The sequence below is a fragment of the Triturus cristatus genome, chromosome 8, assembly GCF_964204655.1.
Source record: "Triturus cristatus chromosome 8, aTriCri1.1, whole genome shotgun sequence".
In the NCBI taxonomy this organism is placed as follows: domain Eukaryota; kingdom Metazoa; phylum Chordata; class Amphibia; order Caudata; family Salamandridae; genus Triturus; species Triturus cristatus.
The window spans coordinates 592166602-593320034 of NC_140591.1; the positions used below are offsets into that span (position 1 = coordinate 592166602).

A 1153433-nucleotide genomic window follows, 5' to 3' on the forward strand; every position below is an offset into this window, starting at 1 on the left:
GGAAGCTAGACGCCCTACTACTAGGGCGTGCTATGCAGCAAAGTGGAAAAGATTTGTTATTTACTGCCACAATAACACGATCAATCCTTTAAATGTATCCATACAACACATTATATGTTATTTACTCCATTTACAAAGGTGTAACCTAGCATATACCTCCATTCGGTTACACCTTGCTGCCATTGCTGCCTATTTACAGAACAGACAGCACCTCTCACTTTTCAAAGTACTTGCCATCAAAGCCTTTATGGAAGGTCTCAAAAGAGTAATTCCACCCAGAGTGCCACCCTCACCTGTTTGGAACTTGAATGTAGTTCTCACACGGTTAATGGGACCCCCTTTCGAACCATTACATAAGTGCGAGCTGCAATTCCTCACATGGAAGACAGCTTTTCTAGTGGCCATCACTTCCCTAAGACGGGTTAGTGAAATACAGGCACTCACTATACAGGAACCTTTTCTTCAGATGCATCACAACAAGGTTGTACTCCGCACCAATCCCAAATTTCTACCCAAAGTCATTTCTCCTTTCCATCTAAACCAGTCGGTAGAATTACCAGTCTTTTTCTCGCAACCCCAAACAGTTGCGGAAAGAGCCTTACACACACTGGATGTTAAAAGGGCTTTACTTTACTACATCCAGAGAACACAACCTTTCAGGAAAACCAAACAGCTATTTGTTTCCTTCTCCCCACCACACAAAGGCAACCCTATTTTCAAATCAGGGATAGCTAGGTGGATTGTAAAATGCATACAGATTTGCTACCACAAAGCAAAACGGACGCTATTGGTTCCCCCTAAAGCCCACACTACAAGGAAGATAGGGGCTTCTATGGCTTTCCTAGGGAACATACCACTAGATGACATCTGCAAAGCAGCGACATGGTCAACACCACACACCTTCACAAAACATTATTGTGTAGATGTGCAAACCAAGCAACAAGCTAGTGTGGGCCAAGCTGTACTAAAAACACTGTTTCAGACAACTGCAACGGATGCCGGTGGTCGCCGCTAGGGTTGGGTACTGCTATATAATCTATGCACAGTGTATAATCTGCAGCTCATATGCCTCGAACGGAATATGCTACTTACCAGTATGCATCTGTTCTTGGCATGTAGAGCTGCAGATCTATACACGCCCACCCGCCTCCCCGGCTACCTGTATCCGTTCCAGTCTTATCTTATTTAGATACAATACACATGGGTTTCTTTACTGTTACTACTACGCTCTATCTTTCCCTGCTGGCGAAAAACAATCTGAGGATGGAGCCAAAGCCCATGCGCAATACTAACCAGAGGAGGAGTCACCGACCTCGTGACTCCCAAAGACTTTCCAAGAGGAAAAACAAACTGCAAACATCCGGGCCCAACACCAGATGGCGATCTATGCACAGTGTATAGATCTGCAGCTCTACATGCCAAGAACAGATGCATACTGGTAAGTAGCATATTCCTTTAGTTTATGAAATCAATTATATTTGAATAAATTATGTACTACGATGTTATTTCAAAATCTACATCTGATTTCACGTAGTTGTAGCCATATAATGATCTTCTAACCTTCAACAGTGGTAGAAGTTTAAGCCTAGTTGCAATCAATATTTAAACTGGCAAATGTCTCTATTCATAGGTAGGATTCACCGCTCACTATCATAGTTAGAATAGACATAATTAGCGTATGTAAAATGGAAACCTGTTGCACATGTTATTATTTTAGCCAATGTCCTGTTGTTAATAACTTAAAATGCATTAAACAAAATTGTTAAATTAAAAAAGGCATTGTCTAAGGCTTACCACGTTGTCCACATGCAGCTCACAGTGACATACATTCTATTGGTAACTGCAGAGAGGGTCATCTTAGATTATTTTGTAAACCTTTTTATTGGATTTTACCATTACCATACAAGGCATACTTCAGTCGAGAGCTTTAATCATTGCATAACATTCATTGTCCACATTAATATGGCGGATTACTTAGTCTACCGAGAAGTTCCGGTCTTCTCACATAGGGTATGCTTAGTTGTGTCTGTTCGGGAATGTCCGGTAACATTTGGGAGTGTCTAGTTTTCAGGTGTAAGTGTTGTACCCTTGCTGTCCATGTATGATGGTGGAAAGGAACAATCCGTTTTTGTAACCTAACTGCGCAGACAGAACTCAGGGAGACGGGGCAGGAGATAAGGGCATTGCTCTTCGCAGGTCTGATATCATCAAGAGGTAACTCCTCATTAGGGCATATGTAGCGTTCCACTCTGGGCAGTAGGGGGGTGGCCTCGCTCAGGGGGTCCTTGTGGGGTTTGAGACATGCCTGGGCCAGGCGCTGCCTGGGTGGCCTGTGGGGTGTCTGTGGGGGTGTCTGTGGGGGTGTCTGTGGGGGTGTCTTGTGCTTGTGTAAGCTGTGGAGGAGCATCGACCACTCCATGGATATGGGGTTTTGCCGTGTGCTGCACGCTTCCTCCTGTCTGATGGTGTCCTCCTCAGCAGAGCCCCATTTCTTGACCGCCCCCGCCCATGCAGCTATTGGGGGACCGTCTTGCGCTCGCCAATGCATGGTAATGCTTCGCTCTGCAAGGAGTATGGCTAGTATTGCAAATCTGGTCTCCACCTTTCTCTGTTTGTGTCGTTTAAATATTCCTAGGGCACTAGCCTTCCAAGTGGTAAGTCCTGTCAGGTCCGTGACCATCAACAGTGTGGCGTGCAGTCTCGCCCAAAAGGCTTGTAGTGTGGAGCATGTCCATAACATATGGATGAATGTGGTGTCAGGCGCGCGGCAACGAGGACAGTCAAACTGTGTCGTCGGAAAGTAGCGCTTGAGCCGCGCCGGTGTAAAATATGTGTGATGTATGCTGAATTGGATATTTTTGAATCCCTGATTGCGTGACACTTTTTTGTGGTGTTCTAGTGCTGTGAACCATTCTTTATCGTGTAGTGGGGAGAGTCATCTTAGATGGTGGGGTTTTACCACATTAGTTCTTTAATTTGTGCCTGAATAGATGAGCAGCATGCTCATAGTGTGAACTTCTGTCTTCCACATGCGCATGCTCAGGGATCCAATGTGTGGACTACAGTTGCTCCGTTTTGTGTGGGACACATTTGATTCATGGCAAGTCATTCAGAGAGTTATCTTCATAATTTGTCTTTTGCTTGAGTTTATTTCTCGTGTAGAATAAACACTTGTCAGTTTTGTATTTCTGTGTTACACTGAATTTCTCTCTTACTTTTGTGTAGACATTCATTTGGATTTCGGTTGTGCTAAAACCACCTTGCTTGGAGCAGTTGTGTGGTATCTTGGAATGCTAGTATTCTAGCAGGCGGAAGATGTGGTTTCTTTTAGCGCTGTGCTATGTAGCAACATTTCTAACCTCTTTTTCTGCTGTGTGTTCTATGGTATTTTGTGATGGTATGAGTCCTCTTATGGAGGGAGGTGTGTAATATATTGTGTTCATTCATGTTAGCTACTTCTGTGGTCAAATACGCTATGAAGTGACTGGTATGGGTGCACAAGGTGACAATGCAGTGGCTGCAGAAGGCTGAGCATGGAAGGGTTCTGCTCCTGATGGGACATGTATGTCCCTGAGAGTAAGTGAATGAAGACGCCACTTAGTACCTGCAAGAGTTCTGGCTGCTTCATCCAAGTGCCATCATCACTGTGGCAAATGGGTATACTTCCAGGGGTCATGTTTGTCTCTTCAAATTTAGAGATAGGTAGCAATGGAAAATGTCTGTGTAATGATATTGATATCTAGGTCTGCAAGACTCCTTTGATGTATGTCAGAAAACCATTAAAAAGTGTTGTAAAAGACCATCTGTCTCTTAAAGCTCCATCAGTGTACTCCTCGAAGGGTGCTTAATGTTTGAGAAATGTAATCTGTATTAATTTATTTGTTTTTTCTGACGCTTTGAACTCCACTGTTAGTGGGCACACAGTGGATTTGTTCTAATTTGTTGGAAGTTTGAAAATGTACTGTTTTGGGGAATTTGTTGGATTTTCTGCAGTCATCTCTTGCATTGTATGTTGTAGTATACATTGTGTTGGGTGAGACTACCGTTTGTCCTCAGCAGTGTTTTCAGATGCAGTTACTTTTGCCTGTTGATGTTCATGTACTTTAACCATTCCTTTCATCTTTTCCTTCAGGCTCCACATATCGATGACAAAGTAGATTTGCACTTCATTACATTCGTAGAAGACAATGACTATCTTTACGAATTAGGTAAGAACCGTCATGACTTTATTTCTAATAAATGGATAGAGATGGTATGTTCAGAACCTGCCAGCTCAAGTGAAACACAATATTGCTGTAACATCTTGTAAATTGTACTATGTCATTGAAAATATCTTTGAGGATTTTATTTGTTTTGTTAGTGAGTCGTGGCTCTCAAATCTTGAGACCGACTAGCTCTAACTCGTTTGTTCAATACTGAATTCTTTGTAGAATGCTCAGATTTGATTCTTTTTTAGATCTCGCCTAGGCAGCGCTTGCGCTGTCACTTCGAGATATGTTGTATTTAGAATATGTAACAAACTACAAATGGTTCTGTCGGGTAAAGCAATTGCTTTTAAGCTCATGAAGTATTAATCATACAAACGATAATAAATGTCATGAATTTCTTTGTAGACTTCCGAGTGGAACACAAACGACACACGATATTTGACAGAAAAGTACATTTTTTACTTTTTTTCTCTATGAAGCATATAATCATATATGGCTGTCATACTTCAAAAATCATCAAATGACATCATTGACATAAAATTGAGTAGGTAAAATGACAAGGCGACACGAGTGACTGGGTGTAGTTTATATATAAATGATATGTCACAAACCGTTATATACACAATATACAAAAGGCAACTAAAGGGAAAAAATGGGGTCTGTCCAATTTAGTTATAGGCAAAGTGTCACAGGTACAGGCTGGGTAGGCTTATTGATTCTTGGGACTGGAAGATCTAATGGACATGGACCGGTAAGTATGTCAACATTTCGACCCAGACGGGTCCACAATTAGGTAAGCGTCATGACGGGTCTTCTTCAGGACCAGCAGACAACAATGGAGACAGCCAATCCCAAAAACAATTAAACACTCCCAGTGCGAGGAAGGTGTTTAAAGGATTCCAAACATGCAGTAATGTTCAGGGTGCCTCTAGTAGCTAAATTAATTGACTGAGGGCGTACGAATGGTAGTGCATGAACTTACCATTCTCTAGATCATGAAGAGAGATCGTTCTGTGAAAAGTAGGATCAGGCACAACCGTTGCGCAACCAAACTGAAAGAAATTTACAGAAGACTCCGATGTGCCATTTAATTGAGAAGCGCAACACTAAACCACAAGCTTTAATCCAATTTGATGGTCTGGGTCTCCACCTTCTGAATTAGCCCTCTGAGACTTCAACCTCCAAGGTGGTCTCTCTTGAATGGTAAATGGTAAGTCCGTGTACTACCATTCTAACGCTCTCAGTTAATTAATTTAGCTACTAGAGGCACCCTGAACATTACTGCATGTTCGGAATCCTTTAAACACCTTCCTTGCACCGGGATTGTTTAATTGTTTTTTAAATTGGCTGTCAACCTTGTTGGCTGCTCGTCCTAAAGAAGACCCACCATGACGCTTACCTAATTGCGCACCCGTCTGGGTCGAACTTTGTCCAAGCTGCTGTTGCAGGCACAACACGCTCTCCTGCTTCCGCAACCCGCCCTGGGGTTTAACTGCACCGCCGCGCTGCACAGGAGATAACATTTGTTACAATCGCTTCAGTTCGTAGTTACAAGCGATTTAGTTCGCAGCATGTGTTATTTCTGAAACACAGCAGCCATCAAGTTTTAGCATGGCAGCTGCGCTTTTTTCTTCAGCACCACAGCTCTTGCAAGCGTGTTCTTTATTACTAGTTTGTTTTTGTTGCAGCATGGCATGCCGAGCTTAATCTTGGAGTATGGCGGCCGTGTTCTTTCTTTTGTTATGCATGGCGCGGCTCGACCACCTCCATTTTTTTAATAACTTGAAACACGCTATAACTCTCAGCGCAGAGCTTGTTTTATATATTTTATTTGCACTTTCGGCACTGCATCTGCCTGTGGGGTGCCCTCCCTCCTATCGCTCAAAAAAACAGACTGCCTATTTTGAGCTCCTCCCGGACCTACTACCTGCTTAGGGAGACCGTTCCTTCGTCGTTTGGCAACCTGCCGCTGGTGTGAAAGTGCAACATTCCTGGAGGTACTGTGCTGCACTTTATCTTTTACTTGCAGTGTCGGCGATGCATCTACGTTGTTCTGCTTGCATAAATGTTGCACCATGGCATGCCGATATTTATCTCGAAGTATGTGCCTTTCTTTTCTTCTACACGACACGGCTCGCCCACCTCCATTTTTTAAATAAAATTGGAACATACTTTAACTCTCAGCAGGGCGGCCATTTTATAAGCTCTTTGCTTTACCTTTTACTTGCCGCTTCGGTGCGTCATCTCCCTGTAGGGTGCCTTCCCTCCAACCACCAAAACAAAAGCAGACGATTTTACACTATTCCCGGACCCACTGCCTGCTTAGGAAGACCTCGCTTTCATCTTCGGACGGCTCCCCCGTGGGTGGGGAAGTGCAATATTCCTAGAGGTATTGCGCAGCGCTTTATCTTTTGCGCTGCTTCTGTGTTGTTCCTGCTTACATTTCACATGCTTTACTCAATGTTGCATTCCCTATCAGTGTTTGCTTTTTCCAGGATGTTCTAACTTTCCTTTGTTCAGGCGATATATTACTCTCGTCTCCCTCCCTCAAAACCGATTTCCCATTTTTTGGTTCTCAAGTACCACAAGGTCATACGAATGGCAATAGCGCTATGCAAATATAATCACTCCACTACAAATAAAAAAACACAAAAGTATAAAACATTGACATTTTCAACGCCAACAGCTCTAACTTTAACACATTTGAGACTGATTGCATTGCACATGCTTGTTTAATAATATTGTAGATCTGCTTTCTCGACAGTATGTGTGAAGGTAGGAATGGAAGTTAGAGGACTGCAGCAGATGCACTATTAGCTAAGCACCTGGTAAGCTACATGTTTGGGGAGAAGGCGGACATTTTCTCCCCTAGGAAGGAGGGATGTTAAAGAGCTGTAAAGATGATGGATTTCTGGATGACTGAGTGCAGAATTGTCATTTGACTGGCTGATCATATGAGCATATGAGCGTACGCGAACTTCAAAAGTCTTATAGGATTTAATGATGATTCGGGGGTGGTAAGCCACTGTTGGTGCGCAGAACGGCACTCTTGGATGATTTCTATGGGGCAGCTTGCAGGGCTGCTTCCTCATTAATTCTACCTTGGATGACTGACACCTGATATCTGCATCTGAAGGAAAGTACCCTAGTGCCAAAGGGTCCCTAGCCTCACAGAAAGGACAAAACCCGAGGGGCATCCATAGAGGATGGTTAGTCCCTTGAGTTTGTTGAGCCACATGCTTTTTGGCCAAAGCCATATCTAGGCTGGTGCGGTGGGTAACACTTTGGCTATATGTAATAGGGAATTATACATAGCCAGGACCCTCCAAAATTAGATCCATACATATGTTTCACATTTTTGTTTTGAGTGGTGACTTGCTCAACAGAAGCTTTTACTTCACTTCAATTTTGATGCTTGTTTTTCTAAGTCACAAGTGCAGCCGTTGGGTGTGCCTGACGCGAAACAAGTGTACCGTGCAGTGCTTATTTTCGAGGCGGTTGCAGGTGGTGCCCACTGGCATTCATTTTTGAGAGCTGGCACTAAATTTCCTTAACAAACTTTGATCTGCTGCAGGAAAGGGAAAATGCAAAAGAGGGAAAGAAAGAGAGAGAGAAAGAGGGAAAAACATTAACAATGTGAAAAGACAGGGGTGAGAAAGAGCCCGCAAGACTAAGACAAAGAGGAAAGAAATGTCTGGTGTTGGCATGAGATGGAACCAAGACAATGCTGACTTGTACTTCAGTAGCGCCAAACAGACCTCTGAACAAAACTTTGGGCCCCAGCACTTCTTATTTTGCAAATTAAGCTGTTGTTCCCTGCCACCACAGTACGCTCATTACGATGTTACTTTGCTGCCAATTTGCTGCACTCTTGTTGGCAACTCACTAGAACGGTGGACTTAGCTAGTTAATGGCAACCACCTTGAAAAATGATTATGCTCACAAGGGCATAGTTGCAGCAGGTGCATAGCTATGGAAATAAGAGAATATAATTGCTGTAATTGTAATAGAGTTGCATTCCAAGCAGAATATTCTTGATGTAAGGAAAGCCAGTTAAAATTCTCCTGACAATATGTCCTACCTGCCTTTACATTAGAACAAAATAGCACCAGGCACTACATGTTGGAAGTGGGATAGAGGCTATTAAAGTGCCATGTAACCCAAATAGAGCTTTAGTTATGCAGTAGATGGTATATTTAGAAGAGTTTGTGCCAGACACTGAGGAGGATGAGTGAAGCACTGTCACAGTTCGAAGAACCTATTGAGACAATGGGGAAGTTACATCACTAATTGAAGAGCTCTCATCTATTATCGTCACACAGTCAGTCACAGAAGAGGTTGCACTCATGGATCTCCAGACAACAAGAGATCAAAACTGTTTATCTGGTGCCAGAGGGCCCCATTCTAACCTCGCCTGCTGTGAGAAATTGGGTTGTTGGTTGACCTGAGCGTGAGCACCGACTTGGGCTATCTGATAGCTATGGACCGGGTCACTTCAGCTGAATCCAGGTGCTGGTGCAGGTTGTTTGGGAGCCTTTTATGTCCCAGAGTTGTATACCCTGGTGCGCTGGTTCCGATTGGTGGGCGAAGTTTCTAGTCAGAGGCTTTATAATGCATGGAATTTCCTGACTCCCCGTTGGATGCAGTGACAATGTGAGGTCATTAAGCCCTTTGTATGAAGGCACAGAGCACATGCTATTCAGTTATAAGCGGGGCTGTGCATAGCTCCGCCCCAACCCCATCCTGGCAGCGGATGGACCATTAAGGCATACCTAATCCCTCTGTTGTATGACTGTCTTTTTTTTTTTTAACTTATTTTTATTGCCATTTTCATATTTCATACATTGTACACCATTCATATTCTTCAAGTGGTCGTATCCGATCATACATCCTGCAATGGTACTTAACAACTGTACTGATTGATGATTCGTCACCAGGAAGCATAAACAATGCATACAGATATTGTGACGTTCATATCCTGCGATCTCGGGTTCCATATATGGCAAAGGAACTGGGGTTTAACATAGGCATAAACTAGGGAATGGATATGGAAGAATATGTCCAATTACACTAGTGAGGGAATGTAGCGTCGTGATGGTGAGGCACCTCTGATACTTAGGTTTGCCTATCCTAGTCGGTGCGACCGAGAATCGTAATAGTGTGCCTGAAGCTAGGGCTTTGTCTAGAGCTCGCGTGGTTGGGAGTCTACGGAATCAGGTGGGCAGGGCCTGTAACTGTGTACTCTGGATTAGTTGTGTAGATGCGTCGTCTGGTAGGTCCGCCCCCGGGGAGAGTTGCCCAAACTGGTACAATAACATGGCCCATTCCATTGATATAGGATGCTTGCGGGTCCCTTTCACCTCCTCCTCCCGTAGTGTCTCCTCCGCCGCCCATTTGTGCGCAGCTCCCACCCACGCCGCCACCGGAGGACCGGTGGGGGACCGCCAATGCATGGCTATGCTGCGTTTGGCCAAGAGCACCGCTAAGGAGAGGAAGCGAGTCTGCACCTTGTGCTGCTTACTTACGCGAAAGATGCCTATGGCACTGGCCTCCCAAGTGTTCATGCAAGTTAGCCCAGTGAGGGTACCCAAAGCAGTGTGAATGTGGTGCCAGAAGATTTGAATGATGGAGCAGCTCCAAAACATATGCCGGAAGTCTGCATTTTGCTCATGACATCTGGGGCATAGGAACGGAGTGTCAGGGTAGAATCGTTGGAGGCGTGCAGGTGTTAGATAGGCCCTGTGTAGGATGTAATATTGGATGTTTTTAAAACGTGCGTTTCTGGAGACCTTCTATCTCAAAGCTCTCTCCCACTCCCCCTCATGGAGCACCCGCCCGATCTCCGCCTCCCAGGTGGCCCGGAGGGTCTCCAATGGTTTATTAGTCAATTCTCGTATGGCTTTATAAAGCCATGTAGTTAGATGGCGTCCTGCTCCCATGTGTAGGATCGTGTGGAGCACTGGGTGTGTGTGTGGTTCCCCTTTACTTAGGTCCTGATGCGGTCGGTAGCTATCTAGGAGTTGGCGGTGAAGCAGGAATTGTCCTGGGGGGAGCTCGTACTCCTCCACCAAACTAAGGAACGGTCTTAGTTGCCCGTCCTCGAAAAGGGACGCCGCCTCCGTTAAGCCACACCTCGTCCATGTGCGAAGCGCGCTATTTGTGTAGTAGTGTTCCCGATTGGGCCATCCTACCAGAGTGAGTAGAGGGGAGTACAACGGGGTCCCCGGGGACATGCGGTGTATCCGCAACATGCACTTACGCGCGACCAACACCTGTAAAGGGTACGTGGGCTTTGGGTGTGTGCCAGGGAGGAGCAAGCGACGGATCTCCGGAACCGATACCTGTCCTGCGATGGTATGAGTTTCCACATTATACCTGTCTGCTGTCCAATGAGACAGCCATTGCAGTTGTGCTGCCAAGAAGTAGGCTTCGAATGATGGGGCTCCCAAGCCACCCTGCGTGGTGGGCAGTTGTAGTTTTGTCAGGGCTATTCTGTGTCTGGCGGACCCCCAAATGAGCGCACTAAGAAGGGAGTCTAGGTCCCGGAAAAAGGTTCTGGGCGGGATTACGGGCAGGTTGGTAAAGAAATACAGCAATCTCGGAACCATGATTATTTTGGCCAACGCCACTCTCCCAATTGGAGCCAATGGAAGGCTCTTCCAAAATCCGATCGTAGCCCTAATACTCGCCAGTGCCCTGCAATGGTTACCCTCGAACATATCTGTGGAGGAGTGGTAGAGAAGAATACCAAGGTATCGGGGGGCCTCCGTGCTCCAAGGCACTCGCTGAGCTCCTATGTGAACCTCCTGCGGAGGGAGTTCCGGATGCAGCGGATAAATTGTGGATTTATCCCAATTCACCCGTAGTCCAGAGGCCGCAGTAAATTCCTTCAAAGTTTCCCAGAGGGGTGTCAGATCGTCCGTGATGTCCCGCACATAGATCAGCAGGTCATCCGCGTATAAGGAAACACTATGCACCGTGCCTGCTATCGGGATGCCCCAGCTCTCCCCTTCCCGCCGGAGTCGTATGGCCAGAGGCTCCACCGCCAGGGCAAAAAGCAGAGGGGACAGCGGGCAGCCCTGTCGCGTGCCCCTCTGAACCGCAAACTCCGTCGATATGTATCGGCCTAGGCGCACCCGCGAGGTCAGTCCGGTGTACAGTAAGCGCATATAGGCTAGGAGGGTGGGCCCAATGCCTACTCGCTGCAGCACCGAGAACAGAAACTGCCATGTGAGGGAATCGAAGGCCTTCTCAAGATCTAAGATGAGACAGGCCGCTCGAGGGTATATCCCCCGTACCTGATCCTGAATGTGGAAGACTCGACGTATGTTCTGGGACGTACATCTGCCGGGTATAAATCCGCACTGATCCGGGTGAACCAGAGAGCATATAATTTGGACATATCTATCCGCCAATGTCTTCCCGAAGAGTTTGCAATCGGCTGACAATAGCGATATTGGACGGTAGGAGGCCATTCGCTGTGGGTCCCTATGTGGTTTCAGGAACGTCACTATTACGGATTCTCGCATGGATTTCGGCAGTTCTCCCTTCTTCAGCGCCGCCGCAAACACCTCCACTAATCGAGGGACTAGGTGCACCGAAAATGTCGTGTAATATTCTAGGGGGAACCCATCCAGCCCCGGAGCCTTATTTCGGGCCAGGGCACGCAGGGCCCGTGTCACATCCGCCGAGGCTATTACGGCGTCTAAGGCCTCCTTCTCTGTCCTCGTGATTGTTGGGAGAGGTAAAGGATCGAGAAAGCGATCCACTACCTCTTGCGGGGTAGAGGTGGGGTCGCTATATGTCTCGGCATAGTAGTCGCGGAAAGCCCCCAGGATCTCCGCTTGGGAACGCACTAACACCCCCCCAGGGTCCAGTATCTCGGTGATGGGCTTGACTTCCGTGTCTTGCCTGTAGAGTGCCCGTCTTGTCCCTCTCTCTATGCATCCGTGTAGCATATGATCGGAAGTTGTACCTTCGCAGATCCGCGGAGGCCGTTTGATAGGCCGTTTTTGCTTCGGCTATACGCCGCGTCTCTTCTTCGGACGTAGCGTCCCGTTTGGTGAGGGTCGCCAGGCGGTGTTCCGCGGTGGTGAGGGCCTGTTCTAGTACGCGCTTAACACCCGTTATTTGCTTCAAGCACTCTCCCCGGGCCACCACCTTAAACGCATCCCATTCCACTAACCTAGATGATGCTGTTCCTGAATTGCGTGTGAAATAGTCTTGGATGCTACCTTCCTGATCGTGACGAAAGATCTGGTCTGATAGACAGTCCCGCGGTAAGCGCCACGTGGGGACCGGTGGGTGTGGGGGCCGCCAGTGTAACTGGAGAATGTGAGCATCATGATCGGATATGACCCTGCCCAGGTAGTCTGTGTGGGTGATCTTGGGCAAGATAGTCGCCGTGCATAAGAAGCGGTCAAGTCGGACGCGCAAGTTATGTGGGATGGAATGAAAGGAATACAAGCGGACCAGGGGGTGGCGCATCCGCCAGGCATCAGTGAGCGACCAATGTGAAATCCAAGCCCGGAATCTATCAGTTTGCTTATGCGCCGGGGAATGCAGTGGAGGCGGGTGCGACCGGTCAAGGTTCAAGTCAAGTGAGCAATTATAGTCTCCTCCCAGGACCCAGGGTATAGAAGCAAATGGGCCAAGGACCCCTGTGAGATGGTCCCAAAACTTGTCTTCGTCAACATTAGGGGCGTAAATGCTACCAAGAAGTACTACCTGTCCATCTAGCAGACCCTCCAGTAGCGCATATCTACCTTCTTTGTCGACTACTCTCCGAAGCTCCTGGAAGGGAGTTCCCGGTCGCACCCAGCCCAGCGCCCCACGTGCATACGCAGAATAGGTTGTGACACACATGAGACCCCTCCATTTCAATTGCAGTTTCCCAACCTCCTTTGCAATGAGATGCGTCTCTTGTAAAAAGACTAGCGGGGTGCTGTGACGCTTTGCGTAGGAATACACCGCATATCGTTTGCGTGGAGTGTGAAGCCCCCTAACATTCAGGGTGAGGATGGTAACATCAGTGTGTGGTGTATTATGCGTCATGTTCTGTGTCTGCTCGCCACCCTCTGTTGTATGACTGTCTGTGAGGAATTCCCAAAATCTAACTGTAAGTTACACCCAGTCTTATGACCCAGGCCAGCTGCAGGCACAAAAAGGCTACGGGCAGAAAAATGAAAACTTTCTAAAAGTGACATTTATAAAATTGTAATAAAAAAACAGACTTTACCATTAAAAACAGGGGTTTTCACCACAATTCCAAAGACAACAAACATGGAATAGCTTCAACTCCCAATTGGAAATTACAGCTTATTAAATGTAATAAGGATCCCCAATGTTATCGTATGGGGGAGCGGTAGGCCTCACAGTTGTGAAAACAAATTTAGGAGTTGTTTACTACCACGACATGTAAAATTAAAAGTACACTAAGTACACATCCAACCTTTTAATAACACAGCACCCTGTCTTATGGGCTACCTTGGACCTACCTTAGGCGTGACTTATATGTAATAAAAGGAGAGTTTAAGGCCTGGCAAGGCAGTTAAAATGCTAAGTCGACATGCCAAATTAGAACTGCATTCAGGCTGCAGTGGCAGACCTGGGAAATGTTTTGAAGGGCTACTTTGGTGGGTGCCATTATAAGTGCTGCAGGCCCTGGGTATATGGCAAGGGACTTGCAGGTACATTAAATATGCCAATTGGGAATATGCCAATTTGACCATGTTTTAGGGAAGGATCACAAGCACTTTAGCACTGCTTAGCAATGGTAAAGTGCCCTTTCCTAAAGCCAACAAAAACGAACTATGCAAAAAGTGTAGGGACAAAGGCAAAAACTTTGGGAATGACACTGAAGAGAGGGCCAGGTCCATCATCTGCCTCATTGGTACATCCACATTTAGCCACTTATCTCGAGCAAGTTCGAATACCCATTTCTGCACCTAATAGGCACTGAACTTACCCATCACGGAAGCAGAGGTAGAGCTAATTGAGCCAGGAGGTAAGAGAAATAGAATGTTTTTTTTTTTTTTTTTTGAAAAACCTTTATTAGCATTTCAACCAATAACAAGTATGGGCCTACAACCCCCCGGGGCCGGCCGCTAAGCAGTCAAAGCAACAGAGATCCAATGTTGACACAGGCAGAACTTCGGGGAGCAGAATCTCCATGCTAATATATTCTCGGCCAGTGAATGGCGCAAGTAGGACACCAGGATGAAGAAGGCTTTCATTTTATAATAGGGAAAAGACGAAAGGATCAGGTGCCAAACAATTTCCCAGCAGCGAAAAATGGCAGGCAGAAAAACAAACGTAAACAATAAACGGTAATCTATCGAGTCAATGGCGCTAAAACAGGAAGTGCAGGGTGCAGAGAAGTATCATGACCAGTTGCGCCTGCAGTCCCATGCCCTAAAGCCCAGGAAACACCCCGGAAATTGTGGCACACATGAAAAAGCAGTGATTCACAACGAAGGAGTTGTACCACGCTGATCCCAGAAAAGAAAAACAAAGAAGAATCAGAGAAGAAAAAGGAGGCCATGGAAAAAAAGAGGTAAAGACTAAAGAATCCCCTTCCCCAACCCCCCACCCTGCACCTCTGCAGATGAGTACGGCCCCCCCCCCAGCAGTGTGCCTGTCGCCCTGGAACCAGACCCGAAATATAGAAGAACAGAGAAAAGGGAGTAAGAAAAGAACCCCACCAGACGGGGGGGTAGAGAGAGTATTAATAAACTGGAGGAGGGCCTTCAAAACATGCCCCCGGCTTCTCCCTCCCGCACGGTAAGTTTTCCCCAAGGCAAACAGTAAGCAGCACAAAATCGACCATGTCACAGAAAGATGGGGAGCATTATGCACCAATTATACTGATAGCTATGCCATGAGAGCACGCAACCCCTGAGCCCGCCCGTCTACTAGAGGACCACCCCTGAAGGATCAGCCTTATCCTTGACCACTCTTTGCAAATCTGCCCATGCATACCCCTCGACCCAGCGCCATGTCACAAGGTAAAGGAGTGTCCAAAAGAAACCGGGACGCGACGCACACAGGTGGGGTGGAAGTCTCTGAGTACAAACACAGTCCGCATCAGGGAGGGACATCTTTCCCAGTGTTGCCCCAGGATCTGCGCTGCACACAAGGTCCAGGAAGGCGGAATCAGCCAAAGTAGACAACTGTTGCTTGAATTTTCCCTGGGTCGCCGGAGGCCGTGCACGGGATGAGGCCACCACCTCCCACTCAGGTCCAATACCTCCGGAACAGATCAGACCCACAGCCAGCCGATCACACGGAAGCATACTGTCCGGAGTTTCCAGCTGTTCACTGATCTCAGGGGTGGCCGCGACATTGTCCTCCTGTGTGCAGTGTGGGAAGTCCCTGTGTACCTGAGGACAGGCAAGCCGCAACTGTCCCGACGCTGATGCCACACCATCGAGCTTACTCCCCAAGACCCCGATGCCATGAACCAAGGTGGAATGAAGGGCACCGAGAGCCTCGAGGAGGTCGCCGTACCCCAGCACAGCTCTCTGCGATCGCTCCGCCACACTCCCAAAAGTCACACACTCCCAATCCTGCTGTGACCCGGTGGACAGGATGGTAGGCTTCATCATAACAAGATGGCCGCCGGGTAGGCCCGACCCGTATTGGGACCGGGACCCAGGGACAAGCGCCTCAAGGTCCACGCCGCTGGAAACAGGGTTCCGGGGGCAGGCAAAAATTATCCGTTGTGTGGTCACGGGCAACAGTCGTCCCCACCACGGACCAGCGCCCGCGAAAATCCGGGAGCAGCCCGCAAGAATCAGGGCGAGTTACGGGCGGCGTCCGGGCAGCTCACCGTCAAAGGCAGGGGCAATCACCGGAGAATCTCAGAATTGCCACCCCGGGCATGCACTCGGTCCGCTACGCTTAGCGGTAGGAACGACCACGGCGAAATGTAGGCCGAGGTGTGCACCGCTCCGGTGGTCCGACTCCACCCAGTCACCACAGGCCGCTGTTGTTGAACTGCCACCCGGCCAAGGCGTCCACTCGAGGTCCTGGCTCCAGGGCTGCACGGGCCGCAAATTTCAAAGGCACATTTCTCCGGCGGTACCGCCGCCAGAAACTTCGGAGTCACACGGTCGGTTGCCACTCTCATTCACAAATACGAGCGCGTAGCGCAGGCTGAGGATCTCATGCAGGATATCCGTGCGGGATGCGGAGGTTCACGGAGCCGGGAGTCTACGCTGCCGTCCCGGTCGCCATCTTGGCTCCTCCCGAGAAATAGAATGTTATACTGCGTTGAAGTACAGTCACAGTACAGCAAACCATAGTAACAAGAGCGTAATGTGGGCCCCTGCCATGGAGGCCTCCCTTTCAGTATAGGGCCCGTAAATATCTGAATATCAAGGGGCCAGTGTCACATTCTGCTCGGAGGCCCCATCATTTAGTTTGCTGAGGGGTCCCAGAAGCAAGACGTCAAAATAGTATTACTGCCCTCTTCACCCCATGCCACCAACTGCTGGAAAAGAAGATGAACTAATGACATCAAGCCTCAGAGATGAGACTCTGAGGTGAGCAAAATCTGGAGCAGATTTTGACTGTACAGATAATGTATTAGTCATGAATAAAGCACAAAAGACTTGCAGAAGTGAGCGGCTTCACTCAGTATGTTTGCAAATTTTCTCTGAAATGCATAGGTATCATTTATACAGCCACCTACTTTGGAGGAAAGGTGTGGGTATTAGTGGGTGTAAATTCCATAACTTGTCATGTCTTAATTGGGTGGAGAAAGGGTGTGTACTTATTCTATTGTGAGAGATATGTCCGCATTCTTAGTGCTCTGCGTACATCGGTGTATATTCAAAAAGGTAGAGCAAAATCGCACATGTTGACATCAAGAAGTTTGGAATGTGGCCCGAGGCATCAGGGCTGAACCATCAATAACCACCATGTATGTTCGAAGGGAGTGAACAGACTGGAGCACAAGATTAAAATCAAACTCCTGAAAGGCTGAACTGCGACAAAGCCACACCATTTAAGACTGATAAGCTAATACCTGTAGATGTTATCTGCTGCTAGTTCAGGACTCCTGGGGCCTACTGCTTCATTCTGTTCCACTTGTGATGCAAACTGTTGTAATTTATGTTTTTCCCCAACCTTTGAATCAATCCGAGGGCTAAATTATTCTTTCCTCAATTTAATAATGATTGTTTGATTCTGTTTTTAAAAAATTGTAGTTTGATAATCTGCTTTTATGAACCCTCTAGATGTGTGAATACCCAGAAAAGGATTGAGCTATGCTCTAAATATCCTGTTTGATGGCTGAAATCCTCAGAGACTGCCATGGGACTTTAGTATGGAGATGAGTGGATTGTATGTAGGATGGATGTTTGCAGATACATGTGCAGAGGTGATTTGTAATGGTTTTACCACTTTGATGCATGGATTGGTTTTATGTTGCCAGGAGAACTGCAAGATTTTGTAGTTAACAGTGACATCTTCATGGACAAGATGTAGTCTGTAATGCCAGTTGCCATACCTCTAAGTGTAGGAAAAGGAACATTCGTATTGCAGAGGAACTCCGATCTGGTAATAGGAGCTGTGACTATCAGGTAGATCCCATAAGACTGCATGCTCTGATCGAAGCTAGTGAAGTGTTGCGACAGGAACTGTTACTATTGTTGAAGTAATTTCCGTGACCATATACTAGAATGTAATGTTCAGACATTTATTGTTTCTAGGTTTTGTTGTGTCCTTCATTTTGGGACTTAACTGATTGTGGAATAGCCTTTGAATTTAGTATAAGCACAAGAAGAGGTTTTGAATAAAGGGTAGTAGGCATGCCTTCAAAGTCTACAAGAGACCTTATATATGTAGGAAGGTTAGTAGGTAGCTGAGGCTGTATAGTCATAGACCTTAGTCTTTAAACATAAGCACAATAAAACCCATTTACAAACATGACAAACTAATAACTAAAATCGGGTCAAACCCACAGTTAAAACCTGATATCACAATTCATCACACCAGTAAATGATCGGATATTTTGTTAAACTTCATCCACAGACAGTAAAAATTGCCCCAAAGCACAGGTTACATCAAGGAGTCGCATATCCAAAAGTAGATTAACTGCTTGCCCCCTGTCCCTAATATCATATTTTTGGAAAACTGGTTTTAATAAAAATGTTTGTTGAACTAAAAACCATAAACAATCCACAAAAATATGTTTTAGCTCTCTCTACGTATTAAGGCCACATTTGTAGTTTTATCCTTGTGTAACTGTGCGCATCAAACTTTAAAACCTGGTTTACCTCGCATCTAAATATAAACATCGTCATAGCCGTACATTAGGTATTTTCTACAGTAAGGAAATGGCTCCTCCTCTGCCCACAATTTGATCCGGAGGGGGATATTGATATTTACTTCCTTAGATGATATAAATCTCTTCTCTAGATACCTGTTTAGTTGCTCTTCCGAGCTTGTATTTTACTCATGCATGCTCAATCTATCTCATATTCTATTTTTGATTTCAGGTAACACTTGAGGATCCTACCTCTGACAGCTCTTGCCCAAGTTAACTCGCTTCTCACAATTTAATTTTTGCATAGTGAAGAGATTTTGAGGATCTCCTCATTATCTATTCTTGTCCAGAATTTCATTGTCTCTGCATATGCTAAGTGAGTCCATCCTGTCAGACCAGTTTCTATCTAACAGCTTGGACCATAGTAGATGGAGGAAGAGAGAGCAATCTTTTTAAGCACCTAACCTCTTCAAGGTCTCCGTTTTAATTCATACTGATGCAGACCACCTGAGCACCATACTGGAACTGCAGCCATATAATTCCCTGATAGGCTGCCATCACCGGTCCTAGAGAGGCACCACCATACTGGTTATCAAATTTCATAAGCCCCTCTACAGATGAGTGCCTTGGCCTCCAGAGATGCAATATGTTCCTTCCACAACAAATGTTTTGAGAACCATGTCCCTAAATATTTATATTTACTAACTATCTCTATTTTAACATTATTTATAGCCCAACCCAACTTATCCTCTTCTTCCCAATTGGAAGCACTTTTCAGTCTTTTCCATATTGATTATTAATGTTTTCATCCTGTAATAATCCGAAAAGATGTCTAGCTTCCGCTGTAGGCTGATTTCTGTCGGATTTGGAATTAATAGATCGTCTGCATATAAGAGGCAATTTACATGCCTACCGTTCATTTTGGGGTGAAGCTATTCGGATGGTTAAGTGTTTTGGTAAATCAGTCAAAAGTAAAGAAAACGAAAATGGAAGCTATCACACACCCTTATCTCAGTCCAAATCTTATGTCTATTCTCCTTGAAAGAGATCCCTCGAGATCTAGTTCCACCTGGGCCCAATTATCTCTATGTAGTTCTTGGAAAATCAGGAGTAGACCCTCTGGAATTTCATAACTTCTTAAAGCCTCCCATAGCAAGGCCCAATCAGACAAAAGCATAGGAACGCAGTATAATCCAACAGATTGCTCTTTTGATTTCCTGTCTAATGCCCACAAGCTAAAGCAATGGTCAGTTCTCGAGCTCCCCCCTTTAACACCTCCTTGCTCTAGTGGGATTGCTGAATTTGCTTCTGCCCATTCTTTCAACATCCCCAGAAGATTTTTTTTAAAGACTTTCCCCCTCATGTCTAGCAGGTTTATTTGCCCATAGCTTCCAGGTAGGAAATACTTAACTTTTTTATACATAGGTTTAATACCGCTTCCTTCCAATTATCCGGGATAAAGCAAAATGATCCACCAAGCAATATTGGTTTTTATTATCTGAAAGAGACTATTAGTTATAGATTCCTTACCTTAGAATTACCCCGAGTCGTCAAACTGCATCTGGAGAATTGTTTCTTAGCAGTACCCCTGCACGTCGGTGGGTGGTGGAAATCGACTCTGCGTCCGTCGTCGTGGTTGCCGGGATGGCGTTGCGGTGTCTACTTAGACGCCGCCCCTGCACGCTGACATCAGTTCTTTCTTTTTCCGGGCCAGCCAGCACAGATGCAGAGGGAGCGTGCCCCTTAGTCACTTTTTGACTGAATCCTTTTTCTACTTTTGTCAACGTCTTTTTTGAGTCTTTGACTCATGGTAGCACGAGGGATGTCCCATCGTCGGACCGGCTTCAAGCCCTGTTACTCCTGTCACAAGTTGATGTCGGTCACCGAAATCTTTTGGAGACCCGGCAGTACGCTCCGTGCTGCTCGAGGTCCCCGTCAATAGAAAGGTCTCGGGGCCGGTTGCAGAGTCATCACCATTCCTCTTCGAAGTCTTTGCACTCCTCTGGTAAGTTGAAGCACAAAAAGAAGGCGAAGAAGCACTGTCGCTCGTCGCCTTCTCCCAGTCCGTGGGCTGATGCGACGCGGGACCCGGAGCGTCGTCGCTCTCCGGCTCCTGCCTCGGAGCCCGCTGGGACGACTCCGCGCTTCCCTTCCTATCACTAAGCCGGTGTGTCCCCTACCCAGCTTCGCCAATTTTAGGAAGCACTGCACAGCATCTTTGACAGCCTGACTCCGCAGGCACGCCTTTGAGCCAGACGGACTGGGCTGGGGGCCCAAGCCCTTCGATGCCGGCGGCTCCAGCCCCGGCTCCGCAGGGTCCCCAAGGATCCAAGTATTGATCTGGATTGGTACCAGTGGACCTCACAGTACCTTCCCTGGCGCTGATTCCAGTGGAGACGCCCCTGACGCTGGTTGCGCCGCCAACCAGTATCAACCCGAGCCAAACCCCTGACGTGGACACGGTGCCTGACCGACGCCGGTACCGGTACCGGTGCTGGAGGGTACTTTTGTACCGCTGTTCATCCCTGGCGTTCCCTACCGCCCTGAGTGGCAGCCAGAGGAGGATGAAGAGGACTGGGAGGGGTCTATTGACCCTCTAGCAGACCAACTTGAGGAGCCGGACTGGCGAGAGGAGTTGGGTGATGCCAGTGGTCTGGATACCTCCCCAGACCTTGGTATGCGTTCTCCCCCCTACCTTGGCTACAGGGGAGGAAGCCTCCTAAGCTGTGGTGCTGCGTAGGGCGGCTGAGGCCTTGGGCCTCGAGCTTCCTACAGTGGCTGTCAGGACTTACCTCCTGACTGAGGTGCTTCAGCCGGCAGCAGCCTCTTCGGATCCCCTGCTGCCTTTTAATGAGGCCCTCACTGACATCCTTCTGGGCACTTGGTCCAAGCCCAGCACAGGGGCTCCTGTGGGCAGGATGATTGCCCGACGCCACCGCCTAGCCCCGGGCTAACCAGTTTTCCTCTCCCAACACCCTAACCCTGAGAGCTTGGTGGTTCAAGCCTCATCCTCAAAGGGCACATTCCCTACTGCTCCCCCAGATAGGGAATCCAAGAAGATGGACCATCTTGGGAAGAATATGTTTTCTTCCGCCAGCTTAAGACTGCGATCAGTGAACACCGCATGTCTCTTGTGCCATTACACACACACGGTGTGGGATATGGTTGTGCAAGTGCTCTCGCAGTGCCCGGAGAAGGCCCAGGCTGTGCTTACCTGCGCAGTTGCTGAGGATTGAGATGCAGCGAGTTCACCATCCAGTGTGGGCTGGATATCGCATACTCGCTGGGTAGAACGGTTTCCATATCGGTAGCCCTGAGGCGCTACACCTGGCTGAGAACATCAGGTTTCACTGGGGATGTCCAATCTACCCTTTTGGACATGCCCTTTGATGGCTGTCGCCTGTTTGGTGACAAAGCAGATAATGCGCTCGAGCGTTTAAAGGATTCTAGGGCTACCGCCAGATCCTAGAGCCTCTCAAAATCTTCTCTCCCCTTGCAGTCTGCCTTTCGCGACTATGGAAGGGGTGCCCCACCACGTTCCACCCAGAGCCACAGAGCTACGCAAGCTACCCAGCTTCTGTGTGTCGGGGGTGTGGGACCCAGCGTCGTGGGTCGGGGGCCAGCGGGCGGGCCAGTCCACCAAAGCCAACCCCTGCAGCAGCCTCCAAACCGTCCTAGTCCGACGTTCCAGGGCCACCAGTTGCCAGTGGGCGGCAGGATCTGCCATCACCTCCCCCACTGGCACAACATGTCATCGGATTGGTGGGTATTGCAGATAGTCCGATGGGGCGACACCTTCCCCTTCGAGACTACCCGTCCCCCATGCCACCAACACTCCATCGCATGTCGGAGGATCATTTGGCCCTTCTCCGCCAGGAAGTTACGGCTCTCTCGTCCAAGGGAGCTATCGAATGTGTCCCTGTGCCAGAAGTAGGTCGTGGTTGCTACTCCCACTACTTCTTGGTACCCAAGAAGGACAAAGGCCTGCATCCTATCTTAGCCCTCAGGGACGTCAACCGCTTCCTTTGGAAGGAAAAGTTTAAGATGTTAACCTTGGCTCAGGTTTTGTCTGCCCTCGACCCTGGAGACTGGATGGTAGCGTTGGACTTGCAGGACGTGCCCATCGGCGTTACCTACAGTTCACGGTAGGCCACAAGCATTTTCAGTTTACCGGGCTCCCTTTTGGCCTTACAAGCGCCCCTCGGGTGTTCACGAAAGCGATGGCGGTGGTCGCAGCTTATCTGCGCAGATCAGGGGTTCCAGTCTTCCCTAATTTTGCTGACTGGCTGTTGATGGCGGGCTCGCCCCAGGCTGTCGTCTCCCACCTCCAGACTACGACGGACCTCCTGCAGTCGCTGTAGTTCACAGTTAGCATGCTGAAGTTGCACCTGATTCCCTCCCAGAAGCTCCTTTTTATTGTAGCGGTTCTGGACACAGCGCAGTTTCCGGTCGATCCTCCCGAACAGCGAGTACGGGCTATGATACCGAAGTTTCAGCCTCTATCCCGGATTTTGGTGAGAATGACCCTGAGGCTGCTGGGCCTCATGGCCTCCTGCATCGTGCAGGTGTATCATGGCAGATGGCAAATATGGTCTCTGCAGTGGGACCTGAAGTTCCAGTGGGCGCAATACCGGGGAATCTTTCCGATGTCAGTTGCAGTGGTGGCTCACGAACCAAGATTGGGTCAACTGCAGATCTCTCTCCTTTCCCCAACCGGAGTTCACTGTAGTGACGGATGCGTAACTCCTAGGATGGGGCGGCCATATGGGAGAGGCGGAGCTCAGTAGGACTGCGCGACCACTCTACCAGGGAGATGGCAGCTACTACTGCTTTGGTACATGGGGTTCCGCTGGTTGACATCTGCCAGGCAGCCAGGTGGGCATCCCTGCACACATTTACTAAGCATTAATGCCCGGACAGCCAAGTCTGGAGAGACGGCTTTTTCGTCCTGTCTGTTCTCCTGGTCTTCCTGGTGTGAACTTAGTTCGCAGACCCACCTCCGGGGTTGGTATTGCCGGGGTATCTATTCTAAGGTAAGGAATCCATAACTAATAGTCTCTTTCAGATGAATAACTTACTTACCTTTGGTAACAATGTATCTGTAACAGACATATCTTAGTTTTAGATTCCTTACCGCCCCACCCATCCTCCCCGTTCTGCGAACTGACTTCTAAGGATAGGGACTGCCTTGCAGGGCCCTAGTTCTGTGCACCAGTGGTCAGTGTCTTGCATGGCACTGTGCTTCTGGTGTGGTTTGTCTTGTCAGAACTGATGTCAGCGCGCAGGGGCAGCATCTAAGTAGACAGCGCAACGTCATCCCAGCGACCACGATGCCGACGACAGACGCGGAGTCGACCAACGTCACCTACTAACGCGCAGGGGTATTGCTAAGAAAAAAGTTCTCTGGATCCAATCTGAAGCCTGGGGGTAATTCTAAGGTAAGGAATCTATAGCTAATAGTCTAAGGTTAGGAATCTATAACTAATATGTCTCTTACAGATACATCGTTACCGATGGTAAGTAACTTGTCTATTACTGACAGTAGATTGTCAGGCCCAGCTGCACTTGTGAGTTTTAGCGACTCAACTGTCTTCTTAATTATTGGTGCTGAAAACCTCTCCTTTATTTCCTTTTTAAGAGGAGGTTTTACTCAGCCCTGATTAATTGCAGCATCTTTATTGTAAATTTCTTTCAGGTATTCTACCCAAGCTGTATAGGTTTAGAGTGTAAGGGTTACTCGTGCACATGATTGGATGGATGTGTATTTTAGACACTGGCAAGGATCCCTAGAAACTTGTGAGTATATACAGGTATTCATCAGTGAGTCTATCCTTTATCAAAGAATCATGTTGCCTTTGATCAGGCTGCTATTTTTTCTTGTTGGCAGCCTACACCTTGAGATCCTGTGCCACACTTCAGCTTTGATGTGATTCTCTTTTACTATTGTATTCTTGTTGAATGGAAAATATCTTGTATGAGGAATGTTAGTTTTCTGTTCTATGTAGCTTATTGCCCCCTAAAATCCTCCAGTATAAAGATTGTCAAAAGACATGCTGATTTAGTCATCCTTTTTGTTTAGTTTTGTGAGCTTGAGGTGTGGAACCTTTCTCAATATTCTAGGTATCTTTTTTCCCCTTTCTCTTTTGCTTACAGTCCATTTTCTTTTTGAGATAGCCAGTTCCTCATAAAGCCATCTCAAGCACTGTTCCCTCTCACATAGCTCACGTAGGAAAACTGGATACTGATTGGGATATTGATCCTGAGACCTTTGCAACCTGAATGTTTCCAGAAACTTCAAGTTTCTGGCCTTGTGGCTCCATGTGTGCTCCATGCAACTCCTTCTTGTGGATCACTGGGACCAGCTGCTGGACAACCAATTACAACTCATTCCTGTTCATGCATTCCTGGTTGGACTAGTTGGATCAGGCTCCCAGTCTGTAGGTGGAGTGCCCCTCCCACCTGCCTTATTCACAGCTCGGTATCAGTACAGACTATTCAGAGTATGTGTAGGCTCATTATAAAAAAAACATTCTTTGTGGAATAAGTCGGATTCATCCTTGCACATATTTGTTGTGGCACTCAGGGCAATAGTCTTAGCATAGAAAGCATCTTTATTTTTGCTGAGATCCATGATGGCAATGGTTCACACCATATCTCCACTGCCATCTAATATCAATTGCACACTTACTCCTTGCAGCATTGCTGGCTATAGTGGCTCACTTGACATACATATTAGAATGGGACACAATCATTTTTTCTACTGCCACAACTCCTCTGCTAAGGTGGTGTTGCGTAATGTGTGTCTCAAGCACACATGCTTCTTTCTAGACCAAACAGTGGACCAGCTTTAGTCGAACCGGCTTTTTGTCATCTTTAAGGGCAATGATGCGACTGAGCTGCTACAAAGATTACCATTGCTGGGGATGTGACCATTGGCAAGATGGCTGCGATCTAGATGAGCTCCTCAAAACCCTATGAAATGCTGTAAGCAATTTTACAAAAATGGCGCTATATAAGAGCTACTGCACAAGATCATGATAATGAGAGGAGCTGAATTCTGAGAGTTGAATTCTGAGTGCTGGGGCTCAGCAGATCAGTGAAGAAGAAACGTTGATTCCTGTCCTCTCACAGCACATCTCTGCCCACACAGCCTCAGGGAGGTGAACGGCCTGCAGGATTGTACAATGCTGACTGAACTGTGGTAAGACTGTAGTGGTGGAAAATAAGGCTACAATGACTAGGGTGATAAGGAGGAGGAGCAGCAGACTAGAGACACTTCCTATGGAGAATGAGATCGAGCTGAGATTCACTCTCAACAAATTCTGGATCAAGCATGTGGACACTCACGAGTGATGCTGGTGGATCAGAGGAGGACCAGGGGGAGACTGGGTGAACCTCTGATGAGCTTGAACTGGTGAGGAAATGTAAGGATGATTTCCCTCAGCATCCGCTTTCAAGAGCAGAACTGGGGAACAAGGACACCAAACCATAACAATGATTACCTCTCAGACACAGCGTAAGAAACACAACAGTCCACTGCTGGACCCGATTCTGGTATATAGTGTAGATACATGGTTGCCCTTGGGCCTCAAGGGCGGACCGGCCATGAGAATCTTTCCCCCTTCCTTTTTGTTTTCTTCCAACGTCATTGTGCATAAGTAGCGGCATACAGCAAAAATCTATCAATCAATCTTCTGTTTGTTAAGGGCAGCTACTCACCCAATAGTGTCTCAAGTCGCTGGAGTTGGGGGGATGCGCGGATCCTGGATGTTCATGGTGGTCCATCGAAGAGCAAGGTCTTGAGGTCCTTTGTGAACTTGAAGTGTGTTAGCGTCTGTCTAAGGTGGAGTGGGAGGGTTTTTCATGCCTTGGCTGCGTGGAAAGGTGAAGGAGCTATCCCCTGTTCTGGTGTTCTTGATGAGCGGGACTGTAGCAAGGGAGAGCTGGGATGAACAGATGGTTCTTTGGGGTGTGTGAAATGAGAGGCGGTGGTTCAAGTAGGCAGGTCTTGTGTTGTGGAGGGCCTTGTGGGTGAGACGCTTGAAGGTGATTCTCTTCTTGATGGGAAGCCAATGTAGAGTCCGCAGGTGTTGGGAGATGTGGCAGTGATGTGGTAGGTTGAGGACTAGTCTGGCGGAGGCGTTCAGGAGTTTGTGGGCGAGGTGCTTGTTCACTCCGGCATAGAGAGCGTTGCCGTAGTTGAGTTTGCTGCTGATGAAGGCGTAGGTGGTGGTTTTCCTGTGTTCGAGGGGGATCCAATTGAAGGTCTTTCGTAGGAGTCGAGGGTGTGGAAACAGGAGTATGAGACATTGTTGATTTGGCGGTCCATTTTGAGTTCGGAATCCAGGATGATTCAGTGGTTGCTTGCGTGGTCCATGGGAGGGCGGTTTCCCGAGGGCGGGGGCCACCAAGTGTCGTTCCAGGTGTTGGGATGAGGGCCCATGATGAGTACTTTCGTTTTGTCCAAGTTGAGTTTTGGCAGCTGTTTTTCATCCACCTGGTGGCAGCTTCCATTCCTTCTTGAAAGTTGTGTTTAGAAACGTTTGGTTCGTTGGATAGGGAGAAGATGAGTTGGGTGACATCCGCGTAGGATACAATGTTGAGTCCATGGTATCTGACCATGGGTGCGCGGGGCCATGTAGGCATTGAACATGGTGGTGCTGATGGAGGACCCTTGGGGAACTCTGCTGGTGGTCGGTGTGGGGTCCGAGAGGAAGGGTGGGAGTCTGCCCCGCTGCCTTCTGCCGAAGAGGAATGAGCGGATCCAGTCGAGGGCCTTGTTCCGGATCAATGTGTCGTGGAGTCTGCTGTCTAGGGTGCGGTGAGAGACTGTGTCGAAGGCTGCGAGAGGTCCAGGAGGATGAGGGCCACAGTCTCCCCTCTGTCGAGGAGGGAGCGGATGTCTGTTGCGGTAAGGAGGGAGGATTTTGTTCTGTGGTTTTTCCTGAAGCCGGATTGGCGGATGTGGAGGATGTTGTTTTCTTCAATGAAGGCGGCGAGCTGGCTGTTGACTGCTTTTTTGATTACTTTCGCCCGATACGGGAGTAAGGAGATGGGTATAAAGTTTTGGAGGTCCGTAGGGCCAGCCAAGGGTTATGAGCGGTTGATGATTTGTCGAAGCTTGGGAGTGATGAGGTTGGCAGCTCTGTGGTACATGTGGTGAGGGCAGGGATCCGTATGTGCCCCGGAGTGGGTTGAATTTATGGTCTTCAGGGTGTCTTTGATGGTGAGGGCAGTCCAGCTGTAGATTGTCTAGAGTGCGGGGGTGTAGGTTTGGCATGGAAGTTACAGAGCAGCCCTTGCACTACTGCCAGTCCAAATGCAGGAAGTCGGAGTCACTAGGGTGGTTAACAAAGGGGACTGGCTGACACACACACAAAGTCCACGCTGAAACATAAGAATTCATGAATACAGAGATCAACATCGTGCATGTGGAATTTCAGAAAATGAGTGCCAGACTGAATGCACCCGAATAGGAAATGAGGAACAACGATGAAGCATTACACACAACTGTGGTAAAACTGCACACTAAAAACAAGCTCATACAGACCTGCCTAGGGGAGGTAGACTAAAGTCTGAGGAGTAATGTACGAAAGTAGGATCTGCTTCTATGGTTATCTCCACTTTTTGCCTGATGTAATGCCGTTTTCTGACTAATCTGACAGGGATCCTGCTAATCTGGAGCCCAGTCTCTCTGCTTTCGCCCCTAAATTGGTATGGTAAGTACTTAGGTACATCGCAGATTGGACAATGGTGTATCTTTGTCAGTCCCTAGTATATGGTACTAAGGTATCCAGGGCATAGGTACACCAGGGGTCCCCCATGGGCTGAAGTATGTATTATGCCACCCATGGGAGACCATTTATTTTGTAACTACAGGCCTGCCATTGCAGCTTGTGTAAGCTGGTGCTAGCACCACTTACAAAAGATATAGTTTTCCCTATATCTAAGGTCACTGCACTTAAAACCTATAAGTCACCCCTAAAGCAGGCCTTACAATCCTGAAGGCATATAACATATAGAGGGGCACTGTGTCATTACGGGATGACCATCTCAAAACTGGATGTAACGAACCCTATCATGTTTAGTATCATACATGTTGGAATCATACCCTCACACCGTAAACGGTGTGGAATGTATGATTCCATGCACTGTAAAGCTCCTCCGGGAGGCCCTCAGTGCTCCCGGTACCAGTCTTCTCGACCCGGACAGCACAACATGGATGCTGCCGACCAGAGACAAGATTCTGCCCTCCTGCTTCTGAGCCAAGCTAGAGCAGGGGAAGGCAGAACAATAGATATCTTGTCACAGGGAGGTGTGAGCACCTCCCAGACAGGGTTTAGTGTATTGGGGCCATGTGGGAGCACTTGCCAGCGCTATTCAGTCTGCTTGAGGGGCACATTTGGTGCCCTCCTTGCAAAGTCCAGTTCAAACCAGCTCAGGGAGCCGTATGCTCCCGCTCTGGCATGAAACTGGACAAAGGACATGGGAGAATCACCCCAACCCTTTCCTTTGGGTTCTTAATGGCGTACCTGAGGGTGGGTCCCTAGATTTGTCGTCGGACAAGATTAATTTCAAGACACCACTTCTACTTTGACCGTCTGGGCACTCTGGACTTTGCTGAACTTCGCTCTGGGCAACCAGGAAGACTCCTACTGCTCCTGATTTCATCGTCCTGCTCATCTGCTGCAATATCCGTGTCTGTGCTCCATACAGGAACCTTTCAAGGCCTGTGGGCCTCCAAGACACCTGAAGGAATCTCTCTTGAAGTGAAGGAGTCACTTCCCTGCATCTGCATTCACCGCAACTAAGCCGATTGATCTGCTGATCCTGGGCTCCCACGGACTCCGAAAAGGCTTAGCAACACAGGTGGTGGTTCTTCACATCCCTTGAGTTTCAGGCAGTATCCATCGTCTGAGTCGACTTGCCATTGCAAAGGCTTGTTGGCTTCCTTCCATCAAGATCTTCAGGTTCCAAGTAGCCCCCACCTCAAGCATCTCTTGTGACCAAGATCTTCGTCCTCACCGCATTTCTTGCACCGTGGGCCTGCTTCTTTGGTGAGCTGGTCGAGGTCCTCTTGGGACTCCAGTGCCTCCGGCCTGTGGATTCTATTGAGGCTCCCCTTTGATATCTGTGGGCTCCTCTGATTGCTCGGGGCCTGCCCTGACTCCCCTGCTTGTAGTGAGTCACCTGGATCTTGCTGGTCCTGCCACTTCACCTTCTTTGCTTTCCACGTGGTTTGCAGTTGCCAAGGCTTGTTGGTGCTCCCGATGGACACCGACCCCTCAACGTTCGACAACCGAGGTGAGACAGCTCATGAACGGCTCCTGGTCTTCGACAGCCTTGCCAGGTCCTCACAGCTGCTGCTTCAAGGTCACCGCCATCGCTCCTGCAACACCCGACATCGGTGTGCACTCGTCTTCTGTTCCTCCTGGTCACTCCTGAGTGGCCTAGACTCAGTCCTCTCTGCTTGCAGGTACTCTTCACCTCGAATCTACCCTTGAGTTCCACTGGACACTTTCACCTTCTCCAGCAGCGGCATCTTCCTGAAGTGTCCCATTGAGTTTGACGACGGTTTCCGACGCCACTTCACACATTTGCACCCAGCTTCCCTGGTGTAGGTATCCTGGTTCCTAGGGTATCCACGGGTTAGGTGGCTCTCCAACCTGTTGTCTTCCACGGTGTTTCTTCAGGGTCCCCTTGGAAGTGTCCTGCTTCTTTAAAATTGCAACCGCAACTTACCCATTGACTTGCATTGATCCCGTGGTCGTGTTCCCATACTGCACACGACCTCTGTGGGGCTCCTAGATACTCACCTTGGTTGGTTCCTTGGGTCCCCTGCTCTTCTACAACCTCTGGGTATTGTCTTGACTTGAGTCGTGGTGCGCATACTAGACGTTTGGGGATCCCAGAATGGATAGATGGCTCTTGTGTTGACCTGTTGGTAGTTAGCTGTATACTTAAGGTCCTCAAGCCAAAATACTTGCCCAGTTTCTTGTAGGTGGAATGGACATGCAGGGCGTCAACCTCCACCCCTAGTTGAGAACACTGAGCCGGGCCACCACTGAGGGATGTCATTTTCAGACCTTTCAGCTACAGAGATAGGTAAATCATCTTTCAAGACTCCAGGATTCAAGGACAGACCTGACGTAGTATGACAACTCCACAGTCCTGATCTTATGGGGTGTCACTTTGACATTCTAGGGGCCAAAATGCAGCTTTGATGCCCTCTAAAGAGCCCTCAGGGAAAGAGACTTGGAAGTGCAAGATGTGAGCTTGAGATTCATAACCAAAGGGAAATCCTGATATTTCGCTTCTAGCTAACCTCAGAAACAATTGAAACCGAGATAACCTTGGTAACGTGTGGAGAGAAAAGAAGGGGTCTGGCGAAGAGTGTTGTAGGAACTGAAACATATCCTGGCTTGAAGCAACGACCATCGTCTACCTCTGAGGTTTAGTCTGCTCGGGCATTGGAGATGGTTAATGGTTTACTGCCTGCATGGTAAGTCTAGAAGGATGGGAGGAATCAGTAGTTGGAACACAACCAAAGGGGGCATGAATCTTGAAGGTTGGATCAGGCTATAATATATGCACGGGTGCCTTGGAGGAGACCGAGATCCTCCTTGGGGCATCAGCCACCCAGAATGTATTGATCGCAGTATGAAAGAAAATGATTGCTGAATAATATAATCAACCACCAGGCACAATGTTGACATACTATGATGCTGCCCTATGAAAACTGGCTAGACTTTGTCAGGAATTAGAATCAACCTAGGGGCCAATTATACAACTACCACTACCAACTGTGCTCCTTGGGATCTGGGATATAGCCGTCCAGTCCGGTTATCAGAAAGTCTTTGTGCATTAAGGCCTCTTTGTAGCAAAGCGGGGTATTGTGAAAAATGGGGAAGCCCTACTGTACCAACTGTAGGAAAACAAATCAAAGTCTTCACGCCTACTAGTAGTCTGAGCACGTTTATAACTCCTCCAACAATTTATACATAAGAAATACATTTTCAACTCATAAGTACCAATGGAAAGACTTACCAGGTGTCGGCTTTTCTCCTGAAAAGGGAACAAGACGACCTCGAAAAGATACACAACATAATACACTTCTCAGACAGTGGTGGCCGCTACTTAAGTGGGGTGGCAGGGCAGGAAGGAGTAGGGGAGGAATGACCACAATAGGAAACAAAATGCCACGTACCTGCACACCAGCTGCCACCTCTCGGTCCTCTTCATCACGGAAGCAGGATCCAGGAAGCAGGAGCCAGGAAGCACCCAGACTACCTGGCCAATCACGACGCTCCATTACAGCAGCGTTGTGATTAGTCTGAGCGCCGTGGTTCGGAGCTCAGATAAGGACTGGGGGCCTAGGCATGTTCTTCACCCAGACTATGCAATACAGCCCGTGGAGAACATGCAAAATGTGCATGACTGTTTGGCCACCCCCAAAACAGCCGGCCAAACCGTCAGGCACACTTAAGAGAGTGCCACCACTACTCCCCCTGTTCCTGTGACTTCCAGCTCCACCCCGCCACTAACCAGCTGAGACACGATGGAAAAATAAAATGCTAATAACGTTCGTTAATATAATTTTATGTTCGAGGCATATGAGCTGCAGATTATACACTTTTGCATAGATCGCCATCTGGTGTTGGGCCCGGATGTTTGCAGTTTGTTTTTCTTCTTGGACAGTCTTTGGAAGTCACGAGTTCGGTGACTCCTCCTTCGGTCCGTACTGCGCATGGGCTTCGGCTCCATCGTCAGATTGTTTTTTTCCGCCATCGGGCTCGGATGTAATACTTCGTGCTCCGGCTTCGAACCTTTCCAGTTCGACCTTCAACGAAAAATCCTCGTCCATCGAGATTCTTTAGACGGAATAGACTTCTTCATCTCTCTCTTCGGCACTTTCTCGATTCCAGACATCGGCGGCGGCCTTCGGGCCTATCTCGACTCCGGTCTCGGCCGATGGAAAGGACTCCTTTTAAGAAGTGCCCGAAATGTGGGTCTAAATTTCCCCACACCGACCTCCATCAGGTGTGCAACCTCTGCCTCTCTCCCGAACACGAGGCCCAAGACTGCCCCGCCTGCAAGTCTTTTCGATCGAAAAAGACTATTCGGGATCGACGAGCTCGACGCACCATGGCGCACTCATCGACCTCGACTCCACCTGACATCTTCGGAGAAGACACCGGAGCTTCGGGACAGCAGCACACCGAGCAGGAGGAAGATATCGTCAGCGCTTCCGAGGCCGACGACTCCGACGTGGAGGAGATCACACTGGCGCAGAGGGTCGTGAGTACTCTACCCCCTCCCCGTCCCGCGCCCATACCGAAAGAGGCTCCGGTTACCCCTTCGCCTCCGGGCCTAGGGAAAGCCAAGCATACTGCTTCCATCATCCCACCTTTGGGCCCGGTGAGAAAGCATCACAAGTCTCCTGGCGGCTCGGGCTTGAGCCAGCCTCCTAGCGGCGCCGACAAACATCCTACGGTGCCGAAGAAAACAAGTTCCGTTCCGAAGCCATCGGTGTCGAAACCTGGCCTCTCGGTGCCGACCAAACACAAATCCCTCGGCACCGACGCTTCCGTGTCGAAGCCTGCCTCGGCGCCGACTAAAAAATCGGACACCCCGAGAACGCACGGCGCGGATAAACCGATGAAGCCTTCGGTTCCGAAAACGTCGGCACCGATGGACAAATCGGTGCCGGAGGAGCTTTTCGCACCGGATCCTCTTCAAAAGACTTTAACAAAGGATCCAAGGACTGGACATTTAATGTTGTCTGTCAAGAAAAGACTTTTGGACAAACCAACTCCTCCTCCACCACCAAAACGGAAGGACTCTGCCACATCCCCGTTCAGAGTACCCTCCCCACCACCTCCACCTCCTCCTCCTCCACCTACTCCACCTCCTCCACCCCCTCCATCTCCTCCCCCACCTTCTCCACCCTTGTCTCACCGGTCTCCAACCCCGTCTCCAGACCCTGATGATCACGGAGATCCATTCTATGATCCCACAGATGCCCAGCAGGACCCTACTCCTCCGGGAACACCTGACCCATGGGAGGATTATCACAATCCCGATGTCCCAGATGTGCCTCAGGATGATCTCTATCCATCCAGACCGTCTCCACCAGAGGACTCCCTGGGGTTCCACCACCTCTTACAACGGGCAGCACATTACCATGGGGTGGAATTACACAGTGATCCAGTTGAGGAAGACTTCCTACTTGACGCATTTGACATAGCAGATAAATCCACCGCTATATTACCCATGCTTAAAGGGGTGACCAAGCATGCTACAGAGGTTTTCAAAGACCCCGTTAGAGCTAGGGTCTTAAACCCCAGAATAGAAAAAAAGTACAAGGCAGCCCCCACGGATCCTGTCTATATTAAAGGACCTGCGCCCCTAGACTCACTAGTGGTCTCCACAGCTAGGAAGCGCTCCAACTCTCAGTCATCTGGTGAGGCCCCACCACCTGATAAGGAGTCCAAGCTTTTAGATGCGTCAGGCAAACGCACTGCCTCCCAAGCCGCCAATATGTGGCGCATCGCCAACACACAGGCACTGCTGGCAAGGTACGATAGAGCGCACTATGATGAGCTGGAGGCTCTCATGCAGCATCTCCCGGACAAATATAAGAATAAGGCTCATGAGCTAATACAAGAGGGGAAGATTATTACCAATACCTCTATCAAATGCGCACTTGACGCAGCAGACACGGCGTCCAGGGCTATAAACACCAGTGTCCTGCTTCGCCGTCACGCCTGGCTCAGAATTTCAGGCTTTAAACCAGAGGTCCAAGCATCTATTTTAAACCACCCCTTTGACCAACAACACTTATTTGGCCCAAAAGTAGACGAAGCCCTGGAAAAAATGAAGAAGGATACGGATACGGCGAAGTCTATGGGAGCTCTGCAATCACAAACCCCTAGACGCTCCTTTCGCCGTTCCTCCTTTCGAGGCTCTGGCAGAGGTTACTCTTCCGATAACACCTCCACTTCCTACAAGTCCCCTCCTCAAAATACCTTCTCAAAGGGCTACCAAAGAGGTGGATATCGAGGGAACAATAATAAAGGCAGGGGCAAAACCAACACTGCCCGTTCTGCCACACCGCCCACACAATGACTTTCCCCCGCTCCCCCCAGACCATTCCACTCCGGTCGGGGGCAGACTACAGGACTTCCTTCACACCTGGGAAGCCATAACATCAGACAAATGGGTAACCCAAATTATTCGGTCAGGGTACTGTCTCGAACTCACTTCTACCCCCCCCAAATATTCCACCCAGACACCGTGCCATGTCACAAGAACATACCACACTTCTGAAACAAGAGGTACTCTCCCTCCTGCAAAAACACGCGATAGAGCACGTACCCGTCGATCAGCAAAATCTAGGGGTCTACTCTCTGTACTTTCTCATACCAAAGAAAGACGAGACACTACGGCCCATTCTAGACCTCCGGCCCCTAAATGCATACATACATTCAGACCATTTTCATATGGTAACTCTTCAGCAAGTTCTCCCACTCCTCCGTCAGGGCGACTTTCTCACTACACTGGATTTGAAAGACGCATACTTTCATATCCCAATACACCCGGCTCACAGAAAGTACCTCCGATTTGTGGTGGACAACCAACACTATCAGTTCAAGGTTCTCCCCTTCGGGGTCACAACCACACCACGGGTGTTTAACAAATGCCTGGTAGTAGTGGCAGCACACCTCCGAAGACAAAACATTCACGTCTTCCCCTACCTGGACGACTGGCTCATAAAAGCCGCGTCCTACCACCAGTGTGTACAAAACACAAACACTACCATACAACTACTCCACCGGCTAGGCTTTACGGTGAATCACCCAAAGTCCCACTTGATACCCTCTCACACAAAGCAGTACCTCGGTGCCACTATAGACACCTCAAAAGCTATAGCCTATCCCAACTCAGCCAGGATCGCAAGCATGCAAGCCCTGCGCCAAAAGTTCCTTCTTCAACACTCTCTCCCAGCAAGAGTGTTCATGAAACTAATAGGGATGATGGCGTCTTGCATTTTCATAGTGCCTCATGCAAGACTTCACATGCGTCCACTCCAAGAGTGCCTAGCACGCCAGTGGAACCAGGCCCAGGGACAGCTGACGGATCTGGTGTTGGTGGACGGTCGCACCCATCGCTCTCTGCAGTGGTGGAACACCACAAACCTTTCCAAAGGGCGACCGTTCCTGGACCCGGTTCCTCAGGTGATTCTGACAACGGACGCATCGCTCTCCGGCTGGGGAGCGCACCTATTACACCTCACAGTGCAAGGTGTATGGACGCCGCAACAGAGGTTACTCCACATCAATCATCTGGAGTTGTTGGCGATCTTTCTAGCCCTGAAATCGTTTCAGAAACAAATTTCAGCCAAAGCAGTCCTAATTCGCACAGACAATATGACTGCAATGTATTATATTCAAAAACAGGGGGGGACACACTCTCCCCAGCTCTCCCGCTTAGCACAGAGCATATGGAGATGGGCGATGCCACAAAAAATCTTTCTCCTGGCACAACACGTCCCAGGCATACAAAACACCATGGCAGATCTGCTCAGCAGACAAACGCAGCAAATGCACGAATGGGAACTGCATCCACAAGTTCTTCACCCATTCTTCCACAAGTGGGGGCATCCTCAGATAGACCTCTTCGCCACCCACGAAAACAAAAAATGCCCAAGCTTCGCCGCCAGATACCCACACCCATTGTCCAAAGGCAATGCGATATGGATGAACTGGTCAGGCAAATGTGCATACGCCTTTCCACCTCTCCCACTAATTCCATTAGTGGTAAGGAAGCTACAACAGCACTCCCTCACACTCATTCTGGTAGCTCCAACATGGACCAGGCAGCCGTGGTACACCACACTACTACAGCTCTCAGTGGTACCACACCAAAAACTGCACCTGTCCCCATGCCTCCTAACCCAGAACCATGGAGAAATCAGGCACCCGGACCCAGCTCAGCTCAACCTTGCGATCTGGCTCCTGAAATCTTAGAATTTGGATACCTTAACCTTCCCCCTGATTGCATAAACATTATCGGGGAAGCCAGACGTCCTACCACTCGAGCATGCTATGCCGCAAAGTGGAAGAGATTTGTTGTTTACTGCCGTAACAACACGATCGACCCCTTAGATGCATCCATACAGCACATCATATGCTATCTGCTCCATCTTCACAGGTGTAACCTGGCATATTCATCCATACGTCTACACCTAGCAGCAATTGCTGCTTACCTGCAAAACAGACAGCATTTATCACTGTTCAGAGTGCCTGCTATTAAAGCCTTTATGGAAGGCCTTAAAAGAGTAATCCCACCCAGGGCACCACCTTCACCTGTATGGAATCTAAACGTAGTTCTTACAAGGCTCATGGGCCCGCCTTTTGAACCAATGCATAAATGTGAGCTACAGTTCCTGACTTGGAAAACAGCTTTCCTCGTAGCTATCACTTCCCTTAGAAGAGTTAGTGAGATACAAGCGTTCAGTATACAAGAACCCTTTTTACAAATACATCACAGCAAGGTGATACTTCGCACAAATCCCAAATTTTTGCCCAAGGTCATTTCCCCCTTCCATCTTAATCAATCGGTGGAATTACCGGTGTTTGTCTCGCAACCTCAATCTGTTGCGGAACGGGCTCTACATACACTTGATGTTAAAAGGGCTTTACTGTACTACATACAAAGAACGCAACCTTTCAGAAAGACTAAACAGTTGTTTGTCTCCTTCTCTCCACCGCATAAGGGTAACCCCATCTCTAAATCAGGGATAGCTAGGTGGATTGTAAAGTGCATACAAATTTGCTATCAAAAAGCAAAAAGAACATTATCTGTTCCACCTAAAGCCCACTCTACAAGAAAGATAGGGGCTTCTATGGCTTTTCTAGGGAACATACCCTTAGATGACATCTGCAAAGCAGCCACATGGTCAACACCGCACACCTTCACAAAACATTACTGTGTAGACCTGCACTCTAAACAACAAGCTAGTGTGGGCCAGGCTGTACTAAAGACACTATTTCAAACCACTGCAACGGATACCGGTGGTCGCCGCTAAGGCTGGGTACTGCTATATAATCTATGCAAAAGTGTATAATCTGCAGCTCATATGCCTCGAACTGAATATGCTACTTACCAGTATCCATCTGTTCTTGGCATGTAGAGCTGCAGATCTATACACGCCCACCCGGCTACCTGTATCCGTTCCAGTCTATCTTATTTAGATACAACACACATGGGTTTCTTACTGTTATCACTACGCTCCATCTTTTCCCTGCTGGCGATAAACAATCTGACGATGGAGCCGAAGCCCATGCGCAGTACGGACCGAAGGAGGAGTCACCGAACTCGTGACTTCCAAAGACTGTCCAAGAAGAAAAACAAACTGCAAACATCCGGGCCCAACACCAGATGGCGATCTATGCAAAAGTGTATAGATCTGCAGCTCTACATGCCAAGAACCGATGCATACTGGTAAGTAGCATATTCCTTTTCCTTTTTCAACTGCTCAAAGAACAGTGGGTCTTCTGCCTTAGCAGAGGCCCTGCCCTTGGTCTCAGACGCTTTGTTTGTCATTTGTTTATCCATACTTATGAATATCAACACGAAAAGGAGGCTCAATATGTAAGCAGCATGAGTACAGTACCGGCCTCCTAAAACTTGGGTCTCCAAAATGTCTATATTTAAACAACATGGCGTTTTCATTCAATGTATTGCTAATCAGCACAAATCAAAAGGACACAGGACCGAGTTTGCACAACAGTGGGGGAATGAAACCACAACAAGAACAAGGATTGGTATAGGACAAGCAAAACAGTGGTGGTGTCCTAATACATTTGAAAAGGATCTGAGGAGTTGAGCACAACAAATGCCATTGCTGAACCACTAATACATGCCCAGGAATGCTTGGATAGTCCCTTGTTGAAGATAGAGCTGAACACAGCACACATGACTGGAGAAGGCAGTGGTTTATTGTAACTGGTACTCTTTCCACATGGGTTAAAGATTTTGAATGGTGTAAAAATCAACGTTATATCTGCACTATAATACAACTGTTGCGGTTTGTTTTTTGTTGGCCTTTTTTTTCTGTAGATTGAAAAAACAAAATAACACGTTTTACCAAAATGCCCACATGGATCAAATCATGCACCATTAATTAATTACCAGTTTCGACATCAGTAGCATTGGCTAGCCATGTATGTGTCACAAATATAATATGGGGAGCAGGGTCAAGACTGAGTTGCATTTGGCTGGGTGCAAACTGGAATAGCGTGGTGAGCAATAAAACAATGGATTTAGTCCCAGATATCTGTACTGGAGGTGTTTGACATTGTTCAGCATTCCTTCCATCATTTGTTCTTTTTACAAATATTCCAGGCAGCTGGGTAGACTACCACACACGCACAGATGTGAAATTTGGCCAGGTTGATCTCTCCAACATTTTTGCTTAAACCTAAGTGGCCAGATGGTTCTAATCTGGTCCCCTCTCATTCACCATATCTGTGGAATGTACCAACCTCTTGAGAATGTGAAAGAGATAGGACAAATGAAAAGGTTAACGTTAGCTTACTCTTAATCACTAGGGGCCAGATGTACGACGTGCAAAATATCACGAGTCTTTTGTGACTCACAATTTGCGAGGCGCTATTTTGCATGTAAAACAGTGTGTTTAACTAATTCCCAGTGGGGTCGCAGATTGCGAGTCTCATGAAAATTAATTTGTAATCGTAATTTGTGAGCCCATTGGGAATGACAGGCCATCCCAGGGATGGTGGTCTGCTGGTCTCAGCAGACCAACATGGCTGGGATTGCTTTTAAATAAAGCAGCTTTTTTTTAATGCAGCCCGTTTTCCTTAAAGGAAAACAGGATGCATTTAAAAAAATTTTTTAAATGAAACGTTTGTTTCATTTTTTAAGGGCAGGCAGTGGTCTCTGGGACCACTGCCTGCCCTTAAAAAATATTTTTGGAGCCAGTCACAAAGGGGAAGGGGTCTCTTGGGGACTCCTTCCCATTTACGACTTCATTACCACTCTCTTAAAGAGGGCGGTAATTTGCAACTGTTTTTTCGACCGCAATTGCGGTCGCAAAACATTAATACATGGCTCTGCGGTTGCCTTTAGGAAGGGAACGCCCCATCCTAATAGCGAGTCACTATTTTGCGAGTTGCAAATTATTTGCGAGTCGCAAAATATTGTAAGTACATGGCCCAGACTAAAATTGCATGGGCAAACAGGTCACAAACCTGTTTGCGCATGCAATTTTATGTCGTACATCTGGCCCTTGGCTCCTTTCCATTATGAATTTACTCCTGCTGTCACTCCGCCATCGGTCAGTAAACACACATTGACTCCATTTTGTTTTTTAAATTGGAGGTAACTGGCGACAGCGGACATATGCCCATGGATTGAAGCATGCTTTGTATAGCCTACTCATTCTTATGTTGTACCGGCACACAGGACTCAATATTTACAATGTTACTGGCAGTTTTAAGTCCTGCCAATAGCTAGCAGGGCACCCACAAACTCATAATAGTAAAGAATTTACGGATGAAGATTAGCAGCCACCATAAAGATAACTTAGTCCAGTTTGTTCTGATTGTTTTATTTCTAGAATAGAATTTATCTATTTTTTGTATGTGGGCTTTTTCCTAAAATAAAAATATTTTTGACTGATTTATTTGAGGAATGACTCTGGTTTAATTTTAATTGCATTACTGCTGCAAGACAACCATTCTGCTTTCAAGAACTACTGGATAATGACAGCTTCGCAATGATTTAACATTCAATTTTCATAATATATAGTCTAATATATATACAGAATATAACCTAATTTACACTTTAGTGTGTTCATGATTGACTTTGTTATGTAGATATTGTTTACTTACTGTGTCACCCAATGCTGGCATTACTTTTTAATACTGTGGTCAAATAGAAGTCATGCCCTAAATATAACTAACCACCCCAAACACTTTTAAATGGCTATCTTGACTATTTATCAGCCTGTTTCAGAAATTGCCTAGTTAAGTTTAGTTCGTTTTGATTTGTTCCATGGCATCAAGCATACATGCAGAACTGATGAGTGCAATATGCATCATCATTGAGGGAGGGGAAGGGGATTATGTTCCACTCAAGGCTTTTCCTGACATGCCCACCTTAGACTGAGCAATGGTAATAAATAGCGTATTACTCTGCACATAATAACATCTTTGCAATGATCAGAGGAAATGATAATGCTTGTGTCGTTATAGTTTGATCAGAGACTAATTAAAAACTTGTTTTTTTGTTTTCTTAATAACTAAATATTTGATAGAGACATCTAGCTACATATTCCTTAACTTAAAATTTCCCCAGGTGCCAGTCTGGATCTGGAGATTTTTCAGCAGTACCTCCGCGCGATGGGGGTTGGCGTCGCATGGCTCTGTCCGGACGTCGTCCACAGATATAACGTCAGTGGTGCCATATAAGTCCCTCCCAGCGCACTGACGTCAGTTTTCTTCTTTTCCATGCTGCAACGCGGGTCCAGGAGAAGCGGCCATGGAGGCCGTTAGCCTCGCGTAGCCGTGACGCTGGTGCCCGTTCCTCCTGGTCTTTACTGTGGAAGGCCCCACACCAGTTGACCCTCACCTATACACCATTTTCTGGTGAAGGGGCGACTAGGACCCAGATGGAAGCCTATTTTCCGGCTTTGCAGGCCATCTTTGGGTCAACCCCTCTCCCTGGCGCACCTTCGGGCCCCACAGAGGTGGTAATGACTCTGATCAGGTGCTCGCCCGCAGGTTCGCCCTCGGTGCCGATTGAGTACCATGGCTCAGTTTACAGAGCTGCTGCGACGTCGGCACTCAGTCCAGTTGGGGTTCTCATTGAGATGTCAGGCCGCAGCCCAGCTATGACGTCAGGAAACAGTCCAGTGGGGCTTCCTTTAGGGGCATCTTTGGTGGCCGCAGCAGGAGAATTGTCTCCAACTCAACGTCGTCCCACACCGCAATCTTCCATCACGGTGGGTGTCGATTCGACGCTGTCCCGACTCCCCTTGGAGGAGCCACAGTCAGAAATTGTCGATGGTAGTAGGGCGTCGTTCACCGCTGTAGATGTCTTTTACAATTCCTTTACAAATGGAGGAGGAGGCCCCTGTGTATTCACACTCCCCAGTGTTGCTTGAACACTCAACACATCCTGGTAGAGTTTAGCAGTTTCAAGCCCTGGGACAACCTCGGGCAGAGTGTTTGTTGACCTTTAGAGGGCACGTTCGCCTTCAACCGTCCTCTACCTATGACTTGCTGTTGCCCCCTGGAATGGCGATGGAGGCTACTGCAGCGTTCGCTAGGGTCATTAGCAACGCTGACGACATTTTGCAATTCCAGCCTCCTCTTGTGTCTCTGCCCTTAGATCCCTTATTGGATCTGCTCCACCAGGGCAACACTAATGTTGAACTCTTACTGCCTTTTTGTGAGTATTTGTACGACATTCTTCTAGGGACTTGAACAAGACCCTCTTCGATGGACTCTGTAGACTGCTCCATCGCTCACCGTCATCGCCCAGCTCCAGATGATTCTGTCGGTGTGTCCCTACACCCTAGGGCACAAGCGCTGGTTGTTCAGGCAGCCTCAACTTCGATGCGTTTATCCTCTCCGATGCTTCCACCAGCTAGAAAATCCTGTTGGTTGTAGACGTGGTCGAAATGTATTTGTGTCCACTAGCTCGGCCCTCAGGTCTTTAAACACATCCTGCATGTTTGGACAGGCTCCTTTTGCTCTCTGGGAATCAGTTGAGCGTCTCCTTCCCTCTCTTCCAGATGGTCTTCGAGCTGACCTCACTCAGCTACTTCATAATGGTTGTGAGCTGGCCAAATTTTCGATTTGGTCAGCCATGGACACCACAGACTCCAAGTAGAGCTATGGGCAGATAAGTTGCTCTATGACGCCATGCTTGGTTACGTGATGGCAATTTCCCTGACAATGTTCAGGAACATCTTAAGGATTTACCCTTTGACGAGGTCCATCTTTTTGATAGCCACGCTGAATTGGCGGTCCAGCGCCTCATGACTGGTATTCAGTAATTGGCATTTCCTCTAGTCCTTTTGTTGCGGGCTTATTGAGTTGTTAGTGGTTGCAGTGTCCCTGCTTTCCCTTCCTTACCTACTATCAGTCTCGGGGTTCAAGCTGTTATTTCACAGATAAATTGTAGAGCAAGACAGCTGTTTTGCCCTTATTTTCGCCAGTCTAGGAGCTAGTCTCAAGAGATACTCCCTTGCTTTTTATAGGGATGCGACATACCCTATGTGGGGTATTCGTTGGTTATTGTATAGCTGTTCTATGATGCCACAGGAAGTGTTCTTTCTGGGTAGGGTATGTCCTTGCTCAGGATCCAGCTGGTTCCTCCTCGGATTGTTGTCTTCCTGCACTACCCTCTAAGGGGTCCCACTGTAGTTTACTCTACAGACTTTTAGCGATGTGTTTTTCGCTTCTTGGGGCTCCAAATGTTGTTGTGAGTCTTCGCAACTGAGCAGGCCCACGAGGGTAACGTGGCTGTTTGACAGTTACATTTTTCCATTTGTGGAATGCGTTTTGTTTTGTGGTGGATCCGTAGTACTGTTTCTGTCTCTGAGGGTGCAGACTCCTCCAGAGTAGTTTACAAGTGGGTTCCCCCCACGACTGTCTCGTCCCGTCGTGTTCCCGTATACTGCCATTCCAGCTGTTATTTCAAGCATTTAGATGTGTTTGCTGTTTTAGTCGTACAGCCAGTGCCCCTTAAGAGCATGTTTGTTTTCTTCCACTTAACGAACAGTTGCTGTTCAGGTTTCAGTTGTGACACGGCACGTTCACAGACACTGGGTGCGTTAACAGTCACTCGGGGCCTGCTGGTCCAACTTGCGCCGCAGCGCTGGCTGGGTTTCGTTTTTGTGGTATTGGTTAATCCTCACTCTCTGGTGTGAGGAAGTGCTTCTGTTCTCCGTCCTTCCTTCATAACTCATACAATGCCTGGCTTCCCCTGTCGGCAATTGGACCTACACCAGAAGCGTCGGTTGTGCACAATATCTTGTGCCTTGCTTTTCATAGACACTTCCCATGCAGGGGCGTAGGTCCCTCTGCTGTTCGCTTAGGCCAGATGTTATATTTAGCAGTCTCTGTATTCAGAGATGTTGCTTGTCATACATTGTGTGTATGTATGTGTATGTATGTGTGTGTGTGTGTGTGTGTGTATATATATAAATATGTCTTTATATATGTATTATGTGGTGCTATAGTTCACACAGGTGCTGTTGGTACCTATTGTTGCGCTACTACCATACTTGTATTCGGTATACTCTTCGGGTAGCCCTTTTCTTTCTTTAAAAAAAGATTCTGCTTCTCTCTCACTCTCTTTCATATGAAAGTGAGCTTTCTGTTAGATGTCAGGATTCTGCTGGTGTTCTTTGACCAAAATGATCCAGTGAATGGTTTGGTCATTATGTCTATCTGGTGATACATTTCTGTATCTTTCTAGTAATGCAATTGTGCTGTCGCTGCTACGTTTCAAGTGCTCTTGAATGTGTGTGGTGTAGCTCCGACAGTCCACACAGTCTGCATGTGTTTTTACCTATTATACATCTCAATATATTTCTATTTATCTAAATCTTTCTATATGCATGCATAGGTGACATCTGTCTATATATATATATATATATATATATATATATATATATGCTCCTTTTTGGCATCCACTATTGTGGAGGATCATTTGGTGTGCTCTGAAGCTCCCATGCTGTTTTCTTTCCTTTCCCTGGGAAATGCTTTTTACAGATCCCTAGGATCCAGTGCACAGTCTCGCTTCTTGTTCTTCTTCCCAGAAGCTTCTGGATTTCTTTCCATTGTATAATGGCCCTTTTTTGTTGATCTGACTTTCCTTCATCCCTTCCTTAAGGGTGAAGGATTCAGCATGTCCTCTGAAGGACTGTTTGCTTTTGTTTATTGATACTGCTGTGTTCAGAGCTGATGTTCCTAGCGACAGCCACGCTTGCATTTTGCTGTTAACCCACCTGTTTTGGTGAATCATTATTGATCACTAGTTCTCTTGTAGGACTTGGTTCGGTTCAGTCGCAGAGCCTCTCCCATTGGGGTATAGCTATGGTATCTAATTCTAAGTTAAGGAATCTGTGGCTAGAGGTCTCTATCAGATGGACAGGTTACTTACCTTCGGTCACAATGATATCTGGTAGAGACACAGTCTAGCCATAGATTCCTTAACACCCGCCCATCCTCAGAGGAGATTTTCAGGTTGGGTTCTTACCCACTGGTCTTTCTGCCAGTGATCTCGGTCTCCAAGAATGTTGGTCGGCTTAACATCCTTGACCAAATCAGGAAGTCTTATTCTGTGTTACCCATTACTTTCACCAACCACTCTCGTTTTTGGTTGGTGGATTCCAGTCTGCATGCACACTCTTACACCCTGATTATGTTATAGTGTGGGGGTTAGTCATATTCCTATTAGCCCCTTGTAGTTTGTCTTTTTGATTTGGTGCCTCTTTTACTCTTACTGTCAATAGATCATATTTAGTGTGCATTGTCGGACACTCTGTTGTTGCAGGATTGTAGATATGTTCCTTGCATTGTTTTCAGTTATTGTTTACGTCATATGAGGGCATGGTTCTTCCCTTATGCTGGGCTTTTTATGGGGAAAGTACTCTCCTCTCCCCCTTGTTTCTATTTCATTCTTGGGTATTTTACCTGTACTCCATTTCTGATTTTTCACATTGTGTGTTATTTATTTCTTATTCTTACAAACATTTTTTGATCTTTTTTGGCACTCTGTTTCCACATCCAGTTTTACACGTGGCTTTGCGTTCTGGCGTGGAAAAGTTTCACAGTAGAAAACTCACGTAAGCGTGCGGGCAGGGACTTGTATGGCTCCACTGACGTAATATCTGTGGACGGCGTGAGGGCGTGTCCCCGGCGCACACAGGTACTGCTGAAAAATCTCCAGATCCAGACTGGCGCCTGGGGGACATTCTAAATTAAGGAATCTGCGGCTAGACGGTGTTTCTACCAGATATATTGTTACCGAAGGTAAGTAACTTGTCCCACTCAGCACAAAACTTTCTATTAAAGAAAGTGGATTGGATGCCATTATCTTTGTATTGTTTTCATATGTATCTGTTCTTTCATTTTACCAAGTACCCCTACTCCTCCTCTTCGTTCTGGTTCACAATTTCTTTTCTCTTTCTCCCAGCCTCCATGTGCTTTATTGGGCTTTTGTTCCTTCACACTGCTTTCTCTTTACCCCTGAAATGACCTGATCTCTAACCAATCTGTTCCTTCTGTATCTGTTTTCAGAAAACTTTTCAACAAACATCTGTGTAAACTATCAGGCGGAAGCTACCTTAATGTACCTTTAGAGACTCTTACTATCATTCTGCATTGTACACTTTTTTGTTACTTGTGTGCGAGGCGCCTTGGATAAAGACACTGTAATGAAGAACATTCATTACCATTATAATTATCTCTTGGTTATATGAATGCAGGGATTCAAATGCATTTCGTTGACGTTTTATTATTTATTTTTTCGTTCTGTGCATAGATGGACGCAAACAGTTCCCAATTAACCATGGCACAACTAGCAGTGAAAGATTGTTGGAGGTAAGAAAGTGAAACCAATTAAACAAGTGGGATGACTGTTGACATAATAATGCCAGAACCAGCTTTAAGAGAAATGGCTGTACACTGAGAAAATATAGCACGAGTATTGTCTTAGAGGGGCAGGTTTGCATATTGTGCTATAGTGTTCTGCACATTTAAGAATGTGTGTCTGTATACCACAGCGGACATCACTGCGAGTTTGTGCACTGATCCTATTTCATAAATGTGTTGGTCCATGTGCCTGATTGAAGCAAGCAGTGCAGGACAGGCAATTGATTCCACTGGGCATTTCCCCAGTGGGTTGGAGCCTTTGGAGGCCGCTTGTTGGATCCAAGGGGCTTTTCTGTCACTTTACACAGCTCCCCGAGTTCAATCACAGCAGTCACAGGAGGGTTTCAAGAGAGGGATGGCGGGAGATTAGAGCGGGAGAGGGAGATAAAGAGGAAGGGAGCAAGGCTGGTTTGAGCAATTTTGCCAGGGCTGCTTTGATTCCCCGGTCCGGCCCTGGAAGTGAGGGGGGCTGAATGGAAAGGCTAAGCTGTCCCTCAAGCCCGAGTGGTTACCTGTATCTGACCCCAATGTTGTGGCTTTTCACTATGCATGGCTTATTCCGTGTGGATTGTAAATCCTACTTGCACATTAAATGACTGTGTGGTAATAACAAAATACTCTATCTGCTATTGAGGGAACACGTGGAAAATCTGTGCAAACCCCATTGTCTGCTTCCTGCTTTCTCAGAAGGCAGCATGATTATGCCCACCGCCATCCTTCAGGATTAGAGTGGGTGAGGGAAAGAAGACGTTGGGGGGGGGGGGAGAAGGTTAAGAATGGGAGTTATGTTCTGTAAATAGTGAGGGAGTGTGTGAAGGAAGACAAAGGTGTTTCAGAGGCAGAAACGTCACAGACCTAGGGAAGGAATAGAAATTTAACATGGAGATCTGCTTAGGGGCACAGATTAGGAATGTACCTCAAACCAAACCTGCAGCGCATCCTACGGTTCCATTGCTGTGGTCCCTCTCACAGCTTTGCCAGTGTGTCTCAGTGCTGGAATATCAGGAGGTGCTGCAAGGATGGACTAAAATCCCATGTGGCACATGCCAATCCTGCCCTGCTGTAGTACCCATCTAATCCAGTACTAGGAGTCACCCACAGGTCTATAAAAGCATCTCCTTCAGCTGCTGACCTCTCACTGCTGTCATAGTACTGGAGCTTCCATTCTGGTATTTAAATTATTGTACTCAAACATAACTCTGTTCTTGCACCTCAAGATGACCCACTAGCTAGCCCAGTCCTCTTATTTCCACACCAGACTAGAATTACTTGGGTGGACGAGGATAGGCAGTTATTGTCTGCACTCATAACATTCTCCCCGCCCCCCATCCTAACCTGCCATGTGACCCCTCTTTCTATCTAAAACAAATATTTTGGGGGAAGTGAGATGTATTGGGGAGGTTGCCTCAAACATTCCTTGGTGTCCGTCTTAAAACCATGAATGGTCCGGTTTTGTAGAGTTAGCTGGTGTGTCGTAAGGGCATTCTGAAATAATTTATACCATATTCTGTGGATTATTTTGTATGCAAGTCATATGTTTATGTTCACCTGATTGTTTTAAATCACTTCTGGAAATCTTATAGGGCATACTAGCAAAGCTGTGGAGCCAGCTATATCTTCAAGCTGTTATCAGACTCCATTGGGGTTATGAGGTTAAACCACTCTTATTCAACATCCCTTCAAAATATTGCTGCTGCTATGTTTTGCTACAAAGGGACAGGGAGGTGAACTTGATGCACTTGGAGTGATTCAGTTATATGTGAGGCGCCTGTTATTTATGCAGGCCTGTGTTAGGCTTGCAGCATCTAGGAATCCTTTGGGTGAGGAACATAGTAAGCACATGAGTACTCAGTTTATTTAAAGAGTGAGGACTGCCTTGTGGGCGTTGACTTGAGTGAATTGAGGGATATTGGATGAGGTCTGACCTACACTCTGGCCTCCAACTTAACAAGGTCCGAACTGGAGAAACCCCCATAAGGAGGTCAAGAGCAACGACACGGACTGGTGGATGACCAGGTAGTTGGTTCTGGGAAGCTGCTGGGTACTTCAAGCTTGCATGTTATGATGGGGTGCTTTACAGTGAGCCCTCCGATCCTCAATCAAGAGCCTCTTGTTACGAAGCAACACTTACCACAACACAAAAATTAGCACTTTTATAGTGTAGGGAGAATTGGTTTGTCAGGGACCAGTAACCGATTCCTCCAGCTCATCAGATACCTTGGAATTTTGGAGTTTGGGCATAAAACATGCAGGACCACAGTAGAATTAAGACAATCTGAAGAACAAATGTATTTTGGGCAACAATTCGCTCTCCTCAGTAGACACCGTGCACATGGTCTTGCCGCAGGCAAAACAGACATTTAACACACACCACACGATTGGGGTACAGCAAGGTCCCCAGTTATGTAAGATTGCATGGATTCTGTAGAGGAGAGCTTGGAAACTCCTCTTCTTTTCTGGTTACAGGCAGAAAGTTATTTGACCCTGTGACTATAACCAGCCGTCATTAACTGACAGTCTCCCTCATAACCTAGTAGTCACTTTCAGCTGTGGATAGGGAGACATTTCTGGAGTGCCTCGCTACCAGTGGATCTTAGCTCTATAGTTGAATGTTTCATTCAGTGGATGGACTCACAGATTGCCAGATATCCACTAAACAGTCACAGCACTACTCTTCTGAGCCATGCATGAACTTCTGTTCTTACACCCACTAACTTTCCAGTGCCTCACAATCTTGGTTATCCTTACCATAGATATAATACAATACACATTCTCTGCTGATGAATTTACGACTTTCTATTCGACCAACACTTAAATCATCATATCAGCCCCTCATCACACCTTGGACATATCCCTCCCTACATCCTTAGTAACCCTTCTGTAAACCTTCCATGCCACAATGGTCCATCCTTGAGTATGCACCATCTCAAGTCTCTCAAGCGCACAAAAAACACAAATCTCTTCAGGGCTCCATCACCTCTCCTGGTTCCTCATTTGATTCCTACTCACTTGCACCTAACCTCTCTTAAAAACATCCGTAGTGGTGCATCACGTTTCTCCTCCATTTGCTTGGGATATCCCTCTTTCAGTTGGTTAGAGCCCACTGTTTGGAAAGGCTGAAGTGAGAAAGGTGCCATCTTTGGGAAGATTCCAATAGATTTTTGGCAAACCTTGAGGCCTGATGATGCTCCCCCTCCCCCAGGGCCTCAGAAAGATACTTTTAAATATCTGGGTATCAAATTTGAGAACCGGCTGCCTTTTAAGCATCAAGTAAATGTGCTGGTAGGTACTTGTTTTGGAATTATTAAGTCCCTAAAGAAATGTTTGCCTCTTTTATCCTTCTCAGCAAAGAAGACGGTAGTCCAGGCGCTGATAACTTCCAGATTAGACTATAGTAATGCACTATATTTGGGGTTACCGGAGCACCTGACAAACTCCAGGTGATCCAGAATGCGGTGGAAATACTCCTGATAAATGTTTCTATGAGATCACGGATCTCCCCACATTTGCGTGCACTCCATTGGCTGTCCATCAGGGAAAGAGTTAAATTTAAGGTTCTGATAATAGTACATGATGCTCTATATCAGTCTGGCTCCCTCTACCTCAGAGCCAGATTTGGCTTCCATAAACCCACTAGACAGCTGAGATCCGCACAATTGATTGACTGAGATCTCTAGGATTCAGCCATTCAGAGCAGGAGGAAGGTCCCTAGCGTATTTGGGTGTGACAGCCTGGAATCAGCTCCCTTTGGAGCTGTGGATGATGAGTGAGGCGGCATGGTTCAAGAAGAAACTTAAAACCTGGCTTTTTGTGCAAATCTAAATCTCATTGCTCGCGCCAGGACACTCCTTGGAGTAGCTGTTGTGCGTTATAAATTGCTATCATATCATATTGAGGTGCTCAAACTCCAAGTTTGCACCTCTGTGTCCAGTCCCACACCCTACTCCGTATTTTATATCTCATCCCATTCATGATGGAGGCTGGCAGAAAAAAGATCGCTGGGGACTTTGCAGCAAAATGTGTTCTGGATAAAGGAGTCACTTATTACTTATGTCTCAGGTAAGCATCATTCTGTATTTTGTAAGTAAGAAATAGAGAGTGGAGTCAAGTATGATTTCTGATCATGTATTTTCAAGTCCCTCTGTATATGACTTTTGTTTACTTTTATTAACTGCTATCAAATACTAGATAATCAATTAAGCGTATTCCTATAGCTATATAAAGTAGTGTAGCTCAGCGCACCCATACTATGGCGTAGAGCTGTCCTTTTGCAGAACATTTCGATTGTCTCTTCAGCAACTCCCTGCTTCCGCAGCCTCCTCCCTTGGGTCAGTGCCTCAAGACGGACACGTGTCTCACCGATCTTCTTGCATTCATCCAGTTTTAATTTCATACTTCTGCCACTCTTTACTAGCCTAGTGCTGTCATCTTAAATAAGTCAAGCTTTTTGAAGGGGGGATTACATTGTGATGAAGACAAAATACAACTCATTTCACTTGTGGCTAAGACCTGAATGCAGACTTAAGACTCATCTGAAATTAAGAAAATAAAATCCAAGGCACCCCATGTTCTACGTGTTCTCACTGCAGATGCCTTTCAGTGCATTCCATCAAGAAGCTTCTGCTGAATAATTCAGTCACATTTTTCTCTTCTCTGAAGTGCTGGGCTGCCACATGGGAAAAAATAGACTATGTAAGCCCCTCTTCAAGGGAACCCATTTGCTTTCATCCATTATCAGTGGTTCGAGATTTTACTAGAGTTTCCTGTGCAAGAACTTGCTCTGAAAATGACTGTACTTTGTGGTGCAACTGAGCTTGCACTAAGTTACTTTGTGGTACAGCAGAGCTTGCGTTAAGGTGTAGCCCCAGTACCTTACCCTGCACTACACTCTGCGGTAGCTCATCCACAGGCTTATACGAGAGTGTGTCCTGAGGTGAGAAGCAGAGCGCCTTTGATGGTGCTTTAAATTCTACACATGGGACTTACTCGAGGTTCTCTCTGAGCGCTCATTCCCGCTCAAACATTGACACCACAACAATAAGCAGATGCCTTCAGAGTGGGCTAGCTAACAAGCATCCTAGCCCAAGTCATCACCACCAAAAAATCCCAGTAAGGAGGCTAAGTGATCTTAGCCTAATCTCACACCTAATCGAAGTACTGCCTGTTCTCAAGCCTAAGCTTTTTTCAAATTTCATCTGCATCACCACCACCAATTTCCAAGTGCACCACCACCACCGCGAAACTTTGGGTTGGATCTATACAAAAGGAGATTGACACAACTCAGAGCGGGTTGTTTTGTTAAGTCCACAGGCCCCTGAGCAGCCAGTGGCAGACTTTGAGCCCTCATGTAGTACTGGGACTTCTTCACAAAGTTTAGGCAGAGTACTAGGGAGACCATGTTTTCACTCTGAGGAAGAGCCGCTGCAGGCAAGGTCATCAGTCTGCAATCCTCAGCTACGTGATAGGCGCCCTTGATTGTTACATTGTATTATATTAGGGCGTGTGAATTTCCCACTGTAAAAGATCCTTAAATCTGTATGCACCAATCTCAGCCTCTTTCTATTTGAATATGTTCTATACTGAGCATATCTTTTTCATACATTTTATTGCAGGGGCTGTGGGCAGAGGAACGTCGCCCTACCTGCCACCTGCAGCAGCTACAAAACTTGGAAAATGAAGCGATAATAAACTGTTTATCGTTTTATTTTTCTTCTACCTTGTAGACTTGGGGCGGTGCCACGGGATGACGGGCACTGAGGGGGAGTGGTGGACACTATCTTCAGTGCACGTTACGGTTTGGCCGGCTGGCCAAACAGTCATGCACACTGAAGCTCTCTCCAACCTAGTTGCATTGTGGGGTTGGAGAGCGCAAGCGCAGGCCTCCAATCTCCCTGGGAGCACAAATCGAAGGCGCTCAGGCCAACCCTGACGCTGCTCTCATGCTGTGAGAGCAGCGTCCGTATTGGCTGCAGGGCAGGCTGGGAGCCAGAAGTCAGACGATGCGTCAGGATTCAGGTAAGCGTTTTTTGTTAATTTGTTTTTTGTTTTGTCCCCTCCACTTGTCCGCCGACACCAACCGCAACTGTTTTATTGGGGTCCAGGCCTTGGTCTGACAGAATGGCAGTTGGCCTTAGTGTAGGAAACATTGCTGTTATGAAAGGGTACAGGGTTTATGAGGCTAGTCATGGGGCAGACAAACGCCTGTAAAGTGGGAATATGGACCAGCCCCAGCCCACGATAACATTCTCCACGATCGGCTGCACCCTCAGTCAATCCTTTCTTGAATGTTCTCAGTTCCTTTGTACATCCGAGGGGCACCTTCAATAAATTACCCTACCTCTAACCACTAATGCTTTTGTAACCAATTTGTGTAAATGGGGGCTGTTACAGCAGGCATTCCGCTATGCCACTGCAGCATGATCCCTTTCTTTATATGCTGTAGGGACACCCCGAAACAGTCTTGTTCCCTCACTCCCATGGTTTTGGGGGTCTAGAAAAGATCTTTACCTTAAAATGTTGGTTTAGCTGGAGACCGTTCTAAGAAGACATTTTGTATACATCCACAAATCTGAAAGATGAGCTGGAGAATCGAAGAATCTGAAGTTAGGTTGCGAGTTTTAAATGTGTTGGTGTTGACAGGAAGCAATCATTAACTTTGAAGGTGGGAGAGGTGGACATATAGTCTCAAAGGGGAATAAATGTAGAATGACGCATTGTCCACCAACACTGACCACAGCTAATGAGCATTGGGACTGGGAAGCAGTTTGATGTATTATATTGTTGTGCAACTACAAACACTATTTTTTTATGGTTGGAAATGCATCCTTATGTAGGAATATTGAGCTATATAGGAAACCGCACATTTATAAGATTTGAAGTGTGGGGAGTGTACACCGGTACATATAGTAACTGATGTCAGAGTTTACAACACATTTCTAAGGTAGTGAGAAGAGCAGTAACTACCACTTGAACGGTTAGTGGAAAAGGGATGAGCTTTATTAATTGAGGAGGAACTAGCAAATGCCTTTTGGAAGAGCAGAACTAGAAGTTGTGTTGTAAAATAGTTTCAAAAGGCAAATCCAACATGGGGAGCAACACTATGGGGTAATTCAGTTTAACAGAAACAAAAGGAAAGCTTATGGCGGAGATTGAAATAAATATATATAAAAGTATGCGGGGATCATCGCTCCTAGCCGAGTTCTTGTGTGGATCATCGAGTTGGATAGCTAGTTCTGCTTAACCGGACAGAGTTTAAGAGTATTTTGGCTATTAGGGAAGGCATTCTTTTTAAGTTTGTCATAATTTGCTGACGAATCGAACAGTAAGCACCCCAGGCTCTTGCGAAATCCTTGTGCCCTGTTCTGGTATCCTTCGCTCTTCTAACATTTCCTTCAGTCTTCAACTATCTAGAAACCACAGATGTCCAGCCTGCTATAGTTTGAGCTGTACTAGACTACCAGGACATTGCTATTCAGCATGTGGCGAGCACCATGGCCATATCTACAAACCAGCACTCTGCTCAAGACTTCGCAGAAAGTACCATGATGGCAACTTCCAGGGTGGTGAAGTGTGTCTTTGGTCGTCGCCTCAGATTATTTATAGTTGCTCTATTCGAAAAAGGGATATTACCATGGACCTCGAGATAAGAAGAAAAAGTTGGTGCTATCACAGTCGCATCTGGGGCATGTGCAATTTGCATTCAGATCCATCTTATCTATACACTTAGGTGTCAAATAGATGAAACTTTTCCAGCTGAGCTCAGACTTCCTTAGGACTATGCAATTCTGAGCCTTGCTACTAATTACTTTAGTGGCTCTAGTCTTTATCAGTAAGATTTTTGTAGTTGGATTTATTATAGCAGTTCGTTAAATTATTGTTTCTTGTAAATTGTCCGCATGGACTTACTTTAGGGATTGTTATCCTCCAGTAAAAACCCAATTCGGTTTCCTTGATGTCCTTGCTTATCACCAATCGGATCACCACTCACCATTATTACTTGTGTACTCTTGTTAGGGGTGGTATGAAACATCCAGAAATATGAATACACCCCCTGCGTTAAACTGATCTTTCAAATAAAGGTCATGGTGATCATTTTTTCAATAATGTGTCTTAGCTGTTTTTTTGACCCCTCGCAGAAATGTTTGATATATACAGTCGGGGAGAGGCACATAACTGACAAGTAAACAAACTGTAATGGAGTGCATTTAGGGACAGCAAATGAAGTAGAGAGATCACAGCACAAATAAGTCCTTGGCATCCATGTGCAATTTGCCATTGAACCCTGTGGGGACATTGCCTAGGTAGTGAAAGCTAATGATTGTCTGACTGATAGACCAAGGTGAGAAAAATGCACAGGATCTTGGTTTGGCTAGAGCACCAGCTGGCCTGAAAAGGTGAGGGTAAGAAAGGAAATTGGATTATTATTTGGGGTGGGTGACTTCCCACTTCAAGGGAAAATCAAAATCCTTGTCAGGGTGAATCCTCAAAATCGCTAAATAAACCTGAGCTCGATACACCCTGGTAGCTGTGGCACAGAGCAGACAGACTTAACTCGGAGGCAATGTGTAACGTATGTATGCAGTGCCCAAACAGTAATAAAGTCAAAATGTTTCTGAGTTTTTGTTTGCAGCCAGTAGGTATTTGCTAGTACCAGGAATCTGGAGAAAAAGAACCCACAAACAGTGTTAGGACTGTACACTTTCTATATTATGTACTATATGCCGGCCGTATTCTCTGTTTCGCATCTTTAATAATTGTACCAGTCTAACATGTTCTTATGTACTTTCAGTACAAGGTGTGTGTGTGTGCAGTCACAACACACTCTAAAATGTGTGCTTGTTTCCCTTTTCGCAGGATGCAGTAGTGATCTGTAAGAAGTTCATGAACCGGGACCCAGATGAGTTAAGATTTACTGTGGTTGCTCTAGCCAAATCTCCAATTTCATGAATTTTAAGAAGAATACAACCCTTTTAAGCTGTTTGTAATTCAAAAGGTGCCATGAATTATTACTGAAAATGTTGATATTGCCTTTATCCTGTTCATGAACCGAAGAATACTTTAATCAAATAAAGCCGTTAATCCCGCCTTTTATCTTTAGTGCTATTGAATGTGTTCCTTTGTGGCATAATTATAATCTACTCTCTTTTTTAGTCTTTAGTCATTGAAGTAATTAAAAGCAGGGGCCGCCACTTGTATTGCGAAGTAGTGGGAAGCGGGGACGGGGAACACACAAAAACAGAAGTATAGATAAAGAAAATAAAACGTACCTGCTGCGACGGCCGCCTCCTTGCTCCTGATCCTCACGTCCCGTCCAGGAACTGCTGCACACTGTGCAGGCTCCCAGCTCCCAGTCCCTACTATTTCCAGCATGTGAGCAGCACTGGGATTGGTCGGAGCGCCTCGGTTCGACATGGACTGGGAGTCTGTGGTGGTTTCTCCACCCAGCTGTACAACACAGCTCGGGTGGAGAAAGGCTAAGTGCGCATGACCGTTTGGCCAGCCCCAGACCGTCCTAAGCACTTGGCAGTGCCCACCACTCCCCATCCTCCCTGGTGCTGCAGCGTCCGTATGGGAGGACACGCTCCTCCCTCCCTCGGCTTGCAGCCTGCAGGGCTAAAAATAGAATGATAATAAAAATGTTTTATTATCAATTTATTTCTGTCCTTTGCCTCTGCTGCCTTTCAGCAGGGAGTCCTCCGCCATAACGGAGGAGCCGCCCCTAATTAAAAGCAAACCTCTTCTCTGAAGCACAAATATAACACGATCCACTAGCGCTCGTTAAAATCTATTTTCTAAAAGCATGAAAAGACATACACACAGTCATTGTGTTTTTACAAACCTACATCTCTGGTTTACTACGCTTCATATGTCAATGAATAACTATTCTGATTCTTTGCAAACGGCAATTGATCTGTCATGACCAATCTATTCGTATTTTCTGAATGTGTGTCTAGTGGTCGCATATAAAGAGAAAATGTGCCTCCCATGACCCAGGCCACGTATTCTGAATTAGGATTTAACGATACTGCTGAATACAGGAGCACATACATAATCTGTTGATAAAATAAGCTCGTTAGATACAGTAGCTGTGTGCGATATTAACACACACCACATTTTTTTCTTCATTTCTTGTTAATACATCTCAAGACCACTTTCACCTCAGAATGACCACGCTTGTCGGCTTTTAGGCATGCGAGATACTTTGTAAGTCTTGCTCAGCCAAAGACCCTTTATCTTACAATTGGAACAGCTCCACTGTCATAGGTTTCTTTGGGTCGGCCCGCACTGCCCCTGTCAGCTATTGCTTGTTTGAAGTGTCTTTCCCATTTTGATTAGGCCACAATTGTTGCGCGGGTTACATTTTGTGATTGATAAAGAAGCAGTCCATCTCCAGGATCTATATTTTGCTTTCCTCACTGGGCGGCTCTTTATGCACCAAAAAGCTCTTATTTCTGGGAATATAATGCTTCTTAAAGACTACAATGTTCTGTTTCACACAGCTGGAGACTCCATTAGCAGCACGACATCTACAGCAGGGAAGCCACCATCTCCCTATTAACTCCCTACACATTCACTTGAGCAGGAGATGATATGAACGACTGAGAACACTGGCAAGGAACATTTTGGGAGACTAAAGTGTGAATATTGCATGTGCTGTCATATAAAGAAAAGACAGACTAAGTAAAAGATATGCACTGTATTGTCCAGGACAGGCAGATAAGCAGACGCATCGGCCATCTTGGAAATGTTTGGCTTCCTTTAATAGAAAAAAAACCAAGTTTGCTGAGAAAATGTATTAGTCATGATCTTGTAAACCTGAATCTAACAATTCCTGTGATGAATTTATGCTTGATTTTTGTGTGTAGGTGGACTAGTTTGTAGAAGATACCTAACTTGAGCAAATCATTTGCATAAAAAAACCACGAGAAGAAATTTGCTGTCTGGCCTGTAAGCACTTGTCAGTTCTTGTTTTGCTCTGCGGACCTCAGGAGGTTGGGTATTACTGTGCAGTTCTTGGCAATGCCAAAAACCTATAATATATGGAAAAATGGGCTAGATATCTGCATGGGGCTGAAACAACCTATCTTTGTTGCTAGGGGGTGCCCACACAAACACTACAAGATCTGGAAACGGTGGGCGGATTAACGGGGGCTGTTATTAGATCCGCCATCAGCAACGGAGGTTCCTCCCTTGGGAGATCATGTGTGAATCTTCGGACAGTGGGGATATGGTGCGGGGGTCCCCGGAAGGGTACACCCCGTCTGTTATGATTATACTTTGTGGTCAGGACTATGCGGATCTTGTGCGATCAGGGCGGGGGGGGGAGAGGGAGTTAGGGTATTCATTTCATGGTTACATATATATGTTTGGATATCGCCTGAAAAAGTCAACATATCTGTATGGTTTGATTGTGCAGCTGTCTCTGGGGTACAGAGCTGTGCAATACATGTGCAACTTGACAAATAAAAATTTGTTTAAACAAAAAAACCTATAATATAGGCTTTTTTCACAAGCTGTAGAGATGATTCGTCACGGCTTAAATGTGTAGGGTGCTGTGGGTTTCCAAACTTGAAACACAGTTAAATCTTGAATAAGTTGTAATACATGTAATTTGTAGTCCGTCAGGACTATTCCTTTCTTTTTTGATCTTTTTTTTAAAAATTGCTTTATAAGGCTTTGCAATGAGGGGAGAGCACATCTGACAGGCAGGAGGTAGCGGGGAGCGGGAAGTAGAAGGGAACTGGCGGTAGGCCCTGGCCGCCCGCACCTTGGCTCGGCAAGAGGGAAAGCTCTGTTTGCTTAGGGAGAGGTTGGGCTCCTGTATCTTATTTCTCAGGGAGGAGGGGCGCATCGGAAGAGGGGTAGGGGACGGGGGCACACTGACATAGGGTGGGGGAGGGGGGGATAGGGGACTGGGTGGGAAGGTTGTTCCTTCTCCTGGATAATTGGTCTTGATGATAAATATGTGGTACTTCCTGGACGGGTGGAGGCAGGGGGATGTTTGTTGAGTTGTTGATTTGGAAAACAATAAAAAATGTTTCAACAAAAAAAAATAAGGCTTTGCAATGTGAATACAATGATCACAACAACGCACATGAAACATGCCCGCGTATCAATTGTACAAGAAACTGGCAATGTCATGCACAGGTTTACAAAAATCATCTGGAAAGGTCTACTAAAATTAAAAGTGCAAGACTGCGCTCCATCTCACTGATAAATTCTGTAATAAGACAAAATTAACTCAAAGCAAGTTATGACACTGGAACAACAATACAGAAGAAAAGAGGAGGCGGGGAGATAAGGGACTTAGTAAGACAAGGGGGTAGAGAGGAACGAAACGAGATTTTAGAGGGACAGGGGAGATAAGCTAAAGGGAGAAGGGAGGGGTGTAAACGGGTACAAAGAATACAACTTTTAGACATAAAAAGATTCAGTAGTATTGGAAAATATAGTAGTTCCCAAACAATGGTAACTTTGCTAATTACAGGAGCATAGATTTTCAGTGAATGCTCTGTTCTAAATGCACATACTTAGATTGGGGAGCAAACGTAGCACTGCTGTGTTCATTGATATCTGGCAGCTCTAATGTGCTTGTTTCATTGTAACACTTGAACATTAGAGCATAGTTCTAAAGTGTGTTATTTCAGCCTTAATTAATTTGAATCACAAAGACCTGTTGCATTCTTGGATTCATTAGTAGTACTTCCATAAATGTTTTTTGATGGACCTTGTCCTAAAGACAGAAAACAGAACGCTTGTTTGTCCCATGTAAATTTTATCAAAACAAGAGATGCTGCATATAGTATATGTGTACACTTCTGTGAATGGGCAGTGACATGGTATGCATGGATTAAAATCATAGCTCTGCAAAATACTTTACCTGAATGGAGACGAGACAGTAAAAAAAGTTATTCCGAACTCAAGAAGCTCCATAATAATCCGCGTGCCTAAGAGAATTATAGTATAATCAACATGGATGCGTACAAATTAGAGAATTGGTATGGGGCACCAGTGCAGGTGAAAGGAGCTTGACATCAAATGACACAGATGTGTGCCTGTTAGCCAACATGCTATGCATTGGTTTGGACACCTAGGTAAGTAGTTTATTCTACTATTGCTCAATGATCGAGTTCCTTTCTGATTGAAGTGAGCCATGACATTGGAGTAACAAAGATGATGGTTGCCTGTATTTATCTGCACACAATCTACCTAAAGGTTGCCATATATTAAATGAATCGTATTTGGTTTCAATGCACCACCAGAAATGGCAAACTCCCTGGTTGATGATCCCTTTGTCAACACACAAAGGAAAAGTTTCATAAATGAATGCCAGGTTACGTTCTGAACTAAGTTAGTTACGGGTAGATAATCCATCTATTAATTTTTTTAATTTATTTGTTTAAGAAGATTCTTTGCATTTATGAAATGTAGCTTTCTAGATAGGTAAGTGCTGTAGGAGTTGGTGAAACATTCTTGGGACAGTATAGCTTAAGGTTTCAGGTAGAAAGTGATTGAACTGAATAAAGAAATGCTTGATAAGAGTTCAGCAGTCCGTTGATGAGGTATTTGTTACTACTTGGGTCTATGAACAAGTTTTATATTTGGAAGACCTTAATGGAGAATGAAGCCTGCTCCCAGAGAGGAGTCAATGTGTGTTGAAAGTATCTTTAAAATAGAGGACTTAAGTTATTTCTTAAAAAATTAGATAGCTCAGTTGACCTCTTATGGCAGGTTCTAGATCGCTGAAGAGAAGAGGCATGGGATTTTGTGCAGTGAATCTCAGACTCTTTGTAGGTTAGTAGTTTGCCCGTTTTTACACATCCAGATGGCCTGTTTGTTTGCAGGCAGTCCATGTATAATATGCATAATACCTAGACCTTGGTCCTTTTGTTGAAGGTGAAGCCAGTAAGACTTCACACCCTCTAAAGGTGGGCTTGTGCTTGTTAATATTCAAACGCATTTTTGCCACCTTATTTTGAGATTTTGATTTTTGGATTAATATTTAAGATGTTGCCCTACTTACTCATGTTGACACACATTTCTGGTGCCATGTGGGCAGGGCATTATACCGACGAGCACGCATTAAGACAAGCATGGATATAAATAAAAGAAATAAAATAATGAAAACAAAAAGAAAAAAGGTGTGCACCCTACCACCCCTATTGAACATCAGTGCCGAAGGACAGGCTGGCGCTCTCTCCTTCTGCAGTCTCTTCTGCAGGGACAGCCTTTCCCCGCTTCACGGACAGATCCCCAGCTCTTCCAGCAGAAAGTAAAGACTTCAGGTGATGTCCCCTCACCTCTGGGAGACTAGATGTCCGGCAAACACCAGCTATGGCTGAACAGCAGTCCTTTGCATACTGCGGAGTAGTACCAAAAAGATGAAGCAAGCAAAAGAAACTATAAGTATGGAGGAAAATAGTGAAGGAAGGTGAAAATGAAGGCGAGAAGGAAGAAGAAAAAGGAATGAAACTGAATGTCTTGAATGAGAAGAGCTGGGAAACCCCCGTTATGGAAAAACTGAGGGGCTCTCACACCATCTTCATTATTAACAATGGAAGACTACAACTATGAATGATGTAGTGTAAGCAGGACAGTTTTTTACAGGAGTGTGGGCCACATGTTGCTGCACTTTCAGCTTCTCTACTCTCCAAGAACTGGAAGCACAGTGCTTTAAAGCCCTGAAAGACACCTACATATTCTCTAAACCAATCAGTAGGCAGTTAATGGGTGAGCTACTCTTAAGGAGCCTTTGAGCTATGGTTAGTTCAAGATTGGCCTGTTAAAGAGTCCTATCCTTGTGCAAAGTCATATAATTAGACGTTGTGCATCATTTCAGAAAAAAGGCCAGCTTCCTGAGGGGTTAGCCTGCCAGTTCTTACCTCTATTGTTGTTTCGGTTGTGACTTATGATGAGTAATCAAGTTTTGCAATGGTTTAATTTTAATTGCTTTGAAGGCATCTAGTGCTGTATCTTGGAGATGCAGTCTTCAGGTAATAAATGGACGAATCATTATTTATTGATCTGTGTATCATCTGCTTATTTGTAGTATGATATGCCTAGGGAATTTAGAAAATCTCCAAATGATTTTCACAGATTACGTAGTTTGGAGGCAGTGTTGAGCCTGGTGGAACTTCAGTACGGGTTTGATGAGGTGAGTGTAAGTGTTATTTATCTCAACAATCTGAAAGCACTCATTTGGGTAGAATTGAAACCACAGTAGTGCCTGAACAAGCAGAGAGGGTGATAAATATTATTGTAATGATCCCCTGTATCAAATGCTGCCGAAAGGTCAAGCAAGCAGCTAAGGAGGCACGCCTCATTCCTAACCAGTATCTGCCAAGAGGTATCAATAATGTTAAGCATTGCCTTTTCTGTGATATGCCCTGGTCTGCATCTAGATTGGGAACCATTTAGTAGTCCATTTTCATTGGTATAATGGTTTGATTGTTAACATTTTTCTAAGATTTTTGCGACAAAGGCACACAACTGATGACGCTGTAGTTCTCAGTCCGGGTCAGCTATTGCGTTTTCAGAGCATAGTTCTTAAAAAAAAGAATGCCTACCTAATGTAATCCGGACATATCCACTTTGCCAATTCTTACTTTAAATATTGATGCTCTCTCAGGGCATGGTTTGAGCAGAGAACTGACAACACGTACCTCAAATGAGCTCTGGGATCAGGGACCACCTGGGCTGTAGATTCCAGTCAAAATGAAGTGCCAATAGAAATGAATGAAGGAAGAAGCAGAGGGAAATGTGCCTGATTTGCTTTACATGGATGCTGTGATTGAACAGGCTTTTCTCTGCCATTGTAACTGCTCCACTTTCCAGCTAAAAATGTAACCTGAAGTAAAGATGGCAGCGCCCATTGAACACTGACCATCACATGGCTGTCTATAGGAATATTGCTGTGCTGGAGTTGATACTAGAACTTGGGCTGCAATGGTGGTAAAGGAGTACAAGAGCTTGAAAGTCCCTGCTTTGGCTCCTGGTACTGTGGAGGTACTTGGTGGTTTTCAAGGCCTTTCCACACGAAAGCAAGTCTGGAACATTCAAGATATGATCCCAATGTTTCAGGATGTCCCGGGTCATGGTGGGGATGGCTCTGAGTATTCTTGGTCTCCTGACCTCTTACATCCTCCTCAGTCTGAATGCAAGGTAGCATATGTGTACAAAAAGTGATGTATGAAATGCTTGAATTAATCTCAGCCACTGGTAATTACTCTGGCTGCATTCCAATCCATCGTTATTTTGTACACTATGCCACCTCCGTTTGGGCCCAACCTTATGCAAATCAGTCTTGACCCTGCTCCAGTGGGAACAGTCAAGCCCAAACTGGTTCAGGGAGTCCGGTCCTCACTGAACGAGAACACAAGCACCCATAACATACGGCTTGTACTTATTCAAGAAAAACTGTACATTTGTTGAACAACATAAACAGACTGGTGCGAGATTGATTCTGAGCACCCCTCAGGATATGTTGGCATATAGTCCTACTAGCTCACAGTGCTCCACCTGTGCCCCTAACCTTACAGGGTAACAAATGGATGTGCAACCTCAGAACATGACAACCCTGATCCACCAAGGAAATCGTGATAACCTATCTAGAACCTTTTCGCTCAGTCACTTAAGCATACCCAAAGAGATACACAAAAAATACACAACATGCGGTTTCAATTTTTATCAAAGCATTGTGATTCTTGAGTAAAATACTTGTGCTGCAACAATTAATAGAAGGAAATCTAATAATGTGATTAACTTTACGAGAATGGTGGAGAAGATGAACAATTCCACCATTTTGCTGATTACAGAAGACTGAAGACTATATCCTTTCATACAAGTACTGTAATAATAATGTTCTCCTACCTAGCGCATTCTACCCTATCGTGCCTAAGGTGAGTGGATCTGCCAAATCCCGGTCGGTTGGTCTAACACACCATTACCTGTGGGTAAGTGTCAACAAGCTGACCGTTTTGCTGTAGAGTTGGACAGCATCTCTTGCATGAGGTGACAGGAATCAACTGAGCTTTAATTCTGGCATGGACCAACCACTTATTGCCAGCGAGTTTTCCGAGCTATCAGATGACGTAAGTACTACCTTCATTTTACTTCCCTTACTTTTTGGGATATCCTGGCAGCAGTATCCTTTTAAATCTAGATGTGAGGTTTTCAGTATTCTGAATTCAGATTTCCTGCTTAAATATTGACACTATGATAAAATACTTCTATTAGGGTTCGACTAAAAGGCCAATCCCCATCGCTCCAAAAGGGTTAGACATGCCCATTTATAGGGTGAGTTAAGGCTAGGCGTGATAACTATTATAGTAGGTCACATCATGTGTATGCATCCCATGACCCTTTTGGATCTGAATATGATGGTTACAGTGTATTGTATCATAGCTAAAGTCAGAGTTTTGATTTGGCTTGAGTATGGTTTCACTACTGGAGAATGTATGTTGTGAGACAGAGTGTGCACCTGATGGATGTTGAACGCCAATATGAAGTATCACACACCAGTATGAGATGCGTTATTAAAGTGAGTGCTGTACCAATGAGTGTCGTAACTGGATCATCGCTTGAAGCATGTGAAAAGACGCACACTTTGGGGAGGTGTGCCCGTCATGCTTGAATAGCCACATAGTGTGAAACGTTTGTTTTATACCATGTATTCCTGTTCCTACAGGTATAAACTGGATTGGCAAGTATAACACTGCCTGTGTATGCCTTGAATTAATTTGCATGCCACAAAAAAACTTTTGTAAAAATACATCACTAGGGAGTGATAGGAAAACAAACCCACCCTGCTAAAAGCTTAGGACCTAAACAGGCCAATGGAGTAGGGCTGAAACATGTTGGTGAACTAAAGGGTCATAGGACCACTATATCTTACAATCCTGTTCATTCTTTTGTTTTAATCTTTCCACCAGCTAATAAAGGGAAACCATGGGAGTGGATGAGGAATTTTTATCTTAGTGTTACGCCCCCTAGATAACATTATTGAAAGCGCTCTCTGGAATATGGTCGAGCCCACCCTGACTTATACGGGTCAGGGTGAACCAGATGATGAAGCATGACACTTTTAATGGGTGAGGGTTATTTTTTTTTTTTTAATATTATTTTTTCCTTTTTCTCACTTTCTTAGGAGTCTTATTTTACAGGGGTACTTTGTTGTTTGTTGTACAGTTTTCCTAGGGAGGATGTACCCCGTCATCTTCTCATCTAAGAACAGATCTCCCCACCCCCTTAGGTTTGGCAGGTTTCTTGACCTCCCTTACTATAGTTTTTTTTTTTTTAACAACAGTTTTTATTATGTCAATCGTCAAATACAATGCCGAGCTCTGTAACCCATAGACCGACTGCCAAATGTTACACATAACATATTGCGTTGACTTTTAATATATACATATGCAAAAACTGAAATAATAAAGAAACAACCCCCCCGCACTGTCTTCGCATCACACTGATAATAACACCGATTCCCTGCATATGAAGAAACATTATCCGCAGTACCTAAGAGGTCCAGAACCACAACTCCTGCCCCACTTAACCCTCAACTTCAACGTCCCTCGCGGCAGGGGACTCTAGGTCCAAACCCCGATACGTCGCCCACCTCTTCCAGATCTTAAAATGCTTCAATGGGCACCCTCGTGCCTGAAAGATAGGAACCTCCAGACCCATATTGAAATCTAAACCATTTTTCCAAGCCGAGAAAGAGGTGGAGCCCCAGCCTTCCATTTACGGGCAATGTCCCGTTTTGCCAGCGTAAAGCCCAGTAGCATCAGGTGGCGCTTATAAGTATTTCCCCCACCCCCTCCATTGTATGTAACAGCACCAATTTAGGGGAGTACGGGAGCTCCTACCCTAGGACCTCAGCAAGGCATATCAAAAACCCCCCGCCAGAACCTTTCAAGCACCGCACACCTAAGGAACACCGGGGTCTCGATCAAGCCCGCCCTCCACAACCTGATGCGGGTATAATATACACGGTGAAGATAATTAAATTGGATCAACCGGAGGGAACGCAAGCGCATCCGTCCAGTCCTCCTCATCCAGGGAACCACGGTCATCCTCCCACCTCGCCCTAAGTTTATCTAAAGTGGTGGGACAATTTGTCACCAGAGTTTGATATATTTTGGAAATGTTATGGTCTCGTAGGTCACCCATAAACACCTTAGCTTCAACAGACTCCAACTCCGCAATGCTGGGAAGAATGGCGTGTCTAAACTGCAAGTATTTAAAAAATTGTGTTTTCGGCATCTGATATTCATGCTGGAGATCCTGGAAAGATTTTAAGACCGTGCCACGCATAACGTCCCCCAGAGTAGAGATCCCAATATTATCCCAGTCTTGTAAACCCCCCCCCCAAGCCCGCAAGTTGTGGCAGTCTACCATTGGACCAAAGAGGAGTCTCCTGTGTCAGCCTGTCCCACCACCCCATCCTGCGCAGGGCCTGCCTCCACACCTGGAAAACCACCCTCATGGCGGATGGCAGTGTCTTGCGGATAGAAGCCGAATATAAGACTGTGTGTACGGAATAGGATCCCATCTGGCACCGCTCCACTGCATATGCAGGATCAGCGCGATCCCCATCCCACCATTCGTTCAATATTAGGAGTTGCGAGGCCACATAATAGGGCTGGACATCCGAGATAGCCAGCCCACCACAATACGTGGACTGAAAACACATCCGCAGTGCTACCCTGGGTGCCCTTCCTGCCCAAAGAAACTGTCCCAGGATCGAATTAACCTGGCAGAACCAAGAGGGCCTAACAGGGAATGGATGATTCTGTAGCTGGCATAGCAAGTGCAGCAACGAGTCCATTTTAAAGATGGCCGACCGACCTGGAAGAGAAAGGGGCATATGAGACCATGTTCTCAATTAGTTGCACACCCGTGCCCAAACCGATGCGACAATTCGATCCCAGGACTCCCCTGATAAATCAGACAGAAACCCCCCCCAGATATTTCATACCGACCGCTGTGACCTGCACCGCAGAGGCCCAGGTACCCAATTCTACCGGATGTCCCAATGTCCACAGCACGGACTTACTCACGTTCATAAATTGACCGCAGGTCCCTCTGAATATTTCCATAATACGCAGCAGTTTAGGGCCCGTCCTATTGACATCAGTCAAAAAGAAAACCACGTCGTCCGCGTAGAGTCTGGAACGGTCCGATAGTCCCTGTGCCCATTCGAAGCCTGCCACTTGTGTGTCAATCGGCACCCAAGCCGCCATGGGCTCCATCGCAAGGGCAAAAAGAAATGGTGACAGCGGGCACCCCTGACGCCTAAATAGGAACAGTGAAGGAGGCAGCTCCCGCAACCCAGACCGTTACCGTGAGACGTGTATAAAGAAGTTTTAAATAGGCCAAGAAGCGTGGGCCCAGATTCAAATTATCCAAGAGCGCAAAGAGATACGTCCAACTAAGGGATTCAAAAGCCCAATCCATATCCACCAAGAGAAGAGCCGCTGGCATCTCCAACCTCCGAATCATGTCTGTAGCGATGTGCGCCCGCCGATAATTGGAACACAACCACCTCGGCATGTCTCCAGTCCCTTAGAAGGCGTCCACGCTCCTGCGCCGCCTCCACAACCTGAAGGAGATGAGGTCCCAGTTGCGAAAAATACCTCTTAAAGAACTCACAGGGGAATCCGTTAGGCCCTGGGGCCTTCCCAGAATTAAGTTCCCCTAATGCCATGCACAGTTCCTCCACTGTGAATAGGAGATCCAATTTCGCCCGAACCTCTTCGGAGAGATACCTGGGCGTAAGAGCCAAAATAATTCGGCGAACCATGTCCCCTGACAAGGACTACCGTGGGGCATACAAATCGGCATAGTAGTGCGCAAAACTCTCAGCAATAACTGCAGGATCACCCAATGCTCTCCCATCCGGCCCCAAAAGCCCAGGGAGAACCTCGCAGCCCCTTGACACAGGCGATGAAGGAATTTACTGGACTCATCGCCCCATTGATAGATCCTACTACGGGACGCCAGCCATGCCAAACGCGCCTCATTCAGCAATAAGTCTGCGTGCGTTTGTCTCGCCACTAGTAACTGTGGACGCGCCAGGGCACCCCCATCCTCCCTACTTGCGTGTTCCAATTCCAACAAGTGAGCCTCTGAGCGCACCAGGACCAATGCTGCGGACCAATAAGATATGTCCATCCCCCGAATAGTAGATTTCATTGCTTCCCATAGCAGTGCAGTGTTCGCCTCCGAGCCCACATTAAGATCCAGATATTGATCAATGGCCTGTCCCAAATGATCCCTATACTGGTCATCTTGCAGATGACCGGAGAAAAGACGCCAACGAAAAGGTGGCCTCGCAGGGCCGAACTATAGCATGAGTGTGACTGGTGAGTGGTCCGATAGACCCGTGGGAAGGATCTCCGCATCCGTTACTCTCCCAGCCACCGCAGCCGGTACAAAGACATAGTCCAACCGTGAGAACGATTCATGCACCACAGAGAAATATGTATAGCCCTGCTCCTCCGCATGCTGCAGTCTCCAGGAGTCAACCCAGCCCAATCCCGACACCAAGGAGGATAATTTAGTTGTTCGACCACCCGCTGACGTTCCCCATCTATCCCGAACCGCATCCATTACATCATTCTAGTCACCACCAACAGCCGTCACTCCATCCGGGACATCCACCCGCAAAGTCATAATGCGTTCAGCCAATGTCCAGGACAGAGGAGGAGGGGCATAGACACTATCCAGCACCACCAATTCCTCATAAATGGATCCTTGGATAAAAACATACCTCCCGTGGGTGTCTGCCCACGTCTTGGAGTGAACATATGGGACCCTGCGATGAATAAGGAGAGCTACCCCACGGGAGCTCCTCGTGAACCCAGATTGGAAACCTGGGAATACCCATATCGCCGTAAGCACAAGGCCTTGGTCCCCAATAAATATGTCTCCTGCAACATAAGAATATCAGCCTGGTAGCGCTTAGCCTGATGGATAGCCCTCCTCTTCACTTTATCCAATGTCCCCCTGACATTCAACTCACAATCCTAAGGGCACCGGCAGTAGGCCATGGGCTAACAGCAGAGGCGGACAGCTAGAGAAACAGTACACACAATGAGCAGGACCTGCGGCGACATATAAATACACAGTGACACGTAGCAGCAATATGACAGTGCAGTGAAATCAAAACCATCCCCCAAAACGTAACAATTAGAGCAAAAAACATCTGAAATACGATTAGAAGACTTGCAAATAGTGAGCAAAAACAACCCCACAAACCCCCACCCCAATACCTCAAAACCACTGAAGTATCTGTCGTGGTTTAGATGGCATGGTGACCCCAACGAATCCCCAAAAGCGCCCCCATGTTACCCGGGCTGGCCCCCGGACCGCTAAGGCCGATGGGGGATAGTAGCCCGATTATATGCTTCAACAGCTTAAACAAATATGCATGTATGTTTGTCCACTAGGAAAGTCACGAAGAAGTAACGAGGCCGGCTTCCCCGAGCGGGGCACCAAATCCGATCTACTGAAATCATCATGGGACTGCGAGTGGCGTCTGGATCTTCAGTGCCTGTTCCCTTTGACTTTGGGTTTATGTGGCTTGCGAGTGGATTCACTCGCGGACGAGTCGGACTCCAGTCGTGGCGGTGTATGCAGACGCACCCGTACTTTCTCATCTGTCCATTGGAAGACGTCCTCGGGGGAATAAAAAAACAGCGTCCGTGACTGGTAAACCACCCCCAACTTAGCAGGATACAGGAGAGCGTATGGCAGCTTCAAGTCACATATGCGGGCCTTCGCTGCCATAAAGGATTGGCGCTTCTGCTGAACCTGACGAGTATAATCTGGAAATATAAGGATACGAGCATTGTCAAAATGCAGTGGTTCCGTAAGGCGGGCGTGTTTCAGGATAGCATCCCGATCATGATAATTTAGGATTTTCGCTATGACTGGTTGTGGTCGTGCTCCCGGTGGCGGCTTCTGCATGAGGGCCCAATGCGCCCTCTCAATGATAAAGCAATTAGACATAGATTCTGAGGGAAGCCAACCAACTAGCCATTTCGTCAAGAACTGTTCCATGTCCCCCCCTTCACAGCCCTCCAGTAACCCCACAAAGCGCAGATTACTTCTCCGTGCCCTCCCTTCCGCATCCTCAACACGAGATGCCAGGCCCCTAGTGAGGGTCTCCAATGATGCTACTTTCTTTTGCAATGTACTGACAGAGTCCTCCACTCCAGAGACCCTGTTTTCAGCCGCTGCTATGCGCTTCGTAGCGGTGCGCAGGTCTTAGCGGAGGAGTAAGACCTCAGATCCCACCTCCCCTATTTTAGTTTCGAGGGCTGTGCGGGACTGCGTAATTGCTGCCATAAGGGCGGCATTGTCCGGGACCCCTCCCTGCGCACGCTCCTGCTCCGCAGTCGATGCGGCGGGACCGGTAAAGCGGTCCAAGGTGCTTTGCTTAGCCGGGGCCCCCGCGTGCCTATCCCTTGTCATGATAGTGCCCAGACTTCGGCCCCAAATGGCAGCACCATTCCACAGTATACACGACACTGATGATAAAGAGGCCACAACAAGTCCGCCCCTACGCGGGAGGGGCACATCACCACCACACAGAAGCAGGCCTCCTGTCAACGAGATGCACCACCCCGTCTGGGCCACACAGGATGGCACAGGAGCCCCCACGCACTCACACCACTCGCAGCCCGACCTGTCAGCTGGATCTTACAGTGGGAAGGAAGGCACTCGCGGGGGAGAAAGGCCAAGGCCCCACCGGAGAAGGATCTGCCACCCAAGCCCGGATGGACCACAGTGCAGCACCCAAAGCTACTCAAACAACCCCAAATGTGCACATGGCCCGATATGATCGCCGATGTTACACCAATACAGTTGAGGGGGAGGCGAGGAAAGCACATGCCGCTGCACACAGCCGGGAGCCCTCCGTGCAGAAACCGGCCACTACACTCACGGACACCCCCAAAGCACGTCACCACCCCACCCACTCGTAGCCCGATCCGACCACCAATGCGGGGGCATCAAGGACGGGGTTCACATGCACCCCCAAGATAGGCCGGCTAAGGGCTCCACAGAGGCTATGGATCCCTCGAGGCCTGAAAGCGACAGATCTCTGTAAGGATATGAAAGGAGGGGGGAGGGCTCTCCGCCGTTCCACCAAGCCACCGCACCTCCTCCACTACAATTCACCAGCACAGCGTCCTTCGCCACTCCACAACAAGCAGGGACCCACTACCAGAGACCGATAGCAGCACCACAGGGCAAACACAGGATGCCACCCGCACAGAGGCCGGCTGAGTCGCGCAGTCCTCCCTGACGTGCGCCACTACACCGCACCGCCAATCAATATCTCTCCCCTGATCCGACCACCGGGGCAGTGCAACAGGAGTAGGGTCCAAACATACCCCCAGGAGCCACAGCGGAGGGCCCAGGGAAGGCAGAACTCCGTATGGACGTGGAGTGTCACTCCGCAGACTCACTAGGCCGCCTCACCCCCGCCGTAGCAGCACGTCCACGCTGCACAGTCCACCGTCTATAGGGGCCCACAGCCGAGGCTCGATGTCCGCACCAAAGGGCCAGGCAGCGCCCAACTCTAGTCTCTTTTGCACCCGGCCCAGCCGCTCCACGCCGCCGCAGGCCCGTCACAGGCGCCACGGCCACACACCTCGATGGAACGGGCCGGAGCATGCACCGCCGCCCAGTACCCGCAGCACTCAACACCCCCTCACGGCGTTTCCAAAGCGGAAAAGATTGTCGAAGCAGGACAATTAAAGGGTTTAAGGATGGGCTCAGCGGAGCTCGCCTACAGTGCGACCGCCATGATGGCTCGCCAGGCCACTCCCCCTCCCTTACTGTAATTTTGAGAAGTTTGAGTAATGCACAGCTGTAAGGTATTTTTGGGACAGACTTTGTCTAGCACTTTAATACACATTATCCAGGCCATCAACTAATATGACGAAACAACTGGGCCTATCATACACTGATGAGATAGATGGCTTTATCAATTTCATCAGTCCTATTGCTACTGCCAGACACCAACAGTACACAAAGCTTAGCTCAATCACAGAATTGGAACGAATTCAAAGAACTTAAGACACCAAATGAAGACCCTTCTCCATGGGGCAGTAATGACAGAGTACTTGTGACCTAATGCAACCCCCACAGGCCTCCTACTAACAACAACAAAAAACGGAATCTGATGGATCGATTGTTAAGGCGATGATCAAGGTATTGGCTCATCCTGATTATAAATATGGCGAAACAGCTTTCAGATGCTATGCTGATAAAAAATAACACCCAATGAAGATTCCCTTAACGCTCAGATTAAGATCACTGTCTATTAGAAAAAATTGGAGGAAGTCAACAAGGAGATAGCAAAGCTCAAAGACTTCCTCATGCAGCGCAAGATAAATAAATTGCAGAAAGATATAAAGAAGATTTCTCACAGAAAAGTTTATGCTTACATCAGAGACAACTACAAGAAGAAACACATGACTCCAACGTAGAATCCTTAGGAAGGAGCAATTCTGGGTCTTCTTACTCTGACTCGGTGGAATGGTCAAGCGACAATTCTAATCAGAGTTGTAGGGGCAAACACAGACAAAGAAAGAGAGGAGGCTACTATAAACCCACATAACCACCTCATCAAATGGTTTTCTGGCAAAGTCACTTTGGACCCCAACCATACCCTGGCCCACCGCAACCTCAGCATATGCCGTTCTACCAACCAAATCAATGTTTTTTAAAGAGACAAGGAGGCAATAGAATCCAGTGGGAGAATGAGGAGACAGAAGGAATTAATACTCTGAGCTGAACACGGAACCAGCAACCAGGCCTGAGCGGCCTGTAGATATGGTGGTCAAAATCACTACCGAGTGTCTTTTTACACAGACACACTATCTTTACTTAACAAGGGACTTGGTTTTGTCCCCACGACACCCATTGACTTATACAAGGTGCAATAGGAACTAGCTGAGTGCTTCAGAAAAATATGAGTGAAGGTGTTTTTTCAGAACACTCCAATCATGGAAACAGATGACGGATACACCACTTTGAGGAGAAAATCTAAATTCAACCCGCCACCTTCCACAATACCCCCAGAAGTATGGGCCTTTGAAGAAGCAGCGATAAAGGAGGTTGTAGAACTAGATCCCAGAAGAAACACCTTTCAGAATCTTACCAAATAGGAGAGATTGGCCTTTGAATCTCTCAGTAACAAGCATTTGTAATGCAATAGGGCTGGCATTTCCGAGAGTTTAAGCTTTTGGCATTGTAAATGACAATGCCTTTTATTTATGTGTTTTGAAAACCAACACACATATAAAAGGCATCATCATTCATAATGCCAATAGCTCAAACTCTCGGAAATGCAAGACCTCTTTAATGGTGGCCGTGCTCCTTTCTTTAGACATTGCTCACCATATTCAGGTTACAGCGAGCCGCGTCTAAAGAAAAAAAGTGATAATTGTTTGTGAAGTTAACAAACAATTTTTTGTAAAAGTGCCCCATGCTGTGTTTTCCCTTTAATGGCAACCGCGCCCCTTTAGCAAGACTCGCTGTAACCTGAATTCGGTGAGCAGCGTCTAAAGAAAGGGGCACAGCCACCATGAAAGTGAAAGCACCATATGGGACGCTTTTACCCAAATCGATCAGTTCTCGAGCCATTATCAAAATATACAGATTGGTTCTTTCGGCCCCTTGTCATGCAAACCAGGTCCTACATTAAGGACACTAAGCACCTGCTTAACCTACTGAAAGAAGTGGAGTATGACCCCTAGACAGAAAAAATGCTGTGCCTCAACGTTGAGGCCCGCTACACCAGCATCCTGCAAGGTGAGAGCCTGCAGGTAATTACTGTCCTGTTGGGAGGCCAAGAATGGGAATGGGCAGCCCCAATCCAGTGGATTATGAAACTTGCAGAACTAGCTCAAACTGAGAAATTTTTATCTTTTGAAGACCATATCTATTCACACTATGGGACTTCCATGGGAGTTACATTTGCACAGAGTATAGCCTGCCTCTACATGGGTTGATTTGATGAGGAGAATTTATGGACCAACGACCCGTTTGGTGACTGAGTAAGGATCTGGGGATAGTATATAGATGACATCTGTGTCATTTGGCATGGAGATTAAGCCACCACTGAATCATTCATGACTTGTCTTAATGGCAGGAACCCCTACTTGAGCTTAACTATGACGGCAGATTAGAATACTGTGTCCTTTCTTGACATTAACATCACGGCCAAGGGTGGAAGACTCACCAGCTCTTTATATTCGAAGCCTACGGATCGAAAAAGCCTTCTGCATTTCAAGAGCACTCAGCCCCAGGCCCTCAGAAAATGTGCGCGTGGGCCAGTTTCTAAGTATCAGAAAAAATTGTTCAGAACTTAGAGACTTCAAAAAGGAAGCCACAACACTCACCAAAAAGCTACAAGAAAAAGAATATCCAGAAGAGATCATTGTAAGGGGACACAGACATAGGCACGTAACATTCCTAAAGATGCCTTACTTAGGGATTTAGCTGATCCCACCCCACTAAATACTGTACTCCCCATGGGAATCCCTCGAGACCCTCACGATATTCAGCCTATGTCCACTGCTAGCTGGGCCTGGAAAAAGTTACTTACAAAAACAGGGGGCGCTGTATTGTACTGCCCGGTATTACCACTGCCAGCGAACCCCTGGCTTCCCCCAGCGGTAGACACTGGGAGCAAACACGCGTTCACGCCTTTGGGGCTTGCCACCAGTGGAGACCTCTTCCCCGGAGGGCACGCATTCTCTCGCGTTAAGGGCCACCGGTTTTCGTCTGCTTCATTCATGGACCATTTTGTACTAAACCATTTGCAGAGTGCGCTTCGAAGCACAATAATGACCTATCCAATAGAACCGGCAGAGTTCAGCCCACCCACAATGATAATTTCAGACACCAGCGGAGAGCACATCACCTCTAGATTGTTTAAAGCTAGTCTAGCACTGATGCCACAGCATGGCAGCAAGATTAGAGACGCTTGGGCGACTGACACTGACCAACCTCTCACAGATGACATATGGAAAGGCTGCTGCAAACAAGTCAAATTAGCCTCATGCAATCACAGACACAAATTATTGCAATTTAAAGTACTCAGAAGGGCTTATGTCACACCACAACAGATGGTCAGGATAAAGAGCACCTCTTTTACACCCTGTCCTAAATGCAATCAACATGCGGCATCCTTTTTTCACATGCTTTGGTCTTGTACCACAATCAGCGTTTACTGGCAAGAAATACAAGACATAGTGCGACAGATGATGGAGGCACCCATCCTGATATCCCTCTGATAGCTGTAATGGTCTATGTAGATTCACTTCCCAAAAACACGCGTAGTTTTTTAGCAATTGCCATGATGCTGGCGAGGAGAGAGGTAATTCTTCACTGGGACACCAGGCAGAAGCCTACCGTAAAGAGCTGGCTTAAGAGCATGACGTACTGCGACACCACGAGTGAGTTGTACGCCAAACTACAACAGCCTACGTCACGGCCTAAAGATATATGGGAGCCTCTTAGGGCATATCTCAGGTCGCAAGAGACGCCAGACATACCCCCTATCCTGGAAGGACAAAAGGCAGTCAGACTGTACAACCTGTGGGGTGAGGAAATGATACATTACGATGTTAGGGAGTTAACCGTAGTAACATCCCGTGGTGGATTTGGTTGAAAAGGAAGTCGTCACAGGGAAGTAGAAATTCATTCACGGAGTGTAGCTAGAAGATACACATTAGACTAGCCAGACAGGGGAATGTACCTGTTTAACTGTAAACTGCATTGCTAATATTTGCTTGTTGCAACGGAATCTGCATATCAAACATCATATTGTATGAGAATTGTTAATGTAAAATGATAAATAAAAGTTAAATATATTTTTTTTTAAAGATGCCTTACTTGAGACAACACTAAACAGGACAGTGATTTCTTTTTTTTTTTTTTTTTTTGTTAAACTTTTTATTAGAAACCGTTGATACACAATAAAATACAGACAAGGGCCTACAACCACCAGGGCCGGCCGCTATAGAGCCCGAGGGCCCGCAGTGCAACGCCACACATTCAAATGATCCAGAGGCAAAGCTCCCGGCAGTTCGTGAGCACCTGTAACAGGCCGTGGCCATAGGCCAGGAGCATTCGGAATAAACAGTTTCATTTTTTATTAAATTTAAAACACACTCAAGGGGACAGTGATTTCTTGATCTTTGTGAATACCTACAACTCCTCATCCAACACTAGCAAGAAAATCCTCAACCAATCAAGAAAAACGTAAACAAACATTGGGGCATACTTCTCGTCAGTTGACCTTCAATAAACCACACTTCTTGTTTAGAAGGAACAGGTGAATTAGAGACAGATTGGTTCACAGTAACACATGGCAGGGAGTTCCATAACAACACCCGATGGGACTACTTATCCAATGACCATTAGGACCCAGCACTCAGTACTCTTGCCATCTCCCCCGCGTGCCCACCTTCCCGTGTGTATCACGCCAGGAGTGCCAAGTGGTCTCTCTGGTGCGAACTCACCCTGGGACGTTATTGTTCGTTCATGGTGGCACTCAGAGCTGAATCGGATTACTCCACATTAGCAACACCGGTGCCGGCCCCTGGGGTGATTACAAGCACTTCCTGATGGGCCCAGTGTGGATGAAACTAAGTCCAGCTGGCCTGGTCCCGGGTAATATAACACTGACCTTCCGGCATTTGAGAACCACAAGCCAGAGAGAGCAGACCAAGTAGGTTGTATGGAGGGTAGGGACCCTTGGCAACGTAAGTACTACCTTCATATGAATTCCCTTGCTTTTTTGGGATATCCTAGCACCAGTGTCCTTTTAAAAGTAGATGTGAGATTTTAAGTGTTCTGAATTCAGATTTCCTGCTTACATATTGACAATATTGAGGTAGTTATCACCTCTGCAAAATAGCTGACAGAGAGGAGCTCTGCTAAGGAGCTCCAGGCTATGGATCAACATTGGTTAAAAATCCCCAGTTTAGCCCAGGAATCCAACGCTCTGCCTTAGATGTGCTGTATGATCTGCCATATGAGCATAGAGAAATGGCAAGATGTGGCGTGGCTCAGTTACAGGCTAGGTAAAATGCAAGACCTACTGGAGGTGATCTGGACTACCCTCCGCTGCAGACGTTCCGAGAGACCAGTGGACGATCTGGCCTGATACGTCGCAGACTACTGCAAGTGACCTTCCAAGACACATCCTGCCGCCCATACGCCCAGTGACTCCTGCAGCCCATACGCCCTGTGACGATCGAGTTGGTGATGACTCCATGCAGACCAGGTGAGCGGTCACTAGTGCTCACGACCTGAGCATGCTGGCACTTACCACTGGCTACCGGAGTGTCGGCGGTGTTTGTATAAACTGCTGGCTACCGTAACCCCGATTGGTTGCTGCGGCAGTGAACGCTGAGGCACCCAAAGGGGCCCATTGTCTCCTGACCTGTAAACTCTGGCAGTGTCGTTGAACCTGCTGCTAGGCACTCATGCCACGGCGGCTAAGGCTCCCGATGCCACAGTTTGCAAGGCTTGTTTGCTGTGGCGATCATCGATGATAGTGAGGCAGGACCAGTTCGATAGCGGACGCCTATCTTGTTTGAATCCATCCGCTGGCAAAGGAATGTAATGGTGGCAAGGCGCCTGGGCTCCCCTTATGGCAATCTTGCCCAAGCTGCCATGCTGCACTGCTATTGAAGGCCAGAGGGTGAAAGCCCCTTTCTAATGCACAGGAGTACGCCCTCGGCGCCTCACACACTATTTGATGAACTTTAGTATTTTATGGCACTATCCTGATTCAGGGAGGCTAAAAACCCAAGGATAGGATCTAGGTCTTGGAGTCATTTTAAACATAGATGTAAACACCTTCCCCTCATTCCTTAGGCAATTGAAAACAAAAAGGACTCAAACACTATCATAATAAAAATAGGACTACCAGAAGAATGACACAACAAAGATAAGTGCAATAAAAGTAGGACTAAAAATGGACACCCATTTTATTTTGATGGTTCCCTCTATACAGTAATAATAGTGAAACCAACACATGGCTAGCAAAGTGACAGCTAGCTGTTCCTCATTTATAATAAACTCCTTATACCAGGCAAACTTCCAATCACTCACCAAATTACACCCATCCTGGCAATCCGCTTTAATGTACACAACTGTATCCTACCCCACTCTATTGACAAACTGAACAGGATTTTGGAAACTCATAGGAACCCACACACATAAACTACCATCCTGATAACCAATGTCTGATTTGCTCCTAGGAGGCTAACCCAGGCTCTCCAGAACACTGACTCCTAAACCCAGTGATTTGCACATAATACACAATACTCCGCCTTGATCTCGATAAGGAACATCCACGATGAACCTGAACCCCACAACACTGTAGTTGAGAGATACTGCCCCAACTCATGCAACATAAATTATCCAAATCTCTCAAATAATGGTAAAAGAAATTTCAAACACAACCTTCTCAAACAACTTCCGGGAAAACGAATAGCCAATACCTACTACAGCTCAAGCAACAGCTGTAAGAAAACTGACCTCATTTTCTACACAAAACACCCTATAAAATGGATAAACCTCTTCCTTCTAAACCTGCAAGTTTCAAAGAACAAAAAAAAATCCCTATGTAACTAAACTCCCCACTCCCCTCCACCCCCTAAGCATTAGAGGGGAATACTCCATATCTGTCTTCACAACTGAACATTCTAATTCAAGCGGCAGACCATCACTTCTTGCTGTATTAACACAAGATGGTCCTGGCTCCAACCACTCCGCTTCCTTCTATCCCAGACCGCTAACCTAGAACTTATTCGCCTCCGGGACTCTACGCCCTCACTCTCCACCATTTCCACACCATCTGACATTCCTTACTCCAAGAACTAATTGGATCTCCTCTGTACCCACTCGAGATAATGATCATACTGTAACACAGCCTCCTGACACACACATTGGGCTCGATACCAACCACGTTTCTAGATCGTGCACCACTGAGCCCCCCTCGAACACAACCCTGTGTCTAATGTGGAACTCCGCAAACACAAGGAGATGATGGACCAAGCACTGAAAAGGTGCTCTGATATAATAACCCAAGAGTAGCATCCCTTCCGGCCTGCTGCTGTGTAACACTCCCGTTGTGCCGGGTGACTCTGGACTGCACCGCGCTCACCAGGAGATGCGCACACAGTTTCCTGAAACATGCACATAGTTAGGCCTTATTTGACACAGGCTGAAAGGTACAGTTAAAGGTACAGCACAGTGTGGTAAAAAAAAAGGAAAATAAGGTAAGAGAAAACAAGCAGTGAGGGGCAGTACACACCTAGCCCTGATACCCACTCAGAGAGGGTTTCCCCGCCATAGCATGTGGCTGCATGGGAACGGGGAAAGGAATGCAACATCCGTCCATGGCTGATAAGGCTAACGCAGCACCCCCACAAGGGCAACAACAGACAGTCCCAACAGCAACATGCACTACTAGGTGTACTGCAGCCCTTCAGTGAGCTAGTCCACCATGCTACAGCCTCACCCCAGTGGAAGACGGCTGGTGGGAGGCTAGACAACTATTTTGTTGCCACCCGAGAGAATGATGGGGCTTTTAAGCACTCACTACTGCTCTATTATGCAGGAAAATAAATCTATAAGGTATTTCAGCACCTTCCCATCACAGACGCTGCAAACAACTATGACTCAGCAGTGAGAGCCCTCAATGTACACTTCGATCCACAGTTAAATTCGGACTTCGAACGTTTCAAACTCCGCCAGACCCGTCAAAGGGAAGGGCAGTCTATCGATACTTTCTTTGCACGCCTGCGCAAACTTGTCAGCACATGCACAGTAGACGGCTAGCCAAAAGAAAGTGCTCAAATCAAACAGAGATGCCGAAACAAAACACTTAGAGGCCTCATCCTAAGGCAACCAAACAGCCTGGACCACATTGCTTCCAAGATAACGGAAGTCGGTTTCCCTTGACACTTGTGTGTTTCCCTTTCTCGTGGCTATTTGTGTATGAATATTGCTGTGTTTAATGAGAGGAGAAGGGAAGGTCTTCACTACAGCCAGTGTGAGGGTGAAACCGTTTATTCCGATTCTTTCTCCCTCTACACCTCCACTCAACATAATGTGATCCTGGACATGTCGTTCAATCTAACTGAGCTTCAGGAACAGCTAAACTCTTAAAGTGGTTTCTAAGAGGCACATATAAAGTTTTGCAAACATTTACATTGCACCCCCAGTAATTTAACCTGTTAGTAAGAAAATATAGCCTATGCAGGCCACGGGTTAAGGCAACACGCATCTCACACGCCTCCTGCAGTTTGATGACCAGGCCCAAGTTTGTCAGTATAAATGACTTCACCGATCTTAGGATCATTGATCTCACTGCAGGGTGGAGGGGCAAGAGGGAGGGGGTATAAGTCTCTCCCTGGGACCACTAATGTATCTACATACCATAAGACATTTATTATTTTTATTTTTGTGATTTTTATATAGTACGGACATGGCCCAGAGGTATCGGAGCGCTGTGCATGACTAAACAGTCACACCAAGTATCTTTGCAGATACAATCTAGGAAGAACCACATTCTCTTTCTTGGTTTCTAATGGGAGCTTGCCCTAATGCTAAGCCTGATGCACTTGATCTGGCTTTAATCTGGTCTCTTTAAACTTGATGCGCCTGTTTTGAGCAAAACACAGCCTGGCAGGGAAGTGGCCCACAGTTTCTATGCTCTGTTAGAGAGTGGGACTTACACAGGCTGGATCCGCCTGTTCCAGGTTTCACAAGCAGGCCAGTCCAGCCAGGTTAAATGCGACCTCCGAGCAATCCCCCCACACCTTTGCCTTGTGGGGCCTCCGTCCCTCTCCACCTCCTTGCCCAATGTATGTGTTACCCCTAAAACTGGCATATACAGGTTATATAGTATACATCCATAAACAGTGGAGAGTGTTGTAGGATTGTGAGGGGTGCCCCTCTGTGCTACATAATTCTACTTTTTTGTTAGCAGGGTTGCGAACACTATAGTCTGTATCAATTATGCATTACATTTTCTGTGCTTAAGCGTTTGTACAAAGATATCACTTTGTATCATACATTAAGATTAACACATCATTAAGTGGTATAGGGGAATGTTACAAGCGATTTTGTACCAACCTGAAACAATTCAGTTCATGATGCACACAGTGTCACTGCTCGACAGTTTTGCTGGCTCTTGTTGTACTGTCTGGGGCACGTCTGCTGCCAGGCATTGCCATGGCAGGTCCCTCTAGATTAGGCAATGCCGCAACCCGTCATTTTGGGGGGCATTTTGGAGTCAACACCATGAAATATTAGGTGTCAATGTAGGGAAATATCACCCGACTAGATTCTGTGTTTTATTCATGTGGCTTTTTACAGTTTATAATGTATGCACATAGTTTTATTTAAGATGGTGTTATTAGTTACTGCAGAGTATTTCTAACCTTGAGAAATGCCAGAACAGAGTTCTTCTGGGTGATGTCTGCTTGAGGTGCATGAGCTGAACTGTGTGGACACAAGTAGTAATCATGTTAGGGGTGCTGTGGGCCAGACTTGGGATGGATGGAGGTGCTTCGGTTAGCAGTGTAGAGCACATGGCTGGATGGGGCGTCTCAGGTAAGGTGAAAACGCACAGGGAATGATGGATGTGCACAGGGCAGTATAGGGGATCTGGGGGCAGGATAGAGATGCCTAGGGCAGAATGGGCATGCCACGTGCTGTTGCAAAGTGTACAGAGTAAGAAGACGGCAGAAGTGAAGTGCACATCGCATTGTGGAGGAGCAAAGGTCAACTGTGAAGATCTGCGAACAGACCCTCTTCTCCAAAGCCTAAAAAAGAAATGTGACCTTGTCAAATGAAACAGATGCTCATGAAAAACACTTCAGGATTGCACTATATATAACTGCAGAATAATACAGTGGGGTTGTGATGGAACCAACTGCTCCCACTAATGTTCAACTGGATGACAAAGTCAGAGGTTGCAACTTTAGATATTTTTTAGTCAGGGAAACGTTGGACATGGCGGTAATTGCTCTATATGGCTCTAAGCTTTTCTATCCCAAAAACTTTTTTAAAGTAGCTTTTAGTCCCCCAATACTTAATACTGCTTGGCTTCAATACCACTCTTATTTTCTTCCTTTTCATTGGTGAGCGCATAACTATGCATGCCGGCTTTACTTGGTCTTCATGTTTTTGTTTTCTTCCATGGAGCATGGACCAAGTGCTGATTGACTACGTGATTAGAGCTCTATCGTGCTGCTTGTGCTCAGGCGCGCCATGCCCATTGGGTTTAAAGGGCTTCAGCCCCCCTCCCACGCCATGTATGGCAGCCCGGGCTGAGACTACATCCCAGACACACACACAGCCGCACCAGAGTACTTCACAGGTCATTAAAAGACCATTCGTTGTTAATGAGGCTTTGTTGTTTTTCACCCCTTCTTAAAGCACCTGCATCTCCGTTCCGCCTGTTGCTGGAAGAATCAGTCCCAAGCCCCCGAAATTTTCTCTTATGCCCCCCCCCCCCCCCCCACCCCCTAGAAATTTGACTCTAGTTGCGCCTCTGCTTGTGCTTGGATTGTGGCACTTTTGATTTGTGGGTGCCTATTGTTTCTTTCTACATTATTTTTACATACTCCTATGCCACTCTATCTATTTGTTTTGTTTTTGTTGTCTTGGGCCTACCACTCTTCTAGCTTGTTGTGTGCTTTCCAAATTTTTCAAAACTTCACTTTCCAGTAAGCCACTTTTCTCTGGCCAGTCTTGCCCAAGCCGCATAACAAAACAACAACACAGTTTATTAAACTTGGCAGCATTCACTTAGGGTGCATTTGTTTAAAGTTGCCTGCAGCAAAAAAAACTATTTCTAAATAGTCGAATTGCATTTTGAGGTTTAGAAATATTGTTTATTTTCCCTTTTTTATGTCCTACCTTTGTTTGCTTGGTGCACAAAGATGCAAGATTCATAAACATGTTTTTTCTCATTTAGTCTAATTACTTTGTGAATGCAAATAACAATAAAGCATACTTGCAAACTGTGACTACATGCCTGCCTTTCTTAATATTTCACTTCAAAACTACGCGATTGTATTCGTTTAATGAAGCGTACGGTTCTCACACAACAGGCGATTCGTATAGGGTCACTGGAAAGTACACAAGGTAGTCCCTGTCCCCCACAGAAATGTAGGGTCTCCTACGCCCCTGTGCAGGAACTAGGCAGACGCGGCCTGCGCACGACCTAGGTAGTTGCGTGATGCAGAGGCATCTCTCCACACTTCACAGCTGCCAGGAGCATTATTCTTTTGCCTGACAACAGTGTTAATGCCCATTTTGGCTGCTAACCAACCTTGTGTTATATTATGATTATTGCTGCTCTGTAGCAAATGTTATTCACAAAGTTGTTAAAAAATAGCCTCCTGTATTTCTGCTTATTGTGGTATTTTTCCCCATGGCTATTGATATATTTTAGTAGTAATGATCCTGAGCCGAGTGCTGTGTTTATTCTGAAATTATGTTTGTAACAGTTTTAATAGCATGACACCAGCCTAAACAAGTGGAGCCCTACCCAAGAGCTCAAGGATGATGGTTATCTGGAGGCAGCCGACATCATTGGATTAACGCTGTTAGTGTCGTGGCGTGACAGACCTCACGTGCAAGCCCTCAACATGGCGACGGACAGCTTCCGGCCGCTGCCTCTGTTGAATGGAAGGCTTAGCAAGTAATGCGAGATTTCGTTCACCTCTCCAGCGCGTTCGTTGTAGGAAGGCAGGCAGTGAATCTGCCGCTGCCAAGAATGCGGGGACACAGTGTTTGTTCGCATGATTAAGCTCGCCGTGTCAGTGCCTGCCTTGTTTACAAACTTCACGAGCCCGTGTAACCCCCGGGCCCTTCAGTGTGTGCTCGCTGTCTGGCGAAGGATTTTTGACGCTGACGGCTGAACGCATAGGAAGCAGGAAGGTGATTTATTGCCAAGTCAATTGCTGTGTACTTTACATTGTGGAACGGAGCGCCAATGAATAGGACGTTTCTTGTTTTCTTTGGGAAAGTAATTTGATAAAGGTAGTTTGTTTGGAGAGAACAATGTTGCGCCTAAACCCGCGGGTGCAACGTGTAATTTTCCACAAGATGAGTTCTGGGTACAGCGTGTTGGGTATGGTGATGCGTGGGCAGCGCTGCACCGGACCTTTTTTTTGGGGGAGGTTGGGGTTCTGCTAACACTGCCAGCAATGGGGCAGGACAAGCATTTCCAGAAATGGGTCGGAGCTAACCGCATAGTCATTATATGAGGAAACGGTGACTAACTGTGCAGTTTAAACATATTGTACAACCCTGATATTAGACCATATTTTTTGTTATAGATTTGGTACTATTCCTAGGCTTCAACTCAGGAAAAGGCTCACGACCCATTGTTGGCTGAAGGTACAGTTTTAGTTTAAATGAGATGTTGTAAAATATTCATGGGTAAGGCTGTCCTTATGTACCAATATCAAAATATTAGGCTTAGTAGCAGTGCTTAGTTTGAGCCAGCAGTTGCAGGTGGAGCCTCCAGGTACTCGTTTTCACGGTCCCTTACATATTTTTCCTCATCACGCTTTATTAGAGAATAAGAGAGAGAAAAACACAAAAGGGAAACAGGAAGAAAGAGAAAGATTGAAAAATTGCGACAAAGTTAGAAAGCAACGATAAAAAATAACCTGGACGATTGAGATAAAAGTGCAGGGAGTGCCTGGTGGTGGTTGAAAGTGGCTCACAGTAGACTCTCATCCAGGCAGCCTAGTCTTGGTATTCGGCTCCACCGACATTCGACGTTGCCGAGGGGTGAACTATGTGACCGCAAGGTAAGTGGAGGGAGAACGGTGTGAGTTTATGGCGAGTGGTGAGAGTGCACTGTGGTCACTGTGAGTGGAGTGTGAGCGGTGTGCTCATGTGACGGCAGGATAAGAGGGGGATGAATGGTGTGAGATCAGGGTAACCCCATCAGTGCATGGTGAGCGGTGAAAGTGACTGATAAGTGCAGTGTCGTGCGCGCAGGGTGAGTGCTGTGCTCATGTGTGCACAGGGTAGGAGGAGTGTGAATGGCGTGAATGCATGGTGAGCAGTGTGATCAATGTGAGAGCAGGGCGAGCGATGTGAGAACAGTGGCGTAACAAAGGCCCCCGCATCCCCTGCAGTGCGGGGGGCCCCGAGCTCCAGGGGGGCCAACTCAGTGCTGTAAGTGCCTAAGTAAATTGGAAGGGGGGCCCTCCAGGCACTTTGCAGTGAGGGCACTCAAGTTTCATTTCGCCACTGTGTGAGAGCAGGGCGAGCGTGAAAGTGAAGGGTGAGTGGTGAGAATGAGGAGTGAATTGTCTGAATGCAGGATATATTCCTAGACAGTTGGAGTAACTCAGCATGTTATTGACGGCTGGCGCGTAGGGTTTCAGCTAGAAGTTGAACTATTGCTATCATGGCATCAATCAGGGAGGGAGAGTAGAGGAAACAAATAATTTGTTAATCCTGTAACAAACTTTCAGTCACTTGAGTTGGGTTGCCAGCAGGTCGGATTTCTACGAGAACCACTGCTATTTTGATGTCCTAGCCGGTAGAAAAATAGGCAAAGTCACCTAAAGCCGGTATTTTTAGCCCTTGTCTGCACAAACAGCAAATCTAAATATAAAGCATGTTTGGATGTTTTCTAGGGCTGCAGTAATGGTTCATAACTAATAATTAAAGGAAACAAAGACAGAAATGTTATATTAGAAATGAATGCAAGTAATCTTATTTACAGGTCTCTTCAGTCTCATGGGCAGGCCTCTGCAGACTCTGTAAAACAAAAAATGCCGGTATTGTTCTCTTGGAAAGGTGGCAGCCCTCCTGTGATATGCCTTTCCAGGAAATGCGTTCTCCCACTGTGGCAGTAAAAGTAAGATAAAAATGTAAGGAAGAGGCAGCGTGAGGGCCCAGGGGGTACTGGACCCAGTTAAAAAAAAAAAAACAAAGAAAGCCTCGTTAACCAGTTCACAAAGGCATGGAAAAAGTATTTTAAAGACCAGTGAAAAACTCTGATTAGGATTAGATAAGATGCCAGACTGCCCAGCCAAGTCCACAGCAGCTCAGGAACGTTGTGTGTATCCTGGAAGCCGCAGCAGCCCGTACTGAGCTGAGACACACAATGGGTGGTTACCTCAAGCCCTTTCATCCCGATGGACTTTGCGTGCCTGTGCTGGTATATTTTTTTAAGGTGCGCTGCTGCGTCTCAGCTTGAACAGCGGGTAAAAGCTGTTTATTTGTGAGCTGTGCTTATAATTTAAATGTATATGGTTGACTAGGGTGGACAATTGTCCATTACGTCTTCTCAGGACACTTTACGTGCGTGGACACACTTTGCGCACAGTGAAACATCAGAAGATGTTTGTTGAGGAGGGAGGACTGTGAGTTGCAGAGCACATTTTCAGGCATCATTCCATAACCCCCTCCTCTAAATCAGCCAGATACTGAGCTTAACCAGTGTGAGTACTATAATCATACTGTATTCGAGTTCCAAACCTTTTACCACCACCTGGTATAAACCTTGAGTGCTCCCTATTAACTCTTCTGAGGGGCAAGTCTACAAAATGAATAGCTAAGTTATAGAAATGGAAGGAAATGGTTTTAACGTCTAACAAAGCATTGGTAAATATCAGTATCCTCCGTGGATACTGCCCAGTAACCACCTACTGCCACAGGACCCAAAGAAAAGGTCTGTCTTGCAAACTACTTATTTCTTTTTTCCTATAAATTAGAAAATGTTGGGGAAGCTTAGAAGCAGACTTAATGCTGCAGTAAGTGCTATAAATAAACATTGACAGAACCCCTAAGAAGGTGAGCAAGTCACTGGGGTGGGCAGACTGTAGAACTGGATGTTGTCCACTAGGTATGTTTTAGTCATGGAACTAGGATACATGGCATTTGATCTTGCTTCCCACTTCACCTAAATACGCTGAAAATAAACCCAAGGTTCTAAATCTGGGCTGGCCCACAACACACTGACATTTACCTCGGAACGGTAGTCCCTTGACCGTGCCATGAAAATCAATCCATTCCACCACAGTTGTGGGCTAGTTGGAAACTGTTGACCATGTTTTTTTAATCGTTGACCTAATTTTAGGCTCTTTGATCATCACTTTTCTAACTTATTCCTGTGCTCTCTTTGGTAAGATTTGGACTATTTAGAATCCGAGTAAATGCTGCTAGTAAGTGCATGCTCAAAAATAAACTGGACCGAATATTATCTGGGGGAGGACAGTACCCATTGTCACGGTATATTCACCAAAATGCAATATGGTACTACATTTAGGGAGTTTAGAACAAGTAGGAGCGCCTTACAGTATTGGGTCTCCTACATTAACAAACTGTTTGATGTTGAGCAGCAGCATCTTTCTACCATCCATCTCAACAAGAAGTTCTCTTCGAATTTCTCAACATCCATCTGAACCGGAAAGGACATCACTGCATTTCTCAGCATCATCATCCTTCTGTACTAGAGTGACATCACTGCTTTCGCATCAAAAACAACCTTAAAACACAAAGCCAGCAAGCAGACTTGGGGGTCGATTCCGATCTTGTCTTTTTTTTTCCGTACGACTCGTATCCGTAATTTTTCCCGTACGAATCGTACAAGTCCCGTCCCACCCGTGAAGTACGATTCGTACGGGAAAAATACATACGGATCGGCCCGATCCGTACAAATTGGATCGGGAAGAGTTGTATGAGACGGACCCGGACACTTTTCCGTACGAAGCCTAAAAATACAGTCCGACCGTACAAGTACGATCCGGAACGGCTTTCCGATTTAGGATACGTAGGGAAAACGTCCCGTACACAGGGAATGACTTAACCCGCTACAAAGCAAACTTTGTACGACTCGTATCCCGGGAAAAGTAGTTCCCGGGGTACGAGTCGTACAGGCCCCCCCCATGCATATGTACGCACCTTACAACAACATCGCGTATGTACGGTGCGTACCCCAACATCGCGTATGTACGCACCTTACAACATCATCGCGTATGTACGCACCTTACAACATCATCGCGTATGTACGCACCTTACAACATCATCGCGTATGTACGCACCTTACAACAACATCGCGCATGTACGGTGCGTACGCCAACATCGCGTATGTACGATGGGTCCGCCAACATCGCGTATGTACGGTGCGTCCGCCAACATCGCGCATGTACGGTGCGTACGCCAACATCGCGTATGTATGCACCTTACAACAACATCGCATATGTACGGTGCGTACCCCAATATCGCGTATGTACGCACCTCACAACATCGCGTATGTACGCACCGTACAGAGGCAATGTAAAACAGCACAAGGAGGGTCTCTTCGACTCGCACAACACCACAAAACACGTCTACAGTGCACAAAACATGGAAATGACTGACCTGGCCACATCCAAACAGGCAAACAGCGGCCCAAATTCACAACCACCCCTTATAACACACCCACCAAAAATTCAAACTGAGGCCCACCCACAAATGGACCAATAAAAAGGGCCCACACACACAAACCATGAGCCTTTGCAACAGACTCACTGCAGCTAGAGAGCACACACCAATAACTGAACCCATCCACCTTAACATATACACCTTAACACAACCTCCTTCACACATACCCCCTCTTCACATTCAGACCCACAACTTCACATTCAGACCCGCACACCCACAACCATCCACACCCTCACCCCACACCATGCCCACAGACAAGAATCCAAAGTTCACAAGGGAGGAGCTGGAGATCCTTGTCAATGAAGTCATCAGAGTCGAGCCACAGCTGTTTGGAACATTGGTCAGACAGACCAGCATAGCCGAAAAATCACGCCTGTGGCAGAGGATCGTCGATAGGGTGAATGCTGTTGCACCCATCAGAAGGACCAGGACTGAATGCCAAGCCAGGTGGTACGATCTGCGGAGGGCAGTCAGGTGAAAAATGAATGACGACTACGCCCAGAGCAACATCACTGGAGGTGGTGGGCCCCGCAGACCAGTACATTTCCATCCCTGGGAGGAGAAGGTGATGGCCCTGCTTCCGCCGGTGGGAGTACATGGACTTCAAGGAGTTCCAGAGCCTGGTGAGTACACAAACAACTTATGTAACATGGGGGTGTTGGGCATCCACACCCCAACTACACAAAATGCACGCAACTACCCCCAAACACTCACTGGCCACAACCATAGTCAAAAACGACGCTAATGCCACTAACGTGTATGCCCCATTGAGAAAGCAAGGCCATGCTATGTCCCATGCTACACGAAGCACTAACACAAGAATGGATGTCCGGGAGGGTGGGTGTCACAAAACGCACTCCAAAATCAGACACAATTGCCCTCATCCCATATGGCCCAGGTACATACCCATGCACCATGCTCAATGCACAGGGACTGTGAAAGTACTGACAAGATTGCTGACGCTGGGCCCTGGTGTAGGCAGCACAAGGCCCTCCTGTGACCAGTGCAAACACAAACACCAAGACAACAAGGTCAGATATCTAGGACAGGAACTCACACTCACTGTCATGGCAGCATGCTCCATAGGGGCACAGCTACATCACCTGGGAGCCCCAGTGCCAAATCACACTACACCCACCAGCAGGCCCGGTCACACACACCCCTTACACAAGCAGACACCCCCGGGACAGGCAGTGGATTTACCCACTGTCACAATGGACATGTAACACAACAAGACCAATACATAGCCGAAGAAGCATCCAAGCCAAAAATCAACAAGTCAAAGACTCAGGAACACATATCAATCTGTCCCCCGCAATATACCCATCCACAAGTGAACATTGAGGAGAATGCTAGGCACATACAACTACCTGGAGGAACAGTGGCAACTAGAATGTGTATGAAACATGGATGTTGCATGAAACAGCATTAACATGGTCTGTCTCTCACACACAGGGCAACGTGATGAATCTCCCCCCAACAATGGGGGTGAAGAATCACAGTGCCAGGCTCGGGAGGAACCTGAACCCACCGTCAGCGACGCCTCTCAACACTCCGCGGATGACCCTACCGACCTGGACTCTCTGCTGTCCAAGCCCCTGCAGCACCTGGTCCAGGAACATCTGTGCCAACCACCACCCCCATTCCTGCCACATCCCAGGAGACACCGAGGAGCCCTGCCCGCAGTGAACAACTGAGCCAGTCTGACCAGGAGGGACAAGGTTCGCCGGGCAACCAGGAGGAGGCAGACAACACCACCACTGCCATCCCTCAGGGGTCCCGTAGACCAGATGTGCCCACAACGGCAGGCCAAGCTCGTGTGGGCAGGGGTGGTGTGTGTGGAGGCAGCTGAAGAGACCGGTATGTCACACATACACAACATCATGGAGGCATACCGGCGTGACACCAGGGAGATCAGCCAGGTAGTTGGGACCATCACAGATATGAAGAACCAGCAGGCCGAGCAACATGCCAGTCAACAAGAACACCAAGGACGGATGGAGGCAAGACTGGCTGAGTTCCTGGCGGTGCAAAGGGACATAAGCCATTCACTCTTGTCGGATCGCAGACAACATGGGCAACCCTCCCTGTGCCACCAGGAGAAGAATACCACCAGCCACAGGGAGCGAGGAGGAGGAGGATTTGTCCGACGGAGTGTCCCAAGCATCGTCAAGGCCTGCATCTGAGGGTCCCCCGAGGAAGGTGGGCCGTCCACGGAAAAGACCGTGAGAGGCAGCGGCCCATCCACATCTCCTAGGTCACCTGGCCTGGCACCTGGCCTTCATGTGCAACAGCATCACCTCATTGACTGACATTCTCTGCCACATGGACTTGCTGGTCACAGTCTTACCAGTGATGCCAAACACTGTGGTCTGGACTCTGCTGCTTTCAAATGCCAAGGATCCCATCTCCCCTGGGAACTTTGGATTCTATGGTCCCTGTATTGCACCTTTTTCTTGCACAAATCATGCCCCAGACCTATAATAAAAAAAATAATTTAAATTTGATGTTGGTCATTTCGTATGAGTCCACAACATAAGTGTGGGGATATGTCAAAGTATGCCTGAGTGTGGAACTAACTCCAGCCATCCATACACTGGGATCTGAGCCCAGTCGAGGACACACATGGGTCACAATGTATCATCAAATACAGACATGGAGCCCAATACTCACCCGTGATGGCCTCAAGCTGCTGAGGGAGGGCTTGCAATACTGCTTGGACAGACCAATTTGGAAGAGTATCATGAAGGCGTAGAGGTCATGGGTCATGTGGAGGTGCCCGGGGAGGGAGTCCCAGGTCTGTTTGGCGAGGTGGGAGAACTATCTCCTGCATGCAGTTGTTCTGTGGATGTGATGAATGGTGGCCAGGGCAAGGTTGGCTGAACGGAGTTGGGCCAACGGGGTGTTGGATGACAGACGTCCAAGGTCGGTTTTGGGTCTGGGTTTGTGGACTGCCTCCTGAGTGTGGGTGAGGAGTCTGAAGGTGATCCTGCAGCAGACAGTGAGCCATTGTAGCTATCTCAGGTGGACAGTGATGTGGCTGGAAATGTTGAAGATGAGGTGTGCGGATGCACCCTGGATGTGGACAAGTTCTTCTGCAGTTTAGCTGTTGTCCCTCCGTAGAGGGCGTTGCTGTAGTTGACCCGGCTGGTGTCGTGGACCTGGGGGACGGTCTGTCTTGCCTTGGAGTGGATCTATCTGTGGATCATTTGCAGCATGCGGAGGGCGTTGCAGCATGAGGTACAGATGGTGTTGAGTTGCATGGGAATTGTGAGCGATGAGTCCATGATGAACACCAGCTTGTGTGCGTGGCCACTGGGTGCTGGTGCGGTGCCCAGGCCGGTGGGACACAAGGAGTTGACCCAGCCGTAAGGGGACAATCCTCAGATGATGACCTCAGTCCTGTCCAAGTCCAGCCTCAGGTGGCTGATGTTCAGCCATTCGTCAACGGATCTCATGCCTTCTTGAAGGTTGGATCTGGCAATGGCTGGGTCTTTGGTGAGGGTGAGGAGCAGCTGGGTGTCAATGGCATACGAGATGATGAGGACGTGTGCGCATGTGATGGTGGAGAGGGGGGTCATGGAGACATTGAAGATCGTCACGCTGAGAGATGAGCCCTGGGGCATGGGCCAGATGACCCCAGTGTACCACATGCGGAAGGGTGGAGGCCGACTCCCTGGGCCTTGCTGGTGAGCTACTTGGTGATTTAATCCTGGGCCCTCCTCTGGATACCAGTGTTTGAGATGTGTGAGCTGACAGTGTGGTAGCACATGGTGTAGAATGCCTTTGAGAGGTCAAGGGGGGTGGTCTCACCATTGTTGAGCAGGGCAAAGTTGTCGGTGGTGGCAATTATGACGGTTGCAGTGGTGCGATTACTGTGGAAGATGGTCTGGTGCCGGTTGTCTGGAGCTGTTTGCGTGGAGGAAGTTTGTCAGTTGCTCGTTGAGTGTCTTCCTGATGACATTTGCTGGGTAGGGAAGCAGGGTGATGTTCCTGGAGTTCCTGCGGTACTGCCGTTTAAGAAGGGCCTGGGTCTCTGCATGCCTCCAGCTCACATGGAATGTGGCAAACTCAAAGGAGACATTGATGACTAGCTGGACGTGGGCTTCAAGGATGGGGAATGATGTGGTTGAGATGTTGTGTGGGAAGGGGCCTGATGGAGAGCCAGAGTGGATGTTGCACATGAGCCAGGTGGTGTATTTGCTACTGAAGGGAGTCCAGAACCTGAGGGGGGGTTTGTCCCGCGGATAATAGTGCTGTCTGCCTCTGTGTGCCAAGGCTGTCGTGTATGTCCATGAGCTTGCAGTGGTAGAAAGTTGCAAGGGATTTGATCTGCCTTGCAAGGGTGGGGTGTTATTTGGATGGAGAGCTGCTGTCAGTCCACTCACAATGCTGATGAGCTCCTTTATGTCGTATGTTTTGGTGCCTCTGCCCTATCTGAAGGATCTCCACTTGTCCTTGCAGATGATATGGTGATGGCTGTGTGTGGCGTTTTCGAGGGCTGTAAGGTAACTGATGGTTCTTTGTGTTGCAAGGTTTGCACAAGAGTCCAGCTAGATCTGTATGAGTCCAGTAGGTCTGCCTTGTCCCAGGTGGCTTAACTGTTGTTGTGCTTCACAGGAAAGTCCGTCAATGTGGCAAGATTGTTGGATCAGTTGCTGATCCAGTGTGTGAGGTTGCAGGGTGTGGCGGGGTGTTGGTTCGAGTGTCCCACACAGCTTGTCTGTGGTGACTTACATCAAGCATCTTTGGGGGATCGGTAGCGGAGTGTGGGGCAGTGTGTTGCTTGTCGGAGACGTGGATGCAAATGTTGATGGACCAATGATGGATGGTGGTGTGGTTCTCCTCCAGCAAGAAGTTACTGGCCCCCAGCCACATGTAGCCTGTGGGGGTGAGGGCGTGCGTGCAGATGTACGTGTTGATGGCTTTGCGGATTTGTGGATGTAGGCCTGGAGATCTGTAGATGAGTGTTACTCTGAGGGTTGCCAGGGGGTTGGTGCGAAACCGGATTTGTGACTCTGAGGGTGTACTTGTGAATAAATTGCAAGTCATCCGCTGGGATTGTTGGTGCCGTCCCTGCGGGTGATCTTGTATCCGTCAGAGATGGCAATGAAGAAGTTGTGTGCTGAGGATGCTTTTATCCAGGTTACTGTCATGAAGGTGATGTGTGGGGCTGTTGTGTTGAGGAGGTAACAGAGTCCAATGGCATGCTGGTGGACGGAGCGGGTGTGGAGTAGGAGGCACATGACCTGGTTGTTCTGACAGGGTCTGGTAGGCGGAGCAGCGCTGTGTAGGCAGTTGGAGTTGCACACTCAGCATGCAAAGGTGTCGTGTGTGCGCTTAGCGGTTGCCTGATAGCAGGCGGTTGCTTGTCTGGTGGACATTGCTTGGAGGGTGGCTGCAGCATGAGCCTGTTGTGTGACGTGGGTCAGGCAAGGACCAGAGGCTCGTGCACTGTGCACGTTGCAGGCGCAGACGGTCCTGCCTTTGGCACGGCGTTGGCGCAACAGTGGCACAGACAAGCTGCTGGCTGCATTAAGAATGGGTGGGGGGGAGGGAGGAGCATTTTGGAGGCGTGTGGGTTGCAGAATCAGGGCACTCGGAGGGGCGGTGCCGCAGGTGAGGCTGCAGCAGGCGGAAGGGTTGAGAAACTAGGCAAAAGGAGCACACAAGGACGAGGTCAGAAAGGCACAGTGCAACAGGTGTATGTAAAGGAAGGAGTGTCAGGTTACTCATGGGTCACTGAGAAAATGTATGAAGAATCAACAAAAATGACGGCCACAGGATCAGGCAACAAAGTACGGAGCTGCGCACAGGAGACACACCGTCAGCAGGCGTTGACGTCCCGTTGTGGGGAGCAACCTGCACAAATACATACACAACCAGGTACTTCATGCACAATAGAGATTATTAGCCATGAAGAACTGCATGCATGTTGCCGAAGTACACATACACTCATATGCTCAATCTTTGACAATTATGCCATAGATGACACATGCAAACTGGTAAGAGATCTGCAGTGACAGAGATGAGGCACTTTGGATTGTGCTGAACACCTTTATTGCACAAACTCACACAAAGGGAAATGCATCCATACGAACAGACTCACAGGTCAGTTGACAGAACATGTGGGACATACGCTGGACCCCCCTTCACAACACGGATGTTAGAAATCCCAATGAACTGGCACACAAGTTAAGGGGATGAGCCAAACACATCCTGCTGCACACGGAGAGGCTGCAATTCACCATAGAGCCTGTTGTTGTGATGTCCCACACTATGTCCACCCGTAGCATCCGCATCCGCAATGTTTCAGAGGCAAGGTTTACGCACATTGATGCCTTCATCAGACTCCACACTCCACTACAGATGACTGTCAAGAAGGGTGACTATCATGTCATGGGAGTGATGCTACATGTTATATGCTCCATGGTGAGAAGACATGTATGCATGGTACCACAACATGCACAGAAGCAGTCCCCACACATTTCCAACCCGTACCACCACCAAAAAGCCTTGCTGCAATCCCCTTACCCAAACTGACATTTCCACATGTCCGTGCATGGAACGCTGATTCAGCACACGTTGCAATCCTCATGAGGAATAGCAGGAGGACAAAGATGACACGAGCAGACAACAGGCGCAAAAACCTGGGAATGACAGACACACAAGAAGTCACCTAAAACAAATCTCACCGCACACATGGTCAGTTACAAAACATGAACAATGTTGGACGCATGCAAATTTCAAAGAAAGTCTCTCCGCAAAACTGTGTGGCATGACATCACTCGAGTGACACATCAGTACACACACTTTGCATTCAGTCAGCTGGACATACACATTGCAACACATGCCACTCAATGCTACAAGCTTGCACACTCATACCCAGTGACTCACCATTATGAGAAGAAGTTGCGTATGAGCTGACTCCGGATATCATCCTCCTCCTCATCACTTGCCTCGTGACCAAGCCCTAGATCCTCCACGGGTGGATGTTGCCGCTCATCAGGATCAAGGATGAGTGGCACTGGCTTCTCAACAGCCATGTTGTGCAGCATGCAGCACACAATGAAGATTTTGCAGACCTTCTCCGGTGCATATGGGAGGGACCCGCCTGTCTTGTCAAGGCACCGGAATCGGCTCTTCAGGAGGCCAAATGTCCTCTCAATCACTCGCCTGGTCTGCCTGTGTGCATTGTTGTACCGATGATCTGCAGCTTTTCTTGGGTTGCGGAGAGGTGTCATTAGCCATGGCATGTTGGGATATCCAGAGGCCCTACATGGAAACATGATGTAAATAAGTGGGTCAGGAGATGCCGGAAGAGCCAAAGATACCGCAACACACAGAACAAACAGATTATACCCACCAACAAGACATGCTCGTTCGTTGTGCAGCCGCAGCATCATTTGTGGCACCCTGCTATGCCTCATGATGTAGGCATCGTGATCTGATCCTGGAAAACGTGCACAGACATGGGAAATCAGCATGTTAGCAAGACACACCACAAGGGCATTTATTGAGTGGTAATGTTTACGGTTGCGATAGGCTTACTCCTGTGTCTGTGGTGGTACCAAAGCCACATGTGTCCCATCAATGGACCCAATGACATGGGGCTTCCCTCCCAGGGCATAGAAATCACACTTGACATCTGTCAACTCCTCAGGAGTAAGTAATTTGATGAATTCATCAAGGTGCTCCAACATGGCTGCCAAAACATCACGTAGGACACGGCTGAACATTGTCTGTGACATCCCACCAACATCAGCTATGGTCAATTGAAACGTACCTGTGGCAAAAAAATGTAGGACTGCCATCACCTTCATCTTGGGGGTCAGCGCAGTAGGATACCTGTGTCGCGGTTGGAGGTGTGGTGTCAGCTTGTCGGTCAAGTCCTCAATCAACTGTCGAGTGAATCTGTAACGTCGGATGCAGGCACGTTCCCTCATGGCAGCCAAGTCTGGCATTGGTCATGGGACAGGCGGTGCCCTGCAAGACATTGTTAGGAATAATGAACATTGAGAGTCTGCCAACATCAATGTCAATGAACATAGCACATGCTAAACTGCTACTAAACATCAGGTAACTATGGAGTCTGGTGTGTGCAATACATCCAGGACACATATGCCAGCTTGCACTCCTACGAAAAGCCAGATACACCTGTTGATTGTCAAGTCTACATGACATGCCCTGAAATGAGCTGGGGGCAAGTCTGAGTGAACAGCCAGAGATATCACCGGAGTGACACACATCCACATAGCTGCATTGGAAGGATGTCATCTCATCCAGACAGTTGACTGCAAGGCACACGTACAGGTCACATGGAATGTCAAAGGTACATATGAAACACATTGCGATGAAGGGGTACACGTGACAACAAATAAACACAGCCATTGAGATGACGCAGACATGTATGCCTGGGAAAATATGATGTCCGAAGCACACAGACCCTACAGCCGTGGGAATCCACATGTGGCATGGTGTGCGTAGATGTGTGCCATGCCCATCTCCACACAGACCCATGTTGGATGCACCAACAGCAGATGCAGTTGACGTAACACTAATCGCAAGCTCATGGGAACACATGACACACACCTGACATAGTCACATAGGGGCACGCTGATCGTGACATGTCAGTTGATAGTGTCCCTGTCCCTGGCATCAGGAGACAGGTGCAGGTGGTGATGACTGTGCCATCCCACTGCTGCTGTGCATGACACAGTTGGACTACAGATACACGTGTTGATGAATACAGGCCCCAGCTAGGCCCGCAGGACACAAGGGTTCGCTCTCCTGTAATGGAATCTATAAGGAAGTTGGCACGGAAACTGCAAAGTACAAAGACAACGTTTATTAACCCTTAAGGGTGGTCCTACAATCCACACAACACTCTTCAGTATTGCATGGAGTAGCACAAAGAACATTCGTACACAGTCCCCTTTTATACACAACAGAGGGGCTCATAGTGGGTGGATACAACGTAAGGCCGAAGAACATTACCATTTATGGTCATTCTCGATACTGAATCAATACATGGGCGGAGCCAACACACTCCTTGAGCCCGCGAAACACATGGTCAAGCAAGGCTAATTATAACAGATGTGGTCAAGTCTGGGCATGCGCCAGATGGACAAGAGGGAGCTATTTATAACTGTTACTAGGCAGATTACAAGAGCAACTAACACAGAGGTCGGACTCTCCTCGTGACGAACACATGGCAGCATGTCAATACAAAATGGAGTCCGGACTTCGGTCAACATAACGAAGAAAACATGATCGCAAGGGAAAACATTAATGTTTTCAGTAAATGCTTAATCACATTCTGCCTTAATTTACAACAGACGACCCTTTCAGCATTTACTGAAGACATCCGGTTTCCAAGAATAATCATCATATATATCAATTATCATCATTCCCTTAACCTCTTTAGCTAGACCCTTCTGGCGAGCAACATCGGCAATAGCTTTCTTATCTGGAATGCAGAATGAAATGCATACGGAACAGCACAATGGTCCACATTGAATACACATACAGAAAAGGAACAGAACTGCTATAATAATGCAGAGACCAGTTAAGACCTTCCATCCCCAGGCAGTAACCAACGCCCAAAACCATTCAGAAAAGGACCAAGTGCCGTTTTCTGTGTGGATTTCAGCTGCTATTTTATGCAGCTTGTTAATGGCGTTATAAACGGATGGCGTATGATCAGGGATGAACACACAGCAGCTACTTCCAATAATTTTACAGGCTCCTCCTCGATCAGCTAGCATTACATCTAATACCATACGATTCTGCAACGCAACAATCCTAGTTATTTGTAACTCTTCCGTAAGATTCCCAAGAGCAGCGGCAGTCTGATTGGTCACAGCTTCTACCACTCTTGTTAATCTTCGGATCTTCCTACTATTCAAAGCAGCTCCAACAAAGAAAAACAGTCCTAAGTTAAAATCAATATACTGTTGCAAGCTTGTATCTGTTTGATCCACATCATCAATTGATAGAGTACGTTTGTATCTATTTACAGTCACATTATTTAAAAGTTTCAAATCCTTATGATATGACGCGGGTGCTAGGAATACAGGAGGTAATAGGAATGATACATAGCATACCCCAGACCACCCAGCCGGCAAACGGTAATAACCTTTATTTCCACACACAAAGTAGGTATTATGGGATGCTAGGAAGGTACTGTTGTTCAGCCCGTCGATGTTCAGTACAGTTATACAATCACTGACACCAACAGGGATAAAACCCACACTCTGGACACACAGGTCCGCTTGAGCTTGTGCTACTTGGATTACGAATTTGTCCTTCCCCACAGTGTCTCTTGTGTTCGTGAAGATATAGGGAATGGATTCATTGTCCGGTCGGTACTCTTCCCATTCCCAAATTGTCCCATTCGCTTGTGGATACCCATTCTTGTCTTGATGGCATTCTCTATTAAGTCTAAAAAGCAATCGTCCCACTGTCGGTTTCCGAGTGGCAAACAGCAAAGTGTACCATGCTCTACAAGAGCCATTATGAGAGAAAGGAAGTGGTATGAATGGCGTACCTCCTTTCTTCTGATGGGCTGGCATCATCCCACATATCCAACAGTTCGTAGCGTTCGTAGCAACGTGGGTGTGATGCAGCATCTGAATGAAAGTGTTATTCAAATAGGATTGTCGATGCTTCAACTCTTGATATGGCAATGTATAAAAGTAGTGCTCCTCAGGCACTGGAGTTGTCAACACAAGTGTTTTCCGAGCAGGAGTTACCTCTTCCACAAACCATGTAGTTATACCAACGATAGCTACGGTTAGCATGAACCCCAACGCACAAAGAATTTTCTTCTTCTCCATGTCAAAGGAAACAATACCCTGGTATCTTCCTGAAACTAAAAAGTCTGTCAGAACTCTTCCCCTTGGGCAGCGGTTGATTTCTTCACCAGCGGGCCAAGACGGGTGTCACTACACTAATGCAGGGCTGATCCCCCCCCCCCCTTGCCTCATCGGCTCTCCGTTTCACTAACCCAAGGGCCGTTCTGACAGTATGTCCCGGTACTGGAAACCTCACTTCCTTGGTCGCAGATGATATCGCCTTCCTCCAGAAGTCGCGTGGTCCGGAAAGAGCTCCTCAGTGTCGTTTGGCTCCGCAGCACGGCCTGTCTCTGCTGCTAGGATTTCTCGTTGATCGGTCAGCACGGCAGACTCCACCAATCCGGGCGGTACCTTTCGACAGTGTAAGGAATGGATCCAATTCTTCCTGTTCGAGACTCGCACTGCCGTCCTTGTTGCAAGGAGAACCTGCTCAGGTCCGACCCATCTCGGCTCCAAACTGTTCGTTCTGTCGAAGACCTTCACCATCACATGGTCGCCAGGTCGGAGACCATGCCCTTCGCCGGTAGACCGATCAGGGAGCGCCTCTCGGACCTGTTGATGAATAGAAACCAAATTATCCGTTAACTGTGCCAGATAATCGCTCATCATTACGCAAGGTACATCATACACAGCCTTAGGCCTTGGTGGACCCCAAATGTTCATTGGGCGTCCGAATACTATTTCGTATGGCGTAAGGCCGGTTCGAGAGTGTGGCACTGACCTAATTGACAATAACGCCAGTGGCAGGGCGTCTGGCCAAGTCAAAGATGTTGAAGCTTGGATTTTGGCGATCTTAAGCTTCAGTGTACCATTATACTTCTCGACTAGTCCTGCAGACTGGGGGTGGAATACGGCGTGGAACTTCTGGGTGATGCCTAGGCCCTTCAAGACATATTTTATAACATCCGCTACAAAGTGAGGGCCATTATCACTCCACAGAAGTCTACAGACGCCGTATCGAGGAAAAAACTCTTTTAGCAGTAGCTTCGCCGTGGTCATTGCAGTATTGTCTTTCGTAGGGTACGCCTCAACCCATTTGCTGAAAGCGCAAACCACTACTAGAACATACTTCAAATTGTTACAGCGCTCAAGCTGGATGTAATCCATCTGTAGAACCTCAAAGGGTGCAGTGGGTGTCGCAAATCCTCCTGCTGGAGTTCGAGTACCTTTCCCTGGGTTATACTTCAGACAGATCATACAGGTCTGCACCACCCTCTTTGCCGTGCTAGCAATCTCTGGATGCTCCCAGACTTGGGTAAGCAATTTCACAATTGCGGAAGCTCCAACATGTGCTAGCCCATGTGCCATCTGAACCATAGGTTGTACGAAAGCCGTGGGTAACTTCCATCTATCCATCTGTTTATTTCTCCAACAACCCTCGTCATCCAGTTCTCCTTCGCTAGCCCATTGTTCCCGCTCTTTGTCAGAAGCGGTCCTTTGTATTTCTCGCACTTCCTCCTTCGCATCACGCCATCTCTCCACCTGTGACTTTACTACATACATGGCAGTAGCGCCAGGCTGCATCGCGGTCTCCCGTGCTACTCGATCCGCTAACGCATTCCCTTCTCCAACTTTATCAACCACTTTCCTATGGGCGCTACACTTAACGATAGCAATCTTCTTTGGGTATGTCAATGCAGTTAAAAGATTATGAACTAACTCTCCATGCATTATCTGTACTCCATGTGACGTTAAAAACCCTCTCTCCTTCCAGAGTAGGCCGAAGTCATGCGCTACTCCGAAGGCATAGCGGCTATCTGTATAAACATTCACACATAATCCTGTACTGAGTTCACATGCTCGTGTTAATGCTATCAGCTCCGCTGCTTGAGCTGATTTCTGTGGTATGCGTGCTGTCTCCACTATCGTGTGTAATGTGGTAATTGCATACGCTGCTGAAGTCGTACCATCTGGTAGCTTCAGGCATGATCCGTCTACCCACAACTCTCCATCTACATCTGAAAAGGGCGTATCCTGGAGATCAATACGACCCTTTGTTTGTTCCTCAGTCACAAGAATACAATCATGCGCTTTCTGCGCCTCCGGCTGGGTCTCGGGGTATGGCAACAATGTGGCCGGGTTTAATGTCACGCACCTTTTTAACGTAATATGAGGAGCCAAAAGCGTCAACTCATATCCTGTTAAACGGGCACTGGTCAAATGCTGAGTCTTTGTTTGATTAAGCAGGGCATCCACAGCATGGGGAACTAACACCAACAATTTATGGGACAACACAATTCCTTCACTTTGGCGTATTGACACAGCTGTCGCCGCTACCGAGCGAAAACACCCTGGTAATGCTCGGGCGACAGGATCAAGCACAGCCGAAAAGTATGCACAAGGGCGCTGCTTGTCGCCGTGCATCTGTACTAAGACTGACAATGCACATCCATCTTTCTCATGCACATACAACGAAAAGGGTTTTGTATAATCAGGGGTCCCTAACACTGGTGCTGAACAAAGGGCCTGTCGCAGTTGCTGAAAAGCAGCATCACACTCAGCTGACCAAGGGATTGGGATAGGCGTGTCTTTTGTCAGAAGGGCTAACAATGGCTTAGCTATGTGTGAAAACCCCAATATCCACTGTCTACAAAAAGAAACAAGACCCAAAAATGCACGCACATCCTTCTGCGTGGATGGTCTCGGTGTGTCCAAAATTACTTGGATACGATCTGGTGTGATTGCACGCCCCTCCTTAGACAAAAGGTGACCTAAATAAGTCACCTTTGGTCTACAGAATTGCAATTTCTTCCTAGACACTTTATGATTGTGGGATGCTAAAAAGGAAAGGAGGGATAACGTGCTCTTTTCACACAACTCCAGGGTGTCAGCCGCCAACAAGATGTCGTCGACATATTGAATGAGGGCGACCCCCTCGAGTAAAACAAAGGAATCCAACTGTCGTTTCAAAGCCTGACTGTAAATACTAGGGCTTTCTGTATAGCCTTGGGGAATTCTACAAAAACGATAAGATCTATTGTTTAATGTGAACCCAAAAAGAAATCGGCTATCAGGGTGAATGGGAATGGAAAAGAAGGCATTCTTCAAATCAATCACTGAAAACATGGTCGCCGTAGGCGGGACCAAGGTAAGCAACGTCGTGATATCGGAAACCACCGGGTACTGAGGTATCACGATCTTGTTTACCTCCCTCAAATCAATTATAAACCGATAGACCTTTGCATCCGTGTCCTTTTTCAAAATTGGGAGAATCGGACTGTTACAGATATTATAGGGAACTTCTTCCACTACCCCTACTGCGATCAAGTCTTGCACAATCTGTATGAGAGCCTCCTCGCCCTCCTGGGAAATACGATACTGCGGGAGGCGTGGTAGCACCGCCCCCTCCTGGACACTAATGTGGACCGGAGGAATCACCATTTGTCCCACATCTGTGTCCGAAGTTGCCCATAAAGCTCGGGGGAGGGTAGCCAACAATGCATCCTCTGATATCGTACACATCCGCCCAGACCTGGGATAGTTGTCGTTTAAGATCACCCTCACACCCTCAGGGGAGCAGCGGATTGTAGCCCTAAAGTACTTTAACATATCAAGGCCCATAATGTTATCCGGTGTATACGGAGCAAGCAGAAACGGACAGGACGCAGAAAAACAATCAACTTTAAATGCAAGGGGCTGAGAAAGAGGGCTTCGGGAGAGTGTACCGTCAAACCCTACCGATGTAACTATTGAGCCGGATGGGGGAGCCCCCGGAACCAAGTACCTAGACAATGCACTACGTGTCGCTCCTGTATCCACTAGGAACTGATCAGTAGAACCTAAAACCTCAGCCGATACATAAGGACCCGTCTGATCGACCGGCACCTCAACTGATTCGGACCCCCATCCAACGCATTCCTATGCATGCTGAGAATCATGATATCCCGATTGATCGATGTCCGATACATGATACTGGTGCTGGCGATCAAAAACATTTGAGCCATCTCGGTGCCGCCCGGCAGTATCGAAACGGACATTATCGTTAGAATTCCCTCTAAAGTTCGAGAAGCCCCCTCTACCTCTCGGGCCACCCGGAGTGTGCCCCTGACGCGAAGCACGCAACGCTGGGCAATCCCTGGCCCAATGGCCCAACTGCTTGCAGTACGCACACTGGTTCCTATTCAAATCAGAGCGGCCCGAAGGGGGACCATAAGATCCGCCCCTTCCTCTATTATTATTACCCCGTCGGGGCGGGCCATATACTTGTGCTAACATCACCTTGGTTTTGAGATCTTTCGATTTCTTCTCCTCCTGGCCCTTCGCCTCGTGCTCCTGACGCTCATAATACTGAGCGATAGTCAGAAGGGCCGTCGGTGTCGCGGAGGACCAAGAACTTTCACTCGCTTTTAACCGGGCCGCAACTGCCGGTAGCAGATTAGCCACATATTTGTCCGCGAAAAGGTGGCGGCCTGTGTCGTCAGTAAGCGACTGGCCACTAAAGTCATGAAACGTTTCTTCAAAGCGCGTGAAGAAATCTGCAACGGACTCGTCAACTTTCTGTTTACATGCAGCTAACATATTCCAGTCAATCTTTTTAGGGGGGATAATCGTCTTCAACTTAGCCACAATCGCCGCAGGGAGATCTAAAATATTCTGGGGTGGTTTCTGTGCGGGCTTCCGTTCCCTATCCTCATCCTCAAGGTCAGACCACCGGGCCTTGAAGGCAACCGCATCATCTACCTTTCGGACAGAGCGCCACGTATCCGGCGGTAGGATAAGGCCAAAGAACAGGTCTATATCCGCTAAGGTCATAATGCAAGAATTCAAGGCCCCCTCGACTTCTTCATAGAAGGCCGCTGGATTCTTGCGGGGGTCAGGCAGCGCATTCTTTAATGCCATAACATCGGCCCTATGCCATGGAGTGTAAACCCAATTATATACAAAATATCCCCTTGCATCGGCGGAGTTAATATCCGAGCTAGTCCCTGCTCCCTTAGGAGGAACATACAAAGGCGCCGCCTCTCGCATTGGTTTAGCATGCACTATGTCATCCTTATCTGACCGGGAGGCGAATGGGTGGCCCCCTGCTGCAGACGAATCCGACTGCTTCTCTTCCTCCGTTTGTTGACGTGCTCTCTCTCTAAGGGCCAGCACCTCGTCCCGCAAAGCGAACAGCCGCCGAGCCGCCTCAGGAGCCTTAGGGGGAGAAAAAACACCATTACGTAATGCTCCGGCATCCGAAGACACTTCGTCAGGCTCAAGGACACTAGAATATTTTCGGAAAGCAGCAATTACTTCATCCGCGAAATGAGACAGAAAATACACCCTCTCTCTATCTTGCCACGACCCCCAAGTATGGAACAAGTCCTCCTTAGACATCTTGCCCTTAAGTGCACGGAGGGAAAGTTTCCGAAGCTCAGCCATATGCTCGGCCGATAACATGGACCGTGTGTCGACCTTACCCGGAGCCGGGCCAGAATCTTGCGGCCGCGGAGCAGATGCGCCAACATAAGGGGGCGGAGAGCGATCTAGTAAATAAAAATCATCATCAGGATTATTAAGGACAGGATAAAGTGGCTGGCGAACAACATATTGACCCGAAACTTGTAGCCTATGCTCTTTCTCTTGTCTGTCCGTTTGCTCTTTGTCCTCCCGACGCTTCGCTTCCTGCGCTCGCACATGATCATTCTTTCGTTGCTCCTTATCAAACAGCGCTTTCTCACGCTTCTCTCGCTCACGCACTTCCTTCACCCATAATCGCACACACTCAAACATATCCTGACGAGCACGCCGCTTACACATACACTGTTCCACATACTCAATCTTACGTATATCAAACGATCCATACAAAGGCCATCGCAACTCAGGATCCTTCCTCGTATATTTCCTCCATAGCGTGCTGTACATTATGGAAGAAAGACCATGCTTCACATACATATCCCTACTAGGAGTCCCCTCTGGGGGAGCTGGAGCAGATTCCTCGAGGTTCAACCGGTTTCCAAAACAGCAGCACCACTTACGGAGTGCGCTAAAAGCAGGCATGCTAGGAATAATGCAAAATATGCAATATTAGAAAGAAAATGGCACTTAATCGTTGCGCCGTTCAAAGTTTACACAGCTCCTGGAGAAATTTCTCCACATTACCTGCCTATATGTGTTGCAACGCATATATTTTCACAAAGACAAATTCAAAATATGACTAGTCATCATCAATCAAACTCAAATAGCCAACCCAGGCTTCAAAAACTCGGAGCAAGTACCGTACAACGGTTCTTACCAATCAAGAGTCCAGGTTCCAACTGCCAAGCTCCACAATCGCCCAAACGGCTCTCACGGCAGGACCGACAGAAGAGGTCTCAGTCGATGACCGGCGCCACCCAGACGGTCAGCTCGGAAGGGAAGGAAGAAAAACCTCGGGATGCCAGGGCTAAGACGCCGCTGGCAGTGATCACGTCCCCGGCCAAACTCCTCACCTTCGTCGCGACCAGTCCTTCGAGCATCCGAGTCGCCGATGAGCCCCACGTGACGGGCGCCAATTGATGAATACAGGCCCCAGCTAGGCCCGCAGGACACAAGGGTTCGCTCTCCTGTAATGGAATCTATAAGGAAGTTGGCACGGAAACTGCAAAGTACAAAGACAACGTTTATTAACCCTTAAGGGTGGTCCTACAATCCACACAACACTCTTCAGTATTGCATGGAGTAGCACAAAGAACATTCGTACACAGTCCCCTTTTATACACAACAGAGGGGCTCATAGTGGGTGGATACAACGTAAGGCCGAAGAACATTACCATTTATGGTCATTCTCGATACTGAATCAATACATGGGCGGAGCCAACACACTCCTTGAGCCCGCGAAACACATGGTCAAGCAAGGCTAATTATAACAGATGTGGTCAAGTCTGGGCATGCGCCAGATGGACAAGAGGGAGCTATTTATAACTGTTACTAGGCAGATTACAAGAGCAACTAACACAGAGGTCGGACTCTCCTCGTGACGAACACATGGCAGCATGTCAATACAAAATGGAGTCCGGACTTCGGTCAACATAACGAAGAAAACATGATCGCAAGGGAAAACATTAATGTTTTCAGTAAATGCTTAATCACATTCTGCCTTAATTTACAACAGTGTGGCAAGTGGCAAGGTGATGTGTGCCACATAGTGCCCCATCACACATGACATGTGTACACAGGTCATCACACATCAATTGTGCAACTAGATGAGATGACCTGTGCAATATCACTGACTGATACACCTAGGGCCTGCACATGAAAGTATGCAATGACAAGTACTTGATGGATATCCTTGTGCGACTCGTAGCCCTCCATTCCTGGCGTGTGTATGCCTTGTTTCACTATTGTACTGGTGTGCGTAGGGGTACATGTGAAACGCAACGTACCCCCGCATTCATTGCGTGTGTACGGTCCGTATCACTATTCTAATGGTGCCGTAGGGGTACGTGTGAAACGCACCGTACCCACGCATTCATTGCGTGTGTACGGTCTGTATCACTATTGTAATGGTGCCGTACGGGTACGTGTGAAACGCACCGTACCCATGCATTCATTGCGTGTGTACGGTCCGTATCACTATTGTAATGGTGCCGTACGGGTATGTGTGAAACGCACCGTACCCACACATTCATTGCGTGTGTACGGTCCGTATCACTATTGTAATGGTGCCGTAGGGGTACGTGTGAAAAGCACCGTACCCACGCATTCATTGCGTGTGTACGGTCCGTATCACTATTGTAATGGTGCCGTAGGGGTACGTGTGAAACGCACTGTACCCACGCATTCATTGCGCGTGTACGGTCCGTATCACTGTTCTCCTGGTGCCGTAGGGGTACATGTGAAACACACCGTACCCATGCATTCATTGCGTGTGTGTGGTCCGTATCACTATTTTAATGGTGCTGTAGGGGTACGTGTGAAACGCACCGTACCCACGCATTCATTGCGTGTGTACGGTCCGTATCACTGTTTTCCTGGTGCCGTAGGGGTACGTGTGAAACGCACCGTACCCATGCATTCATTGCGTGTGTACGGTCTGTATCACTATTCTAATGGTGCAGTAGGGGTACGTGTGAAATGCACCGTACCCACGCATTCATTGCGTGTGTACGGTCCGTATCACTGTTTCACTGGTGCTGTACGGTAGGTGTGAAACGCACCGTACATGTGTGTGGATTTCAAAATTACATAGGGGACACATAGGGGACAAGTATTAGGCCCAAAATGCATGCTGGTTGTCATGGATACAGAGTTTTCATTTGCAATGTGTCCATCAGGTGTCCTGAAACAGTCAGTTGGCCAAAAAATACAATGTTGCAAAGTGGTTGTTGACTTGACATGATGCTCAAAATTTGAACGATACGAATGCGTTTCATTGGTGTATGTTTAAAGGGATTGGAGTAAACGTATGATGCGAATGAGTCTGACCAATCACTATGTACTCCTCTAAATGACTGCCCCTCAGCAAGACAGATATAAGGCAGCCAGAAACCATGAGAGGGCACTTGCCTGCACAACTTTCCAGTCGACCACACTGCTGCTGTCTCTGCTTCCTCTGGACCATGTTGCGTACTGTGGAGAGGGCCCAGCCATTCACCCTAGAGGAGAATGAGGCGTTGCTGGACTGCCTCCTCTCACAGTACCCCAAGCTGTATGGGACACCAGGGGAGCAGGTGAGTGCTGACTCCAATACCTTTGCCTATGCACCTGTTGTGTGACTGTCACTTCTGGCATTGTGTCCAGGTGTGACAGACATGCAATGTTGTTTAGAGTGGGTCCCAGGGGGGGACATGCTTATGTCTCTCATGCAGAGCATGAGGTAGTTCCTGTGTGCACTCCTCACTTGCATTGTGCTTACTGTGACATTCACTGCATAGTGCATGACACATTCAGCCTGGCAAATCCTTGGTGGCTTTTTTCCCTATTGTCCTGAGGTAATTCAGTGGTCTCCCTGGTGTGACAGGTGACTGTACCCACAGATGTGTATGAGTTGAGTGGACCTGTGGTGAGAGTGTCCAAATGATTTGTACGACCTCATGCACATTGAGGTGTGTGAATGTTCCTTGTCATGTGGGTGAGTGTCTATGTGAAGTGTTGCACCACAGCTGCATGGAGGAGGCAACAGCTCTACCCATCTGATGTGACAAGTAACCCGTGCTGTGTGTCTAACTTGCAGAGCTAGCATGACACCCATGACACCCCACAGGCAAGTGGCACATGTGCAGAGTGAGGGTTGTATCCGCTGTTACTGACAGGCGAGTGATCTGTGCCTGGGTGTGTCTGTCTAGTCTGCTGAGGGTGCGTCAGTGGAGTGGGACATGTGACTGCTTGGCACGTGCTGTCCATCAGCCTGCTGTTGCATGTGCTGCACAGTGTGTGCCATGATCAGTGAGTGTGTCGCACCCCTTATGCCACCTGTTGACTTTCAATGCCATGTAGTGCATTTGGGCTTGCACACAGGCCAATTTCTCATTGAGAAAGATGCAATTCCTGTCAGCATCCTATGCCCTGTTCAACATATCAAAGATGTTCAAATGTGTGTCCCTGGGACATGGAGCAGGTGTAGTGCTGTTATCTCACTTTGTCATCCTGACAGGTAACTGCCTACGAGAAGATGGTGATCTGGCAGGACATCGTCAGGGCCGTGAGATCGGCGGTGGATCGGAGTCTGCGCCTACCACAGGTCCGAAAACGGTGGCAGGACATCCGGTGCTGGACCCGGCGGATCGCCCGGGTCCAGCTAGGTCTCGACCTTCCTCGCCCCCATGGCGGGCGCCGACGCCTGACCTCCCACATGACCCGTGTCCTGGCGGTGGTCTTCCCTGACCTCAATAGGCAGTTACAGGAGAGACTGCAGCAAGGAGGGGGTAGTTACATGGCTGTTTGTTGTGTTATGTGTCACCAGCTTTTGGAAGTGCTCTGTAGCCTGGATACACTCCCAGAGTTTCTATGTGCAGTGCATTTTCTGTTCCCCAATGTCACCTGGTGCTCTTTTTCATCCATTCCCCTCCTTGACATGTGTCTCCTGGTCTGTGTGTAATCACATTTGCACATGGTCATCTAGGGTGCCAGGAAATCAAAGTGCACATTGCTTTCCGCATCATGTGGGAGGGTGGTCTGTGACATGTGTTGGTACCTTGCCTGTGCCATGACCTGTTTACTATGTTGGGGGTCCATATTTGTTGGCACTGATGATGAGTCTCAACATAGGAGTGTGAGGTTTCAACTGAACACCCTTGCACCATGCATGACCAATGTTGTGGCCTCAGACATGATGTGCATGAGTGGGAGATATGCATAGTGCCATGACGGTTGCTCATGGTACAGTCAGCTCATTCCAGGAACACGGAGCAGTGTGCCCACTACAATCCCCTGAGACATCCTGCTCTCCTAATCATGTGTGTCATCCAACACTGCACATTCTCTGTGGGTTCAGCATAGGTCTGCCTCTGTGGCATTGTTCCCTGGCCTAGTTCGTATTTTTCCAATGTGTACTACATGTGTCCACTGGACAGGGATACACAATTTGGCTTGTGCATACTCACACTGGGCAGTGCCTGTGTGGATATTCCCCTAAATCTGTTGATGGTTGTTTGTCACAAATATGTGTTGCCAGCCCCACGAGGTGATGTTGAGTCAATTTAGCAATTGTTGCTGCACAGTTTTTGAAACCCTGATTAAGAGGTGTCACTTCTTGATCTGTATCAATCACATTGACTCCGGTATGGGGGGGGTTGTGTGGGAGAGGCCTACATGGGCACCCCTGATTTCTCCTTGCCAGGTCTGACCTGTGTGTGAGAATTGGCTGTACAAAGAATCACCGTGCAGTGCCCCTGTGATGGTGGCCAGTGCTTAATGTATGATTACTGCTCATACATTTTTGGCACATGTGTGTGGTTCAGATGCAACGCAGTTTGGTCTTTGTGTGCTGACATCTGTGTGGACATTCTGGCTTGCCATGAGGGTGTCTCCACAGTACAGCTATGTTTTTTTACAACACAATTGCAGGCCCATTAGCTTATGCATTGTCCTGGGTTTGGACATGTGTGCCACTCTACATGACAGGCAGTGGGTCATATATGTAGCCAACTGTGTCATCAGGTAACGGATGGCCATGTGACAACTGACATAATTCAAGTTGTTAGTAAAAAAATGTAGTACCTTGTCACTCACAGCACTTGTCGACAGTTCTTCATGTTTTAAATGTGGTAATTTGATGATTTGTGTTAAGAACACTAATGTGCCTGCATGAAAGAGGTCTCCCAAGGAAGTGCACACCAAACGCCATTTCCACTTTAATGGAACACGCTGGCACCTTTTCAAAGAAGCCACTGTTAGAATTAAATGGTGTTGCAGATTCTCCGTATACATGTTCCCACAGTGGTCTTGATTTTGTGAAACTCCTTTGTTGTTGGTGATACAAACTAACGTGTGTCAAGACATCAAGACCTCCGTGGGCCCATGTATATGTACTTTCTGCAACACCATTTATTTCTAACAGTGGCTTCTTTGAAAAAGGTACCAGCTTCTTCAATGACAGTGTAAATATAGTTTTGTGTGCACTTCCTTGGGAGACATCTTTCATGCAGGCACATGGGTGTTCTCTTCACGAAATGGCGAATTGCCACATTCAATACATGTGGATTGTGTAAAGTATTGTGAGTCCCAAGGTAACAACATTTTTTCGTTTTGTGTTCCAAAGTACTTACAGGTCTCTGAGTGTGGTGACACCTTGAGTAGTGAGGTGTGTTAGTTTACCTTGGGTGCACCACTACTGTTTCTTTCAGGGTAAACAAGAGGTGGCATGACTTCATTGTATTGCTTAGCTCACCTGTTCATAGACACTAGCTTCTCAGTGTATTTCTCATTCAAGTTGTGGCCTGGTGTGTTCTTTTTTTCCTTGTGTCCAAGTGGCATAGTGGGTCTACCAACTGGGCAGTACAGGGCTTACATACGTGCGGAGTAATCTAGCTGTTACTCATGATGCATTGCCTTATATGCACTGTGACCTATTGTTTTTGTGCTCATGTGTTAGATGTATACAGGTGACTGATGCATTTCTGTTTCTATTCCTTGCCCACAGCATCATCATCCGCAACTGAAGGAGACACCTGCACGGACCTGGAGGAGGGAGCCAGCGACAGTGCCACCATTGCTGGCGAGTCCGAGGGAGCCAGTGGCACGGAGGGCGAGGGGAGTCAGTCCGAGGACCTGTCTGGAGGCGATACCACCTACGACACCGACGGGTCCGACGCTGACTTCCTGGAGGAGCCGGAGGCTGCTACACCACCTGGCAGCATCCCCACATCTGTCCCCGCCTCCTCCGTTACCATCTCCCCCCTCACAGTTGCTCCCGTCCCTTCTGCCCGTGCAGAGGCACACCATGTCTCCTTCGGCCCAGGCACCGCACCCACTGCCCCTGTCACCCCTGCTGCCCTCAGTGAAGAGTCTGTGGACATACTGCGGCAGTTGCAGGTTGGGCAGGCATCGGTGCTGAATGTCCTCCATGGCCACACTAAACTGCTCACACAGATGGTGTCGTTCATGGAGGCCATGACAGCAACGATGTGTGACCAACGCAAGATTTTGCGGTCCATGGACTCTTCCCTGACGGCAGCAGTTACTCTCCTGCAGCGCTCCGTCCCCCTACCCCCGACCCATCCACACTTCCCTCTCCCATACCTGTCCAACGCACACCTAGACATTCACGATCACGCACCCCACCAGACACAGGCAGCACACCCCCAAGTAAGGCAAAGCGCACACCTCCTGGCACGCACACTCAGGGGGATGTAGGCACACCCACAGGGTCTGGGGACAGACGACATACACGCAGCCACAGTCGCAGTCCGCAGTCCTCACAACCCTGTACCTCCAAAACCACTCCCCTTGGCTCCCCTAACAAACGCTCACCCAAGGAGCTCTTTGTGGGTGGGCTGGACCTTGCCCCCGCTGAGCCACCACCCCACAAGCGGGCGAGGAAGTCCCCCGGCACGGGAGTTGTCACCCACCACATCAACCCCCTCCCCCAGGAGAGCTGCACCCCATCCCTCGCCCACCACACCCTCCCTTGACCCTGGGGTATCCTCAGGTGCAGGGGTTCGAATGGACGTACTGGCAGCGGTGTACAGCGCCGAGCTCACCTCTACCTTTGGCGCTGCCCCACCCCCTGTGGTGGAGACGTCCACCCCTGCACCCACCACACCTACCCTTCCCCCTCCTGTCCCGGCGGTGCCTGGTACTGCCACAGATGATGCCCCACCCTCGTCCGACGAACCTGGAGGTTCATTTGTGCAGGCAAGCTAGGGGTAGACGCGGTCCCCTACGTCCCCCCTTGGACTTTACGTATGGACGGGCCATTGGCCTCTGTAAATAGTCTATTTTTTTATATTCGCTTTTGTGCTGAATAAAGCCTTTATTTTTACTGTCAACACTATTGCATTTCAGGTACTTGATGTTGGTGCTGAGGCTCCTGGAGTTGGTGTTCTGGTAATGTGTTGGGGTTCTGAGAATTTTTTTTGTATGATGGTCATGAGGTGGACCATGGTATCTGTGTGCCATCACAATGTCTCTGCAAAGAATCATTGTTAGTGTGTGTTCATTTTGTTTTTTTGTAAAACATTTTTATTGGCATTTATAAACAGTTATACACGCAGGCACAGGCGATAGCGTCATAATCATAGAGGCTGACATATCAGGGGCACCCATTCACAGCCCTTTCGGTCTCTCAGTCTCGTGGGCCCTCAGGCCACTCACCTCTACCCTGAGTGGGGCTGCAGGTATGTATCCGGGACCAGCCTCTGGGTATGCCTTACTGGAGCGCGCAGTGATCGCCTCGCCGCTTTGGTGCCGTGCAATGTGAGTGAACCCCTGTAAGGGGTGTCGTAGAGGCTATAGGGTTGCAGCCATTAGCTAACCGTTAACTAACTGGGGACAGAGAACTAGGGAAAAGGGGTGCACTATGTCGCCTATCAGGAATACTTGTAGCTGTGCGCTTGAGAGCTGGACCATCGTGTGGGATAAAGTCGGGGTGGTCGCGGAGGAGGGAAGGGGGGCAAGGGAGGCGGGAGCACCGATCATAGCCTATGAGGGACCTGGCGGTGGGACCTGTGTAGTGTGTGTTCATTTTGTTTTGAGACATTGTCCCAAGGAGTGTTCCTTCCTCTGTGGCACCTGACATCTTCCCTGCAAACAGTTGCACTATTGTTGTGCTGACCTGTGTCAACATTTCCTTTGTTGGTGACGGATCCCTTCAACAATGGCCATCCCTGCTCACCGATGTCTCCTGCTGAATCGTCTATGCCATCCTTGCTAGTCACTGTACTTGTGTTTTGAGTATGTCGAAATGCCTTCAGGGACAAATTCACCCTTTTCAGCACTATGCATGTGTGTAATCACAGCCTACCACAGAAATGGTACCTGTTATGCAGGGTATTTGGGCACCTGACTCACAATTGTGGGCATTGTATCTAGGGGACTTCCACCCTATTCCTTCCATGAGAGGTAACACCTTGGTGGCTTGACCAGCACCTGGACATTCCTATCAGTCCTGGGATGTGAGTTCCCTTTGGCTATCTTAGTTTTGTAGGCAGTTACATGAGTATACAGTCTTGTGGCATGATATCAGGACGTGTATTGTGCTGCATCCACCATGGGTGGGTATGCATGTGTTATTTGTCCTCACACCACATGTGGTGTGTCATGCAGTGGGTGAAAGACATCCATCCTCCTGGGAGTGGGACACTGCTGTCAGTGGTGTGTTATAGCACTGTCATGATAGTCATCATAGTCCAAAGTTAGGGATGCGTACATACCACCATGTAGGTGTGGTCATCTGATAATGATGTACACCCCCCATATCTATGTCCACTGCTGGGAGTCCTCTGCACCCACCCCCATGTCTCTGTCCACTGCTGGGAGTCCTCTGCACCCACCCCTCATATTGCAGGCCACTGCTGGTTGTCATCTGCACCCACCTCCATGTCTCTGTCCACTGCTGGGAGTCCTCTGCACCCACCCCTCATATTGCAGGCCACTGCTGGGAGTCTTCTGCACCCACCCCCATGTCTCTGTCCACTGCTGGGAGTCCTCTGCACCTACCCCCATGTCTCTGTCCACTGCTGGGAGTCCTCTGCACCCACCCCCATGTCTCTGTCCACTGCTGGGAGTCCTCTGCACCCACCCCTCATATTGCAGGCCACTGCTGGTATTCATCTGCAGCCATCCCCATATGGCTGGACACTGCAGGTATTCATCTATAGCCACCCCTATATGGCTGACCACTGCTGGGAGTCCTCTGCACCCATCCCCATGTCTCTGTCCACTGCTGGGAGTCCTCTGCACCCACCTCTATGTCTCTGTCCACTGCTGGGAGTCCTCTGCACCCACCCCCATGTCTCTGTCCACTGCTGGGAGTCCTCTGCACCCACCCCTCATATTGCAGGCCACTGCTGGTAGTCATATGCACCCACCCCCATGTCTCTGTCCACTGCTGGGAGTCCTCTGCATCCAGCCCCATGTCTCTGTCCACTGCTGGGAGTCCTCTACAGCCACCCCTACATGTCTGGACACTGCTGGTATTGATCTGCAGCCACCCCCATATGGCTGGCCACTGCTGGGAATCCTCTGCACCCACCCACCCACCCCCTTGGAGCAGTACACTGCTGGCCTGGACCTACACACACACACCAATATGAAGGTAACATGCAGGGCCAGACCGTAACCCCACATTCGTGGCGTGTGTACGCCTCGTATCCCCAATGTACTGGTGCCGTAGGGGCACGGGTGAAACGCACCGTACCCCCGCATTCATTGCGTGTGTACGCATCGGATCACTATTGTACTGGTGTCCGTAGGGGTACGTGTGAAACGCACCGTACCCACGCATTCATTGCGTGTGTATGGTCCGTATCACTATTCTAATGGTGCCGTAAGGGTACGTGTGAAACGCACCGTACCCACGCATTCATTGCGTGTGTACGGTCCGTATCACTGTTCTCCTGGTGCCGTAGGGGTACGTGTGAAACGCACCGTACCCACGCATTCATTGCGCGTGTGCAGTCTGTATCACTATTCTACTGGTGCCATAGGGGTACGTGTGCAACGCACCGTACACGTCCACTTCCGTAGTTGCGGTACGCAGGGGTTGCTGGCCACGCCCCCCCCCCAAGTGACCAGACCCTGGTGGTAATGTATGGGCTCCATATTATAGGTTTGGATTTGGGTATGGGGTATGTTTCCTGCCGCTCACCCCCACCCTGGCCCCTGGGGGGTGTTCTCACCTTCTGCGGCGTGTGCGTCTGGTCCGGTGCACCAGGTCGTAGGCTAGGAGGACCGGGATGACACATACGATGGGGTTCATGGCGTGTACGTCGCGTACCGGGGCTCCGTTGCGTAGCGGTTCGCGTAGGACTCTGCTTTTCCGGCTGTGTTTGGCTTCCGTAAAAAAAGAGCCGTACAGAGTGACGTAGGGACGAATCATACTTGCTGGGCCGGATACCGCTGCTTGAATACGTCCGGTCGTCGCGTACAAGCTGTTCCGGATCAGAATCGTTGTTTTTTTTGACCCGTACGGTCTTTTGTACGAAACGTACGGAAATAGGCTTTCTGTACGATTCGTACTTCCTAGGTTGTACGGAAAGTTTACCGGGTACGAGTCGTACGGAGAAAACGCTCCGTACAACGATTCGTACAGCCTTTTTCCAGGATTGGAATCGGCCCCAAAATATCCCAGCATCCACCTCAACAAGTAGACTTCTCCAGATTTCCCAGCATCCATCTGTACAAAGAATGCAATGACATCACTTCTTTTTCCAGTATCCTTCTGCACAGTGTATCAGCCTCAGCCCTGAACTCGCTATCTCTCCTTCCGCCAACAGATGCAAGAGTATCAACCTCTTCTTCACAGAACAAAATCAGATATAATATCACCAGTAAGCCCAGGCAGGTAACTAACCGCCAGCCTAACTGACGTAGTTTTGCATACTCTGCGTTCCGTTGTGAATGCAGAGTTTAGGCAAAAATACGACTGCGTGGCGGAGCGTAGTTAGCCGTCCTCTCCACCCTCCCAAAGTAATTATAAAGTAATAAAAAAGGCACTTACCTGCCATGGCAGCCTCCTCCTCGCCATGGCCGCTCTCCTTCCTCCTCCTACTCGCCGTCCTTCTTCACTAATAACCTTTACGTTGTAAGTCTTGCGAGTGCCCATGCACACGCGCAAGAGATACAATGTAGGGGTTATCTAAGAAGGAGGACTGCGTGGGCGAGGAAGGAGAGCGGCCATGGCGAGAAGGAAGCAGCCACGGCAGGTAAACGTTATAATTACTTTGTGAGCGTTCGTAGCGGAACGAAGTTCCACGGAGTTGTTTTACGACTCCGTGGAACTTCGCATAGAGGTACTATGTTTGCTCCGCCCACCCATAATCACCAGTTTATCATAGTTAGGGCTCCTGGTTTTATGGTATTTATTTTTGTAACATTACCGTCTGTATTTATCCATATTTATTTTTGGGCCATTTTATCTGTATCCATATTTATTTTGTTTGTATAAATGAAGTTGAAAAACTGTACATTTCCATATTTAACCAATAGGCGCGCACTCATACTTTGATATCTGTCATGTTTTAGCTATTTCAGCTGTCAAATATTACATAACAATACATCCACTGGTAAATACTAGCATTATACCATAAATGTTTGTTGACATATGCCTTTATTTAAATACATTTCATCCTGTTTTTTAATTTCCCATGCTGTCCATATGCTCAGCTGCTGTATTTATCCACTTTTAAAAATAAATGCAGACAGAAAACACATTGTTTTCTGCCTGTATTTATCTCTAAAAATGTGTGAAAACAGGGAGCCTTAATCATATTCCCCATCACTTATACCCAGCTGCCAAACCACTAACTAGTCATCTTTCATCGCTCTCTCCAATGCAGGCCTCTTCACTATGCTGAACTCACTCAATAACACTTCCTACAAAGATGATATGCTTCCCTCCTTATCAGGTCTCTGCAATGAGAAACCCCACATCCCTTCTCCACATAGTAAACCCCTCATTAACCAGACAGATGCTCCCTCTGCTGCAAATGCCTACAGTAGATCCAGCCAACCGTGCCAAATCTGTTAAATAAACCACCTTCAAATTGTTGGGAAAGTCATCAAGATGTCAGTCACCACCCAGTTACAGGAGCACATCAGCAAGAATAACCGACTTCAAGATTATGAATCAGGGTTCTGACCACACTTCATATTGAAACAGCCATGTTCCTAGTAGCTGACAATGTCAACTCCAAAACAATAAAAATGACCCATGCCTTCTGCTCCTACTCAACCTCTCCAACTTTCGCCACCATTGACTATCCAGCACTGATCCCACATCCTGAAAACTCGCATGGACTTCACTTACATAGTTCTACAATGTTTCACATCCTACCTGACCAATCGAAAGCAAATCATTAAGATAGGAACTACCAGATTCCGAAATCTTGCGGTTACCTGGGGAGCCCGCCAGAGATCCCTCCTGTCGCCCATCAATTTCAACCTCTATATAGTGTTTGGACAAAATATAATTTAAAAAATATAGGGAGACAGAAATATCGGAAATGAAATATCGTGATACACAAATATCGTGATGACGAAGTATAGTTGACAAGTATATCATTTTTTTAGGTAAGTAATATCGTTGTAAATATTATAGAACTCACCTAAAATAAATAAATTGATGTTTTTAATATTGTTTTCACTAATATAGTGGTTAAAAATATATTTTTAAAATTATTTTCATGTTTTAGTTGATTAATTTTATGTGTTACTATTGTTTATACAAATGTTATTATTTGTTTTTAAAAGATAGCTTGTAATTTTAAGCGATTTAGAATTTTTTGTTAATTTGTAATAGAGGTTTATAGTGTCCGCGGTTTGTTGGGATTGTAGGGGGATAGGGTGGGAAGTTAATTAGGTAATAATAGTTAATAATTATTCAATACATTTTGTTTAATTATATGATTGATACGTATTATGTAATTTATGTACTACTGATTTATTTTCATTATATGTTGTTTGCAGGCTGTTAGGTTTGTAGGGTTAAAGGGTGGGAAGTTAAGGAATAGCATGCAATTGTTAATTAATTACTAAATTGATTTTTAATTATGTAATTTATGCAGACTGGTTATTTATTTTGTTTATATTTTAGTTGCGGGTTGCTAGGTTTGTAGAGGTGTAGAGTGAGTAGTTAAGTAATAATTAACCAACAGTTTATTATTAGTTGTTAAACAATTATTTAATTGGATTTTAAATATGTAAATTGTGGAATACTTATTTAATTTTATTTTAGTTGCTGGATGCTAGGTTTATTGGTGTTTAGGGTGGAAAGTTAAAAATGAATTACCAAGTAATTATTAATTTTATAATTTGTTTTAGATATGTAATTTATCGAATAGTTTTTCTTTTAGTTATATTTTAGGTGTGGACTGCTAGGTTTGGAGGGTGCAGGGTGGGAAGTTAATAATGGAATAACAATGATTTAGTAATTGATAATTACATTTTTATTGAATAGTAATTATGTAATTACTATTATTGATTCTTAGTTCTTTTAATGCATATATACAGTTTTAATGTTAATGAATACTTTTTTATTAAGAGTTAAATACTTTTTCTACATACATCGGGTTACTCATATATGTAATATGTTGGAAGAGAAATATTTTCCCTACTCTTGCTTAAACTTCAGTAGGAATAGTAAAATTAACCTTTTTTTTTTTTTTAGATAGATTTATATTGCGAGAACTAGACCCGAGACATAGGGTATCAGAGCGCTTTACATGAGCACCAGTTTTGTTAGAGAAGGAAACATTCATTTTTGTTAGGCACGGGGAGATTAAGTGATATTCCCAGAATCACAGGATGTTGAGCGTCGATGCCGAGAATCGAACCCAGTTCCCCAGCTTCGAGGTCGACCACTCTAGCCGTAAGGCTACATCCTCTACCTTTCGCAGTTCAACACTTTCTCTACTGTTGTGCTCTTTGGAGTGGGAATAGTAAATTTTACCCCTCTAAAATCCAACGCTTTAACTAGTGTTGCACAGGCACGAGTGAGAATAGTAAAATTTACCCCTTCAAAGTACAACAATTTCCCTACTGTTGTGTAGACTGGAGTGGGAATAGTAATATCCACCTCTCCGAAGTCCAGCGCTTTCCCTACTGCTTTCCCTACACTGACTGGAATAGGAATAGTAAATCTAACTCCTTCGAAGGCCAACACTTTCCTTATTATTATGGTGACTGGAGTAGTAGTAGTAAATCTAACCCCTTCGAAGTCCAACACTTAACTTACTGTTGCATATCCTACAATGGGAATAGTACATTTAATATTCCTTGACCCCAATAGTTTTCCTAATATTGATCAAATAGATTTTATAGCATTAATTATTTTATTATTTATATTTTCTATAATTTTTATGTTTGTTTTAAAAAAAAAATATTTTAATATGTATAGTATTTTTTGTAAATGTGGTTTGTTGATTTTTCAATTTAAAAAAAAAAACTTTTTATTTAACAGGCTAATGGAATTACAGTTACTACAAGACGAGTGCATACTTCAAATTTTCAAAATGTAGAAACAGGAATACTTTACCTCATGGCCAGTACATTGTTAGCATTTAGATATTGTCAGGTAGGCAGCCGCGCAGGTAGGTCTACATGGTTTGGGCAGTCCATGTGACCCCCCCTATTGTCTTCAATCGCTTGTCTGGCCCACTCCCCTCGACTCGCATACTGTAGACTCCTTCCCCCCGTGTCTGTAATTCTCCCAGGGGGATGTATTTTATTAAATTTTTTCCTGCAGCCCCTACTGTCATATATAATGTTTCCCGCTTTGTGGCACCAGTCAAGGTCAGTTTCCCATTCTGCCACCATTGGGGGAACATGTGACCCCCCACCTTCGCGCTATGTTGCGCTTTGCCACTCCGGCTGCTAAGGCTAGCCAAGTTCTCGTGTGCCTAGACCAATCTTCCTCCCCTTAATCATCAATAAAAGACCTTTGGCATCTATAGGTATCTCTTTTCCTGTGACCTTAGACATTGCCGCCGTCACTTTCTGTCAGAAGCGGCTGATATTCGGGCCTTCCCATAAAATATAGAAAAAGGATCCCTCTGCTTGGCAGCCTCTTATGCAGTGCGGCGATTGTACTTTCCCCCATTTGTATAAAAGTGTGCGGGGGTAATAGGAGCGATTTAGGATCCTAAGTTGTATTAATCGGAATCGCGACCTAATGACTATCTCTCTGGGCCCCTGCAGCACACTCGTCCATTCTTCATCTTATATATTACTTAAATCCTTCAGCCAGGCTGCTCGTAAGGATGTCAGGGGGTCTGGTGTGTTATACATCAGCTTTTTATATATTGTGGAAGTCCCTTTGTCTGGTATAGGGTCAGCAATTAAGATGTCTTCCAGAGGGGAGTTATCTGGGATGGACTCTCCTTGTTGGATGTGCCTATTTAATGCATGTGCAAAACGCGTGTAGTGGAAGACTTGAGTGGCAGACAGTTTAAATTAATTCTTCAGGTCCTCAAAAGGCATCAGTGCTGTTCCCCTCGATATGTCCCCTAGGTGGTCAATTTCAATGACCTTCCATCCCGCAAACCCTGTCAAGGTGGTTACTTCCCTCAGTTGTTCTCCTACCCACAATAGTGTCATTGCTGTCAAACGGCCATGCCATCTCAGGAATTTGTTTACTTCAAACCAGCAGTTTATTACTGTTGCCGCGTGAGCCAGGAGGTCCCGGGGGTACTACGGGCATATTGAAAGGCCTCATGATTGATGTTAGGCATTGCTTCTCTATCCATTTTGTAGGCCAGCTCTTTCCTATCGGTATATACCCATTCGTTTATAACCTGAAGTTGTGAGGCCCAATAGTACAGTATGGCATTGTGAGCTGCAAGCCTGCCGTCGTAGACTCCTCTCCGCAATTTATTCAACGCTATTCTAGGTTTTCCCCTCTGCCATATTAAGATACGGAGTTCTTGAGCTATCTGCCTAAAAAAGGTGGCGGAGACCGGGTAGGGTGTGTTTTACAACACATAGAGGAGATGTGGCAGACTCATCATTTTGTTTAATGCTGCTTGCCCCATCAGTGACAGAGGGAGCATGCGCCAATGTTTCGTATCTGCGTGGAATCTTTCCAATACGGGGTCGAGATTTTCTTGTAGGAAGGACTGGGGGTTTCGGGTTACATATAGGCCCAGGTGTTTAAAGCCACCTTGCACCACCGGGGCTGCGCAGTCTGTCGGTAATCTCGGAGGGGGGGTGGGGGGGGTCCTGCTAAGGGCATTGCAATTTATTTTGTCCAATTTATAGTGAAGCCTGAGTAACCACTAAATAGTTCAAAGAGATGGAGCACTAGAGCTATGCAGAAGTAGGGTTTCGATAGGTATAGGTAAATTATAATGGTGACAAGGGACAGCCCTGTTTCCCTTCCAAGCGAGATCCGGCGCGATAGCACCCCATTAACCCTCACCTGTGCCAGCGGTACTTGATATAAGAGTTTTACCCAGCTGCAGAATTTGGGTCCAAAGCCCATTTTGGTCAACACTGCAAATAAATAGGCTCCTTATATACTGTCGAAAGCCATTGAGGCATCTAGCGCCATCAATGCTGATTGAGGAGATATAGGAGAGGCAGTCATGTGTAGGACCCCATAAAGTCGTCGTAGGTTGTGGCGTGTACTCCTACATGGCATGAAGCCCGATTGGTCTATATGAATAATAGTCTTGAGGGCCTATTTGCCAAGGCTTTTGCTAATGTCTTAGCTTCGAAGTTTTGCAGGGAGATTGGCCTGTACGAGCTACTAGTCTCTGGTTGTTTTCCTGCTTTATGCAATACCACTATAGTGGCCATACGTTGATCTATCGGCAATATGCCGCGATCCCCAGCCTCCTCAAACATGTCCAGCAATGGCCGAGTAATTTTAGAGGCCATGCCTTTGAATAGCTCAACAGGGAGGCCATTAGGACCCACCGCCTTCCTAGATCTTAAGGACCCCAACGCCTCGTCCAGCTCTTTCGTGGTCAGGTCAGCCTCAAGAGTTTCGTTCATTTCTCCATGAGCGTTGGGAGTGAAAAATCAGCTAAGAATTCCACGCAGGCCTGTTCTGATCTCGGACTCGCTGCGGCTTATGATTGGGAATTTGTTGTGTGGATAATGCCTCCCCCATCCCTGATTTTTGTGACCCATGATCTGTTTCTGTTCCATTTGTCTAGCCAAGCTAATAGCTTTGAGGCTTTATCGCCCACATTGTAGATCCTACGTTACGTGGCTAGTGCCTGTGCTGCATTTTCAGCCAAGGTGCGCAGCTCATGCTGTCGCAGGGCTAGTCTGTGCCGAAGAGCTGAGCTTCCACCCTCTATCACCTTCTGTTCCATTGTTATTTCTTGCTCTAAGGCACGGATTTTGGAGGCTTCTTCTAGCTTACCCCGACAAGCGCCTGTGCCTGCCCTCTCAACACTGGCTTAAACGCTTCCCAAAGTATCGATTTTTCAATTTTTAATATTTTATTTATTGTTGACATTAATATATTTTTTCTCATAGTAATACATGTAAAATGTAGACAAATTAATATAATGTAGAATAAATATTTAATTATGTTACGATATATATATATTTCTATAAATACAAACATGTATATGTTTGTGTGTTAGTATAAGTATATATTTATATATAATAAATATTAGTGGAATCTTTTTATTTTACATGATATTAAATTTATATATTAAAATATTTACTATTGTAAACTCTACTTATAAAAAAAAAATTGATATTTTTGTTTCTTTTTGGACAGTATTAGTGTCAATATTTTTTCAATATTTTTGTACTTACCATTATAAGTATAGGGGCATGATATTGTGGTAAACAATATTTTTGACACAATATTTTTGTAACGATATTGTTTACCACAACATTGGGTCAGTGATCCCATCTATATAGATTCCTTGAGAGCCATCCTGGTGGAAAGAAACATCAATATCCACATATATACTCACAACACCCAATTTTATTTCAAAATCTCTACATCCAATGACATACAGAGACTCAAAGCCTGCCTCGATTACATCCAACCCTGGATGTCAACAAATAACCTGATGCCAAACCCCAAGAAGATTGAATTTTTCCTGCTTACCAACAATGCCAAGCAGTCTGATTCATTCATATCTCTCCAACTTAAACCTAATGGCATCACATCCCCAACTGGCAGTACAGGCCCTAGCCCTCGTATTCTCCCTTGACTTTAACCTCTTCCTGGAAGGCTACATTGCCAAGAAGACCATTGGAGCCTGGTTCCAACTCTTTCTCCTTAAAAAAGTTAAACCTTTTCTCCCAGCAAAAGACTTTAGAAAGACAGTTCAAGCTCTAGTCCTCTTCCTTCTGGGTACTCATTAAAAGCCAGGTGGAACAGTATCTCCATTTAAGAAACCACTCCGACTTATCATGACAAGCTCAGTGTTCCTGCACCTGGTTTTGCCATGTATGGGAACCGCAGCCCCGATTTGACTGACCAGTAAATCTGGCCGGTAAAATCCCGAGGCCTTGGTTACAACAGTATCTCAGCCTCTATCCTCGTCCCTAACCGAGCATGTTTTTCAGCAATTGGGGGAGCAGGTAAGGCTGCTGTCTGCTTGGACACCTTTTCCACCCTTCCCTCCCATTTCCTCCAAATTCTGCTTCATCCATCTTCACACAGCACCTGCTCCCCAGCTCACATTTAGCACTTGCTCAGAGCAGGTGATAAATGTGTGTATTAATCCCCCTGGAACAAGGAAAACTGTGCAGAATTCCGCCCCGTTATTCCCCATTCTGGTGGCTTTACTGTGGGAAGTTACTGCAGTATGGTTAATTTCTTGTGTAGAGTTTCCACCCTTCCAGTTCCATGCAACTCGTAATGAGAGCCTTAGACTGAGTCAACTCCTGCTCACTGGTTTTGCTGAGACCACATCACGCCACGGAAAAGTATTCATCAAGCAACAGCACAGCTCATCACAGGGTTGAAGAAATCTAACCACATCACCCTCTCGCTAAAGGATATACAATGATTCTCCCTGCAAGCCTGGATCTTCTTCAAATTCATCTGCATAAACTTACAAGACCCTCTACACCAAGACACCTGTCTATCTCCTAACAAACTAACAGTATCTGGAGGTCAATGTGAGCCGAGCAGCTCTAATGTGGTCAGAGTAGAGACTAAACACTGCTGGAAGGAGAAAACCAGAAAACAAGCCCATGCCCCTGAGGTTAGAAAAACTTCTCCTCTGACCTCAGACACCACCAAACATCTTACACTTCTCACATCTTTCACTAGCTGCCTCTGTCTCGGCTTGCCCCCTCTACAGCGTCCATGTTGCTAGGAAGCTGTAATTTGGAATGACCAAAACAGAGATCTTGTAGGCAAATCATACCTTCCCTGTGCACTAATTTGACAATGTGTGAGCACTGGAAATAGGCTTATGGAAGAAATAAACATCAATGGCAGATTCCCAGAACAGGATGGTTTTCATTCACATATTCAGAGCTGTTTATCTGAAAATGGCCACATCCTCGATTTGCATTTCTAAAGGTGACTGTGCTCCTGAACCTTGGTCTGCAGTACCTATCCATGCTGCAAATACTACCCCTGGGCCACGGGCAGGCACCTCTTTTGCAGTATACCAAGGGCTGAAAGAGTGAGAGTTGGACACACAGACAGGCCACTTGTAGTGTCCTACCTAGCAGCTTCAATCATCCTTTGTTGCTTGTCCTTTGAGAGCACTAACTTATGGGATAATTATGACAATTCTCTACCCCTAAAGAATCACTCTCCAATCACTTTTCTATGGCCCAAGCAGATTCAAATAATGTACCAGATGGAGGACTATGAACTTGAAAGGATGGCTCCCAGGATGAATCTTCTAGACCATACTCCAGTCATTTCACCAGATGCCACAACAAACCTCGAGGCAGCTTTGATTCCAGGATGCTATACATTTCATATTCACGATATCTCCTGACAAAAACAGAAAGCAGGGTTTTCTGAAGCAAAAGGAGTCAAAGTCCTCCTCATTACCACAGAAGTGACAACTTTGTGATGGTGGTACTGACCCAAGCAATAACAGTCTTCTAATTCCTGCAGAACACAGTGACTGTTTAAATACTTTTTTTGCAAAATATATTGTACTCAACTCCCAGCAGTAGGTTATTCTTCATAATCCAAGATTAAGTGTTGTTGTAAATGAGTTTGATGTGAAACTCTTTCCAGATTTTGGGCGAATTCTGCAGGGTCTACCATGACATGTCTACGATTGACAGACTTCTCAGGAATTTATTGGGTCGAAGTTAATGACCGCTCTACATCCTTTATTACAAACAACTAAAGTATCCTCCGTGTGTTTTGTAATCATCCTGTGCCATTCACAATTTGCACCTTATCAGGAAAAAAAAATTCACACCTCAAAGCCATAGCTTTGATGCATACTCTAACCAAAAACGTCTATGGTAAACCAAGTGTACAAAAATACATAGTCTGAAAACAACGGTAGTTGGTTTAGATTATAACTGAGATGTTAATGCAAGCTATAGCAGTTTGCAACTCCATTTATCAAAGCTGGTGATTTTTTTATATTTCTTTCATTTGTTTGGCAAGTTGAACACATTTAGTGCAACCTAAGCTGCTTCCTATTAAGAGTTTCCTAGCTTCATTAGACAATCTTAAGTGTAATGCAATTACATTTTTATCCAGCCTTACATTTTTTCTGTCTCATCTTTCATTAACCAGCCCCAGGTATCCAAAAGTTCACGAATTCAGGATAATTTTCTTAGGGATACTTAAGAAGCTCAAACACAGAAAATTCCCCCTGAGGACACACTTCTGTTCTTCTGTTTGTAAAACTATATTATAATTCAGTTGGAACACTAGATTCAACAACTCTTCGCATGTGGTGTGCCGAGGTTTCCTTTTCATATGCACATCCCAAGGATAGCCCCTCATCTCTTGATAAAATATTTATGACCCCTTCTGCTTCAGAACATGCAAATTCCAAAATGAATGATAGGATATGGGAAGCATTCACTAGCTCCTAGGATATCTTGAGGCATGATTTGGAGTTTGTGGGGTAGGGTATTTTTTCCTCAACTGTGACTGCGTACCCTATCTGCCAAACTGAATGTCTGCCGACTACTTTGTCTGCCACTGGCATACACATTCAACGGCTTGACAGAGTGAGGGCTGTCAGAGGTTTGGCTATTTGACTGCCCCCTGATTTGTAGTAGGTGGTCAGATGTACAGTTTTCAATGTCCCTGTTAGACCTGGCATCATTGGCGTAGGTTTCCCCTGTATTTTTTGCCTTTGCCTCCTTTTATTTTACTGTGTGTTGGACTTTGTTTTTTCTGGTCTAGATGCTTTGGGCACTTTGCAGCTGCTGTTCAGTGCCAAAGTGCAAGTGATCCCTGTAAATTGTTGTTATGGATTGGTGATTCCATGATTGGCATATTTGATATACTAGTCAGTCCCTAGTACAGTGCACTGTGTGAGCCCAGGGCCTGTAAATCAAATGCTGCCAGTGGGCCGGCAGCACTGATTGTGCCACCCTCATAAGCAGCCTGTAAATGTAACTCAGACCTGCCACTGCAGTGTTTGTGCGCTGTTTGGTACTGATATGTCGACCTGCCAAGTACATCCCTTTGCCAGGCCCAAACCTTTCCTTTTATTACATGTAAGTCAGCCCTAAGGTAGGCCCAAGGTACCCCTGTGGGCAGGGCACAATGTATGTGTGTGGCATGTCCTGATAGTGAAATACTGCCAATTTGTTTTTTCTCTATTGAAAGGCTTTGTGTCCCATAGGATAGAATGGGAGTTCATTTATAACATCGTATACATATAACTTCCCATTGGGACAAGATAGGAAGATACAGTTTAGTATGCATGAACTCAGAATATAAAGATGCCTCTTTTAGTGAGGATGATTTTTACATTCTGTGTTTGAAAATACCACTTTTAGAAAGTAGGTACTGTCTTGCTAGTCATCCTGTGTGCCTCTGCTGGTTTATATATTGACTGTCTGGCTTTGGAGTGACAGGGGCTGGCGATGTGCATTCTGTTCAGACAGCCACTTGGGGGGGGGGGGGGGGGGTGAGGTGTGTACTGCCCTTCCAAGGTAAGTCAGGGCTGGGCTGAATAGACATGGGATGCATTCAGAGTAGGTGGAGGAGATTTATTTCACACCTGGATGGGCCTGGTCTGCCTTTGACAATGCTGTCTCCACCTCCTGCCAGGAAGCTGCACCAGAGATGACAGAACTGTTTTTGGCTGGGCAAAGAGCTTCTCTGCCACTAGAGAACAAAGAATGTTGTGCTATAAAGAGTGGGGCCCAGCCCCCTGAACTTCAGATAATTTCTGGAATTCAAGCGGAACCTTTGCCAAGGAGAAGAGCTGGAGAAACTGAAGAAGTGCTGCACCTTTTCTGTGTGCTGTCTGGGGTTGGCCTGCAGTGGCTGTTTCTGCCAAGGAAAGGATACGCACTTTGCTGTGTGCTGTGACCCCTGCTTCAGGGGCTTGAAGTAGAGCTTGACTCCTGTTCTGAAGTCTCAGGGACACAAATACTTCACCACCAGCTCCCCTGAACTTCCTTGCTGGGAGTTCTGACCTGCAGAGAGGTGCATGTTGCTGTTCTGGGCCTCTGGAGGTTGTTCCTGCTGTTGGGAGCTGGAAAACTAATGCAACGACGCGAAGCGCGACGCACCCGCACCTGTTTCCGCGGCATCGCCAAAGAAACAGACGCATTCCCTGCCCGTGGCAGGAGAAATCGCTGTATGCCGCATCGAGTGCACCGTTCTACGAAGTCCGAAATCAGCTCACTGAATCAGACGCAGGCCCTGCTGTGTGGCTGCAAGAACCAAATCATTTCGGGACCGCGGTTAGAGAAACCAACGCAGCGCCGGTTGCTGCTTCGAGAACCGAGGCATCCCCAATCCTCACACATTACACCAGGGCGCCAAGTCTACATCAACGCTGGGTACGCATCACCTCCCCGCACAGTAAGAAACCGATGCATCATCTCCCCTTCAGTAAGGAACTGACACATCACCTCCCCCTTCGTGGCAGTAAGGAACCAACGCATCACCTCACCTGGAGTAAGGGACCGACGCATCACCTTTCCTGCTTGTAAGGAACCGACGCATCACCTTCCCGGCGGCTGTTTTTGTTTATGATTTTGACGCATCCAAGGTACTTTGTGTTGAAAGTGTTGCATAGTTTGCTATGGACAGAAGTGTTTCTACCTTTTAAAAGTCATATTATAATAACTGTATTGTGGATTTTTGTCTTTTTGTTCTTGTTTAGGTTAGATAAAGATTACCTATTTTTCTAAACTGGTGTGATGTCCATTTGTAGTGTTTTCATCGTGTTACTGTATGTGTGCACAAATGCTTTACACACTGCCTCTGAGATAAGCCTGTCGGCTCGTGCCAAGCTATCAAGGGGGTGAGCGGGGGTTATTTCATAAGTGTATCCCTGTGACCCTGAGTAGGAAGAAGGGTTCCTACTTGGACAAAGGTGCAAACCATTGCCAACTAGAGACCCCCATTTCCAACAGTCCCTCACCACAAGGTAAAACCTGGCAGTGAGGGGCAGTGAAAACTGCAAAATGCCCCTAGCACCATGAGTGACAACTTCCATGGTGTGTGGGCCATTAGTGTTTTTTTATTTTGAAAAAAGAAATCCTGCTTTTGGATTTTGTTTTTGAAAATAAAAATAATAGGTTAAAAGCTTGAGGGACAGTACTGTCCTGTTAATGGAGCCATTTTTCAAAATGTTAATACATTGACAGAAACCGCCACAACAGCGGTTCCTCCCAATGTAGGAGATGTCCGCTGGGCTGACGGACAGCTCTAGATTCGGAGGACTTGTATCGTATTATATGGGGTGACCGTCTACTCACCTCAAGGAAGAATAACAACCTTTGTCAGGGTGAACCCTGAAAGCCCCCAACTAAACCCAAGCTCAAACCCCTGGTAGCTATGGCTCAGACCAGACAGGCTTAATTTAGAGGCAATGTGCAAAGCATTTATGCAATACCAAAACAGTAATAAAGTTGAAATGCAAAACAATACAAATCCCAAAATGAATTAGAAAAGAAAGAGTAAAATGTAATAAACACAATGACACCAAAATGACAAAAATACAATAAGGGGACCTGGAAATATGATGTGTTAAAGTTTAAAGTAGGATTAGCATTAAAATGCATGCTGTAGCAATGATAGCCAATGGTTGTGCCCGACTTTAACCTAGGCGCAATTTGATGCTGACCACGATGGAGCCTGAGTTGAATACACCAACCAGGTTCATCCGGGTCAATGATTTTACCTACTGACTTGAGTTCTTTATGTTCAAATCTACCATATGAGTACACTTCTAAAGCCTCTCGGGTGTCATCAAACAGAGTAGGCCTCTTTGTAGTTAATCTAGTTCTTGGGCGCACCCCCACTGGCAACACATGATGAGAACAACTCCTCTCCACTCCCAGGCCTTTGTTCTCTGCTCTCAGAGCAGTTTTCACAACTCTTCAAATGCTAATTACTGCGTGGCAGAAGTGGGAGAACAAAGTAAAGAGTCTCTTGAAGCTTTAGGCAGAGAAACAGTAACTTTCTTTTTCTTTAAGATTTATCAAAAGTCAGACTTCATTGAGGGAGTTTTTGCGCATTTATAAAACTGTGTTTTACTAACATTGAGCAAAATGCTGATCTGCACTTGAACTTACATGAGTTTGATGCTATTGCATTTGAAAATAATTCACTAGGACATGTTAATGTGAATTTTCTAGCTAAGCCTCAGTTAGACTTCAACTGCATCTTGTTCAAAATGGATGTCTCATCCTCCACGTTCACTCTTTATTATTTTTGCAGCCCACAGTCCAGTGAAGTCATGTTTGTTTACTTCCATCGATGATGGTCTTGCTGGTCTCGAAGAAAACTTACCAACATGGAATCAGTAATGTTGCTATCATTCAAGGACTCTTCCACTTGCTCATTGTACTGTATTCATTCACAATAGTTCACTCGTTTTGTAGATAGTTTTTCTCCTGCCATCTCCACATGACATTTGTATAGAGCGAATCGAATTAATATTCATGTAGTGGGATAGTGCTTTGATGGTAAGGCAGTATTACGCTTAATAAAACTGCTCTGATTTGCTGAAATTATTTCTTTGTTTGGCCACACCATGATGAATTTGTAGTTTTAGTTATATTCTATGAAAAGACACCCCTTCAAGCGTGGGGGTGAGCCAAAGGACTTTACAATGCTACTACGGATGTTGTCCAGCTTCTTATTGATTTTGCTGCTCATTTTAGACTTCAAATTCTATGTCAGGACCCGGAGGCGAGGATTAGGCTTTTCTCTCTCTTAATTTTATTGTCCATGTAAAACTCCAGCAGCCATTTTATAAACCATAAAGTCCATAAACAACTACATTTCCCATGAACACTAGGGAAATTAACAACAACAGACTTCATCCAATCACGTTCTAGTCCAATGAATAATCCCTTGTGTTGCCATTCTAGCCTCCTCTTTCTTCCTGCGATGGCTGTAAATCGTCATTCTTGTTTTTCCTGTTTGGTAGAATCTGCTCCTGTAGACAAAGGGATACATGTTACTTGCCATGGTAACAGAAAACTCTGAGCATCATAATTAAAATATCAGCCAACATTATAACATTAATTACAGCATTTCGATTCATTCGTCTATCAACAGTTCTACATCAATCGGTAATCAACACACCTTGTCAGCAATGGGAAAGGGAGATATTTGAAGAAAATTCTAGGGTGGGCTAATCCTCGCCTCCGTGTCCTTAATAGAACTGAAACTTTCCTTTACGATAGCTAGGAAAATTTTCATTCTATGTCCGGACCCGGAGGTGAGGATTAGGCTAGTCCAAAGCTTAACCAGCACCACGCTTGCCAGAGAGGGAACCAGTCTGAAATAAAAGGTCTTAAAGGTGGAGTCATTTGACCAGTCTGCCATGTTGAGGATATCCTCAAGGCGAGCTCCCAGGTAGAAGGCTTTTGATGCCATAGCCCCCCTCACCGAGTGGGCTCCAAAACAGGATATGTCAATCCCTGGCTCTTGCATGACCCATCTGACTCATCTGGCAATCGTAGGGGATGAAACCGCTTTGTCGGGTTTTGTGAGTGCAGTTAGCAATTGTTTCTCCCCGTGTGGGCGGAGTTCCTCAATCATAACTTTCTATGCTTTAATGGTGCGAACTAGTCACAACTTTGGGTTCTGTTGCAAGGATGGATAAGAAACAGTCCTGGAATTGCACTTGGTTCTGCGAGAAATATGAAATAATGTGATAATGTAACCCAGTATTTTCCTATTTAACAACCAGCCTTGCTACAGTGAAAAGAGCTTTTGGAGCCTTTTCACTGTAATGACATGCCTAACATTAAATTTCTACATGTCTTATTTTTCCATACCATGGGCCCTGCCTTATGTGTAATAAGGCCTAGATAGGGGTGATGTATAAATATTTAAAATAAAGTTTTTGACCTGTCAAAAGGGTTTATTGTGACAGGTCAAATTTTGAGGTTTAAAACGGTAGCAGCCAGGCTACAAATGGTAGGCTTGCAGTCATGTTTGCATTATCACTGTAATGGGTGGCAATATTGGTGCTGCGCTCCACTAGTGGCGTTTAACGTATAGGCCCTGGGTGCACTGGGTACCTTATACTAGGAAATTACAGATAAGCTAAATATGTCAGATAGGGTATGCCAATTTCACCATGTTGAAAGAGGGAGCAAAGTTAGGGTATGCCCATTTCACCATGTTGAAAGAGGTTAGCAGGGGTAAAGTGCCACAGCGTGCAAAATTATAGGGTCCATCTGGGGTGACCCTGCAGAATGGGCAAATTTCCTACAGACATCATCAGCTCATTACAGTCCATCTATAAAACTTTCATTATGTACTCAGCAAGGATTTCATCCATTTACACAATACTGGGGCCATTTGCTGCACTACCAAAAGATGCATCACCCGCTAATAAAAAATTTGTGAAATCTATTTGCCACTGTGAATTGGTGAACGCCTATTAACCACTTGGTACAGCGTCAAGTCCCTTAAACAGACAGCGTGTTGATCTTGTGCTTGATAGTCCGTCCTCTGTGGCATGACGCTAAATATAATGTACACGATGATCCCTTAACATAATTGCAGGAGCCTTTCAACCTGCCATGTGTGTTCTCAGCGTGAGTAGTGTAACCTCAGCTTCTGTTACTTTATCCACCAAAGTGCTTGTGAAATTATACAAAAATGCTCTCTTAAGTAGGACTAATGAGCTAGCACCTTTGCAATCTATGGTGATCAAAAACCTTGGTGTTAACAACTTAAATATAGAACGGTCATCTAAGAGGCTAAAATAAGACTATTTTGAAAGGAACACTAGTGTAAAAGAGGGTAGCAGGGGGCGTGGTTAGCGCGCAGCCAAGATGGCCGCTCTTTTGTGAGCTTCTGCGCGCCTCGGTGAAGCCGCCCGGTTTTTCGACGCTCAAAGCTCCCGTAACCCGGCTCCTGCTCCGGAAATCGGAGTCGGAATGTAGCGAGGATACGGAGGAGGTCTGACGGTGCCTTGGAGTGCCTCTACCACCACTTTTTGGCTAATTGCGCAATCTCCTCAGCCGCGACGCTTAAAATGGCGGCGGCGTGAGGAACACGGAAACGTTACCAGCGACACTCCCCTGCTCATCAAATACGGCGGTGAGGGTTGATAAAGTGCATTGCCTGGCAACACATAGAATGCTGTTTTCATTTTTCTTCTGGACACATCGTTTCATATCATATGGAAAACATCTGCTTGCAGGTACTCTCTTTGGGTGACCAATGTACTCTGAATGTACAATGAGTTCGAGTAATTTACCCTGTGCCGATTGACTGCGCTAAACACTGCTTTCTTAGAGGAACTTTCTGTGCTGTGCAGGGTTGTGCTCACCTGCAATAACTTCGCTTAATAACATATGAACATTTTCTTTTTTATATGGCTTTTTGGTTTTCTTATCTTTTTGATGTGCAGTGTGTTCAGTTGGAATACCCTGAGTGAGTACTTTGACTGAATGGCTTCAAACTCACAAAATACTGCTTGGAGGAAGAATTACTAGAATCCCTTGTATGGTGTGTATGCGAAGTGGCGTGACGGGACGCTCGCTTCGCGAGGAGCCCTGTTTGGTTGAACCTGCTCTCAGTGGGAAATCTGGTTTGAGCGGCACAAGGTTGATAGAGCGGATGGATATCGACGTTTCATCACAGTCACTCTGATGCTGAAGGTGTTAGCGATTTCTTCGTTCTGCCTCTACTAGTACTTCACTGCTTCCCTGAGGCGCATTTTAAGTGCTCCTCAATTCAACGTTACTCATTGCTGTGCTGTGTTGGAGCCTTTTCTCTTTTGCGTCACACTTCTTCTTATTATTGTTGCCTCACCATTACCGCTGCTCTGCTTGCTGCTTCTGCTTGCCATTTCCTGTCGTCTCCTATTACGATACCGTCAATATGGATATCGCGCACTCAACTAAATCTCACGCAGGAACCTCCGGAGGTCGTAAAGATTCTAATGCCTCTTCTGTTAAGCGGACCAAAAAAGATCCACCTTCCCCAAATAAATCCCCGCTGCCTCTTACCCTCGAGGACATCATGGAGGAACTGCGTATTATTCGTCCCTTTATCATTGACACTGTTGCTACACTCCAGAGGCTGGACGACAAATGGTCTAGTCTAGACACAAGACTTTCTGATGTAGAGCAGAAGGTTAGTGATGCTCAAGATGTGGTCGCCAGAGTTGACGCGCTCCCTAAGGAAGTCAGTCAGCTTAAAAAGGTTACGGAAGATTTAGAAAATCTCAATAGGCACAATAATCTACGCATTTATGGTATTCCGGAAAATTCTGAAGGGTCAGACATGATTCATTTCTTGAAAACTCAAGTGCTTCAAATTGCTGGTCTCCCGAAATCCTCAGACTTCAACATACAACGGGCCCATCGTTTGGGGCCAAAAAACACATCTTCTGCATCTAAACCTCGAGGAATCATTGCTTATTTCCTTCTATACTCTGATCTCATGACGATTCTCCAAGTCGCTAAACCACACAAGCAAATGTTTTGGTCTGGACATAAAGTCTTTTTCACTCAGGATGTTTCCAAACCTACAGCTTCTCGTCGGAAGGAATTTTTGGACCTTCGTCCTGCATTAAAATCCATTAACGCACGCTATGGTCTAATCCATCCCTGCTTCTTTAAAGTAACCTATAAAGACAGAACATATAGTTTTGAAGACCCTGCGGATCTGAAGAAATTCATCCACACTCACAAAGGAGAACTCATGGAATTGAGCAAATCCTAACTGTATTGTTTCTGTTTGAGCATTATGTCCTGTTCTAATTCTATTTTAAATTATATTATTTTGCGTTTATGTTTCAGCTGTTCATTCCTTCTTTGTCTTACAGGTCTTTCCCTTTTGGTGTTGTTGTCAAGGTCACCATCTGCATCGCTTTGTTGTCTTTAATGTGCGTCTCGTTTCGCTGCTGTTTCCCCCCCCTAGAGGTTTGGTAAGTCCCTTCAGTTGTTCCATTTGGTTGCCTTTCATTATGTATCTCACTCCACATCTTGTCTTCTTCTTTTTTATAGTAGTTCGCTCTTTATAGCCGTCTCCTCTTAGTTCGGTTGTCTTGCTCTTCGTTGCTCCCCCCCACATTAATGTTTTCTGTTTGGTTGTGGCTAAAGCCTCTGGGCTTTTTGCCATCCTTCTTTTTCTATTTTCTGGGGAACTCTGTTTCCCCCTATCTTTTTTTCTATTCTTTCCTCCCCCTCTAACTTTCCTTTCCTTTTTTCCTCCTTTAGTCTTTCCTCCTCCTCCATTTTCTCTTTACTTTATTGGCAACATTTACGATGTTCTTTTTACCCTCTATTTTCTTCTCTTTTATTGCAGCTTTTGGTACTCCTTTGTTCTCTTTCTCCATTCCTGTCACTATTTCTGTGGTGAACACGTGCTTTAGCTCTTTTGCACTTGGTTTTTCTCTGTCATTTATATCGCTCCAACATTCCTTCTCATTTTTTTTCTGTTTTTCCACTCTGTTTTAAATTTTCTATTTCCTTCTGCTTATACCTACCTTATTTCCAGGAATGAGAGGTCTTCGTGTTATTTCTTAGAATGTCAAGGGTATTCGAAATCCTGTTAAACAGCGTGTTTTATCACATTTAGCAATATTGAAATGTCATGTTGCATTGTTACAAGAAACGCATCTTAATTCACAAGATTTGTCCTACATACGTAAGCAATCGGTTGGGGAGGCTTTTTGGTCCCCGGCAGTAAACAACAAGAATGGTGTAATTATTCTATTTCACAAATCATTGTTTGTTCAGTTACAGAATAAGTTTCATGATGACTGCGGTAGATGGTTGTTTTTAGATGTCACCATTAATGATACAACATTTTCCTTTTGTAATGTTTATGGCCCTAATGGTGTAGATTTAACTTTTTGTAATGATTTTTCCATGCTTCTTTCTTCTCTTCCAGAGGCCTTATAGATTCATGGAGACTTTCCCATCCTGACACTTTAGAATTTTCTTTTTTCTCCCCAGTTCATGCATCACACTCACGTATTGATTATATTTTTCTTACTCAACACGCCCTTCAATTTATGACTAATTCAGAAATTGGCTCTATTTTAATCTCCGACCATGCCCCTGTCATAATTGATTTGGATTTTCCTTCACCTACTCATTTACCTAGGCGCTGGCGTGTTAACAACTCGCTGCTCTTAGATTCACATTTTACTGAACAATTTAAGCTCTTTGCAGTAGATTTTTTCACTAATAACCTTCATTCTACTTCTAAGTTTCATTTTATTTGGGATGCTTTTAAGGCCACTGCCAGGGGATTTATTATTGACTTCGTATCCCAAAAAAAGAAAAAAGCCTTATCAGTGTCCGCTAAAATTCTTAAGCAAATTAAAGATTTAGAGCATCTCTATTTGTCCAAAAATACCTCAAACACTTTCCTCTCTTATTAAAGCTAAAATGCAATACAACAAACATTCATGGGACTCAGTATGTAATAACCTTCTTAACTTTCATGCCAAAATGTACGGGGGTCGTACTAAAGCTGGCAAAGCTCTCGCTAACTATCTCAAAATTAAAAAACAAAAATCCAAAATAACAACTATCATTGACTCGCACGGGAACCATCAATACACGGACCATAAAATCCTTGACTGTTTTGTTCAATATTATTCGTCATTTTATACTCCAGAGTCCGTCCCTTCTCAGGATCAAATTGATTCTTTTTTTCAATCTCTCCCCAGGCCCCCGGACATTTCCACTGATCTTTCCTCTCTGGATGTCCCTCTCTCAGAAATCGAAATATTTAACGCCATTACTCTTCTTCCCAAGGATAAATCACCTGGTCCTGATGGATTTACGGTCCGTTTTTATTTGTACTTTAAGGACATCCTATTACCATATTTATTTTCTCTTTATACCCACTTTCTTGCTCAAGGGGACTCCCAAGGCTCTTTTTTTCGCAGGCAATGTTATGTTTGATTCCTAAAAAAGATAAAGATGCTTCCTGTTGTAAGAATTATCGACCGATTTCTTTAATTAATACTGACTGTAAAATTTATGCTAAAATTTTGGCCTCCCGTATTAATAAAATCATTCCTAGCCTTACTAACATTTATCAATCTGGCTTTGTTAAAGGCTGGTCCATTACTGATAATTCGAGAACTTTCCTTAACATCATTCACCTCGCCTCAAAGATGGATAACCCAGTTGACGCTATTACACTGGATGCTGAGAAAGCATTTGACAGAGTCTGCTGGGATTTCATGTTTGGTGCTCTAAGATGGCACGGTTTTAGCCCCACTATTATTCGATACATTCAATTATTATATTCCGCACCTTCCACTTCTATCTGGGTTAACGGCTCTCAATCTCATTATTTCTCTCTGCATAGAGGCACTAGACAGGGCTGTCCTCTATCCCCTCTTCTTTTTATTCTGGCGTTAGAACCCTAGTTAGAAAAAATTTGACGTTCTCCGTCATACACAGGCTTCATATTTAAGAACGTTGACATTAAGTTTACTGCCTATGCAGATGATATTTTACTTTATATTTCTAATCTGACTACCTCTCTACCTTCACTCTTTTCGTTGTTGCATGAATATTCTCTGGTTTCTGGCTATAAACTTAATATTGATAAGTCTGAGGTTTTACATCTTAACAAATTTTGCCTTCCCTACATGTTTCAGGATTCTGGCTTTGAATGGAATTCTGGTAATATCAAATGCCTCGGTATACTCTATGCCAATACCATTAAAGAAACTATTAAGCTTAACCAAAAAGCTATTGTTAAGAAGATTTCTTCCTTTATAGACAATTGGTCTCCCCTGCTCTTATCCTGGTGGGGAAGGCTCGCCACTATCAAAATGATGCTTCTTCCCATTGTAAATGTTTATCTCTCTATGCTTCCTGTTCCCCTTCCACTCTATTTTTTTAAAACAATAAATCGTATCTTTACCTCATTCTTATGGAACAGTCGCAAAGCTAGGATCTCCATTTCTCGTCTTCAACATCCCAAAGATTTAGGCGGTGTTAATTTTCCCAACCATGTTCGTTTCCATTCTGCCTTTACTTTGAAACAAATTTGGCCGTTTTTATCTGATTCTTTTGACCCCACTTCAACAGCTTGGAGCTCCATAGAACTTGTGCAACTTTCACCTTTCTCCTTTAGCACGGCTATCCGCTTATCTCAGCCTCCGCAGCGCTTTCTTACCCCTATTTTTAAGCATTCTAGAGCACTTGCTCTTTCGGTGTTTTGCTCATCTCTTTCACAGTAGGAGTTTCTTTCCTCAACTCCAATTTGGTATCACAAATCCATAAAGATAAATAATCGGGCACTTTTTTGGAAAGAATGGATTGATAAAGGCGTTATCACCTTTAATCATTTACTAGCTAATGACTCCTTACGAGACTTCTCTGATATTCGGTCTTCATTTCACCTCTCTCACAAATACTCTTCTCAATATCCCTTACTTAAAAAATCTTTATTCTCTATTATCTCTCAAGTCGTTTCTTTGTCCACTCTTGACACAACCCCTCCCTTACCTCTACCAGATTTTTCTATTCCTCTCAAGGCTGCGTCGATCTACAAATTAATTTCCTGCCCCTCAGCTGCAAGGACCAAATCCAAACTTGAACTCTCCTGGGAAAAGGACCTAGTTCAAGAATTTCCCCTTCAGGTTTCGAATTCTCTATGGTCTAGGATACATCCTGTGTCCCGCTCCGCCAGCACCACACAGACTTTGTACTATTTTTATAATTGCCTTTTTTTTAACCCCATCAGACTTGCATAATTTCAAACTGTCTGATTCTAAAAAATGTTGGACTTGCTCTCATACGAATAGTGATTTTTTTCATATGTTTTTTCATTGCCCATTAGTTAAATCTCTTTGATCTCGCATTTGGTTAAAGTTAAATGAAATATTAGCTACTAACCACCCTTTTGATATTGTCCATCTCTTTCTGGGTGGTGCCTCACCCATATGGAAGGCTCATCGCAATGCACGTTAATTTATAGATTTATATATAGCTATTTCTTTACAGATAATCACTACAAACTGGAAAAACACTTCAAAGATTTCATATAACGCCTGGTGGAATTTACTGTGTCATCATCATAGGCTTGATCGAGCTTATGCTACCACTGTACCTCTTTTGATCAAAAAAGATTTGTTATGGTTGCCTCTAACTAACTTTCTTTCTCAAAATGCCCCTTGATGATCTTGTTTTTGTATATTATATATATATATTTTTTTTCTTTTCTTTATTGCCTATAGATGCTATTTAGTTTTCTCATGTAATTATTTTCTTGCCTATGTTATTTATAAGATTTTTCACTCTGTATATTGATCATTTCCCCCCTTCCCTTCCTCTCTTTCCTCGTCTTTCCCTGTTTCCCTTTTGCCTCCCCCTGCATACCTAACGCAATATCCTCCAAAAAAAAAAAAAAGAGTTCTTTCCCTTAGTATATTCTCTATTTACGTCGGGCATTCCTTGAACTTTGTAAGAATTCATTTGTGTTTATTATTCATCGTATTGCCTACTGATCTTATTTTGTACTAATGTTTTACTTGGTTTATTATATTCAATAAAGTTTTCTAAACTTAAAAAAAAGGAGGGTAGCAGACCAGCATATGGTTTCCTGCCCAACGACAGCTTTTCCCTCTGATGTGTTTATAATTCAAGATTTCTATCTGTCCAAATCCACATTGTTGCCTGCCCAAGTCCCTCCCCTCTCATGCCAACTTTTACATGAAAGACTGCATCTCCTCTAGAGGTAGATACTATTATTGGCAGCATGAACCTTTCTCAATGCGTAGACTGAGAATCATGTACATTATCTATTTAAATAAAATGCAGCCATCTGTCTCTATCCAGTAAACCTTTTTGCAATATATTACATCAAGAAGTGCAGCAGGCAAGCCTGGATCTGTTCCATAGTTCTATTCCCTGCAGATGAAGATTGTGCTAAACAGAAAGGATGCTGTCCGTTTCTATCCTATTGCATGGCCTCTTTTTTGATTTAGCAGCACAGTTGCCTCCTGGACATCAGAGCACAGGGGATACTGCTATATACATAGGCTAAGTGTCTCTGTTGTTGCTGCTGGAACTTTCCACCACTTTTGGTATCATTGGTAGGAGTTATTGAGATCACCTTTTGTCCACCTCGAATAACCCAATGATTCAGGTACCCTGTGGCAAATAGCTCTTCACTGCAGGTGATTCGTTTGGTGCCCTTCTGTGCTCCCCCTCTCACTGACTCTATTAACATCTATGCACACATACTGCCTGTGACACTGGGGGAGACTGGGGGTTTCAATATTTATATGGATGACACCCAGCCGTTTTCTTGACAAGGACATCATGAAAGAGAAATCTTAGTGATCCCATGTAAAACTGACAGTATCACCGTACAAAGAGGAAGGGTCTATTCACAAACTACATATTGTGGTATGTTTAACATTACTACAACAGTACTACTCGCGTATTACACGTACTACATGCAGTTCACAGAGCTGCATGTAGAATTCTCTGCTTCACCTATCTTTTCTTTGCGGAGATGTCTGCCCGGACTACATACATCTCCACACATGTGCGCCTATGTTTCATTTGTAAATGAGGGAGAGACAGGGAGAGTGGCTGGAAAAATTGTGAGAGTTTAAGCTATTGGTATTGTAAATGACAATGTCTTTTCTTTTGTTTTGATAATTAACACATAAATAAAAGGCATTGTCATTTACAATGCCAATAGCTCAAACTCTTGTAAATGCGAGACCTATTTAATAAAGAAGCGGCTGCCATTGGCCAGGGCTGCTCGGAAAGTGAAAGCGTGCATGGTGCGCTGAATGTTGCAGTAAAGCACGTCATTCCTGCAGTATGAGAAATGTATTAAAGAAAATAGTGCTTACTGACTAAATAAAACATACCGTGTAACAACAGAAGTAAAAAGGCCATTCCTCATGGGAGGTTACAAATGCAGACAAGGCGGTACTAAGGAGTGACTAACAATCCTAAGAAAGAAAGAGAGGCGGGCATTTACAAGGGACAATAACACAAGCCAATCAAAAATATGGGCGGAGAGTGGGCGGAGCTTCAGGTCCATACTCGAATACAGCATGCCTCGCAGGCTCGACCCAAAAACGGAAGGGGTTAAGGGAAGGATAAGGAGGGGTTAAAGGAGGGCTCAGGAGGGGTTTAGTAAGGAAAATGCACTAACTCACAAAAGGTTAAGACCATTGCTATTCACAAAGTGTTCTTCTATAGTTACATTAGCCAAAAAGGAGCCAAAACAGTTGTGAATGTTCTCCAGTTCAGAGCTGGAGTAAGGCCAGCAACACAGATGGCCAACCACTAGTATTGCAACGCCCTCCCATAGGAAATAATGGAGGTAGGAACTTAAAATAGAACCTCATAGGAAACAAAGTTAAAATAAATTCATTTATTCAGACTTCTTTCAGATATATATATAATTTAAGTAAATGTTACAAAATATATGAATACAACATTTTATGTTTAAATATTTTAATACATTTTTATTTAAAAATAAAGGTTTTTATAAATTAATAAGTCAGTTAAGTGAATACTATACCTAACTTTTAATAATATTTACTAGGTAATGATTAAATGTAAACATTTTACTTCAGTTTGTTTAATTTGATCTTTTAATAAAGAATTTTAATTTAGGTGTGTTGGACAGGCCACATGAAGGGCTTGCTCCCTCCCCGCATGACAAGGCCCAAGCCCCGGACTCCCAGGTGTTACCCACAAGGGCAACCCGCACCCCGTCTCCCAACGGAACTCCTGCCCCCGGACATCCATGTATCATGGGGCCGAACCACTACCGGCTCCCCCGGCCGGATCAGCCGCCATCTTGGACACTGCGCCACGAGGCCACGAGGCCACGTGGCCTCAGCTCGACCCTAACCCTGGGCCTGGCCCGGCCCCGACATCCCGGCACCACCATCCACCCAGGAGGTGAACGGACCACTTGGCAGGTCAATGGGAGAAAGAAGTGTCGATGGCTCTCCCCCGCCAGGTGCCGATCGCCCTCCAGCTCCCCCGCTGGCTCCACCCCCTGCTGGGTGTCTGGACTCCCTCATCCCGGACCCCCCGACCTCCAAGTGCGAGGGTCCGGACATCAAAGGGCGCCAGACCTATAACTAGGGCAGCTCCAGAGCAGGAAGGCAGTTGTATCCTGGAGTCGAGAGACACCGAGAAGAACTCAGCCTTGACGGACTACTGGCGCTGCCGTAGCCCTGCCTTGTGAATTATCGTCCTGCCTGCTGGCGCTGCCGCGGCCTTCTGCATCATCCATCCTCGTCGGGACCTGCTGGCGCTGCCGCGGACCGTTGTAACGACCCCCTTCATCGGGACCTGCTGGCGCTGCCGCGGACCGTGTAACGACCACCTTCATCGGGACCTGCTGGCGCTGCCGCGGACCGTGTAACGACCACCTTCACCGGGACCTGCTGGCGCTGCCGCGGCCCGTCCAAGCTAGAACACCGAGCTCGAGGATTGTGAGCTACCCACCATACCATCTCAGCTACCAGATTGGTAATCAGACTGTCCCGCTACCCCCTTTTCCCAAACCAAGAGACTAGAATCGAGGGGACCCCTGAGTCCAGACCTCCTTGTACCATTTCATCGTACCTCAAGAAATCGCCTATAAAGAACGTTAAATCCTATCCTTGTGTGGTGTGTATCTGTGGGGGGGAAGTTACTCATCTGTACGATCGCTGGAGACGGCTCTCCCCGGAGACCTCTCCCCTTGTCCTCGGCCGACCCTCACGGTCCGCCTAACATTGGTGGCCAGCGGCGCGATCCGAATCAACGCGTAATCGTACAGAGAGTAGCTCACCCCACGACAAAACCACGATGTCAACCAAAGAGAACGGATCCACCGAGAAATTCCAGATGGATAAATTGGAAGAGTATAGCCATCGTGGTCTTGACCAGCCGGTGGCCTTCATCAGCAGACGCCTCCTGGCCCGAGAACAGCGCTGGAGCACAATCGAGAGGGAGGCCTTCGCAGTAGTGTGGGCCCTCAAAAAGCTCCGGCCCTATCTCTTCGGTACCCACTTCCGGGTGCAAACCGATCACCGACCCCTGCAGTGGCTAATGCAGATGCGGGGGGAAAACCCAAAACTATTGCGCTGGTCCATCTCCCTGCAGGGGATGGACTTCACTGTGGAACATCGACCGGGCCAAGACCACGCCAACGCAGATGGCCTGTCACGCTTTTTCCGCCTCGACGAGGAGAGTCCCCAAGAGGATGGGTGACTCTCCCCGCCTTCAGCTGGGGGGGACGCATGTTGGACAGGCCACATGAAGGGCTTGCTCCCTCCCCGCATGACAAGGCCCAAGCCCCGGACTCCCAGGTGTTACCCACAAGGGCAACCCGCACCCCGTCTCCCAACGGAACTCCTGCCCCCGGACATCCATGTATCATGGGGCCGAACCACTACCGGCTCCCCCGGCCGGATCAGCCGCCATCTTGGACACTGCGCCACGAGGCCGCGTGGCCTCAGCTCGACCCTAACCCTGGGCCTGGCCCGGCCCGACATCCCGGCACCACCATCCACCCAGGAGGTGAACGGACCACTTGGCAGGTCAATGGGAGAAAGAAGTGTCGATGGCTCTCCCCCGCCAGGTGCCGATCGCCCTCCAGCTCCCCCGGGCGCTGGCTCCACCCCCTGCTGGGTGTCTGGACTCCCTCATCCCGGACCCCCCGACCTCCAAGTGCGAGGGTCCGGACATCAAAGGGCGCCAGACCTATAACTAGGGCAGCTCCAGAGCAGGAAGGCAGTTGTATCCTGGAGTCGAGAGACACCGAGAAGAACTCAGCCTTGACGGACTACTGGCGCTGCCGTAGCCCTGCTTTGTGAATTATCGTCCTGCCTGCTGGCGCTGCCGCGGCCTTCTGCATCATCCATCCTCGTCGGGACCTGCTGGCGCTGCCGCGGACCGTTGTAACGACCCCCTTCATCGGGACCTGCTGGCGCTGCCGCGGACCGTTTCAAGAAATAGACATTACAGAACAATCTCCTCTCCTACATCCGTAGGCGGATGAGGTATAACAATGAGGAAGTGAGGTTAACCAGAGGGAGGAAAGGTTAGGAGGCGAAATTGGCTGGGGAGGGGGAAAGGGAGGAAATACAGTGTGTGTTTAGGTCATGGGTTAAACAAAGCCAGTTGAGTCGCTGTTTCCACTTTTCAGTCAACGTCATGGGTCGTTTGTGTGAGGAGAAGCACCCACAGAAAGGTTGGGCAGGATAGTTTCCTGAATTCTTGAGATAGAAACCATATACAAGGCCCCCAAGTTTTATCGAATTGTGTAAATTTATAGTCCACTATTGCCGTCAGCTTCCCCATGCCAAGGAGTTCCCACAATTTATGCTGCCGATCCAGCCACATCAGCATCGTATTTGTACCTCATTTGGACAGAATGATATGCTTAGCTGCACAGAGGGTAAGGGTAATATCCCTCCCCTTCGCCGACAGTAGAGGGTATGTTAAGGCATTGGGGAGACCTAATAAATGATAGCAGAGGAACTGGGGGAGTTCGGTTTCGTACATCTCATCAATGCCTGCCAAGTCGTCTGTCCAGTACTGCTCTATTTTGGGGTCAATGTCAGAGAATGTGTGCAAATGTGCCTAAATGCCCGCATTGCCTCCAGCATCTCTCATCCCCACCATGTTTCTATTTGGTTGTTCTAGCAGGGGTCTATTACCAATAATGTGCAATTTTAAGAGAGGTCTCCTTAACGGAGGTGTTCTAAGCAGATGTATAGGCTCGATGTAAGATATCAGACCACTCTTTAGGGGTTAAGGGGCATACATGTTGGAAAGGAGGCCTTTAGCTTTATGGCAAGTTAGCAGCCACATCTCATAAGATGTGAATGGTCGTCCAGCATACAGGCGTATGTATGGCTATGTGACCCAGTGCCGAATGTCAACATACTGCCATTGTGCGCTTGAAGGGATGTCTTGGTTATATTGGTCCTGTCCATAGTCCATTAGACCATGTTGGTTGAAGAGGTCCCCCACACTTTTGTAACTGTCATTTTGCTACTGTCAAAACGCGGTCCCCTGGAAAGCTGGAGGGAAGTCGGGGTTCCTAAAGATCAGTTTCTTTGGTGATACGCATGTGGAGAGCTTCTGTGTCCTCCTCACCTTTGACAAAAAAAGATCAAACACACAACATATTTTCTCCCAGGGTATGATGGCTATTGCCTCTTGGATGAAAATTAATTTTCTCCAATTAAACTCCAAAAACTCTGAGATTATGTTGTTTGGTGGTGCTGCTATCAGCTGGTCGCCAAATTGGTGGCCTGAGGAGTTGGGTAAAGATCCTATTCCCCAGGAGGAGCTAAAAAATCTAGGCATTAAACTCGATCAAAAGCTTACCCTTGATACCCACATCAATACTACCGTTGGTACCTGTTATCATATTCTAAGTCTCCTTAGGAGAATTGCTCACTTAGATCTGGTTCTAAAAGACTCCTTTCGATTCCTAGAATTAAGAAGGCACGAACTGGAGGCAAAGCTTTTTCTTATCTCGCTCCGAGTTTTTGGAATAGCCTTCCACAATACCTTCGCGCTGAAATGACCCTTCTCCAGTTTAGAAAGCTGATGAAAACCTATTTTTTTAACTTATTTGCTGGGGTAGTTATCTGTTACAAGCGCAGAGATGCCCCTTGGGGTGATTCAGCGCTATATAAAATCATAAAATAAAAATAAATAAACCTTCCCTACCAAGAGAGGGATCCTCCTTTCTCAGATTGTAGATCTGATCGGGCAGTAGAGAGCAACGCAGTGTAGTTGTGCTCCACCGTACGCTCTAGTGTGGGGAACATTTGCAGGCCTAGGTATGTAACCCCATGGATGACCCAAGGAAATAGAAAGAAGCGTTCTATTTGGAGCTGGTCTGCATGTGCGATGGTAATATTGAGGTCCTGTAATTTCTGGAGGTTTACTTTAAAGACCGAGGCTCTCCCAAAGGTTTCTAGTTCCTGCATCAGCAGGGGGAGGGACGTGAAGGGTTTTGCAACAGCTATCATTACATCGTTGGCGTATAATGCAAGTTTATGCTCCCAACCCCCCTATGGTGATTCCCAGTATGTGAGGATGTCCGTGCACACTTTCTGCAAACGGCTCTATGTGGAAGACAACAAGGAGTGGTGACAAGGCGCATCCCTGTTGAGTGCCATGTGCTACACTGAAGGGTTGCAACATCAGCCCGGTGACTGTGACCGTGGCTATAGGGTTGATGTAACCACACCATATTCAGCACCGGAATACGTCTCCAAGATCCACCTTGGCCAGTTCACCTGGTCAAATGTCTTTTCAGCATCCATGGAGAGTAGGAGTGCTGAGGTGCACAAGTGATGAGTCTTATCTATAAGGTGGAAGTGGTGCTTGGTGCTGTCACCACAGCTGTTCTCAGGAATGAACCCTGCCTTATCAGGGTCCACTAGGCCCTGTATATAAGGGGAGAGGTGGGTCGCCAATATACTGTTGAAGATCTCAGCATCAACATTTAACGATGGGATGATATGAAGAACAGAATGTGGGGTTCTTTCTCGGTTTCAGGAGTACTGTAATTGTAGCCTCTCTCATGGTATCTGTGAGAGAGCTGGGTGCATTGAAGGAGTTATAGAAGCGGGCAAGGAAGGAGGCCATGGGGACTGCAAGCGCCTTATAAAAATCATAGTGTAGCTGTAATGACTAGGTGCTTTACCCAACTGCAGGCGAGTAAAGGCCCTGCGTGCTTCATTGGGATAAGTATTGCTATCTAAAGGTAAGGCATTGTCTTCAGGGATGCGGTCCGTATGGACCCGGGTTAGGTAGGACTCAGCTTCCCCCCGATCAAGCACCTCCGCTGTGTATAAAGTAGAGTAGAAGTGCTCAAATTCTTGCGCAATTTGTTTGTCTTGAAATACCCTTTATCCCTGTGTCCCTTCAATCTGTTATTATCTGCTTGAGTACCTGAGCGTGTAGCCGGTGTGCCAAAAGAAGCCCTTCTTTATTGCCCACTGCATAATATATTTGTTTAGTAGGAAGGAGCGCGTATTCTGCCTTGTCCATGTCTAGGGCCTTAAGCTGTTTGCAGGCTGTCGTTAAATGGTGCCGTACTTTATGGGAGCCAGACTGCTTATGGGCTTCCTCTAATTCCCTCGCCTGGCTCTCTAGGCGAAGTTGCTTGTCTTTTCTGTCCCTATTAAGCCAGGCCGCAATAGCTATAAAGGTGCCTTGTAGCACTGATTTCAGGGTTTCCCAAAGCAAAGCGACGGGTGTATCATTGGTGCTAAGAAGGGTGCGAATTGCCTCATTGATTTCAGAGATAGTGGAGTCTTGTGTTAGTAGTTTATGATTCAAGCGCCAGTTGCGGGTTGTGATTTGGAATCTGGAATGTGTAATGTGATAGAGATGATTGAGTGGTCTGAAAGAGTGACCATGCCAATGTCCACCAGTGTGGTAGCTGCTGGAAGGCGTGGTGAGGTCAGAAAGTAATCTGTTCTGGCATATGTTCGGTGGGCTGCTGAGAAGTAGGTGTAATATTTTACTGCTGAGTGACATAAGCTCCATACGTCTACCAATCCCATGTCTCCCAGCCATTTGAAACCTGCCTGTGTGAATGACATTGTTTGTCCCGTCCTCTGAGCAGATCTGTCCAGAAGTGTATAAGGGACCAGGTTAAAGTCTCCCCCTATCAAAGTGTCTGCATCGGGGGTGGCCATCATCCAGCCCATAGCATCCATGAAGAAAGCCTCCTGGTGGTATTTTGGGGCATAGATGTTAGCAAGTGTTAATGTGTATGTATTCATCGAAATTCGTAGGGAAAGTATTCTGCCTGGAAGCTCCACCTGTGTCTGGGGGACCTGACCCGGGAAGTGCGTTGCCAAGAGGACCGCCACTCCCGCCCGTTTTCCTGGGGCAGATGAAAGTATTGGTGATCAAACTAGCAGGATCATGATCATTTCTAGTCCAATGTAAAGAGGTGGGTTTCCTGGATAAGGCAACTGTCACAGTTGGAGTCTCTAAGCAAGTAGAAAAGTGCCAAATGCTTTACTTGAGCATTAAGGCCTCGGACGCTTATGCTAAGTATTTTAACCATTTGCTAGAATATATAATAAAGTGAGACAAACAAGGGTGGATTGAGCAGCAGTATGTCTCCCTGTCAGGCCTGTTTAGCCATCACCGCCTGAGGCAGGATTATCCTTGTCTGCGTCATTATTCAGGAGGAAACAACTGGAGTGTTCACCTCCTGTGAACATAATAAATAAAGTGGAAAAGCTCTGTGTCGTTGGCGAGTGGTTGTCTCTGCATAAGAGTTGGAAAGTAAGCGGAGCTCCGCCACTTTACAAATAGAATGACAGACAGGGGTAAGGTGGCTGGGCTTTTTGGGTCCATGCCGGGGTGGCCCTTGGTGACTTGGTGATCAAGCCAGATGTCCAGTAGATAAGATGCAGGTGATCCAACGTCTTATTGGTCATTGTCAGGGTTTGACGCACTGTCCTGGAGCTGGGGTAGGAAAGACATTCTCTCTTTGCGGCTCTCTGTTTTGGTTGGTTTACCTAGGTACTCGTTAATTGTGCTGGAGGGGCGTGCAACGTGGTGGATGAGTGAGGCAGGCTCCGTGGCTTCAGGTAATAATTTTCCTCCTCCATGCCCAGCAGTGAGCGCTCCTCCTCCAGAGTGCGGATAGCCTGTGTCTAGTTATTACAGATGAAGATGAGCCGATAGGGGTGACCCAACTTGTACTGGCCTCCTTCTCCCGAAAGATGGCAGTAGCAGGTCGAAGCACCCTGCGATGCAGGAGCGTTATAAATGATAACTCTTCGTATAGCCACAACTTTTTTCCCTCCCAAAGGTAATGGCATTTTGGTCCAGCAATGCAGACATGATGGCTTCTTTCTGACAGTAGTGATGTAAGCAGGTCAGGATGTCCTGAGGCATACCTATGGATTTATCTGGTCAGCCTGCTCTACGGGTGTGATCAAAAACAATGTCCTTATCCGCAAGGTCTGGTGCCACAACAAACGGATGACATAGTCCTCCAGTTTCCCCGAGTCCGCCTGAAGGGGTACTCCTTTAATTCTGATGTTAGAGCGAACCGACCGGTTTTCAAGATCTTCCAACTGGCAAAGCAGTTCCTAATTTTTATCGCGCAGTTCTAGTAATTCACATTGGTGGTCAATGAGTTTCTCGTCTCTTGAGTCAGTACCTTGTTCCAATGTGACTACTCTTTGACCTACTCTCCCAGGTCTCTCTTAATGTCCTTGATGTCTGCTGCCATATCTTGCTTGAGGACAGCATTGTTCTCTCTCAAAGTGCTCCAAAAAAAGACGAGCGACAGGTGCTTCTTCCTCAGGGGGAGGGAGGGGGGTCTACTGCGGTCGCAGTTTCACGGGAGGACGCCGTGGGTGCTGCAACCCGATGTTGTTCAGCTGTTTTGGTTGGGCTTACTGAGCATGTCCTTCACGGTGATGTCTTTTTTGTTGCGGTAAGTGGACATTGTGACAACCGGTCTGCCCTACCAATAAGAATTAGATGATTACTGAAAGTTACAGTTCACCGGCCTCAGCAGCCTGTAATGGGCCGGCATGCTCCCCACAATAAGGGAATCCCTTTGGTCAAAGGATTTGTCTGCAGAGTCCTGCCAGATGAGCGGAGGAGGAGGAAGGGGGGTGGAGGCTCTACCCACACGCAACGAAGATACAAGGTCCCCCGGAGCGACCTCTCCTATGGTCAGATTCCCAGGTTTCTTTCTGTGTGTGTGGGGCTCTAGCACTGCAGTGCTCACCTGAAGTGTCCGCTGGCACCATGAGGTAGAGGCTCCACTGCAGCTGAAACTGTGGGACCCAGGGGCTCTATGTTCGCATTGTTTGTAGGGCTAAGGGTGTGGGTTACACACTCCCAGCGCTGTGGGCCTTCCCGCCCGCACGTTTGGTGTATTTCAGGGGAGGGGGGCAGGTAAGCTGGAAGCAATTCAACGTGGTCCACTGGGGTCGTCAGAGTCAAGGCTCCACTGCATTCGCCATCTTGATTGTATGAGCTCTGCTCCCCAAGGCCCAGAGAGCCTGCCTATAGAGGCTGATGGAGCATTGGGTCGGCAGAGTCGCCGCCCGTTGTGATCAGGGGACTTCGCCCATGATGCTGGTGCTTTGTAGTGCCCTGGGGCACGCCAAACCCACTACCTTCACTAACACGGGCGGTGGTGCTCCATGGAGACGCAGCTACTCAGTGCCATCTTGGACACGCCCCAACAATTTTTATTTCAATTAATATAATTAAATCAATGAAATATTTAGTACTGTGGTATTATTTTTTTATTTTGTTCTAATTTAAAATAAGTATATTAAATTATGTTAGAATAACATTTAACATAAAAATGTTTACTGTGTTTTTTTCAATTTACTAAACTTTTTTACTTTTTCCTCTACTTTACCATTAGGAGATCTCTGTGCTGGTGGTGGAGACCTCCGTCTACATGTGAAAAATTACTAGTAGTAACTTTACACTCGTGAATTAGGCTTCACCCTCTGGTTTCATCGGTTACAGACATATAAATATACAGCTTGTAGTAAATTTACACTAGTCAATTTACATTTGTAAAAGGTGAATAGCCAAAAGACGAAAATATGCTACAAAGTGTAAGAGTAAACCTATACACATAAATTTACTCATGTGTAAGTTTACTTTTGAAACTGCCCCAAAGTGTATTTCAACATCAACAGTTCTGAATGAATCGCAATCACTTAAACAAAATGATTCCCACTCCTGAGCTATAGTAGTGAGTACCTTGAGTATGTTCAGCGACCCCATTAATTCTACTTAGGATGCTACTTTATTTATTTCATCAACCTCTAGATAAAAGCAAGAATTTAGGTCCGTGATTACTCGCACTTGGAAGATCTCATGTGAACCGGTGACCTGCTGGATTAATATCTACAATAAGTTTCATTTATTGCCAAATCCTGAAGCTCAAAGGACTCTCTTACGCTACTGAATTGATACCACTGTACCAGATCATGATACAAAATTCAGGAGTTGCTCAACATACGACCACTGTCTCCTGGAACGTCGGACTGCATCATTGTGTACTCGTCCAAGACTGTGTTACATAGTGTGTGATTCAAATTGTTCCATGCCATAGCACACATATTCCACTTGTGTAGCTTTCTATCTCTTTTTTTAAGGAAACAGTATAACATAAGCCTGTAGTGACCTTATTTTACTTCTTTTTAACCCCCATTATTTCAGGGCCAGTGCAAGGCAGAATGATAACCACATAAACTTGTTTGTTGCACCTATGAATTAATCTACCAGCATCTGACAGACTAATGCATCCTTCTGTAAGGTCTGTCAGAAGGGCTTTTATTTTTAAAGAATCCATCAAAAAGGATGACCATCATTGCAAGCACGAACTGGGGGTCACGGCAGGTTGGCTTCCCTAGAGATGTCAGGTTATCACTATGTAAATGTGTATGTATGTCTGTACATATGTAGAATGGTATGTGGTATTTGTATAGAGCATACCTAGAGCAGTGTACAATGCCAAAGACAAAGATACAGTAAATGAGTACTTGGCAGTGTACCTGAGGTCTGAGAGGGGAAGTGAACTGTTACTTCTATGTGTAGTGTTCACAATTAAGATGGTGTTATACGGGTTGCAACATTTGCCTACCACAAATGGTCGTATCCTTGTAGACCGCTCACACTGGCTTTCTACACGGCATCCGTTGATTACTGAAGAAAGATAAACCTGCCTCTCCATACATCAATCTGATTGCCAGCAGTGCCAGAAGGATATTGAACAGAAGGGTGAAGATGTTTCTCATGTGGGTCAACAAATACATCTAGGGGTGACTACATGACTTCCAAATTAACACAAGTGCTTAAAATGTTCAGGAGACAGAAAGGCCTAATACAATCTGCTACTCTAAAGTCTGAAATATAGCTCAACAGAAACACAGTTACTCTTATGAGTGCTAAAGGAACCTGGGGTCACAGATACCAACAGACACACAGAAATTTACTTTCAGAGGGACTCATAAAGGCCTTATTAAACGGAGGTTGGCAACTGGACAGCTGCCAAAAATTGGCAATGCCCTGTCTGCCCTTCTGCTAGCAGGGTGGCCCTCAAATCTTCCGGTGGACCTCCTGATCTTCAGAGGGCCCCCATTCAGACCAAGACCAATGAATATGTGTGAGCTTTGGGAGATTTAGGGGCCCTTTTCACATTCCGCAGGGGGGCCTCCTCATTTTGTGTTATTCCACTGCCTGGCAGTATGTGCTTTTACAATGGAGCATCCCTCTAAACTCTCAGGAAGACGCTTGCAGAGAATCCAGTGCAGAAATTAATATCATCTGGGGGACCACAATACGACCTTATTTTGTGTGGCCCCTCTGAAGCATCATTGTAGTCCAGCACTGAAGTCCAGAAATATCCTCCATGCCATGGGACATTAGTTATATTATTTGGATGGGTCTGCCTTTAGATATAACATAAGTGACTACATGATGACAGGTAGGGTGACCACGCGTCCCGGACTCCTCCAGACAGTCCCGGTTTTCCGAGGACTGTCCCGGCATCACAACGCTTTTTCTTATTTTAAATACATGTCTCGGTTTTTGGGACAAATGTCAACATATACTTAAAAGCAGAATTAAAAGGGATGCACTGAGTCACTTAATTTATCTTTTTGTTTCAGGCAGCACGGAAGGAGGTCAGCTATGTACTCTCAGCAAAGGGGAGACAGAGTGGGAAGGAGGGCAGGGAGGCACAGGGTGGAGGTCCTGCCATAGCTAATGTTATGTAAACATAGCCTTGTATACATTTATATGACTACGTTTACATCTGCCATCCCACCGGCGCTGGCTTGAAAGAAAAGGCTAAATAATATATATATAAATATATATATATATATATATATATATATATATATATATATATATATATATATCCAACAAGAGAAGTTGCCCCCTCGGAAGAGCCACACGCAGGTAGGTTTTGTATCACCGTTTAATAAGGAAGCTGCAGCGTATTTGACAGGATATCTTGCAAAGAGTTCAAAAAGCCTGACGTGTTTCATGCTGTATTGCACTTTTTCATAGGCATTAATGATTCACAATACAAAGCATTTTGGGCCAAATTTAAAGTCCTGACACCTGCCCTAGTGGGTGTTGACTCACGCAGAGCCTCATGGTATCTGTAGTGCCCTTCGTCTTGCTCAATTTCATCTTTGTTAAAAACCCAAGTGGGTATGCAGAGATTCCCGTTCTCACCATGCTGCACATTAGGACTCCCAAAACGACCTCCTGCCCAATATGCTGATCGTCGTTTGACAGCATGAAACGCGTCAGAGGGCACGTTATGGAATTAAGTTGTGTATGCTATCTGAAAGTAGCACTGGATATGTCTATAATTTCAGGGTGTACACTGGTAGGGAATCTTCTATTGACCCCCCCCCCAGTTGTCCATCTACCTTTGAAGTCATTGAGAAAATTGTGTGGGAACTTGGTAGAGGACTTTTTAACAAATGTCATCATTTATACGTAGATAACTTCTACACCGGTAAACAGTTGCTTAAAGAATTGCTTAAAGTGGGCACTGCTGCATACAGCACAATCCATTCTAACTGTAAAGGTTACCTTAAAGAGCTTGCATGTAAAAAAAAACTTGAGGGGACAGTGCAGTGCCTTGCATAGTGATGAACTTCTAGCTGTGAAATTTTCAGACAGAAGATATGATCACATGCTGACTAACATTCATGATGAAAGTACTTCACCTGTAACTGTTTGGTGTTCGGTTGCTGAAGTGCGCAACCCTGTGTGCATTTTAGAATACAATAAGCACATGGGTGGTGTAGATAGAGTATATCAGAGATTGGAGCCTTACATTGCTTTTCGTAAATCATACATTTAGTATGAGAAGTTGGCTATCCATTTGTTTCATTTGGTAACCTTCAATGCTTTTGTTGTGTTCAAGGATTGTTCTCCAGATTCAAAGATAACTTTTCTTCAGTTTCAGCAGTCTGTGATAAGCAGCCTTGTTGTAGTGGAGCAGGCAAGTGTTCCTCGAGTTGGAGTGGTGGAGGATATGGCTAGAATGAAAGATCGTCACTTTCCTGATGACATTCCTTCTACACCCAACAAAAGTTTTCTCTGTAGGAGTTGTAGAGTCTGTGTCTGAAGCGGAGAGTGTTATGTACTGCCCAAGTGACCTTCTATTCCTGGGCTATGCATCTCCGCATGTTTTAAATCGTACCACACACAACTGAAGTACTGGGAGCAACTGTGAGCATAAAAGTGATCTGACTGGTCTGTGTCATTTTATATTTTTTGTTTAGTTTCACGGTTGGCAGTGGTTTGATGTATTTAGTTATAGCTGTTGTCTTTGCAGTGATAACTGGTTTTTCATCTTCTCCCAATTGGTTTCTGTTTTCTTTTTTGTTAAAAAAAAAAAAGTGACTGTGGTATGTGGACTGGTGCTTGGTTGGCAGTGTGAGTGGACTGACACCTGGCTGGCGGTGTGCATGGACTGCTGCTTGGCTGGTGGTGTGCGTGGACTGCCGCTTGACTGGTGGTGTGTGTGGACTGGCACTTAGCTGGCGGTGTGCATGGACTGGTGCTTGGCTGGCAGTGTGTGTGTGAGCTGGCATTTGGCTGGAGTTGTGTGTATGTGTAGAGATTTGCCTCTAGTCACTACACACACATTGCCAGCTAAACGCCAGTCCACACACTCGGTCAGCTGCCAGGCAGGGTGATTGCTGTGTCAGCCATGTGGGCGCATGAAAGTGATGGGCCCGTGAATGGCGCTGTTTGGTGATGTGAGTGTTGCAATGTGCTGGGCCCGCAGCTGGCTGTGAGAATGGTTTTGTGTGTCGTGCATGAAAAGGTGTGTGAACGGCCTGTAAAGCAGTTGGTGCCTTGTCATGGCTTTACAGCTCACGAGCTGTGAGTCATTGGTTCCGTTTTTTGAACTTCAATTATTAAGTGTATTTCATTTTTGGGAAATCTCTTGAACCTTTCGCTCACCCTCATGCCAAATCCAACAAGTATATGTGTGTACTTGAAGAGTAGATGGTTGTTCAGTAATATTTGTCTTTTCTGTCTTTCTCTGCCAGGGTGTACATTGTCTCTAGGAAAAATCTGCCAACTCTAGATACTTTTGGTAAACTAGACACCAGTGGGACTCCAGGGTGGCTTGTGTGGATCCCTCAAAGTACTGGAATCTGTTGGGCACCCCAAACTTCCTACCAACCAAAGTTCCCACATATCTATATATAAAAATGGTACCTCACCTGTGTGGGTGGGACTAGTACCTACAAAATTGCAGGGTCCAAGATACAATATGGCAACACCACAAAAAGGGTAGCTGCGGTTTTTGGGCCTGGGTTCGGCGGCCACCCAGGAAAACCTACCAAACCCAGGCATTTCTGAAAACTAGACACCCAGGGGAGTTCAGGGCTGTGTGCTTCTCATGGATCCTATAAAGTTTTCTTACCCACAGTTCCCTGCAAACCTCAAAGTTTGGCTAAAAGCGCAAATGTTCCTTGCATTTCTGTGCCGTATTCTTCCAGAATCAGAGGGAATCCACAAAATGACTACTGCCTAGCGTTTCTCCACTTGTCCCAATAAAAATTATGACCCACTTGTGAGACTGGGCCTAATGCCCACAGGAACAGATCAAACTACTATCAATGGGAGGCCTCGCAAAGGGCCACTCATTGACTTTGGTTTGACCTGTTATGTCGCAGGCACTAGGCTTACCAACAAGTGAGGTACCGTTTTTATTGGGAGACTTGGAGAAATGCTAGGTTGAAGCAAGTTTGTGGTTCCCCGCAGATTCCAGAACTTTACACCACCAAAATGTGAGGATAATGTGTTTTTTTAATCAAAGTTTCAGGTTTGCAAGGGATTCAGGGTAACACAGCCTGGTGAGAGTCACGCAAGTCACCCCATCCTGGATTCCCCTAGGTGTCTAGTTTTGAAAAATGTACAGGTTTGCTAGGTCTCCCTAGTTGCCGGCTGAGCTAGGGACCAAAATCCACAGCAAGGCACATTGCAAAAAACAGGGTCAGATTTCAGTAGAAAAAATGTGATGTGTCCATGTTGTGTTTTGGGTCATTTCCTGTTGCAGGCACTAGGCCTACCCACACAAGTGAGATACCATTTTTAGCAGGAGACTTGCGGAAATGCTGGGTAAAAGGAACGTTGTGGCTTCCAGCAGATTCCAGAACTTTCCACCACAGAAATGTGAGAAAAATTAGTTTTTAGTCAAAGTTTGAGGTTCACAAAGGATACTGTGTAACACAACCTGGTGAGAGCCATACAAGTCACCCCACCTGTATTCCCCTAGGTGTATAGTTTAAAATGTTTACAGGTTTTCTAGGTTTCCCTGGGTACCAGCTGAGCTAGGGCCCAAAATCCACAGGTAGGCACATTGGGAAAAATGGGTCAGTTTTCTGTGGAAAAATTTGATATGTCCATGTTGCTTTTCTGGCAGTTTCCTGTTGTGGGCACTAGGCCTCCCCACACAAGTGAGGTACCATTTTTATCGGAAGACTTGGGGGAATGCTGGGAAGAAGGAAGTTTGTGGCTCCCAGCGCATTCCAGAGTTTTCCATCACAGAAATATGAGGAAACTTTGTTTTATAGTCAAAGTTTGAGGTTGCAAGGGATTTTGGGTAACACAACCTGGTCTGAGCCACGCAAGTCACCACATCCTGTATTCCCCTAGGTGTCTAGTTTTTAAGAATATACAGGTTTGCTAGGTTTCCCTAGGTGCTGGCTGAGCTAGGGCCCAAAATCCATTGCCAGGCACCCTGCAAACAAAGGGTCAGTTGCTCATTGGAAAAATATGAGGTGTCCTAGTGGCTTTTTGGGCCGTTTTCTGTCGCCAACATTAGGCCTACCCACATAAGTGAGGTATCATTTTTATTGGGGGACATGTGGGAACACTTGTAATTACCAATTGGATTTTCCTGCATTTATGCCTTCCAAATATAAGACAGTGTGTAAGAAAGAAGACATTTTGGGAAAAGCGTTCTAATTCACATGCTAGTATGGACACCCACAAATTCTGAGATATCCAAATAACCACTGCTTTTAAACTCCATATCTTGTGCCCATTTTCACTTTCTATTTTTTACCATAGGAATAGCACTATACCCGGTACACAATGACAAACCATAGCAAGGTGCAGCTCAGTTATTGGCTCTGGATACCTCGAGTTCTTAGAAAACCTACAAACCGTATATATCCCGCAACCAGAAGGGTCTAGCAGATGTAATGGTATATTGCTTCTTTAAATCAGCCATCATGACGAAAAGTTACAAATAAAAATGTTGTCACAGATGGCCATTTTTCCTACAAATGTTCAATATTTTTTTATTTCAACACTTATAGCTGATTAAGATTACGCCGGTCCCAACACCGCCGTACCCGCAGTGGTGGTCTGACTGCTGCCTCTTTGTCGGTCCACCCCCCCGATTATGAGGTAGGCGGTCAGATTACCTCCATTCCTTGCCGCTTTCCCCACTGCCGCAACCGCCAGGATCGTGGATCCTTATGGGGTGGCAGCGGGGAAAGCGGAGGCACCGCCATGCCTATTCCGAACTGCCTTTCCTCTGACCAAAGGGTCATTAGAAAGGCATGGTAGGGGCCCCAGGGTGAATCCGCCCATAGGGGATATGCATGGGGACACGTGCGTGCAGTGTGTACCATGGACAACATGATGCATGGTACACACTGCACCGACGTGCAAACAGGGCTGCCAAGTCCCCAGGATAGGCTTCAGGCTCTTTCTATGAGCTGAAGCATGCCGCTGCAGTGGCACCACTGACACAACACTGCCAGCCTGGCATTTTTCTCAACACGGCGGTCAGGAAGCTGCCATCTTGGCAGCCTTCTCCAGACTGCTGCAATGGCGGTCCGGCGATCGGACCACCTAACTTGTAAACGGGCCCTAAGTTTCTTTGGGAAACCTTAAAGGAGCTACACAAATGACTGCTTGCTGAATTCAGAATTTTGTGTTGTTTTCACAAATATATTGCTTTCCGGGATCTACCTTGGGTTTCACACCTGTTTCCAACACAACCTGTATGGAGATTGAAAGCACAAAAAATAGGAAAAACATGGGCTATCTTCCAGTAAAATACCAAAACTGTGTTAAAAAAAAATTGGCTTTCTGAATCAAGTCTGCCTGTTCCTGAAAGCTGGGAAGATCGTGATTTTAGCACTTCAAACGTTTGTTGATGCGATTTGCAGGAAAAAAACTGACACTTTCTTCTCCATCACTTAAAAAAAAAAGCCAGATTTCAGCTCATTTCTCAGTCCCTTCTCAGGGAGTCCACAAACCCTGGGTACCTTTACAATCCCCAGGATGTTGAAAAAAAAGGACGCAACTTTGGTGTGGGTATCTTATGTGGACAAAACGTTACGGAGGCCTAAGCTCTAACTACCCCAAGTAGCCAAAGAAAGGCTTAGCACTGTGGGTAAAAGGCCTAGCAGTGAAAGGGTTAAGCCAGAGGCAGCCTTCTTATATATTATTATGTAGCGCTGCCTGGACTTGGGGAACATTGTGTGTATTTTAACTGTTTTATATGTAAGCCACTAGTACTTAATTTGTGCCTATGTTTGCCGATACTCCGCACCAGCAATAATTTCTAATACTCAACCACATAGTGGCACTGCCTTTCTATTTTGGAGCAAAGGAAGGCGGCAGAGTGTTTAACCCCTTCCCCGCTCATGACGGAACCGTTCCGTCATGAGCCACGGTTGCCGTGTGCTCATGACGGAACGGTTCCGTCATGACAATCCTGTTGGCGGCCGCTCCGCCTGCGCGGCGCTGTTTCCCCGCCTGTGCGAGGGGACAACGCAAATGGGCGGAGTCATGACGGAACCGTTCCGTCATGAGCACAGCTCAACTGTGGCTCATGACGGAGCGGCTCCGTCATGAGCACAGGCCCACCGCGCTGCCCCCCTGCCCCCCTGCCCCTCCCAGCGCTGCAGCGGAATGTCCGCAGCAGCGAAGGGGTTAAAACAACCAATATATATTACAATTAAAATAATAAAACCTCGTCCAGGCCCTTCTTAGAGCTATGGGTGACAAGGAATAGACCAAATTGACATGTTTGTTGGAGAGTGGTGGTTAGTAGATAACAGTGGTACTGGCATTTGGCAGCACTGGCAGGGCAGTGGGTGGTCCAGGTTGCAGTCTCCTGTGAACACCACGGACCCTGATGCTTGTGTGTTTTTTAAGACATATTAAGCACTGTAGGCCTCACTAAGAGTGAAGGACATCCTGAGGCAGGTACACTGTAAGTTGTGGCAAAAGGAGTGAACCTCGAAAGCATTCATTCATCTACCCAGTCCATCTCTCTATACAGTTTCTCACCTGATCATCATCCACTCACTCAACGATTCACCCATACATTGTTATTCATTGAACTAGCCATCCACACACACTTCCATTCACTCACCCAGTAAATACATCAACTCCACAAAATCCCCCAGGATGGCTACAATCAGTCATAGCTGATTTGCAAAAACATCTAGAATCCTTCATCACTGCTCAAATAAAGCCACTCTTTAGTAAACTAGATAAAATCACTAATGAGCTTCATAAACAGGCTAAGTTGAAGGAAAGTAACTCCAACCCTACAGGAAATTTAACCTCAATTGTAAATCCCCCATCAAGGCCACTATCCTTGGATAATACTAGCACTAGAAATGAGCTATGCATTACTGCCCAGGTTCATGTTCCATCTATAAGTGCAGACCAGTTACAGGATAGAGGTCGCCCTGAAAACACTGAAGACTGTCAACTCAGAAATAAAGATCAGTCTAGTAGACCGCAGATAAAGTCAGGGCAGGTTGTGTCCCATGAGCAGGTGGATGCATGGCAGAAAGTACCTATTAGCAAGGGAAAAACCTACCCCTCCCCCCCTGGAGTAAATCTACCCCCTGAAGCAAGCCCCTATGTTGTGATTTTCGCTGGGGTTCCTGAACTCAGGGGGGGCCAAAGGGAGGTACACCTAGAGCTAAAAAATAAAATCATATACTGGTTAAATACACACAGACCGCTCCAGGGGAGGGAAAGGGGAGAAATCATCCATGTAAGAAGAGTACCATGGTTGGGCAATAGAGGAAAAGACATTGAAGGGGATTGCATTATTGCAAATTTTAGGAACCCAAAGTTAGTGGAGTATATACTGGGAAATTATAACAAAAATGCAACTAGCACTATTCGAACTTTGCCTCTGGCCTATTTTTATCCTAGAAATGGCCCTGTGCACCCTCTGACTCACAATTTAGGTGGGAAAGGAGGAGGTACAGATGAAGGCTGGATAAGGAATAGTGAATACAGTTATTTCCCACTATTAAACTCGATTGGCCCACAGTGGGAGAATAGATTCAGCCCCCTCCAATCACTGGACGAAAATGATTGACTGATTAAATCAGATGTATGTTTGGTAGGGAAGGAAATAAAGACGCCCACGGAAATAAGTGAATTAACATCAGAGGGAATGCACACATCAAATGACTTAGAAATCGGCCCGCAACGCCAGATTGGGGAGAGGATAGATCCACTATTAGAAGGGAGGGAGGTACACGAATTGGTTACCCATGGCTTAAGGCTCTCCGGGACACAGGGCCCAAGTGTGAAAATAACATCCTGGAATATTGCAGGCCTTGCTGGGAAAATAAGCAATACAGAATGGAGGAATCAATTAAGGGACTCCCATATAATAGCCCTGCAGGAGACATGGGCAGTAGAGCCCGATAATTATTATTTAGAGGGGTATAAATCCTTCTTTGTACCAGCTTGAGAGAGTAGGGCTGGTAGAGCAAAGGGAGGTCTATTAATATACGCTGATGTTAACCTGAAGGGGAGATGGACTGTGTCTGCTTGGACCTCAGATAACTTGCAAGCAGTTACCTTCCAGGGACATGGGCTGAGGGTACAATTATTTAACTTCTATAACCCCGGCCCAGGAAGTGGCACTAATGCCGTGCTGGAAGAATTAGATCTTAGACTACAACAGGAATCTGATCTAAGAAAAGGTGGAGATAATTTATTCGTCCTCCTAATGGGGGACCTAAATTGTCATCTTTGCGCACGTTTGACACCGGTAACTACCCATTGGGATCTATGCCCATTTGAAAAGGGCCCACATTTGGAGCACACAGTCGAGGGTATACTAATATCAAAAATATTAGGGAGACACTCATTAGTACATACCATTGACTTGGTAATCCCAGAACCGGAGGGCACCTTGATACCGACTTTTAAAGGAAGGGGATGCTCGTCTATTATAGACTATATTTTTATATCCACCTTCGCTAAACACCTGATCGGGATGATAAATACCAAATGGAGTGCCTTCAGCGATCATAACCCCTTGGTTATAGAAATACTGTATAAAGACTATACTAAAATGAATAAACAACTGGATATTATTCTACATCCCACCGATCAGGGAAGGCGGTTAAAATGGGCAAAAATCAACGCCCCTGAATTTTATATTGCATTGGTGCAAAAGGGGAGAAAGTGGCTTGAGGAGTGTTTAGACCTCCACATAGAGGGAGCTGACTTAGTTGCCGCTTTTAGGGAGCTAACGGAACGCGTTGGGAAACTATTGGTGGCAAAAGGCTCCAGAAAATTAATGACTCACCCAAGATGGTTTGATGTTAATTGTGCACGAGCACTAAGAAATCTAAAGTCAAGCCTAAAGGTAAAGCCGAGGGATATTGGGGAAGTGGCAAAGCATAGGAAAATTTATAAAACAAAGATCCTAGAAAGAAAAGCCACATTAAAAGCGGAATTATGGGCGGATTTAAGAGAGGCTGGTGAAAACAGAGACTTCACTGAATTCTGGAAGATTATAAATAGGCCCTCTCTGTATGATTGTAACACACCGGTTGTCAGCACAAATATACTCCCACAGCAATGGGTAGCCCATTTTGAGAAGCTCTATAATAATTCCAAGGTCTGTAAACAAGAAGGGGAATGGGTTGGCAACAGGAATGAGGCACGGGACTTCACACTCACTGAGATTACGCAAGCAATTAATGGATTAACTTCAAACAAAGCACCTGGGCCAGATGGCACTCCCCCAGATTTGTATAAAAGTAATGTTGATCTGTGGGCACCTATTTTGATGAGAGTGCTAAACGCAGCCATTAAAACAGGACTCCCGAGGTCATGGTCCACTGCCTTAATAGTTCCTATTTTTAAAAAAGGAAATAAGGACAATCCCCAATTTTATAGACCTATATCACTAATTGATGTTTCGGCAAAAATTTTGGGGCGGGTGGTTTTAAATCGTCTAATGGCCTGGACGGAAGAACAGCACACAATAGTTGACACCCAGTATGGTTTTAGAGCGGGAAGATCGACCAGTGATCAATGTTTAAATTTACACTTACTGGTCGCTAAATATACTTGTAATGGGACCATTTACATGGGATTTATGGACCTTGCAGCGGCCTTCGACAACGTGAACAGAAGTAAGCTTTGGGAAATGATGACTTCGTTGGGGATTGATCAGGGATTGATAAACATTCTGAGAGAGCTGCACTGGAACACTATGGCGAGGGTTCGCTATAGCATGGAGGGGGGACAAACTGATACCTTCCCGTGTTCAAGTGGAGTAAGGCAGGGGTGCATTCTTGCCCCCTTCCTATTCTCACTATATATAAATGACTTAGAGGCAACCCTCGTAGCCAAGGCAGCCGATTGTCCCAGGGTAGGAAAGCGTCAAATACCAGTCCTCTTATATGCGGATGACGCGGTCCTCCTTGCTCGGACACCGCAAAGTCTTCAAATACTGATTAATGGTTTTCTAGACTTTATGGAAAAATTAGATTTGTCTGTAAACCTGACCAAGTCATTTGCGTTGATCGCAGGCAAAAAAACGATTAAAAAACTAGTGTTCAATATTGGGACCCATGTCATGGATATAGTAAATACCTTCCCGTATCTAGGTCTACTGTTTGATCATAAAAATCAATTTGATAAATTGGTGGAGGAACGCTGCTCTAAACTAGCTTCGTCATGTGGTGCAATCCTGAATTTCGCACAAAGATTAGGCTGCTGGTCCCCCGAGCAAGTAATGACCTTATACAACTCAATAAGTATAGCCAAAGCGGTATACGGAGCAGAGGTGTGGGGCTTCAGGGATGTTAAATATCTGCAAATGGAAGAAGATAAATTTCTTCGCAGAATACTGAAGATCCCACACACGATACCAGCTGAAATCGCACACTCTGAACTTGGTATCCCATACATTGCTGATTTGGTCAAAACTAAACCATGTTTTGGCTTGGCTCAGCATCTGGGCAAACCCGGATGCTGAACTAAGCAAGGAAATTCTTAATGATTGCTTACAAAGAGACAAAGGAATGTCAATCCCATGGCTGAAATATGTTAAAGTAACTCTAGAATCTGTAGGCCAGCACACACTATTTAGCACCCCTGCTCTAATTTCAAGAAATAGTAAAACACAAATTAAAAGATTGTTGTTGGATAAAATGGAAGCCCTCAGGGAGACTAAAGCACTCACACTAAAACGCTCAGTGGTAGCGCATTGTCTAGTTAAGGACACAGGGGGCATGGAACCATATCTATTCCTGTTGCATAAACAACAGGATAGATTTTTAATGTGTCGTTTTAGGCTCAATTTGTTGCATAATATTTTATCTTATCCATCGGGTTTTACTGCAACTATTGAGCAGAAGGGTGCCTGCGGCTGCGACAACTTGTCTCCGCAGGACACCCTTCATTTTGTATTATTGTGTCCATTTTACCGTTTACCTAGACAAATGTTTTTAATTGATATTTTAAAACGTGGAAAATTTCGACATGCAAAGGTAGCCTTGTTGTTTCTCCAAAAAGCAAGCGATATGTACACTTTATGTTCAGTGATAAGCTTTTTGAAAGCTGCAGTAAGATTAAGGAACACTAGAGACTAATTCACTATTCGTACCTATATGAATTGTAACAGTTCGGCTGATGGTTATTTTTATATTGATGATATGTATAACTGTATATGTTGTTGTATTTTTAATATGTACTTTTTATGATGATTTTTTAACCATCGAAATAAAGATTTTGAACTGAACTGAACACTCACCCAGTCACTCACCCGAGCACTCACTCACTAATCCATCCATTACTTCATACTGAGAGTCATCTTCTTACCCGGCAGAAATCACCCACACACACACACAAACGCGCCATTCGATGAAGAAGCACTTTTAAATATATAAGAGGTGGACTTATTGGTGTCATCAATGTTTTTTTTGGTTTTTTTTTACTGCGCCTAAAAAGAATTATTGCTTCTTCAGCACTGGACTTCAAAGTTTCAGATAATGGACATGAAGTCTAAAGGGTCACACACAAAATGTCTACCTTGCTCCTTTGGCTTGGTCTGGCACACGTAGCCTTGGTATACAGAGCCACAAAACAATGACACTTGTTATAAGGTCAGGCTAGGCACTGCATATCTCTGCTGAGGTTTTCCATCCAAACGCGGGCTGGAGTGGTTGGTCCATAAAAGGCTGATTGGCCCATACAAGAGTGATTGGCCCATTAAAGAGTGATTGGTCCATACGAGAGTGATTGGCCCATTAAAGGGTGATTGGTCCATCCCTGTTTATGCTCCCTGTTTATGTACAAGCGATATACACAGCCATTCTGTCCCACTACTGGATGTATACTCTGCTATGTCTATCTGAGGGTTGTGTATGATGGTCAATGTCTGAAATATGTAAATGGCAATAAAAATAAGTTTAAAAAAAAAAAAAGGGTGATTGGTCCATACGAGAGTGATTGGCCCCTTAAAGGGTGATTGGTCCATACGAGAGTGATTGGCCCATTAAAGGGTGATTGGTCCATACGAGTGTGGGTGGTATTGTAAAATGTGCAAAGCAAGCCAGTCTCTCATTAACGTGCATGACAATATTTTGGGATTTGGAATAGACGAGGCTCAAGAGGTACTTATGGCTAGGATGGATGTATGGGAATGGAATCCGTGGCACCCCAGTCGGGCTGAAACTACGGTGTTCTAACAATGCAAGTTGATTGCTTATTCCACGGTTGTAACGAATAGACACAAGAGTGAATATTCGAGTAACTAACTTTCCAATCTTGCTTGTCTTTATACAAAATATAACTGACAACAAGATATGATTTAAGAAAATATCGGGTGGGCGTGGCCTGCACAATGTGAAGTTTCCATGGGAGCTATAAACATTTGTGGCACTTTTAACCAGACTATCGGTAAGTCTTTTTGTGCTAAACTAGGGACTGTCCTGACACGTGAAGCTGGTGTTTGGAAGAGTGAATATCAGAAGGAGTTCTTAAGCCTGACAAATTATGTTATGAAAAGCTGACAGGAATGCACCGTGAGAGATATATACCGGCTTAAGTGTGGGAGGCAGCACAGAGCAGGGCTTGTTTCAATAAAGCCTGCAGTGTTCCACGGGGTTTAAAAAATAAAAGGAAGACGACGTGCCTCCGGCTTAGCTGAGGTGTCTCCTCGGTGTGGACAAAAATACCTCACTCCTTTCCTGGGAGGCTACATTTCACGCCCCTTTCAAAAGAGAAATGAAACGTTCCTCCTTGGATCCAGCATTAAGATGTAAGCGGAGGAAAACACTCATCATTGTTTGCTACAAATATACTTATTGTTTGCTATAAATGTATATCTTTTGAGTAAGGTGCGTGTGGTATGGAGGGACAACTTTAAAACAAGCTATTGCACGAATTGAGCACAGCGAATACCTCAATATATTGGTGCGACCGCTCCAAGCGCTGCCTTCAGGTGGGGGCGTCGTTAAAAGCACCTTCTGCCTGCGTTCCTGGGCTCCAGCAACTTGCAGCCAACAATAAAAATGTCAAGATAATTAACCACGTGTTTAATTTCCTTCCTATAGAAAGATTCGAGGTTTGTCTAGTGGAAGATTTGACTCATGGTAAGGTAGCGCAGAGGGTTAATATGCCTGCTGCAAAGAACGTGCGCCATGCAGATCAGGAAGTGCACATGATGTAAATAGGTCAGTGGGTTATTGCTTTTGTCTGAGAGAGCCTTTTGTTACTTGCAGTTTATAAGTTAACATCCCAACATAGAACAGTGAGCTAGTAGCTGCCATCAAAGAGATGCATGCAACGTGCAAGGTATAGGGTAGAGCGTTATGATTTTTCCCCAGTCTTTCATTATCCTAATGGAAAAAGGATTAATTTGGATAGAAATCAATTCTGGTTATTTAAGAGAACCCCCAACTATGGTGTTAGGTTTTAAATTCTGAGCCTGTGCTTCTCCAGACGAAGCACTAGTAAACTATACTGTCTACCAGTATGGATGACAAATGACTCACCTCGCAGTCCTCTGTCCTATGTAACATTTCCTATACACTGATTTGCACATCTAAGATTGATTGTCTCTGTGTAGTGTGTGTGATATAAAGTACTCTGACTCCCCACGCTGGTATGAGTGGCGCTATAAAACATATTAAATGAAGCTGAGAGAGCGAGTGGTTATGGAGACTTGAGGAGCACAGTTAAAGGGTGGTAGTGAGGGAATCTGGGGCAGAAGCGGTCATTTGAGGGCCCCAACAACCATTGTCGTGGTGGGTGCTACCAGTTCTAAAGCCGCCCTGATTGCACTCGACCATCTTATGGTGTTAAAATCCAAATCAAAACAGGAAGTACTGGACAGCTTGCATCTGCACCTTTCACTGAAGTGACTTCATTTTCACAGGCTTTTTCTTCATTTCCTGGGGAAATGACCCCAATGATGATGCTTTTTTCCTAATGAGCCCAATATTAGGAACACAAAACCGACCTTGATTCATTCTTATGTCAAGTAGGTTTTTGTCATTTTGTGACGGAAGCACTGTATTGTAGAGATAAGTAACTTTGGAAATGGATCTTTATAAAGAAACATACAGCAGGCTTGAGTTGTCTACGGTGTATTTTTCTCATTATTCATTCATAGTTTTATTAATGGCTTCCACAGACAGTTTTTTAAAAATATTGCTAAATAATCAGTCGTGATTTTCTTCAGAGTTCCCCAATAAATTGGAATCTTTACAATAATTCTTATCAGCATATCTGCCAATCCTCCTCATGTTGTCCTGTCCCGTTTCGACTATTCCTGTTTTATTTTGTGAGTCATCAGCATTAAGCAGTTGTAGTTGCACTTGTAGTTGCACATTGCCCATTTTGAGTGTAAGCCTCTATGTGCCGGTTGTCTCGTGTTATTGCGTCAAAAAAGTGGAACGGTTGAATGTCACCTCTAGGACAGTGAGCAAGTTGACAGCCATACACCAGACCACACATATTAAGAGTTACTTCTGAAGATCAAGTACTTCTGAATGCAGTTTCCTCATCTTTAGAATAATACTATGAGCCACACTGGATCTGGATTTTCAACAGCAATTGTTCGTGTGTGCCAAAATGTGGGTTGTCAGACTCTTGACTGATCAATCAATCAGTATTTGTTAAGCCTACCCACCCGTGAGGGTCTCAAGGCGCTGAGGGGCTGCAGATCTGACTGGGCGCTGAGGTTCAGTCGAGGAGCCAGGTCTTGAGGTCCTTCCTGAATTGAGTCAGCGACGGGGATAGCCCGAGGTGGAGAGGCAGGGTGTTCCAGGTTTCAATTGCCTTGCACCACCACAAAAGTTGTGGCACTGAGCTGTATATAGACACCACCCCAGCGCGCTGTCAGTTCTTTTCTTTGTGTCCTTCAACCCAGATCCAGAGCTCAGCTCCCAACTTAGTCACTTGTACCGATGCCAAATTTCAACAGTAGACAGTGGGCTGAGGAAAAAGTTTTCCCCCAGTAACCGGTTTTAATCCATGCCATGATTGCATGAAGCAGATGTAGGTCACGGATCCGCATGGCAACTGTTTGTGGTGTCTAAGATCTAAATTGTGTAACAAATACACACTGATGGACCCAAAGACGATCAAGGAACTGCCGTGCTGCAGATCTTTAAATCCATACCAACTCCCTTTGGGGCACTCTCGGGCCCCAGGTAGCCATGGGAGTCACCACACTTCTGCTGGCTGGTCCTCCCCCAGACGTGACTGACGCTGCTAGGCCTCTTCTAAGTTCCATGCTGGCACCAGCCCACAGTTGCAATCCTGAGGCCATGCCAGTCCCGACCCCATCAGCACCATCTCAATCACCGATATTGGCCAGTTTGCCCCTATGTTCCCTAATTGCGGTGTGTCTACTTGGCTTCTGAATGCATGGTTTTTGGGACATGGCCAGCAAGATCTTGCCAGCTGCCCTGGACAAATTCAGGACAGCCTTTGCCCAAACAATTCAGGATGGAAAACACTCTGATGTGTTGAGCGTCAGCCTTGGCACAATAGACTGTGTTGTGATTATGCCTGAATGTGAGCCGCTGGCTTTTCCAGTGACATTTCAGGCATCCTTAATGGACATGCCCTTTGATGGATCCAGACTCTTTTGAGAGAAGACTGATTCATTGTTAAAATGTTTTAAAGACCACTATGTACAGGAGGTTCCCTAGAGTTGTTTTCAACAGACCACCAGTTTACCCAAAATAAAGAATTCAGAGTCTACTCCCTGGGTCTGGCACAGCAACAGCAGCAGCCCTCGCAACCAGTTCACTAGCGAGCCAAAACTTTTCATGGCTCCGCAGGACATGGTGGTGGCTGGGGTCTTAGACAACACCAAGGGCAGCAGTTTTCCACTTCATCCTTACCCACCGCAACAGCTTCTAAACCTCTGAGTTCCACTTACAGGGCCATGCATAGTCAGTACAGGGCAGGATTTGATTTCTCCTACCCGGCTGGGTATCTATCACTTAAGATCAGTGGGTGCTGCGCATTGTCCAAAAAAGATGTCCCATACTATTCATCAAGCCTCCCTTGTATCCAACCCTTTCCTACTCACATTTCAGCGAATCATGCAGGCATCCTTTTTCAGGAATTTAAGTTGCTTTGGGCCAAGGGCACAATCAAGTGGGTACTGGGATGGGAAAGGGTTAAGGGTTGTTGTTCCCACTACTTTATGCTGCCCAACAAAAATGAGGTGCGGGGCTCAGGCTGATTTTGGACATGTGCCCTTTGAATGCCTTCCTATGTAAGGATAAATTCAAAATGTTCACTCTGGCCCAGGTTCTTTTTGCCCTGAACCTGGGGAATTGGATGGTAGCCTTGGATGCATACTTTCATGTGCCTGTCCTGCAGTACCCAGACAGTACCTTTTGTTTGTGGAGGGGTCAGAACATTTCCAATTTATGACTTTACCCTTGGGCCCTCTACCCCTCAGGTGTTTATGAAGGTGAAGGTAGTGGTTGCGACTCACCTTCACAGGCCGGGATACATGTACTCCTTTACCTCAACAATTGTCTGGTCAAGTTGGGGTCACCACAGTCATTCACTGATCATTGATGAATGATGATCGCCTTTCTTTCATGCCTAGAGTTTTTCATCAGGTAACTGAAGTCCCATCTGATGCATACTTAAGGCATTCTCTTCAGAAGAACCATGCTGGGCACAGTGGTGTGCAAAACCATCTCATCCTGCAACAAACCCGGACATTCAGTATATAATCCTGAAGTTTCACGCTTAATCCAGAGTGTCTCTGAGGTCAGTTTCGATTGCCTCATGCATCATCCTGGTAACTTGTTCTTAGTGGCATGTGTAACTTCTATTTTCAGGGGGTGCAACGTCGGGCCAGGCTTTTGGACAACATCTACATCTCAAAGGAGACAGCAAGGACCTTCAGTGGTGGCAAGTGAACACCAACTTGTCATGTGGCAGTACATTCTCCCTACCCTATTCAGAGATCACAGTATTGATGGATGCATACTTATTGAGTTGGGGTGGTCACCTGGGATAGGGTGTGGTTGAAAATCAGGAGTCTAATGTTCCTAATGGAACAAAGGCTCCAAATCAACTTCCTGGAGCTTTGTACCATCCAGCTGGCTCTGAAAACCTTTTTTGCATCTATCAAGGGAAGGTGTGTTCAGGTCCAGACAGACAACTTGACCTCCATTTGGTACTGCAAGAAGCAGGCAGGGTGGTGTGGTGTCTTGGATCTTGAGCCAGCAGGCACTGTGCCTTTGGAGATGGTTGGGCAGTCAATGGTAGGTCACTAAACGCCAAGGGGGACAAGATCAGGACATTTCAGCTGGCGGACCACGATTTGCATCTTCAACCAGTGGGGCATGTCCTAGCTGTTTTTGTTTTGTTTTTGCCACCACCAAGAATGTGCAGTTTTGAGATTACTGTGTGCTGGAGTTTCTGCCAAGAGAGTCCTTTAGGCATGCATTTCACCTGCAGTGGAGCACTGGACTTCTATACATGTTTTCGCTGCTGCACCTTCTGCCTCGAGTTCTGAGGAAGGACAGCATGTACTAGGCCCAAGCCATTTTTATAGGCTCGGTATGGGCCAGGAGAGTATCTTTCTCCAACCTGTGCAGCCTGAGCATTTTTCTTCCAACTCATCTGCCTCTCTTGGAGGGCCTCCTGTCTTATCAACAGGGCAGGGTCTAGCACCCAAATCTACACATTGAAAACGTCCAGACTGAGTGGCAACAAGTGAGCAGTTTTGATTTACTTGTAGATATGATATTTGCGGCAACTAAATCCATCTGTTCGGAATGTTGAGAGAAATTTCTGGGCTGGTTTAGGGAAGTCAGCTTGATCCTCTACAGGCCAAATTATCAGTGTTTCTGATGTTTGTTCTTTGGCCTGGCAAAGTTTGCAGTGACAGAATTAAAGGTTATATGTCAGCATTCTTTTTGTTCAAGTCACCTTTTGTCATGAGGTTCTTAAGAATGTTAATTCACATGTTTTCGTCAAGGCCCTCCAATATGCCTCAGTGGCATTTCAACTTGGTTCTCACGATTTTATTTTATTTATTTTATTTGAAAAGTTTTATATAGCGCTGGCTAGACCCGGAGGTATCACAGCGCTTTACATGAGGACCAGCATTGTTTCAGAGCATAGTTACCAGTTACATAGTTACAAGTTACACAGTTTCAGAGCATAGTTACAAGTTGCTGGAGCATAGTTACATGTGTAAAAACATATACATAAGGGAAAAAGCAGGAAAGGGGAGAGATTCAGGAGAGAGAGGATAGGAGCAGGGGAGGTAGACAAAGAATGAAAGAGGGAAAGAGGTGGTCTGGTGAAGGAAACACAACCGGTAGCCGAGGAAAAACTGTGCCCAACATCCGAAGTGCTGTGATCCCAGTGGAAATGGTGTCATACCCACACCTCCGCTGTGTGTGGCTCCCTTTACGCTGTGGACTCTCTCAGAGGGGTCTCTGAAACTCTAGGGCATAAATACTGGATCCTTCCCCAACAAGGGGAGAGGGAGTGCTTTGGCAAGGGGCGCCATTCCCACACCACCGCTGTGTGTGGCTCCCTTGACGCTGTGGACTCTCTCAGGGGGGTCTCTAAGACTCCAGGGAATAAATGCTCGATCCCTCCCGAACAAGGGGAGAAAGGAGTGCTTTGGTAAAGGGCACACACCATGGTGGTAACTTTAGGGATAATGGTATATTGCGTAGTAAGACAGCTTTAGAATGGAGGAGACAGTTCCAAAGTCTGCAGAATTGTGGGGCACCCTCTCGTTCCTGCCTGCAGCCCTCTTGGCGGGAGTGAATCTGAAGAGGAGTTGTGCATAGAAACCTAATTCTCATCTCACTTTAGTCATCTAAAAAAAACACAGTGACATTTGCAGATTTGTTCTGGGCTTAAGCATCATGAGCTCAAAAATCACTACAACACTATGCACAAACATACAATTTGTAGACTTCGTCCCTTCAGTGGTGCTAGAATAACTTTCAGAGTGGAGAGTGATGACATCCTAGTTTACATCCAACTTTAGAATCCAATCACACTCTTTAGTGTCCCTGCAGCACCATTAGAAGCCCCTAGTTCTGGCTCTAGGCTTATGGTAGTAAGCAGCAATATCATTTTTTAAAACGTTCTATAAGGTCAACAGTTGCACAAAATGTTATTGCTCATAAAATAGAGTTTCCAAGAGCTGAATCTTACATGGAACTCTTCTCTGAACATTTTTTTTATTTTTAACCTATTTTATTGTCAAATTGCACACATGTTGCAGTGCTCTGCACCCCAGAGACAAATGCAGTATCAAACATTACAGCAGCAATAAAGCAATTGACTTTTTAGAGGAACAACTAAAATACATGACTACATATATATCAATAAGAATATCAAGACCCACCTGTACCTCCCCCCCCCTCACTCCCCCCCACCCCAGAGTCGCAAAACATCCACAGAGACCAGTCCATGATCATGTTATGTAGAACAGGAGAATATTAGCATGTGTACACACACTCCCCATACCCCCCTCTGCCCTGCACCAAAACAAGCCCATACGCCCCAGCAATTACACCAATGGAAGATCTTCCACCACAATTGGAGGCTCCAACCACAGACCACGATAGTCTGCCCAACGTTTCCATATTTTGTAGTGCTTACGTGGGCATCCCCTGGTGACAAAGATTGGCTGTTCTAGCCCCATACAAAAGTCTAGCCCATTTCTCCACACCGCCATCGAGGGGGCCCGTGTATCCTTCCATGCCTTGGGTATGTCACGTTTTGCCAATGTGAGGCACAGCTGCATAAGATGTCTTTTATACACATTACCCCCTATTCCCTCCATGACGTGAAGCAGGGCGAACTGTGACGTATGTGGGAGCTCCCACCCCAACACCTCCGACAGGCAGGAAAACCCCCCCCCTCCAAAATCGGTCCAGGGATAGACACTGCCAGACGGTATGCATAAAAGTGCCCTCCTACCGACCACAGCGAAGACATTCCGGGGAGGCAATTAGTCCTGCCTGCCACAGTCGAACCCGAGTGAAGTAGGCCCTCTGTAGGTACTTAAATTGAATGAGGCGGAGATGCATCGCTATGGCTGCTTCCTGAGGGGCCGCCAGGGCCTCCCTCCAATCCTCCTCCTCCAGTGTGCCCACGCCCTCCTCCCAAGCCCCCCCGAAGCCTCTGAAGTGTGGGGGAGCAATGAGTAACCAAAGACTGATAAATCCGGGATATCTTCTTTGTCTCTAAATCCTCCATGAAGACCTTCGCTTCCAACGGGCTAAATTCAGGCAGAGATTCCAGGCCCTCTAGGCTGGGGGACAGTGCATGACGGAATTGAAGGTACCGATAGAACTGGGACCGGGGCATGCAAAATTCCAACTGCAAATCTCGGAAGGACTTGAGTGTTGTGTCCCTCATAACATCCCCCAGGGTCGAGATGCCTATAGCATCCCAGCCCCGGAAGCCCTACAGGGCCGCGAGATCAGGCAGATGCCCATTATGCCATAGGGGGGCTCTGAACATTTTATTGTCATCAGCCTATTAATCTCCTCTTCCAGTTTATCAACTGGCAGCGGTGGGCATTTCCTGTTGGTGCTTGGAGATCTGGCAAGCAGTGGCATACTCTGTGGTTCTGTGTCATCAGCTCAGCCGTTGAACAATCAGAAAGAATTGGAGTGGCTCCGAGCCTGCTTATATTTCTTGAACCATTTAAACTCGTCTTAGGCGTGGGGCTGGTCCCACGCGCTGCGCTAATTATCGTGACTGATTCTTTTCTCCCTTCACCAGGGCTCTCGGTGCAGGCGCTGGAAGCTGGTGCATCATCACCGATAACAAGAGTAGGGGTCCACAAGCAGCCTCTGATCGCGCCACTGCCTGTGCTGCTGTCGCAGTGCTCCGCCACGCTGGGAATGCGCTTGAAGGGCTGATAGGTGCCATCTTGCTTCTCATCTGATTCGCATGGGGAGGCGTCAATGCCCCGGGGAGACCTCCGCGCTCGCTCGTCTCATCTGCAGCTGATTCCTACAAGCCACCACCACATGCAAGACTCCTCTGCTCAGCGCGGTCAGCAGACGGATCGGGAGCGAAGCAAACAAATCTCTCAGTGGGCCTTAGTCGGGGCTAGCAGCACCTTCCGATGCCCGGTCTGTAGGACTATGGGCGGTGAGAGTCATAGAGAGCCACGATTTTGATGTGTACGTCTTTTAAACCCATTCACATTTGCTCTCTATGACTCCTTAGCATTAAGATGGTTTTTCTTAACACAATCACTTCTGCATGCTGTGTCAGTGAGCTGCAGGCTCTGCCAGAACCAACTTGATACACCATTTTCTTTCCTGACAAATGATGCTGAGAACCCGGGCATTTTCTCTGCCACGAGTTATATTGCCCTTTCACTTTGGTCAGTCCTTCACGCTTCCCATCTTTTTCTCTCTGTCACATCCGTTGGAAGAGGATGAAGCTCCACTAGCTTGATCTGCGGAGAGCCCTCAGTTTTTACATTGAGCACACACAGAACACCAGTAGACGACCAGCACTTTGTGACTTTGTTGGTGCTAAGAAGAGGAAGGTGGTGCTGAAGCTGATCCTTACTAGGTTGATAGTCCTGTGCATAAAGGCATGCTATTCCCTGGCTAAGAAGTAACACTCTGAGGGCCTACGAGCTTATTCCCTTCAAGTCATACCTTCCTCATCGGTATTGGCAAAGGCTGTTCCTGTCCTAGACATCTCCCAGACTGCTACTTAAGTATCAATGCATACATTCACCAAGCACTATTGCCTAGAGAGGGTCATTTTACCCTCTCAGTCCAACAGGACTATTTGGTGTATGACCACTGTGCAGACACTCCATCTTTTTGGAGATACTGCTTGGGTATCTATTCTAAAGTTGAGGACTCTGCAGTTAGAAGTATCTGTCAGAAGAAGTTACTAACTTTTGGTAATGCTTTTTCTGGTAGATACTCTCTCTAACCACAGATTTCTTGCTGCCCTCCCACCCGATCTTTCTATGGAATGGACACTTGTACCAGTTAAAAAGGTTCCAAGTTAGTTTGGGCACACTGTTACTGCCAGTTTGTCATGACTGATCCACATCAGAAGGTGCGGAGGAGTGCAAACAGCACACAGGTGTGGCGCCTATATGAGACTCAGAATCATTACTTTTGGTGTGGAATCCATTGACACCACCTACCGGTGTATTGGAAAACTTGCTGTCCAGTCTGACACCTGTGATCAATGTAAAGGTGAAGAATGTGTGTTTAGATAGAGTATCCACCGGAACGAACTGTACCAAAGGTAAGTGTTTAAGAAGGCAGAGGCTCAGGAAATCTAACACATGTTTAATACAAAATAGCCAGCAAGCACCAAAAATGCAATATGTTAAGTGCGGCTCACCACATCAGCAGACCAGAGCTCCACCCCCCAGTAAATTGGAGCATGTAATGCTCAAATCCATACATTTAGCTACATCACTACTAGTCAATCAATCAGGAAGTGTGGCTATTCACTCGATAGGGTATCCAAGTGCTTGCAGGCCCTGGAGGCTTATTCGAACAGCCAGGTCTTGAGGACCATTCGGAATTCCGCAAGTGAGGTGACGGTCCGGAGGTGCATGGGGAGGCTGCTCCAGGTCTTTGCTGCATTGTGGGAGAAGGAGCGTCCTCCACTTCTGTAGATGCGGGGAGTATGGTCAAGTGAAAGGGAGGCAGAGCATAGTCTTCTCGATGGTTGATGGAAGTTCAGGCGGTGGTTAATGTGGGTGGGTCCTTGATTCTGTAGAGCCTTGTGTGCATGGGTCAGCAGCTTGAATTGGCATCTCTTCTGTATGGGGAGCCAGTAGAGTAATATTTCAGTTGCTGCCTGAATAGAGGTAAACTGTTTAAGGCATCAAAATACGTTCGCTCTTGCAGTATACTGTCACTGGTGTTCAGCTGAGAAACAGAGGTGTAGGCAGCAGTGTAGAGGTATAAACACTCACCAAAGAGTATCTGTTTTGGCTTCATTACGAACAATAAGGTGGAGAACACTGTCTTATAAGGGAGCATTCCATAAAGGCAGTATGATTGCCATGAATTGGATAATGACATGTTTTTTACAGCGCTTAGAAACACGATCCATGTGGTAGGTAGCACTATATAAAAGAGAAGTAATTATTATAAATACTGAAGGACAGAGGGGAAAAAGGAAAGGAGGGAAGTAGAAAGGGAGGCAGGCCACTCCTGCTTTTCTCTTATTTCCTTATAGTTAGATAATTAATCAGTCCTAACCAGGCCAGACCTGCTTCGCTCTTCACTTCCATAGCATTTACAGGTCTTCAATTTCCGTCCTTTTTTGTTTTTCTCTCCATCTACGATGTTTGCTAGTCCTTTCTGGTCCTGTCCAGGCCAGTTCTGCTTCTTTCTTCTCCTCTTTCAGATTTACCTTTCCTGTTCAGGCCAGTCTTGCTTTGAGCTTCTCCCCTTCCTAGAGGTGGGCGAGTTAACAAATTAACAGGCAGATCAGAGCCAAACCAAGTGTCTGTCTGGGCTGTAAGAGCCCCGAGTTCTGAAAATAAGGTATCTAAATCATCCAACAAACATCACCTGAAAATATGATTGTCTTTTTAAAAACCCATGGAAACTCCAATGTCTGGAGGTGATTGTTTATTTATGGCTAAGGGAGTCTCCAGGTGCTGTTAAATATTAAATATAAAGAATTCACAGTGTGTGCTATATAATGGCTGCTTAGTCACCATTTCCAGAATTACTGGTAAGCCCGCTATTGGTAACTCCGGGGATGGGAAAAATCTGGACCACTTACTGGGCAACTCATAATAACAGCCTAATTGCTTTTGTGGGGTTGGGAGCTCAAAAATGTTTGAGACTCAAAAAAGGAAGGCCATTTAAATTGTGTACTCTTTTACCATGTGTCAAGCTATGTGTCTAAAAAGATATCCAGTTTTTATAATGCATTTGGGTTCAAATATTTTAAAATTTCGCCATTTTGCACAAAGAAGAAAAAAATGGCTGGGGGGCAACTCTCTTGCGCCTAACCCTACACTAAGCTTAGCCTGGAAGGAATAGGTTGCTGACTGTGAGGGACGATATGGTGGGGGAGGTGGTTCTCCTAGTATACCAACACAGGAACTCGCTTAGGAGGTAAAGAATCGGGTTTTATTGGCTCAACAAACGCCTTTTTGTAATGTTCTGGATGATGTCTGTTTCTCGAGGGGTCGAAGTCCGGATCAAGGGTTCCTCTGTAGAGACCTTCTCTCCATCCGGTTCTGCTGTAGGGACCGTCTCCTCGTCCGTCCGTGACCCAGGGAAGAGATACACAGGGACACAAAGGTAAGTAGGGTTGCAGGGACCAAGGGCGCTTTGAGGGGGAAGGGTTGTGAGGGATCACCGGGACTACCACCAACTGCTGTGACTCGTATAACCCAGACGAGATAAGGAGGTGAACATAGGCACAGAAGGCTGGAGGGGGGGGGATGAGTGTAGTTGACCCACAGAAAAAAGAATCCCCAACACTCAGGCTCCCCGTATTCCCGTGACCTCCCACGTCCTATTCAACCCGTCCCTCCCCGTGCTTGCGACAGGCTCAAGATACGATCACGTACCTTTCCCAGCCACGCTCCTCCAGGAACGTGGCGGGGCGAGTAGCGTATCCGTTGGCCTCCTGGCTCCGTCGGCGCCATCTCTCGGACTCCGCACTCTCCTTCAGTCGTCTCTCGTCCTCCACTGCTCACTCGCTCCTGCTCCGTCTCCTTCGCTCGGCTCTCCTCACTTCCTCCGGCTTTCGCGTCCTCCTCTTCTTCCGGGTTTCGTCTTACAAGGGCTCGGGCTCTCCGATTGGACGGCGGCTTCTGACGTGCAGACTGTCGGCTCCTCCCCAAGGGGTTCTCTGGTGGAGTTAAAGGGCCCGTACGAGTCCTGTGGCCAGGGCGTAAAGGAACAATCAGGAATCCCTTCGGCTTGTGTGTCCGAAGCCGTGCCCCCAGTAGTGCCCCTGTGACACTGACAAAGTGCCATAATCCATAGTTTAGTTTTGCACATGGAGGAGAGAAGTGCTCACACTTACAGTCTCTTGCCGCACATGGAGAAATACAATTTGAGAGAACGCTGGCACAGGTAGGATTTCTAGCCACCTATGAAATATGCATACTCCTCCTGTTATTGATGTTAGCGAAACAAATGCCTGTGGCAAGATGGTGTTCATAGGAGATTGCTTTCAGATGGATGGTCTCTAAAACAGTTTGTCATTCACTTTGGCCCACAAAAATACTTCAGTTGGTTATTTCTCGTTCCTCCCAAAAGCACCCCTATTCAGAGTCAACAAGGTGAGTAATGTCAGCCAATTAATAACTAGTGGGATTGTTATGATATTAAAGACCTTGCCAAGACTCAGGGAAGTGCTGGCCCATTCCGACAGTCAGTGCTCATTGTAGATCACATCAAGGCAAGTTTCACTTTTGTGAGAGGCACTTCAATCAAAGGTACATCACTCCCTCCAGAACATCAGCAGGCAAGGGAGTGCAGATTTAGCACGAAGAAAGACTAATCGTTTGCCAATACTTCTCAAGCAAAAGCAAGTAGGAGTTGTTCTCATATAGAGAGCGGCGGCTTCATTTAAGGACAGGTGCAGTACTGTTTGGCTTTCCGACAATTCCTCTCTCCACAGCAATGAAGTATCCCACCAGGAGCCAGAGGCTGAGTCCAGTGGGACAAAGCACAGGTCAGACCCACAGGGGGGGTCCAGTATCTAGGAGATAGTGGCTCCTCTCAGACGGAGGTGGTAACGATCAGGGGTGATGGGTGCATCATTGCGTAGCTACGGAGTAGCAGATAGATAATGTGGGCCTCGGTGGTCCGGCCGACTAGCAGGAAGCAACAGTGCTTAATTTACAAAGAAATAAGTGCCAGGGCTCTTGTCAGGAAGCCACTGCAGCTTGCATCACACATGTCCCCTGCTATGCTGCCAATGATAGTAACAAAAAGAACTATTGATGGACAGAATGCAGAACAATGTCATACATTCACCCCAGTACAGAGATCTGGGCCTAAATCCATCGTTTTTTTGCTCACTATGCCATTCCAGTTTGGACCCAGCCATATGCAAACCAGTCTTGACCCTGTGCCCAATGGGAACAGTCCAGCCCGAACTGCCAGGCCAGGTCCTTCCTGGACTGGAAACAAGCATTTTGCTTGCCTTTGTGTGAAAGTCATGCAATCCCTCTTTCCCTTTTCTCCCAACAGTGAGCCCCTTTATAACTATAATTCAAACTAATGGGGCCAGAGGTCAGGGTTCAATCTATCAGGGTTTTTAAGGTGCGGCTACTCACCTTGGCGTGGGGGGAGAGGGGTGGCTGCTAGTCCATCAGCGCTTGGGTGTTTAGTCGAAGAGCCAGGTCTTAAGGTCGTTCTTGAATTGGGTCAGCGACGGGGAGTTTCTGAGGTGGGTAGGCAGGGTGTTCCAGGTCTTGGCAGCAGGGTAGGAAAAGTATATTCCTCTGGTTTTAGTCTTGTGGATCCGGAGGACGGTGGCCATAGCCAGCTGGGCGGAGCAGTGGTGTCTGGTTGGGACGTGGAATGAGAGGCGGTGGTTCAGGTATGCTGGTCCTGCATCGTGGAGGGCTTTGCAGGTGTGAGTGAGGAGCTTGAAGGTGACTTTTTTTGTTGACTGGGAGCCAGTGGAGTTCTTCGAGGTGTTCGGCGATGTGACTGCATCAAAGGATGTCGACGACCAATCTGGCTGCGGCGTTTTGCACGTTCTGAAGTATCTTGAGTTTTTGGGTGGTGCCGGCGTAGAGTGCGTTACCATAGTCGAGTCTGCAGCTGATGAGTGCGTGGGTGACTGTTTTTCTGGATTCGGTGGAGATCCATCTGAATGTCTTTCGAAGCAGGTGGAGCGTGTGGAAGCACGATGAGGCGATGGCGTTGATCTAATGGTTCATTGTGAGCGAGGAGTCCCGTATGTTGCCAAGGTTACGTGCGTGGTCTCTGGGGGTGGGAGGGATTCCCAGTGTGGAGGGCCACCAGGAGTCGTTCCATGCTTAGGGTCCTAGGATTAGGATTTTGGTCTTGTCCAGATTCAGTTTGAGGCAGCTTCTCTTCGTCCAGGTGGCGACGGCCTTTATTCTGCTGTGGACGTTTTTTCTGGCGGTTGTTGGTTCTTTGGTGAGGGAGATGATCAGTTGGGTGTCATCGGCATAGGAGACTATGTTGAGTCCGTGGTTCCTGATGATGGTCGAAAGGGGGACATGTAGATGAATTACAATCACTTCAGGAGATTCGTGGGCCGTTTGAAGTGGTCTCGCTAAAATAAACAATGTTTCTAAAAGCCATTGTTGGCCTTCTTTTTTGGCCCTAATCATTCACAACAATGAATGGGTGTATAGTGAGGTCACCATTATGAGCACAGAAAAGAGAACACCTCTGGTCTTGTCCCTTCCACTCCCCCTCTGTTACAAGATAAGAATTTAGTGTTTGCCTAACGGGCATTGGATGATGGTTGCCTTCTCAGGTACTCTCTCTCTCCACTCTTCCTGTGTCCAAATAGGTGGAGGGATTCAGAAATAGCAGGAGGGCTAGCTTAACTCTTGATTGACATACTTATGCATGTCTGCAGGAGCTCATTGTGATAAGTGGCCACAGGACCACCACTATTGCAAGACATCGAAGACAGCTGCCATTGGTTTAGAGCAGCCTCCCTTCCTTTTCAGGTGACCTGCGCTGGTCTTCATGTATTAACCACTAAAACTGTAGAAGTCCAAGCTGGACGTTGGTGTGGGGGTACAAGCTGCACTGTTTGTTGCTCTTTATGAGGTGCTCCTGCAAGTTCCCTTTCCTTCTTCTAAGCCGGGACTGGCTTCAAATTGCTCAATTAGAAACTTTAAATGGAGTTTATTCTTATCACATTTTTCCTGCATGTCAAGGATATATTTGAAATTTCCAGTTTGAGAGTGTGATGTGAGCAGTGGGTATTCCTAGTATGTGTGTAATGTTTGAACATTGGGGGCAACCAACCAATGTAGGAGAGTTTAGGGCACCGGGTGGGATCCTAGCTTAATGCCACCATGGGTTGGGAAGGCCTTCCCATTGACTTCGCCCGAAGCAATAGCTGCTAGCATCATGCTTTCTAGTTAGGAATTCATAGCTTAGTGAGACACTTAGGTGGTCTCAGATGGACTGTGGAAGAATTATGCTCACACCTGCTTGCTTGCACTAGTTGTGGCTTTGCAATTTATTGTGCTACAGTCTCAAAGTACGTGCTGGGCACGTTTGGGTGGATACCACCAGTGAGGCAATATTTGCCACATCCTGAAATGGAGATAAGGAACATTGCCTCACATTAGTGTGTGAGTGAGTGAGCCACAAGAGATTGACAAAATGAGGAGTGACATGCAAGTGCATGTTTGCACAAGTGAGAATGGAAGTAGCCGGGTTTCCTTAGCACTATGGTTGTGTATAATTAAGTTTTGCTCTATTATAAGTTGACACCCAGCCAGCTGTGTATGTTTGATTTCTTCAGAAAAGTTACAATCACATGGTGGATATCCTGGACCCATTGACCTGAATGTAGGCATTAATACTGTTTATAGTACTGATGTCTTTGTGGTAAAGTGTGCACACTGGACCAGAATGTGAGCCCACTCCTATACAGATCAGTGCCAACCCACCAGTGTATAGAAGTGTTCCGTACTAGAAGGATATATTGCACCAATGTGGGGAAAACAGGGCAACAGATGTACAGAAGTACATTCCAGAGACAATATTGGTGTCAGAATTCAAACAAGTTTTGACAAAGCCAATAGGTATGGCCATGGCAGGCATATAATGTGATTTTATTCATTTATTTATTTGTAAGCAGATACAATACAAATCAAAATATTAAAAGTAAACACAACTTTAAAAAGATGTGATCCAAACGCAGGAGGTATATGTTTTCAAAGAAAAAAAAAGTAAAAAGCTATCCATCACGTTGTTTCGCCACCTACGTGGTCATCCAGTCCTGGCACTACATTTTTTAGGTGATTGTGCACACGTGATCATGGAAATTGTTATACCATATAGTTAATAGCTGAAGTGGACTGATTCACATGCCCGTGCTGTACTCTGTCATGGGAGAAAGCAAAATGTGAATGGCGCCTGAACTGACTAATGGACGAGGAGGGCTGGCCTAAAATACCTAATCATAGGAGGTTGATGAAACATTAAAGCTGTCTAAAGGCCAGACCTAAAAGCACTAATATTGTATGGGTAAGGACAGCATTGGATAAAGAGGGGCTCATTTAGAGTTTGTGATAATGTTGGTGGTATTCCCACGATTTGGTACCTGTGTTAAAGCAACTCTCATATTGCCACAAATTTAACACTAAATAAGGAATAACATACAGCAGCTATGTTTCTGAGTGTTTTTCCTCATTTAATTGCGCCAACTGGTGTTAAGAAGAATCTGGCACATGCATCAAAAACGCAATTTGCAATTCCTTATTAGAAATAAATAAGGATTCACTAATAAGGAATCGCAAAAGCCTATGCATGTAGGAATCGCTAAATAAATAGCGATTCCTAGAAATTCCTTAATTGCGACTCGCAAGTAAGGAATGGCTTCCCAATTCATTTCTATGGGCCTACAGAGCCATAGGAATGAAGGGGAATTGCATGTGCAATTTGCGAGTACCCATTAGGTACTCGCAAATTGTGCATGCAATTTCAAGGGCATGTGTGTGTGTAATCTGAAAGTTTGAAAAATGCACTTTAGTGTATTTGTCAAAGTTTTCGCTAAATACCATCAGGTTTAATTTTTCGGTATTTAGTGGACCATAATAGCGAAATCACCATTTTAAATACCATCTTGCATTGCAAGGCATCACAATTTGCGATTCCTTATATGCAATCGCAATTTGCAATTTTTGCATTTGGGATGATGCATCCCAAATGCAAAAATACTGGTCGGAAAGGGGCAGATTCTGAGAATCTGCCCGTTTGCGACCGGTTTTTCCTTTGATGCATGGGCCCCATCGTGATTTATACACTCATTTATGCTGTTGATGTAGCAATGTACAATTTAGAGTATGTATTTTGCTCAGGGTAAGGAAACATACAGTTAGGTGCCTTTGCAATACTCAGAGGATGATTAAGATTTTAGAAAAATAACGTTCATTCAGAAAGGAGGATTCCATAAATCGAAAATAAACTAATACTTGCTGCTTTTGGTGCCTTACCGACGCCATGATAACGAAGGCAATGAAAAATATAGAAACAACATTTTATCTGAACGATTTAACTACTTTTATTAAGCTGGATTGTGACGTTTGGAACTTTAGTTATGAAAAAGCAAGTATTTGACTTCGGCCGAATTCTAAAAGATGCCAGTTCAAAAAAATATAAAAAGTTATAGAAATCTAACTACCCCGTCCTCTCTTCGATGCACCACTCCCGTCAAAAGTCTCTCTCCCTAAGTAAACAGCATGTTTAGAGACATTTTTATTGTCGGGGTGTGACGGGCGAATTAGCCGAGTGACCACGGCATTACCGAACTTGATGAACCGGTGGGAAAACGTGAAGTATGATTTATCGAATAAGAAAGAGGGCGCGAGGCGCGTCCTCGGGAAGACAACCGCAAACCAATGCCTCGTGAGTCAAAATCCACGCCACATGATAACAGAAGTCTGGGACGAGAGAAACAGAGCACTTAACAGTGAGAAACACATCCAAACATTTTAAAAATGCAGGATATCTTTATATAACTGACATTTGAAAGAAAAACGTTTCAATTCGGGAAGCCAGAGAGGAGACCTGTCAAATAAGAGTCCATGACAGACAGACAGTCATTCGAACGCCTCGACTGGAATCCTCTGTGTTTGTTTTTGGAACGAAAATAGACAAACCCAGTCTGGTGAAAGCAACGGAAAGCCATTTCGGGAAGCTGGTGTTTTTATTTGTCGTCGAAGACTGTCTTGTAATTCTAGCTGTGCCAACACTTAGGTTTGAGGACACGAAGGAAGGGCCTTGCAGACGAGAAACAAAGGGATCTATAAACATGATAGCAGCAAAGTATCCACCTCCAGGCTTGGAGAGATTACGCCTCAGAGGGTTAAGGAGTGGTTCACATGGCCCTGACCCGACATTTCAGGTTTTACGACATTTAAAAGAAGCAGTGGCAAAGCCGATAGGCATGGCTTTGTCCCGCCTTCAATGCTGTATGTATATATTTAGCAAACATATTCAGCAATAGGTATTAAAAGTATAAAAGTAATAACAAGTACACGATGCCCCAGCCTAAGGTTTTTTTTTAAATATGTTTGCAAAAACAAATAAGTAAAAAAGAACCCATCACAAAAATAAATAAAATAATCAAGAAATGAAAGCAGAAATAAAGTAGAGACTGGCCTACCAGCTCTGAGACTGTGGATATGTGCACTAGCAAAATACTGTACCTGGTTAACCTGGGCAGATCGATTGTTCCTTGCTGCATACTGTAGTGGGCAGAAGCAAAACAAGATTGCCACTTGAAAAGACCAATGGATGAAGAAGGCGGTCTGAAAGGCCCTTTATGTATGTATAAGGCTGTATTTTTATTATGAATTTTTTGGGAAACTTGAGGATGGCAAAACTGGTGAATGCAGACCTAAAATGCACACAATTTCCTCTTGTTTATGTTGACTATAAATCATTAAATTTCCAAACTGGTTAGGGATTTTGGCTCATTCTCATTTAGAGGAGCAATATTACAAGAAAAAAATGTCAGAAAAACTTCAAATCTACCTTTCTCTCCTCTGGTGACATACAACCTCTGGTGGTATACATACCTTATTTGGAGCTGGAGTAGAAATACTGCAGTAATAAAGTTGAATGTTTGCCAATGGTCCACCAACTGTGCCACAAAACGTGGCTGATCTGCTGCAATGTTGGATGAAACTACCTCTGTGAAAGAAATCCACGTCAAGTGTTGCCAACTTTTCTCGCATGCCGAAATAAGTTCGACGTGGTTAGTAAGTTGCAAGGTTTTCAGTTAAGTTTATAGCTGGCTTCCACTCAATTTTGAGACATATGAGCATAAAAGCAAGACAGGCGCAAAGTGAGCCGAAAGGGTACTAGACAACGAGGAGGACAACAACTCCCGAGTTAGCTGACCTATAACATGGACATCAATAAGATGAAGAAACCTGAGCAGAGTTGATATAAAACATTGAATCACTAATACTGCCAAGTCGTAAAAACCATAGATGTAAAGTTGTAACAGAATGTTGTGATTGACATCCTTGTATCCTGTAATGTGTTGATGATAATTTTGGAAATGCCAATAAACAAATGTTTAAAAAAAAAGTGTTGCCAACTTTTCCAAAAGGCTAAGTATAGAGTCTCTAATATGCTGTGAAGCATCCATCCGCATATTAGGAGGACTAGACATGTGGGTATTGCACCCCCATTTTGGAGATAGATTGCTAGTGCACCCATTTAGTTTTGGAAATTCCACCATCCATCATGGGATGATTTCCCATTGCTGATATAGCAACTTGAGGGAGCATGCCTGCCACCCTAGCAGATGGCTCCTTTTTAAATTGTTTATTGACTTTTAAGAAAAATCAACAAATGCCATTCATGTTACGCCAAATTACCGGTGTCACAGAAAGTGATATATTGCATGTCTTTCAAACTATAACACTAGTAAGCATATGTACGGCGTGACGAAAGAACTTAACAGTGAGTTCACTATATACAAAACAGTATGCATATCTGGTCACATGCTCCTTGATCCAACTCCGGTTTTTAGACAGTTTACATCTGTGATTCAGCACAGTGTTGAAGTTTGAGAGCTACCTATTTGGTTTGCCCGATGTTAAATGTTTATGAGGTCAAGTCACATATGGCCAATCCCAGTTGGCGGCGTACTGGGAGCTTATGCCACCTGCCTCCAGGCCCAGGGAAATTTGGGGGCCGTTTCTAGACTGGACCCGGGCGCATTCTAATGAGTCCGTCATAACCGTGGGTGCTGACGTTGTCGTAGTGCCTGGGGGACCACCCGACTGAGTTATGTAACTGTAGGGCCTTACTGGGGTTCGAGGGAGATAATGATTGCGTGTAAAAGTCAATACAAGGTTAGTTGTGGTCTCCCTGCTGACATTGGGCATCCCGTATATCATTATGTAGTTGATTTGACAAAGAGAATATGTTTCGCATTTCCGCTATGTATATGGCTGTTTCACACCACTGTAATGATATGTCTTTTGCGCTGTATTGTATCACATTTTGGATAATCAAATACAAGTTATATAAAAAAAAAATGTTTATGGGGTCTTATCATCTGACTTGGTGCCACTTTCTGTAGGATGATGAACCAGTCTGCCCATATCATGGGTTTTGGTCCTTTTTCTTTACTAGCCTGGTCATCTCTTCTGCTGACCGGCCCTATTAGAGGATATCTGCTTTCTAAAACAATGAGCTCTTTCAGCGATCGGTCTGTTCATCAAACTGACCGAGCATGCCCTGGGATGTAGGCGTTGTTTCCTGCCTGTCCAAAACTTCAGGGTCTCTCTTATGTACCTCCAAAACACCTCAATGTCTACACATCACCAGGTCATGTGATAGAACCTTGCTACAGGTTCCTTACACCTAGGGCAATTGTCTGGTACTGCAGAGAGAATTCTGTGTATGTGATAGAGCTAGATTTCTCAAGATTGAGCATTGCTCTGTTTTGTGTTTCAGACAGACTGCATTTAAATTGGCACGCAGATTTTGGTGCAAGTGAAAACACATAGCACATGAAATATGAAATGAGGCCTAGTCAAATGCTTTTTAAAAGGGGCACTTTTGGTGCATGGAAAGTGAAAAACATGAAATGCTTTCAATCTGAAATGCTTGTGCTGAATTAACATGTGTTTTTGCAGTGTAGAGAAACTGGTGACTGCAGTTTCCTTTTTAGCTTTGAAGATAAAATGGAATGTGTTCTCTCCTCCCAGCTCCTTTCCCCTATAATCTACACTCCCTGTTCCCGTCTCAAGAGACTCTGGCTTTGTTGCATATTTAGACAATGCATATTCAGTTCATAACACATCTTTTTATAATGTGTATTAATTAATCGACCAACACTACACGTGGGGCAAAAGCATTTTGAATGAAAAGCTATCTAAAACATTAGAGCATGTTGATGTATTAACTGTTTGCGCTTTGAAAATTTGCACTGGTGCATGTTTATGCCATGTTGTACATTGCACATTTATGCATGTTGTGCACAAATAATAGAAAAGCTTCTTTAAATTAATAGCTTTTGCCAGGTAATAACTAATACAGAGTACTAGTATGGGGGAGGTAAACATAATGGGTTTTATTTCATAAATTAATACTCTTTTGTGTTTGTTTTGTTTTTGGCCTACTATAAAATGGCTGCCTGGGAATCCAGCATGGCTGAGAATTGTACTGAATGAGAGACGCATGCGCAGAACCAGCTTGCCTCAAGTGAAGACACATGGGTCAAGGCCAGAGTGAACTGTACATTCTTGTCATCGTGCCAATGTACCAGTGGTTGTGGGAGAATGTAATTCCTGCATGCGATGTGAAAGCAAGGAGGAAATGGACTGATACATTTTTCTGCCTTAATGTTGCATATTTGTATAATTATTGATGGTGAAACATAAGACTGTACTAAGCATTAACGCTTCCTTTGTTAAAACTGGTATGGGTTGGATTTGAAATGAGAACAGGATGGTGAGACCCTAATGTCATCTATGCTAACCAATCACAGTGCGAGTTTCTACTGAAACTGCAACATTATTAGTGTAGTCAGCCAAGAATTAGAGTATAAATAATGACCCCTTAGAGGGCGTGTCAGATTAGAAGAGATAGGAGGAGAGGGAGCAGATGAGACCAGACATCATATGGGTTAGGTACGTGAACGTCGCAGGTGCAGCCTGGGAGGAGATTGCATCCGAGGAGCGACACAGGGAGGTGGGGGTTCTTGCTCATATTTTTTTGGAGCGTCCTTGCACGTCATATTTTTGGCAAGGCAGATCACATTACTCTGTGGTCTTGTGAAGGGTGGGCTGTCTCTCCCTGTGAAGCACAGAGAGGCAGATTGAACAGACCAGGGCAGAGAGTAGCTGATGGACAAGGTTTAGATTTAGATGCTAAAACTCTTAAATTTATTCTTTGATTAATTAACTAGTTTGAAAAAGATGTATTTGTCTTATGTATTTATTTCTCTTTATGGGAGATTTTTGCCAATTATTAATTATTGATTAGCCTTGCAAACTCACTCTTGAATTATATTTTTCCTGAAACTCTTTAAAGAGTTCTGACTGACATAGAATTAAGGGGTTTTCCTCCTTTATGGAGTGATTTGTATGCAACCTATAATATGTTTTGTATTAATTCTATTTTTCCTATTTTCAATTCTGTAACCTGATTGATATTTGACTAATGAATAAAGGGTCAGAGAACCTTAACTTTTAACTAGAAAATAAAACCCTTTAAAATACTCACAACTCTCTTTATTGGCTTAAATATTAATTGCATTTTTGATTTTTCATGTTCATGTAAAGTCTCCTGAAGGTAATACACGGTGGCAAGGGTCCAACACCTTTACAGCGGTAAATTAGAAGTAAATGAGGCTTTGCATTGAGAAATTACCGTGAAATTACAGCTGGATCATATGCTAGCTGGTATGAGGTGTAGGCGATGAAGATCGTTGAATTGAGTGAATTTCAGTCTGACATTTCTGGACAATTTACTGTCATTTCTAAGACTCAATGCCCATTCTGAATGCATCAAGGCCACTCCTAAGACTGGTTCCCATATATCTCTTAGTGTGCCCAATTCATTCTGCTTTTTTAATCTCTCCAGTGTATAACATTAGTTATCATCTGGTGACACTCCTCCCAAGTCAATAGCATCTGCAGTGTGCAGTCTATGCTCGATTCATGCAGAGAAGCCTCCCAGAGCATTTTATTCACCTAGCATATTATGGGGGGATTAAGGAATTGACTGTCAGACACATTGTATTCTTACTGAAGAACCACAAAGGGTAAATATTCTACAAGTAAGGTGGTCACTGTTCCTGGGAAAGTTGAATAATACTTGGGGTAGGCCACTTACCCTCCCTTCACTATTTTTCTGGTCCTGAAGAAGCACGAAGGATCTTTTGGAGACCAATGGGGCGTGAAACACGTTTACCTGCTTCATTTTTTACTCAAAAATCACATACAGCTACTAATGGACATTGCAACCTACAAAGTAGCACTAACCCACCTGTTTTTTAAATCTGACTGGGGAATTCGTCCATTCAAAATATATAATCAATAGCCCCTAGCCAGTTTCTTACTACCCATTTAACCCACACCACTCACTACCCCATTAGCACTCTCTCACACGCATCATACAGCAAGATCTCCGTTAAAGTGACACCCCTTTGGGGATATGTAGGTCATTGCAGTGCCGGCCCGGCGAGGAGCGTCCGCACTATGATGAAGAATGACATTCCTTGGGATATGTGTGGGCAACAAGAAACAGTCTTGTTGATTGTCCAGTACAAACTCATCGATAACCTAGCTCTTTCTTTCTCAAGTCTCTCAGGAACAGTTACCCCCTTACTTGTAGAATATTTACACTTGGAGCATGGGCACTAGACCTTCAACAGCCCCTCGTCCCCCCTTCTTTCTTCTTTTTGTGATATGATCCACAAAGGGTACCATACTAATCAACTTGTACATCTAGACTTTATGTACTATATAATTTGCATGCCATTGTGCCACTCTTGCCCGTTGTCTAATGCAGGCTATGCCCTGTACTGCCCTCCGGTTTCTTGGGCACATAAGATTTGTGTGTCTTAGACTTCTGCGCTTACCTATGCCAGCAGAGCTATTCGACTGTCAGATGGTAGTGCATTTCCATGGCACCGGTTCCCGACAGCCACTGTGTTACCCAGTGAAGCTACTCAACAGTATACAGTAAGATTCAAAGTCCAGGTGCTCAAGGCCATTTGATCAAAGGGCAATTATAATTTAGAGTTAATTTGTGCCTGCCATTTCCCCAAATGAGACTAGCAGATTGCTTTTAGGGTCTGATTAATAGTTTGGCAGATGGGTTCCTCTTTCACAGACGTGACGTATATACCGTCTGCCGTATTACAAGTGCCATACGATATAATCATGGACCTCATTTAGGGGTCACAGCTTCGAACCCTGGCGACCCCTTATGACCCTTGGCACTGCCTTTGAGACCCCTGGCCTCAGAGGTGGCAAAATCAGTGCCAAGAATACAAGGGCAGATTGTCCTTATGGATTATGGATGTGGTTCCACTTTCCTTGTTGTCTGTCAATTAATGAATTTGATATTATGTACTATTACTGTAATAAAGAATAGATTACAATTAGCTAGAATATGATCCTCTCTGGCAGCTGAGGTAATTAAAAAGTGCTTTCAAATGTATGTAGTGCATGCTTGCGGGTGATTGCGTTCAAGTGAAATTGAGTATGTGTATGTGTGATTGTGTGTGTATGTGTTAGCATGCAGTGGCGTAACGATAATTGAGGGAGCCCCCCTGCAAGGTACGTGGACATGTGATATGGCGGATAGGATATCCAGCATGTTTGTGAGGGAGTAATGTGTCCGAAAAACTCCAAATCAGGCCCTTAATTTGGCAGAATGTCTTCCAACACGGTGGCGAAGAAGGAAATCTACCATAGTATTAGACAGAACCAGGTATTCTGGATCTGAGATCCTAAATGGTTTCTTTACTGTCCCATTAAGGAGAAAAGCAATCTGTAACCAAACAAGTGTAGGATGCTCAATACAAAAAAATCCTAGATATTTTCCGGAGTGAGTATTAATTCATTATTGTACATGCCCCTAGAAATGATGGAAGCATTTCTCTCTATCTCGATAACATTTGTGGTGGAAATTTCTGTAAATCAGTTGCAGATGGTTTCTACACACCACAAGTGTGGCAAATGCTGTTTTGATTCATGTGCTACATTACCTAACAAAAAAAGCCACAGTTGAATAGTTACATCAAAAACAACTAAGACTAAATGAAACCAATTGACATCATTAACCACTTATAGCCATTTACAAGATACGACTACTATTCACTGGAACACATTGTGTGTCCGAAAATCCATATGCTGAAAGCTTGATCCAACTAATAGATGTCATTTGTTATGCATTAAATGGGATTTGCACTAGGAATGACATTTTGCCTACAAAATCCTCAACGATCATGTCCAGGCAGCTGCAATTTTTCCTTAGATTGAGGTGGGCACTGCCCTTGACACCACATTAGGAGGCAGTGGTTTTATGTCTACAGTATTGCTAGACAAGCTGCAACTTGTTATTCTGCGGCTAAAAAAATAAATAGGTCGACAAGTATTGGGGAGTAAAGTGAGATCTGTAAGTGTTCAATATGAAATATAAACAAATGTTTGGTGCATGACCCCAAAGATCTTGTTGACCCCACGCCTTAACGATTGGACACAGACGCCCTATCTAGCTTTCACCCAAGACACTTGTGATGATTTTCAACTGGCAAACCTCAATTGATTTGGAGCATCACTGTATCATCAACCTCCAGCGGGGCTTCAGTTCTGAACCAGAGACAGACACCACCCTAATTAACATCAAGGAGGAACTGCTGTCTTCTTTGAGCATAAGTCACCCTGTACACACTACCAAGCTTGGCTCTCTGCAGCATCCATCCCCGTTGACAAAACGTATCTACTCAATCGCCTCACTATTCATGCTCAAATCACAGGAACATCCCAAAATTCCCTCACTTCCCTTCTGAAGAATCAGACACACCAAGCTAAGCTCAAGGATTTCCTTTCAAAACTTGCCTCTATCACCTGCTAAGTTCTAGAGTCCTTTGGCTATCTACACTAGCCTGAGCCTATTTAATGTACACATTAATATTTGTGTTAAGTGATTTTGAGGGCAATCTTTGTAGCCTGCCAGTTGACTGGACCGACCACTATGCTTTACTATTCTGCCTGAACTTTGAGTTATGCTATTCACTAAGCATAGATATTCAGAGTCAAAAGATGACGCCTATCAGGCTGAGTACCAGCGCTATTGTTCATAATCCATTACAAACCTCTGTACAATGCAATGCTTATTTACCACAAACCACGACACAAAAAGCAATTCATCAATAATGTGTCTTGTTCAGCTAACAAACAGAATACACTAAATATAATAGATTCAACTGATATATATCACATGAAAAATCAAACGTTCACAGTATTCACGTACACAGACCTGAAAACGTAAAGGACACATATAGTCAATTGTCCCCACTTATGAAGTTCAAGGTATCCTTATATTCTTTCTTTTTATAATTGTAGGATAGGTGACACAGGACATAAGATATTCATGTTGACGTTTCGACCCTTTGATTACATGTTAATGGTTATACATCTTAATCGGTCTTCCTCCTGACTAAAAAGCTAAAGGGACAGCCTCTAATGAAAGAATCCAGGACCACAGATTTTGCATCCAGTAGAATATCATCAATGTATATTCCATGCCATCATGGTCCCCAGACGGGGTACACTAGGTGTGTAAAATGGAGTAAGTATCACCCAATAATCCTTTTTCCTTAGATAAACAAAACCCTTTCAAATGAATTATTGGTTACTATGTCGAGAAGCTAATCGAAATAAGTAGTTGACAGCTTGCTGCATGGCCTCGACCTGAAAGAAGGTGCATCTCCGGGAGACAAAAGATAAATGACCTCCTTTCTGAGCTCCCGTCAACATGCATGCTGATGATATTCCACATTATATTCATGAATTGCTTTTTGTGTCGTGGTTTGTGGTCAATAAGAATTGCATTGTACAGAGGCTTGTAATGGATTACCAACAGTAGCTCTGTTACTAAGCCTGATAGGGATCATCTTTTGACCGTGAATATCTATGCTTAGTAAATAGCCCGTGCTCAGCCCAATACTCTCCCCATTACTTCTAAGCGTAATCTGGCCAAAATAAATGCTGAGCATCTTGGTGCTGTGACAGAAGGCCTTCCTTGCAGCTTTGAGTGGGGCACTCAGATCAATAACGTTAACTTTAATTCCTTGATTTCAGCCACGCTAGATACAATTTCCCCATGGGAACCTTTACGTCCCACTGAACTGGGCAGTTTTTACTATACAGGATTGCACCACGAGGAGAGGAAAGAGTGATCCATCAATCAGCGACCCAATTATCATGTATCACACGAAGAGATTGAAGAAAGTAATGAATAAAGTCACTACCTTCTAAAGACATCCTGTTTTTTATGCGCAACACTCTCACCCATTTTTGTGGCATGCTTCATCATAATGTATGCTGCCAACACTTGATTCTACATATTGATTCACCATTGTACGTACATGTGTACCCTCAGGTGTTGGCAGCATGCCAAATGATGAAGCATCGAAAGTGGGTGAAGGCATGGCAATTAAAAAATGGTTTGCCTATGGACGGCAGTGACTTTATTACATATTTATGAAGTCTCTACTATACTTATTTTTAGTATACCCCTGACTTGTTGGCAGCTCAACAAGTGTGTAAACTGCATGAAAGAAGGTGACATGACAGCAACCACCCTGAAGCAAAAAATGGAATTAAAGACTGCTCTTAAGAACTACAAGTCTCTGGTTACACAACCACTATTGGACTTCTAGGCATCCCCCCTGCTCACTTTCAGCAATGAGTCCAATGAAATGTTCATCATTGTTAGAAAATTTACTAATACAGCAAGTGCTCTGTAAATCTTCATCCAAGTTGTTCAGAGATAAAATTCTGACTATGTATTGAACATAGTCAGTTCAGTTTCCCAAAGTATCTTCTTCCTATGACTTGATTATATTTATTATATTTAAGCAATTTATAGAGCGCGCAAATACCCTAGGGCGTCTCGGCGCTACGAACTGGTAGAGGACGGAGACCAGAAATGAGATGCCTATTGGTTAAAAAGCCAAGTCTTGATTAGTTTCCTAAAGGGGAGTAGGGTTGGGCATGATTTGATATGTTGGGGAAGGGAGTTCCAGAGTTTAGCGGTGGCGACTGTAAATCTTCTGTCACCCCAGGCTACTTTCCTTGTGCGGGGGATGTGCAGGAGGTTGGCAGTTGAGGACCGGAGGGTTCTATTAGGGATGTACCCACTCAGAGCTTTCTTCAGAAAGTCCGGACCGCTTTTGTGGATGGCCTTGAAGGCAAGGCAGAGGGCTTTGAACTTAATACGGCTGATGATAGGCAGCCAGTGAAGGTTTCGTACTACTGATGAGATTGACTGATACTTAGGGGTACCTGTTATCAGTCTGGCGGCTGCGTTCTGTACCATCTGTAATCTATTGGTGACCTTTTTCTGAGCATTGATTAAGAGGCCATTGTAATAGCCGATTTTCGACATAACTAGTGTGTTGGGCCACCAGATGGATGACCAGATAGGGTGGAGCTTGCCAAATATCAATACCTCGGTTTTGTAGGAGTTTAGTTTTAGGCAGTTTGTGGCTATCCAGGTGCTGATTGTGATCATGCCAGATTGGAATTTTGCGGCAATTGTTTCTCCATCATTGTGGATTGCTAGCACCAATTGTGAATCATCGGCGTAGAAGGTAATACCCATCCCGTGGGTTTTGATGACCTTGGCCAGGTCCGACACATAGATATTAAAGAGTGTCGGACTCAAGGATGAGCCTTGTGGCACACCGCACAGGAGGGTAAAAGGGGCTGATTTGTAGTTGCCAAATTTGACTAGTTGTGTACGATTTGAGAGGAATGAGGTCTGTAGTTTTTTGTTGGCCTTCTGTTTGATGCCAATATTCGAGACATGGTCGATCAGAGTGGAATGATCGACCGTGTCAAAGGCTGCTGACAAATTCAACAGTACAAGCACTGCTGTGCCACCTTGATCTAGGATGGATCTAATTTCATCTGCTGCTTTAATGAGGGCTGTTTCCGTGCCATGGCCTTTCCTAAAACCAAATTGAGTTTCGTCCAGGAGATTGTTATCGTCGATGTATTGGGCCAGTTGTGTGTTCATTAGTTTCTCGAATATTTTGGCAGGGAATGGCAGACTTGTGATGGGCCTGTAATTTTTAGTGTCTAATGGGTCGAGATGATGCTTTTTTAGTAGTGGCTTGATAATGGAGTTTTTCCATGTGGTAGGGTAATGGCCAGTGTTGAACATGGCATTGCAGATGTCGGTCAGATTTGGAGCCAGAGTGTCAGGGATAAGTTTCAAAACAGATGGAGGGCATGGATCAGTGGGGGAGCCAGATTTGATGGTTAATATGAGATCCTTGATCTGGGTTAATGACACTTGGCAAAATGTTGAAAAAGACGGAGTGTTTTCTTTGGTATCAGGAGTGACTAATGATTTTTCAGATTTAGATCAAGTGGAGAAGTTGACATATATGTTGTTCACTTTTTCTTGGAAGGATAGTGCCAAATCGTTGCAAAGTTGTTGGGTGGGGGCGATCGGGGGTTTGTCGCAGATCCTGATAATTTGGTGACCACTTGGAAAAGTTGTTTGGTAGAATTTTGCGCTGATTCAATCTGATTGAGATAGAATTTGCTTTTTTCCTGAATAATGAGGTTTTTATATTTGGACAATGCTTCCTTATAACGCAATTTGTCCAAAGTGTTATAGTTTTTGCTAACACACAAAAAGCCTCCACTGGATCTGTGGAGGAGGGAACTAGAGGCATAGGGGTTCTAGGAGCTGGCAGCCTCCACTATAACTGTTTACCACAAGAAGCCGCTCCTAGTGTGATAACCCAAACGAGTTACAGGAACGTCGTAGGTGTGGGCATCTCACAAAAAGTTGCGGACTGGTCTCACACACCACCTGGTGTCATGCTTCATCATTGACCAGTCCTCGCCCTCTAAAACCTTCGTTTGATAGAGGGCGGGCATACACTTGACGACAAGGATGCACTTTCTAAATGGATGAGTGGGGGCCCGTGGAAATGTGAGTGGGGTTAAAAATCATTATAGTGGTCAAAAAGTGATTTTTAATGTGATTGACAACTATATGATATTAAAAACTATGTGTGACGGTGCGTGGGGTAGTTAGTGTCCCCTAACCGTCTTATGTGTGGTCAACATGTTTCTGCCGGAATGGCCCTGTTGGGTCCGTGGCATTCATCAGGACCAAATTATGAGTGAGGGCTCCGTTCTTACCAGGTGTTGGTAAGACGCTACCACTGTGTGAGTGAAGCATAGGCCACACTTCACTTCCTATGGTGCTTCCAAAGGTGAAGCCTATGAGAAACAAATGTGAGAAACAAGGTTTATTTAAAACTTGTTGAGTAGGACGTACCTGTAAACGAAAAGGGAAAGAAAAGAAATACAATGCATGCATTGAACTCTAAGAGTGAGTAAAGTGTTTGTGACTTTGTGACACTCTATTTGTGTACACTTTTGTGAACAATTTCAGCCTGGGAGCAGTAAATACTGCTACCAAACTTACCCTAATTGGTTGGACAACTTGTCCCAAGGGGGAAGGAGGGACGGGGGTAATCCACCGTTATGTCACTTCTGCTGGGAGAAAACACAGAACCTAGATCTTTATCCAAACTTCAGAAAAAATGTCACACATACAGAGAGAAGGTCTATCATTGAGCGAATCCCAACAGAATTGATGGGAAACATGGGAAGTAAAATGCTTATATAATGAGGGTTAAACAATATTACACTCGCATGCTCCTTAGTCATTCGCACCACCCATACTCTTACTGTAACACGAAGCAGAATGTTCCTGTGTCCTAGGCGTCCGCTCGATCCTCCCGATTACGAGGAATGGAGGGAGCGGGCGCCGTCTTAAATATGCAGTGTGATTGTGTTAATTGAGTTAATTGGACGTAGAACAGAAAGCAGGTGCGGGATTCCCGGTGTCGGGAGAGCGCCGCGACTGTACTTAAAATGGCGGTGGTGGCGTAAAAGAAAGAGGAAGCCTCATTCGTTGAGAGCCAGGGGGGTGTGTGTCAGCCGTCCTATAGTAAATGAAGGATCGAAAGAGGACGCCGGTCATAGGGCGCGCCTATGCCTGTCTGACGAGTTCCGTAAAACAGAACCGATTTCATTGGTTGTGAGGCTTGGCCAGACGAGAGGTGTCATAGGTCTGTGCTCGACTGAATGGGAATACTAAAGGTGCTTGCGCAAATTGGGTCACGCGTCATATGGTGACATGGCGACGCCAAATATGCTAAGGCAAATGATGCGCCCTAATATCTAGATTGAACTTGGGCTAATTACAAGGTAATAATTAATAACATAAAATGTGCGTACAGTAGTGTCCCGATTTTGAAAGTAAGTAGTGGCACATACGGACTAATACAGAGTTGTATGTTGTTAAAAGTGACACAAACGCTGGAGAGTTAAACGTTTCCATCCTTAGACACCCGTCTTACTTGCTGCCTCAACGTGCAATAGCACGGTGTAGAGTGTCTGTTAGTGTAGCGAGAAGTGTTTCTTCAGATGAACACTGCTACATATGGCTATCTCTAGCCGCTTTTAAACATTTCTAGGGTGATATATCATGACAATACAAGGCTACAGTGTCGTAATAAACTTATATGTCTCAAAATGTGCAGTTTGTATTGTATATTAAGGCAAGGTTCTATTTGCAAACCGGGTCAAGAGAGGAATAAGAAAAAGAAAAAGAAAAAGGGACAGGGACAAAGGTGTATTGTTTGGTAGTTCTACTGTCTAAATGGTTTATATCCAAAGTATATCTCCTTTCATCAATTGGTTAACTGCAGCCATGGAATGTCATCGTTGAGACCTTTTTCATGAGAGCGTAGGCGGTACACCCAACGTTGTTCTCTCACATGGAGAGCTTTTGTGAGATCAAATTTCTTTTTCTTCATGATCTCCAGGATGGTCCACCGTAGGTCTGAGTCTGTGTGGTTTTTCTCGGTGAAATGTCGTGTTAGCTTGGTGTTAGTTTTTTTGCACCTGATTGTGCTGCGGTGCTCATTAATTCGAATTCTTACCTTCCTTGTAGTCATCCCTACGTATTGGAGTTGGCAAGGGCATGTTAGTAAATATATCACATTTTCCGTGTTGCAGTTGCTGAAAGATTTGAGTTGCCATGGTTTGTTTGTCCCAATGTCCACTGTCTTAGTGTTCTTTGTAAGATTGCATGATTGGCAACCGCCGCAGGAAAAATGGCCTACTGCGGGTGGTTGATCCCAAAGTCTAAGTTGTTCTGTGTTCTCATTGGTGGTCATCTGGGCATGGACTAATTCATCTCGGAGATTTGTATTCCTTTTGTACGCAAACAGTGGGGGTTCCCAATGTTTTCCAGCGCTGTTAAGTACGTGCCATCTTTTTTGAATGATTTTCTGAACTGAGTTTGAAATTGGGGTGAAAGTGGTGACGCAGACTGGTCTGTTTGTTTTGTCTTTCTCCACGTCTTCCAAAAGTGCATCCCTTGGGTTGTTTTTAGCTCTTTTGTTTGCCTTCTTCACCAGTTTTCTAGGGTAATGACGTTCAATCAGTTTCTTCTCGAGTTGTTCTGCCTGCTCTGTGTAAGTCTCTTTCTCAGAACAGTTTCTCCTGATACGGAGGAACTGCCCAACAGGTAAATTCTGTTTGAGGGCCTTAGGATGATAACTCTCATACAAGAGTAGGCTATTTCTGTCGGTGGGTTTGTTATGAACCTTGGTTGTTATTCCTTCGTTTGTGAGTGTTATATCCAAGTCCAGAAAAATTGCGTGATTTTTATTGATGGTATGGGTAAATTTGAGATGGCTGTCTTGTAGGTTAACCCAGTGGACGAAGGCTGTTGCGTTCTCTTCGGTTCCATTCCATACAATCAAAACGTCATCTATGTAACGTTTCCAAATCTTTATGTGGTTTTGAAATGGGTTCACTGCATTGTTGATGAAATCATCTTCAAATTGCTGGACGTATAGACAGGCCAAGCTGGGAGCGAATGTGCTCCCCATCGAAGTGCCTGTTATTTGGTGATAGATGACCTGTTCGAATTCAAAGAAATTTTCTTATAGTTTTTGCGCCAATGTCTCTCTAGGTTCCTCAACGTTGTTTTTCAAGCCTAAGAATCTCGGAGAACCAGGGGGCCGAAGGAGACGTTTTTCAGTGGTACTAGGAGGTTGAAGGCGCAATTGAGCCATTCAGAGTAGTTTGCTGAGGCAAGTGAAGGGTCTGTAGTGGGATTGTAGTTTGTTGACTCTAGGTGTGTTTTTAACAGAAGCTGGTTCAGATGGCCCCAGGCTTTAAATTGTGTTGGGGGTGCTGGTGTGTTGTGATGATGTCTAGTTGATTTTGCCTGGATAGTGAACATGACTGCACGGTGGTCAGACCATGTGAGAGGTAAGGTTTCTATATGTGATATTTGGGTATTGCTGGTGAAGATGCCATCCAGCGTATGACCAGCTGTTTGGGTAGGGCCGACCACTAATTGGCGTAGGTTAACTGCGTCCAGTTCAGTGATGAGGGCTAAGGTGTCGTTGTCGTCTAGGGTTTCTAGGTGAAAATAAAACTCACCCAGAAATGGGAAATCTGGTTCTCCAGCTAGAGGTTCTAGAAAAGTATTTAAGGTAGACAGGAAATTGGATCGAGGCCCTGGGGGGTGATACAGGAGAGTTCCTTTAAAGGATAGTGAGTAATGGAGCGATTTGAAAAATGTGATAGCTTCACAGGTAGTGGTGGGGATTGTCTCTGTCCTTAGTAAGTATTTATCTCGGTACATAATTGCTAGTCCGCCTCCTTTCTTTGTAGTCCAGTCGAGTCTGAATGTGCGATACCCTTCGGGCGTGGCAGTGCAAAAGTCTGGGCCGGACGATGGGTCTCCCCAGGTTTCAGTGATAAATAGGATGTCTAGTTTTTGGTTTAGTATAAAGTCCGCTATCTCGTATTTGTGTTTGGGGAGCGAGCGGGAGTTTATGAGTGCTAGTTGTATATAATCGTGGTTCTTATGCGAGGCTTGGGACATTCGAGCTGCAGAATTGGGATGAGTGTTCAGCGTAAAGGCGCAATTAGGGCAGCTGAGAGGAGAATTACAAGATAAAGAGCTAGGATGCAAGCGGGGGCACGAATATGTATTGGTGGCGAAATGGATGTTTTTCAGCTGCGTGCTGGAGTAGGCTATCGGCGCATTGGGGGTGGTTAATAAGGGAGAGCCAGGGTTCGTGGCCCTGGGCCCGGTCCAGGCACGGACGGGTGCAGACGGGCTTGCCTTAGGCGCGCCAGAGGCGCGCCCGCTGCGCGATGAGGCGAGCATCCAAATTTATGCAGACTCAATAAACTAGACTGCTGACCTAAGTAAGAGATGTTCTACAGTGCTAAACTTCCGGTTTGCGCCGTTAATTCCCTCCACTCAATCGGAAAAATCCGTGGTGGACTGGGGAAAGGCGCTTGGTGACCGGCTGTGAATACACAGTGTGCTCAGCTAAATGCGTGATTTTTAGAGTTTGGTAAAGACAGTTGGTAAAAACAGTTCTGTTTTAAAAATAAGAGCGAGTGCACAGATATTATTATTGCAATTCAACCAGTAAGCAAAGAGTCGCTAGAAGCCCTTTACCAGGCGCTTCGTTTGCACCACTTGCCGCACAATGACTCGTTCTCTAGCGCGTCCGCTGCGCAATGAGGCGAGCATCCAAATTTATGCAGACTTAATAAACTAGACTGCTGACCTCAGTAAGAGATGTTCTTCAGTGCTAAACTTCCAGTTTGCGCCGTTAATTCCCTCCAATCAATCGGAAAAATCCGTGGTGGACCGGGGAAAGGCGCTTGGTGACCAGCTGTGAATACACAGTGTGCTCAGGTAAATGCGTGAATTTTAGAGTTTGGTAAAAACAGTTGGTAAAAACAGTTCTGTTTTAAAAATAAGAGCGAGTGCACAGATATTATTATTGCAATTCAACCAGTAAGCAAAAAGTCGCTAGAAGCCCTTTACCAGGCGCTTCGTTCGCCACACTTGCCGCACAATGACTCGTCCTCTAGTGTGTCTGCTGCGCGATGAGGCGAGCATCCAAATTTATGCAGACTCAATAAACTAGACTGCTGACCTCAGTAAGAAATGTTCTACAGTGCTAAACTTCCGGTTTGCGCCGTTAATTCCCTCCACTCAATCGGAAAAATCCGTGGTGGACCGGGGAAAGGCACTTGGTGACCGGCTGTGAATACACAGTGTGCTCAGGTAAATGCGTGATTTTTAGAGTTTGGTAAAAACAGTTGTTAAAAACAGTTATGTTTTAAAAATAAGAGCGAGTGCACAGATATTATTATTGCAATTCAACCAGTAAGCAAAAAGTCGCTAGAAGCCCTTTACCAGGCGCTTCGTTCGCCACACTTGCCGCACAATGACTCGTCCTCTAGCGCGTCTGCTGCGCGATGAGGCGAGCATCCAAATTTATGCAGACTCAATAAACTAGACTGCTGACCTCAGTAAGAGATGCTCTACAGTGCTAAACTTCCGGTTTGCGCCGTTAATTCCCTCCACTCAATCGGAAAAATCCGTGGTGGACCGGGGAAAGGCACTTGGTGACCGGCTGTGAATACACAGTGTGCTCAGGTAAATGCGTGATTTTTAGAGTTTGGTAAAAACAGTTGGTAAAAACAGTTATGTTTTAAAAATAAGAGCGAGTGCACAGATATTATTATTGCAATTCAACTAGTAAGCAAAAAGTCGCTAGAAGCCCTTTACCAGGCGCTTTGTTCGCCACGCTTGCCGCACAATGACTCGTCCTCTAGCGCGTCCCTCTAGGTCTTGCTCAGACTCTTACTGAATGTAGGCCCGTCTCCCTAGATGAGGCAGCAAAGATTCTTAACATGATTAAGTCAGGCTCATGGGATGATCCCTGTCTGTGCTATATTTTCCAATTTACAAGGTCCATCATGGCCCAGTCAATCTGCAAGTTTATGATTTAGTTACTTTTGTCTGGATCACTTCCTGCATACTCAATTAGATGGCTGTGTTAACCCTCTTTTGAAGAAGTCTTTCTTAGATCCTTTGGTTTTAAGCAACAGTTGCCCGATCTATCTTCTACCTTGTGCACAAAATTGACAGAGATAGTAGTTCATTTTCAGGTAACGGAGTTTATAACAGCTAAAGTCCTCCTCAACCCCACCCAAGCAGGTTTCCATGTCTATGGATAGTTTTGGTTCAAAGTAGACTTGCCTCCATCTTTATTCTCGACATTCTCGACTTCCCTGCAGGAAGTGGTACCTTCCTGCACATAAACAACCTGAAATGGCGTTTTTCAACTTCTATGTGTGCTGCATTAGCACACATAGAACTTGCAAAACGTAATTTTTTAAAAATTATTGTTTATGTGCAGGAAGGAACACCTTCCTGCACATAAATAATCACAAGAGGTGATTTCCTCGTTCTATGTGTGCTGCAGAATGCAGCACGCATAGAAAGAAAAAAAAAAACTAGGAGAAATGAATACATTTCTCCAAGTTGCGCCTCCCTACGCCTCCCCTGGGAGGCGTAGCATTCAGACGCATTTCCAGGTTTACGTTTTCTCGTAAACCTGGAAATGTGTCGGGCTCCATGGGTGTTGCGTGGGAATACTCACAGCAACACCCATGGAACTCCCCTTTCACACAAACGGCTGCGTATAAAGGGGCCGTATTTACAAGGACAGGAAAAGTCACGCAGGGTGACTTTTCGTGTCCTTGTCAATATGGGGCAGTAAAATGCGCATGGTCGGTGCGTCACAAAAATATGACCCTCCAGCGGTGCAAGGAGCTTGTAAATAAGCCCCACAGTTCATAACCTTGTGCATAGTCCAAAAGGCCTTGCATGAGTGATTGTGTTCCTTCTCTAGTACTTGAAGAATATTTCCTAAAATCCCGGAAAAAGGTTGAAAACGTATTTGTATCCGCAGGTCTTTGGCCACCACTTATCATGACCAAATGGTAGGTAAGCATTTGTCCTGATCACACACTTGCTTCCATAGAGTACAGTCGTAGCTGACTATTCTCCCCACTATACAAAAAAACAATAAATAAAATAAATGAGAGAAATGCAAGCGGTGTGCTGCTAGATCTGGATTCTGTACCCTATGTTCAACTCTTTCCTTCTAGATGGCTTTTAAGATGTAAGGCAAATTAATGAATGCTACTTGGGCATTCAAGTTCAGCTGTTCACGCAGCTGGCTGTCCAGATATTCACCTCTGTTCATTACACATTTTGTGATTGAAGACTGACCTCGTGACAACCCCCGCACCCACCCCTGTTAGACCTGGCACCGTTGGCGTGGGTCTCCCTTCTATTTTTTGCTGTTGCCTCATGTGTTTTTGCTGGTGTTAGATGCATTGGGCACTGTGCCACTGCTATTTAGTGCCACAGTGCAAGTGCTCCCTATGGTAAATTGATGTATGGATTAGTGACTCCATGATTGGCTTGTTTGGTTTATCTGTCAGACCCTAGTACAGTGCACTGAGTGTGCCCAGGGCTTGTAAATCAAATGCTGCTGGTGGGCTTGCAGCACTGGTTGTGCCACCTACAGAAGCAGCCTGTAAAGTGTGTCTCAGGCCTGCCATTGCAGAGCCTGTGTGCAGTCTGGTTCTGCCATGTTGACTAGCCAAGTGCACCCACTTGCCAGTCCCTGAACCTTCCCTTTTCTTCATATCAGACACCCCCATGGTAGGCCCAAGGATAGGGTGCATTGTAAGTATAAGGTAGGACATGCCCTGGTGTGTGTGATTCAGGCCGCCCAGGATATAGCGGCATAGATTAGCAAATTTAGCGGCACAAATATGGAAATTTAGCGGCACAAATATGGAAATTTAGCGGCAATTTTGCGGCGTTTTATTTGGCAGTTTATCCTACAACAAACACAGATCTCTTTGTTTTTTGAGTTATTTAACACCATGAAGCTCTGTATACATAACTGCATAAGCACATAAATATATAAACATGTTTTATTATGAATATAGGAAAGAGCAAAACTATTCATCATTTGAAATGTTCTAAAAAGAGGTTGCATCTCATCTCACCTGCGGCCCAAATTACACTATCCCCTCCACCCACAACCAAACTGCTAATTTTCCCATAAACTAGAGATTCCCATCATTGCTCCCAAACCCCTAAACCCATTCCCAAAACCCTAGAACACCCCAAATTACCATACCAAAAACATGCATTACCGCGACCTCGCACAAGGCCTAAAGTCGCGTCAAAAATGCACTTTGAAACTAGGCCCAAAACACCCCTTCCCCTCCATAGATTTCCTTCAAAACACTTGCAAACAAAATTAGACATTCCCACCTCTGATCCAAGCTAAGTACATCCACTCGGAACCACCTGGAACACCCTGCAATCGAACCCCAAAAACATGTAAACACTCACATTTAACATGGGCTCCTATGGCAGCTCCTTCCTTCCTCGACTTTGACGAAAAACACCCTTCCCATCGATCGATTCCTCCCAATCTTCCTGCACACCCATGCATTCCCCCTCCCTACCACCCACAGCAGCCCCGTTCCTCTCGAGCAAGTGGAACACCCTTAAAACCACTTCTCCACCATCCCAAAAACGCCCATTGGATAACATGGCATTTCGACCCTTTCAAAAAAGAGCGGTTTTTTTGCACTTCCCCTACTTCGATCCTCTTGAAACTCACTGGAACAGTAGTTCCAGCGATTACGAAGAATCTAAGCAAAAATTACACAAATCCATTCAGTGGAAGGGGTACGACTTTTGTGTCAAACACGCGCCCCCGCAAACACGCAAAATCGCCCCAAAATCAGCCAAATCTGGATCGATTTTTGCCAAACCACTGGAAAACCTTCCCAACACCAAACCACACAAATCCAAACCAAATCCAGCCAGCTCACAGCAGCTTACCTGGGCCTCTGGGCCTCCTGAGACGACGATCCACCACCAGCACCAGCCACAACGATACGCCGCTCCAGACCAGGTGAGTTGAGTCGTCAGCACTGCCTGCTGTGAGGACCCCCCCTACCCCCCTTCTATTGGTCTATTGGACCCGTGGCAAGAGCCACTGGCCCAATAGAACAATAGAAGAGGAAGAGGGGCGGGTGGTCTGCTGTCTGCTGCTGGATGGGGGTGGGATGCCGCCAGGATGCCAGGATTTCGCGGGCACTTTTGTAAAAATCGCGGCATTTTTACAAAAGTGCCGATTTCGCGATTTTTTTGCAAATCGCGAAATCGCGAAATCCTGGCGGGTCTGCCTAATAGTGAATTACAGCCATTTTCGTTTTTCACTATTGCTAGGCTAACAGTTCCCCATAGGCCAGAATGGGCAGTTTGATTATAACATCTTATAATCCTAACTGACTCAGGGAACTAGGTAGAAGTTCGAGTTTGATATGCCTGAACTCGAATGATAAGATACATCTTTTAGTGAAGTTGGTTTTAACATTCTGTGTTTGAAAATTCCACTTTTAGAAAGTAGGTATTTTCTTGCCTAACTATCCAGGCCTGCCTCTGCTAGGTTGTGTATTCCTTGTCTGGAGTTTGAGTGATAGGGGCTGGGGGATTCCAGGAGACAGGGTGAGTCAGCACAGGGCTAAATAGAGAGATCTGCATGTAGATGGGTGGGAGGAGTTGCACCTGGGACCTGAAAAGGGCTGTGCCTTCCCTCCACAATGCTGGCTCCACCTCATGTGGTGCGTCTGATGTCCCTGGCCTACACTGTGAAAGGAAAGAAGGAATCTTGTCAACAAAGTGCTCCAGGACTGACCAGAACTGGTTTGGACTAGGCAAAGGCTTCTCTGCCTGCAGAGAACAAAGAGAAAATGAGTATAAAAGGGGGGAAACAGACCCCATAACTTTAGATCACTTTTGGGAAACAAGAAGAACCTTTGCTGAGGAGAGGAACCAGAGAAACTGAGGAAGAGACTATCTCTAAAGCTAAGTGCTGTTTGGGGGATTGGCCTGCAGTGGTTGCCTGACTGCCAAAGAAAGGAGAAAGGAACTTTGTGCTGCTTTCATCAACTTGTAAAGGATCTCCAAGGGCTTGAAGAATGAGCTTGCCTCCTGCTGAAGTCTCAGGGACAACAGACTTCATCAAACAGCTCCCCTGCATTCCCTTGCTGGGAATTGAAGTGTCTGCTGTTGGGCTGGGCCTTCTGAAAGACTGCGTATCGCTGGGAGCAGTAAGCGCGAGTCAAGACGAAAAAGCGTGTCACCGCCATAGCAGTTGTCGTCGCATCACAGAGAAAGCGTGCTGCCGCTGTCGCCATCGCATCATCGAAAGCGCCTCGCATCGCCGGAAAAGAGTGTCGCCGTCACAGCAGATGCCGTCGCATCACCGCTGCAGCAGTTGTCGTCGCTGAGGAAGCATGCCGCCTATGCCGCATCGCTTCACCGAAGTGCCCCGCATCACCGGAGAAGAGTGTTGCCATCGCAGCAGATGCCGTCGCAGGGCCTGTCGTGGCTCAGAAGATTCGCTGAGTCGCCGCACAGCCGTCGGGCGTGCACGCATCGTTGTCGCATCAAGAAGAAGACGCCATTTTGTTTCATTGCACTGGATCTTCATCGCATTACAGCGCTGCTGGTCGCATAGTCACGGAAGCGCAGTAAGAAACCGACGCATCACCTCCCCACGCCGAGAAGAACCGACGCATCACCGTCCCCTACACTGCAGTAGGAAACCGACGCATCACCGTTCTTGCGTGTAAGGAACCGACGCATCACCTTCCCTGCAACACTTTCGTTGTATATCGTTACGCATCCAAAGGTACATTGAACTTAAAGTGTCGCATTTACCATCTTAAGAGAACTAAGCTATTTCTACCATATGGTCCGGTACGGCCTACGCCCCCCTCCTCCCTTCTATTGTGACAGAAACCAATACAATCATTTTTGTTTGGAATAGGGGGTCGTCGACCCCCGATCGTATTTTATTAACAAACAAACATATTTGCACACAAATATATAATTACGCAGAAATGACATAACAAGACAGGATTCGGTACATTTGATTCATTCCTAGCTTTAACCAAGCTCTAATACATAATGTTCCTATCCTAGTCTAAACATATTGCTGATCACATTTCTGCGTATTCCTTTTGGGCCTACGGCAAGGTCAACACGCTGGCCACTCCCCTTTTAATCCAAATTGTCCCGCGCACCCTAACCAGAGTGCGCATGCGCAGGGGGCCCAGCTGACCCGGAAGCACTCCCTTCCCGGCAACCCCCATACGTTCAAGACTTACTCCATATTTGTCCCGCGCCCCCCAACCAGGGTGCGCATGCGCAGGGGGCCCAGCTGACCCGGAAGTAGTTCCTTCCAGGCAACCCCCATACGTTCAAGACTTACTCCATATTTATCCCGCGCCCCCAACCAGGGTGCGCAGGCGCAGGGGGCCCAGCTGACCCGGAAGTAGTTCCTTCCAGGCAACCCCCATACGTTCAAGACTTACTCCATAAAGGGGCCATGCAGACAGCGCAGCTTACTTACGCCCGCGTGCGGGGTGGCCAACCAGCCAATGGAAAGCGTAACCCTCGTTTGTCCCCGCACCGTTGCAACCAACCAGTTGTAACTGCCCCTGGAGTCTGGTGAGAGCCACGTGTCCCTCCCCTCTGGGCGCCCCACTTAATAAGGCGCCCCAAAAGATTAGTCAATTTAGTCTGTCCAACCGATGACCTTACCGCCTGACCTGAAATACCGCCTAAAACACGACAAAAAGGCATTTACATCCAAATTTTTCTTCGCAATTGACACCCTGTGGAAAAAACACACTCACATATTTCGCTTCAACAAACATCTATATCAGGGATGGTGGGTGGGGACAAAAGGTTAAAGGTCCTCCCGAGGGAGGAGGCACACGCGACGGGTGTGCTGCCGAGGGGAGCGGAGGGCAAAGAGACTGCCCTTCGCGCTCCCCCCGGCTTTATAGTACCGCACATCCACCAGCTGAAACTGGTTCCTGGTGAGGGGGATCACCCGCGCCCCGGAAGTGATTGGATAACTCCCGGGGCGCGGTGAAGTCTTCCATGACCCGGAAGCGATCCGATCGCTTCCGGGGCACGGCCCCCCCAGCCAATGCGGGGGCCAACGGAACGGGAAAGATACGGGGGCACGGCCGACCACCATAATGGCGGCAGGACCGATGCTGGCCCCGCCTTCCTCTTTTTAAAGTCCAGTCTTGTGGATTTTTGTCGTTTGTGGTCTTGTGATAAGTCTATATAAAGAATCCTTATGTTTTTTATATAAAACCTGTGTGGTGTCCATCTGTAATGTTGTTGTTGCAGCGCGGAAACCTGGGTAACGGTAACAAAACCCCGTACCTAATATCCTCCCTTCGTCACAGACCAAATATCACATTAACCCATTCACTCCTACAATCATTGGTGGGGCCCATAACACCAACATTCACACTTCACTTCTCACTGGTCTGCACTTACAGGAGAGATGAATGTTCCATGCGCTGACATGAAAGGAATACCTTATAACCTATAGAGAGAAAATTATTTACACATCTATACACTAATCCTTATATCTACACATCCTGAACCTAAACATTCAGATACTCCTTCCACGTGATCAATGGATCATTTAGTTGGATTGGTAGGGTGATTTAGTCCTGCTAAAACACACTCAAGATCCTGATCTATCCTCTCTCAATAAACGACCAAAACACATTTTACTTGTTAATCAGTATTTTGTTTATCTAATTAATGCAAGAATTTAGTTCCATCTAGTAAATTTATTAGTCATTATGCAAATCACAGAACACCATATTTATCTAATCTGGCTATCGGCCGTCCTCTAAATCATCAAATTTAGTCGTCAATCAGTCAGAGTTCGAAAGTTCTTCATGCAGCACGCTACAGTCCCAAAAGATTGGGTCAAAGACCAGAGACGTGCAAGCATCGATCAGTGCCCATAGATTTTAGGAAGTCCTCAGTTCATCAAGAAATTGGGCAGCATTCAGTCTGTCAAAGATTCAGGAATGCAGCATTCACGTAGCGTCACCGTCGTCTTCGTCAGCAGAGGGAAAGTACGAGCAAGCCAGCAAAACCTCTCTATTCTAACGTCATTTTATAATGAAAATAAGGACAAAATGATACATTTTAGAAAATTTGGGCTTATCCCATTGGTTGGTTGGGATCGTCCGGTGAGGTTTCACACAGTTCATGAGGTTATGTCATTATACATGATCCATCCGGATCCTTGTGTCTGTCTATTGTTAAAATGCTTGGCAGGCTTCCCATCGTGACCTTGCTTGGGCACAGCGAGCCTAGGGTCATGTCGAGGCCACTGGTACATGTCGTTGCGCAGGCGCACTTCGCTCAAAACCTCGTGGAATGGTGGCCATCACGTCGTGTCAATTTGGCGGCCATCTTAGTTTTAGGCCCAAAGGACAACTTAGGTGAAACAAACACAAAAAAGTAATTAATACAAAGAAATAATGAATAAAATGTTAAACCCTTACTAATCCCTCTATGTGCATGTAATTATCTAGCGTATGGCGACATTTAAAGCGTTCATATTCACCCATTGATGTCATTTGGTGCAACATTACGAAAACGTCACAAAAGCAACATATATCATGCGATATTCTATTTTCCTAGTATTAGTATGCGTACATATATTAAATACAAATTATTTAGCCATGCAGAAATGCAACTTCCACGTGTATTTCGTACATTAGTAATGTTGATTAAACTTCGTGCAAACACATTAATAGTATTACAATTAATAGATTATTCTAATTAGTATAAACATGCAGAATATGGGGGGTATACAAAATGTTGTACTACCCGCTCCATCATTGTCACTGGATTACTGTATGTGTTCACAAATGCTTTACACACTGCCTCTGAGATAAGCCTGTCTGCTCGTGCCAAGCAACCAAGGGGGTGAGCAGGGGTTATTTTAGGAGTGTACCCCTAAAACATTTTTGGCTCTTTAGGGGTCAAACATTTGCCATGCCTCAGAACATAGGGACCTTGGCATCTGGCCCATCCAACAGTTATGTTACTGCAGGTGTGATGCAGCTTTCCACCATGACAAAATCTGTTTTACTTAACTGTTCAGATGCTGTTGGTTTCCAAACTCTCTGTCTGATTCTATACCGTGCACTCTAACGCAGCAATTTTTCTCTGGTGTGGGGAATCATTTCTTACTCCGCACCAAACTTTTAGGGCTACCACTGGCTCCATTTCACCGACCACTCAGAGAAACCAGCCTATGCTGTGTCACCACAGCAAACTTTTTCCAGTCTTTGGCTTTTCTTTTAATCAATCATTGCTTTTGCCTGTGCTAGTCCCAGGGGCATAACTACAATTGGTGCAGCCGTTGCCCAGAGCACTGAAGGGCCCATTGAACCTTGACAATTGCTGTATTTTACTAATGCAAAAAAAGTCAAACGGGCCGTTTTCCTTACTTGCACCAGTGCCTGCGGCATCCTTGCTACGCTGCTGGTTAGCCCAATTTTTAAAATTAAAATGCGACAAAACTATAACTCCTGTAAAGCACTGATGTGTTAACTGAACGTTCTGGGATGGAAACAAGGAGACATCGACTCACCTGGTAACCTAATGACACAGTTAAGAAGTCCTAATGCGATCTGGCGGTTGTAATGATTTGCTGACGTCAATTGACCCAATTGAACTAATACACCTGAAAACAGCGTCTAAAAATGAGGTTCAAAGGAAGTGTCAACCCTGCCAACAGGAAACTATTTCTTGTAGGGAGAGTTGGGCTTGCTTTGCTGTGCTGTGTGTAGTGTGTGAAACAGATATTCTTTTCCTTCCCTGGGTTGCCAAAGCTCTTTCCATCACTGCAGCTCTAGACGAGGGTTCATTTAATTACCTTCTAATGGATTTGCCAAGACCTCACAAAATACTATGAAAACAAACACGAAGGCTGAAATAAACCTGGTGATGACTTGCTGAAAACTGACTGGGACAAACAAGCATACGCTGTAGCCAGGGGAAGTTCCAGAGAGACAAAACAACAAACAAGGCGACAGCAGGAAAACGAACGTGAAATGTGGATGGACGGCCCGAGAGGAGTCTCGAACACCATTCAGCTGCCTCAGGCCTCGCATTATCTTGAGTGCTGAGATAATGGAAGTGATGATTGATTTCGAAACAATCCAAAAAGAGCCTTGTGCCTCCCCACCCCTGTTAATGTGTTGTTTCTTCTAATCCAAGCAACCATGAAGTAGCGATAATCGCCATCGTAAACCTGATTACAGCCCTCTGCTGCTTCGAAAACGAGTTTGGCAGCAACTCTGTTTGTTGGGATGCGTTTCTCCCCTCTACACTCCTGGGGTCGGATTCCAATTTTGCATCGTTGTATCTAATTTACACGCGCTCGTTTGGCCCGCCGGTGTATATTGTCATATTTGCACTGGTCCTTTGTGCAAATCTATGTTTTGGCCTCCTCAGGCAGTGGAACTGTGGGTGATAAATTGCACAAAGGTGAACTGTGCAATCCAGTAATGTCAGTAACAAATTACACCTGCACTGAAGCCGCTAGCTATTTGTATATATTCTATGGACTGCAAAAAAGAAGCAGAGAACTGGTAGTTCCCAAGCCTCGGTGTAGAACAGCTCCCTCCAACACCAGCGACACTGAATATAGCTTACTTCAAATGTCTGTTTTTCTATCAAAGTCCTTAGGCGTAGGATTTAGCACAGTGCTATCCACGCCAAGATAGAAAGGGACAAACAGGCACAGGCATCAAAAGAAAAAACGGTCGCAAAAGGGTCGGTATTTTTGCATTTGGGATGCATCATCCCAAATGCAAAAATTGCAATTAAAGTAATCTCTAAATTGCGATTACTTAAATTGCGATTGCATTTAAGGAATCCCAAATTGGGATTCCTTAAATGCAATGCATTAAAGTAAAAGAATTAGCGATTTCGCTAATAGGGTGCGCAAATTACCATGAATTTGCTAAACCTTTGTAAAAAGCACTTTTGTGCATTTTTCAACGTTTCATGTTGCGCACACACATTAGGGCATGTGTGTGCGCAACATATGTGCACAGGTCAATTCCAGGTGTGCAACAGGGTGTCCTATTGGTACTTGCAAATTGCGCTTGCAATTTCCTATTCATTCCTATGAATGAATAGGCCCATAGGAATGAATGGGAAGCTATTCCTCATTTGCGACTCGCAATTTGCGAGTCGCAAATAAGGAATGTGTAGGAATTGCTATTATTATTGCGATTCCTACATGCAGAGGATTTTGTGAGTCTTAATTGCGAATCCTTAATATTCGCTATTAAGGGGTCGCAAAATCCTAGCTTGATGCATATGCCAGAAAGTCTTTTGCCATTTCTACAGCAAAGTCTTTAAGCATAGGATTAGCACAGTGCTATTCATGCCGAACTGTAAAATGGTAAAAGCCTTTTACCACTACAGGTACAATATTAAAGCTTTGGATTGGTAAAATACCATCCAAGCCAACCTGAAATTAATAAAAGCAACTCCTGACATGTGTTTCACAATCATTAGAGCTCTTCAGAGAGGTTTAGCTTTGTACAGACACAAGGGAGCACAAGTCAAAACAATACCATTTCAGGCATAGAGTGCTGCATAAATCATGCAAAAAAGAAGTAGAGAACTCTGGGTAGGTCCCAGGTTTAGGTGAAGAGCAGCTCCTGTATAGAGCACCCTACAAGATCAGCGACACTCTGAATTTGCTCACCTCACAGAAACCTCGCACAACGTGGGCATATGTATGTCAGTATCATGACACAACTGTATATGGGCAAAACCATTGTAAGCTGTGGCATAATCAGAAAATTCTGTCTCGACCAGCCTGAGGCAGGGCATGGTTGACAAAGGACACAGCAAGGTCAGCTAGCAATTTGAGACAAGAAGCACTGGGCGAGGCAGAACAACCTGTGGATGAGTTAAGATTCAGGTGTAGCATGGAACGTGGATATCACTTGTGGTTGCTGTGTGCCCTTCAATTGTTTAATTTATGCCATAACGCTGGGAGCAATACAAGGTCTCTCCTGTAGGAAATCACAGCATTCTCTGTTGAAGGTGATGTGTGAATGACTGTCCTGCACGATGGTTAAAGGGCATTGCTTGGAGAAGCGAAGGCCTGTCTGTGTCATCTTTAATGTTCCATTCGGACACTATATGTCATCCTTGGAAACTGTGCCTAGAGAGGATTATATGTAACTGATTTAGAAACATAGCCCTTCTGGTGTGAAACTGTCCGAAAACCTGATTAATTCTCTTATTACCAGCATAAACTAATTGACCTCAGATTAAATTAATTATACGTATAAATGTTTCTAAACTACATTTTATTTAGGGAACATTCCTATCATATTAATTGCTCATGTCTTCCCACTATTTAAACTGGCCCTTGCAAGAGGAAGTATCAATTTCTGTCAGAAACACAAGTTACACAGAGAAGCAAAGAAGAAATGGTCAGACCAGGAAACTGAGATGCCCCTTTCCTGGGTGGGGATCAAGAAAAATTAGGCTGCAGGGTCCAAGCCGTGAGCAACTAGCACAGCAGTTGCTGCTTTCTTGTCAGTGTACTTTAAGAGTGCTGATGGTGACATAATTTTTAACTACCATTGAGCTGCAATGAAAGTGATCTTGTGATGAACGGCGAAAGGCTCTCCCCCAGAAGGTGGAGAGTCGACATTATGGAGTGCGCAGAAGGCCAGCTAGCATAAGATAGTGAGCCAGCTGTCGAAGCCCAAATGTTGGGCTTGGCCCCCCCATCTTTTGTCATCTTGCGCCTTTGCTGTGATAGGTGTGAACTCATGGTAGCTGATGGGGATGGTGGGCATGGCCATAGGGCAGCTCCAGGGGTCACAAGGCCCAGAGAGGTAGGGCACAGTCTCTTTGTTTGCTGCCCTCCTTGCCATGACTAGTGTTGCCAACAGTCGATGTGAAACTGGCAGCATATCGGAAGCCGCTGCCTTCCTGGGGATGTCTCCTTTCTCTTTGCCAAGAGGGGCTGCTATTGGTGAAGACTAGGGCTGTTGGTGCCTCCCATGTCAACTGTGACAGGTTCGCTGGCATTTTTGCTCAACAAGTGACCCACTTCCGTGGCTTGTGGGGCAGGTGCAAGGATTCTCCGGAGCATTGTTTGTGGACAGCTAATTTTAAGCTTGAATTGCTATTTCATTGGCATGACCTGTTTAGCTGCATCCCGCCTGGTAATAGTTAATTTAATTGCATTCAATCTGTTGTTATTTTCAGTGCACTAGTTTGGGATATTTGTTTGCTCTAGCCAATACGTGGTATCCTTCTTTGTTGAAATTAATTGATTAACTACCTTACCAGTTCACATTTTGCCAGGTTATATACTCATTATCGGTGTTTTTCTTGCGGAGGGGTGGATCTGAACTCAGTCATAGTTGGGCGAAAAAACTTTCTCTAAGCACTGTTTACTACCTAGCATCCACACAGGCATTAATAAGGCATAGGGCTTGCCTGTGGCCCCAGCACTCTTGGGGCCATGTCAGGTGGGGGGGTTAATGGACTAGTTTCAGCAGTCCCCGAACCATAAGTTGGGTTTACCCGCATTTGTTGGAGGCAACTACTTACCCCCTATTCCCACCAGTGCCTAGACTAAGGAAGTAAGGAGTCAAAAGGGATCAACTGACGTTATTTGTTGGGAATACTGCCCATTAATTTGATGTCATTTTCATTTTATTGAGGGTAATTAGTGTCTTTGTGGGCTGTTATGCCTTCTAAGTTCAATAAGGGGGCGGTAGGAATTGGAATATGGAAAGAGTGTTGATTAGGATTCCATGTCGGAATTACTGTAGCCTTTGCCCCCAGCAATCCATGCTAGGGAGGGCACTGAGCCACCAGAGCAGGCAGAGGTTCCAGAGTGGCCCAGAAGGGCCGGGTGCCTTCCAGGGCCACTTCCACCCTTCCCTTAGCGAACAAGGATAGGAAGGGGCAAGGTTGAGCTGGGGGAGGGGTGAGCCTCTCCCTGCTCGGCCACTAGAGGATTATAGTGGAGTTGATAATGCTGCATCGATAGATCAGAGGGAACAATGGATGGGCGGTGAAGTAGCCCCAGGGGGGGCTTATGAGGGACCGCAGTTAATAATACTATTGTACAGAGCAGCAATACTTACACAGAAATCGGAGGGGAGGCTGATCTCCTGCTGACTGCTAGTTCTTCCAATGCTGTGCTGCATGTAGGGCCCACGCTGATGCCATAGTCAGATCTGGTAGCCAAATTAGCTAGTGTTCTGCCATGGTTGTCTCAAGTGGGGGGATTGTCTTCAGTTCCCAACAGTAGGAAAATAGCTTGGCTAGGAGGCTAGTAACCCTTTTTGGGAGTGGGGAGCACAGTCAAGGGATACAATCCCAAGCCCTGCATCATGCGGCCTCTGCACCAGGAGTGAAGTCTCGCAAGTGCAGCCTTTCCAGTTGGTGGTACCCAGGGGAAGGTTCCAGCCTCAGGCCGGAGGGGCGGGCCGTGCCAGTCGGAAAATACCTTGGCCAAGAAGGCCACCACATCAGATAAAGTTTACCCCTTGCGCAGTATGAGCTACAATCATTCTCGGGTACCAGAAGGTATCCAACTCCCACTGAAGGGGTACCAGAGGTAACTCGCCCAGTTCACGAGCAGCCAAAGAGCCCAGTTGAAAAACAAGGGAATTTCCATAGTTGAGGTGAAGGCCAGATAGTTCAGTTAGTTCCCCAAATGCAGTTAAGTCTGACAACAGGATGGGGAGAGATCGCTGAGTGGACGATATGTAAAAAAAGAGTATCGTCCGCATATAAGAACACCAGATGAGTGACGCCCACCAGCTTCATGTAAAACGTGCAGCAGGCGCTGCAGATTCATGGAAATACTGCGGCCGGGTATAAATCCGCATTGGTCCTCATGGATTAGGTGAATGATAACTGGGTGCAATCTGAGAGCAAGTACTTTACAAAGTATGTCAGTGTCCGTGTTAATCATAGTGAGTGGCCTATAGGCAGAGGGATCAGATGGATCCGATCCGGGCTTCATCAGCATAGTAATTCAGCCCTCCCTCATAGACAGTGGAAGCAATCCCCTCTCTTTGACCGTTAAGTACACCTCTAGCAGGCGCTGGGAAAGGACTGTCACAAATGTCTGATAAAACTTGAAAGGAAACCCATCACATCCCAGTGCCTTCCCAACCGGTAATTGCCCGAAGGCAATATAAATTTCCTCCAGAGTGAGGGCTGCATCCAAATCACGAACATCAAGGTCACCCAGCCACAGAAGTGGCAAAGAGGCGAGGAAGGTTTCAACAGGTTCTGTCCCCCTCCCTATGGAGATGTTGGCGATATGATTTAAGCGTATACCTCTGTAGCCTATCCCAAACCTTGGAGACCAATCGTTGAAGCTGCAACCCCTCCCACCACCCATCCCCGCCGTCCAAGACTAATTGCTGGACCCGTGCTAGTTCATCTTCCTTCTGGAAGAGTTCGAACTGTAAGGTACTCCGGACCCCACATGATAAGCTGAGGCAATGTCTCCTAAGTACCGCCATCATAGCCACCCACTCGGTTGCCCACGATTGGGTCGTTTACCCGTTTAGCTCAAAGAAGTCTGCCAATGCCCCAGCCAGAATTTTCCTCCCTTCGTGGTCCCACAAGACCTGAGGAGAGAGCCTCCAAGTCCCCGGACTCTGCCAAACCCTCCCCACCCCCATGCAAACTCACAGTAAACAGGAGCATGGTCTGATAAGTAGCAAGAGAGATGTGATACCTCAATAACGTCGGGCCCAGCGAAGATGTCATTAAGGTATGGTCAAGTCTGCTATAAGTACTGTGCGTCGGTGTAGTTCCTAGATGAAGGGTGGAGAGATCTCCAGTCATCACAAAGACCCAGATGTGTAATGGCCTCCCTGAGCGCCGCCGTCATTTTAGGTTTAGTCTGCTGTTGCGGTGGATCCTATCTAGCACCCTGTCTGCCACGAAATTAAAATCTCCTGCCCCCAGTACCCGTGTGTCAAGATCCAGAGAGATAATGCTTCAGGTGCGAGACATTGTCTCTTGGATAGAAGGCCTCGTCGTCTAAATTAGGCCTGTATGCATGAAACAGTGCCTCCTCCTCCCCAGCGAGTCTGCCCTGAATCAATATGTACCAGCCCTCCACCTCTATATATGTCACAGCGAAGGGAACTCTTGAATGGGGTGTCCTTAACACCCCAAGCCAGGCGCACAGCATGATTCATTATTTCGTTAATTCATGTAACGGCGTTTATCCAATCTTGCACAATTAATCATGGGTAATCTTTTCTCTGCTTAACGCCATTTGATCCACACAAAGAATGATGCCATTTGCCAAATTTCTTGTACTTATGATGCGACCATCCGGACTTCTGTCATAAATACGAAAGACGCATAATTCTTCTCAGGCAAGTTCTTTATTGGAAACCCAATGCATTTCGGACTACGTGAGTCCTTCTTCGGGGGTAACTACAATTGAAACATTATACAATTAATTTACACTTCATACAATCTCATGATGCTTTCAAATTCTCAACAGAATTAAATGTTTAGTCGACAACACTGCTGAACTGTGTACTGAACGCTGTTATCCTAAACGATATGCATAGTTACACTTGATAACAAATCCCCTACTATCTTTCACTCCCCAGGACCTGACCCTTGCGAGATATCACCCTTCTAAACTGCGTGCTGTTGCATAAAAAAACCACCCACGTAACCTGAAGTGCTGATAATCATCAACTTCTTTCCTGCCCTCCCGTCACAACTGAGTTCAGCGTATTAATCTCTTTACAAACAAACGTTTTTTAGTGCCTTCAACACATACCTGCCCAAGAGCTTAATCAAGTCCGCATCCTTCTTACGGAAAAAAGTTCAACCGCCCATAACCGAGCTCGGTTTTTAAACCAGGCACGTGAGCCCTCCCTCATAATCACGAGTTAAGATCGGTCACCTGATTGTAACTGCTCCGCTGTGAACCTAATCTCTACTACAACTCCCAGCATGCCTTGAGTTTCTTAAACCCGCTCTCTAATTAAACATGAATATGCATGTACATATTGTGTACAACAGACAAAAACCAATATAATTTAACATCAGTGCGTCGTTCGTTGCTGTAAGCAAATACTCTAGAAATGTTCTGTGATGGAAAATGCCACATCCTTTGAGAAAATACCCCTATTATTCAAAAGAACACGATGTAAATTGCCAAATGTGTGGGTCAAACCATAAATCTGTTCATCATCTTCTCAATGTCAATGGTGGGTGCAAACCGTAATTAGGGCGAAGTTTCATGGTAAATGATTATATAAACGGGATGTTTAAACACGGTGTGCATCCCGTTTATATAATCATTAACCATGAAACTTCACCCTAATTACGGTTTGCACCCACCATTGACATTGAGAAGATGATGAACAGATTTATGGTTTGACCCACACATTTGGCAATTTACATCGTGTTCTTTTGAATAATAGGGGTATTTTCTCAAAGGATGTGGCATTTTCCATCACAGAACATTTCTAGAGTATTTGCTTACAGCAACGAACGACGCACTGATGTTAAATTATATTGGTTTTTGTCTGTTGTACACAATATGTACATGCATATTCATGTTTAATTAGAGAGCGGGTTTAAGAAACTCAAGGCATGCTGGGAGTTGTAGTAGAGATTAGGTTCACAGCGGAGCAGTTACAATCAGGTGACCGATCTTAACTCGTGATTATGAGGGAGGGCTCACGTGCCTGGTTTAAAAACCGAGCTCGGTTATGGGCGGTTGAACTTTTTTCCGTAAGAAGGATGCGGACTTGATTAAGCTCTTGGGCAGGTATGTGTTGAAGGCACTAAAAAACGTTTGTTTGTAAAGAGATTAATACGCTGAACTCAGTTGTGACGGGAGGGCAGGAAAGAAGTTGATGATTATCAGCACTTCAGGTTACGTGGGTGGTTTTTTTATGCAACAGCACGCAGTTTAGAAGGGTGATATCTCGCAAGGGTCAGGTCCTGGGGAGTGAAAGATAGTAGGGGATTTGTTATCAAGTGTAACTATGCATATCGTTTAGGATAACAGCGTTCAGTACACAGTTCAGCAGTGTTGTCGACTAAACATTTAATTCTGTTGAGAATTTGAAAGCATCATGAGATTGTATGAAGTGTAAATTAATTGTATAATGTTTCAATTGTAGTTACCCCCGAAGAAGGACTCACGTAGTCCGAAATGCATTGGGTTTCCAATAAAGAACTTGCCTGAGAAGAATTATGCGTCTTTCGTATTTATGACAGAAGTCCGGATGGTCGCATCATAAGTACAAGAAATTTGGCAAATGGCATCATTCTTTGTGTGGATCAAATGGCGTTAAGCAGAGAAAAGATTACCCATGATTAATTGTGCAAGATTGGATAAACGCAGTTACATGAATTAACGAAATAATGAATCATGCTGTGCGCCTGGCTTGGGGTGTTAAGGACACCCCATTCAAGAGTTGATGTTGTCAGTGTCACCAGGGTGAGGCACTAGGCCAGTTCACGCACGCACTCTTGGAGGACTAACGTTAATACAGCAATCAGGATTAAACACGGTGTGCATCCCGTTTATATAATCATTAACAGCGAAGGGAACCCCTGGAGCTATCCAAATGAATACTCAACAGGAGAAAGTGGGAAAAATAGCACTGTACTCCTGGCCCCTCCACTTTTTTACTAACTTAGCCACTTCTCCATTTGAAAGGTGAGTCTCATGCAAATAAGCACTATCTACTTTGCGTCTCTTAAGCAAGGAGTGCATCTTGTATAGTTTTTTATAGGAAACTAGCCCGCACATTCCAGGTAAGGAGCTTAAACATTCCTGTGGTACACATAGTACGTTAACTCGTGCTGGACAATTCTTGACATTATCCCCTGTGACATAACGGCAATGGCTCTAACGAAAAACCGAACAGAACCCAAATCTAACGAGCCCCCCTCCCCTCCCTCCCCATATATGTAAGTAAAAACCAATAGCACATACAAGTCCACAGTAATAAATGCATCTGGACGCTCACCATTGCAACCTACAAAAAGCAAACCCCAACCCCGAACAACCCCTCCCCCTATTTTAGCACAAGAATCACATCTGATGCCAAAACACAAGCCAATCACACATCAAAATGCGGCAAGCATACACACAACCGCAACCCGCTCATCCCCCTAGGATAATGATCAATCCAGAAAAAGAAGGACAAGGGTGGAGCAGCAACAGGTACAATAAGTAAACTACATCTGTATCCCAAATTTGTCAAAAAGTTCCAACGTGCACCATCCCCCTAAAGCATTCTCCCACAGGGGACAAGTATTCTCACAGCAACAACCCCCCCCCCCTGTAACGATTGTAAAAAAGCAGCTAGATAGTCCCAACACACTCAGACAGAAAAAAGAGAAGAAAGTGGTGTTCCACTCTGACCCGTCAAGGTGGAATCGTATCCTGATCCATGTCGCTGTTTTGGGCTTGCCCCCCCATCCCATCATCTGGCAAGGCCCCACTCAGCAGTGTCTCTGGTATCTGCTGGGTGACTGGCTCAGTAGCCATTGTACTATTGTCATGGACCTCGATACTGCCACTGCCTCCGTTTGGTGACCGAGAACCGTCAAGATGGCAGGGACGCTCACGCCTTCCACGGTTGCCTTGGTTATTTCAGCGTGTGGGAAGGGCAAACCTCCAACATGTACAGCAAGGACCAGATATCCTCTTGCCATTCGAAGAAGTGGGACCACCCTGATGCCATGACACAGAGTTTGGCTACATATAAGAGCGTGTACCATAGGTTCATATTGTGCAATTTCCTCTTGACATCAAGGAATGCTTTGCAAATTTTCCTGCACCTTGTTGGTTTAATCGGGGTATATTGCTATTTCAAACTGTGGTACGGGTGTTTCTCTAGCCATTCTCAGGATTGCGTCTCTGTCCCTATAATTCAAAATTCTAGCAATGAAGGCTCTTGGAGGAGTGCCCAGTGGTGAGACTGGCACTAGGGCCCTATGTGCTCTTTCAATAACGAAGAAATCAGACAAGTGTTTGGGGCACAATACATGTCTCACCCAGTGGTCCTGGGGTCGTATTACGTATTGGCATTGTTTGCTCCCAGCGCACCTTTGAAAAGGTGTGCAGGGTGCAAACAATGCCAATGTGTCCCATTGTGGTGAATGCGCTGTCCTGGGGACAACTGCGAACTTGCGCTGCCCTGGGGGCAGTGCATTCGCGTGAAAACACGGAGCAGGTGCTCCATGTTTTCACAGTGCAGGTGGCACCTGCCTGACTTCCAAAGGGGGTTAGAGATCCCCTTGCAGGTGGGTGCAGTCAGTGACTGAACCCACCTGCAAGGGGATGCTTTACCCCTTGCAGAGTACGGCTCTCAGGGAGCGCACTGACACCTGGTGCACTGTCAGTGCGCTTTCTGAGGGCTTCTTTGACCCTGCGTCCGCATCTGTAATATGGCACGGGTGCAGAGTCAAAGGAATTCCCTCATTTGCATAGGGCACACCCCTATGCAAATGAGGGAACACCCTCTGTTGATTGCGCTGGCACTCTAAGTGCGCCAGCACTATCGGTATTATAGAAGGGGATGCACAAGCATCTGCGCCCCCTTCTATAATACCAAAGTGCCAAGTGCAAAGTGGGCCCAAACGCCAGTTGCGCCACTGGGCCACCTTATGTAATACGGAAGCGCTTGGCAGATTGACCCTCCACTAACTTGTGCACATTATTCCTTCGTGAATGCCTCTGCATCCTTCACTCTGTGTTAAAAGGTGTTGGGGACAGTTTGCAATTGAGCGACCTGCTTTTTAAGTTGATGCCCCTCAGTCTGCAGGGTAGTGATGTTGGCCTCAGCATTCTCTACCTTGTCCACTACTTTGTGGTGCTACGCACTCAGCAGGTTAACCTCTATCGACACCCCCGCAATCTGCCCCTTTAGGGCTGCCCTCGACCCCTTTATTGCCTCCAGGAGTGCAACGCGGGAGGGATCCTTCTGACACTCTGACGAGGGCTCCCGTATAGACAGGTGATCTGAATGAGTGAGTCTATGAGTGGCCTGGTGAGATGTAGTTTATTGGGTGATAGTATTCCCCTGTGGTTGTCTCTGGGGGCTGTCCTTTCCCATCGCGGAATGAGGAAAATGTGACAACCCAGCACGCAACCCCACAACGGCCACTTAGGTGCAAGAAATCCACCGGAACCACGCCACACGGGGCTAGCACCCCAAGATGACATCCACTCCGGTCACACCAAGATGCAGAGTGGGCTGTAAACGTTACAATCCTGCTACCTCAGGACCACCAGCACCCCCCAACAGTAGCCTCACCCCCACAACACTGCCACAGCTGCAGGAATATTCACATACTAGGTCCAGCTCTCCGGCCCACCAAGGGGGAGTCATCAGGCCAAGCATCCCAGCAGGGGGGCCCAGACGGCAGACACAAATCAGTGCTCTTTGCTCTTAAAGTTTAGGCCCAGATTGTGCAAGCAGGAAGCTGCCAGCAATCAAAATACTAGTAGCTTGGTGAAGCACAGTCCGCTGGCAAAAAGATACCAACAAGAAAAGAGATCCACATTATTGAATACAACAACACCTGTAACAGGACCCAATGGGTGAATAATAAGTAAGCGGGCACCATGAGTTAGCAGAGAAAGGCAAGGGATGAGGATCAGAAGGTTCATAAGCTCTCGGCTGCCTCATGGTCTGACCAGGATACCAACAGTGCCAGCTCTCCAGTACCCCCCAGGTGGTCAACAATCCAGAGCACACCGAGCTGGCCCCCCGGCAGACCTGAGGCCCGCCCACCCTCAGGGTACCCCCACTTCTTTCACCCTGAGGGGGAACCTACCGGACTGAAGCATGTGCCATGGAGTCCTCCTTCGGCAATTTTTTTAATATGATATATTTGAGTTTTGTAGGCTGGTACAGGAATGCAGTAAAATATTTTTGTTCCCACCATCAAACCCTCAAAGCTTTGAAATATTAGTCATTTCTAGGTCGAAGCCTACCTGACAGCACAGCTGTCTGTTTTGCTAACGACATCTTGGGGATATTCAGAGAACTTCCCTGGGAATGCATTCCTCCCATTGCCTATGGCTGGCTATGTGGTTTGCAACTCACATTTGCTTTCTTTCTGTTTGCTGGCTCTGTTTGTTTTAGGATGTCCAGCTTGAGTTTGTCTCTTATCTTGCACAACTCCTATTTACTGTATTCATCCACCAGTACTTGATTTCTGTAAACAGGCCTTTAAATCTTCTTCTTATTTGGTCACATTTGCTGTGCATTCAAAGACAGAGGTCAATCGTCTTCCAAGAGAGTGAGGTGATATATGTGACAATCATACTGGCTACATGGGGGTGGGGGGGGGGGGAGGGGGTTGGTGGGGAGGAAGGCTGTACAATGTTATACAACAACATTTAAATATCTGGAAATGCACTGTGCAGATATTTCAAAATTAGAAAACACAAATGAAGCACAATTATTTGTAATTCTGAAGTGTGGTGGAAACAAATATTTTAATACATTCAAAACAAATCAATACACTAGGTGATGACATTTCCACACATTATCGTTTGTGCGCTGTATACTTTTGGAGCAGTGTAATTTTGGCTCCGCCGTTACATGCCACACATACTTAACATAGAAGTGCACTAAGCACACGTTTCCTGTGTCGCCTGTCAACATCAATGCAAAGTGTCACACTTGACATCATTGTTGAAGTGCATTAACTGTGTAAAATGAGGGAATCCTTTACATACGCTGTGTGCCTTAATCGTATTAAATTCGATATTCTTTGGAGACTTGGCTCTCTGCATGGGTAAAGCATCCCCTTGCAGGTGGGTTCAGTCACTGACTGCACCCGCCTGCAAGGGGACCTCTAACCCCCTTTGGAAGTCAGGCGGGTGCCACCTGCACTGTGAAAACATGGAGCACCTGCTCGGTGTTTTCACGCGAATGCACTGTCCCCAGGGCAGCGCTAGTTTGCAGCTGTCCCCAGGACAGTGCATTTACCACAATGGGGCGCATTGGCATTGTTTGCACCCTGCACACCTTTTCAAAGGTGCGCTGGGAGCAAACAATACCAATACGTAACACGACCCCACTCTATGCCACTCTACTCTTCAACACTGGACTCTATGCCACTGCACTCTCCTCCAATGCACTCCACTCTGTTCTACGCCATTCTAATCTACTCTTCACTCTACGCCACTCTAATCTACGCCACTGTTCTCTACTGTGCACCACTCTACTCTACTCTAGAGCAATCAACTCTACGCCATTGCACTCAGTGACACTGCACACAGCGCTATTGCAATACACTTTACAACACTACACTCTATACCAGTGCACTCTACACTACTTTTTCTCAAAACCAATGCACTTTACGCCACTGCACTCTCTGCCAATCTACTCTGCTCCACTACACTCTATGCCACTATAATCTGCTCTACAGCACTTTATGTCACTGCACTCTACCCCACACTTTTCTACTTTGCACCACTGTACTCTATGCCACTGCTCTCTACACCACAACTCTGCACCACTCTATGCCACTGCACTCCACACAACTGCACTCCACACCACTGCAATCCACACCACTGCACTCCACACATTGCACTCCTCGCCACTGCACTCTTCACCACTGCACTCTTCACCACTGCACTCTTCACCAATGCACTCTATGCCACAGCATGCTAAGCCACTCTGTTCTACTCTGCACCACTATACTTTGTGCCACCCTACTCAGCGCCACTCTGCTCGACTCCACTCTACGCTACTGCCCTCTGCAAGACTGTACTCTCTGCCACTGCACTCTACTCTACACCACTGAACTCTACCTCACTCTACTGCACTCTACGCCAATGCACTCCATGCCACTACACTGTGAATCACTCCAGGCCATTCTAATCTGTTCTGCACCACCGCACTTCATACCACTGCACTCCACACCACTCTACTCTACACCTCTGCACTGTAGCCAACACCACTCCACTCTGCCCAGAACCACTCCACTCTACGCCACTTCACGCTACTTTGAAACAATCTATTCCACTGCACTCTATGCCACTGAAATCTATGCCACTGAACTCCACCACTCTACTCTACACCATTGGATTCTATGCCACTCTACTCTATGTCACTGCACTCTACGTCACTCTACTCTACGCCAATGCACTCTACACCACTTTAATCAAACCCAATGCACTCTAGGCAAATCTGCTCTGCACCACTGTACTTTATGCCACTTCACGCTAAGCCACTTAGCTCCAGTGTACAATACACTCTACAATATTCCATTCAATGATGCTCTATTCTGTTAAACTCTACTCCACTCTACTCTACTGTACAACACTACTCCACTCTATGACACTCTATGCAACTACCTAGATGCCACTCCATGCCACTTTACTCCACTCTATTCTATGACACACTACTCCACTCCACTCCGACACTCTATGCCACTCCACACCACTAAACTCTACAACACTCTGCGCCACTCTATGCCATTCCACTCTCCTACACAACTCCACTCTATGCCACTCCACTCTATGACAATCTATTCTGCTCTATGCCACTCTATAACACTCTACTCCACTCTGCGCAACACTCTCTGTGCCACTCCACTCTGCTCTACACCACTCCACGACACTCTATACCACTCCACTTTGACACTCTACTCCACTCTACGCCCTTCCACTATACTCCCTCCACAACACTCCACAACACTCCAAGACACTCCACTTCACTCCTCTCCTCGCCACGCCATTCAACTCTACTCCACACCACTCTACGCAACTCCACGTCACTCCATAACACTTCTCTCTACTCCACTTTATGACACTTCACTCCACACCACTCTTCTTTACCCCACTAACTTTTGGCCATGTTGAACACCAGCCATGCTGGTGTCCAACATGGCTAAAACATATTGGAAAAGCCAATAGCTCTTGCATAGGCGAGACCTATTGGCTTTGCCAATTCTTCTTACATGAATTTAGTAGCAAAAATGTGCCATGGGGGGGAGGAGCCTAGCGCGCAACCAAGATGGCCGCGTAGGTGCGAGGCTCCCGAGGACCTCCGCGACCTCCTGAATAAATCCTGGAAATATCCTGTCCTTGTTAAGGGGACTGTGTCGGGGAACCCGAGCTGAGGCACTACCCGTTTTTTGGGCTCGAATCGGACCCCGAACACCGGTGGGAACATCGACTGAAGGTTGCGGCCTTCTCCTCGCCGGCCCCCCGGATTGGAGTAGTGGCGCGATCCGGGGACAAGGTGAATAACAGCGGCGAGCGGGGCTGGGCGACTCGCGCACCCCGCACTTTCACTTTCGCTTTTGCGCCCTCCTTGCTCTCTGGCGAGGTCGGGCTGCGGAGCGGGGTGCGGTGGTGTGGCCTTGTCCAGGTACCCAGCTGGCCCGCCGGCGGTGGGTCGACCCGCGGCTCTGTGGTCGCCCCCTTGACACCCGTGATCTGGTGTGACGGCCCGTTTGGAGATCTTGGCGCGACGGTGGAAGGGCCAGCATGGCCACCAAACAAGATGGCGACCGGGCGAAGGTGAAGACGACCCGCCGTGGCACGGCGCACCAGGCCAATAGTATGGACCGCTACACGCTCCAAAAGGGTTCTCCGGAGACAACGCGGTCATCCCCGGTGGGACCGACGGAGACACCTGCCCATCCAGTGGATCTAACCCTCCGGGACGTCATGGGCGCCATCGCTGAACTGAAGGCCTCAGTGGACCAGCGTTTTGATACCTTGTCGCAAAAAATTGACTCGGTCCTGGTGGATGTGGGCCTTGTGAGGGCGGACTTGTCAAAGACGAACGACCGAGTCGATTCCCTGACCCACACCACAACGAGCCTCACGACTGACGTGGTGGCCCTCCAGAAGGAGGTGCGCCGGCTTGGCCAGGCGAGCGCCCTGATGGACCGGCGACTGGAGGATTCCGAGGGACGCGCCCGGAGGAATAATATCCGCATTATTGGTGTGCCGGAGGGACGTGAGGCGGAGGCGGCGGATCTCTTCGTGGAAGACTTGATCCTGACCCATCTCCAGCCCCGGGGGCTGAGTAAGTTTTTTGCGGTGGAACGTGCCCACCGGGTCCCTGGGGGCCGCCCTAAGACCGGTGCCCCGCCGCGGCCCCTTATTGCCCGAATCTTTAATTTTCGGGACCGAGATGCCATCCTCCAGACCTCCAGGCAACAGGGACCGGTCAGGTTGGACAACATGGACGTAAACTTCTACCCAGACTTTACCCCGGCAGTCCAGAAGCAGCGGCAGAGCTTTATTGGCATCAAACGTCGTTTAAGGGACCTAAATCTTAAGTACTCAATGCTCTTCCCGGCTAAGCTGCGGGTGGAGGTGGATGGTCGCACGCACTTCTTCGACCGGTCCGAGGCGGCTGGGGACTGGTTGGACACCTTGCCTGGGGATCGGGGCCGGGGGGGTGGGGGGAGCGCAGCTGGCGAGGAGGGCCCGCTGGATCAGAATTGAGGGGTGACTGTATTGCCTTACTCGGGACATTGTTCCTTCACCACATACTGCTTCTGTAGGTTCCCCTCCCATGGAGGTCATGTGGGGTCTGCTGGGGGCTTCCCTCCTCCTCTGGGGGACTAGTTAGTATTTAGCTATGGGGCGACAGGCACACTGCACTTTGGGGGGGCTGTCTGGGCTCATGCAGGGGTGCAGGGAGGGGGGAGTTTTGTTGGGACCGGGGGGTGGGGGGGGTGTGTTGTTTGTTCGTACCGCAAGGCAATCCTGCAACTGTTTTGTTGTCTTTAGACTGCTCGGTGGGGGACGACCGATTGTTTCGACGTATGATGGGGGGTAGGGACTTGACTGTGTTGTCATGGAATGTTAACGGCCTGGGGGATAGGATTAAGCGTGGTGTGGTCCTGCAGTATTTAAAACGTATTTCCCCAGATGTTGTCTTTCTGCAAGAGACGCACCTTATAGGTAACACCTTTCATGCAATGAATCGGAGGGGATACCGTTTGGCGGCCCACTCTGGCTTCACCTCAGGCTCGCGGGGGGTGGGTATTATGGTTAGGAACTCGCTCCCGTTGGAGATTGATGAGGTGCACCACGATGAGAGGGGACGTTACACTGCTCTGGCGGGACGTATGGAGGGTAGAGTGTTCAGTTTTGTGTCGGTGTACGTCCCGCCTGGGCTACAGGCCACTACATTTGCGGACCTGGGGCGCCTCCTTCTGGAACTTCCGAGTGGCCTATTGGTGGTTGGAGGGGACTTTAATGCGGTTGTTTCTGGATCTATGGATCGCCATCCCCCTAGGGACCTCCCCCGGGCACAGGCGTGGCTGCCTGGCCTTTTAGACACACTGGGCCTGGTGGATTGTTGGCGCTTAAAGCATCCCGTATTGCAACAATACACCTTCCACTCGGGGGCCCATGGTAGTCTTTCGCGGCTTGATTACATCCTTGTCCCAGCGGCCCATGCGGGGAGGGTGGGAGAGGTGCGCCATCTGGCACGGGGTATTTCAGACCACTCCCCATTGTTGTTGCATTTCGATGTCTTCCCGAGGGGGGATGGCAGGGTGGCCCCGATTAACGCCTGGTATCTGCGCGACCCCACCATTCGTGCCGACTTGATCACATCCTTGCAGCGCTATTTTGAGGAGAATGTGGGGTCGGTCCCATCTGCCATCTCCCTATGGGAGGCTTTCAAAGTGGTTCTTAGAGGGGAGGCCCTCTCCTTTATTGCCAGTGTTCGGCGGCGTGAGCGGGAGGAGGTGACCCGGGTGGAGGCCGAGATTGCGGAATTAGAGGGTGACCTGGGGAACGGGGTAACAGACGCCAGGTTACATGTTCTGCAGTTAAAGCAGGCGGCCTACCGGGCCCTCGTCACGGAGGCGGCCAGGGGCCTTGGTAGAGAGCAGCAGGGGCGCTTGTATGATGTGGGTGATAAGGCCGGTAAATTGATTGCGTGGTTGGATAAGAGAGAGAGAGCGAGCCGAGTGGTGCCTTTGATTGAGAGTGTGGATGGTGCGTGTGCCACGGAGCCGGAAGCCATTGTCTCCTGTTTCGCGGATTATTTCCGCGGAGTCTACTCCCCTGCTTCTCCCTGTTCGGAGGCGGACTCCCGTGCCCTGCTTCGGGATATTGCACTCCCCTCCCTTACGGCGGAAGACAGAGATTCGCTGGACGTCCCTCCCACCTCGGACGAAATTGCCTCGGCTATTCGCTCGATTTCATCCGGCAAGGCCATGGGCCCGAATGGCATTCCCATTGAGCTATATAAGTTACGCCCGGATGTGCTGGCACCCCACCTGCGAGCGATGTTCCTCGCGGCCCACTCGCAGGGCTCCCTCCCGCCGGACCAGCGTCTGGCCACAATTGTGGTAATCCACAAGGAGGGGAAGCCCCGTGAACGGGTCACATCCTATCGGCCGATTTCGCTTTTGAACGCGGAGCCCAAAATCCTCGCCAAGGTGTTGGCTAACCGGTTGGTTGGCGTGGTGGGCGATTTGGTCCATCAAGACCAATCGGGCTTTATCCCACACCGCAATACGGCTCTTAATCTACGGCGCTTGCACGGCGTGCTCGCGCGTGTCCCATTTGTGCGGGAGCCAGCCATCTTGGCGTCCTTGGACGCCACCATGGCGTTTGATACGCTCGAATGGCCATATCTCTGGGCGATGCTCGCGAAGTTTGGGTTTGGCCCGGGTTTCATCAGCTGGGTCAAATTACTATATTCGGGCCCGATGGCGCAGGTGGTGGTGAACGGGCGTGTGTCGACCCCGTTCGCGCTGGGGCGGGGCACGCGACAGGGTTGTCCCCTGTCGCCTCTTCTGTTCGCCCTGGCCCTGGAGCCCCTGGCGGAGTGGCTGCGGTGGCACCCTTCCATCCGTGGTCTCCGCTGGACCCCCGAGCACGAGGACCGCGTGTCCCTCTACGCGGACGATATTCTTTTGTATCTCGCCTCCCCGCGCAAGTCCCTGATCGTCCTAGTTGATGTTTTGCGCTCCTTCGGTCGCAACTCAGGCCTAGTCATTAACTGGGCGAAATCCTGCGTCTACGTGCTTTCCGGGGAGGCTCCGGTCCTGCCGCGGGACTGCCCGATCCAGATTGCCTCCCAGGGTTTCCGGTACTTGGGTATATATATCACTCTTGACCCGGAGGCCCGCTATGAGCGGAATCTGCTGCCCCCTCTCCAGCGTTTGAAGGAGGATGTGGTGCGCTGGCGGCGTCTCCCGCTCTCGCCGCTCGGTCGAGCGGCCTTGTTTAAAATGATGTCCCTGCCGCGCTTCCTCTACGCCCTCCAGAACACTATGGATATGGTCCCGGCACGCTACTTTCGTGAGGTGGAGGGCCTTCAGCGGCGCCTGTTCTGGGACGGGAGGCCGCGTATTGCTCTGGCTAAACTGACGCTCCCGTGGTACGATGGAGGGGTCGCCCTCCCGGACATTAAACGGTATTACTGGGCCTCCCAGCTAGCTGCAATTAATCATGGCCTTTACGGGCCCGCCCTGAACCCGGCATTCGAGATGGACAAGATGCTCCTGCCCGGTGGCGATTACAATCGAGCGCTGTACTCTGGCGCGCCTGACTCCCGTCTGACGGGACCGACGCGTGTAATGGTGCGGGTTTGGCACGCGGCTAATGCAGCTATGGGGTGGAAGGACCGTTTGACCCGGGCGTCTCCACTGTATGCCTCTGAGAGACTGGGCTCCCTGTGGACATCGAAGGGCTTCGAGAAGTGGGACACGATCGGAATCAGCACAGTGGGGGATCTCTGGACGAGGGGGGGATTCAAAACTTTTGAGACGCTGCAGGCGGAGTTCCAGCTGCAGGGCAGTGAGTACTTTCGGTACCTGCAGGTCCGCCATGCTCTGGGCTCCGTCTTCCCGGATGTTGCATCCATTCCGGAGTCTTCCCCCCTGGAGGACAGAGTGCTGGATGGCCATGTCCCGGACAGCACGATCTCCCTCATATACAAGAAGCTGATTAATGATAGAACGTGCCTGTTAACTAGTCTACGCGAGGCTTGGGTGGCCGACGGGCTGGAGCTGGACGACGAGGATTGGATGTCCGCGGTGGCCTCTCCGAAAGAGGTGGCCATCCCGGCTCGCCTTCGTTTCGTCCAGCTCAAGATTCTTCACCGGGTCTACGTGACGGGGCCGAGGCTTCTACGTATGGGTTTTGCCATGGACGGACTGTGTAAGCGTGGCTGTGGTGCGTTGGCGACTTTTATGCATATACTGTGGGAGTGCCCGAAGGTGGAGCGATTCTGGCGTGGTGTGCATGAGGTCCTGCATGTGGTCACGCGTGTAGCGCTGCTGCCCGAAGCGAGGAGGTGCTTGTTGAATGTATGGGAACCGAATGACTACTCGGTTCCGCAGACGCGGTGGGTGACTCTGGGATACATGATAGCGAAACGTGATATTGCTCAATTGTGGGGATCCCAGAGGCCCCCTGCGGTGTCGGCCTGGAAAGAGCACATGGATTGGTGTATGTTCCGTGAAAGGGTGGTGTATGTGGCGAGGGGCAAGCCTGGGGCGTGGGTGAAAATCTGGGGCCCCTGGAACGCCTACCGTGGGGGCATTTGTGAGCCACCACAGCTGCCGGCTGCCTCGCCTGCTCCGTCTCCCTAGCTGGACCCTCTTGCTCGGCCGCGGGCACGCGGCCCCCCAGTCCTTGATCTCCTCCCATCCCCCTCTTCAGATCTTTCCTGCCAGTCTGGATCCCCCACTATGGAGCAAGTGTTGTCATCTTGAATCTCGGGTTGCCTTGCGGTTGTGGTTTTTTGTTGATGTTGTTAGTCCTTAAAATGAAACCGTACTCTGTGGCAGGACGCCGTGAGGCCTGCACCGTTGATTACTCCTGTGTTTCTACTGTACACCGCTGAGAGACCTTTACTGTCTGTATGTACTATATTTGTGATGCTTTAGCGGCCGGCCGTGCGGTTGTAGGCCCATACCTGTAACCTTTTTATGGATGCAATAAACGGTTTCAAAAAAAAAAAAAAAAAAAAAAAAAAAAAAATGTGCCATGGATTTTTCATAGAATTTGCTGGATGAGTGGGTTAGTTCATGACAACTTTCTTGATTTAGGACTTTTTACATTTGGAGTAGATGACGCAAAGGACAGTATGACATTCTGGTAGATTTTGCCTGCCCTGGTGCTGGGTACTTTTCTTAAGTGGTCACTTTGCTTGTAGCATTTGCTATAGTTGTTCTCATTAGGAAGCATTAAAAAATGCTTGACCTTCTAAAAATGCAAAGTGAGATGTAATAAAGCTGGGGCATAAAAAAAGGGTTCTGCGGGGAATGTGTGCAAACGATTTTCTACCAAGAATTAATTGTGCATTATGCAAGCGTGCACAGAACATAGTCTGAAGCCTGTTATTGCTCAGATATAATGCAACAACAGAGAATATAGGGGACAGTGCACGCTCACTTTAGTTGAGCATATAAGAATACATGTGACCAAACAAAAGGATTCATTAGTTTATCCTATCTGGTAACAGGTGGCGTAAGGCAAATATCACCAGGGCACTGCTCAAGTAAGATCCAGAACTACTCATTGCTCTTTTAAGTACTGCGCAATCGCATATCCCATCTGATAGTTCAAGTTTTTTTGCCAGGTAGACAAGAATGTTGTAATGAGAAGCCTTATGGGTCATGCAGACTATCTAAAAGTGAATTCTAGCTTCAAACAGGACCCATTTGAGATATTTCATATCAGGTGTAATATGGTTGCGCTTACATGATCCAGTGATGAGCCTAGCAGCTGAGTTTAGATTGGCCCTTAATGGAGCCAACCGAGCTTTGGGTAGACCTGCAAGAGTGGTAGTCCTGTAGTCTAGGCATGAAAGGACTAGGGATTGGACTGCTAGCTGAAGGTCACCTGGAGGTAAGAAGGGCTTAATTTTCCTTAGAGTGCTTAAATGGTAATTAGCTACTATGGTAGTTGCACTGATGTGATCTTGCATATTGAAGTATTTGTCCAGTGTAACACCTAAAGATCTAGTAAAATCAACAACATGAGGGGAGCAGTTGAGCAGTGTAAGCTGTTTGAGCCATTAATCTATGAGAGTGGAAAGATTGTGGGGGCGATCATGAGAAATTCCTTCTTGAGCGTATTTAGCATAAGGTGATTGTGGGTTAACCATTTTTGGGTTTTCGGTAGGGCGAAGTTAAGAGTTTTGATATTTTCAGGTGAGGAAATTGGCATATATAATTGTGTCATCCGCGTTCATGTGATATTGTATATTTTAATGTTTAATAATTTCAGTAAGCGCTTCCATGAATAAGTTGAATAACGGAGTAGAGAGTGTGGATCCGTGAGGTACCCCAATTGAGACTGGAGTTATGTCTGATAGGGTGTAATTGATTTTGATACGTTGAGCTCTATTATGAAGGAAGGAGGAAAACCAGCTAAGGACAGGGCCAGATATACTCTTCCTTTTCTCCAAGAGATTTATCATGTTGTCATATTTGACTGTATCAAACACATAGGAGAGATCAAGGAGTATAAGCTGGTATGGTTCGTTCTGATCAAGTAGTCTCAGGGTGTCATCCACGCTGTGTGTCAGAGCCGTTTCAGGGCTATGGTTAGTACCTGTTCTGAAGCCAGATTGGCAATGGTCAAGGAGCTGAAACTGTTCGATGTGGTTGCAGAGTTGTAAGTGTACACATTTCTCTAGAAGTATTGCAAGTGTCATAAGGTTAGTGATGGTACGGAAATTGCTGAGCTCAGACAAGTCTGCATTTGGAGTTTTTGGGATAGGTGTAACCTGACCTATCTTTGGGCAATCAGGCATCATGCCATGGGTTAGAGAAGCACTGAAAATGTTAGACCAAATTGAAAGTATGGAAGAATGCAGCTCTTTGATGTGTTTGGCAGGTAGAGAATCTTTGAAGTGATTAGAAGGTTTAATTGATATTATTGTTTTGAGTATCTCTGTTTCGTCAGGAAGTTTGAAGTTAGATCTTGCGGCATTGATTTTTTTAAAGTGAAATCAGACAGAGGGGAGCATATTTGTTGTGTGGGTGAGTGAGTGGTTGTGTAAGTGGTTGTATGAGTGAGTGAGTGGGTGTGTGAGTGTCTCTGTGCATGAGTGAGTGGTTGTGTGAGTACTTGTATGGATCTGTGAATGGGTATGCGAGTGGTTGTGTGAGTGGGTGTATGAGAGGTTGTATAGGGGTGTGAGTTGGTGTGTGAGTGTTTCTGTGGATGATATCATCATTGATGTCATCAGTGATGTCACTGACCATGTTATGAGTGAGGTAATATGTGAGGTCATAAGTAGTGCATTGTGGGGGTGTAAGTTATAGTTAGCTCAGCTAACTATCACTGCTGAATTTCACTGGGTCTGTACCAGTGAAATGTGAGCCTAACTATGACGTCCCTGTAACCTTTGGTTTTTCAGTCAATTTCTAATGTTTTTAGGTCTCGCCTGGCGAACGCAGCGCGAAGCGATGCTGTCGCCAGCGAGATCTATTGTTGCTGACTTGCCTCGGAAGGGGGACAGGAGATGGGCACGCGCAGGCTCTTGGCGGATTTGAATTGGTGTACGCGCTTACAGCCATGCGGCGTGCACATCTTCTGTCCCCCTTCCGACCACGTCAGCCCTGTTGGAGCGGCCCGCTGCAAGACGGAACCGCTCAGAATGCCAAAAGGACGCTGTGCCTCGATCAGGCACCAACAATAGCCCACACGGACCCCCCCAGCCCTTCTTCACTCACCGGGCTGCTCTTCTGGGGGGGGCTCCTCCTCGCGGCTGCAGCACTTCTCTTGCGGGGCTTCCCTGCACTCCCGGGAGCCCCGCGCTGCCGTGGGCAGCCTCGGCCGCCGCAGTCTTCACCCGGGCCCCCTCCTGGGACCCGGGGCTTCGCTCCACTCCGGTCGCCACCGCGGGGCTCTCCCTTCAGCATGGGAGCCCCGCGTTAGCATGGCACGCCGTTTCTCTTCCTGCCGGAGCAGGCCCCGCCCACGTCCCGGGCAAGGGCGCCTGACTTCCGGCTCTCCAAAAACTATTTCTGGTCCCTTAGTTTGACCTCTTTTATCGACCCCTGCATACCCCCACCCCTCCTCCACCTCACCTTGAACCCCTGCACGGGTTCACAGTCCACCCTCACAGCCTCTCTCCCTGCAGCACCTCTCGCCTCACCGTAACCTGAGCCTCGCAGTGGGGTCTCTTCCTCTCTCACCTCACATGCAGTCACCCCTCTGTCACCACGCACCCTCACAGCCTCCCCCCACCTCACAACTCCAACTCCTCCGTCCCCCACCAGCTGTCTCACCCCTGCCTGTCATACCTCCCAGCCTCGCATCGCCCCCTCAGTCATATCCCTCACCATTCACCACCTGCACGCTTCACCCTCCACTCTCCCCTCTGCCTCGCTTCCTTGCCATTGCATCTCTCACCCCTGCATCACCTCCTCCCCTGCCTCACCCTACCCTCACACCCCTGCCTCACCCCACTCATTTCACCACCCTCGCAGTGTCACTCTGCATTTATTTTTTCTCGCATATTTATATAGCGCAAACTCTACCCGAAGGTATCAGAGCGCTTTACATGAGCACCGTACTTACATTACACATTCACGCATCCTTCGTGCCCATCCTGTCTCTCCCTTCCTTTGTCCCTCCCTGTGTCTCAACCCCCTCACATCCTGCATCCCCCCCCACCCCCACACTCCTAACGCCTGACCCCATTCAGGCTGTAAGCTAGCATTGTTTGCTGCATCTTGTGATTGACCCCTTCGAGCCCGAGCCCTGCCTGTCGGTGCTGCTGGGAGCCATGCCTGCCCTCCTCCTCACTCTGTCTTAAACATCTACCCTTTAGGACTGCCCTTGTACTCGGCACCACTGCCCTCACTTTCCCACGGGGGCAGGAGCACCCCGATGCCCTCGGAGCCCTCAGGAGGGTAAATTGACCAGAGAGGAACTTTTCATTTAAGGAGGGAGGGGAGTTTAAAGGGCTGAGGATGACGTCCCACGGGAAGTTGTGGAAGGAGGGAGGGATGCTGCCGGAGTACAAGTCAAAGGTGAGTGCCCCCCCTCACCCTGGGGTAGGTGTGTGTGTGTGTGTTTGAGGCCTGGGGAAGGGGGGGAGCTGTGGTGTCCATGAGCAGGAAGAGGTACAAACATCCATATGCTGTGAGGTCTACATCAGTCTCTCAGTGCATCTCACCCCTGCTGCCAGAGACTGAGGCCTTATCATACACCTCTCTGTGCATTACAACCCCCCTGCTGCCAGAGACTGAGGTCTACACACCTCTCTCTGTGCATCTCACCCCTGCTGCCAGAGACTGAGGCCTTATCATACACCTCTCTGTGCATTACAACCCCCCTGCTGCCAGAGACTGGGGTCTACACACCTCTCTCGGTGCATCTCACCCCTGCTGCCAGAGACTGAGGCCTTATCATACACCTCTCTGTGCATTACAACCCCCCTGCTGCCAGAGACTGAGGTCTACACACCTCTCTCGGTGCATCTCACCCCTGCTGCCAGAGACTGAGGCCTTATCATACACCTCTCTGTGCATTACAACCCCCCTGCTGCCAGAGACTGAGTTCTACACAGCTGTTAGTGCATCTCCTGCACCCTGCTGCAAGAGAACGGTGGCCTATACAGCTCTGTTAGTGCATCTCAAGCACTATACTGCCAGAGGCTGAGGTCTACACACCTCTCAGTGCATCTCACCCCTGCTGCCAGAGACTGAGGCCTTATCATATACCTCTCTGTGCATTACAACCCCCCTGCTGCCAGAGACTGAGTTCTACACAGCTGTTAGTGCATCTCCTGCACTCTGCTGCAAGAGAACTGTGGCCTATACAGCTCTGTTAGTGCATCTCAAGCACTCTACTGCCAGAGGCTGAGGTCTACACACCTCTCTCGGTGCATCTCACCCCTCCTGCCAGAGACTGAGGCCTTATCATACACCTCTCTGTGCATTACAACCCCCCTGCTGCCAGAGAACTGAGGCCTACACATCTCTCTTAGTGCATTTCAAGTTGCAACACCTATTCCATTGTAATGCGTGTACTAAGGTGTGCATATTAATGCACACCTTGTAGGTTTTATAAACACATAAAGTTAAAGCATTGTAATTACAATGAAAATAGCTCTCAACATCTTGGAAATAAGATAAATATTGCATTTACATACGTTTATGCTATTGCATTAGAAATCCATTATATTTATGTTAAACAAAAAAAAATCACATTAATAAAAGCCATTACCATTTCCAATAGCTCACACTCGTGTAAATACGATGTAGTAGATTTTGCATTTACAAAACTTTTAGCTATTAGCATTTTAAATTACAATGCCTTTTATTGATGTTTTACAAAACAAAAAAAAAAGTCATTTACAAGGCCATTTACTCAAAACAATGACACTGCGAGACCTATCGCATTGTAAATGCTTGTTTATGTTGTTTCCTAACTGTAATGTCACTGTAACCTTAGTTTTTTTAAGAGAATTTCTAAAGTTTCAAAAAAAAATATTTCCTAACTGTAACCACTACCCTTTGACAGAGAATGTGTGAGTGAGTGCATGAGTGTCTCAGTAGGTCTGTGAGTGGGTGGGCAGTGTCTGGGTCTGTCAGTGTGAGTGGGAGTGTCTCAGTAGGTCTGTGAGTGGGTGTGTGAGTCTCTGAGTGGGTGCATGTCTAAGTGGGTCTTTGAGTGGGTGCATGAGTGTCTGAGTGGATCTGTGAATGAGTACATGAGTCTCTGAGTGAGTGCATGAGCCTGAGTGGGTCAGTGAATGGGTGCATGTGTGTCTAAGTGGGTCTGTGAGTGGGTGTGTGAGTGTCTGAGTGGTCCGTGAGTGTGAGCATGCATCTCTGAGTGAGTTTGTGAGTCTTTTCTGCTTGTTTTTCAACCCTTTTATTCCCTTTTTTTGTCCCCCTAAAATGGGGAACGGGTGCCACCATAATTTCAATGTGGAAGGGGGCCCAATTTTGGTCCTGGGGTCCCTTCCACATTGGCCCAGCCTTAACTGAATGGGGGAGGGGGACCACCCAGCGCCCCTCCATGGGCCGATTTCAGTCCCAGTGACCCCATCCCCCAGAGCCGGGCCATGTTTCCCTGTGTGCCCTGAAGTCTACCCAGGGCACCCAGTGTGCTATGGGACCGTATGGGGAGCATCAAGGTCCCCGCGGTCCTAGCCGGCATTGCCATTGCACACAGGGAGCTGCTGGAAATGCAGCTCCCTGTGTGGAAAAAAAATTGTTTCATATCTTTACCTACCCGCATGTATGCAGGCAGGGAAAGAGATTAGACCTCCTCTCCCAATCAATCAATCAATCATGCATTTGTAAAGCGCAATACTCACCCGTGAGGGTCTCAATGTGCTGGGAGGGTGGGGAGTGCTGCTACTGCTTGAACAGCCAGGTCTTGAGAAGTCTCCTGAAGGTCAGCAGGTCCTGGGTCTGCCGCAGGTGGATGGGGAGGGTGTTCCATGTCTTGGCGGCGAGGTGGGAGCAAGATCTGCTGTCGGTGGTCGCTCTTCGGATGCGGGAGACGGTGGCGAGGGCGAGGTCAACGGAGCGAAGCTGGTGGTTCGGGTGTAGAAGGTGAGGTATGCTGGTCCGGTGTTGTGGAGTGCTTTGTGAGCATGGTTGAGGAGCTTGAAGGTGATCCTCTTGTTGACGGGGAGCCAGTGCAGGTCTCTCAGGTGGAGTGTGATGTGGCTGTGGCGGGGGATGTCAAGTATGAGGCATGCAGAGGCGTTCTGTATGTGTTGTAGTCAATTCTACAGTTTGGCCGAGGTTCCCGCATAGAGGGCGTTGCCGTAGTCGAGTCTGTTGCTGGGGGGAACAATATGACAGCGTCCGCCCACCGGAACCGGAGTGTTTGCTTTTGCTTTGTGGGAGCTGTCAGCTCCTGCCAAGCAAAAGCAAACAGCCATATCCTAAGGATGTTCACCCCAGGACATAGCAGGTGAAGGCCCTGGGGGGAGGGTGGCGGACCGTAAGACCATTGATTGCTCCAGTGGCCTCTGTTTTGACAGACTGGCCCTGTGAAGGTGGTAGTCCCCGGGCTGTACATGGCACAGGAAGGGGGCAGCGGAGCCCCCCCTCCCAGCATTTTTTATTGCTCAAGCCGGTGAGGTGGTGGTCCCCATGATCATGGTGGGTCCGTTTAGCCCCCGCAAATGTATTGCCCAAGGGAGGTGGTGAAGCCCAGGAGGGGGGTCCACTTGGCCCCCCTCCAATATTATTAACAAAGCCCCGGGGAGATGGTGGTCCCCGGGGCTTCCATCAGCCCTAGGAGAGTGTCCCTGTGCACCCCCTCCTTTTATTTGTTTAATATCTGCATGCCCTAGGGACCTGGCCCACCCGAGGGCTATAGTGTAAACAAGCGCGGGAGCCTGCACTTGTTTTTTAGTTTTTTGTTTTACATTTTTGCCAGGGTCACGGACCCACCGTGATTTTTAAAATACTTTTTTTGCCGTGGCGGGGTCACTCTGGGGCCCCAGCACCAGAGCTAAGGGGTCAGGGTATTCCTACCCTGCCACATTTTCTTTATTTTTAAATGTTTTTTCAGGGTCTAGGCTCAAGCCGAGTCCCAAGATTGATGCCAACACTTCCTGGTTGAAGTGTTGGCAGCCAATCAAATTTCAGCATGGGGGCTGTCGGATCCTCGGAGGATCTGCGTCCCTAGATATACAAAAAATTGGATTTCTTTTAATAGCTCAAAAACTACTGAACTGATGTGCGCCAAATAACAAAAAGTTTTTTTTTCTGGACCAAGAGGTACCTCTCTGCCAAATTTGGTGTAATTCCGTCTAGCGGTTCGGGCCGTAGGCGTCTCTGAAATCTGTATGAAACTGAACATGGGAAAAACTGTTTTTTTTTTTTACCCGACCCCTATTTCTTGAACCCTGCTTGGCGGATCACCCCGAAACGTTCCGTGCACAACTAGAATTACCGGTGCACTTCTTTTGGGAAATTTTGTGTAGATTTGTCAAATGGCGCCAAAGATATAGCAAGTTAAAATATGCTTTTCCTATGGAAACTAGGTATTAACTATAACTACATACTGGCGACCACCAATAGGTAATATATATGTATATAAATATTTTTTTTTAAAGGTGACCGTGCCAACACGTCTCTCCAGTATGTTTTGCGATGTGGCAATACATTTTTGATCTAATACGAGCTCCAGTGAATGCACTTCATTCCATGTGGCCAGGGTCGGCCCGCAAAATTCAACATTTGTACGTGACTCACCTTCACGGGGAGCAGCGGCTGGTGGAAATGCAGAGAAGAATGTATATACATACAGATACATATATACACACACATCCCATTCCTTGCAAACACCACACATTTTATATACATTACCAGCCAGTTAGTCACAGTTTCCTTCCACAATGTTCTGTCGGCATCTGTTATGTTTTTCCTAATTTCAGTCAGATTTGGAATTTTATACTGTATGTGTCATTATGCACTATATAATTGATGACTGAATTAATAAAGAGCAGAATTGTGCTTGTCTAGAAATGTGCATGATGAACAATTCACTGACTGCACAAGATTAGGTTTTCTTTTCTTAACAGAGACAGACTTGTAAATCTACTCAGAGGCTTGGTCTCAGACATCCACCACGCTGGCATACAAACATACTTACATACATGCAAACAATCACATACATGAATTTAGGAACCCACACATTCCAGTTAGAAACGTACCTCATCAGATGCGCTCCCAACTACAACTCCTGTTTGGCTGGCTGTAAGAATCATGAATTTGTGCCTCCTGCTTTGGTAACAGCCCACGCAAGAAAGAAGAAGTGGCTGCTTTATGTATCGGGCGCCCAGTTCATGTTTGTGCCTAGTGCACCTGTTTAAAGGTGGGCCATGGCACAACCGTTAACAGTGCGCCTGATTACAATGAATGTGCTACCCCAAGGGCAACTGCAAACTTAGGGCTGCCCCAAGAGCAGCGAATTTAGTGAAATGTGGATTGACTTCTTTGATCAGCTGGTCCGTGTTTCACTGTAGAGGCGGCACCCGCATCCACTTTAGTGAGGGCACAGAGATCCCTTGCAGGCGGATGCAGTGAGTAACTGCACACGCCTGCAGAGGGATGTCATTTGTCCCCTCCAGAAAGCTATCCTTAGGGAGCGCACTGAAAGTGCGCCACCTAATTGTGGCTCACTGTCAATGTGCCTCCTGACAGCTTCTTTGCCTTTGCGCCCACGTTCACAATATGGCGCAGGTGCCGAGGCGATGTGATTCCCTTATTTGCATGGGGACGTGGGAAAGCCCTTTTGAGCTATCACTGACAATACATGTGTGCCAGCGCTGTCAGTATTACAGAAGCGGCCACACAAGCATCTGCAGCCAGTTCTGTAATACCAAAATGCCCTAGGGGTGTAAAAAACGGGCACATATGCCAGTTGTGCCTCCAAGGCACTTTGTGTAATAGGTCCCCTGGAAGCTGACATCACACTGCCCACTGCTTTTATCTTTATTTATTCATATGATCGAACTTCTGCCCAATCAGAAGCCAGGATACGGTAGAAGGTCAATCCTCCTTCTCTAACCCGGCTTCCTTTAAGGCATATTTATGAGCGTAACACACACAAGCAGTCCAAAGCTCCATTAGTTGACATGCAGCATGGCCCATGAATGTGAAGCATGTCAGCTATATGTTGTGAATGCGTGAGCTGGGCTCTAAGAACCAATGCCCTCACACATGCACATCACCAATGAGCATGCTGGAGCCTCTTCTGGTGCTGACATGATGTTGCAGCTCTTACCTATAAACAAACGATCTGTAAGATGTTTTGTTTGTATATAAAAGCTTGAACACATCGAGCAGGTATTTGGAGGAGGTGGGTGATCTGTTAGTGGGGCACTGCTCTGGTGCCACCGCTGGGGCATTTGAGATTTAAGCTGTTTCTTTAATTGGTCAGTTGTACCTCAGCCTCAGGGGTTATGGTATGCTTAATATAGGATGGAAGCAGAACATTTTCAAAAAATCCATAGAGAGATTCATCTACTGGTCCTTTTTCCAAGTGCTCCTCGATCCTTAAAAGACTGCAAAGCTCATTCAAAACGTGGCTCAAGATTAAAGGTATGGCGTCATAGAAATAACTTTGGTGCAAAACTGCGCTGCATTAGGTGTAATAGCAGAATGATCAACAACAGGGCCACAGCAAAAACACAATGCACAGTAACAGCTGCAAGTACGCCAAAAGGAGGCAAACTGTGCACCTATAAATGCACTGGGTTCATAAAGCCCAAATGCTAATGCATTGAGCAAAGAAGCAACAAAATAGAGTGACCCATAGAACAATGCAAAGGCTGTCAGAGGGCACTCCTTAGCTGTCCAGCCGCATTCAACATGGCCGAAGAGATCAAGTGGTGCAGGATGGTGCTGAGGAGGAGAGGGCCAAGAATTGTCGGACCACATGTGAGGCTATTGGACACACAATAGCAGCATGTGCTCTCAATGCACATACTGGACGTACCCACAAATATGCTCGTGGGACTACACGAAGACCAGGTGCCAAAAATGGTAACGGGGATGGGCTTACCATCACTGGTCAAGCTGCTAGCAGTTTGGCCATTGGGTTCTAATTTGAGAAGTTTGATGCCAGAGTGCATGCCTTCAATGCCACCTACCAACATATTCTACCACAGTCCTGTGGCAGTTTGCATGATTTACACATGATTCCATAATACTAAGGAACAGTAGTATTGTGTCTGCAATGAAGGAACACTGCCCTAGTGAGAAGTGGTTTCAAGGTAACATCTCACATTAAGGAACAGTATGACTGTGACCTATTGTAGAATTCATGTGGCATATTCTGCACAGCTACCGAAACATCACTTTTTACCACATTATGACACAGCAAAACACCACCAAAGGGAAAGTACGGTGGGTTTTGAGTCAGAATCAATAAAAAAGTCTCTCTGTATTCGACTGTGTGCGGAATATTTCCCCATGCTGGCACAGTACAGAGGGAGAAGCGCTGCAGTACTCTGCAGTCCTCTGCATCATAATATTGTGCTCCAGGAAGTTCAATATAGTACTTCCTAGTTGGCTGCAATGACCACTTGACTAGGAACTGACATACCCTGGCAATGATGTCAAGATAAATGTGCAACTCTGTTCCTCATCACACAGTGTTTATACGAAGATATGGCAACACATGATGCCTTAGGCACATTCTTAGAATAATGCTTTTTAACCAAATACGTATAAAGCGTGTTAACTTACATTTCTGCACAACATAGTTAGCGACTGATCCTTTTACCCTCCAACATCCATCTGAGATACTGTGCCCTGGATTCCTTGTGGTTTGGTTGGATTTGATAATTTTGTTCAGCGTAACTCACGGCATGGTGGTGCCTATGTATGGGTTACAGATTAGGACAGTGTTGACTTGATCATTTGGTTTCAGGAATTCGTCTTGATAATACTGAAATAAAAGCAGGAGGCTTCTATTTTCTCTTGAAAGCATTGATCAGAACGTCCCACAAATAAAGGAAATATATTTATCTCTTACTATGAGGTTCAAAATCCAGACTGTTCCTTCTAAAGACAGAAGGACAGGAGGCATGGTCCAGGACACAGAACAGATGCCACGAAAGAGAACAAGATGCATAAAAGAGGCCTAGATTGGTGTGAATTTAACAAGTCCAAACTACATTAAAAAACATATACAAAACAGTGATGAAAGTGTGGTTCACAGGGGAGTTGTTCTGGATGTCTAAGCCCTGTAACCTGGCCCTTTTCACTAAAAGCTGGCCCAGACAGGGGGAATGGGGGGGTCGGTAGTGCACTGGCATCCGTGACAAGCCACAGGTCGCTGCCGCTGTGAAGTTTGCTGCAACCCAAACCCAATATAAACTGCAGCGATAGCAAGACATGCTAAAAATATATATTCAGTTTGGCTAAAAGGTGTCTCTTACTAAATGTTGCTGCATGGCGCTAAAACCCCTCAAAGAAAGAAGTGATCGTAAGTGCTGGCTTCAGAAACGCAGATCTTAAAATATGTCATGTTTAGGAGCAAACATTAATTCAGTTTGTCGCCTGGTGGCAGCGGCTTGTTTTATGGGCTGGGAGACAAGCAGGCCGCTTTTGGAATTTTTGGAAGCTGTGATCTTTTGGGGATGGAGTTGAAAGCCCTCGCCCTGTTGGCGGGCCGCCGGTTAGCAGCTCTTTGGTTGCGCTCCCAAGTTTTATAGAAACCAGCTTCCTCGGATTCCTGCGGTCTCCATTAAACTTGGACGAAGAGGGGGGGGGGGGGGGTGAAAGGAGCGCTGAAAAAAGCCACGGAAGCTCCGCTAATGCTCTCGCCTGACAGCTTCCCTCAGCATGTCGCCTCAATTCTCAGTCAGCGGGTAGAGGTTAGCATCAACCAGAAAATCTTCACAACGTAAGCATCACTCCCGGGATAGGAGCGCACGAGGCTGCTTCAGTCCCAGAGAAGGAGAGCACGAGGCAGCATCACTCCCACAGAAGGAGAGCACGAGGCAGCTTCACTCCCAGGGAAGGAGTGCAGGTAGCAGCTTCACTCCCAGAGAAGAAGGGCAGGAGGCAGATTCACTCCCAGAGAGGGAGTGCCCGAAGCAGCTTCACTCCCAGATAAGAAGCGCACAGGCAGCTTCCCTCCCAAAGAAGGAGAGCATGAGGCCGCTTCACTCACAGAGAAGGAGTGCACGAGGCAGCTTCCCTCCCAGAGAAGGAGTGCACGAGGCAGCTTCCCTCCCAGAGAAGGAGAGCACGAGGCAGCTTCACTCACAGAGAGAGAGAGCACGAGGCAGCTTCACTCCCAGAGAAGGAGTGCATGAGACAGCTTCACTCACAGAGAAGGAGTGCACGAGGCAGCTTCCCTCCCAGAGAAGGAGAGCACGAGGCAGCTTCACTCACAGAGAAGGAGAGCACGAGGCAGCTTCACTCCCACAGAAGGAGAGCATGAGGAAGCTTCACTCCAAGAGAAGGAGTGCACAAAGCAGCTTCACTCCCAGAGAAGGAGAGCTGGAGGTAACTTCACTCACAGAGAGGAGATCTTGAGGCGGCTTCACTCTCAGAGAAGGAGACCACGAGGCAGCTTCACTCCCAGAGAAGGAGAGCACGAGGCAGCTTTACTCCCAGAGAAGGAGAGCACGAGGCAGCTTCACTCCCAGAGAAGGAGAGCTGGAGGTATCTTCACTCACAGAGAGGAGATCTTGAGGCAGATTCATTCCCAGAGAAGGAAACGACAATGCACTTTCACTCTCAGAGAAGGAGCGCACGAGAAAGCTTCACTCCCAGAGAAGAAGACCACGATGCACCTTCACTCCCAGAGAAGGAGAGCGCGAGGCAGCTTCACTCCCATAGAAGGAAAGCATGAGGCAGTTTTACTCCCAGAGAAGGAGAGGAGAGCACAAAGCAGTTTTACTCCCAGAGAAGGAGAGCACGAGGCAGCTTCACTCCCAGAGAAGGAGAGCATGAAGCAGTTTTACTCCCAGAGAAGGAGAGGAGAGCACGAAGCAGTTTTACTCCCTGAGAAGGAGAGCACGAGGCAGCTTCACTCCCAGAGAAGGAGCGCACAAGGCAGCTTCACTCCCAGAGAGGAGTGCAGGTGGCAGCTTCACTCCTAGAGGAGAGCACGAGGCATCTTCACTCCCAGAGAAGGAGAGCATGTGGCAGCTTCACTCCCAGAGAAGGAGAGCACAAGACATCGTCACTCTGAGAGTAGGAGAGCACAAGGCAGCTTCACTCCCAGAGAAGGAGAGCACAAGGCAGCTTCACTCCCAGAGAAGGAGAGCACGAGGCAGCTTCACTCCCAGAGAAGGAGCGCACAAGGCAGCGTCACTCCCAGAGAAGAAGAGTATGAGGCCCCTACACTCCAGTGAAGGAGAGCTCGAGGCAGATTCACTCCCAGAGAAAGAGTGCACAGGGTAGCTTAACTCCCAGAGAAGAAGAGCACAGGCAGCTTCACTCCCAGAGAAGGAGTGCACGAGGCAGCTTCACTCCCAAAGAAGGAGATCTTGAGGCAGCTTCACTCCCAGAGAAGAAGCGCACAAGGCAGCTTCACTCCCAGAGAAGGAGAGTATGAGGCACCTACACTCCAAGAGAAGGCAGCTTCTCCCAGAGAAGGAGAGCACAAGGCAGCTTCTCACAGAGAAGGAGAGCACGTGGCAGCTTCACTCCCAGAGAAGAGAAAGAAGCAGCTTCACTCCCAGAGAAGGAGTGCAAGAGTCTGCTTCACTCCCAGAGAAGGAGAGTATAAGACACCTACACTCCCAGAGAGAGAGCACGAGGCAGCTTCACTCCCAGAGTAGGAGAGCACGAGGAAGCTTCACTCCCAGAGAAGAAGAGCACGAGGCAGCTTCACTCCCAGAGAAAGAGAGCACGCAGCAGTGTCACTCCCTGAGGAGAAGAGCACAAGGCAGCTTCACTCCCAGAGAAGACAAGCACGAGACAGCTTCACTCCCAGATGAAAACAGTACGAGGCAGCTTCACTCCCAAGAGAAGACTAGCACGAGGCAGCTTCATTCCTAGAGAAGGAGAGCACGAGGCACCGTCACTCCCAGAGAAGGAGAGCATGAGGCAGCTTCACTTTCAGAGAAGGAGAGCATGAGGCAGGTTCACTCCCAGAGAAAGAGATCTTGAGGCAGCTTAATTCCCAGAGAAGGATTGCACGAGGCAGCTTCACTCCCAGAGAAGGAGAGCTAGAGGCAGCATCACTCCCAGAGAAGGAGCGTGAGGCAGCTTCACTCCCAGTGAAAGAGAGCACAATACACCTTCACTCCCAGAGAAGGAGAGCACGAGGAAGTTTTACTCCCAGAGAAGGAGATCTTAAGGCAGCTTCACTCGCAGAGAAGGGAGCCAGAGGCAGTTTCACTCCCAGAGAAGGAGCACAAGGCAGCTTCACTCCCACAGAAGGAGAGCTGGAGGCAACTTCACTTCCAGTCCCAAAGAAGGAGAACACAAGGCAGCTTCACTCCCAGATAAGGAGGACATGAGGCAGCTTCACTCCCAGAGAAGAAGAGCACAAGGCAGCTTCACTCCCAGAGAAGGAGAACATGAGGCAGCTTCACTCCCAGAGAGGAGTGCAGGTGGCAGCTTCACTCCCAGAGAAGGAGAGTATGTGGCAGCTTCACTCCCAGAGAAGGAGTGCACGAGGCAGCTTCACTCCCAGAGAAGGAGAACACGAGGCAGCTTCACTCCCAGAGAAGGAGTGCATGAGGCAGCTTCACTCCCAGAGAAGGAGAGCACGAGGCAGCTTTACTCCCTGAGGAGAAGAGCACGAGGCAGCTTCACTCCCAGAGAAGGCAAGCACGAGGCAGCTTTACTCCCAGAGAAGGAGAGCAAGCAGCAGCGTCACTCCCAGAAGAGAAGAGCAAGAGGCAGCTTCACTCCCAGTGAAGGAGCGCAAGAGTCCGCTTCACTCCCAGAGAAGGAGAGTATGAGACACCTACACTCCCAGAGAGAGAGAGCACGAGGCAGCTTCACTCCCAGAGTAGGAGAGCACGAGGCAGCTTCACTCCCAGAGAAGGAGTGCATGAGACAGCTTCACTCACAGAGAAGAAGAGCACGAGGCAGCTTCACTCCCAGAGAAAGAGAGCACGCAGCAGTGTCACTCCCTGAGGAGAAGAGCACAAGGCAGCTTCACTCCCAGAGAAGACAAGCACGAGACAGCTTCACTCCCAGAAGAAAACAGTACGAGGCAGCTTCACTCCCAAGAGAAGACTAGCACGAGGCAGCTTCATTCCTAGAGAAGGAGAGCACGAGGCACCGTCACTCCCAGAGAAGGAGAGCACGAGGCAGCTTCACTTCCAGAGAAGGAGAGCATGAGGCAGGTTCACTCCCTGGGAAGGAGTGCACAAGGCAGCTTCACTCCCAGATAAGGAGATCTTGAGGCAGCTTCACTCCCAGAGAAGGATTGCATGAGGCAGCTTCACTCCCAGAGAAGGTGAGCTAGAGGCAGCATCACTCCCAGAGAAGGAGCGTGAGGCAGCTTGACTCCCAGTGAAAGAGAGCATGATGCACCTTCACTCCCAGAGAAGGAGAGCACGAGGAAGTTTTACTCCCAGAGAAGGAGATCTTAAGGCAGCATCACTCGCAGAGAATGGAGCCAGAGGCTGTTTCACTCCCAAAGAAGGAGAGCACGAGGCAGCTTCTCTCCCAGAGAAGGAGAGACAAGGCAGCTTCACTCCCAGAGAAGGAGCACGAGGCAGCTTCACTCCCAGAGAAGGAGAACATGAGGCAGCTTCACTCCCACAGAAGGAGAGCTGGAGGCAATTTCCCTTCCAGTCCCAAAGAAGGAGAGCACAAGGCAGCTTCACTCCCAGATAAGGAGAACATGAAGCAGCTTCACTCCCAGAGAAGAAGAGCACAAGGCAGCTTCACTCCCAGAGAAGAGCATGAGGCTATTGTTGTCCACATTTCATATGTTATAAAGTGAGCCCAAATGTTCGAGCACATTCCTTTTTGCTTCCCATCATTTCCTAGATTTCTTGAAACATTAAGGTACAATTTGGCATCTGTTTTGGTTTTTGGGTTAGCCAAGACCTTCTGATTTTACTAAAATTAAATGTACAATATATTTACTTTATAGAAGCTTGCAGCCAGTCCTCTTCACCTCTTGGTCTCTTATTGTGCCATTCATGTTTGTCGTCTGCCTCCTACAGCATACAGCATGGGGCAAGGAGGCTAGTCCACTTCAGTCATTGGCTAAATTCACCATGAGTGATGGCATTCCTCAATATAACAAGGAGCACATCCACCTTCAAAGTAGTTTCCTTAAAACACCCAGCATCCTCCCTAACAATAAAACTTTGCAAAACCCATGGCAAAACAAGCACTCGTAGGGAAAAAATGCTTTCAGCCAACACGATACCTATTGGCTTTGCCAATGCTGATTTTTAGTTGTATTTTTAACAGGTTGTTTGTCGTAAATTTAGAGTACACCATGGAACAAGAGTTATTAGTGGATGCTATTACCACACAATTTCCATTTCTGCCACATAGTTCAGACAAAAAAGATATCTAATTTGGGCCTATACTACTGCATAATTTCAGTGGCTCTGTTAATTGGTGAATATAACCTAGCACTATGAACCTTTTTATAACATGAGGTACAGCTGGTTAACAAATACACATTGAATGCAGCTTATTGTCACCATCTAGGAGCCTATCATAAAAGGGTATTGTTTAACACAAACAATGTAGTTTCACAACCCAGTGAGTAAAACCTGACATGGCGGCGACAACAAAAATGAAAAAATTGAAGGCTTTGTGTCTGGCGGTCTGATCTGTCTAGCAAGCCGCGCTGGCCGTAGAATGCAGCATTCAGCAGTACTATGTTCCAATTGGCAAGAGAAAACACAACAACCCTTTTCAAAGGAACAGAGGAAACATCTGTAAACAAATATGATTGCAATCGTCAGCAGTTACAGGCCGTTTTGTCTAAGGCCCAGGGCGCACATACCTTCCCGTCCAAAATAGGACTGCTCGCCAGTGCCAGTTCTTGACACATGAAACCAATTTCTGCAGAGTTTGAAGAGTTTAGAAATTCCACAATTCAGCTGTCCTGCTGATGTACAAAGCTATAAGCACTTCAATTTAAAAAAACTTAAAAATATGTACCCTTGGTCTTTTGTTGTTAATTAATAATGATGTATCTGTATCATACCGATATATTGCATATTCCATTTGCTCATTCATTTTACCCCCATAACCCCCTGAGTTTGTTTTATGGTAGCCACATTACCCGCGATAACCCCAAGCTTGGGCAGGTCTGAATATTTCTTACCACAGTCATATCTGACCATCTGCATAAAAACATATGTTTATTTATGGAGCATTAAAATGCCTAATGGAACCTCTGACCTCTGTGGAAACACAACTGGATAATGAACCCTGATAAGCACCTGGCTCCTTGGACAGCTTTTGTGCTGGGCCATATGGGTGCGGGAGAGCTAGTCTTGGGGAGCATAGTTGGGACACAGCACACTTAGGGGCATATCAACAACAGCCGGCGATAATTATCGCTAAGCGCACTTAGCGCTAGGATAATTAACGCCGGATATCGCTGAATTTTATCGCAGACATAGCGTGCTATCAGCAACGCTTATCTCCAATGCGATATAAATTCAAGCGATGGCGGCGAAATGTGCGACCATCGCTGGAAATCCAGCGATAATCGCACTGCGATAGGCAAAACCTTGTTGATAGGGCTGGGTGGTCTCAGCCTTCTAATCCACCATCCATAGGCTAATATGGCTTAGTCAGATGAAAAGCAGGCGTAAGGAAACCTGCGATAAGCGCGGTTAGCGCTACCTTTATCGTCGCTGCACAGGTTAGCGTGCAGATTGATAATAGGAGTAATGTCGCTTAGCGAACTTTTACTGGTAATTTCTGTGTGTTACGCCCACTTTGCATCTCATTAGCGATACAAAGCTGGGCGTTGAGGAAACGGGCGCAGAGGCATGAAAACACACGATAGCGTGTCTTTGCTGATAGGGCGATAGAATTATCGCTGCTTTCGTCCGAAAACGGACGCTAAAGCGGCGATAATTTTATCGCCTCCCCTTGATGATATGCCCCTTAATTTTTTTGTTGAATGGTTGTTCGCCTTTGTTATGTATCACGTAGACGATTACGCCATATCAATATGTGATGGTCTGTACATGTTTGGACTTGACCTCTTTTTTTTTTGTTTACATTTTTTTAATTGATTTTTTTAACATGTTCGATACAGTTAAATATCGGCAATGGCTTTAATCTTGAGATACATACTTAGGCATACAAAGGTATTATAGGCTAGTCCAATGTACATTTATAACTGCAGTCTCTCCCAGTTGTGTTAACGAGTCAATGTAGTTCCTACATAGTGCATGGGTGATGATGTGGGGCTGAGGTGTGCTGGGTTTTCCTAGCCTGCTGAGACGAAGTGACGGGGCTTAGTCTATTCTCTGTAACCAAGAGTATTAGGAACTTACTGTGCTAGTGTGTGGCCGTGTTCTCAGTCCCTCTCTGGTGGTGGTTAGGTACCGGAGTTGTATCCAGAACTAAACATCTGGGTGCTAAACTGGGGTATTAATGCTGGATCACTAGGGAAGGATGATGGGGGGAGTGAGCGCAGACGGGGGGAGTCAGTAGGTCCTCCATGGCGTTGTTGGTCTAGTAACCATTGAGCTGTGGTGCAGGGGGGGGGGTTTGGGGAATGGCCTAGTTTACATCACAGGTTCATGGGCTGTATCTGCTGGCGTGGGTGTTTGGACTTGACCTCTTGTGCCATTTTATGGCAGAAAATACAATAAAATCTGAATGGAAAAAAAATGCCTACTAAATTACTATATAGCACTCACAACACTAGAAGAAACAACAAAAATAAAGTGGACAGTGGACCATCAAGACGGCTGTATGATGGTACAACACATGCCTGAACAACGCATGCCTGTACCACGAGGTCTCTACCACGAGCGCGTCTTTAGCCCACATGCCTGTAAACTGCCCCTTTTCCCCCTGCCCTGCCCCCTAAAAATGAATCCCACGTCCCAGAAATGACACCGACCCTTGCCACCCTGTCATGAGCCCTAAACTATCTCTAAACCACCCTGACCCTGCCCTGTAAACTGTCCCTTCTCCCCTTGCCACAAGCCTCAAAAAAATTAATCCCACGCTCCAAAAACTACCCGACCCCAGCCGCCTTGCCCTGAGCCCTAAAAACTATCCCCTACATCCCTAAACAATTCCGACCCTGCAAACTGTCCCTTCTCCCCCTGCCCTGAGCCCTAAAAATTAAGCCCAAACCCCAAAAACTACCCGACCCCAGCCCCCCTGTCCTGAGCCCTAAAAACTATCCCCTACATCCCTAAACTACCCTAAACCTGCTCCCTGCCCTGTAAACTGTCCCTTTTCCCCACGCCCTTAGTCCTAAAAACTGTCCCCCACCCCAAAAACGACCCCAACCCCCTCCTGAGTCCTAAAACCTACCCCTACCCCGAAAAACTACCCCCTCCACCCTCCAAGACCAATTCCCAGCTCCACTTACCTCACCATGTCCTCTCCCGATAGTCCTTCCTCTTCCTGTCTTCCCCTTCCTGTGCCTCCGCTCAGCAACTAGACAGCACATTGCCTTAATCACGCATATGTTGGTAAGGCACATGCATGGTTAAGGCAAGCGTGGGACCGCTTGCGGGGAAATGGCAGGCGTGGCTTGTCCCGCGTTGTTAAGACCATTTCCCAGTGAGAGGATTTACATGCCTATACCCAATACAAACGCAAACAGTTGGAGATTTCAGGACAAATAGACACTTTAGACGCTCATTAATTTGTAAGTGCAGTACAGATGACACTAGATATTAAATTGGAGACATTCCGATCAGGCCTCAATGTAAAAGTTCTCACTTCCATCCAAACTCCATCGCCCCCCCCAAAAAATGCATTCACAGCATAAATAGTCCAATTGGTTGGTAAGTGGTCGCCAAGCCACTGCCCCACTTCCACCCGCGTTGGAGTGTACCACCTACCATATTTAGTTATCCCCAACATGGTGTTTTAATAAACTGAAATAAGACACTGTAAATTCTGCCCACTAAAATGAATGATATCCCATGGTGAACACTCAATCCAAATGAACAAAAAGAAACATAAGAGGGTGATTCAGAGTCACAGACAGAGACAGCTGCCTACTTAATACAACCAGTGCTTAATTTGAGCCGGTGCTTTCCGGTGCTCGGCACCGGCACTTAATTGTCAGCACTGGTGCTTGTGACAGACTGCCACAAGGTGGCACTGTCTGGGCATATTAGAGATGCTCACAACAACAGTTAAGTATTAATTAAATATATTTAAAAAATGACTATTACCTGCCGCCCAAGTCATTCTTATAGCTTTGGGTGCCAGAAATAGTCCAAATTGTCACACATGTTGAAGTGTGATGGTTAATAGTTGAGTTGTTACCATCACTGGAAGTGCTGGCAGGGGCAATCTGTGGTGCAAGCTGCAGTAGACTCCTGACGAGAGCCCCAGCACTTAATTTTTTACAAATTAAGCACTGAATACAACAACTGTTCTTAACAACCAATTTACAGTTACATTCGCCCTGCAGTGGTAATATGGGTCGTGTTCTAGGGATTTTACAAAAAAATGGTTGTTTTCTCAAAATAAAAGTATAAATAAATATTACATTTCATAGACATCTGTTTCATTGTGCAGTTCGTGCCATCTCAGTTTGTCGTGTGGTAACCTTCATCGTACAATTAGCTATAAGGCATGTTATACAGTCAACAAAACCAGTTACATATGCATTTATCAGAACCCCTGCTTGTTGGCAGATCTCTGTGTTTTCTCTCTCCAGCATCTGTTGCAACATCTGTCCCCAATTCTTGGATGTTCTCATCTTGTTCTAGGGTTCTCTGTTTTAGGGTTTATGTGTTAGTGGGATTTTCATTGTGGTAGTGTTGCTGCTAATGTACCATGATTATATATAAGGCCCTCACCATAAACTAAATTTCTCTAGGCACTTATTTAACAGGTTTAATTATAGCTCAATCCAGTGTTTTATTGACTGATGAGTTGAGCAATTCTGAGCTTGCCAACCATGATTTGAACAGCTTATGTGCCATTGCTGGTGCGTATGTGCCACAGAGGGGGCATATGTGTCAAGGATCATACCTCGTAGCAATGGAGAGTGCTTCAAAGGCCAGGGGTGGTGATTACAAGTAAGAAAGTAGGAAAATGTCCATATTGTTTATAATACAAGGCCATCTATAAGGATTATTCTTTTAATTTCCTGAGTCTAGAATCTAAGCTTGAAAAAGATGCGTTTAAGGTGGGATTGGTATGAGGCATGGGAATCGTGGCCATAGGGATTTTTTTTTTAAAATGCAGTTTTATATAGCGCAAACTCGACACGAAGATATTTGGGGTGCTTTATATGAGCACCAGTTACATTACACAAGGACACATTCATTTTCGGAATGCACGGGGACTTTAGGTGATTTGCCCAGAATCACAGGATATTGAGCCAATGCCGAGACTCGAACCTAGGTCCCCAGCCCCAAAGCCAGCAGCTCCAGCTATTACGCCACATCCTTGGTATGAGGCATGTGAAGCGTGGCCACTATCCATGGGAATCAAGAGAAAATGCGTCTCAGCATATTGAGGTCAGTATGGTTAGTTTTTGGCTACCTGTAGTAGGGAGACTTCAACAGGAACTTGTGTCCTTGATATACGAACTTAAACGTAGGTATGGCCTCCACTAGAAGCCAGTGTATGGATTTCTGAATATGCGTTGGGGGACTGAATGTAGTTGGTAGGAAGTCCTGATTTCCCACCTGACTTTTAGTAGTGCAATTTGAAGGTACCCAGTGGCAGTAATACACTCTCCAAAATACCAAAACACAACAATTACAAATCACAGGTGGGATGACCTCATTTCAAACTTAGCCATGTGTTTTTTCAGTGAATTTGCAAGTGTACTGATAGAACTTTTGTTATAGACATTACTATTGTCTTAGAAAAGCAGTAGCTAACCAACATTGTAAAAAATACAAATTCTGAGGAAAAAACGTCATCTTAAGGGACCTTATGTTTGCAATACAAACTCTAAAAACATTTAAATTCTTCACTTATGGTTAGCTATGCATCAGTAAAACCCCAATGCATTGTTCCTTTCCTCACAGATTGAATCTGTGTTGACCCGACTGTGGAAACCATATGTGAAAATAAGCACAGTAAGCAACTACATTTCATCAGAGAGAAATGGCTTAGTTTGATTGAATATATGTCCTCATAGACAATACAATTACCACTGTCAGCAATTAGATGTTGTACAAGAGTATATACGGGAACGATATGATTGCAATGAACAGATGGGCTCCTATAGATTTCATGGAGATTAAAAGCTGCAGTACCACTTTTGACAGCTAGATGTCCTCACACAGATTACACAGAGATACTAGGTGGCTTTAGTTCAACCAAAGAGTAATAGCTGTTTACTGACATGAACCGGAGTTGTAAAGCTGTTGTTTCACTATCTGCAGGTAGAATTCCTCGCAGATAATATACAGAAAATACATTGTTGAATTTCGATGCACAAGTAAAAGAGCTATCTTGCAGCTCTTTGCTTCAGTGCCAAGTTCAATATCTAGATGTCCTCTCCCGGATGACATTAAAAAAAATACATATTGCCACTGTGAGAAAAAAAAGAGAAAATGTGCAATTGTTTGCAGTTTCACAAATGACAATGATGATGTTAACTATCTGGAATCCTCTAAATCCAGATTGCACACAAACCACAGCACCGAGATCGCCCTAATTGCAGCCACCGAGGACATCAGAACCCTCCTCGATGGGGAGAAATGGCATCCTGGTCCTCCTCAGCCTCTCAGCAGCGTTCAACACCATATCCAACCACACCCTTATAAAGAGGCTTCATCACATTGGAATCCAAGGAGACGCCATCCAATGGATCGCCTCTTTCCTCACCGGAATAACCCAGGGTGTTCACCTACCATTGTTCACCTCAGAACCCAAGAACATCATCTGCGGCATCCCTCAAGGCTTGTCCCTCAGTCCTACACTGTTCAACACCTACATGACCTCCTTGGCCAACACTGTCAGAGCCCATGGACTAAACATCGTATTGTACGCCGACAACACTCAACTCATCCTTTTGTTATCAAAAGACCCCTCCACTACGATGGGCAACTTCCTCAGGTGCATGATGAGCGTCAACGTCTGGATGAAAGACAACTGCCTAAAACTCAACACAGATGAAACAGAAGTGCTAATCTTCAGTAACAACACCTTCCTGTGGAACAACACCTGGTGGCCTTCCAAATATGAACCCTCACCCACTCTGACAGACCATGCCCGCAACCTTGGCATCATCCTGGACAGCAAGCTTACCATGAAAAGCCAGATCAATGCAGTCTCCTCCATCTGCTTCCTTACTCTTCGCATGCTCCGTAAGATCTTCAAATGACTCCCTGTCAACACCAGATGTCCCGTCACTCAAGCTGTACTCACCAGCCAGCAACGTATTATACATAGGAATCACTTTGCACCTCCTGAAGAGACTGCAGACCATACATAACTCAGCAACCAGACTCATTCTCACCTCCCAAAGTGAACCCACATCACCCCCCACCTCAAGAAGCTTCACTGGCTCTCCATTCAGAAAATATGTGAATTCAAGATTGTGATCCACACACAACCAATGACCAGCATACATCAACCAATGCCTGAACTTCCACCAACCCTCCAGACACCTGCCCTCCACCTCCCTCTCCCTTGCTCACACCACCTGCATCCGCTGAAGCAACAGTGGAGGACACTCGTTCTCCTGCCTCACTGCGAAGTCCTAGAACGACCTCTCCCTTCACCTTGGTACTTCTTCCTCCTTGCTGGAATTCAGGACAAGACTCAAGACCTGGCTGTTTCAACCAAATCCTCCCTAAGCAGCAGGGTTCTCAGCGCCTGGATACTGTCGGTGATTAACGGCGCTTTATAAGAACTGTTTGATTGATCAATGAGCCTAAATCAGATTTTGTAAACGGCAAAACACAATGTTTAAAATCCATGCACATAAAACATATTTCTTTAATTAAAAACAAATATATATGAAGTATTGATTTTAAAGGCAAATGAGATTGTCACAGACACCTTTTAGTAGACCAATTAAATTGAAATCCTAATGTTAAGCATGTAGAGAGATTAAGGATGAACAAAACAGACAATTAAAATGTCCTTCAATTTTAGGTCACTGGGATTTTTTTTACAGCGTTGAAACTGGCTGTATTAGTCAACCTGGCTGCCATTGTTTGTTTCCCAAGTGTAAAGTTCACGCTCATTAGTGGTGCTTAATAGGGCCATTTTTATATGAATTTGCAAACATACCTACATTATTAAAGATTAAGCCTGTCGGAAAGGCTATGATGTCAACCATAACCTGCTAGCTGGGTGAAGGATGGATGTAAAATACTGCACTAGAGTTATATTTAGAATACTGTAAAGCACATACAGATCTAATTGGCTTATAGGTAAACATAGACTTTATCCTATGTTGATAACCTAGAATGATTACCTTACCTGTGTCACAAAATATCCGTGTGTTTCCTTATCTCTAGAAACAAACCGGAAGATATGTAGTAGTGGCCTATATTGAAATGCTTTGTGAGGCCAATAAGTTCGATCATGTTATGGTACACCAACCCCTCCTCAGACAAGGAGACTGAAGAATGAGAAGGCAGCGGATTTTATGTCAGGTGCGGAAGCAAGTGGAATGTTAATATTTTTATGATTTTTTACATTTCAGCCTCTAGATTACTGCGATGTATTTCCTTGAAAAACAATCTTGCAAACAATGCCATGCAAGAAAGCCACACTGGATTATAGTTTTCTATTTTAACACCCCAGACAAGAAAAGAAAAGAAGGCTCATGATATATGTAGGTCATATATTTATATATTTTCTATGTCCTTACAAGTAGAATGAGTGTGATGGGCCTAGGCATAGCTTGCTTTTGCCACAGGAAGGTCCAAAGGTGGGAAAAGGTGTGCTGTCATATAGGATTGGGCATGTATTGCCTGAGCAGAGTACATCCAAATCATAGTTCCGGACGTGTTATGTCCTCCAACTAGTGCCTTCAATAGTTGTTTTAGCAGTCAAGGAACTGTATCACTTCCGCTCTCCAGTGAGTACAGACATCAAATATATGTTTTGACAAATTAATTTATTGAAGAAGAGACAAGATTGTGCGGATTGCACTCTTAGTCCCTCATTGCAAGTTGGGTAGAATAGGGGGGGCGATTTACCAGACCTGGTAGATGCCATTATTCCAGGACGAGATATTTACCATATATGGTAAGAACCTCCTATTCCGAGTTTTTACTGTGAAAATGTAGCATAACATGCAGAATCAGTTTTAAAACACCAGAATCCAAATACTTCGCCTGTTTTCCAGGCCTTTTCCTCTCACAAACGTTCACCAGCTTTGACCTGCCTGGAATCTGTAAGGGGAAAACTGCAAGGGAGTAATAATTATCACACAACTCCTAATTCTGATCCCTGTGCAAACGCCTGCAAGGAGCGCCTTAAAGGGAAAACCGTGTGGGGATCCTTTTCAGGAGGATCAGGACCAGCCACACCTTTCAGTCCCAGCTAAGGGTTATAGCAAATATACAGATATAAAGAGAGCTCACAGACAGCCATGGTTGCTACACCTGCTTTGGGCTTAGGAAAGTGGCAGGATGACATTTGACTGCCCTGAAATACTCTTCATGTCAAGCTCTGCAGCCCCCCTATACCTCGTTCATTTACCTTATGTGAGATGGGGCAGCTCCATGACCTAAGGGGACTGCAGAACATTATTATAGTGCCTGCTGGCGAGTCTAATCCAAACCTCACCCATTTTCTTCTACCAGGGAAACTGTGACAAGAGTGGGGCTCCAAAGACTTCAATTCCAAAAATCAATCTAGGCCTATCATCTGGCATGCCTAATTGGGGGGGGGGGGGGGGGCTCCCATTTAGCTGGAGTCAAAGAAGTGGGGACTGACCTGGGTCCTGTGACATCTGTTTTCTTGCCTTTGAAGTCCAGCTTATCTCCCCAGCCCCCTTTCTCTCCCTGGCTTCTCCAGGAAGCAAATGTTCTCCCACCAAATGGCTGTATTGTTTCAGTCCCAGACCTCTTCACACCTACGCTGGGAGCAGCTTGGCTCAGGCTGACCAATCAGAAGAGGCTGGTACATGACTGCTTTAGGTAACCTCAGTTCTAAAACTACTTTCCTGTAATAGTTACAATAAATCCATCCATTGGCAAGTTGTTGGATTTAGTGTAACCGTTATTGTGATACGTTGAATGATATTGCTAGCTAGCTCAAATCAAAATGTATTAAATATAATATAGTCTTCCCATGTTAACCTATGGGGCTAGCAGCACTACCATAGGAAAAAAACGACTTTGGCTGTTTCTTCTTACCAGGGCATATAAAACATGTTTTATATTGTCCCTGAATTCTATAACAATGGACTCTACCCTTGGGGCACCTAGGGAAGACCATAGGGGTGACTTGTATGTAATAAAAGGGTAGCCTTGGACTTTGGAAGTACTGTTAATTACATTGTCGAATTTGGACTCAGTTTTATTTTAAAACCAGCCTGCAAGGCAGGCCTGGCTTTAAAATGATACCAGACACAACAGCAGTGCATACCTAAGTGCACTAAGTGCAATTGGGTCTCTAAACGTACATGCCCCATCATATACTAGGGACTTACAGGTAGGTTGTCTTTGCCAATTAGAATTATACCAATTACCATATATGTTGTCATTTATGACAAATTGGTATGCTCTATTCCTTATCCCTGTCTTTCCTAACCCCCCTTACCTGTAATGTATTCTTCCTTTCTCTTAATGGAATTTTTTTTTTTTTTTTTTTTTAAAACCTTTATTTTCAAAAGTCTGGACACAGCTATTCAGCCGACAACCCGGAGGTTCGGCAGCTTCGGTAAAGAGGAACAGAGACGCGTCCACAGTACAGTGAAGGAGGAGTGCAAAGATTCCATTTTTTAAATAAACACATACACAAACAACAACCCCCAGCAAGGCAAGAACACTGAATGCCCATGGTGATAGCCCCCCAGGGGAGGCAGGACCCCAATCATCTACCATTTACAGTACCGTGAAAAGAGGAAGAAGGGGGACAGCAGAGGCCAAAGAAGTCCATTAACCATACTGAGCTGGAAAGAAGGTTAGGAGGAAAGCTGTTCCTCGGGGGGATCCAGATCAGGGGCGAGACAAATTCCCCCCCTGTATTCGTTCCACCGCCCCCAGACGGCGTGCCACTTCCGAGGGCGGCCTCTAGCGCAATATACCGTCTTCTCCCTTAGCATACTCCAGTCCATATTTTCTTTCCACGCGGTCAATGTGGGGGGGCCCACGGATCCCCACAATCGCGCTATATCTCTCTTAGCGACCATGTTACCCAGAGTCACCCATTGGGTCTGCGCCGCATTGTGATCAGTGGGCCCCCAGACATTCAGGAGACAACACCGCGCTTCCGGCTGCATAGCAATGCCCGTCACCTCCCCCATCACTGCATGGACTCTCCGCCAGAATTCCGTGATGACACCACATTCCCAAATGATATGCAGAAAAGTACCCACCATACCACATCCCCTCCTGCATAGGCCGTCCTCCGAGAATCCCATGTGAACCAGCCTTGGCCCGGTCACGTACACTCGATGCAGTATTTTAAGCTGCACCAGCCTCAGACGCGACGGGATCGCAACCTCCTTAGGAGAGGAAACAGCAGACTGCCAATCCTCGTCATCCAACTCGAGGCCGTCCCTAGACCACTGGTCCCTCAGCCCCAGAAGCATATCCGCCCGGACGTTGATCAGTTTCTTATAGATGAGCGAGATCGTGCTCTCGGGCATATGACCATCAAGGACCCGGTCCTCCAAAGGAGAGGACTCAGGCACCTTCTCACCCTCTATGAGGACTGATCGGAGGGCGTGACGCACCTGAATATAGCGGAAAAACTCAGATGGCCCCAGCTCATACTCCTTCTGCAACTCTTCAAAGGACTTCACCCTCCCCTTAATCAGGACATCTCCGACCCTGGAGATGCCGATCAAGTCCCATTTGTCAAAGCCTTTTGTGTGCCAAAGCCTATCCAATCTCTCAGATTCAAACAGCGGGGTAGCGAGGGTGAGCCTATCCTTCCAGCCCAGCGAGTCAGTTGCCATCTTCCACACACGCACCGCCACACCAGTGGGCCCCGTGAGGGACGAGTCCAGGGACCGCGAATACAACGCCCTGTAATAGTTACCACCACGCAGCAACCCCCTGTCCATGGCATACCCAGGGCTGAGGGCCGGGCCATAAAACCCATGATTAATCGCACTCAGCTGGGTGGCCCAATAGTACCGTCGGATGTCTGGAAGCGCAATACCCCCGTCGTACCATGGGAGCGTCAACTTTGCAATAGCTATTCGCGGCCGCCCGTCCCACAGCAACGCTCGTTGGAGGCCTTCGACCTCCCGAAAGTAGTTGGCCGGTACCCAATCCAAAGTATTCTGCAGTGCGTAGAGGAACCGGGGAAGAGACATCATTTTGAACAGGGCCGCACGCCCAACGAGGGAGAGCGGCAGCCTCCGCCAGCCCTCCACATCCCGCCTCAGGCGAGCTAGGGGGGGGAGCAGGTTCCTCTCATATCGCACGGCAGAATCCATGGAGATAAAGATCCCCAGATACACGAAGCCCTGCTGAGCAACCTGGATCGAACAAGTTCGAGGGATCGGTGGAACCTCGCCACTAAGAACATATAAATACGATTTACTCCAGTTGATAACGAGACCCGAGTTCCTACCGAAAGATGTGAGTACGTCACAGACCACTATAAGTGATTTCTTGGGTGAGGCAAGATACAACAGGATGTCATCAGCATAGAGCGATATACGGTCCTCGTGCTCAGGCGACCATCTAAGTCCCCGTATATCCGGGTGCCAGCGTATCCACGCAGCCAGCGGCTCAAGGGCAAGGGCGAACAACAATGGCGACAGGGGACAACCTTGCCGAGTACCCCTCCCAAGCTGAAACGGAGTCGACGCCCGGCCATTTACCACCACACTCGCAAGAGGACCCTCATACAGCAACCTCACCCAGCTCACAAAACCGTGGCCAAAGCCGAACTTGGTCAACATGGCCCACAAGTATGCCCATTCCACCATGTCAAAGGCCATCGTGGCATCGAGAGACGCCACAATAGCTGGTTCACGCAGCGTGCCCGCCCTGGCGATTACACCATGAAGGCGCCGAAGATTTAACGCTGTGTTACGGTGCGGGATGAATCCGGATTGATCCGGATGGACCAAGTCACCGAGTACCCTAATCCACCGGGCCGCCAGGATTTTAGCCAGAATTTTCGGCTCTGCGTTAAGGAGTGAGATAGGCCTATATGAGGCGCACTTATCTCGGGGTTTGCCCTCTTTGTGTATAACCACAATCGTCGCCAGTCGCTGATCCAACGGGAGGGCCCCACTCCCCCGCGCCTCCACGAACATGGCGCGCAGGTGAGGGGCAACCCTATCCGGAAATAGCTTGTACAGGTCGACCAGCAAGCCGTTCGGACCCGAGGCCTTGCCCGAGTTCAACGCGCGGATAGCCCCCGCCACCTCATCGACCGTTATGTCACCATCTAGATCGTCCCTATCTATATCAGAGAGACAGGGCAATGCAATATCACGCAGGAGGTCACGCGAGTCCTCGGGCGGCCTGTCCGACACTGAGGCATAAACCATACGGAAATAGTCCGAGAAACACTGCACAATCCTCTCAGGTTCCACAATCACCTCTCCCCCCTCTCCCGTCAACTCCGGCACTACTCTATTGACCCGTTCTTTTTTGTCCAGCCAAGCCAGGAGTTTCCCAGCCTTGTCACCAACATCATACAGACGGCCCTGCTGTTCCCTACCGAGGGTCTTAGCGGCATTCGTCACCAGGTCCTTATACTCGGATTGCTTCAAGCACAGCTCATGCAGAGAGGCCTCTGTAACCTCCTCCTCCAGCGCTCCCTCCAAAGCCGCGATCTCCTCCTCAACCTGCAAAGCCTCGCCATCTCTCCGCCGCTTGGCAGCCACTACAAGGGAGAGGGCTTCCCCTCGCAGCACGGTCTTAAATGCTTCCCACAGCGACACTGCCGAGTCCACGGATCCCTGATTGTCCTTGAAAAAATTATCTACTGTCTTTACCAGCGCGCTGCGCATCTTGGGGTCTCGGAAATACCAAGGGTTGATAGGGGCCACCCTTCCCCCTCCCTCTCGACCCAGATCCAGCCTGACCCACACCGGCGAATGGTCAGATATACCACGCGCCATGTGCCTGGCCTCAGACACCAATGAGGCATGCGCAGCCAGAGTGAGTAGGTAGTCAATCCTAGAAAGGCTACCATGCGCCCCGGAGTGGAAAATGTATTGGCTCTGTGTGGGGTGCCGGAGCCTCCAGCAGTCTATCAGGCCAAGCGTATCTAGAAAGTCTGGAAGCCACTTCTGAGCCCCCCCCGTGTCTCTGGGCGGGTATCTATCCAGCAGGCCGGAGCCAACAGTGTTAAAATCACCTCCCACTACAAGCATACCCCCCGGGAGATCCAGCAGGGCCCTACCCAGATCTGTGAAAGTGGAGGCCTGCAGGGCCGGCGGGACATAAACCGAAACTAAAACCAAAGTTCTTCCTTCCCACCGCCCCGCCACCGCCACAAACCTCCCCCTATCATCAACAATGGTGGAGTCCACCTCAAATGGTAGCGAGGCTCTGACTAGGATGCCCACACCCCTGGACCCAGAGGAGAATCCCGAATGAGCTATGAATTTATAACCCTTCCTATTCAGGGCATAGCACGTATTACCTATAAGATGCGTCTCCTGCAGCAGGGCGACATCCGGCAATGACCGTTTCAAGAATTGCAAAACAATCCCACGCTTAATGCGATCCCCCAAACCATTCACATTCCAGCTTATAACACTTAAACCCCTACCCCCCATCCCCAAACGTAAAGAGGCCCACCCCACACCCGAAGAGCCCCCATGGAACAGTCCTGGAAATAATCACTATGCCTTGCTGAAACAAACCCCCCAACAACAACCCCAAAATCCCGGAAACCCCCCCCCACCCTGCACCCCTGCTGCAGCTTACAAAGCCCCCCCAACTTGCAGTGTGCCTGTCGCCCTACCAAACCCATAATCTACAAAAAGTACCCTAAGGGAGGAAAGAGCTCCCCTCGTCCTCCCAAAACCTCCGAGTTTACTGCAAGTCATTATTTAAAGTCAGTCAGAGTCAGTCCGGTTCCGAATACATCAACCTTGTTCATCCCGGCCACTGTCCCCGTCTACGGCAGTGTCCTCTTCCGTGCGTCGTCGAGGCAGAGCGTCCAGCCATTCATCCGCCATGGCAGGCGACTCAAAGAAGAATGTTCGGTCTTCAAACACCACACGTAGTCTGGCAGGGGAGAGCATGGCGTATTTCAGATCCCTCTCCCGAAGCCTCCTCTTCACCCCCAGGAAGCCCTGCCGCTGCCTCTGTACCTGCTGGGTGAAGTCAGGATAGAAATTCACCGACGCGTTCTGGAAGGGGACCGGGCCCGTTACCCTCGAGGCCTGCAGGATAGCGTCCCGGTCTCGAAAATGAAAGAGCCGGGCAACGATCGGCCTCGGTGTGGCTTCCACCTTGGGCCGCCCACCAGGCACTCTATGGGCCCGCTCAACTGCGAAGAACTTCCCTAGACCCTTAGGCTGCAGATGATTGAGCACCAAGTCCTCCACGAGCAGGTCCACTGAAATCTCGTCCGAGGACTCCGGGACCCCAATAACGCGCACGTTGTTGCGCCTGGCCCGGCTCTCGAAGTCCTCCAGCCGACGGGCTGCGAGATCATGCTCGGTCCGCAACTTACAGACCTCGGTCTGCAGGTCCGAGACATCATCGGCGAGGCCCGTGGTCTTGATGTCCAGGGATTTGACCCGTTCATTTGTTTTGCCCAAATCCGCGCAGATCAGATTCACATCCACCAAGATGGTATCCACTTTGTGCGCCAGGGCATCAAACTGTCTCCCGATCGAAGTCTGCAGCCCGTCAAGTGCATCCATGACATCCTGCAGTGAGAGCTCCGGGGCCAAGGGCGAAGCAGTCTTCTGTGTATCCGGGGACTGGCTCGGTGCACCCGGTGACCCCTTCTGCTGGGCATAGCGGTCCATGTTATTGGCTTGAGTGTAGGCTCCCCGCCTGGTGGCCTTGGGCTTCGGCCGATCCACCTCTGCTTTGCCCGACATGGTGGGCTCGAGCAAGTCGGGTCAAACAGGACTGCCCTCTCTCAGCGAGAGAGAGCAGGAGTGCTCCGTCTTACGATGGGTCGCCAATGTGGCATGCAGAGCGTCCAAATGATAATAAAGCAGACGCGAGCACTCCCTGGGCTGGGCAGACAAAGGGCGAGAAAGTGAAAGTGAAAGGATAGGGACCTCCGTCCGGCAGTTCACACCTCGCCTGGCCGCTGTTGTTCAATTAGAGGTCGGGCATCCTGCCAACTCGAGCCCCTGGCATCCCTCGGAGATGGGCCTCAATCTTCCGCCATGCATAACTCCGGTTCCCGGTGGGCGATTTGACCTCGGGTGGCATCGATCGCCTCCCTGACAAGTCATCTACACGATGCCATGCATACAAACAGGATTATATACAGGATAGACGACGGAGGGCACGAGGGTCTCGGGAGCTCAAAGCTCACGCGGCCATCTTGGTCAAGCGCTAGGCTCCTCCCTCCTCTTAATGGAATTTTGATGTGAAGCTCACCTTAGAATGTTGAAAAAGAGGCAGTTGGGTAAGGTGAATGAACAAGCAGAAATAGGGGACACCAGACACCATGGTAGTGCACACTCAAGTGCATTAAGTCCACTGGGTTCTCTAAACCTACATATCCTACCATACACTACGGACTTACAGGTAGGTTGTCTTTGCCAGTTAGACTTATACCACTTACCATGTACCTTTAAACGACAGGGCACTGGCCCTGGACCTAGTTACAGAGCCCAGGGCACTTTCAGAGTCAGTAACCACCAGCTTCAGTCAAAAAATGGAGGTGATCAGGGCAAAAAGGATGACTTTCCTACAAAAACATAGTCAGCGATTTTGATTTAGATATCCTCCGTATTATGGAGATGTGGCTCCGTGGTGGCATTTCGGGAATCTTGAAAGGCATCATCCATCCCGATTGCTCTGCAGTATACTCCCATCAGTTGCAGAAACAGGGGCAGGCTTGCCTTTATCTATAAGAATTATCTAAAATGTACTAAAATGATTGCTAAATGTTGTGCTGCTTTAAAACCCATGCAAAAAGTACAGATGATGGATGGAATGCTGAACAAATCAAACATTCACCCACAGTCACAGATCTGGGGTAAATCCATTGTTTTTTTGCTCACCATGCCATTCCAGTTTTGACCCAGCCATATGTTAATCAATCTTGACCCTGCTACCCATGGGAACAGTCCAGCCAGAACTGCCAGGCCAGGTCCTCCTTGGACCAGAAATAAGCATCCTGGGACTGGTTTCGGGGTATCGCCCATCATCAGCGAGGCTAGCTTGAATCCGGGGGCATAGCGAGCACAGACCAACATCTGTGCATACCCTTACCACTGAGAGCGACAAATGCAAAAAGATTAGACGATGGACGGAATGCTGAACAAATCAAACATTCACTCCCACTCACAAATCTTGGTTAAATCCTTCATTTTTTTTGCTCGCCACGCCATTCCAGTTTGGGCTCAGCCATATGCATGTCAGTCTGGATGCTGCCCCCCATTGGCACAGTCCAGCCCGAACTGCCAGACCAGGTATTCCTTGGACCAGGAACAAGCATCCAGGGACAGGTATCGGCGTATCACCCCATATCAACCAGCCTAGCTTGAATCCGGTGACTTAGCAGCACGAGACCTACGTCTGGGCATCCCCTTTCCACTTAGAGCAACAAATACAAAAAGAACAGATGATGGACGGAATGCTGAACAAATCAAACATTTACCTCCAGTCACAGATCTGAGTTAAATCCACTGTTCTTTTCTTCTCGCCAAGCCATTCCATTTTGGTCCCAGCCATATACCAAATAAGTCTTGATGCTGCTCCCCATGGGAACAGTCTGGCCCAAATTGACAGGCCATGTACTCCCTGGACTGGAAGCAAGCGTCCTGGGACCGGTTTTGGGGTATCAGCCGGGCTAGCTTGAATCCGGTGGCATAGTGAGCACGGGACCCACATCTGGGCATACCCTTTCCATTTAGGGCAACAAATGTAAAAAGAACAGATGATGGACGGAATGCTGAACAAATCAAACAATCACCCCTGTTCTAGATCTGGGTTAAATTCATTGTTTTTTTTGCTCGCCACACGATTCCAGTTTGGACCTAACCATGTGCAAATCAGTTAAAAATTTACTCCAAACACTCCAAAGTCAAAACCACGAGTATGTATTTATACGAAGATATCCAGTGTCTTTTATTCAGACATCAGGCTTTTCATTCAAAATTACAATTCTTCAGTAAATATTCCGTGTCAACATTACAGCTTCATGCCAACACGTGTTTCATCCGTTCGATAAAACAGGACTTCTTCAGGGCTGAAACAAACGAAATTGGTAACATAAGGAATGAAAGGAGTCATGGGATCAAAATCAGACCCATCTCCAAAGCATAACACCCTTCATGTGCCATGTGTATTTGAATATAAGAGAAATGGCTGTGATCTGTTAGTCACCGATAAGAACAAGTAAATGAGGCCATACATGTAAATCCAAGATCAAGTAGTTCAAACAAAAGAAAAGGAGAAACAGCAAGTTCGAGTCACCTAAAATGTGTTGAGTCCAAACATGCATCAGTGTGCTCCAAAGTGTTGCCGTCACGAGTCAAAAGGCCATATAAAACATAAAGGAGGCTCACCAAAATCATTCTTACTATCGTCCTAGTCAATCGGAAAATAACAGTATTCCATGTAGCACATCTAGATATCTGAAAAAGACCATATCACATTGTATTTTACAATAATATTCATGTCACTTGAATATTTTTACACTGCAAAGCGATGTCTTACTTACCAACATTTTTGGCCTCAGTACAAATGAATATTAGTGTGAAGTGGCATATTAAGATGCATCAGCAATCTGCAATGCCAAGTACAATCACGTCACCACATATAGCCCCAAACCGATACCGCGAGTGTCACGTGATATAAATAATGAGTTATGACCATCATATCAATAAGTCATAACCATTAAATGTTCCCCAAGTTGTTACGGAAAAATCCTAAACCTTGAGGGGCCAAAATCACAAGTTGAACTATATCGCAAAGTAAAGTCCGCTCCGCAAAGCTAAACTGGGTGAAATAGGATAGTAAAGTGCAAGCATTCAAAACAGACGTACTATACGTTATAAGATCCTTCATATATCAATAATAGATAGTAAAAGAGTACACGACAAAAGGTAAGTGGCATGTAACCGTACCAAACGAAGGTGTGAAAAAAGCGTTTAGAAGTACGTACTAAACACTCTACGATGGCCCTTCATATGTCAATAATAATTGTGAAAAGGGACATAACAAACGTAACTTGCGCAAAGTCAGACTACTCGAGTAAACATCAGCCTTACTGATCGGTAGAGTACCCCCATCCCATGCGGTATTCGTGGCATTCTGCATAGGCGCCATCTTACTTTCCCTTTATATACCCGTGGAACCGGAAACAAAAGTTAGTGCTAAAGCCGTAGCGGCCATCTTCACATGTTCATTGACCTAGTAAATAAATTTAAAAGTACCATAACAAGCAACACGTACAATAACGTGACAATACCTAATCACTACCTGTCCACATCATATTGTGAAAGTGTGTAAGAAGGTAATGCCCTCACAAAATCTATCATCGTTATCTATTCCGCGTTCAAACCGCCATATTTCTAGAAATAAGAATAAGTTCAGAAACCATGGCAGCCATCTTAACATGCATATGCAACGGGTATATATCCGCATGAGTAACATAATATAGATTGTGTACAGCATGATAACAGTGAAATATCACTTCTTATCCGCATAATCTTAAGAAAATTATGGGAGAATCGTACCCAACATTGAGTCAAATATCGTTGACTATTCCGTGTTCATATAATCATTAAAAATCGCGACGGCCATCTTAGCCTATGCAACATCATAGAGTCTAGAGACCTTGAAAAGATACGCATCCATGTACTCATAGAAAAATCATGGCGGCCATCTTAGCCTTTGAATCGTACCCAACCGTAAGTCATTAATAGTTGACTATTCCGTGTTCACGCCATCGTCAAGATTCGCTGCGGCCATCTTGGCCTATGTAATATCATAGAGTCTAAAGTCATTGAATAATTATGCATCCATGTACTCATAAAAAAATATCATCATGGCGGCCACCTTAGCTTATGCACAATTGTAGAGTATATTGTGAAAAAGCTGGAAATTGTCCAAATACTGGCCCAAAAAAGTAAAACACCACTTATAAGAAAATATTACTGGTAAGTACCATTCATTATAAACTGAGATGATTAGTAGGTGTTAAAACACCAGCCACATCTATATTACACATAATTAGTTCCCAAGGAGAGGAAAAAAACTACAATAGATATTGATTTTAGAAGAAGTTAGTACTAGGTTAATGGTGAAGAAATATAAGTAATAACTGTTAAGCATGCCTAAACTCTTAGACATAGTATACACATAAGTCTTCTTCATCTTAATATTCACATTGTCACAAATGAAATGTTAAACATGTTTTGACATGAGTCATACAATACTCACAATTATAGACATAAGATTCATACTGAAATTTCCAATTACACAGACTAGGCAAGACATATGATACAAAATACGTGCTTTGATGGACTCGTAGTCTCACATCACATTGTTGAGTCGCATGTTGATGCATTCATACCTTATATCATTTCCCCCCAAAATAGTGTAACTCACGATCCATGTTAAGACCCTCATCAACTGCCCTGAGGCGCATAATCCAAACAGCCTCTTGGCGCCGCAATCTAAGTTCTTTATTCCCCCCCCCTCCTATCCAGTGGTGGGACCATGTTGAGCCCATGGAATAGGAAGGATCTGTGTTGATCTTGTTTATCACATGTGAGTGTGAATGCCCCTGCACCACTGCTAAGGTCAAGAACCTAGGAGTGATCTTTGATGATCAGCTCAATTTCGTGGCCCAGGTCAATTGTCTGACATCCTGCTTTTTCTTATTGAAGACCTTACGGAAGATTTTCCCTTTCATCCTGCAGGAGCTTCGGAAAACGGTACTAGTAGCTCTTTTTCTTTCAAAATTAGACTACTGCAATGCTCTTTTTTTTAGGCATCAACAAGTCACAGAGATGAAATTACAATCACTGCAAAACGCTGCGGCAAAATTGTTACTAAATATTCCCAAAGGCCATTCCACCTCGACAGGTATAAGTTCACTTAATTGGTTCCCTAGCCAGCAATGAGTGGAATTTAAGGCCCTCTGTCTGGTGCACAAGGCACTTTATAGAGGCGGTTCGGTAGAGATCCAGCAAGTGTTCTCATGGTACACCACCACCAGAACTCTTAGATCTACAAACACTGGCCTTATTCATACTCCTAAAATTCGGAGAGCAAGATGGGGGAGGTCGGAGTCTTTCACACTGTGCAGCCAAGCTATGGAACCAATTGCCTTCTGCTATGAGACTTCAACCTAACCGGCAACTTTTTAGGAAAACGCTGAAATCCTGGCAGTTTTCCCCCAATTAAATTAAATAATCGGTTCTACTGCCCAGCCTCCCTTCGTACAGTCCTAGCGCCAAGACGCGGCGGCATTCAAGCGCTTTAAAAATGACTATCCTATCCTATCCTACTGCAAATGGGTATCTAGGGTCACCTTGTTTTACTGCCCTAAAGTGCTCTTGAATCCTCTTCTGAGCATCCTAATAGTGCTCCCTACATAGATTTTCTGGCATTTACAAATCAAAATACACACTACAAACCGTGTATAACAGTTTATATTAGTTCTTATCATAAACTTTGGGCTCTGATTATAGGAGAACTCCCTTACATGCATGCATAATCTACACATGGAGCAATTTCTACATTTATGTGACCCTTTGTTCCGGGCTGTAAGCTAATCCTGTTTCTTTGTTTGTGTGGGGTAACTGAGGCTAGTAAGTCCTCCCAAGGATCTCCCTTTACGAAAAGTAATACTGGGATTCCTCGTAATATATGTTGCAATATTTCTATGACTCATCAGTAGATACCAGTGTCTCTTAAGTATTCTACTAATGTCCCCTGTGTTACTCCCACACGACATAATAGGTATGATCAAATCCTATTGTTTGTTAGCCTTTTTTTGATTATCAGAGAGTGTCTCCACTCTATTCAGTTTCATAGCTTTGTTAGAGGCTCTACTGAAAAAATGTTCATCATAGCCTCTAATCTTAAATCTGGTCCTGATCTGTTCTATTTTTCTTTGAAATTCCTCATTGCAACTACAGTTTCTCCTAGCCGTAACCATCTTGACAAAAGGTATTGCTGCAATCTGATGGTTAGGGTGGGAGCTGCTTGCATGCAACACTGAGTTGCATGATGATCACGTATATACAGTTCCACATCTAAAAATACAATTTTCTGCTTACTGTAATGCATAGTTAATGACATATTATGTGGATTACTTTCCAAATGCTGTTTGAAATTATTCAGTTCTTTCACTGTCCCTGTCCATATCAACAAAATATCGTCAATATATCTGCCCCAAAAATGTATATGCTGTATCCAGTATGCACCCCTGCCACCCCTGATCCACTCCCTCTCCACCACCCCATGAAGAGGTTTGCATAAGAAGGAGCGAATCTGGAACCCATGGCTGTCCCGCTGGTTTGTTGATACCATTTGCCGTCAAATAGAAATACATTATTCTGAAGAATAATCTCAATCATTTTCATAATCATCACAGTGTGTAATAATAACTCTACGGGTCTTTTGTGCAAAATATGTGTAACTACAGTCTTCCTAATTCTGGAGTAATATTTGTATATAAAGATACGACATCTTGAGTTACTAAAGTCATCTCATCATTCCACAGTATATCGTTCATCATATTCAACACACACTTTGCATCCCTAATATACAATGGCAATAGTGGCACCAACTTAAGGAATGTATCCACAAAGTGGGACAGATGTTCAGTGGGTCCCCCTATACCGGAGACAATTGGTCTCCCCGGTGGAAAGGGAGCAGGTTTATGAATCTTTGGTAGGGTGTACAGGCACGGGAATATAGGTTTATCAATATTTAGGTATGTGTATTCTTCAGCAGTCCTGTATCATGCCAACCTCTAAGATCCCTATTCGTTATTCATGGTATTGGATTCCCTTCCAAAGTTTTGCAGCAAACTGTATTGGCGAGTTGAGAGTATATCTCATTGTTGTAGTCAGATCTATTCATGACTACTATACACCCACCCTTGTCAGCCTCTCTGATAATCAGGGTCTCATAATTTTTCAACAAAATTAATGCATTCCTTTCCTGTTTGGTGAGATTGTCTGTACCTCTGTATCTTCCTCGGTATCTTCCTATGGACTTTCTAGTAGATACAAGTAGATACACAGTCTAAGTCATCACAAACATTTTTTTAAAACACATCACAACAGTTATCTAGAGGGAGATTCGGGGTCCACTTGGATTTGGGTTTCAACCCACTATCCTTAGTATGTCCAATATCAATCCCTAGTTGGTGCAATTATCCTTTCTCATCCATAGGACCACCCTCTTTGGGATCCAATGATAACAGTAAAACAGTGCCCACAGTATCTTGTATAGACATAGTACCATAGGGTGTTACTCTACTCTCAGAGTCAATATTCGTTGGACGTGTGGAAAAACACTTCTTCAATTTCAGTTTTTGGACAAACTTATACATATCAACTTTCAATTGTTCAGTATTAACAACAGTAGAGGGACAGAACCCAAAACCCTTCTTCAACACTTTAATCATGTCATCGCTCAACACTTGATTAGACAAGTTGTAAAGGGGATAATCTCATCTTTCCGCCATAAGTCCCCCACCTTTGAGATGCCTATCAGGTCCCATTGCCTAAAACCATTAGTGTTGCGCAGTTTACCTAATTTTTTGTTGTCCCATAATGGTGTGGGCAGCGTCTCGACCTCTTCCAATCCTAGTTCTCTTTGCGCCGTATGCCATATCTTGATTGTGTGTGCTGTCGGGCCTGTCAGAGTCGTAGTTTTACTCTTGTTATACAGTTCTCCCATAAAACCGTCTGTTCCCAGAAGGTGTGTGACTAGGTGGTAAGCTGGGTCCTCTTGTGAGGCATGGAGCCATTGATTCATGACTGTCAGTTGCGCTGCCCAGTAATATGTTTTGATATAAGGGAGCGCTATGCCTCCATCGTACCAGCTTCTAACCAGTTTATGCATGGCTTTACGGGTTGCCTTACCATCCCATAACAGCTTATTCACTTCACTATTGATTGCAATGAAATATGTCGGGGGAATCTGGAATGGCGTATTTTGTAGGATATATAGGTATCTGGGGAGCGCCATCATTTTAAAGAGGGCCGCCCTGCCCAGCGCAATGTGAGTGGAACAGATCGCCAGTGGATTACATCTCGACGAAAGCGCGCCAGAGGCTTCATAAGGTTTTCTGCAATATATTATATATATATATATAAATACCCAAATACTTAAACCCTTCGCAAGCTATTTGTATGTCACAGTTGCGCGGGAATCGTGGAGGGTCACCCGACAATATGAAAATATGTGATTTCACCCAGTTTATAATGTAGCCTGACACCCGTCCATATGCCGCACAAATATCCATGAGACAGTTAAGCGACCGCGAGGGCGAGGCCAAGTACAAGAGCACATTGTCGCCATAAAGCGAGATGTGATCCTCCCATCCCATTGTCCATTTGAGCCCACGGATTACCAGGTCTTGTCATATCCATGTCGCAAGTGGCTCTAATACTATTGCGAATAATAGCGATGATAGTGGACAGCCCTGCCTAGTCCCTTTACCCAGTGGGAAAGTAGCCGAGATTCATCCATTTTCTACCTCCTGCGTCATTGGTTTTGTATATAACAATTGTACCCACCGTATGACATTGGGTCCAAAGACCAAATGGTGCAGAACAGCGAACAAAAAGGGCCATTCCATCATATCGAATACCATTCGGGCATCGAGAGATAGGATAATTGCATCCTCTTCTATAGTGGATCTGTGCGCTAACACGCCATGAATACTTCGCAAATTCAGTGCCGTATTGCGTTGTGGCATAAATCCTTATTGATCCGGGTGGATCACTTTTTCTAAGTATGGCACCAGTTGTATCGCCAGAGCTTTTGCTAATATGTTTGCTTCAGCATTGATAAGGGAAATCGGCCTGTACGACATGCTGCTGTGTGGTGGTTTGCCCGACTTGTGTATTGCAACTATCGTCGCCACGCGCTGATCTTCAGGAAGTACGCACCGTTCTAGGCTGTCATGGTACATGTTGAGTAGGTGGGGCACAAGTATATCAGTGGTCTTTTTATAGAACTCAACGGGAATTCCGTTTGGTCCCAGGGCTTTACCTGTATGTAAGGCTAGTTTTGCCCGAGTTAGTTCTTCCTGTGTAAGATCTGCTTCCAAGGATTGTGTTGTCTCTTGGTCGAACCATGGCATTTTTATGTCTTTTAGAAAGTTTATATTGTCGTCTACCATAGCTGCGAGTTGGTCAACTATACCCTGGGGGTCTGAGGTCGTGATACCTGGCTATATTTCGAGCTCCGCTATCCATCTACTGGCTCTCTCCTTTTTGTCTAGCCAGACCAAGAGTTTTCCGGCCTTATCCTCTTGTTCGTAGATAGTGTGCTGTGTGGTCGTGAGTCTAGATTTTGTTTCTTCGCATACGAAAGTTTTGTATTCTTGTTGTGCTAGTTTAAGCCTGTGAATGGTATCATCGTTCATATCTGAGGCGTGATTAGCTTCTGCCCTTTATAATTGCTGCTCTAGCGTTTGAACTTGTCGGCGCTGTTGTCGTTTGGGATGTGTCACCAGTGAGATAGCCTGGCCCCGCAGGACCGTTTTGTATGCTTCCCATAGGGTCGTTGGTGCCGGCACTGAATGTTCATTCTCTAGAAAATATATTTTCGTGGTTGTGATTAGTTTCTTCTTGATTTCTTTGACCTTCAGATAATATGGGTATATTGGGAAGATTCTGCGTCTACCTGGAATGACTGAAGCATAGGTAAGTAATACTGGTGAATGGTCTGATATACCCTGGGGAAGTGTGTTATCTAGAGTACTCTCTCCATCCCTGCCGCCAGCGTAAACATGTAGTCTATTCTGGACAAAGTGTTATGCGCACCTGAGTGGAAAGTATATAGGCACTCATGCGGGTGTCTAGCCCTCCACACATCTGTTAATCCAATTACATTGACAAAATCTTTCAACTTGGGATTAGTGCTGCTTGAATCTCGGGGGGTCGCCTATCTCTAGATGCATCAATGATTGCGTTGAAGTCTCCCCCTATAATAAGTTCTCCCTGCGGGAGCGAAAGCGAGAATTTGCCTAGGTCTGGGAGGGTGGATTGGTGTAGCGCAGGTGGGACATAGACCGATAATAGATTAAATTACTTCCCTTCCCATTGGCATGTCACTGCCGCGAATCTCCCCTGGTCGTCTGCCCAGGACTTCTTTAGTATTAAGGGGCATTGTTTCTGTATTAGTAGTCCCACTCCCCTAGAACCCAAAGTAAATTCGGAATGTACTGCCATTTTGTAGCCCCATCTGTCTAGGGCCTTACAAGGGGAGCCTGTCAAATGTGATTCTTGTATCAATACCACTGCCGGTCCCCTCCTCTTGATGTATTGTAGGACCAGTCCCCTCTTTATCTTGTCCCCCAACCCGTTCCCATTCCATGACATCACAGTGAAGTGTACTGATCTTCCGCTATCATCTACCGTTTGTGAGGTGTCTACTGACTTCGGTTCCATTTGTATTCTTGTTTCTGATTAGCTTGCTATGGGACATGTCTGTGTTTATGAGCGTGCATGCTTTAACATTCAGCAATTTTCCCCTTCGTTTCTTGATATGCAGCTGAACCATTGTAAACAAAAAAACCCTGAACTGATCCCTGCCCCCCTCCCTCCTCCCTGCTACCCTGCCCAGCGGATTCCAAACTACCCACCTCCCCAACTGAGCAGAGTGCTTAGTCCCCATAACTTTGTACTTGCGTGTAGAGGGGGAGAGAGTAATTTGCGACCATTCCTTGTCTCTCCCTTAATACTTCGGTATGTCCACGGCTGTTCACACCACCTTCAGAAATGTATTCCCTTAATTCATCAATATCTGTATTGTCTGTACATCTCCTTCACGGTGTGAGGCCTTTGTTGGAGTTTTCCATCGGATTCGGCGCTCACTGCTTTTAATATGAAGACGGTTGTGCCGGGGAAGTCTCTGGTTCCATCACCAGTGTCTGTTTGCATTGTGTTCAATCCGAGTCTCCCTGTACATTGTGGGTCGGTGTGCCATCGGTTGCTCTCTTGGCCGATGATTCTGGTCCCGCTGATCTGTTATCGATTGCCTGTATTTCTGTTCCGTTCTATGGGGCCTCTGTGGTTTGCGCCATCCTTCCAACCATCCGTAGCCTCCTGCGGAGATGTGAAGAACCAAGTCTTTCCCTCTCCCTCCACTCTTAATTTTGTGGGGAAGAGCATTGCGTATTTGAGTTCTCTATTTCGGAGCTCCTTCTTCACTTCCAAGAAATCTCGTCGCTGCTTTGTTACTAGCGCAGTGTAGTCTGGGTACATCGTGACCGTGCTATTGTCTACTTGTATTGGAGGTGCTATACGCGCCGCCTGTAGGATGGTGTCGGGGTCTCGGAATTTGAATATCCGGGCAAGTATTGGCCTGGGTGGGGCTCCCGGCTTGGGTCTTCCCCCCGGTACCCTATGAGCACGTTCCACCGAGAAGAAACTTGATAAGCCTCATGGTTGTAGTTTAGTTTTGACAAGGTCCTCCACAAAGAGGTCCAGTGCTGGACCGCACACACTTTCTGGCACCCCCACTAAGCGGAGGTTATTGCATCGAGAGCGGCATTCCTGGTCGTCAAGCTTCGCCTCCATTTGTTTGTGAGCTCTTTCCAATGCCCGCACTTGTTGTTGCAGCGTGGCTGTATCTGTGGTTAGAGTTGCCGTCGTCGATTCCACCTCCATTAGTCTGTCGCTAATTTTAGAAACGTCCACGCGTAGCAGCGTGATGTCTGTGTAGATTGCGCCAATCGATGTTTGCATTTGAGTCAGTGTGCACATTATGTCCTGTAAGTTTATTTCTTTGGGTTTCTCGGTTTGAGTGCCACTCTGACCTCCCTTTTGAGTCTCCGGGGTCTGTGGTTTGTCCCCACGGTAGACATATTTTTCTAGTTTATTTGTTTGCGTCACACGTTCGCCTCTGCCTCCCATGGTAGCAGGACCTGCTGGTGGGTGCAGCAGCTATGCGGCGGTGAGGTCCGTAATCACTGCTGCCTGACTGTGTGAACAACTGCCACACATGGCCTTTCGGTTTTCCCCGCGCCCCCACCTCTGCTGTTGTCAGTAATCAGCACACACAGTCAGTATCCACTGTAGGGCAAGTAAGCGTGTTTTTTGGTTGTTGATGCAATGTTGGTCTGGGTTCGAGAGTCTGTCTCTAGCCGCTTCGTGTTTCTTCACCGTGCCTATGGCTGTGGCCTGACTGCTGGCGGTGCTGTATGTCCTGTTTCTTCCCGGGATATATGAGGTTTATAGTCTCAGCGTGCCTACATTTGTGTCCTTTTGCCCGTTTGCTCATAGAGGTGTTTTTTTGTTGCCTCCACTAACGGCTGTCAACTTGCTTCCTCCTGGGCTATTATAGGCCTGCACACATCCCTGACTCTGCATGCAATAAGAGGCTCGTGCTTCCAGAAAATGGCGCCTGGCAGCAGTTCTTTATATACTGTGCAGGATCATGATCCAAGTCATGCCTTGGCAGTGAGGGCGCTCGTGGGGCACAACTGAGTTTATCTGCTCACCTTCCAGTTCTGGCCTTCACCAACGCCAGCAACGCCATCTATGCCATTTGATCGGCACTGGCCCTCCGCTACTTTTGTGCCTCCGCTTGTGCTGCCTGTTCTTTTGGTCGGGGCCCCGCACACCGGGGCGCGAGGTCCCGGTCCAGCCTCCAGTCCGCAATCTCCCCGTATGCAGTTCTCAGGAGCTGTTGGCCGACTGATTGATTGCGGGGAGTGTCATGCCGTTAGTCAAGCCCGTGTCGCACCGGAGTGGGGGCCCGACTCGGGCCCGTGCTTTGTCGTCTTTCGGGTCCTTGCCTCCTTGATATCATCTGTGGCGCTGGTCGGCTTCTAGTGTTGGTGCAGGTCCGCTCTCATAGCTGCAGCGCCCCTCGTCTGCTCCCGCCGATCACTGCTTCCTGCCGCTCCGTGGGCCTCGCGATCTTACAAGAGTCTCCAGCTGCTATCACACTTATAGGCCGCCGACTCTTCTCTCGGTGTTGCGCGTCGTCCAGCTTACGTACTGGTCCCGGAGCAGCAGCGATGCAGGCTGCGGTCTTCCGGTGTCTGGTCCCGGTTCAGACGCTCGTTGTGCTAGCGGATTTGTGTCAGGATTGTCGGGGACAGACGCTGGTGATCGCAGAGCTCTCCTAGGCAGCGGCCATCGTTGTCAGCTGCAAGCCACGCCCCCTTGATTAGACAAGTTAATCACATTTACATTCATGTGTCTATCATTGATATCCATACTTGTTACTTCTTTTTGGTCCATGACCTGGTACGCATGCCTGCTCTGTCGTTTGACTGATCCCTTGGATCTCTTGCCTCATCTGGTTTTCCTATTCTTCGTGTGCGCGTATTGCCCTTCCGATTCCCTATTCTGATTTGCCTCATTTCTTCTAAAAAACGATTTTTGCCAGAATCTGAAGTACCCTCAGCGTGTTCTATATTACTCTCATTGTCACTTGACACTACACAGGGGGAATTATTACTAGCTCTGTCTGTACCTCCTTCCGCCCCACCAGTTGTCTCTTTATTGATCAGGTTGTCAAATTTACTAGCAATAGTAAACACTCTCCCTGATAAATAGTCTCTCTTGAGTTTCCTAGTTATGTGAATCTTTATGCCTTCCTGATGTTTGGCAAGTATTTCTTTCAATATTACGTAGTTTTTTTCTGTCGCCTCTGTCAAATTCATGTCCAGAATCTCCTTTTCTACATCAGCAATTTCACTTTCTAGTTTCACTACCTTCCTTTCAGCGTTAATTATCAAAATCTCCATCAAATTCATAGAGTTACTAGTGAGTTCCTTCTCCCATCTTAGCAGGAGATCAGGATCCAAGTCATCATAAGTGGGAAATATTTGTGCCCGTAGGCCTCTAGGTATCCTATTAAGTTTTAAATATTGCTTTAACATTGTTGCGCCCCACCATTTAGATTGTTCAGTGACCTTAAGTCTTTCTAATTTCAAAAATGTATCTTTCAACCCTTCATTCCTTATTGTCCTAGGATGTGTAACTAGACCTGAACTCAAATTGCTGAAATGTTCCTCAGCTACCTTTTCCCTGTTTGTCAAATCAGACATGTTTCACAATACAATATCCAGAATAAACAGTAAACACCTTCCTGAAACAAGAATCCTAGGACCAGTTTTATCAGCTAGGATAGCTTGAATCCAGTGGCACAGCGAGCAAGGGACCCACGTCTGGGCGCAGAGGAGGGGACGCAGCAATTTGCACTGTGTCACCTAACTCATGATTTATGAGGCCACTCAAAGCCACTCATGGTGGCTTTGCGTGGCTTCATAAGTCTTAATGGGAGCCTTGCGTCAAGCATGTACCACTTACATTGTGCAAAAGTGGTGCAGTGCTCTCATAAATAAGCCCCTAAGAGACCCTCCTTATGTTCTACCTGCCGAGGTGTCCGATGGAAATTAACACAATAGCAGACTATCTTATTGGTAAGGTACATTTTTCTTTTTTAAATGCATCCTGTTTTCCTTTAAGGTGTTTCCCCGGTGGGCTGGAAGGGTGGGGGCTGGTTTTGGACTTGATATAGTTGACAAACATCCATGGGATGGAGACAGATGTCGCATATTATGTAAATTTGAATCTATGGGGCAAATTATCAAGACGAGCAATAAAATTATCGCCGCTTTAGCGGCAGAGATCTGCCGCTAAAACGGCGATAATGTGCTTGATAATATGCTCTATGGAATTCCAATTGAAGCTCAGGTTAGATGTCCTTCACATCTAACATGGGCTTCAATTGGAATTCCATAGAGCATATTATCAAGCCCATTATCGCCGTTTTAGTGGCAGTTTCCTGCCGCTAAAGCGGCGATAATTTTATTGCCTGTCTTGATAATATGCCCCTGAATACATTATCAGTGTGTAGATGTGTGAACCAACAAGGCTAAACGTGAGTGAACAATTAGCCATTCGCTTACCTAAATAAGTCATGACAAATATATTTGCAACTATATTATGGTAGTTACCTAGAATCAGTATATATTGTGCTTTCTTCTTTCTGTTTTTTAACATATTCAATGTAGGCAAATATCCATACTATTGATTTATCACATATGTAGGAATTGTCGCCTTATGAGATATTTCTTTGAGTGAATTAGTGAATTATCTGCCTTTATGACTACAAGTCATGGTGGAAATAGGCTGTAGATCAATAATTCAGGTTAAAAGAAATCTTTCCTTTCATTAACAACATTTGGTTTGTCCAGCAAAATTGTATGATTTGACAGGTATAATTTAATAAATGTAATTGCAATTATAGGATTAAATGAGAAATATATTAAGAATACCCATGGAATTCTGCAGGACTTGGTGTTTGATGGGCATGATTTGATAAGAGTTATTGAGATAACAGGATTAATTAAAAAAGATTAGGGGTGTGGCCTGACTCAAGATGGCTGTAGGGCACATTTCATCAGAGCTCTGGACTGCCGAGGCCTCTCCAGCCGGCATCCTTCTCATCGGGCTACAATTTCGCCCCCTGGCAGCAGATCTGTGACCTGGGCATCTTGGTGGCCTCAGGGGCTCTTCTCGTCTGTGGTGCCTTTCTGGGATCGGCAAGCTGTGCCCCTGCCTTGCGCCATTAATGGAGACAGCTCTGTTGCCATCTTCCCTGGGCCTTATGGCCTCGGCGGCCCAGGCCCACGCAGCCTACAGACGACGGATGCCGGCACCTAGGGGTGAGTAGGGTGACCAACAGTCCGAAAGTTTCAGGGACCGTCCGTAAATTGGACCTCATGTCCATTGTCCGTGATGATCCCTTTTACGGACGCCTTTTATCTGTAATTTTGGGCATTGCAAGGAACAGCACTGTTCCCTGAAAGAAGCCTCATCTCCCTGATGGAGCCTCCTCGCACTCCTCCTCGGAGCACAAGAGCAGCCCCACCCCGCCCATTTTCATTCTGTATGCGGCTGATTGCCACATTCAGAATGATGATGGGCCAGTCTGGGCTGTTACAACAAGTGGTGGGCCTCCTCCTGCCTCGGTCTAGGGCAGGGCATTCTGTCAGACAGAAGAAATGTGCAAAAACGCCAATGCTGCTACATGAGAAGCCAGTTCATTCAGAAGTTAAAACGAAGGGGCTAGAGTTCTTTCACAGTCTCATCATTTTAAAACTGATGCATTTCCAATGTTATATTCAACACAGCCATGGTTGCTGCTTTTTTATTTTATGCAGCTAACAACCATTGACAAAGCCAATAGTTCTGGCTTGTTGTAGGTGTAACCTTACTTGTTGTGTTATATATCTGGATACAATGACAGAAGAGGCAAAACGCCAGCCGGGCGGTACACTATACTAAGCACAATTTTTTTGATTAAGTGTTTTAAGCCACGCCCTGAATTACATTGAACACCCCCTTTTGGAGATACCCCCCACTTTTTTCATCCCACTTCAAGCCCTGGAAACAACAACATGTCACAGTCACATCATGGCGTGGCACTGTGCATCATGCATGACTCATGACTTCCACTTTTTCAGATTGCCTATGTGCAGGGGTATAGTGAACCCTAGTTGACCCTACCCCCACCCCATCCCTTGCTTTAGCAACTACAGCAGAGGTGAAATTCTTGATGGGCCTCTTCTGTCTGCAACTGTACAGACAAAGGCTCAGCTCATAATTAATATGAAAAGGTGGACGAGTGAGTAAGTGAAGGGATGGGTGGATGGCAGGATGGATTAGTGGAAGGGTGAATGGATGAATAAAAGGGTGGATGGATGGATGGGTGAGTGGAAGGATGGATGAGAGAAAAGGTAAATAGATGTATGTATGGGTAGATCGATGGGTAAAATGGTGGATGGATGAGTCAAAGGATGGATGGATGAGTGAAAGGGTGGATGATGGGCGAGTGAATGGGTGGATGGATGTATAAAATTATGGATGGATGGATTGATGAATCGATAAGTGAAAGAGTGAATGGATGGACGGATGAGTGAAAGGGTGGATGTAGGGATGGATGAGGGAGTGAAAGGGAGGGTAGATGGACAAAAGGATGGATAGATGAGTGAAGGAGTGAAAGGATGGATGAGTGATAGAGTCAATGGATGGATTCATGAGTGGATGATGGATGGGTGGGTGGGTGGATGGAAGGATGGTTAAGAGAAAGAGTCGATGGAGAGAGAAAGGGAGGATGGATAGATGACTGAAAGGGTGAATGGGTGAAAGGATGAGTGACTGGATGGATGGATGAGTAAGTGAAAGGATGGCTGTATTGGTGAAAGGGTAAATGGCTGGATGGATGAGTGAATGGATGGATGGGTGGAAGAGTGGATGGATGAGTGTACGAATGGATAGGGTGAAAGGGTGGATGGATGGATGGATGGATAATGGATGGACGAGTGAAAGGGTGGATGAAGGGATGGATGAGTGAAATGATGGATGGAAGGATACATGATGGATAGGTTTGCAAATGGTTGAATATGTTTGGATATGGATGGGCTTACTTATATACTATTGCGCGACCTCCTCTGATTTGTCTATAAAACTGAATTTTGACCTCCTGTCCTGAATTTGTGTCCTGAATTTTGACACTTTGTCCTGAATTTTTACACTCACCGTCCTGAATTTGCACCCATGCCAGTTGGTCACCCTAGGGGTGAGCCGTCGCCAGAGAGACAGTAATAGCAGCACCCGAAGTCCCTGGCCCCCTCGTTGCGTGAGCGGATGAGGCCGGTGATCCAACCTTGGACATTGGTAGCGTGGGTCTTGACGGTCCGACACGCCCGGCCTGCAACCTCCCCCAGTGTGTGGCCTACCTGGTAGCTGGCGGTCCCTTCAACTGCTTATGTGCTTGCACCCAGACAGCCTCAGGCGGTGATGCTATGAGAGGGGAGACCAGGTCAAGCGTGGTTGGCAAGGCAGCCTCCACTATGCTAACTACAGATTGCAATGCCGACGGGGGGTCCCCGCTAAAGCCCCGGAACATGGGGAGCTCCGTGATTGAGGACTAGGAGCCTAACCTGATCCCCCTACTCGCCACCCGAGGGGCACAGAGCCTACATTACCACAATACTGTGCTGACCCCTGCAGGGTGCCTGGCTCTATGCGGAGTCCTAGTCGAGGCAAATGACTGCGACCTGAGGAAGATGTGTTGACCAGGGCACCCTGGTCTGACCTGGGGTGGACAGCCCTCTCCCTGGAGTGCACGGATAGCCCTGATGACTTTGTGAGATGGGAAGCGTGCAAGAAGAGCGAACAGCGCTGCACCCTGGCCCCTCATGGTGAGAGAGGGCCATCAGCAAAGCTGCGGTGAGCGAGTACAGTGAGCCGCCAGTGTACTGTGCCCAACGCGCTGCTGCAGCTTCTGCATTTTGGAGCTCCCGCAGTGTCTTTCAGACACCTGTTGCGGTATCTGCCTGCTGTGTCTGCCTGCCGTCTTTATCCTTGTGAGTTGGGAGAAGACCAACCCAGCGGGCATAAGTAGAAGACGTACAGGGTGAGCAGAGTATCGCGTTCCCCTTGCAGCCACCTTACCACTTCACACCCGGTCCGGACGACCACCGCCCAAGAGAGGACTGCATGCCCCCCAGCCGTTCACCTGCTTGCGCGTAGAGAAGCGATGCTCACCTTCAGCAGCCACTGCAAGATCAGCGTGTTGATACAAGTGACATAGCAGCCCTGCCACTTCAGGACTCAACAGTGCCCTTGCTTTGAGTAGCGGTGCAAAGAAACAGTATGGGAGCCCCCTGAGCCTGTGCATGCTGCCTGCAGAAAGTAGGAGACAGGGCCTTCCGAGAGGCTCCTAACGCATACCTCTGTCCAGAACGGCCGACAGGGAAGAGAGTGTGGCCAGAAAACAACCTGTAAGCCACAAGCCTCCACACAACGTACCGGAGCCCAGGCGCGAAACTGGCATCTGTCCACCTCCCTTGCTGCTTAATGAGGCCTAACTGACAGCTGTTGAACCCAGAGCTCTGGAACGGGAATCCTTCCTACCTTTACTGCCTTGCCTGTCTACCCAGTTAGGGTGTGGGGGTGCACCTAATGCTCAGGACCTGTAACATCCCTTGCGGTGAACCTTGGACTGTCTGGGCCTGCTGAATCATCAGAGCCGGAGATTTGGAGCGCTGCTTGCCCCTGGGCCCTATAGTGCCACTTTTTAACTACTGCTTGGGGTCTTGGCCTGCACCCCTGTGTCCTGGATATTCCACTGTCTGGGAGCGCTGCTGTTTAAGCTTCGGGACAGCTGTGCTTGAGGCCCACCCGACTTGCTGCGGACGCCTGTCATGTTCCATAACCACCAGAGCTACATCTGGAGCCGCGGCCAAGGACATATCTATTACCGACTTGTGGCACAAAGTAAATCTGCTGAACATGGATTCCTCCCCCTCCACAGCGAAGGCAGAGGCCCCTCCTTTGACCACCTCTTCAGTTTCCCTCAACCAAGCCGATATCGACAGTTTTCTTAGCGAACTCTGAGCTAAGATCGGCTCCCTTAAAATGGAATTTAAATCTTGCATCCACGAAATCAAACGCGACGTTGATGGTCTTTAGCAAGAGAGTCAACGATACGGAACAAAAATGCTAGAATCCTGCGTGGAAGAGCTGGAGGTCCTCTGGTGCCGGATAGGGGCCTTGGAAGCCCAACAAACTGACCTCCAAATGAAGCACAAAGATATAAAAAATTGCAGCATGGGGAACAATATTGGCATCAAGGGCATCCCGAACGGAATGGAGGGTTCCGACATGATGTCCTTCGTTGCGGATCTACTGCACGCTATCTGAAGTGATCCAGACGCATCCCCTCCCATGTTGGATAGGGAACATAAGGTGGCAGGAACTTCCTGATAATCTCGCCCGAGTGCACTTTTTTGTCGAAAAGGAGGCGATCCTGCAAGCCTCACAAAAAAAGGCAGATCTGGTGTATAAGGGACGTGCAATTCAGCTGTTTTAGGATCTTGCGCCCTACAACCTGTGGCACCGCAGGTACTTCCGCCCCGTCACTGCCAAACTACGGGAACTCGATATACACTACCAATGAGGCTATCCTTTTGCTATCATCTTTGAGTGGGTGGGCAGGGGTAGAGTCCTCCGATCGCTGAAAGAAGCCCAAAGTCTTCTGAACATCCAGCCAGCGTCTGGGAGGGGGTAGCCCTCCCCACACGTCAAGCCGAACCAGTGTCCCCAGCAGTCACTATGGTCCACAGTGCGAAACGCCTCTAAACGAAACAGAGCCCTCCAGTCTAGTGAAACCCAGAAGGACATTATTCAGCACCTGCAAAATCTGGAGGCACCCTCCACACCTCCCCCTCCGACAGCAGACTCAGGGGCTTCTTTATGAGCCCCTGTGTCACTTTTGCGCCGCAGGTACGTCACGTTTTGTAACGAACCAGCGGCGTAAAAAATGCGCCATATTGCGTCATATTTACAAAGTGACGCATCTAGGTAGATGTGTCACTTTGTAAAACCCTGCGCCACATTATACCTGCGCCAGGTATAATGTATGATGGTGTGGGCGTTCCGACGCAAGTAAGCCTCGTAGTAGTGACGCAGTGAAATCTATAAGATTTCATTGCGCCACTTCTAGGACGTAAATGCATCAATATCTTACGCCTGCCTGACAGCAGGCGTAAGACTGATGCAGGCGCCTTTAACATGGGACTTGCCCATGTGTAATGACCCATTGCTGGAGTTGCATCCCTTTTGTGACACACTCCAGCAATGCGTAATTTTTCCACCTATAGATACATCAGAAATACTGACGTATCTGTAACTCCTTGCGACATGATGCGTCATACTGTAAATATGACGCATCCAGCAGGTTGCAAGGAGGGCGCAATGAAAAGTTATGCATCGCTGTTTTCAAGCAGCGATGTGTCACTTTTTGTAAATGAGGCCCTCAGTATGATTTGTCATGCCCTACCCTACTCCTCCACCGGGGGGGGGGGGGTGCGGTGGCCTCCTGTGACACTCTGCATCACACACCCATGGCTGTCTCAATTCTTTGCTGACTTCCAGCCTCCCCTGCTTCCATGGGGGCTGACTATAGGCCACCTATCTCCTGGACGAGAGGCGAGTAACACCCAACACCACAAACGGCCTTTCCTTAGCTGGGCAAGTGGACATGGGCACTGCCAATAAGACCTTGTGATGTATAGCTGGCCCTGAACATTGTGGGCCTACACTTGCTGTCAGCCTGTCTCCCGAATATAGACTTTTGGGGAGTGACTTCCCTAGGTCAGTTGGCGTCCCAGGCGCTGGCCCCCTTCACCACTGGATACATTGTTCTGGCCTAGTTGGCATGATGTTAATCTTCTACCTAAGGTGCACTTTTTTTCTCTAGGTTGCATGTTACCCTGGGTGTACCCACCCTCTCTCACTCTCGCGACTCATCACACTGCAAGTCTTGGCCAGCTGGGACTGGGTTGCTTCTCATCGCCCCCTGTCTCCGGCCCACCTCCTTGCAATACCCGTTCACCTCTGGATAAATTGTTCTGGCCTAGTTGGCATGATGTTAATGTTCCGCTAAGGTGCACTTTTTTTCTCTAGGTTGCATGTTACCCTGGGGGTACCCACCCTCTCTCTCTCTCTCTCGCGACTCACCACACTGCAAGTCTTGGCCAGCTGGGACGTGGTTGCTTCTCACCGCCCCCTGTCTCCTGCCCACCTCCTTGCAATACCCCTTCACCTCTGGATAAATTGTTCTGGTCTAGTTGGCATGATGTTAATCTTTAGCTAAGGTGCACTTTTGTTCTCCAGGTTGCATGTTACCCTGGGGGTACCCACCCTCTCTCACTATCGCAACTCATCACACTGCAAGTCTTGGCCAGCTGGGACTGGGTTGCTTCTCACCACCCCCCTGTGTCCTGCCCACCTCCTTGCAATACCCAAGCAGGTCGGAACCTGGTTCACCCACTATATGCAGCACTAGCCCACTCACCCTCTTCCTTCTACCTCCCTACTTACCTCAGGTTACTTACTAGCATGGGGCACCCCTGACATCCAACCCCCTCAATGACCTCAGTCACCAGTGTTACATTTCTCACACTCAATGTGCGAGGGCTCAACTCTCCAAATAAATGGAAACAAGTGTGGCGATATCTCCTCCAGCAGGATGCTGATGTGATCTTGCAGGAGATGCACCTCCTCTAGCGGGACAACCCGCACATGGCACACCCCAATTACCCCATCCGTTACTGGGCCTCTGCAACTTCCAAAACAGGCGAGTTGCAATATTCTGCAATGCCTTGTTCTGTTCTAAGACCCTGTGGGGAACAGAACGGGTAGGGCCGCTCCTTGAAGCTCACTATACAACGTGGACCGCACCCCCTTACACTTCTGAATGTATAGGTTCCCAACCAGGCACAAGATACATTCCCTAGGACTTTGTTCAAGGCCCCCTTCCAGGGTACCGGAGTTATGTCGGTGGCCCTTAAGCACGAAATAGCAGATTTGGGACTGGTAGACGCCTAGAGATACCTCTACCCTGACACTCATTCTTCTCCCATGTCCACCAATCATATTCATGTATCGACTGCTTCTTCCTCACTCACCCTCTGCTTCCTCACTCACCATTGGCTCCTCCCTCATCTCTGACATTTCAATCTCTGACCATGCACACGTGGAACTGACTTGGATAAGTAGGGGCGACGTGCCCCATCCTCCCTGTGCTGGCTCCTTCTCCTGCAACTTCTGCAGGACCCAATGGACACCAAGGCAATCCGCACTGTGATAACAAACTACTTTGAGACTACCACTCACCCAGACATCTCGGCACATGCACTCTGCGATGAGTTTAAAGTTGCTATTAAGGGTGTGATTACTTCTATTTCCATCGCCCGGGTAAGAGAAGCTAGGTTGGTGGAGACAGGTCTGGTCACAGAGATCAAGAACGTGGAACATCAGGACCCCACCGCCCCGTCCAAGCGCACTAAACGCCGGATGGCCCTCCTGCGAGGTCAACCACGGACGGATCTCACTAATAAGGCAGAGCATGCTCTCCTTGGAATCAAACAAAAATACTATGAGGGGGTAATTACCTGGGGACTCTCTTGGCACACAAGCTCCAGCATCAACAGACTCATGCTCACATCCCGGGGATCCAACCAGCGCCCGGAACATGGGCCACCTCGGACACGGATAAACAACAGGCTTTTCAGGACTTCTACCAGGCTCTCTATACTAGCGAGGAAGCCCCTCTGGATGCCGTCGTCAACTACTTTGCGGGTTGTCAATGAGACCCCCTTGGCAGCTCTCACGCGGAGCTGCTTGAGGACCCTATATCCTTGGAGGAGTTCCAGCGGGCCCTCAAGAGCTTTCTCCTTGGTAAGACCCCAGGGCCTGATGACCAGCCTCTAGCTTTCTACTGCAAATTTCTCCCACAACTGCAAGACCAACTGCTGGCCCTGTTTAACACTTTCACAGCAGCTTCGGGACTCACTCCTACTATTTCCGAGGCTGAGATCTCTTTGATCCTGAAACCGGGAAAAGACCCTTGGCTCTGTGCCTCATATCGTCCTATAGCGCTACTAAACACTGATGCAAAACATTATATTGAAATCTTAGCAAACAAGCTGGAGCTCTATCTCCTTTACAAGTAAACCTGGATCAGGTCTGCTTCATCCACTACAGTCAGGGCACGGACAATATCCGTCGCCTGGCCCACTAAGTGAAGAAATCCCATGGCCATGCTATCCCGGCGTGTCTTCTCTTGCTGGATGTGGAAAAGGCCTTTGACAGGGAAAGTTGGCCCTTCTTAAAGGCCGTACTCCAGAAGACATGCCCTGCAAAGGTTTACAGGATTATGGCCCCTTACACTTCCCTAACTGCAAGAATTTGAGTCAATGAAGGCCTGTTCCAAGCCATTAACCTGCGGTGGGGCACTGGGCAGGGCTTCCCCCTCTTGACCATCCTGTTCAACAGAAGGAGGACATAGTGGGGATAACCGTTCGGGAAGGCGAGCTCACAAGCTTTCCTTATTTGTTGATGATCTTCTACTGACACTCGCCCAGTCAGAGAAATCCCTCCAGGTGCTCGTCCGCTCACTCCTGACTTTAGAGGTAGTTTCAGGCTTTAAGATCAACCTGACCAAGTCGGTAGGTCTGAACTCAACAATCCCCCCAGAAGTCCTCCTGGTGGTCCAATCCCTTAAACCCTTCCAATGGGCCCCTAGATCCATACAATACCTGGACCTCTGACACACCCCAACCCTGGCTACCTGGTCAATGGCCAATTGGCATGAATTTCGTAAATCCGTCTTGGAGGACCTCCGCTGATGGAAACCTCTCCAGGTTTCATGGCTGGGCAGGTTAAATGCAGTCAAGATGCCCTTCTTGCCAAAAATACTTTACCTCTTCCATTGCCTCCCTACATCGATCCCGCAAGATGAGAATTTACGCCTCCAATAGGACATTTGTTCCTTTATTTTTGGGGAGAGCACCCTTGCTTCCAACACTACTGATGCTTCCTTTGGACCAAGGAGGGCTGGGATGCCCCAACCTCCTCGAATATTACTGGGCCGCACACCTCCGCTTCATCACAGAGTGGGTAGTATTTGAGAGCGACAAGCATTGGTTTCATATGGACCGTGCAGTGGCCTGTCGCCCCCTCATGGAACTTGCCTGGCCCCCCAGACACGCGAGGCCTTGAAGCGCCTACACTGCCATCCCCACAAAACGGTCCTAGAAATATCGGACAAAGTTGCAATAAGACGCGACCTTACAACCTTTCCTTCACCTAACACCCCCTTGGCGCTCAACCCTGAATTTGCCCCTGCCCTAGGACCCCATTCCTACAGCCACTGGAGGGAGGGTGACTGCTGCACTCTTCGGGATCTCTTTGAGGGGGATTCCCTCAAGTTGTTTGAACAATGTCGTCAGGAGGTCCATCTCCCTGAGTTCACCAGACTGCAATATTACCAGATCTACCGCTGGGCCCTCTACTTACCTAACTCGCAGGGGGCCTCCTGTCAACTGACTGCTTTCGAGACCTTGGGCAGGTCCTCCAACATTCCACCCCTAGACGTCATAATTCCTACCAAACACAATGGCACACTGATATTGGGCAGAGCTGCCCACAAAACAATGGGAGTGCCTATGGTGTGACAAGCCGTGGATTCTGCAAAACATACCTCAACGCGAGACGGCGTACAAGGTCATGAGGTTTTGGTACCTCGCACCCACCCAACTTCACGCTATTTTTCTTTCAACTTCTCCCTATGTGCTGGTAATGTGCCTCAGCATCCGGAGAATTTCTATACATATGGTGGTCATGCTCTGGCATGACCACCTTCTGGAAGGAAATCCTTAGTCATTTAATTTCATTTCATTAGTCTTTATTGTCGATCATTTTCATCATAAAAAGACAATTACAAAATGAACATTACATACAAGATTAAATATAAGAAAAATGACTAAAAAACGCAGATCAAATAAAAACATTAATTGGACACAACTCTGCAAACTAATGCCTCTTATTTTTAGTGATCCAGGCCCATCTCAAAAATGTGGCCACTGCCACTACAATACATTCACTAGTATCAAATTTTAGGTTTTTTAGTGCCTCCATCCCCTGTCTAGAACCCAGGGTGCGACATATGGGTTTAAGCCATTTGGTCCGGGGGGCGGCATAAGCCGGGCAAACGAAGAATATATGACCCACTGTTTCTGTGCATTCTATGCACCAACGACAGGAATCGGAGGTCGCACCCTTCCAATTTTTTGTAAATGATTTAATAGGTAGGCTGCCAACCCTAAATTGATGATAGAGTTTCCTATCGCTGGGCCTTTTAACAGTGTCCCAATATGCTTCTAAAAGGGGGACACTTTTCTCCACAAGGAACCTGCCTGACGAAGACTCCACTGGGACTAGGGTAAGTTGTTTTTGATAGACCATTGACCAGTAAAGGCTTTTAAAAACTTTTTTGGGGGGGAAGGGGTTGGAAGCTGGATCGGTCCAAAGAGTACCCAGGCCCATAGAATCCAATAGTAAGCTGACTTGCTTGAACCACGGGATATTACCGGCGCCCAAGATGGCACGGACGTCCAAAAATGCCTTTGCATAGGGCCCTAATTCTGGGACCGTCCATAGTCTCCTCCAAAAAGCCAATGGTTTAAACCTGGCAATGTCATCAAAAGAATGGCAGCCAAGGTCTAGCAATAGCGGTTTCACTGGGGTAGAACAGGGGAGACCCGTAAGAAGCCTAAAAAATTTATATTGGGCCTTGACCAATGGGGAAAGGTCGGAGAAACCCCAGAGTTCAGCGCCATAAAGGATTGCCGAGTTAATACTAGCATTATAAATTTTTATGGCGGGACCTATAGATTTCATCTGGGATTGTTTTTGTTCTTTTACCAAGCACCCCGAAAGTTGGGCAAATTTGAGGGATAAAACATCTATTTGTGGCTTCCAATTCAATTTATTTTCAAAGACAACCCCCAAATAAGTCATAACATGGGTACATTCGAGAATGTCATTATTCATGGTCACTTTGCCAGTCACACATTTCCCTTTGTTAAAAACCATATATTTAGTTTTTGAAACATTAACGGACAGATCAAAGTCAGAGCAGAAGTTAGTGAATACGTTCAAGGCCACCTGTAGGCCGGACAAAGTCTGTGATAGAAGTAGGGTGTCGTCGGCAAACATGAGGAGTGGAATTTTTGTACCTCCCAACGAAGGGGCGTCCGTGGGTGTAGATAGAAAGTACTGCACAACACTGTTAATAAATAACAGAAACAGTGTAGGCGCCAGGACGCATCCTTGCCTGACACCCCTATTGACTTTAAACCTATCGGTGACCTGTCCTTGCATCCCCCAGCGTACTTGAGCAAAGTTGTTATCGTGCAACCTAGTGACCATATGCAGGAGGTCAGCAGGGATCCCTAACTCTTCTAAGATTGCCCAAAGTTTAGTCCTATTGACTAAGTCAAAAGCTGACCGAAGGTCAACGAAAGCGGCGTACAAAGTACCGCCGCAAAGGTGAACCGTTTTCCAGACGATCAGTTGGAACTTGAACGCCTGGTCAATAGTACTAGTGCAGGGTCTGAACCCTGCCTGTAGGGGCGAGATGATATTCTCCTGCTCTATCCAAGACTGGATTCTAGCCAGGATCAACCTAGCTATGATTTTTTGAACCGAGTCTATTAAGCTAATCGGGCGATAGTTCCCTGGACAGGAGCGGTCACCCTTCTTAAAGATGGGCAGTATTTCAGCGCCCATCCAGGATTCAGGAATAGCAGCCCCCTTAGCTATAGCGGTTGCCATGAGTGCGATGTAGGGCACCCAATTGTCAAGGTCTGATTTGAAAAGGTCCGCAGGGACACAATCTAAGCCTGGAGCCTTTCCACTCGGAACCCTAGATAAAGCCAACTCAACCTCTTTACAATCAAATTTGAAATTCGAAAGAGGGTGCATTACCTGGGAGATTGGAGAAGCAATCACTTCTTCCAGATTAGAGTCAGAAAACTGGCATTCAAAATGTGACACCCAAGTATCAGGGAGTACATGATTTGAAGGGGTCTGCGAGCACGGAGAATTACCCCATTTCACGATGTGCCAAAACAAAGTCAAATTCCTTTGTTTACTGGCAGCCAAAAGATTATTCCAATGTTCGTTGTCCCAATCTTTTTTGGCCAAAGTTTTGGCCAAACTATAGTGCTTTCTAGCAAGTCGAATATTTGCCTGGTTTTTAGAATTAATAGCAAATTTCAACTTGCTATAAGACTCACGGCAAGCCTTGTCAAGAATATCCTTAGTCATATTTGGGGTACAATAGGCTATCCGATCCCAGATTCATAATCGACAGAGCTTCTCAGTATTCGACCCCAACACCTGCAGGCCATGACACATGCTGAATAGCACTTAATCTCTCACATGCTGAGAGAAGCTAAGTAACTCAGTGCTTTACACTGGAAACAGCCGGCTGGCCCCCGCCCCCACAGCTTAATGGTTCACACACCTATGGCAAGTCCTAACCAAGGAATTACTTTCTCATAGACTAGCACACACAGCAGGGAAGTTCACCTTTATCTGGCAACCTCTTCTACAATACTTCTCCCATTTAGAATGCACATGCTTCACGCCGCCTAGTCTTAAAGCTCTCCAACTCTTTGACTGAACCTTACCTCTTAGTTGACAATCCTCGTCACCTCTCCCTCCCCTCCCCCATTCATGCCACCCTTTAGCCCCCTCATAGTCTTGGGACTTCAATTGATGGTTCTCGCTAACCTAGTATGGTACGCTTCTCATAAGATGCACATATGTTGTTTTTTCTTCCTTCTTTCGCTGTTATGTAGTTAGAATAGGGGTGTTTCTAATAGTAATGCACTAGTACTCCCTTACTCTGCTCATACTCTCTGGTCGCCCTGTCTTTAAATGTGAAGTATGCAACTGCTTACATTAGCTGTGGTGACACTGGTTAACACAATGTACTGGAATACTGCGGCCTTGCTGCGTCCAAGGCACCATGGCATTCGTTGTTGTCTTTGTACCACAAATCTTCAATAAAGAGATATTTTGTAAAAAATAAAAAAAGATTATTCTCTTAAGAATAGCCCACTTGAACATCATGAACTTGGATATGTTATAGTAACTGTATGACATTAGGGGCTTAAAGAAAAGTACTAAACCTAAATAATATGTTTAGCAGCACAATTTCCAATCACTGAACATGTCTTGGACTCTGGAACATCAAAATAATGAATTTGGATATCAATGATTTTGAGTTCCCATTGTTTTGGATGGATGATTTAGAGTGTGCGTGACTGACTGTATAAGTGAGTGATTATATGTGTCTCAGTGAATGTATGGGTGAGTGACTAGGTTTTACGGATGTCTGAATCAGTTGGTGTATAAGTGGCTCTATGGGTTGGTGAGTAGGTACATAAGTGACTGTATGGGTTATTGATTGGTTATCTGTGTACATGTATGGGTGTATCAGTATCTGTGTGGGTGGGTAAGGGGGTGTGTGACTGCCTACATGGATGAGTGTGTGGGTGAGTCAGAGGCTGTATGGGTTCATGAGTGTGTGTGCGAGGGGCCATATGGGTGAGTGAGTGTGTGTATGGTTGTGTTGGTGAGTGAATGTATGTGTCAGTGGTATATGGGTGAGTAACTGCATATGTGAATGGCAGTATAGGTGAATGTTGGAGTATATAAGTGACTATATGTGTGAGTGAGTGATTGTGGCTGTATGGGTGAGTGTGTGCTTGTGTCAGTGACTGTGTGCTAGTATCTGTATGAATAAGTGATGTGGTATGTATTTAACTGTATAGGTGAGTAAGTGGCTCTGTGATTGACAAGGGGTGAATGAATCGGTGTGTGAGTAGCTCTATGGGTGACTGACAGTGTGTGAGTGGCTATATGGGTGTATGAGTGGATCTATCAGGGGTTGTATTTGGGAGTGAGTTGGTGTATGGGTGGCTGTATGGGTGACTGAGTGGATGTGTGTGTAGACCTATGAATCAGTGAGTGGGTGTGTACATACCGGTATGGTTGTCTCAATGGTTTTGAGAATGGTAGTGTGAAAGTTGGAGTGGGTGAATGAAAGGTTATATTGGGGTGTGAATGGGTGTGTGAAAGATTCTGTGGATGATGCCATCAGTGATGTCATTTGAGATGTCATGAGTGATGTCACTGACCATGTCATGAGTGATGTAATATGTGAGGTCATAAGCAGTGCCTTGCAGGGGCGCAAGCTATAGTTAGCTCAAGTAAATATAACTGCTGAGTTTCTCTGGTTTTGTACGAGTGAAACCTGAACCTAACTATCACGTCTCTGTAACCTTTGTTTGTTTCACTGAATTTCTAAGGTTTTTAAATGCTAATGCCTAACTATAACGTCCCTGTAACCTTTTTCAGTGAATTTCAATGTTTCTTTGAAGTACTAGTCACGTTTGCAGAGTAGTAGAGAAAGGGGGCGGGCCACTGACCAGCACTCAGGAAGTCCGCTGTGTACATGACGCATATAGGGAGATGCGTCACGTTGTAAATCCCTGCGCCACATGAAACCTGCGTCAGGTTTCATGTGGGCGTTCCGGTGCAGGGGGGGGGGGCGTTCCGTAGCAGGAACGCCTCGGAAAAGTGCCTGAGTGAAATCTACAAGATTTCACTCAGTCACTTTTCCTACGCCGCTGCGTCAAAACCTTGCGCCTGCTTGAAGCAGGCATAAGGCATGGCGCACCATGTTGAGGATAGGCCAGGTTGGAAGTGTCCCGGAGCTGCATCGCGCCCGCGACACAACTCCAGCACTGCGCCAACCTTATGCCGGAAGATGCAACACGCATCTGTTTATCCTTGTGCCATGATGCGCAGCATTGTAAATGTGGCGCATCTGTGGTGGCGCAAGGGTAAACTTGCATCACACATCTTTCTTGGCGCATCCCTGCTGATTTGCAGGGATGTGCCAGGAAATGTAAATCTGCCCCTAAGTGTCCTCACTGATCCCAAACCCCTTTATGCACCAGCACTTTGAGAAAATTGCTGCATAATATTGTTTATGTCCCTTTTATGACCTAACTTATTGAGACTATGAAATGCTTTATATGTATGGATTTTATCTGATAATTTTACTATGGTGCTCGCTTGTTATAACCATGTACTATTGCTCTAATTTTAATGTTAAACATATTTTCTACCATGTTTTTATTTGTATTTTTATGGTTTGTAGCCCAAACAAAGTTTTGACTGAGTAACAATTAAGCTCAAGAAATGGGAGGGAAGGCACATATTTTTCTTTCTTTCTGTTTCAGCGAGTGAAACCCTATGCATAAGAATAAATCCTGAAAGGATTCACGTAAAAGTTTGGAATGGTACTTTCTCCCTGGTTTTCACAATTTGATGATGAACAAACTAAATATCTTATAAAGTTAAAAATAAAATTATAACCAGGTACCAATAATGGGGTAAAATGTATAAAATCTTAGAAATAGCTGATTACATGTGATGCAGAATTATGGAGATGTTTAAGCATATAATAATCTGAACATCTGCATTGGTTTTAATTTTAGATTCCGTATTATGGGGAACCAATGATGCACAAGGAGATAATCTAACCCTAGAGGACAATTTCATTAATTTGCCTAAAGGGAACCCAGATTGAGGTGAGGCTTTTTGATTCAATTAATTGGAAATCACGTGGGCAGAGGCCTTTATTCGTGATTAAATATTAAAGGTTGGCTTCATGTGTTTTTAAAGAAAGCATAGTCGCTAAAGAAGTGAACAGAGGTGGTTACAGATTTCATTGTTGAGAATCATTGCACAGAGAAGGGATAACACATTTCATCTGAATATGTATAATCAATTAAGTGCAAATTCACCTGGTATTAAAAAAAACTAATTCACAAGAAATTCTGCTGTCAGAAACATTTATTTTTCTCAGTATTGTTTATATGTAATGTACATACCAGCTCTGGTAGGGTACAAGTGTGCTGAGAGTGCAGCGCCGGGCAATATTGCTGTTACCCACGATTATGGAATACTATATATATATATATATATTCACTGAAAAAACCATAGGTTTCACACATGTTATAGTTAGCTGGACATTTTACTGATAAAAAAACAATGAAATTCCCCCGTTATAGTTAGTGCAGGCAACTATAACTCACGCGACCGCAATCCTCTGCTGATGACATATGTGTCTTTATGAAAAAAAAATATTTGTAATATATGTATAGCTAAAATTTAATGGAAGAAGACATGGGCAAATAAGTGTCTAAATACAGTATTAGCATCAGCAGAGGATTGCGGTCGCGTGAGTTATAGTTGCCTGCACTAACTATAACGGGGGAATTTCATTGGTTTTTTATCAGTAAAATGTCCAGCTAACTATAACATGTGTGAAACCTATGGTTTTTTCAGTGAATTTGCAAGTTTTTTTAAATGCTAATTCCTAACTATAACGTGTGTGAAACCTATGGTTTTTTCAGTGAATTTGTACGGTTTTTTAAATGCTAAGTTACTTTACGCCATTCGTGGCGTGCGCGCCCACTTAACGCAGTTCGTTCCGTGCGCGCACCGCGCACCCACTTTACGCAGTTAGTGCCGTGCACGCACGGTGGGCACGCGGTGCGCTACGCGCACCGCGTGCCCACGTTACGCTGGATGGGCCATGTACGCACGATGCGCTTCGCGCACCGTGCGCACATGGAGGACATATTATGCGCTTCGTTGTGAAAGGTAATGTTTGATTTTTTAATTTGTGTAATATGCAATGCACAAAAGTTGCCCTTCGGGCACCATTTGCACACGGGGTGTGGAGAGTGTGGATAATTTTTTTTTTTGTAAGTTTTTTTACCGTACACGTACGGTAAGTGTAATCGGCGATTTTTCAAAAAGAATTAAAATTGAATTTTTGGCCTTGGGGGTTCTTAGGGGACACCTTCATCATGGCTAGGTGGTTGGGAGCAGTCTAAACAGACCCTTTACATGTTTTTTGCCTTTGTTTTTCCTCCTCCCCCTCAGAGTGCGAGATAGAAAATGGCGGCCGCCGCTTCCTGGTTTCGACCGATTCGAATGTTTACTAAGATCTAACAGCCAATCAGAATCGCGCTCGCGCACGGCACCGTACGCGTACGATAAGCTTACCGTAAGCGCACGGTAAGCGCACCGTAAGCTGCCACAGATAAATATATTGATTTAAAGGCTATTTTCTCAGGATCTACTGAACAGATTTACACCAAACCTACAAAAGGCACTTCCTTGACCTGTAGACTACCTCTCTGCCAAATTTCAAGTAACTCTGTTCAGCCGTTCGGTCTGTAGCTGTGTCTAAAGGTCCTATGGAAAAATGCATGGGAAAAACGCGTTTTGGGACCCCCCTTTTTTCTCAGCCCCCGCTTGACGAATCCCCCCGAGACTTTCAGGGTAGGAGCGGAGCATAGCGCCCCACCTATTATGAAAATTTCGCGAGGATTCGTCGACCGGCGCCAAAGTTATTCCAAATAGAATGTTGCGGATTTCCTATGGAAACGTGGTCCTAACTATAACTATCTACTGGCGACCGCCAGTAGATAATATATATATATATATATATATATATATATATATATATATATATATATATATATATATATATATATATATATATATATTATTCAACCCTTTCCCACAGGAGAGAAAACAGGTCGCACTCCGGTAAGTAGTTTCGAAATTATATCCAATGTTTATTTCGCAACTTTTCCCATTCTGGAAAACAAAACCAACGCTTTTCGATCTCCCCTGAGATCTTGATCACGGTTACGCCCCTCACAAATGTGCTGCATATTTAAAGCAAAAGGTGCTTACATCATTTCCTGTGTAAACGCTTGTGGGGCATTATGGGATTTGTAGTTTTCATATTTACATCACTGCATTTGCGTGTAAATTATAACAATTCTATGTGAAATGTTTTTTTTTTTTTTTTTTTTGGAAAACCTTTATTGCACATAAAAACTCAATACAAACATGGGCCTACAACCACCAGGGCCGGCCGCTAATATATACATGTTCAACAACATCAAGGAAGCAATGGGCCCCCTGGGGCTCAGCCGAATTGACAAAGTACTGAGTGCACCTCAGAAGTTATCCGGATACATAAATTTTAGAAATACAAACAAAAAAAAGGAAAAATAAAATAACACCAAAAGACAAGGTGGAAACCATCGAAGAAGAGGCGTCTAACCACGGCTGTGGGACTACACAGTACCAACTCCACCCTCGGGTGGTCAATGAGGATGATCAAGGGGGAGGTGGGGGCGACGGGAGAGCCACAACCATCTACAGGTGAAATGCAATAGTCCGGGAACCTCAGGATCAGGGGGACAAGGCAGCATCAGATGAGTCCACGAGGGGGGGGGTGCAGATGTTCCCACGGTATGCGTTCCACTGGCCCCAAATTCTACCCCACGCCCCCGGCTTACCCCGGGCCACATACACAGTCTTCTCTCTGCACATGCACCAGTCCATGTTCTCCTTCCATACTGACACGGTGGGAGGCCGCCGGGAACCCCAAAGCTGTGCGATGTCCCTCTTAGCAACCATGTTCCCAAGGGCCGCCCACCGAGTCTGAGCCGCATTATAATCGTTTGGCTCCCACACGTTCAGCACACATCGGCGAACCTCAGGCAACAGGGCGACCCCAGTGACACATTCCATGACAGCATGCACCCGGCGCCAATACTCCGCAACCTTACGGCACTCCCAGAGAACATGGAGAAAAGTGGCGCTGAGCCCACAGCTGCGCCTACAGAGCCCGTCTTCAGAGAAACCCATCAGAACTAAACGAGGGCCCGTCACGTAGACACGGTGGAGAATTTTAAGCTGGACAAGACGGAGACGCGCGGGTATGGCCACCTCCTTAGGGGAGGACAGCGCAGACTGCCAGTCCTCGTCGTCCATTTCCACCCCATCCCCGATCCACGCCTCCCGCAGACGCACGAGGAGATCCGCCCGAATGTTTATCAGTTTTTTATAGATAAGGGAAATAGTACTGTCGGGCAAGTGACCGTCGAGTATGCGGTCCTCGAGTGGCGAAGACACGGGGACTGCAGTCCCCGCCCCGATGGCCGAGAGCAAAGCGTGGCGAACCTGAACGTACCGAAAGAACTCCCTCTCACTCAATTCATACTCACTCCTCAGCGCAGCGAAGGATTTAACCGCACCCTTCACCCAAAGGTCACCTACTCTGCTGATGCCAATCGTGTCCCAACGCTCAAATCCCTTCGTCGTCCAGAGGCTTCCCAATCGTTCAGACGCAAACAAGGGGGTCGCGCCCGTCAAGCGATCATTCCAGCCCATGGCCACATTCGCAGCCTTCCACAAGCGTACTGCAATCTTAGTGGGACCGGTTAAGGTCCTCCCAGCCGATCGAGAGTAAAGCGCTCTGTTAAAGTTGCCGCCAGGCAACAAAAATCTATCCATTTCGAAAGCCGGATTCGGACCAGGTGAGTACGTTGCATGGTTAATAGCAGATAGCTGGGAAGCCCAATAGTACCTCCTGATGTCCGGGAGCGCGATGCCCCCGTCGTACCAGGGGAGAGTCAGTTTTGCAAGAGCAATACGTGCACGACCGCCCCAAACAAGTCTCCTTTGTAAGCTCTCTACTTCCCGGAAGTAGGCCGCCGGAATAATATCAAAGGAGTTCTGAAGTGCGTAAAGAAATCGGGGAAGAGACATCATTTTTAAAAGTGCCGCACGACCGAGGGGAGACAAGGGAAGCTTACGCCAACGGGCCACATCTAACCTCAATCTCCGAAGTGGAGAGAGGAGACTATGCTCGTAGCGGACAGCAGGATCCAATGAGACGTACACCCCCAGGTACGTAAAGCCGGAGCTGGACGCCTTAATGGGAAAACGAGAAGGCAAGAGAGGAAAGCCACCGGATATAGCATAGACACAAGATTTGGACCAGTTAATGATCAAACCAGAGTTCTTGCCGAAGGAAGTGAGAATGTCAAAGAGCACATTGAGTGACTTACGTGGTGAGGTGAGGTACAAGAGAATGTCGTCCGCGTACAACGAGACACGATCCTCGAAGCCAGGGGCCCACTGGATCCCTCTTATCGATGGTTCCCAACAGAGCCAAGCAGCGAGCGGTTCCAAAGCTAACGCGAAGAGCAGGGGAGACAACGGACACCCCTGCCTAGTGCCCCTCCCAAGAACGAAGGGCCGGGAAACCCTCCCATTAACGACCACCTGTGCCAGCGGGGCAGCGTATAAGAGTTTAACCCAATTAATAAATCCTGCCCCGAAGCCAAACTTTGCCAGGGCAGCCCAAAGATACGGCCATTCTATCGTATCAAAGGCCATCGTGGCGTCCAAGGAAACCAAGATGGCCGGCTCTGAAAGATATTCCGCCCTTGCAAGTACGCCATGTAGGCGCCGCAAGTTAAAGGCCGTATTCCGGTGCGGGATAAAACCGGATTGGTCCGGATGCACCAGATCGCAAATAACAGTAAGCAGGCGGTTCGCAAGAACCTTGGCAAGGATTTTCGGCTCTGCGTTCAGCAGAGAAATAGGCCTATACGAGGCGCAACGGTCCCGAGGCTTACCGTCCTTGGGAATCACGACTATAGTGGCCAGGCGTTGGTCATCAGGGAGAGAGCCGAGTTCAAGCGACTCCGAGAACATACGATGGAGAAATGGCGCAAGTTTATCCGGTTGCAGTTTATAGAGTTCAATCGGGAGTCCGTTGGGGCCCATAGCCTTGCCTGAGCGAAGGGAACGAATCGCGGTTGCAATCTCGTCAACCGAAAGTGGGGCATCCATCTGCTCACGCTCCTCCACCGACAAGCAGGGCAAAGCAATATCCTTCAACAAGTGACGAGAGTCAGCCTCATCTCTAGTAGACACCGGGGAGTACACAGCACAGAAGTAGTCCGCAAAACACTCCACAATCTCACCAGGGTCAGTCACACTCACTCCCTCCGACGTCTGAAGCACGGGGACCACTTGATTCACTCTCTCCTTCTTATCAAGCCAAGCAATCAATTTACCCGCCTTATCCCCAGCATCATACAGTCTACCCTGCTGTTCCCTATACATTGTCCGAGCAGCATCCGTAACAAGGGACTTATATTCGAACTGCTTCAGGCTAAGGGCATGGAGCCCGTCCTGAGTGACACCCGTCTCCAAGGCAGCCTCCAACCCCGATATCTCAGCCTCCAACGCAACCACCTCCCCGTTCTTAGCTTTCTTGGCCTCCACGATCAGGGATAAGGCGTGTCCTCGGAGGACCGTTTTGAAGGCCTCCCACAGGGACACTGAGGACAAGACGGACCCCTCATTCTCCAGAAAATACTGATCAAGCGACTTAATGAGACCCTTGCGAATCTTGGGGTCACGCAAGTACCAGGGGTTAATGGGGGCGATCCGCCCGGCGGATCGCATCCCGGTATCGAAGAGGAGCCACAATGGAGAATGATCGGAAATGCCCCGGGCCAGGTGCTTAACCTCCCGGACCCGGGTGGTCTGGGCCGCGGGCATTAGAAAATAATCTAGTCTGGAGAGACTCCCGTGGGCCCCGGAGTGGAATGTGTACTGACTCTGTGTCGGATGTATCAACCTCCAGCAGTCCACCAGACCGAAGGTGTCCAAGAACCCGCCGAGCCACGCCTGGGCGGCAGAGAGGGCCCTGGGAGGGTAACGATCTAACTCGACAGAAATCACGGAATTAAAATCCCCACCCACAATCAGGAGACTATCAGGAAGTTCAAGTAACATACGACCCACATCAGAGAAAGTGGAGGTCTGGAGGCCCGGGGGAACATAGACCGAAACCAATGAAAGAGTTTGCCCCTCCCACCGCCCAGTCAAAGACGCATAGCGCCCTCTATCATCAAGAGTAACTTTGTCAATCTCAAGCGGGAGGGAAGAGCGCAGCAAGATGCCCACTCCTCTGGAGCCAGTGGTGAAGCCAGAGTGTGCGACCAGTCGGTAGCCCCCCCTGTTCATAGCATGACATACATTTCCCACCAAGTGCGTCTCTTGAAGGAATACCACATCAGGGGCCAATCGACGCAAATATTGCAACACAACCCCACGTTTGATACGGTCCCCCAATCCGTTGACGTTCCAAGACATCAGTTTCAACCCGTCCCCCCCATCCCAACACAAGAAGCTGGAGTCCCCGGGCACGCAGCCAGACACCTGAAACTGAAAGAAAACAATAACACCGCCTTGAAAGGAAAAAACACACAACCCATCCACCACTGTCACCCTCCCACCCCCACACCATTGCCACCCCCCCCACCCTGCACCCCTGCGGACTATACAGCCCCCCCCAACTTGCAGTGTGCCTGTCGCCCTAACAATCCCATGCTACAAAAAGACCCTAGAGGAGGAAAGGGACCCGTCCCCGCCCGCACCCAGACGAAACATTAATAGACAATATATACAATTGAAGTAGAACCTGGCTGAGCACAGAAGGAAATGTCAAAGTGGATGACCAAGAATTATTCCTGCAGAGGCCCCCCACCCTCGGCACCGCCAGTACGCCCAGTTCGGTCTCCCGGTTCCGGCAGGGAATCCAACCAGTCACTCACTGTGTCGGGGCGTTCAAAAAAGAGAGTCCGATCTTCATATTCCACACGAAGCCTGGCAGGGAAAAGCATAGAGTATTTGATGTCCAGATCTCGAAGACGGCGCTTCACCCCCTGAAAGCTCATTCTCTGTTTCTGAACGAGTTGGGTGAAGTCCGGGAAGAGGTTGACGGAGGAATTCTCATATTTAACTGGACCGTGCACCCTCGAGGCCTGCAAGATCGCATCCCGGTCTCTGTAATGAAAAAGTTTTGCAATGATAGGCCTCGGGGGAGCGCCTGGTCGAGGCCTACCGCCCGGGACACGATGGGCACGTTCCACGGCGAAGAACTTGCTCAGGCCTGAAGGAGCAAGATGATTGAGGATGAGATCCTCGACCATAAGGTCCACCGGACGATTGTTGGAAGTCTCCGGTACACCTATGACACGGATATTATTGCGTCGTGCCCGACCTTCGAAATCCTCCAGCCGCCGGGACATCGCGTCGTTTGCAGACTTTAGATCGCCAAGAGTTGCCTGGAGGTCTGATACATCCGTGACAAGAGTGGATGTCCTCAAGTCCAGCGAATGAACCCTCTTGTTAGTCTTAGAGAGATCCGCCCGGATTAACGTAACATCAATGGCAACCGTGTCAATTTTACGGGCCAGAGCCTCGTACTGCTGGGCGATGGTCTCCCTTATGCCGTTGATGGCGCCCATGACGTCCTGCAGCGACAATTCCGTGGGGACGGACGGACCCCCACCGGAGTCCTCCATGACGGCACCCGCCGGCCCGGGGGTCCCTTTACCCTGGGTATAGCGATCCATGATGTTACTCTGGACTGGTCCTCCACGCAGGGATGTCTTGGTCTTCCGTTTCTCGGGATCCCCCTTGCCCCCCATGTTGGGCGATGCTCACCGGTGGGGTCCGCCCGGACCGATATTAAAGGGGCACCAGCAGATCAGACACAGACTGTCCGAGAGCCCGCTCGGGAGAGTTGAGAAAAAGGCACAAATCAGTCCAGTACCAAGGCCGGAGGACGCCCCAGCCGTGCAAAGTGGCTCCTCGATCAGGACATGCAGAAGTGCAAAAGCGAAACTGAAAGTGGGGGCGCGGTCATTGGCAAGGCTCCGATGCCGTTGTTGTTCAACTACTCCCCGGCCCCACGGTTCACCAAAGCACCGGGCACAGCTTCCAGGTGGGCCTCCAAAATGCAAGACGCTGTATTTCAGGTCTCCCCGGTCCGATTTTCGTTCTGAGAAGAGTTATGGATTCAGCCAAGGTTCATCTTCCAGAATCCGTCCACAAATCCAGGATAATGTCAGGATAAGTTGCGAGGAGCGGCAAGGGTCCGGGGAGCCCTGTGCTCACGCGACCATCTTGGATGTGCGCGAAGCTCCTCCTCTCTATGTGAAAAAATGTTACTGCTACATTTAGAAGATAAAATCCCCAAAAATTATTGTATATTGGAATAATTGGAGAACATATTGTATATATCACCAAATCTTGCAATTCATGCCTCTAGTGGCTTTGATTATTCACTCATATTATCATATTGTTATTATTGTTCCATACCTGGAAATTACCCCATAAAATTCCCCAAAAAAGTATATACAAAGCATAAATCACATAAATGCCAAAAAGGCAAAATAAATTTGTTAATGATTTCAGTTCGATATATGTACATGAAAGGCTGAAAGATTGTCATTCTCTAAATGATAAATTCACATATATTCTGTTCATTCGATTTCTTTAAACTGCTATTTCAGTGATTTTTTTATCATCATATTAGTTACAAATGTGTGTAAAGTTCCTCACTTTGGTTCAATCCATGAGGTGTTAAAGAGCGTAAATTCAAAATATATCTTGACTCTTTTTGTCTCCGTTTTTTCTCTCTGTCACCGCCTCGCTCCTGTTTTTTAACCATGTCAATCCCATAAAAGGTTAAATTCTTCCAATTACTATCATGGTTTGTTCCATGTGTTTTGCGACTGCATTCGTTCTGTCCTTGTGAATAGTTGCCCTCACATGTTCTAGAATCCTTTTTTTTAGTTCACATATGTGCTACCTACATATTTAAATTGGCATGGGCATTCTATTATATACACAACATACTGACTCTTGCATGTAATTAAATCTTGTATCTTCCAGATATTGCCATCTGCCAATCTAATCTCTTGGGTGTTTCTCGCAATTTGACATACTTTGCAGTTATGACACTTTTTAAATCCTTTGCTTTGTAGCCACGATTTATTCTTTTCCTTATGAAAATGACTATGTGTTATCCGATCTTTTAAGTTTGCTGCTCGTCGGTATGTTATGTTGGGTGCATTGCCCATGATTGATCCCACAGTAGTGTCCAATTTCAAAATTTTCCAATTTCTTTTTAAAATTTGTCTGATCTGAGATGACTCTTTTGAGAAAGTAGTTATAAATCTTATTGATTCTGTTTTGCCTTTTTGGATTTCTTTTTCCGGAATCATTTTTAGTAATTCCTTTCTGTTTTTTTCATTCGCTCTTTTCCATCCATTTTTAATTTGTGATTTTGGATATCCTCTCTTTTCAAATCTTTTAAAGGTTGTTGCGCTCTGTTTGGACCATTCCGTTTGTGTTGAACATATCCTGCGAACTCTTAAAAATTCACCATATGGGATGTTTTGAAATAGGCACTGCTGATGGAAACTGCTTGCATGCAAGGTTGCATTTGTGGCTGTCAATTTTCTATGCAGTGTTGTGTGAATTTCATTGGCTTCAATGTAGATTTCTGTGTCGAGGAACGTGACTCTTGTTTCACTTAATTCGTAAGTGAATTTGAAATTTGCAGGTGTTTTATTTAAGATTTCAAAATATTGTTTGAATTCAAGCTCGGACCCGTCCCAAATGATAAGAAGGTCGTCAATAAAACGTAGCCATAAAATTGTTTTGTTCAAAAAAATATCATTATCTGATTGCCATGCCCATTTTTGCTTCCACCAGCCCATAGTGAGACAGGCGAAGCTTGGGCTAAAGGAAAAAACCATCGCTGTGCCTTTTGTTTGTTTAAAGATGTCTTCTCCAAAATGGAACACATTTTGTGTTAAACACATTCTCATCATTTCTTCCAACATGTTGTTATGCTGTGTGTAATGGATGTTTCTCTCCTTTAAGAAAAATTTGCATGCATTAATTCCAATTTCATGATCGATGTTAGTATATAACGATACAACGTCCATCGTTATCAATTTGTAGGTTGAGTGCCAAGGGGTACCATTTAGATGTCTAAGCATGTCGTTGTATCTTTAATGTAGGAACTTAATTTTGAAACAAAAGGTAACAGAAAATAGTCGATATAATTAGCCATTGGTTCAAATAAGGATCCTTTTGCGGAGACAATTGGACGTCCTGGTGGCCTAGTTCGATTCTTATGTACTTTAGGCAGAAAGTACATTGTCGCTGTTACAGGATGTTCCACTGTAAAATAGTTACATTCATCTCCTACGGGAAAGGGTTGAATATTTTACAGCGGTTTGGCTCAACCGCAAGGCAACGCACAGCTGCAAGGAGCGCCACACCAGCGAGGAGAGCTATCGAGGTTAAGGATATATATATATATATTTACTGAAAAAACCATAGGTTTCAGGCACGTTATAGTTAGGAATTAGCATTTAAAAAACATTAGAAATTCACTGAAAAAACCATAGGTTTCAGGGGCGTTATAGTTAGCTGGACTTTTCACTCGTACAAAACCATTGAAATTCCCCCGTTATAGTTAGTTCAGCTAACTATAACTCGCGAGCCCGCAATGCACTGCTGATGACGTCACATATTACATCACTCATGACATGGTCAGTGACATCACTCATGACATCACTGATGACATATCAAATGACATCACTGATGACATCATCCAATGAATGTGTGTTTTTCTGAAAATTACATATGTTTTATATATGTATATCTCAAGGTCGATGGAAGAATAAATGGGTATATAAGTGTCTAAATGGATGATTTGTTTTTGAAAAATTGATTGTATAACTGACTGATTAAGTGTATCTTAGTGAATAAATGGCTTAGTGAGTAATGTTTAAATATGTAAATATCTGTATCAGTCTCTCACTTTGTGTATAAGTGGCTGCATGGGTTGGAGAGTAGCTACATGAGTGTCTATATAGGTTATTAGTTGGTTTTTTGAGTATCAGTATGAGTGTCTGAGTGTCTGTATAGTTCGGTGGGGGGTATTACGTAGTGCATAGGTGCATGAATGAGTGACTCACTGTTTGTATGTGTTGAAGACAGCATGTGTGTAGGACTGTATGGGTGGATGAGTGTGTGCATGGGTGTGTTAATGAGTGAGTGACTGTCTCAATAGTGTCTTTATGAGTAACTACATATGTTTTAAACTAGTATATGTGACTATTGGTGTATATAAGTGAGTATATATGAGAGTGAGAGATTGAAAGAGTTCCTGTATGAATAAGTATGTGTTTCTATCAGTGATTGTTTAAAAGACTAAGGGCCTCATGTAGGTAGCCAAATACCGGTCGGTAACGGCCGATTTTCGGTAATTTCACCGTTACCGACCGGTATTTTGGCTAATGGTATGTAGGGGGACAATTTTTGGTGTCGGAAATTACCGAATCGTTAAAATTACCGAATCGGTAATAATACCGAATCGGTAATGTTACCGAATCGGTAACTCTTCCGAATCGGTAATTTTACCGATTCGGTAAATTCCGACACCAAAATCGAGATGTAGGGGGAGTGTGTGGGTGTGTTTTAGAGTCGGTATTTACCACCAACTTTTAGTTGGTGGTAAATAATTAAAGTATGTATTTATGCATTTCTACGCGCGTAGCAGTGTGCAATGTGGCATACATACATGCCCTTAGGGCATGTATGTGTGCCACATGTGCACACATGGCCGAATCAGGGGTGCAGCAGGGTGTCAATGTGACACCCTGCCACCCATGCAAGTGTTCCCCCCATTACCGAATCGGTATTTACCGATTCGGTAATGTGGCATACCTTCCCATCAATGGGAAGGTATGCCTCATTACCGAATCGGTAAATACCGATTCGGTAATTACCGAATAGTAACGAATCGGTAAAAAATACCGACTCATTACCTACATACGAGTTACCACTTCTAAAATACCGATTCGGTATCGTTCGGTATTTTAGAAGTGGTAACTGGTATGCTACCTACATGAGGCCCGAAGTATGTGTAAGGTCTGTAGAAGTAAGTGTGGTGGTGTGTGTATAACTGTATATGCAAGTAAATGGATGTTTGATTCTTTATTAGCACGAGTGACTATGTGTGTGAGTAACTCTATGGATGAGTGGCGTTGTGTAACAGGATGTATAGGTGTATGAGTACATATGATGAGTGAGTACATGTATGAGTGACTGTTTAGGACTGTTGGTGAATGAGTGGATGTGTATGTGGATCTTAGAATTACTGAATAGGTTGTTGTAACTGGTATTGGTATGTCCATTGTTTTGAAAATTTTAGTTTCTATTTTTGAATGTGTGTATCAAAGGTTATATTAGGGGGAGAGGAGGTCTGCCACTCTATCACAAGGATGATGTCATCAATGATGTCATTTGAGATGTCATCAGTGATGTCATGAGTGATGTCACTGACCATGTAATGAGTGATGTAATATGTGACGTCATCAGCAGTGCATTGCGGGCGCGCGAGTTATAGTTAGCTGAACTAACTATAACGGGGGAATTTCAATGGTTTTGTACGAGTGAAAAGTCCAGCTAACTATAACGCCCCTGAAACCTATGGTTTTTTCAGTGAATTTCTAAGGTTTTTTAAATGCTAATTCCTAACTATAATGTGCCTGAAACCTATGGTTTTTTCAGTGAATTTCAAAGGTTTTTTAAATGCTAATTTCTAACTATACCTACAGAGATAGGACATGTGAAGAAAGAAGAAAAAACAAACAGAAAGAAAAAAAAGAAATGCAGAAAGAAGCAACAGAAGTCCTCAAAGACGAAGAAAAGTGCAGGAAGAAGGATAACGTGCAGAAAGAACAAACAGAAGAGCAAAAAGAAGCCGTGTTGCAAAATCATCCTGTACCCTCAACTTATTCAGATGGATACTGGTGGTAACTGAGTCTGACTAACCAGTCCTAGAGCCAGTGCTATGTTAAAAGACACTCAGAATACAGTGAAAACACCTACATACACTAGGGAACACTATGCGTTGGGGTCCTCCTGTGATTAGCATGACCTCCTCTGTAAGCCCCTAGTATATAATAGGGCAGGGGATTAAAACTACCTCTTAAAACGCGCCACAGGGCGTGTTTGCACACGTCACCTCAGGCCCTGTCCCCTCCCTTCCCCACTGTGAAAACACGCCCTGTGGCCGTTTTAAGTTGGGAGATTAAGTCCCCTTGAATCCTGAGGGTCCCTAGGGTCCAACTAGACCACTAGGTACCTCCAGTAAGCGCCACAGAGCTGCGTTGCAGAGAGATGTAAAAAGGGGCACGGCCTAGACCACCTCCCTGCAACGCAGCACAGTGGCGCTTACGGGAAGCACCTGGTGGGCTAGTTGGCCCCCAGGGTCCCTCAGGATTGAAGGGGAATTATTTCCCCAACTTAAAACGCGCCACAGGGCTTGTTTGCACATGTGAACTCAGGCACCGTTCCCTCCCTTCACCACTGTGTAAACACTCCCTGTGGCCATTTTTAGTTGGGAGATTAAGTTCATTTGAATCCTGAGGGTCCCTAGGGTCCAATTAGCCCACTAGGGACCTCCAGTAAGTGCCACAGAGCTGCGTTGCAGAGAGGTGTAAAAAGTGGCACGGCCTGGACCACCTCTCTGCAACGCAGCTCAGTGGCGCTTACTGGAAGCACCTGGTGGGCTACTTAGCCCCCAGGGGCCCTCAGGAGTGAAGGGGAATTATTTCCCCAACTTAAAACACGCCATAGGGCGTGTTTGCACACGTCACCTCAGGCCCCGTCCCCTCCCTTCCCCACTGTGTAAACACGCCCTGTGGCCGTTTTTTAAGTTGGGAGATTAAGTCCCCTTGAATCCTGAGGGTCCCTAGGGGCAAAATAGCCCACTAGGTACGTCCAGTAAGCGCCATTGCAGAGAGGTGTAAAAAGGGGCACGGCCTGCACCACCTCTCTCCAACGCAGAGCAGTGGCGCTTACTGGAAGCACCTGGTGGGCTAGTTGGCCCCCAGGGTCCCTCAGGATTGAAAGGGAATTATTTCCCCAACTTAAAACGCACCACAGGGCGTGTTTGCACACGTCACCTCAGGCCCCATCCCCTCCCTTCACCACTGTGTAAACGCGCCCTGTGGACGTTCTAAGTTGAGAGATTAAGTCCCCTTGAATCCTAAGGGTCCCTAGGGTCAAACTAGCCCACTAGGAACCTCCAATAAGCGCCACAGAGCTGCGTTGCATAGAGGTGTAAACAGGAGCGTGGCCTCAGAACACCTGTCTGCAACGCAGCTCCCTAGCGCATACTGGAGATACCTGTTGGGCTAGTTGGCCCTCAGGGACCCTCAGTATTGAAGGGGAATTAATTCCCCAACTTACAACTGGCCAGGGGGCGCGTTTACAGAGTGCTGCAAGGAGGGGGCGTGGCCTCCAGCGCGATGCCGGTCTTTTATTTATTTTATTTTTTTAAGAAGGAGGGCTGTGTGGCCCCCCCTTCTTTTTCTAATTTATTGCCCCTGGGGACCCCATCCCCCAAGGCCTGCCCCCTAATTTATTTTGTTGAAAAAAATTAATTTGGCCCTCCCAAGGCCTTAATCGGCCCCGGGGACCCCAACCCCTGGGTCATGGCCTTATTTATTTTTTATTCTTTAGGAGGGGGGCTGCGTTGCCCCCCTCCTCAGGCCACTAATGGCCCCGGGGACCCCATCCCCCGGGGCCTGCCTTTGTTTTTTATTATTTTAAAAAATATATATATTTATAGAAACACCTAGGACATGCTGGACAAACCGTATGTACCTATCACCATGACGATTTGCGTGATATTCATTAAAAGGTGACTATGCATACAATGAATGCACGTGGAATGCACTTACACTGCTAGTGAAGCTCTGACGTGTCTGACGCCCTACCGTGCCTAATCCCGGCGCCCCCGCCTGTGGGTACTCTCCAAGTAGACACCCTTGTCGTTTATTTATACAAACATGGGTAGCTATTGACTGGCACATTTAATACACACGCACACCAAGCCATTCAAAGGGGATTCGACAAAAATTCGACCAAACTATGCAAGAAACCCCCCTCACGGTTAATAAAACACACATCCACCGCCGGATGTGTAATACTTTTTATTTTACTCTCTGGAAAGGAGATGAACCTCACTTGAGAGTCACAGCGTGCTCCTGGCTGAGCCCAATGCTGTATTACACCCACCAGTCCCCGCCGATTGCCACACACCTCTGTGTTGTATTCCACCAGCTAGTGCGTATGCTATGACACTCTCTAGACCATGTGCACTGTAACACCACCCGTGAATATGTTATCCCACACTTGCCTTCGCACAGGTTATATTGCCCCATCTAACGTGCCTTCCTCGATGTTATAGCGCACAGCGCTATGCCATACATGTTACAATCTGGGATCCATATCTTTGTCACAGTGCATATGCAATGTTACACTCCCCAGCACATATTTTATATTACAACTTTAGAGACTAGTTAGGTTACACAACACTGCCCTGTGCATATTACACTCCAAGGCGCATATCGCATAGCACGCGCTAGTGCCTGTGCTATCTCGCGCTCTCCAATGAATCTGTCATTGCGCACAATGTATTGCATATTATATTCATCTTATATCACACTTTTTGGTGCATAGTTTATACCATATACTATATCTAGTTTTCATTTTCAATCGTGCTCTCAGGACTATGTTCTATATAACACTGCGTCCACCTACCCTTTTCACGGGCATTACATTTTGCGATGGGGGTGGAGGGTCAGGGGGTGTTTCTGCCAAGTGAGCCCAGAGTCACAGTCACAAACGTCCTCTTCTTCCTGAATAAAAGTGAGATTATGCTGCATACTTGTTCATATTTTAAGTAGTTCACACAGACACACATTTTAAAAACAATAAAGTTTCTAATACCCACCTTCTCTGAACAGTTAGCTTGCTGCCCCATCCACCTCCTCCCTATCCTCTGTTGTCTGAATCCATGGACTAGCTTCCTCCCTCCTGCCATGCATGGTCTGATGTGCTGCCACTGCCCTCCATTTAGCATGATGTACCAGCCCACTCCTCCTGCCCTCCATTGCTCAATTCTATGGCCCATCATTGATCTCCTGCTTAGCCTCTGTGCTTAGCTTGCTGCCCCTATTCTCCTTCCCCCTGCCCTCTGATGTCTTTGTGCATGCCCCTGCTCCATCCTTTTTGCCCACCATGTTCCATGGACCTGCCACTCCTATCTACTCTGAGTGTTCTGTTGAGCTGCCACTCCCTTCCCACCTGCCTAGCATTGTCAAATGACTGTAACCTGTCCCTGCCACCTCCACCCTGCCTGTCCACATACCATGCCTCTATCCCCTTCCTCCTGTCCTCCATGGTCCATTTTACTGCCACACCCTTCTGCCCTCCCTGGTCTGTTGTGCTGCAACTGCTCCTCCTGCCTGCCCCGCGCGGTCTGTTGTGAGGCCCCTTCCTCTGAACTCTCTTGTCTGTGCCCAGGTCCTGACCCTCCCTTCTATCCTCCATGGTCCTTAGTGCATGCCCCTGCACCCTCCTTCTTGCCCATCATAGCCATTGTGCTGCCACTAACCCTCCCGCTTGCCATGCATGGTCTTCTGTGCTGCCATAGACTCTCCCACCTTCCCTGTGTGGTCAGCTAGCGGCCCCTGACCCCCTCCCACCTTCCCTCCATGGTCTGTGTGTATGCCATCATAGTCTCATTGTTGCTCTCCATGGTGTGTCTTGTTTCTAGTGCCCATCCTGCCTGACCTCCATGTCATCTAGCTGCTTTTGCCCTTCGCCCTTGCCCCCTGCCCTCTGTTTCCATGTGCAGACCCTTATTCCCTCCCTCCTGGCTTGTCTGTTCCATTGCAATGCCCCTGATCCGTCCCTCCTGCCCTTTACGGTCTGTTATGCTGCAGCTTTCTCTCCTGTCTATCCATTATGGTCAGCTAGCTACCATTGCCTCTTTCCCCTCTGTTCTCTGTTGTCCATGTGCATGGTCCTGTCCCCTCCCTATTGCTTTCTATGGATTGTTGTGCTGCACTCCCGTCCCGCATGCCCTGTGTGGTGTATTGTGCTGCTGCAAACCCTGATGCCTGCCCTGTAGGGTCAGTTTGGTGCACCTCTCCATGACCCTCCTGTCCTCTGTTATCTGAGTCCATGTCCCTACCCCAAGTCCTCCTGCCTACCATGATCCAATGTACCATACTTGCGAACATTTTGAACTTGGTAAGAGGGAGATTTTGAAAAAAAACTGGGGTATTGATTTTCCCCTTTGAGTTACATTGAAAAAGAGGAGATTGTAGACAGGAGACAGATCAAATAAAGCCCATTTGAGCTTAAAAACAAGAGACGTGTCCTGGCTGCAACGGGTCTGTTGGCATGTATGGTTGTACTACCACTGCCTCTTCCTTCTGCCCACAATGGTCTATTATATTGCCACAGCCTCTCTTGCCAGTCCTGTATTGTTGGTTTGTTGCCCCTGCCCCCCTTTCCACTGCCCTCCATAGTCTGTTGTGCTGCCACTGCCCTTCTTGCCTGCCCAGTGTGGTCAAATTGTTGCCTCTGCACTCTCCTACCTGCCTTCAATTTTCAGAGTCTGTGCCCCTGGCCTCTGCCTCTCAACAGTATCCCAATGAACAACTAGATTGCTAACATTATATATTTATTACAAAAGTGTGGAACGCCTGACGTCATCTTGATGTAATCAAAACTGTAATACCTAGAGCATTTCCTTTAGAAATTACATATATGAGAGGGTCTTATTTGCATCAGAATTATGGTTAGTGCTCTAAAAGACTAAAATGAGGACATATTTTCTGAGTTTTCAAATAGCGACAAAGAACTTTTAAATTATTTGTAATCTTTATGTTTTTTTATCCAGTTGACCACTTGATTAAATGTTGCACCTAGGGGAGAGGATGTGGTGTTACTTCCAGAGCTGCAGACTTTGCAACTGGGGAACCAGGTTGGAGTTTCTGCTTCAGCTCAACATTCTGTGATTCTGGTCAAATCACTTAATCTCCCCATGTCTACAACCAAAATGAATTTGATCTTGTGTGATGTAACCAATGCTCATGTAAAGCACTCCAATACCTGACAAGTCTGCACTATATAAAACTGCAAATACACAAAAAATAAGTGTTTTGCACACTTCTGTCATTGGGCTACATGTGGGCTCCATCTGGGTGATATTTGTGCTGCATTTGGGCTCTTTTGTCTCTGGTGGCCATCTTGGGAGATTTATTTGTTATGAAGTTTCCTAATTTCCTCATTTACTGCAGTCTCCTCAGTAGGAAATGCTTTCAGTTTTTTACTTTGATTCCATCAAGACGGTATTCAGATATGTCACACATTTGCCATAAATTCTGAATGTTAGCACTCTAGTTGCTCATTAGATCACTGTAGTAAAGCTACTGCTCACCACAGATGTCTGCTGCTGGTATTAAAAGTGCATGTTTCAGTCTGCATATCAGAATTTTTTTATGAAATAGAAGAGGATTTGAGAAGTCACTCAAAATGTGCCCTAATTTTTCTTTCTTCAGCACTAATCATAATTTCTATGGCAAAATGAACCCCCTCATTGTGTTTCTTTTTAAATTAAATGTTTTAAGTGTTACCACTTTATTCCAATGAAGATGGCTTCAGGTGTGCCATACTTTTGTCATAAGTAAGACTGTTAGCGCTCTAGTTGTTTGTTAGAACACTCTGGGACATTCTGTCATTGGGCTATACTTGGGCTACATCTGGGTGATATTTAGGCTACATTTGGGCTCTTTTGTCTCTGGTGGCCATCTTGGGAGATTTATTTGTTATGAAGTTTCCTAATTTCCTCATTTACTGAAGTCTCCTCAGTAGGAAATACTTTCAGTTTTTTACTTTGGTTCCATCAAGAAGGCATTCAGATGTGTCACACATTTGCCATAAATTCTGAATGTTAGCAGTCTAGTTGCTCATTAGATCACTGTAGCAAAGCTACTGCTCACCAGGGAAGTCTGCTGCTGGTATTCAAAGTGCATTTTTCAGTCTGCATGTCAGAATTTTTTTATGAAATAGAAGAGGATTTGAGAAGTCAAAATGTGCCCTAATTTTTCTTTCTGCAGCACTAATCATAATTTCTATGGCAAAATTAACCCCCTCATTTTGTTCCTTTGTAAATTAAATGTTTTAAGTGTTACCATTTTATTCCAATCAAGATGGCTCCAGGTGTGCCATACTTTTGTCATAAGTAAGACTGTTAGCGCTCTAGTTGTTCGTTAGAACACTCTGGGACATTCTGTCATTGGGCTATACTTGGGCTACATCTGGGTGATATTTGGGCTACATTTGGGCTCTTTTGTCTCTGGTGGCCATTTTGGGAGACTTATTTGTTATGAAGTTTCCTGATTTCCTCATTTACTACAGTCTCCTCAGTAGGAAATACTTTCAGTTTTTTACTTTGATTCCATCAAGAAGGCATTCATATGTGTCACACTTTTGCCATAAATTCAGAATGTTAGCACTTTAGTTGCTTATTAGATCACTGTAGTAAAGCTACTGCTCACCAGGGAAGTCTGCTGCTGGTATTGAAAGTGCATGTTTCAGTCTGCATGTCAGAATTTTTTAATGAAATAGAAGAGGATTTGAGAAGTCACTCAAAATGTGCCCTAATTTTTCTTTCTGCAGCACTAATCATACTGTCTATGGCAAAATGAACCCCTTCATTTTGTTCCTTTTTAAATTAAATGTTTTAAGAGTTACCACTTTATTCCAATCAAGATGGCTTCAGGTGTGCAATACGTTTGTCATAAGTAGGACTGTTAGCACTCTAGTTGTTCTTTAGAACACTCTGGGAAGCTGCAGTAGAACATGAAAGAATCAACTGACAGTCTCTGCCCTTGTTGGATGTACATGTTTTACTGAGAATGTCAGACTTCATTCTCACATGACTGAGAAAGATAATGTGAATTTACAGAAAATATGCTCTCAGTTAAGCTTATAGATCACCTTCCAAACCTCTGTGGGAAAAGCAGGAGAAAATATTTTTCTCTCAAACATGATTCATGATATCACAGCAGAAGGCTTTTTCACATGGTAAAATCACCTTAGAACACACCACAATTCCTAAAATGAGTATGGTACCATCAACAAATGATTTATAATGTAACTAAAGTCTTAAAACCTTCTATTAACTGCAATGCTTTTTAATGAGGTGCTATCATGTATATTGGTCCCAAGATGGCTGCCAACACTTCTTGGATGAAGTACTGACAGCCAATGAGATCTCACGATAAGATGTGTGGTTAGGCTCCGCCCAGATATATCTATCTTTTTAACTCAAATTTTCTCAGGAACTACTGAACGGATTTACACCATTTAAGCAAAAGGCACGAGTCTGAACTGAGGACTACCTCTTTGCCAACTTTGGTGTAATTCCGTTCAGCAGTTCGGGCTGTAGCTGCGTCAACATGTCCTATGGGAAAATGCATGGGGAAAACGTGTTTTGGGACCCCCCTTTTTTCTCAGCCCCCGCTTGACGAATCACTGTGAAATTTTCAGGACAGGAGCGGACCGGAGCTGGCCAAAAGTTTGGAAAATTTTGCGAAGATTCGTCAATCGGCGCCAACGTTATTCCAAATAGAATGTTGCGGATTTCCTATAGAAAATAGGTCCTAACTGTAACTACCTACTGGCAACTGCCAGTAGGTAATATATATATATATATATATATATATATATATATATATATATATATATATATATATATATATATATATATATATATATATTCACTAGTTAGGAATTATCATTTAAAAAACCTTGCTAATTCACTTAAAAAACCATAGGTTTCACACATGTTATAGTTAGCTGGACATTTTCCTCGTAAAAAACCAATGAAATTCCCCCATTATAGTTAGTGCAGGCAACTATAACTCACGCGACCGCAATCCTCTGCTGATGATGACAGATATTACATCACTGTATTTAGACACCTATTTACCCATGTCTTCTTCCATTAATCTTTAGCTATACATATATTACAAATATTTACTTTTCAGAAAGACACATATGTAATCAGTGATGTAATATCTGACGTCATCAGCAGAGGATTGCGGTCGCGTGAGTTATAGTTGCCTGCACTAACTATAACGGGGGAATTTCATTGGTTTTTTACGAGGGAAATGTCCAGCTAACTATAACATGTGTGAAGCCTATGGTTTTTTAAGGGAATTTGCAAGGTTTTTTAAATGCTAATTCCTACATATAACGTGTGTGAAACCTATGGTTTTTTAAGTGAATTTGTACAGTTTTTTAAATGCTAATTTATGTATTTATTAATATTTTTTTTTTCAGGTTTTTCACCGTGCGCGCACTGTGCCCTTTTTGGTCAAAAAAATAAATATTTTTTTCACCCTTGGGGGTCCTTCAGTGACCCCCTGACAAAGGCTAGGGGGTCAGGAACTGTCCACCCTGCCCCCTTTTCATGTTCTCCACCTTTGTTTTTCACTGCCTCAGACTGCGAGAGACAAAATGGCGGCCGACACTTCCTGATTTCGACCGATTAGAATGTTTACTGACATCTAACAACCAACAGAATTGCGCTTGCGCACGTCACCGTGCGCGCACGGTGCGCGCACGGTGCGCGCTTATAGATATATATGTACTTTTAACTGAAATTTTCTCAGGAACTACTGAACAGATTGACTCCAGATATTCAAAAGGCACATCCCTGACCTGAGGACTACCTCTCTGCCAAATTTCAAGTAATTCGGTTCAGCAGTTCGGGCTGTACCTTGGACTAAAGGTCCCTATGGAAAAATGCATGGGGAAAACGTGTTTTGGGACCCCCCTTGTTTCTCGGCCCCCGCTTGACTAATCACCCCGAGACTTTCAGGGTAGGAGCGGAGCGGAGCGCCCCACCTATTTTGAAAAATTCGCGAGGATTCGTCAACCGGCGCCAAAGTTATTCAAAATAGAATTTTCCGATTTCCTATGGAAACACGGTCCTAACTATAGCTATCTACTGGCGACCGCCAGTAGATAATATATATATTTTTACATTTTATAATAACGTTTAAATATAACTATTTGTTAGAATAATTAAATAATGTATTTTAATGTGAAGTTGTAGTGTAGCTCCTATTTCCCTAATAGGCTCTGTGCATTGGAATAATATACCCTATAGGTTTGGCATAGGACTGAGGTCAGTATGCCCCTATCGAGTACATTAAACTTAATTACTTTGTGCCAGCTAACTCAGAGGCCACTAGAAACTCCTTGTCAACAAGAAGGGAGTCGTTTCTGGCAACCGTTTCCCTTTAGAATCGGAACACTCTCAGAATCGTGGGAACAACAGATAACAGTTTCACTCAGCTAATCGTGCATGCTTAGTATCTTCAGAGTTACACAGACAGGATAGACGGGCGTTTCAATAAAAAGGATTTATTGAACAGTCTTGTTTCTCGTGTAAGAGATTTGAGTTGTTACAATCGTAAGACAGTATGCAAGATATATTATGTACAGCGTAAGCAGTAGAAAGAAATACTATGCAAGCATTATCTTTTAGCTATGACACATGTATTCATATACATAAATAAAACAAGCTAAAAATGCGAGAACTCATAAGATGCTTCTCAACTAGCTCTACCCCATTGTACCTAACCTAAGTGTAGTACAAGGTAAGAAGTAGGTGATGTATTCTGTAGGCGGTATAATAGATAGATTGCTATAGTCTGGTATTGTATGCTATAGTTTGGTAAGCCAAGAGTCCCTCTAGGTTCTAGCCAGCTCCATACCTTGAGAATGAGAGAGGTGGGAATCTCTGTCCGGGTCTCGAACTCTAACACCCCGCGAAGGGAGTCAGAACACTGGAAGCTGGATTCTCTGCGAGCAGGGATGACAGCGTCTCTTGTCAGTGCGTCAGGCCGGGACACGGGCTCCTCTAAAGTCGAGGTCTCCTCTAACTTGCTTGGGCAAGGGAAGGTATATTTGCACCTGGTAGGTGCCTTGGAATGTTAGCATTGACTTAAAGTCGGGCAGAGGAAGACGTCAGGAATGAACCTTTAAAGAATAGCGCTTCATGCATAATAAATGAGTTCTTGGAGAAATCAATAATCCTGTGCTAGGGGAACTCCCAAGAGCTTAACCCCTTTATTTTTTTTATATTTTTGGGTATTTGTAGAGCGCAGACATACGCTCCGGAAGGAGCATCTTGGCGCTAAGTTAGCAAGCAGCAGGTACATAAGAGATGGTACGTGGTGAGGAGACTAAAGCTAGATAGCTGCCAATACAGAGATATCTGATTGTTGGTAAACCCAGGTCTTTAGGAGTTTTCTGAAGGTGCTCTCCTTGTCGGTTAATCTAAGATTGACAGGTAGATTGTTCCATGCCCTAGCTGCCAGGACGGTAAAGGTCCTCCCACCCCTGGTTTTGAATTTGAATCTTGGAATGGTAATAAGATTTGTACCAGATGATCTCAGATCTCGCGAGGGGTTGTAGCGTATGAAGCGATTTGCAAAGTAATGGGGCCCTGAGTTTTTCATAGTTTTAAAAACAGTAAGGAGAAGTTTAAAAAGAATCCTTTTGTGTAACGGTAGCCAATGGAGAGTGTTCAACGCCGTTGAAGCTGATGACCTTCTAGGAAGTCCCAACACCAATCTGGCGGCTGCATGTTGTATGCTCTGCAGCTTTTTAAGGGTGGACTTTTTTACTCCCGCCATTAAACCATTACAATAATCAAGTCGGGAGAGTATTAGAGCTACCGCGACTGATTTTCGGGCTGCAATGGGGAGGAAGTCAAAGAATTTTTTCAAAGACTTAATGAGTCCAAAACAGCGGCCAGCAGTGATCTTGACGTGGTCATCGAAAGAGAGTAATGAATCGAATTGCACGCCCAGGTTCCGCGCTGAATGTACAGCGCTAGGTGGAGCCTCAGATCCTGTGGGCCACCAATCCTTCGGGCAGAAGGATATATCTTTGCTCAGCAGTATGATTTCGGTCTTGGCACTATTGCATCTTAGATGATTGTTGTTAAGCCACTGGAAGACATCGGAAAGACAATTTTGGAAACGCAGATCTGCGCTCGTACACTTTTTGTCGATCGTAACGACAAGTTGTGTGTCGTCAGCGTTTGAGCCCAGCTCGTCATGAGGCACAGTGGAGCTGTGCTAATAATGAGCTGGGCTCATCATAACGGTCGCGCCACTCCCACGCGTAATTGATTCCCCGCCTGTGCGGGAGAATCAATTAGTGGGCGGAGTCGTGACGAGCCCAGCTCGTCATGAGCACAGCTTCACTGTGCCTCATGACGACCTCGGCTTGTCACGAGCACAGCCCCGCCGCTGCTGCCGCCCCTCCCCGCGCGGCGGGGGAATTACCCCCACGGCAAAGGGGTTAAGGGTCTGGTTTCTAAGAACTTGTTGTGACGGTGGGGTGGATGGATATAGGTGACCATGCCTGTATTTGGATAGCATGGCTAATGCCTAAATAAGGACTGGGATCTTATGCCTATATAAGGCAATGCGAATTGTGCCTATATAAGGACATGTTTCAGGAAAACCTATATACAGACACCTAAAGCGAAATACAACAAAGTCCTACAAAGTTAAATTACATGTAATTTATTGTCATTTTAATAATACAAATTATAATAATTTTACTTAAATCCCACCAAAAGTAATACTGATCAATTATCATTACATTAAACGGACATAAATATTATAAAATTTACATTTTTGTTATCTGAACTCTTTAATTGACTTAACATTTTCATTAGAAAATAATGTCATCTTTAATTTCTTTAAAAAAAATTAAAAACCATGAAAGCACATTATATTTAAGTTCATATTAAAGTTTTATATTGTATTATTACTTTTTTATCATTTTTGTTTTACCAACCCTATTATCCAACCAAACTACACAATCTCAAATAAATAATTCTTTGTTTTATTATTGGTCATATTAAATAACAATAACACACAAAATAATTTGCAATTATTTAAAAATTAAAGTTTTAATAAACAAACCCTATCCAACCAATGCTCCAGTATACTACAAAACCCATTAAAAATTAACTTGATTGAAAAAAAATTACAACTACACTAAAAGAAATACAAAAAACGATATTATAAACCACAATATTATTTACTTAATATTTTAACTTCCATATTATTGTCGGGGAAAAAACATGTATTTACCCTCGATGTTGGATTCCTCAACATTTCTGTACTCACTCACAATAATTGAATCACAATGTTAAGTTCAGGCGATATTCCAGTCTTTATATTCAGGAGATGCACTGACAGCTGTCTTCCACCCTCATTCCCTTCTATGACAAAAATTGGAACATACAATCTCTCCTGCATCTCGCTCTCATTTCCCAGGGTCTCGATAAGTGATGTGCCATCCTGACAAAATCTTCCTTGACACTACAGGACAACAACCTCTTTACAAGCAGTGGGTCAAGGTCTTAGTCTTGCTAAACAGAATCCTTTTTATCATTCAGAGTTTATGTGGGCCAGACATATCTCCCCTCTCTTGTGTCACTGCATAACATTCTAGGTCATTCAGAGGTCATTCTAGGTCACTCAGGATGAGCCCTGCAGTGTCTCATCCTTGGGACTCTGCCGGCAGATGAAAAATATAGAAATCAAAGTCCTCCTAAAGGCTGTGAAATTAACGCTTTAGATGTGAACATAACATTGAACCATATTCATGGTGGGTCAGTTTGTATGTCTTTCTGTGCAATCTGGTCAGCAGTCTATAACTTTATCACAGCGGCCAAAACAACTGAATTTGAGAAATAATTTTGCAGGAATCACCCTTCAAACACACTTGGACGAATAACCACCCTGTTGGACATTTCAGTTCCTACCTGCCCATTGGGCAACTCTTCTATTGGGATCTTCTCATCTGATCCCATAAAGCTTTTACCCAAACAAACACTTTGCTGACACCATCGTCAAGAAAATCAGATAGCCTTGATGCACCAAGATTACAGTCGGAATATATATATATGTGTGTTCTCAGGGATTGCCTCCAAACCCCCTAATGATTCTAGGATGTAACCCTTACCAAAAGTGATAGTTGTGAAGGCCAACTAGGAATTCAACAGGCAGAAGAGCAGGCATGGGTACACCACTGGCTGGACTTCCCCATTATAGACACTGAGATTTGATCTTGAGGGCGGCGACTAAGAACACAATCTTCCGCACATGAAACAAAAGCAGGACCTGCAAGTCCTAAACAACACAAACTGCCTGGGGTTTAGAAGTGTGCTTATTGTCCCCTTGCAAGGTTGGGTGTCTAAAAATTTAAAAGGGTTTTTGTGTTGGTCAAACCAGCAGGGAGGGGCACAGGAATTTATTAATTTCAAACATGACCATGCCACTCATTCAGAGTGGGAGAGGAGACCCTTATTGGCAGACTGTTGCCCCATCATTTGTGTGGGGTGCAGGAACTGGTCTGTTTCTCCTATTAAGTCAAAAGAGGATGGAACTCGGTGAGACCTTCCTGGCTGTTATAGTCATGCTGATTAATGTCTTTAAACAGTGTTTCTACTGTCACAACGAGATCCAGACAACCGATCAACCCGGGTGGGTGGTGTTATTTAATCAGTAACATTGATGGAAAAGGTATCAAATGAGAAATGTTTTTCTTTTCAGGGCTTTGTTCCAAGGTGGCTCTTGTCACCCCAGTTTTACTTTGCTTACGTTCCGGTGTTGAAGAATGTAACCACTTGTCTTACTCATAATAAAAGATTTAAAGCTTAAAATGTGAACTCACTCTACTGCCTCGCCCGTTCAATTTCACCAAATAGCTATCTGACACTCCCAGTCAGGCTCGTGTTTTCGAGTTTCTCTTAAGCTTTTTTAACCACTGGTTTGGAGTTTAAATGACATCTTTCATTTTACAAGAGTGGCCAGTTTATGATAGTAGTAATCCCTGCATGGGCTGATACAGTTCTCAGAGTTTCACCTCGTCTATCTCGGGGCAAATAATTCATACATTTTGCATTAACACACCTTACGACATTCTTTTTCTTCTCAATGTATAGGCATGTGAATGAGAGACATCAGGCCTGTACAAGCTCTATTGTTCCAGGCACTTCCTGTCCTCTCGAGTGACCTTTTTGCTCTGGTGATATTTTCACATGCTGCATCACACCATGCCATGTGGGGGGACTGACTTAGAGAGCTATTTAGGAGAAGAAATGGGAGACCCAAAGAAAGAAAGAGAGAGAGCAGGGATGAAGCTATAAAAGGTGGAGCAGGTGCAGTGCCACCAAGACCCAGGGATCTGACCTTCAGTTATTGATGTTTTTACTACCTAACAGGGTTTTTTTTACCCATTTTCATGGCTTGCCTTCAGGCCTAGGGTGCCCTTGGTACGCCACTGAAAGAGAAACAGAGGCAAAAAGAAAGGAACAATAGGGCACGAGTAAGAGAGAGGGAAAGAGGCAGACAGAGATTCACTGCATATTTTATTGGTATTTCTCATACGGTTCCCATTGGATTCTTTGGGTTCCTTCCAGGAAGTTTAGGGAACTCTTCAGCGAACTTTAGGAAAGATCTATGCTTTTCAGTCTTGAAGACCCTAATATATATCAAAGTAGTGTGAACAGCTGGAACAGTTATTATAAGATTACAATGTGTTCTGTTGGGTCACTCAATTGCTTAGTTTAAATGATAATAATTCAAAGTCAATCACAGCAATAAATCAAAACAGAAGGATAAGTCAAAGGTACATCACACACAAAATATACTTAATATGTATCACATTTACATATCACTTGAATGTATCGTGTTATATATGGCGGCTACACAAATAAATTACAGGACAAACCACATCAATTAAAGGACTCACATAATATGAAATGTGACAACATTCAGTACATATTTACAGAACTTACAATTACAAATAGAATTACAATTACAAATGGATTTAAAAAAAACATAAAGACAAAAATTGTGGAATTCCGTCCTATTCCAAATGAATGTCGTTCAGCTTCCACCCTGTTTTCATTGGCACTGGCTTAGAGGATGAAGTGACTCGAGACGTGAAAAAAATGAGCGCAGACATTTCGACCCATATGTAAACATCACGGAGGGTCTTCCTCAGGACTGGTGTAAAACCATGTAGGCAGCCAAAGCGAATAAGTACTCCTCCTGGTCTGGATGGAGCACACAAACAATTATTCAGTTAGGTCCTTGGTCGAGTTTGAGTTCTCCGAAGTTCAAAGGGTCATACACGATTACATATCCTCTGTGCTCAAATCCATGTAGTAGATTTAATCAGACAAAGAAGACGAAAAAGGTGTGGGCTCAGTTAATTAGCCTGAAGGTGACCCATGTTGTAGATTTAATCAGAGAAGGTAGGAGAAAAGGATCCGCGCTCAGTCAATTAGCTTGAAGGTGACCCTTTCTAGGTCTGGCAGTGAATGCAAATGACGAACCGGCTTAGCTTAATCATTGTTCCTTGAATACTTGACTGGACGCACTCCAAATGTTGGGGGAATTTGGGACCCTTTCGGACTTCATAGGTAATATAGCTAAAACCTGCATGTTTCTGATTATATAGGGAACCCACCAGCCTCCAAATCTTTTTCTGGGCCTAGCCTGGTCCCCTATGAGCTTTATAAGGTGTACCACAGCCTGGATGGTTTGAGAGAGGGTAACCTGGAGAGAGCACTCCGCTTAAAACATCCCTTAAAGCATGTGTCCATATCTGGAGGTCTCTACTGCTGCCTATTATGGCCCGGATGTCGGTTTCCAAAATGGTGACGCTCTCTTGCCTGCTTCATCACAAACCTTCCTGTCAGAATACCGGTGATATGGTTTTGTTGGTTGGATGTCCTGCTCTGAGACTTGATATGGTATGGGGTAGAGTATAGCTGGAGGTTCTGAGACACACACAGGAAGCGGGCTGGGGGCTCCAGACTTTGAGCTGTACTTCCTAGCAGCATAGCTCCAATGGGTTGCCCGTTGGCTTGATGGCACACGCTTGGATGAATTGCACCTATCAGGGAGGGCTGCTAGCTTGGCTTCTCCATCCTGCAGTGGTTATTTCACAACCCAGCACCCTGTTGGTGACCCTGCAGAGTTGGCAATGTTGCGTAGTGCAGACCTTGAGGGTGCCACTCTATGCCACTGGCTTGCCGCTGATGGGACTACCCCATGGAAACCCCATTGCCTGTTTCACTGCCCTACAACTTTTGGACTGGACGGAGGCTGGCCTGGTGTCGGTGGGCAACTGCTACCAGCTGGGAACTCTCACCCTACTGGAAGAGCTGACCGAGCAACACGCTCTGCCCGAGGTCAATTTCTGACCTACGAAATTCTGATAAGGACTTTTGCAGATCAATGGAATGGGGGTTGGGATGAACCAGTGCCTCACACAGTACTACAGTTATTGCTATTTAAGGGATTCTGCGCAGCACCTAGTGACATAGTTCTATACGGCCCTAAACAACATGGGGCTGAGACCACTAGCAGCACTTAGGGCTAGGTGAGACACAATACTAGACGGCGAAATTGCATACCGTAAATGGAGTAAGATACTGGCTTACCATAAGAAGGTCTCTTGAAATACAAGACTGAAGTGTATCCAATTTAATTTTGTCCACATGACCTATCTCACCCCGCATAGACTACAGGTCATTAATGGGGTAAACCTTGTGAATGTCTCAGGTGTCGGCAGCCTGATGCAGACTTTTATCACATGACATGGGGTTGTCCTACACATCAGCTGTTCTGAAATGCGGTCCTCCTCAGATTGCATAACACAGTGCATCTCTGTATTCCGTGCACGATTGAGATCTGCCTTCTGGGTGGGTTCACCAGACCCAAAGCTCACAAGTTGGGCACTAAGTTTTTGGACCTGGCCGATACTGTCCAAACGAAGGATTGCAATAGTGTGGAAGTCAATGAGGGGCCCCGAATAAGAGACCTGGGTTAGAGACGTTACCACCTGGGCCAGAGCCGAGGAAAGAGTCCTGCTTAGGGAAGATACACAAAGGGACGGAGGTAATGGAGTGCTGTGAACACCCAGAGGGAGAAATGGAATCGGAACCGGGAAAACGGGAGTACCAGAGGGAAGGAAATCGAGCTGAAGACCCAGGTGTGGGTGAAGGAGCGAAAGCTCACTGAAGGGTCAGAGATATTACGTCCTCCCGCATGCTGGCTTCTCCTCCTATTCCTGTGCCCCCCACATCCCTCCACTCCCCCTTCCCCCTGGATGTGACATGTCTAATCTTATGTATTCAAGCCCCGTGATACCCGATTAACTGCACCTCCCCTGCCTTTCCTCCTGCTATTAAGGAATTACGCACCCTGAGACACATTGGTTTTTTGTTTCTCCCTTTTTATTAGTGTTACTTAATCCACCTCCCATGTTTCACCCCTCCCCCCACATCTGACCCAGAGCTGTTTGTGCCCCACAGGACAGAACACCCACTGTTTAGTTATAGAGACCATGCTTAGGTTGGGTTGGTGACACCACTCTGGGGATGACCCAAGTTAGGAATCCCATCAAATAGAATATGGATGAGAGGGATTTATGTTTCTGGGGCTTTCCCATGAACCTTATAAATTGTTGCCAGGAGCTGCTTTTGTCTTCGTCTTTGTGTTTCATACCATTTCTTAGCTATCTGACCACCTTTGCTATGACATGAACTTGACTGTTGTGTATTTGTTATAACCAAATGCTAATAAAAATATATTCAGCCACGGCCCGTGGAGGGAGTTCCGTGGGGCGGTAAGGCGGGGCGGGGGAGGGGCAGGGTGGGGGGTTCTAAAAACCGGAATATGGATAATTGCAGGTAAGTAAACAATTAAATAAATACAACGAATTTCGTAGCGCGCGCTGCATCGCAAAATCAATCTGTGAGTCTACCCAGCCAAATGGTGCCACTCCAGTCCTGGACACTTGGAAGTGGGCCTAAGGTGCTTACCAGCAGAACTGACGCATCTTCTCAGCTGAGTAGCACATCCTCTAGCTGAACCAACGTGCCTCCTTGGCTGAGCAGTGCTTCCTCGAGTAGAACCAACGCATCGCTACTGTAGACCTAGGGACGTTCTCTTGCTCCTGAGGCGGAAGCCGGGAGCTAGTCAGCTATTGTAACACATTTTAAATTGTTTTGCCTGTACTTTAAAAAAAAAAATATATATTTTACCTGCTTATTTGCACCTGACGTTTGTATGAGTGACTGAATACACCCACCTAGCGCCGCACCCTTCGGGGACCTCTTAGTTTCCTCCAGCCGAGTTGGGCACTCTGTTTACCGGGACCTAGAGGGGCCGATCCACTACAGCGGCCATCTTGGGGAGGACGAGGTTGCCGCGCTAGTTGCTGGGAGGTAGGGCTGGACACGAAGCGAGAAAGCGCATAAATTGAAACGGTCCATCTACGCGCTAGCGTACGCGGTTGCGGACGCGCCTTAGAGCGCCAAAGGAGCGCCTAAGGAAAGCCCGTATGTGCCAGGCCGGACTAGGATGGGGCTCAGGGCCATACTAATGGAATCCCCACCTCCTAATACCCTCAGTTACAGTGGTGATCTGCTAAGGGCTCTTAGAGGTGATGTGAGGTCCATTTGTCCAATAGAGACCCTACCAGAGGACGTAATATTCTTCTGTCCCCATTGCAAGCCTTTAAAGCTAGTGAGAGCTAATATTACCCGTTTTACATTCGCCCTGTTAAACTGCAGATCTCTCCCGAGGCATGCCATGGAGATCCATTTGATCCTAGAGGAACGAGGCCCAGACATACTCTTTTTAACTGAGACTTGGCTGACCGAGTCATCCGACCCGGATATAGTCCAGGCGCTCCCGTCCAATTATTCGATCATCAGACAGGATCGTCTAATAGGGCGGGGAGGAGGTGTGGCAATTATCTATAAGAACATCTTTAGATGTAGAACCTCTGAGAGTCCACTTACAGAATGTGAGAGTCTTGGCTTCTCCATATCCTTTTCGCCCACGTGAACTTTTTCAGGGATTTTGGTGTATAGACCCCCGGGTGATTACCGTGACTTCTGTAATAACCTTCTAGATAAGATTTCTCTCTCCATTAGCAGTACCCCCAATTTCTCCATCTTGGGCGACCTCAACATTCACCTTAATGAAGTCGATGCAGCTGCATCACAATGTCTGCTCGATACCCTGGGAGAAGTACACTTGGAACAAATTGTGACAAGCTCTACTCATGTAGCCGGGCATCTACTAGATCATTGTTTTACTAACCTTGCGAACATTGTGTGTGATCAGCCCTACTTTGTTCCCTGGTCAGACCACGCCCTACTCTCCTTTGTGTGGTCTCCAGAAATACAGAATCATAGGGTTACCCTTTCAAAGAAAGTTGGCCGAGTTTGGTCTAGATTACCGGTCAGGGACTGGGAGGCAGCCCTGAAGAGGTGTCCGCCTATTCCCCATGAAGATCCAGTGGTTGCTAATGAAGCCTTTGACAACTGGCTTAATTACACCTTAGATGCCACCCTCCCAAAAAAAGAGATGCGGCATCGGGAGGGTCATAATAAACAATCGGAAAACTTAAGGAACATAAACAACTGTGCAAACGAGCAGAAAGGAAGTGGAGAAAGGACTTTGCACCTGTTGCAAAAACTGAATATAAAGCATCCCTCAGATCATACAAAAAATTATTGAAATCCACGCAAGCAGCATATTACCAGGGTAAAATCTCGGAAGCAGCCAATGCCCCCAGAGAGATTTTTAAAATCTTTCAATCTCTGGTTGCTACTCCTAGGGCTACCAATCCTGCTCCGGACCCTCAGAAACATTGCGAGGACCTAGCCGTTTTCTTCGCGTCCAAAGTGTCCAACATCTACTCTAGCTTTGTGACAACTCCATATACTCCAGACGAAATGGAGAGTGGTAATGAAAGATCGAAGGGGGGAGCCCCTAACTTATTTGGAGATCTCAAAGCCTTTCCGCTGTTAGATCTTGCTATTGTTGAAAGGCTCCTTAACAACTTAAAATCGGGCTCTCCTCAGGATGTTGCTCCTCCGACGGCTCTTAAGCAGGTTTCGGAAACAGTATGCTCGGTGATAACGCAGGTCATCAACGCGTCTCTGGCCTCAGGAGTAGTACCCCCCAACTGGAAGAAGGCAAAGGTCCGGGCCCTGTTAAAAAAACCTAATCTGGACCCGGAAGAGCTGGCTAACTACAGACCTATTTCGCTGCTTCAGAGTCTCAGCAAAATAGCTGAAAAACACGTTAATCAGGCCCTCTCTTCATTTGTTGAGTCTACGGGCTCATTACATTCAACCCAGACTGGATTCAGAGCCAAGCAAGGAACAGAAACAGCTCTGGTGGCGGTGGTGGAGGCGACTAGGGGTATTGTGGATTCGGGAGGCTGCGCTGCGGTGGTCCTATTGGACCTCAGCGCAGCCTTCGACACTGTAAACCACTCTCTCCTGTTGCATCGGCTACGTCTTGCAGGGGTCTCTGGATTGGCCCTTAAATGGCTCCATTCCTTTCTATCGGACAGCTGCTTCTCCGTTTTTGAGGATGAGGTGTCATCGAGCCAGCTGCAACTGAGTCACGGCGTTCCCCAGGGATCATCACTCAGCCCCACGTTGTTTAACATTTACATGAGACCTTTGGCTGAGGTGGTGCTTCCTTGGGGAATCCAGCTTATCACCTACGCCGATGACACGCAGCTGGTTGTTTCTTTAGTGAGGGACGATGCCTTACATCAGGGGATCAACAATCTGACCCCGTGTCTCACCAAAGTCCTTGAATGGATGACCTCGTCTTTTTTTAAAGCTAAATGGGGCCAAAACGGACATTATGCTGCTGGGCTACAAAGCCCCAATTAACCTGGACCCCTGGTGGCCGCATTGTCTGGGACCTCCTCCGGTGCGCAAGACCAAAATAAAAAGCTTGGGGTCTGGCTGGACTCCGCCCTGAATTTCCAACATCAGGCTAAGAAGGTGGCCGCGACCTGCTATGGATTGATGCGAGTTCTAAAAAAAGTCCTAGATCTTCTTCCATTTGAAGCCAGATGCGTATTGGTCCAGTCGTTGATTCTTTCGCGACTGGACTATGCAAATGCTATTTATATGGGGGCACTAGCAGCTACCATAAAAACTCTGCAATCTGTGCAGAATTGTGCAGCTCGCTTGCTTATGAAAGTCCCCAAACAATGTTCAGCGAAGGCCTCAATTCGGTTGCTTCATTGGCTACCAATTCAGGAAAGGATTGTGTTCAAGACTATGTGTTTGGCACATAAGTCCATCCACAATGTTGGCCCGTCCATTCTGGACTCCCTGTTTCGTCGCCATCAATCGGTCAGATCTCTTAGATCCAACCAACAAAATCTGCTTGTAGTTCCCAGGGTGAAGTTGGCCCGGATGGGTGGCCGCCTGCTTTCTGTCCAGGCGGCCAAAGGATGGAATAAACTCCCCGACAACATCAGGCATGAATCTAATCATCTGGCTTTCAGGAAGCGACTAAAGACATTTTTGTTTCAATAATGTCTTTTAACGTTCTCTGGTCTTACAGCGCTGGGATGCTCTAGGGTAGCCATGCGCTATATAAGAAAGTACTCACTCACTCACTCACTGTTGCGTTAGTTTGGGCCCGGCGCAGAAGGTCAGCATCACAATCTTTAGAACTGCTGCATCGCCGCCAGCATGGCACATCTCCGACCCAGATCCTTGCATCTGTCATCGACAGCAGCTTGACAACAATGCCAGCCTCTGCATCGCAACCTCGCAGTTCATCGAAACTGATGCAGCGTTTCAACTGCCTGCTGCATCCTCATAGCCCACACATTGCATTACAAGCCCCGTCGCCGGGATCCTCAATGCCGACGCAGCAGGACCTCTCACCGCAGCCTTGCCGCATCTCAGAACCGATGCATCGCTTCGGCTGCACACACTTCTTGACGTTCGATCCACACAGTGCTCCACAACCTACATTTAAGGTACTTTGTTCAGCGGGCCTAATATGATTCCTGTAGCTGGCTCACGCTCCATCGTGGCTAGCCTAAACTTGTGACTTTTTGCCGGTTCTAGTGCAATCAGATATCCCTTGTTGGCACGTTGTGCTTTTTGGTGCTATTTTACCCGAAAATACAATAACTGCAGGTTCCCTGATTGGATTCTTATCGTTTTGGTCTTGTTTTATTTATTAAAATATAGTCTATTTTTTTAAACCGGGTGTGGGATCTTTTGTGTGGTGTTTTCACTGCTTTTACTGTCTGATGTCTTGCACAAATACATTACAAATGCCTCTAAGTTTAGCTTGACTGAAATGTGGCAAGCTACCAGAGGGCGAGCGCAGGTTAATTTAGGGATTGCCTGCCTCTTACCCTGACTAGGATTGTGGTTGTTGCTTGACCAGGGCTCATACCCCAGTCAACCAGTAACCCAATTTCTAACAATATGAAAGTCCAAGATTGCCCTCACAGTGTCCCCAAAACTATCAGGTACCTGCCCTGCCCATCTGAATTGGCCGTTGTAAAACTGCAATGGATTTTTTTAAGGAGCATAGTGACCCCTCTAGATTCCGTCATGAACCCCATGTAGTAGACTTGTATGTACTCAACTTGCTCTAGGAAGTTACATTTGGTACATAGAAAGCGAGTTTCCTGTATCGTTAGCATTGTAGGAGAATGTATTTTCGCAAGTTGTCGAACTGCCCCTCTTTTGATTTTGTCATTCAATCCGCTGACGTTCCAGGACATCACCTGGAAATGTTATGGGTCAGAAGTGTCATCAGTCAATACAATCTGATCTCAGTAGCAGTAAAGTTATTTGTGCGTCTAAATGCCAAACAAGAGCCTTAAACCTAAAGACAGCCATGGAAACTACTCACTCCATAACTCCTCCCCACCCTACACTTCTAATCCAGCAGTATCCATCACCTCAAGTGTGTGTCATCAAGCTAAGGAATAACATCTAAACCACCACTAAGTAAACCAAATAACCAGGCCCATTCTCACTTAAAACCTAAAACCTCTCATTCTCCATCTAGTGTGTTAGGAGGACGGAAACCTGACCTCCTCTGTGAGCAATGCCTACCAGTGTTTCTGGACAGCTTATAGGTTAGGGGGAGGTAACAAAATAAGCCATCTCATCATGTCGGAGCCATGTGATGACCGGGCACGGAGTGGTTTTTGGAACAAAAGCAAAATCCACATTAATGCAGGATATTTGCTGTGACATGAACAAAATCAGGTATTTTGGGCGGCCCTATACACTGTCCTCCCTTCTCCCACTCCAGATTGGTCTCTGAAGCATGTTACCCCATGAATAAAAAATTAGCTAGCGTTCGTGCCAAGAATTTTCAATTCTATTAAGGACACGGAGGCGAGGATTATGCTTCTCTTTCTTTTATTTGCAACTCACAGCATCCAATGAAAACGTTTTTGTATGCAAATAAAACTACATTTCCCATGATGCTTAGTTATACATCACATCCTGCAACACCCTATAAGAGCCACCATATCCTGTTGCTGAGCTCTTTGTTCAAACAATTTATTCCATAATATTAATTCAAGTCCAAACAACCATCCTCCAACGTGGAAGAACCAGAACCAAACTGGAAAGTAAACGTCTTCTTAACCAGAAGAACCTCTAGTCCATCTTCTTCTTGGAACCTGAAACGAATGAAACACAGAAACCCGTAATTTCTGCTACAACAGAATATAAAAGATACGGGTGGGCAAACATTACAAACATTGTAATATAACCGTGTGGGATAATCCTCGCCTCTGTGTCCTTTATAGAACTGAAAATTCTTGGCGCAAATGCTAGCTAATTCTTTTTTCTATTACAGGACCGGAGGCTTCTGATTATGCTAGTTTAACGCTTATCAAACACAACTGAAGCTATATCACCCACCGGTTTATAATAACATTGTATAAATATAGACTCAGAAGACCAGGCAGCAGATCGCATAATATCTTGAATGGTAGAACCCAACATGAAAGTCTTTGATGCCATGGCACCATGAACAGAATGTTCCCCAAACATCTGGGTATCAATACCAGCTTCTTGCATGACTGATTTTAACCATCTGGCTATGGTAGCTGCAAACAAAGGTTCATGAGGTTTTTGTAACGCAATTAAGAACTGAACTTAACCATCCGGTCGTATAGACTTAGTACAATCTTCATAAGCCTTATGGCATTGAACCACACATAACTTTGCATTAGAGGGAAAAGCATGATAATCAACACTTCTTGAGAATGTTTTAGTTCTGGCAGTAATGTTAAAAGAAACTCCTTCTGGAGTAAATACTCTACCTGTAAGATCCAGAGCTTTGACGTTGGATGAACGTCGACAGGCAGATATGCATAGCAACATAGCAAGTTTGTACGACAGTTGTTTCCTAGTTAACAAATTATTATCTGGCCATCTATCAAATAAGGAAAGAACTAAGGAAACGTCCACAATGAAGAATATTTAGGTTTGGGAGCATTCGCAACGCGGATACCTTTTAACAATTTACAAATGACCGGATGCATGCCCACAGGTTTGCCATCTATTTGGGAATGACCAGCGGAAATGGCGGACCTAAAGTTATCAACGGAACGGTACGCCAAACCCTCGGACGCTTTCTCCGATAAGAAGTTCACAACATGGGATAACTCAGCCTCCATGGGATCCACATGTTGTTCCACGCACCAATGAACCCAGCCCTTTCAGGCCGAAGAATATCGCTTCCTGGTCGAAGGAGCCCAGGCCTGGTTAATGAAGGCCGCAGCCTTGGCCAAAAATCCTGGCATTTCCCATTGTTGCCCGAAAGCCTCCAGGCCATCAGGGACAACTGTCCCGACACTACCATCGGATGCACCTCCCCATGAGGGCCCTGGAGCATAGTCGAGGACCACGGAATCATCCTGGGGAAGTCGCAGCTCATTTCCAATAGTATTGGGAACCAGGGCTGCGACTTCCACCGTGGGGTTATCAGAATTACCTCCGCTCGCTGCCGGATTACGTGTGTGCAGCCAACTGAATATCTGGGGCTGGAGTTGCCAGTCGCTCTAATCTTTGAGGTATTGTGAGTTCCAATCCGCTATTATGTTGGATTGACCCAGAAGGTATTCAGCTATGACCGAAATCAGATGACTCAGGCAGTAGTGCCAGAAGTCCTTCGCTATCTCTGCTAGTAACGACGACCTCGTGCCTCCCAACTTGTTGATATACCTCACTGCTGAGATATTGTCCATCTGCAGAAGGATGCAGCAGGAGACCTGTTTGGGAGAGAGTGTCCGGATCGCGAACGACCCTGCTAACAGTTCCAGGCAATTGATATGCAGCTCGCGCATGGACCACCGACCTCCGGTGGAGATATCTCTGCAGCGCGCCACCCAGCCCCAACGACTCTATGACAACTTCTGGTTGAGAGACGAAGATGGCTCTGTCGTTCCACGCATCTACGTGGACCAGCCACCATTGTATCTCCTCTTGCACCTTGTTGGAAAGTGGAACCCGGTCCATGTAGGACAGGCCCTTCCGAAGGTGTTGAATCTTCAATCTCTGAAGGGCCCGGTAGTGAAGAGGGCCCAGAAATATCACTTGTATCGAGGATACCAGAAGACCCACTATTCTGGCAATCACCCGCAGTGAAACCGTCTGTTTGGACAGCAGTGTGGAAAGCTCCTTCTTGATATCTTTCAATTTGGAGTGGGGAAGGCTCAACTGGGCCATCTGTGAATTTATGACGCACCCCAGAAAGTCCATAGTCTGAGCAGGACAGAGAGCTGATTTGGGTTCATTGATTATGAACTCCAAGTTTTGAAGAATAGACATGGTCATGCGCAAATGCTGTGCAGCTAAAGTTGGAGTTTGAGCCATGATGAGTATATCGTCCAGATACACTATCATGCGGATGCCCTGTTCTCATAAATGCGCTATCACCGGTTTCATCACCTTGGTGAAGCACCACGGCGCCGAGGAAAGTCCAAAAGGAAGAACCAAATATTCAAACCACCGGTTCCGCCACTGAAACTGCAGAAAACGGCAGTGAGGAGGAAAAATATGGAACGACTGGTAGGCGTCTTTCAGATCCAACCGGACCAATCTGCCAAGAGATGCATACCCTCCATCTTGAAATGGTTGTAGGTCATGAAATGGTTGTATTCCTTTAGATTCAGTACCAACCTGTGACCTCCGCCTTTCTTCTGAACCAAGAAGATATTGCTGCAAAAACCGCGGGGAACATCGTCGCAATATGCAATCGCGTATTTGTGCAGCAATGTGTCGAGTTCTGCATCTAAAAAATTGCACTCGAGTTGGGATAAAGAGAGTTGCCTGGGTGGAATGTCCTGAAAGGGAGTCTCATAAAAATCTAGGTGAAACCCCTGAATTGTCAGTAGAACCCACGCATCCTGTGAAATCAGAGCCCAATTGTGATAGAAAAACTGAGTACGACCCCCCAAGGGTAACAGAAAGTTGTCGGAAGTACTTACTTGCACACTCTGGAGCTTGGAAGCCAGCTCGATGTCCGCCTCTGTTGAAGCGCCTTCTGTTGAAGTGCTGTCTGGTGGGATAGAAAGTTCCCCCACAAGTGGAGTCCCACTCGCCTTGACCATGGCATTAGTCTCCTCGTTGAGGACCTTGATGGTACTGGCGGCCTGGCGAGCATCCTCTGCCTCACCCAGCCCGGTTAAAAAGGCCAGCCTGGAAAACTCATTTGATGCCCGATTGGGCCTTGTTAAGGGACGTGAATGTACCTACATGTTTGGAAACATCTTTCACGAAGCGGTCACCGAAGAGGTTACCCTTTGCCAGAGAACCCGGTTTTGCTGCAGCCAGCTCCGTCAAGTTAGAATCCATTCTCATGAGGAGCGACTTACGCCTCTCAGTGGAAATAGCACAATTGGCGTTTCCCAACAAGCAGATCGCCCTTTGGGTCCACCCAGCCAAAACGATAGGGTCTAAGGGAGCACCAGACTCTTTCGCCTCCAGGGCCATTTCTAAGATTTTGGCTAGTGGCCCCACCACATCCAGGAGTTTGTCCTGGCAGCCGCGCCAGGCACGATCGATTCACTTCTTCGGGTCTTTAGTGAATTTCTTTAGAAAGGTAAGGAGGCTTACGTCTATGTCTGGCGTCTCCGCCACCTTATACGGAATGTCAGGCCTAGGGCACTCGGAACGCAACCTGTTACGCACGTCTTTATCGAAGCTCTTGCGCAGATTGTCGTGGAGATATGCTGCCACTTCTGGGGCTGGAGCCCAATCCAATGATCTAGGGTGTACAATGTCGGCCGGATGAAAAGTAAAGGGGGTATTTAAGGTCTGCGACAGGTCTTGCTCTACATTTTTTGTTTTCCGTGACCGTTTCTTGGGAGGAGCCTCCTCCTCGGGGGTGTCTGTCCCTGTAGTATCCATATAAGTATCAGTGTCAGTGTCTCTACGCTCCTGACGCTTAGCCTTATCTCCCATGCTGGGTGGGGTAGAAGATTTAGGTAGTGTTGCTAGTGCACCGGAATGGGGCCATGATTTCGCTTTAGGCTCGCCAGGTGCTTCATCCTTCTGAGGGTCGGCAGTAAACCCATGCCGCTTGGCAAACTTCTCCAACTGTTTAGTAATGGGTTTCAACGCAGTGGCCAATGCTTGCTTCACAGTACCACGTACTGCCTTTTCAATGGTGCGGTTAACAGACTCTTGGACGGAGGCGTCTAGAGCCTCCACAATATTATCCTCCAGAGAAGTTACTTGCACTTCTTCTTGATAGAGACCATCCTCCTCATATCTGACCCAGTCATCCATGATGTACTGTTGGTATATAGAAACTGAAAGGAGTAAAGGGTGAGCCAATCCAATGCACACAACAGAAACCAGGTACCTAGCTCCTCAGCAAGTGCTGTATACAAGTTATTGCAGCCCACAGGGCGTAGGGAGAGTGTGTGCTCACTCTAGGGCCAGACGACTCTTGCAGCCAAATCAGGCACCATGCAGAATGTGATGTATAACTAAGCATCATGGGAAATGTAGTTTTATTTGCATACAAAAATGTTTTCATTGGCTGCAGTGAGTAGCAAAAAAGAAAGAGAAGCATAAGCAGAAGCCTCCGGTCCTGTAATAGAATCAATAGCATCCAGTCTTCGATTTGCTGTTAGGAGTGGGCAATAAAAAGATACTAAGTTATTCAAATCAGGTGGAATTACGTTGTGTGTATGTTGCTCTGCTCAATACAGCAAAGGGACATGAATCAAGGGTGGCAATCCCCTCCCCATCCCTCAACGCCTCCTTTGTACCCGTTGACCCCAACTGGGTATATCCCTACCCCATGACTACCTAATGGCCACTGATAAAGCCAAATAGCAGAATGTGGAAAATATGGGCAGAGTGAGTGAGCCACGTGTATCAGATCAGCCCCAGTACAGCAAAGGGGTGAAAGATGAAGGGCCTAATTTATTAGGTTTTACAGTAGGGCAGCGCCGCAGGCATTCCTGCTGCGCTGCCCTACATTAAAAGAAAAGGGCAGGAATGCGCCGTATCTATCGGATATGGCGCATTCCTGTCCTTTTCCCCTACGCCGGCGCACAATGTGCTGCTAAGCGCCAATGCAGGCACTTTTTCACCATGGTGCAAGGGTGCCTGTGTTACGGGGTTATTATTCCTGTGCACAAATACCCATTGCACGCCCCTTTAAAGCAGAAAACTGCATTAAAGGGAGCCCTATTTACGAGGCAGCATTAAGCCCAAAAAGTGGCTTAGTGCTGCCACTTAAATATGGAGCACGCTTCTGCGCCATGGACCGTCACAAAAAGTGACATTCCGGCGGCGCAAGGGACCTCATAAATGAGGCCCATAGAATCCAAACACAACCTACACTTCTCCACATAAGTCTCAAGTTCCACGGTCCTCGGCAGGCTCAGTTGTCATGGGAGTTTCTTGCGTGGTAACCCAACCTCTCCTTTAGCATCAGACAGCTCAATTTGTTGATCATACGATTGATTCTGTGAGCCTCATGGGAGGTGTGAGAAGTTGGCCTGGCATATGCTGTCCTCTAGTTAAAGGGGACACCTTGTACCAGTCCAATTCGACTCTTATGGTGATAGGTTAAAGACAACCTTTAAAGAAAGATATCCTAGTGGTAGCTGTGGAGAGCAGCCTTCAGGCTAAGTCTTGAAGGAGTGTTAAGCTTATTGTTTTACCATAGATAACCTCTTGAATAACCAAATGAAAGAGTAGTCCACACAGGTATATATATAAAATATATGTATTTATTCTAGGAATAACCCCACTAGTCTCTTTATGAGGCTAGAGGTGAAGATACAATTCAAACAAGCATTGATAGTTACAATAAATAGCACTGGAATCACAGGGCCCCAGGGGGGGACCAAACCATATATCAAAAAAGTGGTATAAGAACCACGACAATTCTACAGACAATGCCTAGGGCATTTAGGGTCGCTGGCCCCTTGTGAAACCACCCAAGGTAGTGAGGACGGGGACCCACGGGAGACGCGTGCAGTGGCTAAAGCTACTGTTGGGATCTCTATTAAAGCCTATGGAGAATGTCGCGGTTGAATTTTACAAGATTAAAAACACTTCTAGCAGGAGTTCAAGTTCAATACTTTAGAGTTAAGCTTTTGAAGGGCCCACACCCACGAGAGTACCGAGGTACCACTGTTACCTGCCCCAGGGAAGCCGGGTGCATAGGTCGTTTTCGATGCCGGGTCGCGGGCTGATTTTCAATGGCAAAACGTGAAGAACTGTTGCTAGCAAGAAGCGTTGTTGTTGTGAAGAATGAAAATGTAGATCTTAAAGAGAAGGACCTGAAAGCAGAGGGGACAGAGTCTGGGTCACGGCACAGCGACCAGGGGGCTCAAGAGAAGGAGCCCTTCAATGTCGGGTGCTTCCAGGTGGAAGAGGTGTAGCTTGGATCGTCAGCCACGGGGTCCAGGAGGCGTCAAGGAAGGCCAGCTTCTGGAGGGCTACTGTCCCACAAAGGATGAGGGTCGCTGCGGTGTTAGTGTCCGGATTGGATCCACTAAGCTTTGGCAACCGCAATCCACGCAAGAAACACAAAACTGTTACTGGTGCAGACCCACAAGGTCTGAGCGAGGTCTCCAGCAAGGAGACTGAAGAGCAGGCGTGGAGCAACTAGGGGAACTCTTGGAATTGAAGATTGACCTCCGCTAGGGCCCACAAGTCGAGAGACAAGGGACCGCGGGAGGCAGCAATTTGGCGTGCGTAAAGATGCACCCACGGGTCGCCGGAGCGGGCTAGGGTGTCGATCTTTGGCACAGATGATGCTGAGAGGTTGGCTCAATAATGGGCCAAAGCACAACTTCCCCACTCGTTGGGGTCGGGTGCTGTGCAAGAGGTGGCCGGTGTCCTGGGGTATTAGGGATCTCGGCACCCACGGGGTCCACGGTGCTGAGCTTTGCTGTGCACACTCACTGACCTCTTGGATGCTTGGAAACCCACCTCAAGGTAGGAAAGAGTCGTTGATGTCCGTAGGAGCAGCGAGGTTCCAACCGGGTCACTTGCAGTGTTTCAGGTGCCTGACAAGCAGGGGGGTAACTCCTTTACCCCAAGGGAGATTTCATCATTCAGCTGTGCGGCAGCAAGTCGAAGTTCAAGTCTGTGAAGTTCAAGAATAATCTGAGGCTCTGGGGACCCTGTATTCACCTTTATCCAAAGATTAGGGGAGTGTCCAGATCAGAGACCACCAATGAGAGTTCAGGCGGGAAAGAGTGGCTACACCCTCTCCCCTTTGTGTGGTTTCCCACCTGGTCAGGGGACAGGATGCCCCTGAACCGGGTTGAGGCGGTGTATGCAGAAGTAGGCACTGGAGAAGCCTACGTGCAAGTCTGAAAGACATCCTATGGTGCACCCACCCAGTTCCAATCCACATAGTCTGTCTGGGGAGGTGGGAGCACCTCCCTGCAACAAGATCCCTATTGTCCAGCTGCCGTGGCTGGAGTTCTGTCCAGCAACAGGCAGCCAGAGTCGTGTGGGTGGCGGGTAGCATCCATTTTGTACTAAGTGTGCACTTTTAAATTGGTGTCTAAATTCTGCCGCTTTTCCCATATCGCCCCTCTAGCAGGGGGGAATCATGCCCTCAGTCCCATGGCTGGAATGGGGGTATGATTCCTACATGTTTGACAGCAAACACGATATGGTTCTGTGTAGCCATTCTCAAGTTATCACGCTATCGCGATTTACTTATAATGCGGTTAAGAGTATATGGTATGGCTACACTACAAACAACCCAGCAATAGTTTTACGAAGGTTGCAGAGGGGACCTACTCAGGTAGGGGTTCCCCCTTACACATATCTCAGCACCCTGCCTTGTAGGATTAGCAAGGCCTGCCTTAGGGGTGACCTATGAGGATATATGTGTTGTATTAAGTGGGATACAGGATACCTATATCCCTGTAAGGGGTGCAAGCACCACCTTACCCAGACTACAGTAGTGGTCTGGTGGTGTTATTTGGTATGGCTGTCCCAGGGGTGGCACAATAAGTGCTGCAGCACCTGGTAGGCCTCTGAGGGACCCATGCCCTGGGTACCTAGGGTACCATCTACAAGGGGCTGACAGGGTGTCCTCAGTATCCAATTGGTATGTTCCTAGGGTACTCACATCCGTTTTAGGGAGGAAGCAGATAGGCTGGGGTCCTGGATAGCAGGATCCCAGCCAGACTAGTCAAAAACCATTCAAATACCAGGCAAAAAGGTGGGGGCAACCATACAGTCAGATTCCACCTTCCTACAGGAGGACATGGTACCACAGGAGCTTGGAGGAGTCTTGGATCAGACTTTCAAGGTTGCTTTCCATGAGAGAACAGGCCACCCAAGTCTTTCTGCTCCTCATCCCAGTCCCACGTTGCTGCCAGTGTTTCAAAAAAGTGGGATCTGCCATGAATGGACAATCTCACTTTAGCGAGATACAGCAATTTGCATTCCAATTGCATCACCCTGAGTTTTTGTTTAACTCCAGTAAAGGTCTTCAGCTGATGCTGAATTTGCTTTGTGTAATTGAGGAACAACATCACTTTGTCAATACATAAAAGACCTCAACTTAGTGATGGAATGCTTGGAGTATGTTATCTCAGTCCATAAGAAGTCTTGCTATAAGGGGTCTCGTTGGCACTCCATGGAGAGGCCTCAGTAATAGGGCCTGATGCCCTCAGGCAATCATGACGGAGGAAGATAACTTCTCTGTCCAGACCCAAGACATGAGCCAGAACCTAAACAATTGCCCTTTGAGGGGTCGTTCTGCCCTACATTACTCAGCTTATTATGACATGGATGCCCCTCTGCGTCTATACCCTGTGTTTCAGGTGCATGGTCTAATCCACAAGGGGGGGTCACTATAGCTTTATGGGTAAAAAGTTCAAAAGTGGGCCTTCTATTACCTAGAATTGGTATTTTGCCCCACTAAGGACCTTATTACAAGTGACCCTTGTCAGATGCTAAAAGTATTACATCTAATAAAACCTGACACTGAGGTACTCAGAACTTATTGGATGGGATCATTTTTGCCTATTCTGATTTACTGGGGAATATCTTGCAGATTATGGTGCTTACTGCACTAAAATCTACATGTTCCTGTAAATACACCCTGTAACTCGCACGCATTCCTCGCATTCGCAGAAGCTGGGCAGGAGGCCATTCTCATGCACCTATCTAACAGCAAAACCTGGAACGCCCTTCCAAAGGACATCAGAACAGCCACCACGCTCACAATATTCTGCAAGAAACTGAAGACCTGGCTCTTCGACTGATGCTCTGGACCTAGGCAGCGCCTAGAGACGCTCAAGGGTGATTACTCTGTGCTCCACAAATCCATTTCCATTACAATACATTACATTACATACAGGGCCTTTTAAAAATTCTGCCAGGTGTGACATGTTGAAATTTAACAAATGATGGGATCTTTTTCACAACTGGCAACTACTGGAGACGATAAACAGACCACAACTTGTATTTGCCACCCCAGTCGCAATCTTACAAGCCATTTGTAAGCAGGCCCTAAAAAGAAATTAGGGCCATAACATGAAGAGCTACGCTAACTCGCCATAGAGCAGAGAATAGGGTTTTTCTTTACTTTTGAGGTGTCTAAAGTTCATAGATACTTTTTTTTTTAATTGATCTTTATTGATTTCTTTTTTTTTTTGGGTGTGTTATTCAGGGAATGCCCAGGGATGGTACAGACAAAGCACTGCACACATGTTAACAGCAGGTCCCGACCCAGAATCAATCTCTGATTACGTAATAAGTATTGTACATGGGATGTTACAGTTGATTGTTAGATCAATCATTTCTATCTTAACACAAGAAAATGAACAAGGAAACTGAGGAAAAATAACCTCCCAATCTGCAGCTTATCACTGCTGTTAATATACCATAACACCAGAATGCCCTATGTTTGATACCCCAGGTCAGGGGTTCCCATCTGTAGCTGCCCATGTCCCACCAGGGCAACGCTCATCAAGTAAAGCACCACCTTGCTTTGTCACCCTTCTAATCAAGTGTCAGGGTCCCCTCCCTTATGGATCCTATGGGGGCCTGTAATCTGTTTTGGGGCTAATGGCTCTCAACACGGGTTTCCAGTTTAACATGACACTCGCTCTGGGCTCTATGTGAGACAGGCACCTTCTAGCAGACATCTCTGCTTGATCAAATCTCCATACGTCTATCATCCACCTGCCCACGGCTGCTAGAAGAGAAGATTTCAAATGAATCACGATTAGCCTCATTGCAAGGATCAATACCAAATCAATAAATTTACTGTTTGACTTATCATTTTTAGGCCGAGGCATTAGGCCCAGTAGGCACACCTTGGGTTCATCTATGTTATAACTACCAGCCAGGTCTGTGATATCTGTTGCAATCTCTGACCACCATCACATGATCATCCCAAAGGACCACACCATGTGACCAAACATCGCCCTCTTTCCCCACACCTAAGAAAGACCAGTGCGGTGGCTGGGTACATAGGGCCTGTTTAGTATGGTGGTCGGGCTGCACACAAACAGGCCATCGGTGGTTGTAAGACTGCTGACAGCCCTTTGGGCTGACCGCTGGATTACAATCCAGGTGGTCGGACCAACAGCGGTCAGAGGATGACCGCCTCCTCTGACAGGATAAGTGATCCCGTCGGAGTGGCGGTCGGAATTGTAATCCCGAATAGAGGTGGTGCTGAAGCAGACAGCGCCGTCTGGATTACGATATTCCTTTCCGACAGCCTTTTCCTGTTGGAAAGGCTGCCATAAAAAGGCTGTCGGAAATGGATTTTGGGGGCCCTGAACAGGGTCCCCTTCCGTCGTGGGTCACTGTAGAGTGGCCCAGGGGGAACATATAGTGCCCCCATGCACCTCCATGCACTGTGTACCATGCACCACATGTGCAGGAAGTGCTCCTATTCACACCGCGGCTTGTGCTGCAGCTCTTTTCCTGGGCCGCAGCACAAGTTGCCGTATAAAGGAGCACTTTGCGACCGCCAGGCCGGCGGTTGCATGGCAATGCAGCGGTCAGACCACCGACTGCTTGTGGGGCGGTCTTCTGACCACCGCGAAAATGATCGGCGGTCCAACCGCACACTATCATAATCGGGCACATTGCTTGTAATCATGCAGGAGTCAGGTAGGGTCTTTGGTCATAGTTCAATTATAACAGCTTGAGCCGGCATTTTGCGATACGCTGCCAGTGTGCTGTGGTACCTTGGCCTAATTAGCATCCAACAGGTGCTCTGTCAGATCCACATTTCATTACAATCACATGGCTTCTAGGCTCTTTTTGTGTTCCTAATGGACCTACGAGCTGCTGGTACAAAATGCCTTCTCCCTCCCCATGTGAAGAGAAACTGACCTCCGGCTCATCCCCTCCCTTTCTCCAAATGTGAATATTTGCCTTCGTCAGATCCGCATGTGTCAGGTGCTGTCCTTTGTGCACCGTGGCTAGTTTTTTAAATGCCATAAAGATTCCTGAGTCATACAGAGAACCAACTGAGGTCACTCTGGCTTTGGTCCATGCAGACGTATCTGCTATTTCAGCAAATGGGCGGTATCTAGGCAGCACCCACAATAGCAGCTCTGGGGTATTCTGAGTGCCTTCTGGTCTGCATTTCAGGTATTGATTCTAATTGAATTTTGCTTATGTAAATAACATGGGCCCGGTTCTGTGGAATCCAAATGTATTCCCGAATGCCCATAAAGGCCAACTCTCTGTACACATAAGTACACTCAGGTGATGTTCCATTGAGTTGGGTAACAATAAGTATCTGTTATTCAGTGCTAGGATGCCCACGGGTGAACGTGTGCTTTACAAATAGACATGCTATGCTATGTTATGTCCCTGGGGGTGAACCATTCCATTAGGCACTGCACTTGGGCTGCCAGGTAGTATGATTCAAAGTGGGGGACACCCAGTCCTTTCTCGTCCATCAGCAGGTGCAGCTTCTCCAATGCAACACGCCTTCTAGCTGCACTCTCTCCCCCCCACCAACTTTATCCCTAGTATGGACAATTCCTGGAAGAAGGGTCTCTTAAGTTGTAGAGGGATATTTACAAAGAAATAAATTAGGTTGGGTAATAGTACCATCTTGAAGAGGGCTACCCAGCCCATTACTGATATCAACAGTTTAAACCAGAACATCACTGATGACCTGGCTGCCATCATTGGTCAACCTACGTTTCCCTGCAGTACATCATAAGGGTCCCTGTATTTTCTGACACCGAAGTATCTGAATATTTGGGGTGTTTCTTGCAATGACTGTGGTACCATGGTGCCATCAGTGCTAGCCTCTCTACAACCCTTTCTCTTAGTGGAAAGATGCACAACTTAGAAATGTTTATACAAAGGCCTGAGTGCTCCCCAAACCTGTGTAATTCACACAGTAAAGGTGGATGGCACTCCACACAGTCTCTCACACAGAGTAGAATATTCTTGAATATCGTTTGCAAAGAGAGAAATTGTGTGTATGTAGCCATGTATTTCCATCCCAACCCCCTCTCCTATCCTGCTTATATGGCATGCCTAGGACTCTATTGCCAGTGCAGAGAACGGTGGAGAAAGGGGGCATCCCTGTGTCATCCCTCACTGGATGGATCAAGAGTTTAAAATCACCCTCCTAGTTTTAATGCAGGCCGCGGGCAAGGAGTACAACAACTTTATCCATTTTGTGATAGTCTTACCAAATCCTAGAAGTCGTAGGACCCACCGCAGATGGTTCCAATCCATGAGGTTTAAAGCCTTCTCTACATCTATTAAGGCCGCTGCTGCCGCTGCTGCCGCATCCAGTCAGCATGAACATTGCTGATCACATGTACCAACCTACGCACAATGGGGATTGTATTCCTGCCAAGGACAAACCGAAATTGTTCTTGATGAACCAAATGTGGCAGGGCAAGAAGCATCCTGTTTGCTAGCAGCTTTCCTAAAATTTTACAGTCCCAATTCAATAATATGAGTGGCGATATGACCCCACTTCAAGGGGATCGTGATCCTCTTTTGGGTGCATGACTATCACTGCTTCCCCCTCGTTCATTCTGCAGTGTAGAGGTCCAAGAGGCGATCTGATAGCTGCTTCTGAAACATCCTAAACAAGCATTGGCATAGCCAATAGGTCTCGCTTTTGGGACCTTATAAGTATTTAGTTATGCAACTGTTGCATGGCTAAACACTTATAAGGTCCCAAAAGCGAGACCTATTGGCTATGCCAATGCTTGCTTTCTTTCTAATCGCGGCACCGGTGCTTTACTTTTAATACTAAAAGTAAAGCGCGGGTGCCGCAATTATAGCAAAAGTAAAGAAATAGATGTTTGTTTTTATTTCTTTACTTTTGCTATAATCGCGGCACCGGCGCTTTATTTTTAATGTTTAAAGTAAAGCACCGGTGCCGTGATTAGCAAGCTAAAAATGTTACCGCCGGCCACAGCTTGCAGTGCATGTGCGCGAGTGGTGCGCGTGCAGCAGTAATCACGCCTATGGCTCCTCTGCTGAAGCGCGCGCCCACGCACATGCACTGTAAGCTGTAGCTGGCGGTAGCATTTTTTAAAGCCCTTACTAAAGTCTCTCCGAGCAGCGCATGCGTGCTGACTCAGCGAGACCTAAAAACCATAGGGGGAACCCATCACTCCCTGGTGCTTTGCCCATACGCTGCTTTGAGAGGGCCAATTTTCTTTCTTCTCATGAGATTTGCCTTTCCAGGTCCTCCACCTGCTCTAGAGTCAACAAGGACATGGCAGCTGCCCTAATGTAGTGCTCTGTTGTTTCATCATATTGTTTAGTGTTTTTCGCATATAGATGTTGGTAGAAGGCTGTGAGGGCAGCAGTTATATCTACCTGGAGCTGCAGTCTGCCCAAAAGCGCATCACATCACCGTAGTGCCATACAATGGAACAGCTGAGCAAATCCTTTTCGTCAACAGGCATCCAGTTTTGTCCTCTTCCAAATTACTTTGTGCCACTTATTCCCCATATTCAAAACAGCAATCCTCTCCTGGAACTCTCTATGGGAATGCTACTTTGCTGTCAGTCTTTCTAGTAGCTTGGTTGTCCAATCACCTGGTACTGCAGTAATATTGTTTAGTTTTCAACGTCCTTAAGGCTATCGTTTAGAGTTTTCCTTACCTGAACCGTGTTTTGATACATATCCCTCATGTACATTTTGAAGTGTCCCAGATCATCAGTGTAGGAGGCTGGCTTAGTACATGGTGCACACTTATTCAAGTAGTGCACCTTGCACTAATCCAGGAAACCCTTATGGTGGTTTTAGTGGTCTTTGATAACCACAGAAAGCTTTCAAATGGGTAGCTGTGGAGAACAGCCTTCAGGCTTATCTTGAAGGAGTGTTAAGCAGCTTGTTTTAACAGTTTAATCTTTAGTGTAAGTTAGATGAAAAGAAACCACACACTGTTTATCAAAAATAATTCTATTTATTACAACACCATATCACTATCACCTTGGTATATCTCCTACCCTGAGATATCAATACAATACACACAAACACTTCAAAAGCAGTCAAGTAAATAGCACAAAATACAGTGGTCTCCAAGGAAAACCAAACCATATATTATGAAAGTGGAATGCAAACTGAAAAGGAGTACGAGACTTGGACCAGAAGACGCAGAGTAGCTGGGGACACAAGAAACCACCCAAGGTAAGTACCCAGGAACCCCACGGAGGATGTGTGCAGAATGGAAACACAGCCGCATGCCCAACGGAGAAGTTGTGGTTGCAGTTTTGAAGGAGAAGGACCCTTCCCAGAGGACCCCGAATAAACTTTTTGGAAGACAGAAGGTTGGACAGCCACCTCACCCGTGGATGCCCTGGGAATCAGATTACCTACACAAGGGAAGCAATATGCTTAGGGGGAAGTGACATCAGAACCTGCCATAGATAACAATGGACAACTTCAAAGAAGATGCCTATAGAGAAGACTGTGAAGGAGTTTGGTGGAATCCATGGGTGAATTCTGGAAGAGAAGAACCTGCAAGCAGAGGGGACAGAGTCTATGCCACTCAGAGGTGACCAGGAGGCACGGAGACACAATGCCCACTGATGTCGGGAGGTTCCGAAGAGCCAACAGTGATCTTGTTGCTGCCAGCTGTGAGGAGTAGACGATGCTGAGGAAGACTAAGAGCCATGCACGAGCTGTCCCACGTCATATGTCTGTGACTAAGTGGTCGCTGTCACCAACAAACCTTGATAGCCACAACAGGCATGCAAGACGAAAAAAGAGAAACATTGGGACCAGCAAGTTCCAAGGGACTCACAAAGAGCAGGAGAGTCAGAGCAGGCCCCAAGCAAGCAGGGGAGCCCACTGAAGCAGTAAACGACTCACAGCAGAATCCACAGGCCGAAGTCACAGGAGTCGCAAGGGGACTTCGAGCAGCTCAACAAAGATGAAGGCCCACAGTGCAGAGGATGCGGTGAGAACGCTGATCTTGGAGGGAAGAGATGCTGGAGCTTCTTGCATCCTGAAGATCTCTGGCGTGAAGAGCCAACAAGCCTTGGCAACTGCAAGTTGACGCAGTGCACAGGGGTTTGGTCCCAGCGGCAACATCAAGGGATACTGGCCTCAAAATTGCAGAGAGGACAGATCAGGCCTCGAGGGAGTTGCAGAATCACCACCTGTGTTGCTGAGCCTCGGAAACTCCGTAGGAAGATAGGAGTAGCAGACCGGTCAGCTACGTTGCGGTGCCTGCAGATGCAGGGGAGTGGCTCCTTCACTCCAAGGGAGATTTCTTCAGGTGTCCTTGATGCCCACATGTCTGTTGAAGAACCTGGCAGGAGGACAGACACTGACGACCAAGAAGACTTGAAGAACAGAGAGACCAGTAGCAGCAGGAGTCTTCCTTGGTGCAGTCTCGGTTCCAGTCGAAGTCCAACAAAGTCCAAGGGTTCAGATGATTGAAGAGAAACATAGTTTCAGTGTTGAGGCTTGTCCCATGACTAATCTAAGGACCCACCCCCAGGTAAGTCCTTAAGTACCCTAAGGGAAGGATTGGAACAACTCAGGGGTCTCTCCCAGCGGATAGGCTAGATAGAGGGGAGGATACTTCCCTGTCCTTTGCTCAGTTTCGCTCAAGAGCGGGAGCTTCTTGAACTGGATCAAACTGGATTAAGCAAAGAGGGCACCAAATGTGCCCTTCAAAGCAGTCTGGTAGCACTGGCAAGCGCCCCCACCCCAGCCCAATACACTATTTCCTCCTTGTGACAGGAAACCTATTGTTCGACCTTCCCCTGCTCAATCTTGGCTTAGCAGCAGGAGGGCAGAATCGTGTCTGTGGTTGGCAGCAGCACTAGCTTGCTTGCAGACCCTTAAAGCCTGTTACTGGGAGTACAGGGGGTCCCCTAAGGAGCCCCCAGTACATGAGATCATACTTCCAACACTGGAATCGGTGTTGGGGTATGATTCCAACATGTTTGATACCAAACATGACCTGGTTGAGTACAGCCACTATATAGTTCGACATCTCGTAATGACTGATGTCCACTTTATGTCTAAAAATAGCTGACCACACTTACAAAGCCTGGAGAATCGATTCCAGGGTTTGTAGGTGTGTATTGCACATGCAGGAGCACCCTCACACTGATAACCAAGCACCCTGCCCTTAAGACTGAAGAGCCTGTCATAGCGGTGACTTATAGGTTTAAAGTGTAGTGACCGCAGATATAAGGAAACCTATATCTGTCGTGAGAGGTGCAAGCACCATCTCACACAGGCTGCAATGGGAGGCCTGTAGTCACAGTTTAAATGGACTCCCATGGGTGGCCCAATACATGCTGCTGCCCCTGGGAGCCTGGGGTACCTTAGTACCATATACTATGGACTTACAAGGGTACACCAGTAGCCAATTGTGGAGATACAAAAGTACTTAAAATGTCAATTTAGGGAAGAAAGCACAGCTGCTGGGATCCCGATTAACAGGATCCCAGCAGATTAGGTCCAAAACACACTGACACCAATCAAAAAGTGAGAGTAACCATGAAAGCAGATCCTACTTTCCTACACCCCTCCCACCCCCCACCAAAGTAAGGCGATGAAACTAACCTTGCCCTGTTGAGTCTTCATTTTCTAAGTGGAAATATCTGGAGAGTCCATCCGTGTTGGCTTGGTTATGCCTAGGTCTGTGTCCCACAGAAAAGTTCATCCCCTGTAGGAAAATGGACCACCTCAAAAGATTGGGATTTTCACCCTTCATTTTTTTAAGCCACAAGAGGGGCTTATGGTTTGTCTGGACAATGAAGTGAGGGCCAAACAGGTATGTCCTCAACTTCTTCAAGGTCCAGACCACAGCAAAGGCCTCCCTCTCAATAGCTGACCAACGTTTCTCCCTGGGGGTCAACCTTTTGCTTATAAAAGCTACTTGTTGATCCTGCCCACCTGCATTAATTTGTGACAATACTGCACCTACCCCTATCTCAGAAGCATCTGTCTGGACAATGAAGGTTTGGGAGTTATGAGAACTTTGCTGAATTGGGGCAGAGCACGTGGCTTGCTTCTGATCATAAAATGCCTTCTGAGAGCTAACTGTCCACTGAAGCTTATGAGGCATTCTTTTGGAGGTGATATCATTAAGGTGTATCATTATGGAGCCATACCCCTTAACAAACCTCCTGTAGTACCCAATCAGGCCCAAGAAAGCTCTGACCTGAATCTGGGTAGTGGGAGCATTCTAGTTCATGATGGTCTGAATTTTGTTCTCCAATGGTCGAACCTGGCCTCCACCTACACAGTGGCCAAGTGCACAACCTTACTCTGCCCTATATGGCACTTTGTGGCCTTGATAGTGAGGCCTGCCTTCTGCGTGGCCTCAAGTACATTTCTGAGGTAGACCAGGTGATCTTCACAGGTGGAACTAAAGACCGCAATATCATCTAGATATGTTGCACTATAGGCTTCCAGACCTGGTAAGACTTTGTTCACCCGCCTCTGAAATGTGGCAGGTGCATTCTTCAAACCATAAGGCATCACAGTAAATGTATAATGCCCACTAGGTGTTGAAAATGCTGTTTATGGTTTGGCATCCTCAGAAAGTCTTGCCAGTACTCAGCAGTCAGGTCAAATGTACTGATATACGTGCCAGAGGCCAGAGTATTAATCAGCTCAGAGGCCCTGGAAATTGGATGGGTATCAGTCCTAGTGACTGCATTGAGGCCTCTGCTGTCTACACAAAGCCTCATCTCTCTCTTACCATCCTGGGTGTGAGGTTTTGCCACAAGGACTACAGGACTACCCCAAGGGCTATCCGAAGGCTCAATGACCCCCAACTCCAGCATCTTTTGGGCCTCTGTCCTGATGCAATCTCTTACATGGTATGGCTGTCTGTAGATTTTACTCTTTGCATGCAGACTGTCACCTGTGTCCACTTCATAGGTAAACCAGGTGGTTTAACAGGAAGTCAGAAAAAAGAGATTGGGAAACTGATTGACAACCTGTCTCTAACAGTGAGGCTGCCTGCCAAGGCGACTCCTTTAACTGATCCATCAACAGGGTTTTGTGAGAGGAGATCAGGGAGAGGGTCACTCTCTTCCTCTTGTCCCTCATCAGTAGACATGAGCAAACTCATGTCAGCCCTGTCAATAAAAGGCTTTAGGTGGTTCACATGAAGTACCCTGTGGGGACTTATTGGAGTACATAGGTCAACCAAGTAGGTGACCCCACCTTTTTTCTCAAGTATGGTGTGGGGGCCACTCCACTTGTCCTGCAGAGCTACTGGGGCCATAGGCTTCAACAACCACACTTTCTGTCCTGGCTGTTAAAGTCAGTACAACCTTTTGGTTATGCCAAGCTTTCTGAAACTCCTGGTTGGCCTCAAGATTTTTGCTGGCCTTCTTCGTCTACTGAACCTTACTGTAACGATCCCGCCTGAAACGGAGGCTCCTCAGGATTTGTGCGTCGCAATAGGGGTTCCACTCCTTGACATGCCCAACTCCTACAATGATTGCACAGAGTATTAGGGCAATCAAGTAAGGGAAGGGAAGGGAAGGGAACAGCGGGGAGTAGAACCTGTAAAACAAAACACAGAGAAATGGAGACATCACAAGTGCATGCAACTCTACACTCAAATTAATCTCGCTAGCCTACTTCTGACTGGCCACACCAACAACCGCCGGCTGCTACCTCCTAGGCTTCAACATGTGGTATTGCTTCATACCCAAAAACATAGTCCTATAGGAAGTGACATGCAGCGGGGGTAGAGGAGTATGTCAACAGGTTAACCGCAACCCCCAGGACTTGCTTAGTCCAGCAACCCCCTGGAGAGGTAGTGTCTCGTAAGGATAACCTACGGGCTCAAACCTTCCCCTTTTGCGGGAGTCGATGTAAACCACAACAGAAGGCTTCCTCGTGAGAGTGGTGCAAACTCTTATAGTTCCATAGTCTTATTATTCTGGTGAGTACGGGAAAGCGCGAATGCCAAAGGCGCGCTAAGAACTGCCCTCCTGGGGTAACAAAGTACAAGCAGAATGAGGCGGTAGAAAGCCGCTCCGCTGTTGGAACGGCACCGTAATGAATCCTAGTCCAGGCGGACACGGTGGCAGTCAAGGTGCGCTTACCTCCTAGCGCAGCGGGGGTCTCAGGACTCTTCGGCCATGCGGCAAACCCAGACCAGCAAAAAGGCCGGAAGTCCGTCGGAGGTGCTGAGGGCAACGGGATGGAGCAGCAGTGTTGTCCTAATTTACGGACGTGGCTCCGCCTCCCCCCCGCAGGACTGGGCTTTCTGGGAAGTGTAGTCCCAGGCAGGAGCCAGCTCGTTGGTTCCTGACACTTACGAGAATGCATGCCAAGTACATACGCAACTATGTCCTGTTTTGGAGGTTTGAGAGGCTGCTCCCATCCCTCCTTAACCAGACACAATGGGCCCCTAACTGGATGTCCAAACAGATGTTCAAATGGGTTTTAGCCCACCCACTTCTGAGGAACCTCTCTGTAGGCAAAGAGAAGGCAGGGTAGTAAGACATCCCATTTTCGCCTCAGCTTTTCTGGGAGTCCCATGATCATACACTTTAGGGTCTTGTTGAATCTTTCAACAATCCCATTGCCCTGTGGATGATAGGGTGTGGTAAACTTATAGGTTACAAAAGAAGATTTTTGTGTGGGAGTGGGGGTGCACACCTTGAACAGCTAGCTGTGATTGTGTGTTAACACAAAGTAAACTTTATTAATCTTTGTTCCCGGTCGCCCGCTAAACGACGGTGGTACTAGATACGGGAAGCTCGTTACCCACATGCACCGGTAAATCTGTAATCTTTTGAGGAGCCCGTTTACATAGAGTGACTGGGGGTGCAGTTTGGAACCTTATCGTTGTGTATTAACTGGAGTTGTGTTTACCACAGATCTGGGCAGCACAGACTCGTGTAGTTTCTATTGGATTACTTATCTCGTTAACATTCGCATGCTGGAGGTGAGTCTTTTTACTCCATTTTTGAGTGCCCAAATTTTGTTCAAATTTGTTAGATTGGAGACAGGTTCGTTCACACTCTTGCTTCTAACTGCAGATTTTCGTTTATGTAGAATTTTGTACAGACTTTGTTATTTGTTCTATCGTTAAAAATCAAGGTATGTTGAGACATAGTCTCGTCATAGTTTTTCAGGGCACATTTAGGGTGTTTGGTGCATAGGTGTTTTTCATTTTATCACTTTTTTCTACTTTTTTTCACTGTTCTTCTCTGTTCTTTCCTATTTCTATTTCTGTTTATCTAGTCTGGTACACCTAAAAGTCACATAATCTATCAGCAGTTTTATTATGCATGTCAATCACATCATAAACCACAGAATGTGGACAGCTTGAATCTTATTTAAGATTCACACCCTATAATATATTATTGACGAATGCTTCATCACCTTTTGGCCATTGTACAATACTAAAGTTGTTGGCTGGATGTATATCTCCATGAGGATCTGGTATAGAACCATGCCAATTGTAATTTTGTTTGTTCAAAGGTTCAAAGACATGCCCCTGAGTAAGGGACCTAGGAGTCACAAAATGCATCGGGCACGGAATGCATAATGCAAGCAATTTCTCATGCGTGGCATTGGAGTTGATGTTTTTCTAATGTATATGCATTTCTCGACCTTTGTGAAAATGTAAACTGAATTGATATGTTCTTTTGTTAAACAGTTTTATGAACAGAAGTCTATGTTTGGTACATAGGTGCCTTGTGTAAAACAATATAATTACACCGTGTACAGAGGAATAAACAGTACAAACATACAATATATTTTGTGTTATACGTTGAATCTACTACGAATAATTTAGTTTAGGACGAGTCCGTTCTATGTGGCCAGTGCTCACCACATCCAGGTTTGTGTACCTGTTAGTAATACTAACTTATAGTTTACACCAAACTCCTTCCACATAGCAGTGATGTAGCTTGACAGAAGTTTAGTATCTCTGTCTGACAAGACCTCCTTAGGAAACCCTACTCTGGAAAAGACTCCCATGAGGGCCATAGCCATCACAGGAGCTGTAGTGGTCCTAAGGGGAATAGCTTCTGGATACCTAGTGGCATAGTCAACCACCACTAGTATGTTCAGGTACTGATGGGAGGTTTAAGGTACCTACAATGTCTATCCTCACCCTCTCATAGGGAACCCCAACCACTGGAAGTAGAATTAAGGGAGCCTTTGTTGTGCCACCTAACTTACCACTGGCTTGGTAGGTGGTACAGGAGTGACAAAACTCCTTGATGTGAACAGACATGTAGGGCCAGTGAAAGTGAGGGACAAGCCTGTCCCAAGTCTTGCTTTGCACAAGATGTCCTGCAAGGGGAATGTTGTGTGGCAGGTCAATAGAAACCCCCTGAATTTCTGAGGTATGACCAATCTCCTGGTGGCCTCAGGCTTGGGGTCGCTACTCTCAGGAGCCCATCTTCCCAATAAGTCCTATGAGACCCACTGACATTCCCTGCCTACTCAGCAGCAGCTTGCTGTCTGAGTTGTTCAAGAGAGGGGCAGCTTTTCTCCTCCAGACTCAAGTCTGCCCTGGAAGGTCCCCCTATCCCAAAGACCTCTGCAGTCTGAGGCCCAAGTTCCTCTGGGACAGTTCCTTCACAGGGGCTGACGTCATCTCCCTCAAGAGACTGATCCTCACTAGGAGTCTGGGAGGAGTATAGATCTTTACCCTTCCTGCTCCTTCTCTGGGGAGCATGCTTGTCCATTATTTCAGGACCCAGGGCTCCCTCGATGCCTAGTCTCTTGTGACTGCAAAGGCACTGGCTGAAATGCCCATCATCGCTGCATGTGTCCTGATCTCCACTTCAGACCAAGCTGAAGTTTTTAAGTCATTGCCCAGTAGACAGTCCACAGATAGGTCTGGGGAAACCACAACTATCTTTGGGCCAGTTACCCATCTCCAGCTGAGATTTACAACTGCCAAGGAATGATCTGTCCTGACACTTGGTCACTTGGTACACTTGTCCACGTAGGATCTGTTTAGGGGACACAATGTTCTCTGCCACCACACTGACACCGGCCCCTGTGTCCCTGTAAGCTACAGCTTCCTGACCTTGATGAAAGACTGATGTCTGTACTTGCCCAAGTTAGTGGGACTTACAAGTAAGGTGGCAAGTTACATGCCACAATTACAAACCAAAACAGCCTGAGTGGGTATCCTGACTAGGCCAGAACCCACTTCAGTACCCAAGGTTAACCATACTAATTTCTTGGGGGCACTACTACCACTTGTGCTAGTGTTAGGGACGCTAGGTGCTTCAGGAGCAGTAGTAGACGTATCCTTGCTGCCAGACTTAGAGCAATTGGCATATTTTGCCGCATGGCCTTTTTGTTTACAGAGATAGCACCAAGGTTTCTTGTTTGAGGAGAAAGAGGTTTTGGACCCAACCTCACAGGAAGTCTTTGAGGACCATGTGAAGACTCATTTTTGTGTTTACCTTTCTCCCCACCCTTCTCTTGGGCCTTAGAAGAATCTTGCTTCTTCTGGTCACCACCACAATGAGGATTGTTCATTACAAGACCGGAGGCTACATTATGCATTTTCCTTTAATGCAGTCCAAGCGGCCGCATACATCATAATAGTAAAATTCCAAAGAAGAATAAAGGCAACACATAAATGCCATGCAACACTAACAATCAGCCTCTTTTAAATGCGGTTCCAAGCAGATAAGTCGACCTTACTTCTTACTTATTCAATTGTATTTAACTTGTCTTAACCTTTATTTTCAGGGTGTGCCTCTGGCGTGGCTTTCCCCCACCCTTCCCACACCCACCTCCCTACCAATCTCCAATTTATGGAGATTTCCGAAATCTCTTTCCCTTTCCTGAGTGTATGTTTTTTTGTATACTCATCATACTTTAAGTGATTTGTGGTATTTTTGTTCTGTGCCTTATATTATTAATTAATCCTTTCTTTACAGCGTTTTAACCTTGAAATAACTAAAAAAATATTTCCACTGACCTCTTTTCCCCACACGGCTCCTTCGAGCTTATCCTCACTCCCACCGCTCCTTCGAGCGTATTTCCCCGCACGGGATCGCCGTGTCAATCTACGCCCCGATTCCTCAATTTCCTCCGTCTTCATTACGGAGAACAGGGAAAGCGAGGAAGGTACCTTGGCAACGGGAGCGCTTCGTCCTCCCGTTGCCTAGAGTCATTCCTCTTCCCCTACGGCCTCCAGCTGATCACGAAGCCGAGCTAGCTCGAGGCGGGGGGGGTTCCCATGGCAACACAGCGCTCAAACGCATTTTTATCATTTTCAAGAGCCGCTTTCTAACCAAGATAACCGCAAGTCTCATTTATCCTCATAAAAAATGTTTTTTAAAAGGGGGGGCCTAACTCGGTGACATTGCTTATATTAAGACTTGGCATTTGTTTATTACTCTTCAACTCTGTTGAGTGTTTACCTCCCTTATTAAGGATATTATCCTTATTATTATATTGAACTAGTATTTACCTTGATATATTTTTATAATCCAATATAATATACTTCTAAATCTTTACTTTGTTCACTTTCTAATTTAACTCTTCATTTGAGTTTTTTCATACCTGGCATATCATTATTATGTCTGATTCAGATTTGGATGGGGCTTCCGCCCCCACTCCCAATCTGGACAATGAAGCATTTAAGAAAATGCTCCACATGGAAGTAAAATCCTGCATGATGGAAAGCTTGTCCCAAATAATGGCATCTAAACGTTCACTTCCACTAGAAGACGTCACTGAGTCTACAGTAACCCATTCTCAGATTGACCCAGAATCAAGGGGCAAGAGACTAAGAAAGAAGAAAAACCTTGAAAGGAGCAATCTGGGAGGTCTTGGCACCTCAACGAACAATGGAGGTCTTGGCACCTCAACGAACAATGGAGGTCTTCGCACCTTAAATTCCCAAGGTGTCCCTGGCGGCACAAAGTTTCACAGAGCTCCTTACAACATGGGAGATGACAATTCAAATAATTCCGCTGAATTCATGGACGAATACGTCCTCGATCTTAGCGATCACGAAGAGGGATTAGGTGAACTGACAGAAGATCTCCCTTCTTCTTCTAAGAGTACCATCCTTAACCCACTAGGAGAAGAAATGTTCTCTTGATTGAATTTAAAACACCCTAGAAACTCTGAATGGCTCCCGCAAGAGCATGTTGCCAAGTTTATTAAAAAGTGGATTGGAAACCTCTTAGATAGAGAAACTCGGAATGTGCTTAGAGCTGAGTGCTCAAGACCTTCCTTGGAAGATAAAACATGTTATGCCCTCAACCTGGACCCACAACTTATCAAATTTCTCTTTAAACTTGGGCGCGACCCAAGAAAGGGAATGGAAAAGTCACTCAAAGGTTGTCAGGATCGTCTCCTGGACGTTCTGGGCCTGCTAGCCAGAATTCTAGATTCGGCTGAAGAGAGCCACATTAATGATACTCAGCTGGATACTGAGATGATTAGAGGCTGGAGCCAGAGAGCTATTATCCTCCTGGTAATGCTAATGCCAGCATAAATTCTGAAAGACATAGGATCGTCCTTATGAGGATAAACCCAAAATTAAGTGATCTAGCCGACAAAGAATGCTCACAGAGCCCTAAAGGGCTGTTCTTTGGTGACGACCTCATCAAGTCGCTGGGGAAATATGTTTCCACCTTAACTGCCCTTGATAAAGTGCAACAGAATATGCGCAAAGTGTTTAATAACAACCTTTTTGGACGGGCCGGAAGACGGGGCCTCTCTTCCGGACGCTTCAATCAAAGGCCCTATTCAAGAGGCCGTGGCTACGGCAGAGGATACCAACAACAATTCAATACTCCTCAGTTCTACCCTCAAAGAGGTAGAAGCCAACGAGGCAGAGGATTCAGATCTCGGGGAACAAATAATTCCAATACATCCTCAGGTGAGTGTTCTCCCTTCTCCTTCTTCCCCCTTAAAGGTGGGCGGCAGACTCAGACATTTTTTAAACAATTGGAAGTTGATTACTCAAGATTCCTGGGTCCTAAATACTGTAAAAGGTTTTATGATAGATTTCTCACATACACCTATTCAGACATCTTTCCCGAAGGAAATTCCCTTGACTCCGGACCAACAAAACATTATAGAGGAGGAGATTTCCTCCATGATTCAAATGGGTGCAATATTAGAAGTCCCAATCGAACAACTAGGCTTCACAAGCAACCTTTTTTTGGTAGAAAAAAAGGACAAAGGTTGGAGACCCGTCATAAACCTGAGAGATCTGAACAAGTTTCTGACGTACAGACATTTCAAGATGGAGGGCATCCATCTTCTCAGAGATTTACTTCTAGAGAAAGACTGGCTAGTCAAACTAGATCTGAAAGATGCCTACTTCACTATTCCTATGGCACAGATTCATCAACCCTTTCTCCAATTTTTATGGAAAAATCGCCTATACCAAGCACTCCCCTTCGGACACTCTTCCGCCCCTTGGTGCTTCACCAAAGTTATGAGAGCCGTTGCATCTTATCTAAGATCAAGAGGCGTTCGTCTAATCATTTATCTGGATGACATACTTATTATGTCCCAAGAGGCCTCTCAACTAGTCCAGGATCTGAACTTCACGATGAATCTCCTAGCGAGTCTAGGATTCATCATAAACAAAGCAAAATAATGTCTGACTCCCTCCAGATCCATGGAATTTCTGGGATTCACTGTAGATACAATACGCTGCCTTCTTTTACTTCCCTCAAAGAGAATCTCAAAAATCAGAAAAGAAATAAGGTATGTTTTGAAACGTCAAGACCTATCCCTGAGAGAACTTGGCAGACTCCTAGGCCTTCTCTCGTCTTCCATCCAAGCCATCTTTCCCGGACCCCTCAATTTTAGGGCGCTTCAGAGGATGAAAGCAAGAGCCCTAAGATCCGGACTATCGTACAGTGATCGGATTTGTTTAGACCAAGAAGCCCATTCAGAATTAACTTGGTGGCTGAACAACCTAGATGCGTGGAATGGGAAGGCAATCTTTGGTTCAAAACCAGAATTCATTTTGGAATCAGATGCGAGCATTCATGGCTGGGGAGCCTGCCTACTCAATCAAAACACTGGTGGCCTGTGGTCTCGAGAGGAATCTCTTCACCACATAAACTACCTGGAATTGACTCTTGGTCTCTACGCCCTCATGAGTTTCAAACATTCTCTTCAGGGGAGGTCCATCATTCTAAAGATGGACAACATGTCAGCAGTGGCTTATATCAATCGCTTGGGTGGCACGAAATCTGCGGACCTGTCCAATCTAGCCAGGAAACTTTGGATGTTTTGTTTGGAACACAAAATCTCTCTCAAAGCGGAATACCTTCCGGGAAAAGCGAACTTCTCTGCAGATTGTAACTTAAGGTTCCTCATAGATTACAGCGATTGGAAACTGAATGTTCCCGTTTTCAATACCCTGAACAAGATCTGGAGCCCCTTAGAGATAGACTTGTTCGCGAGCAGACTGACATTTCAACTCAAAAATTACTTCAGCTGGATGCCCGACCCGGGTGCTCTGGCAGTCAACGCCTTCCTTCAATCTTGGAAGGAAATACAAGGGTATGCATTCCCTCCTTTCGCCATGATTCCGAGAGTCTTACAAAAAGTGCTTGATAACCCCTTTCTGGCCTTCTCATGCTTGGTTCCCGACCATTCTAGAACTGATCGGCAGTCTTCCATTTTTAATTCCTTCCCTAGAGAATCTTCTTACAGACGTAGACGGTCGAATTCATCCCCTAACTCAGAACGGGAGTTTATCCCTTCTTGCCTGGAAAGTGTCAGGAGATCCAATGAAATCTCAGGCCTTTCAGAGACGGCTGCAGCTCTCCTCGGAGAATCTTGGGCACCAGGCACACATTACAGATATCACAATTTCTGGAAATTATGGGTACGTTGGTGCTTGGAAAGGAACCTGGCTCCCTTGGAAGCCCCTATTGTTGACATAGTCAACTTCCTTGTTGAACAATTCGAAAGATGGCTCAGTTACAGACCTATCAATTGTTATAGATCTGCTTTTTCCGCTGGTCATGCCCTCATCAACGGCAAGACTATTGGTAAAAATGTCCTTATCTGTAGAATTATGAAAAGTATTCGCTTAAGGAGACCTCCTAAAGCAGATATGAAACACTGTGGGACGTTAAACTGATTCTCGATCTCTTCAATAATTGGCCTTCCAATTCTCTTCTTAACAGAAAAAAACCTTTCTATTAAATTAGCTACACTTTTATGCTTAATCTCTTGTAGAAGAGCTTCAGATATTAGAGCTCTGGAAATTACTAACCGTTCTTATAATATGTTTGGTGTCAAATTCGACATTCATAAGAGAACTAAAACGATGTCTGACTCTATTATTTATCCTCGTTCTGTGTCGTGGAATGCATTAAAGAATACGATCGCAGAATGCTTCAGCTTCGTCCACAAGGCGTTAATCAGTTACTTATTTAATTTGTCAAATCCCACAAAGGGATAAGCTCTCCTTCTATTGCTAGATGGGTTAAATCTGCTATGAGTCTAGCTGGTATTGACCTAAAAAATTTCAAGCTCATTCCCTCAGAGGTGCTATGGCAAGTAACCCTTAGGTCTGGAGGTAAGTTGGATGACATCCTTAAAGCTGCTGACTGGTCTAATGCCAGTACCTTTGCACGTCACTATTGTAAACCTATTGAACATATGTTGAATGTTGTCTTAGAAAGCTACCAACATGCATAATGTAGCCTCCGGTCTTGTAATGAAATTGCGATTCTCAATTAACATGACTAGAGAATCTGGATTTCATTAAAGACACAGAGGCTGACATTATCCCTCCCTTCCCACCCTTTGGTGGTATTTCATTAATATTATTCTTTGTCACATGTTATTGAAATGCTTGTTATTTTTATGTACTCCGTTTGACTCTGCTTATTTTACCACTTTCAGTTCTCTTGTACTGACTGCTTTCTCTTTTCAGGTAATCCTTTTTTTTTAAAAACTATTTTATTGACAAATAAGGTCAGTGTACAGCTCGGCAGCTCGCCTACATCCCTACAGGGCCGGCAATGCCATGATCACATTATGTACATATCCAAGCAGCTGGGGGTAGGGGAGTACACAGCAAGCCGCCAACAACCCATCTGGGCCGGCCGCGGTTAGACATCAGTTGGCTGTACCATTCATAACAGTATCTGATGCATACAATGCTTAGCAAGAGTAACCATCAAACAACGTAAGTAACCTTCAGCTCTACATGTGACAGGTAATCCTTGATTGCTGATTTTACCACCTTGTTATCAATGGAGCCCTCTACTTCGTCTTTCCTTTTCATCTATGGATTCCTCCTTCCTTCGTTCTACTAGATCTTCTGAAGATTATCCTGATGTTCAACGCCTCAAGTTTTATGGACTTTCTTACTTATCTTTCATTTAAAGAGGCTGATTTTTAGTGTCTCATGGCATTTATGTGTTGCCTTTATTCTTCTTTGGAATTTTACTATTGTGATGTATGCGGCAGCTTTGACTGCATTAAAGGAAAATGCATAATGTCAGCCTCTGTGTCATTAATGAAATCCAGATTCTCTACTCATGTTAATATGAGAATCGCAATTCTGGTTCACCCTGGTACGGACCCACTTGCCTGCCTTCTTTCCCAATTCTTGGGGAGAGGTCAAATCTGAGTCCACCAGGTACTAGTGCAGTTGCTGATTTTGACAGTTATAAAGGATGTGCTCCCTCATCAATAAATTGTACAGCCTCTCATAGTCATGTACATTACTTCCATGAAGCCAACCTTCCAGACCCTCAACAGCACTGTCTACAAAATCTACTCAGTCTTGAGTTTGTGCCTTCTGTGTGTCCCTAAACGTAACCCTGTGTTGTTCAGTGGCTAAACCAACCCTAACTATGAGGGCATTCTTCAAGACTGTGCAATTGTCTGTATCTTCCTCCCTAACAGTGAGAAGTTTGTCTCTACCTTTGTTAGCAAAGGAGAGCCACAGGATAGCTGCCCACTGCCCTTGAGGGACACTCTGTACCTTACAGGCCCTCTCTAAAGCAGTGATCCATTTATGGATATCATCCCACTCCTGGTAAGGAAAGACTATCCTGCTCAGGTTCCTAGTGTCAAAGGAGTGTTCCATGACCCTAGGTCCACTATTGCTGCCACTATGGGATCCTAATCACCAATTATTCCTGTCCTTCTGCACTTTCAGGGTCTCATTATCTATGGTCAACTGTTCCTTCTCTAACTCTGAGCTTATCACTCTCAAGCTTGAAAAGATGGCATTCCCTTTCTAAGGAGTCCTCCATTCTGCTAGAAATGGAGGTCCATATGGAAGTGTGAGAAGAGGTTGAATTCACAGAGGAGGACCTGGATCTCCCCTGAACTCTTTGTACCCTCACAGGAGGAATAAAGGGGAACCTATGTTTAGGGCCTTCCTCTATACCTTCTGTACTATTACCTGGGGGATTATGGTTTACCAGTGAGGGTTCTTCGGTTTCCTCCTGGTCAGGCTCAGGATTAGGGTCACTGGGGTGAGACACCCCTGATTCTTCTTCTGTATCCCTACCATCCATACCCACATTGTTCTGTCCTTCTGGCCTATCAGGATTCTGAATGTCAACCTGCAGGAGCAGCTTTGTGTTATGATTGATTGCTACCTGTCTTTATTCTTCTGGATGCAGCCAGGGTCCTTAGTTCCTGGAACTTAATACCATTGTATCAAAAGGGCTGAGCCTCACCAGACTCACCATTTAAAGACATGGTACTAGGTGTAGTGTGGTGTTGCACCTACGTACCCTAGTAAAAACTAAACTCCCAAAGATTGGAGAAAGGGCTGTTCTAAGACCCTTGAAAAACAAACCAAAAAGGTCAGTAGAACTTACTGGCCACAAGCCTAGCTAGTGATGGTTTTTCATGTAACCGTTACCTAGGTTAAATGATAAAACAGTGCAGGCCTAAATCCCAACCGCTGCACACCAATGTAGGAGGCTGGCTTTGTATATGGTGCACACTAATTCAAGTAGTGTACCTGAAGCACCAGAACCTTTTGGGTCTGGCGGCGCAGGGTACGCCTTAATCTCCTAGGTTCTCCTGCTTCAGCTAACAGAGACACGGGGACACTCTGTCGGCGTAAAAGATCAGATTTTATTAGCTGCAGCTAGTACAGTTGTCCTAGAAGTACACATGGTATGTTCTCAGGAGACTGCCACTTCACTCCGTGGCGCACAACCTTATATAGTACATAGGTGAAATATACATTAACCAAAGACACACCTAAAACATATAAAAAGAGCCAATAAGAAAGGTTATAAGACAGAACCAATAGGATAGGTTTGAAAATAAAGTATCAAGTAACTCGAAGAAGCCTCTCCTCCAACTGTGTTTGCCACCCCTCCCACAGGTTAAGGTATTAACATGTCTGTAACTGACTTGCAGGTGGCGAGATACGTTTGTGTGTTTTGGAGGACAGTTGTGAAACGAGAGAATACTAGCAGAGGACAGCGAAGGCCAGACGATAAGATAAAGTCAGAAGAGAATAGTGTGAACCAACAGATAGTCGAGACAGGGATTAGGAAAACCAGACGGGGATTAGTGTACTCGGCCAGTCCTAACACCAGCTTTGTAAATAGAGGCAGAAGGCTTATTTTGACACGATGCTGCAGGAAAAGCAGAAAAGACTTTGTTCGCCGTGCTGCCTGAGTGAGGGTAACACAAAATGGCGGCGGAGCACAAAATGGCGGGTCGATTCGATCACAAATGAAAACCACATTTTCTCAGACCCTCCTTTTGCCAGAACTCAGGCAAGATACATAGACTTACGTTAATCTGAGTCAATGTCGATGGCCATGAGGTCATTGAGCTGTTGCTGTAGCATCATTATAATATTCTCTGTTCTTTGTGATTTGGGTTTAGGGATGCACATAGTAGCACAAAGGTCGCAGACGACGGGACCACAGTGCATACAAAGGCAACAAGAGAAAATGATGGTCAAAATTATTCCAAGGAATGTCAATACTTTCCAACCCCATTTGGACAGTAGTCCCCAAAACCACTCCAATAATGACCAATCTCCTTCGTCCTGATGAATCGACTCAGAGATTATATGTAATTTAGAGATAGCTTGGTATACTGTCGGAGCGTCATCAGGTATGAAAATACAGCAACTTGACCCGATCAATTTGCACACTCCACCGCGGTCTGCAAGAACAAAGTCTAAGGCAACTCGGTTTTGTAAAGTCATAAGACGATCCGCCTGTAGTTCTGCCGTGATATTACTTAAGGCTCCTACAGTGATGTCTATAGTGGTTTCTACGACACAAACCAGTTGCCTTATATTTCTACTGTTGGCCATTGGACCCCAAAAAGGAAGAAATCCTTTGAGGAAATCTCCTCCCTCTTGTCCTGCTGTGTCTTTAGAATCAATAATCCCTCTGCCATATCTGTTTCGATGATGATTTGCAGAAGCGGTGTATGTAGGGGGAAGAAGGAAAGCTATATAACAGGTACCAGAAAAACCAGTTGGCAACCACGTGTAAGCCCTATCGTGGCAGATAAAATACGTGCCTTGAGATGGTACTAGAGGCGGCGAGTTTTGAGAGGAGTAGACGTATGTGTGGGAACAGTTGTTTCTTTGTACGTTGTCAGTAGACTGACCATTTATTTGCAGACAAAAATTTCCCTGATGAGGAATAGTCCAAATCGGTGGAGATTTTCCTTGTTTAACCTTATCACTAAGGCTAGTGACATAATGGGTGACGTTCCAGTTAGTGTACGCTTTTCTTTCGTCAATGGAAATTTTACTATTTTCCATGATTTTAGCCATAGCTACCATTCCCTTTATCAATGAACTATGACTGAAATCCGGACCACCAATATATGAACTAACGGATCGCCTGAATTTGCTTTGATAGGCATTGGAGAAGATAACAAAATAAGCCCAAGCAGAACCCTCATAAGAGAACGGAAGAACTAAATACGGCATTCCTTTTTCTGTGGTATGTGGCGTAAGTCCACACACCCAACAGTTAGTTGTATTGATCACTAATTGATGTTGATGTAATAACTGGACAAATGAATTGTTGTAATATTCTGTTCTTCTGATGAGTTCATGTTGAGGAAGGGTATGAAATAGATGTGGAGAGACAGTAGTAGAAGACGAAGAGGTAGAAGGAGTGACAACTTTTTGCTGCAGAGCATAAATAATCCAACTTATACACGCCAAAAGGATACACAATAATATAATAATACATAAGGCTATACTAAAACGACTGTACATTAATCTACAGGATTCTTTTTTTATTATATTCTTTCTCTCTCTTTTTCCCCATGTAGTTTCCATCTTTCTAAATGGATGCTCACAGCAATCTTCCTCAATCACTTAATTATGATTATCTGCCGTCCTATGACACTGCAAGTCCTGCAGGCCTATTGCCACTACTCAGGTCACAACCAAGACTCCTACCGTGACCCTGCAACCGGGATAGAATACTACATAGGAGAGAGAGAATCTTAAGTGTTCTTTAGTCTAGGTCTTAGGTTATAGTGTTCTTTATCAGGTACAGTTTGGTATCTGAACAATGTTCGCGGATTTGTCGTATTCAAGCGACGATGTGGTGCTATCGCTTCCTGAAGAATGTTGTCGTCCTTTTTCTCAGACAATGTTCCATTCAGGCGTGCATCACTAAAAGGTACAAATTGTGGAACCTTCTCACTCTCAGAGTCACTAATACCCTTACGCATCCATTGATCGAAGGGTAAAGGCAAAGGCACTTTCTTACAATGCACGCCGTGAATCCAATTTTTCTTTCCTTCGACTTTTATTGCTGTTCTCGTTGTGAGGAGAACCAACCGAGGTTCCTTCCACCGGGGCTCCAAATTCTTCGTCCTTTGGAAATTCTTTAGGCAGACCCAGTCACCTGGTCGGATGGAATGACCTGGTTCTGTGGAAGCCTCCGGCAAAGCACTCTGAACCTGTTTTTTTTTTTTTAAAGCTTTATTTAGATTTGCAAAATCAAACGGTACACAAATGTTAGCTGTGCAATCATCGATGACAAAGTATAGAGGTACATCAAAACATTTCCAGCTCCCTTGCAAAATATGTAAGTTACGAGTGGCATCCAACATCAGAAACCCCTTGCCCATTTCCCCATCCGTACTTGTCCAACCTGAAAACAGAGGAGAGTGAAAGCGCCCATTCATGCCCATGGTCCCCAGCCACCCCCTCCCCCCACGCACAGTCCACCACCCAAGTGCCTACCACACCAACCACCCCCCCACAACAAACGTCCCTTGGGACACACCATTCCAATCCGACCCCGACTGCCCCAGCCTCCCAGCGCCCTTGTCATCTCGCCTACCCTACTCCCGTTGGAACTATGCCGGAATGTGTGGGCGACGAGGGGGAGCCGGGGAGGCCTGCAATGTATGATTTGTAAGGGCCCCAGATATCCTTAGGACGCGCTGCCGCGGGAAGGAGACCGGAATAGAGTTCGCTATTCGTGCTGCAAAACGCCATGGCAGTGAGCCACGATTGGACCGTAGGGGCCCGTCTGTCCCCCCAGCGCCTGGCGATTTCTCGTTTAGCAAGAAGTAGACCCATAGCGGCCAGCCTGCGTACGTTTTTAGGGAAATTTGCCGTGTAACCCAACAACGCCACCTCCGGAGTGGGAACAAGTGTAAGCTCTAACATGTCTTCCAAGACCTTGTAGACTTGTGTCCAGAATGTTTGCAGCCTCGGACAGGTCCAGGACAAGTGTGCGAAGTCTGCATGTGGTGCTGCGCACTTCCAACAGAGGTGAGGTCGTGCAGGGTCAATGGAATGGAGTCTGTCTGGGGTCACGTACCAACGGCAGAGGAATTTATAGTGAAGGAGTTTGTGACGACTGTTCAAAGATACCGTAGCAGTAACCTTACAGCAGGTCGTCCACTGCTCATCTGTGATAGGCCTACCCAGGTCCGTCTCCCACTCCGCCCGCGCCCGATCCTCCGCACAAGGGAGCAAAGCCGCACACGCCTTGTACAGCCTCGAGACTATATGGGCCCCCGTCTCTCTGTCAATAATAATGGTAAGAGGTTCAAAGGAAGCAGGCTCAAGGGGGAAACCCTCAATTGCCGCCCTGGTCGCGCAATAGAGTCGGCGCAGAACGAATCTGTCCATGAATGTAGCTTCGCTGAAGCGCGCCTCTTCCGACGCCGAGAATATGTGCCCTTCCGGGTATAAATCTCCCATCCTGGTGAGGTTAAATTTACTCAACGTTCGCTGCACAAGCACCTCGTCCGTGCCCGGCAGTAGGCCCGGGTTGTGAATAGGAAGCGATGAGGAATATAGGCGAGGGTGAGCTAAATAGCTCAAAAGTTTCTTCCAGGCCCAGCTAGTGGTGGACACTGTTTGGATATCTACAGGGTTCCTGGGGATACCCTTGGGCAAAACGGCAGCCAACCGACCTGGGAGCACAAAGTCTGCCTCAGGGCGCAAAAATGGGATTCGAGCGTCCGGATGGTACCAGGCATACGCATGTGCACACTGCGCGACCAGATAGTATAGGTACAGATCCGGTATGCCGAGGCCTCCCCTATCCTGCAGGAGTGTGAGGGTCTTCCAACGAATCCGGGGGTGCTTCCCGCCCCAGACCAGTCGGATCAGGAGGGACCTCAAGGTGGAGAAGAAAGACCGAGTGAGGGGAACAGGGATATTGTTAAAAAGATACAAACATTTGGGGAGCACAATCATTTTTAAGATGGCTATTCTGGCCGACATGGAGAGCGGGAGGCGCAGCCAACCCTCCACCTGCGTCTCCAACAGCGCCACCGCGCGTCCATAGTTGAGGCGGACGATTTCGTCGGTGTTCAAATGGATCTGAATACCTAAATAGCGTACTGAGTCCGAACACCACTCCAATGGGAACTCACACTGCCACGGGGAGGTGCCGCTAGTTAATGGGAATATAATAGATTTGTGCCAGTTTATGCCCAGTCCCGAATGGCCACCAAAGCGCAGGATCTCACGAATCAGGGGGGCAAGATTGACCTGTGGTTCCCTTACATACAGGATAGTGTCGTCTGCGTAAAGGGAGGCCAGCAACGGGCCCGTCCTAAACTGGAGACCCCTGTGGAGGTGCCGCTCCTGGAAATGTCGTATCAGGGGGTCCATGGCTAAAATGAACAAGAGCGGAGAAAGCGGACAGCCCTGGCGCGTGCCACGCGTTAGGGAAAAAGGGCGGGATAACGTACCGTTGATACGTATACGTGCCGTGGGGCGGCTGTAGAGGAGACGAACCGTGGCCAGAAAATTCGCCGGCATGCCCATGCGTTCCATAACAGCAAGAAAGAATGGCCATTCTAAGGAATCAAACGCCTTCTCGTGTCAAGCAGAATCGCAGCCGCAGGTGTGGCAGGGTTGATTCTGTGCAAAACCGTGAATAACGTCCGCAAATTCAGCGACGTCGAGCGACGGGGGACAAAGCCCGACTGCATGGGCGAGATAATGAACTCCATCAGTTGGGAGAGTCTGTTGGCCACTATTTTGGCTAAAATCTTATAGTCGGTGTTTAAGAGGGAAAGGGGCCTATACGAGCCACACAGCGATGGGTCCTTGTTTGGCTTCGGGAGCAGGACCACGACCGCCTCTCACAGAGTAGCCGGGAGCGAACCACGCTCCAGCGCCTCCGCATAGACCTCTATGAGCCTAGGCGCCAACAGATCAGAGAAGGCCTTGTAAAAATCTCCGGAGAAGCCGTCAAGACCCGGAGCGGAAGAGCTCCGGAGCACTTTAATCGCTCCCCGTACCTCCGTCACTGTTATGGGCTCCGCCATAAATTCCTGCATGCCCCTATCCAGAAACACAAGCGCGATCTCAGACAGGTAGGCGTCCCGAGTGGCCGAGGATTCACCCAATTTGGAGGTATACAGCTCAGTATAATAGGCCAGGAATTCATCCCGAATCTCAGCGGGCTGTGCGCGGAGCGTACCATCTACTCCCCGCACCTCGGTTATCAGGGACTTACTATACGGCGGTCTCAAGACCTGTGCGAGCGTGCGCCCCGGCCGATCCCCCTCCCCATATCGCTGAGCCACATGATATTTCCCCAGATACAGGATCTCCTTATCCGCAGCTTCCCGAAAGTCTGACAGGAGGCTCAAGCGCTGAGCGAATATCTCGTCGGAGGGCGACCGTCGCGCCTCTACATCAATCGCAGCCAGCTGCGCCTCTAAGCGTGTGATTGTCGCGCGTAGAGCCCTCAGGACCCCAGCCTGCTTAGCAATGCAAACCCCTCTGATATAGGCCTTGAACCCCTCCCACAGGACAGCCCATGAGTCCACTGAGCCCGTGTTGAGCGCAAAATAGTCTTCTATGGCTTCAGTCACCTCATGGACAAAGAGATCATCCAGAAGCGCCTTGCCGGGAAAACGCCACTGCCGCTCAAACCCCTCCGGGCGAGGGACTTCCAAGCCCAGTACCACCGGCGAATGGTCAGAATAGGTTCTAGGGAGGGTTCCTGATGTGCGATACCAGAGGGACATGGCGGGGGACAGGAGCCAGTAGTCAATCCTGGTCCAGGTGTTGTGTTGCCCAGAGAAGTGTGTGTAGGCTGTGGTGCCTGGGTTGCGCCTGCGCCATACGTCAGTGAGGGAGAAACGAGTGCAAAGGTCTAGGAGCGCGCTCCTAGCCCTAGGCTTGGGGTCAGCGGCCCCGGAGGTGCTATCGAGCCCCACATTCAGTAGCAAGTTGAGGTCGCCGCCGAGCAGGATAGCAGCGGGTGCAAGGGAGGCCAACCGGGCAGCAAGCGCGTGGAAAAACTCTGGGGAATCCGTGTTCGGAGCATATACACATACCAGAGCGACCACATGTCCCATCAACACTCCTTTCACAATGCAATAGCGCCCGTCCCTGTCCCCAAGGAATATCTGGCAGTGGAACGGGATTCTTTTATGAACTAAGATCGCTGTGCCTCTAGCATAGTTGCTGAAGTTGGAAAAATAACGATGGGCGCCCCAGGAAGCTGCAAAACTGGTATTCCCCGATGCGTGTAAGTGCGTCTCTTGAAGAAAGGCAATGTCAACCCTGTGTCGATTTAAGTAATGTAGTATTTGTTTGCATTTACGCTGATTATTGAGGCCACGGACATTCCATGACATTAGGGAGAGATGGGCGGGAGTTACATTTAGACCTATCTGAGCCATCGATGCCAAACTGTACGTAATAAGAGCAGGAGCGAAGCAACATCTCTGTGTACCAAAGAGAGCAATTTACACAAAGCCATATCATGAAAATCAAACTTAAACATCCCCCCCTCCCCCCACCCAGCCAAACCACGCAAACGTGAGGCAATCCCCAACCTGGAAGCAAGAAACAGAGCTCTAAATAATAATACCAAATATACATCACAAAAAAAAGGCAGAGCTTCATAACCCAGAAGTATACCCAACGGTTTCAACCAAAGGGGGGTGACGACGATCCGCATACAACCCAGCGCTACCTGGCAAAAAAATATAGATCAAGTGTACAAAATAGTCCTCCAATAACAAGAGTCAACGTTAGCAAAGTTAGAGCCTGGGCGCCATCTCAACCGACACCGGAGGTCGCAAACAGATCCTGGCTGTGCGCGGAGCCACCGTGAGGGGAGGAACGTCCATCCTCGTCGTCCCTCGGCGGGCTCCGACGCGGCTTGTAGTTGCGACAGAATTCCTGCACCGCCGTAGGGGTATCAAAGAGCCGAGTGCGGCCCTCGACGTCGACCCGCAGCCGAGCCGGGTAGAGCATTCCATACTTGAGGCCCAGATTCCGCAGCGCAGCCTTTGCTCCCGCATATTTCCGCCTGGCCTCCTGGACAGTGGCCGTGAAATCGGGGTAGAAGGATAGTCTCGAGCCTTGCCAAGTGATCTCACCCTTGTCTCTGGCTAGGCGCAGGGCAGTGTCACGGTCCCGAAAGTTCATGATCCGGGCAATGAGTGGGCGCGGAGGTAACCCCGGGTTAGGCCGCGGTCCCAAGGAGCGATGAGCCCTCTCAATCACAAAGCCCGGGGTGAAAGCCTCTCGCCCAAAAATGTCAGTAAGCAACTGTTCCACAAAGACGTCAAGTCTGCCCGTGGCCGTGGATTCCGGAACCCCGGTTATCCGCACATTGTTGCGCCGACTGCGCGATTCTAAATCTTCGTTCTTGATGGCCACTTCTTTCAAGATACGCTCAAGCCTGTCCACCCGCTTAGCCTCCTGCACAGCTCTGTCCTCTAGGGTAGAGACCCGGGCCTCCGCCTCTCCCAGACGCTGGTCATGAGCCTGGATCTTAGCCCCCATGTTCTCCAACGTCTTGTCCAAGGCATCGAAGCGGCCATCCAAGGCCCTGAAGCCAGCTCGCATTTCCTGAAGCCAGTCCGGGGACGGGGCATCAGTCAGAGGGCCGCCAGCCGCCCCCTCGGCCGGGCCCGGCATGGCAGGGCGATCCTCCGCAGGCCGCTCCGAAAGTTTCTCGAATGGCAGTGTCTTCTGTTTAGGGTCTTTGCGACCCATGCCACCAACTGTCTGAGGGCCACCAGCCCGCTGGCTGCAGAGTGAGGGCGGCTCAGCTATGTCGTGACAGTAGGCCGGCAGGATCGTTCAGCCTGTTGTCAAGCCGCTCAGGCCTCCCAGGCGTCGCAGTGTCCACCGAATGCAGCCGCCAACCCAACTACAGCGCGCCGCCGGCCCGGGACATCAACAGGCGCAGCAGGCAGGGTCCAGAATGGATTGGGGGGGAACCGTAGCAGGGCAGACCCCGGCTGAGCACCAGCGACGCCAGGTCCGGCGAGGTAGGACAGCTCGACCAGGCCGCAGCACCCAGGTCGCGTCCAGGGAGGGCCCGTGGAGAGAGGCGGAGACAGCCCGAGCGCCAAACCAGCGCAGCGCCCAACTCGCCCCCCCACGCCACCAGCGGGCCACCCCGCAGCCTCCCCCCGGTCCCCGGATCGCGCGACCAGGGGCCCCGGGGAGTAGGACGCGCGCAAGGAGCCGCCCGGCGCGCCCGGCAAGACCCGGGCGTCCGGCGCCCCCCAGCCCACAGCGGTGCAGGGAGGACCGCAGACACCCGCCAGTCCGCTCCCCGGCGCTCAACGCCCCCCCCCCACGCCCCGTCCCCGGGTACCTGACTCACGGGCAGCCTCCGGTCTCGCACTCCTGTTCGTGCAGCCTGCATCCGTCCGCCATCTTGGGACCCAGGACGATGCCTCCTCAGCCGGTCCCGAGTGTCCCGATCATCGTCGCGGCGTGCTCCGGGGGTTCAGGATCCGCAGCGGTGACGCCAGGAGTACCGCGCCCGCGGCAGGAGGGGAGGAAAGGAGCTTTAGCACCGGGCTGGCAGCGGAGCTTCAGAGCCGCGCGGCCATCTTAGCTCGCGGCTCGCCCACGCCCCCCAAGCATTCTGAACCTGTTGATGGAGAACACGCAATTTAGTGGTAAGTTCATGCAAGTAATCAATCAACATTGGATATGGCAAGTCTGAGTATTTCTTAGGGCGAGGCACTCCCCATATATTAGCTGGGCGCCCAAAAACCACTTCGTAGGGGCTAAGTCCCAAACGAGAGTGTACAGCAGTTCTGGTGGATAGAAGAGCCAATCGGGCCATTTAAGTCCTGTACTAGCCTGCACTTTCGCTAGTTTAAGTTTCAAAGTTCCATTGTAGCATTCCACTAAACTCGCTGACTGTGGATGGTTTGCCGCATGGAACTTTTGCTTGATACCAAGACCCGCACAAACTTTTTGCATGACTTGGCCCACAAATTCGCTCCCATTGTCACTCCAGACAATGCGCGGCAAACCAAACCTGGGGAAGAATTCTTTTAGTAGAACTTTGGCTGTGGATAAGGCTGTATTGTCTTTTAGAGGGTATGCTTCTATCCACCTAGAAAAGGCGCATACTACCACCAGAACATATTTGAGGTTGTTGCATCGTTCCATATGGATGTAATCGATCTGCAACACCTCAAATGGATATGTCGGAGGAGCAAAGTGACCCGCTGGAGTTTGGGTTCCCTTTCCCGGATTGTACATCAAACATACAATACAATGTTTCACTACATTGTCTGCACACTTTGGGATTCCTTCATTTTGCCACACTGGAGCCAGAAGCTTGCATATACCTTTCGCACTTAAGTGGGCTGGACCATGAGCCATAGTAACTACTGGGAGTACATAGGCATCTGGTAACAGCCAACGTTGGTGTTCAGATAATTCTACCCAACATCCCATCTCATCTAACATTCCTGTACTTTCTTTCCACTTGCTCAATTCTTTCTCTGTAGCCTCTTCCTGAATTGACCTTACACTTTCTACTGTATCCTCATACATTCCTCTCTCTCTAACCCAATTCGCAGGACCCGCAACATACATTCGACTTGTAGCATCTCTCGCTGTCTTTTTAGCTACTTCATCTGCAAATGCATTTCCTCGACCAACATCATCTGTAATCTTCTTGTGTGCACTACACTTCACAATTGCTATTTGAGCAGGTAAAGAAAGTGACTCAAGAAGATCAGTCACCAACTGACCATGTTGTATTTTAGTGCCATGTGAAGTAAGGAATCCCCTCTCTTTCCAAAGACGCCCGAAATTGAACGCTACACCAAAGGCATATTGGCTATCGGTGTACACGTTCACTCTTTTTCCTTTTGACAACACACACGCTCTGGTTAGGGCTATCAGTTCAGCTGCCTGGGCTGAATTGTGTCTGATGCGTGCTGTTTCCACAACTGTATGTAAAGTAGTAACAGCATAGGCTGAAACTGCATCTCCATTAGGGAGCTTAAAACAAGAACCATCCACCCATAGAATTCCATCCGGATTTTCTAGCGGTGTATTTTTCAAGTCAATTCTTCCTTTTGTCTCTTCCTCAGTACGGAGGAAACAATCATGTTGGTTTTGAACGTCTTTATCTACTGGAAGAGGCAACAAAGTAGCTGGATTTAAAGTGTTACATCGTTTGATGTGCACATGACTAGCCAAAAGTGTCAGCTCATATCCAGACAGACGAGCACTCGTAAGATGCTGTGTTTTCGTTCGGTTTAGTAAGGTATTCACTGCATGCGGCACCATAACAATAAGTGTGTTATCTAACACTACTCCAGCAAACTGTCGAATAGAAATTGCTGCTGCTGCTGTCGCTTTAAGACCACTAGGCAATGCTTTGGCTACTGGATCTAACGTAGCTGAAAAATATGCACATGGTCGCTGTTTGTCTCCAAAACGCTGCGTTAAAACTGACAACGCACAACCCTCTCTCTCATGGACATAGAGCGTGAACGGCTTACTGTAATCGGGAGTACCTAATACAGGAGCAGAACATAGCGCAGCACGTAAGTCAGTGAAACTCTTCTGACATTCGTCAGTCCATGGAAGGGGCTGAGGTGTATCTTTCAAAGTGAGTGCCAACAGAGGTTTAGCTAACAAAGAAAAGTTCGGAATCCACTGCCTACAATAAGAAGTAATACCCAGAAAAGCACGTACCTCCCTTTGTGTGGATGGCACAGACATTTGTGCAATCGCCTGAATTCGTTCTAGGGTTAATCGTCGTCCCTCCTTTGATAGGAGATGACCCAAATAGGTAACCTCTCGACGAACATATTGTAGTTTGGAAGGTGAAACCTTATGATTCAGATTAAACAAATGGCGTAACAATACAACAGTCACATTTTTGCAAATATCTTCGGAATCAGCAGCGATTAACAAGTCGTCCATGTACTGAATAAGAGCAGCACCAGACGGCAAATGAAAAGTATCAAGATGACATTTTAAAGCTTGGCTGTAAATAGAGGGACTTTCACAATAGCCCTGAGGTGCGCGCTTGAACCGGAAGCTTCGGCCTCCAAGAGAGAAGCCAAAAATATCCCTACTCTCTTCTGCAATGGGAATACTAAAGAAGGCCTTCTTTAGATCGATAACAGAAAACCAAGTCACTGTGGAAGGTATCATTGTCAACAGAGCAGTGATATCTGGGACAACAGGAAATTGTGGTACAACAATTTTGTTTACCTCCCGAAGATCAATTACAAAACGATATACAGGAGGCTGAGAAGGATCAGTGCGTTTAAGAACAGGAAGAATAGGACTAATGCATATGTTTCCTCTCGTTTCTTCAACCACACCTTTCTGAATCAAATCATGAATGATTTCCAAAAGCGCCTTTTCACCTTCAGTGGAAATTCTATACTGCGGAATACGTGGCAATTCAACATTAGGCTTGAGAGTGACAGCCCACATCGTTCGGACCCATGGCCCGAAGCGTTGTCGAAAGAGAAAGGAATTCAGGTGGAAACTGATCTTTGGACAAATACATTGGAGAAGTCAGTTTCTGTCCTAAAGTAAGATGTACACCAGAAGGAGAACAATATATCGTAGCATGCATTCTTTTCAATAAGTCCAAACCCAACAGATTCTCACCGCAACCATTCGTCAAAAGAAGCGGAGCTTCCAAATCATAAGGACCAATTGAAATAGGCAAAGGGCAAGAAACCGGATTACGAACAGGGGCGCCAGAAAATCCTACAGATACATTCGTTAAGCCAGACAAAGGTGCCCCAGGGAGTTTAGAATGAATGATAGAACTTCTCATCGCACCAGTATCTAAAAGAAATGGCTCTGAAACACCCATTGTAGTGACATTAACATAAGGTCCATTCTGATCTACTGGAATCGACACAACTCCCTTACTTTGTCCATGGCTGTCCTAGTTAGCATGAAGACTTTCATTCCCGTCTTCAATGTAGTAATCCTCATTGCAATACTGTGTAGACCGAGCGTTTTGCTGATCAAAGTAATTCACGGAATTAGAAGGAGGAAGGGAACGCTGTTCTTGGGTCAACATACCTCGACCTCTACCTCTGTTTGCTGACTGGAGGCCAGCACGACCTCGTGGAGCAGATAGTGTCCCATTTCGCTGCAATAAAACCGGACAACTGTTCTTGAAATGACCTTCCTCTCTACAATAGGCACATTGATTAGGACCTAACAAAGGTCGCGGAATATATGGCTTAGGCTTTTGATACACCCTCTGAAACTGCGGAGGCTGTTGAAACTGGAGCTGAGCATAACGAGGTGGATAAGCCTGTTGCAATAGAACTTTCGTTTTTAATTCTTTAGTCTTTTTCTCTTGCTTATCTCTTTCTTCTTTATCTCTATTTTCATAATATTGAGCAGTAGCCAATATCTGGGCTGAAGAGGAAACAGCCCATGAGCTTTCGGAGTCTTTCAACTTATGCGACAGCTCGGGAAGCAAATTAAATACGAACTTATCAGGGAGGAGCCAAGATGGCGACCGGAGCAGACGCTTGAGCGCCCGGCTCCGTCGGCCTTTGGCCTCGGACTATCATCCTGCTTCCTATCCTCGCCGATTTCGAGGTGCAAGGTGTGCGACGACGCGCTGACCGCGCTGCCGCTTTCCCGGAGTCGTAGCCCGCCCGGACGCCGGAGTTCTTGGTGCTTTTGTTCTCCGCACTGGACCCCTGCTCTATTGTGGCCTTGGCCGGCTCCCTGGAAGCTCCGCAGTTACCGGACCCGCTAGCGTAAACCTGAGCCCCACGGTCCCGGTCCCACCTCACACCACGGACTGTCGCCAGATGAGCCGGGGGAGGGACGCCCAGACACCTCCCGCGCCCCGCAACTGATGGGCTGGAGCTACAGGGTAAGCCCCGGTGCGGAGGGTCTCCTGCCCCGTTCCGTGGACCGCGCTGTGGGAGGCTGCAGACCCCCTTCTTCTCTTGTCTAGTCGGCTGCAGAGAGAACCCGAGGGAAGGGCAGCGATCGTTGGCTTTTCCCTGTTGCGGCGCAGACCTGAGGGGAATTGCCTCCTTGCTACGACCCCCCCCCCTGGCCACCGTACCGTGCTGCGGTAAAACATGGCGATGATTGCCTGCTCGCGGCTGGGGGATGCTACTCCGGTCTCGCCCGCTGCCCGCTTCGCCCTCCCTCTACCAGACACCAGCTCCACAGTGCCGTCCCGGATTGCTACCGATGGGGGGGAGCAGCCTCCGCTGACATGCGGCTCCGTTCTGGCTGCCCTGCGGGACTTGCGTCTACAAATGTGTCTTGGCTTGCAAGCGCTGAGTGAGCGGTTTGACTCCATACTGTCGGCTGCAGGTCGTGAGCGCCCCGTTCGCCATCAACAAGGCGTGGGTCTGCCAGTGCTTTTGTCCTCTTGCGGGGACGCAATGGCTGTTTATGATCGTGCTACACTGGTGCATGCCTCTGGCTTTACCGGCACCCAGGATCAATCGCTCTCCAGCTCAATTGCGGATACTTTGTCTCCCCGTTTATTGCTGCCTGCTTCGTTGTTGCATGCCTCATCGTGCCCGCAAGGGTATCCAGCAGAGCGACACCTGACGCCCTCGAGGAACTGTTCACGGCGGCCTACTGCTTCTTTTCTGTGGAACTCCTGTGCTTTACATGCTAGGTTTGGACTTTATGTGGTGTACAAGGGGACCTCAATAGATGGTCGGCGGCCATTTTGTGACTCTACTTCACCATCTTCTCCCAAGCGGCCATATTGTCTTTGTCTGCACGGGGGGCGGGGCCTTCATGTAGGGGCTGGTGTAATCTTAAGCCCGCGATCGGGCCAGGGCTAAACTGATTTATATCGCCATGGTTTTACGGATGGGCTGGACTGGGACTGGAACTGTTTGCATATGTTCGTGCGCACTCGTCGCGGTTTGTCCGCCTTCACTTCAATTGTTGTGACACGTCATCTTCCCACGACCGCTTTTGGCGTAGTGGGTTCTCAGTGTGTGGAAGCCACAGCTGGCCGATGGTTTCGGGCGCTCTGGGGTAACGTAGGCTCCTCCCCACTTACCTCTCTGTTCTCTTATTTTTCTTCACTCTATTCCTACTTTCTCTCTTGTCTATATTTCGGGTTCATTGGGCGACAGGCACTATGCTGGGGGGGGGGGCAGGCCGTAGCCTCCGCATTGGTGTAGGGTGGGGGGGGTAATTCACTGTTATTACTTAGTTCTATGGGCCTTTTTCTTTTCTGTTTCTGCGCTATACTTGTTTCGATTCGGGGTCCGGGTGTGGGGTGGATTGAGTGGGGGCGGCTCTGGAGGGGTGCATATTTACTCATGTGATTATCCTGTTATATAACTGCATCGCCTCACTGCCTGAGGTTTTCCTTCCATGACCGTTTTAATGATGCTGCTGCTCTCCCGTGTGGTGAAGCTATCTTGCGGACTCGAATCTCCTTGGTTCTCATTCTTTACTGATTTTTCCCTGATAAAATTATATTGAAAAACCTTAAAATTAACCTTCACTTCTCCTTCCCCTGGTGTCAAGGATCTCTCCAGTGTATACCTCACGACTCGTTGCTAACCTTGACCGCTGATGCACAGGGGATGTAATGTTTGTACCAGTGCTTAAATGTACCGTGGCCGACCTGACGGTTGTAGGCCCGTATTTGTTCTTTTAATATGCACAAATAAAGGTTTTTTTAAAAAAAAAAAATACGAACTTATCTACAAATAACCGCTGTCCACCCTCCGTAGTCATGTCCTGACCACTGTAATCGATGAATGTCTCCTCAAAACGAGTGAAGAAATCGGAGACACTTTCATCTTTCTTCTGTTTACACGCGGTTAGTTTATCCCAGTTAACTCTCAAGGCAGGCATCATCGTTTTCATTAATGTAATAATCCTACCAGGGAGTTCTGAAATCAAAGCATCAGGCTTCGCACCACCCACTTGGTTTCTATCTGCAGCAATTATAGCATCCCAGTCTCCACCTAATTCTTGGGCATGATTTTCTTTACGAATCTTAGCCCATAATGCTTGTGCAACTACATTCCCCATCAACATATCAATATCTGCTAAATTCATGATGCAGGCTTCAACAGTTTGTGACAATTCTTTATAATAACCTGCAGGGTTCTTACGAGGATCCGGTAGAGACTGTTTAAGGGCTAAAACTTCAGATCTTTTCCAGGGGACATGTACCCATATTCGCAGGAAGTGAGCAGGAATAAGTGGAACGTTACCTGCTGCTGGAACCTCTTCTCTCCATACCAGAGGATCCTCTCTCATTGGATAATTTTTCAGTGTCAACCCTACTGAAGGATCGGAATCTAGAAAAGTCTGTGAGGTAAATAAGGTTCTAAAGGAAACAAGTGTCTTTACAGCGTCCTCAACCTTAGAAGTCACAATGAGTCCCTTATCAAAATTAGCCTGAATGTCTAACAGACCCTGTGGAACCGAACCCAAGTCCATATCCTCCCATCCTTTAATAAGAGTATCACACATAGCATTGAAAACATATCTCTGCGTAGGCGCATTCCACTGTGAGAAGGTAGGCATAATGTCAGGTACACTATACCGAGGACCCTTTTCAATCCATTTACGAGCAAGAGAGTCTAACATTTCTCGTTCTTCGGAAGCTGGGAACTGACTACAAGACTGTCTTCGAGAAAATGCCGGAGACACATTTAACGCCTCAAAGAAAGGTGATAAAAGACCAGAGACCGTATCTGTGAGTCGTTTACGCATAGACGGAGAATTGGACATAAGAATAGGGGACAAGGTATTAGGCGAACTAACGGAAGAGAAATCAGTAATTACTGGAGGAGCGGAAGGCAAAGAAGATGAAGGTAAAGGAGTCGAAGGCAAAGCCGGTAGAGGCGGCAATGCTTGAGGGGGCAAATGTGGAAGAGCCGGAGCAGGCGGAAGCGCAACTGTCGGCTGAACAAGCTGTAACAACTGGGGGGCAATGGCACCTTGTGCATAGGGCGGAGGCAATCTCAATAGGTGAGACATCAAGGAATCCTCCTCTAAATCCTTTCTTTTATCAGAGGGGGAAACTGGCAACATCGGATAGCATTTATCTATCGCCATACGATGCTGTCTCTCTGAAATTTCCATCGCATTATCGATTTCATCATCTTTAAATTGTTGAGCAGCCTGTATAATGGTCATACCCTGTGCTTTTCTATCTCGTGTTTCTTGCTTAATTTTCCTATGTTTGGCTTCCCTACGCCAAAGGCGGAAAGAGTCAAACAGTGCCGGCCGGGCTTTTCTTTTGAATAAAACAGCTTCCAAATGATCTAATATGTCAGGCTCAAAACTACCCTTTTCTGGCGATTTTAAAACACCATCATTCTTCGTGTATTGGATCCATGCCTTATTAAAGGTAATGGGGCCAACACCATGTTTAGAATAGAGCTCATAAGTGGGAGTTCCAACCGAAGGAATCGGACAAGAGTCCTCAAGCCGGGAATCCCTATTACAACCAAAGCAACAAAGCTTTCCAAACTTAGTCAGACCAGGCATCTCGTGATTTCACCGGACTGTTCACAAACATCAAGGGGGTAAACTCAGTTTACGTAGCACAAATGCACTTACCCTCGGCTTCGGCTATTGCAATTGTCGAATCTAAGAACCAAAGAAACAAAGGAACAAAGAAACAAAGGACCAAAATTGTGGGAGCGACCCACCAAATACTTAACTAAGGATGTCTTCTAACGCCAACAGAGGCCCCGTCTATCGTCTTGCCTTAACATACATCATCGAAAGAGAGCCAAAGCAGGGCAGCAGTCAGGGCAGCAGTCGTCAGTAGCCATCAGGAAGGAGTAACCACGCTGCAAAAGACCTTCAGACCACTTTCGACATACAGGGGTCGCTTAACGTGGCTCGCGATTCCTCCAGAATTTTCTTGCGGGGTTCCTCACGACCTTCAGGCAGAAACACTACCTCTGAAGCCGCCCCACGTTGGGCGCCAGTTGAAGAACCAGAACCTTTTGGGTCTGGCGGTGCAGGATACGCCTTAATCTCCTAGGTTCTCCTGCTTCAGCTAACAGAGACACAGGGACACTCTGTCGGCGTAAAAGATCAGATTTTATTAGCTGCAGCTAGTACAGTTGTCCTAGAAGTACACACGGTATGTTCTCAGGAGACTGCCACTTCACTCCGTGGCGCACAACCTTATATAGTACATAGGTGGAATATACATTAACCAAAGACACACCTAAAACATATAAAAAGAGCCAATAAGAAAGGCTGGAAAACAGAAGAGAACCAATAGGATAGGTTTGAAAATAAAGTATCAAGTAGCTCGAAGAAGCCTCTCCTCCAACTGTGTTTGCCACCCCTCCCACAGGTTAATGTATTAACATGTCTGTAACTGACTTGCAGGTGGCGAGATACGTTTGTGTGTTTTGGAGGACAGTTGTGAAACGAGAAAATACTAGCAGAGGACAGCGAAGGCCAGACGATAAGATAAAGTCAGAAGAGAATAGTGTGAACCAACAGATAGTCGAGACAGGGATGAGGAAAACCAGACGGGGATTAGTGTACTCGGCCAGTCCTAACACCAGCTTTGTAAATAGAGGCAGAAGGCTTATTTTGACACGATGCTGCAGGAAAAGCAGAAAAGACTTTGTTCGCCGTGCTGCCTGAGTGAGGGCAACACAAAATGGCGGCGGAGCACAAAATGGCGTGTCGATTCGATCACGATCGAAAATCGAATTTTCTCATACCTTGCACTAATTCAGGCAACCCTAATGGTGGGTTTAGAGGTGGTTTTCTTTGATAACCATAGAAAGCTTTCAAAGTGGTAGCTGTGGACAGCAGCCTTCAGGCTTATCGTGAAAGAGTGTTAAGCAGCTTGTTTTACCAGTTTACTCTGTAGTGTAGATTAGATTAAAAGAAACCACAGAGTGTTTAGCAAAAATAAGTCTATTTATTAAAACATCATATCACTATCACCTTGGTATATCTCCTACCCACAGATATCAACACAATTACTTCAAAAGCAGTCAGGTAAGTAGCACAGTGGTCGCCAGGGGGAGACCAAACCATATATTAAGAAAGTGGAATGCTAACTGCAAAGTAGAATAGGACTTGGACCAGAAGACCCAGAGAATCCAGGGACACAAGGAAACACCCATGGTAAATACCCAGGAACCCCAGGGAGGCTGTGTGCAGAGTGGAAACATAGCCGTGTGCCCAATGGAAGTCAATGGAAAAGTCGCTGTTGCAGATTTGAAGAAGGACCCTTCCCAGAGGATCCCAAAGAAACCCTTTGGAAGACAGAAGGTTGGAGAGCCAATCCACCTGTGGATGGCCAGGGAACCAGATTACCTACACCAGGAAAGCCGGGTGCATAGGGGTGCAGATACATCAGAACCTGCCGTAGACAACACTGGACGACTTGGAAGAAGATGCCTCTGGAGAAGACTGTGAAGGAGTCCAGTGAAATCCAAGGGTGGATTCTGGAAGTGAAGAACCTGCAAGCAGATGGGACCGAGTCTATGCCACTGTAAAGTGACCAGGAGGTTCGGAGACACAATGCCCACGGATGTCGAAAGGTTCTGAAGAGTCGACAGTTACCTTGTCGCTGCAGCTGTGAGGACCAGTTGATGCTGAGGAAGACCATGAGCCGTGCATGAACTGTCCCACGTCATATGTCAGTGACTAGGTGGTTTGTGTCCGGCGGGAACACCAACAAGCCTTGGTAGCCGCAACTGACATGGAAGACAAAAAAGGAGCAACTTTGGGTCCAGCAAGATCCAAGGGACTCACCAAGTGCAGGAGAGTCTGAGCAGTCCTCGAGCAAGCAGGGGAGCCCCTGAAACAGTAGAGTACCCTCAGAAGGACCCAAGGCCCAAAGGCACAGGAGTCTCAAGAGGAACTCGAGCAGCTCACCAAAGATGAAGGCCCAGGGTGCAGAGAATGCGGTGAGGATGCTGATCTTGGAAGAAAAAGCTGCTGGAGGCCGGAGCTTCTAGATCTCTGGAGTGCATAGCCAACAATCCATGGCAACTGTAAGTCGACGCAGTGCACAGGGGTTTGGTACCAGCGGTTCTGTCAAGGGATACTGGCCTCAAAATTGCAGAGAGGACAGGACAATATTGTGAAGGTAAGTATAGATTGAATACTCTTAACTCTACATTAACGTACCATGTAGATATATAAATATATCATTAAGGTGCGTATATGTGGAATTAAGTATAGTAAACTTTCCTTACCCATAGAAACTTTCCTTCACAATATTTTTGTTCTCGATATTCTTGACACAATATTTTGTCCACAAGATATTTTGAACTCTATATGTTGGTGGGTTAGGGTCAGTCCCTAAGTTTCGGCCCTAAGTCCAACACTTTCTAACTTATACCTTACACCCCTGGCATTTCTAGCAGAAGAATTGGGAGCGAAGGTGTTATCGTATGCAGACTACACTCAGTTGCTTTTCTCCTGGAGTAAGGGATCTGAGCCAAACGCCGCTCCAATTAAAATCTGTCTTACCCAGTTATCTACTGGCTAGCAGAAGCTAAAGTTAAATGTAATAAATGAAAAACAGAAATCCTCTTCTTTGGGACTTTTCCACCGAATTTCTGGCCAACTATTTGGCCAGATGATGCTTCCCCTCCTGGCCTTCCAAAGGACTCAGTAAAAAAAATGGGAAACTATTCATTTGTCCTCAGGTCAAAAAGCTTGTGGGTATATGTTTTGGAATTCTGATGTCTCTCAACAAATGTGTGCCCCTGCTCTCCTTTTCTGCAAGGAAAACAATCATTCAGGCCTTAGTTACATCTAGATTGGGCGTACTGGAATACCTCATGGATAAATGGCAGTTGATTTAGAATACGGCAGCTTGCCTTCTGCTAAATGTGCCAAAAAGACGACACAATAGCCCATATTTGTGGGAACTTCACTGGTTACCCATTAGGGAGAGGATTACATTTAAGTCTCTGACATTGGTACATGATGCTTTGCATCAGACGGGCCCAGAATACCTTAGAGTTAGATTCAGGTTCTATAACCAGGCTAGACATCTACGATCTACCATCAAACTTCTAGCTATGATTCGAAGTACCAGCGTCAAAGATCTGGAAGTAGATCACTAACATTTCCGGGCGCTTCAGCATGGAACCAGCTCCTGTTGGAGCTACGCTCTCTTAGTAATGCATTGCTGTTCAGGAAGAAATTGAAAACCTGGTTGTTTGTGCAAGTCTAATGTCCACCCGACTGACCTCTCTACGTTTGCGCTAAGACACTCCTGGGAGTAGCTGCACGCATTATAAATTGTTTATCATCATCATAACAGGAGGCGGCTTGGGCCTTCGTTTCTGGCTAGGTGCCTAATGGCAACTGCGATGCTGCTGAGGGTGGTTAACCTTTCATTCGGTTCCCAGGTAATAGCAGTTGTCCTCAATGTTGTGGAAGGACCTCCATGGTGGGCTACATTACTCCATTATTCCACTTGAGGGTCTTTAAATGACCTTGATCAGGGCAAGAATTCTCTTCTGTGCCACTCACTAGCTCTGTAAGGTGAGCACAGCAGGCCACTCGAGTAGTGTCCCAGTCAGACAAAGCAGGTTGCTAACCGCCAAACTCCTCCTATTGCAGCTCCTCCAGCAGCTCTGTTGTCCTCTAGCATGCACTGCTGCTCCTACGCCCCACCCACGTTCGCAGCTCGAGTCCCGCAGGAGCCTCCAATCACTTACTTGGTTCCTTGCTGTGGGTCAATTACAGGATCAGGAGGTGTGTCCAGCGAGTTCTAGGCTCGAGTCCGCAGCAAACCGGAATACCATATCTCTCTACGACCTACGATATAAGAGATCCAACGCGGTGGGTGCCATTTTGTAAATTTGACCTGTCACCGCTTCCCAGCGACTGGACTCAATAGACCTTCTATAGGCTCTGCTGCTGACAGCCATGGCTGCTTCTCTCTTACACACCGTGCACCGAAAACCCTGCACCTCACCAGAATCAACTGCGTTGGATGAAGCTGGAGGTTTGTGCCAGATATGGGGCGGCCTCAGCAGGAGCCAGCCCTAAACGCATCCTACGCCATTGGCTCCAGGCCATGCCCCTAAAATGTCTACATATAACTCTGAATTTCTTCATGTTAATTCAGGAACTTCAGGGGCATAGCTTCAGGGGGGAGTGATTGTGGTGTTACACCCTCTAATAGATGTATTATCTAGTAAATAGTTGAGGTGCTGTCAGTCGGATATGGTCAAGTGTCTGTCAGATTTAACCTGGAATTTTTACATTCACACACACGCTCTCTCCCTCCTCCTCTCTGTTTTAAAGTTCTTCGAAAATGTTGGGTATTTTACAAAATATAATGTTTCTTTCATTTAGTTCCCCTAACAATAAACAATCCACGCCCTTTCCCTACCCCTAAGGCCCGCTCATGCCCTGCAAGTTGTATAAAGAGAGGGTTTAAGTGTGCCAGGTCACTCCGGGTCTCAGACCAAGTAGTAAATAAAAATGGACATTGAAACCATCCAGTTCTATGTTTATGTTGTCAAATTTACTGGCAGAAACACTGATCAATTTGTGAACAATAAATGTAAAAAACATCAGCGACTTAGTTTCTGTTTATATTTCACATTTGACTTAGTATTGCATTTCCTAAGAGTGCTAGCGATATACAGGATGTTGTGTTTCTGTATTTTTTTTGTGCAGTATATTTCTCTTGCATGATGCCCACTTTGGACTGAGTCGCCTCCAGGTGTTTATGACCACACCGCGAATGAGAGCTCTGGATTTGAGGCTAAATGTAGTGCGAGTTTCTCAAAGTGCTTGTAAGGGGATCAAAAAGGTGTTCCGAATACATGGTCATCCAATCTTTGGCCTCTCTGCAGTGTGCACAGAGCAGTGGTCATGTGTTCCAGTTGCAATTGTGATTCTGTGCAAATGTGTGTGAATGAGGTATACAGTTGTCAAAATACTGACAAGGCGAAAGTACAAGAAAATGCAGTGCTTACAGGTGAGTGGTATGTGCTTGGGGTCTGTGTTTGGGGGTGGTGAAGCATAAAATAGGCAATTGAGGCCCTCTGAACACCATTACCCCGTCAACACGCCTCAGTAATGTTTAATCCACAGTCTCAGAATTTCAGAATTGAAACATTTTCAATGTTATTTACAACAAAATCAGTGAGTGTTGTTACTCATATAACGTAAACAGCTAAACGGCCACTGACGAAGCGAATAAGCCAGGTTGGTTTTAGGTGTATGTTAGCTGTTGTGGTATATATCTGGATTGAGTAACAGAATGCTCAGAGCAGGGAAGTAACGCAGGACCCTACACCGCAGTGCCCCTCCACCCCAACCCACATTGAGCCCAAGAACAATGAATATCTGGGAAACTCGGGGGCCCTCGTCACATTCTGTGGTGAAGGTGGGGCATCATTAGCATTACGCCATTGGCTCAGAGAGGGACCGAAAATACTGGTTGGTGGCAAACTATGGAACTCACAGAAATATAACTCACATGTTTAAGCAACGTCCTTAATTATATGGGCCACTCCCCTTTTATAGACTCCTTCCCCATTTGTTTTCATCCCACTTAAAGTTCTGTTTAACGTATTTGAAAATATGCCAGTGGTTGTAGGAAACGTTGACGCTCCCACGCTGCCCCACCCCATTTTACTGAGCAAGATAGACGACCCCTGGTGAACTTTTGGCAGAAAAAGTCGGAAACTGAGCCAGTCAGTATCTCTGCTCATTCTTAAGTTTTAATTAAACCACCGCAATAGTCTGGATTCTTACTTTTTTCCTTGACTGGTACCTGCAGCGTCAGACTCGCCCCCTCGTGCCACGCCCCCAGCGGAACGAGAGTCCCACCCCGGGGCCTGCCCCTCCCCTCCCCTCCCCTAACCGTGCTCTCAGTCCCACGGCAGCATCAATGCAGGAGTCTCTTCCTACTGAATGTAGTCAGTCTGATTTTTATCCCAGTCATTCGGAGTGAAAGAAGCTAGCCCGCCGCTTTTCTCGAACGGGTGACTCAGTTTGTGAAACAACTTTACCGCTGTGCGGAGGAGCGTCCTGCAAAAAGTTTTCTTCAAACCTTCTCCCTGGCGGGAGTGCGCAGGTTTTTTATTACATTGGTGTCCCAGACAGCGGTAGCAGCAGGGAAGGGGCGTGTGACCCGCCGCTTCCTCGTTCAATTCATTGAAGCAGCAGGACGGACTGGTCAGGGAGAGGGAACTCAAGCTCAGCTCCGCAACAGCATAAAGTCTCGGCGCGCCCGCTGACCAGCCCTGTCCGCGTCTCCACCATCCCCGCCGGCCATGGAGTGGAGAGACAGCCCCACGGAAAACTGCGAGCCGGCTTTCACCGAGGCTCAGAGGTGGCTGGAGGTGAGCACCCTCTTTTCAATATTGTTTCTAGCTGTTCCGTGGCTTGTCCGCTGCTAAACATTAACCGTGGCTGCGCCGCGTGAGGTGGCGAACGTGAACTCTATTGCTTTGCGGAGAGAGGCGAGGGTTAGCTGGGGCACAGGGATGAGCTGAAACTCGGCTGCTCTCCAACACGGACAGCTAGGTGGCTCACGAACCTGGCAGTGTTTCGGTGTAGGGCAAAATATTGCCGGATTGGAAATAAATTAAGAGAAAAAGTACACGTGTGAACGACCTTCCTATACCAGTAAAGTTGGAGAAATTTGCATGCAGCATAGAAAAAATAAGTGACGCTAAATTTGGGCAAAAAATTCACTTATTTGTACGTTGATGCGTACAATCAGATCACAACCTCAAAACATTAAGCCTTTGGTGGTGTTTTTTTTTTTTAAGTCAATGACGATTAAATATCGCTTCCTGTTTAAACTGTTCTCTATAAAATAGGATTCGAAACTTGTTAACTCGAAGCAGTCTAATGTTACTAGTAATCTAGTTAATTAACTATGGAATTTCTAGTTTTGTTTAACTTTGGAAGTGGTGACTTTAAATTCCCTGCAGACACCATGTTGTTGGTTACATACCCAGGACGAGGCCACTTGACAGCTATGATTTATATACACGATTCACACTTATTTTAGGCATCTATGTAGGTCCTGCTCTGTTTCCATTTCATTGTTTTTGTTGTATTAATATTAGCTTGAAACGCAGAGCCTCAGCTGTAATCCCTGTTGTTCAATGTCCGCATTTAGTAACTTAATCTATTTTTTTTCCCGGTGCATTCTGGTACTTGTAGTTTTAAATGTTCCATTATGACTGCAGCACTGCATGCGGCGAAATATCTGTGGCTGATTTGGTAAAGCATTCGAGTTCTGATCTAACTGTAAACTTGACCAGTTCTAAATGTTTTCTATTGGATCCCGTTGCTTCCAGATGCTTATTTATTTTATTATCTTTTGAACTGACTTGGAGAGCAGTCATATTAATCCCAGTAGTGTCCTGGAACTGGTTGTTTGTAACCAATGGAGTCAGTTGGTTTCGAATTATGTTTAATCTGTTGTGGTTCCTTTTTTCTGCTTTAGTCCAGTGTCTAGACCATATGCCAGCTACTGGACCAGCAAATCCTTTGCTAAATGAAAAACTTGAATCTCCACCATGGAAGGCCTCATTATGTCCATCTTCGATGAGTGAACAGTTAATCCTGTGTTGGCCGTCCATGCCTTTAAACCTGTGGCGTCAACCATTAATCTTCAGCGGGTTTAAAAGAATGCTTTTGACATTCTCTCTAGCTCGGTGTATTTATTGCATGAAATGACACACCTATGAAGGTGTGCGATAGGCATTGTGTTTCAGGAACATATTTTGGCAAAGAGATTGCACTTATGCGCAGTTGCTGAAACATTGTGCCTCTTAAAGGTTGGAAGGCGGATATTCCTGTTTCCTCACGTGTGCTCTGACGTTGGTGGGAGCCAGCATGTAAAAGATATATATGGCCATTAGAAGCTAATCATTGGCCATTAGTGAGCTGGGGGTTATTGGGTGGGTGTTAGTGCCACACACCCAGTAACTAGGAGGACCTACTTCAAAGGGCAGAGACCCATGCCGCCCTCAGGCATATCTCAGCATCTCCTCCTTCGTAGGATTATTACACATAAAATTAAGGGATCCTGTTAAAAATTAAACTGGATTCTTTGATCTATATGACAAGTTAAATCTGAAACATACCTTTTTGTAGTCAACTTGGAAATATTTATTCTGTTCGCTTGAACTCTTACTAGGTACCCACAGCTCTGCTTAGTGATCTCAAAGCAACTTGTTTGGTACATTACAAAACCAATAAATCTAAATTCAGGTATCCTAGTTGAACACTTGGTGCGATCACTGCGCCTTTGAAGCCGAGCCATGATGCATAAAACAGGTCTTATGAAAGGTAGCTTTTTACCTAGATCTATGATACATGTTTTTGTGGCACTTTCTGCCTGGTTTTCTCCTGTTACTTTTTTCATTGCCCTTGTAAAAGACTCTAACCCATATTTGTTCAATGGTCCCCGGTTTGTCAAATAGATTGTTGTGGCCTGGACAGTGAGTGAATACATGATCACACCTGTTTTAGTCACTGCCTATGGTACGTATGTTGTATTTATGTCGTGTGAACCAAGCCGAAATGCAGTGGAGCACTGCAAGGTCTAATGCACAGACAGTGTCAGTGTGTGATTGCAGCAGTACCTTTTTTCTAAAAGTGGAAGTGGATTGTTAATGCTTTTTTTAGTGTTTTTTTAAAAGAGGTGTGTCTTAGGGTCTTTTCTAAACTAGAGCAGGGTTGGGACATTCCTATGGGACCCTGGGATGTTGTTCCAAATCTTGGTTGCATAGGATTGAGGAATGGTTTAATTTTGTTTAGTACAGAGTGCTGGTACCAGGACGTGATAGTTACTTGGCGATGTATCCCTTGAGGATGAGATCTGTGAACAGGGTGAATCCCAGAGACCGCATTGGGTGAAAGTTGGGGCTTGCACGGAAATATACAAAAAGGCCCGGGCATCATCTAGCTCACAGTGAGGTAATACAAAGCTTTAGTATTGATATTTGCGGCTCCCCATCTGGCCGGGCGGCCTTGTGGTAGTATAACTGAGGGGAGCATGGGTTTAGTCCCTATTTATTTATTTATGAAGGTTTGTATAGCACGAACTTGACCAGTGGGTATCGGAGCGCTTTACAGCGATTGGCATAGTAGCAGTTACATGGGTTACATTTGTAGTAAATTGGGTGGTAAACTGTGAGGTAATTGCATTACCTCCCGCATGAAGTGAGACCACATCACCGTAAAACCAGATAAGATGCTAATTTTTGTGTTTTAACACGATTGCACATTTCACCCGTTATCACAACCATTCTAAATGAGTGCTGTAGAACAGGTGATTCCACGTTTGAGCCCTAATATCGAGTTAACCGTCACCCTGAGCAAAAAAACTCATCTTTTTAAGCCCTTTGTAAGAAGTGACCGTCGATCCCAGTCAACATTTTTTTTTGTTGTGAATAAAATGTTCCCAGGCAGAGCTAGTTGGAGATAAATGGGGGCTGATTTCAGCTCAATGATTGGGCCCTGAATATATCTGGGCCACGCAGGCACTACACAGATAGCAATACAATAAGATAACGTAACATGAGAAAAAATACTGCAAATAAACAATGAATTACTCGCACAGTATGAACATTCTGATGGATAACACATAATATGGAAGCTTGCAGCCAGCCATTAGCAGCAGCTGCTTGTTCCAAGCTGCCCCCGATTGCTGGGGCCCCTTTAGTTTGAAAGGGGTGAAGCGCCCTGATGCTGCCACTGCGCTGCATTGCTCAATGGGAGTATTTATTCCCATCCCTAAGAATATACAATAAGCCACTTCATTCTCGCGCGCAGCGCACGTGCCGGTACCGTGTTGCTCGTCCTCTGTTTGTTTTCCCTGTGGCAGGCCTTGCTCGACAGTGATTGGTTTTCTACATCCACGCTTGCTCCAGGCTCCGCCCATCACATGCCTGTGCACGCGGGCAGCTCTGCTAGCTTGGAGCCTGTGAGTCTGTCCGCAACGTGTTTTCTACCGCAGATTTCGGGGCACCTCTTAGCGCTCTCGTGGGCAGCCTTTGACCGATGGCTGCCTGTGGTACAAGGGCTTGGATTGTTTAACTCTGCTCAGTTCAGGGATGCGAGGCTCATGTCGCCTCATTCTTTCTGGAAGACAATCGTCCCTTTTTAAAAGCCGGGGATTGACTCCGCTTTGTGAGCTCCAGATACACCTGTAACAACCGGCATTTGAGACTCTCTGGGGTTCTCCAGTTGCATCCAGACTTGGCAAATGAGGCCCGTGGCACTTTAATGTGCCCGAAAGCATGTCTTTAATGTGCCTGAGACGGCAGAGTTCAGACATTAGTGTTTTGTGCGTGTATGCGATGCAGTCAACGGAAAACCTTCCCGTCGGTCAGATAAGGATGCAAAGCGACAAAAACTGCTGGTGACTTGGGTCATTTTGTTTTGCTTGCTACCGGGGCGTTGTTTACCACTGCCCTAGCCATGGGTGGGCGAAGGAGGCCCATTGGTTGTGATTTAAATCTTTTGTTTAACCACTTTAGAGAAAACCTTCCTTACAGTAATCGACCTTTGTGTGGCCTGTAATTAGAAGGTGGGGATAATGCCCGTTTGACGAGTTTGGCACACAGGGCGAGCGGATTCCTGGAGCAGGTCTGGGCTGCGGCTTCATCTGAGCGGTTTTTGAGGTGTTTGGAGTTTACAGTAAACACGGGTTGTGGCTTTGATTGCGTGCACCTCCCTGTGGAATGGTTCCTGTTTAACTTTATGTAGCCTGTCCCCAGCTGAGTCCTACCTGCTGGTAGAGTGACATTAACTCAATGTGACTGGCGCCGGGTGGGGCCAGCTGCATTAAAGGCTGCGAGGCCCACCCCTGCTAGTACAGGGCCCCTTCACTGCATGTGTTCACGTTCGTCCTTGTTAGTATCTCTTAAATTAAACCTGTTTAAAAATCTTTGTTCTGCAGGACACCTTCTGTGCTGCTGTTCCTCCCTTCTGGTCACCTTGTAAACAAACGCTGGCCCATCTCATGTATTCTTGCACCCATCAGGTTCACAGTGTGCCTGCCTGAGCGAAGATCAGCTTCCAAAGACCCATTGTGCCGTTGTCCTACCTCTAGGACGCGTGGACTAACCCAGGTGTGTCTAGCATACCTACCCTTTGCATTAGATAGACTGTTGGTCAGGGGGGCACCAACACTCTTAGCTGCCCTACCTCCTCTAAGATGGCAGCTTCTGGTCGTCTCTAGATTTTCCTTCCTGGATTTCTCCTGTTGTGATGAGTCCATGAGTGCTCTATAGCCACCAATGCCCTCTGTAGGTGCACAGCTGAGACCAGTTACCCTTTGGGAGACCAGTCCCTAGCCCACGAGCAACAGCGTCTACACTTCAACTATGGGAATTCCACTTCAGTTTTGTTAGTATGGTTACGACCTCAGTATGTAGTCAGCCAACATTTTAATACCCTCAGAAAAGATTCAGCTAGTACTCCTTTCCAGTGTAGTCCTTTATCAACTCAGTCCTAAACAGCGAGTATCTATCTGTATGGCACCGTGCAACTGGCCAGAGGCAACCAGTTATACTGGTATGTGATTCACAGTATGAAGTTTGAAATGGGGCCTTTTATATACTCCCATAGTCAGATAGGATCTGTAAAACGCCACCCTTGGGATGTGACATCTGTTGCCACTCGATAGTGAGTCTTTCACACCTGTGTATCTCATTTATTAGGAATATTTCTTCCTGTCTTTCAAGAGACTTGCGAGCTAGCAAGTCATTCTGCAAGTTCATGTATATGGGAGATTACGGAGTAATTGGGTAGATGCTGTCAGTTAAGAGAACATGGCATCTGCCTTAACCATTAACATATGCCCATGGCCGCAGGAGAGTGGCAAAAACTGGTAAGAGGGAGGGACCCTTTAGGCTAGATGAAGACTAACCTGGTGAGCTTGGGTGGGTGAAAGTTAATTTATCGGAGACCACCTGTGTAGATTGAGACGCCCTGGCTTGTCGATGCTAGGGAGTGAAGGTCAGGAGAAGGGCGTGATGTTGGTGGTTAAGCTCAGTGTAGTTCTTAAGAATTGGGCAAAAGGAATATGTGGCATTATAGGGTGGGTAAATGGAAAACAAAATGTATGTGAGCTGCAGGAGGTATGGCTCAATCACAGTTCTGGTTAATGGCCTGCCCTAGTTAACACGCAAGAGCATTGAATTGCATTTTGGATCATATCTAATACTCATCGGCTGGTCCTAGTGGTGGATGTAGTAGAGGGTCATATCTTGTGTGGAACCATTTTCCTGAAGGCTAGTGTCTTGAGCCCTTTCCTGAGTATAGTGAGATGATCCTCTACTAGTGTGATGGTATTTGTTGCATAATACAGAATAGATGGTACAATTAAGCAGAACCCTCTATCTTGTATAGCTTGTTTTTGTGGGTGTACTTTCCTCTTTCTTGGATGTACAGTGAGAAGTAGTAATATTTTATAAAACTATGTGACCAAAGAGAGGCCTAAACCAAACCGTGATTTACTAGCAATTACATGCCTTTTAGACTGTTTATTGTACTACAGATGAACACATGCAGTGTGGTGTAATGTTCTTAGACATGATCTAGTAGAGCTCAGTGTTGAACTCTCAAAAATGGCAGTACTCTGCTCTATCCCCATTGTCAGAACGTGTTTATTAATTTGGAGACGGTTACCCTCACTAGCTAAAACACAACCTGTTTGGTCCAAGACAGAATTCCTAGAGAAACTCTGCTCAATGCCACTTATCTGTGGCACAAGCAGCAAATTTGACCAAGGTGGAGGGAGAGAGGAAAATAGTTCAGGGGTGTTTCCCTCATTCCCTGAATACTCCTAAATCAATGCCATTACAGAGGGATTCTCCTTAACAACGTCTTCTATTAACTCTGAGGGGTGTTCTCTGGTTCGTTTTAAATGGACTCTCACCCACGTATTTCTGTGTGTTATGATTCATCATAGAGTTCTCACCCGCTCACCATCTCCGGGTGGGCTCTACCTCTGTTTTGGAACAAGTACTTGGATATAACTGAGAAGTCTGATTTATGGACGCGAAATAGATGAAAATGCCTGCAGGTGTCCTTCATTAGTGCTTTATTTCAATAATATTAGGGCACAGGTGACGTGATAGCAAGAGTCAATGGCACCCACGTCATCTGGTCGACGTGTTTCAGCCGATTGTATTTAAAAAGGTCATTTATCTTTCATCAGGACCCACCTGGTCTTGATTGGTTTTTGCCTCCATATTTTGTGGGACAACTAAGTTGGCAATTCTCTCTGCTCATGCATATCGCATATTCCCCTTCTGACCAGATTCTGGGTGTTCTCACTTTATTACAACCGCAGACTTCAGTGTCTATCAGAAAGGGGTTCCTATTTTGCCCCATAGGTCATTATTGGTGGGGTGGGGTGAGGGGTAGCCCTCGCTTCACACCAACAGTTGGGTAGAACTAATTTAAAGTTGTAGAACCAATGTGTTCTTTAAGTGCTCCATTGCTGCAGGCACTAAATGTGCTGTTTTAAAAAAATATATATATATTTTAAATATTCCTGATCCACCATTTGTGTGAACCAACAGTTGCAGGGTGAAGACAGCAAATATGCATGAAAAGAGTTGTAAGAAAAGGCTTTTTTTTAATGACCTGTGACTGTCTTATTGGTATTATGAGTGATGTGACCACCTTCATCCAGAGTACAGTCTACAATTGTAACACACAATTAATCATGATGGTCGTCCAATAGAGGGTACTGCATAGACAACTGTTCAGATTTTGCGGTACAGTAAAGCGCTTCAACGCCTTATCAGGGGTAGTAAGCACTACATAAATCCAATTCCAATTAGTGTCCAGCGAGTGAATGACAGACAACACATTTGAAAAATAATGTGAATGCAAGAGGCTGAATTCATAAAAATCTCCACCATGCATGTGTGATAGTAGCCTGACAACCTGTAAATTGAACTGCAAGACTTTGACGTCACAATCATACCGTTGGAAAATTTTAGTTTAGTGAATCCAATGTGCCCACACCACTTTCATAGGATGCAAAACCGTTTGGAACGTATTTAGGACGGCACCGTACTTATGTTTTGGTTGCTCAGTGGAGGATAATCTTTACATATTTGATCTGCACAGAGGACATTTGAGCATGGATGACCTTATTGGTTGGTACTCTGGGTACTTTTATGAGAATGTGGAGATTTTCTCATCGTTGCATGTCAAATCATTCATCAGGGGCCGTATTGTGCATTGTCATTGTTTGCGCTGGGCGCGAACAATGAAAATGCGCCCTATTATGATGTATGTGATGCCCCGAGGGCAGCCGCGAACTCGCGCTGCCCTGGGGGCAGCGCATTCATGTGAAAACAGGGAGTGGCTACTGGGAGCCGCTCCGTGTTTTCAGTGCAGACGGCTACCCGCCTGCACTTTTAAAGGGGATTAAAGATCCCATTCCAGGTGGGTGCAGTGAGTGACTGCACCCGCCTGCAAGGGGATGTCTGGGAGGTCCATAGAACTCACTTTCTCCCCTCCAGAGGGCTGCTCTCGGGGAGTGCACTCGCGGTGCGCCACCTAGAAGGTGGTATACTGTGAGTGTGACCCTGAGAGCTTCTTTGCCTTTGGGCCTGTGTCTGTAATATGGCGTGAGCGCAGAGGCAAAGGAATTTCCTCATTTGCATAGGCCAGACGACTATGCAAATGAGGGAACGCCCCCTGAAGGTAACGCTGGCGCTTTGAGTGCGCCAGCTCTATTGGTATTAGTGAAGGGGACGCACCAGCGTCTGCGCCCCCTTCTGCAATACCAAAGTGCCCTGGGGGGGGGGGAGGGGTGCACAAACACCTGTTGCGCCCCCTTGGCACTTATTGTAAAATGGCTCCAGGTGAGCAAAACACTGATCGCCTTGAGTATCTTGCTTGAAGTCGGGCACTCAATATTTCATTGACTGTGAAGGGCAGAACTCGAGAGCTATACGTTTATTAGGAGTGAGAGGATTCCGCAAAATGGACTTGACTGAGCAAGGGATCTACCTTGAGATCTTGATCAATGTTAATATAGTAATAATCCATGGTTCATGTTGAAGCATGCATTAACTAGATTTGTGGTTTACCGCGGTCTACCTGCCGCACATGAGCTTCCCATCAGTAGTCTTTGGAATGTATGCTCTTTTGTTGCCTACAGGTATTGGTAAAGTATGTTGTTGAGGCTTAGTGGTGGTTATTCCCCAGTTTGGCAAGGCACCATCATAAAGTGGCAACAATTGATTTTCGGCCATTCTTTTGTGCAACGAGCTGGAGCAGTATCTGAGCAGAATGGATTTCATAGACAATCGGCTAATGCAGGACTGGGGTTTCTTTTGGACCGCAAAGGGGTCTTAGGCTCAATGGACTGCACCAGTTGGTTGATGAGGTTGAGGGCAGGAGGCTGCAGCCACTTGAACTTATCGTTCTCCACATAGGTGGTAATGATCTGGCACTTCTAGAGAGAAGAGGCCTTTTCGGGAAGTTGGTGGTGGATACCTCGTGGCTGGCGAGAAGGTTCCCTGGGTTGGTCTCATTATTCAATGTCATATATAGCATATACACCTTCCCTCAAAATGTCAGTAAGGCACCTGAATGAATGAGTAAAGCCTTATGCTTTTTACAGCCATATTAAGACATTCCCTCATGGTTGCCTTAGAGGCGAAGCTGCCTTTTCCAAAGTGGGGTACACCCATCCGCTCAGGGTAATGAAATGTTTGTGGAATCCTTGTCGACCTCTTCAGTGCAACTTATTTCTCTCATCCGCGTGGGGGAGGTCCAGCTGGTCAGTTAACCAACCGGGCCTCTGGCAGAGATGGAGTCCGGTTTGGCCACAAAGCTAGTAAACACCTTGACATCTAGAATAATCAGGGAGGCAAATTCTGGGAATATTTGGCTTTTAAGCTTTGATCAAGTCGGGGCAGAGGTGAGGCTGTGCCAGAGTCATGCTCTACAGGAGATTGTCTTTGGATCTCTGGGGCATTCTTTGGAAATGTCCTGGGTATTGTGGGGAATTGGAGCTTACATCAGGGAACCAAGACCTGGTAATGTCTCTCAAGTCCAACTCCTGAAGGGTGCCGGGGGGGGGGATCCGTCGTTGGGTTGTTCTGGCATGAATGCCAGCGGACTTGCTAGCATTTGGCGGGACACAGTTGGAACACCGCGGCCTAAGCCACGCATGTTCCGACGTCGCAAGCATAACCACGCTCGCCTTAACCACTCATATGCCTTAACCACGCATATGTGTGGTTAAGGCAGAGCGCGGTCTAGCTCCTGGCTGCAGCAGGGATGGAAGCGGGAATACCTTGCCAGGAAGAAAGCCGTGGTGAGATATGTGGGTCTAGGTAGTGTAGTGGGCGGGGGTCGTGGGTAGTTTTGTGTGCTGGGGGGTTGTTTTCTCGGCTGGGGGTGGGTTGGGGGTAGTTTTCTGGGGTGGGTTGGGGGTAGTTTTCTGGGCTGGGGGTAGTTTTCTGGGCTGGGGTGGGTTGGGGTAGTTTTCTGGGATGAGGGCGGGTTGGGGTAGTTTTCAGGGCTGGGGGCGGGTTGGGGGTAGTTTTCAGAGCTGGAGGCGGGTTGGGGGTAGTTTTCAGAGCTGGGGGCGGGTTGGTGGTAGTTTTCAGGGCTGGGGGCGGGTTGGGGGTAGTTTTCAGGGCTGGGAGCGGGTTGGGGTAGTTTTCAGGGCTGGGAGCGGGTTGGGGTAGTTTTTTTAATTAAGAGTTAGGTTATTAGGCCTAAAGGCAGTGGAAGGGGTTGGGGTCGTTTTGGGGACGGCACAGGGTGGGAGGGGATCGGGGTAGTGTTTAACCCCTTCGGTGCTCATGACGGAACGGTTCCGTCATGAGCCACGGTTGAGCTGTGCTCATGACGGAACCGTTCCGTCATGACCACGCCCGCGCAAGATTCCGTCAGCACAGCGGCGGAATCTGCGCAGCATGGAAGGGGTTAAGGGATCGGGTTATAGGCCTCAGGGCAGGAGGAGGAGAATGGGTAGTTGAGGTAGTTTTTAGGGCTTAGGGGAGGACGGGTAGTTTTTAGGGCGGGGTATCAGGGTATTTTTTAAATCGGGGGTTTGGGTTTTAGGTCTAAGGAAAGTGGAAGGGGTTGGGGTACTTTTAAGGAAAGTGTGAGGGGGTGGGGTAGTGTTTTGTTAAGGTTTAGGGACAGTGTGGGGGCTGGAAGGCGGTCTGGTATTTGGACCTCAGGGTGGGGGGCAGGTAGGGAGTTTGTAGCTAAGGGCGGGGGAAAGGGGGTCGCGACCTTAACCGCACATACCCCTTTACTATTCATGCCTCTACCATGAAATTATGTGTTAAAGGCATGCATTGCAAAGGAATGCATGGTTAAGATGCATTCGTGGTTTGGGCTGCGTGGATAAGGCATGCGTGGTTTAGCCATGGTGCCTCTATCATGCAGCCGCCTTTGGCTCCTCTCTTTGGGAGAGAGCAGGGGAGTTTTTCTTGTAAAGAATTTATCTGGGGAACCCGGTGGCTCGCACTCTGGCTCCCAAGTCAATTAGCCTGTGCTCTAAGGACCAAACATGAATTCAACAATATGGTTAGATGATTTCTATGTATAGAAGTTCTCTAACTATTTTCCACTTTGTGTAAAGTTATATACATTGTGTGAACATAATCGACTGTTTTAATGCTATCCTCTTTTGGAAAAGTATGGCCTGAGAACTGTTTTCTCGAATACAAAATCTGATTGTCTCAGGCCCGCACTTTGCCTTTTTCTTTAGCGGGTGGCCCGTAATTCGAGCTTTGGGTTTCTCACGTCTACTGAAGGTATTGGTGCAGTCGCCTACCATTAGTGTGTCCAGTTGTCATTCACATTTGGCTCTTGTGCACAACAGCATACAGCATGGGACAGTGGGTCTGCCCACTTCAGTAACTGACTCTTATTCTCTATAACTTAAGGCATTTGCTGGCAGATGTGCCTGACTGCCTAAAAAGAAATATGCTGTAGTGCCAAAGCTGGTGAGCCATGTGCTTTAGGTTGCTAATGCTTTTTTAGGTCGAGCCTGGACAATGCATGTGCTGCTCTGCAACATGCTGTATTGGAGTATAGAATAGAAGCCCGCCTACTCTCCGCCCATATTTGTCATTGGCTTGTGTCATTGCGCTCTGTAAATGCTGGCTTCTGATTCGTAAATAGGCTTGTTAGTCCCTCCTTAGTACCGCTTTGCTTTCCTTTGTAACTTGCCATGAGAACTGACCCTTTTACTTCATTTGTTATATGGTACGTCTTTTTCAGTCTGTAAGCACTATTTTCTTTAATGAGTTTCTCCTACTGCAGGCACGACACGCTTGCATTCATCATTCAGTGCGCCATGCTTGCTCTCACTTTCCGAGCAGCCCGGGACAATGGCCGCTGCTTCTTTGACTAGGTCTCGCCTTTGCAAGTTTGAGCTATTAGCATTGTAAATGATAATGCCTTCTATTTATGTGTTAGTTAGCAAAACAGATGAATAAAAAGCATTGTCATTTACAATGCCAATAGCTTAAGCTCTTGCAAATGCGAGACCTATTGCACTGCAAATGCTTGTTTTCTTTCCATTCTCTATCCATTTTGTAAATGTTTTTCTTAGTCATCATTAAGTGTTTACATTGTATTCAAATTACAGAATGTCAAAGCAAATAGTACATTTCCTTTGTGGAAGCGAGAATCTTATTTTGCTGGGTTGAGCATAAAAACTTAAAATGGCTATAAACATAAGTACACTTGCCTGCTAGAAAGCACCTATACTGTTGTATTAAAATTATGTGCAATGGTTCTTTTTTAATTTTATTTTATACAGCAGCATGCTTTTTTGTGTTCTGCAGCCTGTGCTTGCAGTGTTTTTTTTTTTAATTAATCATCATACCTGCTTGTCAAGAACACTTGGCTTTACCAATGTTTGATTTCTTTGTTAGCACTACTTCAAGTACCTTTGGTATTTCTAGTTTGTAGTGCTATCTCACTAATTTTGCTGTTTATCCATATACTTTCTAGGACTAGGTATTCTAGAATGCTAGGTCCATATTGAGCCACTTAAGTGTATCCTCTTGGAGAGCATGATTCCCACCACTCTACTGTGGTGGTCTACAACTGGGTGACCATATGCTACTGTACAAACTAGTTGGCACACAATGGTGAAACTGGAACACCACTAACGTTTTAAGTGTGGTCAGGGTATCTGGGAAGCCCTCTACCTTGTGGGTCCATGCTGACCCCTAAAACCAATGGATGGCTGTCCTATAGTGTCCTTGTAGCCCATTCTTTGTCGCTATACAGATAAGAGAGGGAGTTACCCATTTTATTAAACCCTGAGGCCTCTCTGTGATAACCAATAATGCTTCTCATGGTAAGAATTTGGCTGAGAATCTGCTACAAAAACAGTTGATGGACAGAATGCAGAACAATGTCATACATTCACCCCAGTACAGAGATCTGGGCCTAAATCCATCGTTGTTTTGCTCACCATGCCATTCCAGTTTGAACCCAGCCATATGCAAATCAATCTTGATCCTGTGCGTCATGGGAACAGTCAAGCCCGAACTGCCAAGCCAGGTCCTCCCTGGACTGGAAACAAGCATCTTGGGACCGGTTTCGGGGTTTCACTCCTCTTCAGCCAGGATAGCTTGATTCCAGTGGCATGGAGAACACAGGACCCACGTCTGGGCATACCCTTCCCACTCGGAGTGACAAATGCAAAAACAACCGTTGATGGACAGAATCGGTTTGCCACTGGATTCAAGCTAGCCTGGCTGATGACGGCTGATTAGCCAGAAACCGGTCTTGTTTCCAGTCCAAGGAAGACATGGCTTGGCAGTTCGGACTGGACTGTTCCCATGAGGCACAGGGTCAGACTGATTTGCATATGGCCATGTCTGAACGGGGGTGGCGGAGTGAGCTACAGAATGATGATAGATTAAACCCAGATCAGTTGACTGGGGGTGAGTGCTTGCAATGTTGAACACTGTCCATCATCCACTTTGGTTTTGCTGAGAATCTGCTGCAACCAGCAGTGGGATATTCTGGACATCTCACATTACTATGCACATATATACTTTAGTACATAGTGCAAAGTGAAAGACTTCCCTACTGAGTTGATTATGATTCAGGCTGCAATGGAGCCTAACCTCCTGAACTGTGATTTCCTTGTTCTTTCTATCCATATTAGACGGCTTTCTAGTTTCCATAATTACGCGCACTGTGCAATAGGTACATGGTACTCAGATCTTATGCCTAGTTATCCTGAGGAAGTTGCTTTTTATGGTCTCTGCAATATTAATTGGAGAGTCTGATTAGTGATATCAGTTGTGTTTTTCCTCCAGAGGAATAGGAGAAAGTACATGCAGACCATGCACACAATGTAGGCATAGATGGATGTGAGAAAATGGGGTTCTATTGCAGTACCTCCCACTTTTTGCCTGGCTTTTGATGCAATTTTGACGGTAAAGTACTGGGTCCCTGCTCTGCAGCTTCCCAGTACCAGTTTTCTTTCCCTAAAACTGTTCCACAATTGGCCCTTCAGGCCCCCTGTAAGTCACTAGTAAATGGTACCTGGGTACCTAGGGCATTGGGACTGAAGAGGGTTCCCTAGGGACCCCTCGCCTAAGCCATGCAGACTGCCACTCCAGCATGCAGACAAAATGACTGTTAACATGGCACAGTGCCCGTGAGCCATGCCCACTAGCACTGCCTATGGTATAGGTAAGTCACCCCTCTAGCACTATATCTCAGGTGTGGGCATATCTGCATGAGCAAATAAGCCCTTACAATATTTAAGTCTATTCTTAGATATTGTAAGTGCCAGGGAAGTCCTAGAGAGTACATTGGGTGGAAACTCGACCGCTTCTCTGAACAGAGGAGTGTTTGGTACCAAACTACTCCTCTCAATAAACCCACACTGATGCCTGTGTGGGATTTATTGAAACATATACTCAGAGGGCACCTTAGAGGTGCCCCTGAAAGCCTACCAACCCCGGTGTGGTCACAGACTGGCTTTAGGCAGCCTGCCACCGCCAGACATGTCTCTGGACCCCAGAGTCGAGAGCCACCGCTCTCTGTGACCAGAAGCAAAGCGCATCCTGGGCAGAGATGTCACACCTCCTCCCCCAGGATGGGCACAGTGCTTGAGAGGGAAGCTTCAAAGGTCTACCGCCTTTTTAATGCGATCCCCAGCCTCTGCTGCTAGTTCAGATGGCAGCCCCGGTTTAGACCCCACTTAGAGCTGGAAAAACTAGGAAGAATAGGAGGTGTACCCACTTCTGCCAACTCCACCCCGAAGGTGTAGGAGGCGAGGTGAAGCACATCTTTCAGTCCCTGCCATCTTGGAGATGGGGGGGGGGGGGGGGGGGGACTCCTAATCAGAGCTAGGAGTATACCACTGACCAGAGGAGGATGACATAATTGAGGGTATACACACAAGATACTGTGCCCAATGGCCCTTCCTGTCACTTCCTTAAAATGTCCCAAAATCTAGTGGCTCTCCTAGACCCTAAAACTAGTTCCTGCTGACCTAAGAAGAAGGATGAAGAAGACGCAATGGAGAAAAGACTGTCAACACCCACTGACTTGGTCCCAGCCCTACTGGCCTGTCTGCAGCCTTCGAAGATCCTGCAAAGGAATGACACCGATCCTGCAGTCGAGGACCTCCACAAATCCTGGGAGGACTGCCTGCCTTTGAAGAGGGCCAGAACTCCAGAGACAGCGGCTCTGTCCACAAGAAAGCAACTAAAAAGACTCTGGTGACCTTTGGAGCCGGGATGTATGGCTACTCTGCACCTGACGCCTCTCGCCTGTGTCCAGTTGGCCCACCGATCCAGAAAAGGTTCCCCAGTGATCCTGAGTCCAAGTCCAGCATTGGCTGACAGTGTCCCTACGACCTACAGCATCCCAACTTACCTCTGCTGTCACTAGTTTGCTTTATGCAGCCTCCAGTTCATTACCTGCAGTCTGTTTTCCAGTTTCCCCATTGAATTGCATTGGGAGCCCGACCCCATGTTTGCACCCTGCACCTGGCCGTCCCTGTGCCACGCGTGGTATATGTTTTGTGCTGCCTTGTGGCTCCCCCTGTGCTTGTTTTAACCTCTTATCCCTGAGCCCTGCAACCAATCTACTTACCATCAAGCAGTATGTCTTCAAGCACCCCCAGTCTCCATTGGTTAACATTGGGCCTGATCTTTAACTTTGACCTCTGCGCCCGGCCACTCCTGTGCCGCTGGTGGTGCAGTGTTTGTGCTTACCTGAACCTTACCCTCTGCTGACTCTGCATCCCGAAGACTGGATTTGTAAGTTGGTTACTTACCTGCAAAACCGCATTGTTGTTTTCCTTCATAGGTTAATATTGCAAAGACTGAAAATTGCGATGTGTCCACTTTGTAAACTGAAAAGAATTTTTATGTAAAAACGTACTTACCTTTTTGCAAAGATCTTGGTTTTAAAATAAATATTGAGCAAAGCTTGTTTTTATAAAATTGGTGTGGATCTCCTTTTTGAGTTGTGTGCCATTTATTGGTCACTGTGTGCACAACAAATGTCTTGTACTCCTCTGTGTTAGGCCTAAGGCTGCTCGTCCACACTACCACAATAGAGCACTTTGGGTTTGCTTTGAGCCCTGTACACTTCTGGTGGAATCTCTGGACTCTGTGCACGGAATTTGGTATACCATATACAGAGCCAGGCTACAATGGGCCTCTCCCGTTTACAAAGGCAGGTTTGCCAGCCTCTGATCTTACTGACCAGGAGAGTACTGTGCTTACCAGAGATGGTGCTTACCAGGGTCTGCCATTCTGTTAAATAAATTTTCACTTTGAAGACCTCTTTGTATGAATTTTGAATTCAAACCAAAATGGCTTTCCTGAGCTGTCTCTTTATCAACTGTGTACTTCAGTCAAAGTTTGTGTGTTCAAAAAAAACAAGCAACCCTCTGTGTATAGTTCTGCATATTTAAAAAAATATGTATTACTTTCTACTCAGCCTACCTTCCCTGAGTTCTTGACTAATGCCGCTTGTTCTTTAAGCTACATTGTACTTCTTCGCGTTTGGTGCCGTAGTGACATATTTTGGGAAGTACCCTCTGTCCAAGTAACGTTTATTGCAAAAAAGTTGTTGCAGGGCATAAACCACTTTTCAGTGTAAAATTCATCCATAGCACAGGGTACCGCTCCTTTGTACCCAGCGAATTCGGTGTATTGTGAAATCAGTGGTTAGTCCATAGTGATATCATGTAGCTTCACCCGTGCACCTTCCTCAGTGCTTTATGCCACTTGCTACATCTCTCCAGTTACTTGTATGGAGCTTATCTAGTTTGTCATCAACAGCATTTTTGCTGGTGAACGTTTGCTCCACACAAGTTTTTCCCACCTAAGATGTTACGCTTTCTCATGGAATTTAGACCTTTTTGGTGTACATTGGGTTTTGGTGCCTGGTTTGTACTTACTTTGGTCTGAAGGTCAACTGGTCCAGGTTTGTCCACCTAGCCACTCTGAACACACCTGTTAGCCTTGAGATTTGAGGAACAGCATTATCTTACTGGGCGCCCCTCTGGAGCCAGCCGCAGGGCATGGACAAGAAGCTGTACGCAGTTCTGGGTGGTAATGCTACTCACAAGCTGTTCTACGTTTCCCTCTTTGACTAGTTTCTTCAAGACGGACACGTGACTCGATCAGTCTCCTATTCTGTCCCTCGATGCAATTCCTCCATGCGTCCTTGAGTTATACTTGTGTGACTTTATAACCACTTAATGCTGCATTGTTCAACTATGACTCTTATGAATCCCCTCAAGTACCTCTTTAAATTTTTGTGATAAAGTTTACAAGTGCTCTGATACCTTCGGGTCTAGCTTGCGCCATATAAAACTCAAAATAATAATAATATAAAGTCATACATCATCATGGCTGATGATTCTCTCCAGTATACAACACACATTTCCATGAAATAGCTTTTACAGACGTGGAGCTAACTTTTATTTGCCTTTGTGACCGTTATTGGCAATGTTTGTTATCTGGGCCATTGCACAATGGCAAGACGCCATTGTAAATTAGTTCAACATCTACTTGGAACCTTCTTGTCCTGCGCTGCTAGCCAAACTGTTCTTCAAGGAGTATAACCAGTAATCGTCAACACTTTCTGACGCATGGATTCACATTGATAAAGTATATCTTTAGTTGCATGGCGGGCGTATGTGTGGACATGGACTCTTGCCGAATCCTTGTAGGTGGTGGTCAAACTAATGTGGCATTAATGATCTAATACAAATGGAGATTTGCTTGGTTATTCCCCATAAGATGTGATGATCGAGAGCATTCTTAGAGCATTATTTGAGATTTTAAGTGCTACACAAATCCGAAAACGGCTACTACCGGAATCAATTTCTTAAGGGTGTGATTATATATATATATATATATATATATATATATATACACACACAGCACCTCTTGCATGGCTTTGGGGCACTTGGTACCACTCACAACTTTTTTCACAGATAAACCGTGACCAAGGACCAGGATAGGCAGTGCTTTAAGTGGACTAGGTCTTGCCGGTGCTCAGCACCGGCTGTTCTAAAAAGCAGGTGCTGGCACGGGTCCCTATTGGGTTCTCCATTTTTACCCTCCCCTCCGGAAGAACATAATAAATCTTAACTCCGCAGCAGTACCACCCTTCACTTTCTTTAATTTAACTTCAAAGAGACTCCTTATACTTCTTTCAGTCTCACCATTTCAGAACTGAATCATTTTCATTATGCTATACTACGAAGCCATGGTTGTTGCTTATTTATGTTATGAAACGAACAACCATTGACAAGGCCAATAGTCCTGGCTTGTTGCAAGTGTAATGTTACTTGTTGCATTATATATCTAGATGTATTGAGAGCAGCAGCAAAATAACGGTCAGGCAACACACTATGCTAAGCACAGATTTTCATCGTAGTGTTTTAAGCCACGCCCTTAATTACATCGGCCACACCCCTTCGAGAGACTCCCCCACCCCTTTTTTTTTTCATCTCACTTGAAGCCCTGAGGACAGGCTTACTCCACAGGAAGCAAAGGGAGTGAAGTCTTGTAAGAGTGCAACGGATTAGAGATGGTATGTCCTGTCTCGATCACCTGCTCCTAACCTTCACGTGGAATGGCACAATCTTGTCGTTTTCAACAGATTTTCTAGAAGCACCGCACGGAGAGAAGCCATTGGCACCATTCTGCCTGACTGGAGCGTTTTCCCTAGGATGGGACAAGCAGCCCCACATCCAGAGCGAACTGCGGAGCAGGGAGCGTTCCAATTGGTGCAGGCGCCCCTGTGGAGTTACGCCCCCTTCCTTAAGACCTGGCCCACAGTTTTAGGGGCTCGATGCTGGGAATCAAATGGTGCCCAGCTCCTAAGGAATAATAAAGTCACTCTTTTATTTTACGAGTCTACATGTCTGAGGTAATAAAACCCTCTTACCCTCTAGCACCCTGACACCTTGGTCTTTCTAAAGAAGCACACGAGGGACTTTGCGGTTGAATTACTGCCTCGCTGTTTGTAGGGTAAAAGCATTGCTACTGCCAGGATTAGATCTTTCGTGAGATAGCAACCTTGTGGAATTCGAACTATTTTAACAAGCGATGTTTTAACAGACTGTGCCATTTTTTTCATGGACGTGAATCAAAATGCATGTCTGCCAGATGCTGTTAATCAGTGGGAGGCGGTGACTGAACAGCAGTTTGATGCTCCTTCCCAGTGTGTTCCTTTGGCCCCCTGTCCTGCATTCCTCAATCGAGGAGTCGAAGAGGGACAAACTGTCCCTTTTATGTGTTTTTATGTGTGTGGTTTTTTTTTTAAGGGAAATGTTCGCTGAATGAAATCGGCAGAGCAGCTACTTGTAGGGAGGGATGTGACTTTTTTTGCATGGAATGCACTTGTTTTTTTAATTTTTAATTTTTTTTTTTTTTTTTTTTTTAGGTCTGTTGATGGTCTTGCCCAAAATCGCTGTCTTTGGTTCTAAGGTGAAATGATGGGCTGAGCGGTGTTTAATCCCAATTATTATGAGACTAATTAGTTTACTGAATAAATATCGTATATCAAAATATATATTTTTGTGTAAGGGCATGGTGCTGCCGGAAGTTCTTGGGGTTGTTTGTGTGGCTGGTACAGACAAAACAAGAGGAGTAGCTACAAATATGTGCAATCCCGGTGTTTGAAGAAGCCGGGCGTGTGAGGGTGGCGAAACAGGCTTTCTAAACATGAGGGTTGCTAAGAAAGCTTCAACAGGTGTGGCTGGTGACTGCACACCAAGCTTTGTCGCCCAAGTATCGCTGTTTCGGTTTTTTTTAAATTCATTATATATTTTTTCACACAACTGTACTACATTATTTTGGTCCTGTTTTTCAATTCCGTTTTGGGTCATTTCTCTAATTATGATACCCATATTTGGCCTTTTGAGGTTAAATACGTTTCAGTCGAGCACCTACAGACAATTTGGATTCTAGTTTGTGCTACGTAGTCCATAGAAACGCAATTGTTTTGTGACGGCTTAATGTGTTGTGCTGTTTTCCTCAAAATGTTGACGTTCTTTTAGCACTTCCGCATATTTATATATTTAATAATGTTATGAGTATGACGCAAAGATGGCTACAATGGCAGGCTTGTTGACAAAACTGACATACGCAAGTGTCTGTGGAAAATCAATAAACCTCCAGGCTGATTTGGTAACAATCTCGAAGGTCGTCTGAAGGTCAAAAAGCACAAACACAAGCGTGTGCTGTGGGGAGGGGCTATTGCAATATGCCTCCTATCGCAATACGAGTTTTTTTGAAAAACGCCATGCATGTGCATTTCCATTTAGCTCTGTCCACGTCAAAATGTTGTGTTTTTTTTATGTTACTCGCCTGGAGTTCTCTACCTCAAAAGTTGGTGGCAGAAATGCGGCCCCTCAGATCCCGGTCTGTGCCTGCAGCGAGGCCTGCCCTCCCCTCGCTGCATAGGCCCGCCGGAGCTCACCCATGGATGGAAGCCACGAGCATATATATATATTTTTACATGCAGCCACTGGCATTTCCATGTGGGTTTGGAATCAGACAGGCCTCTTTCAGACTCGTTTTCCATGATCTCACGGTTTGGGACGCACTTGCAAGCTTTTTCCTCCCGTGGCTGGATTTGCCTGGAGACACCCAGTCCATGAATGAGGGTTGTGTTCTCAGGTGGAGACACACGTCTGTAAATCTTCCATTATTAGCCGTGCCATGATCTGTGTGACAGAGGGCGGCTCTGGGCATGTTTTCTTTGCGCGAGCCTGTCTCTCAAGGGAACTGTCACACTGGACACGCTCCAGACACCCCTCCAAATCTTAACAGGCAGGCCTGCTTTTACCCAGGACACGCTTGGAAAGGCGGATCATAGGCGAGGTAGTGAAGACTAACCCCGAAATGCTGAAGGCGGGAGGCAGAAAGACACCAACTATCTCTGGATGATGTGCGTTTGGCGAATTGGAGATTATTTTCAATACAAAAATGCCTTATTGGCATGAATGATATAGATTTATTGCTTCTATATACGTAGACTTTTAATATACATGATATATAAAATATATTGTGTATGTATTTGTGTGTATATATATTCACTTAAAAAACCATAGGTTTCTGGGACATTATAGTTAGAAATTAGCATTTAAAAAACCTTTGAAATTCACTGGAAAAACCATAGTTCAGGCACGTTATAGTTAGTTGGACATTTCACTCGTTCAAAACCATAGAAATTCCGGTGTTATAGTTAGTTCAGCTAACTATAACTCGCGCCCCCGCAATGCACTGCTGGTGACGTCACATATTACATCATTCATGACATGGTCAGTGACATCACTGATGACATCATCCTGTGACTGTGTGTTACTGTAAAGTTTTATTTTGTTTTATATATATATGCCAAGCTGGATTGAGGAATGAGTGGGTGTAGAAGTGTCTGTATGGAGGATTTAGGTATGTGACTGACTGTATAAGTGAGTGATTAAATGTGTCTTACTGAAAGCATGGGTTAGTGACTAAACTGTGTGAAAGTCTGTATCGGTCTCTGTTGTTGTGTAAGCTGCTGCATGGGTTGGTGAGTAGCTGCATGAGTGTCTATATGGGTTATTGATTGCTTGCCTGAGTATTTGTATGGCGGCCTGAGTGTGTGTGTGTGTGTGTGGGTGGGTGGGAGGTGTGTGACTGTGCATAGATGTGTGAGTGGTTGATTCACTGGGTGTATGGGTTCAAGAGTGCATGTGGAAACAGCTGTATGGGTGGGCGAGTGTGTATGGATGTGTTGGTGAGTGAATGGATGTCTCAGTGGTACCTGTGCAAGTAACTACATATGAAAAAGGCAGTATATGTGAGTGATGGTGTATATAAATAACTATATGTGAGAGTCGGTAATTGTGAGAGTGGCTGCATGGATGAGTGTGTATTTGTATCAGTGATTCTATTAGAGAGTAATTATGTGTTAGTATCTGTATGAATAAGTGAGGTTGTGTCTGTATAACTGTATAGGTGAGTAAATGGAAGTATGATTGATTCTTTGCATGACTAAGTGTGTGAGTAACTCTGGATATGTGGCAGTGTGTGAGTGTCTGTATTGGTGTATGAGTGCATATGATGTAGTGACTGTATGGGTGAATGATTGGATGTGTGTGTAGGCCTAGGAATCAGTCAGTGCGTATTTAGTAACTGGTACTGATGTGTCTATTTTTTCAAAAATGGCAGTCTGTATTTTAGAGTGGGTGTATCAAAGGTTATATTCGGGTGTGAGGAGTTGCATTAGATTTTCACGTGGATGATGTCATCAGTGATGTCACTTACCATGTCATGAAAGATGTAATATGTGACGTCCTCAGCAGTGCATTGCGGGGGTGCGAGTTATAGTTAGCTGAACTAACTTGAACGCCGGAATTTCTATGGTTTTGTAGGAGTGAAATGTCCAACTAACTATGTTCCTGAAACATGTTTTTTTCAGTTAATTTCTATGTTTTTTAAAATGCTAATTCCTAACTATAACGTGCCTGAAACCTATGGTTTTTGTCAGTGCATTTCAAAGGTTTTTTAAATGCTAATTTCTAGCTATAACGTCCCTGAAACCTATGGTTTTTTCAGTGAATTTCAAAGGTTTTTCAAATGCTAGATTCTAACTATCCCTACAGAGGTAGGACATGTAGGGGGTCGTGCTGGGCTGGTGTTTTAGGGTTTAGGGCAGTGCAGTGGTGTTGGGGCAGTGTAGGGAGTCGTGCAGGGGGGTGGTGTTACAGGGTTTAGGGCAGTGCAGTGGTGTTCGGACAGTGTAGGGGGTCGTGCTGGGGGTAGTGTTTTAGGGTTTAGGGCAGTGCAGTGGTGTTTGTGTAGTGTGCAGCGCATGCGCGGAGTCGCTAGGCAAGGCTTAATAAGCATTCCACCAAGATGGCTGCCAACACTTCTTGGATTGAAGTGCTGGCAGCCAATTAGAGCCAAGCTTGTGCTTGTGTAGTTAGGTCCCGCCCAGATATATTAAAAAAAAAAATTCCTTTAATATCTCAAACTACTGAACGGATTCACATCATTTTTAAAAAAAGGCGCTTTCTGAACCAAGCACCACCTTTTTTGCCAAATTTGGTGTAATTCTGTTCAGCAGTTCGGGCTGTAGTCGAGTCTAAAATATCCTATGGGATTTAACATGGAGAAAACACGTTTTAGGACTCCCCTTTTTTCTTGTCCCCCGCTTGGCGAATCACCCCAAAACTTTCAGGATAGGAAGATTCGCCAACCGCTGCAGCTATATCGTGTGTATATATTATCGATCAGGATACTGTCTGGTCCATTTAATGAGAAACGTTTTAAAAGTTTGGTTAGAGTTGTGTAATCTCGATTGTCTCTTGGTGTGTTATTGTGTCATACGTAGAGCGTGTTTATCCTCATTTATCCTCATTTTCTACTGTTGGAAGTGTTGGAAGTGTTAGAAGAATGGGCATTCGTTAACTAGTTGGCGATTTGTAAAATATAAAAGAAACTTAACAGTATTTGTCTCTTTGCTGTTTCACGACCTGTTTTTTGCTTGTCCACTCTGCACACTTTGAGTAGTTTTTGTCGGATCCAGAGTATGGGAATATTTTGAAATAAAATGTATGCGTAATATTGTAAAAAATATATTGTAAAAATAAAATTCAGTCAGGAAGTGGAGAGAGCATATTTTATGCCGCTCATGAAGATGGGCTTCACATAACTAGTAAGGGCAAATTATGGAATTCTCACCTCGTCAACATTCTGAGGGTGAACCATCAATGCTTTGGGAAGAGGAGGAGAGGGGAATGAAGTTCGGGAGGAAAGCGAAAAGTGTAGGGGAAGAGAGGGACACATTTAAACAAAACATCTATTTTACATAAAGTAGCTATTTAACAAGAATTTGTTTGGAAAAGAATCAGATATTACAGTTGCCTCTTTTACTATAGACTTATGGGTGGTACTTTCAAGACTTTGCTTTACGGATTTGCGATGCATTCTTGATTATTACGAGCTACGGTTGGTGCAAAAGTGAAGTTAACTCCGGAAACAGCTTGGTTAGATGGCCCGCATCAGATTTTAGTGTGTGTGAGCTGTCTTGTACCTGGAGAGATGTTGAGAAACATGAAATGCCTGTATTGCTAGCAAATAGACCATAATTGAGAGAGTGACTGATTGCTATCGCTTACTGTTGAATAGGACAAGACTGCTTGCTAACTGAACACAAACGTAGAGCAGTTACTGGAAGCAGACTTATCTGGGGATAGACCTCCGTTGTTGGACTGACCTGTCATGAACTAAAGCTCAGCTAGATGGCCCACTTTGAGGGACTTAGTGACCTGGCTGTTTTTAGGTCGAAGCTGTGCTGTCTGGTTTGCTTACGACTTCTTGTGAGCATTCTGAAAGCTTCCCTGGGAATGCATTTCACCCACTGCTTACTATTGGCTTTGTAACTCACAGTTGCTTGCTTTCTGTTTGGTGGCTTTATTTAGTTTAGGCTGTCCACTTTCAATTTGTCCCTCCCACAAGCACCCCTTGTTTACTGTATCCTTACTCGTGTCTTCTGAGGGAGCTTAATGTTTACTTTTTTTCTCGGACTTCAAAGTGGGAATATTTATGTGACAATCCTGCTGGATACCCAGGTGAGAGGAGATGGTGTAGGATATTATTTTTTCTGGCACAACAAAAATGAACTGCACTGATGTTTCAGAAAATATTAGAATTAGGAAAGTACAAATGAAGCACTTTTTTTTCTTTTTGTAATTCTGAAGTTTGGTGGACACAAATATTTAAATCTGATCAAAACACCTCAATGCACTAGGTGATGATATTTACACACTTTATCATTTGTGTGCAGCAAAACTGTGTGCAAATATAACTGTCATTTCAATTTAAAATGTGTTGTCTTTATGAGGTCACATCATGCGTACTCCACACTATGGCACTTCACTTTGTACCACTCCACTCTACAACACTCTACCCCACTCTGCACTTCCAGTCTACATCACGCTACTCCATTCTACACTACTGCAGTCTGTGACATGCCACTCCAGGCCACTAGACTCCATGCCCCTGTGTGCTACTCACAGTAGGACACAGCACGCTACTCTCTCCATGATACCACACGCAACTGTACTCTACTCCACTCTACACCCCCCTATTCTTCATCACTTGCCCCATTACACTCCAATCCATTTTACCCCACTTCACTCTACCCCAATCTGTCTCACTCCACTTCTCTCCATTCTACTCGACCCCACCTCACTAAAATCTACCCCACTCCACACCAGTCTGCCCCACTCAATCCAACTCAGTCAACCATACCCCACTCCAAACTACTCCTCTTTAATCTAATCAACCTCACTCTAATCCTCCCCACTTCAGGTTGCCTCACTCTGCCTCGCAACAATCTACCCCACTCTACTCCAATACAGACTACCCCTCCACTGCAATCTACCCATTCTACACCCCTTTACCACAGCATACACAACTCCACTCCAATCTATCACACTTCACTCAATCTAGCCCAATCAATCCTACCACACTCCACTCCAGTCTACCTCAATCTACCACACTCAACTTGAATCCATCCCACTCCGCTCCAATCTACCCCACCCTGCTTCAACCCAACCCAATCTATCCCACTCCACTCTAATTTACCCCACTGTAACCCACTTCAGTCTACCCAATGCACCCCACTCCATTCAACCACACTTCACTCCAATCTACCCCACTGCACTCTTCTAGAATCTATCCCACTCCACTGTACCACAATCTACCCCACTCAAATCCACTCCAATCTACCCTACTCCAATCTACCCTACCTTACCCCGCTCCACTCTATCCCCGCTCCACTCTATCCCCGCTCCACTCTATCCCCGCTCCGCTCCACTCTATCCCCGCTCCGCTCCACTCTATCCCCGCTCCGCTCCACTCTATCCCCGCTCCGCTCCACTCTATCCCCGCTCCGCTCCACTCTATCCCCGCTCCGCTCCACTCTATCCCCGCTCCGCTCCACTCTATCCCCGCTCCGCTCCACTCTATCCCCGCTCCGCTCCACTCTATCCCCGCTCCGCTCCACTCTATCCCCGCTCCGCTCCACTCTATCCCCGCTCCGCTCCACTCTATCCCCGCTCCGCTCCACTCTATCCCCGCTCCGCTCCACTCTATCCCCGCTCCGCTCCACTCTATCCCCGCTCCGCTCCACTCTATCCCCGCCCCACTCTAGCCCCGCCCCGCTCTAGCCCCGCCCCGCTCTAGCCCCGCCCCGCTCCACTCTAGCCCCGCTCCACTCTAGCCCCGCCCCGCTCCACTCTAGCCCCGCTCCACTCCACTCTATCCCCGCCCCGCTCCACTCTAGCCCCGCCCCACTCTAGCCCCGCTCCACTCTAGCCCCGCTCCACTCTAGCCCCGCTCCGCTCCACTCTATCCCCGCCCCGCTCCACTCTAGCCCCGCTCCACTCCACTCTATCCCCGCTCCACTCTATCCCCGCCCCGCTCCACTCTAGCCCCGCCCCGCTCCACTCTAGCCCCGCTCCACTCTAGCCCCGCTCCACTCTAGCCCCGCTCCACTCTAGCCCCGCTCCACTCTAGCCCCGCTCCACTCTAGCCCCGCTCCACTCTAGCCCCGCTCCACTCTAGCCCCGCTCCACTCTAGCCCCGCTCCACTCTAGCCCCGCTCCACTCTAGCCCCGCTCCACTCTAGCCCCGCTCCACTCTAGCCCCGCCCCACTCTAGCCCCGCCCCACTCTAGCCCCGCCCCACTCTAGCCCCGCCCCACTCTAGCCCCGCCCCACTCTAGCCCCGCCCCACTCTAGCCCCGCCCCACTCTAGCCCCGCCCCACTCTAGCCCCGCCCCACTCTAGCCCCGCCCCACTCTAGCCCCGCCCCACTCTAGCCCCACTCTATCCCATCCCCACTCTAGCCCCACTCTATCCCATCCCCACTCTAGCCCCACTCTATCCCATCCCCACTCTAGCCCCACTCTATCCCATCCCCACTCTAGCCCCACTCTATCCCATCCCCACTCTAGCCCCACTCTATCCCATCCCCACTCTAGCCCCACTCTATCCCATCCCCACTCTAGCCCCCCTCTATCCCAGCCCCACTCTATCCCATCCCCACTCTAGCCCCACTCTATCCCATCCCCACTCTAGCCCCACTCTATCCCATCCCCACTCTATCCCCACTCTATCCCATCCCCACTCTATCCCCACTCTATCCCATCCCCACTCTATCCCCACTCTATCCCATCCCCACTCTATCCCCACTCTATCCCATCCCCACTCTATCCCATCCCCACTCTATCCCATCCCCACTCTATCCCATCCCCACTCTATCCCATCCCCACTCTATCCCATCCCCACTCTATCCCATCCCCACTCTATCCCATCCCCACTCTATCCCATCCCCACTCTATCCCATCCCCACTCTATCCCATCCCCACTCTATCCCATCCCCACTCTATCCCATCCCCACTCTATCCCATCCCCACTCTATCCCCACTCTATCCCATCCCCACTCTATCCCATCCCCACTCTATCCCATCCCCACTCTATCCCATCCCCACTCTATCCCATCCCCACTCTATCCCCACTCTATCCCATCCCCACTCTATCCCCACTCTATCCCATCCCCACTCTATCCCCACTCTATCCCATCCCCACTCTATCCCCACTCTATCCCATCCCCACTCTATCCCATCCCCACTCTATCCCATCCCCACTCTATCCCATCCCCACTCTATCCCATCCCCACTCTATCCCATCCCCACTCTATCCCATCCCCACTCTATCCCCACTCTATCCCATCCCCACTCTATCCCCACTCTATCCCATCCCCACTCTATCCCCACTCTATCCCATCCCCACTCTATCCCCACTCTATCCCATCCCCACTCTATCCCATCCCCACTCTATCCCATCCCCACTCTATCCCATCCCCACTCTATCCCATCCCCACTCTATCCCATCCCCACTCTATCCCATCCCCACTCTATCCCATCCCCACTCTATCCCATCCCCACTCTATCCCATCCCCACTCTATCCCATCCCCACTCTATCCCATCCCCACTCTATCCCATCCCCACTCTATCCCATCCCCACTCTATCCCCACTCCACTCTATCCCCACTCTATCCCATCCCCACTCTATCCCCACTCTATCCCATCCCCACTCTATCCCATCCCCACTCTATCCCCACTCTATCCCATCCCCACTCTATCCCATCCCCACTCTATCCCCACTCTATCCCATCCCCACTCTATCCCATCCCCACTCTATCCCCACTCTATCCCATCCCCACTCTATCCCCACTCTATCCCATCCCCACTCTATCCCATCCCCACTCTATCCCCACTCTATCCCATCCCCACTCTATCCCATCCCCACTCTATCCCCACTCTATCCCATCCCCACTCTATCCCATCCCCACTCTATCCCCACTCTATCCCATCCCCACTCTATCCCATCCCCACTCTATCCCCACTCCACTCTATCCCCACTCCACTCTATCCCCACTCCAATATTTCCCATCCCAATTTACCACACCCCATTCCAACCTGCCCCACTCTACCCAAACTACCCACTCTACCCCACACCACCACACTCTACCCCAAAACCCGCACTCTACCCCAAACTACTCCAATCTACCCCGCTCGACCCTAACCCTCTCCACTCTAGTCTACCAAATTCCACTCCAATCTATCCTACTCCAGTCGACCCCCCCCCATTTGAAACCACTCCACCCTAATCCACCCCACTTCACTCTACCCCATCCCCACTGTAATCTACCCTACTCAATTTTCCTTACTCTACCCCATTCACTCCAATCTACCCCACCTGACCCTAATCTACCCCACTTGACCCCACTAACATTTAGCCATGCTGAACAGCAGCCATACTGATATACAACATGGCTAAAACACACTGCCAAAGCCAATAGCTTTTGCATATGCGAAGGCTATTGGCTTTGCCAATGCTGGTTGCGCCCTGCCATGGCCCACAGAACCAAAACAAACAAGCACTGGCAAAACCAATAGGTCATGCCTTCAGGTCCAGTAAACAAAAAGAAAAAAACATAGCATGGGTGAGTGGAATCAACTTAGCCCATACTTGCGAATGAATAAGAAACAATCAAATTAGATTAACAATTAAGTCAACCAATGGTAAACAACGGGTGGGCTTTAAGCCCACTGGAAGAGAACAGCAGTATAGCAACAGGCACCACCCGCGCTGTCTGGCAGGTAAGACCTGAAAACGGACAGTACAGTGGCCATTTCAAGATGCGCCCTTTTGCTGTTCCAAAGTCCCTGACGGGCCAGTCCAACACTGTACATGACAGTGTATTTCCTTTGTTTGAAAAAGCTGTGTGGAATAGGGGCCTGAAAATGTCCATGGGGAATAGTTGAGAATTAGTTACGAATAGCAAGGCAGCTTTCAAGTTTACTTCATGCCCTAGAGCGAATTCCATTCCCCCACACGAGAATGCCAAAGAAGCTAGGAGAACGGCGACCATGCATTGATTGGGTCAGTGCGCATGCAAGGCCGCCCATTCCTCTGCGAGCTGACCTCGTCATAAAATGGCAGAAAGCAAATCCGCACACACGGAGCCGTATCATGATGCCGCTTTCTGCTTGACCACATACATTAACTAGATATGTCTGAGGTAATGCATGTTTTGCATACATCCGAGCTCGGAAAAAAACAGGGTAGGCATTGACACCCTATTTCCGAGCTCTCCTATCGGAGAAGTCTGTATTAACTTGGAAATAATTTCAGTTAATGTATTTGCTCAAAATGCTGCACAGACAACTGCGCAGGCGCGGCGGAGAAAACAACATGCTAGTACGGCCCCTGGTGCTTCAGGTCTGAGACGAACAGGCCGCCGTTCACCTCCCCGGCTGGTGGCACATTCCCGCCTTTAAGGTCGAATTGGATACTGGCCTCATGAAAGCAAAAGTACGTAAAATGGGCTAATTGGATTTGCAGCAGGTCACAGTCGAATTCAAAGCACGTGTTCTGGACGGGAATGAAAGTCTCAGCTGCTGCTGTCTGTTCTTGTTCCTAAAAGCCAGATGAGTGACCAGGACAGTTTAACACACTGTTCCAGACAGAAGTTTCCGCAGAGGCATTATTTTGCAGGCTTAAAGTATACGTTATTAAGTGGCGCAGCAGGTATACCATGGGCAAGCAAGATGAATGCCCCCATGCTCTGTTTTTAAAGGGGGAAAAAACGCAATTATTGGTGGTCACATGGGTCCCTTATGTCCCGGTGCAACTGTACCTGCTGTACCATTGACAGCTACTTCCCTGCAGGTATGCCACATTAACGGATAATTCTGGGTGATTGGTAGCGTTTTGACTCGGTGACGTTGGGCTACACTTTGAGCCAATTTGAGTGGCCGAGGACTGTAGTATGCGTATTAAGACACAAAGTGAACCATGAAGTTACCAAAGTTGTACAATTCCATGTTTTTGCAAAATACATAGATTTGGTTCCCCCTTACTCCTGGGTCAAACCAGGCAAGACTGAATATCAAAATCAGGCTTTGCAAAAATATTCGAACCAGCTCCACACTGCAGGATGAGGTGTTTGAAACTGGACCATGGTTGCTTTTAAGATATGGTCACTGAAGCCCATCCAGTTCTGGAAAGGGCACCCTAACCTGTAGTCCACCATGAGGCGCACAATGCAGACATAAAGGTGTGGAGCAACACTTCCTTCATAGATAAAGAACTTGAAAAAGTAACTTTCGTTTTTTTTAAATTGCTTGCCAAAGGTAACTGTTGACTGCAGGTGGGACTGAGGTTTGGAGCCAGGCTGTCTTGATATACCGTGAGATTGAGGCGGAAAACACAGCAGGAACACAAGGTAATCTTTGCACCGACCCCAGTAAAAGCTGCTTCAAAAAATGCATTCAATGAAAGTTACTTTCCTGCTATTCTAAGGACTCCAAGGAAGAGCCCATCTTTGCCCCTAGAACAAGCCTAGAAGAAGCCCTGGAAGGAATCCTAGGTTGACAGACCAGGCTACGCAAAATGATGACACTTTGAACCCCGGGAAGATGAGGCTCAGCTACTTGTAGGCTTATCAAGGGACCTACAAACATGAAATAGCACCCTATTTTACCCTCTTTGTGAACACTTGTTTTTTTCTCTGAGTATGCTGGAGCAATTGGAGAACAATGTCCATCACGGCCCGAAAACCTAATCTCTTACCAATAATCGGTGGTAGTCGCAGGACTTTATTACGGGCAGTATGCATACTGGTGGAAAAGCAAGGCTTTTTCTCAGGAGAATCGGAGTCTCTGCAATGCTCATCGCTGAAGAGCCATAGTGAACTTTAGAGATGGTGAACTCCCTGGATTGCATGAACCAGCGAAGGTAGGGGATGCGGAGAGTGGCAGGTCTCCTGTAACCATAAAACCAACTAATGAAGGTGTGATTTAGGACCTAGTGGTCCAAAGCGGCTACCACCCTCCTGCAGGAACATCCTAAGAGAGGAAGAAAAGCGTATAGTAAATAGAAAGCCCTATGGACAGGACCGAGCATTTATCCCACCCAAGACTCACGCTTTCTGAGAACCAAGCCGTGAAAGCAGTGCTTTTCAAGCAAGTCGTACCGATTCAGAAAGGGATAGCTGAGCTTTGAGGGAGTTTGGAATACTGTCAGAGAAATTCTAGTGCGGACATAAAGCAGATATTTATTTGGCTGAGGAAGTCTGACCAGAGTTGAACATACTTCCCGTATGGTTAGTTAAAAAAGAAAGAGTTGTACATTGTTCTTTGTCCACCTCTCAGTCTCTACGGCGAAATCTGCTAGAACCTGTAAACCTCTTCCTCCATGCTGGTTGCTGTTGGCCTTGGTCACTGCGTTATCTCTGACCGAGGACAACTGATTCCTTAGGATGATTGAGCCAGTGCTGCTACGAGAACCAAGTGACCAGGAAGGCCATAGTTGTATTCTAGTTACCACAACTTGTAATTGTTCTTTTTTGGGACACCTACCTTTGATTTGTGCACATTATGTGACCATGGTATTTTACATTGTGAGGTGCCTGCATCCAGAAGGAAGCCGTGCTCTGGTAGTACCTCAGAAACGCTCTGCTTGCCATGCAATCCAGAGTGGGAGTGGGTGCATGCAGACACATTGCTTGATTTGAGCCTGTGGTTGGAATTGGGGCCCACCAGAACTCAAATTTGGGGACGGGCACATATTTTTCCTCATCAGACTTTCACCCAGAGTAAGAGAGAAACACAAAAGAAAGAGAAAGATGAAAAAGCATTGGCAAAGGGAGAAAGCAGGGTTGAAAAAGAACCAGCAAGAATGAAGTAAAGGGGAAGGAGTGTATGGTGATGGACGAAAGAGCCAAGAGGTGGAATCCAGACTGCACAGTCGTGATATTCAGTAGTTTTAACGTTCATCGGCACAGACTGTGGTCTATTGAAAATAACTGTGGGCACTGGCACTTACCGTTTTACAAATGAAGCACTGCAGACATACAGTGACAAGTGTGTTAGGGATGCCTGTACAAATTAATTTACCATGCATTGTCATCAGCAGACTGCCTATTTGCAAGCGGCTCACTTGAAACACTACCCTGAAGGCAGCTCAACTTGATTCCCCTCAAAACCGGTGACATTCATTCTCTCAATTTTGGAAGGCTGCTATCTGTTGGCAATTATGCCTGTTATTCACAGTCTGCAAATATGCCTATTGGGACTAATGACGAGGTTGAAGGCAAAACTAGAGAACAGATTTGTAGATTTTGGTTTAATATTTGCAAAGAGACACATAGCCATGTCCTGGATTCGAACTATAAATAAGCATGTGGCAGTGGGAACTGCTGAAATGGGCAGAAGTGTAGAGCAGAGCCATTTCTGCGCTGCAAATGCAAAACCAGTATTGGCAAAACCAGTAAACCTGGCGTTGGCGGTCACCTTTTGACTGTCAATGCTTGTTTTGTCATGGTTTTTCTAAACTTTGTTGTGGGAGCTGTGGGGACTCTTGAAGCTAAAAACAAATGGCTGAAAAGAATAAAATATTTTTTTTGCCTCAAAAATCACCTTTTACCATAGCAGTCCTTGGCACTAAAGGCCGCTGCTTTGTGTGTGGGTGTGCTCCTTGTGAAGGGGCAGAATGCTGTCACTCACAGTGATGTTAGCCAGTGGCTGGAGTGGGCTGCTCTGTTGCCCCATGCTTTATGCTGTAGCAGGCGGATACAAATTTAAACGACACAGTAACACTAAGCATATTATTATACATATAGTTCAAATAAAATCTAAAGATTTTGGTTATCGCCAAAACTAATAATGGAATGTGAGGACATCAACTTGGGATGACATACTGACAGTCATAGCCAAAAAAAAAGATTACAGGCCCCTCTGATTTATTAGAATATTAAAGTTAACTGAGACACATACGGGACCATTGACTGAGACACAAGGGACGCTATACTTGTGATGTTGGTAAGTTGAGTGGCATTGAATGAGTAATAACACTTTTCATTGCTTGGAAAGCTGCAATATTAAGTGTGTTTTAAGTAGTATTGCCGAAGACAATAGGCTTTGCCTCTACGTGGTGTGGGTTTTGTTGATTTATTTAGTCGGGTTGTACAGCATTGTGGCTGCTGTGCAGCATTGCTGAAAGTTTTTTGTTTTTTTTAATTTGTTTTAAAGTGCCATGACTCCCAGTGCTGGCCGCGTCATAGCAGTTTAAAAAAAACTGCTGGCTGGAAGAGGGGGCATGTGGAGGGGAAAAATGGACAATGCAGAGAGTGGGGTAAAAAAGCACTACGACGCAAGGGCTTAAATATACCGAAAAAAGTATCACCCTAAAAAACTGAGCAGCGAAAGGACACAAACAGTGCATCCATGTTCCAGGGGAGGGACAAACACCTGAATAGAAAGGAAGCTTAAGACAGTTGACAGTTTGAAGCAAGTAAATGAGCGTGACAGTGAAGGCAACCAATGAGGAAGGGTCTCCTCTAAGCCCACGGTTAGGAAGCAGTATGTCTGGCAAGAGACCGCGCACGCCCTCTCTTAAGCAAGACCTAAAAACAAGCTTGTAATAAAAGCGCTGCATAACCATTTTAGAGAGGCCTTCTACACGGAGTACTGCACAGACGTTCATAGCGCCCTTACAGGCGCAGTTCCCTCAGATTAAAACTTGCGGTGCCGGACGAAGTGGGCAGAGTATAAAGTTTTTGCCGATATAACTTTAAGCTACTGGAATCTTCGCACCTTGCACCTCTAGTCCTTCCCTCGACTATACCCTGCGTCTTTCCCTCGAGGCTTCGTTGCCGTGCTTGCTGGACATGTTTTCACTGTATCCGCATATTTTTATCACTGCACTTGCTTCCCTGTGCGTGTGTGAAAATATGAAAGCCACACGCAAATATTCGGTTGGTGTTTGCACATGTTTATTTCGAAACCTGCAATTCATGCTTGAAGCCGCGGTGGTTCTATTAAAGAACCACATGTTCTCTGACCCAGAATAACCCTTTGGCTCCCAACTTTTCCAGCCACGTTTTGGAGGAGAGTGCACCCTGTAACCGCAGGGACATCAAGCAAAGTAGGTACTACAAGGAGCGTCTCTGTTGGGAAAAGGCCCAGGGCAGCGGGTGACCTTGGTAGCTATAGGGTCGTTCTCACCTGGGCCAGAGTTGGAATGAGTGAGCAGGGCTGCACCCTTTTCTCCCTTTGGAGTTCAGCCCTGTTCTAGGCTTCAGGTAAAATATAAAAATAAGACCGCATAGAAATTAGACAAAAATCAGTGGGTTATGCAGATATTTGTCAGAGCAGTCATGAAACATTGATAATTTATATGGTCTGCCTAGCATTTAAAACCTACCCCAGAAGAGTTAGTGGCGTCAGGACAGGCACTTAACCCCACCCCCCTAATGGTGTAAAGAGCCATAGCTTTTACAAACGTTTCAACAAAGCACTTTTGCATGCAATTTGGAATGGACTGGGAATGTTTTTCAAAACCGACCCAGAATCACCCCTGCCTCGCCCACACCCTCTCTGTGTTGTACATAAGGATATTAGCCAAGGTAAGGGAGGTTAGGGTGTGACCATCAGGGGCAGCAAAGAATACCATATTGCTGCTGACAGATACAAATATGGATCTTTGGCTGGTAGTAATGCTACAGGTAAACTAAAATAATTATTTCCCATTTCTGTTTCTCTTTATATATTCTGTAATAATATGATGAACAGTGCCAATAAAAACATAACTTATCAATAAAGGTAATTAATTGCTCTCACCTAAATGAGTCTCAAAATAACCTGCAGTAAGAAAATGTTACTTGAGTTCGAAATCCCTTAAAAAAACAGAAGACGAGGCGTTTGGCAAAACACGGAGAGTTTGTTTAATTAAACCTTACGCTGGGAGAACAGTTACTAGCACAAGGTTTACGGACTGTCTCCATTTACAATCCGTATATGTGTTTTTTTTTTTTAATATATAAAACATGATGGATTATAAAAGCTTTCGACGTACCATATATGGTGAGGAATATTGGTTGCTGCACTTGGAGTCACACATCTATTGTCTAATGGTTACCACAGGTGGCTCTCGACCTCGCGTGGCCACAATGTGGTCGGTGGATAACTTGTCCAGGTGTCCGGCATGGGGAGCGCGTGATCACTGCATTGGCTAGATCCTGGTTGGCTATGTGTTCCCAACTCATGTGGCATCTGACTTTTTATGGTGTTTTACCCCCTCTGCCCATGTGTGCTTTATTGGGGCAATGTCCCTTGACCATTGTAATGTTGCCGCCTGTCTATGGGATTGATTTAGAGTTTCTTTCCCTGTGTGCTTGCTTGCCAGCTACTCACCCTCCCACTTGTGACCTATCAATCCGCAATCCCGGGCCTTGGTCTCAAGCCTGCTTGAATACTTATTTGCGAGTTGATTGATGTGGAGTTCACAACGGGTGAATCTGTTAAGGACGAGATTTCATTTTCATCGACGAATGCATTGAGTTAAATTTTAACATTCCTGTCTACTCCCGCCAAAGAACTTGGTGAATTAACAATTACTGTCCTCAAATCTGCATGAATTGTATCTCATCCTAAAATATTTCTGGATTTCCACTCATTTTGTCCCCAAAGACCAGCCTTTATTGTAGTACATCAACTGTTTAAAACATCCCTAACCCACCCACATCATTCCATCTCTCTCTCACCTTTACAGTCAAGCCACTTCTACTATCGTCCTAGTCACATTTTCGCCCTTCACTTTTTTTCTTGTTTTGATCGGCCTTGTGTGGTTTCTGCATCTCAGTCCTGGCATGTGTGACCCAGGGGGCATCCCATTACCTAATTGTACAGTTAGGTGTGGAGAGATTAGCTTCTTGTATCACAGCAGTGTTTCTCACGCCTTAACTGCTTGCTTACATGCTGAGCAGCAGAGAGGTGCCAACCTGGAGGTTGAGGGGCATTGCCACCACTTAACTTTATTGTCGTAGACGGAAGATTATTTAATCTAGGCATGGGGTCCTTCCAAGCAAGTGGTGGAAATGGGTGATGTGCACTTGCCAAGAATGGGTTAGACTAGCAAATGTTAAACACTAGTCTTTCTGTGCTTGGACAGTACTTTGCCTGAACATCATGCGTATGGATCTGCATCCGGAGTATGGTGCCTGTTGTGTCCCAGTGGCAATTTGTCACGCAGGTGTGTTTTGGGCTGATTTGCAGCTGCCACAGTGACACATGAAGTTCTGCAGTTGCAGTGATTCTCCAGTTCCATTCCTCTTAATCCAAGAAATAAAATTCTATGAAGTAATCCTTAGTGACTGACAGGGTATTTGATGAGGTCTCAGCCCCACTGTCCAATGAAGCAATATTTGTGGCACGTACACTCTGGATGGTCAAACGTGCTATATGGGCATATTAATTTCCCTTGGGTAGACATAATGCTGTAAAGACCTGGCGGCATTGGGTTAAAATGCTTAATCTCTCTTATTCCTCTAGAAGTCACTTAATTCTTAGGAGCCCCATTTACCACGATGTCTTTGCAAACCTTAGTCCAGTATCTGAAAAGGGATATTTGCTCTTGATTTAATTTGGTAGTAAATCGTAAAATAGCACTTAATACTTTGAGGAAGAGTTGTTGTTGATGCATACATGGGGGAACTAAAAATGACCACTCTTGGCCCTCAATTGGCATTGAAGCTCTACCAATTCCCAGCATAATGTATTTTTTGAACCCCCAGCACGATACAGCTTGCATCAGTATGCAGAAGAGATTGCACTGCCGTGAACAGATGAAATGTATCTATGAAATGGCAATGTGGAAAGTGAGTTAACCAAGCATTGGCAAAGCCAGTAGATTTGATATTTGTATGGCGTGCGGACCAGGTGTGTGCATGTTGCATAAATCCCAAACCTATTGGCTTTGTCTGTGCTCGTTTCTATACTGTGGAGCAAGCTAACAGATTCATCTGAAAAATGGATGCTACAGGAAAGAGATTACTCCACCGTGCTACTGAGCTGCTCACCAATAACAAACATGGCAGACATCTTGGAATGGTAAACCATACCAGAGGGCATAGATTAATGTTGTAAGTGGGCCACCATATTTATAACTAGTCAGCAAGTGGCATGTAAAATTAAAATGACAGAAAATAAAGCAATCCTTATTTTCAGTAGCATCTATTTTTTTCAGATCCTTTTTACTGCACTGCGCTCCCCAGTGCTACAGGGCCCTTGACTGATTGCTCTAATTTGTGAAATAGACCCTCATGCATTACCTCGGAGGTGTGAGGGCACATCTAAATAGCCTGTAGAAACGAGCATTGCCATATCCAATCAGTCTTGTCATTGAGACCTTTTGACAATTTTAGCCATGCTGTGCAGCATTGCTCAAAATGTTTTTTAAAAAGGTGCTATGACACGACCATCGTAATTTTGTAGGCACATACCAATACTGATGCATGTGTCCTACAAAAGGAGGCCAGAATTTTTTTCTTTTTAGTAACCAATCCGAGATGGAGTAGTAAATAATGTTCCAGGAGTTTTGTAATTTTTTTTTATACAGTGCTAATTAGCTTTTTTTTAAAAACAACAAAGGGAAGCGTATTGGGTTGGGAAGCGGGCGGATATGAGGCGACAAGGAGGAGGGGCATGAGAGAAGGATGTGGGTGGGAAGAGAAAAGGACAAGCAAGAGACAATGGGGAAGCACACAGACAATGGTGTGTAGGGAAGGGGAGGCACACGAATAGCATGATGTGCCGACGGGGATGGGGAAACAGAGAGAAAATACAGGGTCGGTAGATGGGAATGGGAAAGCACACAGACAATGGAGGGAGATAAATAAGCTAAAATGGCAGTGGAAGGTGGGTGGGCAGGAGCATAAACCGAGGGAGAGCGAGGGGAGAAACACACAGGAGCAAAAGAGAAACATGAAGTCCATGAGGGAGACACTTGAAAAACACATGCACTCTTGTAGTGTGCTTAACTAGAAAGAAAAAAGTAGTGCCTGAAAATGGAGCAGTGGAAGGACACAAGTAATCGGTCCTTGCTCTATGGGAGGGTCAAATATCATAAGAGGAAGGGAAGTCCATGGAAGCCTTCTAACAAGAAGAAAGCAAATATGTGACAAAAGTTCACCAATCCAAAGCAGAGGGTGGGCTCTAAGCACACTGAGCTAACAACGTCTTACAACATGCTCCTATGGCCTGCCCCAAGATTTGATCAAATATGTCTCAAGGCAACGGCTAAATATTGTAGAGGTCTACAAGTCAGTGGCTGGAGGAATTTGAACAATAGCCTTTAAGGCAAGCATAGAATACATGTTCGTCCTACACATCAAATAAAAAAAAAAAAAAACTGGGGGGCATCAAGCTATGCTCTTGTATTTTAAGAAAACGTCTCTTGTTAAACCATTTGAAGGTTTTGGTATGTATTCGGTCTCCTGTGTATAGCCCATCATCCGAGGTCATCGGACTGGGCGCATGTCAGTGTGAAGATTGACAGCTATTTCATAAAGGACATTGTGCCATCTCGAATAAGAGGACACTATGTTAAAAAAAAAAAAAAAAAAAACAAGACCAATTGATTTCCTTGGTGGGACATGGGCTTTACAGATCCACTGTCGGGTCAGTAAATAGATCCGCTTGCTAATGCCCATCCATAAGGCAATATTATGAAAGTCTTGGACTGATTAGCTTCTGCTACATATGTAATCTCACACTGTCCCTCTTAGACTTCCAATAAATGCCCGAGTCACTAGTTTGTAAGTCTAGTGGTATCCTAGGAAAACGGGCAACTCTAGAATGGATCTACAACTTAAGGTGAGGTTTCAAGGTGTGCTGAGGTATTTTACAGCAAGACTATTTGTGAATGACCCTGGATTATACCACTGCATCTCCTAGTAGGGGTGCTAATCGTAGGACACGAGCAATGCTGCTGAGCCTTTCGAGTTACTGCAATGTTTGGTCTCCCTATTTTACCTCCCACCCCTGCCTGTTTGTTTATTGTGATTAATAGGAGCGGCGCCAAGGCACTGCAAATATACAAATACATGACCCAGCTATTATAACATGCCAGTTTCTGAGGTTATAGGTTCATAAGGAACATGTCTCATGTGCATTTTTTTACATTTTCCTTCCATAATGGGGCTACGCTGGCCGTTTTCCAGGCCGAGGCATTCGACGAATGCTCTGCTGTCCGCCTCGTCACCATCAGATAAAGCTCGCGTTTTATTGGCGGTCTCTGTGCATTCCGCCGCTGTCCACAGTCCAGTGGGGGTATTGGTAAAGGAAAGCGATATGTCTGCAGGCATGTGAAGTACGTGCCGGCTGCAAGGAGGGACCGTGAGAGGAGGCTGATAAGTGCCGGGGCAGGGGCATTAATGAGGGCCATTACCATGACCTGTTGACCTTGCGCTTGTCAGATGGCCTCACCTCTGGAGACATAAATCCTGATGTCTCTAGCGTTCTCCCACATACTCTGCAGCGCGATAAAAGGCTTTCGAAATAAATAGAAGTACAAAAACACGGTTTAATTTAATTATTTTTTAATGTAATTATGTTTTTTGCAGTTTTATATAGCGCGAACTCGACCCAAAAATTATTGAAGTGCTTTAGATGAGCACCAGTTACGTTACACAAGGACACATTCTTTTTTGGTGGCGCGGGGAGCTTAAGTGATATGCCCAGAATCGCAGGCTGTTGAGCCGACGCCAAGACTCGAACCTGGTTCCCCAGCTCCAAAGTCGGCAGGTCCGGTCGTTATGCCACACCAATGCTATGCTGCAGTCACTTGTATATTGACAGGGCTGTGTTCTACTTCGGCTAGGCATTCTTATTAGCTGTAACAGTCCTAACTGAGGTACAGGTAATAAATAAGCACTCAAAGGCGATCGAACAATATAACTCGGTGACCATTCACGTGATGCTCCCCTTATGCACCTAAACGTCGCCCGTTTTCCTTTACTTTCTGAGTGCTTGCTCTTGTCTTTGGCGCAGCGCCGTCCTTTTGGCAATGTAATTAAGGCCTCAGATCCCCGCCGGCAGCGGGCGCTATTGTGACACGCATAATGTTATTTGAGCCTCATTTAGTACCTTGTGGTGCAAAGCTTTCTTTAAAGCACACGCCTTGCACTTATTGCAAATGTCGCCCTAAAGTGGCACCGTACAATGCACTAGGGTACATTTATCTGCTTCCAGAGATTTGTAGATGGCAACATTGAGCCTCAGGGCGGCTTCTGCTCACTTGTGTGGCTCGGCCACGGTGGCTTGTAAGACTGTATACACTTGCACACAGGAGTTGTGGTGGTGCCCTGAGGGATGAAGACCTCGGGTCCTGCAAAGCTCAGCCTTGAGGGCTGTTGTTAGTTGGGATAGCTGTGAGTTTGGTGAGGTCTGCTCATTCGGGAGGAAGCTGGTAGGAGGCCTTTTGCGAGAAATGTCCAGTCGAAAATAATTTGAATATTAATATTTTTTAAAATCTTTAATAATTATGTGGTGGCTTTGCTTGTGTTTTTTTGTGTTTGATCTCGATCCATGGTACCCAAACTTTTACAACCACTACCCACTTTTTAGAACAACAGATCTTAGTGACCCACCTACCTTTACTTGGACATGAGGGGGGGGGGCGATTTTTGAATGTAACTAAAGCACCATGTGGTAGCTAATGGTCACAGCGCATTTTCCACTCAAATGGCCATACATTTGCACAGATATTTAATTTTACTGATCATATAGCGCACACATGATAATGTGTGGAAATCGGGGTTCTGTGAATATTTATCATTTGTGCATCACCAAGTGTCTTGTTTGTTTTGATCCTATTAAAATCTCTGTTTCCAGAAGACTTGAGAATTGCAAAAATTAGTGCTTAATTTTTGTTTTCCTAACTGCTGGATGCATACAGTTAATTTACTGGGATTTATTTTGTGTTGTGTTGCAAAAAAACTATATACTGCACTGTCACATAATTCACTTTAAAAACTCTCACTTTGCAGCAGAGAAAGAAAAGTGAACACCAATCCCCATGTTAAAAGAATAAAGCTGCCTGACATTTGACCGCTGTCTTTCAAATCCTCTCCAATGCATCAAGATTAACAGACTTTAAAGGCATCTTTATTTATTGCTCAGACTTTTAAGACCCACCAAATTCAGCTTCCGACTCAGAGCCCACAGTTCGACAAACACACTGGTCTAGATTATTCCAGGGCTCCTCTTGTTCTACTGGCTAGGTTCCCTCTGTACAAATACCATATGCATAAATGCATACTTTGAATGTATTTCATCTACCCGCAGTGAGCCATTGTAGACACTGAAGTACAGGTGGGATGTGTGACATGTTACAGTTCAGGTGTTGACTAACAAATCTATTCTGGATTCTCTGTAGCTTTTGTGATGCTCCGAGCAAATGGTAAGCACCATTGACATAGTCTAGAGAGAAGAATACAAGGATGATGGTTGCTTTACTTTTGGAGAATTTTGTACGCAATAGTTTCAGTAAGTTAATACATTTATTGACTCGCTGGAGTAATTGATCCCATCATTTTAGAGGGTTTTCATGACTGATATCCTGGGGAAACAGTCTTCTCCTATTATAGGAGAGGGGCATTGCCTACTGGGCGATAATTAGCTGGGGGCATTTGGTCAGTGCCCCCCATTTTTTCCCCGAAGAACGGGTCTGATGCACTAATGTATTCGTTCTTCCAAGAATGGCCGAGACTACAATGATTGAACGATTGATCGGTAGCTTTGACTGGAATGGCTACGGAGATGAAGATATCTTTGAATATGTGGACCTCTATATCTTTGTAGGTCTTTTGCTTTGAAGTGGGTAGCAATGGAGTTGCCATGCGATTAGGTTTTTGGTTGTGGCAGTTAAGTATTCTTGAATTGTGCATTTATCTTGTGAAATTCTTGGTTGGGAATGCTCCTAGATTCTAGAGTGGTATTTCAGGGTCAATTTGAATTCGAGGTTGTTGAACCTTTTCCCGAATCCTTGCACAGACCTTTTGCTGCATTTGATAGAAATTACAACCCTAGTGTCATCAAGATAACACTGCAGCACTGATGGGAGTTTGTAATGGCCTTTTCAAGACTGATGTTGTGAAGAATAGTTCTCAGCTGATAACAGAACTGTTGAAATGAGATTGTTGGGTGGTTGGGCATGGACGCGTTAGGATGAGTATCAGGAGTCACGTGATCCAGTCACCTCCCAGCTGTAATAGATGTTTTGATAGTTATGACTTGGCAGAGGGAGATAAAAGTACCAGTTGAACTGAATTAAAGTATAATCATTCTAGTTCCTATGATATTCGCCAGTAACGGAGATGAGGTTCTGAGTGGCAAAGATTTTGACGAGGGTATGCCCCTTTGTGAGTGGGGCCGGAAACCAATTTAGCTTGATTCAGTGATACTATGCTGAAAGCAGTTTATTGCCAATGCGCCACATTGTGTAGGTGGGTGCAGTGAGGGGAAGATGGAATGGACTTTTTAGCCCTCCACCCTCTCGGCCTGCTCTGCTGTTTTGAAAGGTGGAATGTAACTGTACCTTGGTTGATGGTATTCACTGCCATTCACCCCACCACGCCTTACAACCCCCACCGCTCTCCTTCACTACCCTCCGGCAAGCCCCATGAGTTGGTAATCTCCCACGGAGGATCGTACCTCTGTTTACCCAGATAATGTAAACAACGGCCTACAAAAGGATAACTAAGAAGGGGCAGAAAACTGGTAAGATGGAAGAAAGCTTCTTAGTGCGCCATTCAGAAATCTCATAAGACGAGTAATGATCCCCGATCACCCATCTTTGTTTGCAATGAATTGTTCCTTGATCTCACGTGGTGCCTTCTGCCTGATATGATCTCTCAATTTTGTACTTTACTAATCACTCCCATATGGGTTTCTTAGCACCCCAGGAGAACAGTGGCATCTATGTTACGGACAGAGCTGTGAAGCAGGTAATTTGTAGTCCATAAAATTTCAATGTGATCATGTCGCAGACCAGTGCAGACACTTGGTTCATAAATTCCAAACTGGAAATTGTCCAGTAACCATTTCTACTCGTCGTTCGCCCAACTTGCCCTCTGACAAAGGCAACGTTTGATATTAGTAGCGATTTCCTTGCATGGTTGAGTCTGGCTGAGGAGCTGATCACCGGATCACTTCACCGGCATGCTTCAGGAAGTTTCAACATCATCTGTTGCCGAAAAGTAATAATCATGGTCTGAAAGTCATCCACAGACCTAGGCTCTCACTATTGAGTGTATTATTTACACCAACCCAATGGTGAGCAGTATGTGCCCCATGTTGGGATAGTCAATGTTCTACACCATTTAACCTAACCATGGGGAAGGTGAGGTAGCAAGCAATTGTTTTTTCCTAATGTACATCTTTTTTATTAATTATTTCCTTGCTGACGAATCCCACAAATACTGTTTCCTCTTTGCATCTTTCTCCTCTGTTTACAGAAAGTATTGACCCGTGTACAATTTAAAAAAAGACCAGCTTAACTGTTCTCTCCTGAGGAAGTTACATGGCTAACTATATTATAGTTTTTGCTGAATCTCATGGTCTTCTAGCCGATTCAGGAAGTTGGCACTCACATTTATAGTGATGCAAATCTGCCTCTTTGCTGCATTAGTTTTTTCCTATTCAGTCCAAAGATTGCTTGTATACCGTGAAAAAATGTATTTTCTCTAAATAATTAATGCAAAGCTAATATCAGAGGTTAGCTTTTAAGACATGCAGGCCTGTTCGCCACATAAGAAAATATATATTAGAACGGACCATAAAAATAACGGCTAGTCACCAACGACCCTAAACTAACTCCAATACCTTACAGTATTCAGTCAGTCTACAGAATACAGTGAGAAGTAGCACATATCCCCTCCACCCTTCCTTCAATCGCTTAAAGGGGCTCTCATTCGGTTCATTCACTGGCATTGTGTCTCCATTTGCAAAATACTTACATTTCCCGGAAGGATCTCCATGCATCCCATATTTTCTCCCATTTTCTAGGGCATCCTCTCCCATCGAACACCAATTCTTCTGCAAGCGTACACCAGTCTACATCTTCTTCCAGTCACTCAGGACGGCCACCTCTTTTGCATACTAAGGTCTGGAAATATTTGGCTTCACCACAAGTAAGCCCAAGGCCACCCACAGCTTCAGGTATTTTGGGTCCTTCGCCTCTCCCCATATATTAAGATGAAATGTCAATCCCCATCCTGTTACTTCTTGTGTACATTACTCAGTCTCCTTCACATATCCCTGTATTTTCTGACATGACTACAGGATATGAAAGGAGCCTACTTGGTTGCAGCCTCTCAGAAAAATATGAGACACTCTTTCCCATTTTGTTCGGGATTAATCCAAGGTAATATTATCTATGAAGAATGCCAAGTTGTATGAGTCCGAACCTAGATCGTACAGTGATTTCTTGTGGGCCCCTCAGTGCCTCCTACCACTCCGCCTCCTCAAATTCCCCCACGTCCATTTCCCGGTCTGCTTTAAGCTTCTGGAGGATATCAGGGGAGTTAATCATTATCTTTTTTTACACTAATGATATCACACCTTTGCTCAATGGGTCAGTTAGTAACCTATCTCCCATGGGCGTGGATTCTTCCAACATTTTCTGTTTTTTTAATTAATGAAGCTAATACATGTTTAAACTATTGATATCTATATGTTTCCAGATCCGCTAGTTGATACTCATGTCTTCCGGGGTAGAATCCTGTATCCATCAGCCCACAAGTTTCCCAATTTTGAAATGCCAATTAGGTCCCATTTGGTAAAACCTTCTAATTTCTCCGTCTAGTCTCTATCCCAATCATAATAGTTTCCTCTGTTAGTATTCCCTTTCATTCCTCCAGACCAATATTACTGTTTGAGTGTGGACGTTTTTTGGTGACCTCTGTCTATTTAGTGCTGTCCCTGGTTACCATTGTCTATTTGTCAACTCTAATCGCCGGTTCATCATGGGCTGCATACACCATGTCATTTATTGTCCCCAGCTGACTGGCCCAATAATATTTCCTGATATGTCAAAGCCATTTTCCCATCATATACTCCCTTTGTGCAAAGCTATGTGGGGATGGCAGTAAACATCGTTTACCACAAAAACTTTTCCCCGCAGGGAATTACAACGCAGTCATTACAACGACCGCATTGTAATCATGCATACCATTACTCCGCAAGTCGGAACGACGACTTGCAGAGGGGGCAAAAGGTGTTGGATTTGATATGTCCGCACAGACTGGAGTTGGAATAGTAAATGATACTATTCCAACATCAAGCGCCCCTCCTCCCCCCCCCCCCCCCCACAAGTCGTAATTACGACTTGCGGGGTAATGGTTTAAGTGGTTACAACGCAGTCGTTGTAACGACTGTTGGAAAAAAAAAAATCCATATATATCTATATCTCTTGAGCTCCAAAGGGCTTCTTATCTGACCTTGCCTGGACAAGCTTCAACAGCTATTCTGAATTAGAGGTCACTTTGCTTGTCCTGACTTCATGATAGTTTCCTTATCTGGTTGTGCAATTTGCTTACACAGGGCCGAGCCAGCCTTTCTTGGTCTGCCAATATCTAGCTGTTTATAATTGGCATGGTGCAGATCTTGGACATCCCTGTTAGCCATATTTGGCTTGGTGCCTTATTCTAGTTTTGCTGACATGACATTACTAAAATGCATATAACACCCAGAAACAAGTCTCACTGGGAAGAAGCAGTCTGAGAGCCCCTAAGGCGGTAGACCTGACTTTTCCTTGCTGATCAGTAATGATGCATGCATTGGTACCAATAAATATATTTCTCTCTGTTTCTGTGCTGTGTCTGGTGAGTTTCATTCATTCGCTCTTGGGAGGGTGCTTAGGAGGGTGCTTTGTTTCCCTAACAGCGTCCGCGTTGTAATTCCCTGCGGGGAAAAAGAATGCGTAAAAAAGCTGTATATTCGGGGATGGCATCCATCGCATAGTGGTAGTAGCAGTTCGGTTTCCACCTTTTTGTAAAAAACTGCTGGTATATGAAATGTGGCATTCTAGAGGGCATATAGAAGCCTGGGAAGGGACATCATATTGAACATGGCTGTTCTACCCAGTAGTGATGGTGGCAAAGCCTGCCAGAGTCGTACATCGCTTTTAAATTTATCTAACAAGCTTTAGAGATTTTACTGAAACAACATATTATTTCTAGTTACATAAATGCCTAAATATCGGAATCCCTGCCTCGCAATAGGCATCCCACAGTCTGGCGGTGGCTTCTATATTTCCCATGTGAGAGATTATTTGTGATTTGTCCCCATTTTATGTTATAACCAGAATATTGACCGAAGTTTCTAAATATCTGCATTATCCTCAACACCATCAACTCGGGCCCTGCTACATAGAGCAGAACATCATCTGCATACAGGGATAATCATTCCTCCCATGCATCATCTCGTCTCATGCCCCTAATTGATGGATCCTGTTGAATCCAGGCAGTGAGGGGTTCCAGCACCATGGGTGAAATTGGGAAGCCCGGACTGGTTCATCTTCTAAGTTCAGATATACTTGATATTGTGCATTTGACCTTTACCCTGGCCATTAGTTGATGGTAAGGGAGCCCTGTCTGTTGCTTGTATTGAGGGCCAAAGCCCAGTTTGTCCAGGACCGCAAACATGTGGGACCATTCAAGAATATCAAGTGCCATTGTAGAATCCAGTGGCATCACCAGTGTTTGTTTCCATATCGGCCCATCCCAAGACTCAATATAGATAGTGGAGATTGAGTTTTGTGCCCCTATTTGGCGTAAAATCAAATTGATTTGGGGGACTAGAGTTGGGATTACTCATTTTATTCTGGCCTCTAATACTTTGGCTAGTATTTTGGCCTCTGCATTTAACAAAATCGGCCTCCATCAATCAATCAATCAAAACACTTGTATAGCGCGCTACTCACCCGGAAGGGTCTCAAGGCGCTTAGAGGAAGGGGGCGCTACTGCTCGAACAGCCAGGTCTTGAGTTGTCTCCTGAAGGCGAGGTGGTCCTGGGTCAGCCGAAGGTCCATGAGGCACATTCGTCCGGTGGCTTGCCCTCTTTTGGTATTGCCTCTATAGTGGTAAGTCTCTTATCTAGCTGCAGTCTACCCGGATTCCTGGCCCTCAACCAACATATGGAGTGTATGCATGGATAATGTGGTGACCATACTTCTATATAACTCGATGGGTAACCCATTTAGTCCCACTGCTTTGCTTGATTGCAGATCACTGATTGCTTCAGCTCCAGTCTCTGCCTCCAGGACTTGTCGATCCTCCATGGGGGGCTCGGGTAGTTGTGTATCCCTAAAAAAGTCCTGTAGTTCTTCAAGGGACTTAGTGACTGTAGATGCATATATCCTCGCATAATAGTTGGAAATACCTCTGCAATTTCTGAGTTTCCTGTAATCAACTTTGCTTCTCTGTTTTTGATCTCCACAACGCATTTTCTATTTTGGCTTCTTCATTCCAAACAGGCCAATTATTTCCCTCATTTGTATCCTATAGTCTGTGCTGAGACGATATATAAGTGGTCTATGCACCTTTTTCAGCAAGGTCTCCGAATTCTTGCGGTTTCATGCTGAGCTCTTCATCATTATGCTAGCCAAGTAATCATTCTATGCTGAGGATCTCTGCCTCCAGCTCACCCATTTGAGCCCTCTTTTTGTTTTCCCCCATGATCAATGTTATCACCTGTCCCCCTCACTGCCATCTTGTACGCTTCCCATTGTATCACTGCTGATTCACCCGTTTCACTGGTCTCTTTAAAGAATTGGCCATTTACGGGTTTGAGCCCCTCTAGAAGCTCCATGTTTTGAAGTTAGCAGGGGTCAGTGGTCCCATCTGCTTTCCAACTTATTCCACCCCTACCAGGGTGTGATCTGAAATTCCTCTTGCCAAGTGTCTAGCTCCGACAAACTGGCCTATATGCAATGACGGTGTTACAAGATAATCTATATGTGAAAATCCTCTGTGGGTGCCAGAGTTGACTATGTATTGCTTTACCAAAGGACTGTGTGCTCTCTATAAATTCACTATCCCAAGCGCCTCTAGAAATTCCACAATGGGCCCAGGCCACAGTGTTTTTTTTCCCCTCAGATTTCCCCGGTCTCATTTATCATTGACCACTATGCTTAAATCATCTCCCAGTATCAGAATGCCCAGAGGAAACATGGACAGTAAGGAGCCTAAGTCTGGGAGGGTGGAAGCCTGCAGCCTAGGTGGGATGTAAATTGAGCAGAAGTTTAGTGTCAGCCCCTCCCGCTGCCCAGTCTGTGCAACACAACTCCCTTGCTTGTCAGCCCACATTGGTTGGGCGATAAATGTAGTTGATTTCTTTAGTAGGAGACCCATGCTCGTGAATCTGATTTATACCCTAAATGTGCGAGCATCTTGTATCCACACCGGTCTAATGTGCTACAGTTATTGCCTTTCAGGAGGGTCTCTTCTATCATGAAAATATCCACGGCATGCCTTTTAAGGTACCTCATAACTGTTCCTCTTTCAATCCTACTGCCCAGATCATTAACGTTCCAGGACAGTACCCTTAATGAGTTCCCAATGGCATTTTATAACTGTCACTTCTCTCTCCCGAAATATCTCTGGGCTGGTACCCCATATGAAGCGCATCCATCCTGGAGTAATGCATGGGTTGCTCCCTTCTCATGTCTTATCTGGTGACTGTGAAGAACATAAGCAACCACACAACCCTTCTAATAAACTCTCCCTCCCCCCCACCTCCCCCTGCTGCCTGAATGGCAGGTTCCAGACTACCTGCCTCCCAAACTTGCAGTGTGCCTGTCGCATGTGTCGTACAGGGGACCTGACTGTGTCCCTGCCCATATGTTAATTGTTTCATAACCCCTTAGATTGTCCCTAATTTGTTATGCTGTCTTCAAGGAGCAATGCTAATTTTGTTTGATTGCCCCCATCGGCCAAACTGTGGATCCCCGTTGCTTGTTTTGTTCATGTTTTCCATGCTGTGGAGCCTGTTTATATTGAAAATGAAGTTGAATAGCCTGTTATCATAGTTTCTTATAGAGCAGTTGGGTGGTGTCGAAATTCTTCGCCTTGCTATTTAGGATGCCTAGCTTTTTGCCTCTGGTTAAAGAACTTGGAAGCCAAAAGCTGCACAACTTGTTGTAACATACATGGTGCTTCACTTGCCATTCTCTAATGTGTTAAGACAGGTTTCCTCCTGGCCGCCCACCTGTGTTTTAATATCGCTTCAGATCTCACGGAGTGTGTGCATGCACAGGATCCTGAGAATCCTCATCGCCGTTTTGTAATATCAAGCATAAAAGGTCATTGTGATGAAAAACAATAGGGCGCATTCAGCACCTTAGATTTATAGTTTCCATTGCAGTTGATTTAAGGCAGGGCCGGGGGAGTTTCCCCGTCCGCAACTGGTTTGTTTGTTTGCAAACAGGAAGAGGTCTTGGGCACCAGAGCATTTGTACGCTGTCTGTAAATTTGACGTATGTTTGATATAAAAAATATATGGCATTCCTTGGAAGTTTTTTTTTTTTTTCCAGTAACATTTGGATTGTCTTTAATATTTAGTCCTCATCTAAGAATAGTAAGGGGCCATTAGGTTGGCAAAATCACCAGGGATCTGAGCCACCAATTTTCTACAGACTGTTTTCTCTTTAATGACCATGTAAAGCCGCGTTGCCCAAACTGTGGGTCCTGACTCACTGGTGGATCGGGAAAGAGCAATAAAAAAAGATACCTTTTACATTTTGTATTTATCTTGTCACATTTGCTGTGCTTCATTCAAAGAGAGGTCAAATGTCAAGTTATGTCTTGTGATAAATTGCTGCTTATTCTTTAAACATGATGATTGGTATTTACTTTTCTTTCTCCGACTGTAAATTGACAGGCGTTTTTAAAGGGAACTATGACAATCTTGCTGGGGTACATTTTCTACTCAATTGTTATGAGCTGTTTCAGCATGTTCGTTAGATTCACAATAATTCAGTGACTTCCTAGAGGGCTGGGACCCATTCTGTTGACTAATCCACCAGTAAAAATCATGTATATAGCAGGAGATATGGGACGTTCCAGTTAGAAATTGTCAATTTTTTGTCACCTCATTGCACAATGTTAATTTTACTTAGCTTCATTATGGTCTCAAATCTCAAACTAAACAACATAGCAAACTCTTAAATGCTTTGAGATAGGGCAGTGGAACACTTGTGAGGCAAACCATGTTTCAGGTGCCTTAAAATTGGAACAGTAAAATTGCTTTGTCTGCTCTTTTCCGTCGGCTCCTTGTCTGGTAATAGTTCCCATCATGGGCAGTCTTTGAAAACTTGCCAAAGCTTAATAAAATGAGGCCAAACGGACATGTTCATCCCTTTCCTACGTATAAGTTCTGCCAACGTAATCTTGTCGTGACAAATTTGTTCCATCGATTTGGGGATGGTTGTGCTTGCTCAGTGTGCAGGTTTTTGCAACTGCATTTGTGTGTCTGGCATAGCTTGAGCCTTCAAAGAAATCCAGAAATATCTCTCATTATATGTCAGCAGTAAGAAAAGGCACAGGAGTCCTGGGTTTAAGATTATGCTATATAAAGGGTCATTCTTCAGTTCGAGTTCTCCTACCCGCCTCTTTGTCACCTGTGCCCAATAGTTCTTGCACTTTTTTTTCCCAGAGATCACCAGACATTATTTGTTAAATCTGAATCCATAATGAAGGAAATCATATAGAACCTTTTCCGTCTTAAATCTGTAAAATATCTCTCATTGTAGAATGGTGAGAAGACTGCTAGTGAGCATATACGTGTCTGAGGCACTGACCCCTATATTGGGACTTAAGTGTTGGCACCTCTGTTTTATCCAAGCAACCTCTGTAAGCTTTCAATCGGCAACCAGTTGACTTCAGTATCAAATTGAAAATACTGCTTCTAGCACAAAGATCCTGGGACAAAAATACTGGTTACCTTTTTTTCTTTATTGTTTTTTAACTTACAAACCAACACTTTAAAAAATGGGTTATTTTATTTAAAATATTAGTATCAATGTATTACATTTATCCATCTGTAAGGTAGTACACGTTGTCGTATAGCACAAAAAAACTTAGAAGCATTTTTATATAGTTCTGTACAATCTTTACAAAAAAAATAATCGCCCATCGCATGCTAACTTTGCGGAAAAAGTCTATTTCAAACGCAGCAATATGAAGCATTGAGTATCTTGGTTATATCTCCATGTTCCCCATTTTTCAGGCCGCCTCTACCTTCATATATAGATTTTTCTTTTTCCATGCACCAGTCCATTCTCCTTCTCCAGGTATCCATATCAAGGATGAGACTGCTCCCCATCATCTTATGTCTCGATGTGCAAACATTGTATCCAAGGAGTAGAAAACAGTTTAATTCTTTTGAAGATCAGTCTCCCCATATACCCAGCAATGTCCTTTGGGGAGTTGGAGGTAGTTGGATGCATAGTATTCCAGCCATCGTCCTGTGAATGGTAGACCTTAATATGTGAATCAATTCATGTAGTCATGCAGTGTGTATGAATGTACCTGTTCTCTCTGGTATCTCAGGCAGGATGGGTCACACTGCAGACCCAATGACTCCAGTCTTAACCAGTGAAGGTATTTCTTTTGGAGGACTTTTAGTTGAATTAGTCTAAAAATGGATTGTGTGGTCTTCTTTCAGATTCATCAAAGCCTCTTTCTAATCCACATCTTCAGCTTGTCTGTCTTTAGACCATTTTCCGCTCAGTCTGCTCACCATCTGAAACATTATTTAGGATAGTAATGTATGTGTTTGCTACTGCCTTTTCCTGCATGTCATCCTTGAATATTCTAGATTCCAGGCAGGAATGCTCCTGGACCTCTGTCCATCATGTATCCTATGACTGCTAAGAGTTTGTTGATCCTGAAGGTATTTAAAATATTCAAACTGATTGTGTAGTAAAGAAAGTATTCAAGTAAGCGTGCCCAGCAAGTTGCCCCGTTTTTTGACACCTGCAACAGTCCATTCCTTGCACCCTTTAATTTGCACCACCTTCTTCATGAAAATATCAGTTGGTAATGGTGTTCCTTGGGTAAGCTTATTGGCCCAATCTATCTCCTTGAACCAATCAGTTATCACGTCAGTTTTCGCATGTGGTCAATTGTCCAGTATGTTTGCACAGCAGGCATACTGCAAATGTTTTGGGGCCCAAGTCCAGTCTATTGAATCAAACGTATAGTCTTCTGGGTGTCGTACACCCAGCCATCCAATGCTATAAGGTGGACTGTCTAGTAGTAACGTCTAAGATTTAGTAGGGCTAGGCACCTGTCCTATGTTGACCAGTAGAGCTTATGAAGGACTATGCTGGGGTTTTTGGATTTTTAGATACCTAAAGCAGTGTGGCCTCGGCCTGCTTGAAGAAGGTCTTTGTGATCAAAAAGTTGGTGTTCTGCAGAACATAAACAACATTTGGGCAGCCACATCATTTTAAACAATGCAGCCATGTTTAGGAGGAAAAGTCGGTGCTTACTCCAGTCTGTGGAGTTGTCATTGAACTCTCGGAGCTGTAGAGATAAATTTATTTGATATGTTTCAGCCCAGTCCCGAGTTACCTCAACCCCCCTAATCCCCCCCCCCCCCCCCTCCCTCCCAAGTTGCAGAACCCGCAAATCTGCATGTCAGTGTTTTCATCATGCTCTGGCTCCCAGGTCCATTGATGAAATGTAATGCCAGGCATGCTGCCACAAGACCCTAAATATGATTTGCTACTCTATAGAATTCAGTGCCTTTTCTTCAGTGCCGACACAGCAAGCAGATCCTCTAGTATTTCTGCATATGGCAGACCCTTAAGGAGGTGCCGAAGGTTCAGCATGGTGGCCCTAAGCAGTAGAAATCCTCTTTGATCAGTATGTACTAGGGATGGAAGCAATGACAGATGTAAATTTGCTCATACTTAGGCTTTTATTTCCGTGACCAAAGTGAGATTAGACCGTATGATTGACAGAGCTCTTTCAGTTTGCTTTTTTTGTCTCTCTCTGTACCACTATTGCATGACACATCAGGTGACATAGATCCTTCTTAACTGACGTCCTCAAAAAGCTGTAGCAACTGAGGACTAGGGGCAGTCAATACATGTTTAAAAGTTCTTTAGGAAGCCTGTTCGGCCTGAGAAGTTTCTTTGGTTGTAAATGGCCTAAAGCTGTTGCAGTTTCTTCAGTGGGTCTTCTAGTTTACGTCTTTCAGTATTTGTCACTTGAAGCATGTTTAATCTTTTTAGGGCATGGTGTACATCAGATGAATCTATTTGGGATTTTGAGCTGTATGAAGCCCTATAGTACTTTCTAAATTCACCCGCCTCCTCAGATGTGACCCGATAATGTAATAAATCCCCTGTGCCTTCTATCTATGTAGAGGTTTCCTCTAGTCTACTCAGCCATGCTTTCAACTTTCTCACCTTGTTAACTGTTTAATATACTCTTTTTCTGACCCTCAAATAGTTTGTTTTAGCCACTTAGTTGGTAATTTCCCTATATTTGTTTCTTAATACTTCTAATATTCTAATCGCTGTTGATTGGCCAGGGGATGGTGCTGCCCTCTGTCTCAGAAATGTATTTGGGTTTCAGATGGTCCCAGTCTGTTTGTATTTTTCAAAGACGATGTGAGATCTCCTCACATAACAGACCCAGACCAGTTTCCTAGATTCAACGGTGCTTGGATTTTCAGAGAACTGGGCTGTTACTGTCACTAAATACTTCACAATGGAGTTATCTCTTAGCCCCCAAGCATCTAGTAGCCACATTTTACCCTGTATCTATATCTGTTCCTGGTGAGCTATTTTGACGAGTGGTCTGAAAGACTCAATACATATATTCCACCATTTTTATAATTATTTCTTTGTACCAGATTAAAGTATATTAGTCTAATTTTGAGAGGGTATTGTGCAAGCCAGAGGGAAAGTAGTCTTATATGTCCGACCATAAAGTATTCTTCAGATATCGATAAGACCATAGGCATCAGTGAATCCTGTAAGCTTCGCTGGTTGACTCGTGGAACCCATCCTAGTCATTGATCTATCTAGTGTGAGGTTCATTACATCTTTGAAGTCGTGTCCCAGCAGAAAGTTTCTAATGTTTGCTAGGACCCCATCTTGGAGTCGTGGAAAGGTGATTTAAATTGTATTGTTATATTTAAAATCTTACAATAATTTGCCAATTATTTAACACACAAAAAGTGGTTAAAACTACTGGATATAAAATCACCATTCAAATTCCCATTTCCTATAAAGTGCGTTGTTTAAAAATAATAGTTGCAAATATTACTGGAAAATGCAAGCAGCAATAAAAGTGCCTTGTAGCCATTCAGAGTCCATCACAATATTATTGTCCTTAATATTGAGAGGGGCCATTTTTAACTTTTGTATAAGTTCCTGGCAGCAGATTTAAGTGCAGATAATCTCATGCAGTTCCAGTTTTAAGAACTTTGTATGACTGCAGTTCAGCAGGGTATCGGATGACTTTAAGCATGCAATTACTGCTTGCCCGCACATACGCACTCCCCGCTGACTAAAGAGTGGTATTTGCAGTCTCTTCCTTTCTTCCAGTAGTGTTGGACACATACAAGTCAGATGCACAATCTACAGCGAGTACTTTTTATGTCTTGGTTCCACGGTGGTGCATGGGAGAGACCAGGAAGGATGCCAAATCACAACCAGATTAAATGTTTTAAGTGTCTGGCCCATCCCATCTCTAAATACGCCAGCGGTTTAAGAATTTTATATTCATTGAATATCGCCCAGGCATGAGATCTACGCGCAAGGATCTCCTAATCCTTTAACAGTGACATTTTTTTCATCCAATGATTGATAGGTTTTTTAAAAGCCTCCACAGGCAAGGACTTTTCCCATACTGGGCGAACAGCCAGATTGTCAATTGCTGCTTCTAAGTACTGTCATGATGGGGCATTTGTGTTTATTTGTAAATCTTGCCAGAGACATATCCATATTTGATTAGATGTGCAGGATTTTATTCTTTTCCATACTTTAAAATATGCCCCTTTCCTCGCAATAATGTGATTTGCTAGGCCGAATCCTAGCCTTATCTGAGCCGGGGAGATGTTGTGAGGAAAATGAAAGAGCAATCTGAATGTTTTGGAAGGAATTCTATTTAAACTTGTAGCATTCCTGCCACGCAGCACCTCATTTCCATAGGTGATGCTTGGTAATAATTTTGAAGATTACACTTTTAGCAGTGGTAAATAACCTGGTCCATCTAAGACCACTGTAATGTATGAAATGCAAGAAGTAGTGTGTTCCCCTTCAAGCCATTTTTGTACTGCTGGAAGGAGCCCCTTTCATCAAATGCTCCTGTACGTTTTAATCTGTTCCAGTTGTTGACCTTGTAAGTACCATTTGTGCTTTTTCTTTAATCTGCTGCTCACTTCCATGATCTTAGTTTTCTTTTCATTAATTGACATACCATTGACTATTGCATAATGTGAGATTTTATCAATAAGGTGTTGTAAGCCAATTTTAGTTTGATTTAACAAAATCACATCATCTACACAAAAGATGTTTAATATATGCTTGCCCCCTCCCCCCCCCCCCCCCCCCACACACCTTTGAGGGATGCACATTTACTTCGAGTGCTTGTGTCAGATCAGCCAGAAATAGATTGAACAAATATGGTGTTAGGACGTATCCTTGCTTCAAACCGTGTGAGGATTTGATTTTCCTAGAAAGGTAAGAGCCACCCCCTAATTTCACCCTCACCCAAGTATCTGTATACAGCAACTGAACTGCTTTTAAAAGGCATATCAGTTTTTGCCAGAATATGTTTTTGGACCCATTTGAACGCTGACTTAAAGTCCATGAAGCACAGGTAAAAAGGTTTCTTCTTTGATTTGTATTCGTCGATATGTACCATAGAGCGCCAGTATGTTTGTAACCGTCCCAGGGCCTCGGACGAATCCTGTTTGGTTTGGAGGGGTAATGTTTTTCTTCCGCCCAACCTAGGAGTTCACCTAGGAGAAGACCTGCAGATAGTTTTTCCTCAGTGTCTTGTAACGTAACTAGACGTTTGTTTTCCGGTTGATGCCAAACTCCTCCTTTAAAAAAGATGTTATTGTGGATCCCTTCCATGACTCTAGGATTGCTTGTAGTTGGAGTGAGCTGTTTGATACTACGGATAAATGTTCTGCCCAAAAATCGAATTTACCTTATACCAGGCTTGCAGAATTCCATTCGGTCCTGCTGCACCATCTTCTCTGCTTAATTTGATAGATTTGCTTCGCAGAAAAGTTAAGCTCTTGATTGTTTTGTCAGCTCAATTGAGGTTTTACTCCCCCTCTTTTGCTCAGTAGCTGGTGTGGCTACCTGGGGTTGGTTCAAATGGTTTGATAAATACTCAGTCCATCATGTTTCTGTTAAATTTGAGGTAGTAATCGCTACTGGAGCCCTATTCAGGTTATTAACCATTCTCCCAAACTTTAGTGAGGTTTTCGGTTTACAGAGAAGTCACGTTTTTGCCCACAATGCTTGTTTTTTAGTTATCTCTTCCCAGCCCAGTCTCCTGAAGGTTTTATTTATAGATTTCAATTTGGCTTGAAGCTTGGGGTTTCCTGGCTGCCTCTGAGCTAATCTCGGGATTCTATTCCGGTTCCTCTTTAGGATGTGACACGAAGCAGACATTTTGATCTTATTTAGAGGTTGTAATTGGTATCGTGATTGCTGTTTCTTGATGTTTGCTACGAGTGGGGAAGTGGTCAATACTTTTTCTGTGAAAGTTGTCCACTGGGCTATTGGGTTATGAGCCAATTGAGAAATAATATTTTACAAGGCTGACAGCAGTGGTCTCAATGAAGGCTAGTGTATTTTCAGTCCAGCACAATTTACTGAAATTGGTTGTCACTATCTCCCTTGGAAGGGAGTTCACCTTTTGATGAAGGTCACATTTGGTGTTATACTCCAGAATTTGTAGCCCGTGGTCGCTTTCATTAGTTAGATTGATCTTAAATGATGACATTTGGTGAAATATTGGAAGACTTATTACTGTAAAATCAATTCTTGAGTATTCTCCAGGTATTGATAAGGGCATAGGCATCAGTGAATCCTGCAAGCTTCACGGCTTGACTTGTGTGGCCCATCCTAGTCCCCGATTTTATATAGTGTGATATTTATTACATGTTTGAAGTCTTCTCCCAGCAGAAAATGTCTGTTTGCTAGGACCCCATCTTGGAGTCGTGGATGGGTGTGTACATACACAATGGTTATTACAGGGTGTGCCTCACTGCCCAAGACTAATGAATAACAACCTTCAGAATGTATGCTTTGTTCTTGCAATAAAGGGCGGGATTTGTAGCAATTTATGGCTACCCCTCTTGAGCCCCTCATATAAACTGCATGGGACTGCAGTTGGTATTTCTTCCCCCCCCAATGAATTGGTACTCATTTCCCTTACAGTGGGTTAATTTGAGATGGACCTGATTTGGTTTATGATGCTGTAAAATCTGGGAGACTGTCCCTCTCATAATTTTGTCCCCTTAGCCTATTCAAACTCCACGAGTAACTTGCCTGTGTGTCTGAGAATCACACATTACTCCAACTATCGACATTGTAACATCTGTATTTTACGGAAAGTAGGGTCCGGTGATCTTTCAAAATATGGTCCTTGCAACGAGCCAGAACATGTTCATCAGCCTCCACGGGCTACATCCTACTCTGGGACCTGAACTTCCACCTCGGCAACCGCAAGCTCGCACCCCTCCGCCACCCTGACAAACAACACCCCCCTAAATTCCCCTGGTTTACCACTGAACTACAAGAAGCCAGGCGCTCCTGCAGATGCCTCGAGAAAGCCTGGCGAAACCGGAAAACCACGGAAGCCCGGAACAACCAAAGAAGTGCCCTGAAGGAACACCACCAGCGCATAAGATACACCAAATGGACCTTCATCAGGGACCAAATCCACACCTACGCAACCAACACCTAAGAACTGTTCAACATCCTACATAATTTAGCCAAACCCCCAAGCGAAGCCACGGACGTCACACCTTCCCAGGAACTCTGCAACAAACTCTGCTCCTTCTTCCATCTGAAGATCAAGATCCAGATCCTCTACGACAACTTCAGCGAACAGCCGCCCCCACTGCCAAGCCAACCATCATGAACTGGAACACCGCCTCCGTCGAACACATCATGGCGACCATGAAGAAAGTCCACTCTGGAGCTCCCACAGACCCCTGCCCACCTCACATCTACCCAAGGGGCTGCCGCTGCCATCGCACCCATACTTGGGCGGACCATCAACGCTTCCCTCGAATCCGGCACTTTACCAGTTGACTGGAAGCGGGCGGAGGTGAAACCCATGGCCGATCCTACTGACCTAAAAAACTACGACCCATCTCTCTCCTCCCTATCACTGCCAAAGTCACCGAGAGACTCGGGAATGCCCAGCAGACCGCCTTCATCGAAGCGAACACCATCCTAGAAGCCTCCCAGTCGGGATTCGGCAGCAACCACAGCACCGAGACCGCCCTCCTCACCGCCACTGATGACATCCGCATGCTACTGGACCAGGAATACACTGTGGCCCTCATACTACTAAATCTCTCCGCAGCCTTCAACACAGTCTCGCATCGTACTCTTGCTGCCAGACTTCATGATGCTGAGCTACAAGGAACCGCCCCCCTTCCTCTCCGAACCCACAGACATCAACTGCAGAGTGCCCCAAGGATCATCCCTCAACCCCACACGTTTCAACATCTACATGGCCCCCTTCGTCAGACAGCATGGGCTCAGCATAGTATCCTACGTCGACTACACCCAGCTCATCCCCTCTCTCACGAAGAACCCTGAAGACACCAGACTCTGCTTCCAGGAAGGAATGAAGGACGACGCAGCCTGGATGAAGGATAGCTGCCTAAGCTCAACTTGGAGAAGACTGAAGTCCTCATCCTCAGATCCTCCACCTCCGCCTGGGACAACACCTGGTGGCCCTCCGCCCTCTGTAGCCCACCCACCCCTACCGATCACGCACGGAACCTTCAAATGGATTCCCCACTAATGCAAGAGGACTGTCACCCACATGCTCATCACCAGCAGGCTGGGCTATGGCAACGCCCTCTACACTGGAATCAATAGAACTCTCCTACACAAGCTCCTAACCATCCAGAACACCGCAGCTAGACTCGTCCTCGGGACACCAAGACACGAACACGTGACCCAAAACCTGTGAGACCTCCACTGGCTCCCTGTCGAGAAGAGTCACCTTCAAACTGCTCACCCACCTACAAATCCCTCCACAACATCGGTCCCAAATACCTCAATGAGAGTTTCCTTCCACGTACCCAAGAGGAACCCCGCTCCACCGACCTCGCCCTGGCTGAGACCATCCGCAGAAGCCGAGCAGGTGGAAGAGCCTTCTCCTACATTGCAGCCAAGACCTGGAACCAGCTCCCAGTGAACATCAGGCGCTCCCCGACCCTGCATCTGTTCAGGAATAACTTCAAGACCTGGCTCTTTGACTGAAACCGAAGCTGCACCCCATCCAGGGGGATGATTATCCATTAAAGTAAGGTTTTAGCAGTCACTTAGGTAATTTTAAAGTGTTTTACTGCATGATTTGCATAAGCCTGAGAACAGTCATAAATTCAGGTGATGTACTGTGATCAATGTACACTCGACTTGCAGAACCTTTCGTAAAGAAAATACAATATTTTGAACTTTGAGCTCTGCTAGTGATATTTTTTGTGCATCAACACATTGTACTGCTTACTATGTGTTTTTAGCTGAGCTTTCCTGTTTGTGGTGTTTTTCCCTCCTTTTGCCTGCCCTGTTTAGTTTCACCTGTGTTTTGTTTACCCAGTCTTCCTCGTTCCCCTCATCTGGTATCTGACACAGCAAATGTTGTGTTCTTCAGTCATGGCTGATTCCCATTCTCGATCACATTAGAATTCTATACCTGTCTGAACCATTTGAATTTTACTCCTAACAGAGTGGCTCAAATGTTAGGAATATACATAAATACCGCTACGATTCGTCAGTGAAATAAAGGAACGCGAGAGATTTCCTAGGATAGTAGCGATTTCCCGTGTCTGCATATGATCAGTCTTTTCCGCATGTTCCAGCTGCCTATATTTGAAAGGCTGTATCCCCTGGAAACTGCCAGCGTGTTCCCTTGGCATGGAATCATTTTCCGCTGCTCACTTTACACATTTTAAATTTAGTGAAGGATAGACTTCACCGTGTTTCTCTTTCCATGTGAGATCTTTTCATGCTGCAGTTAGAATGCTACTGCTAGAAGGCGTGAGGCGGCTGGAGGAATTTTCCTTAATTAGTGTCTCCTGGGAAAACGGAGAACAACCTGTGAGGTGATAAGCCGTCACTTTAGAGTCATGTGAAAATAACTGGTGCCCTTGTTGCTTTTGTAAAACTTGTGCTCCCGGGGTTCTAGATGAAAGTGCACGTCGATGGTCCTCGGTGTTCTCAGATGCTGTTAATGTGTTTTACCGTGTTTGTTTAGTGGGCAACAAAAATGTGATGTTAGATCATGAAATGGAATGAATAGTCATAAGGAAGTTACAGGTTTTTTTTATGTCAGTGTTGTTTTCTGGTCTACCAGTGAGCGGCAAGATTTCCTACATTTGTGGAAAATATCACTTTACAATTTTAGAGCCCGCTTGCCTCATACTAAAAAGATAAATTCTAGTCTTTCTTGTAATTTGGCTCCGCCTAGTGGTGGCGCCCTTGCACTGAACCTTATTTTGCCTTATGAAAGCACTAGCCTTGTTTTCATCGAATCATGTAATACAAAATGTTTATTTATGTAGGTGTAACTGTTACAGAAAATGTTGATTCCAAATTTGCGTCTGCCCTTAGGGCAAGAATGCTCTCCCCCACCCTGTAATTACGTCTGCCTTTAATTATTGTTTGGGTCCACTTCTCACAGTATACATTACCCATTGGTAAAATACATATGTTGTGCTTTTCCCTGTTACACAGAATACAGGCGGATTGACTTGCCCTTCACCTCTATGGTGCAAAATAAGTGCAAGTGATTTGTGCAATATTATCAACTGTTTGTTGCTAAACAAAGTGAAAGCACGGTTTCAAGACTTGCAAAAAGTAGTTATTTAAAAAAAGTGTTTACATAAATGATTTACAAGTAACATAGCACATTGAATTTAGAGTACTTTTGTTCTTAGATTGTTAAAAAGCGTAGGACTTCATGTTTAGTTACAAATGCTGAGGCATCCGAACTACTGCTGGTCTTGTAGTTACTTCGCCTGATTACTCCGGTTTGAGCTCAGAATGAAACCATCATTTGAGAGGTTATCAACTGACCCCCCACCTATTTTCACAGCCAAGTTCTGGACGGGTGACTGTATAAATTCCTTTTTTGAGCTAGATCCTGACCACCAAAGCCGGATGCAAAACAGCAGAGTTATTAGTTAAGAGACCACGTCCCATGTTCTGGTGTTTCAAAACATTTAAGCCTGTCTTACTCGTATACCTTGCTTTGAATGTTAGATCCTACCTCAGCGGGAGGGTAGGGCTACCTAGAGGGCAAACTAATGTCTACTGAAACCAGTATAGTAACCAGTAGTTGTAACACCATAAGGTTTATGGCGATCTCATTTTTGTATAAGAAGGCTAAGCCAGAACTTAAGTGATAATACTTTGTGAAGCCAAGTTGTTGAGTCTAACTGAATTGTTGATTTGTTGTAGTTGCTTTTATCTAGAAGTTCATAGTCCTTATCAGATATTTATGTACCAATAGCATGGCACTCTGTGGGTGTGGTTGGATTAAAGAGTGTGAGTTTCTTGTGTTATCTATGTGGGATGTGTTTTGATATTGCATGAAATGTCAAGAGTTTTGCTCTTAGCATGTTTGTATTATAGCCCCTTCATGCGCAGTGAAGCAAACAGAATGTTAGATAAGACGCTTAAGCTTTTTTAAAGTGCAAGTCTATGGATGAAGATGTGTGTACATGGGAAGTGTTTTAGTATCATGCCTGTATGACCAATGCTGCTCGTATTGTTCTCCTGTATAGATGGTCTTGGATGGGAAGTGGGTTAAAGGAGAGTGAGAGATAGCTACGTATATGGTTGTGCTTATCCTCATTTGGCGTGATCCATTCCAAATTTAAGGATACCTAATCCTTTGTTCTGGGTGATCAAAGTGCTAGTGGAGATGGTATGCGATTTTGCTAGTTTTGACGAGCCAAGCCTTCACTTCCTTCCTGAACTCTAGGTGGTCTTGGATGTTTTTTGATCAACAAGCGTAACACAGTATCTAAATAGTCAAATGGTACTTTTATTTACAATTATTTTAAATGGGTGTCTTGTGTAAATTTCTACCCTTTGTGGTCCTTAACCAATTGTGCGATGTGGTATATAATTGATATATTTATACAAATCAATGTAATCACAGTAGGAAGACCGAAAAACAGGCCATGTAAAGTGTCAACATGTTACTTGGAGAGATTTACAAATAACTTTTGCAGAAGGACAAATAATTATAATGACGTTGGGTTACCCAGTTTCTAATAGGTCATGAGGGCAAGACACTTGCCAGAAAAGAGGAGTTTTTTCCTGATAATTCAAAACGTAGCATAGACAGGTAAGTGGTGATAGAAACTGGGATCCACCAAACCTAGGAAAACACCATCTAGGATAAAAAGTCTTGTGGAAGTCCCTGTTTAACTGCTGCTTCTTTGGAGTTTCTAATAGGGTAATTCATGTTTGGGCAATGGACGGTAGTTTTTGAAGAAATGTTTGGGCCCCATCTGTGGATACCTCAAACCAGATTAAACAGTTATAGTGTTTGAATGCATGTGTTAATTTTCCTCCTTCGAGCAAAGTGCTGCAGCCTCGACTTTTCTTTCTAAATTTTTTTTTTTAATGTATATCACGATTGAAGCATAAAATATCACAATTTAGAAAGCTTCAATTTTCTTTTGTGAGTCAATTATTTCTAGCCTCCTTGTGTTGTCAAAATACCCTTTTCTTATTTGCTACCTAGAACGGAGTAAACGACTCTGTTTTAGTGGGATCATTCAAGCGGACACTTTCTGCTTTCTGTGGTAGTGCTTTACTTGATCTTATGGTACTGCAAACTGAGAATAAACTCCTTGCCGGAAAGACTCGTGCCACCCTGAAAACAAGTGTTCCAGACTGGAAATGTGTTGGAGAAAGTTGGAACTTGCTTTAGGTAAATTAACCTGCCAACATGATGATAGTAGTGTATATATTGTAATGTAAATGAGAGATAACTGAAAAGAGAATTTATCTGAATTTCGGTTTTAAGAGGCGCCTCTACTATTTTAAGTGTTGCTTTCCAAACTGTTCTAAAATGACAATAGGTTTTCCCAGTTTGGAAAAAAAAAATACACATCTGTCCCCACATACTTTTGCAGATTCCATCCCACTGGCAAACTTCCCCTTTAGTGAGGTTGTTGAAATGGTTTGTTGCATGCCAGCTCCACTCTTATTTTGTGTACTCACGTGCCCAGTTTTGACCAGTGCATTGCATTAGCATCGTAGGTTTCCAGGAGAAATTACACATAGTATGGGTCGGAGGATTACTTGAGGTACTGATTCTGCTGGTTCTCAGTCCCACTTTTAATATAAAATACTAGCCTAGACGATTAACTCCTTCCTAAAGTAATTAAATGCTGGGTGTGTACGTGTATTTATTATGACGTTTTATGTTGTGATCAATGTTGCCAATGAAGCTATCTGGAATTGCTACACCATTTAATTCCCTTCTGACCGATCCATTCAACGTTTTTAATTTGGGGGAGTAGTTCTTGATGGCCCAAGTGATATTGCACCAGTTGGAGATTGGGTAGAAATTGAGGACTCATTCATCAAGGAGTCTGTGTTTGGGAGGGCTGAAAAGTATTGGAGATTTTTATCTATTTCTGATTTACCTATAGATTATGGACGAGGGGAATAATTTATAATCCAAATATTGATTTGAAAATGTACTATGTCAGTGATGTCGGGAAGAATATAAAAAATTAAATGCAGGAAGAGCATCAAGGTTTTGATTCCTGGTTCCACAGTTGATCTGGAAGTTGGAAAACTGCATAGTTGTATTATATATTGGATGCATTGCCATGGTACCATGCTGCACTCTCAGTTATGGGTGCCCTGTTTAGACCTGCACAATGCGGGGGATTATGGAAAAAGAATTCTCATCACAGGAGCAAACTTTGACAGTTAACACCTGTTCTTGGGCAAGAACTTGACCTAAAGGAGAACCTGCGGTTAGAAATTGCAGCTTAGTCTTTCAGAGCATCCGGACATGGCCACATTATCAAGAGGGGGAAGGGATCTCTGAGAAAGTGGACACATTGTTGATTGATTGCATCTGTCTGTAAGAGAGTAATGTGTGGTGGGAAATCTGTGACTTGCTGTTCCCCTCTCAAGAGGTGCCCTCTGGGCGTGCACCGACTGGGCATCACCTCATATCAGTTGCACAATTAGTGCGCCTTCTGATGGCTTGTTTGCCCTTGTGACTGAAATACGGCGCATGTGCAAGGGCAACCTGTCATTGATGTGCAAGGAAGTCCTCCGACTCCCGTGTCAGATGTCCATATGCCGAATGTGGAAGGGGATAGGAATTTAGAACAGTAGCTTGAGATGGATCTTTTTTGATGTCTCTTCATTCTGCTGTTTCTTTGAGTCAATGTAATGGATGTGGATCGGTCCAAGGCATAGCAAGGTTTCAAAAATGAGGTCTGAAGTGTACTGAGCCTTGGGTGGGAATTGCTGTTGGTAGCCTGTGGTCTACCTTTGAGAGCAATGGGTGCAGTATTAGATTCTGACATATAACCAAGTATACACATTACTATGGGTCTATACTGATGATATTAAGAGCCAACACAAAAGCTTCATGTTTTACACAGTAGCGTACATTTACATTGAGTTCTTGATCATATGTTTGAGTGCATTATTGCTTTCAATGTTCTCATATTCAATCACATACGGCTCTTTTTCTGTTTAGGTGTTACACATGTAAGGGGGCTTGTTTTAGCAAGTAGAATGGCTGTCTGGAACACTTTCTGAGAAACCTATCCAGCAAGCTGTCAAATAATTGGTTTAACAAAGTGCACATCGCATTTGCATAGGGCGGATCTTACAGAACCCCTTATTTATTATTGATTTTGCTGGAACACGGTAAAGGTGAGTTCATGGTGTCTGAAAACATCTACAGCTTATTACACATTTTCTAGATGTTGAATCGAAGTGAAATAAACCCCTTAACTATCGCTTCCCTGAACTATGCGACATTCATGGGATTGGTATCAATGGGTAAGCGCTAGGTAAGAATTAAAACCCATTTTAATCGTTTGCTGCACTGCAGCCATGCCCTTTGAGTAGTGGGAGGTACTCCCATCCTTCTGTATATGCGCTATGATTCTGTACCCAGGGCTAAATAGTTATGAACAACACTTGTAGATGATGGTTGGTGTTTGCTAAAGCTCGCTGTTGTAAGATGGGCTTTGGTGTGTGTCATGCATGCAGCGTGTGTGTTGACAGTTTGATTGCCTTTTTTTGCTTATTGTTGTTAATTTGATCTTTGAACTCGAAATAAGATTATAGCGGTTTAAAAATTGCAAAGAAGGTATCTAAGCGCTTGAGAGTAATCTATATTGATATGGAGGGGCGCACTGTGAATGCATCAAAGTCATTCTGATCCTTGAAAATGCATTGTTGGTGTAATTTTGTCCATAAAATGTTGTCTCTAGAATACATAGACTGCGTGCTGGTTTAAAATGTGATCGAATTTTAGAACTTTTGTGTTTAGGGATTAAACAAATATTTGGCAAGATTAACAAAGAAGTATACTAAATAAAGTCAAAATTCTGAAGAAAGGGTGTTGTTTTTCCTGCCCCCTGCACTCTTGCCATTTCTTTTCTTGTTCATCTTCGCAGACTGGCTAAAACTACTTTGTCAAATCATTTTCATAATTTAATTTGATCCTTGATTATTGCTGAAGATTTGCCAACTCGAGCACAGGCCGGGGTCTGGTAAATTAGCCTAGATGTCAACCGTAACACCTGCATCGTTTGTATGGACGATATATTATTATGCACACACCTTCTTACAGTTTCTTGAAGACCATTAAAGCACTTTTTGTCAGCCCTTGTACCTACTGGCTACTTGGTGATAAACTTTGTTTTACAGTGGCATACTGTGAGTGTGCTTGTCAAGAGCCGCTAAGGATGTCTTACACATTGTGTCCCAGAGTAGTACTTCAAGGGAATTCTGTTAGTACAACAAATATGGTGCTAATTGCAAGATAATGACAAATCTACGGTCATTTGTAAATACATATGTCATGGTTGTGATCGAAGAAAATCTTTATTTCTTAATATTTGTTTTGTGATTAGGTGATAGGAAAATAGAGGTAGTAATCTAAAACCATGAATTAAACCGGAATGCTCTGTAGTTAAAACCTGATCTCTGAAAACAATGTTGTAGTATTAAATTGCTAGATTAATTCAATTACTTTGACAAATGATGATTTTACTCTGTTTGAGTTTTTAGTATTGCTAGTAGCTATTTTTCCGATGTCCACTGCAGTTCATTTCCATATTGTTGCAGTTTCATGTTTATTACTAAAGGGCTCTCTGTTGCCACTGGGTGATTTTTGTGTTATATAAATACCCTGCAACAAACATAATAAAGTATGTTGGTGGTATCAAAATTTGACTTGGAAACACATTTAATGTCTGTGTATTATTGTACTAAAAATATTGAAACTATTTGTTGTTCTATGCTATTTATCCTCATTATCGGACTTATTAACGCCCTAGATTTTATCACGATTTGTATCTGCCTTTAACTGTGAGTGAGAAGAACAAGCTGAAGCATTAAAATATGGTTTATTCTCAAATAGGACGTTTTTTTGCATGTCTTTTGATGGGGCACGGTGATTTGGTGGTATATTTTATTCGACTGATAAAAAAGCTCACATTTTTCATTAAAAGATGATCAGAAGGTGTATGCAGTCAATATTTCTTGATAGCATTTTCTGCTAAACGTTCCATTACTTAACTGTGAAGTACACTTACATTTACTTTTTTACATATTTTATATTGGGTTAAAGAGTTCATTATTGTGTGTGAGGCCCCATACCAGGGGTTGTATTGCACATTATCACTGTTTTCGCCGGGTGCACCGTCCAAAAGGTGGGTCGGGCACAAACCGTGATAATGCACCCCATTATGGTGTATGTGCTGCCCCCAGGGCAGCCACGAACTCGTGCTACCATTGGGCAGCGCATACATGTGAAAACGCAGAGCAGACGCTCCGTGTTTTCAAGGTGCAGGCGACACCCGCCTGCACTTTTAAAGGGTATTAGAGATCCCCTTGCAGGCGGTGAAGGGGTTGTCGGGGGGGGGGGGGCATGGGGCCCCCTATACCCCATGCAGAGGGATGCTGTCATGAGGTACACTGACAGTGTGCCACCTTTTAAATGTCAGTGCGCCTCCAGAGGGCTTCTCTGACTGCACCGGCGCCTGCAATATGGCGCTGCTGCAGAGTCAAAGGAATTCCCTCATATGCATAGGGCACACCCCTATGCAAATGAGGGTTGCTAGCGCTTTAAGTGCGCCAGCGCTATCGGTATTATAGAAGGGGACGCACAAGCGTCTGTGCCCCCTTCCATAATACCAAAGTGACCCTGGGGCGTGCAAAGCAGGCGCAAATGCCCATTGCGCCCCCAGGCCACCATCTAAAATATGGCCCCAAAGCTCCTAACTTCCTTATACAATCTTAATTTGTATTTCAACAACAGCAGGATTTTAAACACTCTGGTCTTGGTGTTTTTTTTTTAGAAAGAATTGAAGATCTCATTGTCTATTGCATCTGGAAGCCTAATCTCGTTGGATTTTACATGTTCAAGTTTATATATATAGTGTTTCATACCCTCGTTTAGACATTGGCACTCCTAATATATATAGATGTGGAACCTGCGACACAGTGGCAGTAGGAATATTTCAGAATTTTGCCATTTAGGCACGTGCTTAAGCCGATACTAGAAATGGGTCTACTGGCCCCATAGTTGATAAATTAGCCACTGGAACAGAACGTATCTACTTTTAGTAAAATACTATGACCTTTTTGTTTTTAGTTCACAACCAGCTTTTTCTCAAATGAGTCTGTTAAGTTCCATCTTCCCCATAGTCAGTACTGTAAAAAATATATATATTTTTTGTGCAGACAGTGTCAATTTGTTTCACACAAGTCAAATTACTCATTTTTGATAAGTTGCAGGAGTTGACTAAATTAGTGACAAATGTATGAAGAACATGATTCTCCCCCCTAGTTTTTTTTTTTTTATTAGAGCTTTAATAGAAGCACAATGTACTGTAGTAGAATATGCGCATGCTATAGAAATAACCATAATAGAATCGGGCACAAATGCAGTTGGTATCGACACCCTCGTTTTTATAACATTGAAGAAATTAATATTTTTAACAAGTAACGTAATCTAGTTTGTGTATAATATTGCTACGTGCAGATGGATGTACTTGGGTCCACCGACACTCCTGATATTCCAATTTAGAAAGAGATGATAGACCCACTAGAAAGAGATGATAGACCCACAAGTAAATACACACTTCATTACCATTACAGAATACCTATTTTCGTGTTGTCTGTCATGCACATAAGAGGTAGGCTGCCTCTTTGTAGTGTTTTATTTACAGCATATGTTCGAAATATCTTTATTCTGTATTCACACAACTGCTGAATACCCAACCCAATAGCTAACCTGGTCATAATCACCAAAGTTGTCTTCCAGTTAATCAGTCCTAGAATTCCTTTATGGTGTGTGGTTGCCTGTTTTCACTTCCATTTCTGATAGAAAAGTTTCCCTTATTGCTTCTTTGTTTCTGCAAAGCCATGTTTTGATTGAGGCGACCTCGGCTGATTTCCATTACACACATTGATTATTTTAAGCCAGTGGTTGCAGGTGTAGCCCATAGACATTAATTTTTGCTGACCAGCACTGATTTTTCCTCATCAAAATTAGACTAGGAGCAAGAAAGAGAAAAACACAAAAGGAGTTGGAAGGGGGAAGAGGAAGAATGAAAAACAGTGACCAGGAAAGCAAGCAGGAATAAGAAGAACCTGAAACAGTTTGATAAAGGACCCAGAATTGTTTGGTGGTGGTTGAAAAAGGCATGAAGCGGAATCATGACTATGCGGTTTTGGTCTCGGCGTCCCCCGACGTTTGATAGCACTGGCCATTGGCTTCTTAGCAAAACTTTAGGCCCCGACACTGATTCGTTTACAAATTAAACATTGACGATATAACTATCATCCTCTTCGCCGGAACGAAAGCTAGGTCAACATATTTGTGTAGTTTTGTGTTTAGATGTAGTTTCCAAGCCCAGCAAGCAATGTAAATTAAAGTTCTACCCTTTGACAAATACTGAATAACCTCCTCTTTTCAGGAAAGCCGTCCTGGCTACCTATGTTTTGCATGAAAACATCTTCAATGAACAGGTTTTCCATCCAGGGACAGCAGTCATGTCTGACTTTTTGTGAGCTTCTTGGGTCTCAAAGTCTGGGACACAAACTGGCTTCAGGTCCTTATTTTTTGCTTTGGGGAGGTGTCAGACATTTCTCAGTTACCACAAGGGTGGGTTGAGATTGCCCCAGTTCCTCGATCATTAGGAGGAAGATCAGTAAAACCTCAGTCTGAGAGCCACTGGGGCCCTAATGAATGTGTTTCGTTGATTGACTGACCTGTTTCTGTTTATCTATCTTGTCTGAAAGACACTGTGTCCTGTGAACATAGTTTGGGTCCGCCTTTTACTGCAGGCAGAGAAAGGGCTTATGCGATCTCTAAGCATTTACATGGTATCCCCTTTCTTGATTGTGAGATAAAGACCAAAGTATGGATCACAGCCAACTATTAGTTTGAGTCTTTTTTGGAGGGGGGGGGGGGGGGGGGGGAGGGGAGGGGGTGGATATCGAATGAGGGTTCCTGAGTAACCATGTGAATGTGCAAATATGAGACTTGACTTGGGTGACCTGTCCACGCACTGTTCTGTTTGCACTGCACAAGAGTTTGTAAATCTATTCCTGTAGAGGTTACCGCCACATCCTCCAGGAGTAAGGAAGTGTACAAAACTGAGAATTCACCTGACAGAATTTTGCTGGAATATTTTTCTAGATTGTTCGCTGTGCAGCCATATGTGCTTAAAATACCTGTTGACTCTGAGGCATTACTGATGCGTCAAAGAATCCCTACTTAATTGAGTTCAGGCGTTAACGTTTGGTTTTGTGGTTCATGCATACTTTCAGCTACTGTAGCCTGACTTTAGAAGAAAAAGTGCTTGACCCAAAAAAGTATGTTAAGAGAACCTGTGCTTTGTTTCTTTGACAAAGATACATCCATGTTTGAATTGATCTTGCAGGCTCCCCGTGATAGCATCCCTGCTTTTCAGATGAAACCCTCGTGGTGCTACAATGAAAACATTTTGAAAGACGATTACTGTATGGCTGTTAGATTTTTTTGTACTCAGTTTGACAAATTGAGTGTACCTGATTAACCTAGTGTAAAATAAATACGGATTTTGTTCTTCATATTACAAAAGTTTGAAGGGGGAGCAGTGCTTAATTTGTGCTGGTGGTTTCTGGTCTTTGCTATCTGCACTTTCTCAACAGCGGCTATTATGTCAGTCTGTCACATGGTGGCGCGGTGTGTTTAAATTTGAGATGAGCACAATAACTTTTTTTTTTTAGCAATTCTACATATGTTAGAAATGACTAGTGCCTGCCACTCTTATAGCGTTAGGGGCTTGGAATAGCCTGACTGTCACACTTTTAGAAATATGATGGTTAGTAGTTGTGATGGGACAGACAATGGGTGGTGTAGGCTGCAGTGACCTCCTGATGAGGGCCCTGGCACTTATGTTTTCTTCCAAATTAAGCACTGGGAGAAAAGCATAGTCTGTAATGGCAGTACTATCTAATTTGAGTTAATTGTTGTAATGCCCTATTGGCTCGAGGCAACAGGTTTTGGGATACTGATGAGTCCTCACTGCATCTTGTAGAGTAGAAAACCTACTGCAGCAATGTAGATGGTAACTGCTATTGGCTGAGGTATGACCAGGGGTTTGCATGTCTATCTCTGGAATAGAAGAATTAGTTTGAATTAACAGGTATTTTTCCTGTAGGTCAAACAGATAGTTGACTAGCCGTGAGGCACTCTGTTACATTGGGGAATTGATTTAATGCTCTTTAATATTGTCCTTCTGAGACCTTTGGCAAGTGAAGCCACAAAAGTGTACCAGTCAAGTTCACCAGATGGGTTGGCCATAGAGTTAAGACACTATGCTCATTGAATAATTGCCATTCTTTTTTTAAAAATCTTTATTTAAAGTTTACACATTTAGAGAAAAGGAGATTGCCTCAGAAGAACAAAATACAAACAGGAGAAAATACAGTAACCGCGGCCAGTGTCAATCATTCAGGCCAAAAGCAAAAATGATTCAATGAAATAAGCAATGTGGAGCATAAGAGACATGTTAAATAAAACATTGCATGAAGAAATCTAGGTAACAAATGATTCCGGCATTAATCAGTAAGAATAGGTATATTACATATTATGTATTCTCGTCTGTCTCCACTGCATTGTAAGATGTATGGAACTACTTGGTGGCAGGATCTGTCATGTTCTGTATCTGGGTGATTACATTTCCATCATTGTCACTGCCTGGTATGATGAATTTGAGATGTGCACAGGGAAGGCAGACATCATAGAACAGGGGTTGGACACCTCTTTATACTGAATCTTGATGTGTAGGCTGCCAACCGTAGAATTAAGGGGATACATACCTCCATTGTCTGCTTCACCGAACAATATAGTTAAAGGCTCCAGATTCAAACTGACTCTGTTGGGTCCCAGATAGGTTTTATCACTTTCCCAAAATAGTTGAATCCCTAAACAAACAATATACATTAGTAATGTAAGTCTTCAAAGCACAGTCCAGGTTCAAGTCTCTAAAACGTTTCAGAAATCAAAGAATTCCATGTAAGGAAGAGGGACAAAGTACAGGAATAAAAGTAGAACAACCGTTCGCATATAAGAAGCTTGGTCAAGAGTCTTCGGTAAGCCAGGAGTCTGTGTCAGTTGAGGCCACACTTTGGGCAGGATTGAAAGGGAACATATAGGTTTGGACCTTGCAAGGTCCATCTAAGGGGCAGTTGGGAATCATGAAACACTAACAAGGAGTCCAGGGAATGTGTTGCATAAAGTGTGCAGAAGGGAGTTCTGCAAAGAAGTTCAAAAGAAGTCCAGGGGCAGTTCTGAAGTCCTGTGAGTTCTGCAGTCAGCCAGGATAAGCGGTAGGTTATAATCTAAAAAGTCGGTTGGCGACACCTGTGTGGTCACCTCATCATAGAATGTCAATTGTCTCTGTTTCATTCTCCATGTTGCAGACTGCAACATCCATGCAAAGTCCCACACTAGATGAGGGAACAACATCTCCTTCTCACACCCAGGTTAAGAAATAATGGTCCTTTAATTAACGTTCTGGTTTCTCATGTACTCTCGTCAAGGTCTGTTTCTCAGGCAGTGACTCTAATACAGAAATGTATCTATTCTAAACTAGCAATGCTTGTGAATGCCTGCAAGAAATGTTGAGTTGGCAAAACTAGAGAACAGGATTTTATGAAATGCAGAATGGTGAAATGCTGGCCTAAACTATGTCTTTAATGGAATTTAGTTTATATTGTATAATACTGTAAATCAAATTCTTCAAAGGTAAGTATGACTAAGAACTATGGGTGTGCATACATGTAACATTAATACATTCATTACATTTTCATTTCACTTCCAGCAGTATCCTACACATATAAGGATGATCATTAATGACTTTTCAAATGATTACATGTTATATAGACCAAGTACTACATGTTTGGGAAAGTCTGATTTCTTCATCAATGAAAATACATTGTTATGGATCTAAGATGGTTTTATTATTATAAATCAAGCTTCATTAAAACCTCAACCAGCAGGGTTAAACACATTCTTCTGCATAAACTCTCTATTTCTACAATAAGTACACTTTTTGTTCTTTGTAAATCTTTTTATTAACTTACAACTGTCGACTGAACACACAGTTGAGAAATGCAGATACATCAGCTTCGAGTCGCGTGGTAATCTCAGGTACAATCATATATTTTGCAGAGCAGTACAACAGGATTTTAAGGCGTAAGTTGGTCATCAGTGTCCAGGTTCAGGGGGGGGGCACAAATACCCCCTCGATAGTTGTTCCATTTGTCCCATATGGAGGACCATTTCCTGGGACACCCACGGGAGGTATACACAGTTTTCCCCTAAACAGGCACCAGTCCATGTCGTTCTTCCAGGAGATCACCCCGGGTGGTTCCCTCTTCCCCCCCCCCCCCCCCCCCCCAATGCCTGTGCTATGTTCCGCTTACCTATCATCTGGTCCAAAGTGACCCACATTTTAATAAATACGCTCTCTTAATGTCGAGTGTAACTTTTCTCATAAATAATTGAATTAAGTAAGAAACGTGTGCAAGGTGCACATTCATGTCATATTTTATGATGTGTAAAGAGTCGACAGCTTTGCCCTGCATCAGTAGAATGAATGGAAGGGAGGGAAGTGGAGAAATGATCCGCTCTGTCTCACTGCTAGTAAGGATATCTTCAACCCTGGTCATTTCTATGGAACCTCCGAGCTGGGCAACAGGTTGCCGAGCCCAATGCAGCAATTATGAAATTCGAAATATATCTTTCCTATTCAGGTGAAGCCCTTCGCACATTGTTCTCTGGTTTTAACTTCCTCACTGTAATACAAGCGCAACTGTGTTATGGTGGGAGACAAGGAAGGTGTTTAATGAAGCTGTGCAAATCAACTGTTTAACCAATACCCAGGGTGTAGTTGTAAATGCCACTCAGCGTGGCGGATATATATATATTTTTTTTCTTTTTTACCTACTGGTGGTCGCCAGTAGGTAGTCATACTTACAGCCTAGTTTCTATCAAAAATGTGAATTTCATTTGCCTATATATTTAGTGCGGGTTGATGAATCTTCAATTCATTTCCCCAAAAATGTGCCTGATACTTCAGTCGCTGTCTGGAAAGTGGCGGGTCAAATTTCTTTTTTTAATTCCCCTAGGACCTTTGAACAAGCTTACATACAGCCCCAACCACTGAACAGAATGACATCAATTTGTCAGGAAGTTAGATCTTGGTACGCAGAATGTGCTTTTTATGATTTTGTGGTAATTTGTTCAGTAGTTTGGGAGATATTAAGAGGAAAACAAATTTGTATATCTGGGGACGCCGATAATTCGTGGATCGACCTGCAAATTATTTGCAGTCTGGAGGTGAAAGAAAGGCCCTGATTGGCTGGCCACAGCTTGAAGGAAAAGTTGCTGGAGCCATTTTGTTTCTTCGCATCGGCCTGGTGTGGGGAAAATACACTGTAAAATAGATAGGAGGTGGCAGAATACAGGTATCCTGACCCCAGAGGACGCATAGTGGTGACCCTAAAATTGCGTTAAAAAAATAATAATTATTGCCACAATTTACTATTTGCTGATCCTTTGTGAACTTTGGCACCAGAGGGGGGGTTGGTGGGGGTGGGAATCACTGATAAAACCACAGGTTACCATCTCGTAATAGTTACGCTGACTTTTGATACATACAATACCATGGTAATTCAGCAGTTATAGTTATACTTGCCGAAAAAACTATAACTCGTGCCATTAAGTAACTTAAGGCAATGAGTCATTGTTTCTTAACAGAAGTATAACTAGGAGTGTAACTGTTGAATTTTTATGGTTGTGTGTGGGTAAAAAGTCAGCGTAACTATAACAACCTTGTAACCTTTGGTTTTAGAAGTGTGTGTACACACACACACACACACACACACACACACACACGCGATGTCGCTGAACATATCATGAGTGATGTAATATGTGAGGTCATTAACAGTGCATTGCGGGGGCGCAAGTTTTAGTTAACTCGGCTAACTATAATGGCTGAATTTCACTTGTTTTGTACGTGTGAAATGTCAGCTTAACTATACCGTCCTTGTAACACTTGTTGTTTTTGTGTGAATTTCTAAGGTTTTTTTAACTAGCAGTCACGTTTGCAGAGTGGTAGAGAAAGGGGGCTGGGTGTTCAACCAGCTCTCAGGAATTCTGCTGCGACCAGCTCTCAGGAATTCCGCTGCGTAGAACTTACAGGAGGTGCCTGGAGGGCTTCTTGGCCCCCAGGGTCACTCTGGAGCCAAGGGGACTTTATACCCCAACTAGTGGTGGACTGGGAGGCACATTTGCAGAGTGGTGGAGAAAGCGGGCTTGTCCTCTGACAACTTCTGCACAATCCTTCTGTGTGGGACTTACTGGAGGTAACGGGGGGTAGTTGGCCCCTAAGTATGTCATTAGGGGCCAACAACCGCTCCTATTACCTCCAGTAAGTCCCATACAGCAGAATTGCAGAGTTGTGATAGCAGGCCACGCCCCCTTTCTCCACCACTCTGCAAACGTGCCTCCTGGCACGCTCTTGGTTGGGGGATGAAGTCTCCTTCACTGCTGAGGGTCCTTAGGGGACAACTAGCCCACCTAATACCTCCAGTAAGCCCCACACAGTGGTATTGCTGAGAGGTGGTCACAGGTCATGCCCCTTTCTCCACCACACTGCAAACAAGCCTCCTGGCGCACTGCTGCTTGGGGGATGAAGACCACGTTAGTCCTGAGGCCGTCGGGGGGCAAAAGAACCTCATCGCCCCACCAGCAGTGCGCCGCGTGGCCCAACTCCAACAGAAATTAAGCTCTGGGGAAGTGGTGGTCCCCGGGGCAGGGGGGGGGGGGAGCTCCACATTATTTTAAAATTAGCCACGGGGAGGTGGCGGTGCCTGGTACTCCGGGGGGGGATGGAAGGGGCTGCGTGGCCTCCCTGCACTTCAAACAATTAGCCCTGGGAGGTGGCTGGTCCCTACATTTTTATTTATAATTGCTCCTGGGACCTGGCCTAAAGTAACGAAAAGCGGGAGCCCACACTTTAAAAAAATAATTAAAAAAATATATATCAATTTCGTTCAGATTCACGGATCCACCGCAAATCCCACCAATTGTTTTTTGAAAAACATGTTTTTTTGGGCCCCCCTGACCAGACTGAGGGGGTCAGGGTGTTTCTACCCTGCCCCCTTTTCTTGTTTTTAATGTCTTTTTTAGTGACTCGGTTCAACCGAGTCACAAGATGGTTGCCAACACTTCCTGGTTTGAAGTGTTGGCAGCCTATCAGATCTCTGGCACGATAACGAGAGGGTTCGCGGATCCACTGCGGTCACAGTTGTATATCTGATTAATATTTAAATTTCTCATGAACTACTGAATGGATTTACACCATTTAAAAAAAAAAAGAGTGCTCTCTGGACCAAGAGCTACCTTTTTGCCAAATTTAGTGTAATTAGGTTAAGCAATTTGGGCTGTAGCCGCGTCAAAATTTTTCTATGGAAATTAACATGGCCCACGCTTGACGGATCACTCCAAAATTTACAAGACCGCAGCTGATGTGAAGCCATTAGTTTTGAACATTTCATGAAGATTCGTCAAACGGTTCCAAAGCTTTTGCCAAATCAAAAAACGCGTTTCCTATGGAAACTATGTCCTAACTATAACTATCTACTGGCGACCGCCAGTATGTTAAATAAAAAAAAAAGAAAGAAATTACAAAAAATATATATATATCCACGCCCAAACGGTGATCCTCATACAGTGGATTTGGAGACCCGTGGTCTTTTTTTAACTCTAGATAAGTCCAGAGTTTATTCTGAATGTCTAATGGCACTTGGAGGAAAACAAAGTGGTAACACTCTAATGGCATACAATCAGGCGAGGCAGGAAATTAATCTTTATGCAGTTGATTTGTCCAACCCAGGAGATTTCAAGGCATCCACATTGCTATAAGTCTTTGTATAACTTATCGAGCAAAGGGGAAATGTTACATTTATATAGTTGGTTAATATTGGTTGGAGGAGTAACGCCCCGATAGCGAGGCCACTCAAATCCATGTTCAAGCACTGCATCCAGAGTATCCGCCTTTTCATATCCCTCACTCGTGCCTACTGATTTTTGTGAATTAATTTTAAAATCTGACACTCCATGTAAGCCACCATGTTTTAAGACTGTTGAGTCTTTTGAATTCTTGATGAAACTCCTGAACCGATTTGTACCAGTTGTGATGGTACCTTTGAGTGCAACTGGCACCTGCCCAGTGGCGCTTCTTTCCTTTGTTCACCAGCTCATTTTACTCAGACTCACAAAGAAATTAATTGATATTACATTTCAATTACTAATGGTCACCATCAGATATGACCCAGTGCTGTAGGGGTCAGTGCTGCAGTGGTGTGAAAGATCCGGTAGTCCTGTGTCATGCTGGTCAATCTCCAAATCCTATTGTAATCATGGAGCCCAAATAAAGGAGTCTAAAAAACAGTGCAATAAACAGTGTGCCTTGCACTTGCATGTCCATTTGAGGGAATGACAATTTTTTTAATCCCTGGAAGAAAATTCTACAACATGGAACTTCAGTAAAATAAAACAGTCTTGTTTTAAGGAACTTCGAATAGATAGATATAAACCAGCATTGGCAAAGTCGATAGGTTGTGCATTTGGGACCTGTCGGCATTGGCAATGGTTTTTAGTGATGTTGTGCAACATGGCTAAAGAAGAATTTTAAACTTCACTACAGCTTACACCTACAAAATTATGCAGGCTCTCTTTCTATCTTTATTTACTGAGATAAATCAGTAAATAAAAAAACTTGAGCTTTTTTTAATTCCGGGTGGGGTAAGTAACACTGGTTGGAGCAGAAAGCATCACAGGAGGTAACACTGGGGGTGGGGGAAGAAGCATAGAGGGCATTGGAGGGTCAGGAGAAAATCAAACGGGTGAGGGAGAGCACTGTGGAGTACTGAGGGAGATTGTAGAAAAGCAGATGGGTGAGAGAGAGCACTGTGGTGCTGGGGGAAAAGCACATGGGTGAGAAAGCAACACGGGATGAGAATCGCACAAGGGCGAGCCCATCACAAAGGGTGAGGGGAGAAGGACATGGATAGAGCCACACTAAGCCCTTGCGGGGCATGAGGAGAAGAGACCTGCACAAGAGAGGCAGCTGGAAAACACACATGCACTATTGTGGAGTGTTTTAAACAAAGGAAACAAGCATTGGCATAGCCAATAGGTCTCGCCTTTGGGACCTTATAAGTGTTTAGCCATGCAACAGTTGCATAACTAAATACTTATAAGGTCCCAAAAGCGAGACCTATTGGCTATGCCAAGCGGCCCTGCGGCCGCGAAAGTGAAAGTGATTGCGACAAACATCAAAGCGGCCCCTAAAGTGAAAGTAATCGCGGTAAAGCGCCGCGCACATGCACTGTAGCTCTAGGCTGGCTTGGTAGCACTTTTTGGAGCCCTCTCAATAAGTCTCGCCAGACCAGCGCATGCGCTGAGTCAGGCGAGACCTAAAAAAGTAATACGCCAAAAGTAACTGGTGGAAGGATACAGGTAAATTGGTTAAGGTCCAGTGAAGGGACAGACATGATGGTTAATTAATAAATAGCAGGCAAATGAGAGTGGCAGTAAAGCTAGCCAATGGTAAACAGTATGTGAGCTGCAAGCCCCTCAACTGTTCTCATAAATACACAATATGCCTTTCGCAACCAGACAGCGGTGCTGTTTGGTAGGCTTGATCTAAAAAGAACGCCAATCACATTTTACAACAGGTGGCCAAGAATAAGAGTGTGTAGCACAGGAGAAAGCAGGACATGGAGTTTCGGTATGCTGTTTTTCAGGTCTATCTTTACTTGTATCATAGCTGTCAATCTTTATGGGCCAAATACAGGAACCTCATAACCGCTGAAGATGATAAAGAATCCAGTGTCATAGAAGCAGTCACGAAATGGAATTGTGATCAGTACAGAAGAAAGGATATTCATTCTAGAGGTTGGCTGGCATGCACAGATATCGCTAGTGTGAAAATATACTGTGGAAGATTCTTCATTACAAAAAACAAGGTGGAGTACCATATAGTGAAGGGGCGCAAATTACTCTGTCATAAAATCTTATAAACAAATGCACAATAAAATATTCATTTTAAAATCCTACATATGTTATGCATATTTGTAACAGTAGAGGAAATGGAGCAAAAATAATTGTACATACTCCAACGATAATTAAATGCTTATGATCTTTTTTGATTGAGTTTGACCATTTAAACAAAAAATGAAAGACCTTTTCGGTGAACTGTAGATGGAAGACTGTAGTTAAAATCATTCATCTTCCTTTTAAGGCTCACCATGCTGGCCTCCACCAGCTAAGAAGAACAAAAAGTTGTTACTTTTTGGGGGCAGTTCCACTAAGGGAGAGTGAGAAGGAATTAGGACAGGACCAAGGGTGTGTGCTTCCAGGATTGTGAAACTACACGTGAACAATCTGGGCCTGACGTTTGGTAAAATTAAAACCTGTCCAAACCAGAACATTTTGTATTGAAACATATGATAGTATTTTGAAATATGGTGCATTACCTGAACATAAGATCTCTTTCAAGGGCGCTTAGATTCTCAAGTGGGAGGTTTAGCATGCTTCTTCATGAAATCTGCGGAAGCATGTCCAAAGCGAGCACCTAACAAAATGACGCAATATGTTTCCCAGAAAAATTGAATCACCTACCAAGTGTAGATGGTACTCTACTGGTGGAGTCCATCAACTAAAAGTGTGTCATTGGAGGAGTATGCAGGGTTGTTTATTATTTCCTTTATAACACAGGGTTAAAAACCAGAGATGCAATGGGGGAATATTAGAAGCCTGTTTCTGTGTAACGAATCAACATGTTTCTGCCCAAATATATATATAGTCTGAGGCATTTGTCAGAACAAACTAGGATACCTATATTTAAGAACTATGACCTTTGACATCATTCGTTAAATATAAGAATGGGAAAAATAGAGGAATGAGAAAAGCAAATGCATCATGGTTATTGATATAGATTGTAGTTCTGTCCTTGCTTTCGTAGGAGAACAAATTAACACTTTTGCTAAAATGTCATGAAATTAATATTCTGATAGGCACTGAGATACCGCTATTATAAGTAGCGTTGTATTGCAGCCAACATTGTGGCACATGTCCCTTCTTAATGCTCTAACCACCACACACATCACCGCCAATGAGAAATCGTGAAAAAATATAGTACGCTCAGTCTGTGATTGTTTTTTGACTTACTCAAGTGCAAGCTATTTGCGTGCCTTCAGTGAGGGTGCGATCAATTACTTGTATGTAATCTAAAGATCTAGTCGTATGTCAGACCCCAGGTTTTTTTTTCTCGAATAATACCTTGCAGTGTCAGCATCTAGATAGTTAGCCTATGTAATTCCTGAACAATACGATGCTGGCTCGAGAGGCAGAGTGTTTTGAAGGGAAGCAGGGATGCCAAAGCAGCATGGTGGGAGGGGTGTGGCGACTGTAATTGATGGTGATATCCCACCTGTGAATGTGATTACGTTTGGGGTTCATGGAAAACGTAGTCTGTAAACATCTGATTGGACTGTAACACTGCGGCGGGCCCCGTTGCCTCTTGGGATAGTAAAGGACCCATCAGTCGGCTGGTTTTATTCTATGGATGCCTTTAACATTCTAGAATAAAACATGGCACTTAAAAGGGCCGTAGGACGGTATTATTTGTCTGACGGATCCTGAAGAGGAATTGGCTGGGGAGGGGTTAGCCCCAATGTTCTGGAGCATTGCTCGGTCCGTGAGATTGAGGGAATGTAAGCCTCAGATTTCCCAACAAGCACACTGGCATATCTTGTTGAAATACATTATGAGAAGCAGGACACAAGGTTGGCTTATGAGGCAGTCTAGCTGGAGTCCAGTGGCACAGCGAGCAAAAGGACTCGCGTTCGGGCATCCCCATGGCAACTTAGGGCAAACACAGCAAGATGATGGACGGAGTGCTGACACTTTTCAACCAGTCTCCCTCAGTCAAGCTATCTGGGTTAAATCCATTGTTCTTTTGCTCACCATGCCACCCCTGCTTGGACCCAGTCAGGTGCTCCAGTGGCCAAGGGTATGTCCAGACGTGTGCCCCTTGCTCACTGTGCCACTGGATCCGAAACTGGTCCCAGGATGCTTGTTTCCAGTCCAGACTTGGCCTGGCGGCTCAGGCTGGACTGTTCCCATGAGGCACAGGGTCAAGACTGATTTGTATATGGCTGGGTCAGTGCTGAATTTGTAAACAAGTAAGAGCCAAGGCCCTCGTCGGGAGGCCTCTGCAGTTTGCACCGCACTTTGCCACTGTACTTACACAACTACTAACTGTCACAATGAAGTGTGACAATTCAGACTGTTCGAGGCTGCCAATGCTTTAAGAATGGCTTGGACGGCCGGAATTAGTTGTTAAAGTATATTGAATTAACAACAACTGTTTTCTGCTCATCTTTGAATTACACAAACATCCCCACCATGTGCCAGCTGTCATAAGCACAGGTTCAGGCTATTAAGTGCCGGTGCTGAGCTCCAGAAACCACCGGCTCAAATTAATCACTGCGCTGGGTCCAAACTGGGGCGGCATAGTGAGCAAGAGAACGATGGATTCAACCCAGATCTCTTGACTTGGGGTGAGTGGTTACAAAGTTTCAACACTAACCGCAATTAACCCTGAAATAAATAGGTGTATGTATGTTGGGTTAACGTGTCGAAGAACTGAGCACAAATTGTAGAGTCACTGTGTATAGTGAAACCGTTTTATTGATTCGCAAAACGCATGAGGCTGGTGTTTTCATTTCCTATATTTGTTTTTATAACATTAATTCTCAGTTTCTGTATGTGGATTGCAACAGACAAAAAATCGAATTATTTGAATTAATTTATGATGAACTGCATGAGTTATTTTGACAATAAACGAACTTTTTGTAATTCAAAGAACCTGCATTAGAATAGTTGACTTGGGTGCCTCCGTCTTTGTGTTTTTGTCGGGGGGGGGGGGGGGGGGGGTAATTTATACTTCTAATGGTAGCCGGTAACTAACATTTTTTTGGTGCACGTGTACGCTGGACAGATTATCCTTTCCATTTGCCCCGAATGATCGTTTTATTGAGCCTCGTGCTGTTTATTTACCTCCCAGGGCGCTGTAATTGCCCTTATAAATCCATTCTTGTTTTAATTAAGGGTACAGATGAGATGTCACCTTCATTCGAAGGTTGCGTCACGTGTGTGAAGCTAGGACCGTTTTTTTCTTCCTTTCCCTGAAGCTGCAGCTAGGGTGCGTCGCAGCCTCACTTTTCATATGCTAGTTTATGAACAGCAGTCACTTCAGGAGAGCTTTTGAAGGTGGTGGTGTTTATAGGGCAGCCTGTCATTAATTTACCTTTCATCCTAATTACCCTGTAGCAATGTTGCCATAGCTCTGCGGAAGCAAACACGGCAGGCAGGTTGCAGTGAATTCTTTGTCTCTAATGTTCCCAGTCAGACCGTGCGCGCCAGTGAGTGTGGGCGGGGGTTCACGTGCATAAACAGTATGGGGACTGTAATCCTGAGCGAAGTGGGGCGGTGTCAGCGACGTGGCTAGCACAGAAAAATATTCAGTAACTATTTTGTTAATCTTTCATCTGCAACTAACTGCATTTAAAATATAACCTCAAATGAAAAGTAAATCCCAATGAAATTAAATATGTCTGTAGGAAATGCACTGTTTTCTGGAAGGAAATCACGTTTGGTTAATGGGACTATAGAAGGTGTGTGTGTCTGTCTGTCCGCCCGCGGTAATAGTGACATGCATTTAAAGCGCTGTGAGGTACCAGTCTGTGACAAAGCATCGGAAATATGGAAGTCAATATTTTGAAAATGTATTCCACCCCCCATTATAAGATAGGCAGCGTGAAATGTTCAAAAAGATTCAGTGTTAGAGATAAAACAAGTGCTTTAGAATATGTATCTTTTAGTACTATGCAATCAAACTGTAGCTAGTGCAAATCTTTTTTTAGGTCGAGCCTCGGCAGCGCATGCGCTGCTCTGCGAGTCATTTTGCTAGTCTCTTCAAAATTCAAAAAAGTGTATTTCTTTAACATGTGGAAGCTTGGACATTAAAATGTCGCTTTATGGCACTGCACGGAGAAGTACTTATTAAAAGTGCGTGTTTAAACATGACCCATCAGTGAACTAAGAGGCAAGACAGTTGTCATGTAAACCCTGTAGCGTACTTGATTATCATAGAGCTTCATTATAGTCTATTACATCAAACACAATAGGTTTTTGTACAACTGGTATTCTGAACTCGCATGTTTGAATGTTTTTTCATATGCAATAAAAAAGAAAAAGGAGTTTTGGTGAAATAAAATATTTGCCTAAAATAACACAATGTAAGCAGGGCAGGCGCGATTTATCCATGTTTTCTGATTCCATGTTGTGTAAATCAGCCAGTAAATGGGTATCGATTTGTGTTTGCTTATGTTAAGGCTTTGTTTTTGCCACTTTGTGCATTTTTCAGCAGTATTTATAAAGCGTGAACTTAAAGGTACTGGATCGCTTTCCATAAACACCATTCACTTTGCACAGGGTCACACTCATTGTTATTAGGCAGATGATGAGATTTGCTTAGAGTCGCAGGATGATCCGATGCCAACTTGAGCCTGGATCCTCAGTTGCAAAGTCTGCAGCACCGGCCATAACGCCACATCCTGGGTAGAGGAAGGGTGGCAGGCAGAAGCTACATGAAAGCTCGGCTCGTTATGGGCTCGAGGTTCCAACAGGACCTTGGCTGAGCCAGAGCCATGCTTTGGGTTTGAGTCTGGCTCGAGCTTTCAGTTGCTCGCCCACTTCTACCGTTTTAAGCCTGAAGCAACAGTTGTTCCCTCTTTGCTACATTTAAAAAAAAGAACAAATATATCCACAAATTGTCCTTTATGATGTGTTTCTTTCAGTGCACAAATATTTAGATGGGGTGTTTTAGGGTGATTTATTAAAAATTAACCTTACATTATTTGTTAGCAGTCTTCATATTTACAGTGATTTTGGAAAGATCAAGTGTGAGTAAATCTTAGTGTTGGAGGGTGTAACCTTAGTGGCCCAGCAGGTTTCCGTGATGGTGCTTGGTAATGTGTTGTCATGTGGGACCATGACCTAGGGAACATGGGTGTGGAGGATGATCTGTGTCAGCGTAGTCGTACTTTGTAGTTTTGGAGACTGGATTTTATTTCATCCTTGGTATTGAAGTAAGGGGCCTTTGCCCGATCTGGGGAAGGTGTTCAATTTCAGTCTACCTAGTAAGTATGGTGACCTACTGGAAGTTCCTAGGATACTGGCTAAAGATAAAAGGCGAAGATAAGTAGAGCTTTTGGGTCGAGCAAGAGTATCGGGAGAGAGTACTATTTGGGTGAGGGCGGACGATGAACAAGGCCTTGAATTATGTGATCCTTCAACATTTTACAAATAATTATAGATTTGCTGCATGTGTCACATAATCCATCATCTGGTGCATAATTTGCAGATTTTAACAAAAAACTTTTGGATCAAAAGTTACTAAAAATGCTGCAACACTTGTTGCTGTGCAGTTGAAGACCCTTCACAAAGTTTAACTAATCATCTTTCAGTTGCGTATTTCACTTTATGGGAGTTCTACTGGAACTAATGAAGCTATGCTCACAAAGTGTTAATGTGTGAAAATGACTATAATGGAATGTTACCATGACAAAATGTGCTGCATTACCCTGCATGATTTGTCTTTTCTTACGCCATAATTTAGCCAACCCTGCCAGCCATCGCTGTGACAATGAACCATCTTGAAAACTGGCATGACGATTTTAGCTAAAGTTGATGTTTAGCGGATAGCCCATCTGCTTATTGCCGCTAATCAAAATTTGATTGATGTTGCAAGAGTACTTATGTCGCAGAGGTGACTATCTTCTTGGGATGGGTACTTTGGGAGTAGCACAAAGAAGTTGTAATTAACTAACTTACTCATGTCAAGTGCGTTAACTAATTAGGCAGTGTGAAATGGACGGATTCCGGTAAATCTTCCTAATGTTAAGTTAGTGGCAATCTAGCAGTCGTAGGAATTAAGGACTGTAGATGCATCCTTTAAAAAGCAAAGGTTGGTTGCTGATGTGAAAAGGATGTTGGAGGGAAAGAGTTGTGAGTAGCGGCATTGGGTGGTAGAATCTCCTCTGCGCAGGGGATGATGATGATGATGATGATTAAGTCGAGCACCAGCAGATTGAGTACTGAGGGAGATATGAGCGCCGCTTAGTATACATGCCAGCAATGCCAGGAAAAGTGAGATTGGATGTCTGTATTCCACACAGCAAACAGGTGAAGGATGATATACGTATGCCTGAGAGGGGATCGTGATGTGCAGTAACACTATTACTAGAGACCTTAGCAAGGGCTGTGTCAGTAGAAGGGAGGCCATGAAAAGTAAATTAGACTGGATCATGAAAATGTTGAGGGGTAGCGGGTAAGCCAGTAGAAGACTGATTGTTCTGTTTTCAAAAAGCGTAGATGAAAAACATGGCAACTGCTTTAGGGAAAAGGTGGGCTGGCAGCTGTTTTTTAATTTTACGATGTGGAAATCGACAGAACTGTGGATATTTGTATGTGAGGTGTGAGAAATTCAGCAATTTAGTGAGAGCTGAGGGCACTCAAGGCACCATTCCTTGAGTTTATAGCTTGATTAGGGAAAGGGATCACAGATGGATATGAATAATCTCCGCAGTGGGTGTTGCAGTAAAAGACAGCGGTGTGGCTTGCGGGATACACTGGGACTTGAAGGAGAGGGACAAAGGGTCTGTTAGAGCTGTTGAAGCGGAACAAATTAGATTGATCTGGGTGTCTTGGTGTGTAGCAGAGTTTTGTGACTGAGATGTTGAACATGCTTATGGTAATCCGTGTAGACTATGGAGGGAGTTCATTGTGTAGGACAAACGATCTGGATGACGCTGAAGCAATATAAGATGCATTGCTAGTATCTGGCATTAGCTTTGATAGGAGCAGCAGTGAGGGCTTTTAAGAAAAGTCTCTCTCTTCTAGATGGAGGAGTATGACCTTTTCTCTCTGTGTGTGCATGCATGTTTGGTTGCAACTTTCTTTTAGGGAACCAATATTAAGAAAACCTTGTGATCTGAGGATGGGGAGCTACAGGGACAAGGGGGGGGGGATTAGGCATTGAAGGCAGAGAATAGTGTCATTAAATGAATTAAAGAACTAGGTGTATAGCTGGCTTTTCTGCGTTTGACTGGTCAAACTGGATTGAGTTGGGGCACATTTTTTGCTTTGGCGTTGATTTTTGATAGTAGAGGATCGCTCTGGGTGGGTACTTCATGGGGCAATTTAAAGAGAGCACGTGGTCAGATGAAAAGTAGTTGTTGTTTTGATATGAACCTGAGCATGAGCTTATGTGTCATAGGGGCCAAAGGGGACATCACAGAAAAGAATGTCACAGAAGAGAAATTTGTCTTAATGCGGAGGGATCTGGCATTGCAGAGACCAATTGAAATAGTTTAGGAGTTAGGGTTGGCTGTAGGAGTCAAGACTTGGCAAGTCAAGGTGATAATAGGACTTTGAAGAGCGAAGGCTGATGGGAGTGGTCATGGGTTGAAAGGGATCGGTGAATGTGCTGTGGAAGAACATTATGAAAAGGATACAGGTGGAGAAATGGAAATGACCCACTAAGCCACTGAATGTGGGTAATGTAGGGAGACGAAGAAGTATCCGTGAGGTTGTAGACGATGCTTTATTAAAGTGAGTGTAGAGTGCAAAGTGCACCAATCATTCCAGTGATTGAGAGACACCAATCGCCTCAAATGTGTAGTGGGTCAAAATAATGCAGTATTATCAGCTACTAGTCCTTTGGGGATCACATGAGACCTGTCCCCAAATAGGAGTGTTTGGAGGATATTGATTCAATATAATACTAGAGCAGCACATTCAAGGAAAAACCAGACGAGTTCTTTATCTAGAGACCGTCTAGTTGGAAGGCTTTGATGTGTCATAAATTGGAGTGCTGACAGGGAGGCAGTCTTTTTGCCAAAGGAGACTCTGGTAATCTTGACACCAGTGCTACAGTGCGCTCCACTTTGGTTTGCAGTGTGGTCCGTGCCCCTTGAGAGCACAGAAAATCTGAAAAGTATGATTACATCACTAGAAAATAACTTCAAAAGAGAGAGAATTCTAGTCGTGGTAAGAGTACATGGTGAAAGCATGTGCACAAAATACCGTCAGTTTGGTCAATGAATTCAGACTTCTACAGCGACCAGAGAGAGCAGAATCGAATTGCATCCAGAATAATAATTTCTACTGCAGCCATAACCCTTCATCTGATTCAAAATGCAGTCCTCACTAAATTGCACCTTTATAAGTAAAACTCTGTAGGCAGGGAGTTGGTCCAAATTAAATACCTGTCTAATAGGAATTTAAAATTAGTGGGATGTTAATACGCAGCTTTATTCCACTGCTCCAAAAACGGTTGTTTTGGCAGTCTCCTTTCCTGGACAAGGTTGGGGCATCAAGAGGGTCTATCAACAAACACTCTTAAGATGAATGTATAGAGTTGTGCAGAAATATTTGGCAAGTGTTGGGGATAAAAACAAGAGGTAACCAACCCCAATTACTGAATCTTATTTGTACAAGAGTATAATGGAATACGTTCTTTGTAGGTTCCGGTTGTTGAGAGTGTGAACAGCATCCTTTGTCTTTTGCAGGGGGTGATCTTCGATACTGCTGGTGTTTTTTATTTTCCCTTTTCAAGTTAATTCCCAGGGCCGGAGGTATTTGAATGTTTGTGGTTTTGGACTACCTGGATTTTCAATCCCAAGTAAAGCAGATCTGTAGTAGTTTTCAAATTATTCTCCCGTCACTCTATAGAATTTGTCTAGGATTCCATGTAACTATTGCCTCTAAGACTATTTTGACACCTTTCTTTTTCTTGGGTGTCTGCATTTTGTCACACAGGGCTCTACTCGAGGACAATTTTTTAAACTTTAGGAGCATCGGGCAGGAGTATGCATTCAATCACTAATTTACAATTTACCTCAAGAGTCTCCCTTTGGACTGTGGGGTATTCACGTTTTTTTTTAATGCAATACCTCATTTTTTCAATTTTTACTTTGAACTTTAATCATGCCGCAAGTCCCTGAATAATTTGATAGATATTTTTCCTGGAGTAATTCACAATTTAAGGTGTCACTTAATGTGCACTTTGATCTAGGTTTTCCAGCAGCGCTGCTTTTTCCTTTATTTCTTCAACCGCGCTCTTCCTCCCAGTTTCACTCTCATACCCACCCTTCCTCATCACAATCCGGTACTACTGGTAACTCATTTCATGGATAACAAGGTGCAGCTCCACACCACGCCACTCCTTTTGGCAGCCTGAGTAAAGTCGTTCTTGTGTCTCTTTCTGGCTTTTTTTTAAAATTAATTCATTACTGTTCTCAACGTCTGTCATCCTGCGAATATGAAGTGACTTCACTTTCCAGGTATTCGTATTTTGTTTACCGAAAATAGTTTCTTATTCAATAGTGAGCACACACTAAAACATTTCCCTAGAAACTTTTTTTTTTTTTTTTTTTTTTTTTTTAATTAAATTGTGACTCAGTTTCCAAAATATTTTGTACATGGACGTTTTTTGGGGCTGAGTATTTTGGTTATGTTGCCATAGTTTGCGATGGTTGCTAGGCAGGTGTCCTGTCAATCTAATACATGTTGAGTACATTCCAACATTTGGTTGATCATGCCTTCAGACATGTTTTGCAGTGATTTAGGAATCGAAAGAGTGCTGTTTAAGGTTAATAATTTCTCCCTTTGCAACAAACAAGTTACAATAACTTTAGAGGTAAAAAAATGTAATTTATATTTTAGTAATTTATATTATATATAATTATATTTAGCAGGTTGTCCACATAGTACTAAGCTGTCCAAGGACCCTGTAACAAACTTCTCCTGAAGTGAAGTCAGTTTTGCATAGAAGTTCGCACTTAGTGGGTAGAGTTAATAGACTGAATTATATTCTTGCTCAAACTATTTGTTTATTAATGATAAACCATATCTTATGCAGGACGTTTGTGGTAGTGGAAATTGGAGCTCTCATTCATCAGAATATGCTGCAGACCATCTTGCAAGAGCAGGGTACTGATCTTACTGGAAGAAAAAGGCTTCTTGGCAAGCCGATTTGCAATCAGCATATAGTTTTATGGAGCGCTTGCTTGACCCAAGGGTATCGTGCTTTACAGGTTATGTGAATACGTAAATACGTTTACAAGAACTGAGGGTATTAATACTGTCAAAGTCACAAGATAGTACAGTACTAAGTGGTTATAAAGTCACAAAGTATAACACAGGGCACACGGAGGAGAACGGCATCAGCGACAAAAAGGCGAAAGCAAGTCATGTGACTGTCTAGAAGGCATTAATAAACAAGGGGAATGTAGAACAGTTTGTGCGCATGTTGAGGTAGTTGTTGAGGAGTAGAGATTTGAGGTCCTGTTTGAAGGAGGGAAAAGAGGAGTTGCAGCGGAGATTTTTGGGTAGTGAGTTCCATATCTTCGGAGCATTACCTGAGAAGTAGCAAGCCTTAGATGATTTCTTCTTGAAGTTGGGTTGAATGAGAAGAAGAGCGTTGGAGCTTCTCATTGTTTGGGCTCTTCCAGCCTTTGAAAGTTTGGTTTCTAAGTATTCAGGGTTTTTTTGTATGAAGCACTTTGTAGGTGATGCAGGCTGTCTTAAAGAAGCATCTTCCTTCGATGGGAAGCCATTCTAGACAATTGAAGGCAGGAGAGATGTGATCAAATTTTTTAGTACCTGTGAGGTGTTTGGCAGTTGCGTTGAGAGCAGCTCTTAGGGCCGCCAGGTGACGTTTTGGAGATCCTGTAAGGAGGGAATTACTGTAGTTAAGTTTTGAGATGACAAGAGATTGGACTACCGTCTTAAGATCATCTGGGGGGGATAAACCGCTTAACTTTCTTGAGATGTCTGAGTGTGCAGCGCGCTCCTTTGGTAGAGTTGATGATGTGCTCCTCCATGGACATGTTTTGGTCCAGGGTGATGTCCAGAGATTTAATGGATTTAGAAAGAGAGAAAGAACAGCTAAGAGTGTCCACATTCTTCATCTATTCTTGGATAGGTAAAGGATTGTTTCTGTGGGAGTAGAGAAGTAGTTCTCTTTTTGGGGTTTAGTTTAAGGTGGTTGGTTTTGAGCCATGTTTGTATCTTATCAAGTGCGGTGTTTAGTTGTTGGAGGTCACAGGGTGATTTGGTTTTGCAGTAGAGTTGTATGCCGTCTGCATATAGGTGGTATTTGGCCCCTGCTTGGTTCAAAATGGCAGTGAGGGATTCCATGAATATATTAAAAGGGCTGGGGAGAGGATAGTGCCTTGAGGTACGCTTTGCGTGACAGAAGCAGGTTTGGAGAGACAGCTGTGGATTTTTATTTGCTGAACGGGATCTTGCAGATAGGACATAAACCATTTCTTATGCTTATGATCCTGTACTGAGTTCAAACTTCGACCAGTGTATTTCACCCAGGATGCTTTGATGTATATCTTCTTTGCGAGCATGGTAGCTTTGGGGTCAGGAAGAACATTCAGCATTGTTTATACCCTCTGCCTTGAGCCTTGGTATACTGATGCAGATTCAGACTCGATTTCCCAAAGGATGGTTTCTGCTGTTGAGCCTGTCCCAGGACCCCATCCTGACTTTCCATCCCATAGATTTGCCACCGGTGTTAGTTGGCTGCAGTTACCAGTTAACCCTGCAGTTCAGGTTACAAGCAGTCAGTGCTCCATCACACCAATTAATCCTGCATTCACTTGTGTTCATGTGAGCCCAACTTTTTTTTCATGATTCTGCATCAGCCAGCACTGGGTGTATATAGCTTTTGAAATTGTGGGCACAATTGTCATAGTTATCACCTCTGACCTTCACAAGGACTTTCAGGATCGTTGCCTGACAGGTGCTAATGATGTCCAGTGGCAGCTGATTGCCTTAAAAAGTGGTGGGGCAAGTAAAAGTGAAATATATTTACAGTGAAAAGTAAATGCTTTATAAATAGAATGAGCCTGAACACCTCTGCTATACGAATTCCATTTTGAAGCTTAGCATTGTTGCAAAATTGAAATCTTGATGCAGAAGTGAATGGGCACATATTATTTATATAGTATTTACTGTCCGAAGTATGAAGTAATGTAATAAGAAACACTGTCGTACCTTGGCTTGACATCTTTATTCAGCACACGTTCAGCTTGCAGGACACGTCACCCGAGGTTAAATTCTCCCTGTGTCGCGCTTCCTGACTGTAAAATAGGTGAATGATGATTCAAGAGAAAAAAAGCCAGAAGCTTCCCAGCCAATCTGCTCTCTTGCTGTCTAGGATACCAAACACCATAAGAGCAGTGCCAGGATTGGCTTGGACAGGAAAGCACAACGCTTCGTCTGAGAACAAGGGGTCTGTGTCTCTTCTAATGCAGCTCTCTCATAGCTTTGGATCTGAAAGAGACACGTTAGTGATAGATTCCTTACCTTAGAATATCCCCAGGCGTCAGACTGGATCCGGAAAGTTTTGCTAGCAGTACCCTTGTTCGTCAGTAGGTGGCGCTGTGTGGCTCAGCATCCGTCGCTGGCGTCGTAAGAGCCGAGATGACGTCACGGAGACTATTTAGGCGCCACCCATGCACGCTGACGTCAGTTCTTTCTTTTTCCGCACCAGCAAGCGCAGATCCGGTTAGAGCACGTACCTTAGTCACTGGGTAGGGCGATTTCTACGACTTTGGCGCTTCGTCTCCACGCCTGGTTGAGATCTACCGGGTTCTCGCCCAATGTCCAGAGCTCACTCATGGACATGCCCTTTGATGGCACTCGCCTATTTGGTGTTAAGGCAGACCGTGCACTGGAGCGTTTTAGGGACTTGCGGGCCACGGCCAAGTCCTTGGGTCTTTCCGCAAAAAGCCTGCCACTCCTCGTTTTCGTTCCTTTCGTGGCCACGGCAGAGGCTCCAGCAGGAAGTCACGGCCCTCTTGGCCAAGGGGGCCATCGAGTGCGTTCCTGGGCCGGAAGTAGGGAGTGGTTGTTGTTCCCACTACTTTCTGGTCCCCAAGAAGGACAAAGGGGGCCTGCGCCCCATCTTGGACCTCCGGAACGTCAATCGCTTCCTCCGGAGGAGAAGTTCAAAATGCTGATTCTGGCTCAGGTCTTGGCTGCCTGCGACCCTGGAGACTGGTTGGTAGCGTAGGACTTGCAGGACGCATATTTTCACCCTCCCGTCCTGCCGGCCCACCGGCGTTACCTGCGGTTCACGGTAGGCCCGGAGCATTTTCAGTTTGCCGTGCTTCCCTTCGGCCTTACCAGCGCCCCTCAGGTGTTCACGAAAGTGATGGCGGTGGTCGTAGCTCATCTGCGCAGGTCAGGAGTGTCAGTCTTCCCCTACCTCGATGACTGGTTGCTGAAGGCGGGCTCGCCCCAGGCAGTCGTCTCCCACCTTCAGACTACGGCCGACCTCCTGCATTTGCTGGGGTTCTCCATCAACGTGCCGAAGTCGCACCGGAGTCACCCGAGTCCCTCTGAGAAGCTCCCCTTCATCAGAGCGGTTCGGGATTCGATGCGGTTTCGGGTTAATCCTCCCGAGCAGCGAGTCTGGCATATTCAGGCTATGATTCCGATCTTTCAGCCTCTATCCCGGGTTTGTCAGGATGACCCTCCGGCTGCTGGGCCTGATGGCCTCCTGCATCCTGCTAGTGCAACATGCCAGATGGCATATGCGGGCTCTGCAGTGAGACCTAAAGTTCCAATGGACACAGGATCAGGGCAACCTGTCTGATCATGTCCAGATCTCGGAGGGCACTGCATGACAATTGCAGTGGTGGCTCACCAACCGTGATTGGGTCAATGGCAGATCCCTTTCCCTTCCCCAACCGGAGCACACCGTGGTGACGGATGCGTTCCTCCTGGGATGGGGTGGCTACTTGGGAGAAGTTGAGATCAGAGGCCTCTGGACTCCGGCGGAGTCCCGTTTCCATATCAATCTTTTGGAACTTTGAGTTATCCGACTTGCACTGAAGGCATTCCTTCCCTCTGTCCGGGGAAGTGTAGTGCAAGTGTTCACGGACAACACTACCGCCATGTGGTATTGCAACAAGCAGGGCAGGGTGGGGTCGTGGACCCTATGTCAGGAGGCTCTGTGCCTCTGGATGTAGCTGGAACATCATGGCATCACCTTGGTGGTTCAACACTTGGCAGGTTCTCTGAACGCAAGGGCGGACAAACTCAGCCGCCTGTACTTGATGAATCACGAATGGCGTCTGCACTGGGACGTAGCACAAGGTCTCTTTCTGCAGTGGGGAGAGTCTTGGTTAGATCTATTCGCCACAGAAGAGAACGCGCAATGTCATCAATTATGCGCGTTGGAATTTCCAAGGTGGCACTCGCTCAGCGATGCTTTTCGTCGCGAGTCGAGTTGCGGTCTGTTGTATGCCTTTCCGCCTATACCACTTCTGCCCAGAGTGCTGAAGAAGATTTGGTGCGAACGGGCCCAAGTCTTCCTTGTGGCTCCGGATTGGGCACGAAGATACTGCTATCCCGAGCTACTCAGCATGGCGATCGATCCCCCGATCCGACTGCCTCTTCGGGAGGATCTTCTGTCGCAGCAGCAGGGGACGGTTCTCCACCCCCATGCGTGGAGATTGAGTGGTGACAGTTGACAGCTTTCGATCTTCCTCCCGAAGTCTGTGATGTTATTTTGGCAGCCAGGCGTCCCTCCACTAAAACGGTATACGCCTGCAGGTGGAACAAGTTTGTGGCATGGTGCACAGCTAAGGCTGTGGATCCCCTTTCTGCCCCTCTTTCCGAAGTCGTCCTGTTCCTCCTCTCGTTGGCCCAGCAGGTCTCTTCTCTGGGCACTATCAAAGGTTATCTTTCGGCCATCACCGCCTTTTTACGGCTTCCAGATCAGCCTTCTCCCTTTTTAGGTCCCCGGTTGTTAACCGTTTCCTGAAAGGCATTACGCACACGTTTCCTCCTGTACCGTCCATAATGCCTCAATTGGACTTGAATCTTGTTTTGTTTTGACCTATCTGATGTGTGCTCCTTTTGAACCCCTTCATAACTGTCCTTTACGTTTTCTCACTCTGAAGACTGCTTTCCTGGTAGCTATCACCTCTGCCAGAAGAGTGAGTGAGCTCCAGGCTGTTTCTTCCAAACCTCCTTTCCTTTCTGTTCATCCGGACAAGGTGGTTTTAAGGACCTGTCCTTCTTTTTTGCCAAAGGTTGTCACGCCCTTCCACATCGGGCAGACCATCACTTTGCCCACCTTCTTTCCGCCACCGCATCCTTCGAAAGAGGAAGAGAGGCTCCACCGTCTGGACCCAAAACGTGCGCTCTCGTTCTACCTGCAGTGCACACGACAGTTCCAGGTGGATGACCAGCTCTTTGTTGGCTACGTGGGCGCCAAAAGAGGTCGGGCTGTGCACAAGCGGACCATCTCTCGGTGGGTCTTTCTCTGCATCAAGGCCTGTTATTTATTGGCTAATAAGGAGCCGCCTGTGGGGCTGCGTGCCCATTCTACCAGGGCGACCGCAGCCACTACTGCGACCCCTTGCAGGACATTTGTCAGGCAGCTACGTGGGCTCGCTGCACATGTTTACCAAGCATTACTGACTTGACAGTCCGGTCCGGAGAGACGGCTTCTTTGGCTGTTCTGTTCTCCGTGACTTTCTGGTGTAATCTATTTGCAGACCCACCACCGGGGTTGGTATTGCTGGGGCATCTATTCTAAGGTAAGGAATCTATCACTAACGTGTCTCATTCAGATGCACAAGTTACTACTTGTGGAACGATATATCTGTAAGAGACATTAGTTAGTGATAGATTCGTTACCGCCCCTTTCTGCGAACTGATTTCTAGAGTTAAGGTCATCCCTTTCAGGGCCCTAGTTTATTGGCACCAGTGGTCAGTTTCTTGCATGGCTCTGCGTTCCTGGCGCGGAAAGTCGTGTACCGAACTGACGGAGCGCATGGGTGGCGCCTAAGTAGTCTCCGTGACGTCATCTCGGCGCTTACGATGCCAGCGACGGATGCGGAGGCACATGACGCCACCTACTGACGCACAGGGGTACTGCTAGCAAAACTTTCCGGATCCATTCTGATGCCTGGGGATATTCTAAGGTAAGGAATCTATCACTAACTAATTTCTCTTACAGATACATCATTACACATGTAGTAACTTGTGCTTCTGGAAGCCTGAACTGCGCATGTTAGGCTGGCCATGGGGAAAACAATAGCCGATGTGACATACGCTGTCCAGTTCCCATAACCTCAGCTGCCCGTGGTCGTCCAACAGCAAGAGTGCTATAGTCCCGCCCACTAGTGGAGAAACGACAAGTAGTGGTACAGGTACATTTTAAGAAGGTAAAGTATTTAACTATTTAGTCTCTCGGCCTGTGGGGCTCCCAGTAGGGGGTCAACGCCCCCACGCACCTATAGAGAAACCACCCCGGATGATGTCCCAGTCCAGACTCTGAATCTGCTGCCACCTGTTCCATTTCTGTACGCCCTTGTTCAGCTTCCTCCAGCCCCACAGTTGAGACAGAGGTCTCTAGGCTTTCAGCCTTCATAACTCGCACAAATGTTCCACACCCTCCATCTCTGCCTCATCGGGGTCACTGGAATGGTTATATAGTATAGGAAACTTTGAAGACCTGATATTACGTGGACTTTTGAATATGATTGTCTGGTCTTCTCTCAGATTCTCAAAGAAAATGTGGGTTTTTGAGCCAGCTAGGTGCCTTTCTATGCATAGTGTCGGTGGCACACTGTAGCTTCTCATTTTTCAAAACATTTCCTTCCTAGGTATTGCTCTTTACTCAGATTCATGTATTTATTATCTCCTATTCTAAATCTCTACCAGATTGTTTGCTCAGGCAGAACTTTAAAGTACTTAAAGAACTTGAGAACAATACATTGCAAGGTGTGTTCAGTAAGTGAGACACTTATTGAATTTTAGGTATCAAGGTACCCTTTGTCACGGGAAACGTGTCAAGAACACACCCAAAGGTCGAAGTTTCAAACACTATAAAATAAAGTAAGTACTTTCATTAGTATACAGTAGTTTGTACGCTGGCGGATGACGTTTTGGGTAGCCGGGCTTGGGAAGTTCCAAAGCCTCAATGTACTTGGTGGTAGTGCCTCATCGTAGACGTTCGGCTACCACTTACACTAGTTATCTGGTGGCTGTTTTTCATCCATGTGCCATTAGAGCTGGGACCAAACTGTTTAGAAAGGCTTCCTTGTGTATGGTTACAGTTTTAGGGATTCGTCGTTTGGGCCCATTGGTTTTGGCAGCACCTGTAGGTGTCGACTCCATATTTGTCACTCTGTGAAGCAATGGGATGTTGTGTAGTGGCTACGTTGCTGGCCTCCGAACTTGGACGTTTAGGTTACAATTCACGGTATGGCTCTTGACCAAACATTGGGTCATTCTGGTCAAATCACTTAATCTCCCTTTGCCAGAAGCTTAGCATAAAACGAAAGAATTGTTTTGTAGTTTAGTTTATTATTGTGCTGCCATTTTCCTGTTCATCACTAATCACCTTCAGCACTGTCCTTTGCAACACCCTGTTGCTTTTGGCTAATATATTGCACGTTTCTGGAAGAAATATGTGTCTACAAATGCATAATTGCATTGCTCGTGTGCATTATTGTAAACCTTGAAAGCCTAACTGTACATTTGCCTTGGCAGATGCCTGCATACTAAGCCATGTACCTTTGCATGGAGCGGTATGAAACGCCATGCAAATCCCAAGTATACAACAATGCAAGAGAGCCAGAGTCACAGTGAACTGCATACAGGAGCCAGTGGTCCTGTCAGGGTTGATGTGTATTGGCAGGACAGCTTGCACCTTGTTTTTTGAGAACCTTGTGATCCGGCCACATAGGTCTAGATTGTCTGTTCCTATAAACATGGCTTCAGTAAGCACCAGCATTTATATTGTAAGCGAACACATGCCACCTGTTTACACACTTAGCAAATTTACAACCATTGGACATAGTATTCCACGTTATCATTTGCACACAATGTAAATGTCGAAATGAAAACGTTGTTAACTTAAGCATAAAACTCTTCTCATGTCAGGAGGTTTTATGGTGTCTGAAGAGAAACGGTGTGCCAAAAAAACTGGTTACTGTGTTTTCAGTGTGGCCTACAAACCGCTTCAGCGGTCATCTACTGTGGGCTTGAAAATTGATACATCATTATCTCAGTCAAGTTACATACAGAAAGGGACATTGGGTAGACCTCTTTCAGCCAGTGTTCAACTGAAGTGCCGTTCACTCTTTTAGTTCAACCTCCAGGACAGCATACTTAGGTTGGGTGACTGCATCAGCCCACTACAGCCATTGACTTGTAAGCGGTGCAAGTCGCATTGAGTCAGCCCACAGGACAGCCATTTGGTGTTTGGCTTGTGAGTGAAGACATTTTGCCTGCTTATGGCCTGTTTGGGCATTAGGAAGGGGCAGCCAGTCACAGACCGAGGAGTTTGTGCCAATGTGCTTCACTGTGGCTGCAATGGTCTTGACTCCTTGTCTCCCCCCCCCTCTCCTCATTACCTAGTGCTTATGGCAGTCCCGCCTTTTGCTTTTCCCCCACCCCTTTGTTGGCTCTCCCCTGCGATCACAGCCCTTCATCACATGGGTACAGATCGCTCATTTCTTTTCGCTGGTGAGAGCCTGCCAGCTCCAGCGATGATCTTGACTTTGGGTCACTTGTTGTTTTTTCAAAGCTGTGCACTTGTTAGCAACTCTGATTTGCTTGCCGTGCCAATCATTTGGTCCGTATTGCGCCCAAAACCCATCTTGCATGGCCATGTTTCACAAATGGTTATATGTGGAATAAAGTATGCCCTGCCCTACATGAAAAGCATTTTGCTTGTTACCAAGGAGCTCCATGACCACATAGAAGAACGAGTCCGGAGGCAGAATTTCTTTATAAGGTCATTGAACTCGGAGTCTACTTGAAATATCTTTATAATGTATTACAGGGGCTCCTTTATTCCTTAATATTACATGGCCTTCCCCACAAAAATGTGTAAATCCTTGTTTCTTCATCATGTAAAGGACATAGGATGTTTCTAAACATGAAGAAAATAATCTGACTCCAGTTCAAAAATAAATACATCAAAAAGCAGTTGAATAGTTGTTGGAAAAATATTACATTCAGTTTAATAGAATTCAGATTTAAAACTTAATGTAGCTCAGAAGGTATGGAGACGTGCAGAGAGACTTTATCTTTCCTGTAATTAGTAGCAAAACAAACTTGTTGTCATAAACACCTCCTTTTTTAGGTCTCGCGTTTGGCAGCGCATGCGCTGCATGCGATGTCTCAGCGAGACTTAAAGTAATCTGTATATTGGCTTCACCTCCGTGTCATTTCTCCTGCCCCTCGTGATTGGTTTAAGTTTGGCATTGCTGTTGTTTTCTTGATTTCTGTTGGCTTTCGGCCCTATGGTCACTTCCGTGTAGTCCCGAGGCAGCGGCGACTAACTACAGTTTTCTTCCGCTTCTCGGCTCGCACTCAATTGCCTGATGGACGTGTCAGACCCTGGGGGCGCGGCCTCCCTCCTCTCCCTCCTCGCGTTGCATGGAGCTCAGAACAAAAGCGGGAATGTCGCCAGGTCTGTGTAGGGAAACGCAGGGGGCTCTTGGAGAGAAGGGGATAGAAAACTCGTCAGGTGAACTGTTTGTTCCCAATGCTTATATCTGTTTATGACACCCTTGCTGCCTTAGCTCCGACATATACGTGGCAGCCGCCGTGGCAATGCAGATGCCGCGCCACCTGTGTTTAGTGCGCGGGGGCCGTGGCATGAGAGGGGTTCAGGCGAAGATGTCGCTCTCGGCAGCGGCAGCGCTGCTGGGTCGTCTCGCGCGCCTGGTCATGATGTGTAGCTGTCACTTGCACCGTTCCACAGAGTTGTGGAAGTAGCCAGGGTTTCTCTTTTCAATTATTGGCATATGGCTGTAGCTCACCGGAAACTTAGGATTTGGACCAGCACCGATGCGATCACTGAACCAATAATCGAACAGGAAGGCGCTGCAAAGACGAGACTGCGTGTTGACCTCTAAGTTATTTGTCTCTGTTAATTACATAGGTGCTAAGCGTTGTCGACTATGTTTTCTTAAATTAATTGTGTTATGGTTTTTATATCTTACTGTTGACTACAATACGTGAAACCCATGTTTTTTCTTGCAAAAACAAAGCATGCGTGATTTTTTTTTTTTATATTTTGTTTCTTAACAATAAATGACACCGGTGCCGGTGGAAAAGCGGAACCCTACAGCCAGGGGCGACGCATACCGCTGCTGTGGGCATGAGTTTTAATTCCAGATGCAGGCTGGTTGCTACCAGCACAGGGTATTAGTCTAGAGGAATGTGTAATCTGGATAAACAGCCTTTTCGTGTTCTTCACCGCTAAGATGCCCGTGGTGATTTTCGTGTGTGATCTTGTGGTCATGAAGTATTTTTATTCAATTAATAATAATGTATTTGGAAGGAGGGGGCTCTATGTTTATCTGCAACATTAAATTACGTTGAAGAGCGCGCAGTACACTTATTTGTTTACAGAATTAACCGGTAGCGCTGCAGCGACACAAACGTCTGCCAAGTTACTTCCCCTCAGTTTCCACAACCGCGCCCCCCCCCTGCCATGGAGCCGAACAGAGAGCGGTCCTGTAATGTCCGCCAATGTTCAGGCTTCTTTGTAATCAGGTGCACTGATCTGCATAGTTACTTTTCTCTTACACATATGTGAATGTATGTGAAGACCAGTGCTCAAAGCTTGTTTTAACAGTTACCACATTCACTAGTGGATTCTGAACAAAACTCAATTTGCGTTAAGTCAGGCCATTCTTTATTGTTTCCTCTCGCTAAGAATTGCATCACTGTATTTTCTGGGACTTTGAGTAGACATAGAAGGGGGCGTACAGAAAGCCTGTGTCGGGTCAACCCAGCCTGTATTACGTTCTCGCTGAACTTTTTATTTTTCGCTGTTAAAGAATTACTAGAGCTACATCCGACTTATGCCAAGCCTTTTAGATAGATGGTAGTTCAGATTGTGCAGTGTGACTATTTGTGCATTTGTTTCTAGAACAGTCTATCATTTTTAATTACTATCACTAATACCAAAGTTACCAATCGAAATATGAGAAAGACCTGAATCTTCCTGTTCCTGCAGTTGCGTGCATTCAGTTGATGTGAATCATTTAATGAATTATTGGTTTTCTCACTTTTAGGTTGTTGTCATAAACTCGGTGAGTGAGAACGCAGTTCATATAAATATACAATTTCCACTCCTTATCGAAGACATAGCCTTAATAGAAGATTAATTCTTCCATTTTTATATGTCGTATTGGTCCAAATGGATAACGTGATATTTTCTTAGGAAAAAATACTTTTCATTCCCAAACTGATAATTCTTTCTTTCTGGATATGTATGTGGCCCCACTATGTCATATTAGTATTACAGCTTGGACAGCATATGGTTATTTATTCTTCACATGGTTATTACAAGGCATGGTCGTATAGCTGCTGCGCATATCCGGTCATGATACAACAATTACATTACAATGCCAATGACTCTAACTGATACAGATCAGGGTATCAGAAATATGCCCACTACCACGGATAGAGTAATCTTCACAGTTACACGCACATGCATTCATCATACACTAGGGCCCATTTCACTAACATATGCTCCAATACTCCATCAGCAGCAAACCTGTGGGAAGAAAACTCCTAAACACCCTGCATCTATATCTAGGCGATAGGACCAGTTTTAGAGGCTGTCTAACATAATATAAACAATCTATAAACAATAATCAATAAGTCTTCAATAAACGACAAGGAAAGAAACAACCAACAACATGTTTAAAAGTTATATTGCTTTATCTAAAATTAGTCAGAATAAAATCAGAATAAATCATTTCTCATAGTTACCTATTCTAACTAGTGTCAGAACGGGTCAGGACCAGTCTCTTGAAGTCTTTTCAGGATAAAGTCCTCAGCATCGGTCCTCTGCAACGCAAGTTCACGCAGCAAGGCGACGAAAGAAAGAGTGGGGAGAGCCCTCCCTAAGCTAACATTTTATAATGCAAAATACAATGAAAACCCACATGAATTAATTGTATCACTGAGCAGAACGAGAAGGAAGGGATGTAACTTCGCAACATCCTGAAATCTCCGCTCAAGAAAAGTCATAATACGCAAACCTCGGAAAAGGAACCAAGTTTTGTAACTGTTAAAGTTCACTTCCCTCGGCAAACCAGCCTTTGCACAGAGCTCTTTCTGAGGCTCTATTGTTCACCAAGGACGAACATTTCTTTTGGAGATCCTCCAAGCTTGCTGATGTCCTCCCGGAAACTTCCATATAAGGACTACCGTCAGTTTTTCTGTTAACTGAACTCCAGCAGGGGTCTCCCTTGTCACATCATGGATTTCGCCTGTACCACAGCTCAGCCAGGCTTCAAATTATTCTCAGTTATTTTCATAAAGGCCTCCATAGGCCACAATAGACCATCTTTAATTAAAGAGACAAAATAAAGATTACTACATCATAATGATTAAACAGTGTTAACCCCACTAATACCCTTATGTGTATGCATTTATCTAGCTTTGCGACATATAGAGCATTAATTCAGACAGCGTTTTGTGCTCAAAAATAAATAGCACACAGCAACGTTTAAACATGAAAAACTTGCACATTATTTGTTAATACATAAACAGCAAACACATGCTAACCCTTGTGTAACCTTCTCTTATGTTAAGACAGATTGGTTAATGAGACACACTTGCACAAGACAAATAATTAGTTGTTAATTATTAATATTTAATAAAACGCATAGACATGCCAGAGCTTCAAAAGCCCCAGAATTTTCTAACAGAAAACTCTGCTCCAGCAATCCCCCCTTTGGTGATTTTATCACCAAATAAATCCCAAAAAAAAAAAATTAGTGAAAATTTTAGTCCCATTTTAGGAGAAATCAGAAATGTCTTTTCCCCTTACACAACATTAAACACCAGTCTCTCTTTCATCATCTCTCTTAGTCTCTAAATAAACACTCTCCCTCAATTCTTCTAATTCAATCTCTTCTGGTTCTCTCTTCGAATTTTTCGAATGAAAATTTTTCTTTTCATTTTTAAATTTCTCATTCCCTCTCCTGTTTTTATAACACACACACACTAATCTCAGTATCAACACAGCAACAATTATACAAGACAAAGGAAACAATATTCTACCTACAATAGTACTACCTATTTTTGTAATAAAATCTTTAACAGCTATCATCTTATTAGCTAGTTTAGTCCATAAATTCCCAGTTTCAAGTGGTACTAAATCTTCATGCAAATCAGTAATATTTTTGATATAGACCTTCAGGTCTCTGCTTTCATCAGGAATGTAAGTGCAACAATGTTGAACTTTCAAAATTCCACAAACTCCACCCTCCTTGGCCAAAAGAATATCAAGGGCAAGTCTATTTTGCATAGACATGGCACGTACGGCACTTAACTCCGTATTTACCAAAAGAAATCCTCCTGCGGTATTTGTCGATAAACGATCAACCACTGTGGACAATTTCCGAATTCCATAAGCATTTAAAGAAATTCCCACTGCTGGAATCAAAACCCCAAAAATGTCACCCACTATTTCAGACCAAGTTTCTCTCTTAAAACGTTTTAGTACATTAATATCTTCTACATCACTTATTTTATCTGTATGAAAAATCTTAGGAAAAACTAAACCCACATAACATGTGCCATACCAATGGTCAGGCAACCTGTAATAAGCCTTGTTCCCACACACATAGTACACCCCTGGAAAAATAGTATCTTCTCCACCTCTGAAACCCCAACCAGTCGCAACGAAGTATGTATCATGGCACTCACTAGTTCCCACAAAGTATGTATCATATTGGGATTTCCTTCTGGTAATGCATAGTTTACCCTTCTGCGGTGCATCCAAAGCTAAAGTTGGACTAACCCCATTCCTCAACTCTTTTCCCATCTCAATGTCCCAAATTGTCTCACTCACTTCATATTTTCCCGCTTTCTCTTGCATGTTCACTCTCCTTTCCTCTACCATATCCAGGAAAGCTTTCTCCTCTTCTTTCAAACTACAAGTTAAATTATTCTTAAAAATGTAATCTAATGTTAGTCCTTTTTCTTCAATAAAAATCTCACCAAAAGTGTTAGCTTCTTTAGCTGGATTCAGCTCTTTGTTCATTGGCAAGTGCCCAAAAATACTATCTCTGTTAGACATCTTATAATCTACTTTCCCTAACAAATAAAAAACACTACTTAAAATACTACAAGAAATACCATATGTAGCTGGTAAATGGTGATAAGTAACACCTTCTGAAACAGATGCAGGTAATTGCATGCAGACATAGCAATCCCTTACTTCCATTGTCTTCACATATTCATATAACAGTTTAGAAAAAACATTACTAGAAAAATTGTTAATTGACCTATCTTTGTGTATGTAACTACCACTTCTAATTGGGACTACTTTCTGTGAATTCTTCTCTATATTAGTCATGTTTTCTGTGTCCATCCCAAATTCAACTTTAAAAGTAACTAATAAAACTAAAACACCCCATAGAAGCATTAAAATTCCAGTACAACAGCAGCACATCTTGCACCACCTTTTAAAGAAGGCACATCTATTTGGGTTATTCTCTATGTTAGCCATTCTGCTTTAACTTCTACTCCACTACAGTAATTAGAACTTCAAATCTCCAACGTTTGTTCCAAACTTTTCAGCTTTCTTCAAAGATCTTTCTGTTCACTCAGTCCAAGTGAATCCTTCTTTTACTCAGTTTGGATACTCATCACTTTTCACTCCAGTTTCTTCAACATCAAATTGTATCAGATCTCCAACACTTGAATCCTCAGTATCTGACTCTTCTCTGATGTCAGTCAAGAGTACTTTCAGGATTTCACAAGTTTCTTCCTCAACCACTTCTCTCAAGACCACTTCCGGATTATCTTGAGTCACTGTTTCTTCTTTTCCTTCTTCAGACAGTGTCACATAAGACCATTCCGGTGATCTGTACTTTTGGTTGGGTCTTTTAACTCTTTTTATTTCCACTGGTTCTTTTGATTTCTTTGTTTCTTCTTCTTCAGCCTTTGAAGTTTGACTGGATACCTCATTCACTTGTTCAGCTTCCGATGTATTTGCTCTTATTATCCTGTATCTCAGTCTTTTCACTCTGTTGTTAGGCCAACGATCTCCTTTCACAACCTTTTTCGATTTCACTTCTTTAACACTCTTTTCTCCAATCGAAGTTCTCTTTCTCAGAACTCGACCTTCTGTTTGCTCATTTTCATCATCTGATTCTGTTTCAATTGCCTTTTGCTTTCGTTTCTTAGCAGTTTTCTTTTCTTTCACAGATTCTTTCACCACTGTTTGAGACTTCCCTACTTCTGTCCCTCCTCGGGTCTCCGACACGCAATCTTCTTGCTGTCTATTTGTCCCTTTACCTAGCTCCTCATCAATGTTCCCTACACCTCCTCGGGGGTCTTCCGCAATCTGTCCCTCTCTATCTTCTTCTGACCCTGTTTCTTCAAGAATAATCTCAAGTGGTTCTTCAATCTCCTCCTCTTCTGATTCAGGAGTAGTCTCTATGTGTTTTCTCTTTTCTTTTCTTTTTCCTCCGCTGCTACTTGAAACTTCAGGCTCTTTCACAGAATCTGATCTTCCTTCTGATACTCGCAGTGAATCTCTTGAAGCTCTCTCTGCTTCTTTTCTCACTGATTCTGTATCTTCAGGATCTTCACCATCACTGGAATCTGACTCTTCATAATACTCTTCACCAGTTCCCTCCCTCGGGCTTGGAATTCTCAGAGTATGACTTGCATGTACCCAGTGTCTCACTCCAGCACACTTTACTGCAGTCGTTGTAGTCAGAATAACTTGTCTTGGCCTTCCCCACCTTGGAACCAAGCAATTTCTTCTTCTGTGCACCTTAATCCTCACCCAGTCTCCTGGACTCAGATCATGGGCTTGCTTCTTTTCAAGTGTGGTAGCTTCTTCTCCAACCTGGTGAAACACAGAATGAACTGCGTCAGCCAGGCCTTTACAGTAATCCAAAATCATGTCATCAGTTATTGTCATCAATTTATTCACAGGTACGAATGCATGGCGCATTGCACGTCCCATAATGATTTCATGCGGACTCAAACCTGTAGTTCTATCTGGAGTAGATCTCATAGTCATCAAGACTAGAGGAAGTACGTCTGGCCATTTCATGCCAGTGGCTAAGCACATTTTCCCAATTCTGTTCTTGATTGTGCCATTAATCTGCTCAACCACACCAGAAGCCTCTGGTCGGTATGCACAATGTAGCTTCTGTTGTATTTTTAATGCTTCACAAATTAAACCAATGAGTTCATTTTGAAAGTGTCTACCTCTGTCAGATTCAACTGTGACTGGAAACCCAAACCTAGGAATCAACTCCCTCAACAGTAATTTTGCCACTGTTAATCCATCATTCCTCCTTGTTGGGTAGGCCTCCACCCACCTTGAAAACAAACAGACTACCACTAGGACATACCTTAGTCTGTTCACTTGGGGCATTTCAATAAAATCAATTTGCATTCTTGTGAAAGGACCTCCTTCTCTGCCAATTGTCCCTAGACTCACCACTGTCTTTTTCCCAGTGTTAAACTGCTGACAAATTAAACACCTTTGACAGATGCTCTCCGCAATTGCCCTAAACTTTGCATTGTACCAGGTCTGCTTAAAGGACCTAATCATCGCGTCCCTGGCCATGATACATCCTTGCCATTGACGACAAAATTGAGTTTGGCATCACTGGTCTGCCATCTCTATAGACCCAAACATGGTCTGTTTCTCTTGGAGCACATCCTGCCTTAACCCAATCTTGTTTTTCTTCCTCTCCTGCCTCATCTTGTAACTGTTTCACTTCATCCCACGTTTCTAGGACATTAGTAAACATCACAGAAGGGAAAGACATTTCCTTTTTTTCTCTGTCCCTATTAATTGACTGATTCAGTTTAGCGCAATACTGCGCCACATCGTTAGCATATCTATTGCCAACAGTGATAAAATCTTCTCCTGAAACATGTGCTGCACATTTCACAACTGCTAACTCCTTAGGCAGCTGTATCGCCTCAAGCAATTTTCCAATCAGCTCAGCATTCTTTATCGGAGTTCCACCCGATGTCAAGAAACCTCTTTGTAGCCACAGTTGGCCAAAATCATGCACCACTCCAAACCCATACTGACTATCAGTCAACACAGTTGTTCTCAAATCTTTCCCAATCTCACAAGCTCTTGTCAATGCCACCAATTCAGCAACTTGCGCAGATTTCACTCCTTTCAATGGTGATGCTTCCATCACCTCTGAAACTTTGCACACTGCATATGCTGCACATAGCACACCATTATCATTTCTCAGGCATGATCCATCCACAAACAGCACATGATCATTCTCAGGCAAAGGAACATCCTTTATATCTGGTCTTGGTTTCGTACAGTACTCAAGCACATCCAAACAATCATGATCATCTTCCATTCTTATACCCACATTCTCTATGTCTGGCAAAAGAGTCGCTGGATTCACATTCGTACATCTTTCAAGAGTCACATTCGATGCTCCCAAAATCACTTTTTCATATTTAGTCAACCGACTATTTGACATATGCTGAGTTCTGCTTCTTGTCAAAAGAATTGCCACATTGTGAGGTACGAATACCCTTACAGGATACCCCATTATGATCCCCTCACTCTGTTCCAGGCTTCTGCATGTTGCAGCCACAGATTTTAGACAACCTGGTAAACCCACAGCTACAGGGTCAAGTGTCGATGAGAAGTACGCAATAGGCCTTCTCAATTGTCCATGTTTCTGGATTAACACTGAAAGTGCACATCCATTTCTCTCACTGCAGTACAGTTCAAACTCTTTTTCATAGTCTGGCATACCCAGAGCTGGAGCTTCACACATTTTTGTTTTGAGCTCTTCAAATGCTGCCAATTGTTCTGCATCTAGATCCAATGGATCTGTCATGTCACTTTTTGTCAATTTAATCAATGGCTTTGCTATCAGGGAAAAATTAATTATCCACTGACGACAATATCCCACCATACCCAGGAACATTCTCACTTCTCTCTGAGTTTTTGGAGCTTTCATTTCTCTTATTATTTTGATCCTGTCAGTAGTCACCTTTCTCAGACCTTTCTCAATATTATGTCCAAGATAATGCACCTCTTTCTTGCAAAACTGCAATTTGGCTGGGGATACCTTTAACCCTCCATCTGCCAGATGATTCAGTAAAGCTATGGTATCCACTTCACAAGCTTCACGTGTCTTTGATGCCACAAGCAGGTCATCAATGTATTGCACTAGCACTGAGCTCTCAGGCATGATCAAACTTTCCAACGATCTTTTCAATAACTTATTGAATATCGAAGGACTTTCCGTATACCCCTGTGGGATACGACACCATGCTAAAATACGCTGGCCAAACCTAAATGCAAAAATCGGCTGGCTGTCATGATGCAATGGAATTGAAAAGAATGCATGACACAAATCAATCACTGTATACCACTCAGCATCATGCGGAATTTGATACAGAATCACTGATGGATTTGGCACGATGGGACAACATGCCACCACAATCTGATTAACCTTTCTCAGGTCCTGTACGATCCTGAACTTACCATTGGGCTTTTTCAGTCCCATTATCGGTGAATTACACGGACTACTCAATAGTTCTCTCAGGACTCCTTGCTGAATCATTTTCTCAATTATAGGAGTTATCCCTTCAATTATTTCTGGTGTCATTTTGTACTGAGGAATGTTAGGATATGCAATTCCCTCTTTCACTGCAATTTTCACTGGATCTACATTATTCATCAATCCCACATCCTCTCCTGTAAAATCCCAAACTGCTCTTTTCACTGTGTCTCTCAACACTTGAGGCAAATCCTCCGGATTGAACACTGGAAATGTACCAATTAATTCACTTTCTCTATTTTCTAAAGTCATTCTGTAGAAAACATCCATCTGGTGTCTCAAAAGCTATTCCATCTGGTGTACAGAAAATCGTGCAATTCATTTTACATAATAGGTCCCTACCTAACAGGTTCACTGGACTCGTGTCACAGACAATAAATCTGTGCATGTCTGAAAATTTCCCTATCTGTACTTTCACTTGTTCAGTGAGACGTGTTCTGATTTGTGTATTGGCTACACCAACTACTTGGATTGCTTCATCCGAGAGAGGAAGATTTCTAACATCTGTTGACCTGACAGTTGATCTTGTTGCACCTGTGTCTACTAAAAAAGTAACACCCTCTTCATTTATTTTCCCATCCACAAATGGTCCTGCCTGGTCTATTTCTAGAGTTGCACCAAGTATGCACTCTTCTTCCTCTCCTCGGCACCGTCAGTAATCACCTTCAGACTCACTCCCTTCACTTTTTAACAAGTACTGCTGTACCTTGTTAGTACGTCTTGGTTTGTTTACCTGCTCATCATTGAAGAATCCCGAATCCTGACTGTACGTTTGTACCCCTCTATTCTGCGGTAAAGGTGGTTTTGGCTCTTGACTCTGCTGCTGTCTCACAACTTTCTGCTGCTGTTGTTGTTGCTGCTGGTTATTCCCTTCATTCTGCACCTGTTGATTCAAGGATTTACCCTCATTTAATGGTGGATTAGGACATTCAGACCTCCAATGTCCCAGTTGGCCACAGTTGTGACATGGGAACTTTTTCTTTGCTTCCTCAAGACTTCCCCTTCCCTTTCCTGTAAATCTCGGTCTATTCCCTGTATTATTTCCTGGATTATTTGCCTGTTCCACCAACTGTGCTTCCTGTCTTTCTGCAACTTTCACCTGTGCCCACATTGCTTTTTCCTTCAGCTTTCTTTGCTTTGCTTCAATTTCATCACTGAAATATTTTGCATGTCTCAGAATCTCATCTACTTTCTTACTCTGCCAATCCACTGTGTTTTCACGAATTCTCTCACCAATTTCAGGTCTAAGTCCATATACAAATCTGTATACAAAATGGCTCAAATCCTTGTCACCCAAGTGTTCATCTCCACTGAATTGTTTAAAAGCCAGTATCAGCCTTTCGTAAAAAGCATGAACTGATTCTTTTGCTTCCTGTTGTGTTCGATCTATCTTAACCCAGTCTGTCTCTTTTGGGGGAACTTTACTCTTCAGGTAAACCATCACCTGATCGTACTTCCTCATCACTTCTGGATCTGGTGCCCCTGTTCTCGGATCTCTTGGATATTCCTCACTAGGCCAACTCACAACTATTTTACACTCAGTCCACAAGTCTGCTGGAACAATTATATCAAACAGACTATTCAGGTCAACCCACAGTACTTTTGACAATTTCACAAACCTGTCTACCTGCCTATACCACTCTACAGGCTTTTCTCTCAATCGAGGGAAATCATTCGTAAATGATAGAATATCCTGTCTAGTCCATGGAACATGTACATATCCTCCTCCAGGTATTTCTCTCATGGGAAACTGCTCCACTAGTTTCTCTTTTTCTCTCACTGGAAATGCTGAGTAAGTTGTTCTATCTTCAGATTCATCTCTCTTTTTATACCACCTATCCTTCCACTTTTCTACATCACCCCATCTACGCAATAATGCCACCATTTCTTTAATCTGTCCTGTTCTACCAGAATTATTCAAATTCTCTATATCCTTCTCTGTGAAATCCATCCTGTACGTTTTCTGCAAAGCTTTTACTTTATCAATATCAACTCCTTGCTCATTTGCTATTGCTCTCAGTCTATCATGTGTATTTTTCGCTCTCCATGTTATGCTTTTACACATGAACAATAATTCACCATCATGATGACTTTTCAGGATTTCTGTCGGGATTGTTCCTGTCACAAGCTCTTCTAATTCTATACGTAATTTAACCACATCAACAATTGGTGCATCTTTGTCTTTTTTCTGAAGAACTTTCATCCAGTCATTTAGGTCATCAACTGTTATTTCTGCTGTCTTTCTCACTGGAACCCCTTTTCTTTGTGGTTCTAAAATTGGCATTCTTGAACTACTAGAATCACTAACATCCATTAATTCACTACCTGTGTCATGTCTTGTTTGTCTCAGGTCATTTCTCCCTGTTCTTTTACCTGAATCTCCTGAAGGACCAGCTGAATTATTTGCAATATATGGAACTACCAGCCCATTTTCACCTGCTCTCTGTCCGTCAAACATAGGAATTACCGGACCTATAGTAACTGGCACTGTAACAGCTTCCATATTCATCGTTAACTCTCTAATTTTCTCAGTCAATTCTGTTGTCATCTTTGCTAATTGTCTGGCATTTCTGGCATTTTCCTCTCTAAAAGAATTACTATTTCTTGATTCAGGTGTCATTTTCTCTTTCTCAACTGTATCTCTTGTCGGAGAAACAACTGGTGTACTCTCTTCCGATTCTGATCTATATGGAGGTGGTCTCTTGTACATCATATCATTCAAGACCTCATCCTCATACTCTCCATATCTTCTCCTATCTGTCTCAGAAACCCTTTCTTCTGAAGGAGCAGAAGCTTCAACTGTTCTCATAGGATATAATCCCTCTGTCATACAAGCATCCCGCCATCTTTTCATTCTTTCCTGATGTGTCTCACTATCATGTCTCCTCCCAAACATATACCTGTAGTACCCTCTAGACCTTTGCTTTTCTCTGTCATGAACTTCTTCTTCCCATTCCACTAAAGCCTCGAACTGTGTAGGTCTCGGCTTCGGGTCCAAGCATAACATCTTTTCCCGTAAATTTCTCAACACGGCCATATTAAATGAACCATGTTCTGGGAATGCTAAAACACCATCTTCTTTAGTATACTTAACCCAATTCTCCAACCATATACAGGTATGTAATCCATATTTTGCAACCATAAAGGATGCAGGTGTTTTCGTTGGAGGTAGCAACTCACCCTCTCTTGTCTTAACCTCTTTATCCTTACTAAACCATTTCTTAACCTTTCCAAAGAACGTCTTTTTCTTTTTCTCCTCTTGATAATACATTTTTGCTAACACTTATTAAACTCTCTACTTTTTTAAGGTTTGAAAACTTAATTCTCGTTAACGCACCAGTCCTGGGGCGTCTACGTCACTAAGCAGCTCTTCCAATCCCTGCGCGACTCACACTAACGCACCAATCCTAGCGCGAACCCTACTCTGAGTCACTATCCAATCAGTGCGCGAACCTTCTGACGTCAGCAGCCGCTGCAGTCTCTGTCTCCTGTCTCTGTCACTCGTCTACCCCTCCTTTACAAAAACTCTCAGTAGACTTCGTGTGTCAAAATTTCTACAAAATCTGTTAGTTACCACATAAAAACATTTCCATTGTCTGCTTCGCTAACCACAGAATAGTAAAAGAGAGTCTATTTCTCAAGAGTCAACAACTTTACATACATCTCATAACTGTTTCCTCTAGGACGTATCCAAAAGAGTCTTACAATCAATAAATGTATATGCATTCACGCACATTCATACGAGAAAAAATATAGTACATACACACAGAATCCTGCTTTTTGAGAACAGCGCACAATCTGCCTCTGTACAGAATTATAACTCACAACAACCAAGCAGCTTACCTCTGCCCAGTTCTGCAAACAAGCTCAGAGAATACCTATTACTCCTCCCGCAATAAGCTTTAACGGCAATCCTTACGGATCCCTGGGACTTAAGACCAGAGTTTCACAGATAACCTTCACTACGATACACACTCCTTATATACCAGAAAATTTCTAATAGTAACATACAATGTCACTGATTTCGAACCCAGACAATGAACGAACGCGCAACTTCTATTGTCACACGTAATTCCTTACAATCCCGTCTTTCCCGAGAGCAGCATATACACCTTCCTCTGCCCTACTACGGAACTGTTTCCAGCTTCCAAGTTCCAGAAGCACTACATATAACTCAACATTACGACTCCAACATTTAGTATTAGTACATATACCAAAAACATCAAAATAAATCAATAATCAATAAGCTAATTTACAAGCAATCTTATCTTATCTTATCAGATCAAGACAACCATCTAAAACCATCCTCTGCTACCAGAGAAATTGATACAGATCAGGGTATCAGAAATATGCCCACTACCACGGATAGAGTAATCTTCACAGTTACACGCACATGCATTCATCATACACTAGGGCCCATTTCACTAACATATGCTCCAATACTCCATCAGCAGCAAACCTGTGGGAAGAAAACTCCTAAACACCCTGCATCTATATCTAGGCGATAGGACCAGTTTTAGAGGCTGTCTAACATAATATAAACAATCTATAAACAATAATCAATAAGTCTTCAATAAACGACAAGGAAAGAAACAACCAACAACATGTTTAAAAGTTATATTGCTTTATCTAAAATTAGTCAGAATAAAATCAGAATAAATCATTTCTCATAGTTACCTATTCTAACTAGTGTCAGAACGGGTCAGGACCAGTCTCTTGAAAAGTCTTTTCAGGATAAAGTCCTCCGCATCGGTCCTCTGCAACGCAAGTTCACGCAGCAAGGCGACGAAAGAAAGAGTGGGGAGAGCCCTCCCTAAGCTAACATTTTATAATGCAAAATACAATGAAAACCCACATGAATTAATTGTATCACTGAGCAGAACGAGAAGGAAGGGATGTAACTTCGCAACATCCTGAAATCTCCGCTCAAGAAAAGTCATAATACGCAAACCTCGGAAAAGGAACCAAGGGATGTAACTTCGCAACATCCTGAAATCTCCGCTCAAGAAAAGTCATAATACGCAAACCTCGGAAAAGGAACCAAGTTTTGCCAATGACTCTAACTATAACAAGTGCGAGACCTATTGCATTGCAAATGCTTGTTGGTCTTGCGACCTGCGTTGCGCAGCAGTGCTCGCGTAGGCGAGACCCCTTTTGTCTGGGGTTCAGAAATGGACCCTGGAATCGCACACGCTCGTGCATGTGCGATTCCTTTTGTGCTGCCCCATTGGCCTTTGCGTGCGTCTTTTTATAAAAGACTGCACGCAATTGGCCAAAGGCGGACGCGTTGCTCAGCCCACGGCCTATTGATGTCTATTACGCACTTGGTGCGCGTAATAGACACCAATAGGCCATGTGGTTTCAATTATCGTGCCCAGACACAGGCGCGATAATTGAAAAACCGTCTCTCTGTGGCGCGCGCGCACCGAACTTGCTGTGCAGCGGAATGAAAAATGCCGGAATTTCCTCCTATTGCTCCTAGGAATTTCCGCAAGGCACGAAGTAACATAGAGAATAGATAGTATAAGTCTACATAGGTGGAAAGTGGATGTTGAACATACCTGGGTACAGTCAAATTTGTTAGTAAATTGAATAACATTCCGATTAATTAGAAATGTGATGTAATTACACTTACGTTTTTACATATTATTTTTCGTATTTTCTTAAATCTGTACCCTCTATTGGGACAGTAAATGAATGCACACTATGGACAATTAGCAGTCTAGTTGTTTGCTTTTGCCAGTGGGCCGCTCCTAACAGGGTAGGGCCAGGAAGACAGTAGAGTTCAGCGGGAGCGTCACCTTGCCCCGGTACATCCTGAGGGGGAGGCAGAACGCTGGGGGAGATTGGCCGCGCCCCGAGCTCTGGTGCCTTGCTGTGCCCGGCTCAGTCTTCCTGTCCTGGTTGTGTCCGAGCTCAGTTCCGGGGATGCAAGCGGGCCCCGTCAGGTGAGAGGCTGCGGGGGATGGGAGGGGGCAGGACCTGCCCGGCTGTGAGACTTATGATGAGGGTGGAGGGAGTGGCTCCGACTGTGGGACCTGTATGCCCCAGTCCGTTAATGTCTGCTCCTGACCATGTCTCCCCCTCTGTGCACACCTTTATAACCTACGGAAAACAACTTCCTCCTTTGACTAACACCCTTTACAATCCCTCTGCAACGGCCCTGCAGAACTCTCCCTTTGAAAACCTCAGTAACCCCCTTGCCCCAAAACACACACACCCACCACCGTATACTTTTTCCTCAGTACCACTCCTCGACACCCACCTGCTTTAGGCGCTCCAGTTATCGCCACTCTATAGTAGAATGCCCCTCCCCCGTTATTAGCTTTATACTTTTCCTGGACCACCCCCCCCAAAAAAAATTATATATAAGCCACTGACCCCACCCCCGTTGCCCCCTTTAAACATCCCTGCTGCAGCTGTATGCCCCATCTCATGTCCGTCCTTATATCCACCGTTACCAGCTTATCCGTATAACCTCCTACTGTGTATATAAACGTATCCCCTAGAACCCACTTACCAATTAATCTGCAAAATACTCCCTATTTAAGATTCTGTATACGCCATGTACTCTTGCATAACTTACTATTTTATGCCCCCCCCCTCTATATATTTCCCCTTTGAGTAACTCCTGCTATTATGCTCTTTAATTACCCCCCCACGTGTCTTTTAACCTCTTGCCTCATTATGCAACCCCTCGTTTTATAGTCCCCTTTATGCATACTGGTCCATACTACTTTTAGTCACACCTCTTTCACGAACCCCACTTTTTTATACACAAACACCTTAAAACCGTCTTCGTGCATTCCATTTCAGTGTAATTACTCAAGCTGGTGGACCCAGCAATGCCCAACTAACCGTTCGTTCAAACAGGGACTTTTTCAAGTGAATGCTAAAAGGAGCTTAATATTTTCGTTAAGGACACTTTTTTGTTTATACACACAATGTTTAGCAGATCTCTTGCCCCAGCATCTGTTAGACCTGGTTTATCTTCCTCCCCCCCACAATAGTTGGTGGTATTATCTTGTGGCCCTTGGTACGTCCCATGCTGTTGGTGTCATTTAGGAGTTCGATGTAACGCTGTGTAGCCTCGTGGTTACTTCACTACTGTCCAGCAGTAATGGTTAGCAGGAACCTAGCTTGCATTTTATTCGGTATTACTCACTCACAACGAGGCCATACAAATAGTATTGGCTATAATAACTTGTTTTTATATAGCATTTCATAATGCTTTTTTTGGGGGGGTGGGGGGGAACGCTGTAAATGTACAATCAATATAACTGGAAGGCTATGCTGACTTTGTGAGACTTGCGTGTTGCAGATCGCTGCATATCTCTTCAGTAAACCTTGTACAAACAGAGCCATCCTCGCCGTGAGGACTCATCTCTGACTGTTATTTGACGCTTTGTTTTTTATCTTTGCAACCGTGAAGTTGGCAGATGCTGAACGAAGTAGCTAATATTTACCCTGCGTGCTTTGAAGGTAAAATGGCGCATTGTTGCGACTGCCTCTATCATCAAGGCATGGAGTATTGACTGTCCTACGTTGTGTGACTGATAACCGCTGGAGTTGCACAAGGTGTCTATGGCTAGTCTGCAAGCGGACGGTTATACCTAAGAAACCAACACAAAAGAGCAGGGATTGTTCAGTCCCATGATCGGGCGGTTTGCTGTTTTGCACTACCACAAGGCACGCAGTCCAGGGCATACTGTCTTCCTTTGTGGCTACTGTTTTGGTTGGTCTCGACTGCTTCTTGGTCGGTCCGGTGCCCTGTTTGTATCCTCGTCTCTTCAGATGTTGGCACATCCAGCCTGTCCACTGTCGCACTCCCTTGACAACCATTTGCCTGGCTACGGGTGGTTATGGTCGGGTCTGGGCATAACTTAACTGGCCCTCACTCTACTCCATTGAAACATAAATATATGACTTTGGGAAGTGTCACCAACTGGCACTGGGCATACAGAAGCCAGCAGTGCCTGCCTTTGGCCACGTGAACCTAAGATTATCTGTGATTGGGTATGGGAACTGATAATAGGCACAAGAAGCCTGGGAGCTTCTCCTAACTGGCACGTGAAGCTGGACAGACAAACTGGGATTGTGGTTGTGTGTAGTGGTGGGTGTGGTTGTGGTGGGTGGGTGTGGTTGTGGTGGGTGTGGTTGTGGTGGGTGGGTGTGGTTGTGGTGGGTGGGTGTGGTTGTGGTGGGTGGGTGTGGTTGTGGTGGGTGGGTGTGGTTGTGGTGGGTGGGGGTGGGTGTGGTTGTGGTGGGTGGGTGGGTGGGTGTGGTTGGGGTGGGTGGGTGGGTGTGGTTGGGGTGGGTGGGTGGGTGTGGTGTGGGTGGGTGGGGGTGGTTGTGGGTGGGTGGGGGTGGTTGTGGGTGGGTGGGGTTGTGGTGGGGTGGGTGTGGTTGTGGTGGGGTGGGTGTGGTTGTGGTGGGGTGGGTGTGGTTGTGGTGGGGTGGGTGTGGTTGTGGTGGGGTGGGTGTGGTTGTGGTGGGTGGGTGTGGTTGTGGGGTGGGTGTGGTTGTGGTGGGTGGGTGTGGTTGTGGTGGGTGGGTGTGGTTGTGGTGGGTGGGTGTGGTTGTGGTGGGTGGTGGGTGGGTGTGGTTGTGGTGGTGTTTGGGTGTGGTTGTGGTGGTTGTGGTGGGTGGGTGTGGTTGTGGTGGGGGGGTGGGTGTGGTTGTGGTGGGGGGGTGGGTGTGGTTGTGGTGGGGTTGTGGGGGTGGGGGGGGTTGTGGGGGTGGGGGGGTGGGTGGGGGTGGGGGGGTGGGTGTGGTTGTGGTGGGGGGGTGGGTGTGGTTGTGGTGGGGGGGTGTGGTTGTGGTGGGGGGGTGGGTGTGGTTGTGGTGGGGGGGTGTGGTTGTGGTGGTAGGGGGGTGGGTGTGGTTGTGGTGGTAGGGGGGTGGGTGTGGTTGTGGTGGGGGGGTGTGGTTGTGGTGGGGGTGGGTGTGGTTGTGGTGGTAGGGGGGTGGGTGTGGTTGTGGTGGTAGGGGGGTGGGTGTGGTTGTGGTGGTAGGGGGGTGGGTGTGGTGGTAGGGGGGTGGGTGTGGTGGTGGTGGTGGTGGGGGGGGGTGGGTGTGGTGGTGGTGGTGGGGGTGGGTGTGGTGGTTGTGGTTGTGGTGGTTGTGGTGGTGGGGGGTGGGTGTGGTTGTGGTTGTGGTGGTTGTGGTGGTGGGGGGTGGGTGTGGTGGTGGTGGTGGTGGTGGGTGTGGTGGTGGTGGTTGTGGTTGTGGTGGTTGTGGTGGTGGTGGGGGGTGGGTGTGGTGGTTGTGGTGGGGGGGGTGTGGTGGTTGTGGTGGGGGGGGTGTGGTGGTTGTGGTGGGGGGTGGGTGTGGTGGTTGTGGTGGGGGGGTGGGTGTGGTGGTTGGGGGGGGGTGTGGTGGTTGGGGGGGGGGGTGGGTGTGGTGGTTGTGGTGGGGGGGGGTGGTTGTGGTGGTGGGGTGGTTGTGGTGGTGGGGGGGTGGGTGTGGTTGTGGTTGTGGTTGTGGTGGTGGTGGGGGGGTGGGTGTGGGGGGGGTTGGAGAGGGGTGTGTGGGGGGGTGTGGTTGGGGGGGGTGAGGTTGGAGAGGGGTGTGTGGGGGGGGTGGGGGGTGTGTGGTTGGAGAGGGGTGTGTGGTGGGGGGGGGTGGGGGGGGGGATTGGGTGTGTGTGTGTGTGGTGTGTGTGTGTGTGTGGGTGGGGGTGGGTGGTTTATTACAATCACATAATTACACTGTACTCAATGCAACATAAATACACACCTTTCACTCAAGTTCGTGCTATATAAAAAAAAAAAAAAAAAAAAAAAACAATTGCAATGCAATAGGTCTCACATTACTGAATATTGTAGCTGCTATTGGTGTTGCATTATTATTAGCAATGCCAACAGCTCAAACTTTAATAATGCGATACCTATTGCATTGAAAATGCTTGTTTAAACTGCAGCTTTAATTATGCTCTGTGGCCTGCCTTTCCGGTCTGATCTCTGACAGCGAGCATTGTGACGTCAGAACTGAGCTGTAATAAATTATTACAGTTGAGCGGCTATGCCATTTCTTTATTATAGGCGAGTAGGTCCGTCACAAGTCGCTTGGGTTAAGGAACTTGGAGAATAGATTTTATACAGGGATTGCAGGCCCCCTTGTATACTATAGTGATCATGCATAACCTTTTAAGATTTTTTTTAAATAAGTTTCTTTGAGATTTAAGTTAAAACTGAGAAAGCAACAATAAACCTATAAGATCACAGAGCACCAGTATTGAAGTTCTCAACACGTTATTGGCATATATCAGTTAATCTAAATACCTTTACTTAAAAAATGGCTTTCGGTCAATCATTTTTGTGTTTGTTGCTACCACTTTGTTGACTGTAATATTTGTGTTGGGAATTTAATTGGTATCAATTGGCTGCGACGTCGTCCCACTATAATTCTCATCTATCCCCGATTGTACTGTGTTTGCAGGGCCAACCCCAGACTTCTTATATTGAGAGCGCAAATATGTAACTTCTGTTCATTCTGCACTTCTACCCTGCAACACTTGGGGGTGTTGGCTTACTCCAACTCTGGGCTACGTTTCTGTTACTCAGTGTTAATCCCAGTCTCAGTCGAGCCTTCTCGGCCTTTGCGAATCTCTCATCTTCCAGAATGTTTAATGGGGCAATCTTTGAGTTTGGTTCAATTGGTTGTTTTGTTATGGCACAGATTGTATGGTATATTCCTCTTGAAGGGCACGCTTACTGGGAAGATCCAGACCATGTGGAGAAAGTCTCTCACCTCTGCCCCGCATCTGAGACGATCTGGCCCAAAATCTTTCTGTAAGTGGCACAGTCTCTCTGGGTCAGGTAGACTCTATGTAGGTACTTGAACTGTATTAAGCGCAATCTGTTCATGATTGTAGCTTCCCTCTGGGCCATAAATGCAAATGTCCTTTCCTCATCTTCAAGTTGTTCAGTGTCTTTCTCCCAGCTTTTCCTAAGCTGGTTACCTTTTGAGATCTTGACTATGTAGTGCCATTATCATCAGCATCGCTACCACCTCAATCAACACTAGCACCAAACCCGTCCCAATCGTTGTCAGCACCACTACTACCACTATTGTTACAGGGTTAATAGACTTGTTTATATAGGAACATTGAGTGTTTGATAGTGTTTTCTTTGAATAGTACTGAAGGGATGATGTGGTTGTGTGTGATTTAGAGAAACAAAACTAATCCCTAATGGCTTTACCATGCTTCTTTTTGTTCAGATAAGGATTCAAGTGAATATGCGTTTCAAGTTTGTCGGGGTGGGGTGTTTGAAATGGTGAGAATAATACAAATTGCTGAATACGTTTGTTTTTAACAATGTAGTATGAGGATGCTTGAATTCTGCTGTTTTGCGAAGATTTCCAAGTTTTTACCTATAGTGCCTCCTGTTGTACTTCTTAAGGTGTCAACAGTTCTAAGGGGCCATGGCAGTTTCGGGAAAATATGAGCAGGCTTCTAACCGTTTGACTGTTTAGCAAAGGGTAGTGTATTACAGTGCCTTTTGCATGTTTTTCAGAAATCCCTTTCTTGTTATTGTCTACTAATTACAGTTCAAAGTACATTTCATAAAATGAGAAGCATGACAAAGCACTTGAGTATGAAACAGTTCCAGATATTATCATCTTAGGTCCAGGTTACGTGCTGTCGCGCCACGAGGCAGACCAGTTTCTGAATTAAAACACTCATTAGTGTTCTGTGGAGATGGATTACACAAAGTAATACTACACCACTGCTATATTTGGTCACATAGGATAGAATGTATCCCATTGTGCAGGGGTATTCCTTCCCCTGTTGGCTGCTAATACAGTTCCCTCCAATGGAGAGAGACGCACATGGTCTAAACGCATGGACCACCGAGGCCGAAAACACCCCAGGGACACCCGACTAGTGAGTGGGTCATGGAACGAGTAGCCACTCCACCCTGTTGATAACCGTATTGTGGACATTGCAGCATTGATCCACCAGTTCTGTGATAAGGCAGCGGCTCACAACGCTGATGAGCAGGGATGGGGGTGCATTTGCATGGGGCTATGCAACATGAAAGTAAGCCCCGCTGGGGTTATGGCTGCATTTCCAGTACATTTGATGTGATGTTAACTGAGGAGGCGGCTCTGATGGCGCAGGGGCAGGTCGCTCTGGCTTTGAGTGAGGTTGGATAAGACACGACCGCCGGATCTGATTCTGCAGATGCGGGGGGGCTAAGGCACTGATCTGGGGGCATAGTAAAGCTTGCTCATGGCCACACTAAGACCATTTGCCAAGAAGGCATTGTTGGGCCACCAATGGTAGCACATGGTTTCTGCCTTCACTCTGGTCCTTGCACCAACCATACCTGCGACACGCCCCTGAATTTCCTCAATGAAGTTAAGACTTAAGAGCTCAGTCAGAAGTGTTGTTCTGTGACCAGGTACGCTCTTGTTACTCAAAAGTAAAGTTAAAGAACCTAGACGTGTGCTTTAGTTTCTTGGTATGAGCTGCATTCACGAGTTTAGGCATGGCCCATTAGCCTACTACTACCATTTGTCCTTATGTATGCACCACCAGTCGCGGCCTGTCCCCTGCCAAAGTGGTGGGGTGGGCCGGAGAAGGGAGCTGGGGGGAGGGGGAATACTCGGGGGACAAAATAAAAAATAAACGTAAAAAAAAAAGAAATGTACCTCACCGCCTCCGCTGTCAGCTCCATCTTGCTCTTCCTGATTCTGGGACAGACTCCCGGACTGCACTGCGGCCAATCCTGATGCTGCAGGAAAGCAGTGTCCGGATGGGCCTGAGCGCTACAACTTGGTGCTCCCAGGCAGACTGGGAGCCATGTCTGCTTTCTTCAGCCCCAGCACCGCAGCTGGGGCTGGAAACACTTAACTGCACCTGAAACGGCCGGCCAAACACCTCATGCGCAGTGAAGGGACAAGGGAGTGCACTAGCACTCCCCCCACCACAGTGTCACCCCTCTGGATCCGCCCCCAAGATTCGTCAGATTAAAATTAAACGATAATAAAATGGGTTAGAAACCCGATCTATTTGCGGCTGGTGGCTCTAATGGAGGGGCCGCGCTGTGCACCACCCTCTGGTTGGTGTTATTCTGGCCTGTCTCTTGCAGGTGTTATTCTGGCCTGTCTCTTGCACTTGAGACATTTTTCAGAGCTCTTTCCACTGGTTTTCAGTCATCTGTCCCTCCCACCTTTGAACATTCTAGCGCATTTAGATCTAGAATTGAGTAGTGAGTTACTGTGGAACGAAGTTTGCAAGTCTCTTGGGAATCGAGAAGCAGCATATAAAGTAAATGTTTTACTGCGGGAAATAGCTGTGTAATTGTGGTTGCAGTTCCTTCTCATCTAGGGGTACATGGCAATGAGCGTGTTTTGTCTCTTTGGGGCTTTATGCAATGTCACAATTTAGTTGCGTGTAAATATAGCTTCTAGACACTGGCACTGCCTGGCCACAGGAAGCGCACTGAAGTCTATAAGATGCAGATTTTCCCCTCTTGCTTGCCAGGGCCTTTTTGGATGACTTGAGTAGCCTATGAGGCGCCGCAGAAAACCAGTGTTTGTCAATTTCACTTTAAGTGAGTGCAAATGTTGCTTCCTTTTATTATTTAAAGGTAGTTTTTTTTCTAAACGAAGCAAGTTCTGTTTTTTTAAGGCAGCCATTTTGAAACAATACAGCATGTGAACAGGGAGTATCTTTCAGATTAAAACATGACTCGAGGAAAACGAAATGAGGATTCCCGAACATTTACATACTTTGTCTCACGTTAGCTAAGACCTTTTGATTTTACTAAAATTATATGCATTATATACTTAGTCATAATAGTTTCCTGACAGCCCATTTCATGCATTGGTCTGTTATTATCATTAACTTGTTTCTTCTGTCTCCCACTGCATGGTACAGTCCACTTAAGCCATTGGCTAATTTCACTGTGAGTGACTGCGTTCTACCCTTTTTAGGTCTCGCCTGGCATAAGGAGCGTACATGCGTTGCGCTCGCCATGCGAGGGCTTCTTGGAATCGCTGTGGACTTCCGGCCTAAGGCTTGCGGTTACGAGCTTCACGATAGCGGGCTCACCACTCACGGGACGCTGCCTTCAGATGCATTCCTCGCTTTCACTTTTCTCTTGCAGCTAGCTACTTTCTCGCTTTCACTTTTGCTGCTGCGTGTGTACAGGCAGCTAGGCACAGGTTGGCAAAGCTAGTCCCACTCACAGGCTGTCTCTCAAGGGCTAGGCTGTCCTCAGCATCAGGAGCTTGAAGGCAGCATTGCAGGGCTCCCCGGGTATCCAAGCCTTCCACGGCAGCTCTACTGGCAAAGGTTGGGCTCCTGCGACCACCTAGCACAGGGCATTGTGCCTCTGGAAGACCCACTCTAGGGACGTGTGTGCCAGCGAGACCCCTGCATCAGCGCCTGCTCACGACCCAATCAGTTTCCAAACATTCTGGAGTGCTCAGCTTTTACTTCCTCACGGCCATGCCTCTTCCCTGAACTTTCCTCCAATCGGGGGCAGAGAAAGGGAAAGCTTCAGCCAATGTCCTCGCTCTGAGAAAGGAAACTTCTCTCACGTTCACACACACGTACTTACACCACAGGGATCCGTCTCTCTCTCCCACGCACATTGACCATTTGGGCACCGAATAGTACATTTGTCGCTCCAGATTGCTAGGTTTAAAAGAGAAGAGATATGCAAATTCTTCTCCACCACTATCCTTTTTTCCCCTTATATTAAGATGTGAGGGAAAACACTGCCTCATATTTTGGATTGAGTAATGGGACACCATCTCGTTTCTACTCAATTAATACAAAACGCAACCTCTGAATGTTGTCAAGGGATTCAAAAGTGATGCGCATTTCTAGTGAAAGATGCACAGCCCTTTCGCAGGAAATCACCGTGGTAAATAAAGGAAATTGTTTGGCATAGACGAGAGGCATCTTTTAAATACCGCTTATCCAAAACCTGTTTTAAATTTCAGTGATAGCCAATAGTCTGTCTATCTATCTATCGACCACTTTACCTCAGAGTGTGGATGGATTATCTATCGATCACTTTACCTCTTAGTGTGTGGATGGATGATCGACAGATGGACAGATGGACAGATAGATAGATAGACAGACAGACTATTGGCTATCTATCTATCGACCACTTTACCTCTGAGTGTGGATGGATTATCTATCTATCGATCACTTTACCTCTTAGTGTGTGGATGGATGATCGATAGATGGACAGGTAGATGGGTAGATGGGTAGATAGATAGGCCGGCAGACCAATGGATAAATATGCAGATAGAAAGGTAGGCAGTCAGCTACATATAGAACGAAAGATATAAACACATTTTACTACCAGATAGACAGACAGCTAGATAAATAGCTAGTCGATCGATCGATAGACATACAGATGGATAGACAGATAAATAGCTAGACAGACATCTGGATAGATTTCTAATCGATAGATAGAAAGATAGCTAGATTGTACATAGAGATATAGCTACGAGTAACAGACCGATGGATAAATACGCAGATAGAAAGGTGGATAGTGTGATTCTGGGCAAATTGCTTAATCTCCTAGCACCTACCAAATAATGAATGTGTCCTTGTGTAACGTAGCTGGTGCTCTTCGGGTCAAGTTAGCGCTATATAAATCTGCACCAAAAAAAACCCCACATCTCTGCCGCAATTCCTCTGACCCAATCACTATTAAAAAAAAATTTTTAAAAGCATTGGCATAGCAAATAGGTCTCGCTTTTCGGACCTTATAAGTATTTAGTTATGCAGCACAATATCCTTGGTGCAACACCATTAACTGTTTCATGGTTAAACACTTATAAGGTCACAAAGGCGAGACCTATTGGCTATGCCAATGCTTGTTTTTCATGGAGCGCATCCACACAAAGTAGTTTACTTCAGTGCTAGGGACTACTATTGAATGTGCTATCTTTCAGACCAAAAAATACTTCTCCTAAAGCTTCTAGCAACAATAACATTTTTCAAAATCATGACAAAACAAGCATAGCCAAAAGTCTGGCACCCAACGCCAGACCTATTGGCTTTGCCAAAGGTTTGTTGTACTTTGCCACTGGTCAGAAGTTAGCCCAGACAGTATCGCGAGGTACAGAGCTCTCCATTGGTGCCACTGAAGTAGGATGAGTTGCTGCTAAAAACTCATCCTGTGACCGTCCACGTTAACTGGGGAAACTGCATCAATTAAACCCAAAGGAAGTTTGCTGGAACTTTCTTTAATAAGGCTCTTGTTTGGGAATGGAGTGTTTATTCTTATTTGTTTTATGTTGTTTACATACTTCTATTATATTTATGGAGAATGTTGACAATTTGCACGTTAGAGAATTTAAGTGTCTCATTTGTCCTCTTTTCTGTTGCTGTAGGCCTATCTTAGGGGAGTGCTCACCTCTGCGTAAGATTCTTACACGTTAGTTTCCCCTTTTTTGCCTTTCCTATCCATAGTAAGACTTTTTTGTGTTTTTGCTTTTTTTTTTTTTTTTTGCATTTTGCTGTTTGTTTGAACTGTGCATGTGTGCAAATGGCATTGACTCCTATCTGGATAGTTCCTCAAGAACGTTAGCATAATACCTTTGACCAGGGCTTTAAGTGAGATGAAAAAACTGTGGGTCTCTCAAAGGGGCGTGGTCAATGTAATTAAGGGCTTGTTTGAAAGACATGTAGCTAAAAATCTGTGCTGTGCTTAGCCTAGTATGCCGCCTGACCTGTGTTTTGCTGTTTGTCAATGCATCCAGATATGATACAAGTAATATCATATTTGCAACAAGTCAGAACTATTTATTGGCTTTGTCAATGGTTGTTAGTTGCATAAGATAAATAAGCGGCAACTATGGCTTGTATATAATATTGAAAAAGCTTACACTTAAAGCCCTGGTAACAGCACAACAATGTTGCTGCTTCTGAGTTTCAAAAAGAAACGGGAAATCCAGAGAGAAATGACTCGTTAAAGGATTTCCCTTCCCCTACAACGCTCACCTAGCATGACGTCATGGTGTAACTTCTCCACTAGTGAGAAGTGAGCAGTGTGCGCACGCGCACATCAATGTGCCTGCTGTCAATGCAGTCTGGAAAAAAACGGACCGCCTGTGCCAGGGCACAAAACAGAGCCCAATATAGAGCTGTTTCGAGCCCCCCTTTAAAAAAAACTGCCGGTGCTCAGCACCGGTGAGACCCCGCCCACTTAAAGCCCTGCCTTTGACATTCATGCATATTTGAAATGAGTGAAGCAAAGGGTAGAATGCTCAAATAAGCTAATCCATAATGAGGAAAGATGCTGGTAAAGACCCACACCAACCGATGCACATGCGCACATTTTCAAGATGTGGTCTTTCTACCAGTTGCACTCCTTGTATCTAAAGTATCTTTCTTCCATCCCAGTGCACATGCTAATTCTTCGTTGGATAGCCCAGTTCCCATAGTGTACTACAACTTCCCCTTAATTAACATTTGCCTTTCGCAAGGCAAACGCACCGTATGATCCGAAAGGGGCTTGGTATTTCTTATATCCAAGGTTCCGGTCACAACCCAAACCTTTTACATCTACAAAGTTAGTTTATATCCTTTTAAGTTGAAAACCTCAGGCAGGCTTTATTTCTCGCTGAAGGAATTGCATTGTACTTTGTAGTTTACACACAGTTTAAATATACATCACCAATGCAGCATTTATATAGTGTTTACTGCCCTTACGTGGGGCGTTGAAGCGCTTACCTACATCCTGCCGCATGAGTCTTTTCAGAATTATAATGGTACTAATACCCTCTTATAATGCACGGGACGTTGTTGGATAGAATAATTTCATATCTTTGCGATAGCTCCCTGCAAAACAGGCCAAAATAGTTAACGATCTCTTGGACTTAAAATTACTCGTAAGTAATTAGTGATCGCGAGAACTGCATTTTGAGGGGTTGGTAATAAATAAGCTTGGTAGACTTGGAAAACATATCTGTTGGAGTTTTGTCAAAATTACCAAAAACAAAATTATCCTGGTGTTCTATTTAAGTTGACTTGGAAATAAAGGCTTGTAAAAGATGTCTCAATTCTGAGATGTTTATTTGAATTCTTTTACTCTTTTGTAAAAGAGCCTACTTCAAGTTGATAAATGAGATGACAAACCCTTCAGTGCCTATAGTGATGTTGAAAGCTGTTGAAATGCTTTAACAAATTGATTGTCCTGTTTGACTTTAATAAAGTCCTCTCTGACGCTGACCTTGTGTAACTTCATAACATCATAAACAATGGGTATTAATGTTACTCGGCTGAATTGTTCTTGTTCTGTCAAATTCCGAGGGATGCAAGGTTAAGTCGACCTTTTTGTGGTTCAATATGCTCTCCTGCGGGTTGCACATAGATTTCTGGAGCAGATACATTAGCCCCCTTAGAGGCTACTTTGTAAAATTATGTAGCTTATTTATTTCTACTGAACATTTATGTTCACCAGCTGTACCAATAGTGCAGGGAATTAAGGCAGATGCTGCTTTCACATGTGTGAATGTAACTTTTTCATGCTGAAAGGTTCCATCCACACATTGGCTTCTGTACAGCTGAATCATCTGCTCCCAGCGCTCTACCAAAGCAGGGTTTCTTTCTACATGTCCCCAATCCCAGGGGCATCCCCTCTTTGAACCAAACTAGCAAAATTGTTTATGCAGTAGATGTGTATGCGCAGGAGGTATAATTACTTATTTATCCGATGCCAGCAGGATGGATCTGTGAGTTAAAATATTGCATGCTGATGCATGCGGTGGTTTGCAGGCCAATGTTTTAATCCACACAAGCAGACTCCGCCTTCCATCCTTCGATTGGTGAATTTACCATTACGTTCGTGATCATCAAATGTTATCTACAAAATGCAAAAGCGTAGTATGAGGTGCTTTTTAAAATATTGTTTAAAGTTATTAATGTGAGTATTTTGATGGTGAAGTGGGTGGGCATGCAACATCGTGGCCTCAACCAAATGTGTATTCATGACTGATGTAACCACAACTCTAAAGCAGAACATACTAGTATTCAAGTGCAAATCTGGTTTTATTGAAGAAGTAAATTAATCTAGTTTGACAAAAAGCATGCACGCCTTCCTGCAACCTGATGGAATGCAATACTTGCCTTAAGTACGCCTTTACTCCTGCCTCTGGTATTTTTTCTACTCTTTTTTTTTTTAAGTCATTATTTTCAAACAATTTATGTAAAAAGTAATACAGTTGGCAGTGAGTATGGTCAGACAGTACTAATACTTCATTATGCTAGTCAGCCACAATGAAATAGCAGCCCAAGTGTAACTTTAGTTCTCATTTAATACTGTTCTTCACTTCTGTAGTGCCCCATATCACCATATTACGAGCTTCCAACTCACTACAGTTGTGCAGAGATTCCACATGGTTGGAGTTGCCGTTCACTTTGAATCACAGCAATAGTATTTTTACTATTCTTTCCTGTCATTGTTCCTTATTGTATATGTTAATGAAAGAAATAATATCATCCTTCTGCTGTGGCAGACTTTTAGCCGTCCCCGATCTTCAGAACCTGTACTGCTAGTGATTGTGACTGGTTGGTGAGTAATAAATGTGATACACGCAGTGTAATTTTGATCCCATTCCAAAATACCATAGGATGCATCATAATCGCGCATAGATAGCAGTCGGATACATTCTGTGTGAATAATGTTACGAAGGAGAATGGAGTATTGCATTTTTAATGTACTCCACGTGAAGAATTGTTTATAGAACGTGACTAATAAAGTTCTGTGACAGGAGAAGTTAACGTAAAATGTGTCATGAGGTTATTAAAATAGAATGTGTATGTGTAGACTAATGTTTAACATTTATATGTGTAACAAGAACTATTTCCATGTATTTAAAAAAAATTGTAAAGATTTAATTCCAATGTATTTTGAAGCTGCATCTATTATGTGTTGAAATGTGCACGTATTCTGTAACCCTGTGACTGCGAAATCGACAAGAGTGGGCCTTGTGAAACGGTTCAGTTTAAGCTCATGTTTAGAGTTTAACATGTATTTAATTTTGAACGTAGCATGTGTTTGCTTGTATTTTGTTTCCACTGCAGGTGTGGACAGAGCCTAATTAGTTACTATTGAAGGGCTTTGTTTTCATTAGATAGCAAGGTATGGGAAGACGTAGTTTGGCAAGGAGAAGCGTGGTAACGAGCAAGAAGGCGAGTTCTCATGTAGGCGGAAAAGTTGCAACTTATCGATGTGGGAAAGGTGGAGCAAGTATCCTGTTGTGCCGGAATCATGGGAAAGAACTAGTGAAAATCACGTGAAATCGCCTTCCTTGAATACAATTGATATTTTATGCTGTAACTTGGAGAGGGACAAGGGAGACATCTTAGGACTTGACGGGGAGCAGATCTATGTGTCCACATGTGTGGCTTTATGCTATGTGACCCATGGTTGGAGTGGCTTCTGCTGAAGACTCCGACAGCTGACTCCTTTCTGATTTCACCTTTACTAAATGCTTCTTAGTCTAGGGTTGCCCCTTTAAGGCATTGTAGGGAGAGATAGCTTGCTCATGCTTACTGTGAAAAATCATTTGATGCAGTTTAATACTCAGTTCTTTTTCCTGATCATTTGCATTGCCCTCCTAGTTAGTGGTCTGCTTTGTATTATATAGGGTAAATATCTTCATGAGATTTGTATTCATTTGGTTTGTTCTGTACTTCTGTATGCTAATGTTGAGGCTGGTCTATATCGTTTTGTTTCTAAATGTATAATTAAATCCTACTAAACTCTGATTTAGTTGTTGTTTGGATTATTGTGTGACCAAATTGGTTACAGTGTATTGAAAAATTTAAAGTGATTGTTTTCTCTCTGTCTGTCTATCTCTCTATATACATCTATCTCTCTATCTCTCTATATATATATATATCTATCTCTCTATATATATCTATCTCTCTATATATATCTATCTCTCTATATATAGCTATCTCTCTATCTCTATATATCTATATCTCTATTCACTGAAAAAACCATAGGTTTCACACACGTTATAGTTAGGAATTAGCATTTAAAAAACCTTGCAAATTCAGTGAAAAAACCATAGGTTTCACACATGTTATAGTTAGCTGGAAGTTTTACTGATAAAAAACCAATGAAATTCCCCCGTTATAGTTAGTGCAGGCAACTATAACTCACGCGACCGCAATCTTCTGAAAATGGCGGCCGCCGCTTCCTGGTTTCGACCCATTCGAATGTTTACTAAGATCTAACGGCCAATCAGAATCGCGCTCGCGCACGGCGGCGTGCGCGTACGGTAAGCGCACCGTAAGCTGGCTCAGATATATATTGATTTAAACGCTATTTTCTCAGAATCTACTGAACAGATGTACACCAAACCTACAAAAGGCACTTCCTTGACCTGTAGACTACCTCTCTGCCAAATTTCAAGGAACTCTGTTCAGCCGTTCGGGCTGTAGCTGTGTCTAAAGGTCCTATGGAAAAATGCATGGGAAAAACGCGTTTTGGGACCCCCCTTTTATCTCTGCCCCCGCTTGACTAATCCCCCCCGAGACTTTCAGGGTAGGAGCGGAGCGTAGCGCCCCATTAGTTTTGAAAATTTCGCGAGAATTCGTCGACCGGCGCCAAAGTTATTCCAAATAGAATGTTGCGGTTTTCCTATGGAAACAGGGTCCTAACTATAACTACCTACTGGTGACCGCCAGTAGGTAATGTATATCTATCTCTCTATATATATCTATCTCTATATATCTATCTCTCTCTCTATATATATATATATATATATATCTATATATATATCTCTATATATATATATATATCTATATATCTCTCTCTATATATATCTCTATATATATATATATATATATATATATATATATATATATCTATATATATATCTATATATATCTCTCTCTATATATCTATATATATCTATCTCTCTATATATCTATATATATATCTATCTATCTATCTCTCTATATATCTATCTCTCTATCTCTCTATCTCTCTATCTCTCTCTCTCTCTATATATATATATATATATATATATATATATATATATATATATATATATATATATATATATATATATATTATTCACTGAAAAAATCATAGGTTTCACACATGTTATAGTTAGCTGGAAATTTTACTGATAAAAAACCAATGAAATTCCCCCGTTATAGTTAGTGCAGGCAACTATAACTCACGCGACCGCAATCTTCTGCTGATGCTAATACTGTATTTAGACACTTATTTGCCCATGTCTTCTTCCATTAAATTTTAGCTATACATATATTACAAATATTTTTTTTTCATAAAGACACATATGTCCTCAGCAGAGGATTGCGGTCGCGTGAGTTATAGTTGCCTGCACTAACTATAACGGGGGAATTTCATTGGTTTTTTATCAGTAAAATTTCCAGCTAACTATAACATGTGTGAAACCTATGTTTTTTTCAGTGAATTTGTACGGTTTTTTAAATGCTAAGTTACTTTACGCCATTCGTGGCGTGCGCGCCCACTTAACGCAGTTCGTTCCGTGCGCGCACAGTGAGCACGCGGTGCGCTTCGCGCACCGCGCGCCCACTTTACGCAGTTAGTGCCGTGCACGCACGGTGGGTGCGCTACGTGCACCGCGTGCCCACTTTACGCTAGATGGGCCATGTACGCACGATGCGCTTCGCGCACCGTGCGCACATGGAGGACATATGATGCGCTTCGTTGTGAAAGGTAATATTTAATTTTTTTGACATCTCTAATATGCAATGCACAAATGGTGCCCTTCGGGCACCATTTGCACATGGGGTGGGGAGAGTATGGAATTTTTTTTTTTATTATTAATTTTTACCGTACGGTAAGCGTAATCGGCGAAATTATCGAAAAATTTAAAATTCCGTTTTTTACCTTGGGGGATCTTTGAGGACTCCCTCAACATGGCTAGGTGCTTAGGAGCTGTCGAAACAGCCCCTTTACATGTTTTTGGCCTTTGTTTTTTACCCCCCTCTCAGAGTGCGAGAGAGAAAATGGCGGCCGCTACTTCCTGGTTTTGAGCGATTCGAATGTTTACTAAGATCTAACAGCCAATCAGAATCGCGCACGTCACCGTACGCGTACGGTAAGCGCACCGTAAGCGCACCGTAAGCTGGCTCAGATATATATATATTGATTTAAAGGCTATTTTCTCAGAATCTACTGAACAGATTTACACCAAACCTACAAAAGGCACTTCCTTGACCTGTAGACTACCTCTCTGCCAAATTTCAAGGAACTCTGTTCAGCCGTTCGGGCTGTAGCTGTGTCTAAAGGTCCTATGGAAAAATGCATGGGAAAAACGCGTTTTGGGACCCCCCTTTTATCTCAGCTCCCGCTTGACGAATCCCCCCGAGACTTTCAGGGTAGGAGCGGAGCGTAGCGCCCCATTAGTTTTGAAAATTTCGCGAGGATTCGTCGACCGGCGCCAAAGTTATTCAAAATAGAATGTTGCGGTTTTCCTATGGAAACAAGGTCCTAACTATAACTACCTACTGGCGACCGCCAGTAGGTAATGTATATCTATCTCTCTCTATATATATCTATCTCTATATATCTATCTCACTATATATATATATATATCTATATATATCTCTCTATACATATATCTATATATCTCTCTATATATATCTCTATATATATATATCTATATCTATATATATATATCTATATCTATATATATATATATATATATCTATCTCTCTATATATCTATCTCTCTATCTCTCTATATATATATATTACCTACTGGCGGTCGCCAGTAGGTAGTTATAGTTAGAATGTTGCGGATTTCCTATGGAAAAGGGGTCCTATTTTGAATAACTTTGGCGCCGGTCGATGAATCCTCGCGAATTTCTCAAAATAGGTGGGGCGCTACGCTCCGCTCCTACCCTGAAAGTCTCGGGGGGATTCGTCAAGCGGGGGCTGAGATAAAAGGGGGGTCCCAAAACGCGTTTTTCCCATGCATTTTTCCATAGGACCTTTAGACAGAGCTACAGCCCGAACGGCTGAACAGAATTACTAGAAATTTGGCAGAGAGGTAGTCCCTATGTCAAGGAAGTGCCTTTTGTAGGTTTGGTGTAAATCTGTTCAGTAGATTCTGAGAAAATAGCCTTTAAATCAATATATATATCTGAGCCCGCTTACCGTACGCTTACCGTACGCGTACGGTGGCGTGCGCGAGCGCGATTCTGATTGGCTCTTAGATCTTAGTAAACATTAGAATCGGCCGAAACCAGGAAGCGGCGTCCGCCATTTTGTCTCTCGCACTGAGTGTTATTTATCAAACATGATGTCCAAAAACATGTTACGGGGCTGTTTTGACAACTCCCTCCCACATAGTCATGTTGAGGGAGTCCCCAAACATCCCCCAAGAGCAAAAACGGTTTTATTTTTTTTTCGGCAATTTCGCCGAGTACGCTTACCGTACGCTTACCGTAAGCGTACGGTAAAAAATAGAAATAAAAAAAACACTATCCACACTTACCCCACCCCCTGTGCTTTTGGTGGCCGTCGGCCACCAAATGTACAGGGCTTATTACATCAGTAAAAAAACAATATTTTGGCAACATGAAATTATAAAATCGAAATAAAAAAAACACTATCCACATTGACCCCACCCCCTGTGCTTTTGGTGGCCGAAGGCCACCAAATGTACAGGGCTTATTAAAGTTGATAAAAACCGTGCACGGAACGCACTGCGTTAAGTGGGCGCGCACGCCTCGAATGGCGTAAAGTAACTTAGCATTTAAAAAACCGTACAAATTCACTGAAAAAACCATAGGTTTCACACACGTTATAGTTAGGAATTAGCATTTAAAAAACCTTGCAAATTCACTGAAAAAACCATAGGTTTCACACATGTTATAGTTAGCGGAAATTTTACTGATAAAAAACCAATGAAATTGCCCCGTTATAGTTAGTGCTGGCAACTATAACTCACGCGACCGCAATCTTCTGCTGATGACATATGTGTCTTTATAAAAAAAAATATTTGTAATATATGTATAGCTAAAAATGTATGGAAGAAGACCTGGGCAAATAAGTGTCTAAATACAGTATTAGCATCAGCAGAGGATTGCGGTCGCGTGAGTTATAGTTGCCAGCACTAACTATAACGGGGCAATTTCATTGGTTTTTTATCAGTAAAATTTCCGCTAACTATAACATGTGTGAAACCTATGGTTTTTTCAGTGAATATATATATATATATCACCATAAACTCCTTCAAGAAAGAGATGAGGCCACAGTAGGGGAGACCACGGGGGCATCTTTATTCAAGAGCACAACACGGCGAATGCATTTCGGCTGGAACAGCCTTCTTCAGCGCCAATAAAGTTCAGGAGGTGTGACTGACAACGTGCATTTCAGTGTCCTGCCGCAAGGTGATTGGTTGCGGTCCGCTCCACCCATAAAGTAATTACCTTCTGATCACCTGCAGTAGCTCACACGATGCCTGTGAACCACAGTTCCCAGAATGCTGTTGTTTGTCCAGGTAGGTGAAGGGTGGGAAATCCGGTGATTACGCGGGATAGGGCACCACGATGTCGCCAAAACCAATTTCCTGCTTGAAATGTACTGGAAGTAAAGCGTCCCCCTGGGTCCCCATCCGCATCAACCCCCAAGGGTTTAGGAATCCAATCGGCGGGGATAGGAATGGCGATCCATACCACCCAGAGTGGAGTAATAACTCCAACACCGCCTTCTCTTCTTCCGGACCTGGAGGTGGATACTGGTACATCCAATCACTTGGACACAAGAGAATTCCGCCGCAGCAGAGACCAGCAAGAACCAGACCACTTGACGATGCGGGGACCCCAGAAGCGCGTTGCTGGAGAGCGCGCTCAATTATCACCATAAACTCCTTCAAGAAAGAGATGAGGCCACAGTAGGGGAGACCACGGGGGCATCTTTATTCAAGAGCACAACACGGCGAATGCATTTCGGCTGGAACAGCCTTCTTCAGCGCCAATAAAGTTCAGGAGGTGTGACTGACAACGTGCATTTCAGTGTCCTGCCGCAAGGTGATTGGTTGCGGTCCGCTCCACCCATAAAGTAATTACCTTCTGATCACCTGCAGTAGCTCACACGATGCCTGTGAACCACAGTTCCCAGAATGCTGTTATATATATATATATATATTCACTGAAAAAACCATAGGTTTCACACATGTTATAGTTAGCTGGAAATTTTACTGATAAAAAACCAATGAAATTCCCCCGTTATAGTTAGTGCAGGCAACTATAACTCACGCGACCGCAATCTTCTGCTGATGCTAATACTGTATTTAGACACTTATTTGCCCATGTCTTCTTCCATTAAATTTTAGCTATACATATATTACAAATATTTTTTTTTCATAAAGACACATATGTCCTCAGCAGAGGATTGCGGTCGCGTGAGTTATAGTTGCCTGCACTAACTATAACGGGGGAATTTCATTGGTTTTTTATCAGTAAAATTTCCAGCTAACTATAACATGTGTGAAACCTATGGTTTTTTCAGTGAATTTGTACGTTTTTTTAAATGCTAAGTTACTTTACGCCATTCGTGGCGTGCGCGCCCACTTAACGCAGTTCGTTCCGTGCGCGCACGGTGCGCTTCGCGCACCGTGCGCGCACAGTGAACACGCGGTGCGCTTCGCGCACCGCGCGCCCACTTTACGCAGTTAGTGCCGTGCACGCACGGTGGGCACGCGGTGCGCTCCGCTCCTACCCTGAAAGTCTCGGGGGGGATTCGTCAAGCGGGGGCTGAGATAAAAGGGGGGTCCCAAAACGCGTTTTTCCCATGCATTTTTCCATAGGACCTTTAGACACAGCTACAGCCCGAACGGCTGAACAGAATTACTTGAAATTTGGCAGAGAGGTAGTCCTCAGGTCAAGGAAGTGCCTTTTGTAGGTTTGGTGTAAATCTGTTCAGTAGATTCTGAGACAATAGCCTTTAAATCAATATATATATCTGAGCCAGCTTACGGTGCGCTTACGGTACGCTTACCGTACGCGTACGGTGGCGTGCGCGAGCGCGATTCTGATTGGTTTTTAGATCTTAGTAAACATTCGAATCGGTCGAAACCAGGAAGCGGCGGCCGCCATTTTCTCTCTCGCACTCTGAGGGGGGAGCTGATAAACAAATGCCAAAAACATATAAAGGGGCTGTTTAGACAGCGCCCATGCACATAACCATGTTAGTTGAGTCTTCAAAGATCCCCCAAGGCAAAAAACGGTAATTTTTTATTTTTCGAAAATTTTGCCGATTACGCTTACCGTACGCTTACCGTACGCGTACGGTAAAAAATTATTAAAAAAAAAAAAACCCACTCTCTCCACCCCGTGTGCAAATGGTGGCCGAAGGCCACCATTTGTGCATGGCATATAAGAGCACAGCATTTCCCCAAAAAATTTCAACAGATTACCTATCACAAGGAAGCGCATAATATGTCCTCCATGTGCGCACGGTGCGCGAAGCGCATCGTGCGTACATGGCCCATCTAGCGTAACGTGGGCACGCGGTGCGCGTAGCGCACCGCGTGCCCACTGTGCGTGCACGGCACTAACTGCGTAAAGTGGGCGCGCGGTGCGCGAAGCGCACCGCCTGCTCACTCTGTGCGCACGGTGCGCGAAGCGCACCGTGCGCGCACGGAACGAACTGGGTTAAGTGGGCGCGCACGCCACGAATGGCGTAAAGTCACTTAGCATTTAAAAAACCGTACAAATTCACTGAAAAAACCATAGGTTTCACACACGTTATAGTTAGGAATTAGCATTTAAAAAACCTTGCAAATTCACTGAAAAAAACACAGGTTTCACACATGTTATAGTTAGCGGAAATTTTACTGATAAAAAACCAATGAAATTCCCCCGTTATAGTTAGTGCAGGAAACTATAACTCACGCGACCGCAATCTTCTGCTGATGACATATGTGTCTTTATGAAAAAAAAATATTTGTAATATATGTATAGCTAAAAATTTATGGAAGAAGACATGGGCAAATAAGTGTCTAAATACAGTATTAGCATCAGCAGAGGATTGCGGTCGCGTGAGTTATAGTTTCCTGCACTAACTATAACGGGGGAATTTCATTGGTTTTTTATCAGTAAAATTTCCGCTAACTGTAACATGTGTGAAACCTATGGTTTTTTCAGTGAATATATATATATATATAATCTATATGTGCGTATAGATCTGTATCTTTGACATCGTGGTTGATCTCGTGCCCAATGATGAGTTAAGAGGCATCCAAAGATTTCTCGATATTAGCGCGGGTGCCATAAAGCATATTGAAAGTCCCAGTGAACTGAATGCTCTGCACGGAGACTTGTGCAGGTCTGCTAGTCATGAGTGCAGTCCCGATGAGGCCTACTCAGCCAGCCAACCTACTGAGGCGCATTAAGTTCTGTACCATTACACTTGGGGTAATGGCAACTCTGTTTGTGTACAGTGCTTAACAACTGCAGAGGCGCAGTGTGAGGCGCTACAAAAACTTTATTTAATAAGTGTTGAGCAGGTCCAAGACTTACTTTGACTTCTGTCTTGTTTTAAAGGTACAACGATAATTACTTTGTCAAGTACTACAAGTCTGGTTAACGCGTTCTTACATATGGTATTTCGGATTACCAGTCCTCCACAGCTCTCAGAGGCATAGATTTAGGGCCGTGATTATTCAGAAAGCAGGGTTGTTTGTGTTTGTTATTCTCTCAGCCTCACCCATATTCTGGTATGTGTCTGCACAAGTTTCATATACTATGAGAGACGAAAAAATACAATCTTGAGGCGGAGCCGAGTGTACGCCTTGGTTGGCATTTTGAAAGGTCTATTGAAGGAAGTATGCGTGCTGTACGTCACGGGCTTTGTTTAGTCTTTAACGGATCAGGCCTCGGCTAAAGAATGCTGCTTAGCGAGAGAACTGCAGCACTTAGGAGGTAAGCCGTTCCTCTATTGGTCGCGGCGGGAAAAAATGTACGGTATGTGAATGTCCTCTAATTAACGTCACATGTGCCCAATGGGCTTCTAGGCTCGCTCTCCCGCGTGCCGCACAAAGGCCTGCATCTCGAGCTGTTTTGAAGGAACGGTCCGAAGGGGAAAACACTCGATGTTTTGAGAACTATTTTCAAGTTTGAAGATGCCTCTTTAGCAATTTTATTTATTTAGCAAATAAACCTTGCCTGTCCGAAATGTTTTCATTTCTACAATTTACTAACCTGGAATCTGTTTCGAAACCCTGTCTGAAAGTCCTTGACCTAAAAGGGACTCCCCGCCTCCTTTAGTTCTCTGTTGACTCCTGGCAGAATGACCAGGCAGGACGGGTGCCCTTTTGGTCATCTGTTACACATTTGGGCATTGCATAAGATTCCACCCGGGAGTATATATCTGATGCTGCCCTTCTATAGTTTAAGAGCTCTTCTTTGAAATCGGTCTTTACATGGATGTAAAGAGTGGTCAAGTTCGGGCCTGAAGAACATTTCGAGCAGCCTTTTTTAGTTTGAAGTCCCTGCTCATGGAAAAGTGTGCAAATACCGTTGTATAAAGTAGGTGCAGTGCCGTGGAAGCACTTTACTTCACAACCAACTTTGCAAAATGTAAAAACTGATTTATTTCCACTTTTGCGCTTCCAAATGAAAGCGCTGTTTTTTTTGTATTCCTTTGTTGAAAAGAATCCAGATCTCCCTGCCCTGGGGTTCCCTCCCTTCTAAAGCACTTCATACCAGTGAAAGGGATGACTGCAGCCAGGGTACATGCTAAGATTCCTTTAGGTACATGGTGAACTTGTCCCATTTTGCCCAATTTTATCCCCAATGCAGAGCAGCATTCGAAGTGCAGCCACCGCTGAAGCAATTTATGGAATGAGGATTGTTGATCAGAAAATGTACTTTGCCATATAGATAAACCTAAAGGCTTTCTTTCCCACGACACCTATAGCACAAAACACATATGTACAATCGTAGATTTAAGTCTTAACGTGTCCTATTATCTATGTGAAATAGATGTTGCAGTGATCAGTTTCATATTTTACTAGTCTGCCATAGAAATATCCCCTCCGAAATACCTCCTTGATTTGTGATGGAATTTTATTAAATGTCTTTTTTTTTTATTCTAGTAAACTTTGCGATAACAGGTTTAACTAAACTTAATAACAGTTTTAATGTCCAAGGCTTTACAAAGAGTTGTGTAACTTGAGGGGGAACTCTGCAGTCTGTCTTCCATTGAGAGCTGTGTCTGCCGCTGCCATATATAAAATAATATATATTTTATAGATTTTTATCAACCAACATACAAATAAGTGTTACATGCCAGTAACACAAAGTAGTACATTGGACGAATAAGTAGGCCTCCGGATCAGTTGTCCAGCAAAGTACCTAGTGAATTGAGCAAATAAAGTGAGAAAGGGAGTCGCAATATGGCATCGCCCTGTCTGCCCCTGCCATATTTTACTTGCCCCCATGTGCTGTTTTCCATAGGACAGTTTTGAGGTGCTCGACAGAGTAAGTGAGGTAAGGCCTTGGTCATTGGAATTGATTCTGCAGCCAGTGCATTTTCCGCATAAATATGGATTTACCAAAATGCCTGACAAGTCACTATATGTTGTATCATTTGCAGAGGTCAACAAAAAGGTCGCTTCTGGCTTAAAACAGATAAAAAGTTAATTTAAAAAAAAAAAACACCCGCGAGGGTGTTGTGCAGTGGCAGACTCTTGCAAAGGCTAACTGGTAAAGTTGATTAACCCATTTCGAAGATAAAGCGTTTTCAGTACAGTCAGCTAACGCTAAGAATCAGCTGCCCACCTACATGCAATTTACTGCAGCATAGGACTTTTTTTTTAGGTTTTCTTCCTGTGCGCCCCATCTTCTGGGGCACCTTCCACATTGATACCAAGATTCAGATTTTAGGAGGACCCTGCACTCTTTATTTGATTACTTCATTTATTTTAGTTTTTGATTGCTGTAGTTGGTTTAGACAATAGTAATGTATTTACCTGACAACATAGTGCCACTGAATGAGCTGCATTACGCCGTATAATGTGCCTTTTGGTACAGCATGTATAATCAACCCTTTTGCATATTTTTTGTTCTACATTGCCTCGTAATTCCTTGGTTCTGGGTATGGCTGACATATGACTGACTTTCCTACAATCACCAGACCGTAACAGACTATTGCCTTATGTGAACACTATTGATTGCCTATTGGTTTGGCCATTTCACGGCGGTGACCCTCGGGCAGAATTACCCATGTGAGATGTTTGCTGTACCTTTAAGAGACCCTGACATAATCTGATTCCGGAGGCCGCGTTCTCAGCTGAAACCTTGTTATGGGCTAATCCTTGTGAAGCAGGAAAGAACAACTTTCCTTTGTGTGGCTCGCTCAGCCTTAGTTGGCATTGCTGCAGAGATCTTTATGGAACGCGCACCTCACAGCCTGGAATAGTGTGGAGTTGCTTCAGCTGTTCATCCTGCAGAGGTTGAAAAAAATGTGTACCGCTCAGATTTATCAGCTGTTTTAGACACTTGGAAGGTGATCTCTGTATAACAGATCATCTCATCAACCATGGCACTTTCAAACTTGGATATTAAATTGATACACCAGATATAAAATTGCCAGTTATGTGTGTGGGATAGTTAGGCAAAATCCGTATGACCAGAGGAGTTAACGTTGATGGACTGTTTCTAGGCATGCAGGTTGTTACGTTTAATCTGAAAGGGCCATCCAGTGCAGGGAAAGCAGTTATTACTCGGTTTTGCATCTCCAAGTCAATAACAATAGGCCTTCTAGATTGCTGATTTTGTTTAATATGCCTGTTGCTGTTTTGAGCTGTATATGGAATGTATTCAACGGATGCCCTCTTAATACGAATATACTAAAATGAGCCTGTTAGCTAATTTACCCTAAATATCATTTTGTTAGCTGAAGTTCTTCCAGGATCAGTAGTTGTCCAGATATCTTGTCAACAGTGGATCCAAGAGACCTTTGGGTTTGTGGAGGAGTGTGGCTCAATGGTTAGAGCGGCAGACCCTGAAGCAGAGTTCTGGCCAGGGACCAGGGTTCGATTCCCGCCTTGGCGGGCCTCGGGCTCAATTTCCTCGGACCTGTCTATTCTCGCCTCGGTGCCTATTCTAATCACGGGCCCCACGCTGCAACTCTGGGCAATAGCTTGCTTAGCCTCCACACCGGCCCCAACAGCGCTAAGGATGCCTGGCTTCACCCTGGGGGTGCCCAGGAGTGGACACTTCACAGGGAAAGCCAGGAGGGGTTCCACAGCGGTATGAGTATCAGCGCCAGGAAACCGCAAAGGCGACACCGCAAGGTGGCTGTCTGGTGACAGTGCGCTCTATAAGTACCTTAACATTTACATTTAATCTCTGGCTTCTCCACTTAAACAAATCTCCCTTTGTTCCAGTTCCCACATTTGTCGAATTGAGAGCACATTGTTTTTAAATGCTGTCCCAATTGTATGACTACTCCAAAAAAGATTTTGAAAATAAGTGTTTTGTGATGCATTTGCTGACCTCCCCCTTCCTCGGCAGTTGTCTTTGATGTTTCCCTCTTCAGCTCTAGCTCTGAAGCCTTTGCTTTCATCACGAACAACAAAGTATTTTAATGGGTTTCATAACCATTGCAAATTATTTTGAAGAAAGTTGTCACTCCTGTTGGTCACACTTTACCAAGGGAGCCCTTCCCTATGTATCTGTTTTAAGTCTAGTGTTCCTCGTTACCAGGCAGTTTTACTTAGCTACACACCACGTTACCTCAGCAAAACCATAAAAGATGTACTTACCCTTCCAGGGTGCCAAGTGCTGCTCTGCATCATGGTAGTCAATCACAGATTGGATCATGAATTATTGATAAAGCTGATAGTTATGATTCAAAATGCAAGCCAGCCCTTAACATTTATAAATGATTGCAATGATGGAAAAACAAAACAAAAACTGATTGTTTTGCGTATGCAGTGCACCTATGAGATGACTATTTTTGTGTGTTGATGCAGTGTAGTTTTGAGATGTAAAATAGTCCCTGATGCATGGCAAAGCAAGCTCGCCCTAGGAGGCGAAAGAATACACCGAACATCTATTACCATGTTGTGAGTAATTCTCCTTTGAGTGGAGCCATTGCCCACTTTGTGTAACAGTAGGTCCTGCACACAACTGCACCGTCAAACCAGACTTAAAAACGGCCACCACGCTGAAAACCATTCTACTGTAGACTTTCAAGGAATACATCCTTGATTTCATGCTGAAACCCTGTTTTTAGATATTTTGTGCTCTGTTCTGCTGAGGAAATTGTTCTGCACTATAAATGTATGGCGAAATCATTCATATCTGAACCATCAGCGTCCAATGGCAGGCAGACTTTAAACATATTTTGAGGTAAACAATATATTTACATACAGTGAATCTCAGTAGCATCCATTTACTTAGTGGAGCTGGTCCACCTGGACAATTTTTCACACCCATGACCTGAATGTATAGTTTTTGTGATTAAAGATTAAACATTTTTGTTCATAGGCTTTATTGTTCAGGCCAATATAACACCAAGCAAAAATACAGCAATTTCTGGATCAGTAATGTTATCCTAAGGGGGGAAAACATGTATTGCATTCAGCCACGTAACAGCAACTTACCGGACCCTTCTCTGGGACTTAAGGGGAGTATGGGGCATGGTCCAAGGCAACCGGTAACCTCGAGGATCTGGGGCGTCTGGGTGCACAAGTGTATTACAGCATCGGGTGCCCTTTCACTTAAATGGAGGTGGGTTGGAAAGAGGGTGCAAGCAGGGACAGGGGGCCAGTCCAAAGGAACTCACAGGGGGGGGGGGGGGGGTTGACCCTTGAGATGCTCGGGCAGGTAGGGATACCTTTGGTCCACTTTTTGAGCTGTGGTTCTTGGGTACAGTGGTGTCTTTTGGTGTTGGTTTCGCGTGCTGGAGTCACTCGTGGTTGGAGGGGCCTGTAGAAAGAGGATTCAAGCGGCAATTGAAAGTCCAGTCTGGCCAGACCCAAGGATAGGCTTGGCTCTTGTGGGTTTCTGGACCCCATGGGCACTATCACTCCCTCGACCTTGGGCTGTGGGGCGCAGGTGCAGAGGCACTTAGGGTGGCAGCGGTCAGAGTCTCTCTCTGACTATGTTTTTGCTGAAGAGCAGCAAACAGGACAGCTGGGCCACTCACGCTGTGGGTCTCACTGTCCCTGAAATCCCTCGACATGCAGGTCGGTTTTCCTCTGCATTGATGTTCGGACTGAACGCAACAAGCCTTGGCTGAGGCAAGGGGTCCGTTACCCCAGGTATTAGTACTGTGTGGCTCTGGTCAGTCCTGGCGTCCCCACACTTGAAGGGAGGATGAATCTGATCTGTAGGAGCATGGTGACCTCTTCCCGGGCGGCTGCAGTGTCTGTAGTCCTGTTAAGCAGCAGGTCGGTAAACTGGGATCTTGCTTCTTTTGGCTGCAGGTGAGTAGCTCCTCTACTCCCAAGGGAGTTCTTTGGTGATTTTTGAAGCACTGGCAGCCCTCTGGGTTTCTTGGAGTCTGCACAGTGGCAGGACGCGTTGGTTTCTCCACGAGGGTCGGGTGCAGCTGGCAGGGTTGGAGCAAAGTCAGTTGTGCTCCTCTGTTCTTGGGTCATCAAACGTCTCAGTCCACTTCTTCTTTTGGTCCATTGAATCTGAAGTCCTGCCATCCGGGATGCCAACTAAATACTATATTGAGGGGTGTTACAGTGAATGTCCGGGTGTAGGCAATGGTCTACCTACCTTTAGGGTGACTACACCCTCATTATGACCATTTCCTGTGGGAAGTGGGCATAACCCTGACCCAGAGGACCTAATTCCACTAAAAACCAAGATTGAAGAATTTTCCCTGTCATGTTCACTTAGGGTAGCCCACCTTAGGGGTGGTACTAGCCTGAGGGTGAAAACGCCTCATGTCTAGCTAATTTTCCCACCTGTCCTGTTGCCAAATGGGCTCTGGGAAGGCGATGGCATTTCCCCTGTCTGGGGTAACCCAGGATTGCACATCACAGGTGGTGGAGGACTTTGAAGCCTCCTGCCTTGAAATGCAAATTAGTAGTCATCCTGTTTGGATGAGTTGACGACAACTCTTCCAGAGCAGGCTTTGTTTCCGACCTCAGAGGGCCTGGGCTTTCACCTCCAGGGGTCAGAAATGCATCTGTGGTGGCAGGCTGGACAGGACCACTCAGCCAATACACTAGTGGTCGATAGGTTTTCAGGGGTTATCTCTAAGGTACCCTCTTGATACATGCATTAATAAATCAATCGGTGTGGGTTTATTAATACAAGGTGTTTGATACCAAACACCATAGGTTTAAGTGGAGCCATTATGTAGCTGGGAAACTTGTTTTGACCAGTGTCCATAGCTTAAGATGGCTTCCCTGTTTGCTGGTACTCTTAGGCCCCTGTGCTGGCCAGTTCAATTACTATCTGCTCATGTAGATATGTCCTCACATGTAATATAATTCACCCTGCCTTAGGGCTGTAAGGCCTGCTGTAGAGGTGACTTAGAAATATCACATGTAGTGTTATGGGACATTGCACACAGGGTGTGTGCCATGTCGCGTTTAATCTTTTTAGCGCACCTTGTCATGCAGCGTGCAGTGGCACTCTGCATGGGTTTGGTGCTGGGTCAATTAGAATGGCAAAATATATGCTGCAGTTCTTAGGGACCCTCTTCGCTACCAAAGCCCAAGGTATCAGGGGTGCCACTTACTAGGGACTTACAGAGGTGCTAAAGGCCTAGTCAATTGGGGATCAATTGACCAGTGAACTTGATTTGTGTAAGGAACACTGGCACTGTGGACCTGGATAGCAGGAACCCAGTGCGCTTCAGTCAAAGTTGCATCAAATACCAGGCAAAATGTATGTGGGGGTGGACTGCTGCAACAAACTCACTTTCCTACAGGTAGTATTTATGTGCTATTTTTCTCTCTGGGTGTGTGTTTATGGCAGCTAAACTTCCCACCAGTTTGGCGATGTAAATAGAGTTTCAGAGCTGATGGACTCGTTGCCCGTAAATGAAAATCTACAGATTTTATGACGGTCATTTCTTTCCTTCCTCGGTTGCTCATTAACTATGAGAGTGTAATTTAGAAATCACCTGGCTTGGACTGTGCTCCAACTTAGATGAGCAAAAGTCGCAGAAATACAAAAGCTGCGTGTTCTAAACATGTAACCTCTTCATTGGCTGTCTGATATAGTCACACTGGCAGGGTTAAGACAGTGCTACCAATATATTTTTTTGGGGGGGGGGGGGGGTGTCGTGTGTCCTAAAATTGCTTCCTTTAAATATTTATGCATGGTCTTAATATTTTTTTTAAGTCCAGATACTGTCTTAGTTAATACTTGATAACTATAAGACTTATATGCCAAAATAATTAATGTTAATAGCTTTGTGAGGGTCAAGTCTGAAACCTCATTTTCTGTTTTTGAAGTCTTGACAGTTAAGTTTGAGGGAACGCCATGATAATTTGTTTCATTGCCAGCTTGATCCCCTTAGGATAGAATCTGAGAAACCTATAATAGAAAAAGCTTGGCATATTAAAGACTATTGCTTAGGCTCTGCAGATGGAAGAAGTGTTATAAACACACTGCATTGTGTGTGTGTGTGTATGTATATAATTTTAAGTGACTAGAGTTGAGTGACTGATGCAGTTTTGTCAGAGGTGCCAGTGTGCTAAAGTGACATTATAGTTAGATGAAAACGTCAGTTAAAATTTCACATTTTAAACAACAAAACACAAATTCACCATTTGTAGTTCACTGATATATAATCACACCCGTGCCACCATGTACTGCTTATGAATTCACATATTACATCCATAATGACATGTTAAATGATCTAATTTATTACCTCATTGATTACATCTCAAATGACATCATTGATGACAACACTGATGATATAATCTAGTGAGTTAGACAGTTTGCTATACGTTTCTAACGCTGAAAGGGTATCTACAGATGTACATCTAAAGCAAATTATTGCTTCTGAGCTGCTAGTGAGTGTAAGCGTTTGCAACATGGTTGCCCCCCCCACCCCCCCACTAATGGAACTTGTGTGTTTGGAGGTTGTGTTCTGCTCATGTATACTTGTCCATAGGGCAAAACGTTTGCATAGTAGAAGCATCACCATTTAACAGGTTTGTAGAGTAGGTAAGTAGTGTGCTCTCCGTCGTAAGTTGTGCACAGGGCATCATCTGTGCATATTAGGGTCTGGGCAACGTAATAGAGCTTGTGTGTTGAAAGGGAGTACCCAGTCCATGAAGAGTTGTGCACATGCTGGAGGCTTTCCAATGTGGAGGCTTGTCCACCTTATGTGGTTTGTATGTCTGGTGGGGAGCAAGCTCCCCTTGAAGAGCTGAGCACAGGGCAAATGCTGCCATAGTTAGACCTTATTGGCCCCAATTCGGTTTGAGTATGTGGTTGAAGTGGACTATTCATGAAGAGGTTTGCACAGGATGAAGGCTGCATGTAGTAGTTTCGTCACCTAATGAGGCTTGGGTGTCTTGAGGTAGTGGACTGTTCATGAAAAGTTGTGCATCTGGGGAAAGATGAACTACTAGCCTCTTAGCCAATTAATGCGGCTTCTGTGTCTAAGGTGAGTGTGCTGCTGTAAAATAATTTTATAAAAGCACTTATTTTGAGGTGAATTTTGCACGATTCTGGGCCATTAAGTTTCTTGTTTACATTTTTCTTGTCTGTCCAAAGAAATCACCAACTTGTGGGATCTCTACAGGAGTGGCCAATATTTTCTTAGGAATAGGTAGTCCCCAGAGACAGGAGATAGGTGGCTTAGTATCCCTTAGCTGAGGGGTTAACGCAGAGGGTAGACTGGAGATCCCTGAGGGTGTAAGTTGTTACTTCCACTAGGTCAAGGTGAATGGAGTTCCCCGTCACTGCTCTGAAGGACACTGGGACCAGCCAGACCGTGGTAGTAGAAAGGCTGGTTTCTCCTAGAGCAGTTCACTGATCAGTTTGTTGGGTAACTGGGGCCCAGGGGCAGGATTTTGTCTGCCTCATGGCCCTCGTATCCCTGGAGTGGGTTGGGGGGGATGACCCAGAAGTGGGTCATAGTTAGTCCCCAGATGCACATTGACTGTATTCTGGGGAATGAGTTGCCACTGGTGAGTGAAGAGCTAAGTGGTCCTGTCACCCTGGGTGCCCTGAAAGGGCAGGCATCTGAGCATACCACTCCCATACAGGAGTAAAGAGGCACAGATGGAAGGTGAGGATGGACTCACCCATGCTCCTGTTCAGACTCTGGGTACAGATCCTGGGCTGGGTAACCAGTTAGTTCCAAGGTGCCCATTGACTGAATTTTGGGGAATTGGTTGCCACCGGTGAGAGAAGAGCTTGGAGGCGCTGCCGCCCAGGGCACCCTGGAAGGGCAGACATCTGGGCGTACCACTGTCAAACAGAGGGTAAAGAGGCACAGAAGGATGGGAGGAAGGACTCGCCCCTGATTGATGTTCAGACTCTGGGTACAGATCCTGGGTTGCGTAACCAGTCTCTGGCTGCCACCTCTGGACTGGTGGGAAGGAGAGTGGAAAAAGAGTACCCAACACCTGGGGCTTGTGCCCCCAACTCAGAGAAACCTTACAGGTCAGAAATCCTAGGGAGGACTGGGACCTGGCTCTTGACACTGACAGCAGCCTCTGTTGGTTTCTGTCCTTATGGGCAAAGTCTTCCTTGGGTTGGCAACAGAAGTCTAATCCAAGAGGTGGAATGGGCCACATCCCTTTGTTGGCCATGATTGTACTGTCTGCCTATTGGGATGCATCTGTGAACAAATTAAGGTTAGGTGCTGCACAGATTGGGGTCCACAGGTGAGGAGAAGGGTTCCCCATGGGTCAATTCAGTGGCTCGGGAGAGTGTAGACAGGGGGATCCAACTGAATTCAGACAGGCATAGAACTGGCACATGCTCCTGCAGTAGAGGGCCGTTGTCCATGTTCCATCGCTTAAATAAGTTCATCAAGGAATTGATTAGTCTCCCCTGTCTTTTGGCTGGAGAAGGGATTGTTTTGGACTTGGTCCTCTCTGCAGGGTCACCCCTAAACTTTTTGCCTTTTTCTCTCCACCTTTTTGCTGAATTTGTTTTTGTTGGCCTTAAGACTATGTGCGGTTTGCCACTGCTAACCAGTGCTAAAGTGCTTGTGATCACTCCCCTAAACATGGTTTGATTGGCATGTACCCAATTGGCGTAGTTAATTTACGTGTATGTTCCTTGTAGTGTGGTATACCATATACCCAGGGCCTGTAAATTAAATGCTACCAGTGGGCCTGCGGCACTTATTGTGCCACCCATGTAAGTAGCACTCTAAAACTTGTCCCAGGCCTACAATGCAGCCTGAATGCAGTTTCGCACTGCCATGTCGACTTGTCATTTAAGCCCGCCGCTTTTAATACATACAAGTCACACCTAAGGTAGGCCCTCGGTAGCCCATAGGGCAGGATGCTATGTAATTAAAAGGTAGGACATGTACTTTTAATTTTTACATGTCCTGGTAGGGAAAAGCACCCAAATTAATTTTTAGGTCTCGCCTGGCGAAAGCAGCGCATGCGTTGCTCTGGTCATGGAGAGCACCTTTTGTAATCGAGTCAGCCAAAGCTGAATGCACGCGCCTCCAAATGGACAAAGATGGCTGCTCTCGCCATCGGCAAAGCTAAACATGCACGCGCAGGGACAAAAAAATGCACGCGCATGTGGACAGCCCGACGCCATCTTTGTGCACACACGCGCGCGCATTTCTTTGTCCCTACGCTTGCATGGCGGCATGCTTTTGCTTTCCCAGACAGGCTGAAGGGCCCGGCGGCAGTGCTGAGGAATCCGCCACGGCGTGCGCAGCCACCGCTCGACCCCAGAAACTGGTGCGAGGCTTCCCACGAGCATTGCTTGTTTCAGATAGAATTCATGCAGTTCCAATACGGTAGAAATTTACTAAGCCAGAGTGGACAAAGCCAATAAACCCGGCTTTTGTGAAAGACTGATGAAAGTGTGGAAAGAAAGGGCGGAAGCATGTTTATGAAAGGTTAACATGAAACTGAAGTGGTTAACACCGAAGGCAGAATTTTCAAATCTGTATTTTGGAATAATTTTTCTGTGGCCTTTCTTTAGTGGCTTGTCCTTGCCAGCACTCGGACGTATTTTCTGGGTGTCACTATTACGCTGTGGAGTGTGGTTGAATATTCACCAGTAGAACAGTGCGGTTTAATGGTTAGTGTGTTTAGAATGAACCGCGGAGTGATGGGCTAGTGTGAATTTTACGTGGAGGTTTGTTTCACTATGATGTAGTTTAATATGGTGTCGCTGCCCCAAGGATATTCTACAGGGGGTCACAGTCTATTAAACGCTCCACGCAGTCCCTCAACGTCAGCGTGCAGCGGTTTTTCAACATAGAAAGGCAGATTCTGTCAGTGTTTTCGTGCGCATCATGTTTGCTGCGGAGCGTATGCAGCCAAAAGACCATACTTGTATGATAATAGTTCTCTGTTCCAAGTACAGACATAGTTTTTTTTTTTGTCTGCATAAAAGGCGGCTTGCAAGAGTTAAGCCATTTTTAAACCCCTTGGGGACTCGTATGCAAAATGAAGGGTGTCAAAGGTGCCCCTCCACCCCCTCGCCCCACCCTGCGCAAACCGCGTCAACCATCTGTCTGCGAGACGAAGCTAGTGTGGAAGCTTCCAAGTGCCCTGGTAGTTGGTGTCTGTTGCTGCTCCTGCTTTGTCGCCGTGTACACTGTCACAACAGACCGATAACAATCTATTTCAGGAAGTGCCCACGCATTCACCACTTTTGAACACCCAGTATCTGCGCTGTGCAGATATACTTTGTATCATATATGGAGTCTTGTTTTCTTGAACACGTACAGTGTTTGAGCTGCCAGAATGGAATCATCGGGGGGCGACTGGTATCGTCAATAGGTGTAAGGACCCCCTCTCTCCGAAATAGCGCAATTTATTTAGTTTCTAGTTTCTGTCATCCTGCATTTATACGTAGAAAACAAGTCTGCGGGGTTCCAGATGGTGCAGTAAGGAAATAAAATACCAGGGTTGCGTGGACTTCTCACGCCTGTTCTGTCGGGCACTCGGCGGTACAGAGCCTGTCTCATAAAATAAGTCTTTATATTCTCTCACTGGTTCATGTACGAACGGTGAGTGACCCTGTCCAGGTGACACCGGCCTGACTCCCGTCGCGGGAAGCTGTTGAGTGCAGGACACTGCAACAACCTCTGGACGTACGTGCGTGCCCTTCTGACTCGGACTTACAGCCGAGGCACCGAGTTTGGTGACAGTCGCGTGATATCGTGACACTTTGAATCCGGCATTAAAACTCAGCTCTCTCGCACCAAGAGCAACTTTTTCCATCTCAAGATTATTCCACCGGCCGGAACACAATATTACACCAATTGTAGCATTTTCACTGCACTTATTGTGAATAACATTTCTGTGTGTGATGAAAATAAGAGTTGCTTTTACTTCGCAAGGTTTATTGACTAACGTATCACACACTCCATGAGTTCGTAATTTTAACTGTTATTTTGCTCTCATACACACAAGACAGTGCTTTGTCCATGATGCGCACGCGCTACGTTCTGTACATATGATATTCTAGGGTCGTACATCGCAGGGGCAGATTGCGACTATGACTCTGTGTATCGCCTTCCACCTCCTGGATCGCACAGGTTCAAAATTCCCTAGATGGCTTGTGTGCTTATGTGCGACATTGTATGAAACAGAGTTGGTCTTGACAGTATTTCCAGCTCGCTAGATTGTTTTCACTGCACCCGTATCACGTGTCTGTGTTATGGGACATGCGGAACCTACGTGCAGCAGAGTTTTTACGGGGAATACTACTGGTGAAATAAAATGTAGAAATTACGCTGTTAGTCACTAATGAAAAATCCAAAATGTTTCCTGAATCAATTCTAATTTTCGCTACAGTAAATTATTAGTTGCCCCCAATTTTATATGCAGACAGTTACTTACAACTAGTAGAAGCCAATGTCGATTAGTTGGCTAAAAAAATGGGGTGGCGGGAATGTTTGGAAGCGTAATTCACGGGGCACGTGAATGTTAATTCCTTATTTGCATAATGTAGCTAACCCAGGATGAATGCACTAGTATGTTTAACTGCTGCACCAGGCATATATGCCAACGATTCATATTTACTGGTGCCATTTCCTTTTGTCCAAGCTATTTTAATATTAATCACCGTTAATTTCTCCCTTTGCCTCTAATGAAATACCCCCTCTCCTTCTTCTGTCTAACCGCAGAGCATCACCTTCCAAAGGCGGGAATGTCTGTATTTTTGTCCGACTATTTGCTCCAATTACTTCCTGTAAAAGCCAGCTTTATGGCAATGGACTCCTCTGGAGTTCAAGGGGACTCGGGCCGAAGCAGCAATCTGCATTTAAAAACACAGACAGGGGAGGCTTGGGTCGCACGTGATCAGGACGGAGGGCACGGGATGTTTTGGTACTTAGGTAATCTGCATACTCAGCAGGCAGCCAGGCGCTGAAAAGACAGCTCAAGACGGTACCACATGTATCTCCTAGCAGTGCCACCAGGACTCTCCTCTGCCTCCCGTGGACGGCCCCACAGGGTACTCTTATAATAATGGTATACTTGCAACCATCTTCCACATTAAATCAAATAAACGACCAAACACCTCGGTCGACGCTTAGATAAAGAAAGCGGCAAAGAGAGGCAACAGAACCGTCCTCAGCATTAAACCTGCATATATGGACGTTTTAAGCCAGAAGCGACTCAGGAGGTGGTCTTGAAACAATACCGACTGAGGTAAGGCGTGAAAAAGTAGAAACTAAAGTTAAAAATGCAATAGGTCTCGCCTTTGATTAAGTTAAAGCCATTTGCTTTCCTATACAATACCATTAGCAAAGCAAATGGCTTTAACTTACTCAAAGGCGAAACCTATTGCATTTTCAATGCTTGTTCAGTACTGTGAGGCCTACCCTTCCCATAAGATAACTTTGGGGATTCCTGATTACATTTAATACGCTGTATTTTCAAATTGAGAGGAGGTAGATTTGTCATGTTTGGTACCTATGGAATTGTAATGATAAACCCTCTTTAATGATAGTCAGAATTTTCATTACATTTTTGAAAATGCCACTTTTAGAGCTCACACTTAGACCTAGCCTGAGTGTGTCCAGAACCTCAAAGAGGTCTCCATCCACTTCTGGACCCTTGGTTGTGGTGCTGAAGTTGCTCAGATGGTTTATTTTCAAAACCTAAATTTGGCTATAAAGTGCTCTGAGAACCAGGAGAAGATCGTGACCAACCAGCTCGCTTATAGGCCTGAGGGGCATCGTCGATCGGATTTACTCTGCGGCGTCTCACGCTATGTTCTTCTCTGCTGCAGTAGATACCAGTCTGGCAGTGTCCTTTCATTGGCCATAGGCTACTTCCAGGTACTTTAAAAAAAAAAGGTTTGGACATACCCTCTTTGAGGAAGCATGTCTCTGCAGTTGTGTCCTGCTCCCATGTCTTGCTTTCGCCATCCCATCCCCTCCCACTGGCTATCGTTTGTGCTCCCTACCACCTCCCCCTCCCACTGTTGCTTCTCTCATGTCCCTTGTGTTTGTTTCTCACCCCCTCCCGCTGTCCATTCTCGCTACTCTCTCCCTCTTACCTCCATGTCTGTCTGTATTTATTCCCCGCCTCCCGTTGTTGCTTCCCACAGTTCCCTCGTGTTTGTTTGCCACCACCCTCCTGCTGACCATTCTCGCTGCTCCCACCTCCCACGCACCTCCATATGTCTTTTTGTATTTATGCTTCACTGCAAATTGGCAAAGCCCGTAGGTTTAGCCTATGTAAATTCTATTAGCTTTGCCAAAGGTTCTATGATGCGGCCAGCATTGACCGCATCATAGCATATTTTTTTTTACTTTATGCCATGTTGCACATCAGCTCAGCTACTGTGCAACATGTAAAATAAAAATATTGACAAAGCCAATAGATATTGCATGGGCGAAACCTATCGGCTTTATCAATGCTTGGTTTGTTTTAGCTATAGTTACTATGTTTGTGAGCTTGTTATTTGTGAATATATGATGGATTTTTTTTAAATTATTTTTTTTGTTGCAATGAATAAATACAAAATAATTGTAGAAACGGAGAGCAATAATTCCCGTCCCTATTTACATAGATGTTCACTTCTTAACAAATAAGTCTAATTAATAGAATGGTTATATTCTCATACAAGACAGTAGCCCCTGTCCAATGTTCGGCAAACTTCTGATAATACACTGTAGTACTTTCTACTGGCTTGATTGCGTGACATTGGATGAACAAAGTTTCAGCAGTTATAACAAAACATAAAACTCAAAAGAAAACAAAGTCACCTGAATGGCCCAGTGGGGTTAATTACCAAGAGAGAATCCTAATAGGAGGCCTTACAGAGGAGTACAGTGGCTTGTCGGGGGAAGGAGTCCCAAGGGGGGGGCGGAACTAAATGCTATCGGTGCAATTGAACTACCTCACTTCTCGGAGTGATCCCTCAGTTGGGGGGTTCCACAGTGTCCTCCACCAACTGCATGTTTAACATAGCGGTGTCTGGTGTATTATTATGTCGGGTGTCCCAGGCATGGAGTACCTCTGTTCACAATGGTGCCAACGGTCTGAGCCGTACTCCCCGGGCATTGCCCCTAAGCAGGGCCCTCGCCTCCTCTCTGGCCCATATATATCAACATCCTCTCTCCAGGTTCCAACATTGGGGCCTGTCCTGGACATCCACCTCAGGGCTATGTAACGTTTCGTTTGGATCAAGCCAAGATCTATGAATCTCGTGCGCACCTTACGTTTCTTGGGCCTAGGGAATAAGCCCAAAACGCAAACCTCTGCAGTACAAGGAAGGGACCGCTCCAGTACACCATTAAGCGCAGTAATCGCAGCTTCCCGGAAATCCTGTAACTCCGGGTAGTCCCAAGTCATGTGTTTAAACCCTGCATCAAGTTCCCCACATCTTGGGAGACCCATAGTTCCCCTCCATACATAACCTGCAACCTATTGCAGGTCAAGTATACCATGTGCAAGTAATTAAATTGGGCTTATTTACAGCTGGTGTTTCTAGAGACTCGCCTAGGTCCATCCATGACCCTACTCCACTCTAGGTCAGTCACGTCTCTGCCCACCAATAAAGCCCACTTCTCCCAGGCCCTAGTCGGTGGTCTGATGGCCATGCCCTATAGAATATATGTGGATGGATGTGCTAAAATTCATATAGACACTGTATTGATAGTGCGCCTGTTTCCCGCCACCCAGGCAAGGACATTTTTACCTTGTTCTGCCTTAGCCTTGTAAAACTAAGTAAGATAAGTTTCTTCTTTGACCAACCTGGAACGCAATATGTTAAAGTGCTTTACTGTACTAACAATCTTCAAGACCACAATATGTATAAATGGTGGTTACTTAATATACTTCATAACTACATTTTAGAAGTGAGTTAGTTGAATATGTATCACACGGATCCATAAAGATGTGTATCCTACTATTTTCCTCCTTTTTTATTTATTTTTCCTTTATAATCCTCTGCTAGTTAACCAGAATTATGTAGCCCATATTATCAAATATGTTTAACTATGTAAGCTAGCAGGATGGCTCGGAGTTGAAATTTCGCATTGGAACATGTGGCGACCAGCAGTTCACAAATTTGAATACCAGAAAGGCAGGCTAAGACTTCAATCCATTTGAGGTTGATAAATTAAGTATCACTAAATTGAATAAATATAGCCTCTTTTGTTTCTAAGTTTAGTAAATACCAAAAGTACTATATGAAGTGCTAAGTAAAAATAAATTAAGTGTCTACTTTTCTTGAAGGACAAGTTTTCAATAATACTCAAGAATCGCATAGTTGTGTAGAGCTATAATTGACCATTGTCTGTATTTCACAATATTTCTAGCATAAACCCTTTCAGTTTAATGCTTTCTCTTGCGGAAATAGATGGAACTGCTCCTTTTTGACCCAAAATGTCTGTTTCATCTTTGGTGTGCATAAACAATGTGATGTTCTACAGAGCAGGGATGGGGCAATTGAGGGGTTGGTAAGATTGTCACTGTGTTCACATGTCAATTTTTTACACATTTGGATAGCAATTTTTTTTTAAATTTTCATGTTTGACCGCTCTGCACCACAAGGTATGGGCTTGAAATAATATATTGAATTTTGATCATTTAAAAGGCTTGGGTTCGAAATTGACTATTCTCTAAAGCGTTGCCAAGGATGTCTTAGCGTTGAATACCATCTTATGAATTTAGTGAAACACCTTTGCCCTCCATTGTTATATGGTATAAAAAAAACCTTTGTGAAATTTCTAAATGTCTCAGATCAAACCAATTAAGTATTTAGTATCTCAATTTGTGAAATGTTGAATACCTTTATGATCTATAAAGACCCATTTAATTGTTATGTTCTTATTTGCAGGAAGTTACTGGAAAAGAATTTGGGGAGAAGGATTTTCGATCAGCACTTGAAAATGGACTTTTACTGATTGAGTAAGTAGTGCAGTCAGGGCTTTAAGTGGGGACGGTTACTCCAGGTCTGAGACCCATCAGTCACTTAAAACAGACAGTGAGACAAGTCTTTTTATAGCCTCATAATTATGCACTCATTCTCACAGGTAAAAACACGGATTGATTTTTGAACAATGGCTTTAAAAACTGTTTTAAGATCATCCATGTCAGGAAAGTAGTTCCTGTTTGCATTTCACATGCTTTACATAATCTTGCATCGTACAAGTGTTTGTTTTTCACGATTTTGGGTTCCTTTAGTTTTTGTGTGTGCGCAGCAATAAAAGAAAATGAGGTGTTTGCAGGTGAGTGTGTGTTGTGTGTGTCTGGGGCGGGGGAGAGGGGTAGTGGTGAAGTGAAGGAAATTACTGCAGGAGACCGTGAAAAGGATGGCGCTGAAGAGGAAAGAGCTGAAGTGTGCAATAAGTAGAGGGAGGGTTCAGAAATGTGAGGAGAAATAGGGTGCCAGTGTCTATCGAAAACTACAAAGGAAAGTGGTGTGAAGGGAAGAACGAGATTGCTAGAGACACTCAGGAGGCTACTACCCCTTCCACAGACCTTATGTTTAATTCACACTCATGTTTTCAAAATTTATATTTTTCAAATCTAATTATGTACAACCACAACAAAATCACTGTTATTACTTAATCTCCAATACTGCGTTTCAAGCATTGGAAAAGCCAATAGGCTTGGCTTGTTTTAGGTGCATATTGGCCACTAACAATTGTGACTTCAGCTTGACTGTGCGCTACGGCACCTGTAGGAAGAGATGTGCATGGGGGGGGGGGGGGGAATAGGAGCACGAGTGAGTGACAGAGATGGCTTTCATTTTGTTCAAGATGGAGTTTGGCAAAGAAATAAAGCACAACTAAAAATACTTTAATACATCAAAGGAAATTTGTGACATAGTGTGATACACTGAGTCTTTAAATGTGTGTAAATGCATATTATACTTTGTAAATGATGCACAAAAAATACGAACTTACATGATTCTCCTACAAATGCACTTGGACAACGTAGATGAATCATTAAATAGAGATATGCATGGTTAGCAGACACCTCGAGGGCAACAGGCATTGTGACTATCTGTGAGGGCCGTGAAAACCTAGGCAATCAACTGGTTTGACAACACCGAAAAACAGATCATTGATATATGAAATGACTCAGTGTACATAGAGTTCTTAAACTAAAATATTAATTTTACTTTTTATATAAATTCATGATAAAAAGATGAAAAATTCTGAATAATGTAACATAGTACATGTAACACCATAATAACAAATATATATTACATACAAAACAGTGAATACAATACATAAATATCAAACATGTAACACAAAAACATATGAAAGTAAATTAATTGTTGCTGGTTGAAATACGATGTGGCTAAATCTTAGAACAAGTTCATAATAATTTGTCTACGCACGTTTCGGCGCAATAAAAGCCTTCTTCAGGACGGTCACAGCAACCTGGACAAACATAAAGGAACATAATATATATCATCCATACAATAAAATTAAGTACACTGAGTCAAAAGAACCTTGCATACAATTAGCAGAAGATATACATAAAACTAACACTGGTGGCAATAAATGTTTGTGTGAAAAGGGCATGCAGCAAAACTTACTGATAAAATGAAAAATTACCACAAATTGAAAAAGGGGAAACCAGAAAGGCAGAGAAAAGGGTAAGACCCATGAAAACACCGAAAAAACGAGTAAGTGAATTGCAAACTCCATAGATATAGAGTGCCAGTGATGAAAAGAAACCAAAGGGAGAAATAATCAAACCAATACAAAATGAAATAGAAAGCAGAAGATAATTATCGAATAAAGTAGCTGAGAATGATACCAGCTAAGAATTAATATAGAATGAGGCAGCTGAGAATGATGCCAGCTTACCAGAGATAGGTCTATAGTTGGGACAAAAAGATAATAATTGGCCCAAAGGTAACTCAGTTACCTGAAATAAAGGAGCAATGGAAAAAATAATAACAAACCTTAAAAATCAACAAAACTTGAGGAAAAATATACAATGGTACTGTGTAGCCTCAATACACTTACTGTTGAAGGATATACAAAAAGACTGGAGGATTTGAACTAACAAGTATTCAATGAAGAAGAATGACCAAAACATGTGCTCCACAGTAGTTTCAATATCCAATAGTGATAAGCAATTTTTGTGGAAAAGATATATTCTTAATTACACTAATGGTATAGTGATGAAATATAAGAAAGAGAGAGATGCTCATGTGCCAGACTGAAGTGTTACCTTTAAAACTTCAGGAAAACCAAAAACTTCAAAAATGGCTAATCACGATAAAAGCGAAGCCATAATTATGATGAGGATAAACTTTCTGAAACAGGAAGAAAAAGATCTGTTTAGAAGTTTAAAGGCATCTTTAGACTATACACAATGCTCAACATATCAAGAGTATAGATACTTATTTGAAAGGACAGTAATGATAATAAATGAAAGACTATGATAATCAAATAGACCGCGTGTTCTAGAAAACCCGATGTAGGGACCTAGTATAAAGGGTCATGTAATAGACGTGAAACCAATCATGGGGCTGTTTAACGTGGCGGATGTCCCAAAATTTCATGTGAAAACACCAATGTATATATTATGAGACACCGCCACAAACGTTAAAACGAAAAAACGGCATGAACCAGGTAGGCTCCATATTGTCTAATACATTAGCTTCCAGAGTGAGATTTCATAATTTAGAGAATGTGCTATATGTTGAATTTAAATAAATCACTTACCATTAGTGAGTCTAATATGAGTCAGAGTACAAGATGGTGAAACGATATTACCCCGAAGCGGTAACGCAAAGTATTACACGCTTACCTGATAAGAATCAAAATGACGGCTCATGGATCGTTTGGAGTCCCCTGTATAATGGAGTCCGCGAACACACGCGTTGGCTTTTGCCTACTGTAGTTTTGTGATTATCTGTGTCAGAGTTGTTTACTTGGGACACAGGTGTGTAGGAAAATAAATGCAAAGTGACAGTACAAAAGGACTATCTTCACAACGTTTATTTGTGTTGCCAAAAGTAAGAACTCTAGCCCTTGTATAAAAAAATCTGTTTTTTAAAGTTCCTTGACTGTGAGTCACTTTAATAAACGTTACCTTTTCTTTTAAAGCTAAGAGCGAGAAAAAGCAGCTTTTCTTTGTTATTCCTTAATATTTGTCGGATGTGTGCGAATATATTTGGACCATCCCTGCAGTTATCCTCATGGCCAAAGTATCTTCCCCAAAACAGACACGTTTCACAAGTTAGCGGATTCGACAAGGGTTTTGGTGTAGGTTACCCCCGTGACAAACCCTACAGGTAGAATATTTCCACTTTGGAAATCCTTATGTCAAGTTTTTTTGGAAGGGTTGTCTATTGTTATACCAGCTGTCGTTTTGTATATAATTCGAATATTGACTACAGAGAAAGGAGTTTTGACTCTACCCAAATTTTGATTTTCTTCAGTACATATTTTGTTCAGAAAATAGTTGTTTCTCCATTGAAAAAGAGTGCTTGCATAGCACTTTTTTCCTTGTGGGAAAACTTATACTTAGCATAGCAAGGCTGAGTTGGTTATGGTGACAAGCCACTGATCACGGCCATGGGCCTGATGTATATATTATGAAAAGGTATTACAATGGCATCAGTTCTTACTTATTGTGAAATAATAAGTAAACAGCACTAGACCTTGATGGGTGGATTGTCATTACACTGTATTGAAGCTTGTAGACTGCTATTTTGTTAGAGGGACTCTTTTGTGTTACCGTAGTAGGTAAGGATTTTGTTGTTGGATATTCCCTGTGACAAACTCTACAGGTACAAGATTTGCCCTTTGAGAATCCTTGTTAAAACTTTAAAGAAAGGGTTGTATATTGTTTTGCCTACTGTACTTTTGTGCATATTTGTCATTTTATTGGTTTCTACCAATAGTTGGCTTGTGGATCAGCTTGCGCAGCATCCAGTTGGCCTGAGATGATTATGGTAGCCAGCCAAAGACAAAAGGTTTTGCCTTAATTTTGTTAAAAAATTATATGGTCTAGGTTTAATCTCTTCCTTGGTAAAACTTTACAGCAAAAAGACTTACTTATTGTGAAAATAATATGACTAAGCCCTTAGGACTTTTAGGGTTTTCGTTGCTGCCTCTGGCAAGCACTTGGAGGTGAAGATTTCCAATGTGATGATCCTTTTTAGGCGCTTTTCACAGGGGTTATCTATTGTTTTTCCAACTGTCATTTGGTATATATTTGAAATGTTGCGACTATTCTTGATGGTGACCAGTTTATGTGCAGTACAGAAGGTCTTGGTCTGTGGCTACAAGCCAATGATGAAGGCCATGGGCTTAATTGGTTAATTGAGAAGTTATGTTATATGCAGTAGTTCTGATCTGGTTATTATGAAGAATTACAACAAAGGTAGCAGGCCGGACTTAATTACTGTGAAAGGCATTTAGTAAGGCCAATAGGCATTTAAGGATGGATTCTGATTGCATTGTATTGAAGTCTGTGGACTTGTATTTTGTTACATGGAATCTCACACATTTACCATTGTGAGCATGGCCTTTGGTGTTGGTTGTTAGTACTGTGGTGATCCTTATTCTACTTTCTTAAGTGGGACAGAGACTACCAGGCCCTTGTAAGCCATACATAAATCTATCCTCCATATACATGCATATACTTACATCTGTTCAAGTGTCCTTTGCATTCTACTTCTCCCCATGACAGCATACAGTGGGGGGCAATTGGTCAGCCCATTTTCGCTATTGGCTGTCTTCCCCTATGAGTAGTAGAATGTAGCCTGATCAAATGTCCACCTGAAAATGAGTGTGCTTTATTGTCTGGGCTGGTGGCTAGTCCTTTAGCAGTCTTTTTTTCCCTTTTATAGGTCCCCTTTCAGTTTTGTTTTTTTGAGGAACCTGTTGCTTCCCAAACAGCACTACTGGGCTGCTTACTCGCCCCTCATTTATGATGCAGTGTATTGCATCCTGTGCTGCTACGATTTCTAAACTTGACAGCCATCTTTGAATGGTATTATGGCCCCAATGTTAGAAGCATTAGGTTGAGGCTTAGTATAGCAGTGAATCGTAGATGGCCTCTCAGTACCTTGGAATGGTATTGTGTGTAGAGTATCCTTGTTTTACTGCTCCAAGGTAGCCAATATGTTGCTTCTATAAGTAGTAGCTACATTGGAACTTGAAAATAACGATGCACTGTCTACCATACAATTACAAGATTGACACAAGCTTCTAATTTTAGTTTTATAGTGCAACCATATGCATGTGAAGTTAAGGTGTGGCATGTTTTCTTTATTCCAATGTTATTCTTTTATTTTAACTTTTATATGCTTGTGGGAGTTAATGTGTTTGTTTTATTGGGGATGGCTAAGTGGCTGAGTACAAGAATGAATCTGTTGGTTGATTAATGGATATAGAAGTACAAGAATGAGTGACATAGTGCTTGCATGTTGAGTTATTGCCCAACTCATCAGTGACTGAAGAGCTACTTGCAGTTATTTTTCAGACCTATTAGTATTGCCAATGATTGTTTCAAATTGAATTGCAACACAGTGGTAGAACTGTACATGCATTTTAGCTGGAAGTGAGTCCTAGAGTTTTACTTTTAATGCAGAAAACAGTTTGATAGGAAGGTGTTGTTTTTCTGTGATGGAACCCAGTGCTTAAAATGGAAAAATAGAAGTGCAGGTACTCTGTACTAGAGTGCCTGCTTGTTTCTGAGAAGTGCCGCTACTCTCCCTCTAAAAATAAAGTGCCAGTACTCCGTACCGGACAGTACCGGCCCATTTAAAGCACTAATGGAACTACTGGTCAGCTTAGCTTTGTGGTGACCATGTTTGACCTAAAGGCTAGTTCTATGCACATATAGTAAATTAAAAATACATTTATGAACTTAAACATATCAGACGTTTGCTTTAAGATCTCTGGAGCTATGCACAGGAAAAGCATCTCGGACAATATATTCAGTCAGTATATTGAACCATGCACAGGATCCCATAAGTGTTTAATTGCAGATTTTATTTCTTCTTTGTAATTGAGACTTTTAAAGACATTTTTAATAGAAAAATTGAGCTCAGGCATATTTGGCACTTGTGTACATAGCTTCTTTTTATCGGTTTTCTGACAAATATTTGTAACCATCTTTGAGAAATGCACTATGGCACTTCCTTTTCGGTGGTTCTTTAACTTGTTGAAAGTTGATGCAACCCTTTTTTTTTTTTTTTTTAAATATTGGGAACACGTTCTAGTACAGGGGTCTTTTTAAATTAAAAATGTATATTTCTGACCTCTTAATATAAAGCACATACAAAATATTCCCCATAATGGCATGCATAGTAATATTTGGTTAAATATTTGAGAGCTTTCATGATGAAAATGGGTAAGTATGTTAACACTCATTAGCAGTCTATTTAAAATGTAATGTTTTGAGCTAAGGAAAGTAGTCTGAAAATGTGGGAAATTTGTACGATTGGCAGAAAACTTCCATCACACCCAACAGTCCGGCCACACAAGTGTTGGATGATAACCTTTTAAGTTCTCTTTCCATACTAATAGGGAAATGAAGGAGATTTTGCAAGATAGTTATTGGGAAGAAAGCGGAAGTATTCTTCCAGGTTCTCAGATATAGCACAGTTTGCAAATTCAGTAACTGGATTTGCTCCAGATTTAACAACTTAATGCATTCATATTAGCCAATAGCGGGAACATGCTCTTGTAATCTTTCCATCCCATTCTAATCTGACCAGATCAAATCTTTCTCGCCATTGATTCAAGCGATGCATGTTACACTTTATTATCTTAGTTTATGAAAACCACTGAGGTGAAGCACTTTTTTAGTTGTTCTTATAAAATTATATGTGCAAATTGTGTGGTAATTGAACTGTAATTGAGTTTTCATTTCCCCCTACTTCTGTTTAGCTTGATTAACAAGATAAAACCAGGAGTCATTAAGAAGATCAATCGCTTATCCACACCGATAGCTGGGCTCGTAAGTATCGTATTTAATCTTGACTTGTACAAAGTACTGTTCTGTATGGATGAGCCAGTATAATAGTGTGTGTACTTTAACTTCTACACTTAATGTGTGTTCTATTTTTCACAATTAGGTTTTTGTTAATTTCCCTTGAGCGCATTGCATAAACTGACTTCTACTCCCCATTTGAGGCTTTTTTTTTGCCTCATGTCTTTGGTTTGCTGATGGGCTACTTTTATAACTTGTGCCACACATGAATAGCAGGTTAATTTTTGTGCCCACATTTGCACACGTTTCATTGACCAACTTTAGGGTGATTTATCTGCAATCAAATATCACATATGAGATTTTTATTTCAAATCTTTTTTTATAAAATTTTAAAACTGAACATTAAGTAGTCGACTGTATAATGAAATGATATGCACGATTACAAAGAATACAAGGAATACAAAGTAAATAATAAACAACTAAATAACTAGGTTCCTGAAGTGCCTTGCCATGTTGAGTCCATTGGCGTCGCAGTGATGTACAAGCGGCTAGCCATGCATAGGTATCACACAAGTGGAATACGAGTACTCTTCAGTACAAATATAAGCAAGTATAGGTTGTACAGCTGTAATAGGGGAAAGTACAATACAGTACAGGAATACCATTATAAATAACGCAAACATTAAGAATTACATAGTGTAAAAGAGTCAGAGTTGGACAAGCATCTGTTAACACATAAGCAATGTGAGTATACTTCAGTACAACTGTATTAAGCAAGTACAAGTTTCACAACTGTAATAGTGAAAAGTACAACACAGTACAGGAGTATCATCATGAATAAAGCATACATTAAGAATTACAATATGTGTAAATAAGTCTGCTTTTCACGGAGGGTCTTTAGAGATAGAGAAGGCATCAAGGGATTTCCACATTTTCCTGTGTGGTTTACGACATGGAGAGGCTTGAAGTGCAATGTTATCTGCTCCTCTACCATTCTTGCCACATCTTAAATGAGACTTCTTTGGAGTTTTTCCACTTATTTAAAACAATTTTACACGCTAAAGTGAGCATAAGATCTAACAAGTAACGGTCATTTACGTCCGTGATCCTAGGGTCCAGAGCGCCTAGTATAACATAGGAAAATTCCCTAGGAGGGGTTACGTTGAAAGTCTTGCCTATACATTTGTAAATCTTATCCCAGTATACTTTAGTGTAGGACAATTGAAGAGCATATGGGTCAGGTTACCGACTTGAGAGTTCCAGTTCCAGCAGGTGGGACTCTCACTGAGGTTAAGTTTAAAAATCCTTTTGGGTGTCCAATATGCCCTATTTATTAACATCAAGTTGGTTTGTGATAGTATTGGGGAGATTTTATTTGAAAAGGGGTGATATGTATCTTTTTCCAGTCGAATGGGATAATGCTAGAGTTGTCCTCTGATTCCCATTTTTCTTCACATTTCTCTTGAGATTTGCGAGGTTGAGATGATAGGAGTTTATTATATTTTAGAGACTGTGTGTCCTGACTTTAGCAGCTGTGACAACTTTGAGAGTATTGACAGGTCGTAGGGTTTGATAGAGCGCGCCGTGAGGAGAGATTTTAGTTTAAAAAATGTATAAAAATCTATTGGTTGTAGTCCGTGGCAAGACTGAAGTGTGGAGAAAGACCAGGGAAGGGTTCCGCCATAGAGGTCTTTGACTAGATTTATGCAGTTTTTGGACCAATGCTTCCAATGGAGCATCCCTCCTTCGATCTTCAAGCTCGGGTTGCGCCAGAGAGAGGACAAGTTTGATTTATTAGTTTTTATTGTGGAGAGGTGTTCCAGTCGTAGCATGGCTCTTTTAGTATTGAGCAAGATGTACTTTGAGTGAGGAAGGGAGGATATTTCCATGGTGAGGAGAGGAGGCAAGGGCATATCGTTGATGATTGATCTTTCTATGTCCAACCAGACTGGTGTGTAATCAGTCGGCAGAAGCAGCCAGTTAGATCCCTGTTTACAGAGATACGCGGTTTGATAGTTCCTGAAGTTCGGAAGGCCCAGTCTACCTTTATCTTTTGGTAATTGAAGCTTCTTCATAGATATTCTGTGTCTCTTACCTTGCCACAGGAATGTGTTAAAAAGCTTATAGATTTTACTCAGGAAATCATTTGAGAACATCATAGGTAACATGCTGGCTAGATAGTTGACAAGAGGAGTAATCATCATTTTTAATGTCTCAGCTCTTCCCCACCATGTTAAAAATGTAGGTGACCAGCCATCTAACAATGAAGAGATTTTTTTGAAGATGGCATTCTCGTTGGTCTGGAGGGTGTGATCAGGTCTTTCGTGAAATCCAAGCCTAGGTATTTAAAGCACTTAGGTTGCCATAAGAGACCAGAGATGCCCATAATTTCTTTTCCTTCAAGGTTGTTCAGGAGTTTCACCTCCGTCTTATCTTTATTCAACCTGTACCCAGATACTCTAGCAAAGTCATCGATTGAGGACACAAGTGCGGGGATAGCAGCTTCCGCCTTCTCAGAGACAACCAACATGTCTTCGGCATAAGCAGTAATTTTAACCGTACATTCGTTCAAGCGAATTCCTGTGATCTGTTGATTATTCCTAAGGTGGAAGAGGAAAGGTTCAATTGCAAGGAGGAATGGAGAGGGCGAGAGAGGGCAGCCTTGCCTTGTGCCCTGATGTAGTTTAAAGGAGGATGAAGCATCCTCCCGCTCTTACCCTGGCTGAGGGGTTAAAATATAGTGCCATTATCATGTGTTTAAAATGTTCACCCAAATTAAATTTGTCTAGTTTTGCTTCCAAGTAGACCCAGTCAACTTTGTCGAAAGCCTTCTCTGCGTCCAATGTAATAGCGACTGTAGGTGAGTCAGTGAGTTTGGCTTTCTCTAGGACATGAGCGAGGATGCGAGCATTGTCATTGGATAGTCTGTTTTTTTAAAAACTCAACTTGTGACGGGTGAATGAGTTTAGGTAAAAAGAATTGAAGGCATTTTGAGAGGATCATAGCGTAAATTTTGCAGTCTAGGTTGATTAGTGATATCGGTCTGTAGTTTTTAGGTAGCGTAGGGTCCTTCCCCTCCTTGGGGATTACGGCTATAATAGCCTCTGCCGGTGTCCAGAGTCACTAAATTCGTTAAACAGATTTAACAGTGGAGGAGTCAATGTAGAGGAGAGGCACTTGTAGAATTTGGCACCAAACCCATCAGGGCCCGGAGCTTTCCCTACTTTCAGGGCCCTTATTGAGCTTTCAATTTCTGGGGTAGTAATGGGGCTGTTTATTTCAGTTGTTTTCATCTTCGGAGAGGGCAGGTAATATACATTTATCTAAATATTCCTGTGTTTTTGTGTTATCTATATCCTGGTTCTTACTATACAGGTCTTTATAGAAATCCTTAAAGTTTCAAAGTTTAAAATGCAAAAGTACACAATAAAAAAACCTAATAGACAAAAGTGGTATGGCTCACTATGACGCTGACAAAATTGCGGAAACCTTTAAGTATGAAGCTGAGCTCTTTCCGGCTTTGTTGGATTCACATAACCTGATGCTCTTTTGTTTAGGGAACCAAATTCCCACTCTATCACGAACTATTTTATTATACTCTTATTTCTTCCTCACTATTTCGTTCAGGACTAGTGAATCTCTGGACATTACTTGTTTTTCTTCTAACATAGCAATCTCTTTTTACAACTTCTCAAGATTACTGTTGGTTTCCCTATTCATGGCAGGTCTAATTTTAATGATCTCTCCTCTGACGACGCTCTTCAATGCCTCCCACATTGTTAGGTCCGACGTGTCTCCTATTTTGTTAAATTTGAGAAAGTTCTGTATCGCGCTATCAATTAATTGTCTTTGAGATTCTTTTTCTATGCCTTCATTGTTGAGTCTCCAAATTGGTTGTTTTTTGGAAGTCTTTGGGTCAGAAATGGATAGGCTAATGCATGAGTGGTCTGAGATCACCCTTGGTTCTATCGAGGTTTGTTCGACCCTGTTTAGGGCGTTATTTGATATAAGTAGGTAATCAATGCGTGAGTAGGAGTTATGTGGGGATGATTAGAAAGTATATTCTCTCCCAGTGGGGTTTTGTAGCCTACATGTGTCTATCAAATTGAAGCATGTGCAGAGATTTATAAGGGCTTTGTGGGAGTTAGTGGCGCGAAAAGGACAGTGTGAGTCCCTATCTAAAGCCGGGTCCATGGGCAGGTTAAAATCTCCGGCAAGTATGTGCATAGCAGTGTCTGGGATTGTGTCAATTTGTTTACTTGGGTCTTCCCAGAAGTCCGAACCATCTCTATTTGGTGCATAAATATTAGTAATGTAATAATCTGTATTATCCTTGGTCAATTTTGTTGTGATCCACCTCCCTTTAGTATCAGATGTGCTTGTTACTATATCAATGTTTGATTTTTTAGCTACCAGAGTCAGGGCACCGTTTTTCTTCCCTATTGCCTCCGAGCCAGCAACGTCACTATAATACCTATTTCTAAGTGAATTAAACGTTTCGCGTCAATCTTCATTTCCTGTAGTAGGAAAACGTCTCCCTTTTGTTTATGGAGGTAGTCTAGGATCTTCCTCTTTTTGATAGGGTGGTTTAAGCCCTTAACATTCAGTGAGACTATCTTGAGGTTAATATGGCTTAAAGTACCTGGAGAATTTTGCGACATCATAATTCTATTAAAAAGATTGCTATTGATTTTTTTTTTTAACTCTTGAGTAAGGTTTGTACGGATTATGTGGTGTATGAAGTTTACTCACTATGTGGGAAGAGATTACATTACTCACCTGTGCTTGCCGTGAAGTTAGTGGACACAGTTGCACCGAGTTGATTCGCTTCCTGTAACATGCAACATGGCCTACCATTCAAAGCGTTGTTTTCTTTGCTCTATTGTTTGCAAACAGGATAATCGTAGCGACACATCGCACACAGGATTAATGGGTTCATTGCATAGAAAATTGAGTAGCATTGTGTGCTATAAAGTAGCACGATAGACTTGAATAATTTTTCCTGGAACTTAGATAAGAAGATACATCATTAGCTTTGTGTATACAGGACATACCTTCCAAAGTGGCATCCCCTGTATGTGAAGGGCTAACACTGTGACAGTTACTACAAGAAACATGACAAGAGGAAAGAGGCAAGGCACTTGAGAAAAAAGACAAATATGGCAAAAAGAGCAAATAAAGATAAGTAAAATAAGGAAAACAAGATCTAAAACCCCCAACCCACCCACCCTCACCCCTAACCCTCCCACCCTACCCCGAAAGTAGATGACTGGCATGGTGACAAGGGAAGAGTGCTCCCCTCCCATGGGAGCCAGATAAAATATCTTGAAGGCATAAAGGTAACTTGTGGTGCAGGGAATAAAGGGAGACTTCAGAGTCTAAGAACTGAGTGTGAGCGTGATGCGGACTATTGCAATACATGATGTACTGCTAGTCTATGTATTTTCTACTGTTTCTGCCATTCTGTGCTCTGCATTGCACATGCTCTGCATATTGGTATCTTGGCATATTGGCAGTCTGACATAGAGTAGATTGAGTGGCAAACGTAACCGTTGTGCTATACTACTTATTACGTATTACACTACTAATGAGCAATAAAAGATTGTCCTAACTATTTAAACAAAACCAAGCGAATTGTTGATCTATATTAAAAGTCGAGAATAGATGTCAGGATCGTACAGGCATATACATATACCTGTGCTTCAGATATATTTGGATTAGCTTAGATGACGTGACTTAGGAACAATCAAGAGGTTGGTCAGCGAAGGTCATTTTGTATGGTCTGATAAGGCTATGTGAGCTAGGTTAGGTTAGGTAGAGCTAGGTAATGCCTGGCAATGCCTGGTAAGGCCAGTGAAACCGTAATATTACCTCTAGTTGTTATGCCTACCGATATAAAGACTATGGAGAATGTCCCTGCGAGTGTCGAGGACAATCATTTTGAAATTGACTGTGACCTTATGGCACAACTGTAATACAGCATTACATTCCAACATTATGACAAAACTACATCAGTATGTCAAGGTAGATTAGAGACTTGCATAAGAACAATTTATGGACGTGCAGCAAACATGAGATAGAAGAGCTCCTTGAAGAGTTCATATTCATTTGAGCATTACGATGGTTGAGAGTTGTCGTAAGTAGTTACTGGAGGAACTTGTTAGAAGAAGGCTTAAGAGAACGATGAGGAAGACCCGGAGGCTGCCGTGTCCATGGAAGGATCATCAGGACCATCAAGGAATCTCTTCAATTGTAAGTGGTCTGTGAAGAAGTGTGGGAATCCTTGAATCATTACACGGAATTTTGCTGGACCCGCAAAGGCAAACTGGTAATAACTCCATTCCTGCACAGCAATTCCATTCCTGCTAGTCCTGCTTTGATCTTCCTCTTGGTGACAATTGGGTAGCGTCTCTTACATTAATCACATATAAGATTTTTAACTTGATAATGTCCACATCGATGATGAAAAATTTCCTAGTAGACACAAAGGAAAGTTTCAATTCTATTAAGGACTCTGAGGCGAGGATTATGCTCTGCTTTCTTAATTTCCCAACACCAGCAGTTTTAACATTCACAGAAAAAAAACTCTTTCCCAAGAACTACAGGGAAAGGACAGTCCAAGAGGTCAGCCAGTCAGCATCCATGCATGTCGTGAGGGTTCGGGGATTGCTGGGATACCTCCTCTTACTTTGACTGCGAACCATCCAGCCGGTAACGAATTCCATTAGTCGGTTTTAGGTGTTTCCGATCCTGAAAGAAGTGAAAGGATATTGAATGAATCAGAACTTAAGTACCATAGGAATCACAAAAGGTATGGTCCGGATGAGAGTTAATATCATGAAAGAAAAACCCAAGAACAATTAAACTGTCAATCCAAGTACAGTAAAGCCCTTAAGCACAAGAATGGAGAACAATACTTGTACCTTACGGAGTGCTGATCCATAGACTAGGGGGAGAAAAATGTGACTGAATCCTCAGGAACTCTGTGTGGGAATAATCCTCGCCTCCGAGTCCTTAATTGAATTGAAACTTTCCTTCGTGTCTACTAGGAAATTTTTCATTCTATGACAGAACCGGAGGCAAGGATTATGCGTTTTCAAAGCTTGTCCATGGTTCAAAATAGAATCTTTTAAACATCGAGTCCGATGACCAGTAGGCGGCATTGATAATATCCTCGAGGCGTGCCCCGATGTAAAAGGCTTTGGAGGCCATCGCTCCTCTCATGGAATGGGCACTGAAATGCAAAATGTCAGTGCCTGCTTCCCGCATGACCCATCTGATCCATCTTACAATGGTGGGAGGAGACACAGCCTTGAAGGGTTTCGTGAGAGATATCCGCAGTTGGTTTACGCCATGAGGTCGATATTCATCCGTCATGCTCTCATAAGCCTTGAGGCAGCGCACCACACAACTTAGGGTGTTTGTCAAAAGCCGGGTACGAGATTACCCTAGAATCCCACTTAGTGCGGCGTGAAATATGAAAAGTGACCCCCTGGGGGGGGGGGGGGGGTAAAAACCTGACCGAGGAAATCCAGGGCTCTCACTTCAGAGACCCTCCAGCAGGAGACCAAGCAGAGGAGCATGGCCAACTTCACAAAGTTCTTTGCAAGACCAATATAGATTAGAAAGCCAGGACTTAAAGAGATATAACACTTTGTTAACGTCCCACCGTTGTGAATATTTAGGTAAAGGAGGAAGGGATAAGCGAATACCTCTCATTAACTTGCAAACGGGTGTTCCCCTACCGTGTTAACCTGCACCCGGGTCATGGCCCGCCGAGATTGCTGAACTGTAAGAATTAATGGTGCGGTAAGCCAAGCCCTCTGTGGCCGGGGAAGTCCGGAAATTCAAGACTTCGCACCCCACAGGATCCTGATCTCGGCTAAGGCACCAACCCACCCATCTGGACCAAGCCGAATGGTATCGTTTGTTGGTGCCGTTGGCCCATGCTGCTGCCAAGATGTTCTGAGCTTCTCCTGATAAGCCCCGGAGTCTCCAACGTTGCCGCAAATCCGCCAAGCCATGAGGGGCATCCGATTCTGTAGGGCCAATGGATGAGGCCCTCCCTGGGGATTCTGAAGAATCGTCTGATCGGGAGGTAGAAGGATTGGGGAATCTCAAAGTTCCAGAAGAACTGGAAACCATACTTGCGACCTCCAATAAGGTGTGATCAACACTACCTTCGCCTGCTGTCGGTGAACCTGCGCTGATAGGTGCATGATCATGGCAAACGGGGGGGAAAGGCGTACCCTGTCTCCAGCGGCCAATATTGAAGGAAGGCGTCTGTGGCCGCTGTCAGAGGGTCCGGCTTCCAACTGAAGAACCTGGGAAGCTGGTGGTGCTGACGAGAGGCAAAGAGATCCACTGAGAAGGGGCCCCAAAGGGCATGGAGTCTCTGGGAGACTCTGGTATCCAATTGCCAGAGGCTCACATCTGACCATTCTCGGGAGTACCAGTCCGCTACTACATTGGACGCTCCTGGAAGATACTCTGCTGTTACAGAGACACTGTTTTCCAGGCAAAAGGACCAAAATTCCTTGGCCATGTCCGCTAACACCTTGGATTTTGTGCCTCCCAGGTGATTTATGTAGCGGACAGCCGACACGTTGTCCATCTTGAGAAGGACATGACAGCTGATTTTGTCCTTCATCCAGCACTTGATGGTGAAGGAACCGGCCAAAAGTTCCAAGCAATTGATATGAAGCCGCTGTTCGTCTGCGGACCATTTTCCTCCTGTATAGGAGTCCTCACAATGCGCCCCCTAGCCCGACCTTCTGGCGTCTGACACCGACTATGTCCGGAGCCGAGCCGAAAATGGGCTTCACGTTCCAGGCCTCCATGTAGTCCAGCCACCACTGTATTTCCAGCCTCACCTCATCTGTGAGGGGAACGAGCGCGGAGTACTGCAAACCCTTCCTGAGGTGAGAGGCCTTCAGCCGTTGAAGGGCTCTGTAGTGAAGAGGCGCCGGGAAGATGGCCTGTATGGAGGATATAAGACCCACCACCCTGGCAACCTGCCCAAGAGAGATGGTGGAGCGGGCCAGGACGCGCCTGAGTTTTCGATGAATTTTGGAAACCTTCCTGGAGGAAACCTTCCTCAACGTCGTCTTGACAGTCTACGATGAAACCCAGAAACGTTGTTTGCTGAACCGGGACCAAGAGGGATTTCTTCCCGTTGATGACAAAGCCTAGGCCCTGTAAAAGATGTACAGCTGTCCGAAGCTGCTCTGTAAGCAAGGCTGGGGATTGAGCCAGCAGGAGGATATCGTCGAGATAAATCAGGAGGCGGAAGCCTCGTGCTCTGAGGTATTCCACCACCGGCTTGAGCACCTTGGTGAAGCACCAAGGAGCGGAGGAGAGGCCAAAGGGCAGTGTGGTGAACTTGTAAACCTGCCTTTTCCACTGAAACGGAAGAAACATGCGATGCGGGGAAAAAAATCAGGCCGGAAAGATGAGCGTCCTTCAGGTTGAGGCGCACCATCTAGTTGTTTGGGCGCAGGACGTCGCGCAGCAAGTGGATTCCCTCCATTTTGAAATGGCGGTACACCAACCAGCTGTTGAACTCCTTCAGATTGATAACCGGCCGTTGACCCCGGTCTGTTTTGTCCACCAAGAAGTTGTTGCTCAAGAAACCATTCGGTGGAGGGAGGAGCACACTATCGCCCTGTTCCGGAGGAGATCGTGAACCTCTTCGTCCCCCATAGCAGTCTGGGCTGACATGAATACCAGGGGCTGTGGTCGAGATTCCTGTTTCAGGGTCCCGTAGATTTTATATGAAAACCTCTGATGGTCTGAAGGACCCATGAGTCTGAAGTAATGGCCTCCCAATTGTGAGCAAATGAAGACAGTCTTCCCCCCACTAACAAATGGGGGGTACTGATTGGTTTTGGAAATGGCCTCTGCCTCCTCATTTAGCGCCTCTGCCGTTTCTTCGAGATTGGAAGAATACTTGCTTGGGCTGGTCGTTCGCCTTTTTGAAGCCTTTGTTAGGGGCCTGAGTGTAGAAGCGGCCGGTCGAGCGACCCCGGCCACGACCGACCCCAACAAAAACCTTTGGGTGAAACACTCTATTAATGGAGACAAACTTTGTGAGCTCTTTCGCAAACAGGCCCTAACTTCCTTCTCTAGGGGCCTCCTCGTCGAGCTGGCGATAAATTGCGTCACATTATTGCTCGGGGTCCACACAGAGGAGCGAGAATGTAACAAATCTTCTGGGACAAACATGTCCGTAGGAGCCTTTGCCACATTCTGGGGAGGGCGCCAGGGCCTAGAAGTGCCCGGTTCGTCAAGGGACTCCGAAGGGGAATCATCACCCTCGTCCTCATCTCCCTCGGGGGATAAAGGGATTACCTCATCTAAAGGGCCTACCTGAGTTACAGGAGGAGGCGCCCGGATGGCCTTTTTAAGGCGTTCAAAAGCCCCCATATCCACTGCCGCCTTCGATTTCCTCTTAGGAGGGCGCGGGGGGGGGGGTGTTTGAGTTCCCCAGAGGCGTAAGAGTAGGCAACCTTCATCATGTGCCTCTCGAAGGGGCCCATAGCTGCAGCGACGGCGTGGTGGATGGAGGCGTCCACTGCGTCGCAAAAATCCTCAACAGGCAGAACCTGAAAGGTCTCTTCCTCCACGTAGTCCCCTCCCATAGCTAGTGATGGATGCAAACATTTTTGAACAGACTGTTAGGTCAAAATGCTTGGCGAACCTAAGGTTCTAAAAAATTTGGCGGGTTTAACCCTCTAATTTGGCCTGCCAATGCAAGGAATTATGGGTAACCAACCCTGGGGCCTAACACCCACTGAATAAAGAGGCACTGAGGGACTGTAAATAACAATGATATTGCCTGGGCCAGGCCTCTGAAACGGTAATGACAGCCTTTTTGTAAAAACAGTGGCTCACTGGGAAGGGGGGCTTGGGGGGGGGGGGGGGAAGGCGACCGCAGGGAGTCCCCACCCCCGGGCAGTTTGGGAGGGGGTGTGTGGAGGGAGGGGTTTGCTGGCCCTGCGCGGCCGTTTTTGAACTTGGGCTTGCCAGTAGGATAAATGTAGCCCAAATGCAGCCCAATTATAGCCCAAAAGTAACTAAATGTTGCGCAGGTATAAATACCTTGGGCGCCTGCCCCCGGCCACCATTTTAGGTTTGGTGACCTGGTGGCCGGGAGCTAGGCTAGTGGCGTGTTTTTTGTTAGGTTTTATAGCGTACTGTTAGTGGTGGCAGCGGTTCATATTTTTGTGTGAATTGCATTTTCAATGGCGTCCCAAGATTACCGGGTTCTGGAGGCCCTCAGGCTGTTGTCCGAAGCAGGCCGCATGGATTTGGTCGTGGGTGAGGTGGCGGGGCCGTTGCGCCCTACGCGTCAGGCCTCGGCCGGAGTGGCGGCTGCGGTGGCTGCGTGCACATCGCCGAAGCGGGTTAAGCAAATGCCGGTGAGTGAGCGGGGCCGCCCGCGTTTAAAAAAGGCGGCCCTCGCTCGTTTCGCTCCGCCATGTGGGTCGGGTGCGGCGGGGGGGGTGGGGGTTGTGTCTGCGGGTGGGGCGGGATTATCTGTGGTGCCGGTGACTGCATATCCCTCCCCCGCGAGTGGGAGCTAAGCGCGGAGGCGGGCGCGGGACGAAAAGACGCTCGTCATCTTTGCCGAAGGGTGAATTTTTGAGTGCGACGGAAGGGGGACGCGCGCGGAGTGCGGATGGGGCGGCGGGTGTGTTCTCTGTCCTGGGTGAGGAGCGGGGGGATTTTCATGAGGTGGAGCGAGCTGGGGGTGAAGGGGGAAAGGGCTATGATGTCGCTAAGAGTGCTAGGTGTTATGAGGCAGGGGCGAGGTCTTCAGGGAAGCTAGCGTCAGGCGGGCTGGGATTGGTGAAGTCGCCTGAGTGGTGCAGCTTGGGGATTGGGCAACAGGCGAGTGGAGGGTCAGAGCCTGATAGCCCCTTGTTGTTTTCCCCTGTGTCTTCGGCGGGAGGCGCGGGTTTTTCGGTGGGGGCGAGCTCGCTGGGAGAAGGGGAATGGGCGCAGGTGGAGGGGTGGTGTTCGGCGCAGGAGTTGAGGAAGCAGGGGGAGCAGGGGTTTTTGGAGCGGGGGAGTTCAGAGCAGCTACAGGCCCAGGGAGGGGTGGGCTGGCATGCCGTAGATGAGGAGCTTGTGGGGGGGGCTGGGGAAGGGGAGTTTGGGGAGGAAGGTTGGTTTGTGGGGGACGGGGAGGCCATTGGGGGGGGTGTTGGGAGCGAGGGCCTGGACATTTTTCCCTCCTGGGCAGAAGGTGTCCGGGGCCTTGGTGGGGAGGGAGCAGTGGGGTGGTCAGGTGCCCGGGGGCAGGTAGCGGTGGGTGGTGACAGGACGAGGGCGGTGTATGGGGCGAGCGGTCGTGCCCGTTCGAGGCCGGGTAGGTCGCTGTCTATGGGGAAAGGATATGGCGAAGTTGAAGGGAAAATCCTCCTTCGGCGCCTGCGTCCACTGCTTTGGTTTGAGTCTCATATTTGTTTTTCCTTTCAGGTTCGGTGGCCGGGCCACACACGAGGGAATTGACGGTGTGGATTGTGGGGCATTCCTTCGTCAAGTGGGCGCACGTTCAGGCGTGCAAAAGTTATTTTGGGGGGAGTTTGGGTTTCAATAGCAGCCTTTTTCGATTGGTATGGAAGGGGAAGGGGGGTATGCTTTGGAGGGAGCTGATCCCCTGTTTGAATAAAGCCATGGTGAAGGGACAATGCCCGGATATTCTTTTAATTCACTTGGGGGAGAATGATCTTTGTAGTGTTAAAGGGGTGGTATTGTTGCGAGCCATGAAAAGAGACTTGGCGTTGTTGAAGGAGCATTGGTCTGGTTGTCATGTCCTCTGGACAGAATTGGTCCCGCGGAGGGTGTGGAGAGGGGCTTTGAAGCCCAGGGCGATTGATAGGTCACGGAGGAAAGTGAATTTGGAGATCTCCAGGTTTTGTCGGGATTTGGGCTTTGGGAGAGTTACCCACAAAGATATCCGCTTTGAGGCGGTAGAGTTTTTTCGGGGAGATGGGGTCCATTTGTCGAGGTTGGGCATGGATCTTTACTTGTTGGAGCTCAGGGAGGTTTTGTCTCGGTGCTTGAGTGGGCGGAATCAGGCTCGTTGTGTTTAAAGCCTTTTTTGTTGGGGGGCAGAAAGAGGGGAGGGTAGTTGCACCGCCCCCCTCTTTCTGGGTGGCGGGGGTTATGGTGAATTCTGGTCAGTTTTACCGGAGGTTGGTGGAGTTATTGTGGTTGGTTGGGTTATCGACAGGGAAAGGTTAGTTTGGTAAGTTTAGTTCGGTTACACAGTTTGGGGGCCGATAGCTGAAAAGGGGCAGGCAGGGGAGTTTTGGTTAACAGAAGGTTTGGATTTAGAGATTGTTGGGGGGTTATACAGGAGTGTAATGTTTTATAATGTTTTATAATGTTTTATATTGTTGTAATGTACGGGCGGGGGCGGGCTCGAAGGTATTTAGGGGAGGGGGGCGGGGGGCGGGGCTAGGCATGTTATATTTAGTGAGGCCTAGTTTTGGAAGGCGTTTCGGCCAAGGATTTTAATTTGTAATGTGCACCTGTTTCCAATAAAGCGGCCTTTTACACACAATAATCTTGTCAGTGGCCTGCTTCCCCCCCTCCACCCCTCCCTCCCAAACACTACCGACCCACGTAATGGGCGTCTGGCTGCAGATTAACAGACCCGGAGTCTGGTGTCAAGGCTTCCAGGCGTGCGGGCTCCTTGCTTGGCGGGGGACGCACTGACAGGAAATTTCTGACCGGAAAAAGCGTTCCCGCCGAAGCAACGAGTTGCGAGACGCGCTGCACCGGTGCCCTCTGGCGGCCGCCTGCGTCACCGCGAGCCCGTGATGAAACCACGAAAGTAGCGATGAGAAACGCTCCCGCGACAGACCAAATGCAATCACTAAAAGAAAACACACTCTAGCACTCTCACTACACCGAAACCACTTGTCAGGGAAAAAGACAGGAAACCATGCCAAGCGCAATACAATATGCTGAGAAAACCATAGAGTTTGCAATGCGACTTATCTGCTGGTGAGCAGGAAAAGAAAGAGGAGGTAACCCAGCAATCCCCGGACCCTCAGGACATGCGTGGATGCAGATTGGCTGACCTCTTGGACTGTCCTTTCCCTGTGGTTCTTGGGGAAGAGTTTTCTTCTGTGAATGTTAAAACTGCTGGTGCTGGAAAATAAAAAAAACACAGAACATAATCCTCGCCTCCGGTCCTGCCATAGAATCACTCTTACTTAAAGGGGTCCTGTAGTGCAGAGAAAAAATAATTCTCTTTACCCATTCTGGCATGTTTAAAAATCATTACCAGATGCATTCCAGAATGTTATTTTGTTTGATAATGTGTCTGTCTAATCCGCTATAAAGCAGAGGTTAAAAGAGGAAGAATTTATGTACGGATAAAGTCTGGGAGCATTTACTTCAAACTAGTTTGATGACTAGCTGCGCATACTGGGAGATTTTTAACTGCCTCTTCTTTGCTCTTAATATCAATGACCTGCTTTGTCATCATATTACCCCTGACAATTGGGTTTCACATTTTGCTGGATCGACAACGACCAGGCATAGATGTCACCCCTGATGGGGTCTTCAACCTAGTTCTCACTCTTGAGAAAGTCAAGTAGGGGATCTTGGGACTCTCCAGGAGCAAGGCACCGGGCCTAGACTGGGTCCCTCCAAAGTTATATATCAACGAGTCAAAGATTTGGGCTCCCCTGCTTACCCAGACCATGAATGCTGCAATTAAATCGGGGCCTTTGCGCTCCTGGTCAACCTTGATTATGGTCCCAGTGTTCAAAAAAGGAGATCAGACTAATCCCCAATGCTAAAGATCAATATACCATATCAACTCTATCATTAAGGTGATTGTGTGTGGTGTTCTTGACAAACTGACACCTGGGATGACGAGAATCACATCTTATCTGACCTTCAATATGGTTTCAGGCCCAGTAGGGTGACCAGTGACTAGTGCCTGAATTTCTATGCGATTGTCAACAAATACATAGTGGCAAGGTCTTGGTTGATCCATATGGATTTTATGGACCTCACCTCGGTCTTTGACAAGTTAATCGTCCCAAGTTATGGAGCTTTCTTCTCTCACTGGGTGTGGATCCAGGTATTGTCGGTTTTTGTTTTGTTTGTTTTTTGTTTTAGGGATCCTTGCGTGGATACATCTGCTATAATTGTTTATTCAATGAACTCCTCTTGATCGCTTTGTTTCAATACAAATATAGGTGTTTGCCAAGGATGTATCTTCGTTCTCTTTGTGTTTATCTTTAATTTAAACAGCTTGGAGAGCACACTATTAGCGTCAGGAGCAGATTGTCCTCTTGTTGGGAAAATATCAAAACCAGCCTTACTCTGTGTCGATTTAGTTTATGGGCCTGCTTACTCTCCTTGACTTGTTTGTTGCTTTTTATGGAAGATCTGTCTACTAATTTTAATAAGTCTTTTGTTATGGTAGTTGGTCCTAGGTCCACTAAAACGAAGAACTCTTGGGTGAAGAATTATACACTATTGAAGATTCAAACTTTTTCTTACCTGGGTGTCTTGTTCGATTCTAAGCTTAGTCGGAAGCCCCTTATTGGAGCAAAAAATAATGAATTGTTTTGGGCAATTTCCTCAGTTTCCTAATTTGCTTACAGGCTGGGTAGGAAACCTTTGAAAGCCATTTTTAACCTCTTCAGTGCCCATGACGAGATAGTCTCGTCATGGAGCACGGTTGCGCTGTGCTCATGACGAGACTATCTCGTCATGAACCCCACCCACTAGTGCAACGCCCGGCACAGGAGGGGGAAAGGGCGTGGCACTGAAGGGGTTAATACATACCTATGGTGGCCTTGGCCAGTGACTACTTGGGTGATTTCAACATTACTCCGCTCCAGGTCTCTAAAACAAGTTCTTCAGGCACCCATTGAGTGTACTGGAAGGTGTGCTGTCTTTTATAGTACTTGAGGCACTAGGTGCTAACTATTTGAAGTCTTAGCACTCGTCCCCTCCCCTGATGGGTAACAGTTTGGAATAGGGTGGAAACCAAATTGAAAAGGGAAATCTTGAGTTTTGTTTTTGCCTTTATAATGCTAATTGCATACCATGGATAAGCTATGTGGAAAATTATTATTCTCTTATGGGGAGGCGCAAATTATTTGACAGCCCAGGGTCAATGGTGAGAGTGACTTGGCATGGGTCAAAAGAAATTTTCTGCTGAGACGACAAGCTTGTAGGGAAATCCATACATTGTTAAGTCTTAGTCAGGGGGGATGCTCCCCCTAAAACTGTCCCTTTTATGGAGCCTTACCTTACCCTTGTAACTAATAATCATCATTTTATGGTAACGAGATTTAGGTTGAATTTTCTGCATCTGCTGGTAGCTGTACCGAAAACCTGAGATGAGGTAAAAAAAACCTAGGGCCCTGTAGCTCCGACATTGTGTTGTCACAAGATACCATGAACTTTGTGGATTTTATGAGAAATCCAGGAGAGATTTTATCATGCTTATTTTAATGGGTCTCAACAAGTCTGTCCATTCCTAAAGTTTTTACAGTTAGTGATGATTTCATTTGTTATTCGGTTGCTTACTTTTTAAGCAGTTCATAAGCAAATGAGGGAAGCTATGGAGGGTTAGATTTTAGGTGTTTTTTTGTTTTTGTTGCAAAAGTATGTTACATTTCCTAGTGAGGTTTTTATTTCGGTTTTATTTATGATGATTAAAGTTGATACACATCCATCTTAATGAGTTGTGCCAGGTCGAAAGGGACGGGTTTATTGAGAACATCTGGTTGGGGAACTGCATAATGTGACGCTTTGTATTTGATTTATGGTTTTATTATGTGTCTTGTGTTGTACTTCATGAATGTTTCTTTTATGGTTAGTTTGTGTTTAACCGAATAAAGAAAAATGAAGATGTTGGCGATACTGTGTGGTTGTGCTTTGAGACCGACTGTGACCTTGTTCACCAAAAAGCTCCTTTAAAATGTTGCTATTATTCAAATTGACAAAGTTGGGCATACATATTCCTCTTAAGCTGCTCTCTTGTCGGTCTCAACCTATCTGTTTTGCTGTATGCCAGTCTGCTTTCATTTTGCCACTGATTGGGCAAAAATAAACTCGTTTACTTTTTTCTGCTTTTAGACTAGTTTGCTAAACTTAATCTTTCTCCTTAGTGGCACCGATCTTTGGGAAAATAACTGGGTATATGTTCTCTTAGGAGAGACACATGTTTGACATTTTGTGGATCTTCACTAGAACCAATCAAAATGTACTAGAAATCCTTAAAGTATTTTCAGAGTTTATTAAAATTCATCTACACTTGGCCAGTCCTTTGATTGTCACATGATATCAATGTAAAATGCTGGAAAGTGCACATACTGAGAGTTGGGTAACTTCAAGCATAACAGTGGCAGAAACTTGACAAAACTCCACATTTGATGACCTTAGATTGAATGTTCAACTTGAATGATACTTTTAAACATAACCTGATTTTCCAGTTGAAATACCAAGAACCTTCTCGTTTTCTTGAGGACTTTGGATAAAGGATCTAAAGATTATGTCCAGTAGGTCCAGCTGACCAAGAAAATGGCCACCCTACACAACAGAACAAACAGATTGCCACATCATTAAGAGCATGCTGCAAAATTCCTTAAAATTAGCTGAGTGTTTACCTCTGTATGTATACCAAATTAACAAAATGTATGGAGATTATGGTGCCCCGGCCTAATTTGAGGTGGCATGGTGGGCAAAACAACTATGTTTTGGAATGCTACCCGGAGTGATTGCCAGAGGTTAGACTTGTTACAAGCAACCACCCATCACCTTTTGTGTGTTATATCGACCACCCTAAGTGGCAAAGAGTATGCCCAGATGTTGGTCCCTGGAACCAAGCTACACCGACTGAAGAGCCTCAATTAGATTGGAACCTATCTTGGGTTTTTGTTGTTGTTCGGAGAGGGCCTGGCTTGACAGTTCCGGTTGGATTGTTCATATTGGAGCAGGGTCAAGACTGATTTGTATATAGCTGGCTCAAATCTGAAGTGGCTTAGTAGGCAAATATGCTGTGTTGGAATGCAACCCTGTGTGATTGCCATTGGTTATACTTATTGCAAGCATCCTCCCATCACCTTTTGTGTGTTTGATGTACAGCCCTAAGTTGCCATGGGCATGCCCAGGCATGGGTTTTGTGCTTTTTTTTTTTTTTTTTTACAACTAGAACCAAGCTGCACTCGACTGAAGAGCCCCAAGCAAGTCAAAACTGGTTTAGGGTTGCTTGTGCTCTGGTTCAGAGGGAACTTGGCTTGGCAGTTTGGGCTGGATTGTTACTTTTGGAGCAGGGTCAAGACTGATTTGCGTATAGCGGGGTCTAATCTGAGGTGGTGTGGTGGGCAAAAGAACTATGGATTGGAATATTATTTCGAGTGGCAGTGGTTAGATTTATTGCAAGCATTCTCCCATCACCTTTTGTATGTTTTATGCCCCAGCAAAATTCACTGATAAAAGAACTGGATCCTAAAGAACTATGGACATGAAGTAAATTGATAACTTTGAGGTATTGAAAAGGACATCCTGTAATGAGGAAATTAACTGTTGTACATTAACCTCCAAGCTAGAAAATTCACATGACAAACAAGCTTTACCTCACAATGGAAAACTATTAATACAATTGTAGTATGTACCCCAATAATTTTGAAGTAATACATTTTTTTTAAAAACATATTTATTTGTGGTTTTTCAAAGATCCAGTCGCTTAACATTGTACACTTTGCTTTTTGATACTAAAAGAGGCCAGGAACACACCAACCATGCGTAATTTCCACCCCATACGTTTACATGGATAACTGAGTTGCCCTCCTCCCGCATTGTTTACAGTGGTGTCATTTTCCATCAGATGGCAGCCCTCCCCTCAAAGACATTAAATTATTTAACAAAATTCCACAGTACAGAACTGCATACCCCTTAATGGGATATAACATTTTCTGCATGGAACAAAGTAATTATATTTGTACGACTTGAAACCCACAGCATAGATTACTCAAGACATACCAGACCACTCTGCAAATAGCAATTTCTCTACAATATTTGTAAATCCCAGAGAAGTGGGTAACAGCTGGTGTGGAAAAAGATACTTCTATGAAGGAAGAAGTGTTGAGCATGTGCCAAATGTGCCATTAATTGCATGGTGGCTATGCTTCTTGGTACCTTTCTTTCATATCGGTTACCTTTTTTTGGTTTAGTGGTGACCATGGTTTTTAACGTGGTTTGTGAATATGCATTTGATTGAAATATTGCCAGGTTCCTAGGCAATGGTGATGGTACTGTCCTGCTGAAGTTTAGGAAAGCATTTATTGGAAGTGTTTAAGACAAAGCATCCCCTAATCTTGCGGATCCCTCAGGTTTTTTAGTCACTTATCTTGTTCCATCTTTCTGCCTCTTGATACACAACCCAGCATAGTTGCTTCATTAATTGTTCTTATAGTTATAAAGTGCTGGTAAAGTTTTTGCCGATGCACAGAAGAATAGGCAGAATTTTTGTATGCAAATGGTGTCTATTATGCTGTTGGAATGTGTCCATAACAATTTAATTAGGTCAACACTACATTCTATTAATTTCATTTTGATGCATTGCGAGTGGTACTCAATTTTATCACCTTTACTAATACTTCAAGAACCAGTCTACAGTGTACGAATTACGCCCTGTGAAGCAAGTCAAAAGTTCCGACCGACTGCGATGGAATACGGGCCAGCTACTTAGACGTAGTTTGGACCGTGAAACAAAGTACCTTAAATCCTGGTTTGTGGTCTGTGTGGCCTTGCAAGACTTCCTGTCATCTGTTCCGATGAAGCTGTGAGGCTTTACATGGCATTGCGCCAGTACCGATAAGGCTCTATGTCGCTTGGCCTAGGTTCCAATGGCGCTGGCAGCTGAGCAATGAGGCTTTGTGGGGCTTTGTGTCGGTTCTAATGGGGATCACAGCTAGACTTGACAGAGTAGAAGCAGGCCTACTTCCAAGGGTCCAGAACTAGGGGGGCCTCACCTAGAAGGGAGGACTCTCAGATGGCAGTGTCCAGGTGCTGGGTTCAAGGTTATTGGAAGCCTGTTGTGTCCCTGAGGCTTCTGATCAGGAGGCCAGCCAACTAGCCCTTGGAGTCACTCCTTGGTCCTGGGTTCAGACTTGCAGGCCCAGTGCTTCGCACCAATCCAGAGGGCAGCATGCAGAAGGTCAGCACAGCAGGGCAGCAGTCCAGCAGAATGGCAGTCCTCCTTCCTGGTAGAGTATCCACAGGTCCAGAGTGTACTTAAGAGTTGGTGTCTGAGATCCAGTATTAATATCCAGTTGTGCCTTTGAAGTGGGGAGACGCTTCTAGAGGCTTACCTTTGAAATGCACAGGTGCCCTGCCTTCTGGCCTGTCTACAAACTATCTACAGGGTGTATGCAGCCTTTTATGTGGAGGCAGGACCCAGACTATTCAAGGGTAAGTGGGGCTGTGCCCAGCTCCCTCCCATCCTTCCTGTGATGGCCCAGCCAGTCATACCTAAGCTTCAATTGTGTGTGGCTGTCTATGAGGAATACACAAAGCCCAGATGCCCACTACACCCAGCCGCCCACTACACCCAGCCAGAGACAAACTGCAGGCACCAAATGGCTAAGGCAAAAAAAAAGCTAACTTTCTAAAAAGATTTAAAATACGACATCACAATAAGTTAGGATTTTTAATTACAATTAAAAATACACCAAACATGAGCTGAGTACCTGCTTCCATTTGGAAATTAAAGCTTATTAAATGTAATGAGGAACCCCAATGTTATCCTGTGACAGTTAGTCCTTGTAGTAGTGGAAAACGAATTCGAGTTTTTCAATATCAGGACATGTAGAACGCGAAAACATGCATACCCTTCTTTTTAAATACATTGCACCCTGCCCTCTGGGCTGTACAAGGCCTAACATAGTGGTGAATTCTATTTATTAAAAAGGAATGTTTGGGCCTGACAAATCGTTGTGTGCCAGATCGAAGTGGCAGGTTAAAAAACTGCACACACATGCTGCAGTGGCAGGCCTGAGACCTGTTTAAAGTGCTACTTATGTCGGTGGCACAATCTGTGTTGTTAGCCTACCACTAGCATTTCATTTATATGCCCTGCGCACAGTTAATGCCATTTTACTGGGAACTTAAAAGTAAATTAAATATGCTAATTTGGTATGTCATTTTTTCATTGTTTTTAGGAGAGAGCACAAGAACTTTAGCCCTGGTTAGCAGCCCTAAAGTGTGCAGAGTCCCAAAGCCAGCAAAAACGAAGTCCGGAAAACAGGAGGGTTGAAGGCAAAAAGTTAGGGGGGGGGGGGAAACTACACCAAGAATGCCAGATCAAACAGAAATTTTCTTGCTCAGAACTCGTTTATAATATAGTGGTTCGCCACATTTCTCACTTTGCAGCGTGTGTGGACATTTGTACCTCAAAAATGTAAAAGCATGCATTAAACATTTTTGTGTGATCTCCCGTACTGGATTTCTGGTGTGTTTTAAGGGATGTTTATAGTTGTGTTGGCTGCTCTCTTGTTTGGTGTTACTTATAAAGATGTCGAATTAATTATAACATGTACTGTGAAGCGACATGCAGGCGCTCTGCAAATCAAGCCAGATTACAAAATTGGAATGCTATATTATGCGAAAGGTTGACCCTAAGACTAGTATGTATTTCTGTTTATTTACTGGGATATAGATTTTAATGTTGGTGTATAAAATATTAAAGCGAGTACTGTCAATCAAACGCAATTGATACTTTAAAAGACAGAAACTGGCTGTGTTGGTGGAAACAGATGGCTCTGTCGATTACATGACGCCGCCGTTTCGACTTTTGTTGTTTTTTCTCGCACTTGGTCTTTTAAGTGATGGCTCTGTGGATTACAGCGGAGTCTGGTGAGATTGTGCTCTGGTAAAAATAACCCGCTGCATATAACGCTGTCATCGCCTCCGGAGTGCTTTCCCCTCGTCTGTCATTTATTTGTGTGGTACATTTTGCCAGGCACAGTTGAAAGACTTTAATGACCTTTATTTTTTTGTGTGACTTTTAACACTCCGTTCTTAAGTCAGTTTTGCACAATAATAGGCGTTTTCTTACCGTTTTGTACCCTGAATGTTCGGACCGCGCCTGACTGCACAGTATATTTTTGGAGTGTGTGGTTTAATTGAAGGGGGACAAGTCACCAGATTAATAGGGAGAGCTAGAGATGAATCCTGGGACTGGCGTCGCTTTAAGGGTCATAACCGGAGCCAAGGCATCAACTGGGGCACAGCTACCATTGGTGCACCAGGTGCAGTGGCGCCGCGTTCCAGAGCCATGTAGCTTATTGAACAGGGATAATTGATGTTTTTTCCACTACTGCCCATCAGTATTTTTGGCATGTATATCACGCAACAAATATAATTGAAAAAATGATACTCTTAAGAATTTTAAAACGTATTTAAGAAATTATCGTTTTTTTTTTAATAAACTTTTTATTGGTTTTCTTGGAGCATAAAGAACAATCTGTGACATTGCATAGCTTGAGAATCATTACATCAGTATACATAATATCAGTCCACATCAAAAACAGCCCTACAATCAGTGTCAGGTACAGTATCTCTACTTTAAGTATAAGCACTCTAGCCAGGACCACAGCGGCGACCCTCCATCTCCCAGTCCGTCCCCTCGTATGCCTATTCACTAAGTTCTGAATCCGAGTTCTCCCTCGGGGGCTCGCAAATGTCTCCTCGGTAGCTATTCCATGCCCCCCATATCTGTGCCCATTTCTTGGGGCATCCCCTATGGATATACACTGCCTTTTCAGCAACCATGATGGAATCCATGTCCCTACACCACTGGGGTAGGGGACTGGCTGGACCCCCACTTCGGCGCTATGTTTCGTTTTGCAACCATCATGCCTATTGTTACCCATGTTTGCAGTGCGCGGTTCAGATCAGTGGGTTCCCATATATTGAGGAGACACCTCCTGGGCTCCGGAAGCGTTGTGACGTGTGTTGCCTGCGAAAGTGTACGCATGACTGCCTTCCAGTATTGACTGACTATGGGGCATGTCCACAGGGTATGAAACAGGGTCCCCTCCTGCCCGCACCGTCGAAGACCGAGGGGTGAGTCTGTCTGCTTGGGTTTATAGAGGAGAGTTTGTGTATAGTATGTGCGGTGTAGTATTTTAAACTGTATGAGCTTGAGTTTGGATGGTATCGCCACCTCCCTGGGGGAAGCTATGCCCCCCTGCCATTCCGTCTCGTCACAGTCACCGATCTCTCCCTCCCATCTCGCTTTCAGGGCCAGCAAAGGGTCCGGCTGATTGTGGGATATGGCCCGCTTGGTAAGGTGGTCCGTGAGGAGTCTATCCTCCAAGGGCGAGGCCTGAAATTATCGTTTTTTAACGTGAACTAAAACTTTTATTCCAGTATCTCCACCACCCTAATGACCATGTGGGTTTTTGGCTGGCAAGGGTATTTTTAGGGTGGGTTTCGGTTTTTGGCAAGGGAATTTTTAGGGTTTGGGTTTTGCTGTGGTAAGGGAATTTTTAGGGGTTTGGGTGGGATAAGGATCTTTAAGGCTTAGGGTGGGTATGGGTTATTGGTTGGCATGTGATTATTTTTTGGGTGGAAATAAGTTTTTAGATGGCAAGAGTTTTGTAGGGTTTAGGGTGGTTATGGGATTATGGGTTGAGGGTTGTGAAGGGCAAAAAACGTGTATGTGTATGTGTATATATATATATATATATATATATATATATATATATATATATATATATATATGTGTGTATATGTATGTGTGTGTGTGTATATGTGTGTGTGTGTGTGTGTGTATATGTATGTATGTGTAATATATATGCATGTGTATATATATATATGTGTGTGTATATATATGTATGTGTTATATATGTGTGTATGCATATGTGTGTATATGTGTGTGTATATGTGTGTATATCCCAAAACTTCGTCCAAGATTTCTTAAAGAACGAACGTAGACCTCATTTGCATGTGTTGAATAATTTATTTGTCCTCGCCTGCCATTACGTGTTTTGGCCGTCCAAGCGGCCTTGATCACATGACAAGGCTCAGTTTGTATCCCGGTTATTTAAAGTGCCAGTGCTTACAAAAAAGAAAATGAAATCATGGACATAGAAAACAGATAAATCTTAACATACAATATATGCATAATGCCTATTTAAATTAGAACATTTGTTTGGGAATAGAATTAATTACGGTAAAATACCCTAATTCTTAATAAAATGTCCTGATATCTCTATGGCACATATATATATATATATATATGTGTGTGCGTGTATATGTGTGTGTGTGTATATATATATATATATATATATATATATATATATATATATATATATATATATATATATATATATATATATATATATATATATATATATATATATATATATATATATATATATATATTCCTCACCCCAGGCTCACTTATCGAAGGAACCTTTCCAATAGAGCGCACACAGGAGCCATCTGTATTACAAGCAAGATTTGCAATTTATTTTCATCCTTTTTGCATTAAAGTTGACAAACGCGTTTCGGCGTGACCGCCTTCGTCAGTGTCTACTTAACTGATTCAACATGTACCTTTTAAATAAAGTTGTACCATGAAATGAAAAACGGGTGATTTGTGATTTTAAAGTAGAAACAAAAGAAAGCACATACGCATTGAACATTATCGTTTTTCGCGGCGGCCATTTTGTAACAGTAAACCTCATCTGGTTTTCACTGAATAAAGCAGGAAAAACATATTATTTGAACATAAATGCTTTTTAGCAGTGACATCTGACAATTATTTGTACACTTTTAAAATTCAAGTGTTACTATTGCCTGCCGTATTTCTCTCTGTCATTAAGCCCTGAATGGGCTGGCTATTCCGCAAAAATGAATCTACATGATGATGTGTCTATCTGACACGAGCATTAGCAATCATATAACAAATTACATAGTTACGACAATCTTATATTTATACATTAATATATGTATGGCCATACATTGAATATCTAAGATACCATCTTTTTAATTTATCAAGTACTCTTGTTTGATTTAATAGAACTCCGTTCTATCCTATATGGACCCACATTTCTTCTTCATTGTTGAGTCCTTTTGGACATTTGGTTTGCATTTTGATAATGTATTTCGATTCCAGTGTACGCAATTTCTTCACTCGGTCTCCCCCTCTTTCAGATTTTACAATCTGATCCAGACAGAAGAACGTGAGAAGATTGCTATTGCTATTGTGTTTCATCTCGAAGTGGCGTGCAACTGGATAGTTTTGATCTCTATTGTTTATTGCCCTCAGGTGTTCTAGAATTCTTTACTTTGTTGGGTGGATCGTACTGCCCACATATTGCTTACCACATGGGCACACTAAACAATAAACTGTAAAATCTGAATTGCAATTCAAAAGTTTTGGGATCGGAGTTCTTCCTTTCTTTCCTGGTATCTGATAATCTTTAACTTTGTGACTGTATTTCCATGCTTTGCATTTCATGCAAGGGAAGAAACCCTTGATGGATATTGGTTTATTCCTTCTGGGTGAATAATGACTTCACCAAATGGTCTTTCAGGGAATTCCCTCTTCTATAGGTCACTAGGGGGTTGTCAGTTAATTTGTTTCCCACTACATGATCAGATTTCAGTATCCTCCAATTTCTTCTGAGGATCTGAAACACTTGAGAAGACTTGTCGCTGAAATTCGTGATAATTCTAATGTTTTCATCTTTACATCTTTCCTTATCCACAAGTAGATGTTGCCTCTCTATGGAATTACATTGGAGTTCATCTTTATCTAAGATGCCTTTACCATAGCCTCTCTTTTTGAATCTTAATTTGGCCTGGCTAACTGCTTTGTTGTACTCCGGGGTAGTAGAGCAATTACGTTTCATTCTCAGAAACTCTCCTAAGGGTATATTATTCACTACACTTCTCGGATGACAACTTCCTGCATGGAGAATGGTGTTTCCTGCCGTTGGTTTTCGATAAAGTGTTGTTTCTATGTGGTTTCCTTCTATGTATACCCTTAAGTCTAAATACACTACCTCCTCCTTGCTGATGCAACTTGTGAATTGTAGGTTCTGGTTATTGATATTCAGAGCTTTAATATACTCTTCTGCATCGCTCTACGGACCACGCCACAGAATGAACAAGTCATCAATGTACCGCGTCCACAGAGCGATATTATCCATCCACTTTTCATTGGTACCGGTCCAGGCCACGTGCTTCTCCCACCAGCCCACGAACAAGTTCGCGTAGCTGGGGGCGAAGCACGTTCCCATCGCCGTACCTTGCTTTTGCAAGTATATTTGTCCAGAAAATACAAAGATGTTATGTGTTAAGCAAAATTCAGTTAGTTCCATTAGCATCTCATTATGTTTCTGATACTTCAATGGTCTTTTACCCAAGAAAAATTTGATTGCTTCTAGGCCTTTCACATGCTTTATAGAAGTGTATAAACTGGCAATATCCAATGTTATCAATAACATATTGGGCTCCCATGTTATACCCTCTATGATGCGCAAAAAGTCTTTCGTATCACGTAGATATGAGGTCAAGTCTTTCACCATAGGAGAAATGAAATGGTCAATATATATCGAAGTGTTCTCCAATAGACTGTTCTTTGAAGATGCGATCGGCCGCCCTGGAGGCCATACTGTACTTTTATGCACTTTCGGCAAATGGTAAAAGGTTGCCAATTCCGGATGCTCACATTTTAGAAAGTTCCAATCATCCTGATCGAGAGTCCCCTCATCTCTCCATTTGGTGATGAGTTCGTGGAAATCCAATATGCTTTTATCATATTGCTGTTTATTTATGGGAATGTAATGTTCCATTTTATTAAGTTGGGACAATGCTTCGTCCTCATACTGTGTCTTCTTTAGGATCACTACATTACCCCCTTTGTCTGAGGGCTTAATGATGATTCTTTCTTCTCTTTTTAGTTCCTCAATAGCCTACCATTGCTCTCGTGTTAGGTTCTTTCTTCTGCCATTAAAGTTCTCTTTTTGAAGATTTTTCAACTCATCAATTACCACATCATGGAACGTGTCGATCGCATCATATGCTGTTCGTGGAATAGTTTTGGACTTGACTTTCAGATTGCTTTTGCATCCTTTCTGTGTGATGCCACTCTCTTCCAATCTTTGGGTTATACCCATATCGTGTTGTTCATCTTCCAATTCATGTAGTAACAGGATAGTTTGTAGATCAGTTCCTGTTAGTTCTTCCAAATATTCTTTTTCCACTGGCATTTGTGGCTGATCTTTCTTGGGATACAGTAAATGCAATTTCATCAATTTGATTTTTCTGATGAATTTGTAAATGTCGATACGAGTCTGCGTATAATCAAAAGACGGTGTGGGGCAAAATGTAAGGCCTAGTTGCAGGATATTTATTTCAGTTTCCGTCAAGTTTCCATCTGACAGATTAATTACAGTTTGCTCCTTTTCGCTTAATTCCACCCCCCCCCCCCCCCCCCCCCCGTTTGCTGCGTGTCACAATTGGGGTGGAACGTTCCATTTCTGCCTTTCTTGCCCCTCCTCGTCTTCCTCCTTCCTCCCCTTATTTCTGGTGGATGTGTGCGTTGAGCCGGTCTTTGTCTCAGGTCTCTCATGAGCTCGTACTCCTGAAAAAATGTTGGTGGCTGGCTTACGCCTCTGGTCTCCAAATCGCTGGATGTTTGCTCTCCTTCAGAGACTTATATCTCTGATTCCGATGTACTTCTTTGCGTCTCAATTCTCTGTTTACTTGAGCTTAGATCCCTTCGTGGGGCATCATATTTTTTTGCAAATGTTAGTATGCGACCATTTCTATAGTCTTTTTCATCTCGCAAAAACTTTGACTGCTTTCTGGATTTTATTGTTGCCTCATAATCCATTAGGCGTTTTTTCATTGTTTGGCGTAGCTAATCACTCTTTTTGCCATCCTTCTCACAACTGATTTTTTATATATATAGGCTTTACACTACTTCCTTTTTCGTTGTAAAGACCTGCGTGATAAAGGCATGCATTGTAACTTGGTTGTTGTAATAACTGCGTTGCTAATGCTTGCACTGTAATGGCATGCATGGTTCGTCAGACAACCGACAAGTTAGTTGTGTTCCCTATGTGTGGCCTAGGTTGTTGTTGCAAATAGAGCAAAGTTGATGGATTAAAACATATACAAGGAAGTTTTTTTGTACAGCGCACATTTTGAACGGATGTTTTTCAAGGTGCTATCAAATATGATGTTGAAAGAAAAGGAGGCGCAGTGAAATTAGGTAATTGCTTGGGATCATCAGTTTGGTCAAGCGGGGAAGCCAGGATCGATCCAAGGTTGCAAATCAGCTACTAGATGGGTCTTTTTATTGCTCTCTTTTTACCTCTAGGGTTAATGCTTTGTCTTAAATGATTTGAGATGCTAAATTAGTACATGATGTAGATAAAGTACATGTATTACAAAATAAAGTTGAAACACAAAGTCTTTATGGAAAAATTACTGAGGCATGGGACTGACTTAATAAAGTGAGAGATTTCATGAGTCTCAAAACCTTCAGTGAAGGCATTTACACAGATTATAAAAACACAAGTCTGGGAGAGTTCACATGACTCACGTGGGATGCAGAGCTCAGTTGCTGGCAGAATTTCACACACAGCCCACATAGTGATGGCTTTTTGCATTTTCATTGCCCCCTGGGTTGGGTTTTCGGATGGGTTGGCCATCAAGACTCTGCTGAATGCCATCAAAGTGCTTTGGAAAATAATTATCATAACATCCCTCAATGAGCTCTCTTGGGGCACTCTGTAGGGAATTCAAATCGGCAAAGCTAGGCGCTGAACACCACCGGCTTTGCTGCAGGAGGGGCGGGAGAAAGGGACAAGGGGTGTGGTGATTGATGTAAGATGGGCGGAGGCTTTGCTCGTTTTTTTTCTTGAGGTTCCAAAAGGACTCCAAATTGGGCCAGAGCCAGACATTCGGTTCTCACGAAGCTCAAGCTTTCTGTGGCTCGCCCACCTCTAGTAGTCATTTTCTTCAATTCATAGCATACAATGTACACTTGATGAAGGCTAGCATCGAGCACCTTATATTGCGAATACTGCTGAATTTGAATTCTTATCAAATTTGCATAAGCACACTAAATGTGTATTAGGGACCTACATCATACCATATTATGTAATACAAATTGAAAATGTGGCTCAGAGTTCAGACTGTGCTATTAGTGGAAAGCATGTTTCAGGAATAAAAGGGATACATGTTGCAAAAATGGTTAGCTTTGCTGGAAATTGAGAACAGCGTCAAAGTTGACTACCAGGACTTCCCTAACAAAGCACACTTTAATTGTACAAATCCCTGCCTCTTGTGAAATATAAAAGAAGGAAGCTCCACACCTCTGCCTAAGTTGAGTTCATTAACCTGCATTCGAAGCTGTCTGGTGTTGAAACACCTACCCACATTGTGAACACTGTATCCATTACGGAGAATGGTATTTTTAAATTAATAAATGTTTCATAAATGTTTCCTTACTCCTACTATTTATTTGGGCTTTAGTGTAGTTCACTCCATCATTCCTTCCTTACTTTATACAAGATAGCCTAATCACTTGTGAACAAAAGAGATTTCTCAGCACTTGGAGGGACATTCTTGAGCATAAACCACAACAGCTGCATATCCAGTAAATTAAAATGCACATGTCGTAGCGGTCTTCCATTACTTCTGCTGTGCATGATAAAAAAAAAAGTTCCACTACTCTTTTTTTTTTTATTGCACATCACAGCACAAGTTCCATGGAACCCTTTGGGAGATATTATGCATTCCCAAAATTGCAGCTGATGGGTGTAACAGATCTATTCACAATCCTGGATTGTTACAAAAGATCATTGCCACACACACCTGGATTATTGCCCTAAATTTACCCCTTCATGCCATTTTTGACACACAGATTTCATGGTCCCTTGCAATAGTCTCCAGCATGGGACGAAAACCGTGTTGGTTGGATCCTCCGTTTTCTGGAACTTCTCATAAACAATTTTGTAGCGAATGTGTATTTACCTTGTAAAACTATTGGGTACATCACCACTTCCCATTTGTTTTTGGGTTACTCTTGTATTCTTTGTCGGATTATGGTATATGTATGTGTGTATACAAAAAAATATATATATATATTACCTACTGGCGAAGCGCACCGCGTGCTCACTGTGCGCGCACGGTGCGCGAAGCGCACCGTGCGCGCACGGAATGAACTGCGTTAACTGGGCGCGCACGCCACGAATGGCGTAAAGTAACTTAGCATTTAAAAAACCTTGCAAATTCACTGAAAAAACCATAGGTTTCACACATGTTATAGTTAGCTGGACATTTTACTGATAAAAAACCAATGAAATTCCCCCGTTATAGTTACTGCAGGCAACTATAACTCACGCGACCGCAATCTTCTGCTGATGACATATGTGTCTTTATGAAAAAAAAATATTTGTAATATATGTAAAGCTAAAATTTAATGGAAGAAGACATGGGCAAATAAGTGTCTAAATACAGTATTAGCATCAGCAGAGGATTGCGGTCGCGTGAGTTATAGTTGCCTGCAGTAACTATAACGGGGGAATTTCATTGGTTTTTTATCAGTAAAATGTCCAGCTAACTATAACATGTGTGAAACCTATGGTTTTTTCAGTGAATATATATATATATATATATATATATATATATATATATATATATATTCCACCAATCCAGCTTCAAAGAAAAACGGGCTGACACATGCTCGGGTACGATTCAGAAAAGCTTTATTTTCACCATCTGGGCACATCGTGCTTTGTTGAAAAGTTCGCCACTGCTGTAACACCTAGCAGACGCGTTTCGGCTTTGTTGCCTTCCTCAATGCCAGCTTGTGTGACAGAGAAACGGGAACAGGGATTTTATATATATGTATGTATGTATGTATATATGTATGTATGTATATATGTATGTATATGTGTATGTATGTATATGTGTATGTATGTATATGTGTATGTATGTATATGTGTATGTATGTATATGTGTATGTATGTGTATGTATGTATATGTGTATGTGTGTATGTGTGTATATGTGTATGTGTGTATGTGTATGTATGTGTATGTATGTGTATGTATGTGTATGTATGTATATGTGTATGTATGTGTATGTATGTGTATGTGTATGTGTATGTATATGTATGTGTATGTGTGTATATGTGTATATGTGTATGTATGTATATGTGTATGTATGTATATGTGTATGTATGTATGTGTATGTATGTATGTGTATGTATGTATGTGTATGTGTATGTATGTATGTGTATGTATGTATGTGTATGTATGTATGTGTATGTATGTGTATGTATGTGTATGTATGTGTATGTGTATGTATGTGTATGTATGTATGTGTATGTATGTATATGTGTATGTATGTGTATGTATATGTGTATATATGTGTGTATATATATATATATATATATATATATGTATATATGTATATATATATATATATATATGTATATATATATATTTTTTTTTTTTAAATCAGTCAACTGCTTTTACCTCATTCTATATGGCTGTGGCATGCCGTCTGAACTGTTTCCACATCCAAGACCTCGTGGAAAGCAAATTTAAAAGGCATTGGAATATTCAGTTTGCTGAAGATAGTTTACTTTTAATATCCATGCCAACCTGCTAAGCGACACTACTTTTTAACATGCTATGAATGAATGTACTCATATTTATTATTGGCACCACTTAGACCTCGTATTAAATATTTTGCATGTATGTTAGTTTGAGCTCGGCCAGCATTAAAACTTACAATTATCTTCCATTATCTACTTCTCATTTTAGATTGAAGAGTATTACAGCAAATCTGACTGTAAATGTACCATTGTTACAGGAAGGTATATCTTTATTTGTCAGTAGATGTCCGTGGACCTTGCTGCAGCTCAGGGGTGCACAGTTAAAGGACAGTCGGTTCTGCTCTGCTGGTAAAGAGCAGGCGGATGCTGGTCCCTTCCCTGTGCATTTTGTGGTTGCTCAGCCCTCCTCGATCTCCCTTTAGAATTGAGCTGTAGAAGACAACAGTAACAAGCCAATCCTGCCATTTGGGGAGTGTGCCACAGGACTTTCGTATTCACTTTAAGGGCTGTGCGGTAAAAACGTGATGACCTTCCTTGGGTACAGTGATGAAACGAGGTTTTTAATAATTGGACAAACGCTTGTTTGCAATGGGTCTCAGTGGCTCTCTGCACCTAGGTTGCTGTTTGGCACAGATTTGAGCCTAACAAGGGGTCAAGGTCACATATCCGTATGCCATCAGCATGGCTAGATTTAATCTCAGGGCTGCCAGGAAGTCACCCGCCCTCCCTCGATGAAAGTGTTGAATCTGGACTTGTGGCATGTAGTACATTGGAGGTGATGCACTAACCAACTGATACTCCTTCTATCTTTGGTAACTGTCAGTACGCTGCCTCATTGAGTTAGATGAAAAAATAGGTCTTTGAATGGTAACTAGGAGAATAGTTAGCGGGAACAGTATAATGGTTTCGATTCTCAGAGAAAATTTGAATTTGTCGGTCGCTGACCAGATGGTATGCTTTTTTAGGCTGGATTCCAAGCCTCGTGCAAAGTTATTGTGATTGTATTTATATATCGCTAACTAACCCTGACGAGGCATTGAAGCGCTCATCGGCGAGTAGCATACTACTCCGGAAGGATTAGTGGTGGCTTGAATCTGTTGTACCCTTCCATCTATAGCAAAGTTAGGCTGCTATGTAAGTAAATGGTACTCTCTGACACTCAACGTGTCACACCAACTAAGAAAGGAAACTATGGCCTTTCTCTGTGTCTTCTCTTTCTAGCGCAGTTAACAATCCTGGCACCTTTTAGTTTAATAGCGAATTACTGACAATTCGAAGGAAATGCCAAGCCCTGGAAAGGAAATGGTTGAAAGGCTTTATCTGGAAACAAATGTTTTTTAAAGTTCTATCTTGCCGTCCAGATTTGAGGAGTAAAACTAGAAACACCCTATGAATCACACAACCGAATGTAATCACAGGAGGAGAGAAGAACAGCCAGCAGCCCGACAAACGCAAGTCTTGCAGACAAATGGGCTCACAGAAGTCACTCCAGTCTTTCATAAATCTCAATATATTTAGTTGTGCAACAGATCCGTGGCATCATTTCAAGTAGTAACAGAACTTTGCAGTTCAGCAGCCAGTGCACACTTTTAAATCATCGATAAGAGCCCTTGGCCTTCAATTCAAGAAAAAAAGTTGGGTTTTGATGCAAATAGCTTATTCTTGAAGCCAAGATGGATTTGAAAAGCCTGCTCAGTCCTGGTAGTCAATATAATGACTTTACTTAACGAGCGTCTGGGCTTAGCCGTCATCAATGGTGGCATCGAGGTAGGGTTAGAAAAGATCCATTTGAATGTAAGAGGGGTAAACAATTTAAAAACTACTACATGGCAGTAGTGTATCTAGTCTTGGAACCTGCTGCAGTGGTATCTGCCTAGTTTCAGATCCATGGCATGGCCAGCAAAATATTTAGAAGTTACGGTACGATCGGGTGTAGTGTTAATGAATGTTACATTTTTTTAAGTCCATTAATATTGAAATAAATACACTTTTAACTAGGTTATTAGATAAAGAGTGAGGCAACGCCACATATGTTTTGTAATGGGGTTGGTCGTTGACTACATTTGCAGGTGAAAGCAGAGCATCTCCTTTAACACTCATAAATGAAAGAGGGTCCCAGTGCCTTTCTGTTGGGGGCTCAAGTGGGGCCTTCCTCTGCTATAGGAAGGAAAGGATCCAGCCTCAGATGGCTGGGAGGCTATGAAGACCGGGCGAGGGCTCAGGCAGGGTATACAATGAAAAACATTTTTGTGTGTAAATAAGTTGATTTTATCGAACAAAAAAGAAACCTTGTGTAAATCACCACAGTTAAGTTTCTAGGTGGCAAGGTGGTAACATTAAAATGTGGAGCAGAGAATTATTCATTTTTGGGAGCAAAATAACTGACAGTGTGACACAAAAATGAACTCTGCGTATATGCACATATTAATATGGTGCTTGAAGACCTCCATGACTGGAATCTTGTACAGGTATGAGTTATCCGTGGCCGGATAGGGTGCGCACCCCTTGAATCTGAGGGATAGGTTTTGTTGGCCAATATCAAAGGAAAGAACGGGACATTTATCCTGAAGTTCGGTGGGTAGGACAGGACATTGCAGTGGTAAACCCAGACGCTGTCCTATGAGCATGAACAGAAATGTGTTCATGGTTTCTTGGGTCTGATGGTTTACGTCCAGTTTAGCGGCTTGAAGTGTTTGAAAAATGTCTTATTGGAAGGTTTATAGAAGCATTGGGATTTTAGGCAGTATAGGTGATATGCACTGCCTTGAGGATCAGGGTGAGGAGTTGGAATAGCGCCCTGTGTTCATTTCGGAGCAAGCAGCACTAGTGGTGATACTGAGGGGTGTGTATCTGGAGAGAATGGAGAATGTGTGGGTGTTTTTCATTGTTTGAAGCAGGAAAATTAGAAATACTGTACAAGGCGGGTTAGTATGCTGTTGTGATAGTCACTTTGTCTCAAGGCAAGAGTGGTAATTAGGGATTTGGCGTTGTCAAAATGCAGGTGTGGGCATATTTTCTCGACATTCAGAAGCTGAAACATGGCTACAATTTTGGTGAGGGTGTCGAATGATGGTGTCGCGTTGCATTCTGATCTTCCTAACAGACCGAAACTTCACTAGTAGGATTTCTCCAGTCTTTATGGCAGTAGATAATCAGAAATTCTGGTGATCTGCACGTGAATAGTAAAGGTTTGGGAGGCTGAGTGTGTATCAGACTAGATGTGATGGAAGAAAAGGAACCGCTCTGAGCCAACTGGTCTTACCTGAAGGTTTTTACTTACTGCGCTCCAGTGCTTGCTCCACACTGAGCCCTTCCCCTGCTGTCTGTGGAGCATGCGTTGCACCTTGGAAAAAAGAGCCAACGAGGCGAGCTGCTGGCGGTTTAGTGTTAATCGCTCATCATACTTGGAGATATGTTACTGGAAACCGCATCACTATCAGTCTGCATGTCACACGGAGAATGAAACTAAATGATGTCTACAGTCTGTTAGCTAATGTGGAGGAGAAGTATCAAGGATAAAGTAGCATTCCTTGAGTGGGCCATGGATGCACACAATACCTTCGGCCCCCATGCCTCCCCCAAATCAACATGTAACTTGGACATTCCCATTTATTGTATAAATGCCAAAGAGGAGAGCTTTTGGCAAGTGAAGGTCCAGCGTGTCAAGTGGAGGCATAGGCTCAATATGGCCACTGAGTAGAGATTTGTTTCCTTGCTATCCAGTGCAGTCGAGGCTCACATGACTCGCACGGGGTGAGAGGGGGGTTGCATGGGTGTTCGCGCGCGGAGGGTAGGAATTTAAAAATACATTTAAAATAAAAACGTAACATACCGGGTCCCGCGCTGCCTTCGCTCCTGGCCTGGTATGGCGTCAGGAAGCACGTATCCTCCCTTGCCTCCCAAAGGCAATCACAACACTACAATGCAGCGTTGTGATTGGTGCTGATGGCGCCCAGCCGGGCGCCTGTAGGGAAGCCATTTGCACTATGTAGGGTGCATGCAGCCTATATAGAGAAAATGTAGAGGGCGCATGACTGGTTGGGTTAGCCCCAGAGGGCCTGACCAAACAGTCAGGGCCCACAGAATTGGGCAAGCCACTCCTCCCCGACCCACCCGCACGCCCCTAACCAGGCATACCGTTCTGCTTTCTCTCGGCTCGAGAAGCAGAAACCTAAAATGGTATTTAAAATACCATTTTAGGTTTCTGCTTCTCGCAGTGCGAAAAAGCAGTGGGGCGATGCTCCTCCGCCCACATGCAGGAGCCGCCCCTGATCCAGTGTGACATTGGTCTGATTGCTGTGTATCATGCAAGAGAGAGAAAAGAGTCACAGTAGCACAGCCCTTTTGGGTTGTAAGGGGGCAAGTCCCACCACGTATTCTCTCAGCTCACTGCTGAAAAAATGTTAAACATATTATCTACAATTATCAGATTGAGAGAGAGCTATGTCTGCGAGCATTTTAGGCTGGATCTTGGAGAGACTCAAATGAGCAGGCCTATCATGTTTACAATATTATGATTATAACGTAAAACGGCCTGTCTGTAATGTTTACATTGCCAGCATTAAGAGATTACAAAAACTCACCGAGCTCTCACAGGGCAGCTTGAGGGCTTAGGCAGTGAGAGGAGGGTAACCCATATAACAATGAACTTCCCTTTTAATGTAGGCCTATATTTCACTGATTGATGACTCAGCACTGAGAATTTGAGAGTATAATTAGGTTAAAAGTAAAAATATTTGAAATAGCCCAGAGTGGAACGGATCATGTGGATTTTCAGTGGTTTGTGTGAATGTTCAGTTTCCTGTACCTTTTACTTTAATTGAAATATTTAAGAAAAATAAGCCCTAGGAAGGTTTGACACTGAAGGAGACCGCGCAGAGGAAGAAAAGCAATGGACACAAAACCGAACCATGAGAGACCCCTGACGTAGTGATGCTCAAGGGGTGCGTAAGGAGCAGTAGGAGATGAAGGCTGGCCTATTCGAGAGCTGGAAAGAGAGTTCAGCTCTGTAATTGCGCTGTATAGGGAGATGATAAAAGTGAGCGCCTGTGGTGGTTGACTGTCAAATGCTGATGAGTGGGCAAGGAGGCAGGAGAGGGGCAGAGACGTGGGACCCGGCCGGCGAAAAGGTAAGTTTAATCTTTTTTGTATTATTAAATTGACCCCCCCCCCCACTTTGTCATGTTGGCCGTGACCGAGTAAGGTATCTAAGGGTACAGAATGAAATGCAATTGCTAAAAGTTTTATGATAAAATACAGACTTAAACCTTCCTACAGAATTATGAACCGGTTGTTTATATTATTTAAATAGTATATTGGTTACTGTTTATTAAACGTATGTTAACCCCTCCCCTGCTCATGACGGAACCACTCCGTCATGAGCCACGGTCGCCGTGTGCTCATGACGGAGTGGTTCCGTCATGCTGCGGCCGTTGTCGGCCGCGCCGCCCACACGGCGCTAATTCCCCGCCTGTGCGGGCGATTAGCGCAGTGGGCGGAGTCATGACGGAACCACTCCGTCATGAGCACAGCTCAACCGTGGCTCATGACGGAGTGGTTCCGTCATGAGCACAGCTCAACCGTGGCTCATGACGGAGTGGTTCCGTCATGAGCACCGCGCCACCGCGCTGCCCCCAAACCCCCCCCCCCAGCGCTGCGGCGGAATTCCCGCCGCAGCGAAAGGGTTAATATGAATCATGGTCGCACCATGTTAAGTTGGCAGTGCTTGAACATTGTGTGTGCCTGCTCACACTGAGGTGGCAAATATGAGTATGCTCCGAGGTCTTTTTTTTATTTTTATTCCTCCCACCTATTCCCCCTGCCCAAATGATGGTATTCCCCACGGTCCGAAAGCTAGCCTGTGCGCCGACGGAGACTCCTAGGCAGGAGGCAGTGTGGGTGGTCGTGGCTGCCTCCTGCTCTGTCAGTCTGTGCTTGAAATGTGCGCTTCGCCTCCTGTTAAATTGCAGGGTTCGCATGTGTGTCTGCTGTTTTGTAGACGGTGGGCTGTGCAAACTAGCAATCCTTGGACTGTGTGGGGAGGCAGGCTGCCCAGGTCCCGCCTCGCAGTGTCTGTCCCACACAGTTCTGGCCCCAGTTTAAGAACCTTTATCCAACGGTCTAGTGGTAGTCTCTGCCCTCACGTGACGTCACGCCGGCAGCTTGCTAGAACATTGCTTTGGCTCAGTTCTTTGTCCCCAAGTGATTTTTGATGGCTATGTATTTCCATAGTTGCTGCTTAAAAAACGATTATTGCCTCAAAGAATATTTTGGGTCCTCCTGCATTTCGTTTAAATTCTGGCTTGCAATTCATAGCCTTTTTTCGCAAGTGCAGTGTAAGTAGCATTCACAGGTACATATTATTTTTACGTTCGCCCCAAAAACACAAAATTTGCCAGTCATACCGCGCTTTCCTGCACATGTCCTCAAAGTACATGTTTATAGAAAATTCTACAAAATTGAGTATGAAGAATCATGGTAAATTATTTTGACTTCTTCCATACATTGGCCATTTAAATGCTGTAGCGTAAACCACACACTTATGTACTTTTGATGTTCAAATCTCCACAGCTCCTACAGTCCGCAACAGGAGGTGTTTAATTATCCTTTTGTAGCTTAGACGTTTTTGATTTTAGTTTTAAAGGAAATGGGTGGTATCTCTATAAATGCACACAGGTTATAGGACTAAATCGCTCCTTGCTTTAAGCAGCCATTTCTCACGTGTATGCAGGTACGGCTTTAAGTTCCAAATTAGCTCCACTTGCATAGATCAATTTGTGTTCCCATTTTACGATATACAGTTTTCTCAGTATTTAAATTGCTCTGCTCACAAAGGGAGCAGGATCTGACACCATGCGTTTGTCTTTCGTTGTCAACAAAATAACACACACTTTCTCTGTTGGATCTGGCCCCTTTTGCAGGGTTATCCCCAAACCTTTTGATTTCTTCCTCCTATTTTTTCTGACTTGTTTTTCTGGTTTTAGGGCTCTGGGCACTTTACTACTGCTGACCAGTGCTAAAGTGCACATGCTGTCTGTCTAAATTGTATTGGTGATTGTTTTATCCATGTTTGGCATATTTGATTTACTAGTAAGTCCCTAGCAAAGTGCGTCAGGTGTGCCCGGGGCCTGTAAATCAAACGCTACTAGTGGGCCTGCAGCACTGATTGTGCCACACACATCAGTAGCCCTGCAAACATGTCCGACCTACCATTGCAGTGTCTGCATGCGAAGTTTTAAACTGTCATTTCAATCAGGCAAGTTCACCCACTTGCGAGGCCTAATCCTTTCCTTTTATTACCCATCAGGTAGACCAAAGGTAGCCCCATGCGCAGGGTGCAGTGTAAATCGAACATGTGCTGTTGTGTTTTACATGTCCTAATCGTGAAATGCTGTTAATTTAGCTTTTCACTATTGCAAGGCTATCTCTCCCATAGGGAAACATGGGGATTGCCTTGTAATATCTTTTAAGTGTAATTTCCCACTGGGAGCAGATGGAGATTTGGAGTTGAGGTCTCTGAACTCACAATTTAAATATACATCTTTTGATGAAGCTGGTTTTTGAATTGTGTCTTTGAAAATGCCACTTTTTGAAAGTGGGCACTTTCTTGCTTAACCATTCTGTGCCTCTGCCTGTCTGTAGAATCCACATCTCAGTTGACTGACAGTTGGGCTCTTGTGTGTTCAATCTAGACAGTCGCCTTGCATATCCTGATGGGCTATCATCAGGCTGATGGGCCTTTCTGAGCTAGAGTGATGGGATGAGTTGTCACTGACACACGAATAGGGCTGTGCCTGTCCTCCTACAAAGCTGTCCCCGTCCCAAAGTAGTGTGTCTGGAGCCAAGTCAGGGAAAGGCAGGGTCTTGTGCACTACAAAAGACTTTCCTTTGAAGTTTACCTACTTCAAAGGCAGAAAGGGGTAGAGGTATTGGACCTCTGACACCCCAAAGTCAGAACACTTCTGGACTGAGGACATTCTGCCAGGAAGAAGAGCTGGATGCTGTAGGAGGGACTGACACTCTGTTGCTTTGTTGTGTTGGCCGCCTTCTTGCTGCTTCTGTCCAGGGAGTGAAAGGACTGAACTTTGCTTTCTACATACTGCTTCAAGGTTCTCTACGGGCTTGTGCGTGCTTTCCTCCTGTTAAGAAGTCTCGGGCCATCAAAGACTTCACCTACCAGTGCCTGGACTCTTCTGCTGAGAGTCCTGACATGTCAAGTGGTGCCAAATCCAGTTCTTGGGTCATTGGAAGTAGACTCTGGTGATCTGAATGAGAAAATCCAAGCATTGACTCCCAGCACCTATTTTATCAGTGCATCGCTGCAGTGCCTGTTTCGCCGCGGTCGCATTGACGCGGAGCGTCTGAATTTTTGCCACATTGTCCCTGGGTGCCGATTCTTCATCGACACTGCACTGCAGCAAGGAACGGAGGCCACGTATCCAGAAACTGGTGGATCACCTCCCCTGCCAGTAAGGAACCAACGTATCACCTCCCCTGCCAGTAAGGAACTAACACATGACCTCCCCTGCCTAGCAGTAAAGAACCAACGTATCACCTCACCTGTGTAGTAAGAAACTGGCCCATCACTTTGCTTTACCGATGCCTCAATTCCCCTGCACCTGCATAGTCTGTGATTTTTGATGCATCTAAGGTACTTTGTGCTAAAGGAAACACACCCTTAGATTCCTATTAGATGCTTAATCTTTGAAAAGTGATATTTTGACTTTAGTATGTTGGATTTTTGTTGTTTTGGTCTGATTTTATTCAGATAAATATTGGCTGGTTTTCTAAACTGGTTTGGACTCCTTGGGGGGGTGGGGGAGGGGCGGTGGTGGTGGTTTACCTCACCTCTGAGATAACCCTGACTGCTTGTGCCAAGGTGGTGAACATGGGTTATCTTGGCTGTGTGGCACCCTTACCGTGACTATAGTGAGGGTCCATATTTTGACAGGTTGCAAACCACTGCCAACTACAGACCCCATTTCTAAAATTCTCATACAGTTCATATACATCACTGCTGTGGCCACTACAGGCCTTCCCTTTCTGATGATAGTCTTATGCCAAACTGTAGCTGTTAAAAAGGCCATCATGATTCTCTGGCAAATACCTTGGATCCTAAATTTAAAACCTCAGTACTCTGATGTCATGCCATGTAGTTTGTTTTATCTAGGTGGGGGCGTGGCTTTAGAGCGATGAAGTGAGATGTGCCATTGGAGTGCCCCTGAGGCTGTGCCTCCCAGCTCCATCTAATTGAAATCCTGCATTAGGACCCCTGTAATGAGTGGGGGTACCCTGTGCTAGTGCCTGGAAATCTGAAATGCCCACGGCGGCCTGGATGAGAGATCGCACTAGCCCTGCTGGCGGCGGCCTAACAAGACTGCAGCGTGGGCCGATGAGGGCCCTGATCTTGGCAGAAACCCTTCCAGCGGAGACGAAGAGTAGCGGCACAGCAGTGGGTCGGTCCTCCACACCCTGACTCCCTGCTGGCCCCTTGCCGACAGCCCCGGATGACAACAGCAGCGCAGAGCTAACTGGGAGCCACGAGAGGGAGTATTGGGGTGGCCTGCAGCAGACCTGCTCTCACTGAACACCTGCTGACTGCCCCCCCCCCCCCCCCCCCCCCCCCCCCTGGAATTTGAGCGGACTTCTTTTGGGGCCACTCATTGAGTGCAGGGGCTTGAGACAGTGCCCCAGGGGTCTGGCTATCTCCAGTGGGGCTCTATCTCAGACCATCGGGCAGCCGCAAGAGCCTCTGGACATTCTGTTTTGACCTTGAGATTGGGGGGCTCCTCTGGGATGCAGCACTAGCCAGGGGGTGCTGAGAGGGCCTCCTTGAGTTTTCCCCATAAATTGTGCTTGGCGAACGGCATGCCCCAGCCATTTTTCCCCACCTTCCCTTCCACTGGTACACAGTTGGAGCTGTGGCATTTCTAGAGCTGCTGACTTGACACACTTGGAAACACCTTGTGTGCAGCCTGCTTTCCTTTGCACTTTGAGGGGATCATGGCCATCCATCTTCCCTTCACCTCTTGCCTGGAGTGAATATACAGGTGGGCTCCTCCCTACCTAGAACGCTGGGCATATTGCTTCACAGGCCTGCCCTGCGGAGGCACTTCTGTGGGGTAGTTGGCCCCTCCCACTGGAGGGCCCAATATTCGACTGACCTTTGCTCTGCAGGGAGGTGCCTTGTTTCAAGACCTGTGGCCCTGCAGGCACCAAGAATATGGGCCATGTCTCTAAACTCAAGGGGGCTGAGGGAGATGGCGAGTCTTCACCGAGCCCCCCCCATGCCTGCTGCCGCAGATGCTGGGCTGGCTGGCGCCGCATCTGATCCATACACTTCACTGGGCTCCATTCTGGCAACCATCAATACCTCTAGGGAGGCCCTGGAACACAAATATGACACCGTGGTGGTAGATTTGGTTATTCTTGGGTATGATCACCGCAAACTGTCGCAATGCACCCAGAGGTGGGGGGCCTTATTGCACAAATGGTTGAGGAGCTAGAATATAGTTGTATGCTAGAACATAGAGCTGAGGACGCTGAAGGAAGGGCAGAGCGGAACAACATTGACCTTGTGAGGCTCCCGGTGGGCAAAGAGTGGCGGGACATGGTCTCCTTCTTGAAACATTGGCTCTGCTCAGAGGTGGCACCCGATGGTCCTTCCCCCTTCTTCGCGCTGGACAGTGCGCGTAGAGTGCTGTCTAAACTCCGCCACTGAGCTCCTCCCTTGTGACCTGCTTACTGCTCTTTCAAGACCGAAATCACTTCCTCAAAATGGCAAGAGACACGGGGGACACATTTGTGGACAATAGTCCACGAGTTTCCAGGGTTTCACGTTGGTGGTCCAGAGGCAACTCCTTCGTGGCTGCTGAAGCAAGGCTTTGACAGCTGGGGGTGGCATATGCCATGCTGTTCCCAGGCAAATTAAAGGTTATGGGCGATGATAGCACAAAATTCTTTTTGCATCTGAAAGATGTTAGGGAATGGATCAAACTCATCCAAAGAATATGGAAGTACTCGAAGCATCTGGGTGGCCCCGGCCTTCACAGTTTTGGAATCCCCACCCCGTCTTTGTCCCCTGGCTGTCCCTCCCGGAAACAGGCGTTGGAGAATTGCCGTAATGCTATGGCAAATCTTGGGGGGACTGGATGTGAACTCAGCTCTGCGGACAATGGACCAGACTCCCAAGCATCCCGCTCTGATACGGCTTCCAAATCTATGCTACATCTGTCCTCTGAACCAGAGTTGCTGAATAATACTCCCCGTGAGGCCAGTGGACTGGGCTGATGGCATCATGTACAAGATGGGCAATGTTGTGGGCCAACTATGGTGTGGGGGTGGGTCTCTGCTCTGCCTTACTTTGTTTTGCTGGGACTGTTACCATAGATGGCAATTATTTGTGTGTCCTGATCCCTCACTGCTGCACTGGATGGGCGTGATACATCCTCATAAGGCCAGGGAGGCGTACGCAGGTACAGGGCTACTGTTCCTTGGTGATCTTCACAACCCAACAACTGTTCATTGTGTGATTTAGCACATGCACACTCTTTAATTCCTTTTCTGGGTCTTTTCTGATTTGTATGAGTTCGGATGGTGTGACTGTTTCCTGGCTGTTCTGGGGAAGGGAGGGGGGGGGGGTTATGGTGCATTGTGTCTGAGGGTAAGTGTGGACATGTATGGAGAGGGGAAGGGGGGTGGCTGTAGGAGGCCCCATCTTGGGGCGAGCTGCCTGAGCGGATAGACTGGGATGGCTGCTGGAGTGCTCTTTTGACTGTTGGTTGCTTTTCTGGAATGTTCGAGGGTTGTAAAATATAACCAAAAGTTACAAAACCCAGGTCTGTCTTAAGCATGGGGGTGGGGGTCTTACATTGCTTTCTTGCAGGAGACACACCTCGCTGCCATGGAGGTAGGGGTGCTCCAAAAATGCTGGAGTGGACACCTAATGTGCACTACATGCTCTGCTTTTAGTGTGGAGTGCTGATCTAGGTTCGTCCAGACATACAGTTTGAGGTGCTTGAGGAGAAGATGGATATGGAAGAGCGCTATGCGGTGCAGAGTGGTCGGCGGTGATGGGGGGGGGGGGGCTCCTCGCATTTAGTTAATGTATAAGCCCCCAATGAGCAGCCAAAATTCTTGGACGAGTTGTCAAGGGTCCTGCTCCAGTCCTCACTGGCCGCATCTTTAACTGTGTTGCCGACCTCTCCTTGGACAGGCCCCATCCAACTTTGAGAGACTCCCTGATCATAAGGACTGTGAAACTTAGGGTATTGGATGCAGAGATGGGGCTTGGTTGGCACCTGGCGCTTGTGAAACCCTGCAGGAAGAGACTACTCTTTCTACTAACCCTTACTCTATCTACATGTGTGGTTGGATACGTTTCTCTGATCCCCAAGTGTTCATACCCAAATGCGCCATTTGGACTACCTGGCCTGAATACTGTCTGATCATAACCCGCTCATGGTCATACTGACCTGGGTTCCGGCTCTCACTCGCATGCCCAGCTGCCGCCTCCGGTGTGAGAATCTAGATGACTAGGTGTTATGAGAGAGCCTGGGGAGGACGTTAAGAGTTACTTTGTGGATAATGAGTGTTCCACAGAATCAATATAAACTGAATGGTAAGCTTTTAAGGTTTTTATCCGGGGATGTTGCATTGCTTGGGTGGGAGGGGTGTGCGAGAAGGTGAAGGTGCAGAAGGGGCAGCTGCACGCACTAGATCGGCGCCATCATACCAATCCATCAGTGCAGGGCTCATTCTTGCAGGAGAAAGAACATGGCAGCCTTGGTAGAACGCCTGCCATGTTATGATTATAAGGAGTACGTGACTAGAGCACACCCTGAGCGAGGCAAATCCGGTGCATTGCTTGCATGGCTAGCAAATCCCACCAATCATTGCTCTCCTGCTGCGGAGATCTCGGGGTTGGGGGGTACCAAGGTTTATGACTCAGTCCAAATCAACATCCTGTTGTGGAAGCGGATTACTGATAACCCACTGGTGCAGGGGTCACCCTTTATCCACAGATCCTTAACAAGTAAGGAGGAATCGACACTGGAGCGAAGTACAAACCATAGGTCATTTATTTAGCATTCATGAATGGGGGCCTCGTCCGACAAGAACCATAGAGATACTCAAGGAGGAAGCACACTGAACGATGGTTACATGGGTTTTTATAGCAAAGATCACAAGCAAGGGACGCCCAGAGGTAAATAGAGCTTTGGGAAGAACACACAAATGAAACAATCGGTAAGAATCAGCAGCCTTGGTGCCTTGTGTAACTGTCGCGTCCTGAAGCTGCACAACAAGATATCTGTGTAAACTTTATCTAAGGCTTTACCATTGTTTAAAAAAAAAACATGCAGATGCCAGCTGTTCTTTTGCGCTGAATCTGCATGTATACAAAGCCTACAATTCCCCAATATAAATTCTTTACCAATGTGTATGCTGGTGCGGTGTCAGGGATAGAGCCATGCTGAAAGCAGGGTAGGGGTGAAAAATGGATGAGGCACAGCCTAATCAAAAAACGAGAGAATCAGATTTTACATTTCAACACTGTCCAGGACACTAGACTGCGTTCTATGCGGACACCCCTTGGCCAGCACTACCTGCTTTGGACTTATTCCTGGACCCGCTGCTATTGCCGGTCTTGGAGCCAGCAACAACGGATGGGTTGGGAGTGCATGTATTGGCTGAAGAGGTTACTTCTTCAGTTCGAGCTATGGCAGTGGGGAAAATTCATACGGTTACAGGTCGAGTTTTATGTTGCTTACATTACTCAACTGGGCCCTCGGCTTGCTGAGGTATGCAATTGGCATGAGATACCCACGTTTTGCCCCCCACGACCAAGGAAGTGCCGATTGTTTCCCTGCTTAAATAGGGCCGCCCGTTGCAGGAGAGGGCATCATACAGGCCCCTGTCCATGCTCAGTGTTTATAAAGTATTAAGTAGGGCGCTGGCGACGCAGCTTCTACCCCACATATCTAGCCTCATCCACAACGACCAGACGTTATTCATTCCCAGGAGGTGTACACCGTTCAGTATCAGACGGTTGTGACAGTCACTCGTGGCTGCAGCGCTTGATGAGCGAGCGGTGGCCCTGATCATAGATATTAAAAAGGTATTCGATAGCATGGGCTGGGACTACCTATGTGCTGTCTTGCATCGATTTGAGCCTGAGGGATGGGTTCTTGGCATCGGTGCCCCTGTTGTATGCAGTGGATGGTCAGGTGGGTAGATACTGCGTTATGGGGCAGACAGTTTGCGGAGGGGGTAGTGCGGACGATGGCCTGGGTGGAACAGCTCTTGCTGGAGTCCAAAATGGCCTGAGTGGAGTCCTGCACACTGCAACTGGTGGCCAAGCATTGCTGGGTGCGATACTTACAGCAGGCAGTGTTGGCGGTTCTCTATAGCCCGGCGTTACCCCTTCGCTGGTTGACGCGCTTCTTGCCTGCGGAGGTGGCTTAGCATTTGGGGGAATGGGCAACTTTGGGGTTGCTAACGCTGTGGGAGCTCTGTGATCCATTTGAGGGCCTGCAGGTGATGTAGGACTTGCCCGTGGGTCATTTCCTCTTCTATCATGTGGTTTCAGCGCTGCTGCGGTGACGGTAGCTGTGGCGGGAGAGTGAGCCGTCATTGCTACAGGTTTGTCATGTATTGTGCATGCCATCCGGCAGACACAGGGCTTTAACTGGCTTATATGCTGCCTTCCTGTGCACCCCTTACTGCTCTAAGTGATTCTTGGAAGGCTGACACCGGCACCAATTTTTCCCGGGGGCAGGTTCACAGTGCCAGTGGTGTTCCTAGGCCGACGACGACATATATCATATGGTATGGAAGTGTTCCCAGGTGATGGGGTTTTGGTTGGAGGTGTTCCTGATCACAGCAGTCACTGAGTGCGCTCTGCTGGCACAGCCCAGAGTTTGTCTTCTGGGTATGTTTCCACTGTTGGGCAAACAGTCACTAAGCCTGGGCAAAGCGCTACGCTCGCGTAGTTTGTGCTACTTCGCACTACGTGAATTGCACGTAGCACAGGGCAAACTAGCGTAGTGCACGGGTCATTTTTTGCTTGCTCGCGGTCCTCAACGTCAAGTTGGCGACCGCGAGCAAGCAAAATGACATCCCGGCAAGACTTTTTCCTCGTTCTTGATCAGCAACATCAAGTTGCCGATCGCGAGCGTGGAAAATAAACCTCCCGGCGAGCTTCTCAACGCGGGGAGGTCAGATTTCTCATTGCAAGTGGTCGCGTATGCTCGCGACCGCTCTGGATGAGAAACTACCAGTCCGCGTTGAGAAAGCTGCCGCTCGAGTAGAAATCTACTCGAGCGGCAGAAAACGACCGCTTGCACTGTGCAAGATGCAGTTTGCACTGATTGCACAGTGCCGGATGCTTGTCCGCACTGTGCAATCAGTGCGAACAGCATCTTGCACAGTGCACTAACCAGTTTGCGAAGCTACGCGTAGCTCGCGAAGTGCACTTCACGTAGCTACGTGTAGCGCTACTTCGCAAACTACGCCCAGGGTTAACAGTCACCTCGCAGTTTATTGACCTGACGCTGATTTTAGCAAAACGACAGATCATGCTCAATTGAAAGAGCGTGTGGAGTCCGCAGGTTTCCAGGTGGACGGGTGAGTTGAAAAAATGGGCTGCATATGAAGAGGCTACCTTGCAGCGGGATGCCAAGAGGGAGTGATGCTCAATGGAGGTGGCTTGGGCCTGGGATGCTTTAATAGAGGAATTGTATCCAGGGGCAGAGGGTTCGGAGACTCCCTATAGTATTTGTGATCCTTTCCCTTATAGTGCGGTCTCCAAGTATGCTGGACTCGCAGGTCTGTGTACATATCGGTTGAGATAGGTGCCCGAAGACCAAGCATTGGTGTTTGGGGGTGTTCTTTGTTGAGTCGGTTGCTCTGCAGTGTGTTTTTTCTTTTTCTTCTTTTTCGCAGTGTGCTGTGGCACCGATTAGTTGAGCACAAGACGTGAGCTCATATGGGGGACTGTACTGTTTCATTTACTGATTTAGTGCCAGTTTTGTACTGCGCTGAAAATGGCAATAAAATATTGTGCCAAAAACATGTAGTTTCTTAATCTATTCGTTCATACAGCCAGACATCGGTGAGGGACTACAGAGGCTTTGGAAATTGTGTGGAGTTGTCCAGTACAGGACTGTTAGCTAAATTGCACACCATGGACAGGCAACAATAGGTAACTTGTATGTGATCCATATTTAGATAGTCCAGTCTCAAATTCGCCCTTAACCGGAGTGATATAAAGCACGTTTACTGATGTTGATTTACATATTTTTAACCCTATTATTTGCATACGTCAGGTGGACCTTACTACACTAGGGAGTTTTGCAGTTTGTTGGTAGCGTGGAGTCCATATCTAGGCAGTGTAGTGTAGCTTGGGGCTTATTGACAGATGACGTGTCATGTTTACAAGGCTCTAGTCACAAAATGTATAATCTCATAGTTGTATGAGGTAATACCAACAAACGCAAAATCGATTAATAAAAAGGCTCGCTGCTTCTGCATCGTTGTGTAAAGTAAGTGCTAGGGGGTGTCGGTGCCATTTTCAGTTGCGCACACTGTAGGTCGAATAAGGTGTTTTTTTTTTTTTTTTTTTTTTTAAATGTTTTAAAATCAGTTGTCACTTCAATTTATGGATCGAATGCACTTATCTTACATCAGGTAGGTAATTCAAGTTACTAGACCAGCAGGAACTGCAGCATTCTTTAGATTGGTCAAGGCCCACAGCTGTGCTTCGTTATTACCAAGGCAGTTAATCCATGTTATGTAAGGGGTTCTTCTGTTACTTCGAGTTTATCACACATACAGATGCGTTCTCAGGGGCACTAAAACGTGTTAGGTTTTCTTGTTGGAGTACGTTTAAGTATGTTCTATTTTGGATTTGTATCTGCACTTAGCTCGCATAGAGTAAAGTTAAGACTGCTCGTCTGGTGTCCAATGGGGTGAATTTTTCAATGTTCGATAGGTGAGGTCAGAGACTGATGACACAAATACAAGTGCACTTTCAATGGAAACCCATTATGAGATGGGCCAGCTGTATCATGATGGAGGGAGTCACAGGATTGGGGAACGTCTGTAAAGATTTTGTTGTGGACTCGTGTCACCTTGTGTTATTATGCTTTGTAATGGGTTCTAATTCTACAGTTTTTTTGCGGGGATTCTGGGGAGGCAGTTGAAGGAGACGGGAGTACTGGACGGACAGTGCTTGCTCTGTTCTGTACCTTGGCAATAAAGTAGTTGCACAAAATCGTGTGTTGAGTACTTAGTACAAATTGGTGACGAGTGGCCAAAGGTTCACTTTTGTACCTGTCTGCATGCAGAGGTTTTGGCAATCTGAGTCTCTTAATTGGACAACTTTTGCCAGATACGTTGTCATGGAAGCCTGGGTGCTGCGCCGACCTCCATCGCAGATTGAGGAGTGTTGTCAACCTTTGAGGCATGAGGAGTGCTCTCAGTCTTTGCCTAGGCAATTTCGGCACTCTGGTGAGAACGGTGTGCAGTGCTCGTACTGTTGGTTATCATTGCCCTGCCGCGTGGTGACTGGCGCTTGCTCGTGCACTACTGTTGGGGCCGTGAGAGCTGTGTGCGAGGCTGTTTGGGGCGCGCTTTGTTATCCTGGCAACCAGCGAAACACAGATCTGTAATACACCCTTACACTCGCTTGGTAACACAAAATCACTAATGGTGAAGATTGGCCGGTGTTCTCATCACTGAACTAGTCCATTTGCTCGCGATACCTGGACGAGACTTGACCTCTGGCTGGTGACCCTGAATCTGACTGCTTGGTATATTAACAGCCTACACCTCCCTAGGCGACTCTGATCATTCCCCCGTAACACTTTCACTTGCAGTCCGTAGGCTAGAGGGCTGCGAACGACAATGGCGATTTCCTAGCCTAGCCTAGCCTGGCCTTGCAACATGAGCTTTTTCGTTCAGAACTTCATGAGGCCATTATAGAATATTTTGACATCAATAAAGGATCTGTTCAATCCTGGGCTACCCTCTGGGAGGCTTTTAAAGCATATGCGTGAGGGGTCTTCATTTCTAAACATGCCGGGGTGTTGTGTGACCTGAGGCGGACTCTATCTGACATCGAGAAGAGACTGGCCGAGCTGGATCAGCAACAGCAGGTGGGTCATGGTGCGTTTCAACTGGGGCGACGGGTGATGCTTTTACAGGAGTTCAAGGAGGCGGCAGAGCGCAAAGCACACTTTCTCGGCAAATACGCCATAGCACGCAGGTATGGAGAGGGAGACGGGCCAGGCCGCACATTGGCCTGACTGTTTCGACCATAGGTCGGTATTTCCTACATAGCAAGCTTGCGATCATCACAAGGGGAGATTCTGACAGGCACTCCCGATATTCAGAACGAGTTTCTTAATTATTACACACAACTATATGCTATGCGTGTGGCCCATACCGGTGCTGACAGAGATGCTTATCTGGAGGAAGTGGCAATGGTTTGGCTGGAAAAAGCCATGCAGCAATTTCTGGCAGAACAGTTCTCCTCGGATGAGCTGATCAGCGCTATTGACACTATGAATGGTTAGACTGCCCCAGGTTTGGACGGGATCACGTGCTGCTTCTACAAAGCCTATAAGGATATCTTCACTCATTACCTCATAGAAGTGTATAATGAGGCACTTAAAAGGAAACAACTTCGCCCCCCCCCCCCCACACTGCAAGAGGCAGTGATCGTTCTCCTACCCAAGCCGGGCAAGGACCCACTTATATGTGGATCATACAGGCCACTGTCTCTCCTAAATTTGGATTATAAAATCCTTGCTAAAATGATAGCGATGTGACTTGCACTATTGTTAGACCGCATTATTTCCCCGGTACAGTCGGGCTTTGTGCCTCGAAGGTCTACTGCCCTGAATATCCGCACCCTCTTCGCCACTATTAATAGAATGGGCCTCACCCTCCCTGCCGCCGCTGTGTTACTAGATACTGAAAAGGTCTTCGATTATCTCGAATGGCCATTTTTCCTGGTAGTAATGAGGAAGCTGCGGATGGCGAAGTGGTTTGTCGAGCTAGTCTCTCTGTTATACATCTCTTCCACGGCCAGGCTGAGACTTAATGCAACCTTGTCCTCTCAATGTATGTTAACACGGGGAACAAGACAGGGTAGTCTGCTTTCGCCACTGTTTATTATAGCCATGGACCCATTGGTTCGACAGTTTCAGGAGAGACACCTGCACAAAGCGCTGCAGTTTATGACTGGTCCTCTTTTAGTCTCCTTATATGCGTATGATGTTATACTTTGTCCGTCATCCCCAAGAAAATCTAGAACCGCTAATACAAGAAATTATCAGGTTTGGTAAATACTCGGGACTAGGCATAAACTGGGGCAAATCGGAAATTTTTCCTCTCACGACCAGTACAACCAGGTGGGATTGTGAATTCCTGTTGAAATAGTGCACCGACACCACCAGATATTTGGGGATTCAAATACATATTGAGGCTGCTCAAGTGGTGATGCTTAATTATGGTCTGGCCGTGCATACCCTGGAACAACTGGTGAAACGTTGGATTAAGCTTCCCCTATCACTAGAGGGGAGGATGGCGATTATAAAATTTTTTTTTTTTTTAAATGGGTGTTCTCCCTAAATGTTTCTGTTTAAAAAAATACCCATTCCTTTGCCCAAGTTTTTTCAGTACACTCCGCACACACCTTATCTGACTGGTTTGGCAGGGAAGAGATCCTGAGTCAGCTGGGACACCTTGACACTACCATACGATAAAAGTGGGCTTGGGGTTCCTAATTTTCAGATTTATTATTGGGCAGCGCAGTGTAGTTATGCACACTCGTGGTATCATCCAGATGCACGAATCCCATATTTAAAGTTGGAAGCGGACCTAGTAATCCCGACCCCATTAAAGACAATCCTATCCAAAGGGTTCCCAAGAGACCCAAAAGACATCCAAACAGTGTCAACTACTAGCTGGGCATGGAAGAAACTCGCACGGCTGACAGGTGGCCACATGTTATAATCCTCTATGCTCCCCTTGCTTAATAATCCTTGGCTACCTGCCACCGAAGAGAAACTAGTTTAACGCACTCTAGCTAAATATTCACTAGACACTTGAGGTGAGTTATTCCCAAACGGACACACTTTTCATTGCTCAGAAGGTACTAGATTTAGTGTAGCCTAATTTATGGACCGCTTCCTACTTAATAGGCTCCGTTGCTCACTTCGGTCCTTTTTACCAGAGTTCCCTCTTGAGCCGGGTGTAATTCACACACTTGACTCTGGTAATCTGTGACGCTCGGGGGGGAGCACTTAATTTCCATGTTATATCGTGCCTGCATGCAACTAATGCCCACCAGGGATGCCAAAATTTGCGACATCTGGGAACGTGACTTGGGACATCCCATAGAAGACTCCCATTGGTTCTTCTGCTGTACCCAAATAAAATAAGTCTCTCTAAATAGCCGCCACAAGTTGATTCATTTAAAAATTTTATGTCCCCGCCAAACTGAATTCGATTGACCCATTTAGGCCGCATACCTGCCCCAAATGCAAGGCACGTCATGCTGACTTTGTCCACCTGACCTGGAATTGTGATAAGATTAGAGTGTTTTGGAGATCAGTATATGTAATCCGACATATCTGGATCTACCCCCTACACCTGAAGTGGCCCTACTATGATATGTTTAGAACATTCCCAAAGCATTGCGCTGTTACTCTTCTCTTGCGCTATTACTGGCTAAGCGAGAGATCACATTACATTGGGAAGATAAATTTACGCCCACTGCCAAAGCATGGCTAAACAGTCTCGTTTATTGTAATACTAATGGGGAGTTGTTGGTGTCTACACTACCTGTAACATCGCGGACCGAAGACATCTAGGGGTCCTTAAAGGACTATTTTCAGGAGTTAGGTTATACTTCATCTCAACCTCCTCCTGAAGTTGTCCCGACCAGAATGAGCTGATTCTGTCCCCCTGCGTAGACATCCAAAATGGAAGATTGTAAAGTAGCCAATTGATACTTGGATAACTCCTAAATTGCTGGATCGTAATGCCTCTATATTTATGTTTACACTGACTGGTAATTTGATATTGATTTATAATGTATCTACTTTTGATGTGTTTCCTATTAAGCAATGTTTGTAATTGTCCGCAGGCAAGAGATTTGTTATCCAAATTGTGGTAAACTGTAGATAAAAGAAAAATGTTAAATAAAGTTTAAAAAAACACACACAAAAAAACGAGTCCATTGGTAACTTGAGCAATTAAAACTTCATCCTCACGTCTCAGCCTTTCTGGTCTTGGGCTAGGAACGTCCTTTAGAATAGAGGGAATACCTCACAAATTACATTGAGGCAATTGATACAGAGGAATTGTCTGCTGCACAAAAGAAAAGGATCCTTTTACATTCTTTGGGCCCAGATTGGTTCTCTGTCTCAGGAAATCTGCAACTCCATGTCGAATGCGATTTTGGTATGCAGGCCTTGTACTCTTTTTCACTGCTCGGTAGCTACTCTTGGCGGAGGGGACATGAGGAAGCAGCAAATGTACATGCAGGGGGTTTGGTCCCTTAATGGATGCTCACTCACCTTGAAAAGGACTTTACCTGACTCATGTGGTTGCAGGACTCCCATTTAATCCCCATCTCACACCTCCTGTTCACAAATCATTTTGCCTTGTATCTTCCTGGGTACATTTGTCTTGCATCTTACAGGGGCTCATGGCTTAGTGGCAAATAGAGTGTAGAAATGTGCAGAAAATTGTGCGTGGTGTCCGCGGATATTGGATTACTCACACCTATAAACTTGGCTTTCGCTGACAGTGCACTTTAAACTTTGTCTTAGGAGACACATTTTCCTATGCTGCATGCCTACAGTATTCTATTCAGAGAGCCACTGTGGGGAAGTCACCACTGTGCACTCCAAAATAGGATTGTAAGAATCTGACAGGCGTTGCAATGTGTGTGACATATTTGAGAAACATAATTCATTGAGCTGATGTATATGTAGAGAATGTTCTTGCTTAATTGGATTTTCTGACTTCCACTCTAGTAATGAAATTTGGTGGCGACATGTAACCAGCAGGAATCTACTTCTCCTTTTGTCGATATAGGCAGCATCGCTTCCTGCGAGCCCATCTCCAACCTGCTCTTATGCGGACAGTAATAAAAAGGAAAATAACCGACCACACTCAGGATTTGGTTGACAGACCAAAAAATGGACTGTATCGCTTTGTTTGAGAATGCACGGAAACTTGGTGACATTGTCCGGGAGGTCTTCTTTGAGTAGATAACTGGATTCCCACACCTCTGATTTATCCTCCGTCTTTAATTCTGTTGAACGTTGATCTGTTTTCTGGTAAATTAAGCTTCTTTAGCAACGGGCAAAGCTTAAAGCTTTAGATTCACCTGAAATACATGCATGTGGTGTTATTTCCATGATTGACTCACTGTCACCCTTTTAGTCGATTGTTTTCTTGGTCCCATTTTTGAGGCCTTGAAGAACCCCTCATTCTTGACACCGTTGTACCAACTACTTTGATCTATTTTATTGGAATGATGGATTAGATCAGGTTGTTTTTCCTTCCTTGCATTCCCTCGGATATCCAGAGATAATCCTATTTTTTTGTTGTACATTAACTGCATGATCACTCACAGTGGGTGCTGCAAAGGCTAGACAAGGGAGAGACCATACACCAACATACCCATTGTGGTGCAATAATCTATGTTCAATAATATGGGTCAGACATACTTTAGTGTAGTGAAGCGTCCGTGGAATCCATTTATATTTTTGCATATTAATAGGAAAAAGATATTTCTAATGGTAGTATTGCATGTAAATACAATCACAATAGAAGCATATGGATCTTGTAGAAGGCTTAGAAGCTTTCTAATACTACTTGATTTATTTTTTCTCTTTTCTGTTCCACTAGCTCATCGGGTGGTCCTTATGACTTAAAAAGTGTCTTTCCAGCCAAATGAGGACAGAATAGTTGTATCAAAATTGCAAAATGTCAAATGAGCATGGGATTATATACACCTACAACCCTTGACTGCTTCATAGATGCTCCATTTCATACCTTCTTTTTAGCCGAAATAACAAACTCGGGCTGCTTTTGTTTGGCTGAATTCTTACAAAGCTTCACTTCTAGAAACATCTGTATGGTGTGTAAGGCTTAGCACTGTATTAACAAATATACATAAGCGTAGCACCAGTATGCTGCAGATCTCATTTGAACCGCTCTGTCTTAGTGCCATTGCATTCCTGTTAACTCACTAACTTGTCTCACTAAGCCCCTCCGTCCTACCATCTTTGTTGGGTTTTGCTTGCAAGGCGCTTGCGTTGTGCTTGCGAGATTTCTTGTAAATATATATTTTTTTTCAATTACTTAAAGTGGTCTTAGAGTCTGCCAATTACTTACCATTGGTTGGCTCCCTCGTCACTCTTTTTTCCTTGGTTCTCATTGGTCTGAGCCTCCTCCTTGCATCAGCCTCTTTCTGGGTTTCGCCATATGTTCCTGCTGTGGAGCAATGGACCAAGAACAGGTTCCTGTCTGTGGCCAGTGTCCTTCCATTGGCCGAAGGCTTCTCTAGGTACACTTTTTTTTTCCCCTGAGAAGCACTCCTAAAGAGTGTGTCTGCACTTCCTCTCCTTCACCGTCACACTCTGTTCTTTTTAACCCACACCCTATCCTCCTCCAGCTTTGTTATTTTGAAGCTACCCACCTTCTTCCTGCTCTCGGCTATTGTTTTTAAATCAACCCCCCCCCCACTGTTTTTAACCAACTGCCCTGGTTCTCTCGCTCTGTTTTCATCCCTTCCCCATGCTTCGTCTGCACTGTTTTGTTTCAACCCTGCACTATAAACCACACCCTACCCTCCTCCAGCTTTGTTATTTTGAAGCTACCCACCTTCTTCCTGCTCTCGGCTATTGTTTTTAAATCACCCCTCCCCCCCCACTGTTTTTAACCAACTGCCCTGGTTCTCTCGCTCTGTTTTCATCCCTTCCCCATGCTTCGTCTGCACTGTTTTGTTTCAACCCTGCACTATAACCCACACCCTACCCTCCTCCAGCTTTGTTATTTTGAAGCTACCCACCTTCTTCCTGCTCTCGGCTATTGTTTTTAAATCACCCCTCCCCCCCCACTGTTTTTAACCAACTGCCCTGGTTCTCTCGCTCTGTTTTCATCCCTTCCCCATGCTTCGTCTGCACTGTTTTGTTTCAACCCTGCACTATCTGTTGTTTCCCTCCCCTCGTTTCACCCGCCTCCTGGCTCCCCCCGCTCTCTGTTGTTTCCGACCCTCCTCCTTCGTGTTGCTTGACCCCTCCCAGGCCCTGCGCTCCTGTGCAACATGGCTTCTGGAGGAGGAGGGGAGAACCATGACCTGATCTATCCTGGGCTGGCAACATCATAGTGCTTTAAAAAAAAATAACTTTGAGCCAATGTTAACATGTAAGAAACATTGGCAAAGCCAATACATTTTGCGTAGGTGAAACCTATTGACTTTGCCAATACTTGTTTAATATTTTCCGCAGCAGTCCCCTTTTTTCTCAAAGTATAAGATAGCCTTTAAGATGCAATCTGAAGTCTCTAACGCTAAGGAGGAACATCAGAATCCTAGGTGCACAGCTCTGAAAGATGCTAACACCAGACCTGAGAAGCCAACAGAATTGCCATCAATTTTAGAAAAATGAAAAATTAGCCTCTTCACTTCTAGATGCCAAAAGAAGCACCCCGTCTTCTGAATACAGGACTCCTCTGCACCCTGGTGTTGGACATACATGATAGGAATTCCCTGATCTTGTCTATGATAGGAACTCCCTCTTCTGTCTATGGTAGGAGCTCCCTGGTCTTCTCTATGATCCGCAACTGCTGACATGGGAGAAGTCCTAAAAATTAAAACTTTTAACAGGCTTAAGCCTATGAAATGGCTTCTTGTTGCACGTCAGCACCATATAAGTCAATAAAAGGGCAGAATTTTACACAATCATCTACATTGACTGTCACTGCTGAACAGGGCCGGCGGATCTAGGGCAGGGCGACTGGTTCAGCCGCAACTTGCTGTAACCTGGGTGGGCCCTTGTATTTGGAAACAATATAAATAACTTTAAACGCACCTGCTGAAGAGTTCCTTGTGTGTCCAATAGTTCTTAGGCAGCAATAAAAATGTCGGGATAACTGTGGTGATTAATATTTCGGCTGGAGAGAGCGAGTTTCTTTTAGTAGCGGTTTTGACTCCTCATGAAATAGCGCTGAGTGTTAATGTGCCTGCTGCAAAGAACGTTTACCGTGCAGATGACAGAACTGTATTTTATGTGGATAGCTCACTGGGATGTTTCTTTTGTAACCGAGAACCTTTTGTTACTTGTAGTTCATAAGTTACATTCTATGAACTGTCATTAAAGAGCTGCATGCAAACTGCAAGGTATAGGCGTTAGAACATTGATTTTCCCCCCTACTCCTTCATTATCCTAATGTTGCTAAAAGTTTGCTCGGGTAGAAGTACTTGCTTATTAGTTAAGTCAACACAACCACTTCAGTACTTTTTAAATCCTAAATGAGTGCTTCTTCAGACCAAGCACTCTTAAAGTATACTGGCTACTAGTATGGATGACGCGCGATTCCTGCACCTTATAATCCTCATTGTGTTATGTAACATTTCCTATAGAATGATATACACAGTTATGTTTCATTGTTTCTGTCTGATGTGTATGTGATGCAAAGTGCTGCGACACCCTACACTAGTATGAGTAGCGCTATAAAACAAATGAAGTGCTTGTGAGAGGTTGGTTCTATTGGAGGAATGAGGGCACTATTAGAGGGTGGTAGTGAGGGAATCTATGAAGGCGAACCGGGGTGGGGGGAGAGGGGGGTGGCTCCAGGCGCCACCAGCGCTAACGCCGGCTCTGCGGCTGAAGTAAAAATGTACAGCTGCCTCAGGTTCCATATTTTGTACAGTGCCCTCTGTAAAAGGAGACCTGTTTAGTTATATAAAAGCTAGTCCAGGGTACGCGCACTTGCCTTTCAAGAAAACCATGGCCAATACCTGAATTTTATGACGGCTCCGATGTGGTGTTAACAAGACTACCGGTTTCACAATCCGGTGCTCTGACATCTGTTCCAGTTACGCGCCAGATTGATCGGTGAAATAAAGTGAAACTTGCCCCCTCGCCAGACACTCCTCGCGCATTCCGCAGCAGGGCCCGTGCAAGCACTTGGTGTTTAACCCCTTCGTCGTCGTGGGCCTGCGCGCGACAGTATCTAGCCAGTAACAGGTAGCGCCTCCGATCAGGAACGCACGCGGTATAAAGGCCTGTGCCCAATGACTTGCGTCTGTGCAGAAAGCAGACAGAAACACGCGCACATTAAATTAGTCAAGAGCTTTCGAATGTAAAAAGATCACGGTAACATTTTACTACTTTAAGTGAGTTCTGGGGGTATGCTGACTCTTTCTGGAAGGCAGGGGTGTATTCTTTGTGAAAAGGTCTAGTTTCTCTATCTGGATTCCTAAAGGTTTGACCAGTCGGGAGACCCGTACCGAGAGTTGTAATTATGTGTTCGCTTTGAGGGGGGCACCTTTGACATTTTCTGCCATTTCTTCCAATGGACTAACGGCATAGTTTATCACTGAGCATTTCTCTCGCGCCTGCGTACATGGCGCTCTGGAATGTCCGGTTGACTTGTTCCTGGAAATGGAAAAAAGGCGCTCGTGCTCTGCCAGGAACCCACAGACTGTGGGAATGGGGAAGTGATGGAGTCACAAGGGGCTGGCTCACAGAGCTCGGAGTGTGACGAGGGGCAGGGTCACGAGTAGCAGAAGAGCGAAGGGAAGGCCGCACCTTATTTCCCAGTGTGTAGGGTTTTCATTTTTGTTTGTTTCAAACTCCAATACCAAAGAAAATGGCGAAGGGGCAAGCTAATTGAACATTTTTGGCGGATTTAATTGGGTACAGTACACTCCTGTTTAAAACAGAACAAGAGTTTTTAGAGCATAATATACTGGCAATTTGTCTCGGGTGCGTTTTCTAGGGAGATTTGCTAGTAATCTGCGGTCACGAGCTTGAATCATAAAATTGCTTAGAAGGGGAAGTTGCCTGCTGAAGAGCATTGCAGGTGACACGCAGGTCACATATTTGCTTCCTGTTGAACATAGCATGCCCTCTCCAAACCGTAGGTCCCAAGTTACAATCAAAGTAAAATGTGCCATTTTCTTACACATCAGCTGCATGTAACCCAAAAGGCTCAATTTGAATCCTTGGATAGTTCAGCTCAATAGTTCGTTAATCCAAGGTTATTAAAATGGGGTCCACTGAGTAACCATAAAGGCCAAGTGTCGCAAAATAATTCAGTTTATATTGTGTGGCGCATAGGGGAGGACTAGAGTAATACACATTTAGATATTGTAGTAAATGAACCTGGAATAATCTGCCATTCAAAAACAGACGTGGAAGCCTTACACACCCGAGCAATGGTGCCCGCCCACAATCATACCTCACCGGCGGTGTTCGCGTGAGAGCCAGATGTATGTGGCCTTCATTCTACCGAAGCTTGGGAGTGGCATCTGTTATTGAGTTCCTCTTTACGGAAATAACCCCGGTTAGGTGGGTCGGGTAACGATGGAATGCTTTTCTTTTCCAAAAACACGCATTGCTTTCTGTGACACATGCACCTGTCAGCAGGTGCGGTTGTAGTTGCAGCCCAATTAACACACGAAAACCCTCTGTTATCCGCTTCCCCTTTCCTGCAAATGCAATTTAAGGTGCATGTCCATGCCAAGTTTGGAGTCTACACTAGCCACACTTTTGTGTTGGAAGCTCAGAAGCTACCCCCCCCTCCCACACCCCCTCAACCCCCATGCAAAATCACACACACATAATAACTCGGTGTTTGTAAAGCGTGAAGTAATCACCCCTATGGGTCCGAAGGCGCAGGGGGGGGGGGGGGAGGGGAATAAAAGGACTTTGATTATGACATGTTTTGCCTCTATATTTCCAGCCTGGCTAGTATCAAGCTTATTCGAGGATCTCAATAGAAATGTTTCTATTACACCTGTCTTTGGTGTGTGCATGTTTGTCTGGCTCTTGGGTGGTGGCTATGGTCTTGGTCTGCTGGAGTTGAGAGTTGGTTACAGCTACATTAAGCGCTGTATGGGTTCGTTCATTGATGCTTCAATGTGTTAATTTAGAGAAAGCGGAAGTGCAGTACCATTTGAGAACAGGATATTAATATTCGTGTTCTCTCCACAAATTGTTTGTATGATATAATTACTTGACACAGCGCACACGCAGATTTGACTATATTTAGTCACTGAAGTGTAATCCACGGACCAGCATGATGACAGGTGATCACCCAATGCGAAATTGTTATGTTATTAAAGTATTTCCTTCTAAGTAAGTTCCACCCAAGTGAATTCAGTTAGGAGAATGAGTAATGATGGGCACATGAATGGAAGTGCCGACAGATTAGGGTGTGTGTTGGTATAGTTCTCATGTAGCCTGGCTCCAAATGAAAAGATTAGCAGCAGGGAAAAAGCGAGCTTTGGCAAAGCTGATCGGTCTCACCTTTGGGACTGGTTCGCTTTCCCAGTTGCTTTTGGTTGTGCTGTACAGCACCAACGTATTTCACTGATGTGTGCATGTGTTAAAACATATGCTCGTGCCCGTGAAATGATGCAGGTTCCATTTGCATTTCTTTTTTATCCATTAAGCGAAGGCGGTGTACGCCAGTTAGATCAGTAAAGCGGGTGTTGTGGGTAAAGCATTGGGGGGGGGGGGGGGGGGGGAGAGGGGGGGGGGGGAGAGGGAGGGGGGAGTTACGGAGGAGTCAAGGGGAAAGAAGCACACAGATGGTGGGGAAGTACAACTCGGAGAGGATGCTGTGACTGAGGAAGAGCGCAAAACTGAAGGGAGGGTCGGGGGAAAGAAACACTTGGATAAGAGAGACAGTAGCACAGGGTGGGCGACTGGGAGAGAAGCATTTGGATATGAGCGAGGGAGCAACAGGGAATGTGGTGAGAACCACACGATAGGCAGCTGGATAACACATCCACTTTTGTGGTGAGCTTCAGAAAAGAAAAAGGTAGTATCCTAAAAGTGAGTAGTGGTAGGATGCAATCAAAGAGGCTATGCTTCAGTGGAGGCATAGACACAAGATGGACAAGGCAAGCCATCAAATAAGGAACAAGCAAACAAGAGTGACATTAATGTCAACCAATGATGAGCAATAAGCAGTCTTTAAGCCCAATGTGTGATCTGGCAAGCTGACAAGTCTTCCAGACAGCTTGCATTGTCTGATAGGCTCAAACTAAATAGATTTTTAAAAAAACTTTTTTTTAAGGTTTTGCCTAGGGGCTGCTTTAGCTGTTTGGCTGGACTTGTGTAATAATAAAAAAATAAAGTGCATACATATATACTTACATAGAGGGGCTTTGGACCACCCCTGTTCATTCATTTGTCCATTGAACTATCATTCACGTTTTTCACTCCCCAACTATAGTCTATACAACATACAGTATTGAGTCAGCCATCTTCAGCTGTTGACTCTAAGTGTGAGTGACAGCAAATATCAGGATCACATGTGCACATCCATCTAAAGAGAAGCGCACCTAAGTGTCCGGATAGTGGGGTGATACCTTACTTCAGCAGTGTTTTTCTTTCCATGCTGTATCCTTTTAAGTCCAACCTGGGCAGCGCATGCCATGCTTTGCAAGGTATGCTGTATTCAGATATGGACATGAAGCTCCGTACACTCTCCACCCATATTTTACATTGGCTTGTGTCATTGTCCTTTGTAAACTGTGGCTTCTCATTGGTCAATAGGCTTAGTAGTCCCTTCTGTCTCCTTTTGTAACCTCCCATCAGGACACCCCCTGTTACATGTATTGTTACTCGGTAGGCTTTAATTACAGCCTCTGAGCATTATTTGGTTGAATGATTTGATACGCTCTCCCCAACGCTTTATTTGTTTTTTCCTAGCACGGCACGCTGATACAGTGGTGGGCGTGCCTTTAGTTTGTTGTTTGCGGCACAAACAGGGCTGCATGTTCTTTTTTCTTACTATTTATTCAGTTTTTGGTTTACAAGCACCCCATTCGACACTAACTTTAATGTCGGCCACGCCCCTTTCTTTAGACACGGCTCGTCTAAAGAAAGGTGCGCGGCCGCTATTAAAGTGAAACCGTGGCATAGGGCACTTTTAGAAAAAAATCTGTTTGGCAACTTGAAAAACAGATGCTTTTTTGGTTTGAAAGCACCCCATGCCGCGCTTTCACTTCAACGATGGCCACGTCCCTTTCTTTCGATGAGCCGGGCCTAAAGAAAGGGGCGTGGCCGCCATTAACGTGAAAGCACGGCATGGGGCGCTTTTCCAAAACTAGCATTTGCCATGCAATAGGTCTAGCACTTGCGAGAGTTTAAGCTAATGCCAATAGTTTAAACTCTCGTAAATGCAAGACCTATTGTATGGCAAATGCTTGTTTAGGTTTGGCGTTAGCTAAGACCTTTTGATTTTTCTAGACTTACATGCATAATATAGTTTCTTATAGGGCCCTCCATCCAATGCTCTTCATCCATTGGTCTGTTATTGTCATTCAGATTTTTCTTCCGCCCACTTCAGCACACAGCATGGGTTAGGGTCAACCAGGTCTCTTCTCTAAGCCCTGCACTTTTTAACCTGTACATGAGGCCACTGGCTGATGTCGTCCGCCCATTTGGGATTAAGATCATCTCCTATGTGGACGACACGCAGCTGGGGGTCTCCCTGACGCAGGAAGCCAATCCACCTGCTCGGGGCGGGCTTAGAGTGCCTGGAGGAAGTGAAGACCTGGATGTCCCTATCGTCCTTAAAATTGAATGGGGACAAAACTGAGCTTATGCTCCTAGGCCCCCTGGATCTAAGCCTCCCCGCTTCCCTGTGGCCGCCTAGTTTGGGTTCCCCCCCAACTCCCAAAAACAGCATCAAGAGTCTCGGAGTCCGGCTGGACAGATCTCTGTCCTTTAATGTACAAGCCCCAAAACTCTCAGCCACATGCTTTGGCATCATGAGGACGCTAAAGAAAATTCTCCCTCTCCTCCCCCTGGAAGCCAAACAAGCAGCCGTACAAGGTCTAATTCAGTCACGCCTTGATTTTAATAACGCACTCTATCTTGGTGCTCCTGAATCCACTCTGAGAAGGCTTCAGACAGTCCAGAACTGCGCAGCACGCATTTTACTCGACCTCCCCCGCAGACAGTCAGTGAGGGCCGGACTGGTAACCCTTGACTGGCTACCGGTGCGCCAGAGAGTTATGTTTAGCTATGTGCATAGCACACCAGGCCCTCTGGAACACTGCCCCCAGGGTTACGCAGGACCTAATTACCCACTACACGCCCAACAGAAGCCTACGCTCTAGTCAGACTTTCCTTGCAATGGCTCCCAGAATTAAAAGATCCAGATCCGGAGGTAGGACATTTTCTTATAATGCTGCCAAGGCCTGGAGCGCCCTCCCGTTGCATCTCAGAGCCAACCCCAATCTCACGGCCTTCCGCAAACAGCTGAAAACCGTTTTTTTTTCATCCAGTCTAATTAACCCCCATTCTCTCCCCTCCTGGGCCACTGTGCGGATCCATGGTATTCCCAGCGCTTGGACGCCTCCGGGCAGCAATTCGCGCTCTACAAATGCACATCCAATCCAGCTTCAGCCATTGATTAACTTGCCTTTGAGTGATGGCACTTTGCTCTTTCACAAGGAGCTTTTCCACACACAAAATGTCTCGTAAGTTCCATGGACGACTATCATAATGTGTGCTTTCTAAGAAACAAAGTATTTTTACTTTTAGCCAATGTTTATTTTTTGATGGACAAGGGTTTGACAGCTTCCCTAACAATAATGGTTTAAAAAAAAAATCTCGACAAAACAATTGACAAATCCAAAAGTCTGGTTGCCAACTGCAGACCTATTCTTCGCCAATGCTTGTTTATGTTCCTGTAATCTTTGAGCATTCAAACTATGTTTTCAGGTTACAGTAATTCGAAACCAGTAGTAGGTTTTCTTAGCACCAATAGAAATCCAAATTTCGCTGATGTGCATTAAAACTAAAAAACGGTTTCTATACTTTTTTTAAGTACCCTTGCCTGCTAGAAGGCATCTATGCTGTTTTATGAAAGTTATTTGGAATGGTATTGCTTATTATTTTAATTCAGTTTGTTTTTGAAAATGTATGGCCACTTAAGGTCACCGGCTTTAGGGAATGTCTTTTATTGTGGCGTATGCTTCCAATAAAGCAATAACTCTCATTCCACAGTGCCAAAGATATGGGCTCTGCCAATGCTTGTTGTTTTTACTGTGGTCAGGCAGAAGAAATTGAAAGGCCCAGACTGACTAAATTTGCAGGTCGGTCTGAGAGTGATTAAAATACCGAATGCCCCCAATAGATACTCATTTCAAGAAATGCCTATTATCAGTTCCCATACCCAATCACAGATAATCTTAGGTTCACGTGGCCAAAGGCAGGCACGGCTGGCTTCTGTGTGCCCAGTGCCAGTTGGTGACACTTCCCAAAGGCATATATTTATGTTTCAATGGAGTAGAGTGAGGGCCAGGTAAGTTATGACCCGACCATACCCACCTGTAGCCAGGCAGATGGGTGTCAAGGGAGTGCGACAGTGGACAGACTGGATGTGCCAACATCTGAAGAGACGAGGATACAAACAGGGCACCGGACCGACCAAGAAGCAGTCTAGACCAACCAAAACAGTAGCCACAAAGGCCGACAGTATGCCTTGGACAGCGTGCCTTGTGGTAGTGCAAAGCAGCAAACCGCCCGCTCATGGGACTGAACAATCCTTGCTCTTTTGTGTTGGTTTCTTAGGTATAACCGTCCGTTTGCAGACTATCCAAAGACACCTTCTGCAACTCCAGCGGTTATCAGTCACACAACGTAGGACAGTCAATACTCCATGCCTTGATGATAGAGGCAGTCGCAACAATGCGCCATTTTACCTTCAAAGCACGCAGGGTAAATATTAGCTACTTCGTTCAGCATCTGCCAACTTCACGGTTGCAAAGATAAAAAACAAAGCGTCAAATAACAGTCCAAGATGAGTCCTCACGGTGAGGATGGCTCAGTTTGTACTTGGTTTACTGAAGAGATATGCAGCGATCTGCAACACGCAAGTCTCACAAAGTCAGCATAGCCTTCCAGTTATATTGATTATACTTTTACGGCATTTCCCCCCCCAAAAAAAGCATTATGAAATGCTATATAAAAACAAGTTGTTATAGCCAATACTATTTGGATGGCCTCGTTGAGAGTGAGTGAGGAATACTGAATAAAGTGCAAGCTAGGTTCCTGCTAACCATTACTGCTGGACTTTTAACACATTCTATATAGTAGTGAAGTAACCACGAGGCTACACAGCGTTACATAGATGTATGTATCCTTCATATCACCGAAGACTGGGAGTGGCATGTGTTATTAAGTTCCTCTCTACGGAAATCACCCCGGTTAGGTGGGTCGGGTAACGATGGAATGCTTTTCTTTTCCAAAAATACGCATTGCTTTCTGTGACACATGCACCTGTCAGCAGGTGCGGTTGTAGTTGCAGGCCAATTAACACACGAAAACCCTCCGGTATCCGCTTCCCCTTCCCTGCAAAATGCAATTTAAGGTGCATGTCCATGCCAAGTTTGGAGTCTACACTAGCCACACTTTTGTGTTGGAAGCTCCCCCCCTCCCCCACCAAGTAGTGTACTACTTGCTGAAAAAGTGCTTTGACACCACGTCAGGGGTAGTAAACGTTATATAAATGCAATTACAATACAATGTTTTCGCACTGAAAATAGTAGCAGCCTGCACCTGTTATGTCAAATTTCCAGGGCCAACTTTGCAAAAATAAAAACTGTTTTGAACCAACGTTAATCTAGTAGTGAAATTAAAGGGAGCTATTGTGGAAGCTTTAAACTGCAGTAAATTAACGTAAGAGGAATAAGACATGGCGTCTTGTGTAAGGTTGTTGGAGGTGTAATATCGAACAGAAGTTATCATGTTCTTTAACGCCAAGAGAATCATTGGACGCTCGGGAATCACAGAAACAAGACCTGGCCCATGGCATTGTTCATGTTCAGAAAACATTTCATTCTTTCTGGCTGGGCACACCCAGCTTCTGATCCAGTTTGACCATCTGCTCTCAGCAAAATATCTTTTCAAGCTGCCAGTGTCTGCAGCTGACATTCCCTTGTATTGCTTCGGTGCTTTCTCGCAGCCGCACTGCTGCAGTGTGGAAAGGTATGCACTGCAGAGTGCCGTGCTAGTACCTCGCGCATCAAAAGGGGGGGGGGGGCAGTTTGTATGATTACTCCCTCCTGGGAGGTGTTCGAGGGCACTTCTCCTGGAGGCAGCAGCCTCTTGGAATTTGTACCTTCTTGAAAATCATAGGCACCGAGTGATTTTTAGGGGATGGCCCACTCCAACAACCACTGCCATCTTGGGACTTGTACTTCCTGCCATCCTGGATGCTCTTTAAACAGCTGAACTGCATTTTACAGGAGTACTCTACATCTTTTTTCCTATGTTGTGGTAGTTAAAGAATCTGCAGTACAATGCAAGTGCATGACATAACTCGCCTATTGAATCCTGCTGGGGTACTACATATTTCTATCGTACAATTTTTAAAACCATGTTTGTCAGCAATCTGTCTACTCTGTGTGGTCACCCTGGATTTTTTGCCTCTTGCTGGGCTCTATATGTTTGCTTCTTTTAGAACTCTGCCACCTACAGTAGACCGCAGCACCTTTTGTGCCAATCACTACAGTGGCAGTGCAAACATGGCTTCACTGCTAACCTGTGTAGCCTGACTGTAGCATTGTAAAAACTGCATTACTACCCGTCAAAATAAGCCCTTTTGACTAGTCAAAATCTCACTTTGAAATATTATCAAGTTCACCCCTTTGTAGGGTGTTTTGCCCACAAGGCAGGGTGTTTTGTATTTAAAAGTAGAAGTGTAATGTTAACATGTCCAAACAGCGACTAGCACCCAAAGCAGTTTTTCACTGTGGCTGGCCTAGCTGTCCATTGTAGAAAAAGAGTACTGATTAAATTCCTAATACAGTATCTCAGGAATGGGACTAGCTAGAAAAATAAATAAGAAACTGTGTATAGAGACTAAAATCCAATTTAATGGTGAATTCTGATGTTTAATAAATATTAACCAAAAGTTACTTCTAGAAAGGTACTTTTCCTGTGCTTGAAGCTCATAGGAGCAAAAAATGCCTTTGCTCTCCTACTTCTTTCAGCCAGAAATTAGCATTTGAATACATGTGTGAAATGCTTCCCAGGAGCTACACAAAAGGTCACTGTGATTGAAGGGTCAATCTGAATGAACAGAAATGACTCCTCTGAACCTCACAGAATATAGAGGGTAGGGACTGTGAAACTAATATCAAAAAGTACGTCCAAATTGTGCAAGAGTGTCAAATCTTGCTTGACAGGTCAGGTGAGGTATACATATAAAACATGGGGCACACTTGAAGGGAAGAAAACAGGATGCCAAGACAGTTCTTGTGTATCCATTGTATGGTTGCTGGATAAAAACTGTTTTTGACCTGGCGGAGTTCTGTCTCTGGGTTAATTGTGGTTATAGTGGCTGCCTAAACACTGGAATTACCATAGTACACTCCCCACACATACATCAAATCCTGAGAGCCCAAGGTGAATGTGGCTGAAGACTTTTATGCCATCTTGAAAATGCCCAAAGTGGGTATGATTGTTTCTGGGAACTTTTACCCATTGCTTAGGGCCAAGGAGTCCTTTACACCCACTAGCTCATTCCAGGCATAAATGTGGCATCTCCCTCCAGGCATCCACTTCAGAGCACTTCTGGATCTTCAGAAGAGGACTGGACCTGCTGTTATTGACCTGAGTAGAGCTCTGAAGGAATCAACGTGTTCCCTCCTGTACCAAGGACAAAGAAGTGGATTCCAAGGGTCGTTAGGCTGACCTCTTGTTGAAGCTGCAGGGATACAATAAGCTACTAGAGGCATTTCCTGTAACTGCCCATTGGCAACTGGAACTGCACTGGACCCTGCTATATTGGCCTCTGCCTGCCTGACACCCTGTGAGTCTTTAAGCACCTCCCCTTAGTTTTTTTAAGTTCATATCCACCTCAGGAGTACGCATCTAAAGACCCCCAGGACCTATGTCCGAAGGTAAATTCTTTGCTCAAGATGACCCTAGTTGTTGTATTCCTTCCACGTTCCATTGTGTTGAGCTTGAAATTGCTCCTTGGTCCCGGTCTACCGCGGTAATTGACTATCATTGGCACTTTGTGCTTCTTGGTACTCCTTCCTCTTTAAAATTTTAAAACCTCATATCTCCAGTTTCACTTATTGGATTGTTGTCATTTTGGTGTCATTTTTTTAAATTACATTTTATTCTATTTTTCTAATTGAGTTTGGGTATGTATTGGTTTGCAATTTGACTTCATCACTGTTATGGTACTGCATAAATGTTATGGAATATTATGTTAATTTGTATAGCACACAAATCACCCAAGAGGGTAACCAGGCGCTTGGGCAGGTGTGTAAGTGTGTGGTCCCCAAGGTGCTTATATGAAGAGCCGGTTCTTCAGCTTCTTGCAAAACTCAAGAAGTGAGCAGGAGGCTCTGATGTGTTGAGCGAGGTTGTTCCATGTCTTGGATGCGAAGTAGAGAATGACTGACATCCAGTTTTGCTTTTGTGGATGCGTGGAGCATGTGCGAGTGAGGTAGAGTGTGGTATCTGGTGGGTTGGTGAAAGTGTATGTAGCTGTTCAGATATTAAGGGCCTGTGCAGTGTAGGGCTTTGTATGTGTGCGAGAGAAGTTTGAATTGGTTGTGCTTGTGAATGGGGAGCCAGTGAGGCTTCATGAGGTGCGATGTGATGCGAGTGCGTCATGGGAGGTCTAGTACGAGTCTAGCGGCGGTGTCTAGGATGATCCCTAGAATTCCTGCTTGGTCTGTGGGTTTGGGTGTTGACCTTATTTTCTACTGCCACCGGGTAGTGTTCCATGGGGAGGTCTTGTTGCCAAAGACCAGCGCTTCTGTTTTGTCAGAGATGAGCTTCAAAACAACGGTCCCTTTCAACAATATATCAATAGAGCAAATCAACATTCATATATTGTTGAAAGGGACCATTGTTTTCTTATAGTCACTTGAACCCATGGTCCCTTTCTGATACAATGGGTTCCCTTGTCCTTTAAAATATAGAGATGAGCTTCAGGCAGTTGGTTCACATCCAGTCTGCTACCATGGTCAGGCAGTTTGTGAAGTTGGTTCTGGTGGTGATTGTCTTTCCTATCAGGGAGAGGATGAGTTGGGTGTCATTGGCATAGCAGATGATGGTGAGGTGAGGTGTTGTGATCGGCTGATGGAGAGTGGTGTCATGTGTATGTTGAAAGGGGTGTGGCTGAGGGACAATCACTGTGGAACTCCACTTATCAGTTTCTTGATCTCTGATGCAAAGGGTGTGACAGCTAGGCCCTTTGGGTACTTCCCATGAGGAAGGAAGAGATCCAGACGAGAGCGGATCCTTGTATGCCAATCTTGTGGGAGACAGTGTTGAAGGCAACGGAGAGACAAGCAAGATGAGGGCCACTCTTTCTCCTCAGTCCAGTAAGATTCAAATGTTGTTGGTGGCTGCAATGAGTGCAGTTTTGGTGCAAATACTTTACGCATTGCCTGAAGTTAAGCTTGTCTGCTTTCTGCTATAGCTGCCAGGGGGTTGTGAGCTCAGAGTAATTTTGTGACTTTAGTGGTTTACCCTGAAAAGGGTTTCTTAAAGTGGGTAGTCTCGCTGGAATCCTAGACAAGGCTCTGGACTGGACCACCTCCTTCCTCTCCGGCAAAACCCAGTGCGTCCGCCTCCCCCTTTTCGTTCCAAAGCCACCAAGATCATCTGCGGCGTACTCCAAGGCTCCCCTCTCAGCACGACATTGTTCAACATCTACATGGCACGTCTCGCTCATGTCGTCCGACTGCACAACCTCAACATCATCTCCTACGCCGACTACACCCAGCTGACCCTGTCCCTCACCAAGGACCCCCTCACCGCCAAAACCAACCTTCACGAAGGAATGAGAGCCATTGCAAAGTGGATGAAGATCAGCCGCCTGAAGCTGAAATCAGACAAGTCGGAAGTCCTCCTCCTCGGCTCCACCCCCTCGGCATGGGACGACTCCTGGTGGCCGACCAAACTGGGAGCAGCACCAACACCCACCGACCACGCATGCAACCTAGGTTTCATCCTCGACTTAACACTCTCCATGACCAAGCAGGTCAACGCCGTCTTGTCGTCCTGCTTCAACACCCTCCGCGTGCTCAGCAAGATCTACAGGTGGATCCTTACCGAAACAAGAACGGTCACCCAGGCCCTCGTCAGCAGCAGGCTAGACTACGGCAACGCCCCTACGTAGGAGCCTTGGCTAAACTCCTGAAACGACTACAACGCATACAGAACGCCTCCGCACACTTGATCCACGACATCCCTAGCCGCAGCCGCACCTAAAAGACTTGCACTGCCTTCCCGTCAACAAAAGGATCACCTTCAAGCTCCTCACCCACGCACACAAAGCACTCCACAACACCGGCCCGACATACCTCAACAGCCGATTCACCTAATACAGCCCAAACCGCCAGCTCTGCTCTGCCGACCTCGCCACCGTACCCCGCATTCGAAGAGCGAACACCGGCGACCGATTGTTCTCCCACCTCGCCGCCAAAACCTGGAACTCCCTCCCCATTCTCCTACCGCAGACCCAGGACCTACTCACCTTCAGGAGGCTACTCAAGACCTGGCTTTTCGAGCAGTAGCAGCACCCCTCCCCTCAGCACCTTGAGACCCTCACGAGTGAATAGCGCGCTTTACTAATGCTATGTTTCATTGATTGATAGGATATCTAAACTGCAAAAAATTGACTTTCATTACAGATAACACTGAAATGCATCATTGAATAGTCATGGTGTTACTCTTTGACAGACTGATTGGAAGGCAAATGTCCTATTTCACAGAAAAATGCTACAAAAATGGCACACAACTCTGAGAAGTAAATTTGAACGTATCACAAGAGGGGAAAAACACATACTGGGAAACTCTTTGTAAAAAAAAAACAAAAAAACTTAGTTTCAAATAAAATAGATGTAAATACTAAAAGAAAAAATATAACAAACCCGAAGTATTTTTGGGATCTTGAATAACTTTAGCGCCCTTTACTAAGCTGCATGAAATGTTCAAAGGATGTAATTCAGCCTCATCAACTTGATCCGGAATAGTTTCATGAATATCCATCGGGGGGGGGGGGTGGTAACATTTATAGGGAACAATGCTTGTTTTAAATGATCTTTTATTGAACAAGCCCAGTGCTCTGCCCCAGAAGGTGGTATAACGTATGTTTGTGCATTCTACGTCACACAAGATAACCAAATGCCTGGTTTTCAAAGATTGAACTTCATGAACCTATCTGTTTCCCAGCAGAAGTGGAAAAATTTGAATGCAAATCTATCTATCTCAAGGGGCTTGATGACCTTCTTGTCCACTTCCTCATTCCAGTTGTGATGACCATCTTTGTGGTGAATTTGCCTTTGTAAACGGGTATTTCATTGCCTACGGTATGAAAACTACAACTCCTATAGGTGGATGAAGGGACCACCTTTGAAAAGTGCTATTTTAGGACTCTGACCATTAATTGTATTGCAAGAGCAAAGTTAGAGCTGGAAGACGAGAGGATGTTACTGCAGGTAGAATCCTGGACCGACTCGATGGGCCGGAGAGTCTTTAAATATTTATATTTGTCTGTACTCGTGTCTCGACCGGTTCTCGAAGTGCAGTACAGAGGTATTCTTCCGCAAAGATGCATCTCCTGAACACTGCCTGCAAACAGTCGCGAGATTGTAAACTTGGAAAAACATTTTCTTTCCTTTTTGGCATGTTGACATAAAAGTTGACTTTCAGGCTCTCTGGTTCTGCTACACTCTGTGCAAACAAGACGCCATTGTCCTTCGCTTCCTTTGTGCCATTGCCTCGCAACTTCCACCTGAATGGGGAAATACATTTACCTACATATTGAATCACAACCAAGTGAAAAGAACTGAACTGGCAGAGATTCAAAATGTGCTACATTACCTTCCTCTACACATCAGATACCTCCTTATCTAGCCGCCTGTGTGCGGGCTGTCACTTTGGTTTACTTTAAAGTAGTTTGGGGTATTGGTGCATGCTGCCTTCTATGCAAGCAGCATGTTGCTATTTTTCCATCACATTTGATGTATCACTCGTATAGGCAGCGGGCTCATGGAGGGTTTTCAGAGATGCATAAAACCAGGAATATGTGTGGTCTTTCCATAACTTTTATTACATTTCATCAGCTGTTGTGATACTAGTTTCAGTTTTAAATGTTTTTCGGTATCATTTAATAAAAAAAAGTAAATTATTTTTCGTAACAAAACCATGTTTCTACAGTACGCATTGTGCAGACGACATCACAGCACACTTTCAAATGTGGGACAGATTAGTCTATAGATACATGTTATCCCTGGGCCATGTCCAACAGTGTCCAAGTTTGTCTTTTTCTCATTCCTCCGGTAGGAGAAATCGCCTTTCTTTCTCTAGTTTTTCAGTATCCTTAGTAGATGCTTTGAAGTTGCATTGGAAGCCTTTGTCACCTAGTGCCCATGACGTGTTTCCTAATGGTACGTCTAATGTGATGGTGTTTACCAGTGGTATGCTGTTAGACCTTGCATCTTTTGGTGTGTTTCCCCTGTCATTTTGCTTTCTGACCTGGTTTTGAGTCTTTTTGCTGGTTTAGTGTCTCTGCGCACTTTCTCACTGCTGTTCAGTGCGAAAGTGCAAGTGCTCCTGTTGTAAATTGTTATTATGGATTGGCGTTTCCATGATTGGCATATTTGATTTATTGGTAAGTCCCTAGTAAAGCGCACTGTGTGTGCCAGGACCTGTAAATCAAATGCTACTAGTGGGCCTGCAGCATTGATTGTGCCACCCACGAGTAGCCATGAAAACGTATCTCAGACCTGCCACTGCAGGGTCTGTGCACAGTTTGTAACTGCCATGTCGACCTGGCCAGTGCACCCACTTGCCCAGGCCCTAATCTTCCCTTTTCTTACATATGTCACCCCTAAGGTAGGCCCAAGGTATCCCTGTGGGCAGGGTGCTGTGTATGTTAAAGGTAGGACATGTACTGGTGTGTGTGGCATGTCTTGGTAGTGACTTACAATGCATTAAGTCTTTGTACTATGGAAAGGCAATCTGTCCCATAGGACAGAATGAGAGTTTTATTTCCAAAATCTTGAAAGCAGAACTTCCCATTTGGACAAAATAGAGCAGTTTAGTATGCCTAGACTCAAAATTTAAAAATGCATCATTTAGCAAAGATGATGTGCATTTTCTCAGACAGCCACCGGTTGAGGGGGGGGAGGGTGTTTGTGTGTGTTCTGCTTTTCCAGAATGAGTCGGGACTGGGCTGAATAGACCTGGGCGTCATTCAGAGTAGTGTGAGGAGTTTCACTAGCACCTGAATAGGCCCGGTCTGCCGTGGACATTGCTGTCTCCACCTCCTGCTGGGAAGCTGGGCCAGAGAGGACTAAACTGTTTTGGACTAAGCACTGACACTTTCTGCCTGAGAGAACAAAGGAATGTTGAGTATAAATATTGGGGCCCAGAACTTTAGAAATTGCTGAAATCGAGGAAGCTGCCAAGATGAGGTGCTAGAAGAACTGCCAGGACAAGTACTGCTCCTTTGCTGTGTTGATGCATTACTGAGTTGGCCTGCAGTTGCTGCTTCTGCCTTGGACAGTGAAAGGACTGGACTAAACTTTCTTTACTTGTGCTGAGTATCTCCAAGGGCTTGGAGTAGAGCTTGCCTCCTGTTCTGAAGTCTCAGGGACTGCAAAGACTTCACCAACATCTGGCTACTACTTCTGGAATCGTTGTTTATTGCCACTGAGAAGGGAAAAGCAACCAACTCAGTCGCTGGTCTGTGTCCTGGCAGCACCTAGGGCACCGTTTGCATCTCGCACCACAACCCTTGTCTCACCGACGACCGCTGCCAGGCGCCACCGAGCCACTGCTTCAACTGTGACCTTATGGGCACCACACGCTTCAGTTCACTCTGCCATCCTGATCTCACCGACGCCGTCGCTGCTGCTGACTTTGACACCCGTGACCGCATTGTGGCTGAGGTCACCACTCGTAAGTTTCACGATGCACTTCCTCATACCACACAGCAGTCTGGGGCGACCGATGCCAGTTCCTGCTAACCAGCTCTGTCACTTGAACCGCAACCTGCCAGCACCGCATCGAGTACCTCCTCGCCCTGGACTGTAATCCTTGGTCTCACCAACGCCGTCTCAACGATCATCACCAAGTTGCTGCCTGCACCGCATCGTGAGGGCACCGCACCTGGCACCGCTTCCATTTTGCAATGCAACCGCAATGGTTGCCATGACTGGCTCGCACTAACGTGCCAGCCGCAGTGAGAAAGGTACTGTTCACGAGTCTGTCCACTCTTTAGCTGGCCCGTACCAACGTGGTCGGCTGGAACTGTTAGACTGTTGTTTTTAGCATCGCAGTAGCCCTGGACGGCGCTACCGACTCGGAAGAACTGTGTCCTTGAGATATTTCTGCAATTATAATGGATCTTGCAAATTATATATTTTTAAGTACTGTATGTTGGATTCTTATCGTTTTGATCTTGTTTTGGATATATAAAAATATTGGATATTTTTCTAAACTGGTGTGGTGTCCTTTTGTAGTGTTTTCACTGTATTATTGTTGGTTATGTGCAAATGCTTTACACACTGCCTCTGAGATAAGCCTGACTGCTTGTGCCAAGCTACCAAGGGGGGTGAACAGGGCTTATTTTAGGAGTGTAAGTCCCTTACCGTGATTAGGAAGAAGGTTCCCTACTTGGACAGAGGAGCAAACAATTGCCAACTAGAGACCCCCATTTCTAACATATCCTTTCAGATTTAAAGGCATTGCCAGTGGCTTGGCAGTTCAGGTTGGACTGTTCCATAAGGCACAGGGTCAAGACTGATTTGCATATGGCTGTGTCTGAACTGGGGTGGCAAAGTGAGCTATAGAACGATGATGGATTCAACCCAGATCTGAGACTGGGGATGGGTGTCTGAAAAGTATCAGCGCTCCGTCCATCATCTCCTTGTGTTTGCATTGTTCGCCCTAAGTTGGCAGGGTAGCCCAGACGTGGGTCACTTGCTCACTTTACCACTGGATTCAAGCTAGCCTGGCTGATGAGGGCGGTTATCCCAAAACCGGTCCCAGGATGCTTGTTTCCGGTCCATGGAAGACATGGCTTGGCAGTTCGGGCAGGACTGTTGCCATGAGGCACAGGGGCAAGACTGATTTGCATACGGCTGTGTCTGAACTTGGTGGCGAAGTGAGCTAACGAACAATGATAGATTCAACCCAGATCTGTGACTGGGGGTGAGTGTCTGAAAAGTCTCAGCTCTCCGTCCATCATCTCCTTGTGTCCTCTTTGTGCCTGCTACAACTTCTTGCCCTTTAAAGCATGCTTGAATTCCTGTTGACCTAGCCAATGCAGGCTATTTGGGGTCTTTGGCCTCCATGGTTGATGTTGTGCCATACTGGAGTTAGACATGCAAATGTTTTGCACTTGATCGAGGTTCTTTCTGCTTCTTAAATACTAGCACAGCCTTGAGTTGCCCTCCTTAGGTCATTTTTTAGTGTACAATATGAAGACTGTATGTGGTCTTTGTGACTAGTAATTTATCAGTAGCAAAAAGCTTGCCCTCCAGCGTGTTCTCGACTCTGAGGGGCAGTGATTTCGAGTAGTCGAGGCCTAGAAAATTGGAACAGGTGTGAAGGTTGAGAATAGACATTATATATAATATAAACTTCAAAATAACAATGAAAATGGAATGTCCAGTCACAGGAAAAAGTAGTAACGATACTCCAAGTTTTGTTAATCAGTTAACATTTAAAGCAAATAGTGGCCACCCAATGAATCTAAAATTCACTATTTCTCAGGTATGACGTCCTATAGTTTTGTCTTCATTTTAAGTGTTTTGAGGTTCCGTTTGAGCGCTTGTCCCTGGTTTGGAGGTCTCCTGGGAGCATAGAACTTACATCAGTCTATGAATCTTAAACATTATGGATAGCTTCAGTGACCTAAAGATGTGCCCTGAGAATACCATGAAGTAATTCGTTATTGGAGGGGTGGGGGAACAAATCCTCACACAAATCTTACCTGCATTTCTGAGACAGATGTTTTAGGATTTAAGAGTCAATATCCAAATATTAAAACACTAGGGACCCTATGGTGTCATAGGATTGCCCTTTAACTATGTTTGGAAATGCAATTTTTTTAAATGTAACTGTGGGGTTGAGGGCTGTCTTCCTGTTGAGGGTTGGGGTGCCGGTGCCTTAAAACATGTTACATTGTAACTCCACCAGATCCATGGCTCTGGTTACCAGGGAAGTGGCTATTTTTATTGTAAGAGGATAGGTTGCATTTTGAACCCGAGAAGAATTGAGGGATGGGCTCACAGTGCACTAGACAAGATGAACCTGATCTATGAGTAATGGATTAAGCCAACACGGGAGTCTGCCTCATCCTGAACAACTGCAGAGCCTGGCGTGGGGGATCCCATCCCTAAGAGTAGTTCAGGGAGGGTTGTTCATGCAATCAGGACAAACTTAATATGGAGCCATAGCTCACACCATCAGCCTGGCAGTGGGCTAGTGTGTACCTGGAATGTTTAAAGCTGATTACTTGCCTTCTAATAAACAAATGCTGTTGTGGGGATGCGTGCTTGCCAGGCAGTCACCACTTCTGGCAGTATTTGGGCATTGGCTCAAGCTTGGGCCAGGCCTTGCCCCACCGTAGAGGAGAAAAATGCCTCATTTGCTACAGACATCCAAAAAGAAATCAAGGAATTTCACACAGATCTTGTAACGTTATTCATTGAGCTGAAGAGAGAGGTCTGTATTTTTATTTTATTATATACCCTGCAGTAGTTGGACAGGAAAGCCCAATCCCTCTCTGGATAATTATCACATTGATGTTGACCAATCAAATGTTAGCTGACTTTATATTATTTTACCAAGGAAGGAGGCGTTGTTGCTGTCCTACTCCAATCACAAGTTAGTTGTTGCCATCATGATGTGGCATCAAACTGGTATCATGCTGGGGAACTGCTTGAGAAGCATTTTTCACCCAAACCTCGCCAGAAAACTGTGCAAAGAAGGAATAAATAAATGAAGGTTGTTTCCCTGTGGGCAACATTCATCTCCTTTTGCCATCGTTTTCACAAGCCTCTGTTTTCGATCAAATACAACGCAAAGCAGAGTTCCCAATGGTGTTAAAAATTATTCTTTATCCGTTGCCCTCGTGTTTATAATCACTATTGGAATCCGAATCACTCCAGAGTTTGTGATCAGCCATGAGCGGGGACACCCAAATGTTGAAGTAAGAATCTCTGTATTTTTACTTGGGGGCAGCTGGTATTCTCCTGAAGCACTGCCACTCTGCACTGAAGAGAAGACAAAAGCAAGTCTTTCAATTCTTAAATTTGCCAACAAGACAGGAGCAGCGACCGCAGGCCTCCATTCACAGGCTCAACTGTCTTCCTTCTCGTTCCTAACATTCTGGAATTCCACAGTGGTGGAAGTTCCCTAGGGTCACGAGAAGCACAGTTAACTAACGGGCATGCAAAATCATAAATATACAACCCAACATGCACCCATCAAAAATCTATTGTAGCAGCCACCAACAGGAGTCTAAGGGAAGTCGACCTCAAGGTCAAAGGATAATGTGAGACTGTTCCTTGAGGAGTGACTTAGGAAACTCCTTAAATTAGGAACCCCTCTAGCATACACAAAAATTGATATTTGGAAGACAACAGAAAACTGTCGGGATTTGAAAATTAAAAGGAGCACCAGCCATTTATTTTTACACCAAAACACCATGATTTTGTTCGGTATTTTTCACACTGCAAATTATTAGTTGATAAGGACCTAGAAGCCTATCTCACAGACAATTCAGGCTTCATTCATTAGTGAAAATGAGTCGTTTCTTTTGGGGCCTGGTGTAGACAGCTGACAATGGAAACAGACATGCATTGATTTCTTGATGTCATTCGTGAAAGTGCTAGCTAATCGATGGGCGAGTTTGTATAGAGTTATGGAGATGGTTCAGCTCGTGAGTTATGGCTGTGCATTGGCAATAGGAAAAGCTCACTTCATTGAAGGGAGAGCTTCAAGCTCTACATCTCTACAAGCATTGGCAATGCCAATAAGTTTGGCTTTAAAGGAAAGGTTCATAGTAATGTGAAGCAATACAAGAAAATTGCATAAGAATGGACATGTATTTCCGTGGAAGCAAAGAACTGTGGAATAATATTGGTGTAGGTTAAAAAGGTCAGGTGACGCTATACTGTCTGGCCAGAACTAAAAATGGATGTAGGTTAATGACTGCCCTCCTCCCATCTTGATTGCAGCCATAGGAAAACAACATAAATTGTTTAGTTATCTAAGACATTTTAATAGCATTAGTGTCACATGTGCCCCTGAAAGCTCAAGCTTGGGCGGATGGATAAATAAACAAATTGACCTCTGCTGTGTGGAGGGCAAGCACCTTTCTGTCCAATCAAAAAAATGTACTCCTTGGTCTGAACATGTAGGTACAGCAAAAGCCCCTTTCCTGGTGATTGTCACAAAATTGTCTGGCGACAATTGCGCTATCAAGCCAGACCATAAATATTACCTTCTAAATAAAACCAAATCTTGCTTCATGTAGCACGTTCATTAGATGTTCAACTGAATAATGATAGTAGGTTTTAAGTTTATTTAGCTTGGGTAGAATTCTATGGAACAATACCCTAAAATACAATCAACAAACATTAAAAGGAAAATGCATAAAAATGCCACTAGTGTTAAAAAGTCGATAAATAAAAAACAGATACTCACAGAATAGGGGTAGAAGAATAATTTTATAAATTCAATGCGGGGATTAGATTAGCAATGTTAGGAGACAAAGTCGTAGATCACATTACCCTTCTCCTTTGAGGCCAATGTTTATATATCCTTCTCCTTTGAGGCCAATGTTTATATATCCTAAAAACATAAAATAAATAATAAAAATAGATGTTCAGAGTCTAAAAGTGGAACTCCTTGCTGGATTAAACATACTAGTATTGTAACTGCAGTCTAAGGATCATTATTCCTGTGTAGCAATAGGAATGGCCACTGCACTCTGACACGCTTCTCTGCCGCGCTGCGCTTCTCTGCCGCGCTGCGCTTCTCTGCCGCGCTGCGCTTCTCTGCCGCGCTGCGCTTCTCTGCCGCGCTGCGCTTCTCTGCCGCGCTGCGCTTCTCTGCCGCGCTGCGCTTCTCTGCCTCGCTGCGCTTCTCTGCCGCGCTGCGCTCTCTGCCGCGCTGCGCTCTCTGCCGCACTCTACATCTCCCCTTCACTCTACACCCCTCTACTCCACTCTACTATACTCCATTGTACTCTACACCACTGGAATCCCCTCTACACCGCTGCACTCTGCGCCGCTGCACTCTGCGCCGCTGCACTCTGCGCCGCTGCACTCTGCGCCGCTGCACTCTGCGCCGCTTGCACTCTGCGCCGCTTGCACTCTGCGCCGCTTGCACTCTGCGCCGCTTGCACTCTGCGCCGCTTGCACTCTGCGCCGCTTGCACTCTGCGCCGCTTGCACTCTGCGCCGCTTGCACTCTGCACCAGTTGCACTCTGCACCAGTTGCACTCTGCACCAGTTGCACTCTGCACCAGTTGCACTCTGCACCAGTTGCACTCTAGGCTGCTCTACTCTACTATACTCTACTCTTAAACACTCCACTCCACAATACTCCACTCCACAATACTCCACTCCACAATACTCCACTCCACAATACTCCACTCCACAATACTCCACTCCACAATACTCCACTCCACAATACTCCACTCCACAATACTCCACTCCACAATACTCCACTCCACAATACTCCACTCCACAATACTCCACTCCACAATACTCCACTCCACAATACTCCACTCCACAATACTCCACTCCACAATACTCCACTCCACAATACTCCACTCCACAATACTCCACTCCACAATACTCCACTCCACAATACTCCACTCCACAATACTCCACTCCACAATACTCCACTCCACAATACTCCACTCCACAATACTCCACTCCACAATACTCCACTCCACAATACTCCACTCCACAATACTCCACTCCACAATACTCCACTCCACAATACTCCACTCCACAATACTCCACTCCACAATACTCCACTCCACAATACTCCACTCCACAATACTCCACTCCACAATACTCCACTCCACAATACTCCACTCCACAATACTCCACTCCACAATACTCCACTCCACAATACTCCACTCCACAATACTCCACTCCACAATACTCCACTCCACAATACTCCACTCCACAATACTCCACTCCACAATACTCCACTCCACAATACTCCACTCCACAATACTCCACTCCACAATACTCCACTCCACAATACTCCACTCCACAATACTCCACTCCACAATACTCCACTCCACAATACTCCACTCCACAATACTCCACTCCACAATACTCCACTCCACAATACTCCACTCCACAATACTCCACTCCACAATACTCCACTCCACAATACTCCACTCCACAATACTCCACTCCACAATACTCCACTCCACAATACTCCACTCCACAATACTCCACTCCACAATACTCACCTTCATTAAACTCTGCTTCACTGACACTCTACTGCACCCTATGCCTCTCCACTCTACAGCACTCTACCCCACACCATTCGACGACCCTACTCCATTCTACGAAACTCTATGCAACTCCCTCTGTGCCACATAACTCCACTCTATTCTATGACACAACTCCACTTTACTCTATGCCACTCCGCTTTCTCACTCTGCCACTCCATGTCACTACACTCTGAAAATGTACTCCGCCCTGTGCCACTCTACTCTGCAGCACTCTACTCTATGCAACACCATCTATGCCACTCCACTCTGTACCACCCCACGGTACTCTGCCACTCCACTCTACAACACTGTACACAACTCTACGCCTCTCAACTTTACGCCCTTCCGTTTGGACACTCCACTTCCTCCCTCCATGACACTCAACACAGTACTCTACTCCATGACACTGCACTTCACTCTTCTCCACGCCACTGAATTCTACTGTACACCATTCCACTCGACTCCATAACACTCCACTCTACTCCACTTTGCGACACTCCTCGCCACTCTCCTTTACCCCACTAACTTTTACATATGCTGAACAGCAGCCACTCTGGTATCCAACATTGCTGAAACATATTGGCAAAGCATAGTCAAGACCTATTGGCTTTGGTAGTGCTTGTCAGCTGGGTGAGTTCCTTTCACGTGCCCACCATAAAAAGTACTTAATACTACTAACGTAAAAGATGGGACTAAGTGCATATTTGGGGCCTGAAACAATCTGTAACTGCAAACACTGCATTTTGGGATGAATACCTTATACAAAATTCCCTTTCCTGTTCTGATTTAAATATAGTAATCTGATCAATCCGCCATACTGGCAATTCCTCCTGCTAAATTCCACCTAGATCTTGGTTCTGTCGATAGATTTTTTCAGTACTGCAGTTCAATTAAGATTTATAAAACAACTTGCCAATTATGCCATTCATCCAAGTTTGCTTCAGATTTCAACTCGGGGTAATATAGCATGCAGAGATAGATTTTCTGTCTTCGCATGCCTAAGGCAACGCACATTTTTTTTTTTATTTCTCTCTGATTTGGAATATTGTGGACACCAGTAAGTTTATATAAAGCAAAACTAAATTCAATGAGCTTTGGTGCATACATTTTTTGATTGCTGAAAAATAAATATCGTCTGGAAAACTAGTCGAGATAAAATTGAAGCTGTTTTGAAGTACTTGACATACAATCTTTGGGGGATTTGGATCCATAAATTTCACTTTTGCTAAAGATGCAAGTAAACTTTTTGATATGTAGTCTGTAGCATGTGTAAGTACAATAAAACACAATGAGAAAGACTCGAATATCCTTCCATTGAAATTGCAATATATGTTATATGATATACATTGTTTGGAAAGAAGCTCTGCATTCGCCAGATAAAATTCAGAGAGATAAAACATGGTAATAGCTTCATCGTAAACATTTATCTTGCAGTAATAAGGAATACCAAGTACTTAAACCTCCTTAAATACACTTGACTGTTTCGAGATGAAATGTACTCTAGCCTCCCATTTCAGTCCATGAGCATTTATTATTGTGGATTGTACCCCGCACTTCTATTCTCTATTTGTGTATTTTCTGTGTGCCCCTTTGTTTCCTTCATTTGTGCTTCATCTTTGATAATGATAACCTGCTTTTTAATACATAAAGTGATATTTTTTAGTAGTTCATTGTATTCTTATGTAATGTATTATTTAACTGCATTGGCTGCATTTTCTGTTTTAAGAAAAGTTAAGGCAAAATTAGTTTACAGAGAGGTGTTATTGCTTAATGCGATAAGGTGGGTAAAGAGATGTATCTGTGCTAAAAGGGGCAAACAGATTTCTAGTACTCTTCCACCCCCACCACAGTTGCATACGGGTACCTGTAATTTCGGCGCAGGGGGACCCCACAGACGAGACCTTTCAGTGTAGAGCACTTCATGTTAGAGAGGCTGCAACTACACTTAAACATGTTCTCGGGAAGAGCTGTTTAGCGTCTTCGACCTAGGCCAGGTTATATCAAGTATATACACAGTAAGTAAAGAAAAAAAAAAAAAATAATCTAACTTTGATTGTTGTAATAATGTTGACTATAATATATTGAAATTGGACTTTGCCCTATTACGCTTAATGCGGGACTGCTTTGGAGTTTGTGTATTTACCTGGCAACAGGTATATCGTTTTAAGGTATGCGTTTTTAATTTTCAAAGCATGTGGCGTGTAGCAACCTTTGGCACTTTGAGATTAAGGCAACCTAGCCTTATAAGGAAAACTATGACAGTCATGTAGCAAAGGTGCTACACACCCTGTAGAGCTATGCACAGCAAGGATGGGTCCCATTGTTGTGTTGTCTTTTTTTTGTGGTTTTGCATACTCCCAGAGGCAAAGTCCTCTGCGAGTCTCTGGCGCATAAATACACCCTGTCGTATCTGGTCATAACTTCATAGAAAAAATTAACCCATAATGCAACCTTAGCACACTCAAAGGAATGTAGATGACCACGTACATGAACATTAATTATGGCTATTTGTTACCTGGACCACACTGTGACATTTAAACCCCCCAGTGTAGTTAATTAAGAGAATTCCACAGTTTTTGCCTAAAATCAAAATTGAGTAATAAAACTGTATTTTAATAAGAAAAAGTGTAAGAGCTTGTGTTAAGAGTTGTAAGTACGTGGCCAAGTGTAACTACGTGGTCAAATTTATTTGGCCATACAGTTAAAAGGAAATAAGCTTATACTTTACCTTATAGAAAGGCCTCCACTTTATTTATACTAGGGATCAAAGACACCACCACACCAACTCGCTTAAACAGTGCTTTGAAAGTCCGTGCCCTCAATGCATGTATCAATCATATGTTTTTTGTGCCATTACTATATGCCATAGGTGTAAGTCGACTTGTGCTTTGCAGATGTTCTTCGCTTTGTCAAGACTACAGCATTATTGTACTACCAAATTTCTTATTAGTATTCTTTGATGAGTGACCAATCCCAGGCATGTTTGAATCCATGTCTAGGGTCCTTTAGAAGCATCCATTTCGATGCTTATGCCTGAGGAGCCTCAAATAAACCCGGTCTCTGAGGCTGAGAGTGCCAAAGCGATAAATGATTTCTCATAAAGGACAGGAATTGATCAGCCCATAAAGAATGCCAGTTAGATTAAAACTTTGATTGCACACTGTTGTGGTAAACTTAATAAGTGAAGATTTCTGAAACACATAGGCTGATACCCATAATGTATAAACAATTAAATTATTTGTATTGTTAAATGTATTGAGGAGGATTTCTTTGAAAGCAATGATCTTTCAGAGAAGAGGTGGGTTGGTGCCTCTAATCTCTTGCTTGAAATATTTTCTATTGGGACTGTAGTGTCCATCGAGAACCCCCAAAAGTTCTGGGCAACTACCTCTGTAAGCCTCATATTTAGTGGATTCTGCTTGACGTCTGTTTATTTTGATGCACTTTCATCCTTTTGTCAATTTATTTTAGGTGCTATGTTGGTACTGCTGCTCTCTGTATACAATGACAACGTTGGTGGGCCAGTCTCCGTCTTGGTGATTGGTACTTGCAATGCTTCCAGATTCACTTTTGACTTTAAAATCTCGATTTTGACTTTACAGTTCTGGAAAGAATCAAGAGTGGCCCATGTTTCAGATTGCAACTTTTTGTCTAAGACACAGTTTTCAGGAATCATTTCTGACTTAAGTGTAGGGACTGTACACCTTAGCAGGATCTCTTCAAGTTATAAGGTGAGAAAAATGATTCCAGTGAGTCCACGTTAACTGATGAGCAAGAGCTCTGCATCTCCCTGTGAGATCTACTGAAAATAAGACTTCAAGCAGTGGATGCAAAGTCTCATGCTCTGTACTAGTTTTGAAAGTTTTTTCTGGATGCGCTTTTCGTATCGACTCCATCCAGTTTACTGAAGTAGCAGTTGAAGCGGGTGCTTCTGTTGCCGGGTTTGATGCTTTTCTGGGTGTAGCGATCTTGCCTTTTAGAAGGCTTCCAGATCTTGTGGTCATGTTGGTTGTTATTGTGCCAGAAATATTGCCCCATGACTTGGTGTTTCGGGGGCTGGCCTGGAGGGGGAGACGTCAGGGGTCAAACAGAGGTGTTTTTTCTCTTCTCATCTGTGTCAGATTTCATCTAGGGTCAATCACTTAGTTGCATACCTTATTTGACCTTTCCTTGCTAATTGTATCATTTGAGTGTTCGGAGTCTATCTTGTTTTCTTTTTTTTTTCTTTTTTCTTTTTTTTTTAAATTTCCGTGCATTTGTTGAGTTATTTTCCTCTCCATTGTCCTCAATTTTAACCCATGATGTCAATCATCACAGTATCCCCTTTTTTTTCTTATAGTTAACCCTCATGCTCACCAAACAACTGTAGAAAACAGCAGCATACTACGCAGCAGTGTACAAAGATTAAGAAAAGGAGGGCTCCAAAATTAAGGAAGTGGGGAGCTTGAAAAAAAGTGATAGGGCATTCAATGACACTAAAAATATGAGAATCTGCTTGCATATAAAGTTACTTGTAAGTGCCACTTCATAATATGAGTTATATTGTTAAATGCAGTACTCCTGGTTGAGTGAGGCACACACAGGGCCGGCTTTCAGGCGGTGCGACCGGTGCCACCGCACCGGGTGCGGACTATACATGGGGGCGCCTGTTTCCTTAAAAGCACATGCTTCTGCGTTCTTGGTCTCAAGCAATTTTCAGTCAACAATTAAAATGTCAAGAAAACTCCAGTGATTAATGTTCTTCCAGGCAAGATCGAAGTTTTGTCTTAGTAGAAGTCTTGACTCCTGGAAGTTTAGAAGGTAGCGCAGAGGGTTAATATGCCTGCTGCAAAAAACATGTACCATGCAGATAAAGTAAATATAATTTTAACAGGTCAGTGGGTTACTGCTTTTGACAGAGACTTCCTTTTGTTAGTTTCAGTTTACAGTGAGCTATTAACTGTCATTAAAGACCTGCGTGCAGACTTCAAGGTAAAAATTAGAGCATGGATTTCCCCCCCAGACTTCCATTATTGTAATGTTGCAAAAAGGGTTCATTTTGGGTACAGATCAGTTCTTGCTATTAACGAGAGCCCCAATCCATTGTGTTACATTTTAAATTCAGAGTTTGTCCTTCTTCAGACCAAGTACTCTTCAACAACATTTACTATACACTGATTTACAGACCTACGATTGATTGTCTCTGTGTGATGCGTGTGTTAATTAAAATGCTTTGACGCCCTTCACTTATATGAGTGACGCTATATAATTAATTAAATGCATCTGAGAAAGAGGTTATGGAAACTGTTAAAGGGTGGTAGTGAGGGTATCCGTGACTGAGGTGGTCGTTGGGGGCGCCAAAAAACGTTGTCGCACTGGGCGCCACCAGTGCTAAAGCCGGCCCTGGGCACACACATCTATGCACCTCGTAAAGCTGTTCAGAGTTTAAAGTTTACAGTGTACTGGGGCCTTGCCTTTAAGGGTCCTGTTAGCCATCTTGAATTTGACATGGCCGCGTTCGATAGTTGCATTCTACCCATGCCTTCACCTTTATTCTATTTTCATTCATCCTGTTCGATTTTACATCTATCTGCATCTTATTTTTCTCTGTCTTTTGCAACATCAAAGTATAAAAAGTTTGGATGGCAATGATGTGCTGCAAGATCCATCGATTGAGAAGTCATCTCTTCTCTGTTCTTCGTCATAAAAAAAAAATCCAAACAACTTCTTTCAGTTTTCTGGAGGACTTGGTGGTATTCGAGGCAGAGATTCACAACCACAAGACCCAACATGTCTCAGCTGGTTTTGAAATAAGTCATACACCAAAGATCTCCTTATTGCGGCACCACAGCTGAGGCGCAATCTCAAATCAGTATCCTAAAGTTACAGAATCCTTAACATTAACCACTGAGTCTCTTCGTTCAACCTACAATCAATCTTTGGTCTAAGCATCTACTGCACCTGCTTGCCTCTTGTTCAAATTTCTGCCTCTTTCATCTCTTGTGCAAGACAGTTGCCTTCTGAGTCCTGAGATAGCGTCTACAGGCAGCCTTAAGTGCCCTTTATTCATGACTCAGTGCTCTGTTGACACTGGTATCCTACTAGACAGGGCCCTCTCTCCGAGGGGCCATCTCGGCTGCGAGGATACAGACCACGCCACATTGTCAGGGGATTTCCTTCTGTCAAAGATGATATTGGGATCCCGAGGAACAGGCGAAATAAAGGCCAGATTGATCTCCTGGAATTAATCTCACTTCAGCAGAGCCAGCACCGCTTTCCGCTGCACCCACCTGTATGCAGTTGTTTCAGTTCAATTTTTACCCCTCTCTATATAATGGTTCTGGACTTTTCCAAACATTTTCTTAGGATGCCTTCCGTCCGGTCCGAGAGCAGCCCTTTGTAAGAGCTGCCTGCCTGGTCCTCTTTCAGGAAATGCCCCATCTTTGACAAAGTCTAAACTTGGTCCACTCAATATGTGTAACCCTTCCTTATTGTTATCTGTGATGTCTCGGACGTTCATAGAAATTAGTGATGAGGGCTTTAAGTTCACACAACTTTACTTTGCATCTTGAGAGATATTGTAATTTAGTCCTGGTTCTGCTACAATATAGAGTTTTAGATAGCGCTAAACTCCTCCTAAAGTCCCTATCCATTTTTGTGCTTTCCAATTTTAACTGGTTTCAACAGTCTCAGATTGCCAGTCTCGAAATTCCTATTGTTAAACTGTTTAAAACGAAATATCTAGCTATCCATATACGAGTCTTTTCATACTGAAGATACTTGTCGTCTAAGAAAGCTGTCAAAGTATCCTAAAAGGTCATATCCACCATAGAATTCTACAAGAACACCGATCTCAAGCCTCTTTCATCTTCGCTGATCTCACTGTGGCAAAAAAAACGTAATGTTCCCGTCTGTACTGTAGCTCACTCGAGCTTCTCATGTGATTTGAAAAGATTCACTGACCCAGGGGATCTCGGCTGCATCTCAGATTGAGCCCTGGCTCTCCTTGCTGCCCCTTAGTGTCACTGCTGCCTCTGGATTCCTCAGTAGTGTAAATCTGTGATGGCAAGAAGCTAGGGATCCTTGCAGAGACAATTCACTGCCTCATGGAGTGAGGCTCTTTGCCTATACGAGCATTAACATGATGGTTGCCCCCAGTGTTCGCTCACATCATTAGTTTACGATGTGTTTGCGGCTTTCTCTTATTCCATGCTCACTATACTGCTCTCCAGTTAGGTGTTACTTTAGCTGTGGTAGCTCACTCCAGGAGCTGATGGACCCGACCTTCAGGGGACTCCGATTTCTGTTGGCGACAATGTGGAATTGCACCAACCGCGTCAGGTTTTGGTGCCATATTCAGATTTTTCAGATAGCGAGGATAAAGGCAGGTTCCTTTGAACAGTCTTGGTGGGAGCGCCGACTCTTACACCCGAACTCTAAGGGATGGCAGCTATCCTAAGTGCAGGCTACACCCACCTAATTTAATTTGAGAGATAATTGGAATGGTACACCCCACTAGTTGAGTTCATTAAAACTTATGTCATTTCGAAGTAGTGCTGCAGTTGGTGCAATCATATGGAGTGAGCTCATTTATCTTTTTTTTTTATTTGCTAGTTAAAATTGATCCAACAAATATCTATAGGTTTTGTAAAAGTGGAAGAGCCTGTCCAGTTTAGAATCCCTTTTCCTACCTTTCTCGTTTAGATCAGTCTCCAGTCATCTATATGAATTTTAATTTCATAGAGTTCATTAATTGCCTAATTGATTCTCTTAACAAGTGAACTCTGCTTACTTATCGGTACTTGTTTTTTCACTTTTTTTAAGGTGTTATTTTTATATAACCTTTTCCAAATATATAGGAGGAGAAAAGAAAGACTGTATTACTGATATCTTTAGTCCGAGGATCCATGCTGGACATTCTGTGCAGTGATGCCGCAATCAAATGTAGCCAAAGCCCTGAACTTGCATGTGCTTTGAGTTTTTTCCTTACGGTTGTTAATTTATTGTAGCTCACACCTTTTTCACTTGACCTGCTTTCGGTTTAATGGTTGGAAAGCTCACTTGCTGTTTTTCCACACCTGCAGTCTTATCATTGTAATCTGTACATTGGACTAAACCACAAGATTTTTTCACAGGGTGGAGGACCATACAAGCAAACATTGTGGTTGCAGCTGAAATCCACTACTGCTGCTGGTGTCCTTTGTCCAACATGTCATCTCAAAATAGCAGCTTTGGACCTGGATGTCCAGTTAGGTCCAGAAGTTCTAGATCTGTGACAGATTTTTAGGGTGACCACATAAACATTTACGCACAGTGACTCTCAAACCAACTCCTTGACATAGTTGGTAGTTATCCTGAAAATGCAGCTTAGATCCGTCTCTCCTAGGGCCACGACGAACGCTAGTTGTCCATCAACTTAAACAATGAACCCTGTGTAAATAAAGTTGTTAGGTTGCTTGCTTTGGGGCACCCTTGGAAAATGGGGGGAGTTTCTAAAATACCAAGTTTGTCCGTACCAAATGTAAAAAAAAAAGAAATGTTTATTGAATTTTGTCAGAGTAACATAGGCTATGCTTTTTTGACATATAAGAATACAATACACAGGAGTAGGAGCCCTCCAGGGCGGTCAGCTAGCCACATTCAGCCCACTAGAATAGGCTCGACGGAAGAAATCGAGAATAGAAAAAGAAACCATATAACTCCAGTGTCATCATGGGCCCCCAGTAGGTGCGGGTGGAAAACACAGGAATAATAATTTTTACAATACCTATATGTGGGGTGGGAGAGGGGGAGAGAGAAGAGGAAGGCGCAACCACGGAAAGAAGGGGGGACACTCATCAAACCCATCAAATGTTGAACGTACATTTGTTACAGATGTGTCGTAGCTCATGTGCCACTGACCTCCGCATCTCCTACGTGGGCCCCCCGGTCATGGACGGCCACGGGGTGAGAGTGTGTGCCAGTGGGTCCCGTGAACTGGTCAGGGGCTGGTTAAACCGAAGTCAGCATGGGCTGGTCACCAGCTTCTCCCTCACATAAACGGCCATCGGAGTCCTCTTCCCCGTCAATATCATGGTCTTTCAGTTTCGTGATCATATTACCCCAGATCTCAAGGTCCCGCTCTGCATTTTCGTCTGTCTGTAACAAATGTTACTGTAAAAATCAAACGTATCCTTTCTTGTGATTGAAGGAGGCGCCATGGCCCATCTCGCTGTTACTCTGGCTGTGAACGGATTGGTCCTCTGATGCTGTAGAGAGCCTTCGTTTGTCCTCTGTACACCGTCCTGTGTGATGATTCTATGGACTTTGGGACTTAATTGCCTTGAGACCTGATCATAAAAATCCTCCAACTGCTTGAGGTCATTTGATTGGAAGCACATTACAGGACAAATTGTGTCCCGCTTCCATATTGATCGACCGCCAATCCGGTGTAAGGGGGATACAGCATGCATGCGTGTATGGTCCCACCACTCCCTTGTGTGTGTGTGTGGGTTTAAAGCGTACAAAAGCCATACTTGGGAAATAATAATCACACGTGGCCTTTTGTTGCGTGTAATGTAACTCTTAAACTGGGTGACCCCAGCATTCAACAGAGGGATGACCGACAACCCCCCCAGACCCTTACTGGTGAGTAGTTTCACTTTACCAACCTTGATTGATTGAAGTTTCTAACCAATCTATTTTGAAAACAGAAAAAGAGGCGCCTGCACATAAAGCGTCTTTGCCTTATTGGTTCTGCTTTGTCAGCTGGGGTGATCCCTGTTAGAACTGTGGCCTGGCCCTGCAGACGAAGACCGTAGAGCGCGCATTCTGCCATCGTGGACAACACAGGTAGAGCTGGAAACTGGGGTTCCTGAGGTGACTTCTGATTGGTTACCTCTCGTGCTCTCCCCTCATGAGGCAATTCATGGCCTGCTCCCTGCCTGTGTGGTACAGAAGCTGCACCTTTTCAAACGTGAGATACTCGCCCACTCTCACCACACACGTTCACTCCGGAGTTGATGCACTCTTACATAAAGAGGGCAGACACTTCCCTCCCAGTGTAATTAGGACGCACCCAAGCACCGACGAGAGCAAACATTAACGTGTTACTCGTCTCAATATGAGAACTATAGGCTTGTGTAATAGCGCCTAAAACGTTCCCCTCTGTGATTGCAGGTTGCAATTTCATATTCCTGTGTGGGATATTTTTAATCTGGCAAATTATTTTCGGCTTTAGTCTGATACCCGTTGTACGCGTGTAGGGCGAATGAGATGTCATTATAATAAATAACATCCTTTGAGGCAAATTAACTTCACTTAACTTGCAGGTGACCCCCTAATTTAACAACTACTAGAGCCTTGGAATTATTGTGCTTTCATACAGCCCAGCCGTACCCCTCTTTCCACCCTCTATTCACCAAATTGTAAGCGACTGTGAGCATTACCCAGAAGCCACCCACGTGAGTGCCGTCTATGGCTAGAGGCAGGACTTTGAGTGGGCCGGGTCTGAGCACTGGCATTTATTTTCAGGGGGCCTCGAAACTGGTCTCTATCTGGCTCTATTTTCGGGCCTCGCAAAGGTAGTCAGTTTTCTTTTTTTTTTTCTTGGACTCCACTCATCGATGTGCACATGCTCATTTTGCTCACTACTGACTAGTGGAGGTCAAGGCATGACGTCATGCCAGGTGAGCTGCGTTGTAGGAGGAAGGGAAATCCTTTAAAGAGAGCCATTTTCTCTCAGGATTTCCCTTCTCTTTTTGCAGTTAGTAAGAACCATTGACCAAGTCAATAGTCCTGGCTTGTAGGAATGATGTTACTTGTATCATATATCTGGATGCAATGACAGAAACAGCAAATACAAGTCCAGCGGCACACTATGCTAATTACAGATTTTTGGCTTAGGTGGTATTAAGCCACACCCTTAATTACATAGGCCATGCCCTTTCGAGAGTCTCCCCCCCTCCCCCCCCCAGTTTTTTATCCCACTTAAATACTTAAATCCCTGGCGAGAGGGGACTGGTAAAAGACATCACGCTTGCCTTGCCACCATTTTCTATCCACAGCCTGTGGCCTCTGCTCCGTATATCAACAGTACATCGTGTGCCATGTATTGCTGAGTCACTCAGATCAGAGTGGGAGCAGATCAGCTACCTTTCCCAGGCAGGTGTAACATTCAGCTTCCCCGTCCTCCCCTCCCCACAGTCATGTCAGTGAGCGTTTGAACATAACATGCACATTTATAATGTCTGTTGAGGGTGGGAGTACCAATTTCAAGTATTAAATTATCCTTTAGGAGTGTGAGTTATGCAGTTACTGGACCATTTCTGCATATATAAGATTCTGAATCCATACATAAATACAATCAATGTAACTTATAGTTCCAAACCGAGGTGTACACCATTTGGCTGGTCGTAACCTCTTATGTACGAGGTGACAACGTCCGAGTTGAACTTCAGATTTGAAGGGGAACATCCAGAGCACCTTTCCCCATCATTCTGCCTTATTCCTGGAGCTTTAAGTGGGATAGAGGCTGCTAGGCCTGAAAACTGGCAAAGCAAAAAATGGATATTAAAGGCCCTATGAGTTCACTACTTCATTCCTTCACTAGCTGAAATGAAAAACAGTAGCCCTCAGCCTGTCACATGCCAAAGCCCAGAGATGCAACTCGTCACTGGAGGTCCTTTTAGCAACGTGTGAACGAATCCAGAGTGGTGGCTTTGTTTTGGGTTTTTGGATTTTCCCGCTCTTGTGTAGCTATGATATTCCCTTCCAGTGAAATGAGGGAGCCAGAAGCACATCATTGGTGTACCCGGGGGTGAGGGATGGGCAAGAGAACTAGTGAGATATGCCTTTTGTCTACAGGGCTTCTTCCTTCATCCTAACCTCCGTGATGATCTTCTCTGACATTCTACGGTGTTTTTCTTTTCCCCCATACCCTTATCCATTTTCATAGCAGCCATCTTCCCACTCTCAGCAGCTTACAGTTACTTGAAGGCTTTGTTGGCGCCTCCTCCTGCCTATAATTCTTCATCGCCTGAGTTATGGAGGCATGGACCAGAGTTTTGGGCAGAATAGCTGTGCTGTGTACAAGATGCATAGCACCAGGATGTGTGTAGGCTAGTATTTGCGTGCACTGACTGGCTGGCGATTTCTTCAAGCTAGGGTTTGAGTCTGCTCAGTACCTGAATTATTAGATGTTGATAGAAGTCTTTAAGGTAAAGAGGTATTAACAGGGCCAAGCTTTTTTTTAAGTCAGTCTATTGCATTGAACACAAAGGGTCTGTATTGTGGTCCAGTATAATTTATGGGTATGCGCCATGCGAGTGGAGCTTATGTGCTAGGGTCTTTGGAGAGCAGGGTTTAGGTCTTGACTTGGGAGAATGGAGAGTGTTCTTCGGCTCTGTGAGTTCAGCATGTATTGGCAGTTTTATACTTTTACCCATATTTACAGCTACCATTATGTTTCAGTAAAGAGAGAACTTGTCACATACTGGTGCTTCTGATGGATATTTCTAAAAGCAGATTCCTCACCTTTTAAATATTCGCCAGGCGTCAGACTGGGTCCAGAAATTTTCAAGCAGTACCAGTAGGTGAAGTGCCAGTAAGTGGCATCATGCGGCTCTGCACCAACAGCACTCCACTGCGGAAGTGGCATATAAGCAGCAACCATCTACGTTAATTATACATCGGCAAGCATTGGAAGACTCCACACCATGATCAGTGGAGGTGAAAAAAAAAAATCCCGTTGCCGAAGTAGTTCTCCTGGCAGATCTTCATCACGATCGAAAACCTCGGGTAAGTTAAAAAAGAATCCTAAAAAGTGCAGGAGGGACTCTGCCACTTTCGCTCCACTCGAATTCCATAAAAGGATGAGGTAGTCATTGTACCTCTCGGGCCCACTCTTGAACTCTATCTCCTTCAGAGCCAATTCAAAATCGTGTTTAAACACACTTGCATTTCTGGGTCAATTGGCAGCGCTGCAACGAATCCAAGGATTTTGTACGGTCATGATGTCTTTTCGACATTTTACTGGCTCCCTTTTGTTGGCCTACGAGCCCCAAGGAACCACAAAGTCCTCCATCTGGAGCACTACCAGTGCATCCGGCCTCCGTGCCAGCTGGAAGCTCTGGACCGGATACAGGCTCTGCACTGGCTTCAGCGCCGACTTCGATCCCGGCACCATGACCTGCTTCAGACCATTGAGCCTTAAACCAGATGCCGGCGACTGCGGGCAGTGAAGCACAACCAATACTCTTGTCTGACTCTGAGCCTACTTCAACCAAAGCTGTACTTTACTGGGCTGTAGCCTTCCTGCAGCCCATTGGAATCTGATGCATTGCCCTTGCATCAAGAGAGAGCTCAGGTGCGCCATCACCTATTGGGTACGGATTCAGACAGTGACCAATGAGAGGATAAATTAGTGCCCCATTGCACACATAGTAAATGGTATGAGGAACTACAGGATACCTGTAGCCTAGGTACTTCTCCAGACACTGGCCTAGTCTTCACTCTCCCTCGATCCTATCACTCAGGACAGCGCCTCCTTGGAGGTGGTAATGCGGAAGTGGTCCCCACCATGGAGGTAAAAACACAATGTCCTCACAGAGGTTCTCCAACCTGGACATTTAAATACAGAGTCTCTTTGGCCTTTCAATGAGGCCTTGACGAATACCTGACTTTGGGCATGGGGCCCCCGATAAACCGACAGCCAGCTAGGTGGCATTGCTCGACTCCAGGCAACCCAGTATTCCTGATGCTGTCAACACCAGAGATCTTGGAGTTTCAGGCATCCACCAGCAAAGTCAACCCTAATGCTTTTCCTATTACTCCACTGGACTAGGAATCTAAGCTCATCAAAAAATTTGGCAAGCGAGAGGCTTCCTCCTCCACCAGCCTTGTCTTGTGCCCAGGTTATTGGCTTGGCAGCTATTCCCATTTACTTTGCAACTCTGTTGCCCAGGTTTTATCTGCTGTACCCGAGGACTTGAGTCCTGTCCTCACACAGGCCCTTAAGGATGACCATGATGCGGCAAAATTCACCATCCGATGTGGGCTGAATTTTACAGCCTGCACTATCTGGGCGATTTTGCACTAGTATGTCGCTCAGGTGTCATGACATTCACGGGCTTCTCTGGAGACATCCAACCTTCAGTGATGGACATGTCCTTTGATAGCTCTCGCATTTTGGTGAAAAAGTATACACTGCACTCGAAAGCTTTAAAGAGAGCAGGGCTACGGCTTGTTCTTTGGGCTGGTCTACCCCAGTGTAACAGTTAAGCCATCAAAGTTTTACAGTTCGTGACTATGGTAGGAGTTTTAAATTCCATCAGAACCAACCTGTGCAGCCAGTCCATTAAACCCCATACTTATTTTGTGGCTGAGACTGTGGATCCCAATGACAGCAGGGGCAGTGTGTGGCCCAGTCTTAAGGTCCTGGCTGCCTTTGACCTTGGAGACTGGATGGTAGCATTGGAGTTTCAGGGTGCTTACTTCCTGCAGGCCTATAGGTGCTATCTGCGGTTCATGGTGGGGCAAGAACACTTTCAGTTTGGAGTGCTTCCCTTTGGCCTCACCCATGCCCCTTTGGTGTTAAGAAAAGTGAAGGCAGTTTTTGCAGCACACTTTGGAGATTGGGGGTGCCAGTCTTCCACTATCTCAACACCTGGCTGTTAAAGGTGGGCTCAACCCAAGCAGTCATCACCCACCTCCTGACTATGGTGAACCCCCTACAATGGGGTTCATTATCGACATACCAAAATCACACCTGACCCCTTTGAGAATGCTTGCTTTCATTAGAGCTATTCTGGGCAGGGTGTAGCTTGTACTTGTCCCCTAGAGTAGAGAGTCTAGGAGATTTGGGCTATGATCCTCCTGTTTCAGCCACTGTCAGTGAGGATTGCTTTGGGACTACTGAAATCTTTGGCATCCTGCTGGGCGAGCATGCCAGATGGCATATGTGCACTCTGCAGTGGGATCTGAAGACCCAGCATCACGGGTATCTGTCCGATTATTTACAGATTTTGAATGAGACTTCCAAAGGCCTGCAGTTGGTGGCTATTGGACCCCAATTGGATCAAAGGCAAATCCTTCTTGTTGCCCTACCCAGAGCCAAGATTGGTGACAGATGCATTGCTCCTGGTATTAGAGGTGGACTTCAGAGGCACCTGGTCTTCAGCAGAGTCCAGCTCCACATCAATCTGTTGTAGCTGCAGGCCATCAATATGGCATTGAAAACTTTTCTTCAAAATGCAAAATAGTGTTGTCCCCGTGCACTCTAGTTTAGATTGTAAAGTCTAAAAGTTCCTGTTGGCGCTTCCTGTGTCACACGGAGTCCAACCGTGTCTTTAAATGAAGAGAATTTGTGGAGAGTATCACCTACCCACCAAACAGGTGCGCGCTGTGTGAAATGAAACACTAGGGTTTCTTCACATGTCTCAGTTTATTGTTTAGAAAATAATATCTCCATCGATTCAATTTCAAATATTATTGGATCAATTGCATGTTGTATACATAATCATCGTCTGATGAAATCATTCATTCATGGTTTTCAATTTTAGACATCCACCCAATGCATTTCGGGTCAATAAACTCTGACCCTTCGTCAGGGGTCTATAAGAAATAAAACGGGACCATTAAGTTCACTCCACAATTCGATCAACAAGAGTTCATGTTTTGCTTTCATGTGCTGTTGCATATCTTGTTTTATTAGACTGTATATCTTGTTGATCGAATTGTGGAGTGAACTTAATGGTCCAGTTTTATTTCTTATAGCCCCCTGACGAAGGGTCAGAGTTTATTGACCCGAAATGCATTGGGTGGATGTCTAACATTGAAAACCATGAATGAATGATTTCATCAGACGATGATTATGTATACAACATGCAATTGATCCAATAATATTTGAAATTGAATCGATGGATATATTATTTTCTAAACAATAAACTGATATGTGAAGAAACCCTAGTGTTTCATTTAACACAGCGCACACCTGTTTGGTGGGTAGGTGATACTCTCCACAAATTCTCTTCATTGAAAACTTTTCTCCCATCCTTCAAAAGGAGGTTAGCACAGGTGCTCATGGACAACACCACCGCCATATGGTATGGCAACAAACGGTATGGGTGGGGTCATGGATACTGTGTCCGGAGGCATTATGCCTCTGAAAGTGGCTAGTGCCAGGGGATTTTACGGATGGCGCACCAACTGGCGGCATTTCTAAGTGCCAGGGTGGACTAACTCAGTAGCCGAGACCGAACAGATCATGAATGGCAACTACACCAGGACATGACATGGGTGTCTTCCAAGAATTGGGAGAACTGTGACTTGATCTATTCATCACTGCTGAAAAAACACAAAGCCAGGATTTTTGTGAGTTGGAGTTCCCAAGATGTCTCTTTTGGAGATGATTTTGCCTAGAGTGGAGCTTGGCACTCCCGTATGCCATACCTTCACTACCTCTCCTGCCCCAAGCTCTGAATAAGATCAGGACCATCCTTGCGCAAGTCATCCTAGTGGCACCGCATTGAGCAAGGAGAGTTGGATACCCGAAACTCCTGGGCATAAGTATCTGTCCTCTGACCAGACTTCCACTTTGGGAGACTCTTCTGTCACAACAGCAAGGCAGGGTCCTGCGCCAGGGCCTGCACAATCTTCATCTCAAATGCTTGGAGATTAAGTGGCAACAGTAGACTGTATTCGACCTCCTTCCCAAAGGTGTTGATGGCATTCTGTCATCTAGGTGTCACTCCACGAAATTGGTATAGGCCTGCAGCTTGAACAAGTTTGTGGTTTGGTGCGGTACAGATGGACTCACTTCAAGCCAACCTAATCAAAGTATTGCTTTTTGTGTTGTCCCTAGCCCAGCCAGGCTTGTTTTGGGCACAGTTATTTGTCAGGTCTGTCAGCTTTTTTGTGGTTGCCGGACGAGCCTCAAAATCATCTATTGTGATGCCTTTTAAAAAAAAACTTTTAAAGGTTTGCAGCATGTTTCCTCATACAGCTTTCTTCATGTCTCAGTGGGACTTAAACTTAGTCCTCACATTTCTAATGTGTACTCCCTTTGAGCTGTTGCACAGCTGTCATGTGTAGCTCCTCACTCTAGACTGTTTTCTTCATCTCCATCACATTGGCGCGGTGGGTGAGTTTGCTACAATTCCTCTGTCAACCCACCCTACACAATTTTCTTTCCAGGCAAGCTGGTGTTCCTTTTCACATTAGGCAAAATATCACCATCCCGGCATTCTTCACTCCACCTCACCCAGACTCCAAGGAGGAAAACTCAATTGACTGGATCCTAAAAGAGCTCAGCTTCTTCATTGATCGTACCAAGTAACTTCATGTGGATAATCAGCTTTTTGTTGGATCTACTAGAAGAATGGCAGAGCAGTACAGAAAAGGGCCATTTTCACAGGCTCATTCTCCTCAAAATCTGGTATGTAAGGCTAAGAAGCAGCCCCCCAGATGTCCTGTGGGTTCGTTTTACTAGAGCCAAGGCTGCTACTCCCGCATTGGCATGCGGAATGCCGGTTATGGACATTCAACAGGCTGTTACATGGGCGTCACTTCATACATATACAAAGCACATCTGAAAGACAATTAGTTGTAGATTCCTTACTTTAGAATTACCCCCCAGGCGTCAGACTGGATCCCGAAAGTTTTTCATCAGCAGTACCCCTGCGAGTCGAAAGGTGGCGTCTGTCGGCTCATCGTTCGTCGTTGGCGTCGCGGTCGCCAGGATGACGTCGCGTTAGCTACTTAGATGCCGCCCTCGCGCGCTGACGTCAGTTCTTTTTTTTTTCTGCGCCAGCCAGCGCAGATCCGGAGAGAGCGGTACCTCCAGTCACTTTTTGAATGACTTTTTGGTGACTTTTTTTCTACACCGTTTTTGAGTCTTCAACTGCTGGTGCACGTCAGGGATGCCTGGTTTCAAGGCTTGCGGCTCCTGTAGCCGGCTGATGTCGGTGACGGATCTGCACCGCGTGTGCCTGTTTTGCCTGTAGCGCGACCATGATCCCAAGTCGTGCTCCGAATGCCGGACCATGAATTTGAAGTCTTTGCGGGAGCGGTACTGAATGCTTCTCGAGGCCCGGCAGACATCTCAGTGATGTTCGAGGTCCCAGTCATGTGGGAGGTCGAGGGACCGGTCGCAACCACCACCAGTCCTCTTCAAAGTCTTCGCACTCCTCAGGTAAGTCGAAGCACAAGAAGAAGTCGAAGAAGCATCGCCTCTCTTCAACTACTCCCCGTCAGTCGCCTAATGCGACGAGGGATACGGGTGGTGCCCCTCCCGTGGCTCCGCGTGCAGAGCCCGAAGGGCCAACGCAGTTTCCCTCGCTTCCCGGTACCTGGAGTGACCCCTGCCCAGCTTCGGAGTTTCTACGAAGCGACGCATGCCATCTTTGGGCAGTCCGACTCCGCCGGCGCGCCTTCAGAACCGCGGACTTGGCTGGGGGCCCTGGGCCTTCGGTGCCGGCGGCTTCGTCCCCTTTATGCAAAAGTTGGTCGCACACTGCTCGTCACACCAGCAAGTTGCCCCAAAGGACTGTGGTAAATGTAGTGGCGACGGCGGGTACGCCTATGCCACGATGTGTAAAAAGAACAGTATGTGTTGCGTTAGCCATCCCTGGACACGTGTTTCGAGGTAGTTGCCTCTCGTCAGCAGGGAGCAGGTCAGTGTGAAGGGGTGCCGTGTGGACTGCCAAAATGTAATTAAAACAGGTCAAGTACCTCTCATGGCGCGCAGGTGCAGACCCAAGGCTCGTCAGCCCGTTGGCTCAAGGGAGCCGTAATAAATTATGCAAAAGTTGGTCGCACACTGCTCGTCACACCAGCAAGTTGCCCAAAGGACTGTGGTAAATGTAGTGGCGACGGCGGGTACGCCTATGCCACGATGTGTAAAAAGAACAGTATGTGTTGCGTTAGCCATCCCTGGACACGTGTTTCGAGGTAGTTGCCTCTCGTCAGCAGGGAGCAGGTCAGTGTGAAGGGGTGCCGTGTGGACTGCCAAAATGTAATTAAAACAGGTCAAGTACCTCTCATGGCGCGCAGGTGCCGACGCTACTTCATGGACCACAATGCTTTGGGGTAACACGCTGGTAGGATGAGCAGAGTGCGGCCAATCGGATTTTTGTTTATATTCAGGCTCCCTTGAGCCGGTGGGGCTGACGAGCCCATGGCTACGCACCTGCGCGCCTTGAGTGGTACTTTACCTGAGAATATTTTTTGGCAGCCTACGCAGCAACCCTACACACACACCTACTCCCTGCTGACGAAAGGCAACTACCTCGAAACATGTGTCCAGGGATGGCTAACGCGACATTCATTTTAAACTTTTGGCATAGGCGTACCCGCCGATGCTACTTCATGGACCACAATGCTTTGGGTTAACACGCTGGTAGGACGAGCAGAGTGCGGCCAATCGGATTTTTGTTTATATTCAGGCTCCCTTGAGCCGGTGGGGCTGACGAGCCCATGGCTACGCACCTGCGCGCCTTGAGTGGTACTTTACCTGAGAATATTTTTTGGCAGCCTACGCAGCAACCCTACACACACACCTACTCCCTGCTGACGAGAGGCAACTACCTCGAAACACGTGTCCAGGGATGGCTAACGCGACATTCATTTTAAACTTTTGGCATAGGCGTACCCGCCGACGCTACTTCATGGACCACAGTGCTTTGGGGTAACACACTGGTAGGACGAGCAGAGTGCGGCCAATCGGATTTTTGGCTTTGTCCCCTTGGATCCAAGCCTGGATCCGGATCGGCGCTGGTTGACATCGTAACACCTTCACCGATTCCACCGGCACCACGTCCGCAGCCGATGTCTACCCCGGCCTCCACCTCGATGTAGACATGGAGCTGGACCAACGCTGGATCCGGCGCTGACCGGTACGTTTGTGCCCCTGTTCTACCCTGGTTTTTTTCAGCCAGATTGGCAACCATAAGAGGGTGAAGAGGACTGGGAGGGGTCTGGTGACCCATTGACAGACCAGTTAGAATATAATCCGGACTGGAGAGAGGAGCTGGGGAAGCCAGTGGTCTGGATACCTCCTCAGATCTTGGCATGTAGTCTCCTCCTACCGTGGCTACAGAGGAGGGAGCGTCTTAGGCCGTGGTGTTGCGTAGGGTGGTCGAGGCTCTTAACCTTGAGCTACCTATGGTGGCAGTCAGGACTAACCTCCCGAGAGAGGTGCTTCCGCCGGCAGCGAGCTCTTCGGAGCCCTTGCTGCCATTCAATGAAGCCCTAACTGACCTCCTTTTGGGCACCTGGTCCAGGCCCAACACAGGGGCTCCTGTGGATAGGATGATTGCTCGACACCGCTGCCCGGACCCGGGCAACCCCACTTTCCTCTCCCAACACCCTACCCCTGAGAGCTTGGGGGTCCAAGCCTCCACATCCAAAGGTGCATTTCCTAACGCACCACTTGATAGGTAATCCAAAAAGCTGGACCATCTTGGGAAGAATATGTTTTCTTCCTCCAGCTTGGTACTGCAGTCGGTAAACACCACATGTCTGTTGGGCCGTTATACCCACTCTGTGTGGGATACAATGGCGCAGGTGCTGCCCCAGTGCCAAGAGGAGGCCCGGGCCGTGTTCTTCTGTGTAGTTGCCGAGGGGAGAGACGCAGCATAGTTTACCATACGCTGTGGGCTGGACACCACCGACTCGCTAGGTAGGACGATTTCCATGTCGGTATCCCTTCGACGCTATGCCTGGCTGAGATTGATTGGCTTTTCTGGGGATGTCCAACCTACCCTTATGGATATGCCCTTTGATGGCCATCACCTGTTCGGGGACAAGGCAGACGACGCACTAGAGCGCTTAAAGGACTCGCGGGCTACGGCCAAGTCCTTGGGCCTCTCCACCACTCGCCCTGCACAGTCTGCCTTTTGCCCCTTTAGTAGCTACAGAAGGGGTGCTTCACCACGCTCCATCCAGGGCCACAGGCCGGCGTAAGCTGTTCAGCCCCTGCGTGGCCGGGGATGTGGGGCCACTTCTAGATGGGTCGTTTTGTGCATGAAAGCTTGCTATTCCTTGGCAAAGGAGGAGCCTCCAGTGGGGTTTCGCACCCATTCCACCAGGGCGACGGCAGCTACCACTGCTTTGAGACGTGGAGTCCCTCTTAATTACATCTGTCAGCCAGCTACGTCGGCATCGCTGCACACGTTCACAAAACACTACTGCCTGGACAGCCAAGTCTAGAGAGAAGGCTTCTTTGGCTGTTCTGTTCTCCAGGACTTTCTGGTGTGAACTTGGTTCGCAGACCCACCTCCAGGGTTGGTATTGCTGGGGTATCTATTCTAAGGTAAGGAATCTATAACTAATTGTCTCTTTCAGATGAATAAGTTACTTACCTTCGGTAACAATACATGTGTAAGAGACATAGATTAGTAATAGGTTCCTTACTGCCCCACCCATCCTCCCCGTTCTGTGAACTGATTTCTACGGTTAAGGACTTCCTTTCAGGGCCCTAGTTTTGTGCACCAGTGGTCAGTGTCTTGCATGGCTCTGCGCTTCTGGCGTGGAAAGTCGTGTACAGAACTGACGTCATCACGCAAGGGCGTCGTCTAAGTAGCTGCTGCGACGTCATCCCGGCGACCACGATGCCAACTTCGAATGCGAAGCTGACGGGCGCCACCTTTCGATGCGTAGGTGTACTGCTGACAGAAAACTTTCCGGATCCATTCTGACGCCTGGGGGTAATTCTAAGGTAAGGAATCTATAACTAATTTATTTCTCTTATAGATATATCGTTACCGAAGGTAAGTAACTTGTTCTACTGTCCGGACAGCCAGGTCTGACAAGAGGGGTACTTTTCCCACTCGGTCCTGCAAGACGTTTTGGTTTGAGCCAGTTCACTGACCTGCTACGTGGAAGTTACTTTGGTATTTATTCAAAAGGTGAGGCATCTGTAGTTAAAAGTATCCATCAGAAGAACACGTTAGTTACTTTCGGTAATGCTCTTTCTTGTGAATACTCTATTGAACTGCAGATTCCTCACCGACCTGCCCGCCCATCCTTCCTGTTCTGTGAACTGGACTTTTCTTCCATCTAATAAGGTCCCAAGCCTAGAGAGAGCTGCACGCTTTTCAAGCCAATCTTCTGATGGGCTCTGTGTCTGGGGGGGGTGTGGACATCCTGGAAAACAACTTTTGTCACAGTGCTTGTAGTGCCACTTGTATGAAATTCCGTGTGTTACTTCTGGATCGGAATGATGTTGGCACAGAGCCACACCACCTACCAGTGCACAGGGGTACTGCCTGCAGAATACTCAAAAGACAAGGAATATGTGGTTAGAATATCCGTCAGTGTTGCGTAAGTTAAGTAACTTGTTTATTATGATGTTTGATTTATGTCAATAGCACTAGTGTACCAAGGGGTCGCCTTGTCAACCATATCCATTTGATTTATAAACTATGATAAAATTATAGTCATGTATGTCTGAAAACGGTGCCATGGCCCTGTCCTAAGAATATGTCTCTGCTTCAAATTTCTCTCAAAATAGCAGATAAGTGTGACGGAGGCAAAGCAAGAAAGTGATTTGCTTAAGATTAAACCGCTTGGCTAAGTAGGAGAAGCAAGATAGAAATGCTCGCCTTCTTGCTGCATGGCCCCATAGAAATGCTACTGGGTTGGTGGGCATGCCCACCTTTTATCAGTAACATATTATATTAAATTCAGTTTTAAATACTAGTATAATGGCCGCATCTCTTGGTGTGTATGGTGCCTTATGACCGCCCCAGTGAATTACCCCCTTATTAGAGGGACAGACATAGTTTTAGTACACTTACTACTTGAACTGAGCCTGTTTTTTAAGAGCAGCGATAAAAGGCAGCAGGTAACTACGGGACAGTATCTTGATGGATAGAGATGGTTATAATTGGTACCCCAGGGCTTTAGGTGCTGTTTCATTCCGTTTGACCGACCATGTTAACCCCTTTATGCACCTTACTATCTAAGGGAATGGATAGTGATGGCAAGTAGTCAATGTGCCACCTAAATTTACTTTATTTCTGTGTCCCTTCATAACAGGGGTGTCTCCTCCGCTATGGTGGAGGAGCGTCACCATACTGCTGAAATGCAGCAGACAGAAGGAAAATAAAACGACAGTAAAACTATTTTATTGTCCTTTTATTTTTACTTCCAGTCCACCGTGTCTAGGGTGGGTTCGGGCCAGGCCATGCCGCAGCATCACACAGTGGGGAACGGCATGGTTGGAACTGAAAGAGCGCTTGTCTGTTTGGCTGACCATCTTAGGATGGCCAAACCGACATGCGCACTTGGATATCTGGAGGCTGTTCCTTGGAGATATTCTAGCGCTTAGGGGCACAGGCTCCTAGTCCCTGCTGGAGCGCAAAACTGGCCCGCTTCGCCCTATCCCAGCGCTTCTCTCATGCTGGGAGTAATAGCATGAGAGAAGCGCTGGGATTACGTGCGTTCTGGGATTCTGTGCTCATGCGAATTGTAGCGCCGGGACAGGAGCAGAGGTGCAGCGTGGGGCGGGAGCAGAAGATCGCGGCAGCCAAGGTATGTTTATATTTTTATTAATATTCCCTCTCCCCACCGCGGATTGGCAGCAGCCACCGCTGCATCATAATGGTGCTGTATATTGTGGAAAAATAATTTTTTTTAGAAAAATAATGCTTGACATAGGTTTGGTTCAGTTTTTCTAACTAGGCCACATTATAAAAAATGCATGTTTAAATGTTTTGCACAAACATTGTTTAAATTTAGCTTTTCAGAAAAGCATTGAAATTCAACTACAGCTGTGGTCTGTCTCTGTACGTGTAATGTAACATTTTTCTCTAGCTCTCTTAGCTGAGGGATGTGGTTTTGAAACTTTACAAGGTTATGTCCTGATTTATCCATTGCTATATTAGCAATGCAGCCCAGTCCGTTGTATTAAGTTGTATCTCTCATGTTTCTGTTCTATGAAAATCGTTTGCAACGGAGTGTTTTGGAAATTAGCAGTCTTATTGGTTTGCTGTGCAAGTAACATTGTAGACCTGTCTTTTTATGTAATGTTGTGCTATGAAATTGTATGCTGTCTTTGTCTGAACCATAATAGAGATGTGCTACTTGGGTGGAATGAGGGGGGGGGGGGGGGGAGAGTTAACTCACATTGTCATTCTGTTGTATTAGAGAGGTCTAGAAGCTGTGTGGCCCTTTTGTGTTTGGGCTTGTTATTATTAGTTTATTTAGCCGTTTAAAAGCTGCCCTTTCACATCCGGATGGTAAATGTGTGTGTAAAATAGGAATGAAGTGTGATATTTTGCACCTTTTATTGGCTTGCTATCTGTTTTTAAATTTACGTAAAGTGTTTCTTCGCCCGATATTTTTAAAATATGATGTCAATGAGCGTTCGCAAGCATGTGATCTCTTAGTGGAAATGAAAAACCTTGGCATGGCGATAGCCATTGGGAAATTTATGCAGGGGGTTTATAAATTTACAAATTACTAAATTGAGTAGAGACCCACGAAAAGGCCAAAGCTTTTTTTAATTTTAATGAATTTTGGTTTTAATTGTATAAATACAGTTTTATGACAGCAGAATTTTTATAGTAAACGGAAAGAATCTGTGTTGATTTTAGATGATAAAATATGTATTTTGGTTTATAGATCAATTGGTATAAATAAACTTTCTTTTTTGACTTGACTAATAGTTTATTTGCTAATGCGCTGTGACGACTTAATTTCTTAAAGACAAACTACGTTATTGCATTCAAAAATGAATTTGGCTTCGGATTCTAACTTTATACTTTTTGTAATGATTAATTTGTCACTTACATAAATCTATATACTGAGAACTGCAAAAAGCCTGGTGGTGCGTAATTTCCCTTATTGGTCTTGAGCAAAAGTTTCTCTTTCCTGAGAATTAACCCTCGTTAATTCTAATTGAGATATAGCGTCAACAATAAATTGTTAAAGAAATATCTTGTTGCCTGCTGAATTTTATTTTTTTCCCCCCCAGTAAGGCTCTGTTTATCAATTGTTCAAACACATGGTTCTATTTCCAATCCAATCCAATCCAAAAATTCTTTATTTCGGTCATATAGACCATAAAAGACACAATAAAAACATTACAGACAATAAAACATTATTAAAATACATTTGAGTAAAAACGACTCTCCCAGCAATGAATGAGTTAAAATTACATTTAAAAGATTCTTTAAAAAGTTCAAGGAGCTTCAGACAATTTTTTCCTTCTAATCAACCAAATGGCCATAAGAAATTTGGAAACAGCAAACACAATGTGGCCCAGGGTACTAGTTTTCAAAATCCTGTATGCTTGTGCAAACTCTCTGAATCCCAGGTTCTTACAGATTGGCGCTATCCAATATTTTCTGGGCCTTTGGTATGCAGGGCACACAAACAAAATATGGGGGTCATCTTCCACATGGTTGTTACAGCAGGGACATATTTTGTCGCCCCCATTTGACCACTTCGAAGTGTATGAATTAATAGGTAGTGTGCTATACCTCCACTGAACATACATTTTCCTTGCCAGGATGGGAAAGATAAAATCCATAAAAGGTTCGAAAACGTAAGAATTTTTGGATTCTAAAAATTGCAGGGTTAAGGTGCCACTATTTTGAGCAGCCGTCAAATGTGCAAGGGACCTGGCTTTATAGATTTGTGCCAGAGCCTTGCGCGAAATTGCACGGCAGCCTCGTACAGGGTCCTCCCACAGAACGCGGAGATTAATGCCAGACAGTTCGTTTTCCACGAAGGTGAGCCAGGGGATTTTACCGCTAAAATTTAAGCTCATGACATGGGTAAGATCCTCCCTATAATGATGGAGTTCGTCCGTAGACCAGAGCCTGTGCCAGAACTTCACTGGCTTTGTCACAAGCTCCTCTGCGATAGGGGGGAGACCCATGTCCATTCTCAAAGGCTGGAGTGGCGTGGCACTTGGAAGAGCTAGAAGGCGCCTTAGAAAGCTATTTTCCACTATTGATAGACCCTTCACCGTTTTATGTCCCCATAGCTCACTGCCATACATGGCCGCTGCCTTGGCCTGGGTCTTAAAGGTTTCAAGGGCCGGGCTTATGGGCTTGAAGGAAGAAGTGTTAGCCACTTTCAGGATTGCACCCGAGAGTTGGGATAGTTTAGCCTTGGATCGTACTATCTGTCGGTCCCATGCCAAGTTTTCCTGCAATATAACCCCCAGATATGTGAAGGTGGACACCCTCTCGAGGCTAACGGTCCCCAGGGTAGGATTAGGCCTAGTTTTAGTTGGTGGGTTAAAGATCATAAACTTGGTCTTCTCTGTATTCACCTCCAACCCATGCTGGTGGCAGAAGAGACCAAAACCATCCAGGATCCTCTGGATCCCCATTGGCGATTTTGAAAGGAGGAGGGTATCATCGGCGAACATGATTGCCGGAACCCTCCTGCCTGCCAAACAGGGGGCGTCGTTATCCTTGACGTTTTCCAGATGTGAGATGACATTATTGATGAATAAACAAAACAGGGTCGGTGCCAAGACACAACCCTGCCTCACTCCTCGGCACACAGGAAACCTGGATGAGAGTCTACCATCCTTCCCACACCTAACTTGCGCATAGTTGTTCTCATGCAGCCTGACCAAGATGTTAAGTAGCTGGGGGGGAATACCTAACTTCTCCAACACCTCCCAGAGTTTCCTGCGCGGGACTAGGTCAAAGGCTGACCTCAGATCCACGAAGACCATGTACAATCTCCCGCCCTCGATCCTCACCGTCTTCCAGTAGAGGAGAACTAGGCGGAAGATCTGGTCCATGGTCGATGTGTTTCTCCTGAAGCCAGCCTGCAAGGGACTCAAGATGTCATTTTCCTCGACCCAGTCTAATAGGTGGTTCAGAATGAGGCGCGCAAAAAGCTTTTGGGGAACATCTATCAGGCTGATAGGCCTATAATTTGCAGGACTCAAGGGGGACCCTTTCTTATAAATCGGAACTATTTCAGCCCCTAACCAGGAGAAAGGGATCGCCATACCTCCCAAGATGGCATTGAAAAGGACTAGAAAGTACGGGGCCCAAATGTCAGGGTGATATCTGAACAAATCACCGGGTAACTTGTCCAGCCCCGGTGCCTTCCCCAGCGCTAAGCCCTCCAGTGCCAGCTTCACCTCCCCCAAAGAAAATTCCAAGGCCACATCTGGCAGGCAGGGGGACTCTACCATCATCCCCTCCGGCCAGAGAGTGGATTCTTGATATAGAGACCCAAAATGAGCCTCCCAGACAGAGGGGGCAATATTGGGTTCTACTGCAGACAACAAATCCCCTGTTCCATTGTTTACAAGAGCCCAAAATTTTCTAAAGTCTTTAGATTTGAGGGCTCCAGACAGGTCATGCCAGTGATTCCAATCCCACTCTGCCCTTGCGTTGGCCAGTGCTGCCTTGTACTCCCTCCTAAGGGCAGCGATCTTCACCTTATCACTACCATCTTTAATTGCAAAAAGTAGCTCAGACTTAGTTTTCCTACAAATGGAGGTATACCAAGTCGGAGCACGAGCCTTTTTCCTTCTAATAGGCAGGGCCTGGTTGAAGACATCTGCGAGGTCCCTTACTAGGGCCTGGTGAATACCAGATAGCCTCTCATTATAATCTGCGGGTCTAGGTTGGTTTGTGAGGGCGTCCACCTCCTGGAACCTAGGGAGTGCTATACCATAGAGGTTTGTTAAAGCTTCTTCTTTCTCAACTATCTTCCCCCATTTCACTCGACGCCTGCTTGTGGTGAGTAATATGTCTCCCTGATCGATTGCAAGATCGGTAGTTGGCGTCCCTAAGGTAGGGGCTGGGTGCTGGATCTCCAAGGAAAGGGCATTATGGTCACTGTCTGTCCTCGGGATCACTCTAAAATCTAAAACTTTAGGCCACAGGGAAATATCTATAAAAATGTAGTCCAGCCTTGACTCGTGGCCCTTTTTGTTGAAGGTGCACACCGAAGGAGTGTCAGAAGGGGTGCGCCCATTACATGCCCTTAGTGCAAAATTCAGGGTGAGAGAAATAAGTTGTACTGCCAACGGAGACCAAGCTTTGGGGTGAGGTGATGAAGAAGGAGGGACTCCCCAATGGTCATCCTCGGCAGTAAAAGCACCCTCCATTAGGCCCTCCAGGGGTTCAAAGTGGCAATTAAAATCTCCTCCCATCACTATTTTCAAGTTGCCTGTCAATTGCCCCAGAAAAGATGAGAGATCAGCCAAAGTGGGAGATTCTTTGCCCTCAGCGACAGGTCGAGAGTAGACATTAACAATAGCCCACGTGCTTTTGTCAGGCCAACTGAGGAGCACACACTGTATGTCCGGTGAAAGTGTATCCATACCAGCCACCTGGCACCCAATGTGGCTCGCCACCCAGATTGCCAAACCTCCCGAGGGTCTCCCTCTCCCATTCGATCTTGCCGGGATTTCAAAAATGTCATATCCCCTCCTAACCTGAGGCGCCCTGGCCCATGTCTCTTGAAAGAGGAGTATGTCACTTTTGCTAACCAAAGTTTCCCACTCTGGGATATTCACCTTACTGGAGATGCCAGCTACATTCCAGGACAGAATGGTCAAACCTGGGCCTTGGAATTGGGGACCAACTTCACTAAGTGCAGACGGGATATCAAGTGCAGAATTACCCAAGTCACCCAAGCCAATGGTAATGGGCGGCCGAATGGGTAATTCAGCGTGCTCCACCAATTGCTTTGCAGCAGCAGATAATGTATTTGGTGGATCCTCATCTAACACTTGAGTGCTTCCCAATGTGGTCCCTCCGTCTTTTGCAGGGGCCAGGGACCTTTTTTTATTTACGGGATCGGATGTACCTTCCCCCCCTGAATGAGGACCCATAGGCAGAAATTATCGGGTGTTGCGGAATGACCCCCCTTATTGGTCAATCTACTAGGTCCAGACAGGAGAATCTATTCTGAAGGACAAGATTACCATGGACAGGCAGTGAATTATACTTGGGTCTGTACCGTGAACCGTCTACGGCAAAGCCCACTCTAGTCCAACTCTGTTCCCTCCACACTCCTAAATTGGAAACATTTAGATAGAAATGCGAGAGGGACACTACGTCTATGTTGGATTTATCCGGCCTTACCAACCAGTTGCAAATGTACGGAGCAACTAGTGGGCTTTTAAAGCTAATTATGATACAGTCCCCTGCCCTATTTTTGGGGGTAGTTCCAATCCATGGGATCCTTCTGACCATCAGCACATCACCTTTGATGTTAGAAGGGAGGGGCCTGTTAATATTCAGCCAGCTAATTACTTTATTACGAAGTGAGTCCTGTGGCTCTCTGATGCCACCAGTGAGCTCAGGAACTCCCACCATAATCGCTGTATAAGGCACAGCCTCGGGGGGCAAATTAACCGCCCTACGTCTACTATTAGGACTCATGGGGCGATCAGTATAATCATTATTGGCTCGCCCCCCACTCGTTGGGAGGGATGGTGTTGGTTGTTTAGATCTTCTAGGTGCCGGAACAGGGGGCCTAGACAGTTGTGAAGGGAGCAATGGGGGAGCATGGCTACTTGTAACACTATCTTGTGCCCCGACCGGGACCTGTATGCTTGTTCCAGCAGTAGACGGTCCAAACCCTGCAGAATCCAGGGGAGCCGTCTGTGCACCTGGACCCAACCCCCTGCTAGGACTGATCCTATTATGTGCATCTTCTAAAGCCTTAAGTCTATCAACTATGGAATCCAATTTTGCAGACAGAGGCTCCAACATGCTCCTAAGGATATCCCTAAAAAAGCCAATCAGAGCCTCTGCTGCATTTGGAGGATTTCCTCCGAATACAAACGGGGCAGAACACCCAGGTACCACTTTAACTAATGGCGGATCTGAATGATCACAGCCAATTCCTGGGGAGATAACCACGGGAGAAGCCGGAATGGCAGAGCTAGCATCTAATATTGGGTTAATTTTATCTACTTTGGCCCTTTTTGCCCCTCTTAGTTTCCTTAACTTTTTCCTTTTTAAAGGGTGGTAGACTCTCCTGCCTACGGGATCAGTTGGCGCTGCAACCTGCCCTTCATCCTGCACTTCAGACATTTCCGCACAATTAATATGCGGAGTGGACTCCGCCACCCCCGAGGGACACAGAGACTCACTATCCCTCAATAGATTGGAAGGGGTCCTAAGTTGTTGGAGGACTGTCTCGATTGTCTGGTCAATACTATCCATGAGAGATAGATGGGTGGCATCAAAAGGTGTTGGAGTACTAATATCAATGGATGAAGAGTCCGAGGGGACCATTGATACTGACACATTTTCCACACTTGCCTCAGGGAGAATGACTGGTGGTGTGCGGCCTTTGCTAGCCGCAGCACTAGTCTTAGGAAAGAATTTGTCCAATGTGCTAGAGCACTGTTGGGCAGCCTTACTCCTGGATACTCTAGTGGCCATGGCGGGCGGGACAGTCAAAGCCACAGGCTAATGGAGTATAAAAAAGAGCCTTGGGATGATGACAACGTTAGAGAGGGGGCCCGGTCCGGTCTCTGCCGGCCTCTAACGGCCTAAAACGGCCCGCTCTTTGCCTGGTCTTCGCCCGCGCTGCGATCCGCGCTGCGAATTCGCGTGGACTGAACTAAGTAGTGAAGGGGGCGGGGCTGCCGGAAGAGGAACAGGTGAGCTGGATGAACGGAGCGGAATGCTCCCAGGTCCTCGCAGTCCCGGTGAGTTTGGCAGTTCAATGGCCCCACAAGCAGCGTAGCGTCCTGGGCAGAGAGAGCAAAAGGAAGACCCACTATTTCACATGTATTAGGCCACACCATTAGTTATATAGGCCACACCTCTAGTGAAGGGTTCTTAATTATGCTAGTTACATCACTCCCCTTGTAGAGCCTCCTGCCTTTTTCATTCCATTCAAAACACAAATGTATGCCTTGAAGATGAGCCAGGAACATTGCTGCCCTCTTTTGTGGCGTTCCATCTGGAGAGATGTTTTTTCATAACCTTTTGTAGATATGCATCTGTGAGTGCATTCCTGCGGTATTAAGTGCTGCATGTATTTGTTCCTAGGTTAGCAAATTTGCAGGCACATTAACATTAAAGTGCCAGCAGCTGCGGAAGTGACATTGCACAATCTTCGATTCTGTCTACCTCAGGGCTTTAAGTGGGATGAAATAATGGGGGTGGGAGGGTGTCAAAGGGGCGTGGCCAGTGTAATTGAGGGCGTGGCTTAAAAACACATCAGCTAAAAATCTGTTTTTAGCATAGTGTGCCGCTAACTGGCATTTTGCTGCCTCTGTCATTGCATCCGCATATTTTTTTTGTTTTGTTTTATATAGCGCGAACTCGACCCGAAGGTATCTGCTTTACATGAGCACCAGTTGCATTACAGATGGATACATTCATTTTTTTGGGGCACAGGGAAATTAATTGATTTGCTTAGGATAAGAGGATGCTTGAAGCTAGTTCCACAGCTTCAGAGTCGGCCACCCTAGCCATTAAACCACAATATACAAGTAACATTACACCTACAAGAAGCCAAGACTATTTGCTGTGTCAATGGTTGATCGTTGCGTGAGCAACAACTATGGCTTCCTTGTATATATGAAAATCCTTCAGTTCTGAAATGAGACTGTGAAATAACTTAAGGAGTCTCTTTGAAGTTAAAGCACAGACAGTGAGGGGTGGTACTGCTACAGAGCTAATATTTTTTTCCACCCTGAGGGTGAGGGCAAAAATGAAGAGCCCGATAGAGACCCGTCTCAACACCTGCTTTTTAGAACTGCCGGTGCTGAGCAGCGGCAGGACCCGGCCCACTTAAATCCCAGACCTGCCGCTCAATGACATCACGGATGTTGGCCACTTACTCCACCCGTAGCTCTTAAAAAAAACTCCTACTTGCAACTGGATGGTAAGGGTTATGTGAGGTGGGAAAATGAAGTAGAGGGGCTTGTAGAGCGTTTTTTTTCTCCATCTGTTGTAGCTTACTGACCTGTGTCCAGGGGTTTCAAGGGTGGTGCCACCGGCCACCTGTGGTGATCCCAAATTGACGCCCATGCACCTTTAGCCTATAGTCCAAATGGTTGACATTTAGGAATGCCCATTGGCAACTGGAGGTTTTAAACTGTAGGCATGTTTGAAAATTCTCCTTTCTTGCCTTTCTTCAACTCATAGCTGTTGCCAAGGCGTCGCGACGAAACGGCGCAATTGCGCACTTTGAGGAGGCGCTATGGCGCAGCAGCATGACAGGCGCAGGGCTTTCTGTTCACGGCAGCAGCTGTCTGCGCGACAGGTGCACCGAGCGCGCGCCGCCACACCTGCATTCTTTCGCTGCCGCCGCGCTTGGTTTCTGTCAGCCTGGGTACTGCCGGCCGCCCAGGTGCAAATTGATATCGCGCAATCAGACTGTGATTTGCAGCCCTGCAAGCCCGGGCCCCGCCCCCGCTCTCGTGTCCCTGCATTGCTAACAGTTTCTGGGTGGGTCGGTGTCAAGAGTCGGGAGTTATTTTTAAAGACTCAAGAGGTGAGGCTTGTCGCGCAGAGCCAGGAAGAGGGCGGTTTATGTTTGCAGAGCTGACATCAAAGTGCGCAGCTCTGCCTACACACAGGCAGAGGACTTGCCCCCTCCGGAGCAGCAGGTACTCTTTCCCGCACAGAGCCACCGGCTGACCAAAATCAGAGCCCAGATACGAGAGGCTGTTGTTGTTTTTCTTTGCTGGGATTTTGCTTGAATCATTTTTACCTTTTCCCTGTGTGCGTCGGACTTTGGAGCTTGGAACTGTGTTGAGCAAGTGGCTGGCTTTGATATGTGCGACTAAGCAGCAGCGCTGGCTTTCAGCTGCCAAAAACTAAGCCATCGCATTTTGCTTCTCTCCCCAGGACAATGTCAACGTTTTTCTGAAAGCTTGTGGAAAACTTGGGCTGAAGGACGCGCAACTTTTTCACCCGGGGGATCTGCAGGACCTGTCGAACCGTGTCACTGTCAAGTAAGTTTCCAAAACGGCGTTAAAGTTTCTTGACCTTTTTTTACTGTGTGGGTTTAAATCGGGGAAGAGGCGCGCTGCTGTATAGTTTAATGCAAAGCTAAGTGTAGCGTGGAGAAGACCCGTGCAAGTGCTTTGAGTAATCGGATAGGGTCTAAGAAGCCCACTTTCTGATTCTAAAAACTGCCCTGGGTGTTTGTGCGAGCATGCACCACTGTGGCTGTGCTTTATGACCTGCTCTGGGTGTGTGTCGAGTTTATGAATAGAAACACTTATTTTGTCATCATCTAAGTATAGCAAATGACTGGTCTCTTTGGAGCAGCATGCTGGCATTGTTGCTCTCTCTCTGGTGAGGGCTTCTGAAGGCCTCCAGTTGAGACAGTTTGTTTAGGAGCTGGTTACATACACAATCTTAATGTTGGGGTCTTTAGCAGGGGTCGTACAAGCTCAGGGAACACTGTGATTGAGGCTCTGATGTTGACAGTCTGCTGCAAATTTCCTATATTTGGAGTGGATTTGATGGTGCTTAGATGTGGTGTCTGCCTGCAAGTTCTCCAGGCTATATTGCAACGGTTACCCGTCTCTCCCGCGAGCGCGGTGGTGATCGTGCTGATCTGAAGGCATTACCGGGGTGTGCAGTGGATTAGAAGATAAATCTCACAGTTACCGCTAACCATTTGTTTTGCCCTTTGGCATTTGGCTGTAAATGCATTTTTATGCTAAAGCAAATAGGGCCTACGACAAATATTCCCTCTGGGTTATTTTGGCTTTGCTCATGTGAGTGGTGGTTTGCCTTCCACACAAAGGATATGTTATGTTATTGTATCATCTTCTGTTTGAAAACATTGAAACAAGGGTTATTGTCTACTACAGTTTAATGTTGGGTGGTTGTGGTTTAAGCTTTGTTTTGTTAGTGGTATTGTGTAATGGTACGGATTACTTTGTGAACCTTAAACATGAAAGATGCAACGTGTGTAAGGGTGTATTATCATGGTAAAAATATTTCATCACATTGTAGGTCATTGGTGGGTAACTGCTTCTCTGAAAATTCATTAAACATTCTTTGCTAGTATTTCTTCTGTTTCGTACATGTGACATGTCCGTGCTACAGTTCTTGTAATTTTCAATATCTAACACAAAAGGCATCAGGCCATCAATAAAAAACCAAGCTGGGTTACCCTAGCTTTGACAGAAGGTGCCCATAGAAGAGTCAAATCCTAGTTGTGGTGTTCCTAAAAAAGGACAAAGGCCCCCCCGCTCGACCGTCTGGCCCCTCCTCACTGTGGTTCATTAAAGGTGAACATGGTGGGCTTTCCCTGGAGCTCTTTGAAGGAGATTTGTATACCTCACTACTGGCGAAGTTCTTGGGACCTAATTTGTTAAAAATGCGCAAGGAACAGTTAATGGTGCAACCATTTTATTGACGCCTCGGTACTGCACGAGTAAAAACCGCGTGCTCGCTATTCTGTGCAATGTAAACTTTTAGTCGTGTTGATATATTTCAGCCCCTTACTCTAAGGCCCTATCGAGTCTTGAGGATTCATCAGAACTAGTTCCACCCCATACATCTATCCCAACACCATCTACTAGGTGTTGGTTCTATAATCTTGAGTCACCGAAAATAAAAATAATAGAAGGTAAAATGCTACACCACGTGTAAAATGGTTTCTAATAGTAATACCATGTATCAGGTGTACTGTCCAGGTTCGACACTGATCCGCCTCACACCTGTGATTTTAAACGCATGTGGAGCAGTGTCGCCAAGCATAATCTTGATATTTTAAGTACCAAGAATTATTCAGATCTTCTGCCCTGCCATTTTAGCGGGAGCATAGTCCGTCTGCCCTCACGATGCGCATGGTAAACCTATTGGGTGACACCGGTAGCACCTCTTTATTAGTATAGTAAACCTGCTGTCTCAATTTAATAAGCTATTCGTTTCACAGGCTGAAGTAAATTATTTTATTGGCTTAGGTTTACGCTCCAGAGACAAAACCTATAATTAGCATTACCCTGTGATGTCCTGTACTCTAATAAATCAAATTGGGAAAGTCAAACCTTTGTAAACAGCCTCAACTTAGTTAACCACGATTGACTAGGGCCTTTTCCCTTAAATGGTTAGTTACCACATGGTTGCAAAGTGTAATTATGTTACATATAACTGAATACAACTCACTGTAAGATCTCAGTACTATACAGACACTAAGTCATTAGGACACGTAATTGGTGCTCGTGAGGGTAGGATGATTCAGTTATTGTCTAGTTTGCCTTATGCAAGTAATCAAAATAAATATATATGGTACGCGGTAACGTGTTTTCACTCTAGCTCCTCGCCCCAGAGCCTCTGCAGCCAATGGAGAAATGTTTATAAGAACACTCTCTTGCGTACTTATTCATCCATATTGTAATACCTGGGCTTTCACACTCAGTTGCGCTGAAGCTGCTTTAAGCCCTAGACAAAAGAAAACAAATGTGAGGCATTAAAAAAAATATATCGGATACTTCTTTAGATTAGTTTCACAAAGAGTGTAACCAGTGAATAAGAATACTGATTAGTTTAAATATGCCAATGTATATGTTGCTGCAAAAGCTAAGTTATTTTTGTTTAGTACACTTTTGACACTGGTGTGGTCTCTTAATGCTGTGTGTGTATGTATCGTTGCGGTTCATGGTTGTTGCAGAAGTTTTCTTGCCAGTAGAGAAGATTGACTGCATTGTAAGTTAGGTGCAAGATGCTATCTTAGTGGACAGTGATGCATATGTTACTTATGTCTGTTCATCTCAACCTACATTCTGGGCAGACTTATGAAATCAAGATATCCCAAACCGCAAGATAAAAAACATGGCAACAAGAACTTGAGTAGACTTCTTAAATTGCAATCAGTCTTTTGCACTCGGACAGGAATTACTTGGTCCTTGGTTTCTTCTACTCTTGATGCTCTTCTCAGTGTCATGGTGGCAATGTGTTGATAGATGTGACATGATTCTGAGTAAATTGTTCTTCCTGAATTTCACTGTACTCGCTACCAGCAAAATCTAGTTTTCAGGTTTAAGCAAAGATAGCCCTCAAACACCCACCTATCCACACACACACACACACACACACACACACACACACACACACGTCTCACTTGCTCTCTTCTTCCCTTCCAAACTGGAGTCAAATGCCCACTATCTATGTCCCCCCCAAGTAGCTTTTTCCCATCAGCATTTCTTGACTTGCAGTAGTAGACTGTAAACCTAGTGTAACTCTCTGGCCTAGAGAACACTTTGATTTTCTGGCTCTCGTCCATTTGTGTCAGACTGCAAGTAAGCAATATAAAATGACCTTGGACCATCCTCCTTCCTCCTATAATTTCTAGACTCCCCCCCCCCTGAAAATCAGCAAAAATAAATGATTCTCTCATTAGATGGGATCGTTTAGGAGCACTGCATTGGATAATAGAAGTGATTTGGCATAATCTGAAAGGGGATTGAAAATGGCGGCATGCCGCTAGAGAGTGTGGTTGGAAGAGGTTTGGTAGGTTGGTCAAAGGATGACTGTGAGATATGTTAGGTAACTGAAACCCACTGTTTGGTGACATGACCATAAATGTATTTCATTTTAAAGGACCAAACAAAAGAAGAGAGTGAGGAAAAAAAGTGCGCGTTCTTCTCCCCTTGATACCTATCGCAAACAACAAGAACGAGCTGGCTCCCATATCATTCAGCTAGCATCCAGTGTTTATATAGTAGTCTCTCTGGGAAAAAAACATTAGATTTTTTTAAACGAATCCTCACACACCAACCTAGTTGGTGGCATGCTTCATCATTGGGTTACTACCTAGAGGGCAGGGTGCCTCCTAGGTGTGCAGCGACGTCGGACTACAGCAGAGCGGGATGTTTTTTAGTGACGAAGTGAATTTTGTGAATGTAATATAATAAATCTACGTCCTGGATTCTCTTCCTCATCAGGATACATTTAATAATGAGCTACTAGGGCAGGATTAAAAACACTACTGATTTACTGATGTCACCGAGATAAATGATCTCGCACATTCTGGAATGGTATACATGTTTCAGCCAATTCATGTGTGTAAGTCTGCTTTCTTCAGGACCAGTGCTATCGACGCCGGTAGCGACCCCGAACAGATGCAATGAAAAGCACACTCTCTGTGGTGTGCGTGGCGAGGGGCGAGTTCCTAACTTACGATGTACCCCCGAGATGGAATGTTATAGTTGCAATACATTTTATGCAACATGGATCCCGGTGATATATTGTCACACTTTCATCAAGGTCTTCTGCCTGCTTTTTCACCTGCTAAGCAGGATCAGATGTGAGAGAATTTTTCTCAATTACATCCACTGTTGTTTTGAATTCTGCCCTAGGAACGCATTATTAAAATTGTCCTGAACAGGAAGAGTATCCTGGAGGTAGTTTTAATATATCACATTTACAAAATTCACGTTGACACTAAAAGAATCTGGCTCTGCTGGAATCAGGCGTCGCAGCACAGCTAGGAGACACTCTCCCCTTTAGGTGAGAACCCGATGATGAAGCATGCCACCAACTTGGTTGGTGGGTTTTAAAAAAAAAAAAAAAACTATTTTTTTTTTCCAGAGAGTCTACTATAGATACACTGGATGCTAGGTGAATGATATATATGGTAGTTAGCTTGTTCTTGTTGTTTGCTATATTTCATTTTAAGGGCACAACAGATCAAGTTAACCATGGTGAAGTTTCATTTTCTCTTCATAGAGATAAGTAGCCTCATGATGAGAGATGCAGTCTCTGTTCTTAACCCCGTTAACAAGAAACAGACCTAGCCCATAGTAGGAAGCTACATTACACAGAAAACAGTTATATTTTAAGGAAGTTGCTCTTAGATATAAAAATATGTTTTTTAAAATTACCAAGCCGAAAAAGATGATTAGATGAGAAGAGAAAATATAGTGCAGAGGAGCACGAATACAGGGATGCAAATGAATGTGGTAGAGTCCATAGATTATGCACATGTTTTACCAGGAAAACTGCTACACATTGACCCCAGTTTATGAGCAGGAAAAAAGGAAAATTAAAAGCACCAGATAGCATCCGTATCAACCTCCCAAAAATTGGAAACATGACAAATTTAAAAAAATTTGTTTTTCAGTCTGCTATAAATCATCGGAGAAATTTTCCATTGACTGTAGTACTGGAGCACGTCCTATTCCTCCCTAGATGTGGAACTTGGTAATTGAGAGGTGACATTTTCAGTTTCTGTTAATGTAGTTGAAGATAACGGGAGGCTTTCAGTCATTGGTTTAGATAAGCAGGCTCCAAAGTTTGTACATTTCTCTGATACCCTATTGCAAAGAGCACAGTCTTATCTGCTGTGCACAGGAAATTCTTCTCTGCTTTTGGTTGATAAGTCAGTCTGCCGAGCATCAGTTATTTCTGCCACAGATTTGCTTGGCCTTTTTTTTTTCTTCTCAAGTCTGTCCTGGTGCACTTCAGCGCATCTCATTTTGTAAGTTGCAAACGTGGTATTTTACAAATTACCTGCTTCTGGGCTCACCCTGCCTCCCAACTTCCTCCTTCTCTTATTGCCCTCCTAACGAGTAGATGGGCCATTTCCACTGGAGAGTACTGTGACCATTAGAGCTACCTTCTTGTCTTTGTACCTTCTCCCAAGTCTTCCATTGAGGAGTTTTTAGCATGCACAGCCCCAAAGTCTCTTAGGATCCGCGTACTTGAATGGTATTTTGTGAGTGAATGAGCTGTCACCTGCAGCACAGATTTCTCTAACAAGACACATTACAGCATGAGGTGTCTCCTGCCAGAAGCATGTAGGTAAACTCCCATGAATGCATTGGTGGGGCTATGTGGGAAAGATAAAGCACGCTCTGTTATTTCAGGCTGGTGACAGGTTTGTTTCATGTGCACAAAATCTATAGCAAGCACTGGTAAGCCAACAAACCCTCAATTGAGTGTTAACAAAAAAAATAAAAAAAATCTTACTATAGTGCAAAATAATGTAACAAAGGATTGCTTTGTGTATACAATGCTTTGAAGAGGTAAATAATTAAATCTGTGATGACAGAATATGCTTTTCAGATGTAAAATAGTTCCTCATGCATTCTGTAGGAAGGTGGGATCCTTCTAGCATGGTTACCCCCACTTTTTGCCTGCTGTCAGTGTATTTTTGACAAGTCTGACTGGGATCCTGCTAATCAGGACCCGAGTCACTGTGCTTTCTCCCATAATTTGTCCGTGGTAAGTACTGTTGTACCTCCACAATTGGCTACTGGTGTACCCTTGTAAGGCTCTAGTATATGGTACTAAGGTACCCAGGGAATAGGTACACCAAGGGTCTTCCATGGGCTGCAGCATGTATTGTGCCACCCATGGGAGTCCACTCAAGCTGTGCCTACAGGCCTGCCATTGCAGCCTTTGTGAGCTGGTGCTTGCACCTCCCACGACTAATATAAGTTAACTTATATTTGAGGTCACTACACTTAAAAACTGTAAGTCCTGAAGGCAAGGTGCTTGGTTATGAGTGTGAGGGTGCCCCTGAATGAGCAGGGCACCCCTACAAACCCTGTAGTTGATTCTCCTTGCTTTTAAAGTGCAGTCAGCCATTTTGATACATATAGTGGACATCAGTCATTACTAGATGTCTAACTATATAGTGTCTGCACCGTTCCTGGTCATGTTTGATGATCAAACATGTTGGAATCATACCGCAACACAGATTCCAGTGTTGGAATTATGATCCCATGTAGCAGGGGGCTCCCTTAGGGTACACCCATGTAATCCCGGTTACAGCCTTTCAGGGTCTGACAGCAAGCTAGTGCTTCTGTGACCATAGACACAATTCTGCCCTCCTGTTTCTGAGCCAAACTCGAGCAGGGAAAGGTAGAACAATAGGTTTCCTGTCGCGGGGAGGTGTGACCACCTCCCTAATAGGACGTAGTGTATTGGGCTGGGGTGGGGGCGCTTGCTAGCGCCACTAGACTGCTTTGAAAGACACATTTGGTGCACTCCTTGCATACTCCAGTTTGAGCCAGATCAGGGAGCCCTTGGCTCCTGCTCTGTTGTGAAACAGGACAAAGGACTTGGGAGTATCCTCCCCTCTGTCCAGTCCCTCCTCTGGCAGGGACACCTGAGTCATCCTAACCTCCTTCCTAGGGTATTTAAGGGCTTACCTATGGGTGGGTCCTCAGATTCATCGTGGGACAAGACGCAAGACTGAAACCACTTCACTCTTGACTGTCTGGACACTTGGACTTTGCTGGACTTCGCCTGGAACAGAGACTGCATCAAGGAAGACTACTGCTGCTTCTGGTCTCTCTCTTATGCAAGTCCTCTTAGTCCTCTGTGACTGCTTGTCAGGATGTTCACCAGACCTGTGGGCATCGAGGACACAAAGTTATCTCCCTTGGAGTGACGGAGTCACTCCCCTGCATCTGCAGGCATCGCAGCAAAGCTGACCGGTCTGCTGCTCCCGACATCCCACAGACCTCGAAAGGCTCAGCAGCACAGGTGGTAATTTTGCAACTCCCTCGATGCCGTGATCTGTCTTCTCTGCAATTTTGAGGCCAAGATCCTTTGCCTGACCACTGGGACCAAACCCCTGTGCACCGTGTCGACTTGCTGTTGCCAAGGCTTGTTGGCACTGCACTCTAGAGGTCTTTGGGCTACAAGAAGCTCCAGCATCTCTTCCTGCCAAGTACATCATCCTCTGCACCATGGGCCTTCTTCCTTGGTGAGCTGCTCGAGGGCATCTTGCAACTCCTGTGCCTCTGGCCTTTGGTCCTCTTGAGGGTCTTCTACTCCCGGGGGCTCCCCTGCTTGCTCAGGACCTTCTCTGGCTCTCCTGCTTGTGGCGAGTACCTTGGACCTTGCTGTTCCAACATTACTCCTTATTCGCTTTCTATGCCAGTTGCACTGCCAAGGGTTGTTGGTGCTCCCGTCAGACACCAAACCCCTGGTTCTCCACTAACAATGTGGGACAGCTCGTGCACGGCTCCTGGTCTTCCTCAGCATTGCCTGGTCCTCACAGCTGCAGCGACACGGTCACTGTCAACACTTATGAACCGTCCGACAACAGTGGGCATTGCTCTTCTGTACCTCCTGGTCACTTCCAACTGGCATCAACTCTGCCCCCTCCTCTTCAAGAATCCGCCCTTGGATTCCACTGGTTTCTTGCACAGTCTTCTCCAGCGGCATCTTTCCTGAAGTCCTTCATTGTGGTCTACAGTGTTTCCAACGTCACTTCGCACCTATGCACCTGGCTTCCCTGGTGTCCGTATTCTGGTGTAGGTTTCCTAGGGTATCCACAGGTGGGGTGACTCTCCAACCTTCTGTCTTTCACGTGGTTTTTTCAGGGTCCCCTGGGAAGGGTCCTTCTTCAAAACTGCAACCGCAACTTCCCTGTTGACTTCTTTTGGACACGCAGCTGTGTTTCTACTCTGCACACAGCCTCCATGGTGTTCTAGGGTACTTACCTTGGGTGGTTGATTGTGTCCCCAGCTCCTCTGAGTCTCCTGGTCCAATTCCCTACTTTAGAAACAGTTCGCATTTCACTTTTATTAGTATATGGTTTGGTCTCTCCTTGGAGACCACTGTATTTTGTGCTTGATTCCTTATTTGCAAGTGAAGTATTATTGTGTATTTGTGTTTATATCTCCGGGTAGGAGCTATACTAATGTTAGCGAGTGTTTTGTAATAAATAGACATATTGTTATATATACACTGTATTTTTTCCATGGCTGTTCAAGCAGAGCTGCTTGCTTGCTTGAGCGGTAGTGATATACAGAATTTTTATGCAGTATTTGGAACTTTTCGTTTAATGGCATAATTAAAAATCATTTAAAAGTAGGGCGTAGTGTTAACAAGAGCGAAAGCTCTTGTGCAGGTATGCTGAACAACTTGATCTAAATGATAGTCCAACCGCAAGAGATGACTTAGTAGGCGTGCCCGGTTTGTACTCCTACACAATGAGGGAAGGGCGAGAACCTTAATTCTGTTATACAAGTTTTGAAAGGACGTTGTGGTCCAAGCCCAGACTGATCATTAGAGGCTATGAGCTTGCTGTCAGTTGTCAATGCAGATAGTGAGTTGTTTGCCGCTGGTCCACATGGAGACCATCAACTTTGACTCGTGCCTTCAGTTGACATAATAAAACCTCCCAAGTATAAATTGCAATTAACTGGAGAAGTGACAAAAAATGTTTGACTGTCCAAGTATTTGTATCCCCGTGGCACACATCTAGCGAGGAACTGGCAACAACTGCACTGGTTATGTTAACAGAGATTCATGTTGCACTCTACTGTCCTTCATGTGGACCCCGAGAGCTGTTGGGTTTGGATGTCTTCATTGTCTCGAGGGAGTTTTTTTTCGTTTTGAGTCGTTAGCATGCCAGCCGTGACACCTCTCCAAGGATCTGGCTCACAATTTTTAAACACTGACTAGTTACATTTGCTACGATGTTGCCACAGTGGCAGCAAAAAATATTATGCTAGTTGCCATGCCCTTGGGATGTCTATCGATCTATCTAGTACACCACAAAGATCTTTGTAACCCCCTTCTCACAAGTGACTATATTCCAGACTTCATCCTAGATCTGTCCGACAGCTCTGGGAGTATATATCCAATCCGCAGGATATGCTGAGAAAGAAGTACGTCATCGTGAGGAATCGCAGAATAAATACAGGATTTAGGATGACCGTGCAAGACAATGAACCATTTTGCCACTTTGCATTTATTTCTTTTATACTTTGTGCATTTTTTGTCCATAGTGCTTTACAGATTTGCACAAGCATGTTATAAAATACTAAAATGTATCTTGCAATATAAAGTTAGGACTAAGTTTAAAAAGTGCATGGAAAAGAAAATTAATTTGGAAGAATTTTAATGCCCGCAATAGTAGACAATTGCCAAAAGTTGGTATGGAATTATTGGTTTGCCTGCCAAAAGAGGTGGTTGCGTGGAAACTTGAGGTAGCAGGTTGGAATATCTAGTTTTAAAAGAGGCAAGGCAGCCTCAGAAATGAACAAATATAAGGATGTGCAATAGCGCTAACAAAAGGGGGAAAGCCGCGCATACTAAATAACTCATTTATGCAGCAAAATGATATTGAAAAGAAGCGTGAACAGGAGGCACAACGTATAGGGTGCATACAGGTAACCTATACATCCATTAGTTAGAAACAAATAACAGGCTGAAAGCCCAACATGACAAGAAGAGCTCTAGTTGTGTACATTAAATCCATTGCTCTGTAATGCAGCACAGAATACAATAATCTTGAGAATCTACTTAAGTAATCTAATGTACGGTAAAGAAATAAGAGTACTCTTCTTTTATATAGTGCATGATTGAATAAAGTTGTATGCAGCTGGATTTTAATGCAGGCCAAATCAATGCTAGTTGTCTACAATCCGGTGAAGGGTAAATTAATCAGAGGCTTCCTGATTGTAATACAGGATATTATGAGTGTAGTCCCTATTGTAATGCAGGGTAAAGCAACCAGATGCATCTCCTGGAAAGTACTGCAGAGTAAAACAATCAAAGTAATCCGAGAAAATCTCTTTCTTTGATCATTTATACCGTGAATTAGTTGGAACAATGAGGTTCTGTGATGTATTGCAGGCTTCTGTGTGTGATTGTAGGCATGCACTTGATTGTAACTTAAACTTTTCCTGTCCAGTACCTCTTTTGTGTGTGAGGAAATCTTGCTCCCTACTGCTGCCTTGCTGTGCCCATTGTGTGTATGAAGGACGTACAGGTGGACAAGCCAACAAATGAACAGGGAGAGCAGAGCTGAGCCGAGCCAAGGGTCTGGCTTGGCTCTTAGAACCCATGCATGAACCGAGCCCTGAAAATGTTTGCTATGTAAATAATAAAAAACAGTCACGTAAAATTTGATAGCTTCTTCAAAATTTAAAAAAAGTGGATCCATTTGTTTTTTGCCTCTTTTGTGCATTTTTTCAAGTTTTTATATAGTGGAAACTCCACCCGAAGGGATTGGAGCTATTTAGCTGAACACAACTTACAAAAGGCAAGGTCACATTGATTTTTTTTATAGGTTCAAGGATTAATTGATTTGCAGACAATCACAGGATATTGAGCTGACTGCCAAGATTCGAACTTGGTTCCCAGTTCAAAAGTCTGCAGCTCTGACCATAACGCCACATCCTGGGTAGAGAGAGGGTGGCGGGCAGAAGCCGCTTGAAAATTCGGCTCATTATGAGCTCGAGGTTCCAACAGGACCTCGAGCTGAGCCGGAGCCCGGTGTCCGGCTCGAGTATTCTGAAGCTGGGCAGGGCCCGCAACGCTGTGACATTTCCTTGGGAAGTGCAGCTCCTTTTCCTTGTTATCAGAATCACTTGCAGCACAGTTGTGATGTATTGTAGATACAGTTTTTAATCCCAGCCTCCCATTTGGACAAATTGTGTGCTTTTGGGCAAACATTTTTTGAGCTTAGTCGTCTGCTCCGTTTTTGACAAACTTGAGAGTATTTAGACTTACGGTAAAAGCTGCAAGTACACTTTTGGTTAAAATATAAAATTGAATGGATGTTAACTGGGGATGGGAGAAGTGCCCAGGCTCATGGTATATTAACAAACATGCAATATGGTGGTAAATGCATACCCTTTGCGGTAAGTAGCAATGCGCTGCATTCTCGGGTCTACTGCTTACCTGTTTGATCCTGGGCAAATCATACTCTCCTTGTACAGCTCTACGTTGAGCTGACAATATCTCACCACTTAAAACGGGCTTAATGGAAGAAATACACATCAATGGTCCCCATCATGGTATTCATTAACACATCCTGGGCTGTTTCTGGGCAAGTGGGTGGATTTGCATCTTAATAGAAGTACGTGCTTTTTAAGCTCTCTTGTGCAGGGTCCCCTCCCCCTGTGCTGCAATTCCTTCCTCCCAGCTAATGATGGGTATCTCTTTCACAGCTCCTGGTGGGCAGAACGAGTGATAGCTGCTTGTACTGTATGAGGGTTAAAAATGGCATGGAACCAAAATGCGGCCCTGTAGGGCTGTTGTGGGACAGGAGCCCGGATTTCAATTGACACCTGCAAAATGTGGGACTGCAGGCCCACCTAAGCGCAGTCCCTGTATATGAAGTCGGACCTCATTGTAGTTAACGCTACTTGGGGCCCACGTCAGTATGACCCTCTGCAGCTGATCAGCCAATCTGTGTACATGCAATGGCATGACTCGGCAGAAGGGGCTGAAGTGGTGGTTTTTCAGGTGCGCTGGAGTGGGTTTACCGTGGCTAGTGCCTTAAGAAACAGAAATGTCACTTCTTACAAAAAAAGGTGATTATGGGGTAAACAAGAGGCAGACCAGACTTGAAAGAGCAAAATATAAAACACATTGCTTTGTTAACATGAGCTTCTTACAGCACTTTCGTTTAGGCGTTGGTGAAGTAAATTTACAACTCGGACTCTTAAAATCTAAATGTCTGTTAATGCAAACGAGCATACGGGAAAAGAGAGCATGTAATCGCATTACAACTTCAGTGGGGCGTAGTTCTGTGTAAGGTTCAGCTGAAGAGCACTTTTCGAAGTCTCAGCAGTAAAACAAAGAGGCAAAAGGCTATCATCTGTGTTTTACTGGGTGTACTGTTCATGTTTTCTACCATTAACCGCGTGCACCAGCTGCCGCCGGGAAGTGGTCAAAGCTGGGAGTGAAGTCCGTAAAGACCGGGGAAGCTGGTGGCACGGAAGTCGTGCTAGGTAAGGCTCTATTCCAGAGTGCTGATGCCTGCTGCTGTGTGGAGCAATAGCCTAATCTGTGTTGTTAAAGGAGTATGTTTGACCTGTGGTAAAGGTCGCTCTAGACTAGAGCCTAAGGATTTACTCTGCCAGGGTCACTGCAGACGTAATGGGTGCTGCAGCTTGGCCTTACATAGCACCGTCTGCTGCTACTGACATGTGACAAAGTGCAAAGCCGAGGGCTGTGCGAGCAGCGACAGAGGAGCAATAGCCTAGCCTAACTGCATAAGCCTCACGGGGATGCTTACAGAATGCACGCTTGTGTGTTATAGGATCAAAATGCTGGATGGCGAGGCACACTGGATGGGAGACTCGAATGAATGCTAGTGATGCAATTTCCACCTGGTGGATTGTGGCTGAAGCTCTCGGGAAAATGAACTAACTGCAACAGTCTGGTACAAAATAAAATTCAGCATGCGGTAGGGATCTCAGAGTGGCACTGCCCGTGCCTTTCCTACATTATTTTATAAACTAGTCAAAGTGTAGAGAACATTTGCATCTGGGTTGGAATGCATCTAGGAAAGAACAGAGAGAGAATATTTCACTCTTATGTTAAATTATAAAGGAGCTTTGGTATAAATAACAGCGAATTTGTAGAAGGACCTTATTTGTGAGACATCTGTATATGGCTCCTTACCTGAAAGAACCTGAAGTTCATTAGATGTTCTTGTTGAAACAAACGTCACTGGGAAGGCAAAGGAGATTTCATGAGTTTAGCTGAGGCTGTGTTGCAGGCCTATTGAGAATGTGTCTCACCGTACACTAACCAGCTGATGAAGGTAGCACGTTTCCATTTGTACTAGAACCTCACTCTCGAGTTTTTTATATTTTACGATCTTGCACAGATCACACCAAGATATGTTAAATTATGAAGCGGGTCAATAAGTGTTTGTTTTCTTCTAAGGAGCAATTTAACTCCAGTGCCCGAGGCACTGAAAGGCTGGAATTCATCATGCTGCCATCTCACCAACTAACTTAACTGGAAACAGAAATATATGAAGAATTTTTAGCAAGCCACACTGGCTGCAAACTAACTTTTATACCTTATTTTTTAAAGCACGACTTAGCAGGTACAGTGGATGCAATTGGAACATGTGACATTGCTGCTAACTGGGCTACAAAAAGATTAATGCTAAGCTCATGGGCTTATGAAAAGAACAATGAACCTTGTAAGGAATTTTTTTGTGCCATGTGCTTTATCTCGCCCAGTTGTATGAGAGTGGCAATCCTGTTTCACAGGAATATCCAGAAACTGCCCTTGGCTTGATCCAGGAAATCACAACACTAGTATAGACTAGCTCAGACTAAGGCTTTGATTTAGGATGCGTCCATGACTGATTCTCTTTTAAGGGAAAGAAAGATTTTGTATGTGATGTTGGTTCAATATCCACAATTATCATATGACATGGGATTCTTCTTCATTGCAAAGATTACATTTATTGAAGAGGTGATTTCATGAATATAGTATAGTGTTTTTTCTCTATGTTGAGGCATCACCCATATATCCACCAGCATGGGAACTAATCACATGATTAATTGATTACATAATTAAATTAATTACATGATATGCAAAATCTGTGCTAGTTTCCTAAATGTATGTAGAGCAACATGCTACTTATATTAGAAGTGTGCAGCAGAAACCTTTCGATCGGTATGGTGCCCAAGTTTTAAACAAAATACATTAAAAAAACAACCTGATGCGATCTGATAAGCAAGTGTTTTTGCCTACAACCAGATGTCCGCTTTGAAGCGGATATAACATAACCTGGTTTTAGATAAAATTCCCACCCTCACCTTAAGCCTGTCTCCAGTATGAGGTGACCTAGTCAGTAAGTACCAACCAGATTGTCTGTTATGTACCATGCAACCTCCCTGTGTAGATCATGACGCTTCCTCTTGGGAGAAATGTCCATCCCCCTGTCGCCTGTAGCAGTTCTTAATAAGCTCCGGAGGGGCATGATTTCAATGTATTTGCCCCCCAATCCTATTCATAGTCTCTCACTCTACTAGAAATGGTGTGTGAGATTTTCTCCATGCCCAGCAGGTTAAGTTCCAGTACTCTCTCTATCCCCTTCTCTTCTTCTAGAGGGATGTGTAAGTTTGGTTTACCGCGCACAGCATCAGCGACATCAGTCTGCGTCTGCGGGAGTTGAAGCGGCTAGGTTTGTTTATAGGTCAGGTCCTACAGAGCTGTTTGTATATCTTGGTGCAGCAAAGTGAAATGTTTCCCCAATTGTGTTAATGACCGTCTCCCAGTACTTCTGTGGTTTTTAATAAAACCTTAAAATGTATAAGTACCCTACCCGAAATGTTTAAAGCCGATACTTAAATGATAATGTGTACCGAGTTCAGGAAGCGTATCACAGATTATGGCAGGTTGGTCCCAGAGGGCGCTTACTGCTGTCTGAGGCTGTGATTTTGACTTGTGCCGAGGTATTGTGTAATTTATATTTTTTGAGCTTTCTATAACATTATCACTAATCTATGCTGAGGTCTGAGCATTTTAGCTCAATGTATTTGAGCAGTAGCATTGATTTGCTAGCCTGAAGGATTTGACGTTTGATTTATTTTTCTTACTTTTCTCAGTATATCCTGTATCGTATCTGACTGAGAATCTTTTAGGATGAAATGAAGGAAGCTATAAGTATTTTAAAAAACATACCATGTGATATTGAGTAATGAGATTTTCAAACTTCTTGCAAACCACGTTGTATTTTCAAGAAATTATACTGAAAAACGCAAAGCTGAGGTACAGTATTTTTTAAAGGTTTCGTGGAGAATGCGTACCTGAACACCCCTGAGGTTTTTAAGGCTTGCCTGACGCAGCACTACAGTAATATGTAGCTCTTCAGATCCTCTGGATTTGTGAAAATCGTGCTGTCGAACGTACATTTGGCTAGAGGTGGGGGAGTCAATGAAAGCTCAAGTCTGAAGCCTGGCTTTGGGAACCTCGGGCCATGCTTTCATGTGGCTTCTCCCGGCCACCGTCACTCTAACCTCATGCACAGAGGTAAGAACAAAACATTAACATCTGAGGTAAAAGGGGGGGGGGGCAAATAGTTACCCATTTAGAGGCGTCTTTGTACAAAGTGAAACCAGAAACCCTGAATTAATCTTGGCTTCACCGCATGACCAAATTGTGTGATTTTAGGCATATCATTTGTTTCACCTTTCCCCCCCTTTTCTAAGTTATTGCATATGAAAGCACTTTACAATATGTGCTCCAAAACATGGCTGATGCTTATCGTGTTTTACTCATGCAGCTGATCTTGCAAACGTGTCCTTTTCAGTCGGCATAGCCAGGAATCAAAATGCAGGGCTGCATTTCCCGGCATTAGTTATTGTACAGAAATTAGAAAGACAAGTATAGCTCTATTGCGAGTGATGGCGCTGGAATGAGAACCCTCGTCTACAGATCACCAGTGACTCATTCCTTGAGTGAGAGGGGGTCTCCAGCTGTGTCTGTCCATCTCCGTGTGCCCAGCTTGCATGTGTGTGTTCCTGTTGTCAGTCCTCTGATGGGGAACAGGCGGGGGCTCTGCAGTTTTTGTCTCGCATTCCCACAGTTTGCGTTTGACAGCGCTCTGAAATCTATGAAGGTTTTTAGCAGCAGGCCAAGGTGAAAGGGTCACCTTGATGAACAGTATTCTCACCAGCGTGAGCAGTTGGGTTTGTATCGCCTGTGTTGGGTTGCGTTTCTGATCCTGCTAATTGTGTTTCCATCAAAGCCGGGGAGTAATTTGAGCTGTGAGATTTGCGGCGCTCTGCCGAGTTGCTATTTAAAAGTCTTGATCGCTGCCTGCAATGCTTGTTGTTTGAAAGACACACCCTCGTGTTCCCACCAACAAGACTATAAGGAGACGAAATGAAATAGAAGGCATTGCTACTCGAGATTCACGGAACCGATCAGCTGTGGCGCGTTATATGCCGCGCCACGAGCCCTCGCGAGAGCTCTGCAAGCAGGAGTGAGTATAGGAAGTCTGAGTGGGACAGGGCCACACCCGAAGCCAGGGCGCGGCCCGGCAACAAGGCACAACATAGGTGTCCTGTCTGCTCTCGAGATGCAAGGTCGAGACAGCCCCGGGCTAGGATTGTAGGGCGGAAAGGCCACGAATACCTATGCTGTGAACAGGCACGTTAGGGTCCACCGAGGGCCAGCGGGAGCAGAAGAGCACACAGGCCGCACCCATTGGAAGAGTTGGCCGCTTTAATAGGTCAGGGCCGTGGGCTAGCTTGCAACAACAAAACAATACCTATCCATCCTCACTACTAGATCAACTCTTTCATTACCCCTACTGCCTTTCAACCTCCTCAATATTGCTGAGCCTTTCAACCAAACAGCAGCATATCAATCAATCAGTACAGTTATAGAGCGCACTACTCACCCGCGAGGGTTTCAAGGTGCTGAGGGTGGGTGTGGGGGGGGGGGGGGGGGTGCTGCTACTGCTCGAACAGCCAGGTCTTGATGGTGTCTGAAGGTGAGATGGTCTTGGGTCAGTTGGAGGTGGGTGGGGAGGGAGTTCCAGGTCTTGGCGGCGAGGTAGGAGAAGGATCTGCCGCCTGTTGTTCATCTGGTGCGTGGTACGGTGGCGAGGGCGAGGCTGGCTGAGCGGAGTTGGCGAGTCGGGGCATAGAACGAGAGGCATTTGTTGAGGTATTCAGGTCCAGCGTTGTGGAGCGCTTTGTGTGCGTGGGTGAGGAGCTTGAACGTGATCCTCTTGTTGACGGGGAGCAGGTCTCTCAGGTGGGCGGTGATGTGGCTGTGGCGGGGGATGTCCAAGATGAGGCGTGCAGAGGCATTCTGTATGCGCTGCAGTCTTTTCTGTAGCTTGGCCGTTGTCCCTGCATAGAGTGCGTTGCCATAGTCGAGCCGGCTTGTGACGAGGGCTTGGGTGACAGTCCTTCTTGTTTCCGTGGGGATCCATTTGAAGATCTTTCGTAGCATGCGGAGGGTGTTGAAGCAGGAGGAGGAGATGGCGTTGACTTGCTTGGTCATAGTGAGCGATGAGTCCAGGACGAACCCTAGGTTGCGTGCGTGGTCGGTGCTGTGCCCAGGGCGGCGGGCCACCAGGAGTCGTTGCAGGCGGAGGGGGATGGTCCAAGGATGAGGACCTCCGTCTTGTCTGTGTTCAGTTTCAGGCGGCTGATCTTCATCCATTCGGCGACGGCCCTCATTCCTTCTTGGAAGTTGGATTTGGCGGTCACTGGGTCTCTGGTCAGGGAGAGGATCAGCTGGGTGTCGTCAGTGTAGGAGATGTTGAGGTCGTGTGCGTGGACGATGTCGGCGAGGGGGCTCATGTAGATGTTGAAGAGCGTCGAGCTGAGTGCTGAGCCTTGGGGTACGCCGCAGATGATCTTGGTGGCCTCTGAGTGGAACGGGGGTAGGTGGACTCTCTGGGTTCTGTCGGTGAGGAAGGAGGAGATCCAGTCCAGGGCCTTTCCCTGGATCCCTGTGTTGTGGAGACGTGTTTTTAGGGTGCAGTGGCAGACCGTGTCGAAGGCAGCTGAGAGGTCTAGGAGGATGAGGGCTGCGGTTTCTCCGTTGTCAAGCAGGGTTCTGATGTCGGTGGCAGCGATGAGGGCGGTCTCGGTGCTGTGGTTGCTGCGGAAGCCAGACTGGGACGGGTCGAGGGAGCCGTTTGTTTCGAGGAAGTTGGTCAGTTGCTTGTTGACTGCTTTCTCGGTGACCTTCGCCGGGAAGGGGAGCAGGGAGATGGGCCGGAAATTCTTGAGGTCCTTGGGGTCTGCTGTCTGCTCCTTAAGGAGGGCGTTGATTTCAGCGTGTTTCCAACTCTCAGGGAAGGTGGCAGATTCGAAGGAGCTGTTGATGAGGTCTCGGAGGTGGGGTGCGATGATGGTGTCTGCTTTGTTGAAGATGTGGTGAGGGCAGGGGTCGGATGGAGAGCCGGAGTGGATGGTGTTCATGATCTGGGTGACGTCTTCGGTGTTGACCGGGGTCCAGCGACTGAGGAGGGCGGTGGGGGGGCGTTGGTTCTGCGGCTGGTGGAGGCATCTGGTTTGCGAAGCTGTTGTGTATGTCAGCGAAATTGCGGTGGAAGAAGGCCGCAAGGGAGTCGCAGAGGTCCTGTGAGGGGGGGGATGTCGTTGGAGTTGGAGCTTGGGTTGGAGAGTTCCTTCACGATGCTGAAGAGCTCCTTGCTGTTGTGTGCGTTGTCTATGCGCTCTCTGAAGACCATTCTCTTGGCGATGCGAATGAGCTGGTGGTGTTCACTCCTGCCTTTGCTCAGGCCACCACTGTTTCCAAACATACTAACCTTTTGCATGGCAAGTGTCACACCCTTGTCTTAAACTTTTTTCAGGTCCCTCTCCTGAGGTCGCTGCTGAACTCCCCATTCCCTAAATCCCCGCCGAGCTGCATTCGCAGCAACACCCCAGCCCTTCTATGCTATTACGTCAACACTGTGTTTTCTGCCACAGCCTGTCATAAAGCAGCAAGAAACCAAGCGCAACAGTCTTAATTCCAACAAGTGCCCCAAATAAGGTCGACTGCTTCACAGCTGTAGCTACCCCCCCAGACAACCTCCTGGAAGCTACCCCCCAGACAACCTCCTTGTAACTACTTCCTCCACTAATTATTTACCTTGACCTCTAACCAACTTACCCAATTTGATAAGGACATGTCCGAAGTGGAAGCGGGTGTTTTTTTTTTTTGTTTACAAATATATTGATTGATTTTAAATAGATAAATAAAATACAGCAAACTAGTCTGACTATCCTCCTCATTGCCTCGTCTAATGCGATTATAACAGTGCCATTCTTTCCAGTACAAAAGGCGGCAACCATGTTTATAGTATAGTTCCACCACTTATCCCATAACTTGTGATATTTCTGAATAGAGACCCTCGATTTATAAAAGTCTTCTGTGTTTGCACAGTAGTTCATACCGAGTCCATTCCTTCACCATAGGTGCCCTTGTTGCACGCCAGTGTTGATCAATGTCTATCTTGGCGATTAGTAGAGCTGATGCCACAAACCTTCCAGTGTCAGGCGAGCCCCCTCAATCATCCATAATTCCTAATAAGGTCATCTTAAATTCAGGTGTAACCTGTCTGCGCGCCACCCTAGACAGTATATTGCAGACCCGGTATCTTATCTTTGTATTACAGGACACTCCGATATTGTGTGGAAAAAAAGTGTGCCATCCTCTCCCAATCTCATGCATCTGGATCTAATCCCGGTTTCTTTCTACTTAATCTAGTTGGACTAAAATAAACCCTCAGAGTATTTCAACTCGATGACTCTTAGGTGCATGGACAATGCCAGGACCCTGAGGTTCTAGTTTCCGTCATCCAGGTCTCTCACGTCTTGTGCCCATTGTTCCCTCAGGTGTAAAGGGTGTCTGGTGTGTTCTTAACCAGATCCTAGAGCAGGTGTCTCCAGCCTTTTCTGTAATAAGAGCTACTTGTGCTCAATGGAAATCATCCTGAACTAACAATATTATTAGTGTTGTAATAATGACCACATCAGACAAGATTAAAGCGGTGTCCCCTATGCAAAATTCCTGACAGTCATCTCAGTGCAGAGATGCCAGAAATTATCACTTCAGTGCATCATTCAGGTTTGGCACACACAGTTTAAAAAAGACTGTCAGTTTGGAATTCCTTTACATGGGTAATACATAGGCGGCATAGCTATAACTAAGGTCAAGGTAATATCAGTAATAAGTTTCACATAGTGCCACATGATTCATCACATAAATATCAGCTTTAAATATATTCTAGAAATTCAACCACTTTTCTCCAAACATACTTATGAGGTCTGAAAATATACATATTCTCTTCTCAGTTGCACACTTTTTAATTTTGGTATACATCTATTCAACCAAGCAAAAGCCTTGCATTTCGTAAACTAGACTGCACACAGGAGAGCTACTTACAAGTAAATAGAGAGCTACCATTAACTCACAAGCTACTCGTTGGAGAAGCCTGTCAGAGACACCCTTAGTCTCCATGAACTGTATTGTGACTCTGGATTCTAAAGGTCTCTATTCAGGGCGGGCTAAGATGTCCCCCGTGTGGGCCACCAAGGCATGATTGACTAAGTAACAGCAGAATTGTGTCTTCGGTATGTTCTGTATCTCAGTTTAATTTGCCAAGGGGTAGATGTGGTTCCCAGATTTCACAGAGAATTAAGTCCCATGAGCATATATTTGCTCCAGTTGCCACACAATAACGGGATTTAGGCAGTTATGACCCTTTTATATCCAATCGATCTGAGGGCCGTTTGTCAACAATTTAGAGTTGTTGGAGTGATACCTAGAAGATCCGCCCATCTGTTATCTGTATGCTTGCCCCTCCCACCCACCCCCATGTTTGTCTTGCTGGCCCCTCCTACCCACCCCCATGTTTGTCTTGCTGTCCCCTCCCACCCGCCCACCTGTTTTTCTTGCTGTCTCCTCCCACCCGCTTTTCTTGCGGTCTCCTCCCACCCGCCCAACTGTTTTTCTTGCTGTCCCCTCCCACCTGCCCACCTGTTTGTCCTGCTGGACCAGTCTACCCACCGTCATGCTGGCCCCACCCACCCATTGTCTTGCCGGCCCCACCCACCCACCGTCTTGCTGGCCCCACCCACCCACCTTCTTGCTGGCCCCTCCCACCCACCCCATGTTTGTCTCGCTGGCCCCTCCCACCCAACCCATGTTTATCTCGCTGGCCCCTCCCACCCACCCCATGTTTATCTCGCAGGCCCCTCCCGCCCAGGCGCCTCCTGCCCACCCCCTCATGTCTGCCTGTCTGCTGGCGAATCCTGCCCACCACCCCTTTGTCTGCCTGCTTGCTCCAGCCCCTTCGTCTCACACTCTGTTGAACTTAAAATTCCCTTCTCCTCTTGCTTATACAACCCCCCGGCTATGACACAGCAGGTGCTAATGCGCCTAAAAAAAAAAGTTAGTGCTGGCCGTGTTAGTGTTTAATTTTTATTATCACTTTTAACCATGCTGCACAGCGGGGCCCCACAACATCGCCAAAACTAGTAGCTCTCATAGCTGAGACTCGTTGGCTTTGCTAGTACTTGTTTTTCAATGCTGGCACCAAAAGCGTGATATGTATTCCTTGTTTCCATCAGTCTTTTAACTATGCTGTGGACAAAAGCTATCCAAGAAATATGAATAAAAGACGCATTGTATAGAAGTTATGTAATGTTGCCTTTAACAGAATGACATTTAATAGCAGAATATGAATTCATTTAGCATGCATGTGATGAAATAGAACTCGTGGCATAGAGTGCTCTGATATGGCTTAAAGGCAGGAGACTAAAACCCAAGTCTTTGTCTGTTGCTCGGTTGGGTCTTTGTATTCTGGAAGAGTGCTTAGGTTGACATCTGGCATCCGGTTCTATTTTTTCCATTCAGGATTAAGCTTGTCTATGATTCTCAGGTGCAGGAGACCTGGGCCATTTGTTGCATTATGGAATAATTCACATTATTAATGCTCCTTTAGAAACTTTGCAAGATGTTTTGTTCCGTGACAGTGCAGACTTGCGCTCTTTATTGTGCAAGTATCAGCTTTCACTTTCGCTTATACGCTAAATCAATGGCTTGATCTTGGAGTTAAATTTTGCTGGTCTTGTCTGAATATGCATTTTGATTGTTGACGTACCCTTTGAGGACAGTTGCACTTTTCCACTGAGTTGGGCAGTTTTTCTGTGAACATGTGTGAAACCTGACAGGTATCTATTCACTTTAGCCGGAATTAGGTGTTTTGAACCTGCTCTGAATAGCTCCTCTCCTGGGACTGCATCGGGTACTGGCGTGGAACGTGATCTCATGGATAAGACATTGGCTAATGCTGAGCATTTCATTACCCCTGAGAGATCTATATTGAGGTCAAACCCCAGACACTAGGGGTAAAATATTGACTGTGCTTCACAGTCTGATCTCCTTTGTTTTACTTTAATCTACACTGAAGGCATTGAATCAGAAGTGCAGTTGTCTGGTGTGGGTGGACAGGCTTAGTTTAGTTAATTGTTAGGGTTTTTTTAAATACATGCTGTGCTACTTAAATGTTGTTTGCTGGAGTTTGCGGACACACCCTCCGCGTGGGTGGGCACAGGGCTCTAATCATTGGCTTTGTGTTCATTTTAGGACATTCAATTAGATGAAATAGGCTTCCCGTAACTTCGCGAGGAACACTTATTGTGAAAATGTAGGATAATTTTGCAGAGGCTATCATTCGGGTTATTTTGTTGATAAGGTTAACGTTGACTCCCTTATTAGATGTTCTGAATTATTAACATGGTGCAATGCAGTTCTTCATTCTTGTGACCTAGACTTCTTCCTGATGAGGGTAGCAAAGCTCACACACAATTCCCGTTGGGAACTAGTCAAAGAAACTGCTGCTTCTCTGCCATTATGTTATTTGAATCTAGATGTCTGCAGTTTTGTAGTCCTGTTTGTGATTCCAAACATGCACTTTTTTCTTGTCTTTTCTGTACTTTGTAGGACACTTTTCGGTAAAGTCCTTTGTTACATTGCTGCTTCCAGCCCAAACTGGTACAGCTTGAGTCCAAATAGGAGCTGGTAGCTGAGCATTAGAGGTTTATTAAATCTGCTCTGTTAGCAGCCTTCTTCTATTTGCCAATCTTCCCGTCTGCTTCCCTTTCCTACCCTTCTTGCCCCCCCCCACCCCCTCATTTTTTCATTCTCTGGAGTGCTTTTAACGTCGACAACATTGAGTCGCTGCATCTCGTTTTAAGTGGATCTCCTATCAACTCGTGAAAGAAATCGCGGGGCAGCGCTTCTGGCAGATTGTTGAACAAATATAGGAACTTGGAAAAGACTACCATATTTATTACGTCTGCGGAATATCGATGGATATCGGAAAGACTATCCGTGTCTGTCTGCACCAGGTCAACAAGGTCCTGACCACAATTCATCTGGACCTTCTGCATCAACTCTCTCCTTCTGTGCAACCCTGGGTATTTGGTCAAATCTAGTCTCCGTTGTAATGGGTATTTACCAGTTTCTTCTCTCTGTACAAAAGATTGCACAATCTCCTTTCGAGTGTTAAACTTTTTTTAAAACTTTCTGTGAGGGTTGGAAACCATGCATTCTGTGACAAAAGCAGCCAGGCATAATTAAGCAAATTGGTTTACTGAAAGCATTTGATTTGTTTAATTGTGTTTATTTTGGTTGCATAGCATGTTCTAGGTAGAATTCCTGTGACCTAGGTGAAGGTCCTCACCCTGGTCTACAGCGCTGTGGTTTGCTTTAGTTGATCTGTGAATCTTTTTCTTGCTGCAAGAGGGCTATGGAATGTGAGTCACCTGGGTAATAATTTGAGCAGGAGTTTCATATGAATTGCTGTCACCTTTCCCATAAGAATACCTTGGCATTCGTGAGCCAGGCACGTGCACCTCTGAATTTAATGGCAGTCATCCCTCCCATAAGGATAACTTGGCAGCCCTGAGTCGCATGCATGCTCCACTGAATTTCTTTTGTTTTATGCAATGCTTGCCTATAAATGACTGCGCAGAATCCATCTATCCCCATCTGCACGGCTCGTCATTCGCGCAGGCGGAGATAACTCCTCCATGATTAAGGTAATGAGTAGTTTGGGGAATGTAATTGTGTGTGGCACAGTGATCATCTTCAGAGCTGTATTGATGGTTGCTGCTGTCGCAATTACAAGCCAGCCTTAAAAATTATTGGGGATGTGAGGAGAAAACGCTACATAAACAGATTGAAAAGGGAAACACCTTGCTACATTAACAAAAATAATTACCTGGGTGGTTCAGCTTTCTGTTTATGAAAGTGACGAGCCTCTAACGACAGTAAGGTTGTGCTAATGGTGGAAGTGGATATATTCACTTTTTTACCCCACCATGAAATGCAGTGGTGAAGGCATTGTAGAGTTTTCCCCCTTGGGGATATGAATAGTTTTTGGTTAGTTTGGCGATAGTAAAGATTCTGTACTTTAGTCCAGGGACCCGCATCAGTCTTTGAATGTGGGGTTCCACTGATCTAAAACCCTAAAGTTCGCCAAACCCCATATCCCAGGGAACTGATTTAGAGTGGGTATCAATGTAGCTCTGAGAGTGGTATGTTACAGCATCCTACTGTCTACCTTAGCAAGAAAATTACTGCCTAAAATGTCTTTCTTATCCCTACACTTCTAGAGTAGGTGAAAGAGGGGGAAAATGTGTTTTAGCGTTGCGCTTATGAGACTGAACTCAAGTGATTGATTTGGTTTAACACACCACAGAAGCATTGTACACCACAGCATACACACAATTCAATTGCCAACGAAGAGATGATTTGTTGGCAATGAAAGAGGTGGAGGTGTGGAAAATGGTATGAAAACTTTACCTCTTACCTCCCTGGACGTCTGCTAAAACCCCTCTTTTCTGCCTCACAAAACACAAACGTATTCCTCTGCCACATAATAAGGCACCTACTTTCTTCCCCCTCTTCTCACTGCTCTGCCAAGCTCTTCCCCAGTCGTCCATCTACACAAACCTCTTGCCCCTTATTACCTGTTCATCCTCAAAACGTCCTCTGCTTCCAGTTGAAGATTCTTTCTGCGACAGTACTAACTACTGTAGTAGGGTCAAAAGAGAATCTGTCACATCCACAGATTCCTTAGTTATCTCGAACTATGCTCCTCGTTCAACAAGAACAGGGTCCTGATTTCAAGCCTCTATTAAAACAGAGTTCCTTTATCACCCCTTGCTTCTAATAATAGATTTGCAGTGTATGCAAAAATGAGTGTTGACTAATGAAGCTTGCCCTATGGGATTAATAATTAATGTGGTGAACCAGAACTGTGCAAAACTTCGGTCAGGTCCTGGGGACGTTACAGAGAGTTCTTACTTTGGACATTCAGTGCAACTGTGAACTTGTGGAATGAGTACTCTATGCAAAAATAGCTGATGTTTAATCTTGGCATATCTTTTTTTTCACTCCTTACATGCTAATTCATATTTCAGTTCTGCTGGTTTAATCATTGCCACTTTTACCCAAATGTAGTAGATGGTTTTGAGGTCTCTGACCATCACCTACTAATGACAAAACTGTTTTTGGTGCAAAATGTATTGTGTAGGATGTTGTAGAGGTATAATATAAGGCTGATAAATGTAACAAAGCCTTGCGTGGGCTCCACAATGACCGTGTTGGTTTGGTCTTTTATTTGTAAACGCCAAATTCCTCCTCGCCCACTCCACCTGGTCAGTACACCTCTGCAATAGGTCATGCCCACCTTGAAGAGGAACTGAGGGATAAGCGGGAAATCTCTTTGCTCATGACTATTTAGCGGTGGTCAGGTCCCCTGCGTCTACCTAATGGAGACCCTGAATATGCTGTTCCAGACAGGCCATTGAGGTCAGATGGGTGATAATGAAAGCGTTGCTTGTTTACTACTATCTATTAAACCCTTGAAAACCTCCGTGTTTCTCAGAGGTTATCAAACTCGTGTAATATCAAATTCCATGTTTACTATCACCCTCGAATCTTTCGCTTTTTATTGTTTTTAACATGAGTTTGATGGAATCGTTCAATCAATTTTTGGGTGAACTTGATAGTTAGTGCCCTGTGAAAGTTGTAGAGGACGATCATTGTTTTAACTACCTTTCTCTATTAATCACGGATTTCATGATGTTGAGGTAGAAAGTAGAACATTTTGAAGCAGTTTTTAGAAAATGTAGAAGTACAATAGTTAAAAACGGAGTTTTTATCTGACTGATTCCGTCAGAATATGAATTACACTTTAGCAGACAACAGTTTGCCAACAGCCATTGCTGATGACCTTGTCCCTTCCGCTCTACACACAATGCAACTGGTCTCTCGAAGTAAAACAAAATAACACTCCAAGATGGCTGCCAACACTTTTTTCTTTGCCTGTGCTTTCATTGCGGTTCTGAAAACGCAGGCAAAGGCAGTAGGCAGCAGTGGGCAGAAGGGTCAGCAAAGGAGGTAGACGGAAAGAGAGGTGGTGGAGGGGAGACAGATCATGTGTCAGCAATGCTTTTTTCAGTAAAGTAGGACAGGAGAGAAAGGGAGGAGGAGAGAAATAAATAATAAGGCACTATGTGTGAGTTGGGGGCGGGGAGGGGTGGAATACCAAGGGGGGACAGTAGAGGTGGAAAGGGGACAAACCAGAGTGGGAGAGACAGAAAAGGAGGGAGGAAAGTGCAAGACATGGACTCGCTGATGTGCTAAAGGTGAAATGCCACTGAGACCTACAAAAACTATAGTAGTTCCCGGGCATCAGCAGTATAAGGACACACACAACCAATCATAAAATAGGGGAAACCTAAATGCTCTGAAAGGGGGGGGACGGGGATGCGGAGGCAAACACAGAAATAGCAAAGAAAGTCATCAAATTAGGAGCAGGAAATTGAAATAGACGAGAAAGCCATCCTGAGCAAGAGGAAGTGTACAATGCTATTTGTGACAGGCTACTAAAGTGGTCTGTAGCAAGACCTCATAAAGGATACTTCAAGGCACTATAATACTCCATGTGTTTACAAAAAACTCCTCGGTATCTATACATACAGCATACCCCGAGGTCAAATTAACTACAGATGTAAATCTTACATCTAACAGAATATTAGCAGTCAGGTCAGGTCTGGGGTGGAGGTGGACTTGGCTGTGCGTTGTTTTGCCTAGCAGTGTTTGAGCTGAGTGTGTTCGGTTACTGCATCAAGTTTCTGTGAGAGAAACATATCCAAGCTTTACAATGGGTTACTCCAGGCTTTAACCATCAACATCAGAAGCCCTGGCCCACATTAGTTTCCATTTTTCATGGGATAGGCTTTTGGTAAAAACATTCTGAAATGGTGGTGTGTGTTTATGGTTGTCAGTTGAATAATAACCGATTGGAAGACACGTCCTTTAAAAACCTCTGATGTCATTAGAAAATCCTTCTAGACTGATATTTTCTTTATTTCCCTTCAGATTTTGTTCTTTTCAGGATTAAGAATTTACTTAGTCTAAATCGCTGTTCAGCTCTAGGCATCTGTGGTTGTCAATCTGCGTAGCTTTATGGGCTCCGCTCACTCCATATTCCCAGGACAGTTGAGAGGGGCATTAGCTTGGGTTTTCTAGTAAACAGAGCTCTACAAAGATCAAATGCACAAATGAACCCCAGCCCATTGTTCCACAGGGTAAAATTACATTTTCACACGCTTTACACCCTCACATGTTACACAGTTGTGCACAAAACTACTGTCAAATCATAAAGCAAGCGTAGCCCCATTTATTAAAACGTGGGTAATCTATAGAAACATTGCATGTGTTTTTTTATTTCTTAAATAGTTTTTCATGCCTGTGTTTATAGATCTCTCTCTGTACATGTATCTAGAATACCTTAATTTACATTGTCGTAATGCTAATAGCATATCCATGCTTGGAATTGTGTTTCAGAGTAAACGTGAACAGATCCAGCTTAAATTGCAGCAGTGTTTACTTTTTTTTTTTTTATCCTGACACAACGATATTGATATTGGCCATTTATATAGCGCGATCTGTCATTAGATAGAATATTTATCACTTTTCTACTTATTTGGAAAGCCTTTACATTCTCTGAGAAAGTTTGAGAAAGTATTTATTTTAGGCAATGTCTGTATCCTGCATAATTTTGTAGGATGCACGTACACAGAACACGCATGTACAGGTATATATGTATGAAGTTTTGGTAAATGCTCCACTCATAATTATTATGCTTTGTGAAAAAGAAAAACGCATAGATGCGGTTGGGGTCTAGGATTTAAGAAGCAAACTTATTTCAAGCAACCCCGTCACTCTCGATCCAGAAAACCTTGTTTGCCTTTGCAGAGTCTTTGAAACTTTCAATCAAAAAGGAGATATTGTCACTGCACATTAATGCCATGTGCGGTACTGCGATTCGTGTATTAAAAGGAAAAACCTAATGGGTTGCACCAATGCAGTAAGATTAAACCTCCATGCACAAACGCGCCTATAAGTACAAGAAAATAAGACCGTGGCTAGCCTGTTTTAATTGTTTATTGGTTTGTTGCGGCTTATTTTTTGTTTATTCCAGTTTTCTCGGTTTTGTTGTGCTAAATTTCTCATTGTCTAATATCCATAATCGTAATTTCTTATGTTTGGGATTTACAGAGGTGAGTTCTACGCTAGATATCGCGACCTCATTGCAAAATTAGGTTTGATTTGGAATTGTCATTGCTACCATTGTTTTCACTTTACCGATGAGCCTTTTCAAGAGCTTATCAAATGTTCCCAGCGTGCTGCTTCTGTAACTATATTTAGGAGCCTATGCTAATCCAAGGATCCAAGGTGCGCTCCATTAATATTGCTAATCACTCCCTTCAGGTTAATTTTACTTTGCTGTATTGAAAATTGTAAGTTGTGGTAGAAACACAGTTTCAAGTTTTCACTGGTTAGATCGATAACATTTTATCTGATATATTTAAAAAAAATATATAAATTCGGACGTTGTGTAGAAAAAGAAGTAATAAAGCAGAACTAGGGGATTGTATATAAGCACACATTTTTTATTATAAAACCATATAGTAATGCACTGCGTCTAAAGGTAATTAAACTCATCACGTAATGAGGAGACCGGATGGTAGTGGTGCGTTTAGGGCATTCATATAGAGATTATCACTTTGCAGCTTTAATGAGGTTACAGTGCAGCTAGGATGGTAAGGGGCAGGTGCTTCATATTTTAATTTTAATAATGAAGAATTTGCTTTTGTCTAACCAGGATTAAATACTGTTTCAGTTAAGAACTTTATAGTTATTTAAGTATGTTCCATTACAATGAAGTGTACTCTGTGTCCCCTGGGATAGTTTAAATTTGAAAAGCTATACATCCTCATTTAAATAAAGATTTAGTAAAGAAATGGTCATTCATTTCTAGCCCTGCAGCATTGGCATATCCAATCTTTCACTTTTCTGCTATTTGTTTTAGTTTATGGTCCCAGATTGTGATACTAATTGTGCGTCAGCCGCCCTTTAGATGTCCACGCGATGTCAAGGATTTGTGGGGTTTATTTTGAGATGTTCTGGTGCCATGGGATGATAATGTGCATAGCTGTGCCGGGATATCCGACATATGTGAAGTATTAAGGACAGGAATGACTGTGACACCGGCATCAGTGGGGTCTGTAGGGCAGAACTAAGGAATAACTAAAAACTGTGAAGCCTGTAGGTGAGATAGACTGGAGACGGGTGTCGTTGACTGCAGTATGGCTTGACTGAGGGGAGAGATGGAGAGCAACCAGTGCTGTAGTGTGATAATTAATGTAGACCACAGGAGCAGCAAGAGACATGGAACACTATTGACTTTATACAATGCAAGAAATTGTGGCTGAAGGATTGGATTCAAAGGAGATCTGGAGGTCAGTGGGAGCTTGACGGTGCACTATGTCTAGGCTACCTTTGTCTGATTAGTTTCTAGGGTGTATGTTGGTGTGGTTACGGGAAATGACATGGTATTTTATAAACTTTTGGCTTTGTAGTGTGTTGTGCATAAGTATGTCATGGTTCTGTCTAGCGTTTCTGTCTTGAAAAAGTAGATTGTAGTTGCGATTGGAAAGATGGTACATAACGAGTATTCTCAAATATACCAGGTAATGACATTTTAATGTGTTGGGTATGTATGATAAGATCTGTTACGTGCACTGATTGGATGCATATGTGGTGTATCTTGGGTGAAGTTTTTTTACAGAACGATATCCCAAGAGTTTTCCAAGGCAGAGCCACATTGCACTCATGACTTGGGAGTGTTCTCGTCCAGTCAGGCCTATAGGTTGTGGGAGAGAAGCATAGCAAAGAAAGCAATACAGATCCGAGCAGGCTATCGAGTCATCTGTGACCAGCTCATAATGTGGCATGGCATAGTATAATAAAATGCAAGCATGGCATAGCTCTTAATGTGGGCATTTATTAGGGTAAAACACTGGTTTTTGAGATGGAATGAAAAATCAGCAATTCCAAATGTGCACTATTTTGATTCAGTTGCAGTTGGCACTCAATATGAACCCTACATGAGAAGTAGTACTGAAAATGATTTTTTCTTTAAAGGTGACGTTTGAAACACCCTATAACACTCAGATCACCTTCACCTCCCTTTACCCACCCAGAGCCCTCGCGTCATCCTCACCTCCACCCACCTTCCTTTACCTCTACCCACCCCAAATACTTGCCTTCAATTTACCTCTACCCACCCTGATCCCTTATTTTGCTTTTCCTTTACCCTCTCCGAACCCTCCGCTCTAAGAGGTACTTATTTCTTTTACTAGCACCCCTTCCTTCCTCGCTATGCCCGCATTGTTGCATGCACTACCCCTGACCCCCCTGCTGTGTTGTTGGTTGTCCTTCCTACCCTTTAGCTGTTGTTGCTTGCCCCGTCCACCCCTCACCCCTCCCCCTTTGTTGCTTGCCCCCTCCTGTACCGCCAGAAAAAAGCACCCAAAAGTCACGCAAACAGGTTTCAAGATGCTACAAAGATGCAAATGGCACTGCGCTCCCAACTCTGCTTGGCTTTTTTGGCACTGTCCTCCGGTGGGGCCAACACAGCAAACTTCAGCTCGGACAGAATATCATTTAACTTGGTTTTTTTTTAGGTTTCTGGCAAAGGCAGAGAATAATCCCATACGAGGAAAACTGATCACTGCACCTTGCATTCACACCTGGCTGTGTCATAGTGCTTTCCACCCCTAACTTTCAGCTGTGCTGCATAGCAGCCACACTGCTGTACAACATGGCTAAAAGAAAATGACAAAGTGAATAGCTCTCCCATATGTTAGAGACTTGCTGGCATTGCTAATGCTTGTTTTTCTGGTTTACCAATACAAATTGTGCCTACTAATATATCTCTAGCTGCGATCGGTGAGGAAATGATCCGGCTTGAAAGGGCCAACATTGGACACCCCGCTGCAAAATGGAAGCAAAACTTCTAACAATGGCCTTTAGACACCTTAAAAAAATGAAAGCGTAGACAAGAGGTCTAGTGAATTGAATAAAAATGGAGCAAACGTTTTTGCTTTCCTTATCCGGATATTATGCGCAGTGTTTCCTGGGTTACAACCTCTTTACAATTAATGTTTAACTGAAGGCCTTATACAGATAGGAAACGCAGAAAGCTTAAAGCCTGAATCCGGTCTGATTTTTTTATTTTTATGTTTGACATCACAATACTCTATTAGTTTTCCTGTTAGAACAACACTTAATAAGCTTAAAACTAGCATTAATGTATTTTGTGCGTTTTCACATGATATAGCTGTATTAGTGGGAAACAGCTAATGTGCCTTCTCCATGTACTGGTATACACCAGGTGACTAAATTGTCAAGCTGTGTGTGTGTAGCTTTTGCTTAAAGATCGCTTATAATTCAAATGTTGGTAATGAGGAGATTAATGTAATTACGAATTGCAAGACAAGGATGACATCTAGCAGTCAGGAGACAGAAACGTTAGAGGTTATACAACATCATATACTTTCCCACTATATTGAAGCAGGCAACATCATTGTGAACTACCGTGATGTTCTTTCAGAAAGCTTTCAGTAATGAGCCCCCCAAAAAAGTGACTTTATCCTGTGCCTTTTAGTGGAAAGTTGATTTGTTTGCACATTCATTTCGGTGTCCATGATTATTCATCAGCAGTGCCATACTAAGAGGGCTACAATTATTCCATAAGTTAAGAAGTGTGATCAGGTAGGGTACTTCATTGGGTGAAGACCATGGGGTCGCTTTAGACTTCTTTCAGTGGGGGGTTATGTTAGCACAGAAATTCCCACCTTTTCTGTCAGTCTGCAAATTCCAGAGATGTATGTTTGTGAACAAGAGGATGATTGCACAGGTCCACACAGCATCCAAGATGGAGAACTCCCAATACTTCCAATGTTCCTGGGCCTTCAAAATGCATTCTTGGTGGCTGTTCCGAGAATGGCTCCTAGTTAACATACTTTCACCAGCAGAATTCAATGGAATGCTTCAGTTCTCGTGTATAAAGCTTTGGTCGCTCTGGGGGTGGACACTGACAATGTATCACTTTTTACACTCTTCTAAAATAGTCTGCATTTGCCAAAGTTAGGCCATGCCTCAAAATGATCACCAGCATGGGGTACACATAACCTATGCTGAAGACATAAAGATACCACACAGCAGAAGGCAATTGTGCGATATAAAATTATATTGCAAATCACATTGCAAATCACATGATCACTATCGACCCATTGAAAGTTACTGAATGCTATGTTTAGGTTCCTGGAGTAACCACTGGTACCCTTCATGATACTGCCGCTACATGAGGAACTATGTACAACAAGTCCCCCCAACCAGTTGATTATGAATTACAAGTAGCTCCCAGAAACCTTCAAAGTAGCTTGCTGCCTTGAGTTGATTTTTAAATAAGCACAGGGTCACCTTTTTCTTTTAACCCCTTCAGCGCTGCGCGGATTCCCCCGCGGTGCTGAAGGGTTCTAGCGCGGGCGTGGTCATGACGGAACGGTTCCGTCATGAGCACAGCTCAACCGATGCTCATGACGGAACCGTTCCGTCATGAGCATCGAAGGGGTTAACATTAAGGGAAGGCTGTGTTTACTTTAAGTTTCTATCATCAGCCTGCAGATAGCAGGGCATGATAATGAGTAGTGCTCAGTCAGATGTATGGGCCAGACTGAGTCACAGAGGTGAATAACTGAAGTATTTGACTCTTAAATAAAGGTCCTTCAGCATGATAACAAACAGATGTTTCTGAATGGTTTTAAATAAGTGAAAATTAAAAGGAAAAGTTACCTTTTTCTGTGTTTACATTTTTTTATTGATTTTTTTTTTTTAACATGTTCGTTGCAGTTAAACATCGGCAATGGCTATAATCTTGAGATACATACTTAGGCATACAAAGGTATTATAGGCTAGTCCGATGTACATTTATAGCTGCAGTCTCTCCCAGTTGTGTTAACGAGTCAATGTAGTTCCTACATAGTGCATGGGTGATGATGTGGGGCTGGGGTGTGCTGGGTTTTCCTAGCCTGCTGAGACGAAGTATCGGGGCTTAGTCTATTCCCTGTCACCATGAGTATTATGAACTTACTGTGCTAGTGTGTGGCTGTGTTCCTCTCTGGTGGTGGTTAGGTACCGGAGTTGTATCCAGAACTAAACATCTGGGTGCTAAACTGGGGTATTAATGCGGGATCAGTAGGGAAGGATGATGGGGGGGGGGGGGGGGGAAGTGAGCACAGACGGGAGGGGTCAGTAGGCCATGGCAGCGTGCGTTGTTGTTCTAGTAACCATTGAGGTGCGGGGAAGGGGGTTTGGGGAATAGCTTAGTTTACGTCACGGGTTCATGGGCTGCATCTTGTGGCATGGGTCCAAGGAAAAGTTACCTTAATGATTAATTGTTCATTTTAATTTTCACCCATTTCAAAGTGTTGCATTTTCAAGCAGTAGGTCTTTTGCTCCCAGTGACCAGTAGACATTGTGCCATATTTATTTCTGAAAAAGTCATTTTTTTCTAAATGGGAGAAATTTAAAGTGAATAAAACTTTATCTACAAAACATTGTTTTAATGTCTTTCACCACTTTCAGTTAAGCCAAATGCGTCTTAATGTTTTATGAAGCATGTCTGTTCACTTAAAATTCCTCCCATTTAAACAAATGCATTTTTCTGTTATAAATATGGCATCACATCTACAGGCCAATGGGAGGAAGATGCTTGGTGTTTGTAAAGGTGACACTTGGAAATGGGAGAAAAAGTACATGAGTTTTCTGGAATCCATCCAAACAAAGTTAATACTTCAGTCTAATTTTCTCGATACAGTGCCATATTTATAAGTGAAAAATGCAGTTATTATTTTCTGTTGGAGAAATTAAAACTGCAGAAAAAATTACCATATTCTGAACATTGCTGCAGGACTTTTTTCTGAGCTTTAAATTTCGTCCATTTGTGTTATACGTATGGCAACGTATGTCCTGTGCCGCAAGTTCATACAACAGTCTGTCACCCATACACGTAAATCCCATTCATATGCACACCTATTCATGCATTCCCAAAGACCATTCTCTCATTGACACACATGGCAGCCATGTCATAGTGCCCCTAGTCAAAGTATTTTATTCAAACCATATCATCTGGCTCTATGGACAATAGGCTTAAAGTCAGTTAAGCTAGGTGTGTTGGGGGGGGGGGGGGGTGTCTGGTAACAATGCACGAGTTGCTTAGCATTCAGTAGCTCAGAATGATTTTCACAGATCACAAGTAGCTCTCACTACAGAAAAGGTTGGAGACCCCTGGTCTAAAATATTAAATAAAGTGAGGTTATGTTTCCAAAGTATTTGTCCTGCATCTGTCAGCTTAAACTTCCCATGTTGGTGCAGGTGCTAGGGAATAAAAAGATAGGAATTGGTCTGTATGGAGATTTTTATCACCTGCTAAGTGAGGCCAGCAAAACGACAGGAAGTCAAATACTGTGAAAGCAAAGTGTTGGCAGGAGGGTAATGGATTAGTAAAGTCCCTGAGTTTACAAAGGTTGTGAAGTAGCTTAGATGCTTGGATGGATGACGTCCAGGAAATATCTATGATTATTGAAGCGGCCAGATAGTTCCACCAGATTTATTGAAAGGCCTACATTTGAATTTTAATGTCTGCATTGACTTTATGACCAATACTGCAAGCACTCGGTTTCTGATAACTTATAGTAGGATATTCATGGCTGTGGTAACATGATCGTTTTTTCCCTTCTTGCTCAGGGACACAGAACTAGATTTTTACAGCTTTGCAAATATTTTGCATAACATACATATTTAAGTGGCTGTTGCAAAGAGGAACAGTGACAGACCCACTAATAATGCTAATCGCTTTTTTCACCTAAAGCCACTGTTAAAAGCTATATTAAAACCTGTTATACAGTACCTGTCAAAAGGCCACTTTGCATATTACACACAAGTGCAGCAATCAATAACATAAAACACAGTTAATCACAGAATAGCCGAAACACCAGGGTACAAAAAAAAAAAAAACATCACTTGCACCTTTGACCAAACCTCAACAAACTTCTTTCGTTTTTTCTTTGACATTGCTCTGCTCTATAATCCGTCACGCCGGTGGGTATTAGGCAGCAAGTGCAAAGCTGTATTAAGAATATGAACATTTTTCTGCAGAAATAAGTTTTAATTAGTTTATCCAAACAACCAGGGCGTAAACAGAAGAAGTGACGCAAACTTTTTCCACCCAAGTGAGCAATCACAGGGAGGAAAACGTTTCTCCCGCTGACTGAAGCAACGCTAGAGCATCCCTTCCGGTGACCAAGCTCCTGACCCCAGGGGACAAAGTTAAGATAAGTTTCCAAGGAATTTCGGATATAAAATTGAGTATTACAGTAGAGTTTGCAGTGGACTCTGTTGCACCTTCTATCTTCCGTCAGCCTGTGAATGGCTGAAACACAAGGTGTTGCTCTATTTGTAGAGTCAGATGCTCCCAAATATTGGTCTGATAAGTTTGGTGGCTGCTTTGAGGCACATTAATATTTTCCTGTCTGGTGAGGTTATAAGCTTGCTCACAATATCGGCCATATTGAGTTTATAGGCCTAGCAAATCCTTATAAAAGTATTTCAGTGGTGCCGCCTTTGCCTGTATCACCATGGTCAGAGTATTTGCATCCGGTCGGAGTGCAGCTCATAAAGTGAAATTACGGACCCCCGAAAGACACGATGTCTGCATTGATAAGTTTCTTTGAACCATCTCTCATTTGAGCTTGAACGTGAGCTTGAACGTGAATGACCAGAAGGGACAGGACATGTTGAGGGATTAAAGATGGCTGCCTCAGTCGTTCTTTGCATCTGTAGCTGTCTTTCATGTTGATGGATGGAGATAGAGCCCTGGTCTGAGGGTGGCCACGAGCCCATAATTCAAATATTGCGGGAATGCACACCATGTCAAGCGATACTTCCGTGCAGTGTCGGCTCCTTCCTGGAGCTCACGAAGTGGAAGATCAGATGGCCCTTCTCTCTAGGCCTTAACTGAGAAGCCGTCCGGCATGGCTAATGCGTGCAGACTGTTGCGAGTGAGAAGAATGAGAAGCATCTGGGATGTACTAACACAGTCACCTTTGCTCATGCAGCAGCATTTTTGAATGTCCCAAAATAACTTGTACGAAGAAGCCATATTTAAAGCAAACACTGTTATCGAGGGAACTGTTCTTGCCTATATGAGAACTGTCCCTACCTTTTTTAATAAACCTATACAAGTCTCTGGCTATGCCCGCTCATTTGTTTGGAGTGTGGTTTGTTCCCCTGTTTGCAGTGCTTTACGTTTTCAAGGAGGAAGGCAGCCCTTACTGCTCTTTACCTTCATGCCTACAGTCTTCCAGGTGGGTAGTTGCAGTTTAAGTGACAGAAAGGGCAATAGGGATAAACGCTTATGACATGATCGAATGAATTTCTTCATGAAACATAAAAATGCTAAAAGCGTTGAAAATTTTACCTAGGGTGCGAAATGGGTTGGTCACCTGGGCCTTTCCTAGTATTTTGCCTTAACATCTTATTGGGCCTAAATCACAAATTCCACTTTTGTAGCAACTTTCCCATTTTTAGCATACCCCTTCCTCCATTATTTTCTATGAGAAGGTGTTACAGTGACAGTGATTGGCCATGTGTAGTGATGGACTTACCACGAAAGTGTACGTTACTACAAAACTGAGTTACTACAAAAGTGCAGTTTGTGAATGCTGTAAAGGAGTAAACTCTCAAAAGTGTAAACTTACTTAAGTGTCAATTTCCTTTGTGAATTAGGTCCTCTGTGTTTACTGTCCTAGTATTAAATCTTCCTAGAGCACTCCTGCAAGAATCCTAGCACACACTAGTCCCACTGTTTTCTTAGGTATGTACCAGGCTTTAATCTGTTATAACTCACTAAGAATCCTTTAATCCTCACAGGGAGAATCATACAAGTTAGAGCTTGTTTGAAAAATTAAACCAATATTCTTTTATTGAAGGTATTTATAAATATATACATATTTAACCCCATTTTAAAAACTCGTAAGCAGCATTTATATTGGTAGTACTGTAGAACAATTTAACACATTTTAGTGTGCATTAACGGGTTAACTTTTAATGATTTGTGTGAAATTCACATCAGTCACGGTTACAGTGTCTAGGAATACATAGCAGTATGGATACCACAAATGTTCACTGTTTTAAACCACAGCTCTGTGTTACTTCGAGACACTTAGCTGTTGAATGTTTGTGGTGCAGAGATAACCGAAGGTTTCTTTCATGCTGCAAATTTGGTCCTAGAATGCAGGTTAGACTGACGAGCAGCAGTGCTAGTACAAAGGCTCCATATTTTGGCGCGATTAACATAGTAAATCCTGCACTTAACATAATCTTCTCATCTGCCTGATCCTCATATGCAAAATAGCACAGTGCATAGAATGGACAATTACGATTTTTATCTCTATTTCTTCTAACTAAAGATTAAAAATGTTACCTCCCTGGAACTCGTTTTCCAGTTTTGCTAAAAACTGTTAACCACATATAATTAGTGTTTGAGTGGAACCTGTTCCTAACGGGTATTGTTTCCCCTGCTCTTAGCCCATGCTACTAGACCATTTTTTAGACTTGCCACAAAACCGCTTTGGCTTTTGCTCCAGCCTTGTATGATTAAAAAAAAAAAAACATATACAGAAAAGTACATTTAGACATTCATATGTGGGCTTTAAATCAGCCCTCTGCATCCATTTGTCTGTTCTGCTGTCATTCACATTTTGCTTCTGTCTACCAGAGCATAAAAGATGGGGCACTGCAGTGGTCTGCCCACTTACGCCAGTGGCTTTCGTGCACAGAGGTTGATGGCATTTCACCTGATTACTTGTTACATACACATAAAAGGAATAGCACTTAAGTGCCAGGGCTGTTGGACCAGTACTCTGCTAATGCTATTTCATTCCATTCTTTGATACCCTTTTTGTCAATCCTGTGTGCTTAAATGATGTTTCAAGGTTACGTCATTGAAAACCAATAGTGCCTTTTCTTTGTGCCAGATATCATATTTTTCTGTGATGTACTTTACAACTAAATGTTTCTATATTTCTTCCATGTCTCTATGTACCCGCATATACTAAGATAAACTATTAGTCTTTTTTAATTATATTCATTGGTAATTTTTTTAATTTAACATTTTTATTGCATGCATATGGCTGCTGTATTTAAGTGGCTTTTGGATTTCTTTTTTTTTTAATTGTCATGGTATTTGTTTGCAAAAAACAAGCATTTAACCACTGCACCATCTTGACATGGCCAGGTTGATTGGGTTTGCCTATGGTTGTTAGGTCTACATTTTGACAGCATAGCTAGTCAACCAAACCTATTGCTAACCGTATACATAGTGGGCTTCTGCTCTGCCCCCTTCAATCACTGACTGTCATCAACCAGACTATTTCAGCCATTTGTTTGAGACTTTGACAGTGATGTATTGGGTCAGCCCAGTGTAGTATTTGTCACTCTCCAAATGCTAATGGCTGTTGGGACTGTCCTTCTGCATCCACTCGACTGTTTGCATTGATGTGCATGACGCACTACTTTACAACGATCACCCTCTTTGTCCTCCCCAACTGTGTGTCCGTTTTTTAAACCCCTATGTCCTTGCCTTATTGGTTTGGCCAGTGAATGCTTTTTCATTCATCTTTCCAGCGACTATGGAAAGCAGAGAGAAACCCCTGTGCTTGCAGTTATTGGGTGTCTTCATTTTATTGCTCCTGTCTGTAGTCGTTGGACAGGTTGTTTTGATAGATCTGGAAACATTGTTGTCTTATTTCATGTTACAACTAGTAGGGTTAACATTGGTGTTTTTGTGTACTATTCTGTATTACGCTGATACTGTTCTTCTTTTCTATCATTAGTACCGGTTTGTGTACTGCCCGCGATTGTATGTATGATTTCTTTAAATATGTATACATATAAGAGTAAGAGGGCTTACTACTTTCAGTTTAAACATTGAATTAGATGGTAGGTTTCCAGAATGTCTTCGGGTTTTTTTACATGCTTTTGTGACATTCACTTTTGTTGCGATAGTTAAGGGTCTCTAGCAAGACACTGTTCAAGTCTACCAAAAGGCACACAAAATGAGCCAGTTTTTTTTAGACCTAGAGATAAGCATTACTTCCGGGTGCAGATGTGGTTAATGTCCATTAACACTTCCTATCTAGAAGAACAGACCATTCAAGTGATTACATTCCATTGGTCTGTTTAAGCTGGTAAATAGTCTACGTGCTATCCTGAGGTTTTTCTTAGGTGTCTATGAAGTCACAGGAATTAACAGGCTTAAGTAAGGCCAGGGCACATTTCCTGAAAAGTCTTTATTCAAGAGGTTTAAAATGTCTTCAGTCAGTGAGTTGTGTTTAATCAGAAGTTTTCAGGTTTGATTGACAGGAGAGTTTGACCTATTCATCTTTCAAAAGTCAAACAGTACACTACTACTGGGTAATAATAAAATATATTGAGAGGTGATAGAATTCAGTTTGAGGGCAAGGTAATTTAGTAGTCAGTGTAATTTTATTGTGAAGTCCGTCATATAAATTAAATACGTTTTGTAACTGGAGGCAGTTGGGAATGTGGTTTTATTTATAATGTTTTTATGCTAGAGGAGACAAACAATTTTTAGAAAACTTGATTATAAAGATTACATTATCAACCATTCATAAATATCCTCATGCAACAATGTCGACCTCCTTAAAATTCCTAAATCCAAACTACAGTAGGATTTAATTTGCTATAATACCTCCACTCCTGGTATGTTTGGTAGCAAGGGGTTAGTAGGAGGTTTAGGTGCATGCTGGCGTTTGCTGGAGGTACGTATATACAATCAATGCTTTTTTTTGTGCTGTTTTTGCAGTCTCTTACATCAGAGTTGCCTCTTACCCTCATTCTGGTTCTGAATTGATGGCAATACTTGCCACAACAAAGCCACAAAATCCGAGATTACGGTTCATCTTCTGGAATTAAAACAACTTTTAAGAAGATGCAGACGAAGGTCTAGTTTGGTGGGGTCACTAATATTAATGATAGTATGTGATTATTCCATCATTAGAAGGTTGCATGGTTGAGTAATGATACATTAGGCCTTGATAATCTTGCGTTTAGAAGAATTGTTTTTCATTTTGCGTATCCTATTTCCCCAACGTTTTCAGATTTGAGGAGCACAGATGATAAACAGATATACTTCTGTTTTTCAATTGAGGTGTGTCGGGAAAGGCAAGCTCAATCCAGTACTGACTGCTCCCTCACGGATAATCACAAAAGTCTGTGCAAAGCAAAACACTGATCCATTGTGTTTGGCAGAAATGTGTAAATGTCAAGAGTTATGTGGGTGGATAAATGGTTAGTGTTTGAGAAGTAAATCATTGTAGGTCTTGGTTGGAGGAATCGAACGCGGTAAAACTCCCCCACCCCCTCCTAACCCCTGCACCCATACTCTATAGAAACAATACCTTCTAACAATTTATCTGTACCAAACCCAGACGTGCTGATTTTGAGTTGTTTGTAATGTTTAGTTACGGATACCACTCTACATAACTCACTTGCATAGCACTTAATGCTGGTGAGACTAAGCCATAATGGTAATAGGAGCAGGAGAGGGTGTTAGGGGATGGTGAAAAGGGAATGAAGATATGCAAGCCATAGAGGGAACAGTGCCGTGAAGGGTCTTTTGGTTGCTCTCTAGAGTTTTACAAATAATGGGGCTCTTCGGAGGGCTACGGGGAAAAGGGGAGGACAGTAGTGAGACAGAGCGACCAGTGGAAGAACACCAGACTAATTTGCTGCTGATTGTAAACATTTTTCATCGTCCTAGGAGGGATGTGTCAGTTGGTCTTGCTCCAATTGGGACTTTAGGTCTTACACAAATCTCTGCATTCGAGGCTCGAACAACTAGGTTGGTTCCACCACTTCTTGCGCCAGTCAGGTGCGAAACTGCCCTGCCGGCAATTCGCCTTGGAGGGCAGAAACGAGGGTCTAACTGGCTGCGTGCAGGGCCTATCAGTGGCATGGGTCATGATCTCCTTTCGACGGCCAAGCCTCAGTTCCCTTGTGGAAAAAATATCTGCACTGCATTCCTGGCCTATCTGCATGAGCACTACTCTGTTTCTACCTCTCATCGTGTAAGGCTGTAGCTTTCAACAAATGGAAGAACTACATTGCCTGCAGCAACTGTCCTGAAACAGAGTTTGGTATCTCTCAAACTGCGAGATTTGATTGCCGATAATCATATTAGCATCATTGTGGTAAGTACACATGCACAGATTGACAGAAATTAACCCCCCAGTCGCCATTAACAGGTCACAACTTGCACATGCCCAATACCACAGGTATTTATCATTTTGACACCAGAACGGCCAAACTAAACCATAAAATAAACTTAAAACTAGATGTAGTCTATTAATTTTATTTCTACTTCCCATATAGATTGTTGAAGCGGGTTTCCTCCTAGTTGGGGCCTCTTGGCCCAAGCTTGCATTTATGGTGTTAAATAAGTCGGTATATTGTTCCTGTTGTGAGATACCGTACAGTGATGATGCCCTATAGTCTTCATATCCACGTCTCCAGCGATCTGCAGACACAATCCCATCTAGTGATTCTGTGCTTCTATCTTGAAACAGCTGGAACCGAACAGGATTTCCAGTTCGTAGCTATTTTAAGCGTAGCTTACAGTATTGTCTGATCTATTTATTAATCTATTCACTGCTTTGAACTTCTTGGGTCGTATCCTAATACCAAGCAGACCTTTTGGGCCAGTGGAGTTTCATGCTCTCCATCACAGATGTCAAAATGTTAGTCACCTCTTCTCAAACAAAGTTCTGTTAGGACATTCCCACATAATATGTTAAAAGTCCGCACCTTCCACGCTGGGGCAGTTTGTGTATGCAGTGCCATACATTAATATCTACCTGTATGACTAGGTATTAAGTAGGTCTGGTGGAGATTATTGAATTGAAGAAGTTTGAAGCATATTCAGCGAGACTCCTGCCACATGGTCCTTGGCACTGTTCCCATGTGTCTGAACATTTCATGCCCCAGGTTCATCTGCCATTTTAAGTTGTTTCCAATGCCACTTAACAACATCTATGAAGGGCCACATACAGCTGCATGATAGCCTGCGATAGCTCATTGAGCTACAACACCTTTAAATGCCTGCAGCAAGAATTTAGCCTTTGATCCGGCTGAGACCAACCTGGCTATTAGTTATTCATAGACTGACCATTACTACTTTGTAGATTTGCTGCAATATCAATTTTTACACATGTGTGTTAATGTAATGTTTGGAGCATCATATTGGAACTTTATCTGTTTGCTGGTCGGTACAGGTGCTATTTATTATGGGTAAGATTAACTGTCTTGCATTATTAACCTATCGAAAATACCTTTAATAACCAGCCCCATGAATGCTCACTGGATGTAGTTTGTGTTTAGTAAGGTTCGGTCCATCTCCATTATGACAATAATGAGCACCACCCTTACTGAGGGCCTGAACTTTACTTCAGGAGGCAGCCGTGCTGAAGATTAAATGGTTAAGAGTTCTCAGAGCATCAAGTTCATCATGAACCACGAACCCTTATTTAAAAACAGATGTGCCCACTTACTACATCACTATAGATGCATTTATAGCATTATCACCGTGCAGTTCTATTTTACTGCCACACAAAACGTTGTGAGACTGATTACAGGGCATCCTGCAAGTCTCAGACTCAGTACAATTACTGTGGTGTGTTTGTATGTTTGTATACTATTCATTAAATCCTGACCGTGCCAATGTGGAAGAGACAAGCGCTCATTAGAATAGTCTAGATGCTTCTAATTTGTGACTTTGTTAAATTATACACATCAGGACCTGTTTTCAAGTAAGGGTAATTACTTTGACTTGAAACAAATACTCTGGTGTGTTTATTTATTTGCCTTGCCTTGCTCCCATGCTTTTGCATAAGTTTAGTCAAGAGCATTTATGCTCTTTGCAAATGGTCACCAATCGTAACCAATCAGACCTTTAACAGTTAAGTTGGGAATTCCGTTGCCCAGTATTGTGTATTATTTAATTCCCCTTAAAAAAAAGTGCAGTGGTTCTCTCTGTAGAGCACTTAATTGCTCCGACTTTGAGTAGGGATTTCTCAGGACTCGTTGTCGAGTGTTAGGATTTTTTGTTTGCTCTGCCATTCTCTGTTGCACTTGTTGCCTACTTACTGTGAGAGCTTGTCTCTAACCATGTTGATCATCATGCGTTGTTTCAGTTTGGACTTCACGTTCACTTCCTGTCCGTCTCCGCAGACAGGAAGTGATGAATACTCCCCAATTTCTGACTGACCCACAAGATCTCAAAAGTCTCTCGCTAAACGTCCAATCTGTGTCCCTTTTTAACATTAATATTCCTGTTGTCGTTGTTTGACGCTGGTGGATTTACGAAACACTGTGAGAAAATAAAATAATGTACAGAAATGGGTTTAACCTATAATTATGCTTTCGAAATACTTTGTTGTTGAGATATAGAGGTCACTTCCTTTGCCTCCCTCAGCAAGACATCTAATTTTGGACTATAGACATGGTCTGGAAAAGTTGGCATGCGAACAATTGCATGAAATCTTAGACATTTGTTTACCACCCAAGTTAACCAAGTACAAATATTGGTGAAGCGCCTGCATCTGGGATTACAGGGCGTGGAGTAGTTTGTTTACTTCCGTAGTCAGACGTATCCTGGATTCAGATGCCAGGCATTGCTCATTTGGTAATTGTGTGGGCTGTACCCATGTAATACACGTTAAAGGCGTGTGATCCAGGGTGTGGTCTAAACCGTGGACTTAAATATCAAATATTTTTAATAGATTTATGTGAAATATACATTCATAACTGCAAAGCTATGACTGTATTCAAGAAAAGACGACCCAGAGCTAAGGCCAAAAGGTAGTTATTGCTTTGTATTTCAGTATCCTATTTTATTCTCCATAATGTGCTTTCTGGACTCGTATGATTTGTAGTTCTTTAATAAAGGAAAAATAAATAATTTTGTTTCAGAACAGTATCAGCTGACGATTAAACAAGAGCTTAAGTAAGATCTACTCCCTCTAAAACCACGGCTGAGATGATCAGTAGACCATAGAAGTGCCTAAAGTTCAGTTCAGTGGTGCACTCTTAAGTAAATATGAATATATTTCTTCTTCCCCCGATTAAATAGACCTTCTCCTCTTTCACGGGCTATTCCAAGCAGATTGCAGCGATTTAAAATCCCATAATGTAGGGCCTAAGTGGTGCACACCACTCCTTCATGCAACGGATTCGAGACAGTACAGAAAAGACCACACAATAAACTGAGGACTTGTACTTCTTCAACATATACTTCAGGGAAATCAAAGCAGCATCGGATTTGAGACTTGGTTGAACTTGGGTTAGTTGTGTTTTTTAGAATCCCTCTGCCGCCCACCTCATTGCTTTGCTCCATTTTTGGAGAACTAGATGCAGGTGGATTCCCACTTCGAGAAATCTTCAATATTTTCGGTGGATGCTGCTTGGTGTTTAGTCCGCATTCTCAGTACCCCTTTGCATCAATTGCAGACCCACTTTTAGCATGGAGATGGGCGTCATTGTGCCTCTTTCACATCTAATGCTAGCCCCACCGTAAATGTGAAGACAACGAACACAGTTCACCTTCACACCAAATGCTGGCCCCACTTTAAACATTAAGTGGAGATTAACTTCACATCAAGCAGAGATCCCACATGAACCCTAGCCTCGAGACCCCATTCAAAGAAACACTGCAGTCATAAATAATAGTTCTGGGTGCTCAGACCATGCTTTGTAAGTGGAAAACCAGTCTGTCACAGTATTGCGTTTGCCTGAAAATGCATTTATTTTTAAGACTGTGCTAAAGCCCTTGTTTGGTCATTTTGAACACCATGCTTGCCCTTCTGGTGGTGATCTTCATACCCACGTAAGTCCTCCCCTCCCTAAATTACATGAAAATGTAGCCCAGTATTCTTTTTTAAAGCCATAATGTAAACTGTAGGTTTTAAAAAAAAAAAATCATATGATTTTACAAGTAAACCATATATCTGTACCACGGCCCCAAGTACATGCAAAAAGATGGACAAGAAGGGAAAGGTTTAGCAGTATTCTAAAAGGATTGACTTTAGTGTGACCAGGCTCAGGTGTAGATGTTGCCTTTTGTTTTCTGTCTGATGTTAAAATTTCCTCTATTTTGCATACACATCCAAGTCATGATGGCATATTGATGCATTTTACAGTTAAATAATCCTGTCCAAACAATAAAAAAAACATATTTTATAGATGTTTCCCAACCAGAATTATTGTCTCAGAAATTTTGTAGGATTAACTGGTTTTATTGAGGTTGAATACAGATGCACCTGCCTACCTCCCTTGTCCGGTAGGGAATGCAAATTGTTAATAGAAATGCTGTTATACCAATATGCAGACAAATCTTCTACTGTACATGGTTCAGAGCATAACAGAGAATGCGAGATGACAGCAAGGATTAACAAGAAACAATAATATGAAAATCCCACTTATGTTTTTGGCTATTGACACCCCCCCCCCCCCACAAAAAAAAAAGTTTGATAGGGTGCATAGACTGTTTTTGTGGTCTATTCTTAAGGAATATGGATTTGGATCCAGATTTAGCAAATAGGACGCCAGTATTTGTGCAAACCCAGTGGAAAAGCATCCAGTCCCTTTCATATAGGGATGGGGACAAGACGGTGGCAGCCCCTCTCCTAGTTGACCCTTCTATGGAGTTGGCAAACGTGATTAGGGCGAAACAAGACATTAAGGGGGTATGTATTGGCAAGGAGGAGCATCAAATCTGCTTATATGCAGATGATTAGCGGTTGACAATAACAGATCCTGTACAGTCGCTGGTGCCTCGTTTTGCTTTTAGATCGAGCCTTTCTCAAGAAACCAAGACCTCCCCTATGGGTACACAGAACATACAGAAGAAGGCCAATCCCCCTCATATGAGTGGAACCGCCTTTTGTAAGCCTGTCAGGTCTCGGAGGTCAGGGTCGACGACCGGGAACTCCTAATCTGAGAGAGGACCGCCTTGAGACAATGATCTCAACAGAAACCCTAGATCTAATGTGCCTCCGCTGAACCATCTGCCCCTCTCCATGCCTTATTTATCGCGGCCCTTGGTGGACAGACTGCTCCTATGATAATCCCTTGCTGCCCTCCCCCGGTTCCAACTCCAGGATCTTTTGAGGCTCCTCGATGGAGCACACCTGGTGGTATCCTCCCCACTGAAAGAGGAGTCTAACTCGATGGCCCCAGTGGTATTTCACAACTTTGGATCTTAGGAATTATGTTATCGGTTGAAAGGAGCACCTCCTCTGCAAGGTGATCACAGAGAGGGCTTGGAATAAATAATTGAGCGTCCTTCAAATGTTATTGGGTCTTTTGACCATGCTGCCCCCATGATGGCCTCCTTTTGCTTAAAGTGATGTGCACATGTTAGGATATCGGGCGGGCCCCAGAGTTCCACGATGTAAACCCCACTCTGGGTGCCCAGTCCAAGATGATTTCAGTCTCTGACAACCCCGGCTAGAAATGTATAAAAATCTGCTTGACGTAGAGCTCGATGTCCTCTGCTTTGGCTGACCATGGAACCCCTCGTATGTGGACGTTGTGTTGCCTGTAGTGGTTTTACAAGCCTTCTAGTTGCGTCTAAAGGTCCACATTCAGCTCTTGTAGTGTTAAACTGCTTTATCATGGCCTCAAGTTCAACCTCCCTGGTGTATCTGGAATCCTCCAGAGTCTCTATGCTGTGGCTCAAGGGTAAGACATCCAGTGAAATGCCCTGCAAGTCTTCGAAACTTATACTCAGAGGTGTGCTATGTCCTCTCTGATGCCTTTGCAGAGCTTCTTTATTAAGGGCCGGGTGATCGGGACTTCAGCTGCCCCGCCATTGCTAGAGCCCTCATGTTCCCCTAGATCGCTGCCGTGGGTCCGTGTGCTGGACACCTGCCCTAGTCAGCGTTTCTTTAAATTGGATTTCTTCTTATCCTTCACAGCATCCATTGTGCCAGGGCCCCCAATAAGGGATCCAAACTAAGAGCACATGGTTAGATGCTTCGTTCTGCTCTTCCAAGTCCACTGTTGTGCAGGTACTTCCATCGAGACCAGTGAGCCCCCAGCTCGCAGCACAAACAAATTTCGGGCAGTGCCCACTGGTGAATTCAAAGTCACCCAAGCAAAAGCGCGCATTCGGAGTCTAGCCTAAGGCTCAAGAGATAGCGGATGTTGCTAGCTTATCACACATTCAGGCTCCAAATCTAGCTGTGGGATGTTCCGCACAGTGGGGCATGCGCCGCGACTTCGCTCACCAGGATAGCCCCAGTGGCCCCCTGCTACTGCACCAGAAAGGGCCCATTCAGGCCACAGGTTTTTGCACCTCAGTCTCCCAAGATGGCACCTAAAGAACACCCCTAAAGGCCTCACTATTACACAAGCCATTCTCCAGAAGTAGTAGCAGTTCTCACAACATGTCTGCTGTTAGGGCCTCACAGAAGGTGCCCCCCCCCGCCAGCTGCAGTTCGGTCCCGGATCTCCTCTCCTGCTTAGCTGTGTGCATAGGAAGGGACTCTCTAAGATGTCTCTTGGGCAACCACACTTACAGCTCTGGTGTAGATATTTAAGAAAGTAGTCTGGTGCTCCTTCCCTGACGATTCAGCAGCATCTTGCAGTCCAAACTCTCTGCTCGACCCGGCCAAATCCTGTTATTACTGCTCCAAGTGGCACCCGCCTCTCTTCTGCCTGCTTCAGCCACCAATGGGAACCACCAGTGCGCACCCCACGTTCTCTCAGGAGGCTACGGCATGGGCTGATGGATTTGCACATGCAGTTTTGGATCAATAGTCAGGAGCCTGGATGTTTGCAGCTGCGGCTAAAACTCAGCAGCAGACCTGTGGCTGCTCGGCTAATGTACTTGGTGTGTCCTCGCCTGCTCAAGGACCCCACTTCAGAACACCCTGGCCCAAGTGGCCGCCTAACACTGCTACATCAAGTTGTTCCGGAGCATAGCGATAGGCAGCAGGTCCTATTGCTCTGCCATCCTGGCTCCGCCCCTGATCTTTTTTATACATTGTTCCTTCCCATTGTAAATATAGATAGTAGGGAAATGCTGTTAACAGTTGCTAAATGGAACCTACCAACCAATTTGTGTGAGACTACTTTAGGGGATAGGGGTTCATCCACCTTAAACTTCAGCAGTTTCTTATGGTTTAGAGGTTTTTTGTTTTTTTAAATATCTTTTTATTGTTTTTGGTTATCATAACGAACACAATTTCATCACAATAGCAACAACTATATAGGCAACATTGACTCCACATGGGACCAGTAGTACATATGAAAAGGAACATCGCATTGCATCATATCTCAGTACACCATCACAACAATATCGACAATGATTCCTACTCCTGCTGATTGACCAGCATGACCAAAGGGTCTGTATCTTCGGCCGTGAGGGGACCCTGGGCGTCCACCAGCAGATCAAACCGATAAGAACTCATCCAACAACCCCAAACCTTTCCGAATTCCCAGGGGTAGCCTCTACTTTCATAAGTGACCTTTTCTGCTGCCATATAGACCCTTAGAGTGTTTTTGTGTGGGCACGGACTTCATAGGGCTGGGGGGATTGGCCACTTGAGGACTTGTGCAAAAACAACAGTTGATGGACAGAATGCAGAACAATGTCATACATTCACCCCAGTACAGAGATCTGGGCCTAAATCCTTCGTTTTTTTGCTCACCATGCCGTTCCAGTTTGAACCCAGCCATATGCAAATCAGTCTTGACCCTGTGCCTCATTGGTACAATCCAGCCCGAAATGCCAAGCCATGTCCTCCCTGGACTGGAAACCAGCATCCTAGGTCTCTTCCCATTTTACAGCTCTTCAGAACTGCCTTGAAAACCCATCTTTTTGTAAAGTCATACTTGTAGTGGTGTTTTGTTTTCTGGTTTTGATCTGTTTGTTAGGCGCCTTGATGCCTTCGGGTTTTAGTTGCGCACTATAAATTTATTTCATTCATTATTTCATTCATTCATCCTAGGACCGGTTTCGGGGTTTCACCCCTCTTCAGCCAGGATAGCTTGATTCCAGTGGCATGGAGAGCACGGGACCCACGTCTGGGCATACCCTTCCCACTCGGGTGACAAATGCAAAAACATCAGTTTATGGACAGAATGCAGAACAATGTCATACATTCACCCCAGTACAGAGATCTGGGCCTAAATTCATCGTATTTTTGCTCACCATGCTGTTCCAGTTTGAACCCAGCCATATGCAAATCAGTCTTGTCCATGTACCTCATGGGTACAGTCCAGCCCGAACTGCCAAGCCAAGTCCTCCCTGGACTGGAAACAAGCATCCTAGGACCGGTTTCGGGGTTTCACCCCTCTTCAGTCAGGATAGCTTGATTCCAGTGGCATGGAGAGCTCGAGACCCACGTCTGGGCATACCCTTCCCACTCTGGAACATTCCGTCCATCATCTTGTGTGTTTTGCTGTTCCCCCTATGTGGGAAGGGTATGCCCAGACGTGGGTCCCGTGCTCACTACGCCACTGGAGTCAAGCTATCCTGGCTGAAGAGGGGTGAAACCCCGAAACCGGTCCTAGGATGCTTGATTTCGGTCCAGGGAAGACGTGGCTTGGCAGTTCTGGCTGGACTGTTCCCATGAGGCACAGGGTCAAGACTGATTTGCATATGGCCATGTCTGAACTGGGGTGGCGTAGTGAGCAAAATAACGATGGATTAAACCCAGATCTGTGACTGGGGTTGAATGTTTTGCCAATGTGCAACATTCCGTCCATCATCTTGTGTGTTTTACTTGAGGACTTAACAACTTTATATTGGAATACCAGTTTCGATGGTGCCACCTGGGGCACCTTTCCTGTCTGCCAAATTCTAAGCGTGTTCTCTGTGCTGTACTTGTTCTATTTTTCCTAGCTCTCACAGTATCTGGTTCCATATAACAGCATTTCAGACCCTCCTGGCGTCAAGGGAGTTGAGGTACCTCACTAATGCACACTCCCCTGAAGCTCGCCTCTGTCTCTCCCCTGATCACATCTCCCTGGTGGCGCTGACCTAGACTTTCACGTCATGGCGATGCTGGATTTTGTCACCTACCAAAACACATTTGCACCTCTTCTGCATCTGTCTTAACAGTTCCGATTGCTCCTACATTCTTGCAAAGTACCTACCCCCCCCCCTTTAGTGATGAAAGTAATGCTAGCATGAGAGCACAATAAGTGACATTTAAAGAAATAAAAACGTGTCTTCTATATTTTATGCTCTGTGTGGTTATCTGTTTGTTTTTCCACACAGATGGAAAGGAGAACTGGACTGATCTCTCACCTCATCAACCCAATTCTAAATTTCGTTCTCGCCTAGACTTTGTCCTTTTCTCTTATTGCCTATCCGCATATTATCGTGTTTGTTTACTTTGCAAATTACCATGAAACAATTTGTACCTGGGATTCTTTAGTTGCTATGCGACATTGGCCTCCTCGGTTGTCTATGAGCAGTTTGGTTGCCAAAGCAAACTTTTGCCCACGCCAGAGAGCTAACGCTGTAAGTTGGCTTGATGGAGATACAGACGTACAGAACCTCGAAGTGGACAAAAAGCACTTGTTTTAAGAGTGGGTATCACGTTAATGTGAAGAGAACTTGTCTCGCGGTAAATCGCCTAATGTAAAGGAAAAACGTCTGAAAATAGACCATGCCTTTCTTTTGGCAAATCCCTAGATAGGGAAAGAACTGTTATTTTTTTTTATTTAAGAAATTGCAGTGCAGTAATTTATTTTCTTTCTTATGTTTTTTAAACGACAACTTTGTAACCAGGGAAAAAGCAGGCACTTGTCACTTGAAATAGTCTGTATAAGAAATGGAGGTCTTGCATTTAGGCTGTTAAGACATTTGCTTGTAAGTTAAGAGTTCTAGATTCGGTTTTTCTCTTTAGTAGCTACGAACACTGTCCGGCCTGATGCTGCATGTGGCGCCCAGCCATTTGAGAAACTCCCATTGTTGATGATTTTGATAAAAACTGCCAGCTCGGAGCTTGATTAATTTTGTTATGAAAGTGCAAAATAAAGGTTTAAGAAATAGCTTATTATTTCTATGTGTTGCGCTGTGGACTAAGGGCTGTTTGAGAAGTCTCTCAGCAGAGCGCTTGCAACCCCGACTCATCCTTAAATTAAGCCTGGGCGGAGTTCTGCTATGCTGAACTCTGCGAAGTGCAAAAAAACCTCTGCTTCACGAAGCTCCGCAAGCGGCGGAGTGCATTGAATAAATTATGTTCACGCTGGTTTTCAGTGCTAGTTGCTTGTCTGCACTGTGCAATCATCGCGAGCGGCACCATGCACATCGCAAGCGTGTTCTGCTTCCTTTCTGCCGCTTGAGTAGATTTGTACTAGAGTGGCCGCTTTTCAACGCGAACTGACAGTTTCTCAACGCGAGCGGTCGCGAGCATACACGACCATTCGTAATGAGAAATCTGACTGCTTGCGTTGAAAAATCTCGCTGGGAGGTTGATTTTCCACGCTCGCCAGCTTGATGTTGACGATCGCGAACAAGGAAAAATCTCGCCGGGTGGTGGATTTTCCTCGTTCGCGCTCGCAACTTGACGTTGACTAACACGAACGAGGAAAAAAACTCTGCTTCGCATAGCGGAGCAGAGTTTTTCAGAACTCCGCAAGCTCCGTGTAACAGTGTGTGAAAATCTCTGCAAACTCCTCAAGCTGAGTTCACCGCCCAAACTTGCCTTAAATGCACATAAAGCCTTGTGCACCTAAACAGATTCCAAAGGGAGGTAAATTCTCTAGATTGTCATTCTGGATTATCTTCCAATCAAGGAAGCGCTAAAGGGTGTATTTGAGAATCCACCCCTAGAAGAGAAGTGAAGGGCTGGTGGTGTACAGTCTAAATACAAAGGACACAAATCAAAGGGGTTAGAAAACTCCGAGGTGCATTGTAAAAGGAGGTTGCAGGAAGAATTAGAGTCTGAAAGTGGTGGTGAAGGACTGACCAAACTCCCCAATGAAGTCCACCCGAGGATCTGCACATGCAACTGCCAGGTTGGGAGCCTGTCTGGTTTGAATGTATGCTGCAGTGTGGCTTGCTCGTGGTGTGCTGTCTGGGAGCTGGAGTCCATTTAAGATGTACTATGAGCTTTCTACTGCTGTTCTGATATGGCCTTGCCACTCTGCATATTTATTTTTACTTTTAGGGGAATTACTTCTTGTGAATTATTGTGTTGCCCTCCACAATGGTCGCTGGTACTTATGGTGTATTCTACTCTCTCTCTCTCCTCCTTTGGTATGCTATCTAGAATGCCCGCTCTGCCCTTCATTACTGTTGGATGGCAGCAGATGCATACTCCGTGAACAGTATCGAATGTTCAATAGAATAACAAGAAAAATCTCGTCTTCTACTTGAAATGTAAAAAAAAAGAAAATGGACCCCAAACCAGGCTTAGCCCTCAAACTCTGGTGCCAGATGCCGGACACCTTTTGATTCAACCCTAATCTCTTAACTTAAGACAAAAAACTTACCAGCCTTTTGAACTTCATCTGCAAGACAAACTGATTCCTTCCAGGACACCGGCACTTTGTGCAAAGTATCTCTGAGTCCACAGGTGGAGTTGCTTTCCTCTTGTTTACTTGAGCGCTGACGTCCACTGTGCTCTTTATCAAACCCCTTGTACAATTGTTGTGTTTATTCTGTTTTACGCATAAGCAAAACCATTATGATTTACCCATTATGTTCTTTGTGCCTGTTATGTTGTGTGTAAAGCCATTTACTTCTCTTGTAGCTAGATCTGTGGTGCATAAATAGCCAAATAAATAAATTATAAAAATGGACGGGTGTTAGTCTTTCAACCACAGTTTGTCAGACAGGAGGTCAACAATTGGAGCTCTACCTTGTCTGTCTCTGTTCGTAGTTGATTGTCATCTTCTAGGTCTTTGACTGGCAGTTGTGAGTAACTTCGCTGTGTTTTAGTTCATGATTTTTACGTTATTATCTTGAATTGGAAAATACAAAGTGGGGGATCTCCAATGAAACATTCCAACCCAAATTTGAATGTTTCACTTTAGCCAGAACCTGCAACCCCAAGCAGTGCCCGAAAGCAGATGTTACCAAATTAACTATCGTAAACACCTGCCAGTCACACGTTTTACTATCTTGTAAATGTAGAGAGTGAGTAGTGAAGTTACTTTCTTACCGGCATGCACACCACCAGCTATGGTGACCTTTGAGCCAGTCTTTTACAGCGGCACCTTGCCACGCTTGTTAAAAGAGTGAAATACATGTTTGGATTGCTTTCCACTGACACTGACACTTTTTATGAAGAGTAGTCTCTTATTTTCAATACTGCTGCATTTCTCGTTTCGGAGAGGCTTTGGGCGTCTTTATATACTACGTGGCGGGACCGATGACATTCATCTTATGTAATAACCTTCACTTAAGTAACCAGTCATCTTCCACATTGAGGTAAATCGTCCTTAAAATTCATAATTTGATTTGGTGGTTGAGTACAATTAGGGGACGAGGGACAGAAGATGGAGTAAAGGAAAACAAATCCCAGTGAGGCTGACCTGTTGCCATAGAGGCAGTAGATGTCCGGCAGAGTGCAAAGTTGATTCTATGTGGTCTCTGCTTTGCAACAAGCAGTCCTTTTGCTGCAGTGTAGTTAAAATAGCATGACGTGCAGCATGTATATTTTCTCCTTGTAAGCCAAGGCAACTTCGAAGAAGCCTCCTTTTAAGGTGTTAACCACAGGCTTGGAGGACCCTTGTTTATTTTAGTCACACTGGACCTAGGGCACAACCTCAGAAGAGGGAAAAGCCTACACTTCTCGGTTCTACTTTCGCCTCAGCTCACCCTGGTGCAACCATATCCCTGTGGACTAAGTGTATCTCCTCTTCAATCAGCGTTCTGTCTGTTAATCCTCTAACTTTGCCTGCTTTCTTGCTGAGAACCTCTGCAGGTGGGAAACCCTTCCCGGTGACTGTGCATAGGGCATGCAGAATTCATCTCCAAATCCACACCCTCCATTACATGGTCGGCCAGATGGGATCCTGCAGCTAGATCATACTTTGTTTATTACTGTTTAACAAATATAAGTTTGTGAGTGTTTACATCACATGTATGAAGATGTCATAAAGCCCGCCTCTCCTCTTTGCTGTATTTTTACTTGGGCAGAGTGTGCATACTGAAATCCCACTGGCCCTGGTAGTGACAATGTTCTGCCTGGATTATTGCAAATGCAAAAACAACAATTGATGGACAGAATGCAGAACAATTTCATACATTCACCCCAGTACAGAGATCTGGGCCTAAATCCATAGTTTTTTTGCTCACCATGCCATTCCAGTTTGAACCCAGCCATATGCAAATCAGTCTTGACCCTGTGCCTCATGGGAACAGTCCAGCCCGAACTGCCAAGCCAGGTCCTCCCTGGACTGGAAACAAGCATCCTAGGACCGGTTTCGGGGTTTCACCCCTCTTCAGCCAGGATAGCTTGATTCCAGTGGCGTGGAGAGCACGGGACTCACGTCTGAGCATACCCGTCCCACTCGGGGTGACAATTGCAAAAACAACAATTGATGGACAGAATGCAGAACAATGTCATACATTCACCCCAGTACAGAGACCTGGGCCTAAATTCATCGTTTTTTTGCTCACCATGCCATTCCAGTTTGAACCCAGCCATATGCAAATCAGTCTTGACCCTGTGCCTCATGGGAACAGTCCAGCCCGAACTGCCAAGCCAGGTCCTCCCTGGACTGGAAACAAGCATCCTAGGACCGGTTTCGGGGTTTCACCCCTCTTCAGCCAGGATAGCTTGATTCCAGTGGCATGGAGAGAACGGGACTCACGTCTGAGCATACCCGTCCCGATCTCTTGACTGGGGGAGAATGTCTGCATTGTCAGCATTCCGTCCATCATTTGTTTGTTGCAATGCTTTTCACCCTAAGTGGGATGGGTATTCCCAGACGTGGGACCCGTGCTCACTACGCCACTGGAGTCAAGCTATCCTGGCTGATGACGGCTGATAGCCAGAAACCGGTCCTAGGATGCTTGATTCCGGTCCAGGGAAGACATGGCTTGGCAGTTCGGGCTGGACTGTTCCCATGAGGCACAGGGTCAAGACTGATTTGCATATGGCTGGGTTCAAACTGGAATGGCATGGTGAGCAAAAAAACGATGGATTTAGGCCCAGATCTCTGTACTGGGGTGAATGTATGACATTGTTCTGCATTCTGTCCATCAATTGTTGTTTTTGCATTTGTCACCCCGAGTGGGACGGGTATGCTCAGACGTGAGTCCCGTGCTCTCCATGCCACTGGAATCAAGCTATCCTGGCTGAAGAGGGGTGAAACCCCGAAACCGGTCCTAGGATGCTTGTTTCCAGTCCAGGGAAGACATGGCTTGGCAGTTCGGGCTGGACTGTTCCCATGAGGCACAGGGTCAAGACTGATTTGCATATGGCCATGTCTAAACTGGGGTGGCGTAGTGGGCAAAAGAACGATGGATTTAACCCAGATCTCTTGACTGGGGGAGAATGTCTGCATTGTCAGCATTCCGTCCATCATTTGTTTGTTGCAATGGATTATTGTAAAGGCATGATTATTGGTCTCACCTCAAAAGGATCACTCTCAAAACTGAGAGAACAATGCAGTTAGACTACTATTTGTGTTGACGATAGGATCACAATTCAGAATCCTTTTCCTCATCCACCAGGCTTTACTCGGTCATTTATCTTGCTATCTGCATCTTCATAGCAATCACCTAGAATGCTGATACCAGCTAATTGTAACCTACTCGCCATACGGCAGAGAAGATGCAAGAAATTTGGCAGAAGATATTTCAAGGCACAGTACTCTTATGTGTGGGGTACTGTGCTTCCTTAACAGATACGTGAAATGACAATCAAATTCAGGAGGTCGTCCATGAAAACTAACTTCTTTTAAGGCCTTTGATTGGCCTTCTGCCAGTATACCAGAGTTGCTATGTAGCTGTTTGCTGGAATGATATTGAAATGAGATTTTGCTTCCTTGCTGGTCAGATGCCCGAGATCGCCTGCGGCATTACAATCCAAGAGCAATGTCATGACTTAGTAGTTCACCTTCCCAAGGCTTTGTCATTTGTCAGTCCACTCACAAGGAGGCAGGCTCTGAATATACTCCACCCCACAGTCAACTGAATGACTGTATCTCCTGAAGTGTTATTGGTTTCGACCTATTTGTCCCCCTTCTTTTGTACACCTTACCCAAGCACTCTGCAGAAACACTAGAGGCTGTGACTAAACACATAACTACTTAGTTTGGAGTGAAGAAACCATTAAATCTCCTTCCCGGTCTAAAGCAAAACATCAACTTGTTGTAGATAATACTCTGCGTACTCCATGCTTAATATAGCTCAAGTGCCACCACCGGCCATCCGCTTCAGTCTTCCGAGAGCTCTGTGTCCAGCCCCAACATGAACTACTTGGGGCTGGCACCGTTGCAGCTTTCTCGGCTGTGGAATTCTGCAAGTGTCGAGTATTCCCTTGAGGCACACCTTGTTCAAGCAGATTATGATTTATAGCGTGAAAGGTATGCGAGTAGACAGGATTGTTTGGTTCTTCTTTGGAAGAATTACAAGGCAAACGCCCTTGTACTGCCTTAACTCGGGCCGATGCCCATCCCACAGAGGCAAGCCTTCCGTTCACCTTTTAGAGAAACTTGGTTCTTTTGTATTAGTCCTCTGCAGTGGAAGAAGACTGTCTTGAGAAATCGATAATATACATTCTATATATCAACCATACTTGTTTCTATGAAAATAATACCAGCGGGGGAGCTACATAGCAAATCTTGTATATTGTGCATGATGTCTACATTGGAATGGACAATTGTTGGTGATATTTATGGTAAAGTGAGTAACTTTGTCCTGTGATGAAACAGAATAGTTTGATGCAACAGTGCTGTGTCTTGTAGTTGGATTCTCAAAAGGAAATCTGGGGTCCCTATTATGCATAGTACCCTGGGGGCGCAACAAGAGTATGTGCCTGCTTTGCCTGTCCCCAGGGCACTGTGGTATTAGAGAAGAGGCCATTACATTAAAGCACCCATTTCTATACTACTGATAGCGATGCACTACGCGTGTGGTAGCGCTATCTCGAAAGGGTGTTCCCTCTTTTGTGTGGAATCACTTTGCCTCTGAGCCCACGCCAGAGGCAAACAGGCACTTAGGAGGAGCACTAACCGTGTGCCACAAAAAGGTAACATATTTTAGTGCCCCACCTGAGGCAGCCCTTTGGAGAGGGAATGGGGGTCCCATCTGCCCTCAATGATATCCCCCTGTACTTACTGCATCCGCCTGCAGGGCGATCTCTGTCCTGTCTTTAGGCGCAGGAGGCTGCCACTGCCCTGTGGAGCACAGAGCTGCTTGTGAGCAGCCGCTCCACCTCTGTGAGTGCACTGCTCTCACCACAGCCGTGGGTCCACAGCAGCCAGGTGGGCGGCACAGCCCTGGGACTAGGGCGCTGCGTCCCAGGCTGCACTAGGTGCACCTTTTGAAATGTGTGCCTGGCACAAAGCAAGACCCGTGCGCCTGTACAGTAATAGGGGCCCTGGTGCGAAAAGGCACAGAATTTGACGTATAATGTAATTACATGGAAATTTCATGATCGGCTGTTCTGTTGACCATTTATATCCATACACACTCCCTTTTCCAGTTTTTCAGCTGGACGGGCTTTTTTGCTGTGACACGATGCACAACGAGGCTCCAAAGATGACCTAGAAATAAGCAGTGTATTTTCAGAACTCTTAGTGTTGTACGATGGAGTGAATGTGTAGGTGTCTATTAGAAACATGTCATTGTTGACGGGGAGAGCAAGGGTTACAAATGAAGATTCCGTTTTTAGAACAAGTTACACATTATTTTAACCAGGTCATCATAATCGGTTGTGCTTCTCTGTAGGTAGGTTCACCACCTCCGTTAATGTAGCATACTGTTTTCAGAATAGTGCTAAACATTCACATGAGGCATAATCTAATGACCTAAAGACAGAACATGTGGAATTTGACTATCCAGCATTTGAATTCCTTATTTGATGATGGGTCGGAATACTCTGGGGAAGTTGAGGAACATTGACCTGAGACATTGATGCTATAGTGATGGTCTCTGCAGGTTTCTTCGGGAAGTTAGTAACTCAGTTTTACGCAGCTTCTTTGGCCCCCATCAGGGTGAATATCTTCAAAAAAGCTGCAGGCCATAGATAAATTATTAATGCTTTCTTCAAGTGATTTGCATTATTAGGTTCTTCACAAAACACATGCAAATGTATGGTTAAACTCAGACGTATTAAGTCCTAAAGAAACCGAGTACTTTGCTGCTTTTTTAGGGGTGTAAAACTGTAGGTCCAGCTGGGCTGAATCCATGCCAGATTGTCAGGATAACTACAGACTATAGAAATTACTTTGATTAGGTTTATTGAATATTAAATACATCTTATTCTTAGATCAGGATTGTACAAAATGTGGATGTTTATTGTATTTGCCAATTGGATTGATATCTAAAATAGCATGATAAAAAGTGACATTGAAACATTATTTGATGTTTAATATATCTTCTGAGGATATCCTAAAAATCTGGCGCATATTTGGCTGGCCTGGATCTACTATATCCTATGATGTTCTAAATGCTGAGTTAGAGACTGGACAATGTGGTGCAGGTTATATTTAATACGTTGTGCATAACCACACACATGAGATATTCTAAAGGACAGCCTGTAGAATTCCACATATCAAATTGGGAGCTTTTAACTTGTTTTTATATGTCCTGTTATAACATTCAGCTGAATTTATGGCTTGTATGTTATCAATTAACAGATGGCACATAGGAGACTAGATTATTACACCCTCTAATATGCCTTTTTGAAAGTGTATTGGAGAAATTTCCATCATGTTGGTCTCATTTCAGATAAATGACATTTAGGAAGGAGCAGCATCACAGTTTTGCCTGTGAACTATTCTCATTGTTAGGCTGCCTAAATGTGATCCTTGATGTAAAAACAGTATTGTAAAGAAATGTATAACTATTTCAAGGAGTTTTTATGTTGTATTAGTGCATTTGCTTTTGAAATACATTTTGCTCCTCTTTACGATATCTTTATAGTGTGGAAATACGTAAGTCTCGTTACTCCTTTGTTCAGCATCATTTCCACCTAGTGGTGGGCGAGCCACTGAAAGCTTGAGCCGGATGCCTGGCTCTGGCTCAGCTGGAGGAACTCTTGAAACCTTGAGCCCAAATCAAGCCGAACTTTCACAGAGGGAATGCAGGCTAGTGGCTATAGCTGCTGTCCATGTAGCATCGGGTTGCAGGTTTGAATCCTGGTCTTGGCTCAGCATCCAGTGAATACCAGAAAAGCTCCCTGCACCGGAAAAAAAAGTGTATGGTGGTAAAGTGCTATTATTCTCCTTGAGCAAGACTTGCGCTACGTAACACTACCAAAAATAAAAAAGTGTACTCGGCCTGCTACCCAACCTCTATTCTCATCCTGCAAGAATTGAGGACAAAGTATGAACCTTCGATGTCAGAAAGAGATATCCATCTAGTTGCTGGATTTCACAGTGCGAAACTGTAAAATCTAGGATGAATCCCGGCATCTGTTCTTGACCAAAGTGTGTGCTTCTAGGGCAAATATTTAATTTCACTGACCACTTTTTTTTAAATTCATGATCATGTATGAGAGCATCTTCAAATAAAACTTGAGTTCATAATGTGCACTGTACAAAAACCTCGTGTTTCAGCCTTTACAGTTGCCCCATCTATAATAAGAATCTAGTCCACATATAGAGTACACAACAATTGACTTCCCTCTTAGTTTTCTGATAGCATTGTCATTAGGATGGAGGGGGGAATATTTCTCAGTTCATATTGAAAAACTTTAACTTAGTGCTATAAACTAATGTACGAAGGTGAAACACTTCTGCATGTTAAAGAAAAAAACGTATTCTTTAATTTTGAAGCCACCTTATGTTCTAACATGTTTGTTGCATGATTTACATGCCAAATATTTTCAAGGCTTGGCTTGTGTATGGGCTCCGAGAGCCGACCCTTGGCTCGGCCCTGCTCTCCCTGTTAATTTATTGGTTCGCTGACCTCTACATGCACCACAGTTTTGATTTTAGGATTATAATTAAGCCTGGGCGAAGCACTACGCTACGCTCGCGTAGTTTGCGAAGTTCGCGCTTCTTCGCACTACGCGAACTGCACGTAGCACAGTGCGAACACGCGTAGCGTAGTGTTGCGGTCATTTTTTGCTTGCTCGCGGTCCTCAACGTCAAGTTGGCGACCGCGAGCAAGCAAAATGACATCCCGGCGAGACTTTTTCCTTTTTCGCGATCAGCAACATCAAGTTGGCGATCGCGAGCATGGAAAATAAACCTCCCAGCGAGATTCCCAACGCGAGGAGGTCAGGTTTCTCATTGCGAGGGGTCGCATATGCTCGCGACCGCTCGCGATGAGAAACTACCAGTTCGCGTTGAGAAAGCTGCCGCTCGAGTAAAAATCTACTCGAGCAGCAGAAAACTACAGCTCGCACTGTGCAAGATGCCATTTTCAATGATTGCACAGTGCCGGTTGCTTGTCCGCAATGTGCAATCATTGAAAACAACATCTTGCACAGTGCGAACATGTTACTACGCAGTTCGCGAAGTGCTACCCGTAGCTCGCGTAGTGCGAACTTCACTTTGCGTAGCTTCGCGAAGTGCTACTTCGCGAACTACGCCCACCCTTAATTATAATGTCTTGCATATGATGTTGCCTCAGAGTAAAATGCTGGTTTATTCTGAACTTGTCTAAGTGACTTGAATCCTCTGGAAATTCATTGTAGTGGTCTCTTCACAAGTGATGCAGGGTCCATATGTTACTGGCTAGGATGTCCCCAGAAGGATTTTTAGTTGCCTAAGACTCCTCCCTGATAACGCAAAAAAAAAAAAACTGAGTAGGACGTATGCACAGCTGGGGCTCATTGTGGCAAAGCGGAGGATAACGATCCATTGGCCCACGACTCCCAAAAATAGTGGGTTGTAAACGGGTCCGTATTGAATGGGCTGGTGCCAAAGAGGCCCACATGAAAAAAAAACGCAAATGCCATGCTTATGCCTTGTTGGCCTGGGGTGCTATGACGCAAATGCGGTTACAACCCCCGGATGAGACTGACATCTTGGAGATTATTGAGAGTTAGGAGTGAGAGACTCACATAATCCAGAACTCTGTTCCTTGACTGGCCATGGTTATTTGCAATTGCTTCACTTTGTGGTACAACAAGTTGTCTTTTACTGAGCACTTATCCCAATGCGCCATTTCTGTATATGATCGGAAGCTTGAGGGGGTGGATGATGATGGAATTGGGGGGGTGGTGTTTCTGTTACATTAAGAGTTTTGCAGATCAACAGTTGCATGGGGGACTGCTAACAACGGCGAACACCATTCAACACAGGGCAGGGAACGAAAGTGTTTGTAGTACTTCCTTGTTTGGCACTTTTATCCTCCATAGTCAACCTTTGTTGATGCAATGCCTTTATTGAATGTCGCCTTGTCATTGACACTTTGAAAATAAACACATATAAAAAAAACAAAAAGTGATGTAGGGTCCGATGTCGTCTTCATAGCACAAACGTTCACTTATATTTCTGTAATTGGTGCAGCAATGTTCCAAGGTTTAGGGTCATCTCATCAACAACATTTCAGCCTGTTAGTCAGGATGCTTCCCAGGAAGCAAACAACTGTGCCTCAACAGATTAAGATACACAAGGGCCTGTAGAAGAGGGAAGAGACTCCCAGTTGATGAATTAAGTCCTGGTTAAGAGCGTGTCCAGCTGGTGGTAGAAATAAATGTTCAATTTTGCTTCCATCAGGTAACCTGGATTCATCGTTGCATGGTAGATGGGAATGTCTTTCTGTTTGTTTCTAGCAACTAGTACGTCAAGCATGAGTCCTGTGAGGAAGATATAGATTACCATTGATGAATATCCTTCGGATAATCACCACAGTGGTCTCTCTTCCTACCTTATGCTGTCATTTGTGCTCTGGGAAAGTGCCCAGTTGCAGCTAAAACCTAATTGAACCACTTGCAGTCACATACTTTCTCCGCAGAGAAAAAGCTCTCATGAACACCCAGTGCAACCATTTGACTCCAGTCTACTTAAGAATCATTCATGTATCTTCTTGTATCATTTCTCCTGGCCATCTCATGGCCAGTAAGAAAGTCTGGATTGCATCCTGAATTAAATGCCTTTATGGTGAAAGGACTGTTCTCTACCACATAATAGTTAGGCGGCCCAAGCCAGTGGCCGTTGTGTGTAATTCTTTGAAAGACTGTCCTGAGGTAAATGGTCAATTAAGGCCATTTGCATCAATTGAGGGAGTCTGCTGGTCCAGACTGGGTGAGGGAATTGCTTCCCGACATCCTGTTTCTTTTAACTTATAATTGAAACATACCTATGATGGTGATGTACAAAAATGTTGTTTTACTAATGCTCAAACCATACATCAGCCACATAATGTGCCTTCACTGTAAGGCAGATTATATCGTTCGATACCAGTGTTGATGGAAGATTGAACCTCTTGAACTGCAGTTCACAGCAGTTGTCATCAGCAATGTAGGCACAAATTGTCACGTTCGATTTACGACTATGCAACAGGTCTGAAGTGGTCCAGGAGTGATTGAGTTGACTTTGAATGTGGTTATCAATATTTTACACCCTTGATTATCAGCATTTCATCCTTCCATTTGTGTTTTCACTGCGATACACCCCAATTGCAAAGTGAATTATGAGGCTCACTGGGCCTAAGCAAGTCACTGATGAGGCTCAACAGAGCCTTAACCATTCTTACGTTGGTTATGGTCCTGTTTATCGGGATTTGGACGAGCAATTCTGGCTGCCCTGCTGTTAGCTGAGCAGAGCCTTTGCTGGTTTGCATATGGTTGGTCTATCTCCCTAGTGGAGCGATGAGCAGACTAAATAGATTGCCTGGAATGTGTCCCTGAGTAAATACCAAGGAATGAGATTAATTCAAGCATTCAGCCGGTCACTTTTTATGTCTCCGTGACACATAGGCATGCTATTCCCACAGGAGAGGGGCTGAACTGAGAGGAAAGGCCACAATTTTTTCACAGCGCACAATGGTTTGCCGCCATGCACACAAGCCTCAGTCCATAGCTGATATTCAAAAATCCAGAAGTACAAAACAAAAAAACTAGCGGGAGCACCATAAGCAGGTGCCAGCCATTATACCGATCAGTGCCTTTGTAAATTGCTGTGCGTGCTATATTGCTATCGGTACACAATATTATCAGTCCCCATGCTGTGATGTAAATGCACACCATAGGTACCTGTTTTCTTGTATGTAATATCAACACCACTGGATACTGCAATGACGTATAATATAATTAACGCCACGGGCTGTGCTTGGCTTCTCCATTTTGCCATCATTTTCGTGGGCGTGACTTCCAGGCTACAGACACATTGCAATGCGTTAGTCAGAGGAGCTCAGTCCGTGAAGTAGCGAACACGAGGCTCCCTCTGCCGGACTCACTGCAGCCAAACCTAAACAGGACTCTTCTGCAGAGAGATTGCAGCGGTGGCGCCAACTTGTAGGCAAAAAAGCAAACCTAAACTGGTACAACGCATATTGCACAGGACAAGTGGGGCAGAAATGTTATACTTCCGTGTTTGTAGGGTTCAAGGTACACTGCTCCGTGAAACACGCAGCCAACCTTCTCCTGTGGTTTTGTGCTACTATGTGTTTACAATGATAAACGTTTACAAATGTAAGGAACATACAGACTAGTGTATTTTTAGGGCATCTAGTGGGCTACATCAATACTGTCAATATTTCCTTAGGTGGCGTGTTTTTGTTGCGTATGATTTAATGGGGTGTTTACTTGATGGCAGGCGATCTGTTTGCTTGCTCGGCGCTTGTTTAGTGGAATTTGGGACATGCGGTGCTGAAAGCTGGCCGAATACCGTGCCTTCATCAGCAAACCGTGCTGGACAAAAGCGCGTGCTATTGGCTTGACTCGGAGCCGGCTGCCAAAGCACGCATTCCACCCTCCCGGCGCGGGGCTTTTGTTTTAATAACACTGACTCAAGTGCCCAACGGCTGCAGGGTCGAGTTGCGTAATTGTGTGTCCTTAACAAGCCAAGGAACAGCCTGGTTACCGAGTTCAACTGCTGCGGAATTTGTTTGCGGCGATTAAGATAGTGAACTTAACCCCGAGCCACAGCAAATCATTTACCGCTTAGATTCCTGGAGTTGCTGTCTAGGGCCCAGCACTTGACGGCCTCCGTGCGCGCGCCCAGGGCGCGAGGTCCTGGCAAACACGAAGAGCGAAAGAAAAGTCTAGAATGAGCGAAATATTTCAAGTGGTGGCAAATTGACACGCTCGAAGCCATCCTTCTGTGTGCGCGGGCTGCTTTTTTTGCGACCCCTTAGTTTCCCCAGCCTTCTGTTTCATTACAAAGTATTTTTTTATTATGGGGTACACTTTTGATTTTAAGTTTTCTGGTAGCTGGCCAGCCTTCCTCCCTGGCTTTGTTTTGCCAGTGTTACTAAAGTATACTCTTTCGGGAAAAACCGCAAACCCCAGAGAGGTAACAATGTTGCTTCTCTTGGTGGTTTGGATAAATGGGTCGGTCCCTTTTTGGCGCCCATTTTCAAGACACAAAAGGGCTCAAACTGTCCAGTGCCCGTTTTGTAGACGTTATGTTTGTGTACATATGATTAGAACTAGCTTTCACTTATATGAAGAGTTCTTCTGGTGTCTCAATCCAACTGAACGTGAGGAAAGGATATTGGTCACTTCTGAGGTTGGCATGCAAATTACATCCGTTTGAGTGAGTGTATTGTAAGGAATGTGAACTATAATTTGATAAACGCTTTCAATGTCTTGCGAAAGAGGTGATGTATTAAATGAAACTTACAAAAAACAATCCAAGATTGCAACATGCAGACATACACCAGTTCTTCTAAGGCGTGACAGTGCTTGCCACGTCATGCACAAGAATCTGTGACCAATAGCAGCAACGGGCATTCTCACATCTTACCCGTAGAATGTCCCCAAGTCATGCCTCATTGTACCCCTCCCTAGCATTTTTTTCGGTGTCAGTTCTGCAACCCTGTAGGTCATTGGTAGTTTCCTGCTGTTGACAGTTAATGCATCTAAGACACTTTCTGGTCCTAAAGTCAAGCCCATAATTCCTCAGTCAAATGTTCTCTTTGTAGCGCTGAGTACTCTTGTTGATTTTCATCTGTGAGCCTTCACGAACATTACGTAATCGCCGAGTAAATATGCCGTGAAAGAAAAGCATGCTTCGACAAGTGAGAAGAGGTGTGGTCCTTCTTAAAGGACTCCACAGATAAAAATATATGTAACTATTTTTACCTTTTTTTCTGCGAGTGTGTTGGTCTACTTGTGAGTGATAAAATTATATAGAACAGTTTTTGGAGTAGATACGTTTTCAACACATGGCATGTCACTTTTTCAAAAATGTGGCACCCATATAATCACTCAAGGCACAATGTTATATACATTTTCTCTTATAAATCAAACAGTTACAGGGACGTAATAGTTAGGAAATATAATTTTTTTTAAACCATAGAAATTCACTGACAAATGGTTACACATAAATTATAGTTATGCTCAGATTTCATTCATACTAAACCATTGAAGTTCAGCAATTAGTTACCTGAGCTACCTATAACTTACACCACTGCAATGCACTGCTTATGACCTCACATATTACATCGCTCATGACAGTCAGTGACCTCACTGATGACATCTCCTATTACATCACTGATGACATCATCAAGTGAGTACGAGTGGTTTTTTAAGCGTTATGGATGTTAAACATATATACTAACCTACCACAAAAGTTAGACTAATATACCAGTTGTACTACTAATGAGTGATACTATCTCTAACATGCGTGATCTGTGTGGGTGTGTGATTATCTTCATCAATGTGCGAGTGCATGCATGAGTGACTGGAGGGGCAAGTGAGTGGATTCTGACTAGATCTGTAGGCGTGTAAGTGGTTGTCATTGGTTTTATGGGTGTGTGAGTTTTGTAGGTGTGTGAGTGGCTGTAAGGGTATTTAAGAAGGTATGTGAGTAGCTGTGTGAGTGAGTGGGTGTGTTAGTGGCTGTATGGGTGAGTGACTGGGTGTTTAAGTGGATGTACAGGTGAGAGTGCTTGGTTGAGTGAGTGCTTGGTTATGTGAGTTGGTGTGTGAGTGATTCTATTGGAGTGAGTGTCTGTGTGAATGAGCTGATATGGGAGTGCTTGCATGGATGTGTGAATGGGTATGCAAGTGGTTGAGTGGGTGTTTGAGTACTTGTGGGTGAGTGAGTGGCTGTGTTGAGAGGCGTATGTGTGAGTGAGTGGTTGTGTGAGTGAGTGGGTGTCTGAGATGGCTCTATGGATGAGTGGGTGGTTGTGTGAGTACTTGTATGGGTCTGTGAATGGTTGTGTGGGTGAGTGAGGGGGTGTAGGAGAGGTTGTATGGGATATGAGTGGTTCTGTGGATGTCACCAGTGATGCCATTTGAGATGTCATCAGTGATGCCATTTGAGATGTCATCAGTGATGTCACTGAGAATGTCATGAGTGATGTAATATGTGAGGTCATAAGCAGTATATTGCGTGGGCGTATGTTATAGTTAGCTCAGGTAATTATAACTGCAGAATTTCAATGGTTTAATACGCGTGAAGTCTGAGCCTAACTAGAATGTCCCTGTAACCTTTGGGTTTTTAAGTTAATTTGTTTCTTTAAATTCTATTTCCCAACTATGACATCCTTGTAATATTTGGTTTTTTAAAATTTATTCTATGATTTTTTTTAACTACTAGGTGTGTTTGCTGAGTGGTGGAAAAAGGGAACAGGGCCTCCGACAAGCTCTCCGCAGTCCTGCTGTGTGGGACTGACTGCTGGTAACAGGAGGGTTTCTTCCTCCCCCCCCCCCCCCCCCCCCCCCCTCCCCAAGACCCTCAGCATCCAAAGGAACTTCATCCCCCAACAAGTAGTGTACCAGGAGGCATGTTTGCAGGGTGGTGGGAAAAGGGGCCAGAGCCCCCGATGAACTCTCTGCAATCCTGCTGTGTAGGACTTACTGGATGTAATAGGAGGAGTTCTTGCCCCACCCCCCCGGACCCCAGCATCTGGGGGGACTTTACCCTCCAACCAGTAGTGAGCCAGGAGGTGCCTTTGCAGGGTGGTGGAGCAAGGGGTCGGAGCCTTGGATGACCTCTAAGCAAGCTCACTGTGTGGGACTTACTGGAGGGAACAGGAAGGGTTGTTGGCCCCCAAGGACCCTTAGCAGCTGAGGGGACATAATCCTCTAACAAGGTGTACGCCAGGAGGCCCTTTTCCAGAGTGGTTGGCAAAAGGGGGCGGGGCCTCCAATGACTTACCCCTGGACCGACCTTATTTTAATATTTTTTTTAAAATTATGGATGGGAGCCACGCAGCCCCCTCACCAGGCTTGTTTCAGCCGTGCTGACTCCATCTCCCAGGACCTGCCCATTTGTAATAGAGGAGGGTGGGGGGGGGGGCTATGCAGTCCCCTCCTCAGGCTGATATCGTCCCGCGGACCCCATCTCCACGGGCCTGGCCTTTTTAAAAATGTGTTCTGGGGAGGGGAGCTGAGCTGCCCCCCTCCATGGACTGATTTAGGCCCTGAGGACCACATTCCCCAAGCCCAGCCATTTAAAAATGGGGGAATGGGGCCGTGCGGCCCCCCTCACATAACCCCCTCCACCCCCCTGAGAGATTTCGGTCCTGGGTCCCCATCCGTTAGGCCTTGCCACTTGTCTTATGTGCCCCCAGGGCACCCAGTTTGTATTAGGTCTGCGGGGGGAGCCTCAAGGCTCCCTTCAGACCCTGCCAACTCTGTCTCCTGTGGGAGCCGGCATTGCTCTAGGACAGAGGGAGCTGCTAAGCATGCAGTTTCATGTGTCTGAAAACAATGCCTCTGTTTTACTGCTTGTTCGACAGCTCTCTCCCACTTTTTAGTGTTACTTTGGCCCCAGGGAGGTGGTGCTCCTTGAGGTCTGGGGTAGTTGGTCTGTGTTGCTCCCCCACATTACATTTAACGTAGCCCCCGGAAGGTGGTGGTCGCCGGGGGGGCGGGGGGGAGGCCGGTGGGTTCTGCACGGCCCCCCAATATATTTTTGCCATGTGGCCCTGGGAAGATGGCAGTCCCTGGGGAACCCCAGGAAGGGGTTCAGGCACCCCCTTTTATTATCACTTAAGCCCCAGAGAGGTGGTGGTCCCTGGGATATTTTCGCTTAAGCCCATGCCCATGTGCCCCTCTTTTAATTCCCCCATACCCCTGGAACCTGGCACACCCGGGGGCTCACTGACATTGCTAATTGAAAAACTTGGTGTTTTATTAATCTGTTTTCATTTGGTTAGGGATGTCTGAACAAATCACACACATGCATCACGGCAAGTGGCGATCAATCCCTTCACTTTTTAAACACAATTTAAAAAATCTTAGTTTTGCAGACAATCATCTATGTAGTGCAGTACTTAGTGATATTTTGTGTAACAAAGATAACATTTTTAACTATATTACCACATTTTCAGCAATAATGAAGGGATTTAGTGCTGTAAAATATAGAATTTATTAGTTTTCACACCAGTGTCACAGTAGTGCCTGGTACTTCAGCAAAGACAATCAGAACTTGATAAATTGGAGAGTGGAAGGATATATTTTTTGCTGTTGCTCTAGCCTGAAAACCACAGTACTTCAGGTCTTTATACCTTTCACTGGATAAATATAAGCTATTTCGTGCTTATATTGTATTTGCATCCATAAAGTGCCTCATATCGATAGTGAGGCGAAAAAGTTAATTTGTGTTTGTGTAAAATGCACCTTTGTGGGTCTCTTGTGGATGCAAGTCTTTGTGCCAGTTATGTGGCAGTCATGATTAGCGTTTTCGATATTGTGTGCGAGTACCAGATTTATTCTCTCACAGAGTTTAATTCTGTGCCCTAGAGTGCATTGAAGCTACGAGGGATGAGGGATAGGATGCCCAACCATTAGATGCTATTGTGTCCTTGGAGAGGAACTTTGTGGTTGCAATGTAACCTATGTGGGAAGTGTTTTGATGTCATGCCTCTGTGGCAGAGACTTTGCATAGTATTTGGCAGAAGGAAACATGTAGCTGCTCCATAAGCATGCATGTTGGTGAGAAGTACAGAATATTCACAGGGACGCATGAGGTAGTTACCATCATTGCAATGTCTGTATCATACAGTTTGAACCCCGTTGACCATGGAACAGAGGAAACTGCTGAGAAGTGGATGGTCCCACACATGGGATGTGCAATCTTCTAACCTCTACAGTTTAGGCTGTGGAGTCCGCCTAGGATTGGCAGAGCAGCAACCCAAAGAAATGGTTATAGAACCAGCAAGGCTGTATGCTCTGACAGAATCCATCTAGGGGCGGAAAAGGAGAGGAACCCTTAGTGATGTGCATTATACAGGCAGCGCTGGTGTATCCCGTGAGAAATCCACCATGGAGCAGCAGGAAGCCTTCCATAATAATGGGCCCCTGGCGAAGAATGGAGGAGCAGTGCTTTAAATGGGCCGATACTCACCTGTACTGAGTACCGGCACTTCTTTGATTTATCACCCTGAGTACCAGCACTTCTCTAATGCCCTGGAAAGTACCGGTACTCATGAAAAGGTTGGCTCATTGGCTGAGAATGCTAATGAGCAGGAGTGGAACGTGTCTGGCAGCCAAGGCACCTCTTCTGTAGCCCTGATCTGAGCCCCAGCTGAGCTATTCAGCAGGGCTCATTTGGATAATGTCCGGATGCTCACCATCACTCTGTGTTTGACAGGGCAGGGTCCATTCAGGCCCTGTGCTGTCAATCACATCCACACTATCCTGTGCGTTCCTGCAAGCACAGGAATCATGTCAGTCCCCTGGCAGTGGCAATCCGGCTACAGCCAGTCCGGCCCTGGTGGCAATTAAAAAAGCCAAGGTAGGTGAAGAGAAAAGATGACTTTTAGCATACCTGAGTCTTTCGTGTGTCTATGTTTGTGTGTATGCCTGTTTTTGTGAGAGAGAGAGAATCAAGACACGCTCAGGAGGTATTTTAAAGAAAATGTGGCACTTTGTACATGTATGCTCGGCGACAAAGATTAATAAAAAACGTAAAAGGGTTGGTGGGTGGGTGAGTGGATGAGTGAGTGGATGGATCAGTGAACAAGGGTGGATGTATAGATGGATGAATAGATGAGTGAAAGCTTGCATGGGTAAAAGAGGGTGGATGATTGGATAAAAGGGTGGATAATGGGTGGATAAGTGAAAGATTGGATGGATGAATGAAAGGTAGGGAGGATGGATGAAAGGGTGGATGATGGATGAGTGAAAGGGTGGATGGAATAAAGGAGTGAAAGGGTTGATGGATGGATGGATAAGCGAAAGGATTGATGGATGAGCGAAAGGGTGGATAGAGAGATGGATGAGTGAAAGGATGAATGGATAGGTTTGGAGATTGATGGATTGATTGATGGATAGGTTTGGATATGAAGGGTGGATAGATGAAATGATGAAAAACTGAATGATTGATGACTGAATAGACGATAGAATATAAAAGTTAAATGGTGGACATCAGCAGGTAATTGGTAGGATGAAAGGATGAATGGATAGATTGATGGAAGAGACGAGAGCTATCTTCTGGCAAGGGTCATGATGAGTTGCTTCATTTACTTGGTGCCATAAGATCTTTGGTGCGACTTGGGGTTATTTTCAGTTTCTTCCTACTCGCGTGCTCAAAAATATATAGGATTGTACCAAACAGCAATTAACAGTATGACATTAAGAAGGTGCAACTATTGCAAAAAAATGAAATGTTAACATATTATCGCATTTCTCTTTCATTTTGTGTAATGAGTTGACCTGCTTTGTTTATATAAACACATTTCTCATGTGTTTTGGTATGTGCTGCAACTAATATAGAAGTTAAGTATCTTCATGTCTTGCCCTTAGCCCCGCCCCCCTCACTACACCTCTAGCTCATTTTAATGAGTACCTGCACTTATTTTTTCCCATTTAAAGCACTGTGGAGGGAGAAATGGAGCAAAAGGAGAGAAACAAGGTGGGCAACATGAGAGATGGAGGGAAGGAAGTAGCGCATGGGGGGTCTGAAAATGAAGGGAAAAAGGAGCAAAGTGCCATACATTCTCTTAGAGACCACCTGTGAAAATGGCAACACTAAAGCGAATATATTGGTCCACCAGTCGAGCACGTTTTTCCCATTAATTGAGTGAAGGTATGAAGAATTATGACTGTACTACATAAAAAGTTTTATGTCAGTGGTATTTAAGTTGGTCAGTGGTAGAAGGGGTGTATGATATTTAAATTGATCAGCAGTAAATTGCACAGTGCTTGATGTTACCATCACACTGCACAAATTAGATATTTTTTGCCAGCGATATTGCAATAAATATTGCTTTGTGTAACACACACAAAAAAGCCCCCGTTAACTTTTACCGCTAATTAAGTCAAATACCGACGACACATTTAGTTATGTCCTTCGCTTATTTGGATTTTGGAGTCGATCAAGTTCTGTTGCATTAGTGACACCTAGAGGTTTCGATGAATACTAGCATAATAAACATATCTTATAAACGTACTCGCTGGATGCAGGGACGTCAAGTGGTATCTGGAACACTGTTTGAAGTGCGTTTGTTGCCCCCTTCCCTGGCAGTGGAGCCATTGTTGATGTTTCTGTGAACAGTGTGGTGGTGGGTCATTGCCGGTGGTGGCAAGGGGGCACTCAATATTGCCTTACTTTGACCCCCTTCTGTAACTGTTTAAGGCAGTTTAAAGGGCTCTTTTTGTGGTTATGTGGTGTGGCTAGGACGTCTGAACATCTGTTATCCCTAAGCTTCAGCAGCCAGCCACCTTTTTTTCCTTCTATCTTTACTTTCACGAGTCTCCATCACACTCCTCAGTGGTGCACCCTCTCAGCACGGAATGTCGTATTATTTCCGTCCTCGTTTATAAAAGTGCTTGATGCGCGTGATAGCGAGACGCTTGTATAATAATTGCGCGGTCTGGGCGCGCGCGGAAAAGGCCGAGACAGTGTTCCACCAAGCACTGAGCGTTTGGGGCGCTTGTAATGAAAGTCATCGTTTGCGACTCTTGAAACTCCTGTGATGTTGCCCAGGTGCGCGCGGCCGTGCCCCGTCCATCACCCTGTCCAGAGCGGGATTACTCTGCCATGTGTGGTATTTCGCATTAGGCATGGATGCCGGGCCGGGACTTTTAACCGGCAGGGGGGGAGCGGCGCTTCTCCAGTGTGCTTTGCGCCTTCCACGGGGGTGGAATCTATGCTCTAAAGCCGCCCATGGCTGTGGGTGCCACAGCCCTCCCTGTGTGCCAGCCGTGAGTGCCCCCACTCTGCCCAGTTTAACTGAAGATGGCGGGCTCCGGGCTGCAGGTGGGGCTCCTTTGCTTTTCTGCTCTGTTCGTGTGTGTAGAGGTTAGTAAATCATTGCGATTGTGGTTTGAAGAGCAGGCGACCTTTGTATTACAAACGGGCACGCAGCCGCCATGGCTCCGAGGGAAGTCCGACTGTCAGTGCGTGCAGATACATTTGATGTGATCTCTGTTCTTTTGTTTGGTTTTTTCGCTGCTGTAAAGTATATTAAAATGATTATTTTTTGTTTATTTTTAGGCAGGAAGAGACACACAGGCGGTTAAAGAATGTAAGTACGATTCCTGGCTTTGAGCGCGATTTCTCTCGTTCAGGTGATACATGTGAAATTAAATTGGATTTTTTTTAGGGAAGAGACGAAAACCAGGGGCTTGACTTTGTGGCCTTTAATACCAGACTGTTCACAGCATAAAATCTGGCATTTTTATAACTCATGTGGTAGAAAGGTGATCATAACATAAGTACCACGGCCGAGAGGGATGATTTAATGTGGATTAAAGAGCCCTTGGGCTAGTGAGGGAATTAGAGTGCCTTCAAACTTTCCATACGGTCACAGAAATGGTTGAGACAAAAGTGAAACATAGACTTGTGGCATTGACCCCTGATGTTATCTCGTTTACTTTTTCAGTAGTGTTAAACCTCCCCTTGCAAGCAGCGAGTTCCCAGTTATGTGGGTAAATGTCATTTGTACTTGAAGGATCCCAGAGTGAACCTCCCAAGAAGGCAACATCAGATTAAAGATTTGAAGCCATAACTTGGTCATGCATTTTCGTGCAGTTTTTACTATTTGTTTTCGAAACACTACCAATTTTTCACATGTTGGCAAATTGGTATCCAGGCATATATCATGTGTTGCTCAGATTTAAACAGTAGAATGTTATTTGGGGTTTAGAACCATAATGTTCCTGTTTTTCTGATACAAGTACAGAACTAGGCCGCACTTCCTCCCAGTCTTAAACGGCAGAATTTCTAAATTGCTAAATCGCTTCAGGTACCGTCGAAATCCACATTCCTGGAACCCTAAAGCTAACCAGAGCTGTTGTATATGAAAGGGTTTGCAGCTAGAACACAGACTGATAGTTAACTCATGAACTTTTCTGTGGGTTTCATTCCAGGTTTTGATTACGTTGTATTGGCTTGGTCGGAAAGCACAAAGTAACCCCTATTATAATGGTCCTTACCTTGACTTGAAAGCCTTCGAGGGATTATTGGGACAAACTCTGACTAAGGTGAGCAAACACTATGGAAATGTTAGCGTTTCTTAATTTTTTATGACTATCACTGTTTAGGTGCTGTTTGCAAAGCAGACAACGTGTTCTTACTTAACCTCCTTGTCGAATTCTCAAAAACAACCCTTCTTTCTTCCTCCAGGCTCTTGAAGAGTCAGGCAGCCTCAAAAAAAGTGGGCGCGACAGTGGCTGTGGCGATATTTGGTACAGTGAACGTGGTGAGCGACTGTCCCCTTCGACTATCCATCGCAGGGACGACTCCTGGGACAGTTTAGACTCCTTTGGGTCAAGATCGTTGGCAAGCTTTTCGTCTGACACAACCCTGAAGGGCAGCAGTGAAGGTATTTAAATGCTACTATAATTTTTTTAAATAAAGTTCAGCCTGGGTGCTCACATTGGTTTCGTACATTTGCAAAACAAAGGCATATACTGTAATTACATCAAAATATATTTTTTATTCTCTAATTAGGCCACAGAATCCATTATAGCAGTTTCGAGTTAGAGTAAATATGTGACTTAGAGGGTTTGAGGAATGGTATATATGTATGTGCATAATGTGTACTGTGAAAACGTAGCATTGATGCCCTGCCTGGGGTACAGCGAGAGAACATGTAGTAGGTCACAATGTTGTCAATGTTAATACTTTTTATATATTCCCTGAAAAAATAGCTTGTTGCTGTTGCGCATCCTAAATATCAAGATTTTGTGGGTATTGGAAGGTGGTTTGGGTTTGCCTAGTGTGTGGGCTTGTTGCTAAGAGGTGCCTTTCTTATTTTGACTTAGCGGTGTTACTGTGCACCCAGGCCCATACTGGTTTTCAAAGCTTCCTTTCAAGTACCAAAGCCAGAGGTGGATTTTCCCCAGTGTCACTAAGGCACATTCCTGGGAGATTAGGGCCGGTGGTTTGCTACTATATCCCCTCACACTGCATCCCATCTACTAGATCAATTGGCATTAAATCGTCTTTGATGTGGGCAGTGAGCGATGGTCTTCCCAATGTAAATTTTTTGTTTCGGTTACACTTACCATATTTTAACTCCGCTAATATTTACCATTTTCCTATTTTATATAACTTACATTTAATGATGTAATGTCAGACGATGTTATGGTGATGTTATAATTGATTACTTCCCATGGCGCACCACTAGTAACTTAAGATGTCTGGTTAATGAACGAGCCACAGCAATCGTGAAGCTTGGTGGTAGCAAATGGGGCACGTGAGTAGGCTTAGCAGAGGATCTTCAAGGGTTAAAACTATTACTGACCAAACGCCACATTACACAATTCACCTAGTGTTGCAGTGCGGTCACAGCTCTGCTGGATGTTGGCCCAGTAACACAGAGAAGACCTGCACACGTGTTTCTACAGCAAGAGTGACCTTGTGATTCATGACTTGTCTGCCACATTGTTTAGATTAATTTTGGCCACATTTCATGGTCCAAGACATGGCTAATCATTATTTACATCCAGAAAAGGTGGTGCCACTTAGCTATGCTTTTGGGTTGTGTGTGTATCCAGAGTGCTCCTCGGAAAAGTTTTTACCTTGACCCATTCTGCCCCCATGACCCTGAGCCCCCTGTGGCTCCCCTGTGTCCTGGATCCCTCTCTGGCCCCCGTGTCCTTGAGCCCCCTCGGACGCTCCCATGTCCGTGGCCACTCTGGCTCCATCATGTCCTTGACCAATTAGAACCCCTTCTTTTTTTCCCGACACTGACTACCCATTCTTTTTAGCCATGGACACACTGTCTTGTTAGTGCTTCCTTTTCTCTTCTTCAGTGACTCCCACCCTCTTCTTTACCAGTGACTCTCTTAGCTACTGGGTCTCCCCATTTTGTTAGCCACTGGTCATCCCCCCGATAGCCACTGACTCCACACCCCTTCATAGCCATTAACACTCCCACCCTCCTCTTAATCAGTGATTCCATCAATCCGTTCTTATACATCAACACCCTCTCCAGACCACTCAGGATTTCCTGAGTTAATACCTGCATAGATCATTATTTTTTGCACTGGGCGGTTCCAGTTTACTCTGGTTACCCCGTGGTGCATTATTTCTCACTGAATACCAAGCGAACCATTTATTTGCAGTTAGGTTGACAAGCAGGCGCTTAGGTCTTAAACTATAGTTTTTATTTCTAGATGCTAGTGGTACCAATCAGAGAAAATGCTTAAATCTGCATATTGAAGATTTCTAGTGGCCCCAAGGAGTATGGCATTGAAATCTATACGAACTGTTACTTTCCAGGCAAACTCATGATCCAATATGGGCACTCCAGTAGGTTATCTGTTGTGTGGATCATTCATAGACGGGAGAGGAGTTCAAAATATTTAAACTGTTTCTCCCTCACTGTATGCAGCACAATTTTTCTTACGGAGAAGCCTCTTGCCACTAAACCCAAACGACATGTGGTTGTGTCTATTTTTTCCTTCTCTGCAAAATAGCTTAATCCTTTTATTCGTAGGTGTTACTATCCAAAATAAGAAAGGCCTTAGCAACCTTTGTGAAGGCTTGCTAGCTAATGGGTTTGTGGGTGTTGTGCCAAAAACTCATCCTCAGGCCCGTGGACAGTGTGCACAACTTTCAGGTCGTTCATAGCAGTAAATACTACCTGAAGGCAGAAATGTGTGTGAATGATTATTCTACCTACATAGGAGTTATTATGTTCACACAAATTCCATCTGCATGCATAAAATGTTTGTCAATCAGGTGCTAGATTTCAATCCAAAATGCCCTCTCCTGTCCTGTCATTCTTGTAAATCGTGAGAGTAATAGGGTGGGGGACATATTTTATGGTTTCCTAAAAGGTAGGGGGAAAAAAACCCAGAATACAGGGTTTCGTAGATCAAGTGCTACAAGTTAGCTGTATATCGTCAGATGAATATTTTCCACTTTTCCTATTCACATAAATTGTAAAAGAATTCGATGCATGTCGCACAAGCATGTAACCAAAGTTCTGTTGCTTGAATCTCATTGCAGCTTTGTGAGAAATTTCTAAAAATACTTGTGCTACATTGCCTTGGGTAGCTTTCGTTCTCAAGTTTAAAACGGCTGTGTTTAGACCACAAGCCACAGATTATAATATAATTTTCACTAGTTTAACCTCTGAGGAATCAATAACCAATATTGCTTGTATTTTGTCTATTTTTTAAGGTGGTGAAAGCGACACCGAGTCCGAATTGTCCCACAAAATGCTTGATGGAAGCAAAAATGAGGTGTCCTACCGGAGGAGCGCGACGATCGAACCCAAGCCGCTCCCTACATACAATCAGTTCCTCCCTAATAAAAGTAGACAACCGGTGTATATGCCCGCACCACTGAGGAAGAAGAGGGTGGATAGGAATGAGGACAATAGACGAAGCTGGGCAAGTCCTGTGTACACCAACTCAGATGGGACCTTTACAAGGTGAGTTGACCAGGGTGGGGAAAAAAAAGATGTATTTTTGTGCCTGTTCTTGCAGTTTAAATTTTCAGTGCGGTCTTTTATTATATAATGCAATGAGTAGTACAGGCAGTATTACTGTAATAGTGTGGGGTGTCGAGTAAGAGTGGTGAATGCTCCAAGTATATTCTTGTTCATAATATTAATTCTATCAGATAGTGTAGGCTTTCGTAGCGGAGCTAAGCAGCAGTGTTAGGGCACACATGGTTTGCACTGTAATGTCTCCCAAGTGTGGTCGCTTGATAATTCTCCTTTGGGACAGGGTGTAGTTAGAGGGAGCTAAAAGTTATTTTGACCAGTTGCTTTTCTCAGCTGTGGCCAGAATGCATCTGAAACTCATTTTGAAATAATAAGTTGCTTGTTGTTATGTTAGTGGGAATACGATGGTGAAGATGCTGTTAATGCTGTAGTACATCGTACTCCACATATGCATTGCTGTGAGCATATTGACCTAACAACTTTGACCTGAGGCACATCTGGCCTCTGATTATTTCTGGTGCCTACCATTCCTCATGCTAAACGTGGCCTCTATGAGAAGAAAGTAGTAATCGGCTATTACAGCAGCCTTAGTCTCTACTATTTATCGGCTAGGCCGTGTACAGTTTAGTGAAATTGGGACTTTTGCAATGGTTTCGTATGTCCATCATGTCGCAAGGCCTCAGCATCATACTCCATTAATCTGACTTTGACCTTTCAAATTGAATCTTTGATTTGACTGGCTTTATTTGTCTAATCCAGCACTATGTAAAGACCATATCCCTAGGCTTTTTTTAATGGGATTTTGAAGAGTATACTTCAGTTTCAGAACACAGGGGTGTCGTCCAACAAAAACAATTATAAACATTCCTGAAATTATTTCATTATTTTCAAACTATTCTTTTAAGCACTGAGTAACTGGATGTAAATTCCACATAGATTGGATGATGGTTTTGTAGAAGTGTTAAATATAAATGTGCATTTTGATGTGGATTTGAGGCTCCATTCCACTTTGTTTGGTGTTTTGGAACCTTATAAAATATTTTGTGCTAGCTTTTTTTGGCTGATTTCTTTTGTGGTCTTTGGAAAGCATATCAGGCATATCAAACTTGTGCTGTCTTCGTTTTTCAACCTGTCACATTTGTTCCCCATGTCTTGGTTGGTGGTCAGTGGAAGCAAAAGCCAACAGGCCACTACTTGTCCAAAGGCCGTGCTCGAAGTCGATCTTTCAATCCTAAATTCGCAGCAACTGGCCCAATCTGATGAGAGTGACTCTGATTCAGAGGACCCCAGGAAACTCCCTGATCTTGTTGTGGACGATTTGGCACAACGCAGATTCCGTTTGAACAAAAGCCCTTCAAATCCAATTTCTCCAGTTCTTCGTATTGTGGAAGCTGACCCACCCAAATCTGGGTCAGACGCGATCCCTCCAGCCAGCACTGTAGCTCCTGCACTTAAAGGACATTTGAGGTCAGAGCTATAAAACACGTACCTAAAACTGCTGCATTACCAAATTTGATTAACTTTAACTTCTTGTATTTATTATTGTGTGTGCCTTGTAATGTTTGTTTTAATTACTAACAAAGCCACTAAGCTTCCTCATTTGTACTATATAGACTAACCAACTTGATCACTAATATATTGACTGTCAGCAATAACAGCATCCGAGCGTCTTCTGTAATTGGTAATTGAAAGGCATAGACCTAACTAGCCTCTTCCTTCAAAGAGCATACATGCCTGCTGAGCCAGATGAAGAAGCATGCTGCCTCTTTCTTTGTTTGACCAAAGGGATGTTAAGTGTCTAAACTGGTTGGGTGTTTTGAACAGTGACCACAGCTTGAATTTGGATACAACTGTCGCATCTGGGGCATCTATGAAAGATCCTTCAGACACCGGCCACTGTACTTCAGATGATGAGGACGAGAACGACGAGGAGCGAGTGAGAACTGTACCAAATATTGAGAAGGATGACTTGTATGCCCGCAAATTGAACCTGCCTGCTCCAAGCTTAAATATTTCTTTTGATTCATTTCTTCCAAAATTTTGGACCCCAGAGGAGGAGCTCAACTGGAAGAGGATCAACCTCGGATCTAGTAGACGACCATGGTATAAAGAGTTTCAGGGAAACAGGTTTGTCTGCACTAACAATTATTACGGCGGCCCTACCTCTAACTAGACCAATTCCAGTTCTGTATGTGGGTTTAATGCTGTGGTTCCTAGCCTGATAAATCTTAGTTGTATCTCACTATGTGTATTGTCCAAAATAGTGTAATTTTTCCTGGATCTATTATGATCCAGCATAAATGCTCCTGGATCTATAATGGATATTTTAGCATTATTGCATTCTCTTTAGGCCGTTAACTGTAAATGTTCTTCATCAAGAAACTAATACTGCTATAAGCAGGTGTCACCTCAGTCTCGAAAACCACTTTAAGGCTGACATGTTCACTTCTTCCATATGCTTCATGTCCTAGCTGACATTCGAACAGTCTTGGAGTGTATGCAGTCTGACAGCAGTGCTTGCAGTCCTTCTATATGGCTGAGATAATGACATATTACTCAGTGTGTGTTGATTGAAGAGGAAGAGTAGATAATTTGTCTGCAGTTTAACATATCTGGACCTTTTCTTGCCGTTGTTTTTTGTTGTAGCAGCAACAAATCAAACGTGCAATGTCTAAAGTGCCCTACAAATTTATTTTTAAGGATCCTGTCAGACTGAGTAGCTTAATCTTATTCTAGAAACACGTGTGATGCTGAGAGTTTCAAGGGAATTCAAAGACTCAGGGGAAACACAACGCAATGTATTCTGCAGAAGGAAGACATGATTTCCAGAATTCTTTGCAAACAGGTTTTGTGTGTTTGCCTTGTCCAATTTAAATATGTACATTTAAGCATTATGTGGCACTGTGCAGACATTTATTTGTATATCTGCACACAGCAACCCGTTGTTTCCTATCTGCACCGCAAAACATAGTCATTGAATTGATTGCCCTATTGAATGGACCCTCGAAAGAGCGTTTCGGTCCATCAGCCCTTTCTTGAGTTGGGCCTAATGATTTGAGGATTGAGAGGGCGCTGCTTCCCTCAACATTTCCTGATAGACCCAGTATATCGTGTTCCTTGTTGAACCGGTTCCACTAATATGAAATGTTGTTCAGTGCTGAAATGTTTGATAAATCGTATGCACCATTGGCAACAATCAAATATTTTAAAATGCCCCATTATTGCCTTACTTTAGGTGCCTTTTTATTTCTAACAGGGCTATTGATGTTACTTTTAACAGAGAATTATTAGAAATTTCCAAGATTAATTTGTGGTCCTTGGGCGTAGGGATCATTCAACCGAGACAGCCAGTGGTGATGTGGGGAAGCCCACAAAATCCATAAGCATATTGAGTACGCTAGAGCACCTGGGGCGCGCCACTGCTGGTGCTAGCAGCGACTCCCTGCCTGAGAGCGCCTTCATTCTGGAGCAGATACAAAAATGGCTGACCACGAAGCCTTCCAGACAGTGCTCTCTCCGCCTAAAAGCTGCCAAAAAGGGCTTGATTGTTAACCATTTTTTATAAAGTAACATTTTTCATTTTGCACACAATAAAAAAAAAAAGTGAAAAGAAGTTTGTCAGAAGATTATAAATATTCTTTCTTACAATTTGTTTTGACGTTGTAATTTTCAAACTCACAGCGCTGTCCCAGGTCGCTTTCTTAGTAAAATAGGAAGTCCCATGGGGGCACAGCAGAGCCCGTTGGAAGCAGCCCATGGTTTCCAACAAAGAGTTAGTTTTATAATTGTATGCCTTTCCTGCGGTTTCTGGGCTGGTCAGTAGTGATGGGCACTTGTCACTTTGATGGAAATGATACGCCTGTGTCCTGATCCTACCTGAAAATGTGAGGCATGGAGTCACAGCTGTCCCGTCAGACAATCCTGCATGCAGAGCTGCTATCTGTTATTATATCACAATATGTACAGAAAAAGTGCATTTTCAAAAGTATTTAATCCTAGATCCAGAAACATTTGTGCATAGTGGTTCAGATGAAAAAAATAATTTCACTTCATATAATATAGTTTTATATCAAGGTGAACAGTGCTCTGTGCAACACGCCTATTCTCCAATTCTGTTCTCTTTCTCTGATAACTTTCTTTAGTAGGGGCTCGTCCGAGTCGGAAGAAGAAGATTTTAGGTGTGTGAAAAGCCGACCAACGATTGACGGCAAACCCAGTGTGCAGCCCGGTCTGGGCATTGATGTAGCATTTCAAGAGAAACAGATTGCACAACTAGCTATGACCTCACCAGCAAAAAATGTGGACCGGGGAGTTGCCGATACCTCAGAGCAGCCAAGGTTGATATTGCTGCATGACTGAGCTGTGTCTCAACTGTATTGTGGTGACTTGCATCGAAAGGACTTGTGTAGTTATCCAGAGAATGAGCCAAAGCCTGCCAGTGTGATTGTGGGACTGTGACCTAAATAGGAGTACCCATTGTCATAAGTAAACTGCAGCAACACATGCATACTGTTAGCTTTGCCTTTTATCTTAGTGTACTTCTTACTAATGATTGGAAAGCATGAGCTGACCTCGATTAAACATGTGTTAATGTTTGTATGCATACTGAAACCAAATGAGTATTGATGGTTTCACAGCCTTTTCTGAAGTGTAATTGCATTTTACCTTCCTTCCTTCCATTCCTTTTTGGTATACATCAGCCAGTTTTCGATACTTCAGGCCTTCCAAAAATGTTCTTCAGACCTGTTATCCCTGGAAGGGAAGTGTAAGCCAGATCCTACTTCTGGCCCTCGAATCCTGACCTACAGACAGACTGGTCCGGGATGCAACCAGGGCGGTCGTGAGAGCACCAACGTTGATCCTGACCTTGAAAATGATGACTTATTTATACGCAAAACTGGGGCTTTCCAACTTCACCCTTGTGCTATGGAGCATTTCCAGACTGGCCCTCGAGACGTGTGTTTAGTGGAGAAGGAAATAGTCCTACAGTCTGGTGAGACAGAGGTGCCAGATTTGGAGAAGGATGACATGATTGTTCGCCGAGTTCCAAACCAGAAAGAAGTTCCTTTATCAGGAGCTCCAGACACGTACCAGCCTGTACCTTTCCCGGAGCCAAGTACTCTCCCAGAGGCCATACAGGCAAAGTTCCTTTGCTTACCTAAGAAGGTGCCAGAATCAAGGGAGCGGTCTACAGGCAGTCGAGTTGTCGTGTCATCACAAAAACGAAAGAAAGACGATATGCTTTCTCGAAAAATTGGCTCTTGGCAAAATGTGGGCTCTGCTCAGGCAAAATGTTTCAATCCAGGCCCCTGCAGTGAGGAGGACTTAAGAAAATGGGAATCCATCAGAGATGCCAGCAGGATAAGACATAGGAAGCGTCAGATGGTGGAGAGGTCAGACCACGCGTGTGCAAAGGTTGTGTTTGTGGCAAAGCATTTTAACTACTGTGTGTTGGGCTGAATTGTTGAGCAAACACTCATGCATGCACCTCCAGTCCCCCTCTGAAGTTTTTTATTTTGGAGTTTAGTCAATTCATCTGAACGTGCAATGCAGTACTGTTGATCAGGAAATCAAGCTTTTAATTTACATTTTTACTGTTATTTTTTTTATTTGTTCTGCTGCTAACATTTTGTATTAAAGGCTTATGTACAAATGTATTCTTTTAGTTGTGCACAATGCTTTGTTACACTTTTCAGTGCTTCGTTTTATATTGCTATTAAAATCTCCTTACCATTAGGCATGCGCTTTGAACTTTAAGGGGATTTTCTATTTTGTATTAATCCCATGAAACATTTGCTGTGTCCTTTAGCTGAAACGATACTATGTTAGTAATTTACTCATGAACTACGTTTCGTTGTTCATTCTAATTCTGTAGGACTTTTGTTTGTTCTTGAATACTGTATTGCCTAGTTACCTTTCCCCATCTTTTGTTTAAAGTTGCATTTGCTTTATTTGTATTTTTCGTCGATTGTTGAAAAGTTATGGTTTTATGACTATTAATTTGCATGCCTGAAATGTGCATTTTTTAAAGTATAACTTCTAATGTATGGTATTTTTGGTACCAACCATTATCAACAGTAATCTATCTCCTTGTTATGAACGGCATTCCTTTTATGTGAAAATAAACATGGAAATAGTCTTACTTGTGAGGTCTGTTTCGAAAGATTAATCCCATTGTAAGCATGTTTAAATATCAGACTCGCCCATTATTAGTTTTTTTCAGCAGCCCTACTTATTTTTAGGTCTGACTTGGCGGGGCGGCTGTTTGCTTTTTCTATTGTTAACATCTCTAACTTGTACATACTGTGCTCCACCCAGAGAAGTATTTTTCTCTCACCTCATATTACTGGCTATATTTGGTGTCTCACGCCATCTTCCAGCACGAGGGATTATTACATCTGAAAAGTGCAATCAGTTGTCACGGTGTTGGCCACATTCAATAACTTCTGTCGTATACCCAGTCTATACAAAGAAAAGCAATCCTTTTCTGCTACCGTTCCTCATGACACTGACAAAATCAAAAGGGCTGGCTTTAATGTGGTAAACCGTGCTTATGCATGCACCGCATTCAAACTGCATCTGTTTACATGCGTTACTACATTAAAACCAGACCTATTTGGCTTTGCCAGTGCTTGTTTAAACTTGAGAATATCCGACATTTTAAAATAGAGCATTTCATGCTCACACATTATAAGTGGCATAAATTGATATTTTAATGTTAACGGGCCTATTCTTATGTAGTTACGCCCAGCTACTCTTGTACAGGTTCTTTGTAGAGCTAGCCAGGGCATGCAAAGTGACTCACACGTGTGTTAGTTTTCCATGCATTTTTCTGGGTGCACAACATATTTTAGCCTGAATTTATGGTGGAAGCGTTGCATGATTGTTTTGCTGCGGTGCATGCACTTTCAAGTGATTGTCCACGGCGCCTTTTTGTCAAGCCATCCATTTATGAAAGAACAGACTGTGAAAATATTCTTTTTGATTCTCTCCGGTTTCCCCAGACTGATACAAAAGCTTTCTGATGGTGAAGGGTAAGTGGACCATGCAGAGGAATGAGCTTTGCACGTGCCCTGCTCTGCTGAGTGCTGCAGCCTCTGATATGTGCATGAACCAGAAGCAGCTACAGTAGATGCCAGCAGCTTGGCAGTTGTGCATGCTGCTTCAGTGCTTGTGTTGGCCAGTTGGGGCGCCTAGCTGTCACATGATTGCTGTTCCTTAGAACTGTTTCAGAGACTCCGAGGTATACCATTTACAACAAAGTGCACTTTTAAATCAGTCAGCCCACTTTTGTTTTTTGCTAAAATTATAAGAATATACCACGTGCGTGCCCTGCTGTATAAAACACTTTTTCAGAAGCCTGTCTAGGACTTGGGCGACTCGATATTCTGTTCACTTCAACAAACCTTGCACAGCCAAATGGGACGCAAGATTAAAGAGAAAGTGCGGTCTTGACGGAAAAGGCTAAAGGGTCTATTGAACCGTAGAAGACCTTTTTGCAACTAAAGGGGCACATTACGCAAACACCGCCTCACCTAAAATATATTTGAATAGGAATATGCACCGTTGCCACAGCCATATCAGTTCTGCATTTGACCCCTCTGCAGTCTTTTATTGCATGTAGATTTAACGGACTGGGGTGGGGCTCAGACGAAAGAAATACTAGTCCAAAGTGCAGAAGCCAAATTAATCAAAATACAAGGTCTGGAGCATCAACAAAAGCTGTAGCAAAGGCTCTGAGCAGGGGTACACCGGTCCCTTCCGAAAGAAAAAGCGGGCAATGGGGTGACCTTGTTGGCATAGAAAAGCGGCTGCATTTCTACTGGTGTTTGCCTTTGTCTATGTGGGCTGTCCTCCTTGCTCTTGCCACGAAGGCCACAGGCCCAAGCATTCACAAATGTCAGACACTGCCCACAGCTGGTATGGTGGGCACTGGATTGGTCAGCTAGTTTACTGGTTTGCCTAGTCATTGACCGATTTTTGTTTTTCTTATACTACTTAGAGGCACGTGTGAAATCCAATTTTTCCAATCTAAATAACTTTCTTTACTTTCTGATTAGTATCAAGTTATGCAGATATGCTTGCCCCGCAGGTGATAATCTCCCAAAGTATCATGGGGCTGGAAGGCTCGTAGCCAATGCCTTCTCTTTCTACTTGAAATGTCTGGTCATCCTCAGGGAGTCAGTGCACCATTTGGTTTTACTTCAAAAACCAAATATTGCTAAAACCCAAAAATGTTTTTTAGTTGTTAACCTAAAGCCACACAAAGCGGGCTCCAATAACACATGGATCTCAAGACCGTGCTGAAAGTGCATTGCTCTTTTATCCTGCAGACCACTCCTCGTGGGATAGCTGCTGTTTTTTCAGAATCTAGAATCCATTCATCTGCTCTGGTATTGTTGAGCTATTCTACGTCAGTAAAGAAAATCTTTTGTTTCAAAATATATTTTGTTAACCTAATTTGGATAAAGACTAAACCATTTGGCAAGAAGCCTAATTATTGAAGTACCTTTAGAGTATCCCAGACACAAAAGATCTTTCTCATATTATTGATGACATTTCTATAAGGCGAGATAAGAAAGTTGCATGGGTGGTGGGGAGGGCAACAACGTGGTAGTGTCACTTGACAGCAAAAGGGAAGAAAAACATATATCTTTTTTAAATTTAAATTGTGTATGGAGAGCTGTCCTTCAGGCACCAAACTTATTTGCCTGACACTCTGAAATGCCATTGAAGACCAGAATGAAGACCGTTTTACCATATCCTGAAAGATTCCCTTCATTTATCAATAGCAAATTATATAATCTTCCCATTTGCTTTACCTCTGTCTAACTTTTAAAACCATAATTTTGTCTAAATTGCTGTAAAAAGGATGGGGATCTCTGTGATAACCAAGCAGTGACCCTGCCAGAATGCATTGCCATTTGTAAGTTTCAGAGCTCAATGAAGCTAAACGCTGGGCATATTGAACTATTGATTGGTACTCCAGACACTTTAGTTTGCAAGAGTACATGATCTTCAGTGAATCCCGTGACTGCATTGACTATATTTGCTTATAACTCACTCTTCCTCACCAATCCTGTTATCAGAAATAATACAAGTAAGCCTATATCAGGACATAGTACGACACTTAAAATAACTTTTTTAATCCTGAAATACTGGCAAGTTGTCTACCAATAAAAAACTTCCCCGTAATGTTGAAATGTACTGAATAAACAGTGGTTGCATTACCACACGCTCATTAGATAATACCATACTGTATTTTCCAATGAGGTTGCGATAGTTTCCAATTGGAACATGAAATGACCTTCTCAGAGAAGCTGACACATTCATTTTACTATCCCTCTCTGTTGCTTGCGATATGCTCCGATACCAAAGCATTTATGTCAATTCAGATCTATTATAGAGGGTTCAAGACTTCATGTTTCGTTTCTGGTTTTTTAAAGATAAATCTCAGAAGGTAATTCGGAGCTCCCAAGACTACCACTCTCACTTAATGCGTGCCACTCGGATTACCTTTATCCACTACCTTACTTAATACTGTCCTTGTGCTCCTTCGCTATCAGATCTGCTAAGCTGGTCTGCATGTCATTGTACATGAATACAACACTAAATTATATATTTAAGTCGGCACTTGGATGCAAGGGTATTTCTTTCTCAGGTTGTTAATGACAGATTGACCTGTGGTAGAAAAGAGATCCTGCTACTATTTTCACTAATCATGTAAGTCGCTATGATAGTAAATTTTTTTTTTTAGAAGGTGACCGCAAACTTGAATGTTTGGATCAGTTTACATTTGGAAATCTTTTGCCTGAAAGGATAAGTAAAAGATCATAGGATAGGTTAATGTGCATATTTAAATCAGCATGTGAAGGGTTGCAGTTGTACCCTCGTTACATTCTGTCTGACCATGGAAGGTAGCACACTGCTGGCCCAAAGAGACTTGCTGTAAATATCTGGGTCTGTGTGCACCCTGTAGTAGAAAATTAGAGCATCCTGAGCCTTAATGCGACCCCTTTCTGGAGTGCTTTGCTAAGAAGTCTAAGAACTGGGACTGCTGTCGGTATCAGTGATAGGCAAGGAAACATTGTTTCAGGTACTTACCCTTTGCAGGTGTTTGTACTACCTCCACAAAGTGCCAGAATTTAAATGTACTGTACAAAAGTGTGTGCGGTCTTCGGAGATGGCTTTGAGGAACAAGAGTATCCTCAATACCACCGTAGACACTGTAAATGTCCCTCCTCGAGGAGGGGGGCTGAGTCTTGTAGAGAGAAATATTACAGGTGCTCACGCTTGATAGCCTGCAGCCAACCAGAGACCAGGAGGCAAACGCCAGACACTACGATTAGAATATTAGAATTGCAGGTGGTAGAGAGGGAGACATGTAGAGGTATCCTTTGTGGAGCACGAGTGCCAGGAAGTTTGCGTGATCAAAGCCATGGTGTAGTACTGACAGGGTAAACAAGAACATGGGGTGGTAAAAATTCTGCAGACTAAATAGCAGGATATCAGATTTTGGAATATAGCACACACTAATTGCTGGGTGATGTCTGGGCTAGTGTAGGGCTGTGATTCTTTATTGTAATTCAATAAGAATTTGGGAAACCAGAATAAATACCTTGGAAGACCTGCGACTACGACTGAGCACTCTTTCGGATCTGAACACTGCAGGAATGTCTCCACCTGGACCATCCTTTGGAGAAATCTCGTTTGGGCACCTTTCTTCACTTGAAGCACAGTTAATAATACCCAAGATGGAAAATAGGCCTCTGCTGTTCACAGCTGGTCAATTGAGGGGCCATTGATCATCCCAAGGGAAATGACAATTCTAGCCAGATTGTGGCTCCTCAACTTATTGCTACTATTGAATATTCAACAAAATGATCTTAGGGGTGGCTGCTGTGTGTCAACAGGGTTTTTATATACCTAATTTTAAAGAGCAGTATTAATTGTGCATCCTGGCTGCAGATGAAATCCTTTGGACCAGCTGCAACACACACATTACGGTAATAAAATCAAATTTATAGTTTTCTTACTAGCGAAAGCAAGCACACCTTTAAATTTAGGAGTGGGGAAGGAGGGCTGGGAAATAGTAGCTGATTCAGTGATCAAGATTTTGCATCCGTAAAGCTCAAGACCTCTGTAAAGGCAAGGGTCAAAGCCCCTTATCTTGACGCAATATAAAATATAGTGCTCTATCTGTTAGATATTTTTTGTGACCCCTAAGAGACTGATGTGGAGCATCCCCTCATACTCAGTAGCAACTGCTTAAACATTGCTAACAATATATGCTAGATGAACATGTAGAACGCCTTACCACTTTAAACTATTATACATATAGTGGGTTATTTAAAATGAGTTTTAGGAAGATGGCTCAATGCTTCAGATCCAACGTGGCTCAAAGACACATCTGTCGATAACCGTCTGGGTATTCCTAGGATACTGAAAATCTTGGGTGATGTGGAGGAGAGTTGGAAGCTATGTAAGCCATTCTAAATCATTAGGCAAAACTAATAATTTGGTGTTTTGCAACAGATCTAAACTTTCCCTGAGAGTGGTAAATTTTAGCACTGGTGCAGAAGGATTAATTGTTGTACGATAATGGATAACTTTGCATGCACACAGTCTGCAACGGTTTGAGAAGATCGAGGGACATTGGGAAAACTTTGCCGGCAGACAGCAAATGGAGAGAAGAGGAAACCTATTGCTTAATCCAAGAAATTGCACAAAGAAATATGCGTTAAAAGAATTGAAAAATATAAGGCACAGGGTGTATGCCACACATTTAAACAAGAAATAGTCTTGCCGTAAGCAGGATTGCCCATATATGGAGCATGTAACAACTCTAGCTTATGTGTTATCTTTCTGTGTGAGGATAGACGCTTGATCTAGCGGGTGGCTAACAAAGAGATTTGTGTCCAAGCTAATGAACCAATTGCCTGTGAAATGGGTGTGAGTTTTATCAGGAATCTGAACATATTTGTCTCTGAATTAAAACAGGTCTCATTTACTTCCACAATCTTAACTGCTTTTTAAATCTCCTACCTTTCACACTAGATCATTTTTTTGGAAGTCACCCAAATTATTTCAAGAAAAAATTAAGCCTTCAGTTCATGAAAGATAAGATCCAAAAACAAAGACCTACAAGAAGCTATCAAATTTAAACTTGCCCCTTTCTGTGAAGAACGTTTCTAAGTACAAATGTGCTGTATGTGGAACAAATTAGCAGGAGAAATCTGAAAACTGTCCAGCATAGGGCCTGTAGAGTAACTTGAAGCATGTGTGCTTATGTCTACATATCTGATCCGGGCCTTCTTCCTGAAAAAGTGCCCAGCTTCTAGAAGCAGAGCTATCAATATTCAAAAATACCCCCCCGGACGCGTGAATATTTACCCAATAGGGTTTGAAATATCTTTCTGTAAAGCAAATATCTGCGTGGATTATCTTGATTTTGTTTTTCATCTTATGGCCAGTATAAGAAGTAAATGTCCAGAGGATCTTAAGTGCAGGTGTTTTTACCATTTGGTGCACAATTTAAGAATATTTTTTTTATTGTATTCTCTACATGTTAAGCTGCCAATCGTGGTCCAGCATGATATCCATTAGATTATGTTTGCCACCTCTGTAAAGCATTAAATATAGTAAAACAATTTTTCATGACAGTGTAGGACAAATTGAATGGTCAAATACACACAAAATGTTTTTATTGTAACATAATGTGAATTTGTAAAGTACATGTTCACCCAAGGGTATCTTGGTGCTGAATACCAGGTGTTTATTGTTATCCAACTCCGTGGTACTCTTACATGGGTCTCATCTGTTCTCCTAAGACAGGTGGAATTAATTTTGCATTGAAGCCTGTTTCTACTTTAAATACGTTGGTGTTTTGCCCTTGACTCTGATAGTAGTTGAAGCCTGTGGCTGAATAAATTAACAATTGTTAGTTTCACTCACCACGAATGTGAATTTGAACTGAAAACAAGGACACATGAAGAGGTGAATGGGCAGTTAGTAGCTGTTCAAATCTGTAATCATGTGGAAAACGAGTATTGACAAAGCCAATAGGTCTCCCCTTCATGATAAGAGTGCCAAGCTATTGGCTTTGCTAATGCTTGTTCGTAAAGCATTGTTTAACAAAAATAAACGAAAAAAACATTGCAAAATACGGACTGAAAGTTTTCAATCTTGATAAATAGCCTTCTTCACGCAGGAAACATAATTAAAAAAAAGGGGGAATATGCTAGAATTTAAAGCAAAACAATTTCCAAGGCCTAATTTACTTTCCATAGTACTTAGAACCGAAACATGCTCTAGCCTTAAGGTCCTTTGCAGTAGCCCAGGCAACAAATTAATGGGCCTCTAGGAGAAGAGACAGCTCTTTTTCGTTCATACGAAGTACATCTTGTTCCTCAAATGGCATCTGAATTAGAACAGCACCAGCCTCTCCCCTAGCATCAAAAAAGTATTTCTGTGCCCATGCCTACAATATGTGGAATGCAAAACATAAAAGAAAAAAACAACACTTAAAATCTGCTCCTTAGTCGTACACTTGCAAAAATAAACTTGCTGCTGTGCTTTTACAGATAAGCTGGGAGAGTTAGGGAAAAAAATTGAGAGCAAGAGGGAGTAAGGGTATTTGGAGGGAGTTGGGAAGCAGTTCATGAGGAAAAGCAACAGAAAAGATATTCACTGTCATAGAGTGCTGAAAGACAAAGAATAAAGTGAATGTGAGCCGTTTAAGGATACTTGTCATTCAATCAAAAGGATGGTCAGAGGGATCCAGGGATGCACATACACAAGAGAAGGAAGGAACGCCAATGAAGGGCAATGACAAAGTCACCCAATGATGAGTAATGAGCAGATTTAAACCCACTTTAAGTTTTGGTATACTCCACAAGAAACGTTTGCTTACAGTTAAATAAAAACAAATTGAGACCTAAAATGAGTTTAGAGCTCGCTGTGAAGTTCTGGATCTGTTGTTTAAGGCCCCTAAACCTGAGTTTAACAACTGGTGTAGTCCATGCCAAAAGAACTGTAATGATATTAAAATATTCCACCCACTAAACGTGGAATGTTCTAAATTAAAAAAGGGAGAAACAGAAAGACAAATAATAAAATTGGAGCAGAATGTTTCTAGCAGCCAGTACTATTGTATTCAATGGAGTGCTCAATGTTCCAGTGTTTTAATAAAGTATCGCTATTGATCAGATTATTAACGGCTGTTAATTGTCTGTCCCAATGTTCTGGGTCAGAGTCAAGGGCATGAGTGCATTGTGAGGGTAGATCACTGCCCAATGGGTAATGTCTCACAGCATGTGAGAAATTATGGTGGTAGCACCTATCCCAATAATATCATCCAACACAGCCAAATAATTGTGCGCACTGTCCCCGTTTATATCATGTGTTCACCACTGAACCTAAAATTGTGGCAAACGGTAATTTGCTCCAGCAGTCGAGTCAAACTTTTCATTCTCACTACACAGTAATCCCTTCTCAGCAAACAGTTTTTTCTGAGGTCTAATTATAAAGTGTTTGTAACCCATTATGAAGTAGTGCTTCACTCTAGGGGCCAGACAAGAGCTTAATGTTTAGTTCCCTAGCTTAAAGGTAGCTCAGGTTGTCAATCATAGGTTTTAGCCATTTTCATGTAGATAGTTTATATTTATTTTGAGGATGCTTTTTGCTACTTAAAAGTATAGAAACTTTGGTTATTCTAAGAAACAGGTGCCGTATTACTTATACGGCGCATCTTTCAAAAGGTGTGCCAGGCGCAAACCGGGACAGTGAGCCATATTCCAAAGAAGGCACTGTCTGTTGCGCCCCCAGGCGCTATGTTTAATACGGCCCCAGATGTGGTAGGTTACATACGTTTTACAAAATATTCCACTGTTCTCCCACCACATGATCAAAAGATGGCTTGAATCATCAGTTTCAGCTGACTTGGCAGTGATTAATGTGGATATTTTCTGACTTTTTTTTTGAAGCATCGGCTAATAAAAACATCCGTTTTAATTTTGGAAGAGTTCTTTGATACCCAAGACTCAAGCAGAGCTAACACATATCTAGGAGGTTTCTCATCAGATGGTGTCACTCTTCTCACTAGGTTAACTGCCACCACCATTTAACATAGAACTTGACTGCACCGTAAGACAGTGGAGGCCGCTATGTAAGGATTCCTAGTGGGGGCAGCGTATTTATAGGACTCTCCACTCGCAATGTGTTATATGAAAGTGCACTTTGTTACTTACCTTTGGTCGTGCTCTGGGTTGACGTTATTCCACCAAAAGGGCATTGCTTAAAATGAGCAGATAAATATTATGAAAGTTGCATCACATTTTTGATGAAAACGCCTAAACCTTTTAGGTATATCTTAATTCATCCCCTGTTACACTAAATTCAGTTTGCACTTTAATGCATTAACAATTTTTTGCATCATATTTGTCTGTGTACATTAACAATAGAATTCATCCTTTACAAATTGGCGATTGCACTAAACAGATATATCTAAGGAAAAAAATATTTGAAAGCATTAGTTACCTGGACCAGACATGGATAAAGAATGATGCCAAAGACACAGGTGTGTTTACATTAGCTAAGAAGTCGTTGGTCAGGCGCTTTAATCAAGAGGTAGTACAGCAAACTATTCTGATATTAAAGGTCACCTCCTAAGAACTTTGTTTAGCTAGTCAAGCAGGCAAGGGACCCCCAACATCTGCACCTTCTGCTTTTAGTTCTCAGTGCTCTTTTCTACTCTGAGACACAGTTGTTGTTGCATCTCTGTGCTGTTGTGCTTATTTAGGGTTAAGTGCTAATACTGGAATGCTTTAATAACGATAAACCGTTTTGAAGCGTGGCATTACCATAGTATTTAGAGTCGCATTCCAAAACATGCACTTGCGTCTGAGGTATAGTGGGCGTGAATAATGCACCTGGTGTTTCACACGCGCTGCATTTTTATGCAATGATTGCCGAGGGTCTTTCATGCTGATATGCAGCACCAGTAATTCTGTGATGTTTGTGAGATGAGTGCACTTCTCAAAACACATAGAAATGGGCAGTGATCTGATTACCACAAACTACTATCATTTCGGTCCCATTCCAAATGAGTTTCAGTAGCATGTGCTACTGAAATCTTGAACTAGAAACTGAGGTGAGGCAGAAATTAGGAAGGTAGTTTCATATGACTCCTCAATTCGAGTACTCGCACATTTTTAAACGCAAAAGATAAACCCTACCACTGAGATTTGGGCTTGGAGGCCTACTGGCTTGGGTGAATGGAAAACATGTGCATGCAGTTGCAACCCTAATACCACATGCGCATTGCTACCAAGGTTTCAGATTGCGTATTTGTGACATTTTCACAATTTCAGTGTACTTATGAGTGACATTCAACGACTTATAGTGACACTTCCTCGTGAGCAAAATAGAGCATTGAACACCAGGGGAACATATAAATATCAGAAATTACACCCATTTGGGCAATGAGAAACTCTAAAAATGAGAAACTCTTGCAAAGCACCAGAAACAGAAGGGCACTAACTTAGTGTAGGCGCCATCTTAAGTTAAGCAGGACTTTAGCTTTGCTCCCAAAAGTTATCGTATTATGTGGTAAAAGTAATCACTATGCTGAATGAAAGTATATTTGTGGACACCAATTATTTTGTATATCCTCAATGTTGTCTTTTTCTTCTTAGAACCAAAACTACTCCTCTAATGCGTGCCACACTGCTGTTGTGTACACACACACACACACATGAAATCTCTAACTTTACCAAGTGCTGCTAGTCACCTGGATACAGTGCACACTGCTCGTGAATTTATCATAAAATACAAATCAAGTTTTTTCAATGTTCGGTTTTAATCTGTTAACATCACAGTATTCATGTTTTGTTTATACACTAATACATAAGCCACTCCTCTTATGGACAAGAATGTCCAATTCTCTTAAAAAATGACAAATTGTACATAAAATCAATATTGATAATCAATTTGCTTTAACAAAAATTATTTGTGTCTGTGCCCAATGCATTTCGGGACCATATCCCTTCAGGGGCCTCTGTAAATAAACAGTGATACATAGAGGATGTTAAATGATGATTAAAACATGTCTTTTATTGGTGCTAACCGCCTTGTAATTGCTTTTGAGCTCTTTGTAAAATCTGTTGTGTACTTACAAAAACAAAACTCTCAACGTGTATGCAGAACCGTTCATTCTGTGAAGTGTTAATCTGAAAGAATACCAATCCTAATGTGCGTTCTCTTTTATATGAAGCCTTTACTTTTATTGTTCTAACTAAACATAAAATCTGAAACCGCAGGTGTGAACCATTCCACCTCTCCATGCCCTACCCATAGTGAGACTTTACTGCTGTTCAATACATGCTTAGTGAATTCATTCCATACATAGTACTTACAACATCTCTAACAATGAAGACAATAACTAACTTGTGCACTATCTAGAAATCGGTTTCACTGTGTAAATAAAATGTTAAGTTATTGTGACCTTAAATCAAATGATGACCTGATCATAACAGTGTGCCCCACGTATGATCCTGCCTTCCTTTATGAGAAGAGTAAATAGTGTGACAATCTTTTTTGTCTCCCGATAGCCTCCACAGGCGGCCAAATTTAATAGATCGCTTTTTTGCCTGTAATATCAATGAATAAACGCTTATGAACTAACCAATCTTTGAACTAATCTATCAACCGTCTTTTTACCTCTGTTGCCTCCAACATATCTTTTTCTGATTAACATATGAATGTGATAATTCATTGCTCTCGAGCCGTCTCTATACAACCCTTTCTCCAACGTGTGATTTATATGGTTGAACCGTGATCACAGCGCGTCTTATGTGTTAGTCAAAGAAACAGGGCAACCCATCCTTACTCTGTTTTAGTACAACACCATATTGAAATGTCTTAAAACTCCTGTATTTCGCTGACTGTCCAACTTGAAAGTCCATATATATAAAGATGAGAAAGTAATCTGCACATCATCTGAATTACAATAATTCCAAATTATACTAATTTCCAAACACACCATAAACAACAATTCCCCACCTTCATCAGAACACCTAAGTAAAACACTTTTGTGATGTGTGGGGTGTTCTATGTGTATATATGGTAAATAATAGTAAACTGGTATTTTACATGTTTTGTCAGTGAGACTGGAAAGTGAAACACTTGCAGAAACCTATTGGAGCTCTGTTTTACTGAATACTCTGTGAACTCTATCCCTTACGTGTGTTTTGTTTTCCTCAAGAAGTCAACAGATTTCTCTATACCTATTTGCTCAAGCTATTTCACCAGATAAAATGTATATTATGTAATGTTTCTTTGTTACGCAGCTCACTGGTCACTATCTGATACGACATGTCATCTTTGTTGAAGAGAAAAGGCTAAACTTGTTTTAGTCCTCTTTCAATTTGTCATTTAATCCCTTGGAGAGTCATGTTGTCCAATCTTTTGATCCAAATTGTTTCTCTTTGTGAGAGTAGCTTTGAGTAATTGCGACGTGGGATGTTCTCAAGGAACTCTATAGCTTGAAATCGCAGTTGTGCTGTGGTATGTCTGTAATCAATCTGATGTAAAGCCAAATTTGGATTTGTAGTTTTGTATCGAATCATACTTTTATGATCGTGATTCTTATCTTCAACGTACTTTTCGTTTTTCCAATTCAAATTAATCTGCAAGGACATTTTATACAGTAGATTACATTGGAAGTATTGCAATCTGCTGTTAGTGTAGGTTTGACTTGTTCTCCTGTTCATGAATGTGTGATGGTTTTGCTGATTAGTGCATTGTTACAATGAATGCAGTTGTTGCACTTCTTCATGCCTTCAGTCTGACAATCTGATTTTGCTCTTGATAAGGTCAATAACTCTTTTAAATTCCTGGTTCTAGTATATGCAAACAATAGTTTCTTCTCAAATAAACCTCGAAATTCTGGTTCGCTTTGTAACAGCTCCCATTGTTTTTTTTTGTAATTATTTTTTATTAACAATGCTCTTGAGACCATTCAGTGCAAAACAATATTCATGTAGCACTTTGGGAAAAGCAAGGGTTGACAAAGAAGTAATCATTGTGGAGCAGCTAGGACAATTGACAAATATCATCTCCATCTCTCCTCCGAGTCTACCCCAGATTCTCTGTACTTCTGCCAGGACCCCATACTTGCTTCCATTTCTTAGTACACCCCCGGCTTTTGTATACAGTTTCTTCGGCCCTTTGGCCCCAGTCAAGGTCTCGCTCCCATTCCTCCCACCGCGGTGATGTCTGTGCCCCCCCATCCCCTGGCAATGTTCCGTTTCGCCACTCCCACTGACGGGGCTAGCCATATTTCCACATACCTAGACCAGTCAGTGTCCCCTTTAATCATCAATAAAAGCCACTTCGGCTACATCTGAACCGTCCCCCCCCCCACACTACCCTAGACATGATATCTGTGACCCTCGTCCAGAAGGGGATGATCTCCAGACACTCCCATAATATATGAAAGAAAGTGCCCTCCCGTTGGCAGACCCTTAGACCTGCTGAGGGACTCTTGCCCCATGCATAGAGGTGCATGCGGGGGTAATAGGTTCGGTGAAGGATTTTTTAACTGTACCAGTCGGAACCTTGAACGGATTGCTATTTCTCTACGACTCTGTATCGCATCCTTCCAATCCTCATCATCGATATCCCCAAGATCTGTGGCCCTGACTGCCCGAAGGGCAAGCAGGGGGTCGGGTATGTTGTTAATTAATTTACAATATATGGTAGATGTGGGTTTCTCCATCATGGGGTCTAGTAGCAACCTATCCTTCATTGGAGAGTACTCTGGAACGGACGTACCTACTCGTATGTGTGACTGAAGGGCATGTTAGTCGTATGTGGTGATATCTTTGCGACTGGTGTAGATTGTACTCCCTTACCATTGTTTATTTAATGCTCTTTTTATTGCTGTGGAAATTTTGGAAACAAAGACCACACTATCTGATTGTGTTCAACTTTTTAGACAGAAGATCCTTCCGATTTAACGCCAGTACTCAGGATGAATTTTCTAACATTTGTGGATATCCTAGAGTCCTAAACCTGCGTTTGTTTTCTTTCAATGTTTCTTTGCACCTTGTTGTGTCTGAAGTTATCCTTCTTATTCTCAAAAACTGAGAATAAGATATATTCTCAATAAGTCTCGGAGAATGAAAGCTTTAGTAAAATAGAGTATTGTAACATCCTCCATGTATCACTATTTATTCACATAGGCCCCTGAAGAAGGAATATGATCCCAAATGCATTGAGCAAAGATACAAAGATTTTTTTTTTCTTCTAAAACACATATTTTATTGCGTTGTCAAATATGGTGCAGAGCTCTGCAATCCAAAAGCCATCTGCTACAGTCTGAAGTACAAAAAAATGGGCATTGACATTTAAAAATATAGAATCTCCCCTTAGGAAAGGAAAAGATAAACAATCAAACATAACCAATATAACCCCCCCCCCTCCATTGCACGGTCTCCGCACTGCATCGCAGGGACCACCTCCACTCCCACTTACTGAGAAGCAATTCCCACTTCACCACTAGTCTCCTGTACCTCAGTCCTGTGCTATTATCCCTAGAGAGTATCATCCCTAGAGGGAATGAGCTCCAGATATATGCCTCTACAGTCCGCCCATCTTTTCCAAATCTTTGGATGTTTTTGCGGGCAGCCCCGTGCTTTAAATATAGGAATCTCCAACCCATGTTAAAATCCATGCTGCTAGGGAAGGCGGGACCTCTGCCTTCCACTTTCATGCGATATCTTGTTTTGCTAGTATGAACCCCAATAGCAGTAGGTGTCGTTTGTAGATAGTTCCTCCAATCCCCTCCATTATATGTAGAAGTACCAATTTAGGCGAGAAGGGGAGCTCCCACCCCAATACCCCCGCCAGACAGGCCAACACCTCCGCCAGAACCTTGTGAGCGCTGCACACTGCCACACAGTGTGAAGTAAAGTGCCCTTCTCCCAATTGCATTGTAAACACGTTGGAGATGTGACAAGGCCAGCCCTCCACAACCTGACCCTAGTAAAATATACCCGGTGTAGGTAATTAAATTGGACTAGCCGGAGCTGCATACCAATCGCAGCCTCCCAGAGGGGATGCCAATGCATCATTCCAGTCGTCTCCATCTAATGGGCCACGGTCTCCCTTCCCACGCCATTCTGAGCTTATCCAGCGTGGTGGGACAATTTGTTACGAGTGATTGGTAGATTTTGGAAATTTCGTGGACCCGTAGATCTCCCATGAACAGTTTAGCTTCTATAGGGCTAAATTCGGGGAAGGACTCCAGCCAAGCAACACTGGGGAGTATGGCATGCCTAAATCTGAGATATTTATAAAATTGGGTCTTTGGCATTTGGTACTCCTGTTGGAGATCTTGAAAAGACTTCAGAACTGTGCTCTGCATCACAGCCCCCGATGTGGAAATCCCTGTATTATCCCAACCCCGGAAGCCCGCTAGTGCCGCCAACTGTAGTAGTCCCCCATTAGCCCACAGTGGAGTTTTCCTCGTCAATCTACCCCACCATCCCATCTTCTGCAGAGCCTGCCACCACGCCTCAAAGACTATCTTTGTGGTCGACGGTAGCACCTTGCTCAAAGGGACAGAATATAGAATAGTATGTATGGTGGCGGTCCTCATGCACTGTCTTTCCACTGCATATGCGGGCTCACTCCTATCTCCATACCACCAGTCATTCAAGATCAATAGGTGTGCGACCACATAATATGATTGTACATCTGAGGTGGCTAACCCCCCACAGTATGTGGACTCGAAGCATGTCCGCAATGCCACTCTGGGTGCCCGTCCTGCGCTTAATAACTGGCAAAGAGTTTGTTTAAAGAAAATTGTTAATCTATATTGATTGTATGTTAAATTGTCATTTGTTCAGAGAAGTGTCCATAAGCTCAGGAGTGGTTTATGTATTTATGTACAAACAAAACATAAATTCTGTTACGTTAATGGATTACAAAAAGAGAACAATGAATAAACTTTGATTTGTATTGTATGAAATTTGCAAGCCGTGCACACCGTATCCAAGTGACTAGCAGCATTTGGTAATGTTAGAAAAGTAATCACTAGACCATATTTTGCGATAAGGTTTGCTCTGTAAAATAAGCACGTCTTTATTTTTGTGTTGGAAAACCTCTGGGATTATGTGGTTTTCTCCTTTCACATGTACCCCAGCCTGAGCTAAATTTGAACTTTTTAAAATTCTATAATACCCTTAACATGCTCTCAGAAAAAGGAGTGGTATTACGAGCTTACAGAATTAGCAGCACTTTGTCACCCAAAGATTTATGGACAGGGTCAATATTAATCTACACAAAAAGAGAATCCCCTCTCTTATTGGATATTCTGATAGTATAAACCACACTCATGTAGTCACTCTCTACTCACTCCAATATTCACACACTGAACTTTTGTAATATGTAAATGTCTCATTTATTATAAAAGTTTTTTTTTATAATTATTAAAATCATTATCTCAAAACAACATATACATACCTTTGTATTTGATCACAAATAGAATCCCCTACTAATAGAAATCTAATCTGTATTCCGTCAAAGTCAAAAGTTTGATCAATGGAATGCTAATAGCAGCGCTCCCGTCTCCCACTTCACTGCAACTTCTAGAGGTGCTATGTATGCAACTTTGCATTTTAGTGCAGTGATGCGTACCATCACACTAAAATGTGTTGGTCTACCTCCCTATGCGTGGTATTTGGCAGGGCTGCGTGCGCACACGCACACTCCAGCCTGCTGCCTCAGGCCGGTTTGGATAGTGGTGACACAGTCAGCCCCGCCCAGACTCCACCTGCAGCACAGCCTTTGTTCTCAATGCAATGACCGGATTATTACCTCGGTGTTTTGTAAATGATTTCTTGCTAGACTTTGACCTGGTCGGGCTTTGCACCAGACTTTGGTTTGGTTGCATTCCCCGATTTTCACAGGTGAAATGCTAGATCGTTCAGGGCAGTCCTATTTTATATGCCTCTGTCGCTGTATGTCACTAAACACAATCTTATTGCAATGTATTGTCAGATTCTAACTGAACTGAATTTTAATATCTCTTCTAACTTTAACTGTTGTGGCTTGATCGTGTTTGGCCTTGCTTTGTACTGACACAATTAACCGTGCTTGGCGAAACGCATTGGCTTCAATATTGTTTTTTTGGGTGAAATGCGGGGTTGCTGTTTACATCCTGTTAAACCATGAAAACACTCATTGCTGTACATTATACCTTTTTTCTGATTCTCTTTAACTTAAACAGAATTAAAGCAGGCTTGAAAGCTGCTGTGGAGGCAGGATTGGCTGTGTCCTGCTCTAGCTGCAGACCAGTGCTTAATTTGTAGTAAAAAAAAAAGTGCCAAGGCCCTCTGCCAATGAAAGCACCAACACAACTACTAACCATCGCACTCCTACAAGTGTGAAAATTCAGACTATTCCATACCACCCAAATCCATAAGAATGGCTTTAGTGCCAGGTAGTCATTTTAAAGCATACTATATTATGAAACAACGGTAGTTGTGCTCTTCGCTAAATTAGACAAACCTCGCCACCATGTGGCAGACTATCATAAGTGCTGGTGTTGACATTTAAGTGCCCGGCTGAGAACTGGAATCCACCGGCTTATATTAGGCACTGTACAGGCCTCCAACATGGGTGCTTTGTGTTCAACCCACCTCAGTCACGAAAGGGCCCGCCCTGATTTTAAAGCGTCTCTGATTGGCAGTGCTGAACGGACAATTGTCACCCTATTTGCCCCTGATATCCATATGTGTGAAGTCGGAGCTGTTTTGAAATAACAGCTTCCCTCTTCGAGCATTAGTTGAGAAAACAGGTGTTTTTCTGGTGAAAGCATTATGATGGAGAGAGTGATAGACACATGACATGCTTTCATTTTGGCCATCCACTTATTGGAGCAGAAATGTGAGCTATTTCAGTCCCCTTGTGGGTGACAGCAGAGAGCTATAGGCCTGCCCTCGAGGAGGTCACATGGGGAAGGCAGGCAGCAGTGAAGGGGTTACGCACTGACTGGTATCTGAGGGTCCTTTATTTTTATCTGCCAAAGAGAGAGTCTGTTATAAAAGCCTCGTGTCCAGCTCTCCACTTCGGCAGGAGTTGTCCCCAAATGTAAATCTACTTTGTGGAGTCAGTTGCCCCCTTACACGAACCCCTTTGCAAATTAATGGATTTTCAATGAATAAATTAACGCCTTTAAACATTGATCTTAAATTATTCTATGGAAGTCCTTCCCCCAGGGTACCGTAGCTTGGAAGTTTTCAGAGTGAGCATGAATCCGTGTCCCAAAAGAAGCGACGCCATTAACCCTACATGCCATATGATTATGCCCCAGTCAGCGTTGTGTAGTTTGCGAAAGTTAAAGTGGTCTATTCTCTCTACAGCACCACCACTGTGCGTACGAAGAAAATGTGTTAAACAATTTGTCCCTTCGTTTTTAGTGAGCTTGTTGGGTAGCACTAATGCATGAATTTCCTGCTCTGAAGGATACCCGAGTCCTGACAGTCATGAAACGTTATTTGCCTGTATCTTTGTAAATAGATGCAGTTTCGTAGCACTCTTGAATTATTTTCCCCACTGTTGATTTTGTTTTTGCGATGATCGTCTATTAGACATGTTGAACTCCATCCACTACATAGACTGTCTTGCTGGAATCATTTTTTAATAAAACTATTTTTTGTTTTGTAAACATTTTTTTTTTTATACCAAAGGCATAACATCATCAGGAACCATTAGGTACCAGAGTGAATTTTCACGACCCAGGAGGTTTCATCTCGGGTATTACAGCTAGCCTTTTTTGTGCGGACGGCATTGGTAAATTACTGTTCGTTTCTTGTAGGAGCAAGTCGATGGGGGACGTCAATGAAGAGGAAGTGCCGGTGGTGCAACAAGTAGTTTTTGAAGATTTGCAGAAAATAAAAAGCCAAATACAGGAGCAGGATCAGCAATGGCAAAGTGTACGTATTTCAGCCAAGTTGTTTTATTTTGACTCTTGCCATACGCATTGTTTTCTACCTCCTCGTTGTGATGCCATCTTTCCAGTTTGCCATGAGAGTATGCATGAAGTACGCTTTATCGTAAGGGTTGCCACTGCTGTGCCCAAGTGCTTTGAAATCCACACCAGAGACTGATGATGCCAGTGACTGGTCCAAAAATACTTTGCTGTGCCCTCTGATTGTTTTTGATAATCCGGCCAACATGGCCAATCCCGGTTATTGCTGGTAATTATATACCCAACACACTGTTACACCAGTGACCGCGTGTTACTGCCCTTCTGCGCCGTTTTTCATTGGTCACTAAATCATCATTGGCCCTGCTTGCTTTACAAAACTCATAACTGTGCTTCAAAAGACCAATATCCGTAGGATGCCATATAAAAAAATATCTCCTGTCTTCTTATCATGCACTGAACTTTTATTCTGATCTTGGCACAGATGGGTCCCAGTATCTGACATTCCTGCTGAAATGAACCACTGTTCATGGTGTCTACTCATCCTACACAAATGACTGGTTTGCCTTCCCTCCTTTGACTAGTCATCCCAGGAACTCCTTTTATGCTGCCCTACCCAGGGCCCCTGAATGTGTCCGTCAGAGGCAGTCCCTTCTGTTTAGAGGCCCATGTTTTCATTTCAGAATGGCTCTTTCCATGAGAATCCTGTTTCATTGCTGCCTTCCAACTTCCTGAAAGTTGTTGCCTTTAAAGCAGAAACAACGGTGCATTCCTGTTTCCAAATTGTTCCCTGTGTTAATGCTTATCAAACTAAAGAGAGATTGAAAGAATTTTCAACTTCTAAAAATATAGGCTTGTTGTTGTAATGTGAAATCGTAGTACTGGACACACGCACATAATTTTTCAGGTTTTTGCTTCTAGATAAGAGGCTGTTATAAATATATTCAGTAGATGTTGCAATATGTTTGCTTTTGAAAGCCCACACGTGTTTCCTTAGACTTTGGACTTAATCGCACCCTTGACTTCTGATCCAGTATATTAAGTTATAAAACTCCTCCATTGTAGGCCATTTCTGGATTTGACACACACAGACATTCCTGAACTCGGACCTTCGCCCTTCTGCACCAAAGCATCCCCGCCTCCTGCCTTTATTGCTTGTGCTATCTTTATGACAAATCATTCCATTATTCCTGCTGACGTTGATCCCTTGCCTTTCCCAAAGTAAGTCCTAAAAGTTCAGTCTCTGTCTTTAGTTTTGGCCTAGGGAAGGCTTTAGCTGCCTGGCCAACCTCCTCTGTAAAATTAAATAAATAAAAAACTATGAAACGCATACATACATATGTACAAAGCGGGCATTTAGGTATGCCCTCTTCATCCATTGGTCTGTCGGTCATTCACATTTTGCTGTCACCCACCACGGGATACAGCCAGAGCAGTCGGTCCGTCCATTTCACACACTGACTCTCATTGAACTGAAATTGGATGCATTTTTGATGTTCATATGTGTATATCTGCCTAATCAGTGCACAGCACTTCTAGGGCTGGTGGACCAATACATGAAAAAAATAAAATGGCAATTTTTGCATTCTTTGTTTCGTATTAATTTTAGTCATCCAAGTGTGTTGAAACAACACCTTCAAGTTGCAGTAATTCAAGGGCAAGAGCACACTTTCTCTGTGCCAGTAACAATTAGATTTTCTTGTGATGTGCATTAAAACTAACAAAAGTTTTTATGTTTGTTGCAAATACATTTGCCTGCCAGGAAGCACCCGTACTCTCCATGAATATTATATGCCATTGTTACTTTTTTTTTTTTAATTAAACAGTTTTATGCAACCATGGAGCCACCATCTTTAGGTGCTGTCAAGTTGTTTGTGGTTTATGCTAGCAATAAAAAAAAATCAAAGTAGCTTACCAAGATCAAAATAATTGTATTTGCCAGTGGTTGTTTAAATAATTGAATATGTCACCAAACTTTTAAAAGAGCCCTCTATTGTGGGCTATGCATGCTTAGTGGCTCCAGGGTAATTTTCAGTAATTGAGAAAGAAAGCAACCATGGAGAAAGTGAGATCTTATAATGGAACAAGTCTGTAGTTAAACCGAGAGAAACAGGAGTGCCTTATGTGTGAATATGGATTTATATAGGGTAAACCTGGATATAAAGCACTTGATAAAGTATTATAACTCTGTATTGTCGAGTGTGGGTACATTATGGAAAGGGAACGAGGATTTGAAATGAGACACTGGGTAGAGATGAGGGGGTGTATTGCCAGTAGTGTAATGGTAATTGAGGTTGGTCATTGGTTGGGAGGCCTGTGTGTGGAGAGGGGACAAGACAGGGTAGCTCTTTAGATAGCTTGATTCATCAATAAGTCACATGTTGAGAAAGTGTTCTTGAATTAGCGGGCTTTAAGCGTGCTTCTGAAAAAAATGATGGATGGAGCCTGGTGAACTGTGATCATTAAGGTATTTCATGTCTTCTGAGCAGGCTGATAAACAGACCACATCTAAGAAGAATAAAGACATAATTTATAAGTTCCTACATGAGCTACCAATATAGCGATTAGTTCAACCTAAATGTCATGAAATGGATCACTTTTTGAAGTGTCCGCGAAATCTTATATGACTCGGAAGAAAGGAGTTAGCCCCACATTGTTCTGAGGAGGTTATTACTGTTAAGTTTACAGCAAGAAGAAACACTAAAGAGGACTGGAGCAGAGCATATGTAGTGTGTATTTTAAAAAAAGAGCAAAAGTAGTGAAATTACCACTCTATAACCTTGATTGCCATACAATAAAAAATACAGTAAATCATAAAGCAATTCGTGGGACAGGATAACATTTTAAAATGAGATCCAGCATTCAAATAATTCGAAGCAACCACGGAAGTGTTAGGCAGACTTAGAAAGATGCACTTGGGGGAATGGTCAGAGCTTTGACTGTGATAAATATTAGTCTCTAGCGTTATCATACAAACAAGTCATACAAAGTTGGTTAATAGAGAACTGCTTTGTTCTTTTGCCACATAGTCACCAAAGTTATGGTGGTTACCAAAAGAACACCAAAATCCATTTGATCCAGTGAAAACAACGGAAGTGACATTGCTTGACCTTTAACCCAAATCTTAGGCCATTTTACACTCGTTTTAAACGGTCTTTCCAGAAAATGTAACATTGCCACAAGTTAATCAATGTGATCCAGAAAATGCATAAAACTATGGCTGTATGCATATTTATATTTAAAATTTCAGTTTTCAGCTTGGGTAAATCACAGGTTGGAAGCAAGCGCACAGGGATCAGTAATGGTTAGATATACCTAGGGTACAATAGTGGACGTTGAATTAGATTGAACATGGCAAAATGCGTACAGTACCACTAGATTTGCCAGCTGGTATATAGAATCAATGTACATTATTCATTCACATTTTAAATACTTAGTTCTGTCTTACCAGAATATTAAATAGGACATTGAAACACCTGATAAAGTTTTACAGAGGTTTATTAACAGTGGTCAGAGACTAAAAGGTTTAACATGTGGAGAGACCTTAGTAGCGCAGGCAGCATGGCACTAAATTGATGACGTTCATACCGACATACATTATCAAAGTAAGTATGTAGTTATTATTCATACCTACACATCTTTTTGTCTAGATAGATCTTGCAGTGTAGGGTTTAGGTTGATGTAGTGGATGCAGTATTATTGCGCAGTATAGCACATGTGACATAGCAGAGGTACACCATGGAGCCTACTTTGTTTAATACTGAAAAAACAGAATCTTCAAAATGCTTTATAGCTTTGCTAGCATATTAAGGGCATTGGTTTTTACAATTTACCAGCAGGTGGGCCAACAATAATTTTTTTCAGGTCGGTACTGGTATATTTTGGAGAAGGCAGGCACTTCATGATGGAAGTTAAACTAGAGGGATAAGCATCAGGTGGAACAGTAGGAAATTTGGTTTAACAGTGGTTATTACATGAAACTCTGTAACCGTGGGAGTGGTAGAAACAAAAACAAAGGATTCAAAAAGCATGCATCATACATTGAGAATGTTGACGTGCTGTGAGGAAGGAACAGTAAAGCTGCAGAGGTATCCATGTTTGCTGCTAAAATGTCTAACTTATTTCTTTCCTGCATTCTATAGATTTTCCAACTTAAAATATAGAACACAATCTTAAGGCAAATTCTATGCAGTAGTAAAAGTTCCATATTTGAAAGCATTGTTTGTCACATGCAGGAGTTAAACCTGCCTGTGAGAAACTGGCCTGCTGTGCTGTAACTAATACAGGCCACAGATCTTCGGGTTAAAGATGATGGCAAGAACTAAATTGATTAGAAATAAAGGGCAACGTTCAAATTGAAGCAAACAGCACATTGTGCCATCATTCTAAGGGCCTGATTACGAGTTTGCTGGACTTGTTACTCCATCACAAATGTGACAGATATCTCGTCCACGTATTACAAGTTCCATTATGTTAAATTGGATATAATGGAACTCGTAATACGGCGGATGGGATATCCATCACATTTGTGATGGAGTACCCCGTCCACCAAACTCGTCATAAGGCCCTAACTGTAAACCGGACAGCCTAATTGCATTAAGATTGTAAATTAAATACAAACAAGTCAGCCACAGGGTTGGTCCACACAGGCAATAATAGCTGAGGACCGACCATTTGACTTTGATACACACCGATCCTCTTGGGGATGGTGTATAAAAGTTTCAAACTATGTTCAAAGTTTTAGAAAGCTTCAAATACTTCAGGGGGAACTCTTGTATGCTCAAATCTTTTAGCTAAATGTTTGGATAGACCCCACATGACCTATACAAATTCAAACATGCAGGTGAAAAATCTACTTAATGTGATCCTGGACCTGGAATAAGTCTAGGCTAAATAGTTTTCTAGGATCCATGACTCCAAATCCAAAGAAAGTGGGGACATAACTAACCTAGATAATTTCCTCCGAGTGCTTCTTTTACTATAGATATCGATGTTGCAAACCACAGAAGCAGATAAGCACAGAACAACCTATTTCCTAAAGAGAAGCAGCATTGTATCATCAACTTTATTGCATTGTTCAGTATTTCCCCAACTGGCTGATCGAGAAACTAGTGGCGGAGGGATGTGATGACCTGCTAAGGGTAGACACACAAATTCAAAAACATAATTGAATTGATACTTTTGAGAAAGAAGGGGGGGATTGGTCAAGAGCCCTGCAAACCTAGCTTACAGGATCAGAGCAGTAAAGTGTTTATAAATTCTGCCTAAGATACATATAAACGGACTGAGTAGAATGTGCACTACCATATTGAGTTGGTCAACTATTGCAACATTATTGTGAACAAATGTAGACTTTTCCCCCCATATGTAACTGCCCTCTTATTCAAAACTGGGGTGGAATATTCCTGTTCTTCTTCATGACTCAAAAATAGTTCCAGGCATGAGCTCTGTGGATCCTGCCCAGTGCCATAGCAGGGCAGTATACACCAAGTGTGCAGCTGCCTCTAGAGACTAATGCAAGGTGGCTAGTCTTTAAACCTTCCTGGATCCCCTCTCATCTCCCCTGTCATGGTTGGAGTCATAAATTGACACAGAATGTTACTTCAATGTGGGAGAACCTGATTTTTAAAACTGCTGAGTGGTGTGGGAGTGTCGCATACCTTGCTTACTACACCTCTCCTAAGTGTGCACCTTCTGAGAACCTCAAGTGGTTGGCATGCATGACATTATAGCATTCTTCTTTGCAGTTAAGCTATTGTTTTTCTCCATTCTCAATTGTTCTTAAAGTCCGTTATAAGTGAACAGTGCAGTCAACTTGCTTTTAAAAACGTTTTTGTCTGCCGCATCCCTCCTCTCCTTCAAGTGACACCTTTTGCCCAACAGAAAATGATCCTCCCAACCATCTCTCTAGCCTTCCTCTTCTTTCTATGGATGGTCCCACTCAGCCACCCACTAAGCAACAAAAAATGTCCTTTGTTACCAAATAGTGCCTTAGCATGCCAGGCTCAGCATCGGTTGATTATTGCTCATTGCATCACGCACCTCTTTTCCTCGTTCTGCGGTGGCAGTCAGTCCTCGTTGTGGGAAACATGCATTACCTTTAAGGTGCCTTTCTGCTGCGAGGTATGTTTCTGCAACATGTAGTCACTGCGTGAGACATGAAAGATGCCAGAAGAAGGAGATTATAGTCCTATTTGGGGGCAGGTTACTGCCAATGTGGGCATCCTGAGGAATGGCCCTTACAAATTTAGTCAGTGATGCCCCATGCCACTCCCTTGACATGCAGGCATCTTAAAAGCACTTCAGTTCAAGTAGAGACTTTGAGTTTAAAGTGCAAAGTAGGTGAGGACAAGCTGCCAGGGCATCGTACAGAGAGGCTTTCTCGGTTTGTTTTTTGCAATTATGCAATCACTACATGCATAGTGAAGGCTTCCTTTGCAACAAAGCTAGGCTGCATTGTGCGCGATTGCTTTTCCTCTCTGACCGAGGTGGACTTCATCTTGGCTTGTTTGTGGCAATGTGGAGAGTGGTAGGCTTCATAGGGAGAGCATCTGCGTGAAATCCACCTCACAGCTTGAGGTATGGGCGGGTTAAGAGGGAAGGCTGATCGATATAAAGAGTGGTCTGGGATTCATGTTGTGCCAGAGGTCAGTAGAGCCCTGTTGACGGTTTCCCCACAACGATGTGGATAGTGTAAATTGGCTGCTGGGATGCGTGTTATTTCTCAAGGGTGCCTTTAGGGTACTGTAAGCTTTGCCCGAGGAATAAAGAATGCAGTGTAAAGCAGGGGCAGACACAGGACAGATTGTATTTTGGAGGCGCGCAGTGGATTAAATGGTTCTGAAGAAAAAAAAAAAGCAGTGGTAGAGCAGCTGGAATTCAGGTCGGAATTCATGTCCTGTGCTCTGTGTAACGTGATGCCCTGGGATATTCTGAGCACCTGTGGCTTCCACAGAGGGCTGGAGAAAGTGAGCTCGCTGGGCCATTGACATTGTGCCTCTTGCTTTAGGATCTCGCCAAATGGAAAAACAGACGGAAGAGCTTCACCTCAGACTTGCAAAAGAAGAAGGAAGAGCGGGAAGATATAGAGAAGAAAGTGTCCGAGAGGTCGGAGAGATCGACCAAAACATTTTCGGAAATGCAGAAGGAAAGGTAAGCGAGGTTTTACTTGCCTGTAACTCAGTGTGACAGATGGATGTAGCCTGAGTCCCGCCTGACTGCATTGTGTAATATTTCTGCTAGAGTTACAGGTTTTGCCCATGAAAGTACTATTCAGCGCTGAAAGAAAACGGAAAGCCATATTTCACTCGATAATTGTATTTACTTTTACTTTCTGAAATGAGAGCCATTTTGTCAAGGATTCCGTTATCGAAGAGAATTTATAAAATAAATGTCAGAATAGCTGAAAGAGGGGTATTTTCATTTGTAGACTCCTACTATATATATTTCCTGACATTCAATTAAAACATGTATTTTAAGAGTATATATTTCAACGACAAACATTTTGAAATGCGCAGTGTATTTTTTGACTGTTTGAAAAAGCTATTTGTCGTTTAACGCTGGAGGTATTTTTAGTGAGTGAGGTGGAATATTGTAAACTGGTCTTTTACATGGGTGGAAATATTCAGTAGAGAAATAACAATTCCTGTCTACCTAACACGTTAGCGGTAGAAATAGAAACTTACCAAATTAGTTGCTTTTCTGTGCATGTTTCCCAATCCTGCTGGTAAAATTGCACGGTATATTTTTGGGTGCCACAGACAAGTACTCTGCTAGTTTCCTTGATCACCTGGCGCTTAGTAGCACTGAACTAATGTTAATACATTTTCAGCTTGTAGACGCAATTGGTGTAATTTTCCAAGGTTTTTTTCGATTCACTTCTTTTTTTAATATAACTGTCATATTGTGAGTGAAAAATGCGTGCTAGACTGGCAGTGTTCTGGAAAGAAAATGTGGTAATCTCTCCTTGAGAGATAGTAAAGAAGTATGTTAGGTAAACTAAAGAGTTGTAATTCAGCCTGATGTAATTGCATGGGATTTAATATATAGAATTATAGATAAGTAACGGTGATCTTATTCACCTGGTAGTTCTGAGTGTCATCAAATAAAGAAACGAGTGAAGCTCAAGCGGTCTATAATGATACTTAGAAAATCAAAATAAAAAACATCCCATCCACTGTTCCCCATCTGTCATTTTATTGTATTGTATTATTCATATAGCTTTTACTAATCCTGTGTCGGGCGTTTAAGTGCATGGGAAGCATGCCCTGCCGTGCAGGTCATATGGTGGGAAGGGTGTTGTCTTTGTTTTATCAGTGTGGGAAGTGTTACCATGTCATGCGTTATTACCACGAAGCTGCGCTTATGCGTCTTCTGGGTTGCCGTGCTTGACCGTGTGGAGGATGGCGAGGTGTTCGAGATAGACTCGCAGTTTATGGTTTACAGTGAGCTGGCAGCTTTGAGGAGCTTTGCAGGTCCATTCTTTATGATCCTAGTCCACTTAGCTAGTTACTGCACAGGGTTGTCCTCTCTGCAATATTTTGTTTAAAGGTTGATGTCCCTCAGCAGGCATGATTGGAGAGACAAATGGAGAGATTTGCTTCCATGTGCGTTCTTATCGTCACCCCATATCTGATTGTCATTGCAAGATGCAAAGAAGCAGTAATTGGAAATAGCTAGTGGGTCCTGCAGTGGTGGACTAGATTAAAGTCTGCTGATTGGTCAGAAGTATGTGAAAGCGGTCTACAGTAATTCATGCCTGTTCAGTCGGTGATGGCTGGTTTAAGGGTTAGTACAATACTGGGTGATGGACAAGACCAGTAGCAGATTGGTCTTCTGTGAGTGTAAGAGGATTAAGCAGTATAAGGGAGTCATTATGCAGCGTGTAGAAACTGCAATCTGCTGCTGACCACTGAGTGTTGTATGTGTATTAGTGCGTTCCAGAAGGGTTATATGTGAATTCATATTACTATAAATTTCCCAGGCTAGCCATGGGTGAGCCCTCATAACTGACCTGGATATAGAAAGGAGTATACTATTCTATCTCTGTGGACTATGAACTGTTGATTGTATTTGAAGGTGCGATTATCATTCTGAGTTTGTGTATGGCCTACCCAAATCATCTGCTCCTGCTGTTCGCCAGCTGTTTGGGGCACAGGAATCATGGTGAAGCCATACACAACATGGCCACTCCTGCCTCATCCCACTGACCTGTGCAACACTTCGTTTATTGCCATCCATCCACTCAGCCTACCCTTCCCACTGAAAGTGTGCTCTCTGCTGTCCATTGCAGCAGAGAGCTAGTGCTGCGCTGACCAGCTCCCTGACAGCCCTGTGTTGGAACTGGCATGGTCTGGTTGGCCAAAGGGATCCCCACCCAGGGAGACTGCACTGCTCCCGTCAAGGGCAGTTGATATACACACACTGTACAACGCATGCTCACCCTTGCGTAGCTTGGCACTGAGCAGTCAGGCGTCTTTCAAAAGCAATGTGTAAAGCAAGAGCACAATACATGTAGACAATAAATGTTCTGCATAACACAAAAGAGAGACTTCACACTTTGTCGAGAAATTTCGTTTATATTCCACGCACACATTAAACAATGCAACATGGATATCATGAAATCTTGGGCATGAATCACACTTGACAATATTACTAGCAGTACTAGGCCCAATTCGTATTCATCAGATCTTGATAAAATGCACATATGGGAAAAGTCCAATTCTAATCCCCCTCCCCACAGCACCCTTATGCGGTGCGACACATTGTCCGCCCCAGCCAACCTTCAAAATCCTGATAATGCTATGTCACACAGCTATTAGGTGCACCCTGGTTACAACAATATCAGTAATATATACATACACAGAATTATAACACTTTTAGCATCACCATGGGACAAGACAACGGGGATAAGCCCAATGTTGAGAGGTAAAGTGCTTTTGGCATGAGAACCACGTATAAACCAACACCGCCAACCAGTATCATGAAGCACAGGTGGTTCACAGAAGGCCAGTCCAATACAGTCTCACTTTACACTTCTATTCAATGTGACGGGTACCAGCCCAATCCATATGGGCACTTTCACTCATATATGCACCCGACACCCTAATGCGGAGCCATTGACGTCAAGCAGGTTCATAGGTAACACTCTGCAGACCCCGTGGCTCCAAACCTCCCGCCACCCTCTGATTTACCCCCTCTGTCCCAGACATCCCGGATGAAAGTTTGCCAGTCCCTCCCTCCAGACACAAGGCCACTCATGGCTGAGGTCACACCTCATCTGGGTCCCTGGAAAGCGGGTTGGGATATACAGTAAGTGTTAGACCTGGCAGCCTTGGCGTGGTTTTCCCCTGTATTTTTACCTTTGCCTCCTGTTGTTTTGCTGTGTGTTGGACTCTGTTTTTGCTGGTCTAGATGCGCTGGACACTTTGCCTCTGCTGTTCAGTGCCAAAGTGCAAGTTCTCCCTCTGTTATGGATTGGTGATTCCAATTAATTGGCATACATAATTTACTGGTAAGTCCCTAGTACAATGCACTGTGTGTGCCCAGGGAATGTAAATCAAAAGCTGCTAGTGAGCCTGCAGCACTGATGGTGCCACCCACCTGAGCAGCCTGTAAATGTAACTCAGACCTGCCACTGCAGTGTCTGTGTGCAGTCGAGTACTGCGATGTCGACCTGGCGAGTGCACCCGCTTTCTTACATGTGAGTCACCCCTAAGGTAGGCCCAGCGTACCCCTCTGGCAGGGTGCAGTGTATGTGAAAGGTAGGAGATGCCCTGATGTGTATGGCATGTCCTGATAGTGAAAGACTGCCAATTTCGTATTTCACTATTTAAAGTAGGCCTGGGCGGCAAATTCCGTTCCGCTCGCGGAATTTGCGTAATTTCGCATTCCGCGGAGAATGCGAAATTGCTCAAAAGTCTGCTTTCCGCGATTTCGCGACATTTTTGCTTGTTCGCGTTGTCAAATTGCATGTTCGCGAGATAATTCTCCTCGAGCACGCAAACAGCAATTGCGAACAGGAAAAAAGCATCGCGAACAAGCAATTCCGCGTGTTCGCGGAATTTCTGCGTGTTCGCGGAGATGTTTTACCGTTTCGCGGAGATTTGCGTAACGCAATTACGCAAATTCCGCCCACCCCTAATTTAAAGGCTATCTGTCCCATAGGATAGAATGGAAGTGTTGGAAAACGAGGCAGTATCTGTTTGGCCTGCACAAATAACATGACTACATTTGTCCTTCACTGGCAACCAAACACCCCATTGTAGCGCTTGACTCTGAGGGTAGTGTTGCAGAGCAGTCTAAGGCTTACTCAAGGGAGGTGGTGTGGGCTAGTAATCACCATTTACCAGTACGCCGAAATGACACTCAATAATTGATTGTCCCGTCTGTACTTTGCTTCATAAAAAGAAGAGTACGTTTATTATACACAAACACTACTCAATACTATACAATTATTTACAAATATACATAAGCTGTTGGAATTACTTTGTGACATTGCATAACATTTCCACCCCTCCCTCCGGGGGGCAGGGGGGTGGGGTCTAGTACCACCACTACCATGTATGCACATCATCTTGCCCCCTAATGCAGTGGTTTGAACATAATCTGGAGTGAGGGCCTTGCCCACTGGCACCATCCCAGTGGCGACCCACCCCATTATCTCAACAAGCATTTAAAAGGGGCACACCTGCCCTGGTGACACATAACCCTGACTGAGCATCTCATACTGACAATACAGTATAAACCTCTACATCTTAGGGGCTAACAGTCTGGGTTGTTCTTCACCTAACGCAGCAGCAAGAATACATGTTTAGGCATCACTTAAAATGACAGTACTTATCGTAGTGGATAATCATCATAATGCATTGCAATAAAAGCCCCTAAAAGGCATCACAGTTATAATCGCAGGATTAAGCATATACAGCCAGACACCCTAGCAGGAAAATCCAGCAACATAACCCCACTTTGCTTATGACTTCACATTAAACATGTGACTTTCAGTCCCTCAATAGAAATAACATTGGTAAATGCACTTTTCGTGCAAATGCACCTCTTCACCTCCAGGGGATGCCCTTCTCCAGACATCTCCAGCTCAGCCCTTCATACCTTGGTGCAGTCCCTAATGCCGTCCCAGCTGTAGAACAAAAGTTCCAGCCCCAGGTTGCTGATGACCGCTGGCTGAGCCCTGGTGGGGTTATTTCTATGTAGTCCCCAGAGACGTAGGGGGCGACTTTCCGTCTTCGTGCTAGGGAGACTGCGTTGCTCCTGCAGCTCCCCCAGCACCTTTTTCACTCACTTGGCGGTGACCCCACACAGAAAATGGGCATTTTCATGCAGGCCTCGCTCTAGTCTCTTCAAAGCATTATGGAGAACTCTTCCCCTATCCCGTGCATCTTTTATGAGCGGCTCTCCCGCTGTGCTGGGGAGAGCCGCGCTGCCGGTGATTGTGGCACTGGGCCGTGTTTGCCCATCATTGGAAGGGGGCCAGTCCCACCCGGACCCCTCCTGCGACCAGATACGTCTTGCGCGGCTCGGGGAACCCACCCCCGGCGGCTCCTACCAGCTCCCCGTCTGGCCAGCACCCTTGTTTGCTGCTGTGGGAGCCAGCTCTCCATTTCAGGTGTGCACGCTCCTGTGTGCAGACACGAGGCTGCCTCCGGTCCAGCGAGTCCATGGGGGAGTGTGACGGGCTTCCCCCCACCTTCCCGCTAGTGCAGGGGAGTGCGACGCTACTACCCCCTCCTCCGCCGCCATTACACTGAGGCCCAGAGTTGGGGATCCCAGGCCCACAAGGCAATCTTCACGGGGAGCACGATGGCGCTCCCAAGCTTGGCTTCCTGGTGTCGGGCCGGGAGTTGGGATCCCAGGGCAGTCTTCACGGGGAGCACGACTGCGCTCCCCGGCTTGACTTTGGGCACGAGGGGGCAGGGCCGGCTTTAGCACTGGTTGCGCCCTGTGCGACAATGTTTGTTGGCGCCCCCCACAGACTTCCTCATTACCACCCTTTAACAGTGCCCCCTCAAGTCTCCATTACCACTCTCTCTCATATGTATTTAATTGGTTATAGAGCGCCTACTATACCAGTGTAGGGTGTGGGAGCACTTTACATCACACACACATTATACAGAGACAATCGCTCATAGGTGTGTAAATCAGTGTACAAGAAATGTTACATAAGCCAGAAGACTACAAGGCGAGTCACATGTCATCCATACTGGGTCAGACACATAGGTTAACCACACCCAAAGTGTAAGTGTGCACCCAGGCTGCAATGGCAGGCCTGACTTACGTTCCCAAACATGTCTGCACCACTTCCTAACATGTGTTGGAAAGGTGCATGCACTTTCACACTGCAGTACAGTGGGGAAGTGCCCAAATCCCTAAGGCTCTACATGAGAACCAGCACGCACACTGACTTACAATGGCAGGCCAGCGGCCTGGGTTTCCAGGACACCTGTGGTGTATGTGCGCTGATAACTGGTGGCCCGGACTCCTGCTAGGCTCTTCCATGGAGCCACTGCACACAATGGCCCATCTTGGGAAGCTGGTGGCAGGGGTGTAGAAACATCACTGATGCAAGGACTCATGCCGACCGGCATTAGCACTCCAGACACAGGCCCAGCACAACTTTGGTGCTAGCGCACCCACTTTTTGTCATGGCAGATTTACAGACCGTTTGACACCCTCAGCTAAATGCCGCTGTCTCCAGAACACAGGAAGGATGCATGCCCCTTAACCTCTTCCGTGCTCATGACGTCTCCCAGCCGTCATGAGTCACGATGGGCGTGTGCGGATGACGGCCGGGAGAAGTCATGACCACGCCCGCGATCGGAATGTCAGCAATGCGGGAGCGCTGCGGCAGAATTTGCGCCGCAGCGAAGAGGTTAAGAGTGCTTGGTCTGGAGAAGCATTGACTCAGAATTTAAAACATAACCCTGTGGTTTGGGGTTGCATTTAATAATAAGGATTTTTTTTTCAGAAATGGACCCTTTTTGAAACATTAGAATATTGAAAGACAGGAAAAAATTATAATGCTCTAATCTGTATCTTGCAGTTTGCATGCAGCTCTTTGACAGTTATTAGCTCACTGTTCCATGTTAGGATTTTAACATCTACACTGCTAGTGACAAAAGCACTGACTTATTTAAACTATATACACTTTCTGATCTGCATGGTACACAGTCTTTGCAGCAGGCATATTAACCCTCTGTGCTACCATAAAATGAGTTAAACTTCTACTAAACAAAACTCGTTCGCTTTCCAGGAAGAACATTAATCACCGTAGTCATTTTTATTGTTTTATGAAAATTGCCCGAGGCCAGCAATGCAGCAGCAGGTGCTTTTGAAACCATAATATACTTCCAAGCACGGCGCCCCCTCGTAGAGTCAGCACCCGGTGCGGTGGCACCGATCGCACCGCCCTAGAGCCGGCCCTGCGAGGGGGGATGCGCGACGGAATTCCCCCTTCCTCCTCACCACTGTCATCTGGGCCCGGAGACGGGGGGCCCCAGAGCTCTCTTCGAGGAGAGCATGACGGCACTCCCCTCCCGGTGTCTTCGGGGGACCAGGGTGGGCTCCTGGCACCCCCGTTGGGGATAATTTCATGGGGAGCACGACGGCTCTCCCCGACTTCCTCCTCTTGTGGGTCAGCCCCCGGGACCTGACCCACCTCGGGAGCACGTCGTTCCTCTTCAGGGGACAAAGGTCGCCTACCTTCTGGGTGGCGTATCTCTGCCCCCAGCTGGCCTATCTTCACCATTTTGGTCTCCTCTTGCTCCTGGTGGTGCACCCCAGCCACTGGGAGCACTTTCATTGGCCCTCCTGGTCTCAAAGAGGGAGAATTCAGCAGGGAGCGGTCTTCACTAGCTCCCTGCGCCAGCCTTTCTCCTGGCTCTGCTCCTTGGCTTCTCTTCTCCTTGTGCAGAGGCCCAGGCTTTGGCTCCCTGGTCCTGGACTCCCCTCCTGGAGCCATTGAGGGTCCTGGGACATTCAGGGAGTTCTTCCTTCCAGCTGCCCATGGCGCCAGGATCCAGAACCAGTCTTACTCAGCAGACCACGCCCCAGAGAGAGATCCTCTTCCTGGGCAAGACCTTTTAAAAGAATTTGGAGGGGGCTGGTAGGGGGTTCCCCTGACCTATCCTGCAGTGACACATCACCTCTCTGCCCCTGCTCCCTCCCTCCTTCCTGCACAGGCCTCTGGGATAGTTCAGAATATCGTCATCCAGGGGTCTCATGCCACATGGTCTCTGTAAAGCTCCCTTCCCCTCTTTCTGCCTTCTCTCCAGAGCAGCTTGGTGCCTGGCACCAGGTGACATCTGCTGATGGATAACCTGCAGCTCCACCCACCTTCTATCCCTTTTGGAGAGGAGACCTTCACCCTTGGAATGCTTGCTGTTAAGGGCTAGCCCTCTGTTGCTTCAGTTTAGAGAGGAAGGTCATTAATCCAGCCTGGCTGGGTCAGACCCAGCCAGGCACTGGTTATGAGCAGAGTCTGAGGAATATGACATTTCTGGATGACCCATAAGCAGTACATATTTGGTTTTGGACTCAGCAGAATACTTATTTTCACACAGTGTACTGTAGTACATGTCTGGAATTTGTAGGCCCTAGGGGAGTGAATTTACCCCATGAGAGCCCCATCTTCATAGGAGAATAATGGAGTGGTCCTTCATTGAAAACAGTAAAGGACACTGACTTTCCCTTACATGTTTCTTCCCATAATATAAAGCCTATTCCATGTCACCACCCAGCTCTGCATAATTCCTGCCACACCATACTACCTGTACCTGCTCCTGAGCTGCACACGCCAGGAATCTCCCCCGCTCAACACCTACACTTGTGCACACACGAATCTGCATGTAACCAGCCCGGTGCCCCTTTCGCCAGCCACAGCGCAGCGGCCTACTCTCACCAGGGGGACACCGGTAAAATCCACATGCGGTCTCTTTCCTCATGAGTTCACTGTCGGTGAGTCCCATATTATGAGGCTCTCCCACAGTAAAAGCTCAACAATTAGGTGTTCAAAAAGCAAAAAATCTGGGCAGCTTAGATGGTCAGAACCACCTTCTAACAGGAAGTTTATTTATAACATCTTATAAATATAACTTCCCATTGGGACAAGATAGGAAAATGGAGTTTAGTACGCCTGCACTCAGAATATAAAGATGCATCTTTTAATAAGGATGATTTTTATATTCTGGGTTCGCAAATACCACTTTTACAAAGGAGGTATTTTCTTGCTTAGCCATCCAGTGTGCCTCTGCTAGGTTTGTGTATTGACTGTCTGGCTTTGGAGTGGCTGGGGCTGTGCATTCTGTTCAGATAGCCACTTGGGGAATGAGGTGTGTCCTGCGTTTCCAGGGTGAGTCAGGGCTGGGCTGAATAGACCTGGGCTGCATTCAGAATAGGGGTAGGAGATTTCTTTCACACCTGAATGGACCTGGTATGCCTAGGATAATGCTGTCTCAACCTCCTGCCGGGCAGCTGCACCAGACAGGACAGAACTGGCTCTGGCTGGGCAAAGACACTCTCTGCCTCCAGATAACAAAGGATTTTGTACTATAATAAGTGTTGCCCAGACTTTTAGATCACTTTTGGACTTCAAGAAGGAACCTCTGCCAAGGAGAAGAGTCTTAAGAAACTGGAGGAGGAGTACTGCCCCTTTGCTGTGTGCTGTCTGCGTTTGGCCTGCAGTAGCTGTTTCTGCCAAGAAGTCGGCATGCTCAATGGTTTATGGCTGTTGCTGGGGAATGCCCAGATGTGCTCCCCTATCCTCCGGTGTTGACCGGCGCCAAATATCATGAAACGCAAAGTTTGATGCATAAAAACGTTCACCTTCCATAAGTGGCATTTCCAAGTAAGATATGCCAAGCCCACCATTACCATTGGAACATGTTTGGCCTAGCAAATCCATCGATGGGAAACATCATGAGGCTGCGCCACTGCAATCCCTTATTGCGGCTTGAGATACCAGTGACCCCTTCCCTTAGCACTTCATACCCCTTGTGAGACACAGAAGCGCTCTTGTGGCCAGGCAGCACACTAATCCATACGAGTGCTATGGTTGGAAAAGTGTGTTTCTGTCATTTGGTCTTTATAGCTGGAGTCCGTACACATAGATGTAATAAAACGACATGAATTTTATACACAGAATCCATAGTTTTTACATCATGTTATATTGCGCAAACCTTCACATCTCGTATAAAAAGAAAAAAAACTTTGTAGACTGGTTCATTCCGACCAATCACCGAATATCATCTAATGGAGGAGGTGAATAAATTATGCATCTAGTTGCACTACACAGTCCAACAACTGTCCGTCACCCATATTTTACTAGTTAGCTAACACGTGATTCTACTATCCCTCTCGTCACATGCCCCATTCCCATGCCCCTAGGCTGTCAGCCATTTCAGTGTATCAGCTTCTGCCGCACCTTTGCGTCCTGCAGCCATGCCCTTATACTTGATGCAGCTGCCGACTTCCAAGACATGTTCAAATATCCCTGAGCTTGTATCAACAAAAACATCAGATCCATACATTTATAAATGCATTTGGTGTGCTTCAATCTTAGTAGGTGCCCCAATAAGCTCACTAATGAAGTCAGTGCAATTTGTTTTTCCGTTACTTCCAGTATCCCTGCCACTACAGCAGACCAGGGTAGAGCAATTGAAGGGCAGGTCCACACCTCATACTCACTTAGTGGACACTCTTAAGTGCTCCTACATACATTCTCCTAATACGCTTTGGTGGTAAGTACTTCTGGGTCAAATAATTACATTGGGTATACTTGAAACATGAATTGCCGGAACTTCCTTTCGTACATTCTAAAGAACTTACCCACTGAGGTTCCATGAAGCAGCATCCAGTTTGATCATCCCATTTTGTCCCTGTGTTCTGACTATCCGGTATCTACCACTGCAACAATGAATTTTATAGAACTTTAATAACTTTCAGCGCTGTTCTGTGAGAAATGAATGAAACAAAAACCAGTGACTCCTCTGGCTTGGACTCACCCGGCATCCAGGAGCGCAGCATATGTCAAAAAGTCCCTTCCTCCAGCCCCCATCTTTTATTTATCATGAAACTCAGCAAACATAAATCTTGCCATAAGTGAATAGATACCCAACACTCACTATTCCCATCTCCATCCGTGGCCTGGTGTTATGTACTTTGCCACCGACTGAAGTGAGGGTGTGCTCTCTCTTGTTCTTCACCGCTGTCTCAACCAACACCCTGTTCCCACTCAAAAACCAAAACCAAATATCCCCTTCTGTGAGCACAGCCTGTATATCCTCCCCCTCTTATAAAGACTCACCACCACTCATCCATCATATTACCCCCTGCACCTGGCCAGAGCTACTGTTATTAGTGATCACCACATGCAATATTACCAGCAGTGATGTGAACACCTCAGTCAGGGCTGCAAGCCGTAATGGAAAAAAGTCTTGATCAGTTTGAAAAGCCTCTATGTAGGTGATAAATGCTTGCCACAGATGCAGCACTCCTGGCACAAAAGTAATATTAGTAATAAGTATTCCCACATGAGTTATCATTAAAAAAAATTAGCTTTAAATATATTTTGGAAATTGAATCATTTTTGATCAAATGTCAGCTTATGAGTTCTGCAATTACACACAGTTTTGGCATACAATTAATTCAACCAAGAAAATGTTTCCGATTCAGTAGGCTGTTAGGCACAGAGGAGAGCTACTTAGGTAGCTGGAGAGCTACCAGTAGCTCACAAGCTTCTTGTTGCAGATGCCTGACCTAGTTGATTATACTTTTCCGTAAGCACTTTAGATGTGAGCACCCTTTTGTCAACTCTGGATTTTCAGGGTATCTCTTTTGCTAGTCTCACCACCTAGTTATCCTCCTACCTCTCTGTTCTTTACTAACTGCATTCCTTTCCCCTCTACCCTAGGGCCCACCAAAGTTTATTTTTGAGCCTACGCCTCTTCTCATTATACACTGCCTCTTATGGGCACATTAAATCTTCTTTTGGATTTGACTGCCACCTTCTTTGTAGAATCAATGGTACTGCATTTGTAGTAAGTCTAGTTCTTTTTGCTAGTGACTTTAGGCTTGTTTGGGTGTGTGTACTAGCAAAGTAGGGTAACTGTACACTCTTTTATTAGTTGGAACTCCTGAGTGTCCTCGATCTGCGCACTCTTCCTCCTTCGTGTCCACACTCTTACCTCAACATCTGCAAATTATTCAGTGTGTTGCTCTGATCAGAGACTGATATTAATTTTGAGGGACTACAGTATGTGTATCTTGGCTGAGTGACTGCATCCAAAAATCTCTTGTCCCTCCCTTTCCTTCTAGTCTTTGTTCCAAGATAAGGTAGGAACATTTAGTTGATCAAAAGCATTTGACAGTCTCTTTCCTTGATAAATCTACTCCCGTTTTCCGTTCTGGTTGAATGAATGAGTGGTTTTGAAATGAAATCCTGAATGATGCCTGTAGGGGATCAGGAGCACTTAGAATGGCCTGCTTTCTTATCACTTTACGAGAATCGGGTTCAGTCAATCGTCTTTCAGCAGTTTGTCAACTTCTGTCTTCCTGGATAAGCCTTCACTTCACACAAATTTGAACAGGCAAGCAGAATTGCCTCAGGGCAACCTTATTTGGATATCTACAAGAAGAAGCACAACTGTATCGTCTCCACATACAAAAACTACCCATCGCCTTCAGCCCCCTGTGAGTACGTTTGGCCATCCTTCTGTTTAGAAGAGTCTCTGAATGTTAATGAGAAACAAGGCTAGTCATTTTGCTCCGATCCCCCCCCCCCCCCCCCCCCCCCCAGCCCTGCATCACTTGACCACCGAACACCATCAGTTGCCTGCAGAATTGGGTTGTTGGCTCTCCTTAGCCCTCCCTTCACTGAAGCACCCAACATTTGGATGCAGTGTTATCAAAAGATCCGTTAAGAGCCACCTTTCAGCCACTAAGAAGTCTCATTCTTCCTGCATGCCTTCAAGGGGTTTGTGTCCTTGCTATCTTCTCTGGAACGCTATGCACAGTTTTTGTAGTCTTGAAACTTTGCACGTGTGCTGTTGTGCACTCCTCTGCTGCCTCTTCCATTATAAATTGCCTGCTCCGGCATTTAATATAATCAAGACCACAACTATGACATACTTTGCTCTTTTTCTAAAGTAGGTAAGTACAGGTTGACACATCCAAACACATTTGCTCATCTAATTTGTTTTATTCAGACATAAACAACAACTTAAACTCATTAGAATGTCAATATTGTCATCACTCAGTTTCAGCTAATTTCCTGCAGCTGCTGTCGCTATAATCGTAATCTTCAGTAGAGGCATCAAATTGACATTGAAATGGCTTTAGAAAGGGGTTTTGGAATGAGGACAAAACTGTACATAGAGCAAAACATTTATGACCGTTTTGACTCCCAGCTTGGAAAGACCAGAGATGTCTGTTTAGGCAAGAACACCCTACCATTCATCGCCCTGTCCCGTTGATTACTTAGAACTGGCATTTATTATAGTGCACATAATTACATCGGGATTCCCTCCCCAGCTCCTCCTTCTTGTACCATTGTATATATGATCCTCTGGAGAAATTCAAATAGTCATGCATTTTTATGTTCCTTTGACCTAGGACATAGAAGTACATTTAGTATCTGTCAATGCTACGATGTAATAATGCTTTGAGAGGAAATTGTCCCTGTAACGATCCGGACCCCATCCTTCAAATCAAACATTTAGAAACCATTCAAGGCTGTGATGGTTATTTATAATTTGGCTTCCAATAATGAGCAGTTTACTTTAACGCCTAAAAGTTCATATTCATCCCCTTGCACAAGATGAACACCCTCCAGTTCCTAACTGCATTGAATCCTCCATTATTCAATTGCCATCGTCTTGATTTTAGTATAATTTACACCAGTTGTGTTCACACCGTTTTGCAAAAACAATCCAGGATCACTGTAAGCCCACAGGTGCATGATCCATCGGCATGGTGCCAGCCGTGTAGAATATTGCAGTAAATGTTCTTCCCCCAACTTGGCTATAAACGTTCTTGCATCTATCGAACGACACTTGGCACTCGTGTTATGAAATAAAATGATTTAAACAAGAATAGTAGTGAGTGTGTTTATATGGCCGCATGTCGACTTCAGATGAGCTCCAGGATTACTATATCCAATGTCATGAACTTCACCAGCACAATCCTGCTGTAGCCTAATTCTTTGTTGATATTTTCATTAATACTCCTTGATATTTTCTTTAATACTCCATAGACTATAATTAGTAATTTCATTATCTGATGAGAGATTGAATAAAATCCACACCACCTTTAGTCAATCATCTTGGACAGCACACCCTAGATATTTGCTGCGCATTGAGCAGTATTATACCAAAATAATTCTACAAAGTTAAGACATCGCTTGTCTCAAGATTCCAAAACAGATCCGTGCTGTTCCATGAGCATAACGAGTTCTTGATTCCTCTGGCTGCTGATCTAACTTTTAGACTTAAGGACTCTTGACAGTAAAGATCATGAATTGAGCTTCTTAGCCCATTGTTACCTTGACCAAACCACATAATCTTTAAATTCTCCAAATATGGCTTGTCTTTCGCTTAATATTCTGGTGAATGTATCTTCCCACCCATGTCTAAGAATGTGATAGCACTTAAAATTTAATTTACCCTCATTTCTTAGACAGCCCATTAAACCGGGAGACAAGATTCCATTGTTAATTTAATTTGGGGAATTGTGCGTTTTCTGTTTCTTGGGCTTCCCAAGTTATTTCCACTGCTGGCCTACTCCGGTTCTACAAGTGATGCCCAGAAGAAATTGATGCCACATGCCTGTAATGCGCTCAGATTTCGCTCCACCCTTCAAATTTTTTTTCTGCCTTGAAAACGTTTCACTGGCAACGAATGGGATATGCCACAGTGCACTCTTAAATGGCTACTAGTCTTTAAAGTCAGTCATTTAAGGGTGATCTGTGGGATAGATGAACGTTAAAGCTAATACGTGTTTATCTCTCAAGCACAAAACCATTGGTGTTCTATTGCCGATGAGATGTAAGAATGGGATCAGAATCTGCTGCCTTTTTTTATATGGGGACATTGGATGTATTTGACCAACCTATGGGACCCTTGCACTTTTAGAAACTGATGCTAGCCAAAGAGAGAAACTGATGAACAGTAGTCCATCCAGGCACAAAAAGTTATCAGACAGTATGTCAGTCTCTTCAGAAACCCAAAGAATGAAAAGAGTGTGTGGGGGAGATGTTGCTTAATATGCAGATTTTGGAACGGGGGTTCCCTGGTTCGAGTCCCGGCTTCGGCTCAACATCTTGTGATTTTGAATAAATAGCTTATTTACTCCCCCCCCCCCCCCCCCCCCCCCCAAGCCTAAAAAAATGTGTTATGCAATCTATAAAACAGCAAAAATGATAATAGAAAATACTGTGGCATTCATCGGGCACCACTGAGCTCAATCTAGTACAATTTCCTAAGCAACACACCTACACCACACTTGCTTGTTTCAATTGGTCGTGATTCTGTTCACATTGTGGGTTTATATGAAAATCTCTTTCATTGGAACAAACCGTGCTTTTTTATTTACATTTTCACCTAGGAGATTCATTCCCCTCATCATCACTACTGTGTAGGACAGCACGTAGTAAGTCGCAGATTAACCAAAATGTCATGAAATTGAATAATCCCCTGCATGATTCCTACAGTCAGTTTAAACATTAATTTGAAAGCCTTTCACTGCTCTAATTTTACTTAAAGATGTCTTATGTCACTGTGCAAGTCATGGTGAAAGCCACGAGTTCGGTCCGTGCAGGCGGATGAACGCGCTTCGGAATGTCAACATAGGCAGCCATCACGTGTCATCGATGAGGTACTGAGATCACGAATAATTCAAGTATTTCAGGAATGTACCTACCACAAGGAATTGGGGAGCCAGCAGATCAAAGCTAATTTCACGGAAGGTTTTCTATGTTGTTCCTCGGTCCTCCGCTGTGGAGGGAAGTCACTCGGCACGCAAAAATAATATTTTAATGTTGACTGCTTTGGTGCAGCCGAGCATACATGTTCTTCAGCAATTCCATCGCACTGCTGTCCGAGCCCATTAGTGATACATACTAGTTTACACCTCTCGACTAAATTAGCTGCAGCTAACATTTTGCTCGCCATGGTTATTAGTTGACTTTTCAAATTATGTTGTAACAAAACTTAAGTATCCATTTTGTATTAATTGGTACGTCTGTAGTGACAGTGCTACTGCCTGCCTATTGTTAGCAATTCTCTAAAATATGCACGTAGAATGGACTTGAACTCTGCCCAGAGGAGTTTGGTACATCACTCCTCCAAGGGAGTGCTGGCTTTGCATTATATGAGGTACCATTTTTTCGTTGAATAGTACACTGAATCCCGACTCATTCAATTTCATAAATGCATTGGATATTGAAAACAAATGTTTTGGTTTTGTTTGTTCACTGCAGAAGCCTTCTTAAATACTTTAATCAGTACTCAATATGCCAACGAGAGCTATAGGTTTTGCCAATTATTATTAATGTAGTTACACAATTGTGAAGGGTGGCAGATATTCTATTACAATCCATTCTATAGTATACAGCACTTACGGAGCGCGTAACTACCTTAAGGTATCCCAGCGCTGATACTGCGGCACAGACCAGTAAGACTGGATTAAAGAAATCTATTCTGGGAAAGTCAAGTATTAAGTAGTTTTTGAAGAGGGAGCTCATTTTTGGCTGATCTCTGGAAGTGGGGGAGGGTGTTCCAAAGTTTAGCTGCATTGTAAGCAAAGGAGAGGCCTCCATATTTTGCCTTGCTGAACCTAGGTACTGTGGCTAGAGGAGCCATGGAGGATCTCAAAGTTCTCCTGGGAAGGTAAGGAGATAGCAGAGTGCAGGAGATCGGAGATCCTTTGTCAAGGAGTGCCCTATGGGCGAAAGAGTGATTTGAATTCAATCCTCTCGGCCACCTGGAGCCCCTGAGCACACCCACCCAAATACATAATCTGACCTTTGAGTACTACTTTGTGGCAAGGGTGGAAAGTGCTAATGTCAGCATCATTCTAAATGTTACAAGGGACAGTACAAACCGCTTACGCACACATTTTCAACCAGATGAGGTTCATGTTTAATCCGGTGTTCCCTACCCACGTCGTGGCAAGGGTTCTCATGTAGAGTAATCTGAAATATTCTTCTGGGTGATTTGTCACCGACCCTCCAAGGTTTCTACCTTTATTTCCCGTTGTAAAATAAAAGGTATGTTTCATAGTGGACGCTGACCAGGGAAACCACGCTTATCTTAACTCTCTTTTCTTGGTCCCATTGTGGTGTTCAAGTTTGTTTTTTTATTGCTACTTTACCCCATTATAGGGGATGGAATAAGGAGCAACAGAGGTTGTTCGTGCCAGCCACTTTAAGAGAGAGATTCTGATCACCGATGTGGATGATTGATTGTTAGGTATATTTTTCAGCCTGGCACATACGTACTAGTGCATTCTGTTGCAGGAGGTAGTCCGGAGTCTGAGTTGCAAGGATTTGACAACTTGGTTGTTTTCTGTCCGGAATAGAACATGCATTCATCACCAATGTAATTCCAATGGTTCCAGCGGTAGGTGTATGTTGGACGAGGGACCCCGGGTCTAACAAGCAGTATTCCATCACCCGTCACAAGTGGTTATGATGACTAGCCTATTTAAATGAGAAATTGTCTCTTAGTTGAGCAGGCTGGATTGAAATATGTAGGCCTCTACAGATAGAGAGAGAATGAGTGATTAATTCTGCATTTCACTTCCTATGGTATTGGACAGGCATAATTCACTTTGCAGTCCTACACCCTTGGGTGTAAAATCATTGATGATAATGGAAGAAAATGCCAGATGGAGAGATGCAGGATGTTAATCCATGTCAAGTTACTGTTACTTCTTCGTAGAGATATGTCTGGTGTTCCCCTATAAGCTGTGTATTCTAATTTTATTTTTATGTCTTGATTTTTCTTTCTTGACACCATTTAAAGCTCCTTTTATTCAAGCAACTGGAGATGTATTTTGCTACCTCTGTGTTTCCAATTCTAGCTACAGCAATTAAAGTCTGCTTTAGGGTCAACCTTTGCCACGAGCAGCAGGTGCCCGTTAATCCTTCTGTGCACCACCCACCCCCTTCCACTCAGTCTCCCTGGCAGGACTACAGTAGAGTAAAGACTGTGGCAGCCACGCAACGCAGCCAACTTGGCTTCATGAAATCCTTGTTCTTATGCCATCTGTCTGAGCCACGAGGCCGCTGAAACCGTTCTCACCATTTTGTTGGTGCCTCTCACTCTGTTATATATGCTTGGAGACTGTGGCAGGACTGAAACCCTCACACATAATTGAATTATTTAACACAGGGCGCCAAAGACGCTGCCAAGCATTTATTGGCTGGTCTGCCCCACTGGATGCAAAGTTTCCACAAAAGTATCAGAGAAGATGAATTAGAAAATACCCAGGGTGACATGGGACATCTAGCCCCTTCCTTCCTCCCTCTCACATACAAAACTCTTGTAGCAAGCACGTGGGGGGGTTGGTCTTAGTCACCTTTTATCCTGTGTCATATGTGGTCGATTACCGCAGTTGCAGCAAGAATAGGCAATCCCTCGTTTGATTACCTGGGACACCTAATGTGCAAAAACCGATGAGTAGCATTCATCAAGTAAAAATTTACTCAAAGCTTTATGTACTGGTGCTCGGACACTAAAGACTTGCCATTGGGGTGTGAAATCCCTTAAAACATCGATATTCAGCTCCGGTCCCAGAAGGTTAGCTAATCAGATACATAAAAGTGCCCCCAGTAACTACTGATCTAGGACTGAATTCCAGTCTCTCAGATTGCTGAGGGCGAAGGCCAGGAGGGGTGACTGCCATGGTGCCTCCATGGGTTTGTAACATTATTAACATTGAAGCCAATAAATAATAACCCATGTTGGGTACATTGTATTAATTAGCATTATTTACTGTATGTCCGGTCAATATTGCATCAACTACAAGAATACTGTTACATTTTCAGTGTTTTGCGAATGTCCCTGCCAAACCATATTGTTTGTGTCTTTGTGCAAGGCTAAAACAACTGTCAAGTTAAGTTTACTATTTATTTTACTGTTAACACAGTTGTTGTCATTTTGCAGTGCCACCATTTTGCACTCAGTATTGATAATGTAATTCTCTTTTGTTCCCTCAGAGAGAACCGAGAACAGGGACCCTACTTGAACAGCCAGTCGGGTGTAGGGCACAGGAGACTATATTCATCAAATGAAGATGTGTTTGGTGAACATGAAAGTGCTCCCACCAAACCTGCCCTAGAAAAAGGTTACACAATAGAAGTGGACAAGCCTTCTAGCATAAAGAGTGAAATTACATACAGCATGCGGCAGTCTCAAAAGCAGGAAGACCACGCTCCAGCTGAACTCAAAAGGACGGTGCAAAAAGACAAAATGAACTTCTACACAAACAACCAGTCAGATGCTGGAGACAGTCTCTATTCATCCAATGAAGACGTGTTTAGTGAGAAAGCAAGATCTCACCCCAAAGAAGCAACAGAAAAAGGCTACTCGACAGAGCGGGACGCGGCACGGAGCTTAATAGTTGAAGTTGCTTCCGGCACACATCATTCTCTGAAGCCGCAAGAACATGTTCCTACTGTAACCAAAAGGGCCCTAGAAGAACAGAACCCAGACTCCTACTTAAATAGTCTGTCAAGTACCAGAGGCACCAGTCTGTATTCTTCGAATGAAGATGTGTTCAGAGGACAGGAAAACTCTTCCACTAAGCCAGCACTAGACAAGAGGAACTTGCTAGAAGAGGATCTGCCTCGTAGTTTGAAGAGCGAATTCACTTACAGCTCACTGCAGCCTCAAAAGCTGCAGGACCCTATTCCCAGTGTAACCAGAATCCCACTAGAGGAACAGAAACCCGCCTCATTATCCACGCACTATTCAGTAAATGCACAAAGTAGACCAGCTCGAGTTACCCCCTCCCTCCCCAGCACCGACCACAAAACCGATGCAGCTAGGATAACATCTGTGGTCACTGCGAGACCGTTCGGAATCCGGTCAAAGGGACTCTCGACAATCCCCAGGCCCTCGACGGTAAGTTGTCTGTACACTTAAAGCACCTTAGTGTATCTTTGGATGACTGACCATTGTTATTGGGACATTTTTTCATCTCTTTTTGTGTGTCATTAACTTTAGCAAATGTAACATTTTCAAGGAAGCTTTCCCTCTTTCTCTTATGTTTAGGTTGCATTTGGACTTTGCAAGCATTGCAATTGTGTATTTTGAATAAGAGACTCTTTAAGGTTCTGCAATGGATTAATAGTTTGACTTGTTTTTTACCTTGGGAGTATAAACAGCTGAAGCTTCCAGAGATCACTGTGCAGGAATTTGAAGGTGTTCTAAGTAGTGTGTGTCGTACCTGAAAATGCCTGCATCGGTAGGAGTCTCTCTAGAGTGTGTGAGACAGTGTGGCGCAAGCGAGATGCTGTCATGACAGCCAGCATCAGTTTACTGTCAGCCAGCCTTCTCAGCTGACCTGAGCACATCAGACAGCCCTCGCATGAATAATGTATGAACCCTTGAATTGCAGATGGATGACTCCCGGAGGTACAACGGAGTGGCAAGTGGCATCAGCAAAGCGAACAGTGTCAACGTTACCCCGTTCTCCAGATCCACCACCCAGCACCACGGAGCGAGCTCAGTAAAAAGTGAGGAAGATGACGAGGAAGAAGAGGAAAAGGAGAGCGTGATGCCAGTGTCCTCAAAGCCCGTTTCCTACGCTGCATCCCAGAATTGGGCCGTAGGCAACACGGACGTGAAATCTGACCCGGAACCCGACTTAATTTCCTTCTCATCTTCGAGTGTTCAAAGCCTCCCAGACAGGAAGGTTTCCAGGGCGCAGGTACGTTTATACTGTTTTCTGTCACACCTTTTTCATTTAGAGCCCCAGCATGTGTGGTTGATTTTTAGTAAGAACGCTGAGTAACCAATGTGCTACGTATGAAGTCTGGCACCTGCAGCCGTTTGCTGTGGAATAATTTACTAGGGGTTTAGATGAGATGTTAAATCTAAACTTGTATTTAAGGGTTATTGTGCTGAAGGCATCTGGACTGAGTGTGAGGGTATTGCATGGGGCCTTGAAAACGTTTTGAAGAAATTGTTTATCATATTTGCCATTTATATAGGACAGGCAACATTTTAGGTGTTATTGTTGAGCAAACCAAGGGTGCTTTTTTAATCAACCTTGAATACATTACGCTGTGTGCAATTGTGGGCTCACACAAACGACTGGCTATACAGATATTCTTAGGTCCTCCACAGCACGGGCACTGTTTCTACCAGCTCTTGTAAAATACTTGTATCTGCATTGGACACATGCTGAAAAGTATATCAATATATAAAGCTGTAATGGGTAAAATACTTAGAAACCTCAGAAGGAAATACGACTGACCCAACCCTGCTGCTGTGTGTCCTTTTTGACCTGTATGGCAGGTGTGTGGAGAACGTGGCACCTTACTCCGTCAGCCTTTTATGGCGTCCTCGATCCTGAGATGGGGACATGGATCCTTCTAGTGAGGTTTAAATCCCATAGCCCATTTTTTACACCTCTGTACATGAAGCCTAAATATTTTGCTGCTTCTTCTCCATTGGCAGTGAAGCTTCCAGTGACTGGGGAGGTGCATATACATAGTGATTTTTCTTTTTTTTTTTTTAGGGGTAGTACTTAATCTGTCCATGATGCACTAGGAAGATGTTTTTGGCTTAAAGTAATTTGCATGAATTAGAAGGAATGCTGTTGTACAGGTTTCAAATCCTTGCAAATCCGCATTCACACTGCGTTGTATTTTCAGAGTGCAGTAGCACAGCTACCATGTGCTTTACAGCGATCTGTGGTACCTTCAGCTGTGCAGGGCTTTTAGCTCGCGCTTGTTGACCAGGAATTCTTATGAGAATAGTCAGCCCCTACCAGCACTAGGAAAAGCAGAGCTACAAAAGTCCTGTAATGCAGAGTGTTGGCTAAAAACCAGGAGTGTCTGGAGATGTCCAACCTTACATGGGGCCACTGGGCAACACATTAGTGGTGTTCCTACAACCTAACAAAGAGCTTTCAAAAAGGATAAAAATAATTTTTTTGTTGCAAATGTAGCACTTGCACACGTAAAGCCTGTATTTTAGGGTTTAATCCCTTGAAATTATCAGTGTGTTTTCCCGTCCTTACCCATTCCTTGTGGCTTTCATCACAGCACTTCCTCAGGTTTACATTCTACTTTTGTTTGCTTTCTGAAGAATTCTTGTTCTCAGAAAGCATTGGCCAGCTGAGTGATTGCCATCAATGCTCAAGCTGTCATTCCGATGTAACATGCTCTGCCTTCAGCTTGCTCATCATTGCCCCTGTACTCACACTGAGTGTGGGTGGATAATCCTTAAAATGCTTCTTGATACTGTTCTGCTCTATGTCATTTTATTTGTCTTGCGGATGGCCTTCTCTCGTATGTATTGAAAGAACCATCAATGACAAACTAATAACGTTACTGAGACCCAAATTGTGCAGGGGAATTAACTTGTGTTAATGTTCTCCCAATCAGTGACTATAAAAATACCCCATACCCTTTTCTGTGGACAGATATGTGGACCCAGAATGTGGTTAAGTCTTCCATGGTGAACTACAGCTCAGCATAGTGCATTTGTTTCACGCTACAGCAGTTGAGGTGATGAGACTCAATGTAGTGTCTGCTCACCCCCAGTCGGAGTCAAAGCAGGCAAACCAGCAGGTCACTCTCTTGCAGTGAAGCTGACTTGTATTTAGTACAGCCATCCTGTCCTAGACACTAAATGGCCCTGCCCTGTATTCTGAACCTGATCCAGTTGTAAGCAAAGGATTGCTAAATTCAGGCAGCACTGGTTAAAAATGGCGTGTGTGGACTTTTACCTTCTGGTTCAGTTCTTTGAAGTTTGTGCAACCCTCAGGGAAAGGGGTGAAATATTGCTGCCTCCACTTTGGTTCCCCTTGGCAAGCAAGCAGTGTTATAGGATGGTTTCGAGAGGAGTGTTCCTCTTAATAACAATTCAGTGCAGCAACTGTCAAGCTAATGCAGATCTTATCCTAACTGGAGCCAACTCTATGTGTTTGAAGGACATTGTGGATTCTGTGGTGGGCAATATCCGAAAGAGATGCAAGATTTTTCCATAAGACGTTAAGGCTTAATGGGCTATCCTTTTTCATCTCGGCTCAGACATGAACCACGTACACATTGCCGTTAGAGGTGTGGTATTGGCAGCTACTAGTCATAGATAGTTGTTTCATGTTGCGTCAGATGACTTGCTTAACAAATGCAATATTGCTGCAGTCACTGCTTTGCCTTTGGCAGCCAGCTGTTCTGGAGCTCCAACCACAGGCCTTGATTTATGCTGCAAAGTCAGATTGATATTTGTCTTGTGGCAGAATCAGAGGCTTCTCTAACCACATTGTCAGGGATGAGTAATCAGTCATTCAGTAGACAACATATGAACTGGAGGATTTCTTTTGAGTTGTTCTCTGATGCTCTTGTCCCTGAACAATAGATGAACTGCCTCCTCACACCCCAGCCTTACATGATGATTTTCTAGTAGGAAGAATTTTCCTGGTTCTTTAGTCTCAAAGCCATATTTTAAGATGCGTAATCTGAAGTCCTTGTGTACAGGCACATTTAGAGCTGCGTCCTGTACTTTGCTGATTTTTTTCTTTTTTGCTTCATATTTACTCCTTACATCCAAAGTCCATATAATTTTTTGAAGTATCAGTGATGTGCTTTCTTTTTGCTTCGTTTCCAGAGACCGCCTATACCCAGAAGCGTAGCACCTCCCCGGGGAGGTGCGTGTAAGGGTTGGTTTGTATTGGACGCTGCAGTGTAGCAGCTGCACAGTTGTAATTCTGGACTGAGGGTGGCAAAACAAGCGGAACTAAGCAGAGATCTGGTTTTGAATTGCAGTGGCCCTTCAGAGTGCATAATGGGGATAGGAGAGCATCATAGTTACTTCTGACTTCAGGACTGCCGAGCCATCCAGTAACAGTAATTGATAGGGAAGAGGAAACGTGGTCTTGGGAACTAAAAGTTACGTAATGGGCTGGAGTGAGGAGGGTGGGAGGTGCTTGGCAACTTACCTGTGAATTGTAGGGCTGCAGTTAGGGCCTTTGGTTGTTCTGTGGCCAAACCATGGTGTACCTTAGATTGTTTAGCCCTTTAGTTAGATCCCTGAGGTTCATACCTACGAGGAGTGAGTGTCGGGTGAAAATATACCCTATGACCCCTAAGCTGCCACGGTCGCTCTACCAGAGAATGTGGAGTGGAAGAAAGGGAGGGAGAAGATTTAGTTAGTGGGTTTGGGTGAGGGTCTGCCCCGACATGGAATCTGCAAACAAACCCGAAAACTGCTTCAAAAGGTACTTTAATGACCTTTAGTCTACCCCAGTGCAAATTCCAAGCGTACCATAGAAAATGGCAAGGCAGGGCATTTTGCTGTGAAGTATCTTCATATAGATACATATTTTCCTCTTTTGCAGTCTCACCAGGTTATTTCTAAAGTCATTTACAGATTGCTTTGTGCGTGGAACTCTAAGCAATGGAAAAGTAAACAGTAAAAAAGATAACGTAGAACTAGCATAATAGTATTCATAGGAAAATGTAGTTTTTTGTGAACAAATTTATTTTTTACATATTTCTTAAACAGGAGCCGTCACAAAAAAAGTGTAAAAGTAAAACACCAAACATCTAATGATTTTCGCGGTTTATTAAAGTCCATCTCATTAAATAGTAGCCTGCTGTTAAGAGTGCATGCTGTTGATCTCCCTCCCTGCTGTTATAATGAGTTATAATGACGAGTACTTAACCCCTCCGATTCCCATCCCTGATCAAGAACCAGCAAAATCCGCTGTTTCTGGACTCTCTAGATTCCTCGTCCGTTAGATTGGCCTGTACATTCCAAGTCTTTATACCAACATCTTCGTCTTGGTGCCCAATTGTCTCTGTCTCTGGCTTTCTTGTTTCTCCTGAACCTTCACTGATGCCCCTTCTCTAATTTGTGAGGGAACGTATAGTCGTATAGTACTATTTGCTTACTGCTAATTGACCGGCCACTTGATCTGTCTACATTTTAGGACTTTGCCTTATTTGAAAAGCAAGAGGGTCAGGGCAGCTTGGATGTAAAGAGTTCAAGTTCTGTTGGGGCAGATCCAAGTTTATGAGATTTGTTTTTGAAACACTGTCATCTTTGGAGGTAGTTCTAGTGACAGGTACTAATGTCAGTATCTCTGCTGTGTGGCCAAGGAGAATTTCTCTTCCTGGACTTTAAACCTGGGCCACTGTGTCTTTAACTTTAAAGTAACCCTACATTTCAGTCCCATCTTATGGAAGACCCGATTTACATTATGTAAGTTTTGCTATGCGAAGGTCTCACAGGAAGCAAATCCTCAGATGTTCTCGAACACGCCTTTCCATCTAGGAGCTTAATTTCACAAACCTGTTCACATTGCAACTATGAGTGCTAACCTATCTGTTAGAATATGTAATCCTGTACACTTCAGTATAGACTCTTCTTTTACATAGAGCTGCTTACTATCACCAGTTTAGATCAGAGCTCTACTCAATATCAACAATATAGAAATGAGGTGGTGCTTGAAAGGGCTAATTGAAGGACACTGCGACTGCAGCATTCGATAGACAGAAGTGGTTCTGGCTGAGCACTCTTAAATTTGAGATAACTTTCAAAAAAGTTTTAAGCCCACCGTTCACTTGTGGTTATTAGAGAGAGTCTTGGGCTAAATGCGGAGAAAGAATTTTATCACCGATGTATGTGAGGGAGGGGTCATAACTCAAGAAAGGTGGAGCATCGAGTGGTCACTATGCCTCTCTCCTCGCTCAACAGAAGCAATACATACATCTCAGCACATCTGCATATATAGTTTATGCCGCACTGTGCTTTCACATTCAGAAGTTTTTAAAAAGAAATCCTGAACCCAGGAAGATGTAGTAGTAGTGGTAGTAGATCCACCTAGCCTGTACCGTTGTAGTTACATGGAGTTTAACTCTTGCACAGTACAAATAAATGTATGCTTCTGCTTTTATTTCTACACTTCATCCGACTGTCATGTTTTCTTAGGCAACATTTTATTTTGCTAACTAATTCAAGGCAAATACTTCAGTTTTGTTAACTTGTGCAAATGACAAAATAGCTTGGCATAAATTATACATGTCGACCCTATATGCAGAGGAAAAATATGCTGTTCAATACCATTCATAGGGGAGGAGGCTGGGCATGATTCATATCACATCCAGGGTATCTGCATATAGAGTGTGTAATCTGTTGATGGGCACCACACCAATTTATAGAGCAATGCAAAAGTAAGAACATGACCGCTTTACCCTACCATAGCAAATTTGTATTCAGAGGTAGGGGAAGAGGGGGACACATGGCTTCAGGCAGAGTGCACAGTAGCCTGAATTGGAGATCTATTTTCAAATTATTGCTATTTTCTGATAGAAATATTTTTGGGCACTGCCCTCACTTGCATTACCCCCAACAATTAATATTGAAGATAACACATTCCGTAGTATGTAATAATGTAGATACCTCAGTCACAAACGTTGGGAAACAAACAGGGCAGCAAGTTTTTAAAAGAAAGAAAAGAGCTCTTACAAGGAGCTTAACAAAATAAATAAAGCAAAGCCCATGAATAGGATTGTTGTCATGATGTTATTATGACTCGTATCTTCATTTGACAATTGTCTGCATGCACTCGATATAAAGTTTATATTGTACCGAGCTGTGCTTGTTTAGCGGGCAGGCTTTCCTTCATGTGGGATCCCGAGACACCAGATACTCAAGTGCTGTATCTTATTCCTCAGCCCAAGTACAGTGACATGAGAGTCTGTATCAACCAGACGCCCGGAAGCAGCCATGACTTTGGGTTCAAAACAACCTGGAACAGCACCGGGGCCACAGTGAAGTCTGTGGAAGGAGGTAATGTTTTGTTTTCACTTGTTTACTTTTCAAAACGGTTTAGTATTTAATTACGGTTCAATAGTAGAGTACTATTTACATTTTGAAAGATGTTTTTGTTACAAATTGCATTTTATTAGTTGTGTGATGTATTTTTCAAAAAATATATTTGCATAGCATTTATTTCAATTTACTATGCTGCTCAAAACAATGCCCATACATCAAAGTAAGGTACATTTTTGTCCTTATTCTACACTCTAGTTTGTTCAGTTCACATGCTTTATTGACACTGAAAAATGTTTTTTTTATTGTGAAGCCCATTTACCTCTGCTCGTCGTCCCTGGGAAGTTACTGGTCTGTACAAACTCCAGGATTTGAACAGGATGCTTTTCTTGTCTATTAAAGAGTGCCTAAATCACTATCTTGGGCTGTACTGTGGTGGACACAAATGTTTAATGCAGAGCATATCGCCACAATCTCCCAGGTTGTCCATACATAGTTGTGATATAATTGATCTGTCGAGATTTCCATTTTGATGTCTACAAGTGAGAAATACTGTATTTTCTAGAATGTTTGGAGCAATGAATGGTTTCAAGTCTACAATTGAAATGCACTAGCAGTGTGGGCCATCGAATGTTGCACTAGTGTATCTTAGTGTTGTGTCTTGCCTATTCTCAACTCATCGTGACCCCACTGCTCTGCGGTCACAGAAAATTCAAAATCAACAAAATGAAAAGGAGCATAAAATTATGTAATCAATTTCACGCAGTTAACAACATTACAATAAGTTCCATGCAATGCTCTATCATTAAATGATCACGAATAAATATCCAATCAAATTCCTGAGGAACCTTGTGCGTGAGTTTTAGTCCAATTTATTTAAGTTTCTTCATTGTAACAATAGCACATCTGCCCAGCCAGTGCGATTCGTCCTTTCAGACTTCATCAGGGTTGGGTTGTTACTAAAATCCTAATGTAGCAAGGAAAGAAGAAGTGTCAAATAAGCAACATGTCCGGTGATGGTTTTAAGATAAGTCGTTGGGTGCCATAGTACCGCCTGTACAATCTTGTTCGTCTGAGTCACAGTCCCATATCAAGAGCAAGACTGCCTATGGGACTGTGGAGATCTATATAGAATGGGGGGTCTTCACCATCTGGATATATTGTAGCTTTGTATTCAGCAAAAGGCACTCTTTGTCAATTCCTTTGACGGATAGTAATGCTGCAGAATACTCGCCTACTCTCCAGAATTTGACACCCATCACCGGGTGAATAATGGTAGAGCTGCTTCTTAACCAACACTCAAGTGACCCACACATACAGTAAGTTCAGAGCCCTATGAAGGGCGAACGTAGAGGCCTCTGAGTTAAAAAAAAAAAAATATATATATATATATATATATTTAAGATTTATTGATAAAACTTAGGGCCACAGGACACACATTTCTATAAGAACATTGATTGAATAGAAAGTTCGGGTTATACAGGTCAATCAGCTTGCTTAGAATGTACCAAAAGCATTAAAGGCCTGTGATCCACAACTCTAATTGGATCTAATAATGTCGCACCAGGCAACCAGCTTGTTTTTGTTCAAGATACTCGTTCTGCTTGCGATGGGTTTAATCATATTGGTAGGTGAAAGGTGGAGTGGGCGCCTTTGCCCTCCCTCCCTTTATTATGACAGATGCTTCAAGCCTAGATTCCATTAATAAATAGTAGAAGTGGACTCCATAACAGGTGTCAGTCAAGTCTTCTTCATTGTGAAGATCCTTTTGAGATTGGATGGTCAGAAGCTTTGGGAGTATTGTGTTGGTATTTCATATGAACATACATCTGTCCATGTCAGGAGTAGATGTTTTCCTGGAAGTACCATCCTGCATACTTTATGCGTGCTTCTTCTCCAAGCTTTGGAACTATGGTGACTGTGCTCTTATCTGATATTGGCGTGTCGAAACCCAGAGCGCTGAACACTAGCATACCTATGCCATGAAATGGAAATTTAAAAGTGCCCGGACTCACTGCTGCTATTGAGCAGTTCTTGTACTCTTGCTCTAAAAGTATTGAACCACCGGTTTCAAACTAGGGAAGTGCAGGTACTCAGTACCTAACAGTACTTGTCACTTTAATGCTTTGTACCTGTACTATTATGAATTTATTTCTTTGGCAGGAACCAATTTGCAGGTGATTTATCTGCTGCAATGTGTTACAGCCTTCAAACATATTACATCTGCATCTATCTATTGTATGAGAAACAACATGTAATATCAATATGGCCAATTATGCATATTCCTGTTTGCTCTAGAATATGACATTCAGGGCCTTCTTGCGATGTCAGTTGGAGTTGCCTCGACCAACACAGTCTCGGTGCAATCGGCTGTTCGGCACACCGAATTAGGGTGCGACCGGACGGTGTGGCGGGCGGACACCGCCCGCAGCACAAGCTCCCATTGAGAAATAGGAGTTTGTGAAAATCCCTGCACCATGTGCAAGGATTTTTAGGGGGCACCATAGGTGCGCCCCCTCCCCCCCCGAGCCACAACCGGAGGGGCAGGGTACCCGGCTAGGGTCCTTCAGAGTCACTTTCTGACAGCCCTTCCATATCAGAAAGGCCAACATGGCAAGGCTGTTGGGAATGGCCATCATATTCCTGACTCCGGAAACGCTGTCTTTAAGGGATTATGAGCCCATTCCGACTGGCCGTCGGGCTCCTTGAGCCCGTCTGAACCGAGCCGGTTTCTGTGGCCGGTTTACACTCCGACCAGCGCCATTGTAATACGGTGGTTGGAGTGTAAACCTACAATGTCGTTGGAGAGGCATTCTGGCTGACATTGTAATCAAGTTCTTAGTCTTTCTATTGGATGCCATGCTCTCATTCAAAGTGTATGTGTATATAATGTTTTATCAAGATATATAGCTGAATATTTGTTATATTCCTGATCAGTGTGAAATATTTTGTGCAAAAAGATTTCTACACATCCATTTGGTAAAATTGAGAGAATTGGTTTTCAGTGGTGAAAAGTGATTTCAATAATTGTTTACATTAGCCATTTATGTATGTACGTCATTAAAGAGTAACTTAACATATACGTTGTTGTGAGTACATCATAACAATCGATTTAGTTGAAATCTCATAAAGTAGTTTTTGTAGATGGAGGGGATGGTGATTGTCATATTGTCGTTGTGTAACATCTTACCTCATGAAAAATCATCACATTCATGTTTACAATGTAAACAGCATGAGGTCTAGCAACTTTGGGGCAATTGCGTTTATTTTTCTTAGTGTGCATTTGGAGTGTTTAATTTTTCACTTGAATAAAATCCATTTATTTCACATTGATGATGCAGTTGATTCTGCCTTTTTCACAGGGAGCCCAGCAGAACTTTCTCAGCTGGAGGTCGACGATGAAATAATCGCTGTTAACGGCACACAAGTTTCAAAGATGGACTATAGTGAGTGGCGGGAAGCCATGGACAGTGCCTTGGAGACTGGAAGCCTCACTATGGACATTAGACGATATGGCAAGGAGGGTGAGCATACGAATTTTCTTCTTTTGCAACCCTTGCTTTGTGGCTCGTTGGTACATGCGCTTTGGTACTCTAGAGTCCTACAACTGTAGCCTTCAGCTGCATCAACTGCTTTTGTGTTAATACGCATTTCTGCAAAGTAGCTCAGGTTTCTAAAAATGCTTTCCGGTGAATATGAATACCTTACTAGCAAGTCTACCTAGTTCACCTAGACATTTAATGAATGCTTTTGTCTTGCTATCCATCTTACGCACTCAATTACAAACTGTCCTACATACAAAGACTTGTATGTAGCACTCAAAAGATTTAAATCTGATGTTCATGATTCTTTGAAAAGTGTGTGAAATCCAAAAAATTCAGGTGTGCATGTCAATGCCATAACTGCTAATGGTGCCTAACTTGTGCACCAGTTTACATTACAGGTCAGTTTTTTTCTGTCAAAGAAATCTCATAACCCTGCCTATTGCTGGGTGCGCTTCTTCTACAGATGGTCTGACATTTTTCATTCATCATGTTGAACTGCTGAACTTAATTTTTTGTTTCCACACTTCTGTCATTTTATAATTTTTTTTTATATCCAATGAACACCTTCTCCCAATGCTCAACACCGGTTTTGACATCTGATTCTTGTGCTTCCCTCTCGCTGATAAAAGCACAAATAAATTGGCCACTACCAGGATGCCATCCTTCTTCCTGGTGTCCCCGTTTTTTCTGCATAAAGTTTTGCTTTAAGCTCTGTTTCAGCTGTCCTAGAGATCCGCATAATTTATGCCTCAGAATTCTATCGCTTGACGTGAGGGAACAGCCTTTTGCTCCGTGTGGCTATCAATGGTAAAGTGCCCAGAGTCTAAAAGCCAGCAAAACCGAAGTAAACAAAAACAGGAGGTCTGACGGCAAAAAGTCTGAGGAAATCATACCAAGGATGTCAGGTCTAACAGTGGAAAAACATGAAAAGAGAGGGTAGCAGAAACCCATTAGGAATGACAAAGGGTCGGATTTAGATTTTGGTGGACGGGGTACTCTGTCACAATGATGACGGATGTCCTCTCCGCCGAAATATAAATCCCATATTATCCTATGGGATTTATATTTTGGCAAACGGTATATCCGTCACTGTTGTGATGGAGGAACCTGTCTCGCAAAATCTAAGTCAGGCCCATACTCTTTTTAGCCATAGTCTTTTCTTGTCGTTTTGTTTAACTTACCTGAGTTCCAGGTATTTCTGCCCAGTAGAGGAAAAGGGAAAAAGCACAGCTTCATAAATTATAATGGTCATGAATAGATCAAATTTTACTGGGTAAATGTGGTTTTCTGTATTATTCCTGAATAAGGCATCTGTACTTTTGGGTTAGACTAATATTTTGTTATAAAAATAATGCATGCAACAGTCCTGTGGACACACAAAGTTGTAAATGCTCAGATAATCCTGTCCAAGGAAATATATGTCCTTGCCTATCGTTTTTAAGAGGTGCCAACGATCACCAAATCACGAAGATTGATGCTGTTTTTACAGCAGTGTACAGACTGCACTGGTGTTGCTACTTGTTACATGTCTTGACCTTAGCGAATATTGATTCACTCATGAATAATTAAGTTGAAAGAAAGTAACATTTGAATGTACACAAAATAAATCTTAGAAGGTAACATAGTAACTTTATATATACCTTTGGAATGTAATAATCAATGCAGATTAGTAGTGACAGCGTTGGGTAATATTATAAAAAATATTTTATGCACACTAGGGGCAATTCTTAAGTGACTGTTAGAGTAATTCACTTGCTAGTCCTTCACGAATCATGTGGTAAAAACATGTAAAAACTACCGTCTTTCAGTCCACCGTACATGTATCTGTGATTTCACTCAATTGCACAGGCATCTGATGAATGTCCGTAAATTTGCTAGTAATGGATTTCTACTGCCTGTTAAGTGAAGTAACTCTTTTGGTGTTGCATGTTTGGGAAGGTGGCCTGCTATCCAAGATCTTAACTTTTCCTTTTCTGTACTAACATTTCCACCCTGTGTCATGTTTTTGTGTGTTATTGTCTCATGTCTATATTTTCATTAACTTTGTTCTTTGTACATCACCGTACCTGTATTCCGAACTCATTGCTTGCCACTCAGACTGGGGCAGAGACCCACCTTCCCTGCCATTTTCAAGTCATAAAACCCTCAATCTTACCAGTATGGATACCAAAATTATAGGTTCCCCGGAAAATAAATGGATTGATGCGAGCTCCAGATCTTCAAACAATGCTGTGCGTGACTCCATGGACAATCATAAAAATGTAAGTATTTATTAATCCTAAACATTGGTTAAGGTGTGTTAAAGCATATTCAATAATTAAGTTTGCATATAAAAATAGTTACACATATTAGTTTACAAAAAAGAACTGTTGAAATCTTCTGATAACGTTGAGAATGTAGCCCAAACAGCTTTATATTTAAGCAAACAAAATGTATTTGTTTAAGCAATAAAAAGCAGCTATGTCACACTCAACCTCTTCTTAACGATATTCCCCAATCACAGATGATCAAATACTCTGTGCCATTGGAGACCTGAAGTCTGGGATGACTCCAAACTCTGGCTGCTTTCCTCTGGAATACTTTTCCAAATACTGTAACAACCTGCTCCCACATCTTCTAAGGCTCAATACGGAGGCCGTTGAGATGGGGGTCATTTCCCAGTGACTTGGACCTGGTGACCATCGTTGTCATTCACAAAACTACCACCCCCTCACCTGACTGTGGATCCTATTGGCTCATCTCATTAATTAACACAGATGTTAAAATATACACCCATATCCTGGCTTTGTGTCTTCTCCCGGTTTCCATCTTCATCATTCACATAGACCAGTGAGGCTTTATGCCGAACCGTATTACCCGGCATTGCGTATAACCTCCATTGTTACTTAGCTCGTAGTGGTGGACTAACTGGTGACCTAGCACTATTCCTCGTCGACTTTGAAAAAACCTCCAACACCATCGATCGGGCCTACCCGATGGCAGTCCTACTCCATATGGTCTTCGGACCTTCTTCAGTGCAATGATATCTGTGCTCTTCTTCCCCTACAGCCTGGGTCCAGGTAAGTGGCACACTCTGACGTGTTCCCTATCGAACAAGGGACTCAACTGGTATGTTCCCTCTCCCCACTGCTCTCAGCTGTGGCCATTGAACCCTTGCCAATGTTGATTAAACGCGATGCACAGGTTGAAGGCTGGCTCTGGACATCTCGTATTGAAGACAAAATCAAACTCTACATGGATGATGTTCTTCTTTTCCTCATTAATCCGTCGGTGTCAGATCCAGGCATTCTGGCACTCCACTCACTTTTTGAGGGGGCATCTGCCTTACGCCTCAACAGGAAAAAATCCCTTTTCCCCCTGAGGGGCGATGCTGCCTCCACTGGAGAGAAGAGATTCCCATATGCCGACTTAATTTCAAATACCTGGGCCTACATGTGGCAACTGTGCTGGAACTCATTCAGGCTTTTAACTTGACACCCCTTGTGAGCACTGCCCAGGCCAGTCAGAATAAGTGGCGGGACCTCCCGATAAATCTCCTTGGAAGAGTAGCACTGATGAAAAAATGGTCTTAACACACTTTTTTTTACATATTTCTGAACTTTTTGCTTTACATCCCGAACACGTGGTTCACAAACGGGTCATCGATATTTCACTCCTTCCTCTGGTGTGGCCATCCCACTTGTGTAGCACACAACACATGCCATCGATCAGTTTATGAGGGTGGGATTGGGCTGGTGGACATAATTCTATATTACTGGGACTTCGACTTTCTAACCATAAACAGCTGGGTATCAGGTGGCTGGAACAATCCGGTCTACCGGCTGGAACTCAATGACATGGGTTTCGATGGCGTCCTGGATTTTATGTATGGATGTTCGATTCCCCTAACACTCCCTGAGGTCACCAGGGTGGTCTTCTTAATTTAAGGACGACACTCCGCTTCACGGACTGGAACAGACCCTTGACAGGACTACTGCCCCCTTGTAGAGAAACAGTTGGTTAACTTGCCTAACACAGCTTTTGGGATTTTCCCATTGGGATGTGATTGGCATTACCACACTGATGTCTGCCATGACTCAAAAATATGCTCTTTTGCTGACTTCCAAACACGATTCTCCCTTTCCAACACCCAATTCCACCACTACTTACAGATAAGACATGCCCTGGCTCTTCTAATGAAGACTTGTGCAATCTCCAAGAATGTAATCCACTTGAAGCCAGGCTGTTCCTGGGGAGACTGGGTAAAGGTGGGATCTCCCAGCTGGGTCGCTGAACTCTTCCTGCACCAGAAGTGGGATGGTTGGGTCGTAGAGTTGGATAGTGATGAATGGCGGGAGGCATGTATGGCTCCTCGGGAGCTGGCAATATCCTCCTTGCTTAGGATGATTCAATTCCATCAATTCCACCACATCTATATGACCCCCCAGAGTGTGGGTGCGCATGGATCCTCTCCAAAGCCCTCTGAACGTTGTCACTCTAAGGAGGTCAACTTCTTTGACATGACTTGGTCATGGACCCAGATCACTCCATATTGCCCCATTGCAGGTTCCACCCTCTCGAAGGTTTTGGGTTTCTGTTGTAAGTAGATTAGATACACATCACGACACGTCTTCAGGTTGTAAGATAGATTTATTAAGATAGCACAGCAGAGATAAAGCACTGTGTGCAGTAAGCCGCGACAGACGAGAAACTGATTGGAGTACGTAAGCTGTCTCTTCCCGTTTTTGATGGCCACAAAGACGGATTGTAGAGAGTAGACTGTTTCTTTTTGTTTTTCGTCAATCGAAGGGAAGAAGGTGGTCATATCATCGTGATTTTCGTTATGATTCTCATTGTGATCCTCTTCTTATCCTGCCCTTTGCTTTCGTCATCTGGAAGTCCAAGAGGTCGTTGACCTCCTACATGTTTTATGTTTTCTTGCTTTTCCTTTTCTTGCTTTGAGCTTTTGTTGGGTGTTTGAAGCCTTTATTGTGTTTTCTGTAAAGGAAGAAGATATGTTGTATATATGTGCTTGCTTGGTTATGGCTACTTGGGGTCAGTAGTCCATTCTTTGTGTTTGTCTCCTCAACCTCTCTCACTACCTATGAGTGTTCTATCTGGTATTTGAATGTTCTAGTCTTGGCAGTTGATGGTCTGGTCAGCTAGCGAAGTGCTTTATCTCTGCTGTGCTATCTTAATAAATCTATCTTACAACCTGAAGACGTGTCGTGATGCGTATCTAATCTACTTACAACAGTTTCCTTACGTGACTCTCACGGACAGTAGCACTTCTGGGGATACTGGATGGGCTGGAGAGATCCCACCGGGACCTTAGTGGCAAAAAGGGACATTAATCCCACCTAGAAGCATTCATCCCCACCGACCCTGAAACAGTGTCGCACTGATATGAACTAGCAGAACCTGTTTACATAGCCAGGGGCTGCCCTGCCAAATTCTCCAAAAATTGGGGCAAATGTGGCTTGTCTTCCATGAGAGAATTTCTAACGAATCCTATCAACTGACTCTTGTAGAGGGGTGGAAGAGGGGCGGTGGGAAGGTGGGCAATGTGGGCTTGAAGCATCTTTCTTATTGCTTTTATCCTCTTTGCTTTGTACGATTATTTCTGGTCTCTAAACCAATAAAATCTGTTTATCAAAAAAAAAAGGCCATGTCCAATGTGGAACTGCTATTAAGAAGCCTTTAAGGCGTGCGTTTGGATATAGAATTGTATGAAAGGATAAATATTTGCTTTTTCTTAGTGTGCTTGTTTTGGACTTGGTGTACTCCTTCAGTTTTCTCTACTGATTGCTCCCTCCACATTTATTTTTCATATTCCAGAATAGCAACTTCATAATGAAATATCCGAGCATGTAGCATTAGTATTTTTCTTTCGTATGTTTGCTAGGCTCCTTAATATTTGTAAACGATGACACAGAACAAGGAAACTACTCTTTCCTCATGTCCCCCTATTATAGGTATGGATTTGGATTGCGCAACGAGCATAAGGGTTCACCCGTTCCACATTTGTGTTCTCCTGTATAAGGAACTTGTATTTTTGTTAGTGTTTCAGAACAATAATAGAACAAGAAATGTCAGTTATAGAAAATTCATTGTTTTCTTTTAATTGTAGGATTTTGAAACCAAAGCAGTAAACGGACTCCAAGATGCTGTTGACGCGAAACCCAGAGGTAACCAGCCTGTTTTACCTACAACCCCTTGTGTATAGTGATGATTCAAGTCCAGTGTAGTCCATAAAATGTCGCTCCGATTTGGCCGTTGAGGCTGCGTGTGTTGATAGATGTTCGTGGGTGCCGAATTTCCCAGCATAGGAGTTGATTTCAGTTTCAAATGTGCCTTAAAACAGCACAAATGTGAATGTGATAAATGTGAATGCTGTGCGCGGGTTAGTCGTCACGCCATCTGCCTAGTGCTGTGAACACATCACCACTTTTAGATGGAATTTACTATGCACAGGGCTTAAATATTTTATGGGAGTGATCTCGAGAAGTGGGTGCAGATCCTCTGCTATACTCGCTGCAGAAGTTGGAAGAAAACATGCCACCAAGATGGCGTCCTGGTAAGCATTCACAAACAATTGTGGGTTTTCCATGCAATGCCTTGGTGCAGTGCTTTCCAAACTTTTCAAGTGGGTGACACACTTTTTAGACATGCATCATTTGGTGACACTGTAATTGAGTACTACTAGCAAAATATATGATTTGTAAAATAATAACTTACATACATTTCCAAGACTGCTGTCATTTAGGAGTAACAATATGTAAATATGTGCAAGAATTAAAATAATTTGAATATAACCAGTAACACTTACTATTTTAATGAGACATATGAGGTTGATAGCGAGCATGTGGGACTGCAATAGCCACGTCACTGGCGATGCTGCTGTCACCTTCCTCCTTTGTAAACTTGAATAGGTCTGCGGGTGGCAGCAGCAGCGAGCCCTGCAGGAGCCACGAGCATGTGGAGCTGCATCACTGGCGATGCTGCTGTCGCCCCCAACCTGCATAAACTTGAAAGGGTCTGCAGGGGGCAGGAGTCTGTGGGGGGCGCAGCAGCGAGAGCTGCTGCATTCCTTACTCACCGCCGTAGGTTCCACGGGTCTGCGGGAGGGCAGCAGCAGTGAGGGCCGGATGGCCGCTTGCGCTGCCAGCCTCCCCCTGCCCTAGATTGAATGGGACTGTGGGGGATGGCTCAGAGCACTGCACTGCAGGAGCCACTGGAAGTCTACTCACCACCACTGCCTCTGCCGGATGCTTCAATGGGTCTGCAGGAGGGTGGCTGCGAGCAGCAGCAGTGCTCCAACTCCAATCATGGCTCGCTGTCCACCACAGGAGACTCCTTCTCTTCCGCAGGAACAGGTAGTGCATCAGTAGCATGCGCAGTACCGTCCTGCATGATGCCTAGATCGCGTTGCCTAGACTCATTGTGTGACACACCTACAGACAGCAGCTGACACACTAGCGTGTCGCGACACACAGTTTGCAAAGCACTGCCTTGGTGAACAGCTAAGTGTGCATCCAATGGCAGTTGGCACAGCCTCTAGTTGTGTAAAACTCTGACCATGAATCCTCTGTTTTTTCAGATCATTATCACTTTCTCTATTAAAGTGCATTTATTTTTTTTCTTTTCGGAAAATAGCCAGGCATAATAAGAAAGGGGATTACTCTCGAATGCACTTTGGAGTACGTAAAGTGCTATACTCTTGTCGTACATTTTTATGCACTCTTGTATGTCTATGTGAAATGGCCACACAACATCTTTTATGTGAACAAAATGGGAATAGTCATGTCCAATAGGTTGTACAGCACACGATTTGCACTTTTACCAATGGGTAGAATGATGTTTTGAGGTCAGTTCACAAAGGCATGTAAGAATACTCCTAAAGTACTACTTGTCCTACTCTCAAAGGCTATGGTAAATCGGGCCCAAAATAGTTATAAAAGCACTTGGTATTCTACGAAGCCACCCTCATTTTAAATTTACATCCTACCCGAGAAGTTCATATATAAAATTCTGCTGGGTACGTTAAAAATCCTAATTGGATAACAAGAAATGGCTCTTTAATTGTCTCTTTCTGACCCAGTGTGTAGTAAAACACAGGAAGTGGTGGATTTCTAGTGAGTTGCTGTAGTCTGTAAATTTTGAAAAGAAAGTGTCTGAGTAATGGCATGCATAATAATTGGAATCGATTCTTGGCAGTGGTCTAATGAATTTTCAGTGTTAAATGTCAAAAATGAATTAAGACTCGAATAGGTAATTAACTCAAGTGTTTGGCAATAAAAGTGCAATAAGTTCCCAAAATCAGGATTGTTTTGCATGTGTAAACATGCACATTCCAGGTGATTAGTTTGAAAAAGAGTTTAGGAACAGTTTCAAATCAGCGCAGCTCCTGAGTTTTGTCACCAGCTGTGGAAAAATTTCAAGCATGAGTAAAGGCCTGAAGTACTCATGAAAAAAGAACATTTCTAGGCAGCAATGGATATAAATTAATAAATCTAAAAATTAACATGAAACCTAAAAATTGAATCGGTGTACTCGTACAGAGATATAAATATCAATCATTTTATTTATTTTGAATAAAAATATAGCTGTGTACATAAAAATACTGCAAACAGGTTACATATACCATAAATCAATCATCATGACATATAACACAGAAAAAATCAATACATTAAAACATATACAATACAACAATTAGTTGCTTGAAAAATAGATTAAGAAGTTATTTTCAGTAGAGCGATGTAATTTTCTCAGCGCGTTTCGGCATGTTAAACGCCTTCAGGAAAAGCCAAAGTAATTCTGAGTCCAAGGCGGATGTCGATGCAGCGACAACCGGTGGCAATAACAAGGACTTACACTGGATATGGATAGATATATTAATTTATATCCATTGCTGCCTAGAAATGTTGTTTTTTCATGAGTTATTTTCCCTGTTCTAGGAGCACCTAATACTTACAGGGGGCCCTTTTCGATACACTAAATAAAGGCCTGAAGTAACCTTAGGATATATAGCATGTATGTTGGGTTTGTTGTAATTTTCATTGCTCATTAGCGGGTGCCTCAGTATTAACCCCTTGGCTGCGGCAGGAATTCCGCCGCATCGCTGGGGGGGTTTGGGGGCAGCGCGGTGGCGCTGTGCTCATGACGGAGCCACTCCGTCATGAGTCACGGTTGAGCTGTGCTCATGACGGAGTGGTTCTGTCATGACTCCGCCCACTGCGCTAATCGCCCGCACAGGCGGGGAATTAGCGCCGCGTGGGCGGAGCGGCGGCCAACGGCCGCAGCATGACTGAACCACTCCGTCATGAGCACACGGCACCCGTGGCTCATGACGGAGTGGTTCCGTCATGAGCGGGGAAGGGGTTAAAGTAATTACGTAGTGCATGGCATTGCGCCCCAAGGTACTGGTATCTTTCAAATCAAATAACATTTGTTGAGTGCGCAGCTGCGTCAGCAGAAGCGTCCCGGCGCCTAAAGCAAACAGACATCCGAACACATCATCCAGGCAGCTATGCTGCATCAAACAGCCTGGTTTTTAGCTCTCTTTTAAAAGATGCAAATGACTCAGCCCTACGCTGCTTAGGCGGCAGATCATTCGAGAGCTTGGTCGGAAGTACTGTGAAGGCGCTTCCTCCGCGACTGACCTTGGAGAATTTAGGAATTCGCATTAAACGGAGGTTGTTGGACCTTAGCGCACACTCTTGAATATAGGGACGTCAAACTGTTCCCCAAATAATGATCCAGCAAGTGCTTTAAAGGCCAGCATATGGGCTTTAAATTTAGTACGCTTTACCACAGGGAGCCAGTGCAGCAGCTTCAGATGAGGGAGATATACTGATGGAGAGAACCCTGGTCGTTTCTATGCAGCCTGCTGATGAGTATGCCAACATGTTAAAGTTGCACGAATACGTGGCATTCATACACTGATGACAAACCAGGCCAGCTGTTGGTTCTTACAACATCATCCGTTTCCTTTAATGTTGGGAGTGAGTCAGCATCCTGAAGACAGGCAGTCCTGCCAGCTCCTTTAAATTTAGAAAACACATGTAATCGCCTCCCCACACCCTCCTATAAATACATCAGCATGCCACTGGTCCATTTCTATTTTTTTCTCTCCTGACTTGCATTAGACCACTTGTTTATGGGTGATCTGGGTGACCTCTTTTTTTCCATTGTCCTGTTTTAACATTATTAGATTCCCTTTATTTTAGGAACCTTGCTTCTAACTGTTGGACATAACAGATAGTTGTATAACTCGATTATTTGCCTGGTGCATGCGGTTGGCAAACTGCTTGGGCTAGTGACAGCATGAAATACACAGACCATGTGTCTTAGTGGTGCCCTTTTTTATTTGAAAATTCCTGACTTGCACTCCTGGGACTCCAGAGAGCTTTTTTTTTTTTCTTTCAAATTAAAATATTTCAGTGATGTGGCATAGGCCTTCTACCCAGCCATTCAGAAGACGTCTTGGTGCTTTATACGGGTACACCTGCAAACCCCTGCTCTAATTGCCAGAGTTTGGATGCAGAGATTAAGGGTAAATATGTGCTTCACACGTGTTTCTAGATTGAAACAAAAAGAATAGGATTTGTTTGTGTGCTTTACAAAATGTTCGTTTTCCTTTAACAGTTTTTGTGGGGTGTAAAGTTATTGCTTGCGCCTGGCATAGTACCCTAATGCGTTTTAGGATCAGTGTGGAATTTTGCACCCTAAAGTAAGTTTCATCTTTAGCACTTAATCATTCTTCTAAATACATTCTGTTGAAGACATTTTAAGGGAGTTGGATCCTATCACCGTCTTCCATATTTTAGTGTGTTTGTGCTGGTGCCAGTAGAACCAGAGTTTCACAGTGCGGACCAGACACCTCTCTCTGCAGACTGGTGGCATTGGAACAGTTTTATAGTAGTATCACCTTCCCTCTTTATTTCCCAAAGGTGCAAACGAAATTTATAGCATTACATCTGTATTTAGTTACTTAAAATCCTAACCACACATATGAGCACACTAGTTACTATTCTTGGCTGCATAACATCTCACAATCATTGTAGCCTTCAGGTAGCACCCAGGAAAGCTTTGTACATGCCATTGTCATGGATGAAGCCATCCATATGCTTTTCTGATGTAATCAAATAAGTTATTTAAAACATGTCCACAGTTGTTAGTAAGCCTTCATTTTTCAAAAACAAAAGACACTAATTTCAAGAATTCCCATGCGTAGCAAAAAGCCTGGAATAGCTATGAGCAAACTCGCTAACGTATCCCAGGCACCAAACTGCACTTTGCTAGAGATGGAGTCTGCAGTTGTCCTGTGATTTCTAAAAATTAAAATGTGTTCATGTAGAAATGGAACTAGTCATTCAAAAGAACAGTCTCTCGGTTCTAACCACTTGAAACACATTGACTGCATATTCCTGCCATTACATCATAGACACAGCATGTGCCCTATTGCAAGTAAATAAACTAAACATCCCACAAATACGGCTCACACTTCAAGTTGGGCAGCAGTGTACCACTGATCTGTAATAAATGGCAAAGATTCGGGGGCCTCCCTGATTATGTTCAGGGAATGCATTCTCTCTACTCTTGTTTGTGTGATTAGAATGTAAAAGTGCATGTTAATCATTGAGGTTTTAGTGTCCTTAAACTAACAATACTCCTTTCTGAACTAGGCATAGTGACTCAGACATCTTCCTTTATTTCACATTATTTACAAACGTGTTTACTTAGCCATTGCCCCATTAAGACAGTCATTCGAATGTGGAATCAAGTCTTAAGAGCCGAGGGCCCTAACACAAATGATGGGAAAACAAGGGTATTGCATCTCGAGTTACTGAATTCTGAGGCTTTATTTTTGTTCGCTCAACACAAGTGTTATGGCTTCTCTGACATTTGAGGGCCTAAATGGGGTTGGAATTATTGACAAGATCGTGTCTTTCTTTTTGTGCCGTAAGCTCTACCTTAACTACCATTCTTGTATCCGTAGACAAAAGAAATAATTTAAAGAGCATATATTTGGTTTGTTTGCATGAAGTATGGTTAAACACTAAGTCAAACACTGAATGTTATGGTACTAAATTGAATGCAAAGGTGCGCATGTTCTGCATAAAATGTCTGCTCTGCCCTGCTCATTATATCAACCAGTTTGTTTCTTCATATCAAGAGGTGCTGCTGTGTGTTATTGATTACTCATGAGCCGTGTGTGTGCATGATAACATATTGTATACATTTGAGGTGCTCATTGGATCAGTGTGTAAAATTATGACATACTCGCTGCCTCCCCAGCCGCCACTCCCGATCTACTGGACAGTCGCCACCTGACGACGGAAATTCTTCATAACAATGAATGTTATTGTGGCTCTGTCCTTTTACTCTTTTCATTGTTTATTTTTGGAAGGATTTTCTTTTTGTTGTCCAATTCCATTGCTGCCGCTCGGCAGCTTAGAGTTTTTTGCAACTTGTTTTTTTTTTACTAATTCATACAATGAAATCTATGTTCTTTGTGTTTCTCAAATAGAGTCTGAACCTATTTCTTTGAAAAACTATAAAAGACGGTCAGAATTTTTTGAGCAAGGTAAACCACAGTTGACGGTGTATTCACTTTCCTGGAGCGGGCCTTTACAAACCTCCTTCCTAACAACCAGTTTCGGGTGCTGGCTACTAAGTCTCTTCAACTATGCTTTTTCCTAATGTGATGCTGCATTTGTTCTTTTCCCAGGGTCATCAGGCTTTTCTTACAATTCCTGGGTCTACCTCTGTGGTAATGGGTCTCTGTGTGTCTTCCGTTATCTCTAGAACCTTAGTACCTGGTGATGTGCTGTTTGAAAATCTATTTTACTCCCTCTTCTTGTTTACTCCAAGATGTACATGTTTTATTAACATTCACAGCAGTGTACAAGAAGCACAGCAGTAAACATGCCAACATTTCATAGTTGAAAAATGGTTCTCTCATTTGTACCTGTCTTTAAGAAGGAAAGCAACGGTCTGTTATAGAGTGGAGCTAACCAATTGAATTAAGCTTAATTTCACTCCAGGGTTCCAATGTTCTTGGCAGTTATAACTATTGTGCAGATATTGGCGATAGGACATTCTGTTAGCTCGAAAGTTTCTTGCAAAGAACTGGCATCCTTGTTCTTTACAACACAGCGGGCTAAAATATGGAAAGTGTGACCTTGCCCTGTAGATTTCATCTTCGCAGAAGAAAGGGGCTGCAAAGCGGTGGAAGGTAGAATCCTGCTTCCTATGCCCCACATCTTTAGAGATGCACATGGAGGCTTCCTCTTTCCAGTGCTGACAATTTTTTTTTTATTCAAGTGCCACATTTACCAGTGAGCTGGTAGCAAAGGTCCCCTGCTGCATGCGTCAATGGCCGTGTTAACAATATAGGTGTTGAATGGGGAACCTTATACATTCTCATCTACAGACTGGAAGAAATCTTAAGCAATTTTGGTTAAAACTTTCTTGACGATAGGTCAATGATTTATGCTGCCTTTTGATAGAAATGTTAGCTATTAATCAGTATAATCACAAATCTGTCAATTAATGGCAAAACGAATAGACTCCCAAGATCATATTTGGATCTATGGCGACAAAGTGTAAACAAGTTTGGCATCTTTAATTGGGATCCATGCTGAACGTTTCGTTGGTATTGAATATAGCTTTTTTCTTGCCAGATTAGGCAAGAAAGCGATTGCAGTGTATACAACATATACGCACATATGTGTTTCATTGATATGTGTCAAATGTGATACAGAAACATGTTGGGACGACTTCTGATTTTTGCACTACATCTTTGTGCGTGGTGGATCTGCAGTCAGTTAATGGTGTGCCACCTCAAGCTCGAGAAAAAAACGAGATAGAAGTTCACATAAAAATGTGTTCTTATGTGGTGAAAGCAGTCATGATGCCAGATCAGGTGATTAATCTGTTTTAATGATAAAAAAATGAGACAATGTTTGTCTAATCCATGGTTTGAGCTACTTGATGTGCGATTCCGTCAAGTGTTTACCATACTGCCATGCTTTCTGTGGTGCTGCTGAATATGTTGGCATTGTTTGAAGCGCTGTTTGGGTTTGCATGCATGCTGCATTCAGGTTTGCCTCTCACTTTGTCCTTGTCCCTTGATCTGTGTTTCTTTGCATTTGTTTGTCTTTGCAAGTCATTGCATGCTTTGAAGTGAAAACACTTCTGAGATGACATTTCGCACTTCGAGTTTACACGTAGCACATAAACCTTTTAAGTGTGATCAATAAATGTATCTTCTTGCCCCTGAATTACTGGCCTGGCCTGCTGCTCAAGGTGCTTAAAGTTTGCGGAGCCTGTGCAACTGACACAAAGTCTCAATTTGCATTGCACCCAAGTGGCGTTTGAGATTTGCAATATAGCCTTATAGCCCGTCTTAGCGGGTTATACCGGCTATTAAAGGCCCGCTGCAGCGTTAATGGCCCAAGGCGAGGGACTTTAACAAGGCAGCGGGACTTTAATAGCCGTATAGCCCTGCTACAAAGGGCTATACGGCTATTAAAACATTCTGCCACTAGAGGGCAGAATGTTCTAACAAATTAAAGGCTTCAGGGAGCACGAGGGGATTGAAAACCTCTCGGGCTCCCTGAAGCCTTTGTTCACAGCCATAAAGAAGCATTGGAATGTTGAAGCTCCGGGCTTATACCATCCAATTTTAAGCCCGGAGCAACTCCATTGTTTTCAATGGAGCTTCCAACATTCCAATGTTCTAATTTTTGTAAACTTGTTTTTTAAAGGTTTTATATAGCGCTGGCTAGACCCGGAGGTATCAGAGCACTTTACATGAGTGTAAGATCATAGTTGCTGGTTACATCGTTACAAATGTTACACAGTTATTAGAGCATGGCAGCATAGTTACTTGTAAGGTCGAGATAAACAATAAGCACATATACGTAAGGGAAAAAGCAGGCAAGGGGAGAGATTCTGGGGAGGGGGGTTAGGAGCAGGGGAAGTAGACAGAGAATGAAGGTGGGAAAGAGGAGGGGAGGGTGAGAGGCAGCGTGGAAAGAGGAGGGGGAGGGTGACGGGGACACAAACCGGTAGATGAGTCAAAGCTACGTCCAAGTCCAGTAAGCGGTCATCCTAGGGGAAGTGGTATAATTTCCCCATCTCTGTTGCGAGAGGCTCCCTTTACGCAGTGGACTCTCTCTGAGGGGTCTCTCAGACTCCAAGGCCTACATACTGGATCCTTCCCCAAAAAGGGGAGAGGGAGTGCTTTGGCAAGGGGTGCCATACCATACCTCAGCTGTGAGTGGCTCCCTTGGCGCTGTGGACTCTCTCAGCGGGTTCACTGAGACTCCAGAGTATAAATATTGGATCTTTCCCCAATAAGGGGAGAAGGAGTGCTTAGTTAAAGGGCACGAAGGACAGGGGGGCTAGGCGGTGTAGCAGGTAAGGGGAGAGATTCAGGGGAGAGGGGATAGGAGCGAGCGTTTTACATGAGGAACAATAATGTTACAATTTTACATCAGTGACAAGTTACGTAAGTATCAAGAAAAACATTTAAAGAACATGGGGGACAAGGTGAATGGAGTAAGGAAGGGTAAGGGGATAGGCTAAAGGGGTAGGAGGAAGAAAGGATGTAGAGATGAGGGGAAAATCTGCCCAAGGTCCAGCTAGGTAGGTGACGGCAGGGGGGGGAGAGTCCACAACCAATCTCCTCTTTAGCTATCCGGTAGCTCCACCGGGCATCGGCCAATTCGCTTGGTCTCTACAGTCTGGGGTAAGTTCCGCAGGTTTCAAGACCTTGTCATTACAAATTGCACTGCACACATTGCAGTCCCTTGCAAGTCTCTAGGGAAAAAGGATGGTCAAGGGACATTCCTTGCAATTTGCGACTTGCAAAGATATGCAGGAATGTTCTGCAACTGTTTTTGCAGTCACAGTCCACGACGTGATTAGCACCTGCTGTGGGCATGTGATAGTCATACTCAATGTGAACTGTCGGCGATTGATAATTTACACATGTACTTGTGTTTGTTGGAAACAATGAAGGAGCAGACAGCATTCCTGGAGTGATGCATCTCCTCCTTGCGCGTTACATTTACGGCCTCCTGTGGCATTGTAACCCCTGTCCCTTAAAGGGCCACAAAGCCGACACATTGTGAATGCAAATACTGGGAGTTCTGCTGTTCCATGAGGGCCTCACTCCCAGCATTCCACCTGTCTGCTTTGAGACACATTGATTCTGGGCTGAGTAATAGTAATGTGGCAGGCAGTGTTTTTTACTTGTTGTGACTAGTGCCTTGTGCAAGAGATTAGACAATCCCTCACAAAATATGAGGTGAGTGTGGTTGTAGAGTAAACCAAAACATGTTCTACAAGTACTGTGCAGTTGTCACAACCTCTTTTAAATTCTTTTGAATTGCTAGTTAAAACGCTATGTTTTTAAGAGGCCCTCAGGAAGCTTGATGCATTAGTTTTAGGAAGCTTGATGCATTAGTTTTAGGACTTGAATGAAAAATGGATGTTTATAACTAGTGAGCATTAGCAAGGAGCACTGCTCAGAGGTAGAAACTCCTGTACCAGGACTATGAATGTATAATACAAAAGGATACTTGCATAGCACAGGCATGACTTCATTGCAAGCAACCATGGACATTTGTATCATTAGTTGTGCATTTGCATTCTGTAATCCATGAAAATTAGATCGTGACAGAAGAACCTCATGACCACCTCTTCAGAGTGCACTCTGTCAGTAGGTTCCCCAAACCCAGACCTACAGTCAACAAATCACATTATTATGGATTGATTTGAATAATAATTTATTCTCATTTACCAGATTACTGCACTTTGTGCACAAAGTCTCTACTGTATGTTTACAATATTTTTTTTCCTCTACCTGACAGGGGGTTCTGAACCTGCCATGCCTGATGTGAGTAAAATTTGTCTTTTACTGTAATTGTATTGTTGTGGCTCTGGCCAAGTATTGATTAGCGAGTTATTGTGTAAGTTCAGATGTGTTGAAGGCCACATGTTGAGATTGGATCTATGCGGATCTTGACATAATTCACTGATTTCTAGCTTAAGGTCCAATAACAATTATGCAATATACTTATGAAGCTTTCCTTCAGGGAGAGCAGCGTCCCAGTTAATACCTGAATGTTCGATCTGAATAAATGTTCTTTCTTCCACGGTGGGTGCTAAAGCATTAAAAGAAACTTCTCATATTGTTTATGCTAACATTAAATAAGGTATTGAAAATTATGATTTAGAGGCCCACAAAAATAATTTAGTTGTTAGATCTTAAGTTCTCTGCTCTACTACCTTGGATTGTAGTGGTGGTATCAACAGCTTAAAGTTACACATTTTCGCCTCTCCCCTTTCCAATAGATACGGGGCTGCAGGACCTCTGTAAATCCAATAGCATTTATCGGAAGGGAAAACTATATATGTTTCTCTATATGGAGAAAATCAGATGACCTGTCTTACTTACCTGGGAAATCTGCCTGACGGGGATTATTTGCAGAGACAAAAAGCAAAGAGCCACCACACCCTTCTTAGAGTTAGGGCTCCTGATGGCAAAGCGCCTCATTTGCTGGTGGAAATCCCATGAACCTCTGACATTGGAGGCTTGGTCGCACTCCATCACTGCGTGGGCTCAGGCAGAGAATATAACCTGGGCCTTTGTTAACACCCCCTCTTGGTGAATTGAGATACCATTTTAGCCAATCTCCACGTTTCCCTGCAGCAAGGAGTCTCTGATCATAGTAAAGTCATTACACCCTATGCACAAGTCGGGGGTGGGGGTCCCTGCACACCGCATAATATCTGATTACTTTCATGGTATAGGCGAGTCAAGAGTCTTTAGTCTTCGAGGATTCTTGACATATCGTATACAACTGGTATGGGACTGGTTTTATCTACAGTTATTAAAAAGTTCCCTTGCTCTTCCCCGAGCCCTCCTTACTTCCCCCTCCTCTCTCACCATATTTCCTCATCCTGTTACCCCAGAAAATTGGAAACATCTGTCTGTTGCTTGACACTTGTTATCACCTATGGAACCGCATCAGCGAAGATGGAATAATCACAGGACTCCATAAAAATGTCTGAAACTGTACAAATGCAGCACTACTCGACCCTAACAGAAACAACTGTATTGCTGCATGCGTTGCTGGGTTTTCAATAATGTTTTACCTGTATGATATATGTGAAAACCAATAAACAGATTAAACAAATTTGAGAAAATCAGATAACACCTTTAGTAAAGCAGATTGCAATTTAATCATAAAACACTTGTGAAAGAAGTCTTTCATAGTAAAATTGTCTGAAGCGTCCCAACGGAATCCAATTGAGTTAGTCTAGAACCAGACCATAAATTTGCATAGCCGAAGCAAACACCCTCACCATGAAACTGTATAGCAACACACCGGCCCCTTAGCCAACCAAAAAAACACAGATTAACGTTCTAATTAGAATCTACGTCTTTAGCAAAAATAGTCCAGAAGATTCTGATATCACCCAGGTCGTAGATCTTCCTTTTTTCAGTTCACTGTAGACTGCATTGCTTAGTTCATTTAGGATCAACAAAATAAGCTTTCCTCCAGCTGCCTTCTTCCACCATATTCTAAACATTATGCAGAATCTATTACTGCACTTTTGAACACTTCCCTTGGGGAAGGCAAAGGTCTGGAGTCCTAACAAAGACCACGCTCAATCCCTTGCATGAAATGCTTGGACTCTTTCAGTGCCTTGGCAAATATCTTAAAATAATCTGTGGGACAGTTGTAATTGCACTTGGAATAGTAGCATCCTATAGATCACATTTAATCAGGCTGACGTTTTGCTCCTTAGACCTATGTAGCTTGATTGCACATCGGGTAAAACACAATCAAATTGAATTGTACGCAACTCGGCTTGTGTTTGTTTCCCTATATGGGTTTCATTAAATAAAATATGAATAAGATGATTGTATAAGATAGATCAGCGGTTCTTAAACTGTGGTCTGTGTAGCCGTGGGGGTCTACAACTGTAAAATTAAATATTTTAGGCAGAGTGATAAAATACATATACTCAGTGTTTAAAATGCCCTGTAAATGTGAAGAAATTTGAAATTTGAAGCGAAAATCTGTTGGTGTACTTTTCTTGTTATCTTATTTTTTGGGTACAATGAATTACAGCAAGTAGAGTCTTCCATGGGGGATCAGTGGCTTAATTGAATAAGCATTGGTATGTGCTGACAAAAAGATGATGCATTTGAAACCAATAAGAAACACTGAGTCTAGCATATCACTTTGTCTTTTAAAAATAAACTATATTTTGAAAATCTCAACTTCTCATTAAAATTTTGATATTTGGATTTTTTTTTGGGGTCGTTAATAAAAAAAATTCCATAATTTAATTGTTATTGGTATCCTAGTTTCTATATTTTTGTGTATTGTTTTGAGGTTCAAATACATTTCTGAGGCAGGCGTCCAGTAGAGATTCCGTAGTGTACACAGAAGTCAAAAGGTTCAAAACCACTGTCATAGATGAATGAATATCAAATGGCACTTTTAATAGTGTTTCCGACTGTTGTTGGATGTGACAGGTCTGGGAAGGCTCCGGCATCCCAAATCGGTAATAACTGTAGCAAGCCTTTTTCAATAGGCAGTGTTGGACTGATGTACATCATATGTATAACATATGTTGTGAACCAAAGTTCCCTGAGGCTCATTTTCAGATGAAAGGCTGTCCTGGCTCTGCCAGGACGCCAATTATTAACTCTAGTGGGCCCACAAATACCCATCGTCCACTGTCTGTACTTGCTACATTCTGGTTCTTCCAGCGCTTTAGTCAATGACCAAAGGAAATAAAATGGAATGAAATTTACCCACCTGTGTTACCATTTCATTACTCCAACTCAAAACAATGTGAAGTATTTTGTTATCCACCTGCCCTTGAGGTGTTTGAGTTTGAAAGGCCTTCTCTTTGTAGGTGCCTCAGCGAGTGGTCCGACTTGAATTTTGATTGATATTTCTATGAGTGAGCTGCTTTTGTGAGCATTTGGAAAATAAAGTCTTTGATCAAAATCACTGCCCAGAGATGCATTTTCTTTCTTTTTTTATTCTCTTTTTTGCACCAATGTTATACTAAAACCTCATGTCTGAGAATGTAGGACATTTTGCACTAGATTGGAATTATAAATGGAGGAAGACTCCTGCATGATGGCACATGGGCAATATTTTCATTAAAAGTTTGTGTTTGTCATCCTTGCTTCTTCAGCTGCACGTTCCATCCATCAGTGTGTCCAGCCGATGGTCGTGGAATCCCGAAGATGAGAGAAAACGCCAGGAAAAGTGGTTAAAAGAGCAGGAGCAGTTGTTGCAGGTATGAGCTGTGTACCATTCGTTTCCTCTTCTGGTGTACTTCAGAGGTCATGTGCTGTTTGATTACTTATGTGAATAAATTTCACCCAAGATAACCTTCTAAAAGGCAAGACTGCTTGCTTGATCAGCTTTATATAGCTTTAGGGTGGATTTGTGTGGGAGTTTGTTGTGCACTCCAGAGAGTATATTATCATGGAGTATTAGAAACGTTTATTCCTAGTGGTGCAGGTTGGTGATGCCACATGGTCTCATGCTCATTCCTCTACCCTGTCATCTTTCAGGCCGTGGAAGAGGGATGTATGTAGTAGCCCTGCCAAAGGGGCTATTCCCTAACCTCTTAATTGTAACCCACACCCAATATTAGTCCCACGTTCCATCAACTAAACCAGGACGTGCACCAGTGCTCAACGAACCATTACATAGTCATTAAAAAGTAGGTTTAGACAAAAAAAAATTCATTTAGTTCTCAATCATTATCCTGTGATTCCTAATGCAACATATTCAGCTGAAGGTGAAATGCCACTATACTGTTAGGCGAATAATGTCCCAACATCACACTTTTTTTCATATCATTATGTCATACGTCTGCCACTTTGAAGTGTGTAAATGGGATAAAATGACAGCTTTCAGGGCAAAATGTTCTTACTGTGATGTTTCCTAGTGGTTATCTGAAACCCTGATTGCTATAATTGAGTTCTCTTAATGAAGCATTCGGGCCCAGGTGACTTCAATTTTAATTTACCGAAGACTACTAGTGGGCCAATTGATCTTTTCTAGGCACACCTTGGCCACTTATGTTTACTTTTTAATCGTATCTAATCCGGTGGCAAGAGCACTCTGAACACAAGGTTGCATTCTTCACACAATGGATAAGCACTGTTGTTCAAAAGAGTATATTGAAACAAGCATTTTCAATGCAATTGGTCTCGCATTTGCGAGAGTTTAAGCTATTGGCATTGTAAATGACAATGCCTTTTATTTATACGTTTTTAAAACTAACACACATATAAAAGGAATTGTTAGTTGTAATGCTAATAGCTCAAACTCTTGCAAATGCGAGACCACTTTAATGGTGGCCGTGCCCCTTTCTTTATACGCTATTTGTCGTATTTAGGTTACAGTGAGCTGCGTCTAAAGATAGGGGCGCAGCTAACATTAAAGTGAAAGCGCAGTATGGGGCGCTTTCACCCAAAAACACAAAATGAATAAACAAAGGTTCTGTAGCTCGGCTGCCAAAGTTAAAGCGTACCGTGCTGGAAAATTAAACAAATAAAAAAGCAAGTCTTTTATAGTAAAAGCCAACCGTGCTGCAAATTAAATAAATAAGCACGACCGATATAGTTAAAGTGGACCCGCAACCATTGCTATTAAAAATTGCGTGTGCTGCCCTGTAGGAACTCACATTGTAGGTGCAATAGTGGAAGATCATTAAAGAAAATAGTGCTCACAGACTAGATAAAGCAGACCATGTAAGAACACAAGTAAAAAGTTCAGTCCTTAGAGGAGGTTACAAATGCAGACAAGGCGGTATCAAGGAGGGACTACTAAGACTATTTAGCAATCAAAAGCAACGATTTCAAAAGGACAGTAACGAGCCAATTGAAAAGATGGGCACGAAATGGCTGGAGCTTCTCTTCCATACCTCAATACAGCATGCCTCGCAGAGCAGCGCATGTGCTGCCCAGGCTCGACCTAAAAATATTTCAGTATTTCTAATCTCCTCTCATTTTATTCCTTTCTTCATTAATGCTTCCCACCACTTGATTCCAATTCACAATTCTTCAATGGTTATTCATGTGATAAAACACTTTAATAGTGGTGGTGTTGTAAAACAAACATTTGGAAATGTTTTCTGCTCATTGTTTGGATGTAGCCCTTCCTACACTGCAGTTTCCAAGCTCAAACAAAATATAAGTCTCTCTTTTAAAGACCGCACCAAAAATGATTCTTGTGTTTGAAGAACGCCACATGCCGCTCTGTGACATGCAGCCATTGCTATGCACACAATGATTTCCACGTGTCCCCTGTGTGTTTCCATTTGCCATAGACAAAACGTTGGAGGTTAGGGGGATTCCCATGCACTTTATCAGTTTTAGCCAGCCCAATGTAGTCAATATTCACAAAAATACATACAGGCAAAACTTTCATTTGCACTAACTGGTAGTAAACTATTCAATGAATATACCCCAAATGGTTCCCTTGGCTTTACTTTCAGCAACCTTTGTTGTCTCTTGGGTGTTTGAATACTCCCTGCATCTAGGGTGTCTCCAGGAGAATGCAGTATTCTAAATCTATGAAACGTTATTATATGGCGGACCTTGAGTTCAATTAGACCTGTTGAAGTTTCACCTGCTTAAATCTGTCACTGCTACCTTTTAGCATATGGATAGCAATCTTGGAGTTGTATGTTACAAATAAGCATAATCAAATCTCCATCTCACTTTGCGGATATCGCATGTTCGTGGTTAATGACATTTTACCCATACCTTACCAATGGGCAGTGGAAAAAGGAGCAACACAACCTTCACTCTTCTCTGAATTGTTCTATATTTTGGATTGAATTCTTCTGTGATAAGAAAATAGTTGTGTTCGTAATATTAAACAGTGAAGTAAGACTATAATCTTTTTGTTATATGGGGCATAATTTGAAATGAGGAGACTGATTAAACCATGGCAATGGCACACAACAACATTTTGAAACACAAGAACAAAAAATGATTTCTAGAAATGAAAGGAGAACTCAATAATCCTATTAGTCCACAGGATACGTTGAAATGTGAGTTAAGATTGACTGGTCTTTAAAACTGCAACTGGCTCTTTGTTTAAGACAATGTAAACATCATTCCCTGAGATTAAGTTTCACTAATGTTAAATAAGCATTTTTGTCTATCATACATTTCCAGTGGAATGTTAAGTTCAGGGAATTAGACAGGAATGTTTGGTTTAAAGTTGTTCAGTACTGATATTGTGTGGAATTACTTTTGCTGGTGCTGGTTTTATTTTTTTATTGGTTGTCCATGGCCTTTTCTCATAGGAAAAACATAGACGAGAGCAAGAAAAGTTGAAAGAAGAGTGGGAACAAGTGCAGCAGGAGGTAGAAAAGGAAAGCAGTAAGGTATGTATACCCAATCACCTTTTCAGTGCACACCTTGTGTCATAGAAGTCGTGTTCAGATCAGATACCTACCCAAGTAAGGGAAATAAATAATAATGATGACTACTCCAATTTTCTCTGTCTGTTGTCCACTTCTGTAGGAACATGTGCTACTGAATGCAAGCAACCATGTGCCTATAACTTCGCAGTCACCACCTCTGTCATCTAGCTGGCGGGCGAGGGAGGCGGCAGTCGCAGAATGGATGAGAGGAAGTGATGGTAGTGAAGAGCAGCGCGTGAGGGCAGATGAAGAAGCTACAAAAGCATTTCAACTTGAACACCAACGAAAACTGGAAGAAGAGAAGCTGCAGCTGGAAAGGGAGACAAGACAAATAGAGGAGAGCAGACTTAAGTTCTTGGAGGAGCAGCAGAGACGGCGGGTACAGGAGGAGGAAAGGCAGCGCCTGCTTGAGCAGCAGCAGAGAGAGGCAGAAACACGGCGCCTTGCAGCAGAAAGACAGCGCCATCAGGAGGAGGAGAGACTCCGACAGCAGGCAGAGGAGGAGAAACAACGCAGGCGATTGGAGGAAGAGCAGGAGCGACGCCTTCAGGCTGAGGAGGAAAGAAGATGGCGGGCTGAGGAGGAGGAGAAGCGGCGGCAGGCAATGGAGGAGGAACAGTGGAGGCGGCACCAGGAAGAGGAACAGCTGCATTTGAGAGCCCAACAGGAGCAACAGAGACAAAGAGTGGAGCCAGAAAAAGAACAAAGATCTTTACAGATGAATAATTATGAGAGGTTTGTACTGAGGAAGGCAGTGTTATGTCTTGTTGATCCTTTTGGGACAGCCCACAGAGAAAAATAATTATAGTTTGCATTTGGTTGTGTGCACTTTATCATTTCATTGTGAAGGAAGTCAGTAAAATGGAAGCTGAGGAGTAATACAAACTCCAAGGCATGAATAGGGTTGGCTTTCAAATATAGAAGTGCAGGGTTGGAAGGAAGGGAAGAACAACTGTTTCGTAAAAGTTAGAGCTGCTCAGTTAGTAATATTGAATTATTTTCTGATAAAACAAGGTCATACATTTGTTTTTCTATGTTAAACATACTCTTCTGTAGTGAGCCTTTAAGATTGTACTCCTGTCTATGTCTGCCAAGAGGGTAGAAAGACATGTGTAAAGACATTTGTACAAGAATATGAGACCTCCTGAGCTATTTCATGACTTTCTGTTGCATGAGCTGATCTTTTGTATTTATCTTTGTGTGGGTATCATTGAGAACATGCAGAAAAAGGCAGGTACTTGCAGGGCTGGACTGCTTTGGGATTCTAAAATTATTTTTACTGTTCACTGCTCAGTTACTTGTAGCATTCAAGTTCTACACCACACTAACGTATGTTACTTGTTCTCAATTACATTGGGATTAGTTTGGTTTTGCTGAAAGTTATTTCTGTTTGATGGCTTTCTAGTAGTAACTACAAAGTGAGTTTGGATCATTCGGTATGCTTTTGTTAAAACGAAGCCAAAATTGACTTTTCACTGTTACAGTTGTTGATGCTGTCCGTGAAAGGGCTGGTGTTGAGCCTTGACTGAAACTTTTCAGAGCACGGATAAAAGTTCATTGGTGTGGTGGTGTGAAGATACATTAAATAGTGTATACAACTTCCTGAGCTCTCTGGGGTTTGACCATACACGAGCAATTAAACCACCCATTTGACTGAACGCCTAGAATGTGGTTGTTGCTGATTTGAAGAATGTTATTGGCGATGCTGGTGTGAGTTTCCCTTTGCATGTAGCCAGTCAGTGCGAGGGTAGGGCCACAGGTCCCAACTGCCTCATGTTTGGTACCAACCTCTCAGGTAGACTCCCCCTAGGGCTGTTGAACAGGGTTTGATGTCCAAGGCTAAGGATGTATTGCACAGCGGGTGACTGTGGTGTGGTAACGGCCAGATGCCAGAAACCATGTGATGCGGTTAGCCTACTCCTTGACTCCACGGTTAACAGGTCCCAGAAAGCCAGAAAAAAAGAGAAAAATAGCACCTTTTGCTAGTTCTAGACCGTTGTAGTGAGTTACCTTGAGGGGTGGAAAGTTGTAATCACGCAATTACTGAAATATCTTTACTGCTCTACACATAGAAATACAATTGTCTGCTGTACTGTGTTGTAGCATTGCTCTGGGCCCATAAATGGTGTTTTATCATCAACTTGGTGTTATTTCAATAGATTTCTTTATAGCCCTCTAGCTACCATGGTCCTCTGATGGATCTTGTTCTGTGTTGATAGGGGCTGTAATATTCGGAGGATGGACAATTATCCTAAGAGGACCAGGAATGGGATAGTTGTCATCACCAATTATATATATATATCCTATAAGACAAACAACATTACTAACCTCTAGAATCAGTTCCAAACCTACTTATTTACCTTCAATGAAATGATGAAACAGAATCAGCAGAATTTGGTTAAATTCTAGATTTATTAATTTGGGACATCATCTAAATTAATGATAGCATTCAGCCCTAATAGAAGGTTAAATATAGTTTAATAATATGGCATCAAGCCTCTGAGAATAATCAAATAGATAGCCACCTCATCCAAGACACATCCGGGGCCAACCCACGGTGTGAGTTGATTATGGTGAGCCTCGTACAGACCCTTTAGGAAGTTCAGCAAGGTTCTGAGTAACCAGTTCTGGTTCGTCAAGTCTGCAACAATTAAGTCACATCAGCATATCGTGAAACCCTTTAACAAAACCTGTGTAGCACCTAATTTTCTTTTATCATTTTCAGTGCACAAGTTAAAACATGACATATTGATGTCTTATTCTTTCACATGTAAATTAATCTATGACGCATACATTTAATTTTTTTCATTAAGATCACGTTATCAAAATCATAGGATCGAAATCATTATTACTTGTTAATAATCACATCTACTGAAATTGAACTTAAAATATAACATAAAACTATTCTGCCATCTGGATGCTTTTACAATGCAGTATATGAATCAAACTTTCCTATCAGTTAAAATAAAAGTGGAAAATCTGAGCACACATTTGAAATTTGCGTAAACAGTGTCATAATTACTACTTTTTTCATAACTTTTGTCAAGTGTAATATCTACTCTATCAACTATCATAGCTTCAGTATATATCAATAGCATTAAATATGGTTTCTTTCACTGTCAAAGTAATACCTGACCTGAAGTGCTTGCTACAACCCAAAATCAAGGGCAAAGAAGGGGAACTTGCGTGGTACTGATTAAGCTGATATTTTATCAAAATATAGTACCAACTGTTAAAGGAATTATTCTTAAAAATCTCAAAATTGAAAAGTGAAAATGTTGAACTCACAGAAGAATAATTTACATTTTGGTAAAGCAAAACAACTTCAAAACCAGCTTTTTGTTTTCAAGTTTTTCCTTAAGGAGCATTCATCCAAGTTATTTTGAAATCTTAGTGTAATGGTACATGGGGTATTAAAAAAAAATGTCACTGTCGTTGCTTTTAGTAATGCTTGATTCTGTGCATTGTTTACTTACCCTTGTTTGTGTGATAGGCCTGTTCCTTACGGAGTAGCTGCTAACCGCGATGAGGTGGACTACACTGCATCAAACAGGTCAGTGTTTTTTCAACCTGGCACTCTGATGTATTTTTTCCTTTTATCTGTTTGTACTATAATTGGAACCAGGTCTGATTACTTTGTGTTCTCATTATTCCTGTCTTCTCGCTGAAAAAATTGCAGAATTTTCATAGTTTTTTTGGATCCATCGGACACTGTATTTTCAATCTACCTTAGGCTCTGGTGGATTTCTTTTTCTGTGGTTCTAAGACGGACGGGCATAATCCAGGGACCTGTTTGTGATGAGTGGGAAGCCGAGCATTCAGTGACCCAGCCATGGGGCAGTGACACTAACCTGACACTGCTGCAGAACCTGATAGCTCACAACACCTTGTAGCTCATCTGTAGATCCTATGAATTATGAAGGGACGATACACCTGGCTGTTTTAACCGTTGAGTGACTTTGGTTGCTGTGCAACGAATCCTGCATGTATAGTGATGCCGAGGGGTATGGTGGGGGGAGGGGAAGCCTATTGGATCTCAGATTCCAGCAAAAAGCCCCTGGATTCCTTCACACATGGTTGGGCGAGCTGTAATCTGTTTGTTTGTAAATTGACAAAGCTAGATGTCGCTGCAAGCCAACCATGTCTGTATGTGTTGCAGGAGTTCATTGAAGTCTGCTCCAGAGTCGGATGCCCCCTCCGCCTACAGAAATGGTAAGTGTCAATTTACTACTGCAAGAGATACTTAATTTATTTTTGGGAATTAACCTTTTTCAGAATTTGTACTACTGCATTGGGAACTTACTTTAACTAGTTTGGAATTAACAGTTTTCAAAATGTTTTTAGCCAAGCCCTTTGACCCTCTCTTCTCGAAGCAAAGAATTGTGGACGTTATTTAGGCTGCCCCTCCAAAAACTCCAGTATCAGTTGCATGTGTTGTTGTTGCCCATCACTTTTCCTACTGCTTGCCACCTTAGGTAGGCCCTTTGGAGACTGCAAATATAAGTGTTTTTTTTTTTTATTTAACTGTTAATCAAGACTACAACTGAGCTCAAGGTTCTACATAGCTGTAGAGTTGCATTCTTTTAGTACAGTTGAAAATAGTAGTACGTATATAACCAGAAACTTGCTTATTTATAATTCTGAAGTAGGAGAGAGTAGATATGAATGCTCTGACGCAGAAACATTTTCCATGCTTTTTCACCTGCATTTTCATGAATGCCATTCCGGGACTCTAGCAAGAGAAAGTGTTTGTGGCCAGGGCATGCTGAGGAACAGCAAGACCGAGGTTATCTTATTCGGAAATGATCCAATTTCTGGACCCCCAATTGGTGGCCAGATACATTGGGCACTCTTCCCACACCCACTAGGAAAGTAAAGAACATAGGAGTGATAGTTGATGACAAGCTCAACTTTGGCGACCAGATAAATGCAGTAGCCTCAGCTACCTTCTATACCCTCAAAATGATTAAGAAAATACTACATCTTTTGCCGGTGGACAGTCGGCGGATAGTTGTCACGGCACTTATGTCTAGGCTAGATTACTGTAATGCTCTCTACCTAAACATTTAAGAACATTTCCTGAACAAGCTCCAATTGTTGCAAAATGCGGCAGCGAGATTGCTCACTGGTACACCGAAATTTGCACCAATTTCAGAGGAAATCAGAAAACTCCATTGGCTACCTGTCGGGAAAAGGTAAATTTTAAAGCTCTGTGCACCGTGCACAAGGCACTGCAGGGCACAGGCCCAGATTACCTTAAACGGCAACTGCAGTGGTACCAGCCTAAAAGAACTCTTCGCCCCCGGGGAGCAAAGTTGGAATCAGTACCACCCATAAAAAAGTTTCATGGGGCGGAAGAAGCTTCATAGCCGGTGCTGCCAAGGCCTGGAATGATCTCACTTTCTATCTGAAGAACACCACCAATATCTTAACATTCAGGAAAGAACTGAAAACATGGCTCTTTAACTTGTAAAGGTGCCCCCCACTTCAATGCCTAGATGACAGCAACTAGCACCAGGACACCCCTGGGTAACCAATCGCGCTTTATAAATGCCCATAACATACGGGTTTCCTCAGTGTGCTGCTGGGATCCCCGCCCTGGGTAGAATAAAGAATGGAATATAAAGAATCGCCTCTTGTAATGATTGGGATTGAGGCCCTGGCAGGTGTGCTCTCCCAGCCACAGGTGCTTTATCGGGTGTGCTTTCCCGGCACATAGGTGCTTTACTGGGTGTGCTCTCCCGGCATACAGGCGCTTTACGGAGTTTGCTCTCCCAGCATACAGTTGCTTTACCGGGTGTGCTTTCCAGGCATACAGGTGCTTTACCGGGTGTGCTCTCCTGGCATACAAGTGCTTTACCCTGTGTGCTCTCCTGGCATACAAGTGCTTTACCGGGTGTGCTCTCCTCATACAGGTTCTTAACCAGGTGTGCTCTCCCAGCATACACGTGCTTTACTGGGTGTGCTTTGTTGGGAGAGAAGGATGTTGAATATTTGTACACAGCCTCCAATAGGGACTAAGAGATCCAATTGCCTCTTCTCTAAAGTGGCCCAAAGGTGGGTGGGTGAGTGAGTGGAAGAACTGCTCAGGATCACGTGCTTTACATGTTTTATCTCTGTAACCTCAAATGTGTTGACATCCCTCCCTCAATTGGATTTGCAGACTCCTACATAAAAAATAAAACTCCATATTATATTGAGACAGTCAGAAATTAATTTGTTACCCCTTTCTCAAATTGTAATGTCCAGAAAAAAACTACACGACGGCTGCCACATTCATATGGGTTCAGCTAGTCAAATAAAAAACCCAGTGTCCCAATTGTTGTTTAGTATTACATTGTGAATATTTTCAGATTCACATCATGTGCTTTAATCCACCATCTAGTGGTTGGGCCCAGAGAAAAAAAAGATATTTTTTCCGTACTCAAGCACTGAAACGGCGGAATAATGCACAGAATGTCCATTCAGGTCAAAAATGTTTATTCAGACCATAGGTCTTTAAAGCAAAGAAAACGAACCATTAATAAAAATACAATCAAGTGACTAATACATACAACAATACAGTTAATCTTCATTCAAAAAACACCATTCATTCATTACCTTAAAATGCCATATAAACAGCCTATGGATTTTAAAACATCATGGCAATCCCGAATGTCTTAATGCTGCAAAACTACTCCTACAGGGAAGTAATCATTTCGTTTTCTTGTCAGACTAATAGAAGTGCTCCCTCACCTAAAGAACTTTGTTGGGCCCTCCGACGTGCACTGGGTGACAATGGAGCAGTGATCCTAGATATTACTCCGGGAGCTTATTAGTGACAAGCAGGGTTTAAGTGGGATGAAAATACTTGGGGGAGGTCTCTCAAAGGGGAGTTGCTGATGTAATTAAGGGCGTCGCTTAAAACATTTAAGCTAAAAATCTGTGTTTAGCATAGCGTGCTGCCCGACTAGTATTTTGCTACCTCTGTCATTGCATCCAGATACACAACACAACACGTAACATTACACCTACAACAAGCCAGGACTATTGGCTTTGTCAATGGTTTCTAGTTGCATAAGATAAATAAGCAACAGCTATGACTTCATTGTATATAATATTCAAAATGATTCATTCTGAAATCATGAGACTATGCAAGAAATGCAAGTCTGTTTGAAGTTACTTCACAGGCGGTGACGGGTAGTATTGCGGCAGAGTTAAGATTTTTCTCCCACCCTGATGGAGAGGGCAGAAATGGAGAGCCCGACAGAGACCCATCTCAGCACCTGGTTTTTAGAACGGTGGTTGCTTAGCACCGGCAGGACCCGGCCCACTTAAAGCTCTGTTGACAGTTTACTTCTAAATGCAGAGCAATTCAGAACTGAAAATGTATACACATTGGCATGGAATGGATGACTGTAGAAACACTGGGGAAATAAAACACTTTTTTTGTGGCTAAAAAGTAACAGAACATGTAGCCATGCTTAAACACATAACATATTTAGTTCACATGCAGACCATCATTTGCCTGACTTGCTGAACAAAAATTCCTCGTTTACCTGTCCCAGAAGGTTTGAAGAGTTCAACTTTGCAGCACGCTGCCAGCAAAGATGTGACCTCACCAGATAGTCGTGTCTCGCTCTGAGTTGTTTCTCTAGGATTTTTTCAATGTCTTCTAAAGGTGTTTATCGAGGTCACTTTGCATTCCTAAGCTGGTCTTTGGAAACACTTCTCAGGTAACGCCTTCAGTCATTCCACTGTACTGCCTTGAGCTCTTGAAAAGTAAAAGTACAGATCTGGAAATCTTCAGTGGCACTTGCCTCTCCCTTGAGTTTGGCTGCAAGCGTGCTGTGGAAGGCCAATGCTGGTCCGCTTGTTCTGCTTAGAGATTTTACCACCAGATGTCTTGCGCTCACCAAGCGAGTAGTTATGCTGTACAAGTTAGTGCCATGTGACGTCTTTTTTTTTTTTTTTTGTGCTCTGAAAAAATATTTTTAAATGCCAAGGTAGAAATCTTGACTGTGCCACATCACCAACTTCATTCCAACTGTGTGCTCTATTAGTTTGCCACGGAAGGTGCCTAGATCCAGGCCAGACCTCCAGAAGACATTTGGACACGTTTGGCTGTTTCCCTTTTATACTGACTTTCAGCACAACCACTTACATTTATGTCAGTTGGGAACCATTTGGTGTTTGCCTGAAGTTTAAATTTTTTGTACGATTTTTTTTTTTTTAAAGTTTCCTTTTAGATTTATCTTTTTTTCCAAAGTGGCAGGCCCCTTTAAAATACGTATAGTCCTTAAAGGGATTGTTTGACTTGCTTGTTATACACAAACCTCACACAATTTCTGATTTTCCTTGCTTCTCATCGCAACCCACCAAACGTGAGCCAAGGGTAATGGTAATTGAACCATTTTTTGCTTTTATGGATTCACCTGTGTGGAAGCTCGGCCACAGTTCTGCATGCAGTTGATTTTCCCACACTGTGCCATTCATGCAAAGATGATTCGTAAAGTTTACCTTTCCCACGATTCAGCCCACATTGCTTCCTGTTGTAATTCCTGCGTGGCAACATTAAGAAGCGTACGCATTGGTATATAAGCTAGCATAACTTTACATTCCTCCTTCCTTGCAGTTCATGCTGTGCAGTCCTTATAGAAGCCCCTCTGCTCTTTATAAACCTGCAAAGCCTGCAGCGATGCATCACCACAGCAGTGTGCTAACCACCTTTTGGGTCAGCCTCATTTAAAGCTTGCTGGATAACTATGGAAGCCTAATACTTACTCACTACCCTCTCAGGATGTCTCAGCGATTCGTAGAAAACAAAAAAATCTGGGTCTGCAGCAGAGTCAACTCACTGTTCAGTGATATTTAGAAAGGAGTGAGGGTTTTGTCATAAATGTCTGCTGTACGTTACAGCTCCCACTTTTGCTTTGTATTCATTCCACCATCGTGCGGACATTCTACCCACTTTAACACAGAGGAAAGCTGGACGCTATTAATAACAATAGCAGATTCTGCTAAACTCTTAGGATTGAGACCATCTCCTGGAGGGGATGATTTTTGGGATCGGTGCTCAATTTGCTTAAAAAATAAATTTTAGGTTCCAATTTCAAATTGTCACGTTTACAGAATGTTTTAACATTTTCATTGATGCATTTTGCTTCAAAATGAAGCATTAAAATGAGCATTGGTAATAATAATTGTCTTGTCTCTTGCATATTATAAAGTTTTATACCAAGTTTCACAACAAATTTTGTTGGGCAGTAGCAGTGCAGGTTTTCCTAGTGCAAAGAACGGGTAAAAGAGCAAGTGGCAGGAGAAATATCACACAATTTTCTCACACATATAGAACCGGTACAACACAGGTAGATTTCACAGTAAAAAGGGAATGAAAGGAGTTAAAGTACTTTTGTATTCTGTCCATAAACATACAATAAGCACAGCACATCACATCTGGAAGAAAAAGCAGTGCTGGAATTATGGCGGTTCCATCAGTGCAGCCACATTTGGGCACAAACCTCGAGGCGGCACCTTTTGGGTAGCCGACTGAGATGAGATAAGAACAGCCGTACAGCAGCAGTGCAAGTTTTGCTCCCTGACAGAATTGGCACAGGGTGGTAGTAGCAGGGTTGGATTGGGATTAAAAATCGTCCAGGGCACTCTAAAAATAAAGTGGCCCACATTTGCATATTGCCTTTCGCAAAACACTGCTTCGGTGAAATTTTATAAAAAAAAAAAAAAGTGGGGGGGGTAAAAAAAAATGCACGGATTAGTTTACTCTGGTGAATTACACCTGAAAACAAGTGAGGCCACTAATGCTCAGGCCCCCTGCCCCCACTCAATATGCATGCACTAATGGGCCGGCCCAGAGAGAAAAAGGGAGTGACAGCTCTGCCATTTGATAATTGGGAGGTAATGCACGCTCACCTGCCCCCAGAAAGGCCACTCAGGGTCCCACTGGGCTGCTGGCAGTATCCGAACACAGAAACCACCCAAATCGGACCCCCCCCCCCCCCCCCCCCCCCCCCCCCCCGACTGCTCAAAAAATCAGCCCACAGCTGGAACTGGACACCGGCCCCTCGGGCATTGCCCGAGTGCCCGCGTTACCAATCCGACCCTAAGCAACGCAAGCTTCCCACTCTTGCTGTAGTCTGCAAGTGCAGTCTTCCATTCCCAGCATGTCAGACTAGTACAGGATTTCTTCGGTCTCAGAACATGTACAGTTGAGGCAAGAGTGACATGCTGGCTAGAGACAGCCCTGTGGAGTGAGTACTGAACTTACTGAGAGGAATGCATAGGTGGATGAGAGAGTGAATATGCGATATTTTCAAGATTCTCGCTTTGACGATTTTCCATGCCCACATCCCAAAAGTCCAAAGTTTCTACGTATCGAGAAGTAGATGCTACATCTTAGGTCATTATTTGGAGCAGCCCAGCCACACCCTACTTAACTATTCCCCTTAAAGGCACACAGGTGGGAATATCTGCAAAAAGGTTTTGAATGGTGAATACACGGTCCTGAGGAAATCTCAGCTTTGGTGCTGCACATGTTCAAAGTGTTGAGGGCTGCCAGTGTTAGTGATCCATTTCGGAGCCAACTTAACAATTACCTTCTGTGTGATACGTGGTGCGGAGTACGAGGGCTGGAGTTGGATAGCCAAACGAAGTTTCTAGCAATGATTTAGAATAAATCCTCAATAGCAAATTGCGCATGGCATTTTATGTTTGAAAAGCTTTATTGAAGAATTTGTTAACAAATAAAGATATTAGCGTACATAGGAAACATATATGAACCTAGTATAAAACATTAACAATGCTAATATCAATGTTAAAGAGACAAAAAGCATTTTGAGGATTTTAAAGATAAAGGGAGGAAGAGAAGGAGAGAGATAGGAAGCGCAAAGAGGGGGGAGGGATCAAGAAAATAGCATTGCAAACCTATACGTAATGTGGATCTTTTTTGGTTACCCCTCACCACATACCTCGATCGATTGGCTTTGAAGAAATCTATGCATATCAATTCAGAAAATTTTAAACTCCATGCTGATCATTTTGTATCGCTCATTTATATCATTTGATTGTATGCGCATGGCATTTTAAACCACTCGGAAGCCATTTAGTAATGTTGGTTATGGTTTGGCAGTTTCGGTAACCTGTTGCCCGAGTTTGCAGATTTGCGAAGATTCTAGAAATTGCCTGTTCCAAACATAACAAAACTTGGCTGCCCGGCTGCCCATCCTGGGCTTAGAACAGGCTTAGTGTTATGACGTCACAGTCCATCCAGGGTTAGTGGCTGTGACTGGAAGGTGTGAAAATGATCGTCACCAGGGAAAGTAATGTTGTAATAGGCACAAAAGGGCATACTACTCGAAATATTTTGTAAGAAAAATATTGAAAGCTTGAGTTACTACAAAATATTTTGTTTAATTGTAGGGTATTTAGTGTTTTGACGTGAAATTCACAATTCATTAACAACGTCCCTTTTCAGGTTGTCTACATAGCTACCTCTCTAAATAATAGATTTTTACATTTATTACAAAGAATATTTCAATTAAAAGAAAATATAACATATCGCCACTTCGAATGTGTGACACGCCAGCTCCTTTAATATTTGCTGGAAAAAAGCGAGTTTTTGTTTTTGACACATAACCGTATGGAAGAAGGTTTGGAGATGGTAACCTCAATTTTTGGGGAGTCTTTATGTGTTAGAACATAGCTTGTTTCATTATAATCTGATTTCTGAAGCAGTATGCACTTCTTCGTGGTTCTTCTACAAATCAACATCCCATGTGAGGCTATAAAACGTATCTAATGTCCACAATTGTTTCCCGGAACCAGTGTAATGAATGGGATTGCGGCACTTTAGATATACTTATTCAGGGTTTTTGCTTACTGTGGCAAATAGCCAGTTTATGTATAACATTATTTAGGTGGTTTTCAAACCTTTCGTAAATTGCTGAAAATTACAGATGCATTGTATCAAATAGTCACTGTTAACAAATAGACATACGTGTGTACATAAAATATAGGTGTGCAAAAGAGCTTTGGGGGTGGAGTTACCCCGTGGCTGCCGGAGGATCATGTGCAGAACATGAGGTTTCAGCCAGAGATGCCATCATCCGAGATCAAAACTCAAAGGAATCAAATATTTTATCAAATGAAACCAGTAAATGCGTATCAAGGTGGGAGCACCAATTTAAATAACCTTTACTGTTTATTCAATTTTCACTTTAATCAATTTAATCATTAACTTCTCAAATTACTTAAAGAGTTGTTACTGATCAGCCTCTTAACTGTGCAATCAGACCCCTGCAATGCCAGATATTTCATGATGGGGGATAAATAGGCTTTCGGCACTAGCATGCTTTATAAAAATAAATTGAAGAGATTTTCTGCTTTTGCTACATGGTGCAAGAAATTAATGCCTGGCCTGGGTGAATGCTGCAAGGCACCCATTTCTTATGAATATATTTGATCTGACTTTGATATTATTCCGCTCTAAAAGTTTGTTTGTTTGGCAAAAGGTTGATTTTGCTAGGGCGAAATGGCAGTTTAAACACTGTGCACACAGGCTGCAATGGAAGGCCTGAGGAATGTTTAGAAAGGGTACTTAAGTGGGTGGCACCATCAGTGCTGCAGGCCCACCAGTGGCATTTAATTTACATACCTTGGGTAAAAGGAGTACCACTTTACTAGATAACTTAAAACTATTTTAAATTTGCTAATTGTATATAAGCCAATTCCACCATGTTTTAAGGAGAGAGCACAAGCACTTTACCACTTGTTAGCAGTGGTAAAGTGTGCAGAGTCCTAAAGCCAGCAAAATTGATGATCAGCAAAGTAGGAGGAGTGAATTCAAAACATTGGGGGAAGACCACCCTAAGGCTGACAGTATTGACAGTATCTAAATCAGGTTGGCTTTTTTCATTATCTATAAACAAATTTTGTATATGTAGATTAGACCAAAAAGGCATTGACAGTGTACTGGCTGGGACCGCAAACAAAAGTAACTTTTTGCTAACTCTGACAAACAGCAAATTTGACGTTTAGAACTTTGTCCAGTTCTAATCATATATGCATTTGTTGTCATTTAGATAGCAGCAGGCATTCGGATAATGGGTGGAGTTCCACATCTTCCCAGAGAGGATACCAGAAAGATCAACCACCGGCGAATGCAGAGCTGGAAAGGCAGCGCATCATCCAAGAAATGAGGAAGACTACGTCGCTTGTGAACGACAACAGCTGGATAAGGCAGCGTGCTGCTAGTTCTTCAAGGGAACCCAGCAGTATGCCCAATACAATGAGAAGGTTAGCTCAATGGTGACAATTCTGTGATGTTTTTAGTTATGCCTTTTGTCAAACTGGTGACGACTCTACAGCAAAGATTGGTTTATAATTGAGCAGTGCCGCACCGCCAAACATTATTTACTTAGGAGTTAGAAGTAAAGGTAATTTCAAATGTACTACAAGAAATGCTCTATCAACCAAGTCAATGGTAATAGGATGATAAATACTTTGTGATTGTATTTTTTTAGAGAAACTGCAGTGTGGGCTTTAATCGCTGCACCAGTATATCTGATAGAGACTACTTGCCGCAGATTCCTTAACGTAGAATTATCCCTAGGCGTGAGACTGGACCCGGAAAACTTTTTGCCCAGCATCTCTGCGCGCCGGGGAGTGGTACCACGCACTTCTTCCCCGACTTCTTCCGTGGGCGTGACGTCAGCGAGGTCACATAAGCCCCACCCAAGCCCCACCCCGGCGCGCTGACGTCAGTTTTCTTCTTTTCCGCGTGCAACACGGATCTGGATCGTGTTCCTGGCCTTTTTTCAGGCCTTCTTTTTACGCTTTGCGTTTTCTTGAACAGTGTGCGAATGCCTTCGGGCTTCAAGACGTGCTAGTCTTGCGCGCGCCAGATGTCGGCGACGGACCCTCACCCCATTTGTATGTGGTGTTTGGGGGAGCACCACGACTCCACGGACTGCGAGGCTTGTCAGCAGATGAAGCCGAAGTCCCGGCGTGAGCGCCGCATGAAACTCCTCTTGGCCCGCATGTCCAGGTCGGCGTCTGTCCCCCGTGGAAGGGTTCAAGAACCGCCACTTCCGTCTCCGACATCGTCCTTCTCCAAGGCTGCAAGGGCGTCGCTCACCTGTTGGTAAGTGTCGCAGTTTGTCCCCGAGGCCTGGTCCCAGGCCTGTGGGGGGCGCAGGTTCTCCGCGGGTTGTGCGGCCCCACGTGTCACCACCCTACCCGCTGTTGTCCGGCTCTGGGGTGACCAGAGCCCAAATGGAGGCCTATGCTGCGGCCTTGCAGGCCTCTTTGGCTCTTCCATCTTCTCCTCATCTTCCTGGGACGGCTGCGGTTCCCTTGCCATGTGCGGGGCTTTCTGCTGCATCGACGGCAGCTCCGGCGCCAACAGGTTCTGGAGATGTGGTGTCGTCCGGGTGCGGCCCTTTGGGGCTCCCTCCTTCGGACCACGGTGCCTCTGCCTCGCCGCAAACCCCCGCAGGGGTCCCTGTGGTGTCGCGGGTGGTTGCCGGGCTCGAGGCTCGTCCTAGAGTCCCCCTGGTCCTCTGGGCAGGCGGCAGCCTTGTCCGAGGCCGAGCTGATGCCGCTCAGGTGCCGGCGGCTGCTGGCCCTGGCGGCGCCGCAGGGGCCGGCTAGGGGCCGGGGCGTGTCCCCGGGCCCCCCTCGTCTCTCCATGCAGGCGGCTGCTTCATCGGAGGTAGAGTCGATGCCTTTTTGGCGCCGTTCCTTGGCCGCCCCAGGGTCCGACCCCGCCCCGTTCTCCCGCGGCGTTTGCCGTGGCAGAGGTCATTTCGGCATCCCCTTCGGCACCGGTCAACGTTGAGCTGACGCTGGTGGCAGACTCTACGGCACCGTGCCGGCGTATGGTCGCTGCTTCATCTTCGGACGCCCCCTCATCTCCAGAGATTCGGCAACTGTTTATTTCATCTTCTCCGGAGACGGGACGCCACGTCGTGGCCTTTTCCCCGGCGTCTTCCAGGACAGCTTTTGGCTGTCCCCGCGCCCGCAGTCTTCCCCTGAGGCGCCGCAGGTTCCCCACTCATTGGTCCACCTTCCCCCGTTCCGAGCTTGGCCCTTCATTCCAACGGTTGGGCTGGGGGACAGCTGGGTTAGCTTACAGCCGTCACCCACGGAGGAATTGCTTTCCCCACCGCGTTGCCCTACGGAGGCGAGTGCTGCCTTCGCCCGGGCTGTCTCCACGGCTGCGGGGATCTTGCGCATGGGTGATCCGGCTGCCCATTTCCCCACGGATCATTTGCTGGAGGTTTTCCATCAGGGCTATGGTGGACGAGAGCTGCTTCTTCCCTTCAAGGCGTCGCTCCATAATTCTCTCTTGGGGTCCTGGGGGTCCTGCCACGGGGGACCCGGTGCCCCAGCTGCTTCTGCACCGCCACCGTCCTGCTCCGCATGATCCTGTCTGCCTTTTCTTCCATCCTTCTACCAGGGGCCCTCTTTTGCAGACCGCCTTTCCCTCCTTGCCATCGGTGCGGTCTCCTCCGTCACGGGAGGCTCGGTGGTTAGATTCCTGGGGGCACAACATCTTCGCCTCCTCCAGTGCTGCCTTGTGGGCACTTAACACGCTTTGTGTATTGGCCAGAGCCACTTCTTGCTTATGGGACTCGGCGGGGTCCCTTCTGTCTTCTGCTTCTCAGGAGGGTGCCTGCGCTGATCTGCGGCATCATATTTTGGATGTTCGGGAGCTGGCGGCGTTTATTCTTCGCTCGGCTCTGGACGTTTTGGAGGTGCTTGGTTGCACCATGGCTTCTTCAGTGGCCCTCCGTCACCATGCTTGGCTGAGGGATAGTGTTTTCCCTGAGAACGTTAGGGAGCGGCTGGTTGACCTTCCCTTCGATGGCACTCTTTTGTTTCACGCCCCTGCGGATTCTGCCATTCAGAGGTTCCTTGCGGGGCTTCCTCCTCCTCCTCTTCCTCAGTGACCGTGGATGTTGGTCTGTATTCTGGGAGGTGTTCTCCCATTGTTTTCTGGGGCCTTGTAACGAGTAGTCCCGGTTGTGTGTTCCGTGTGGTTGGTGTGCCTTCAGGGTCCTTCCGTGGGCCCTTTGGTGCTGTTGGCTGCTGGTCCAGCCCTTTTTTGCCTTGTGGTTTTGGCTGTTAGTAAGCCCGTGTAGGTCCTGAGATTAGGCCTTCTGTGTCTTCTTTATTGGCTGATCGGCAAGCCGTCTGCGGTTTTCTCTGTAGGTCTTTCTGTTTGTCCTCTGCTGCGGAATTGTTTTCCTAAGAGGTGTTCCAATGTTTCTTGGGACGTAACATACCCTATGTGGGGTAATGGTAGCTATGTGAAACTCCAAATGGATTGTGGAACGTCGCACTCCGGGTTTTTAATGGTAAATGCTGTTGAGTTTATTTAGGGTGCCTGGTAAATGACCTCCTGAGCCAGGAGGTGGAAACTATAATTGTGAATGCGTTGTCTCCCGTAGGAGTAACGTCCTTTACTCGGCACTCCTTTTTTGTCAAGATTCAAATAAAGGTAATTCAATAGATGTAGTTTTCTTTAACGATTTATTTTCTGATTCAAATTGTAGACAATTTCATTAACATTCATACTATTTCCGGCATAGTATTATTCATAATAAGGTTCAAGATTCACTTTCCATTACCACGTGACGAGTGACTCACGATACCGCGAATATGCAAGTAAGCAAACACCTCTGACGTTTTTAAACAGGATTTCACCACTCCACTCGACCGAAACCTGATCGCGGTAAGATTTTTTTACAACCGCACAAGCGGTTCGCACAATTCCGAAAACCATTGGTATATCCAGTTTACTTACCCGCACCATTCCTCTTTCTTTCCAGAGGAATCATTATTGTTCGCCACGGCAGACGGGCAGAAAAGAATGCTTGCTTTTCGAAAGGTTAGTTTTGATCCCTCGCACAGTCATGGTACTAGTATCGTTAAATCTGTGAGCCATTACCGTTTAAGATAGAGATGTTTAAACGTGAGTTTAGTTTCACACCCATAGTAATTTCAGTTCACAGTTCATGATTTCTTCCTTTGACAGCGCGTTTACACACACTCACCTGCGCGTACCAACAAGCATGCACACTTTCCATACAGTTGGATACCGTTTTCGTCCTACAATCACTAAATTTAAATTCTACTTGTGGATTACTGTTCATGTTACTAGTCGTTACATAAATTCATTTGTTGGCTTACTATCTCATTACATGAATGTTATAACCATCACAGTCCGGCACTCTTCCGTTCACAAACTTTTAAATTTTTCTTTTCACCATCCCAATAGGTGCTAGTGTAATACGTATTTACAACGTTTTGATGACATATGTGTTGTATCTGGTTATTTGAATACAATATTTTTTTTGCTTTCAGAAATGTAAGTCCCCTGAAGAAGGGTTCGCCCGAAATGCATAGGGCTGAAATACAGTGAATCTTGAACCTTATTATGAATAATACTATGCCGGAAATAGTATGAATGTTAATGAAATTGTCTACAATTTGAATCAGAAAATAAATCGTTAAAGAAAACTACATCTATTGAATTACCATTATTTGAATCTTGACAAAAAAGGAGTGCCGAGTAAAGGACGTTACTCCTACGGGAGACCACGCATTCACAAGTAATGGTAGCTATTACATAGCTCTGTCATGTGCTGGGGAGGTGTGGTCGTCCATCGGGCCCCTTGCTCTCCGTGGCGTCACGGTATGTCGCAGGTGCGATCTTCTTACCGATTGTTTTGAAGCAGCTTGCGTTGCACCCGGGTCCGTCCGTCCTCCTGGTTCGCTACGTCGCTAGCCCAGTCTGGCCTGCTATCTGCGGCATCCTGTTGTAGTCGTTCTGCACTTCTGTCCGGTCTTTCTGCTTGGTCCTCGGTCTGGTGTTCGGGGGGACTGACTTTCCTTGGCTTCTGTTTTCTGGTGGACGGCTTGGTCCGTCCTCCTTCTCTTTCTTTTCTGCCTGGTTCCACTTCTTTCGTGGGTCTGTGTGTTTCTGGACCGGCCCCTCCCTTGGGGTGTGTCCTAGCCCTTCCTGGCCTCTGCCTTCGGCTGGTGTCTGGCTTGTCCTGGGTGCACCGTTCCGTGGTGTTGCCTGCTGCTGGCTGCGCATGCCCGTGCAGGCTTGTTTGTTCTACTCCACCGTTGTTGGCTTTGATGTATTCCCTTGTGTCCCTGCCTCTGGTTCCGCTGGGGCTTTACGCAACTGTGCCTTTCTTTTCCGTCTGCGCTTTGGCGGTGGAGCTGTTCCTGCCGTGTCCGCTGCTTGCGGCTAAGGGTGTTCAGCTTTTTCTGTCACTGTGTCTGTGTTTCCTACGGTGGGCCCTGCCTCCGGTTCTTCCTCGTCTCCCTAGGGTTTGAGGTGGTCCCTGTGTTCCTTGGGGCTTTCGGGCACGGTCTGCCCGTGCGGGGTGTTGGGCAGTTCTCCCTTGGTTGGGCTTAGGCTATCCTGGCCTTTCCCTTTTTGTCCCTGTGACATGTCCCCTGCTGGGGCCCTGTGTCTCTCCTGGTGGGGAGGCTCTCTCGCAGGCCCTCCTCCCTTCTGGGTATGGCTAGGGTATCTATTCTACGCTAAGCAATCTGCGGCTAGTAGTCTCTATCAGATGTACAAGTTAATTACCTTCGGTAACGATGTATCTGGTAGAGACGATTCTAGCCGCAGATTCCTTCACGGCCTGCCCTTCCTCCCTGTTCTGCGAGGACCCTCTGCTTGGGCTTCTGCAGTCTCCTCCCTCTGAGTGGCTTGTCTTCTGTGGGTGTCCTCTTCGTTTTCTTCCGGTCAGGCATCCCTCCAGCTGGTTTCCCTCCAGCGTGAGGGGCCTACTTTTGCTCTTTCCCTCTGTTATTAGAGTTTCTGATCCCCACCCGGTCTTCTTTGTTGGGGGTTATTTTACCTGTCCTTTGACCTCCTACTCCTTTCAGGGGTTATGGCCCTCCTTGGCAATGCAGTCTGTGTATGTATTACCTGTCCTTTGACCTCCTACTCCTTTCAGGAGGTATGGTCATCCTTGGCAGTGAGGGCTGGGGATGGATTGCTGTTGCTCCTCTGTTCCGGGCTTGTGGCCCTTCCCTTAGTGGTTATGGTTGCAGACCCTCTTTCTTTCTGTCACGGCGCTTTCACATGCTTGTGCCTCCAGGATGGCTCTCGCCTTGGCTTGCAAGGTGGTTCCACAGAGTGGTGCTTTGCGCTTTTCTTGCTATGGCTTCGCTGCTCTGGCCTTCTGGTGCTTTTCTGCCACCTGGTGCTTTCGCCTTGGCTTGCACAGTTATTCCTCAGAGTGGTGCTCTGATCTTTTCCTGCTCTGGCCTGCTGTTGTCGCCCTCTGGTGCCTTGGTGCCACCTGGTGATGTTTCTCACCTTTCTTTTCTCTCTATTTTGTTTCTCTGGTTTTTCCGCACACTGTTCCCATGCTCTCCTCAGTTTTGTTGTGATGGCTCCGCGTTGTGGCGCGGAAAGTTCTCCGAAGCAAACCGACAGCGCGCCGGGGTGGGGCTTATGTGACCTCGCTGACGTCACGCCCGTGGAAGACGTAGGGGCAGAGTCGCGTGGTACCGCCCCCAGGCACGCTGGGCAAGAAAGTTTTCCGGGTCCAGTCTCACGCCTGGGGATAATGCTACGTGAAGGAATCTGCGGCTAGAATCGTCTCTACCAGATACATAGTTACCAAAGGTAAGTAACTTGTACATTAGTTCCTATGAGTGTTTAAATTGTAATGCTCCACTTTTCGTAAGTCCACTGCTATAGAAGTCACGCTATACGAGAAGAAAACTTCTCTTAGAATAAAGAAATCATGAAAAGGAGCATATAATCAAATATGGTACATTTATAGATTTTAAACAATATCAAATTCATGCGATTTGAAACAAAATTATAGTGCGGGCAATCCTACAATTTCTTTTCTTCATATAATCTTTATTTTCATTTGCAATCAGAAGCATAAAGCCCAGCCAACGCATTTCGTCCAATAGTCAATAGGCGGATGGTACTTTGGGCACGACTTCATATAATAGCGGCATGGATAGAAGGCAATAATCCTTAGAAAATCCAGAAGACATTGGTGCTATTGGAATATCGATGCATATTTATATAGATCACTAAACTTGTTTGGTGATTTACATGAGCTGTTCTTAACTTGGATATATATTCTTAACATGACGTCATGAGATTCTTGGCTTTCAAGATTTCACATTCGTAGATTGCTTTGCTGATCTTCGTGATCTGATTCACATCCCTGATGAAGTCCATCTATTGGACGAAACGTGTTGGCTGGGCTTTATGCTTCTGATTGCAAATGAAAATAAAGATATGAAGAAAAGAAATTTCAAGACTCCCCGCACTTTAATTTTGTTTCAAAACGCATGAATTTGATTGTGTATAATCTAAAATTGTACTATATTTGATTATATGCTCCTTTTCATTATTTCTTTACTTTGTGATTGTGCTGAGATGTGTTTTCCAGAGTGTGCATATTCAAAGTTGTTTTTAAGGCACAAAGATAAAGGAAGCTGAGAAGGCTTTGGAAGAAAGCGTTGTGGCATGATTATTGCCCAAACTCTTCTTGAGGTGATCAATGTATGCCTGCTTGTCCTGTTGAGTTTCACAGTCCAATAACCCAAACATCAGCATATAAGCAGAGACTGGGATTTTCAAAAATATGTATTTGTTGGTTTTAATATAGAGAAAACTTAGCTGTGAAGCAACGGAGTGCTGCACATTATGTGAGGGGTTGACAGATGATCTACAAGACTGTGCACATTAAGCAGGGATTAAACAAATACATTTTTACATACGTTTAGGCACAGGGACAGTAAGTGATTTGCCCAGAATAATATGAGGGCACTCAAAACTGCTTCTCCAGGTTTCAAAGGCGGCAGTTCGAGCTTCCAGGCCGCATCTCCTCCTTTATCTGCTAGTAGATGAGCTGGTTGGGGAATAAATATGGTCCTACAGTCTGTCCAGCAACTTTTAACAAGATCACGCCTTCTACTGAAAACTGATGCTACTATGCGAAGTATCGTGTTACTTAATAATAGCAGTGCATGTTACCCAGGTCTGTGGACTATAGACTCCTTGCGACTGAGTTGCTCCTAAATTTCCAATATTAAGACCAACGTCCTCACAGAAAAACATTTTCTGAATCAAACTCTATATCCTCGAGTATGGCCTGATCCTCATGATGCTGCATTGAGTATGTTTTTAGCATGCTTTGCTGCATATTTTTTCTTTCTCTGAGGTTTATTGTTTTTTAATGTATGTCTGTGTATGTCAATCGCCATAGAGTTTGTCAGGTGGCATGTGCCACTCTAGAAATAAATCAAACTAAATGGGCATGAAAGGCTGCTTTCGATGCTTCCAATACATATTGCTAACTTTATAGAGAGAATGTACTTCGTACCACAGAGAGGGGACGAGGTGTGGCCCAGCGTCATGAGCTGCAAATGTAGGAACTAGTAAACCAGGTTTAAATCCCGGTCTCACTCAATATCCAGTGTTTTGGGCAAATCACTTAAGCTCTCACTGCCTAAAAAATGAAAGGAAAAAATATGTAACATATCTGTTTATGATGGAAATCATTATAATGCTCTAGGGCCAAGTTTGTACTATTTAAAATTGCAATAACTAAAAAGGACAGTGTGTTGGCACTGGAAGGCAGAAGGAATCGGAGTGAAGCTACTTAGTAGTTTTCCCAAAATGTATTTTTTCCATGAATGTCAATTGGGAGACCTTGAGTGTAGCTTATTCTAGAACCGACATCACTGTAAACTCAAATATCTCTTCCTGCCACGGTCCTTAGGAACACACACAGCGTCAGGCTAGAATACACATGATTGGCCTTTTGTTAATTCACTGGCATCAAATACTGTGTAAATCCATAAACTCGTACAACAACCATTTTTTTTTTTTACCAGTTTGTTGCTTTTTGTGGTAAATCTGACACTAAGTATAACCATTGTTTCCTGCCAGGGGTGAATCTTTAGACAATCTGGATTCATCTGGACCAAGCTCGTGGAGACAGACGCCATGGACAAATCAGTCTTCATCTTACAACTCATTATCAAGCAGTCAAGATTTCAGCCGCCCTTCTTCAATCGTGTCCACCTCTAACCGCTCTTATTTGCGCACTCCTTCCTCTACTTTACCATCTGTTTCTGGTGGCACAGGGAGGACTGGTTCCCTGTCACAGGCATCTTCGGTGGCTTCCACCTCCCCACGAACTCTGTCTCCGACTCAAGCATCCCAGCCAGGGAGTCAGCAGAAAAGGTAGTTTTTTTTCACTCTAATTGGTTTTTCATCTGTCTGTTTTCTGTTTTCATTAGTTGACGTATCTTTTTGTGCACGAAAATACAAAGGACAGTCGCTATTTGATGCGTAACAGGAAGCGCTTAATTTGAAGAGAATACATTGCAACTATGATTTCCAATTGGGACTAGATTCTTCTGTGGATTATTTTCATATTGGTCTGTTTTTATTCCCAGATTTCAATAGATATTGATGCTGTGAGCAGGAATTGGTATTCTGTTGAATAGTTCCCATTTTCCCAAATCAGTAGATGTTTAAGAATGATCAAACTGACTTTCTATGGGTGTTATAATCTTTATGGTGTGTACCTCATTAGTGAAAACTCTAATTATTTACTACTATTGGGCAGTTTGTTGGTAGGAGGCTTGGGCCCGATATCTAATATTTAGATGAAAATATTTCCTCTTGAAAGTTAATTGTTGCTTCTGTCCTTAAAATTATTAGATGGGTCTGTGTACGACCTTAACACAAGACGGCCACAAATAGCGATCAATTGTTAACCTTTCCTGAAACTGCTGTCGGACGCCTACTCCTGGGTCTGTAACTACATTGTTTCATCAGTCAAATTGTTTTCTAAGTTGGATTGGATTTCGCAAGTTCTGAAATAAAAGCCATGTGATTGCCCGAAGTGCCATGTAGGTTTTATTAAAGACTGCTATTATGTGCATATTTTTGTACTTTGGCGAGTCGACATCCTGTTTATTCTCCAGGTGGAACTTTAAGTACAGCCTTCCTCATAGTTGGCGAGGGCAGGGTGTGTGCAGATCCAGTGCCCTATTATTTTGCTTCATAATGATAGTTGGGCTTGGCAACTTACTATCTGATATTGTGCCAGACTGTATATATGACTTTCTTCTTTAAGCCAGGCAGTTTACCCAGGATCCTAGCCTCCTGGCAGCAATATTATGTATTCTTTTCAGGATATGAATATGTTACCATTAATGAAAGATATGTATTGCTGTAGGGGATAAATGTGGACAGTAATCGGAGTTTTATGATTCAGCTTCTCAGTTTCTGAATTTTAGCCATTTAATTTGAAACCGAGTAAAGTGTCTTGTAATTCTCTTCTTTTCTCCCTCCCTTACCTTAGAACAGTGGTTCATAACCTTTTGACTTCTGTGGATCCCCCCACACCTCCACACGTATTTATTACTTGGATTTGGGACCCCCCACTGATTCATTATTGGAATCTGGGGAACCCTACTGATTCATTAATGGAGTCTGCGGACCCCGACTTAATCAAAATACCCACAATGTTTTTTCTTTTATCATTGTCAAATCAGTCGAGGGTATAAACTGCAATGAGACTGGGCACAAGCTATATTAAAAACTTCATAATCTCTCAAGTAGAGGGACCTATCAGTTTAAATGTTTGGAGAGATGGGCCCAGGTCGATGAATGCCTTTACTATAGTGCATTGTGGAAATGGTCAGAAATTCAAAGGCATCTTACTGTAAGGCTTATAGGATATGCCTAACATGACAATACCCATCACAGCGCCATATCAGATGAGCTACTGTCTTTTGGACAACTTGTTTCTTTGTCTACAAGTTGGTGATACTTTCTTAAAGGAAGCAAATTACTACAATCGATACAATTATCAACAGCCATGACTAGACTTTCAACGAAATGGCTGCTGCTGAATTTTGCCTGCTCAGTAGGCATCAGTTAGAAACATACAGGTATGGAAAGACCTCATTCTTCTCCAGAATAGCTGCATCTGTATAGCGAAGTTGCAATTTTAGCAACAAGCAACATGAGCTTTGCAATAACTGCTAAGAGACTGTAATTTCCTTTAATTCAAGAGGATCATTAATTTCCAATTAAATGGCTTGAATCCCTTCAGAATTATCCATGATTTCCACATAAACTCCTCACCGTTCAGGATCCAAAACGTTTTAGGATAGACAAATAAAAATCCAGCTATTTAAATCCAATATTCTAAAGCCTCTCAAGTCCTAATCTAATGAAGTCAGATTGACATCTTTAAGTGACAACTGCTTTCTTTCTCCTTATGCTAGCAGAGCATGTCTTCACCATAGAAATGTGTTATAGCTTTTAATCATCTGTACTGCAAAATCATTTTTCTTCTGGTGTTTCGTCAGTTTTAAAAAAAAAACAAAAATACTCAACATGGTTACGTTGTAGTACAGGGAGGAAGAAACCATACTAGTACTATCAGATGCTACTAAAGGAGGGGAGAGAAGGAAAAAAGGGATGGGGTCGGTGGGGGGGGGAAAGGCACAGAGATATGGTACATAACACAGAAGAGCCGAGAAGACTAGCTGGCTCAGTGCGGGGATTCTCCCTTGGTAGCAATTGTCGAGGAGTTGGCGGACCGTGGTCCCATATAAACCAGGGGGGAGGAGAATTAAAGGGTCCTAGTATCCCGCCACTGGGGTTGGGCAGAGGGAGGGCACAACCTCCCTCATGGGGTTGAGTGGATAGTCTGTCCTTCCGCGCCTGTTTGCTACAAAGTAGGGTGAGGGGGGAATTGCATGCTGGCGGGTGAGAAAGGAAGCCTTGTGGTGTCAAGCCATGGAGGACCTTAATCCACCGGTGGGTAGGGAAGGGTGAGACCTCGAGGGGACTACAGGACGGGTGGCAGAGCGTGCGGCGATGGCAACCCACCTAGGGGGCACCTGCCTAACTGCATGTCTGCCAAATAATTATTTTCCTAGACTGTACTTTGCAATACTCTACTCTTATCGGAACAGTTTCTTCATGCACCAAGCAAGGTTCAAGTGACACATTACAGATCGACATTTGAAGGCTATCCAGTCTCTAGGGCTTAGAGTAATCCCATTTATCTAGAGGACTACAGGATTCAGAAATTGTACTCTTTAATTCCCTAAGAAAGCATAACATCTATGTGACAAAGTAAATTTCTGTAAATGATCCTCTATCTTCTCCTGGAATTATGTAAGCTGTGAGCCCTGGGCCAAATCTTAAATCTAGCAACATGGGCGATTGGCATGTACAGTACTGGGGCACTGGGTTGTACAGTAACAATTGACCTACTACCACACAACTATTGTTTTAATTATTGCAGAGTTATTCTCAGCTTTGTCATTGGACCTGCTTTATCACTACAGGTGCTAACTTTGAGGCTGTATGCTGTCCAGAGTGTGTGCACTAAAAGACCACAACATCTTAGCTACAAAGATGTATGTATCTACCCTATTTGCTTGATTGTCAAATCATAGCCCAGAGAAACCGTTACCAACTGCTAAATCGGTTTGAACAGTTTTGGTGAGCTGAAATTACCCAGGAATCAATAAAGCTCTTTGCAATAATGTTCGTTTTGAAGGCCGTTGTGCATACTGCATCTGGTTATGCCAGGAGCAGTCTTGTATACTGCACTGTACACAGCTTGCCCTCCTACACATGCCTCAATTGCCATCAAGGAGTTTACCTCCCATGTTCAAGCAGTCAAGACCGTGTCTGCATAGTTCTGGAGTGTCCAGGAGGTAATAGAATCTCCCCTTGACACATAACCTTTGGTCATTACTGTATGTCAAATGACATTTTTGTGTATGGTAGGTGTGATTGCAATCATTAGGAAGCAATTGATCTAAATCTTCTTATTCTGTTTGATGGGCCAGCACCACGGGGTATCCTGGTAACAGTTTATTTAAAAAGGGCCACTTGGTGGTTGTAGACGAGATGGATAAGTTTAACTTTTCCTGGAAATCTGTAGCAAGGAACCTCTAGAGAAGACATCAACAGAGCAGACTTACATCTGCAATGCTTCCATTAAACATGTTCTTCAGTAGAATCTACTAACCTTTTTTCTTAACTAAAGACCAATTCTTTTTTGCTTAAAAAACCCCAAAACTAGAGTCTTGTGAAGTCTTTTGGCATGTGCATTTTGAATGCTTTAGAGGTTCTGCGAGGGTGACAGTTGGTTCCATTAATATGATTGAAAAACTTGGAATTGGAAAAAATAGGCATACTTTTCTTTTTTGGGGGGCATACTGTGACTGAAGAATGGGGAGGGGTGTCTGAAGGAATTTGAGGTGTTTGGGGATGTCTCCTGTGGAGAAGCTTCTTCCCAGTGTAACTATTGCTTTACTGTTCCTTCTGTAAGTATTGTATTCACATTTTAACAGCAGTATCTTATGCGGTCTTAAAATATTTCTACATTAGTCAACTGATATACAATTTCCAGTGACCTTCTCATTCTGTATCTAGGTCTGTGAGTGGAAAAAAATTGTGCTCATATTGTAATAACAATCTGGGCAAGGGAGCTGCCATGATCATCGAGTCTCTGGGTCTTTGTTATCATATAACGTGTTTTAAGGTGAGAGTTGGGAAGGGTACCCAAGCAACTGCCCTTGGAGAAAGCATGGCTCGGCGGAAACTTGGTTGCGGGCGCTCAACTAACACCAGCTTTGTCTTGCATGCATAATTCCATGTAACAGTAGTATAACATTTGGGTAGTGTACGGTGTTGTAAATTTAAAGCTGATGCAGTTAGAAAATTCCCAAAGATTTTTGTTTAGCACACTCTAGCCAACAGTCTGTGGTGGGTCATGAACATTTAAAAGAAGGCTAAATCTGACATTGAGTAAAACCATGAAACCGGAACAAATAACATAAGGTAGCAATGTGAAATATTAGTGACCACCACCCATAGTCTAGAATTCCAACTGGCCATGCCAGCTTCTTAACTAGAAGAACATATGAATGTGCACTGACAGACAGCCATTCATTTTGATCATGTTGAGGAAGGATGCTTGCATATGTGTTCATTCTATAATACATTAACGCAGATCCTGATCCAAACTGAGTTATAATGCCCTTTATTGCACATTGTGGGAAATTTGATGGATATCATCAATTGTCTAACGGTTGCTTAAATGTTAAACTTTTCATTTGCATATACAAGCATTTGTATACAATCCACCGAGGTAATCAGTCCTAACACAAATATATTGTACATACCTCAAGGAGTACCTGACATAGATGTAAAACAAAGAAGTGCATATCCAAACGCTGATTGTACTAAGCACGTTCGGAACGCTCCCCTAAGAGCATAAGGAACTAGACAGATGTGTAATATTATTTACATTTTTTTTTTATCTCAGTGCAGCAAAGAGAAAATCTGAGGCAGTTTGAAAATTGCTGATCTTAGAAACATCAGCTCTTGGCAAGTTCCTGCTTCTGTTGTAGACAATTTGCATTCAGTTTCTCGTTGAAATGGCAACCAGCGAAGCATTTTAAAGATAGGATAAATATCACAATTACAAATCAGTAAGTACTCAAACCTGATTAAAGAGTAGCTGTAAGCAACAGACCATTGCCTGAATGGGCACTTGATTGTCGTTTAAAAGATCGGCTAATTAGTTCACTACTTTCTCCCCCTTAAATATTTTATCATTCCTAAGTTTTTCACGTTGGTTTCCCCATAAGGGAGAGTTAGTATTCCGTTTAGTGTTGTATTTGGGAATTATTTTCTCCCATAACTTGTTCGTTTTGAATTCTCAGTATCGTTGGAAGCCTATTGACACTCTCTACACTACAGGTCCAGGCACATCACAGTGAGATAAGAAAGGCTATAGTTTTGTACCTTGGAATCCTTTCTTACCTCACTACCAACCTACTAACACTGATAAATTGTGCGAAAATTAAAACGCCAAAAGCATAGAAATGCAATGAAGATGGAATCTTTATGCACCATCATGAAATCTCAACTATAGTGAAAGATCAAACCGGAAAAGAAAGGTCCAAGCAGTTGCCCTTAAAGAATATGAAGGATCACGTTAAATATCAACTAAAAACAAAATGGTGGAAATAGAGTAAATACGCTTAAAGTAGGGCTAACTATATTAGTTAATGTATTTAACAGCACATCAAACACACATTAAAGGAAATCTTAGTTGGTAAAGTTGCCTGCCTTGGTGCTTATAATGTTGCATGGCATCTGCAATTGGATATCCCACCCTGTTTTTCAAAATCTAATATTTGCCTTCAATCAAATTCTAGGTGAGCTTTAATTAACCAATCAGATCTTTTCAGACTCTACTTATCTTTTTTTTTTTTTTTATCTGTCCTGACTTCTGCAATAACAAATTGTATTTGTTCAGTTTGGCTTATTTTTAGCCCTCTAACCTCTGAATGTTGCTCTGCTGCTGCTGGGATTCAGGGTGCAAGCTTTGCTGCCTTTTTTGCTGCAAACCTTATGACTCATTACAGGTCACTTACCCCTTCTGGCATTGTAATGCACTTCTTTTCCTCAGTGTGTCGCTTGTGAATCTGACCTTGGAGGCTCACAAACCGGAGCAGAAGTCAGAATCCGAAACAACGAATTGTACTGCAACAGCTGCTACACCAGATTCAAAAGTAAGCCAATACCCAATTGTGTATGAGTTGCATATGTCTGTTGCACTTTTAAGATTGATGTTTAGGCACTGATCCAATTTCTTGAAATATCCTTTGGATCATTATTGTGGCTTCACTTGTTCTGTTTTAATCAATGGTGGTCTTGTCACAAAACCAATTATTTTGTGTGTCCTTAGACACAACATAAACCCAGAGAACAGTCCAGCTGCTGTGGATAGTTTGCTGCAATGCCCCTGAGGAAATTGATTCCCACATGTGCTCAACAGATGCACCTTTGTCTCATTAAATTAAAATCATAGTCTTACCATGATTTCCTGTTTACAGGAGTAACATAAATATTGGTTTCGTTAGATTCAGCCATTAATTAGAGCCTACAATTAAGCTGCATGCTCTTCTACTCGTTGCAAAATTAAATACATGTGTGTGACTGTTTTGCCACTAACAACTAGGCATGAACTCCCATCAGTTAATTAGTTTATGCAAATACTTTTTCCCTTTTTGCTGCTGTTTGTAGCAAGCAATCTGTATCTTGCCTCAATGGCATGGGTGCGGTGAGAATGTAGACAACGGATTGATACTTTAAGTGGGAGGCTAATATTCATTGTTCTAGATTATAAGAGATGTGATAAACGGGGAGTATTCGGTCGGAAAAGGTAAAATAATTTGCAGTTCCTATTTGCATTTTCTTTTTTGTTTCTCACTGGTGAAAAACCTTTCCTCCTCCTGTGTTGATTGCCCCTTCTGCATCCTCTCTCCCCTACCCACCTCGACAGCAGAGATACAGAGACAACCCAATTGATTTTAAAAATTAAGACATTAAATTCTGCTTGACGTCTCAAGGACCAGCTCCCTTAAAATAATATTTGATTCAAGTAGGAAGAATAAAGGTAATAGTTTTTAAAGTTGATGTGTATTTGTGTCACAGTGGAGAAATAACAATGTAGTTATTTGTTAAATATAATTCGAACCTAATTTAATGATAATATATTAGGACCTCGTGATTTGGGGACTCCTTTCAGATATGTTTGCTGCGGTCCATGGCACAGTCGGTTAGACATTACTTCGAAATGATTTTACAATATTTGCCAGGCTCAAAAAAAGACACATTTTCCATCACGAACTAGCTCTGTCTAGGGGTTAGTTCAATGCACCCTCTTTACTTACCTCTTGTCTTCTCAGATTCCCTAAATTTTGCACTGCAGCACATCTGAGACGATGTGCTATACCACTGAATGCAGTGTGCTGTCTGTTTGCTCTCATTTTACTGCTTGCAGTCCAATAGGATGACCGTTTACATCAACGTTCATACATATCTCATATACATATAAGGTAAACTGGAAGCTTGCACCTGAAATTTTATGCAATGCAACAAATTTTATATATTTGGCAAATTAGTTTCTTCTAACCAAAAACTTTTGTCCATTGTCCAAAACCAAGTCTGGATTCTTTATTATACTTAAGGGACAAGTGCTTGTGGGTTGTGACTAGATAGAAGTCCTAAAAGTATGCCTGCACCCCCCTATCTCCTGCCACATACCAACACGCTCATGATTGTTCTGCTTTAATTGTATATAATGAGTACAGTGTGGTTCCTAACTAAATTAGATTTCAACACGTGGTGTTCTTTAAAAATTTGTCATAAATCAGGGGGGAATGGATCACTTGTAACCAAAAGTGGAGGTTCGTAAATCTGAAATTGAAAATATTAACACCTAGATAGGTGTTAATGAGAACCCTCAATAGCGTATTTTTTTAGTGGTATGGGCGGTTCTGGGCGGTTTATCTTGATTCTCCGCCTTATAAATACGCATCAGCATTATCATTGGGTCTCTTTTGTCATGCTGCCTCCACCTGGAGGGAACCACTGCTTCTTGGTAGTGATCAGTAATAATTGTGCAAAAGTGATAGTGAGGTTAAAAGTGTCGTACCCACACTGCCTTGAAGAAATGACGATTTATTCTGGTGGGCGTGTGGGGAGACTGTTAAAAAAGAGAGGTGGTGCTGAAGGTTAGGTTATGTAACCAAAGCACTGTAGGTGTCCATATCAATAGGTCGACATGTTTCTGCCCATTCATTGCCCCAGGAGGGGGTCGTGGGGCATTCTTCAGGACCTGTTAGTGGTGTGAGCTGTTGTTGTACAGTTCAAGCAATTGAAAAAATGCTGTCTTCAAACAATGTGATAGATAGCTACGTCTCAGAAATATTGTTACCTGTGGAGAAATGAAAATGAAACCTAAGAGACAATCAATGAAAAGAAACCCCCAATTTTGGGTGGCAATGGGCTAAAAAAGACAAGTGAGTTAAAACAATGAACAAGCAAAAAATGGCAATTCTTATTGATACTGTCAAACAACTTATATAATGGCAAATCTCTGATATACTGTGGGATTGTAGTAGCCAAGGAAAGATATATCTTAGTGGGCGGTACGATTGTCCGATCACGTTTTTACGATATGTTTCCCTTGGTTTATCGAGTCATTGGAAAGAATGTAAATATATCGTGAAAGTTGCGAGATGGTCTCGGTAGATTCGATAAATAAACAGGACAACATACATAACCTAACCTTCAGCACCACCTCCAATGATAATGCTGATGCGTATTTATAAGGCGGAGAATCAAGATAAACCGCCCAGAACCGCCCATACCACTCAAAAAATACGCTATTGAGGGTTCTCATTAACACCTATCTAGGTGTTAATATTTTCAATTTCAGATTTACGAACCTCCACTTTTGGTTACAAGTGATCCATTCCCCCCTGATTTATGACATATGCTTTGGAAGATGAATGGATAACTATCTCTTCTAACTCCCCCCTCTCTTGATTGGATGATGTTCTTTAAAAATTGTCATCTTATAATTATGAACTCTAAAATTAAATGCCTTTTCAAACATGCATAAAGCTGAGCAGTGCTTTTTCTGTCAGCAGGTTTTAATTGTAAAGGTAGTTTACTGAAGAAACATAATATTTAGGAACAATGATCAGGACAAAAAAAAAAAAGGAATTCACCGGCCAAAGCAAGCAAAGTTTTTTTCATGTCTAAGAAGCAATTAACATACAAAGGCATGTATTTCTTCTGCAGTTCAGCATGTGTGTAGTCTTTGACATCAATCCCTACACCTAACTTGTGGTCTAAGGTAGTTTAAGTGTTGGAAGCCTGACCCACCCCACTGAAATGGGAACACGTTGGAAAATGGCAAATTTGACCAGACCTGAAAACCTTTCTTGTCTCTAATTTGAATAATGTGCGAAACGTCGGCTTACAGGTTATTCCACCTTCTTAGTTGCCTTGAGCTTGGGTTATCCGGGGTCTCAACAGTGCAAGTGGAGCTGGCAGAGCTCTTCTCTAAGCCTGCATTGTTCATTAAGTGAGCATAATGCCTTTTGACGGTACTGATCAACAGTCCTTTTGAGAATCATTTCAGTTGTGTGCACTACTCTTAATTTAGTTACAGTGCAAGTTTGATAACTCTGGGCTTCTTGTCGCATAGGTCTAAAAAGCATTTAATAGGAAGGGGAGAGAAATTGGAAGGGAAGGGATCACCAACGGTCAGGAAAGGATGAACCGACCATGTGCTTCCCATCCCCACACAACCAGCTCACACCACTTGACCACTGTTGGGTCTGACTTGACATTTTGACATATTGCTACCAGTCATTTAAAGTATATGTAAATTATGCTTTGGCTTCACCCTCTGGGGTATTTCTCCCTCACATCATGCTGTTGGGTGTTGGGTGTTTCATACACCTCCTTTGGAGTGCTAGCATTTCAGTATCAAAAATTTCGCATTGCAAAGCATTAGAGACTATATTAAATCTCAAAAGTATACTGCAGCAGAACATTCTTTAATATTGTTTGTGAAGACTCAAAATGCGAAACTGACCAATTGGCTTTGCCAGTGGTTGGTTAAACTATCCAGAACAAGTGGCAAAGGTAACAAGCATTGGCATAGCCAATAGGTCTCGCCTTTGGGACCCTATAAGTATTTAGCCATGCTACAGTTGCATAACTAAATACTTATAAGGTCCCAAAAGCGAGACCTATTGGCTATGCCAAGCGGCCGCGGAAGTGATGAAAGTGATCGCGATCAAACATCAAAGCGGCCGTGCGGCCACGAAAGTGAAAGTAATCGCGGTCAATCTAGGCTGGCCTGGTAGCACTTTTTGGAGCCCTCTCAATAAGCCTTACCAGACCAGCGCATGCGCTGGATCAGGCGAGACCTAAAAACTACAAAGGTGGTGGTTGTGGACTCTTTAGTGTTATCTTCCATCACTAATATGGTTTGTGACCTCTGTAAGGGCCCTGGGCACAGAGTAGTTCAGAACACTTGACTTTATAATTCAGATTTGTGAGAAAATCTTTAAATCTTGGGATCAATTGCATTCATCAGTTATGCTGGCGATTTGAAATGGGCTCAAAAAAAGTTCACATTGGGTCAAAGATTTGAGCTTGAAAGACACGATTATTATCTTAGTAAAAGTAGTTTTCAAACAAAATGTCACTTCAGATTTTATATGCAAATGATTGAACAGAAGTGCTTCTGAATTGCCACAAGTTGCTAAATGACTGTATAAAAGCAGCTTCATTTCATTTTTGACACCTCCAATAACTACTGATTTTTTTTTTTTTTTTTGAAAATTTTATTGAACATTAAATCAATTACAAGCATGGGCCTACAACCACCAGGGCCGGCCGCTAGATGCAGAAAGGATCATACAGATGTTAAGGCAGTAGTCGACTCCCGGGGCCCAGCCCCGTACATGGCTCCGGATAGTCCTAGGGAAGCAGGATACATAGGTTTAACATAAATAACAAATAAAAACCAAAGGCGAGTCATAAGGGCAAAAAATGTGGGTCAGGCTACATCCGGGGGACTCTACTTCAGACCTTCAAATAGCTATCAAGAGGAGGGAGTACTGATAGGTCGGGGGGGGGGTCACGGGAGAGGAACGTCTATATTCGGTTATTCCAAAAGTCGCAAGGAACCATCAAGGGTCAGGGGGACAAAGCAATATCGGTGTCCACTAGGGGGGGAATACAGATACCCCCACGATACGCGTTCCATTGCCCCCAGATTCTACCCCATGCCCCCGGTTTACCACGAGCCACATACACAGTCTTCTCCCTGAACATGCACCAGTCCATGTTCTCCTTCCATACGGACACGGTGGGAGGCCGCTGGGAACCCCAAAGCTGCGCTATATCTCTCTTGGCAATCATGTTCCCCAGGGCCGCCCACCGAGTCTGAGCCGCGTTATAATCATTGGGCTCCCACACATTCAGGACACAGTGACGCACCTCCGGCAGCAGCGCAACCCCGGTGACTTTTCCCATGACCACATGAACCCGGCGCCAGTATTCCGCCACCTCGCGACACTCCCAAAGAATATGGAGAAAGGTGGCACTGAGTCCACATCCCCGCTTGCAGAGCCCGTCTTCAGAAAATCCCATCGAGACCAAACGGGGACCCGTCACATACACCCGGTGGAGAATCTTAAGCTGGACCAGGCGGAGACGGGCTGGAATGGCCACTTCCTTGGGGGACGACAGTGCGGACTGCCAGTCCTCGTCGTCCAGTTCCACCCCATCCCCCGTCCACGCCTCCCGGAGGCGCACCAAGAGGTCAGCCCGATTATTGATACGTTTTTTATAAATTAAAGAGATAGTACTGTCGGGGACATGACCATCGAGTATGCGGTCCTCGAGGGGCGAAGAAGCCGGGATCTTGGTCCCCTCCCCAAAAACAGAGAGCAGGGCATGCCGAATCTGGGCGTAGCGGAAGAACTCCCTTTCCGTAAGTTCGTATTCGCTCTGGAGCGCCGCGAATGTTTTAACCGCACCCTTAATCCATAAGTCTCCCACTCTACTAATACCAATCGTGTCCCAACGTTCAAACCCCTTCGTTGTCCAGAGGCTTCCCAGGCGGTCGGAGGCAAACAGAGGAGTAGCACATGTTAATCGCTCACTCCAGCCCATGGCTACATTGGCCGCCTTCCAGATCCGTACCGCAATCTTAGTAGGGCCCGTAAGGGTCCGTCCAGCCGAGCTGGAGTAAAGTGCCCTGTTATAGTTTCCGCCGGGAAGCAGGAATTTATCCATCTCATACGCCGGATTCAAGCCAGGCGCATACGTGGCATGGTTAATGGCCGATAGCTGTGAGGCCCAATAATACCTGCGAATGTCGGGAAGCGCGATGCCCCCGTCGTACCAGGGGAGAGTAAGCTTTGCCAGAGCGATACGCGCCCGTCCGTCCCACACCAGTCTCCTCTGCAGGCTCTCCACCTCCCGAAAGTAGGACACAGGAATGACATCGAAGGAGTTCTGAAGTGCATAGAGGAATCTGGGAAGGGACATCATTTTAAACAGTGCTGCCCGACCCAGCGGGGACAAGGGCAGCTTACACCACCGAGCCGTGTCCTCCCTCAAACGCCGAAGTGGAAGCAGGAGATTCCGCTCATAGCGAGCCACCGGGTCCCTCGAGACGTATATTCCCAAGTATTTAAAGCCGGACAGAGATAATTGGATCGGAAGCCGAGGCGGCAAGAGAGGAGGGTCACCGGAGATAGGATAGACACAGGATTTAGACCAGTTGATCGTTAGACCCGAATTTCTCCCAAAGGAAGTCAGAACATCAAAGAGAACATTAAGCGACTGCCGCGGCGAGGTGAGATACAGGAGAATATCGTCCGCATACAACGAGACCCGATCCTCGAAGCCCGGGGCCCACCGGATCCCTCTGATCGAGGGCTCCCATCGGAGCCAAGCAGCGAGCGGCTCCAAGGCAAGAGCAAAGAGCAGAGGGGACAACGGGCACCCCTGCCTCGTACCCCTACCGAGAGCGAAGGGCCGAGAGACCCGCCCATTAACCACCACCTGAGCCATGGGTCCCGTGTAAAGAAGCTTCACCCAGCCAAGAAATCCCTCCCCAAAGCCGAATTTGGTCAAGACAGCCCAGAGGAATGGCCACTCGATGGTGTCAAAGGCCATCGTGGCGTCTAAAGATACCAGCACGGCCGGTTCGGAGAGGTACTCCGCCCTGGCGAGGGCGCCGTGAAGACGCCGCAAGTTGAGAGCGGTGTTACGGTGAGGGATGAAGCCGCATTGATCAGGATGAATCAAATCGCAGATGACGCTCAACAAACGATTGGCAAGGACTTTAGCCAGGATTTTAGGCTCTGCATTTAGCAGTGAAATAGGCCTGTAGGAGGCACAGCGATCTCGTGGCTTACTGTCCTTGGGGATCACGACTATCGTAGCCAGACGCTGGTCGTCAGGAAGGGAGCCTGCCTCAAGGGACTCCTGAAACATATGACGGAGGAAGGGCGCGAGTTTATCCGGGCGCAACTTATATAATTCAATAGGCAGCCCGTTGGGACCCATCGCCTTGCCCGAGCGAAGGGACCGAATCGCAGTTGCAATTTCATCTACAGACAAGGGGGCGTCCAGCTGCTCACGGTCTTCGACGGACAGGCCGGGCAAAGCAATATCCCTCAGCAGAAGGCAAGAGTCTTCTTCATCCGTATCAGTCACCGGGGAGTACACGGCCCGGAGGTGGTCAGCGAAACATTCCACAATCTCACCAGGCTCAGTCACACACACTCCATCCGAGACACGCAGCTCCGGGACCACACGATTCACTCTCTCCTTCTTATCCAGCCACGCAATCAACTTTCCCGCCTTGTCCCCGGCATCATACAATCGACCCTGCTGCTCCCTATACATCGTTTTGGCAGCGTCAGTGACAAGAGACCTGTATTCAAACTGTTTCAGGCTGAGGGCATGGACTACTGATTTTTTTAAGCAACATTGAACTGCCCTGAGTCTTGAAGTTTCCTTATGACATTAGTCATATGGACTTGAAACAACTGCATGCAAAGCGATGACTAAAAGCCAGGGCTGGAAAAGTTGGCTGAATTTCTTTACCTGTCTGTTTATAGCTGCCAAGGTTTCAGAGAGCTTATGTGTGAAATTTTCATAGTTTGAGTGTAGGTATGAGTGACAGTCAGTGACCAAATGTGTGACACTTAGTGTGACCCATTCTCACGAGCAAAATCTAGCATTAAAGTCCAGGGAAACGGATAGAAATCAGAAATTACACCCATTTGAGCAGCGAGAAACTCTAAGAATATCTTGAAACTTTTGCAAAGCACCAGAAATGGAAGGGGCACTGTCCTAGTGCCCTTGTAACCTGATTGTACTGTAAAACAAATGTGTAACCATGATATAAAAGATTACACAGGTCTTTGAGAGGCAGTACTTTAGTAAGGTTCAATGCACAAAAGCATTCACACGCAGTTAAGTGCAAAAGAAAATACTGTATGCAACAGATAGCAACTAGCATGATAACATAAGCAATGCACATACTAGCAGTTGGTTTTAAACCCATGTTATGTATACAAAGCACCCTCCACCCCCTCAGCTCTTCTGCCGGGCGCAGAAATTCCACAAGTAACAAAAGGATTTCTCTGACAAAAGCAGTAGCTCACAGCTATCCTCATAAAATATACTTATGCGAATATGCATGATTCATGTTCTTTTCATCTTGTCCTTAAATGAGTCTGAGATGCTACTCCCTCAATGGCATTTTAAGATAAGACCTCCTTTGAATGACTCTTGATACAATCATCCCCTAAAGGCAAGATTAGATTGAGTACACTAATAGCACATTTCTTAAACTTTAATTCTTAATGTGCTGGTACTAGTTGGTGTTAACACTAAACTTAGTGGTACTCTTCATAACCACGTTGACGTGAGTGATAACCACAAAATGTTACACTTTTTTTTATTACTGTATGAGCATGTATGAACTGTAGTGCTACCTCTTACTTTTTGTAATGGCCATGTTAAGTATGGTCTGCTCCATGGTTGGCAATTAACTTTATTGATTTCTTGAACCGAAAGAGTTTACTGTTGCAATTGGGAGAGATTTCAGCTCCAGTTTGAAAGATTCGTTTTTAAATTTGCTTCCCTGGTATGTAGATGAGTATGGAGTTCCCAAATGTCTGGAAGCCGTGATCCACAAAGTTCCCTTTGTGTGGAACTGCAAACATTTTAACATTCATTGTTGTTAAAAACCCAGCCCGGAGAATATTTAGTTTGTTTGCAATGAAGGATTAGTAAAATATCAGAATTGCTTTCTGCTTTTTCTGGCAACTGCCTCTATTTAAATTTCTTGATAGAAAACGACCAGCAGAAGTCAGACAAATACCATAATCACATTAGTAATCCCTAGATTCCAGTCCATAGAAATTGTCTTCCACGAGCACCCGCAGACAATATTTTTTTTTCAAATCATGTTTTTTCAGTGATGTGATCACCGAATGCCCTTATTTTATATTAAAACCGAGCTTTGGACTGTACCATTTCCTGCTGAAAGGCAATATTTCTCTCCATGTGTTCCCATACCTAGTTTGTCACTCAGTTTGGTGCCTACTTTCCCTCCGTGTTGAAGAACAGTAGATGTTCAGCACCCAGGCTAATGTGCTGCATAGCTAAATACATATAAGGTCCCAAAGGCGAGACTGATTGCATTGCAAATGCTTGTTAAGTCAGCAGCTGAATTGGTTTCTACCCAAGCCTGAAAAACCCAGATAAATACTGTCGCAAAATTCCAGTGTTGAAGTTGGTGTTGCCAATGTTACTGTAGCTTTACGTTCTTGAAGGTGTTCAAGTTGAAGGACCCTTATATATTCTTAGATGGAAAGGGCATAGTGTTTTTTCCTTGGGGGGGGTCAGAATTGAATATTCATTTAAAATCAACCAAAGGTCTTTTACAGTGTTGTGGGCGGAGACCTAACTGCTGTGGCTTGTCCGTAGGGGTCCTCAGTTTGCCTTTTCTGTCCGAAGCAAGCTCCTTCCTATTCTTCCAGTGAACTCCGATACCTGTAATGGATCTAGTTGAACAGAGGTCTGAAGCAATAATCCACGCAGCAAACTGTCTCCTCCATCACCACCTGCAAATGTTTAGTATTTTAAGTGAAAAGTGGCGAAGAGAAAAGCCACTGGTTGAACATCTGTATTAAGCAGTGAGAGGGACAGCGTGGACCATTAAAGCATTTCATGGCTAATTCTCATTATGTCGGCCAGTAGCACAGGAAATGTTTTTAATGTCAAAATACACAAGGAATTAAGTCGTATGTCAAATCTATAACTGACAAGTGGAAAATAGACATGTTCTTGGTAGAGTGTGAGCTATACAATCGCATTTTAACATTCCTGGTATTCCAAATTCCTTCCGTGCAGAAGATGGGGCCCCGGCAGTATATTTCAGATGTTTGCACAGGAGGGCATTAAATGACTCGTTATCTTTCCAAAAGTTCTTTGGCTGAGTCTTTCGTAGTAAACTACTACGTTGCTTTACTGTCACGTGCTTGGATAGAAAAAGAAAACCGCAGCAAGTAAGATATTCGCACCCCACAAGGGCCAAGCCAGCATCCGACTATTGAAAACACTGCAGTGGATCAAAGCAATTGCAACACTTAAACCAATGCCACCAATTTTAAAAAAGCCCTTCAGAATAGAATATCTGGTAGAAAACATTAATGTGAAATATTTTCGTAGTTCAAGTCAGCACAAGAAGTGATGGAAAGGCTGAGTTTTGCAAGCACTGGGGCATGAGAAGCCTTATCTCGAATCCCACACTGTGCATTTTCTATAAATTAAAGAGTTGGTCAGACTTCCAAATACCAGACCATTTGGATGATTAAAATTCGTTCAAACTTCCTTCACTCAGAATTATCTCATTGCTGGTGACCGGCATTACATTGTTGTGATCACATATTCTTTTAGCTGTATACCACTGCTTACTCCTGATCCCGCTAGGAGGTGATTCTGGTTTGAGGGGTCTTTGAGTTCATGTCCAAAAGTAACTATCCTTCATCGCACCTGTGTCTCCCCACGACCTCTGCCCTCCATTGTTTTTCGCCCTCTCAGATGTGTTGCCTCCCCCCTCAACACTGTTTTTTTTTAACATATTGCACAGCGCGGGTTTCTGTGCGGTTAATGCTGGCCACGTCCTAGCTTTTTTTTCTTTTTACTTCAAGCCATATTGCACAGCAGTTTGCGCTGCTGTGCAACCTGTAAAAACACTTTGACTAAGCCAATAAATTTCATATAGGCGAAACCTAGTCGCTTTTCCACAGCTTGTTTCATCATGTTTCCAGAAGGGACTATGCCATTATATATTCATTAATTTTATTATATTTAGTATTTCTGCAGTGAGATTTTAAATGCAATTTGGTTTCAGAGGACCATATTACCGCTTGATGTTGAGTGATCTGTGTGTCTTGTAGCATATGCTAATGTGCCATTTTTTTCCTTTCGCAGCAGTCAGACAGCCAACCCCAATGTGAGGCCAGTGTGAACCCGGACCCACTGATGCAAATAACCGAAGAAGAACTTGCCACCGAGTCTGATTCAGAGATATGAGCATATAGTGCATGTGTGGGCTACATACATTTGGTTTGGTTATCTAGGTTCCATAGGCTATATATTTTATTCACTTTAATTTTACTGTACTATAAGTTTCTTTTTGATTTATTTATGAACAGATGATAATCCAAACTATGGAGCTCTCTTGGGGAACCGAAACAGTCACTTGTTGAACTTCAAAGCATAAAAGACACTCGAGAACCAACTTCAAACTGTGTTTTGAGGGGGGCTTGTCTGTGAGCCTCATCTTCCTTTGGTGGATCAAAGAGGGTATTTTGTTTAAAAAATGCTCTTTAAGAGAGCAAAGTTTATGTATTCTATATAAAGCATATTTGCATTTGCTGTCTTTATATTTGATGCACTCTGCGAATTCAGAAACGCAGGCCTTCTCTAATGAAACCTTAAATGCACTCGAAACTGTTTGCTCTTTGTATTCTGGTTTATGTATGTATGTATATTGTTGCTCTTTTCAGACAGCAGGAATGTTCCAAGCAGTGTATGTCGTCTTGGTTGGATTTTACAAGGTTCATCATGAAACTTTGAATCTGTGGCGCCAATGGAGGGATGCATGTAAACTAGAGGAGAGACATTGCTGTCACTTTATGTACGGAAAACCTCAACTACCAGTTGTTTATGGATGTGTTCTTACTCGTTGAAGGACATTGCTGTAACTGAAAATATTTTTCTTATCTGAGGAATTTAAATTGTAAATAAAAGTGCTAAGTCTGCAAATAAATACGGACATTACCTTCTATTTGCACCGTGTCCATTGTGTGAGCTGCAGTATCAGACATCATAATATGGCATTGTAAATGTTTCTGAACACGCTTCCCATCTTGCATTGCAGAGCAGGTGTGACCTCTGTGTTATTTTGGTGTTGGAGATTATTTCAAAGTGTGCCCCTAAAATGTTTTGGGGATCCTGCCAGCTCTCGCTTAAAGAAAAAAACGCATAATGCAGGGAAGAGCTATTTACTTACTGGTAACAATCAACAACCACTTGAGGGCTTCTCTCTGTGTACCAATACTCTTTTTGAATAATGTTACTTTAGGTGGAGCGGCCTTCAAACATTTTAATGCCTAGGCTACTCGTGTAAAATAATATAGTATACTGCCCCCATTTTCATAATTATATGGTAAATACTGAAGCTTCTAACGAAATACCGACCATCCACGTCAGCAGGAAACCATCTATGGTTTTATCAGTATCTACAGGGAGTGACATAATTGCATTTCACACCATCCATCTCTGCACACAGTGACATCATTGTATTGCCAGCATTAATCTCTGCAGACAGTAACATCGCAGGCTCTCTGTCAAAACCATCTGTAAAAGAATTAGCCAGGCAAGCAACCCTTATTTCTAGCACATATATCAATAGGTAGCCATATTGGTATTTTCCAGCATCTAACTCTGCAGGAATTGTATTCGTTCCATTTTCCTTGAGGTGACATCACTGGTTTCCATCTTTCGTTTCCTGCCACCTCTCATAATTTAATCAACTCTAAAGGGCATCCCCAGCTAAGGAAGGATACAGACAACTTGTTCAGCTGTTGTGGACCTTTCCGGACCTGGAATACACCAAGTCAGAATCCATGCTGAAGGTAAATTTGCTTAATTATATGTCTGGCAAAGATCCCATTTCACACCATTCCCAAAGCATGCAAACAAATTCACACCATTTGCAGATCGAACGCCTTCTCCACATACCACCCACTAGCACTTCTCCCACCCCCCCCACAACACAATTGATGGTCATCAATGTACACTTTGCAGTCATGCTCCAGACATCACCAACATCATCACCCAACACAACTTAGATGCTCCTTTCATCACTGAAACCTGGTTCACAGCTCTACTCCACCCACAACTTGGACATCCTCCACACCAATAGTGATAGCATGCACCACATAGACAGCACACTCAAAACAAGAGGAACAGTTGCAGCCTCCTTACAGCTGACCTAGTGACCAACCGGGCCAAACAAGAACGTCCTAATAGAAACCTCCTACTTTGTCACCTTTTCATCTTTCCAACAGACCCTCCCCACAATCCGCTGAGACCTTGACCTCCCTGACAACTCTAATATAAAAAGCATGAATGAAGCCTTTCATACACTTCTCAACACATTGGAAATAAAGCAACTCATCAAGAACCCAACTCACTTGAAAGGTAAAGCATTGGTCATCATCCTGTCCACATCCTCCAATATCGCATATACTACACCCCCGTTTCAGGAACAACTGAAAAGGGGAAAAACATTGTGGTATCTTTCATAGATTCACATGCCTGAATCATTCCCTGTCGCCGAGGCGGGAGTCCCACGGTAAATAAATAAAGTGCCAAAAATAATAGTAGTACCGGGTGAGTGGACGCTCTATCTCCCGTTCCCCCTCCTGCCGCTCTGGCCCTCGGCCCCCCCTGGACTTGCTGGGATCCTCTGCGGGGCCCGCCAGTGGGCGCGGGTGCCTCCCACGGACTGCCTGAGGCCATCATGGGCAAGGACAGGGCCGCCGGCGCCGGCGGCCACCCAAACCAAAATTGACCAATTTACGTCCTCGGGGAAGGGGCCCGGCCCGACCGGGGAGGTGGCGTCGGCCCCGGCCACTGATCTGGCGGCCATCCTGCAGGCCATCCATGCGTCCCGTTCCTCCCTGGAGGGCATGGTGGGTGAGGTCAAGGTGGACGTCGCCCTTCTTCGCCAGGATCTGCGCAACGCTACCGCCCGCATTTCAGAGGCCAAATCACGAATCTCGACAGCGGAGGACGACATCCGTCAATTGCAGGATCAGGTTCGAGAGCTCACCACCCACTCTAAGGAGCTCCACCGCCGGGCCGAGGATGCGGAAAACCGGGCGCGTCGTAGCAACCTCCGACTGGTGGGATTTCCGGAGGGGGCCGAGTCGAGCCGGGCCGATGACTTCTTGGAGGGCTGGTTCCGGTCATGGATGCCGGCGGACAGTCTCTCGGCCTGGTTTGTTATTGAGAGGGCCCATCGCTCCCTGGCCCCGAGGCCTCCGGGTGCACCCCCCTGCCCCTTCATTCTTAAGATCCTCAACTTCAGGGACAGGGATGCCATTCTCCGTGAGGCCAGGCGTGCCGACTCTCTCCACTTTCAAAACCATAAAATCATGGTCTTTCCGGATTACACTCGGGAGGTACAGGAGCAGCGGCGATCCTATGCGGAGGTGAAAACGAGGATGCGATCCCTGGGTCTCCAATATCAGTTACAGTTCCCGGCCCGCCTTCGGGTCATCTTTCAGGACAAGGCCATCTTCTTTGAGACGCCCCGGGCCGCATGGAGGAACATCCGCTGCGTCGCCCTGGTGGGGACTCATCGCCGGGTGGCCGTAGGAGACCGACTACATCTAGGCCGTCCAGGACTCGCCGTCGGAGGCGCACCGTACCCCGGGGCCGAGCGAAGGATGAGGAGGTGGTCACCCGCTCCATGGGACGGCCGCGTCGGGCCTCTGGGGCCTCCCCTGCCTCTTCGGTCGCCCCTTCCAGCCCTGTTGCTGCGGACCGCCGGGCTGGATCCCCGGGGCGGTCGGGCTCTGTGGCCCCACCCGCTGAACCAGTGGACACCTCGGACCTTTCTTGCAGTCCAGTTATTTGATTCACTCTTGCTGCAGGTGGCTTAGTTGATTGTCGCGGGACTGGTTATGGTTTACCGGGCTGCCATTGTTGGGACTTGGACTTCTGTGCTCCATTTTAATGATAGCTCTCGACCAGGGTGGGGAATTTGGTCACCATCCGGATACTTGGGGGTCCACTAGGTGCTCAAGCCCGAGCGTTTTAGCTTGGTTGTTGTTCTTTGTAGTTAGGGCGACAGATGCTTCCGTTCTCGAAGTATAGGGTGGGGGGTGGGGGGTTGGGGTGGTTTGGGGTTGTGGTTGTTTCTTTCTCCTATGGAGGATTTTGTTGGTTGGGGAGATCCTTCTCCGTGTTTTCGTTTCATGGCATCATCGCATTCCTGCCCTTCCCGCTGGCCTGCCTTCCTGGGAACTCTCCCCTGGGGGTGACCCTGCGCCTGCGTCCCCACCCCCCCGGCCGCCCTGCTGGGCTTGTCCTCCGGGGGAGTCCCTCCTCTGCTTACACTAGACGCTCCGCTCTGGGGTGATGGCTGATACTAACCTACCCAAGGCCGCTATGCGGATTTTGTCTTGGAACGTTAATGGTCTTTTAGACCGCTTCAAGCGCATGGCGGTCCTCAAATACGCGCAGCGTCTGGGAATTGATGTCCTTCTTTTACAAGAGACCCACCTTCTTGGCAACAACTGTCCCTTTCTCGCTCGCTATGGGTACGACAGGGTGTGGCACTCCGGCTTCGTGCGGGGTTCCCGGGGAGTGGCTATCCTCCTTCGGCGGACTTTTCCCTTCGTTCTTGCCCAGGTTCACTCCGACTCCCAGGGCATGGCGGTTGCGGTTTCTGGGGCCCTTGAGGGGCGTCCCCTGACCTTTGTCTCCTTGTATGCGGCCCCGTCCCAGTTGCAGCCCGTCCTCTCACACGCGGCACGCCTGCTTCCCACGCTCCCAGCGGGCGCGCTTGTCTTGGGGGGGGGACTTCAATGCGGTATATATGCCCAGTGCGGATGCGACGGGCCCGGTCTCCCTTGCCAGGGCTGCCCGGTCGAAGCTCCTATCGGGCTGGGCCGAGGCTCAGGGTTTGTGCGATGTCTGGAGGGTCTGGCACCCACGGGCCCGCCAGTACACCCACACCTCGGCGGCGCACCATTTGCACGCCCGTATTGATTTAATCTTTGTCCCGTCCACTGAATGCGTGGGGGTGCAGGACGTCCGCATTCTTCCCAGGGGCCTCTCGGACCATTCTCCGCTGCTTCTGGCCATCTGCCCGCCTCCCTTCTCCGCCCGCCCTGTGTGGCGCCTGAATGCTTGGTTCCTCCAGGATGAGGCCTTCCGGAGGTCGGTTGGCACCGAGATCTCTAATTACTATCACCATAACGTGGGTTCGGTCTCCTCCGCGGCCGTCCTCTGGGAGGCTGGGAAAGCGACTGTCAGAGGTCTGGTGCAGCAACAGCGCCGGAAGCATCTCCAGCGAATTACGGAGTGCGAGGCACAGGCCCTGGAGCTCGAGCGCGACCCGGAGGCCCTGGGGGACGCCGGGCGGGCGCGGCGACTGGCCTTCCTTCGGGACGAAATTCGTTTGCACTCCCTGGAAGCGGCAAAAACTTTATGGCGCTCTTCGGTCGCACGGGTATATGGTTGGGGAGATAAGAACGGTGCTCTTCTTCACCGGTTGGCCACGTACCCCCGGTCCAGTAGGATTATTCCGGCGATCGCGGGCCCCTCGGGTGAGATCTGCACAGCCTCTGTGGCGGTGGCCCAATCCTTTGCTGATTATTACTCCACGCTGTAACGTGCTAGGGAGCCCGGGGTCCCCCTTGGGGAGCTGCTGGGGTCCGGTGGAGCGGAGTTGCAGTGCTTGGGGCGGGAGGCTAGGGAGACCCTCGACTCGCCCGTGACCCTACAAGAAATAGACGACGCCATCTGTCACCTGGCTCCCGGAAAAACTCCGGGTCCGGACGGCTTCCCACAGGAGTATTATGCCCACTATCGTGAGACCCTCGCTCCACAGCTTTTGGGCCTCTACGCTGAAGTGATAGAAGGGGGCTCGTTCCCTCCGGAGACGGACACGGCCACGATAGTAGTTCTCCCTAAGACGCAGCCTCCGTCCCAGTCCTGCTCGGACTACTGGCCGATCTCTCTCATCAACACTGAGATCAAAATCTACGCTACCATCTTGGCGCAGCGGCTGCTTCCTTACCTTGACTCGCTGATCCACCCGGATCAGTGTGGGTTTATGCCGAACCGGGGAACTCGACACTGCCTGCGGCGACTGCATCTCGCCATGGCCCACCGAGAGCGCCTCTCTCCCTATCTGGCTTTGTTGTTGGTCGACTTTGAAAAAGCCTTTGACTAGGTGGGGTGGGTCTACTTGAATGAGGTGTTGGAAAGGATGGCGTTCGGTCCTCACTTCCGAGCCATGGTCCGGATCTTGTACGCGGCTCCGCAGGCCAGGGTGTTGGTGAATGGGGCTCTCTCTCGCCCGTTTTCTATCGGGAGGGGGACGCGTCAGGGCTGCCCGCTCTCGCCCCTCCTCTTTGCCTTGGCAATGGAGCCCTTGGCTGTCCTGGTCCGCTCCGACCCTGTGCTTCGTGGGTGGGACTGGCCGGGCATGGTCCCTGATAAAATAGCTCTGTATGCTGACGACGTCCTCCTTTACCTCTCCGACCCCGCCACATCAGGTCCTATTGTGCGTGGCATTCTTCGCCGGTTTGGTCGGGCATCAGGTCTCCGTCTCAACCCCAAGAAATCGGTCTTAGTTCCGCTGCACCCGGCCAGGGATTGCTTTGACTGGCAGTCTGATATTCCCCTCCGGAGGCTCTCTTTCAAGTACCTGGGTATCTGGATCACCCTTCTACCGGAGCTCTGCTGGGCCCTTAACGTGGCTCCTGTGGTCAACGGGGCCAGATCGGACCTGGCGAGATGGCAGTCGCTCCCATTAAATCCATTGGGGAGGATTGCCCTGTATAAGATGATGATCCTTCCCAAATTCTTGTACATGCTGCAAAACACGCCCTGCTCTTTCCCTCGTCCGTGGTTCCGGAACTTGGACAGTATGGCGACCAAGTTCATATGGAGGGGCGGTAGGGCCTGTCTGGCCCTCGGCCTGTGCCGGATTCCATCGCATGACGGAGGTATGAGTATGACCGACCTCTACTTGTACTACCTTGCGACTCGGCTCCTGGTGGTCCATGATTGGTTCTCGGGCGGCTGGGGCGACCCCGCCTACAGGCTGGTAGTACAGACACTGGGGTTCTCTTCCATTCAAAACATGCTCTACGGGGCGCGGCTTCCGAGATCGCTTCCGGAGGTTGTGCGGGCCCCCTTCGTGGCCTGGCGTGCGGCTCTACGGCATACCCGGTGGTCGGGGAAACTGACCTGTGTTACGCCGCTCTGGCATGGCACCTGGCTGCGGGAGGTTGCGGGCCTGGAGGGCTTTCGAGCGTGGGACCTCCTCGGGATCTCCTGCTTGGGCGATTTTTGGCGGGGGAGTCGTATGTGTTCCTTCCGGGAGCTTCAGGCTCGCTTCTCGTTGTGCCCCTCACAGTTTTACAAATATCTTCAGCTGCGCCACGCAGTTCGGTCCCATGTCCTGCTGGATAAGCGAATCCCTGACCACAGCCCACCGGAAGCGCAGGTGATGCTGGGGTTTCTGGGTAAGGGGGGTATCTCCCGCATTTACCGAGCCCTGGTCAACAACACGCCAACGGACTGCGAGGTCACGAAGGTGCGTTGGGAGGCCTGGGTGGGGCCACTGGATGAGGTTGACTGGAGGGACGCCCTTATGGCACCTCGGTTGATCACCTCCTCGGCCAAACTGCGGCTCATCCAACTGTACTACTTGCATACCGCTTATCTGACCCCGGAGCGCCTTCACCGTGCGGGTCTCTCCCCAGGCGCGATGCGGGACGAGCCCGGCGGACTTCTTCCACATGGTGTGGACCTGCCCGCGCCTGGGACCCTATTGGAGCGAGATTGAGGCTGAACTCACTGAAATACTGGGGTGGGAGGTTCCACATGACCCCCGAATGGCTCTGCTGGGGATAACGGATGATCTGGACGGTTCCCGTCATGAGAAATTTTTCCTCACTACTGCCTTCGTGGTAGCGAAGCGAGATATTGCTGCCGCCTGGAAGCGGCCTGAACCCCCTCTATGTGCGGCGTGGCGGAGGGGGGTGGACTGGTGCGCGACGCAGGAACGCGCGATGTACTCAGCGCGCGGCTGCCCCAAGAAGTTCCGCAGAGTGTGAGGGAAGTGGCTGGGGGGCATGATTTAAGGGCGTCAATGCGGGTGGGGGGAGTGACGTGGTTGGGGCGGGGGGGTTGTGCTGCGGATGGGCACTGAATGTATCCAATGTCTTTTGATGCCAGTTTGCTTGGACGGTTATCCATGTACTTTGTTTGTTTATTTGCAAAATAAAAATTTGCTTATCAAAAAAAAAAAAATAATAGTAGTAGTAGTAGGCCCCAAAGAAAAAGGCCTAGATCTTAGCAGCCTATCTACATCATTATGCAAAAAGAACCAAAAAATTGGTACCTACCAATCAGCTGTCAGCACCCTCTAGAACCTTCTCAGCAGAGCCAGTTCTTAGATTTTCACCGCACGTCGCGTGGAAGGGAGTCTCCCGGAGTGCCACTCAGATTCTACTTTATTCATCATGTCTGACAAGAAAGCCTTGTTCAAGTCCTGCAGAACCTGCACTAAGAAGAGGGTCCATTTGATGACCAGCATATGGACTGCATCTACTGCCCCTACCCTAAACATGAGGCAAAAGATTGCAAAATTTGCCGCACCTTCCCTACTAAGACTCTTGGGGATAGGGAGGCGAGAGTGCTGTTATGGCTTAAATCCTCTTCGGCTGAAGAGGATGATGGAGCCTCAACTTCTAGCAAGAGAGCTAGGTCTCATGACAGCTCTTCAAGTGAGGGGAAAAATGCCATAAATCTTCCCACTCTACTTCTGGCTCTTCTCAGAGGACTCCTCTCATTGCCTCTGAATCAGCGCACTCGCCTCAGGATTCTGCTCTCAAGGACTCTAAAAAGTCGCCTTCAAAAACAATAAGTAAAAGCCTTTCAAAATCTCTGGCTTTCTCTCCATCGTCGACGATTTGTCAGTTCTGCTCCTTCGTTGACGGAGACTATCTTGATGACGTCTATCACCTCCCCTATTCTGTCGACGAGGATTACTATCCTGTCAAAGAAGCCCGTCATTGAGGGATCGTCAACGAGGACCTCGTCGACTAAGGTCCCGTCGACGAGTGTCTCATCGACGAAGGTCCCGTCGGCGTCTCGCCCGTTGACGAGGGTCCCGTCGACAACTATACCAGGGGATTTGCCTGTTCAGTCTGCGGCACCTACAATGGCGCCTACTTATTCTACTCCTGTTTCATCTAGGAGTTTTCAGCTGACAACATTTCAGAGACATGACAATAGCGATATAGCTCCACTTGCTCCCTCACATCTCCTGGAAACATATGTGCATGATGACTATGAGGATGACTAGGACGAAGGGCCATTTGGAATAGCTCGCCATCCTTCTGAGTTACACATCAAATGTCAGGATGACGATGATGAGGAGGAGGAAAATGTATCAAGAACAATATTATCAAGAGGATATTGTCGTCCCGCATCATAAGACCTACCATAGACATCCTCGTCAGAGCGAGATGTCCCATCTGCCTCCAAATCTGATACAAGACCTGCAAGCCATGCTCACAGATTAGATGGCGTTTTCCTCCACAACTAGTCATTCCACAGGTTCCACCACCTGGGCCGGTTCCGGATCCTTTGCCTTCACCTGATGCTCCTGTTCCAACGCCTCAACTTCCAGACCCTCCTCATGACCCGCGTCAGGGTCAGGATTCAACCTCTGAAGAGGAATTTGAAGAGGGTGAACTTCCAGATCCGGCAGATCCTTGGGATTCATATATTATCCCTATACCTTCGCCACCGACTCCTCTACCATCTGATTCGCCCCCAGCAGGATATAGGGGGATTTCATAATCTCATGCCTCGTGCTGCTGCTAGATTTCACTTACCGGTAACCATTAAGCAGTCTGAAAGCTTCCTCCATGATTTTAAGGAGGAATCCAGAAAGATCACAAGAGCGGTCCCCATAATTGAGTACATCTGGAAAGAAGTGGTCAAGATCATGAAAAATCCTGCATCTGTGCCAGCGGTGCTTCCGCGGCTAGACAAATGCCGTGCTCCGGCCAATAGTCCATCCTGTCTCATTGGCCATCCTCGACCAGATTCGGTCATTTCCCAGGCTGCCCAACAAAGATCTAAAAACCCGGCAACACCCATTACTACACCGCCGGAGAAGGAGGGGAGTCGTCTGGATTTGATCGGCAAGAAATGTTCTACAATGGCACCTGCCTCCAACAGTCCAGCCAACTCCCTAGCAATAATAGGGCGTTATGACCGCCAAATGTGGTCAGAGATGGCTAGACTTATTGAGCTCATTCCCGAAGACAAGAGACAAGACGCACGGAAAATTCTGAAGGGAGAGCGCGCAGCGTCCGGGACCATAGTCTGCGCACTGGACATTGTGAATACGAATTTTCGCCAACTGGCTGGTGCAGCAGTACTCAGACGCCAGGGTTGGCTTAAGGCCTCCACTTTCAGACCAGAAGTTCAGACAAAGATATTGGATATGGCCTATGATGGCGAATCGTTGTTTGGGAAACACATCGATGAAGCTCTCCAAGCAATAAAAACTGATACTGATACCGCAAGATCCTTGGGTTCCTTGCAGTACAAACGTGGAACCTTCAGAGGTGCAAGAGGGCGTGGGTTTTCCTCTAGAGGAGGATATCAAAACTAGCAGAATAGACCGTACCAGCCCCAATATAGACAATCTTATCAATCATCGCACAGGCAATCCAACACGTCTTGTTTCTCTCGTCAAGGCGGAAGAAAAAGATCGCACAATCAAGGGCGGGACACCAACAGAAAGCAGTGATCTCCGCAGGGCACCTTCCACTCCAATTCTCCTCCCTGTGGGTGCGAAAATTTCAGCGTTTGTGGACAAGTGGCAAGAAATTACATCGGACCAATGGGTTCTAGACCTAGTAAACAACGGTCGTACCTTAGAATTTGTCACCAAGCCACCCACCACTCCACCCAAGGGACCCCCCTCCCCCTCGTCTTCACTTATTATTCAAAGAAGCTTTAACGATGCTCCTCTAGAATGCAATCGAGAAGGTAACATCACTTCAGAAGGAGACAGGTTTCTATTCCCGATTAGCTTTTTTTTTTTTTTTTTTTCTTATTAAAATGAGATCAGGGGAATGGCGTCCGATCTTAGACCTTAGCAACCTGAACAGATTCCTCAAAAAGCAGGGATTTCGCATGGTCACACTGGCAGAAATTCTAGGTTGTCTCAACAAGGGAGATTTTCTGGCTTCTCTGGATATGGAAGACGCTTACTTTCACATCCCAATACATCCGAAGCATCGCAAGTATCTTCGCTTCACTGTGGCTGGCGCCCATTATCAGTTCAAAGTGCTCCCGTTTGGACTAAAATCGGCTCCAAGGATCTTTACAAAGTGCCTAGCTCCTGTAGCAGCAGCGTTACGATCCCAGGCAATCCAAGAATTCCCGTATTTGGACGATTGGTTAATCGAAGGTCCTTCAGAAAGAGCAGTCAAGATTGCTGTGACAACGTCTCTTCATCTGTTCAACTCTCTGGGGCTGACTGTGAGCAGGAGCAAATCTCAGTTACGCCCGATGCAGGTCCTTCCATTTCTAGGAGCTCTGCTGGATACCGTCCAGTGCAGGGCATTCTTATCTCACGAACAGCAGGTTCGTCTTCAAAAGCTGGCAATCCTGATTTCCAGAAGAAAGTCAGTTTCTGTCCGCATGTTTGCGTCATTCCTGGGGATGTGCTCTTCCGCAATAAACCTCGTCCCTTTGACAAGACTTCAATGAGACTCCTACAGGAGGAGCTACACCTTCAGTGGCAGCAGTCCGTGGGTTCCTTCGACAACATCCTCAGTCACACCACGCATGAAAAACGCTCTGCGTTGGTGGTCACAGATGCTCAACTTAGCAGAAGGACTCATTTTCATACAGGATATTCCAGATTTTGTCCTCACTACGGATGCCTCTATGAAAGGATGGGGAGGTCATCTCCAAGATTTACAGATACAGAGAAAGTGGTCTCCAGAGTACAAGACACAACACCAACATCCTGGAATTGCTAGCGATTTTCCTGTCCCTGCAAGCTTTCCTTCCAAGGATTGCAGATTCATCGGTACTGGTTCGGACCGATAATACCACAAGCATGTTTTACGTGAACAAGCAAGGAGGGACAAGATCAGCAACTTTATCAAGAGAGGCTCAGGAGTTGTGGGAATGGGTCTCACTCCACTACATAATCCCTCAGAGCAGAACATGTCGGAGGTCTCCACAATACTCTCACGGACACGCTCAGCAGGTCCCAATGGGACTGCCACGAATGGGAGCTAGAGCAGACTCAAGTGCTCAGGGTCTTCAGAGCTTGGGGAAAGCCAGCACTGGATTTGTTCGCAACAAAAGACAACAAGAAATGCCGATATTACGCCAGCAGATACCCTCAACAGGGATCGAGGGGGATGCTCTGTCCATGCGCTGGTTAGGGATTTGTGCTTACGCTTTTCCCCCCCGATACCTCTAATCCTGAGAGTCATACGCAAGAGGAAGTTGGAGGGCTGCCGTCTCATCCTGATTGCACCCAGATGGCCACGCCAGTACTGGTTTCAAGAGCTTCTGTTATTATCCATGACCAGCCGATCAGTCTTCTTCCGACACCCACAATGTTGTCCAGGAACAGGTCAGGTGCTCCACCCGGACCCTCAATCTCTACATTTACACGCATGGCTCCTGATTTCTTAGAATTCAAGGACCTTGACATCCCTCAAGACTGTCGGGACATAATGACAAAATCAGGAGCTCACAGCACAATTAAGCCTTACCATCTAAAATGGAGGCGATTTTGCTGTTGGTGTGAAGCTAACAACGTTCACCCGGTGGAAGCTCCTGCGGAACAGACCCTTCCTTATTTGTTACATCTGGCAAGATCGGGACTCTTTCTCATCAGTCAAAGTCAATTTAGCCTCACTTTCCAGATTCAGAAAGGGTGCTCATCTTCCTTCTCTATGTTCGTCCTCGTTGATCAAACAATTCATGAAAGGACTTTTCCGAGAGTTTCCTCCGATAAGGCTTCTTCCACCGGAGTGAGAACTCAACACGGTCTTAATGCAATTAATGAAACATCCATTTGAGCCTATCCACAAGGCGGAACTCAAATTCCTCACCTGGAAGGTTGCCGTACTTCTGGCTCTAATGTCAGCTAGAAGAGTGAGTGAAATTCAGGCCTTCACTATAAAGGAACCATTTCTGCACTTCACTCAGGACTACGTGCACCTCCGAACTAATCCTACATTCATATCTAAATTACTGTCACAGTTTCACCTCAATGAACCTGTAAAACTAAGGACTTTCTTTTCAAATCCATCTACACTAGCGGAAAGAGCCTTACGTTCTCTTGATATCAAAGGATGTTTAAAATTCTATCTTCAAAAAACAAAGAGCATTAGAAAGTCTGACCAGTTGTTTGTGGCTTATGGCCAAACTACTCTGGGAAATGCAGTTGCAAAAACCACAGTTGCCAGATGGATAGCATCAACAATCCATTTCTGCCATGACAAAGCTCACAGGCCATTGCCAAGGAAAGCCAAGGCCCATTTCACAAGAACGTAGCAGCGTCTACAGCATTGTTTGCTGGGGTGACTCTTGAAAATATCTGTCGTGCTCCGACATGTAAGAATGTCCACACGTTCACGAGACATTACTGCCTTCAATCTACGCATCAAGACGATGCAGCAGTCGGACAAGCTGTCCTACGCCATCTTTTTCTTTGAGGTCAGTTTCAGGTACCTTTTCTGTTTTGCTATATATGTCTGCATTTCCCTGTGTATGTTACATGATTTGAATTTTAAGGTTGGGTTTCTTATACCTTTTGTTAACAAGTTGTGGATGCAATTAGGAGTGTATCAGCACTAGTCAACCACCATCCGCAAACGACTGTATACTTGGTATACTGCTTGCTACTCTGATTCAGGCATGTAAATCTATGAAAGCTACCCCAATACTGGATAAGAAAACACGCTACTTACCTGTAACTACAGTTACCCCGTATTGGTATCTTTCATAGATTCACATGCACCCACCCTCCTCCCCGTAGTCAGTTCTCTGTTTTGGGACATTTACTTCCCACTTGTGCTAAGGAAAATCTGAGGAAAACTGGCTCTGCTGAGAGGGTTCTAGAGGGTGCTGATGGCTGATTGGTTGGTACCAATTCTTTGGTTCTTTTTTGCATAATGATGTAGATAGGCTGCTAAGATCTAGGCCTTAGGCCTCTTTTCTTTGGGGCCTACTACTACTACTATTATTTTTGGCACTATTTTTTTATTTACCGTGGGACTCCCGCCTCAACGACGGGGAATGATTCAGGCATGTGAATCTATGAAAGATACCAATACTGGATAACTGTAGTTACAGGTAAGTAACTTGTTTTCTTCTGCTCCCTTAAAAACACCCATCTAGATAAAATCCAAGAATAATTAATCAACTTTCCAGCCCACTACACATCTACAACACTTATATGGGAATTCATGTTGACCTTAGTGCCCCAATGAAAACGCAATCCACCATGCCAAAGCAGTTGGCGCCCTCGGGCACTTGATCTTAATGAAAATAAACATGCCATACAAAAACAGGACAAGAATTAGAGATGATCAAAACTCCTTAATGGCCTCTCCGTTCTCAAAACACTTCCAATTGCTGATCCCCTGTCATCCAGCATAAAGCTTGTTAGTACAAGACAACCAACATAAGCAAGGCTATTAAGTACTGCACCAGTCTTTCCCCAGAACAGAGACCCTGTTTCAGTACCATCTACCTCTACTTCACTGAGGAAATTGATCAAATTTTTCACTATGACCACTCAAACAATCCCCTAATTTCTAGTTGGCCCCCGTTGGCAATCCACCAGATGCACCTACTTCAATTGAGTTTTGCATATGGATCTCTTGAATAGCCCTCTTTCAGGAGACGGAAGCCAGGCAGTAAATCAACTTTCTGAACTGTGATGCACGGCACAGAACTTACTGTTGAAAAGCCCTTCCTTGCCATTGTAGTCTGTGGCAGTATCCACTTTAGGCCAGTGACGTTTCCAGTGTAATGGTTTCGGGCGGTGGAGTCTCCATCCCTGAGTGTGAGCAGCCGTCCGTCATTCACAGGCATAGCTCCCACCATTTCCTATTTATCACATGTAGGAGTGGATGCAAGCATGTATGTTTTGCTGCCTTGTACTCTGTAATGGTAAGTGTTTAGAATGCTAATCTTCTGTTATGTATATTATGCTGAGACCCCTCGCCATGCTAACCTCCCCCACTGTGACACTCCAGGCCCTGGCCGCACATCGCTGGCCCTTTTAGAAGTGGAACTGCTGTATTTGTTCCCATGCAAAATTGATCCAAAAGACGAGCAAGCCATGGTTCTTGTTCCCTTGTGAAGTTGATCCTAATATCAGTCAAGCACAAACCAAGAGATATGTGCATACAGTAGACCGTTATCTGCTGTATGGCATTGAAACTGGTCCAATCTTCATGCCCTTAACACAGTGGTTCCCAAACGTCTTTGATCTGTGGCTCCCTTGACACAATTGCCAGTTGGCCGTGGCTCCCCATCATGTCACTTTTTTTTTTACCGGTAGGGGGATGTATGCCCGACCTCAGGAGTAATTCCAGTTTTCTGCCTGAAGGGCAGCAGTAGCCAGAGGTGCTGGGGCAGTAGAGGGGTGTTAGATGGCGAGAGCTCAGGATACTGCAATGCCAGGGAGGTGCACCCTTGATGGTGGCCATGGCTGCTGCAATACTAGAGAAGAGAGATTCTGCTGTGCTGGATTAGGTGGGACCTCAGAGTGCTGAGGCTGTGTAGAGCGGTGCAGGCTTAGGTGAGGGTTTCGGATGCTACAGTGCCTTAGAAATGCCGATCTGGGTGAGGGTTTGGGCTTCTGCAGCGCTAGCGAGGACCCGGATAAGGCGATGATTAGGCTTCTAAAGTGATATAGGGAGCTGCTGGATTGGGTGAAAGTTCAAGGTGGTGTAGTACCAGGGAGGTGCCGCACAAGATGATTTCTAGGGGGCTGCAGCGCTAGAGAAATGCTGGCCTGATTGAAAGTTCAGGTCAGGATGTAGCAGTTTGAGAGGTGCTGGCCTGGGTGGGTGTTTATCAGGGGTGCTGCAACACTAGTGATGTTGAGTGTCCGGTTTTAGGTCTAGTTAGGTTGCTCCAGCGGTAGAGAGATGATGGCTGAGGTGAGAGCTAGGGGTGCCATAGCGCCAGTCAGACCAGTGCCACCCCGGGTTGAGGGCTTGGAGTGCTGCAGCACCAGAGGCCCAAACAGAAGCTGGGTGGGTGAGGGCTCAGAGTGCTGCGGAGCTGAGTCTGGTGTGCCTGTCTTCATGTCAGTGCATGGAGGGTTAAAAGACGCTCTTGTTTTTCTCTGCTGAGGTAATCTGGATTCGGCCATCACAAGTTACCGGCTGTATGGGGATTACAATTTCCACAGAATGATCTCCTGTTGGTGTTTACCCATCCCCAGCATTTTTACTCACTAAAAATTGTGAAATCTCTTGGTGAGAAATCGGATGAAAATGGAGAATTGCCACACAAATGTGTGCACCGCGGTAATAGCAATTCCTGAAGTAAATCCCCATTTTTTAAGGTCAATGTCAAAATAACAGTATTTCCAAAAAATACAAATTATTTGCGACAAATTTTATTTGGGAGTGGAAATACTGCATCAGCATCCTTTCCCTCCACTTTTTTATATATCATTTGTATGTTAAACATTCAAACAAAATAGGCATATGGCACCTTTGATCTTATGGGCGTGCTCTGCTTTTAGCAGAATTTAACATACCAGGACCGGGTAAGACTGGTCGTGTTATGTTTACTTTTACCAGGTGAACCAGACAAAACTCTGCGCTGCCTTTTCGCCTCAATAACGAGTACTTCTTAACAACAAATGTAAAGAAATAGAAGTGTCTTAGTATATGCTCCACATTCTGGATATTTTTGCAGTTAACCTATTTACCTCGTTACATTTTAATTTCTAATTTCTCTCCCCTGGTAAGCAGTAAACATTATTGCCTCTTTAAAAATACACGGGCTTGGTGGTCAAGAGTTTGATTTTGCAGTTATTCTAGCAACCAACTTGATGTAACTCGTGAAGAGGGTTTCCAGAGGTGCGGCAAAACACGGGCAGCAATAACACTCGACAGTCATCCTATGTATGCGGAGGCTACATGAACACGTACGTGCGAAAGGAGGCTGAACGCTCGTGGGCCAAACCATGATTCTGGATTTTACAGGTGTCACTTGTAACTCCCCAGTATGTTGCGACGCAGCCGGGTGTATTTAAATGGGGTTCACCTGCTGAAAGGCTGATGAAAAAGCCAAGGCTGCCGGTATAAGCAATAAAATGCATTTATATTTGATTCATTGCGATAAGTCTGATAATAATAGAACACTGGGCCATACCACGATTCCTGATGCCGGCTGACAGGTAGGGCGCCATAAGACGTAGCATTTTTAAATTGCTCACAACATGATGTGCACTTTCCAAAGACGTGCGCGGTGCCCCTGGCTGCTGCTAACGGCGCACCGGGGTGCCGCGGCGCACAGTTTGGGAACCACCGCAGTAAGTTATAGGGCAGTTTTAAATGTGTTTAATATTTCAAGACTATATGTTCCTACTGCTTTATAAGCCTTGCTTTATCACTAAATTAATTTGCTTTAAAATGAAATACCCCATGTGCCAATCCGTTTAGATTGTTTTCTCTGGAGTTGGACCCAACCTGGACCCAATTGTCCATTAAGCTTGCTCGCGTCTCTCACTACATAAGTCATACCAAACTTTTATGCCCCCACCACTTTTAAATGTCACCAGCGGCCACTGAGCCAATCCCCAAGTAGTTGATGATACCCTCCTCCTCCTCAACAATAATGAATGAACCCTGCCTCCTGGTCTTGCTTTACCTCTCTGCAGCCTTCAATACGGTCAACCATTTAGCTCTAATCAACACTTTCGAAACACCCTTCAGGATTTTCAGGCACTAACTTTAAATGGGTTAACCAGTTTATGCAAACAAGTTCCACAAGATTGCAGACACTTATCTCCTGCAGAGTACCTCATACTCTTCCCCATCATCTTTAACCTCTGCATGGAACATGTGGGATCAAGATCCATTGATACACAGAAAATGCATAACTGTGCCTACAAATATCTTTACCCAATGACATACGGAGCCTCAGGCCCTCAAACTTATCAAATCTTGGATTTTGGATAACTTTCTGAAGCTAAAGCCTACAAAGACTGAATTCCACCGATTTGCCAACATCACCAAACAACCTTGGAATCTGATAGACATCTAGCTGCAAAGTCCTTATCTTGGAGTATATCCAGGAATTTCCCCAGCAGTACTTCTGTGCATCAGTAGAGGGCATTGAGCAACTCTGTAGCGACCCTGTCTCCCGAATGTGAAGTCAACGGAGTCCATATAAGCCCTCCCCAACACTTTGACGTCAGTTCCTTCTTTTCTGCCCTAGCAATGCAGATCTGCACTGCAGTTCCTCTGGCCATTTTCCAGCATACTCTGTTTTATCATCGACGGAGCAGTGTGCCTTTCTCTACCCTTCTTAAATGTCCTTTGGCTTCAAGTCTTGTGAGTCCTGTGGAAGACAGATGGCGGCCTCACTTGGTTTGCATGTGGTGCCTGGGTGAGCACCATGGCTCCGACCGAAGGCATGCCTCAACATCAAATGAAGCTTCTTGCCCCGTGGATGTCACAGGCATCAAAGTCTTCTCAACATCCTCAGTCCCCTACGTGTTCTACAGACTGACCGCACATCTGCTCTAGGAGCCGGTCCCACGGGCCTCATTCTCCCTTGACATCTGGAGGTAACTCTCAGCGTTCAAAGTCGCGGTGCCGCCTGCCTTTGATGCCTACCGCTGGTCCCCGCTCTTCTGTTGAAGTGTTGGGGCACGAGCCCATCCTGCTTCTCCCCAACTATCCTAGGGCCTGGGCGTCTTTGGCCCAGATGAGACAATATTCTCAATCTCTTCATTCTATTGTTGGGTCGTCACCTCCCTCTGGAGTGCCCTTGGACCCCACAGAGGAGCATGAGGTTGTGCCTGTGACCCTGCTGGCAGGTTCTCACTCTATTTCAGGTCGGCCTCTGGTGTCTTGACGCCTTAGCAAAGCTGGTGCACAGCCCGTCGAGGCTCCCACCTTCGGCTTCTGCTCCTGGCCTGGCGACTCCATTGTCGACATCGGGCTCTTGTTCGCTGGCTCCCTTAGTGATGCAGCCATTCGATGCTCCTTTTCACGTCGTGGCATCACCTTCTCGGCACAGACTGGCTTTGGTTACAGCATCAGATGTGGCGCCGATGGAGCCGACCGTCTCGGACTCCCTTCCTCTGGTTTTTCCTTCTGAAGACCATGATTGTGGAAGTACTACAGACGGTGTAATGTGTTCCCCTCCCATTTTGGACATGGTTCCACCCCCTATACAGTCTAGCTGGTTGCTTGACTTGGGTGACGCCAGCGGTTTAGAATAATCTCCAGCCTCCTGTCTCCTCCTGGTTTGGCTACGGAGGTGAGTGGCAGAGTGGGCTAAATAACGGTGATGGATTAAACCCAGATCAGTTGACTGGGGGGTGAGTGCTTGCAATGTTCAACACTCCGTCCATCATTTCCTTTGGTTTTTGCTGTGTTCGCCATAAATTGGCAGGGTATGCTCAGACGTGAGTCCCTTGCTCACTTTGCCACTGGATTCAAGCAAGCCTTGCTGAAGACGGCTGAAATGCCAGAAACTGGTCCTAGGAAGCTTGTTTCCGGTCCAGGGAAGACATGGCTTGGCAGTTCGGGCTGCACTGTTCCCATGAGGCACAGGGTCAGACTGATTTGCATATGGCCATGTCTGAACTGGGGTGGCAGAGTGGGCTAAATAACGGTGATGGATTAAACCCAGATCAGTTGACTGGGGGTGAGTGCTTGCAATGTTCAACACTCCGTCCATCATTTCCTTTGGTTTTTGCTCTGCTCTGACAGACATGCTCAATAGAGCTTCGATCATCCTGGATTTGCAACTTCCTTCTGTGGACTTGTCAATGGACCCTTTAATTGGCTTTCTACATTCTGGATAGTCTGAAGGTGAGCCTATACTTACTTACAGTGACTGTCTTTTCGATATCCTGTTGGGTACTTGGGCTAAACAAGAAAAAGGGCTCACTGGATCGCTCTATTTCTCTCAGGCATCATCTGGCCCCGGGGATCCTTCCCATTTCCTTCGACGTCCCTCTACTAGGGTCTCTGTGGTTCTGGCTTCTTTAGTCACCCAAAATTTTGACTTTTCTCCCTTTGAAAGGAGAGGCAAGGCAATTTGATGCTTGTGGTAGGCATATTTTCTCTTCTAGCTCTGCCCTGTGATTTCTGAACACTTCTTGCGTCCTCACCTGCTTCTCCCACGCCTTGTGGGACTCAGTGGGGCACCTCTTGCCCTCGTTTCCGGAGGAAGCCCTGAATGCTCTTGTTCCATTGTTCGAGTTGGGCAAAAAGCTGCCATACTTAGCATCCGCTGTGGTATGGATACCACCAACTCTGTTGGCCGGCTGTGGACTCTTTCATAGCCCTATATCAGCATACTTCCAGGATTTTGGAGGCTGTGCAAACTATTTTGATTGACATGCCTTTTGATGGCATCTCCCTTTTTGGTGTGCATGTCGACTCCGCTTTATGCCGGTTCAGAGATAGTCATGGTGGTGTGGAGTCTTAACTCTGTTATTGTGCTTGGTTTGTGGGGACAAATGATTTTCCCTTGTTGCTCTTATCAGCCTTCAAAGGGGGGAGTGCTTCTCTCAATTCTAGGGTTACACCTGGTGTGGTGTTCCTGCTTGCTGCAGGTGCTTTTCTCCTAATTATTCTCAGTGACACATTTAGTTTCCAGCTCTCTGGAAACATATCTTACTTTGCGGCCTCATGGGGGCCTGTTCATACAGCTTCCTTTTGCTGCTTAATTCTTTCTACTCTGTCGGTGTAAGAAAGTAGGAACTGCTTTTATGGTAACCTCCACTTTTTGCCTGGTGTCAGTGTGTTTTGACTAGTGTGCTGGGATCCTGCTAATCAGGACCCCTTCATCTGTGCTCCCTCTCACAAAATGATTTTGGTAAGTATTTCTGTACCTAGAGGGCGCACGGCAAGATGGCCTCTCTGTAGAGCAGCTCCGCCGGCTGAGCCATCAATGCGTTTACTATCCTTGTCTTCCTGCCTTTGATTGCAGCCCTACTCACAGGAATCGAGTAGTGGAGTGCCACGGGCTGCTTTGCTCGACCTGAGCTGGATTCTGCATGGCCAGTTGGCCGAACAGGAGGCTGGTGATTCCCTGGGCCCGCGCTGCCAACATGGCGGCCCGGGAAGTGCTCTGAGCGCTAGGCTGCGGTGAGCTCCGGGCAGTGACGGCCAAGGGCCTGTGGGAGTTGAAGAGGGATCGCGCTGCCCAGATGGTGACCGGTGAGCTGTGCGGGCCTCTGGAGGCGGTGTTGATCATCTGCTGACCTGGGCTGCGGGCCTCGCCTGCAGTGGAGCTGCCTCGGACCGCCACTGAGTGCCGTGGTGCGCTTGTTCTCTAGCTATGGCCTGGCTCGCTGCCGTACCCCGCTAGGCTCCTTCCGACTGCATTTGAGGGTTCTCCCCTGAAATCTGCTCTGTGGCCTGGTGTGGGGTCACCCTGCAGAGGGATTGCTGTGCCCCGTGTGTGCTGAAGACTGATGGCGCCTTTATCCCGTGGTGAGTGATCTGCGTGGTGTGCCCTACCTGGCAGCTGATCAACGTTGGGCCTGCTTCTGCTGTGACCTGGAGGCCATTTGCTCATCTATGCTGTGTCGTGGAGTGAGGCGAAGCTCTTGGCTTGACATTGTTGAGACCTAAGGGTGCTTGTGACTGCCACGGATTGATTCAGCCGACCGCGACCACCCATGCCGCAGTTTGTGCTAATTCTGTCCCAAACGGGGGTGCGGCCCTGTTGGCATCACGGCTCACCTTATCTTCTCCTCCTCTCTGTGGCAGCGCTGCTGTGCTGAGGCGCGGGCTGCGCATGTTCCCGTAGTGCCTGGTGGAGCTCATTGTCGCTGCTCTCCTTGGGCCTGGTCCCTGTGATCTGAGACAGAGACGCTGATACCCTGCGCAGGCATACGCACTATCCGTGGCATGGGCATTGTGGGCTCGCGCTGCGGATTGCGAGACGTTACGAGGCCCACAGGCACCCTCGCAGGTACTATCCCTGCACGCACCTCTGCCATACCTCCACTGCCACAGTCTCCCTTCATTGCTCATCATTTCTTCGTACTGTGCCACAGTGCTACTATGAAGCGTGCTCCATTGCTCTCCGTGTCGTGATTCTCTCATAAACTCCTGTCCCTACACGGGATTATTGGATATTTTGTAACAGGCGGCCCCTTGCAGGTAACATCCTCACCATTCTCTTATTCTTTGGTCCAACGATACCGCAATGGGGAAGACCGAGCACGGCCAACGACGCCTCACTTTTGAGCCCCGCAAGTCGGGTAGGGCATCACTGCACTCTGCCTCTGACTCGGAGGCTGATGCACCCAGCGATCACTTAACAAACATTGATAAAACTCTTCTGGCAGTTCAGGCCAGCTTGCAGTCCATCGATGGGAAAATTGACAATCTGAACATCCCATGTCCACGAAGCTGGATAAACATGCGCTACCCCACGGGGAGGCAGAAACGCGTATTTCAAATGCTGAAGATGGCTTGCAACAAGTGACCACCAGAGCGACGTCTATGGAGAAAGTACGGGCTGTTAAACAAGCCCGTAATGAGGATTTGGAAGCCAGATTAAGACGCAACAACGTGCGTATCACAGGCCTGCCAGAGTCTACGAACACGGGCCGTCTTGAGACCTATGTGGAGAAACTCCTAAATGAGATCTTTGGTGCGGAGCAACTGTCTCGGGTCCTGATTGTGGAACGAGCCCACTGCTCTCTGGCTGCTCGCCCCTCCAACCTCCCCCCCCCCCCCCCCCCGGCACAGCATCGCGTCCCATTATATCTCGTCTTTTGAATTATAGAGATCGGGACGCTGTCCTCCGCATGGCCCGAGAGAAAGATACCATCACCCACGAGGGTCATACTCTTGCCTTCTACCCCGACTTTACCGCGGCTGTCCATGAGGCCTGGAGAGAATGCCAACCTATTAAGAAGCTTCTCATCTCGGTACAGATACCCTATGTCATACTCTACCCTGCGCGGCTGCGGACAGAAGTAAATGGAAAGCCCAAGATCTTCACAAACCCGAAATTAGCAATGGACTTTGCTAAGACTTTTACTCGACGCAGCCGGAACCCCAACACTGAGGGTCACTACAGCAGCGGAGGCTCTGGTGAGATGGCAGATGAACAATGAGATAGCCGGGTCATGTGAGTTGTGAATGGTGGGCACCTCTGTTTTGCTTCACTCTTGGGGCGACCTACCTCAGCCTATATACTATGGTGGGCTTTGGCAAGTAGGACGTGGACACTATCCAAGGACCTGAACTGTACCGATGTTATTTCTCTCACTGTTTGCAGTCGTAATGCTTATTATTGTGGGTAGTTTTCATATTGATTTATGATATTGCGATACAATGGCTAGGAAATGTTATCACATTTGCTCGGCCACCTCCCACTTCACCGGGGGGCCTGCTGTGCTCCAGTGCTCCCTCATGGGTATTCCCCACAGCTGGTTATTCCCTTAGTGCTGCACTCGGGAATGTTTTGGGAGGTTCCGGATGGCTTTGGCATGTTGGGGATGCTAAAGTGGGTAGGGGGTGACGGTGGGTGGGTGGCTTTTGAAGGTTAAGTTTATGTGGCTGATCGCTTTATTGATGCTGTGCAGATTGTATATGTACCTTCATTCACATAGTACCGAAACAGCCCTCATCGCCGCCACCGACAACATCAGGGCCATGCTGGACAACGGAGAAACCGCGGCCCTCATCCTTCCGGACCTTTCAGCATCCTTCGACACAGTCTGCCACCACACCCTCCACACTCGCCTCCATGACGCAGGGATCCGCAACAAAGCCCTGGACTGGACCACCTCCTTCCTCACCGGCAGAACCCAGTGTCCGCCTCCCCAATTCTGTTCTAAAGATACCAAGATCATCTGCAGCGTACCCCAAGAATCATCCCTCAGCCCAACACTCTTCAACATCTACATGGCACCGCTCGCCAACATCGTCCGATCACACGACCTCAACATCATCTCATATGCCGACGACACCCAGCTGATCCTCTCCCCCACCAAGTCCCCCCCACCACTGCCAAATCCAACCTCCACGAAGGAATGAAGGCCATCGCCAAATGAATGATGAACAGCTGCCTCATCATCGGATCCACCCCCTCCGCCTGGGACAAATCATGGTGGCTGGCCGCACTGGGAGCTGCACCGATGCCCACTGACCACGCATGCAACCTGGGGTTCATCCTGGACTCAGCGTTGTCTATGACCCAGCAAGTAAACGCCGTCTCCTCTTCCTGCTTAATCATGCTCTGCATGCTCTGCAAAATCTACAGATGGATCCCCACCGGAACCAGAAGGACTGTCACCCAGGCTCTCGTCAGCAGCAGGCTGGACTACATCAACGCTCTCTACGCAGGAACCTCAGCCAAACTCCAGAAACTACTACAACCAATACAGAACGCCTTTGCATGCCTCATCCTCGACATCCCCTAATGGCCTTCAGGAGACTCCTCAAGACCTGGCTGTTTGAGCAGTATCAGCAACCCCACCCCCTCCGGCACCTTGAGACCCTCATGGGTGAGTAGTGCGCTCTACAAATGAACTGATTGATTGATTCACTACAGTTGTATCATGCTCAATGTATAACATGTTAAAGCTCTGCATCCATCTCACACATTAATCACATGGAATGTACGGGTACTTAACACACCAAAAAAGATCCGCTAGGTCTTAGTGTATCTGGATCGTCAGGATGTTAAAATTGCCTTATTGGGGGCGTGGCTTAGCAAGCCATCATGGCGGATGTGTGCTGACTGAGCTCCGTCCAGCCTTGTCTTAATCCTGCATCATCCTGCTTTTCCGGTCGGTTTATGTGCCCCAAAGCTCCCCTGCAGACTTCGTGAACTGGCGTCACTCACCTGGGCCGAATTCAATTCCATGGCGTGGCCTGTGGCAGCGTTGCTGAAAGAACTGGGCCTGCTGGTGGTGCAGCCTCGCGTCCCTGTGAGGCTGGGACGTCGAGTGGGGTATTGCCTGGGTCCTCCGGCGGAGGGCGGCACTGCTACAGCTGAGCTGGTGCGCGGTGTGAACAGAGTGGATCGATTCCTGGTGAGTGTGTCCTGGACGGACGTCTCCTGCGGGGGATTGGCTGCTCCTCCGCGTCTGTGGTAAACAGCAGGGTGAGCTGCGCTGATCGGCGGCTGTGTCAGGCCGTGGCAGTGAGGTGCGGGGTGTGCGCGTGGCAGGGTCAGCAGGCTGCCGGTCCTGGGCTGAGTCCCTGGCTGTGCTGGTGTCGACGGCCCAGTTGGGTCCCGACGAGCGGGTGCGTTTCTCCTCCCGCCCAGCACTGTCTTCACTTTGGCAGCTAGTCGGGACACCTGCACACCTTCGGGCCCTCAGAGAGCGGGGCCTACTATCTACTGGCGCCCGTCCGGCTAATCGGGTGCTTCTGCTTTCCTCCTCCCCCCGCCCTCTGCACGAAAAGGGGTTTGGTGGCTTTATTGGGCCGCGGGGGAGTCAACTGGCGGTACCGTGGGGTGGGCGATTGTGGCCTGCAGGTGAGGGGCGTGTTCGGTGGCACATCCCGCTGCCAGGTGTAGGACCGACACTGCACTTTCTCCCTCCCGCTCCACGAGGCGCTCGTGGCGGCGGTCAGTCGGATGGTGCAGGCGTCTCACGCTGGGGGCTGGCTGGCCATCTACATCTTCAGCGCCCACAGAGCGAACTGCATTAATCAGCAGCGGCGTCGGGCCGTAGGGGAGACGCACCAGGAGTATGAGCCTCGGGGTCGGTGGTCCCAGTGAGTGCGGTGTGTGTGTGCGCGTGCCTCCCCCCTGCCCTGCAGTACTCTTGCATCGGCAGCTAATCAGGCAGTGCGAGCACCCTCAGTGTCATTTGGAGATCGGGACCTGGCAGCACCCCTCTTGCTATCTGGGTGCCTCAGCCTCCCTCCCCTACCCCCGCGGGACACAAATTGAGGGTTTCGGCAGCTTTGTCGGGCCGCGGTGTGTGCTGCCTGGAGGTGCTGTGAGGTGGACACACGTGGCCCGAAGCTGCAAGGCGTGCCCCCCACCATATCCTGCTGCCCGGCGAGAGGCTGACTTTGCGCTCCACCCTCCTCTCCCACTACACGGAGCGCCTGCATCGGCAGTCTATTGGGCCGTGCGTATGTCTTCTGGGGCTCCTGGTTGCAGACCTGGGCCGCTACGCTCCTTGGGGCGCCTATAGATCCTTGGTGCTTGGCGGGAGGCCCTCTGCTCCCCTCTTGGATTGTGGTGCGCTCTCCTGGCGCTGGTGACTGTTAGGACTGCTTAGGCCGTGCTCCCCTATTGTTGCTCCCGAGCAGATTGGATGGCCTCCCATACCCGAACGGTGGTACGCTGATCAAAGGCAGGACATTGTCCAAGGCGAGGAGAGGTGTGCTGTCCACCATGACGAGAGATAAGCCAGGGGGAGGGTCAGCCAAGCAGAGCTCGATTGAAAAATTTACAGGCCCGGGGGCCTCTGCTGCAGCATCCGGGGGGGTGCATGGCGCTGTGCCTGACACTGCCGCCCTCATGGCTGCCATCACCCAGTCCAGGGACGTTTTAGACGCCAAGATTGGGGTAGTTGATAGTGGAGGACGCAGAGGGGAGAGCTCGGCGCACAAATCTACGCTTCGTTGGATTTCCGGAGGGTTGTGAAAATGGGGACATGGAGCGGTTCCTCACTGAGTGGCGGGAGGGCTGGCTTCCCCCGGGGGCATTATCCAAATGTTTTGTGGTGGAGCGCGCCCATAGGGCCTTGATACAGAAACCCCCACGGGAGCTCGCCCGAGGCCCATTATTGCCAAGCTAATTAACTATCGTGACCGAGACGCTATCCTGAAGCAGGCTAGGGCCAAAGAACCGCTACTATTTGACAACGCCCATATCCTGATTTTTCCAGATTATACAAAACAGGTTCAGCAGTGGAGGCAGTCTTTTATGGCGGCCTCCGAGAGCTCAAACTCCCCTATGGATTGCTTTATCCAGCTAGCCTGCGAGTGGTGTATTGGTCCCATACCCACTTCTTCGACACACCAGAGGAGGTGTTCCGATGGACTGACAAGACTGTATGACTACGTCCCCACTCGCTGCCAGGGAGGGAGTCTGACTCTTCCTCAAGCGGGGCGGCCGGAATCGGCTCACACTGAAGGGGAGGGGTAGCAGGCGCTCCAGGTCCAGGCGTCGCTCCCAATCATGTGGTGCCTCCTCTCGGGGTGGATTGGCCTTGCGACAGCATGCATCAGCAGACTAGCCGGAAGAAGGGAATATGGTCCCAAGGTCCCGAATCTACTGCTTCGACCGGAGAAGAACAGATGAAGGCGGGTCTCTCTGTGGGAGCTTAACGAACAGAGAGAGGGCCAGCTGACAATGGGTTGGGTGTTGGGGATCCATTGGTGGGTGAGGGGTGGGACCTTCCGTTGGGGTCAACCTGCTCTGCCTGCCGCAACAGGTAATTCACTGATATTGATGTATAGGGTGGGGGGGAGGGGACTGTTGGGTTGTGTTTGGGGGGTTTTTGGTTTCTTGTTTGTACTCTTACATTAGACAGTCAACTTGCGTATATTGCATACTGTCATCTGTGTCATTGACCTATATGGAGCCCTCTAATGGCAGCTATGTTGGGTTGTCTGCAAGATCCCTCTGGGGCCCTTTGGATACTTAGCTGGAATATTAGAGGGCAGCTTGACAAGATTAAATTTGGGGCTATTCTTAAACGGGCAAAGCGCGCCCACGCAGACATTCTAATATTGCAGAAGACGCACCTCATGGGGACAAAGGCGTTGTGCTTTCAATGTTTTGGTTATGCACATGTCTTCCATTCAGGGCTTGTGAAGGGGTCCCGCGGGGTTGCAGTCATGATCCATCGCCGGGTTTCCTACACATGTTAAGACATGGGGGGGACACTCAGGGCAGATATTTGTTTGTGCAGGGCACAGTGGGTGGAGACACTGTGGTTCTGGGGAGTGTTTATGCCCCCCGCCTCTGTCCTGGGGGTTGGTGGAGAGACTTATGACCCTGTGGGCAGATATACCGGATGGCCTTGCAGTTGTGGGTGGGGACTGGAACGATGTGATGGATGCAACCAGAGATCGGTGAAGGCCTGGGGGCTCACTGGAGGCCCGACACCCCACTAAACTTTACTCCCATTTGATGGGCCTTGACTGGGTGAACCCTTGGCGCAGGCTACATGGCACAACACAGGGTTACACCTATCTCTCGGCGGTACACAACTCATATTCCCGCCATGACTATTTATTTGTCCCTCGGCCGATAGCAGGGTGATGGTGGCTGATATCCTTCCACGGGGGCTTTCGGACCATTTGCCGGTGGCCATCACTATACGGGCAGGAAGTGCTCATGGGCCATTCCGGTGGCGCCTTTCGGCCTGGAACCTCCAGAAGGAGAACTATAGGGAACAGATGAAGATGCCATCGATCAATATTTGGCATTCAATGTCGGTTCGGTGAAGGAGGCTGCACCTCTGTATGAGGCAATGAAGCCCACAATTTGCAAGGTAGACATTTTCCTTCTGTGCGGCGGCCCGCAGAACGCGAAGGGAGTCCCTCACACGAGTGGAATCTGACATTTTCTGGCTGGAGGCGCGCAGTAGAGAGGAGACGGGCTGACAGGCTCGTCACCAACTGCTGCTAGTGCAACAGGACTATTCTTCTTTTAGATGAGGCCCGCCAGGCATGGTTGGCGACCCGTAGCAGGATCCACCAGTGGGGGCATAAATCTAGCAAGTTGCTGCATAGACTGTGTCAGGTGTCACTTCGCCCCCAGGCTCTCCCTGGTATTGTGGGACTGGACGGGACACCTATTTCCGACTCCTCAGCTATTGCTGAGAGCTTTGCTATTTATTACGCAGATCTCTATGCCCCCAAGGAGTGTTTATCGGCAGAGGTAATAGGCCGCTTCCTAGATGACCTTCCGCCTAAGGCCCTCTCTGACGAAGTGAGTGTGGAGTTAGATTCCCGCTCACGGAGGATGAACTGGGAGCCGCCCTAGGGGACCTACATTCCGGTAAGGCCCTGGGACCGAACGGTTTTCCGAACAAATTCTTTAAACGGTATTTCCTGCAGTTGGGTCCCCACTATCGCAAAGTGGTAGAAGAGGCCAGGGAACGGGGTCGCCTGCCCAGCGATTGGAGACATGCGGAAGTGGTGGTGTTCCACAAGCCTGGTAGACCGCCTGACTACCATGCATCGTATCGCCCTATCTCCCTCCTGAACGTTGAGGCCAAGATTCTAGCTAAGGCGTTAGCCAATCGTCTCCGACCACATATTACCTCCTTAGTCCATCCCGATCAGGCCGGGTTTATGCCCAAACGGGCGACCCGTCACAATATTCGACGTGCGCATGTTGCCATTGCAATCGTCCAGGGATTGGGGGAACGGGCAGCGTTATTGCTTGTGGATATGGACAGGGCATTTGATTCTCTAAGCTGGGTGTACCTATTAGCACTGCTGCGCAGGTTGAACATAGGGCCTCGTTTCCTGTCATATCTAACCCTACTATATACGGATCTTACTGCATCTGTGTGCACGGCGGGCTCCGTTTCCTCTACGTTCCCTATTGGGCGGGGCACCAGACAGGGGTGTCCGCTGTCCCCCTACTTGTTCGCGTTAGCAATGGAGCCCTTTGCTGCCTGGGTGTAGATTGACGCTCAAGTGACCGGTCTTGAATGGGCACACAGGCTGTCGGACTGTATCGCCCTGTACGCCAATGATGTGCTGTTCTTCCTCACTAATCTGGATAGGACGGGACCGCGGCTGCTACGCATCATGCAGAGTTTTTGGGGAGACCTCCGGCCTGTACATGAATCCTCGGTAGTCCACCCTCTGGGTCCTGGGCGATAGGGGCGAGCTCGGTTCCTGCGCATCTTAGGTGTAGGTGGTGCATGAGGGGATGAAGTACCTGGGAGTGTTCCTATCTGATTCTCCTACCACATCCTGGGATAGGAATTTGGCGCCTGTATGGGACCATGTACGGGAGGATATTAAAACCTGGTCCCACATGCCACTGTCTATATATGGCTGGTCGGCCATTTTCCAGATGGTTTCGCTCCTGCGCCTGCTGTACCAATCGCAAAATCATCTATCTGATTTCCCCCTAGGTGGTTCCATCAGTTTAATGCGGCCCTGGGTCAGTTTCTCTGGGATGGTGGAGTGGCAAGGGTGGCCCTGCGGACTTGCTTTCAGTCTACATACTGTGGGGGGTTGGTGACCTCCGATATCTTGTCGTACTACATGGCCTCACATTTGCTTGTCCTTAACGAATGGTGGTATGGGGATAGGACGGATCCGGCATATGCTGTCGAACAAAGGTGTATGGGAGAACACACTGCATACAATTCTTTACTTTCTGCACAGTTGAGACGCTCCCTGCCGTCTACCACGCGGATTGTTTTCCAGATCTGGAGGCAGGCGCTACAGAGGATGGGTTGGTGGAACAGGCTGACCCGGGAGACCCCTCTTTGGCACAATGGGCACCTACCACATTGGCGGCTCTGCCTGGATTCCATGACTGGGACAATATCGGGATCTCCACCCTGGGCGATGTTATGCGGGGTCTTGAAATCCTTCCAGGACATACAAAAAGAATTCCAGATGCCGAAAACCCAATTCTTTAAATATTTACAGTTCCGACATGCCATTTCCTCTAACTTGGAAGGGTTGGAGACGCTGGCAGAGTTCAGCCCGGTGGAGGCCAAGGTGTTTATGGGAGACCTCCAAGATCACAAGATCTCTAAAATATACCAGTCCCTAGTTACGCATAGTTCCCCTGCGCTGCAGCATCTGAGGGAGACATGGGAGGGCGATGTAAGCCCGATGGAGGAGGGAGATTGGACAGAGGCCTTTGCCTCTCCGCGAGGGACGACCATTGCAATGAGCCTGCAGCTTATCCAGTTCAAATATCTCCATCGGGTATATTATACCAGGGTTAGGTTGTGGAGGGCGAGCTTGGTAGCTTCCCCTGTGTGTCTCCGATGTGAACATGAGGAGGGTACCCTGCTGCATGCGGTCTGGCACTGCTCCGCACTGACGCGATTCTGGAGGAGAGTGATGGCCTGCCTCTCTGAAGTGTTGGGGTGGAACCTTACCTGTTCACCGAAGCTGGTTCTCCTGCATGTCATGGATGGGATTTGGGGCAATATTTACAAGCGCTATCTCATGCTCCTGGGATTTACCCTAGCTAAAAGGGATATTGCTAGGGCCTGGAAGGCGGCGGTGGCACCCCCGTCTCTGCCTGGAAAAATGGTCTGGACTTCTGTATGGGTCTAAAGACCCCAATCTTTGTGGCCAGGGGGTGTCCCCGAAAGCACTTTAAAATTTGGAAGCGCTGGGCGGACTACCGTGGCCTGGAGCTAGAGCCTGCACCGGTGGCCCGACACCTGGACCCGGTATGATCTCCTTTTGCTGATGTGCGGCAGAAAAGTCGCTTCTTAGGTGATGACACATCACAACTGTATAAATGAGGCTATTGTTATGATTTGTTGCTCTGGAATGGACGATAGTTTTATGATTAATGTTTCATTTGTATTGCTTTTCATTTTCGCCTGAATACACATGAAAATGGTCAAAGTCAATTGGTGTATGTTGATGCTGCAGAAGTTTCTAGGACACAGAGCTCTGCGTTATATGTGATATTTTGACAAATAAAATTTGTTTAAAAAAAAAGAAATTGCCCTATTGCAAGAAACACATTTAACTCGTCAGTCTGAAGTACACGTTGGGGCACAGTTGGCTGGGTATTGTTTGGCCTCTTCCTACTCCTGAGGAGTGTTCACGCTTATTAAGAAAAATCTCCCCTTCACTGCGCTTAAAACCTGCGTCGACGATGCAGGACGATATGCTATAGTACACGGAAAGTTGGCAGGCAATTTAATCACTATTGTAAATACTTACGGCCCGAATATAGATGATCCTGCCCTCTTCGAGCGCAATATTTCCACGCTACGGGATTGGCTCGACGCTGTAATATTGTGGGGGGGGGGGGGGGTGACCTCAATACGCATTTAGACCCTAGCAGAGACCAGTCGAGCGGTAGGGGGTGGTCAGTCCCCCGGAGCGGCCCAGGTCATTAATGAGAGAATGACTGAACTGGGGCTTATTTATGTATGGCGTCAGCGAAATGTGGACAAGCGTGAGGGCACACACGTTTCCACATCGCATGGTAGCTGGTCCCGGCTCGATTACTGGCTTCTAAGCGAGATAGCGGGGGGCTGGGTGTCTCGGATACCTCGCACATTGTCTGATCATAACCCAGTCTACCTTAACCTGCACATTCTGTGCACTGTTCACCAATCATTCACCTGGCGCTTTCGCCCTGAGGCTCTGCTGGACTCCTTTTATGCTACAACTGTTTGTGAGGACATAGTGCAATACTTTAATCACAACAAGGGGGTCGGTTGACAGTGCTATGACCCTTTGGGAAGCATTTAAGGCCACTGTCCGAGGCACCTGTATTGGCACGTCAGCTGGCATTTTGCAGGACTTACGCGGACAGCTCGCCAAACTAGAAATCACCTTACAGTGTCTCGAGCGTGATTATGAGAAATGCCCCCTGCACGCAGAGACTGGAGACAATTAAAGAGTCCATACTGGAATATAAGGAGCTGGCGGAGAAGGAGGTCAAATATATAACTAAACGTCATGTAGCTCGCGCTTATGAGGAGGGTGGGCGACCGGGACGCCACCTAGCTAAAGCTCGCATTGACCGGCACACTATTACTAAGATCACTGACACGGCTGGCCCGGACCACTACACCACTCTGGAAATTCTGGCACAGTTTAGAACCACGTACGCAGACGTATACCACACAGGGAGCGACTGACTCTGAGGAACTAGATGCATGCTTATTAGATATAGCCATAGCGTGGCTCTCGGATTGGCAGAGAGAGTATCTTAGTCAACCAATTACAGAAGAAGATATTCGTGCTGCGATCAAAGCCTTTCCGAACAAGAAGGCCCGTGGCCCTGATGGGTTTCCCAGCGAATTTTATAAGGAATACACAGAAGAGTTAACCCCTCATCTCCTGGCAATGTACTCTGAGTCTTATTACACTGGCAAACTGCCGCCAACCCTTCAGGAAATTCTGATCATCACGTTGCTTAAAAAATATAAAACACCGTCTCGTTGCGACTCATATCGACCACTGTTGCTTATCAACACTGATGCCAAAATTCTTGCCACCAGGCTGCAGACGTTCATGCAAGGCCTGGTCCTTCTGGACCATTCCGGGTTCATTCCCTCCAGGTCCACCTCTCACAATTTACCCACACTCTTTGCTATGTTCCACATTCTCAATCTTGGGCTCGAGGCAGCAGCTGTCATGCTAGACGCCGCCAAGGCCTTTGATTCCATAGAATGGGGTTACCTTTTTTGTGTTCTACGGCGAATGGGCTTGCCTCCCATATTTGTTAACTGGATTTGTCTGCTATACACTGACCCTGTGGCACGGATCCAAAAACGGGGTTAGTACATCAGACCCTATATGCATCACTAGGGGGACTCGTCAGGGGTGCCCCCTTTCGTGCCTTCTTTTTGTGATAACGCTAGACCCCTCGCCTGTATTATTACACAACGACATAGAGCCTCGGCCCTCCGATTTGTCCACCGTCCCGTCAGCATTTCACTGTACGTGGACGACATGCTGCTCTTTATACGGGAGCCTCGCGCCTTCATGGCACCAATTTTACTGGAGTATATTCGCTTTGGATTGTTCTTAGGCCCACATTTTAACTGGGCTAAATTGGTGGTGGTACCGCTAACAGAAAGCACCCTACCTCATGAGCTCGAGTTCCCACTTGTGTGGTCCATGGATCCTGTAAAATATTTGGGGATGTGGGTTGTTAGGGACCCCGACACGGTTATCTTTGAGAACTCCGGTTTTGCATATGCGAAGTTAGAACAGCAGGTGAACAGATGGGTAAAGCTCCTGCTATCACTGGTCCATCGCATATCACTTATCAAGATGGTCGTGCTCAATTCTCATACCTATTTAGCAACATACCGATTCCGCTTACTAAACAATTTTTCAAAACTGTGCGCAATCTGCTCCTCAGGTTAATTTGGGGCGGTAAAGAAGGTCGTGTAAACTGGGAGACACTCACTTTAGATTATAAACATGGGGGCTTTAATGTGCCTGACCTTTATTTGTACTACCTTTGCGCTCATGCACAATATGCGCACTACTGGGTTGGCTCACACAACTTCATCCCACATGTAGCAGTGGAGGATGGAGATGCACATCCTATTCCTTTATGTTCGATGCTGACTCACTCTAATCGAGATCAACACTGTAGACACCACTATAGCGGCCTGTTAGGCCTTGGGTCGTATAGCGGGGAAGTTACTGTTGTATTTCCCCATGTTGCCTTTTGCGTTCCACTGGAACCTGTCAGTGACACATGAGGTGGGAGCTATGCATACTCTGAAATTGGCGGGAATAGATAAAATGTTGGAGCTATACCCCAACGGTGTTTCTTTGACAGATGATGCTCTTAGTTACGTGGAGAATAAGACGCCATTATTTATCTTCCTTTTCCACAGATTAAAGAAAGCGATACAGGCACACTATCTTACTTTCCCTGCGGAGCCTCCAACATTGCAGACCTTACACACCATGCTTGTCAGTCCCACACAACGTAAACTCCTTACCAAACTACCCCTCCACTAGAGCGGAGAAGCCCCTGCCACGCAACAAAAGTCTGGAGAAATGGAATACATATTTGACCCCGCCACTACCGTTGCAAGACTGGGAACACTGCTGCCAGCTTACTGGTACTCAAACCTCCAATGGCAACCTCCGAATAATTCATTTCAAATACATTCATCAGGCTTATCACACTCCACATGAGTTGTTCAAATATGGGTTTAGAGATACTGACGCATGTAAGCGCTGTGGAGCCATGGATACGGACTTCTGGCACCTAGCCTGGGTATGCCGCAAGGTGGCGGTGTTCTGGAATGATGTGGTTTGTATACTGTCTACTATGGTCAATATTGAATTACAATGTTCTCCGAATGTATGTTTGCTGGGCTTGGTGCCGTCCTTGAAGGGAGCTGCAGGTAAACTTGTGAGAGTGGCCTTGCTCGTGGCCAAGAGACACGTAGCAATGACATGGGAGGGCACAGCTGGGCCTTCGGCTACGCAATGGCTCAAGTATCTGGTGTATTGCCGGGACAATCTAGTGCTATATGTCGAGGAACGCCCCACCTCCACTTGGCCTAATGACATTTGGGAGCCCCTGCATGTACGATACTTCATTATGATACAAAGGTCAAAACTCTGTTACTGCTGTTGGATATATGCACAACTGCCACGGGTTGTTCGGTTTGTTTTTTACCTACATGTGCTTTTTGCTGTATATGCTTCAATAAAACTCCATTTTTTTTTAAATTAAAGTATTTCTGTAGTGTACCCTTATAAGTCCCTAGTATGTGGCACTAAGATACCCAGGGCATAGGTACACCAGGGGTCTCCCAAGGGCTGCAGCATGTATTGTACCACCCATGGTAGCCCTCTTAAACTGTGACTACAGGGCCTGCATTGCAGCCTGTGTGATATGTTGCTTGCACCTCAACAGATATAGGTTTCCTTATATCTGAGGTCACTACACTTACAACCTTTGTCACCCCTAGGGTACGCCCTACTGTACTGTGCTTGGTTATATGTGTGAGGGTTCCCCTGCCTGAGCAGGACACCCCTACAAACCTCAGATTCTCCAGGCTTTGTAAGTGCAGCAGCCATTTTTAAAACATAGTGCTCATCAGTCATTACGAGATGTCAACTATATAATGTCCGTGCCGAACCTGGTCATATTTGGTATCAAACATGTTGGAATCATACCCCAACACCGATTTCGGTTTTGGAGGCATGTTCTCATGTACTGAGGAGCCCCATTTACTCCTGGTAACAGCCTTTCAGAAAAACACACAAGATGATGGACGGAATGCTGCACATTGGCAAAACATTCACCCCCAGTCACAGATCTGGGTTTAATCCATCGTTATTTTGCTCACCACGCCACCCCAGTTCAGACATGGCCATATGCAAATCAGCCTTTCAGAGTCTGCCAGCAAGCTAGTGCTGCTGTTCTGCCCTCCTGCTGCTGAGCTGAGCTCGAGCAGGGTAAGGTAGACCAATAGGTTTCCTGTCACAGGGAGGTCTGCCCACCTCCCAGATAGCACTAAGTGTATTGGGCTGGTGTGGGGGTGCTTTTCAGTGTCTGCATTGAACACATTTGGTGCCCTCCTTGCACACTCCGATTTGAGCCAGGTCAGGAACCCTCAGATTTGTCATAGAACAAGTCTCCCCTCTGAAACCAAGACTCTCTTCGACCGTCTGGACACTTGGGCTTTGCTTGGAACCGAGACTGCAGCGGGCTGTGTATGTCGGAGAAGGAAGATGACGGATTAAGGCTGTGTATATAAGAGTAGGAAGATGGCAGATTAAGTCTGCCGTTGGAGAGCACCCAACCCCAGGTGCTCCCGCTTCTGCATTTGCTGGAATTTGTTCCTGTCCCCAGCGCAAGAGAAAAATCAAGGAGGAAAGCAAAATCTCTTCACCGATGTTACCGCTCCAAACGAAAACTGCATAGTCTTTTTCAGCTGATTCGGTCCATGAGGTGTACAGTGGGGCCGACTCGATCGGCGCTCTGTTACCTTCGGCTGATTCCGGCTCCGCGGGCTTCATAGGCTCCGCGGTCAGTCATGGCTCCACAACGAGGGGCATGCAACCAGCGCACACCCTCAGCAGCCCCCTGCTCCTGAACTGGCTGAGAGAGACAGGGATGAGGACAAGGAAAGCCAGTAGACTACTCGTGCAGAGATGGCAGGGCGCTGCACAGCGAATGTGACGAAAGGGCAGAACTCTCAACTTGGGAAGCCCGTTCTTAAGCTTCTTTAGTCAGGGAAGGCAGTCGATATTATACAGACCGGTGGGATAGGTGTCCCACCGCTTGAGCAAACAATGGCGATAGCTCTTCTTGAGGCAGTATGACCTGATTCGAATCAAGATAATGTTGTAGTTCCTGCCCCTGGTAGCTGCCAGAGGGAAGACTGAGCAAGCGCTACACTGTTGCAAGGTAAATCACCGGATACACAATCTGCTTTATTACTGGAGAGCTCAACCAAAGTGTCTAGATGTATAGATACTTTTCTGCATACTGTTTCTGATGGCTATGCCTCAGCTACACCTCAACTGGGCCCTGCCAGATCTTCTAGAAGTGACCTAATGGAGATTGCTAGTGCTGTGAATGGAGTAAATATATCAAGAGATCACTGTGACTCTGACTCTGAATAAGTGGCCTTGGGGAAGACTCTTTGGGCCACTTGAATAATGGAATTAGTAGGCAAAAGGCTGAATCTGAGAATGACGATATGGACAGAGACGGGGGTGCAAAAGGGATGCAATCAGGCTGCTTGGTGTCTGATTTAAGCTCTACTTCAGCAGGCAATTATTCAGCAGAAGAGGAAGCGGTTCTAACCTCGCCCACTCCCTTGTTTATTTCCTCATCTTCCCCGGCTATGGGGGTTTCGACAGAGAATAACAGTGTTCCTACTATCCCAGGTGGCTCACAATCAGAGCTGCGTGTAAATGCGCTGAACACTCTTCGCAAGAAACAAAAAAGAAACCTACTAATGGTGGGGGAAAAACTAAGGAATACTCCACAGCGAGGAGCTGTGCTACAAAGCCGCAGGCTGACGGTAAAGCTGCTGGTAAGGTGAGCCCTCTTTGTAAATGGGTCACTGTCAAGGGGGAATTGAGCCAAAATATCAAGGCTATCAGGCTCACTGCTCAGCGGCGATATCCCAACCCTGGAAACTGGTAGCCCGGGTAGCAAGACTCAAGTTCAGGGGGCATTCAATAACCTCAAGTCTGGGGGAAGAGAGGGGGGAACCGCGGCAGAGCCCTGCTCTACTAATACATTTCCCCCCACAAAAGGGGCTGAGGCCGCCTCTAGCGATGAGCCCTCATTATCTACGATTCTTCAGGTGCTGCATGTCCAGAGAGTAGAGACAAAAGGATATTTCAATCAAGCTAGAGCAGATAGCAGTCTGATACAGTAAGTACTGTCTGGAGTCTTGGGGAAGGTAGCGGTCTTAACGCAAGAGATTACAGAGCTGCAACTATGTGTGTCGGAGTCAGCGGACACAACAGCAGCTACAGCTAAAACTGCCAAACTGCACGACGGGCAGCTTCTGTTTCTTAAGGGCAAAGTCGAAGACCTTTGAGAATAGGCAACGAAGGAATAACTTGAGGCTTTTTGGTATTCCTGAGGAGACAGAGGGGACTGATACCCGCACATACATTGTCTAGCTGTTTCAAAAGAAGTTTACTGATCTTTGCCACTGGGACTCTCAGATACAACAAGCTCATAGGCTTCCAATATTCCTAAAATGACTATCTGTTTTGGCAACTTTCTGCTAAGGCAAGCTATTTTTTTTCGGGCTCGCCTGGGTACGACCAACTCATTGTCATTTTTTTGTTAGATCAGACCTCTGTAAGGAGACAATGGAAAGACGATGGAGACTGCGTCAGCTGATTGATCCCATGAAAGCATCGGATGCGCAAGTGTTTCTTCAGTAGCCGGCGTGTTTAAAAGTTATACGTGGTGGAAATACCTGGATTTTTCAAAGTGCAAGTGAGGCCCAACAGATACTTAACACTTGGGAGTCCCCGGGTAGGTAGGTCCCTTGAGGCTTTTACTGGATAATGTTTGTATGCTTAGGCTATGCTGTATGCGCTTTCACCTTTCTTCATAAGCTAAAGCGCTAAAGATCTATTATGCTTTAAATGTGAGCTTAGGTTTGTGTTTTCTTCCTGTTTTTTCTTTTCTTCTGTACGTGCTCCTCGTGTTGGTGTGTGCTTTTTTTTTTTGCGCAGCAATCCAGTCTTGTCGGGATAAAGGATTAGCGGGTAGCACTTGGGGGTCTATTTGCTCTCTATTGGCTGTCAGCATTATCGACAGCCTGACTGGGGTGATTCCTTCTCTTGGAAACTGGGGTGGGAGGGTGGGTTCTTCAGGGTTGGTGGGGGTTTGGACTGTGGGTGGGGGAGAGGGGTGGGAATTTAAAAAAAAAAAGATCAAAGGGAATAAGTACAAAAGTTATTATTGGAATGTATTACATTAGTCTCAGGAGGGTACGCAGATTAAGACTTTGTATGCTTTGGATGCTACTTTTCTGCTCGGGTGCTAATGAAGGTAGGAGAGGCATACAGATGTCACAGGATCTTTTTGTCTTTAGGTCTCTAACTACTATCCAATGGAGATAAGGATGAGGAAGGTAAGCGCTGCAATTTTGGAAATGGCTCAACTACACTGCCCTAGATGTCTGGCGATCCTTATTTCCAATGCAGCCTGGTTACACTTATTACAGTGCACCACATAAGCTGTACTCCAGGACTGACATGTTTTTTAATAGTAGAATGCTGAGTATAGTTAAGTGCGAAGTTTGTCCTAAGATAGTATCTGACCATAATCCCATATTACTGTCATTTCCGTTAGGTTCAGCCATTAGACAAGCATGCTTGTTTTCCTTCCCACAATATATGTTAGCAGATATGGAATATTAATTAAGAACAATAATAGGGATTTTCCTAACGGATAATGAAGGCTCTGCCTCTCCTTTAGTTATCTGGGACTCGTTTAATGCCTACATAAGGGGAATTAATCAACAATACGTTTTTTGGCAGAATAGAAGCAAGAATATGGCCCTTCGAGCTGCTTGGGAGGCTTTTTTAAAACTAGAGATAGCACATGCTGAAGAAATTAGACAAGGGATTATATCACAAAGAACAGTGCAAACACACACTCATACATATTTGCTCCTGATTGAAAAACGGGCTATGTTGGGTAGGGTCTTAAAAGGCAGGATTCCGCCTAAATATAACAAAAACCAGACTCTGCAATATGAATATGGAGAGCAAGTAGGGAAGGTACTGGCCCATCAGCTTTCTGATAAGAATGCAAAACGGGAGATAAAAGCTATCAAAGGGGATGGGGCACATTGTATACGTAGCTACAGTCGATAGCAGAAGAATTTGCCCGGTACTATAAAGAACTATATGGCAGCACTAGCTCGTTTGATGGAAGCAAATTCGCTGAATATTTAGAAAGGTGTAGTTTACCAAGTCGTGAGGAAGAACAGATACAGTTGATTAACCAGGATATTATGCTTGAGGAAATATCTTGCACTATAGCTGCCCTCCCCTTTGGTAAAGCAGCAGGGGATGATCTTATAGCTGTCGAGTTCTATAAAACATTAAAGGATTGTTTAATTCCTTTTATGAGCAAGATTATGTACGATATAAGTGTGATTGGGGAGGTACCTAGGTCTTGGGACACTACAAATATCGTTTTTTTCTTAAAGAAGAATAAACCATCAGAAGAGTGTGGGTCATACCTCCCAATATCACTCATTAATGCAGACGGCAAAATATTTTCAAAAGTATTGGCAACGCGCTTGAGGCCTTTTATGTCACAACTAGTTTCCTATCAGCAACACTGTTTTATACCAGGCAGAGATACAACGGCACATGTGAATGCTGCCGTAGTAGCCTTTGATGCTGCAAAAAAGCTAAAGCTGGAAATGGGAATGATTATGCTTGATGCTGGAAAGGCATTTGACCGCGTAACATGGGAATGTCTCTGGGCTACACTGACAGAGTATAATATTCATGGTTGTTAGTATGCATGGGTCAGCGCTTTTTATAAACAGCCTAGGGCTAAACATATTTACCTACAGTTGTAATCTACTTCTTTTTTGATACTTAGGGGCACTCTGCAGGGTTTTCCCCTCTTCCCTTTGCTTTTTGCTATATATTGAACCTTTTATGAGATCACTTCTCGTTAACCTATCTGTTGTTCCAGTTTCTTTAGGGTCTGGGGAATTGAATATAGTGGCCTACATGGATGATATAGCTGTTTTCTCCGCAGACCCAATTAAAGCTATAGATGCAATCCAATCAGAAGCCGGAACGTTTGGCTCTTTTTCGGGCTACACTCAATGTAAATAAGACGCAGGCCAGTCTCAATAATCAAGCTAATGGAGTAGTACCAGGGGCCTGCTCAGCAGCAACTTACTTAGAGGTACAGATTGCTTCAAATGTGGAACAGATCATAAGGCTCAACTATGACCCCTGGCTAAAATCTGTGATCTCAAAAATGAAGGTGTGGCATAAACTACCCATTAGTATCATAGGGTGATGTAACATTATTAAAATGGTTGTTTTACCCAAATTTCCTTATTTGTTTCAGGCAATACCATTACGAGTTCCGAATGACTTATTCATGAAACTTGAGGGGGCAATTAGTAGTTTTATTTGGGGCTGTAAACAGCCGCGACGTGCAATACGGTATTTAAAATTCCCATATAAATGGGGAGGGCTTCAACTGCCTGATTTTAAACTATACTTTTGTGCCTCCTTCGCAGGAAGACTTTTTGATCTTCTTTCTATTAGTAAACAGTATTGTTGCTATAGCCTTCCAGTCGGTAACGATAGCAGAATGTTTTTATATAAGATCAATTACCCGAATTATTTTAAAAGAGTACGGTTTAAGACTCTTAGAGATGTAGCCTATATTTGGCAAGAGATGGTAGCTAAATGCTCCCTTCCCTTAATGCATGCTAGCGTTCCGCTCTGGGGTAACCCTTTGCTCCCAGATATATTCCATGATACTCAAGCTAAACTTTGGGCTGGATACATGATTAGACAACTTGAAAATCTATATAAATCTAACAGATTTTTTTTTTTATTTTTTTTAAAAACCTTTATTGACATTTCAACCAAAGACAAGTATGGGCCTACAACCCCCGGGGCCGGCCGCTAAGCAGTTAGATTAACAGAAAGCAAATTTTAATCAAGGGCAGCACCTCGGGGAGCAGAATCTCCATGCTAGTATACTCTTGGCCACTTAGCAGCCCAAGTAGGAACCAGGATATAAAAGGTTTTCATTTTATAATAGAGAATGGAAGGATCAGGTGCCAAACAATTTCCCAGCAGCGAAAAATGGCAGGCAGAATAATAAACGTCAACAATATACAGCAATCTATCAAGTCAATGGCGCTGAAACAGGAGGTTCAGGATGTGGAAGAATATCACGAGCCATTTGCGCCTGCGGTCCCCTGCCCTAAGACCCAGAAAACACCACGGAAATTGAGGCACAAATGAAAAAGCAGCGATTGACAGCGAAGGAAACCTACCGTACTGACCCCGGAAAAGAAAGACAAAGAAAGATAAGAGAAGAAAAAGGAGGCCATAGAAACAAAGTAAAAAAACTAAAAAATCTCCTCCCCCAGCCCCCCACCCTGCACCTCTGCAGATGACTACGGCCCCCCCCCCCCCCAGCAGTGTGCCTGTCGCCCCATAACCAGACCCGAAATATAGAAGAAACAGAGAAAAAGGAGAAAGAAAAGAAACCCCACCTAACGGGGGAGTGGAGAGAGTATTAATAAACTGGAGGAGGGCCTTCAAACATGCCCCCGGCTTCTCCCTCCCGCACAATGTGTTCCTCCCCAAGCAAACAGTAAGCAACAAAAAATCGACCCTGTCAAAGAAAAATGGGGAGCGTTATGCACCTATTACACTATTAGTTATGCCGTGAGAGCACGCAACCCCTGTGCCCGCCCGCCTATTAGATGACAACCTCTGAAGGATCAGTCTTATCCTTGGCCTCTCTTTGCGAATCCACCAATGCATACCCATCGACCCAGTGCCATGTCCAATGTTACGAGGAAGAGGAGCGTCCAAAAAAGACCAGGAAGCGACACACACATGTAGGGTGGACGTCTCGGAATACCAACACAGTCATCAGTATGGAGGATCATCTTTCCCAGTACTGCCCCAGGACATGCACTGCACACAAGGTCCAGGATGGAGGAATCAGCCAGAGCAGGCGACCATTGCTTGATTATTGCCTGGGTCGCCGGAGGCTGTGCGTGGGACAAAGCCACGACCTTCTGCTCAAATCTAAAACCTCCGGAACAGACCCGACCTACAGCCAGCCGACCACACGTTGGCACATTGTCCGGAGTTTCCAGCTTTCCCCTATTCACAGGGGCGGCCACGACACTGTCCTCCTGTGTGAAGTAAAACAAGTCCCTGGGTACCTGGGGACAGGCAGATCGGAACTGTTCCGACGCTGACGCAATACCATCAAGCTTTCTCCCCAGTACCCAGGCGCCGTGAACCAGGGTGGAACGAAGGGCACCGAGAGCTTCGAGGAGGTCACCGTACCCCAGCACAGCTCCTCGCGCCCGCTGCGCTACGCTCCTCTTAGCCACACACTCCCAATCTTGCTGAGACCCAGTGTACAGGATGATAGAATCCATCCTATCAAGATGGCCGCAGGGTAGTTCCACCCCAGATTGGGACCGGGACTCAGGCACAAGCGCATCAAGTTCCATGTCACTGCAAACAGGGTTCCGGGGGCAGGCAAAATATGTATCCGGTGTGTGGTCACAGGTAACAGCCATCCTCACCCTGGACGAGCGCCCGCGAAAATCCGGGAGCAGCCCGCGAAAATCGGGACGAGTTACAGGCAGCGTCCGAGCAGCTCACTGGCGAGGGCTCAGGCAATTACCGAAGAATCTTGGAATTGCCACCTCGGGCATGCACTCGTTCCGCTACGCCCAGTGGTAGGAATGACCACGGCGAAATTCAGGCCAATATCCGCACCGCTCCGGTATTCCGACTCCACCCAGTCACCAATGGCCGCTGTTGTTGAACTGCCGCCCGGTCATGTTGTCCACCCGAGATCCCGGTTCCAGGGTTGCACAGGCCGCAAACTTCAGGTGAACATTTCTCCGGCGGTACCGCCGCCAGAAACTTCGGAATCACGCGATCGGTTGACGCTCTCAACCACCGACACGGGCATATAGCGCAGGCTAAGGATCTCATGCAGGATATCTGTGCGGGATGCGGAGGTTCACGGAGCCGGGAGCCTACGCTGCCGTCCCGATCGCCATCTTGGCTCCTCCCCCCAATCTAACAGATTTTGAACTTTTGAAGACTTACAGAGGGCATCTGGTCTTCCAAAACATATTTTCTATAAATATCTACAGGTCAGAGACTGTCTATGGGGCCGTAGAGGTGTAGGAACATCGATATAATCCAACATATTGACCTACTTGCATTCAATCACAAAGTTGACTATCAGCAAGGTTTATCAGCTACTTTCCCAATTTTGGTACAATGATAGTGTGAAGCTTCCATCTAAATGGAGTGAGCTTCCGGGTGAGGAAATCGGCTCTGTAGACATCGAAGATGCATTAGGGACTTTGGATGAGGCAGAGTACTCTACTAATTTAAAGCTGCAACAGTTCAAAACTATATCTATGTTATACTACACTCCAGAATGGATAGCTAGGTGGGCTGCTGACACTAGGACAGTTGTAGGCGACAAGGGCATGTATGTTAAATGTGGAATGATCGCCGCAGATAACCTACATATGTTTGGAACTTGTCCATGCTTGACACTCTCTTGGAAAGAAGTTGCTCAAATTGTTCGAGAACGTTTAGGCATTGATATGCAACTAACGGAGGCAGAAATTATGCTGGGATATAAAGTAACACCTGAATCTGGTTTAAGATCTTTTTTCTCTGTCATAGTAACAGCTCAATTATGCATTGCTCGGGCATGGATTTCTAAGACGCCATCTAGGGCACCGGAAGGGTGGGCAATATTCAGAGAAACGTATGAAAGAGACATGGCTATAGTTAAGACAAGGGGAAGTCGCTCCGAGAGGAAATGTTATCGAATTTGGGGGCCTATGGCAAACCTATAGAATAAGTTAAAAATGCCAGGTACTATTATAACATTTAAATATTGGTTTATGGATTTGCTTTTTGTGTTTGGAGCTCCTTTCTGCTAGGTATTTGTATAATATTTACAACATTTACAATCGATTTTTACCGATATATACTTGTATATTATTTTGTATTGACTTATGGCTTCTTGTTTCTTTGTTTATTCCCGGAGGAAAAAAAAAACAAAGGAACCCAGACTGCACCGAGGAAGACCCCTGCTGCTCCTGGTCTCACTGTTCTTCAAGTCTTCTGCCTCGTCTGTGTCTGTGCTTCGTTCAGATTCTCCAGAAGACATGTGGACATCAAGGACTTCCGAAGAAATCTCCCTTGGAGTGAAGTAGTCACTCCCCTGCATCTGAAGGCACCGCAACGAAGTTGACTGGTGTGCTGCTCCTGTCGTCCTCCGGACTTCCCGAGGCTCAGCAACACATGTGGTAGTTCTGTGGCTCTCTAGAGGCCGGACCTGTCTTCCCTGCAATTTGAGAGACCGTATCCCTTGTAGGAGCCGCTGAGACCAAAACCATGTGCACTGCTTCGACTTGCCGTTGTCAAGGCTTGTTGGCTCTGCATTCCGCAGATCTTCAGGATAAAAAAGCTTCAACCTCCAGCACCTCATCCTTTGCAGATCAACGTCCTCACTTCATCCCTTGCACCTTGGGCCTCCATCTTTGATGAGCTGCCTGATGACCTCTTGCTGCTCCTGTGCCTTTAGCCTGTGGGTCTTCTCCTGCTTTGGTGTGCTCCGCTGCTTGCTCGGGGCCTGCTCTTCTGCACTTGGTGAGTCCCTTGAACCTTGCTGGTCCCAAACGATTGCTCCTTGCCATCTTCCACGCAAGTTGCGGCTACCAAGGCTTGCTGGTGCTCCCACTGGACACCAACCACCTAGACACCGACATCCGATGAGGGACAATCCCGTACATGGCTCCTGGTCTTCCTCAGTATTGCCTGGTCCCCATAGCCGCTGTGACAAGGTCCTCGTCGACTCTCCTGAACTTCCTGACTAGGTTGGGCATTGTGTCTCCCTGTCACCTCCGAGTGGCATAGATTCTCTCCACTCTGCTTGCAGGTTCTCCTCTTCAAGAATCAATTCTTGGATTCCCCTAGAAATCTTCAGACACATCTCCCGAGGCCTTTCTTCCTGAGTCTTCCATTGTCATCTACGGGAGGTTCCAGCGTCACTTCACTCCTATGCACCCGGCTTCCCTGGTGAAAGTAACCATATTCATGGGCAGCCACATGTGGGGTGGCTCTTCAGCCTTCTGTTTTCCAAAGGGTTTCCTCTGGGTCCTCTGGAAAGGGTCTGCTTCTTTAAAACTGCAACCGTGACTTCTCCATAGACTTCCATTTGGCACGTGGCTCTGTTTCCACTGTGCACACAGTCTCCGTGGGGTTCCTGGTTGGGTCCTGGTTCTGCCAGCTCCTTAAAGCACTTTAGTCCAAGTCCCGTTCTTACTTGCAGTTCGCATTCCACTTCTTTAGTATATGGTTTGGTGTTTTCCTGGAGACCAGTGTATATGTGTGCTACTTACCCGATTTCTTTGAAATAGTTTGTGTATTATTGATATCTCTGGCTAGGAGATATACCAATGTGATTGTGTTGTGTAATAAATAGCTTTTATTTTCATAAACACCGTGTGATTCTTTTTCACCTAATCTACACTGTTGATTAATTGTAGTAAAACTAGCAGCTTTACACTCCTTCAAGATGAGCCTAAAGACTGCTCTCCACAGCTACCACTTAAAGAGCTTTCAAAGGTTATCAAAGACCACTAAAATCACCATAAGGGTTGCCTGGATTAGTGCGAGGTGCATCAGTCATTTAAGTGTGCACCATATACCAATCATTTAGGTGTGCACCATATACTAAGCCAGCCTCCTGCAGTCGGGTATTCTGTTACATTGTACGGATGCACTATAGCCTTGTTCCCTGTTTTTCGGGTAACTTATTTTGTAAGCCTTACGGGCATCTTGTGAGCTACGTATTCGTGTAGTATCCCTTATAGGGACTTCAACTTCATTTTTTCTCTTCTCCTTATGTTCATATGGGCAATAATTGCATCGCAGGCAGACTCTTATCCTGGAAACCTTTTTCTTGAGCAAGCCCTTTTTCTACTTTATCGTGCCCCTGCTAGAGTTAATCGTCAGCAGTTTGTTGCTCTCTGTATCTGTTTTTACCATTTAAGTGTTCCTACCTACCTAATTGAGTCACAGTCACTACTGTTGCTTCCTGGGGGGGGGGGGAGGTTATACATATCTGCCATCGCACCCCTGGAGGTGGTTGAGTCTGCTGTTCTTTTCAGTTCTGTTCCCCTGAGACCCAACCCCTTTGGTTGTTGGAGCCATTTCTTGGTATACTTTTTTTCAAAGGCAGCTGTGTTTCCGTTTCTTTTCCATATCTCCCTTCCTCGTCATAGGAGGAGATACTGTTCTCTTCCTCCGAGCTCTGTATGCCACTGCAGCCTTTCATGGCATTGTTTTTCTACGTGGCAGACTACTCCCATTACAACTCCCCTCCCCCCCCCCCTTTTTTTTGTGGGGGTATTTCATTACTTTTTCTTTGGGCATATCCTATCTTCTGATTCCTATGGGAGTGGGGGGGGTATGGCTTGGGTAGTATAGTGCTCACCCACTATCTCACACTACTATCCCGGTTAAATAGATTTGTCACGGTGCTCTTAAAGGTAGGGAGATTTTATTACTCCGCCTTTCAGATAATACAGAATTTCCCACACGGTAGCTCAAACACAGGGAAGCAAAACATAAAACACAACAATACCTAGAAAAGGGTTTTACTTTACAGAATGCAACGAGACTCTTTTTAGAATAAGGCTTGGTGTTTTATTTATGCAATGCTCTCTGTTAGAACTGGGGGTCTCTAGTTGGCAGAGGTAGGTACCTTTGACCAAATAGGGACCCTTGCTTCTAGTCAGGGTAAGGGGGTACACTCCTAAAATAACCCCTGCTCACCCCCTTGGTAGCTTGGCACGAGCAGACAGGCTTATCTCAGAGGCAGTGTGTAAAGCATTTGTGAACACATACAGTAACCCAGTCACAACACTACAGATGGATACCACACAAGTTGTAGTATAAAAATAAGTATTTTTATATAGACTTAACACAAGACCACAAATGACAACAATCCACAATACTGTACTTTAAATATGGTAGAAATAGCTTAGTTCTCTTAGGATGCCAAATGCAACACTTTGAGTTCAATGTACCTTAGGATGCGTAACGCTATACAACTTAAGTGGTGCAGGGAAGGTGATGAGTCACTTCCTTACACGCAAGAACGGTGATGCGTTGGGTCCCTACTGATGCGTAGGGAATGCGTCGGTTCTTCTCTGCGAGGGGAGGTGATGCGCCAGTTTCTTACTGCGCTTTCGTGGCGATGCGATCCGCAACGCCGTGATGCGATGAAGATCCGGTGCAATGAAACAAAGATGGCGTCTTCTTGATGTGACACGATGCGTGCACGGCCATACGGCGAATCAATTCTTCTGAGCCGTGACATGCGCTGCGACACGCTTCCCGGTGATGCGGCAGTGTCTGATGCGACGTTGATCCTCTTCTCTGGCGATGCGTGGCACTTGGGCAACGATGCGACAACTGCAGCGGCGACACGCTTTCCCAGCGATGTTGCGACTTGCTTCTCCGTTGACGCGGCGGCGTCTGATGCGACGTCGATCCTCTTACGGTGATGCGAGGTGCTTTCACATTGTGAAGTGACAGCGGCAGTTTGGCGACACGCTTCTTCTTCATGCGTCGTGCTTCCAGCTCCTTGCGACACGCAGTCCCTCAGAAAGCCCAACACAACTGCAGGCACTTCCAAAGAACTCTTGGGGAGCTGGTGGGTGAAGTCTGTTGTCCCTGAGACTTCAGCAGGAGGCAAGCTCTATCTCAAGCCCTTGGAGATCCTTCACAAGTTGATGAAAGTACACACAAAGTTCCTCTCTCCCTGCTTTGACAGGCAACCACTGCAGGCTAATCCCTCAAGCTTAGGGATAGTCTCTCCTCAGTCTCTCTGGTTCCTCTCCTCAGCAAAGGTTTCTTCTTGTTTCCCAAAAGGGATCTAAAGTTCTGGGGTCTGGGTCCCCCTTTTATACACAATACACAGTTTCCCTCAGAGAGTCCTTTGCCTAGTCCAAACCAGTTCTGGACAGTTCTGGAGCACTTTGTTGACAAGACTCCTTCTTTCCTTTCACAGTGCAGGCCAGGGACATGAGACGCACCACAGGAGGTGGAACCAGCATTGTGGAGGGAAGGCACAGCCCTATTCAGGTCCCAGGTGCAACTCCTCCCATCCATCTACATGCAGATCTCTCTATTCAGCCCTGTGCTGACTCACCCTGTCTCCTGGAATCCCCCAGCCCCTGTCACTCAAACTCCAGACAAGGAATACACAACTTAGCAGAGGCAGGCTTGGATGGTTAGACAAGAAAATACCTACTTTCTAAAAGTGGTATTTTCAAACACAGAATGTTAAAACCAACTTCACTAAAAGAAGCATTTTATCATTCTGAGTTCAGGCATACTAAACTCTAATTTTTTCCTAGTTCCCTGAGTCAGTTAGGATTATAAGATGTAATAATCAAACTGTCCATTCTGGCCTATGGGGAACAGGTAGCCTTGCAATAGTGAAAACGAAAATGGCTGTAATTCGCTATTAGGACATGCCACACACACCAGGGCATGTCCTACCTTATACTTACAATGCACCCTGCCCTTGGGCCTACCATAGGGATGTCTGATATGAAGAAAAGGGAAGGTTTGGGGACTGGCAAGTGGGCGCACTTGCCCAGTCAACATTGCAGTACCAGACAGCACACAGGCTCTGCAATGGCAGACCTGAGACACACTTTTACAGGCTGCTTCTGTGGGTGGCACAACCAGTGCTGCAATCCCACAAGCAGCATTTGGCTTACAAGCCCTGGGCACACTCAGTGCACTGTACTAGGGTCGGACATGTAAACCAAACCAGCCAATCATGGAATCACTAATCCATACATCAATTTACCATAGGGAGCACTTGAACTGTGGCACTGGACAGCAGTGGCACAGTGCCCAAAGCATCTATAACCAGCAAAAACACATGAGGCAACAGCAAAAAATGGAAGGGAGACCCACGCCAAGGTGCCAGGTCTAACACTCTCTAACAGAAAGGCTTTCCCAGATGTCAAATGAATAACATTCAAATGTATATGGAGATAGATATATTTATATGCAAGCAATAATAACACACTTGGTAAATGCAGCAGTTAAATGCATGGATACGAAAAACAAGCAGCAAATAATATATACATCAAATGATTACCTTGGATATGCACTCTGACTTGTTCACACATCACAAAGAAAACACCACAACTGACCAGAGCCACTGGAACCACGCATCACAATGGCACTAGTCAGAAACAAATCACCTCACCTGATCGTTCACTCGACATCCTTGCCAACTCAAGCTGGGAGGCCCGTTCACAACTGGGCTTGGACCCTCGACTGGGACACAGGTTCCGTCTGTCTTACAGCAGTACATCTACTCCGTAAGTGAGCTCCCACCCTGGCTGTCAACAACCCTCAGCTTTATAGTCTCAAAAACACACTAGAAGGTTTGAGAGTCTTGCCCACTGCGCCAAGGAAACTTACTGGAACTGGCCAGCTTCCAGGCATGCATTCCACGGCAGGAAGGAGTTCCCACGTGCCCTCTACATTCTCACATGTTCCAGCCTTTATCTTGACGAAGCTTACGAAAGCCTTCCAGGGTACATTAAACAATCTCTCACAAAACAATCCTTGAACAAGATTAACCCAAGCAACTTGCAAGCCTGTCTGTGCACACAAACGCCCATGCAAGGCAGAGTCAGAATTCAGGATGAAATGATGCCATGTCAAAGCCAATAGTAAGAACTTAATAATTCTTGCCAATGTACAACACAATGCACATTTGTCCACCACTGCCTATAGCATCACAAACTTCATCTCTCAATGTACAACATAGTGCACATTTGTGCACCACTGCTCATAACACTGAACTTCGAGACCAAAACGTACATTCGACACCTCTCTCTCATGCTTTCAAATGCACATCCCACACGTTCTGTTCTTGGCAAGTCTTTTCTACTGTGACCGCTCCCACTGTAAAACTGCAAGATTACAAGAAAGAAACCTTTAAGAGAAACAAGACCTATGCAACACCGGTTACTGTTTGTGATAATTAATATGAAATGACAGAATAACATTGTGTTCATATTAGCTTGGGTTTCCACAAATGATCACCACTTGTAAAAATGTAAAGACGAACTATATCACAGGTGTGACTCAATGTGTGTAATTTACACACTGCAGCAAGTATGCTATATTTCTTATTATATTTTTAGCCCTGAAGAAGTCGTGGGGTATGCCACGTCACAACGAAACACATGTTGGTGGCTAAAAAGAAGAGAGAGAAAAGAAAAGAAGAAATGAACTAAAGCTATTTCTTGAAAAGTTGTATTCATAACATGACCAATAATTGAACGTGTGTTTGAGGTATTGACAGAAATATTCTATCTTCTGTCTAACTATTCCTTTCTGCTGCTTATGCACTGTCTTCCAATGTTTGGGGCTTTCCCCCCCCCTTCTGTTGTTTGTTCCCATTATACTCTGTACTCTGAATTTTTTGTTTAGAGCTTCGGTTTGGTTCATTACCTGTTTCTCAAGTTTCCATGGAGCGTTCGGTTTCTGACCGGTTTCTCAAGCCTCCATGGGTTGGACAATGTGTGATTGTCTACGTCAACTATGTGTTGAAGTAAGGCTCTGCCAGCCCTTTTGTTTCACTGTGGCGATCTACTTCTTTTTCTTCATGGTGGACTCCCACCTGCTGTTTATTCTTTGTTTAACCTGTTAATACCTGCTGGCACCCTACCTCAGTCAGTGGCATTGGTCCTTGGATGGGTGCCCTTGTTTTCCTGTAGTGGACAATACCATCAACTTCCTACTTAGTTGGCGTTGTGTTGCTGTTTTCCAGCCTTGTCTTTCTGTGTCCATCTCAGTTACGTCTTCTCTACAATGGTAGAATGTATTATCTTTGTCCTCCCTTGATTACCTCTGTTCTTGGAGTACCCTTCATTCCTCTACTTCTCTTCCTCCCACTAACTAGCGGACGTGGTTTAGCTTTGGTGGAGTGATTATACTTTTGCTTACCCTGTTTGACTTGTGTGTCTATGGGAATTTCTTTCTGCTCCTATTTATGCTTATATACATTTATCTTTGGATGTATATGTTGCTTCATGTATATACCTGTCTTTTGAATGGCTCTCTCGTAGATACTGTTTACTTCTGGTGTATATATGTGTGTGCTGTGCACATATGGTCACCTGGCATTCTATACATTGCACATCGCTGCATTTTACCTACACTCTTCGTGGTGACCTGGTTCAGCTTTCTTTGTGGTACTTGTCTGTTTCCATCCTTCTCTTCACTGAGCCTCTTTACATTTTTTCGAAGGATGCCTTTAAAGTTCTCAATGTAAGACTGATTTCTTTACAGTTCTTGTTGTTTCCTAGCGTTCTCTTTCCCCTTTCGCCATCATTCCATCATTGGAGGTTATATTTTTGAAATCCATTTCTCAGGATAGTTTTTCTTGATCAGTGGGAGCTTTTTATTTATTGTACGAGTTGCTGCAGCGGAGCACTCTGTGTATGCTCCTTCCATCTGGTTTTGAGCCTGGGCTCTATAGACTATTGTCCATGGTCCCTTTTCATTCCCCAGTCGTAGGTTGCATTGCCTTGGGGGCTGCCTCTTTACTGGTTTTATACCATGTTCTTACAGTCTTATAGCTTTCTACTCCAAACGGGCTTCCCATAGTCCTTCTTGGAGATCAGTCCTCTCGGTGAGTATCTTGCTTCAACTATCACTTTCAGATAGTCTGGTCCCTTTCTATCTTTTGAACCAGCTTCTCCTCTTTGGGGATCTTTGCTAATGTCAGTTTGAAGCCTTCCTCCAAGGATGGTATTACTTGGGTATTTGATTCTAAGATTAGGAATCTGCGGCTAGATGTCTCTATCAGATGGACAAGTTACTTACCTTCAATAACGCCTAATCTGGTCGCTTCAGGATCTAGCCACAGATTCCTTATTGACCCACCCATCCTCCCTGCTCTGTGAACTGAGGACCCTCTTGTCTCCTTGATGCCCTTTTTACATACTACAGCTGTTCGTTCATTCTGTACTTTTTGAAACAAGATATTTTTCCTCTTTTGTCACACTGTTTCTCTAAGTAGGTCCGCATTATTGGCATGAAAATAGTCACAATAAACTTGACATCAGTGCTTCGGGTGAGGGCTTATATGGAGTCCTGTGAAAATTTCCAGATCCAGTCTGGCACCTGGGGAGGATACCAAGATAAAGAATCTGCAGCTAGATCCTGTCTCTACCAGATAAGGTGTTACCGAAGGTAAGTAACTTGTCCTTCAAGCTTGAACTGACTGACCATCCAAAATCTCTAGGATTCACCCTCATCACAGACCTCTTATTCAAGCAGCACACTGCCAGGAAGACAAAAACAGCTTGCTTACATCTCTCCCTCTTGAGGAAAGTGAAGTTGTTTCTCCCAGAAGACTGCTTCAGAATAACTATTTAAGCTTTAGTTCTCTCTCATTTGGAGTGCAGCAATGCCCTGCTCAGTGGTCTGTACTAGCACCCCTGGACAGTATCCTACACGCAAAAGCATGGTTCATTTAGGGTTCAAGGAAATTGGACTATATCACCCCTTGTTTAAGACCTACTTTGGCTTACCCTTACAGCCCGGATCGTCTTCAAGACTGGTATCACTTACAAAGCCTAAAAAACAACTCCCAAGCTTACCTGGTAATTACCTAGCCACTTCTGGTAAAGGACACCAGTGATGATCAGTTTTCCTTTTAACAGTGTAGTTTGCTTGCCCTTTGGCAAGAGGCTATTGCAGTGCCTATAAAAAGCATTGGTTGTGTGAGCGCGGAGATCTCATAATATTTTTATAACCCGCTCCACCTTAAGACTTACTAAGTGGAGCTCCAATTTCCACGCATATTTCTTCTCTATGTCCACAAATCTTTGCCACTGTGTTAGAATGGAGCACAACCTTAATACATTGCAAAAATAATCATCAGCTTACAGCATTTAATGTTCAGTCAATGATGAGAAGTTTTAAGTTTTAAAAGATTTATTTCTCATTAAATAGATTAGTTTGTATTTTTGTTCAGATTAGTTAAACATTTCTGTTTACAGAAATATCAAAAAGATTTGTTATTAGGGACAGCATAGAAAATATCAGCGTGTTACATGAAGATATTTGTCCATATCTTAATCTAAAGAACCTAACCTATCCTAGCGAGAACCATAAAGAGTACTTTTGAAAAAGAGCAAGTACATTTAGAAAAAGGCTAATAGCTATGAAAGGTTGAGCCCACCATAACGAGTAGTTCTGGAAACTAAGTCGAGTTCCCTAACAGCTGCAATAACAACCGTAAAAATAGGTAGAAGGAAATAATCACAGCAATAGCTATGATAAGCATAAAGATAGGATGCCTCCTCAGAAACGGTAAGGAAAACAAGAAAAATTATAGCAGTAGCTTACAGCAATCTTGGGCAAGAGTAGCACAGTAAGAAGCTAAGGGGCATGATGGGGAAGGTGTGCGTAGAATGTGTTGGCTGTTAAGAACAAATACTATATAGAAAAACACAAAAGATGTTACAAACTCAAAATGTTGACTCATCCCTGGCCAATAGGAAAGAATCTTCTGATGGTCTGTCGTCTTCCTCGATTCCCACACTAAATGACTATGTCAACATGTTGTTTGAAAGCAGCTACGAAATGTTCCGAAAGATACATCTAGGAACGTTCTCATGAAAACCTTTAGCAAGCCTGCTCTGTCAGCTGTTCCGTGTCCCATTGTGTAACAATGGTCTGCTCTATGAAATGAAACATTAATATCTAGCATGTCCTTGTTAGATCATAGAAATCAGAGCTATAGCAAGTATTTTCTTGCATTAGTAGATTTGTTCATTATAAGCATGGGCCAGGGAAAACTATCTGAAACGTGATTAAATCATATAGTGTGAAGTGAAAAGAAATACATTTTGCAGCAAAGAGCACATTTCACGAAGATGTCAAGTTTTGCAGTTCAATTATAACTTTGTCAGCATTTAAAGAAAACCATTTATCTTTATTAAAGGGTCACTAAAGAATAAGAATATTTTGAGGCCTTGTAGCGAAAGAACGATAGAAATAGGAGCTTTTTGCTACACAAAAAAATAGGCAGTATTTTTTATGTGGCGCATTTAAAAAAAATTCATTTTCTCTAACCCCTAAATGGCACGCGTTTCCTATGTTAACATTAAAGCACATTTTTATATTATTGAGAAGCTAAATTTCCGTAAAAATGTTCAAATTCCACAATCCCATCTGATGATTTTTATTAATCATCACATCTCTAGGTTTCTCATGTGAGTCCATGTCAGACTGCGCTTTCATCGACAGTTGAATCTTGTCTTTTTCTTTTAAGCTCCTAAATTTGAATGAGTTCATGTAATCATCATCATCATTCATTATGCCCCTCAAACTCAAATCCTTCTCATACTATATCTTTTCTAACTTTTCCCTCTTTTGCGTAGTATGTATCTATAGCCCAGAAATAATGTGTAAAGAAATATAAGAAAAATTGACAGTATTACTATTGGCATTAGAACAGCATTCAATATAATAATTCCTTTCCAAACTTTGCAAACAAACCTGGTGTTTCCAATTCACATAATTCAGGTTCTAAACCTGAAATGTTCTTTACAAAATCTTCTATTTCTCTACTCTCATCAGGTATGTATGTATAGCAATGGGTTAGTGTAAGAATCTTGCAGACTTTGCACTATTCTGTGAGTAAGATGTCTAAGGCAAGTCGGTCTTGGAAAATCAATGACCACATAGCAATTAGTTCTGTATTAATTGGAAGCAGAGTTCCAGATGTGCTTGTTGCCATTTTGTCGACAACTCTTGATAACTTTCAAATCTTTTCACCATTTAAGATGATGCCTACAGGTGGAATGACCACTCCAAATATATCTCCTAATAGTGCAGTTCCTGTTTGTGTACTACGTTTGTCTGTGTGTGGGTTTTAATGTTAATGCATCTAAGTTCTTCACATGGTATATCTTTGGAATTAGTATGCCTAGATAACCGATTCCCTCCCAGTCAGCTGGCAGTAAGAAGTAAGCGTTCTGCCCACAAATGTAATAAACTCCTAGAATAGGATTCTTGTTTCTTTGTAAAATTTGCCAAGAACCCCTTGTTAATTTGAATGTGTGTTCACAGATGCCAATACCTACATGTCTAGTCCTTTTGGGTGTCCTTCTTTACACGCAAATCTCTCCTTTGTGTTATCTGTCAAGTCTCAATTTAGGGTAAACCATCTTCTTCCTAAACTAATTTCCTTTATTCTTCCAGGCATTCTCTAAAACACCACCTTTTTTGTCATTAGTCATGTTAGTGTATCTCTCTTCTAAAGCAATTATATAAGCCTTCTCCATTGGCTGCATTAAAAAGGTTACATTATTTCTGTAAGTCTTTATACTTTCTATGGAGAAAGAAATAGTTCCAAGCTGTGTCCATTTCCCTTGCTTCAATCAACCAGAGAATTTTAAAGCATGCTACTCCCCTGTGAGGGTCTCAAAGCACTGGCGGGGGTCGGTGCACGGGGGGTGTTTTGCAGCTCTGGGTTATCCAAAAAGCCAGGTCTTGATGCTCTTCCTGAAGGTGTGCAGAGTAGGGGAACGTCTGATGTTGACTGGAAGCTAGTTCCAGGCCTTGGCAGCGATGTAGGAGAAAGCTCTTCCACCTGCTCTGGTTATGTGGAAGCGCAGGGATTATGCTAGGGGGAGGTCGGCTGCGCTGAAGTTTCTTTTGGGTACGTGGAAAAATACTTTCCTTGAGGTATTTGGGTCCGAGGTTGTGTAGTGATTTAAAGGCATGGGTGAGTAGCTTGAAGGTTACTCTCTTCTCGACGGGTAGCCAGTGGCGGTCTCGCAGGTGTTGGGTCATGTGTTTGTTGTGGGGTGCCGAGGACAAGTCTGGCTGCGCTGTTTTGGATGGTCTGGAGTTTGTGTTCATCAGGGATTTGGTGACTCCAGCATAGAGGGCGTTTCTGTAGTCGAGTCTGCTGGTTATGAGTGCGTGGGTGATGGTCTTTCTGGCTTCGGGTGGAATCCACTTGAAGGTCTTGCGGAGGGAGTTAAAGCAGGTGGAGGCGACAGTATTGATCTGGCGAGTCATGGTGAGGGAGGAGTCAAGGATGATGCCGAGGTTCCGGGCGTGGTCAGTAGGGGTGGGTGGGTTTCAGAGGGCGGGGGACACCAGGTGTTGTCCCAAGCGGTGGAGGAGGGTCCGAGGATGAGGACCTCAGTCTTCTCTGAGTTGAGCTTTAGGTAGCTGTTGCTCATCCAGGCTTCAATGTCTTTCATTCCTTCATGGAAACTTAGTCTGGTGTCTTCGGGTTTCTTTGTGAGGGAGAGGATGAGCTGGGTGTCGTCAGCGTAAGATGATATGCTGAGTCTGTGCTGTCTGACGATGGTGGCGAGAGGGGCCATGTAGATGTTGAAGAGCGATGATCCTTGGGGTACTCTGCATCTCTGTGGGTTTGGAAAGGAAGCAAGGGAGTCTTATCCTTTGGGTTCTGATTTCTAGAAGGGAGTGGTTCCAGTTGAGGGCGGTTCCCTGTATGCCGGTGTGGTGGAGTCTGGCTGTGAGAGTGTGGTGGGAGACTGTGTCGAAGGCTGCAGTGAGTTCTAGCAGGATGAAGGCTGCTGGGTGGCCCTTGTCGAAGAGCATGCAGATGTTGTCGGTGGCGGCAAGGAGGGCGGTCTTGGTGCTGTGGTTGCTGCGGAATCCAGACTGGGAAGAGTTGAGGATGGCGTTCTCTTCGATGAAGATGGTTAGCTGGGTGTTGGCGTTTTTTTCGGTGAGCTTGCTGCAGCAGTTGGAGAGAGATCGGACGGGAGTTCTTCAGGTCCGTAGGGTCAGCAGAGGGCTTCTTGAGGAGGGGCTTGACCTCTGCCTGCTTCCAGTCGGGGAACATGCCGGATTCGAAGGTGGCGTTGGTGCGGCGTAGCTTGGGTGCTATGGCGGCGGCGACTCTGTGGAAGATGTGAGACTGGCAGGGGTCCGTGGGGGCTTCTGAGTGGGTGCTCTTCATGGTCATGGTGGTCTTTTCTGTGGTGACCAGGGTCCAGGTGGTGATGGTGGGCTGGCTGTCATCGCTGGAGGCGATGGTGGTTTCTGGAATATGTTCACTGAAGTTGTTGTAGAGGGTCTTGATTTTCAGGTGTAAGTAGGAGCCAAGCTTGTTGCAGAGGTCCTGGGAGGGTGTGATGTCGTGGCTTTGCTGGGGGATTGGTGAATTGCTGGATGATGTTGAAAAGTTCCTTCAAGTTGCTGGAGTTGGTGAGGATTTCGTTCCAGATGAAGGTCCTCTCAGTGGATCTTATGTGTTGGTGGTATTCTGTCATGGCGTTCTTGTAGGCGGTCTGGTCCTTGGTAGTTTTGCTGTTTCTCTATCTTTTTTCAAGTTTGCATGATCGTCTGGCTTCTTGGAGGGCGGTGGTGAGCCAAGTGGCCTCCCGGGGCGCTGTCTGTTGGGGTTGTGCAGGGGTGCAAGCTTGTCTGCGCAGCTAGTGATCCAGCGGTTTTGTTCCTTGGCTGTGGCATTGGCGTCTGTCGTGGCGGAGGGGGGTCATGGATGAGGATGGAGTTGAGGTGCTCCTCTGTGACCTTGCTCCAATTCCTTCGTGGTGAGCACGGTGTGTGGTCTTGACAGAGAAGTTTATGCAGTGGTGGTCTGTCCAGAGGGGCTGCAAGGTGTGGCTGAAACCTATGTTGTTCCCTCCTGCGAAGATGGGGTCGAGGGTGTGTCCTGCCTTGTGTGTGGGGGTGGTGACATGCTGCTTCAGTCCAAAGTTGTCTAGGAGGGCGGTGAAGTCGGGGTTGCTGCGGTTGTTGAGGTTGAAGTTCAGGTCTCCAATGAGTATGTAGTCCGTGGAGGCGATGGCATGAGGTGCAATGAGGTCTACAATGGTAGTGATGAAAGAAGTGTGAGGCCTGGAGGGTCTGTAGGCAAGGGTTCCGTGAAGCGTGGTCTGGGGCTGGTCTGGATCTGGAAGTGGAGATGTTCGGTGTTGGAGAGGGGGGCGCTCGTGCTGGAGAGTCAGAGGGAGCTCTTGTGTGCGATGGCGAGTCCTCCTCCTGGGTGGTCCTTCCTCTGGATCTTGTATCCATTGGGGATGGCGTGGGCGGAGGAGGCGTTGGTCCAAGTTGCTGTGAAAAAGGCGATGTCTGGCGAGGGGTGTCGAGGAGGTCCCAGATCTTTACAGCATGTCTGTGCAGGGAACGTGCTTTGAGGAGGATGCACTTCACAGCTTCGGTGGTGTTGGCATCCTGTGTGGGGGCAGCAGCCGTGGTGGTGCAGAGGGTGGTAAAGGTTCGGCAGCAGTGACGGCGGGAGAACTGGACATGGGTGGTGTTCGACATTGACAGCTGGCAGTTGTTCCTCTCGGAGTTGAGTGCAAGGATGGCAGCAGAGTCATAGAGATGGGTGGCCTGAGGACCAGGCTCCCTGGGGCTGGTTGCGGTCGGGTCGCAGACAGGCACAGACATGCCAGCGGCACGTATGTGCAGTGACTGCCATTAAATAGGGGAAGGGGGAGGGAAGTGCAGCAGGAAGGTGGGAGCGAGCAACTGGCAGGGGGGAGGGGCCACCGGGCAGCACTGGCGAAAAAACGGGCACGGAGGGCTGAAGCAGGAGGAGGAAATAGTGGAAACAGGGGGCAGAATAGAGAAATGAAGCTAAGGCAAAATGAGGCAAGAAATAAAAACTAAAGGCAATGGCACAAGCCACAGACTCTAACCCCTACCTAGAGAGAGGTGTACGGGGCAGCAGCAAAGGCACAGTCAGTGGAGCTGCATGGACAGCTTGGTCACTGACCAGAAGGTCAGAGGTCCTGTGTGTATAAATTCATGCTTTCTGTTAGTGGTGCACTGGAAAGTATGAGATCATGATTAGAATACAAATTTTCAAAATGTCCTTTCCTATAAACTAACGACAATAGGATGCTGCAAGAAATAGCATAAGATAAAAGCATGTGGTAATAGGGAAATTTTCTGAAACTGATGTAGTGTGTGCATACATAGCAATCTTTTGCTTCCATGACATTAGTGTATTCTTATACTAATCTAGAATAAACGTTAGTGGAATGATTCTTTTTCTTATAATTTACTAAGTAGTAACTAAAGGGGTCCTCCCTAATAATGTTAAAAGGTGAATTAGTAATATTCTTTGCTTTAGTCTCTGGTGCGAAGTAAACCCTTTTAGTACTACGGTGATCACCATTAGTTATTACGCAAATTAGGCCCAGGGTGTATTTACACTTATTTCTAACGCAGGACATTCTCTGAGTCATTTTAAAGTACTTTGTTCGCTTGTAGCAGGTTTTAGTATGCACTTTATTTAGGGCGATTAGTCTTCTCTTTTTTTCCCTTCTGCAGTCTGAAGAACCAAGACCTTAGGGCCTGGCGGCGCAGGGTACGCCTTAATCTCCTGAGTTCACCTGCTTTTTCAAACAGAGACACGGGACACTCCGTTAGGCGTAGAAGATAAGGTTTATTAGCTGCATCTAAGTACAGTTGTCCCAGAAGTACACTCTGTATGTTCTCAGGAGACTGCCACTTTACTTCGAGGCGCACAATCTTTTATAACATACAGATTCACAAGGAACACTCCCAATGCATACAGGGTCAACCAATGAGGAGAATGTGAAAACAAGATATTAAGTAACTCAAATAAGCCCCTCTCCCAACTGTGTTTGTCACCCTTCCCCACAAGTTAATAAGTGGTAGTGTTTACAAGTCGACTTGCAGGTGGCAGGACACATTTGTATGGCTTAGAGGACAGTTGTGAAATGAGAGAATACGAGTAAAGAATAGCGAAGGCCAGAGGATAAGATAAAGTAAGGAAAGAATGGTGCGAACCAACAGATAGTTGAAACAGGTATCAGTCAGACCAGACGAGGATTAGTGGAGTCGGCCGGACCCTGACACCAGCTATAAACAGAGGCAGGAGGTTATTGGACACGTTGCAGTAGGATGAGGAAAAACAACTCTTCGTTCACCGTGCCGCCTGAGTGAGGGCAACACAAAATGGCAGAAAGACACAAAATGGTGGCTAAATAAAAACGAGATCGGAAACTGAATTACCTCAAGTCAAGTTACTAACCAGACAATCCTTAATGATAGTCCTTATTCTTCTAAAATGTTGTCCCTATTCTTCTGTATCTTTCAGCTTTGGACTAGTTTGAACTTCTGTAAAACAAAAATAAAACATCAAAAGTCTAATAGGCACAATTGATCATTTTCTCATGTCAGGAAGGTTCTGAAAGTTCAGGGTTCACACTGCAGAAATCTTCCAGTGTAACATTCAAATCAGTGTTCACGAAATCTGACCATTCAGGTGCTGAAAATCTGTAAACAGGCACTCGTGCTCTTTTCGATCTTATTAGGTTTTTCTGATTTGGATCTAGGCTATCTTCGTTGCTAGACTCTGCCTCTTTGGTTATTATTTCAGGAATTCAAGCTATTGAAGAACTTCTTCTTGGATTCTTGTTTTCATAGCTTTGTGGCCTTTCTGCTTGTTGATTGATTCTCCTTGTTTCAATACTGGTTCCTTTGTCTGGATGATCTTCTCTCAGTACCAGGTCAGCGGCACTTTCGGTGACTCGACCTCTGCTTCTCCTGTGCCTTCTTTTTTCCAGTGGCTGGACTGACACTGGTGCTATTCATCTGGGTGGTCTCTCGATAGGTGGTGCAACCACAAAAGCCCTTTGTTCAGGATCATAGACCAAAGGTACCTCTTCCGATTGCTCACTCTTTTGGTGTGCAAGGCATGAATCCAACTCAGGACTCCAGTACACTTAACATTAGTATGTGTGGAGAGGGTAATCTGAAAGGGGCTTTTCCACCTAGGTTCAAGGCAAGTCTTTCGAATGTTTCTTGATCATGACCCAATAAACAGGATTGAGTTTGTGGCACTGTTCTTGATGTGGGTCTTGTGTGGCAGCTGATACCTGATGAGAGGCAGAACAAACCACATCAGCCAGTCCTTTGTAGTAATCTAATATAAAATCATCAGTGATATTTAAAAGACCATTGGCATTAATGGCAAGTAATGTCATTGCTCTGCCCATTAGTATTTCATCGGGTGAACCCAGTCTTCCTGTCAAGTGTACTCTGGATACTCATCAACACCAATGGTAAGGCATCTGGCCATTTCAGAGAGGTTGATGATAAGACCTTGGCCAATCTAGGCTTGATGTTCATTTGCTCAAAAATACCAGAGGCTTATTGTCTGTAACTACAGTGTAATCTTTGTTCAATATGTAATGCTGTGCAGATCATTCTTCATCAGTTCATTGTTGAAGTGCATTCCTATATCCGACTCAAGAGAAATCAGCATGCAGTCTCACCATTGTGTCTCCCTAAATGTGTGTATCCATGGTAGTATTGTGTCCTTGTAAACAACAAGCTATCTGGTAAGACTGGTATCCCATTTGCTGACATCCAGATGTCATTTGCATTTTTCTCGCATCCTGCTGTTACTCAACTATTCTGTTCTGCTTCTGACACATTTTCCTGCACCTGTTTCAACTCATCCCACGTATCCGTTACTTTCATAAATATTACAAAAGATCTTTCCTCCTCGGTCTTGCACGTGAATTTTTCATTAAATGAACAGGATAAATATGCACAGTACCTGGCTACATAGTCAGTGTATCGGTTGCCCATGGCATTGTATCCACTTCATCCTTAATGTGCTAAGCACTTCACCACAGCAATTTCTCCGGGTAACTGCAGAGCATCCAACAGGTCATTGGCGTAGTTCCCATTTTTAATAGGTGTACCCGAAGATGTGAGAAAGCTCCTCTGTGACCACAATTGTCCAAAATCATGGACAACACCAAACCCTCACTGGCTATCAGTGAATATGGAGACTCTTATCTGAGCAGTTAAACTGAGCAATTAGTTCAGCAACTTGGGCAGAAAAACCTTTCTGAAGCAATGAAGCTTCAATCTCATCATTTATGGGGCACATGGCCTATGCAGCTCTTAGTATGTCATCATTTCCTCTCAAACATGAGCCATTTATGAATAATACATGATCAGGCTCAACCAGAGGTTTGTCCTTAATGACAGGGCAAGGTTTGGTCAACAATTCTGTGACATCTAGACAATCATGGTAACTTTCATCACAGTTATTATCATCATTTACAGGTAACAACTTTGAAGGATTCAGCACTGTACACTGTTTTAAAACAATATTTTCTTGAAGAGAGTATATATTGTTCATAACAGTTCAACCTATTATGGGTCATATACTGTGTCTTCGTTCTTGTTAACAATAGCTTTACAGAGTGTGGGACCATAACAGTCAATGGGTATCCCGTCACTATGTTCTTGCTCCTTTTCAAACTAGTACTTAAGGCAACCGGGAAGTCCTGCTGCTACAGGGTAAAGTGTGGTAGAGAGAGAAATAAGTAGTAAACAACAAGGGGGACAATGAGGGCTTGATAAAGGTCCACCGTACTTGCCCTGGGTAGAACTAGAAGACATCTTACCAGGCCCCTCACACCCACGGCACCTATACGGCAAGGAACAAAAGATCTCTGATAAAGAGCCCCTTTATGGGTACCCGTCGAGCATTGCAGTGCCGGCTCGACGAGGAGCAGACCCATATGATGAAGCATGACACCTAGCTTGCTGGGTGTGTGAGGGTCCTAGTTACGAAAGGAGGTATTTCCCACCTCCCCACCACTCTGAGTACTCTCCAGGTGGCCAACTTGCCACCCAGGAACACCATACCTCATTTGTCTTCTAGAGAATGAAATAAGCCATAGGATTTCAGATTCCTTCATGTGTTTGTGTCAAAACTGAGAGAGTGCACCCATCTATCTCGCTGCAAAACAATGTGAATTCTTTCGTATGATCTGGGATTCCTAGTGCTGGGCGTGACACAATTTCTCTTTCAATTCTATGAACACTCTTGTACATTCATTGTCCCATGGAATTGGATCAGATGCGTCTCTGTGTGTCAGTCTCAGTAGAGGCTTGGCCACCAGGGAAAAGTTTGGTATCCACTGCCTAAAGTAGGCAACCATTCCCAAAATTATTCTGATTTCTTCCTGAGTTTGAGGTGGATTCATCTGCAAGATTGCTTCCACTCTCTCTGGCAACACTTTCCTAGCTCCTTTAACAATAATGTGTCCCATATATTGTACCTCTTTTTGACAATAATGCAGTTTCCCTGGAGACACTTTGTGTCTGTTCTTAGCCAGGTGGTTCAATAGTGCAATGGTGTCATTTTTACACATATCTTGCGTCTCTGATGCTACAAGCAGATCATCTATGACTTATTGTTCAGGGATTGACCTACCAGGCATCTGTAGAGTGTCTAGGTTTCTTTTCAGGATTTGATTGTGGGAGTGCTATTATCCCTCCATCTATTAGTGATTGCACCGTTAGTGGTGGCTTCCAGGCAACTATCTGTGAGTTCTGAGATGTTGGGACAGATTCTGAAGTGGCTAATCCTCCGGTAACTAGTTGAGTCTCAGGTCTTATCTCTACAAGGGGAGGAACACTTGCTACTACCCTAGTTACAGATTGAATACTAATAACAGGTACTGGTGCTATACTGGTCACTGCAGCTACAGTAGTCACAGTTGGAACTGTAGCCTGTGGTCAAGCTATTATAGGCGAGGCAAGTGGCAATATTTGTAGGGGTCATTCAAATGGGGTTGCACCTTGATGTGCGGGAGCAGTAGGCAATATTGAACTGGTACTAGCACCGGATACACTTTGCTCTGTAGGGATCACATGTGGTGGGGTTCTTGAAGTCCTCATTTGTTCTAATATTTCATCTCCTGAATCTGTATCTGACTCATCCTCTTCTTTCTTTTTTTTGTTTAAATTTGTTTATTGGTTTAACAACATCATTATATATCGTAGACTGAAGATAGGTCTTTTCTGACCCCACTTTCATATGTACCAAGTCATTAACAAAATATACATTCCAATCAACCTGTTCTGTCTGCATGTTGACGCATTTCCAGTTCCGCCATGGGGGATGCTACAGGTTCCCCTCGATATTTGTTCCACCTTTCCCACTTCCGATCCCATTTTTTTGGACATCCCCTAGCTACATAAACCTCCGTTTCCACCAGCATACATCTATCAAGATCTGTCATCCAGCCGCTGGGCCGTGGCGCACTACCTCCCCCCCCATCCCCTAGCAATCTCCCGTTTAACTAGCGTGTATCCTAACGTTGTGAATTGTTTCTCCGCTTCCGTTAGGTCAGTATCCTCCCAAATGTTTAATAGGCCCAATTTCGACGTCAAAACAAGCTCCTTTTGGAGGGCTGTCTGCATATGCCTCGAGGCCTCCTCCCATATGGCGCGAACCCCCGGGCAGCTCCAGAGGATGTGGTAGAACGTGGCCCTCTGGCCACACCCCCTCAAGCAGAGATCATCTGATCTGGAACCTATTCTTGCTAGAGTCTGTCCAGTCATATATGAGCGATGAAGTAACCTGAATTGGATCAGTCTGAATTTTTGCGTGATGGCTGCCTCCCGCCAGTCCTCGTTATCCAACAACCCCAGGTCTTCCTGCCATTTCTCCCCGAGTCTCGCAAAATTATCGGGGAGGTTATTACACAGTTTCTTATACGTGAGTGAGATTCTCTTCGAGGCTAGGGGCCCATCTAAGAGCCTATCCTCCAGAGGCGTGGATTCCGGTATGTCCACCAGGGACGGAAAGGCCGCCATTAGAGCATGTTGGATTTGCAAGTAACGAAAGGTTTCCCCACTCGCCAGGTGATATTGCCTCTGTAGTTCCTCAAATTCAATTATAGCCCCCTGTTTGATCAAGTCTTTAACCATTGATATGCCAATAAGATCCCATTTGTCGAAACCAGGCTGATAACACAGTGTGCCCAATTTCTGCGTCTGCCATAGGGGCGTTGCCTTCGTGAGAATATCCGCCCAGCCCAAGCGAAAATGTGCTTTACGCCAAATCGCAAAGGTATGTAGGGTTGGTCCAAAGAATCGGCCCCGGTTTCTCCTGCCGCTGGCATACAATGCCCCCCAATAACCTGACCTATCCATTTGATAATGGTCCTAAGCGTATGCCGGGTCATCAGGAGGTTGGTAAATCCACTGATTGATGGTTGCTAGCTGCGCCGCCCAATAATACAGTTGCAGGTCCGGCAAAGCGATGCCGCCATCATACCAGTTTTTAGTCATTTTCTTTAGTGCCACCCTCTGGGCTTTCCCGTCCCACAACAGCGTACGGACCTCTCCATCAATCGCTCTGAAATACGAATCTGGAACCATGCGCGGACAAATTTTGCCGGATATATAGGAAGCGGGGTAGAGCCAGCATCTTAAGAAGCGCCGCCCATCCCAGCAATGACAGCGGTAGGGATCTCCAATGTTTCACATCTGCGCATAATTTGGCCAGAGGGGGGGCCAGATTGGACTCATAAAAGAGATTTGGATCTGGCGTAACAAAGACCCCCAGATATCGAAATCCCATTGCCGCCACCTCAATCGAGCAACTCGCTGGGAGCTGGGGGACCTGATCTCTCAACATGTACAGCACGGACTTATGCCAATTAATCGAGTATCCCGAGTATTTCCTGAAATTCCTGAATATATCCTGCACTTCCCTTATAGAGGTGTATGGGGAAGCCAAGTACAGCAGAATATCGTCTGCGTAGAGAGATATTCGGTCTTCCACTCCATCTGCCCATCTTAGCCCTCGGACCATTCCGTCCCGGCGTACCCACGCCGCCAGGGGCTCCAGGAGGAGAGAAAATATCAGCGGGGACAAAGGGCAACCCTGCCGAGTGCCTCTTTGCAGCCTGAATATCCGGGACGTATACCCATTCACCCTCACCTGTCCCAAGACATCAGCATACAACAGCCGTACCCAGGCCATAAATTTGGGGCCGAAACCCATCTTTTCCAATACTGCGAACATGTATGGCCATTCTATTGAGTCAAAAGCCATCGAGGCGTCGAGTGACAACAGCGCAACATCCTCCTCATTGTAATCCCTTTGGGCCATTACATTATGCAGACGCCTGAGGTTAAGGGAGGTATTCCTTCCAGGCATAAACCCGGACTGATCTGGGTGCACCAATGAGGCGAGTACCAACACCAGCCTTTCGGCTAGGACCTTCGCCAATACCTTCACTTCGGTGTTAATTAGCGAGATTGGCCTGTAGGAGCCGCAAGCGTCCTTCGGTTTGCCCGATTTATGGATCACTACGATAGTTGCCAGTCGCTGATCTTCTGGCAGCCGACCTACCTCTAAACTCTCCTCGTACATGGCCTTCAGATGCAATGTCGTCCGCAGTGCCGTAGCTTTTAAGAATTCAAACGGATTACCATTAGGCCCCATCGCCTTACCCGACTTAAGTTGGCCTATAGGTTTGCCAATTTCCTCGACTGAAAGATACTCGTCGAGGATTTTCCGATCTGTATCGGAGAGGATTCGGACATCGCTGTCTCGGAGAAGCTGGCGTGACTCCTCCGCCTCATAAGAGGTGGAGGGGGAGTATATCTTTTGCAGGTGTACAGCGAATTCCTCTGCAAGGTCCCTAGGGTGGGTCTTAGTGTCTCCCCCCAAGGTGGTCAACTTATGTACCCATCTTGAGCCTTGTTCTCTCCTCTCCAGCCATGCCAAGGTTCTGCCCGTCCTATCACCCATTTCATAGATTCTGTGCTGGGTATGCCTATACTTTGCCAACATGTGTTCCCTGGTTTTTATTCGATACTCGTCTTGCTTCAATAGAAGCCTGTGGGCGGTTTCAGGGGACGGTCCCCGTGCATGCTCATGTTCTCGGTCTATGAGGTCTTTTTCCACCTCAGGAGTTCGCGTTTCTTACCAATGTATCCCAGCTTCAAGGACAGCGCGTGCCCCTTATCCTCTTCTTTCTTGAGGGAATCTCCGTTCTTTCCTTTCTTGGCAGCTTCTGAAGCAAACACTAGATATAATCTCGTCCCCTCTATAGTGGCATTTCCTAATCTACACCGTCCCATCAGGCACTTGCATAATTTTTCAATGCTCCATTAGTCCTCCTCTGATATTTCCCCCACTGTTTCTCCCTTGCAAATTTCTCCCATGCATTAAAAGCTTCACACAGAATGGGTCTAGGTGGTAACCTCATTTTGTACACCTTTACTCTTTTAGAACAGGCTTTGGCCAATTGCCCCCCTACTTCTAAACTTTTTGTGGGTGGGGATTTTAATTGTACTTTTGAACCTCTTAGTGGTGATGATCCCCTGGGCACGGAAGATGAGGACTCTAGATGGTCTATCCCTCCCTTATCATTAGCCCCGATTAAAAAATGGTCTTCCAAGGCAATCCAGATAAATGCCCTTACGGTGGAATATAAATTAAGAGCTTTAAATGGCAGGTCACCTTCTGACCGAGACGGTGCTATGACTTTTAATAGACTAAGCGGACCTTCCAGAATTGATTATATTCTACTGGATGTCACACTCTGGCGAGATTTAATAGACATGGAGGTGGTTCCCTCACAGGATAGTGATCACAACCCTCTATGTATGAAGATACGGTGGTCCAATTGTAATGGTGGTTCGAGAAGTGCCCCATTGAGGTTAACCAAAGAAGTGATCCCTTATAATGGTAACCGCAGGTTGAAATGGGATAAGGTTCACCTACAGACTGAGAACCTGGCAAGGATCAGGGTGCACATTGAAGAGATGACGTTGGAGTTGGCGGGTCTCGATTCGGTTTTAGAGAGTACCCAGGTGACATCCCTTGCCATGGTCTACAAAAACGCCATTGAGGAAGTAGGGAAATACTTCCTATCTCAGGGTAAATGTGGCAGACTGAACAATATATTGCCCAAATCTAGTAATCCTTGGTACTCCGCTCAGTGCAAGGCAATAAGGGAGGAGTTAACTGTTGCCTTGCGAAATAAAAACCAACCTCTAGTCAGGTCAGTGAGGAAAGAGTATGCGAAGGAAATGGCCCGGGCTAAAAGAGATTGGGAGGAACAGCATTGGCAGGACCTCAAATGTGCATCTAGCAGAAGGAATGCTTTTCTGTTCTGGAAATTTATTTACAATGCAAGGCAGCGTACCAAGCCAGTTTTAGTTAATCACATAACTAGTCTTCAATGGCATTCCCATTTCTCCGCCTTGTATGGCGTACAGGACACGACCTGCCCCTCTCCTCCTGAGATAGTTAGCATGGCCTCCCCTATACCATTGCTCGAAGACCCATTTTTGGCTTCTGAGGTAATGGTGGCTATTAGACACCTTACCCCGAGGAAGGCTGCTGGCCCTGATGGCATTCCGGGGGACCTCCTTTTGGAGGAACCCGCGGCCTGGGGCAAACTTATTGCCCTGATAATGAATATGATCTCTAGGGGACATCCAGTCCCTGATTCATGGAAGGGTGCTGAGGTTATAACTGTGTTTAAAAAGGGTGCTAGAGACGACCCTGCCAATTACAGACCGATCAGTTTGATCGATGTAATCCAGAAAGTGGTTGGCAGGGTCATCATCATGCGGGTGGGTGCCTGGATGGAAGAGGAGTATGTTCTGTCTCACTTTCAAGCCGGCTTTCGCCAAAGGGTGGGCACGATGGACCAGGTCTTCTGCTTTTTTGCGATCTATTGGAAGTCTGTGACCATCAATAAGGGTAGTCTCTACCTGGCTTTCATAGACCTCAGGATGGCGTTTGACCTGGTTCCTCGAACAAGGCTATGGGATGTTTTGAGGAAGATGGGCTTCCGTGGTCCACTTCTGGACTTTATTGTTAAGCTCCATGAGGGGAATTATGCGAGGATCAGATGGGACTCTCAGGGACAACTGACTGAGAGGGTGCCCGTGAGGAGGGGAGTTCGCCAGGGATGTGTCATGGCACCTACCCTATTCTCTCTTTTTGTGAACGGGGTGGTGGACCATCTAAGAGAGGTATCGGCTGACGCCCCATCCCTGGCAGGGGAAAAAACACCTACCCTACTCTTTGCAGATGACACCATTCTGATCTCCAAATCCCCAGCAGGCCTCCAAAAGCTCTTGCATTGCTTTAGTGTGTTTTGTATTGACAGAGGGATTACCATCAATACCTCCAAAACTAAGCTTATGGCCCTTGCACCCTCTAAGAGATTTAGGAATAATCTCTCGCTTAACAGCGAGTCTCTGGAGTTGGTAGACTCCTTTGACTATCTGGGTGTCAGAATACATAGCCGGATGAGCTGCAAAGACCATCTGGCCAAAATGTCGCTAAATTTTAAAAGAGTTTCTGGGTTGGTCCTGAGAGAACATCGGGAGTCATTGAGTAAACCCGTGGCTCCAACGCTTGCAATATACGAGGGTCAAGTCCTACCCTCTGCCCTTTATGGATCTGAACTTTGGGGGTTTGAAAGCATACCGGAATTAATTACTTTAGAAAATAAGTTTCTGCGAGATCTGGTGGCTCTTCCTGTTTCTACTCCGCTAATCCCCCTTCGTCTTGACATGGGCAGGCGCCCCCTAAACGACTTAGTGCGCCTCCGTCCCTTGCTCTTTTGGGTGCGATTGAGAAGGACCGGGGAGCTTAACAATTATGCTGCCGCCCTAGATGAGCTTATTTTGATTGATAAAGGCAATAAGATTAAGTGGCTGAGTAACTTGAAGCAGTTGGTTGTGCAACTGGGCTTGAGCGATTCCTGGAAGAGCCAATCTCCTCCACCCAAGCAAGTCATTAAGAAGTTGTACTGGGATTGGATCCAGACGGAGGCCATTTGTAGAGGTGTAGGGGGTTCTCTTACTGAGCGATTCCTGGAGTTTAAATGGTCCAGGAAATTTGAACCGCTTTTTAATTTTATTGAGAAACCCTTAGACAGATCACTCTATCTTAGTCAGGTTTGGGATCCTTCCAGTGAATGATTTTACGGCCGGGTGGAATATCCAGAGTGGTACATCGAAGGCTTGCCCGGGCTGTGCAGCCCCTAAAGAGTCCCTGGCACACTTTTTCTTTGCTTGCCCCGCCTACAGGGTTGCCAGGAGGATATGGTTAAAACCCCTCTGTCAGGGGCTGGGCTTAAGATGTCACATAATGGCCCTGCGGGTCCTCTGTACTGATACGTCCTCAATAGCTATGGTATGTGGTGTAGCAAAATTCCTGGGTAGTGCCTGGATGACACGTATGAGGAGAATTAAGTCGTCCAGCATTTAATCTAATGGTTATGGGGCCTCCGATAGGCATCACCAACGCCACTGCTAGTTGTTTTATGAATTTTTTATTGTTAGCTATTGTGCATATTTTATGAGTATATACTCCAAAGCTGGTGATTTTTTGTTTTTCTTATTGTACTGTATTGTATACTTTTATGATTAAATTTTTATCGAATAAAGTATTTCTACCTATCATTTTGTACAATTTTGCTTTCAAATGACTTAAAATTCTGGTATTGATTGTCCCATATCTAGGAAAATGTAAAACACCCTCCTTCTCAGTGATCCTACACCTTTGGCGAAGCCAAGGGCATGTGCTTAAACCATGCTCAGCAGACATATTGTAGGCAGGCATACCCTCGAGAGGTGCCTCTTAACCTTTGTGTACTGTAATTCTTTAAATCTTTGAAACATTTCAGAATGACGATTCAATTTGAAATAACAGGATTAAACTAAATGTTTTGATTTTGTTGCATATACGTCAATTTCTTTTTAAAACAATTGAATTTCAGTAATTTTTTTTCCCAACAGTCAATAACAAATCCAAATTCCATGTTCACTTTTTAGGGATCCAATCTCAGCGCGGCACTGCAACGTCTGCAACCAATCACAACGTGAAACACTCCAACCGACCAATCCCAGCATTAAACACTATGACGTACACCCTCACTCTTCGCAGTGGCTCACCCTCCTTTACAATTTTCTTCGTACTCAAGCAATTCTAACAAATAATCTCTAAAACTTTCTTGTTTGCTCTACTAAAAGAAATAAAGCTTCCCACGCATTCAAGAATATTTTCAAAAACTTCACCTGAAATCTCGACCAGCGTGAAATCACTCAAATCAGTGCAGTTTCCCCTGTTTACACAATTAGGTTCAATTAGCACTGATCAATGTTAATCAGTCACAACAACTTAATTACCCTATGTCTCTGGTGTAAGTGATGGTACCTCACACACCACACCTCAAATTTCTACACACAAGTTTTCAATGATGAAATAACCCAGGAACTTGTGACTACAAAGAGTTTGAAATCTTCAAACACTTTTTCAACCACTCTGTCTTCTTCCTCGATTTCCATGGTAATGTCCATGTTGACATGTTGTTTGAAAGCAGCTAGAAAATGTTGCAAAAGATACATTTAGGAAGGTTCACATGAAAACCTTTGGCAAACTTACTTTCTAAGCTGTTCAGTGTGCCATTAAGTAGCAATGTTCTGCTCTATGAAATGAAACATTACTATCTATTAGAACATTAGAATGTTACAATTGAGTGCTTTGGGCTTTTATGGGCCGGTAGGAGCCTGCAGAACAGCATTCTAATGTTGTTTTTCAATCATGTTTTGCTGACAGCAACTTGAAGAACAATATTATGAGGCCTTTAAAGGACATAGGGACTTGGTCCCCATATCCTGAAATAATACAAACACATTTAAGGGGACAGGTTAGGGATACCCCCAACCTCCTGACATTCATGAGCAGGTATACCTCTCCCAGGGGGCAAGCAATTACATTTTTTTTTTTTTTTTTACTACCACACATACTACAATACTCCCGACGGACCCAGGGCGGCCCTCCCATGAGATGCAGATGTACTCCCTCTGAAGGTGTTCTGTGGAAACCATGCAAATTTCACTGGGTGAATTGCACACGGTTTCCACGAGGACCGGTTGGCCGCAGGATTGTCCTTGCAGCCTACCCCATACCATGCAGGGCTGGAGGCTCTTCGTAGTTGAGGTGGGGTGCCTGTCTATGGTTGTGCACAGGGCGAGGACTCATTATATTGTGTTGGCGGAGTCCATTAAGTTGCATATTGCCACTGTGCAACAATATAATATGATCAGAATTTCTGGGGCTCCTACTCTCACCAATCAGCAGGAAGTGGGTGTTATTCAATAGTACTCTGTGCCTCCCTTTATTCCATATCAACCCTGCTAAGAGGGAGTCTAGATCCCTGAAGAACACCGGTGGCAAGATTAGTACAATAATTAAAAAATATAAGAGACAAACTATTAAAATTTTAAATAATGATATCCTCGGCATTACAGACTGAAGGCTCTGCACATGGCTTGTAAACAAGTACGAATCTATTTGACATACATGGACCTCCAATTACTTAAATGTGGTATTGGTCCACGACAGCAGACAAGGGTCCACTGTCACCAGCAGGCCCATCTTCATGGGTATAAGGGTAATTGACATGATTTATTCCAGTTAGCACCAAGGCCCACACCCTACCAAATTCATCCATCATGACCATCATTCTGTTTTAGTCCTTGGAGGTGTAGCATTATTGTTTAAAGACGGAAGCCCCCGCCCAACCAAAGATAGTATGCTTCACACGAGGGCTTCTTCATAGGGCCCCTTCTCACCTCGGAGGAAATGACCACCAATGTGGACTCCTACCCTGACACACAGTGGAGCTCTTGGTGATGGGAAACAGAAAGTCCACTATGTGCACGTGGGGACCACACTGATTAGCTGTGAATTAATTTGTAGAACGTGTAGAGACAGCAACTGTTAAAACTCCTTCCTGGTGGATCAGAAAATATTTTATTAAGGTTGCCCAGTGGGTAGAATTAAAAACATAGGGAAGCCCGGCGTGAAGGCTTCCATCCTTAAGCTATTGTTGTTCTCTCAATAAGTCCACCTGGGTCTTATCATTTCCAATCAGCCGGGCACCATATATCTATGATTTGTTATGCGTTAATGACCAGAGGAGTACTCTTATCCTGTCTTAGTCAGTGCTTAATTTGTAAAATAAATAAGTGCTAGTGTCAAGAGGCCACTGCAGCCTCCATTACGCCGTTCCCCCTGCCGGTGCTGTAAATAACCGCACCACTAATCACCACATTTCTGCAACTGTGACAATTCAGACGATTCCACACCCTTCAAGTTATAAGAATGGTTTGGTGGCAAGTATTATTTTTTTTTTTGTAAGGTTTACTGAATTCATGAATAACTGTTGTGCGCATTTCTAAATTAGACTGACAGTGCCACCATGCGGCAGACTGTCATAATTGCCGGTGTTGACAAATAAGTGCCTAAGCCTAGCACCAGAAACCAATCGGCTCGTACTTGTGCGAAGAGGAGAAAGAGATGGAAGGCGTGCTGATGGCATTCATTTATAGTTCTGCCTGTTTGACCAGCTCTCAGTCATGGCAGATGCTCCTCTTCATCCCTTTGGAACAACAGCTGAGCGACACACATGCATTCTGTGTACACAGCCGCCATGGTTAGTTATCTGCAGAATCCACACCGAGAGTGAAGAGGAGTTACTCGAAGACATGCAGAAGAAAAACACCGCAATGAACGCTCTTGAAAACCAAACTAGGAGTGACAGTGAACGGACCCCCTGCTAGCTATATGGTGCACACAAAAGTCAGAAAAGAGCCATCTGTGGGGGGTGTCGGTTACATGCAGCTATGGTCAAGACAGCATGCCCAGTATGCAGAGTTATGTTACCATGGTCTGCTCTGTGTGGGAGTCCAACAAGAGGTGCCAGAGGCCCAACCCCAGCATGCACTGTTGGGCAGGGCTTTACGTGGGATAAAAAAACTGGGGGGTCTCTCAAGGGGGCGTGGCCAGTGTTATTAAGGGCGTGGCTTAAAACACGTAAGCTAAATATTTGTGCTTAGCATAGTGTGCCGCCCGACTGGTATTTTGCTGTTTCTGTCATTGCATCCAGATATATGATACAACAGGTAACCTCAGGACTATTGGCTTTGTCAATGGTTGTTAGTTGCATAAGATAAATGAGCAGCAACTATGACTTGTATTAATATTGAAAAAGCTTCCACTTAAAGCCCTGGTGACACCACGACAATGTTGCTGCTCCTGAGTTTCAAAAAGAGAAGGGAAATCCAGAGAGAAAATGACTCTCTTTAAAGGATTTCCCTTCCCCCTATAACGCTAAAACAAAATGGACCGCCATTGCCAGGGCACAAAACAAAGTCCGATAGTGACCCAGTTCGAGGCATCCTTAAAAAAAACTGCCGGTGCTAAGACCCAGTGAGACCCGGCCCACTTAAAGCCCTGCTGTTAGGTAACCAAGGAGTACAGGTAGAGTGGGTCTTTGGCTATACAAACAGGTGGTGTAGATGAGGCCTACGATAGTTCTTATAACTGGAGCTAAAATTAGTCTTCATCAGTAGGTGCTCATGTGGGGGACGGTGATTAACTTTCCTGAAGAGCAGGAGTCGGATGAGAGAGGTTCAAGGACGACACCGGGCAGACAGAGCAGACCTTCTGGCCCCAGGACCTGCTTGGCGCGAACAGAGTCAAACAAGGAAGATGGGATAAGAAGACACTCTTAACCTCCGCACCTTTAATCTGGGAACAGAGGTTATGTAGTAATTTCTGTGAAGGGGCCGAGCCGCAGAGTCAAATGGACATTACATTCTATAAACCAAAGGTCTGAAGCCTGACCAGCTTTTTCCACGCGAAATACCTTGATAATGACTTAATAATAGAAATGTTGAAGACGCATCCTTCCTACGCCTTGATGACGCCGGATTCTTATCTCATCATTCTATCTCTTACCAATTATAAGAATCCTCAGGTCGACTGGATCTTTTTACCTGCTGTTAAGCGTAAAGTGGAGAAACCAATCCATCCAAACAACTGATAACCAATTAACTACCACTCTAAAGAATCACTAACTCTGGGTTAAGATTTAGGGAGTTTATTACAAAGCCAAAAATAACTGAACATACAAGCACCTCATGACGAGGTTAAGAAGATACATGGGAACTAATACGAAGTTAAATCTACGCTACAGCCTAACTCGATGAAGATTAAAAAGGATAATAAACTCTAAGAATACCAAGCAAAATATAACTGCTCCAATATCTAAATCAGTCTTCATGGATACCTATAAAGAAATTGATTAGTCTGTCCCTACTCTACCACTAAAGTGACATCCCTACTTAGCATTGCCCAAGGCAGCATCAGAAAAAGGTGTCAGCTCGTGAAGACTTCCTAAGAAGTGCACTCATGTTGAAGGGGCCAGTAGCCATAGCTACAGCCTCATTCTAAGTCTTGTCCCTCTGTATCGATCCCTTCCACCTGCCCTCTAAAGCCTCACTGTCTCATCTCCCAACTCTTCCCTTGGGGCACTGTCCCTAATACAAAATGCACAACATGGAAGACACGCCTTTGTTCCACCTCTTCTGGCTGGACACCTCCTGGAGGTTTTTTTCCATTGAAACCTGTATGGCGTCCAATAACGGTTAGGATGTCCTTAAGTCCCAGGCTCCCTCCGCACCAAAAGTATCGGCTTCTCATTATCTGCATTTCTGGAGACTCTTGTAGCAAACGCTCCTCCATACCCAACTCCTAAAACAAAAGGTTAGGATTTGCTAACGAAGACAAAGTCCTTGCACCAGCAGCAGAAGCTTGAGAACGAGAAAACCTTCCACTCACAGAAATCTGCTGACTACCTCTAAATGAGAGCTCTTCCAGGAAAAGTAAATTTCGGGCCTACAACATTCAGCTAACATAAGAAACGAATAGGCCTTTCATCACAATACATGAACCTTCAATTGGGCCTTCGCACATTATAAATCACACGTTAATAAGCATTGTGTCTATAAGCATTATTTACATTACATTCAATATATGGGTAATCATTTCTACATGTGGAGACTTTAATATGGTGCACATTTAAATCAAAGGCATTACGTTTCACATGAATTAATTACTTTGCAATAGGCAGTTACATTTTTAATCATAACATTTTTGACTAGCATGCATTACATTTCTAGTATTATATTCACATCTTATTATTACATTTACTCCTCTAATGATCATCTGTTAAAAAAATAGGATACATATGTAGGTGCGGACTATGCATGATCATGATGCACCCCTACAATCTTCGGAGCAACATTGCACTGTATCAGCCTCAATCTTGTTAAAATCAAATATTCATCCTAGTCAGACACTGTGTTGCTCGAACTGAACCGCTAGATGGCTCCCCAACCTCAGGAAATCATTCACGATAACATACATTTACTATGAATCAAACCCTGCTGCTGATGTAGACATAGCAGATAATGAATTCCATTCTTCTCATTCAGATCCACCAGCAGCAATGTGTGCATAATGTGTAGATGCACCCTCTCTCTGGAGAGAAATCCGCTGCACATTAATCGTCTCTCTGTAGTGATTGAACAACTTCAGCTATCTGAAATGTGATTTGGTGCACATTCTGAAATAAAATCGCCAAATTGACCATAGTGGTTGATTTAGTATTTCCACCCCTGATACATTATATATGTTAATTTAAAGATCTCTGCCCTGTGTGGAACGTTTTCACAAGATCATAAAACGGTACGTACGTGGCAGTTACATCGACACGTTGTGCATCATAACGCCCCAAACGGTTTCTTTTCCCAGCTCATTATATATCTGATCACATCATGTTTTATAATTATTGCCCCCAAATACAGAATAGTGCTCATGATTTGGAGTTTCAAATAACTGCCGAACACCAGCCGCTACTCGCTTGTTTTCTAAGACGTTTGAAATCAAATAAATAGTATCTGTAATTAATGTATTTACCATAGCATTGTGTAAGGGCAACCGCTTTCTCTGATCGTATCACTGTGTTCTTTTTCATAGGACACACTGGCTGCATTCTATATAGCTACTTCGGTTTTCTCTGATACCTCCATGGTTAGTTCTTCGCCTAATGTTGCCCGTACGTTCTTAATCAATGACTACATTTTCTCGGTGGTTTTCCGCATGTTCATATTTATCAGCGATTTGACTTTGCCTGAGCTAAAAGTCTATTTCTGTTGCTACTAGATTTACGCACGAAGGTTGAGCAAAGTGAAGATTGATTTTCAGTGCTCAGGAGGGAGAAACGCAGGAAGCTAATACAAGTACAATCTTACCACTGTTATGAATGCTCTAGTCATGCATCAGGCGCCTATCAAATATTAAAAATATAATCAGTGTGATATCCATCATACTTTAATTTTGTTACTACAGCTGTGGCAGAATGGCTCAGTGAGTTGAACAGCAAAGGCCGAAACATGCCTTTTTTTTATTTAGTCAAAACTGCTTTTAATGACACTTTGTTCAATATTATCATACAAACAGTTGGAGAGGTAGCTTAAACTACGACATCACATTGTGTATTGGCCAAATTATAATCCCAGTATCAGTCAGCCGCTGTAACAGGTAGGGCCAGACTGGCCGTTGCGGGCACCGGGTATTTTCCCGGTGGGCCGTAGGAGTGGGGGACAGGTTTGAGCCCGTGGGGGCCGGGCTTGCAGCAGTATCAGCCCCCTGTAACAAAACCAAGAGTAGTGCTTCTTGTTAGCCCCCCCTCCCCCCAACGCGCCCGATCCCAGGGCCAGTCGAGCAGTAATCTGCCAGGGCTGAATGCTGTTCCCAGTCTGACCCTGGAAACAGATCATACAACGTAAATGCAAAACCATGTCGTAAACACCTCTCAAATGCCATGACACATTGTAAGATTTTCCCAACAAGGAACTAGCCCCCCCTCCGCCCAAGTCCCTCAACCTCATAAGAGGTAATAAAAGAAGAAAATAATAAAATAGTGAATGGTGAGATCTAAGCTTCAAATTTGTATGTGTTGCAGGGCCTATTAGAAGCTTTTCTGGGAGGTGCGGGGCCATGGCGGAGTTGTTTCCAAAGGCAGGGAGGTGTTTCGAGCAGTCTTAAAACTGAAAGAGATGAGGCGCCCTTGTTCTAGTTGGGCAAGTCACCAACGCAAGCCCAGTGGAGACATATGACATGGAGGACCCCAAAGGAATTCAAACGCTTTAAAATCATCTCGGAAGATGTCGGCCATTCTCGCCATGTTAAGGGCTTGCTATAGACGAGAGTGCCATTGGGTCAGTGCCCGAGCTTCACTTTTCCTCCAGGCCACAGCTATTGCTGTTTTAGCTGCCCCCAGACATAGCCACATAATCTCTTTGTCTCCTTTAGTCTGATACTGCATAGTGTTTTCTCTCAGGCCTAACAGTGCGAAACCTGGAGTGTCTGAGATCAGGTAGCCCAAGATGTCTTGGATTAGCGCTAAGACCTTGGTCCAAAAGCGGTGAATAGATGGGCAGTCTCACCACATGTGGCTGAAGTCTCCCAAAAGTCCACAACCTCTCCAGCATTTCTCCAACATATTGAGGATTATCCTTTTTAATTTCATAGGGTATAAATACCAGTCATAAATTATCTTATAGTGGGCTTCTCTCATGCTCAGGGAGTGGTTACATTTTGCGATGTCTCTCAACAAATATTGCTATTTTGTTTCTGGGGTATCTGTCTCTAATATGTGTTCCCAGAACGTCTTATGTCTAGGTTGTGGAGCATGTCTAGTAATAAGGAGTAAAGAAAGGAGATGGTTCCCCTAGTTCTCCCGGTCTTTTTCCCCCAGGAGCTCTCATCTTTCCCAGGTTTTGAGATTACTGTTACCAAGGATTCACACATGGAGGGAGATACTGTCCCCTTCTCTGCGAAGTGGTTAAAGAGAGCCAATAGCTGTGGGGGCAGGTCAGAGCTAAATGTCCTGTAAAATTGGGGTGTGAGGCCGTCTGGCCCAGGTGTTTTTTTTGGGGGGAGTGGAGTTTTACATAGCGCAAACTAGACTCAAAGGTATCGGAGTGCTTTACACGAGCACCAGTGGGTTACAGATGGACACATTCCATTCATTTTTGTTAGGCACAGGGGGAGTTGAGTGATTTGGCCAGAATCACAGGATGTTGAGCGTCCCTGCCGAGACTCAAACCCAGTTCCCCAGCTCTGAGGTAGACCCCTCTAGCTGTTAGGCCACATCCTCTCCCATTTTTGTTTTGTTTTGTGGAGCTTTAGGGATGCAATGGCCCTTCTTACCTCCTCCTCAGAGATGGGTTCTCCCAGCAGTTTATTTTGGGCTTCTGTAATTTGTGGCAACATCACCCTGGCCAGGAAATCATCCTGGAATCGAATGCCTACCCTTTCCGTTGTGTAGGATTTATGATAGAATTCCCCATATACTTGAGCTTTCTCTGTGTCACCAGGCTGTGTATGTTTGTCTCCAATCTATTCCTTTTCATGTTTAGTCCTGAGTTGGTGTGCTAAATGCGGACCCACTGTAGAAGTGGACCTCAGCTAGGCCTACCAGTGCAAGGGGTTCGCCCTTCTCTGCACAGAGTCCTCAGACCAATAGGAAGAAGTTGGCACAGAAACTGGAATAGAAAATACAAAGTTTAATAAACCTCATGAGGTGGAACTACATTCACACAGCACCCTTCGGTATTGAATGAAGTAGCACACCAAACAGAAGGAGCATGGTCCTTTTATACCCACACAGGGGCTTGAAAGAGGGCGGTACAAGTACAGCAGAAGATTTTATGTACATATAGGGTCATAGAGAAATGCACAGTCGACAAGTAGGAGGAGTTAACAGTTTGCCAATGCTAGTAAACACATCCTGACAGTTACATACTACTAACAGCTGCAAGGACAGTTGAAAACTCACTGGGCATGTGCAAAGGTGGAAGATGCTAACTATAGTTCGTTTCTAGGCAGATTTAAAGAGCAGTCAACACTGAGGGAGGACAAAGCACATGGTGAGCACATGGCAAACAAAATGGCTGTCAGAAATACAAAATGGATTCCGCAAAATGGACAAGATAGCCTCTAAATACAAGATGGATTCCGCTTATGCTAAGCCAATCGCTGCCAATTTACAACAGACAACCCTTTTAGCATTAGCTGAAGACATCTGTTCCTCTGGGGTAATCTAAATATGCATCCCGTACATCTATTAGCATTATTTCGGCCACCTCTTTATTCAACATTTGTTGGGCTTCTGTTTCTGCAACATTCCTTTTGACAGGTATACAGGCAGAGATGCAAATGGAGCAAAGCATTGGACCACATTGGATACATTCACAGCATGTAAAAAGTATCGTATTCATTACACACAGGATAGTCAGTAGCTTCCAGCCCCAAGCAGAAACAAGAGTCCAAAACCATCCAGTAAAAGTCCAAGTACCAGTCTCTGGATGAATTTCTGCAGCAATCTTATGCAGTTTTGATATTGCGTCGTATACTGAAGGTGAGTGATCCGGTATGAATACAAAACAGCTGTTACCGATGATGCGACATACACCACCTCGATCAGCCAGAACCACATCTAGAACCATTCGGTTCTGGAGAGCTACAATCCTTGCAATTTGCAGCTCCTCCGTAATGTTCCCAAGTGCCATAGCTGTCTGATTGGTAACAGCTTCCACAACTCTAGCTAATCGTAGTACTTTCCTACTGTTTAATGCAGCACCCACAAAGAAGAACAAACCTAAATTAAAATCGACATATTGTTGCAGAGTGGTATCAGTTTGGTCTACTTCGTCAGTACTTATTGCCCTCTTGTATCTATTTCTAGAGATATCGTTAAATAATTTAAGATCCCGGTGATATGCAGGTGCCAGAAACACAGGGGGCAATAGAAAGGACACATAGCACACACCTGACCACCCAGCAGGTAGTTGATAATATCCGTGGCTACCACAGACAAAATAGGTATTATGTGAGGCTATAAAACTGCTATTGTTTATACCTTCAATAGTCAGAATTACAGTACATTCGCTTTTCCCCACTGGAATTCTCCCAATACTGCTTACACATAGATCTGCTTTAGCTCTAGTAACATAAATCACAAATTGTTCATTACTGGTAAAAGTTCTCATATTTGTGAAGACATATGGTGTTGAAATATTGTCCGGTTGATACTCTTCCCATTTGGTCCCTTTGGCTTGAGGATAACCATCTTTATCTTGGTAGCATACTTTATTAAGGCGAAAAAGAAGCCCGCCTACTGTGCATCTTCCAGATGCAAACAAAAGCGCATACCAAGCTTGACAAGAACCATTATGAGAAAAGGGAAGAGGAATAAAAGGTGTTCCTCCTTTCTTTTGATGTGCAGGTATCATCCCACACACCCAACAATTGGTAATATTTGTGGCATTACAAGTATGATGCAACAACTGGATAAACGTATTATTTAAATAAGATTGTCGATGCTTCTGCTCATGGTAGGGAAGTGTAAAGTAGTGGTGTTCAACTGATACTGGAGTAGTGGCGATCAAAAGCTCTCGAGCAGGAGCCACTTTCTCAACGAACCAGGTTATTACTGCTACGGCCACCATAGCAAGAACAAATCCTATAGCACAAATTATCTTTCTCTTAGCAACAGTTGATTTCATTGTGAACATGATCAGCTTGTCATTGAAAACAATCGTTGGAGCTCTTATCCCTGGGCAGCCGTTGGTTTCTTCACCGAGGGTCAAGACGGGTGTCGCTACACTATACAAGACTGATCCTCCCCCCTCCCATATCGGCATTCCGTTTCACTAACCCAGGGCGGTTGCTCAACCAGTCTATTTCGACGATGCGGGCTCTTTCCGTTGCCTCAGTTGGTATCGGGATACTCCAGGAATCCTGTGGTCCGGGAAGACTCCCTCAATTTCGTCAGGTGATATGGCTTGGCCTTTCTCTGTATCCAGGATGTCCTGATGGTCGATTAAGGCAGCAGGATCCACCAAGGTAGACGGCACTTTCTTGCAATGGGTGAAGTGCACCCAGTTCCTCCTGTTCGTCACTCGAACCGCACTTCTCGTTGAAAGGAGTACCTGCTCTGGGCCGCGCCACCTCGGTTCCAAGCTGCTCGACCTCTGGAATGATCGGATCATCACCTGGTCTCCAGGTCGAAGTCCATGGCCTTCACCTTCAGACCTATCAGGAAGAGCTTCTCGAACCTGTTGATGAATAGAAACCAAACTGTCAGTCAATTGTGATAGGTAGTCACTCATCAACACACATGGTACATCATGTATGGGGCTTGGTTTAGGAATTCCCCAAATGTTCATAGGCCTTCCAAACACCACCTCATATGGTGTAAGACCAGATCGCGAATGTGGCACTGATCTAATGGACAACAGTGCCAAAGGTAATGCGTCTGGCCAATTCAAGGATGTGGAAGCCAGTATTTTCGCCAGTTTCAATTTAAGTGTGGCGTTATACCTTTCCACTAGCCCTGCTGTTTGTGGATGGAAAGCAGCGTGAAACTTGTGTTTGATTCCTAATCCCTTCAGGACATAGTCGACAACTTGACAAACAAAATGGGGTCCGTTATCACTCCATAAAAGCTTACAGACACCAAATCTAGGGAAGAATTCCTTCAAAAGTATCTTTTTCTGTAGTGAGAGCTGTATTGTCCTTCGTAGGGTATGCCTCTATCCATTTACTGAAGGCACATACCACTACCAAAACATACTTTAAGTTATTACAGCGCTCAAGCTGGATGTAATCCATTTGCAAAACTTCAAAAGGTGCAGTTGGCGTAGCAAACCCTCCTGTAGGAGTTCGTGTCCCTTTACCAGGATTATGCTGAAGACAAATCAGACAAGACTGCACCATCTTTTTAGCTGTACCGGCAATTTCTGGATGCTCCCAAACTTGCGTGAGCAATTTTGTGATCGAGGAGGCTCCAACATGTGCCGGCCCATGTGCCATATGAATCATAGGTTGTAAATAGGCTGTAGGCAGTCTCCACTTGCTCATCTCTTTATTCCTCCAACAGCCCTCATCGTTCAATGTTCCCTCCTTAGACCATTGCTCAATTTCTTCTGCAGAAGCAGATCTCTGCATATCTAGCACTTCCTGTCTGGTATCATGCCAACGTTCAGCCTGTGACTTAACTACATACATAGACGTGGTGATTCGCTGCATGGCAGTTTCACGGGCTGTTTGGTCTGCAAAAGCATTGCCTTGTTCTATCTTATCAATTATTTTCTTATGTGCGCTACATTTAACAATTGTTGTTCTCTTCGGGTATGTTAAAGCAGTCAAGAGATTATGTACTAATTCTCCATGCATTATTTGCATCCCGTGGGATGTAAGAAAGACCCTCTCCTTCCAGAGTAGCCCAAAATCATGAGCCACTCCGAAAGCATAGCGGCTATCTGTATAAATGTTCACAGATAAGTCAGTACTAAGTTCACATGCTCGTGTTAAAGCTATTAGCTCAGCTGCCTGAGCTGACTTCTGTGGAATACGAGCTGTCTCAACTACCGTCTGAAGTGTTGTAATTGCATATGCAGCTGACGTTGTACCATCTGGTAACTTCAAACAGGACCCATCAACCAATAGTTCCCCATCAACACTTGAAAGGGGCGTGTCTTGCAAATCGACACAACCCTTTGTCTGTTCCTCAGTAAGGAATAAAAAAATCATGAGGCTCCTGTGACTGAGACTGAGTCACCGGGTATGGCAACAAAATGGCTGGGTTTAGTATCGCACATCTCTTTAGTGTAATGTGAGGGGCCAACAATGTCAATTCGTATCCTGTCAGACGAGCACTAGTTAAATGCTGCGTCTTCATCTGATTTAAAAGGGTATCAACCGCATGGGGTACTAGCACCAACAGCTTATGTGACAAAACTATCCCTTCACTCTGACATATTGACACAGCTGTTGCTGCAACTGAACGGAAGCATCCAGGTAACGCCCGAGCAACAGGATCAAGTACTGCTGAAAAATATGCACAGGGACGCTGTTTGTCACCGTGTGTCTGCACTAAAACTGACAATGCGCATCCATCTTTCTCATGTACATAGAGTGTAAAAGGCTTCGTATAATCTGGAGTACCTAACACTGGTGCTGAACAAAGAGCTTGTCGTAACTGTCGGAAAGCAGTCTCACATTCATCTGTCCATGGGAGGGGCATTGGAGTATCTTTAGTCAAAAGTGCTAGCAAGGGTTTAACAATGTGTGAAAACCCTAATATCCATGGCCTACAAAAAGAAATAAGACCAATGAATGCACGGACATCTTTCTGAGTAAGGGGCACTGGTGTGTCTAAAATAGCTTGAATACGATCTGGTGTGAGTGCACGGCCCTCCTTAGACAGAAGGTGACCTAAGTAGGTTACCTTCGGTCTACAATATTGCAGTTTCTTTCGTGACACTTTGTGATGATGGGAAGCAAGAAAAGATAGCAAGGACAAAGTACATTTTTCACACTGTTCAGGGGTATCGGCTGCCAACAAGTGTATGAGAGCGACACCTTCAGGCAAAAGAAAAGAATCAAGTTGTCTTTTTAATGATTGACTGTAAATACTAGGACTCTCAGTATAGCCTTGAGGAACTCTACAAAATCTATACGATCGATTATTCAAAGTGAAACCAAACAAATATCGGCTATCAGGATGAATAGGGATCGAAAAGAAAGCATTCTTCAAGTCTATCACAGAGAATGTAGTTGCTGTCGGAGGAACCAAAGTAAGAAGTGTCGTTATGTCAGAAACCACGGGGTATTGTGGTACTACAATCTTGTTAACTTCTCGCAAATCAATAATGAATCGGTAAATCTTAGTGTCAGTATCTTTTTTCAGAATAGGAAGAATCGGGCTGTTACAAACATTGTAAGGAACTTCCTCAACAACCCCCACTTCAATGAGATCATGGACAATACGTATGAGTGATTCTTCACCTTCCTGGGAAATTTTGTATTGAGGCAAACGTGGCAGCACAGCGCCCTCCTTGACACTAATATGTACTGGTGGAATAACCATTTGCCCTACATCAGTGTCTGAAGTAGCCCACAAATTACCAGGGAGTGAAGCTAATGCAATATCCTCTTTAACAAGACAAGCTCTCTCCTTCACAGGATGGTTGTCATTCAAGATAACACGTACACCTTCTGGAGAACATCGTATCGTAGCCCTGAAATACTTGAGCATATCAAGACCCACAATATTGTCTGGTGTATTCGGCGAAGCAAAAATGGACACGGAGCAGTAAATTTATCCACATGGAGTGCAAGTGGTTGTGACAGTGGGCTAAGGGAAGGGGTTCCATCGAAACCTATCGATGTAATGGTTAAGCCAGACAGGGGAGCCCTTGGAACCAATTGTTTAGACAAGGCGCTACGAGTAGCTCCTGTATCAACCAGAAACTGATCAGTGGAACCCAAAACATTTGCTGTAACATAGGGACCCCTCTGATATCTGGAACTTCAACTGATTCCTTACCCCATCCTAGGCAATCCTATGCATAGGCAGAATCTTGAGACTCAGACTGCACATAGTCGGACATTTGATATTGGTTCCTTCTATCAAAAGTGTTAAACCCATTCTGCCCACATATATTAGCATCAAACCTAGCATGATCACCTGTGCTTCCTCTAGGCCCTGAATATTCTGAACGATTTCTCATTTGTCCCCGACCACGTGGACACTGCTGAGCACACAGTGCTGGACAATCGGAAGCCCAATGCCCAAATTTCCTACAGTACGCGCACTGGTCAGCAGACAAATTCGAACGAGTATAAGAAGGGAAAGACGAACCATAAGATCCACGTCCACCTCTATCACTACCTCTAAAAGGCGGACCATAAGCCTGAGCCAACATAACCTTCGTTTTTAATTCTTTAGTCTTCTTATCCTCATTACCCTTTGCTTCTAATTCCTGGCGTTCATAATACTGAGCCATAGTCAAGAGAGAAACCGGAGAAGAGGTAGTCCATGAACTCTCACTGGCTTTTAAGCGACTAGCTATACCTGGCAACAGGTTTGCGACATATTTATCGACATTGCCCGTGTCATCTGTCAATGACTGGCCACTAAAATCGTGGAATGCTTCGTCAAAGCGTGTAAAGAAATCAGAGACCGATTCATCTGCCTTTTGCTTACAAGACGCTAAAACAGTCCAATCTATCTTTTTAGGGGGAATAATCGTTTTTAACTTAACTAATATAGCTGCGGGAAGATCTAAAATTAACTGACATGGCTTCTGTGCGGGTTCCCTTTCTACATCCATTTGTTCTAACTCTTTCCATAACGCCCCAAAAGCTGCACGATCATCAATTTTACGAACAGTTCTCCACATATCAGGCGGTAATATCAATCCGAAAAATAAATCAATATCAGGCAAAGTCATAGTACAAGAGCTAATAGCACCCTCCACTTCCTCATAAAAAGCAGCTGGATTTTTCCGCGGATCAGGCAATGCAGTTTTAAGTGCCATGACATCCGTCCTATTCCAAGGAGTGTAAACCCAATTATAAATAAAATAACCCTTTGCATCGATAGAGGCCTTATCATCACTTGTACCCTGTCCTTTAGGAGGAACATACAAAGGCGCGGCCTCCCGCATAGGTTTCGCATGAACTATCATAGTCTTATCTGTTCCGGAGATAGAAGCTTGTGCCATGCCGGTCTGAGGTGTCTGTGCAGCTACGTTTGCAGCCTTTTTCTCCTCTCGCAAACGGACTGCATCAACACGCAGTTTAACCAAACGCCTGATTGTATCATTCACCTGGGGGAAAACAAAAAGACCATCACGCATTTGCTTACAATTAACTGCTACATCGTCGGGCTCTAACTCCTCAGAATATTTCCTAAACAGCTCAAGGACCTCTGCGGCAAACACCTCAGTAAAATACAGCTGCTCCCTTTCCTGCCACCCTTTCATACTATCTAGAAGTTCAGAGGCGGGGGCAATGCTATGAACTGCTTTACGAGCAGCAGATCTAAGCTGGGTCGAACGTGCAGCGGTCAACATAGAACGAGTTTCTCGTGCCTTGTGTTCCTCCGAACTAGAGTCCTCATCTGACTCATGAGGGCCAGAAGGAACAGTATACGGAGGTGGAGGACGATCTAATAATAAGGAATCATCTTGTGGTTTATTAAGTATAGGATTAAGGGGCCACCGAACAGCGTATTGGCCAGTTGCCTGTAAATTGAGCTCCCTATCTTCTCTCTCTTTTAACTCTTTGTTCTTCAGCTCTAATGCTTTCACATAAATGTTCTTTCGCTGTTCTTTTTCAATCAAGGCTTGCTCACGCTTCATTCGTTCACGCACTTCTTTCTCCCACATTCGTACACAATCAAACATATCTTGCCTAGTCTTTTGCTTACACAGACATTGTTCCACATACTCAATCTTTCGTAAATCAAATGACCCATACATAGGCCAACGCAACTCAGGATCCTTACGGGTGTATTTATTCCATAATGTGCTGTACATTATAGAAGAAAGACCATGCTTAATATACATATCCCTATTAGGTGTCCCCTCCGGGGGGGCCGGTTGTGCTTCATCGAGTCTCAAATTGGTACCACTACAAAAGCAACACATCCTACAAAGTGTGCTAAAAACAGGCATGCCAAAAATAGTGCAGAATATGCAGTATTATAATCAAAGTAGCACTTAAGGTACCTTTAGTACGATGTGCCGTTCAAATCAATTCAGATAGAGAAAATTCTCCTCATTACCTGCCTATATAAATTGCAATTTATATAAGAATCGCATAGAAATCTAAGTTGGCCAACACAAATCCAAAATACAAAAGCCGCAGTAAGTGTTACTAAACTACCTTACCAATCCCAGGCATAAAAACCAACAGCAAGCGCCGCAGAATGACACTTACCAATCATTTGGTGTCCAGGTTCCAACTGCCAAGTTCTAAAATCTACCAAATGGTCACTGCACGGCGAATCAACAGAAGACATCTCAGTCGAGGACCGGCACCACCTGGATGGTCAGATCAGAAAGAAAGGAAAAACGCCGTGGTTGCCAAGACTCTGGTCTCATCGGGCAACCAGAGCGAGATGCCAATCCTTCGTCGCGACCAATCCTTTAGGCATCCGAGTCACCGATGAGCCCCACTGGTTGGGCGCCAATTTGTAGAAGTGGACCTCAGCTAGGCCCATCAGTGCAAGGGGTTCGCCCTTCTCCGCACAGAGTCCTCAGACCAATAGGAAGAAGTTGGCACAGAAACTGGAATAGAAAATACAAAGTTTAATAAACCTCATGAGGTGGAACTACATTCACACAGCACCCTTCGGTATTGAATGAAGTAGCACACCAAACAGAAGGAGCATGGTCCTTTTTTACCCACACAGGGGCTTGAAAGAGGGCGGTACAAGTACAGCAGAAGATTTTATGTACATATAAGGTCATAGAGAAATGCACAGTCGACAAGTAGGAGGAGTTAACAGTTTGCCAATGCTAGTAAACACATCCTGACAGTTACATACACTAACAGCTGCAAGGACAGTTGAAAACTCACTGGGCATGTGCAAAGGTGGAAGATGCTAAATATAGTTTGTTTCTAGGCAGATTTCAAGAGCAGTCAACACTGAGGGAGGACAAAGCACATGGTGAGCACATGGCAAACAAAATGCCTGTCAGAAATACAAAATGGATTCCGCAAAATGGACAAGATAGCCTCTAAATACAAGATGGATTCCGCTAATGCTAAGCCAATCGCTGCCAATTTACAACACCACTTTGTTACAATGAGAGTAAGACGTCTGTTTGAGATGCAGGAGTGTAAACTCTGCTCGGTTGTTATAGATATCATCGAGTTTCCCCTTCACCGCCATGACCTTGCACTGAAGGGTTAGTGTCTGTGTGGTTTTGTGTGTCTGTTCGAGTTGGTGTAGTACTGCTTCAAGCAACAACCTCTCCGCGGATCTTTGATATGGGCAGAATTTAGTGCTATACATTTGCCCCTAGTAAGCACTTTAAATGCATCCCAGTTGTTTGTAAGTGAAGTGTCCTGTCGGTCTTTAAGTTAGAACAATTCCCTGATGGCTTTCCTGAGCTCATCTCATAGGAGATGATCCCTCGTCAGGGAGGCAGGAAAGAACCATAGTCAGTAACGTGGCGGGGATACGCCTCACTCCAGTGTCATCGAGACTGGTGCATGGTCTGAAAAGGATATGGGGAGAATCGAAGCTTTCTGTAAGTCATGCCCTAGAGCTTGGCTTACAAAAACATAGTCTAGTCTAGAATATGTTCTGTGTGTATGGGAGAAAAAGGTAAAGCCCCTACAGTGGGATGAAGTGCCCTCCATACATCTATGAGAACCAGTGTCTGAAAGGTCTGTTTAAAAGATTTAGAGAAGCTACCTGTGGGTGCGCTGTGGGGGTGTGTACAGTCAATGCCAGGTCAGATTAAAATGGCCCATCACAATTATGCACCCCTCAGCAAAACCACGTAACAAGATCAGGAGGGAAATAAGAAAGGGGGCCTGATTGGCATTTGGGGCATAGACAGAGGCAAAGGTACATCGTCTGTCCCTGAGATGTCCTATCACCATGATGATCCTACCCTCCTTATCCGTTTTGTATTTGTCTGGTTTGAATTGGAATGAGAGGTGGAATAAGAGAGCTACACCATTATGTTTAGGGGAGGCCCCATTGGTCCGTTTAATATTTCCACAGTTTGTGGTGTTTGGGCAATAAATTAAGACCCATATCATTCCAGGTAAGCGTTGTGATCACCATACTGACTTTCTAAACTCAATACTTCCTCCAGCCCCTTTCCTGGCCTCCTGCCGTCTGAGCACATATGGGTCAGTACACTCTTTTCCCTCGACCCACTTGACCCTCGATCCCCCCTTCCATCCCCAGTGGTTCTCCCCACTTCCTCCTTCAAACACCACATGATATCCATTCACTGTAAGGAAAAAAGAGAAAAAAGTCTCAAACACAGAAATATTACAACTTCCGACCCCTAAATCTGGTCATTGTGGGGATATTTCCTAATCATGATAGGCGAATCGGTCAATTACTGCTATCAATGCCTTCTAGTAGCAGATGAAGCTAGGTCATACAAGAACTCAGAAGTAATGGGACCTGAAGATAGAAGAGCATGGTACTAATTGGCTCACCAGGTATCACGAAGAGGACCGCATAGTCTCTGTGGTTATCCACTCAGAACCTGAGCTGAGATGGCGCTAGATGGCACGCATTCCTCAGGCCGATTATATTCTGGTGTCATAGAATAGCCACCCCTGTGGCCCACTGGCCCAAGGAGAGCCCTCATCAGTTATTTTTTCTTAGTTTGGTGTGGATGACGTTGGGGAAGCCATTGCCCCGAGTTGTGGGGCTCATGTGCTTGGCACCCTGCCGTGCCCGGGTGATCCTCAAAAGAGGACACGGTCGGTTTGGAATGTCCAAGAGTGACAGGGCCTTAGCCATGTCGACGGCATGCCGTGGTTTGTTCTTGAACTTGAAGGCCAGACCAAACGGGCATGTCCAATGATATTTAATGCCTTTGCTCCTCAGTTTATCGGTGATTGGGCGACATTGTGTTCTCCTCGACAGTGTCGCCGGGGCGATATCTTGAAAGAGTGTACATGAAGTCCTTTGAAAAGTGACTGTCTCTACCTTCCAAGCTGCTAAAAGTATGGCTTCTTTAACCTTAAAGGTATTTAACATGACTAGAACATCTCGGGGTCTCCCCTCTCGCTCAGGGACGGTGGTCCCACATGATGAACCCTGTTGATCTTCACTTTGATCGGAGGACTACCTAGGAGCTCTGAGAATAAGCCTGTCACAAAGGCTTCTAGGTTCGGGCCCTCAATCCTTTCCTCCAGATCCAGTATACGAACATCATTGTGGCGTGATCTATTTTCCATGTCCTCACATTTAAGAATTGACGCTTGTAGTTGTTGTCAGAGTGCAGCAGTTGACTCCTCTAGGCAAACCATGCATTGCTCCAGCTCAGCAGATTTGGTCTTGAGGTCCAGGACTCATATGCCAACAGAGTCCACATCCTGCTGAAGTACAACAATTTTGCCATGTAGATCTGCTCTTAGTGACTCCAGCGAGGAGGTCCTATCCACTTTCAGTTCCTCCCGGAGTTCGTTCTTGAAATCCTGCAGGGATGCAAATAAGTTTTTCTTCGTGAGTGACATGGTGCTCGTCACTGGGGTGTCCGCCGCTTGTTCACATGGTTCTGCTGGAGAGAATTAGCTGGAGAACCTGTTGTGTTGCTGCTTTTTTGTAGGCTTAAATGCTGCTATGTTAGCAGGGGGGATCAACCATGGTTGTCAGTGCCGGCATATAGGGTGTGCGCCACCCATATAACATCACTCTCGGTGGGACTATGATGTGGGCATTCAGGATTCCTTTGCCATCGAATATGCTTATCTTTTCTTGTGAGGAAATCCCTGTAGTATGGGTCAGTCTACCAATTGATTCAGATCAGGAGCCTCTCAGTCTAGATCTCCTGCTCTAGGTGTGTCATTGTCTCAATCAACCTTACAGGTTCAGCCCCCAACAGTTTAAACAGGTTATACTGTAGAAGGTAGGTCACCACGCCCCTGTCTGCAGTGTTTAACTAAAGCCTCATATATGGGGTTGGCCTAGACACTGTCCCTGGGGTCTGCCATTTTGAGGTCAGGCATCAGGAGTCTAGTGGTGTTGAAGAAAGGAGGCAGCCAAACCTCGGAATCCATTCTGATAGGTGTAAGGGATCTCACGTTCTAAAGGCCTTTATGGCATCCTAGACTATTGCGCCGCCATGACAGAGTCAGGCCAAGTTGCTGAAAGGTCTCCAGGCAGCCCAGAGACTCCGTCCGCATGCTCCAGGGCCCCCTTCACATTGGAGGGCCAGGTGAGTTCCACCAAGTCCGCTCCTCCCCCTTTCCTCCAGCTGGGATCGCCCGATGATCAACCGGGAACTCCAGCAATCCCAACAGCGTAGTGCAGTCCCTGAGCCACAGGGCGGCACTCACTGGGGTCCCAGAGCAGCGCGCACAATCTCCATACCAGTTCCACTCCGGCCAATTCCATGTATGGCACGCAACGCAGTTTTGCGAATGTCTAAGCAGGGGTTTCCTTCAAGTGGTGAATCTCTGGTAGCCCTGTCTCTGCAGCCGGGTGCCATCTTGCCTCCCGATTCCTCCCTCGAGACGATCGCCAAGCTGCCTCCCGCAGCACCATCGGAGCACCCTAGGACCTCCCGGCCCTGTCTGCAGCCTGGGCTGAGCTCCTAGATAAGATCCGGGCTGTATCCTTGTGCCGGTCCTAACTTTCGCAAGTGATGATAGCGGAGCCGAAGTTGATCATGTCCACACGGCCGTCTTGACTGGCTATGCCCCCCCAATATGCGTTATTTTAATGTCATGAGTTTGAATCTTTTCAAGGGCAACACAACCTTCTAATCTTCTGGGGTCGGTAAAATAAATACCATGAAAACAGGCAGTAAGAATTAACAACTCTTGCATGCAACGTTTAAAAAGGCAGATATACTGTGTGAAACACTATATAAAAACATTTTTTGTATTATTATATTGTGGGAGAAATGACCACATATTTAGAAAATCGACTTATTTACTATGTTAGAATTACACATTTAAACATGTTTAAATGAAAATGAAATGCCGCTTCACAAATGACTCACAAAAAATGTGTGAATACACCTTAGTAGGAAAAAAAAGAAAATTGCATTATAGAACACTGATCCCATGCACACGCTGAAAGTATATGTACAGTATACAATGTCAAATACAACACTCGTCTTCTTTTGTTTTTGTTGGTACTTTATTTTCTTAGCTTCCTTAGATGGTGGTGTTGCACACCCCAATCTGTGTACTTCATTCTTAGCCAACACATGTTTCGTCGCTTACAGGGATGACCATGCTGACGCACACACAGCGTACTTGCGAGGTGGAAGAGCAATATCTTGAACAAGAATTGTGCCATATCGGGCACAATTCTGCAGCTCCTCGAGGCTTTGGAGTGTCTTGTCACTAGAATGCACGCATATGGCTGATGCAACACTATGATCAAGCCTTATAGAGATGAAAATTAGGCTTCAGGTTCCGGGTTGGAATTATCACCGGAATCAAATCCTGAAGAAGTCATGGGGTCATCCCTGTAAGTGACGAAACACGTGCTGGCTAAGAACGAAGTACACTGATTGGAGTGTGCAACAACACCATCCAAGGAAGCTAAGAAAATAAAGTACCAACAAAAACAAAAGAATACGACCTTTGTATTTGACATTGTATTCTGTACATATACTTTCAGCGTGTGCATGGGATCAGTGTTCTATTTTGTATGTAGTCATCTGGCCACATATTAGGGAGTAAGGTGTCTTTCCCTACCCTATTGCACCGCACCAGATTTCAGTCAGATTTAGATTTTATGCAGACTTCCTTGTAGTGCCACTAACTTATCACCCACCACCGATCATACCGCCAAATTGCACTATGACAAATGTAGAAGTGAAAAGATGTAATTATAAATGCTTCATTTATAATTGCACTTTTTCAAAATTTTGCGCCAAGGGACTATACTGTAGCTCGTGCAGTGACTAGGCCCAAAGATTTCTTTTTGACCTTTGCTTATAGTAAAGTACTCTGTGCAACACCTTAGCATTGATATCAACCTAGACATGTGCTGATTCTAATATCATGTTCACTTAGTCCCTCTCAGCCCATGTTAAATCATTTCCACTGAGAATAATAGGCTTATTGAAACTGTGAAGAACAAATGGTGACAGAGACTTTGAATTGTTGTTCCAAATTAACTTGATATATGTCTTCATGTTTGCTGACTAGTCTTTATTTCTGCGTTAAACTTATAGTGTGTCTTTTAGCTTAGGTAAAAGGGTTCTCATGGGAACCTTTTCTCATGTAACAATTATACTGGAAAACTGCATCAATCCGGATGACGCGAGCGCAGACTGTGGAAATCAGAAGAAGATGCATTGTATGACTGACAAACACCACTTAACAAACTGTTCTGGTTGAACATCGAGTAAAGACGTTTTTGGGAACTGACCAGCATAGAAAAGCTATAATAACAAGTGTTCCTTGCTAGTTAGCTATTACACTTCTACATTCCCTTTGCCCTTCCAGTGGGAATATATAACTTTTTTTCGCATGCCGTTTCTACGCGGTCGTTAGTACGACCGCGTTGTTAGTTAGCATACCGTTTCTACGCAATTCGGAACTACGAATTGCAGTAAGGGGGTGCTGGATGTTGGAATAGTATAATTTACTATTCCAACTCCAGTCTATGCGGACACTAGGGAAGGTGTTGGATATTAAATCCAACACCTTCTCCCCCCTGCTGCAATTCGTATTTCCGAATTGCGTAGAAACAGTATGCTAACTAACAACGCGGTCGTACTAACGACCGCGTACTAACGGCATGCGAAGAAACGCATGCGAAGTAAACGCCGCTTCCCTTCCAGTGGTCCCACTGCAGGATTCCTCCTCTGCCTGAGACTCCTCTTCTAGAGTGCTGATTCATTTTAGATATTCCAGAGGTGATTTTCTTTTACTAATTAGTGATCCTTCCTACTGCACAGATCATTATTCCAAATACATTTGCTACCGCAATTGTGGGAAACTCATCTGAGTTTCTAGAACTACTCTTCATGAGAAGTTCATCCCTTATTTACCGCTTTTTTCCAATTGCACTCTTCATCGGTTTTTATTTAGAATGGGTCCCTTATCCAGTTTACTGTGTTGCTTTATAGAACACGTTTTGATTGCTAATTTCTTGTCTTTAATTTCTGTAAATCACTAAACTGAATAAAGACTTTGAGATTCTAACCTTATAGATAAAAATAACGCCTTCAGGACTATCCTAACCTCTCGTCATTGACTCATTGTACATTATAAATATCCTTGATGTTTTGATGACTTTTTTTTCTTTAGGGCGCTCTAATTCTCGTTATGGTTGAAAAGGTCCATCGACCTCTCCGGAGCCTTAAGGATTCCCCATAGTGATATTTGTAAGTGGGTGTCGGTAAAAGTCTGAACCATCGTCGAGAGTCACTTGTGCCTGTTCAAGTACTAAAAATATAATCAGTGTGATATCTATTGTACTCTAATTTTGTTACTACAGCTGTGGCAGAATGGCTCAGTGAGTTGAACAGCAAAGGCTGAAACATGCTGTTTTTTAATGTCATGGGTTTGACTCTTGTCAAGAGCCAACACAACCTTTTAATCTTCTGAGGTGCGTAAACGGAGTATCATTAAAACGGGCAATAATGAACAACACCTCTTGCATGCAACATTTAAAAAGGCAGATATACTGTATGAAGCATTATGTAAAAACATTTTTTGTATTATTATCTTGTAAGGCATGCTCATACGGCACAATGTGCAATAGAGAGAGAGAGCGAGAGAGAGAGGGGTGTGTGTGTGTGTGTGTCTCTGTCTGTCTGTCTGTCTGTCTGTCTGTCTGTCCCTCCCTCCCTCCCTCCCTCCCTCACTCACTCACTCACTCACTCACTCACTCCCTCGGAATGAGGGAAGCTACCGGGTGCACCCTCCTTTTGTAGGTTGGCTAATGCCCTTGCTCGATCTGGTTTCAAGGGTAATTTAGACCTGCCAAGAGCAGCTAGTGAAGAAAGATCTAGGATTTCTGTTTACACAAAGTTTCTACTGCTTACCCCTAAGCAACAGACACAATGCTGTTGAAAAGGGCTAAGGAAGAGTGGGACAAGTGTTCAACTGTGTGATGTATTTTTGGGGCCAAAGGGTGTGTGATGTCACTGTTGCCACCCTTGGGATTTTGATGAATCAAAATTGTTGTAATAGAGGGGGGCGAGCCAACAGAATAACAGGGCAAGCCGATCAAAAGCCAAGACTTGGCTCTTCGAGTCCGTGCACACGCCGAGCCTGGAAAATGTTTGCCATGTAAATCATATAATAAATATCACGTAATATATGATAAACTCTCTTCAAAATTAAAAAAGTGCATTTCTTTAACATGTGGAAGCTTTGATATTAATACGTCACATTATTGCACTGAGAAGTACTTATTAAAAGTGATAGTTTTTAAACATGAATTGGAACCATTCCTGCCCTGGCCTGGCAACAGTGCCATTAGTGAACTAAGAGGCAAGACCGTTGTCATGTGAACCCTGTATATGGCCAAAATAAACGGAACAACATTATAGTCTACTAAATCAAACCAAATAGGTTTTTGTATAGCTGAAGTTCTGTACTCACGTATTTTAAAAGGCTTCCAGACACAACAATGAAAAAATAGGAAGAATCGGTGAAATAAAATCCTTGCCTGAGATCACGCAGTTTGCTTATGGAGCGAAGCAGAGATTAATCCAAGTTTTACAGTTTCACTTTGCACAAATCAGCCACTAAATGGGTATCCATTTGTCTCTCCTTTTTACCCCAAGTGTTAATGCTTTGTTTTTGACTCTTTGTGGACGAGGTTAGAGTGAGGGAGGAAGGCAGAAGCCACATGAATGCTTGGCTCATTATGGGCTCTCAGATGATCTCGAGCTAAGCCAGGCTTCTGGCTCGAGCTTTCAAAGGCTCGCCCACCTCTTCCTTGTAAGCCATCACAAGAAACGCTGGCATCAGCAGAGGAACAAGAATTGAACAAGGGGTCAAACATGGGAACAGAGGTCAAGGTCAAAGGCAAGGAGAGATCTGAATCCATGCCAAAAAGAGAAGGCGGCTTTACTGACCCTGCCGACGCAGAGGCCTCTCTAAGAGCTTCTCCCTGTTTTACCACGTCTAACACTTGATGGAGAACTTTAAAGTATGATCTCAATGAGGGAGTTATTCTAATTTTGGCATCGGCAGGTGTACCTCTCTTCCTGGAGATCTTAGTGCCCTTTCCATTATATTCCCGATATAACGGGGAGTTTTTCCCACTGCCCCCCTCTGAGCCTTTAGTTGGAATGTCTTTTTTATTCAAGAGAATTTTGTTTATATATTCTTTCACCTCAAAACTCTCCTGAACATTAAGGGGCACATTTACAAGTCACTTGCGCCACTTTTGCGTCACTTTTCCCATGTTAAAAGTGATGTAAAATTGGCGCAAGGGGCTTGTAAATCTGCCCCTAAGTTCTTGAGTGCAGGTATCTTGAGCTGCCCCACGCTTCCTGCCCTTTTTAGCTGATTTATTTTTTATATTTTTAGGAGCCTTGATGACTTTTCCTACTGCTTTATCTTTAACCTCCTGTAAATTGCTACTGGGCAGGGTAGGTAGTGTGGTCAGAGAGGAAGGCGTCAGCGGCGTCAACACACTGTGCTTGGCTGTTTCAGAGCCCCCCTTCCGGCTCCCCTTTCTCAAGCAATACGGTGGAGAGGACTTACCAGGCCTAGCAAAACCCTGGGGCCCCAATACCTCACAGGCCTGGTCCTCCTCTTCAATGACAGCCAGGCTTCGTCCACTTTCCTCTACAGCAGCTTCTTTCTCTCCTCCTGCTGTCTCCTCCTTCTCCAGCGTGAATATCACAGCACCAGCTGCGCTCCCTATGCTGACACTGCCCACCGCACTCCCGGAAGCGCTGCAAGAGGGATGCCGCGGAGAAGCCAGCGCGACACAAAGCCACGGCCTCTCCTCCACTCCAGAGCAGCCCAAAGGCAGCGCGGGAGATCCGACGGAAAATCCCAGCGCATCTCAGGTAAAAAAAAATATTCTCCGTGGTTCTTTTAGAAGAGAAAAGAAGCTTGCTGACCCGTCTTAGCTAACAGCATACTGTATATCTACTAGAGCAGAAGAGCTGCCGGCACCGGCCTGCGACCGCTCAGCTCACGGCCGCAATGTTCTCCCCCCACCACTATATTGACCTCTGTTCCCATGTTTGACCCCTCGTTCAATTCTTGTTCCTCTCCTGACCCCTCTTTGAATCTCTCTGGATCAGTAGCGCAGCAAGCCAAGCAACCTAATCCATTAAAGGATTTTGAAAACTTGGCTATTTTAGAGAACAACATGTCAACAGCCACATGCATGGGTGATCTAGCCAAAGACAGTGGTGAGTCTGACACAGTGGCAGCAGGAGTAGTGGATGTTTGTAGTGGTCCTTTGGAAAATCAGTTCTTCACAATGACCTCCGACATTAAAAAAGGGTTTGCTGTCTCGGAATCAAACCAGGGGGAGATTCGTCTTTTTTGTGAATATCTAGAGAAAAAACTGGATGACTTAAGTTCAAGGACAGTGGCCTTAGAGAGAGTACCATGGAAGTCTTTAAAGACGAGCTGGGTATCGTTAAAGCGGATATCTCCACACTTAAAAAAGAGGAAGCCGCCCTTCGAGATAGAGTTGAATCATTGGAGAACAACTCAAGACACAACAACTTGCAGATTTTAAATATTCCAGAAGGGAAAGATGGCGAGGACCTTAAATCTTTTATTTTGACCCTCATTAAAGACACAATACAGATTGAAGAATCAGAAGATGAATTGAAGAAGGACAGCCAAATAATTCATAGGGATCCATTCAGAAGACACCCCAATCGGATAAAACCTAGGAAAATCTTAATTAATTTTTTTACCTTTTCTCTGAAAGAGAAAATATTAACAGCAGCCCTTAAACTGAAGTCTTTGAAACCAAGAGACTCTTCTTTCTCTTTTGAAATAAGGTCAGATCTCTCAGGCACCACTTTAGATAGACAGTGGGAGTTGGGAAAAAGAATGGAAGATTTTAAGAGATTGGGGGCAACCGTCCAAATAAAATTTCCAGCACAACTAAAAATTATGTTTAATAACAAAATGTATTTTGTAAAAACAGTGCAGGAAGCGGATGAGCTCCTAGAAACTCTAAAATGACTATCTCAGCATCCTTTTGCATGTCAAAAGAAAAGTAAAAAAAACACAAATAATTTACACTTATAGGTCTTTCTACTAAAGCTGACTTATGAAAGATATGAATACAGCTTTGGAAATAGTTAAAAGTAAATATGGAGCAGTTTAGAGCAGACCGGCCGGCAGAATCTGGACTTGTCCAGGTAAATGGGGGTAGGGTTCTCCAGGGAAGAGTGGGTGGGTGTTAGGGGAGGGAAAGGGGGAGCACGGGTGTGGGGACAAAGGGCTAAAAAAGGAAAAACTCATTTGCCTTGCATCTCAGCTGATGTTCATTTTTTACTACTTTTGGTTTGGTGACGGAACTCTGTAGGATGGGGTAAAGTCAAAACCCTATGTTTTAACCCCCCATGAGAACATTACAATGTTTATCGTGGAATGTAAATGGTCTGCGAGTCAAAAGTAGGAGGGAGAAAATTCTCCAGTATTTAAGAGATTCACCTGCACAGATAATCATTTTACAAGAAACTCACCTTTTAAAAAAAGAGATCAGTGAGATTTGTGGGAAGCTTAGGTGGGTGGAGCACTGTGCCTGCTCATGCCAGATAGCAAACATCAGAGGGGTGGTGATTTTAGTAAAAAAACAAGCGAACGCTACCCTCCAGGAAGTCAGAACAGACACAAGTGGTGGGTGGGTCATAGTTAAGATCTTCATGGAAAACACACTTATTACAGTAGTAGGCTATTATGGCCCCAACCAGGATGACCCGTCAACATTAAAAACTATTTTCGCAAATCTCCTGGAGTTTCCTGATACGATCATCCTCGCAGGAGATTTCAATATAGTACTGAATCCAAAATTGGACAAATCCCCAAAAAGTAAGGCCAACATTCCTTCCAAATCCAGGGCATATTTAAAAATGATGATGAAGCAATATGCCATATGTGATATATGGAGGGAAAGATTTGGCTCATTTTATAATAAAAAATACAGACATAAATCGAGAATCGATTATGTTCTAATTAGCGATGATCTAAGAGGAAATATCAAAAAGATCGATTACCTGACTCCACATCTATCAGACCATGCGGCAGTCTGGTTAGATTTAGATCTAGTGGGGACAGAACAACAGAGGGTATGGACCTTTGACCGTACTCTTCCTTTAGACGACGCCGTAACTGGATATTTAATCCAGGAGACGACATCTTTTTTGGATATCAATATAGGATCGGCAGATATTATGGTTGTTTGGGATGCCCTGAAGTCGTTTTTGAGAGGTCTGATTACAAATAAAACTGCTTACAAGAATAGACAGTATAGGGAGGAGATCGCATCCATTGAGCATCAAAAGAAGGTGCAGGAGGAGAGGATTAACAATGTAATGGATCAGGAACAAGAACTCCGTCAGACACTAGTGGCAGATCTAGGATCCTCAAAAGCCCTATTAGATAATATAATTCAGACCAGGATTTCCAATAGGTGGGAGGTGAGTAAGCTCGCCCATTTTGAATATGGAGAGGGGGCTGGAAGACTATTGGCCTGGAAGGCCAAATCGGACAGAGTCCGAAATCATATCAAACAAAAAGAGAATGCACACACCAGATCATTAATAAGCAGGGAAGATGAAATAGGTGAAGCCTTCCATGCTTACTTTAAGGAGTTGTATGACGAGGAAATCGATCCAGATAGAACATCTATTCAAGATTGGTTAAAACCGATTCAGTTAACTACATTAGGAGCAATTCAACGAGACAACTTAGAGGCTGAAATAACACATCAAGAAGTTAGGAAGGCACTTCTAGAATGTAAAAAAGGTAAAGCTGCTGGGCCAGATGGCCTTCACGCTGAACTTTATAAAAAACTAGGGGATGCAATAATTCCTGTCATGTCTGAGGTATTTAATAAAATTGACAGAGTTCAACCACCCACTACATGGGGAGAAGCAAATATCATCTTAATTTTAAAAGCTGATAAACCCCCAACAAAATGGGGGTCATATAGACCCATTTCCTTGTTAAATTCAGACTACATGGTATTTTCTAAAATATTGGCAGATAGATTGGGGGAATTAGTGGGGGATTTACTGCATACTGACCAAAAGGGTTTTGTAAAAGGCAGGAACCTCTTTGACCTTACACATGATTTTATTGGTGCAATAGATTTTGCTTCTAATTTTTCTCTCCCCTTGGCGGCAATGACGCTAGATGCAACCAAGGCATTTGACAGAGTCAACTGGAAGTATCTCACAGCAGTTCTTGAGAAGTTGAATCTTGGGCCAAGATTTTGTCAAACCATTTGCCTCATATATAGTGAGCCTTCAGCTAGGCTGGTGGTAAATGGCAGAGTGACCAGATCGTTTAAAATCAAAAGAGGAACTAGACAGGGCTGCCCCCTCTTCTTTTTGACCTGTATATAGAGCCGTTTGCTCAGCGTCTTAGGGATGAGGCAGCTATTTCACCATTTAAGAGCGGTTCATGGGAGAGGAAGGTAGCCCTGTATGCCGACGATATTCTTATCCTTTCGTCGGACTTAGAATCTGCTTTTCCTCAGGTCATTAATCTTGCGCGAGATTTCGGCCATGTCTCTGGCTATGAGATCAACGCAGATAAAATGGAGATTATGACTTGGAATTTGCCGGAGTGCCGATACCAAACCAAAAGTGAGTTGCGTTACTTAGGAGTTAAAATAGTCCCAGAGATAGATAAGATAGCTAAAGTAAGCTTTGGGAATATCTTAAAAGAGTCAAAAACTTAGGAAATGTTGGGTTCATCTTCCATTGTCTATTCTGGGAAGAGTGAATCTGATAAAAATGATAATTCTACCAAAAGTAACGTTCTTATTTAATACTCTCCCATTAAATTTTGAGAAACCGTTGATAGATAAGTTCCAGCAAGCTATCAACGGGTTTGTGTGGGCCTATAAATCTTCTAGAATATCGTGGAAAAAGCTAAGACGGAGAAGGGAGAAAGGAGGTCTTACTCTCCCCGATATTCAGTATTATGCTTGGGCCTTACAGCTAGTACACTCTAGAATGCTGCTAAAATCCCCAGATTCTTCAGGAAGAGGTAAAATGTTTTTAGCTATGTTACAACAATCGGGGCTTCCATATGAAGGTTTCCTATTCAAATATGGGGACGAAAAATTCTTTAAGAAGGGTAGACTGAAAGTCCTAAGAGGTGCACCTCAGATTTGGGCCAGAATTAAAAAACTAATGGGCCTCGAATATTACTCAAGGCTAGCTCCTTTGTGGGATAGTCCATGAACTCCTAACTGTCTTAAATATTTGTTGACTGTCCCCTTAAAAACAGCTGGGCTATTAGCATGGGGAGATTTAGCGATAGATGGATCCCTTTTACCTTGGGCGGAATTAAATGACAAACTGGAGGACGGTATGTCTAGATTTAAATATTTGCAGCTACAAAGCTGGTCCCAGAATCTAAAAAGTCAGATAGGGCTGGGGAATCCTCTGGAAAAACATCTGGTTAATAAACCAGCAGGGAAGAAAGAGATCTCGTTCTTTTATTGGGCAATCGAAGAAGCTATTGATGGAGGTTTTAAGCTAGCCGGAGACCTGTGGGGGGAATCCTTCCCAGGGACAGACTGGGTGGATCTGTGGCAAACTTCTTATAACACTCTCTTCTCAGTTGTTAAACCAGCTTGGCTGAGGAGGAACCACTACTTCACCACACACAGAGCCTATCTTTCCCTGGCGAGGCTCTCCAAAATGTCTAAAGGCCCACCTGCTAGATGTAAACAATGTAATTTGGAGAGTGTTCCAGATGCACATATGTTTTGGGCAGGAGTTGGAGACTCCTTAACATCTATTTTGGGTCACCCAATACAAATTTCCCTTAAGCTCATTATCTTTGGCATATTAAGTGGCATTACTGGCTGTAATAGAGGTTTTCTATTTTTTGCTATACTATTAGCCAGACGGGAAATATGTAAGAGATGGGTTGAGACTACACTCCCCACACATTCGGACTGGCTATCCACCCTGTATAAAACATCAACGACAGACTTGGCCGGATTGAAGAACTCTAAGAAGAGAGCTATCTGGGACTCTTTGTTAAATTGGACTTTAGTTTAATTTCCTTTCTTTTTGTTTTTGTTTTTGTTTTTGTGTATAATACATCATCATTTTTTGTCCTATGATTAAGCCTCAGGGAAGCTCTCAGACTGTGCTGGTTTGTGCTATTATCCTAGGGGACCCAGCTTTCGATCAAAGGTAGGCCACCAGCATCAGCCGTTGGTTCTAAGAAACTTGTAGAGAGCATGACCATCCTCTCATTAACAACGGGAGGTCAGTAACTGGAAGCAAGTCGGTACACCACTGGTAGGTGGAGGACAAAAAGGGCACGAAGGATTACCCCAACGCCTACTACTCTTAACAGAAGAACAGTGGTGACCTTCTGATTTCAAGTTAGCTGGGGTCGGAGGCGAATGAGGAGAAAAAAAAAAAAAGAAACGCTGGCATCAGCTGTAATTTACAGTGCCTCCTCGCCATGGGAACACAATACTGCTAACTTTATGGGAAAGACAGCAGTGCTATGTAGCTAAGATTAAATTATCTACACAATATTATTAAGAAATAACCAAACAACTTAGTCAAAGGTTGCAACATTTAAATAAAGGGTTCACACGTGCCACAAATGTTTGTTCTTAGCGTTTCTTTGGCTCTCACCCACCTTATTAAGAGGAGAGTGTTTTATTTTAAATCAACATGTGCTCTTGGTACTAAGTGTTGGTTAGAAAGTGGCGCTATGAATATCAGGGATGCCCAATATCAAGACTGTGTAATCTTAACCTCTATCCTCTTGCATCCACCACCACGCACTCCCTGTGCCCTTATCTCACTCTTTAAGTTTCTTTTTCGTTGCTGCTTTCCCGCTTTGTCACCGGTTTTTTGTCTTTTGCTTCCTTTACCCCTTTTGTGTTTTTCTCTTTCTTGATCTGGGTGAAAGTCTGATGGGGAAAAATAAGTGTCGGTCCCCAAACATGAGTGCCGGTGGGGCCCACAAGCAGCCACCAGTTCAAATTAAGCACTGATACATTGCCTGGATCATGGGGTGTTTGTTGCTCTGCAAAATAATGTTTTCTAACCTCTGAAAGCTAAAACCTTGCACAGGAGTCCAGTGGCGGCTCCTCCACTAAGGCGGAGGAGCTTTGCCCACACTACTTTAAGCAGTGGAAATAAAGGAACAATAAAATTATAATAACTCGCTGTTATTATCATTTTATTTGCTCCTGCTGCAGTGTCTTTGCTCTCAGAGCAGGGGGGGATCCCTCTTGGGCCGGCCAAACAGTCATGCGTACTTTACATGTTCTCTGCCCAGGCTGCATTACAGCCTGGGTGAAGAACATGCCCAGGCTCCCATTCCCAGTCTGAGTTCCGACCCTTGGCGCTCAGACCAATCACAACACTGCATCGTAGCATTGTGATTGGCTTAGGGGAGCATGGAAGCCTGGAAGCTTCCTGTTCTGGAGCAGAGGGACGAGGACGAGGAGAGACATGGCGAGGAGGTAAGTTTTTTTTTTTTTCCTTTACCACGTTTATACCACCCAGCCCTCAGCTCCCGCCCCCCGCCCCGCCACCCTCCGATCCATGTCAGCCGCCACTGCAGGAGTCTGGAATTAAATTGCTCGGACCCTCATCAAGTCGCATAAACAACATTATACCAACGCTCGCAACTGAATTTCCTTGGTTCAGTGGTTTTGCAACTCATTGAATTGTAAAAATGTGTGCTTTTTTTCATTTCAAAATACTTTATTGATTTCCATAAGAAAGATACAAAGAGTAATACTGCATCAGGGTTAGTATATCATATATGTAAAGCAAAAATATAACGTCTATAAAAGCATACAATAAGGTTATTACTCCTATGAGAGTATCAAGAGGCTAACCCAAGTGATCAGTACTGAAAGAAGAAGAGAAGCTGAAGGAAAGAAAGGAGAAAGAGGAGAAGGAAAAGGATAACAAAGATTAGACGAGTGATATCATATACATCCTGAATTCTATGCAGTTATGGGCACAAGAGCAGTTTGGTATTGATAGGCCTAACACATAACCGCCTAGTACAGGTTATAACGATTAGATAAGAAGATCCTAGGGATGTGTCCGTAAGGCACGAGGTGTGATTCAGCGACATACAATAGTATTCATGGAGGTTTGTAAGAGTCGAGATAAGTGTCCATAGCGTTCCACATCAACCTGGATGAGGGTTTCCACGGAGAGTTCTGTATGAGATGTTATCTGCCCCTCTGAGATGAGTGATCCAGTTTATCCAGCCTTATATATGTGTGCTTTTTGGCACAGTTGAACCTGAAAGGCTGAACAGTGTGAGGCCACTCAAGATGGGATGTTGGTGACACAAACTGCCCAGGAAGAGGGCAGAACTATAATCTACTGAACACAGGCTGGCGACCAACCAGAGCTTTTTTTAAACAAACACAGTTTTGTGAAAGTTTAATTATCCACATTTAAATTGTTGAATGCTCGCTTTCCGGCACTTTTTGAGGTGTACCGCCGCAGTCCTAAATGTAATTTCGCTGTTTGACCTTGGAACACAGTATTTTTCCTCGTAAATTACAATATTGGTATTTGGGTATTTTGAGTGTAAAGTAGTTAATTGAACAGCTTGTCCCCATACTCCTCTTTCTGTGTCCACCGCTTCCACATCCCCCTCACCCCTCTCGCACCCCTCCCCTGTACAGACCTATGCAACCATTGCTGGTATGAACACCAGCACAATTAGCCACAGAACAGGAAATATTACTCTTTGCAAAATGAAAACAAAAAAACACCCAAAACAGCTCTCTTAAAGCCAAAATATATATATTGCTTAATTTGTGTCGATGGTTGCAGGTGGTCAGCATTCAATTTTGGGGACCAGGACTTATTTATCATCATCAAACATTGATACAGAGCAAGAGAGAGAAATGCTGAAGACGGAGAGATTAGGAGGAAGCCAACTATGGGACAGCAGTGACAAGGCTGAACAGCAGGGATATGAGAGAGTCCTTCAAGAATGAGATAGACAATGGAAGTGAAGAATGGGAAGCGAAAGAAGACGGATAACGTGGAAACAAACCAGTCAGCCATAGTCAGATCCCCCCAGGATATTGCAGCAAGGATTATCAAATTTTGTGGCGCAAATATGAAAATTTTGCAGCATTTTTGCAGCACTTAATTTTGCTATTTTGATGAACATAAATGTCCTTTGGGCCCACCGCGTGCCCTGTGGCTCTAATCATTTACATAAAATAAATGCCCCCTGGGCCCACCACATGTCCTGTGGGCAGCAGGCCCTAATAATTTACATAAAATAAATGCCCCTGGGCTCACCGTGCGTCCTGTGGGCGGCGGGCCCACAACTTGAAAAAAATTAATGCCCCCTGGGTGCACCGTGGGTGGAGGGCCCAGGACGGCATTCATTTTGTAACATTGTTTTTTTTTTTACAAAACTGCAGATTTCGTAATTATTTGCCAATCGCGGAATCCTGTAGCGTCTGCTTAGTATTTGGCAACACCAGCATCCAGGACCATAAAAAAAACCTTGGTCTCTTCAACTTTTGAATTTAATTATTTATATATTTTCCAAATGAAGCACTGCAAATTAAGTATATGTTGCCTATAGATATTTACCAAGTAGATTACAAGTCTGGGTGGAATCTGTTGTCTGCGAGTATTCTGTAGTACCTAAAATTGCGATTTTATTTTTTTAAAGAGCTATGGGTGGCTTATGTTAATTACAGATTGCGACCAGGGATGATTTTAACGTTACGTGAATAGTATTAATTTCCTGCAGACCACCAAGACGAAACAAACGTTATGAGAGGCCAGTGAAATGTCGGAGGTTTGTGGTATAGCTGCGTTATAATTAAACAAAGCACGCCCCATGCAAATTCAAGAAAATACGCGAAACATCTAATTTGTGCAACGCTTCGAGGCCTCCCCAGGCGCTGTCTTGGAAAAGCAGAACTTGAAAGAAAGTAAATCATACGTGTTTGAGTTTGATTTAACCTTCCACACGTGCGTTTTATCTTAAAACTTGAAAGCCTATGTAATTAGTTTGTTTTATTGTACAGCAAAATCGTAAAACACCAAAATGATGTCGAAAATATAGTATGCCGTTTACTATGGAGATGATGGGAATACATTAGACCTGAGTGATCAGCTCAAAACCTTTTTCTCGAGCTCTGCCCCTTTGTATTTCCCTGGGGTGGTCTTCTGAAGTAATGTGGCAAGTTCGGGCTGCCATGAAAATCAGGTTGAAGCCTGGGTCCACATTTCCAAAGACTTTGCGTCGAATTTTCGTTACTTAGAGTGAGGATGGTATTCAGAAATCCAGCACAAATCATGATTTATGTTGTAACCCAAAGTAACGCAAGGCAGCGCAATGCCACGGCAAAGTAACGCACCGTAGCCCAGTGCGCTGTGCTGCCTTACTTTGCGTCAAGGGCTTTCCCATGCAACTACCCGCACATTTTGAATCAAATCCCTAACTCCAAAGAATTGTAGACAAGGATTTCTGTCAAAAACATGCACCTCCCTGAGGCAGGCGTAACGAGGAGAAATATTTTCAGTTCTCCGTGTTTTTTTCTCCTTGCATGTGCACTGCATACATGCAAAGAGGAACATGCCTTAAAGCATGGTCAATTTTTGTGCAGCAGAGGACCCCTTCCGCCACAAAACTATGCTGACTACATTGCAGTCACCCTTGGTAACAATGGGGTAAGGGTGTCTGCTTTGTCCTACTTCAGCCAACAGTGCCCCAGTGCGGGGTGAGGGCGGAACAGCACCACATTTGAGTAGATCTGCCCAGTGGCGTAAGGAAAGTTGAAGGGGTGCAAGGTACACAGAGGAGCCCCCCCCACTCCAGATTTAATCCGGAGCTCTCTCCCGTATGTACAGTTCTGAGGGGCCCCCCTGCAGCTCGGGGCCCCCCGCACTGTGGGGAATGCGGGGGCCTGTGTTACGCCCCTGGATCTGCCTCCGTTCGGCGCTCTGCCATTCACACAACACAGCAAAGCAACTTTACTTACTGCCCTGTGTGACTTCTTTGTAAATTTGGCCCCTGGTCCCTTTTGCTTTTCCTGTTACAAAACAACAGTTTGTGACATAATTATAGATGGAAATGCGCTTGAGAACTCGACTATGTTTTCATGTATGACTTCTTATAGGCTAAAGCAGTGCAGGAATAAATGGACGGTTTCTTGTTTGTCCTTAAGCCTTTCCGCCACAATTCACTGAAAGAGCTTCCGCTGGCTGCATTCGATTAGATCAGGTGAGAACATTTGTTGAACTCAGCTCCAGCTAATGATCTAACTCAAGGGATTTATCATCACTATCTTCAAGCAATGAGGCAGAAGGAACATCCTGGGATGCCAGGCAGGGGATTATATGCATTAGCCACTGACATTATGGCTCTTGGCCTCTGGGTGAGGAGTTGTTTTTAATGATATGATTTTTGCAATTGCCAAGCTGTCAAAGTCCTAATAAAATATTTGGCCAGGCGTCAGTGGGCCACTCATTGCGATGCCAGAATGTAAGTGCACCAACCATGTTCATTCCATGGTTCAATCTCGAGAAGGGGCACTGTTCTGATGAGAATACCCCCGTATGGTAAACCGGTGTGGGCCCCTATTCAGATTGACTCAGTTGCATGTGAAACTGGTATTCTGGCTGTTTGTTGGCTCTGCTAGCACTCTAATGCAGTGTGTGTGCTGTGAACTAGGCCTGTCCATAATAATGCCAAGGACCAGAACATGTTCTGTGATCTGGAGAGGTGCATCTTTCGTTTTTTCATACGTAACTGGCACAGGCTTACTCTCCACGTCCTGTAGATCATATAAAGCAGCAGTCGCAGCATATCCCATGTCCTGGGTTGATTGCATAAAGGCATGGTGGTAACGTCCAGAGTTTTTGTGAATTATTGACTAGACCTGATCAGATGTTTTTAATGAGTCAGAGAGGAGTGCAGTCAACTAACCCTACTTGAGTAATCTTCGGCGTTAGTGTGACTGAAAGACCCTTGCACTGACATTCTGGGTGCATACTGAGTGCATGCATGTAGAGGTGTAGCACATGCATGGTAACTACATTCTGTATGAGATGAGAATCTTAGTGTTGGGAACAGTGGGATCCATTTTGGATGGTCCTTGGCTTAGCATGACACAAGATCAAGGGTGGATTCAGCTTCCCCAGACAAAGAAAGTGTATTGCTTCTATTCATGAAGCCGGAGGGTGGAAACCCAGAAACTAAAGTGAGGGAGGATGGACACTGGGCTATTCAATGAAGTCCTTTAAGCAAGAAGCTGTTGATTAGTTTTTTTTCCTGAACACTGCCACTTGGTGGTAGAGTTGAGAAGTGGGTCAGTGGTTTTCAGTTGTTAAAGATGAGGATGTTTCTAGGGAGGGCCTATCATTTTGCTTTTCTTTGATTTTTGCTCCAGGATGACAAGTCCGATGAAAAGATATCACACCTTATTATTCCCCTCTTTTGGGTACACCTTCTCTGATGCAGCCTTGTCACTACCTGCTGTGATCACCATTCATAAAGGCTATGTCTGCACTGCAGCAAGATAATGACATTTGAAAGGGAACCACCTCAATCTGGTGTCAGAACTTTGGACAGTGGATTGGCATCCCCTGTCTGTAAGAAATGTATACAAGTGTGACCAAAACTACCCAATTGGTTTTAATTCCAAGATGTTCTTGATCAAGGAAGGAGTTTCTACAGCGTCTGAAACTATCCCAGAGACCCCAAGTGCTGAAGATGGTTTTCTGTCTAAAATCAGCAAGGAGGCTGCAACTGCTGACAAGACGACAACTGAAACTAGCCCACAGGTATCAATTACGAAGACAAAAACTCATCTTATCCCATCCCAGAAGCTGCATCTGCTGAAGACGAGTGCCACCTGAGCAAAGCTCAACCGCCAGCGGTCCAAGTCTAGAGTGAGGCCGCCACTGCAGTCCCGCTTCACCAGAGATGATGCTAAAGGTGTAGGTCTGATGAATCTACTTGCCGGCACTGCACAAGTGTATCCGTGGGCTGGTAAAGTTGTGCCTAAAGCTGAGAAACTGAACACACAAAGATAAATCTGTCATAAGAACACAAACAGTTGCCATTGTGAATGCTTTTGGCAAGAAGTACACCTGTGCTGATTCTATGCTTATACGTTTGCATGAGTCACCATAGACATAGGAGAGCTTCCTAGAATGCAGAGAGGGCACCGTAGAGGGTGTAACAGCTGAGTCAAAATTGTAGGTAAGGTTCCAGCCAGGTAACCGTGCCCCTATTGAAATGTGTCGTATTTCTTTTACATTAACATATATTTTCCATTATAAACATTGGGCTGGACACTATGCTATTGAGTCTTTTATTTGACTGTTGAGTCCTGAGCTCTCCCCTCACTATCACCCTGAGAAGCCTTTGACTGCCCCCCCTCTCTGCCATAAGTGTAAAGTGTGGAAGGGGTGTACCCTGCTCTATTTGCAGAACCGTAGTAGGATGGACCCCGGACACCACACCCAAACTGTCTCAACCCCATGGTGGTGGCCTGGTAGTTTCTGCCTGCTGTGTGGTCCCTAAATGGGGTCCGATATGCACTCTTTACTTTGTTCCCTTGCACTGATGAAGATGAAGTACGGTTTCTGCTCCTTTTATTTGAATGTAGCATTTCTTTAAATGGGGATTGTGTGGGAATGTGATGGCATTCAATGTTTCAAAGGTGTTCTTGTGGGGGCACTGTGCTCTTCCCAGAATCCCCCAAGCCAGGTCAGATGTTCCTATTACTGAATAACCCACGCAATACACTGATGACTTCTCCAACTATCTGGATGCCACTCACTCACCCAAGCAGTCTGCACACAGCTCCAAGATCACATAAACACCAACCATATCCTGCATGACAACCAACTCTGCTTCATTTCATACTGCAGCATGTAGACAGCTACTTTACAAATTGTAGATGATGCCTCCTGATCATCGAAAAAGATGACCCCTGTCTCCTGATATTTCTGGAACTTTTAGCTGCCTTTGACACCATTGACCCTTCCATCCTCAAGGCTTGACCAGAATCAATAGGCAAAGTCATTCAATTGTTTTCCTATCTATCCACCCAACACTGGTTAATTTGCATGGGTGCATCCAGGCTCCAGAAGTTCATGATCCATATAGAGTCCCCTAGGTCTCAGTCTTCCTATCATATTCAACTTGTATATGGAGACCCTTGGGCTCCTCTCACGGATGACAGCATTACTATTCACCAGTACTCAAATGGCACACATCTCTAATTAAATGTTTCCTCCACAGGATCTGGAATACCCCCCATATCCACTAGATCCTCCAAACACTGCCCAATTTAGGAAAGGGTTAAAGACACATTTCTTTAAAGAGTACTACATCAACGTGCAGTAACAAACCTGTTCCGCTCTCAGAATCCAGCTATATCTCCAATCATTTGTTAACTGTGTATTTGACCCTGTAGGGAATCCATGTTTTATTTCCTGATGAGAACCACCATGTTCCCTTCACAATCATTGCAGCATTCAGAATAGAGGCTGTGATTGAGAGGGGATGTAATGTCTATACTTAAGCAGCTAGACTTAGTACCACCCTTGTCCTACAGTGTTTTTTATTTTTTTAACACATTTTATTCGGTTTGGTGAAAATCGCATACTTACTTTGCCATCAGTGAATTTTACATGTCCCATTGCTAACAATCATTTAGTTAGATTCAGTTTAACTGGGTACCACTTGTATTATTTGACACCCCTAAGCTATAGTATTCATGCACACCCCCTCCCCCCAACATCCCCTGTCTCCCCTCCCCAACTTCCCCCCCACCCTCGCACTGCAGGCCGTCGCCAGTCTTGCTTTGTGATATGGGCCTCGTTGGCTCTAGTGATTGGTATTGGGATGTGTAATTTTCTTATCTATACCCCTGAGATGTATGGTAACTAATCCATCTTTCTAAGTCCTTGGGACATTTACCTCGGCCCCCAGTTCCAGGCCAGGTTCAGTGTCGTGTCTCTGGGGGCTCCCCTGCCTGGATGCCTCCACGGGGGAGGAAGTGCCAGATTCTCGGTCAGTGTGCTTCATCCCTTCCACCAGTATCTCCCATGCTTGGGCCCTCTCTATTTTGCCTATGCCTCGTTTTGCATTTTTCAGCAGGACCCTGCTCTCGCAACTCGCCCACCGTTCTAATTCCCACCTCCATCTGGCGGTGCTAGGGCCCTCCGGTGCCTTCCATCTGCTAGTGATTTCTCTTTTGGCTAATATGAATGCCAGGTCTTGGAATCTGGCGGTAACTTTGGTCCTGGACGTGTGTGGGAACAAATTGAGCAGACAGTGTGCTGGTGTGCAGGGTACAATTTTTTCAGTGATTCGGTCCGTTTCCCCTGTATTGGGCCAATGCCCTGCAAGTCCACATCATCTGAATGAAATTCGCTTCCACCTCTCTACATTTCGGGCATTCCACGTCCTCCCTATGGAAGTACCGGTTTATCCGTTCCGGAGTAAGGTATGCTTGATGTAACATATAGAAGCTTATGAGTCAGAAACGTGCGTTCCGAGATACCCTTGGTGCCCTTTGCAGTACCCTTTCCCAGTCCTTATCCTCCATGGGGTGTCCTATGTCCTCTGCCCATCTGGTCCTTAGCCCCTCCAGTGGTCGGAATGAGTCTCTGCCTGTCGCCCTGTACAGGCAGGTGACTGCCTTAATAGCCCCTCCGGCTATCCCAATATATTCACATGTGGTGTGTTGTGGTGGTTCTATTGTGCCCATCTGCCAGTGCTGCCTCATTGCCCCCGTAACTTCTCCGTACAGCAGGAAGTGGCCCTGCGGGACATCCCAGTCAGCCCTGAAGTCCTTGAAGGTATGTAGTTCTCCATCTCTATAGAGGTCCCCTATCTTTGTTGCTCCTGCCTGTACCCAATCATCTATACCTCCCCAGTGCCCCCCATGCGGCAGCACCTTGAGGATCAGCAACAGCAGTTCCGGTGAATAGGGGTATTTTGTCTGGGTCTTTTGGAGGCACCTATTCCAACATCTCTATCACACTACGCTCGCTGGTGCGTATGTGATGTGGTTTCACAGTTCTCAGTAGTGTTCGGAGCAGTTCCTCTCTTCCTGGGGTAAAGGGGTGCACCCCCCTATCTGGTGTGAGCCTCCCAGCTACCCATTGTGTAAATCGCTGCAGTTGCCCCGCTAAGTGATATGCTTCAAAGTCCGGACTTGCCATCCCTCCCTCCGCCAACGGTCTCTTTAGTGTGGCTAAAGCCACTCGTCTCCTTCCAGATCCCCAGATGAATACCGATTTGGAGGAGTCGAGCTCCTGGAACCATGCCCTGGGTATCCACACCGGCAGTGTGACAAAGAAGTATAGCAGTCGTGGCAGGGTCACCATTTTTAACAAGGCGACCCTACCCGCCATTGAGATGGGGAGTACCCCAAAATTTTATGTTAGCTTTCAGGGATCTTAGCGGACCCCCTAGATTTCCCTCCTGCACATCCTGCGGCGAGTGGAAAATGTTTACTCCCAGGTATCGGAAGCAGTGGGGCTCCCATCTCAGGTCTTCTAGGCCCTCGGGTGGTTGTTGATATGCTATCATGGGGAACAGTCTGGATTTCTGGCAGTTTACTCGCAGGCCTGATAGAGCCCCAAACTCCTACATCATATCTCTAGCCCCTCGTAGGTCGTCCCATGGGTTTTTAAAAAATAGCAGGAGGTCATCAGCTTATGGCGCTATATGGTGTATCTGACCCTCCAGATGAAGTCCCGTGTATTTATTCCCCATCCGCGCCACGCAGGCCAATGGTTCTACTGCTAGAGCAGAATTTTCTGTTTGAAAATCAATCGGGTTTTTAAGCTCTGGTTTGTCTATTTGTCAAAACTAATATTAATCATTAATTATTAATTATTTGTTTTGTGTAAGTGTTTTTATACTGATCAACATGTGCGTTTTAACAAGAGAGGATTACACGTGGGGACGCGTATGTGTGCTAATTAATAAAACGTGTACGTTTACATGTTTAAATGTTGCTGAGTGCTGTTTATTTTAAAGCACAAAACGCTTTTGAATTAATGCTTTTCTGTGTTGCAAAGGCTAGATAATTACACACACATAAGGGTATTAGTGGGGTTAACACTGTTTAATCACTATGCTGTGGTAACGTTGTTTTTGTCTCTTTCAATTAAGATGGTTTATTGTGGCCTAACAAAACATGGCCGCCGTTTGCAGCCTGGCCTCGAGTGAGTGATTTGTGATGAGAGGGCCTTGCTGAATATGGTCGAGTCATCTGACCACAGTCCTTGCCTGGTTAAAACTTTCCGTGAGGACAGCAGCAGTTCTGGGTGAGTTTCCAGATGCATCGGAACAGCCTTGACAGCCTTGGAAGACAAAGGAGCCTTAAAGAAAGACTCTAAGCTTATTGTGTCATCGCCGAGGAAATGTGGAAGCTAAAGGATACATTTTTATTTTTGGTTCCTGTTCTGTCTTTTTATTTTTGTGATTTTCCTGAGCGGAGATTTTCCAAATGTAGCGATGCTACATCCTTTCCTTCTCGCTTTGCTCAGAGGTTCGGCGGATGCGATGAATACTTTTTGTTTCTTTCCTTTGTTTAAAATACTATAAAAATTGTTAGCCTAGAGAGGGTTTTTGCCACTTTGCCATTTTCTTCTCAAACCTGCGTTGGTGAGGATTGATGCTGAGAGGACGGTGACTCGAGAGACTTTTACTGAGAGACCTGTCCTGACCCATTCTGACATTTAGCTAGAATAGGTAATTATGAGAATGATGATTTACTCTGATTGATTTACTTTGACTAATTTTAGATAAAGTACCATACTTTTGGATACGGTGTTGGTTATTATTTCTTGTCAATTATTGAGTACTCTATTTTGATTATTGTTGTATAGATTGTTTAGATCATGTTTCAGGACAGTTACAATAACCAGGTCTTATCGACCTCGATGTAGATGCAGGGTGTTTAGGAGTTTCCTTCCACAGGTTCAGTGCCGGTAGAGTATTTGAGCGTATGTTAGTGAAATGGGCCCTAGTGTATGATGAGTGTATGTGCGTGTAACTGTGAAATTACTCTATCCGTGGGAGTGGGGATATTTTATGCATCCAGATCTCTATCAATTTCCTGGTAGCAGAGGATGGTTATTGATGATTGTCTTGATCTGATTAGATTGCTTGTACATTAGCTTATTGATTATTGATTGATGTTGATATATGTACTAATACTATATGTTGGAGTCGTCATGTTGAGTTATATGTAGTGCTTCTGGAATTTGGGAGCTAGTAGCAGTTCCGTAGTAGGGCAGAGGGAAGTATATGCTGCTCTCGGGAAAGACGGGATTGTAGGGAAAAAACGTGTGACAATTGAAGTTGCGCGTCACATTGTCTGGGTTCGGAATCAGTGACATTGTTGTATGTTACTATTAGATATATTTCTGGTATACAAGGAGTGTGTATGGTAGTGAAGGTTATCTGTGAAACTCTGGTCTTAAGTCCCAGGGATCCGTAAGGTTCACCGTTAAAGCTTATCGCGGGAGAAGTAATAGGTATTCTCTGAGCTTGTTTGAGGAACTGGGCAGAGGTAAGCTGCTTGGTTGACGTGTGTTATAATTCTGTAGTGGGACAGATTGTTCGCTGTTCTCGGGAAGCAGGATTCTGTGTGTATGTACTATATTTTCTTGTATGAATGTGCGTGAATGCATATACATTTAGTTGATTGTAAGACTCTTTGGACAAGTCCTAGAGGAAACAGTTAAGGAATGTATGAAAGTCCGTTGTTCTTGTGAAATAGATTTTTCTTTACTATTCTATGGTTAGCGAAGCAGACAATGGAGATGTTTATATGTTGTAACTAATAGATTTTGTAGAAGTTTTGACACAAAGTCTACTGAAGAGTTTTGTAAAGGAGGGGTAGACGAGTGACAGGAGACAGAGACAGAGACTGCAGCGGCTGCTGACGTCATAGAGACCGCGCTCTGATTGGATAGTGGATCAGAATAGTGCTCGCGCTAGGATTGGTGTGTTGGTGTGAGCCGCGCAAGGATTGGAAGAGCTATTCTAGTGACGTAGACGCTCCAGGATTGGTGCGTTAGTGTGCGTTGCGCTGTTATTGGTTGAAAAATCGTATTGTATATTTATAATACGGAAGGGATTAGAAAGTTTTGGTAAACGCTAAAATGTATTACCAAGAAGAGAAAAAGAAAAAATCTTTGTTCGGAAAGATAAAGCGGTGGTTTGACAAGGATAAAGATGTTAAGACGAGAGAGGGTGAATTGTTACCTCCAGCGAAAACACCTGCATCCTTCATGGCTGCAAGATATGGGTATCATACCTGTATATGGTTGGATAACTGGGTTAGGTATACCAAAGAGGATGGTGTTCTAGCATTTCCAGAACATGGTTCATTTAATCTGGCCGTGTTGAGAAATTTACGGGAAAAGATGTTATGTCTTGACCCAAAACCAAGGCCGACACAGTTTGAGGCTTTAGTGGAATGGGAAGAGGAAGTACATGAGCGAGAAAAGCAGAGGTCTGGAGGACATTACAGATACATGTTCGGGAGGAGACATGATCGTGAAACTCATCATGATCGAATGAAAAGATGGCGAGATGCTAGTATGTCAGAGGGATTATATCCTATGAGAACAGTTGAAGAGGGAGCAGAAAGGGTTCCTGAGGCTGAAGTGAGAAGATATGGAGTTAATGAGTATGAGGATGAGGTCTTGAATGACATGATTTACAAGAGACCACCTCCATATAGACCAGAACCAGAAGAAAGCACACCAATTGTTTCTCCGATAAGAGATACGCACCGTATCACTGAGACAGAAAATGTGACACCTGAGTTAAGAAGTGGTAATCCTTTCAGGGAGAAAGAGAATCGATGTGGTAACGGGAATACAAGAGAATTAGCCAGAACTACATCAGAGTTAACTGAAAAGATTAGGGAGTTAACAAAGAATCTGGAAGCTGTTACGGTACCTGTAACTATAGGTCCGATAATGCCTGTGTTTGATAACCAGAGGACAGGTGAAAATGGTTTGGTGATTCCATATGTTGGGAATAAGTTAACAAGTTCAGCTGGTCCCTCAGGAGATTCAGGAAGAAGGACGGAGAGTAGTGATCTGAGACAATCGAGACATGACACATGTAGTGAAGGACTGGATGCTAGTGAAGCTAGTTGTTCAGGGATGCCGATTTTAGAACCGCAAAAGAAAGTGGTTCCAGTGAGAAAAACTACTGAAATTACAGCTGAAGATTTGAATGATTGGATGAAAGTTCTTCAGAAAAGGGATAAAGATTCACAAGCAATTGATGTGGCTAGGTTACGTGTAGAATTAGAAGAGCTTGTTGCAGGGACAGTTCCAACGGAGATTCTTAAAAATCATCATGAAGGTGAGCTGTTGTTTATGTGTAAAAACATTACCTGGAGAGCGAGAAATACACATGACAGGTTAAGAGCAATAGCGAATGAACAGGGAGTTGACATTGATAAGGTGAAAGCTTTGCAGAAAACTTACAGGATGGATTTTACAGATAAAGACATAGAAAATCTGAATGGTGCTGGTAGAACAGGACAGATTAAAGAAATGGTCGCATTATTGCGAAGATGGGGAGATGTAGAAAAGTGGAAGGATAGGTGGTACAAGAAAAGAGAAGAATCAGAGGATAGGACTTATTCAGCATTTCCTGTGAGAGAAAAGGAGAAACCAGTGAATAATTATCCTATGAGAGAAATACCTGGAGGAGGATATGTACATGTTCCATGGACCAGACAGGATATTTTATCATTTACGAATGATTTCCCTCGATTGAGAGAAAAGCCCGTCGAGTGGTATAGGCAGGTAGATAGGTTTGTGAAATTGTCAAAAGTGCTGTGGATTGACCTGAATAGTCTGTTTGATATAATTGTTCCAGCAGACTTGTGGGCTGAGTGTAAAATAGTTGTGAGTTGGCCTACTGAGGAATATCCAAGAGATCACAGAACAGGAGCACCAGATCCAGAGGTAATGAGAAAGTATGAACAGGTGATGGTATACCTGAAGAGTAAGGTACCTCCAAAAGAAACAGACTGGGTTAAAATAGATCGAACACAACAGGAAGCAAAGGAATCAGTTCATGCTTTTTACGAGAGGCTGATACTGGCTTTTAAACAATTCAGTGGAGATGAACACCTGGGTGACAAAGATTTGAGTCATTTTGTATACAGATTTGTATATGGCCTGAGACCTGAGATTAGTGAGAGAATTCGTGAACACACAGTGGACTGGCAGAGTAAGAAAATAGATGAGATTCTGAGACATGCGAAATACTTCAGTGATGAAATTGAAGCAAAGCAGAGAAAGCTGAAAGCAATGTGGGCACAAGTGAAGGTTGCGGAAAGACAAGAAGCACAGTTGGTGGAACAGGCGAATAGTGCAGGAAATAATGCGGGGAATAGACCTAGATATGCAGGAAAAGGAAAGGGGAATCTTGAGGAAGCTAAAAAAAAAGTTCCCTTGTCACAACTGTGGCCAACTGGGACATTGGAGATCTGAGTGTACCAATCCACCATTAGTGAATAATGAGGGAAAATCCTTGAATCAACAGGTGCAGAACGAAGGAAATAATCAACAGCAGCAACAACAGAAAGTTGTGAGACAGCAGAGTCAAGAGCCAAAACCGCCCTTGCCGCAGAATAGAGGGTCACAAAAGTATAATCAGGATTCAGGATTCTACAATGATGAACAGGTAAACAAACAAAGGCGTTCTAACCAGGTACAGCAGTACTTGTTAAAGAATGAAGGGAGTGAGTCTGAGGGTGATTATTGACGGTGCCGAAGAGAGGAGGAAGAGTGCATACTTGGTGCAACTCTAGAAATAGACCAGGCAGGACCATTTGTAGATGGGAAAATAAATGAAGAAAGTGTTACTTTTTTGGTAGACACAGGTGCGACAAGATCAACTGTCAGGTCAACAAATATTAGAAATCTTCCTCTCTCGGATGAAGCAATCCAAGTAGTTGGTGTAGCTAATACACAAATCAGGACACGTCTTACTGAACCGGTAAGAGCACAAATAGGGAAATTTTCAGACATGCACAGATTTATCGTCTGTGACACTAGTCCAGTGAACCTGTTAGGTAGGGATTTGTTGTGCAAAATGAACTGTACAATTTTTTGTACACCGGATGGAATAGCTTTTGAAACACCAGATGAGGATGTTTTGTACCGAATGACTCTAGGAAATAGAGAAAATGAAATGGTTGGTGCATTTGCTGTGTTTAATCCGGAGGATTTGCCTCAAGAGCTGAGAGACACAGTGAAAAGGGCAGTTTGGGATTTTACTGGAGAGGATGTGGGATTGATGAATAATGTAGATCCTGTGAAAATTTCAGTGAAAGAGGGAATTACGTATCCTAACATTCCTCAGTACAAAATGACACCAGAAATAATTGAAGGAATAACTCCTATAATTGAGAAAATGATTCAGCAGGGAGTTCTGAGAGAACTACTGAGTAGTCCGTGTAATTCACCGATAATGGGACTAAAAAAGCCAAATGGGAAATTTAGGATTGTACAAGATTTGAGAAAGGTTAACCAAATTGTGGTGGCATGTTGTCCTATTGTGCCAAATCCATCAGTGATTTTGTATCAGATTCCACATGATGCTGAGTGGTATACAGTGATTGATTTGTGTCATGCTTTCTTTTCAATTCCATTGCATCATGACAGCCAGCCGATTTTTGCATTTAGATTTGGCCAGCGTATTTTAGCATGGTGTCGTATCCCACAGGGGTATACAGAGAGTCCTTCGATATTCAATCAGTTATTGAAAAAGTCTTTGGAGAGTTTAATCATGCCTGAAAACTCAGTACTAGTGCAGTATATTGATGACCTACTTGTGGCATCAAAGACACGTGAAGCGTGTGAAGTAGATACCATAGCTTTACTGAATCATCTGGCAGATGGAGGGTTAAAGGTATCTCCAGCCAAATTGCAATTCTGCAAGAAAGGGGTGCATTATCTTGGACATAATATTGAAAAAGGTCTGAGAAAGGTGACTGATGACAGGATCAAAATCATCAGGGGAATGAAAGCTCCAAAGACCCAGAGGGAAGTGAGAATGTTTCTGGGTATGGTGGGTTATTGTCGTCAGTGGATAATTAATTTTTCTCTGATAGCAAAGCCACTGATTAAGCTGACAAAAAGTGAGATGACAGACCCATTGGAACTAGATGCAGAACAAATGGCAGCATTTGAAGAGCTGAAAAGCAGAATGTGTGAGGCCCCAGCTTTGGGTATGCCTGACTATGAAAAAGAGTTTGAATTGTACTGCAGTGAGAGGAATGGATGTGCGCTTTCAGTGTTAATTCAGAAGCATGGACAGCTGAGGAGGCCTATTGCGTACTTTTCATCGACACTTGACCCTGCAGCTGTAGGTTTACCAGGTTGTTTGAAATCTGTGGCTGCAACATGCAGAAGCCTGGAACAGAGTGAGGGAATCATAATGGGATATCCTGTAAGGGTATTCGTACCTCATAATGTGGCAATTCTTTTGACGAGAAGCAGAACCCAGTACATGTCACATAGTCGGCTGACTAAATATGAGAAAGTCATTCTGGGAGCATCAAATGTGACTCTTGAAAGATGTGTGAATGTGAATCCAGCGACATTGTTGCCGGATATTGAAAATGTGGGTGTGAAAACAGAAGATGATCACAATTGTTTGGATGTGCTTGATTACTGTACAAAACCGAGACCAGACATAAGGGATCTTCCCTTGCATGAGAGTGATCATGTGTTGTTTGTGGATGGATCATGCCTGAGGAATGATGAGGGTGTGCTGTGTGCAGCATATGCAGTGTGCAAGGTTTCAGAGGTTATGGAAGCATCACCATTGAAAGGAGTGAAATCTGCGCAAGTTGCTGAATTAGTGGCATTGACAAAAGCTTGTGAAATTGGAAAAGATTTGAGGACGACTGTGATGACTGATAGTCAGTATGGATTTGGAGTTGTGCATGATTTTGGCCAGCTTTGGCTACAAAGAGGTTTCTTGACGTCGAGTGGGACTCCAATAAAGAATGCTGAAGTGATTGGGAAATTGCTTGAAGCAATACAGTTGCCTAAAGAGTTAGCAGTTGTGAAGTGTGCTGCTCATGGACAAGGAGATGATTTTGTGACAGTTGGAAATCGATATGCCAATGACATTGCACAATATTGTGCAAAGAATAATCAGTCCATTAATCGGGAACGAGAAGGTGAAATGTCTTTTTGTTCCGTGATGTTTACTAATGTCTTAGAGACATGGGATGAAGTGAAACAGTTGCAGGATGAGGCAGAAAAGGAAGAAAAGAAAGACTGGATTAAGGCAGGTTGTGCCCCAAGAGAAACAGACCATGTTTGGGTCTATAGAGATGGCAGACCAGTAATGCCGAACTCCATGCTGTCGTCAATGGCAAGAATGTATCATGGCCAGGGACATTTGGGAAGGGATGCGATGATCAGGTCGTTTAAGCAGACCTGGTACAATGCAAAGTTCAGGACAATTGCAGAGAGCATCTGTCAGAGATGTTTGATTTGCCAGCAATTTAACACTGGGAAAAAGACAGTGGTGAGTTTTGGAACAATAGGCAGAGAAGGAGGTCCTTTTACAAGAATGCAGATTGATTTCATTGAAATGCCCCAAGTGAACAGACTGAGGTATGTTCTAGTGGTAGTCTGCTTGTTTTCAAGATGGGTGGAGGCCTATCCGACTAGGAGAAATGATGGAATAACAGTGGCAAAGTTACTGTTAAGAGAGTTGATTCCTAGGTACGGATTTCCAGTAACGATTGAGTCTGATAGATGTGGACACTTCTATAATGAACTCATGAGTTTGATTTGTGAAGCATTGAGCATACAGCAGAAGCTACATTGTGCATACAGACCAGAGGCTTCTGGTGTTGTTGAGCAGATAAACGGCACAATCAAGAACAGGATTGGTAAGATGTGTTTAGCCACTGGCATGAAATGGCCAGATGTCTTGCCTCTAGTGCTAATGACTATTAGATCTACTCCAGATAGAACTACTGGTTTAAGTCCGCACGAAATCATAATGGGACGTGCAATGCGACATGCATATGTACCTGCAAATAAGTTAATGACAATAACTGATGACATGATTTTGGATTACTGTAAAGGCCTGGCTGACGCAGTTCATTCTGTGTTTCACCAGGTTGGAGAAGAAGCTACCACACTTGAGAAGAAGCAAGCTCATGATCTGAGTCCAGGGGACTGGGTGAGGATTAAGGTGCACAGAAGAAGAAATTGCTTGGTTCCAAGGTGGGGAAGGCCGAGACAAGTTATTCTGACTACGACAACTGCAGTAAAGTGGGCTGGTGTGAAAAATTGGGTGCATGCGAGTCATACTCTGAGAGTTCCAAACCCGAAAGACGGAACTGGTAGGGAGTATTTTGAAGAGTCAGATTCCAGTGATGATGAAGAAACAGAACCAGTAAAAGAGTCAGAGAAGACTTCAAGAGAACCATTGAAAGTCTTGGGAAAAAGATCAGATTCTGTAAAAGAGCCTGAAGTTCCGAAAAGCAGTGAAGGAAAAAGAAGAGAAAAGAGCAATTCCACAGAGACTACTCCTGAATCAGAAGAGGAGGAGATTGAAGAACCACTTGAGATTGTACCTGAAGAAGTAGGGTCAGAAGAAGATAGAGAGGGACAGATTGCGGAAGACCCCTGAGGAGGTGTAGGGACCATTCCTAATAAGCTAGGTAAAGGGACAAGTAGACAGCAAGAATATTGCGTGTCGGAGATCCGAGGAGGGAAAGAAGTAGGGAAGTCTCAAACAGTGGTGAAAAAAACTGTGGAGCGAAAGAAAGCTGCCGAAGAACAAGAGGCATTTGAAACAGAATCGGATGAAAGTGAAAATGAGAAATCAGAGGGTCGAGTTCTGAGAAAGAGAACTTGGATTGGAGAGAGAAATAATACAGAAACAAGACCGAAAAAAGTTGTGAGAGGAGATCTTTGGCCAAATAACAGAATAAAGAGGCTGAGATACAGACTGATAAGAGCGAGTAACTCGAAAGCTGAACAAGTGAATGAATTATCGAGTCAGAATTCGGTAAAAGGTGAAAAGAGAAAAGAGTTAAAAGAACAAGAACCAGAAGGGATCAAGAGAATAAGAAAACCCAACCAGAAGTATAGTTCGCCGGAATGGACGTACGTGGCACTGTCTGAAGGTGAAGAGGCAGAAAGTCAAGGAAATCCAGAGGAGACCGTACGAGAAGTGGTTGAGGAAGATACTGGTGAAATCCTGAAAGTAATCTTGACTGACATTGATGAAAAGTCGGATACTGAAGATATTGTTGGAGATCTAATACAATTTGATGTCGAAGAAGTTGGAGTGAAAAATGATGAATATCCAAACTGAGTGAACAGAGGAAATCACTTGAAGAAAGTGAAAAAAAAAAAAGAAGCTGAAATTGATTGTTTGAAGTAATCCAAATTAGAGTCTCAAGTAGTGGAGTAGAAGAGGCTAAGTCAAAAGACACGGTCAAAGTAGTAAGATGGCTAACACAGAGAATAATCAAAGTAGATGTGCCTTCTTAAGAAGATGGTGTAGAATGTGCTGCTGCTGTACTGGATTATTAATGCTATTATGGGGTGTTTTAGCTTTATTAGTTACCTTTAGGGTTACATTAGACACTTTAGGAATACACACTGAGAATGTGACTTTTGCAGAGAAGAGTTCACAAAAAGTAATTCCGACTAGAATTAGTAATACTTACGTACATAAAGATAGGTCAATTAATGATTTTTCTAGTAATGTTTTTTCGAAGCTGTTATACGAATATGTGAAGACAATGGAAGTTAGGGATTGCTACGTCTGTATGCAATTGCCTGCATCCGTTTCAGAGGGTGTTACTTATCATTTACCAGCTACGTATGGAATTTCTTGTAGTGTGTTAAGTAGTGTTTTTTATTTGTTAGGGAAAATAGATTATAAGATGTCTAACAAAGATAGTATTTTTGGGCACTTGCCAATGAACAAAGAGTTGAATCCAGCTAAAGAAGCTAATATTTTTGGTGAGATTTTTATTGAAAAAGAAGAATTAACATTAGATTACATTTTTAAGAATAATTTGACTTGCAGTCTGAAAGAAGAGGAGAAAGCTTTCCTAAATATGGTGGAAGAAAGGAGATTGAGCATGCATGAGAAAGGAGGGAAATATAAAGTGAGTGAGACAATTTGGGACATTGAGATGGGAAAGGAATTGAGAAATGGGGCTAGTCCAACTTTAGCTCTAGATGCACCACAGAAGGGTAAGTTGTGCATCACAAGAAGGAAATCTCAATATGATACATACTTTGTTGGGACTAGTGAATGCCATGATACATACTTCATTGCAACAGGATGGGGTTTCAGAGGTGAAGAAGATACAATTTTTCCAGGAGTGTACTATGTTTGTGGGAACAAGGCTTATTATAAGTTGCCTGACCATTGGTATGGCACGTGTTATGTGGGCCTGGTCTTTCCAAAGATCTTTCATATAGATAGAATAGAAGATGTAGAACATATTAATTTACTAATGCGTTTCAAGAGAGAAACTTGGTCTGAAATAGTAGGTGACATTTTTGGGGCTTTAATTCCAGCAGTGGGAATTTCTTTAAATGCTCATGGGATTCGGAAACTGTCAACAGTGGTGGATCGCTTGTCGACAAATACCGCTGGAGGGTTTCTTTTGGTAAATACGGAATTGATTGCCGTACGTGCCATGTCAATGCAAAATCGACTTGCCCTTGATATTCTATTAGCCAAGGAGGGTGGAGGGTGGAATGCTGAAAGTTCAACATTGTTGCACTTACATTCCTGACGAAAGCAAAGACCTGAAGGTCTATATCAAAAATATTACTGATTTGCATGAAGAATTAGTACCACTTGAAGCTGAAAGTATTTGGACTAAATTAGCTAATAAGGTGATAGCTGTTAAGAGTTTTATTGCAAAAATAGGTAGTACTATTATAGGTAAGATATTGTTTCCTTTATCTTGTATAATTGTTGCTTTATTGATACTTAGATTAGTGTGTTTGTGTTGTAAAAACAGGGGAGGGAAAAAGAGATTAATTAAAAAATATAATGAAAAGAGAAATAAAAGGTTGAAAAGAGAACCACAAGAAATTGAATTGGAAGAATTGAGGGAGAGTGTCTACTTAGAAACAAAGAGGGATGATGAAAGAGTGACTGGTGTGTAGTGTTGTGTAAGGAGAAAAAGACATTTCCGATTTCTCCTAAAATGGGACTAAAATTTCACTAATTTTTTTTTGTGTTTTTGGGTTATTTGGTGATAAAATCACCAAAGGGGGGGATTGCTAGAGCAGAATTATCTGTTTGAAAATCAATTGGGTTTTTAAGCTCTGGTTTGTCTATTTGTCAAAACTAATATTAATCATTAATTATTAATTATTTGTTTTGTGTAAGTGTTTTTATACTGATCAACATGTGCGTTTTAACAAGAGAGGATTACACGTGGGGACGCGTATGTGTGTTAATTAATAAAACGTGTACGTTTACATGTTTAAATGTTGCTGAGTGCTGTTTATTTTAAAGCACAAAACGCTTTTGAATTAATGCTTTTCTGTGTTGCAAAGGCTAGATAATTACACACACATAAGGGTATTAGTGGGGTTAACACTGTTTAATCACTATGATGTGGTAACGTTGTTTTTGTCTCTTTCAATTAAGATGGTTTATTGTGGCCTAACAAAACATGGCCGCCGTTTGCAGCCTGGCCTCGAGTGAGTGATTTGTGATGAGAGGGCCTTGCTGAATATGGTCGAGTCATCTGACCACAGTCCTTGCCTGGTTAAAACTTTCCGTGAGGACAGCAGCAGTTCTGGGCGAGTTTCCAGATGCATCGGAACAGCCTTGACAGCCTTGGAAGACAAAGGAGCCTTAAAGAAAGACTCTAAGCTTATTGTGTCATCGCCGAGGAAATGTGGAAGCTAAAGGATACATTTTTATTTTTGGTTCCTGTTCTGTCTTTTTATTTTTGTGATTTTCCTGAGCGGAGATTTTCCAAATGTAGCGATGCTACATCCTTTCCTTCTCGCTTTGCTCAGAGGTTCGGCGGATGCGATGAATACTTTTTGTTTCTTTCCTTTGTTTAAAATACTATAAAAATTGTTAGCCTAGAGAGGGTTTTTGCCACTTTGCCATTTTCTTCTCAAACCTGCGTTGGTGAGGATCGATGCTGAGAGGACGGTGACTCGAGAGACTTTTACTGAGAGACCTGTCCTGACCCATTCTGACATTTAGCTAGAATAGGTAATTATGAGAATGATGATTTACTCTGATTGATTTACTTTGACTAATTTTAGATAAAGTACCATACTTTTGAATACGGTGTTGGTTATTATTTCTTGTCAATTATTGAGTACTCTATTTTGATTATTGTTGTATAGATTGTTTAGATCATGTTTCAGGACAGTTACAATAACCAGGTCTTATCGACCTCGATGTAGATGCAGGGTGTTTAGGAGTTTCCTTCCACAGGTTCAGTGCCGGTAGAGTATTTGAGCGTATGTTAGTGAAATGGGCCCTAGTGTATGATGAGTGTATGTGCGTGTAACTGTGAAATTACTCTATCCGTGGGAGTGGGGATATTTTATGCACCCAGATCTCTATCACTACCACCAGGGCGAACAAGAGCGAAGAGAGGGGATACACCTTACGAGTACCCCTCTCCACTCGATACTGCTCCGAGCCCAGATTGTGCGACCAGTGCGCACCCTTGCCGTTGGGCCTGTGTACAGTAGACTCACCCAGCGTATGAAGTCCTGTCCCATTCCCATCCTTTCCAGAACCGCATAGAGAAACTCCCATTCTAGTCTGTCAAAGGCTTTTTCTATATCAATGATGAATATAACCCCCTCCCATTACTCTCTGCCCCCCAGGTCCAGGATTGAAAGAAGTCTTCTTACGTTTTGGGTCATATTTCTGCCCAGTAAAAATCCCGCCTGATCGGGATGGATCAGGGAGGCCATGTACGGTAAAATCTGGTCGCTAGTATTTTACTTAGAATTTTAAAGTCGAGGTTGAGCATCGACAAGGGCTGGTAGGCCGTGCAGTCAAGAGGGGACTTATCCAGATTTAAGAGTGGGATCACCACTGCCTCACTAGTGGTCTGTGGGAGGACTCCCTCCTCTCTTGCCGCCCTGTAAAGTTCCGCTCGTCTGGGGGCCAGATCCTCCACATAAGTGGCATAGAATTCCATAGGGAAGCCATCCTTTCCCGGAGTTTTGCCCCTTGCCAGGCCCATGATAGCTACCCTGATCTGGCGCTCCGAGATGGCTGTTCCCACCTGGTTTGAGTCATCTTCAGTTATAGTGGAAAGGGGAATTCCCTCCAAGTATTCCCTTATCTCCGCCTCCCCTCGGGGTCCTGAGCTCGTGTACAGACATTTATAGTAATCAAGGAACCTACTGTTGATGTCTGCCTGTGTGTGCAGGAGGTGGCTCGCTGTGTCAGCTAGCTCCAATATCTTGTCCTACAGTGTTGACATCGGAAATGCTTGATTCCGGTCCAGGGAAGACATGGCTTGGCAGTTCGGGCTGGACTGTTCCCATGAGGCACAGGGTCAAGACTGATTTGCATATGGCCTTGTCTGAACTGGGGTGGCGTAGTGGGCAAAAGAAAGATGGATTTAACCCAGATCTCTTGACTGGGGGAGAATGTCTGCATTGTCAGCATTCCGTCCATCATTTGTTTGTTGTAACGCTTTTCGCCCTAAGTGGGATGGGTATTCCCAGACGTGGGACCTGTGCTCACTACGCCACTGGAGTCAAGCTATCCTGGCTGATGACGGCTGATAGCCAGAAACCGGTCCTAGGATGCTTGATTCCGGTCCAGGGAAGACATGGCTTGGCAGTTCGGGCTGGACTGTTCCCATGAGGCACAGGGTCAAGACTGATTTGCATATGGCCATGTCTGAACTGGGGTGGCGTAGTGGGCAAAAGAACGATGGATTTAACCCAGATCTCTTGACTGGGGAGAATGTCTGCATTGTCAGCATTCTGTCCATCATTTGTTTGTTGTAACGCTTTTCGCCCTAAGTGGAATGGGTATTCCCAGACGTGGGACCCGTGCTCACTACGCCACTGGAGTCAAGCTATCCTGGCTGATGACGGCTGATAGCCAGAAACCGGTCCTAGGATGCTTGATTCCGGTCCAGGGAAGACCTGGCTAGGCAGTTCGGGCTGGACTGTTCCCATGAGGCACAGGGTCAAGACTGATTTGCATATGGCCATGTCTGAACTGGGGTGGCGTAGTGGGCAAAAGAACGATGGATTTAACCCAGATCTCTTGACTGGGGGAGAATGTCTGCATTGTCAGTATTCCGTCCATCATTTGTTTGTTGTAACGCTTTTCGCCCTAAGTGGGATGGGTATTCCCAGACGTGGGACCCGTGCTCACTACGCCACTGGAGTCAAGCTATCCTGGCTGATGACGACTGATACAGTTGAAAAGTAACAAGTTTTGATTGATTGGATTCATTCTTGAACGGCTGTGCATCTTGAAGTGGCACCGAACGAGGTGTCAATGTGTTTTGTTAAAGTTGTCATGCGCGACTGGACGGAGCGCGAATCATGTTTGCATGCCAAAGTCAGTTTGAAGGAGGACATGTGTTTAAAGTTCTGAGTACATCGGTGTGCATCTCACTACATAATGTTATAGTCTCACTAGATACTGTCCGCCTGTGAGATTGCACCCCTGAGGAAATGGGTATGAGGATACAGAGATTAAAAGAAGCGGTAACGGAACTGAATAATAAGATTTTGGACGGAGGAGCTGGTTTTTGTCGACCACATCGGACACGCATTTGACATCCATTACAAGATTAGCGCTCGACATCAATTATCTGTTTATTTGTCATCGCTGTATATTTTTATGAGGTGTTCTTAGCTATGCCAGTTAGTAACATGTATATTTATTTACGATCATGCCAGTTTAATATTCGGGCGGGTAAAGTTAGAGAAGACCCGGGTTGCGAGATTCTGGGAATTGGAGTCTTTATGTTACACTGGAATACAAAGGTTCATTTTAAGGCGGTGCTCAGTGTGGGGTGGGCTTGTCAATCAGCATTCACGTGTTCATCCACCTGGAGAGAACCAGGGGCGTTGGCTATATAGTGCATCAGTTTCCAGCAGCTGATTTAGTTAAATCTATTCAAACTGGGGCCGCGGAGTGCAGAGGAATAAAGCTCAGGAATGGGGCTCACTAGCGAACTCGGTTCATCTTTGAACAACGTACTGATACATGTGCCACGGTAAGCGGTGTTGATGCGCCCAACCTTATGTACCTCAGGTTGCCAGTATACGTTTTGAACTAAAGATCACGCTATGTAGGTTCTAAGGCTCAAGGACCATGTTTAAGTTGGTGAATGTAGTGTCAGGCAGCAAGATTACACATCGCTATGATGTAATTCAGCGGATTACCCTTGCATGTGCTGTTACATTGTTAATATCAACAGATATAGTGATAAACTTTAAAGCTATTGCATTAGGAGGGCTTAACAATGTTAAATGTTTTTTTAAATATAAATTTTTGTGTTTCAGATACCCCTGACGAAGGGATTTTATCCCGAAATGCATTGGGTTATTTTTAATAAAAAAAGTGGCACGTGAAAACCAGATTGCTTCCTACGTTTTTTGGAATGAGTAAAATGGATTGAATGATTAAGAAGAAAAAAAGATATGGAGTAAAATTATCGACAAATATACAAGTTGAAAAGTAACAAGTTTTGATTGATTGGATTCATTCTTGAACGGCTGTGCATCTTGAAGTGGCACCGAACGAGGTGTCAATGTGTTTTGTTAAAGTTGTCATGCGCGACTGGACGGAGCGCGAATCATGTTTGCACGCCAAAGTCAGTTTGAAGGAGGACATGTGTTTAAAGTTCTGAGTACATCGGTGTGCATCTCACTACATAATGTTATGATGACGACTGATAGCCAGAAACCGGTCCTAGGATGCTTGATTCCGGTCCAGGGAAGATATGGCTTGGCAGTTCTGGCTGGACTGTTTCCATGAGGCACAGGGTCAAGACTGATTTGCATATGGCCATGTCTGAACTGGGGTGGCGTAGTGGGCAAAAGAACGATGGATTTAACCCAGATCTCTTGACTGGGGGAGAATGTCTGCATTGTCAGCATTCCGTCCATCATTTGTTTGTTGTAACGCTTTTCGCCCTAAGTGGGATGGGTATTCCCAGACGTGGGACCCGTGCTCACTACGCCACTGGAGTCAAGCTATCCTGGCTGATGACGGCTGATAGCCAGAAACCGGTCCTAGGATGCTTGATTCCGATCCAGGGAAGACATGGCTTGGCAGTTCGGGCTGGACTGTTCCCATGAGGCACAGGGTCAAGACTGATTTGCATATGTCCATGTCTGAACTGGGGTGGCGTAGTGGGCAAAAGAACGATGGATTTAACCCAGATCTCTTGACTGGGGGAGAATGTCTGCATTGTCAGCATTCCGTCCATAATTTGTTTGTTGTAATGCTTTTCGCCCTAAGTGGGATGGGTATTCCCAGACGTGGGACCCGTGCTCACTACGCCACTGGAGTCAAGCTATCCTGGCTGATGACGGCTGATAGCCAGAAACCGGTCCTAGGATGCTTGATTCCGGTCCAGGGAAGACATGGCTTGGCAGTTCGGGCTGGACTGTTCCCATGAGGCACAGGGTCAAGACTGATTTGCATATAACCATGTCTGAACTGGGGTGGCGTAGTGGGCAAAAGAACAATGGATTTAACCCAGATCTCTTGACTGGGGGAGAATGTCTGCATTGTCAGCATTCCGTCCATCATTTGTTTGTTGTAACGTTTTGGAGCGCTGAGGCAGCCTGCTCCAGCCAATCTAGATGCTGCTTTCATGCTGCTTGAGAGCAGTGTTTGCATTGGATAAGGTGTAGTTTGTTTTGCTACCCAACCTTGTGCTCGGATTAGTCGGAGCCATGGACTGGAGAGCGTAAGCATGTGCTGCAGTCAAAGGTAAGTAAAACATTTATGATTTTTCTGCCTTCCTGACTCGCTGTGTGATTGATTGTGTATCTGTGGGGCTGTGTTTATGATTGTGACTGTGTGTGTGTGTGCTTGTGAGCTTGATAGTGTGCCCAACCAGTTTTTTTATGTAACAATCGCCTCTGAATACAACATCGACAGACATGATGAATAGAGGATAGCCACATAATACACAATTCTGAACAATATTCGTTGCACGTATAAGAAACCCAATAGCATCTCATTTGAATGGAAAAGGTGCGAAGTGGAGAGTATCATTTTAATAGCCACAGGTAAACGGTGAGGTAGTGATCTGGCACAGTAAACTAGAGGCGACAGACATCTAGTTGGAGGCCTTTCCTAAATGACAATGGTCATTATGCCAACAGTGTAGCTGCAGTGCACTTAGAGCACTGGAGTGAGTGGTGACCACCCATCCTGACCTGTGTCTCCCCATTCTCCCATAGCCCCAGCCCCTGGTGAAGCGGAGTCCCTCTGACGGAGAAAAGAGGTGATGGGTTCCCATATTTCTTTAGGTGAAGATTACATCGGCATAAGCTCCCAGTAATTAGTTAATTTCTCCTGACAGTATGACACATCACTCAGCCATGGTGGGGTTGGTTTCCTGCCCCAGTGCACAGTCTCCCTGCATTTGGCCAATAGACGAAACATGGCTGTAAGTCGGCCATGAGTAGTGGTTGTGTCTTTTGTGTACCCCAGCAAGCCAACCATGGGGGTTCAGTGGGGGAGGAACCAATGACTGAGTGTATGGTAGCGTTGATCTCCCCCCAAAAGTCTGTCACTTTCAGACAGTACCATGCAAGATCGATAAAGGTGACGAGTGGCATCACAGACACCGTGGATGAGAGACCAACCCCTTTTTAAAGAATTGTAGCAGCGTGTGGTACAATCGGCGTATACATTTGAAGTGTATAAGGTGCAGCCTATAGTTTGGTGAGAGAAGTTCTAGCTGACTGCAACAGAAAGACCACACCTCATTAATCAAGAGAGGATCTATATCTGTGTACCATATCTCATTTGCCTCCAGGGAGGTGATCAGCAAAGAGTGCTGTATGTGATTGTATAAGCAAGCTATATTTGTACTCGGAGATGGGGATGTTAACATGTTCTCTAGGGCCGGGGGAGGGTTCGTGGGGAGGCAGCGAAGATGTCGGGCAACGCGTGGCATGTGGTTCTTAATTGATAATATAGTAATGTGCCGAGTAAGGTCGGGGTTGTGGATGACAGACCATCGAATGGTGGAATAAACTGGTCTTCGGGATACAGGTCCAACAACACTCTGATATTGCACTTATTAGTGCATATAATGGCACCCTTGTCTTGTAGTGGTGGTATAGTGGGAATGTTAGTGTTAGAAATGGGGGTCTCTAGATGGCAGTGGTTTTCACCGTGTCCAGTGGTGTAGCAAGCGAAGAGTGGTCCGCCCTAGGTGGCACAAGTTTTGGGGGCAGCGGCCAGCACCCCCCTCGCTCTTACCTGTGGCCGTCGCCGGGCCGCGGTTACAGGAATTGCCAGTGGCCCTCTTCCCCCTTCTCAGATTTGCTTCCCACAGGCAGCAAATGCAGGAGCCGCCATTGGATGGCCTAGGGCCTAGCTACGCCACTGTCCAAGTAGGGACCCTTCCTTCTAGTCAGGGTAAGAGAGTTACACACACAAGATAATCCCTGCTCACCCCCTTGGTGGCTTGGCACGTTCAGTCAGGCTTATCTCAGAGGCAATGTGTAAAAGTATTTGTACATAAATACACAGTAACACAGTAAAAACACTACAAATGGACACCACACCAGCTTATAAAAAGGACCAATCTGTATCTTAACCAAATAAGATCAAAATGACAAAAATCCAACATACACAAATCAAGGTATCACTTTTAAAAGGGTTAAAACAGTTCAGCCCATATAAAACTATGGATGCATCACTTTTAGCACAAAGTACCTGGGATGCTACGAAATTAAAAAAAGAAAATAGGCACTGGGGAGGTGAGGCGCCAGAAAGCAAAGTGATGCGTCGGTTCCTTACACACAGGGAAGATGACGCATCAGTTTCTTACACCCAGGGAAGATGATGCGTTGGTTCCTTGCTCCCAGGGAAGGTGATGTCAGTTCCTTACTGCCACTCAGGGTAGGTGATGCGTTGGTTCCTTACTGGGTGAGGAGGCGATGCATCGGTTTCTTACTGTGTGGGGAGGTGATGCATTATTTCTCCAGACACACACCCTCGATTCCTTACTGAAGCCCAGCGTCGATGTTGACTTGGCGCACAGGTGCGATGCGCGAAAATCCGGATGCGCTGCGGTCAATGCAGCAGTGGAGAAACAAGTGCCACGTTGATTCTCCCAGCCAGGTGTGGAATCGATTTTTTTTTTTTTGCCCGCTGTGTGGTGAAGTGTTGGTTTATCAACCGCACAGCAAGCTTGCGATGGGAAAAACCAATGCAGAAGGTGGCTGCATGGATTGTCCTCCTCTTTCTGCAGCAAAGCTACCCCCAAGGGGCCAGAACTGGAATTTGCACCTCGTGGCAGGTCAGAACTCCCAGCAGAGGAGTCCAGGGGCTGCAGGTGAAGTCATTGATGGCCCTGAGACTTCCAACAGGAGGCAAGCACACTTAGCCCTTGGAGAACCTTGATGAGAAGGATACCAAAGCATAGTCCAGTCCTTGTATTTCTCCAAGACCGAAGCAGCAAGCAGTTGGCCAGCACAACACAGTAACAAGCAGCGTGGTAGTTCCCCTCCTACAGCTTCTCCAGCTCTTCTTCTTGGCAGAATCTCCTATAAGTCGAGAAGCGTTCTACCAATGTAGGGTTAGAGGTCCAATACTTCGTCCCCTTTTGGCCTTTGACGTAGGCATACTTCAAAGGATAGTCTTTGCAGTGCACAGATCTTGCCTTGCCCTGTCCTGGTTAAAGACACACTAGAGGGGGTGGAGCCATCATTGTGAGGGAACAAGCACAGCCCAATTCAGGTGTCAGTAACAACTCGCCCCACCACTCTAGATGAGGGAGGCCCATGAGCCGGACGAAAACCATGCCAAGGACGTCCGGTCTAACAGATAGCAAGAAGGATAGAGGAAGCATACAGGAGCAATAGACCTGCCCACTTTCTCTAACTCTCCCATGCCCATTGCACACACTTGACCGTGTCTATCTCTGCCCTAGGTGCTTTGTAAGGTAGAAACAGCACCGTCAATTGTGGCCATGGGGATGCTCGACCTCACTCTATGGATAAGTGCGGCTGAAATGGTGTTGGGTGAAGCCAGCAGTGGAGAAAGGGAGCTTGGGCAGACAGTGCATATAGCATCATGTCAGGTGCCCTCAGTCTGCCCTCTGAGCATGACAAAGTAGGAAGCTGATAGGAGTCCCGCGCCTGTTTACCTGCCCAGATTAATGAGACCAAGTTGGATCTCAAATTCTTGAAAAATTGAGCAGGGAATGGGTGGGGAATGTTTATGAAGAGGTAGAGGAATTTGGGCTGTATGACTGTTTTTGCTATTGCAAAACAGCCAGCAATGGACAGTTTAGACCACATTGGTACTCTATCTTTCAACCAATCGATGGCTTGTCCATTGTTGGTTCACCAAAGCTCTACCAGATCTCTGCTGAGCCATATACCTAAGTATCTAACCAGATCCGTTGTCCATTTCAGAGGGTACTCAGTGGTGAGTGGCTGTGTGGCATATATGAGTGGGAAATGAAAAGATTTGGACCACTTTATTTGAATGCCAGAATAGCCCCTGAATTGTACAACCTCATGATTCAAAAGGACAAGGTTCTCTTGCTAGTTGCATGCATAGAGGGTGATGTCATCCTGCATTCATCGAGACTACCAGTTCTCTGTTGGTAAATCTGATAACCCTGTTTGCATGACATTGATGAAGCCTCACTACCAGGGGGATCCATAGCGATAGCAAGGAGGAGCGGAAAAAGTGGGCAGCCCTGCCGCGTGCCTCGGGTGACCGGGAGGGGATCTGTGGTAAGCCCATTTAGGTGCACACGAGAAGTGGGAGAAGTCTATAGGAGCAACATCTGTTTAATAAATTAAGGCCTTAAACCAAGGCGTGTGAGAAGCAGGAAGAGATATGCCCATTCTAGAGAATAGAATCCTTTTCTGCCATCCAAAAGGGCATCAATTGTGGAGACCTGATTGTTTAGGTGATGCATGACCGCAAAGATGATACAGAGATTATGCAATGTAGAGTAGCCAGGAATGAAGCATGACTGGTTCAGTCTCACGATTAATGGCAAAAGAGGTAGCAGGCCATTGGCGAGCACCTTGGCTTAGATCTTATTGTCAACGTTAATCAATGAGAGGGGCCTATAAGAGATGCAATATTTACCTGGTTTGTCCGGTTTTAGGAGCATTATAATAACTGCCTCTCTTAACAAGAGGGGGAGTGAGCCCGTGTCTGGGGAATCCTGGTACATTGCAGTAAGTGAGGAGCCAACAGGTGGGCGAACTCCTTGTAGAAGGCGATGGTCAAGCCATTCAGCCAGGGTGCTTTGTCCTCTGATAGACTCTTAATTACCTGCTCGATTTACTTTGTGAATATGGGTAAATCTAAACAGGCACAGAGAGCCCAGTCCGCCCAAAGCAATTGTATAGTGTCAAAATATGCAGTGAACTCAGCTAAACCAAGGATGGGTGTCACTTTATAAATTTGTTAATAGAAAGAGGACATTACACCCAATAGCTCTGATGAGGAGGAAACAAGTTTGGATTCCGCATTTAATAGTTCCACCACATAGGTAGAGGGATGTGGTTTGCGGAGCATCCCTGCGAGGGTCTTTCCCAAGTGATACCCCTCCTCAAACCAGCAGGACTGAGTCTCTTGAGTGGCTTTCTCCTGGTACTCTGATATTTTGTCTTAGATACTGGCCAGTGTGGTGGCGTCTTCGGAGTGAAAGTACTCCATATCTAGGGTTCGGATGTCCTGCTCAAGTCTGGATAACGTCCCATGGATAGCTTTAAGCTCTCATAATTGCTTGGCTGTACAGACACCTCGTATTACAACATTAAATGCCTCCCAAAGTGTGCATGGTGATTGTATGTAGCCCGCATTGTGTGCAAAGTAGTCTATTATTTCTGCATGAATCTCTATGCAGAATGCTGTGTTGCATAGTGCCCCTGGCGGTAGGCACCAAGTGAAAGCACAGGGTATTGTCTGGGGGATCTGCAATACCAGCTTGACTGGTGTGTGATCCGAGAGGGTGCGGAGGCAAGAGAGTCATTGCAGTGGCCCAAATCTGGGTGTCTTTGGACAGTAGCAAGAAATCTACAATGGACCATGCATTGTGGTTTGTTGAGAGGCAAGTGCCTTCGAGGGTGTCTATGTGTGTGTGCCGCCAATACGTCCTGTAGGCAGTTGTCTTCAATTATTGTGTTGGGGGTCCGCGCAGCTTGGGGGGGGGTGTAAGCGCTTAGACATACCTGATCAGTCTCTGTGGTCTTCTAGTACAACATTAAATTCGCCACCCCATACAATGGTCCACTGTCCGAGGCCAGATATCAGCCTTCATATCCCAGAGAATAACTCAGGGTCGTCTGTATTCAGCCCTCATATAGCAGCTAGTATCACTGGTTGTTTGTGGAGTGTGCCTGCCAGTATGATGTAACGATTATTCATATCAATGAGGGAGTGAGAAAGCCGCCAAGGAAGTCCCTTACACAGCAGTATTGCGAATCCTCTGGCATAGTTTGAATAAACTGAGGAATAGGTTTCTCCACACCAATGAGCATGGAGGCCTGGGGCAGTGGCGCTAGTCAGGTTGGTCTCTTGTAAAAAGCAGATGCCTATTTTGTGTCTGTTAAGGTAGGTGTGTATTAGACGTGTTTTTCTGTGGTCATTAAGTCTACATATGTTCCAAGTGATGCTTGTTTTACCTTGGAGTGAAAGATACTGCACTTAGATAGTCTGAACTGTCTATTGTGTAATGTGTAAATGGGGCGGGGAGCATAATGCATTGTGGTGGAAACCTGAAATGTTCAAGCGAACACGACAAAAACCAGTCATCAAATTAGGCAACCCATACCACCCCCAAACTCAGTGGAGACAAAGAATCCCACCACCCACCCCAACAAGCCCCTGTAGCTTTGGAGCCTAGATTGGGAATAATCCCTGTGGTTGTGGAATACCTGGGCATACAACCCTGCCAAGATGTCTGGGTGGCCGAACGGAAGGCTACAAGGGCCACCTATTTCCAGTACGTGTATTAGTGCAGCTCACATGGGAAAGACAATGTAAACAACAGAATAGAGCATTGGCTGGATGTCCAGCTGACCAGGTAACAAGCTTGAGTATTGTCTATGGCAAATAGGACCAGTGTAGAGTGTCTGAGAACAAATCAGCCCACAGTGGCGAAAGTTCAGTCATTGTCACTGAGTTGGATTTCTTCTGAGGCGTGCCGTCACCTTCTGTTGGACCTCTCCCCCTTGGTGGATTGTTTTGCAAACTTCAGGGCTGCCTTCATGTCTGGGAATAAGTGTATTTTGCCCTCAAAATAGACTCATGGTTTGGTTGTATATAGTAAAGCATTGGGTATGTTGGCTTACTAGAAGAGCCGCTTGGTAGGCAAAAACTAACGGCGGCACACCTGCACCAATAGCGTGAAGTCTGGATAGAAGGAGATGTTACTGCCTTGGTATTGGATGGAGCCACACTCTTGGGCTAGCATCACGATCCCTATAGTTCAGAAAGAAGGCTACTATGGGTCAGGCAGATGCACCCAGAGGAAGCCACTGGCCCTGTGATCGATGACCGTGTTCCATGATGAAGACCGCAGACAGACCCTCTCTGAATAGGTTCCTGAGCATCATCTCGACAAAGTCCTCCATTCTGGTGATCACTGTTAACTCTGGGATCACTGTAATCTGAAGATTGTTGTGCCTAGAGTGCTTTTTGAGATCTTCGTTCTTGGCTTTAATGAGTTTGAGGACTCTGTCCAGCCATAGTAGCTGTTCTTTGGAGTCAACCTGTATACCATCCATGTCTGAGACACGATTTTCCAGGTGAAATAGTCTGTTTTCGTGTTTATCGATGCATTGTTTAACATGCTGCAGTCAGCTAGTGAGTAGATTCGGTTTGGCATCCATGCCTTCAAACTCATATTGACATCAATGAGGAATTCTTTGAGGTTGATAACTTGTTGGGTATTGTTTTCGGGATGGCCTGGCGATGTCCCAAAGCGCGGTCTTGGTCAGTCTGGTTGGTGAGGCGTCTGATCTCAAACGAACGAACGAAAGTATCCAATAATCACAAGAATTATTCAGGTTTTAGGATTTTATGCTGTGACACTGTAAATAATGTCCAAACAGAACGGAAGACTGACACTCCCTGATATAATGTTGGAATGTATGCTCTTATTTTATGGACTTGGACACTATCCTGTCTACTTTGATAACTGGAGCCTCCTCTGGCTTGAACAATTCTAGCCTCTCTCCTTGCTTGCACTCAAAGGCTTTTCTTCAGTCCTTCGTGGCATCAGCACGTCTCCCCCTGGTCATTTGCAACCTTCATTCAGTGGAGGCATCCCTCCTGCACCCTTTCCATAGTGTGGATGCTTTCTGCTTTTACACAGCTTTTTTACAGGCAGGCTGCCATTCTAAAAACTGGACTGCTCCATAATCTTTGGCAAATCCTTCCTGCTCCTTTTTGGGTGTGGCCCTCGCATATAGTTGTGGTTGGTCGCTGAACTCCCCTTATTTTGGAGGCTCTGTTATCGGCCACTGTTGGCCTTTAAAGTATGACTTTTAGGTGGCTGCAGGTATGATATATACTCCAGATATGATCTACTTTTTATTACTATGACCATTTATCACATTGTAGTATTGTGTCCTTCTCAGTGTTTCACTTTATCCTACAGTTAACCAACACTTACTTCCCAGTGGATTAATGCACCCCAGCACCCTGGTGTTGACTCTTACAAAGGACGAGTGGCATGGGTCTTTCTTCCTTTTTCGCATAAACATCACTGCCTTCCTTTTTTAAAAGTTTTTTTAATTTCTCAGTAGACTGATTAGGACTCCATGTGAGTATTTAATGGCGTGCTTCACACTCCCACCCTTGGTGTTTACCACTGTTCATTAAAACAGGCTCCATACTCTATTTCTAAAGCTTCTTTCTTCTTTAGAACTACTTACAGCTGTATTGTCAACTTGCTTCTGGGCTCCTTTTAAATTTGCCCATGTCTTGATGATGTTCCAAAATCTCGAGGGGATTGAAACATCATCGACCACTTTCTCATGAGTCTTATGCACTATGTTTCAGGTTATGGTCATATTTAAAAGCACTAGACGTTATGCACTGGAGTGACCTTATCCCAGTGTGTACCAAGTACTTTGGTTTCACCTATATTTACTAAAAATATAACTGATTTATGGCTAAGAATTATGAAATATGGAATAAAGTATTTCTGATATTTTATTTTCTAACATTTAGTGTATAAGCACCTTTGCTATCTCTTTCTATACGGACCAGTGCTGTTGCTAATAAACTAGAGAACCACAAAATCATTCTATGCAAATAAAATAATGTGCAGATACAAGTAACTTGGATAAATAAAATAAAACATTAAATTAACATATATTGAAATATTTAATTTCACCAGCCTACTTAACTCAATATAGTTTTTCAGCAATAATAGTTGCTCTTAATGTTGAAAAAAACTAACCTATATCTCTAAAATACATAAATAAATGAATAAATAAATATACATATCTCAGTTCACATATATTACCATAAAATCTAGTTCCAGTTTTGAGTCTTTGTAAATAGAGAAAATTATATGCAATCTGTAGTTGCGTTCTTGTTCAGCACTTCATGCTGTTTCCTGAATTATAAGTTAATATTTCTTGATTTCCCTGCACACCTGAAAAATAATGTCTTTCAGACTGCTCTTTATTTATGTGAAAATGCTGTCTTTTTGTCTTTATTGTGCAGACGAACAAAACTAGAGGGCAGGTTCAAGGCAATGCAATCATATTCTTCATTGCGATTCAAAAAGACAATTCTAAAAGAAAAATCCTTTGCTCTTAAAGCACCAGAGCTTGGATGTGAAGTGTTCACAATCTGTGGGTTCTGGACCTTTGTTCAACCTGCAATGGGAACTCAATTTATCTTGACAGATTCAGGTTGACATTATTTGCATTGGTGCATTGCATGCTACTGGACTAGGAGTACCGTTTTCTTCTATCAATGGAAACAGAAACCTTTAAACTTAATCTTAAAAAACGTAAACAATGTCTGGGCATCTGGTGTTCTGTTATATACTCATGTTTTCCAATGGATGATCTCTGTCGCCCAGATGTGCTTAACAACCTGCTGTGCCATTATTTAACAATGCAAAAGTACATGGAACTCTCAGAATGTAATATCTGTAAAAGCCTGTTATAGAGCAAAGACATGATCAAACAATTTCTAATGACAAAAGAAATTATTATGGCAACTGTTACACATGGCAAACATGTTAAATTCCATGTTATGAAACCTGACATGAATATGCAAATTAGTCACTGCATCGTAAAGCATGCAGGAGATAAGGTAGTTTAGGGACATATCATTCACTTAAATGAACATAGATGTGACCATAACTCATGAAATAGTAATATCCATCATTTATGTGTATTAGAATAAAGTAGGAAAAAAGTCTCACGTTAATGGATTTTATTGCTAAGTGATTCAATTTTTATGTAATGAATATGAGATTAATAAGCCTAAAAGAAATGTATGATTTAGTTTGGTTTACATATGAAAATTAACTACAATGTCATTTCATGTTAGAATATGTGTACTGAAAATGACAAAAGAAAAGTAACCTGTATTACCACATATGTTTAAGTTGGAAACTACATAAAACGATAAGGACTAATATGTATTTTTCTATATGTACAATGATGAAACTTAAAAAAGTTTGAGTACCACATACCTACATGTATTCATTATGATCAGATTGATGTGATTATTAATGTATTTAAGTATTTTGCAATACTAAGCTATGTTTCCTATTAATGTATGATTTTAAATAACCAATGTGATTTAGTTGTGTATTAGCTTAACTCTATGTAGGCACCACATCTTACTTTTTCTGCTCCAGTGAAGTCATGGACTGAATATTTTAAAGCTTGTGAGGTTTAGTAAACAGTGTTTCATATTGGAATGGTAACTGTTTCCTTTGACATCTCTTGGACTGAATAGTGTGTTTGCACCAATTTTTGCTACAATCTGGAACAGCTGCCTGGGAAAGGGACCTTTTAAACCCTAATGCCATCTTTTTCAATGTCCTATTGTTCGATGTGTCCTATGCTAAAATGATCTAAGGAACAATAGAATTTAATCGACCTATTCTTCCATAGTTTGTATCTTCATTCCTGCTACATCACCTTCATCTTACTTTGGACTGATCAATGGAAGTGAGTGGTCTGCCATTTTGGCGATGCCAAGGGGTGTCCCCCCTGAAACCAATCAAGTATAAATGTTCATTTTATGAGAACTGGCTGCTGCTGTTGTGACTATTCTATGGTGTGCAACAGGGTTTCTGATCTCTCGAATCAGATTCCCATTCTGCTGTTGGGACTTGGACTCGTTCCTGATGATCATTGTCTTGACGCAGATTGAACCTTTCAGACGAGGTGTTCATGCCATGTAACTGTGAGTCTTGATCTTATAGTGGCAGACAGAGACAGAACTACTGTCTTTGTCTTGACGAACTGGACTGACTACTTTGAACTTTGCTGAACTTTCCCGAGAGTCCTTCTAAAGAGGCTCATCTGGTTGTCTATCCCTATCGGCACATGTGCTGTATTTGCTCAGAATCTACCTCGGCTGAGGAAGATTATCTCATATTCCGCTCATCAAATTCTTTGGTATTCAACAGGCTTGGTATTATTCATTAAATCTTTAATAAGGTGGAAAATATAATCATTGGGGTTTTTCCTCAGTGCACAGAGACTAATCATAAGGATTTAGTGAGGTCACGCTGGTCGGGGTTTCGCTTGGAATGTGTGATGTCTTCGAGTGAGTGAAAATCAATATATTTCTTTTTAGTGGAGCAGACAAGAGTTTATTTTGAGAGCCTTTTTCTAATATTGCTGATTTGCAACCTTCTTGTGGTGACTTTTGTTTTGATAGGAAATACAAACTGAATTGTAAAGGAGGGGCAGCCGCTGCAAGGGGTTAAATTACATCATAGTATGTCATGCTGTGATTGGTCGGTTGGTGTGGAGCTGCACTGGGATAGGTTGACAACGTCTTAGAGAGCCATGCTGGTATTGATTGTTAGAACAAAAACAAGGAAGTATTTCCTAGGAAATAGCGGAGTGAAATATTTGTAAAAGACACTAGAGACATTAATTGGGAAAATGAAAATTTTAAAAAACATAAAGACATTAACACAGGGAGATTTGCCTGTACCCACGGGAGAAGGGAAACCGATACCACCTGAGGGTACATCAGATTTGTATACAACACAAGAGAGAGGTTATCAAATTAGAAAATTGGATGAAGTACACTGAAAAAGATTGGCCTTTGGCTTTTCAACAATATGGAGCATGCCATTTACGAATTCTTGAACATTTTAGGAGACAGTTGTATGATATTAAACCACCCCTTAGACCTCTGCAATTTGAAGCTCTTGGAGAATGGGAACATGTTGCCCATCAGAAAGAGAAACAAAAATACCAGGGTAGAAAGAAGATAACCTTATATTGATATGTTGGGGCCAGATCACATCGAGAGAAATATTGCCTTTCAGCGGGAAATGGTATCGTCCAAAGCTCTGTTTTTAATATAAAATTAGGGCATTCGGTGGTCATATCACTGAAAAAAAATATTATTGTCTGTGGGTGTTTGTGGAAGACAATTTCTATGGACTGGAATCTAGAGAATGCTAAAGTGATTCTGGTATTTTACTGACCTCTGCTGGTCATTTTCTATCAAGAAAGTTAAATAGAGGCAGTTGCCAGAATTTTTTTAAAAAAGAAAGTCCCTCAGCAGCAAGCAATTATGGTATTTTACTGACCCCTACTGTTTCGTTTTCTATCTAGACAGTCCAATAGAGGCAGTTGAACAGAAAAAAGTCCCTAAGCGGAAGCCCACAAAGTACATACACATATAAGTATATACAAAAGTATATACGAGAGGTCTCGAATGCTTGACCTAAAAACATCTTGAGAGCTCTCAAACATTGGCAGTAATGGATGAGAGTGAGAATGAGATAGATTATGAATTTTGAAGTGAACTATTGTTAAATCAGCCTCCACCATATAATGAGGATCAATTACAGAGCATACTAGATTAATTCACTGGAATTGTACCAGATGCACTAGTGATACCTATGAATCCCAACCCACTAAATCCCTTTTTTATCAGAAGTAGAGATGCCTAATGGAGTAGAATCAAGTAATCCCAGCACAATGAGTACTCCTGATGCTGTTTCAGTTCCAGTGATCATAGGACCTGTAGTTCCACTTTATCAATCAGGCAACAGAGGGCAGCAGATACACTCATTGACTATCCCGCTTGGGATGGGAGGAGTCAACACTATTCCTCCTGAGCCAAGTGTGGAGCAATTGAATCCAGCAACGATGATTACAAAATTCTGATAATTCCCTTAGAGGAAATGGATTAGAATTGTGTGCAAATTTGGCTCATCTGAATGTAGCGACTGATCAAATGAGACCGATCCCATTTCTAGATTTAACAGAAAGGAATATGAAAACACCTTGTAGAGGGAGAACTTTGCAGTTAAATACCCGAGATTCTGAAATACCTACTACACCAAGCTTAGAGGGAGCAAGTGGAGGATTGCCAAGAGACATTTTAGAATGGCAGATAGGCCCTACAACACAAGAACATGATGACTGATTAGAGAAATAGCTCCATCTACGTTGTTCCGGCTGTATATTTTTACTGTGAATAGGGGTGCAATTATGCCATTGGTGTAATTTTGGCAATTTCACATAACAAGGTCAGCGTAGAATTTTCAAATGATGCACATTATGGCAGTGCAATTTCAATTTTGCCCGGGCCTACTTTTCACCTTCAAAGTTTATTTATTTGCTCTGCTTATAACATCAGGCTGACTTGTTGCTCCTTGTGTCAAGACTTTTCCAGCCTTTTTTTATGCCATGCTCTTTTGATTCAGTTCCCATGTTTTCCTGGGCTTTCCTCTGTGTCATCTGTATTATGCACCTCCTGACCCTTTTGGATACCTCGGGAGCCCCAATTTGTAGCACATGTTGAAGCTCTCCAGTAGATGGATAGCACCAAGAACAGTGAATCACTTAGGTTAATGTAGCTTTGCTCTGGCTTGTCCTGGACTGCTTTCATATCATATTCAACCCTTCTGAAATGGATCATGTGTACCCATGTGGGCAGACGCAACAGAGTACCCTGTCTGTCAAACTGATGGTCTGCCTGGCCAATTTAAGGTTGGGAGTACCGCTATCTTTCCAGTGACCGAGCTTCCATTGGCTCCATCGATGGAAAGCTTTCTCTGATGGCTTGGCTTAGTAGGGGCTGTTGGAGGAAGGGCATTACACAGCCTGCCCTAAATAGAGTGGACGATATGAACTCCTTCATGTTCTGTATCTCACTGTCAGATAAAATCTGGTGGTGCGGGACAGAAAAAACTAATAGCCCCCACGCCCAGCGAAACAACTCCCTGGTTGTGGGGTGTAGTAGTGTTTTTTTTTTTTTCCTTCATTGACAAACCTAAACTTTGGAAATATGTTTAAAAAAAATAAACAGACGGCTATCCACCAAACTTTATGTACCTTCACAGGAACATCCATGATGGTGGTTCCTGTCAAGGTACAGAGCTCACTGCTGGGCCGGCAGTGGACTTTAAATTTGGCAGACAGTAGTTTGTCAGGATGGCAGAGGTAATGTATTCCTCCATTCTGATAGACGGAGTACCAACTGCCACTTGATCTGGTCCTTGATACTTTCTTTCCTCTCTGATGATGTTAGTGTGCAAGTCTGGGATATTACAGGTCCAGTTTTTCCGTATTTGGGCAGTATTTGTTCCTAGTCTCCCCACCTATGCCTTGCCTTAAATGTTTGTCTGAAAACAGACATAGACATTTTATGCATATCTTCTAAATGTGTTTCCATTTGCCCCATCACAAATCAGGAAGTTATAATCAGTCACAACATGTTCAACCTTTGGTTCCACTTTCTTGGTGCAGAAGCCTCTTTACATTCAATGGAATGGATCGTGGAAATCAAGGATGCATCAGCCTCTTGATAATATTTCCATTGAGTGACTCAGACTCCCTTGCAAATACTCTCCAGATCTATCCCTTTTCAAGATTTTTTACCAGTAGGAGGGAGAATGATTAATGTCAGGCTATATTTTTTAATCTCCGTCTTCCTTTCCCTTTTCAGATCTACAATTTAAGATGGTTCCACCATCATCCCCCACTGACGTCATTCCCTGTAATCTTTAATTGTAGTTGGTATACATAGAAGAGGCTGGTGGTGAGACCTGCATATTATCCAGTTCCTCCAGCATTAATAAAGATAGTCACTTTTTAAAGATTCTCATAAGCATCACCAATTCTACTTTTTAAACCATGCTCCTGTTTCTGACTCCCTCTGGGCTATCAACATTATTGCAGCTCTACACATAATTACAGAGAGGAATATCTTATGCCACAGCTAATCAGCATATCTCTTGTGAGTTAACAAAAAATAATCTGATGAAGGAGTGATTCACATGACCCCCCCCGTTCTTTTTGCTGAAAGCAGATTCAATTTCGCTTTGGTTCTCTTTTATCTAACGGCTCACCCAATTCACATCTAGTTAACTGCACTAATTCTCCTTCTTAGGCTTTTCAAAATGTTGAGACTTTTGTGTAAGGTGTAAGGAAGTGCAAAAGAAACAGTTGATGGACGGAATGCTGGACAATGCAAACAATCACTCCCCAGTCACAAGGATCTGGGTTAAATCCATCATTATTTTTCTCACCATACCACCCCAGTTTGGACCCAGCCATATGCAAATCAGTCTTGACCCTATTCCTGTGTCAGGAAGTGATCAGGCTTGTGCAGGTGAAAGAAAAAGTAGTGGCTTAAAGTGCTATATTTTAGCTTACCCAAGACCTCAACTTAGTTACACAAAGGCATAGGAGAACTAAAATCTATGTAATTGTCAAATAGAGATTTAGTATCAGAGTGCTAGAATTATGCTAGAATTAAGATGTTTTATTGAGCCCACTACAGGACAAGGTTCAAGAAAGTGCCTACCTTTGGACAGAATTGCTTAAAGGACCAAGAGTCTAGTACTCAATTGGTCATGGAGGGGGTCAAACGCGCCTTTACTTTATCTTCACTCTTAGTATATCCTAGCGTAAATAGATATGTTCTCTCATGCAATCTTGGGTCTCAGACTAAATGTAATAAAGGTTTGATATCTTCTACTTAGGATGATGGGTTTTATTCTCAATAATTGTGTGCCGTGAAAATGCTCTCGAGGAGATAGACTGTAGCCAGAGGCCGAAGTAGAATATAATTTAATAGACTTAATGTTGTTGTTGTGCCTGTTTGGTATATTCTTTAATGTAAAATATCCTTTTAGATTTCACTGCTCCATGGAACGTCCAATGAAGAGCCACATTACCAACTAGGATCCAGGCGGTCACATTGTTGCAGATTTTTTTTTCCGTGTTCATTTTTGTAAAAAGTTTTAGTTCTGAATTTCTCCCACATGCAAACAACTAGTAAGGAGAAGTTGGAGCTAGTCCTGGGTGAAATATTTGTTATACTGGTGTAATTGCTCTTAAATTCTCCCATTTCGTGTTAGTGCTTGTTATACAATATTCCCCAAAATTATGCCATCACGCTACCTTACGTAATTTCAAGTCGACAACAATCCGGGGGCATGGGAACATGCGAGCGGACAGAATATAAATATGTTATTACAGTGAACTGGTTAACATCCAAAATACATATGAGGCTATATTTCATGTTAAAATATAGCACTAAAAGCCAGATTTACATTTCATTTAATTTCACGTCATTTCGTGAAATGTTTCTGAAATATCGTATAATTGCCTAAAAAAGGAAGCCACAAAAATGTCGTCCTCTTTAAGTTGTCACGTAGGTCTTCTTGCAAACCTTTCTTTGTCAGCATGTGGAGGGTCATTGACTTTACCCACCTCAGGATATGTGATGCTTGAGCACAGGATCAGTACTCCTATTGCCACTGGAGACAGTATCAGCCACCAGTGTGCAGCTGTGATTAGCATAGTGTCAAGGACCATTAATGCCAGCTGGCAATAATATCCATTTATGTCATCTGCACATGAACCTGCCAGGTTGAGGACTCCAATGAATCTTCTGAAAGGTCTGCAAATATGGCATATGTCTCATGCTGGCAAAATCTTCACAACTTTGTGATTATAGGGGTCTCAGAGAGATGCCAGATACTTTGTCCTCCAGCTAGCATTTGGACTATAATGTAAAGATTTGGGCCAGTAGTCCAGAGGTGCTGCAAAGGTAACTTGGAATGTGCCAGTCAACCATTTTTGGAGTTAATCTCTTGATGTCATGATACTCATGGGATCCATTAAAAGGCCTTTTTCAAAATACAATTTGGTGACTAGCGGTGTTAAACTCCAAGAAGGCCCTCTGAGTTCACCCAGCGGTCTTGTTTGTAGGGGAATTTGGAGCTATAGGGCTATATTAGCAAATAGAAATCACAGCCAGATTTGTTCATCTTTGCACCCAAACTGGGTCCACCATGCAGAACCCACTTCTGTGGACCTCATTAATCAAAAAATACAGATCGATTGTGGGTGTTCTAGCAAAGAGGAAATTCAGGGAATGTGTTGCTGACAGACAGGAGGTGGCAAGTCAGTATAGTTCTGAGTGGGAGGTCAAGAAACATTTAAAAAGGACTACAGGACCACCATAAGGGCAGCACAGTCCCAGCTTGCAACCACCGTCACAGGGTCCTTCAGGGCTCCCTTCGAGGACTGGGATGCATTACAACCATCCACAAATACTAACAACATTGCTCCTGTTACTGTTTGTGCATGTGTATCTCCTGCCTCTCTTTGGAGGGGGCAGCACCCAACTCAGTAACGGTCTATTACTTTACCCCAGTGGGGTGCCCTTAAGGATCCGTGGGACATTCCATGCCTCTCCCAAAGGCCACCTTTGAGGGAGTGCACTAAATGTTATATCTTCTCGACAGGGGGGTAGCTTAGTCAGAGAGATTTGGGGCGTGAATCTCAAATTTTCCAACTAAAACACAGTGAGCTCCAGGGTGGAGGGGTGACGGGTTCAGGACGGTCTGTTTCCATGAGAGAAAGCGTCAATCCTGATTTAGATTAGGTGGCCCTCCGCTTAGAGAAGCACTGTGGGCGATAAACAATGGGTTGGAATGCTCCCCTGAAAGATTGCCACTGGTTAGATTATTTGCAGCCATTCATCCTATTACCTTTTGTTTTGTTCGGTTGCGTAGTATGCCTGGAAGCTTGAGACTGTCACAGCTTACCAAGCCTACTACTGCCAATGCTTGTGAATTCTAAAAAGTAGTACGTTTACACCCATTCAAGGAGTACTGGTGCGGATTTGCTACTTTTTTGGTAAACCGGTTACTATATATATTAAATATTCCATTCCAAATGACGAGCAAGTTAAAACCTCTTAGTAAAATGAGATACAAGCATAGTAGACTCGACTCAGACGGCGAGAAAGAACTACCAATCAAAAAATGCATTTAAGAGGTGTCATACCCCAAACACCCATGCGCCACTTTCCGTCCCACTTGGGCCTGGTAGTTCTCTCCAGGAACTCATGACTATGGTCACGTACAACAATTCGGCGTGGAATCCCAAACCTGGGATCACTTATTTAAAAGTATTTTCACGGCATGTACTCTTCTTCGTCTCTGCTACTAAATGCCTTGATAGCAGAGTTGCCAAATCGATGCATGTGGGCAGGGCTCCATGTTTCTAGTCCTCGCCTTTTACAAATCATTTTATCAAGTAACAAACAGCTCCATGGACTTAGCCCGAGTTGCAAATCGAGAGCAGAGACATGGAGCTGGCTTGGCTCTGAGAACCCGTGCACAAACTGAACAATGAAAACGTTTGGCTCTATGTCATGCAAAATATGATACAATCTCTTCAAAATTCTAAAAAGTGTATTTCTTTAACACGTGGAAGCGCTTCTTCTTAGTACTTCAGAATAAATCACTGCATAAACAGACATTTATTAAAAGTGATAGGTTATAGAAACATTCATGGCTCACTCCTCAGCGACAATGCTGTTAATGAAGAGGCAAGTCAGTAGTCATGTAAACCCTAAAGTGACTCAAATTCTTATTATAGATGGAGCAATATTGCAGTCTATTAAATCAAATATGAGAGGTACTTGTACAGAGAACATCCTGAACTCAAGCATTTAAAAGTGCACTCCTGATAACGAAGAAAAAAGGAGGTCCTGTGAAATAAATGTTTTGCCTAAGATCACACAATTTGGACCAACAGGATAGCAGATATTGATTTTAGATTATCTGGTTTCACATTTTGAAATTAATCCACAGATGCGTATCTGTGTATCTCGCTTTCTTTTGTCTTTCATTCTTGGCTCTGAACGACAAAAATGGAGACTCGAATAGCAGACCTGTCTCGGGGCCCCTACACCCAGCCCAAGAATGCATTAATTTAGGGTTGGGGGTTCCACCCTAAACACCCCCCCCCCCCCGAAACTACGCCCTGCCTGAGTGTTACTCATTCAGCACATCCTTATGGGCTCCTTTCCTTTACTCATTCTTCTTTAGCAAATGCAGTATCTGAATGCACCTTAAGCAAAAGTGGGCATGCAAATATTTAAATACACAAGCACTGCAACATTAGGCTTGAGTTTCCTCTATGTGGAGGAACCTTGCATATCCCTCTCTAATACCAATTCCTCCACCTTCAGGGCAATGAGCTTAATGGATTATTTACATGAGTGTGGGGCGCAGATGGCACAAATCAAGGACCTTTCTGAAAAGACTATCCTAAATAGTAACAAGAAGGCAAAACATTTTTTTTCTGAACAGTGCATCTCACTCACATGGCAGGATAGCCTGCCGAAACCCATGCACACTGTGTTTTTTTGCGCCGAAGGTCAATCTATAAAAGAAATACACTGTTACGTGGGTCAGAAGCCTCTGGTTGCAGAGATATATAGGGGCATATTTACTAGAAAATGATACAGCGCTGCGCTGCAAGTCATCTTGCTGTGCTGTGCTGCATCATCAGGAAAGTGCAAGGATGCATCGAAGTTACGGGGGGCGTGGCTTGGCTGCCGACGGGCATGGACGCGTGAGCAGAGAGCTCCGCATCCAGCCCAGCCAAAAATCCTGTTTAACCTGCAGCCCCGGTGTTCCAGACGCCTGGAGGGCAGCCTTGAGTGCTCCGGTCCCTGCCCACGGCGCGGCGGAGCGGAGCGCGGTGCTGAGGGCTGGCGCCGCGCTGAGAGTAGCGGCGGCCGCGAGCAGCCGCCGGCCATCTTGGGTGGCCTGAGAGCAGCGGAGCAGCCGGGGCCCACAGTTTCGTGGGACCCGCCCGGAAGTGCAGCGCGACCGGCCGCGGACACCGGAAGTGGCGGCCCCAGCGAAGCGGAGGCCAGACCGGGTCGGAACCTACCCAAGGGGAGAGCCCAGCTGCTGCTAGCCCTTGCACCACTGGAAACGGACGCGGCGGCTACCTGGAGGAAGAGGTGTGATCCGAGGTGCTGAGTGCGGCCTGACGGGGGTGGGGTGCCCCGAGGAGCTGAGGGCGGCCTGAGGTGGGGCGGCGACCCTGGTGACGGCGGGGCTGCGGAACCCCCGGAGGCGCTGATAGCTGGCCAGGAGTGGGAGGACCGGCGCCACGCAGGCCATTGTGGAGGTGGCCGGCCGGGTCTTGGACTGCCGACCGGGCCGAACGGATGGGCGGACTTTGCCTCGGGGGCGCAGTGAGGAGCTAAGACTGCGGCCGACGGGGGTGCCTGCGGCTGTTACTCCACGCTGCAGGGACGACAGGCTTGGAGGAGCGGAGCGGGTCCCCCTCGCTGGGGCCCCTCAGGGAGCACGACATTGGCGGTTCGGAGCAGGAGGGTGTGGTGCCTCGTAGTCAGAGAAGAGACCTGCCGTGACCACTGGGCTGAGGCCTTGCTCTGGTGGGTGATAGCCTCGCGGCCCCCTGGTGGGCTCCCTGACCTGGGAACATGGGCAAACCACGGCCCAAGCCGGGAGCGAATCCGGCGGACTCCGTGGGTGACTCGGCTGGTGGCCGGGATGGCGGGACTCGCGTAGACCCTGTGGTGGGGCTCCAGCAGCGTCAGATGGAACAAATCCTGCAGGCCATAGCAGATACCCGGACGGCGCTGCAGACGGACATTGCGCAGGTGTCCTCTGATCTGGGACTGCTGCGCACGGACCACAGGAAGCTGGTGGATAGGGTCAAGCAAACGGAGGACGCGTTGGATTTGGCAGCTCCGGCGCAGAAGGCATTGGAGGCCCAGTCGGCGGACCTTCTCAGGAGGGTGGCGGTCCTAGAGAAGAGGGCAGAGGATGCGGAGGGACGCAATCGCCGCAACAACATCCGTGTGGTGGGCCTGCCTGAAAAGATTGAAGGAGGGGACATGCTGGCTTATCTGGAGACCTGGCTGAAGGAGGTGGTGGCGCCGGGAGGACTGACGCAGTTTTACACCCTGGAGAGGGCGCACAGGGTCCCGGCCCGGCCCCCGGATCCGGGTCGACCTCCCAGGCCGGTGGTGGCTCGGCTGCTGCACTACAGGGACCGCGATATCATTCTCCAGAAGGCGAGATCCATGGGCCCCTATCAAGTGGAGAATGTCCCGGTATCAATCTATCCGGATTATCCCATGGAGGTCCAGCGCAGGCGCTCCTCCTTTCAGGCGGTGAAAAAGGCGCTACGGGACGAGGGCCTGCAGTTCTCCTTACTGTTCCCGGCTCGCCTCAGAGTGGTGCTGGACGGAAAGACGTCCTTCTTTACGGACCCCGCGGCGGCCTGGAGCTGGTTCGAATCGGCCCGAACGGGAGCAGCGGCGCATGAGGACGAGGAGGGACCGTCGGGGACCCGAGCGAGGGCCCGCCGCAGCAGGCGCAACAGGACACGGACAACAGGGGTCCGATCACCAGGAGCGTCTCAGACGGCGCTGGAGCGGCGGGCTGCGTTGCAGGCGGTCTCTGTGATATCGGGGGCCGCGGCCTCCCAGCCCAGTGATGACTCGGGCTCCAAGAGGGGCTCGGAGGCCTCCCTGTCGGATGGCCCCGGAGAGGATGCGGAGCTGCTACCGGACATGACCCCAGGGACGGCAGATGAACTGCTGGACGCTTGAAGGAACTGGGACTTCCCCGGGTGCAGTAAGAGGCGCAGAGCGGGAGCTGTATGTATGTGGGGTGGAGGGCCCAGACCGGGCTTTGCGGGGTTGGGAGTGTGATCGGTAACTGCTGATGCCTTGCGGACCGGGGATCGTTGCTGGGGGGCCCTGGAGTGGGGAGCTGGAGAGCGGGAGATTTGAGGGGGCGAGGAACACCGGGGGGGAATTGCAGAGACTGGGCGCGGATGCACAGCAGGGGACAGTCGACCGGCCCGTCTGGCGCAGAGCCACCACCTCACCCTCACGGACATTGTGAGACGCTGGTGGCTACCAGAGTGTTAGATATTGTTTGGGGTGGTATTTGGATGGGTAACTGCAGTTTAGCACCTGTTCTGGGGAGGGGAGGGCGTGTGGGGAGTTGGGGAGTTGTGGGGTTTCAGGGGAATGTCAGTGTGCCTCGGAGGGTTGGAGAAGAGTGGTTGGTAAGGCGATGGGATGGGGACCCCACCTGAACTGCGAGTCCTGACCTGGAATGTGAGGGGGCTCACCTCTATGGGGAGGAGATATAAAGTCCATGCCTACCTGGTGCGGAGAGGGATCCAGGTGGCCTTCCTCCAAGAAACCCATTTAGATCGCGAGGAGGGGAAGGCGTTGCAGCGGCGCTGGCGAGGCCAATTATTCTATACTACCTTCTCAAAGTTTGCCCGAGGGGCCCTGATATGGGTTAGGGCGGGAGTCCCTTTCCAGCCGCTGGCGACACTGGTAGACCCGGAGGGCAGGTTTGTAGCAGTGCAGGGGCGATTAGATGGGAGGGACATGGCCTTATGTAGTGTGTATGCCCCTAATGTAGACCAGGCCGCCTTCTTCTCCAGACTGTCGGGTCAGCTCGCGGCCTATTTGACGGGGACGGTGGTGTTGGGGGGGGATTTTAATTCAGTGGCTGATGTTGAGCTGGATAGGTCCCACCCGCCCCTGGCACAATCGGTGGTCCGTAGGGTGGCTAATAGTAGGCGCGCTTGGCAGGACACATGGGGGTTGGTAGACACGTGGCGGACACATCACCCGAGGGATAGGGATTACTCCTTCTACTCAGTCCCCCACGAGTTGTATGTCCGCTTGGACAGTATATTGTGTTCCCCGGATGCCCAGACCCTGATGCGACACAGTGAGTACTTGGCTAAAACCATCTCGGACCATAACCCTTGCATGGGGGTGCAGCAGTGGTCTAGACAGCGGCAGGCGATACTCACATGGCGCTTAAACCCCTTGTTGCTGGAGGACCCGGTTTTCCGGGCTGAGGTTAGCGGCTGCATAGAGCAGTACTTTAGGGCGACGGAATGGGATGCGTTCAAGGCAGTGGTCCGGGGAGTTTGTATATCATCCACCGCTGGCGTGCGGAAGACCTTGCTGAAGGAGGTGGCGGGGGCGGAGGCCCAACTGCGGACGGCTGAGCGCGCGCATCAGGCGGGGGAGGGCGAGCTGCCTGCGGTCGTGGAGGCACGTGAGGGCGTGGCGGTGTGTGTAGAGAAGCTTCGCTGCTTTGATCATAAGGACTACCTTACCCGGGCACATGCGGAACGAGATAAGGTGGGGTCTCTTCTGGCATGGTTGGCGTCCCCGACGGCCCGCGGTACCCCTATACTATCTCTGGTCGAGGCAGGGGGGGTCCCGGTCTATTCTCAGGCGGAGATCAATAGGCAGTTTGCCAGTTATTATGCAAGGCTGTATGACAGCACCATGCAGGGGGAACCTGACGGCTTGGCTGAGTTTCTGGTGGCGGCTCGCCTACCCCGGCTGGACCCGGAGAGCGAGAAGGACCTCGGGGGTGCTATCACCCTGGGCGAGATTCGTGCAGCGATTAAGCACATGGCCAGGCGAAAGACCCCGGGAGTGGACGGATTGCCCATTGAGTTCTATGCGGCTTGCCCAGATTTGCTGGCGCCACAGCTGCAAGTCCTTTACGGAGAGGCTTGGCGACTTGGGCGCTTACCGGCCTCCGCTCGAGAGGCTATTGTGGTGCCCCTGTTGAAGCCGGGAGGGGAGGCTGGCGCTCGCACGGCGTACCGCCCGCTCTCCATGTTGACGGTGGACTACAAAATCCTGAGCAAAATTTTGGCGTCGCGCCTGTTGACTCATATGACCGCCTTGATCCATCCGGATCAGGCGGGCTTTATCCCTCGACATAACACGGCCACGTCGGTGCGACGTTTGCTGCGGGTGATGGAGCTAGACCGGGACATATATCCGGACGCCTGCACACTGTCGGTCGATATCGAAAAGGCCTTCGATAGTGTAGAGTGGCCCTATTTATACCGAGTGCTGCGGGCTTTTGGCCTGGGAGACGGCTTTGTGCGCTGGACCACCTTGCTCTATAACGAGGCCACAGCCCGGGTGAAGACGGGGGTTACTATTTCGGCCTCTTACCCGGTGCGGAGGGGAACGAGGCAGGGTTGCTCGCTCTCCCCCTTGTTGTTCGCCCTGGCTATTGAACCGTTGGCGGCGCATGCCCGACTGGGGCGTTCCTATGCAGGTGTTCACTTGAGGGGGGATGCCCACTATATCTCTCTGTATGCTGACGATCTGTTGATGTTTCTGGCGGATGCCGAGGGAGCACTGAGTGGGGCGACTGCCTTGTTGGAAGCCTTTGGACGCCTATCTGGGCTCAAGGTCAACTGGGGCAAGACATGCTTGTTCCCGCTGGGACCGGGCGGCCGGGCCCCCCAGTCACTGGGTCTGGTCCGCTGGGAGGGGGGCTGCCTGCGATATTTGGGGGTTAATATCTACCACACCCAGCCGGACTTGTTGGAGGGGAATATTGGCAGAGCCATTCGCGGATTGCGGGGTAGCATGAGTTTCTGGAGTACGCTCCCGCTTTCGTGCGCCGGGAGGGTGGCGCTGTTGAAGATGGTGGCGTTGCCACGACTCCTCTATTTCTTTCGCACCCTACCTATATGGGTGCCTGCGTCGTACTTCCAACGGCTCAGGGCGATGTCCACGGGCTTCATTTGGGGCTCAGGGAGAAGGTGGGTGGCTTTGACCACCCTGCGGTGGCCGAGGGCGGAAGGGGGCCTGGCAGTCCCGGACTTCCAATGGTACTATCTGGCGGCCCAACTCCAGTGGCTTACGCAGGCGGTTGCCAGGGAATACCGGGTCCCGGAGGGCCCACAGGGAAGGTTGATTCCGCGGCATGTGCTAGCCTTCATAGTCTTGCAGCAGAGGCTGGACCTTGCCCTGCTCACGTTGGAAGAGCGTACACTCCGGCTGTGTTGGAACCGGTGCCAGAGGAGGGCGGCGATAACTCGCCCCTACGCCCCGGAGATCCCTCTGGGAATGTGTACGGCGTTCCCGCATGGAGGCGATTGGTCCGGGCTGGCTGTTTGGGAGGAGTTGGGCGTGCAGATGGTGGGCGACTTATTCCGGGAGGGGGTGCTGCTGCCTTTCCAGGAGTTGCAGGACTCCTATGGGCTCCCACGTGGGGACTTTTTACTTCACGCGGCCCTGGTAGCGAGCCTTCAGCGGCACTGGAATGCGGGGCTCTCGGAGCCACCGGTCGCTGCGGGTTGCCAATATGTAGTGATGGCGGCGGGGACGTCCAAGGCCATTACTTGCCTCTACCGCAGGCTGTCGTCGGAAGGCCTACCGCCCCTTGCCGCCTTGAGGGGCAAGTGGGAATTGGACCTTGAGAAACCGATCCCCGAGACTACCTGGACCACGCTGGTGCGGCAGGCCTGGAAGGGAACGCGCAATGCCCGGTTCCAGTTGGTTCAATTTTTCACGTTGCACAGGGCATATTTGACGCCGGTTAAAATATTGCAACTTTTTGGGGGTGCACACTCGCAATGCCCGCGGTGCGGAAGAGAGGGCGCTGATTTTCGGCACATGTTTTGGTCCTGCGTTCAGCTGGGTGATTATTGGGCAGAGGTCATGGATTGCCTAAATCAGGCGACGGACCGTGTTATTGACCCGGACCTGGGGGCCTGTTTACTGCTTTGGTTCCCGCACACCCGCCGGACGAAGGTCACTAGCAAGTTTTACGACTTAGGATTGATAATGGCCAAGAGGGAACTGACTATGTACTGGAAGTCCAGGACGGGGCCTAGCTTCTTGCGATGGAGGGCAGCCTTCGTGCGTTGGGCGGGGGCTGAGGGTGCGCTCCGGCTGCAATTAGCTCTTCGGCGGGATGACGAAAAGGCGTTGGCGACGGCCCGGGCGTGGGAGGCACTGGTGGTGGAACTGCAGGGGCTGATGGCTAACAACGGGACAGAGGGGGACACATCTGGCGGGCAGGAGGAGGTGGTGAATGGGGAGTAGGAAGGGAGTAGTAGGGAGCGCTGGAAACGAGGGTGTGGCTAAGCGCGAGGGAAAGCTATGGTTCTCTAGTGGAGGGCGGGCACCCATGTCTGATTTATGGCAGGGAGGGGGCACATCAGGAGTGAGGCGAAAGACAGGAGGCACACTGACATGGGGTGGGGAGGGAGGGGGGAGGGCCTGTATGGGCTGGAAGCTCATTCTCCCGGCTATTGGCTGGTAACTCTGTATGTGTAAAACATTCTTTGACCGTGGAGGAAGCGGGGTTTGTACTGAGCTGTTGTTATGAAAACAATAAAAAATGTTTCAACAAAAAAAGGATGCATCGAAGTTACAGCAATACGACACATCCCTGTGCTTTGCTCTGGCGCACAATTGGCTGACTAGTGCCAACGCAGGCACCCTTGCACCATGGTGCATGGCTATATGCATTGCAGGAATGATTGTTTTTGTGCAGGAGGGGATACCTTACTGCACAAAAACAATAATTGATTGTGTTTTCCTTCTTCTATGTGTGCTGCAGAATGTAGCACACAAAGAAAGTGCAAAATATGAGAAAGGTATTTCTCCTCATTGTGTCACTGTAATGCTTCTCGTGGAGGTGTTAGAACATTCCCAGGTTTATAAATCCTTGGAAATCTGGGAATGCATCAGAATCCATGGATGTTGCATGGGAACACCCACAGCAACACCTTTTGAACGCCCTTTTCAAGCAGAGTAATGCGTGAAAGAGGGCCATATTTACAAGGCCATGAAAAGCCAAGCCGGGTGGCTTTGTGTGGCCTTGTAATTTTGAATCAGCAGTGTGTGCCACCAGAGCATCAATAAAAGTGACGCTCCAGTGGCACAGGGGCCTTGCAATTGTGCCTCGCAGTTTTTGTCAGGTGTTCAAAAACCCAGGATACCCAGTGCGATAAACCGATCCACAAGACATAAGTATTTTTCGTTGTGCACCAACCATGCCCTAGTTCATTAGGGAAGTGACTAATAATTATGAAAAATGGGTATGAATGATAGCTAAATATTCTTAAAATGTGCTTGAGTGTTTAAAGTTATGGACAGGAATAATTGATTTATCTCAGAATTTTTAATTACCTCTAATGAGGTTCCGTGTGAGACGGGACGGCACTTTTTGAGTGGTGACGAATATGGACGAGTTTGGTATCTATGAACCGCAAATGACGAGTATAGTGGGTGTACGAAGTTTCGCAACACAGCCACGTATGGTTCGCCTCATTTTTGGGTTCGTTCATCCGAACCCTCGGGTTCCATTTTAGATACAGCGTCCATTTTGTTTCTTGCCCTCAGGTAGCCAGCGAACGGGCTTTTTGTCCGCTTCGTGACCCTGGGACTCTCAAGCTTGCACGAAGGACACGTGTTTCTTTGAGGTGACTTTTACGATGAGGGGAATGACACGAGTGAGGCAGATGGCCCCGCTCAAGGCCCATCTTGCCGCTCCGGTCTATTGTTACAGTCACGCATACATTAGACACGAGGTCTTTGATCCCTCTATCGAGTTTCCTTTATTGCCCCTAACACTCTTTTCTAACCTGTTGTGCATCCTCGTTCTTTCCCTGCATTCTGTTTTTCGTCCTTCCTTAATGCGTTTATGGTTGGGAGGAAATGTGTTTATTGCGGAGGGAATATGTTTTTACAGTTGGGAACCGGCAGGACTGTTGTAATTATGTTCCGGCCTCCTGAAACATGAATGCGACCCTTTTGAAGTTTATTGTGGGAACTGAGTTGTAACCTTTGTTCGCCATACTGTGCTATGGCAAAAACGTGTATAAAAGGAGCGACCCACTTCTACGAATTTGAAGCAGTCTCCGAGAACCTACACGTTGTGTACTTCTTGTGACTTCTGTATCCCTGCAGTAATAAACGCTGATCTCTGACGTCGCTGGAAGTGTCCCGTGTCTCTGTGTTTGGTACGCCAGAACAGGTAACCCACGAAGGTTTCAGGTGTTGTTCCCTGGCACCGCTGGGTCTTAAGAATAACCCAGTCCTTCAGTTGGCGCCCAACGTGGGGCGACATCAACGGTACCGGTCCAAGCCCGACGATCGTGAGGAACTTCGTGTGAAATCTCCGAGGGAAGGTGCACCCCGCTTCATCGATCCAGTTGTCGAAATAAGTGGCCCGACGTCTTTTCCCGCGAAGATCCCCGCCTCCTGACGGCTGCGACGGACCGATGCCCTGACTGTCGACCTGTTTTGGCGCCTGGCGTAGTCCTTTGTACGGCGAGACGATCAACGGGCCTTCCTGGTGACGCCATTGCTCTCTCAGTTAAGTATTTGTGGGTCGCTCCCAGTATTGCTTTGTTGTTTGCTTGGTTCCATAGCATTCGTGGTTCTTAGTTGTTGGGTTTTATTTGACGATTGCAATTGCCAAAAACCGAGGGTCTTGCATTTTTGCGAGGACATCGTAATTCGATAGCCCTTGAAGTTTGTATACTTGGCTAGTGTGCACGATGCCTGGCCGTAGTACTTTGTTTGGGTTTCTTAAATGTTGCAGCATGGACTCCCGGCTAGAGGATTCATGTCCGATACCTCCGGCTGGAACTCCGCTTTATGAGCTCTATAGTCGCCATGGCGTGGGTCCTATCGTATATAATGAATATTGGGTTCGTTATACTAAAAAGGATGGCGTCCTTAGTTGGCCACCTCATGGTAGTTTCGAGACTGCCATTTTAGATAACTTGGAAGCTAAATTATTTAAAAAGAAAGCTAGGCCGGCCATGTTTGATTCCTTCCGGTTATGGCGGAAAGAGGCCAAACAGAAAGAAATCAAACAGAATAAGAAAAATAAACGAGAAGGTGTCATTACGGTAATGCGCAATGCGGAACAATATCAGTTAGAAAAAGATGAGAAAGAGCAGGAAGTTAGTGCTCGGCTTCACCATATGGCAGTGGACAAATGTTATCCGGCGCTACCTTCTACGATCGATAAGACAGGAGAAGAATCGGTGGAAGATTCGCTTTTGTCTTATCTGATGAAATCGCCACCTCCCTATGCTCCTGGTGTTATGGGTCCCGTTCATCCACCTCTTCCTCAACCCGCTGTTTTGGCGGCTGCTGGTCAGCCTGCCGTTCCTCCCGTACTCCCGAATCCCCTTGGGCCACAGATCGTACATCCTCTTGTTCCGGTTTCTCTCCCTATTGCGCCTCTCCAAGTCCCTCCTCAGCCTGTTGTTCCCGCTACTCCTGCTGCTGCGTCTACTTCTACTGTTTCCACCCCTATGGCTGCTACGCCTGCATCTTCTTCCTCTTCTCCTTCTGTTCGTAGTCGTCTCATGACTGCTGTTGCTTCTCTTTATTCTCCGCTTTTTGGGCCGATACTTGGCTCGACTCTTTCAGATGTTGCTCAAAGACGCAGCCAGCTTCCTGATGGTAGGGAACGTGAGTCGTTGGTGAAAACGGCACGTAGATGGATTCGTAACCCTGTTAAATACACCCCACGTGTAGTGTTCGAAACGTTTTCTCAGTTTAATGTGCCCACGCAGCGATTCGTGTTCGAAGAATTGTGTAAGTCATTGAAAGAGGAGTGGGACGATGATGTAGCTGATGATATACCACCTGAGGTTTCCGAGCTACAGCTTCGGTTTGCCACGGGTACAATTGTAGGTGACAAAGTTCGAGAGGCTTTGGAACGCTTGTTATCCTTTCGATGTACGGTGCAACCACGTGCGCTATTTAAGGACGCGACCGCGGAATGGATGGCACAACCTGGTCAATATCCTATGCGGGAAGTTCCCCCGGTATGGATGCCAGGTGATCCTGCTGCTGTCCCTGCTGTCCCAGGCCATTTCCAGAGAGTGTGGATACACCTCCCTTGGAAACGATCGGAAGTGTTGCAAGTAAAGCAATCCTTACCTGACCCCCGTAAGAATCCTGCGGGTTACTATAAGGAGTTGTCCCAATTGGTGGATGCTACTGTTATGAACCTAGCTGATATTGATATGTTGTTCGGCAATGTGGTGCCTCAGCCGATTTGGGCGAAAATTCGTCACGAGAATCACGTAGCCGAGTTAGGCGGTGACTGGGCTGCCCTTACAGCGGCAGATGCCCGGCAGGTTGGTGGGGCTAAACCTGAACAGGTTATTGTGGCTTTGCCCCAGAGGATAATTACCCTCATGAAGACGCTTATGCCAGCGATGCGCGTCAATTGGGACAAATTATCAGCGTGCAGGCAAAAGAGGGATGAAAGTGTTTCTGATTTCTTTACGAGATTTGAGGAAGCGTTCATTGATCATAGTGGTCAGGACATGGGTTCCGAGGGTGGTCAGCGGCTGTTCGTTGATAAGTTTGTATCAAATTTGTTGCCCGACCTCGGCAACAAGTTGAAGAATTCTGAGAGTGCGTGGGCTGTTTCTACCACTGCCCAAATATTGGCTACGGCCCAATATTACGAGAATAGAGAAAAAGAGGAAAATGAGCGTGCAGAAAAGAAAACTAAGGATCTCAAAACTAAGGTCTTGTTGCAGCAAGCCTATCCACCGCGTTCGAATTTCAGTGATACACAGCGGCCAAACAGATCGCAATCACAGTTCTCTAGATCACAGTCGCGCAATGCTTCGCCTGCGCCTCGTTTTGCGCTGGGATATAATCAGTGCGCGTATTGTCGTGGGGAAGGCCATCTGAAGTTCGATTGTCCGGTTCTCCGTGATAGGACTAATGGCGTGTCGGCTCGAGGAGGACGTAGTGGTCCTCAACAGGTTTCTCGTGGTAGAGGTCGCGGAGTTACCCAGACACAGGCCGAACGCTTTGCGACGTCTTCGGATTCGCAAAATTGTTTCGATCGGCGCGAACCATCGTCCGGTCGGTCTGCACAGTATCATGTGGATGATTGTTATGTTGAATGTGATGGTGATGCGGATGGTATCTACTAGGACAGCCATAGACAAAGGAAGGGAGAAGTATCAGTTCCGGTTGATCAGAGAGGGCCTTATGTTGCAGTAGCCACTTTGGGGGTTGTTGAGCCTTTTCTGTTGGACACTGGTGCAGCAAAAAGTTCCATCATGCATTCGAAACTCCCTGGCGCGCCTTTGTCTGGCTTAACGAATGTTTCCGTTGGATTTTCTGGCGCCCCCGTTAGCAATCCAGTTTCTAGCCCTTTGCCCCTTACGATTGGGTCTCATGAGCTGAAAGCTCCTTTGATTTTGACTACTGGTTGTGGTGAGAATCTTTTGGGGTTAGATTTGTTGAAAAGGTTACATGCGACTTTGTACTGTTCTCCTACGGGTGTGGAGCTTACGTTGGGTAGGAGTGTGGTTTCCCCTATGTATTTATCGATCGATAAGTTCCCATCGGAATTGAGATCTCTCCCAGACTCCTTGTGGGCGACAGGTCCCAATGATGTGGGCCTGTTGGATATACCACCTTATGTTGTCCAACTAAAAGTTGGTGCACGTTTGCCACGTATACCTCAGTATCGTATTTCCCTTGATGGTGAAAGGGCACTGTTAGCGATCATTTACGATCTGATCGGCAAAGATGTTATTGAGGAGACACGAGGTAATGTGTGCAATAGTCCCGTGTTGCCTATTCTGAAACGAACGGATCCCTCCAAGCCTCCCGTGTATCGTCTAGTTATCGACTTACGGGAGGTAAATAAAGTCGTTGTCCCGCAGTTTCCTGTGGTGCCAGACATTACAGCTTTACTGACTCTGATTCCAGCCACTGCATCATGGTTCTCGGTCATCGATCTGAAGAATGCGTTCTTTAGCATTCCGATTGCTGAGGGAAGCAGAGACTTGTTTGGTTTCTCATTAGGTGGTCGCAGCTTCAGATTCAAACGCGCTCCACAGGGCTACTGTGAGAGTCCATCAATCTACAGCCAAGCTCTTAAGAGTCAGCTTGATGCATTTGTGTTACCGGCTGGTGCAGCCTTGATTCAGTACGTTGATGATCTGTTGGTTGCTGCTGACACTGAACAGCTCTGTAAAGCTGCTACAGTGTCTTTGTTACAGCATCTTTGCGACTTGCATCATAAAGTGTCACCTTCTAAACTACAATATTGTTGTCAAGAAGTTACCTACCTCGGTCACTTATTGTCAAAGGCGGGAAGAAGGTTGACCCCTGAACGAATTGCAGCAATTGCTCGAATGCCTGTGCCAGCAACTCAGAGAGATGTGCGTGCCTTTTTAGGTATCACATCATACTGCAGACAGTGGATCCCGAACTTTTCACTGTTAGTGAAGCCATTGGTAGCCCTCACGTGCAAGGACGTTTCAACTCCTTTGCCTTGGACGGAGGAATGTCAGAAAAGTTTTTCTGAACTACGTGATGCGCTGTGTTCGGCTCCTGTGTTAGGTACTCCTGATTACAGTAAGTCTTTCACATTATACGTCCATGAGAGGGACGGTTGTGCGTTGAGTGTTCTAACGCAACAATTTGGTGATAAGCAGCGTCCGTGTGCATATTTTTCCTCGACCTTAGATCCGGTGGCTAGGGCGTTGCCAAGTTGCTTGAGGGCGACAGCGGCAGCTGCGGCGTCTATTCGACAATCCGCAGGTTTGGTCATGGACAATATGCTCATAGTAATGGTTCCACATGCAGTTGATACGCTTTTGAATAGGACAAAGACTCAACATCTGACGAGTGCAAGGTTGTCTGGATACGAGCTGACCCTTTTAGCAAGTCATATACAGATTAAGCGTTGTAATGTACTGAATCCGGCGACATTGTTGCCGATTAATATGGAATCAGATGATGTGCTGCCCCATGATTGTTATTTACGGACTGAGGAAGAAACAAAAGGTCGTGTGGACCTGAAAAACACTCCCTTGTTAGATCCCGATGGTACTTTGTATGTGGATGGCTCTTGCTTTAAATTGCCGAATGGCGATGTGACGACTGCGTATGCTGTGGTGACGTTGAGCACGATTGTGGAAACTGCGAGATTGAACCAGAATTCCGCGCAAGCGGCAGAATTAGTTGCATTAACAAGAGCGTGTGTTCTGTCGAAAGGGAAGCGTGTGAATGTGTTTACCGATAGTCAGTATGCGTTTGGTGTTGCGCACAATTTTGGAAGATTGTGGAGAGAAAGAGGATTTATGACATCGCATGGTACGAAGATCCAACACGGGCATCTCGTGAATGATCTTTTGGATGCACTTACGTTGCCTAAACAAGTGGCGATCGTCAAATGTAGTGCACATCGGAAAGTGACGGATGATGTTGGTCGTGGTAATGCATTTGCGGATGAGATTGCTAAGGAAACGGCTAAGAATCTTGCGACTCGAATGTATGTTACGAGTTCAGTAAGGTGGCCGACGGAGACTGGTATGTGTGAAAATACTGTTGAAAGTGTGAAAGAAATTCAGAACGAAGCTACTGAAGCTGAAAAGACCAAGTGGAAAGAAAGTACAGGGAAATTGGATATGCATGGATGTTGGGTTGACCTGACGGAATGTCAGAGGTGGATGTTACCAGACGCGTATGTATTAGCTGTTGTGACGATGGCTCATGGTTTGTCACATATTAGTGCGAAAGGAATATGTAAGTTCTTGTCTCCTGTATGGAGGAATGATGGTATTGCTAAGTGTGCCGAAAGAGTGGTTAAGAATTGTATGGTGTGTTTGATGCACAATCCCGGAAAAGGCACCCCCACTCCACCTGGTCATTTCGCTCCTCCTACTTGTCCCTTTGAGGTTATCCAGCTAGACTTTATCCATATGGAGAGATGCAATAACCTGAAGTATGTTTTGGTTGTGGTTTGCGCGTTCTCCAGATGGATCGAGGCCTATCCTCTTAAGGATAATACTGCCCTGTCCACAGCAAAAATCCTGCTGAAGGAGTACTTTCCTAGGTATGGAATGCCGCGGATTGTGTGGTCGGATAATGGAAGTGAGTTTGTGGGAAGTGTAATGCAGAGTGTGTGTAAGGGCCTTGGAATTCGTCAGAAATTCCATAGTGCCAACCATCCTCAGGCAGCGGGTTTGGTTGAAGGGTACAATGGTACCCTGAAGCTGAAACTCGCTAAGATTCAAGCTACGACTGGTCTGTCATGGCCTGACGCCTTGCCTTTGGCTCTCCTATCGACCAGAGCAACTGTACACTCTCGAGTAGGGCTCAGCCCATATGAGATTGTGTTCGGTCGCCCTGCGAATATTTGGGGAGTCCCGAGACCTAGGGCTTTTGATAGTCTTGAATATCCAATGTTGATCGATTACTTGTACGATTTGACCACTAAACTACGATTAATTCATCAACAGGTCTTTGAAGCTCTACCAGCGCAGACAGAGGGTCCTGGACATCAGCTCCGGCCAGGTGACTGGGTTGTTACCCGAAACTTTGGTCGGAAGCGTAACTTGGAGCCAAGATTTGTCGGACCCCACTTAGTCTTGTTGACAACGAGGACAGCGGTTCGACTGGAGGGCCGGAAGAATTGGGTCCATGCCAGTCACACAAAGAAGGTACCGATCCCCTTACCAACCGACGGTTGGGTGAGAACTGGGATTTCGACCGAAGAAACTGAGACTCCTTCGCGTTTTGTGCCATTTAGTGACGCTCAACTTGTGGAGGAGGATTCGTCATTGCCAGATCCACAGGTGGAGTCATCAGTAGCAGAGAACCCAAGGTCCGACTCATCATCTGTTTCATCGAACACTGTTGCGCCAGCTGAACAATTGTTCGTAGAGCAAACTCGACCTGGAAAAAGTCGATACTTTCTTCGTTCAAGGACTTCAAGGACTAATAAAAATTGACAATATAGTGGTTTTTGACATTATGCATATTATGGACAATTACATCCTTTCTTTTTGAGTTTTTGTGCTTTCCACTGCTAAGAGACTTGTAGTAAAATTTGAACGTTTCGAGGAAACCTCGCCATCCGGGTTACCGTAGGGCCGTGCGGGTACTTCTTTCTGTTTAGCAGGTTTCTGACGCTAGGTTGGTTACTTTTGTCGATGTCTGGGAACTCCTGGGGATTGATAATCGCTACTCAGAACGAAGTGCGTCAAGTACGTCACGGACGGTTTGTAGAGGATGGCATTCTCTAAGCTGATGGAAGAAGAAAGGGTGTTGGCACAGAGATCAGAGTTATGGAGGGTTGTACGAACAAAATGTTTTCTGTTTCAGGTGTTTCTATTGTTCCTAACTGTATCTATGTTATTGGTGGGTGGAGTGTATTTCGGAGTATCGTTGTTCTTGCCTTCTGTTTCACCTACCTCTTCTCTTAACCTAAGTTCCCTCACCACTGTCTCCCCACATTCCTTTCATCCTTTGCCTCAACATGAGCAGGTTAGACGTGCGGAATTCATGAATAATTCCTTTGTTCAACTCCTACATCAGCATCAGTTGGTGGTGAATACTACCAATTGCTGGGTATGTGGGTTAATGCCACACACTATGGATAGGGGTATTCCGTATTTGGTCCTTCCATACAGCTCCCAGGGTTCAGCTCGAGCATTCCAAACTATGTTCCGCAGTGCACTAGATTCCTACCCCAGTCGAGAGCCACGGTCTGTCAACTTTGGTCCTGGGCCGTACCACAAGCCTTTGGCGATAGCCATAGCAGATCTGGACAGAGATGTTTTCGATGCATCACTCATTCCAGACGAAGAAGTGCAGGCTTATAAGGGTCTGAGCGAGGCTGAATATAGTACATCAGTGGGTGATAGACAGCTTAAGAGCTCTAATTTCTAATTCTAATTTAAAACACTTATAAAGCGCGGCGTACACCTTGCGGTTTCTTGGCGCTGGAGGTTCAGTAACTGAGGAGGAGAGACCGCGAAGGAGTGAAGTAAGTTTTTAGGGGGGGAAAGCCTGGCTAAAGAGAAAAGTTTTCAGGTCACTACGGAAAGAGAGGTACTGAGTGGCAGAACGAAGATTGTCTGGAAGAGAGTTCCAGAAAATGGGGGCCAAAGTCGAGAAGTTAGAACCACCCCACTTTTTGCGTGAGAAGCGGGGGGTCTGAAGAAGGGACTTGGAGGAAGACCGGAGATTCCTGGCAGGGACATAAGGTTTAATTAGTGAGGTGATGAAAGCGGGGGCAGTGCCCTGGCGGGCCTGAAAAACCATGCATCCAATCTTAAAGAGGGAGCGTTGTTTCACGGGGAGCCAGTGAAGCTTTTTTAACAGGGGAGTGGAATGATGGTAACGTGGAAGGCTGTATATCAGCCTGGCCGCCTGGTTCTGGATAACTTGGAGTCTACGCAGGCTGTATGCTGGAATGCCATGGTAAAGGGCGTTGGCGTAGTCCAAACGTGAAATTACCAGGGCGGCTATAATGATCTTAAGTGCCTGAGGGGAGAAGAAGCGGGAAACGGAACGGATAGTGCGAAGAGTAAGGAAACAGGAGGAAACCACGGAACTAATTTGTGAGTGGAGAGTGAGCTGGTTATTCATTTTAACACCCAGAGTTTTTACCACAGTGGAGGGGGATGGTGCCGGGCCGAGAGAGGGGGGCCAGAAAAGGGAGTTCCAGGGGCTGGATGAACCACCAGTGAGAACCAACTCGGTCTTATCAGGGTTCAGCTTGAGATGATTGTGATTCATCCAGTCCCTGATGAATGTCATAGTTGACTGGAAATTAGAGACCGAAAGGAGAGAGGGGGACAGATCAAAGATGAGCTGGAGGTCATCCGCATAGTTGTAGACAGTGACCTCCAGCTGCTGGAGTGCATAGATAAGAGGAGAGATATAGAGATTGAAGAGTAAGGGAGAGAGGGAGGAGCCCTGGGGGACACCACAAGTGACAGAGAGAGGGGTGGAAGTGAAATCGCCTAGTCGGACCGCCTGAGTGCGGTCCCTCAGAAAGGAGGAGAGCCAGACCAAAGCTGATCCCCCGATACCGGCCGCCTTGACACGGGCAAGTAAGATGGTATGGTCCACCGTGTCAAAGGCGGCGGAAAGATCAAGCTCGTCCCCTATATGGATTGTACCGCACCTTGGTAATTTCTGCTTGCAAGGTTTGGGTCGAAATCCGAGAGCACAGCTTGGGAACAGTGCTTGCACTGAAACGTATGTTCTACCGATGCTCTCCTCCCCTGTTTTTCTGACTGCTAAGGGCACCTATTTTGTGTGTTATGAGCGCGCATATACATGGTTACCCCGCGACTTTTCAGGTACCTGTTATATTGCGAATCTCTTACCTCCGACCTTCACAGTTGCTTCGGACTACCACAAAACTAGAGTCGTGAGAGGCGTCATTAGCAAAGAGGATACTGCTGGTCAAGAAGCAGGAGACTTCTTTAAGGGTTTCTTGCCGTTTTGGGGACCTATGGTTAATAGTAGGAACCTAAGACAGTTGACCCGTGTGGTTGAATCGACTGCTAATATTACTGCAAATGCCCTTGGTAATCTGACAGCTGAACTACAGGCGGATAGACTCATGACGTTGCAGAACCGTATGGTTCTAGACGTCGTTCTTGCAGATAGAGGGGGTGTGTGTAAAATTATCCATTCAAGTTGTTGCATTTTTATTCCTGACAATGCTCCAACTGTTTACCAAGCCATCTCGAAGTTGCACAAGATTTCCGAGTCCATACACGTGGACGAAGGTAATTGGACGCTCCTAGGATGGTTTTGGGGCCTGATGTCAACCTGGGGTTGGAAGATTCTGATGATCGTAGGGGCTGTTGTAGCGTTTCTGTTCACGTGTTGTCTTTGTGTACAGTGTGGTCCTGCCTTATGTGGCCTATGTGCTGCGACGTGTATAAGGCGGCCATCTGTTACCAAGGAGACGTTGATGAATAGAATGATGTTCCAGCAGCATCTGAACGATCTGATGAATATTGATATAGATTCTGATCTTGACTAGTGCTTGCCTACATGAGGGCAAAAGGAGCGTCTGAGGTTCCGTGTGAGACGGGACGGCACTTTTTGAGTGGTGACGAATATGGACGAGTTTGGTATCTATGAACCGCAAATGACGAGTATAGTGGGTGTACGAAGTTTCGCAACACAGCCACGTATGGTTCGCCTCATTTTTGGGTTCGTTCATCCGAACCCTCGGGTTCCATTTTAGATACAGCGTCCATTTTGTTTCTTGCCCTCAGGTAGCCAGCGAACGGGCTTTTTGTCCGCTTCGTGACCCTGGGACTCTCAAGCTTGCACGAAGGACACGTGTTTCTTTGAGGTGACTTTTACGATGAGGGGAATGACACGAGTGAGGCAGATGGCCCCGCTCAAGGCCCATCTTGCCGCTCCGGTCTATTGTTACAGTCACGCATACATTAGACACGAGGTCTTTGATCCCTCTATCGAGTTTCCTTTATTGCCCCTAACACTCTTTTCTAACCTGTTGTGCATCCTCGTTCTTTCCCTGCATTCTGTTTTTCGTCCTTCCTTAATGCGTTTATGGTTGGGAGGAAATGTGTTTATTGCGGAGGGAATATGTTTTTACAGTTGGGAACCGGCAGGACTGTTGTAATTATGTTCCGGCCTCCTGAAACATGAATGCGACCCTTTTGAAGTTTATTGTGGGAACTGAGTTGTAACCTTTGTTCGCCATACTGTGCTATGGCAAAAACGTGTATAAAAGGAGCGACCCACTTCTACGAATTTGAAGCAGTCTCCGAGAACCTACACGTTGTGTACTTCTTGTGACTTCTGTATCCCTGCAGTAATAAACGCTGATCTCTGACGTCGCTGGAAGTGTCCCGTGTCTCTGTGTTTGGTACGCCAGAACAGGTAACCCACGAAGGTTTCAGGTGTTGTTCCCTGGCACCGCTGGGTCTTAAGAATAACCCAGTCCTTCACTAATGCTAGGTGATTCTCAGGGTGTTTTTGCTCAAGGATTTTTTGCACACTGACATACAATTGGAAGACTGACATATCTAGAAACTCAATAGATAAAAACAAATATCCAAATATTCTGCTTTCCCACATTTCTACCAAGAAATGCGGTGTGTCTTAGGCCTATTGCAAGGGACAGGAAAAGCCCAAAAACGGAACCAAGTGAAGAGATGAAAAGATGTTTGGATAAGATAACATTTTGTGGTGTTGATTTCCTGTAATATTTGGACCCAGGTTGGCCTGCAATGAAAAATATCTTCCACCCCTGGACATTTCTGAAAACTAGACACTCGGGAAAATCCACTGTGGTGTGGATTGCTTGGTTTGGACCACTTTTCCCACCCAAAATATCTTAAAATTGGCAGACAATGATTAAAAAAATAGAATTTTCTCACATTTCGGTGATGGATGATTCAGGGAGTTGTGGTGACTGGGCAAAGGTTCTACCACCTAGCATTCCCACACTTCAGATAAAAATGGCACCCCAGGTGAGTGGGCGGGCCTGTCTGCCTTGGACAAGAAAAGCCCTAAAAGGGTTACATTGTTCTTTCCTTAAGGCTTGGGTGTGGCTTGTGTGGGTCACACTACTTCCCTGTGAATATCATATTTGGGTAAATTCACACAACTCCTTCACATATCTGTGAGTGTGGAAGTTCCTGAATCTGTGGGGAAAAACAGATTTACAACCCCAGACTCCTACATTTTTTCCCATAAAATTGATAGACTACTTATGTGGGTGGGCTTCTTGCCAGAGATAGTAGGGGCCCAAAAATGCACCATGGTATAATTAAGATATTTTAATTTGGATTTGCATTTTTTTGGCATGTGGCTTTCTCTCTGAATTGGGTTCAAGTTTGGCCTGCAACAATGGTGAACTACCAGCCACAGACATTTCTGGAAACTAGACACCTGGAGGAGTTGTAGGTGATGTTGCTCACGTGGATCCAATTGCTATTTCCTACCCAGAATGCACTGCAAACATCGAACTTTAAGGAAAATCACTAATTTACATCATTGCTTCGAGTGAAGGTGCCAGAACCTGTCGGAAATGACAAAACTCCTACCACCCGGCATTACTGGACACCTTTCACGAAAAGCAAAACAACACTTGTGTGAATGGATCTATTGTCTGGGACCGGAAAAGCCCAAAACACACTCAGAAATGCAAGATTGTAGCTTTAACTTTACATAGATTCCTGGGAGGTGTGTACCTATAGTGTTTGGGCCTCGAGTTGACTGACACTGAGGGAAACTTACTAACTGTAGGAAGTTTTGAAAACTTGATAGCTGGATGAAATCAGGGTGGTATGACTTGAATGGATCACATCATCGTTTCCTATTCAGAATTTCCAGCAATCATGAGAACTATGTCTTAATAACACATTTCCTCTCACTTTTCATTGGGGATGGTTGCTTTATTTGGGACCATGGTTGACTGGTACCCAAGGAACCAAACCAACTGTAGGCATTTCTGAAAACTAGAGACGCTGTGGAGTCCAGGGTGTTATGAATTGTTTCAATCTCACATATTTTCTTACCCATAAAACCCTACAAATAACATAATCATGCCTGAAAAAACATTTTCACTCACGTTCCATAAGGGCGGCTGAAATATTTGGACGTGGTGTCAGCAGGCAAATCTAGATATTTCTGAAAACTAGGGACTTGTGGAAATCTATGGGTTGAGCCACTTGACTCTGTTTCCATGCATAGTGACAAGTGCCAAGACCCTTTTGGATTTGTGGCTGCATTGGACTAGAAGGGATGAGTCCATTCCAGACTAATTGGAGTCCTTCCCTCATGTTTTCTCAGAAGTAGATCTTTGTCTGTCAAGGTATAAGATTCTCAGAGGTTTTGGAGTATGAGGGCTAACTTCTTGTTCTTAGGAGTGTATTTGCCTTTGCTAGCTTAGTGCCTTTAGCAGCTCTGACCTGGATGTATGGTATGATATAGTCTACCAGATATTGCGGCTATCATGTGCCATGCTTTTTATATAACTTAATGTGTAGTGTAGGTTAGAGCTTAATTAATAGATAGCATGGACTGGAGGGAGAGCTGTAGGGTTTTTTAGAAGGGATGTTAAGATTGGGGTCAATATCCACTTCTTTTCCTGGTTCATTGGAGGAAAACAGGAGTAAACTGAAGGTGGGGTAATCAATGAATAGGGAGAAGGTTCTGGGTTTCTGCAACTGAATAACAAATCGTGGTGATACTTATTTGAAAAATGAAAATAAATCTTCACAGTCATGTTAAATTACTTGAAGAGAGTCCTGATTGGTAATTTCCTTGTAAATGTTAAAACATTCTCTTGTTTTGTGGCCTCACCAGTGCATTTAGTCAGGTAGGCATCTTCAGTTCTCATCACTGCCTGAGATAATTTCTCTTGTAAATGCTTGCCAGGCAGACTGTATTCTCAATGTGTTCCTTCCAGATGGCTTTCTAAACATAATTGCAATAAAGCAGTCCTTCTACTCTTGATGCCTTTTGCCTTCAATCTTTAATTCCACCTCTGGTGACTCAAGATGGCAGAGTGTGGCTACCAAGCCCTAGACATGTCAGTTGCTTACCCATGATCCTCATGGCCTCTTCTATTTTGGGGACCTCCATGTTGTTGGTTTTTGAGGGCTCTTAAATTTACAGAGCCTTTCATTGCCCCCCCCCCCCCTATTTATTGCCTATGGCAGCATCTTCTGCATCTGTTGTAGGTTGGAGCTGTGGTTTGAAAAAGTCACTCTTCTCCCTCCTATGTTTAACTCTTTCCTCGGACACTGTAGTGCCAGGACCATGGTGAATGCTTTTTAGACATAAAGTCTTCATTTTCTACCTCTCTTCTCAGTTCCTCACTTCTCTGGCAGTCATGAAATGGGTAATTATCCAGAGGGCTGCCATACGCTGTGTATTTGAAGCTACTACTCCTCCGGACAGTCTTCTCTTCTCCCTGCTACAGTCACTGGGCTGACTGGGGCATGTTGTGTGCGGCTCCTATTCGCTGTTTAACTTCTTGCAGGCCACATGTCTTTCTGTTGAAGTGTGTAGTATTGGGTACTGTGATTGCTTTTCCTCCTTCTATACCTATCACTGCAGCCTGGAGCTTAAACCCTGACTAGGCTGGAGAAAAGTTGGTACCAATCTGGGCTGACTGAGGGGGGAGGACTTTTCTCCATTTCTTGTGGTTCTAAAATATATTATTTGAAATTCTCAAAAGCTTAGTGACACCCACTGCCCCCTCTGGGGACCTGGAAGATGGAGCCATGCTGAAGGAACTATGTCCTCAATGGAATGCAGCTAGCTTTACCACATCGGGTTGTATTGTTTAGATCTTACTGGGGCAAGCCGCTCTCACTAGAACTTCTAGGCAGGAAGCATTTCTACAAATTGCATAGAGATTGTGCTGTAGCTTTCTTTTAATTCTTCACCCCTTAATTTTTATAGCATCTGGCTGAGTACGATGGTTACATATCATGAGACAACAGGGGGCGTAGTAGGTTTGAGATGTAGAGGCAAATGATGCAGTGATTAGACCATGCTTACAGTGACAGGATGCTGGTTTCTATACTTTGTTTGAGTGGTAGACCCAATATAAGCCCAGCTTTTTATAATGACACAAATACTGTCTGACTGGAAACCAATGTCTTTATATTATCAATGAAGGCTCTTGCAAGTTTTGGTTGGCCTGTCGAGCAGGCTTAGACTGGCCTGTAAGGCAATCCTGCAGTGACAGAATTGCTGGTCTGTTAGGTCAGCATGTGGGCCTGTTTCTTAGCATAGTGTGGGACAGTGTGATCTGGTGGCCTGGTTTTTACTGGTTATTTGCTTGATATTACCATAATAAACATTGCCTCCAGCTAGCACAAATGCATATAGTCTCCCATACCTTGGAGAAGACCTATATGCTGTGGCAGTAGAAGTTCAAAACTGCCCTGATTTGCAAATATGGACCACTTTTTCAGGTGTCTGGTTCGCTAACGGGGGCTATTTTTATTTGGGTGCCTCAGCCTATTTACTGTCCAAGTCCAACCTTATTGATGAGCCACATGAAGATACCTCCAAAAATAACGATTTTCTTGGTTATGGTTTGTAGATGTTTGTACTGCTGACTATTGACACCAACAATGTCGTGGTATACTAATATTGAGGACAGAATATCGAGGAGCAAAATATCAAAATGTAAGTGCATATCGGGAAGTATTGATTACTATTCCTAACTTCACATCTATGTACCTTGGAGATATATGTACTGCCTAGGTGCATAGATGAGGAGTTAGGTATAGAAAATCTAAATTTACTTACCATCCTATTTTTTATTTTCGTTGTTCTCAATATTGTGCCCCATCAATGTTGTTGATTCGTTGTTTATGGGGCACAAGTACAGGGCCCGTTCTAGGATAACCGGAGGGTAGTGAATCACTTCTGCAATGAAGTTACCAGTTATTTATAAATACATTCAAATGGAGATGAAGAGCCCAGCTTTAGTTTCATATCACTGCCTGATACAATCAGTTCTTGTTTTGTTTTTCTAATGTGTCTCACTTGAGTTGCTTACCTTGGAGTTCCTATATTCTCTGTTAACAGCACCACTAACTAAATAGGTATTTATCCAATAAAGGAAATGCAATGAAGTTCTATTGCGAGAGAGTGGGAGGCAGAGAGAGTAAGACAGAGCGAAACCTTGTGAGAGCGAGAACATTTCCAATGTTCCTTTCTTAAAATGAGTTTTTATTTCACATCTTAATTTACAACTGTATTACAGGTTCTTTGCATTTTTCCGGGTGGGCGGAAGAAGCCCTGCAATAAAGTCTCTTCAGATTTTGATACATTCCTACTGAAACCTGCCAAAAAAAAAGTAATTGAAAATGGTAAGTAGTTTTGTGCTGGGGCTCCCATCTTGAATTAAGGCTCCTGACCTCCTGCATTTGATATTCATTGGCGGTGCCGTGTGAAATCTGCAGATGACAGTGCTGCCGAACCGAGGCAATCTGCTTCATCATACTAATAGGAGTCATTTGCAAATTCATCTGTAGCTGTGCACTGATGGAAATTAATTCCTCGCTGCTGGAAAACAATAGCTGTAGAAGACAGCAAGCAGCGAGCAGAAAACAATCATTTAGAATGTGCACGCTGTCCCCTGCTGTTCTGAAAATTGGCTGCTTTTGCTTATACTACTTTAATGTGGTGAAATTCTTTGTGTTTTTTCCGCACTTCCACAGGGTGTTTTTTTGCTTTCTTCTCTCTTGCTCTAAGTCAAACTATAAAGAGGAAATTTAAGTCCTGGTCCCTGAAAATAAGTGGTAATGATTTTCAAAATGCTTTATTAAATAATGCAATGTGAATAATCTACATTTAAAAATGAAGTGTGTTAAATGTAAAAATTGTACTTAGCAACCATGTTTAAAACCTATAGGTCCATAATATAAAAATGAAGCATGGGTTCCAAAATTGTCATCCCTGAAGATGCCGTGATTTAACATGAAGGCACATTCATGCAAAAACACTTGCTTTTCATTTTAAACGACCGTGCAAGATGTTTTTCTTCTCTTTGCTACAGCCTTTGCAATTTCAGAAGCTACTATTTATTAGGTAAATAATGGACATTTGTTGTATTAGACAACTGATAGTGAAGTTCTCAAAAGATGTAGACGACAAGGAGAATGATTCACAGGAAGAAGATTTTGGAAAACAAGAAAGAATGTGCCGCAATGTTCAAGGGCACATGGTTAAAAGACGATTATACTGTGGTGAGAAGATGAGGAGTGAACCTGTACAAAGGAGCATGCTGAAAATTGTATTGGTCAACATAAAGAGGAAAGAATATTAATGCTGCAACATAGAAAACATGAGTTTATATTAGTGCATGTACCTAGATTAGGAGCAGAGTGAAAAATAGGTCTGACAGAGAGCAGAACTGAGTGAGCAGAGCAATAGGTGTGTCCCCTGTCTCAGACTCTCTGAGAGGAGTTTTCTAGGACATCGCTTTATGAGAAGTCTTAGTTTATTTCTTGATCTGCCGTTACTTAAGGTGAGATACTATCCAGCTAATTTGGCTAAAGCTTTCTGCTTATTCTTGATTCTCTCATCAGAACCCTTCATGGGTATCTGAACTGACACCTTTAATCCTCCCCCCATTGATCTTTCATAACGTCAGAATAAGCAAGTTTTTTTATGGAACACACTTTTTACATTTCATTGTACAGATGCTTTATTTAATTTGCTAAATTGACTTACCACATTACTAAATATTGATTGATTGAGATGTTAACCTTTAATGATGAAAATTGGAAAATGATACTTAAATAATGAATGAATGACTAAAAGATTTGATAATAAAACCCTTTAACTCGCACTCAACTCTCTTTATTGACAGAACTAAAGTAATGATAATTGATAACATTTAAGATTGATTTCAGCTCCTTACATCTCTGTCTAAATCAAAGATCCATTGGCCTGTACGCTGGGTTCATGATTGAAGAGTAAATGACAGTGGAATCCTGTGCTCCAACAGTGGTAGCAGTCTACGGTTCATGTCATGAGGGAGGAGCTGAAATAATTAAACTCTAGTTTAGAAATGCCCTTGTCCTTAAGCCCAAAACCCAAACTTGATGATTGACGGAGTTGTGGTTTCGATGGCGACTGAGGTGTAAGTTTCAATATGGTTATGCATCGCTATTATCTTTGTTGAGATTTTGTTATATTGTTCTGCTTGAGAATAGTGGTGTGTAAGCACTAAATGTAGAGCAGTTGAAGTGGTAATTGGATTTGAAGTAGTCCAAGATCCCGGGAAAAACAGATAAACAGTTGAAGTTATGTTGTTATTTGTCTGTTAAGATATGTGGTGTAGATTTGTGAGGTGCTATTGAATTGCGCAATTGCGATAGGGACTATAACAATTGATGTAGTAATATTGCCTACTGTTAGTGGAGCCTTTTGCGCAAAATGAAGCTACATCAGTTACAGTGATTTTCTGCTGGTCGAGATTTTATTTGTGTGTATGTGTGTAGAGAGGTTGGAGGGTGTTTAAACCTTATTCCCGATCGTTTCTTGTATGAATGAATTACTTGAATTTATTTAGTGGAGCAGAAAAAAGTTATTTGTCTACTATGCTTGTTTAGAGTTGTAGAATTTGTGTACAATAAAAAAATTGTATAGGAGGGTGAACCTCTGCGTTGAGTGTGCCACGCTGAGATTGTTCACTTGGTGTTAGAATCGCGCTGTTATTGATTAATGACAACACGGAGTGACGCACTGAGATTGGTTGGCGAGTCATCAAGTATTGAGCTGTAACAGGATTGGAGAAAGAGATTGACATATACGGAATTGAAAACAGAATTAAAACATTGAAAGTTGAAAATGAATCACTGCACATTTATTGTTGAATTATTGCAAAACTGAAATGTTTTAAAGCCCTTAGAGATTTGATTACATGTGATGTAAGAGTTCCAGTTAGGAGAGGTGAAGAGGGGCAACCAAAGGATATGCCAACTCACTACATGGTGACAAACGTAGGGCTCCATATATGTTTGTGGGTTTGCCAATGGTGCAACATTACTAAAAATGAGAGTCCATTAAAATTTCCACAGCATAGGTATATTTTATTTGAAGGCTATTTATCATTTAAGGGAAAATCTATATGAGATGAAACCACACAGAAATTGTTCAATCATTGAGAGAGGGAAGGAGGATTATCTTTGGCACCAGTTGACCAAGGTGAGATAGGATCATTTGAGGATAGAATTTTTCTCGTGTTGTTTGAAGAAATCACAGACAATAAAAAAAAAGGAGGTGCAGAGAGATGCTTAACAAACAAAGAAAAAGTAAGACCATTCGATGGCTCAAAATTGAAGGTGGAATTATAAGAAATGATTAGGGGTTGTCTAGACATTTCACATTTGTATCATTATCAGGAAAATGAACTGATCAATTTGGCTAAAGAAATCACGAGGCATGCAGCTTCCACACATGACACATTAACTGAATTGGCAGGAAAATATGAAGTGGATTTTTCAGAGTGCTCCATTACAAAGAAGCTTTAGGGCACAATTAGATGATGCAGCTATTGTGACAATGCGATCTTCAGGAATGCATCCAAAAGTGATGTGATTTTGACAGATTAGAGATTAGCGAGCAAGTGGGCAAAGAGACAGGAAAATAAAAGGAAACCATCAGATGCAGCAGAAGCAAATAGTAAACCTTGACCAGCACCCCCAGATGAAGATGAAGCATTTACATTTCCTATAAGGGAAATACAGGTGGAGGAAATGTGCATGCACTATGAAGTAGAGGTGATCTCACAACATTTGTGAAAACATTTCTGAAATTGATAGAAAATCCAGCACAGTGGTATACACAAGTTGACAGATTTGTTACAATTTAAAAGGTTTTTTGGACAGATTTTAATACTTTCTTTGACATTGTAATACAAATGATTTGTGGGCAGAGTGTAAAATAGCTGTACAGTAGCCATGTTCTGAACCTTGGAGGGATGTTCGTAGCTGTGCACCATCACCTGTGGTAATGATGAAGTAGGATGTGGTGATTACCCTTTTGAAAGGAAAATCTCCAGCGAGAGACATTGATTGGCCGAAAATCAATGCAACTACTTAAGAGGCAATTGCATTTGTGCATGCTTATTGTGAAAAATTATTACAGGTGTTTAAACAGCACAATGGAAAAGAAAATCCTGAGAAAAGTGATATTGGGAGTTTTGTGTCACATTTTTTCTTGGGTAGCAACCAGAGATCAGTATGCACATACAGCAAAATGCAATTTGTTGTCAAATAAAACTATTAGATACTGAGGAATGCAAAATACTGTATGCATGAAAAAGAAATGAAGCAGAAAAGGCAGAAGGAGAAATCTATGCTCACACAGACAATGTTGACACAGAAAAGATTCCAGAATCAGTCATTTGGAGGCAATGTTAGTGGAATGCAAGGTGTCGGTTTTCATACTGTTGCTCAAGAAGGAGTTGGTGTTTTACATGGTAGAGGTAGAGGTGTTCCGATTGATCCGAATTCTGGAATAGACATTGCAACATGGAAGAAGTAGACTCCTTACCACTATTGCAACAAAATCGGGCATTGGAAGCACAAGTGTAGACTGAATCTGAATAGAGTGAGTGGTGATAGGCAAATGCAAGGAGTGAATAAAATGCAGATGTAGAATATTCCAGTTCAGGTGCCTCCACACCAAATGCAAATGGCAGTACAAGTTCCTATTATGCAGGTTTTGCAAGCTCCAATGGCCCCACAGAATATTGTAGGTTCAATAAGAATCAAGAGCAAATCCAAATCTGTTTCAAAACCAGAACCCATTTTATTTTGGAAAATGAGAATTTTGTCTCTGATAAATCTCAAATGAAGGTAGCTGGGGGGGGGGGGCGCGGGAGGCGGGTAAGATTTCATACTTGGCGAAATCTTAGAGGAAGACCAAAGTGAACTGTTTGTAGAAGGAGACGTTAATGGCCACAAAGTGTCATTTTTTATTGACACCGGAGCTACCCAGTCCACTGTTAGAACAGCGGGAGACCAAGACCTACCCCTCTCTGGTAAGTAGATCAAAGTTGGGGGAGTTACAAATAATAAATCCTGTTTCAGATAAAGTGCCTGTAAAAATAAGTTCATTTGAGGAGAATCATCAGTTTGTAATATGTGATTCGAGTCCTGTGAATCTTTTAGGAAGGGATCTTTTGCAAGTTAAATTGCACCATTTACTGCACACTTTATGGTGTTGAGTTTCAAACGCATGATGAAGATATGGAATTTAAAATGGCTCGACAAGGAACAGCTGTAGGATTGTACCGAGAAGAGGGCAGTTGATGATTTACCTCCTGATTTGAAAGGTACAGTGAACCCAGAGGTATGGGACTTTACAGGAATGGAGATTGGACTAATCAAAGGTGTAGAGCCTGTCTGAATTAAACTAAAGCAAAATGCAATTTTCCCAAGAACCTCGTTTTATAACACTAGAGAGAGTTGAAGGAATAACCCCAGTGATTGAGAATATGCTAAAACAGGGAATATTAAAGGAAATTGATAGAAGCCCATGCAAATCACCTATTCTGGGCTTATAGAAACCTATTGGGAAAAAACAGATTGTACAGGATCTTCGAAAGAGTAACAACATGGTTGTTCAGTGGTACCGAATCCAGCAAGAATACTTTTTCAGATTCCTTGCACTGCAGAATGGTTTACGCTTATGGATCTCTGTCAGGCTCTCTTCTCTATTCCGTTGCATAAGGAAAGTCGATACTTATTCTCATTTGTGTTTAGAGCTAGAGTCTTGGCATGGTGCCAAGTTCCTCAAGGGTATACAGAAAGTCCATCAATCTTTAATCAGATCTTGAAAAAGATCTTGAAACTCTGCAGATGTTTTGCCATTCAGTTCTCCTGCAGTTCATTGGTGACCTACTTGTGGCAACAAATACACGAGAAGCTTGCAAACAAGATTCAGTTGACTACTGAATCAATTTGCAGAGAATGGACATAAAGTGACTCCGAGGAAGCTGCAATATTATCAAAAAGAAGTCAAATATTTGGGACATATAATTGAGAAAGGAATAAGAAATGTGTCACAAGAGAGAATTGATACAATTTTGACAATGACTCTACCAAGAACTCAGAGATAAGTCAGAATATTCCTGGGAATGGTTGGCTACTGTAGACAATAGATACCAAACTTTTGCCTAGTGGCCAAGCCTTTACAGAGACTGACGCACAAAGATATGCCTGATCCGCTTCCATGTGACAACAATTGCTTCAAAGCTTTCCTAGAGCTGAGAGAAAGTCTCTGTCATGCTCAGCACTAGGATTGACAGAATACAGTAAAATGTTGAAATGGTTTTGCAGTAAGAGAGAGGGCTGTGCTCTCTCGGTGCTTACTCAGATGCATGATTATTCCTGAAGACCTGTGGCATATTTTTGGACTACTTTTGCCCTGCTGCCTTAAAGCAGTTGCAACAGTTAGTGTTAGTATTGAGAGATGTGAGAGTATAGTGATGAAACATCCTTTTACAGTGATGGTTCCTCACTCAATGGAGATTTTGCACACACGAACAAAAACACAGTATTTGATAAACAGCAGACTTACAAAGTATGAACAACAAATCATTGAGGTTGAATACGTGGTGCCCAGGAGATGTTGCATGCTGAATCCAGCTACCTTATTGCCCTCTTCTGAAAATGAAATTAATGCGGATGAAGTTGAACATGATTGTCTAGATGTTACATACCTATACACTAAGCCAAGGCCAGACCGATTATGTAATCTTTCTGGATGGCTCATGTTTAAGAAACAATGAGGGAAATCTCGAGCGGCCTATGCAGTCTGCACAATTCAAGAAGTGGTAGGAACTTCATGGTTTTGAGGTGTCACCTCTGCACAAGTAGCACAGTTGATTTCCCTTATGAGAGCCTGTTACCTTGCAGCACAAATGAGAGTGACTATATTTACGGATAGTCAGTATGGCTTTGGTGTGTTCCATGACTTTGGGCAGTTATGGTCACAAAGGATCCCCCATAAGGGATGGGAATTTATGAAAGAATTGTTGGATGTTTGCAGTTGCCCCAGGAAATTAGAGTGGCAAAGTGTGCTGCACATAGAACCGGCAACAATTATGTAACAATTGGAAAATGACATGCAGATGAAATTGGCCTATGATGTGCACATATGGCTTATATATTTAACGGAGAATATACAAATGAATCTGATGAGGACACTACTTTCTCTATGTTGCTGTCAGTAACTGACACTTGGGAAGAGATTAAAAGATTGTAAGAAGAGGTTTCAAAAGCAGAACAGCTAGGTTTTATCGGAGCAGGTTGAGTTACGGTTGAGAATGACATTTAGATTTCAGCTGATGGAAATCCTGTGTTGTAAAACAGTTTCTTATTTTCCTTGGCATGACAATTTCATGGCCCTGCTCACATCGGAAGGGATGCAAGGGTTAGATTGTTTTGGCAAAATCAGTTTAATCCCCAATTCAGAGATCTAGCAGAAGAATTGTACCACAGATGTGTAACATGTCAACAGATGAATGTAGGAAGAAGAACACTAGTGACCATGAGTCACATAGGAAGATCAGGTGGGCCACTCAGTAGAATGCAGTGCGACTTTATCAAGATGCCTTCATGTAATGGGCTGAGATACATGCTGGTTATAGTGTGCATTTTTTCTCGATGGGTGGAAGCCTACCTAACACGAAGAAACAACAGTCTTACTGTAGCTAAACTGTTCTTGCGTGAACTCATCTCAAGGTACGGATTTCCAGTTTCTCTAGAGTCAAACCAGGGACCCATTGTAATAATGAGTGTGGCTCTTCAAGTGAAACAGAGATTACATTGTAGCTATTGTCCTGGGGCTTCAGGAATAGTGGAAAAAGTAAATGGAACTGTGAAGTCTCAAGTGACCAACGTTTATGTTTCCACTTTCCTGAAATGGCCTGATGCATTACCACTGGATCTGATAAATCTTCAAAATACTACTGACAGGATAACATGATTTTAGCCTCATGAAATCCACGTGGAAAGTGCAATGAGACTGCCTGCTGTACCTGCAAATGCAGTTGTGAACATCATAGATGGCATGATACTCAATTACTGCAAGGGACTGGCTGATGTGGTGCATTTTCGTTCTCACCAGGTTGGAGCTGTCATTGTAAATCCACACCAGGAGCAGTACCATGACCATATCCCCAGTGACTAGGCTTTGGTGAAGAAGCATGTGCGGAAGTCCTGTTTGGACCCAAGGTGAAAAGGCCCCTACCAAGTTATTCTGATAACAAACACTGTTGTTAAATGTGCTGGGATACCTAATTGGGTGCATGCATCGCATTCTCAAAGAGTAAGGTGTCCAAATGGAGAAATAGTGTTCTTTAAGTCAAACCAGAGAGCACCTTTGACAGTATATTCAGAAGAACAAGAAAGGGGTGAAGAACAGTAAGATCTCACATCAGTACAAGTTCCTGAAATATCACAGAGTATCACAAAGGCAGTTGAATGACCCAGATGAAGGAACGAGTGTGAGAAAGGAAAGACAAATTTGGGGATTTGAATGGCCAAGTGGTAAAAGGCAATTATGATTCAGTGTGTTAATTGAATGTATACCATCTACAATCATTGAAGAAACAGAATCTAGCGGTTTAAGTAACACAGAGGAGAATCAGCAGACACTAAGGAGATCCAAAAGAGAAAGAGCAACTTGTTCAAGGTATTCAGCACCTGAATGGACTTACTATTCGAGAAATGTGCTAAGTGGTTCAAATCAAAGTCCTGATGAAAAGAGCTCCAAATTGTTTGAACCGCCATGACATGCCACACTGACAAACAATATTGCTTAAAATAAAATATTTGAAATAAATATTGCAATTGAGAACTTGATGAACAGTATTATTAGAACTTGAGATTGAAAGCATCTTCAAGACAAGTGATTAACTGTTTTAAAAGTCAATAAGTAAAAGAAACTGAAAAACTAAGAGTTAATAAAAACAATTTAAAAAAAATTAAGGTTTAATGTTTAAGGCTGCAGTAGAAGAGTAGAGATAACATATTTAGCAGAAGATGGAGTAGGGTTAGGGATGACTCACGAAGATGATTGTATATAAGTTAAATAAAATAAACTGCAAGTCAATTTTCAAAGGTTTTGTAACTTGTTTTTATTTGAAATCGGTACAGAATCATGGTGCAAGGAGACAATAGATACATTACAATGTATCATTGACTATATCCCATCTTACATATCAGTTAAGAGGTTGGTGGCAGTATGTGTCTGCATATAATTGATATAAATCACAACTTGGTAACTAATAGAATAACAGCAGCATTCAGTTAGCACGGCATCTCTCCAGGGGCGGGTCACACATCCCCCTTTCTTCCCATGATGGGGGTGTGCAAGGGGGAGGGAAGTAAGAATTCTAGAAAAGGGCACAATTGAAATATATATACTCGGGACCAAGGGGCATGGGACAGGGCCCAAGTGCTCTCCTACATACAATACCTCCCTCCCACCAGACTCCTGGACTTAGACTCACTTAAATGCTCTAAGTCACCATACTATCAGTCTGGTCTGCTCCTAGGGATGTACTGCTCTCCTGATCCCAGTAATTGTCCGTGGAGCCGTCTTCTGGCAGGTTCATGTCCGACAGGTTTTCCAGCATGGTGCCCCATATTTCTAAGTCATGGTCCACATTCTTGCTTGTGCGCACTGCACAGAGCTGTCTCTCTTCTGCCGTGCCGCATTCGAGCATGTCTGACAACCACTTATCTACTATCGGGGCATTAGTCTGCAGCCAATGAATGGCCACCTGTCTTTTAGTCAGGGTCAGTCCCAGGAGAATGAATCTGTGATTCATTTTGGCTCCTCATTTGGGAGTGAGGTGTAACCCCAGTAAGCAATGGTTGACCGATATCTTAGTGTGCACATGTGTTATCTCTTGCAATTTCCTAACGATCTTACCCCAGAATCCCTGTAGTTTACTGCCATTCCAAACCATATATGGAACCGATGCTGGGGCAGTCCCACACCTAGGACACGCCTCTGAATGCGTTCCGTTAATTCTATGTAGCCAAAGTGGGATCATATAGGCTTTGTGCAGGTAATAAAACTGAGTAAACTTGAACCTTGCACTGCTAGCCTCCTCCCGATCCTGGGTATATGCTCAATTTTCACAAGTTTGCTCTTTGCATAAGTAGAGTTTAATAATTATATTAATATTAGTCATAACACTGTTATTTGGACTCAATTTTACACCAGAGATCGAGATGCCCTTATCTGTACCTGAAACGCAAGTGCCTGCACATGCAATAGATGAAACAAAATTGTAAGCTTCATTTGTAGACTATTAGAAAGAAGAGTTTTCAATTAGCGTTTATTCTAGACTAGTTCAGGAATAAACACAAGCTTTAGATGCTCAATACTGTTATTTGCGCACATTTAACTTCTTCAGCTGCAGATGAGGTGACTTATCACCAAGTCTCACTGTCATATGCAATTACATTTAGTATTCTTCTCGGCTTATTTTATAGACCGGAACGCTTTGAATATTAGTTTTCCAATTATGAGATGATTCTTTCAAAAGTACCTCTTCAGAAAAGTATGAAATTACACCCACTGGCATAGGATCAAAACACTGCATAGTATTTATCTAGATCCCCCACAGTTATAGACACTGTCTATTTTTTGGGATTGTGTACTCTTCCTGGAGGAAAGGAGGAAGATTCTCCATCCTGTTTTTATAAAATATGGTGTTCGAACACGAGATGAGGGACTTAACCTACTATGTGGTCTCAGGCTACTGGTCAATTGTTGCAAGCAATTGTAACCTCCTATGCCAGGCTTTCTCTTGTTCATTGATTCTGACCTATGGTTAGAATTTTTACTCCCAGATTTGCTATTGATTTATTTTTTATCATCTGATGGGTTGATCCCAAATATGTTAGGAGGTTGCTGAAGGGGAGCCCTGGGATTGTGCAGTTGTCCTGTATACTCTTCTTTACAATGTTGTTTAGCAAAATTAGATGTATGCTTTAGGTTTTACCAAGCTTGCTAAATGTTGCTAACAGGTATGTGATGATGAGGTTGGGTTGTATCCTGCACTTTGTACTGCTCCAGATGGTGAAATGAGATGGTGTCCCTGGGTAATTTATTCTACCCCTTTAAGAAAGTATGCCCTGCACTTTGCAATTTACAATGCCTTACAAGTTTAAATGAATTATGCATCGTGGGTTGTTAATGAGATCATAAATGTTTTTAATTGGTATATGATAAGGTGATGACCCTTGAATTTTTTATACTGTCTGTTTTGTTTATATTTGTAATTATGTATGTCAAATGAAGTTTATGTAATATTTCTGTAAGAATGTATTTCTTAGAAATAAAGGATTTTGACTGACAAAATTGAAAGCTCCATTTGTAGACTACTCGAAAGAAGAGTTTTCAATTAACGTTTATTCGAGACTAGTTCAGGAATAAACACAAGCTTCAGATACCCAATATTGTTTTCTGGGCACATTTATCTTCTACAGCTGCAGATGAGGTGATCTATCACCACATCCCATTGTCATATGCAATTACATGTAGATTCTGCTGAGCTTATTTTATAGATAGGAACGCTTTGAATATTATTTTTTCAATTCAGAAAAGAATGACTGTACATCCACAGACAAAGGATCAAGACACTGCATGGTATTTCTTTAGCTCACCCACAGTTATAGACACTGTCAATGCATACAAAAATAGTTTGACCTGTCTAATGAGACCTTTAGAAAAGACATATATTTTGGCATTAGAGGAAAGGAGAGCTCATATCTTTCATAGTAAAAACAAAGATTATGTTTTTTAAGAATGTTATGAAGAAAGAAGATAATGAATGTAAAAAAAAGATGGTATATCCAAAATCGAAATTAGACAGACGACAAAAAGTTAAATTATGGGCCTCATTTATGAAAAGTGACGCATCGCTGTGTGAAAACAGCGATGCACCACTTTTCATTGCGCCCTCCTTGCGCCATGCTGGATGCGTCATATTTACAGTATGATGCATCATGTTGCAAGGAGTTACAGATACGTCAGTTTTTCTGACCAATCTATAGGTGCAAAAACAACACATTCCTGGAGTGTCACAAAAGTGATGCAACTTCAGCAATGGGTCATTTCACATGGGCCAGTCCCATTTCAAAAGTGCCTGCGTCAGTCTTATGCCTGCTGTGAGGCAGGCATAAGATATTGACGCATTTGCGTCCTAGAAGTAGCGCAGTGAAACCTCATAGATTTCAATGCGTCACTTTTACGAGGCTTACTGCATACATTATACCTGGCGCGGGTATAATGTGGCGCAGGGGTTTACAAAGTGACACATCTGCCTAGATGCGTCACTTTGTAAATATGACGCAACATGGTGCATTTTTTACGCCGCTGGTGCGTCACAAATAAAGCCCCTATATGTTTACAAGAGAAGAAACCAACTTAGTAAAAAAAGGCACATTGGGATCAGTAGTTGTGAACACACATTTGAAGTTTTGTGAGAAGCTGTTCAAATTCTAACAGGGGAAGAAGCAGCCTTCCAGGGGTTTATTTTGTTTTTGGACAAGAAGCTTATTTGTAGTTACCTACTCCATGGGAAGGTATTTGGTACTTAGCCTTATTATTTCCTAAAATATACCATGCAAATAGTATAGTGCTTTGAGCAGGACCCCATCTCATAGACATACACAAAGGGGCCAATTACGATGTGGCTCAGAAGGCTCTGACCGATGGTGGGAGCCTTCCGAGCCGCATCGTAATGGGCCGGTCAGATTCCTTTCCCACCGCCTCATTTTGAGGGAGGCGGTCGGAAAGGAATCCGACCAGTCATTCCGGCAGTCTTCTGACGGGCTCGGAGAGCCTCCCACCAGTCAGATTGCGGCTAGTAATCTCAAGGGCGGGTAGGGACAGGGAAACCCTGTTGGAAAGCGTCTTTGGTGGACCCCCAGCAGGGTCCCTTTGGGTGCACGGCCTCCAGTTGGAGGCTGAGGCTTGACCCCTGCACCTTGTTGCAGGCACAGGGGTGCAGGGATGAACCGCACCTCCCATTTTACTATGGGAGCATGCATTACGGCCGTTTTACGGCCAGAACGCATGCTCCCATAGTAAAATACAGGAATGCAACCGAACAGTGTTCGGTCGCATCCTAATGGGGCGGTCAGGACCGCCGACCGAGTGTTAGTCGTTCCCATGACCAATGCGATGTCCCACCCGACATCGTAATGACCCCCAAAGTGTTTATGATGGAACACAATTAGTGGGAGACATTTTTGAAGTAATCATACCACCAGAAGGAGTAGTTTTAAATGATGAAAAAATTAGAAAGCTGTCAACAATAGTGGATAAATTATCAACTAGTACATCTGGTGCTTTACTTGCTGTTAACACAGAATTTGTGGCTATTAGATCAATGGTTTTGCTAGATCGATTAGCTATAGGCAATTATCTGGCAGAGACAGGCAGAGTCTGCAAGATGCTGAAAGCTCAGCATTGCTGTTCACACATTCCAGATGAGAGTAGAAAGATAGAAGAATTCACAAAGAATATTTCTGACCTGAACTAGAACCATTAGAAAATACTAGTGTATTAGAAAATATGAATAAAGGAGCTTCTTCTATTAGCAACTGGTTTGCAACAATAGGAGGAAGTCTTTTTAGAGTCATTCTGAAAACTGCACTTACAATAGATGTTTGCTTGATAACTTTATTCTCTTTATATAAAATAGTTGGATGCTATCTAAACAGAAGGAAAATAGAGGGAACAAATTAGAAATTAGGAAATAATTTGAATTAGAAGAGAAACAGAATGGAGAATACAAAACCTGAGAGAACTTGGAAAACATAAAACTGAAAAAGAAGTCTCAACAGAGAGTGAGAGGGTACTCTAAAAGATTCATTTGTGAAGAAATTGTGATGGTTTTTCACCCCTTAGAGGGGGAACTGCTAACACGAATTTAGTTATTTACAAAATGCTTTTCTAAATAATACAATGTTTAGAATTTACATTTAAAAATGAAGTGTGTTAAATACAAAAAATGTGGTAGGCAACTATATTAAAAACCTATAGACCCGTAATTTTAATTGAAGCAAGGATTCCTAAATTGTCATTACTGAAGACGCCATGATTTAACATGAGGGCACATTAATACAAAAATGCTTGCTTTTCATTTTAAACAACTGTTGTGCAAGATGTTTTACTTTTCTTTGCTGCAGATGTTGCAAAAGCTACTGTTAATTAGTTAATTAATAGACATGTGTTGCATTAAATGATAGTAAAGCAGAGCAGTAGGTGTGTTCCCTGTCCCAGACTTCCCTGAGAAGAGACTCTTTACCGAGTTGTCTTGGACATCTCTTTATAAGAAGTCTTAGAGGGTGATTTACTAAGATTTTACACCGTGTTTGCATCACAAAAATTATGCAAATTGGAGCAAAATCATGAAAGTAACGTAAAGCAGCGCAGAGTGCTTTGTATTACTTAGCGCCAAAGGTGGCATTCCATGGGTGGAGCATGGATTTTCCCATGCCACCACCCAAGGATTCTGATGCTAAACCCTGTTTACTAAGTAAAGTAGACAGGGTTTAGCGTCAGAAAACGGTGCCTTTTTCAAGAAGGCTCAACAAAGGAGAAATGCTTCAATTTCTTCTTCCTTTTCCAACTTTTTACGTGTGCTGCACTTTACAGCACACATACAAAGAGGGAAAAGGGTTAATGTCAGTCTAAGTATAGTATTTTGTACTGAAAGGGTAGCCTTCCAGTACAAAACCTATGTGGTGCAAAGGTATCTCCATGGCTCACGGCAGCTGAGAGAAGAGGGATGGAGGAGAGAGACATATTTCTGTAAATATGCCGCTCTCCTCTCTCCTTTTCACACAGTGCAGCATTTGGGGCTGCTTCACTGTCCTGAGTGAATAAGTGGTAAATCTTGCCCTTCATTTGTTTCTTGTTCTGCTATTATTTGAGCTGAGAATACTTTCCAGCTTATTTGGCTAAAGCTTTTTGTTTATGCTGGATTCTCTCATCAGTGCCCTTCATGGGTATCTGTACTGACTCCATTAGTCCTTCTCGCAGTGATCTTGACCAAGTTTAGAATAGGGAAGTTTATATATGGAACACACTTTTTTACATTGCATTGTATTGATTCTTTATTTGACTTACCGCATTACTAAAAGCTAATTCATTGAGATGTTAACCTTAAATAATGAAACTTGGGAAAAAATACTTAAAAGAATGAACAACTAAAAGATATGAAAATAAAACCCTTTAACTCACTCTTAACTTCCTTTATTGACTGAACTAAAGTAATGATAATTGATAACGTTTAAGATTGATTTCAGCTCCTTACATCTCTGTCAACATCTGAGATTCATCGACCTGTATGCAAGGTTCATGACTGATGAGTAAGTGACAGTAGAACCGTGTGCTCCAACAAAATGTGCTTGCTGTCGTCTGCTGTTCTGAAAATTGTCTGCTTTTTCTTATGCTACTTTAATGTGGTAAAATTGTATGAAGCCTTTTTGTGTTTTTTTCCCACTTCCACAAGGTTTTTTCTGCTTTTTTCTCTCTTGCTCTAAGGATAATAAGGAAACATAAGTCCTGTGCCCAAAAGTAAGTTCTGGTACCAACCATCTGCAACCACAGGCACAAGCTAAGCACTGGCACAAGAGGAAATCTTTGGACAAGCGCAGTACTCATGGATCTGGGTGTGGAGTCAAACATCAAGGTCTTACGCTCTCTTCTAAATATTATATGGTCAGGTTTGAAGTGGAGGTACAGTGGTGGGAATTCTAGAGGGCATAAATAGTAGTGGTAAAGAAAGCTTAGGAGCCAGGTGATCAAACTGCTTATTGCATCAAACTCATATGATCAGCTTCACCATGTGCGGGCCATGGGATATGCTCATTCAAATGCCTGGATTCTTGAAGTAAAATTCTTGTGAGAATTTGGTAGTGAATATCGAGGACACAATATCGAATGGTCACAATACTGTGTCCAGAATACTGAGGGACAAACTATCTAAGAGGTAAATGCACAGAGGGAAGTATGGATTTACAATTCCTAACTCCATATCCATGTACCTGAAGCAATATATTTATAAAAAAGGTAATTATATGTGGAGTTAGGTATAGAAAATCTATATAAACTTACCTTTTGATATTGTGCACCTTGATATCCTGACCATTCGATATTGTGTCCTCGATATTCCCGAACTACACCTACTTGTGAATAACTGCAAGCTCCCAGCCTCCTGAACCATGCTCTGAGCTACCCTCCTTGAATGCGAAAATGTAGAGATCACATGCTCTGTAGCCCTCAAAAAAATTTCTTCCAATTCAAGGATCAATCATACCAGCAGATACAGGGCACATCTATGGGCAGCACTTTCGCGCCGAGCTTGGCGTGCCTTTATTTGGTGGATTTTGAAAACATACACATAACTGGAGAGACCAATCCCTATCACACCAACATAAGAATGTGGAAACGATTTATTGATGACATACTGATCCTGTGGCATGGTGATGTGGAGACCTGCAAAATATTCTGCACTTGGATCAACATTCTCAATCCATACTTACATTTCACAAGCACAATATCGAAGCAATCTGTACCTTTCTTGGATTTGCTTCTACCCTGAATTGACAATGGACTTTCAACCACCAACTTTAAAAAACCTACAGACTGTAACAGTCTCTTTACGGTAGCTGTCATCCAAAGGCACTAAGGAACAACTTCCCTTTTAGTCAATTCTTCCGCTTGAGACGTAACTGTGACACCCTTCTGGAATACGATATACAAGCCAAAGAAGTCAGCACTAATCTAACTACCCATGATTACCGGAAGAGAATAGTCACACGGGCACGCAAGAGGGCCAGAAATAACCCCATTGACGCTCTGCTGGAAACATGAAAAAAAGAGACATGTAACCCACTCACCTGTGTAACAACCTTTACACCACCATCCAACAAAATTCAGAAGATCAATAAAGAGACAGTGGTCGATTCTTAAGAGCGGAACCATTAATATTCCTGACCCAAGATTTGCAGTCAAACAGACGCAAAATGTAAGATCTCTTGGTCCATACACGTCCATGCAAGACCATGAAAAGTAACCAACTGACCCTCTGGGGACTACCTCCAATAAAAGGACACTCTCCATGCAGAAACTGCGCAGCATGCAAACTCAAGAAAATGAGTAAAGAAGTCAATCTAGGATAAAGACAGCCATGGGTACAAACAGGACATACCAATTGCAATGCAAGGAATTGTATTTACCTAATAACATGTCCATGTGATCTGCGATATATAGGCATGACCACCAGACGTGTCAAAACCAGAATTACTGAACACTGCAGCAACATTTTCTGCAAACGTATCACAACAGACATTTTGACACATTTTGTGAATACCAGCCACACACCAGAAGATATTAGATGGACGATATTAGAAGCCAATGACCACTGGGATCAGCTGTCGTTATTCACAAGAGAACAATGATGGGTGTTCCGTCTTAAAAGCCACACACAAGGATTGAATGATGAAACCCCAAGGCATGAGTGTAATATGTGAAACTAAATCGAAGCCCTCCCTGTAGATGACTTACAGTGCTCCCACCCCCTATGTACGATACTGGAGACTACGGGAATGTCCCAACAGCGACACCAACAGAAGAGCTAACGTGTAGCTCTGACAACATCTCATGGAACTGCCTGAAATGACAAAATGCAGAAACCAGGTTCGCATTAACTGTGTTGTCCACAAGAATCCATTTAAAAACAATAGTTTTGGGATGTTTCATGTCTCTCTTTCTCTGCACTTCTCTCCTTCTAGGTTGATTTATGGATACCTATTGGGGTGAGCATATTAGATATACTAAAGATCTAATGCATCATAACCAGGGAGTACCTAACACGATACTCTGAACATCACCCTGAACCAGATTAGGGCACACATTTTTTGGTCCTGAAGAATCGCCAAGAATCCATTTTTGGACCATCAGGGCGTGAAACATGCCGACATGAATTGTGAAACTTTGACAGTTCACAGCAGCTCATACACTAAGTAGTGGCACTTCCGAACTCTGCGCACACTACCCTAACCTAGTTTTTAACCTTACCAAAGGAACTTTGAATGAAGTTTCATTTGATTACCTGAAGGCAATTTTAAATCAGCCTTTACACCTCATATATATAGCACCACACACACCATCACGGCTGATACAAAAGAGCTCCCTGGGGCATTGCAGCACAAGCCCCGTGAGGAGCAAAAGGCCCGATGATGAAGCATGACACCCACATGGGTGTGTGAGGGCAACACTTCCAAATAAGGAAGATCCCCCCAGAACCATAGATCTCTACCATTCACATTTTTCTCCACCTCCTTCTTCCTCCCTTTATTTCACTAAGGAACAAGTGCCCATATTGATTATACATATGCTGTATTTTTGATCATTGGAGGATACCAAAGCACAGTGCAGCATCTGCGTGACACGTCACTTTCCAGAGGATATGAGTGCACTTCCTACTTTAGTATCCCAGAACACTGTTATCCAGCAGACCCCAGACAGTAGATGCTGTCAAAGTAAAGTTTTGTGCTATTAGGGGTTTTCCTAACATCATTAGGCCGATAGATTAAAAACACATATGCCACTTATTGCTCCCAGGCCAATTAAGGAACCTACAGAAACAGGAAAACTGCCAATGGTGTTTGATGTAGACCTGGTGTTCACATATTGCTGTGGCCAATTCCTTGGACCCATCGAAACAGCAGCAAAGCATATGGTGGTGTACATACTGCTGTGGGTGGTTGCTGCTTATCAGGGGTTCTCCTGGGGCTTTGCATTAGATATTTATTGTTGGTCAGACTTGCTCGTTGGAGATTTGCCTTATGTGAAAGTATGATTGTGATGATTAGCTGGGGAATGTACATGCACATTCTGAAGCTCATAGAAATGATCCTTTGCATTTGTGGTAACCCCCTGGAACAACTAATGTTGTTAAAGTTGGACAATACGTCTGCACCCATGCAAGAGGCTTCAGCCTAGTCAAACTTCTGTGAGTAAAATGAGTGACTCGAGGAAGAAGCCACCATTAGAATAGCCCGGGGAACTCCAGTGTCAATGTAAATGTTAGCAGAAAGGCAATTATTATTACTCTCCCCCTAAATAAATGGTCCCTCCGAAAAATGACAGATCTCACACCACGATGAATATGGATGTTCCAAATACCCACAGTTAGCGGGCCTCTTTTTATAGGAAGTAGCAGTCACTGCGATGGGGTGAGAAGGGTCCACTATCACAGAAAATGGTGGAAGTTCAGTGGGAAAAGAGTTGTTACAATTTGTGGAGTTTAAAACACTTTAGCAGGGGGTTGCCACCTAGACCAAAACTCATACAAAGACAGGAAGAGGTATTTTTTGTTCGTTCCAGAGATGGCATACCCCCTTTGCACAAGTATATAGACGGTTTCTTTGAGGGTAGTGGTGAACTGTTCCTGTTGTCTGAAAGGATAGCGTTAGGAAGAGCTAGTGCAGAAAGTCACAGAATTATCTGGAAGTGGGAGAAAACTCAAGGTAGTTGGATGGTACCAGAGAGTCCACTGATCTGAAAGAGATGGAGGATACACTTATTGCAATAGCAGAGCCAATGCTACCCAATTCTTTTTAATGACAAAGCCTCTTTTTGTTTTATATTAATTTGTGTATTTTTTAGGTCTCTCCAGAGCGTGGTCCTGCTTCCAAATATTTTGAAGACAGTGGAGGATTCCCATTCAGGTTAGCATAATAACTCAGCAGTAGAGTAGTGCAGGATGGAGAGTTCCCTGGGGAAGTAGCTCAATCTTGTAGGATTCTTAATATTTGAGTCTTGCTGGGTGTGTGCACACTGCTTTAGCTAACTGACCCTTAGCAGCTAGTTTACAGGCATGGTGCCACCTGTTTAGTGATGGTATATTTGTGCATGAGATAAGGGGGCATATTTACGAGAAAATGTCAGAATGCAATGCTGCACCAAATTTTGCAGCACTGCACTCTGAGATTTTCAAAACGCAGATATGCGCCATATTCGCATGAATGCGTCTCACCCCACCCCTGTTTTTACCCTAGCACTGGCATTACATTTAGCTGCCTAGTGCAATAGCAGGCACCCTTGCACCATAGTGCCATGGTGCAGGGAATGATTCTTCATGTGCAGGAAGGTGTCCCTTCCTGCACATAAACAATCACTAAAGGGATTTGTTACTTCTATGTGTGCTGCAAAATGCAGCACACATAGAAGTAGCAAATCGTTAGTATTTTAATGATTGTGTATGTGCAGTAAGGGACACCTACCTGCACATAAACAATCATTTATGGCATTTTGCTCTTTCTATGTGTGCTGCAGAAAACAGCACAGACAAAGCAAAAATGAGGAGATATAAAAATATTTCTCCTTGTTTTGCCATTTCAACACCTGCTCTTGCATTGCGATAGCTTTTGGCGCTGCCTCCGATTTACACCTCCTTGTAAATCTGGGGCAGCGTCAAAAGCAATGGGTGTTCAGAAGGAACACCCACAGCAATACCCATTGCACGCCCATTTCACGCCTGTGATGCGTGTAAAGGGGCCTTATTTACAAGGAGGTGTTAAGCCATAAAATGTGGCTTAATGCCGCTTTGTAAATATGGAGAAGGGCATATCACCACCAGAACATTGCTAAAAGTGATGTTTTGGTGGCGATATCCCCTTGTAAATATGCCCCAAAGTGTCTTGAATTTGAAACTTTTCTGTGCAACTTATGGAGAGCCACAATGCAGAAGAGATATTGCAATACTCCATATAGTATAGGATCACCTCATGGAAGAGGGTGATATGTTGCAGCTGGTGCAACAGAGACAGGATAATACAATATATTTTTGTGACATTGTTGATTGAGGTATTAAATACTGGCTAGCACTGGGGCTCATTCTCGGATTGCAGGCGCTTTTCATGATGAAGTTGATGGCTGCTAATAGAGGTCTAAAGTAATTGTTACTGTGGCGGGTTTCAGGGTCCCAGTAGCAAGAAGATAATATTTGAGACATTCAGACCCAGCCAGTTCTGATTCAATCAACTTTGCACTTTCATCCCTCAGGCGGAGGTCACCCCACATTTGGTGACCTTGCTAGGGTCTTTGATGTAATTCAGTGTCAGTTGCATACATGTGGTTTCCAAGTTTGCAGTTGCCAATGGTGCTCACCCGGGTAGGGATGTATGTAGGTGCTGGAAAAGGCCTGGGACAGTGCCTGTCCCATTGAAACTACACCGAAGATGTTGGTCAGAACAGATAAGCAGGAAGCTTGAGGTAGTGAGTATGCTGCTGACAGACATGCTGGATTGCCTAGACTTCACATTGAGGCAAAGGAGGAAAGAATGCCTTTGGAAAAATGACCGACACATATAGCTGCGGAGGATTGTTTAAAGGGGAATAGTATGTGTGGCCAGACACATGTGCAGACCATGGAAATAATTCTAATACAAATGAAGAATGTACAAAGAAAAGGCCTGAACAGAAAGAGGTCAATCAGTGAAGATGCAAAATTCAGTTTTAAGAAGGTTCCACTTTAAGGATGAAGGCATCCACTGCTCCAGAATACCCAGGAACATATCTATTCTAGACAAGACCCCCCCCCCCGAACTGAATGTCATCAACATATTGATGAATGTAAGTGGCATTGTCTGATAGCACATAAAAGGACAGAGCGCATGATTAAACCCAGAGGAACTCCACATGAAAAATATAGAGGGATTAGCGAGGAAATAAAAAAAAAATCAGAATTGTACTATCACTAGCAATAGGGGAAGAAAAGGTTATGGTAATAAACTGTGTCACAGTTGGTTGACAGATCATAGAGTACGAAGGGATGAGCAAAAGGAGCACACCAGCAACATGGTTAGGTTAATGGAGGGGCCTGTGCCTTAATGAATGTGTGACTACAGGAGGGGTTCCTCCGCGGGTGTGACGACTAGTTTTAAACCCAATAGCTTTAGGGTGAATTTCAGTTGGACGGGCAGATAAGACCTATTCTTAGCTGCATGTACGAACACCTTTTTAAAGACAAAAAGACATATAGGGTAGGGGAACCTTTGACTGCCCTGACAAAGGCCCTAGACTCTCTTATAAGGGATCTTATTAAGGTCGAAACATGTTGGCATAAAGAGATAGGATGTTCGAGACATAGTCTCACAGCAACATCCTTTGATGTTTTCATTTGAGCCCTGTGTGCCTCAAAATAAAATAAAACTGGGATTTACGTATAGGTTGTTATATATAAGATTCTGGACCTCTTGTATGACCAGAGGAGTGCTTATTCTGATCTCCCTCCCAACGGAGGTTTAGACCACCATGTTGGTATCATCCTAACATGGTGGCAAGGACTGGCCAATGATGAAGCATGTCACAAAAGAATAGGTGAAGCCTTTCCTTCCAAATCCTTTTGCTTCCTGTTCTTTTTTTTTTTTTAGATACATATCTTCTATTCTGAGAAGTATGCAGGAGTAGTTACTTTGCCATACTTTAGTGTGGTTTTGTTTTCGTTGTTAGTAAAGGATGTGACCTGCCATCATCCTAACACATCCGTGCTTCATTCAAGATGTGGAGTTTTTTTTTTGCAGTAACTTTTTATAGATCTCAGTAGTGAACTTTGGTGAAATGAGTCATTTACAATTTTAAGAACAATGAGAGTAGATTCATTGATGCAGTATTTGTGCCGCTGTAACAGGAGGTCCATGAACTTAATCAGTGAGCTGCACCATTGTAGGTGCCATTCTCAATAGATGCTAGCTTAAAATGAAAACATAGGCATTCAAATGTCATTAATAATTGATACCTGTGTCCGTCAAGTCAACTCGTGTTCCCCCTCCTTTGACTCCTCCATTCTCCTTACTGCCCTATGTTACAATTTAAGAATGTCCATAAACTACCAGCTCTATTTCTTCTACTGATTTGAAACATTTTAAGAAACAGCTGAAAACATGGCTTTTTAAGAGTTAAGTTGTCCATTGGGTGCAGTCATATGTGAACCTCCAGCGCAGGGACACTCCTGAGGGAGTAGCTGTGCGCTTTATAAGCTCCGCCCATTCATTCATTCATTTGTTCCCACTACTAAGTGCGCTCCCGGCAGTATCACAATACCCTTGCATGGCCGCTTCTTCTCTTTTCCCTCGTCCTAATCCTTGTTAACACATTTCCTCTCTCTATATGCCAAATTTTCCACATCACCTATCTTCCCCATCTTCTCCTCTACTCCCACTGCAATTTCGCTCACTGACTCCCTTATTCTCTTTTGTGGTCACATCCTCCACCAACCCCCTTTTTCTAGCTCTGTCCATACACTCTTGTCCACTGTACTACTGATTTTACCCATAACTCGCCATCTCCTTCTCACCCCCAGCCCAACACTCCTTCTCTGTAGAAGCATCTCTCATGTACTCCACCAACCCTTCCAGGGCCAGACTGATCTTTTCTCCACTGGGCATACCCCGGTGGGCTGGAGCCCTCATTGGAAGCTGGATTAAAAGCACAGGGCCCATGCTGGACCTCAGTCATTTTAACCCGGCAACTGGAAATTAACTGCAGAGGGCATAGGGGACATCAAAGAAAGGGAGGTGGATATCAAGAGATGAGTGAAAGAGAGAAAGAATGGACTGATGGAAAGTGAGAGTGATAGAGCAATGAGCAGAAGGGAGGGGGGCTACTTTTGACTCTCCAGTCTAGCCATGAACCCTTCTTGCCTTGCTGAAGTTTAGCCATCATTTCTTTCTGAGGCTCTACCTTGTTCTGCTCCTTTGTGTCTATGGCCAGTCTCTGCCTTTTAAGCTCTCTGCAGTTTCTCCGGCCTTTGTAAAACACACACTCTCCCCTCCTTTTATATTTTAGCCCTCAACTTGTAATGGTTTCAATGAATAAAGATAGACTTGTAGTAATGTTTCCCATCCAATGTTAGTACCTAGTTATTTTTACATATTTGTTACTATAACAGTGACGAGTTTCAGTAATCCAAGGTCAGTCTTTCTTGGTATACAGTTTGCAAAATCACAGACTATATTAGTAATATAACTAATAATAGAAAGAAAATTAAAAATCTATTTGATAAATGTCAACATCTCGTAGACCGCAGTCTACACAGAATATAAATGCCAATAAATCTATAGGCGTTACAGAATTAGATACCTTTATACTTTCTGTTTGTGGGGGACTTTGGTACTTTCTTGAGACATATTTTATCAAGAATCCCCTCCTGCCATTTGATCACTGTTCAGTTTGGGTTTTAATGAATGTCTCATTGTAGAAAACTCGAGAGAGTAGAATTGGAAATGTACTCCCAGGACACCTTGACTCTGAGCCCACAATTGCACTGAATAGCTGAAGCCTGAAGAATGAAACTAATTTACTTTCCCATTTTCTTTTATAGGAACGAGGAGCACAGTGTGTGATACCATCTTAATTAACAAAACTAGAGCACAAGTTTGTCTGAAGATCTCATTCCAGGGGACCTGCTCATCCATATTAATTAGTTGAAACTGACTGCGATAACTACATTCCTCTGACACTTGCTTGATGTCTTACAGACAAGAACTGACAGCAGACATGACTTGAATTACTTACAAAGGGACACTTTGCAGTGGCAGGCCAGGTCTGCTGCCTTGTCAGGATATCTGAGTTCCACAGCTTCCTGGTAGGTTGTCTGGGTCCAAATACAACTCCTGTGTCTTTGTGCCGAGCTTGATTCGGTAACTAGGAATTGGCAAAAGGGGTACCAGACCACAGGCAAATGACGGCCGTAATTAAATATAAACAGATGGTGCATTATTTTAAGATGTAATAAAAAAAAGTAATCTGCTTCATCCAAGGACTTGAGGCTGTTCGGTGCAGTTCTGAGCTAGTGGCAGAAGGGATGTTGGCCTTTTGAATAGGCCTGCGAGCATTTCAGCTTTGAAACAGATGGACTTTACATGCTTTCAGCTCTGGCATTAGAAGTAGGCCTAAAGGATGAGCCATCACCCACATGCTAAGAGGACAGGACCTCCATTACAAATCAAGGGGAGCAAAATTACCACATGCTTTTGTGTATCAATTTCACTGATTACAGTTGTTTTTTCCACATACGATTTATCGTATGTGGAATATCCTACAGTTTTATCATATGTGGATTTATTGCTAGCAAAATCTGCATACAAACCTGCATGTGGAAAACACTGTTAGCAGAAAACTCGTTTGCCTGATATTACAAGATGCCGTGAAACAAGAGGCCCATGAAGAAATACCGCCTGATAATTCCACTTGCTAACAACACGTGGTAACCATTGTAACTTCCAAATGCAAATATTTCACAATGGCAAATTTGTGATAATTAAATACAAAAATGTAAGCAAATTGAAATGTATCAGAATGAAGATTGTTTGCCCTCTTTCATTAATATCAAAAGAAAATGTATGGCACAATAGAATACATACGTGACTTATTTTAGACACAAACATTTTCCACAATTACAACCTTATCTGACATCCACTGAAAAAATGACCTCAATATGACTATAAAACATGGAATCTATAGCTAAACTACATGTATTTGTGTCTGCAATGTGGCTATCCATTGGCGTGGTATTCAAAATGACTATGCCTAATAGCCAAATGCAAACCATCGACAACACATGGTATTTATGCCCTTGTGGTATGACCAACAGCGTCATACAATGCCATACAATGATAAAACACATAGTTGATGGACTTTTGAATGTCAGTGCTCAAAGAACTTCAGTGTTGCGGACCAAACCACAACACTGTTTACAAATCCATCTCTTAACAAATAACAACAATCATATACTCATCATTAACGACATTTTTCAGCAATATGCTTAGCCAACCTACCTTGACACACACAAATAATCAGTCCTATCTAAAAATCTGCATCCTGCTTACCTGTGCTCTAATATCCGCTCCATAAAAGGTATGTTTTGGACCGGGCTCTCTCTGCAGGGTCACTCTTAAACTTTTTGCCTTCACTCCTATTTTTGCTGAATTCGTTTTTGTTGGCCTTAGGACTCTGTGCACTTTACCACTGCTAACCAGTGCTTAAGCGCTTGTGCTCTCTCCTTAAAACATGGTAACATTGGCTTATACCCAGTAGGGATAATACATGTATTTATAAGTCCCTAGTAAAGTGTGCTACATATATCTAGGGCATGTCAAAGAAGTGCTACCAGTGGTCCTGCAGCACTGATTGCGCCACCCACTTAAGTAGCCTTTTAAACATGCCTCAGGCCTGCCTTTGCAGAGCCTATGTCTGCAGTTTTAAACTGCCATGCCGACCTGGCAAAAAAAAAAAATTGCCAGTCCAAACCTTCCTTTCTCATACATATGTCACCCCTAAGGTAGGCCCTGGACAGCCCAGAAGACTTAGCGCACTGTTTTTAAAAAGTAGAGCATGCACTTTTAAGTTTTACATGTCCTGGTAGTGAAGAAATCTTACATTTGTTTTTCACTACTGCAAAGCCTGTCTCTCCTATAGGAAACATTGGAGTTGCCTTATTACATTTTAGAAGTGTAATTTCCAAATGGGAAGGGATAACCAGTTCATGTTTGTACCTCTGGAATCACAATTTGAAATCCTAACTTATGGTGAAGCTGAGTTTAAATTGCAATTATGGCAATGCCACTTTTAGAGAGTTAGCATTTTTTTGCCTTAGTCACTTGCTGCCTGCAGCCTGTCTCTGGTCACATAACTGAGTGTAATTGGCAGTTGGACTTTGTGTATTCCTCCTAGACAGCCACACACAACGGGAGATTAGATGTGACTGGATGGGCAATCATTGGCAGGATGGGAGGGAGGATCTGGGCCCAGCCCTACTTACACCAGAATAGGCCGTGTCCTGTCTCCAAACAAAGGGCTGCATAGCGCCCTTTTGTGAGTCCGGAGCCAGAGCCAGGGCATCTGTGCACTTCAAAGGCATGTCTCTAGAAGCTTATTCCCACTTCAAAGGTACAACAGTGTATAAAAGAAGGAACTTAGGCACCAACTCTCCAGTACATTTATGGACCTGTTGATACTCTCTCAAGAACAAGGACTGCTGTGCTGCTCTAAACACTGCTGCCCTGCTGTGCTACTGCTCTAAAAGGAACTGCTGCCCTGCTGTGCTGACCTGTTGCCCTCTTGCCTATGGAAGAACAACTGGACAAGCAACTCAATTTTGAACCCAGGACCCCAGAGTGACACAAAGAGCTAGTCTTCTGGTCTACTGATCTGAGCCTCAGGGACATAAAAGACTCCCCAACAGTTCCTGAACCATTCTTCAGCAAGTTCCAGACCCCCAAGTGGTGCCTCCCAGGTCCTGGACCCTTGGTCTGGATTTAGAGCTCTTGAATTCAAGCTTTTAGGCTCTTTGCAACTGCGAATGGGCTTCTTTGCACTAGAATGGCACGTCTTACTCTGAAAATCAGTATGAGCTGCCTCTAGCCCATCTCTTCGCACAGCAGCATTGACAGCCCACAGGTGACCGCCAACCTGAAGCTTCAGTTTGTCATCCGTGATGCCCGGCCTGCTCTAGGCGCCACAACAACCCGAGACTCTACTTGTGACTCTTGGCACAGAACTTGAGAAGGTAAACTTTTAGCAGGACTAACCTGGAACTATATCTGACCCATGCTCCATCGCGGTCGGCTTGAATTTTTGACTTTGACCTAAACCAGTGCGACTAGAGAACTGCGGTTGGCACGTATTTCTTTTAAAATGTGTAACTGTGGTTCCGCTGATTGGAGTTTTGCCATTTTGGTCTTGTTTCAATTATTAAATGTTGCTCTATTTTCCTATCCTGGTTTGGGATCTTTTTGTGTGGTGTTTTCACTGTTTTACTGTTTGAAGTTTTGCAAAAAAACTTTACACATACCCCCTAAGTTAACCCTGACTGCTCTGTGCCGGAAGGTGAGCACAGGTTAATTTGGGGTTTGCCTGTGTCTGACTCGGATTGTGGTTGCTGCTTGCCCATGACTCACACCCCAGTCATCCAGTAACCCAATTTCTAAAAGTGTGATACATGTAGCGATACCCATAAAGCTTCTAGCACTATCATACAACACAATGAATTCTTAAATCAACATGTCATTGACGTTCTCTCTTTTGAGCGATCTTCTTCGTGGCGAGTATTCTGCAACAGTTATGTTTGCTCAATGTGCAATGCTTGGACCTTTGTTATATGGTGTTACAAGTTTACCATGGGTGAAAGTATCTATGATTAAAACGTTGGATGTAACACATATTGCAGTATAACATGTCCTGACGCGATGCCATTGTTATACATTTTTACAATTTAATCATTGGTGAAAGTATCAGCGCCAAAAACACTGCTCCATATGTGCTCTGCAGCAATGCCTGGGTCTTTTTGATAGTGTTACTAGTTAACCTTTGATGAAAGCATCAAACAGAGGCTGCATAGTATATCAGATGCAATGTTGCAGCGTAACTCTTCTCGCCGATGATGGATCGGGTGGATGTGATAAAATCAATTATGGATTATATTCAAATCTTTTGTGGGTTTATCTTTGTGGCAATACGATGGTAGGTACAGGCTGTTTAGGTGGGAGTTTAAACATGACAAAGATGTAGGCATAATGAGTGTTTGCAAGATACAATGTTACTTACTAACTGGTGGTGAAAGTATCAGCTTTAAAAATTAGAATTATTACGATGCCAGGAACTGAAGGCTCGGATAGGAGTTTAAACATAGCAAAAATGTAGCCTGCATGGGTATCTGTAACACATTGGATATGTATAGGAGCTATGTTTGGCTTTGCCCCTAGTGCGCTTTTTGGCAATTCTCTTTTCTTGGTCTTTTTCTTTAAACATTTTTATATATATTTTCTAGTGCACTCCTATAGAAATTCTGTTCTTTTGTCAGGTATCACTTACGGGTTGGCCATTTCACCCAGGGCACGAGAATCATGTCAGGGGCAAGAAGGCCCATTGTTTGATATCAAACATGACATATTTTAGTGGTGTCATATTGGAGCTGCCAATCTTGAGAGTGCCTGGTTGGCAGCCCATGTTATCCTATGGACTGCTAACACTTAGAGTAGTTTACAATGGGGAACGCCACAATAGGGACATATAGGCTTGCACTTATGTCCACACCTTTAATATAATGCACCCTGCCTCCTGGGCTGAGGAGGCTTATCTAAGGGGTGTCTGACATGTATTATAGTTAGTGCATTTGACTGTGCCACACATGGTGAGGACACAGTCGAGTTTGAGGAGGAGTTTGCACTGCTCCTGCAGTCTGCAATGGCAGGCCTGCTGTCAGTAGTTATGCTTGGGCCTCCCAGGGTGGCACAAAACTGTGCTGCAGCCCTGGGGACCACTTTACTACCTATGCCTTTGGCACGCGTGGTACCGTATACTAGGGACTTTTAACAGGGTAAAGCTTTGCCAATATGGGATTACCAGTCGAACATAATAGTTTTGGGAGAGAGAACAGGAACTGGGGTCAGAATCATAACCATCAGCATTTGGAGCAAAAAGTAGGGGGTGACCATACATACAGAGGCACTGGCCTACAGTTTGGTGGATTTATGAAACCATGTGACTGTCTCAAAATCAAAATAGAGAAGATATGGAACAGTCTACATTCCGATTGGACTTTTGACATTTTTACTTTCTGTTGGTGCACCACTATATGTGTTTTCATATATTGCAGGCCGTATGGCACACCCTTGGGAATCGGGTATTCATATTGTGTGCACATCACTATACGCGTTTACTACTATTGGGACAAAAGGGAGGTGCTTTTTATTTGGGCACACTGCTCAGTGTATGCAATTGTGATGACCTATTGAATGTAAAAAGGTAACCTAATGTTATACTGTGTGAGAGGCTGGCCTCACAGCAGTGAAAAACGAATTGGTGAGATTTTCTCTACCAGAACATGTAAAATTTTAAAGTACAAGTCCTGCACCCTGCCCTAAGGGCTGTTTAGGGCCTAACTTAGGGGTGACTTGCATTTATAAAAATAAAGTAGTTTAAGGCATGGTAAAGGGTATATTTTGCCAGAGCGAATTGGCAGTTTAAAACTGCACACAGGTTGCAATGGCTGGCACGAGACATGTTTTAAGTGGCTCCTTAAGTGGGTGGCACAATAAGTGCTGCAGGCCCACTAGAAGCATTTCATTTACCAGACCTTAGTATATGGTACACCGCTTTACTAGTGAGTTATAAGTAAATTAAAAATGGCAATTAGATGTAAGAAAATTGTCCAATGCTTTAGGGAGTGAGAGCAAGCTCTTTAACACTGGTTAGCAGTGCACAGAGTCCTAAAGCCAATAAAAATGATTCAGCAAAACAGGAGGGTAGAAGGAAAAGCTTTGGGGAAAGACTATCGTAAGACTGGAAGGTCTAACATATGATGAAAAAATGGGTCACGTGAATTTCTTTCCATTGTGAGACCTGAAAGTTGTGATGAATCTTCCAGGAGGCAAATAATTGGAGATTAAATGTGACAAGATTCACCTGTTTACTAATAATGAAAAGCCCACAATTACATGATCGTAATTTAACAGATAGTGGGTAGGTAGGATGAAAACAAAATAATAACCACACTTTGTCATCCTATTGAAACTTAAGTTCCCTTTCTCTAGGGATTTCGGCAGTAGCTTTCATAGTCTCTTTGGATTTATGAAAATGCTTAGCAATTATTTATTTGCAATTGTTCAAGAAAATCAGTGGCAATGGATACCAGGTGATTTATTGGAGGTGATGCAAGTATGCTATGGGTATTAAATAATTGGAGACAAATACATTGATACATTGGTTGCTAAATGAGTACTATTATTGTAGGAAACTTGGCAAAAGGGTACAAATTAAAATCAGTTACTTCAAAGCAACAAAGGTATTGTTCTTGGTTTTGGTTTACACTTTCTATGAAACCACTAGTTTGAAATAGAAGTCCAGAAGATAAGGATTGTTGTATACTGATGGAGTGAATCTCCTCATTTTGTTAATAAAAACACATTTAAAAAGTTACTGCAAAAGTCTATGCAAAATTACACGTATAATAAAAGAAAATTTGTAGTAGGTAATCATACTTAGGCGTCGCAAGCATAAAAATGAAGCAACATAATGTACTTAAGTTAGCTTAACTACTGAGGCCATAATAATGTTGATTTATACATTTACATAGAAAAGCCTGTTTTCACATTGAACTATTGTTTAGCCTGTGATGTTTTTTTTTTCCACTGTAGATGCTGTGACTTTCCAGAAGCCTTCTGTTAGTTAGTGAATCGGCATTGGATAAGCATTACACAACTGATAGTGAGGTTCTCACCGTGAGGAGAGGAGATGGCAGGAAGCACGACTCATGGAGAGAACTGTCTGAACTGCAAGAAGTGGACAATGTATTCTTTCAAGGACTTAGTTCTGTGGTCTATTGTGAAGACGTGAGAAACTAGGGAGTTTATCTGCTCCTAGGATTTGTTGAAATCCGATTGTGTGCTGAAGTCGGGGAATGTGCAATTGTTTCAGCTTCTGTTTAACAAATTTATAATAGCATGTGTTCCTGGAGTAGGCTGGCTTCTAGCATTCAAGAGCACTGTGGACTCCTTACTGATATCCGTAAATTGGCTACTCTTCAGGAGAGATCCTCTTTTCAGATTTTTTCAAGAAGATGTCGGCTGATTTATACATGAGAATGTTTCCAGCTTGAAAATTCCTTTGCTTGAATGCAAAAGCTTTATGCTTATGCATCTAATTCTCTCATCAGAACTACTTATTGGCTTTGTGAACCGACATCTTTACTCGGGCTTAGATAATAAATTATCATTCTAAATCTTAATCTAGTTTAGGAAAATTCCTTTCTGGGACAAGCTTGCTATATTATCTCTATTTTGTTTTTTAATCTTCACTAATATGGTGTTCAACATTGTTTTGAAATACTGACTAATGGATTATTTGAATTTGTAATGATAATGACTAAAGACTAATATTTACTGAATAGAACAATTCAAACTTACTTGAATTGTTAATAAAACTCTTTAACACACACTAATTCTCTATTATAAAGGCTAAATGAGTTTTTTTGTTTATGAAGGTTTGCTACTTTTAAATTCTCCTTGCTGACGTTCAAAGGTCCATGTAACCAGTGGCGGGGTTATTTAATAATTACACCCATAGACTGAGATACAAAGATCCCCGCCTTCAATTTCACATGAAGAACAGACAGCCTTCCAAAATGGGGGTACCTTGATTGGATATGATCGTATGAGGTAAAACATGTAAACAGAATATGTAAGATGTGAAGCGAGTTGCCATGTCTGTAAATGTTGAAATAATTTGCAATTAAGTGAAATGGGCCTTCTAGGAGAAGGCATGTACTGTAACCACAATTACATGATGACCTTTGGAGGAAGGTAAATCTACTATGAAATCTGTTGAAATAGCCTGCAGTGGCAATAGCTGCAAATACCTGAATGGTTTCTGATAAGTAGTCTTTCCTTGTGCACAAATGAGACAGGTCTAAACATACAATTTGACATTTTATTATATAGTGGGCCACCAAAAAGACAAAAGAACTAAATTAAGTAGATTGTATGCCTCTGTAGCAGAATATTGCGGTGCCATGGTACATCTTTAAGAATTCTTCTTGCAACTTCCTTTGCAGGTATATACAAGGTTGGTTCTTGAGTGTAAAGATTATGGTGGAAAGATAAGTATCCTTACTTTGATTTTTGTCCAGAAGATCCTAATTCATGTGAGCTTGATCATCTCTTACTCTTGGTGAAATAAAAGACTCTACCAATCCAATAATGCATTTAGTAAGGGTAAGAGGGGACTACTCCACAACTCCAGCAGCATGTCTATTTGAAAGGGCATCAGCTATGACATTTTTAGTACCGGGAACATAAATGAGTTATAATTCATACTGTAGAAACACATAAAAATGCCTTCAACTGTTCATGCATTGCATTCTTGCAAGAAATTTTAGATTTTTGTGATTGTTTTTTCCCATTAACAGAGAAGTTCCCCTGACAGGTAGAAGGGTGTGTTCCCCTGCCATAAGGTCCTTACTACTTCCATACCTGATATTCTTTTTTTGGCTCGGGCATTATGCTAATCTAAATGTGTAAGCAGAGACCTGGTCCTGTCCCTGACTATAGGAGATACTGGACCTATGTTGTGACCTGGAATGGCACCCCATGAATGCCCTCATTATTGACAAGTGAGTAATGTCACTGTTGTGGGAAATTTAGAATGTACTAAGATCTTACAAACCAATAGTTCGGCTAATGCAATACACAACAATAACATTAGTACCTGATGATTATAAAACTCTCTATACGAATCCTTCCCTGTCATAAATAAATCAATTGGAATGCACAGTCAACTTAAGAGGACGTCATGACAAAACTCAGAGTCTATGATTTGGTGAAAGAAAAAATATTTATCAAAGATATTCAAAGAGTAGTACATTATTAATGAACATTTAAGATCTAAAGATTGCCAATTAATTTAATAGTTTAGGGTTGCCAGAAGGTGACAAAAAGCTCTGGAAAGCTCAGCAAGGGCAGGAGCCAAAACTGCTCATTGGCAGTGTCCAATCAAGATAGTGTCCATGAATGGCACACACAGCATGTGGGTCATACCGAAAGGAAAGCACATAGAATTCACAGATGTTTCAATAAACAGTAATCATGTCTAAGATAGACCTCGTTGACTACAATAATACCACTACACAGTTCACTGAAGTTCTCAAAGGCAGTGTCTGGTCAGGAAAAGAAAGTAAGTTCTGCCAAAATCTGCAAATCATCTGCCCCCACTCACCTTCAGATTAATGTACATTATAGACCTCTAGTTCTGGTGGTGACACCTCCTTGGTGATTTCATCGTGTCAGACCACTCAGTCCATTGGTCAGTTTATGGAGGATGATTTTCGTGAGACATAAAGAAGACACATATTATAGAAAGAGGTGGTCCAAGGCACATACTTTCTCTGATCATCTTGTATACACAAAATTCCAAACAATGATCCTTTAGCAGTAGGCCCATGAACAAGTTCTAGAGGACAGTTTCCCATAGCAAATGTTCCCAAAGTATCGACTTTGTAGCAAATAGTCCCTGTGAGCGAGTGAGAACTCTTCTAGTGAGACACAGTTTAGCTTCACATTGCAAGTTTATGAAACTTTCTCACGAGTGTCAGGCAGTACAGCATAGGGAATAAAGAAGGCCTACAATAAAGTCAATTTAAATTTTGCAGAATATAAAGTAATAGATATATACATTTCATAGAAGAAAATCAATATTCTAAAAGTCTTTCAATTTATAGGCACTCAGAATATGTCATTAGTTGTATTGCTAAGCTCACATATAAGTATGCCATATTACTGCATTTTCAAAATACAAACGTGTAAAATTATTTCAACTTATAAAATATTAATATGGTTTTAAATGATTTACATTAGTACATATACGAAGATCATAATCTGAAGGTTCAAGAACAGTTACACTTAATATGACTATGCAGAACTACGTTTTCTCTTGTCAATTTCAGCGCACATTTTCACATATGCAATGATAATGATGAAATTCAGAATGAAAACCTTCAATATCACATGTAAAATTATCTAAATCATGTTAGATTTAATTAATTCTTCACACACATCATTATTTTAATATTTTTGTTAGGAATTATATAACACGTGAGTATATCACTTTTATTTTTAATACATGTTGAAATAACAACTATAGCTGGTTAATAAAATATGAACCTATATTATTTAATGTATATGATTTCATTTATTGGACAATTTATCTGCATGCCTTTACGATGCAGTAACTACGTTTTCACACATAATATTTTCCCTGACTCTTTGTCGTGTGATTCATATATGTTTATTAGTGTTTTACTCTAGATGTCTCATAATTGGTTTAGATATGTATCAAAGGATCTAGCTGCTTATCAGCTGCATCACATTCCTGTCGCTGAAGGCAGGAGACCCAGGCACTGAAGTGAGTGGAGTGGAGACAGGGCTCCTTCAGATGTTTTTTAGGCTTTTTCACTAACAAGGAGCTGCTGATTAATTTGCACTGAGCACTGCCATTTGGTGGATGGTAGGGTAAGAGGTGGGACTGCAGACATTTGGTATGAAGGTGCGAAGTCACTCCGTGAGGCCTGCCCCTTTTGTCTTTCCATAATTACTCTTTCAGTTCGGCTGATGACAGCCCAGTGCAGAAACTTCACACCTCTCTGTGCCTCTGTTGTGGGTGCGCTGTCATGGAGACAGCCCCAGTGCCTCCAGCAGTGTGAAATCTCACTTTACACGAAGCGTGTGCCTGGAAGACAGCTTGGGAAGGACTCTTGAAAGAAAAAACATCTTTCTCTAACCTCTGGGCTCCATTTCTCTCACATTTTTATCATACATCATTTTCTCTTTCTCACACATCTTGCTGCCAATATTACATTCACCTCTATTCGTCTTGATTTTCTTTGCACCTCCAGATCTCTCATTCATTTGCTGTATCTCTCCTACTTTGTCGTTCCTCTATCTCTATAATTGTGGTTCTCTCCCCTTTAGATCTACATTCCATACACTGGCCTCTCACTTTCCCAGTTTCACTCCAACCCCCACCACTCTCATTCCCATCTCCATCCCCTATTTTCCTATTTTGCATATCTTGAATTCTCCCAGTCAAATCCCACCCAGTCGGCCTTTTACATTCATCCTTAAGTATGGCCACTAATTATGTCTATCTCTGTTTTTAGTTCCCATTTTATCTTTACATTTATCCCTCTTATTTTGTTACCATCACAGCACAATTAAATGCTTACGGTGATCTCGACCTCTAGAAACATATTAACTCTACAGTGATCCCAGTTTGCCCCCTACCTCCACAGCTTTCATTCTGTGACCAATATCTTCTGGTTTCCTGAGTCATATATGGTTGGTCTTTAAATATTAGGTTGCTACCTTAACATTTATTTTCTTCTCCTTTTTTATCTCTTCCGGTTTTCCAATCAGATCTTTAAAGGTCCTGCTTCTTCCTTGACTCCTTTTTATTTCACTTGGGTGCTTCACGCTTGCTTCTGTTACTCTGTGAGCTCTAATTCTCTAATAAGGGGGAGCATCAGTGCTAGTAGTCAACCTAGTTTGACAGTGCCCATCACCCCAGAGTCGGTACACAATGCCCACTATCCACAAATATTGAGCTAATTGTGTGTACAAGGAAATCACATGAGTAACACAAACAGGAAACCCATGATGAGTACATACCCTTACAAATACTTGCAGTGTAGCAAGGCTGTCAGCAGTGTAGAGGTATGTGGATGTGTGTGAAAATGGAACCCTTGGACACATAAAATCACATTGTGCATGCAAAACAGCACAACAAGGCAGAGTGCTGTGGTGTACTGTGTGAACGACAGACTGTTGGATCAAATCAAATATATGACCAAAACCCACATCACCTTCCCAGGAGCTGTGGGCTGAGTAGTGGCCACAGGGAATACAGGAACCCTGGGGACTTGAGTCAATGTGCCCAGTAGTGATGTGAATACATGAAATTAACATCAGTATAGCCATCATGTAAGAGTTAGGTAATCACTAAGGCCCTTACCTCAACTTACCTGACCAGGCATGGCAGCCAAGCCAGTTGTGTAAATGTGCTGCAATGTGTGTCATGACAGGACAAGTCATCCTTTTCACACAGTCTTCATGTGAACAATGCTGAGATACTGCCATCATAAAGGCAACATCAGTGCAACTAGGCCTCAATAACTATGAGTAATATGTGTCCTACACATCAATGTAAAACTGAAAGAGAATGAGAATAAAGTCTAAATGTCAGACAGATGAACTCATGTGTTGCAGGGATTCTGCTTTTGCACAGAATGGATTAAGCCACGCCCTATTTACACCAACAAGTTAGCATAAACAAGATCATTTTTAGCAAGCAAGCTTGTCGTTTCTGCTGCGCTGCACACGACACTGTTGTTATGTGTTATTCATTTTAGAAAAGCTGACTCGACTTTGCCTTACAGGATAACGAACTGTTGTTTCACATTCTTAACCGTGAAATGTGCCCTTGGTCTGTACATCATGCAAAGAACGCGTCTGGGTCACTAGAAGGTACAGAGTGTTGTGTTTAGATTGATCGTAGCACTTGTTAGACATATCATGCATACAGCTGCCAATATCTGAAGGACAAGCGTCTTTAATATTGCAGAACAGTTTGGTTTTACATTCATTCGAACAGAAGAGCTGATGCATGCTGTGAGAGCTGATCCTTTGATGTGATTCTACTAAGCTGATCTATACGGTATGGGGTCCCCCCGTTAGCCTAAGAGACCTTCTAATAGTCTAATAATAATAATGTATTAGATTATAGTGAAAGGAGTGTGGCCGTATACCACTGTCATTAATAGTATGATTGCTCCTTTCATTTTATATGGTATTGTAATAATGCTTATGGTTCTGATCTGTACTGTTAGTCTGCTAGTGTTAGCCAAAGTACTGCATCTTAGGACGCGAGGTTTATAAAATAAACTCTTTGAACTTTACCGTGTCTGTAATATTATGTTGTGGACTAACAAATAAGTACGAACAGGTATTTCGGATTCCCACCACTCCTGAGAAATATCTAAGTCGCTTGTTCTGGTTTGTCTATACATTGGGACCGCCTAGCTAGATCTAGGCTAACGAATGGGATACTAAGCTAGTCGGATAAGGGGTTCTGGGTTCTGAGGGGAGTTTTCTGGTACACCACAATTCTCTGAGGTCCTGGTCTCCTGCGCATAGTTCTGTGCAAAAGCAGAATCCCTGCAACACATGTCTACAACTAACAATGATCAACATTAACATATCTCTATTCCATTGCAGAGGGAGCAACCACACCTCCTGACCAGCTGCCTTTCCCTGATGAGGAATCTGCTGAGGATGACAACCTACGAACCCTGGACCAAGAAACCCTCCGGCAAATCCTGACCTCCTTTGATTCACCCTCTTTGTGGGAAAGGCCAACAGTGTTGCAAGGTCTCCAGAAGATCAGCCAAAAATTCTGAAATACCCCATCAGCAAGCCCAAGCCCATCTCTGGAGTTTGAAAACCCCTACGTTGAATTCCAATGTTGTGCAAAAGGAGTCCAGCGGGAGCTGGTAGATGGGGTGCAGGCGGATTGAGACCATGGTGGGCATTCTAGTGGGAGTCCGTAGGTGCCTCAGTCCCAATAAGGATACATCTGAGGCAATAAGAGGTACCTACCCTCCTCTCCATGGCTTGGATCAGCCCCTGGCTGACACTGCTGATGTCATGAGGCAGAGAAATGAACAACTGCCCTGCCAAAGTGGCCTCAGTGAGGTAGCAAACCAGCTGCGGGCAATCCGAACAAACTCAAATCTACGGGGAGGAAGCAGGACTCCTATATAGCAACAATGGGTACATTACACCATAGCATTGTTGTTGTGCTGGCGAGCCATCAGGCCCTTCTCAACACTGTGCTACATTCCTTGTTGGCACAGCCAAATGCTGCTGGGGACAAGGGATCCACATCTTTTGCCCCTGATGTGTGTGTGGCTCCGTCGCCTCCTGCACCAACAATACATCCCTCAGGGGCGGAAGCACACACATCAGAAGATGAAAAGGTGGACTCCTACATTTCCACTGAAGAGCTGCCCAGTAACATTTGTCGGTGCCACATGGCCAGTTTCTCATTGGACCTGTGCTTATGATCATGCCAGTGCAATTGTCAACAGGCACTGTCCCCTATTTGACTTCCCACCTGTTGACCCTACCCCTTTGTGGACTGTTGATGGGGTCTACCTTCCCAAATATCAAGTTGGACCTCCTCCTCACTGGAACACTCCTCTCCTCCACATGTCACATGACAAGTATCCCCCAGGGACTCTGGTTGGACATCCTTCGGCTCTCAAAAAATGTTGGTATTGTTGCTGCAAGAACTGCTACTCTGATACTTCATATTGACACAGATGTAAATAAATGCACAATCTTCAACCTGCATGTTGAATGTCTGTTGATGATTGTAGACCATATTGGATGTCCTGATCCTGTTGGTGGTGTTCCTACAAGAACTGCTACTCTGCACAGGCCAAGGCCAATAGTCAATGTGAACCATAAGTGCATTTAAACTAGCAAGTAATTACTCAAGGTCACATGCATGAAGTGTGGCAATTGCAATCAGTCAATGGTACGGCTGAATGAAGTTCCTGCTGAGGAGGGGGCTACATCCATGGATGCTAGCCACCAAGCAACATTATGTGGCAATAAAATGGTGCAAATGAGAGTGGGAAAGTGGCTGCCATCAGTGAGTGACCCAACATATCCTTGATTACGCAGAATGTTTTGACATATTCATCCATACAATACATGTACTTTCACACACACAGCAACAATAGGTGAAGGCCTGTTTTGGGCTGTTTGCGTCCATTCACAGCAACAGTGCGCACTTACAGTGCACAATCATTTTTGAAGATCCCTTAAGTGACTCCATTGCAAACTTGACAGGATTTTCTCCATAGGTGTTCCACCTAGTTATACACATATACAAATACTGCCTGGAGATCCTGCAGCATGTGCTTAACACACCAAAAGCATATATGACAACTTCTACCTAGTTAATCATTAAGCAGTCGTGAAAGTGTAAAACATTGTTTAGTACAAACATTATAAAACACTACTATTCAAAAATGAACTACACTAACTTACTTATCCCATCTAAGCTATGCCTAAACTAACCTATGCTAACCAACCTACACTACCTTAACCTACAACTATCCTAACCTACCTCACCTTAGCTTATACTACTCTACACATATACCACAACAGACATGTTACACATCAACCCCCACCCCCTGATAATGCACCATTTGGGCACAAGACCAACATAGGCTACACCTATACACAAGCTACCTAAACATTGAAACCTAAACAAAGACATATTTTTTTAATGTTTTTATTTTTATTTATTTTTTTATCCTAAACATCAACCACTTAATAACTTACCCACCCATATCCCCACCGAACAACAAATCACTAAAGAAAATGTTAAACCCACTAATACTAAACTAACCTATCCCTAATCTAAAACCTATCCTAACCTATGTTAAAATACGAGCAATATAAACAGGGTATAAAAAACTGGGGAAGGGCAAAAAGTTCAAGGGTGGCCTATGACTGTTTAGCAAGCAGATCTACCGACTGCTGTGTAATCAGTGCACCATCCTCATTAGAGTGGCAACTTTCAGTTCTATCCAATTCAAATGTTGCTTCATGTCCACCTGGTCTTTGAGGGCCTGTTGTTAAAAGTCAGTTGGCTATCGGGGGTTGGAGACCACAGGCTGTGGTGCTCTTGCCGGCTTTGCAGTAAAGTTGCCTAGAACCTCAACAGATCCGCCACGCTGGGGGACATCGACAGCATGGCTGGTGGTTGGCTTGTCCGACCCTTGTTGGCCCTGAGGTGCAGTATTCCATGTGCCGTCCTCCTTCGCCCTTTATGTACTTACGTACGATGTGCCTGAACCCCTGGCAAGGTTACAGATGTGGCGTATCGCTCCAACCTTATCAGTTGTGCTTTTTTCTGGTCAAGAGGCATGTTATCTGTTGGAGAGGAAAGACATATGTATTAGAAAAAGCTGAACTTGAACATGTTGTCATCAATAATAGGCATATGTTCCAATAAACTTCACATGTGGTATGTCCAGCCAATTAAACACAGATTTTGTTCGGAAACTTTACAAACCTTCATAAGAAACATATACTTCTCCTAATGTAACAATGCAAAAGTACCCAGGTGTTGGCATTCTAGGCATCTGAAATGGCAGTGTATGCCCAATTACATCTAATTCCATAATAATAGTAAGACTCTATTAGGAACAATGATGTTGTGCATACTTGGAATGATACACATGGTCCATCTAGGTACTCACTGGGGTTTGCCATGCAGCATGCAAGAGGGCATATTCTATGGGCAATAACCTATGTGAAATGAGTAATGTGTAGCAAGTACAGGCATGGTGCCTCAGCAGTGGTTAACTGATATGGCAAATACACAAGGCCACACAGATTGAAGCATATAATGACTCTGTGCCATGTGGTTGAAACATAGATGGAGGACGGCTAATTACCTCCAACTGAACAGACCTGTTGGACACTTTTCCAATATTGACTCATGGAAATACCTGTAACCCTATCACACAGATCATGTAATGAAATTAAGGAAATACCATGTGGCTCTTTACATATCCTAGTGCCTGTCCATACATGTCATCACAAAATGTTCCCTTGATGCACATTACCTCAAACCATATTCATGTGATGAGTTTGTGCATGCATGCCAGCAATCTCCCATGTATGAGTATGTTGTGCTGTATCTTGCAGGCATTTGCCAAGAAAGTTTCAAGGGTGACCATTGGTTTGAAGAGACAGTATGGGTAATGCCACCAGTAGGTGGACTGTGTAATGGGCTGTATGCTGACAACACAGTGCAGATATGCCTGTGGTACTTTACAAATTGGCCTTCTCAAAACACTAAAAATGAACGATCGCGTGTTGATTATTTGGCATTGGGTATATGAGGGCATGAGTCTGGCATTTAAATGCATTAGCATGTTGGACTGATGACATATGCCACATCTAGTCATACCTAACCAGTCTGCATTGAGGTAGGAATCTTCACATCCTGTGTGGACCTGCCATACAAAATGTCCATACTTTGCCAGATGGACAACAACACTAGCAATGTGCAGCAGCCAGGCAGATTAAAGTTGACTCTTTCAAAGCAATGTTCACATAGAGTTTACCTGCAAACATCCTTAAAACCACCATGGTATTTTACAGATTGCTCTTCTGGCACCCAATCTCACATGCCACTGATGTGCAGTACTCCAAGGGATGCTCAGGTACCCATGATACTGGGTGACAGTTTCCATATATTATGATAAATGTGGTGTGAGTGCTGAGCCCAAGTAAATGATTGCTATGGAAAATGGACTTCCACACTCACAGCAACACAGGAGATATGCCATTTGGCCACTAGTCTTGCTCTAATGAATGATACAGTCTACCTTGCCACAGCACAAATACATATGAAGCATCTATTCTAGGAAGGAATCTTGTTTCATGATGCTGAACCTGCTCACATGGTCGCACAAGTTTATTGGATAGCAAACTTTGGCTAGCTGCCTAGCTACTGGTACATGTATGGATCCAAAACATTTTGCAGTTTGAATGACATGAATGTCTGAATGTTTTTTAGGAGGGCTAGCAACTGTGTGTGAATGTCATCCCTTATGTGACTCCCTTATCAGAGACCAATTTGTCCGAAGTACAAACATTACAAAAAAACACAGTGAATTTATTGACTAGTAATCCTGATATGAAAGTTGCTGTAGAAATTGCTTAAAGTGTTGAACACACAACGGAATGCATAAAAGTAATGACACATAGCAACATTTCTGACACTGTTCCTGTGGTACAGAATAGATCAGGTGGGGAGGTAACATTAGGTGAAGTACATGATGGTGAGAAGATCAATGAGTACACTATCAAAAAGAAAACAGAGGAGGATAAAAAAGGAAAGGTAGAGGTGTTACCATTGTGGAAACTATAATCATTTAGCCAATAAACCCAGCTGTCCTGCGCACTCTATTGTATGCAGGAAATGCAATAAGAGGGGGCATTTTACTAGGCTGTGTAAGAATTTAAGTACAGGAAAGAAAAATAAACATAAGATTGAAGATGGGGGTGATTTAGGGAGCAAATATGTATTCAAGATTGACACTAGTTCCCCAGGAAAGGAGAACAATTATCCAACTTGTGACATAGCCTTAGACAGGGTGAAAATTAAGGAGTATGCAGACTCATGTTCACCATTTACAATGATTGGTTATAATCTCTTCAGAGAGAAGTTCCAAGAGAAGAATTATGTTACACATCAGGTAGACATTGAACCGGGTGAATCAACAGAAACCTGATACCCTTAGTGGGAATGATAACAATGTAGATTTCTTTTAAAGATAGAACTGCAGTAGGGAAAATGTATTTAACAAAAAATGGACCTAGTTTATTAGGATAGGCACATCAAAATGCTTTGGGAATCAGGATTGACCCTAACAGTGGGGGGCGGGGGGAAGAGCATTGTGTGACAAATTCGCTGAAGTATATTCTGTAAAGAGTTAGGACATTTAAATAATTTCCAACACAAAATCAAAGTGAAAGACAACGCAGTTCAGGTAATACACAGAGTAAGACCGATACCTCACCTAATGCAAGAACCACACAATGACGAGTTGAACAAATTGGTCTCACAGGGCATTATTGAACCTATGGAGAGTTCCCTGTGGCTTGCTCCGAAAACAGTAACCCAAAAATTGGGTGGAGGGTTTTTACGTCTTTGTGTTGACCTGAGGGACTTAAACGCTAATATCTAGGTTGACAGATTTTCACTTTCACACATAAATGAAATGATCAGTGTGATAGGAAAAAGCTGAACTATTTAGTGTCAACGACCTTTCTTCAGCATATCACCAACTAGTGCAACATCCTAACTTCAAATCTCTAACATCATTTATAACACCTTTTGGAGCTTTCAGATTTTTCAGATTGCTGTTTGAACTTGCGTCAGCAGCTGCAGTAACAAAGAGTGACGCAAAAAATATTGGAAGGAAACAAAACGTGTTATGCTTCCAAGACCATGTTTTGATTTACGGTGACAATGAAATTCGCCATAATAATTCCCTAAAGGAAGTCTTTGGTGAACTCATGGAAGCAGGATTTACTATAAGGAGAGATAAGTGTCAAATTGGTGTGGAAACTGTTGATTGTTTGGGACATACCATCAATAAACATAGTGTTAAACCTAAGATAGATTTAGTTAAAACAGTAAGGGAGACACTCCCTCCTGTTAATAAAGATGAATTGATATCCTTTTTAGGATTAGTAGAATACATGATGACATTTGTAAGGAGTTTTGCAGATTTAGGTATTTTGTAGATTTAAAACCACCTCTAAGAGGTCTGTTACAGGTTTTGTTATTCAATTGGGCTGCCATGTGCTAGGAATCTTTTGATTCCCCTAAAAATGCCATCATTAATGCCTCATCTCTGGGTAACTTTGATTCTCGTCGAAGAACTATTTTGACCAATGTTACCATTGGTGCAGGTATTGGTGCACTTCTCATCCAAATGATGGAGGGTAAAGGGAAAATTGCAGCTTTTGCATCCAGGTCCTTAAAAGATGTGGAACTCAATTACTCAACGGTGGAACGGGAAGCTTTAGTGTGTGTTTGGGCCATAGGAAACTTCAAATTCTTTCCATAGGGCTTTCCTTCTATGGTTCACACCAATCATAAGTCTCTAGTGTATATTTTTTCCACCAAAGGAAGGGAGAACACAAGCCGCCGTATTGCTAAATGGCTTTTAGGGGTTGAAGGATACAATTTCAAAGTTAAATATGTTCCTGCCATGATAAATGTGGTTACTGATTGGCTCTCTACATTACTGTGGAAAAGGGAAGATGAGTAATGTAATGATATTTTGGAAAGACAATAGGCACCAGGTTAAGTGCTATGATAGCCAACAAGAGCTTATAAACTCTAGAAACACAAAAAAATATAAATAAATACAAGTATTTTGAAAAAATATATATCTTTGATCAGTTCCCAAATAGACAGTACAACTATGGTAAAAAAGTTACCACATTTTCAGACTCTTCGGATTCTGATAATGAAGGGCCATCGGGAAGTCATGGATTTCAAAATTTCAGATTTAATAATGGTAGACAGCGAAATACACAACCTTTTTTAGGGAGGCGCTTCACCAGACGAGGCAATTGGAGACCCCAATACCAACCGAGGTTCCAGGCCAATCCACAGATGAATTTCAATCAATTCCAACCAGATCCACAGATGGATTACGACCAATTCTTGGTAACATGGAATGCAAGATATTGGAGGGAGTAGAACAAATACCCATTTTCAATTTTAGTGGTTCATCCTTATCCACCCCCACTTTGTCTCTATTATCTAAAGGTCTCACATTTGTACCTCATTCTGGCCTAAATAGATTTGAACTATTTAGAGACCTCCAGACCTTCTTTAGGAAAATTAGACTCAGGGTATTTTTTGCCAATCAAGACTATCGGCGTGAAGAGAATAATTTATCAGAACTTACACCAAAATCTACCTTTACCCCTACAGTTGACCAGTTGCCACCAGAAGTAGCTGTTTTTGAACAAGTACTATACAAAAAATGTGTCAACATCATTAAACATGTCCAAAAGACCCCCTTTAATTTGAATAAAGAAGAGTGTTTGACACTACCACATATGTGACTAAAATGGAGAACATGTTAAGTGATACTCATTTCTATCTTCCTATCACTAGAGACCCCACCACCAAGATAGTTGATAAGATACGTAAAATCACTAATCGAGCCCTTAAAGATGGAGACATCTGTGAGAAAGAGTGGGCCTTCTTAAACATTGAGAAGCCTAGGACAGCAAGCATTTATGGCATCCCGAAAGTGCACAAAAGTGAAAGGGACCCACCATTAAGACCCATAGTTACCACCATAGGCTCGGCTATTGAGCCATTAGCCAAATATGTAGATGCCATACTATGCCCCTATGTTTCTCACACACCTGCTTTTGTACAGGACACTAGACACCATCAATCAAGTAGAAAACATCTCTTTTTGTCCGAGTACTCAATTTTTAGTGACCATGGACATAGAGTCACTGTATAGCAATATACCTATTGATGGAGCTAGTGAAGCTGTACAGTGGTTCATAAACACTTATAACATCAAGTGCCCAACTTTGTTCATCCTAGAATGCCTCAAAATAGTGCTATCTGATAACATCTTTGAATTCAATAGCCAGTTGTACAAACAAAATCAAGGTGTCAGCATGGGTGCATCATGTGCACCGACGGTGGCCAACATTTACATGTCCTTATTTGAAAAGAAGTTCATTTTAAATGAGATAGCTCCTTTCTATGAATCCGTAACCAAATGGTCACGATTCATAGACAATGTTTTCTTCATCTGAAATGATACTGAAGACAATCTGCAGCAATTTTTAGAATGGATCAATTTGTGTGATCTTAATATACGTTTAACACATAACATCAATAAAGAACAGGTTGAGTACTTGGATGTACTAATAAAACATGATTCAGGTATCTTGGTAGTCGATTTGTTCAGTAAACCGACCGCCAGGAATACTTTATTACATTATGACAGTTTTCATCCTATGACTCAAAAAAACAGTATTCCGTTTGGCAAATTTTTGTGCCTAAGAAGAAATTGCACTAATATCATTGATTTCGATGTCAAGGTTGAAGCAATGAAGAGAAAGTTCCAAACCAGGGGCTACCCTAAAAAAAATCATAAGAGACTCGTACAAATGAGCTCGCTTTTACGATCGCCAACATCTGCTTATGCATACTAAGGACAAAAAAGAGCCCTCATTGATGTTTGTTACCCGACATTCCATGTTAAACGACAGAATTAGACAGGCTGTCTACTCGAGTTGGCAAATACTTAATGAAGACACATCTACCACGGGGTCAATACCTAAGCCCATGTTTGCATAAAGACGCAACAGGAATGTAAAAGACCATGTAGTAAACTCGCGCATGAAGAAAACTATCACTTCACACCAGACGAGTTTAACAGGTATAAACCCAGTGGTAGGTACATTCAAATGTACCAATTGCAAGTCTTGTGCCACAGCGATAGAAGCTACCACACTACATTTCAATAATCAGGTTATAACATCAAACAGCCTCAATAACTGTAAGACATCTAATGTCATTTATTTGATAATATGTCCCTGCAAACTTGGATATGTAGGAGAAACAGGCAGATCATTAAATGTAAGACTTACTGAACATAGGTCAGCGATAAGAACTAAAAAAACAACGGCACCTATGGTCAATCACTATCTAGAGCAAAATCATTCGCCAGAGGACATGCAATGGTATATCATTGAAAGGATTTTCCAGAAAGCAGGAACGAGTACTGAACAGATTAGAAAATTCTGAGAAGTTTATTGGATTTTTATTCTGGGCACAGCTGTCAAGGGCCTGAATCTTGAGATCCCTTGGGATCAAGGGATCAGATAAATTAACTGGTATATGTTGCCCTCAGGTTACTTCAGTGAGAAGCAATTCACAACATACAATAATACTTCCTATTCACGAATGTCATCCAAGTGTGCCTTAATCTGGTAAAATGGAAATTTAATCAATTTAGTGAGAGACTGGATACCAGGAATATCTAATTCATAATTTGGTTATCACATACCTAGTGGTGTTAATAGATTTTCATTTTTGTACAGACTTGGCATAATTATCTAACATCTTGGTACACCCAAGAAGAAAAGAATAATGATAACTCACTGTGCATCGTGATTCACTTTAATCTGAAATATAATGACAACAGACATTCATATATGGCTGCTCATGTTTCTACAAAACTACTTGAGCTTAAGCCGCGGACATCGGTTATGTCATCAGCCAGGGCTTGTTCATTTTAGTAAACGTCTCTTCAACACGCAGTTGTTTGATCAGATTCTCAATCCGGGTATAGATCTGACATATTCTGCATATGCCATGACATATTTCCATTATTCTCATGTTTTTTTCTCATTTCAGTTTTGTTATTTGTTTCATCTTCGTGTTATCAATTAATTAACATTATCGGCTGGTAGTGTAATACATTCCTAGCAGAAAACCAAGCATAGTACCCGCTCCAAGATGGCCACCGTATTTCTAACAAATCTCTTGAGGCTTATTGCACGCATTTTATTTACGTCACACAATCAGGAGACGTCACACGTGCCAGACAATATAAACCGGAAATGATGGTGGGCGCACTCTCGACCGTAGCATAGATCCGAAGCTGTATCCAGTTTCTATTATCGTTTCGGGTATGTACAATCCGCCATTTACACATTTTTTAGCCTCGATTTAGGAATAGACATCCTTTTTGGCATTACATGGTCAATTCAATTTGGTTTTGGACAACCGTTTATCGTTAGTATTCACGTTATCATGTAGTTATGTTTTTCGCAACTGAGTAGTTCTGGCTAAGCTACTCAATTTTCTTGACAGCATCTAAATATTTGGGTGGGTATTAGGACCCCATGATATATAAGCACAATCCTAGTCATGATGCTTTGAACTGTGGTAGATTTAGAACAATCATTCCATACATGATAAATGTGTGCAGATAATTACAGGCCGTATGTTTGGTAATTCGCCCATCGCCAAAAAAAACACTCTACTTGTCGTCTTTACGAACCATTTATAATTGTGGTTGACTGCGCATTTGTTATCTTATATTTAGATCTCTCACTTGTTGTAATTTATTCAGGGTTATTATCTGCCTGAAACACCACAAACTTGTTTTATTTTACAAACAGTTAGATTGTGCTATAAGCACATCTTAACAGTGATACCTCGTTTACATTCTGAGGGTATCTATTAGATTCGCTATGAATTGAATTTGGTGGTATAGGCTGCCAGTTTATCTATGAGTATGTTGTGCTTACAAAATAAAGAACATAATATCAGAGTACACTAGGATCATAGAGCACAAGTGATACCCCCTTGATTTTGTGCAGGCAACCTCATGATCTGTTCTTATTTTCTATTTGTAGGGCTATTAGACCGCATCATCTAATTTCATCATATACAAGACCTTAGATATAGAGACATAGGACATTTGTGGTTTTCACCTGTTAACTCAAGGTCAGTATACTGGTGTTTAAATAAATAATAAATAACAAATATTTTATAAAAACATGGATAAATTGGATGTATAGGATTGATTAGATATTACGATACAAATTTTGTATATATTATTTCCACAGAGTTTTATGCCCATCGAGATTTCAATTAAAATTTAAAGTAAACAGCACATGGAATCATCACACAGTTACTAGATATAACAAAAAAGTTACGGTAAGATTCGTCAGAATATATAAGTACATTGCCTAATCATAAATAGTTATTGGGCTAAATTTGTGAAACTTTCAAATCTTTCTTCTTCTATTAAGGATAATTAAGTCCTTCTTGATCTATGTCTAAGGAGTTATTTGCAGACCGGAATAGACAACCACAACACTAAAGGGATTTGTTGTATCATGCTCTTTAGATATGGAACTCTATGCTTGCAATGTACTCAGAATATAAATAGGGAACACTATTCAAAATCAATTAAGTGTCCCTGTTTATTTCTATTCTAGAATGATATGTTTAATCTTGGGTCTTCACGGCAGAGACCAAGTCCAGTTATCTCAGACCTTTTTAGTGTATGCTATCTTGAAACATAAATTTCTTTGTTTAGTTTTGTATATATTTTAAAAACTTGTTGAAAGAACGTTTAAACTCTAGATCACAGTCATGTTCATATTTTTCATTTTTAGTAACCACTGGTATGAAAATCCTGAAGAAGGCTTTGCCGAAACGCGTTGATATTTCATGAACATTTCCAGTGTCATCTGATATGGTTTTGAGTACATGTTCAACCGACAACTTATGAATGTTACCAGTGTCCTTGGACATGGTTTTGATCATATGCTTCACTTCACAAGGATATTGTAAATGATTATGAAATTGAGAATATCATAGACACATTTGTGTCTTCTTTTTGCATTTATGACATATTTTCCTCAGGTTGCATTGTCATTTTCATCAACAGATGGTTCTCATTTGAATGGGAAATATTTATCATGTGTATGTTGTTTTTGTAGCAGAATCAATTCTGATTGAATAGTAATTGTTATCTATATAAAATCTAAATATTTTTTATAAAAAAACAAAAGGAACAGTAATAAAAACACAGATATATATTTTTTCAAGATACTTGTATTTATTTATATTTTTTTGTGTTTCTAGAGTTTATAAGCTCTTGTTGGCTATCATAGCACTTAACCTGGTGCCTATTGTCTTTCCAAAATATTGATATCCCTGTTAGGGTTCATCCTTTTTGCAGGGGCCCCTTGTGTTTTCCATATAGACTAATGTAATGATGCAAGTGAATCCATCTTGTTTGTGAAGGTTCCTCGATTTTCAGAAGAGGAGTGGGAATCAGATATGGACAAGGATTTGGTACTCAAATTGGTAAAAGAAAAGATTATCCAGTGTTGGCCCAACAAACCAGGTACCCTAGCAGACGATCGCAAGAATTTTTGGGCTGTACATCATGAGCTAAGTATTGTCAATAACAACATTATGAGAGGGGATATGTTGGTACCCCTAAAGATCTATGGGATTGAATTGTGGAGCTAGCCCATGAAGGTCTCTTAGGGAGAAGCCTCACTAAGGCTAAGGTCAGAGCTATGTACTGGTTTCTCAGGGTGGATGCAGTGGTAGAAGGTAAAGTTAAAGACTGCTTAATTTGTGCATTAAGTGATAAAACTAAACCAACCAGGAATTCACCATTGTCTCCCGTTAGTGTTCCATCCAAACCATGAGATGAATTGGTTCTGGATTATATTGGTCCTCTCAAAGTTTCCATGTGGGCGTGAAAATGTATGCTGGTTTTGGTTGATAACCATTCTCATTGGATCATGACTAAGGTGGTTGCAAGCATCAACACTCAATCCTTGATAAGTTTCCTTATGAAGGTGTTCATGACACAGGGTATTCCCAGCACCCTCATGACTGACAATTAGGTGAACTTCACCTCAGATGAAATGTGTGGGTTCCTAGAGATGACACCCATACAACATTTTAGAACTTCACTCTACTGCCCAAGGGCGAACTGTTTTGTGGAAAGTGTTAATCAGATAATTAAAGCATGTCTTTAGATAGCTCATAGATCTGCTCTACTGATTGATGAGACCCCTTACACATCTCAATGCAACCAATACCATAGATCACACAAAATCATCATAGAAAACATTCAGGTGACACTCACTGGTAGCATTGGGATCCCTGAAGGACTCCACCTTGGCACGAGTGTAGGGGGCAGGTCAACCTGTTAGATAAAAACATGGTACATTGCTCTGTGAATATAGAACATGTACACTGTATACATATGAAGCACAGTTCATTGTATTCACAAATGTCTGGTATTGGCTGGCTGCACGTTGGACATGTAGCATACAGAAAAGTTGATATGCCCTTATGATGGACATATTTATGCCATGTTGCAGTGTTTATGGATAAAATCAGACAAATCACATATCAGATGCACAGAGTTCAGACAAAGTACCAAACCAACCTCCCTTGCTTCAAGCTGAAAGGGTGCCTGGCTTTGATGGCTAAGTGAACAGAATAATCTGACAGACCAGACTCTGGGAGGTATTCATTTTGTTGGGGCCTTCTCAACCCAATACGTGTCCTGAACAATGCTATACACATCTGACATCAGCCATGCTCTTTTTGTTCTTCACTTAGCTCTTTACATGTTGTTAGCTCACAGTAAATAACCATTGATCATTCATGCCCTGTACATGCTCATTAAGGAATTGTGATCATTTTACCCGAAAACATATATGTTAAATTGTTTGGGGAGAAGCAAACAACCTGACCAACCTATGCTGTGATGAAATGTGAGAGTGCTCCCCTGCAACATAAATGACGGGTGCCCCCCAGAGTTAGGAGTCAATAATGTCCTAGCAGGCCAGGTGACAACACTCTCTGCACATTGCATGGGGACTTCCCCAGCACCTCTTGGCCTCCCCTGCACTGCATGCTCTGTTTGGGCTATTGTTATGCCACTGTTAACAGGTCCCTGTGCCATGTTTTATTAAACAAGTTAGTCTGGATTATGGCATACTACCCCAAAAACATATCTTGCCCTTCCAGTTGAAAAAGCAGTTACAGAATGTTGCCAAAAACACACAGCTCCAAGCTAATGGAATATAGGTATTTACCAACAGGCCCACCAACTTCCAGTCCAAGATGACCGAGAAGATCTGATTCCTGGCTCACTACATCTGCCCATCTGTGTTTTAGTTGGTGGACAATGTGCTCAACGTTAAAGATCCCTGTATCATGCAGTGGCGAACCTTCTCCCACTGCTCCTTTCTCTCTCGGGTAGGGTAACCCTTGCTCACAATACCCCCGTCAACATTATATTGGGCAGATACCGGTACAACAGCCACAGCAGGTCCCCAACCCATCCTCCAACAGATTCCTCGCTCTGCCCCGACATATCCCTACCACAACAAATCACCCTTACCTACACCTGTACTAAAATTGACCCTTCCCCCATCCCTAAAACTACAAACACTAAATTGACATACACCCAATAATACAGTGGACACGAGAACACAAAATACAGATACAATGCACAAATAACACATTTGGGATTTTGACACAGATAGCAATGTGACAGTAGTAGTCACTGATGTCCAGTAGCTATTGCCATTGATAGATTAGTGGATGCATTTTAATGTGGATCATCCTTATCTACACATTGCAGTAAGTTGCGCCAGCTATGTGGACAGGAGATGAGGGCCCAGATATTTTGAAGTGTGGCATTGTACAGTGCAGCAAATTATTTATCAGCACTACCCTACCTCACTGAGAAAGGACAGTGTAGGGCATATTTGATGCTATAAACCCAAGTCCATTACGGTTTGAAGCAGCACTCGTACACATTATTCTGCATAGCACCAAGATAGGCACAATTGCTACATGGGAATTGTGTGGCTACATTTCATGTGTGATTTACTTTGTGCATGAGGGGCCACCTTCCTGCACCACATTAAAACTTGGAGGCTTGATTGTCTATATTTATGTGCCACAGGTTGCACCACACATAGGTGCCTAGAGTGTGTTGGATAACTTAAGTGTTTTTTTCCGAGGGGCACGTGAACTGGGAGGGCAAATGTTTGGCTAGGTTTCACAGTTTCCCTGGTATAGGATACATGACATGGTTCATGAACTATGGGACTTACATGTGGACACACAGACATCAACTGCAATACAGCTTTTTTACTAAAGGTGCATTACTGAGGTTCTTCCCAATATTGATAGGCACACACAGTAGCTTAGCAAGTGTTAACATATTTGACTTGCAGGTTTTCATTGCACATGATCCATCATGTATGGTGCAGGTATGAGGCCCACCCCTCCTACATATGCACTGTGTCAGTTAGCACACACAGATATACCTATTTTGCCATACATTATTTACTTTATTAGGTCTGTCATGTTCTCCATGTGTACTTACCAACCAGTCGGCCATTCCCATATCTCCCATTCTATAAGCGCTCATTGACGATGGAGTGCCTGTAGATGTAGGCATCATGAGCACTCCCAGGGTATTTGGCCAGAACCTTGGTGAACATACCCAGATGGTCCACAATTGCCTGTACATTGATAGAATATGTGTGCTTCCTGTTGCAGTACAGGTGTGAAGTTGCAGCAGGAGGCACCAGTTGCACATGCATGTAATCCATAGCTCTAAAGACGTGGAAAGACAGTTATGGCATAGACACCTTGCTTGGTCCCTAACTGCAGTTGTTGTGTGTTGGGGAAGAGGAGGTACTGGGTTGTTCAGTGGATGATGGCATCGAGGACAGAGGGTAGGAAGGCGATTAAAGCTGGCTGAGACATTCCTACCACTCTGGCTGTTGTAATATGGAATTAACCAGATGCCAGCATGTGGATAACAACCATGAGCTTGACCTGTGGAGGGATGTTGGTGGACATGGAGCCTTGGTGTTCTCTGGTGTAGCAGTTGGATGATGGAATACTTCCTGAGCCGGTAGTAGGTGATGACCCCATCCTCCCTGGGATCAATGATGGTAGTCTGCAGCTTATAAACACGCTCCCTTCTCCTGCGCTGCCTACGTGGTTGGTGGGGGGGGGTGGTCCGCACGAGAGGTGGGGAGGAGTAGGGTGGTGATCTCCTTGCAACTCATAGCTGCAAAATGAGCACCTCCATGGTGTAGTTGAGCTTAGCAGACTGTTTTGAGTAACTTTTCTTCATATACACCACCCAATGTGCCATTTCCTATGCCTGAGTAACCGGCACGCAGGATTTTTGACATATTTCTGGCTCATCGCACTGCTTGCCGGTGCGTCACTTTTGAAAAATGTCATAAATATCACTACGTCAATTTTATGGTGTATTTTAGAGGGGAACGCCCACCTTGCATATATAAATTTCTGCGTGCAGCAGCCGGTTCTGGCACAGGTATATTCTGATGCAGGCCTACAAAAACTGATGCATTTGCCCATATGCGTCTCCCTGTAAATTTGGAGACAGCCTGCACCGCGTCAACATTTTTGACGCAGCCGCGGTGCAAGAAGCTTGTAAATAAGGGCCTGTGTTTTGAGCCCAGCTGCATGGCGCTGATGCCATTAAAGAGCAGGATTCTGAGTGATCCACATCAATGAAATAAGTACAATGCAAGGGGAACAATATACATTTCCAGGGGAACCATGGTCTCAATTGGACACAGACTAAGTCAAGGGTCTGAAGGAAATCATGCAGCAGGGTCGGACGCATCTGAGGCACTGAGAACAACGCCTCGTCTGGGGTAGTAAGAGCCACATAAATGCAATTTAAGCATCATCTGGTTTCCCTGCTTTTAAGTTTGCAGACCAGAGGCCCTGAACCAACGTTAAAATGATAGGAGCAGGAGGACCAGTGAAGGCGAAACTTACTCCCTCTTGTGAGTAGCTCTGACATGCATCCTCCTTTATTTGGGATACCAGGCTTCCCTTCCACCTTGTCGGGGGCAAATAACCTGAACTATATCAAGGGTGCGGTCACTGAAATGAGGGAGGGGGCTCACAGACTCGCTTCCTGCGAGCTTAGCTAGCTAAACAGCTGGAGGACAGGTTTTTTTTTAACGCGGTTTGTTTTTTTATCAGTAAAGAGGAATTTTAACTGCCATGGTGATTGGCCCTTAAAGAGGACCAGGTGGAGTTGAACGTGGCCAAGGACCACCTTTGGCCACTTCGGGGCAGATTTACAAGCCCCTTGCTCCACTTTTGCGTCACTTTTAACATGGGAAAAGTGACGCAAAAGTGGCGCAAGGGGCTTGTAAATCTGCCCCTTAGTTGTGACGATGGAAAGAAATAACGGGAAAGCACAGGAAAACGAGAGATGAATCACTGCAGACCAGTCACCAATCGAAGGCAGTCACGGAATTAGGATCGATATCTTATATGCTATTAATAATTATTGGTCATTTAAAGAGGGGCAGTTAGCCCCATTCAAAGGTTATGGTGGTGATACATAGTGCATGGCGGATCTATTGGGTGTGTTATTCGTATGCGCCTTGAAGCTTGATTATTCCTGGTTTCTTTGTGCTTTACAAATTAAAACAAGGTTAGTAGACTGTTTTACAGAGGTTCAGGCTGCTGAACCAGTTATGTACGCAGGATGGCAGTATATTTATGTTGAACGCAGTTTCGGCCATTCCCGAAATCAAGAAGCATTTTTTATTAGAAAACTATTCCTTCTAATTTTCAAATATTTTTAAGAACTCAATGAAAATTAAAAATACATAATATGTAATTAAGAAAGGGACACTGGTTTAATTTTATTTTGGGAACAAGGTTTTTTTTACAAACATTCAAAGAAGTGTTTCAAAATCTTTCCTTCTTCATCTTCGCTGTAATTCAGTGATGAAGAAACATTTGCTTTCGGTGCCTTGCAGGTATGAAAAAACCTCACAGAATGAAACCCCGTCGTGATCAAGACGATAACTCGATCTTTGGAACTGTTGTACCCAGCGCATGTTTCCGGAAAATGACCGAGAGAGAACGTTGGTATTCCTCGCAGTCTTCTAATTTAAAATATTGTTTTGCTGTTTTGTATTATCACCAGATGTTTCCTTTTTTTCCTCCTCGTTTGTAATTCCCAGTAGTGCAATTTCCCAAGTAGCCGCGAGGGGTCCTCAGATGCACACATTATTTGGATTGTAGTCAGCATGCGCTTTAGCATATGCCAATTGCATCCGTTTACGCGTAGCATGCAACACATTTGCTCTTTGGCACCTCTTGTCTCATTTACTAACAGGGGTTCTGTTATGTAAATGAGTTCCAAACTGTGGAAGAATTCAGCGCGATGACACTAGTGGCGCCTGGACGCCCGCGTGCCGGGGAACGCGCTGTGTGAATCCTCTCAAAGGCGGTGTTTTACGAGCCATATGTGATAGAATATTCCTAGAGCTCCTCGTAGAATACTTTCGTGACTAATTACGGATTTGCCCTTTCATCCCACATTGGCTTCAAAGACATTAACCGATACCCCAGGGCAACATTTCCCATGTTCTGATATTTTTAAATTCACATTTCCCCATGCTAGCGTGACTGATGCTTTTAATTCTACGCTGCCTGAGGGCTACTGGGCCAGAGATTCTGTGAAGCTAACAGCGAGCAGACCATACATAAGAATGTTTCATGCCTTCGCATTGGGACTTTGTATGGCACACAGCAAGCTGTTAGCAATTACAGGAATTTGGCACGCGCATGGGTTGTGCACAAACAACGAAGACCCTACCATATAGGGTCTTTCATAGGAATTTAGTTGTATGCATAAGTACAGTGCTTTAAATGGAAAAAAAACATAAGTGCAGAGACTCACCAAAAATAAGCAGTGGACTGGGGGTGGAGTGTGGGGTGGGGCAAGGGGTGGGGTTATGTTTTTTACCTTTCTAAGCTTTGTATGAAAAAACATGCATGCAATGTAAGAATGTGTAACAATTTATGTATTACTTAACAATAAGTCCTTAATATGAACCAAAGTAGCCTTTTATTAGCAACCTTATAATTATAAAATATTGAGGGAAAAAACAGCAAGTTTCCTAACGTTTGCCTTGTAGTTTGCTGCATATCTTTGACACAGGATCATAAATCACTAAACTATATGACAAAGATATTAACGTGTGACCTGCAGGTAGCACAATCATCTCTACAGCAAAACCAGTAACCAACCAAGGGGCATATTATCAAGGGCTTTATCTCCGCTTTTTTGGCTTAAAAAGCAGAGATAAAACTATCGCCCTATTTACAAGAGGGTGCAAACATGCATAATCGCATGTTAGCACCCTTTTTCCCAGCGCCTCCCTTTGCATCTCTAATGAGATGCAAAGTGGGCGTCACTGGGCGTACCCCGGATGGACTTCCTTGCAAATATCGCTGATGTTCACATCGCTATATTTACAAGGCAGCCCACAGGATTTTAGCAGACGTTAGATTTTGGCCAAAACAGCAGTTTCTGCCAAAAATCTAATGTCTGCTAAAATCCTGACTTACCTATGTTTGACATAGGGGGTGGATTATGCTGATACGACCCTGTGGTCGTATCAGCAAGGTTATCGCTGTTTTGCAGGGAACACCGCTGGAAAACCAGCGATGTTCCCAGCAAAACGGCGATAACCACGCTATCTCTGGAATTTTTATCGCCCTGGAGAAACGCATTGTTAATAACGCGCTACCAGGGCGATAAATTCCAGAGATAGCTTGCGATAAGAAATTTATCGCTAAGCACGGTCAGCGATAATTATCGCTGGCCGTGGATAATATGTCCCAAAGCTCTCTATATATTAAACAAATCTGTGATCTGAATGCCTCATGCTGTGAGTTACAACAGCAACATTGATCCTCTATGCAATTTTATGTTCAGTCAAACCTTCGATTAGAAGAAAGCACGCAGATATTGCCAGCAAGTGCATTAACCACCAGAGTTATTAAAGTGCCTTTGTACCTGGGAATTTACTGGATACCAAATATCTCTGTACTGGGTAATATTTTGAAATGCAGAATGTTGTGATGAGTTAGGCAAGGCAGAATACATTTATCACATTTCTCTTGTTGTCAAATTCTTTGGGGCAGAGTTTTAAAAAATAATTACGTTCAGACTTTGCTCTTTGAGACTGCACCCATTTTCTGCTGCAAACCCTTGGCCTTTACCCGATAAATAAATCTAGAGTTGGCCTCATGAGTAGCTATTTCTAAAGTACACTTGCCTAGAGGTATGTGAGCCACTTGCAAGTCAAGCCAGGCTTGAGCCAGATGCTGGGCTCTGGATCAACTTAAGGATCTCTTGGAACTTCGAGCCCAAAATGAGCCGAAATGTCATGTGGCTTCTGCCTAGTGCACTCTCTGTACCCTTATGCACGAAGTTAAAAACAAAATATTAACTCTGACATAGAAACAGGAGAGATAAATAGATACTCAATTAGTGGCTGATATATACAAAGTGAAAATAAAAACCTGGGATACATCCCTGCTTCTCCACTTAACCAAGCTCTGTGATCTTAGGCAAATATTTAGTTTTACAAATGTGCCTTTTTCTTCATTATATCTCAATATTGTATAATGTGACCTATTAATGTCAAAGCTGTACCATGTTACAAAAAACATGCTTTTTTTTTATTTTGGAGAGACTTTTTCCTATTTTAAGTGATGTTTGTTGGATGATTTACATTCGAACAGTTTCAGGGCTCGGCTCATGCAAGTTTTCTTGGAGCCCAGCCAGACCCTTGGCTCAGCTCTCCCTGTAAATTTGTTGGCTCCCCCACCACCACATTTGTCTTCTGAATGGTAAACCTGCTGCATCATTTGTTCACATAGCTGGCATTTGTTTTGTAAAAAGATAAACAAAACTTTACAAAATCATCAGAGAACATCATAAAAATAACAAAATTATCTCTAGAAAAGATGGAGATGAACTGTTAACACACATTCCCTACATGCAGTCTGAATACATTTGCCCCCTTTCACCCACAAATGCCCCCTCACACACTTAAAAGCCCATTTCAGGCTCTCTGAATCACATTTAGTTTCATCCAAGCACACAGTACTACTTTATTTCTCAGAGTCACACCTACGCTTGCAAACTCACACACTTATCGCTTTTACTTCTTGGCCCTCACACATTCTCTTTCACACACAGTGCTCGACAGTGGAGGCCTTCAAAAACTTTAACAGGTGCAGCACAAAGTCAGGGGTCGCATTTTGTGCGATGTATCTATTCGCATATTGAACCCTTTCAGAGACTGCTACCAGTGTGTCCCATTGCTGCAAAACACCTAAGTTTATAGTTATATAACAAACGTTTATGAATAAACGGCACACTTACAAATCAATACTAGTTTTGTATTTTTTTTTTACTCAGGAATAATTTGATTTAAGTCTAGAGGGCAGGGGTTTACTTTCATGCAAATCCCTTATATTTAAATTGTTGATGGGCGAAGATTTGCGGGCGTTTAAAAAATGGGCATGCTTACAAGCTGTATTGCCTTGAACAATGTGTCCCACACTCGCGCCCATCCGTTTTTTTTGGCACCTTCCGACCCCCTCTCAAAGACACCCTGCAGCGATACTCCTCCTTTCTTAATTTCCAGAGAGGCACACGCAGATCTCTGTGCTCTACTGAAAAAGAACGGTGGTCCTGGCGCTTTTGAACCAGATCAGCCCAGGCTTCAGATCGCTTTGAAAGGCACTTGAAACCGTGCAGAAGGTGCTGCCAAGGATGGTGCTCAGGAGCGCAGCTCCAACCGCATCAAAACCGTGCCGTTATGAGTACCGGTACACTCCTTGTCTGAGGGAATGTCCCGGTACTGAAGGGGAGAAAATATAAAAGTGCGGTTACTCATTTAAAGCACTGCATAAGTAGATATATTATAGCATATGGGACTGTGCACAGAGAGACGTTGCCAAATGGGACACTAGCAAAGTTACTGGAGAAATGACACCTGCAGCTCTGAACCACATTGAGCAATTTCATCTCCTTGACCGTTGCTAATCTGCTTCAGAACGGGACATTGCACTGAAATTGCTCTAACACACATTGTAGATGATGCCCTGAGATTGCTTGATCAGAACGAACCATGCCTACTTATACTTCGTGATCTCTCTTCTGCGTTTGACACAGTCAAACATGACAACATGACTACCCTGCTGGAGAATAGGATGGGTCTATCTGGTCCCGTTTTAAACTGATTTGCCTTCTTCCTGCATAACAGAATTCAAAGAATCAAAGTCAGCCAAACCCTTCCAGACAGTACTCTGGTCTCGATTGGAGTGCCTCAAGGATCCATGCTCTCGCCCACGTTATTCAACTCGTTCATGGAACCTTTCACCGAAATTCTAAAGCACTCAAACATTCATTACCAAAGGTACACTTATGATACACAATTGTACTTGAAAATTTCCTCACCCCAAAGCTATCAAAACTTTCAACTGCACCTTACTGAAAACGCAATAGTCAACCCACAACCACTTTATGCTCAACACACTCAATACGGAATTCCTCTTGCTCACACCTCACAATCACTCTGCTCCATAGAAGAATTGGTCTAACAACTAACAGCTCTCAGTTGCGCCCCTATGTTATTGACTCTACTAGATCACTAGGTATAACATTGGACAAAAACCTGAATATGCAAGATCATATCAGTGCAACCACCGGGGGAGCCAATTACCAATCGAATACACGAAGGAAAATTAAACTCTTCTTGCCCGTTGATGACTTTCAATTAGAAGTCCAATCCCTAGTCATTTCCCAATCAATCAATCAAACATTTGTAGAGCGTGCTACTCACCCGTGAGGGTCTTAAGGCCCTGAGGCGGGGGGGGGGGGTGCTGCTACTGTTCGAACAACCAGGTCTTGAGAAGTCTCCTGAAGGTCAGTAGGTCCTGGGTCTGTCGTAGGAGGATGGGGAGGGTGTTCCATGTCTTGGCGGCGAGGTGAGAGAAGGATCTGCCGTCGGTGGTCGTTCGGTGGATGCATGGAATCGTGGCGAGGGCGAGGGCAGCGGAACGAAGCAGGCGGTTGGGAGTGTAGAAGGTGAGTCATTTGTCGAGGTATGCTGGTCCGGCATCGTGGAGTGCTTTGTGGGTGTGAATGAGGAGCTTGAAGGTGATCCTCTTGTTGACCGGGAGCCAGTGCAGGTTCCTCAGGTGGGCAGTGATGTGGTTGTGGCGGGTAATGTCAAGGATGAGGCGTGTGGAGGCGTTCTGTATGCGTTGGAGTCTCTTCTGGAGTTTAGCCGTGGTTCCCGCATAGAGGGCATTGTCGTAGTCAAGCCTGCTGGTGACGAGGGCCTGGGTGACCGTCCTTCTGGTTCCGGTGGGAATCCATCTGTAGATCTTGTGAAGCATACGGAGGGTGTTGAAGCAGGAGGAGGAGACAACGTTGACTTGCTCGGTCATTGATAGAGATGAGTCCAGGATGAAACCCAGGTTCCGTGCGTGGTTGGTGGGTGTCGGCACAGCTCCCAGTGAGGCCAGCCACCAGGAGTCGTCCCAGGCGGAGGGGGTGGAGCTGAGGATATGGACCTCCGTCTTGTCCGAGATCAGTTTCAGGTGACTGTTCTTCATCCATTTGGCGACGGCCTTCATTCCATTGTGGAAGTTAGTTTTGGCGGTGGCAGGGTCTTTGGTGAGGGAGAGGATCAGCTGGGTGTCGGCGTATGAGATGATGTTGAGGTTGTGTGATTGGACGATGTTGGCGAGCGGTGTCATGTAGACCTTGAAGAGGGTCTGGCTGAGGGATGATCCTTGGGGTACACTACAGGTGATCTTGGTGGCTTTGGATCGGAATGGCGGGAGGTGGACTCTCTGGGTTCTGACGGTGAGGAAGGAGGTGATCCAGTACAGGGCTTTGTCGCGGATCCTTGTGTTGGAGAGGCGTGTGCATAGGGTGTGGTGGCAGACGGTGTCGAAGGCAGCCGAGAGGTCCAGGAGGATGAGGGCCGCGATATCGCCGTTGTCCAGCAGAGTGCTGATGTCGTCAGTGGCAGTGATGAGGGCGGTTTCGGTGCTGTGGTTGCTGCAGAATCCAGATTGGGATGAGTTCAAGGTGTTGTTCTCTTCGAGGAAGTGGGTCAGTTGTCTGTTGACGATCTTCTCGATGACTTTCGCCGGGAACGGGAGCAAGGAGATGGGCAGGAAGTTCTTGAGGTCCTTCGGGTCTGCCTTGGGTTTCTTGAATAGGGCGTTGATCTCTGCGTGTTTCCAGCTTTCCGGGAAGGTGGCGGTCTCGAATGAGCTGTTGAAGATATTTCTGATTTGGGGTGCGATGATGGAGCTTGCTTTGTTGAAGATGTGGTGGGGGCAGGGGTCTGACGGTGATCCGGAGTGGATGGTGTTCATGGTTTTGATGGTGTCTTTGTTGTTGACGTGGTACCAGGAGATCAGGAGGCCGGTGTGGCTGGGGGGCAGTGAGTCTAGGGTGTCGGCGGCTGTCGGGGGGGTCTGGGTGTTGAAGCTGTTGTGGATGTCTATGATCTTGCGGTGGAAGAAGGTGGCTAGAGAGTCGCAGAGGTCTTGTGACGGCGGGATGTTGTTGGAGCTGGAGCTGGGGTTGGCGAGTTCCTTCACGATGTTGAAGAGCTCTTCGCTGTTGTGTGCGTTGTTGTCGATGCGTTCCTTGAAGGAGGTACTTTTGGCAGTTCGAATGAGTTGGTGGTGTCTGCGGCTGGCGTTCTTGAGGGCTGCATGGTTGTCCGGTGTTTGCTCGTGGCGCCATTTCTTCTCTAGTCTTCGGCAGGTCTGCTTGGATGCCTGGAGGTCGGCAGTGAACCAGATGGCCCTTCTGTTGGTGCATCTGTTTGAGGGTTTCTTGATCGGGGCAGGAGTGTTGGCACAGTCGTCGATCCATTGCCTGAGGTTGCGGGTGGCTCTGTCGGTGTGGTCGGTTGGTGGGTCTCGGGCGAGGGTGGTGATTAGCTGGTCTTAGGTGACCTTGTTCCAGCTGCGGTGGGAGACTCTTTGCTGGTGGTTGCGTGTGGTAGTTTTCTCGAAGGAGAAGTGAATGCAGCGGTGGTCGGTCCAATGGAGTTCGGTGGTGTGGCTGAAAATGACGTGGCTGCTGGCGGAGAAAATGGGGTCAAGCGTGTGTCCGGCGGAATGGGTGGGTGTTGTGACGAGCTGTTTGAGACCGAGGTTGGTGAGTTTGTCCAGTAGTGTGGTGGAGTTGCTGTTTTCAGCGTTCTCGAGGTGGAAGTTCAGGTCTCCGAGGAGGATGTAGTCTGTGGAGGCCAAGGCGTGCTGGCTGACGACGTCTGTGATGGAGTTGCTGAACTGTGTCCTGGGTCCAGGGGGTCTGTACAAGAGGGTTTCTCTGAGGGTGGTGTTGGGATCGACGTAGATCTGGAAGTGCAGGTTATCGGCAGTGCTGAGGGTGTCTTCGGTGTTGGTCGAGATTCTGAGGGTGTTTCTGTGGATGATGGCGATTCCTCCTCCCGGTCTGTTGGTGTGGTCCCTGCGGGTGATCTTGTAGCCATCCGGGATGGCTATGGCAACGTCAGGTGCCGATGAGGTGTTCATCCAGGTCTCCATCAGGAAAGCGACATCCGGGGAGGATGAGTCAAGCAGGTCCCAGAGTTCGACGGCGTGCCTGTGGATGGAGCGGGTGTTGATCAGTATGCATCTAAGATGGTTGTGGCCTGCCTCGGTGGGGGGGGCAGGACGTGCTGGTGCCCGCTGGTTGGTGAAGCTGCAGTTTCGGCAGGTGAAGGGTCCGTGAGTGCGCTTTGGGGTGGCCTGGAAGCAGGTGGTAGATTGGCCGGCATTGAGTGCGTGGAGAAGTGTTGCTCAATGGTTAGAGCGGCAGACCCTGATGCAGAGGTCTGGGCCGGGATCAGGGTTCAATTCCCGCCTCGGTGGCTCTTGGATTCAATTTCCCCGGACCTGATAATTCTCGCCTCGGTGCCTATTCTAATCATGGGTCCCACTGTGCAACTCTGGGCAATAGCTTGCTAAATCTCCACAACGGCCCCCACAGCGCTAGGATGCCTGGCTTCACCTTGGGGGTGCCCAGGAGTGGACATCTCACAGGAAAACCAGGAAGGGTTCCACAGCGGTATGAATACAGCGCTACGAGACCCCTGGGTAGAAGTGCGCTATATAAGTACACATACATACACATGTTGGCATCGTAGCGGCGCCTGGTGTCGTGGGGCTCGCGGCGGCCAGTGGGTCTGGCGCTGTGCGTGGTCCAGGCACGGACGGGCTTGCCTTAGACGCGCCTTTGGCGCGCCAGTGGTGCACCCGTTGCACGCCGCCATGCAGCTGCCGCCATAAGAAGGGGAGGTGGGAGGGAGGAGCAGCTGGGAGGCGGGAGCGATTGGGCGAGCGAGGGGGGCGGGGCCGCAGGGGATGCAGCGGCGGGAGAAGAGAAGGCAGAAGCACTAGAAGGGCTAAAGGGGAAAACGGACTGAAAATGAAATAAGAAAAGGAGTAGTAGAAGACAGAGTACAGCAGTGATACAACAGATACAGATGCAGTAACAGAATACAACAGACAGATTACAATACAATACAGATACCAAAATACAAAAAAGGAACAGAGCGGGCAGACAAACTTATGGCTCACCACTGGGCCACCAGGGATGAGGCGCTGGCGGGAGCCTGCGGGTGGAGGAGGGCCTCGAACTCGCAACAGCAGCGAGATCCGGGTGCAGGGACATGGACACAGCAGGTGGCGCTGTGCGGCGTGGGGAGCGACCTGCCTGGAACAGGGTCAAGGGGTCACTTGCAATTAGAATTCGGGAGTGCTACTCTTGCAGGCCAACCCAAAGCAAGGATGGTACCACTAACAGCTATATTGAACTCAATTGCTAGGCTCATGATGGGATCCAGAAGATTCAACCACATTACACCAGATCTAAAACATTTAAAAAGGCTCTTGTTTGAAGCAAGGATCCAGTTCAAGATAGCCTGCATGGCACACAAGACCTTTCACCATAACACTCTTGTCTACCTGGCCAATAAACTAGAACTATCTGGGGGAAGCCATTCCTTAAAAAGCACAAACCCCTTATTGCTGGAACCACACAAGTTCAACAAAAAGAAAATTTACAACCATTCTTTCTCCGGTCTAGTCCCAAGAATGTGGAATAAACTGCCACCTGAAACTAGGTCAAACCTTTTGTCTACTGCTTCAAAAAAGAAGTAAAAATGCTTCTGCTGAATAGATTCCTTTGATAGTAGACCTGAAGTCACTCAGTTTGACTATTTTCCTGTAGGCACCTCCAAATCGTGAAACTGCCAGTCCAATTGTTATATTGTATCTGTATTGCTGCTTGCTTATTCCTTATTGCATGTTTCCCTGTATGTATGACTTGTCTGCTATTTGTATAGTGCTCTGACACTCTGACAGGTCATGTTTGCACTGTATGAAACTCCTCAAATAAAATAAAGAATTAGTTCTTGCAATATGGGATTATGCCTAGAGTGTTAGGCTTTGCTGTAAGTAATTGTGCACATGCAACCAGGTCTTACCACAAGGAAATGTGAATAGACAGCAATGTTACTTTATATGGGAGAAGGCACAGGTATCAAGGGTTTTACTTCATGGGATTGTGCATAAGCAGCTGTCTTTTGCCATATGGGATTGTGCACATGCAGTCAGGTTGTACTACTTGGGATTTTGCATAGGCAGCTTTTTCCCCTTATGAAATAGATAGACTTTACCACATGAGACTGTGGATAGGCCTCAGTGTTTTTCCATATGGTATTGTAAATAGACACCTAGGATTTGCTTTAGGGGTTCTGAAAATACATTTTGGTTTCATCATGTCGAATTGTGTATAGGCAGCAGGTTTCACAACAAGGAATTGTATGGCATAACAACAGAGTTCAGATATGTTCTTTGTGTTCATTGTGACATGAATGGTTTTTAGTGAGCATGATCTGCTTGATGTAAATTTCCCACCCTTGGTTAACCAACTGGCAGCAGCTTAGAAGGTGAATGAATGACTCATGTTTATAATCACAAAGCCTGCACCTGAAATTTGTGTATGCTTCAGAAGCCCATGATATCCTGGATTATTTTGCTGGGAACAACATGAATCTCATTCGCAGGATTTTCTGCTGTGCTGATTTGTGTAGATGTTTGGGTGTTCAGTGAGTTGTAGGATTCCATAATTAGAGATGAGAATCTATTTTTTGCGAACTCCAAGGTATTTTGACGCTCAATTTAACAGTATTGTTTGGATTTTGAGTATAGATTTGATGGTCAGTCTGCTCTTTATTTCCCCATAAATGGCCAATTTCAAGGGCCTGGATCTCCTCCATCAAGAGATGGACCATTTTTTTAGGGGGGAGTTTTATATAGCGCAAACTAGACCCAAAGGTATCAGAGAGCTTTACATGAGTTGCGTTTTTTTTGTTGGTAGGCACAGGGAGATTAAGTGATTTACCCAGAATCAGAGGATTTTGAGCGTCCCTGCCGAGACTTGAACCTGGTTCCACAGCTTCGCGGTCGGCTGCTCTAACTGTTAGGCCACCTCCTCCCCTGTCGCTAATATTTTTTCCTCCTTATAAAAATAAGCTAAAGATTTGTTTCAAGCTGCCTGTCTTAGTTGATATTTACGGGACAATATTTTAGAATATCCTCTTTCCATACGAGCCCCTGTCTAAGTAGGTGAAACTCCAATTGCAGCTGGGCCCTTGATGTACCATTGGGCAGGTGGAACAATTTTCTGTAGGTGTTGTATTGGATCAAATCCAGCATAGGTGCGATATGACCTGGAAAACCTTGATGGCCATAGGTCAATGGTTGTAGGATTTTTACTCTTGTTACAGCTAAGATTGGAGTGACTGTTAGACTATGTAATTGGTTTAAAGCCTACATACGCTGGAAGTGAGACTGGCCCCTCTAATCTTACATTTTCTAGTTGAAGTCTTCGGGACCCTGTTTCCAATAATGAAACACCAAAGTAGTTGTAGGCTGCAGTATTTAACAACGTTGCTGGACCTGAGTGCTATATTTCCTGGCTTTATTTGCTTCTTTCCCAAAAATCATGACCTTTGATTTTCATTAAGTGTTAGCTAATTATCTAATTTCACATTTTTATTGTTTTAATTTCAGATTGATCCATCTTCTGTGATTTGCTTGGATTGTGCTTAAACAGCTAGGTTTCACCATATTGGAATGTGCACTGTGTCGATGGAAGTATTCACTGATTTAATTCTTTTCACAGTGATTAATAAGTCCTGACTAAGGATGTAATATTTTTCTTTTTTCGCTTAGCCTCTGTCTGTTTTTAAATTTTTAGAGAATGCATTCAATTATAACCCAATCTACTCAAATCTTAGTATGTGACTCTCTATTCTGATTTCTCTTCTTGTACACCTCTCTCACCACCACTTACGGTTTCATTAACACACACTATCACTCAGCCGTACTCTTATTCTCACCTATGGGCACTACTACTCAAACCATAGTTCTCACCATCACATATGCGCACTCTAGCCATCACTCACCTCACAATCACCATCATTCATCAAACTATTACCGCTACTCATGCACGCTCCCCACATTCATTAAGCCTTATCCACCTTTCTGTAATCAACCAGCTATACTGTAACCTTTGTTGCAGCGGGTTTGGATTTGCACTGTGCAGATTGCTGGTGCAAACTCAAGTACAAGCTACACTCAAGCAGATGGACCTTTAGTCCAGGCTAAGGTTTTACATCAGCAAATCAACTATACATCAATAACAGTGAAGCACATTAGGCTCCACAGTGATGACAGAGAGGAGTGGATTTACAAAACATGAAAGTTTATTAGCAGATGAGCAAACTTACAGCCTTTAAAAATCATTTCAGCTTATCAAAGATAAATGGTCAGTTACATTAATGTCTTCTTTATCCAATTCAAATCAATACAAAATTAGCAAGTAAGGCATCGGATTTCAAGAAAGTGGAAAGGGGCATCTGAATCTAATTAACTCAGCATTGCACAATTACATCATACATTCTTTTGCAGTGAAGAGTGATTCTTCAAGGTTCCCATGAAGAGAACCAATCAGAATCCAACATTTCACAATAAGGCATTTTCAGAGTTTTCCCCAGACATCACACAATCAAACTTTTCTGCTGCATGGCCTTCAAGCAATATCACATTACAGGATGAAACAGTGCGACCGGCTTATCCTCAGCACAGGTGTGGAAATTCAATAATCACTCTCTGTGGAATGTATTCAGATAAACAATTGTCACAGAAACCAAAACATTTAGTAATATTTTAATTAACATGGGCTACTGCAGCTTGGCTCCTAAACCAAGAGAAACGAAAAATAAACTGAAAACAAAGAAACGTTTTTTAAACACAGAAAATTAGATTTTAGCAGGAGGTTCTCAAACTGAGGCCTTCATTAAAAATAGCCAACTTAACATGAACATCACACTTTATGTTGTTGCATATGAAGTGCAGATTAGTGTACATTATTCAAAACATGAAATAGTGACAGAGTATCACCATCATCATTCAACTACACTCCTATCATTGTTTAACCACACTTCCATGTCACCCAACAACATTCTCAATTACGCTCAACAACACTCACTGTAAGTAAACAACTTTCTCTTCACCACTCGCCCATGCTTTCACTTTCGCCAATGCGCACTTTTACTCACCACAATCTCTTTCTCATGCAAATTACTTTTGCCATCACTCATTCCCTCACAGTCATTCAGTCACATTTTCACAATCACCTAACAACACACTATCACTATACCACTCCCACTATCACTCCGTCACACTTTGAGCACAAGTCTACATTCTCACCATCACCCATTACAGTTTAACCATCATTCATGTACACTCTCACCATCATGTCCTGCACCTCCAGCAGGGCTCATCCAAACTTTACCAGTCATCCCCATATTTATCATTAGCCTTCCATGACATTCTCAAGATTACTCACTACATTCTCACCATCATTCATTTAAAAAAAAAATATATATATTTTATTAGTTTCAGAACAAAAATATTTCGACGTTCTCGGATTACAATTTTCTACAGGTGCTCATCTGCTAATAATGTGCTTCGACCGGCCCATAGCCAAGTGAGGTATACGTGATTACATGAAACTGTACTACAGGTCACCTAAGCAGTTCTCCATAGCAGCCCCAGCAGAATTATGAGTTGAACATCGTGAGAACAAACCAGACTCAATGAGGATCATATGAAAGACATCTGAACCACAAAGTGAAAGAAAACAAAACAAAACGAATACTCCTCCCCACCATGCTACCCCCCTACCCCCCCTGGCATGGCACACAAATCAGGATACTATAAACCTAGAGGTTGTAGTGCCGCAGCTCATTATACAGGTAGTATACAGCACATATCAAACAATTCTACAACCATAACTCTAAATGCATTCGGGGGTATGGCACGGTCAATTAGGCAGATGTGGGCTCCATCTCCATCAGGGCAAAACAGCCCGGTCACTAGCCGAAGACTCTACCTCCGGGTCAGCCTCAGAAGCCTTTAACAAGACCACCAATGCTTCCCAAGTCCTTGCGGCCTCCAAGGCTTTTTCGCTGCTTGCGCGGCTAGCAGTTTGTAGTCTAATACTGCCCTCACAGTACGCTCACTTAATAAAATCGGTTTTCCATCTCTGAATGCTCGGTCCCTTCTTGGTCTTCCAATGCGCTGTAATATCCCTTTTTGATAGCAGGAGGCCTAGATCCAAGAACTTGCTAGTTACCTTGTTCTTGGAGGTGTGGGGGAACAAATGCAGCAAGCAAGGGCCCACATTCGGCTCTAACTCTCTCTCAGTAACATCAGTAAATAGTGCCACTACCTCCTCCCAATATGTTCCCAGCTGGGGGCAATCCCACATCATGTGATGGAAGCTGGCACCCTCCGCGTGGCATCGCGGGCAGTGAGCAGTGGTCGTGTTAAAGTATTGATTAATCTTAAGGTACGCCCTATGTAAAATAAAAAAAGTGTACCAGCTGAAAACGAGCATTCCTAGAGCTTTACCACGCCCGTTCAACCAGTTCGGCGGACACCTTCTCAGGGATCTCGATGCCCAAGTCCTCAACGGGGTGAGTCTCTCATGCGTCATTCGCCGATACAAGCAAGTAACTGTTTAATGGTTCCCACCGCTAATACCACATATTGGCAAACCATGGAGGTCTAAGGTTTAGAGAGCCCCTCTCTTCAACGCCTTTGAATAGCCGAGATCAGAGCCGAATGAAGTAAATAATTCCCACGAGGCAGATCGTACCGATCCCGCAATGCATCGAATGGCTACAGGGAATTATCCTTGTATAGGTCCCCCACTGTCAGCAGTCCCTGCTCCCCCCAATCAGTCAACGCCGTCCAGTTGCCCCGTGTGGTAGTGCCATACATATGGTCAAAGGAATTTCAGGCGTGAAGGGGCGTGCAATCTGCGCTCTCTTTTGAGACCTATTCAAACAAAGCCGGAAAGTTCTCAGTTCAGCAGAAAGCATTTTGAGCCGCAGTGGCTACTGTAGAATAATACGAGCCAAGACCTGCCCAGTTACCTGGCCACCTTCCTGCTTACCCACTCCTCGATATTCCCACACCACTGCCTGGGTAAGCCATTGCAGCTGAGCCGCCAAATAGTAGGTCTCAAAATCAGGTACTGTCAACCCTGCTTCCGCCCTTGGACGCATAAGAATCTGTAGGGCCACCCGTTGCCTTCCAGCTGCCCAGAGAAAACTCGAATCATCGTCCGTAACCGTTTACAAATCGATGCCGGGATCCAGATGGGGAGAGTTCTGAAATAATACAAAAACCATGGGAGTGCTACCATTTTAAGAAGGGCAACACGGCCCACTACTGAAAGCAGTAAGGTCCCCCAAAACTCCATGCTGCCCTGAAGGCCCCAAATGGCTCTGCCCTCCAGTATATCAGCCTGTGTGTGATAAATACGGGTCCCCAAGTACGTCAAGTAACTATACTCCCATTGGACTCCAGCTGTGATTAAGTGGCCCCTATCTAAGTTTTTGGAGGAAGCATTGCTCCCCTGCGAGGGCGGCATCGGTGTCTGCTAAAAACATGAGAAGGTCTTCAGCATACAACGCGATATAGTGAGTGATACCACTCACCTCAAGACCCCGAATATCTCCTCCCCGATCGGGCCTGCACCACCAGGGGTTCTATGGCCAGGGCAAACAACCGGGGGCGAGTGGGCACCCCTGCCGTGTCCCACGGCTCACCTCGCACAACTCCGAAATCAGGCCACCCGTTTTGACCCTAGCCGTGGAATACTGGTACAGCAATGCTGTCCAAGCCACAAAGTCATCACCTAAACCAAAAGTGCGCATAACCTGGAACAGATAAGGCCATTCTAACTGTCGAAAGCTTTTTGGATGTCCACCGAAAAAATAGCAGCGGACACCTTCGGATATGTAGCAGCTTCCACTATGGTAAGCAAGCGTCGCACATTAATGGCAGTGTTTCGCTTTGGGATAAATCCCGCCTGGTTGTCATGTACCAAATGGACCATATGAGGTAGTAGACGGGTTGCCAAGATCCAACTTAAGATCTTATAGTCGGTGGTCAGCATGGACCGCGGGCGATAAGCGGTCCTATCAGAAGGTGACTTCCCTGGTTTCAGCAATGGGATACTGATAGCCTCTCAGGTAGTGATCGGGAGTTGCCCCACACTTTTTGCCTCGTTGTAAAAAGCCATTAATTTTGGAGCCAAGAGGTCGATGTAGGTCAGATAAAACTCAATCGGTAAACCATCCACTCCGGGAATCTTTTTGTGCGCCATATGTTTAATCGCCCCTCTAATTTCCCCCAATGTAATGTCCTGGCCTAGCAAATCTGCCTGGGTCCTATCAAGTTTTGGAAGCTCAGCTGCCACCAAAACCCCCCCTAGAGTGTCCCCACTAAATGTCACCTTGCTCTGATAAAGCTCCTTGTAGTAGGAGTGGTATTGAGCATTAATTCCCTGCTGTGTGTAGCAAATTTCTCATGTTGGGCTGTACAACTCCAGGATAACCGTCCCTCTCCTCGCAGGATTGGCTAACCAAGCCAGCAACGCGCCATATTTGTCGCACTCAGCATGAGTACGGACCATATATTGTTTGTAATCAAAGCAGCGCAGTCTCTCAACCCCCACAGCTACTTCCTCCCTGGCTTCTAACAGGTCCCACTGTCTATGAGGCTGTTCAGGTCGCTATCGCTCTTGTTCCCGTAGATGCTTGTCCGCATTCTCTATATCCTGCAATAGTGTCTTATGTACCCCCAGCATGTTGGTAATGCAAAGACCTCTCACCACCACTTTAAATGCATCCCATTCCACAGCGGTCGAGGATGCAGTGCCCATGTTATCTAGGAAGTATTGGGATTCCCCAGTACCAATCTCCTCCCGAAAAACTTGATCCTCTAAGAGCTCGGGGTTTAACCGCCAAGTTGGGATTGCAGGGCGCGCCTGGGAACATGATATAACCAAAAGCAGTGGATTATGATCTGAAAGCGTCCTGGTGATGTATTCGGTGTGTTTAACTGCGGCGTGTAAGTCCGGGGAGCACAGTATAGTATCCAACCTAACATGAAGCTCATGCATCGCTGAAAAGAAGGAATAGTCTTGCTCCCACGGGTGGTGTGCCCGCCACGTATCAATCAATCCCCAACGATCCTGCCACTCCCGTCTGGCATAAAAGAGACCTTATGAATTGATGCTGCAAGAAGAGGCGGGTGCGACCGATCCAGGAGGACATCAGTGGCAGAGTTAAAGTCTCCAACCAGCATCACAGTACCAGTCAGGAAGGGCGCCAACTTCCCAGATAGTATATTAAAGAAAGACGGTTGGTCCACATTGGGCGCTTATACACTGCCCAGCGTAACCTCCCTGACATTGAGCCTACCCGCAACAACCACATATCTCCCCTCTGCGTCTATGATCTGATGCACTTGTTGGAAAGAGACCCCCGCTTTAATCCATATTAATACGCCTCGTGCAAAGGCAGAATAAGCTGTGCTGAAAACCTGTCCCCTCCATCTACGCTGTAGGGTGTGACCATCACGGCCTGCGACATGCATCTCCTGAAGGAAGGCAATTTGGATCCCTCTGCGCACTAAGTAAGCATGTATCTTGTGTGGGCACGCTATAGAATGTATGCCTCTGATATTCCACGATATGCACTTAAACACATTCAGCGATCCCATGATAAAAACTGCACCCAGTACCCCAGTGAATTCCTAAATGTGCCATGCCAAGGCCTCAACAAAACGTTCCTAACCCCCCTACACCCCCTCCCAAGGACAGTTACTGATAAAATAATGAGTGGTGTCCTCAAGAGCAATACGCAGGTGGGCCGGGAACTTCAGAGAGTATTGCAGCCCCTCATCCCTCAGCGCTTTGTTAACCTCCAGATAGGAAGCCCGCTTCTTCTGTACCTCCAAAGTATATTCCGGAAACAGGGTGACTTTACTATTTCCCACCACAAATGGTCCATCAGCCCGTGCCCTCTGCAACAGCAAGTCCCTGTCCTGGAAATGTAGGAGCTGGGCCACCACCGGCCTCGGAGGTCTTCCCGGTGCCAACGGTCTTGCTGGTACTCTATGGGCTCGTTCCAGTGTGTAGAATGCGGAGAACCCTTCAGGGGCCACTAGGGTCTTGAACCAAGTCTCTAGATAGGCCACCATGTCTCCCCCTTCCATTCCTTCTGGCAGCCCAACCACCCGAACGTTGTTCCTCCAATTGCGCCCTTCCGCATCCTCCGCTCTGCGTTCCAACACAGCCACCCTGTCCGCTAGGGCACTCAAGTGCTGGTCCATCACTTTCTGCACAGGCAACAGTTCCGCAAGGCTGGTCGCAGTAGTCTTAAACCTCATCGAGAGTTTCTGGCGCTCCTCGCGTAGCAGGCCCAAGCCGACCGCCACCGTGCTGATGTCTTGATGGAGGGTGGCCTTAGTGTCAGCAATGGCGTCAAGTATTTGTTTCAACTGTTGCCTTACTGGATCTTCTGGGCCCTGTTGTGAGTGTTCAGACGTACCCTCTTCAGGATCCGGTACGGCCCCAGTGGTCTTGGTGCTAGGTTTACCCATGGTATTGCCCCAGGATACTGTAGGGGCAAAGCCGGTCCCTCTGCAGCTGAGCCCAGGTTCAGCGTGACTCACTATGGGCCGCCTCGTGCCGTGCACCGGATACCGCCCAGTCACCAGGTCCAGCGTCTTCTGGTCACTCACCCCCACTCTTGGCAGTCACCAGCAAGGAGGCAACCAGGTAGGCACCTCGTCTTTGCAATGGGTACTCGGATTGCGCAGTAGAAGGCCTGCCCCTCACGCGTGCAGTCTCCCAGCTCCGGGATCTGCCCAGGGCCTCCGGCCACAGCTTCAGGTCGGGCACTCCGATCGTTAACCGGTTATCTCCCTCACTACGAATCACCACTGGCTCCAGGTAAGAGGGTCCGACTGGTCCCCTCCTTTCAGGGCGCCCTCCAATTCCCCAGTCAGCCGCAACTGGGACTCCACAGGCCTGTGCGCAAAATGGCAGCCACACCACTCAAGTTCAGGCCGGACTATTCATTGCTCTCTGTCAGCCTCCAGCAGTCCCCGTGGGCAGCGCACACTCCGGGGCCCCGGGGAATTCCCCTCTGTGCCGATGGAGTCCTCAGATCCCGGCACCTCAACCCAGGCACTGGCTTCGCACCTCACCCACCGGATTGGCTCCGGTGTCCTCAGGGCGGCCTCCCTGTTAATACGTCGCCCGTCTGTTTCTTGCTCTCCTGGCTGCACCCTCGCCAGAATCGGCCGTGTCCCAGTACAGGCGGGTCCTTCCGAGCACAGAGCGTCCGCCTCTCGTGCTCCAAAACCCCTGGGGACACACCTCAGGCAAAGCACAGGTCTCATTGCTCCCCGGCCGGGACTCGAGTTACCATCGAGACTGCCCCACTCACCTCGATGCGCCTCCACTGCTCCTCGTGTCGGACAATGTTACACCTCTATCAGCTCACAGCTCCGTTAGGCTTTCAGATTCGGTCCAATTGCCCACCACCGTGCCGCAAAGTAGCAGGCGGAAGCAGGGCATCAGAAAGCGGCCCCAGGCAGCAGATTTTCCAGGATAACAGTTCGGCTGATGCGGAGCTCCTCACTCATGCGTCCGCCATACTCACCAGGCAAGCCACGCCCCTTCTCACCATCATTCATGTTCATGGTTATTTATCACCATCACTAATGTCTACTCTCACGATTGTTTACTGTTAAGTCTTCATTCAATTTCCTGGCGCTAGGTTCTATTGGTTACAGAGCCTTTCACAGTCCAGAGCCCAGGGGTTCTAAAGCTTTTGATTGCAGTTGGTATGCTGTGAGGTGAAGGAGTGAAGACAGCTATCATGCAGCTGCCCGCTGTACTACTACTGCCTTTTCCGCCTTTAAATAAACCAGCATTTCTACATTTATACATCAGCTTTTGTGATGGTCATTCTATAAGCACCGGAACTTAATATTGATGATGACGATGAGCAAGACTTTCTATGCACTAGCTTACCATGCTGCCGGCAAGTAACCTGGATTGTTTCTTTTATTTTACCTACTGCATGTGGATGTGCTGTTCTTGTTCTCCGGGATGGTCCCTTTTGCACAATAGTGGGCAGGTGACAGTGCTATCTCGTGCTGTCCAGTGAGGTACTCTGGTCCACCAGAGTTCCATATGCCATTTCCAGCCGGCCGGATGCATGTGTGAATCTTATTACACCCATCGACTATAGAAAATTTACAAAAAGTCTTTCAGCGGTCATTTTGAATTGTATTTGTTTCTCGTGTTACAGCTATTTCCTATGGAAAACCATCTCATGATTTTGGCACCCATCTTAAATTGGGCTCAATATTGGTGTTATAGCTATTTCCTGAGGAAAACCTTCTCATGGTTTTGTCGGTCATCTTAAATTGGGATCAATATTTTGTTTAGTGTCCTTATTAAAGTGGGAATTTAACTTTTATCCTTCAGGAAATCGCTAGATTTTTTGTCTCCTTCTTGGTACTCACATGGATGCAGGTTCTGTAGTACACTTATTTAATTTGTGATAAAACGTTTGTTTCCTTCTCGTGTACCTACATTTGTTTAGTTTGTAGCCATGCAATGCATCAGTCCTCCATCTCCTTTTCTACAATCACCCAGTGAACCACCTATTGCATGGACAGAGTGATTCAGAGCCTTTGACGATTCTCTTGGAGCAATCAATGGTTTTAAATTTAAACATTTGCAGGAAAAAATGGTTGTTGGAGCATTTGTTGGTAATGGAAGAACCGGAAATCTTTGCGCACCTCCTCACTTTCACACCAGATGGTGAAGGTGAAGATATTGATGAATACAAAGAAGCTATTAGGAGAAACATTTCTCTAAACCACCCAATTTAGTTGTGAGGAGACACAAGTGTTTTTTTTTTCAGGGAACAAGGTGCCACGAAATCAGTTGATATGTATGTGGCTCTTTATGAGTTTTGGCAGCAAAGTGTGAATTTGGAAATGTTACTGATCAACTCATCTGGGATCAATTAGTCACTAGATGGTGTAATAAAAGATACAGGAGAGGTTATTGACATGTAAGAACCTGTCACTGTGAGATTCAATAGAAGTTGTGAACAGCACAAAAGATACAAGAAAAGCAACCAGAGTACTCAACAAAGGATTGGAGGAATCTGTTTGCATTGTTAAAGGAAACGAAAAGTTTCATGAAAAATTGTCACAGAAGAAAAAGAACTCCAGTGGCAGCAATTTTTGTTAACATTGTGGTTCCAAATTCCATCTTAAACAATGCTGAGTTTTAGTAAGCAATGAGCTAACTGTGGGGTTTCTGGACATTTTTCAAGTGTATGAATGCAGCGATGGAGGATTCTGTTCAAGATATAACCAACAGTTTAGACAATGTGGTTATGGCTGTGAGAATGCATGAGAAGATTTTCCAAAATCAAAAGATACCATTAAAAATGTTCATGTAGGTCAGGCCATCATACCTTTGTTGATAGATTCAGGATCAAAGTTACTATTATTTCCTGAAATACTTTGAGCATTTTTGATCTACCTGAACCATTGAGTGCACCAGATGTCACACCTCAAAGTTACAATGGTACAAGAATTGACTTGGAAGGTTTTTTCAAGACCACAGTAGGATTTAAAGGGAGGAAGGTTTTTGGTAAGGTATATGTTCATAATTCTGGTCCAGACATCTTAGTATGGCATCATCAAGGTTGTTTGGGTTTAATTCTTAAACCAGTGTGTGTTCAACAAGTCTTGTGGGTGGAAGACACTGAAGAGTCAATTGATACATATGTATAGAAAATAATGCTCAACTTTTTGAGGTGAGTCTGGGCAAATTTCAGGATTTTGAACATGTTATAAGCAATGTTCCCTCTAATTTATTTCCTCTGTGTGCGGCAGTGCAAGATCTTTGTGCGCTTTAGCCAAGGCTTTGTGCACCAAGCATGCCAGCGCAGCTCTTTAGTATATAAATCTCTGGCAATTACCACTCAAAACCTTTGTTTACAATGAGAGCGAAAACTGGAGTATTTCACAAATATAGCTCCATTTAGTGTTCAGACAATTTTGCAATGTAGATACAGATCATCATGACATGATTTGTTTACTATAGTAGCGCCTGCACCCCAAGTTTAAAAAAGGACAGCACTCAGAAGGTAGCACTATAATAAGATTTTATTGAATATTCTCAATTGGAGAATTGCTTATTTGGCAGGGGAATGTTGGGAGACTATATAAGGGTATATACATTTAGCAAGTTGACAATTACATAACACATTAACATGTTGATGGACCACCTAACGATTTGTGTCCCTGCTAAGAGGCAGTCCGCAAAATTTGCACATCCAGGACAAACAGACTGTGGCAAATGGTGGGTCAGACAAGTCAAGTGCTGACACAAGATGTGTGACATGCCTACTTCTTTCACCGGTCCTGGCCCTTCTTCCACGGTTGATAACCTTTATCAAGCTCAACTTTGTTACTCATAAGGTAGGCTTTTGTCCTGATCAGCAAGTCCAAGTGATTTTCCTCCTGACTTTTTCTCAATTTAGACTTCATAGTGTTTATGAGGCTGAATCTACAACGGGGAAAAATAAGTGCAGGTACTCAACCCACTGAACTGTGGACTACAGGTGGAGCCAGGGACATATCTAAGGGTGCGTAGTGGACACAATCATTTAATGACTCTTCTTTCTAAGTCCTCCTCTTCTAATCATTTTATAACCAGATACATTTTTTATCCACTCATTATACCACTCCTCTTAACCACTCGTTTATCCTCCAGGTTTACACTTTTCCTTTTTTACACCTTTTTAGGTCAAGCATTCGAGACCTCTTGTATATACTTTAGTATATACTTATATGTGTATGTACTTGTATATACTTTAGTATATTCTTATATGTGTATGCACTTTGTGGGCTCTGGAGATCTGCCCTAGGACTTGTCTGCTTCCACTTAGGGACTTTTTTTTTTGTTCAACTGCCTCTATTTAACTGTCTTAATAGAAAACAACCAGCAGAGGTCAGTAAAATGCCAGAATTGCTTTCTGCTTAGGGACTTCCTTTTTTAAATTTTTCTGACAACTGCCTCTATTTAATCTTCTTGATAGAAAACGACCAGCAGAGGTCAGTAAAATACCAGAATCACTTTATCATTCTCTAGATTCCAGTCCATAGAAATTGTCTTCCACAATCACCGGTAGACAATAATGTTTTTTTCAAATCTTGTATTTTCAGTGATATGACCACCGAAGGCCCTGATTTTATATTAAAAACAGAGCTTTGGACTATACCATTTCCTGCTAAAGGGCAATATTTTTCTCCATGTGTTTCCATACCTGGCATGTCACGCAGTTTGGTGCAGATTTTTCCTCCATGTTAAAGAACAGTTGATGTTTCAGCACCAAGGCTAACGTGCTGCATAGCTAAATAAATATAAGGTCCCAAAGGTCGACCGATTGCATTGCAAATGCTTGTTATATTTCTCTCCACTGTGTTCCTTCACCCCTTCTTTTTCCCTCATCTCTTCTACCACTTTCTGCTTTCACTTTCTCCATGCCTCCCTCCACTCTTTGCTTCTCTTTCTTCTCATTTCTCTGTTGCTTTGCCTTTGATTCTTTTCTTTTCCCTTGTCTCTATACCCTCATCTTCCTTAACCCTTCTTACTTTATCACTACATACATTATTCTGATCCTCTTCTACCCCTTTCCCCTTTATTTCTCCCTGTGCAGGTATGGTGAACTAATGGGGGATACAGTGATCATGTTGCCCTGGCAAAATTACCACAACATTCTCTGGCAATGAAACATGTTTGTCGCTCATAAGTAACTCTGGTTTTAATCCCTTGCCTTGGGTCTTTATAAATAAAGAATGATAATAGTACCTTTGACACCGTTTTAGTTTGGTAGTCATCAGACTTAATGAATGGACAGCAACACTCTGACACTGAGGACTGGACATAATAAGCTGTAGGGATAGATACAGAAACCTACATTAGGTTTCCCTGTCACATGGATGCTAATAGTGAAAGAAATCGCTGCACGCATAGGAGTATGCTGATGATGAGAAACCTTGCCACAAGGAATAGCCAACAGGAAAACAGTGGTTGCCTACGTGAGGTGTCTCCTACTGTTCTGACGGCACTCACTGCTGTGTGGCCTTATAATATATGCATCACCGATGAATCAGATGTAAACTGGTCACCTTTCTCCCTAGGTAAAATAATTGAAGAAATCAACTGATAGCCAATCATGCAGGATGTAGGAGTAAGGGGTTCCTTGTTCTTGTTGACAGATACGTACATAGCTAAATACAATATGGATGTTTCCCTTTGTTACAACTCAGGCTCTTTCCCTAGCTTCTTGTTTCCCTTTCTTTTCTTCTTGTCGATAATTTGATCCTTCTCTATTTCTCTTTGCCCTTCTTTGTCATACCTACAAAGCTGTTATCTCCTCTTGTTCTTCCTTATTTCTCTTTCTTTCCATTCACACCTCATGTGCTCATCTTTTGTCCCATCTTAACTTGTCCTATCTTGTCTCTCGTGGTATGACTGGCCTCCACATGCGTCACAGGATAGGGACAGTCAGGCCTATTGGTCAGAAAGATAATGAGGATGGGAAAGGGTCAGTCTTAGACTTCACAGGGTTTTTGCTAGCCCAGCAGATGTTTCCAATGCCTGGATCTTTGAAGGGCATCTAGAGTTGTTTTTGGCCCTGTGCCTTTGCTAATGGGAGAAAGGGGGTGAGTGCTGCACAAGACATTTCATAGTTCAAGTTCAGTACTCATTTCTAGCTTCTCAGTGGACATGCAAAGCTGTACACTCTTCTGTGCCACTCATTTGGTTTTATATATGCGGACTTAATCTGAAAGTATTGGCGAGCTTACACAAGCACCAGTTATATTACACAAGGACACATGCATTTTTTTCAGGCATAAGGAGATTTTGGCATTATGGCCAGAGCGGCTGACTTTGGAGCTGGAAAACCAGTTTGGAGTCTCTGCATTGGCTCAACATCCTGTGGTTCTGGGCCAATCACTTAATCTCCCTGTGCGTAACAAAAACATGAACGTGTCCTTGTGTAACTTAACTGGTGCTCATTTAAAGAGCTCCAGTACCTTTGCGTAAGTTCTCGCTAAAAAACGTTTTTTACTTAGAATCACAGGCTTGTGATTGGCAGATTGACAGGCAGTTCTGACAAAGTGAGTGCTACTTACAGTAAACTCTCATGATTTTATATGCCGAGGTACAATAGAGTAAACTACTGCAGGACTGTCACGCAAGCCCAGGCTCCATGATGTTAAAGAAATGATCAATTTGAGAGTACAGATCAGCACCCAATGCAGTGACCTGAACCACTAATCAGACACGAATCCACCCCGCTCACACCCTCCTCTCCCCCACCACTACCAACACCTCTTTCTCCGTGACTTACACATGCAGCCATCAGCACCGTGACAATCTGTTGCACGAATGAGGAAAAGAGCGCTATTCACCTGACAGGGGTTATGTGGTACTTAGAAGGGACTCAGGGGCTGGGAAGGATTTCATGGTGCAGGTGACAGTAGGATGAGGTGGTAAGCGATCCTCGGCTTACTCAACAGGCCCAGGCAGAGGTGCCTGTGTCAAGCTTGGCGCTCCAGTAGTTCAGGATTTACAGTGCGACTGACACGTTAGTCGGGCGTGTCAGTAGACGATGGAATATGCACCTACACTGTCAAGTCAATATTAATGGATGGTTGCATATTGATTTATATTGAGCACCTGTGCTTCCAGCATTGTCACATGAAATGTATGTTGCTTGGCAATTTTGGTACAACTAATGATAATAAAAAGCAGTGAGCGCAAATTCTGAATGCAAGTATTTAAAATGCTCTAAGATGGGATAAAGAACAAACAGGAAACTGTGAAATAAAGTATTTGCATCGGTATCACACTACATTTTACTTTTGGGCACTTTTAAACAGCTGCAAACCTTGGGCAGATTTGTAGAAATTAACTGCTTGCAAACCGGAAGCCTTACTCTGTTCAACAACGAGAAACAAACACAAATCGTGCAGCTGTATTGCCACATAAAACAAACATTTCTGGATGTGCACCTGGATGCTGCTGCACTTCTGAATAATCTTTGCAGCCTTTCAGGCTCCTCCACTCCCGACACAAATAGCACAAACGGCATGTCTCTGTTATGAAATTCCACAGGCCCATGGCAGGGAAGTTCTACTGTTTTCGAAGTTGTTTCAGCTGACCTTCGCCCCACCTTGAAAACTCACCAGACTTTTTCCTGCCTGCATTTCAGCACCAAGAAAAATACCTTTCATTCTTTTCACAGCACTCGTATTTTAAGACACTGTGGGCAGCAAAAAGTCTTTGAATTTTGCAGGAAGCAGAGACGTGCGCCCTGTGCAATATAGTGTGGCGCTAGGGAAAGATAGTGCGCGCGCGAGTGCAGGCGCGCATGCTACCGGGAACCATGGTTATAAGACTTAAAGATGGGTTTGACCCTTTCAAGAAAATGTTGCAAACCATGCCTATGAGTGTATGGGAGAATTTAAGCAAACTTCTGAATCAACTGTGTTTGGAGGGAGTAATTGAACCTGAGGAAACTTTGCTATATCTATCTCCTATAGTGGTAGCATAAAAGAAAACAATTGAATTGAGAATGTGCATTGACCTTAGAAACCTAAACAACAATATCTGGGAAGATGATCACCCTCTACCTAAGTTAGATAAAATGATCGTCCCTTTGGCAGCTGCAGAGTTTTTTTTTCTAAACTGGACATGCATATCATCAGGTTGTTTTAGCAAGGGAATCCAGGAACCTTATGATGTTTGGTACTCCTGATGGGATGTTTTAATACTGTAGAATGCTAGTTGGTCTTGCTTCTCCTGCTGCGGTTTTTCAGTGAGTTATTAGTGATGTGCTTAAAGGACTTCCTGGTGTTCTTATATTCCAGAATGACATCCTGGTTTTCAGTAAATATTGGGAGGAGCATATACGAAATATGAACGATGTGCTTTTGGTTCTCTGGTCTAAAGGTTTGAGACTCAGGAGAGATAAATGCTCGTTTGGGGTATGCGAGGTTGAATATCTAGCTCATGGTGTCTGGCAAGGGAATTGCTCCTCATCCTGATCTATTGAAAACTATTGTGGTGGTACCAGCACCCAAAGATCTTGAACACCTTCAAACATTTTTTGTGTATGTGTGAATTCTATGCAAAATTCATTGAAAAGCTGGTGACTAAGGTAGAATCTCTTCTCTCACTTTTGAAGAAAAATGTGAAGTTCATATGGGAAAAGGCACATTTTGTGAATTTAAAAAGGAGTTATCAAATACTCCTCTTTTGAGTTCTTTCTCTCCTGGCAAACTTTTGTGTAAACCAGTAGATGCCTGTGGAGTAGGGTTGGGTGCAGTAATTTTCCCTAAGTAGTGGTCATTAATGGCGTGTCATTGCTTTTGCATCTTGCACGCTCAGAGCTCAAGAATGGTTGTATTCAGTTATTGAGAGAGATTCTGTTGTGTGCATGGGCTGTTGAATGATTTAAAGCATATGTGTGAGGTACCAGGTTTGTGTTGGGAACAGATCACAAGCTTTTGGTGCCAGATTTGAGTGGGTTCAACGTTCATTCTCCCAAAGCTACCGTCAGATGGGTCAGGCTCTGTGTTAAACTTCTTGAGCATAATTTTGATGTGGAATACATCCTAAGGGGCAAGAATAGAAAAGCTGACTGCTTATCTCATCTCCCCAGCCTTGTGAAGAATAAATTGAAAGAATTGAAGATCAGGTTGTGGATTGTTTGGTTGCTAATGTGATTTGAGATGGAAGTACTTGTGTGAGTGAAAAGCTTTGGTGAGAGACTTTGAGCAAAGATGACGTCTTGGGGAAAGTTATTCAATATAAAAAAAAAGTGGCTTAGGAAAGGTAGTCTTCCTTTAAATCTGCAGTTGTATAGCAAGGTACAATCAGAATTAATTTTTGAAGATGGATTATTGTTTCATGGCAGTAAACGTATTCCTCCTGGTTCCATTAGAAACAAACTGTTGGGGATCAACCATGAAGGTCATTTGGGCATGAGACTCATTGGGAAAAGGTTAAGAGAAACATATTGGTGGCCAGGGATGGACAGGGATGAGAAAGACTGGAAAATGATCCATTTGCATTCAGAATGATAAAGGATTAAAGGTTGTCACTCCACCTATGGGGGAAAGGTTTATCCCTGATAAAGTTGGATAAGAGTAAACATTGATTTTATTGGTCCCTTCCACATACTTCCTACTGCTCAACGTTTTACTATTGCCATGATTGACAGTTTATCCAAGTGATTTGAGGTCAAATTTGTGCGTGACCTGGATACTAAAAATGTAATTACGTTTCTGACAGGTGTTTTTTCTAGAGAAGGTTCCCCCCTTGAGATCCAGTCAGACAATGAAGTACAGTTCAAGTCAAGGGAGATTATAGAGTTTCTGGATGGAGGTAGGATAAAAAAACAAGAAATGTAGTCTGTATCATCCACAAGAGAATGGTCTAGTTTCTATGTGTGCAGAATGCAGCGCACAAAGAAAGCGGAAAATACGAGAAATAAGGATATTTCTCCTCGCTACGCCACCCTTGGGGTGGCATTAAAACCGGACACATTCCCAGGTTTATGATTCCTCGTAAATCTGGATATGGTTCAGATTCCATGGGTGTTGCGTCGGAACACCCACAGCAACAGCCATGGAACACCCCTTTCACACAGAGTTTCTGCATGAAGGGTGGACATATTTACAAGGCCATGAAAAGCCATGTAAAGTGGCTTTGCGTGGCATTGTAAGTATGCTGTTGCAAATTGCGCCACCGAAGCTTTAAAAAAGTGACGCCTCGTAAGCACAAAAGTGAGGCTAGGTGCCTTATAAATGAGGCCCTTAGTTTGTGTTAGACTACTGAGTCCAAAGGTGTGAAAGAAAGAGTTAAGTAGATGCATCTTACACTGTTGAGGAGCTCAATCAGGATGGTTCAATGTAAAGTTGTCTAATGGTCAGAGGTGGATGGTGCAAGAGGTGTGAGAGTTTGAAATAACCTGCAATTGCAAATGTTTGGAAACTATTATGAGGTTAGAAATGAGTCCAACAAGGGTTTGTTGGGTTGTGATGATAGTATTTGTGTGTGTTGTATGTAGAAGTGTACTTTGCAAGTCAAGGTCAAATATTATGTTCTTGGATTAATTATTTCTTTGCTGCATTCTTCTTTCTGCAGCTATTGTTTCTATCTACAATCTGCCATTAGGTGAAAGTATTACTGAATTGAAATATGATTCTGACATATGTACTTTGTTGTTTTGTTTCAATTAGTTTATAATTTTGTTTTGTTTCATGTTTTTTCGTTTTATAATTATAGTGTAGTATTGTTGTTTATGATAATCTAATCGCTTCTTTGGTTCTAATGCTGTTCAAGTTATATTATAGTTGTGTTATTAAAAAGGGGAGGTGTGCAACGTCTTCATTCCTTTTTCTGCTGCTCCATTCTATTGGTAATAGAAGCTTTTTGACCAGGCTTTCTAAAGCGATTGATTATGGTTGGTATGCCGTGAGGTGAAGGAGTGAAGACAGCTATCCTGTTGCTGCACCACTACTGCCCTTTTCCCCTTTAAATAAACCAGCAATTTATACATTCATGCATTGCCTTCTGTTATCCTTCTGTGAGCGCTGGAACTTAACATTTATCTACTGACAGTCCCTCACTACACCATCAACATGACTCACCACATTCTAAATGTACAGACACATGTTTCAGCCACCCTAGTTAATGTAGCATTCCTACCATTCCTTCCTGTATGCAAAATTGGAGGTGGTAGTAGTGGACCCAAATGGGAAAGTTACAGCACCTCTTACAGAAACATAAGTATCTCAGATTGTTAGTGAGAACAACATACATTAGGATCGTATGTATGAAGTGGTGCTTACTCAGCTCTTGCACCCTACTACCAAAGGTGGCCCTTATACATTGGAAGCCTAATGAAAACAAAATGAACATTTTCTAGAACTGCAACACTAGCACACTCATTGATAGTTATTGTAACCACATCTGTAATGGGTATTCATTAATAAGAACACAGTATTCCATCTAATTCAACAGTCCTATTGGAGGGACAAACAGATTATTTTCCCACGGACGCCAATAATAAGATCCAATGAATTTTCACTGTTGGTTTATTCTGTGCAAAAACACTTCCAGCAAGAGATATGCTAGCACGTGCTTCGTCTTTCTAAGACTTTTTCAAGGCTAAAAGTGATTGATGTGATGGTGTAACTATACACTCACCAGTCTAGTAGTCTTGATCCTAGTAATCCTCCTGTGTTGTTGAATTAATCACAAATGTCCATACTTATAAATTGGAGCTACTTTGCTCTTCCAAAACCTTTTAGGTTGGACTGTTGAATTGGATGGAATGCTGTGTTTTCATTAATGAATACCCATTACAGATGTGGTTACACTAATTATCAATGAGTGTGCTAGTGTTGCAGCTCTAGAAAATGTTAATTCCTTCCTGTATCCCTGCAAATTCTCCTGAAAGCGCTTGCAATCCTAAATTTGCATCCGTACCGCCGCTAAAAAAAGGATAAAATGACATATTTAAAACCTATCCTCCCTAGTACTGACACATAGCTACCCCCCAATGGTTATCATTGTTCATTTTTACTGTCAGGAAATATATTTGTTTGTCGTCAATTACAAATTAACCTTTTTATGAGAAATGTGATTGTCTCTGTGTTGCTTTTCCTCTTTTGCACATTTAATGCTTTTTAAATATTTTTTAACACTTTATGTATGGTTTTTATTATATTTCCACATGGAATTTAATAGATAGTGCTGTATAATTGAATATATATTTATTAAACTGCATTTATAAGTGTTTGGTTACCCTATGGAATTCATGGCTCCTTTAAGACTGAGCTAGATATGTGTGTAGAGAATAGATGGAGTGATTGATCTGAAATATAAGTTAATCCAAAGGGAATTATATTCTTGACTGTTAAGTCTCTTTTGGTTCCCTGTCCTTTTGGTCTATGGGGCCCCTCTCTTTGTATTGATTATGCATATTGGTCTTCTACATCTTTTTGTGCTTGTTTGTAAATGCTTATGAATTTGATATGCATTGCCTTTCCAAAACTGATCTGAAACACTGGATTGTGTGGATTGTGTGTGTGTGAGATAATTCACCTCTATATTTGGTTTCCCACAAAAGCAGGCCTCTGATGGTTATACCTGACCAGTTGCACATAGGCAGTGGCCACCACAATGCATTCTGGAAAGAAGGATAGGGTTGTGCTTCCCATAAACCTCTCTGCAGAAGGTAATGTTGCCCCAACTTGATTAGATGACCTTTTGAACTTTAAAAATACAAACACTTTGCTTGGAAGTGGGCTGTCTTCCAAAAGCCAGGCCTTTGAAAGATAATATGGAGCTCTATTTCAACATGTTAAAAACTCTTTGAATTCAGACCAACATGGACCAAGTTACAATGGTGTTAATAGTCCATGAAGGTGGATGTTAACGTTTCCTGGTTCCTGTAACAAGTAAGAATGCCCTTCTGGCTCTGTTGACCTGCTTTGCTGCTGCTTCTGATCTTGTCTGTGCGAATGCCCTGAAGTGCTGAGTCTGCCTTGTACCACACCCTCGTCCTGCCAAATAATGCTTTTTATTGTTTCGTTATTCATTGACCTGACTGACCTGCTAGCAGGATCAGGATCGGCCTGAGAGGTCCAGTGTGAGACTACAGTGATTGGAGACTTGCAATTTGTTTACTTTGTTGGTCAAACTGCTGTATGTTTCCCTTCACCTTCAAGGTTGAAACCCAAACAAGGAGCAGCTGATTCAGAGTATTTAGGGGCTTGAGGTTGACAGCTATACCCCTTTCACAAGATAGACATGAACCTTTTAACAAGACACAAGTTTATATTTCCAGACGCCAGCAATCCATTTTACGAACTCCAAAACACACTTATTTCACATGCAGGTTTACTGTTACATTGAATTTAGACTGCTACTTTTCTTCTTTTTGTTTCAGTTTTTAGTATTGATGAATAATAGGGTCATGAACTATAGGATTTATGAAGTTGTAACAAAGTAACTCATTTTTGGGTGTGCTGATTGCAGGAATCTTCTATCATTAACAATGATCTAGTGTTCACAATCATGTAGTGATCACAGGTTGCATACAATATTTATCCAGTGTTCCTGGTTTTATAACTTTGTTGCTTGCAGTGTGATTTTTAATATTTGACTTTGGCTTTTATAGTACATTATATTTTCAGATGTTTTAAAAATTTTCTGTATTGACAAATTCATAACTTTAGCTTGACAGTTACTGTGATAATTATGTTGTTCTGCCCCTGCCCCTAGATTCAGACCTGTATCATCTTCTTTGCGCCAAGCCTGAACCTCACATTCATGTCCACCCAGAGAGTAAGGAGGTTCTAAAGGCCACCTTTCATTGTAGGTAAGACCCCGGTGTTCTGATCGGAGGGGAACATCTGCACTCTCATCCTTGAAGCTTCTTTGTTGTCTGTGCTACTGCAAACATCTTTGAAACCCTCATGAACAGTGGAGTGAGTGCCCACCACTCCCCCACAAGCAGTGTTATCTCCTGGACCTGCTCCCAAGACTCTTCAGAGTCCTGGGGGTGGGTCCAGTGGATTAAAATAAAACGATGATAAAACAAGTTTAAAACCTGTTTTATTATCGTTTTATTTGCTTGTGGCGGTGAGGGGTTGGCACTCCTCTGCTTTAATGGAGCGGCCACCACTGTAGGGTAGCGTTGGAGCAGGGATTCTTGGATCTCAAAGGCCAGGTATAATCATCATACAAAACCCACCATTGGTCATGTGGACCTTTGTTAGTCAACAAGGATCTCTCATTTACATTCATTTCCATAGAGAGGGAAGACCAATAACAATTTCACAGGAAACAAAAAAGAGATTTAAAAGGAGTTTAAAGGGATTTATTAACAAAATTAGTCTGAATCAGATCATTCAAATTTCAGACATCAGTTTTACAGATCTAGATAATCAAGAAGTCGATATTTCAAAATAAGATAGAATAAACATTAGTAAGAATTACAAATTCAATGCAGAATATAGAACAAGTGTGTTCCATAAAGGAAAATCCCTATTCTAAATTGAGGTAAGTTAAGTCAAGTTGAGAAATGAATCTGGTTTAAGCAAAAAGATTAAGGTGTCAGCTTCAGAAAACCAAATGAAGGCTTCTGATGAAAGAATAAGAATGATCAGACATGAAGCCTTTGCACTCAAATCATGGGAATTTGCAGAGAGGAGAAAGATTATCTTATTCAAAGCCTACTGCACAAAGTGTTTGAGAGACAGTAAGCAGGGGAGTTTTGAAATCCGAGCAATCTCTATTCTAAGGAACACATGCTAATATAATTCAATCAAACTGTTAGTTGCAACATTTCAGTTGGTTCCTACTCCTGTGAACCAATCGTTTTCTATGAAGCTCCCAAATTTTTCTGGCTATGGCAGTGATGCAAACATGACTAAGTCTGTGAGTTGTTGCACTGGACAGAATATTTTGGTTCAGACAGCTCTTCTCATGAGTTGTACTTCCTGGCATCTTCCTCTCCGCTAAAGGAGAACCTCACTTTCAGATGTCTATTACATAACAAATTCCTATTCACTAGCTAACAGAAGGCTTATGGAAAAATACAACATCTGCAATGGACAGAAATGGAGAAACTTCACGTGCAAAACAACCATGTAAATATGAGAAGAGGCCTCCTAGCCTTACTTGTAAGGTTTACATTCACAATGGCATTAATATTAGGCAAAGTATTTAATTTCAACGTGTTAACTTGAGTGTTAACTGATAATAGCTAAGTGTGGTTACATACTAAAAATGTTATTTATAAATGTAAACATTATTTAATGTGGTAAATTGCAATTCTGTTAATAAACACATATAATTTGCAGCATGAAGATGTACACTCCATTAGCAGCAAACATGACATACACCAAAGCTGATATTGTAACCCACATTATTGCACCACACTGCACAGAAACATTATACACATGTGACAAAGTTATCCTTTTTGCCCTGATCATCCCCATTTGTTGGCTGATACTGACGGTTACTGACTGTGATTGTGCCCTGGGCCCTGCTAACATGGCCCAGGGCCAGCGCTATGTTCAAAAGGTATATGGTAATTGAGTGTAATTACAATTGGTATGACAATCTGCCTGTAAGCCCCTCGTATATGGTAGGACATGTAGCTTTCGAGGTCCAGTAGATTGAATGCGCTTAAGTGTGCACTGCTGTGGTGCCCGTTGTCATTTTAAAAGCCATTAAAACTATGTTCAAATTTCAATTTGAAAACTAAAAACGACCTTATTTTTACATATAAGTCACCTCTAAGGTCTACCCTAAGTGCCCCAAGGGTAGGGTGCCATGTTAAAATAAGAAGGGAAATTATAAAAGATGTTTTATATGTCCTGGTGAGGGACAAATTACCATTTTTTCCCCATTGTAGTGCATTAGCTCCATAGGCTAACATGGGAAGGCTTTATTTAACATGAACGAAGTCTAACTATTGACAGGAGTGAGCTCAAATAATAATTCAAAGTATTAAAATAATAGTTAGAATGAATCCAACAACTTGCCAAGGTTGAATGTCTTATAACTAAGACAGAGAAGAAGTCTGCAGCTGCAGAGCAAAAGGCAGGAAGGGGGCTGGGTATCCAAACTGGCTTTCAAAGGGCGAAAGACAGTAAGGACAGGAACCAGGCCCACCACCACTTCCTGAACCCCAGTCAGTGGAGAGCCCCTGTAATTGAATTAGCAGAAGAGTGTTAGGGAAAGTTAGCCACCAGATCTGAATCTCCAGGAGAGATTTTCTCCATTTTTGATTTTTGTACAGTGTTTCAGGAGCAAGAAAATGCCACACTTCAGGGGAAGTGTTCATCACAGATGGTGGCACCCTGCACCTCATTGGTCATGAGTATCCCCATCCTTGCCAGGATACATATGGAAGAGCTGTCCAGCAACTCAGATTCCTGCCTAGAAGAAACAAGATGAAGGACGGTGCTGCTGAACCCTTGGTCTGCACAAAGAGGACTTTACTCTTAAGGACTGCATCTGCTGTACACTTTTTGCTTCACCAAAAGAAGGAACTTGCCTTGCTCTTAATGTTTAAAGAGCAGACTTCCTGAAAACTACAGGTTAAAATAGCTCTACCTGCACCATTTCCACTGAGCTGACCAGCTTCACCTAGACTTTGTGCTGGTCAAGTGCGACCTTATTTGTGATTAGGATGTTATCACTAGCTGTAGGTACCTACCTGCAGCTACTAATAAACCACCTTCCAACAAAACATAATTACAAAATTAACATGAAAACAGTCACCTTCCATATATCACTTGCAATAGTCATGCAACAGGCTTGAGTTTCGACAACATTATCATACAGCATAAAAGAATCACGTTTGAAATTTAAAAAACTATATAGAAAGGGATGTATTGTGCATCTGCCTGACATCAAACAACTCTGCAAACTGTTTAAACTTTTAAGGATCCTTGGACTGTGAAAGTTATAACAGGTGAAATCGGTTTAAAAAGTTACCTAAAGTAAAGCATAAAAATAGAGATTGTTCAAGTACAATTCACAATATTTGAATGGTGTTTGTGATGAATAGCAGGACTCAGAATTGTTAGTTTATAATAGCTTCATTCTTGCAGCCATGTTAAAGATGCTATTAAATAATTGTTCTCTCCCTTGTTTTCCTTGTTCTTACAGACACACATTTTAACAATCCTAAACATGCTATTTCCATAATGTTGAATTAAACTGTAGGTTCTTGCTTGAGCTCATTTGAAAGGCACGACATACCATTGATCAGCTTAATATTTGAGCAAGTATATTTAGTAAAAAGAACTCACAAACTACTCAAACTTTACATACAAACCATTTCCCTTATGGATAAAAACATTTGGAAGCATACACAAATTGTGATTTCTTTTTATAACAGTAAATGCAAGAGAGGCCACACCCATTTTTGCTGCTGAAAGGGATAAATACGCCTGCAAGAAGGACACACCTGACAAGTTAGAGAGAGAGATGCAGGACTTTGTGCAAAGAGCATGTGCTAATCCAGATTTGAGTCTATGTTGCAATGTTCAGTTGCTGTGGACTGTCTCTGCAGCCTGTTCTGGTCGCCTACCCGTTTTTTTCCATGCAAAAAAAAAAAAAACTAATAGTTGGTTATGTTAGAATTGCTCCACTTTATTGTAGAGTAAACAAGAAGGGTCTTTTCTCAAATATGCGTCGCTATTGAGACAGAAAAAACTAAACACACTAAGAGCATCGTTCTGGCAAGAAATTGCATCAACCCCCCCCCATGCAAATACCGCATTGGGGAAAATAGCAGCATCAATTAAACATCTGAAGGCAGAACAACTCTGGCAACACAGCTTACCTCACCAGTTATTCAAGCTAGCATTGGTCCAATGAATCTAGCAGCTCTCCTGGCAAAAAGATACAGTCAAATTCAGGTTACACAATCATGCATGGATGACCATCAATACCTACAAGGCACCGATCGTGCAGACCTACATGAATGTCACCTTAAGACAGTATATAAAAATAAAAGTGCCTCAAGTCAGATTCGGGTTCCTACCATCACTTAACGCGCTTCCAAAATGGCACCATCCAACAGAATACAAAGGTTGCAGGCTTTGCCCATATCCTCGGGAAGACTCCCTGCATATATTATGCATCTACCCAGCTGTATTGCCTTGGCGTAAAGTCTACCTATGAAACGGCATAAAATATTTGTATTATTTTTTTTATTGGATTTTCTCAAACAGTGTACAGTATGTCAGCATAGTATTATACAGTGTAATTAAACAAGGGTTGCAACATTGATCACAAATACATGACCGTGGTGAATATATGGATATGATATCATAAAAGGCATCACACAATGAATATAAGGACAATCGAATTGCATCACTTCGGTGTTCCATTGGTCTCGCAGTGTCCCACAGATCTCAGATATTGTAACAACGGCATAAAATCTACCCCGAAACACCTTTAACTCAAATGGAATCAGAAACCTGTCACCAAGCACTTTTGTTCTGCATGAAAGGTCTGACAACACAAACCATGGCGTGTTTTGTAAAATTCCTTCTAAAAGCGGAGTCACTCATTAAGCAGTGCACAATTAAATATTTGGAAAATACGACGGAATCTGCACATAAGCTACCTCTGTGACTGATCATCTGCCTTTAGCAATAACTTGAGCAAAAGATTGTTAATGTCAAACATACTGCACTTTAGCAAGTCATTGCGGAATTAATGAATGATGAAGATATGCACTTTAGTCTTTGGCATATTGCAGGGAGGATTTCAGAACATATGGTGCCAGGGCTTGCATCAGCGAGGTGGCACACACCTCTCTGTTCCACACCATCATAAGCAGAGGCTCCAGCACTCTACCTTCTGTTGGATTTGGTCTAGGTCAATGACAGATGAAATGTGCTTTTAGCCTTTTACTGTTTCCACAACCTATGCCAGCGTATGGCATTTTAGCAGCTTGCATTTTTTAGCTCACCATGATGATTTTAAATTCTTTTAATTTTTTCTTTCTTCTGTTTCTTCACTTCTCTATGTAACTACTGCATCCCATATGTTTCTTTTTAATACCCCAAATTGCAATGGTTTTTATTAATCGTGTAAATAAAGCTAAACTTGAACCTTGTAGAGTTTCACAAAGTTTAAAATAATTAGGAGATACGCATTACCGCATTTCCATTTAATTTAGAACACACATAACAACACTAAATCCAAACATGAATCACTCAAATAGATGAATTCCACAATAGGTTAAAAGATTAAAAAGTACAAAGAGCAAAATAGTAATTGAAAACCAGTTTATAATGCTCGATGACAAATATGCAATTTGCTTTTGTAAATAACATATAAATTAATACATCTTATTTATTTTTAAGGTTGTAAACATGGGCCAGTACTATGCAATCTAAGATAAAAAGCCTAGTGCTTGGGAAGGACAGTCACACTTTCTTTCTGTCCTCGGAATCCCTTCATAAATCACGCCAGTGTAAGGAAAGATAGGAACAGTCCAGGTGTAAACTCATGTACATTCTACATGTAAACCAAAAAAAGGTCAGTAAGTACTGTGGGGGTGTCCTTCTCAAATTCATATCAATGGATCATTTTATACTATCTGGAGCTCAGAAAGATTGTAATAATCCTTCTCATTGAAGTTTTCCAAATTTTGTTTCTATTTTTTTTTAATTAACGTGGATTGATTTTGACAAAAATATTAACATAGGGGATGTCTTCGATGGAGTGGATTACGTTATCGAGTGGTCTGCTTGATCTGTGGAAGACACATCCTTTTTTTAATGCACCTAGCACAGCCTAGGGAAGTATTCCCGATAAAAAAAAAAATTGTTGTCCTTTAGAGCAGGCACAAACTCGCCTGTCCTTGGGAGAGCGCTGCAGTCATAGACAGAGAAGCAGTTTCAAACATTTGCTCCACGTTCAAATGCAGGTGCCACAGACTTCAGCAATAGCTTTTAATGACCTTATGTACTAAAGCATTTTTCCATAGACTCAGAATGGATGAAACCCTTTGATACATCTGTCACCAAGAGTCTTCTTGGAATATTTGATATACCTTGCGTCTCCCTTATAAAGAGCAGAGCATCCTATCAAAAGTGATTAAAAAAATGGCATAGAACCTGTTAGACCTGACATCTTTTGGCGTGGTTTTTCCCTGTCTTTTTGCTTCTGATGACCTCCTGTTTTTGACAGTGTGCTGAACTTTGTTTTTGCTAGTTTTAGGACTCTTTGCACTTTACCACTGCTGACCTGTGCTAAAGGGCATGTGTTCTGTGTCTAAAATGTAATGGCATTTAGTTTCTCCTTGATTGGCATGTTTGATTTACTAATAAGTCACATGGCAAGGAAATCAAATGCTACTAGTGGGCCTAAAGCACTGATTGAGCCACCCACATGAGTGGCCCTTCAAACAATTCCAAGGCCTTCCACTGCAGAGCCTGTGTGTGCAGTGTTTAACTGCCATGTAGCCTGGCTAGTTCACCTGCTTGCCAAGCCCAAACCTTCCCTTTTATTGCATGTTTGGCACCCATAAGGTAAGCCCTAAGTAGCTGCATGGGCAGCATGCAGTGTATCTAAAAGGAAGGACATGCGCTTTTAAGTTTGACATTTCCTGGTAGTGAAAAATGGCTAAATTGATTTTTTACTACAGCAAGGCTTATCTCTCGCATAGGTTAGCATTGGAGCTGCTTTTGAACCCTTTGCAAGTGTAATTTTATTTCCCGAATTTGGTGTCTGGACTCACAATTTAAAAACACATCTTTTAGTGTAGTTGGTTTTAAGATGCAGGTCTGAAAAAGCTACTTTTAGAAAGTTGCAAAACCAAAGGGGATGATGGATGGAGTGTTGAACACTGCAAGCACTCACCCCCAGTCAACTGATCTGGGTTTAATCCATCATCATTCTTTAGCTCACTCCGCCACCCGAGTTCAGACATGACCATATGCAAATCAGTCTGACCCTGTGCCTCATGGGAACAGTTCAGCCCGAACTGCCAAGCCATGTCTTCCCTGGACCAGAAACAAGCATCTTGGGACCGGTTTCGGGTTCATAACCCTCATCAGCCAGGCTATCTTGAATCCAGTGGCAAAGTAAGCAAGGGACCCACGTCTGGGCATACCCTGCCAACTTAGGGTGAACAAAGCAAAACCAAAGGGGATGAGAACTGGGGTGGCGGAGTGAGCGAAATAATGATGATGGATTAAACCCAGACCAGCTGACTGGGGGTGAGTGCTTGCAATGTTCAACACTCCGTCCATCATCCCCTTTGGTTTTGCTTTGTTCGCCCTAAGTTGGCAGGGTATGCCCAGACGTGGGTTCCTTGGTCACTTTGCCACTGGATTCAAGATAGCCTGGCTGATGACGGCTGATTAGCCAGAAACCGGTCCCAGGATGCTTGTTTCCGGTCCAGGGAAGACATGACTTGGCAGTTGGGGCTGGACTGGTTCCAAACTTCGCCTGCAGCACCTGGGCTACTCTGCTGAGACCCCTACTTTGCCAAGTGGAGCCAAATCCAGTTCCTGGGCCCCTGGAAGTGAGTTCTGTGCTGAAAACAGAAGATATCAACACCTGGACTTCGAGGGCCTCTTCGGAATAGGCACCACACTTCGACACCGTGCCTCTGCCTGCACCGAAGCAGTGGTCCCTGCTGAACAAAATGGCTGTGACTCACAACGGAAGCCCTGACGCCGCTGCAGTGCCTCCGAAGATCTGCCACAGAGAGAGTCCCGAATACTGCATCACTGAATTCTGTGGCCCCCGACTCTGGGTCCGCCGCCGCACCAGTGGCCCTGTGGTGTGACATCGACATTGCAAAATCGACGCCTCGCGGCTTGACCCTCGATGCTTTGACACCACACTGCCAGTTGAACCGATGCCTCATCACTAATGCTGCATCACCTCCCCTGCCCCTCTCATCGTTCTTGGGCGTCAGCGGCTCTATGACTCTGCACCATCTCCAGGAACTGACGCCTCACTTACTTCAATGATATATCACCTCCACTGCGCGATGCACTCTCACCGAGCACCAACATGCCAATGACCCGCAGAGAAGCAAGGAAGCAATGCCGCAGATGCCTATGTGGCGCCTCACCTTGTTACACGTCTAGCACCGTCTTTGCTTCTTGACGTCTCCAAGGTACTGTGCCCAGGATCTGTATGACTCTGTTTTCGGTCCGTGCTCCAGTGCGGTTGGCCTGAACTTGTGGATTGGTTCTTGTCAGGCACATCGGAATAACCCCAGCCAAAGCTATTGTGTTTCTAAGTGCAAGACCGTGATTTAATCGCTAACATTTCGTATCTTATCTTGAAGGGTTTGCTCCTGCTATTGCACTTTGATCGCTGCTCCCGGATGTCATCATTCCCCATGCATTATGCTTCACCCATTATCTATTTCTTGGGGATCTTAACATTCATCTGCATTGGGGAGATGCAGGGGATACACGCGAATTTCGGGACTCACTGAGCCTTGCCCAGCTCACTCAATAGGTCAGCTCACCCACACACCTTGGTGGTCACATCCTTGATCCAATCTGCTCCAACTTTCCCATTATCATTGCTGATCCCCTTCCGGTGCCCTGGTCCAATCATTTCCTGACCTATTTTTCCTGGGCTACTGACTGTAACTATCTACCAGACCCGCCCACCCAAGGTCGCTCCTCCGCCAAAATTGACCCTATGACTTTTAGCCATGCCTTGGCTGGGTCACGGCCAGCCCTCCCTAAGGACCTGGAGGGGGCTCTTGCTAGCTTTTAGAGCTGGATTATGCGGGTGGTGGAGCACCTCTCTCCTACGTCACTCCATTGGCGTTCCAGGGACTCTTCCTCGAAACCTTCGTTCTCTTCTGAGCTCAAAGCTCGTGAGCAACAATGCAAAAAACTGGAACGCTGTTAGCATCAGGACTATTGCCCACAGTCTAAGTTGGCCCTTAGGAAAGGCCACAAAGTCTACTATATCTCTATATCCCATGCTAAAAGACTTTACTATGCGGAATGAATAGCTCTGTCCAGGAAAAACTCTAAGGACATTTTTTCCATGGTGCAGAGCTTTCTGTCTCCTAGAGTAGAGACTATCACGCTTCCTTCCTCGGCTGCTCTGTGCGAGAATCTTTTGAATTTCTTTGCTGATAAGATTCGTACTCTCCAGGCGACTTTTAACACCGACAATCACTCTGCGGTAGGGATTTTGCCTTTGGAGGCGCTGCCTGTTACCTCGCGACCACCTCCTTCTCTGACGGCCTTTACACCTATTGCTCCGCCAGACTCACTGATGGTCCTTAAGGCCTTGAAATCAAGCTCTCCGTCCAACCCCTGCACAGCTAGGCTGTTGGCGTTGGTTGTTGAGACAGTCAACCCCGAGGTCAACAGGCTCATCAACCTGTCCCTCTTGGAAGCTACAGTCCCTACAGCTTGGAAACAGGCCAAAATCCTGCCACTTTTTTAAAAAAAACGTCTCTTGATCCATTGATTCCAGTGAGCTATCATCCCATCTCTCTCCTCCATGGTGTGGTGAAAGTCTGCAAAAAGGTAGTAAATAAAATGCTCACCGTCTTCGTCGAAGGTTCGGGCCTGCTCTATCCGGCTCAATCTGGGTTCCGAGCCTCTTACAGCACTGAGTAGGCTCTCGTTGAAATCTTGGAAGCTATTCGTGACTCCCTGGATTCTGGCGGAGGGCCGGCTCTGATTTTGTTGGAGATCCCTGCAGCATTTGATACCGTGCCACATTCCCTGTTGCTGACTCGCCTTTCGGACATTAGAATCTCAGGGTTGGCCTGGAATTGGTTGAAGTCATTCCTTGAGGGTAGAACGCAACAGGTTTGGCTCCCCCTTCATTTTTCCTCCCCTCAGATCATGACCACAGGAGTGCCTATGGGGTCCTCTTTAAGCCCACTTCTTTTTAACATATATGTCACTCCCCTGGTTCAGTTGGCTGAGAAGCTTAGAGCCAAAATCATTGCATACGCTGATGATACCCAGCTTCTTTTTACTTGAAAAATAAAGTTTTCTACTTCTTCTGCTAAAAGCTGTCTGACAGAGGTCTTCCAATGGCTCTCCTCCACGCAATTAAAGTGCAACAAGGATAAATCAGAAATCCTCCTTATTGGAAGTTTCCCTCCTCAGTTTAGGGAATCACTCTGGCCGGCAGATTATCCCATGCCTGCCTCGTGGGTCAACCCACAAAAATCTTGGAATATGGTTTGATGAGAATCTGTATTTCACTACTCAGTTCAAGAAACTTGCCGGGCACTGCTTCGGTATACTTAAATCCCTTAGAAAATGTCTTCCTCTCCTCCCTAGGGAGGCCAAGGCAACGGTTACTCGTGCCCTGATACTCTCTCGCATTGACTATGCCAACTCCTTGTATGTTGGCTTGCCGGGATATCTTCTGAATAGATTGCAGTTAGTTCAGAACGCAGCGGCTAGTATTCTTCTTAACATGCCCATAAGAACCAGCAGCAACATCTGCGCAATCTCCACTGGCTGCCTGCGGCTGAAAGAGTCAACTTTAAAGCCCTTGTCCTGGCACATTCTGCCCTATATGGACTCGGTCCAATCTACCTAAGGAAACACTTCAGGTTCTATGTTTCTGCTAGACAGTTGCACTCAGCTTCTCAGTTTCTTGATCACATACCTCGTTTTCATCTCAAGAGAATGGGTGGCAGCTCTCGTGCTTTTATGGCTGCTTCGGCCTGGAATTCGCTTCCATTTGCCCTTCGTAGCACCCAGGATCCCATGCTCTTCAAAAAAAGCGTTTCTTTTTATCGAATTGGTCCTTGCTTTACCCTTTCTTGGCTCGCATCGGGACACTCTTTGGAGTAGCTGTGCGCGTTATAAGCTTCAATAACATAACATATGTTGCATTTTTGTCATTTTGGTCTTGTTTTACTCACATAAATATTGGATATTGTGCTAACCTGGTGTAGTGTACCTTTGTGGTGATTTCACTGTGTTAGTGTGTGTGAGTACAAATACTTTACACATTGCCTCTTTAGTCTTGCACCGTCTTTGCTTCTTGACGTCTCCAAGGTACTGTGCCCAGGATTTGCACAACTCTGTAGCCTGTCCGCGCTCCATTGTGGTTGACCCGAACTTGTGGATTCGTTCTTGTCAAGCACATCGGAATAGCCCCAGCCGAAGCTATTGTGTTTCTAAGCGCCGGAACGTGATTTATCTTTAACATTTAGTATCTTGACTTGTGTATGTTACATGTTTGTTGTTTTGGTTGTGTTTTACTCACATAAATATTGGATATTGTGCTAACCTGGTGTAGAGTACTTTTGAGGTGTTTTCACTGTGTTAGTGTGAGTACAAATACTTTACACATTGCCTATTTAGTTTAGCCTGACTGCTCTGTGCCAAGTTACCAGAGGGTGAGCACAGGGAAACGTTTAGTGTGTACTATACTTAACCTGACTAGAGTGTGGATCCCTGCTTGGACAGGGTGCATACCTCTGCCTACTAGAGAACCCATTTATAACAGAGCCACCCGTTCTGAATCTCACAATATTTATCTACCTTGACTCATAATACTGGAAACTGACAATGGTTCAATATGCATTTATAACTTCATCTTGATGGCCTGAAGCAATATTTTGTGTGGTTGCCCAGTGTTGAAATTGAGATAAATCTAGTCTGTAGCTAACTGTGTTCAATAAAAATATTAATCTACCAGCATGAAGTTGACAATTAACGCCAACCTTGGTGTTGCATTCCTGTGTTCTATCATAGAGAAGTGTGGGGAAAAAATCCAAGATTACAAAGTTGTAAATGTTCTTTTAACTTTTTTGCTTCTTGCACTTAGGTGCATGGAACCACATTAGCTCCTCTACATATTATATAAATATTTTTGCACTGCGTCAAACCACGGAACAAAGTAATTTGGCCTTCACAATAAAAGCAGTGATGTGGGAATAATATTAAGAGTGTGGGTGCTGCCATCAATGCTATATCCGGGAAGTCATAGGGGTTGTGAAAAATCCAAGCACTGGACAAATTACAAGTGTAGTAAATGAGGAACACCCATTTAGCAGCAGATTAGTAGAGGAGCAGTGTTTGTCTCTCATTGCTTTTTGCAGCACATTGTCCCAAATGTATGACTATACATGGTGTGCGCACACATGATAACTTATGAAAATCTGATTTCTGCTCATATTTATCATTTGTATATTGCACAACTAAAGTTTCTTGGTTTGATTTGATCCTATTAAAATCTTTGTTTCCATCATGATTCAGAATTACAAAGCACAATTTGCCTCATTTGTATTTTCCTTGCTGCTGATATATTTTGAAATATTTTTAGCTAATTTACAAATATTTACACATTTGACATCCTGCAGTCTTTCATTTCCCAGCAAGATTGTCAGTTGGTTCACAGTACAAATTGCCCTCACTTTGCAATAAATTAAAGGAAAAGTAAACACCAGTCTCCATGTTAAATAAGCACCAGTTTGTCAGAAGATATTGGCTGACACTTGACCTCTGTCTTTGAAAACAGCAAATGGGCAAGTTAAAAACAAAAAGTAAAGGCTTCTTTATTACTAAGTCACCTTCTGAACTGCTGTAAGATTATCTTAGGAGTGCTGCAGCACCCACCTCAACTACTACTTCCAGCCCTCCAATAAATAAGCATTGGCTAAGTCAATAGGCCTAGTGTTGGCTGCCAGCCTTTTGGCAATTCTTGTTTTGTTTCGTCATGGTTTTTGCAAAACATCCTTGTTCAAGAAGGTACCAGGCTCTCAATCTAAACTAAAACGTAGGCTAAAGGCAAAAATGTGGTTTTGGTCTATAAAAACACACACATTGCCATCGGACTCATTGGCACTGAAGGGAACTGCATTGTATTTTAATGTGCCCCTTGTGAACGGGTAGTTGCCACAACTCATAGTAAAGTCAGTCAATGGCTGAAATGGGCTTACACATTGCCCCTTGATGCATACTGCTGTTGGTGAAAGAAAAATGTGAATGACAGAACTACAAAGTAATGTACAAGGCTGCTGAAAACGTGTAGATAACTATGTACAACATGTCATTTTAGTGAAATAAAAAAGTCTTGCCTAACATAGACTTAAAAGAAGCCAATTGGTCTGGTACTGGCTGCCAAACTCTTGCCTTCGGGAAAGGAGACAAGAAAGAAATAATGAAAAAGGAATTAAAAAGGAATGAAAGAAAGGAAAAATGGAAGATGAAGGAAAGAAATAAAGAATGCAAATAATGAAGAAGGGGGAAGGCAAGAAAGAAAGAGAAAGCAAAGAAAGAAAGAAAGAGAAAAGAAAAAAGAAAGAAGGAAAGAAAGAAAGGAAGGAAGAAAGAAAGAAAGAAACCTTTACAGTTAGAGCGGATTGTGACACAAGCAACAGTGTCCCCTTTGAAATTGTTTCTCAACAACGCACACCAGTGTAGACGTTATCTATGTATAAATAGTGAACTTGGGGGGTTAATACTAGAATCCCTACCGGTGTCCACCCTAAAATTTGAGACATATCCAGCTCTCAGACGGCATACACATCTTAATTACTCAATATGTCCTCTCGCTAGGATTGTACTGCCTAAAAACCAAACTGCCCTTGATTAGGACCAAAGACTCATCTACAGCTATTCTCTCCCTGGCACATAGATGTGAGAAAATCGATCTACAAAGAAATGAAGGACATGCCAAACCTTAAAAAGATGGTCCCAATCAGAGTGAACTTGTGGCAGTGCTGAAGCATTATCAACAAAATGCAGCATCCTAAGAAGAAGCAAACACTGATCACGGCTCATGGTTTCAGGAAATATAGCTGTTGTCATCTAGGGGCTAGTAGACTAATATGAAGACAGTGACGGCTTCCTTATCAAGCCCATCAAAAAAGTTAAACTCAATAACTTTCAACTCATCCAGATTTGGCGCTAGAGTGGGGCTTAAGTCTGGAGCTGTCGTCCCTCAAATAGTGCTCAGAATACAAATTAGTCTGATAAACAATCTCATCCAAAAATACATCGTCCATAAACAATTGAAAGAAGTTTATAGGCAAAAAGTTTGCAGAATTTACTCTACACCCTGCAACATCACTAAAGGCAGGAAACACAGGCTGTAACATGTTCGGGGCAACCCAGACTCCAGCACTTCCAATGGGAAGCCCTCCATCCCCAGACTGCAATCCAGATGCCACTTCCTGCACTATTGGTAAATCAGTGTCCTCCCCTAAAAGCATCACTTCATCCGGATTGAGAGTGACATTATCAGCAGATAATTCACTGCCAGAATCTCGGACTTCCTCCTCTGCCTCAGATGAAGAGTCTGTATCATATTCATGGTCAGAGGAAGACTCGAAAAGCATATCAGCAACCTGGAGAGTGGTAAGCCTATTGCTAGCCATACTCCTTACTAAGAAAAGTAACTTGAAAAATAAGTCAACAATACCCAACACTGTAAAATAAGTAATCAACAAAGTCGGCTTTATCAAACAGAAAGTAAAACTACTGGTAGTCTGAACGGAAAAGTCTATCAATACAAACCACACAAAGACCTATATTTTGAAAAACTCAGTACCACTCACCTGTCAGAGACAGCCAGACTCACCAGCACCTACTCTGCACAGCCACAGCAAGCACCAACGAATTCCCACTAGAAAGGAAAGACAAAAGCAAATTACAGACAAGCTAACACAATACAAATTGTGCACAATTACAAGGAGAATTCCCAACACAATAAAGCAGAAGATAGATATGCTGCTAATACACCATTTACAAAAAACGTATTCATGCAGGGCAATAATTATCCTTTGGAGTAAACAGTGCAAAAAGCTTGTTCTTACCAAACAGATGCAACTACACATACTGCAGATCAACCAGTGATGAAGCCGCAAGCAGGAGACTCAAAGCAAAACAAAAGCTTTGCATTAGAGTGAAAAGGAGAAATAAAACAATATGATCACAAATGCAAATGATTACAAGAAATAAAACAGTTGACATTATAAAACTCTATGAAGTCTGCCCATCACCATCCAAATGCCAGCCACACACACTGCCAGCCAAGTTTCAGTTTACACACATCCAGCCAAACGCCAGAACATGCAGACCCTCAGCCGAATTACAGTTCACACAAAAGCTTTCCTTGTTGTTTAGTGGCTTCAGCCCCCCTTGGAGGCAGATGGGCCTAAAAATATATGGCCTATCTGCCCCAAAGTGGTCAGAAGCAGCCAAAACATTCACCCCGAAAGGGGAGTGACCCTTGCCCAAGGGGCCACTCCCAAAAACATGATGCACCACAAATAATAAAATCCTTAGTGGTCTAATGGCTTTCGTGCCACCTGTGTGGGCAAACAAGCCTAAAAATATAAGGCCACTCTGCCCGAGGGGATAGAAATGGCCAAAACATCCACCCAAAAAGGGGAGCCACCCTTACCCAATGGGACGCTCCCCCACAAATTATGCACCATGTATATAAAATCCCTGGTTGGCTAGTGGCTTTCTGACAATTTGCTACTGGGGGCAGAAAATTACCAAAACATTTCCCCAATAAAGGGGATTGACCCTTGCCTAAGGTGCCACTTTCTGACATATACGAAATAATATCGCTGGTGTCTAGTGGGCTTCTGACCCCACCAGATGGCAGATCGGGAGGGCAGAATTCCTAAAAAAACATGTCTGTCAAGGGGAGCGAGCCTTTCCCAAGGGGTCTCACACCATAGTCATTATATTAAAGACAATCCCTGGCTTCTAGTGGCTTTTGACGCCCTGGGGGGGGATGCCCCGGGGGGGGGGGGGGGGAGGATTGGCCTAAAACAGTTTAATCAGGCCCCAGGTGGGCGAAACAAGGATTAAAAAAGCCCCAGAGGAGCAGCCGTTGCCTAAGGGATCGCTCTCTCAACAATTGCTCACAAACAAAGTCTAGTGGTTTAGTGGGTGGATTCCTGCTCCATGATTATCCCCCCATGCAATTGTGGATCAGGAATCCACTCTATGCAGAGAAAGTCATTTCCCTCTGCATCTGCATTCCTACAAACACCACCCCCTGCGAGAAGGACTTACCATTAAACAATTCCCTCCCTGGATGTGTTGGAAGCAAATGGGAAGACTCTTTATAGCAGGCACAACATATGAAAGCAGGTGCCGGTGGTGAAGGCAACCTGTTCTTTAATAGCGACTGCTTTGTCGAGGTGAACACCCTGATTCTTTACCACCAGTTTGGGAGATGGCGCTTGGCCAAGTCCTGAGGGCCACCATTGAGGTGTCCAAAGCTGTTGTGCCTTGTCAAACAGCAAAATTCCAGTTGTCATTTAGCTGGAGTCAATTTTCTGTCATCCATGTTGCAATGGCTATCATAGCTGCTGAGAAACGCATTTTCGCATTGATAAAGTCCTGGTTAAGGGTAGTAATTAGTTGCATGTCTTCAGCATATGACAGTGGTTCAAAGCCAAATTGTTTAACAAGGTTGGCAAGGGAGGTGAAAGAAGTGACCCACTTAAGGCCACCCGGGTCACCACAAACAACCTCTCAGCCTTCCATACCAAATGCAGAGTCAGAGAAACAGTGGAGAATATACACCAATAATCATTTATTAGTATACGGTCAGAGCAGGGCTCCATCTGCACAGTCTCGTGAGAGTACTACAGAGGGAACTGAGGAACAGCAAGCATAAAGATACATTATGTACATTGCATGGTTAGCTAAAAACACGCCCACTGTGGAATTTTCCAAACAGAAGTGGCCGGACAGTGAGAGACAAAAAAAGGTTTCCACTCTCATATCTTACGCAGTTCAGGACACTCTCAAGGCCATTCCATCCCGTGCTCTGATAAAACTACCAGACAGGTGGGAGAGGTTCTTTATCTCGGGGAAACTATGCACTGGCACAAGCAGTTCTTCGTTACAGAAATAAAACTTAGCAAAGGGTATTTCTTAGAACAGGGAAGGATTAGTTTCAAACCTTACACATAATGGAGTCTGAAAAACAAAATGGCACAGCGAATGCTAATTTATACATGGTATTATGAGAGCATCAATAAGCATAATCTAACAAACCCTCCTTTTAGCATGAGCTAAAGACATTTTCTGTTTTACAAAAACAGGGCAAACAGGCACATATGCAGGGTGAATAACAGCAGCAGAAGCAAATAGAGCTGCAAAATTAGAAATGCAATCAAGGTGAAGCTATGGGCACACTTTACAGTCAACATCAGAAATTTGGACAGCGGGGAGGGATGAGTCCTTAAATATTCCCTTATCTATACTCATAGGACCATCAATATCAACTTGGAGCATCATAGCGGCATTGGTAACATGGGCTAATATTTTCTGTTTTGGAGTTAAAACAGTGGCACAATAGGAACCATAAAGGGGGAGGTGTTGAATGAGAATGCAACAGAATATTAATACTGCTATTAAATACATTTTTCCCTAAGGATCCAACCCCAATTACCCAAAAGAGACCAACTCCAATTTCCACTTTCTATATTCTTGACATTCTCAATGATGTCCATAATGTGTTGTGTTTTTTTCTACATTCTCTATGCCAACAACACACTGGTCACCAATTTCTGCACATACGCCACCACTCTTTGCCAAGATAAAATCCACTGCATAGCTAGTCTGTTCCGAATACACCTGCATGCTTTCTAACTGAGTAGTGTTATCTATCAAGGCTGTCACTGTAGTATTGGATAGAATCTGCAACTTAAATCAAAAATATTCTCTAGCTTTCCCACCAATAAAGAAATGTGAGTATTCCCAGTGTCCGTCAGAGCCGCACTAGTACAGGCTCCTATCATCCATTAATCAGATGGTGCTCTTGAGCATCGGTGGTGGTACTTTCTCTGTCCTTAGCTCTTTCCTAATCTATCCCACGCTGATAAAGGTGGTGTAATTTTAAAGTATACTTTTCTAATTAATGTTCAAACAAAAAGAGCAAAACCTGATGCAACTTTCGTTTATTCCACTCCCTCTTTGTTACTGCTACTCAGTACTTTCTACCTTATGCAGTCCATCCCTAGTCTTTCTTTTTCCCAGACTCAGTGGTCCACGTCCGAGGATGTAATTTGTACCTGGCAGCTCTAGCCACTGTGGGATCACTGAACAGAGGCTCCTGGATAGCTCACATTTCTGGTGGGACAGCCATATTCAAAACATTGTTGTTCTCTTTGTCAGTTTGCGTCCAAACCGGCTTTGCGTTGCTAAAAGGCACAAATCTGGGCACCTGTTCACATTCAACATCTCCTATGGTGTCCTTGACCCACTGATCATAAGGCAACAGCAAAGGTATTCTTTTGCAGTGGGTCACATGGAGCCAATTCTTTCGACCAGCAACCTTTACAGCCGTCTGTGTAGCCAGAAGGACTTGCTCCGGACCTTTCCAACTGGGGTCCAAATTCTTCTTCCTCTGAAAATTCTTTATCAGGACAAAGTCCCCAGCTAGGATGCTGTGGCCTGGTCCCTCTGGTTTAGGAGGTAAGGAATCTTGCACCTGTTGGTGCATTGAACGCAAACTTTCTGTCAATTGTCCAAGATAATCAAGCAATACTGGATATTCAATGTCTGAATATTTCTTTGTCCTTGGGACACCCCAGAGGTTTGCTGGGGGGCCAAAAATGACTTATTAGGGTAATAAGCCAGTTCTAGAATGTGCTGTAGTCCTAGTTGACAAAACAGCCAAAGGAAGAGCATCTGGCCATCTCAACCCTGTTGTCTCCTGAATTTTTGCCAATTTCAGTTTGAGTGTACCATTGTACTTCTCAACCAGACCTGCTGACTGCGGGTGATTGGCGGCATGGAATTTCTGTTTAATATGCAAGTATTCACATATTAGCTTAATCACTTTCCCATTAAAATGAAATCCATTATCACTCCAGATAATTCTAGGCATTCCAAATCATGGGAAGTACTCTTTAATGAGCACCTTCTCAGTTGTGGTGGCCGTATTGTCTTTAGTGGGGTAAGCCTCAACCCATTTACTGAACGTGCATATAACCACTAGGGCATACTTGAGATTGTTACAAAGTTCTAGCTCAATGAAGTCCATCTGGAGGGCTTCAACAGGAAATGTAGGTGGTGTAAAATTACCGGATGGTGTTGGGGTACCTTTTCCTGGATTGTGCCTCATGCAAATCATGCAACTTTTCACTAAATGTGCAGCGGTCATGGAAATATTATCATTACACCAAACCGGGGCCAATAGTTTACAAATACCTTTTGCACTGATATGAGCTGGACCATGAGCCATAGTAACCATAGGGAGGACATATGGATCAGGTAACATCCATCACTGCTCTCCAGACAAATCAATAGAACACCCTTCATTATCTAAATGTGCTGTACTCTCTTGCCACACCGCTAATTCTTCTATTGTGGCCTCACTTTGTATCTCTTTCACGTTCTCAACCGTGTTCTCAAACATCGTGTTTTCTGGAACCCATCTAGCTGGGCCTGCAACAAAATTTCTCTTCATCTTACTCTGAGCCGTTTACTTGGCTGTCTGATCTGCAAACGTATTCCCTCTACCTACGTCATCTGTCACTTTCTTGTGGGCACTGCACTTTAGAATAGTCATTTTCTTGGGAAGCGTTAGTGCAGCTAACAATCATAATATCTGGTGCCCATGTTGTATCTTAGTACCACGGGAGGCAGGAAACCCTCTCTCTGCCCACAGGCGCCCAAAATTGTGCGGCATCCCAAATGCATACTGACTGTCCATATAAGTATTGACAACTAATCCCTCGCTCAATTCACAAGCTCATATAAGGATAACGAGTTCTGTTGCCTGGGTGGATTGAAAGGGGACCTGTAATGTCTCGAGTACCGTACGCAAAGTAGTGATAGCATAAGCTGCAGTGGTGGTGCCATCTGATAATTTAAAACAAGAGCCATCGACATATGGTTCTCTTTGGGGATTAGATAAGGGAACATCAGTCAAGTCTACCCATCCTTTCATCTCTTCCTCTGTTCAGAAAATACAGTCATGTTTGTCGACTCCATTGTTCTTGGAAGGCAGGGGTAGTAATGTGGCTGGATTCAGAGTGGCACATTTTTTAATCATGATATTCTTAGCATACAATGTCAATTTATAGCCAGTAAGACATGCACTGGTGAGGTGCTGTGTCCTTATTTTATTCAAAAGTATATTCACAGCATGGGGTACCATAACTGTGAGGTCGGTATCAAGTAGGTGTCCAGCCGATTGTCTGATAGAAGTGGCCACAGCTGCGACCGCTCGCAGACAGCTCGGTAGGGCCCTTGCAACAGGATCGAGCACAGCAGAAAAATAAGTGGAAGGTCTCTGTCTATTGCCAAATTTTTGAGTAAAGACAGAAAGAGCACAACCAGTCATCTCATGGATGTACAACACAAATGGTTTCCTATAATCAGGTGTGCCTAGCACTGGAGCAGAGCAAAGTGCAGCTTTTAACTGGTCAAAAGATTGCTGACAATCTGGCGTCCAAGGCAAAGGCTCAAGCACTGCTTTCATTGTTAATGCAAGCAGAAGTTTGATTAGTAAAGAATAATTAGGGATCCACTGCCGGCAGTAGGAAGTGATGCCTATAAATGCACGCAGGTCTTTTTGATTTTGCAGACAGGGCTTTTATTAATGGTACTGATGGGTTCTGGCGTTACTGCTTTACCACAAAGTTGCGGGGAGTACTTTGTGGTAAAGCAGTGTTAAAACACGGGAGGGTGCACTCCCCTCTTTAGTTCCTCTCGGCCCCCCCGTAAGTCTGGAGCTTTTCCTACTTACATTGTGCATTGGGTTCTGGCGTTAACCTTCTACCCTCCTTTGACAAAAGGTGGCCTAAATAGGTGACCTTCTGTCCACAGTATTGAAGCTTCAAAAGGGAAACCTTACTACCATGATGTACCAAGTGCAAAAACCACCTCACCGTAATATCCATGAAAGCCTTGTTCCATATCAGAAGCAATCAACAAATCATCGACATACTGCACCAATGCATTACCTGGAGAAAGTGAGAGTGAATCCAACTGACCTTTCAATGCTTGACAATAGCCTTGAGGAGCGCTACAGAATCAGAATCTTTTACCAGCTAGAGAAAAACCGAATACCTGCTGTCTAGATATATAGTAATGCTAAAGAATCCACTTTTTAAATCAATAACAGAGAAAAACTTAGCAGTAGGTGGAATCAAGGGCTTACAACCGGTACTTCTGAAAAAGCCAACAAAACATTATTATGGCCAGACAGGGGCGCCCCAGTGAGTAGGTGTCGGGAAATAGAGCTTTTTGTGGCGCCTGTATCAACCATGAACTCCTTAGGAGATCCTTGCAAATATATCTTGACATATGGGCCACGCTGGTCTAAAGGTATGTGAACTGGTCCTGTACCCTGTCCCTGGCTGTCCTAGCTGAAAGACATCCCTGTTATGTCATCAACATCATAGTCATCATTGTAGTATTGCCTAGCCCTAGTGTCATCGAAATAATTGTCAGAATGGTCTACAAGGGCAGTAGTTTGTTACTGCCTATTGATCCCTATTTCCAGTACCTCTTTCTCTAGTGGACGAAGCATTGCGCAAACGTACAGGGCACTGGCTATGCCCGATTCACAAAAGTAATCTGAGACAAAAGTCTAAATTTACGACTTTTGGTATTCACAGAAGAGACTTATGGTTTTGGGTATTCACAGAAATCATTCACGATTCCTATCTTTACGTCCGGAGTTGGGAGACAATCTCTGCACCCGGACTGTACTCTCCGCACCTGGACCGTACTCTCCGGCTAGTTCCGTACTCACTGGCTCAAGCCTTAATCTTCGGCTCAGGCCAGATTAAGTGTAATCAATGGGCTGTAATGCAATTTTTACAAAAAGAAACATTAGGAATGTGTGATTAATGGTAGAGGAGATCATGAAAAACAGTTTGGGCAGGGAAAGAGGTATGGCCAGACACTACATAATAACTGAGTAAAGTTTGCTCCTTTGCATCATGTTACAATTTGCTCTCCCTTCAGTGTTGACTGTAGTCTCAACACCACAGTCAACACTAAGGGCACTCCCCTTAGTGTTGACTGTAGTGTTAACACCACAGTCAACACTGAGGGGAGCGCAAATTGTGCACTGCATATACCATGATGCAAAGGAGCGAATCTCACTAAAACCAGGCATCGCAAAGAAAAGAAAAACAAAGTCATTATTTTACTTGGCAAAGTATTTGCAAACACTTTTCACCAAAACAGCTCTTAGACTGAAACAAAACCAATTTACAGTGGTACCACATGAACTGAAACAGACTCACCTGGTATCAGGTGCACAGATAGACCTGTGCTCCACTGCCGACTCTTCAGAGCAAACAATCAGATCACGGGTTTGCCGGTCAGGACTCCAGTCGGGATGACCCCTGGGAAAGGCACCCTCCAGTGGGACAGAGGCAACAGCTGCGAGAAATGTATCTCTTTGTGCAGGGATCCCTGAGCCGTCAGTTCGACCTGATGGTGTTCTCGTCCTCTTCTCCTTTTGTGGAAAATGGATGGGTCATGCAACAATGGAGTCCCTGTTCGGGCACCAAATGAAGGAAGTGACCAGCTTAGGGCCACCTGGGTCACCACAGACCCCCTCTCAGCCTTCCATACCAAATGAAGAGTCAGAGAAACAGTGGAGAATATACACCAATAATTGTTTATTAGTATACGCTTACAGTGGGACTCCGTCTCCATAGTCTTGTAGAGTACTACAGAGGGAACTGAGGAACAGCAAGCATAAAAATACATTATGTACTTTGCAAGGTTAGCTAAGAACATGTCCACAGTGGAATTTTCCAAACAGATGTGGCCGGACAGCGAAAGACAAAAAAAAGGTTTCTACTCTCATATCTTACCCAGTTCAGGACACTCTCAAGGCTGTTCCATCCTGTGCTGCGATGAAACTACCAGACAAGCAGTTCTTCATTACAGAAATGAAACTTAGCAAAGGGTATTTCTCAGAACAGGGAAGGATTAGTTTCGAACCTCACACAAAATGGAGATGGAAAAAGAAAATGGTGACGCAAATGCCAACTTATACATGGTATTATGAGAGCATCAACATGCATAATCTAATGGAGGCACATAGATGTTAAAAAGTGTAAGGCTCAAACAAGAGTCCTGTGGGACCCCTCTTATCAAGTTTCATGGTGTGTGACTTATAGGATCCCAGATTGATAGTCTGGGTTTGATTGGTTATGAAGTTCTTGAACCAAGATAGTGCTGTGCCATGGATACCATCTCCTGAAATCTTTGCACCAATCTAGGATGAGAGATAGTATGAAATGCTGCAGAGAGGTCCAACAGCACCATCAATGAAGGAATGCTTTTATCTAAGGAACATCTGATTAGGTATGTCACAGTGACCAATGCAGTCTCGGTGCAATGCATGGATCAAAAACCTGACTGAGACAGGTCCAACAACTTGCTAGAGTCAAGATGTTCCATGACTTGGATATTAATTTGACCTTCCAACAGCTTACCTAATAGAGGGAGAGCTGGGACTATAGTTGGTAAGCTATAGAAAAACAGACATCTGCCTATAAAATATAGATGGGCCTAGCTGGGCTCCAAAGGATATGAAAATAAAGCCAAGGCTGACACTAAGGCCAAATCAAGACATAGCTACAAGAGAGAACTAAATTACAAAATTAGATTCATTTTATTGTGATAATTCAGATATTAAATCCCTTTATATCAAGATTCACATAAAGGCTAAATAGATCCGCAATACAGAACATATATATGGGTCCCACATAAAGCAATAAGAACAATCAATCACATCAACATTCATTCAAGATTCAAACACACCATCCTAATTCACATTTACTCATTAGATACAGGGCATAAGCATACACAGTACTTAAAAACAAGATATCAAACAGAAAATCAGCAAACAGGGAAGATAAAATATCGTAGAGTCTCGTGTTTCCTCCTAGGGGTTGATGGAGGTACAGTTCAAACAAACACGAGGAAATCAACGCCAACGCGCGTTTCGGTGTCAAGCCCAAGGGGGCTACACCTTCATCAGGGCAATAGATGAGTAGGTAATGTGGGACCACCAAATACACCTAATGGGAATAAAGTGTAGAAGAACCACAACTTAGTCAACATATACTTAGTACAACCTTTAGAATAATATTTACAGCTATATATAGGAGCCTATAAGAAATTATTAATAAGGTCAAGATATCTTTCAAGAATAACGCCTATGTCAGCCATGGCAAAGTTCAAAATTACTTTTTCAAAGGGAGAGATAACCATTCATGAAGTTTCAAAAGGAAGGAGTAGAGTGCACCAAAAACACCAAAAAGGTCTTAAATAGATCCTCAGACCAAGATCTCAATAGATAAGGAATAAAAACAACTCACCCGTGACACATATATAGTATACAGAGAGAAATAAGAAAAAAGCCAACTAAGGGATATAGATACCTTGAAGGTATATAAATGTCCATTTATGACTTTCAGCAGCACATTTCTAGGCCGTGTTCGGCTCAATAAACAAAATATCTAGAGAAGGAGGAAAAAATTATAAGCTGGAGCATGCCCTAAAAAAGGGGCAGGGAAGAAGGATCTATAGATATATCAGGTTACTCTTACCCAAGCGGTTCGAAAAAAGACCAACTCGAACTAGTAGAGATCTACTTAGGGGCGACGCAGGGAAGAGAAATTCCTCAAGATTTTAGTGTAGCAATCGAAAACATAAGTGAATTCCTTGGCTGATCGCAGATTTCTATATAGGAAGATAAAGGACAAAAAAGAGTACACAAATATGATAGAGAGAGAATAAAAGAATTATATAACTACAAACAAAAAGTGCTTGAAATTAATATATATGGAGAGACAAGGGGGACGGTACACACAGCCGATTATTCAAAATAGGGTAAGCCTGCTACTGCCGGGGTTACAAATAGACAGTGCATGGTCACTCATTATTTAAATCGGAGCGACCTCCGAGGCTATTTACACATGGAATGCGTACATATATGAATGAACCAGAGTCTACACCAAAGTAAAGGGTACAGGTTCTAGAGGTGGCGTTTAAGGAAAAGTGTCGGATAAATACTAGAACAAGCCAAAGGAAATAATCAAGAACCTTACCCAGGATGATGGAAACACGCATCAACGGGAGATATATTTCAACGATGGATAGCACACAAAAGGTACCGTTCACCAATCTAAACAGACCAGTCAAGTTCAGAGTATTTAAGTGATTTCACGGAAAGATGCGCGTACAGCGTACACGTAAGGGCAGGACGTAAAGGTCATCAACAAACGACAACCGCCCGGGCTTCAAAACTACAATGCAGAGTGGCGGCCATGTTGGAATAGCAGAGTAACAATTCAGGAAATAAAAGGGCCAATAAGTTGCAGGGTTACCAACAATAGATAGGACACAACAATCCTGTTTCCTAATCTTAAACAAACAGATAAAATCTAGAGATTTTAAATGGTTTCACAAGAAAATGTACGTTAAACGCACACATATGAGTAGAAAATAAAGATAATCAAAAAAGGAACACCTGCCTAAAATTCAAGCTGAATAGCGGGAGGGCGGCCATGTTGGGACAGGAAAAGGTCAATGCGAAGAAATAAAAAACAGAACGGGCCAATGAATTTCAGAGGCCAGAATAACAATAATCTACTAAAGAAATAAACCCAAAGGTTGCCAGAGACTAGCTGAATAGAGAATAAGAAAAACAGAGAATGAGAATTTAAAACAAGGCCTCCTAAGAAGAAGATTAGGTTATTTAGGTTCTCGCATTTTCCCAGGGGCACACTTCATTGAGGCCTCTGGCAACAGAGTTAAAAAAAAAAAATCCAGAAAACTTCTCTTTTTCTTCTAACAGTCGTCGGATCCTGTCCAATGGGTGCTTTAATTCTCTCCAGAATGGACCACTTCAGATCGAATTCTGTATGGCCACGTTCCACCCAGTGATTAACCAGGGGGGCAGAGAGATTTTTAGTTCGAATATTGGATTTGTGTTCTCCAATCCTGGTTCTGCATTCTCTGCCTGATTCGCCTATGTAACTCAGATTACACGGGCAGAGAATGACATAAATGATATTAGAAGTACGGCAGTTGGTCATTTAATTCAGTGAGATGGTACGTTCATTGATGTTAATAGTATGACCCACGATGGCATTGGGGCAGGCATGACAGGTGTTGCAACGATGATTACCCAGAATGGGTAGGAGGCCTGTGATAGATTTCTGAAGCAAA

At 45.0% G+C, this 1153433-nt stretch overlaps 2 protein-coding genes across 27 annotated transcripts in view; both read left to right on the forward strand.

Moving 5' to 3' along the window:
• UCHL3 (ubiquitin C-terminal hydrolase L3) overlaps nucleotides 1–55271 on the forward strand; it is a 397999-nt gene extending 342728 nt beyond the window's left edge. For both annotated transcript variants that reach the window (XM_085622017.1, XM_085622018.1), the window contains exons 6-8: nucleotides 4133–4208; nucleotides 46066–46124; nucleotides 55029–55271. In XM_085622017.1, the coding sequence (XP_085478143.1) occupies nucleotides 4133–4208; nucleotides 46066–46124; nucleotides 55029–55121 (228 nt within the window). In that variant the 3' untranslated portion in view covers nucleotides 55122–55271. The remainder of the gene's footprint in view (nucleotides 1–4132; nucleotides 4209–46065; nucleotides 46125–55028) is intronic.
• Nucleotides 55272–385381: 330110 nt separating this feature from the next.
• LMO7 (LIM domain 7) lies at nucleotides 385382–865846 on the forward strand. 25 transcript variants are annotated; one of them, XM_085622022.1, is made up of 34 exons: nucleotides 385654–385871; nucleotides 540723–540793; nucleotides 547759–547828; nucleotides 660995–661101; nucleotides 734588–734618; nucleotides 735463–735576; nucleotides 735719–735917; nucleotides 738728–738980; nucleotides 740163–740462; nucleotides 740820–741122; nucleotides 743138–743332; nucleotides 743696–744388; nucleotides 746000–746029; nucleotides 763879–763996; nucleotides 770999–771141; nucleotides 790217–791123; nucleotides 791620–791931; nucleotides 797912–798026; nucleotides 801371–801532; nucleotides 803651–803814; nucleotides 807663–807720; nucleotides 814065–814121; nucleotides 818419–818444; nucleotides 821774–821878; nucleotides 824912–824992; nucleotides 825132–825766; nucleotides 828525–828584; nucleotides 829191–829243; nucleotides 837043–837195; nucleotides 838108–838321; nucleotides 846984–847280; nucleotides 851514–851622; nucleotides 853561–853663; nucleotides 864990–865846. In XM_085622022.1, exons 1-34 carry the CDS (start codon nucleotides 385803–385805, stop codon nucleotides 865013–865015), a joined length of 6333 nt encoding a protein of 2110 aa, XP_085478148.1. In that variant the 5' UTR covers nucleotides 385654–385802; the 3' UTR covers nucleotides 865016–865846. The 25 variants fall into 25 exon arrangements, with proteins under 25 accessions (XP_085478165.1, XP_085478170.1, XP_085478166.1 ...); XM_085622023.1 differs by lacking the exon at nucleotides 814065–814121 and adding an exon at nucleotides 814266–814307; XM_085622026.1 differs by having other exon boundaries at nucleotides 803732–803814.
• Nucleotides 865847–1153433: the final 287587 nt, after the last annotated feature.

Bases quoted from the DNA above. Each gene is read 5' to 3' on its own strand.
- LMO7 (XM_085622022.1), top strand. From the start codon at position 385,803: ATGGAGTGGAGAGACAGCCCCACGGAAAACTGCGAGCCGGCTTTCACC. The intron at 798,027-801,370 runs GTAATGTTTTGT...CCTTTTTCACAG, and splicing joins AGTGAAGTCTGTGGAAGGAG to GGAGCCCAGCAGAACTTTCT. The intron at 821,879-824,911 runs GTATGAGCTGTG...CTTTTCTCATAG, and splicing joins AGCAGGAGCAGTTGTTGCAG to GAAAAACATAGACGAGAGCA.